Source organism: Sorex araneus, chromosome 3 (assembly GCF_027595985.1).
Source record: "Sorex araneus isolate mSorAra2 chromosome 3, mSorAra2.pri, whole genome shotgun sequence".
NCBI classification, from domain to species: Eukaryota; Metazoa; Chordata; class Mammalia; order Eulipotyphla; family Soricidae; genus Sorex; species Sorex araneus.
Window position 1 is genome coordinate 210004675 of NC_073304.1, and position 1153433 is coordinate 211158107.

The 1153433-nt window shown below is 37.2% G+C and overlaps 1 protein-coding gene and 3 pseudogenes across 1 annotated transcript; 3 read left to right on the forward strand and 1 right to left on the reverse strand.

Moving 5' to 3' along the window:
- Window positions 1-209164: 209164 nt before the first annotated feature.
- On the reverse strand, window positions 209165-211198 carry KIF2B (kinesin family member 2B). Its single transcript, XM_004608651.2, has one exon. The coding sequence runs from the start codon at window positions 211196-211198 to the stop codon at window positions 209165-209167; it is 2034 nt and encodes a 677-aa protein (XP_004608708.2).
- Window positions 211199-617921: 406723 nt separating this feature from the next.
- LOC101542231 (cytochrome c-like) lies at window positions 617922-618502 on the forward strand (annotated as a pseudogene).
- Window positions 618503-765624: 147122 nt separating this feature from the next.
- LOC129404115 (U1 spliceosomal RNA) lies at window positions 765625-765767 on the forward strand (annotated as a pseudogene).
- Window positions 765768-1089201: 323434 nt separating this feature from the next.
- On the forward strand, window positions 1089202-1095111 carry LOC101542495 (pre-mRNA-splicing factor SLU7-like; annotated as a pseudogene).
- Window positions 1095112-1153433: the final 58322 nt, after the last annotated feature.

A 1153433-nucleotide genomic window follows, 5' to 3' on the forward strand; every position in this document is an offset into this window, starting at 1 on the left:
AAACAGTAACAAGAAGTCTCACAATTGAGATGTTACTGATGCCCGCTAGAGCAAATCAATGAGCAAGGGATGACATGATACAGTGATACAGTTATATTTGATAAATGACAACTGAACTGGGGCTGGAGAGATAGCACAGTGGGTAAGGCGTTTGCCTTGCACTTGGCTGACCCGGGTTCGATTCCCAGCATCCCATATGGTCCCCCGAGCACCGCCAGGAGTAATTCCTTAGTGCATGAGCCAGGAGTAACACCTGTGCATTGCATGGTGTGTCCCGAAAAGAAAAAAAAATGACAACTGAACTATTTTTATACTGTTTACCATGTGACAGATGCTAAATAAAAACTTATATATTGACTCATTTAGATATCTCACAATCATATAATTTGAGGTAGTCAGAATTATAAACTTTAAGGAAGCAGACGCATATAAATTAACTATATCAAGTTCATAAAACTACTAAAAAAGTAAAACTAGGTCTCCAATTCAATTTAGTTCTGGTGTATATTCTTTAAAGATTATTGTACTTATCAACGTCAAATAACTTTCTTTTTAAAGTTAAATAATTGTCCTCATAAAATTTTCCATTCTTTTGACCTACCTAATACTTTATAAATCTCTAATATTGAGAAGTACTTAATGCCAAGTTTCTCAAACCTATGAACACTATTTTTCAGACTCTTATGAGAAATATAGAATGAATATTGAGAAATTATGAACATGATCTCTCATGTCACTTTTATTACATAATAATCGAGAATCCAGAAAATGTAGCCTTTTCAATGCTCTTCCAAAGCTCACCTTTTATTGTAATGTTTAATAACTTTAAAGAATATTTAATTAAATTAATATTTAATTTAATATTAATGATTTATAGCGATCTTACTAGTTTATTAAATTTTACTTTCAGATATTACTTTGTAACTTCTATTATCTAGAACATTTTTATTGTTTTTGTTGAAATTCAGGGAACAAAGTCCAGTGCTTCACAGGTACAAGGCATGTACTCTATTGATAACCTAGAGCCCTGAGCCTATATTAGTAGCACTGTCCTCTCTTGTTCATCATCGATTTGCTCCAGCAGGCACCAGTAACGTTTTCATTATGAGACTTGTTCTTGCTATTTTTAGCATATTGAATATACCAGGGGTAGCTTGCCAGGCTCTGCCGTGCAGGCGAGATACTCTCCGTAGCTTGCCGAGCTCTACGAGAGGGACAGAGGAATCGAACCTGGGCCAGTCTCATTCAGAGCAAATGCCCTACCAGCTGTGCTATTGCTCCAGTCTTATCCCTGACCCTAAACTTTTTAAATTTTAATTTTTTAAATTTTGGGATAATGACTTAATCTTTTTGGGTGTTTATGTCTTCAACATGGAGGACAATGAATTTATCCAGATTATCTCTAAAAGTTTCAGACACATTGGATTCTGCTACATTTGGGCCCGAGAGATAAGACAGCAGGTAAGGTGCTTGCATTGTATGTGGCCAACCTGGCACATACGGTCTCCTCAGCATTTGGGCCCGAGAGATAAGACAGCAGGTAAGGTGCTTGCATTGTATGTGGCCAACCTGGCACATATGGTCTCCTCAGCACCCCAAGATTGACTCCTGAGTGGAAAGCCAGGAGTTACCTTTGAGCATCAGCAGATGTGACCCCCCACACCCCCCCCAAAATAGGTTTTGCAATGCTCTCAAAACCTGACTCTTCTAACTCTTCCTCTTTCCAAAATTCCAATGGACCCTTCCAGGAGAGTTTCTTATTGTAGCTAAAACAATTCTTAATCATAAAAAATTGTGAATTTAAATTTTTAAATACTTATTTAAAAGTTGGTAAAAGTAATTTACCAACTTATTTTTGTTTGAAATGTGATTTTTCCCCCCAACTTTGTTTATTAAATTTTAACAATCTTGTTGGGGGGAAAATGTAGGTTTCTGCTAATGAATTGAGCAGATATCTAATATCTTATATACCTTTTGAATTGAGTAAATTAATAGTTGGATACTTGATAATTTGAAATATGAAATTGATAAAAATGGTGCTGTGTATCAATGTTTGTTCAACTATATATTTATACTGGGAATATAAATATTCTGAAAATATTTACATTTATATTCTCACCCTGGAAATACGTGGTTGTAGTTCTGTAGAATAAATAATTTCAGTGTACATCAGCTTGGCCAACCCGGGTTCAATTCCTCCATTCCTCTTGGAGAGCCCGGGAAGCTACTGAGAGTATCCCACTGGCACTGCAGAGCCTGGCAAGCTACCCGTGGTGTATTTGATATGCCAAAAACAGTAACAAGAAGTCTCCCAATGGAGACGTTACTAGTGCCCGCTAGAGCAAATTGATGAGCAACGGGACCACAGTACTACAGTACTACAGTGCTATTTTCGATAACAATCTGGCAGTGCTCAAGGATCAATCCTGATGTTACTTGCTGGGGGGAGTGATATGTGATGCCAGGATTCACCACATGCAAGTCAAGCACCCTCCTATCTGTTGTATAATCTTTCCTGTCCTTAACCCCAATTTTTCAAGTTCATACAAGTCAAATAAAAATAATCTAATTTCAAGTGAATTTAAAAAAAGAAATGATATAATCTTGTTGTCTGTAAAAAAATATATATTTGGTTTAATTCCTGGCACTCTATGTGGTCCCCCACTGCCAGGAGTGATTCCTGAGCCCAGAGCCAGAAATATGCTCTGAGCACAGTTGGGTGTATATAGAGTATAGGAATTAAGACAATTGCCTTGCTTGCAACGGAGCCACTTCTATTCCCAGCACCACACACAGAACTTTGAATACCACCAGGGGTCTTACCTGAGAACAGATTCAGTAATACCCCCGAGCATTGCTGTCATCCCTAAAGAGAATGTACATATATATGGGTTGTGTGAATATATATGTACATAAATGTATTACAGACCATAATACATTTTTCTTAATTACATTTATTTCTGCAGTTGCAACAAGCAAATGAGGATGACCATTGGAATATGCTAATACGTTTTAAAATTTAACTCTTTAGTAAAAAATGTTTATTATCTTGAGATTTTGGTAGACGTCATCTCCAGGAATTAGACTAGTTTATGAAATATTTTGATATCTATATATCTATATATCAATGTTTCAACTACTTATGTATGTATAGGTAATTTATTCAGGTATGTTTCTTTTTCTAAGATCATCCCTAAGAATCAGAACATAAAAGAGTTATATTACATATTTATTTGACCTATGTTAATGTATTATATTCATTTTTATATACTTAGAGTCAGTTAAAGACTGGTAATATATGTCCCTATGTTTTTTATCAAATAGCTATTGATTTTAGTTTTGAGCTGTATACTCTAAAGATTTTCATAGTTGGTTCTTTCTATTACTAATTGATCATTTTTCTATTTCTTATTTAGACTGTAAACACCTCCATTTATCACTATCAATACTTGATGAAAATGAATACACTCTCTTCATAAAATAGTATGTACACATCAGTGTGTGTGCATCAAGAGCACCGTCACTGGGGCTGGATATATAGTACAGTGGGTAGAGCACTTACATGCAGCTGACCTGGGTTTGGTCTTTGGTATCTCATGTGCTCCCTCAAGCCCTGCCAGGAAACCAGGTGTGGTCCCCAAACATAAAACAATAGAAAAAGTTAGCATATTCATTGTAATAATCTACTTAAATAAGAGTTGTGAAATTACTTAGAGAAATTATACCCGCTTAGACTCTACACAGTGTAGTTTATCTGTGAATTATGCCCATAAGCTTATTATAATCTTATTTAAATGAGAGATAATTTAACAAGAACTAGGTTAAGCTTTACTCCTTTCAGTGATTGTGGCTTTAGTCCTTTCAGTGATTATGACAAAAATTTATAGTTTCAGGACAAGAGACAAGGACCAGCCAAAACTTTTGTTTTTTACAAATATTTTTCATTTCACGTAAATTGCCAAGTAGCATTTAGATATTACTCAAATGAAATAAGCTTGAATTTCTTTGAAATATATGGTTGATGTTAAAGCTCAAATTATAAGGATCATTTTGTGATGAATTATGACATAAGGAGATCTTCTCAGCACAGCTAAGCTCTCCACAGGTAAATGACAAACTGTTTCAGGGTTGGGGTGTGAATTAAATGCCATAACCGATTTATTACTTTCACAGAACAGAAGTCATAGGGCAAGTATGTCATCAGATTATAACCCCTAATTAAATTGCATTAGGTTCAATAATTATATGAAGCTAAAAATTTCTTAATTTAGAACACTATCAAGCAATTTTCTCTTTGTTGTCAAAACACAAGCTTGGAAAGCAAAGCAGCATAAATGTCAAAGAGGCTTTGAACAAGGGATTTAACATTTTTTCTCCTTTAAAGTGATTTTTTTTGGTATGTACAGACCTTGTCATTTTTTTATTAACTCAAGGAAGAGAAAATTGTCTCATTAGTCCATAGTCCTGTCCTACATTGATTGATTTGAAGATTAAAATCCTGAGCATGTCAACTTCAATGCAACAAACAATGGGAAAAATCCAGCCTAATCAAGATAAAAATATGCATATTTAAAAAATTTAAAAATTTAAAAATATTTAATTTTTTCTCTCAATTATTTAACTGTCCAATAAAGGCAATCAACATATGGTTTTATTTTCAGTACACATAAGATGAAATTTTTATTATGCTGAAACATTTGGCCTTTCCGTTACAAAAGACAAATTTACTGAGTTTCTCTTAGACATCAAATATGTCTACAGTCTCTACATATTTTCTCTATTCTTCTTATTATTTATAGACATGTAAGATTAAGGGAAAGAGGCTGATATTAGAAAGTTCAGTTAAAGAACAATTTTTATATGTGCATATGACAAGCTGGATTCTGGGAATGTGGTCAATGGCAAAATACTAGTTTTGCATGCATGAGACTGCCTTGCACCCCAACTTAGATGTGATATCTGGCATGGCTCTTTCAATTTACATTGTGACAGGTGTGCAATGCAATGGGAACATCAATACTAAGTGTGTGACTCCTGGATCTCACAAAAAAATAAAGGAAAGGGAAAAAACCGCACGGGACAATTGCACAAGGTATTATTGTCAGTGTGAAAATGCTCTTGAAACATTTCTTACTCCTAAATAATTGTCGTTATCCTATAATATGTTTCTGTATCACTGTCAGTGTCATCAATGTAATCACGTTGATCATCAATTTGCTCGAACAGGCTCAAATAACGTCTCTATTCGTCCTAGCCCTGAGATTTTAGCAGCCTCATCGTGCAGGCAGGATGCTCTCGATACCTTGCCAAGTTCTCTGAAAGGGAGAACTAGGCTATAAGAGATTCGGGAGCATTGTTTTATAGTCTCTGGATCTTAGCTGTTGATGGGATTACACGGCACCAGGGGCGATTTGTGGGTGTGGCTGCCATGCTACTGTAAAATGGGGGTCTGGGTGGAAGAGGCCCAGACCCAATCTGAGCAGGCTTGGAGATCTCAGCCCCGGGTCCCGCACACCTGGGTTCCTTTGCCAGTTCCTTCATGCCATAAGGCTCATCGAACATGTGGAGAGGGGCCTTGAGCATGGCTGGGGCTGGGTTCCGGAGGTCTGTGGCTGCAGGGGCTCTGTTCGGCTGAGAGAGAAAAACTCAACCTGCCTCTCTCTGAGGGGTCCCAGTAAAGACAGGCAGGCGCGGGGGCAAGAAACTCTTATTAAATGAAATTCATAATCTGGCACTGTATTATAGTAAAAATAAATTTCCAATTTTAAAATGAGCTGGGAGTTTTGTGTACTGAGGAAGATGAGGATGCCATGCATCATACTCAGGGCCTCGTATATGCAAAGCATACACTCTACAACATTCCCAGCCTCAGAATCGGTTAAATATTAGAACTAAATGTCAACTAACAGAATGTCACATGACCAGAGAGATAATGAAAAAGATCTAGTACAGATTTTGAGTAACTCTAGATGTATCTCAAAACAAACAAACAAAACATGTTGCCATTAATGACCATGTAGTTCAATATCAAAATGTCCTCTAATTGTAGCTTATTAAAGAACTTATTGCTCAATTTTCTAATCCATTCTGCCACTCTGTCTTTAAATTGGTGCGTTTCGCCAATTCACATTGATAGAAATTATTACCATCGTGTTTTGTCCCATTTTTCTGCTGAAATCTGGTTTATTTGAAGGGCCTGTCTTTTCTTTCACCACCCTATTCAATATAGGAAGTCCTGGCCATAGCAGTTAGACAAGAGAAAGATATCAAAGGCATACAGATAGGAAAGGAAGAGGTCAAGTTATCACTATTTGCAGATGATATGATACTATTCTTAGAAAATCCTAAAGACTCTACAGAAAAGCTCCTAGAAACAATATGTCGATATAGTAAAGTGGCAGGCTACAAAATCAACACCCAAAAGTCCATGGCCTTCTTGCATACAAATAATGAAAGAGAAGAAAGAGACACTAAAAAAATCCTGTTCACAATAGTACCTCAGAAAATCAAGTACCACATGGGAGGGGGTTCTTGGTGGGGAAACAGGGGCACTGGTGAAGGGATGGGGGTTTGATCATTATATGACTGAGAGTTAAACCTTAAAGCTTTGTAACTTTTGTCACAGTGATTCAATAAAATAAAATTTAAAAAAAAAAGAAAAAATTTTTTAAAAAAGAAAAAAATAAAGTACCTTGGAATCCACTTAATCAAATAGGTGAAGGACCTATACAAGGAAAAATTATAAAACACTACTTCAAGAAATAAAAGAGGACACTAGGAAATGGAGACACATCTTCTGCTCATGGAATGGGAGAACTAACATTATCAAAATGGCAATACTGCCCAAAGCACTGTACAAATTTAATACAGTCCCTATTAGGATACCCATAACATTTTTCAAAGAAATAGACAAAACATTCCTGAAATTCATATGGAAAAAAAAACATAAAAAGCTAAAGCAATTCTTGGGAAAAAAGAGATGGGTGGCGTCACCTTCCCCAACTTCAAACTCTACTATAAAGCAGTAGTAATTAAAACAGAATGTTATTGTGATAAAAAAAAAAGACCTACAGACCAATGGATCAGAGTTGAATATCCTGTCACAGACCCCCAAATATATGGCCACTTAATCTTTGACAACGGAGCAAGAAATGTGAAGTGGAACAAGGAAAGCCTCTTCAACAAGTGGTGCTGGGAAAACTGGATAGCTACCTGCAAAAAAAAAAAAAAAAAAGAACACTGACCTCTGTCTAATGCCAGTAACAAAAGTCAAATAAAAGTGGATTAAAGACCTCAACATCAAACTTGAATCTATAATGTACATAGAAGAAAAATTAGGCAGAACTCTCCATGATATTGAAGCTAAAAGCATCTTTAAGGATGAAGCAGCACTGACCATGCAAGTGGAAGCAAACGTAAACAAATGGGACTACATCAAACTAAGAAGCTTCTGCACTTCAAAAGAAACAGTGATCAAAATACAGAAAGAGCCCACAGAATGGGAAAGAATATTTACCCAATACCCATCTGATAAGGGATTAATATCCAGGATATACAAGACACTAGTGGAATTGTATAAGAAAAAAACCTCCAACCCCATAAAAAAATGGGGAGACAAAATGAACAGGTTTCCTAAAAAAAGAAATACAAATGGCCAAAAGGCACATAAAAGAAATGTTCCATAAAGCTTATCATCAGGGAGATGCAAACCAAAGCAACAATGAGATATCATCTCACACCACAGAGACTGGCACACATTTAAAAGAACAAAAGCAAGCAATGCTGTCGTGGATGTGGGCAGGGGGGAAGGACGCTCCTTCAATGTTGGTGGGAATGCCAACTGGTCCAGCCTTTCTGGAAAACAATATGGATAGTCCTTCAAAAACTAGAAATTGAGCTTCCATAGGACCTCGCAATACCACTTCTGGGAATATAACTCGAGGATGCAAAAAAAGCACAGTAGAAATGATATCTGTACCTATATATTCATCACAGCACTATTCACAGCACACCACTGAGTGCCATAAACAGATGACTGGTTAAAGAAACTTTGGTACATCTACACAATGGAATACCATGCAGTTATCAGGAGAGATGAAGTAATGAAATTTGCTTATACATGGATAAACATGGAAAGTATCATTCTAAGTGAAATAAGTCAGAAAGAGAGGGACATACATAGGACTGCACTCATTTGTGGAGTATAGAATAACATCACATGAGGATGACACCCAAGGACAGTAGATACAAGGGCCAGGGTAAGACTGTAAGACTGCTTCACGAGCTGAGGGGAGAAGGTAGATGGAATAGAGAAGGAATCACTAAGAAAATGATGACTGGAGAAATCAGTCAGAACGGGAGATGCATGCTGAAAGTAGAAAATGGACCAAACATGATGATCTCTCAGTGTCTGTGTTGCAGGCCATAATAATTCAAAGTAGAGTGTAAGAGGAATATTGTATGTTATGGAGGTGGGGGTGGGTGGGAAAGGGAGGTATACAGGGGTTATTGATATTCCATTTGCTCTCAACAGAATGAACATCTCCGAATGCAGCAGCTATGTGTATAAGAATCAGAAATGCTGTCTCATTTGTCCATGTGTCAAAAATCAGATGTACTGGGCACGTAATGAGATTCAGAGTTGACCGCTGGACTAGAGCTGTTACCGACTGGATTCCATGGCATGTCAAAGGACCATGTGGCCGCCCACCAACATGGTCAGACTTTTTTGTCAAAATCCTGAATGAACGGTTTGAGGTCATTCCTGTTCCTGGAACGAGCAGATATCATTGGGCTACACTAGCACGTGACAGGGACAAATGGAGACCTTACTGGTGCCTGCTTGAGCAAATCAAAGATCAATGGGATATCAAGTGGTCAAGTGATCAAGTGATTGGGGGAGAGGGGATGTGCACTGGTGGAGGGATGGGTGTTTGATGATTGTGTGATTGTAACCCAAACATAAAAGCTTATAACTATCTCACAGTGTTTCAATAAAAATTTAAAAAATAAAAATAATGAGCTTTTGCTGACAATTAAGATATATAGATTCTCAGATTTTCATTCAGCTATATTAACCAGTAATCTCTACAAAAGTTAAATTTGCCATGACTGATTTGTTGACATTTTCACTTAGGAACTCATTAAGCTTATCATCACTTTAATAAAGTCAAGTTTTAAGTGATACAAGATTGGATTTCTAGTTTAGTGTCAATTGACTTCACACCAAAGATATTTGGACCTCGATGTGATCAATTAAGATCTTTCAGGTTTTTTTATAACTTTTCTTTCATTAATCCACAGTAATATCACATCTAAAGCATGCCTTTATAATAGGATTAGACATTGAATATATGCTATGTGCAGTACTTTTTCTAACCTAAGAAGTATATTTAAAAAAATAGACAATTATCTTTTCTAGAAATTGTTTGAAATATGATATCATAATAGTTTCCTTCTCAAATTTTTTCTTTTGTTTTTGATGTATGGTGGGGCAATTGATTATTGTGTTCAGGGCTTATTCTGACTCTGTCATTAGGGATCATTCCTACAGTGCTCAGGGGACTACTCTATGAGTGCAGGAGATCAAACAGGGTTAGCCATGGTGCAAGGAAAACCCTTAATCCTGCACTTTCACTCCAGTCCTAGTGCCGTTTCTAACTATTCTATTGTCAGAATCTTGCAGCCCTATTAGAAGTTAATTTTTGTTTAAGAAACTTTGGCTAAACTATCATGACACCATTATTTCATCCCTGTTATAAAATTTTATTTATAACTTTGCTCAAAAATTTAAAAGCAACTAAGTGAATTAAAGAGTTGTTACACAATACAAAATTTCACTGAGTTCTTTTTTTATATAGATGTGAGCAAAAGGAGTGTCAGAAAACCATATAAACATGCTGCCTCTTGCTTTTGTCTAAATTAAAACTCACCCCATAAATGAGTTAAAAATTTAGTAAGAACTGTGATTTACTGTGAGTGGAATGATTTGAGAGGAAAGTGAAAAAGGATCTTGACAAAATTATCACTTGACTATCAATTGGGGAGTGTAAAGTGTCTCTTCTGTTGACCTCTCTAAGAAGCAGGATGTCACATCACAGTGATTGTTGAGAAACACCAGCTCTTATTTTAAGCATCTTTAACAGAAGAAATTATGACTCAGCAGTAGTGTTGAATCAAAAGATTCAACACTGGTAATTCCTTTAAGCTTCTGAGTCTGCATGTGATACCAGTTTAATTAATTTATCCTGTTTAGGTGATATGTAATAGTTAATTTTCCTTTATACATCCCGAGTCTTTCAATCCATGTATTGAAAGTAGATTAACTCTGTAATAAGATTATGATTTTCTTATTTTTTGTGGCTCCAATATTGAATTGGTTTTTATGGTATTGTTTTTTTCATAAAATACACCAATGATCCATTTGTTGTTTTTATGCTTGACTTTTTTTCTCAAACTCTCATGATTTTTATCTCTTCACTTACTTGCCTTCATATTTTTCAAATGTTTCTGAAGTGTTGACCTTTCTCTTAGTCTGCTCAAATCTTTGTACTTTAGAATGTCATTTGGAAGAGCTGAAGGGATACATCAATGGGTAGCCTTGAAGTATTTTTTCCTTGCATGCAGCCAACCTAGTGTCTATCTCCTGCAGCACATATGGACCCCCAAGCTTGGCAGGAATAATCTGGGCACAGAATCAGGAGAAAGCCCAAAGCACGACTGGATGTGGCTCAAAACCCATAAAGTAAAAATAAAATAGAATGCCATTTTAAATTCTAAGATGGCACTTTTTGTTTTCCCACATTTATATTTTACTTTGCCCACTATTTTTGAACTCCCTTTTCTCTGGCCACTCCATGTTTTCTATTTCTTGTGTTTAATTAAGGTTTTGTTTTTTTTTTTTTAAGAGAAAAGGGAAAGATGCTGTGTAATTACTTTATTAATCTCCTGTGGCATCCAGTATTTTAAATACAGACTTTCACACTTTTAAAAATGACTCATATATTTCCCTCTATTATGCTAATGAATGTGATCCCGGGTGGTGCCATGGGTTCATAGTGGCTACAGAAGCTTCTGGAATCTACTTCAGCATTGTCTCTAATTCTAATAGCAAGGAACTGGGCAGATGGCAGTAGTGGGTGGTGTTGATAGAATAAATATGCTTGACTGTGGGGATTGACTGCAGGTACCCACATGACAACAGGAGTAAACTGCAAGTACTGGTAGGTGTTTGGACCAGTGGCAGGATCATGACTAATTATGGCTGCACAAATAGCTGCAGAAGATAGAGGCTGTGGCATACACTTGTGTAGTTGTAAGAGCTAACTGAAGGCATCTAGGGTGGTTAAGGTCTGTGGCAGTGAATAGGACTGGAGCCCCAATTCTTAAGTAACTACGCATGGCTACCAAGCACACATGAACACAGATGACTAGTTAAAGTTGTATGCATAGTAATATAAATTAGTGATAGACACTGGGGTTTGTAGCAAACAAGTATACTGCTGCAGGGGACAGATACAGGCTTCTTGAGTGGTCAATACCAGAGATTAGTAGTTCCCACAGACGTTCATAGTTTAGAGGTATGGAAACCTGTTACTGTTCACTGTTTAATTGTAGGGCTAACTGCCAATGTGAGAGAGTGGAGGTTAATGATAGACACCTGGGATAGCCTTATGCTCTTGTATAGATGCAAAGGCCAAAGTTTGCTAATGTTGTAGATTTCAAATTTCATGAAAACACTGGCTGAAGTAGCTTTGTTAGGGATGTTGGGGAGGAATCTAGGCAGCTAGAGTCTATAAACTTGAAAACCTATGGGCACTTCCGTGTTGAAATCTACAAGGGATCTACAGAGTTGTATTGATTTCCTTAGTTTCTGAACTGCTAGAGTCCTCTAAGAAAGGTGTACTAGGATGCACCATGTTGTAGCAGTACACAAGTACTGCAGAGATCCTTACCAACAACATAGATTGTTTGGAATAAAACTTTCTTCTGTTGCATAGCAACTTTACTGGTAGCTTCTGCCAATTTCAAGATATCTTCCTAAACTTTGGTGAAACTGAAGTCTTTTGTGCAGAACTTTAGGAAGTTCAGGAAGCTGGCTGCTCGCCCCGTTTTCCTTCTCGTGCTGAGGAAATTTCCATTTTGGCACTGAGCCGTGCTTGCTGGAGAGTGGGATGATGTAGACAAAAGAGGATGGCCTTCCATGCCTTACAGTGCAGCTAACCTGTAAGTGTTTTACTCTACTGTGTTGCTAAAACTTTTTAAGTGGAATCCTGACATCCCACAGAACTGTTTTTTTTCTTAATAGATGTTAATTGCTGTCTTTTTTAGGGGGACAAAAAGATAATGGCTAGGATCTCTGAGTCACCATCTTGGTGATATCAATCTTGCATTATGAATAGACAGAATCTAGAATATAGTGGAGAAAAACAATTTTAAAGGTGTAAAGAGTGAGGAAACTGAGGATTATATTGGAATCCTAGGTAGGCTTTTCTCAGGTCAGTAATCGAACCCGAGATGCCACTTCCCCCGCACCTGCGCCTCAGGTGTCTCCTAGGACCCTGAGCCAATCCACTTCCCTGAAAAACATCCCATTCACTCCTGAGCAACCCTCCAGAGCTGCTCCCGGTTTTCTCTCTTTCCCAGGTTTCTGCCCCCCACCTGGCACCCGACCCACATCATGGTAGTGGGAGTGGCCTCCACAGAAGTGGGTGTGGCCTATTTGGGGGCAGGTTATTTTCCCTTTTCCTGGCACTCAGAAATCACATCTTCATTTCCATCACCTACTTCTGCGGAGATTATTCTGGCCATTTAAAATACATTAGGACAATAGTCCACTAGCATATTCCAATTGCACCATAAAACTAGCATCAAGTCCAATATGAAATAAAACACATCCTCTGAAGCTTCACTAGAGATCTCACCTAAGCTGCTGAGGAGCCCCTGAGAGGAAGAGGGGAATTCTGATTGTGAACTGGAAGGTTCCACCACCACACTACTACAAAAACATGAAGAAACAACGAAAATCCCCACCACAAGGAGAAGATGATGAAAAGGGTCTGGGCACCTCAACAAGCATTACCCACAAATATGATCTCTCCCATAAAGAATTCAGAGATGAACTATTGAAGATGTTCAATGCACTCAAAGAAATGGCTCAACAGATATCCAGGAAATTAAAGGAGGGCATGAAAGAAACAATGGGACAGACAGCCAAGAAAATTTAGGAAGAAATGAGAGCAGAAATAAAAAAGTTACAAAATGAAGAGTCACAGATCAAGATTCTGTAGATGAAATTAAAAACTCAGAGGGTGCCCTCAATAGTAGAATGACTGCAGCCAAAGACAGAATCAGTGAGCTTGAAGATGAGCTACAGGAAGCTTAAAGGCAACAATAAGCAGTGGGAAAAGACATCAAAATAGCTCTTAGGTGAATCAGAGACCTAGGGGATGATTTCAAGAGGAGCAAAATTAGAATCATCGGAGTACCAGAAGGACATGGAGTCAACTCCAATGAAAAACCACAGTTAAAAGTATCATTGCTGAAAAGTTCCCAGAGCTGGAGAATGCAGGCATCCATATCCAAGGAGCCCAAAGAGTGCTAGCTAAAAGAGACCCTAGTATAAAGACTCTAGGACATATCATAGTCAGAATGTTGGATGCCACAGATAGAGACACAATACTGAAAACAGCAAGGTAAAAGAAGGAAATCACATATAAAAGAGCACCCCTTAGATTTACAGCAGACCCATCAGAGGAAACCCTCCAAGCCCGAAGACAATGGGGGTATAGTGGAAAAACTCAATGAAATGAATGCTTCACCAAGAATACTTTATCTGGTTAAACTCTCACTCAAATTTGAAAGAATGATACACTATTTCATGGATAAACGACAGCTCAGGAACTTCATAGACTCAAAACCAAATTTAAAAGAAGGACTAAAGAGGGTACTGTAAGACAAGGAAAAAACCTACAAACACAACAAACCCATACAGAAAGATGGCACAAAACCCATGAAAATAATCTCCCTCAATGTCAATGGCCTATATGCACTAATTAAGAGACACAGAGTGGCAAAATGGATTCGGAAACTAAACCCATCATTCTGCTGCCCACAAGAAACACATCTGAACAATCAGAGCAAACACAGACTCAAAGTGAAAGAATAGAAAACAATCCTGCAATCAAACAACCCCCTCAAAAAAGCTGGGTTGGCCATACTAGTATTGGACACATAGATTTCAGGTTGGAAAAGATTAGAAAGGACAGTGAAGGCCAAGTTTTACTAGTCAAAGGATATGTACAGCAGGAAGAAATCACACTCCTAAATGTGTGCGTACCTAAGGAGGGATCAGCTAAATACTTAAAACAATTACTAACAGATGTTAACAAGGATATTGCTAACAACACAATAGTAGTTAGAGACTTCAACACTGCCTTATCACCTCTAAATAGATCTACAAGATTAAAACTCAGCAAGGAAACAATGTCTTTGAAGGAAGAAATAGGAGAGTGCTAATAGATCTATACATGGCTTTGCATCCCAAAAAGAAAGAATACGCATTTGTTTTTCCCGGTGCACACGAAACATTTTCTAAAATAGACTATGTGCTGAGTCACAAAACATACCTCAATAGAATCAGGAAGACAGAAATTGTACCAACTACAGACCACAATGTACTGAAGATAGAAGTCAACCATGCACAGACTGTTTGTGGGAATTCTGACTGGCTCAGCCCTTTTGGAAAATAGTATGGATGCTTCTCAAAAAATTAGAAATCAAGCTCCCATTTGACCCAGCAATACCACTTCTGGGAATATATCATGGTGATACAGAAAAGTATAGTAGAAATGACATCTGCACTTATTATGTTCATTGTAGCACTGTTGCGTGAACGTTCATGCAATCGGAGGCGCTGAGATAGGAACGCGGAAGAAATGCATTGATTGGAGGACTAAGGCTCGCTCTGGCTCTTAGCAAAGGCAGAGGGCCTCGTGGACCTCCTTTTATTGATCATGGTACCTCTAAAGGGCGCAATATAGTGAGGTCACCAAAGGCATCAAAAAAATGTTACAGGGAGAACATTGAGACAATGGAAACATATTGTTTCCTTGTATGGGTAGGCCTATAGCCTCGGGAAAAGAATACAGAACTGAGAAGGGAAAGATACAAAACCGAAACTGAAACCTTCTACAGGCACCTGGATTTACATCCCAAAGACAAAGCTGGGCCTGCACCTGAAATCTACAATTTACAATATCAAAGGTCAGGCCTGGCTAACGCCATCTGCATGTCAAAGACCAGCCAGGCTTCTGTGAGAGAAGGAAAACTGCCCTTTTTAGTATGCTGAAATTATTTTTCTGAAGGCAGCTTGAAGGAGGAAAATGTTCAGCTTCATCCAGACCAGTCAGGACACATGAGAAGTCTCCCCCATTTTCATGGGTCCCTATTTTCCTGTCCGTAGCACGGTACAGTATACATGGGCTCGCCCTGATAGCTCAGTCCAGCCCCAACATAGCACTGTTTACAATAGACAGAATCTGGAAAAAACCCAAGTGCCTGGGAACAGATGAGTAGCTAAAGAAACTTTAGTACATCTACACAATGGAATACTATGCAGCTGTTATAAAAGATGAAGTCATGAAATTTGCATATAGGTGCAGCAGCATGGAAAGTATCATGTTAAGTGAAATGAGTCAGAAAGAGAGGGACAGACATAGAAAGATTGCACTCATTTGTGGAATGTAAAGTAACAGAATGGGAAACTAACACCCAAGAACAGCAGAGGTAAGTACCAGGAGGATTACTCTATAGCTTAGAAGCCAACCTTGCATGCTGGGGAAAAGGCAGCTCAGATAGAGAAAGGGCCACCAAGAAAGAGTGCTAGGAGAGCCCGCTAGGGTTAGGAGAGGAGGGCTGAAAGTAGATTATAGACCGAACATGATGGCCACTTACTACCTCTACTGCAAAACACAACACCCAAAAGGAGAGAGAGAGCAAAATAGAATGCCCTGCCACAGAGGCGGGGTGGAGGTGTGGGGGAGGGGAAAAGTGTGGGGATGGTGGGAGGGATGCAAGAACATGTGGTGGTACAAAATGGGCACTGGTGGAGGGATGGGTACTTGATCATTGTATGACTGAAACTCAAGCACGAAAGTTTGTAAGTCTGTAATGGTACCCCCACGCTGATTTACTAGTAAAAATATAAAAAAAAAAAGAATCCTAGGTATATCTGAAATGAAGCATTCTGACACCCCCTACCCCCAAGAAAAAACCCCACAACACTTAAATATGAGAATTAACTATCAAGTTGTTCATTGTTTGATGAATTAATAGATGAGGTCTTATTTTTGAAAGATCATTTTCAAAATTAAAACTAAATGAGGTTTTATTTTTCTACAGTATGTGCCTGTTCTGATTTGCCAAGTTTGGCAGAATGGCTTAGAAGCCAACCTTGCATGCTTTATAAATATTTTGTGCTTTTCTTCTGAAAACTATTAGAATTTCATTTTTCTTAGAATTCAGGAATTCTATCCAGATATGTAGACAGAGGGTTTTTGGGGAGAGGAACACCCACAACTATGCTCAAGGCTTTGACTCTGCACTCAGAGATTATTCCTGGCAATGCGGGGGGAACGTGCGGGATGCTGAGAATCTGATCCAGATCTGCTGCATGGAAGACAAACATCCTACCTGCTGTAGATAAAATTTTACCCCCCTTCCCAGACCTACCTGTTATTTGGTGTACTCTCAAAACTCTAAATTGATCAATAGAATGGAGAAATTATATTATATTTGTTTAAATTTTTTGCCCACATGATATTGCTTTTAAATCCTCTACAGTATATTGTGTTAGATTTTCTTAAAATGTACAAAGATATCTGACTTTTCCTTATCTGTTTTACTTTGCGGAATGGAGCTATAACACAGCGGGTAGGGCCTTTGTCTTGCATGCAGCCGACTCGGGTTCCATTCCTCTGTCCCTCTCGGAGAGCCTGGCAAGCTACCAAGAGTATCCTGTCCACAAGGCAGAGCCTGGCAAACTACCTATGGTGTATTTGATATGCCAAAAAGAATAACAACAATGTCTCTCCCTATAGACATGTTACTGGTGCCTGCTCGAGCAAATTGATGAACAATGGGACAGCAGTTCTACAGTGATGCAGTGCTATTTTACTTTGCATTTATGGTTTATTCTTTGAGTTATTTCTTTCACATGGCTATAAGTGTTTGTGTGTGTGTGTGTGTGTGTGTGTGTGTGTGTGTGTATTTCCAGAAGTCAATTTTATGTTCTACAAGGAGCCTGTTCCTTTCATTTTTTCTCTCTTTTGTTTTTCCTTCTTTTGTATTCTCTAACTGCTATTGTTTTTAAGGAGTTTTTTCTTTCCGAATATGTTTGCTTCTTTTCTCTATTAATAAGTATTGATTCACTTGAGTCTACTTATCAGAAAATTTTGACAGTAGTCTATAATGAATGGAGAATGAAGAATTTCCAATTACCTTTTATTGGTGCTATAGTAAAGGTAAAAAACCAGGGTGAGAATCCTTGCCCCTTGGTCTCCTTAGAGTCTCTGTGGTATATTAAATTATTATCTATTCTTCCTCCTTTCCTATACAAGAGTAATTTATCGCTAACAGCTCTTTGCCTTCTGACTTTATATTTGCCTCCAAAATATTTAACAGGAGGTGTATTTTTATTTATTTGTTTTTTTTGTTTTGTTTTGTTTTGTTTTGTTTGCTTTTTGGGTCACACCTGGCGATGCACCAGGGGTTATTCCTGGCTCTGCACTCAGGAATTACTCCTGGCGGTGCTCAGGGGACCATAGGGGATGCTGGAAATCGAACTTGGGTCGGCCGTGTGCAAGGCAAACACCCTACTCGCTGTGCTATCACTCCAGCAGGAGGTGTATTTTTAATAACCCAAATAATACTTATTAGTGATGTCATGGTCACCATATCATATTCCACTGGACTAGCTGATGTTGTAAATGATGGAGCTGTGAGATCCTAGAAGACAGAAACATTGCTAATTACATCTCCTGTCTCTGTATCAAGTTGTTGAGTTAATGTGACTCATGTAGATCCTGTCTACAGGTTAGAAGTTTTGAATTGTTCCTCCCATTGGACTTATCAGGAGCTCTGGTCATTTCCTAGAGCAGTACTATTCAATAGGTAGACCAACAGATTTGGTCACTAACTGATGTGCCAGCCACTGATTGATTAATGAAATTTTCAATATTTTAAATACGCACTCCTCCATCTTTATATATCTGTGGACTGGCATTTATCCTATACATCAGTCCTTAGAATTTTAGTTATAACCTAGACCAGCCGAGTCCTGGTGAATGGACTGGTGGTTGAAAACCATTTGGAAAAATTGTATTAAATGTAAATAGCCACACATGATTACCATATTCCTAATACAGTTCCAGAGCATGCTTTTCAATTCATTATCCCAGCAGCCGACCCGGGTTCGATTCCTCCGCCCCTCTCAGAGAGCCCAGCAAGCTGCCGATAGTATCTCGCCCACACGGCAGAGCCTGGCAAGCTACTCGTGGTGTATTCGATATGCCCAAAACAGTGACAATAAATCTCACAATGGAGACGTTACTGGTGCCCGCTCAAGCAACTCAATGAGCAATGGGATGACAGTGACAGTGACAGATCCCAGTTTCTTAGATGAGAAAAAAATGTCTGGAGATATCCCTGGGTTGACACAGGCACATGTCATAGTTGAAACTTTTTTGGCAATCTCTATTTCTTAAACCCAGATTCAAATGTGAAATAATTTCACATAAATATTGCTAGTAATAACCTTTTTATCTTTACCAACTTTATTCACTATTTGAAATAGTAACAGACATGGAGGACTTTCTGTGTTCTACAGCCTTGTCTCAAAAGCTTTGCTGTTCACCTCTATTTCTGCCTTGATTAAGATCCTGGCAAAGAACTAATCTGCTCTCTGTCCTTGGCAGCATCCAATTCTGTCAGTGTTGTTCAGAGAGGCATTATTACTTCTTCCTGGCAGGGAAGGCTTGGTAGTTGTCTGCTGAGATCAGGCCTTGCCAATACTTTGCCTCTCTTGGTAGCTACATAGATTTCTGAACATTCTGTAAATTTTTGAACATTCCATTTAGGAGCAGTGGAGGATTTGGCTCATGCAATTGAATAGACATGATTTTCTGGTGTCAGTTGGTCTAGGATCACAGGCTATCATCTGAAAAATGAGCAAAATGATTCTGCTTTGCCCCTTTCTACTTCCAATAGTACTACCTTAATTTCCTGATCCTCCAAGACAGTATAAGAAGTCGACAGATTCCAACCTCTAATATTTTCAGTACTATATTCTATAAGCTGCCTTGCACGCAGCTGACCCAGGTTCGATTCCTCCGCCCCTCTCGGAGAACCCAGCAAGCTATCAAGAGTATCTAGCCCGCACAGCAGAGCCTTGCAAGCTACCTGTGGCGTATTCGATATGCCAAAACCAGTAACAGCAAGTCTCTCAATGGAGACATTACTGGAGACCACTCGAGCAAACTGATGAGCAACGGGGTGACAGTGACAGTGATAGTGATATCCTATAATCTTTAACTATAATAAACACAATATCTGGGTCATCAAAATAATAATAAATTTAATGTAATGACTGAATTATCCCATAGGGGTGTATCACTTTCAGTACGCTTTTTTTTTTTTTCAGATTTTAGGTTGTACACACCTGGCTCTGTGCTCAAGTATCACTCCTAATAGTGTTAAAGGAATCATATGAGGTGCCAGGGATTGATCGGGGGCCAGATGTGTACAAGGCTAGTGCTTTACCTCCTGTATTATATTTCCATCCCTGAATACTTCATTTTTACATGTAGTAGTTTTAAATAGTAGCTGGAATTTATTTTTGTCATTGAAATAAAGTGAACACTTGTAGTAATCTAAGAAAATACTTATTTATTGTTTCAGAGAAATAAAGCTCATGAGAGGTTGGGGCTAATTGAATCAAAGTCTGGAAGCAAACAGGTCATTGTATTTATTCTTTATCTCTGCTTCTCTAGACTTGTCATCCTTAATTGTTGTTGTTCTGTGTCACTGTGCCGCAGTGACCTGGGTCCCCTACTTACTGTTTCTCTTATTCGGCTGTCCATTCTGTTTGTCTTATTCACTAATTGTAATTTTTTTGTTAAAAACAAATCCCTTTCTTTTGTTGATATTGTTGTGGTTACCAGGGACCATATACATGCTTGCTTTGATTGAGAATTGCAAGGACAGTTGATTTGGATGCTTCACACAGTTACTTCACTGAAAATCACGAACTGCATTCCTGCCAGGATTGCACTCTAGAGAATAGGGGACACTGATAATTAAATTTGTGGTCTTCTTGAAATGGGAAGATTAATATGCACTTCTTGAGGTCTTCTTCTGCTGGCAATTTAGGTTCTTCAGTCATTGAACTAGATAGTGTTTGGAACCACTTATAAATCCATATTTTCTATAACTATCTATTTCACATCACCTCATATCTAGTAGGGATATCATGTCACATTCATATATCTGAAACATGTCCCAATATATATTATCCAGTTGTCTCCATTTCACTAACACAACTGTTAATTGCTCAGGCCAGTCAACTAGAGAATATTTAATGCCATTTTTCCCTTCATGCAAACTTGTAACACACCAATATTTAGGATATTTCTAGGCTATTTTCTTAAACTGAATATAACCTATTTTTACCTATTTACCTTTAACATTCTAAGTTAGTAAGCCTTTCTCATCTTTCACTTGGACAATACCCTAGCCACCAAACCAATTTCTTTGCTTTCGTTGTGGCCCTTTAAACATTCCTGGCCCAAAAGTCTTGCTGATCTATTCAAACTAAAAATAAGATCATGCAACTTCCTCTCTCAGAACACTTTAATGACTTCATATTGAACATAAATAAACTCTTATTCTCTCACTCTTGTCTGTGAGGTTTGAATGACCTGATTCTAAACAACTTCTCTGACCTCCCATCTAACATATACCACTTATTCATTGGCTTATGTATCTCCAGCTGCGTGGTCCTTACTCATTTACTAACATGCCAACTCATACCAGTTTTCAGGAAGAAGTGACTTTTCCCATTTTTAGATTATCACCCAGACTTTTCTTCGAATTTGTTTCCTTCACCAAGGATTTTGTTCAAATATGATATCATATCCCTATGGGGTCTTACCTTATCTTAAATAGGCGCCAATTTCCAATCTCTTCCCTTACTCTAGACATTTTCAATGCACGGAGACTGTTTTCCTGAGTTTCCACTCAAACCTCCTCCTGTTCCCTCTGGTTAGGAACAGCCTTGGCTCTCTTACAGGATGTGCTGTTCAACCATAAGTGCTGTTATGTATTGTTTGTCATTATATGAATGGATTTGGGAAGCATGCTGTTTTAGCCTGCCCTATTTCTTTCTTAGTGCACTCATTAGTATAAGTGACTCAGCCAAATGAAATTATATCGGTTAGGCAAATGAGATTATATTATGTATTTATGCATTTACTTGTCTGTTGTCTGCCTTCTCTGGTGGCATTTGAGCTCTAAAATGATAGAGACCTGTCTGTTTTCTATATCTCTATAGTTAAAATGATAATTACTTTTTGTTTTAATATAGTTTTATTAGGTTTAATTTGTGCACAGTGAAATTTACCCTCTGGTGTATAGTTTTGACAAATACATAGTGATAACAAATACCACAATAAATTTATAAAAGAGATTGTAGTCATATACTCTCTACCTCAAACGAAATGAATCTTTTTGTTTCCATAGCTTTACCTTTTCCAGACATTTACCATTTTCTATGACACATATAATCAATGCCCAAATTGAGGTAAAAATAATAGAAACTTATTAGCTTACAATTCTGGGAATCTGAACTCCAAAATAGGTCATCAAATTTGTTTCCTTCCTGTCGATTCTAGAAGAAAATATGGTCCCTTGGTCTTTCTGTTTCTATCACCAATCTACATTTCTCAGCTCAGGCTCTGTCATCTTCTAGGCTTCTTCTTTCATCTCCGTAATTTTGCTGTTTTTCTTACATTGGACCAACCCAAACAGTAACAAGGAAATCTCCCCATTTCAAGATCTCATTTTATTCACAGTTGAAAATTTTCTTTGGCTATGCAAGATAAGTAGATTCAAAGGTCATAGACATCTCTCTCTCTCTCACTCTCTCTCTCTCTGTATGTGTCTGTCTGTGTGTCTGTCTGTGTGTCTGTATGTGTGTGTTTATGTGTGTGTATTGGGGCATACTATTTACCTTACCACGCTCTCAGCATTTAAGCTATAGAGCTATGTAAAAATGTATGATAGAGACTTATGTAAATGTTAGGCAAGAAGTAAACTTAGACCTCTGATGGAAGGAAGTCATACATGGGACCCAATAATATCTTGTCTCCTTGTACTTGAGTTCTTTGGATAGTGACAGAGAGAATCTAAGTAGAGTTTAGTTGAAAAAATAATAATAATGTTGAAAATTGAAGGGAGTTGATGCCTCTTAAGTTTTTCTTTTTGAAGTCTTCTTGTGTTTCTTATCTAATTTCTTTCAAATATTTCTTTTTATCTGTTAATATCCCTTTGCCTAATTACATGTGTTTCTCTCTAGACCTGTCTTCAGTTTCTTAACATTCTTATTCATTGTAGACTACTTTGGAACAAAGTACATATTTTAGTATATGTTGTAATATAGTATAAAGGACTGTTTTGTGTTCTTAAAATTCAAAGCAACACAGTGAAGGCATTATTTCTTTTAACGTTTAGCTCTGTTGTAGCTTTTTCACCTTAGGTATATAATCCTTGATAGGAAAGAAAAAAAACAGAGAACTTCCTTGTAAAAAGATTTCATCTATATATACAAGACCAATCTAGTTTCAACAATTTAATTTTTGCCAGTTTAATAAAATCAATTTCATGAGGCCAGGTTGTGTTTAATGTACTGTATGTAAATCCTCACATAAATACAGACTAGAATTAATATCAAATGCAAGATTTAAAAATATAAAACTTATTAACTAAATTTATTCTGCAGGCAATTAAAATATAAGGCTCTTTAAGGATTTGCCAATTGCTTCAATTATCCTGTTTCTTTGTAGTATGCCTGAAATGACTGTGACTTTTGTAGCACTATTACCAGGTTCCCATAAAAAGAAGTGACTTTGAATTATCCTTTCTTCAGCAAATTTCCTACCTAAGCAAGAAGTGCCACTTAGAAATCATTCACAAACCCTGTAGCTGTCAATTGCTTTTTTGCCAATGGAAATTTTTATTAACATACTCAATTTCCTGTGAATCTTTTTTTTCCCTATTAAAAAAGTTACCGTTCCCAACTCTGGGAGAGAGAGCAAAGTAGAATGCATACCTTGCACATGCAAGGCCCTGAATTCAATCTCAGGCACCACATAATCTCCAGTACTACCAAGGTATAACCCTGATGGCCTGTACAGGTCGGGGTATTGCCAGGAATAATCATATGACTCCTGAGCCGGGAAGTTCTTCCCCCAAAATAGTTACCATTCCCTTACCACCTATATCAATGGTTTAACTATATACTCTGGAGCCTGGGAGTAGATGCCGGATCCATACCTTATGAACTTTTAGAGCTCAGCAAGTCTTTTAAATCCAGTCTTCCTCAGAATACCAGAAAATAGATACATAACGAAGTGGCTATAGGAATTACATGACTCACATTCGCAAGGAATTTATATTATGTTTCATGCAGTCCTACCAGGCTATAATTTATTTCCAGTTGAATAGAAAACAAGAATCAATGGTGTTAAATGCTATTAATTACCAGTAAATTTTGAATTGACACTGAAGACATTCTGTCCTTTCATTTTTCCTGTGAAGTATTGCTGCCTCTTCAATGATAATATGTGTACTTAATGGTAAATCTTTCCTTTATGCTCAGACAAGACAGAAAGATGTGACTTCTCACACCTTTCTTAGTACCCCTTAGTGCTCACAGGGCAATAGATATGGCTTCTTAAGCTCCTACACTCTTGGCTAAGCTTCCGAACTACAGGTGGGGAGAGTATAGAGCAGCTGTTTTGACAGTCTGGTAAGAGAATCAATGACATATGCCAAGACTGGGGTACAAGCAGTCTTTTTGGTTGCTGGTATTCATACCCATCTGCTGTAAATGGCACTTTGCCTAATCATAATGAAGGAATGAACCGAAAAGGATTTTCTGAAACTTTGTTTTTCTCAAAATGTGACCATCTGCCAGAGGCCTGGAGGTAACTAATTTATAGACCCTATATACAAAGTCATCCTGAATTTTTATTTCACTGAAATGTGTGATTGAGTATTTCTGAAGTATACATCAATTAATTTTTAGATGTTTCAAAATATTCCTTTAAGGGGAAATACAAGGGCTTAATATAATTAAATTCTAATAGACTAAGTATGTGCATTTATTATCTTATTTTAGCTTGATATTTTACTTTTGGAGTCTTTTGTTTTGCTTTGGGACAGCAGCCTGCATTTGTCAAGGCATATTCCTTGTTCTGTGCTCAGGAATCACCCTTGGTGGTGTTTGGGGACCGTATGTGGTGCTGGGAATTCAACCAGTGTCAGTCACGTGCAAGCAAGTACCTTAATATATGTACTATAGTTCTGACTCTGACAATAATTTTAAGAGTTGGGTACAAATATCTTTCCTCAAGGATAAGGAAAGAGTTTCAAGAGTTCATTAATTTGGTTAGTTTCATCATACAGAGAGTAAGAGGGGCACTTGGCTTGGCATAAAAGCTGTTATGAGCCTTCTGAGTACATCGAGTAATTTAGCCACAGTGTCGCCAACTACATCCACATTGAACCATAATAAGTTTTCCAATGTCTTGTTTCTCATTTCTGTAGTTTTCCTCAAGCTCAGTCTCTGAGACGGCTTACTAATATTTATAACTAACATAGTGATTAGATTACTACATAAAAGCTGTTCTGACTAAAATAGCTTTGGTCAAAGTGAACGGGAGTGAAAGAACTAACTACTTATATACCATAAGACATCTTTGAAGTTTATGGAAGTTTTCCAATGTTAAACATTTAGATTGTGCTTTGATATCAGCATGTTGAGAAGTAATGAGAAATAATGTGTGTGTGCCTGTAAGGTAGATTTTTTTTCAAATGAGACAAAGACAAAAATCTATATTTTCTCATATAGCACTGTAGCACTGTCATCCCATTGTTCATTGATTTGCTTGAGAGGGCACCAGTAACATCTCCATTGTGAGACTTGTTACTGTTTTTGGCATATCAAATACGCCACGGGTAGCTTGACAGGCTCTGCCCTGCAGGCAAGATACTCTTGGTAGCTTGCTGGGCTCTCCAAGAGAGACGGAGGAATTGAATCTGGGTCGGCTGCATGCAAGGCAAATATCCTATGGGTTGTGCTGTTGCTCCAGTCCTATTATCTCATATACTAATTACTAATTAAAATATTTTATTAATATTAATTAAAGAACTGTGATTTATAAAGTTATTGATAGTTGAGTTTTAAGCATATAATATTTCAGCACCAATCCCACCACTAGTGTCTAATTGTATTCATAAGAAAGAACAATGGGTAAGAGCAAATGTGAAGAATACTTTGTGTGGCTAGAATAACTAAAAAAATTCTGTAAGGAAGACAGCCACTGCTGAAACTAGAGAACTGTCACTGTTCATTATTTCCAGTACCAGAAGATATTTAAATTCAAATGAACTGAAATTAAATACAATTTTAAACTCATTTCTCAGCAAGACTAGTCATATTTTATATGCTTAATACCCATGTATTGGATAGGATAGATGTAGAATATTTCACACTCTGCCAAAGTTATATTGGACAGTGCTACTGTAGACTGCCAGACTGTTTAAATATTATAAAGTGAGTACATCAGATTTTTGAGGGGGACTAATATCAAAGCAGTGTATCCTTCTCAGTACAAAAATAGAAACATTACTTAGAGATTAATCTGCCTTAAAATTTTCAAGGGTACTTTTGTTCTATTTTTACTGATACAAGTTAAAAATAAAAATACAGAAAGTGTGTTTTGTACTGTTTTCCTCTTTCTCGGTTAGCTGAATTAAACTAAAAGGATAAAAATATGAGTAATATATTGAAAGACTGATTTATTTCCTAAAGATGCATGTTTACTTGTCAGTTCCTTTAAACCTAGAAGTCAATAGAATCCAACTAAACCTTAGTTTGTTCTGCTATAACAAATTCAAATAGACTGGCCACCTGAGACACTTATTGTTAACACCTTTGAGGGCTGGGAAATCTAAAATCATTGGGCAGGTGCTTTTGTTTTAGCATTTGGTAAGGAATCATATCCCAGTTTAGACATGGCTCTTGTATCTTCATTTGACAAAGAGGGAAAATAAGCAAATGATGTGATGCCTTTTTTATATAAGGGCACTTACCCATGGTGAGGGCTTCACTTCCACCTCTTAAAAGTCCATTTTAAGATTTCATCCAATTAGAAATTAGGGTTTTAATCTTGAATTTTTGGAGGAATAAATATTCAATCTATGGCAAATGGATAACTGCACAGAAAATCTATAGGAATTTGTAGAATAGTTCTGAAATTATTTCTAATGAATTTTCATGGGATTATTATGATACTGTGCACTAAGTTTTTCTGGTTGCTGGTTTTGAGTTCTATATTTTGACTGGTACTTTTGCACTGCATGGGGGTTTTGATTTAGCAATTGGACTTGGAAAATTTAATGTTATTTGGTTCTAAACTGAGTTTCTATAATCAAGAAGAGGCTTACTTCCCTAAGTCCAGTGAATCCACTATAGGATGTGCCCATTTTATCCACCCTTCTAAATTACTTTATTTATAGCAAATAAATAGGATGCACAACTCAATCTGCATGTCTAGGAAGAAAAAAAGAACAAATGACTTACTTGGGGGAGAAAATTGAATGCCTAACGGAAGTACAGTGAGATTATGGATCTAACCAACAATGATTAAATGAGCCTTACTGGGTAAAAGAACATTATGTTAGTCATAAAACATAGCAATATCTCTGAATTCCTTTGATAGTAGTTCAAAGCTTCTCTTTTCCCTTCACCTGTCTGGACACAACACTTCTAAATTAGACAATTTAGACTTCAAGATTTAGCTCCAAGACTCCTTAAATTTTATGTGAAAAAAAAAAGGTCCAAAGAAATTTTATGTGACTAGGAATTGTGCATTAGCATTTTGATTGTGCAAATACAAATAGGAAAGGCATCTCATGTGCAGTCAGTTTAGGTTGGTATTTCTGAGGATGATTTCTCTCAAGGTCATTTTTACATCACTTTAACTAAACACTGTGCTTTACAACTTTGTTCATGATGAGCTGTAATGGTATTCAATATTCCTACGCAATCCCACCACCACCATCAACTTGCCTCCACCATAGTCTCCCATTTTCCCCCCTATCCCTCAAGCCTACCCTTGTAACTGACCCAAAATAATTTATTTTATATTGATTATTATTACTAAATGGCTAAAGAATGGTAAAATATTTCCATAGAAAAAAATGATGAAAATTGTTGTATCTCCCCACGGGGACATTAAGTCCTTGTCTGAGGGTTTTCTAAGCTATTGTTGTAAGTTAAGCTTTATGTGTTAATGTTTTTGTTAGTTGAGATTGGTTGCTTCTACATTACATTCCCATGCAATATGGCATGCTACTACTGGGATGTCATTATTGTAGAGTTTGGAGATACCATGCGGTTACAGATGTGGCTATTTGCTCAAGAAAATCCAGAATACTTAAGAGGGCAGTTTGGACAGAAGCATGTAGGTGACTTTTGTGTTTGAGTGCATCTTCCAGGGTGCACGCTACTTTTGGTAGGGCAGGAACCTGGTCTGATCCCTGCTGAGATTGCCTTGAATGTCTCAGCTGGAACCGTGTATCCAAAAAATTTTTGCAGCTAGCTTATCTCTTTTGAGATTTATGAGTCTCTGGAATAGAGCTTGTAGTTGAACTTACATTGCAGTAGAGGTGAGATGCAGAAGTGGCTGTCAGGGCTTCCACAAGTGGGTGGGTTTTGCCTGTCCTGAATCTGAGAAGGTCTGGAGTTTTCAGCCAAAAAAATCCACATGTACCTGAAATATTCTGCAGATTGGGATCTCTCTGGAGCTCAGTTCTGAGGCGGAAGAGTCTGGCCAGAGGCATTGCAGCAGCTTTTCTTTGAATTCTATTTCCGAGATTAGTTGAATATTAAAGTGTACATTTTTAGGAGTAATGAATCTAATAAAGAAGCTAGAATTCAAAATTACCTTGGTGCAGAAGTGAGAGCAATGAGGACTCCGGTGACAAGACCTCTTTATTACCATTAGGTATAGTCTCCACACCTAAATAGCAATCATTCAGAAGCTGCAGACAGACACACAGTGCTAGACTTCTGAAGTCTGCTTTTCATTACACCTATTAAGAATCTCCTTTGTGGGGCCCGAGCGATAGTACAGCAGGAGGGTGTTTGCCTTGCACGGGGCCAACCCGGATTTGATCCCCGGAATCCCATATGGCCGCCCCAGCACCGCTAGGAGTAATTCCTGAGTGCAGAGCCAGGAGTAACCCCTGTGCATCGCTGGGTGTGACCCAAAAAGCAAAAACAAAACAAAACAAAAACTCCTTTGTACTGATCATTTTCCTTAAGCATTTGTGTTTAATGGTCTTTAAAGATATGTGTACCATCACAGCCCCAAATGACTGTTGAATAATGGTTAAAAAAAAAAAAACAGCTAATAGAAAACTACAAAGCCTTGGTTATAATTTTTAAATTTTTTTTCCTAAAAATATTCTGGGAATGTGTAATAAAAGAACCCAGAAAAGATCAGACTTTCAGACTTCTGGGTAAGCTACCTTAGTATTTATTTGTGGCTATTATTTCTTCTTTTATAAGAAAATAGCATAGCTAAGCCCAACTAATGTGGCAAAAGGTAGACTAATAAAAAAATTAAATAATCAATTGAATTTGAAAACTTCTTTCTCAGGTAATATTTACTATAGTGGCTTTGAATTAAAACTCAAATGTATATTCAAATGTAGTCCGTACCTTATTCTATAAGGAAATACAGGAACAGACAGAGTAACTTAACGATTTGTATGTCTTTTAAACTCTTTTACTCTTTTAAATAAGATTGGTATTGCCTTGGCCTTGAGCCTACTCTAACTTCAGCAAGAATGATTAGAGACCAATGAAACAATATTTGTTTATGAAAGCAATGTTGGAGAGCTACATGAATAACTCACAGGCGAGGCAGCTCCAGAGTCACAATCAGTTGCAAGGGTGATTTACTATTTCTGCAAAGTGTTCTAACTGCATTAATCTTTGCTTAGAACTGTGTCACTGCAGAAAGTGACACAAGATATAAGTGGCTTCGGTGAGACACCAGAATAGAGTACTGTCAGACAACTTGCAGAAGCTACAATGAATCATCCTGCTACTTATTTTGAGCAGCCCCACAAATTCAGGGAAGGAATGTAAGAGACAATTCAGTGCCTCCGTAGAAGGCCTTGTACTCATTTAGACATTTTTTGCTTATTCTTGCAGAAAATAAAGATAATAGGAAAGAAGGAGTTGAATGCCTTGGTGATCTGGTGCATCTAAGAGCCACTGCATCTCCCACTCATAGGGCACCACTCTTACTAAGCTGGGCAATGTGGAATTATAAAAGATGATGTCACTATCGGCATGACAAACTGCACCCCAACATGCCATATCCTTGATATTTATCTTGTTTTGCCATCTTCTTGTATTTCACAAGTATTTCTGGTCTTTTTCTATTTCCATGGACATGTACGTATCCATGTGTGGAAAATGGGAAAAGCCTTACCAAGAGATGACAAAAATACAAAAGAAACAGTTCTGACATGGCTTGGATCTCTTATTCCTTACCCCATCTCTCTTGATGACAGTAAGGGTGTATTGTTGAAGGAGTTGGAATGGAATTCATAACTTAACAAATATGGGGTAGACTGTAGTGGGAGAAGGAGCAGCTTATAAACCAGAGCCAATGAGACAGGAGATGCATACCACTGTAAGATTCTTCAAATTTGCAACTAGTAATAGTTTGGGCATCTAGTAATAGGTTCCACTCTAATGGAGAGTCTCCCCTCTTCATCAATCCCATGCAATCCCTACATAGGAAAAACATGAGTACAAAATAAGCTTGCCAGTGGAAAAAATTGCTGGTTACTTACTGTGCAGTTTGGGTTTGCAAATCATTGCTATTTTCATTTGCTTTCTAAATTGCAATAATGCTGATTTATTAAGGCACATGATTTACAGAGTTGTTTGTAATAGGGTCAGGTATTTGGTGTCACATTCAACACCAAATCTACATTATCATCTCCACCGATGTTCCCAGATTCCCTTTGGTGACCCAACTTGCCTCCTTAATGAGCCCATTTTTAAGCTGGTTATTGTATTTTGGATCTTATACTTGCAGTGTTGTTGGCTTTGTGGTTTCAATATAGACATATAATACACCCCTACACCACCAATGTGCCTAGGGCTCAAGTCCCTATCCCTGTTACCTTCCATCCACCTATTCTTTCTCTCATTGATTTCTTTCCTTCTCTATCCTTCTCACTTCTTTAATCTATGGTCAAGAGTAATCTAGATACCCCCATTATGCCTTCTCTTACCCTGTTACTCTATATACGACAGATAAGTGAAATTACCCAGTATTTGTCCTTCTGAGTTGTTTCACTGACCATATATTCTCCATTTCTTATCTCAGAGCTTCGTGTGTAAGCAATCGAGCTATATTCTCTGCTTCACAAATTGCTGCAGGGTTGAATTTAAGCTATTTGCCAGGACTGCAGTCATCTTAAGACTTGAGTGAGAAAGGAGTCATTTCTCTGCTTATTAATATTATTGTTGGCAGTTGGCCAGGATCTACTATGCGTGCTCCTCTCTAGGATAGCTCCTGTTAAGGCAGTGGTTATATCAAACATATATCCTGAGAAGAACTAGCAATAGGGGAAAAAAAGAGAGTGAAAGCAGGATGCAAATCAATGCTTTTACAGCTTAGTTTCAGAAGTGACACTTTCATCCTCTTGCTATATTCTATTAAATAGAGGTAACTCACAATGTCCAGCCTGTATTCAAGGGGAGAAGATTACATCAGCTCCTGGATACTACTTATATGCCAAATGTATACAGATTGCACTGGGAGCCATGTCAGAAGTTGAGGGTATCATGAAGTGTTTCATGGTCACAGAGCTGTATCATTTCATTATAAGTTCCTGCAGGTATGAAGCTGATATATTTTTATTTCCACTACCTGTCTCCAAGTTTATCTCTCAGATGTTTTCAAACTTAGTGTGGGTGGCAGTATTTTTACCTTTTCTTCTTCCACTTCTTTTCTTCTTATGCACAATAATAAACATTCTTAGCTTTTCAAGATTCAATCTCAATTGTTTGCCATTAAGAAAGCGTTTTAATACTATAAAAGTCAATATTGATACATGCCAATCTATGTAGTTATTACCTAAATATGAAGGAAGATTTGTTTCTTTTTCTTTGAACCTCAGTTGAGAAACACTTAGACTGCAGAAAGGCATTATATTAGTAAATTAAAATCCTAACCCAACCTCTGAAGGCAGAAGTCAAGGCACACTCTTATTGTAGCTACTATTTGTTTTTGTTTTGGGGCCACACTCACTAGTGCTCTGGACTTACTCCTGTTTCTGCACTCAGGGAACACTTCTGATGATGCTCAGGGAACCATATGGGGTGCCAAGGATCGAACCTGGGTGGACCATTAGCAAAGCAAATGACCGACCAGCTATAATATTTTTCTCATTTTTATAGATTTTTGTTTGCTTTTGGTTTCAGGCCACACCGGATTGGGCTCAGCATTTAATCCAGGCTCTGAACTCAGGGATCATTCAGGCTCAGGGAACCATAGGGGATGCTAGCGACTGATCCCAAGTTTGGCCAAGTGCAAGCCAAACACCCTACCCACTGTACTATCACTCCAACCCGATAGCTATACTTTAAAAAAGATAATCCCTTATTCACAAGATTTGGGATATAATTTACATATAAAATGTGAACATTATATAAATTTAAGGTATAAATACAGCTTGATTCATTTTAGATACTGTAAAACAGTTACTACAATCAGGTAATTTAACACATTTGTAATCTTAGAGAGTGATCTTTTATACATGTATTTTGATAATTTTTAGGATCTACTCAGCATTTTATTAACATGATACAGGAGTAACTGTAGTTACCATGATGTCCACTTGATCCTTAGAACTTACTCATCTTATTACTGGAACTTTGTTCCTTTTGATGAACATCTTCTCATTTTTCATACCTCTCGGTCATCGACTATTTCAGTGAGAATTTAATTTTCTTTTTAAATGAGATCATAGTTTGTCTTTCCCTTATTTCACTTCTTCATCTCTTTCTATCTGCAATATAACGTTACTCTTTTAGGATGAAAGTCTTTTTTTGGCATGCCCTCTGACTTACCTCCATATAGTAGGGGTTTTATAGTCTAGAGAAATGTTTCAGCTCTTGTGGGGTGAGCAGTTGTGCTTTCAAACTAATCACACCCATTTGGGAAGTGAGTGGGGGGGCAGGTATAAATAGGTTGTACTTAATGAGTAAAATTGGGTAGGGATATTTGGGCCACTCATGGCTCTGCTCAGGGCACACTTCTAGTTCTGTGCTTCTAGCTCTGTGCTTATGAAACATTCCTGGTGGGTTTGAGGGCACCATACGGGCAGCTTGGTCCTGAATCTGATTTTGGCACATGCAAAACAGATGAATCCACTGTTTCATCTCTCTGACCCCTAAGATACTTTTTGCTTTTAAAATTATTTCTCTGCATTCCACCTACACAGAGAAAGAGAGTGTCTTATTAGGTGAAATATACTCAGATCTTAAGAATCATTTGAAACACTTCACTGTATTGTGGCAGTTTTGATTTCTCTTCTGCTCAAATTGGAGCTAACTTGAGTAATGAATAATCTCATTAGCTTGTTAATATGTGATCCTCTTATTCCCATGAATGTATGTTAGTCTTGATTTAGACATTCAATTCAGCATTTCAGTACTAATGGATGAAGTAAGTGTGTGAGATTGCTGATTTCTCATACCATATTAGCAGATAATTTAAAGTAAATCAGATAAATAAATAGTAAAATTAGAGAACAGGAAAGAATAGGAGAAAAATGATTCATAGTGGGGAAATATAAAATAAATTATAGGTAATATTAAACAAATTTGTAAGATAAAATGAAATACTCATCTGCTGATGAGACTATATTTTGTTAAATTATAGTGATAAATATAGACAAAATTTATGTTGTCAAAGAAACTATAATTGAACATTTTTCTGGAAAATTGATTAGATCAATATCCAGCAAAATGAAATAAAAAGTTCTATTTCTAAATATCACAAATAATTTTTTAGTGCATTTTTATCAACCCTTTGAAGAACTGTTTTTTTTTCTTTTTGGGTCACACCTGGCAATGCACAGGGGTTACTCCTGGTTTTGCACTCAGGAATTACTCCTGGCGGTGCTCAGGGGACCATATGGGATGCTGAGGATCGAACCCGGGTCGGCTGCGTGCAAGGCAAACGCCCTACCTGCTGTGCTATCGCTCCAGCCCCCCAAGAAGGAACTGTTGTTTTATTATAAAAAGAATTACAGGGCATAGAGCAGAAAAATCACCCCAAATTTTTGTTTATTTTTGTCTCGATCTTAATCATTCAGAGTTAGAATACATGTGGGAATAAAAACGAAAGAAGGAGGATTCCAAATTGGCATAATCTACAAAACTATATAGAGAAACATTTATAATTGTACACCTACCTACCTACCAGTGACTAAAATAGAATAAGAGGACTTTATGATTCTAGCTAAGAATAAGTGTTTATTCTAATAATTTTTATTGTAATCTAGTATAAAAATAATATGCAGCTGTACGAGTAAATTCATTATTTCCCAATGAATTTATAAATGAAAATGTATGCATTTAATTTAGTGTGGTTAGTTACCCTACATGAAGAAGAAAAGTTGTCATTAGTCAATGGTGCATTTAACAATAGTGGACATCTTAGAATATAATAAAAATGGCAGCACAAATGGGAGTCAAAGAGAAAGTTCAAAAGCAGTTTTGAAAAAAATTAAAAATCTTACAACTATAAGTGAAGTTAAACTTCAAATAAAAATGTTTCTTTAAAGGGATGCTTGAGGGATTGATTTAAACCTCACTAACTGGGTATAACAACTTCAATTAGGAATGAATGGCATAGACTATAAGGCTATCGAAGGCTAGGGCTGATGCCTACGGGAACCTGTGAGTTAAAGAACCAGAAGGAACATTCATATATGAAACTAAATCAACATTAGTAAGGGTAATTTTGTATGTAAAAGAAATATCTGCAATGTTAAATGAAGAAATACTAGAATGAATGTATTTATATAACATATATGAAAAATTATGAGATTACAGGGCTGGTGAAATTGTACAACAGGTAAGGCACATATTGAACTGACCCAAGTTCAATATCAAGCACTGCATATGTTTCCTTGAACACTGCCGGTGGTGATTCCTGAACTTAGAACCAAGAGTAACACCTCAGCACTGCCAGGTAATGACTTATCCTCACCTGCACCCATCGAAAAATATAATATTGGCAATGGAAGATATTATAACTATGATATTTTAGATTAGTGTCTTGATGTGAATACTTTTAAAAAATTATGCTATAGGAAATATATTTCAGCCATGACTTTTCTCTCCCTTGAGCACCAAATATTGTTCAAAGATTTTTTTTTTACCTTCAAAAGAAAAAGATTTAGGGCAGGGTAATTTTTTATTTCGTTAGTTTATGTGCAAAACTGTTTGGGTTTTTAGATACCCAGATATTAGACAAAAATTTTTTTGGGTCAGGGGGCCCTTCCAATCAGTGCTCTGGGGTTTCATGGAGCCACTGTTGGTGATACTCAGCTAACTGGTGGTTCTGTACTTGCAAACTTCCAGGGTTACACCCAGCTGTGCTCAGAGGCCTCCAAAGATAACCCAGTGATGCTCAGGAGGCATCAGTGTCAGAAATCAAACTTGAATGGGCACATGAAAGGCACAGACAAATTGTTGAGGGAGGTTTTAGATGAGAAGCGCATTTCAGTTGATAGCTTTGATTAAAGCAAATGTATTTCAGAATATGAGGGGATTTTGCACAATGACTAATATACACTGGAAACAATAATTCTCCAAGAGACTGCCTTTATACATTATTTGCAACATCTAATATTTAGAAGAAAATGTGGATGCTCAAACTGTGGAACATTGGTTCTCTGGTCCTTAGCATGCTGGCCCATTGTGCATATTTTGGTCTTACTAACACCCCTAACTCATGTCAACCAATTCTTCTTATTGTGTTCTCTGGATAACACTAAATAATATAAAAAAATAAGCAAACAAAAATTATTTATGAATGTGAGAAGCTTGGACATGAGAAACAAGAGTGAATGCTTTCTCTGAATATTTTCTAATTAAAGGTAATGAAGGTGTAAGAGCTGAAGGTAGTAGGATAAGTTATCACATACTTTTTCTGCTCAGTATAACTTGGGAGGTTTTATAAAACAATGCAGCAGTACTAAAAGTCTAAGTCTTACGGTTGTTGATACGAAACAACTTTTAAGACATGATATGTAAAGGAATGAAGTAATCAAATAATAAAACAAACCTGAACAAAAATAATAAATTAGGACATGTTATCCATATTAGGTTGATACCTATATTCTGAATGTCAAAAAAAGTGGCAGGAGAATTACACACAATAACTTAAGGCACTGGTAAGCATTGAAAAGAGAGAGGGAGGATGAGAAAAGGGAATGAGGTTTTGATTTTACTTAGTATTTCATTTATTTTGGAACAGGGAAATGTGAAAAGCAAATATCACAAATCAATACATTTCACTGACCAATCATTGTCACTGCATTGTTACACAGTTTGTGTATTTTGGCCACATTGCTTTGGCCATTTGTTTTTCCCCCTACTACATTTCTTTATATTCCATTTATGAGAGGGATTATTCCGTGTCTGTCCTCTTCTTCTAATTAATGTCACTCCATATGATAATTTTCAGATCTATCTAATGTAGAGAAAATTATGATTTCTTTCTTTCTTTTATTTTTTAATAGCAGGGAGGTATTCTATTGTGTGTATATACCACACTTTGTCTCTATACAGTCATGTGTTCTTGGATACATAGGTTGTTTCTAGATTTTGGCTATTATGAGTAGTGCTACAATGAACATAGGGACTCAAATATCTTCTTGGAACATAGTTTGGGTCTGCCTCAGTAGATCCAAGAGGTAGAATTGCTGAGCTGTATGGAAGTTTAATTATTAAGTAATACCAATATAGTCATTATAGTACAGCTTCACATAATGGTCACAACCTACATTTTGCCCCCCCTCCCACAAATCACATAATATCTACAATGATTATGCAATGAAGTGCAGCATTAAAATCTCTTAACCAAAGGAAGATGCATAAATGATCATGGCATTTAGAAGCTATAGGAGACTATTGACTTATCACATATGGATGATCAGTGGAGAATTTAGCAGAAACCTTTTGTACCAGAAAATTATAAGATTAAAGTCACGATCACTAAATCCCGTTAATCACCGATTTCTCGATTTCTCGATTCAGTAACCTCTCATTTCATCCTTTCCCTGAGATCTTAGAAGTCTATCTCGACTGGGCCCTCCCAACGATGAGGATACTATTCAGTTGTAAGGATAGGTAAAATGGAATGGAATACTATTCAGTTGTAAGGATAGGTAAAATCTTGCAGTTCATTGCAACTTGGATGGAACTTGTATCTATCATGAAAACTGGAGTGAGTCAAAAAGGATACGAATCAAAACTAGATGATCTTACTGATATGCAGCATATGGAGAAAGAAAGAAAGAAAGAAAGAAAGAAAGAAAGAAAGAAAGAAAGAAAGAAAGAAAGAAAGAAAGAAAGAAAGAAAGAAAGAAAGAAAAAAAGAAAGAAAGAAAGAAAGAAAGAAAGAAAGAAAGAAAGAAAGAAAGAAAGAAAGAAAGAAAGAAAGAAAGAAAGAAAGAAAGAAAGAAAGAAAGAAAGAAAGAAAGAAAAAAAGAAAGAAAGGGAATATATAGGCTATTAGATGTGATGAGGCCACATTGTGGTCCTGCGCTTCCTGGAGCTTGGTTTTATAGTCTCTGGATCTTGGCCGCTGATGGGATTACACGGCACTGGGGGCAGTTTGTGGGTGTGGCTGCAAAGCTAATGAAAAATGGAGGATCTGGATGGAGAAGGCCCAGTCCCCATCTAAGCAGGCTTAGAGATATCAGCCCCGGGTCCCACACACCTGGGTTCCTCTGCCAGTTCCTTCATGTGTGAGGCAATAACACAGTGGTTAAGATAAATATGTAGGCATTATATATTATTATTACTGCAACAGTAAATGAAAATTAACAATTAACAATTCTATTAAAGTTAAAGGACAAATTTTAAAAATATAACACAGTTATATTGACCTTTACAAAATAATTTTTTGTAAATTATGACATTGAAATGAGGGTACAGAGTTAAAAGTGTAGAATTTTTGTATGTAGTTGGTCTTAAATTGTTAATAGATTAAAATAGACTTTTGTAACTGGACTGGAGCAATAGCACAGTGGGTAGGGTATTTGCCTTGCATGTGGCTGACCCGAGTTCAATTCCTCCATCCCTGTTGGAGAGCCTGGCAAGCTACAGAGTATCCCGCCCACACAACAGAGCCTGGCAAGCTACCTGTGGTGTACTCAATATGCCAAAAACAGTAACAACAAGTCTCACAGTGGAGATGTTACTGGTGCCCACTTGAGCAAATCGATGAACAACAGGACTAGAGTGCTACAGTGCTTTGTACCTGTATGATGTTTTTTATGAGTTCTCTGGTTATTAATAAATTTTGTTTTTCTTTAATGTTTTCCATGTGTTTTATAGAGTTCTCACACATATGATCACTGGAAAAAATTTAAATCTTCCAAATCAAAGACATTTGTTGCTAAGCATGAGAAAAATTTTAAATGTCAAAATATATGTAAAAAATGCATGAATATGATGTTATCTATGCAATAAGATTTGTTTACTCTATAATTGGTTATAGAAATTATGGGTATATCAAAGAAATAAATTAAAGTACACCAAGAAAAGATTTTACAAACCAAATTTTTATTTTCCTGGCACTTACAATCTATGGAGAAAAATTGACCATAAAATTTAAATACTTTGACATTAAGGACTGTACATAGTAATGCTGGTGTCTTCTTTAGACTTAAGGCTTCTGAATGTGAGAGAGAATGGGACGCAATAACACTAGAAAACATCACTCAAACTCATAAGAATGTTGATATGACATTTTAAATCCCTTCATGGTCTGAAGTAAATTTAAGAAATTAAATCCATGGGAAATGATTAACTGTTGGAAGATAAACTTGACTTTGGGTAACAGTTGTATTTTTGCTAAAGAGGTCAGTGATTAAGATGAGGAATCTGTCTTTGAATACTGATTCCTTGAGAAGACTATTGTGGTGATGGTGATGATGATGATTGATGATGATGATGATGACAACTTCAGCAATACTAAAAACTATTACTATTACTACACATGTCCCAGTCACAGAATCTGGGCTTAAATCATTACTGCATGGATTTTGTCATGTAATATCTCCATCAAACCTGATTTAGATGTGGTTACACTTGTCCTTAATTTGTTGCAGATAAAAATAAACTTTAAGGAATCCAATGTAGCTATAGCACTGTAGCATTGTCATCCTGTTCTTCATCAATTTGCTCAAGCAGGTACCAATAATGTCTCCATTGTGAGACTTGTTGTTACCATTTTTGGTATATAAAATATGCCATGGGTAGCTCGCCAGGCTCTGCCATGAGGGCTGGATACCCTCTTGGTAGCTTGCTGGGCTCTCCAAGAGGGACGGAGGAATCGAACCTGGGTCGGCCACGTGCAAGGTAAAGGCTCTACCCGCTGTGCTATCGATCCAGTCCATGCTCTAGTCCAATGTAGCTATAGTGAATAAATGAGAAACAAATTACCAAAACAGAGTGCAAAGGTTAATAAAGGTGTAAAGGAAATGAATTGTATAGTGCATTAAGACTCTGTGAATTTGAGAAACAAATTACCAAAACAGAGTGCAAAGGTTAATAAAGGTGTGAAGGAAATGAATTGTATAGTGCATTAGGCTCTGTGGATTTGAATTCTCAGCTTATCCTTTAGTTGGGAAGCCCTGCAACTGGTGCTGCTTGAGGCTAATCCTGGCTCCTTGCTAATTGGTTGGTCCTAACAGTGTTGGGTGATCTTGTAGAGCTGGGGATTTCCTGGGGCTTCTGCTGGCAAAGGATGCACTCCAGCCCCTTAAATTATCTCTCCAGCTATTGCTTAGACTTTTTTTTTTTAATTTGAAAGAACTGTGATTTACCAAGTCCTACATAGTTGGGCTTAGGTATACATTTGGCTACGGTTTTAAGGACAGGCTTTAAGGAACAATAATAGGAAGAGAACAGTGGGACCTTCCTGTAGGTAATAACTGTGAGAGATGAGGAATAAATGGGTGGAGTGTGGGAAAATTATAGATATTTTCAAAATAGATATGACAAATTTTTGTTGTTGAGCCAGTTATTGAATTTAAGCGTAAGTTTTGGTTAAGAGCACAGAGGTAAATTGGCATTGCCTCACATAATTGTCAAAGGTACTTATCACTGTTGATAGTTTTGATTACAGAGCTCAATGTAGTTTGTGTCAGGTTTATTCTCTGCAAAATTACTTTTTCTTCATTGTAAAGTTACTCTTTCTTTCTCCTCCCTTCTCTACTTTGAAAGAAAGCTGTTAAATTCAGCTTTAAGAAGGAGTGGAGAACTCCTTAAGAAAAGAGTGCATATATCCATTATTTAGAATGTTCCAGCATAGGATATTTGTATATTGTCCCTAATTTACATGCATTATTAGCTCATCAATATTAAATTTGTTCTCTGGGTTATGATCTAATTCTATCTTTTTTTGTTCAGAATAATATCTCCTCTGAAAGATCCCCACCACAGTGACTTTTTTTTAAGTACACTCTTGCTTTCTGACATTCTAAGATGCCTCAAACTCATGCTGCTATTTCTTGCCCCAGTTTTAGAACCAGTCATATCTTAAGAAGTTGTGATTTTTTTAATTAGAAAATAGTGTTAGATGCCAAAATCTGGACACTATGCAATCTCATTGCTATGAGGTGATTATCTGTTGTTGACCTTGCACCAGATACAGCAACAAGATTTTTACATTTATATTAATAAGCAGACTAGAGCGATAGCACAGCAGGTAGGGCGTTTACCTTGCCAACCTGGGTTTTATTCCTCCATCCCTCTCAGACAGCCCAGCAAGCTACCGAGAGTATCTCGCCTGCACGGCAGAGCCTGGCAAGCTTCCCATGGTGTATTCTATGTGCCAAACACAGTAACAACAAGTGTCACAATGGAGACATTACTGATGCCTGCTTGAGTAAATCAATGAACAATGGGACAACAGTGCTACAGTGCTAGATATTAATAAGCACGCCCATAGATATATTTTAAATAATTCCATAGGTGACTTTTTTATTTAGAGCAAGTAATGATAGTTTACTTCCACTTCATATTTATCTCTTTCACAACTACTTGCCTGTGCATTTTGAGATTCAGCATCAAAATAACAGATTAGAGTATTACAGAGATTCTAAAAGCAGCTTTCACAATTGTGAAAGATCAAACCCCATACCAAAGATCAATTCTCGCAAGTGACCACCCACCATCCAATTCTCTATATCTATATCTGTCTCTACATAAATTAAATATGTATATTCATGCTCTTTATAAAAAAAACCCACAGGAACACCTGAAATTGAAAAGTCTGTACTTATAACTGATTATAGTAAGGGAAATTATATACTCTGGAGAAACTATGGAGTATCTTAGAAAGAAAGTAACAGTAAGACCTATTATAGGATTTGGAATTTGAAAGAACAGTTTGCGATAATATCTAAGGAAGGTTTGTCCTAAATTGGACGTTATTAATAAACAGTGGTGATTCTATGATAGTTTTTAAGAAAGTCCTTGCATTGGTACAAGACAGAAAAACTGTTGTTTCTTTGGTAAATAAGTAAATTTCACTCAGTGATGGGATGTTTGGCATTTTGCATTACACAGTGCCTTGTTTGAAGTTCCACAGAATTTTTCATGTCCAAAAACAAACTAATATGATTTAATTATTAGATCAGTTTGTAGCAAATATTTGGGACTTGAGAAACATGAGATCAATTTTAAGATATGATTGCTTGAGAGGGAGCTAGGGCACTTGCTTCTTGCATGCAGTCTACCTGGGTTCAAAACTTGATCCCTGGCACTTTTTGTGGTCTATGAGTCCTGCCAGTCTCAAAGCACAGAATCAAAAATTCCTAAGCACTTCCAGGTATCCCCCAACCACTCCCCCCACCCTAACACACAAAAGAACAAGAAAGATTTACATAAGCCTTCTAACCTATCAAGATTTATTCTCTTTAATTGAATCTTGACAATATAATGTGAAAAAGAGTCTGAAAACTCCTGAACATTATAATCAACTTTCTTGAGTCCTTGGAATTTTCTTGATAAAGGAAAAAAAACTAGTTCCATTATTACATTCAGGAATATTCCATGAGCAACAATTTAAAGCAAGAAGTATCATACAACTCTGGTCCAAAATACAGCAGTCCATGACCAGGATTATTTAGGTACCTAAAAATGTCTCCTAGGCAGGCACATATTATGCCCCACTAGCATGCCCCATTCTATCACAGAGTCAGTATAATGAAAATATTTGTTCCATTGTTTATTGTGATAGAAGGACAACCCAAAGCATTCAGAATGTTCATTCTTGTAATCCAAAAGTCTTATGATAACCTGTTGGGATCTAAACTATATTGCATTAAATTTTATTTTGTACTTGAACCTTATTTCTGTAATTATCTTATCTTCCCTGTCATAAATGCGGCTTCTTTTTTTCAAGTACAAAGTAAAATTCAATGCAATATATTTTAGATGCCAGTATTGAAAACTTAGTTATGTACATGAGAATAATCAGCATACTATATTGTATTAAATGATCTAAATTTCCTATTTACATAGGTTAAATCATATCTAAATTAATCACTAACTAATTTACTTGTTGATTTATCTTCTGGTAATTCCATTTCTTTAAGTGTTGTTGAAGAAAGCAACATCAAATAGATTTGTTGCCTGTCAAGTAGTTAGGCTGGGAGATGGTAGGGCCCCTAGGGACACTGGTAGTGGGATTGGTGTTGCAAGATTTTATGCCTAAAGCAATTCCATTATGGACAATTTTGTAAATCACATGTCTTAACTAAATATATTTATACTATGTTATATATGCCTATAAACATATGTATATATTTAAAGGTAGCAATCAAATAAAAAAAAGACAAAATACATACTGGGTACCTTCTGGCAGTTTCATTTCCACCTAAAGAGAAAGTTTCTGAGTATCTTTAATTATTTCGAAACCAGGAAGGAAATTAGATTTACTTGCGGAGAGAGTACCGGTTAGCACAAATGGCTGCTATTATTATTTCCTATGGCTACCCTGTCATTTTCCTCTCCCTGACATACTGTGTGAGCTGAGAAGAATCACTTTATGTCTCTGCTCTTTTGTTTTTCTTCTCTCTAAAATGAAGGAGCTGGATTCCTTTATCTCTCATCTTCCCCGATTCTAATTTTTTGTGTACGTTTTTCGAATGCAGCAATTTATCAAGTCTGAAAAGAAGTAAGTATTCTAGAAATCATATATGGAAATTTTAAGTGCAATTGAGGTTAAATCAAAATCTCATTTAGTGCCATTCTGAAATCTTTGGCTGGAAAATGAAAATGCCCATATTCGTAAGGAGCGTTTATAACTCCTAGTTAAGCCTCTAACACGTAGACATTCTCAGAATGCCTCTCAAGCAACACTGCAGTGGCCCAGGTAATTCCCATCACTGCAGAATTCAAGTGGCACATCATCCTCAGACATTGTAGGGAACCACAGGCGCAGTTAGCTGAGAGCTGGTTGGGAGGGGGTGTGGCTTCTTGAAATCTACTTGGTATTTTTTTTCTCTCCTTGAAGGAAATAGAAAAATGGAGTAGGAAGTAGGAAGAAATTATTATTATTTTTAATTCCTAGTGTTTTGTTCCTAAGCGATGCATGTGTCTATTTTATTGAAAAATCAGAATATACTTAAAAATCAAAAATACATTCTAATTAATCTAGCACTACCATATTTAAGTGTATATTCTTACACAATAAAAACAGACATTGATGCATATAAACATATACTTTTGATAAAATACATACTACAGGAGCTTTATAACTGCTTATAAATCTTTTCTCAAGATTTATTGCAACTCTTTTGCTACATCAATGAATATACAATTTATATCATATTTTCAATGTCTGCTTTGCATTCAATCACACAAGTATTTGTGGAGCTTTGGGTTCATATTCATTCCTGACTGTGAGATCTCAGACACATTTATTAACCTTTATATGTCTCAGTCATTTCATCTGCTAAAATAGGAATAACATCTCTCAAGAAAAATTGTGGTGAAGATTAAATGAGTTCTTGTCAAGTAGGTGTACTTTTCAAATTGGTGTTAAAGAAAAGGTTAGGAGAAAACAGTAATTCTATTGCTTATACTAAGATAAAATAAACAAATAAATCTAGTCATGTGTAAAAATGTTTAATTATACTTTAGTTGTTTATATTGCATTGTACAATTATTTAGAACTTTTATTATTCCAATGTTTTAAAGTAGTGAGTACTTACCTTGCTTATAGAAGATTATTTTAAATACTCCTTTGTTGAAAAGTAATTCACATACCATGGAAATCATCCATTCAATTCACTGCCCGTTAAGCATATTTAAGTATTCCAATTATGGAATCACCATAATTGCTGTTATAAAATTTTCATTATCCTAAAAATCCTCTGTGTTCTTACCCCATTGTCCCCATCACCCTTAAGTGATTAACAACTGAGAATCTACTTTCTGTCTCAATATATTCCTTGTTATGGATATCTCTGTATAACCAGAATCCTACAATATGTGAACCAGAAAATCTTTTGCATGTTGACCACAAACCAAAACAGAGATGGACAGAATATGTTTTCATAGCATTACCTTGAGATTACTAATACTGCTATATAGTCAGCATTCAGTAAATATTTCCCGGCATGTATTAAAGAGGAGAAACTTTGAAATGTGCCTGTCAAGGTGCAAAGGGGTGGGTTTAGCGGGGATTAGGGGTATGGAAACACTGGTGGAGAGAAATTAACACTCATCGTGGAACGAGTGTTAGAATTGTTTATGCCTAAGACTCAACTGTCAATTACTTTGTAAATCGTGACTCTTTAATCAAATAACACTTGTATCACTTGTAGCCCGTTGATCTTCGGTTTGCTTGAGCGGGTGCCAGTAACATCTCTATTTGTCCCTGCCGTGAGCTAGTGTAGCACAATGATACCTGCTCACTCCAGGAACAGGAAGAGCCTCAAATCGTTCATTCAGAGATTTGATGAAGAAATCTGACCATCTAGTTGGTGGGCGGCCACGAGGTCTTCTGACGTCCCGTGGAATCCAGTCGATAATAGCTCTTGTCCAGTGGTCCTCTCTGAATCGCATTACATGACAGGCCCATCTGATTTTTGACGCCTTGGCAAACGAGACAGCGTCCCTGATTTTTGACCGTTGACTGAGGTCAGAACTCCGGATTCCTTCTCTCACTTGAGTGAGACATGATATTCCCAGCATAGCTCTTTCGATTCCTCTTAGGGATACCCTAATAGCGTTCTCATCCTGTTTGGTAGGGCCCAGGTCTCTGAGGCATATGTTAGTGCAGGAAGAATGGTGGAATCGAAAAGATGTGCCTGGAGTCGGAGGTTCTTTGTTCTCTTAACCACCTCTTCAACGCTCTTGAATGCATTCCACACTAGTCTCTTCCTCCTGCGCAGTTCTGGCACCAAGTCATTCCTCATGTTGATTTCTCAACCCACGTACACATAGCTGCTGCATTCGAAGATGTTCATTCCATTGAGAGCAAATGGAGCTTCAGGGAGCAGTTCGTTTTTCATGAACATCGTCTTGTTGAGATTCAGCTGCAATCCGACCTTTCCACACTCGTGACTCGAAGTCGGTCAGCATTTGTGCCACTTGGCTAATGTTTGGTGTTATGAGAACGATGTCTCCAGCGAAGCGGAGGTGGTGTAATTGCCGACTGTCTATCTTCACTCCCATTCCTTCCCATTCCAGTCATCGCATGATGTTCTCAAGGGCGGCACTAAAGAGTTTCGATAAAATGATATCACCTTGCCGCACCCCTCTCTTTACATCAATGATCACTTCCTTGTAGCATGGTGAGATCCTGGTGGTGAATCCACAACACAGCTCAAGGAGGATTTTGGTATACTGAGTTTGAATGCCCTGTTTGGCCTGTTTGGCCAGGGCTTCGATGACTGCTTCAGTCTCAACAGAATCGAAGGCCTTCTTTTAATTGATGAACGTTAGACAGAGCGGCATCTTGAACTCTCGCGAAACTTTAATGAGTCTGGTCACTGTGTGGATATGGTCTATTGTGCTGAATCCCCTTTGGAACCCGGCTTGCTCGCATGGTTGTCCTTCATCTAGTGTTCTGCCTATTCTATTCAGGATGACACGAGTGAACAACTTGTAGACGACAGACAGCAGGCAGATTGGGCGATAGTTGCCGATATCGTGGATGTCTTCCTTCTTGTACAACAGAACGGTCCTACTGGTTTTCCACTGGGACAGAACCTTGCATTCAGACAGGTAGTGTGTGAAGAGTCGGGCCAGTGTGTTGATGAGTACTGGCGGCAGATTCTTCCGGTGTTCACTTCTGACCTTGTCCGGACCAGGTGCTGTTTGCTTCTTTACCAGAGAAATGGCGTGTCGGATTTCAGAAGGTAGAACATTGGGAATGACATATCTATCCTGTGGAATTTGGTATGTGGGCAGGTGGACATGGCTGTCAAAGAGGTCTGAGTAGAAGTCGTGAATAATAAAAGTAGTGAAAGAAAGCCAGAATCACATCAAATAACAAATCATTTAAAATTACGCTTCTTTAAAAACTTAATAGGAGAGTGACAAGAAAAAAGAGGGACTAGGGATGCGATTGATCTGGTAGAGCCTATATCTTACCTGAGTTTGTCACAGAAGGCCCTGGGCACTGCCTGGCTCCTGCTATGTGTGAACTCCCACCCCAACAATAAGAAACAAAAATAATGTAAACTATGTTTAAGAGGAATATCTAATTAGATCTTAAAGATTTAAAAAGTATGCCTCTCAGAGAGCCCAGCAAGCTACCAAGAGTATCCTGCCTGCAAGGAAAAGCTTGGCAAGCTCTCAGTGGCATGCTTGATATGCCAAATACAGTAACAATAACAGATCTCATCCCCTGACCCTGAAAAGATCCTCCAATCTTTGGGGAAAATGAGTAAAGAAAGGCTGCCAAAATCTCAGGGCTGGGATGAATGGAGATGTTATTGGTGCCTGCTCGAATAAATCGATGAACAATGGGATGACAGGATACAGTGATACAGTGATCCTAACTAACACCTTCCAGTCACACGGTGTCCCATTTTCATGAAGAAGTATTCTTTTCAGAAAAGCATTCTGTTTCTTAAAAGTTGGTCAACCTGATATATATAAAGCTTTGACAGGCAAAAGAATATGCAACATATGAATTTTTTATGAGAAACCTCGTGGACACATGTGAACCAGCAAGCAAATTACCCAGAAAGAAACAAGTATTATTCTTTCTATATATGAAAATGAAATATATAGAAATTATTCTTTTTATATATGGTATATATTATGGCTGGACACGTAATGCGATTTGGAGATGACCGCTAAACTAGAGCTGTTACCAATTGGATTCCAAGGGATGACAAAAGAATGCCTGGCTGCCCACCTACGAGATGGTCGGACTTCTTTGTTAAGACCCTGAATGAACAGTTTGATGCTCTTCGTGTTCCTGGAGCAAGCAGATGCCATTGGACTACACTAGCATGTGACAGGGATGAGTGGAGATGTTACTGGCGCCCGCTCAAGCAAATCAATGAGCAACGGGATTACAGGTGATACAGGTGATACATGGTAAAGGGCTGTCTTCCCCTAGTGACAGTGTAATTATTAGAATTAATGGCATTCCATATGATTGTTTCTTTCTATGGTTTGGTACCTAGTGTTATCAACAAATTTAAGACAATTAGAATCTTTAACTCTAGTATGCTGGTAATCACCTCTGAGATGATAAACTTTATTAATAATTCACTATATCAGACCTTCTCAATGATGATTGCAAATATATATATGCACATATATAGAGAGATATACATATACACCCACACATATATATATCCTATATATAATCAAATGTTTTTTTTCTAGAATGTATTGTCCTTGAGTGTAGCATTGCATTCTTTTTTCTTCTTAACTGGAAATGTTTTGAATTTTGGCAACTGTGGTTGTCATAGTATAGTTGATATTCAAAAATATTTTTGTTTTTTGGGGTATGTAGGTTGGGGCTACGTACCAAGGTGTTAGTATTTATACGGCAGGGTAGATGTATGTGACATTGAAATATACATGTGACATTGAAATATACATCTACTGGAATCTCCTCAGTGAAATCAGAGAACAGGCAAGTTAGGTCTTGTCTCTAATCCTCCCTAGTATTCCAAACTAAAAAGCTATTATTTTATATTAACACTTATTCAACTAACATCCATTAAGTACATAGGATGTGTGGCATTTTTATATGTAGTACATAAGTACTCAATGGTTCTTACACATTCCTTTAAAAGTACAAACATGTCACACTATCTAAAATAATGTTTTAATGATTATCCTTGATAATTTCATAAGCAATTTGGGTTTTCTACTCAAAGACCCATATCACATTTTTATTATTCACTGAGGTTCTTAAATTTTGTATAAGAATAGTGTCATTACATTAATATAATGTCACCATCTCTTCCTTGCATACTGATAGGTAATTGTTGGGCTGTCCTCCTTGGACACCTCCTACTCCACCATTATCACCCTGTTCTATACCCTGGACACCTGATCTCTGTGAGCTATATCAATGAGCTACTCTAACCTCTGACATTTGATTAGACTTGATCAACTGAAAAGCAAGAGAATGTAAAAAGACAAAAGAGCATGACACAACCTTGAAAACTCTATAGATTTGTCTACGCTGCTTATGTCCCTTTAATTAAGGAGATCCTATCAGCGATGCTGTACACACAGCCATTTCTGAATATGGATTTTTATAACCATTCATTCTCCTTGTCTGTTAGGGGCTAAGATTAGTGATACTCCCTCTTGGTTTCACTCACTCCTGGAACTTCATTACTCCTGTGAAAACATTTTATTAACCTTTCCTTAAATTACTCAATCTAAGCATGTCATCTATTTTATGGCAGCATTGTGACTGATAGGGCAATTCATATGGCTCTAGACTCCATTAACTTTCATAGCGCACCCAGAAGTAGATCAAAGGCTGTAGAACATACAGAATTGTCTGTAATTCCTAGGTTGTGACCTCTGCTATATTATTTAATCATTTAAAACTCACATTTCTCTGTTAAAGTGATATAATAATGGATTCAAACAGTTTTGTTATGGTTGCAAAATTGGGGGGGTGGTGATTTTAGATTTTAAAAATCATCTGTAGATTGATACTTGTTTATGCTGTGTGATAGGTTTTTATGAGTCCATCATTACTATTCTTTACTATTCTCCCTACTTTGTACATCTTGATTTTTTATATATATATTAAATAGGAGGCAAAGTACTCTTTTTATAAAGAATACAACTGAAGACACTCTAAGAGCTTAGATGAATTATAGAAAAGTTGTCAATACAAAGCTTTAGTTTAGTCTATATGGTCATATATATATGAAACTCAAGTTGATGTTTCTGATTGAATTTACCCATTAGCAAGCACAATAGTTGAGGATTTTGCTGAATATTATTTGGTGTCAATAAAATGAACAAACCATGGCAAGCTTTTCTCACTATCTGGCACAATGCTTCATTTAAGTAGCATGAATAACCTGATTCACACTATTGTCAGGGACTTACATAATTATTTCAGTTCCATAATATAAAATTCTCATGTTCCATGTCTTGCAGATTCTCTAGCATAAATTATTTGTCTTTGATTCTAGGAGTTGGACAGATGGACTCTAAGCCTGGTCATCTGAGTGTGTGTTCTTCGGAAAGGAGCCCCACCTGAACTCCCAGTTCTGTCATTTTTCTGCATGTAATTTCCTGTAAAATCTATGCACGCTGAAGGATGTGTGTTTGTGGGTTCTGCATGAGACTCTCACAGCCCGCATTCAGTACTCTTGAGCTGCTGTGTATGGACTGCATAGGGACAGCTGTTGACCTTGGGCAGGTGAAGCAAGAACGAGGACCATGCTGGTTGCTGATTAGTTGCTGTTTATTTAATCTCCCCGTCTCTCCCATCTCACACACTCTTCCTTCCTCAGCCCTCATTCCTCAAGTCCAACTCTCCGGATTCTGCCTCTCCCCAACTCCTCTCTCTACCCCTTGCCCCACAGCCCACTCTACACCCAGTCTGGTAGCAAAGTCAACATAAGGAAGCCCTTCCTGACTTTCCCATAGGCTCAAGGGTGGAAACACCAACTAGAGGTGTTCCAAAGCCCTTCCTGACTGCCCATCAGGTTCAAGGGAAGAAGCACCACCTGGGGGTATTCCTTTTCTCCTAACATCTTAATTGACACCTTAATATTAGTTATTGTATGGTCACAGTAAGAGATACATTTGAGGCTTGTAGGGCAGCTCTCCTGGGAAGATCTTCCCACAGATTCAGACTACAGTGCTCAGGCCAGGTTAATCTTTCCTAACCCTAGCAGGGTCTGCGTCTAGTTATTGCTTTTTGTATCATAACAGCATTTGTCCATGACCAAACTCTTAACTTATAGTTAGGCATTATGGCACTTTGGCCAGGCCCATTTCGATGCCAGGGTAGCACATAGGTCACTGCTTGCTCTGGGTCCATCCAGTCCCTCGTTGGGTGCTAGAGGTGCTAGGAAGTTAGGGCAACTGAGGCTTAAGTCAAGAGAACAAATGCCAAGGAGGTAAATATCATTGAGAGTCAATTAACTCTCATGTTACAAAAGCATAGCATTTACTGTCTTCCTCTGCCCATACAAAAGGGACATTGCTCTGAATTAACTATGTAAAATACTTAAGGAGAAGAGAAAAACAATATTTACAAGGGAACAGAGCACAAGAAAGAAGTTAAAATAAACAGAGAGGAATGGAGCACTGTGATGACCCAATAGACCTAATCTTCTTGTGGCAAGGCAGAAAGGACAAACCCATGCTATCCTACAATTTCCTCTGATCTTTTCCTGCTAGCCATTTTCACTAAGAAATTCCCATGTTATAGATAAGATATTCTAAGTATCACTTCAAAAATTTCAGCTAGTTAAAAAGGGTAAAAGAGCCCCCACACAAAGCACTTCATCTGCCTTAGGTTTCAATGCATGATAACATTACAAATAAAATTAATTACTTGGTTAATCAGTAATAGAAGACCAGGTGCTTTATACTACAAATTCTATTTAGCTTTGAAGTAACTAAATTTGTCATCATCAGTTGATCTAATTGATAATATGTGATAATAATGATGATAATAGTTGAGTAACAGCAATACTGAAAACCAGCATTTATTAAAGGTGGGTTCATGTTTTGGGTGCTTTAATAATTTTTTCTGTTATCAAAATGTTGGCAAATAAAAAAATGGGTATCCTGGAATAGTTTCAATGACATGATAAGGAAAACAACTGCTTACATTTTGTCAATTATATGTATGAGTCTCAAGATAGCCATTTTCACCACAAATTACAGTATGAAAAATTAAGCAGAGAAATTTCTCATGGGCTACAAATGATGGCTTTTTATTTATACTCTACTTGCTCATCCATGCAATGATATTTTAAATTGAAGTCCTTCATATTGTTATTAACATCATTATAATTATACCATTATTGATAATATTACTATAAAACCATTTTATTATGAGTGATTCCTTCAGATAAAATGATATTCTAGCATAGCAGAATAATAGCTCAATCTAATGACTTTAGAACATAATTTTTGTTACTATGCTTCATTAAAATGTCAAGAATATCCTGAATACAGTGACCTCATTTGTTCCATGAGATTTAAAAATTGACACCTCTCTGTTAAGTTTGTATAAAATGAAAAAGATCAGGGGGCTGGAGCAATAGCACAGCGGGTAGGGCATTTGCCTTGCACGCGGCCAACCCGGGTTTGAATCCCAGCATCCCATATGGTCCCCCAAGCACCGCCAGGAGTAATTCCTGAGTGCATGAACCAGGAGTGACCCCTGTGCATCGCTGGGTGTGACCCCCCCCAAAAAAAAACCAAAAAAAAAAAAAGAAAAAGATCAGATCATCTATGTATGGGAAGGATTCACTCTTTTCTCCACCCACTCCCACTCCCTTTTGACAAAATAATGCTGATACAAAGTGATGTACTAAAATAAGTGAAATTTATAAATAATAATTCAGACCAAGACCTATTTCACGATGTTATTTTGGTTTTGTTTGTATGACATAGGGAGTGCCCTTTGCTTCATCCAAGACATTTGACCATCAAGAACCACAGTCTGGTGACCTGGTATTCAATTCAGGAGACATAGCTGTATTATTTAATTTACAAGTTTGATTTTTGAGTGCCTATGCATAACATAGGCTCTATTCAATTAATTATATCTCATACAATTATTTTTATCTGACCCTTGATATGATTTACTGTTTCTGTGAGCCCTAGTTTGCTTCTAGTACAAAGTATTTAACAGTTGTTGGGATTTAAGAATTTTGGTTCTGGCAGTAGTGACATATATTTTCACCATTTTTATGTCTACACTAACGTTCTAAATCCCTTTTGTTTTCCTCTTTTGACTTTATTTAAAATAACTCAAATAAGGCTTGCATGCTCCATATCATGATATTACTTTTGATTTTATATAGCGACATCTGCGTTTATGTGATAAATATTCACATAACTTATGCTTTAGGCTGAGACATCTTAGAATACATAATCTTCAGATGAACCTTTATCTGTCACCTTTGCCATTGTTTGTTAAATAAGCCGTGCTTCATCATTTGTACGTTTCAGACTCTCTTAGAACAGGTAGATATCTTTACCAAAGCAGCTGATTTACCAAAACATTGAGGTTAGTGCTTCAGTTTACTTGCATTCATCTCCAGGAACTATTGTTCAAAGCAGCTCATGTTTATCTGGGCTCCTTCTCTCCTCTGTTCTGTCTCTTGTCTCCACTCTTCTCCCTCTTCTCTCACTTATATTCACGCATATATTATTTATTTCCACAAAGAGTCTGATTACTCCACCTACGTATTGTCAGGCTATTCAGCACTATGCCTATAAAATCCATTTTTCCTATCTCAATATCTTCAAAGTTCTGTTTGCCGATGTTTACATAAATACTATTTACATTTTTAAAAAATATTTTTAAATTTTTTTCCTTTAGAAACTACATTTTGGGGGCGGGGGGCAGAGAAATAGTACAGGGGCAAAGGCACTCACCTTAAATGCAGCCAACCTCAGTTAGATTCCAGATATAACATGGTTCCATAAGCACTCCTCAGTGCGACCCTGCAGGTCTCCAAGCACTGCCAGATGTGGCCACGGAGGACCCAAAGCACCTCCAGAGGGACCTGGGGAATCTCAAGCCCCGCAGAGTCCCAACATCACTGTGTCTTCAGTCCTTAGTTTTATGTTACAACCCAGATGTCTAAGAATCACCAGGAGGGGCTCCCTGGCCTCCTGCATACTATTTGAGGAAGTTGGAGAGAGCTCAAGTGGCAGAACGTTCACCTTGGCATTACTAGGGTGGCTGTGGTGGCCTTGAATACCTCACCCCAGGCCCAGATGACTAAACTGTCAAGATTACACTGGCCAGGGAGCCCCTCCTGGTGATTCTTAAGACATCTGGGTTGTAACATAAAAATAAGGACTGAACACAGAGTGCTGCTTGGACTCTGCAGTGCTCGAGATTCCCCAGGTCACTCTGGAGGTGCTTTGGGTCCTCCGTGGCCACATCTGGAAGTGCATGGAGACCTGCAGGGTTGCACTGAGGAGTGCTTATGCAACCATGTGGGAACTGGAATCTAACTGGGGTTGGCTGCATTTAAGGTGAGTGCCTTTGCCCCTGTACTATTTCTCTGCCCCTCCCCCAAAATAATGTAATTTCTAAAGGCAAAATTTTAAAAAGACTTAAAAAAACCTTTTTTAAAGATAAACCTTGTTTGAAACCACTTACATATCTTTCACCTAACTTAGATTATCATCTGCTGAACATAAACCCTTGTACTTATCACCCTGGCTCTGTAATGAGCAGTGTCCATGGTATAACCTCTCTGAGAACTATTTCTCTGCGTTCATGTATGGCTTTAGCAATGCATAGATTCTTACTAGCTTCATTTGGCTCTTTCTGATTATCATATAATTTAAGTCATTCTGTATTATTTGTGCTTTGATTTTTAAATATTGTTTGCGAGATGTAGTGGTGTTAAATCATTATCATGGTGCAGTCATTAACATTGCTATATAGTATCGCATTTTATAACACATCACATTTATTAAATATATTTTTGTTAGGCATTTCAGTGTTTAAATCTTAACATATTGCAGATGATGTTTATATTAACAAACATTCTCTTTCCAGTCCATTTTACAAGAATATCTTTCAGGCTTATCTAGAAAAGGAATTGTACTCAAAGGTATATTCATGCTTCAGTTTATCTACATTGTAAATACATGGATTTTACTAAACTCTTCTTCAAAGCTAATTAAAAGCAGACATTAAAATATTTTTGTTGGGCCAGGGATGGCGTAGAAGGTAGAGTGTTTCTTTGCATAAAGTCAACCTTTATTCAAATGCCCAGCACCCCATATGGAGTGTTCAGGGATCACTCACCCTAGCACCACTTTGGGATTACTTCTTGCTCTGTGCTCAGGGATCACTGCTGAGTGTGGTTCCTCCAAACAACAACAACAACAAAAACAATAATGATGATTTGCCAATCTGATCAATTATAAAAGGGTAATGAATGGGCATTTCAATTTGCATTTTGCTGAGTATTTAGTAGGAGGCATATCTAAGATCACTTATTCAGCAGGGAAATCTCTTCCTGGTAACTTTGGCAACAAATGTCCTGCTTTGTGGTTTGGATCTTTTCTTCCTTCTTTATAATTCTCACTCGTATTCTAAGTGCTCCATGAGTCCTGAAAACAGAATGCAGGTTTTCATCCTCACTGTATCCTTGGTAGTTTCTAACATAGGGTGTCACAATGGTAGGTCATTGTTTATTCTCTGATGAGTAGATTAATAAATGTCTGAAGAGACGAGCTGCATGGAGAATTATAGAGTGTTAACATAACAGAAGGGAAAGTAAGAAAGCTTGGTGTTGAATTCTGATTCTGATTCTGGGAATGTGCTCAACCTGAACCAATGACTTTCTGCTCAGCAAATTGACTAAAATTGATCAATGAATGTCCCTTCTGTTAAAAAAAATACACAGGAATCACGTGCTTTAGGAGTAGTATATTACTGGAGATTCAACTCATGGCTCTATCGCTTGAGCTATCTCCCTGGCCCCTTCTTGTTACTCTCAGTAATGGAGACTAATTTCAATATTTCTATCCCTGATTAGATAGTCTCAAGCATAGATGGGAACAAATAGCAGCATTTGTTTAGGAGTTGAATGGAGAAAATAATTTAATTAATTTCTTTTTTTTTCACAATTCAGAGCAGCATGAAAATAAAAAGAAGAGGTAAATGATCTTGAGGGAGGAAGCATTAGGGTAGACTTTTCTCTAAGCAGAAAATGATGAAAAACTCCCAAAGCTTTTCATAAAAGGAAACAGTCAATGTTCATATTTTAGAACCTAATTGGGGGAGAAATACTACAAATGTATGAGATGAACCTAAAAATACATAGTAGACACAGGATATGTTGAAGTAAATAAATAAGAACATGAGTATGAATACACAGAAAAATAATTAGGTAAAGCAATGGCAATGCCAGGAATAGATCTACATAATTCTAGCAGCATTTTAAGGAGAAATGTAAACTCAAGTCTCTAGTGCCTTGTTAAACCAATGTCAGTAAAACATAAGCTTCAGTAAATGAGCTACGTGTTCTGCTAGTGATGAAATCATTGAAAACACTCAGAAAGCAGTTAACATTTAGAAATCTGGATTTCAATGTAAACATGTATGCTTTAAAATATTCCACATAAGTATTTGCAAAATGATTTCAGAGTAGTTACATTTATAGCTCTGGTCTCATAATTTACATGTTCCTTTCCGTTAAAAAAAAGTCTCTTGATGTGCAAATGTAAATAGCAAATTAGAAGCAGAGGTTTACCCAAACAAACCATTTCAAGACATATGTAAAAATAGTTTGTGGAGGTTAATCACTTCCCTGTCTAAAATGCTCCAAGGATTCTTTCATAACTTGCAGAATGTCTGAGTACTTTAATGTTAGCATAAACTACCTCCAAGACATTTTATTCTTCAACCAATTCTTCAAAAAATTTGCCTATTATGCTTTTGTAGTAATAGACTTTATAGTTCTCACTGCATCACTGTAACCCAATCCAGCTTGCTTTATTTAGCTCTTACTTCGTTTTCAGGAATAAATGTTGTATTTTCATGAAATGTACCTAACACATCCAAATTTAGCTAACAATACACTTCAACTAACTCCACACACTGTGATCTTCCTACTTGATGCATTACACTTTAAGTAACTATTTTCTTAAGTTTCTATGTTCATCAAGGTAACCTACTGTCAAATAAAAATATAATCTGAAATTTCTCAACCTGACACACAATAGGCACATTATAAATGTTTAGCCAAGTATTGAGTCATTCCTAATTCATAAATGTTAAATGTTTCCTTCATCAATATGAAAAGACTAGCTTTAAAATTCAGCACTTTCATACTGACAATTTCAGGGAGACTTCAGTACTGGTATAGGAAAGGGACTCATAAGAAAGGCAAGATGAGTAAGACCCTATAGAGTTCATTGCCAAGGCAAAATCACTTAGTGTGCTCAAGAAAACCACCAATACAAATTTGTGCGGAGTTAGGCTCCTTAATACGGGAACTGAAAAACCTCCCCTAAACATCCATATTCGTAGTGTAGGCATGTGGTTTTTTGACAGACAGTAAATAGGGAGAGAATAAGAATTACCATGAATATATGTTCTGTATCTGCTGAAGATGACAGAATATTTGGTTGGAAGAACATTTTGTATTTTAGAATATTAAAGGAGCTGTGATAGGAAATTATGGGTTCTTTCATGAGTAAATAAGGATGCAAAGCAAGAGAAATCAAGCTGAGACTGCCAATAAAATATGAACCGAGGTCAGTCCACTTTGCCAGTTAAGAAAATTTAAACTTTGCCTATTATACTTCCAGGGGTCATTCAGCTTGATAGTTTTTATTTCATAAAATACACTAACAAAAATGTTCTAGTTGGAGCTCAACAATTCTATTAGATATAGCACTATAACATTGTCGTAGCACTGTCGTCCCATTGTTTATAGATTTGTTCAAGCGGGCACCAGTAACATCTCCATTGTGAGACATTGTGTCACTGTTTTGGGCATATCGAATATGCCACGGATAGCTTGCCAAGCTCTACCGTGTGGGTGGGATAATCTTAGTGTAGCTTGCTGGGCTTTCCAGAGGGACGGAGGAATCAAACCTGAGTCAGTCGTATGCAAGGCAAACACCCTATCCGCTGTGCTATTGCTCCAGTCCCTTAACTCTTTAAAAAAATAATTAAATTTATTTTTGTTGTTTGTTTTGTGGCTATACTACAAACCCCAATTACATTTCCTCTCTTTGGGGGGATGTGGGGAGTGGGACACATCTGGGCTCATGAATTATACCTGGTGCTATGTGCTAGGTCCACACCTGACAATGCTTGGGAGAGGGGGCATAGGCAGTGCCAAGATTTGAACCATTTTGCAGAAACAGCTACATGCAAACTAAGCCCTCTAAACTCTATATTCTTTCTGTGTCCCTAACCGGGATCAGCTGCGTGCATGACAAGCACCCTACCAGCTGTATTATCGTTCCAGCCCTGAGAATTTTTTTTAAAAAATAGTGCATTCTATATACTTTTGGATGATACTTTTTATGGTTGTACAGAATTGATGTAATTCAGCTCATATTTTATTCTCCATTCTATTCAAAGTTATTTTTTGGTGTTTACTTAAACTTCAATTTTTTTTTGTGCATTTCACAGTCACTTTTATAAAGTGGTAAAGGGAAACATATATTTTCTACTTTCAAACAGGTTTTATTTTTTTACCCTTCATTTGCAAAAACTGTCCAAACCCCAAGTTCACACTTTCGAGGTGTAATTTTTGGTTTAAACTATTTTAAAAAATTCAAAGATAAAATTAGTTGACCATTCTATACTTCTACCAAACAATTCTGGTATGTGAATGAAAAAGATGAGGAAGTTCTCATGCAAGAAAAATATGAATTAATTTAAATCTTGATTACATATACAGTGTTTCTGATATTCTAATATTAACAAAATTCATAAGTTTAAAGGTATATGCTCCTCTACACTTTTATCTTAAAAATTTCTCTCTAAAAGTAAAATCATACTGTTGTGGCTCATCAAATTTGCCAATGAAAAACTTAAAAAAAATTACTCTTAGGGGGGCTGGAGCAACAGCACAGCGGGTAGGGCATTTGCCTTGCACGCAGCCGACCCGGGTTCGATTCTCAGCATCCCATATTGTCCCCTGAGCACTTCCAGGGGTAATTCATGAGTGCATAGCCAGGAATAATAATAATCCCTGTGCATCGCCGGGTGTGACCCAAAAAGCAAAAAATAAAACCAAAAAACAAAAAACAATTACTCCTAGGGTAATTGGTCACAATAGTGCCTCTTTGCTTTAGGTATACAAAGATACTTAAGTTCTCCACTATCAAAATGTCAAAACCTTCCACCATAATATTTATGTCACTGTCCCTAATGTCCCCTGACTAGTGACCTCAGTTCAATAGGCATAGTCCATGGGTTTGTTTTCATTATCAACTACCTATTCTCTTGCTTTATTTCATTATACGTTATATATGAGTAAGGCCATCTGGAATTTAGTTTTTTCAGAGGGTGGGGTTTGGCCTACACCTGGCAATGCTCAGGAATTACTCCTGTCAGTGCTCGGAGACCAGATGGGATGCAAGGGACCAAACCCAGGTAGATGTGTTCAAGGAAAGTGCCCAGACTGCTGTACATTGCTCTGACTCTGGCATTTGTTCTTCTATCTCAGACTAATTTCGTTTCACATAACAGTCTCTAGTTCCATCTAAGTTGTGGTAGGCATTTATCTTTTCTCACAGCTGGATAGTGAATATGATTCTATCACAATTTAAAAAAAAATTAAGGAGTTTTATTTGTTAGCTTTTAGAGTGCTTGATAAAATATTAACCCTTTGGTGTTTGTTTAACACATTTTGTCCTAATCAATGGGAAACTTTATTTTAGGCCTCATTTCTTATACACAACAAAACTTTTTTTTAGGTTTATATAGTTCTTCTTTTTTCTGCTTCTGTTTTCTTTGCCAGTGAGGCTGTGTTATTAAAGATTCCTCTGAAGTCCAGGTCTTATAGAATACTGCCCCTGTTTTCCTCAATGCATTTTAGACACAGCTTTTTAAAAATTTTCTTTTAGTTTTGTAAAGTTATTCACAATGATTATTACATTCAATATTCCAGCACCAGTTCCACCACTATTACAGCTTCCACCACCATTATTTCTAATTTTCCCAACCACCACCAAAACCTGCCTCTGTAGTGGCCTTAAATAATTTATTTTGTATTGCTTGCTATGAGTAATTTGCTAAAAATTGACCAAAAAATTCTTAGAAGAAAGTGTGTGAAGATTGTTATATCTCACCATGGGATGATTAAACCCTTGTATAAGAAATTACTAACATGTTGTTACAGGATAATCATTGTGTGTTAATATTTTCTTAATCAAGATCGGTTGCTTTATACTTTACATCCCATCCAATGTGGTGTGCTACTTTTTTGATATATCAGTGGTCTAGAGTATGAGATATCATGTGACTGTGAATATGCTCTAGGAATTCTAAAGTTGCTAATGAGGTGATACAGCTGGAGTTAAATTTTTAACTGGATGGTGACTTTGGGGTCCAGAAGCATCTCTGCAGCTTGTTGATCTCTTTCAAGATTTATTTGTGAGTCTTTGGATCATGACTGGTTAATTAGCTTATTATGGTGCTAACTGCAGTACATAGACATGACTTCCAGGATCCTGAAAGAACAGAGGTATAGGGGAGGTTGCCCAATCCAACCTCATGAGATCCTGGAGATAACGTTCACAAAACCTGCATACCTGAGTTTTACAACAGATTCATTTCTGAATTAGTCTTGTTGCTAACTTGTGGATTCTGGACGTAAACATGACTGTGATTGGATTATGGAGGATTTTAGCTGCTGGGGCTCTCTTTGGGTGGGTGGTAGGCTTACTCGCTCCCCTCCTTGGTACCCTAGATGAGACTCAGTCTGACACAGGGTCTGGAGGCATTTCTGCCTGTATCACAATTTCTTTGTCCGTCCATCATCGAAGATTTGGGTTGTTTCTAGACCTTGGCTATTATGTAAAGCACTGCAATGAACATAGGTATGAATAAATTTTTTGAGTTAAGTGTTACTTTTTTAGTTTTAAAGATATATGACTAAAAATCATTGAATATATGAAAATTATAGATTTTATGTTTGATAATTCTGTACTATATTTAATAGAAGGTGATGCACTTAACGTTCCAATTGGTAGTGAATGAGGGTTCTATTTCTGTGCATTCTCACCAACGCTGGTTCTTAATCTTTTTGATATCATCTATTCTCATCACTGTGGAATAATTTCTGATTATTGTTTTGATTTTCATTTCTCGGGAACTAAGAGATTATGAACACTTTTGACCAAGTGGAAATCTTTGAGGAAAATGTTTGTATTAATCTTCTCTCCCAATTTTTTGTTTTTTGATGGAAATATTTGTCTTGTTGTTGAATTTTGGAATGCTTATTTACCTTTGATATTTGCACTTTGTCACAGATGTAATGTGCAAATATTTTCTCTTATCTAGCATTGCTTTTTTTATTTTAACTATAACTCCTTTAATGGTGCTGAAACATCTTGTTTTAATGTAGCGCTAATGGTTTACCTTTGCTTTTCTTTGCCAATGACATATCATTAAAGGTATCTTTGAGGTTAATATATCAAGCAGAATTCCGCGTATATTTTCCTGCAGTTTAAGGATTGGGGTCTAATAATGAGTTCTTTATTTTTTTAATTAGCTTTTTCTGCATGATGTGAGATAAAAGTCTAATTTCATATTTTTATATGTGATTATCCAGCTTTATCAACACCATATGTTGAGGTTTTCCTTCTCCCATTTAACACACAAAGATCCTTTACATTAATCACACTAATTATCTGTCTATATAATTGAGTCTTTATTTCTAGGATTTCAATTCTATCTAACTGGCCTATGTCTTCTTTTTTCTAGTAACATAGTTTTTAATTGCTATAGTTTTGTAGTATAGTTTAAAGCTAGGGCATGAAATGACTTCCAGCTTTGTTTACTTTGTTGTTTGTTTTGGGATCACACCTGACTTATTCCTGTCTCTGCACTCAGGAATTTCTCCAGGCAGGTTTGGGGGAATATATGGGATTCTGAGGATCTAACCTAGGTCAGTCACATGCAAAGCAAGTGCCCTACCCACTGTACTATCACACCAGCCCAGACTCCCATTTTATTCTCATAATTGCTTTGATTATTTTGGGAGCTTTGTGGTGCCTTACAAATTTTAGTATTATTTATACTGTGTTTTTAAAGAATTTCATTGGATGGCCAGAGAAATAATACAGAGAGTAAGGAGCTTGCCTTACACAAGACTGACCTAGTTTCAATTCAAGCCCTCCATTTCAGTCTCCCTAGTTCCATCAAGAATAATTGCAAAGTGTTGAGCTGAGAATAAGCCCTGGACACCTTTGGGTGTGATTTAATCCCCTTGTGCCCCCATGAACAAGAATAATTGACTGAAATTTTTATAAAATACATGTGTGTATGTGTGTATGCTTCATGTTGAATGGTCATTTTAATAATGCCAGTTCTTCCAATCCATAAATATATATTTCTCTATTTCCTTGTGTCCTTTTAAATTTTTTAAATATTGACAAAGCATTCAATGTATGTATTTCTTCACTTAAGTTGATTCTTAGGTACTTTATGTTTTGGGAAACAATTTTAAATATAATTTTTAATTTTTTTCTTTTCTAGTTGGTAGTCTGCATATAGAAATGCAACTGGTTTTTATATATTGATTTTTAGCTTGCCCTACAGTGTATTTGTTAATTTTTTCCTAACAGTTTTTGTTATCTTAGCTTTGGTCTTCTGTATATTATCATGTCATCTTCAAATTCTGACAGCTGCAGTGAAGCCCTTAAATTTTCTGATTTGGGCATTTTCCTGTTAAATTGTGTTGAGTGACTATAGACAAAATGATCACTGGTTTGTCTAGCAAGAAAAAATTAAAAGTATGAACTACATCAAATCATTTTAGACACATGGTGTAATAAAATTCTATAATTTAGAAAATCCCTAACTTGAGGAAGTATATATACTATTTTTGATGATAGGCTAGAAAATAGATAACTTATAGTCCCCTGCAAATAGAAAATTTATAATTTTCTATGTCAACTGTCATCATTTGTGCTGACTAGCTGCAATTATGATTAAGAAAAAAATTATGAATCTAGACTTGTGAATTAACTGAAATGTTTTTAAGGTACTTGGAATATATGAGAGAATTCAATGAATCACTAATACTATTCAAGATGGAAAATAAACCTATCTCTCTTTCCTCTCCCAAGAATAATGCCTCTGGATATATATTAATGCATCAAGTTGCATAAACATGACAAAGTTATTATAATTATTTTCTTACTTATCTTCTAACTCTTCCTTTATGAATATATTACACCACAGTAATTCTATTTAATAGTAGCCTAGCAACAACATGCTGAGAGGAAGCTGTTATATTTTACTCAAGATTGAAAGCTTTCCAATAGATAGATTGTGTAAGTCTCCCTTTCTCCATGAACTAGATGATCTCAAGGAAAAAAATATCTCACCTACAGTCTTGCTCTTTAAGCCCATACTTTCCCTTGGACACATACTTCACTTGCTTTTCTCTGTTTTTCTGCTCACTTCCACTCTGATGAAGCCTGTGTTGTCTCTTGAGCACACACTTCTCTATTTCTCTCCCCTCACGTGTCTCTAAATAAGTTTTAATAAAAACTCTTCCTGCTTTTCTGTAAAAAAAAAAGAACGAAAGAAAGTAACTCACAACCATCTCAAAAAGTTGAGCTAATTACAGAAAAGCTCCCGATTTCTTTGATATTTATTAATAATTTTTAAATAGGTGTGATAAGGTCCCTTTCAAAATTACTCAATGATGAGCAATTCTCATAGACTATGCTTTTGTTTATATATTTACATATAAATGTGAGATGAAAAACTAGTGTCTAGATATTGGTTGCTTTCACTCCTTTTGACTCAGATTCTTAAAGATATGACCTGTGGAAAAGTTATAATTCTTAAAATTTGGCATATTAATGGTTGAATTCTGTGACTGCATGAGAATATATATATAGTTAGTGTCTTCCTTTACAGAGACCATTTGTTAAAACAAATGGTGAATAATTCCTGGGTTTATTTTAAGTTGGAACAATTTATTTTTATTATAAAATACGTAGGGCTGGAGCAATAGGGTGTTTGCAGACCCGGGTTCAATTCCTCCACCCCTCTGGGAGAACCCGGCACGCTATCAAGAGTATCTTGCCCACACGGCAGAGCCTGGCAAGCTACCCGGGGCATATTCGATATGCCAAAAACAGTAACAACAAGTCTCACAATGGAGACGTAACTGGTGTCCGCTCGAGTAAATCGATGAGCAGCGGGATGACAGTGACAGTGACAGTGATAAAATACGTGCTAAGAATATAAATTGTTATTGATGTTATGAATCATTTTTTCTTTTGTGACTTTATTTTAGAATATATATGTCATTCTTCCTGATATATTTGTATTGCTTTCTTTTCTCATAAGATAAACATAACTTGATATTATCTTTTTTTTTCTTTTTTGAAATAAACAGAATTTATTTAGAGGTTTCTGAGGGAAGGAGGAAGGGATAAGTGGGAGAGAGAATAGTAAGAATAACACGCTCAAGAGAGAATGCGGGCTTCTCCAAGGGTGGAGAGCTCTACACACATCTTAGCACTGGATACGAAAGCATGAAAGTACACATCTCAAGGGGGGAGATGCGGGCGACACATGTGCTCGGGCACCACATGTATTCGGCCACGTGGGCACAAGCAGCGCATGGGCTCAGGCAGCAAATGCACTGATATCACCTTTTAAGTAGAGTGTCCTAGACAGGAAATAATATCCAAAGAAACTCAGTTATTAGTATCCATATCGGGTATGCAAATGAAAAAATATTTACACAGATTTTTTCTATGGAATTAAAGAGACTTTATGCTTGTTATCTACTGATAATACAGAATTGTACAAAGTTTCAGTATTATATATTTAAAAAGTCCTGATTTCTGAGGTTTGTATTTACTTTTGTGGCCACACCCACCATTGTTCAGGGATCAAACCCAAGTACCCAAGTCTGTCACATGCAAAGCACCTTGGTTGAGGTACATACTAAGCCTCTGGTTCCTTATTTCTGAGATTTAACTGGGACAATACTAGAATTAAGCCCTATTAGTACCACAGTGAATTCAATAAACATACAATTGTATAGCATGTCAATATAAGCATGCATCCATGTGCTTTAAATGTTTATTTATTGCAGAATTTTTTGTGTTGTTATTGTATATTGGCATATATGCCAAATCAATGAGCAACGGGATGACAGTGATTACAGTGATTGTATATTATCATGAGTATTAGTCTTGACAATCCTGAGCTTCAAGAGAATTAAATATTTTATGTGGGTTATTTGAAACAATATAAACAGTTAAATTTAGTTTATGTTAGGAAAGCAAAATAAATTCACATATAGGTTAAGACATGTCTTCATTGAAGGATTTTGATTATGAACATGTTTGTTCTCAAGGTAGACATTGTTTATAACAGTCAATAACAACATCTGGGATTTTGGTCACTTTCTTTTTTCTTTGTTATTGAAAGAACTGGAGAGACAGAGATGGATCTCAATTTTTCATCTATGAAGTTTTGAAATTACATAAACTACATCATTCCAAATTTGCAAATTAAGTTAATGACCCTTATCTGGTAGGGGGGGAGAAATACACACACACATTGTACATGAAGAAAATAAACACATATAAAGAATTAAAAGGCATATAAAATTATAAAGGAAAAGATAAAACTAAACATAAGATACTCATGGCATATTCATTATGCCAAAAACAGTAACAATTATGGGTCTCATTCCCCTGACCCTGAGTGCTACAGGGATGAATGAAAACGTTACTGGCACCTGCTCGAGCAAATCCATGAGCAATGGGATGACAGTGATACAGTGATAGGTACACATGACTTTGTACATGGGAAATCCAAAGGAATGTATTTTTTAAAACTCCCTAAAGCTTAGTGATATTATTATTATTCTTTTTTTTGCTTTTTGGGTCACACCCATCAATGCACAGGGGTCACTCCTGGCTCTGCACTCAGGATTTATTCCTGGCAGTGCTCAGGGGACCATATGGGATGCTGGGAATCGAACCCGGGTCGGCCGCGTTCAAGGCAAATGCCCTACCTGCTGTGCTATCACTCCAGCCCCACTTAGTGATATTATTAAGGTAGAGGACAAAAAAAAAAAATCCCACATCAGTTCACTGTATTTCTATAGGTAGAAATTTAAAAGAAAAAAAAAAACACCTAAACTAATTCCACAAAATTAAATACCACAGAACTCCAGTGATAGTCCAATGCTTAAAGCACTTGCCTTGTCCAAGGTCAATCTAGGTTCAGTCCCCAGAAGGTCCCCTGAGCACTGCCAGGCTAGGAGTGATCCCTGGCCTGAAGGAAGTTCTTAGTACTACTGGGTGTGGCTCCCTGCCCAAAATAAAACAAAACTTCAGCATTAGATCACACTGTCATTGTGACTGTCATCTCGTTGCTCATTGATTTGTTCTAGCAGGTACCAGTAACGTCTCTCAGCATGAGATTTATTGTTACTGTTTTTGGCATATCCAATATGCCACGGTAGCTTGCCAGGCTCTGCCGTGTGGGCACAATACTCTCAGTAGCTTGCCGGGCTCTCCATGAGGGGCGGAGGAATCGAACCCGGGTCGGCCGCATGAAAGGCGAATGCCCTACCACTTGTGCTAACTATTAAATAATTTGTATGATAAAAAATAAAACTAAAAAACCCTACATAGTGACACAGTGTTTAAATAGATTACACTAAAAATTGTAGAAGTCAGTTCTTAAAATTGGTCCGTAATTTAACACAGTTATAACCCAAATTCCAGATTATGGATTTCTTTGTATCTAGGTTATATCAAAATTTATATTGAAAGGCAAAGGATCTGGCAGCAGCCAAATAATTTTCAAAAAACTAAGAGAAATGTCACTACCGAATTTTGTCTTCTTATCCACTACAACAAAGAACTGTAGTATAGCCAATGATATGGGTATATATTAATGGAAAATAATAGATGGTTCAGACTATGGGTAGATTGACTGATATGATATAAACAACTGATTTGTGACAAAATTTCAAGTACAAATTAATAAGGGTTAGTTTGTAACCAATAGCACTGAAGCAATTGATCATTCATGTGTTTAAAAACATATGCCCCTGCTGTCTTCAATGGGGCCCCTCAGAGGGAGTGGGTGATTTTCACTCCCTGCCCTGAGCAGAGCGCCAGCAGCCGAAGACCTCCAGAACTCAGCCACAATCATGCTCAAGGCCCCTGTCCATACCTTTGGATGAGCCTCATGAATGAAGGTACTGGCAGAGGAACCCAGGTGTGCGGGACCCAGGGCTGAGATCTCCAAGCCTGCTCCGATCAGGACTGGACCTCTCCCGCCCAGGTCCCCCATTTTCCAGTAGCTAGGTGGTCACACCCAGAAACTGCCCCTGGTGCCATGTAATCCCATCAATGACCAACATCCAGAGACTATAAAACCAAGCTCCCAGACATTTTATAGCCTAATTCTCCCCTGTGGAGAACCTGGCAAGCTACCGAGAGTTTCCTGCCCGCATGGGAGAGCCTGGCAAGGTCCCTGTGGCATATTCATATGCCCAAACCAGTAACAATGATAAGCCTTGTTCCCTGAGTCTGAAAGAGCCTCCAGTGTGGCACTGTTGGGAAGGACAAGTAAAGAAAGGCTTCTAAAATCTCAGGGCTAGGACAAATGGAGACAATCTGAGACCACTTGAGAAAATCGATGATCAATGGGATGATGATGATGATGATGATGATGATGATGATGATGATGATGATGATGATGATGTTTAAAAATATTCAAACTAGGGCTGGAGCGATAGCACAGCGGGTAGGGCTTTTGCCTTGACGTGGCCGACCCGAGTTCGAATCCCAGCATCCCATATGGTCCCCTGAGCACCGCCAGGGGTAATTCCTGAGTGCAGAGCCAGGAGTAACCCTTGTGCATCGCCAGGTGTGACCCAAAAAGAAAAAAAAATATTCAAACTAAACTTCAAAACTAAAAATATATTAACCTATAACCTTAAAAAACAATTAAAATGGATTGCAAATGTTAAACATAGGCTTTAAAAACCTAGAAAATAATAGAATTTTAATTTTGTTAATGGTAGCAAGACAAGTTTTTAGATTGCCATTGGAAGTACCAAAAGTATCTGATGATATAACAACATTTTTAAAAAAATGTGATATATTGGGGCTGGAGAGATAGCACAGCGGGTAGGGCGTTTGCCTTGCACGCGGCCGACCCGGGTTCAAATCCCAGCATCCCATATGGTCCCCTGAGCACAGCCAGGGGTAATTCCTGAGTGCAGAGCCAGGAGTAACCCCTGTGCATCGCCAGGTGTGACCCAAAAAGCAAAAAAAAAAAAAAAAATGTGGTATATGAAGACAATTAGATGTTTTCTTCTTTTTTTTTTTTTTTTTTTTTTGCTTTTGGGTCACACCTGGAGATGCACAGGGGTTACTCCTGGCTCTGCACTCAGGAATTTCCCCTGGCGGTGCTCAGGGGACCATATGGGATGCTGGGATTCGAACCCGGGTCGGCCGCATGCAAGGCAAACGCCCTACCCGCTGTGCTATTGCTCCAGCCCGACAATTAGATGTTTTCAGTCATTATAAAAGGAAACATTTTCATTTGTGAGGACATAGAGGACCTTGATAACAGGGAAAGTAAAAAAGCTCAGAAGAGGACAAATATTGCATGGTTTAAGTTAAATGTGAGGTATAAGGAAAGAAATGTAAGCTACAAAAAATTCTAGATAAAATGAACAGATTGATTGCCTGAGACAGCGAGTGGATGTAGGTGTGCAAAATGGGTGAAAGGAAAAAGAGTAACTTACACCGAGTATTGGAAATGTGATGTATAGCATGGTGACTATCTTAAAAATTGTGTTTCATATTTTTAATGTACAGAGAAAATATCTCATTTTAAAACTTTCCATAACAAGAAAAGAATGTCACTACAGTGACATACTACCTAGCTAGACTTATAGTGATATTTTCTCAATATATATCAATTTCAAATCTATCTTACACATTATTATATACTCTGAAAAACAATGTTTCCTATAAGTTATAAATACTATGAATATGTATTTTCATAAAAACGTACATACTCATAAAATGTAAAACTCAACAGAAATGAAGCAAATTGAAAGATAATAAAGGCTTTAAGCAAAACTTTTAATATAGAAAAAATGAGAGAAACAAGCACACACACAAAGTCCAGTGTTGTTCACCTTTATGAAATTACAAACTAAAAGAAGTATTTAAAACCATTGCATTGCCTATTTGATTTCCAAAATTAAACATATGTGAATGTAAGTTCTACTTAGATGTGGAACAACAGCCTCTCTTTGGCATTGTAGTGAGAATACAACATTGTACAGTTACTCTGTAAAATAATTAGAAGGCTTATTATAAATTTAAACGTATGCCATAATAAAATCCATAAATTTAACTTCAAGGCATTTGTCTTAGAAGAATGCAAATTATCCTCATACAGAACTCTGCATATGAATACTTAGAATTGCTTTATTTACATGGCTCAAACTGGAAAGAACTTAGTGTTCTTCAGTAAATGAATGAATAAATATATTGTCATAACTCCATTAGAATATAATTCAGCTCTCAAAAAGGCAACTATTGATATGCGCAATGAGTTGGATTAATCTTGATGGTAGTACCTTAAGATGTCGAGTGAATGAAGTCAGTCTTAAAAGACTAACCGGGGGGTATACTTCCATCACATAACATTAGCAAGATGACAAACTAATGGAAGGTGAACATGTTTTGAGAGCCAGGCCTCAGGAAGAGACAGGATTACAAAAAGATAACTTTAAAGACATTTTTATTCTAATCATGATTACATATATCAATGCATATTTTAAAATTCATCAAACTGTACATGAAAAGTTATATAACATTTAAAAACCAAATTTAAGAAAAATCAATCACCAACATTCATGGTATTAATTTTATTTCTAAGACAGTGTCTTTGCTTGATTTCCACAAATATATGCAAAATTCCTACCACTAAAAATCATATCAAAACTAGCAAAATAACTTTGAAAGCATAAGAGGAATAACAAAGTACTTATAGATTGACAAAGATGAATTTAAAATGAAGTGACCAAATTAAATAGTAGAATTCTATAATTGTGGTATGTATAATATACAATCTTTAAAAATATTCTTCCCGTGGGTATATTATTACTAAACTTGGTTCCATGTACATACTTAACCTTTTCTTTCATGTAGATATTTTGATTAATAAGTTCTTATTCCAGAACTGTATTCATAAATTACTTTTGAAACATTTCTTTGAGTTTTACTGACTTCACATATGCAGAGTAACACTTGAATTTTAATGTACTCTCTAGAGTAACCAAAAGCACTTAATGAATACTCTGGTTTGTGTAATAAGATATTGCTATTCACACCTCGGGATTCCAGAGTACATACATATTGAATAGGAATGAATATTTATGCTTATTCCTATAATTATTCTAAAGCATAGAGAAAGCTATGAAGCTATCATCTGATTATTGACCTAACAAGATCCAGCTCTAAATGTATCTACTTTACAGATTTCAGGGCAATGACTTAATTTTCAAAGATGCAATTTACAAACTTTTCACATACCTGATACAACTAAGACCAAACACTACTTAAGAGGGTATACAAATTCTATATTTGAAGTTCTTCGAAATCATGCATAACTGTTAGCCTCAAGCTTTATCTCTTTTGTTCCTCCAGCTGAAAGTTTACTGGATTATCTCTTCTTGAGGTGGTCATTTTAAAGAAGTTTACTTGAATCTTTCAGAGAAAACGTGCCTCTTTGATATTTAAAAAAAAAGTCAAAATCACTATATTTTTACAAGGAGTATACTTAACAACAACAACAAAAAAGGTTAGAGTATTCCATCCAAACTGTTTTCTTTTTTGTTTCTTTTAACTGAACAAAGAACTACTGTACCAAATGATTCAGTCTTTTACAAATAAATAGACCACCACCATCCCTCCCCCATAAAAAGGCCTGTACTAAATCAAGTTCTGAGAAAGTTACTGGGATATAAAGTTACTGGTATGCAATAGTGTTAGTGTTGAACTGTGTATGTCCTTCCCAACACAATCCTAACCCATCCACACAACTCCACAGATTGTTACTAGATTTGGTGCTAGGGTTTTAAAGAGGTAAACATGTCAAAATGTGATGATAGCAGTCCATTATCCATATGATAGGTATCTTATAAAATCAGAAAAAAAACCCACAGAGATTTATAAAGAGAATATCCAGTAAAAATGCAGAGAAACGGCAGGCATACACAAGCCAAGCAGGAAGTCCTTAGAGAAACCAACCCTGAAGTCACTGAGAGCTTCAAAATCCAAAGGAGGAAGGGCACAAGGGGAGGGATAGAACAATTTTGTTGTTTAAGCTACTCAATCTGTGCTATTTCACGTTAAGCCTAGAAAACAAAAATAAAAGTTAAAAAAAATGCATACAAATCAAGTAAGGGACAGAAGAAAAGACAGGATGTCAGCAATAATTAACATATATTCCATCAAACGTACAATAAAATAGAAGTTACTGGATTTTTTTTAAGAACATGCAGGCAACATTGTATGTTGAAAATTATAAAGTCTGATTGGACAGTTGGCTAAATTAAAGAAATATTTCATGTAGTGAAAGTCCTGTCGGTTGTTTGTCCCTCTGAAATAATAGAGAGAATACCTATATAATCCTAAATGAATTCACTGAGTGGGAAAGTAAAGATTGCAATTGAGAACTATATCTAACCTCGTGTTTATAACTTTTGATAAACTTCTAGGGGAGAGCTTCTGTATTTGTCCACTAAGTTTATTTTTTAGGATTTATTTAGAGGAGGACTATTTTCATCCTCTATTTCGTTTTTGTTTTACTTTTGGACCACATTCAACTGTGCTCGGGGCTCATTTCAGGCTTTGTGCTCAAGGATAACTTGTGCTGGGTTTGGAGGACCGGATGGAGTGACAGATCCGCTGTACGCAAGGCAAGTACCCAACCTCTGTACTCCAGCTCATCCTCTTGTGTAAGTGTTGTCTGGACTTACCTAAAACTACGCGTTAGAAAGATAGTAAAAATGACTGGATGAAGGCAGTATAGTGATAAGACACTTGCCCGGTAGGCAGCCAATCCAAGTTTAATCCCTGGCAGTGCCTATATTTTCCTGAAAACCACCAGGAGTAAGCCCTAAGCGCAGAACTGAGTCATCCCTGAGCATTGATGAGAGTGGTCCCGAAAAAAAATCAAAAACAAGAAGATTGGATGAAGAGATTTCAAGTGTTTTTGGACTAAGTATTCTAAAACTCCGTGAACGTTTTTGCCTTTCCATTATATATTGCTTTGAACTATGAATACACGTTTGCAGTAACACAGTTTAAAAACAGAACATATAACAGAACATACTTATAACAGAGAGCCCTTAAAAGCACAGGTTAATTGTGTGTATACTTGTATTTTGATTTGGTTATTGACGTGCAAATGTCTACTGATCATTTACTAGATGCTAACTTTCTGCTAGCATGCTGAGATGGGAGATTAAAATTGTCATTTCTTCCTTGGTTATGTTATGAGAGGGGTGATTTGTTTTGTGGTGTCTCAGTCCTTATTTTCCTGAAAAAGAAGATTTCACTCAGGAAACCCAAGACAAGACAGTCACAGATTGTGGCAGGAAAAAGAAGGGCTGGAGAGAAAGTGGAGAGGCTCAAGTGCATGATTTGCAGACAGCACATGTCTCCAAGCACTGCTGGGTGCAGCCCTAGAGATCCCTGTGCACCAACTGGGTGGTTCAATTAATTCCCAGCACTATGGGGCTGAACAGCAATGCATCCTCAGCTTAAACATGGAACCATCAACGTGGTTGACTTCTTAGTAGGTACTCACTGTGAGTAGTACCCTGGGCCTCTTGAGCACAGCTTAAAAGATCCAAAAACAGGAGGGAAAAAAAAAAAAAAGGAAAGAGAATAAGGACTCTGGGAAGCATTAGTAGCAGGATGGACCAGGAAATGAATATTCACCCCCAGAATGCACTGTGTTTTACCTAACCCTTTCCTTTGTTCTCAATTTTTGGGAATTCCCAGGATTTTCCTGCTGCTGTATTGCTTCCTATAGGCGATTGTGTTGGCATCAGATGGTCTGGTTTCCAGCAAGTAGTTCCATCTGCCTCTCAGGAACATTATATCTGTAAGAATCTAGTGTTTGGGCATTCTTAGGCTTGAGATGTTACACCTCACGGTGCTCTTCCCCAACTGTATCAGCATTGTTAAGGACCCTGGAAAATGGCCTCTGATCACCAACACATACACACCTTCCTCATACACATTTATCTACTGCTTGAGTCCTTACTGTATCAGCTACTAGCATCTAGAGAGGGAGCCAGACTTCGAGAAGCCCCATAAATATGCAGTTACAAATTATGTTTACTATAGTGTAATGTATATGTTAATATATAATTACAAATTATGGTGTATGTTTAGAAAGAAACTCAGTGCAGAGGTTAAAACGTACTTAATGAAAGGGTAGTCCATTGAAGTGGAACATTTTAATTCTAAAGAAATGAGAATAAATTAGCTATGTGAAATGGGGGCAAAAATCATTGCTGGCACAAGGAATTGCAAATTCAAAGACTTTGAAATGGGAATGATTGTGTATTCTAGGAACTAGAAAGCAGCTGGAGTGGGGGGGATAAATAATGGCCCTAGATGAAGTCAGCAAGATAAACATGAAACATATTTTGGTTTCTAAAATATGGTAGGGAGTTAGATTTAATTTAATGTGTAGTGGGATGCCAATGATACGGTGTTTCTTGAATTAAATAAGAGTTGGCTCAATGATTGGCTTAGAATTCAAATTTCTTCTTTAATAAAACTGCTTTGATAGTGTGTTTTCCTTTATATTCTAAAATTAACTACAGGTGCATTATTAATTTAATTACCTGTGGCTGAAGTTCATTCAAGCTCCTATATATTTTATTCATTCAATTTCATTTAAGGACTTTAGAGCAATATTCAGTATTACAAGGGAAGAGAAAACACTTTCCTTTCCAAAGAAATACCTTTCGTAGTAGAAGAATAAGAGTAAAAATTGGGAGGGTGAGGTAATGAGTAACCTCTATCATACTAAACCTCCTAGTTTAAAATATGTGAACTTTACCGTAGGACAAGGTTTAATAAAAGTGAACTCTATTTTGGTTTCCTTACCATCCAGGTAAAGAAAACTTCTTTTAACAAGTAAAATTAATGCCCCCAAAAGAATGAATCCATTGTGCTGAGGCTCCCTTTTGAAGTTTCAACAGTGGCATAATTAAAGTAGGATTTCTGTAGGTGCATGTGGAGAAAGAGGAACAAATCAGCTGATATGAAAGGAAGTATCTTATAAAAAAAACAGAAAGTATTAAGATTAAGGTTATTTAAGAAGCACAAACCTTTCCTGCATATAGAGAGGTTGACTTCTTTGAGCTTTTGAAATTATCTTTCAAAGGCCAGGGGAAGACATTAATAAAAGAAAAATGTAGGATGAAGAATAAGAATACTTTCTTGATATGAATTTTTTTTAAAACAACCTTGGAAACTCCGGCACATAAAACAATGAAATTTCTTATCATTTAAGACATTAAAAATGGACTGATACAGAATCATAACCCCTAGTTATTTTATAGACTGAAAATTATATAAATTTTACAGATTGATCGTCCTAGAGACATATCTAATTATGGTTATAAAGTATCTATAATTATAAATGTAATAAATTCATTCACTTATCATCCCAAAATTTGAAAAAAGCTAGAATGATATAAATTTGCTCAGAATTTCTACCACCCACAAAACAATAACAGATGGCAATCTAGTATTCCTCCAGACCCTAGTCTAATGTTGATTTGCTTCTTGAGAGTGTGTTGCATCTTCAATTCAGTCTTCTGCCTTCATCTCCAGTCACCCAAACCCTCCTACTAATAAAAATCCTGTGGAACAGGGTTAGAAAATTCTACCAAGGTCCATTTAGCACATGCATAGCCATCTGATTAAAAGAACTGTGATTATGAGACTCCCAACCTGACAAAAATTTTAATATATTTACATCTTAATATATTTTACCATGATATAATTATATGTATAATACTATTTAATGCATTTAATATATTTTTATAGAGGAAATACGATTCTGTATATTCTTAAAATCTAGAGATAACCACTTTAAATGTCTCTATACAGTGAAAATTTTAGAATGCCGTTAATGAGTGCCTTAATATTATGTTTTCATTTTTAGTTTATTGCTTAAGTAAACACATCAGATACTGAATAGGGAAGGTTTCTAACTAAATTACTTTGTCAGATGTAGCTGGAAATTTTATCTTCATTGACACAGTTCAGTGCTATGTAAAGTATTACAGTTTTACACCGACAGAATGACAGAATAACAGATGGAAAATCTATTAGCGAGAACATCAGAGACCAAACTATTCATGCCAGTGGTGCCAATCCTTCAGTCAAATCAATGCAAAGGAAAATAGAAATTCAAATGTTTTTCTCACTCAGAATTCTAGGGGTCAGATATATAGGAGATTAATATTCAGAAGTGGAGAGGAGGGACTGGAATATATTCCAGCAACCTAATTGGAGTTGCAGTTCAGTTACTGCTATTACTGCATGAAATCATTCTGTATAAGGTGCCTACCCCCATAGGAAGTATGGTAGAATAAATGAAGTATGGTAGACATGATCAGACAGAACTTTATGACATTTCCTTATTTGCTAACTGGATCACTCTAAACATTGACCCAGTTAATGGTCAATCTTTTAAGTTAGGAAGCTACAAGTTTAGAATTTTGACTACAATGTAACTTCTGTTTAATAGATGATTTTATAATTTTTTATAAAATGTTGAGGATCTTTTGAAAGTCACTGAACCTATTCTTATAAGACCATGCAACATGAAATGATCTTAATATTGCTATTATTTTTAGTGAAATACAAATGACTATGCTAATATACCTACATATATATAAAATGGCCTGATGATTCTTTATCACTGCAAATGAGAAAATTTTCATTAAAGGCATTTAGACTTGCACTAACAAAGCTAAAGTCATTCTAAAAGGGATTGAGGATTCTTACCATATTAGTAAAACACTTAAGAGAACAGATGTTTTTCCTTGTATAAATAATATTTATTGTTCTTGTGATAGGAAATACTGGATATTTTTTGTTTGAATTAGCAAATAAAGGATTTTGAAAATATGTACAGTTTATGTGGCTAAAAATTTAAGAAAACTGAGATTGACTAGTCTATTCTGAATGTTTTCATTACTTGTATTTCAAGGAGGAACTAAACTGCAGATGACCTGTTACTACTGAGTTTAGGGCCTGTCAAAAGATGGATTTCAATTTTACCCAGGGACCTCTTTTATGGTAGATCTACTCTTGACATATTGTATAGGCTTCAGTGAAACAGAGTTTAAAAGTATTTATTTCAGTGCATAAAAAACTTTGCACACTCAAGATTTGGAATCTGATAGCAGAAATACAATAGGATCCTTCTCTGGCAGTGATTCTTGCACATCTAAGTACCATCTTATCTGGTCTGTTAACATTTTTCTTAGAGCCTCAGAGACTCCTACCAACATATTTATTAAACTTGTCTTATGCAGAATGTTAACATTTCTGTAAATATTCACCATCTGTTGTACCATCTAATTGCAAATGTGGGAAGAACATAATTCATGATTTTATCATAATAAATTTGGGTAAGTGATTTAAATGCACTCAGATATATTTTTCAAAAGCCACGTAGACTTCCCAGTCATTTCCATCCATTCTAGAAAATGTTGGAAGGCTGTCCTTTCCCAGTACTCCACCACAAAGTGGTTTTCCTGAAAAAAATTTCTCCTTTTCCAAGTGTGCTAGACTGCCTTCAAGTGTAATAGACAGTAAAGAGACTGAATCCAAACCATTAGGTTAAACCCAAGCTGCCTCCTCAGAAATATGAATAATTAAAATCCCTTACATACATATTTATCCCTCTCTGCTTGTCAGTTACTCATCAATGGATACTACTCTAAACATATCTGTCTACCACTCAAATACATTTTATGACCTCCAGCCACTTTACTTCAATCACTAAGATTTATACCGCACACTTAAAAATATATAAAATATTCCTTGTTATTGTTATCAGAGGGCCGGAGCTATAGCACAGCAGGCAAGGTGTTTGCCTTGCATGCAGCTAATCTGGGTTTGAGTCCTCTGTCCCTCTTGGAGAGCCCGGTAAGCTACGGAGAGTATCCCGCCCACACGGCCGAGCCTGGCAAGCTAGCCATGGCAGTATTCAATATACTAAAAACAGTAACAAGTCTCACAATGGAGACGTTAGTGGTGCCCGCTCGAGCAAATCAATGAACAACAAGATGACAGTCATGATGACAGAGATTGTTATCAGAAAATATACTGTAGATCAATTGTCAAAATCTCTCATAGTTCTACTATGAAATCACTATCACTATCACTATCATCCCGTTGTTTGTCGATTTACTCGAGCGGGCACCAGGAATGTCTCTATTCCTCCCAACCCTGAGATTTTAGAAGCCTCTTTTTATTCATCTTTCCCAATGATTGGAGGCTCTTTCAGGGTCAGTGGAATCAGACCTTTGTTACTGTTTTTGGCATATCAAATACACCATGGGTAGCTTGCCAGGCTCTATCTAGGATAAGACTACATATTTTTAGCATTAAGCTGTTTGTGATTGGAGGCAGGATGGTGCCAACACCGCCCGAACCCCTGGCGCTCTCCTGAACCCGGCTCACCATCTTGCCTTAGACAACGCTCAGCTCAGCACTCCAGGCATGGAACTCTACGCGTAATCCCTGCTGGAACTCTATGTGGGATTCCTGATGGACATCGCCAGCTGTTTTGTAAGATTTGGACAGAATGGCATCAGTGGGGCATGAAGAAACTGCGGCGACAGCTGCAGCATCACACCTGTCCGGGCTGGGTTGAATCACAGTGGCATTGGACATGTAAATCACATTTCTTGCATTTCTTCTATACTTAATATGCATCTAATTTTAATAAGTAGGATATATATGTATATATACATATATACATATATATATGTATTTTTAAGGGAAGGATTTCCATGAAGTGAACTATTTATAAAAAGTAGGCATATGGCCTAAGCTTTTAAATGAAAATTTAGCCATAGAGTAAAGCTACTAATCCTTTTGGAATCTACCACAGTACTCCAGAGTCAGGTTCTTCTGTTGTCTTAAATTTATAGAGCAGTCCGCTTTAGTGGACTTCAAGCTTGGTGATCTGATGTCACAGATGAATCTACAACACGACCATCTCATCTTGTGACATTCCACTCAGGCAGCATGCCTTGAGTTCCTTTTTTTCTGAATTCTACTCAAACTTTTTTTTTCAATATCACAGAAGTAATGACACTTAAGTGATCATTCTCTCTTTCTCCTTTTAAACCACAGAGAAAAATAGACTGGAAGTGAAATTGTGTCTTCCTGTCAGTATACTATTCTCAGAAATCCTCAGGTGCTAGTATAGGAGTAATTTACAGGATAGATAAGAGCAGATGTTTGTTGAGTTAATTACATTAGTGAAACAGGATGAATTCAAGTTGAATGAATTAAAATATCTGTGTTGAGAAGAGAAAACTTAAGTTATCCTTGTGAACACTTTATTTTACTTCTCTTTTATTGATAAAAGACAAAGCACAGTCAGTTCACTTAGTTAAAATGTATAAAGACTCACCTGTTGAAAGATAAAACAGTGTTGGCATAGATGTAGGAGAAAGGGCACCCTCATTCACTCCTGGTGGCAGTGGAAAATATTGTTATTTGGCTTTTTGGAAAATAATATGGATTTTTAAAAAAACACTAAAATTTAAGTTTCCATATGTCCCAGTAATTCCACTTCTTGGTACTAACCCAAAGACCCCAACTCTCTACTCATTTTAGCACTACTCACAGTAACCAAATCTAGAAACAACGTAAGTGTTCCAAAACATGATTCGATGAAAAGAAAACTATGGCACATATACACAATAAAATACTAACTTGTTGTGAACAAAGATGAAATGATGCAAATTGCTGCTATGTGGATGGATCTAGTGTTGCACTAAGTGTAGTTAGGAAGAAGGAGAGTGATGGGCACAGAATGATCTCTATCATACATTGGGATATCAAAAAAATAGAGATATAGCTAATAATGAAAGCCAACAGAAACTGAGAATTGGTCTTCAGTAAGAAACTTTCTTAAGGAGGCAAAGTAGGGGAGTAGGATGAGCACAGGGTGGGATTTGGGAAAGGGAGACACTGTGACAGTGGTGGAGGGAGGTGGTCATCAAGGGGAAGGTGTGATGCTGGGTTCTGAAAACTGTGCTATGCATGGAACCCTATCACTAACAGCATGGTAAATCAGTGCCTCAAATAAAATAAAATACAATAAAAACAAAATCATCTGTTGAAACAGTCTTGAAGAAATGTTAGAGGAAAGAAGTGCTTTTAAAAAGGTTGGTAGATTTCTCGACAGTTATCTACTTTCATTTGGGAGGACATTCCGATGGCTTTCTGTGGGTGTGATGCCCTGCTCTACCCAAAAATCACTGCACAAAGGTAACAGTCATTAAAGTTGTCTATAATTCTGTTGCACTTTGAACAGACCTTTGGTTTCCAAGAAATGGGGTTTACAGACTTAACTGAATTTTTTCTCAATTTTTCACATCTTTCCATTTGGAAGCATGACCTCTCTGTTGACTTACCTAGGTATTTTTAGACAAATTTAAATAACCTGAAGGATCTTTTTATGAAGCAGATTTTTTAAATCTATATATCTACTGGAGAGGAGAAATGAGTATAAAACCTTTATACAAATCTCTGGGCATTCAAATCTATGTGTAGTTTATTATAGTTGTAATGTATGAATATAAAATCTAGTTAACCTGGACAATTATTTTTCCAATTTTACATCATTACATTTCATTTAAATATGCATGCTATAATATTCATGCTTTCAAAGACAGTAATCATTGGAATGACCAATTAAACCTTGGGCCTTTAATTCTGAATTCCATAAACGTGCATCAACTGGTCAGTGTTCACTGAACCGAATGCTTCTTAGTGAACTCTCCTCACAGTAAAAAATAATCATTCTTTATAGTGTTCCTGCATTGATTCCAGTATCCAACACTTATTCAACCTGTGAGTTTGTTACGGAGTTACACAGTGATGGAGGTTTTATCCTCTTAGTTTTTGACCTAGAATATGATGATTATAATCAGAGTTCTCTCTCTTTTTAAAAGTAAATCGTTAATATTATTCAAGTGACTCAATAAGACATTAAAAACATAAACAAATAAACAAAATATTTGGGCATTTTCTCTGAATTTTTTAGGTAGCTAGAAAAGTTTTGGTTTTACTATTTGTGCTACAAAATATCTTTTGAATTATGGACATTTAATTTTCCTTTTGTACGAGTACCATAAACAAAGTAATAACTAGAATATTAAGTTTAGGACAAATGCTTTATTATTACATTTAAAGAAATGAACTTTATTCCAAAAATAGGAGAAGATCCATAGATTGCACCTCAGTTAAAGACTTTGTAACCTTCCTCTTCCCATTTGTTCCTCAATTCTTCAGTGATATCCATTTTCACTGAAAATATGCAGTGTTTTCTGATTATAGGTAAAACCATACCCCCAAACAGTACTTACTTCCTTAGACACAAACACAGAATGAAGATGTGAGTGGTGGTGGCGGTGACAGTGAAGAAACATACAAAAGGCAGAAGTTTGACACACGTTTGCAGTTTGTTCTCTGAATCTAACAAAAACCCCACTGAAATCTCAAACTAATGTAAAAATTTAAATTATCAAAGACTTCCATTATTATTTAAGCAAAGAATAATTCCTTTAAAAACAAAAGTTTTAGTGTCTTATATGATTATTTTTAGGTATTCTACAAACAGATTCAAAATGAACAAGAGGGAAAATATTAAATAGGAACTAGCAGTTATAGAGAAGTGCCAATGGAAAAAGACTTTAGGTCACTCTAAGGATATTTCCTACCATTTATCACTGAGGAAGTATTTAAAAACTATTTTATAAATAGTCATATGTTTATATTTGGGAGTTCATGTCCAAGTCAGTGCTTAAAGTCAAGTATTGTGGTGTTCAGGGACCACAGATGGTGACAGAAATTTAACTTGGGTCTTCCACACATGCTCCAGTTCTTTGAGACATCTCCTTTCACCAACATATTCTTATAATTTTGGAGTAAGTTATGCCTTTCTTCTCAACTGTGAGTTCATTATTGTTTCATTTTTGCATAAAGTTCTCATTTAAACCAAAACAAACAGAAACATTGTATTGAATGGTTATTGAACATTCTTAATATTAATATTAGAATGAAAATTTTATTGGACAACCAGATAATTATTATATAGTAAATGGACTTCTAGATATTTGGATAGGTAGAGAGATATATAATTTTCTCTAATAAGTTAACTTTATATCTATGTTGGCTATCTACTATCCTGAAAACCCTAGTCTTATGGTCTTCATCATCATCATCATCCCGTTGATTCTCGAATTTCTCGAGCGGTGTCAGTAACGTCTCCATTCATCCTAGCCCTGAGATTTTAGAAGCCTCTCTTTACTCGTCCTCCCCAACGATGCTGTATTGGAGGCTCTTTCAGGGTCACGGGAATGAGACCCAGCTTGTTACTGATGGTATGTCAAAGATAAATGTGACAGCACCAGCAATTATTCTTCAATTACAAAGAATAGAGTTGAAAAATAATGAGTGTGCCACACATACACAAGTATTGTTTTAGAAGCTTTTGGTAGCATAGTAGCATGAGTTATAGTAATGTATGAGTTATAGTCAAGCATTTTTTTGCAACCATGTATCGAAATCCTAGTCTTGGCCTAGCAAGATAGTTTAGCAGTTAAGGTAGTTTTATTCCATGTGGCTCTCCTGGGTTAGTTCTCCGATATCACAGGGTCTCTGGGCACTACTGAAAATAATCCCTGAACATAGAGCTAGAAAAACGCATTGAGGACAGCTAGGTGTGCCCTAACATCAAAAGTAAATATAAAAAGTGCTGGTCTGAGAATTTGACTTGATATTGTTTTATTTTTTTTTATTTTTTAAAAAATTTTTATTAAATCACCACGTGGAAAGTTACAAAGTTCTCAGGTTTATATGTCAGTTATACAATATTCAAACACCCATCCCTTCACCAGTGCCCATATTCCACCACCAGAAACCCCAGTATACCCCCCGCCCCCACCCCCTACCCCCTACTGTATAACTAATGAATTTCACTTCATTTTTTTCTTTACCTTGATTACATTCCATAATTCAACACAAAACTCACTATAGTTGACATAACTCTCTCTCTCTCTTTTTTTTTTTCTTTTTCCTTTTCCCTTTTTTTTTTTTCTTTTTCCCCCTCATCCCCCTTCCTGCGCCTCATAGTATGGTGTACTCCACGCCGCATCGGCCAGCGAGGGGCTTTTGCTTAGTTCACAGTCCAGAGGTGGCTGCTACATTAAAAACCTTCAATATTTCAACAAAAACTTACTGTTATTATTTGGAGTTCCCCCCCCCCCAGTCAGACCTGTTCAAAAGGAACCGTTTCACATTGCTGACAATTATAAATGTTAAGTCGGTTTTGGATTTCTGTATAAAGTCCAGGGAAAATTCTGCCAGAAATTACATAGCCCAGCTCACAGTCCCAGTGCATTGCTGTAAGAAGTCTCTGAATTCAGTCTTTAGGCGCAGAGGGTCCGATTCACGCTCAGCGGCTCCGGATTTATCTGGGCCGAGGGCATGCCGGTTACGCCCCCTTCCCATGAGTTCCTGGGAGCCCCCAAAGTAAAATCCGAATACCTGTGGGTTTGGAGTCACAGATGATGGCGCCTGCCACATGGGTGCCGCCAGCCCGCTGCTTTCCGTGCAGGAAGACAGGGTGGGGAGGAAAAAAAATCCACCCCCGGCAGCACAGAGTTGTAGCCCAGTTTGGTGTCCCAGTGCATCGCTCTCGGATACTGCGCTGGATGCCCGAATGTGTTACATCTTTGGAATCAAAGTCTTTAGGCGCAGAGGGTCCAACTTGATATTGTTTTAATGATGTCGGCACTCAAGGCTCGCTCCTGGCTCTGTGCTCAGGGATGACTCATAGCGGGCTCAGGGCACACATGGGGTCCTGGCCATTGAACTTGGGTCAGTCACATGAAAGGCAAGTACTCTATCCACTGTATTATCGCTCCAGTCCCACTGATGTCTTTTTATTCATAGAGAAGTTTGTAATATATGCAGTGAAATATATTAATCTTTTTTCTGTGCTTACTGTGCAGCATTTAGAAATGCTGCTTTATCCAATGCCAATATTCTTCTGTATTTTGTGCTAAAAGTTTTAAGCATATAATGATTACTTCTGACTTTCAAAATTATTGTTATAATATTAAATCTTCATATCTTCATTTCTATTGTAATAAGGGTATTTTAAAATAAAATTTATATTAATTGACCACTGGTTTGCAATACTATATACATTTAGACAATAAATTTATACTTCAATATGTGTATATACAACACTGCAGCTACCACTCAAGTCCTTTTCCAATTACCATCAAATTGATCTCCTCTATCTATTCCTCCTATTCCCTGTCTCTTTAAATAACCACTGAATTTTTCTCAGAGTCTAAGTTATTTGTATTCTGTTAATTTTATTGATTTTCTTAAATTCTACCAGAAAACTATTAATAGTTATCCTTCACTTTCTGGCATATTTCACTTAGCATAATGGCCTTAAGGGCCATCATACTATAAAAGGCCAGCTTCATTTTGTCAATATCTTAGCAGATTCCACTGAGTATATATTTTGTAAATTCTTTATCCATTTATGGAAATTTAAATTGTTTTCATGCTTGGCTATTGTAAATAATGCTATCATGAATATAGAGTACAAAGAAATTTTGAGTTATTTTTTCATTTTTGGATAAGTGCTTTGGAGTAGAAGTCTTGCACCATGTGTTTATTTTTGTTTTTAGTTTTTTAATTGATCTCCTTGTTTTCCATACAGGATATATCAATTTATATTTCCATTAACAGTATATGAGAATTTCTTATTCTGTCTATACCATGGCCACACTTGTTTCTAGTCTTTTATATATAGGTGATTCTCACAGGTATGAGGTGGTTTATTATTTGGGAAATTGTATCTGCTCAAAAAATAAGTGATATTGAACATTTGTTGTCCTTAAAGAAAAAGTCTGTTTAGATCCTCAGCCTATTTATTTAATTAGGTTGCTTTTTTATTGAATGTTATAGATGCTTATATGCTTTGAATATTTACATTTTGGTGGTCATATGATGTACAAATATCTTTTTTTCAGGGACCAAACCAGGATTGACTATGTTTACTGTCTTTTCCCTAGAGAGTAATAAAGCTGTATTTCAGAGGGGATTTAGAGTAGAAGTGTTCTGGTAAAAGAATTTAATCTTTCTTGTAGTCATTGCTCCCATTTGTACATATGCAACAGTTAGAATTCTTTGGACTTCTTTTTTTTTTTAATCTTTGAGTGATCTTATACAGAAATTCTACAGGGTGTGTAAGAATCCTATGATTGCCTTTCCTACCATCTCTTGCTAGTGTAAGCTTCTCTTTTCTATTAATATACCAGCCACCCACACAAAATTTTTCTTATAGCTGTCCCTGCATCCTTCCAATTAAGGCAGCCTTGAGTTTTCTTTCGTTCAGGTAGTTGTCTCCTCCTCAATATTAGATCAGTTCACACTCATTATCTCAGCTCTCTGAAGAGTTCAAGAGGGCACATTACTGTTTTAGTTTTTTAAATTATTTTAGTATTTTGATTTGTTTGGGGAAAATATTCTTTCCAAGTTTTATATCCCCATTAAAGAATTAAAGAGAGCTAATTTTAAATCACAAATGGTGTTCTCATGTTTATGTTTCCAAAGAAGAAATGTGGTTGATAAATCTTAAGTCACAAAAACAAGTATTAATTTTAGAAAAGTTGGATTCTCGTTGACTTCTCATTGCCAGCAGATGCTAATCAGACCCAAGAAATAAACTATTTTTTTCTCTTAATGGCTGGTGTAGTAATGTTTTATATGATTTACAGGCAGATTTTTTAAAACAAGGATATAAAGGGAAAACATTTGGACAAGATTAGGGATACAGTCCTAAACTAGAGAATTACCAGTATTAAGGGAGATGGGTTTTTCCTTTTCTCTGGACTCATACTTTAGGAGATCCTCCAATAATCTGGAACTTATCTGTCTTTCTTCCCCTTTCCCTAAAGAAATTATTTACTAAATTCAGCCATGATCCTCAATAACTGTAAAAGAAAATTTTATTGTTTTTCTTTTGTCAGGTATTCTAGGTCATATGCTATTTTCCTTCTAAGACCCCACTGTGTGATCACAAAATAAATAAGTGAGCAGGTTGGGCAGTGGCAGTGTGGTTTCTCTCACCCATTGTATGCGTTTGGTGGCCACGAGCCGCTTCCCCACACCGGCCTGTGCTGCCACTGCCAACGGATGAATGAAGGAGGGAAAAAGGCCACCAGGCGGGTTGGAGATATGTTGCTATTTATTCCATTATCACCATGCACCTGTTCCAGTCTCCCTAAGCACCCCATCGCAGTTTTACCCTGCCTCATTCCCATCTCCTCCTGTCCCCCATGCTAGTCTCTCCATGCTCTCTGTCTCACAACCTTGATCTCATGCCCAACCTCCAAACATTGGGGGTAGACCTATACCCAGGTGTAGTAGCACAATCAACACAGGAAAGTCCTTCCTTCAGAGGGAAGTCTTCTAAGATAAGACAAAAGTCTGCAGCAGTTAGGAGATCTGCCCAAGGGTAAAGTAACACTTAGCATTGTGTTTCTTCTTTCCTTAGTGCAACAACCATTTAAACATTCATCTTAATTCTGCTTCTTAATCATATTAGTCATTTTATATGGACACAGTAAGAGATACATTAAGCTTGTAGAGTGGCTCTTCTGGGGATATCTCACTATAGATCTTACACTACAAGTGCTCGGGCCAGATTAGTCTTTCCTAACCCTAGCAGGGTCCTAATCCAGTTGTTACTCTTTGGATCATGACAGAATTTTCCCATGATCATGCTCTTAACTTAGAGTTAAGTATTATGGCACTTGGCCTGGCCTGTTTTGATGCCAGGATAGCTCACAGCTTGCCTTAGGTCCATCTAGTCCCTCATTGGGACCCTGCTTTTGGGGTGCTAGGAACTAAGGACAACTGATGCTTATGTCGAGAAAACAGATGCCCAGGAGTGAATATTATTTGGAGTCCATTAACTCCTAAGTTACAAAAGCATAGCATTAGCTATCTTCCTGTGTCTATACAAAAAGGACATTGCTGTGAAGTAAACTATGCAAAAGAACATAAAAGAAGAATAAAAGCAATATTCACTTACAAATATAAAACCCAGAGTCCTTAGAAGGATATGACCTTACCAGTCAACAGAGTCTGATTTGGGGATAAAGGTGATTGATTGCTTGGAGAAGCAGAGCACAGAAAAGAGGTTAAAGATAAACACAGGAATGGGAATGACCCGGGAGCACTGTGATGGATGTAACCCAATAAACCTAAGCTCCCTCCAGCCAGGGAGAGACGGCAAACCAATTTCATCCTATACCCCATTAATAATTTTTAATAATAAAAAGCATGGGATTTTTATAGAAAGTTTTTACTAACTTGAGGAAGGTTCGTTTCACCCCTACTTTATTGATTTTTTTTTAACATAAATGGATATTGGGCCATGTCAAAAGATTTCTCTACATAAATTGTTATGATCATGTGATTTTTCTTTCCTTTTATTCATATGATGTATTATCTTAACTGATTTGTTTATATTGAACCATGCTGGCATCCCTAGGTGAATCCCACTTGATCATGGTATATGATGCTTTTGATGTGCTATTGATTTTGGTTTGCTAAGATATTGTTAAGGATTTTTGCATTGATATTTATCAAGGAAATTATTCTAAAAATTTCTTTTTTTGTAATATCTGTTAGTTTGAGATATTAGTGTAATATTAGCTTCATAGAAGGTGCTAGGAAGGATTCCTGTTTCTTCAATATTTTGGAAATGCTTAAGGATCAACAACAGTAAATTTTCTGTTTTAAATCATTGTCTTTTTTTACCAGTAAGTTTTGATAAAATTTAACTATAAACTCATCTGGGCCAAAATTTCTATTCTTGGGGAGATTCTTAATGCTTTCAATTTCCTTGCTTGAGATTGGCATATTTAGGCTGTCTACTTCCTCCTTGGTCAGTTATGGAAAATTATATGCTTCTAGGAATCAATCCATTTATTCTAGTTATTCTGATTAACAGTGGAGTTGTTAATAGTAAGTTCTCATGATAACTTGCATTTCTGGATTTCTTGTTATTTCTCCCCTTTTGTTTCTGATCCAATTTATGCAAGAGAGTCTCTTGCCCGCTCACCTGGCTATCTTCCCTGGGGCCCCTCTGAGGGGATGGGCTCCAGCTTCCCTCCCCACCCCAAACAGAGCTCCTGGCGGCTGAAGACCACCTGAACCTAGCTATAGCCATGCTCGAGGTCCCTCTCCAAACGTTTGGACAGGCCTCACGCATGAAAGTACCAGCAGAGGAACCCAGGTGTGTGTAATTCAATCAACGGTCAGCACCCAGAGACTTAAAAGCAAGCTCCCAGATATCTTGTAGCCTGCTTCTCCCTCTGAAAGAAACTGGCAAGCTTCTGAGAGTTTCCTGCCCACATGGGACAGCCTTGCAAGCTTCCCATGGTGTATTCATATGCTAAATCCAGTAACAAGCTGGATCTCAATCCCCTGACCCTGAAAGAGCCTCCAGTGTGACATCTTTGAGAGGGCCGAGCTGAGAGAGACTTCTAAGATCTCAGGGAAAGGACGAATGGAGAGGTTACTGAGCCTGCTCGAGAAATCAACGATTTACGGGGATTTCGTGATTTGTTCGTGACTTTAACTTATTTTGCTTATAAGTCTAGCCAATGTTTGGCCTATCTCGTTTGTTCCTTTGAAAAATCAGCTCCTGGTTTCATTGATTCTTTTTGTTTCACTTTCTTGGTTTCTACATTGTTGATTTTTGCTCTGCCTTTTATTATTTATTATATTCTAGTTTTGGATTCATTTGTTTTTGGTTCTCCAGACATTAAGGTGTGTTTTTAAGGTATTTATTTTATCTTTTTATTCTTTTTTATGTAAACCTGTAATTTTAATAGTTTTTTTCTAAGTACTGCTTTTGCTGTGTCCCATAGGTTTTGGTAATTTGCTTTTCATTATCGTAGTTTCTAGGAATTATTTTATTTCTTTGTCGCGCGCCGCTTCGTCCAGCGAAGAAACACGCAACTCGGAGATCCTTTTGGCTGCGATTTATTCAGGAACTTTCTCATGCGTTAGAGAAGAAATCAGGAACGGGGACGTGGAGTAAGGAGGAAAAGGGGACGCATGAGGGAGAACCGACCAGCCAGGTGACTTCCCCCCTTATATACTTCTCCCTGCCTGTTTGCCCTCAAGTGTCTGCAGCTGATAAACCAGCCATAACTTGTGAGCGTGACAAGACATCCTGATTCCCCATCAGGTGTTGTTCACGAAGCATGGTGCAACCAACAAGAAACAGGTGTTCACGAAGCAGGTTCCATGGAGGCTCTCCACAGTTCCCCCTTTTTGTTTTAGAACAGCAAGTCTGTGTAGCGACCTCGGCCCCCTTGGCCTTACCCGTCATTGGGAGCCCTCTCGCTTGTAGGTCCCTGTCTTAGGTTGGTCCAAGGGTCAGGTGGGTATAATGCACCCTTTCAAACTCCTCAACTACAGGAGGTCCCCTGCAGTTAAGGGTTCTCAGCTGCACAATACCTTTGCTACATCCAGCTAGACTTGATTGTTCTCAGCGAGATTATTGATTCAAAGTTGCAAGCCAAAGCTTGGGGGATTGCTGTGCCTCCAGGGCCGGGATATCTGCAAATATCACGCCCTTGTAAATAGTTGTACTTGCTGCATATTATATAGACACCAGGCAAAAACCCAAAGCAGCGAGAAGTAATAAGGATAGAAGTACTCCCACCTCCACCCACTCTTTGATAAAATAGAGGGGACTTCTACTCAGGTCTATATTAAGGTGGGAATGGAAGGGATTAGAGCAGGCCAAGTTGTAGCAATGGCCCAAAAAGCTGCTTCTTCAGCTCGTATCATCACAGGAACCAGGCTGAGCAGGAGCACCAGTTTCCACCTCTTGGTCTACTGGAGGTGCGGTCTTTCGTGTCAGGCGTTCAGGAATCCACACTGGTTCTGCCCTGTCCTGTGGAAAAACACAAACAGAACCCCTGGCCCAGGTTAACACGGGGTCTGGGCCGTGCCATTCACCAGAAAGGATATCTTTCCATTTAACATATCCTTGGCACACAGGAATCTTTGAAGAATGTCTGTCTGCAGAGGAGGTGCCCTTATCATCAATGATCAAAAAATTTAGAGTAAAAAGTGCAATAGAGATTCTTTCTCGAGGGGGCCGTCCCAGGCCAACTCCCCCTTTTTGTTTTATTAGGCATGCTTTAAGGGTGGAATGAGCACGCTCAACGATGCCCTGTCCTTGTGGGTTATATGGGAGGCCATGAGATAAAGAGACTCCCATCTGGGCACAAAATGCGGTGAATTTAGCAGAGGTGTATGCCGGACCATTATCTGTTTTCAGTTGGGCTGGAATTCCCCAGGCTGCCCATGCTTCAAGGCAATGAGAGATAACATTTGCGGACCGCTCCCCAGAAAGGGGAGTGGCATGAATGATACCGGAGCACGTGTCCACAGATACATGGAGATATTTGAGCCTGCCAAATTCCGAGAAATGTGTAACATCCATTTGCCAAATGCGCAAAGGCACAAGACCACGAGGGTTTATGCCCATGGAGGGGGCAGGAAGAAAAGGGACACAGTGTGGACAATGTAAAACAATTGCCCGAGCTTCGGCTCGAGGGATTTGAAATCTATGTTGAAGGGTCCGAGAAGAAACATGGAAACGGTCATGAAAATTTTTTGCTAATTGTAAAGGAGACTGAATAACAAAACAAGATGGTCTAGTGAGTGCATCAACATAAGCATTGCCTTCTGCTAAGGGACCCGGAAGGCCTGTATGAGAGCGGATATGTGTGACAAAAAATGGTTTTTCACGGGTCCAAAGAATTTGCTGTAAAGCAGATAACAAAGAGGCTATCGAGCTGGAGGCCTTTATTGGTCCTGCCACCTCAAGTGAGCAAAGAGCATTTACAACATATCGTGAATCAGAGATCAAATTGAAAGCAAAGGGGCAATGCTCAAACACTGTCAAGACAATGCGGAGTTCCACAACTTGAGGAGATGTAGTTGGAAATTGCATACGAATAGGATCTTGACCCTCTATCATATAAGCCCCCCAGCCTGTACTTGAACCATCAGTATAAATGTTTGGAACATCCCGAAGGGGTACATAAGAGGTGACTTTGGGGAAAATTACCGGATGGGTTTTAAAGAAGGTCATTAGTGGATGTTTGGGATAATGATTATCAATAACATTGGGAAAAGAAAATCGGAGAATCGCCCAATCATCATGTAAGTTACACAAAGAAACTATTTGAGTGGAATTATAGGGGGTAATAAGAGTATCTGGAAGTTTTCCAAAGTATTGCAAGCAGTCCTGAATACCAATCATAGCCAAACGGGCTACAGCTGCAGGGTATAATTCCACGGCTTTTGCCGGAGAGACCCTAGGATGAATCCACAGAAGGGGTCCCTCCTGCCATAGGACTGCAGTAGGTTGCCCATATGTTGGAAGCACACAAAGTAAAATAGGAAACTCAGGCTGCACGCGTGTATTGCCAGCAGCAGTAAGAGCTTGCTCAATTTTGCAAAGGGCTTCTCTAGCTTCGGGTGTGATAGTCCGTGAGGAAGAAAGAGAAGGATCACCTTGAAGCATATTGAATAAAGGTTTTAATTCATAGTTAGGTAATTTGAGGTATCCCCTTATCCAATTAATGTCTCCCAACAAACGTTGGAAATCATTAAGTGTGTGTAAGTGGTCAAGCCGAAGCGTAATTTTTTGGGGATGTACTGCTTTGGGGGTTACCTTAGCGCCTAGATATTGGACAACTGTTCCTTTCTGAATTTTTTTCAGGGGCAATAATTAAATTGGCACTTTGTAAGAGCGAGGTTAATTTGAGTAGGGCATTATTAAGAGCGTTTTCGGATTTTGCTGCCAGCAGGATATCATCCATATAATGCACACATTGTACTTTCGGGAAACACTTTCGCAAAGGAGCTATGATGGAACCTACGTATAGCTGGCAAAGAGTGGGACTATTTGTCATCCCTTGTGGGAGGACTACCCACTCATATCGCTTATCTGGTTGCTCATGGTTCTTAGAGGGTAATGTAAATGCAAAACGGGGAATATCCTGTGGATGTAACGGGATAGAGAAAAAGCAATCTTGTATGTCAATGGCAATTACATGCCAATCTTTTGGTAAAGTGGCTAATAAAGGCAGGCCACGTTGTACAGGCCCCATCACGCGCATTTGAGCATTAACAGCTCGAAGATCATGCAACAAACGCCATTTACCGGATTTCTTTCTAACTACGAAAATAGGAGTATTCCAAGGGGATACAGAAGGACGTAAGTGTCCAGCTGACAACTGTTGATTAACTAAGCCTTCAGCTGCATCTAATTTTTCAGAGGACAAAGGCCACTGTGGAACCCACACCGGGTCCTCTGTTAACCATGTTAGGGGGATGATTTCCACAGCGGCCCCTATAATAAATTTTGGTCAGCAGAAACAGCAGTAGGGCGCGAAGAAGTGCAAAGCCTAACTCCCATCTTAGCCAGAACATCTCGTCCCCAAAGGGAAAAGGGCAAATTAAGTATAAAGGGCTGGAAGCTATCCTGGTGTCCCTCGTCATCCTTCCAGGTGAGGTGACGTGCGCTTACTTCTGGGGTACTGAGGTACCCCAGGCCCTGCAACTGCTGAGCAGAAGCCTGTGTGGGCCAGGCAGAAGGCCAATCCTTAGTGGCTATTATGCTACGGTCTGCTCCAGTGTCAAGGAGTCCCATGATCCTTTTTCCTTCTACTATTAATTGCATCATGGGTCTGGTATGCATACCTAATGCAAGAAAAGCTCCCTCAATTTGTTCCTGATTTAAAGCCCTTTTACCATTGCATGTCTGTCCACCCACGGCGGGAAGGAGAATAACCTGGGCAACAGGGTCCCCTGGGCTGATAGCAGTAATCCCACGGGGAGACTCAATCAGGGCTCTCACACTTTCAGAATGGTTGGGATCAATTATACCAGGATATACACACAAGCCTTTCAAAACTGCTTCAGGGGAGCCTATTAGCAATCCTATAACTTCATTCGGTAAAGGGGCTAGTTTCCCTAACTCTAAAATCTGTACTCCCATTCTCGGAGTGAGGACCATGGGATTGACGGCTTGTAGGGTCACAGCGGGGGAGGCCTTAGAGGCTCCCCCGAGTCCCTGGGATGTTGCAGAGATGGCCATTCCTCGGAAACTTGCGCCGCCCCATATATTTGAGGGCCCTGGGGACGTGGGCCCCGTAAGCCGTTTTTTGAATCCCTTCTTATATTGCTTTGAGATATCCTATGGCCGTGGACATCTCTCACTGACCTACACTCACTTGCCCAATGTCTTCCCTTTTTACACTTAGGGCAAAGTCTGGGTCTAGATCCTACAACTTGGTTATTGACAGGACACTGTCTCCTCAGGTGCCCTGTCCTTCCACACGTATAGCAGGTTACAGCGAGTCCCGTAACTTTCTTGGTAATATCCATGACAGCCGCAGCTAAGCCTGTGGCGGTTAGGGGACCCCCTATTTCTCGGCATATTTTCATCCAATACTCCAGTCCCAGACTCTTATAGGGGGCGATAGCCTTGCGACACTCAGCAGTGCATTGTTCAAATACCAACTGCTTTATGAGAGGCATCGCAGTGTCCGAATCTCCAAAGATTTTTCCGGCAGCCTCGACTACACGGGCAACAAATTCGGAAAACGGTTCCAGGGGCCCTTGAACTATTTTAGTAAGGTTGCCTCGGACTTCCCCTCTGTTGGGTAGAGCTTTCCACGCTTTCAATCCTATTTGGTTCACCTGCGTATAAACTTCTGGGGGGTACCCGGTCTGCTGATTGGCGAATCTGCCAAGTCCTAATAACATGTCCCTATCCCAGACTGCTCGTGCCCCTCCTTGGGCTAGATTGGTTGCTGCTTGCTCATTTGCGAATTCCATTAAGAAGGTGCGCCAGTCCAAGTATTGTCCAGGCGTCAACACCGCTCTAGCCACATGTTGCCAATCATTTGGGGTCATACAGTATCTGAATAAGCCTTCTATTTGAGTTATAGTAAATGCGGCGTTGGCTCCATAAGTCTTTACTGATTCTGCCAAGGTCTTAATTATTTTAAAATCTAGGGGCTCATGATATCGCTGTTGATTATTATCTTCAAAAACTGGGTAAGTTAACTGTAGCTCTCGCCTAACTTCTGCCCAGAGCCCGGGTTTTGCAAAAGAAAGTCCGCCTCCCGTTTTGTTAAAGTAAGGGGGCGGATCATCCTTAGAGCCCTTTAGCGGTAAGTATCGGTCACAATCATGTATCGCAGCTTCCTCCTCAATAGGGGGGTCAGAATCCCCGTTAGCCCGTCCCTGCTGAAATTGACGTAGCGAGGGATAAAGAGACGGACGGGTCATGGATGGTTCTTGGGGCCTTCCTTTCTTTTTTGGGGCGCGTCCCTCCATCAACGGGGTTCCCCTAGAGGCCTCGCTTTCCACGTCCGAACCCTCCTCTGGCTCAGAGGCTACAATGCCATGACGGCTGCCTCTGTCCTTCTTTGTGTCTTCTAACACTACTTGTCCTGATCGTACGGCCTTATCGCACTTCTGATCCTTAAAGTAATCATAGAAAGCAAAAATGAAAAGACAAAGGGAAAGACAAACAAACATCCAACCAACAAACGAAACATACACATCCATGGATACCATTGTCCTGACTCACCACAGGAACTTGATCGTCATGACTTCTCGTGAACCTTAGTCCTGACTTACCACAGGAACCTCATCGTCGCGACTTCTCATCCTGACTTACCACAGGAACCGGATCGTCACGATTTCTCGTGAACCTTAGTCCTGAATAAATCGCAGCAAGTTCTGAATCCACCGGAGGTCGGGTTCCCCGTACGGGCCACCAGCTGTTGCGCGCCGCTTCGTCCAGCGAAGAAACATGCAACTCGGAGATCCTTTTGGCTGCGATTTATTCAGGAACTTTCTCATGCGTTAGAGAAGAAATCAGGAACGGGGACGTGGAGTAAGGAGGAAAAGGGGATGCATGAGGGAGAACCGACCAGCCAGGTGACTTCCCCCCTTATATACTTCTCCCTGCCTGTTTGCCCTCAAGTGTCTGCAGCTGATAAACCAGCCATAACTTGTGAGCGTGACAAGACATCCTGATTCCCCATCAGGTGTTATTCACGAAGCATGGTGCAACCAACAAGAAACAGGTGTTCACGAAGCAGGTTCCATGGAGGCTCTCCATATTTCTTGAATTCCTCTTTGATTTAGCTGATATGTAAGCTGCATGCTGTTCGGTTTCCAGATATTACAGTTTCTCCCCACCTTTTTATGTTTAATTTCTATCTCTAGGGCATTTTGATCTGAGAGGATGCTTGGTATGATTTTTATGTATGTGAATTTATGTGTGTTAAACTTCTATCCTAAAATGTGATTTATCCTGAAGAATGTTTGTGTTCTCTAGAGAAAAATGAGAAATAAATTGAGGAAAAACAGTAAACAGTCATGCTATGGATTGGAAGAATGAATCAACATTGTCAAAATTACCACCTTACCCAAACTACTATCTAAATTCAGACAACATTTTTCAAGGACTTAGAATAGTCAATTATAAAGTCTGTAAACCATAAAAGATCCCTTTTTGGCCAAATTATACTGAGACACAAGAAACTGAAATGCTTCTCACTATCTAACTTGAGTCTACACCATAAAGCCATAGTGATAAAAAGAACATGGTACTAGAATAAAGAAAGACCCTGCAACAAAGGAGTCAGAATTGAATACCCAAGAATCAGGGCTGGAGCTATAGTACAGCGGGTAGGGCGTTTGCCTTGCATGTGGCTGACGCAGGTTTGATTCCCAGCATCCCATATAGTCAGCCGAGCACCTCCAAGAGTAATTCTTGAATGCAAGTTCAGCAGTAACCCCTGAGCATTGCCAGATGTGACCCAAAAAACAAAATCAAAAACAAACAAACAGAAAAAGAATATCCAAGAATAAACCTTCACGTATACGGTTACCTAACTTTTTAAAAAGTGCTGAGAGTGTGAAATTAAATAAAAACGACTTTTTCAACAAATTGTGCTGGGTGAATTGGACAACCACATGCAAGAAATTGAAGAGGTATTCATATCTCACATCTTACACAAAAGTCAAAGACTTTGAAATCAGATCTGAATATATAAAGAATATTGAGGAAAATGTATTTAGAATACTCCAAGACTAGACTTCAAATGAATGATATGGTGCCATTGGCTAAGGCCACAGAACCAAAACTAAACAATTGGGATTACATCAAATTTAAAGGTTTCTATATGTAAAAAAAAAAAAAAAACAGGCTATGAAGGCAGGGGGAGGGTGGGAAAGAGGGGGTATACAGGGGATATTGGTGTGGGGAATGTGCACGGGTCAAGAGATGGGTGTTTGATTATTGTGTGATTGTAACCCAAACATGAAAGCTTGCAACTATCTCATAGTAATTCAATAAAATTAAAAAAAGAAAAGAAAAGAAAAGAAGAGAAGAGAAAAGAAAAGAAAAGAAACACAGGCTAAAACTAAAGGAAAACTGAGTTCCAGAAAATATTTATACTCAACACATCAGTTTAGGGATAATATCCATCTATTAAGTATTCACAAAATTCAATTTAAAAAACCTATAAAATGGAGAGACAAAATGAACAGACACTTCTCTGAGGAAGACCAACAGATGGCCCACAGGCACATGAAAAAGTGTTCACCATCACTTATTATTATGGATGTGAAAATCAAGATAAAATGAAATATAATTTTATATAAGTGCTCTCACTTATATAAAAGGCATATAAATCAAAAATAATGGGAATAATCTCTTTTGGTGGGGAAATACAATGAAAAGGAACCCTCATCTACTACTTTGGGTATGCTGTCTGGCACAGCCCCTATGGAAAATACTATAGAGGGTACTTAGTAAACTCAGAATTGAGTCCCCACATGATCCAGCAATTCCATTTTTGGGTATCTATCCTCAGGACAGAAGAAACACTCATTCAAAAGAATGTATGCACACCATTATTAATTGCAGCACTCATTACAATAGCTAAGATTTGGAAACAACCTAGATTTTCAACAACAGATAAATGGTTTGTGATCGTGCAGTGTGTGTGTGTGCGTGTGTGTGCGTGTGTATATACATACATACATATTATATGCAATGGAATACTATACAGATGTAAATAATGATAAAATCATGCAATTCACAGCAACATGGATGGAACTGGAAGACATCATGTTAAATGAAATTAGCCAGATGAAAAAGAAAGACAGACACAGGGTGATATCACTTACATGTAATATTTTAGATAACTGGATTAAAAAAAAGCAATGTTTTAAAGGGAGATGCCCTGACCAAAACTGGCCCCAAAGTATAGATACTGAAATATTTTATGTATAAAATTCAACTATGAATAACTTTGTAAATTGCTATGTTCTAGAAGACCCAATCATATAATGTTTATAAGACATATATTCTTAAAAGTTGCAAAATTTGAAAACAAAATATTTGAAAAATATATTCCCTTCAAGTGTGAATCTTGTGGAAGCTGAATGCAAAATAGGCTTTGCTACAAACCATATTGATGGAAATAAAGAGTAACATTTAATAGTGAATAAAGCCATTTTTAAATATCTCTACTCCTCTTATCAATAGGTATATAAGTACGTAACGTCTCTCAAAATCCTACATTTCATGTATTTAGAATACTATTTTTTGTTTTATATTTCCATTTAATTCATTGTTTCATGTTGGCTGATTTATCACTATTGAGTGATATAAATTTCTCAAAATGACTTTTGTCATACTGTCTTACTGGTGGACTTCTGTATCTGTACTGGTTCAATGGGGTCTCTGATTTCAATGCCACAGACATTCAAACCTTTTTTCTTTTTTTTCCTTTCGTCACTTATAGTGAAGCTTGTTTGGTAACCAGTTTCTCTCTCTCTGTTGCTTAACTATGAATAAGAGCAACTAAATTACACAAATATAATATTTTCCATAAGAATGTACTCACACAAAGTTGCAATATGAAAAAAGTTTGGGATTAAAACTTTTGTGATTGCAAATTTAAAGAGATGAGAATAAGCAAGTGAAGGAGAGGAGGGAAACTAAGGATTTGTCATCTATTTAGGATTAATCTTTCCATTTCTTTCCTTCCATCTCATGACTTAACCTTTTTTGGATATTTACCAAATGCTTATCTTTTGTTACTATTTATCATCTCTTTTCTAATTAGTATTGTCACTTGAAATATAAAATGAGGTTCCACAGTGACAATACAGTAGATAAGATATTTGCTCTGTATGTGGTAGACCTGAGTTTGATTTCCAATACTCCAGATGGCCTCTTGACTCCTTCCAAGAGTGATCCCTGAGTGCAGAGCCTGGAGTAAGCCCTGAGCACTGCTGAGTGTGGTACAAAAAATAAAACAACAGAGTTAAAACCTTACCTTTGTTTAATCACTTATTCAAAGGACAAGGAAAGTTGCAGTAGAAGACAGATTCAAAAGATGATAGGAACTTGGAAGGCAGAGGTTGTAAGAGGGAGCACCCAAGAATTTGTCTCAAGGCCCCACAGTGGAAATAAATAGTGTTCCTATCAAAAAACTGTAAGAGTAGTACAGCATTACTGCAAGTGGAGAGATAGAGCAAAGCTACTTTCTGGGAAAGTAAGGAAATACACTGAATAGATTAACAGGATCTTGTTAGCAGGTCATGTTATGGATGTTAGTCTTTGTTCTTTTAATAAAAGAAAACCATGGAAGCATTTTTGATTAACTTCATCCTAGACTTTCAAAAGTATGGTTTAAATAAGGAACTCTAAAGCAGGTCACCTAATTATCTCTGCATATTCTCTGTATAACTCTGTGAAACTTTTTAGTTCTGTTTCTTTTTAGCTTCCTGTTGCTGCAATAACTAGATATCATTTAGTGTCTTATAGGAATATATTTTATATTGTCAGAAGTAAAAAATGTATCCCATATGCTAAAATCAAAGTGTCAACTTTCTCAAGGGTTTGGAGAAACTCTGTCTTCTCCCCTCCCCCCCGCACCAATGTTGGAAGTTTCATTCCTTAGCCATGATGCATGCCTCCCTTAAAAATCAAACTTCTTTGATTTTTATCTCCTGCTTCTTCATCACATCCACTTTTCTGACTGGTCCTTCCCTTTCCTTTATTGGGAACTTCATTATTACAATGGGCAATTAGGATAATACAATCTAAAAATCTGTGAAGTCTTTTTCCCATATAAAACTACATATGTTTATAGAGTGTAGTGATGAGTACATAGAAATCTTTTTCTACTACTACTCTTTCTTCATTGACTTTCTTACACTTTATATATTTTTTGACTATTGGGTATTTTTCACCTCCTTTAAACTATAAACTACGAAGGCAATGGTTTTTGCAACTGTACTCTGTACTTACTAGCACAATATGCATGTGTGACTCTTAATATATGCTCAGTTATCACAGATTGAATTCATTTTATTTAAATGACTAGTTTCTTGAAGGCAAAATTAATTTAATCTTGAAGCAATGGATACTTTTGTTTGAATAATTTTATAAATCCCTACAGAATGTTATTCAAACACATCAGGATATCTGTAATTATTTTAGTTTTATGCTTACCTACAGTCTAAATTCAACTGATTATATGTAGCAGTATTGATTACCGATTTTGAGGTTTTGTAGTTCTGACTTTGTGCCATGAGCAATAGAACTAATTGCCTAATTATAACTATTAATGAAATATACTGTGTTATAAAGTGGAATTGACTGGAACTATTATTCTGGCTCTGCAGCTAAACCAAGTACTCCATGGTCTGTAAATTGTATAGTTCATTTGTAGGCAATGCAAAAATTGCTAGCTTCCTAGCATAAAATACGTTTTTCTAATGCCAAATACATGATTCAGAGTCACAATATTAAACTGAATATTTGTTGATTTGTTAATTGAAATGTGCCAACCTGAACATTTCTGGAATATATCCTCTATTTATTTTTTAATTAATACTTTTTTACTTAAAAAACAGTGATTTACATATCTTTTATTTCTGACCTTTGTTAAGTGCAGTCATGGAGGTGCTGAACCAGTCGATCATATTCCTTGTCAATGTTGTCAAGGACGTCATCTTCCCACATTGCTGCAATAGTGCCAAAGAGCTCCCAGTTGGTGGTCATTCTGGGAGTTCCCTTCTTAAACTTAAACTTTGCAGACCTTTCTTTCCACTCTGTGAGGTAGAATTTTTCACGAAGGAAATGGTGATTCAATCCTGTTTGGAATCTTGGGACAGCAGCGACATTGATCAGGAAAAACCTTTGATTGAATGTGATGTGGTCAATTTCATTGTGGAGCTGTCCACCGGGAAACTCCCATGTCCAGCGTTTAGATTCAGCCTTCTGGAAATGTGAGTTACCGTGGATGGATGGTTTTGGTCGACATGAGGAACTCTGAAAGTGTCTCATCCTGATCCTTCCATTCTAGGCCATGGGTCCCAATATGGAATTCTACAGGCGACCTTCTCGGTCCCATCTTAGCATTAAAATCACCAACAATGGTCTTGTAGAAGGTGTGGTCTTCTTCATAGAACCTCTCCAGTTCCATATAGAACTTCTCAATTTCTTCTTTATTGTATGTGGATGTTGGTTCATAGACGATGAAGACAGAAACTGCCAGAAGTGAGTCACACCTATTCAAGCGTGATCATCCAATTCAGTTTGTTAGGCATTCAAATGAATCATTGCTTATGGCCAAGTTCGTGTTGACAAGGACACCAAAACCACCGACACCTCTGTTGTTGCATGTTCCAAGGACATGCGACATCGACAAGGATGTTGTCCTTGACAACCTTGACAAGGAATATGATCGACTGGTTCAGCACCTCCATGAATGCATGAAGAATGCTGAGAGTGAGAAAGCCACAAACAGATGCCTGTCTTTGGAAACTCCCGAACTCATTCATCAACATGGTTTGGTGCGAGCCTCACGCAACCATAAGCTAATGTCCGAGCTTGCGCAGCTGTGCAGAGAAGCAATAAAGGAAGACCTCAAAGAGAGAAAAGCAGCAGTACTGGCCGATGTGGCAGAAGCCGGGAAAAGTATTCGCAATGCTTGCCTGTTCTTCACCAACTACAAGACCAAGATAAATGCCCTCTGACGTCCTGATGGATCTATCACATCTTCCAGAAAGGCAATGGAGAAGATTATTCACGACTTCTACTTGGATCTCTTTGACAGCCACGTCCACCTGCCCACATACCAAATTCCGCAGGATGGATATGTCATTCCCAACGTCCTCCCTTCCAAAATCTGACATGCCATTTCACTGGTAAAGACACATACAGCACCCGGTCCAGACAATGTCAGACCCAAACACCTGAAGAATCTGCCACCAGTACTCATCAATACACTGGCTCATCTCTTCACACACTACCTGTCTGAATGCAAGGTTCCGTCCCAGTGGAAAACCAGCAGAATCGTTCTGTTGTACAAGAAGGGAGACAATCAGCAACTATCGCCCAATCTGCCTGCTGTCTATCATCTACAAGTTGTTCACTCGTGTCATCCTGAATAGAATAGGCAGGATATTAGATGAAGGACAACCATGCGAGCAAGCCAGGTTCTGAAAAGGATTCAGCATGATCGACCATATCCACACAGTGACCAAGCTTATTGAGGTTTCACGAGAGTTCAAGATGCTACTCTGTCTAACGTTCATTGACTTATAGAAGGCCTTCTATTCTGTTGAGACTGAAGCAGTCATCAAAGCCCTAGCCAAATAGGGCATTCAAACTCAGTACATCAAGATCCTCTGCGAGCTTTATTATGGATTTACCACCAGGATTTCACTATTCTACAATGAAGTTACTCACTTAAAGAGAGGGGTATGGCAGGGTGATAACATTTCACCGGAACTCTTCAGTGCCACTCTTGAGAACATCATGCGATGATCGGAATGGGAAGGAATGGGAGTGAAGATAGATGGTCAGCAACTACACTACCTCCACTTCGCTGATGACATCATTCTCATAACACCAAACATTAGCGAAGCAGCACAAATGCTGGCCACCTTCGACCGTGAGTGTGGAAAAACCGGGCTGCAGCTGAACCTCAACAAGATCATGCTCATGAAAAATGAACTAGTCCCTGACACTCCTTTTTCTCTCAATGGAACAAACATCTCTGAATGTAGCAGCTATGTGTACTTGTGTCAAGAACTCAACATGAGGAACAACTTGGTGCCAGAACTGTGCAGGAGGAAGAGAGCAGCATGGAACACCTTCAAGAGTGTTGAAGAAGTGGTTAAGAGGATGAAGAATCTTCGACTCCGGGCACATCTTTTCGAATCCACCGTTGTTCCTGCACTAACATATGCCTCAGAGACCTGAGCCCTATGCAAAACAGGATGAGAACGCTATTAGGGTATCCCAAAGAGGAATCGAAAGAGCTATGCTAGGAATATTACATCTCACTCAAGTGAGAGAAGGAATCTGAAGTTCTGACCTCCATCGACCATCAAGAATCAGGGACGCTGTATCATTTGCCAAGACATCAACAATCAGATGGGCCAGACATGTAATGCAATTCAGAGATGACCGCTGGACTAGAGTTGTTACCGTCAAAAGATTGCGTGGCCGCTCACCAATGAGATGGTCAGACTTTTTCGTTAAAACCCTGAATGAATGGTTTGAGGCTCTCCCTGTTCCTGGAGCGAGTAGATATCACTGGGCTACACTAGCACGCAACAGGGACAAATGGAGACATTACTGGTGCCTGGTAAAGCAAATCAAAGATAAATGGGAAGACAAGTGATACAAGTGAACCTTTGTTAAAAGATTCTATTATGTACTTTCTCACCCAAGTGAGAAAAGTCATCATTTCCTTTTCTTCTCAGATCAATATATGATCAGTTCTCTTAGACATCTCTAAGACCATTTCACTTTTGATGTCTCCTGGGATTTTCTTCCTGGTTATATCTTATCAGAGTATTGCAATTATCTATGAACAGACTTCCTGAATCCTTGAGAGGTATTACTACATAACCCACTACATAATGTGGGTTGTTTTATTTTCCCCTTCTTTGTGAAATGTCACTTAGGCAAGAGAACATTTATTGCCTTTTTAGAAGGACACTTTTTAAAAAACCTGAAAAAAATATGTCAGGTCAAATAGAAGTGGATCCTTGCTTGCAGTGTCTTCAACCGATCATAAAGTTCTTGAAAACTGCCTCCTTTCTTTGTAGCTTACTGGCTCTACACAAAGTACAGTAAGGGAACCATCTGGAGTGCTAGGGATCCAACTTCAGTCAGACCTTCGAAAAGGCAAGTGACCTGCCTACTGCAATATCTCTCCAGCCCTCCCTGTATTTCTTTTGCTTCTTTACTTCACCATGTAAAAGGGGTCTCCATGCTCCAGGCTGCTTTCCACACACTGGGGCCGAGCCTCACACATGAGCAAAGTCCCAACGGAACCAGATATTGTGGAACTTTGTGATCCTGGACTCTGGGCTCAATGGGACCCAGGAGCAGAGATCCTAAGCCTGCTTCCTCTGTCTCTGGTGACCTGAGGGTAACACCCATAAGCCACCTCCTACTGGTGCTAGATAATATCCTCACTGGGCACCCTCTAGAATTCACAGCTGCTTCTCCTGGAAAGGAACATAAAATGAGGCCCCCATAACCATGCCACCATACTCCACGCCAGGCTGATTTCACTTGGGACAGCCCAGAGTGGGTTGGGTGAGAGCCCTTCCCACCTCAAGGGACCCAGCACCAGCAGCCGACCTCCACAACCCAACCGCAGCCATGCTCCAGGCCTCTTTCCACATGCTCAGGCCAAGCCACACACATGAGTGAATATATTCCTGGACACATCATCATAGAGGGAATTAAATATTTAAGCCTCTCGGAGAGCTCGGCAAGCTACTGAGAGTATTCCACCTGCACATCAGTCTGGCAAGCTCCCCGTGGCGTATTTGATATGTCAAATACAGTAACAATAACAGGTCTCATTCCCCTGACCCTGAAAAGAGCCTACAATTGTTAGGAAAAATGAGTAAGAAGATGCTGCTAAAATCTCAGGGCTGGGACTTATGGAGATGTTACTGATGCCCGTTCGATTAAATCGATGAACAATGGGATGACAGTGATACTTCACCATGGATGCTTTCCTCAGCATAAATTTAAAGACTTTCTGTATCTCTTAGTGGATGCATATTTTTCCTTGTCATTCTAACTCACTTTTGGTCCTTTTTCAAAAGTCTTCCCAGATTCATACCTTGTAAGCATCCCAAACAGGATTGATCATGAGTTCCTTTTTTGTCAACACTATGTCCTTTAACACAAATCACAAAGTAGTATATTTTGTTTATATTCTCCTTAAAGGTCATTAAAGCGAGGTCTTGTGGTTAGCTCAGTGTTTGGCAAAAAGGGCACGGAATTCAGCAAATATTGCTGAACAAATGGATTTTTAGTTAAGGTCTAGGTTAAGTGGTCTCATTTTGAAGAATGGGCACCAGTATGTAAAGCACAAATTTATTAATAAAATAACCTCTGAAGGATTAGGATGTTTCCTAATGATAATTAAAAGCACCGTAGCACTGTCCCGTGATCATCTATTTGCTCAAGCAAGCACCAGTAACGTGTCCATTGTGAGACTTGGTATTACGTATTTGTCATATCGAATATGCCACGGGTAGCTTGCCAGGCTCTGCTGTGTGGGCAGGATACTCTCGGTAGCTTGCTGGGCTTTCTGAGAGGGATAGATTAATCAAACCCCAGAAAACATAAAAAAATAAATTGATAGATTTTGTCTACATACTAACATAGATATTTTATTTTTTCACTATTTTTTAAATGGAGGATCTATATAAGTATATTGATTGACTCATTGATCATTGTTCATTAGGGGGAAATTAGTTTTGGAATAAAGGGTAGGATCACAGGAATTACTTGAGACTCTGAATTCAGTAATTAATCCTAGAGGGCTCTGTGGACCATACGGGATGCTGAGGATCAAACTTAGAATGGCTCTGTGCAAGGCATTGTATATAGCACTGTATATAATACCCACTTGTACTATAGATCCCACCCCTGGGGGTGGGGGAAATTTATTGAGGTGATGGTTTATATGATTATATATTTATGGAGTTCAATTTCACATTATATTCAAAATAAACAGTACCGTTATCTCTCCGCCTAGGTTCATTGAATCTCTCAGCTCTTTTTTCCTGATCATGCAATCTCTCTCAGTATCTTGAGATATTTCTTGAGTTTAAAGGTTTGTTCTCATTTGGTTTTTTGTATATTCTTCCCTTCCTTTTATGCCACATATGAATGAAAATATCTCATATATTCCTTTCTCTGTTTAGTTTAGCAGGACTCCATTCAGTTCAATCGTAAAATTCAAGATATAATCTTTTTCGATTGCCTGAGTATTATTCCACTGGACATAAACACTGTATCTTCCTTATAAACTCATCTATCACTGGACACCTCAGTTGTTTTATATCTTTGCTATTATAAGTAATGATGAAATGGCCATATGTATAAATAATGGTTTTTATGATCTTTTTGATAGATAAGTTAGATACCTCAGAGTGGGAGAATCTCACATGGCTGAGCCTGGCAAGCTACCTGTGGCATGTTCGATATGCCAAAAACAGTAACAATAATGGGTCTCATTCCCCTGACCCTGAACAGGGCAAGGACAAATGAGACATTACTGGTGCCCACTCGAACAAATCAATGAGTAACAGGACAACAGTGATTCAGTGATACAGTGATACCTCAGAGTGGCATTGATGAATCATATACAGACCTATTTTAACTATTTTGAGACTTCTGTTTTCCATACAGGCTGATCTATTTATTTTCTTACCAATAGTACCGTTCTTTTTGTGTGGATATTGTTTGGTTGGGAAGGGTGTCACATCTGGTCAGTGGCTGAAAATTAACTGATATATAGGTTGAACCCAGGGATTCAAACATTTTACTCAAATACATGGGCAAGACTCCCCCATCTCAGTATAAAGATTCCTTATTCTTAAAAGGCTTCCATTTGTTTTACACATTGAATAAGGTTAATATTTAGGAATATTTCATCAAGACAGAGATAAATTTCTCACCAAGGAAGGATTAAAATTTCTGTTGACTCTATTGTAGATAAATATGTAAAAGACCAATTTCTTTAAAACCAAAACATCCTAAAGTAAGCCTCTTGGGCCAGGGCATACACTCAAGTGGTAGGATAATTGCCTAGCATGTGTAAAGCTCCAGTTAGCTCAAGCAGTCGGTTAATTATCTCGCTTGTGTAAAAACCAGCACAGCATGACCCCTAGGCCTGAACCACCAGACTGAGAATTGGCTCATGGGAAACCAGCGTCACCCCACTCCACAGCACAGTTAGGGGCAACAGTAAGCTTCTTAATTCAAGAAGCTTAAGTTCACTATACTTACACACTCTATTGTAAACTATTGATTCCATGACAGTAATCTTCATCAGAGGGGTAAGTTCTCCTCTTGCCTACAGAGTCAAACACCGCACAAAATGCTTGAAGCATATTATATTTTCCATGGCGGGACCAATTATCTTCTTGTTTTAGTGAATGTAGAGTCATTAGAGCTTTTTGCCTTGTATAATGTATTATCTTGGAATCAAAATAAGTGTTGTACCCTAGTTAGAACAGAAAAGAGAGTATTTGATTTTGTTCATGGAAATGTTCACTTCCCATAGAAAAAAATATCTAGCTTGTTCAAAAACTAAAAAATATAATCAAGTTTGAAAATCCCTTCAGAGAAACATCTCAAACTTTGAAAAGACTTACAGAAACTTACTTTTTGTATGACTAGAATTTGTTTTTATATTAGTATTCAGACTTAATTACAAGTAGAAAAAATATACATTGCTTAAATCATACATTACAATGCAGTACAAGATACATGAGGATAAACAGGTTATTAAGTTTGAATCCAAAAATCTCAGTTGGTGATGTGATGTTGAGCTTATAGTTTAATATACTTATTCACAGTACCACTATAAACTGGTGAGTAATGGTAGAGTTGTTTTAAAATTAAGTGTACATGAAAATTGATTATTATTGTTTTTCTTTTGAGCCATACCTTAATAAGTTAAGGGTTTACTTATAGCAGGACTCATGCCCTATAACTGCACTATCTCTCCAGCCCTATCAAAATAATTTTCAAAGCTTACATATATATAAATAAGAAATTAAGATAATTATTATAAAGCATTCAAAACTATTATAGAGGGGCTGAAACGATAGCACCGGTAGTATGGCATTTGCTTTGCACATAACTGACCCAGGTTCAATTCCCAGCAACCCATATGGTCCCTCCAGCACCACCAGGAGTAATTCCTGAGTGCATAAGCCAGGAGTAACCCCTGTACATTGCCAGGTGTGACAAAAAAGCAAAACAAACAAGCAAACAAATAAACAAACAACCAAACAGACAAAACTATTATAGACCAGGGCTGATGTATAACATACATCATTATTTACTATAATATATTTTAAGAACTAAATGCATAAAGCTATAGTATTGTTAAATTCACTTAAAAGTTATTTTTATTTTGTAATGGGCAATTGTTGGGCAACAGCTAGCGGTGCTCAGAGTTATACATGGGGTTGGACATTCAAGCCAAGATTGACTGCATGCAAGGCAAACACGTTAGCTCATTGGCTCTCTGGCACCTGAAGTTATTTTTTAAATATTTTTAAAAATTTATCATGGCTAATCTCTTTATCATTGGGCTAGAGCTATAACACAGCAGGTAGGGCATTTGCCTTGCACATGGCCGAGTCAGGTTCAATTCCTCTGTCCTTCTCAGAGAGCCCAGCAAGCTACCGAGAGTCTCCTGCCCACACAGCAGAGCCTGGCAAGCTACCCATGGGGTATTCGATATGCCAAAATCAGTAATAACAAGTCTCACAATGGAGACGTTACTGGTGCCCACTCGAGCAAATCGATGAACAACAGGACGATAGTGCTACAGTGCTATCATGGCTAATAATACTATAACATTTCAGGAATGAAGTTTTAGCACTTCTGTGTGTGTTTATGTCTCATTACAGTATCAAACTGTCCCCTCTATGGGATGTCCCACTCCCTTTGGTAATTACTTCATTTTCACAGAGTCTAAGCTATATTTGTTGTAAATCAACAGTTCATATGTTTTGGTTATTTATACTACACGTAAGAATGAAACAATCTGGTAATTGGCTATTGCTTTTTAATAGCATTCTTGGATTCATTTCACTCATATTTTCTCGCCTACACATCACAAATATTGACTTATGATTTTCTTGTGTATGTATGTGTGTGTGTGTGTGTGTTTCTTTGTCTTGCTGGACATCAGGGTGAGACTGGCCTGTTTTATATTTCAGAAGAGTTTGAGAAGATTAGAAATTATTTCATTGTTGAAATAGAAGTAACATTTACTACTAAAGCTATCTGGTACTGAATATGTCCACTTTGCCTTTCTGGTTAGGAGGCACCAGGAAACCGAGTGTTAAGCCAGTTGCTGCTCGCCACCCTGGCTGGTTCCTTCCTGTCCACATCCCAAGAACAGTAACAGCCCAGTGACAAAGCACTTTTTTAAATTAAAGATTGCCATCATGGTCCACAGGTAAGGGGGCTCTGCTAAGTAGAATACTAAGGCCTGTTAGCCCCTCTGGCCTTTCCCTGCCCAACCCTATCCTGAGAAGTAGCATATTTGTTCCTCAAAATTGCCATCCTGCACCCCAGAATGCCTTTCAAAGGGAACATTCAGAAAAAAGGCCACTAGTCACTCTGGCTTGACATTGTCCAGCCCGGGGGTCATGAATGAAAGTGCACAAAGTCAGAGCGTTGTTTGTTCCTGTAGGTCGTCATCTTGCCCCCCAGTTTAGGAGGTCTAATAAAGTGGAGTATTAATCAGGAGGCTGCTAGGAATTCTGGTTTGATTACATCTAGCCCAGGTGTCAAGAATGGAAGCAATATGGCATTAGAGAACTGTTTGTTCTGCAAGATCACCATCTCCCTCACGCCCTCCCCCTTATACACAAAAGTTAGGAAGCTCGAAAGTGGAGTGTTGAGCAAAAAGCTGCTGCTAACCGCCATGGTTTGTCTACACCCAGCCCCAGTCTCCAGGAAGGAAGTAGTATTGTCCTCACATTTCTTCACCTCTTACAATCTCACCATAAGCAGAGACATCCTAACTCTTATCACACAGCAACGCACAAGAAAAATCTCCAGACTTTGCAACTGGAAAGCAGCATAGAATCCATCACACTTTATGACCAAAGAAGAAAGTCATGATGAAGGAATTAGTAATAATTAGCTACATAACTCTCTGGTAAGGATGTTAGGAAGGAAATGTTGAGGATATGGAAGGAGTTCAAAAAAGGAATGAAACAGACTGCCAGAAAAACACAGGAGGACGTGAGAATTGAATTGAGAAAGCTATAAACAGAAATCATAGAACTGAAAAACCTGGTTGGCGAAAAACTCACTGGAAGGCCTCACCAGCAGAGTAACAGCTGCTGAGAACAGATCAGTCAGCTCAAAGGTGAGGTGCATAGAACCTTCAGAGAGCAACAGAAGATGGGAAAAATAGCCTCAATTATGAACAGATGACAGTTAATTTTGGAATTTAAGAACAATAGAAGAATTACAGGGGCCCAGTGGACAGGGAAGGCAACCCTGATGGAGAAACACAATCAAAGATATCACTACTGGGAAGTTCCCAGAGCTGGAGAGTGAATGCACTCAGATATAAAAGGCTCAAAAAGTACCTGCAAGATGAAATTCAAATAAAAACACTTCAAGATACATCCTAATCAGAATGATATAGACTATTTAAAGCAGCAAGATCAAAGAAGGAAGTCATATACAAAGAACTTCCTGTAGATTTACAGTAGGTTTATAAAATGAAACTCTCAAGGCCCAAAGACAGTTTGGTATATATTGAAAATACTCAATGAAATGAATACCTCACTGGGTAATGAATATCCGGCAAGACCTTCAAATTTGAAGGAACAATACACAAGTTCATACATAAATAAAAATTGATGAATTTCATTGGCTCATCTTTACAAGAAATTAAAGTATGACTTTAAGATGAATCCCACAAACATACCAAAGTACTGAAGAAAAATGGCATGAAATTCTATGATAACCTTTCTCAATGTCAGAGGGCTAAACACATCAAATGAGAAACACATAGTGGCAGGATTGATTAGAAAATTAAACCAAACATTCTGATGCCTGCAAAACCACATTTGAATAGTTATCATATACACAGACTCAGAATCAGAGGTTGGAAGGCAATTTTTCAAGCAAACAACCCCCTTAAAAGGCCAGCGTGACCATACTTGTATCAAATGACATAAACTCCAGGATGAAAATGTTTATAACAGAGAAGGATATTTCTTAATGATCAAGGGATATCAGGAAGAACTCACATTCCTAAACATGTAAGAACCTAATGAGGGATCAGCAAAAACAACTAATAGACTTGAGGGAAGGCATTGATAGCCATATAAGAGTTTTTGGAGATTTTAACACTGCTCTGTCACCGCTTGATAGATCAAATAAACTAAACCTCAGTAAGAAAATACTTTATCTGAAGGAAGAAATGGAAAAGAGCTATATATATAATATATATATATACATGATATATATATATATATCATGTATATACTTAGGGTATATACATAAGATAGAAATAGAGAGCATGCTTTTCTGTCATCAAAAAATCTGATTATACATTCTTCTCCAATATACTTGGAAAATTCTCCAAGGCAGACCACATGCTGGGACATGAAACTTATCTCAATAAAGTAAAGAAGATAGAAATCATATCAGCTAGTTCTCAAATCATGATTAACTAAAAAAGGAAATCACAAACAGAAATGGCAAAATGGCAACTCAAACACCTGAACATTAAATAGCTCCATATTGAACCAGTGGGTCGAGAAAGGATCAAAGAAGAAATAAAAAGATTCATTGAAACAAACAAGAATGACAACACTACCTACCAAAACTTGTGGGATACAGTAAAAGCAGTATTAGGAGGAATGTTCATAGTTTTGCAAGCATTCATCAGGAAGGAAGAAAGGGCTCATGTAAATAACTTGATTGCACAATTTAAGAAACTACAAAATGGCCAACAAAAGGAATTAAAAGCAAGAGGAAGGATATAATTAAACTTAGGACAGAAATTCATGAAATTCATGAAATCCCACCCCCCAAAAGAACAATTCAAAATATCAATGAAACCAAGAGCTGATTCTTAAAAAAAAATAAACAAGACTGATCAACTAATATCAAGACTCACAAAGAAGGAGATAGACAAAACCCTAATAAACCAAATCAGAAATGAAAGAGGGAATTTCATAACAGACACCACATAAATTCCATTAAATGAGAGAACCTAGAAGAGATAGATAAATTCTTGGACTCCTATAACCTCCAAGATTGAACCAAATGTCTTGGAATACCTGAACAAATCTGTCATGATCAAGGAAAGTGAAATGGTAGTCAAAAATCTAACGTAAAATAAAATCCCAGGCACCAAATGATTCACTAGTAAGTTGTTTAAAACCTTTAAAGAGGATCTACTGACATTACTTTTCAGGTTCTTTCAGAAAACTGCAGAAACACAACACTCCCAAACAGTTTCTATGAAGCAAATCTCACCATGATACCAAAAGCAAACAGAGAAGCCACAAAAAAAAGATAAGTATCTTGATAAGCACAGCACAAATATCCTTAATAAAATACTCGCAAATAGAATCCAACAACTATCAAAACGATTAAATACCATGACAAATTAGGATTCATCATAGGGATGCAAGGATGGTTTAACATTCACAAGTCACTGTCACTGTCACTGTCATCCCGTTGCTCATCGATTTTTTTGAGCAGGCACCAGTAACGTCTCTCATTGTGAGATTTATTGTTACTGTTTTGACATATGCAATATGCCACGGGTAGCTTGCCAGGCTCTGCCGTGCAGGCGTAATACCCTCGGTAGCTTGCCAGTCTCTCAGAGAGGGGCGGAGGAATCAAACACGAGTCAGCCACGTCAAAAGTGAATACCCTACCACTGTGATATCGCTCCAGCCCAACATTCATAAGTCATTCAAAATAATACACCATATCAACAAAATAAAACACAAAAGCCAGATGATCATATTAGTAGACTAAGAGAAAACATTGGCCAAGATACATACAAATTTATGATAAAAACTCTCACCAAAATGGCAAATAAAGTAACTTTTCTCAGTATAGTCAAACCATTTACCATAAACCCACGTCAAGCATTATTCTCAATGGGGAAAATATAAAAGCCTTTCCTCTAAGATGAGGCATAAGACAAGATTGTCAACTCTCAGCACTACTATTCAGTATAGTACTGGAAGTACTTTGCATAGAAAGTAGGCATGAAAAAGATATCAAGGGCATCTAGATAGAAAAGGAAGAAGTTAAGCTCTGACTACTTGAAGATTGCATGATACTATATTTAGAAAATCCTAAAGATTCTACCAAAAAGCTTGTAGAAACAATAGAGTTGTATAGTAGAGTGGAAGGTCCCAAAATCAATGCCCAAAGGCCATGGCTTTCCTATATGCAAATAATGAATGAGAAGTAAGGAATATTTTTTTTTTAAATTCCCATTAACAATTGTGCCACAGAAAATCAAGTACCTTGGAATCACCTTAACTAAGGAGGTAAATGTCCTATACAAAGAAAAGTACAAAATACTACTTCAAGATAAAGAAGAGGAAATGAAGAAATGGAAACACATACCCTGCTCAAGGATTGGAAGAATAATTTAAGATTTCTTAATTGATATGAAACTACACTGATATACACATATCTTCATAATACTTTTTACTGTGCCTCATTGGATCTGGCTGTCCATACTTAAGTTTTCTCTGTTTTCATTTTTTGTGGTCAATTTCTCTCTTCAGTTGTGAAATCAGAAATATGCTTTACATAATTAAGTCTTTATATGTATATTGAGCTTGTGTTGCATCCTAGCATATGTCATTGAGAATATTCCTTTTACACTTGAGAAGAACTTATTTCTTTTGAGATGATTTTTTTATATCTATAGTCATAGATTTCCTACCCATTTTCCATAATTCCACACCATATTTGATGAAGTTCATATAGTAGGTAAAAAATCATAGAGAGTTATATATATATATATATATATATATATATATATATATCACTATCATTTCGTTGATCGTCGATTTGCTTGAGCAGGCCCAGTAATGTCTCCATTTGTCCTAGCCCTGAGATTTTAGCAGCCTTTACTCGTCCTTCCCAATGGTGCTTCATTAGAGGCTCTTTCATGGTCAGGAGAATGAGACCCATCATTGTTACTATATTTGACATATGAATATGCCACGGGGAGTTTGCCAGACTCTCCTGTGCAGGCAGAAAAACTCTCATTAGCTTGTCAGGTTCTCTGAAAGGGAGAACTAGGTTATAAAATGTCAGCAGAGGAACCCAGGTATGTGGGATCCAGGACTGAGATCTCCAAGCTTGCTCAGATCAGGATTGGGCCTCTTCCCAGATCCCCCATTTTCCAGTAGCTAGGCAGTCACACCCAGAAACTAACCCCTGGTGCTGTGTAATCCAACCAATAGCCAACATCCAGAGACTATAAAGCCAAGCCATCAGAAAAGAGTGGCACAGAGTCTCTTGCTCCCACTCCTCGCTGTCTTCACCAGGGCCCCTAGGAGAGGGGTAGGTTGAGTTTCCCTCCCCACCCCAAGCAGAGCCCCGGCAGCCAAAGACCTCTGGAACCCAGCCACAACCATGCTCAAGGCTCCTCTCCACATGTTTGGACAAGCTTACACACGAAGGAACCTATAGAGACTGAGAAAAGGTCTTCTCACATTCCTTAGAAACAAAGGTTTCTAGCCAGTATGTACTTTCAGATGCCCAATGAAGGCTGAGGAATGAATGAACGCCTTCCTACATTCCCTGCATACATAAGGCTTCTCTCCACTATGAATTTTCATATGCCTAGTGAGGCCTGAGGGCAGAGTGAAGACCTTTCCACATGTCATACATTGATGAGGTTTCTCTCCACTGTTTTGTAAGGTCCCCAGACTGAGAAAAGGCCTTCCCATATTCTGTACAAATAGAAATTTTCTCTCCAGTATGCATTTTCTTATGCTACAAAGAATTGAGGACAGACCGAACACCCTCCCACATTCCTGCTATACAAAAGGTTTCTCTTCAGTATGAAGTGTCCTATCCTGATGAAGTCTGGAGGTTCGAATGGAGGAGACTGATATGTTCACATTCTGCGGTAACAGGCATGCACTGGCTTCTAGGGCCTTCTGTCTCTTGAGTTTCAGGAAGGAGTTCTGGGATGGAATTCCTGGCCTGAGTGCTTCGACTCTGCTCTTTGAGGCCACTTTGTCCTTGTTTGTTTGTTTCCTTGTATGTTGGTTTAGCCACACCCAGAAGTGCTCAATGAGCACCTCTATCTCAGTGCTCAAGGATCACTCCTGTCAGATCTTGGGGACCCTATCACATGCCGTTTATTTAAGACTGACTTCAGTTTCTTTTGTTATTTTGAAGTGGTCATAGGGTCACGCCTAGTGATTCTCCAGGGTTACTTCTGGCTCTGCACTCGACATTGCAGCTGGCAATGACTAGAGAACCAGATGGGACAGTGGGGATTGTCAGTCCCACCCGCTGTCGTGGACCCTCTGTAAAGTAACTCCATGTGCCACTTTGTTTTCTATTGTATTTGATGTTATCCCACAGTGGATGCGTTCAGGGCTTGCTCTTGGCTCTGTGCTCTGGATTCTCCCCTGATGGGCTTTGGGGTCCCCAGAGCTACGTGGCCCTATACGTAGCCTGGCAGCTACAATTACTCTGAGCACCAGGATATATGTTACCCTAATTTTTTCCTTCCTGCTCTGGAGAGCGTCACCTACTCGGTCACAAAGTGTCATGCTGCTATGTGCACATTTTTGGGCAAGTGTCGGTCCCAGGGACACAGAGCAAAGGATTTCTAGGACCTCCAGAGATGTCGGGGGTCAGGACACTTTTCATGGGGTCCATTCCACCTGGCTCTGTGCTGAAGGATCACTTCTGGCAGTGCTCAGGGGCCCATAGGGTGCTGTGGACTAACCTGGTCAGCAGCTTACAAGGCTGGTGCCTTATCCACTGTATTACTGCACCAGCACTGCAACTAAATTTATTATATTGTTGTTTTGTTTCTTTATGATTTGAGGACTACACCTAGCAGTACTCAGATTAGTCCTGAGTACATATTTAGGAGTTTCTCCCTGCAGTGCTCCAGAACCATATGGATGCCAAGGATGAAATCCATATTTGTGTATCAGGCATGCGACTGCCCTGCTATACTACCACACTGGTCACAGGTTCATTTTCTTTACTATTTTACATTTTTGGCATTTCGGTTATATCTGACTATGCTCGGTGGTTGTTCCTGGCTCTGTACTTAGGAATTATTTCTGGAAATGATCAAGGGACCAAATGGATTATCTAGGATTGAACCCAAGTCAGCCATGTGCAAGGCAAACACCCTCCCTGCTGTATTATTGCTCTAGGCCCAAGAAGTTCGTTGCTTTGGGCCTTACCCGGTTAGACATTGCTCCATTTCACTTTGTGGGTTCACTTCTAATGATTCTTGGGAGTCTTCAGCATGACTCAATAGATCTCTGTACCTCTGATAAGTACCAATCTGGGCATACAGAAAATCAAGATTTTGTTAATTCCTTTTCTGTATTTTCCAGGCTTTTATAGGGACACATGGGTGTTGACCTGCATCCTTTTCCTTGTCACTAATCTGGACACTCATTTCTGTGGGGTCAGGCCATTTTGTGGTGACACCTTTTTTTAGTTGCTCAAACCTTTTGAATCACAGTGAAATTCATCCTGGAAAAAAAGCCTATATGTGTGAGAATCCTCAATCCTCAACCTTACTTTGCTTATGAAAACTCATTCTGAAGAGAAGACTTATATATGTCAGGAGTGTGGAATTTATTCAATCCTCAAGACTTAGTGTAATTGGAGAATTTACACTGGAGAGAAAGCATATATTATATATTTGTATTATTTACACACACATACCTCTCAGAGAGCCCGGCAAGCTACCAAGAGTATCCTGTCTGCACGGGCAGAGAGAGCCTGGCAAACTACACGTGGTGTATTTGATATGCCAAAAAAAGTAACCATAGGTCTCACTCCCCTGATCCTGAAAGAGCCTCCAATCATTGGGACAGACGAGTAAGGAGAGGCTGCTACAATTTCAGGGCTGGGAGGAATAGAAACATTACTGGTGCCCGCTCGAGTAAATAGATGAACAACAGGATGACAGTGATGCAGTAATACAGTGATAGTCAAAGATTGACTTAGTAGTCAATATGTATCGCCTGTATCACCCATTGCTCATTGATTTACTCGAGCGGGTGCCAGTAATGTCTCCATTTGTCCCTATTGAGTACTAGTGTAGCCCAGTGGCATCTGCAGACTCCAGGAAAACAAAGAACATCAAACTGTTTTAGCAGCCTCTCCTTACTCCTTCTTCCCAATGCTGCCATATTGGTGGCTCTTTCTGGGTCAGGGGAATGAGGCCCATTATTGTTACTGTTTTTGGCATATTGAATATGCTACAGGGAGCTTGCCAGGCTCTGCCGTACAGGAGGGATACTGTTGGTAGCTTGCTTGGGTCTCTGAGAGGGAGAGAGATTCCTGGAGATTCTGCGTCCTTCTCTTCTGGGAGCTTTGTTTTATAGTCTCTGGATTTTAGCCATTGATGAGATTATATGGCGCTGGGGGCAATTATGAATATGGCTGCCAAGCTACTGGAAAACTGGGGATCTTGGTGGAGGGTCCCCAGTCCCAATCTCAGAGGCCTGGAGATCTCAGTCACGGGTCCCACATACCTTGGTTCCTCTGATGGTTCCTTCATGGGTGAGGCTCATCCAAGCATGTGGAGAGTAGCCTTGGGCATGGCTATGGTTGGGTTCTGGAGGTTTTTGACTGCTGGGACACTGCTTGGGGTGAGAGGGAAACTCAACCCGGCCCCTCTGAGGGGCCCTGGTGAAGAGACTGGCACAGAGGCAGGAAATTCTGAGTCAATCTGTAAATTATTTTAAAATATCGTTTTCTGTTGAGTTCATCTCTTCAGTTATATAAGTGGTATTTTGAGATCCCACTGTACTGTTGGGTTATTTTATATGTATTGATTGTTGTCAGTTAATAAATATTTTATATATATTGTATACTCACCTGAAAGATTAGTTATTAATGAAAAGTAAGTTTTGATTGACCACTTAATTATTATTGGATATATATTGTTCTCTTATAGTTTATTGTTCTTTTGTTTCTTATTGTTATGTAAAATTACTCCTTTAACATTTCTTAAGGTGCAGGTCTGTTAGTTGCAAATTATTAAATTCTATTTGTTTTTGAAGGATTAATTTCTCCATCATATTTGGATAACAATTTTAAAAGATTTGGAACCAGTAGCTGGAATTTTTGATATTTTAGGATTGTTAATAGCTTATTACCCTGCCCCAGTCTACCTAACAGTTTTTGTTGAAAAATCTGCTTAGTTTACTTTTTGTCTAATTTATTTTTCCTCCTTCCAGTGAAAACTCATAGTAAAGATTTTCAGCATTTTTCCCTAACTCTAGTTTTTTTCTCTTCTAACATTTGACAGACCAGTGGAGTTTTATTTTATTTTACTTATTCTTTTATCTGTGAGAGTAAGTCTACTTTTTATGCCTTCCCTGGAAGTTTACGATTTATTTGCTATGTTTATTCAGTCTGATAGGTGCAGAACTCCCTTTCCCCCCTGCATTTGCTTTCATGTTTCATTAAGTTTTGTTCTTTGTTAGTATGTGTTTGGTGGGTCTCATTGATTTTCTTCATAGTAGTGATTTTTAAATTGTCTGTTAGACTCCCCATTACACTTTAAGATTTATTTCTAAGGAGTTTTCTTTCTCATTCAACTGCAGGATTTAAGCGTTTGTTTTTCTATGTGCTTTTTTTTTGTTTTTTGTTTTTGTTTTGGTCTGTAGAGATGTTGCAGTTTTAGATTTGGAGATTTTTTTTTAAGACATCAAATGTAGTGAATTAAGGGTGCCATCTGTCAGTGATTTCTTTTTATTTGTTGCTGTGGGAGAGGAACACCAGCTTGAGCATGAATTTCTAGTGTGAACTGTGAAAAAAAATTCAAGCTCTTTTCTCCTTGACTCAGTCATGAATATCTGTGGCCATATTTGTTAACACATTGACAAAGATACTGCAATTTGCATTAATCCATGGCCATGTGTGAGCCATCACAGGTACATGTTAATCAGAAGATTTCTCTGTGACCTCAGAGAAGGTAAGCATCTTAGTCTATCATATTATGGCAGGTTTTATAATGTTCACGAAAGATTTGATTGTGAAGATTTGTGTTGAGGTTGGAGAGGGGTGTACCCTGCCACATTGAGTCTGCTAGAATTGCTGGAACTTTTATGTATAATCAAAGATCTAAAGCTTGTGTGGCCACAAGGATACCTTTATCCTCTGGAGAGAAGCTCATTGAAGACTAATTGGTCCCATTTTTCTACCCCTTTTACTCCATATACCTCAATGTCACGGCTGTGTTGTCACGTTGAAGAGAAAGGGTGGAAATCCTCTGCCTGCCACAAAATACCTGCTAGGGTTGCAGACAATTTTTATAGACCAATTTTTAAATGCTCACTACAGTATTTTCCTGTTTAGTAGTGGAACTGATTGGGGTTCTTGAAGTCTAATGCTCTTTTACCTGCAATATATGACACCACTTGCCCACAAGAGTCTCTTGCCCGCACGCCTGGCTGTCTTCCCCCGGGACCCTGGGAGGGGATGGGCTCCAGCTTCCCTCCCCACCCCAAGCAGAGCTCCCAGCAGCCGAAGACCACCGGAACCTAGCTGCAGCCATGCTGGAGGCTCATCTCTACACGTTCGGACAGGCCTCCTGCATGAAGGTACCGGCAGAGGAACCCAGGTGTGTGTAATCCCATCAACGGTCAACATCCAGAGACTTAAAAGCAAGCTCTCAGAAGCTTGCGGTTGCGCGATATCTTTGGCCTACTTCTCCCTCTAGGAGAAACTGGCAATCTTCTGAGAGTTTCCTGCCCCCATGGGACAGACTTGCAAGCTTCCCATGGTGTATCCATATGCAAAATCCAGTAACAAGCTGGATCTCATTCCCCTGACCCTGAAGAGCCCCCAGTGCAACATTGTTAGGAGGGCCAAGTCGTAATAGACTTCTAAGATCTCAGGGAAAGGATGAAATGAGATGTTACTGAGCCCGCCCAAGAAATCGGTGATTAATGGGATATTGTGATTGATTGATTGATATGACACCACTATTACACAGTTCTTTTTTGTACTGATGAAAATTCTAGGACCCTGATGTCCCTCTCCTATTTGATTAATATCACTGCTTCAGAAATATAGGTGCTTCTGTTTACAATAGCCAAAATCTGGAAAAAACCTGAGTGCCCCAAAACAGATGACAGGTTAAAGAAAATTTGGTATATCTACACAATGGAGTACTATGCAGCTGTTAGAAAAGATGAAGTCAGGAAATTTGCATATAAGTGGATCAACATGGAAAGTATCATATTGAGTGAAATGAGTCAGAAAGAAAGAGAAGGACATAGAAAGATTGCACTCATATGTGGAATATAAAGTTGCAGAATGGGACTAACACGCAAGAATAGTAGAGATAAGAATCAGGAGGTCTGCCCACAGCTTGGAAACTGGCCTCACATGCTGGGGAAAAGACAGCAGAGATAGAGAAGGGAACACCTAGTAGAGAATGTTTGGAGGACCCACTCGGGTTGAAAGCTGTGTACCAAAAGTAGACTATAGACCAAACATAATGGCCACTCAATACCTATATTGCAAACTACAACATCCAACAGGAGAGAGAACAAAAGGGAATGTCCTGCCGCAGAGGCAGGGTGGGGTGGTGGGGGTGGTGGGAGGGATACTGGGAACATTGGTGCAGGAGAATGGGCACTGGTGGAGGAATGTAAACCAAACACAAACATGAAAGTTCATAAGTATGTAACTGTACCTCACAGTGATTCACTAATAAAAATTTTTTTAAAAAGTGCACTGGTGGAGGGATGGGTGTTTTATTATTGTATGATTATAACCCAAACATGAAAGCTTGTAACTATCTCACAGTGATTCAATAAAATTTATATATATATATATGTGTGTGTGTGTGTGTGTGTGTGTGTGTGTGTGTGTGTGTGTGTGTGTGTGTGTGCTTGGTTTGATCAATCATTCTTTGATGATACACTGATCTGAGTTTTATGAGATTATCCAGTGGCTTCTAGTTCTGTTCTATGTGGATCTTTCCCATAGTATTTTATTCCACTACATCCTATGAGCATTTCTTTAGTTGTCTTAAATACTTTTAAAATTAACTTTCTAATAGCAGATTCTCCTTACTAGTCTACATACAGATGAATAAATAGAGGTAACTGAATGTTGATCCTCTTAAGTATAGCAAAGCTCTTAGTAGTTACACCACTATAAATTAAAAAAGCTTCATTTGGGGATTATATAAAATGCCATACTGGTAATAGAAATATACTAGATTTATGATAACCCATAAGAGTTAAAGAGATATATATGTGGGACATATTTTGATCTGTAAAGAGCTAAAAATTAAATTCTTATACTATACAAGTATATAAACTATGCTAATTTCTGTATAAAATCTAATACCTATGTAGGCTGTAATTTTTATTTTAGTTTGATGTTCAACTGGCAGTTATTCTATTTTCAGCCAGTTTTATATTCAAAGTGTACCAAATAGCTATTAACAGTTGATTAATCCTGTCAATACAAAGCATTTCATAAGCTTTCTCTACAGTGCTATGGGTATGTGATTGAAATACAAGATATACATATGAAGAGTATAAACTCTTCCATGACTCCAGAAAAGGGTTCGTGTCTCTGGTTTTGAATTACAAGTACAGACATAGCTTGGATGTGTGCAGAATGTAAGTACAACACAGGATTTAAGTATATTGAATGTTTATAAATATAATGAAATCTATTTCAGCTGTGCACCTGGCTATCTTCCCCAGGGCCCCTTTGAGGGGATGGGCTCCAGCTTCCCACCCTGCCCCAAGCAGAGCTTCTATGGCTGAAGAACTCCAGATCCTAGCCACAGCCATGCTCAAGGCCCCTCTCCACACGTTCGGATGAGCCTCACGCATGAAGGTACCGGCAGAGGAACCCAAGTGTGTGGGACCCGGGGATGAGACCTCCAAGCTTGCTCAGATCGGGACTGGGCCTCTTCCACCCAGATTCCCCATTTTCCAGTAACTAGGCAGTCACACCCAGGGACTGCCCTCAGCGCTGTGTAATCCCACCAACGGCCAACATCCAGAGACTTAAAACCAAGCTCCTGGAAGACATCTTATAGCCTACCCCTCCCTCTGGGAGAACCTGGCAAAGTACTGAGAGTTTCCTGCCCACATGGGAGAGCCTCACAAACTCCCCATGGTGTATTCATATGCCAATACCAGTAACAATGATGGGTCTCATTCCCCTGACCCTGAAAGAACCTCCAATGTGACATCTTTGGGAAGGACAAGTAAAGAGAGGCTTCTAAAATCTCAGGGCTAGGACGAATGAAGATGTTACTGAGATCACTCGAGAAATTCGACGATCAACGGGATGATGATGATGATGATGATGATGATGATGATGATGATAATGAAATAAGGTAGGCTTTTTAAATTTTATTTCATGATAGATGTCTTAAATAATTTTCTATATGAACAGCTAATCTGTTGAGTGATTTTTATCATATGGATTTAGTTAAATCCATTACTTGTGCTATTCCTTCCCATGTACCACCAGAACTGAGAGCCCAAAGAATACAAACAGCTATATTGAGGCCCCAACTCAGACCTGTCACCATGAAGGAGAATCTTGGTTGATTTTTCACATGTGATTCAAACCTACCATGTTGGTCCCGTCTGCAGCAACTTAAGAAGCAACGGAGACAAGGGCAAGATAAGGGTAGTGGGTACTACTTCTATTGACTTTTGAGAGAGGAAACACAAGTAAGAAAAACAAAGCAAACACTATACCACCCTCTCGACGGGAACTAGAGAAGGTCTTCAATTACTGCAGTATTGAATAAAAATCACAGAAAAAAAAATACCTGAATCACCTTAGCTATGTAAAATGTACCAATATTTCAAGCACTAAAGCACTTAATGAATATGTAATCACAAAAAAATAACGATTTCAGAAGCCAAACATTAATTCATGTAAGAATGTGATCTAAGTGATAGTGAATTCAAAATAGCTGTCATGAATTCAGATAGCTACAAGAAGTTTAAAGAATTATCAATGGACTGTAAATTAAATGTAAATTAATGAAATAATGAATGTAAATTAAGTGGGTAACAATTAATTATACTACTTCATAAAGGTTGAAGTTCTACAAAAAGAACCAAGTTTTTGAGCAAATCCTTATGGAACGAAATCCAAATCGAATGAAAAATGGATTATAAAGTATTAGAAGTAGAAAAATACATGGCAGAGTTAATCTGTGAAGTTAGAATAGGAATCAAAAAATGATAACGATGAAATAAGAGAGAAACAAGATTTTTAAATAATGAAATTAAAAACTACATGGGTGATAAAATATCAGGATAATAGTTGGCCGGGAAGAAGAGTGCTTATTTAAAGAAACGATAGCTGATAAATTCCCAAACATGCAGAAAGGACTGAATATAGTTTGTAAAACTAATAAAATATCTGGGGCTGGAGCAATAACAGAGCAGGTAGGGCTTTGCCTTGCACACTGCCAACTGGGGTTCGATTTGCAGCACCCCACATGGTCCCCTGAGCACCACCAGGAGTAATTCCTGAGTGTAGAGCCAGGAGTAACACCTTTGCATTTCCTGGTGTGACCCAAAAAGCAAAAAAAAAAAAAACTAATAGAATATCTAATTATGTCAACCATAATAGTGTTCACTAGGACGTGTTATAATATTAGCAAAAAAAATAATTTCAGTATAAAAGGAAGATAAAAAAAACTGAGTTACCTACAAAAAAAACCCTAAGTAGACTATCAATAAGATTTTTCAGCATAAACTGTAAGAAAGGAGAGATTTTTTATTTCAATATTTTTACTATGTAATTATGAACCACTAGTGAGGAATATCATATCTAGCGGTTATCTTTCAAATAACAAAGACTTGCCTTCAAGAGACAAGACTAAGATCTGTCTTATATAAAATACTGGTTTTCTTCATAAACAAAAGGTTTAAGTATTCAAAAAATGTAAGTGGAATAATGAGAGGGAAAATAGAATAAAAAGTAATAACTAAAAATAAAGTAAGAACTATTTCAGAATTCAATAAAATAATTACAGTTGTTGGAAGAGAGAAACATGAGACATCTGTGACAACAGAAACATTAGGGTACCTCAATATAATACAATTCATATTTCATAAATTCATAGGTAACATCACTTTATGGTGAAAGGATGAGCTTTTTTCTCTGGATCAGAAATATGATGAGGATGTCTGCTTGTACCGCTATTTCCAATACAACACTGGAAACCCTACCCAGAACAATTAGGTAAATATAAAGAAGTCCCCACTAGGGAAGGAAAATGTAAGGTTGTAACTAGTTGTTTATGATATTACATCTATAGAAAATCTTAATATTCCATTAAAAAATAATCTGTGAGGGATGACCCTGAACTGTTAGACTACATGTCTAAGGCCTTGGGCTCAGTCCCAGCCATGTTCATGCCCTCATCAATAGCGGAAAAAAGTAACAAACACACACACACACACACACACAACAACAACAACAAAACAAAACAAAAACTATAGTAAAGTCATTACCTTAAAAACTCAAACAAGTACTAGAAAGCATTTTTAAAAATTTAATTACATCTAAATACAGACAGTGCAATAAATTGGCAAAGTTGTCCATTATCTTTAGACCATACACAAAAGTTAATTCTAACTAGATTAAAGCTTTGACCTGTAAGAGCTGAAAGGAAAACCTAGGTAGAAAGCTGCCTGATACCAATACCAGCCTTAGAGATGATTTTGCTGATTTCTATTCTGAAGGTGAGATAAGCAAAGATAACAATTACTAAACAAATAAATGCAAAGCAAAGTGTTACTTCAAAGTGAAAGTAGCTATAATAAAGTGAAAAAACAACCAGCTGATTTGGAGTAGATATTTGTCTTTTGGTTTTTGATTTGTTTTATTTTAGTTTTAGCTTTGAGTCTTGCAGTGCTCTGGAGATTGTGAAGTGCCAGTCTGCACACATGCACTTCAGCCCTTTAACCTGTCTCGACTGCCATAGTAGAACATGTAAAGAAGCCATACAATTCAGTAACAATAATAAAAAGCCCAAGTAAAGATGGGCAGAGAACCTAAGAAACATTTCATCAAAGCAGACATTACAGATGGCCAACAGAATCCTGAAAAGATATCCCCTATCATTTGAGTTAGAATAATGCCAAGTAAACTCAAAAGTATCACCTCCCACCTGTTAAATGACTATTGTAAGTGAGAGTTTAAATAATAATTAATAATAATAATAATAATAATAATAAATGGCTAAGAATAGGGAAAAAAGAACCCTCATATACATAGAGTAGGGTAGAAATGTAAACTGATGCAGACACTGTGGAAGATAATATGAATAATCTTCAAGATATTAAGAATAGAAATAACATACTATTAGGATTACATACTTAGGATTACATACTATCCTAAATCACATCCTCATACTAAAACCCAAAAATTACAACTAATCTTAACCCATGTTACGTACTTATCCTAAGAACACAATAACTTAAATAAAAATATTTTTAACTAAGAAGATTTATCCACTGCAATGTCCATTGTAATATTATTTATATCTGCCAAGGTATGGAAACAACTTTACTTCCCATCATTGAATGAGTAGATAGGAATATGATGCATAGAGATACACCACAGATGCATGCAGAAAAATGGAATGCTACACCAAACAAAAATTTGAAATCATTTGAAAAGTTATAGATAAAACTTAAGTATATCATGTTTAGGTTACAAATCAGAAACAATAAGGCAAATATTGTGTGATTTCACTATTTTGTGAAATACAAGTAAATGAATAAAACAGAATTAGCTTAAATACAGAAAAGAGAAAGGCAGTTACCAGAGGAAAGAGGTTTGGGGTGTATATGTATGTTTTAGCCTAGGATAAGATACTGTGTGGTATGATGATAAATAATATCTACAAACATAATCCCTTTTTTGCCCTGAATGTCATTAATGGAATGAGCCCAGTGACATAGTTTATAAAACCATTAATATGAACAATGAAACTTGTACATTAAGAAATCACTGCAAATGTTTTTTTTAAATGCATTGTGCTATCTTTGTGGTGTAAAGGAGTGGTATAGCTAGATATACAAACTTAAACAACTAAAGGAAAAATTGTGCTTATCAAGGTGGCACGAAGATGATGGGAGGATGGGTAAGTGGGAGAGAACCTGGAAACTCTGGTGGATGGAAGAGATGCTGGTGGGATTATTTGTGCTGGAACATAGTGTGTGTAAAATCAAAATAAGAATGACATTGAAAGTCATGGTACTTTAATAAAATAAAATAAAATTTTATGCTATCAATTCTCAAACACTCTTTTGTGTACTACAAAGAAAAAAAACTACCCACTCATTGAAACACTGGCACATATTTAATTGCTCTATAAAATTATTACATATAGGGGCTGAAATTAGCACTACATTTTTATCTAATACAGTCCATGAAGCAGCTTTTGTGCAGTCATTTGCTTAGGGTCGCTCCAAAAAGAAACCAAGGTATTACTTCTAGTTGACTACCACTAAAGCTTTCACAACGTAGCTGTTGTCTTTTGTCATTTCTGCAATGTGAAGATGATTTCTTCTTTTATTTTCCCTGTCACTTTCTCTGAATTAAAAGTATAAATAGATTAAGCTGATTATTGACTCTAATTTATGCTGTGAGAAAAGCTGGAAAAAGTAGCCTATGGATTAAGCTTTGTTTCATACAATTGAACCCCTGAAGCTCTTTTAAGCAAAAAGGGAACTATTAAATCCTAACTCACAAAATTTTTCAGAAGGCCAAAAATAACCACATGGGAGTGCTACATGCTCAGAATATAAATATCAATATATTATAACATTGTGAAATATTATTTTTTGTAAAAATAGTTATTATGGATTGCCATTTACCACTTTTCTCTTTTTGGCCTAGAAACCATATCCTATGTAGCTTGCTCTCCATCTATCTGTAGAGTTACAAACACAATGAAGTTTCAGACCAATGGAGAACCACATATTTGAAAGTAGTCACAAAATTCCCAGTGACATCTTAGTTGTAGGCTCAGTGTTTTATTTTAGGAGGGTTTACACATGGCAGTGCTCAGAAACCAAAGTGCGGTTGGTAGTGTATAAGGCAAATACCTTAACTCCTGTACTGTCTCTCCAGTCACTAGCCTGATAGTGCTTTTGCCTTATGCACCTTGTGTTAATCATCTCTCTTGATAGCATCATTATCTCCTATGATTGATTAATATTCTGTTTTGCTCATCATGGTCCCTTGGCCTACAAAATTCTCTAATGTTGTTTGTAAGAGGTAGTATCAAATGACTGATATGGAAATGAAATTTAAAGTAATTAATAAGTTTGAGAGTGGAAAATCAGTATTCATTGAAAACAAACCTTTGACGACAAAACTGAGATTACTGAGCAGAGGGTTGGGGGCAAGGCTTGATCTACAAAAGCCCTAGAGGTGGAGGTGTCACTTTGGGGTTGGTGGTGCAGAACCTTTTTTTTTTTCCTCCTTGGATCACACTCAGAGATGCACAGGAGTTACTCCTGGCTCTGTACTCAGGAATTACTGCTGGCAGTGCTCGGGGGGGACCATATGGGATGCTGGGAATTGAACCCAGGTTGGCTACGTGCAAAAATGCCATACCCACTGTGCTATTGCTCCAGCCATGGTGGTGCAGAACCTTTTATGCCAAAATATGAAGACTATTTTAAACCAGTAAGAAAAGGAGGAGGAAAATAAGGGATGGCTACTGCTCAGCAGTCTAGTCCTTCCCACTTCATAATAACTATGATCTTGAATAAAGTGACCAAATATTGAGTTGAATCAGACCAGCAATGATTCAAGGTCCTCTGCTAGATTTGGAGAAATGTGGAAATTGACTTGGTTAGAAGATCACAAACAGCCATTGAGTTAGACACATAAAAGATACTGATGAAATTGTGGAAAGATTATGATATCAAAAAACTTGTTTGGATTTGAGGTTATATCACCAAGGAATGTCTAAGTGACTTCTGTAAGTAGACACTCAAGTTGTTTGTCTATGAGTGCAGAGGATTTGCCAAACATGAGTTTCAAAGATCAACAAGGGTGTGGTTCAGATGGTGCACAATTTTAACCTCATTGTGATATTTATGAATTGAAGACCCCCTAAAAGCATTTCCTGAGGAACTGTCTCATGAGTTGTGGAAATTGAAGTGGAGACAGAGAGCTGAAGAAACTATGAGTGTAGGAACTCTGAATAAAAGAGTTTATCAAAGCTTTTGCAAGACTTCAAGCTCCTTAAAAAATTAAAAACAAAATTTTTCAGTGTCATCAATGGATATATATGCTCATGATGTGTTTCCTTTTGGCAAATATTTAATCAAAAATTACAAAACTCGTGAACTGCCACCAATGTGTTCCTTTTAAAAAGCATAACTTTTTAATTAAGTCCTTAAAATTGTAATTCAGAAGAACACATTACTATCGGTGACAGCAGCTCCATGCACATTATTGCCCCTCAAGTCCCTCCAATGAGATGAGATGAGAAGGTTGAAGTCAGCAAGAGGAATAACCCCATCCCAGTATAGAAATTTAGAAAGTATTTTAGTTTATATTCAAGAAAAGTTTATTGAATGGGTATATAAATAGACAATATTTTATGTAGCTATTCAATGAGTGGGGCTGGAGCAATAGCACAGCGTGTAGGTCGTTTGTTTTGCACGTGGCGGACCCAGATTGGATTCCTCCGCCCCTCTTGGAGAGCCCGGCAAGCTACTGAGAGTATCTCGCCCACCCAGCAGAGCCTGGCAAGCTATCCGTGGCATATTCAATATGCCAAAAACAGTAACAATAAGTCTCGCAATGGAGGTTACTGGTGCCTGCTCGAGCAAATTGATGAGCAACGGGATGACAGTGATACAGTGATTCAATGAGTGATTTTAACTATTGCATCAGGGTAAAAAAGAAAACATGCTTAAAAGTTTACAAAGTAAAGGTTATAATAATATATGATTAATTTTTGAAGACAGGAATTTTTAAAAGTAGTTTTATCACACTGCATGTGTTGTTTATAAAGTCTATACTACTGTTACCTAGTTCTTCACATTTCATCCACAAAATGACCCTGAACAGTTCCCACTCCCTATGAGACCTGTTCATGGAAAATGTCCTTTGGTTGTACCAATTTTAAAATTTCTTATGCTGCATTTTGCTGTATTTTTTTTTTGTTTTTTATTAGGGAATCACCGTGAGGTACAGTTACAAACTTATAAACTTCCGTGTTTGCATTTCAGTCATACATTGATCGTTTACCCATCCCTCCACCAGTGCCCATTTTCTTCCATTAATGTTCCCAGTATCCCTCCCACCATCCCTACCCCATCCCCCACCACCACACCCTGCCTCTGAAGCAGGGCATTCCCATTTGTTCTCTCTCATTTTGGGTGTTGAAGTTTACAATAGAGGTATTGAGTGGCCTTCATGTTCGGTCTATTGTCTACTTTCGGCATGCATCTTTCAACCCGAATGTGTCCTCCCAACATCCTGTACTTGGTATTCCCTTCTCTATCTCAGCTGCCTTTTCCTCCAGGATGTGAGGCCAATTACCAAGCTGTGGAGCAGACCTCCTGGTCCTTATTTCCTTGGTGAGTTTTAATCTTCTTGGTCTTTCCAGAGGTGATAGGGCAGTGTTGAAGTCTCCAACTACTATTGTGTTGCTCTAAATGTCCTTCTTAAGGTCTGTTAGCAGTTTTTGTAGGTATTAGCTGGTCCCTCATTGGGTGCGTACATGTTCAGGAGTGTGATTTATTCCTGCTCTACATATCCCTTGATTAATAAGAAATGGCCTTCACTGTCCCTTCTAATATTTTTCAACCTGAAATCTATGTTGTCCGATACAAGTAAGACCACCCCAGGTTTTTTGAAGGAGTTGTTTGCTTGCAGGATTGTTTTCATTCTTTGACTTTGTGTCTGTGTTTGTTCTGGCTGTTCAGATGTTTTTCTTGTAGGCAGAAGAATGTTGGGTTGAGTCTCTGAATCCATTTTGCCATTCTGTGTCTCTTAACTGGTGAATTTAGACCATTGACATTGAGAGAGATTATTGTTATGGGTTTTTGTGCCATCTTTTTGTAAGGATTTGTTATGCTTGTAGGGGTTTTACTTGTCTTTCAATAGACCCTTTAGTACTTCTTTTGGTTTGGTTTTGAGTCTATGAAGTACCTGAGTGTACTATGAAGTCGTTTATCCACAAAATAGTGTATCATTTCTTTGAGTTTGAATGAAAGTTTAGCCGGATAAAGTATTCTTGGTGAAGCGTTCATTTTATTGAGGTTTTTCACTATATTCCCCCATTGTCTTTGGGCTTGGAGTGTTTCCTCTGATAGGTCTGCTGTGAATCTAAGGGGTGCTCCTTTGTATGTGATTTCCTTCTTTGACCTTGCTGCTTGCAGCATTGTATCTCTATCCATGAAGCCCATCATTCTAACTATGATATGTCTTGGAGATTTTTTGTTAGGGTCTCTTTTAGCTGGCACCCTTCAGGCTCCTTGAATCTGGATGTCTTCATTTTCCAGCTCTGGGAACTTTTCGGCAGTGATTTTTCTTTGACTGTGACTTTTTTTATTGGGTTTGCTTCCCTGTCCTTCTGGTACTCCGATGATTCTAATGTTGTTCCTCTTGAAATCATCCCCTAGGACTCTGATTCACCCTAGAGCTATATTTTTTTCTGAATATACACTATTTTATTTGACAAGTATCAGAAACTCTAAGATAGTAAGTTCCCAACAGCAATACAGGCAGCAGTTCTTTTTTGCAAGGATGTAATATATATATTAAAAAAACTGAAATTGATTTAGCTGAATTTTTCAATAGTTAGACTAATTTGTATATTTTGGGTTTTTTAAATTAATTTATTTTATTGAATCACTATTTGGAAAGTTACAAAGCTTTCAGGCTTATGTCTCAGTTATACAATGCTCGAACACCCGTTCCTTCATCAGTGCACATATTCGACCACAAAAAAACCCAACATACCTTCCCCCCACACTCCCCACCCCTGCGTAGCTGATAAATTTCATTTCACTTTCTCTTTACCTTGATTACATTCCATATTTCAATACAAAACTCACTATTGTTGTTGGAGTTTCCCTCCCAAAAACAGGCCTGCTGACAAGGAAGCATTTGATAATTAGTTTTCCATTGCTAAGAATGAAGATACATGAAGTTGTGCGGCCGCAATAGTGGCTGCACAGTTTGGGAGTTCTGGATTTTAGTATTTTAGTAACTAAGTCGAGGGAAATTTATGTTAGAAATTGCATCATTTCCCTTCCTGGGGCAGCATGGGGCTATGGCTTAGTTCACAGTCTAGAGACATTGCTGCAAGCAGCTGCTGGTACCAAAAGTAGCCTAGCTGACCTCTGGATCGTGGTCCATCAACAGCAGAGCAGCCACTGAAATGTGTGGCCACCCGGGTCACATCTCGGCGGAGAGCACGCCGGCACGAGATCGCCTGTGCGTCCCGCTGTTACAAGTTCATACCTGTTTTTTTTTTTCTTCCCACACCACCAAGTTTGTACCTCCTTAATGGTCCTTATAAAATGCCAGACACCACGCCGTTTTTCCCTGAAAAGGGGGGAAAAAATGAGAAAAGAAGACCTTTCCCCTCTTCGGCCAGCATGGGTCCATGGTTTAGTTCATAGTCTAGAGACATTGGTGCAAGCAGCTGCTGGTACCAAAAGTAGTCTAGCTGGCCTCCAGATCGTGGTTGATCAGCAGCAGAGTGGCCACATAAATGTGTGGCCACTCGGGTCACCCCTAGAGTTATTTTGAGATCTCTTCCCATTGTTTGTTGTTGCCTGTTGGCTTCCCGCAGCTCATCTTCAAGCTCACTAATTCTGTCTTCCACTGTAGCCATCTATTGTTGAGGGCACCCAGTGAGGTTTTTATTTCATCTACCGAGTCCTTTAATCATGACATTTCTTTCTGTAGCTTTTTTACTTCTGCTCTCATTTCTTCCTGTATTTTGTTGGCTGTCCATTCCATTGTTTCTTTCAGGTCCTCCTTTAATTTAATGGATACCTGTTCCATCTTTACATTGAGTTCATTGAACATCTTCAGCATTTCATCTCTGAATTCTTTATCAGAGAGCTCAAGTTTGTGGGAAACGCCTACTGAGGCTTCTGGGCTCCTTTCATCGTCCTTTCCTTGTGGTGGGGATTTGCGCTGTTTCTTCATGCTGTTGTAGTAGAATGGAGGAGTGACCTTCAAGTTCACTATCCCTATTCCCTCTTACTGCAAAAAAGGATTCTGGATAGACTAGATCAATAGTGGTCACCTTTGTATTTTCCCCTTCTAGAACATGTCCTTCCTCTCAGATACTCCTCTGATCCTTACTTGAGGCCTCAAGTGACGCTTTCAGAAAATGTGCTCTTTTACATTGGGCTTGTACAGCTGCTTGTATTCATTGGTATTTTGGTAAAATTGGAATAGACTAGCAGCCTATTGGCCTCCTGGCTTTGGGATAGCTAGGATGTTACTCACGGACATAGGTAATGAAGACTGAGATGTAACAACAGCTTGCTGGGTTTGAGGAAAATAACTGTGGCCACATGAGTGGCTGACGGCTCCAAAAGAGGCCACACCCACTCCAGCAGGGGTCATGACCCCTGAAAAATAGGCCACATCCCCTGCAGCACTGTAGTTGGGTCCGAGAGGCTGGCTGGGATGCGGAAAGAGCAGGTCGGGGGACATCACACACCTGGGCCAGAAGAGAAAATGGTTGCAGTGCTGGGAAATGATGTGCCGCCAGCCAAGGCAGCAGTCTGAGGCGGGTGCTGTATCTTTTTGAAATCTAGATATGTTTAACTGCACAACTGTCCTTGTGTCCCTATAACCAGCCCAGCGGTATTCAGTATGGTAATTGTTAACCTATGTGTTTGTAGCCTAGGAGCATTAGGTTAAGTACCATACAGCCTCAGTAGGTAGTACACTAGCCCCTAAAGTTTGTGTAATTATACTCTGGTTTTTACACAATAATGAAATCACATAACTGCACTGCTTAAAATGTCTCTCCATCTGTAAATGACATGACTGTCTATGCTCCCAACACCAAGCTCATAAACATCTCTCACAATTACACATGTACCTTTCACTTCTTAGGCAACCAAGTCTTATGCAAAGCTACAAAACTGGTAGAAGCTAGATTTTATGCTGACTTAGTAGTTCCAAGATAACATTGGGGAATATATATATTAGCTTCCTTCTAAAACTAAAACAACATATAAGCCATTTACAACATCTATGGAGAAAAGAAGCCTACCACATCGGTCATAGATATAGTTAGCATTTTTGTGCTCTTATTTAGAGGTGGATCCTGCTTCTCTTGAGGACAGATGAGATACAGTGTTTCCTGAAGAAAAAAATGACATTTAAAATACTAGCTAGATCCAACATGATCTAAGAGAACCAAGCAACTCAGTAATTAAGATCAATATTTTCATGTCATGTTAAAACTAATGAAAAAAATTCTTACTGTTTTAAGGTAAACATTTGAAATAAAAGATCAGAATCAGTGCCATGTAAATTCTATTGGAGGCGGAGGCATCAGAAAGTCAGTAATACTGATCCAATTTTCAATCTTGGGTTTGAACTGAGAGCTTTGATCATCTCAATCTTTATTATATTTTTTAAATGACTACCAGCAGCACTCTGCTACATATCACCAGCTTGGCCTTTGCAGTGACAAAGAATGTGTTTTTCCTCCAGCATGTATGTGTAGGAATGTATCCCACAGATATATTGCTTGAGTCTTTGCACAATTGGGAACCCAGCCCTTTTACCAGAATGAAAATACGCTGTGTTTCTAGACTAATAGGGTATACAGAAGAAAGGGATTTTCTCCCAGGAGAACTGGGAGAAGTTAAAAGGCATTGTAGGCGGACAATGTGTAATATGACAACTAATGTGTCCGGGTTACTATTAATATTTATGTCCTGACTTTTTCACTTCTAACCTTGCCTCCTAATCTGCATTGCTACATAATGCCTAGGTTTGTCTTTAAAATACAGTTATGGTCATATATTTCTTCAATGAATTCTCATGATTCACAAAACTCTGCATGACCTTATGTCTATCTTGGTTAAATTTCACTCCATATGGGGCTCTACTATGCTCCAAGCCTCCTCCCTTTACACCAACCCCAGGACACAGCCGTCTCTCACATTTTAGGACATTCACACATGCTTCTCACCAGGAATATAGTCTTTCATAAATGTCAACTCCTCAGTTAAAATTTTTCCCTGACCTGCTCCTATAACTATGACTTTTCACTGGAGAGAGAGTACTGGGGGTTGCCTTGCATACTGTGACCCTGGTTTAATCCCCTGCACTGCAAGTAGTGGCTCCTCCCACAGAGCCAGGAACAATCCCTGAGCATCATTATGCTCCCCACCTAGTCTTTATTTTTACCTATTTTTCTATCTGCTTTTTTGTCTGAAATTCCAAACTAATTCCAATGGAGAATTTCACATCCTTAGCGTCCTGACACTCACTTCCCATCCCTCTGCATGGCAGAAAACTTTCAAAGTGCGCCTTATGACCTGAGCACTCCAGGCATGGCTACGTTTTATTCTTTCAGCCTAGAAAAGACCTCCTCGGACAGCAAATCTTCTTGCTGCCACTGGTTCACTTTGGAATTACCCTCTGTGGTTTAGATTAGGCATCACTTCCTCCCCAAAGATTTTTCTCTTCGTCTTAAGATTGTAGGAGGTGTCCTTGTTATGCGTTCTTCTTATAGTTCCCAACTATAATACTATGAAACCATGACTACCTGTATACTTGTCTTGTCCTGCCACTGTATCTCCACTGCCTCAGAGCCTGTGATGAGTAATGATGGGACATGCACACAACTCCCTTGTTCAGCTTGGGTTTTCTAAGACTGGCCTGCACTATATTTTTCTTCTCAGAAAAACCCTCCTTCTCCATCTTTAGCTGCTAAAGGGGGAATAAATTTTCCTATGCCTTACTAGCCCTTCTGCCTAACTCCACAAACTATTATTGGCAGGGATATGTTAGACCTATACAATTGTTCGTCAAGATGAGGATCTGAAAAGAATATTTTGGTGCCAGAATTATAGATAGATTAAAGAGGACAATAATTAATAAAAGGTTCCTGTAAAGGGGAGCTATAAAGTACATTAGGATTACCTCTGCATCTAATCATAAAAGGCAATAGATGCACATATTTCAAACTTTTCTGAAGAATATATTTGTATTCCTAGAAAATATATTAAGAGATTTCTCTTCATTTTGACCACTTTCCAACATGTCTGCTTTTAGATCTTTCAAAGTAACTGAGAACTTAAGATACCATTTCAGGAACATTTCCCTTATCTATATTTCTTAGTGCTATAATTATAACTCTCTTATAAAAGTGTATTTACTGAACTTCAGTATTCATTCTGGATTGTTTCATACATTTTTATTGAAATAATTTGATTAAAGGGCCTATTCAAAATGCCACTTGTATTAATGAAGCTATTAAATATTAATTTGTAAAATATTTTCTAGCATATTGATGTTAAAGTGAGCTTAGTCCTAATAAGTCTAATAAGTTAGGGAGTCTAAATGTAATTTTTGGGATATCAGAAAAAGCAATATTGAATGATTATGTCTCTTACAGTTGGCATGAGAATTGAATGTTTTGCTTTCTTAATTTAAATATGACAAGTTTTAAATAAATCAAAATTATTATAGGACCCTTGGCATGATTTCAGACATAAGACACTCAACTTCCTTCTTAATCAAAAGAACCTACAATAAAGTGCTTGAGTTTCCCCCCACCTTGTAAATTCTGCATTTTATCCTAGGGAGCAATATCTATTTTGCAGTATTGAAACCTTAAACTAGTAAAGTATGTCAGAACTGTACCAGTGTTGTAGAAATACCTTGAAATAAATATATATTCTCAGTAAAAAGCACAATAAAATTTCTATACTTCCCAAAATATTTCCATTTTGACTGTCTCATGCTGGCAAACAGTAAGAAAATCAAGCATCCTATCTTGTACCATTAATCTTACAAATAGACTGTGAGTGAATAGCATGCTATTAGCATTGCTTACTGACAGATACCAAAGTTGGCCAGCCTCATAAATTGCTTCAGTTATCTTTCTAGGGAATTTCTCTTTGTTTTCCCATACCATTTAAGAAACCATACTTTTTAAAAGCTGTAGAAAATCAGATAAAGGATAAACAGAATATTCTCCTCAACTATTATAACTTCTAAAATGTTGAGATAAGATAGGAGGTCATTGCAGTTTTTTCCCCTTCAGCTCTCTGTTTGAGCAATGGGAGTCAATGTTAAATACAGGGAAACCCAGTATGTCAGAAAACTTGAAAATGTTCCTATTATTTTTCATATGCACGGCCTACTTGTGAACCCGATGTTTTTCAACTTGGTCAACCACTTTATAACAGCATCACATCTATAAAAAAAACAGTGATTCAGAGACAGAATGGCAATAATATATCTCTATAATGTTTCCTCCTGGTGAGTTCTATGAGAAGCCAAAAGGAATATATTCCTGATAAAGTGACCCTGCCACTATGGAACTATGGCAGCAGAACTTCTGTGTATACATACACATCATTAAAATTTGCCACAACCCAGCTTTTGACAGAATGATATATTCAATTTCAATGTCATTGCTTTGAAAAAAAAGTGGCAACATGTGCCCCACTGAATGTGAAATTTGGATAATCTTGTCTCTTTTATGAGAATTGGGTATTTTATTTGTCAAATAATTGTAAGCAGAATGGTAAGGAGATTAAATAAGATAATTATGTGTGTCTAATAGTGTTTCTAATGCCAGCTGCCCATGGTGTATTCGATATGCCAAAAACAGTAACATTAGGTCTCAGTCCCCTGGCCCTGAAAAAGCCTCGAATTGCTGGGAAAGATGAGTAAGGAGAGGCTGCTAAAATCTCAGGGGTGAGTGTAATAGAGACGTTACTGGTGCCCGCTCGAGTAAATCAACGAACCACGGGATGACAGGGATGCAGTGATACAGTGATGTGTGTCTTAACCAGAGACTAAAGTAAGATAAAATATGAATCAACAGATTTCATAATTAAATCTTGAAAATATGAACTTCTCAGGTTCTATCCTATGTGTCTTACATACATATAACTCCTTAGCATAAACATAATCATTATACTGTTTTCACAGGCGAAGAAGCAGAAGACGGAAGGGACTAAACACCATACCAAAAGCCGCCTGATTAATTACAAACTCAGAGTTGAACTGGTGCAAACTTGACCATCTGTGCTCCTGCTTTTAAGCACTATATTAGCAAATTACCACCATACTTTATGATGATTTTTTAAAGGTTAGTGTTTTATGTGGAAAGAATGAAGTTTTACAACTCAAAGATTTAGGATGCAAAATGAAGTCATTGTCCCCTCTTTTTAACTGTCAGATTATGAGATACTATTGCTAGAAGAAATACTACCTATCCCTTCATTTCCTATTTCACTTCTCATGGTTAAGTGTCCTAGAAGAGAGCAGCTTTTAGCCACTTTGGATCAGATGCCTGCTTCTACAATGTGCCAGGCATTGAGAAGGAGAAGCTTCCCTTGAAAGAGTCAGCACCTTGATAGCATAAAGTCAGGCCCTTTATAGATAATTTCTAAAAGGAAACCCAGGGATCATTAGAAAGTGGACATGGACACATCAGGTAAATAGAAAAATGCTCAATAATTGTCAAAATATCAAAAATAATTTTCAATCAAATTCACCCACTCTTTCAAATAAAAGTTCACTAACCAACAAGACATGTCAGCTTACAAGTTGTTCACAAGCAGAAGTAGCCAGTGAGTAAAAGAGGGTCAGCGGAAGCATTAAATAAAACTCCTTCAGGATGTATAGTACTGGGCCGAGGACATGGTACAGAATATAAGGTGATCCCAGTTTGATCCTTTCCTCAATATATGGATTAACTCTGAAACACCCGAAGAGTGATCCAAATCCCTTGTCCAACTGCCCCCTAAAAAAAATAAACAAAACCACAAAATTCACAGTGCATTGTAATCAAAATATTAAATATTTTAGTTAAAGAAATGTTTTTAAATGCCAGTTTGTATGGAATATGTGCCACGTGTATTTATAATACATCTGGGCATAAAAGTATTCATAGTTTTGCTAATTTATTTTCAAACACAATTATGTGGTCAGAATGAAAATTTCTAAGAAGTCTGCATAAACTGCTATTATTAGAGAGCAATGTGCATTTAGTCAACTTAACCTGCAGTATCAAAATAAAAAGAGCTGGGGTGAAAAAAGGGGATAATCAGGAGATGTAGCACACATGATTTCTGATGTCACTTCAAGTCTTTAAGAAGATTGTGTTATTTCTAAGTCTAGTCCAAACTTAAAAACAGAAATATAAAGAGTAATAAAAATGTCATGTTGGAAAGATAAATAGCCGAAAGATGACTAGGTAAAAAAGAAATGAAGAAATGGACATGTAGTTAGATATATAGAACAATACAGTGGAAAAGAAAATAACGGCTTGGAAGAATAAATTTAAACATGACAACTTTATAAAATAAGCCACAGAAACATGAGAATCTATGATAGAGTTGCAAGGAATAACACTGTCTCTAGCAGTTCTGCTTGAATTCCCATTACATCGTTTAAGCACCATGGGTCTGAAAATATCAGGCATCTTGCTTTTGCAATGATTCTTTTTTGAGAACACCCTCTAAATGCATGAGAAAGAATATACTCACTTTCCAGGTAATTGTTTTGTTATAGGTTTTCTTTTGGGTGGTTTGCTTTCTATTTGGGTACTTCAATAGGAAGTAGAACACCTTTATTGAATGACTGTAATACTTTCTTTTTCATGCACAGAGACAATCTGTTCTAACCTTTGTGATCAATGACTCACCACTGATTATGCAGTAGTCCTGCCTTAATGGAAGTGTTTGAATAATGGTTGAAAACAAATGATTACTAAGGGCAGCTAGATAACAAGTTCAACAAACTTGTGAAGCCAGAGTGAGGCCACACGCCTTGTTCTAAAGTGGGAAAAGAGAACTCTGAATCAGTTTCCACTAACTGTCAGAAAGAATGATTGGTCTAATTTTTCAAGGCCAGACCAAAAATCCATATTATTATTATAAAATTATATTTCTGTTGGGGAATAATGAAAATTAGCTGTGTATATGTAAGATGACTGGAAGGGGCCAGGGTTATGGTCCCAGTGGTACTCCTCAGTCTGTGTGAAGTCTGACCAATGCCAAGTACGGTCACAATAACAGAATAAAAAATTACTGGTGGGTATGGCAAAAATATCCATGACCCAGACAGACAATTAAAGGACATGGGCAACAGTTAGAGTAAGTAATACATCAAACTTATCACTAGTTATCAAAGATCACAACTAGAGGCTGAAGCATACTGGTATTTATAGGGACAAAGAAAACTGGGGGGAGGGGGGCAAAACTTAGAATACAGCACAAATAAGAAGAGTTATTGGACGAAAGGGTGCACCTAATTGGTGCCTAATAATCTGGATGACCTAAACTTGTCCTAATTACCTCGTTGATCAGACTCTAGAACACAATCATCTCAATTTCATACCCCTGTTTTATTGACCCGTTTACTTTAAACCCAGTGAAGAGGTGATCCTGCAACCCACCTTTGTTAAAATTGTATAAAAAGGAAAAATAAGGTTTCTGCCTTTCTCTGGAATCCTCCTTCAGGAGACCCCTCCCATAATCTGAGTGCGTCCCTGCCCTTTTTTCCCCTTTCATTTAAATAAAATTTTTATCAAATTCAGCCATTTGGACCCTAGTTCCTTGCTTTCAATTTTGACAACTTGAAGACAAGAATATGAGCTCCCATGCCCACAATATCAGCATTTATAAAATATAACCTAGAAAAATAAAATACTACTTAAAATGGTTAAGCAAAAGAGAAAGACAGAGTGGTAAAACTGATTGTAGATGAATTCAGTTTTAAAAAGCAGGCATCTAAGACATAGCATCTCATATACCTATATAATGTTTATATGCATTTATATACGTATATATATATATATATAAAACTTTGTCAACATTGATAGAAACACAATCATTACAGGAATGTTAAACTATTATTCCATGACAAAAACAAAATTTAAAAGGCTATATAAAATTTGAAGGAGATGGTGGTCAGATCCCATTTGGAATTTTGGGACAGCAGCGACATCAGTTAGGCAAAACCTTCGATTGAATATGATGTGGTCAATTTCTCTGTGGAACTGTCCACCGTGAGACTCCCATGTCCAGCGTTTAAATTCGGCCTTCTAGAACTGTGAGTTACCATGGATGGTCTTGGTCAACATGATGAATTCAGATAGTCTCTCACCCTGATCATTCCATTCTAGGCCATGTGTCCCAATGTAGAGTTCTTCGGGTGACCTTCTTGGACCTATCTTGGCATTAAAATCACCAACAATGATCTTGTAGAAGGTGTGGTCTTCTTTATAGAACTTTTCCGGTTCCACGTAGAACCTCTCAATTTCTTCTTCATCGTAGTTGGATGTTGGTGCGTAGACAACGAAGATAGAAAATGCAGGCACTGAGCCACATCTATTCAAGTCTAATCATTCGATTTGGGTTGTTAGGCATTCGAATGAATCAATGCTCATGGCCAAGTTCGTGTTGACAAGGACATCGATACAACCGATGCCTCTATTGTCACATGTTGTGAGGAACAATTCTTCTCCAGTGTCGAAAATGGCATGATGTGATTGATGTCTTCTCATTTCGGTCAGACTTAATGATATCATATTTGATCTTCTGTGCTTGCACCATCAGGTCCTCGATGGATGCTTCTGATGCCAGTGTACGTGCGTTGAAAGTATAGACAATCATTTTAGTCTTTCTTCATTTTGGCAGTCTAGTTTGTCCCTGAGATTTTTTCAGAGGCTCATTGTTGTTACTGTTGTTGGCATATCGAATACACCACAGGTAGCTTGCTAGGCTCTGCCATGCGGGCGGGATACTCTCAGTAGCTTTCTGGGCTCTTCGAGAAAGATGGAGGCTTTTAGGGCGGCCTCCAGTCGCCCTTAGAGGTGTTACCATGGTTCACACCATATTTGAGCCCATCAAATATGGTGCGGGAATAATGGGTATTAATCGTCTTATGGTTTGGCCCAAGTGTCCAGAGAGTGGCCTAGAGCATGGCAGTGGCTGGGTAGTGGAGTAGTGGGGGTCGGCTGGTGAGGGTAGGGTGGGGTGTCTGGGTTTGACCCCCTCCCTCAGATGCCAGAGATTGGAGGAGTCAGACAGAGGATCTTGTTGAACCTGGTTTTGTGGGACTTCACTCATGCGTGAGGTTTAGCCCAAGTGTCTGGAGAGCAGCCTGGAGCATGGTGGTGGCTGGATGTTACACAACCTGTTTGAATGCAAGGTTCTGTCTCAGTGGAAAACCAGTAGGACCGTTCTGTTGTATAAGAATGAAGACATCCACGACATTGGCAACTATGGCCCAATATGCCTGCTGCCTGTCATCTAAAAGTTGTTCACTCGTGTCATCCTGAATAGAATAGGTAGAACACTAGACGAAGGACAACCATGCAAGCAAGCCGGGTTCCGAAGGGGATTCAGCATGATAGACAATATCCACACAGTGATCAAACTCATTGAAGTTTCGCAAGAGTTCAAGATGCTACTCTGTCTAATGTTCATTGACTTAAAGAAGACCATCGATTCTGTTGAGACTGAAGCGATCATCGAAGCTCTAGCCCAAAAGGGCATTCAAACTTAGTATATCAAAATCCTCCGTGAGCTGTATTATGGATTTACCACCAGGGTCTCACCATTCTACAAGGAAGTGATCATTGACTTAAAGAGAGGGGTGTGGCAGGGTGCTACCATTTCACCGAAACTCTTCAGTGCCACCCTCGAGAACATCATGCTATGACTGGAATGGGAAAGAATGGGAGTGAAGATAGATGGTCGGCAATTACAGCACTTCTGCTTCGCTGATGACATAGTTCTCATAACATCAAACATTAGGCAAGCAGCACAAATGCTGGCCAACTTCGACCGCGAGTGTGGAAAGGTCGGATTTCAGCTGAATCTCAACAAGACGATGCTCATGAAAAATGAACTAGTCCCTGACTCTCCATTTGCTCTCAATGGAACAAATATCTCTGAATGTAGCAGCTATGTGTACCTGGGTCGAGAAATCAACATGAGGAATGACTTGGTGCCAGAACTGCACAGGAGGAAGAGAGCAGCGTGGAATGCCTTCAAGAGCATCGAAGAATTGGTTAAGAGGACAAAGAACCTCCGGCTCCGAGCACATCTTTTTGATTACACCATTCTTTTTGCACTAACGTACCTCAGAGACCTGGGCCCTATGCAAACAGGATGAGAATGCTATGCGGGTATCCCAAAGAGGAATTGAAAGAGCTCTGCTAGGAATATCACATCTCACTCAAGTGAGAGAGAAGGAATCTGGAGTTCTGACCTCCATCGACAGTCAAGAATCAGGGACGCTGCCTCATTTGCCAAGGAATCGAAAATCAGATGGGCCGGTCATGAAATGCGATTTAGAGAGGACCGCTGAGCTACAGCTGTTTTTGTTTGGATTCCAGAGGATGTCAAAAGCCCGCCTGTGAGATGGTCAGACTTCTTTGTCAAGACCCGAATGAATGGTTTGAGGCTCTTCTGTTCCTGGAGCGAGCAGACACCATTGGGCTACACTAGTATGTGACAGGGACAAATGGAGACATTACTGGCGCCTGCTCGAGCAAATTGATGAACAATGGGATAACAAGTGATACAAGTGATACTAAAAAGATAAATTGTCTTGTGATCAAGTCTTGATTGAGAGTAGATTATGGAATTGGGAAAATAAAAATTAATGTTTTCATTTTGTTCTAAGAAAATATACCCACAAGGAAAAAAATATTTCCAACAGTCATGTTTTTTTTTTTAATCTGACAGTAAAGTAGCACATCCCTAAACCCTGACATGAAGTAATCATTATTTCATTGATGATATCATAGCATCGTTCACTGAAGTTATATACCAATAAGAAAAAACCAAGTTTTTGAATTTCAGTTTCCTATATTTAAAGTTTCTACTCCTAGCTGGAGGGAGAAGGATTTCAAGAACCCTTGCTGTAAGATATTCTGTGTAAGCATGCAAAGCAGATCTATTCGGGAACTACTACCCATATCTACATTGTAAAAAAATGAAACATGTAAAACTTAGCATTACTTAGAAATGTCAATCTTCAACTCTATTCAGAATAGATTTCTAATAACCACATTTGGTAGGCCATATGACAAACCCAGATTCAATCCTTAACACCACCTCTGCTTCCCTGAGCTCTTCCAGGATGATCTCTGAGTGAAGTGCAAGGAATAAGCCCTGAGCCTTGCTGGGTCTGCCCTGGCAAAAAATAAAACAAAAAACAAAATTGATATTCAAAACCAGGAAGAGAATATAGAGTACAGACTTTGCATGCATGAGGATCCAGGTTCAATCCTTTGCACCTTTTGTCTCCCCAGAGCACTGATGGTGTGGCCCTGGTGGCCCTAGGGTAGCAATCACAAAGGGGAGCAAGCACCTGTCCTGATTGCTGGTCAGATTCTTAGTAGGTCTGGCACTGAAAAGAACTGGAAAACCATTTCTGGTGCCTAAAAGTGATAGAATTGAGTTTCACTGGGATTTTTTTCAAAATCACATGATATATCTGTTACAATGTGATAACATATATCTGTGAAAGCTGATCATATATTTGTGGTAAAGTCTGAATACTCTATAGTTCCAAAATAGATCTGGAATTTTAAATTTTACTGGTAGTTCAGTAACTAAAAATTTAACTTCGTTAATTTTTTTTCTAATTCTGCATAAATTCAGATCTTTAACTATTGGTAAAAATGTGATTTATTGTTTTTTAGTAATTAGTAATGGTAAACTTATGTGAGCAATAGAAATTTACAATTGGTAAACCTTGTAAAAATGTACTTTAGTAAAAAACTTTCTATACTTAAAGTTCTAATAGTATAGTTTGCATATTATAACTATTATTTACCTAGTAATCATAGGTAAACTATTGAACTAAGTTGTTTTCCTACCTTTAAAATGGAGATGTTAGTGTGGTGTTGGAATTACATATATGGGAAACCATCATTAGCAATACTGTAAATCACATTACCTCAATTAAAAATGGAATCTTGAAAAATGTAGTTGATAATATCACTTGAAGTGTTATAAATAGTTATTCTCAACATAAAATGAATGAGTTTTTAAACTCTAAATCTGTAGAGAGCTGCTATGTATTTTGTGGATGCAATCCATGCAGAAAGGTTTTGAAAAATCACAAATGAACACTTTAATGGTCAACAATTTTTTAATTATAAAGGACTTGTTGGTAGGAAGGTTATCTAACACATTAACTAAAAAAAAGAACTATTTTTTTTTTAATGTCAGCCTTGGCATCCACTGGACAAAAGCTAATTGAATATTCATAATCAACTAATTGAATATTCTGGCACAGGTTTGCGCCAATGTCAGCTTCTTCTGACAGGGCGTGAAGTGACAATTCTATCATAAACAGAGCTAGTTTAATAATAAAAAGAATCTTAGTCACTTAGGTTTTTATTTACATTACGTCTCTGGACAAACCAAAGTTCTCACTTCTGGTCAGCTATGTCAGTTATGCAAAGAAAAATATTCTAATTGCAATTGCTATTGAGTACACTTATTTTGTTATTTGATATGTGATCCTGGAAGAAATCATCTGCAAGAGAAGTAATATCTAAAACAATATGAATAAATAAAACATGAAATCTATAAAATAAAATGATGTGTATCTGACCTGAATACTGCATCAACCTTGAGAAAAACAGTTGGAACACAAAGCAAATTGTTCACCAAAGGTCTTGTTAACACATGGAACAATAAAAAAAATATTCGTCTTGTCCTCATTTTCATGTATTTAATTTATACAATTTTTAAAATGTGAGATTTTTCATCATCATCATCTTCATCCCATTGATTGTTGAATTTCTCAAGCAGTCTCAGTAACGTCTCCATTCGTCCTAGCTCTGAGATTTTAGAAGCCTCTCTTTACTCATCTTTCCCAACAATGCTGCATTGGAGGCTCTTTCAGGGTCAGGGGAATGAGATCCAGCATTGTTACTGTTTTTGGCATATTAATACACCATGGGGAGTTGGTGAGGCTGTCCCACGTGGGCAGGAGACTCAGCAGTCAGCCAGATTCTCCCAGAGGGATAACTAGGCTATAAGAACTAGGCTATAAGCGCACTTCTCGGCTGCTCATTTCCGGGAGCTTGTTTTTTTTAAGTCTCTGGGTGTGGGCCGTTGGTGGGATTACACAGTGCTTGGTGAAATTTTTACTATCAAAATTTTCATTGAGACCTGCAAGAATCCAGCCCCAGCAGATGCGCCCGTGGAACGCTGCTAAAAGATGCCCCATGGAAACGTCAGGAGCATGCAGAGGGAATTAGACAGCAGCAACAGGGAAATAAGCGGCCCCTCCCACCAACAGGTACAGCAGCGTGCTGGACATGGCCTTCCAGGAGGTGGCCACTCATGTGGCCACAGTTATTTCCCCCTTTCCCAGCACATTGGACTCAAAGCTCAACCTTCTTTACCTAGTTCTAAGCAGACATCCTGATTATCCCAAACACATTAAGCCATAGACCAGTAGCCTAGTCCAAACAAAGTATACTGGAAAAGCAACCACCAATGACCTTGCTCATCTAGAATCCTTTCTCGAAGCAAGTGGGGAATACTGATAGTGATCTGGAAGGTCTCATCTCCATACGACCATCACAACATGAAGAAAAGCGCAAATCCCCACCATGAGGAGAGGATGAAGAAAAGAGTCCAGAAGCATCAACAGGGGTTACCCACAAACAAGATCTCTCAGAAAAAGAATTCAAGGATGAAATGTTGAAGATGTTCAATGAACTCAAAGAAATGGTGGAACACGCATCCAGCAAAGAAAAGGAGAACATGAAAGAAACAATGGAATGGATGGCCAAGAAAATACAGGAAGAAATGAGAACCAAAATAAAAAAAAAAAACTGAAAACAAAAATGTCACAAATAAAGGTGTCAGTAGATGAAATAAACTCAGTGGGTGTCCTCAACAGTGGAATGACTATAGCTGGAGATAGAATCAGTGAGCATGAAGATGAGCTGCAGAAAGCTTACAGGTAACCATAAACAATGTGAAAAGACCTCAAAATAGCTTTAAAATGAATCAGAGTCCTAGGGGATGAACTCAAGAGGAACAGCATACAAATCATTGGAGTACCAGAAGGACAGGGAGGCAATCCAATGAAAGAGGCACAGTTAAAGATATCATCGCTGAGAAGTTCCCAGAGTTGGAAAATGCAAGCATCCAGATCCAAGGAGGCTGAAGTGTGTCAGCAAAAGAGACCCTAATAAAAACACTCTAAGACATATAATAGAATTATGGATGTCACAGATAGAGACACAATACTACAAGCAGCAAAGTTGAAGAAGGAAATCACATACAAAGGAACACCCCTTAGATTTACAGCAGATCTATCAGAGGAAACCCTCCAAGCCCGAAGACAATGGTCGGGTATAGTGAAAAAATGCAACGAACTGAATGCCTCACCAAGAATACTTTATTCTTGCTAATAAGAATAGAATAAGAATAAGAATAATACTAGAATAATAAGAATAAGAATAATACTAGCTAAACTTTTACTCAAATTCAAAGGAAGCATACACTATTTCATGGACAAACAACAGTTCAGGAACTTCATAGACTCAAAACCAGACTAAAAAGGACTAAAGGGGTTACTGTAAGAAAGAAAAGCCCCTACATGCGCAACAAACCCCTACAGAAAGATGGCACAAAACCCCATTGCAATAATCTCTTTTAATATCAATGGCCTAAATGCACCAATTAAAAGACACAGAGTGGCAAAATGGATTCAGAAACTGAACCCAACATTTTGCTGCTTTCAAGAAACACATCTGAACAGTCAGAGCAAACACAGTCTCAAAGTCAAAGGATGTATAACAATCCTGCAAGCAAACAACTCCCTCAAAAGAGCCGGGGTGGCCATACTAGTATTTAGCAACATAGATTTTGGGTTGAAAAAGATTTGCAGTGATAGCGAAAGGTCATTTTTTATTAACCAAGGGATATGTACAAGCAGGAAGAAATCACACTCCTAAATGCATATGCACTTAATATGCACTTAATATGAAGGGTCAGTTAAACACTTAAAACAACTGCTAACAGTTTTTAAGGAGGACATTGCTAGCAAGATAATAGTAATATCTTGGAGACTTGGAGATTTCAACACCACCTAATCACCTCTAGATAGACCAACAAGATTAAATTCAGCAAGGAAATAGCTTTGAAGGAAGAAATAGAAGAGAGAGGGTTAATAGATCTATACTGAGCTTTACATCCCCAAAAGAAAGAATACACATTTTTCCAGTGCATATGGAAGATTCTCCAAAATAGACCACATGCTGGGTCACAAAACATACCTCAAGAGAATCAGGAAGATAGAAATTGTATCAACTATCTTTTCAGACCACAATGCATTGAAGATAGAAACTTATCGCACACTGATGTGGAAAACCAAATCAAAAACCTGGAAATTAAACAACTCAATATTAAACAATGAGTGGGTCAGGAAGGAAATCAAGGAAGAAATCAAAAGATACCTGGAAACAAATGAGAATGAAGACACGAGTTACTAGAACTTATGGGACGCAGCTAAAGCTGTATTAAGGGGAAAATTTATAGTGCTGCAAGAGTTTCTCAGGAAAAGAAAAAGTGCCCACATCAATAACTTGACTTCACAGCTTAAGATATTAGAAAAGGACCAACAAAATGACCCCAAACCAGGCAAAAAGAAAGAAATAACAAAACTTAGACAGAAATTAACATGAAAACCCAAACGACAATCCGAAAGATCAATAATACCAAGAGATGGTTCTTTGAAAAAATAAACAAGATTGATAAACCACTAGCAAGAATCACAAAGAAAGAGAGACAGCCCTGATAACCCAGATCAGAAATGAAAAGGGCTCATCACAAAAGAACCAAAGAAATTAAAACCATCATTATCAAAGATTACTTTGACAGTCTATATGCCATGAAACAAGAGAACCTAGAAGAAATGGATAAATTCCTGGATTCCTATACTCTCCCAAGTCTGAACCAAGAAGATATGGGATACCTGAATAGGCCTATCACTATCAAGGAAATGGAAAGTGTAATGAAAAGTCTTTCCAAAAACAAAATCCCAGTTTCAGATGGATTCACTAGCAAATTCTTCCAAACATTTAAAGAGGACATATTAGCAGTTCTTCTCAAGCTTTTCCAGGAAATCGAAGAAACAGAAACTCTCCCAAACAGTTTCTATGAGACATATATTCCCTAATACAAAAGCAAACAAAGATACCACTAAAAAAAGAAAAATGCTGATATCCCTGATGAACACGGATGCATAGATTCTCAATAAAATATTAGCAAATAGAATCCAACAACTCACCAAAAAGATCATACACCACGACCAAGTGGGATTCATCCTGGGGATGCAGGGATGGTTTAACATTCGGAAATCAATCAACATAATCCATCATATTAACAAAATAAGAGATAAGAACCATATAATCATATCAATAGATGCAGAGAAAGCATTTGACAAGATCCAGCACCCATTTATGATGAAAACTCTCACAAAAATGGGTATAGAAGGGACTTTGCTCAGAATAGTCAAAGCCATCTATTACAAGTCTACGGAAAGTATTGTCCTCAATGGGGAAAAACTAAGAGCCTTCCCAAATAATGAAATAGAGGAAAGAGACAGGAAAAAATCAATCCCATTCACAATCAGGCCTCAGAAAATGAAGTACCTTGGAATCAGCTTAACTAGGGAGGTAAAGGACCTGTACAAAGAAAACTACAAAATGTTACTTCACGAAATAAAAGAGGACACAGGAAATAGAAACACATCCCCTGCTCATGGTTTGGGAGAATTAACATCGTCAAAATGGCAATACTCCCCAAAGCATTATACAGATTCAATGCAATCCCTATAAGGATATTCTTCAAAGAAATGGATCAAACACTCCTGAAATTCATATGGAATGACAAACCCCCCAAAATTGCTAAAACAATCCTTGGGAAAAAGAAAATGGGAGGCATCACCTTCCCCAACCCAAAACTCTACTACAAAGTGATAATAATTAAAAGCATGGTACTGGAACAAAAGCAGTGTTGCAGATGAATGGAATTGGGTGGAATATCCTGACACACACCCTCAAGTATATGATAATCTAATCTTTGATAAAGGAGCAAGAAATGTAAAGAGAAGCAAGGAAAGCCTCTTTAACAAATGGTGCTGGCAAAACTGGACAGCTACATGCAAAAATATGGGATCAGTCCTCTACCTAACACCCATGCACAAAACTCAGATCAAAATGGATTAAGACCTCAACATCAGACCAGAATCCAAAAGGTACATTGAAGACAAGGTTGGCAAAACCCTCCATGACATTGAAGCTAAAGATATCTTCAAAGATGACACATTACTGACCAAACAAGTGGGAAATAGAGATAAACAAATGGGACTATCTTAAACTAAGAAGCTTCTGCATCTCAAAAGATACTGTGGCCAGAATACAAAACCAATCTACAAAACTGGAAAGGATATTCACCCAATACCCATCTGATAAGGGGCTGATATCAAGGATATACAAGGGACTGGTTGAACTCTACAAGAAGGAAGCATTCAACCCCATCAGACAATGGGGGGAGGAAATGAACAGAAACTTTATCAAAAAAGAAATTTGAACTGCCAAAAGGCACATGAAAAAATGCTGTTTATCACTAATCATCAGGAAGATGCAGATAAAAAAACAATGAGCTATTATCTCACACCACAGAGACTGGCCCACGTCCAAAAGAATAAAAGCCACTGGTGTTGGCTAGGATGTAGGGAGAAAGGGACCCTCCTTCACTGCTGGTGGGAATGCCAACTGGTTCGATCCTTTTGGAAAACAGTATGGACGCTTCTCAAAAAATTAGAAATTGAGCCCCCATTTGACCCAGCAATACTACTCCTGGGAATATATTCCAGAGATGCAAAAAAGTATAGTAGAAATGACATTTGCACTTGTATGTTCATTGCAGCACTGTTTACAATAGCCAGTATCTAGAAAAAAAACTAGAGTGCCCCAGAACAGATAACTGGTAAAAGAGATTTTGGTACATCTAAACAATGGAATACTATGCAGCTATTAGAAAGGATGACATCATAAAATTTCTATATAAGTGGATCAACATGGAGAGTATCATGTTAAGTGAAATGAATCAGAAAGAGAGGGACAAAGAGAAAGATTGAACTCATTCGTGGAATATAAAGAAACAGAATGGGAGACTTACATTCAAAAATAGTAGAGATGTGTACCGGAACATTGTTTCATGGCTTGGAAGCTGGCCTCACAAGCTGTGGGGTAAGGCAGCACAGATAGAGAAGATACCATCAAGTAAAGGGTGCTTGGAGGGCCCACTCCGGATGGGAGAAGCGAGCTGAAAGTAGACTATAAACCGAACATGATAGCCACTCAATACCTATATTGCAAACCACTATACCCAAAAGGGGAGAGAGAGCAAAAGGGAATGCCCTGCCACAGAGGTGAGGTGGGGTGGGGGAGATGAGGTGCGGGTGGTGGGAGGGATACTGGGATCATTGGTGGTAGAAAATGGGCACTAGTGGAGGATGGGTACTTGATCATTGTATGACTGAAACGTGAGCACGAAAGTTTGTAACTCTGTAACTGTACCTCACAGTGATTCATTTAAAGATTAAAAAAATTAAAATAAAATAAATAAATAAATTTTCATTGACCAGACTAAGTACGTTTTAGAGTTCATCATTAGGAGAGGTGATAGTATGTGGACTGTTAAGACTTGTACATTCAAGGAAAAATTTCTATCTTTTTATTTAGTGTGCTGTGTTTTATATTTTTTGTTAAATACCAGAATGTAAAATACTAAAATTACATCTATGTTCACAGAAAATTGCCAAAAACTTGTAGATATTATGACCAACAATTTTTATTTCAAATCATTTGTTTTTTCTATATATGGTTGAGATATTTATATGTTTCTTATTTGTTTCATAGTCACATACATAATTTAGGTAGTATGTAAACATATGTACATATATATGAGTTACATATATATATATCCTAAGTATATGTACTACATGTATTAGTATGGTTTGGAAGATTTTTTTAATGGATACTTAATATTTTATTACATAAATCTACATTTTAATTATTTCTCTTTAAAAGATATTCTTTGCTGGGTAGAGCATCCAGGAACTCATGCCTCCTGCATGGCTTGGGGAACTGAGCTGATTGATGGAGATATGCCCATAGAAATGCAATTGGCATACACCTCACATAACTCAGATAATCCTCAGAAGCCTCCCCACCCCCACTTTCAGGGGATATCTAGCACGGTGTGCCAACATCCAGCTGAAGAGGGAAGAGTTGATGGTGCTAGTGCTGTAGGCGTGACCAGATAGAAGGAGAGAGCCTCTATCCCTAGCTGAGGCTGAGAAACAATGAGTGGAACACCTGTAGTTTGATGGGATCAGGCATAATGAAGAAGTGGAGAAATTCACTAATGGATCATTACAAGCTCTCTCTAATGTCTCTGATGTAGAATTCAAAGTGACAATGATTAGATTGTTCACTGAATTGAAAAAAAACAATAAAAGTTCCCAAGGGAAAAGGAAAATATGAGAAGACTTCAATCAGAAATCACTGAACTGAAGAGCATGGTAGGACTTAAAAAAAAATAAATAACCACACAATAGAGGGAATATGCAGAGATTGACAGAGCCTGAGAAGGAACGAACATATTTCTAGCCATAAATTTTTCCAAAACTGAATCAGGAAGATGTGGAAATCTTGAATTGACCTATTATTATTAACTGGGACAGTAATAAAAAATCTTCCCCAAATAAAATCCTGGCACCAGATGGGTGATTTTCCTGAGGTCTACCAAATCTTCCAGGAGTACCTACTTTTCATCCTTTTCAAGTGCTTCCAGAAAGTGAAAGAAATAGGAATCCTCTCAGTATAAGTGAATTAACATTACCTTGAAAATGAAAGCTGAACAAGTCATTACCAAAAAGACAAACGTTCAAACCAAAATCCCCAATGCACTCAATAATTCCTAGCAAATGTAATGTAACAATACATTAAACACATCATACATCATGATCAATTTAGATTTATCCTAATATTTAAGGATAGTTGAATGTTATATGAGATTAATATACTGATGGATCTCTTGTCTGTTTCATAATCACATCTGTAACATAGGTAGTATATAAACATATGCATACTAAACCACATAATAAAAGAAGTGACAAAAACGTTATCATTTTTATAGATACACAAAAATAATTCAGCAATACCTAATGCCTATTTATGATAAAAACACTCAATAAAATAGGACTAAAGGAACTCACCTCAATATTTTAAATTTATATATGAGAAATCCACAGCTAATACATCCTTAACAGAGAAAAAAACTGAGAACTTTTCCTCTAAAATCAGGTTCAAGATAAGGATGTCCTGAGGCTAGAGCAATAGCACAGCAGGTAGGGTGTTTGCCTTGCACACAGCTGACTCGGGTTCGATTCCCAGCATTCCATATGGTCTCCCAAGCATCATTGCCAGGAGTTATTCCTGAGTGCAGAGCCAGGAGTAATCCCTGAGTATCGCTGGGTGTGACCCAAAAAGCAAAATATATATATATATGGATGTTCAGTTTTACTACTACTATTCGAAATAGTATTGGAAGATCTGGCAAAGCAATTTGGTGAAAAAACTAAAGAAATTCAAAATGGTAAAAAGTCACACTAACACTATTTGATGGTGACAGATTGGACATAGGAAATACTAAAATCTACAAAAAAATGAGTAAGAAGAATAACCTTATACAGTACAGTAACAGGTTACAAAATCGATGCACAGAAATCTGTCACATTCTAATATGTAAACAATAATGTAGGTGAGAAATAATTTTTAAACTATCCTGTTTATAATATCAAAAATGAATGCAAATATCTAGGAATCAATTTATTAATGAAGTAAAAGGTGTATTTAATGAAAGATACAAATCAACTTTAAAGATATAATAGAAAGCACAAGGAAATGAAGAGATATTCATTAAAATTTAAATATTTAAAAATGGTTAAAACATCCAAAATATATGCAGGTAAATTCAATTCCCATTAAAATTCCTGTCACAATATTTTAAGAACATAGAAGCTTCTTTAAAAATTTATATGAAACCATAATACTCCCAGAATACCCAAAGCAATCCTAAGATTAAATATGGGAAGCATTACGTAACCAGACTTTATTCTACAAAGCTACAGTAATTGAGCTTGCATAAAATTGGAACAAAGATTGTAATATAAATGGAATACAATTAAGATTCCAGTTAAAGTCTCAATTGTATGGATCATTAATTTATGATATAGATGCTAGATGGATGAAGTGAAGCAAGTTACAGGTTTTACAATAAATAATGCTGGGGAACTGGATAGCCACATGCAAAGCAATGACATTAGAAACCTGCCTCATGCTGCATACAAAGGTTTGTTCAAAATGGACTACATACCTCAACTTCAAGCCTGTTTCTCTAAAATAAAGTGAGACAAACATGGGCAGGATTCACCACTTTCTTGACCTGATGATATGACTCCACTAGCAGAGGAAATCAAAGCAGAAACAATTGGGACAACATTAAGTGAAATTTTTTTGCACTGTGAAAGAAATGAAGCCTAAGATAAAGTACACCCCACTTACTTATTTCGAGGAAATGTTTGCCTATTATATATCAAAGGGTTTATATTTAGGATAGGTAAAACACCTGAAAACTCAGAATCCAGCAAAACTCCAGCAAGAAATGGGGAGGGCCAGAAAAAAAACAGGGCTGACAGAATACCTGCTTTGTAGGAAGTCAATTTGGATTCAATCCCTGAAATCACATATGGCTTCCCAAGCACTGCCAGGAGTGGTCACTGAGCACAAGAGCAGAGTAAGACCAGAGCAGGACCAGGTGTGCCCCTCCGCCAAATAATGGGGAGAGGAAATAAAATAACGCTTCTTCACAGACATTAGGATGGGATATGATAAGATGTTCATATCTTATTTAGGGAAAGTGAATATCAAAATGACATTGAGATTTCACCTTGCACCAGTGACAATATTCTCTACATTAAAAAGTTTAGAACAGGGGCTAGAACAAAATTACAGTACGTAGCGCCTTTGCTTTGCTCATTGCCAACCTGGGTTCAATTTCTTACATCCAATATAGTCCCCAGAGCATGCCAGGAGTGATTCTTGAGCTCAGAGAAAGGAGTAAGACCTGAGAACTATCAAGTATGATCCAAAATCATACCAAAAAAAGTTTAGAATAAATGTTGTTGGAAATGTAGTAGAAAATGAAGTAACTCTCATTCACTCCTGGTATGACTGTTGTAGAGTTGAGTATCTTTCAAAAATGGTTGGAAGACATCTCAAAAAATTAAAAAACATTCATATGACTCGATGTGGGACCACTACTGTGCATTAACTTTATCAGAAAGCATATATATACACTTGTGTTCACCGCAGCATTGTTTACAGTAGGTAAGATCTGGAAACAATCTACATGTCCAAGAGCAGGTGAAGGGATAAAGAAATTCCTTTTACTGAGGAACAATTTCCTAGAAATGATATTTAGAAATGGATATCTTGGTATAAAAACTAAGAATACTTTAATTTCTGTTTTCTGTTGCACTGTCATCTCATTGTTCATCAATTTGCTCGAGCAGGCACCAGTAACATCTCCATTGTGAGACGTGTTGTTACTGTTTTGGGCATATCCAATACACCACAGGTAGCTTGCCGGGCTCTCCAAGAGGGACGGAGGAATCGAACCCGGGGCAGCGGTGCAAGGCAAATGCCTACCTGCTTTGCTATCACTCCAGTCCTGTTTTCATAGTAGCATTATTAACAATAGCCAAAATATAGAATAAAACAATGCCTATCAACAGATTGCCTGATAAGAAAGCTGTAGTATATATGTATACTCAATAAAATTATATATACATGTAAATATATACATACAGGTATATTTAATAGAATATAACTTAGAATTTAGAAAATATAAGTATTACCTTTTGGATGGAACTTGAGGTGCATAAGCCAAATGAAATGAGTGAAAGATAGTTATTAAATAGTTTCACCCATACACATATAAATTACTAAAGCAAACAAATAGGAAAAAAACAAAAATAACCCCTAGACTCAATGAAAATAGGATGATTATCAAAAGAAAAGGGAAGGGATGGGAGAATAATAATAGGATCTTTTTCTTTGCCATTTTTATTGAGTAATAATGATTTATAATCCTGTTAATAATAGCTTCATGCATAAAACAATTCAGCATAGCCAAAGTGTCTGCTTCTCTCTGCAATGTTCTAGGTACCCCTTCCATCCATTCTTTCCAGATTTCCCAGGAAAGCTCAGTTCTTCAGGCAAACTCTTTAATTATGATGATTTTGGCTAGTGCATTTCCTTATTCATGTTTCTTTATATCCCACAATCTATATTTTATTGTGGAAATGGTGACAACTATGCACATATAGATAAAGCTAAACTCCTAAAATTCTACAAAATTGTAAATCAATGACAAGCCAATAAATTAATTTTTAAAAACTGCATATTTTGAAATGATTTCTAATGTTTCTGGATAGAAGACCTATGCACTTTCTAAGCAAAATTATTTGATACTAAGAAAAGTCACTTAAAACGGATAAAGTCACATAAAAGAGAAACCAATTGTTTAAGACTTATAGGTGGTGGGAATATCAACATTTGGAAAAAAAATTTTCAGAAGTGTCTACTTCCCAAAAAACTAAAAATTAAACTTCCATATGACATATAATTCCACCTCTTGGCATCTACCTCAAGGGCCCAAAAACTATATTCAAAATGATATTTGTATTCCTATGTTCATTGCAGCAATGTTCACAAAAGCCAAAATCTGGAAACAACCCAAATGTCCAAGAATAGATATCTTTGGGGTTGGAGCGATAGCACAGGGGGTAGGGCATTTGCCTTGCACACAGCCAACCCAAGTTCGATTCCCAGCATCCCAGATGGTCCCCTGAGCACCGCCAGGAGTAATTCCTGAGTACAGAGCCAGGAGTAGTACCCCTGTGCATTGCCGGGTGTGACCCAAAAAGCAAAAAAAAAAAAAAAAAAACCAAAACCAAGAACAGATATCTTGTTGAAGAAAATGATTAGACAGCAAAATTTCATTGTATATGTATATGATTGGTAATATATATATGTATAAATGTATATGTAGAGCATTTGCCTTGCACACGGCCAACCCGGGTTCCATTCCTCCATCCCTCTCAAAGAGCCAGGCAAACTACCGAGAGTATCCTGTCCACACGGCAGAGCCTGGCAAGCTACCCGTGGCATCGTGGCATATTCAATATGGCAAAAACAGTAAGAAGAAGTCTCACAATGGAGACGTTACTGGTGTCTGCTCGAGCAAATCAATGAACAATGGGATGACGGGGTTACAGGGGTATATAGAAAACAATTGAAAATGAATTTCAAATATGTAAACAGCTATAGTCAGCTGAGTATTTAGACTGATTTCAGTTGAAATGCTGTCTGATTTCAAGGCTTGATCTTCTCTGACTAGACCACACTGCTTCCCAAATCAATTAGCTCAGTCACCTGCTAACTAATGAATGACTTCATTAGCTGATGTGCTAAGCTTGAGTTGTTGGCAGACAATAGCACAGGGAATCTCTTGATTATGGAGAATCTCCAGAAGCCTTGGTCTGTGGAAACCTGGTACCATTAATGTTCATATAGGTCTACGCACTTGTGTATAAATTTAGGGTTTCTGTGAAAGTCCTGGGGTGTTTCATTCTTATTGCTTCTATGACCTATTTTACAAACTGTGTAAAAAATAAATTGGTATCTTTTCTTTCTCTAGGAAGCACTTGCATTTTAAGAGTCACTACTTCTCCAGTTTCAAGTTACAAAGACATCAACATCTTGGTCTTATATTGAAAATCAAACTATATGAGGATGAATTCATTTAGGCAATTTTTCTAATTGTAAAGTTGAAGATAATAACTAGTATAAAGATGGAAACTTTAATATAAATAGGGTAGTATATTCTTGCTTTCAGTTTTAGTGTTTGGGTCATACCAAGCAATTCTCAGGGCTTACTCCGACTCCTCCATCCCTCTTGGAGAGCCTGGCAAGATACCAAGAGTATCCCACCTGCACAGCAGAGCTTAGCAAGCTATCCATGGCATATTGGATATGCCAAAAACAATAACAACAAGTCTGACAATGGAGACATTACTGGTACCCGCTCAAGAAAATCGATGAGCAACAGGATGACAGTGACAGTGATACAGTGATACTTATCTCCAACATATTCAATCTGCATTTTGAGTAATTAATAAATCTAATGCATTATCCTTATGAGTTTTTCTTAAAATATTTTAAAATGATCACTCAGAGAATTGGAATAAACCTGAATTTATTTTAAGACAATTGAAAGAACCTTTAGGAACAGATTTCATCAATTTGAATATTGTTGAGTATGAATTGAGTAATATTAACATTAATCAATAATAAAGAATACTGAACTTCTTTATTTAATTTTCCCCAAATGAATAATGAATATTCATGTTTACTCTTTTACATACTACTTACAAGTCAGTGTAAAGCAAGTACCAAATACTTAAGGATTGAAGTTAAGAATTATCATCTATAAGTAGAAGTTGAAGCCAGGATAACTCCCCTATCTTTTTCATCATCGTAACTCTTAACTATATTTAATCATATATCAAACTATTAGAATATTAGCTGTGTTTTATCAAATCTTATTCAGTTAATCTGTAGATATGCTACAGTTAATATAATAAAGAAGTATCCTTGACCATTTATGCATCATGTGTATATAAATATACGCTGATCTTAGATTTGTTCGAGCGGGCGCCAGTAACGTCTCCCATTTGTTCCTGTCACTTGCTAGTGTAGCCCAATGATATCTGCTCACTCCAGAAACAGGAAGAGCCTCAAATAGTTCATTCAGAGTTTTGACGAAGAAGTCTGACCATCTCGTTGGTGGGCGGCCACGTGGTCTTTTGACGTCTCGTGGAATCCAGTAAGTAACAGTTCTAGTACAGCGGTCATCTCTGAATGCCATTACATGTCCGGCCCATCTGATTTTTGATGTCTTAAAAAACGAGACAGTGTCCCTGATTCTTGATCGTCGACAGACAACTTCTACTTTACTGTGCTATAATAATATGTAAGATATTATTGAACAATGAAGTTTTGTTTTGTTTCCTAACTGGATCTCAAATGGCATTATGCTTTTGTAGGATTCTTCAGTCCTTTGTTCCTTTTCAGCTATTGGTTTTTGCTGACATATCCACTCTATTTTCGCACAGCAGAGCCTGGCAAGCTGCCCATGGCATATTCTATATGCCAAAAATAGTAACAAGTCTCACAATGAAGACGTTACTGGTGCCCGCTAGAGCAAATTAATGAGCAATGGGATGACAGTGATACAGTGATCTATTCTATTACCTAATTTTCCCATTTGCTTAAGTGAATGCCTCTGTGTTTCCAGAAACATTCTAAAGAACAAAATTTATGGATTTGAATTTTTATTACCTCATTTAAACTATTCAGTAGAAATTTCATTGAGTTCAGTCTTTTTTTAAAATTAATTTATTTTTAATTAGTGAATCACCGTGAGGGTACAGTTACAGATTTATATACTTTTGTGCTCATGCTTCCTTCATACAAAGTTCCGGAACCCATCCCTTCACCAGTGCCCATACTCCACCACCAGTAAACCCAGCATCCCTCCCACCCTTCCCAATCCCATCTCCCCCCACCCCACCCTGCCACTGTGGCAGGGCATTCCCTTCTGTTCTCTCTCTCTCTCTAATTAGCTGTTGTGGTTTGCAATAAAGGTGTTGAGTGGCCACTGTGCTCAGTCTCTAGCCCTCATTCAGCCCGCAACACCCTTTCCCCGAATGGACTTCGACTACATTATAGTTGGTGATCCCTTCTCTGATTTGCCCTTTCCCCAGAATGTGAGCCAGCCCATTGAGTTCAGTCTTACATGTAAAGTATCAATGTAAATGTAAGTGTGCCTTTTATCACATGCTAAATTATAATAAAAAAATTGCACTCTCTACACTGAAAATATTCTTTTTCAGTGAGATAAGGTCAAGAAAGTTTTTTGTTTTGGTTTGTTTTTTTAAAAACAGTGGAACTATTGGCATTCGGCAGCTTTGTTCTTTGTCGTAAGGCGTGTCCTGAGAGTTGTAGAATGTTAGTACCTTTCCTAGCTTATGTCACTAGATTCCAGGAGTAATTACACTGCTTCAATGTAGCAAACAAAATTGTCTCCATACATATCCAATTTTGCCATGGAAGGAGAAAGCAACACCACCCAAACCAACTGAGAAGCACTGAAAAATTCTGGAGTCAACATTTTATAGTTAGGTACCTGTCTAAGCCGCATGCCTTTAAAAGCCAAATAATAGCACATAAAATGCATTAATATAAAAGCTGTTCATAATTTTAGGACTTTAATATATGTTTCAAAAGTTAATCTTTCTATTACATTTCTGCCAATGCACTTGACCTATAGAATGTGGTGGAATTTGGGGCTAGAGTGATAGTACAGAGGATAGGGCATTTCACTTGTACACAGCTGATGTAGGTTTAATCCCCAGCATTCTATATGTTGGGCAGTGCCAGGAGTAATTCCTGAGTGCAGAGCCAGTAGGAACCCCTGAGCATCACAGGGTATGACTTCCTTATGCCCAACAAAAGAATATGGTGGAATTCATAGTGTGTCAGTTATAAGCCTTACATCTCAAGATGACTTGTTTCCTCTTTATCCAAATTTCACTTGAACCTTTGAGTTGGACATATGAACTTATATGAAATTACATATTATTGTATGTAAGAGACAAGGTGTAGAATATTGCAAAATATGTTGCAGTAAGGTTTGGTTAGACAGTCTGAGGCATTTAAGATATGCATGCAAAAGAAATACACGTTTTCTGGGAGGATCACATAACTGTCTCCAGAGTTTTTTGTTGCTATGGCCTGCCGGACAGCAGCCTGTTTAGCCTCCCCTCCTCTCCTTTTTTAATTTATTTCTTTTATTGAATCACCATGTGGAGAGTTACAAAGCTTTCAGGCTTATGTCTCAGTTATATAATGCTCGAACACCTGTCCATTCACCGATGCACATATTCGACCACCAAAAACCCCAACATACCTCTCACCCCCCCCAACTCCCCAATCCCCCACCCCTTCTGCATAGCTGATAAATTTCACTTCACTTTCTCTTTACTTTGATTACATTCCATATTTCAACACAAAACTCACTATTGTTGTTGGAGTTTCCCTCCCCAAAACAGCCCTGCTGACAAGGAAGCATTTGATAATTAGTTTTCCACTGCTGAGAAGAAGAGATATGAAGTCGCGTGACGGCTATTGAGGCTGTGCGGTTTGGGAGTTCTGGATTTTAGTATTTTAGTAACTAAGTCGAGGGAGATTTATGTTAGAAATTGCATCATTTCCCTTCCTGGGGCAGCATGGGGCTATGGCTTAGTTCACAGTCTAGAGATATTGCTGCAAGCAGCTGCTGGTACCAAAAGTAGTCTAGTTGGCCTCCGGATCATGGTCGATCAGCAGCAGAGTGGCCGCACAAATGTGTGGCCACCCGGGTCGCATCTCGGTGCTGTTACAAGTTCATACCTCTTTCCTTTTTTTTTTCTCCTTCCCACGCCACCAAGTTCTTACCTCCTTAATGGTCCTTATAAAATGATGGACGCCACGCCATTTTTCCCTGAAAAGGGAAAAAAAAACGAGAAAGGAAGACTTTTCCCCTCCTTGGCTGGCGTGGGACAGCCCCTTTTTATTAACTAGCTTGATGTTTTAACCAATGATATCCAGCCACATAGACAGAATATGCAAATTAACTTAGTCAACGGAAACAGTAACAAAGTTAGTTTCATAGACCGAACTTAAAGTAACAGTAACAGAAAAACAATGTTCACATCCAAGCCTAGCTAGGCCTGATATTATGGGATGTTGTATACCAATGTAGAAGAAACAAGTCATCCAAACAGAGGGCTCTTGAGACCAACCAGCCTGGAAATGAACTGTCAGTTGTCTGCAAGCTCCTGAGGATGTTCAGCTGAGATCATAAAAGACAAATCAGGGCTGGAGCAATAGCAGAGAGGGTGGGGCTTTTGCCTTGCACGTGGCCAACCGGGGTTCAATCCCCAGTATCCCATATGGTTCCCTGAGTACCGCCAGGAGTAATTCCTGAGTGCAGAGTCAAAAGTAGCCTGTGTGCATCACCAAGTGTGACCCAAAAAGCAAAATAAATAAATAGATGAATAAACAAACAAATAAAAAAAGACAAATCACAGAATTAAAACTATATAAATGCTAATCATTTAAACCACTAAACTTGAAGCTTCTTTATTCTATCTGCTATAAATAATGATGGAATTGATTGACTTGTCTACTTATTTTGATTTTTCAGGTAATCTCTCAAACTGTGAGCAGTCTTATTCCTTTAGTCTTTCTTACCTAATTTAGCAAGCACAGCATAGTGAGGGATCCCATAAGTGACTTTCTAAGGAACAGGATGGAATAATAATATACTTTATTTTTCTTGTTCTTTAATATGATCTTTCTTGAATTATAATAACATTTGATAAATGTCAATAAGAAAAAGTCTTATTTTTTTTTGTTTTTTTTTTTTTGGTCACTCCCGGCGATGCACAGGGATTAATCCTGGCTCTGCACTCAGGAATTACCCCTGGCGGTGCTCAGAGGACCATGTGGGATGCTGGGAATCGAACCTGGGTCGTCTGCGTGCAAGGCAAACGCCCTACCCGCTGTGCTATCCTTCCAGCCCCCAAGAAAAAGTCTTATATTAGCTAACAGTAATACTTACATAGACCTCTTATTTTAGATAAGCAGGGTGGACCATAGTTAAATTCTTAGTTGAGATTATGAGGACACAAAACTTTCTTTCAACAGTGGGCATAAAGGCATTCAAATTATATACCCACTTCCTTAAAGACAATAAATATATACCCTAGGTCTGCTATAAATTCTAAAATTCTGTTACTCCTGCCTTCAGTAGTTTATCCTATGTAATGATGAATATTTAATATAGTTTTGAAATTCAGAATATTTTAAAAGATTGGCATATTATGATATATCTGATCAGAGAAAACACCACAACTAAGTGAACATTGACCAAAATTTTTAAATATTCTGATGTTAATAAAACTTCCTAATAACCAACTTCCAGGTGGTATGGTGTAATTATTTGGTTTAGGTGGAACATGGAACTTATAAATATAAATATAAAAAAAACAAGAGTTTAAAATCAAAGTCATGGTGCATATGCTGCCCGATCCCATGTGCTGCTTGCACCCACGTGGCCAAGCACATGTGATTCCTGAGCACTTGTGTCGCCTGCATCTCCCCTCTTGAGATGTGTACTTTCATGCTTTCATGTCTAGTGCTAGGATGTGTGTAGGGGCTCTCTTCACCCTTGGAGAAGCCAGTGTTCTCTCTTGAGTGCATTACTATCTCTCTCTCACTCTCTCCCCCTCCACACCTTGAAAATCCTCCAAATAAGATCTATTTGTTAAAAAAAAAAAAAACATGGACTTAATGATATTTGTGTGTTATTTAAAATTGGGAAGAGAATATTGTAACATCATTAATCCCTCAAAGAAAAATTATACACCAGCTATCACTATCACTGTATCGCTATTATCCCATTGCTCATTGATTTGCTTGAGTGGGATCCAGTGATGTCTCATTTGTTCCTGTTAGTGTTCAGGGTCAGGGGAATGAGGCCCATTATTGTTACTGTTTTTGGCATATTGTATATGCCACAAGTAGCTTGCCAGGCTCTGCTGTGCAAGATTCTGCATCACTGTCTTCTGGGAATTTTGTTTTATAATCTCTGGATCTTGGCCATTGATGAGATCATAAGGCACCAGGCAGGGTGGAGGGACAGTTTGTGGGTGTGACTGCCAAGCTACTGGAAAACTGAGGATCTGGGTGGAGGAGGCCCAGTCCCTATCCGAGCCTGCTTGGAGTTCCCAGCCACAGGTCCCACATACCTGGGTTCCTCTGTCAGTTCCTTCGTGGGTGAGGCTCGTCTGAGTGTGTGGAGGGTGGCCTTGAGCATGGCTATGGCTGGATTCTGGAGGTTTTCAGCTGCTGGGGCTCTGCTTCAGGCTGGGAGGGAGACTAAACCTACCCCCCTCCAAGGGGACCCTGGTGAAGACAGCCTGGCACGGGGACAGGAGATTTGACTCCCATATGGTACCCCAATCCTTCCAGGAGTGATCCTGGAGCACAGTGACAGGAGTGCTCCAAATCATAACCACCAGCTATCATGAATCACAAATCACGAAATCCCATTAATCACTGATTTCTCGGGTGGGCTCAGTAACATCTCATTTCGTCCTTTCCCTGAGATTTTAGAAGTCTATCTCGACTCAGCCCTCCTAACGATGTTGCTCTGGGGGCTCTTCAGGGTCAGGGGAATGAGATCCAGCTTGTTACTGGATTTTGCATATGAATACACCATGGGGAGCTTGCAAGGCTGTCCCCTGTGGGCAGGAAACTCTCAGAAGATTGCCAGTTTCTCCCAGAGGGAGAAGTAGGCTAAAGATATCACCTACTATAAAGATATAACCACCAGCTATAGGTAGTCAAAGTGTACTTGGTCTCCTTTATTGGGCCTTCACAAGGAGCATGGTCTTCTTGATTGGCCTCTTTATCTCCATGATACTTCTATTTGTAGTATCTCTGAAGATTTCTCTTCTTAAGTAACATCCTATTTCAACTGTTTAATTTCTCTTGGGAGGAGATAGGTTCCTTTAGTTAGAATTAACAACCAGCAGAAAAACACATTTTATTCCCAGCACTAGTTTAGTCATACCACCCATAAATTGATTACTAAGACTTCAATTTTTCTAGACAAAGTCATTTGCAAAGATTTTAAAATTCTAGATTCATGTACCCACTGGGAATTATTTCTAGAAATTTGATTAACACTTCAAGTTCAACACATCTAAACTTGCCCAAATATTCCTCTCCCCTTTTAGTCCTGATTTCTATTTGTTTTTTACTATTGGACACCAGAAACCATGTAAGTAATGCATACTTGTACGCTAATAACCTCCTTATTCTCATTCTCTCTCTCTTCTCTCTCTCTCTCTCAGCTAAGCAGGTTTTATTCAGATGTTTTGGGTTGAAAGGGAGGGAGAGAGAAAGCAAAAACATGCTCAAAAAAGAATGTTGGATTCTTCTGAGTGGAGAAGAAGCCTCAGTACACATCGCATAATTAGATATGAAAGTACACATCCCAAGAGAGGAGATGCAGGCAACACATGTGGCTTGGGCACTACGTGTGCTCAGCAGGAACATGTGAGCACAAGCAGCGCTTGGGCTTAGGCAGCGTGTTGCCTCTTCATTCTCTTTATCTGGTTATTTCCCAAATCTTAGCAATCCTATTGTTTATTTATTTTCCTTATATTTTTATTGGGAAAGATCCAGTGGTTCTCAAGGCTTTCTCCAGTTCCATGCTCAGGGATTACTCCTGGTGGGGAACCATATGTGGTGATGAAGATCAAACAAGAGTCAACTCAATACAAGGGTACAAGCCAAATGCCTTATCCCTAGTACTCTCTCTCTCTCTCACTCTCTCTCTCTCAGCCCATTTATCTCCACCACATTGTTATTGATTCCTTAAAGGCTTTCAGCATCATTGCTTTAATAGCAAAATATCTATCCTTCTGACCAATTTCAGGGTGTTTACTGCATTAACTCCAGTAATCTCTCTAAAATGTACATTTAATCATGGAACTCACTTGTTTAAACATTTCCTTTTTAATAAAGCAAGGTATCAAATGCCTGCAGAGATCAACCAGGTGAAGAATTTAATGAAAAGAGCAGTCGTCCAACTTTAGTCACCTGGAAAGCCCTGGTCTTCCCTAAGGCGGGCAATTACTAAGCTCTAGCCAATTGTCATAGAACAGAAATGTGGGCCCAGTGGAGCCAGATGGTCTCATATTTCAAGAGAAGCCAAAAATTTGTGTGAATTCTCCCAATTTAAAATGATTACTTAGAATTATTTTTTTAATGCTTCTGGCCTAGAATTATAAAATTAAATCATCTTAACATGTTAATAAGAATCTCTATTATCTGGTCCATTTATTCCTGTTTCTTTATTTTCAGTTCAATCCTCACAATTTACATTGTAATGAACCAGTAACATTTGCTGGCACCAGCAAGTTTCTTCAATTCTGTGCTTTCTTGAATGCTCCCATTTCTTCTGTCTGTCTGCTAAACAACTGTATATTTTGTATGCTCAGGTGGGATCAGTTCTCCTGTCTCTTGAGTGCTTACCATTGTTTAGTATGTCTTTGTTATTTATCATGACACTTGCAAACCTGCAACTACAACTTCTGTAGTCTACATTCTAATTCTCCTTTGTTGAGATCTTTGGAGAGAGGAGTTGGGCCTCCTTCTTTTTGGATCCCCAGCTTTCACATGGTTCTTGACACACTGAATAACATCTAGAGATCCAACTGAAGCAAAAGGGGAAGATTCATTCTTATACTGAAACTGAAGATTTAAAAGACATTTCCTTGGGCTGGAGCGATAGCACAGTAGGTATGGCATTGCATTGCATGTAGCCAAGCCAGGTTTGATTCCCAGCATCCCATATGGTCCCCAAGTACTGCTGGGAGTAATTCCTGAGTGCAGAGCCAGGAATAATCCTGAGTATTGCTGGGTATAACCCAAAAAGCAAATAATAATAATAATAACAATAATGAAGAAGAAAGAAGGAGAAGAAGAAGAAGAAGAAGAAGAAGGAGAAGGAGAAGAAGAAGAAGAAGAAGAAGAAGAAGAAGAAGAAGAAGAAGAAGAAGAAGAAGAAGACGAAGAAGAAGAAGAAGAAGAAGAAGAAGAAGAAGAAGAAGAAGAAGAAGAAGAAGAAGAAGAAGAAGAAGAAGAAGAAGAAGAAGAAGAAGAAGAAGAAGAAGAAGAAGAAGAAGAAGAAGAAGAAGAAGAAGAAGAAGAAGAAGAAGAAGAAGAAGAAGAAAGAAAAAGAAAGAAGTGATTTCCACAGAAGCTAATCTGCTGAAAAATTCAAATGAGTTTTGAGTTTTGTCCTGAAACTCTGACAGTCACGACAAACCGCAAAGCTGCCATCCAGTTAAAAATTTCACTCTAGTTGTACCATCCTGTTAAAAAATTCCGGATGATCTACTGCATGCAGCCTCATATTATCTCAAACTCTACAACACTCATAAACTAATGGTGACACACCAGATTGGTTGGGATGCAATGTAGCGGCAACCAGTCTCGATTAACCAAACAAACACTGAAGGTTTAACCTATAACAACGTCTTAGTAATCTTTTTACAAAGACTTATGTATCCATGGTGAAATACAACAATTTTCACTAATTTTCTTCTAAAAATACATTTTTGATCATTCTGTTAGCAAATTATTGATAACAGCAATATAAATAAATCATTGAGGGTCTGCCAGGGAGGCAGGCTACAGGGGTGGTTGGGAATATTGGAGACTATGGTGGAGGGAAGGTGTAATGGAGGTGGGACTGCTGTTGAAAAGTTGAATGCCTGTAACAAATTATCATGATCAACTTCATAAACCACAGTGTTTATATAGAGTAGAGAAAAAATTTATGTACATAAGCCTTACCTATTTCCTGTAAACTCCGCAATATATTAACACAGAATTACTTCAAAAATTTTTATTAATGACAAGCTGAGACATGATTATTACCATACAAGATCAAGTATTTGATAAAATTTAATGTAATATATTTTAGAAAACATATATCCAAATAAGAATAGTCATTTTGTTATGTTGTATTAAATGATTTTAATTTTCTTATTTACATAGGTCAAAATGATGTAGTAATCACAAATTCGCTCTTACTGCTTTACTCTGTGGTCATCTATTTGTCATTTCTTAAAGTTTTGTTATGTGCCTAACGGAGCAGATTGGAATTGGGAGGGAAAATGGGATATTGGTGAAGAGAAGGTCATACGGGTAGTGTTGGAACAAAAAATGCTTGAAACAACTGTGTAATGAACAACTTTGAAAATCATGTTTTTCATAAAAAATAATTTTAAAAACTCATTTCCAAAAAATTTTCTGTGAAACAGTTTTTGGGATCAAAGAAAAACAAAAACATAAATAAGAAAAAAGAAAAGAAAATTCAAAATCTGTGCCAAATTCCACTGAATTTTTGTTTGTGTTGGCAGAAGGAGGACAGGGGGAGTTATACTTGGCAGTGCGGAAGGACCAGTTCCCGCTATGTGCTCAGGGGTCACTGTTGGCTGTGCTTCAGACCCACGCAGAGTCAGGAGTAGTACCTGGGCCTCCAGCATGCAAAGCATCTGCTCTTTGAGCTCTTACTCTGGCCTCAAATTTTATATCGATATTTTATTTTATCAAATCATTAAAAAGTAATTGTAACTACTTCTTTCTTTTGCTATCTGAATCTTTATAAAGCATAAATACAATTGGATCAAGTTATATACCGCATGCAAAATAAAAATGAGTCATGTAGGATGAAATGTAATTGCTTAAGAGGCTTCTAAAAATCTCAGGGCTAGAACAAATGGAGACATTACTGATGTGTTTAGGCTTTTTCATCAACCAATATTACTGAGTGTATAGACCATGTTGCTAGAATATAAGTACCTTGAGAGTAGAACAGAACAAAGAGGACTTTGTTCATGGATAGTTGTACAAACAGAAGAGTGCTACTGTAGCATGTAGGTTTTTAAGAAATGTTTGTTAATAAAGATTACATAAAGAAATATATTCTAATTATAGAAGCAAAATTTCATAAATTAATTGGGTAATGGGAATTTTTGGGTCATACCCAGCATTGCTGAAGGTTTACTCTGGCTCTATGCTCAGGGATTAACCCTTGCAAGGTTCGGGGACCAATATGCAGTGTTGGGGATTAAATAGGGGTTGGCCACTTGCAAGACAAGCTCCTTAAACTCTGAACTTCCTGTCTGTCCCCAAAACTAAGTATTTTAAGGGCGAGAGTGATAGGTAGGTAGTACAGCATATAGGATGTTTGGTTTGCACACAGCCAACCAAGGTTTGATACCACGCATCCTTGGCAAGAGTGATACCCGAGTAGTGAACAAGGAGTAAGCCCTGAGAACTGCAAGGTGTAACCCCCCTCAAAAATCCTAAATATTTTTGACATATATTCCTAATTCTGGACTGGAGTGATAGCAGCAGGTAGGGCATTTGCCTTGCATGCAGCTGACCCGGGTTCAATTCCTCCATCCCCCTCAGAGAGTCGGGCAAGCTATCAAGAGTATACCGCCGGCACTGCAGAGCCTGACAAGCTACCCGTGGCATATTCTATATGCCAAAAACCCGTAACAGCAAGTCTCACAATGGAGATGTTACTGGTGCCCACTCGAGCAAATCTATGAACAAGGGGACGACAGTGCAACAGTGTATCAGACTCCTAATTCTGGACTCCATCTCTTTCTCAAGTTTATATGTGTCATTTAAGGGTCAGGGGTTGAACTCAATAGCAGAGTACCTGCACTTGTATACATAAGACCTGGGTTTCATTCTTGACAGCATCAGTAAAATTATTTTATCCAAACAGCCAAGGATGTGTCAGTGGCAGAGTATATGCTTTCACGCACAAGGTCCTGATTTTGATTCCTAGTACGACCAGACAACAAAAACACATTAGCCCAGAAGCCTCCACCCCACTGAACCTGGTGGGCTCAATCTCTGGGCCCAGCTTACTGGAGCCTTCTCTGGATGGGGCAGGCTGAGTGTCTGCCATGTTGGAGAGCCTGTTAACACCCTCTTCTGTTTGCCTGTTAACAGCCCAGCTGATTTGCATCTCAGAGAGACACCACAACCTCAGAACCTGGTAGACTTGAAAAGCCATGGTGCTGAATCATCCTAATGACACAGCTGCTGGAGAGAGGCAGACAAGTGACATCTCCAAATTTTACAGTACTGACAGCCCAGAAGGATCACAGAAAATTAGATGAGGTAGTTGTGTAGAGGCCCACTAAGTTTAATTAGTGAAAACAACAGAGCAGAAGCCTAGCTAGCTCAGCAAATTCCTGGAAAATCACTTTATGAGATGTATATTGTAAAAAGCAATATGAATTGTTTTGTGCCTGCCAAGGGGGCAAACTAGGGTGGGTATGGGTGGGTGTCTTGGGAAACTTGGTGGAGGGAAGGTCACACTAGTGGTGCAATTGGTGGTGGATATTAAATACCTGAAATGACATAAGAGCTTTATTAAATACAGTGTTGAAATAAGGTTTCTAATGGGAAAAAAATTGAAGTGTGAATTAAAATAACAACAGCAACACATATACTCCTCTCTCTCGCCTCCTCCAATGTATAGTAACATAAAGCCCGATAAAAAACTGAGCTGTGCTGGGCTAGGGAGCACAGTTAGAGGTCATGCCTTCCATGCAGCCAATCTGGTTTCCATCCCCTGTATCTGACATGGTCCGCTGAGCCCAGTCAGAGTGCAGAACGAGGAGTATGCCCTGAGCACCACACAATGTGACCCCAAAACAAAAAAAAAGAAAAAGAAAAGAAATGAAGTTTGTTTATTCAATACAAAAACCAGATGCTGGAAATTTATAACTTTTCCATGAGCATAGATTTGTCTTGGGCAAAACTGAATTCAACTATGCATATTACTTTGTTTATTTCATAAAGCTCAATCTAGCATTGGTTCATTCTTTTCAGTGAAGAATCACTCATACCTGACAACTTTTTTATTGCACAGTATACTAATTCAGTCTTATCATTTAGATTAAATGATAAGCCCAATATTTAATATCTAGTTTGTATATAAAATCTATTATTTACCCTGAAGATTTTTAATTGCAAGCAAAATTATAAAGTAGATTCATAAATAGTTATTTTATATATGCTTAAAATTTCTCTAGACTAGATAGATCAGGTAGAAGCAAACCTCTAAAGTACCAAATTTACACTTTTAATAGTTTTTTTTTTTATTGAATCACTGTGAGATAGACCCTCACAAAACTGTTCATGGTTAGGTTTTAGTCATACAGTATTCTAATGCCCATCCCACACCAGTGTACATTTCTCAGCACCAGTGTCCCAGGTTCCCTCCCATCACCCCCCTTCAGCCTGTCACTATGGTACTCTCTCCTCTCTCTCTCTCTCTCTCTCCTCTCTCGCCTCTCTCCCCCTCTCTTCCCTCTCTCTCCTCTCCCCTCTCCCCTCTCTTTCATCCCCTCTTTCCCCCTCTCCCCTCTCCTCTCACCTTTTTCCTCTCCCTTCTTCCATCTCCCCTCCCCGCCCCCCTTTGGGCATTGTGGTTTGCAATTCAGAAATGCAGATACTAAAAAGTCATCATGTGTATTCCTTTATCTACTTTAACACTCAGTTTTTGTCAAGCATGATCATTTTCAACTATTATTGTCATACTAGTTCCTTCTCTGTCTTACCTACCCTCCACCCCCACACACACACTTCTGATAGATTCCAACCATTGACTAGATTCCAACCATTGACAAATCTTCCTATCCCCTATTTTCCCTGGCCTTGGATATTAGTCTTCTACTATTTTTCTATATACCACAATTTGTATTATACAAATTTATATTTTTTATTTTGATCAGTCATTTATTCCATGCCATTACCAACAGTTCACATTATATTATTAGACTTCTACATATTTGTCACATAATCAATAAAAAACCCATTGGTTTAGCTTGTATTTCTTCTTTCATTAATGAGCTGACATACCTTTTATTATTGCTTGTTAATACCTTAATGTTTAATATCTTATTATAATTTCAACATCTACCTTTGATGCTTTATGTACCTTTAATTTGACTATGTTCTTCATTTTTTAAAATAAAAGCTTTAGGTGTCCATCTAAGTTTTTCCTGCATATATTTTTGTCACTGCACTAATACAACTTATTATCAAATTGCTTTCTTTGCATTGCTGATTTAAGAGGTCATGTTTATCAAATACTAAATTCTCACATATTCATGAATTTGGTTCTTTATTTTTGTACTGCTTATCTGTATTTCTACTTAGAGTCAGAATCATTTGGGGGAAATTACTGTGACTTTCTAGATGGTCTTGATTAGCAAAGGTAAGCAAGAAGAATCATTTCTTAATCATTTTGTAACAAAACTGTTTTGAGTATCTCCACACTTTTTAAAACGATAGTCATACATTTGTAAATCCTAAGGTTTTCTAAATTTTTATGGATAATAAATATGTTGGTGTGGAGTGGGGGAAGTTTAAACTACACCCAGAGGTGTCACAGCCTCATGATTCTGCTCAGAGACTGCTCTTAGCAGTGCTCAGGTACGACCAAACTGGTATTGGCCACAAACAAGGCAAGTGCCATAATCCTGAATTATATCTGCTGGATAAAACAGTTTATAATATGTAACTAATGTGACCTTCAATGGAATATAATTACCTTTCCCATAATTTCTTTGTTCATTTCCAAGACTGCTTATCATTTTTCAATTTAGATGCTTTTGCAATCATGAAATTTTGTATTCATGATTTCTTTTCCAGTTGACTTTAGTCTAGGAAAACTATTTTTTATGTTATCTACAAATCCAACCACTTTACTTAAAATCTTTTTTAGCAGTGCATTTTCAATTTTCATTTTCTCAGTTCAATATATCATGCTGCGATTTCTCACATATTCATCTCCTTTCTGATTCTGATACATATACAAAGACAGTTTGCAGTTATTTCATTTTCTGTAATGTCTATTGATATTGTATAAGTATTGTATAAGTGGAAAATTAAGGTTTTAATAGTTACTGGAAGATAAAATTCTATATTTACAGTTAAGTGTAGAAATACTATACTTGTACTTCTCTTAAGCACTTTTTTCTCACAGTACTGCATAAAATACTAGTGTTCTTTATAGTCTAGTATTCTTGTGTAAAATTCCTTAGCTTTTAAAAGTATTCTAAAAATACTTGTGACTAAAAAACAAAAATACTTGTGACTATTAAAGTGTTCAGTAATCAATTCAAGATACATGAAGGCAATTAATCTGAATAATAGATGAAAAGAAAAATGTCTACCCTTGAGTAGTAGACAAAAAAAATTTTGATTAGTTAATATAGGGTAAATTATGAATTTTCTTTAATACTAAACGCAAAACATGGAATTGACTTTTATGAGGTTAAAGATTATTATATCCAATCTTACACATTAATACTATAACTTAAACACTATCATATTACTTAAACTATAAAAAATGAGCAAAAGTGTTACTGTCCAATGAGGTCGCGACTAATAAAAATCAATGACTTATAAAGTAACTTTGAAAAAAACTTTGTTTAGAACACTAAATTAAAAGACTAAGACAATGAAACACTTTGGTTAATTCTATAGATTTTAAACATTTAATAATCCTGTATTTAATATGAAATACATTTATGCTTTGTAGTTTTTTTATCAAGTCTAGGAAGATTGGTTGTTTAAACTATTTATCGTAATATCATGCTCTCAAGAACTCTCATGATTTTTTTAAAAAAAACCATTAAATACAGTAAGCATTCTTAGTGATCGGGAGGCACAATGCCTCAAGGGATAGCAAGGCACACTTTGAGGAAGCATAGCAAATTGGACTCCTTATCTTAAAATCAATAAAACATATAGAACACTTATCCTCATGAGATCTAGCCCATGAGGAAAATAAAGTTTTTGAACTTCTAAAACTGCAGGGCATTTTTGCATGTGTTCACCTGCATCCAGTAAGATACTCTACAATCCAAAGTTATTAATGTACCCTTTACAAAGGAATCATGAAGCACTCTTTTTCAAAATAACTTAGAAAGTAGGATAAGCTGGGAAAAGTCGGTTACCTAAAAAGACTTTATGTTTATGCTTGTAAATAGGAACTTAGGTTTGTGTGTATAGGGGCGGGATATGTGTATATGTGTATACTGATAAATGTGAGTACTTGTGTATAAAAAAGTGCATACACATATATTCATGTGCGTGTAAGTAGAAGATTAAGCATTATACAGAATTATTTCTTAAAAGAGAATGTCTGGGACCTAATGTTTCACAACTAATCTCTGCAGGGACATCAAGCCAACAAATATTTCAAGTACACTGCTTTTCTGGCTGAAAGCTCTGGGTATTTTTCAGAGTAACGGCAAGCACTCCCCACTTCAGCCACACCGTTCATCAGAAGCCCTCGCATCCACACCCACATCCCACAGCCGCTGCAGTGTAAACTCATAAGCCCGGTTCCACTGATCCTGGAGTTCCTGGAGCGTGAAACCTCCTAATCTCACAATACGGACATCCTGGTAGGACCACACCAAATTAAACGGAAAAGTAACATAGAAGACAGCTAAGCTTAATAAGCAAAAACAATAACACGGAAGGCTGAAGTAGCAACAAACAGCCTAGCAAACTCTCAGACAAGGACTCAATGACCCCATAGTGAGACACAACAACTTTCAAAAGCTTTCTTTTATTGAAACATTTTTTGATAATATCACTAGGCATTTAGACGTAACAAGCAATATAAATTAAATTATGTTGTGGCTGATAAAGGCAGAGGCTTAAAGGGTGGGTAGGAAACTGGGGATAATTGTGGAGTGATATGTATTGGAACATTGCATGCCCATGACTGTATTATGAACAACTTCGTAAACCATGTTGTTTAAATGAAGCAGCAAAAACAAAAAAAAAATAGGGAAAAATGTTCATTACTATGTCTGTTGAGTTAAAAGATAATTTTTTATTAAACATTTTTCTCTGTGAGACATATTTTGAACTTGCAAACTATATCTGTGACCAAAGAATTGTACTTAAATTAGAAAATAAACTCTCAAACTTCAATAGCCAAGAAAGTCAGATCAGAAAAAAAAACGAGAATTGAAATAAATTTCACCAAAGAAAATATACAGATAGGAAATAATGCCATGAAGATGTGTTAAACATTGTTAGCCATTGTGATTCTTGTGTAATATAGAGATTATTGTGTCTCTAGGGATTACATATTATCATATTAAGAAGTCATCGCTATGTGAATTGTTAAAAAATAAAAATGACACTATTCTTCTAATAAAAGCAATTGCTTATAAGCAAAAATAAATGCTTTCAGTGATGGAGGAAAACTGATTCATTCATCCATTTCTGTTGGAAATATAGTGACAGAGACATTCAGGAAAGCACAGTAAACATGCACTTTACAAAGTAAACATGCAACTACTGCATGATTCAGCAATTGATCTCTTGGACACTTTTACAAGCAAAAGGAAAACTTACATTTACATGAAAATGTGCATAAAAATACTTATAATACCTGTACTTGTAATGACTCCAAACTGGAAACAACTCAAATATTTTTCAACTGGTAAATGATTAAACTAACAATGGTCCTACCAAATCATACAATACACTGCAATAACAATGAAGTATTGATGCATGTAAGAATTACGCTGAATGCACTGTCAGAAAACTATATTGTGTTTAAATAAAATCAGTTCTAAAAAGCACATGCAATGTAATCCCATGTATATATATATATGTATACTTTGAAATGACATTTCCAAAATAATGAAATGAAGAGAATAATGGTTGATATGAATGTTGGAGCAGAAAATGGGTAAGGCTATAAAGTGGCATTCTGCAGACTTCTTATTGTTAATATATGCTATCATATCAGTATCAATACTCTGTCTGCAATGCTGAACTATTGTTTGGCAAGATGTTAAAATGTGGGAAACAGGCAAAGCTTATATGGGAATGCATTGCATTAATCTCTAAATGCACAGTTAAAATTATCAGCTAGTAACATGATCCCCTGTACCCTTTCTCAGAAATGCATTTTATATTTGATCTTTGGAAGCATTACATTTTGTAATCTTTGGTCTAGTCATGTGGAATATATATGCATATGTGTATGTGTGTCTCTGTTAGTGCTAATAAATTGAGAATTAAAATGCTTTTATGTCCCTTTGAAGCACACAGAAAGAAGTCCTTGAAGAAAACAAAATTGCTCTAAGATACAATAAGAAAACAACATAGAGAAGTCTATAAAATACAATAATATAGTAATGTTAGAATGAGAATACTATACTTGAAAATTTTCAAGGCTTAATAATCCCTGAATTCATTTGTTGTTGTAATGGCATGTTTATGTTTGAGAAGAGTGTAAAGGATACAGTCACTTAATAAGAATGAAGGGGTGAATAGATTGATCAATCAATAAGTAAAAAGATATGAATGCATATAGTTATCTAGATAGATAACTAATGATATAGATATTCCAGATTGACTGGGTAAAGGCATTTTATTATGAGACGATAGAGGAAATTAAAAGCTTGGATTTATGACTTAAAAGTAGCACTCTGGAGAAATCAGCCCCTTGCTAGAATCAACTTAATATTCTTAAATTCAAATTGTTTATCTTTAAAACTAAAATAATACCAGAGTTAATAATAACTCCTTTATGCTATTATCATGATGGCTAAATAAAATAATCAATGTGCCAGTTAGCACTGTATCTGGAATCTAATACGCACTCATTGAGCATTAGTAGATTTTTAGTAATTACCGATTAGTAGATTTTTAACAGTAATGACTATTACTAATGTCATTGCTATTAACTTAAATGACACAATTTTAATAGTTTAGGTATTTCTTTTTCTTCTCAGTATTCAGGACCAGCAATTAATTACTGCTGTACCCTGAGGTTCTAAGAGTTACCAAGGCAACCCTGATGGTGTTTGAGGGCCATCAGTGATACTTCCAGTGAAGACCACGTGGTACATGGGGTTCTAACTTAGGTCATGGTACATGCCAGGTAATGTGACCATGATTGCTGAGCTTTCTCCCCTGTCTTAATGGATTTTTTTTCATAGAATTATACTTTAGATTTTGGAAGTTCACTTTTATTTGTTCCAAATTTGTGCTAAAGATCAAACATTTTGTTGTTGAACTTTTTAAGTCCAGGGTCTGAAATCCAGAAGCATGCAGTCTAGTACTGAGCTATTCTGATGGCACTGAGAACAAGAATCAGAAAACAGGTCAGCACTGCAAATAGGGGCATTTAAATCCCAGTCCTCTAGTTCAGGGATGTCTCCTTAAACAGTTTCCAGTCATGATTTCTTTCCACCTGGGAAAATTTTAGGAGATCCTGGATAGGTATATAAAATAGCAAAACACGTAAAACTTTCACAGATTATAAATCATAAATTTATTTAATTTTTTTAACATATGCAACTCCATTTGAGTGTCATGACCCACAGAAATTGGGAGATCTGAACTAAGATACAGCTTGCTTATACAATAGTAGCAAGATGATAGAAAGGTACTGAATATCTATCAAATGCGAGATCCTTAATAATTTTATGTTCTTTATCCCTGTAAGTTTTTCTATAATGATGTCGATGATAATAAGAATCACATAACTGGTAAAGACAACTGGATGTGAGAGTTTCCCTAGCATTGTTAAGCTACTTTGTGAGGAAGAGTCTGAGTTTGAATGCAGATATTCATTCCAAAAGTCACACTCTTGACTCTAAATTTGGGTTGTCTAGAGAAAGATATATACTTCCTTCCAATTGCTCACGTCTGGGTGTATACGATACCTTGGGTGAAACATTGATTTCACCAGTTATTGGTCTAGAAGAGTTCCAATAGCATGAGAAATGTAAGATTATAAATCAATGTATCGTACGTTGGGGGAAGGAGAATTTGAAGTTTAATGCATTTTCTCTGAATGGTACTAATAAACTCTCTGATCTATCTATTGAAAACTTAAGTAGTTTGCATTACACCAAAAAATGATCAATTTGCACCTGCCTGTTCTTTTAGCATTCTATATATACTTTTATTTAACTGCATGTAATAACTACCTGTTCAGATATATGTGCCTATATGTGTGAATTCTATTAGAACAGGACCTGTGCCTTTGTCTTAATCCATAACTCAATTCCTCATGCTTAGAAATGTCTTCATTTGTTGAATAAGTAGATAAAATCATCCTTAATACTGTAATATGAATCTAATAAATAGAAACTCTTTTGGAAATTCAAATAGTTATTAAATAAAAAATAAGCAAACTATAGCCCAGTTAGACCTATGCCCATTGTTAGTAGTTTTATTAGCATACTGACTGTCTTGCTCATGTCTTTCATATTGACTACAGCTATTTCAGCAATAAGAAGACACAACTAGAGATAATAGGTTACAGGCTAAAAAATTTACTATGGGACAAAAGTTGAAAAATGTATCTACTCTGGATTAGATATATTTTTTTGTTTAGGGGCAGTAACAGGTGGTGGTTATTATTATTATGTACTGGAAGAGGAACAACTGGAATTAAGAGTGTTCTACTGTAGTCCCAACTAAAAATAGTTGAAAACAGATTTCCATCAGAGATGAATAAAATGTTTTACTTATATTCATCTAATAAATATTTATTCAACATCTACAGTGCTTTAGTTATTACTCCAAGCATCCAATAAATACTTACCAAGTGTCACACACCATCCCTGCTCTCTTATAACATATGCTCATTTAAGTGAAGGAAAATGACACTTAAGGGAAAATTTCCAAAATTAGATTGCAGATTAGAAATATGGGTTGAAGTACTGAAGAGTCTTACTATATTATATATCTTTGCATTCAGGGATCACTCCTACTAGCACCGGGGACTATATGTCATGCTGGGATCGAACCTGGGTTGGCTGCATGTAAGGCAAGTGCTCTGTGATGTGCTGCCGCTGCTGCTGCTGCTTATTATTATTATTACTATTATTATTATTATTATTTACTATTGCTTCAGCTCCCTATGTTATGTATTTCTATCATTTCCTAGCATGCAATGCATTAAAGGGTGTTGTAGTAAATGTGTGTATGCATCCTTTCATTTCATCATAAGAAATCTAAGGATAGTATATCTACCTGTTTGTCATTAAAACTCCATTTAGGGGCTGGATCAATAGTACAGTGGGTAGAGCATTTGAATGGCATGACATATGGTCTCCTGAGCACTGCCAGGAGTAATACATGAGCAGAGAGCAAGGAATAATCCCTGAGCATCTCTAGGTATGGTCCAAAAACCAAGATAAATAAATAAATAAAAATCCAAATGTGGACAATACATAGTAAAATATTTAGTGCAATTAAATAAACTTTTGGAAAACGAGAAAAATCAGTTGTGAAAGAAATCATGGAAAGATTATGATGTACATCATGATTTTTTAAGGCAGTAATGTAGTACAACTAAGTGAAAATACTAAATACTCTCTATACTAGTGTAGAGAATAAAAAAAGACTAAAATCACAAGTCAGAGCCCCTATTTTCTGATTCTAGATAAACACTCTGTCTTAACCATGCATTAACCCAATGAGCAGCAGTCGGAAAAAATGCTTACTTCTAAGTGGATTGGAAACCCTGCTGAATTCTCATTAGCATAAAATTATAGTCATTAAAGTTCCATTACTTATGACACATGGTGGTTAGGGTATATTGGTTACAACTTCCATAATCTTGCCATTGTCTTTACAACCCAGTCAGTACACTGGCCTTAACTACCCTGTGCCAAAATCTTGAGAGGTTTTCCATTGCCTTTGTTAATGAAGGAAAACACAAATCTTAGTAGGAATCACTCAGAAATGTTTAATCCAATACAATTCACAAATTGTATGCACTTCAACACAAAAGTCAACATTATCACAATACACAAATTGTTAAATGAAGACATTTTGTTTTGTCAGATCAGCTGAGTTTTCCTGAACATCAATAAGGTAATAGTTTAATAGTTCTAACCAGGCTTTTTTTTTTGCCAATCAGCATACATTCTGCTCTTGGAATTCACACCATTTTTCTTAATTAATCCTGACCTTTCATCTTGCATTTTATAAGCTTCTTAAGAAGTTAGAAATAAATAATTCAATCCACATATTTTCTGAGAATAGACAAGCTCTTTTACTCTATCCTCAGAGAATAAATTAGATAGCTATTTAGATTAAGCTCATGGAAAATTGGATAAACAATTTTTTTGCAAAAAAATTTTTGCATGAATCACATACACGGAGACTTTCTGCTGCAGAAAGAGACAAAGAAATTTTCTAGAGATTTTGGAGAAAGAGTGGTGAGATGTTGTTTTGTATGTGAAGAGAAAAATATCCTCCATTTCTTAGGATTTGTAAACTTTCTAGTTCATAGTCATGTTTGAAATTTAAATCACAACCAGCGTTCTTCCATGTTTCCTTATAGTGTTCTCTGTAGAGGGAAAAAATGCATATGTCACTAATCCTTGGCATTTCCTTGCTGTATTGCAAAATATCTGACTTCATCATTACAACTCTATGGATGCTTTACTTGACTCTCCAATTTTTTTTTTAGAAGACAGTTAAAGATATCAAACACTCTTAAAATTACCTTTGAATGTTCAGATTTCCTGTTGCCAATAATTGTTTCATGACACTTTACCTTTTCATCTTAATCTCTACTACCTTCGTGTCCATAGTTTCACTTCAAGGAACTAGATTTCAGACAAAACCAAGCCAACACATTACCTCCCCTAATGCCATTTATATACTAGAAATATCTTATACCATGTAATAATGTCTCTCCAGTCTCCTTGCTTCCACAAACTTTTTTATGGTCAAAATAGTCTTCAAGGTCTTGATCGAAAGCTTTCTGTAATCCCTTCAGTAAAAATGTGTTCCTGTCTGCCCGAACATGGATTCCTACATGGCATTTAACCCACACAAACCTATTAAGTGGCCACCCAACACACTTTGGTTAAGTTTATGTTTTACTTTAGACAATTTTAAGCATACTGATCTATGCAGTGTTGACCTAATAACTTACAGGAGTAGTATCATGTTTTCCCAGAGGTGAGAAAGTATCTGTTACATTAGATACATGTAATAAATTCCAGTTGAATAATTAGGAAAATCTCCATGTTGTATGAAAGCTTGTTAGAAAAGAAATAAGAATTGCATATTCCAAACAACTGTTTAATTACTCTATCACTGTCATCCCGTTTCTAATCAATTTGCTCGAGCAGGCACCAGTAACATCTCCACTGTGAGACTTGTTACTGTTTTTGGCATATCGAATATGCCATGGTTAGCAGGCCAGGCTCTGCCATGCGGGCAAGATATATTTTATGTAAGTTTTGATCAAGGAGAACTATTTATTATTTTTAAAATGATAATAATTTTGCTGAATTCTTTAAAGTCAGTAGAGTTATAAATCCCTTATACAATTTTTAGTGAAATGGACTAAATGTTATTAGCTAAAGGTGGTTAAAAATTAATTAAATCTTTTTGGTAACTAAAATTATTAAATTTCCTGTGTTAGGGTTTGAATAAAGATTACAATCTTGACATTTTTACTTAATTTCTAAGAACCAACAGCCAATCATCTTATCAAAAACATATTTCAAATACTAAGGCTAAGGGTGAATGAGAAATAAAATGGAAAACTTAAATAGTGGGTATATGAAAAATAATATATTTTATTACATAAATAATTCATATTTCAACAGTAAACTACTCACTATATTTCCATAGCAAATAAAAAATGGAAGGAAATATTTCATTTCAAATGGTCACATAATTTGGTTAAACTCATGTTTTTGATATTCTGTGACATTTGAGTTTTATAGTTCAACAATTAACCTAGATATTTTCTTTCTTTTTGCTATTAACATTTTCCTTGTGATTTGTTTGCTCAAATAATGTTTTTACTAACTATGTTGCTTGGGAATATAGTTATGTCTTTCTCTATAGTCATCATCATCATCATCATCATCATCATCATTATCCCGTTGATCCTCGAATTTCTTGAGTGGTCTCAGTAACGTCTCCATTCATCCTAGCCCTGAGATTTTAGAAGCCTCTCTTTATTTGTCCTTTCCAATGGTGCCATATTGGTGGCTCTTTCAGTGTCAGGGGAATGAGACCCATCATTGTTATTGATTTTGGCATATGAATATGCCATGGGGAGTTTTCGAGGCTCTCCCATGTGGGCAGGAAACTCTCGGTAGCTTGCCAGGTTCTCCCAGAGGTAGAACTAGGCTCTACGATGTTGTGCACTTCTGGGAGCTTGGTTTTATAGTCTCTGAATGTTGGTTGGCCTTTGGTGGGATTACACGGCGCCGTGGCAGTTTCTGGGTGTGACCGCCTAACTACTGGAGAATGGGGAATCTGGGTGAAAGAGGCCCAGTCCTGATCTGAGCAGGATTGGAGGTCTCATCCCCAGGTCCCAACACACCTGGGTTCCTCTGCCGGTTCCTTCATACATGAGGCTCGTCCGAACATGTGGGGAGGGACCTTGAGCATGGCTGTGGCTAAGCTGTGGAGGTCTTCGGCCGCCAGGAGCTCTACTCGGGATGGGGAGGGAAACTGAAGCCCACCCTCCCCGAGGGGCCCTGGGGAAGACAGCCAGACACGGGGACAAGAGATCCTCTATAGTAAGACATTAAAATTAGTCTTCATGTAAAAACTTTTTGCACACTTATTGTGATTTTAAAAAATTCTATCATTATTTCTTCAAATTTTCCAAATAGCATTTTTACTTTAGAAATGCTATTTGCTCAGAATTATTTGATAGAAAAATGACTTAAATGAATATAAAAATTTATACTTATCTTTATAGAGAAGGAGTTGGGGAACTTTTTGCCATGCCTCTGAGGAGTGAGTGACCTCTGGCAGCGCTCAAGAGATGGTATGCAGTGTCAGGTAAAAAACCGAAGTATTCAGCGTGCATGCAAGGTGAGTACTTAATCCCTGAACCTCTAGCCCTTAATGTTTAACTTAGAATAAAATTTTATTTTTAGATGCAAATGAATCAGAGTCTCTGATCTAAAAATTGTTTTAAAAATATGCCCTCTAGTTTAATTTTCAGTGCTGTGTTCACACCTTAATAGATGGTGCCATTCTTAGTAGTCTCTTCACAAAAGTTTCAAATGAACTCTAAAATGCACTTCTAGCACTGAATTGACACAGCTTCAGCCAAAGAGAATATTTGATGATTTCTAGATTAAAGAAAGTGACACATGTCAGAGCTATGAATGAAGGTGTTTGAATAGAAGAAAGCATTGACCTTATTCCTCTTGACCTTTCATTACAAACATGCATGATAGCCACAGTCACAAAGATTGCTTTTATTTGCTACTTTGTTAACTTAAGGGGCTTGACAGAATCTTTTATGGATAACAAATTATTACTTTATCCTTTGCATAATGCAGGCTAGTCTTGGCTGATGTGTATTTCAAATCTGCATTCTTTCCCAGTTCCCATGTTTGCTGCTTGCTATTTGAAAGGAGTTAAGACTAATAGTTAATTAAGCACCTAGATTCTATCTTTTGGATAACACAAGAGCAATGATTTTCAAAGAGAAAATACTCCCCCTACTTAGGATAAATTGGGCATTCACTGGAAAACTCTTCCACAATTAGGAAGCTCCACTACATTATTTTTGTGGTTAATCGTAGGCACCATGTTCTACTAACTTTTAGTAGGTGGAATCCTACTAAATTCTCTTCAATGCAAGAGTATAATGAAGAATTTTGTCCAAGTTCTATAAGAATTTTAAATGTCTTAATGTAGACCCATGAGTTTTAAAAATGTTTTAATAAATATCTCTTTCCAGAAACTAAGTCACTTTTACATGTAGATGCAGATATGTTTTAATTTTGGATGCATTTTGCATTTCTTAGATAGTCAATAAATTATGAGACTCAAGAGAGGTATATGCCTTATTTAATTTTTAGAAAAGTATGCACTGCACTGAGAAAAGTATAATAAAAATTATTTGCTACTATAGAAAATCATACTGAAAATAATGGATTTTTGAATTTGAGACTATAACTATGTATCTTGAAGGTAATATATCATATTTTATATGCACAAGCTCCACTTCTTTGATCAAAACTTCTAGTTATCTTTAATGTATTAAAGAAAGAAATAAACAGGGGCCAGAGCAATAGTACAGCAGATAGGGCATTTGCTTGGCACATACTCAACAAAGAATTTATCTCTGGCATCCAGTATGGTCCCCTGAACAATGCCAGGAGTAATTTCTGAGTACATAGCCAGGAATACTTCCTAAATATTGCCAGGTGTGGCCCAGCAGTCCCCACCCCAAGAAAAGAAAGAAAGAAAGGAAAGGAACAAATATTATGCCATAATTTTCACTTCTCTTTTATATTGTGGTTAGTGCTTTATATTGATTATATTTAAACTGACATGTTGCTATGCAGTATTATCTAATAATTTTGTTTCCAGGATAAAGGTGGTTCAAAATTGTGATAAGAGAAAATGCAGGGTATCATGAGGATGAATTGTCCCTGCTGAAAATGCTACAAAAAAGTATCCATAGAGGAAACAGTGCGAACACTGTTCTATTTTGGAGGGGGCTACTAAGACCTTCTTTAGGATATCACTAACATGTTGTTAAAGGTTGGATGATGTGAGGTTGCGTATATATTTGCAACTGACATGTATATATATATATATATATATATATATATATATATATATATATATATAGTGTCTTAAGATGTGTCCAGGCTTCGAACCTTGTGACAGCAATCAAAGGGATTTTTCTGATTTAGAGAAACCTATTTGGAATGCCAATGGGCGGAGACCTAGAATACTACCTTTGGTAAAAAAAATCACCCACCACATTTCTGAAGGCACTGGGGAAATGGAAGTTCAGAAGCCTAATTTATTAGTAGAAATCTGAAGCATAAATCTTGCTATAAAATTTTCATGCAAATGAGACTGATTCTACTCTTTTTTCTAATACTTCAATCTTGTTTTATTTGTAGTGAGTGGATTTCTTACTTTCACAGATTTTATATACATAGTCCTGGTATCTGATTCTGGTCAGTCCATTAAAACACCTATTAGCCTATCTCACATTACTAGTGAAAGGAGAATTTATAAAATAGAATTTTTAAGTATTATTTGGGCTGGAGCAATAGCACAGCAGGTAGGGCGTTTGCCTTGCACGCATTCGACCTGGGTTCGATTCTTCTCAGAGAGCCCGGAAAGCTACTGAGAGTATCTCTCCTGCATGGCAAAGCCTGGCAAGCTACCTGTGGTGTGTTCGATATGCCGAAAACAGTAACAAGTCTCACAATGGAGACGTTACCGGTGTTCACTCAAGCAAGTCGATGAGCAATGAAATAATAGTGATACAGTGAAGTATTATTTAAAATACTTTATTAAATATTCTGGCAAACACTTTTAAAGCAAAAACACAGTTGATTTTCCATGCCTAGAACTTAAATAACTTTTAATCTGTGTCCTTAATTAGAGAGAGAAATGTGTCCCAACTATCCAAATACTTCACCTAAAGAGAAAGTTTGAAAGTCAGTTCATGGGAATTCATCCCCCTAGCAAAATATCCCCAAGGATTGGATATGCCCTTAGGTAACAAAGTTTATGTAATGAAATGCGAAGAGTTTTCCAAAATGCACCCAGGGAAGAAGAATATAACAGGAATGAATATAATACACAACAAATATCTGCCTGCTGCAAAAAATGTACGAGGCAGGATAGACTAAGGGTCTTTACGTTATAGGGCACTTAGCTCCCTTGAGTAAGTTAAAAGGTTAGCCTAGTTGGATTAGCACAGGTAGGCAAAAAAATGTAAATGATTACCTTTGTTCTTCTGATGATTGTTGGCCTAAAACAATAAATATGTCCCCTCCCCAACCTGAAACCTTCACAGCCACACTCCAGAAAGCCTTGGGCACCATAATGGCATCATATGGCACCACTAGCCATAACTTGGCTCTCTAACTTCTAACCATTATGAAGACATCACTTTCACTGTCTTGCTCATCCATTTGCTTGAGCAGGCACCAGTAACGTCTCCATTGTGAGACTTGTTGTTACTGTTTTGGGCATATCAAATACACAAGGGGTAGCTTGCCAGGCTCTGCAGTGCAGATATGAAGACATAACTATACATATTTCTTATATTGGGGGCAAATGAGTGTCATTTGTGAAATTATTTCACAGACGGTGTGCTGCCTTAAATCTGTTAATTCAACCGAATAACTTGCTAACAATTTACAGGGTGCCGGCAAGTAACTACTCAAGAAGCAGCAGATTTGGTGTCTCCTGGGCACTGCTTCCAGCTTCTTATTTTCCACCTATAGCTTTGCATGGTAGGAAGTGGGTGAGGGGGATGGATTGCACCCCAGGTAGGAGAGGAAGCTGGCAGGGAGTTCTCTGTTGGGACAGATGCTCAAGCCTGGGTAGGGAGGAGTGAGGGGAGGGGGTGTCAGAGGGGGACAGGTGCTTAGGCCTGAGTTGTTGAAAAAGGTGCTCAGGCCTGTGTGTGGGATCAGGTGTCTGCTCTATTGTGTTGGAACAGATGTTTAGTTCCTGTGATGTGGGGACAGATTCTCAAACTTGTGGCATGGGAATAGGTACTCAGGCCTATGGTGTTGGGACGGGCCTAGGTTTTGATTGCCAGCACTATCTGGTCCTCCAGTGCTCTGACACCACCAGGAGTCACCTCCTGTGCACAAAACTGGGAGCAACTCCTCAGCACTGCCAGGTGTGACCCTCAAACAAAAAGGCGAATGCATAGAAAAAACTGCAAATAGTTGGGGGCCAGAGAGTATAGCAGGCAAGGAGCTTGTTCTGTATGCAGCCAACCAGGAGTCTGAACTCTGGCAGCCCAGATGGTCCCCTGAGCCCCATGGGGATTGACCCTTGAGTGCAGAACCAGGAATAAACTCTGAGGACAGGCAGAGATGACTCAAATAAAAAAAATTTAAAAAGCAAATGGTTGAAGATGGAAATGTGGCTCAAGTTGTAGCACGAAAAATCTTGGTTTGTAGTGAGGTATAAAGTATTAAACAGAAAATAAAATTACAGAGTAATGAGTGATTTGGTGCACTGGGGAACTCAGAGAAAACTTTTTTATCTGATATGTTGAAATCATTTTAGAACATTTTAGGTAAATTTCCCAGGGGGCGGCGGGGGAGACACGATGTGGGAAAGCAGTGGGAGATACTTTCAGGTCTTTTATCCTGTTCCATAAGGACCTATCCTGGATTCCTTGATCTCTCTTGACACTTCTCAATTTCACCACCTAAATAAACCTCAAAGACCTCAATAACAATTTTTTGAAGAGCCTATGAGGAAGTAAGAAACATTCAATTCAGCACAGTGATGTAATACAAGCACAAAAATATTCAAATATATGTATATATTAATATAATTTTAATCTAAAGGAAAGCTTTTAGAGAGCCAGTGGAAAATAAATAAAAAACATTTTGTTATTCCCTAAAATTATCATTGTTAGCTTTATATTTTCAAAGGTTTCTTTTTTTAAAGGTTATAGCTTGTACTTTTACTATCATAGAAACTTATTTAAAAGTATAGTATTTTGGTGGTACAAAGACTGCTTTCAGGGGAAAAGGCTGCAGGTAACAATGGGCTGCATCTAATTTCCCCTTTTCCATTAGGAGTCCCTAGAACTTCTGGTGAACAGGGCATCTCTTAATCTAGTTTGGATCACTGCTCAGAAACTCTTTGAAGTCACATTATGATTTTGGTTTCTAGTGTTTTAGAATGTTTTCTACTAGATCGTATGCTGGAAAGTTCTTAGCATGTCATGTTTAGACATTTTTAAAGGACCATATTTTGCAGTCATTATATTATAGATAAGTGAACGTAAGTTTGTATTCACACCTAACCCACAAGAAACATGTAAAATTGTTCCTTGATTATGCACGTTAAAGCAAATTATATGTAGCAAATATAAAACTCTCATAAAAACATACTTTTGTCCCCCTAAATTATCCAACTGGTTTGTTATTTTAAATTCAGTTAGAAAGAGAATTATTAATTTTTAAATAAAATGTAGACCTGTAATGTTAATGTTGCTTATAAAAAAGAGGAAATGTATTAAACATACTAAAAAGCATAATCTCCTAGTGAGAAATAGTATCCCTCATATTCATTTATAATTACCTCTAATTTTCCTCAGATTTGCTTCCTAATTTTTATTTTATTTTTTTATATTACCTCAAGTTGTAGTTTTCTTTTTTTCTTTTTTTCTTTTTTTTAAATTATTTATTTTTAATTAGTGAATCAACGTGAGGGTACAGTTACAGTTTTATACATTTTTGTGCTCGTGTTTTCCCCATACAAAGTTCAAGAACCCATCCCTTCATCAGTGCCCATTCCCTACCACCAGTAAACCCAGCATCTCTCCCGCCCTCCACAGTCCCATATCCCTCCATCCCACACTGCCACTATGGCAGGGTATTCCCTTTTGATCTCTCTCTCTTTGATTAGGTGTCGTGGTTTGCAATAAAGGTGTTCAGTGGCCATTGTGTTCAGTCTCTAGTCTATATTCAGCACGCATCACCCTTTCCCCGCATGACCTCCAACCACATTTTACTTGGTGTTCCCTTCTCTGAGTTGCCCAGAATGAGAGACCAACCTCCAAGCCATGGGGACACAACCTCCTGGTACTTATTTATACTAATCTTGGGTGTTAGTCATATAGTCTATTATTCTATGCTCCACAGATGAGTGCAGTCTTTCTATGTCTCTCTCTTTCTGACTCATTTCACTTAGCATGATACTTTCCATGCTGATCCACTTATATGCAAACGTCGTGACCTCATTTTTTCTAACAGCTGCGTAGTATTCCATTGTATAGATGTACCAGTGTTTCTTCAACCAGTCATCTGTTCTAGGGCACTCGGGTTTTTTCCAGATTTTGGCTATTGTAAACAGTGCTGCGCTGAACATATAAGTGCAGATGTCATTTCGACTATACTTTTTGGCTTTTCTGGGATATATTCCCAGCAGTGGTATTGCTGGGTCAAATGGGAGCTCAACCTCTAATTTTTTTGAGAATCGTCCATATTGTTTTCCAAAAGGGCTGAACTAGTCGGCATTCCCACAAGCAGTGTAGAAGGGTCCCTTTCTCCCCACATCCTCTCCAACAGAGGTTGCTTTTTTTCTTTTGGATGTGTGCTAGCCTCTGTGGTGTGAGGTGGTATCTCATGGTTGTTTTAATCTGCATATCTCTGATGATTAGTGATGTAGAGCACTTTATCATGTGCCTTTTGGCCATTTGTATATCTTCCTTGGTAAAGTTTCTGTTCAATTCTTCACCCCATTTTTTATGGGGTTGGATGTTTTCTTCTTGTAGAGTTCAACCAGTGATTTATATACCATTGATATCAACCCTTTATCTGATGGGTATTGTGTAAATATTCTTTCCCATTCTGTGGATAGTCTTTGTATTCTGGTCACTGTATCTTTTGCGGTGCAGAAGCTTTTTAGTTTGATGTAGTCCCATTTGTTGATCTCTGTTTTTACTAGATTGCTTAGTTTCGTGTCATCTTTGAAGATACCTTTATCTTCAATATCATGGAGGGTTTTGCCAACCTTGTCTTCAATGAACCTTATGGTTTGTGGCCTGATGTTGAGATCTTTAATCCATTTTGATCTGACTTTTGTGCATGGTGTCAGGTCAAGATCTAAGCCCATTTTTTTGCATGTGGTTGTCCAGTTGTGCCAGCACCATTTGTTAAAGAGGCTGTCCTTGCTCCACTTCACATCTCTTGCTCCCTTATCAAAGATTAGATGTTCATACTTTTGAGGTTGTGTGTGGGGATATTCCACCCTGTTCCATTGGTCTTCTGCTCTGCCTTTGTTCCAGTACCATGCTGTTTTAATTGTTACCGCTTTGTAGTAGAGTTTAAGGTTGGGGAGGGTGATGCCTCCCATCATCTTTTTCCCAAGAATTGTTTTAGCTATCCGTGGGAGTTTATTGTTCCATACAAATTTCAGGATTGCTTGATCCGTTTCTTTGAAGAATGACATAGATATCCTTATAGGGATCACATTGAATCTGTATAATGCTCTGGGGAGTATTGCCATTTTGACAATGTTTATTCTCCCTATCCATGAGCAGGGGATATGTTTCCATTTCCTCATGTCCTCTTTTATTTCATGGAGTAGGGTTTTATAGTTTTCTTTGTATAGGTCCTTTACTTCTTTAGTTAAGCGGATTCTGAGGTATTTGATTTCCTGGGGTACGATTGTGAACGGGATTGCTTTTTTCATGTCCCTTTCCTCTGTCTCATTGTTTGCATATAGGAAGGCCATGGATTTTTGGGTATTGATTTTATAGCCTGCAACTTTACTGTACAGGTCAATTGTTTCTAAGAGTTTCTTACTAGAGCTTTTAGGCTTCTCTAGTTATAGTATCATATCATCTGCGAATAGTGAGAGCTTGATTTCTTCCTTTCTGATCTGAATCCCCTTAATATCTTTTTCTTGCCTGATGGCTATTGCTAATACTTCCAGTACTATATTAAAGAGAAGTGGTGAGAGTGGGCATCCTTGTCTTGTCCCCGATCTTAGGGGAAAGGCCCTTAGTTTTTCTCCATTGATGATAATGCTTGCCATCAGTTCGTGATAGATGGCTTTGACTATCTTGAGGAAAGTTCCTCCAAAACTCATTTTGGTGAGAGTTTTTATCATGAATGGGTGTTGGATCTTGTCAAATGCTTTCTCTGCATTTATTGATATGATCATATGGTTTTTATCTTTACTTTTGTTGATGTGATGGATTATGTTGATTGATTTCTGAATGTTAAACCATCCTTGCATCCCCGGGATGAATCCCACTTGGTCATGGTGTATGATCTTTTTGATGAGTTGTTGGATTCTATTTGCTAGTATTTTGTTGAGGATCTTCGCATCGGTATTCATCAAGGATATTGGTCTATAGTTTTCTTTGTTAGTGGTGTCTTTGTTTGCTTTTGGTATTAGGGAGATATGCGCCTCCTAGAAACTGTTCGGAAAGGTTCCTGTCTTTTCAATTTCCTGGAAAAGCTTGAGGAGAACTGGCAACAAGTCTTCTTTAAATGTTTGGAAGAATTCGCCAGTGAATCCGTCTGGACCTGGGCTTTTGTTTTTGGGGAGACTGTTGATTACAGTTTCGATTTCCTTGATATTTATGGGCCTATTCAGGTTTTTCAAGTCTTCTTGGTTCAGTCTTGGGAGATTGTAGGAATCAAGGAATTCGTCCATTTCTTTTAGGTTCTCTTGTTTCGTGGCATACAGATTTTCAAAGTAGTCTCTGATGATCTTTTGAATCTCCTTGGTTTCTGTTGTGATGTCCCCCTTTTCATTTCTGATTCGGTTTATTAGGGTTTTCTCTCTTTCTTTCTTTGTGAGTCTTGCTAGCGGTTTATCAATCTTGTTTATTTTCTCGAAGAACCAGCTCTTTGTTTCATTAATCTTTCGGATTGTTTTTCGGGTTTCCATATCATTAATTTCTGCTCTAAGTTTTACTATTTCTTTCCTTCGATCTGGTTTGGGTTCCTTTTGCTGGTCCTCTTCTAAGATCTTGAGCTGCAAAGTCAAGCTATCTATATAGGCCCTTTCTTCCTTTCTGAGGAATGCTTACAGAGCTATAAATTTTCCCCTTAACACAGCTTTAGCTGCGTCCCATAGGTTCTGATAGCTTGTGCCTTCATTCTCATTTGTTTCAAGGTATCTCTTGATTTCTTCATTGATTTCCTTCGTGACCCACTCATTGTTCAATAGTGAGTTGTTTAATTTCCAAGTGTTTGATTTGGTTCTCCGCGTCTGTGCATGTTTAACTTCCATGTTCAGTGCATCATGGTCTGAGAAGATAGTTGACACAATTTCTATCTTCCCGATTCTATTAAGGTATAATTTGTGACCCAGAACATGGTCTATATTGGAAAAGGATCCATGTGCGCTGGAAAAGAATGTGTATTCTTTCTTTTTGGGGTGTATAGCCCTGTATAGGTCAATTAGCCCTGTCTCTTCCATTTCTTCCTTCAGAGCCATTGTTTCCTTGCTGAGTGTTGTTCTTGTCGATCTATCCAGAGGTGATAAAGCAGTGTTGAAGTCTCCTACTACTATCGTGGTGCTAGTTATGTCTTCCTTAAATTCTGTTAGGAGTTCTTTTAAGTATTTAGCTGATCGTTCATTAGGTGCGTATATGTTTAATAGTGTGATTTCTTCCTGTTGTACATATCCCTTGATGAATAGGAAATGACCTTCGCTGTCCCTTCTAATCTTTTTCAGCCTGAAGTCTATGTTGTCGGATACTAGTATGGCCACCCCCGCTTTTTTGAGGGAGCTGTTTGCTTGCAGGATTGTTTTCCATCCTTTGATTTTGAGTCTGTGTTTGTTTTGACTATTCAGATGTGTTTCTTGTAGGCAGCAGAAAGTTGGGTTTAGTTTCCGAATCCATTTTGCCACTCTGTGCCTCTTGATTGGTGCATTTAGACCGTTAACATTAAGAGAAATTATTGTCATGGGATTTTGTGCCATTTTTCTGTAGGGTTTGTTGTTCTTATAGGTTATTTTCCTTGTCTTATAGTAGCCCTTTGAGTCCTTCTTTTAAATTTGGTATTGAGTCTATGAAGTTCCTGAGCTGTTGTTTCTCCGTGAAATAGTGTATAGTTCCTTCAAGTTTAATTGAGAGTTTAGCCGGGTAAAGTATTCTTGGTGAGGCATTCATTTCATTGAGTTTTTTCACTATATCCCACCATTGTCTTCGGGCTTGGAAGGTTTCTTCTTGTAGGTCTGCTGTGAATCTAAGGGGTGCTCCTTTGTATATGATCTCCTTCTTTGATCTTGCTGCTTGCAGTATTGTGTCTCTATCCATAGCATCCATCATTCTGACTATGATATGCCTTGGGGATTTTTTATTTGGGTCCCCTTTAGCTGGTACCCTTCGGGCTTCTTGGATCTGGATGCCCATATTTTCTACCTCTGGGAATTTCTTAGCAATGATGTCTTTAATTGTGTTTTTTTCGTTAGGATTGGTCCCCTGTGGTTCTGGTACTCCAATGATTCTTATGTTGTTTCTCCTAAGGTCATCCCCTAGGACTCTAATTCACTCTAGAGCCATTTTGAGATCTTTTGCCATTATTTGTTGTTGCCTATATGCTTTCTGCAACTCATCTTCAAGATCACTGATTCTTTCTTTGGCAGTAGTCATTCTACTGTTAAGGGCTCCTACTGAGTTTTTTATTTCATCTACTGATTCTTTTAGTTGTGTGACTTCTGTTCGTAGCTTTGAAATTTCTGCTCTCATTTCTTCCTGGATTATCTTGGTGGATCGTTCCAATGCTGCATCTATATCCTCCCTTAATTTATTGGATGTTCGCTCCATAGTTTCTTTAAGTTCTTCAACCATCTTCACAATTTCCTCTCTGAATTCTTTATCAGAGAGGAGACTGTATTTCTGGGGAGCCATTGCTGGGGTTGCTAAGACCCTCCCTTCCCAATCTGTTGGTGGTGGGTATTTTCGCTGTTTCTTCATGTTGTTTTGGGTTTTACTGTTAAGCGCTCTCCTTAGCTAGAGAGGACTCTCAAGAGAAAGCGTGGGGCTAAGATCTTTTCACAAAGGACTTTATGTGCAGCTTGGTATGTTCACTGAGAGTTTTTGTAAAATTAGGATAGGCTAGGTCAGTTGACTGTTAACATATAGTGACTAAAATGACGAGGGTATTCCTCCGAGGAATAGATTCTGTCAATTATGGCCAAAGCACAATGCAATGAGTGGGAAAAAAATTTTTGGCCGCGTGAGTGGTCGCGCTCCAGAAGGAGGCCACGCCCCCTGACGTGTGGCCACACCCCTAACACCCTGGTGGGGAGGGAAAGTGAAGGGCGCCGCGGCAGGGTGTGAGATGCAGGAGAGGGGCCCGGGGTCTCCAGACCCCAAGCGCGGGCGTAGGGGAGATCGCTGCGTTCTTTGGCAGGGGGCTGGGTCTCCGACAGAACGTCCTAAGTTACCTGGTCAGGCGGGTAGGGAAAGTCAAGGCCGCCGCCGCAGGAGTGAGATGCGCGAGAGGGACCAGGGGTCTCCAGACCCCAAGCGTGGGCGTGGGGGAGATCGCTGAGTTCTTTGGCCTGCTTCCTAATTTTTAATAAGGAAACTGTTTTACATACAGTTCAAATCCCATGGACCCTTGATTTCATTTACTGTTCTATATTTCCAGAAGCATTCTGAGCTTGGGGTTATTTCTCTGACTTCTATATATTTTGTAATAAAACATATGATGCCTCTATAACAATAGGTTTGTTATAAATGGCTATTGCATGTCATAGGTCACTTAACACATATATTCTAGAATTTGTTTCTTTGAATTATTTACAGTTTGATTAAAATTTATTTATGTCAAATATCATATAGCAATTTCAGCCATTAAATGCTTGTTATTGATTATAACAATAGATACATATGAAAAGTTATGTACTCTATAATATATACTCTATATCAAAATGCTTAATATTTCAATGATGAGGGGCTGGAACAATAGCACAGCAGGTAGGGTGTTTGCCTTGCACGTGACCAACTTGTGTTTGATTACTAGCATGCCATATGGTCCCCTGAGTACCACCAGGGGTAATTCCTGAGTGCAGAGCCAGGAGTAACCCTTGTGCATCCCCAGGTATGACCCACAAAGCAGAAAAGAAAAAAGTTCAATGATGAAGTTCTTAAAAATGTAGCCATGTATATATATATATATATATATATATATATATATATATATATATTTGTGTGTGTGTATGTGTGTGTGTGTTTGTGTGTGTGAACATCTGTAGAATGTTTATCAATTGTAATTCTGGATGGTGGAATAAAATCATCTTAAAGTTTCTAAGATATAGCCAAATTTCTTTGAAAAGGGATTATATTAATTTATATCCCTGCCAACTGTTTGATAGTTTATATTCCTCAAACTCTGATACTGTACAGCTAATATTGTCAGTTTAATTTTTTATTTAATTAAAAGATGAGTCTCTTGCCCACATGCCTGGCTGTCTTCCCTGGGGCCCCTCGGAGGGAATGGGCTCTAGCTTTCCTCCCCACCCTGAGCAGAGCTCCCAGAACCTAGCTACAGCCATGCTCGAGGCCCCTCTGCACACAGTTCAGACGGGCCTCACACATGAAGGTACCGGCAGAGGAACCCAGGTGTGTATAATCCCATCAACGGCCAACATCCAGAGACTTAAAAGCGAGCTTCCAGAAGGAATATCTTATAGCCTACTTATCCCTCTAGGAGAAACTGGCAAGCTTCTGAGAGTTTCCTGCCCACATTGGACAGCCTTGTAAGTTTCCCATGGTGTATTCATATGCTAAAGCCAGTAACAAGCTGGATCTCATTCCCCTGACCCTGAAAGAGCCTCCAGTGCAACATCATTGGGAAGGCAGAGTCGAGAGAGACTTCTAAGATCTCAGGGAAAGAACCAATGGAGAAGTTACTGAGCCCGCTCGAGAAATTGATGATTAATGGGATTCGTGATTTTCGTGAATTAAAAGATGTCTTAGAGAAAAGAGCTAGAAGAAACTAGATGATGCTAAGGTAAGACTCCATTAATACTTTTAAAGAGTAAACTCTAAGATAATAAGGAATTTTTCTAAACTCTAAAGAGAAGTAAGATGACAAGAAAAACTTGCCTTGAAATCTGATTTTTGTTCAGTAATTCACAGATTTTCGTAGCAATTTGTAAGGATAAAAACAAATCCATTGCAATATGCAATCAACATTAAGAATTGTATTTCTGATTTTACCTATTTATTTCTTCCTCTTTTTAGCAGCCTAAACATAAGAAGCGAAATGGGCTGGAGTGATAGTACAGCGAGTAGGCTGCCTTGCATGCAGCCAACCTAGGTTCAATTCCTCCATCCCTCTCAAAGAGCTCGGCAAGCTATTGAGAGTATCATGCCCACATGGCAGAGCCTGACAAGCTATTTGTGGCATATTTGATATGCCAAAAACTGTAATAACAAGTTTCACAATGGAGATGTTACTGGTGCCCGCTCAAGCAAATGGATAAACAATGGATGACAGTGACAGTGACAGTGATTTTTAGCAACCAGATATTCTGGATCTTTTGTTTTTGATTTTGAATAACTTTTATTTTATTTTGTTTTTGAATAAATTTTATTTTATTATTTAAGTAAAATCCAAATTTTCACGATATCATTATATGTTAAAGCTTTATATAACACTATGAAACTAAAAGGTGTTCAAACAATAAGCCATTTTCCAAAATTAATTCTTCATCGATAATGCGAGAGTCTCTTGCCTCCGCACCTGGCTGTCTTCACTGGGGCTTCTCGGAGGGGGTAGATTTCAGTTTCCCTCCCTGCCCTGAGCAGAGCAGATGACCTCCGGAGCCCAGCCACAGCCACGCTCAAGGCCCCTCTCCACATGTTCAGGCGAGCCTCATGCATGAAGGTACTGGCAGAGGAACCCAGATTGTGGGACCAGGGGCTGAGACCTTCAAGCCTGCTCAGATTAGGACTGGGTGTCTTCCGCCCAGATTTCTCATTTTCCAGTAGCTAGGCTGTCACACCCAGGGACTGCCTCCAGTGCCATGTAATCCCACCAACAGCCAACATCCAGAGACTTAAAACCAGGATCTCGGAAGTGACATCTTATAGCCTACTTTTCCCTCTGGGAGAAAATGGCAAACTACCGAGATTTTTCCTGCCCACATGGGAGAGCCTCGAAAACTCCCCATGGTGTATTCATATGTCAAAACCAGTAACAATGTTGGGTCTTATTCCCCTGACCCTGAAGGAGCCTCCAATGCTGCATCCTTGGGAAGACAAATAAAGAGAGGCTTGTAAAATCTCAGGGCTAGGATGAATGGAGACATTACTGAGACTGCTCAAGAAATTTGACGATCAACGGTATGATGATGATGATGAGCAATATAGTAATAGTCAGAGATTTTACAGTACTCCTGCCCCTTAATTGGGAGGTCTGTCAAACACAAAATCAACAAGGAAACATTGATTATAAATAACACATTCGACCTGACAGAACATTCCACCAAAACACAGCAGAATATACTTTCCTTCAAGTGGAACATTGTTCAAACTGAAATCCGAACATGAGCGAATTTGTAACTATATATCTTGGTGAGTAAGTTTTTAAAAAAATAATTAAATTTTCATAATTTTGAATAGCCAGTGGAATTATTTTATCACTGTATCACTGCCATCCTGTTGTTCATCGATTTGTTCGAGTGGACACCAGTAACATCTCATTGTGAGACTTGGGCTGGAGCGATAGTGCAATGGGTAGGGCATTCGCTTTGCACACAGCTGACTTGGGTTCGATTCCTCTGCCCCTCTCGGAGAGCCCAACAAGCTACCAAGAGTATCTCGCGCGAATGGCAGAGCCTGGCAAGCTATCCATGGCATATTCGATATGCCAAAAACAGTAACAAGTCTCACAATAGAATTATTTTATATCTAGATAAATTTCTAGATACCACCATATAGATTTTCTGTTAACACTGTTCCTCTAAAACACTTAGATAATCAAATTTATCTCAATAATTTATGATTTAAAAGTAAAAGACATTAGTTAGGAGAATTTAAAAGAGAAGAAACAATAAATGATGTTAAGAACAGGCAAATTATCACTATTCAAGAGATACATAAAAAGATATTACTTTTGATTTTCTTAAATTTATTTTTATAACACTCAACAATAGATGTCACTGTTTTTCCAAATAAAAATAGCCATCAAATTATTTCATTTTCTTTTTCTTCATAAACAATTCTTGCACTGAACAGATAAGTTGCAGTGTTCTAGTAGAAAAATCTCAAATGGTGCAGCATCTTTTAAATATTAATATCTGCAGTATTTTCTCTAAAACCCAATTAATACATCCAACTCATTTCTTTCTGAATCATTTTAAATATAAGTAATCAAAAACTCATAGTTTTACATTCTTTTACTAGTATTTTAAAAAGTAAGTGTCATTACAAGGAGAGTTAGGATAGGGTTATTTGAATAATAAGGGCTCAGGTCATAAAAAGAAACCTCTCAGAAAATGATTAATAATATCTTAAATCTTTGTAATATTAAGAAAGCTGACTTGATTGACCGGGAATCTATATGAAATGGAAATCAGTGGCAGAGAAGCCAAGAAAAAAAAGAGGTTTTGAAAGTAACACTATTGTATACAGTCTGGGGGATGGTACAGTGATGATGGTGTTCCAAATCATATGGATAGACTCAATACTCAAACGTAGGCCAGAAGTTTTCAAGAAGCTAACATCAGATCACTAAATTGTTAGAAGTTACTAAACTTGCTTCTATAAGGAAGATGTCCTTAGACATACAGTGGGAGTTACTGGAGACTTCCTGATGATCATGCATTTTTGATACTTGAGGCATGTTACAGAAGCAGCATGTATAGGACAAAAAAAAACCTAAAAAATGGAATGTTTCCTTAAGTTCTCCACTGATTAACTGTAATTTATTCTGTTAAAGCCTAGGAAGTACGTGCCTGAGTCTTTAAAAAAATGCTCTGAATGTAACAAGCTGTATGTCCTAATTGTATTTGTAAGGTGGTTTAGGATTTTTGAAGCACCTGCACCATTATTCAGTGTGCACTCTTGGTCCTCAGTCTACTGCAAATTGACAACTGGACCAACAATTATGTTTAAGATGATCTCCCAAAGTTATTGACCTATGGAATTGTTAAAATCTCCAACCTACTCCTGAGTCTTCTCTTTGATTTAATCACCTCTTAAAGAGTAAACCAAAATAAAAAGAACATGGTAAACTACTTACTCTTCTTTGAATCCTCTTCACTGTTGCTTTCTGAACCATTTTTGTGTGTGTGTCTTTTTTTTCTTCTACTTTTGATTTAGTTTTAGCCCCTTCATTGATATTGTCCTATTCCCCTGCCCCTTAAGTTTTTGCTTTCTCAGATTTCTACCTCTGGATATTTTTTCCCCTAAAAAATTTTCTGACTAATTGTGTTATTAAGGTATAGTTGAGTCATCTTCTGAACATTCATCCTTCAACAAGTATTTCTTTTCCTTCACAAGCCAGGGCTGTTTTAAGTGATTGAAAACACAGGAGTCAAGGATAGCAAAGTGTCTTCCCCACTTCATTTCTTGTGAGGAAAAGGACATGTGTAGGACTATATTGAGTTATTGACTGATAGCTACAACATCTCCTTCACTGATTTCTTTCTTCAAACTCATTTTCTTTTACTCTCAGGAGAGGACTGTTACAACATAAATCCAAGGAAAAGAGAAATAGGTCAATATTCTGAATGTTAAAATGGCCTCTTGGATTTAAGAATACAAACAATGGTTTTGAAAGAAAAGGCTTTTGCATGTACAAGAGGGTGAGAATTTACTTTTCTTTCTTTTGAGGGTATGTGTCCTTCAATCTATACTCAGGGGGCCTGGAGTTCCTTCAATAATCTCAGTCCACACATGCAAGGAGAGCCCATAACTCTTCTACTATCTTTCCTTCCAAGTTTTTCGTTTTCTAATTTATGGACTTACGGGATGCATGCCAGAATGTTTATTATGTAAATAATTATTTTCCATCTGATAGGTTCAACTAAGATCCCAAGTGATACTAAGTAGGAAAGGACAAAAAGAGGGGTAGGTGTTTCTGTGTCATCTTCTCCTCGGCCATTTTTGGAATGGTCATAGTAAAATCCTACCATAATTTTAAGATCAAAGGAGATGACCTAAGTTCAGAATCCTAGTTAGATTTTTAGATGCTGATGATTTCTTTACACAAATAAAGCTAATGACTGAATCACAAAGTATTGAACCTAGGGCAGGTACTATTGAAGAGGGAAATGTTTTCCTGTAGGCGTAACAGAAATAAATAAGTGGATGCAAAGTAACAGGAGGAACCATGTCTACAAGACAAATAATTTGTGTTTGCAGATGTGCCACAGAGTTTCTTGCTAAAGTTCAGAAGATAAAGCCAAAACTAAGCAGGAGCTGATATAAAGATGTGGCCGCTTCCTCTGTTCAACTGTTTACCAGTGTTAGCAAATGCAAAAGACTGCATTCACTCTGACAACTTCCCATGTTACTTTCTGCCACTGGACAGAATTATTTCTCAAGACAGAGTAAAACAAATAGACAGTTAACAATTCTATGCTAGCCAGGTGAAATGAATGGGTAATAGAAATATTCCCACATAAGTGTTTACAAAATCTCAGAGATCATGTGAAATGCTGATAATATGAACTGAATAAGACATTTTTCTGTCCTTAAGTCATCTAAGTTTATTAAGAAAGTTAATGGTTGAGGGGCTGGAGTGATAGCACAGCGGGTAGGGCATTTGCCTTGCACGCAGCCGAGCTAGGTTCGAATCCCAGCATCCCATATGTTCCCTGAGCACCGCCAGGGGTGATTCCTGAGTGCATGAGCCAGGAGTGACCCCTGTACACCTCGCTGGGTATGACCCATAAAGAAAAAAGAAAAAGAAAGTTAACGGTTGAGCCAACCCATAGTCTGGTTGGTACTTTCCTTACAGCAAGGAGTACAGTTACTTACTGATTTATGTCAATCATTTTATTTTATTTTATTTTAGGTTTAAGAGATGCCTTATTCATCATCCCACAAAGAATGGATGGTTTTGTGAAGGTTCCCATTCGTCTTTGACTAAATCAGCCATCAAGTTCTATATTCTGATTGCACTTTTGTATCATTATAACATATTTCACATATATTTCTCATTGTACTTATTTTATTATTCAAATTATCTAATTGAAATTATAAAACCCTTAAGGACATGACAATTCTATATTATCATCACTGTCATCGGCGTCTTGTAATAATAGTATAAAGTAATTTTATTTTAACATAATTTTTTTACTTTAATCCCCTCAAATCACACTTTAGGAACAGCATTGTAGTTTTTGATTTACTCAAACATTGTAGTTTTAGATTTATAGAGGATCAAGTCACTTGTCTGAGTCACATTGCTACCTGCTGATGCCAAATCTCTAAACTGAATGTGAAAAAATCTAACTAAACCTGGCATTGTTTGTTCACTTAATTTGTGAGCAATTTCAATATGTAGAACAATCTCAGATAGCGTAATATTAATGATTTACATGTGTTAGTTGGGTCCCAATATAGTCTTCCTTTTGTTGTATTCACAGACTTTAGGATAAATATTAGCCTGAATATGGAATGTTAACTGATACCATGCTACTATTTGTAATTATTTCAGGATAAAACCATTTGTAATTGTTGGTGGGATAATTTCTCCTAAATTTCCCTTCTTGATGATTCTATTCATTTTCTCTGCTACCGTTCAAGAATATTGCTGTAGCTCTAACAGGCTTCATTCATGGATAGGATCACCCCTAACATATAGAAATAGAAAGCTAAAGCTACCTATACCTGTAAATATGTCTCATCTATTATTGATTTGGTCCAACAGCTTCTTTAAACCATTGGGACCACCTATACTTTATCACATTTTAATTTCTGAGAGTACTTTTAGTTAAGATTACAGAGAAAAAGTCTTGCATGGAAAAAATTTACTGTATCACTGTATCCTGTCATCCCGTTGGGGAAAAATTTACATGTAAGTAAAATGATGTTAAGATTTTCAATCAGCTGTCATTCTTTTTAGACAATAGAATTACACAAATGCTTATTAGTGAATGGCTTGCTTTGAATATATTACACATTTTAAAAAATAAATAATTTTGATATTCTCCTTAAGCAGCATAGTCTAGAAACTGTGCTTTTGCTATAAAAGAATTATGTTTTAAATCAGTAGTACAATTGTAAACAAAAAATTATTATTCGATCCACATATTTATCTAGCATCCTGATATCATTTTAGTATGTCTTATAAAATTGTTTATACTGAAATCATGAATAGAATAATAGTGTAAAACGTTGCTATTAATTATCTGAAAGATAATTTAGAATCATATAACCATGAGTTTAGTATTTTAAAAGCAATTTTATTTAAGTGAGTGTTCATGTAGCAACTCAAATAAGTTTGTCCACTACAAGAATGAAGAAAAATTACTTTAATTAGTAGATAAGCACAGATTTTAATTATCATGTCAACTTTTTAGGTGCAAATAGATGTTTCCAAAGTTCTTAAATTATTTATTTTTTCTGACTTAGCAACTCTGACATTCTCTGAGCAATTTTGTTAAAGCATTAATTTACTTCACAGTCCTTTGAAACTTCAGGGCATCTATGTGAACTGTCAGCAATTCTCTCTTAGTGAACTCCAATTAAATTATTTTCTGAGCTTTTTCATGTTTCCCAATCTTACTTTCTGAATTCATATAAAATTTTGTGTTGTGCGTTCTGAGATTATGTCAAGTGCCGTCTATATTCCCAGAAAAAAATAACATCAGTGGAAATACTAACATTAACATTCCGGAAGAATGACAACTCAATAAAACAATTATATAAAGACTAGTACTTAAAAAAGTTTAGGGTTTAACTTATAGATATGAATATAAAGCTAGTGTGAAATGTTTATAACTATACATATAAGAACTATATACCATGCATGTACATGCATGTTTATGTAATCCTTCCAAAAATTTAAAATCTATTGGTGAATTTTTTCTTCCCTTCCCAATTTTCAAACCTCACTAGATAAGCAAAATTTATAGAGATCAAATCTAAGGACAAATACTTATCACTTCTTGTGGCAAATGAAGCATTTAACATTGTTTCTGCATCCACTTTCAAAAACAATAGTAACCATTTTTTACTAATAATGAAATGCTTTTTATCCCTTATTAAGTTTCAACATAGAATAAGACTTTTAATTTGGATAATTTAGATGTATAGTTCTTCTTTTAAATTACATATAAAATGTGTAACACATTATGTTCTTATATCAAGACAGAGTATCATAGTGAAGCTATTTTATCAAGTGCACTTTAAAATTGAATAACAAAATTCCTTAGGAAAGCAGGAAATAACAAAAAGAGCTAACATGATGTAAAGGATCAAAATTACTGAGAGCAAGAGAGATAAAATATAATAGTGATTTCCTAATGCTGGACAGAGGGCGGTTAAGGAGTAATCTTTGAGGGATGCATAACTTCTTTAGGAATGATTAAATATTTTCAAATTTATTTAATCATGTACAAATAAATGCAACTGCAAATACAATAAAATCCAAAGCTATGGAGAAAAATAAAGAGAGCACAAAGAGCACTACACTGGGAAGGTCATTACGTCTACTGCTGCTTTTCCCCCTTGTGGGATTCGCTGATTCTTGGGTCTGAGCTGTGAGCCCAAACAAAGCAGCAGCCAAGTAAATTGCGTTGCAGTCTCACAGGGACACACTTCTCACAGAACTTCAAGATTGAGGTTCAAAACTACTAAAGCCGACAGGGCTTGATTTGGGAAAAAATGGAGAGGCACGGTTTGTGTGTAAATTCCCCTTTCTTCCGGTATTTGCTAATTCTAAAGCTGTGCCTGCATAGCTATATTAAAAATAAATTTAGGAGTGATATGAAGTGGTTTAGAAAATTTTAATTTAGCAGATGGTATCACTGATTGGTAGTTTTGAGAAGCCCATGTTGCATGCAGGAAAATAGGAGGTCCTTGGTAATACATGTTGGAGAAGAGTCTGAAACCTAAACCAGAAAGCATGAGACCTTTGGCACAAAATATCCATTTCAGGAGCCCAGAAAACTATGAAGATGTGGAAGTCCAGGCGCAAGCGTGGATGAACCGGAGAGGTAGCTGGGCCTTCTGGGGAAAAGGGATACAGTGTTAGAACAAAAGCCATAAAATGTTTCAAGTTCTCCTCCTTGGTAACCACCTAAAACTGGAGTTTGGGAAAACTACATATAAACCAACCTGGCAGAGGAATAAACATACATACATGCTCATGTTGCCTACAGCTGCATCCACATCTCCTTTCTTGAGTTCTGCTCTTTTTCACTTGGGATGTGTATTGTCTCTCCCCATTCTGAAGTCCTTGTTCGCTCTTGAGTATGTATATTAATCTACCTTTTTCTTTCCCTCCCTTTATATCCCCAGTAAACTTGTTTTACTTCACCATTCATTTCTTGAAATTCTTTTCTGTCAGGGAAAGGTGATGGACATAAAAAATCTGGGTAAGATTTAGGACTGACTTTTCTTGCGAACAACAATTCCTCGCTACAATCTGAGTTTCCAGTTCCTTGGGAAACAGGGTGACTTCATGTGCATCTCTTGCATCTCAGTGGCTGCCTTGTGAGGCTGAAGGAATACAAGCATCCAGGCTTCTCAGAGGCTTATCACACACTTTCATCAGACCTGAATTTCTAAGGTACTTTCCCATGTGACAATGGGGGGTAAGGAAGGAAGCAGTAGAATTTCTTTCTCAAGGCTAACGCCTCTCTCCTCCCTACTTCACCTAAACCACCTGGGGAACCTTACACTTTTGGTGGTGGGAGTCCTATATACTGCTGGCAGCTGAAAGATTCTAATTTTTATTGTTGCTCTGGGCCACACTCAAAGGCATTCAGGAGCTACTCATGGAGTGTACCTCGGAGGTCTCTTGGTACTTGGATTGAGGTGAGATGAAGGACTCTAAGTTCATCCACAATTTTTATATTATCGCACACTTAGTTTAGTTTTTAAAATTGAAAAGTACAAACCCCCCTGAAATCTGTTAAAAGTCACAGATCATCTAAATGTTACCAAAGAGGAGAGATCTGCTTTTCAGAGTCAAATGGAAATCCTAGAACTGAGAAGCTTGTTATGCGGATTCATACTGTAATAAGCCTCACTGATAGAGATGTTATGCAAATTGGCCTTGTAAGAGTTCTGACTGATCAAGTGGTAGGGGCTACTGACACAACTAAATTATCAATTGAAAGCAAAACTTTAATTTTTAATGGGACTCTAATCAACAGACATGAGATGTTTACCTAAAACTAGATTAACAGGTGTTCCTGGTAATACACCCATGAAAGCTTAACTAAGCAAATATGACATGTCTTTTGAAATCTCATCCTTGATCCTGAAAATTTCTCTAGGTTTTGGTGAATGCCACCTCAGGAAAAACTTAAATAACCCCCCTCTCTACATGAAAGGAATAACTTGGATTCATGCCGGACAGCACCCTAAATCTCCTAAGACCTAAAATACCTTTCCTGTTGATGTAAGGAATAGTATGAAACAAGGGGAACTGGCTAGATTAAGATTAGTAAAAAGAACAAAGTACATGGAATATGACAACCAATATAATATCTTGTCTGCCTCAAGTTTATAGAGAAGATAAAAATTACTTGCTCATAGCAAAAGCTATGAGAGGAAAGATAATTCTTTCCCAATGAAATTTCTTCTTGTGACACCTCCCATACTGTATTGAAGTGTTCCTGCTTGCTTTAATTTTTACAACCAAATTTTTTCTAAGTATAACTGTTTTTCTTTTTCATATCTTGCTTCCAGCCTTTGGTTGCCAGAGACAAGAGCCTACTAAAGTAAGAGCTCCTGCCAAATTTTTTCAATAATTATATTTTTGTAATTTGGATCCCCCAAACATATTGTAGTCATATGTGATTATCTGAAGTATTAAATAAAATCTCTCCCCATGAAAAAGAACTTAACACCTTTGAGTTCCAAACCTCTTTTTACAAAGATTGAAAGGAATAATTTTAAGGAGCCAGTTTCATCAAAGATCAGAGAAATAGAAAAAGATCCATCACTAGATTCAAAAGTATAAAAACTAGGTAAAAGAATATAAGAAAATAACTCTGTATAAAATGTGCTTTATAATATAGCAAAATCACTTGCAATTTATAATTAGAACTCAAGGAGGAAAGACAACAAAATTCAAAGTAAAAAAATTGCTACAATATATAATATAAAATTGTAAAGCAAAAGAAAAATACATACTATTCTTGGAAAATATATATACAAAGTAGAGAAATGATGTGGGACAGAGGGAAACTTCCTTATAAAAGTTATAATTTGACAGATTATCTGTCAATTTGTAATATAGCCTCAAAATATAAATTTGACAACTGTCAGAACCCAGAGGAGAAAAAAACTAAGTTCAGAATTTAGTACTTTTCTTGCTAGTGAATAAAAATCATTAAATATTGTAAAATATTTTAACACTACAAGTTTATCACTTGTATCACTTGTTATCCCATTGCTCATCAATTTGCTTGAGCAGGCACCAGTAATGTCTCCATTCGTCCCCGTCACATGCTAGTGCAGCTCAATGGCATCTGCTCGCTCCAGGAACACGAAGAGTATCAAACCGTTCATTTAGGGTCTTGACAAAGAAGTCTGACCATCTCGTAGGTGCGCAGCCAGGCGATTTTTTATGAGTTATAAAATTATTAATATATAAAAGTATAAAGTAAATGAATATATTTAATATTCCTAAAATCATAGGAATATAGAAATTTTAATAACTCACTGGTAAAATAATAGAATATCTGATTATTCAATATTATCAATATTATTCAATATCTGATTATTTCATTATTTGAGTAATGAAAATGGCTATACGATGCAAATGATCTATACTTTTATTTTTGTTTAGGGGCCTCAGTCACTAAACACATAAACATACATATCTCTGGCTGTGCTTCAGAGACTGTACATAGTTCTGGTGATTAAACCTAGGTCAGGTGTACATAAGGCGAACACTATAGGCACTGCACTATCATTCCAGCCCTTTTCAGACTTTTAAGAAAATTAATAAGTTAAAAAAACATAAAATACGGTGAAAATTTATAACCGAAGTAATTAAGGTCAGAACATTTAGGAGAAGCATAGAAATCAAACACAATAAGAAAAACTGGAATTGCAAACTAGAGAAAATATAGAATAGAAAAAATAAAATGATCAAGATTTTTTTTTAAAAAGACTAATGTAATTTTTAAACATAAGTATACTGTCTACTTTAATATCTTATCATAAATGAAGTACACCAAACACAAAATAAAAATTAGAAATCAATGATGTTAAAGATAATGTCTACACTAGTCTTATTATAATTAATAGTTTATTAAATATAGTGTATGAAAATACTCTATAAATCTAGATAGTATTATATCTAAGTAAACACATTGCATCTATAAAATCTTCCCATAGAGAAGTCTTGGGTAAATTGCCTTATGCAGGCAGCAAGATTGTAGAATGTGTGTACCAGTTTACTCCCTCCCAGCAAACAAATTAATGATAATATATAAAGATAGATATGGCCTTGTTTTGGAGCTTTGAAGTCCAGGCAGGAGGTTGTAAAATCCTAGTAGAGTTCAAGACTGAAGAGATCCTCTTTGAGAACAAAGACCTATGAACTACGGTGACAGGTGTGTCAAATACAGTACCCACTTACATTCTGAAAGAAGTGTCATATCAATGTAAACTTAGCTCCACTTGGCCCTAGTCCTAAAACTACACCATCTGTCACTGATTGTAAACATGCAGAGGAGATAGCTGCAGCTGGACCCTAGGGATAGGTTTGAGAGACATCAAAGAAGAATATTGTCATGAGGTAGAATGAATTGAGATTTGTTAGATAGGACTTATCTTAAATAAGAAATTGATAAACATACATTAATATGTACATTTCTGATCATCAAGACACTAAGAGTGTAACTGGAATTCTACACACTGGAAGATATAGGAAATTCTAAATATTAAAAATCTCCTAGACTACACATAGTATATCAAAGAGAATGGCTGAAAAGCCAGTGCATTTATATATATTAAGCTAGTACATTTATGCATATTTAATATTACTTATCATGAAAAAATAAAATGATGGTGATGCCTTTATATGCACACATAAGGCATAGTTAAAAATATGACAGTGTAAAGTGAAGAATCCTGGCTGGCGGGCACCACAACACCGGAGAATTCTGCAGACCCCAAACCAAGCTGATAACACCAGGGTGCCCCAGATGGAGCAGTTGTAGTCTCCCCACCTTCTCCAGATGGAATCCTGGCGACCATGAGCTTCTACAAACATGGCTCCAGTATGTGGAGACCAGGACTATTTCTCCGAACTTCATAACCGTGTAAGTTTCTTGATATACAAAGTGAGCAATGGAAAATAGATGATTTAATATCTACCCCTAGAAGGCAGGCTTATATGGTGGTGGGAATAGCCAAGCAAAATATAATGCCCAAAAATAAAAAGAAGAAAAATATATATATGACAGTCATCAGCATCAGCATCATCATCAATCATCATCATCATCTCGTTGATCATCAATTTTCTCAAGTGGTCTCAGTAATATCTCCATTTGTCCTAGCCCTGAGATTTTAGAAGCCTCTCTTTACTTGTCCTTCCCAACCGTGCCGCACTGGAGGCTCTTTCAAGGTCAGGGGAATGAGATCCATCATTGTTACTGGTTTTGGCATATGAATACACCACAGGGAGCTTACCAGGCTCTCCCATGCATCCAAGAAACTCTCAGTAGCTTGCCAGGTTCTCCGAGAGGGAGAACTAGGCTATATAAGCCGTCGCTTGCAGGAGCTGGGTTAAAACATCTCTGAATGTTGGCCACTGATGGGATCACACAACACTGGGGAAAGTTTCTGGGTGTGACGGCCTAGCTACTGGAAAATCTTAGTTATCAAAATCTTAGAAGTAGAAGGAGAAAGAAAGAAAAGAGAACCCGCAGAATAGAAAATATTATTTACCCAACACTCTTCTAAGAAGAAGTTAAGATCCAAGCTGTATAAGGCACTGGGAGAACTTAAAAGAAATAAAAACATCTAACCCATGAAAAAATGGGGAGAAGGGATGAACAGAAACTTTCTCATGGAGGGAATATAAAAGGCCAAACGGCACATTGAAAAATGCTCTACATCGCTTCTCTTCAGGGAGGCGCAAATCAATAGAAGAGATATATTCTCATGCCACAGAGACTGGCACACATAAACAAACAAATAACTAGTACTGGCACATAAAGGAGGAAAAAACACTCTCCTTCATTTGGTGGGAGTGTAAACTGGATCAGGCTTTCTGGAAAACAATACGGACAGTCCTCAAAACACTAGAAATTGAGTTTCCATATAACCCAGCAAGACTGCTCCTGGGAATACCCTAGAGGCTCCAAAAAACACAATGCAGAAAAGCCATCTGCACTCTTAGGCTCATTGCAGCACTATTCACAATATCCAGCATCTGGAAACAATCCAAAGTGTCTGAGAACAGGTGACTGAATAAAGGAACTATGGTACATCTACACAGTGAAGTGCTATGCAGCTGTTAGGAAACATGAACTCATGAAATTTGCTTATACATCGATGGACGCAGAGAGTATCATGGTGCGTGAAATCAGTCAAAGAAAAAGGGAAAAACATAGAATGAAAATAATACCAGAGGAAGCAGAAACAAGAGAAATAAGGGACAGGAGAAGTGGTCCATAGTAGGAAGTTTGCCACAAGTTGTATGGGAGTGCAGTAAGGACAGTTAGGACAGAGAAGGAACTACTAGACAATCATACTTTGAAATGATTGCTCTGGACAAGAACTGAGTGCTGAAAGGAGGTAAAGGGATAATCTTTCAGAAATAATATTGTAAACTACATTGCCTATAAGGAGAGGGGCAGAGAAGGGAGGTAGGGAGGAAAGGATATATGACAGTGTAGATAAAATTGGAGGATTGAGGAATTATAAAATGGTGATGGTTATGTAAAATTGATACAAATATTTTAAAAACCTTTTGTCATGTCCCGTTACCTGATGTGTGAGTGTATGATATATATAGGAATTTTATCTCTAACAGATACTACAAGTTGTCTGCATTATATGCAGCCAAACCTGATTTAAATCCCCAGCATCCCATTTGATCCTCCAAGCACTTCCATGAGTGATCCCCAGACACAGAATTCCATTTCTAGGCATACTTAATATATAATGCACCAAATGGCATATATAAGAATATACATGATATAGTTATGAATTTTTTCCAAAATAAAAACTGTTTTATGAATGATAAAGTTTCATAAATTTAATCTATGCCAGTAGAGCAGTATAAAACAAGTTAAAAAGACTGGCTCATAGTTTTGAAAGAAAAATAAATTTAAGAATATTTGATGACCTCATTTACATGAAAAAAAATTTTAAGAGGAAAACTTATCTATGATGTTTACAGTCAGGTATTTCTCACCTTTAATGGAGAATAAGGAGTTAACTGAGGCAAGAACAAGACTTCTGGTACTCTGGCTTTCTATACATTGACATATGTAGTGTTTCACTTTGTAAATACTCATAAAACTATATTAATATTAGTATACTGTTTTAATAAAATACTGAAAATTGTTGATGTTCTAAGTATGCAATTTGTGTGTGTGCATGTGACATAGCTCAGTGGGGCTACAATACTTGTTAAAAATTATAATTATACAATAGATTGTAACCCAAACATGAAAGCTTGTAACTATCTCATGGTGATTCAATAAAATTTAAAATTTTTTTAAAAAAATAAATACACTTAAAAATAAATAAATATACAATAGAATTTAAACTGGAATCCAAGCAAGGTTCTTAATATTTTATTTTGTGAAATTTAGAAATATAAACTTTATTTTTGAAAAAAAAAATTGAGCTAGTGCTAAAGGACAAATTCCAAAATCTTGTTTGATTTAATGATAATATATGACTTCACCTGCCTAGGCAAAGTAGCAGTGGTGAAATAACTTTAGTTGCCATAATATTGAATAAATATTATAGACCAGGTGTTCTTAATAATCTTGATAGATTACACTGATTTAACAAGTGTTAAATTGTTGAGACTTTCAGTCAGATAATTGTTACAGCAGGCTGTCTGGTACACTGTGAATGTTAACAGCATCTGCTAACATTACTTGATAGATTACAAAATCTTACACTGTTAGATTTTGCTAGGACTAGGACATACCTGCCCTATTCAGTGGTATGATTGTGCCACATTTCTACAGTAATAGTGGCCTTTCTTTGCTGAAGAAACAATAACGACAAAAGAGAAGACTTGGCCATGTCTTCCAATGGTAGTATTTGGATGCTAATTTTTGTCACTAACTATCCCAAAATACTATATCCTTACTCTGTAAGTCATTATAATTTATTACTTTCAAAACTTTGAAACTGCTACATTTGAAACCAAAAGACTCCACCCATTTTTAAATAATAGGATTATTATTGAAGGTATATGTGCATTACATTAGTTAATATATTTGTATAGTGCTTAAGACTTCTCTTTTCCCAAAAGATGTATATTGTGATTCCTGAATAAGGACTATTTTCTCTAATTTGATTGAAGGCATTGATATAACTCACATTCTTGTAAGGCTTTTGGGGATGTGTCTTTTCTATTGTTTTGCTTAGTTGTTCCTTACCTTCTTTGATGGGATACAAACTTTAATGTGACTCAAACAGGAACAAATATTGGTTAAAAAAAAACAATCTTAAAGATACCATAGTCTAAAATATTGCACTATGAATATGCAATGCACTTTCACTCTCAGTACTTTTCAACTTGAACTTAATTAAAAATAAAAATGTCTCTTAATTATAGATTCTAACTTTTTTAATTGACGACAACAACAACAAAAACCCTTCCTTCCCTAATTCCCAGTATCATGTCTTAGAAACCATTGAATCTATACAAACAAAGCAAAAGAATAGATTCACAAGTACATATCATTAGATTTACTCCATTGTGTCTCCATTGGTATTGCCCCATGCTAGTTCTTTTAACTCACAGTAGTTTGTCTTCCTAGCCACAAAATTCATGATTTTATCACAGCTATGTTCTTCTATAGCAGTGTTCCTCAAACTCTCAGCACTGTTGAGACTTTCAGTCAGATAATTATTTGTTACAGCAGGCTGTCTGGTACACTGTGAATGTTAACAGCATCTCTAGCCCCCTATGCACTATTCACCATTATCACTGCCTTTCAAAACCCAGGCTTAACAACTTGAATTTTTTTCAGACTTCCCTTAATATTCCTGATATGTAAAAATGTTTTCCATTGAGAAGAGACACCATCTTAGAGAATGAGAACAAAAAATACAGACAAAGAGGACCTTTGGACAAGTATATTTGAAGAGGTGGGCTTTTTGTTGTTTTTCCAGGAGGATTTTTCTCTAAGTAGGTAATTATGACATTTTTCCTTTATGATAGAAAGGTAGCAATACATCCGTTTTGGATCCAATCTCTTTTCACTGACTTCACTCTACTTTACCCTTCTTTTGAAGGCCAGCTTGTAATGACTTCAATTTATTTTGAATCTCGGTCAGAACACCTATTTTTTTATCCAAAATGGACAACAACTGGGCAATCCAAAATTCAACATCAGCATTTACCACATCAGCTTTCTCCTGGATATTTTTTGCTGGCCACTCGCCAGATGTCTTCCATAAAATTGTGGGAACCTGAATCAATGGAGTGGACAATTTTTCTATTTCTTTGTTCTTTTCCTCTCCTTTATTCTGGATACATGCCATTCTAATTAATTCATCTCTTGGAAGGGAGACATCTGACTTTCTGATGTGATTTTGCGTCATCTGTGGAACTTCATGTCCAACTGTATATGGACAACGTTGGTGGGACCTTACACCTAGAGTTAATTCTTTAACTCTGTTGGCATATCTCAAAGTGTTGAGGGTGTTTTCACAAGAGGCCATCCCTGGAGAGATAGTGGCGATCATGCATGTAGAAGAGTTTTGACCAATAAAGGAGTCCCGGAGCACCTGTGTGAGTTTGCTGGCTCTGAAAGGGGTGTGAGACTTGTTCTTACCCAAAGCCCGGATGCATTCTTTGAGTGTGAGAAGACTCTTATTGATCTCTGCCCCTTCTAGCTGCCTGCTTCTGTTGGCTTTGGCAGTATCTGCTCCTCTTTCATTCCCAGCTAAGTCAACAAGAGAAAACTTGCCATGGATTTTCCCTCTGGACTTCAGAATGATCTGGAACACAGCGTGGCTTCTAGAAGAATGAGCGTTGACTGACGTCTGCCCAGAAGTCCGGCAGCTATTGCCTAATTCCACTAGGCTCAGCACATCCTCCACACAATATACCTCCTGCTCCTGTAGCCCAACCACCTGCATTTTCCTATGGCTATCTTCAAGGACCTGCAGTTTCTTCTTGCAGTTCAACAAATCAAACACCTTGCTCCCATAAATCTCAAAAAAGGTCCCATAGACTCTGAAGTCTAGTGTTTTATAAGTTGAAGCTTGGAGCAAAAGAAAGACATCCTGTGCCACCAGGGCATAAATACCTTTTGAAAAATCTTGGTTCCTGCCTGAAAAAACTCCACCCATGGTGTGGGTTTTCCCACTGCCCGTCTGACCATAGGCAAAGCAGGTGGCCATTCCCTGGCGGAAGATGGACTCCACCAGCGGCTGGGCAGTGAACTGGTACACCAACTCATTGGAGGCAGTGTCGTCAAAGGCATGGTCGAAGAAAAAGGTCTGGTTCTCCAGGTAGCGAGTGAGATCCACCTTTCGCTTGGACTCATGCACCATAACCACGTTTTCCGAGAGGATGGTGATGATATCCAGGTCATTCATGCTGGTCTCTCTCTGGTTGAGGGGGCGCTTCCTTACACAGACGCAGATGCGATGGTCCTCCCGGGGCCCCAGGCGAGTCACCTTGTTTTGCTCCAGTTGCCTGCGATACTTTTCAATCATGTACATGATGTGGTGCTTAGGGTTTCTGATGTTGATGTCGAGGACACGCTGGGCTCGGATTTGTAGCTGCTGCATTCTGCGTCTTTCCCGCTGCAGTTTCAGTTTCTCTATTTCCCTTAGGCAGGGAGATTTCTTCTGTTTCATCAGGCAAGGGTTGCTGGGGACCCTCACAGACTCGACCAGGCTGTCCCCTGACTGCTTTTCTTTGACCTGGGGGGTCTTTGCAACCCACTTTGACACCATACGCTGGTCCCCACTGGCCGAAGGGGGCTCTAGAAACGGGGAAGGGAAGGACCTGGACGAATGGGAGTCCTGGGCAGAGATGAGAGTTGGATTCAGCAAGAATATGGTCTCTAGGTCAATCTTCTTACCTTTTGTGACTCCGTTTTCTGTCCATTCGACTATGACCCAGGGTCTTTCTGGTTTGATCTCCGTGACCATAGCCAGGTGGATCCGCCTGTCGCTGCGTTGGATTGCCACCTGGATACCCTTTTGGATGTTCCCCAAGTGCGGAGTCAGTGATGCTCCCAAGGTGTGGGGTTTGGGGAGGACGGGGACACATAACCGGCTGGCCATGGTGAACGGTGGAACATCTGAGTGCTCCCCTCTGGGGCTCTTTTGGTTTGGAGATACAGGACCAGAGCCCGCCACCAGCCTGAAGCCCCCAAAGCACTGATAGGTTGCACTGGCCTTTGTGAGCTGGGTGGACCAGGGCTCAGTCTGTGGCCGCTCACGTCACAAAGGAGGGGTGGGGACAAGCTGAGAGGGGTGGGGCTGGAGCGGTAGCACAGCGGGTAGGGCGTTTGCCTTGCAGACGGCTGAGCCTGGTTCAATTCCCAGCATCCCATATGGACCCTGAGCACCGCCAGGAGTGATTCCTGAGTGCAAAGCCAGGAGAAACCCCTAAAAATCGCCGGGTGTGATCCAAAAAGAAAAAGAAAGAAAAAAGAGAGTATGTAGGGTAAGAGAGTCGGAAGGCCGATTTGGGTGGTGAGGGAAAGGGGTTCATGTTACTGGTAAGCATCAGGAACGCAGGAAGCAGGAGCAGAGAAATTGTTTCTCCGCCAGAGAGAGTGCTGGGACTGTAGTCAAGGAAAGGCTATTAAACTCCACAAGCACTTGTGCCTAAGCTTTAGAAACATTCTTTCCCAAGTGCTCTCTTGACCTGCTACCTGAGAGCTAAGTGCTTTTAGATTGAGAGCCAGTAACATTCCTTTAAAGGTCAACCCTCCAGAAATCAGCAGGAATAAGTGAAGGTAGAAGCTGTTTGCAAATCACAGGCTTAGAAGGACAGGTTCCCAGAAAAAGGTCCTCCAACCTCTCCTCCTCCTTCTTCAAAACTTGTTTAACAGTTACTATTAAATGTTAGTCCTATTTCATGGGTTTTCTCATTACAAAATGAAAATGATTGAATGAAGTGGGTTCATGGGCTAATTTGCTAATATAAACCCAACTTCCTTTTGTGCAACATCAGGATTTGCAAACACAGATGTTTATCATATTCCAAGTGGCCCTGAAAACGATGCTGTGAGTTTTGTGGCACCAAATCCCTGTGCTTTTAGGTTTAGTAATTGCCTTTCCAAACTCCTTTACTATTAAGCTTCTGGTCTCATTTTTCATAATTTAAAGAGAAAAAGACATTTGCTGGACAGAAATAATTCAAGTGTTTTCTCCTCCTCGTCCTAAACTGTCTTTTAGAATTTTTTAAAAGGGCTTGGGAAAAAGACTGCACAGGGATGAAGGTATGTGTATTGCCTGCAGCAAACCCTGGTACAATTCCTGGCTCCATACAGTTCCCCAAGCAACACAGGTGTGCCCCAATGTCTTCCCCCAAATTGTTGAAGGGAGTATTGAATGGTGGGAGATGGTAAAGGAGGTATGGCAATTAGAGCCAAAACTCTATTTTAGGAGTCTGAAGTGATAGTACAGGGCTCAAGGCACCTGGCTTGCACACAGACATCTCTGGTTGGATCCGTGTACCACATTTGGTCTCCCAGCCATGCCCTGCCAGGAGTGATCCCTGGACACAGAGCCGGGAATAAGCTGTCAGCAGCCCTCAGCTGGCTGTGGCATAGCACCTCCTCTAAAGTAAATAAATTAAAATGTAAGAATATGTATTTTAACAAGACTATTTTTTTTCTATAGGATTGTTTGCTTGCGAAAAAAAATCATTTGTCAGATAAATTAACTTGAGGATGAAGATGACACCTTTAGTTTTCTTTCCACCATCTTTACCCCACATATTACATTGTATGTTGGGCTGCACTTGTGATGGTGATTACATTACCTGCATTCAAGGACTATAAATTTATAATTCGAAAGCCTTAACACTGAGAAAGTTGAAATGTCTCTAAATCTTATTTTAGTTTGAAAAGAATGTTGAGTGACTGATGTACTAAAACTGTACTATGGACAATAAATGATAAATTGTTGTGCTTTTAGCATGGAAAGGACAAGTAAAATCTTCAGAATAAATCACTGTCACTGTCATCCTGTTGCTCATAGATTTGCTCGAGTGGGTACCAGTAACGTCTGCACTATGAGACTTGTTACTGTTTTTGGCACATCAAATATGCCACGGGTAGCTTTCCAGGCTCTGCTATGCGGGTGGGATACTCTTGGTAGCTTGCCGGGCTCTCCGAGAGGGGCAGAGGAATTGAACTCGGGTCAGCCATGTGCAAGGCAAAAGCCCTACCTTCTAAGCTATTACTCCATCCCATAGAATAAATAATAGAAGATATTTAGGACTGATAAAATAGGAACAAATAGGATCTTCAACTGTTTGATTCAACACTAATTATTTGTATAGACATTGGTAAGCTTTATATACACGGTCTCTCTATAGCTTACAATTTTCTATGTTCACATATTAAATTATTTTGTGATGCTTTGTCCATAGTTATACATTATTAATGTTCATCAAAATACCACTGTATCACTGTCAGTATCACTGTCATCCCATTGTTCATAGATTTACTCGAGCAGGCTCCAGGAACGTCTCTATTCCTCCCAGCCCTGAGATTTTAGCAGCCTCTCCTTACTCGTCTTTCCCAATGATTGGAAGCTCTTTCAGGGTCAGGGGAATGAAACCTATTGTTAATATATCAATATTGTTAATATACTGTTTACATATATATATATATATATTACTCTCTGATTTATTGTCTACTGTCTGAACTTCATCAAATACAGTATGGGAATTATGGAAAATGGGTAGCAAATATATAATAATGTGTCACTTGGCCAGAAAGCAGCCTGAAGCCAGGCAGGGGTTGGGTAGTAGAGGTTGGCTACAGGGGCTGGGTCCCTTGGGGCGAGAAGAGTTCTCACCCAACCCCTCTGGGGCACCCTGAGTGAAAATAGCCTGGCGCGGAGTCCCTATTAAGATCATCTTAAGAAAAAAAATCCAGGCACAGCATCAGACTGGACACACTGATAAGTGTATAACAATCTGTGTACAAAGCAAAATTTTATGAACCCAGTTTCAAAGACCAACTGTCCGGGGTTTCTTTGCTTTCTGGCTTTTGGCCATTGTCAGGGCTACTCCTGATTCAGTGCTCACATCTGATTCCTGGCAGTGCTCAGGGCCCAGGTGAATCCAGGGATCCAGCTGAGTGGTGCTGCATGCAAGCCTATGCACAGCCCTTGGCGCTCTCTCCCCACCCTAAACCGTCTGAGTTTTTGCGGACAAACAACAAAGAGACAGGACTGTCATTCTGTGTTTATTGAACATTTCATTCAGGCAAACGGAAGTAACATTATGATTCTAACACTGCTCCACACGGGGCTAATACTGAAATAAAAACTGCCCTCAGGTTGCTCTGACAATCATCCTCCCTGCGAGCAACTTTGTAGAAGCATTTGCCCTTGACAAACTCCATCAGGGATTTTTTTAGACTTTTTCTACCCCAAAAGGGAATTCCAAGAGATGAGCAAGTTTTTTTTTTTTTTGGGGGGGGGGTTCAGTGCACATCCAGCAGTGCTCAGGGATTACTCCCAGCTCTTCCCTCAAGAGTCACTCTTGGCCGTGCTTGGGGAACCCTATGAGATGCTGGGGATCGAACCCGGGTCAGCCTCGAGCAAGGCAAGCGCCCTCCCGGCTGTCTTATCACTCCGGTCCCAGGATGAACAAACCCGGTTCATTTGTTCCCTTTTGGAAAAAAGAAACCAGGATAAAGTCATTCAGCCCCGGCTTCTCTGGAGAAGCCTCTGAAGCAGCAGAAGCTTCATCAAAATAAAATCACAGAATGTTATATTTGAGGGCACGTTATAAATTACTTTCTTGTTTGTTTTTGAACCACGCATATTGTTGAATAGGGTTACTCCTGGCTCTACACTAAAGAATCACTTCTGATGGGCTGGGGGAACCATATGGGATGCTAGGGATTGAACCCACGTTGGCCACGTGCAAGACAAGCACCCTACCACTGTACTATCTCTCTGGCTCACATTATTTATTCTTTTGTCCTGTTTCAATTACCCTTTAAACACGTATCCAATCAATTAGACTTTTTAAAAGTTAACATTGGAAACATCAATTTTAAAAGTGTTCCAGGACAATAAATATTCATTTAATGAGCATTCACTAAACACATTTAGTGTGATAATTTTGTTTCTTCTTGAAAAGCATGTATATGAAATATTTTTAAATAAATACATATTTAAAGCTAGAATGATTTTTATATGAAACATTTATACATATAGAAGGACAACAGGTTATTTAGTTCTCCATGACAAAGATTATCATAACCATAATTGTCAATTATGCCTATATTTGATAAAATATTGAAAAGGGCAACTACAGTCGGAATATACATAATAGTGATTGCAGAAAATACAGAAGATCCAGAAATAGAGACAAAGGGTAAAGTCAACTTTTTTTTTTTTGCTTTTTGGGTCACACCCGGCGATGCACAGGGGTCACTCCTGGCTCATGCACTCAGGAATCACCCCTGGCGGTGCTCAGGGGACCATATGGGATGCTGGGAATCGAACCCGGGTCGGCCGCGTGCAAGGCAAACACCCTACCCGCTGTGCTATCACTCCAGCCCCGGGTAAAGTCAACTTTGTAGCAAATAAATGTGCTGTAATAATCACTTTATATCTAATAGTTCTGCCCTGGAGAATTGTTTCTTCTATTTTTTTGTTTTCCCCATCACAGTGAATCTGCCCTTGTTGCTCAGACTCCAAAAATTAGCTCTTTTTTTACTTCCCATTCATATAATTTAAGCATAATGCTTGTCTGTTATTTTACTTTCTTGAAATGGATCTATCCACATAACACCTTATTTATACCATTTCTTTAGTCTGGGCCACCGTGATATATTTTGGCAACAACTTTCTGAATGCTTTCTTCCTCCATGTTTATCTACAATCCGGCCAACTCTGCAATATGTCACCTCATGTTTGTTTTAAATCCACGCGTCTAAGCTACTTTCTACCTTTCTATGAAGTCAATTGCCAATACATTCAGGCCCTGATGCCTTCACCCTTTCTTCAAGTCATTCACATTTAACACTGTCTAACTCTGTTTCAACCCTATGAAATACCACTACAAACTGTGCTACGGCCCCATGGTTAGCACTCATACATTAGAGTTAGGAAGACAGAGTAATAGACTATAATTATTGGTTGAGGTATATAAAAATGAAGTATGTAAATTGCTTAGTGTGGTGTGAATTGCTGAATGTGGTAACCAAGCAGTATAAGGGAGATGTATAAGTAGGAATTTTATGTGGGGGAGGGGATAAATTGTGATCAAGTAATATAAATTAAAAGGTGATAATTTATATTCCTTGACCACATTACCCTCCCCCCGCCCCATCCAGGGCCCAATATTTCCTTCATCCTTATTTTACTTGGCTACTTGATTTGGGTATTATAGGTATTTTATAATTTGTGTGCCACTTTTATTTCATGCCATTTTGTATAAGGCTTCCCTTAGCTTTAAGATTGCATAATTCTCCTATGTATTTCATTATTTAGCTTTATTGGAATGCTATTCTGGATTTTTCACCTGCATGTTTTTTGCAACCCAAAATAAATTTCCTTAACACTGACTGCATTATTTACAATTTTATCTCTAGTGTATCATATAGGTATCACTGAAAAACACTTCTGAATGAACAATAAGTAAACACATACTATAACTAATAATATAGCACTGCTTATTAAGGTTTTGTTTTGTGTCAAACCCTGGGCTACTTTCTCAAGTATCTTTTTCACTTTCTTTCCTTAGACTAATATGCATATATGTCTGTATACCAGTATCTCTCTCTCCACACACACAAACACACACATATACATGTACCCGCATATATTTTTTTCACCTACATATATTTACATACATATGTATGTTTGAAATATATACATTTTGCAGAAATTATGTACAAATTATCTTCATTTGCCTGATAGTGAGAAATTTGATGCTCAGAGAAAGTTATTCCTTGCTGCTAAGCAGTGCCTAGAATTTATACTTGCATGAAAGTCAGAAATCTTGTGTGTTTTGGCCAGACCAAACTGCCTCTGGCTTATATTTGGTAGCTTTAAGTGTTATAGGGAAAAAATTTCTGGCATAAAAAGAAAGGGGAAAAAGTGTAGTATTCTTGACAAGATTTCATGAAGGTGATATTTTACTGGAGTCTTTATTATTCTAAGCCATGAGTCACTATTTTTTATTCACGGAGTTATTATAAATGATAATTTATATCACTTATTCTATTTCTCAGGCTTTGTGGTTCTGAATGCAGTCTGACATTAAAATTCCTCACTGTTCAATCTTTATCATCATCAGATGTTAAGGTTTTTTTTTCTTTGCCTGTAGCTAATGTGCTTTCATATAACCTCTCAGCCTAGTGGAATTCTGGGCAGAACATGGCTGTGGAACTCATACCTTTGGTACTGGAAATATGTTCTTTAATGGGGAACTGTTTTACTCATTTCAGAGAAAAGTAACCTTTATTTCAAGCACAGCCATCTCTCATCTTAAGGTTTGAAGTGAGCCTCCTCATGGAGCTAAGGTTGCCAGACCTCTTCTGTTCTTGCTGAGATTTTGATCTTTTTCCCTTCTGAATTTGTAAACAAAACCTTCTTTCTAGAACTAAAAATTCTAAAAGTAAGTTTCTGGCCAAAGTAAATTTTTTCTTCCAAACTGTAGGGGGGAAATTGGCCAAATTTGAGAGTGTTTGAATTAGAAGAGGCAACTGTGTGCCCAAACCTTAAGAACATGCATGTTCCCTTCACTTATAAGTCTTTTTATATAAGTCACAGATTATGTGGCCGTGAATTGATGTAAGGAAACAACATAATGAACACTTCCCTTGCATTTTATGTAAGAGAATAGTTGCTCACTTTAAGTTGATTAGACTTCATTCATGGTTCAAAATTTATTGCAGTTTATGCATCAAAACATCATTTTTTTAAAAAAATTATTCTATGTCACCATTAATACTAGATCTTTTTTTTCATTAGAAATTCAGTCTCCTTCTAGAGATGGTTTCATAAACTATTTTACCCTATATTTAAGGAAAAAAGACTAGTTTTAGTTTTGACATTCATTCTTTCAGTTATTAAAGAAAATAAGCCACCTCTGATCAAACACTGTCAAAGTACTTCAAAACAAAACTTATAAACCAAAATAATCCTATCTTTTCATCATACTTGTATCATACTATTTAATTTGCAAAATTATGCTACAATTATTGGGACTTCCTTAACACTCGAAATTATGCCAAAACATTGACTCCCCACTTCTTAAGAAACTTTTAATTAGATTTATGCTATTTCATTATCATTATGTCAGCAGATTGTTTAGTTCTTGATATAGGAAGAGAAAAATAAGGCACAGGAAAGTTCAATTATATGATCAAAGTCACACATACTAATCATTATTTGAAAGGGAGTGAGGAGATAGTTTTGTTTAAAATATTATGCCTCTTTTGTAATATGTTTCTCTATTCTGCAGCTAGATATTATTCCCTAAGGAATCAATGCCAATCTTACCTACAACCAAATTATTTAGTAACATTGCTATCATCCCCTAGTAGATGTAAGAATTTCCCAAAACGAACTATTTGAAAAATTTCCAAATTATTTCTAACTGCTGTGTATTGAGCAATAAAAGAAATTGCTTTCTTGTATTTTTCCCCCTTGCGTTTGTGTACCTGCTCACAAAATCATCTCATACATAATGCAAGGTAATAAACTATAGCATGTAATGGCTGCAAAACCTTGCCCATGTGGAAATAGAACTAGAAATCCATTACTGCGGATGTATCCTTCAAATGCAATTCAAGTTTGACAAACATTAAACAATTTGGGCAGGCATTTGCAACCAATGTTTCCTCTGAGTGCTTTTTAGGTGTCTCATCATCATGCTATTATTCTAAAATGCCTACAAGAATTAATGATTTCCTCCAGGTAAATTGCAGTGGTTTGAAATGCCACACAGGAGTCACCATTGCCTATTTGGGGTAAGGAGGGGATATAATGTAGCCCCTATACACAATCTGTTCGTTTAAAAAAAAATACTGATTTCTCTTGAAGTTCCATTTTCTTTGTGACTCCTAAAACTATGTTGCTATTTGATTATAATTTGAAATAAAATTGGTATTTTCTCAAGATAAGTACATTCTCACTTAAGGAAAAAAATGAATTCAACTGATCAGTGTTTCTGTTTCCTTAGGTATGTGAAACAAAATAGTTTATAGCTACCAAAGATTAGAGAGTTCCTTTAGTTACTGTCACTGTCATCCCATTGCTCAAGCGGGCACCAGTAATGTCTCCAGTGTGAGACTTGTAACTGGTAGCTTGCCAGGCTCTGCGGTTCGGAGGAGATACTCTCAGTAGCTTTCCAGGCTCTCCGAGAGGGGCGGAGTAATCGAACCCACGTCAGCCTCATGCAAGGCGAACGCCCTACCCACTTCGCTATTGCTCCAGAATGGAACAAACGATGCAATGTGTTCCTTTAGTAAAGACCACAAAACTAACAAAAATGCCTTCTTCACCCAAATTAGATTTTTATCTTATTCAAAGACTATCTTTGGGAGAATCCTTTGAAATCTTTTCCCGCAATGTTGGAGAGTTTTTTTTAAAGAAACTAAAGGCTACAAAACTTGTGTATTTTAACATTAGAAATGAATATAGATATTCTTTTTGTCACTGTGTTGTGTTGTCAGAAGTGAAGTGTTTTTTTTTCTTTTTTGGGTCACACCTGGCGATGCACAGGGGTTACTCCTGGCTCTGCACTCAGGAATTACTCCTGGCGGTGCTCAGGGGACCATATGGGATGCTGGGAATCGAACCCAGGTCGGCTGCATGCAAGGCAAACGCCCTACCCACTGTGCTATTGCTTCAGCCCCTAGAAGTGAAGTTTTTGACCTGTGAAGAGTAATTCTGTAGAAAAAAGCAAGCAAAGGGCCACTATCTCTCATAGTGTGATATGAGAGAGACCATTTTCTCATATCACACTATCAACTTCTTGAACATATGATCTACTATACTATCCAGTGATAAGTGACCTTCCACACCATACCCCCCTTTTATATGATACTTAACAAAAGTGTATTTCATTTATGTTCCTCCTATTATCTTTGACCATCCCAATAATATTCTGAAAAATTATTTATAGAAAGAAAAATAATTCATTGCTCTGGAGTGTTCTCTCCCAAGTTAGAGTTTGCTAGCTGCTTCTTTGTTTAACATCCTCCGTTGGGCCCTTTATTTCTGTGGTTTGATAATTGGAGAGAGGCTTGGTTGTAGATATAGAGGCTTTGATACAGAAGCTAGATATAGCAGTTGGGTTGCATTCTTATATTTGATCATGACAGAAGGCATCTGATGTCTGTTTTTTTTCTAGGAGGTTGTAATAGGTCCTGTTGGAATATAGCTCTAAATATGTTAGGCCTGACTTTGGTTCGTCCTTGCTCCCCTTGCCCAAGGAGCTTAGGTTTATCAGTCACACCCATCAAAGTGCTCCCGAGTCACTCCCATTCCTTTGTTTATCTGTAACCAATTCTACCAGTTTATCTGCTCTTCCCTTAATCAAACTCTGTTAATTGGTAAGGTCAGAACTTCCTAGGACACTGAATATTATAACATTGCCTTTCTCTCCTCTTTATGCCTTTTGAATAATTTACTTTAAAGCTATGTCTTTTTTGTATAGACACAAGAAGACAATATTATGTTTTTATAACTTAAGACTTAATTGGCCTCTATTCCCTCCTGGGCATCTGCTTTCTCCACTTAAGCCTCAGTTGCCCTCAGTTCCTAGCACCCCAAAGTAGGGTCCCCGACGTGGGACGGGAAGGATCCAGGGCAAGCGGTGAGTTATGTGCTACCCTGGCATCGAGATGGGCCTGGCCAAAGTGCCTAATTCTTAACTATAAGTTAAGAGCTTGATCATAGACAAATGCTGTCATGATCCAATAGTAATTATGAGACTGGGACCCTGCCAGGGATAGGAAAGACTGATCTGGCCTGAGCACTGTAGTCTGAGATTGAGATGGCCCCAGGAGAGCAATTCTATAAGCTTTAATGCATCTCTTATTGTGTCCATACAAAATAATTAATATTATGAATTCTTATATGTTTGCTGGCTGAGGAGAAGAGAAACACATTCATGGGACTCTGCCCTTGGGTGGATCCTCCTGCTGATAGAGAATTAAGTCCTAGGAGAAGCATCCCCTGAGGGAAAAGAACCTTACCCTATTGTTGACCACACCTAGGTGTATGCCCCAACCCCCTCATGCTGTGGAGATTTAACTAGGCTGTAAGAGTGGGTTGGGGGCCAGATCGATGGGAGCCAAATCCACGGGCCAGATCCACGGGGCCAGATCCATGGGGGCCAGATCCACAGATCGAGAGAGAGACCGAGAGCCGGAAGAGAGGCAGAGAGAGAGAGAATGAAGTAGGATGGGGGAGAAAGAAGCAGGAGGAGAATCAGAGGAGAATGGAGATGGACATGAAATAAACCGATCGAGCAACCAGTTTGGCCTTCTTCCTTCCTTCGCCTGCCTCGCCGCCTGCGCGCCCATCCTTTTCTTTTTATTTTTATTTTTATACAAGGTCCTATTATTGTTTAGCAGATAATACAGATAATATCTACACAAAAGTATTTCTCCCTATCTCATACAAAGAATGTATCATTCACTTTATTTGAGTGGAAATGACATACACATCTGTGCCAAGGCATTAAACTTATTTGCACTCTGTTTGCATAGTCTTTTACAAAGTCTTTGCTTTCTGTAATTGAGAATTGTGTGTTTCAAACAGTGACCACTTCTTTCATCATGTTATCAATTATGAAGATAGAAGTGGACTTGAAACCAACTCAGTTTGGAACTCTCATTAGCAAAAGCTAAATAGTATACATATAAGAATGAATAGCAAATTGATGTGTTATCAGTTTGCTTTGTTCTTTTAACTTAATGACTTTGGCAATCATAATGACAATTATCTAGATTTTTTATTTTATTATCACTTGCAAAATGCTGGTGTTATAAATCTGTCATACTTTATTCATGTACTACTGCCAGAATAGTTTCTGAGGAAGTACTAAAATGGTTAATAAATGAAATTATTATTAATAAAGGAAAGTCAGCATAATATTTTTTACTTTTGTCATTTCATTTGCTACTTTTAAGAATAGTGAACTGGTTCTCTAGTTTCCTCCAAAGAAAACTAATGAGATTTTATTTTTCATTAAGCATCATGCACTCATGAATTTGGTCACTATATAAAAGCAAATATTATTTGACGCCACACTACTATTCAAAGATATTAATCCCTTTAATGTTTGAAGTGTCTACTCCTAAGATGTTATGTCATTTAAACCCAACATTTATTAGTATTTTAAACCACACAACTGTTACCCTTTAAATATTTTTTAGTGGAGCTACTTCTCCTTTCTTTAAAATCTAGAAATTACTCCATGCATTGAGGGAGGCAGGAAAATTTTACAATTGAGTAAGTCAAAGGCAGTGGCTTCTAGATATTAGTAAAATCCCAGAATTAGGTGAAACATTTAGGCAAATAGTTCAGACATATGCCATCTAAGATCTTGGGACTTCACAATTCAAAATGTCCTATTAGTAAGGAATCTGTGATATGATGATGACATTCAAGTTAAGTGATCTTAAATGATAAAGGATTAACTGCCTTGAGCATTAGTCCTAATTCAGTATTTATAACTATTCAATTTATTAGCTTTTTAATTAACACTGAAAGCTCTGAAAGTACCTAATTGTATTCCCTTCTAATTATATTAACAAATTATACATATGAAAATTAAAATTACATTTTTCTAATATTCTCTCTAAAATGTGAAAATAGAGTTGATGCTTTCTTAATAAATATTTCTGAACTCATATTTCTAAATAGAAGGGGGAAAAAGTTAATAGTGGTCATTTAAGTATGTTGCATCCAGTTGGGACTATAGAATTAAAACAAACTTTCCACAAGGGTATTAACGATATGCCACATCCATGTATTTAATTCACTGTAATAATAATCTCCTTGAATTATTTAACACTCTTTTTGATAAAGACCTTTATGCTTTTGTTTTGGATGTTATCAAATTAGACTGTGATGTTTATTTTCATTATGATCAACTGAAGAAATCTAATAGTATTAAAATGAAATAAAATTAAGCAAATAAATACAAATTTGAAAAAAGAGAAAGTGCTAGTTATGACTCCCTGAATATCCACCTGAGTTCAACTTTACATTAGTTTGGGATGCATGTATTATATAATCCTAAAACTGATCCATTATATTATTGAAACATCGAGGCATTATTTTATATAAACACTTTTATATATGGTACTTATTATACTTTAAGATATATGCTGTCTGTGCTAGCCAGATTATCCATTGATATTTCACATAATGATCCAAATACTAGATTAACTCCAAAATGTAAGAAGTGGCATAACTTCCTGTGTCAGAACAGTCTGTAGACTAAGAGGAATTGGTTTAACATTTATCTGGACATGAAATGTGAAGTGATAAAAACTATCATGGTTATGATGCTATCTCATTACATCCAGATTTATCATACCCATCATACCCATCCCCATGCCTCAATCTCCATATAATATAGAAAATCTACACTTTTCTCTAGTCGGAAAATTAGATGTCATGTAACTGAGAAGGAATTACTCATTTTATTTTATTTCATTTTACTTGGTTTGGGGTCACACTCAGAAGTGCTCAGGCCTTACTCCTGGTTCTGTGATCAAGGATCAGTCTTGGTGGTTCTCAGAGGACCAGAAGAACCAGGTTTGACAGCATGCATCCAATAGCCCTACTCATTTTATTATCTTTATAGCAACCAAATGATCTAAGTTTTAAAATTAAAAGTATAAATTTTAATTAAAGAAACAAGTTGGGAAGAATATTATTGACACAGCCAATCTAGCATTCTTTTTAATGAACTCTAGCTCTTTTAAGATAAGAAACAAGAAATCAGATATAACAGAAGTCTTAGAATCCTACATGTCCCTTAAAGTGGTCCCTATAACTTCCCTTTCTACGCTAAGGATATAAAATATTTTCAATTTTCTATGTCTACATCATAACATAAAAGACACCCACATTAACATTAGTAGTGCAATATAATAACTACTTTATCATGCCTAAAACTCCACTTGATTATATATGTTATCTGGGTTAAGTTTAATAGCTTCTTTTTTTTTTCCAAATGCTTGGAGTGATTCCAAAATTATTTGAGGAGGATTCAAATAAACAGGGCTGAAATATACAGGTTGGTGGGTCACTCATATGATTTATGCTGATGCACAGCTAGCAGTGTATACTAAGCCAACTCAGTGTTCTGAGATCATGTTTATCTAACATGTTAACATGGTAACTCAAAATCCCCAAGTTTATGAAGGTAGAAACTCCCATTTCTTAAGGATTAGGCCCTGGACATTTTGTTGTTTTTGTTTGGGAGCTACACAGGGCAGTTTCAGAGCCTTCTGGCTCTATACTCTAGCCTTCCCCTCTGTATTATCTCTCCCGCCAGCCCTAGGCCCAGAACTTCTACAATAACATCTTTGTTTCCCTCCATAAACAGATTCTGCATTGAAGGGGATTTGTCCAAAGGAATGGAAGAATGCATGTGTGTGTGTGTGTGTGTGTGTGTGTGTGTGTGTGTGTGTGTGTGTGTGTGTGTTGCTAGCATGTTATGATATGAAATGATGTGAAAATCAAAGGCTATTATGTGCTTTTCCCCAGCCTTAGAAGTGACAATACAGCACTATCTCCAGCAATCTCACTGTCAGGAAATGTACAACCTTGCTTTATGGGCCTGCTAGGCAGCTGGGCCTGAGAAGACAGCCTGAGTGTACCTCAAAGCAAATCAATGAACCACAATAGACTCACAGTCTTGATAAAAAGATAGTTCATGCATAACCTGACAGGGATTTATGCAGACAAATCCCTTATGTCATTTTAGAAAACTCATAGATCCTATATGTTCACAAAAAGACATATGACCCATTTTTTCTCTAGAAGTGGCATCCTTCTTTATTACTAGCAGTTGTGAGAATCTGTTATTTTGCAATTTGATTTTTGTATGATCATAGTTCTTTAAATAACCTAATATTTTGCTTTCTACTTCAGTATTTTGAGAAAAAAAATAACCATTGTTGGTAAAAACAGATATCAACAGAGCCATACATAAAAAAGTGGTACAAAATTGGCTATAAACTTGTATTTAATACTTGAAACCATAAATTACATGGAATAAAATAAATAATATGCTCTTTTAGAATATGCCTTAAGATATAGTTGGGGACTTGACTTCACATTTAAGAAAAAGGAAAGCAAAATAATCTATGGGACTACCTCAAACTACAAAGCTTCTGTACAAGGAAAGAAACATGAATCAAAACTAAAACACGCCTGATGAATGGAAAAATTTATTTGTACATCATACATCAGAAAATGGCTTAATAATAAAATTTAGAAAGAATTCATAAAACCCAACTATATGCAGACAACTTGTTAAAGTGGGCCAAAGATTTGAATTGCCACTTCTCCAACAGCATAAAAATGGCCAAAAAGTACATGAAATGATATTCATAATCTCTTGTACTTAGCGACGTGCAGGTAGAAACAAACAAATAATAAAAAAGGTATTATGGGGCTGGTGTGATAGCACAGCAGGTAGGGCGTTTGCCTTCCACTCAGCTGACCCGGGTTTGATTCCCAGCATCCCATATGGTATCCTAAGCATCACCAGGAGTGATTTCTGAGTGCAGAGCCAGGAGTAACTCCCGAGCATCACCAAATGTGAGCCAAAAAGCAAAAAAAAAAAAAAAGTATTATATTAGAGCTGTGAATAAAAGACTAGTATTCAGAAAGCAAGAAATGATGGAAAGGATCTGAAAGGGAGTAAACAGTTATTTACCATTGGTAGAAATGTAAACTGGTACACCTATTAAGGAAAGCAGTAAAGGAGTTATTTAAAATAAAAATAGGAAGTCTTCGACCTTCCTAATCCTTCATCTGGGTATTTACTCCAAAATAGAAAAGCACTAACTTGACAAGATATAAGGCTTCCTGTGTTTATTCCAACATTACTTCAATAGCAAAGAACTGGAAACAACAAAGTGCCCCGTTAACTGATGAGTAAGATCTATAAATATGTGCAATAGGATGTTGGGGTATTATTTAGGGGCCAGAGAGCAGAAGGTAAAGCACTTGCCTTGCAAGCAGTAGGCTCAGGTTTGATCCCCAACACTGCATATGATCCCATGGGCAAAGAAGGTGTGAACATTGAACAGAGCCAGGAGTATGTCTTAAGCACTCACTGCTGGGTGTGGCCCATAACAAAGGAAGACTCCACTGACTTTCATTGGCTTCTCATCTTATACTAGGGGATAGATAATACACAGAATATATGAAAGTTTATTATATGATGTTAAGAAAAGTGAAGCAAGGAAATGAACTTAGAGTACATAAATGAATATGAGAAGTTGAAAGTGGGGCAGTTGGGTGTATCTTACTAAGAAATACCATGAAACACTTACAGGAAGGATGGGATAGTAAGAGGAAAAAATCCAAAGCAGAGGTTGCTATGTGTACAATGACCGTAAAGTGAGAGCATATCTGTCTAGCTTGTTTGCTAGATTCTAAGACAACACTTTGGATGAGAGGAAGGAAGGACGGGGGGTAGGAAGGAAGGAAGGAAGGAAGGAAGGAAGGAAGGAAGGAAGGAAGGAAGGAAGGAAGGAAGGAAGGAAGGAAGGAAGGAAGGAAGGAAGGAAGGAAGGAAGGAAGGGGGGTAGGAAGGAAGGAAGGAAGGAAGGAAGGAAGGAAGGAAGGAAGGAAGGAAGGAAGGAAGGAAGGAAGGAAGGAAGGAAGGAAGGAAGAAAGGAAGGAAGGAAGGAAGGGAGGGAGGAAGGAAGGAAGGAAGGAAGGAAGGAAGGAAGGAAGGAAGGAAGGAAGGAAGGAAGGAAGGAAGGAAGGGAGGGAGGGAGGGAGGGAGGAAGGAAGGAAGGAAGGAAGGAAGGAAGGAAGGAAGGGAGGGAGGAAGGAAGGAAGGAAGGAAGGAAGGAAGGAAGGAAGGAAGGAAGGAAGGAAGGGGGGTAGGAAGGAAGGAAGGAAGGAAGAAAGGAAGGAAGGAAGAAAGGAAGGAAGGAAGGAAGGAAGGAAGGAAGGAAGGAAGGAAGGAAGGAAGGAAGAAAGGAAGGAAGGAAGGGAGGGAGGGAGGAAGGAAGGAAGGAAGGAAGGAAGGAAGGAAGGAAGGAAGGAAGGAAGGAAGGAAGGAAGGGAGGGAGGGAGGGAGGGAGGGAGGAAGGAAGGAAGGAAGGAAGGAAGGGAGGGAGGGAGGGAGGGAGGGAGGGAGGAAGGAAGGAAGGAAGGAAGGAAGGAAGGAAGGAAGGAAGGAAGGAAGGAAGGAAGGAAGGAAGGATGAACATATGAGCTTGAAAGGGGAGTGTGCAAAGATGGTTGAAAAAGAACATTTCTACAGGAACACCTATGGTTTCAACACAAAATACATACTCACAAAAAATTAATGGGGGTGGGGGCTAGAGAGATAGTACAGTTGGTAGGGGGCTAGCCTTGCATGCAGTAAACCCGAATTTGATCCCTAGCACAGTATACAATTCCCAATTCCCCTAAGCACCTCCAGGAGTGATCTCTAAGCACAGAACCAGGGAGTCCTGAGCACTGTCAGGTGGGGGGTCAAATATAAAAGTAATAATAGTAATAATGATAATTAAATGAAGCACAGCATCATGCAAAGGAGGTCACTGAGAGAATTCAATAGAGAAAGCAGACATCACTGAGATTCAACTTCCTAAAAGACAATTATGAAAATTCATACTGAAGGAACGTTTCCTTTGGATGAAGGTTTGGGGGAGGAGAAAAGTAAAGTCTGAAAGAGAAAAGGAATTGCAAATCTGGTGTATTAAAAGAACACCAATTTAGAACAGGAAGGAGCAAAGGAGTTACAGGACTAGCTATGATAGACAGACATGGGTCATGGCAGCACAAAGGGGGGATGTAATTCTGCTGAACAATTCGGTTTTTCAAAGAATTAATTTCTGTGTTGCATCTTAGAAGCTGCAGCCTCAGGATTTCCTATGTCCAAGGAAGGTGAGCCCCACCCATCACTGCTACTACCAAATGCAAAAAACTTCCCTGAACAGTGTCAGGCCATAAAAACAAACAAACAAAACAAAAGAAACAAAGGAAAAAAACCCTATTGTATTTCCATATGAAAATAATGACCTAGAAGATTAAAGAAAAAGACAACTCTATTTAAAATAGTTTAAAATAACTTAGCTCTGTTAGTATATTTTAGATAAATTCCCAGTTTAAGCTAGTTATAGGAAGTTCTTTCGCCTTTTCAATTTAAGGAGTATTTTAACGGAGACAGTGCTTAGTGAAAACATTCATCCTTATACAGCCTTGGTGTTACATGACTTGTACGTGCCATACTGGACAGATAGAAAGGAGTTAACCAAGTGTGTTATTACCTTCAATCCATTCATTCTCAATGCATGCTAATCCAATAACAAGTTAATTGATTTTGTCATGTCATAAATTGGCATCAATTGCCCTCTTTGCATTCTGCTCTTCAGAGTGAAATTTTCTTTAAATGGATTTCAAATGGTGTTTGTTGGATTTTTATTCATCTTAAGTGCCTGCTAAAATTTCAGCAGTGATCACCTGCCAGGTCATGATAATTTTTCATCATGAAAAAGAAAGACATTTTTATAGAAAATATATTTAAATGATTTTGCAGCATATAAAACTATTCACCACTGAATGCCTGCCTATTGTTGATGGGCTTGTATATCTATGATAAGCCACAGGAATATTCTATTTCTTGCTCCTGTACTATTCTATGACCCTCTCTCCCTATTTTATACTGATTTTGATGTGATAAAGCACATTTAACATATCTGCCCATTAAATAAGACAACAGAAATCTATCAGTATTTTTCCTACCCTTCACGCCTAAAGCATGGCCATAGGAAGTTCTGAAAAATACTTATTGAGTGAAAATATGGATTTATCAGCTATCACAGTTCAATAATGACTACATGCCATCTCAGATTCATCTGATTAAATCAGGTAGATTCTTTGTACAAACAAAATAACCCACTAGTTTCTTACTTCAAAATAAAAATGGAATAGCATCCGCCGCAACTACTGGTACTATATTATCATTGACAATGCCCGCTTATGACTTAGGGTTTTCAAGATAAAAAAGTCCTTTTTAAAATGGAAGGGAACTTTCTACTTTGTGCTTCCTCTGATTTCTCATCCTTTCCAATTTATTCACTGCTTTGTGATTAAAAAAAAAAAAAACAGTGAAAATAACTTCAGAGTAAAACACCAAAGGAGTCAAAAACAGAAAAATCTGAAAGAGAAGTGGAGAGTGGGGTCCAATTCTGTCTGCATTTTCAGAAGTGACGGTCATGAAGTTACAGCACAGTTTATTTATAGTTGAAGAAGAGTTAACAAAAGGCCTCCTGTGATGATGTTGGCTGAGAATTCTTGTTTAAACCAAGTGCTATAAATAAGAGACATTCCCCAAGAAAGATACAAGTGAATTTGTAAAATCTCTGATTATAAGTATATATATATATATATACATATATATATATATAATAAAATAAAAAAAGTTGTGAAATTCTGCTGCCTGATAGCAACTTATTTTGAGGAAAGTTTGCAGTGGAAAAGTAATTGAATCCCAACTTTCTCTGCTTGGGGGCACTGACAGGTCCAAAATATCACATTCATTTGCCTGTAGGCATTCTCATGTAATAAGACTGATGGCCCTCATTCTGTATCTTCACAAAGGATAGAAAGCTGACCATTACTCAGACAAATTTGATTTACTTTCCTTCTTTAGAGATTAAGGCCAGGTTCAATAACTAACCAGTCACTGTATCTTGCCCCATTTTCTCATGCCTAGAAGCTACAAATGACCTAGCTTATCATAACTGATCTTAGTGAGTGTTTCTCTCCGGTTTCTCTCAAATATTCAGACTTGGAAACCCATTGTTTTTGACAGTTTAACAGTTAAGGAATTATATTTTATATGTAACTTATATCTTAGACTTTGAAGGTAATTTACCTACTAGTTCTATTATTTTCTAGAACATTTGAAAGTTTATAACCTTCCCCCCACACACTTTATACAATACTACAAGTAATCAGATTCAGTTTATTTTAATAAATAGTGAAATAACTTTTAGTTGCTTAATTATTCCAAAAACATTAGGGCCACTCAATTCTGAAAAGGCATAAAATATTTCAGACAAAAGCATCATTTCAGAGTTTGTTTAACTAAGCTGCCTATGGATAAATTGGCTTATATATCTCAAATGATTACTTAAACTTATTTCATACATTTTAGTTCATTGTAAGTTTATGTTTTCATCTATGACCTTATTAAATTCACTTGTTATTTGTTTGGGGGCCACACTGGTAGTGTTCAGGGATCACTCCGGTGGATTCAGGGAACCTTATGGGGTGCCACAGGGGATGCAGCCGGGTCAACTATGAATGAGGCCAGGGACTTAATTGATGCATTTCTTCTTCAATCCCTTAAATTAATATTTTACAAACTATATTCCCACAATAAGCAAAGTTTCAACTAAAACCAAAAATGGAGAAGTTTTTAAATTACAGGTCCTCAAGGAAATACATGGCAGGATTCTAAGGTCTACACAGGGAAACGAAGGCAGAAGACAGGCTGATAACAGTTGATTCTTGGGTAGAGAGTTCCTTGGGGCTTCAGGACTATGGTCAAATCAGTTAAAGGCCCCAAACTGTGGGATTTGGAAAAACTCAATGGGAGATCTGGTAGCAGGAAAAATTTCAGGACAGTGGGAAATCTGAGAAATCTATTTCCAGAGCTCACACTTACCGCTGACTCTGGGCTGTTGCCTAAGGCTTCTGCTAGCATGAGGGAGAGTGGTGGTGCTTGAAGACCCCCTAAATTTGCATAACTGAATTAAAAATATGCAAGGCAATTTAGTAAACTCCTAATAACTGCAAATTATAATATTTAATTCCCAGAATACTCTATACATTAAAATACATTTTCCTGGAAATTTTAAATTGCAGGAATTTTTCATTCCATTTATGAAAAAGACTCACCATATAATACAAAAGGGGGAAAAGTGTCACAACTCATTGTTCAACCATTCAGCTGAATCAGTTGTTTTCTACTGACAATATCCAAGTTTATTTGTCAAGCTAGATAAATGTATTTCTATACACCTCCTTGTAATCAACTCCCAACTCAATTCTGAGAGATAGGTAGTTATGATATAAAGTCTTGTTTATCACTGGGCTGATATAAGGTACTAACATTAGGGAATACCAATATTTCTTACCTGGACTGATTTTGCTGTGCTGAGGTGGGATTTTCTGAGACTGTATCTTTTTTTCCTGTTCTTTCGTAAGGTCAGAGGTCTTTATCCTAAATCAGTGCCTCACAAGAAAATTTGTGATGAATGAAAAATAGTTCTCTTCTTTTGAGAATGTGTATAATAATATAAGCATGAGCATGTGGATGTACACATGATGCATTTATGTGCATTTCTGTGTGTGTGTGTGGTAGGTGACCAGTGGAAAGGAATATCTGTTTCCAAATTTCAGGGTAGAACAATCTCCCAGATAAATTGATGCGTGAGTTTTTTTATGATTATTATTACTTAAGTAAAAGGACAAAAGGGAATAAAGGACTTAGAGTATACAAGGCTTAAGCACAAATATTATGAGTCAGCAATCCCATTCTGGTGATTATAATGGTCCCTGAGCATCACCCGGAAACCCCCAAGCAACACCAGGTGTGTGTCTGGAAGCCTCCTGAGCACTACCATAGTGGCTCAGGTAACTCCAAGCACCACAGGGCCCAAGCAGCACCAACTCTTCTGGTCTTCTGGCTACTGCATTGAACTGCACACACAATTGACCGAGAAATTGCTGGAAGGAGTCCTTGGACCTCCTGAGCACCACCTTCCCAATTGCAAAGAAAGACAAAAATTATTCTTACATTCCCTATAAGTAACTCTTATGTTAAGTTTATAGGAAACTGCATATTCTCTAAAAGCTTCATACTGAAATCATCAATATGTAATGTTGAAATATTGTGGCAGACCTTAAATAACCAAATATTAATATGTCACATTTCTTCTAAAGAAAAATGTACAGTCATAGAGTCAAAGATTCTAAGAAGCAGTTCACTCAAGTTGTTCTTAGGACAGTGTAGAAATATTATGAAAACTGAAAATGATGACCCAAGTTTCCTTCTGCCCTCTTCTGCCTTTCACCAGTTATCTGACCTCCAGCATGTTTCTGTTCTTTTATCAATCTGTTTTCTCCTATATCAAATGTGGATTACAAATACTTTGCAAATGAAATAAAGGTTAGATTTGCTCAAAGCAGAATTCTACTTAACACAGACACCTCCATTCCATTCTTGCTTCATCCCTTGATATGCATTCATTTCCAGAATGCACTAAATGCTCAATAGAAAGTATTAGTCCCAAGAGTGGGACAGAGCATCAGCTATGTGGGCAGTATTTTACAACCTGTTTCACTTTATGGTTTTCTGAAAGTTATCACTTTGTGTGACTTCTTGGGATAAATTTTGTCCAGTTCATTCATAGTTGACACTTTCTGTATCGTAGCACATTGATAATTTATTTGGAATATTAGCAGAGTGCTAATAACCTGACTGTCTTTCCCGGGGCCCCTTTGGAAGGGATGAGCTCCAACTTTCCTTCCCGCCCTGAGCAGAGCTCCCGGCGGCCGAAGACCACTGGAACCTAGCCACAGCCATGCTCAAAGCCCCTCTCCACACGTTTGGACAAGCCTCATGCATGAAGGTAACTGGTTGGGAAGAAAAGTTCCCAAGTAGTAAAAACTATGCACGAAGTCCATGGTAAGTCTGTATTGGCTTCTTTGCAATTCAAACGCACCCAGTTTCTCATTTCCTGGTGACTTCTTGAATATTTTTCATTAGACACATGGCAATTAGCATTGCTCTAAAAGAAAAACCCACATACCTTTAAACATCCATTAAGTCAGAGAAATAAATAGTCCAAAGATGTGGCCATAGAAGTCTCTGCCCTTCCACATTCTCAGTTAAACTCACATCTTAACCAAGACATAACTCAGGATAGAACCCATGGAAAAGGTACCGGGAAGTTTGATGCTCTACAACATATGGTTTGTTCACCTCCCACACTGTCCAGTCACCAACTACTTAAATGTGTTTGCCAAAAAGGACTATTGTGGAAGGTTTCATATTTTCTTAATATTTACACTTAGACTATACACTCTTACCACAGGTATTTTCATAAAATTTTTACATTTTTATAACTTTTATATATAGTCTTTTGCCCTCAAACCTGACTATCTTTCCCGGGGCCCCTTCGGAAGGGATGAGCTCCAACTTCCCTTCCCGCCCTGAGCAGAGCTCCCGGCGGCCGAAGACCACTGGAACCTAGCCACAGCCATACTCAAAGCCCCTCTCCACACGTTTGGACAAGCCTCATGCATGAAGGTAGCAGCAGAAGAACTCAGGTGTGTGTAATCCCATCAACGGCTAACATCCAGAGACTCAAAATCAAGCTCACAGAAGCGAGTGGCCACTTTGTGGCCGTGTAATATCTTATAACCTATTTGTCCCTCTGGGAGAAACTAGCAAGCTACTGAGAGTTTCCTGCCCATATGGGACAGTCTCTCAAGCTTCCCATGGTGTATTCATATGCTAAAGCCAGTAACAAGTTGGATCTCATTCCCCTGACCCTGAAAGAGCTTCCAATGTGGCATCATTGGGAAGGCCAAGTGGAGAGAGGCTTCTAAAATCTCAGGGATAGGACGAATGGAGAGGTTACTGAGCCCGCTTGAGAATTCAATGATCAATGGGATTTCGTGATTCGTGATTTCATGATTAGTCTTTTGAACATTATAAGACTATTTCAATGGCTGCTTAAACATTTAGTGTTTGTCCCAAAAGGAGAGAGAACAAAAGGGAATGCCCTGCCTCAGAGGCAGGGTGGGGTGGTTGGGGATGGTGTTGGGGTGGTGAGAGGGATACTAGGATAATTCAAACACAAAAGTTCATAAATTTGTAACTGTACAGTGATTCTCTAATATAAAATTAAAAAAAATTGTGTTTGATAGAAGCTAACAGTTAAGTTGGCTAAGCAGGTGGAATTACCAGCATATTTTGAGAGGGGTAAGAATATGATAAAAAAAATCATTGATGTTGTTTGCTTTAACAGGAAGAGGGGAGTTGATATTCTCCCCAAATTCAGAATTTTATTTAACATAGATAATATAGAAACATCTATCTCATTCTGCCTTATGTCTTGAATCCCAAATTTCTTACTTTTCAGATCCCTAGAAATTCAATTTTTTAGGACTGATAAGCTAGGTTATCATTCTATTGGTGCTTTAATTTCATCATCAGATCAGGATGACAAGGATCAAATGACTGATTAATGACAAAGCCTCCACGAATCTTTCTACCTTCCTAACCCTCCTCCTCTGCCCTTATTATAGGCTATATTGCTATGTATGAGCAACATAAGATTCAATTTATTTTAATGTAGGGAATATTTGAAACCAGAACCAACTTACCTAAGTTCAGAAAACCCTTTTTAAAAAATATGTTTTGTTTTCTGGGCCATGCCTGGTGGTGCTCAGGTCTTAGTCCTGGCTCTGAACTTAGGGATCACTGCTAAAGTGCTCAGGAAATGATATCGGATGCCAGGAATTGAAACCAGATCAGCCCTGTACAAGGCAAATGCCCTTGTAATATCACTGTAATATCACTCTGTGCTAGGAATATATCTTGACTCTAAGATAAACAAGGGTGTTAATCGTCTATTGGGATTTTAAGTACCTAAATATGATTTACTATGGATAATTTGCATTATCAGCTTTGAATTAATAAGGTGAAAACAAGTTGGCCTCATTATATTCTCAAACTATATACTCTTTTAAATGTGCTCTAAGTGCTTGATAGTAAAATTCTAGAACTTAAGATAGTCTGCATTTTTTTAGTGTTGTGAGTATGGGGAAAGGGCTCATTTGACAGAAGAAATTTATGATAATTTATGTTTTTTTGACTTTCTGAAAAGGCAGCACTTTAAGCACCCTGCCAATGCAAATTTATGACATTCATTTGAAGTAGAGAGTTTGCCTTCCTCTGATTTTAGCTTTGATTTGAGTTGATGTTAATTAAATTCCTTCTTTAAGATATATGCTTTTGCCTTGGTGAATCATCGTAGACAAGTTTTGAATAGTCTTTGTGAAACCAACGAACAGTGGCATATCACAGAAATAAAAGCCTGGGCTCTGGAATCAGAAACACTAAATCTGAGCATTAAGTCCTGCTACTTCACTACTGGTTAATGATGTGAAGTGCTGACAGTGAGAGTGAAACATTATAGTTTATTTATTAACACACAACAAAATTACAGACCCTATTGATGTTGGAAAAGATCACTTCCATATGTTCAGATTCTTTATCTGGGAGGCATTTATGTATTCAAATATCATGCTCAGATTATTAGAAATAGCTTGTTAAGTTTATATCTCGGCAATAACAACAACAGAAAATGTTAGCTAGAATTAGTCTAGCATTTAAAAAAGTATCACATACACACAAAAAAAACTCAGTTTAATTTGAAAAATTATTTACTAGGAATGGCAGTAGCACATCAGTGGTGAATGTGACAAGGCTAAATACTTACATACAGAGGTATGAAGATACCCCTGAAATTTATGTAGTATTGTAAGCCTATAGCAAATCAATACATTTTTAATTAAAAGGGAAGGTTATCTTATACTTATATTGAATGTTAGATTCTCATGATACTGTGAATCAGACATTGCATTGTATTATAATAATTCATTTGATTAAATGAGTTAATAAAATAACACAAAAATAAGGTTTTCTTCTTAAAAGTGGGCTTTTTAAAATACATTTATTGATTCACCATGAGATGTAGTTACAAGCTTTCATGTCTGAGTCACAATAACACAATGATCAAACACCTATCCCTCCACCAGTGCACATTCCCCACCACCAATATCCCCAGTATACCCCCACCTTTTCCACCCTCCCACTGCCTCCATGCAGACAATATTCCCCATACTCTCTCTCTACTTTTGGGCTTTATGGTTTGCAATGCAGATACTGAGAGGTTATCATGTTTTGATCTTTATCTACTTTCGGCACATATCTCGCATCCTGACTGAGTCCTCAACTATCATTTTCTTAGTGATCCCTTCTCTATTCCAGCTGTCCTCTCCCCACCTGCTCATGAGGCAGGCTTCCAACTATGGAGCAATCTTCCTGACCATTCTATCTGTCGGTCTCATGTTCTGTTATTTTTATACTCCACAAATGAGTGCAGTCCTTCTATATCTGTCCCTGTCTTTCAGACTCACTTCACATAGCATGATACTCTCCATGTCTATCCAAAAAGTGGGCTTTTTCAAAAGTTAAGATCTCTATGGTTTATGTTTCAGGATTCCATAGATATTTTTAACAAAATTATCAATTTTAGCAAGGTAACAACAGAGGGCAAATGACAACACACTGGGAGAACTGATCCACACAATTGAGTTGGGGGGGCGTTAAAAGAGGGGGGTTTGTGTGGTCTAGAGACTGAACACAGTGGCCACTAAACACCTCTATTGCAAACCACAACACCAAATGAGAGAGAGAGAACAAAGGAAATGCCCTGCCACAGTGGCAGGGTGGGGTGGGGGGAGACGGAATTGGGGAGGGTAGGATGGATGTTGGGTGTACCGGTGGTGGAGAATGGGCAATGGTGAAGGGATGGGTTCTCAAACTTTGTATGGGGGTAACATGAGCACAAAAAATGTATAAATCTGTAACTGTACCCTCATGGTGATTCACTAATTAAAAATAAATAAATTAAAAATAAAAAGAGGGGGGCATGTAGATCCGCGTGACAGGGGTGTGTGTACACCAGTGATGGGTGAAGTGTTGGAATTACGTGCATAAGAAACCATCATTAACAGTACAGTAAATTACAGAACTTCAATCATAAAAGTAAATAAAATAAAATTAAAAATGAACTATTAATCAACAGTATAATTTATTTGTTTGTATATACATTATTAAAAGGAGACAGTATAACCAGATTTCCAAAGAAGTTCTACAGAAATTTGTATAAATAAGATTCACTGTTACAGATTAGTGCTTTGATTGCCTCTTCTAATTGTGTGGGACAAGATGTGGAACATTCAGAAAATGGTTAATTAACTTCTAACTATTATCAGTATCTGAGTTTCTGTGATTAAGACTACAGAACATGCCAATTCTTCTCTAAAGACTTTTGCACCTCATTTTAAAGAGATTAATATGCATGGAAGAGTTTATTTTCCACTTCCACCATCTTCTTTAGAAGTTGCAGTAAGAATGCAAAGTTTATCAAAAAACAATCAGTTCATTAACTTTTCACATCTTTGATCATTGTTATAAGGAACAATTTGGGGGAAGAATGTAGTGGCTGTCACACTGCTTTATTTTTTCTTTTTAGGTCACACCTAGCGATGCACAGGGGTTACTCCTGGCTTTTCACTCAGGAATTACTCCTGGCCGTGTCACACTGCTTTTTAAACTCTTTACTTTACACAGTTCCTATACTGATTCCTCAGGAAATAACTAAAAGAATAGATGCTAAATAAGTCCTTATTTTGTAGTAATTTGATAATTTTTGTGTCAATGTCTTTTCTAGATGGGGATAGATTCAGGATTTATACAATTTAGTACTGAAGTATATCGTTGATAAGAACCAATGCCATTTAAAAAGAACTAAAATAAAATTTTAATGACCTTATGCTATTTACACATATTATAAATATGTGAGCCACTTGAGCAACGGCCATGCTCAGGGCAACTCTCCACACGTTCAGACAAGCCTCACACATGGGAAAGCTGGCAGAGGAAACCAGGTGTGCAGGACCCGGGCCGAGATCTCCAACGCTGCTCAGATCCACCCAGATCACCCATTTTCCAGTAGCTAGGCATCACACCCAGAGACTGTCCCCGTAGTGTAATCCTATCAACAGCCAACATCCAGAGACTATAAAACCAAGCTCCAGGAAGCGCAGGACCACAATGTGGCCACATCACATCTAATAACCTATTTCTCCCTCTTGGAGAACATGACAAGCTACTGAGTGTCTATTGCCCACTTGAGAGAGCCTGGCAATCTCCCAGTAGCGTATTCATGTCCAAAATACAGTAAAAGACATTTACATACCTCTCGGAGAGCCCGGCAAGCTACCGAGACTATCCTGCCCGCACAGCAGAAACCTGGCAAGCTACCCGTGGCGTATCCGATATGCCAAAAACAATAATAATAGGTCTCATTCCCCTGACCATAAAAGAGCCTTCAATTGTTGGGAAAGATGAGTAAGGAGAAGCTGCAAAAATCTCAAAGCTGAATGTAATAGAGACATTACTGGTGCCTGCTCAAGTAAATTGACAAACAATGGGATGACAGTGATACAATGATACACATAATATATAAATAAGTTCTTAGAAACTGTAACTTCAAATTTAAATGAAACAAATTTTTACTATTAACCAAAAATAGAACAATTTTTCTATGGTCTATCATATGTGGACCAAAAAGGTACTTTCCTTGCAAAAAAAATGGTCAGCCCTGGTTTGATCTCCAACACTACATACAGTTCCTTAGCACTTTCAGTAGTGATTAATAAGCACAAAGCCAAGAGTAAGCCCTAAATACCACCAAGTATGGCTCTTAAACCAAAACCAAACAAAATAACCAAAAAGGCCTGGTGAGATAATACAGGACATAAGCCACTTGCCTTGCATTTGATTGTGACCCTAGTTCAAATCACTGCCACTATGTGGTCCCCTGAACAATCTCAGGGATCCTTCTGATCACAGAGCCAGGAATATTCCATGAGCAAAGCTAGGGATAGCCCCCAAACCCAATCTCTCCTTTCTCCCTCCATCGCCTGCCCTTCCAAAGAAAGGAATTAAATTCCTACGGCATATTTCTTGTTACATAAGCATCACTAAGCTACTAGAGACCCCAAATACGTATTGTACTAAATGACCATCTGTATCCACTCATTAATTTTCTAAATTGCATATTGCGATTGAGAATATGGGTGCTCTGAACCTAACTCAGCAGCTCAAGGCAAAAGATGGGTCTTGACTCTGGATAAGACAATTTAGATATGCCCACAAACATAAGTGAACATCATTAGGATGTGGGAAGAAACTAAAGTATCCAAAGACCCAAAAGACAGGAGGAAAAGTTGTAAAATTTACAAAGATATCAGCACAGGCCAGGATTGATGTCTTTTCTCCTAAGTATTATAATGAAATGTCCTTGAATGAAATGAAGCATTTGAGAACATTTTGTACTTTGTTTTCAGCCCACATACAATATTAGAAAGGCACAGTGAAATTTCTAAGAGGCCTTCTCATTTCTATTTGGTTTTGTTCATAATAAAAATTTCATAGAAATATAAAAGATAATCACTTGAAACCCAAGGACTCTAATATGGGTGATATCAATATGCACTGTAGTATTGTCATCCTGTTGTTCATCGATTTGCTCAAGTGGGTACCGTAACATCTCCATTGTGAGACTGTTTTCGGCATATCGAATATGCCATGTGTAGCTTGCTAGGCTCTGCCATGTGGGTGGGATTACTCTCGGTAGCTTGCTGGGCTCTCCGAGAGGGACAGAGGAATCAAACCTCAGGTTGGTCCTGTGCAAGGCAAACACTGTACCCTCTGTGCTATCGCTCCAGTACCTATCTATCTATCTATCTATCTATCTATCTATCTATCTATCTATCTATCTATCTATCAAAAATATTTTATTTTAGGCACAATAGTTTTAAATACTATAAATGGTAGGGGTTCCTGCACAAATCATTCCAGCACTATGTCCTTCACCAGTGCCCTCTTCCCTCCACTATTGTCTTAATATGGGTCCCTCCTATCCTAGAACTGTCCTCATACCCCCAATTTCATAATACTCCATCTGGAGATCAGTTCTCTGTTTTTTTCTGTTTGGAAGTGTGTTATTGCACTACTTTGTTTCTTTATATTACACACACAAAGATAACTCTGTGTCTGCCCCTCTCCTTCTTACTAACTTCACTCAGCAGAATACTCTCTAAATTCTCCCATGTAGCAGAAAATTTCATTATGTTGTGTTGATATATAATATGTATACTGCAAAATTCACCCACTAATGGTGCCATTCTATAGTTTTGGACTGGAGCAATAGCACAGCAGGTAGGACATTTGCCGTTCATGCAGCCGACCGGGGTTCGATTTCTCTGTCCCTATCGGAAAGCCCGGCAAGCTACTGAGAGTGTCCCACCTGCACAGCAGAGCCTGGCAAGATACCTGTGGCATATTTGATTTGCCAAAAACAGTAACAAGTCTCACAATGGAAACGTTACTGGTGCCTGCTCAAGCAAATCGAGGAATAACAGGACAACAGTGCTACAGTGCTATTCTATAGTTTTGTGTATATTTATAAGCTTTCCTGTACTCTCATTCTCCAAGACACACAAACCATGGAACTTTGAGTTTTCCTACTTGGACATTGCATATAACTGAAATCATACCTTTTGTATATGACTTTTTGAATTTGGATTCTTCCCATTATTATAATGTTCTCAAGGTCCAGGCACATTGAAACACTCCATTAACGTTTAAGTAACACATTTTATGTCTCTGAGCCTAGATTCATGCCCTATTTAGAGAAGCTCTTGATAAATGTTGACCTTTGTGTTAGGAAAAACAAAATAGGACACTGTAAGTGTGAATTAATAAAAAGGACATCATTGAACATTCTCCCTGATGCTTAGAGTAGAAAGGTTACTATTGCTGAATATACTATATTATGTGTATCATTTACAGAAGCTGATTTGTCTCTCAGTTTTGTCTCTTCATATTTTTTTACATCCTAAGACTTAACCTAGATTTCCCCTTAAAAGTGTTTCTTGGACAAATGTTGATCATCAATTCATAAAAGCTATATTGATATGCAGAAAATTTATAGTAAAAAGGCTGCCAAAGAGAAGCATTTTGACTCAGCTTATGTACACATTCTCTCAACTCTAAACACACACACACTATAACTTAAAGTTAAACAAGTTCAATGATTCATAAATTAAAATATTTATCTGAATAAAGAGATGTTACTTATAAAAGTTGTTAAAGTTTGATCTTTTTCTAAATTTGGGATGGACACTGAGACTTTATTTCTCCTTTGCTTCCTGTGAGATATGCTATCTTCCTCTATTTAGGGACACAGCTGATTAAAATTTGTTTGTCAACCAGAATATTAAGGAATTTTTGGATCAGATACCTCTGTCTTTAATATTTTTGCCTATCTTTACTTTTGCCTGCTGTCTGTTATTTAACATACTGCAATCTTAGATTTAGGTTCTTAAGAGGAAATCTCTCTTTATCTTCCAAATGCTATATTTGCAACAGATATTTGTCTCAGAGGTGAACAACTCAAATTTGTAATTTCAGAGTCTATTTCATCCAGTTACAACATTTTGGTGTCTGCTGGAGTACTGCATATCTGAAAAGTATTACAAAAGGTCTGAGATAAATAACTGTGGTGTCTTTCCTGTATTTAAACATTTTGACATTTCATTTTGATTCTAATATGCGCCAGTGACAATAAAGTTATCTCAAAGTAAATTCACTTGGTGTAGACTTTCAAAATCACTGTTTTGTGTGTACTTTTAATAACACATGAATTTTTCTTCCTGGGTTATCTTTAGTTTCATTAATTTTCATTAGCAAATGTTGGTCTTGTTTGACTTCTAGGACCTCTGCTATCAAGGAATAGTTCTCAGGCAAATCAAATAAGCAAGTTTTTACAACATTCACTGTCACTATCACTGTCATCCCATTGCTCATCTATTTGCTCAAGCTGGCACCAGTAACGTCTCCATTGTGAGACTTGTTGTTACTGTTTTTGTCATATCGAATACGCCATTGGGAGCTTGCCAGGCTCTGCCATGCAGGCGAGATACTCTCGGTAGCTTGCCAAGCTCTCTGAGAGGGGCAGAGGAATTGAACCCAGGTCGGCCCCGTGCAAGGCAAATGTTTTACCCACTGTGCTATTGCTCCATTATATGTGAACAAATGAATCTTTAATATTATCACATATTTGAAGTATTGTCAAATAAAGTACATATCCATGATTATTTTCAGGAAAAGAAATAATAACTATGTTTTTCAATCAAAATATTCATATAAAAATTCTATTTTTCAGTCTGATACAAAAATGATTAGCTCACGGACATTTTATAGCCTACTTCTCCCCTAGGAGAGCCTGGCAAGCTACCAAGAGTTTCCTGCCCACATGGGAGAGCCTCACATACTCCCCATGGTGTATTCAGATGCCAAAACCAGTAACAATGCTGGGTCTCATTCTTCTGACCCTGAAAGAGCTTCCAATGAGGCATCATTGGGAAGGACGAGTAAAGAGAAGCTTCTAAAATCTCAAGGCTAGGACGAATGGAGACGTTATTGAGACCACTCGAGAAATTCAATGATCAACGAGATGATGATCAATGGCATGATGATGATGATGATGACGATGATGATGATGATGATGACTTTGTATTGGTATGTTCCATGATTCATATAGAATATTTTGGCAATTGTTAGTGGAAACTCATATTGGTAAGGATGGTTCTGTCTGAAAATAGCAGCCCACCATTCCTTCTGGATCTATAAACAGCCAATTTGGGAAAAAGAATAAAATACCAATATAAACAGCTCTTCCCTCATGAGGTCATCAAGACCTGAAGTTCATTCTAGAGAACATGATGCTCTATTCCATAATTAGCAATAACCTGACTTACACGATTTGAATACAAAATAAAATGTATGAAAAGAATTTCAGACACAGAACAACAGGGTAAGAAAGAGAGAACCCTGTGATCAGCAACATTGGTCCCAGGAGTTCACCAAATACTATATATTCTTCATCTAGCTAAGTTAGGACAACATAATTTATAGTTTGAAGAGGTCAGAGCAGCTAGAATTTTAACAAAATCATCCAAAAAATAAATTCTAGAGTTCTCCAACCACAAGAGAGGAATAGAATGACAGAACTCTAAAGAGTTTCCTGTTAAGTGTGAGTAAGAAGGTAAACACATAGAAGGAATAAAACCCAGAGCTCACATAATACTGGGAATCGTTCCTACTTCTATCATTCAGAGTGGACTGAACAGATTCTTAGGACAGACATATTCCTCAGAAGAGTGTTATTTGGTGAAGGGTCAAAAGAGTTGTTATTTTCTCTGAAAAACAAGTCATACTAAGATCTAGCTGATCTGAAATAGTGGAATGTCATGGTGGTGATGGAAGCAGGGATAGAAGTAGATGTAGAAAAGGTCAATAACATTTTTAAAAGGCCAACATCCGGAGTCTGGAGAATAGTACAGTGGGGAGGGTGTTTGCCTTGCACTTGGCCGACCCGGGTTCGATTCCCAGCATCCCATATGGTTTCCTGAGCACTGCCAAGAGTAATTCCTGAGTGTAAATCCAGGAGTATCCCTGTGTATCTCCAGGCTAACATCCTCCACATATAAAATTAATTATGTTTGCATCCAGTTAAAAAAGCTATCTCCCTGGTGTAAGGCAGGGAGATAGCTGAAGTGATAAAGCATATTTCTAGTCTATGGAAAGCCATAGGTTCTATCCATAGCTCTCTCTTGTCCCTGTGACACTTTCTTGTGTGACTGTCTGCTTATAAGAACTATATGTCCAGGTAACCCAGTTCTTAGGCCAAACGCTTCTGGGAGTAGCCATCTTTAAAAACATCACTAGACAAATTGGAAATAGGATGCATAGTTTGAAGAAAATTTGATCACTATAATCCTGTCTAGAAATGACACAAATGATATAATTAACATACCAGGATACTAAATTACTTAAAATTGAGGGGGCTAGAGCAAGTTTACAAATGATAGGGTGTCTGCTTTGCACGTGGTTGACCCAGGTTCAATCTTGGCACCACAGGTGATGTTTCCTGAGCCCCTCCAGGAATTACCCCCGAACACAGAGCCAAAAGATCAAAATCAGAAACATTTGCATTTAAAGAAGTTTTGAAAGACTGAGTTTCATTATGGGATAGGAAAAGCAGATTATTCATTTAAAAATCTTCTCTGGGAAACTTCTGTTAGCTGTCACATTGCTAGCACTCTTTTTTTTTTTTTGGTCATAGGTTTCTATTATACTTAGTATACTATAAACATTAATTCTTGATCCAAACAGACAGCATTTAAAATTCTGACTAAATACTATCTATATATTGTTTACTCATGATATATACGCTGGTCTTGTGCCTTGCTTTGTCTAGCTCTTCATGAAGACTGCCTTTAGTATAATTCAAACATTATGTAATGAGTAGCTGAACATAAAGAGATTGGAAAACACTTTACCCACTTTGTGGGTGGAATTATGTATTAAAAAACTGGCTGTCTATTGTGAGTAACATTATTTAGCCAGGCACATATATAAATCTTGGGTTCTCAATAATATTTCTTTTACCTCAAGATTGAGGCTATGAGGTACTTAGAAACTCTGCTTATCTCACTAGAAGTTCTGACATTAGCACATGTATAACTGAGGTAATGTGGGTTACAACAGTTTCCATATTATTGTTTTATGCTTGCAATCTTACTGCACATATTAATTCTTTACAAAGCAACTAAAGCTGACTCTGAAATTTTATTATTTTAATAATCATACATTTTATCAAGAATACAGGATATTTTAACCTTCAAATGTGATGTTAAAACTAATCTTAATATATTCAAATCAATTTTATTAATGTTAAGTTATTTTAGGTGTCCATCTGTTTATATGTTATATTTTATGGAAAAATATAGCCATCACTAAGTGATAATAAAGATTGTGTTTGTGCTTTTAATTTATTCATTTTAAAACTTTTTTCCACCCATTCTAAATTTATCCATTTATATGACTTCACCGGGGCGCCTTGGAGGGGACGGATTGCATTTCCCTCCCCACCCCAAGCAGAGCTTCGACAGTTGAGGGCCTCCAGAACCCAGCCACGGCCATGCTCGGGGCCACTCTGTACACGTTCTGATGAGCTTCACGCATGGGGGAGCCGGCGGAGGAACCCAGGTGTGAGGGACCCGGGGCCGAGATCTTCAAGGCTACTGGGATCAGGACTGGGCCTCTTCCACCCAGATCCCTCATTTTCCAGTAGCTAGGCAATCACACCCAGAAACAGCCCCCAGCACCGTGTAATCCCATCAACGGCCCAGCATCCAGAGACTATAAAACCAAACTCCTAGAAGTTCACAGTTGCAATGCGGCCGAGTAACATCTGATAGCTTAGTTCTCCCTCTTGGAGAACCTGGCAAGCTACCGAGAATTTACTGCCCACATAGGGGAGAGCCTGGCAAGCTCCCAGCAGCGTATTCATATGCCAAATACAGTAACAATGATGGGTTTCATTCCTCTGACCCTGAAGAGCCTTTAATGCGGCACCATTGGGAAGGATAAGTAAAGAGACTCTGCTAAAATCTCAGGGATAGGATGAATGGAGGCATTATTGGGCCTGCTCGAGCAAATCGATGAACAACGGGATGACAGTGATATAGTGATACAGTGATATAGTTCTCTCTCTTGGAGATCCTGACAATCTACTGAGAATGTATTGCCCACTCGGGAGAGCCTGGCAAGCTCCCTGTGACATGTTCATATCCTAAATATAGTAACAGATATATAAATACCTCACAGATAGCCTGGCAAGCTATGGAGAGTATCCCGCCCTCACTGCAGAGCCTGACAAGCTACCCGTGGCATATTCAATATGCCAAAAACAGTAACAATAGGTCTCATTCCCCTGACCCTGAAAGAGCCTCCAGTCGTTGAGAAAGATGACTAAGGAGAGGCTGCTAAAATCTCAGGACTGAGTGTAATAGAGACATTACTGCTGGCTCGAGTAAATTGACTAAAAACCGGATGACAGTGATACAGTGATATGACTTAGCAAATTTAAATATTTGAGATCAGAGAATAGTATGGCAGGTAGAATATTTGCCTTGCATGCTGTCCCTCCTCCCCATCCCCCGCCCTAGCTTTAATCCCTGGCATCCCACATAGTTCCCCAGAACCTTCAGGAATTTATCCTGAGTGTAGAGCCAGGAGTAACCCAATAACACTGGAAGTGGCCCCATGCACACTTCTCAATTCAAACATTTTAAAACAGTTTAAAGAAGACATTTAAAAAAATAGAATTTTTCTTCCCTACCTTCCAAGATCCAGTTAAAGCAACTTTAACTGCTTTTTTCCTTTTTTTTTTTTGGCTAGTTATGGCTATAGTTTATAAACAATATATTCAGATTACTAAATTTTTTGCATTTAAAAGTTATACATGGTGTATCTTGCTATTTTTTGTAAGAGGAAGAAAATGACATTCTTCTTCTACCTAACCTAGTTTAATGCTAATCTGTGGCTTAATCAATATTTTCACCTAGAAGTTTCGATCCAGAGATAAAATCCACCACAGAATGATCTAAGACTGTAGTTCTTCCTGTGAGCTATTCATTTTCCTTAGAGTTTACAATTGTCCCCTTTTTATTTTTACTATTTTATGAACTTTTAAATAACTTTTATTTAAATTCCTTACCACAATTATACTTAGAAGTCATCTCAACCTAGCCAAATAGATCAATATTCTATTAATTCTCCTTCTTTCCCCTTGGAGTTACCATTTCCTGGATTCCTCTTTTTGCTCAAAACAGGACATTGAGCTCCTATGCAACCACTATCTCGGGTTCCACTTTCAGTATCATTATGGAAATTTTCTGCAAAATATTAGCCTTGGATATTTCTTTATATTATATATAAAATATCTTTCAATGAATAAAGGACCTAGATTTTTCAGTCAGGTATTCTTTAATATTTAAAACCAATCTTCATTCAAACATACTATTTTCTTTCTGTGATGTCCAGGACTTCAATCTTGTAAAGCTTATTAAAGTACACTTTAGTACAACATGTTCAATAAATGTTTTTCAAATGACTAGGTGATCTTTTTGTATCACATGCTGCATGGAAAAGATATTTGTGTTTTGTCTTTAAGCATACACATAAATTAATGACTAGCCACTGGAGAACAGGGTTGCATTCCTGACCCCACATGTCCCCCTTCGCCTACCCCCAGCATTACTAAAACAATGTAAAAAGAGCAAAGATCCTTAGCTCCTAAAATATCAATCCATATTGCCCCAAACCGCATGAGCCCTACCCCACCACACACAGAGAAATCAACCATGGATTCAAGACAACTTCTATGATTTAGGCTTTAAAAAAAATGTAGAATTTATTTGAAATGTAAATCTTAAAGTACTTCTCAAAATGTACAGTTAAAAGTGTTTCAACAGCTGTCTTCCCCACAGGACTCTCAGAACAGACCTATTCAGGAAATACCACAGTCTTGTGTACGCAGTTACCTCAGCTCACCATCACCAATGTGCCCCAGATTTGCGATAGCAAAGCAGGTAGGGCATTTGCCTTGCACGTGGCCAACCTGGGTTTGATTCCTCGGTCCCTCTCAAAGAGCCCAGCAAGCTACCGAGAGTATCCCGCCTGCATGGCAGAGCCTGGCAAGCTCCCTGTGGTGTATTCAATATACAAAAATAATAACAAGTCTCACAATGGAGATGTTACTGGTGCCCGCTCCAGCAAATCGATGAACAACAGGATGACAGTGACAGTGACAGTAACAGTCATATCCATCGACCTTCACTCCCTTTAATCTGGAGTTATGTCTTACTCCAGTAGCAATAATTTGTTATCAAATAAGACTATCTATTGACTTGTTCTGTGCTAATTTTCCATATTCAAGTTGAGGACCTGAGGTCCAAAGAAAAATTCTTGCCCCTCCCCTAAACAAAGCAGCTTCCCATGCTTTAGTACATAGATAAAAGATTATCCTGAGGCAGATAAAACCTCTATAGAAAAAAATTTTCTGAAAAAGCTATCTATATTTGCAGAGTAAACATAAGTCATTTTCTCCCAGTCATCTGAAGCTCAGTTTTCTCTTCTTAAGTCTCCAGGTTTCCATTCATTAGCTCAATAATAAAAATCTTTACTCTCTCTCATTTACTATAAACTTATAGCTACGAAAATTTTCCATATTTATGTAATTGAATTTTTTTGCCCTACTACTAAAAAATATTTGCTAGCTGAAAAGGGCCAAAGGCAACACAACACGAAAATTGATCTACACAATTGAATCTATGTGTGTGTGTGCAGAGGGAGGGGATTGGGATCTTTGGGAAGATAGGTAGGTACACTGGGGGAGGAGTTTGAATTATGTTACAAGAAACCATCATTAATAGTATTGTAAATCACAGAACCTCAATCAATAAAAGTAAATAACTTGCTTGCAGTGTAAAAACATTAGAGACAGCAGGAAATTGATACAGCAGGAGCTGAGGTGTTTAGTGCCAGGTCATTTGAATCTCTGCTCATGGGGCAGGTAGCCAATCAGAATAGATACTGGGTTGGTTGGCAGGTGGGGAGGTTCCAGCAGATAAAAGGAAACCCCTAGCCCCATGTCTCTATCCTTCTCTGAGCACACACTCTCTGGACCCTCTCCTCTCTTCTGAGACCTCTGTGCTTCTGGACAGCGCCCAGTACAGGCAGGCCACTCAGGGCCGGATAAGGGCAGAATACAGACTGGACTCAGACACTCAGGAAAATTCAGGCTCATGAAGGGCCTGGGTACCCAGAAGAGCTCAGATTTAGGCAGGGCTTGGACATCCAGGTAGTGACAAGTTGCTGAGTACAGGAGTCTCACGTGTACACATGTGGCTGTGACCAAAGACTAGAAAGGCCAGGCCAGGACGACAAGAACTTCTGAGTACAGTTGGGAGGTCAAGCAGCAGGTGATAGAGGATAGGGGTCACCCATGTGCATGGGGCCTCAGTTGGAGACCGAGGAAAGCATACATGGGATAGGAGAACAGCAATGGGACAGGATTTGGTCATCAATCACAGGAAATGGGTAGACTGTGTGAGACGAGTCAGGGAAGCATCAGGTACAGGACCAGTGGTATCTTTCATGGTTAAAGGGAAGCCTGGACATCTGGGGAGAGACCCAGGCCCATACACTTTATCTGTACAATAAACTCTAACCTTTAATCTACTGAGTTTTGGTTGCATATCTTTCATACAATTCTCAAGAACCCACTAATGCAGAAAAAAATTCACTTTCCTGCTAACAAAATGTATCCCTCTTTTACCATTCATTCACTTTAGACTTGAAAATGCAAAGCACAGATTGGGGTATAGTACTTCAAAATATATAGTCAATAAAATGTATTGCAAATATACAAAGAAATATTAGGAACTCTTACTGCTAGGTATTGAGGCAAGTCAATTAAAAAGACAAAATAAATAACAGTCACAAAAATGTGAAGATTTTGACAAAGAAGATACTCAGGTGACAAAAACAAAAACCACCATTGCTTAACATCTTGAGTAAATGGAGAGATGAAGATTAAAACCATAGTGAAATATCAGGCTCAAGCGATAGAATAGTGTTTAAGGATGCTTGTCTTGCATGCAGCCAACCAGGATTGATCCCCAGCGTCCCATTGTCCCCTGAGAACCACCAGGAGTAGCTCTGGGTGTGACCGAAAAAAAAATAGAAGAAAATTAGTTTCAAGTTGTCTCCAATGATATCAATACCAAACATACTGAACTGGATTCCATGAGTAGTTCTGTTCTACACTGAGATGGGTATTTAATTTTTCTCTTATACAGCAGAAGGAAGGGAACTTTATCTCCCTAGTTCATTCTGTTGCCCATTCCGTGGTATAGCTATGTGGACATCCTGTTTTCCGCTGTTTAAATAAATATTTAAGTCTAGGGAAGAAGATCAGGAAGAAAACCAACCATTTTCTACAGGAGTGAATGAGTAAAATCTCAGAAAGTACCAGTTATGGATATTGTTATCTCTAAAAACATTGCTCTGTTTCTGAGTATGTACAAGGTGCAATAAAATTATTCATTCACAGATTTTTAGTTAAAGCAGATAACTTATATAGCTCACTCAGATTCTTCTACCTAGTGTGTGGTAGAATTTGACTGATTGAATATAGGTGTAATTATCTGTGAAATCTGCCAATATACCAAAAGTACTTGCTAACCTATATTTCATCAAGTAGTGATCTTACATAATTATAATTATTACATGCAAAGAGAGAGACTTCCTGTGTACTTAAACTTGGTAAATTTTGATAAAATAGATACATTGACTATGATACTCTTGAAATAATATTCTAGGACCAGAGAGATACTGTAACCAGTAAGGTGCTTGCCTTGTAAGTAGTGGATTCAAGTTCAATCCCTGACACCGCATGTCATTCTGTGACCACCACCAAGTGTTATCCTTGAGCACAAAGTCAGGAGTAACCCTTAGCACAGCTCAATGTGGCCCCAAAATACAAAACACAATCACTCTTTTGTTAAGGACATATATGCAGCATAAGACACTAGCATTCTACAGAACATTATTTGGAATTTGTGGCATTAGAACTTGAAACTAAAATAATATTATCATAATTATTGTTATTAAACATATAATTATATTCCTAAAATAGTTTCAATAAGAACATCTCTATTTACTTATTCTAACATGAATGATGTAAATACTCATTTCAGTGTGGTTTTATAATAATATTACAACCATCTATAAACAGTCAGGAGAATTAGGCCAAAATTGACATATAGAATAAAATCTAAATTTCTTAATATTTGCTAATCATTATTCATTAACTCTCTTGATTTCTGTATCAAACAAATAATGAATGCTGTAGATCCTTCTAACTTATTGTTATATAATTGTCAGTTTCAGACACTTCTGAGGATTTACAGGGCCTTCCACTTTTAGTACTTTTTTTTTAAACAAAATTACTTCTCTAGACTCTTGGAAAGGTTCTCTGCAGTAGTTACTTAAGCTGGATTTTCTATTTCCCTCTCAGTAGTTTCCAAGTACTTAGGAATAGTCTTTAACTTATAAAATCCTTTCAAAAAATAGTAAGTTTTAAGAAAGACAGTGGCCTATTGAAACATCTCTGGAGAATACAAATCATATCTAATGTAAAATGTGGTATATTTATAAGCAATAATTTTATCTGACAAAATGATCACATTGGAAGTCCATAAATCATTTTAAATTCTTCTAATTTAAATACTTTGAATCAATTATAACTATTGTTGGTATTTTCTCCCCTCTGGCTTTTGTTTTTCAGTTCTGCGGCCACACCTGGTAGTACTCAGGTCTTCCTTTCACTTTGTGCTCTGGAGTCTCTCCTGGTAGTGCTCAGGGGTCCCTTATATGTTGCTGGAGATCAAACAGATCAAACAGGTTGGCTATGTGTGATGCAAGTGCTCTAATACATGAACTATCTCTCCAGCCCTTCCTACGGATTTTTACCCTCATTTTCTGAGTTCCCTTTCAGTATTATGCTCAACTACTTCAATTATTAATCTAAAATATTTTTCCATAATATTTTTATATTTAAAAAAGCTTCATGCTTCTTGTGACCAGAATGTGAATGACTCAAAATATTTTAATTATTTCCTTTCTGAAACATTATTTTGTTTTTTCTCTGTAACTACCATCATAATAAACACACAATAATAAACACATAAATCTTTCCCCAATATTTTGAACTCTGATAATTCTCTTAATTAGACTACTTGGTCAATGGAATGAACATTTTATAGCACTTCTGTTTATTACTAAGTTGCTCTGAAGAGGTCTGCCAATTTATAGTGCTACTATGTTTAAAGCTCAAATATTTAAGGACACTCTGACTTGTAAAGCAATCCTCAAAGATGAAAGTTTATGAATTTCTGTATTTATAGATTTTATTAGTATTTGTAATAGGAGATAATTAGTATATCAGTAACTAGACCTTGTAAACTTTTGATTCCCTCCAACTCTGTAAAATAAATAACTTCAATTTTTTATTGTTATGTGTTATAGATATGGTAGAAATACTTTGTGTGGGGGTTTACCTACCCATCACCCACTTATTTATGAGAGCTTTCATTCCAAGTCTCATGTGAGTCAATAAAGTTATGCTTATTATAACTATGCCTAGTATACTTTCTCCTCCTAAGCATTTAACATGGGTATAGTAGGAATTGCTCCCTAGCCCCATCAGAATGCCACTGTCAAGACCTTAAACTAGGAAATCCAGAAGACTAACCATTTATCATTTCTGTTGTGAGTAAAAATTTATAAATATGTAAAAAAGTGTGAGAATTATTTGGAAGTCCAAAAAACTGATTAGTGGAAGAGAGGAATTTTAAAATTAAGATATATATATACATATATATATTATATATACATAATATACATATATATATTTTAAAGAAATAGACTGTGAATGGAAAGAGAAAAGATTGCTTTATTTCCCTTTTGGCTTTCTAGTTTCTATATTCAATTCCTATTTTGATGAGTCTATTATGCCTGTCAAGGGTTTTATGACATAGATAAGAGTTTAATAAATTTCCTTCTGCTCAAACAAGCCAGAGGTAGTGTCTATGACTTGTGATTAAATGATTCATTGTTCAGACAAGTAGACAGGAAACTGCTATTGTTGAGCCACACAGTGCTCTACCCACATCTCCCTGCTTCCAGAAGGCCATGGCTAAGTGGTGTATCCTTTCTTCAGGAGCAATTTCTTGAAGCGCAATTTTAATAGTATTCCTTGCTCATCGTAGGATCTGGTTAAGGATGAAATTTCTCTGAAATATTACCAATATTTGGCTTATTCCTGTATTTTTTTTCTGTTTATATTATGCATCCCCCTCCCCCCACAGACGCACACTTTTATTAGTTCCTCCTTGAAGAGAATTTACCTTATAAATTACTTGGACTCAAATTCATGGGGCAGTATCTTTATCTGAGAATGCTCAACTTAAGACAATGGCACACATTTTTGTTGATACATGTACTTCTTTTGAGTTAGGAAAATGTTCATTGAATGACCCATTCTATGCACTGATTCAAATAATCACTGTTGTAGGAGCAGGAAAAACCAGCAAGTTATTTGACTAAATATTAAACTATTAAGAACAAAATTACATAGCATCCTCTATTTTTAAAATTAAAAAATTTACTTGGGAGGCCTTTTATTCAGTGCTCAGGGAACCTGTGGACCACTCCTGAAGATTCTCAGTCAACTGGCTGGAAGGTTCAATGCAAGGTCACAAGAATTTGGTGCTGCTCTAATCCTACAGTACTGGAGATTTCCAGGGCCACCCCAGCATGGTTGGGACTGCCAGAGTCACCACCCAGTGGTTCTTAGGGGTGGGTGTCATAAGGTTCCTAGGCTCCAACTAGGATCAAGTCAATACTTTTAACAGTATTATATGCTATCAGAATCCCTTATCACAAAGATTCATAAATTGGAGGGCAAATAATTGATAGTCCAAAGAACCTGAGTACTTTGAATTCTTAGATCACTTCTCTGGGCTGGAGTGATAGCACAGCTGGTAGGGCATTTGCCTTGCATTCAACTGACCTGAGTTTGATTCCTCCGCCCTTCTCAAAGAGCCCGGCAAGCTACCGAGAGTATCTCGCCCACACAGCAGAGCCTGGCAAGATCCCCATGGCATATTAAATATGCCAAAAACAGTAACAACAAGTTTCAAAATGGAGATATTACAGGTACCCTCTCGAGCAAATCGATGAGCAATGGGATGACAGAGTCAGTGACAAATCATTTCTCTAAGATAGTGTTTCTCAACCTGTAGCATATGGGCCTCCAAATGCCTCCACGCCAGAATACTTCAAGGGATTCATCAGTAAATATTGCACAAATGGGGGTCTCCACACATAATTAGGGGTGACAGAAGGAAAGAAGGTTGGTAGGCGGTCAAGTCAATAATATGATTAAGAAACTCTAAGTCTTGATGAAGATTAAGAAATCTTATTCTGGTCATCAGCCACCGCCCGATCCCACGGCTGCTTCTCCTGGAAGGGAGCATAACATGAGGCCCCATAACCATGCTACCGGACTTCATGCCAGACTGTTTCACACGGGGGTGCCCCAGAGTGGGGCGGATGAGAGTCCTCCTCACCCCAAAGGTCCCAGCTCCAGCAGCCAAAAAAACTCCACAACCCAAACGCTGCCATGCTCAAGGCCACTTCCGAACATGCTCGGTTCAATCCTCACATAGGAGTGAGCATATTACTCGACCATGCAGCTGCGACACATCATAAGGCACTCCCTATCCATTCTCCATAATTACCACACCACATTTGATGGGGTTCAGATAGTAGGCAACAAATCATAGAGGGGAAATATATATACACATAAATATGTATACATATTTTCAGATATATAAACCAAAGCCCACATTACTCAAACTTTAACAACATGTTAGTGATATCCTATAGAATGTTTTGATGGCTCCTGCCAAAATAGAACAATCTTCACACTGTTTCCCATGTGAACACATTTTTAAAACATGTTCAGCTGTTCTTCATAACAGACAATATGAAATAGTGTATTTTGGTTGTATTTTGGGACAGGGATTGAGGCCTGGGATGGAAACATCCGGAGTTTGGTGGTTGGAAGGTGTAATGGTGGTGGAGTGGGTGTTTGAATATTAAATGTAATCAAATATTGTGAACTAACTTATAAAAAAATTAAAAAAGGAAACCTTATTCTTTTTTGCTGAAGATGTTGATTCACAAATAAAGAGCTCATCAGGGAGAAATATGTTTGAAGGTCTCAAGGAATGTGAAGTGATACACAAAAAAGAGAGTATGTTACTTGCCCTCAAGCTTAAAAGATAACAAAGAGAGGAATGTTTTTGAGATTTGTGATATTTATTTATCAATGCTCTCTTACATCCTAAAGAATCTCAAATATTTCTTGAGCATCTTTTTCTTAAAAGACTGCCTGCTGTAGGAAGAGGTTGAAGACATATTCAAGTTTTAATACTACAATTAGACAATGACATTTGCATTTTCTAGGTTTCCTTTCTTTCTCTTCAGTAAACAAGCATAGTTGATTTCAATACAATACCATATTAATCTTGTGCTACTCCTTTCAGCTTCACAAATAATCATTAAGTTTAAACTATGCAGGTACTTAACCAAACCATTGTGCACTATTTCATCCCCACTCTGCTAAAAAAGAAAAAAAATAAATTTTAGAAATTTATTTTCTAAAGAAAAATAAATTTCTCTCTAAAGGGAGAAAATAAATTTTAGAAAAGTCCACATTTCCATAAGATTTCAACTTTCTAGCTGAGTCTTTATTTTCCAGGCTTTAAGACTTATGAATAAAGAGAGCATCATGAAAATACAACTCAAGTTAAAAGTGCCAACCCTTACTCTGAGTAAGAGAATGTGATACTTTAAGTCAAGACCCTATTTTCCCTTCAAGTCTCTCTGCTTTATTCTTTCAACCACAGTTGCAGCCTTCTCAATGCCTTTTCCTCTACTTAATCTCTATTCCACCTCCAAACCATCACTTTGAATTATATCATACCTGGAAATAAATGGCCTCCAGAGAAGATAAGAATCCTCAACATATTTTATGGGTGAACTTACAGGAGGAAAAAATAAAATTTTTTAAAGCTCACAATTTAATGAAAATGAGAAGAAATCATAGTGCAATGCAGTTCTAGGTATGAGCTACATGCAAATTAGGGAACAGCCAAGTTTCAGTGTGCTTTATACTCTGAATGTCTTGAGTGCACTTTGATTTAAAAGTGGCCATTAAAGATTGTACAAAATGTGCAAAATTAATGTGCACTGATTTTCCCCTTGCGTTAATCCTCTTTTTCATGTTACTACTCTCTGCCTTCTTACCTTCATTTACCTGCCTTGTCAACTGCCCTGAGTTCAGAAATAGCAAAGTCAATTTATTTGACCTCATCATGGACAAGTTTAACATGTTAACAGAAACATGACAGACTGTAAAGCAATAGATAGTCTGAAATCATAAAAACAGTGATTTAAAGTTTTATTCTGTGACCTTCTGCTTTTCCCCATACAAGTTAACTTGTTCAGATTATCAAGTTAATTTGTTGGCAGTTTTTGTGAGACAGAAAATAATGCATGTAAAGTGCCTTGCATGATACGTAAAATAAAAAGTGTGAATGCTCACTAATGCTGTAAGTTAATTTTAAAATATATCTCATAATGAAATCTTTGATTATTTCAGTTAAAATATTTGAGAATGGATATAATTTAGAAAATATGCATCGCAAGCATAGTGAGAGAAAGAGTTGAATTTTCTTTTGTATCTCCTCTCAGTTTCTCAGTCAAATTTTAAGTGCTTGATGTGTAAGTCACAAAATATTTTAAATCTTTAAAAGTAATAATGTACAAATATGTTGGTTTTTTAACACTCATAAATTAGAAAAATCCACAAGATTACTAATTGAAAATTCAAATCATTACAAAAAACATATAAACGCAGGTCAGAATGCTCGTACATGGATGAAGGCACTTGCTTTACTCTGGGTATCACTGGTTCAAAAATCTAGCACCACATATATTCCCCCAAGCACCACTAGAAGTTGACCCTGAGCAGCACTAGAAGTGAACCATTAGAAACAAACAACAGCGACAACAAAACATGTTGTTTTGAAGTGTGTGCCAGAAGCCCTGGGTTTGGTCCACAGCACGGCATGATCCCTTGAGCACTGGATCACGAGTAAAACCCTCATTTCTGCTGGATGTGAGCCCCAAAACAAAGGAAATACAATATGAAAAAGAAAACTATGATAGTAAATGGCTAACTCCCTTCTGAAAATGTTTTGCTAATAGGGACGGAGAGGTAGGAAACAAGGGGTCTCAGACTCTGCGTAGTAATCTCGGAGGGTAAAAGCAGCAAAAACACACAGTGAACCTTAGTCAACTGGGATGCCATGTCAGTACCAGGACTGAAGATGCAGTGTTGCTCAGATCCTGCAGTGCTAAGGACCACCAGGACGGTCACCCTTGGCTATGTTCAGGGACATTTAAGTTTACATCAAACAGTGTTACTAGGGGAGCAGCACATGATTTGGGGGATAAAACCAGAGGTCAGGCACACTGGTATCATCTATCCCCTACTAAGGATTTTCTCCTGTATTACAAAGCTACTGAATGTCAGGTATGATAGTTTTTCTTTTTTTCATGAACACAACTTCTCAGATTAATCAGTTAGAATGCTTACTTATGTTTTTATTTAATGAGATGCAGTTCAGCCTTGTGACTAAGATCATATCCTTAGAGATGATAGATCTGAGATGTACTCTCAACTGTGTGACACATATAGCTCTGTGAACGTGAAAGCAACTTAAATTCTCTGAGCCTGAATTTCTTCACCTTTAAAATTTGGATGATATTATTTGTCTCATGATTTTAAATGTGAAGAGTAAATTACATAATTTGATGGTGCATACATATAGTATATAGTTGCATTTTAACATTATACAAAAGTACAAATGTATGAGAAACACTTAGAATTTTAAAAAATATATTTAAGTACAAAGTATATAATTTATTATAACCATAATTATATTTAGAATATTTGCTATTTAATGGAGCTGAGCATATACTCAGTATTTAATAAACAGTAATTCATGCCTCGTACATCAGTAAGCTTTCTAAATATGAGTCTAAATTATGTTTCTCCAGCAAAATACCTCAGAGTCTGGGATTACCTTTACTGTCTTGGGAATGCTTAATAAATATTTTAAAAATTTCCTGTTACTGAAATGCTTAAGTTCCTCAATTTATTTACTTCGAAACTGTGTAGTTGTTTTGGGAAAAAATATCAGGGAGCACAAGGCAAGCACCTTACCTGTTGTAATATATCTCAGGGTTCAGTATAATATTTCAAAAGTAAGCCTATTTTATCAAGATTTCCCAAGCTTAAGAACACAGGATCTCTCTCTTTCCCTCTCTCTCTCTCTCTTCCTCCCTCTCTCTCTCTCTCTCTCTCTCTCTCTCTCTCTCTCTCTCTCTCTCTCTCTCTCTCTCTCTGTTAACTATAATTGAGTAAGAGGACTGCTTGGTGAAACACAGTACCTTTCAAACATGTATACTATTTTTAAAAAATGGCATTGGATATTCCTGAAATAAGGATAACATTAATAGAAAATAGAAACATATCGGACCCTGGTCACTTTACAATTAATACCATGTCAAAAAGATATTTCTTTAGGGCTGGTAGCACTGTAGTCCGGTTGTTCATTGATTTGCTCAAGCAGGCACCAGGAACATCTCCATTGTGAGACTTGTTACTGTTTTTGGCGTATTGAATATGCAATGGGTAGCTTGCCCAGCTCTCTAGAGGGATGAAGGAATTGAACCCGACTCATGTGCAAGGCTAACGCCCTACCTGCTGTGCTATTGCTCCAGCCCAGGGCTGATAAAACAGAAATAAACAAAGAAAACTAAGGAACTTTTGGTCTTCCTCAACATTAGAAATGTATTTGATAACCAGAACATTCTTCTGGACAGGAATTCTTTCAAATTTGCTAAATTTAGAGTCTCAGCTGAAAAAGACTGTTTTTTTTTTTCTCTTTGGGGGAATATATAGTTCCGTGACAACTCATTTTTTTTATCTTCCACCTGCATGCATTATTTATTGTCTTGTAGGTAGAATATAATTTGCTTTTGACTGTGCTTTCAGATTTTTCAGATTATGCTTTCTTCAGGATCTTTCGCCTTGATAGAGATGTTTTGTTTTTAATGGAAGGTAATGATTTATTAGTCATAATAGCTCTGGGAAAGTATTAAGAATAGAATGTATTTCAATAATTTTCAACTAGTTTTTAAACTTTTGCAGATGCCTGATAGTCTTCCTCAGTTTATTGTACTTTTTTTTGTTGGACATTGCCTTTTATTTTAAAGTCTACAGATGTTAATTGAAGTTTACTAGTAATGGTTGGCCACACAATATGTTTTTTTTGTGAATTTGAATACCTGGAGCCCCACCAGTGATTCTCAAAACCTGAGTCATAGGTTCAGTGCTGGGGGTCTCCAGGGACGCACCTGGTGATGCTCAGGTACCATACAGTATTGGGAATCAAACACGGCTGGGTAGGCAACTTTGGTAAGGCAACCCTTACTTGTTCTAGAATGGCTTCGCCGTGGTCCGTTCCCCTGGGCATCACAGAGAGGAGAGCACCCCTGTGTAAGTAGCTAAGGCTGTTCCGCAGGGTGACAGGGAGAGGGGGTTAAGGGGTTCCCATTCGCCCTTCCCTGACCTGCAGTGCCCACATGTCTCGTGCACCTCCAGTGGATCAAAACCTTCAGCCTTTGAGACGTGAAGACCGTGGGTCTGGGTGCACAGCCAGAGGGGCGGAGCCAAGTCAGTGCACGAGCTTGATTCGCCGAGGGTCAGAGGGGTGGGGCCAAGTCTGTGCAAGTCTGATTGGCCAAGTGCCAGAGGGGCGGAGTCAAGTCAGCACCCATGTCTGATTGACCAAGCGTCCTCACACTTTTTCATTCTCATACATATTGTTCTAGAACATTCAGGCCAGACCTCAAGGCCAGAGTCCATAGGGCCTGCCACATGGCTCCCCAGAACAAGGCTGAGACACATGCATGTGGCTGTAGAGTGTCCAGTCCAGCGCTATCGGTGGGGCCTCTGGCAGGTGTCCCCACCTGGGCACAGGACTGGTCACAGCCAAGCTGGACCGAGGTTAGGCCCGCCGTGAACTTCAAGGCTGCGGCAGCCCGGTGGTGCCAGCCTGGAGCAGTGTTGCTGCCAGGACCCAGCCAGGCCTCATTGACCATGGGAGGGAACCTCACCTCACCCAGGCCCGCTGCCCTTTTGGGGATTGCCCCGTGGGGTACAGAAGCATCCCTATAACCGCTGGGTATGGCAGTGCTGGAAGGTCTCAGTGTTTGTAGCGGGGCCCCATGGATACTGGGCTGAGCTGTGGCAGTCCCCACTTGGGGCCCCCTGGGGCCTGGCAAACTTTTTCTGTTTGTTTGTTTTAGTGAATAGGTAGTTCCTTTTATTATTGTTTTCAACTGGATCACTGTGAGGTAGTCTGTGTATATCTATAAATATAGATAGATAGATAGATAGATAGATAGATAGATAGATAGATAGATAGATAGATAGATAGATAGATAGATAGATAGATAGACGTGCGGTGTGGCCACACGGTGTCTTTTATTAGCCTAGTTCTCCCTCTTGGAGAACCTGGCAGGCTACCGAGAGTTTACTGCCTGCACGGCAGAGCCTGGCAAGCTCCCCGTGGCATATTCATATGGCAAATACAGTAACAATGATAGGTCTCATTCCCCTGACCCTGAAGAGTCTCCAATGTGGCACTGTTGGCAAGGACGAGTAAAGAGAGGCTGCTAAAATCTCAGGGCTAGGACGAGTGGAGATGTTACTGGGCCCACTTGAGCAAATCGATGATCACTGGGATGACTGTGCCAGTGACAGTGGATAAAAAAAATGCATCCTTCCTTTGTTTTACATACACACACACACACACACACACACACACACACACACACCTGGGAACTCTCTTAGAGTTATAAGTCTTCTGAAAATTGCAGATAAATACCCATCAAACCACATTTGTATTTTTCTATGATAAATATGTACAAAACATGTACAAAACAATAAGAATTTGTTACATTTCTATAATGCTTATGTATGGGTTTCCCTGTAATACAAAAAAAGAGAACTCATATAAAAACTTTCATAAGCAGAAATGGTCTAAATCAAAGATGTACTTACTACTAATTAATATGGAAAATACTTATAGCATTCTTAGACCCCCAAAAAATCCTACCAAATAACACCTAAGACCCAAGGTACCTCCACCAGAGAGTTAGAGCAGGGATGAGACGGGAAGTGGAAATACTGGGGAAGTAGAATCTGCAGTGTGCAGAGAATCTGCCCTTAACCAGAGCCAAGCTGCCAGCAGCGCACTGGGAATCAGAGTGGTGATGTGGTGGGGTGTTAGGCTGAGTCCTGGGGGAGCCGAGTGCAGGGTTGAGGAAAAGGGTCATTGAGCAAGTTCTCCTAATCCTCTGCCTCTATCAGCTCGGGTCCATCACTGACTGGACACTGTTCTCTGTCTCAGCTGTCTCTATGTGGAAGATGGGAGCTGTGCATCAGCTGATGAGGCAGAGGTGTACAACAGCACATTTGGCTCCTGCGTTTTTCTTTAGCTGGTTATTTGAAGTCCTGAAAACTTCCTACAAATCTGCCTTGAATCTACATCCTTTCAAAATTACCACCTTCTTTTTCTGCAATCATTGTGGCACAATCTTAGAAACAAACAAACAAAAAACCTCACTCAAGTGCTTCCCATCCACTGGCTGGTTGACTTGGCATTCAGGCCTCTCCTTTTGTTTCAATTAGGTCCAGTTTCACTACAAGAATCACATCCTTAGACTTTTCTTAGGCCTTTCCTGTGCTTCGGGGCACATCTTGTTCGTGAATGCACAGAATTCACCAAGATAACCAACCGGTGCTTACAGACGGTGTTTCAATTCTTCAGCAACTTGATGCTGGGTACACGTGGCCACCTGAAGGAGGCTCCATGGACCCACTTGGCCACTCCGTGCTGCTGCCTTTATAGAAGGCTCCTGGAAAACAGATGCTTAGAGCTATTTCTGCTTTTTAGGACTTTCGTTTCCCCTCCCCTTCTTATTCAATCCCATAACTTTAGTTTTAATTTATTTGGTGACAAGAAAAGGCTGGAGCGATAGAACAGCAGGTAGGCATATTAGATATGCCAAAAAAACAGTAACAACGAGTCTCACAATGGAGACATTACTGGTGCCCATTCGAACAAATCAATGAACAACAACAGAAATCAATGAACAACAGACAGTGCTATAGTGCAGTGTTATGCTTTAGAGTAGATACATAAATTATAATAGTATTATTCTTTTGTTAATTTGTGTTAATTTCATACTTATCTAGACCTATAAGTTTTAACCCCTCCCAACTCCCTCCCCCAAACACTCTGTTGCATCCATAAGGAACAATATTTTTCACTTTGTTTTTGGGTTTGGGGACCACATCTAGTGATGCTCAAGTGTGGGGAATAACTTCTGGTAGTGCAAAGAGTAGCATGCAATGCTGAGGATTGAGCCCAGGTCTCCTTCTTACAAAGCAATTATTCAGCACTCTCTGGACCATAAGGAACTAATAACACTGGTAGAAATGTAAAAGTTGTATAGTGGTTAATATAAGATATTAACCACTATTTTTTTTCTTTTTCTACGTTTTGTTTTCCTGTCTTGGGGAATACTTTCATTTTTGATCAAAGTCATCTCTGTGAGTTTTTCCACTGAAAACTGTTTATAATGCTATCAACACTGCTATATGTAGACTATTCTTCCCTGCACTTTTCCCCATAATACTCAGTTGTGTTCTTTTTGATTATTCTATTTGTTTATCTTTGTAAAACTCCCTGTAGTTAAACTCTATGATGGAGTATGAATTTTTACCAATGTGCAGCTAGAACATCAGAATTACTTGCACATAGTTTTTTCTACATACAAGCTTTTTCTAGAATCCACAGATTAGTATCAGTTCATTTTACGTATCATTTTCCTTGCCAGTCTTCACAGATTTAGATAGCTTGTTGATTGATGCTAAAGCATCCCCTACAAGTTTTCCACCATTAATATAAGGTGGCTATCTTTTCTACTTTTACTTTCTTCCTGGAGATCAGGTATGACTTGTTCACCTAGTCCCCTACCATCCATACAAGTACCCAGAAAGTAGCAATAGTGCAAAGCATTTAGTGGGTAATTGACAGGTTGAACTACTAATAGGAGACATAATATTGTTACAGCTGTACCTGAGTGCAGGTGTGATTCTGAAACCCATGCTTTTGTTAATATTAGGCCCTATAGGAGAAAAGCTTTCACTGGCTCAAGGATAATGGAGTGTTTGAAGAAACAAGAAAATAATGGCCAGAGCATAGCATAATTCTTTTCTTTTTTAGTATTATACTAGTGTGTCTGCTAAATAAAGAAACTGTTTATGCTTTTACTGGCCACCTATAAAATGTTCAACATTAACAGAAATATAATTTAACATTGGTGCTGGGTTTTCTTAAAGAGAAATATTAAATTCTTGATGGGGTCACAGATATAGCTTGATTTACTCTCTGACAGAGTCTGATTGCTATATTGGAGAGATGAACCCATCTAGAAAGTCCATTAAGTTTTACATCAGTGGAGTGTCTAAGATAACTTGCTAGTATCTCTTCCATTTGAAAATATTTGACCTAAAGGGGGTATAATTCTCCAGGATTTTGGTAAGATCAAACTCCTAAGATGAATATTGGTTGGGGTTCTCTATCTGAGTGATATAATAGAGTAACTCCATACTCTTAAATTATTTGCTACACCTACATTTTTTAAAACATCTGTCTTCTAATCTATTTGATTTCTGTTTCAGACTACAACTATGACATCCAATAAACTATTGCCTGGACTTCATTGGTACTAAATTAGCATAAGATTTCACTCTCTTACATAGACAGGTCTATGCATTTTGCCTGCAGGAAGCAGTCATAGAAGATAGGCCATCATCCATGTACCCCTTGAATATTTACAGGGGTAAAATCTCTAAGGGAGAATGTTGCAGGGAAAAATAAGGGGGCTCCTGGTAATGAGTTTTAAGAGATAATCAAAGTAAGAAGAGATTGCCCTACTCTGAAAGAGCTCAAAAGCATGAGAAACATATTTCTATGAGATGCGAGTCTTGAGCTTTTTGGAGATGAAGAGAAGAGTGGACCCTTCATTCAAAAGGACCCCTTAGAAATGACAACAAATCCTGTAATTTCTTGAGAGGAGAAATTACAGAAGAATCTACAGGCCTTGATAGGAATATGAAAAGACCATGAAGAGTCCATCAAAGCTGTTCCTGTGACCTTCTAAAGTATGAGAGAACTCCAGACCAAGACAATTTGGAGAAATTATGTATTACCTTCTTCCCAAAACCATTATCTTTTTTTTTCGCTCCAGAGAAGCCAGTGTTCTCTCTTGAATATATACCTCTCCCCTCTTCTCAAGGTAAATTCATTAAATACTAACACTCTGTTTCACTAAAAATAATGATTAGTGATTATACCAAATGACTCTTGATCCAATACATGTTTCTTAAAGTACTTGAAGAACCTCTCTGAGATGTTCCCTTTCCCTAGAGATAAAATAGTTAGGGACAAAAACTATTAATGACTTCAAAGTCTATCAAATTGTGCTTTCTATATCTAAATCTTGTAGGGGAGGGGAACTTCTAATATACTTTCATAATTTATAGGACATGAATGAATGAAACCATATAAATGCCCATTTTAAAATTTAATCTAAGAAAAATTACAGGTAGCTTTATTACTATTCTCCTTTTTAAAATTATAGTTCTGACACTCAGAGTTAAAGAAACAGTAACAGTGACTGCAGCACAAGACTCATACCCAAGTAGAATTCTAAGACTTTTTGTCTTTCCCCAATTAAAACATTCCACCAGAAAACATCCATGTACAAACTACAAATTTAATTTTCTACTTGTATTGCCCTAAAACCTCAGAAACTCATTGCTAAGCATTAACGATCAAGGACACTTATGCAGATTATAAATGATAGGTGAGGAAGGTTAGCAAAATAAACCAGAATACACCTTTTTTATGAATTTCCACTTATTTTCTGATTTAGCTATCCTTTGTATTATTTCATTTAGAAATTGAGCTTGGGATGAAGTTATTATAAGCTCGGTTTCTTCAAGGAGGCCAACCTCGTGTGCATGAGAAGGGTATCCATTGTGTATGACTGTGTTGGAGACAGTAGAAGAGTCGTTGGATGAGGTAATGAGAAGGTGGGAGAATATGGAAACAAGGTATAGAGAAAAATATTTGCAGTATCTCCTAAGTGTTAATCCCAAAAGCTTTTTAAATAGAGGGTGAGAAATGTGTTCTTGGAATGGTAATACAAGACAGGAAAAGAAAACAGAGGAACAAACACATTCCTTCATCCCATCACATCCCCCACTCCCACACCCCTGCATCTTACAGACTTATATTTCAGGAGCCTCCATCCTTATATTTTTAAATGTATATATCCAACTGAGTGCAACTTAAAATAATAAAACTAAACCATAACATTCTATTTAATCACCAAAGGCATACTTCACCTTTATAAATCATGTCATGTCTACTTGCATGCATTTTCATTAATTTCTCCAGGTTTTTCTAATCATAGTATAATTCATCCCCAGCAGTGCAAAAATGCCAATATTAACCACCTTAAGAAAAACTATGAAGTTCTGTGAAAAATTACTGACGACTCTTGATGGGTAAAATAGTCAATGGGATTGTTTATAAAGATTATTCAACTCATATTACCAACCAGTTTTGAAGAAAAATAACTTAATTTGTTGATAGACTTGTGGTACAAAATTCTAATTCACCTGACCTTTGTATGTACAATTTCAAATTCTTTTCTAAAGATAAAAAAATAGATAAAGTGGCTACAAACTGAACAACAGTTTAAAACAAATGAGAATTTGGAAACTAATTGGAGAAAATATAAGAAAAAAAGATTAGAAGCTATTTTCCTTCCTTGCTGGTCACTCAAGCTAATATTTGATCTTGGAATGGTCAAAAACCAATGAATTAATGTGCAATACTTGAGTCATCACATGAATAAAGACTAGGTCAGTCCTGTGCAAGTGGGGTCAGGTACCTATCGCTTTCCCAATGAAGCACCCACATCTAGATCTTGGAAAATTTCCCTGCAGCACAGCAGAAATGCTTTAAAAGTTGATTGCCTTCTGACTGCTTTTGTGATGTATTGTCACTCTCTGCTTCTTTATCACACACCTAACTTTGAATTTAAGCTTTCCTTTTTTTCTACTTTGTCTTTTCAAGGTTTTGCTCACAAACTTTCAATGTCTTCACCTCTTCAAACTCTATCATGGCATCAGTTTAACCATCTCCACTAATGTATTCACCTATTAGGCATCATGCACTTAGCTCCCTACTCTGGACAACATCTTACATATTGATTTAAGATAACCAGAGAGAAGGATGTATTTGTTTTGCAAGCTGTATCTCACTTTTAAAATTCTCTTTCTTTGGTTATTGTGACTACTGTGGGGACTAATTATTCATAACTGAACCCTTTAAGGGATTAAGAGGAAAGAGGTAAGATAAGGACATATCATGATAGTACTAAAAGATTAAGCAGAATAATCCCATATACATTTGGTCTATGCCATTTTTATGACCCTCGCTAACAAATCTCAGTAGACTTGGGCTAAATGATTTGCTTACAAATGTAACAACAGCACTCAGGGGATCTTATGAGGATCGAACCAAGATTGGCTGTGTGCAAGGCAAGCATTTTTCTTGCTATACTATTTTTGGGCTGTCAATAAATAATATTTGTACATATGGGCAAGTTATCAGACAGGCAGTAAACAAATTGGGAAAAATTTTCCCATGAGAGTTGTTGAAAATCCACAACAGCTTGGGGGAAAAGACCACAAAAGGAGGAAAAGTTGGGACTGTGTAAAGTACTATGTAGGTCTCTATTCCTGACTCGAGTTGAATCAATATTTGTCCTAACTAATTGGTCAGAGACGGCAAAGTTAGCAAGTAATGTTTAGCTTGTGACTTAAGATAAATGTTCATTAGGCAAATGAAGGTGTTAAAGGGATGCTGCTTAAGGGTTTCTGCATATTTGTTGGAATGAGAGCCCCTCAAAATGTCTCTTGTGTGCCATTTTTATTCACTTCTCATGGACTTGTTATTGAATCCTTTCCTTAGAAACTCACCCACATTGCTCCCCTTAATGATGAGTGCTTATCTTTTCCAGAATTCTGAAAAAATATCATTTTTCACATTATATGTGCCCCAAATTTTATTTTATTTATTTATTTATTTATTTATTTATTTATTTATTTATTTGCTTTTTGGGTCACACCTGGTGATGCACAAGGGTTACTCCTGGCTCTGCACTCAGGAGTTACCCCTGGCAGTGCTCAGGGGACCATATGGGATGCTGGGATTTGAACCCGGGTCGGCCGCGTGCAAGGCAAATGCCCTACCCGCTGTGCTATCTCTCCAGCCCCCAGCCCCAAATTTTAAATATATTGTAACACCTACTTAGAACCAAAGTCCAGATGTCTGGAAACAAACATTTATCTTTAGTTGTCAAATAGTTTCAAGGTGAAGGAGTAACCAAGACACGGAAAACTCAAACAAAAATGCTTGAACCCAAACATTGAACAGCTTCTAAATATTCTATGAAATTCCAATATCAACTGACTATTACTCAATAAGGTCAGTGACCTCACCCAAGGCTCTCTGACTCATTTCTCAGTATTGGGAACAGTGATGTCATATGACTATAGAATGAAGCCTAAATCTACAAAAGGAGACATCTGCAAATTTTGGAAAACTTTCTGTCAGAATTAGCACAAGAAAATGCAAGAAGGCTTTGGAACATTCCAGGAAGAGATGCTTACAGCACGGATTGCTTTAGGTGAAATAGGAAGCTAACATTATTCAAGGAAGAAGCAGAAGGTTGGTCTGTGCAGCCATGAAAGGATGGTATTCTTTTCCAAAAGTTTTTAAATTTCATCACACATGCTATTATTTTCCGTGACTGGGGAAATCTAGTCAGCTGGTTGAGGGCGATTTGTAGTTTCTATAGCTTTAACATTCGAATATGTGTCACCAAGTATTTTTTTTTTTTGCCTCAAACATTTTGGAGGATTCTGTAGTTTTATACTTTTGCCCTGGTATAAATTTTGTCATATGTTTACATTTTAATTTCTACTAGTATTGTCTTCTCCCTTTAGGTGAAAGGAAATTACACCCCAATCTCTTTAGGAAGGGTTACTTATCATTTTTATTCCCGTATTTCTCTTATCTCTGAAATGAAGTAGTGTGTACAGCTGCCACCAGAAGATTAATTTTGGGGACCTGATAATTCAGTAAATAATTTGATTTCTTTGTAAGATGTGAAAGGTTGTTATGGTCTCAGACCTCCAACATCAGCCAGTCATTTGCTTACTAAGTGGGGTAGATTTTGCAGGAACCCCAACAAGTCCACACCATTGGCTCTGATGGTGAGGCAAGGGGCCCCATCCTTTTTTCTCATGGCTGTGGGGCCATTTTACAGAGTGACAGATCTGTGATAAGGGCCCGAAGCCAGTGACCTTCCTCTTTGATGCCATCAATCATGTGCACTAGAGTTAGGTGGCAGTTCTATTCCACGGGCAGAGTGAGCAGACTCTGCTAATGGATTTTGGCACTGTGCTGTAGCCACCAGAGCCTCTGAATATGACAGCACATTTGAGCCCTGTGAGTTAAAGGGAAAAATCTACCCATGTGAATAACCTAGGTTTTTTTTTCCCCCTCCCCTCGACTGTAAAGAGTTTGCTAATTTCCTAAGCACAAAACAAGTTTAATTAAAGCCAGTGAAGCAGGGGAATGCCACAGTTGAATGCATTTCTATGTAGCTCACATAGTCAGAGCTAGGTAAAATATGAGTTGTGATGATATAAGCTTTGTTTGGTAAACAGTCTTTCTGACTCACTCCAGGCACTTTCCTCAATCCCTGGAGCACCTTAAAGTATTTACTGAGTAGTGCCCCAGTCCTTCCTCCTCCTCGTGGTAGCCACCAGTCTTTCTGATGTGTTAACAACCACACTTGCTGCCAAGAAACAGAAGGCAGAAGCAAAATTCAATAGGGGAAGTGCTTCTGTGCTTGCTGTTGGCACAGCTCTGGGCTACGCTTGTTTCAATAGTCCCCTCCCTCCTGCCAAGTGGAGAGGGGATTTCAGAGACTTGACTGGGGATTCTCATACCTGCTACCATGACTGGACAGTATTATTTCCCCACCTGCAAAAATATTGCTTCTTGTTTTTGTAGTGCTGGTACATCTATAAGAAAAAAATCTTTCTCTCTCTCTCTCTCTCTCTCTCTCTCTCTCTCTCTCTCTCTCTCTCGTCACAAACAGCTGTGTAAAAGGATCACTCATGACAGTGCTCTGAGGACCATGTGTGGTGCCAGAGATCTGGAGCTGCTGCATGCAAGGCAAATGCCTCACCAGCTGGCTCTGAGAAAAGCTTTTTTAATTTTAACTCTTGAAGATAATCGTGAATTTGTTTATTCACATGATTGCATGGAGTAGGCTGGCTTTAAAAAAGAGAAAACAGTAAGGAAAACTTCCATTTATCATTCACATTTTTAATAATCTGTTCTATGCATTCTACCATGAAACTTATCTTCTATTTATTAATAATATTGTGTTTCTAAATAAATTCAGGTTTTTATTCATAACTTGTTATAATTGGATTTGAAAATGTAGCATTTTGCACATATAGACAGTAATTATAAACCAACTCATCCATATATTGATGAATTCAACTTTCAGTAAATATTTTTGCATGTCAACTATGTGGTCAGAGTACTATTCTAGAGACTTGAGATTCAGCAGTTAATAAAGGGCCTCATGTAAGTTACAATCCAATTTGGGGAGATGGATGACAAAATAATGAGTGACATAAAGCATATTAATAGGGAAGTGTGACATAAATTCTGGATTAAACAATATAGTTTATGAGTCTGAGGGGGCAAGGCCTTTTGGAGATAATGGTACATTAATAAAGCCTAACTGAAATGTGGAATAAAGTCACAGAGATATCTGAAGTAAATGTTGTCCTGGCTGAGAGCAAACTCCAGTTCTGAGTCTTATATAGGCAGACTGCAACCAGATATAATCTCTGCAACTTTCATTAAAAATTTCAGACCTGTTTATGGTATCATAGACTGAATTATGATGCAATGAAAAAATCACATGTTGGGGGCTGGAGAGAGTAGGGGCTGAGGCACTTGTCTGGCAAGCCATTGAACCCAGCTGGATACCACCCCAGGTTACTAGTGTATAGTCCAACCAACACTACCGGGAGCATTTTCTGTGCATCATCAGTGGGAATTTCTGAGCACAGGTGTTTTGACTCACCCACAACTCACCCTATAATACTCATATATTGATGTCCTAACACTGTATGTAAAAAATGTGAGTCCAGGGGAATGGAAAGATAATAGAGATAATATAGCAGATAAGGAGCTGCTTTGTGAACAGCCCAGCTCTATTCCATCCCAGACATCCCACATTGACACCTGCACTCCATCAGGAATAATCCCTGAGCACAAAGCCTGTATGGCCTGAATAAGTCCTGAGCAAAGCAGGGAATACACTGTCCCCTCCCACCCAGACCCAAATGTGAAGCCATCCAGGAGCCAAACAGGGCAGTGGTGTTTGTTTTCTTTTGCTTTTGCTGTTGTGTTTGTTTGTTTATTTGTTTGTTTGTTTCTGTAGTGGAAACAATTAAGCTTCAGTCACTTAGCAACAATGGAGTTTATAATAAATTATTGGTGTCTATAATTACTATGTTGGTCTTTAGATCTACTGGTTAAAATTTAGTCTCCTTAAATAACATCTTCCTAATTACCCCACCCTTAGTCTCCGGATACAACTATCATTCTATTCTATGTTCTTATAAATTCAGCCTTTCAGATTCCCCACACAATTGGTATCTAACAACTTACTGTTTTTTAAAGCAAAGATTGTCTAGTAAACATGTATAGAAACAAATTCAGCATGATAAAGAGGTATACAGTTTAACAATCAACAACTTATTAAAAACCCTGTTTCAACTTCACTGTAACTGAATCGAGAACGTCATATATGTTCTGTGTTCCTTTGCTTTTCTATAAAAATGGAGAAATTAGTCTCTCAAATGACACAGTATGTGAAAATATTTTAGAAAAGAGATTGGACCTTAGTCTGTTTTATGATAATTTACTTTGGAGGCACATAGCTAGATTTAGGAATGGTTATACACAAGATGAGTAAGACACACTTGTCTTAGTAGCATGAGAAACAAAAGACCCATAGAGAGCAGTACTGACTGAAACAGACAGAAATTGTAATAGCTCACAATTTTTTTGGGTTACCATGACTGTGTTTTATGGCTGTGGAATTCAAAATCTTGAAATAGATAGACTCATCCAGCCCACACTTTGCCAATTAGATTCTCTCTCTCAAGAATGAAAATATTGAATGGAGATTAGGGATATAAAGTTGTTGGAGATGACTTATTACAGAGCATGACCCTGGAAAAAATGGTTCCTCACTTCCCATTGCTAAGTTTCTCAAAGCTGCCCTGACTCTGGAGCTTCAAGATGCTAATTCAACTTTCTTTGATTCTGTAATTCATCACCATTATCCATTGGATAAGCAAGTTTTTACTTAAGTAATCCAGGACCTATTTCTGATGTTTGTAATTAAATACTATGAAAACACTAAAAGTTTCACATAATAAAGTGAACTTTGCCACAGATCATTTTAAACATGATTTTAAAATTTATTTTTGAACTCCAACTTAATTTTAAATGTAAGCGAGAATCTAATTCACTTGATTCTGCTAAAAGACCCAATTTCTTTACTCTTCAGGCTCTCCCTACTATCATTTTATATGTGAGAATCTTTTGATAGTCTGTTAAATCTGTGAGCAGCAATTGAATTTTAATTTACCAAATCATCCTACAATTATGGTTTTACGAAAACTTTCTGTAATATGTAAATTTTTAAGGATTTTTTCTACTGGTTTTAAAACATTAAAACCTACAATTATTAACATCTTGAACACTAAGAACAAAAATATTTTTACACTGATTTTACAATTCTCTGATTATTTTACTGTCAAGTTTATAAAATACATTAGGCCACAATGTTACCAGGTCTTAGAAACCTGTAATCTCTGCTTTATAAATGATCTTTCTTCTCACTGACTTATTTACACACTATAGTTAGAGTTCCCTCCAAAATATTGAAACAGCACATGTGAAAATAAATGATTTTACTTTATACTCTTTAATGCTATTGATTATTCCATCTTATAAATTAGTGTCCTTTGATTTCAGTCTATTATTACTCATCTATCTTATCACAAAGATAGTTTCTCATAGTTTATTAACACTTTGGATGATGACTATCTCAGTCATAATGACTCCTTACCAACTATCACTTTTAACTTTTCATAAAAATAGAGTTGGTGGAAGTCCTTAGTGCTATACTATGTCAACTCCTCACTGATTGATCAGGGTGGAGAAATGGATGAAAACAAATGGGATCTCTTAGAAATTTAAATAGTGTGATTCTATCCTAACTTATAAACTGGGAACTTAAAATTTTATGAACTACTGAGTTGATTTATGCTGATTAAATCCAGGACTCAGAATTGTTTTGGCTACTACTTATTTTCTTTAAATCCAAGAAAGGTAAAAATAATGTTCATTCACATACAGATACACATACAGAGAAAAGATACTTGAACTGTATAATCCCTGTTAGAGTTAAGTCCTTGTCTTTTTAGATTGTTATTTACTTCATATAAAATTTTTTTCAATTAAAAGGAAAAAAAACCAATGAAGCAAATATGATAAGTTGCCCCACTCTCCTAAAAATGACTCAAAATATATCCAGAGAAAATTTCTGATCCCATTATTCTTACTGAAATATGCTATAATACCCATGAAAAAGAGGCAAGGTAATAGGAGAAAAAAATAGACACGAAGAGCACAGTAGTCTAAATCAGTTGTTATAACTGAAATAACTCAAAGAGAGTTGCTTATTCAACTGTTACCTGCCTCTCATAATTAAGGAAGCTGGGGAATTTGTGATCAAGATGCAGGCAGATCCATTATCGGGTGATGGCGAACGCCCTCACTCTTTATTATTATTATTATTATTATTATTTTATTTTTTATTTTATTGATTCACAATGAGATATAGTCACAAGCTTTCATGTTTGAGTTATAATCAAACAATGATCAAACACTCATCCCTCCACCAGTGCACATTCTCCACCACCAATATCCCCACCTTTCCCATGCTCCCACTGCCTTCATGGCAGACAATATTCCCTGTACTCTCTCTCTATGCTGTTGGGCATTATGGTTTGCAATGCAGATACTAAGAGGTTATCATGTTTGGTCCTTCATATACTTTCGGCACACATCTCCCATCCTCACTGAGTCCTCCAACCACCATTTTCTTAGTGATTCCTTCTTTATTCCAGCTGCCTTCTCCCTGCCCAGACTGCCAACTATGGAACAATATTCTGACCCTTCAATCTACTGTTCATGGGTGCTGGTCTCATGTTATGTTATTTTATACTCCACAAATGACTGCAGTCCTTCCATATCTGTCCCACTCTTTCTGACTCATTTCACTTAGCATGATACTCTCTGTATCTCTCTACTTATAAGCAAATTTCATTACTTCATCTCTCCTAACAGCCTCATAGTATTCTATTGTGTAGATGTGCCAAAGTTTCTTTAACCAGTCATCTGTTCTAGGGCATTTGGGTTGTTTCCACATTATGGCTATTGTGAACAGTGCTGCAATAAACGTATAGGTACATATGTCATTTTAACTGTGCTTTTTGCACCCTTCTGATATATTCCCAGTTTTATTGTGGTATCATATGGAAACTAAATTTCTAGTTTTTGAAGGACTGTCGTATTGTTTTCCAAAAAGGCTGGACCAGTCGACATTCCCATCAATAATGATTATTCCCAACAATAATCTCATTGTTGTTTTGATTTGCATCTCCCTGATGACTAGCAATGTGGAGCATCTTTTCATGTGCCTTTTGGACATTTGTATTTCTTTTTTGAGGAAGCTTCTGTTCGTTTCTTCTCCCCATTTTTTGATAGTGTTGGAAGTTATATTCTTATATAATTCTACTAGTGTCTTTTACATCCTGGATATTAATCCTTTATCAGATGTGTTTTGAGTAAATATTCTTTCTTATTCTGTGAGCTCCCTCTGTATTTTGATCACTGTTTCTTTTGAAGTGAGAAGCTTCTTAGTTTGATGTAGTCCTATTTGTTTGTGTTTGTTTCTACTTGCTTGGTCAGTGGTGTTTTATCCTTAAAGATGCTTTAGATTCAATGTTAAGGAGGGTTCTACCTATATTTTATTCTATATACCTTATGGATTAATGTCTGATATCGAGGTCTTTAATCAACTTTGATCTGACTTTTGTGCCTGGCATTAGATAGAGGTCAGAGTTCATTTTTTTTTCAGGTAGCTATCCAGTTTTTCCAGCACCACTTGTTGAAGAGGATTTCCTTGTTCCACTTCATATTTATTGTACCTTTTTCAAAGACTAAGTGGTCATATATTTGGGACTATGTGACAGAATATTTGATTCTCTTCCATTGGTCTACAGTTCTGTTTCTAGCTCAATACCATGCTGTTTTAATTGTGAGGGCCCCGCCCTGGCCAGCAGGTAGGGCCCTTTGTGGGGCTGAGAAGGGGACTCAGCCGAACAACAGATGCAGAGACAAAAGGAGGAGGAGAAAAAAGAGAGAGAGAGTTTATTCACTGGCAGCTACAGCATTTATACTTGCCTGCTGGGAGGCAGTGGTATGGTATATGTGCCTGGACCCCAGTACAGGTAGTAGTCAATCATAGATCGTGACATGTCCATTTACGGTAAACAATGGCGGAGCAGTAAGGTCAGCAAGGTCAGCAATGGCAGGAAGTTTAAGTAAGCCTCTGTTTGAGAAGAGCCAGGCTCTGTCTTACTTGAACATAAGAGCCAGGATTATAAAATGGCTCCCTACATTTAAGTACTATTGCTTTGTAATGCAGTTTGAAGTTGGGCAAGGTGATGCCACCCATTTTCTTTTTCCCAAGAATTGCTTTAACTATTTGTGGGGGTTTATTGTTCCATGTGAATTTCAAGAGTGTTTGTCTATTTCTTTGAAAAATGTAATGGGTATCCTTATAGGGACCACATTAAACTTGTATAGTGATTTGGGCAGTATTAATATCTTAATAATGTTAATTCTCCCTATCCATAAATAGGGTGTGTCTCCATTGCCTAGAGTCCTCTTTTATTTCTTGAAGTAGTGTTTTGTAATTTTCCTTGTATAGGTCCTTCAACTCGTTGGTCAAGCTTATTCTGAGGTACTTGATTTTTTGAGGTACTATTGTGAACGGGATATTTTTTTAATAATGTAGGAGTACTGCTATTATTCAGCCATTGATTAAGCTGATTGAATTGGGCATGAACTCCACATTACTTTTATTTTATTCTATTCTGGATATTAACCTTATTTTATTATTTTATTATTATTTTTCCTTTTTTGGTGGTTCACCAAGTTATACAGCTACAAAGCTTTCATGTTTAAGCTTCAGTCATATAATCATCAAGCACCCATCTCTTCATCAGTGAGCACCTTCCACCACTAAAAACAGTGTTACTCCCCACCCCACCCCATCTTAACCCTGGCAGACAATTTCCCCCATACTCTCTCTCTACTTTGGTTACATTTGATATTTCGACATCAGTCTCCACCACCCCACCACTCAAACCTGCCAAAAAGGCTACGCTAGATGATTTGTTTTGTATTGCTTGTTATGGATAGAACATAATGTTCAGGAAATTCTGTGCCATTCTCTTTCAGGAGCTTTAGCTTATAGTCTCTGGGTCTTGGCCATTGATGAGATTACATGGCACCAGAGGCAGTTTGTGGGTGTGCCTGCCAAGCTAATGGAAAACTGGGGACCTGGGCGGGAGGAGGCCCAGTCCTGATCCAAGCAGGCTTGGAGATCTCAGTCACAGGTTACCGCATATCTGGGTTTTCCTGCCAGTCCACTCTCTGGTGAGGTTCATCCCGTTTTGGGTGAGGCTCGTGCCCTCTTGGGTGAGGCTCGTTCAAGCATGTGGAGAGTGGCCTTGGACATGGTGGTGGCTGGGGTCTGGAAGTTTTCAGCTGCAAGGGTTCTGCTTAGGGCAGGGAGGGAAACTCAACCTGCTCCCCCTCTGAGGTGCCCTAGTGAAGACAGCCTGGCATAGATCAGGGCTCTCTTCTGGGAGCTTTAGTTTATAGTCTCTGGGTCTTGGCAGTTGATGAGACTATATGGCGCCAGGGACAGTTTACGGGTGTGACTGCCAAGCTACTGGAAAACTGGGGACCTTCAGGGAGGAGACCGAGTCCTGATCCAAGAAAGCCTGGGGCTCTCAGTCACGGGGTCTCACCTACCTCTGCCCTACAGGCCCTAACTGCATCTTTTTATCTCTTTCGAGATTTATGGGTCTCTGAAATAAGGAAATCAAATGAGCTTATATAGCTGAGCTGGGGGTGGTTTGTGGGTGATTCTCCCACATGCCTAACTTTTGGCAGTTTAATTCTTGGTAAACTTAGCCCTAAGTTGTTGGGGTTTGGCCAAAGGCACAGCAGGAATTTGGGGGTATTTGGAAGTCTGAAGGCATCATCAAGCTGCTGATGCACTCACCCCACGGGTAAAGGTTTACCTGCTGGCAGCACCATACCCCCAGGGATTGTCTTTTTTTTAAATGGCTCTTTCTTCTTTTTTGTTATTTGTATATAAAAAGCATGGATTTTTGGGTGTTGATTTTGTAGCCTAACACTTTACTGTACAGAGCTATTGTTTCTGAGAGCTTTTCTGTGGAATCTTTAGGTTTTCTAAGTATCATATCAATTGTCTGCAAATAGTGATAGTGTGACTTCTTCCTTTCCTATCTGTATGCCCTTGATATCTTTTTCTTGCCTAACTACTATGGCCAGTACTTCCAGAACTATATTGAATAGGAGTGGTGAAAGTGGGCAGCCTTGTCTTGTGCCTGATCTTAGAGGAACAGCTTTTACTTTTTCCCCATTGAGAATGATACTTTCCCTGGGCTTGTGATAGATGAACTTCCTCACTCTTAGGTAGCCAGCTTCTTCCTAAGGTGGACCTCACTTGAGAGCCAGCTCTAGTCTCTATTTTTATAAAAGACACTAATTTTATCAAAAGGCGATTTCCCAGTAAAAACACATATACTAAGAACACTAAACTGGGAATTAGGACATGCAAATTTGAGCATGAGAAATTAGGCAGTCAAGGAGGAACAAATAGGCAATCTAACAAATGGGAGTAAGATATTTTTAAGTACAGTTTGGGGTGCATTAGAATATAGAATCATCCGTATTATTAACTGTATTATGCTGATAAAGTTACATTCTTGTTTATATTATATGCCATGCTTCATAGTTTTTAAGTTAAATTTACATTAACAAATCTAGTGCATCATTCCTATTTATACTAAAAGATTTAAACCAGATTTTTAGTTGCAGGTCTGGGTGGTATGTTCAGATGCCAAAGTGTGAAGCTCTTATGGAACTTCAGTGCTGTAAACCAGCTACTTCAATACAAATATATGAATGGATGAAGAAATAGGAAAGAAAGAAATAGTGAAATTAAAAAAGAAAGGAAGAAGGAAGAAAGGAAGGAAGGAGGGAGGGAGGGAGGAAGGAAGGAAGGAAGGAAGGAAGGAAGGAAGGAAGGAAGGAAGGAAGGAAGGAAGGAAGGAAGGAAGGAAGGAAGGAAGGAAGGAAGGAACGGAGGGAGGGAGAAAGGGAGGGAGGGAGAAAGGGAGGGATGGAGGAAGGGAGGAAGGGAGGAAAGGAGGAAGGGAGGAAGGGAGGAAAGTAGGAAGTGAGGGTAGTTCAGTGGGAATAAGTGCTCTCATTTAATTTTGCTATGGTCAAGTATTCAAAATAACTATAAAGACATTTTTAAAAGATGTAAAATTTTATAAACCTAAACCTAGAAAGTCCTATGAACAAAATTTGCTTCAAGAAAAATGATATAAATTCTAAAACAATGGGGGGAGTAGGTGTGTTTTGCTGACATGAGCGGCAATTGAGAGAGAGAGAGAGACAGCTCCGAATAGGATAGTGAGTTTGTTAAAGGTTCAGCTCTGAGAACCCCAAATCAGAAGAGAAAAAGAGTTGGAGTCCCATTTGCTGAAAGGGTCTTTCTTTTATCTTCTAAAGGTGGACTACAATCTCCGCACATTCTTATTAGCGAAACAAGAAATACAGAGGTAATAGGTAAAAGAAAAACAATCAGTACATCATTCCCACATGGTATGGCCTTCAGTGCTCAAAGAAAATCAGACAGTATCAGTATCTCTTGCCCATTTTAGCACGGCCTTTAGGTACCATTCACCCATGCACTTCCATAAATCTGTCAGGCCAAGTGTGCTCCCATCAATCTGGTGGGAGCATCAATCTTAATTCTGTTAATTGGGGTCATAAAAGGAATGCTCTCCCTCCCTTCTTTTTTTTTTTTAACTTAGGGGGTCAATTTCAGTTTCCTAGTCCCCATTACACTTTCTTAGTTTTCATTGCAGTTTCATGATTCTCATTATATACAGCTTACTTGTCATTACAGGAGAAGAGACAACAGTCTTAAAGTTTGGGGAGATGAACACCAGGCAAGAAACTCACGATAATAACAAATAACTGTAACCCTCAGTTAATAATCTGCGAATGTTGAGAGTCTTAATAGAAATTGGAACCACCAGCATCAGGGACCTGGAAAACTGGCCTGTGCTTGAAGACTATGAAGCTGCCCATCTCTTATCCTATGCAGGCAGCCTGAGTCACCTTAACCACTTATTTCAAGACACAAACTTGCACTTTGCATATTCTTGTATACGTAAAAAGGCCTCATTGAATTTAGCAGCTGAATAAAGGACAGCATCTTATGTCCATCAATCCAATGTCTGTCACAAGCCCATTGCTTATCTCACCTCCACTTCTGCCACATATTCTGATGGTGGTTTGTCTTATGTTTTCCAGGATTTACTCATGGCCTTAACAGGGACCTCCCCAAAGGCACTTTGGTTTTTCTGAAACCCATTTAGGAGATGAACTTCTTTACCCTTAAAAAGACCTTTATGCATGTTAAGCAGGATTTTTAAACAATCTACAGCTGAAGGATACATACCTAGGATGTATATCAATTAAGAAAAGAAATTTTTTAAAAAGTGTAGTTAGTGCTTGTCTCAGAAGAGGCTGGGAAGAGGGTTGATATGATTGGAGAACAAGTGCTCTCATCCTGAAGAGCTTCTAAAAGCCCTGTAATGTTCAATCTATTATTCTAGATGATAGTGATATATGACTTGTTGGAGGGCTTGTCTCTTATGCTCGGGAATCCCAGGGATCACTCCCACTGATTCTAGGTCAACTGGCCTGAATATTTCTGTGCTCAAATCAGTGACTTGGTAGATACCCACTGTGTAGAGGAAACCAGGGCCATACCTGGGGATCTGGCCAGGGGCCTCACACAAGCAAAGTCTGTACTCTACCCCTTTGAAGTTTCTCTCCAGCCTCATCTTGTTATTTTGCAGGTCTACAGCTATTGTGGGCTACATTTTGCAATGACAATTTTAAAATAAGCAATATCTGTGTGTGCTATTATGAGAGAATTGTCACGGTTAACTTTCAAATTAAAATTAAAAGCAAAATACAGAAAATGTGTTTAGAATGATGGCTTTGGAAAATAGTTGACATTTATGAGCTTAATATGAATGTGTATCTTTCAATGCGTTATAAAATGATACCAAAACCACTAACCTAATTATTAATATCTAGTGAATTAATGGATTTTTACCGAATACATCTTTGAAAGTTGGATATAAGATTCAAGGTTATGTTATAACTCCTCTCTTTCTTGTTGTTGCTTTTGCCTTTTAGTGTTCGGGCTACATCCCGCTGAGCTCAGGGTTTACTCCTAGCTCTGTGCGCAAGCATCACTTCTGCCGGGAATCAAACCTGAGTCTGCCCCATGCAAGGTAAGTGTCTTACCCACTGTACTATCTTTCTGGACCCTACAAATTCTCCTTTTTATTGTTTATATGAGAAAAAAACTATAGTCAACAAGGATTGAAATAATCCTTAGAAATAAATTCCTATCAGTAGCACGAAAACTAAATTTGTCATGTTCTACACATTCATCCTATTCTTTGCTCCCATCCTTCTCGTCTCAGTTTCCTGTTCATATAGCAACTCGGTTATCTTGCCATCATCTATTATGTTCTCATGGTCAGTCAGCAGCAGTGCAGAGCAGTCTATTATATCCTACTCCTGGGAAGAGTCTATCATTATCAATGATCCTATCTCAGAACCAAAGAGATAGAACAGTGGGTAGGGTGCATGTCTTGCATGGAGCCAATCTGGTTTAGATATGGTTCCCTGAGCTCCACCAGGACCAATCACTGAGTATAGCACCAGAGGTAAATCCTAAGCACAGCCAGGTATGGACTAAACAAACAATAAAAAAAATAAAGTAAATAAAAGATCCTCTCTCCTGTCTACTTCAATGCAATAGTCTTGGCATTTGGACTGTATCTGAAACTGGATGCTACTTTTATCATTTAACTTTTTGTAGGACCTTTGTAAATTCGGAGAAATGCTGTCAATTTAGTAAGTTGTGTAAAATTCTTGCTTTCCAAATATATTCCCTCTCTGCCATCACATTGATAACGAAGAGGAGATCTGAGATCAGAATCACTCATTCTCAGTAAATACTCCAGCAATTTCTTCAAATACTTGTTAGATTTTTCTGTTTCTCCATCTAATAATCTTGTCCCATCTTAATCAGAAATCTTACAGACAAATCATTGTTTTAAGATAACTAAAATTCCAAATCAAAAGCATGCTGTGAAATAATGGGTTTTCTAAAATGGACTTAAGAAATAGAATTGAAATAGATTAAGAAAGTAAGAAATACTGTAAAGTGTTTTAGAATTGTCAAGAAGACTGTGAGCTCTTGATGACATGGGCCTGTTTCAAATCCTGGCACCTCCATTTAATAGCTACCTGACTTTGGAAAGACTGTATAAAACTGCAAGCATATGAGCAGTCTCTTTAGTGTTACCAAGAAATGAAGATTTAAAAATTTTCTTCTCTTTCACCTTTATTATTTATGACTAGTTTTCTCATGATTACAAATGAACTGCTTCACCTCTAAGCACTGCGTAGTATTCTAGGAAGAAAAATAAAATGCAAAATAGTTGAGAGAAAAAAGACTCAGGTGAAGGTGTCAGCATAATCACCCTCCACTTACCTCCTCCACACCCCCAGCTACCTTGCAAAACTTTCCAGAGCTCTCTTGAGTTACATTTTCTTATATCCTACTTGCAAAATCGAGTGACAAGGTATCATTTTTTTAATGGGTCACTTTGGTGCAGGGGGAAGGGGGGAACAGGTTGGTAGAGCTGGCTGTGCTCAGGAATTGCTCCTAGCTCTGCACTCAGAAATCATTCCTGCTGGTGCTTGGGAGACCACATGTGGTGCAGGGTGTTGAACAAGGGTTGGCTGCATGCAAGACAAGTGACTAAACCACTGTACTATCTCTCCAATAGCTAAAAGTAGTATCACTCTACCTGCAAGGAAAACAGAGAAGGCTATTTTCAAAGATTTTCTTATATTGATTTTTGTTACTAAATTGAAGTTTTGATTATAAGAATGAAAGGGATTTGCGTGTTCTACTGTCATAACACCCTTTGCTCTCAATGTCACACATCCCATAAACTGGCATGAAGATAATATTGAAGAAAGTTGCCGAAACTCAATAAGATCACTGCTGATAGTGAGTGAATTGTCTGTACTGAGTAAGCTTTTAGTAAATGCTAGTTATTAGTTTAATATTGTTTGCATTTTAAAATTAGTATGAATCTATCACTGAAGTATGACGAAGGGATTCTGAATTATCAAGGAGGACGGAGGACTCAGTACATTCTGTGTTTATATGGCTATACCTTTGTTCTATGAACCTAGTTTCTAAAAAGTAGAGTTTTCATAACCAATGCAATCAGAGTTTCGTTTTAAATTATAAATAGCAAATGTTTATATCTACAAACTATACATAAGAAAACATTAGGTTAGTATCTTTTAAAAAATGGAATTATAATGATTTATAATAGCCTTAATATATGTTTTGTACAAAAATTGCTTTTGCACCATACTTACCACCAGAGTGCTAGTAACCCTCTACCACAGTCCCTAGATTCCTTCTCTTGTGCCTCTTCTCCTCTACCACTTGACAGACTTGTTTTGTTGCTATAGTATCAAGGTTTGTCATCAGTCATTTATTACCTTAGGTTGTTTCTTTATATATAAATGAGTCAGATGATCTGTTAGTTATTCTTTTTTCAATACACTTCACTTAAGATGATATTCCAGTTCCTTATAAACTGTGGTAAAATTCAATATTCCATGACTTCTTAGGCTAAGTAGCATTCCATTTTGTATATATACTTTAATCCCTCTATCCATCATCTACTGGGCACTTGGGTTGTTACCAGATCCTATTAAAAATAGTGATGCAATGAACATAGGTTTTAATATATCTTTTCGAATCAGTATTTTATACTTTTGGAATGGATGCTAGGAGTAATATTACTGGATTATATAATAACTTTTAAAATTTATTTGAGAACCTGTCATACTTATTTCCATACAGAGTTCACCAATTAATATCCTTACCAATGGTAAATGAGTTACTTTTCACATCTCTGCCAGTATTAGTTGCTTCTGATTGTTCTATATGTTTTGATATAGAACATTCTTATAGGTGTGAGATAAAACTCATTGTCATTTTAATTTTCATTTTTCCCATATGCCAGATGGCCATCTGTGTGTCTTCTTTAGAGAAGTGTCTGTTCAGCTCTCCCCCCATTTTTTATTGATTGAAATTTTCATTGTTGTTGAGTTTTATGAATGCTTTCTTTTATTTGGATATAAGCCTTTGGTCAGATATATGGTTAAGTATTTTCTCCTGTTCAGTAAGGTGACTTTCAATTTTAGCCATATTTTATATTGCAATGCAGACTTGCTTTAGTTTGGTGTAGTGCCATCTATTTGCTTTTCATCTTCTTTGCCAATGAAGTACCATCATTAGAAACACCTCTGAAGTAAATGTCTAACATTGACATCTTAAAATCCATTTGAATTAACTTGTGTATGGTGTGAGATAGTGGTATATGTGGCAAACCATTTTTCCAGCACCATTTGTTGAGGCTTTTTTCTCCTTACTTAATGAACCCAGTTTCTTTGTTGTAAATTAATTGTCTATATATCTGAAGGTTTGCAATGGAGCTCTCAATTCCTTTGGTCTAATAATTTACTTTTATTATAGTACCACATTTTTATTATATAGTAGATTTTTATGCTAAATTCAGGGAAGACAATGAATTAAATCTTGATTTTTATCAGATTGCTTTGGCTATTTGAGGAGTTTTATGGTTCTACAATTTTTAGCGGTATTTGTTCTGTATTCTTGAAGAATGTCATGATAATTTTGATAAATATCATATTGAATTAATACAATGCTTTTGAAATTTTACCAAGGTTAATTGTTCCAATCCATTATTTTTTACCAATATTTTTGTTTGACTTTTCTGTGTCTTCTATTTTTTCTAATAACTTATTTTTTTCAAACAAAGGTCTTTCACCTTCTTTGTTAAGTTGATTAATGGGTGCTTACATTGTTTAAAAAATTTCAAATGGTATTTAAATATTTTTTCCTTTTCTTATACATCAATGCATATAAAAATTCATCTCATAATAGGGCCTCTTTATTAAAAGCAAGCTGATTGGCTGTGAACCACCAGTAGGACCTCTGGACCTCCACAAATAACACTTCTCACCTCTTCGTAGTCTTTTTGTCAGAAATGAATCATTAAATTTAGCCCTATTTAGGAGAATGGCAAGTGTATTTTAAATCCTAGAAAAATAAATGTGAAGAATTTACAGATATATGTTAAAATCACTGACATAATAATTGGTTTGAAGGAGATACTTAAGTCTATTTACTAGTCCCATTTCCCTATGAATCATCCATTAATTTTAGTCTTTAATGGATTTTCTCTGCCATAGTCTCTATTGTAGTGTTCTAAAAGGTTATTTTTTATTTCCTTTATTATTTCTGTATGTATTATTTGGAATTATTCCTTACAAGATATTTGTGCCAACTTTAGAATAATGGATTTCTTGACAAAACATGCTTTGAAACCATTTCTAAATACTTTTTCTTTTCTTCTATGGATGTTCAGAAAGATAATATTACTGAACTTAATTGCTCAAGAATTCTTTTTTATCCTTGAAAAAGGGCTAGAAGTCAATAATTAACCTTATTTTCAGGTTGGTTTATAAATAATTGCCTCACTGAAGGTACACACTTGCCTTTTGATATATTGCTAGTGATATTTCTTATGAGTTTTTTAATAATAATAATAATTTTATCTATATAAATATGAACTCATGATTATATTTTTCCTTTGAGTATAATCCAATATTACCATAAATATATTTTGTTAATTAAATGGTTTGGGGGCACTTGTACAATTTCATCTTGTCTTCTGTGTTTTTGATAAAGTCTATATCATTTTAATTTTAATTACTTATTTTGAGTCACCACTAGATTGTTCAGGTTCTTCTTGTATCTTTTCTGCCATAACTCTAGAATCGTTTGCTCCACCAAATCCTAAAATCCTGATTTTGGAAGCAGAATTTAAAATCCTAGATCGAGGTGTTGGGTATTCTCATTACTCTGAAAGTATCACTGTTTCTGGAATTTTTTTGGTGCATGCATTCATGTTTAATAACCCATGTGCATGCACATATCTTCATTTCATTATGTATCTGCTAATATTAATCTCCAGCTCTATTATGGCTATTATTTTGAACTTCTTTCTTTTATAGTGAGAAAGTTGGCTTTATTATCTATAATCTACCTACTTATTTAATTGCATCAGAATTTTAAATAATTTAATTATTGCTAACGCCGTGAGAACATAGCTCAAGTCTAATTACATAATTTTTATGTAATTACATAAACTTTTATATTGTTTGAAAATATCTAGTCAAACAGTACCTTACAAGGTTATTTAGCTTTCCCAGCTTACATGTTCTAAAAACAAATAAATGCCTTGCTCTTTAACTCTAAAAATTTTCCTCCTTTTGCTACAGGGGGCGGTCTGTTGCTGGGGATCTGACCTAGAGTCTTAATCATGTGAGGCATGCATCCCTCACTGAGCTACATTTCCCCTCTTTTAAAATTCCTCTTTGATCATCGTGAAGGATTTACATTTGCTGGACCCAGATATAGTACAGATTGGTGGAGCCTAAGCCTTTTCCCTCGAGCAAAAAGGTCACAGTTAGAACCGAAATGGTGCGCATTATGGTTTAATTCTATGTGGAAGAGTACATAGAGGTAGAGGTGAGAGGGGGAAGATGGGTTGTGATGTGTTGAGCAGCAGGGGTGGCTAGGACACAATGGAATAAGATGACTCTTTCAGAAGAGAGCCAGCTCACAGGATAGTAGAGGAAGGGAGTTTCCAGGATGAGAAGCACCTTGGAGTCCTATATACAGGAGTCCCCTTGTATTGAACATGTTTTTACGCAATTTGGCTCCTGCCACCTACTAAGCTAACCCTCCCAGTCCTTGTCAACACCTTTCCAAAAAACCCAATCAGCGAGTAGCGCCTTGCTCCAAGGCACTAGACTGGCCACAGTATAGAGGATTGCCCCAAGTCTGTACAGAAGTTTGAATGACTAAATGTCCGTACAGAGGAAAGAACTGTGTATACTAGAGCTTCAGGTTGATCTTGGCAGGAGTGCCTCATTTTGCCAATAAGTTTTTCTGCTTAAAATTAACCTCTTTGGGAAGCCCTCTATGACAAACATATCTGAAGATGACCAGGGATGGTAATTTTCTGAAATACCTATTTTATTTTTCTTTAATACTATTTAAACATGGTTAGTTGGGGAGGAGCCAAGTTGGTGGCACATGAACACCAGTGCTGGGACGAGTCGAGGGTTGGTGGCTCTCAGAACTTTGAGCTGCAGGGCGATGCATAATTTCATGAGCATGAAATTCTGCATAATTTCACAAGGATGCATGCAAGTGTCATTTTTTTTTTTTACAAAAAGCACTTTTCAAGTCCAACCTGGCACCTGGAACTGCTGTGACACCCCAAATTGTCACCATGAGCAGCCAGCTTAGGCAGCTGGGCGGCCCCAGAGACTTGCTGCTGGCCAGACGCCCATGCCAGGCTCCAAAGCTCCAGAACTAAAGCTTCTGCTGCTACTCCCACTGCCCAGCTGCTGCAGAGCTGCCGTGGAGCCCCCAGGTGATCTCAGAAAGAGTGCCTTTACTCCTCGCAGAATGTCTCCAGCCTGAGAACTAAGCCGAGGGCCCGTGCCCGCCCAGGAGGGCAAAGGTACTTCTCTCTCTCCCCGGGGATGAAGGGCGCGGTGACCGCCATATTAGGACGACCACTGATGGGGTTTTCAAGCTTGCAATGATCCAATATCTGAAAGAAATCTCCCTGAACTTAATTGTTAGTGTACAGACATCCAATTTTTCTTCACAATAGGTCTGACTCTAGTGGGGTACTCTTAACAATAATAGTGAGGTGTGTGTGTTGAAATATTGAATGTAACCAAAGTAAACAGAAAGTAAAGTGAAACTTATCAGTTACAAGGCGGGGGGTGGAGGGGCGGGATGGGAGGTGTACTGTGTGTTTTTTTTTCTTTTCTTCTTTGGTGGTGGTATATGGGCACTGGTGAAGGGATGGTTGTTTCAGCATTGTATAACTGAGACTTAAGCCTGAGGGCATTGTAATCTTCCACATGGTGATTTAATAAAATAAAATTTTTATTCAAAAAAAAAAAAGAAAGAGTGCCTTTAAGCCAAAACCAACTTAGCGCCTGCCACAGAGTTCCGGACCAGAGTGAGACCCGTGAAGATCCGTGAGTGTTAAAGGCTGAGGAGCTACCGCAGCTCTCAACACTATGGGCAGTGGGCCCCCACGGCAGCAGAGTTTGGGCATGCATGAATAGTGATTTTCAGATCAAACCTGGCACCGCTGTACAGCAAGGTTCCCGGAGTGTGCTGGGGTCACTCCTGGTTCCCACCATGAGAGGCAGGCTGGGATGTTCCTCGCGACTCCCAGCCATCACTGCTCTGATGGATCAGCCCTCACCACCACTGGTGCTGCCCACAGCATATTATGGAGGAAAATCTCCCTCAGCACCAACTAGCTTAAAGCTGGAGCTGAGGAGGAGTAAGGTGTGCATTCCCTGTCCAGGTTCTTTTGGACTGGTGCCTGCAGCCTGCCCAGAGCACCCAAATTACATACAATTGTTGCGCTGGCCCCTGTCCTGGTCCCTGCTAGGGCCACTGCTACTGATAGTACTAGGGTCAAGAGGGCACAGTGCCACTAGCAGGTCAACCTGGACCCTCTAGACGAGAGCTTCAGCAGCCTAGTGGTGCCCTCGGGCTTCCAAACACCCCAAAGTTGCCACTATCCCTCCAGCCAGACTACAAAAACACGGTTCCAAGAAATTAAACCGCCAAACTTAAATTATGCGGAGCCATACCTACAAACCACCTCTGGCTCTGCCCTACAAGCTCATTTATTGGCCTTTCTCCAGAGACTCATAAATAAATCTCAAAAAAAAGATCAAAAAGATACAGTATAGATTCTTAGACTCGTGCATGCCTGAATATTCCCAAGCACATCAGAGGGGTTCTGGTTAGCCCAGTGCTTGCCCTAACAGAGCCCTCAGCAGCTGCTTGCTTCCCAAATCCAAAATCACCGACGTGTCCCCAGCTGGACCCCACTATCTTGAGACACAGCTCATTAAGAAATTAACCTGCTGAAAATTTTGGTGTGCACATTATGTGACTGAAATCTCCAGGTTTCCTTGATTTCGGGATGAGCTACTTCCCCCCACTTTCCTATACTCAGAGAGGCACTGGTGTCACCCCCGCCAACCAACCCCAGCGCTTCCATGTAAGCTCTTCCACTGGCCTTGCTCCAGAGGCCCATAAATAAATCTCGAAAGAGATTGAAAAAAAAAAAAGAAGCTGCAATAAATCTCAGACCTGTGCATAATTGAACAATTAAGGGCACATAGGGGTGGGGGGGATGGGTTAGCCCAATGCCTGCCCAAACAGAGACCCCTAGCAGCTGCTTGCTACCACAATCCAAAATTGCTCTCATGCCCCAGCCAGACTCCACTATATTGAAACAAACCTCCCTGAGATATTAATCTGCTGAAAAGTTGAGTATGAGTGTTCCATGTAGGTTTCTTTGCTGATCTTAGCTTACACATTCCTTTGCTTATCTTTCTTTGTGCTCTGCTTCCCCAATTGGTCTATCACCTTTTCCCTCTAATCAGACTTTGTTAACTTGTAAGCAAAGTCAGATCCTTCTAAGGACACTTCACTTGTATTCATAAGTGAAATATTGCTTTTCTCCTCCTATGTCCTTTCACACAGCTTACAGTGTCCTCAGTTAAGAGCATAATCATGGATAAATTCTGTCACGATCCAAAAAGTAATGACTAGACTAGGACCCTGCTATGGTTAGGAAAGTCTAATCTGGCCTGAGCAATGTAGTCTGAGATTGATAGCAAGATGCCCCCAGGAGAGTCATCCTATAAGCTTAATGGATCTCTTACTGTGTCCATACAAAATGACTAGTTTTATGAATGTTGGAGAAACACACCTATATATGGGATTTCACTCTTGGGTGGGTCATCTTACTGAATGAGAATCCGTCCTAGAAGAAGCTTCCCCTGAGGGAAGAACTTTACCTCTGTTGATTATATGACCAAACCTACATGTAATTATTATCCCAACCCCTCATGATTTGGGATTTATCTAAGGCTGTAAAGGGACAAGAGGAAGCAAAGGAAGGAGAAGTGTGAAGGAGCAGGATCCAAGAGGAGGATGAGGGGGACACGGAAGGAGGATTCAGAGGAGGAAGAGAATGGAGATGGGAATGGAATAAGCTGCAACTGACACCAACCAGCCTGGCCCTCGTTCCTTCCTTTGTCCACCCATTACCATCTGCTTCCCGGGGTAGGGGAAGCAGCCTGAAACCACTGAACGCAGGTGGTGAGGGAGAGAGAGAGAGAGAGAGAGAGAGAGAGAGAGAGAGAGAGAGAGAGAGAGAAGAGAGAGAGAGCTGCCATGGGCCCTTCGTAATTTATTTTTGAATACACAGAAGTGAGTAGAATTATTTAAATTATCTAATCACAAATTTGGCCACAGAGGCAACAGACATTTTACATGAATATCTCAAATAAATAAAATAAAATTACTAAAAAAACAGTTTTGGGTAAAAAAAGTAACTCTATCAGAGGTAGTTTAAGTGTATTTCTATTTAGATTTTAGAGATTTTATTGCAGTATGTCTTAAAGTAGTCATATTCTAAGTAATTTCCATGAATATGAATATATATATTTCTTTTTATATTTCATATATACACACATATATATAGTAAAGCAACAGCAATTTCTATACTTTAACTTATTGGCTTCAAGAATGCAAATTATTTCCTTATCTATCTTTTCTATCATTTATTTTACTTTTCTAGCATTTCATCACTACCTTCAAGATATATGTGACTCCAGGTAATCATGTGTGATGAATTCATTATCCCCTCAAAGTGCCTGGGTCATGGTATGTTAAGCTGCATAAAGTCCTCACTATCTGAAAGTTTAACATGGAAAAGTGTATCTCTTTTCACACAGAGGTCCACTTCACATCACAGCGACTATCTAGGAACCTGTCTTTCCTATAGCATTCAATAATCCAGGCTTCTTTAGTCCAATAATTTGACAATCTCAGTTTTCCTAGGTGCCTGAAGCAAGAAAGAGATTTTAGAAAATCACTTATAATTTGGCATAGAAGTGGCACATACTTTGCATTTCTTCCAACAGCTGATAGAACTGATTGACCAAACACACTATCTTCCTCAAATAGATGAAGGAAAGTGATACTCTTTGTGCCCAAGAAAAGAGGAAAAATTAACTAGAGTTGAGAACTAGAATTTCATACAGCATTTTTCTCTTCCGCTCTTAGTTTCCTTTTATAGGTCTCATTTCTGTTACAGATTGGGGTGAGCAATGACATTTTTTTCTTCTTTATTCTGTTATCCAAAAGTGTGTTATATATACACTGGGAAACTAAGCTTTAAGAATTACAAAGATGAAGATCTGGTCTGTATTAATCATTAACATGTTTCTATAATCAAGTACTATGTCTGAAGTGTTAAAGTATCAATAGAATGTGCTTAAAGAGTGTTTTTCAATATTTCATACTATTTAATATAAAATACAGACTCAGCTATTTGTTAAATTATTAAGTACTGTGAACTTCTGCTGAAGCTTTCACTTAATGCTTCAAAATAGGCAAAAGAAACAGAAATTGTAAGGATTAAAAAGATCTGTGCTCCTATATTTTGTTTTTATGCTCTTTTTCTTCAAGTGAAGGGTGGCATGAGTTTCTAGTGGTACCTATATTAAGAGTTCAAGATCTACTTTTATCTTTCCCTAGAGATCTGAGAAGATATGTAGGAACCTGATTCTCCCTTCACAGGAAGGAATCAGCATGTTGAAGACAGCAGTTCTGAGACTAATGCTGTGAAGTCAATCTGTTTTCAAATTTAGCTCTTCCTATGTTTTGTACTTCTAGCTCCATTCCTTAGAGCTTCTCTAGTTATCTCAAGTACTCTGAATCTCTAACTATATTTTCTATATAAATTTTAATTTTAATTTATTATAACTTGGCAAAAATTAAATAAGCAGCATTGCAAAATTAAACAATCAAGAATCACACCATTCAAAGGAGAGAACGGCTAGATGCTGTCTTGGTGGTATTTCCATGGTTGATTACATATTCTGTCCTGGTACTTAAAAGGCAGGTCCCTGATTAAGTTTTATGGTGTTCATGAGCCACGATTTATAGATCCCTAGAGGCAATGGTTTACATGAAGATTTAAATAAGAACAGGACAGGTTAAAAATCACTTGTATCACTTGTCATCCTGTTGATCTTCGATTTGCTCGAGTGGGCGCCAGTAACGTCTCCATTTGTCCCTGTCATGTGCGAGTGTAGCCCAATGATATCTGCTTGCTCCAGGAACAGAAAGAGCCTCAAATCGTTTGTTCAGGGTTTTGACAAAGAAGTCTGACCATCTCGTAGGTGGGCAGTCACTCGGTCTTTCGATGTCCCGTGAAATCCAGTCAGTAACAGCTCTAGTCCAGCAATCATCTCTGAATCGAATTACATGTCCGGCCTATCTGATTTTCGACACCTTGGCAAATGAGACAGCGTCCCTGATTCTTGATCGTAGACAGAGATTGGAACTCCAGATTCCTTCTTTCACTTGAGTGGAAATGTGATACTCCAAGCATAGCTCTTTTGATTCCTCTTTGGGATACCCGAATAGCTTTCTCATCCTGTTTTCCTTGAGCCCAGGTCTCTGAGGCCTGTGTTAGCACGGGAAGAATGGTGGAAAAATACAAAGGTTAAAATTACAAAGGCAGATTCAGTTGCATCAAGGGCACCTGTCCCCATCCAGGCCCTGAAAATTCTGCACAATCAGCAACCTTTTTGGGTCACCCCCAGACTGAAGAAGCCCTTTTCAAACCCCACTCCAATCCAAAATTGCACAGATGCATTAGCTTCTACACAACAACACCACCCTTTCATCCTCACCAATTTGAAAGGTTCTTGAGTTTTACATACTTCCTCAAATAAGTCTATTTAAACTCTTCTATACAAACCCAAATATTAGACACTGAACTACATGACCAGTGAATTAACAACCTAAGGGCACAGACACTATTAGACTAATAGATTGTAAAAAAAAAGAGTACTGCTTGCTGAAAAATAACAAATTAGATCAGAACTCAGACATCTGGCTTGTGAAACTCAAATAGCAACACCCACAAATCTTTAGGAGCAATAATGAAGCAAAGGTTTACACCTGCTCTGGCACAAAGGGACTGGAAAATAACTGAGCTCAAAAAGACCCTCAAGCTTTGCCCGTGAGGATCTCAAATCAATGTTCCATACAATAGCCATGGAATTAAAGCAATAGCTGGAAGGAAAATTCAGCCAAATTAAGATGAACTGATCAAGGGTATCAAATAATCCATGCAAATGGAATTGAAGGAGTTAAAAAATATAATAGAATGTCACAGCAAAAGAATTCAACATGCAGAGGACTGTATCAGTGATATTGAAGACAAAATACTAGACATCACAAATAACGAAGAAAAAATAGAAAAAGAATTAAACAAATGGAAGAGAATGTAAAATTCTCAATAGGTAATAGGAAGAGAAATAATCTTTGAGTTATTGGAATACTAGAGGAATAGGGAAAAGCTAGAGGAAAAGGACAGTTGTTCCAAGAAATAATAACTAAAAACCTTCCTGATATCTTGATAGAAGCTTCTGCATAGATTCAAAAGGTCCAAAGAGTCTCAAACAAAATAGACTCAAACAGAAGAATGACAAGACACAAAGTAATCAAAATGGTAAAATCAGAAGGCAAATACTGATTACTAAAAGCAAAAAGAGAGAAGAAAACCTTCAAATATAAGGGAAACAAGAATTACAACAGACCATCCATATGACACATTTCAAGGCAGGACACAGTAAAATTACATATTCAAAGAACTGGCTAAAACACTTTCAGCCTAGTGTCCACTATCCTGCAAAATTATCATTTAGACTTGTGGGAGGGGTAAGAACCTTTTCAGATAAACAAGAGCTGGCAGCGTTTGCAACTAAAACAATCCTGCAAGAATTATTAAAAGCTGCTTATGTATAAAAAAAAGACTCTTGCAAAAACAACTGGAACACACAGACACACATACACACACATACACACCATGAAAATGACAACACAACCCTTTATGTCAATAATCTCTCTGAATGTCAATGGATTAAACTGCCCTATAAAAAGGCATAGAGTTGTTGGATGCATCAAGAAAGAAAATCCATCCATTTGCTGCCTTCATGAAACACACCAAAACTCGCAGGATAAACACAGACTTATAGTAGAACTGTAGCATTGTCGTCCCTTTATTCATTGATTTGCTCGAGCCGGCACCAGTAATGTCTCCACAGTGAGACTTGTTTTTATTGTTTTTGGCAAATTCAATGCACCACGGGTAGCTTGCCAGGCTCTGCCGTACAGGTGGGATACTCTCAGTAGCTTGCCCGGCTCTCTGAGAGGGATGGAGGAATTGATCCTGGGTCGGCTGCATGCAAAACAAACACCCTGCCCACTATGCTATTGCTCCAGTCCCAAACTTATAGTAAAAGGATGAAAAATAATCATACAAGTCAATGGAAGACCGAAAAAAAAAGAGCTGTGACAACCATATCCATACCAGACAAAATTTAATTCAATGTAAAGAAAATGAACAGAGAAAACGATGGACACTACTTATTAGTCAAGGGAACAATAGACCAAGAACTATTTAGCTATCAACAGTTAGGCACCAGATGAAGGCTCGGCAAAGTTCATAAAGCTTCTGCTCACAAACCTAAAGAAATATATTGATGGAAACACAATAGCATTGGGAAACTTCGACACACCCCTTTCAACACTAGACAGATCAACTAGACAGAATATCAGTAGATTCAAGAGCCATAAATGAGGATCTGAAAGAACTGGGATTGTTGGGCATATCCAGGGCTCTACATTCCCCGAAATAAGAATACACATTTTTCTCTAATGCACACAGAACATTCTCTAGGATTGATCAAATATTAGGGTACAACTCAAACATATCTAAACTTACAAATACAGAAATAGTACAAACTACCTTTTCAGACAACAATACCAGGAAACTGGAAATTAACCAGAGAAGGAAGATGGGGAAATTTTTCAACACTTCTAAGATGAACAAAGCACTGCTAAACAATAATTCCGTCAAAGAGAAAATAAAGGAAGAGATTTTAAAAAAAATCCTTTAAACAAATGAAAACGAAGACATAAGCTTCCAGAATCTATGGATATACCAAAAACTGTCCTAAGGGGGAAATTTATAGCAATGCAGGCCTACATTAAGAAAGAAGTAAAAGCACAAATCAACAAGCTAAACACACATCTCAAAATTATGGAGAAGGAAAAACAAACACAAAAAGTAGCAGAAGGGGAAAAATAGTAAAAGCTAGAGCAGAACTCAACAACATAGAAGAAACCAAGAAAGAAACTCAAAGAATCAATAAAACCAGGAGCTGACTCTCCAAAATAAATAAATAAGTAAACAAAACAGATAAACATTTTCCCAACTCACAAGAAAAAAAGAGAAATTGTCAAAATAAATTGAAGCAGAGATAAAAGAGCAGAAATTACAATGGATCCTTCAGAAATTCAAAATATAATGATAGGCTACTAGTGAACTGCTTTATTTATCTTAATTTTTATGACTTATTTACTTTTGGCTTTTTGATCACACTGGCAATGCTCAGGGTTACTCCTGACTCTGTACTTTGGAATTACTCCTGCAGGCACATGGGGGGACAATATGGCATGCTGGGGATCGGACCTGGGTCAACTTGTGCAAAGCGAGTGCCCTATTGCTTTACTATTACTCTGGCCCACTACTGACAATTTCATGCTCTTTAGCTGAAGAGTCAAAAAAATGGACAAGGTTATTAGAGACATGTAATCTTCCAAAGCTGAACGAGGAAGAAGTAGAAAGCCTGAAGAAACCAACTACAATTAAGAAAATAAAATAGGAATTAAGAATTTCCCCCAAAATAAAAGTTCCAGGTTCGGATGGTTCACTAGTGAATTCTATCAAACCTTCAAAGAAGATTTACTGCTGATACTCCTTAAGCTTTTCCAAAATGTTGAAGACACAGAAATCCTTCCTGACACCTTCTATGAAGCTACATTACACTAATACCCAAAGCATACAGAGACACTTCCAGAAAAGAAAATTTCAGACCAATCTCCCTGATGAATATTGATTAAAATAATCTTTAACAAAATCTTAGCTTCCTGAATCTAGTAACATGTCAAAACAGAAAAAAATCATACACCCTGATCAAGTGGGATTCATCACAGGGATACAAGGATGGTTCAACAAACACAAATCTATTCACATGATATACCACATTAAGAGGAGAAAAGATAAAGATCATGGGATAATGTCAATTGATGCAAAGAAAGCCTTTTTTAAGAGCCAACATCCATTCAAGATAAAAAATCTCAAAAAAAAATAGGATTGGAAGGAAATTTTCTCAAGAAAATAAAGTCCATCTATAAAAATCCCACAGCCAGTATCATCCTATGCTGGTGGAAAAAAAGAAACGGTGAAAAACTGAAAGAAGTGCCTTGGAGATCAGGTGCAAGCCACAGGTGTCCACTCTTTCTGCTTCTATTCGGTATAGTACTAGAAGTTCTAGCTACAGCAATCAAGCAAGAAAAGTAAATCAAAGGGATCCAAAAAGGAAAATAAGAACTCAAATTATCACTATCTACAGATTACATAAAGATGTACATAGAAGACCCTAAAGAGTCCAAAAAAAAAGAAACAATAAGTCAATACAGAAAAGTTGTTGGTTAAAATGTCAATTCACAAAAGTCAGTCACAATCTTATATACAAAGAATAAATCAGTGGAGAAAGTGATTAAGAAGTCTATCACATTGAAAAATAGCATATCCAAAATCAGGTAGCTAAGAATCAGTGTAAGAAATGACATGGTAGGTCTGTACCATAATAACTTTAAATTAAGAAAGAGATAGAATACCTTAAGAAATGAAAAAATATTCCATGCTCATAGATTGGAAAAACCATTTTAAAAATTATAATCCTACCTAAGCTATTATATAGATTCAGTGCAATCTCTATCCAAACTCAGATGCCATTCTTCCAGGATCTAGAAATATTAATAATAAAGTTTTATGGATTCACCAAACAACATGAATAGCCAAAGTAATATTTTTAAAAATTGGGATGTATTTCATTACTTAATTTGTAACTGTATTATAAAACTCTAGTGATCAAAACTGCATAGTACTGGAATAAATATAGGCCCTTTTATCAATGAGTCAGAATCAAATGACCTATACAAAATCCCATATATATGGACAGTTAATTTTTTTATAAGGAAGCTAAGGTATGGAAAGATAGCCACTTTAACAATAATGGTGCGCCTATGTCTAGTAAGAAGTTCGCTGGGTGTGAGAAAGTACCTTGTCACTCCATGTCTGTGAAAGTGAGAAAATTTGCTAATTCCAGAGCCCATACATCTTGGAAAGGGATTTACATGGGATTCTATGACCTTCTAGTATTAACTTGGTTATAAATAAAAATATTTTTATTTATTTATGTTCCTATTCTCAATTGAAATTTCATAATTTAGATATGTCAGTAACACTTTGATAGGAAATCAACCTGAATTGACTGGAAACTTTAGATTGCAACCTAGCTCCTGGTTTTCAGTGGAGTTACCCAGGGTAGTGGATTATGACAATATAGGTGTGAAAATTCATAACAGAGAATTAAGGTGAATACTAATAGATAATACAAAGATGCTTTAACAAAAAATCAGATGAAGCTGTGTATAGGCAAAAATTATGAAAATGCTGATAGTTTACCCAATTTGAATCCCAGAGATAAATATTTAAGAATCCCATTTATAAGTGCCTTCAGCTCAATATCATTTTTGAAAAAAAGTCAAATGAAAGAAAATATAGAGTAATCAGCCTTTGTGAGAAAGTATTCAAATTTGTGATTTTTCAGCTTACAGAAATAGCAATATTCATTTTTCTTGAACATTTGGAATTCTTTATAAATAAAAATCCACTTTTGTGCCTTTAAGCATCACAGTTTACTAGTGGTTCAAGATCTGATCATGTTGTTACAAGTAGGAAAATAAATTATCTATGAAAGAATACGTATTAAAACTGAGGAAGTAACTCAAAGTGTGTGTGTGTGTGTGTGTGTGTGTGTGTGTGTGTGTGTGTGTGTGTTGGGGAGCTGGGGACAGTCAACTTGCATGTTTGAGACCCAAATCAAATCCCTGTACTGCATTGGCCCTACAAGTACACTGAGGTGGGAGCCTAAGCTTGAACAATAAGGCTTTTTTGGGGAGTTGTACCCAAAGTCCTAAGCATCACTGAGGCTCTCTCCCACCAAAATTAGAATACTGTGTTGGCTTAGCTATGCATAGTTTAGGAGAAATATCATATGACCAGTTGCCTACAATGGCCAGACAGGTAAATAATAAAGCCCACTATTTGGCATACAAAGAACATTGTGACAGAGAATTGAATATTGTGTCATGATTAACACAAAATGTGAGTAACAGTAGCTTCAGTGTGACATGCTAATAAGGAGTATTGGAGACTACAGTATGTGAATACTATTGAAAGCAAGCAGTTGCTAGTTAGCTATAAAAAAAAAATCACAGGTCATGTTAAATGTTATCTCTGAATTTACTTAAATGGTATCTCTGTAAAATCTGAAGCTTTTAGGAGAAGATATGAGTATAGGTTTTGTATGAAATATTCATGCTTTAAAGATGTTTTAAAACCAGTTTTGCCTTCTAATTTTAAAGAATATGAAGACCAAACCACATCTGTTAATTTATCATATATAACCCATAGCATAAGAAATCTCTGTTGAGGATATTATAATGAGCATGTTTTATATAAGAACCTACTTTAATGGTGTTTTTAAAATTAAACCCATGTGAACTGCATCTTTTAAATGTCTGCTATTCAAGAATAATGATTAAAGTAAGGTCTTACAGTCACTTTGCATTTAATGTTTTCTAATTTTTGAAGTGCGTTCCTACACGTTACCTCACTTGCATCTTTGAGCATCTGTTGAAATACTCATAGCAGTTAAAAATCTATCCTTCTATGTACATGAGACATTTGAAGTTCAAAGGAAAATATCATCTGGCTAGAGAAGTACCAAGAGAAAATAAGAATAAAGTTTTGGGACATTAGTGTCATTCCTTCTCCAAGAGGAATGTATTACTCTGTCTCCAAGACTAAATATTCCATCCTAGTTTCATTTATTAACATTTATTAGTGACTATATTTCAGACACAGTGCAAGGGCAGAGCTAATTTCTGAACGCATTAATATGCTCCCATTTAATAGACAAACCAGAGACAGAGGTGTTAAAACCCCAAAGTCACACATAGAATATTATTGTGTCTGTCCTAGAAAACAGATCTGTATATACTAGTCTATCTATTAATTGGAGTGGACAGCAATTCACAGAAATTACTATTGTTATCCCACAAGAAATATATACAGGAGTGATGGAACTTACTACTTTCTTCATCTGTTACATATTGTTGAACTATGCAGTTGATTAGACCAGTAAGTTATGATTTGATTATGACCAGCTGTGGTGCTTTAACTGCCCATTTCATACACTATGCTCACATCAACAGAAGGTGAAAGATAGAAACTAGGATTTATATTTGACCCTTTTCAGAAAGCTTTCCTCTATTCTGCCCCAGAAATGGCCACCATGTTCATGACACCCCATTCCCAACATTAGACACCTCCCAAGCTAGTATAAATCAGTGAATCATCTGACCCTCATGATTGACTCCAAGGAGGTATTAGATATGGGATATGCCAAACACTATGTTCTTTTTTTTTTTAAGTTGAATCACCATGAGATCAGATACACAGTTATAAGTTGTTCATGATTGGGTTTTAGTCACAGTTAAAGACATCATTGCTGAAAAGTTCCCAGAGCTGGAGAATGCAAGCATTCATAACCAAGAAGTCTGAAGGGTACCAGCTAAAAGAGACCCTAATAGAGACTCTAAGACATATCCTAATCAAAATGAGAAATACCATAGATAGAGATATAATACTAAAAGCAAGCAGCAAGGTCAAAGAAAGAAATTACATAAAAAGGAGCATGCTGGAGATTTACAGCAGACCAATCAAATGAAACCCTTCAGGCCCAAGGAGCAGTAGGTCCTTTTGTTTAGAACTGAAAAGGAAAAAAATATGTAAAAAAGCACTATGCAAATGCAGTTATCAGTGTTGTGTTTGCTTACGCTAAAAGACTATGTGGGTTCATGTCTTGAGACCACCATTGATATCAGTGTTTAATGTATTGTGTGTAAAGAGGAGTAGAAAGTTAAATTTTTATATGTGTGTGTATTAGATAGATATAGATTGTTTTTTGTTTGTTTGTTTGGGGGGCACACAAACAAACAAGTTCTCTTGGTGCTCAGAGCTTACTACTGGCTCTGGCATTCAGAGATCATTTCTGACAGTACTTGGGGGACCTTATAGGGTGCCAGAAATCAACCCAGGGGTGGCTGTATGCAAGGCAAGGACCTTTCCCATTGTAGTCTCTGTCTGGCCCAGAAATAAATGTCATTTTGCTTACTACTTACCAGATAATTTCCCATGTTTACTCTGAAAAGCTCTATTTCATAGATTGGTAATGGATGACCAGAGAGGTTAAAAGAGATTAAACATTAGAGAGATTTGCTTTCTTGAGCTGCACCCATTGTAGCACTTCTAAATTATGACTATGATACAAATGGTATAACTTGGTCTTTGTTGAGAGACATGACTTCCATAAATACTATTTATTTTGGTATTTAAAGTAGTATCTTATATTATTAACTATAAATATCCAAAAATGCTTTTCAACAAAATGTTTGTGGGGTATTTTAGTATATGTTTTCAGTATATGTCAGGATAAAGTAATTAATTCTGTAAACTCTTTACAAGACAGAGATTAAAAGATACTGGGAGCTAGTTGCACAATGACATTTTGGATCTGAAGCTGCAAGACTGATAAAGAACTGGTGGAGTCTCTTCCACACATTAATCTCTTGCTTGTAGTACCCTGGCCTGACTAACAATCTGAGGCAGAAGTAAACTGATAATGCAATCACCGAGCAACTTATAAAAATAGCTCCTTAATGCTTCTCTAGGGTGATTTTGTCCCAGAAAAATTCACGCATAAATAAATTCTTTTGTCTTCACTTGAGATGTGCAGAAACGACATAGTTTAAGCTTAGAGGCTTTCTCTGCAAACCAAATGTTCCATCCAAAGGCAAGAGAAAAGAACTTTTAAGTTAAATGATCTCGGTGTGTTTGATATTGTAATGCCTTCGTAACATGACAGAGGGACTCATTAGCCATAATTCCCTGAGGAGGATACACATGCTCTGTATAGAGACTGTATCAATGCACAAATAATCACACTATATTTCCAATAAATAAAGGGGTTTAGTGCTAGCCCTTTGAGGACCTGATAGCACAGCGATGACACAGAGGGTAGGGCGTTTGACTTGTATGCGGCGGGCCCAGGTTTGATTCCTCCATCCATCTCGGAGAGCCCATAGATCCTGCCTGAACAGCAAAGCCTGGCAAGGTACCCATGGCATATTTGATATGCCAAAAGCGGTAACAACAAGTCTCACAATGGAGACATTACTGGTGCCCGCTAGAGCAAATCGATGAGCTAGTGCTACAGTGCTACAGTACATTATTTCAGTGTCTAGTCAACTAAAAAGCTGACCCATAGTTTTATTGCTCATCAGTTAATATGCTTTACAGTAGCCTCCAGATTTTTAGCCAGGAGAAACTTCACTTAATAGGTTAAATTTTAGTCTCTGATTCTTTATCATTTTCTGTCTCTTGCTTAAGCAGTCAAAGTGAAAATTACATAAGGTTTTCTAGTCGTTTTTTTCCCTCTCATATCAAATGATCTGAAATCAGGTTCATTTGTTACTCTCTCTGAAGTGTTAGTTGTAATTGATAGTTTAAGATCTTAAAATTGAGAACATGACGGAATGCCATTAGCTTCAAAGAATCTACTTTCTCAAATTATTTTGGCCTTAGTAGCAGTGCTTCAGAAACTGTCAAGATGAAAATGGAGTCAGTGTTTTTCTCTCCACTTTATAGGCAGTGCAAAACATATGTTGTCCTGTGATTTACCTAGTGACTTTGACTTTTAGAGGGAAACTGAGAGAACTTCCAAGAGAAGCAGTCATGACCAAAACAGTTGACTAAAATATAAAATTCAACACAAAGTGTATTTTTTTTCTTTTAGGTCACATCTGGTGATGCACAGGGGTTACTCCTGGCTCTGTGTTCAGGAATTACTCCTGGCAGTGTCCAGGGGACCATATGGGATGCTGGGAATTAAACCCAGGTCGGCCGTGTGCAAGGCAAACGCCTTACCCACTGTGCTGTCACTCCAGCCCCACAAAGTGTCTTTTTAAAGGAAGCAAATGGCATACAAGAGTAATGGAAAGCGAGTGTTTTCTAAAATAAAATAAGAGATATAAGAAGGAATTTATCCAACAAAATATTTTATAGGCACACAATGTTTGGCACTAAAACATGTTACTGAGTTAATTTTTTTCAACATCCATGTAGTATAATGTCTCATTCTTTAGATAATAAATATCAGGTCCAAAACAAATCATTTAGTGTAAGATCAGGATAAATATTTTGGATATACTAAGTTCTAGATCCCAAACTTGTTCATTTTACATCTTCCCTGTGTTATCAATACTTTCTTGTTTTCCTTATATACATATGTACATTATATACATACATAGTTGTTCAAAATATACTTTAAAAAATTATAGTAAAAGAGACAATAACTTAGGTAATTTAGTTACTGATCTGCAAGTCATCTTACAAGACTTCATTCCTCTGCCAAATGGTTACTGCTACTGCCATCTTTCAAGACTCCTATTGTATCAGTACTAAGCATTAACTTGCAACTTCCTCGTTATCTGCCCCAAGATATCTTTCCTGCATTTACCTTAACTTTTATTTGTTTGTTTTTCACAGAACTGCTAAGACCCAGCAGAGCCTGGTAGGTGCAGTTGACAGTGTTCGGGATTGTGGTCCTCGAGGCCACCAGGACCATACCAAGTGGTGCTGGTGTTGGGAGTAAAGTGGGCCATGGCATTTGGTACCTAGAATTGAACACAGTAAGTTTAGACATGCTGGTCATGTTCTCTATCACTTACGCAAGGCCCTAGTAGTTAAAATTGTACCTAATGTGAACAATACATTTCCAGTCTACTCCCTCAGCAGAGGTCATTTGGCAGAGATTGAAATGAGAGGATTCAAAAAATCAAAATGAAGATAACCAAATAAAATAAAGTGAGTCTGAGTTTTAGTAGGTTATTTTGTAAAAAACAATTACCTGGCGCTTATTCACCTCCTTAATTTTCTTCAGTTGCTAACATACCTATACCCTGAACAGATTCCTTTTTCCACATCTAGCAGTGCTCAGAGATTACTTTTGGCTCTGTGCACAGGGATCATTCCTGGAAGGGTTCAAGAGACCATATGGGGTGCTGTGGATTGAACCCTGGTCGTGCAAAATATGCACGCTTCTGATTGTAGTTATCTCTCAGGTCTCTGATTAAATTCTTTTACATTTAATTTTGACCTGAAAAAGAAGCAAAGTCCTTCCCTCTACCTTAATATTCTATATCTTGCCTCTCCCAGACATAGCAATTGACATGAAAAGTAAAGTTCTGATCTAGGGCAGATCTATCCATAATGCCCATAGTGTCCTCTGGCCAACAAAATTATTTAAATCCCTGGAAATGAAGCTGAACACCTCTGTGTCTGTAGTTTCAGCTCACCAATTTATTTAGTTAGAGTTATGACTCAGGGAGGCACTAATAACTGTAAACACATGCAAACACCACACACATATATCAATATATCACTGTATCACTGTAATCCCGTTGCTCATCAATTTGCTCAAACGGGCATCAGTAATGTCTCCATTGTGAGACTTGTTGTTACTGTTTCTGGCATATTGAATACGCTGTGTGTAGCTTGCCAGGCTCTACTGTGCAGGCGGGATACTTTCACTAGCTTGCCAGGCTCTCCATGAGGAACAGAGGAATCAAACCCGGGTTGGCCATGTGCAAGGCAAACGCCCTAACCTCTGTGCTATCGCTCCTGTCCATATCAATATATATGTGTGTGTATATATATATATGTATATATGTGTGTGTGTATACATAGAGAGAGAGAGAGGGAAAGAGAGAAAGAGAGAGAAACTGAGGGAGTATTCATATAATAAGAAGCAGATCAATGCGGCGATAACCTCCTAGAAAAATAACAATCTAGCAAAACAATCAGGTCAGGTCATTATTTAGTGTCTAAAGGACCAAAGAAAAGCCAAATATTTCATAAAGGTTTTGGTGGTAGAGTGTTAATGTAGACTTTACTTTCTCATACCAAGGATTGGTACAAAATGATTCTTCCATTAAATAGTGTTAAATTATAAAAGGGGAGTTATATGTCACTAGGTATTCTCTGTCTAGGTAACCTCTGAGAGAGTCTGTATAATCACATCTGGAAGATCATGTAATTTAAAAATTTATCTAATGCCACAATTCTGGTGAATGGTATAGCACAAGTTCTATAAATCCAAAAATTATATAGAAGTAACAATGACATTATATTTTATTAAGAGGGAGAATGTGGAATCAGTAAGAATATTCCATTGTGAAGTCTTCCTCATTCTAGAAGTATCTGAGTGAAATCCTACCTCTTTCCTTTAATCGAAGTACCAATAGCAGTCCAAGCTGTAAGTTGCATTGCCTTGTGGGCATTGGTCTTATATGTGTTTGGGGTACCTTTGCTGACCCTGCTAGGAGATGGCCATATGTAATATATAATTATATTAGAATAACTATGATATATAATAAAATTATTAATAATGATTTAAATGATTATTGTACGAGTAAAATGCAAACATAAAAGTTCATAGTTTGTAACTCTACATCACAGTGATTCTCTAATAAAAAAATTTAAAAAATAATGATTTTAAGAGAAGCAGATGGAATCATGCTAAATATATTACAATAATTACAGAAAAACTGTATGTAAGCATGGAAATAAAATGGGAATTCTCAGGACAGAAAGTAATACATTAGAAAGATGTTAGAACTGAAATAAAATTACTTGGTGGTCCACTAGCAATGGGAAGTGCACAAAGAATCTAAAAGGACTCTCAGGTTTCCGACTTTGATGGGCACAATATAAAGCACTGTAGGAGGGATAAAACAATACTCCCTGAATCTTTGTGCAAAGATTAGACAGTTCATAAAACTCCTGGTCCCTTCAAAGTGGTGTGGTCTCTGTGTCAGCTTCATTAGATCTGATAAAAAAGGCTACACCTGCGAGAGTCTCTAGCTGGGAAAATAGCCAAGATATATTTTACTCTGTATTCTTAAGTAAAACCCAAAGAGACATGAAGCCAAAAGCAATGATGAAAACATGACAAGGCATGATGGATATAGGTTTCTTTCTTTTTACTCTTTAATAGGTCATTTTCCTCTTCTTTCTTCCCCAGCCTTGTCAGTTTTCAAGGAAACATGCAGCAAACACTATTTGATTTGGAGCCATAACAATGAAACAAATTGCAAATATAAGGTATTGATCTCTGTGTGTAATAAAAAGCTCTCTTGTCAGGAAAACTCTGAGGACATTTTGCAAGGTAAACAAGTAATCCAAACTATGTCTCTCTATATTTTCAGTCATTCTATTAAGACTGCTAGGCAAAAATACTACCCTCTTGTGCAGTTTCATTCCAGCTACTAGAACATTTGAGCAATGTGAGTGCCCAGTAGCTTGTAGATGAATCATAAAGCTCATGAATAGGCCCATCTCTGTGAGTTCACTGCATAACAGACACATTATCTGGTTTCTGTAAGAACATTTCCAATTATGTGCATTTTGCATCATAGCATGAAGAGGCTATATAAGGTCAGGACTCTATAACTGAGAGCAGAAGTCTTTAATCAGTATGTAGTCTTCAGCTGGACTCACTCTCAAATATCCTAATTACTTCTTTTTAAAAAAAAAAGACCACCCACATATTCAAATTGTCTACTGGAACCAAACAGCACATGAAAGGGACTATGAGATTAAAAGGGCAAAAATGTGTTAAGTGAATGAAATAGCATTTTGTTGCCTTTTTTCCAGATTAAGTTTATATTTTATACTTTCACTTGGTAATTTATTGTGTATAGTCAAGACATTATAAGAAAAGATGCACTGATTAATAGGTTACTAATAAATCCATTATATATTTAGCACCCATCACTTACTATGCATCTTTCTTGGACTAGTTGTTTGTTTGAGAATAACTAAGGTGACTTTCCCTTATTTCTATGCAGTTTGAGAATGTTTTATGTAATTCACTATTCAAGAATTCCACTGTAGCTGAAAAATTTTAACGTCTTGGAGAATTGTACTAGAATAAATTCTAAGGGGATTTTGAAATAAGCAAACGTGTTGAGAGAGAGAGCTATTTTCAGGAAGTAAGACTTAGAAATAGGTACTGTAAACTAATTCCATTTATTTGAAAACCCAAATCATGTCTTATGCTTGAAATTGATTTAAAGATAGTTGCTGGACATGAGAGGAATTCCTAAGCTTTCATCTTTACACTCTGTTGGCTTTTCTAATAATATATGATAGCCATAGGGAAGACATTTATGGTATTGTAATGTAATTTGTGATTGTGCATTTTATATGCTAAGAATGATAATGGCAGTAAGATAGTTAACTATGTGCTATACATGTTACCTGTAACAATCAGTTGAAATTTCTCAACAACATTCTAAGGCAGGTGTTATTTTCATGCCCAAAAAGAATGTAATTTCATCTTTGTTACATACTCTTGTAAACATATCAGATAGCTTCTATTATTCTCACACTTAAAATAAAACTTTTTGTGCTTCTAGGGAGTGAAGAAACAGGAAATATAGCAGTAAGCAGTAGGTCAGGATTATTTTTTCTTAAAAAGGAAAAGAAAGAGGTGCATCCAATTCTCATATCTCATACTTATATTGGATGATAAGAGGATATATATGGTGTTAATCACAGTTTGAGTTGGAATAAAGTATTAGTATTTATCAAAAGAGACACATAATAAGACCTGGATTATTAACAAGAAAGCAGGATGCTATTCAGAAAGTGGAAACAAAAGCCCCGTGAACACCTGATAACATTTTGTACAATGGTGTGGCCATATTGGAGTCCCATGCACTTAATTACTTTGACTTTATATGAACATCCTGTTTATAGTTCAATAACATTTATAACATTTATCATGCAACTAAAATATCATTTGGCATCAAAATTTAGGACTATTTTAATGAAGGATACAATAATTATTTTAGTCTTTAATTCATTTAATGTATTTACCTCTTTAAAGAGTATACATGACTGTTTTCTTTGTTCTTTTTTTTAATGATCCCCCTAACACTTTATTATAGATTTAAAAAAATCTAAGCACCTGAACTTCTGTATAGAGTACTTTTGTTTAGTTAAACCTGTTATATATTTAGTTAAACATGTTATATATTCCATGTTATATATTTACACTAGTGTCTCAAGAAAGTGTTTCTTTCGCTGTGTGATTCTTCCTGTCTACTGACTTCAAAATATTCTCTTTGGTAAAAATTTAAAGTTATTTACAGATCTTTGAAGTTTGAAGTTTGTTCTGTCTCTCCTCCATATACTCATGCTACTTCAAGCTCAGATATGAAGCCATTTGGATTGCTCTGATATCCAATTCAGGGAAGGGAGAAATGACACATTAGAGGAAAATAAGACTAATAGTCTTGATGAACATTGACACAATAATTTTCTTAATTTTTTTTAGAAAGACAATCAATGGTAACATATTCAAAGAGTAACACACTCTTGAGGGTCTATACGGGACTTAATGTATAACAGTTACTCCTGGCAGTGCTCAAGAACCATGTGATTATGGTAACTAAACTCAGGATTAGGACATATAAAGCATACCCACAAGACATCATGAGCTATCTTCCTGACCTGAAAAACATTTATAACAAAGAATAAAATAAAATTTTAAAGCACATTAAATGAATTATATATTACTATCAAGTGGGATTATTTGTGGAATGCAGGATGGTTCAACATACATAAACAAATAAGTAAATATAATACACATGACAAATAAGGAAAAATATGATTACCAGAACTAATATACATATACACAAGAATGTAGAATGGCATTCTTATACATATATACATATATAGATTTTTATACATATATAGATTCTTATACATATGTACATATGTTGGGGACTGCTCAGGACCCTGAACGAAAGAGGACCCCGAAACCTTTACCCTGGACAAACCGGAAAATTCCATTACCAGCTTTGCTTGACCTGAGGCACAGGTGCCCTTGTGACAAAGGAAATAGCCAAACTCAAGAGGTAAAAGTAGCCCAGGGCAGTTAACTAAGAGACGCCATTAAGCCCCTAAAGTAGAATACCTTCCTCTACCTTGTGCCTTCCTCCTGCCAGATGCTCCTGCCAGATAAACCCTTGCCTTCCTCTCCCCACTATTTCTCAATCTACTCTTGAAGAATGTTGTAAGCCCACCTAATACACCCCAAACCTTTCCTTATTTGGTCTGAGAGGACACTTCCCTGATGATTGACAACTTATGTACCAACCCCCTGCTAAGAAAAGTATAAAACCAGCGTGGCAGTTAATAAAGTTGCCCTTGATCGGCATGTGTCGTCTTGGGCCCCCTGTTTACTAACCTCACTAGTCTTATTTCAGATCGGGACCCTCACAGAATCCACCTAATTAGGAGCGCTTTCCACTGTTGTCTCTCCGCGGGCAGGAGAGATCTCCGGGGGAACGCGCATACATATATAGATCTTATACATATGTAGATCTTTCTACAAGGAAGTGATCATTGATGTAAAGAGACCGGTTTGGCAGGGTGATACGATTTCACCGAAATTCTTCAGTGCCACCCTCTAGAATGTCATGCAACTACTGAAATGGGAAGGAATGAGAGTGAAGATAGATGGTTGGCAACTACACCACCTCCACTTTGCTGATGACACCATTCTAATAACACCAAACATAAACCAAGGAGCACAAATGCTGGCTGACTTTGACCATGAGTGTGGAAAGGTCAGACTGCAGCTGAATCTCATGAAGACAATGTTTATGAGAAACGAACTAGTTCCTGACATTCCATTTGCTCTCAATGGAATGATCATCTCCGAATGCAGCAGTTATGTGTACCTGGGTCGAGAACTCAAAATGAGGAACAACTTGGTGCCAGAACTGCACAGGAGGAAGAGAGCAGTGTGGAATCCCTTCAAGAGCATTGAAAGAAGTTGCGAAGAGAACGAAGAATCTCCGGCTCCAGGCACATCTTTTTGACTCTACCGTTCTTGCACACCTCAGAGACCTGGACCCTACAAAAACAGGATGAAAATGCTATTCTGGTCTCCCAAAAAGAATCGAAAGAACTATGCTTGGAATATCACGTTTCACTCAAGTGAGATATGGAATCCAGAGTTCCAACCTCCATTGACAATCAAGGATCAGGGATGCTGCCTTGTTTGCCAAGGTGTCGAAAATCAGATAGGCCAGACATGTAATGCAATTTGGAGAAGACTGCTGGACTAGAGTAGCTACCAATAAATTCCACGGGACATCAAAAGAAGGCCTAGACACCCACTTTCAAGATGGTTAGATTTCTTCATCAAGACCCTAAATGAACGGTTTGAGGCTCTTTGTGTTCCTGGAATGAGTAGATACCATTGGGCTACACTAGTGCGAGACAGGGGTAAATGGAGACATTACTGGCACCGACTGGAGCAAATCGATAAGCAACGGGATGACAAGTGATACAAGTGATATGTGTAAGAATATAAACTCCTTAAATCAAACATAAAGGACTTGTATCATAATATTGGACTTGACAATGATATTTTAGATGTGATACCAAAATTAGAAATAAAAAATCAGTCAAATTTAAAATTCTCTCATGCATCAAACAGTATAATCATCTCAGTACAAATGCAATAAATAAAATAGGAGAAAATATTTGAATCTAGTATGTTTTATAAGAAGTTAATATAGAGGACCCAAAAAAATTTCTACAACTCCATAACAAAAATCAAATAGCCCAATTAAAATGAAGTCAAATGATTTTAAGAGACATCTGTACACTGAAAACATTTTAAAAGTATATAATCTTCAACATCCTAATCATCAGGAAAATGTAACTCAGAATCACTATGCCAGTCCACAATCAAAAACAAGTTTTTCTGAAACTAGAGAAGTTGAAACCATTATGCATTGTAGACAAGATTGCTTTATAATACTATGTTTGGTGATACTTCTTGGAAGGCATGTAAAAATTCTTAAAAATTATAAATATTACCATATTATCCAGCAATGTAACTTCTAAAAGTTAGTATACACAATTAAATTTATTTATTTATTTGTTTTTGCTTTGGGGGTCACACCTGGCGATGAACAGGGGTTATTCTTGGCTCTGCATGCAGGAATTTTCCCTGGTAGTGCTCAGGGGACCATATGGGATGCTGGGAGTTGAACCTGGGTCGGCTGCGTGCAAGGCAAATGCTCTACCCACTATGCTATTGCTCCAGCCTCTTTACAATTAAATTTAAAATATTGTTATGACATTGATGTGAATGGATATAAAGCACCACTATGTTTATTTCATGGCCTTAGTACCTCATCAAAGATATGGAAAAAACCAAAATGCTCGATTATGGATAAATGGATCAAGAAGTGTGATAGATAAACATAATGGAATACTGTGTAGTTCTACTAAAAGAAAAAATCTTTACAATTTGTCACAATGTGGATGAGCTAGAAGATAAAGTGCTGAGTAGTCAGTCTGAAGGAAAGGGAGAGTAACAGAATGATCTTTCTCATGCATGGGACTTTATGAGTCACAGTAAGGTAGTACCGAAGTGTCAAGGATAACAGAATGGGTGAGTAATGAAGAAAACTGAGCCTTCTGTGACTTGCAAGGTGGGAGAGTGGTTGAAAGGGGTGGACTGGGGATGGATGTGAAGTTGGAATTATGTCACATGAAATCATCATTAACAGTACTGAAACTCAATGCTTCAATCAACAAAGATACCGAAATAAAAATTAAAAGTATACATTTTGAGTAGATGTTCATCCCCATCTCCAAGAAGGACAATTAAAAATTACCAAGAAGTATGTTGTTGGATAACATTGGATTGTCCTTGTTCCTCCTTCAGAGAGCTTAAGGTTTATTGAACCACTCCCACTGAGGCACTCCCAATTCCATCAGGCACTAATAATCTTATATTGCTTTTTTCTTTCCTTTATGTATGTCATTTGCATGGTTTGTTTAGCAATTTTTTTTGTATAAACACAGGAAGACAATTAATACTATGCTTTGTAACATGGAAGTTAATTGACTCTAAAATAATATTTACTCCTGGGCATCCATATTTACTTGACTTCAGCCTCAGTTGCCCTTAGTTCCTAGCACTCTAAGAGCAGAGACTTGACGAGGGACTGGATGGACCCAGGGCAAGCTGTAAGCTACCCTTGCATCGAAATGGGCCAGGACAACTACGATAATACCTAGCTATAAGTTAAGAGCACTGTCATGGAACAAACTTGGTCATTACTTAAAAAGAAGTAACTGAATAAGGACGTTAGGGTCTGGTGTCGATAATTTCCCCCTCTCCAAACCCGCACAAAGGGTTCAGTCAGTAATGTAATACACAGTGGAGTTTATTAAGACAGCTAGCTGGGGTCAAGCTTCTAGGCACACAGGCCCAAGCCAGAACCCAAACAAGGGAAAAGCCACAAATTTTATAGTCAGTGATTACGTCATAGCCTGCATTTATGAATTTTAACAAAAATGTAAGTGAAAATGCAAGTTTCATAATTCATAAGAAAACATACTTTCAAATAGTACAAACAAGCAGTTACATATAGATGATCGAGACATGTTTTCAGAACATTCTGGCAGCTACCTACCCTGCTTGTGTCTGGGTTTCTTCTATAGACAGTGAATAGCGGTTATGAAACTATTTGCCAAGGCCAAGTTTTTAGCACAGTTGTCCTGCCCTCATAGATGGCCATGGGGGAGAAGCAGGGTCTTAAGAAAAACAAAAAGGTGTAAGTAAAACAAAATGTGAAGCATGAACCAGGCATGATGGAGTTGCTCGTGCCCTGCTCCGTGTCCAACAGGACCCTGCTGGGGTTAGGAAAGACTAACCTGGCCTGAGGACTATGGTCTGGAATATATAGCGAGATGTCCCCAGGAAGAGGCCAACTTCAAGCTTAATATATCTCTTACTGTGTTCATATAAAATGACATTGTTAGCAATAGTATAAGAAGTAAATTTACTATGATTGTTTAAATGGATTACTAGCTGAGGAAAGGATAAAGCAATACACCCTGGATGGAATCCTGCCCTTGAGCAGATCTACTAGTAATCTGGAGTGCTGAATCCTCAGATGGCATTTTGTCCTTGAGTTAATAATCCTGAGGGAGAGACTTTACTCCTGTGTTGTTATGATAATGTTCAACCCCACCTCTGTGTATCCCCACCCTTCATGATTTCTATATAACTATGCTGTAAGGGGTAAGAGGGGACTAGAAAGTCAATGACTAGAGGATGATAACGGAGACTTTGGGACTTTGAGGTCTTTGAGGACTAGAAAGTTGATGATTAGGAAGAGGATAAGAACTGAGACTTTAGGACTTTGGGACTTTGAGGACAAGAATACGAGGACTAGGAGGACTAGATAACAACGATGACTAGAAGTAGAGGATTATGAGACTATGACAAGATGAGGAAGAAAATGTAACAGGGTAGAGGACGTTGAGGTCTACAAGGAGACTAGGATGATGGAACTACGATGACTGGGACTATGACCAAAACTCTGACTACAACTGCACTCTAAGGGGAGAGGTTGGAGTATGCTGGGGAGAAGAAAGAAAGAAAGAAAGAAAGAAAGAAAGAAAGAAAGAAAGAAAGAAAGAAAGAAAGAAAGAAAGAAAGAAAGAAAGAAAGAAAGAAAGAAAGAAAGAAAGAAAGAAAGAAAGAAAGAAAGAAAGAAAGAAAGAAAGAAAGAAAGAAAGAAAGAGAAAAGAAGAAAGAAAAAAGGAAAGAAAGAAAGAAAGAGAGAGAAAGAAAGAAAGAAAGAAAGAAAGAAAGAAAGAAAGAAAGAAAGAAAGAAAGAAAGAAAGAAAGAGAGAAAGAAAGAAAGAGAGAAAGAGAGAAAAAGAAAGAAAAAAGGAAAGAAAGAAAGAAAGAAAGAAAGAAAGAAAGAGAGAAAAAGAAAGAAAGAAAGAGAGAAAAAGAAAGAAAGAAAGAAAGAAAGAAAGAAAGAAAGAAAGAAAGAAAGAAAGAAAGAAAGAAAGAAAGAAAGAGAGAAAAAGAAAGAAAAAAGGAAAGAAAGAGAGAAAAGAAATGAAAAAAAAACGAACTACCAACCAGCCAACCGACCTGGGGTCTAGTTCCAGATTCCCCTTTACCCCAGTCCTTAGTCCTTCCTTATGGCCTGGGGAAACGGTTCAGTGGGGGAAACCCCCACTGAACATTGGGGTCCCCCATGTGCCCACATGACCGTGATTTATCTTGGAAACTCACACTTAGCTAGTTGACTGAGTATTGTTAGTAGTGGCCCCCAGAGGTCCCTCAACATTGCTTAGGATGTTTCTCCCACCACCTTTAAAGATAAAGAAACCAATCATAAAAAGATATATGCTAAGTGATTCTAAATATATGAAGTTTGCGGAGAAGAATCATAGTTCTCAGGGTTGAAAAGGAGGAAAGTAAATTATTTAGCAAGTATAATATTTCAGATTTTTTAATTAAAAACCTTATTAAGAACTATTTATGATCATGATGAATATCCCAGGACCCAAGCAGAGATCCTCTGCCTGCTTCCCCCAGTCTCCCTTTGGCCCAGGGGTCATGCCCATGAGCCATCTCCTGTCAGCCCCAGATAATCTCAAACTCAGGGCTGCTTTTCCCAAAAGGGAGCATAAAATGAGACCCCCATAACCACGCCACCAGACTCCGTGCCAGACTGTTTTCACTTGGGGCAGCCCAGAGGGGGGCAGGTGAGAGCCCTGCGTGCCCCAAGGAACCCAGACCTGGCAGCTGACCTTCACAACCCAACCGCTGCCACGCACAGGCCACTTCCTACATGCTCAGGCCAACCTTCATGTACAAGTGAACATATTCCTAAACACATCATAAGACACTCCCTACTCATTTCTCAGGTGTGCAAATTTTCTTTACCCTTAAGATTGTCACATATTTGCATTTGACTCTCAGTACTGTTGTTGATTTTGGAGTGCACTGACGGCTTGTGCTTTCACAAGCAGTCTTGCTTCAGTGCACATTTCACCGGTTCCGACATCCTGTAGTGTGAGTTTGTACACACACTTATAGACACACACATGCACAGAATTAGTCCTATTACATTTTCCAGCTAGTCAACACTGCAGTTTTCCTCTAGGTTAACAGTAAGATATATTGGCGAATATGTGCCCAGCCTTCTTTACTTCACAGTATGTTTCTTAACTGGGAGTTTTGAGCAGCTTGGGAGAAAAAGGCGTGCTTCAGCCTGGTCCTTCTTTGAGTGAAGGATTTGTGCTTTAGTCACACAGTGTTTCCTTGACCCCTAACCTTCTTTCCCTTTCTGCTCTCAAACACACATGCACATCTTACCCTGTAGACTATGGCGCTAATACTATAGGTCTTCTGGGGAGACCAATGCTGTGTGCCATTGTTCTCTCCAGAATTCAGTTATTTTTATTTATTATTTCCTACTTTGTGGCATTTGGCTTTGGTTTGGAGCAAACCCAGTGGTGTTTAGGGATTACACCTGGGTTTGATTCCTCCATCCTTCTTGGACAGCCCAACAAGCTGACAAGAGTATCTTGCCCTCTCAGCAGAGTCTGGCAAGCTACCTGTGGTGTATTTGATATGCCAAAAACAGTAACAACAAGTCTCACAATGGAGATGTTACTGGTGCCCAGTCGAGCAAATCAATGAACAATGGGACAGTGCTACAGTGCTACTCATTTTCCATAATTTACCATGCCATATTTGATTGGAGATAAGATGGTGCTAATGCTACTTGAACCCCTGGCACTCTCCCGAACCCGGCTCACCATCTTGCCTTAGACAATGCATGGCTCATCATGCCAGGCATGGAACTCTACGCATGATCCCTGCTGGAACTCTACACGTGATTCCTGATGGACATTGCCGGCTGTTTTGCAAAATTCAGACAAAATGGTGTTAGCGGGGTATGGAGAAACAATGGCAATGGCCACAGCATTGCCGCCTTCCCCTGCAGGCCCAGTCACAGTGCCAATGGACATAGAGCCTTGGTGGCAGAGCGTGCAGTGGCTATCCACTGTGGGGTGCCCTCACCCAACCACCAGGTGCCTTGGGACTTGGCGCAGGTGTTCAACCTGGCACAGACCCTCCGAGATAGGGTCCTGTTCTGCCAGCTGCTCAACAATCTCTGGGTGCACTCCATCAACCTCAAGGAGATCAACCTAAGGACGCAGATGTCCCAATTGCTGCCCAGAGATGCAGGCAAGTGCATGTTAATCAGTGTGCTGATCATTACAACTTGCCAGTCGACCAAAAGCTTACATTGGATAGACTTTACAGGGAATACCTGTAAAGGCTATTAGAGGCCGCCCCAAAAGCCTCAATTTCTCTTATAGAGCCTGGAAAGCTACTTAGAGTATCCCACCTGCACAACAGAGCTTGTCAAGCTACCTGTGGTGTACTCGATATGCCAAAAACAGTAACAACGATGGTTCTCATTCCCCTTATCCTGAAAGAGCCCCCAGTATGCTATTGGGCTATACTAGCACGCGATAGGGATGAATGGAAATGTTACTGGTGCCCACTTGAGCAAATCAATCAACAGCGGGATGAAAGTGATACAGTGATACAGTGATAAATGTAATTAAACTACTTAACCATATAATCAATAAATGGTTACTATGGTAAATTTTATGTTATTTTTCAGAACAATAAAAAAAACAAAGTCATCAAGATGCTTCCTTTAGGGAGGCCATATGCCATTTTAAATACATGTCTTATAAACTGATATATAAATATAATTTATGATATATGTGCTTAAAGTTGAATCCATATAGATCCCTTCTTCATTTTACAATTGGGCTAATTCCCAATAAACTCTTTTTTGTATTGAAAATATATGGTAAAAATGCATTTAATATTCCTAATCTAATTAAATTCACAGTTTAGCATATGCTACTTTAAATGTATTTTATATTTTATGCTGAATATCTTGTGAGATTTATTGGATATTATATTGAAAGTGAAAATCACTCTGTTCAACATTGACTACAAGTTGTGGTCACTTTTCACACTGCCCAATATCACGTGAGAATATTTGCACACTACTCAAGACTAGGAAAAGACTAAAATTCAAAAGATTGAAGTACAATTGTTACTGAATGGGCATATTTTCCCAACTCTAGTAAAATGAAAATGTTGTTAGTCAAATTATTGTAAATTGTGGAATGCCTAGGCTGTTAATATACAATTAACGGTGCCTTATACATTCATGTAAGAGTATAAACAATGCCAAGATGATGCTGAAATTTCCTACATGTTCCACTTTTCTCAATTCTTTCCTCAAATTTGTATTAAGCTTGATGTACTAAACACAAGGTACTCAAGAGCATTATCCTTTCCCTTCTAATCTATCAAAGTTAATTTCCTCAGCATCTTGACTTTAATTACTTCTCAATGCTTGATATAAAGTTTTCTGCTAAAGAAAAAATTCAAAAATTAGGTTGTTAAAATCTATTCCTCTTTTCAAAAATCCGTCTTTGGTTTTCATTTCTTGCCGAAGTGTAAAGTGACTCCAGAATTCCACAAGCTGTAATTTGACAGACTTCCCAGAAGGACTTTTCTTCTGCAGCAAGCATGTGCCTTTGAGAACCCGAGTGGAGTCTGCCTCTCTTAATCATAGCTGCATTCTGTGATACACTGCATACACAGCACTTGTAACACTCCTTTGCCAGCCATTCATCCCAATTTCAAAGCATATGTGATGGTTAGTAGCAACATTACACTTCCGATTGTAATTCAAGCAGGAACAGGCGAGATATTTACTTGATCATTCCAAATCAACAGAGACCACCAAATCGTGAGGAATCTGAGAAGTATCTCCTTGAATATAGAGGTTTTGAATTTTATTAAGACTGAGGCAAGGGGAAGCATGAAACCAATATTTGTTATCCTGTCCAAAGAAGTAGTTCTTGTAAGAGAATATGATATGTTCATATCACAATAAGAAACTGAAATAAAACAGTCAAACTAGTCAAAATGATATGTTAATAAATCCCAACTTGTCATTAGAGAAGAGAGAGGGTTCCTCAGGGGGAGACTTGTTATTTATTTGAACAAATAATACAGAACTTGGATTTAAAATATATTGCTTTCTTACAAATTGAGAGAAGGCCAAAACCTAGGCCAGAACAGTGAATTCAAGAGATGCTTCTTACTCTCTATCCTTCTGCCAGTGACTTTACCTTTATTAAAAGTTTTACTCAGATTATGCTGTCCTGTTTGTGTATACACACAGTGAGTGGGGTGGTTTGGGGAAAAAACAACTTTGTATAACTCTTTTCCCTTTGGCTCTTTCCAACTAGAAAAATAACTCTTACTACTTTAGGGCATACAACCTAGTATCCAGACATCTATTTAATCCAAATACCTATTAGGCAGTATTTAATTGGTCTACCAGGATGAATAACATTTCTTTCTCTCCTGAAATAGTGTCTGTCATTTTACATGTTTCTCTTGTCATCAAATTTCTTCTTATGCTTAACTCTAAATCTTTTTTTTTTTCTAGATCTGGTACATCTATTTCAAACTGTTTGAAAGGATTTTATTCTTACTGACTTTTGGTGGCAAAGCTCACCCAGTAATGCTCACGAGTTACTCCTGGCTCTGAACCCAGGTGTAATTAGGGTTCAGGATCCCATATGAGATGCCTTGGAATCAAACTAGGGAATCAAAAAACAAGGGTCTTAACCATTGTTCTATCTCTCCAGTCCATCATTTTAAAAGTTTTATTTATTTATTTTTGCCAATTCTTGATCCACTTTTTATCTTCAATATCTTCCTATTTGTCATAATTATTATTATCTTCTAATTAATTTTAAGCTAGAATTTGGTACTCTTTAGATAATCATTTAATGATTAAAATCACCTCATTTGGAATATTTTATCATATTAATTTTACTCTTAATTTTCACCTTTTATCTTAATTTGCACCTTTTAATAATTTTTGCTTTTTTATTTTTCTTGGTATTTTGCTCTCAAATTATTTTTACTTTATAACCTGGTTCATCACAATGTGTGTGATGAACCACCACAATGTGTTTAGATACCATTATGAAATTTCACTGACCTTGCCTGAAAGACTTTCTCTTGCTATTTACATTAATTTTTATTGGTACAGAGAAGAATGCTGAGGAAGAGGTTCTCTCCATCTAAAGCCTCTGATAGATCCATAATCACAATAATCCATCTAATTTCTAGTGGCAGTAATTATACAAAATAGAGAACTAGTTGTTAAGAGGATTGAATTTATAAATTCAGAGTGGGAAGAAAGTTCCCATAAAAACACAGACTGTATGTAGACTCTACATGTAGACTATCACTTGATTTTGTTCTTGTTTTTGTAAATGAAATTTTATAGAACCACAGTATACTAATTTTTCCAGATTTTGTTTGTGACTACTTTCACAAAACACTTGTGTTAAATAGTTGCCATGTTAAGTAATGTCACTGAAATATAAAGCATAAAATATCTGGTTTTATAAAGACGATTACACATCTCTGTTTCAAATAATAACAAATTTCTCTTACTGAGCATTTGACCTGCATTTTCACATATTTATGGAAAGAAGCCTTATAGAACAAAATGGTGAAGCCGAAATACGTAGTTTGCACACCTACATGCATATTGTGATATGAACATGCATATCTGCATTATCAATCAATTGTTATACTGTAAAAGATAGTTTTAAATATATAAGTAATATCTTATTCATAAATTAAAACTGTTGCTTTTTCAAACATTCTACAGTTTTATTTTAGGTTTCATGATCATACCTGGCTCTTTGCTCAAGGCACACACCTGGTACTTTGCATAGAGGCCACTCCTGGTGCTGTCTGGACTCAAACCAGGGTTGTTGCTTCAGTCATATGCTGCATGCACCTTAACCTTTATATTATCTCTCTGGCCCCGTTTTTTCAAATAATTTTTTATTTTGCAAAGATTGAATCATTAAACATAGCAGTTTTTAAGGCGTCTGCTTCTCACACACACAAAGACAACTAGAAGTTACACTGGACTCTCAGATTTTGTAATCTATTTTTAGTTACTGATGTAGAGAAATTATTTACAAATAATAGATATGAATTGTAATATAATCATGTTCAAGAGGTTGTGGGTACAGATGGAAGCAGAAATTGACTTGCCTTTGCAAAGAAGCATACAAGATTCTTATTTGTAAGTACACTATGTCTTCTGAACAAATAAAAAAGAAAGTGACCAACCTTTAAATTAAACACATAAATTCCAAATTGTAGGTAGGAGTATAATTATAACTAATCAGTGACCAAGTTACCAAATAACTTACTTATTATTATAATTACTTAGAAGTTTTATTTTTTTAATAGACACAATCTGGAATATTAGAGAGAAATTTAAAAAAAATAAATGAATAAGTTAAAAATGAATACATTTTATATTTGAACTTCATAATCATAGATTTACATTACACCAGATTAATCTAGATATTTTGTTTTGTTTTTATTTTGGGTTACACTCATCTGTGCTGTTTCTAGTTACATTCATCTGTGTAATTCTAATTGTAATACTAATTCTAATTGTGATATTAAATATTTTGCTTTTATATGATTCTTGTAGAGGGTCAAAAAGATCCATTTGTAAAAAATGCCTCAAACTCTTATTTGACCTACTTATCGATGAAGAAGAAAAATGAAATACATCATCTTAGTTTACAAATGAGTAAAGGTAACGAAAGCATATACATAAAGGTAAAGCAATAGGTCTAAAGTTACAAATAAGAAAAGAACAACAGGGTGAGGACTGTCTTCATGCTCCACTAATCCTCAGTTTAATTGTCTAAAGTGCTTCAGAAACAGGGAGAAAATAAAAGTATGTTGGTGTTAGCTTTTTTCTAACAAAGTCTTTGAGGGTACATGATTGTCCAGTTAGCAGTGCTGTTTTCTCTTGTAACACACACGTTAGTGTTAGCTTTTCATTGTTGTAAACTTAATCCAAATAAGTTTAATAACATAACTTTACAAAGAAGTCCTCTTAAATACTTTCAGATGTACTCCTTATAAAATTTAAATTTCAGAAAATTAGGTAATTTTAATAAAGTTTTCTTCCAATAACTAGAATCAAAGGATGGGGAATAAAAAGTGTCAAAGCATGATAGAGACTTAGATTACTCCTGACCCTAGATAATAGAAATGAGTGTGGTGGGAAGTAAGAAGGGAGGGATGGGATAGAACAGGGTCAGTGGTTAGGATCCTCAGATACATTGGTGGTGTGGAGGTGTAATGTATCTACATACCTAAATCATAGAGCCAACAATACTTAAACTATGAGATCCAAACTACAACTACAAAACTTAAAAATGTGCCATTTAGGAGGCAGACTGGATGTGGGATGACACCTGGGGAATGATACTGGTGAAGGGAAGTTGGCACTGTGGAGGGATTGATGTTGGAACTTTGTACGACTAAAACCTAAAAATGAATAACTGTAAAAATTATGGTACAAAAATAAAAACTAATCAAAATTAAAACAAAGACAATAATTCACCAAGAGTATCCCATCTGCAGGGCAGAGCCTGGCAAGCTACCTGTGGCATATTTGATATGCCAAAAACTGTAACAAGTGTCACAATGGAGACGTTACTGGTGTCAGCTCCAGCAAATCAATGAACAATGGGACAACAGTGCTACAGTGCTACTTTGAATAAAAAATTTCAGTGCCTATTCTAATATAATTTTATTTATCACATATATTTAAATGTCTATTGTTTTTTAGTTTTTATCTTTAATGAGTGACAAAAATAGCATAATAACATTTAATGATTGCTTTTACAATTGCAGAAGAAATAAAGGCAGTTGATAAATGTAGCTAGCTATATGAATTATTCTCTTTACATATTAGTCCTTGCTCTGAATCTATGTTCACTAAAATTAAAAAAAAAAACTAAGAATGGAAATGTTTGGGTCAGAAGAAACCCTAATAATATAGTCTTAATATGTCATAATTTTATTTTTTACATTTGGGGCCACTCAATTCAACTCTAGCCTATTTTTGTTCCCCAAACATTATTTTCTACTCATTTATTATTCAGCTCTCAATTTGACTGGTCTGAATAATCGCACCTCTTTTTCTTTCCTTTTCTTCTTTTTGACTTAGCTTTTTTTTAGGGGTCGGAGCGATAGCACAGTGGGAAAGGCATTTGCCTCGCACGTGACCGGTCTGGGTTCGATTCCTCGATTCCTCCATCCCTCTCAGAGAGCCTGGCAAGCTACTGAGGGTATCCTGCCCATATGGCTGAGCCTGGTAAGCTATTTGTGGCAGATTTTATATGCCAAAAACAGTAACAAGTCTCACAATGGAGAGGTTACTGGTGCCCTGTCAAGCAGGTCGATGAGCAACAGGATGACAGTGATACAGTGATACAGTGACTTAGCTTTGCTATATAATCTTCATCTATAGATTCAGTTTGTACTTATATTTGATATTTTTGGCCCACTTTTAATTTCCAGATTCTGGACATTAGTAAATAACATTGAAGGTGCCTCTTGGTTACCACATACTTTTTTCTTTATTCTCAGGTACAAAATGTGGTTTATGAGTCTTACCTTCTTTCTACTAAGGTGATGCTATACTAATTTGAGGCAAGATAATAAACTAATAACTCAGGTAGAAAAATATTATCTTTCTTGTTTTGTCTTTATATTTCTTTTTAATCTTCATTTTTTTATTAATGGATCCCTGTGAGGTGCAGTTACAGACTTACAAACTTTCATGACTCCTTTTCAGTCGTACAATGCTCAGCACCCACCCTCCACCAGTGCCCATTCTCCACCACCAATGATCCTAGTGTGTCCCCCCCACCCTGTCTTTATATTTCTATTTTTGCCAAATATATAAACTTTTAAATTCAAGTTTTTAAAAATCCATCATTGAAAAGCATTATTTGTATTTCTCAGAAGTGTTCTTTACTTTCAAAACTTTCAATTGTGTTAATATTATAAAACAATTTTATGAATTTAGTACCATTTTATGAAATGAATGACCCTGAGGCTGCTATCATTCAAGTTGTTTCAATTAGTGTGATTTAAAGAGCAATGTCTGATCTGTAAAAATGTGTATACATTTTTGGTTTTAGTATTTATTTACACCGATTTAGGATTATATAATAAATTTACCTCATTATTTAGAAAAATCATGTCCACATACACTATGCATAGTTCATCCTAATTATCAAAGTAAGCTATCAATCTTATTGTAGTCTTTTAAAAACTGAAAATTATGACAATACAATTCTGATTTATTGATTAACTTTTCTCATATTATTTGTAACCATTGTAGGAATTTTCTATGAAATATGAATGCTTTGCTTATGCATAATTTCTTGGAATTATATCATGCATTGAAATTTCTTATTATATTTTATCCTTTTGTTAGCCAAAATTTGCTGAAACATAGAGTTCAAATGAAGTCTCCTAGTTTAAACACTGCACTGAAGTACTCAATACCACCAAATATAATATATTTATGTGACCTCTATGCCAGAATTTGAATATAAAGCTGGTACATATTTCAATCATTAGCAGTTCTTTGTGAATGTAAAGTAACAATTGGATCATTGATCCTTGAGAGATTGATTATAAATCTCATTTTCTCACATTCCTAATTCTCACATCTATGGCATTGCACTGTTTTAAAAGTTTCCCTGAGGACTAACTCCCACTTCTAAATATTTGTTCTACGTAGAGACAATAAAAACAATAGAGATTCAACATGGAAGCGGAGGTTCATAAGCTGGATCTGATGTTCCAGAAAGCTGATTCTGATCGGGATTGCATTCAGTACAAGCTGGAATATGAAATCAAGATTAATCATCCTGATTCTTCAGGCAACAAAAATCTAGTTACACTCAAAGGAATTATCAGCGATAAAGTCTCGATACCAAACTTCGCATGCACGCTTATCAAAGAGATGCTATAGCAGGTAAGGCATTTGTCTTGAGTGGGGACAATGCTACTTTGATCCCTGACATGGCATTTGGTTCCTGAAACACAGCCAGGGGTCACTACCCAGCACAAAGTCAGGAGTAAGCTCGGAGCACATCTGTGGCCTCAGCCAGACCTGACCACCCCATTTAGTTTTTACACACACACACACACATACACACATACACACAAATCTTGTCATTTCAGGCAAATAAGTCAACATTATATTGCATTGTTCTTGTTTGGTTGGTTAGTCAAATGAGCATTCTTTGAAAATTAAATGCTATAAAAAAGTTGAAAAAAAAACAGCAGAGATGCAAACAGAAAAAATGAAAACAATTTTATTTGGTAGATTTAGGGAGGACCATAGCACCAAATAATTTTAATAATGGCATGTAATGATAATGTTTTATATTGCAAAGTAAGATGAATGATGTATGAGTAGAGGAACTAGATTAAATATATCTAGTGATGTTGGATATTTCATAGTAGACAGAAGAGTTTAGCTTCAAGATGTTATACTGATAATAATTATCAATCACTTGTAATATAGCAATGTTACTGTCACTGTCATCCCGTTGTTCATTTATTCGAGCGGGCACCAGTAACATCTCTATTCCTCCCAGCCCTGAGATTTTAGCAGCCTCTCCTTACACGTCTTTCCCAATGATTGGAGGCTCTTTCAGGGTCAGGGGAATGAGACCTATTGTTACTGTTGTTGGCCAATTTAATACACCATGGGTAGCTTGCCAGACCCTCTGAAATATATATACATATATATATGTATACATATTGCTATTGCTATCTATGATTTATTGCCTACTGTCTGAACCCCATCAAATATGGTGTGGTAATTATGGAAAATGGGTAGGAAGTATCTATTTAAAGATTTTTATATTTAATATAAATTTTGAAATATTATAAGAAAATAAAATGCCAGTATAAGTGGGTGTACAAGTGACCCAGATGATGAAGGAATTAGATATTTTTGCCTCTCATGGAGAAATAGATTTTTTGTGCAAACATTGAAAATTTAATATCTAAATCATTCTTAAATTCCCTTAAAGAAATATCTATGTTCTTCACAATGACAAGGAACATTAACATGTCAAAATAAATCCTTTCCTTTATTTTTTGATCAGAATTATCTTGCAAGTACATATAATGCCCAGAAGCTTAATATGACTTTGTTAAAGAAGTTAATGTAATACAGATGTTGAATAGCTCAAACTGCAAAGTAAGGTCCAAGACCAATTGAACCCCAAAAAGAGCCACGTAAATACAAGATGGAGGAGCAAGAGACTAATGGGTAACTGCCAAATTTATTTCAAGCTCTTTGTAATATGCTTATGTAGTATACATAGGGATTAGGTTCTGTTATCTCAAATCTTGAAAAATGAATGTTTGATATATGTTTATTGTTAAATTAAGGCTAGAGTAAGGTAAGTATAGGATATGGTTAAGAGTAGCATTAGAGTTAGGTTTAGGGATTAAGTTTGGCTATGTTCAAAGCTAAAAATTAATATTAGGTATACAGTTATTGCTAATTGTACGCTAATTGTTAGATTTGGACCTACGCTAGGTTGAAGACTCAGGCTAATCTAGGGTTAGGATGAAATATTATAATAAGATTAGGGTCGGGTTTGGTTATTTTTTTAAATAGGAAAATCCATTGTAACATACAAGGAGTTTCTACAATTTAGCTAATTGGTAGGTCTATACATAGGCTCAGGTAAGGTTAATATGAGGTTCGGATTAGGGTTAGGTTTTACAAAAGGATTAGGCTAGTTGGTAGGTTTAGAAAAGGCAACTTTGATGTACAGTTATGATTAGGATTAGCATTAAGGTTAGGATTCGGGTTTGCCATTGCAATAAGATTAGGGATTCAGTTTGGTTGTGCTAAAATTAAAAATCAGTGTTATGTATTAGGGGATTGTTAGGTTTGTATACAGGCTCAGCTAAGTTTTCTATAGGGTTAAGGTTACAGTTTGGTACTGTGATAGAAATAGGGTAGGGGTTTGGCTATTTTCAAAGTGAAAAGTCAATAATACATATTGGGTAATTGTTAAATTTGGGCTAATTGGTGAATTTATAGATAAATTTAATATATTAGGGTTAGTTTTAGCATTAGGGTTAAGATAATCTTTAAATTTACAATATTCCCAGAGGTGGTATTGTGGGGTCATATGGAAGCTCAATTTCTAGTTTTTGAAGGACTGCCCATATTGTTTTCCAGAAATGCTGGACCAGTCAGCATTCCCACCAACAGTGAAGAAGCATCCTTTTTCCCCCACATCCATGCCAGGACTGGTTTCTTTTGTTCTTTTGAATGTGTGCCAGTCTCTGTGGTGTGAGATAATATCTCATTGTTGTTTTGATTTGCATCTCCCTGATGACTAGCGATGTGGAGCATTTTTTCATGTGCCTTTTGGCCATTTGTATTTCTTTTTTAGGAAACTTCCGCTCATTTCTTCTCCCCATCTTTTGATGGGGTTGGAGGTTTATTTCTTATACAATTCTACAAGTGTCTTGTATATCCTGAATATTAATCCCTTATCAAATGGGTATTGGGTAAATATTCTTTCTCATCCTGTGGGTTCTTTCTGTATTTTGGTCACTGTTTTTTTTTGAAGTGCAGAAGCTACTTAGTTTGATGTAGAAATTGAGCTACCATATGACCCCGCAATACCACTTCTGGGAATATATCCCAAGGATGCAAAAGAGCACAGTAGAAATGAAATCTGTACCTATATATTCATTGCAGCACTGTTCACAATATCCAAAACCTGGAAACAACCCAAGTGCTGTAAAACAGATAACTGGTTAAAGAAGCTTTGGTGCATCTACACAATGGAATACTATGCAGCTGTTAGAAGAGATGAAGTCATGAAATTTGCTTATAAATGGATAGACACGGAGAGTATCATGCTAAGTGAAATGAGTCAGAAAGAGAGGGACAGACATAGAGGGACTGCACTCATTTGTGGAGTGTAGGGTAGCATCACATGAGGCTGACACCCAAGGATGGTAGACACAAGGGCCAGGGGGATAGCCCCATAGCTGGAAGACTGCTTCATGAGCAGAGGGCAGAAGGTAGATCTAATAGAGAAGGGATCACTAACTAAATGATGACCAGAGGAACCAGTTGGGATGGGAGATGCATGCCAAAAGTAGATAATGGACCAAACATAATGACCTCTCAGTGTCTGTGAAAGCTATAATGCCCAAAAGGAGAGAGAGAATATGGGGAATATTGTCTGCCTTAGAGGCAGGCGGAGGGTGGGAAAGGGGAGATATACCTGGGATACTGGTGGTGGTGTTTGATCATTGTGAGATTGTAACCCAAACATGAAAGGTTGTAACTATCTCATGGTGATTCAATAAAATTAAAAAAAAAATTTTAATTTACAATACAATGAGGATTTGTGTTTGGCTACATTCAAAGTAAAAAAATCAATGTTATGTGTCATATTATTTTTAACTTAGAATTTGGACTAATTGATAGTTTTAAATGTAGGATGTCGTAAGCTTAATGAAAGATTAGGGTTAGTGTCTGTGGTAGGATGGGGGTTAATTTTGACTAATTTCAAATGAAACATCAATGTTAAGTACAGGCTGATTGCTAAATGTAGGTTGATTATAGGACCATACATATGCTAGGATAAGGTTAATAAAAGATTACATTAACATATGTTGTAATAGTAGGTGTAGGTTTAATGATAGGTTTGGGCTTAGATTTTTCCATGTTCAAAGTTAAAAATTAATGTCATGTATTAGGCGATTGTTAAATTTAGGTTAATTGGTAGATTTAAGCCTCAACTATGGTAAGGTTAATGTGAATTTAGGGTTAGGGACAGAATTTAGTTTAGGATTTATGACATAATAGAGGTTAGACTTGAGTTTGTTCAAAGTGAAAACTCAATGTAAGGTGTAAAAAACTAAGGCTCGCCGAGGGGCGAGTGTACTCGCAGGCTCTCCGGGCGGCTCTGTCTCACCACCCGCGTTCCGTGCTCTGGAACCGCAGTGTGTGGACTGGATCGGGACGGCCGGTGGTCAAGGACAGGCGAAGGAAGAACGAGGACCAAGCTGGTTGCTGATTAGTTACCATTTATTCAATCTTCAAACTTCCTCATCTCCCACACTCCCAGCTCCAGCCTCTCTCTGGATCTACTGCTCAACTGCTGCCTTTCTCTGGCTTCTCTCTCTCCTCCTACTTGTCTCTCCCACCTTGCCCTCTAGGCTACAACCAGCCAGGTAGCAAAATCAACATAAGAAAGCCCTTCCTGAGGGCGGGCACTCCAAAGCCCTTCCTCACTCTTAAGGTTTTTTTCTTTTCCTTAGTCCAGGAACTTATTAACATCTCAATACTAGTTATTTTTGTATGGACATAGCAAGGGATACATTGAGGCTTGCAAGGCAGCTCTCCTGGCAACATCTTGCCACAGGCTCAGACCACAGCACTCAGGCCAGATTAATCATTCCTCACCCTAGCAGGGTCCAAATCTAGTATCACTGTTTGGATCATGACAGCATTTGTCCATGATCAAGCTCTTAACTTATAGTTAAGCATTAGGCACTTTGGCCAGGCCCATCTCGATGCCAGGGTAGCACACAACTCACCGCTTGCCCTGGGTCCTTCTTGTCCCACGTCGGGACCGTGCTTTGGGGGTGCTAGGAAGTAAGGGCAGCTGAGGCTTAGGTCAAGAGAACAGATGCCCTGGAGGAAAATATCATGTAGAGTCAAATGACTCCCAGGTTACAAAAGCATAACATTTGTTAAGTCTTCCTGTGTCCATACAAAAAGGACTTGCTCTGAATACACTATGCAAAGGACTCAAGGAGAAGAGAAAAACATTATTTACAAGTCAACAGAACACTAAGAAAGAAGCTACAAATAAACAAAGAGGAATAGGAGCACTGTAATGGGAGTAACCCAATAAACCTAAACTACTGAGGCTATGTTATCCTACAGTAAGGCATAGAATAATTGTTAAATTTAGGCTAATTGGTAGTTTTAGGCCTAATTAGGGTAAGGCTGGTCTAAAGTAAAGATTATAGTTAGGTTTATATTTAGGGTTATGCATTTTTTTATTTTGATACACATGGAGGAATTTATAGCATGTAATGTTAATACAAATATGTCAGAGGGAAATGAAAAAAAATTTGATCATCTTGCTTATATATGAAGAAACAAGTCAAAGAAATGCATAGTATATAATGACACATTCTTGGACTCTGAAAACAGAAATACTGTTCTTTAATTGGAAGGGCTGGAGCAATAGCACAGCGGGTAGGTCATTTGCCTTGCATGTGGCCGACCTGTGTTTGATCCCTTCATCCCAATCGGAGAGCCCAGCAAGCTACCGAGAGTATCTCGCCCACATGGCAGAGCCTGGCAAGCTATCCATGGTGTATTCGATATGCCAAAAACAGTAACAACAAGTCTCACAATGGAGACATTACTGGTGCCCGTTTGAGCAGATCGATGAGCAACGGGATGACAGTGCTACGATGATACAGTGAATTGGAAGTGGGCTTAGGAATAAAACTAGAAAATAATGAATATGGAACATAAAGGATTTTAAATCAGAGGTTGGGGGTTCTGTTCACTTTCTTATAATGGTAACTTAACATGGCATAGTAGAATAAACATTAGCATTATTGTAATTTATATTACCCAATTATAAATAACAAAATAAGAAGTAGATGTAATGCTGTTCATTCTTTTGAGTATGCCTGAACTCTGTACTCTGATCCTCAAATATGTACTGTTTCTAACAAAACTCCTCTTCTCTATCTGTTCATTTACCATTTGAGTTCTTCCCTGTGATGGCAAAAAAAAAAAAAATTTAGACCCCAACAACAACAACAACAACAACAACAACAAAAACCAATCAAACAAACAAACCTGGTCCCTATATTAGGGCCTAAGGGCTTTAACCATGACCAGGTTTTTCCTACCTCAGTCTGTAGATCTATAAAATTAGCAAATCTCCATCAAAGGACCTCTATAGCACACAATGCCTGTTAGAGGAGTTCTGTATTAAAAAATACCCAGGGCTGGAAGGTGGGGAGTGGGGAACAGTGGGGGCAACAGCTACAGACTTGTTAAACAACCTACAAACAGCATGGTATTCTCCAGAGATCTGGGACTTCTTCCTTGAAGGAGATTTCAGGGGCATGTCTCCATATATGCCAAATCACTCAAATGAAAGATTTAGTTAGATCTGTGAAATGCAGAATCTGACACTCACTACAACTTAGTTATTATATAAATGTTAATTTTATGTAATAAACAATAAAGTATCATCTTAATTGCATTTGAACTTTTTATCAGTTTTTATAGTTTCTATTATTTTAATGATAATATTGATTCTATCATAAATTTGAAAAATCACTGGTGAATTGACCTGGTACCCAGATTGAAGTTGTAAAGTACAGATAAGCAGATTATCTCAGATTATCTCAGTTTCTACTGAGAAAGAACATTGATTTATATCCTTTGCCAACTTGGAGTTACAATGTCACTTTCAGTGAACTGTATATACTTTTAACTTAGAGAAATACCACCATATCCTTCTCTTGCCCTTGATTAGATGGAGTTACATGTTACAAATAAGAGTCATATAATGCATGAGGGGCATTGGAGATCTCTCAGCATCATTAATCTCTGAGCTTTTTGCCTACAAAAAAAAAAAAAAGGCTGAAGAATATATAGCCAAGAGGGAAAAGGATTTGTGAGACAGTTGAAGTATACTTCCTTAATGTTAAATCCAGATTAAAGTCACAACCAAATCCTTGACAAAAAAGGGGTAACAATTGTTCCAAAACACCCCTGAACTTTCTCTCAGTATTTTACATTGGCTAAGAAATACCTCAGCACTGGTGAGGTTAATCTGCCATCATATACCAGCAGAGTTTAAGTCATAAGAAATATATTCACATTCATCTTTTTTGATCAACTAAATACCTGTGGATAAACCATGGAAAATGCTTGAAAATTAATTTTCATGTAGAGAAAATATTAATGTATCTCACAAAAAATTGTTAGTCTAGAGGCACGATAAACATGAAAGGATCTTGGAGAAACTCCCTTTGCATAAATATATGAAATTAGTGCAATAACCAGCTGAGAAGGATAATACTAAAGTTTTCTCTGAAATACAGTAACAAAGGAAATAATTAGCTCTTTTTTTGTTCTCTATGACATGGATGAGAGATTCTATTACCAAGTTGATCTCTTTCCCATTGCTCCATCTGCACTTGAAATCTACATTATTCAAGATAGATCAGGTCTTCTATGATCTTGCTGGTCTCTATGGACTTGGTAATTTCTTAAATGTTTATGTTAATTTGTTGCTTAACATTATTAGTCTTTTATGTACTGATATAAAAGAGTCTCTTGGCCTCCTGCCTGGCTCTCTTCCCTGGGGCCCCTCGGAGGGGGTGGGCTCCAGCTTCCTTTCCCTCCCCAAGCAGAGCTCCCGAGGCCGAGGACCTTCGGAGCCTAGCCACAGCCATGTTCAAGGCCCCTCTCCACATGTTTGGACGAGCCTCACACATGAAGGTACTGGCAGAGGAACCAAGGTGTGTGGGACCCGAGGCTGAGACCTCCAAGGCTGCTCGGATTGGGACTGGGCCTCTTCCGCCCAGATTTCCCATTTTCCAGTAGCTAGGCGGTCACACCCCAGGGACTGCCCCCAGCACCGTGTAATCCCACCAATGGTCAACAACCAGAGACTTAAAACCAAGCTCCCAGAAAATATCTTGTAGCCTAGTTCTCCCTCTGGGAGAACCTGGCAAGCTACCAAGATTCTTCTGCCCACATGGGAGAGCTTCACAAACTCCCCATGGTGTATTCATATGCCAAAACCAGTAACAATGCTGGGTCTCATTCCCCTGACCCTGAAAGAGCTTCCAGTGTGGCATCGTTGGGAAGGATAAGTTAAGAGAGGCTTCTAAAATCTCAGGGCTAGGACGAATGGAGATGTTACTGAGACTGCTCGAGAATTTCGATGATCAACGGGATAATGATGATGATGATGATGATGATGGTGATGATGATGATGATACGTACTTAATGGAGAACAGTAATAACACAACCTGGAAATAAGTAAAAAATTTCTTGTGCCAGTTTATCTTCTGTATGACTTTAATATTAAATATGAAATATATGTAAAATGACCTGTAATATTTTTTCCTGTGAGGATTAGGAGAAATATGTATTATTCTTCTATTTAATATATTTTCCTGTGAAAAATTTTAAATCAATGTATGCATGTATCTTCCCCTAAAATGTCCTTGAGATCTTATTTTCAGTCTTGTACTCTGCATTTTTTTAACCACAACAATCATATTAGAGAATAATAGAGAAATATTTTTTATGGCAAAATGCTCATGTTTAAGGATAAAATTGTGTGACTCCATTTTGGAGAATAAAATCTGTGATGGTAAGCACCATTCTTAAAAACAAACATCTAAACTAATTGACTATAATAATATGATATTTCAGTTTTCTGACTTATAAAATGTGAGTGTAACCCAAATGGACATTCAAAGTGAATCAATGATATCATTATTTTAATATGCTTCAAGTTACTAAAATTTTAATTTTCTTTGGAGGGGGGTTGTTGGGCACACATGCTCTGTTATCAGTAGTGGCTACTGGTAGTACTCAAGGAATCAAATCTGAGATAATAAGTGCAAGGGAAGTAAGTGCCTTAACCCATTTCTACTCTTTGGCTTATATATTTTTACTTTAAATAAAGATCTATTTGAGTTGCTAAGCCTTAGAACTTGATTTTTTGGATTAGTAGTACATAACACTAATAGAAAATCTGCCTCCTCTGTTCTTCCCAGATTTTCTTTCATAAAATTCTAAGTATGTATCATTTCAAGTATGTTTTCAGACATAAGATTTGTTTATGAAAAAACAAATTTATTTTGTTTTCCCTAATCATCAACAATTTATGAATTCCTTCCTATTGTATGATCAGAGGCCTATAATGGACTAAGAAGTTACTAGAATTAGAGGACCACCTAAATTTTTATTTTTTTAAATTAGATGCTTCTGTTTTATTATAGTTTAATAGTCATTCAATCATTCATTAAGCATTTTTCATTTCTTTGTTTTTTACTTTCTTACATCTTATTTTCTATTAGATCTGTTTGTTTTTTTTCACTTTTTCTCTTTCCATCTACACAAATTTATTAATAATTTTTAAAAGCAAAGGAGCATATCGTTTCTTGGCATTCAATCTAAAATTAGAGGATTTTGACCTTGGATACTGCCAAGTCTTTCCCATGTGCCTTGGCCCCAGGTTCGTTGCTAAGATACATGCTATTAATCTTCTAATAAAAAAATATAGAGGTCAGTGTGTGAAGAAGGTATACTTATTATAAAACCTTGGTGAAAGATTTTGTTTGAAATTTGGAACACTTTATGTGATTAAAAAATATCTTAACTTTCTAAACTTTCCCTTTTCTTTTGAATATAAAAGCTATTTCAAATCACAAATTCAAAGAGAAAAATATCCATTTTATCATTTGCAGGGTAGCAATTTATAAACTATTATATTAATTTCATAGTTATCTTGACATATTGCATATATATTTCCAAAAATTTACAAAATTTTAAATAAGTTGCCACAATCAATGTGCTTTACTCACACACAAATGCATAAAAAATATAAATGTTAGTCTAATATAAGTAATGGAGTTTGTAATTAGATTTTATCTAGTTTACTAAAACTTAAAGGTAATCACGCTAAATTATATAATTCTGTTGGTGTAAAAGAGAAGTCCTACTTGTTTATCAAGAAATTCAAGACATTTTAATGAAAGTAAATCTTCATATTTGTATGCACCTAATACTGTATGTCATAATTGACAATAGCACTGTAGCACTGTAGCACTGTCGTCCTGTTGTTCATCAATTTGCTCAAGCAGGCACCAGTAACGTCTCTATTGCGAAACTTGTTGTTACTGTTTTTGGCATATCGAATATGCCACGGGTACCTTGCCAGGCTCTGCCGTGCAGGTGGGATACTTTCGGTAGCTTTCGGACTCTCCAAGAGAAATGGAGGAATTAAACCTGGGTCGGCCGGCCGTGTACAAGGCAAACGCCCTTCCCGCTGTGCTATCACTCCAGTCCCAAAATTGACAGTATATCTGGGGCCGGAGCGATAGTACAGCCCAGCCGGTAGGACATTTGTTTTGCACGCGGCTGACCCGGGTTCAATCCCTGGCATCCCATATGCTCCCCCAAGCACTGCCGGGAATAATTCCTGAATGCAGAGCCAGGAGTAACCCCTTGAGCATCGATGGTTGTGATGCAAAAAGCAAAACGAAAAAAACAAAAAACAAAAATTGACAATATATACAATAATTATTGTACCAAAAGCACTAACATCTCTAAATTCTACCTCTCAATGCAGAGGTACTGCTCAAATATTTACTGAGCTGACTTCCATTCTATATCTCATGCCTGCTCCTGACTTAGAACAATAGCCTACTTTCTCAATATCTCTTCTCACTGTGCTTACAGCTGATAATAAAAAGTCCCCAGTTTCACATGCTCCACCCTACTAATTACATGGAAGATAATGCACTTTTGAGTCCATGAGATCTGAACTTTAACCCTGGAACTACCATTTATGAATTCTCTATCTTGGCAAATCATTATCTTTATTATTCACTCATCTGGATATGAACTTACCTATCTTACAGGTACTCCCTCTCTTATAGAACATTAGAATAAATAATATAAAATGCATGGCACAGTATCTAACTCATAGTAAGCAATCATGTTTAATCTCAATGTTAAATCTCACATTTATCTTTATGAACTCAAATCTGAATGTGTCTCTCCATTATTCAAAACAGACAAATTCTTGATTGCCCATATAATGTGACCTAAATTCTTCTGTTGTTTTTTGTTTGTTCCTTTGTTTGTTTGTCTTGGCCTACACCGGATAGTTCTCAGGGCTTACTCCAGGCCCTGAAGTCAGGGATCGTGCCTGTGGGGGGCTTGGTGCTGCTGCATCATGGTATGACACATGAATAGTTCTCCATGTGCTAGTTCCAGCTTGAGGCTCAGAGTAGCTGCTTCCTACCTTCTCTGCATGTTGATGATACAATTATTGTAACTCATGATTCTATTAAATTTTGATGGGGCTGACTCAGTCTTAAATCTCAGTAGGCCTCATTAAGCCTCACGCAGACTTTCTTCTCTACCACCCAGTAAAGGAAATTCATTTTTTAAATAAATCACAAGTGTCATCAAGAGGGAGACAGTATTCCCCAAAATCCAAATTTAGGAGAATGTATTCTTTCTTATCCCTTCCTATTTAATGGACTTCTACAGTCTTACGTTTTATGTTTCTGAGATTTGTATATACCATTTCCTCCAGTTGCGCCATATACCCACATCAGCAAATTTCTCAGTCGTTTTGTTTACTGTAATGTTTTTATTGATGTAACATTAGTTTATAAAACTCTTAGGAATATAGTTCACACTTAATATATGTTTGCACACCATATCCACCATCAAACTATCAATATTCCTCCTCCAGCACATTCTACTAGATCCCTTTCCACCCTTTGAGACACTTTTGTTTTTGAAATATATTCAATTTTACTATAGACATATGTTGGATTTTATTATAGCAAAATATTAACCAAATGTATTTAAAGATGAGATCAAATACTAATAGAAATTTCACTCCTTATCTCAATATTAACCCATCTTTTGAAGACCATATGACTGTAACTTTTTAGATAACAAAAATTTACTTTTAGTCCAGAATTAAACATGATGCTCAGCTTTAATGTAGGTATTGAATGAAGGGGCTGAAGCGATAGCACAATGGTTGGGCATTCGCCTTTCTTGCAGCCGACCTGAGTTTGATTCCTCCGTCCCTCTCAGAGAGCCTGGCAAGCTACCAAGAGTATTGAGCCCGCTCGGCAGAGCCTGGCAAGCTACCCATACCCATTTGGTATTGGATATGCCAAAGAAAAAAAACAGTAACAATAAGTCTCTCAATGAGAGACGTTACTGGTGCCCGCTAGAACAAATTGATGTGCAACTGGATTGAATGAAGATAATTTATAGTATCAATAAATTAATAATCTTTGTTTATATTTATCATGATTTTAAAAAATATTTTATAGAGTATCACTATCATCTAGTTGTTCATCGATTTTTCTTGAGTGGGCACCAGTGACATCTCCATTGTGAGACTTATTATTACTGTTTTTGGCATATCAAATATGCCATGGGTAGTTTGCCAGGCTCTGCAGTGCGGGCAAGAACTCTCGTTGGCTTGCCGGGCTCTCCTAGAGGGGAGGAGGAATCGAAACCTGTCGGCCACATGCAAGGCATTTGCTCTACCTCCTGTGCTATTGCTCCAGCCTGAAAATATTTTATAAGGAATAAATATATGGTAATTGTGCTAACTGGTTTATAACCATATGTATTTCTAGGTTCTTCAATGAATTATAATATTTATACAGGTGGATAATTAAAAAGAAAGCAACTAGTATGACAGACAACATTAAGCAATTCTTAGAAACCATGAAAATGGATAGTATGCTATTTATTTTCATTGAGTAACACTTTTGTTGCTGTTCTTTTAGGGCCACACCTGCAGTGCTCAGAAATTATTCCTAGCTCTGTGCTCAGGGTACATTTCTGGCAGTTTTCTGGGACCATATTTGGTGCATGGGACCGAGACTGGTTGGCTGTGTGTAAAGTAAGAACTCTATCCATTGTAAAATTTTCAGGCCTCTGAATAAATATTCTTTTTTCCTGAATATTTTCCTGAAAAAATACTTTTTTATAAAACGAAAGAAAGAAAAATTCTTGCATAGCAAGATTAGATCTTTAAAATGAAAACCTGAAATGAAGATACTATAATTTATTAAATAAAAGATGATCTAAATTATTATTTGTGCAGGTTTACAGGATAAAATTCTAAAATGAAAATATCATTACTAAAAGTCCATCAATTATTTTCTCTAAACCAAGAATTGCTCTAAGTTATTTATAACTGTTAACTACCTCAATTCTCTTCCATCCTTATGGATACTATTACTATTTTAATGTACAATAAATTTAGGGAACACAAAAATTTAATATTAAGATTAGAGAGCTAGTGATTAATATAGTGAGGATTTGAACCCAGGTAATCTGGCTAGTGAATCTAAAACTGCTCTATACATACCTTATTCAAATGTTTCATGTTTGAATGAATGATTGAGAAGACAAAATAAGAGTAACATATTTCTTATAATCTCTTATCAATAACAATCAGAATTTTAAGTGATTGTGTATATATGTTCAATTTCATGTTACACATAAAACTTTGATATGAAGCTATACAATTAGTTTTTGTGTCCTAAAGACTTACATGATTGTATGGAAAGAAAAAAAACAAGTATGATAGAAGAGCCTTTATTTTTAATCTAAATTTGATGGTTGATAGATTAGTGTAAATTGCTGCTAAAATATTTATGTACTGACAAATTAGATATATTTTTGGTACGGTAGTTAATAGTATAGCAACTTGAAACTTCACTAATTGGATACTTTTGCTTTTTTATTGGCAGTCAGATAAATTTCTCTATTATTATGACTGTACAATACTATGTAACATTACATTACAACTAAAAAGTAATTATCTTTATTGGACAATATCAAATATATCAAGTTAAAGGTCGATGGTATGCTAACTTTGTTAATGAAATTTAAAATGTCCTTTATAATTTCACGGTGTATACAGCAAGATAAGCTTAGCACCCTGTCATATAAATAAATAAATGGAAATTTATTATTAAGTGTTAGAAATGCAATATAAAGATCTTACTTTTTTCTGTTAAAATATATGTTACATTTCTACCAAATTGTTATGAAATATACTGTGGCTTAAAATTAAAGAAAGTATACCCAAACATAATTCACTTTATTATCAATTATTACAATATATAAGGCAAAACTATGATGAAACATGAAAACAACATGATACAAAATATCATGCTGGATTAGCCTTTTAAAAGACCAAGAGCCCACTAGTTTTATAAAGTAAAATGTCTTGGGGACCGAGTGATAGCACATCGGGTAGAGCGTTTGCCTTGCACGCAGCCGACCTGGGTTCCATCCCTGGCATCCCATATGTTCTCCCAAGCTCCACGAGGAGTAATTCCTGAATGCATGAGCCAGGAGTAACCCCTGTGTATTGCCAGGTGTGACCCGACCCATAAAGCAAAAAAAAAAAAAAAATGGGGGGGGGAATGTCTTTTATTCAGGTAAAATATAAGTATGGTTCCTACAGTTTTAAACTAGTAGGATAAGTTAAGTAAACAAGATACCAAAAAAAAAAAGTCTTATGCATATCAAGGTATAGTAGAATATAATTTTTTCTAATAAGCAATTTTATTTATTTAGCTTGGTAGGATTGTTTTAGAGTCATACGTTGCACTGCTCAGAGTTACTTATAGTTTTGAGCTCAAGGTTCATCCTTGGCTGGCTTAACACCCTATGTGGTGTCAGGAATTGAACTCAGGCCATGATGTGCAATTTTATAATATGTACCTTAGAACTTCTTGATTAAAAATATATCTTATAAGTTATACGCTTTATGAATATCTAATAAAAGTATAAAACCCATTAATATTTGAAATATAACTTGTGATACTTACATGTAAGAATTTGAATACACTGGAATGAAAAAAATATTTATTGAATGTAGTTCTGTCTCATATTTGTACTATGACTATGAGCAAATAAAAATTATGCAATCTATAAAAACACAGTCTTTATAAGTATAATAAAATGAACTTCATTAAAATAAGGTATCCTGCCCTGGAATTAAGCCTGTGTATTCATAATTTTGTAACTTGTACATGCTTCCTGGGCTGGATCAATAGCACAGAGGGTAGGGCATTTATCTTGAAGTCAGCAGAACTGGGTTCAATTCCTCCGCCCCTCAGAGAGCTCGGTAAACTACCAAGAGTATCTAGCCCGCAGAGTAGAACCTGGTAAGCTACCCGTGGCATATTAGATATGCCATAAGCAGTAACAAGTATCACAATGGAGATGTTACTGTTGCCCGGTCGAGCAAATCGATGAGCAATGGGATGACAGTGACAGTGATATGCTTCCTAAAGGAAGACTATATATCCAATTTTATTTCTTTTTCATTTTGTCATAGAAATATTAGGGACAATGGGATATAAGAACAAAGATACATTTTTCCACAAATAAATAGAAAATAAGTGATTGTATAGTTAAGTTAAACTTTCATATTCTTCACTATTAACATGAGAATAGCATGCCAGAGACGCTATTACATGCCGTAGAAACTAGAATTGACCACACAACAAAAAATACATAACATTGCTAAACCAAGTACAGAAAAGTAATCTTTCAAGAAACAAAAGAAAGGAATGTCTGTTGCTATGAACAATTCACTTCATGTAATCGATTACATTCTAAATGGTTTTACAAATTTATTGCTTGCCAATTTTGCCCAGAGAAACAACTTTAAAGTATGTTGATGGTGCTTGAGTTAGGAAAATTTATGATTCTGAAAGATGGGGTACACAAGACAACACAAACTCATATATTCTTATAACCTAGATACTATCTGAGGACTTGTTACATGTGATGGGAAGGAGGTTGGGAAAAAATAAGAAAACTCAAAAAGCATCTTTGGAGCTAGAGAGACAGTATAGTATTTAAGGTGCTTTTCTTACATATGGCTGATCTCAGTTCAATCTCTGGCAGTGTCAGGAGTAGCTTATGACCTATATTAGAAATAAAAAAACTACCTCTCCTTTCCCCATATCCCTCCAAAAAAAAAAAAAAAAGAATAGAACCATTGGCTGAAAAGGTGACGAGGAAATAAAATCTTCAATAGTGCTTATGGGAATCTAAGTTGGTCTAATTTGTATGGAATAAAATACAGAATTCTCTCAAAATACTGAAAAAATAGACATCAACCATATGGTTCAGTAATCTCATTTATAGGTATCTATCAAGAGAACACAAAAACACTAATCAAAAAGATGAATTAACAATTATGTTCACTTCACTGTAGCTTTACTTGGCAAATGATGCCCTGGCAAACTCGTCAAATATCAGATGGGCTAAATACGTAATGTGATTTAGAGACGACCACTGGACTAGAGCTGTTACCAACTGGATTCCACGGGACATCAAAAGACCAAGTGGCCGCCCACCAATGAGATGGTCAGACTTCTTCATCAAAACCCTGAATGAACGGTTTGAGGCTCTTCCTGTTCTTGGATCGAGCAGATATCATTGGGCTACACCAGCATATGACAGGGATGAATGGAGATGTTACTGGCCCCCGCTTGAGCAAACCGAAGATCAGCGAGATGACAAGTAATACAAGTGATGCAGGAGCTTTATTTATAATAGCCAGAATATATAACAACCCATTATAATAACAATAGATGAATGGATTAGAAAAATGCAATTATATATATGTACATATATAATAGGATATGACTCAGCTGTAAGAAAAAATAAAATGTTTCCATTTGCTACAACATAAATAAAAGAGGAGTGCTCAGGTTAAGTGAATGAAATCGTTAAAAAGAGAAATAATGAATTCATCCACATGAAAACTCAAAGTAAGAGAGCAGGTAAAACCAAATAAAAGAAAATCCTTGGAATCTGACCACAGATCTGAGATTCCAGATAGATTTGGGATTGAATGCTTATAACATCCAGTGAAATGGATGGAGGGATAGATTTACTTTGATAATAGCTATGGTGTAGAAACAACCTTCAGGAGTGATGTGAAACTTAATTCCTGAGATATAATCTTTCAGACACTATAATGTCAGTATAAAACTTAAAATATAATACATTTTTAAATAAATATTTGGAATTCAGGAAATTTACTGGATAGCCACACAAAAATTCTGGATACAGCACTTATTTTCATTTAAGAATTTTCCAGGGCAGTAGAGCAAGTACAAAGAGACTTTTTCCTTAATGGACAACCTACAGCTGAAGAGGGATTCAGATTCTCATTCAATTTTACTGCTACAGAGAAATTAACACTAAAGCCATTGTGCCTATTACAACAGTTCCTCTATTAGTCACTTTTTTTTTACAGATAATTACAACTCTAATCAGTTACACAAGACTTGTTTTCAGCTCAGGCTACCATACCTTTAACTGAACCATTGTTAGGAAGATCATGAGATAATCACTAAAGCTAAGTATGATCCCTGTGTGAGATTTCCCCAAGTGCTCATACCCAGCGCGATGCCTGGTTCAGAGAATGTTTAAAATGAAGGGTAATAGAAGGATCCAAATGAGATTAGCTGTGACAATTAGAAAAGGAGGGTGATGTTCCAGTTTGTCATAGTACTGAAGCAAATATAAGAGAAAAATACTATTCCTTGACATTAAACTTTTACCTGTAATTCTTGAAGTTGCTGTTTACTTTGTATTTCAATCTATATCTTTCAATTAAGTAAGCCTTCTAAACTAACAAAATTAGACAATATTGATTTTGCTTTGTACATTATTAATTTTAACAGGACATTATTGAAGTATTTGATTCAATTTGTGTCAAACTGATCATAATCTGAAAATAAGCTAATAGACTAGGAATAGGAATCTATAACTTTTCAGAAATGATAGACAGTATAAACAAATAGAGTAAAATATTCCATTCAAGACATATATTGTATAGTAAGAATGGGGAAAATAACTATGAAATTAAGAAATTCACACAAGTAATGATTCAGAAAGCCTAAAACTATGTTCAATATTAAAGAATACATATTATCACCAAATGAAAGTCTGATGGTAAGTATAATCAATACATTAATTACTATAAAAAAGATGCATTAAAAGAGAATCAAGGATTTCTTCCCACACTCAAGTGACAAAAAAGTTATGGGACAAGAAAGAAAACTCAGGTGATTCAATGCAATAATGAAACAAATGAACACACATATATAAACACACAAAAATATGTAGTTATTTACATATGATGTACAAATAATATAGTCATGTATATAATTATTCCAAATTCGAAGTTAACAAATAAAACAAAAAGCAATTAAACAAAGCAAGTAATGAACACAATATGTGCCTTTTGCAAGACAAAAAAGTGCACAATAAGCAAATTAATGATTTATATGTTTCTGTGTCATTATTACAGAAGGTGGTATGTGTTGTATTGAAAGTGAAGATAAATTTTGTTGGATGTTGTCCTCTTCTTTCTGCTCTAATATATTTTTTCTTAGACATATATAATTTCATTTTGCCTTAGAGGAGTGAGGAAAAATTCAATAAGTAGCAAGCACTATGAAATAAAAGAGACTATGCATACTTAGACATATGTGACAACATTTCTTACTTTAGAGTAAAAATAAAAGTGTTAGAGTAGAAGCAAGCAAACAAACAAAATTACATGAAGAATAAAAAGTTGTCACCAGGTTTTCTATTTATTACTTAAAAAACTATACCACATAGAAACAATTTCAAAAGCATACTGAGATGAAGGGTTTAATTTTAATTTGTATTACAGGAGACAATGAGGGCTTGAGAGATAGTACAGAGGATAAGGTGCTTGCCTTGCATATGACAGATCTCCTGAACCCCAAATACACACTTGATATAGGCAAGACAATATGCCTAAGTGTGGAGAATAAGCCTTCAGCGGAACTAGGTGTGGCCCTTCAAACAAAAACAAAAAGAACAACAGAACAATGTTAAAAATAGGATTTTTTAAAAGTTTTACATTTTTCTTAAGAAATGGTAGATAATAATGAGAGAAAAGAAAGTGACATGAAAAAAGCAATCCCATTCACAAATGCCTCAGAAAATCAAGTACCTCAGAATCAGTTTAACTAAGGAGGTGAAAGGCCTATACAAAGAAAACTACAAAACAGTACTTCACAAGATAAAAGAAGACATGAGGAAATGGAAACATATTCCCTGCTCATGGATTGGCAAAATTAACATTGTCAAAATGGCAACACTTACCAAAACATTGTACAGATTCAATGTTATTCCTATAAGGATACCCATGACATTCTTCAAAAAAATGGAGCAAACACTCCTGAAATTCATATGGAACAACAAACCCCACGAATAGCTAAAGCAATTCTTGGGAAAAAAAAAAGATTCCCCAACCTCAAACTCTACTATAACGTGGTAATAGTTAAAACAGCATAGCACTGGAACAAATACAGAGCTAACGAACAATGGAACAGGGTTGAATATACTGACACACAACCTCAAATTTATGATTATCTAATTGTTGATAAGGGAGCAAGAAATGTGAAGTGGAGTAAGGAAAGACTCTTTAACAAATAGTGCTGGCATAACTGGACAGCTACATGCAAAAAAAAATGGGCTCAGAACTCTACCTAACACCATATACAGAATTTAGATCAAGATGGATTAAAGACCTCAACATAAGACCAGAAACCATAAGATACATTGAAGACAAGGTCGGCAAAACCCTCCATGACATTGAAGCTAAAGGTGTCCTCAAAGATGATAAGCCATTGGCCAAGCAAGTGGAAACAGAGATTTAAAAAAATGGGACTATATTAAACTAAGAAGCTTCTGCACCTCAAAAGAAACAGTGACCAGAATACAAAGACAGTTTACAGAATGGGAAAGGATATTCACCCAATACTCATCTGATAACGGGTTGATTTAAAGGATATACAAGGCACTGGTTGAACTCTACAAGAAGAAAACATCAACCCTATCAGAAAATGGGGCCTAAAATGAACAGAAACTTCCTCAAAGAAGAGATACGAATGACCAAAAGGTACATGAAAAAATGTTCTTCATCAATAATCATTAGAGAGATGCAGATCAAAACAACTATGAGATACCACCTCACACCGCAGAGACTGCCCACATCCAAAATAACAAAAGCAACCGGTGTTGGCAAGGATGTGGGGAGAAAAGAACTCTCCTTCACTTCTGGTGGGAATGCTGACTGGTTCAACCCTTTTGGAAAACAGTATAAATGCTTCTCAAAAAATGAGAATTTGAGCCCCTATTTGACCCACCAATACCACTTCTGGGAATATATCCTGGAGAGGCAAAAAAGTATAGTAGAAATGACATCTACACTCGTATGATCATTGCAACACTGTTTACAATAGCCAGAATCTGGAAAAAAACCCAAGTGTCTGAGAAGAGATGACTGTTTAAAGAAACCTGGTACATCTACACAATGGAATACTATGCAGCTGTTAAAAATATCTATCACTGTATCACTGTATCACTGTCATCCCATTGCTCATCAATTTGCTCAAGCTGGCACCAGTAATGTCACCATTGTGAGACTTGTTAGTTTTTGGCATATTGAATATGCCATGGGTAGCTTGCCAGGCTCTGCCATGCGGGCGAGATACTCTTAGTAGCTTGCCAGGCTGTCCGAGAGGGATGGAGAAATCGAACCTGGACCAGCTGCATGGAAGGCAAATGCCCTATCTGCTGTGCTATCGCTCAAGTCCCACAGTGATAATAAAGATGAAGTCATAAAATTTGCATACAAGTGGATCAACATGGAAAGTATCATGTTAAGTGAAATGAGGCAGAAAGAGAGGGACAGACATAGAAAGACTGCACTCATCTGTGGAATATAAAGTAACAGAATGGAGACTGACACCCAAGAGTAGTAGAAATAAGGGCCAGGAGGTGTGCTCCATGGCTTGGAAGCTGGCCTCACATGCTGAGGGAAAAGGCAGCTCAGATATAGAAGGGAACACCAAGTAAAGGGTGCTTGTAGAACCCGCGCAGGATGGGATATGAATGCTGAAAGTAGACTATAGACCAAACACGATTGCCATTCGATACCTCTGTTGCAAACCACAACACCCAAAAGGAGAGAGAAAACAGAAGGGAATGCCCTGCCACAGAGCGGGGGAATGGGGCGGTGCGGGGGATGGGAGGGATACTGGGATCAGTGAGGTGGAGAATAGGCACTGGTGGAGGGATGGGTACTCGATCATTGCGTGACTGGAACACAAGCATGAAAATTTATAACTCTGTATCTGTACGCACGGTGATTGACTAATAAAAAAATAAAGAAATGGCAGATTATTCATAACTATGTGTAATACTTTAAAAAAATGACAAAACCCCCTCAATCCAGAGGGACTATAATATTGACAGTTACAAGTTCCATGTTTTCTCTCAGAATCAGGCCATCAGAGAAACCTAAGGAGATAACCCTCAAATAGCCAACAAAACTTCAGGTAATCATAGTAGGTCTAGTTAAAGAAAATAAATCTAAAAATTGTCATAATATTTTATATTTAAATATGGGTTAATTAATTGGCCTAGAGAAAAATCTGAATTGCATCAAATCAATCGGGCTCTCTAAACTCATAAAAATTAGAATAATCCTTCTTGTGGGCCAGAGAACTAGTACAGTGGGTAGAACTTTTACCTTTCACTCAGCAAATCCAGGTCAATCCCCAGTTCCCTGTGTTACTAAAGCCTACCAAGAGTGATCCCTGAGCACAGAGCTAAGAGTAACTCCTAAGTACTTCCAGATATGGCCTAAAAAAAAAAAAACAGAAATCAAAACCAAAATCTTTCTTCTTTTAGAGAGACATTGTTTGGAGTACAAATAGTAGGAAATAGAACAGACCGGATATATGATATACTGAAAAGGAGGATAGAACCAGGGGATCAAGGAAATGGGGAATGACAACGTAATTATTTTGACTTGATCAAAGAAACAACAGAGACTGAGAACTCTGGATTCAGGGATCCTCCGCCTGTGTCCCCCTGTCCTTGATTTACTCCTTCTTTGTTTTGGCAGTCTAGTTTGTTTCCTGAGATTTTATCAGCCTCTTCTTGCTCATCCTTCTTAACGCTGCCATATTGAGGGCTCTTTCAGTGTCAGGGGAATGAGGCCCACTGCTGTTATTGTTTTTGGCATATCAAATACGCCATGGGTAGTTTGCCAGGCTCTGCCGTGTAGGAGGGATACTCTTGGTAGCTTGCTGGGCTCTCCAAGAGGGATGGAGGCTTTTAGGGCAGCCTCTAATCACCCTTACAGGTGTTACCATGCTTCACACCATATTTGAACCTAATCAAATATGGTACAGTAATTATGGAAAATGGGTATTAAGTGTCTTATGATGTGTCTTATGATATGCTGTGCTGTCTGCAAAGTGGCCCGGAGTGTGGCAGTGGCTGGGTACTGGAGGTAAGGGAGGTCAGCTGCTGAGGTATTTATCTGGCACCAATAGGGTGGGGTCATCTGTGTATGATTCCTGGGGCTCCAGAGATTGGGGGAAGCAGGCAGAGGATCTCTGTTTCTGGGTCCCTTTGAGCCTGGACTCCAAGGTCACAAAGTTCTGCTCTACCTCTTTCTCTGGGGCTTCACTCATGCTTGATGCTCAGCCTGAGTGTCCAGAAAGCGGGCTGGAGCATGGCAGTGGCTGAGTAGTGGAGATAGGGGTAGGCTTATAAGATACAAATATATAGGGGCAAATGTATTGTGTAATATTGAAATTAATTTAATATTCATTTAAATTAAACATAAGCAAATATAAATATAACTCCAGGACAAATCAGAGACTATAACTCAAAAATAAAGCACAAAAAATGACAATGGCATTAAAATAAAACAGTAGAAAATTAAATATAAAAAACACAACACAAGGTAGTAACAGAAGAATAGAAAAACAAAAGAGTTGCAATATAAATTGAAAACAATAGCAAAGTGGGATTTTTAAGTTGGATGAATACTAATGTAAGCAACTGAGTTACAAATTTTCTTTAACAAATCTGATAGTTTTAGTCTTTTAAAATATTTTCATTTCATTAAGGTGAACATTAATTCTTTTCTTTGGAGAAATGTAAGAATTGCTTTGCACTTCTAATAAAAAGTAGCTCTAATCATAAATTAATTAATTGATATTAAGTTTATTAATAATCTTTCTCCCAATTTCTTCCCTTATACAAAATCTTTCTTTATGGTTGCTCTTAGATATTGATTATTTGTTAGCATCAATGAAATATTTTGTGTGTATTCAAAAAATAAAGTACAAAGGGTCATGGCGGCTCTCTCTCACTGCCTTCATTTGGTGGTCTCTGGCTGCTTCCCCCACCCCGGGATGGCCATGGGCAGATGAAGGCGGGAATGAGGGATAGGTTGGTTGGTGTCAGTTGCAATTTGTTCCATTCCAATCTCCTTTCTCTTCCTCCTCTGGATCCCTGTTCTCCAATCCCACTCATCCTCCTCTTAGGTCCTGCTCCTTCATACTTCTACTTCCTTCTGCCTCCCCCAGCTCACTCTTGCAGCCTTAGTTAAATCCCTAAACATCAGGAGCTGGGGTAATAATTACATGTAGGTGTGGTCATACAAACAACAGAGATAAAGTCCTTCCCTCAGGGGAAGCTTCTTCTAGGACAGATTCTCATTCAGGTAAGACAACCCACCCAAGAGTGAAATTCCATCTATGGGTGTGTTTTTCCAACATTCATAATACTAGTCATTTTGTATGGACACAGTAAGAGATACATTAAGTTTATAGGATGGCTTTCCTGGGGGCATCACGCTATAGATCCCAGACCGCAGTGCTAAGGACAGATTAGTCTTTCCTAACTCTAGCAGGGTCCTAGTCTAGTCGTTACTTTTTGGATCATGACAGAATTTGTCCATGACCATGCTCTTAACTTGTAGTTAAATATTGTGGCCCTTTGCCCTGGCCCATTTCGATGCCAGGGTAGCTCATAGCTTGCACTGGGTCCATTCAGTCCCTCGATGAGATCCTGCTTTTGGGGTGCTAGGAACTAAGGGCAACTGAGGCTTAAGTCCAGAAAGCAGATACCCAGGAGTAAATATCATTCAGAGTCAATTATCTCCAAAGTTGCAAAAGCATAATATTAACTGTCTTCCTGTGTCTATACAAAAAGGACATTGCTTTAAAGTAAACTATGCAAGACATAAGGAGAGGAGAAAGGCAGTATTTCACTTATGAATACAAGTCAAGTGTTCTTAGAAATATCTGACCTTACAAGTTAAGAGTCTGATTAGAGGATAAAGGTGGTAGACCAGTTGGGAAAGAGAGCACAGAGAAGAGGTTACAGATAAGGAAAGGGATGGGAGTAACTCGGGGACACTGTGATGGGTGTAACCCGATAAACCTAAGCTCTCTGTGGCAAGGGAGAAAGGACAAAACAATGTTATCCTACAGTTATCTATGATTTCAGTACTAAATAATAAGGCCTCTCAGTACTTTTTTTGACATAAATCCAATTCACTTATCCTGTAACTTGATACAGTATGAGAAATAGAATAGAAATAACTTGACACAGCATGAGGCTGATGTGGATTTGATCCTTGTACCACATATGGTCTCTAGATTACTGTCAGGAATGATCCATGAGAGTAGACACAAAAGTAAGCTCTGAGAAATGCTCATGAATGTGCTCCTCAAACAACAAAAAGAAAATCTAAAGGAGTAGAAATGAGCTATCCAGTTCTTTTGATGGCCAAAGAAGAGCAAGGTAGCTGCGGTGATAGCCTCTCAGAATTAATGGGTTCAGAGATTATATAAATTCTAACTGTGAAAAAAAATACCAGGTATACCCAAATTGGATTTTGATGTTATCTGAATACCACTGTGGGTGTGGAATGGCCAGGGAAACTCAGCAGAAAGAATATAAAGAAAAGATTATAATTCCTCAGTCTAAAAAGGACAAATTTATCATCAGACGTAATATGCATTTACCCGTATATGAGAAAAAGAGTGACAAAAAATTAAGAAATGTCAGTTTAGGGATAAACCGAGTTTCTGTTTATTCTTTCTGGAAATTGTGGAAAACAGGGAATATTTATAAATGAGAATCTGAAGATGAAGAAACTCCTAAAACACCCACATTTTCAGATGAACAATGTGATCTCTAGAGAAGCAGATGAGTGTATCACTTGATACAGGCCCAGGATAGAGTAAGTAGGAAGTAGCATTTATAGAAAAACTGGGATGTGCTAGACATGCATTGACCAACATTGTAGTGCTCCAGTTCAGGTTCTCCAGAGAAATTATGAAACACTTAAGGGGTTAGTTTATACAATTATGGACACTCTGGTGTCTTGTGATCTGTCATTTGGAAGTTGAAGACTGAGCAGTGCTGGCAGTATAATTCAGTTCCAACCCACAGGACTGAAATCCAGGGAAGCATTTCTAAATCCCAGTTCCAGAACAGAAAATGCAGTGAAGCAGAGCAGGGGTGAATTTTTTTCTCAATTCATACTCCCAGTGAATTAGATAGTGTTGACCAAAAAGAAAACCCTAGCTACTTTATTTAGCCACTAACTGAAATGCTAAACTCATCAAAAAAAACATCCTGAGTAGAATTAAAAGTGCACTCTTAGTAGACTGATCAAGTTGACTAATATTAGCCATCACATGTAGCTACCACCTTTGAAGACACAATGATCACTTGCAGTTGATCAAGAGAGATGAAGATACCAGATTTCAGACTTCATTTGACTTTAAAAACTAAAGGAGTACAGTATAATAAAAAATGTATAAACAATCTTATTGCTTTAACGAATCACATTTCACATTAAGTATTGAAAGTTTGTTGTCTGAATTGAGATGATATGAGAAATACATAATTTTTTACAATTTGACATCTTATAAGAAATTCTATATTTACAGTTGTTGGGATCTTAGGATAGTTTAAATATAGTGATATTTTAATGACAAATTAAAAATACTATAACTTTTTTTTTAAATCAATGACCAGATGTTATTGATCTTTACAACCCTTCCTCACACACATGAAATGCTATTGAACTTATAGCATTCAATGTACAATGCTATTCTGAGTGAACAAAATAATCTGTGAATGAACATTCCACCACATTTTTGTGTTCCAAGAAATAATACAGTTCAAAAATAAGAAAATTATTAATATCTAATTACCAAGAATGTTTTGGATTATTAGTCACTCTGATTTACAATATTTATAACACTGTCAATGATTGAATTTCATACATTTCAACACCACACTTCTGCAAAAGTGTGTGTTTTCCTCCACCAGCATCTCATGGTTCTTTCTTTACAGAATCTGCCATGCCTTAGTATCACCCACCCCATTCCTCATTTCACTGCCACAGTAAGCTCAGATCTGAAGAACAGCTTCTAGATTCTGTTGCTTTGGGTATTATGTTATTTCTCTAATAGACTTCTTTATATCCAACATATGAGAGATCGTTGTGTATTTGTCAATTTACTGACTAACTTTACTCATTATGATACCTCTCAGGTCCAACCATATAGAAGCAAACTGTATAATTTAATCTTTTCTTATACCAGAAGTATTCCACTGTGTATAAAGAAACACCACAGTTTCTTTATCCAGTCATATGTTCTTAACACTTGGGCTATTTCCAGATTTTTGGCTATCATGAATAGTGCTGCAATGAACACAGGAGTACAAATTTCTTTTTGAATTAGAGGATTTTTTTTTGGCTTTTTTGGTCACACTCAGCGATTATCAGGGGTTACTCCTGGCTCTGTACTCAGAAATTACTTCTGGCGGTGCTCAGAGGACCATATGGGATACCACAATTGAATCCTCGTCTGCCGCATGCAAGGCAAATGCCCTGTCCATTTCACTATTGCTTCAGCCCTTCAGTATAGAGTTTTGGGGTCTCTGGAACAGTTGCCAAGAAGTAGAATAGCTGAATTATTTATAGAATCTTAGTTATGAGTTTTTTTGAGAAATATTCACATTGTTTTCCAAAGGTTTTGAGTCAGTCAACACTTCCACCAACAGTAGATGATTTTACTTATCCCCCACCACTGGTTGATTTTGTTCTTTTTTGATGTGTGCATGTCTCACTGGTGTGTGGTGATGTCCTGTTGTTTTGATTTGCATTTTTCTGATAAGTGATGCAGATAATTTTCTCACACCATGCACAAAAGCCAGTTCAAAATGGATTCAGACATTATTAGAAGACATGAACACATAAAACACATTGAGGAAAATATACGTGGAACCCTGATGACATAAAATCTAGAGTCATTCTTGATGATTCAATGCCATTGTCGAAGTAAATGGAAGCAAATATAAATAGAACTATGCCAAATTAAGAAGCTTCTGTCCCACAAAAGAAACAATGACCAGAAAAAATATATATACCATAAACTTGTAGAAAATATTTGTTTGCCCCACACACTGGGAGTAATATTTGTTCACCACTCTTCTGACAAAGTCCTAATATCAAGTGTACACAAAGCACATGTATTAACAAGAAAATAACAATCAATTCCATAAAAGATGAGATAAGCCATGAACAGAAACTTCCTCATAAAGACACACAGATGGAGACTGAGTGTACAATAAAATACTTTGTATGGTTTACCATAATGAAGACCAATAGATATACTAAATTTTTGAAAAAGAAAAAAAATAGAATGATTCCCTATAGAAAAGAAGCAGTATCTTAAAAAAAAGTAGACCAAAGTTTTATCATTCCTTTCAGTTTCAGTTAACTAAAAAGTGTTATATTTAGATGTTTTCTATAACTTACACTGATTTTGTATCTAGTTGGTGATAAGAATCCAACTTCTTTCAGAGATCTCCACGCTGTTTCCAGCTATTGATGAATAGAACTGAGGGAAAGCTATTATAAAGAAAGTTAAAAATTAACATCTTGTGTTTTTTGGAAGAGGAGTTGTCTTTGAAATTTAAAGAATACCAATGCAAGGTAACATTCTTTAATATTAAGCCACTTTTTTATGGCTTAAAATCTGAAAGCAATGCTACATTCAAATATTCTCAACTTTAACATCACCTATATTTTTTTAATATTCTGTTTGGAGACCCATGGATCTACTTAGTTTGCTTTAACTATCTATAGAGGTTTTAAAATTTAAAGTGAAAGTAAATATTCGCACCTTTGCATTCAACCAGAAACATCTAATTTAATTATTTAAATTTATTTAAATTAAATATATAATTAACATTTTTAAAAAATTGTTACATAAAATATGGTGACATGAATAATTTTGCAATTTTAGCCAAAGGATAGCATATATCATTTATAAAAGTATATTATGGCATACAACTTGTGTATATATAACATATTAAGATTTAATGTAAATACTACTAATGCTTTATTATTATATATTTTATTACATTGTATTTATTATTTTTATTGTCCATTATAATCATTAACCGTTTATTTATTTTATGTGAAATGAAACAACGACTGTGCTAGGGCTTACTTCTTAATGTCCTCTCAGGGATCACTTCTGGAGAATCTCTGGAGACAACATATGTTGCAGGGATCAAATCCAAGTCAGTTACATGCAAAGCAAGCATCTAACCTGGCCCCAGTTCACATAAGTATTTTCACATGTAAGGCCCACAAAGCTTTTCAAACGGAGGACTAATTTTCTTCATTTTCACATTTTTGATTTGAGCCATAGGCAGCTCTGCTCAGGGGTTACTCCTGTCCCTGTGCTCAGTGCCAGGTAACTTCTGAAAGTGCTAGGGGGAGCCATATCAGGTATCAGGACTCTAACCAGAGCCAGCCACAAGCGACACAGTCACCTAAACTCTTGTACCATTTCTCTGGCGTGAGGACTTAACGTCTTAAGACTCAGTCCAACATACTGATAAACACTGCTTAGGAAGACACTTTTGAGGAGCAGACATAACAAAAGCTTTAGAGCTGATGCGTTGTGAGTTATATGGTCTTGGGAATGGTCATTTGCAGCCTTAAATTTTTTGTTTGTAGATGAGTAATAATTATAACTTCTTGTAAAGTAGGGTTGAAAATTAAATAGAATGTACAAATATGTAACATATTATACAACAAGTTAAACATAGCTGTAGGCTCAAGATTCTGGTGTGCTTATAGAGATATTCAATATGAAACATTATTTCCTTATGGTTTAATTATATTTCAAAATGAACATAATTCCCTTATACTATCGTATCTCCTTTGCACATATTCTATTATTTTCTTACATTTAGAACAGTGTTTTAAATTAAAGCAAATAATTTTAATAAACATAAACAACCTAGAAAGGTTGAATGTAATTAGAAAAGCTACCCTGTAGTTACCAAGCTGTTGCAGTGACCCCGTGTATCAAAGGGGTGAGGAGATAGTAGATGCTTTCCCAAAGAAGACATATGGGTGGCCAACAGGCATGTGAAAAAGTACTTGTCACTCTTGATTAGGGAAATGCAAATCAAAGCAACACTGAAATATCATCTCATGATAGTCAGAATGGCATATATCCAAAAGTCTGGAATCAGCAAGTGCTGCCCAGGAATAGTGGTGAGAAAGAAACCTCATGCATTGTGGTTGATGGGAATGTCATCTGATTCAGCCACGATAGAAAGGACAGGGAAATATCTTCAAAAATAGCAATAGAACTCCCACAGGATCCAGCAATACTATTTCTTTGCGTCTATCCCCGAAGCAGAAAAACATCAATTCAAAGGGGTACGTGCACACTTATCACAGTGTGTAGTACAATAGCCATGATATTGAAATCACCAAACTATGGTTGAATGATCAGACAGTTGTGAACACTATGCAACTCTAAGAAAGAACAAAATCACGTTATTTGACATGGCGTAGATAAAACTAAAGGATACCATGCTAAGTGAAGTCAGAAAGAAAGGAATAGAATTTAGAGTAATCTTCTCCTATGTGGAACTTCAGGGGTACAAATCCAGGGAACAACAAAGGACCAAAGGCAACATCATGGGAGAACTGATCCACAAAATTGAATTGTTGCTGGTGAGGCAGAAAAGGAGGAGCCTTAGGATCCTTGGGAGAGGAAAGAGGTTATATTGATGATGTGTGTGGTGTTATAATTATGTGCATGAGAAACCATCATTAACATTATAGTGAATCATAGAATCTCAATCAATAAAAAATAAATTTAAATGACAGGATAAAAAATATGTAATGTTAGCATGTTAAAAAAGATAATGTTGCTTTTGTAAAATAAATAATGAAGGCTTTTATACAGCATAAATAAACACATAGAAATGAATTTTGAAAAATTATAAAGCTGACATTTGTCTAAGGCTCCAAAATTACTGCTGGAATTAGTTAATTTGCCTATACTCCCATAATTGGGTCCTCACATGATCAACCATTATTTCGTTCTAGACTATCGACAGTTGAAGGTCACTAATGTTGAATATTAGACACTAACATTGAGTGGTAACCCTACCGTATGCACTTATTTTTATAAATGGGCTTTGGCATGAAATTCTTCTTTGCAGAGCTGTGTGTGTCTGGCTCCTCAGGCCATTTTAAGAAGTTAAGCTTTATCTGGCTTTTGCCAATCTCGTTCCTGAATTAGAGAGACTGTACAATTAGATACAAAATTGGGCAGAACTCTGATCATATTAAGCCTAGATTATTATTGATCCTTTGAACCGGTGTCACAGGCAACTATAACTCATAAGTTACTCTAGAGGCTTTCTTACTCTCTTCATATAAAGATTAGCAAAATCATCAAACATCATGAATTACAGAAAGATATACTCAAGAAGAAATTCGATAGATGAATTTACTAGTTCTTAAGGAGAACAGAAGTTTTCTCTTATACATTGTCTTAGGAATCCATTGTCTTGGGAAATAACACATTGTTTTTAGGGAATCACTTGATTAATAAATATCAAAATATGTTAGTTGGTTTTTAGAATCATAAAGTAGAGAGCATAAAAATAAACCTCAGTGGGAAATCATAAATGAGTGCCAAATTATGCTTAGATCCTTTGTGGTTAAATACAAGAAAGAAATGTGCAATTTAAACATTTTACTTCGAATTTTTCAAGAAAACATTTTTTTAAAAAATGTTATTTCAGGAAAGGTAATAAAAGTAGACCCAAAATAATTCATCTATACTCAGAAAGTATCTGCCCTATTAGAGCAAAAGTGAATATAAAAATCAGCTTTAAAAATACATATTTAATACACAACCACTTATAAAAGGGAAGCAAAAAAGAGTACACTGGATTGGTGAACAATAATAATAGCAATCCATTACATCAGAGATTCCATAATAACTTATTTCACCATAAGTTTAAGTGAAATGTATTTAAACTTTATAGAACACACAATATACAAGTAATTAAGAGAAGTAATTAATTTGATTCTCATAAAACACTATAATAAATAGCATATTAGGAGACTTGAAGTTTGAAATCCACTGGAAGACAAGTGCTGGAAGACACACTATTCAGTTTAGTACTAGAGGATCTTGTAGACAGAATTAACAAAAAAAAGTGAAATTAAAAAAAAATAACGGCCAGCTAAAAAATCTTAATAAATAAATAGGTTGTTGTCCACATAGGAAATCCCAAATGTAAATGACCAAATCATTAGAAATAAGAAGAAGAAAAGAAAATTGCTAGGTATAAGACAAGGTATTATATGAATATATGCACATACAATTAAAAAAACTTTCAATGCAACAAAATTAAACACAGCAAAATAAAATGAGAATATTTTATTCATGAAAACAGTAAAATTAACATAAAAACTAGAGATAAATTTTTAACGAAATTCTAAGGAAAAAAATAATTACAATTTTCAAAGTAGCACTGTAGCACTGTTGTCCCGTTGTTTATCAATTTGCTCGAGCCGGCACCAGTAACCATTGTGAGACTTGTTGTTATTGTTTTTAGCATATCGAATATACCATCGGTAGCTTGCCAGGCTCTGCTGGGCTGGCAGGATAATCTCAATAGCTTGCCAGCTCTCCGAGAAGGAAGGAGGAATCGAACCCTGAAGGAGGAATCGGACCCGGGTCAGCCCCGTGCAAGGCAAAAGCCCTACGCACTGTGCTTCCACATCATTATTTAGGGAATATTATCTGTATTAGACATGATTATTAAATATTAAAGAAAATAGCCATAAAATAAATATGCAGAAGAAGAAAAAACAAAAAAATATATTAAAATAAAAACTGGAATTATACCAATAGGATAGATCCCTTTTAACTTAACAAACACAAATAAAAGTTTAATCTAACTGTCAGTTTTATAGGAAAACGTTATTTGAGAAAACTGATGAACAGAGAAGTATAAAATCTAATAATAATATAATAATTAAGGAAAGATATGAAAATTAGTAAATGAGTCATTTCCTTAGAAACTCAACAATTCTAGGTGGCTTCACCAGAAAATAAATCAGTTTTATGTCATTAATATATTTCAATTCCTGAAAATGATGAAACTCTTTAAATACTAGCATAAACTAAATTTAAGAAAATTCTATTATATTGTCTTCACAATGACAATAAAAATGGAAAATTCCATCAGGTCTGTGTTTTTTAACTCTGAAACCTATTCCTTCAGATCCTATGAGGTCTTTTAAATTTGTGTCCCTAGATTCCTGATTCCATAAACTCAGAATCATCAGAATCAGTGAGAGAGAAAAACTGGGCATTTGTGATGCTAAAACAGTTAGAATGTTAATATTTTTTTATTCTGAAATATTTAAGACCACTGCTTTAAACCATTTAAGAAATAATGTAACAATTCATATTCCATATAGCTAAAAAATTTAAATAGAGTATAAATATCCTATGGAAGTATACTTAAAAGCATGAATAATGACTATCTTTGAATAGTTCTTTCAGCATGATCAAATAACTAAAAACTCACCATTCATTGTCTACAAAATAGAATTATAATATAATATAATTCTATATATAATTATATACAATTATAATTTAACATAATTCTATATAAATTAATATAATTCTCAATTGTTCTTATTGAGAAATAATAAATTTGGGTTTAGGAAATATGCATTGCAACAAAATCTATCTAATAATATTGTTAGTAATTTAAAGTGCGTGCAAAAGACTCAAAGATAAATTATCTCATATTTCAACAAATCAACTCTAGATAGGGGAGAAAGCACACTGGCATAGTGAACTTTAAAAATACTCCTAATACAAAGTTTTCCTTCATGTAGAAACTTTTATTTATTTGGGGGTACAAACATATTAATACATTTTTCAAACTTCAGTTGGGGGGTAGCCCACAAGTGGCGTTTGGGTACAGTGAGCCACTTCTGGAGATTCTTGGCCAAAACAGGTCATTCACGTGATGCTAGTGTCTGCTATGCAGCCCTGCTGTGCCTGTGACCACTGAGACCACAACTGGTATTGCTGAGGCCTCCTGGGCTCTATCCAGTGATACTTGACACTATCACTGTCAAGTAGGGAGCCAAGCATCAAAACTGGGTCAGACACATGCCTCTGTACTATCTCCTTCCCCCTTTCCTACTTTTAAATTGAGGTAACATTGATTTATAAGACTGAACATATTTTAAAAGTGCAATTCCAACCATTTTACAATGTATGTTACCATACTATCAGCACCATCCAAGGAGCAATCTCCCTCCATCAATGTCCATTGGATTTCTTTTTTTTTTTAAATTTTTTATTTATTTTTTTTATTTTAAATTTTTATTAAATCACCATGTGGAAAGTTACAAAGTTCTCAGGTTTATATGTCAGTTATACAATATTCAAACACCCATCCCTTCACCAGTGCCCATATTCCACCACCAGAAACCCCAGTATACCCCCCGCCCCCACCCCCTACCCCCTACTGTATAACTAATGAATTTCACTTCATTTGCTCTTTACCTTGATTACATTCCATAATTCAACACAAAACTCACTATAGTTGACATAACTCTCTCTCTCTCTTTCTCTCTCTCTCTTTTTTTTTCTTTTTCCTTTTCCCTTTTTTTTTTTTTCTTTTTCCCCCTCATCCCCCTTCCTGCGCCTCATAGTATGGTGTACGCCACGCCGCGTCGGCCAGCGTGGGGCTTTTGCTTAGTTCACAGTCCAGAGGTGGCTGCTACATTAAAAACCTTCAATATTTTCGACAAAAACTTACTGTTATTATTTGGAGTTTCCCCCCCAAGTCAGACCTGTTCAAATGGAACCGATTCACATTGCTGACAATTATAAATGTTAAGTCACGCGGACGCGTGGTTTGGATTTCTGTATAAAGTCCAGGAAAAATTCTGCCAGAAATTACATAGCCCAGCTCACAGTCCCAGTGCATTGCTGTAAGAAGTCTCTCAATTCAGTCTTTAGGCGCAGAGGGTTCGATTCGCGCTCAGCGGCTTCGGGTTTATCTGGGCCGAGGGCGTGCCGGTTACGCCCCCTTCCCATGAGTTCCTGGGAGCCCCCAAAGTAAAATCCGAATACCTGTGGGTCTGGAGTCACAGAAGATGGCGCCTGCCACATGGGTGCCGCCAGCCCGCCGCTTTCCGTGCAGGAAGACAGGGTGGGGAGGAAAAAAAAATCCACCCCCGGCAGCACCGAGTTGTAGCCCAGTTTGGTGTCCCAGTGCATCGCTCTTGGATGCTGCGCTGGATGCCCGAATGTGTTACATCTTTGGAATCAAAGTTTTTAGGCGCAGAGGGTCCCTGGATTTCTTCCACTCCTTCAATTCTCCCCTTCTTTCCCCTTGGTAACCCAAATTCTGCAATCAGAGTCCAAGTGTTTCTTGTTTCTTTTTTCTTCCATTCCCTTGTTTTGCTAAAGTATATCCAACAAATGGTTGCAATCAACCCATATGCCCCTTTTTCCTTTGGATTTATCTGTTTAACGTGATCTCTTCTCCCATATTATAGCAAAAATTCAAGATTTATCATTTCTTATTGCTAAGTAGTATTTCATCTGCATATGTTCTAAATTTTCCTTATCCACTCGTTTGTGGACACCTGATTTGTTTAAATATCCTACTTATTGTCTAGAGTACTAAAATCAATGTTTGTGTGTTTCTAGTTTTTTTGGGGTAATAAACACTATTTATTGTTATCCTGGACTGGAGCGATAGCATAGCGGGTAGGGTGTTTGCCTTGCATGTGGCTGACCTGGATTCGATTTCTCTGTCCCTCTTGAAGAGCCCAGCAAGCTACCAAGAGTATCCCACCCGCATGACAGAGCCTGGCAAGCTACCCATGCCGTACTCAATATGCCAAAAACAGTAACAAGTCTCCCAATGGAGACATTACTGGTGCCTGCTCAAGCAAATCAATGAACAATAGGATGGCAGTGCTACAGTGCATTATTATCCTTGCTGATTTTATTTACTTATTTACTTACTTATTTTGCTTTTTTTGGTAACCAGCGATGCTCAGGGGTTACTCCTGGCTCTGCCTGAGAATTACCTGGCGGTGCTGGAGGGACCATATGGGATGCTGGGGATCAAACCCGCGTCTGCTGCGTGCATACACCCTACCTTCTGTACTATCGTTTCAGCTCCTTTTGCTGATTTTATTTCCAGATTCTTCCATTATGCTTTTGAGTTTCTCTATTGTAGTATTCAGTCCAATTGCTATATTCTCTAGATTAATAATTTTTTGCTTGAATGTTGCATATATTTTCTCTGTTACTTTCCTCTGTTTTTTGAAGTTCCCTTCCATTAATTTTATTATTTCAGCAAGCATCAATGAAGCTATAGCCTTTAAAATGCTTTTTTGTTGTGGTCATATTCTGCTTCTAGTTTGTTTACCTAGTTTGTTGGAGTATTTCTCCAATAAGAAATTAGGAGTATTTCTAATTAAGAGTATTTCTCAAGCTTTTGTCTTGATTCATTAGTGCAGGTGAGCTTCTGTTTTCTCGTTACATCTCTTGCTTTACAAAGGCCTGGGCATGGACCAATGGTCCACAGTTAAAGGGGTCTTTGTTGTGACAGAGTGATTCAATCAAAAGTGCCTGCGACTACTAAGGTGGCAGGTCACATGGACCTGGTTGCTGATTGGAGAACCTATTCCAGGTTGCGTAAAGTCATTTGGGAGAAGGACAGAGTCAGAGCGCTCTCTCATGGAGTAAAGATACACAAAAAGAGAAGCAACAAGCACCCAAAGATAAAAAAACTGGAAAGGTGATCCAGAGGACAGAGTTTCCAAGGATGGGAGTTATGACAATATGATAAGAGATGCCCTTCTGTCATTTGCAGAGAGAAGCAGACTTTCTGGTGGTGGGTGTGTAGTTGGGATATGTGAAACTGACATTAACGGTATTGTAAGTCATAGTACCTCAATACAAATAATACAAAGATAAAAGTAAAAGGAAAGTAGGCTCTCAATTCCAATTGGCCAATTGGTGTGCACTGAGAGGATGGGAGAGGGTCAAATATGACTAGCAAGGGAACAGAGCAGGTCCTGGAGGAATCTTTTCCTTACTTTAGTCAGGCAAGGATTTTTCCTTTTGATTTGATACTAAGAGATTTCACTACAATATGGCATCCTCTAAATCTGCAATTAGCATGGCTTCAAGCGTTAACATAAATGGCACAACCCATGGCATGAACCTGGTCAAGTTCAATAGATAGTGTTTATTTGAACAATATATAGTGTTTATTTTGCCTCCCATTTCAGTGTTCTAAGTATATCCTAACAAGATAACCATGTCAGGTATTTGGCATATGTTCAGTCCTCCATTCCTTCAGGTTAATTGCACACCTTAAAAATTTCTTCTGGGGCTGGAGCTATAGCACAGGGGGTAGGGTGTTTGCCTTGCATGCGGCCGACCCAGGTTTGATTCCCAGCATCCCATACATCCCCTAAGCACCTCCAGGAGTGATTCCTGAGTGCATGAGCCAGGAGTAGCCCCTGTGCATCGCCAGGTGTGACCCCAAAAGAAAAAAAATTTCTTTGTTACTTCTTGGTGGGTTTCTTTCTTATTGAGGATGTTTTTTTTCTCATATTCACCTGGATACTATCTTTCTTTTCTTTTTTTGGATGCTATCTTTATTTATTGATATAAAAGCTTTGTCTTTTTTCTAATTTCAGGTTGGTTTCTATACATATTAAACTAAAAATTGGGTGTTCATTTGTGATCAGGGTGGAGATAAACATAGTTTTCTCTAACCTTAATGATCCAACATCATTACAAGTCTTACTTTTTTTCGTATTTCTATTTTACAGAACTAGAATCAATGATTACCCACACAAATAAAAAATAAGAAATCTGTATATATTATTGATCAGATTGAGGTTTTCATAATAAAATGGAACCTTTTACATTATCAAATGCTATGAAGTAAGTTGTAAAACAATGCCAAATGTTTTCCTAATTGATAATTATTTTAAATTTTGTTTAAACAAGTCTCCTCCAGTGTAGATTTTATGAGCAGATATGCTCACTGACCTTGTTATTCAGTCAGTGATTGTAGATTTTACATTTTCGTGCTCATGTTTCCTTCATACAAAGTTCGAGAACCCATCCCTTCAACAGTGACCATTCTCCACCACCAATAAACCCAGCATCCCTCCCCCTCCAAATCCCATCTCCCCCTACCTGCCCCCCCCCACCCCACCACTGTGACAGGGTCTTCCCTTTTGTTCTCTCTCTCTAATTAGGTGTTGTGATTTGCAATAAAGGTGTTGAGTGGCCATTGTATTCAGTCTCTAGTCTACATTCAGCACGGTTCACCCTTCTCCCATGTGGCCTCCAACCACATTTTACTTGGTGTTCCCTTCTCTAGCTGAGCTGCCTTTTTTCCCAGAATGTGAATCCAGCTTCCAAGCCATGTATTCAACCTCCTGGTACTTATTTATACTATTCTTGGGTCTTAGTCTCCTACTCTGTTATTCTATATTCCACAGATGGGTGCAATATTTCTGTCTGTCTCTCTCTTTCTGAATCATTTCACTTAGCATGATACTTTCCATACCGATCCACTTATATGCAAAGATCATGACCTCATTTTTTCTAACAGCTGCATAGTATACCATTGTATAGATGTACCAAAGTTTCTTCAACAAGTCATCTGTTCTAGGGCACTCGGGTTTTTTCCAGATTCTGGCTATTGTAAATAACGCTGCGATGAACATATAAGTGCAGATGTCATTTCGACTATACTTTTTTGCTTCTCTGGGATATATTCCCAGCAGTGGCATTGCTGGGTCAAATGGGAGCTCAATTTCTAATTTTTTGAGAATCGTCCATATTGTTTTCCAAAAGGGCTGAACCAGTTGACATTCCCACCAGCAGTGTAGAAGGGTCCCTTTCTCCCCACATCGTCTCCAACAGTGGTTGCTTTTGTTCTTTTGGATGTGTGCTAGTCTCTGTGGTGTGAGGTGGTATCTCATGGTTGTTTTGATCTGCATCTCCCTGATGATTAGTGATGTGGAGCACTTTTTCATGTGCCTTTTGGCCATTCAGTGATTGTAGATTTTATAACAATAATTGTTAGTGTGACTGGAGAGATAGCATACAGGTAAGGCATTTGCCTTGAATGATGCTGACTTGGGTTTGGTCATCATGGTCCCTAAGCACTGCCAGGAATAATCCCTGAGCATAAAGTCAAAAATTAGTTCTAACCATCACTGGGTATAGCCTAAAACCCACAAAATTTAAAGTAATTTAAGTAATCATTGTTTCTGAAAGTATCTGCAATGTGTTTTCAATTATTTAGCACAAGATAACTAAAAATTGTATTTGTTTTCTTATTACCTCATTATTTGTGAATTGAGTAGGACACTTTAGTAAAATATTTATATGATTTGCTAGTAGAGTGGGATATTGTAACCTCCAATACATTATAGAAATGAAGCATTTACCTGCTGCCTGATTAGAATGATTATAATTACAATAGATCAATGTTTCTATGTCTTTTTCAGACTCTGTCCCCCTTCCAAACTTGTTTCCTTCTTGTGCTACACTCTACTGGATGTCCCCCTAGTTGCATTTCATGCTCTCCCATTTATGCAATTTTCACCTGTGGCCCTATATGTATATCTCTGAGACCAAGGGGGGACCACAGGACCTTCAGTTGATAAATGCTGTTCTAGATAATCATTTTTCATTTCAGTTATAGAAGCTTATAATATGAAGTGGGTGGATTTGAGGAGCTTGCTCTAAATTTTCAAAGATATTTAAATTTTTATAGAGAGTAGGGAAAATGGCACTATCATTTTGTCTAGACACATTGCTTATTGAGAGCACAATTCTTTAGAAAAATGATTATGTTTTCAATTATAAACAAAAAATAAGGACAGCAAGAATAATGAAGAAAAATTATTATAATGGCAATGGTGAATAGTTACTACCTTGGAAAATAGGCAAATTCCTCTATTTTAGGGAAAGGCAGCATGCACAAGAGAGATGATACTGACAGTGCTAAGTAAATTGGTCCGTAGGGCATGGTTTAATATTATCTTTGTTAGCAGCGATAAAATTACATAATGTATATTGGTACAGGATTTGTAGAAAATCATTCCTGAGTACACTGAAGATTTCCCTTGATTACACTAGGCAGAGTGTCCTTCTATAAATATTTCAATTTTTTCTCTTTCAACTATCCAACATGATTTTTATATAAATAATATGTGGTCACCATGAGAGGCATATGTAAACATAACCAGTGAATACTGATTAACTGATAAGTATTTTTATCTCACAATACAGATGGTTCAGAATATAAAATTACTTGACTCATAAATTTTCGACTTTACAATGGAACAAAACCCACATACGATCAGTAGTAATCTTACTTTGAAATTTTATCTTTTCAAGACTTGATATTTGGCATATGCTTTCTGGTTACACTGGACAACAGGAGCTAGCCAAAGCTCTCACCCAGTTATGTGCTCATGATGATAAAAATCACGAAAAAGAGCTAGAGAGATGATGCAGAGATCACTCTGAAGGATTATGAGCATTGATAATTGTGTCCCTAGAAGAGTTTAAACACCTCCAGTGTGACCATGGTGGTCCACAGTACTACAGGGCCCCAGCAACACTGCATCCTTAGGTCCTCATATTCACCATGCTGGTCTGATTCATCAATAATCATAAGTTAGAACACTGGGTCTCCTGAGTACTACTTTAACAACCAACCCCCAATATGAAAACAAAAACCTATATATTCTACAGCATTCTGAGTAATTGTCATTTTGTGTTTTTAGTATCCCCAAATGTGTGTTCTTCCATTTTAGTATAGTGTTCAGTAAATTACATATTTGGGACTCATTATAAAACAGGCATTACATAAAATAATTTTGCCCAACTGTAGACTGATGTACCTAGGCTAAACAATGATATCTATCATACTAATTGCATTATTTTAAACCTCAGATTTTCAACTTATGATAGGTTTATAGGGATATAATCAGGTTATAAATTGTGAAAATATCTAAACTACATATATGCCATCAGACTTGCAGCTATCAGATCATTTAGGTTAATTAATTATTAATTAGTTGATTAGTTAATTATTACATTAGAAATAATAAAGAAGGTTAGTATTAGCATAAGGAAGGACATTTAAATAACTTATCGGGTTGTTATGCTAAAGCGAAAAAGAGTTGTTTCTTAAATTTTATACACTCAGGGATGTTATCACATTGTTGTCATGATTTGGATTTCCCAAACATCAAAGTGATGATGAGCAGTTTTTCATGTGTCTGTTAGTCATCCATTGGTCTTCCTCAGAGAAGCTTTCGTTCTTCTCCCCATTTTTATTTTTATTTTTTTTAACAATACACTGAAGTTTTTTTTAAATTTATTTATTTTATTGAATCACCATGTGGAAAGTTACAAAGTTCTCAGGCTTATGTCTCAGTTATACAATGCTCGAACACCCATCCCTTCACCAGTGCCCATATTCCACCACCAAAAACCCCAGTATACCTCCCACCCGCCCACCCCCGACCCACACATGCATAGCTGATAAATGTCATTTCATTTTCTCTTTACCTTGATTAATTTCAACACAAAACTCACTATTGTTGTTGGAGTTTCCTCCCCAAAAAAACAGCCCTACTGACAAGGAAGTATTTGATAATTAGTTTTCCATTGCTGAGAATGAAGAGATATGAAGTCACATGGCCGCGATAGCTGCCGCCGAGGTTTAGGATTTCTGTATTTTAATATTTTAGTAATTAAGTCCAGGGAGATTTATGTTAGAAATTGCATCATTTCCCTTCCTGGGGCAGCATGGGGCAATGGCTTAGTTTACAGTCTAGAGACATGGCTGCAAGAAGTTGCTGGGACCAAAAGAAGTCTAGCTGGTGTGCAGATCATGGTCCATTAGTAGCAGAGCAGCCGCACAAACGTGTGGCCACCCGGGTGGAATTTCGGCGGAGCACACGCCGGTATTGCCCCCTGCCCAAAACTGCCCACTCTTCCCTATGTTTCAAGTTCATAACTCTTTTTTTTTCTCCTTCCCGAGCCACCAAGTTTGTACCTGCTTAATAGTCCTCATAATATGGTGGACACCATGCCGTTTTTCCCCGAAAAGGGGAAAAAAAATTGAGAAAGAAGGATCTTTCCCCTCCTCGGCTGGCTTGAGGTTATGGCTTAGTTCACAGTCTAGAGACATGGCTGCAAGCAGTTGCTGTCTCCCCATTTTTAAATGTGGTTTTTGTCTCTTTGATATTGATCTTTGTAAGTATTTAATATATCCTAGACATAAACCCTTTTTCTGACTTATCAATTGCATTTTCTCCCATTTATATAGCTGTCTTTAGTTTTAGCCCATGTTTCTTTTGCCATGCAAAACTTTTAAATTTGTTGTAGTCCCATGTGCTTATTTTTAATTCTTCACCTTTATCAGTGACATTGAATTACTGAATGCACCTTTGAGTCCTGATATTGGAACATTCTGCCTATGTTTTCCTCAATATATTTGATAGATTCTGGTCTGATTTCAAAGTCTTTAACCTACATTGAATTTTATGTAAGGTGTGAGATATCAACCCCTTATCAGATGGGTATTGGGTGAATATCCTTTCCCATTCTTTGTATTTTGGTCACTGTGTCTTTTGAGGTGCCGAAGCTCCTTAGTTTAAGATAGTCCCTTTTGTTTATCTCTGTTTTCACTTGCTTGGCCAGTGGTGTGTCATCTTTGAAAATACCTTTAGTTTCAATGTTATGGAGGGCTTTGCCAACATTGTCTTCCATGTACATTATGGATTTTGGTCTGATGTTGAGATCTGTCGGGAGAAAGGAACTCTCCTTCACTGCTAGTGGGAATGCCAACTGGTTCAGCCTCTTTGGAAAACAATACGGACAATTCTCGAAAAATTAGAAATTGAACTCCCATTTGACCCAGCAATACCACTCCTGAGACTATAACCCAGAGAGGCAAAAAGGTATAATAGAAATGACATCTGAATTTGTATGTTCATTGTAGCACTGTTTACAATAGCCAAAATCTGGAAAAAAATGGAGTGCCCAAAAACAGATGACTGGTTAAAGAAACTTTGATACATCTACACAATGGAATACTATGCAGTTGTTAGAAATGATGAAGTAATGAAATTTGCGTATAAGTGGAACAACATGGAAAGTATCCTGTTAAGTGAAATGAGTCAGAAAGAGAGAGACAGACATAAAAAGATCGCACGCATCTCTGTAATATAAAGTAACAGAATGGGAGACTGACACCCAAGAGTAGTAGAGATAAGGACCAGGAGGTCTGCCCCACAGTTTGGAAACTGGCCTCACATGCTGGGGGAAAAGGCAGCTGAGATAGAGAAGAGAACACCTAGTAGAGGATGTTGTGTGGACCCATTCAGGTTGAAAGATGCGTGCTGAAAGTAGACTATAGACTGAACATGAAGGCCACTCAATACCTCTACTGCAAACTACAACATCTAAAAGAAGAAAGAACAAAAGGTAATTCCCTGCCACAGAGGCAGGGTAGGGTGGTGGGGGATGGGGTTAGGGTGGTAGGAGGGATACTGGGAACATTGGTGGAGGAGAATGGGCACTGGTGGAGGAATGGGTAAACGATCACTGTATGAATGAAATGTAAACACGAAAGTTCATAAGTTTATAACTGTACTTCATAGTGATTCACCAATAAATTTTTTTTTAATTTAAAAAAATTGATGCTCTCTGCCCAGATGAGATCCAGAGCAGCCACACATGAAACGGTTCCTCTGCTCCTTAAAGACTAGGATCCTAGAGGGCTACTGGCCACTTTTGGCACCCAGCAGCTTCTTATAGAAATGCATCTAGACTGTGAACTGGGCTACAACCCCATGCCACCCTGGGAGGGCAAAGGTTTTTCTCTCTTGACCTTTCCTTTCGGAGGGGGTGGCAGTAGCAGCAAATAAGTGAAGATCATTAGCCACACAGGTAGGGGTGGGTGGGAGGGGGGTATACTGGGGTTCTTGGTGGTGGAGCATGTGCATTGGTGAAGGAATGGGGATCTGATCATTGAGTGACTGAGACTTGAAACTGAAAACTTTGTAACTTTTTTCACGGTGATTCAATAAAAAAATTTTTTTAATTAAAAAAATTAACTGACCAAAAGAAGTAGATAAAAGAAAGCAAGAAAGCAGAAAAAAATTAGCTGATATTATATATGTTATCCTTTGATATTCTATTAGAGTCCACTGGTAATATAGCCTAGTCTTGTTTCAACTCTTTTTAATAACTATTGCTTTCTAGTATAATTTTGAGTTAGATGATGAGATACTTCCACGTTTCTTATTTTTCAGTATGCTTTTGACTATTTGGGGTCATAAGGAAACAGAAACACATCTCATAAACGGAGAGGATTAATATCATCAAGATGCCAATACTCCCCAAAGCATTGATAAATTCAATGCTGTCCACTTATTAGGATATCTGCTATGTTTTTCAAATAAATAGGCACTCTTTAAATTCATATTGATCAATAAGCGCACCCCTCCACATCCCCCCACCCTTGCTCTCTGAATAGTTAAAGAATTCCTTGGGAAAAAGAAGATGGCAGGCATCACTTTGCCCAACTTCAAACTATATTATATAAAGCAGTGGTAGTTAAAACAGCATGGTACTGCAATAGAAACAGACCTCAGACTAATGGAACAGATTTCAATATCCCAAGAAAGACCCTAAATTATTTGATCATTTAACCTTGATAAAGGAACAAAATATATAAAACGGTCTAATTACCTTCTCTAGATTGACTGCTATTTGGTCTGATATAACCATGGCGTTCCAGATTGCTTCTGTTTTCCCTTGCCTTGTATGATTGTTTTCTATGCTTTCTTTCTGACATTGTTTATATCCTATGACTTTAGATGTGCTTCCTGTAACCCTCAAATGAATGTACTTTTTTTTATTGATCCATCCTCTCTATGACTTTTGGTGAGGGAGTTTAGTCCCCTGACATTCAGAGAAATTATTGATATAAAGGGCTGCATTGCCGCTTTACTATATGGGATTGCCACCTCTACAGTTGGCTATTTGGTTTATATAAATATTCTTTCAGTATTTCATTCAGGGTTGATTTAGGGATAGCAAAAATCACCACTATTCTTTGTCTGAGAATGTTTTTTTTCCCTCCATCCCATCTAAATGAGAGCCTTGTAAGGTACTAGAAACTAGGTTGAGTTTTAGTTAGTGAGTAATTTGAATGTCATTCCAGCACAGTGGGTAGGACATTTGCCTTGCATGCAGCTGACCAGGGTTCGATTCCTCTGTTCCTCTTGGAGAGCCTGGCAAGCTACTGAGGGTATCGAGCCTGTGCAGCAGAGCCTGGCAAGCTACCTGTGGCATATTCGATATGTCAAAAAGAGTAACAACAAGTCTCACAATGGAGACATTACTAGTGCCTGCTCGAGCAAATCGATGAACAACCGGATGATAGGGCTACAGTGCTACCATTTCATATGTGAGATTTGTGCTTATGTTATTTCCCTTATATATAAGGTTTTCCTTCTTTCTTCATACAGTAAGAAGTATTCCTCTCTCTTTGGACTTTGCCATTTTGATTACTATGTGACTGAGTCTATTTTGCTTGGAATGCTTTGGACCTTTTGAATATGTACAGTACTGTCTCCCTCCTGAGAACAGGGACATTCTCAGCGATTATTCCTTCAACTACTTGCTCTCTCTCTTTCCCTTCTCTCCTGGTATTTCTATAATCAGAGATTATTTTTTTACTATTATCCATGAAGTAGCTTACACTCTCTTCCATTCGTTTTCTTTTTTGATAGATATGCTGTAAATCTTATGAGCTTTCCTTTCTATATAATTTCCTTTCTTTCCTTGCTGTTTTTAATATTCTGTGTTTTATCATTCGGTGTACAATTTGTTTTGAAGTTTTTCTATTTGAGTCTTCACTGGATCCCTTCAAGCCTCTTGGACCTGGGAGTGTATATTCCTGAAATCTGGGAAATTCTTATCTATGACCTCTTCAACTATTGATTCTTCATTAAATTGTTCTTATTTCTCAGGAGCCCTGATAATTCTTATACCATTCCTCTTGAATTTATGTCATAGTTCTCTGGTGTGCTGTTCATTTCCTTTCCAACTTCTTTTTCCATCTTATGTTGTTTTCTAGAGGTAAAGTCTCTGAGTTAAGACTGGGAATTGCTCATTAACTTCCCTGCCCATCTCTGCCCAGTGACAGGAAGTGTAACAATGTGCAGTGGGAAATTTGTTGAGTAGAGTTGTTGTGCAGCCACATATGTGGGATGCATGATCAAAAGATATAGAACTAGGCACATTGATATGTGGAGGCCAGGCATGAAGGCTGCTGGAACCTAGACAGAAGAGAGAAAAAATCTGCCTCCAGTTCAGAGAAACTCCTGGAGATGTTAGCCGGAACATTAATCTCACATGGAATAGTAGAAGAGCAAAAACAAGGTTCCTACTTCATTAACTCTAAATGAACACTTGAGAATGTATGGAATGTATGCACTAATTTATTTATTCACTGATTTTTGTTTTCTGGGACATGCCCAGCAGTGCTACGAGCTTTCTACTGGCTCTGTGCTTAGGCTCTATGATCACTGGCTCTGTGATCACTTCTGATGGTTCTTGGGGAACTGTATGCTATGCCAGGGATTAAATCAGGGTCAACCACATACAAAGCAAGAATCTTAAAACCTTACAATCTCTCTGGTGCATAAACATAGGGTTTTTTTTTTTAATAATATGCTTTATTTGGATTTTCAGCTTTAGAGTAAGGGAATTCTCTTTTTCAACAACTATTTTTCTGACACTGATTTTTTTTTAAGATGAGTATTTCAATTATTCAGTTTTATTGTACTATCCATGACTAGTGTAAATTGATTTTTATCCTTAAGGCAATCTAACTAGCTGTGAATTTTAGTTCTTCATAATAAAATTATTAAAACAGAAGAAAATTGGGCTTTATGGTTGAGTGTTTTGTTAAAGGGATCAGAGGAGTTAAATGCAATATCCTATAAAATATACTCTTTTGTTCAGTTCAGCGCTCATGGATTTTTCTGGTATAAGATTTCATGAAGATATATATTTTGTAGATTGTACATTTCCTTTTAAAAACATCTTGGTAAATTTTAAAGCATGTCTCTTAGCTACACAGAGAGTAGAATCAATGTTGAATCTATAAATTATAGCATCTGATAATAGTCTGACATGTGGGTACTCTATCATTCCTTTATCTAATTTTCCCTTTGAGAAAAATAAATTATCCAGAGTATTGAAATATTTGATCATGGTTAAATTTGTTTTGTTGGCTCAATAATGTATATCACTAAGGCTGTAACTATGGATAAATGTTTTTGTATGAAAAACAAAAACAACATACTAAAAATATATGAGTCGAATGCCCAACTTAAAAAATATTGTCTCATTGAAGTCTCAAAATTATCTTTTACCTCTGAGAACTATCAAACTATTATTTTATCTCAAAATATATTTTGAGAAAGAACAGAAAGATATTCCACAACTTTATTATCTTTCACTGATATTAGGATTAATAATTACATAAATATGTGCTCTTAGAATTTTCCTACAGGTAAAAATGTTAAATGAGAATGTCTTACTCACCCAGACATCATAGTAATTTATTATTTTGAAAGTTGATCAGAACTGCAAACTATTTCTAATATGATTTGATAGGTCATATACTTTTTTCATAACTATACATTTAAGGGGGATATCTAATCACTGTAAGAATTTAATACTTAAACAACACTTGAGTTCTAAAATGTTTCCAAATTATGTTTTATCTAAAAAATGTAAGAAACAATTTGTGTCATAAGAAATTTAGACCATACCAATTGAAGAGATGAATTGTAAGAGATTACCAAGAAACATAGTTACCTGAACCACTACAAAGTTGAAAATTATTATTTTGTTTTACATCCAATGTATTTTAGTATGGAGTGATATTTGCCTATAAATTATTTATATGTTGAATTTCAAATGGCAGGATAAGTGGAAGTGATATTTCTTATGTATATTGGAGAGATTAGGATTATACTAAATAATAACTGAGAAAAAAAGTATATTTCTCTGGAAGTTTGTTAATAATAACTCAATCAAAGGCCACTGATTGACAGAAAGAATTTCTGAATTAATTAAGAGTATTTATTACACCAATGTTAAGTCTAAAGTTCAAATTGAGTGATATATGTTTATTAATCTTTAAACTTGATACTGAGGACTTCTACAAAATTGCATATTTAAACTTAAATACCAATTTTAAAATAACTTGGACATGAGTGAAAGCCTTATGTTATACAGCAAAATGATGATGTTATTCTTATTTGACTATTCCATGTATCTGAAACAATATTTAGCTTCTTGTTTTTAGAAAACATTTCAAAAAACTCATGGAATGTGCATTACCATATGTAGTTATTCTATTTTATTTTCCTGTTGGGATAAAAGAAGAATTTATGATTTTAAATGATTTTTGTTTCTGGTATATTCATAACTGGTCAAGTTTGAGGATTCTTATTTTCTGCACCCCTTAAATGAGTACAAACTCAAAAAAATTTTGAGATTTTATTCAGACTGAACTGGGATTCAAATTTAGAGACTCTAAATCTTTCTCCTGTTAGTATTATTTGTGAATTTCCTACATATCTGTTAGAGTAGAGAGAAAACAGTGTTGTCCCAGACTGAGTGTCTGTAGTCTTATACTATATTGCCATTTGCAGATTCTGATTTAGTTAGTAAACTCCCTACCCTTATATGGCATCAAATAAGACCATATATGATATTTGCCTTATTTTCTCAACAAATTTTACTTAATGTTCAATTTAAGGGTACTGTCTTGTAATTTTATTGAATTTTAGTCTTTATCCTACTTTCATAGTTCAATGTTAGCGTCTTTCTTTTCCCCTTTCATGTTCCTTTCTTTTTCCCTTTTCCTTTCCTCTTCACTCTTCCTCGAACTTTAGTTTTAAAAGAGAAATATCTTGATAAATCTTGTTTCAGCATTAGTAAAGGGGCTTTGAGACTTAGACTTAATGACTTGGCATGGCTTAGGACAACTTTTATCTAAGAGACTTAGATTTTAATACACAAAATGATCTAACTAAACCACTTTCTATGTTGTCCCGCAGATTCCTAAAAACAACTTTATCTGCGATTCTCAATTAATTTTACAAATATGTTGTGATAATTTGCAAATAATGCAGATGTATTTTGAGTTTACATATTTAAACCTATCAGAGTTATTTTTTGCAGTACAAAAATCATTTAAACAAGAATTTAGGTGGTTTTGCTTCAAGCCAACATGCCAAAATTTCAAAATAATCGTTTGTATAATCATTTTTTCTCATTAGCTTTTAATTGACTATTTTTTATTATGTTAATTTACTTATTTTGAGCCCCTGCTAATTGTATTTCACCACTGAATCAAATTTTTATATCTAAACCTTTTAACATCTTTTATTGCTCCCATTTCTTAGCAAAATATATAATAATAATAATCTAGATTCAGTGAATGAAGAGAAATATGACTTCAAGATCTGGGAGAATTTTCAAACCAATATTTCCAAATCTTTTTTAAAAAGTTACAACTGAGAAGTATGGACCACTCCATTTTCAATGACTCCTTTAAGACAAAATTTTATGATGTCAATATAAAGATTATCTCATTATATCTATGTATAGACTTATTACTAGATAAAATCCCAGGAAAGTAAATAATTTGCATATGAATTAAAGTTCAAAAGGAGGAAATACTCCAAAAACAATAGTTTGGTGTTTTTGTTTGTTTGTTTGTTTTTGCTTTTTGGGTCACACCTGGCGATGCACAGGGGTTACTCCTGGCTCTGCACTCAGGAATTACACCAGGCAGTGCTCAGGGGACCATATGGGATGCTGGGAATCGAACCCTGGTCGGCTGCGTGCAAGGCAAACGCCCTACCCGCTGTGCTATTGCTCCAGCCCCAAAAACAATAGTTTGGACCTTTTGGGCCTCATGTAGATCTCTATAAGGGTCAGAAGATAAATACTTTGTTGGAGAAATGTTTCTTCAAGAATTACTGAAAATAAAGGAGTTTTGCATGAAACTTTGCCTATTTTAATAGGTCAGAGAAATCTTTACACATGTAGATTACTCCTCTCCTTATAAGAAAAAATCTTGTTTCGGCCTTTATTCTCCAGGAGTGAAAATAATGTTTAATGCCCAGAGGGACTCTTGCTTCATTTTTACCTATCTCAGCAATTCTTTTATCTGCACCCATACCTCACTAGACTTTGTGCACACCCTGATTCTGCTCAGTACCTGAATTTAGCTTTTCCCTTCCCTTATACTTTGCCCTAACTTTTTCCATATTCAGTATCATGCTGATTCATTCACGAAGATCCTTTAGAAGTAGATGTTCTAAATACTTAGCAATCATCTTTCATGGAAAGTCTTTTATAATTCATTAATATTTTCCCTTTACAATTTTCTGTTATTAAAATCCACACAATTGTTCTGAAAGGTTATCAGAAATTTGCTTTAATAGCTGTCTTCCAACTGTGTGACTAGTAAAAAGTTAAGAAAATCAGTTTAATATAAATGGCACAAAAAAAGTCTGCTCTATAAAAATAACAGAGTAATTATGAACACATACTCATTATTGAAAGTTACTTACTTCAGGATATTAGTCTCTTGTATTTGATCTAATGATGATAGTTAAATATAGTATTATCATTACTACTTGCACAAAAGCTCTCTAATAGCACTTAATATGTTTTTGAAGTAAACCCTAATTAAAATTTTTTACAGTGTGTGAGACAGCCTACTTTAACCAAAGAAGAGACTTGTAAATGTCTAGTATGATTTAAAAAAATGAGTACTCTTTGAAAGTCTGTTGATAACCTCAATTCTATAATAGCCAGTGATATCAGTGGTTTCTTTATGCAGTTTCCTTAGAGAGATGTAATGTAAAACATGTATATCTACATATATATAATATTTACTAAAATGCATTACAATGCATATTTGAAACCTTCAAACAGGATTAAAATACATCAAGTTTATTTTAAGATTAATCTAGCAAGGAGTATTGTCATCATGAAAGATGAGTGGAACTAAGACCTATTTTAAAGTTTTATGAAAACATTATTAAAAAATCCATCATTAGTTGCAACCTCCCTCAAGTCTCTAAGCTCAGTTAAAACACATTAAGCTTACTTTAAAATCAATAAAGTATTTTAAAAGGTTTTTTTTTTTCTGGCACAAAGCAATTGTAGGATATATTTATTTTAATCTCCCTTAAACACCAATAACTAATCCATCATTTGGGCTTATGTACTCTCCAAAAATATTTTGTTGAATAAGCCAGCATTTAAAAGCATGGTTTAATTTTTTCATATACTGAATCAGAAAATCTCGCCCTATACAATTTGGTTTGCTGTGTATTTTTCTTTTACTATATACATACATACATACATATATATTCATGTCTTTCCTATTGTAAAAATTCACATGTAATTGAATTCAATCAGTTACATGAAAACCATATTATTCAATAAATCTATTCCACTCATATAACATATCTAAGTTGATTAAAAACAAACAGGTAAACAAACAGAAAGCCTGAAAGTGGTTGCCAGAGGTTGGGCAGGTAGAATCACTCTTAAAGATTAATGACTATAGAATTTCCGTTTTACAAGATGACAGGGTTCTGAAGATAACTTGCAAACAATATAAAATACTTAAAATACAGAATTATACAATTAAAATGATTGATATGGCAAATTGAAAGTTCAATGTTTTTTCTTCAATAGGAAGAGGTAATAAATAAAGGAATAAAGGGAGGAAGAGAGAACAAAAAGAAAAGAAAAACATTGGGAGAGAGGGAAGAAAGGAAATAAAGGAAAGGGGAAGGAAGAACAAAGAATAAAAAAAAAAGTGAAGGTAGCCAAGCAAGCTACAAATTGCCACTCACCTCAAAATAAAAGAAATGCTCAAGGCATATCTTATATTTTGTGATTATTTATTTCATTTTCTTATTTTAATCTATTGACTCTAACCCACTTGCCCCGCCCCCCCTTTTTTTTAATCACAGTTATTCACTGCCTCCTTTTATCCCTGGTAATTTTCTCAAATTTTCTTTACCTCTTGTTGTTTTTATAACTTTCCCAGTAAAAATTCAGAGAAAATATGGTCATCTAATTCATTCATTCATTTTATTTTTGGTTTTTGTGTTTGGGCAACACTCAGTGACGCTCAGGGGTTACTCTGGTTCTACACTCAGGAATTATACTTGGTGTTTCTCAAGGACCATTTGGGATGCCAGGTTCAAACCCAGGTTGGCGGTGTGCAAGGCAAATGCCTTACCTGTTCCTGCCAATCATTCATTCTTTTCCACTCATGCACAACATATTTAGCTGTCTACCTTATGAAGTAATCACCATTGACTCAAGCAACAAACTTTTACAGTATGATTTGGGTAATTACTACAGGGTTATCCACTGCAGACTCATAAGCAGTGGGGGCTTTTATTTTTTTGTATATACTATGTTATTTATAAATTCTATTGTTGACAAGTGGTGTTCACAACATTTTTATCTTCTTATTTGTTGACTTTCCTTCTCAATCAACTTAGTTTTTAATTTTTTTCCTAATGAAATTCAGTAATTCAATGTTACTCTGGGCTGGAGTGATAGCACAGCAGGTTGGGCGTTTGCCTTGCATGTGGCCAACCCGGGTTCGATTTCTCTGTGTCCCTCTTGGAGAGCCTGGCAAGCTACTGAGAGTATCCCGCCCACACGACTGAGCCTGACAAGCTACCCATGGCATATTCGATATTCCGAAAACAGTAACAAGAAGTCTGGTGCTTGCTGGAGCAAATCTATGAGCAACTGGATGACAGTGATACAGTGATACAATGTTCCTCTGAAGTAAATACATTTTCCCTCAAATATCCACTTTTATAATAGTGTTAAAAATTTATGGTTTTTCATGTACATTATTTTCTCACCTCCCCACCAAAATCTTCATATAAATTATGGTAAAAAATGTCCTGTCACTGTTAACTTTCAGCATTTATATTGCCTAACCCATAACGTAGAGAATTCTTGGCAAATATCTTTTAAATAGATGTCCACTTAATGCAAGAAGCCATTGAGTTCTGATGCAATTGATAAGGAGAAGATTATATACAGGAAAAAAATTGCATTCTCTTTAGCCTCAAACAATTGTTAGGAAGATCTTATAGGATAAACTGGGTAACAAAAATTTGACAAACTATAACTGTAAAGGAAGATCCAAGGTAACTCTTGTTTCTTTTCCCAGGCCTCATGCTAACTCTGAGGGCCTCATCATGGACATATAATTTGCTTTCTTTCAAAAGTGCTTTTTATATCCTCATGGAGATTGTGAAATTATCTTGATCTTTACCCTGTTGAATTGTCTTTCTTTCCTGTGGTAACAAAAGAAACATAAACATATAGAGTTAAGAAATAGAGTTTTGGGGCCAGAGATGGTACAGAGGTTAGGGTGTTTTCCTTGCACTAAGCTGACTGTGGTTTGTTCCCTGGCGCCCAATATAATGCCTAGAGCATCCTCTGAGTGAACTCTGAGTGCAGGCAGAGTCAGAAGTAAGCCCTAAGCATCACCAGGTATGGGAATGGAATAAAGAGAGAAAGAGAGAGAGAAAGAGAGAGAGAGTAAGAGAGAAAGAAAGAGAGGGAAAGAGAGAGAGTAAGAGAGAAAGAGGGATAAAGAGAGGGAGTGAGAAAGTGAGAGAAAGAGAGAAATTATGAGAGAAAGAAATTGAAAAAGAGAAAAGAAGGAATACAAAGTTTCTTTTTAGATATAGAGTTTGTTATTTCTCACTGTAAGTGATATGCACAGTAAGTATGTCTGCATGTAGTTTGAAGAGTCACTATTAATAATGCAGAGAAGAGAGATTGTATTATTTTCAAGTCAGTTACCAGTCAAAGTTAGTGTATCTTCAAACCCACTAAAACATTTAAGCAAACACAGTCTTTCTTAAAAAAAAAAAATTGAGTCACCTTGAGATACACAGTTTCAAAGCTGTTCATGATCTGGTTTCAGTCATTCCAAGACACATCCTTTTGCCAGCATACATTTCCCACCAGCAATGCCCCCAGGTTCCCTACCCCAGCCCCCCACCACTCTGTATAGCCTTTCGATAGAACAGGCACTTTAATTCTTTCTCTCTCTTTTTAGCATTATGGTATGAAATACAGAAACTGAGAGGTTATCATGTTTGTTCCTTTTACCTACTTTCAGCAAGGAGTTCTTATCAGAGTGATCATTTGCAACTATCTTTGTCAAAGTGTCCCCTTCTCTATCCCAAATGCCGTCTCCTCCAGCTCTTGAAGCAGGCTTCCAACTGTGGACCAATCCTCCTGGCCCTTATTTCTACTGTCCTTAGGCATTAATCTCATACTATGTTTTTTTTATATATCCCACAAATGAGTCCAATCATTCTATATATGTTCCTCTCTTTCTGACTCATTTAACTGAGTATTATATTCTCCATGTCCATCCATTTATGAGCAAATTCCACGACTTCATTTTTCCTAACTGTTAGCCCAAGTGATAGGAGAGTGGGGAAGGTGCTCGCCTTGTATTTTTCCTAACCGCTGCACAGTGTTTCATTTTGTAGATGTACCATAGTTTCTCTAACCATTCATCTGTTCTCTGGCACTTGGGTTGTTTCCAGATTCTGACTATTGTTAATAGTGCTGCAATGAACATAGAAGTGTGGATGACATTGCTTCTGTGTGTTTTTGGATCTCCTGGGTATATTTACAGAAGTTGGTATTAATCTTATATTTGTTGGGTAAAATAGGAGCTCAATTTCTAGCTTTTTCAGAAAAGCCCATATTGTTTTCCCAAAAGACTGGACCAGTAGGCATTCTTACCAACAGTGAAGGAGAGTCTCTTTCTCTCTGTATCTATGCCAGCACTGGTTGCTCTTGTTCTTTTAGATGTGTGCCAGTCTCTGTGGCGTGAGATGATATCTCATTGTTGTTTTGATTTGCATCTCCCTTACTAGGGATGTACAGCATTTTTTCATGTGTCTCCCGGACATTTGTATTTTTTCTTCAATGAGTTTCTGTTCATTTCTTCTCCCTGTTTTTTTTTTTCTGGGTTAGATGTTTTTTCTTGTAAAGTTCTACCAGTGCTTATATATACTGCCTATTAATCCCTTATCAAATTAGTATTGATAAATATTTTTTCCAGTCTGTGTGTTGTCTTTGTATCTTGGTCACCGTTTCTTTTGAGGTGCAGAAAATTTTTAGTTTAATTTAAGTTCCATTTGTTTATCTTTACTTCTACTTGTTTGGTCAGTGGTCTTCATCTTTGAAGATGCCTTTAGCTTTAATGTCATGGATGGTTCTGCCCACATTTTTCTTCATGTACCCTTATGGATTCAGGTCTGATATTGAATTCTTTAATCCATCTTGATCTGACTTTTGTGCCTGTCATCAATAAGAGGTCTGAATTCATTTTTTTTTCTTTTGCATTTAGCTGCCTAGTTTTCCTAGCACGATTTGTTGAGAGGAATTCCTAGCTCTACTTCATATTTCTTGCTCCTTTACCGAAGATTTGGTGATCATATATTTGCGAATCGGTGTCAGAATATTCAACACTGTTCCACTGATCTGTGGGTCTGTCTTTATTCCAATACTATGCTGCCTTTTGCACTGAATCTCTGTCTCACATAAATGTTCTCTTTAATTCGTACAATTATTTCAATGTTCAGTTAATGTAGGTAAAAATACTAAGTGTTTAACCTCCCTCTACTATAATTAGACATGTTAAGTTAAGCAGTCGCTTATCTTCTATTTTCCCATTTATGTACTGTAAATGTTGACCAAAACAGACTTTCACTTCTGTCCTCTCAAACAAAAGTAAAGACAAATTCTCTGATATTGACAGCCCAATATAGTTTCAATTGTAACTATGGATTATCCATTAAATTCATAAAACCATAAATTTTCATTGCCAATGATCAAAAAACTGTTATGTGCAGTTTGGAAGTATCTAATAGAAAATTACCCCCCTTCTCCACCTAATGGCTTTGGTATAAATTTACCAAAGAAATATTATTCTACTTTGAACTACAGACTCAAATACCTCTATCCAGAAGTGGGTCACATTTTCAAAAATACTGCATGTTTTGTGAGTTGATTTCTTTTTATCTATCAGATGAAGGTCGTAACTGTCTCTCTGAGCTTCATCTTCTGTTAGATATTAATACCAACTTTCACCTAGCAAAGATAAGACTTACCTTGGCTTATTTTTTCTAAGTGTTTAATACACATCCCCTTTCAATAGAGCATTTCTACATAGTCCCCTAGACAAATATTGAAAAATCTAAGAAGTATAATACAATATGTGTGCTGCTTACTAACAGCTCCTCACAGTTGAGTAAATGCATTGCACCTGGATGAGCTAAATGTATTTTTTTAAACTTCTATGATGACCTGTCATTCTAAATATTCTATTTCAGTTGTTTCTATCCATAGTCTTCCCCTATTCAGTCTCTCTAAATGAGGTTCACATTTCTTTGTGGTCCCAGAGCAATTTCCTATGGTTTCTCACAAGCTATAAACATTATTAAGATTTTTCCATATACATTATAGAACTCTCTGCAGCATAACAGTGAATCATCATAATTTTGTTATGCCAAATCCACAGGTGATAGAAACAATAAAATAGAAAACCAAGAGAAGATTCACACTACATTTCAGCAAATGATTTCTGACCAGTTTGACAGCTCTATAAAAATTTAAGAAATGTGTTCACTCTCTTTTTCTCACTCCTTTTCCTTTTGTCCCCTATCTCATATATTGAGTGAATGTAGTAATTACACCATTCAGAATCTCTATTCTGTTCTCATACTTGTCTATGTCAACTATATCAAAATTATTCGAGATGAAGAGGGATTTACATTATACAAGGTTCCTAATATAAACATTGTTTGCATTTTTTTCTAGTTTTCTTCTAGGCTTTATCTATAAAAATAGCAATTTTTAGCAATCTGAAGTACTTTTGCTTCTTTTCTTATTTTATTATATTCATGATTATTTATAATAACTTTTATGATTTTGATAGAATTCTAATGAAACTATATGAAAATATTTGACTTATAGAATGGCTTTTAAAATGGACAGAAAATTTATGTTCCCAAATTTCTAAATTTTACTTTCATTTGCTGAACTGTGACAATACCAAGTTTATATATTGTTTTTAGCACTGTAGCACTATAGCACTGTCTTCCCGTTGTTCATCAATTTGCTCGAGCAGGCAGCAGTAATGTCTCCATTGTGAGACCTGTTACTGTTTTTGGCATTAGGAATTGGATATTGTATATTCAGTAAAAATAAATTAAACTTACATTTATTTCATTAAATAGCTTTTCAACATAGAGTTTACTAAAGTAGTTTTCAAATTTACTATATTTTCTTGTTAATTCATAGTCTTTTTTTTCTTTTAGCTTGCATACAAATTTATTTCTCAAAATTATATTGCAAAATATTCTAAAAATTATCATCATCATCCCGTTGATCGTTTAATTTCTCGAGTGGTCTCAGTAACATCTTCATTTGTCCAAGCCCTGAAGATTTTAGAAGCCTCTCTCTACTCATCCTTCCAAGGATGCAGTACTGGAGGCTATTTCAGGGTCAGGAGAATGAGACCCAGCTTGTTACTGGTTTTGGCATATTAATACACCATGGGGACCTTGCGAGGCTCTCCCATGTGGGCAGGAAACCCCCAGTAGTTTGCCTGGTTCTCCCAGAGGGAGAAGTAGGCTATAAGATGTCGCTCCTGAGAGCTCGCTTTTAAGTCTCTGGATGCTGGCCATTGACAGGGTTAAACGGTGACGGGGGCAGTCCCTTGGTGTGACTGCCAAGCTACTAGGAAGTGGGAAATCTGGGTGGAGGAGGCCCAGTCCCCATTGTAGCAGGCTTGGAGGTCTCAGCCCCGGGTCCCACACACCTGGGTTCCTTTGCTGGTTCCTTCATGCATGAGGCTCGTCCGAACGTGTGGAGAGAGGCCTTGAGCATGGTTGTGGCTAGTCTCTGGAGGTCTTCGGCCGCCGGGAGCTCTGCTCAAGGTGGGAAGGGAAGCTGGAGACTATCACCTCCAAGGAGACCCTGGGGAAGACAGTCAGGCTCGCGGGCAACATTATTTGAAACAAAGTGTGATGTAATTCAAATCTAAGGGTGTTCAGAAATAATGAGCAGTTAAATGACATGAAATTAAGAGTAGTAAGCTAAACTAAGGGATCATTAGCTATTAGTAAAAACAAAGTAAAAAGAGAACTAAGAATCAAAAAGTTTGGGAGAGAAGATGAACACAATCTATGAAGAAAACACATATGAATGGTCAGAAGACATGCCCAAAAGTTTTACTTTTCACTTACTACCAGGAAAATACAAATTAAAACAATAAGATATCACACCAGGGAGAATGTCATGTGCAAAAGAGACTAGAAACAAACAGTGCTAGGTGGGAATGTGGTGGAAAAGGATGTTATTCACCTCAGTGAAAATCTCACCTGGTTCAGCCTTTATGGAAAAGAGTATGAGTATTCATAAAAGCATAAATTCCCAAAAGACACAGTGATTACACTTCTTGACATTTATTCCCCATCATAAAAAACCCAACAATTTGAACAAATATATATACACACTTTTGTTCAGTGCAGTACTTTGTGCAATTACCAGACTTTGAAAACCCAAAAGTTCAATGACAGGTGAATAAATAAAGAAGATGTGGTAGATACACACAGTGAAATACTATAAAGCTATAATATTTCAACACCAATCCCACCACCACTGTCAACTTCCCTCCACTAGTGTTCCCATATTTCCTCCCTACCCTAACCCCTACCCTATACCTGACTGTCAACTTGACAGGAATTTTACTTTTTATACTTCTTCACTTACCTACATTCTTTTCTCAATTGTCTATATTATTTTATTTTTCTTAAAGATTACCAGAGCTAGTTATGTACTGGACAAAATTGTTATAATTTTCATCTTGCTACAGCTAAATAGAATGCAATTAATAACACACCTCAGTATTATCGTTTCATAATTAGCGTTAAATTCTTGTAAGCCAAGGAATACAAATCAAACTTGCAAAATGCATGAAAAGATATAAGAACTTCTACTTTTATATAAAATACTCATAAAACCCGGCTGGTAGAATGTCTTATTGGTTTTGAAATTTTATTTTCTCTATGGTAATAATTAATATTCATAAATGTTCATGAGGTTTTACTTAGAATGAATTCTCTAATAGTTTATTGGAGGGCCCTAGCATATAAGTTAGATTAAAGCAAATAATACTATTTAAATAATTCCTTTAATCACTGTATTATCTCTCATTTGGTAAAAATGTCAATTTTATTAATTCTTAATTCTATCTTTAGTATTTTGAACTTCATAATTTATGTTTTTTGTGTGAAAATAATTTTTCACCATTATATATGTCTCTCTTCATTACTGTGTTTGCTTAGGCATTGTAATTTTCTGTTATTAGCATTTTAATATTTATTTTTCTTTTTTAAAAAATTTTATTGGGGTCAAAACTGCTGGTGTTTATATTACTCCTGGTTCTGAGCTCTGGGAGAACTCTTGGCAGTGTTTATGGGACATTGTGGGGAAATTGAATCCATGTTAATCATGTGCTAAATAAACACCTTAACACCAATACTATTGCTCCAGTCTCCATAACTGTCTGAATCTAATTTTTTATATCTACTTTACTTAAATATACTTTGTTGTGGAAAATAACATTTACCTAGATTGTGATTATTATATGCCTTTAAGTCATATTTTTTATTTTATTTTTTCTTTATTACTCACAAGCTTATAAGTTAACTCAGTTTATTATTTCTTGATTATTATGTTTTTCATTATGATGATTTGCTTCTTTACATGCTTTTAAATTCATCCTAATATATTTTTTAGGTGTTTTCACCTGGTAGGAAATTATGAATAGAGAACATTTTGATAATTGCATTTGTCAAAGAAGTGGAAATTTTTAGCAGTTCTCAAAGAAGTTTAATGCTAAATTTTAGTTTGGGAAATTAAGAAACTGAATAAAGGGTTTGTTTTTTAATTCTCACAAAAATAATTTTATTTTACTTAAATTTAGCAACAAATGTTGAGCTTCTTGTCAACAACTTTTTGTGTGTATGTGTGTGTATGTGTGTGTATGTGTGAAGATAGAGAGAGAGGCAGACAGACAGACAGACAGACAGAGACACAATTAGAGAGACAGCAAAAAAAAATTTAATTCTCGGTATATTGAATTGGCAACTCTCCAAATTTAAGCCTTTACATGGGGTTTTTGGTTTTGTTGGTTTTCTTAATTTTATGTGAACGACTGCTTACCTTTCTTCCAAGTTCCTAGGATTTTATTTTCTAAAACTATCTTGTACTTCTCAACCTCATCTGTCTTAAGGCATAAATTTTCCCCAAATTTCCAGATATAAATTAAAAGTATAAATTTGAGTCGTATATTCTTTTTTTATGACATGTAACACATTGAATTGCATTAAATTACAAGATTCCAATTTTTGTTTTCCAGAGTTTATATGAAAAGGGCATTTTTTTTTTCATAGTAGAAATCTGGTAGTCCCTCTCAGCTTCATACAGGTACGTCATCAAAAAACAATTGTTCACTGTTTGTTCTAGTTTTTGTTTCTGTTTTTCTTAGTTTGTAGTCTTTATTCTTCACAATGAGTGCTAAACCTCTATGCACTGAGTTCGTATTCTAAACGAGAATGAACAATTGAAGTTTGAAATTATCGGGATATGTCAGCTGATTCTGTTCCCTTCACAAGTCTTTTCTAAGAAACACAAGTCAGCCATTACTACTTATTTCTTCATGATTTGTAGTAAATTCCATGTCTTTTTCAAGTTAGGCACTCTTGCATGATTAAAGGTAAGCAAAAGTTATCAGGTTATGTTAAATTCTGCCATATAATACGTGACTTTCCTTTTGAATTTCCCTTCCTTTCTTCCTGTCACCACCTCCTCCTTCCTCTTTCAGTCTTCTAAAATACTAAATACTAAATATAGTTTTGATTACTATATTCTTATGATGTAGCAGTGGCCAAATGTAATATAAAAGGATTCCTGATAAATATACTTCACCCATGTCGTTAAAATCAATTTGTGTTTCATGTGGCAATATGCCAAAGCTAGTGCTAATGCCAGTACATTTTAACTATCTAATTTCGTTGAAAATGTTCAGTTTCACCATTTGAGGGAAAACATATAACTTAACTATTTACATAAAGAATTAAGTTCCTGAAATGCCTTTCTTAATTTTATTGTTTTAAACTGGTATACCAATACAATACAAACTATACAATCTGCAGAATGCATCTTTCTGCTCCCACTTATGCACACACCACCAATTTCAAGGGCAAGCATACAGTTTGATGTGGCCCTATCTAATACTCATTCCTACCCCTTCACCTTGCCCTGTGTTAAGTCTTTAATAGAACATCACATTATCAGTTTGGTATAATTAAAAGTCCTCAGGGTAAATATTTCATACTAATTCCCCCAAATGCCACATAGACACTTATCACCTGAAAGCAGGTTTGGTTTTACAGGATTAAATGTGGAAGATAAATGATAGCATTATCCAATTTAAAATAAGTTTAATCTTATACATATTTATTTTTCTCTAACATAATGAAAATATGGACAGATCTTTTATTGCCCCTGAATGCTTCTTTACTATGATAGAAAATGATAGAAGAATGAAAAGGACAAAATAACATTTTTGTCAAACAAGATGAAGCCTTAATAATTTTCAAACCAAATGTTAAGAGCTGATCTCAGTGGGAAGCTACAAAAAATAGATATGGTAAACATTTCAAAAGTTTCACAAGAATAGTTCTCATATTTAAATAAATGTTGTGTGTACACCTCATTTATGTTTCTAAGAGGCATACAGAGTGGAATCATATTGACAACTTACTACCATCAAATAAAGATTACAAGTATCTCCATGTCTTGCCGAGGTAATTATAAGAATTGAGAGAATTGAGAAAGAAATACTAATTATTTGTATTTGATGGCCAGTGCAGTCTTATAAATTGTGTCCCGTACATACAAAGGTAGGATCAACTACTTAAGGAGTCAAATAAAAGGTAATTAACACTGTGGCATCTCTTATAATTTTAATTTGGGGCCTTGCATGAGGCTGACCTTCTTCAGTCTCCAGCAGCACATTTGATTCCCCGAGCACCACCAGGACTAATGTCAGAACAATGCTCAGTGTGATCCTCAAATCAAACCAAGCCAGAAAACACACAAAATCAATAAATGTGATGCTGGGGTGAGAGAGATACTACAGGGGTTGAGTCTTTTGCCTTGCATATGGCTACTCTGGCTTAGATTACTGCCACCACACATGGTCCCCTGCACATAGACCCAAGAGAAATCCATGAGTACTGCCTGATTTGCTCTCCTCCCCCTGCCCCCAATTAAATGCTCACTTTGTTAAGTTTGTGGGCATATATATGAAAAGTAACCTCTAGTTAATTGCTTTGAAATGGAAAGCATTCTATTTTTAATTTTAAATCCCTTCGATTTTTCATAAAAATCTGTAACAAATATCATTAAGTATCACCTTCCTCATTCAGTTTAGGAAGCCTGAGAGAATGTTAATAATATGCTACATGTGTCATACATCTGGAATAAAATTATTCTGGTGTGGCAAGATTATATCCCCAGGTATTAAACACTTGCCTAAAAGCCATTTCTGGTATTTTTATTTAGTTCAGAAAAGAGTATTGACACAGAAATGATCATGATGATTAAAATGAATTCCTTGATCAATGTATCTCCTCTGATAATCACTTTCTAAAGTCTAAGCACTTTTTCATAATTTAAAAATCCATGTGATGATCTGGTTTTCTTGACTCGTTCTAGTTCCCGTTTCTTTTCACAATGATACTTTTCCTTCCACATTATTCTTTCTATGTCTTTAAAATTTCCTTAGAACTTTTGCACTGTTTGAAATTTGAAATTTGTTACTCACATTTCAGCATGGCTTATATTTTACTTAAGACTGGGCTAAAATGACATCTTTGAAATACTTTACTGCCACTCAACTCTATATTAATACTCAGGAATTCACCATCATACCACTTTTCATTTCATTATAATTATAATGATTGTCTATTTGGTTGTTAGTTTTATTACCTTTTCACCACTGACCTTCCCACTAAAAATTAATCTCCTTGGGAAAGAGATTTTCTTCTTTCATTCCTTAATAGCATGAATATGGCAAACAATTGACAGTAACTGTTTGTTGTAGCAATGTATCAATACAACCTGATACTAGAAAACAGAGGATGAACACCAATGGAACATATCAGAGCTTATAGATCATAAAATATTAGATTAAAAAAAAACCTTTGGAGAGTATTATTTTGAGTCTCTACGCATGAATCTGAAAGTTTAGATAGTTATGCCCAAGTAGTAGTTTAGATAGTTATGTCCAGTAGCTTGCAGAGCCCGGCAAGCTACTGAAAGTATCCCACCCGCATGACAGAGACTGGCAAACCACCCATGGCATATTTGATATGCCAAAAACAGTAGCAACAAGTTTCACAATGGAGACGTTACTGGTGCCCGCTTGAGCAAATCAATGAATAATGGGATGACAGTGCTACAGTGCTACATCTTCTCTAAGAGCTACATAGTATTCCACTGTGTAGATGTACCAAAGTTCCTTTAACTAGTCATCTTTTCTTGGGCACTCCGGTTTTTTCCAGATTTTGGCTATTGTAAACAGTGAAGCAATAAACATACAAGTGCAGATGTCATTTCTACTATACTTTTTTGCATCTCCAGGATATAATCCCAGAAGTAATATTGTTGGGTGAAATGGGAGCTCAATTTCTAAGTTTTTGAGAAAAATTAGAAATTGCTTTCCAAAAAGGCTGAACCAGTCGGCATTCCCACCAGCAGTGAAGAAAAGTTCCTTTCTCCTCACATCCACGCCAACACCGGTTGATTTTCTTTTTGACATGTGCCAGCCAGTCTCTGTGGTGTGAGATGATATCTCATTGTTGTTTTGATCTGCACCTCCCAGATGATTAGTGATGAAGAGCATTTTTTCATGTGCTTTTGGCCATTTGGATATCTTCCTTGAGAAAGTTTCTGTTCATTTCATTGCCCCATTTTCTGATGGGGTTGGATGTTTTCTTCTTGTAGAGTTCAACAAGTCCCTTGTATACCCTTGATATCAACCCCTTATCAGAGGAGTATTGGGTGAATATCCTTTCCCATTCTGTAGACTGTCTTTGTATTCTGGTCACTGTTTCTTTTGAGGTGCAGACACTTCTTAGTTTAAGAAAATACCATTTCTTTATCTCTGTTTCCACTTGCTTGGCCAGTGGCGTGTCATCTTTGAAGACACGCCACTGGCCTTTAGCTTCAATTTCATGGAGAGTTTTGCTGGCCTTGTCTTGAATGTACCTTATGGATTCTGGTCTGATGTTGAGGCCTTTAATGCATTTTGATCTAAATTTTGTATATGGTGTTTGGTAGAGATCTGAGCTCATTTGTTGGCATGCATCTATCCAGTTTTGCCAGCACTATTTGTTAAAGAGGCTTTCCTTGCTCCCGTTCACATTTCTTTCTCTTTTATCAAATATTAGATAATCATATAATTGAGGGTGTGTGACAGGATATTCAACCCTGTTCCACTGGTCTGTGGCTCTGCCTTTGCTCCAATACCATGCTGTTTTAATTATTACTGCTTTGTAGTAGAGTTTGAATTGGGGGAGGTGATGCCTCCCGTCTTCTTTTTTCCCAAGAATTGCTTTAGCTATTCTTGAGGGATTATTGTTCCATACAAATTTCAGAAGTGTTTGTTCCATTTCTTTGAAGAATATCATGAGTATCCTTATAGGCGTTACATTGAATCTGTACGATGTTTTGGGGAGTATTGCCATTTTGACAGTGTTAATTCTGCCAATCCGTGAGCATGAGATATGTTTACATTTCCTCGTGTCCTCTTTTATTTCATAAAGTAGCATTTTGTAGTTTTCTTTGTACAAGTCCTTTACCTCCTTCCATAAGCTGATTTCGAGGTCCTTGATTTTCTGAGGCATACTTGTGAATGGAATTGTTTTTTTATGTCTCTTTCTTCTATCTCATTATTTGCATATAGGAAAGCCATGGACTTTTTAGTATTGATTTAATAGCTTGTAACTCTACTATACAAGTCTATTGTTTCTAGGAGTTTCTCGGTAGAGGCTTTAGGGTTCTCTAAATATAGTATCATATCATCTGCAAATAGTTAGAGTTTTATTTCTTCCTTTCCTACCTGGATAATATCTTTTTCTTGCCTAACCACTATTGCAAGTACTTCCATTACTATATTGAACAGAAGTGGTGAGAGTGGGCATCCTTGTCTTGTTCCTGATCTTAGAGGGAAGGCTCTTAGTTTTTCCCTACTGAGGATAATACTTGCCATAGACTTGTGGTAGATGACTTTGACTATATTTAGGAAAGTTCCTTCAATACCCATTTTGGCAAGAGTTTTAATCATAAATGGGTGCTGGGTATTGTCAAATAATTTCTCTGCATCTATTGATATGATTGTATGGATTTTAACTTTTCTTTTGTTGATGTGATGGATTATGTTGATTTCTGAATGTTAAACCATCCTTGCATCCCCAGGATGAATCCCACTGGTCATGGTGTATAATTTTTGATGAGTTTTTGGATTCTATTTGCTAATATTTTATTGAGGACATTCGAATCCATGTTCATCGGCATATTGGCTTGTCATTTTTTTTTGTCGTGTCTCTGTTTACTTTTGGTATTAGGGAGATATTTGCCTCATAGAAACTGTTTTTGAGAGTTTCTGTTTCTTCAATTTCCTGGAAAAGCTTGAGAAGAACAGTTAATATGTCCTCTTAAACGTCTGGAAAAATTCACTAGTGGATCCATCTGGATTGAGCTTGTTTTGGAGAAGATATTTTTATTACAGTTTCAATTACCTTGATATTAATCAGTCTATTTATAGGTCTTGATTTAACTTTGGGAAATTATAGGAATCCAGGAATTTATCTATTTCTTCTAGTTTCTCTTGTTTTATGGCATACAGACTTTAAAAGTAGTCTCTGATGATGTTTTGAATTTCTTTGGTTTCTGTGTGATGTCCCCCTTTTCATTTCTGATTCATTTTATTAGGGTTCTCTCTCTCTTTCTTTGTGAGTCTTGCTAGTGCTTTATGAATCTTGTTTATTTTCTCGAAGAACCAGCTCTTGGTTAAATTGATCTTTTGGATTGTTTTTTGGGTTTCCATGTCGTTGATTTCTACTCTAAGTTGTATTATGTCTTTCTTTCTGCCTGGTTTGGGCTCCTTTTGTTGGTCTTTTTCTAAGATCTTGAGCTGTGAAGTGAAGTTATTTATGTGGGCCCTTTCTTCCTTCCTGAGAAATGTTTGCAGCGCTATAAATTTTCCCCTTAACACAGCTTTAGCTATGTCACACAGGGTCTGGTAGCTCATGTCTTTATTCTCATTTGTTTCTAGGTATATTTTTATTTCTTCCTTGATATCCTCCCTGACCCAGTTGTTGTTCAACACTGAGTTGTTTAATTTCCAGGTGTTTGATTTGGTTCTCTGTGTCTGTGAGTGATTAACTTTCATCTCTCGTGGTCTTAAAAGACAATTGATATAAAGTCTATCTTCCTAATTCTAGTTTGGTATGTTTTTTGACCCAGTACATGATCTATTCTGGAAAATGTTCTGTGTGCACTGGAAAATAATATGTATTCATTTTTTGGGGGATATAAAGTCCTGTAGAGATCTATTAGCCCTCTCTCTTCTATTTCTTCCCTCAAAGCCAGTGTTTCCTTTTTGAGTTTTAATATGTTCATCTATCCAGAGATGATAAGACAGTGTTGAAATCTCCAACTACTATTGTGTTGCTAGCAATTTCCTCCTTAAAATCCTTTATCAGTTGTTTTAAGTATTTAGCTGGTCTCTCATTGGGTGCATATGCATACAATTAGGAGTGTGATTTGTTCCTGCTGTACATATCCCTTGATTAATACTTGATTAATAGAAAATGGCCTTCACTGTCCCTTCTAATCTTTTTTCAACCTGAAATCTATGTTGTCAGATACTAGTATGGTCCTACAAGCTTTTTTGAGCGTTATTTGTTTGCAGGATTGTTTTCCATCCTTTGACTTTGAGTTTGTGTTTGCTCTGACTGTTCAGATGTGTTTCTTGTAGGCAGCAGAATATTGGGTTCAGGTTCTGGATATATTTTGCCACTCTGTGTCTCTTAATTGGTGCTTTGAGACCAATTGAGACTGAGAGAGAGTATTGTCATGGGGTTTTGTGTCATCTTTCTGTAAGAGTTTTTTGTGCTTTTTAGGTTGTTGTCTTGTCTTAAAGTAGCCTCTTTTGTCCTTTTTTTAAGTTTGGTTTTGAGTCTACAAAGTTCCTGAGCTGCTGTTTATCCATAAAATAGTGTATCATTCCTTCAAGTTTGAGTGAGACTTTAGCCGGATAAAACATTCTTAGTGAATATTTGGTGAATACTTCATTGAGTTTTTTACTATACCCCACCATTTTCTTTGGGCTTGGAGGGTTTCCCTGATAGGTCTGCTGTAAATCTAAGGGGTGCTCCTTTGTATGTGATTTCCTTCTTTGACCTTGTTGCTCGCAACATTGTGTTTCTATGTGTGATATTAATCATTCTAACTATGATATATCTTGGAGACTTTTTATTAGGGTGTCTTTTAGCTGGCACCCTTCGGGTTCCTTGAATCTGGATGCCTGCATTCTCCAGCTCTAGGAACTTTTCAGCAATTATTTCTTTATAACTGTGGCTTTTTCATTGGGCTTGTCTCCCTGTCCTTTTGGACCTCCTATGATTCTAATGATGTTCCTCTTGAAATCATCCCCTAGGTCTCTGATTTACCCTAGAGCTATTTTGAGGTCTTTTTAAATTGTTTGTTGTTGTTGCCTGTAAGCTTCCTGCAGCTCATCTTCAAGCTCACTGATTCTGTCTTTGGCTGCAACTATTCTACTGTTGAGGGTACCCACCGAGTTTTTCATTTCATCTACTCAATCTTTTATTAATGACACTTCTGTGTGTAGCTTTCTAATTTCTGCTCTCATTTCTTCCTCTATTTTTTTTGGCTGTCCATTCCACTGTTTCTTTCATGTCCTCTTTTAATTTACTGGATTTCTGCTCCACTGTTTCTTTGAGTTCATTGAACATCCTCAGAACATCTCTGAATTCTTTATCTGAGAGATCATATTTGTGGGTAATCCCTTTTGAGGCTTCTGGACTCTTTCCTTCATCCTCCCCTCGTAGTTGGGATTTGTGCTGTTTTTTCACATGTGGTTGTATGGAGGTGTGACTTTCCAGTCACTGTCACTATTTCCTCTTGTTTCGAGAAAGGATTCTGGACGAGCTCGGTCAATGGTGGTCGTCATTTTTCCCTTCTAGAATACGTCCTTTCTCTCAGGTGTTCCTCCGTGACTTATGTGAGGCCCCTAGTAAAGCTTTTGGAGGATGTAATCTTTTATATTGGACTTGTACAGCTTCTTGTGTTCACCAGTATTTTGGTGAAATTGGAATAGACTAGTGGACTACTGGCCTTTTGTGTTTGAAATAGCTAAGATGTTCCTCACGAAATTGGGTAATGAAGATTGAAATGTGACTCCTGATGGCTGGGAATGGGGAAAGTAATTGTGGCCACCCTCAGCAAAGGCCACACCCACTACCTTGGAGGTCACACCCCCCTGTTTCGGAAGGCACGACCCTGCCTTGCTGTAGGTGGGGTGCTGACTGGGGGCGGGGAATCACTCACCTGGAGCAGGGAGCAGGGAGCAAGGCAGCGGCACTGGAGAAAGATGCGGATCAGTGGATGGGATGGTGGTCCCAGAGGCGGGGGTGGGATCCGGGTTTAGGGTGTGTTCACGGGAATCAAGAATAATTTTTAAAAATTTCCTCAAGTGAATTCTGTTAAACTTCTGAATTTTTCTCTATAATGAAATAATTATCTTTCAAAGGTGCTTTTTTTTTTACATAAAAAGACATAACACATTATGAATTGGGCTTACCTCTACAGAAAATGACTTCTACACGGAAATTATTTGATTACTAGACAGTGCAGGATGTTACAGAGCAGGTTTTGAATAATATACTAACCCTAATACATTCTTTACTAACCATCCTGATTTGAAAAACTTTTAAATTTATAAAAACATTTAAGGAATGAAGGAGGGAGGCACTATTATTTATATATTGCAATATATTCATATATTCTATTCTAAGTGAAGATAGCTTAAAAGATTTTGTTTTTTTGTTTTCCAATCTGGGACTTTGTGTTTTGACCCAGTTTTCCAAGAATATAAAATTGGAAGAGTGGTCTGAGAGAAGTCTCAGGGATCCCTTAAAATGTAGGGACATGAGTCCTGGCATGTGGTCAACCACGATATATTTCCCTGCACCACATTTTCATGGTGTCAGCCTGGAGACCCCAGGACAATGCTTGAGTGCCTTGGATAATTCTGAAACTACATGGCACAAGTTTCTGACCTGGTTGTCTGAGAATTCTTGGACAAACTCAGTCCTTCTGAATTCCACATGGGAAGAATCCCTCAACAAAATATGTGAAAGAAATTGGACTTCTAAGCGTATTACCTCTTCTGTCAAATCCTACTGCTCAAAGGAAAGTATGTGACTATCACAGGTAAAGATTTTATTACCCTCATTCTCTTTCTCAATATGAGAAACAATATATATGCTCTGGAATGTAAGGCACCATCCCTGCTTATCTTTGTAGCCTATCTGCATTAGAAAGAAAGTAGAAAGAGAAACAAAACCCTTACAAAATGATGCTCAGAAAAAATATCTTGGTCAATATCTTTTGTTCTATTAAATTTTTCAGGATGGAGTTAAACCATTACTGTCTTTTCGTTGTTCCCATTGTAGCAAATCTAACCTCTAGCCCTGTATCTGAAACCCTGTCTGTCGTCTCTCCTTTAAAAATGGTTCTGCTACCATCTTTATTGTGGATTGTGAGTTTTTACTGGTCCTTTCTCCTTTTTTCACAGCATTCCTCACAACAGAGTAATCTTTTTTTTAAAAAAAAAGAGCACAAAGATAAATGTTACTTTTCACTTTGAAAGCCTCTATTAGCAGTACATTGCATAATGTTAAAATCTATGTTTCCTCTCATATGTACATAGGTTATCTCTAGTTTATCTCATGATTGCCATCAATATTCTGTCCTGGTGATTTTCTTACAAATAATGAAGTTACACTCTGGCCATACTGAACTATTCACAATTCCTGTAATGCATTATATTCATGATGCATTTGTTTTGTTTTGCTTTGCCTCTTTGGGGGTCAAACATGGTGGTGCTCAGGACTTACTCCTGGGTCTACACTCAGGGATAGCTCCTGGGAGGGTTTATGGGACAATAAAGGGTGGCTGGTATGGAACCTAGTTCAGTCACGTTCAAGGCAAATGCCCTACCAGCTGTACTATTGCTCTGGCCCACGATATTCATGGTTTAACTGCCTACTTTTATACTCATTTTATTCTCCCTGGAATGTTATTCTCTCTCTTTTGTTTGAAAATAACTTACACTATTATATTAAGCCCAATGATGTTTTTAAAGCTATCTCTAACAAACCTAAGAAAGTTGATAAGCTTGGAGTCTAAACTACTTCTATACCAGGTATTTTTATCACTTAGCCTTTGGCTCACACAGAGTAGACCTATTTGGCTTATACATAGTAGAACAATAGACATAGTGTACATGCTTTAAAAATAAAATGTGGACAGAAACATTCATTCCCTATATGATGTGAATTTAAAAATATATCCAGAATGAACAGAACTATTAAAAAAGAACTAAGATCCAAACTTGATTAAGGCTACATGGAAAGGTTAAGAAACTGAGCTGGAATCATGATTGAAGTGCCCTTGATATATTAACCTGAGTCTTTTATGATACAGAGTTTTAAAATGGGACTGTAGTTGAATGCTTTTAGAACACACTTAGAATATTCTGTAGGTAACACAGCAAGACAGCACCAGAAACTTATCCCTGTAGAATCTAATAAGTCAAGGGCATAGTGTTTAATGGTTGTGATGATTCCAGCCATCGTTAGCAAATTTACAAAATCTGTTACAAGTAAGAAGTGTTACTGAGACTAAAGATGGAAATCTCATTGCAAGATAATATCCATTCTGAATGCATTTAAAAAAGATGATTATGCTAAGTAGCAACCAAATAATAAATTGCAAAAATGTATTTAGTCAAATCAGAAACTTTTACCATATCAAAGCACAAATCTTGTAATGCTAGTAACAAAAGTGTAATTTATAAAATAATTTCATGAGCTTACCAAGGACAGAGGATGTGGGGTGAATGGGAGGGAATCCTAAGACAATGGGAAGGGAACCAGACACTCTACTGTGGTTCTGAAATGATGTATACATATTATTATATCACTGTCATCCTGTTCATATTACTATATCACTGTCATCCTGTTGCTCATCGATTTGCTCAAGTGGACACCAGTAATGTCTACGTTGTGACATAAAATTATGTTATTAATAAGTGTGTGGCTTCAAATACAAAGTAAAATACAATAAAAAATTAGTTCAAGTGTGGGGTGGTGGGGGATGTAGTGGGGGTGATGGTAGGGATACTTGGAACATTGGTAGAGGAGAATGGACACCAGTTGAGGGATGTAAACCAAATCCAAACATGAAAGTTCATAAGTTTGTAATTGTACCTCATGGTGATTCATTAATAAAAATTAAAAAAAATAGTTCAAACTCCCAAGTGACCTGTTGATATAAAGTAGTTAAACCTGCCTTTTAAAAAAATACAGGGAAAGTGGCTCTAATTTTAAATTAAGATAAATTTATAATTCATAGAACTAATTGATTCTAGGTGGATCAAAATGTTTAGAAATCTTCCCTCTTATATATCATTCAAATATGAAAGTTTTGCTGAAACACACATTTGGTGAAATGTTATTTAGTTTAGTTTTGGTTTTGGTTTTGGGCCACAGCAATGATGCACAAGGATTACACCTGGGTCTTTTTTTTTTAACCCATCCCTTCACAGTGAACATGTTCCACCACCAAAAACTCCAGCATACTCCCCTTCCGCTCCCCCTCTGCCTGTGTGGCAGATGATTTTCAATTTACTCTTTCCTTACTTTGATTATATTCAATTTTCAACAGGAAACTCACTATCATTATTTGGAGTTTTTCCCCCAACAGTCAGACCTGTCGGAATGGCATCATTAGATTGTATGTTTTCTATTGTTGGTAACAAAGAGCATATGATGTTGCACAGTCGTGAAAGCGGTCACCCTAATTTGGAATTCTGGTATTAAGTCCAGATGTATTTCTGCCAGCAGCTGCTGCATTCCGAGATTGGTTTCTGTGGCGCTGGGATCATGGCTGTTCAGGAGTGGAGGAGCTGTTCATGGGCGACCGCTCGGCGTCTCATTTGGGCAGGAGGCAGGGCCGGTTCTGCCTTCCCCATCGCAAGATTCCCCATGCATCCCATCCCATCACTGCAAACTCCTACCTCTCTGTCCAATTGGTTCTGAATGGTGGCGGTTGCCATGCTGTCTCAGGGGGTAAAAGGCCGAGAGACAGAAACCCTTCCCCTCCCAGGGCTGCACGGGGCCATAGCTTAGTTCAGAGTCCAGGAATATATCTACCAGCAGCAACTGCATTCTGAGATTGGCTTATGTGCCTCTGGGATAATGGATGCTCAGGGGTGGTGGAGCCATTCCTGAGCATATATTTTGTATATCAAGAAAGGTCGGTTTGGAGATGTCCCAGTCCCGCATACCGGAGCTGTGTTAGTAGAACCTCAGTGTCGCCGAGGCTCCATCTGGAGAAAGCGTGCTGGCTGTACCTTCTCTGTCTGGCACCCTGGTGTTGTTAGCCCAGTCTACACCTGATTCTTAAGGTTCTCTAGAAATTACTTTAGAGAACACTCCTAAAGAGAATTGTAAAGTTGATAGTTAAGTATTAGTTTCATATAGTAGTATCTTCCAGGGACTAGGTTAAAAGGAAGTTTTGTGAAGAACACATCTTAGAAGTAGTCTCCAGTGGGAATCAAAACCATATCTTAATACTCTTTTAGGTAATTCTCCTAATAAGTTAATCTGAGGGGCTGGAGCCATAGCATGGCATGTAGGGCGTTTGCCTTGCACGCGGCTGACCCGGGTTCGATTCCCAGCATCCCATATGGCCCCCTGACACTGCCAGGGGTAATTCCTGAGGATTGCAGAGTCAGGGGTAACCCCTGAGCATCTCCGGGTATGACCCAAAAAGAAAAGCCAAAAAAAAAAAAGTTAATCATAGATACACACATAACACTGTAGATTTTGTTAAATAATGATCCAGATACTTGGTGTCCAGACAGTAAAATACTGAGGACACTTTATGAATAAGCATAATAAAATGTTTTCAGGGAGATAATGGTCTACTATTAAGAGAAAATGATCAGTTCCAGTTTTTCAGTTTGAAAATTCTAATAGCTCTAAATTCTAATTCTAAAATTCTAATAATTTATTATTATTGTTTTGTGACTTACATAAGGTTGCAAGAATTATGTTTTGAATGCATTGGAACAGGCAAAGACAAAATTTGACTCTTTGATTGTACTTTCTTCTTTCTTCTGCCTTGCCTCAGCTGATAGATGCACCATTCTCTGAAGAAGAAATCTGGGAAGCACAGGCTTCCTATAAGGTCCTATAAGGATTTTGCTCTGGTGACTCAGATGAGTCATACTACATTGCATTAGCCAAAAAAAAAAAATTTGAACAAACCTAAATTCAGCCATGGGAAACAAGAAAATATAAATCTTTTTTCTACTCAAGGATGGAGGTGGAGGTGAGCGTATTAGAAGTCAAAAATCAGATGGGCCAGACATGTAATATGATTCAGAGATGACCACTGGTCTAGAGTTGTTACGGACTGGATTTCACAGGACGTCAAAAGACCGCGTGGCTGCCCTCCGACAAGATGGTAAGTCTTCTTCGTCAAAACCCTGAATGAATGGTTTGAGGCTCTTCCTATTCCTGGATTGAGGAGATATTGGGCTACACTAGCACGCGATGGGGACAAATGGAGACGTTACTGGCGCCCGCTTGAACAAATCGAAGATCAACGGGATGACAAGTGATACAAGTGGCAAGTGATACTTTATAATCATTTGTGAAGGTCACACTGATGGGGTCTGGAGGGGTCACATAATGCTAGGGATGGAACCCAGGACATTACACATGTAAGGCATGTGCTCTAACAATTGAGTCACATCCCCTGCCTAATGAAAGAGAATTAACTGGAAGAATTTTAACTGTAAAGTCCAATTATGTTTTTAAATTTTTGGATTTGTCTTTGGGGCACTACTCAGTAGAGCTTAGCTTCAGTGCTTTTTTCTAGCTTGGTATTGAGATCATTCCTGGCAGTGTGATCAGTTGTGATGCCTGGGATCTAATCCTAGGTCATCTGCATGCAACACAAGTAACTTAACCACTATACTATCTCTCTAGCACTAGAATTCATACTCTAACAACATGCCTATTTTCACTCCACACTCCCAGAAGGTCCCACTTCTCAGATGAACCTCATCCAGAAATTAACATTTTGAAAAAACTCAGGTTTTGTGATTGAAATCTCCAGCTTTCACAAGGTAGGTGATGAGCTACCTCCGTCTGTCTCCCTGTACTTTCAGAAACCTAACAGTCATGCACATGCTCCAAGCCACCAGTAAATTAGGAACTTGGCTCCAGGTGTATTGCCCGATTAAAAATTTTGGATACCCTGGAGTGCATGGTCACAATTTCAGCCCTATGACATCTCAAACTCTGTAACACTGACAAGGCAGGAGTAGCACACCAGATAGGATAGGATGTAATGTAGAAGGTAACCAATCTCATAACAAAATGTAAACAGAGAAGGCTTAACCTGTAACTACATTTTTGTAATCTCTTATATAAGGGCTTAAGGGCTCTATGGTGAGATATTACAAACCTCACTAACTTTCTTCTAAGAAAAAAATTTTTGATCATCCTTTTAGCAAATTTTATAATTAATTAATGTTATAAGTATTTTATATATAGTATATAAAAATGTTAATAATTTTGTTTGAAAGTCTTAATTATATACTAGATCATATATCACAGCAACCATAATAATGATTATGAGTAATTACATACTACTTATTTTGTACAATTATTATTTAAGGCATAACAGAGGAATAATTTGCATTTTTCAGTGGCTTTATTAAATATGAATTATTGTTGCCCCATTTTCCAGATGAAGAAACAAAAATAAATTCTGGTAAAAATGATTGAGTCTGGAATTAGTGTGACTCTATCTTTGAAGCCTGCAAGCTTAACTTAAGAGCTGAACTGTCTAAAACCGTTGGTAACTTCTCATTAGGTAAATGTTTATGTAAGAGAGAAAGTGTAGAAGAAAAAGAAAAATAAGCCCATATGCACAGTGTTAATTAAGATATCAATTAAGTGATACTTGAAAACATTGCTAAATAAACGGAAAGGTGTAATTATTGTATCAACTATATATATATCACACTACCTTCAAACACACTAAATTATCTAATGTATATTCAATAACCAGCTTGTGCCAAATATTAGTAATATATAGGAAAAAATAGGCTATAACCATATACTTTTATACTTAACATTCTGTAAGAATTACACAAAATATAAACCACTAAAAAGGAATTCATTAAATTAAGTAATTAAAGATTATTATGAGAAATAAAGTATAGGGCCCCAAATTCCGTAACTATATTGGATACTGATAAATTGCACATATATCCATTTAAATAAAATTAATTCATAATAAAACTTTACTCTTTGCATTTATATTATGGCATCATCTGGATTTATTTTGACTTTAATTTTTTTAATGTGTTTAATTAGGAAAAGAAGAACACACCAATAGGATATTAGACAAAGGGGATGAAAAGCTAGTTTACCAAAGAATAAATTTAAATAACCAATTAACAAAAATAAATATTACTTCCTCAGAGAAAATTGCATTCACCCATGATTAGGTTAAATCAGTAACCTATATACTTTAATATTGTTTAGCACTTACTATTTGTAATTGTAAAACCACTGTGTCACTTTTTATTATCTATTTTTACTATCACAGATTATAATTTATTGGAGAGTAGAAATTTCAGTATTCCCATTAAATCTTGAATTCTTACACAGGAATAGGGACATAGTAACCAATATGCAAATATGTGTTGAAAAAAATCAATTAAATAGTAAGAATCTAAATTAAGTAAGAAATTAACATAATATATTACTTTTCACCGGTTCAGAGGAGTTACAAATTATAACACTTTTGATATCTCATTACTTTCCTAGAAGTAACTTGATAAAATAACTTCTAAGATCAATTTGTAAAACAATTTAAGGATTTGAAATCCAGTGTCTTTTAATTCTGTAATCTCTTCCCTATGAAATGTGACCATGAAAAAAATAACAAAGTTTATGCATAAAATGTATTCAGATCACAGATAAACACAAAATATAAGAATTCACTTCTTTTAGATAGCATATGACATTTGGTATTTCATTACTGTTATGGACTGAACTGTATCTCCTTCCATTTATATAATGGTGCTTTGATCACCAGAATACCTCAGAGTTTGGAAAAGTTATTTATAAGACATAAAATGGTTGATAAAAGTAGACTCCTGATAAAACAAGACTTGAAATTTTATAAGAAAAATAAGTGACATCAGAAATGGGCTCACAAAGTAAAAATAATTTGAGGATCCAATGAGAAGATAATGGTCTACAAGTCATGTAAAAAGACAGGTCTCAGAGAAAACAAATATGCCAATATCTTGATTTGATGATCATGAGAACAAAGGAAAAATGACTTTTTGAAGTTACCAATAATAAAAGTGATGATGCATGGTTTTTATGAAAAAATATACCATTGCTTTATACCGCATACTCTTTTTGAAATTGTGATATGCTATTTTGGGGGGTTGTGGTGGTTGAGTCATGGTGATGACCTATGACCCTAGGGATGCTCAGGGTTTATCACTGGTTCTGTGTTTAAGGGTCATTTCTCACAGTGCTCAGTGAACCATATGTGGTGCTGGTGCATTGAAGTAAGGCTGACTATATGCAAGGCAACTGTATAATTCCTATATTATCTCTCCAACCCTAATTACATGTTTTAAAGTACTTGATATATCTATGAATTTTAAAATTTTAACATAATAATATATGCTCAAATTCTAGTATAAAAATAAGATAAATACCATGAAGGCTTTATAAATATTTCCAGAGTAATATGCACATATCACTGTGGTAGGAAAGTTTAGAACTATGAAAACTCAGGGGTGGAGTAGCATAAGTCAGAAAGACTGTATAGAGAAGAATCCAAGTAGGGTCTTGAAGATGATAAAATACAAAACTCTGACAAATGCAAGATCAGTAAGAAGATAGAGAAATTTTTTGAGATAGGAAAGACAAAATGAATCTACAAGTGTAATGATAAAGAATGAGAAACAGGAAAAATACTGAGATTTCAAATTATCTGGCAATTTCAAATTGGATGGAAGAGAAACACTGAGATAAAGCACTGGGAAGAAAAGTTAGGACATAGTTCAGATGTTTATCAATATAGACAAGACCATCAAAGAAATAATCTTCTCATGAAAAAAATTGATCTTCAGAAATATACTTTGATAAAGAATTACAAGTTTTATAAACTCTACTACAAAGCGGTAATATTAAAACAGCATGGTACTGGAACAAAGGCAGAGCTGCGGACCAATGGAACAGGGTGGAATAACACAACCTCAAATGTATGATCATCTAATCTTTGATAAAGGAGAAAGAGATGTGAAGTGGAGCAAGGAAAGCCTCTTTAACAAATGGTGCTGGCACAATTGGACAACCACATGCAAAAAAATGGGATTAGAACTCGACCTGACACCATGCGCAAAAGTCAGATCAAAATGGATTAAAGACCTCAACATCAGACCACAAACCATAAGGTACATTGAAGACAAGGTCGGCAAAACCGTCCACGATATTGAAGATAAAGGTATCTTCAAAGATGACACGGAACTAAGCAATCTAGTGAAAACAGAGATCAACAAATGGGACTACATTAAACTAAAAAGCTTCTGCACCACAAAAGATACAGTGACCAGAAAACAAAGACTATCTACAGAATGGGAAAGGATATTTACACAATACCCATCAGATAAGGGGTTGATATCAATGGTATATAAAGCACTGGTTGAACTCTACAAGAAGAAAACATCCAACCCCATAAAAAAATGGGGTGAAGAATTGAACAGAAACTTTACCAAGGAAGAGATACGAATGGCCAAAAGGCACATGAAAAAGTGCTCTACATCACTAATCATCAGAGAGATGCAGATCAAAACAACCATGAGATACCACCTCACACCACAGAGGCTAGCACACATCCAAAAGAAGAAAAGCAACCTCTGTTGGAGAGGATGTGGGGAGAAAGGGACCCTTCTACACTGCTGGTGGGAATGCCGACTAGTTCAGCCCTTTTGGAAAACAATATGGACGATTCTCAAAAAACTAGAGGTTGAGCTCCCATTTGACCCAGCAATTCCACTGCTGGGAATATATCCCAGAAAAGCCAAAAAGTATAGTCGAAATGACATCTGCACTTATATGTTCATCGCAGCACTGTTTACAATAGCCAGAATCTGGAAAAAACCCGAGTGCCCTAGAACAAGATGACTGGTTGAAGAAACTTTGGTATATCTATACAATGGAATACTATGCAGCTGTTAGAAAGAATGAGGTCATGACATTTGCATATAAGTGGATCAGCATGGAAAGTATCATGCTAAGTGAAATGAGTCAGAAAGAGAGAGACAGACATAGAAAGATTGCACTCATCTGTGGAATATAGAATAATAGACTATAAGACTAAGACCCAAGAATAGTAGAAATAAGTACCAGGAGGTTGTCTCCATGGCTTGGAGGCTGGTCTCTCATTCTGGGAATCTCAGAGAAGGGAACACCAAGTAAAATGTGGTCGGAGGTCATGTGGGAGAAGGGTGATGCGGGCCGCGGGCCGAATATAGACTTGAGACTGAACACAATGGCCACTCAACACCTTTATTGCAAACCACAACACCTAATCAGAGAGAGGGAACAAAAGGGAATACCCTGCCATAGTGGCAGTGTGGGGTGGGGGGAGAAGGGACTGGAGAGGATGGGAAGGATGTTGGGTTTACTGGTGGTGGAGAATGGGCACTGGTGAAGGGATGGGTTATCGAACTTTGTATGGGGGAAACATGAGCACAAAAATGTATAAATCTGTAACTGTACCCTCACGTTGATTCACTAGTTAAAAATAAACTATTAAAAAATTTTTAAAAAATAAATAAAAAAAAGAATTACAAGTTTTAAAGAGCACAGAGATGATAGTCATAAGATAAGTAGGCAATTAATCCAACACTTCATCTAAACTTTATTGCAGACCTGCAGGAGTGGTGTAGCCGACTAACAGAAAATCTGTAAGGAGGGAGACTGTGATGAAAGCAAGCAGAGACATTAGGAGCCAATGATGGAGCAAGGAGAAGCAATTGACTGAGAGATCATTCAGTATTTGACCTCCTCCCTCTGGCTTGATTCAATTAACAAGTTACTTTCCAGTTCTGTCCACAGAAGAGCAAATTGAATGATTTCATCTTCTCTTACAGCTGAGTAATATGTAAATGTGTATATAAACAACAAATTATTTATTCACTCGTCTGTCACTGGACATTTGTATTGTTTCCATATGCTGGTGATTGTACTAACTTGCAATTAACATGTGTGCACATCTCTTTTTGAAATAATGTGTTTTGAATTTTTGGCATAGGTGCCAATAAGTGGAATTGCTGGGTCATATAATATATCTGTGGGTTTTTGTTTTGTTTTGTTATTTGAGGAATGTCCATGCTTTTTTCCATAGTTACAGAACGAAACAACTTTCTGACCAACAGTGAAGGGGGTGGAGGAGTTATTTTCACTACATTCCAGTTTTTGACAATTTTGACTAAAGAATGAATGAGGTTGCAATTTATTTGTTTTATTAAAAGAAATTACATTGTTTTAGGCATCAAGAAAATTAGTAAGACACAAATAATAAAAGAAGAAAATCTCTAGGTGGGTTATAAGTTAAGATTTTTCTTGAAACATTTACCAATATTGGACACAGTCTGGTGTGCTTTTGCTCAATGATTTTCTGCTTAATAGAAAGGGAAACCTATAGAATTTTAAGTTGTTTCTAGAGGCTGATACCAATCACTTTAAATGAGACTCTAATGCACGTTTTTTTTCTTTTCCCTAGACTTTTGACTCATAGAGGACACTAAGTTTTTAAAAATAGGTGGTTTCCCTGATTATTTCAGTGCTTACTAAAAGAAAACTATTTTTTTTAAAAAAGCATATTTCTGATATAGATCTTCAAGCCACTTGGAGCAGAAAATTTCCCAAAAAAGTAGTAGTACATCAAGGAAGTAGAAGTAAAGACAACAAAGACAAGAACACATTGAAATAAAAAGCTTCAGAACAGTAAAAGATGCTCAAGCTATAATAAAAAGAGAGTAGCACCCTAATGAGAAAATATGTCCATGCAATATATCAGATAAAGGGCTAATATTCAGATCTATAAAGCACTCACAAAACTCAAAGCCCCTGGAGAGTCACACGCTCCCTAAAAATAAAAAAAATAAAGAATAAGTAATCATGAAAGTTGGAAATCTAAGATCAAAATATCAGTAAATACGTTTCTCTGAGATCTCTCATTAGCTATCAGGAAACATAAGGAAGCAGAAAAATTATGGTCAAAAATGTTTTAAGCACAATTCTATAATAATTATTTTAAAGAGAAATGCCGAAAAAAACATCAAATACTAAGACTTTCACAGAAATGCTAAGGTTGTCAAACTAGATCAAGCAAAAACCATTAAAAAAGATACTTCTGATAGATTGACAGATTGATGTATGGAAAAATAGGTGTATAGATGAATAAAGGTATGGAGAGAATGGGAAAGGATGGATGAACTTGTATCACTTGTCTGCTTGAGCAGACACCAGTAACGTCTCCATTCGTCCCTGTCGCATGCTAGTGTAGCTCAATGGTATCTGCTCACTCCAGGAACACAAAGAGCCTCAAACTATATGTTCAGGGTTTTGATGAAGAAGTCTGACCATCTCGTAGGTGGGCGGTCACATGGTCTTTTGACATCTCGTGGAATCCTGTCTGTAACAGCTCTAGTCCAGTGGTTGTCTCTAAATCACATTACGTGTCGGGCCCATCTGATTTTTTATGCCTTGGCAAACGAGACAGCGTCCCTGACTCTTGACCGTTGACAAAGGTCAGAACTCCGGATTCCTTCTCTCACATGAGTGAGATGTGATACTCCTAACATAGCTCTTTCGATTCCTCTTTGGGATACCCAAATAGTGTTCTCATCCTGTTTTTGTAGAGCCCAGGTCTCTGAAGCATATATTAATGCTGAAAGAGCAGTGGAGTCTAAAAGATGTACCCGGAGCCGGAGGTTCCTTGTCCACTTAACCACTTCTTCAATGCTGTTAAAGGCATTCCAGGGTGCTGCTCTCTTTTTCCTGCGCAGTTCTGGTGCCAAGTCGTTCCTCATGTTAAGTTCTCAACCCTGGTACACATAGCTGCTGCATTCGGAGATGTTCGTTCCGTTGAGAGCAAATGGAATGTCAGGGACTAGTTCATTTTTAATGAACATTGTCTTGGTGAGATTCAGCTGCAGTATGGATAAAGGTATGGAGAGAATGGGAAAGGATAACCTTTCCACACTCATGGTCGAAGTCGGCCAGCACTTGTGCTGCTTGGCTAATGTTTGGTGTTATGAGAACGATGTCATCAGTGAAGCTAGGAGTAAGCTCTGAACAGAGCTGGATGTGGCCCAAAACATACATACACAACCAACTGAACCTATAATCTCAACAACCATATCCATTCCTCAATTCCCTTGTTTTCTGTTAATGACAGAAATTAATGACACCATCCCTCACAACAAACTGAAGGTGAATCCAACGTTCATCAATTTAAAGGTCTTTGATTCTGTTGAAACCGAAGAAGTCATCAAAGCCCTAGCCAAACAGGGCATTCAAACTCAGTACATCAAGATCCTCTGCGAGCTGTATTACAAATTCACCACCAGGATCTCACCATTGTGGATGAACAAAATTTAAAAAACTCTTTGGTCTTTGCATCTAAAATACAATGTCAAGATAAGTAAATCAATTGCTAACATATAAAATGGAAACATATATGCTACCACAAAAATACTAACACACTGTTCCCCAGAAATGATAGAATAAATAGATAAAACATATCAAGCAAAAAAAAAAAAAGAATACCAAATAACACAACAAAGTTCACTGGGATTTTAGTGTTGCAATATTGTGTTGCAATATAGTTTTGCAACACAATATTGAGAGAGAGAGAAGCAGAGACAGTAAAAGAAGATCTTTTCATATAATTGCCTAATTGTATTTTCCCACCTTGTGCCAGGTTATCGGGCCACTCTAAATTTTCTCCATGTGTATATATTTATTTACTCTAAAGAAAAATTTCACAGGCACTTTCATTAATATATGTTCTGCTTTTTAAACTCTCTCTAACAGTGTTCTTTAGTAGAACAAAATCTATCATCTGAATATTAGCAGCTTTTACTTTAAAAATTCCCTTATTCAGTTATCCAAAGAACTTGATATTCAGATACATTGTAGCTCATTTATACAATTTTTATTTATATACACCATTATTCACTGGAGAGATAATACAGTGGGTAGGATGCCTGCCTGCATGTAATTGACCTGGTTTGATTCCCGGCACCACATTTGATCTGCTGAGAACCCATAGACAAGATCCCTGAGCAGAAAGCCAGAGGTAAGACCTGAGCACACCCAGGAATGGTCCAAAAACAAAAATAAATGAAAAAAGGTAAATTACTTCTCATTTATACTTATTCCTAATTTTGATGATAGTGGAGTTCCATACTCACACATTATAATACTTCTTATCAAAACATTATTGATGGGCCGTTCTTTCACACTTTGGGAAAAGAAACTCAGTACTTTCTGAAGCAATCACATGGATTATCTAACCATGATTTGAAAATGTACAAAACAATATTTGTGGTGGATCACTGTCACTATCACTGTCATCCCGTTGTTCATCGATTTGTTCGAGCGGGTACCAGGAACGTCTCTCACTGTGAGACATTGTTACTGTTTTTGGCATATCCAATATGCCATAGGTATCTTGCCAAGCATATTGAGGTATTAATATTTGGGTAAACAATAATAATTCTCCAATTTCAAACTAAATTTCTGGTAAGATAGTGAAGAGATAAATGGCAGAATAATTATAGGAATTGATTTCAAGCCCATGGAGTTATTTATTCTAACTACAGTGTCTTCTAATTAATAATTCTACATATTTGAGAATCCTACTCAACAATATCAAAAGTATCCTGCTCTTGCATGAATGTATGCTATGAAGTCCCTGCAGAGTCTAGTTCTTGGCGTGCTTTAGGTCTTCAAATTAATTTTAAAAATATATTCTAGCATCTTCATTGATTATATTCTATGAGTTATATGTGAATTATATGTAACTTCCTGGAATTTTATTTATGACAATCAAATACCACTGATCATCCACTGAGCTATTATGACATAAAAATTTGTTACTCATAAATTAAATTTGAGGTATAATTAAATATCACAAAGATCATAATTCCACATTTTACTAAGAAATTCACTTATACAAATCCCAGATAATTTTGCAAGACTCGTTAATAGTTGAGATTTCAACATTTAGTAAGGAAATTGTATTATCACTTTGTTGCTACAATTGTTTTAAATTAATATTTTAATTTTGAGTATGTTAATTTAAAATCATAAGTTTTAAAAAATTATTTTCAAATTAAAATGTGCCTAGTTTGGTTAACCCTTTCCTTGGTGGAATATTTCAGCCAATACAAAATGAATATTTTGCAATTGTCTACACACTGATTTCTACATTATACATAGCCATTGGAACTTTTATTTGCATTAGACATTATACTTCACTTTCATATGCTGCCAGTGAACTTGTTTTGTTTAATGCATTGCAATAGTCAATCAAATAAATGACACTAACTATAAATATGAATTCAACTTAAAATTAAGAAGTTTAATCAAATCATCTCTACTGAAAATCAGAAAAGAAATATACCTTCTTAGATTAGAGTATTTATTTTGGAAAACATAGTTTTACTCCCTCTTTTGCAATAGCTGCATATTAGGTGCATGGGATGCAAGGTCTATTACTTTATCTGGGTGGAACAGTCCATACGCAAACTGAGGTAATCTCAGTTTTTGTCTCATCACCTTGACTAGAGATTTTTAAATCTTGTTCTCCTTCACATAAACTGCTGAATATTTAGTCTAAGTGCTCTGCTGAAATATTATGAAGAATTTTTAATAAAACAGAGACTTTATGGGCATGAAAATACAAGAGACAAGGTGCTCTCCTTGCATGCAACAGACCCTGATTTGAATCCCCAGTGCCACATTTGGTCCATTGAGCACCGTCTAAAGGGATAACCTATGAGCCCAGAGTCAGGATTAATCCCCAAACACAGCCAGATGTGACCCTCAAAGCAAGTTATAAAAAAGAGACCGGGACCCTATGGAAACAGGATGAGAAAGCTATTAGGGTTTCCCAAAGAGGAATCAAATGAGCTATGCTTGGAGTATCATGTTTCACTCAAGTGAGAGAAGGAATCCGGAGTTCTGACCTCCTTCGCTGATCAAAAATCAGGGACGCTGTCTTGTTTGCCAAGGCATCAAAAATCAGTTGGGCCAGACACGCAATGCGATTTAAAAATGACCACTGAACTAGAGCTGTTACAGACTAGATTCCACGGGACGTCAAAAGACCGCATGGCCGCCCACCTATGACATGGACAGACTTCTTCATCAAAACCCTGAAAAAAAGGTTTGAGGCTCTTTGTGTTCCTGGAGCAAGCAGATATCATTGGGCTACACTAGCACGTGACAGGGACGAATGGAGACATTTCTGATGCCTGCTCGAGCAAATCGGAGATCAATGGGATGACAAGTGATACAAGTGACAAATGCAAAGAATTAGTTGACTGTATTCCACTAATAATATATTCAATGCCTTTTCTTTGAATTATAAGTTCCTAGATCAGTATATTCTGTAAAAATTAAAACAGTATAGAGAGCTTTCACCAAAACCTATATAATTTTTCCATATTAACATTTTCTAAAACTTTGTTAAAAGATTAATTTTTCATAGATCATCGGAGAAAAATTTGCGTAAAAGTCATTTTAAATAATTCAGTAAAGAATAAAATAAAATAAGATTAAATACTCCATTTTTATTACTTAACAGAACTTTCTTAAGTAATGCACTTATTTTAAGAGTTCTGTGACTATATTCTACAATTATCATTACTGGTGTAGTAGATAGAGATTTGTGTAAGTGTATTAATATTTTAATGCAGATCTCTTGATTCATTTAACTAGTACAACTGGCACTTTCAGTAAAACTATTTTACTCTTACATAATTCTTATCTTCCTCAATTAAAGTGTTCTTCCTCACCTAAGGTGCCCTTGAATTGATGCAAAGGAAAATAGTTTTCATTCACAATTAAGCATCACACTGCATGTAACTCAGTCAGTCCTACTGAGTTCTTATTCTTTGTCAGCTCGATCTTATACACTGAGAAAACAGTGTGAAATTAAAGACAGAGCCCATTGAGGGGGAAATCGGACTTTAGCACTTTCATACTTTTCCTGGGGAAAAATAGCAGCAACCTACTCGGACAAATGGACAACAAGTAAAGAAGTTAGACAAACAAGCTGCTCAGGGAAGTGGTGCAAAACTTTCATTTTACTTGAGAATTAGCCCTACCTGAAAGGTGTGTGAGCCTAGAGGCAGAGAGGCATTATGCTTGGTTCATAGCATGTTCAGATTCAAGCTTTTCCGCTAGTGTTAGAAACAATATTGGCGCTTTGCCTGAGGAAATGAAAGAATTGGAAGACTTTCACACTACATTCTAACTTATTAGAAAGGAATGAGTTTCCAGATAGAATGAAGATGTGTATATATCAGGATAATGTGTGTAAGAATGTATGAATAAAACCCCAGAAAGTAAGCCAGTGCAGAGTAGTAATTCAGTTCTGTAAAACAAGAGTTTTGTTTCAAAAGTATGCAGTAATGGTAAAGCACAATAACAATTGTTTAAATTTCTAACATGATAAATATCAATAGACACACCACATACAGAAATCTTTCTAAGATACTCAGTATTTGAAGGATATCGAATGGTCCCAAACTAGCAAATTTGGGAGTTCCATCCCTAAATGTGATTCTTTTTTTTTTTTTTAAATTTTATTTATTTTTAATTAGAGAATCACCGTGAGGGTACAGTTACAGATTTATACACTTTTGTGCTTATACTTCCCTCATGCAAAGTTCGGTCCCTTCACCAGTGCCCATTCTCCACCACCCGTAAACCCAGCGTCCCTCCCACCCTCCCCAATCCCATCTCCCCCCCACCCCACCCTGCCCCTGTGGCAAGGCATTCCCTTCTGTTCTCTCTCTCTAATTAGCTGTTGTGGTTTGCAATAAAGGTGTTGAGTGGCCGCTGTGCTCAGTCTCTAGCCCTCATTCAGCCCGCAACTCCCTTCCCCCACATGGCCTTCGACTACAATGTAGTTGGTGATCGCTTCTCTGAGTTGACCTTTCCCCGGAACGTGAGGCCAGCCTCGAAGCCATGGAGTCGACCTCCTGGTACTTATTTCTACAGTTCTTGGGTGTTAGTCTCCCACTCTGTTATTCTATATACCATAGATGAGTGCAATCTTTCTATGTCTGTCTCTCTCTTTCTGACTCATTTCACTCAGCATGAAACTTTTCATGCCCATCCACTTAACTACAAAATTCTTGACCTCCTTTTTTCTAACAGCTGCATAGTATTCCATTGCATAGATGTACCAAAGTTTCCTCAACCAGTCATCCGTTCTGGGGCATTCGGGTTTTTTCCAGATTCTGGCTATTGTAAACAGTGTTGCGATGAACATACATGTGCAGATGTTGTTTCGATTGTACTTTTTTTGCCTCTCTGGGATATATTCCCAGCAGTGGTATTGCTGGGTCAAATGGGAATTCAATATCTAATTTTTTGAGAATCGTCCAAATTGTTTTCCAGAAGGGCTGAACCAGTCGGCATTCCCACCAGCAGTGAAGAAGGGTCCCTTTCTCCCCGCATCCTCTCCAACAGCGGTTGCTTTTGTTCTTTTGGATGTGTGCTAGTCTCTGTGGTGTGAGGTGGTATCTCATGGTTGTTTTGATCTGCATCTCTCTGATGATTAGTGATGCAGAGCACTTTTTCATGTGCCTTTTGGCCATTCGTATTTCTTCCTTGGTAAAGTTTCTGTTCATTTCTTCGCCCCATTTTTTGATGGGGTTGGATGTTTTCTTCTTGTAGAGTTCAACCAGTGCTTTATATACCATTGATATCAACCCCTTATCTGATGGGTATTGTGTAAATATCCTTTCCCATTCTGTGGATAGTCTTTGGATTCTGGTCAATGTATCTCTTGCAGTGCAGAAGCTTTTTAGTTTAATGTAGTCCCATTTGTTGATCTCTGTTTTTACTAGATTGCTTAGTTCCGTGCCACCTTTGAAGATACCTTTATCTTCAATATCGTGGAGGGTTTCGCCGACATTGTCTTCAATGTACCTTATGGTTTGTGGTCTAATGTTGAGGTCTTTAATCCATTTTGATCTGACTTTTGTGCATGGTGTCAGGTCAAGGTCTAAACCCATTTTTTTGCATGTGGTTGTCCAGTTGTGCCAGCACCATTTGTTAAAGAGGCTTTCCTTGCTCCACTTCACATCTCTTGCTCCCTTATCAAAGATTAGATGGTCATACACCTAAATGTGATTCTTGAGATGAAATTAGTATCAAGCCAGGATCAGTTTTCTTTGTCTTGTTTTGGAACTGAATTTTTTGTACTTAGATCTAGGTATTATCAGGATTTGTGACATCTGGCACAAATGCTTGGAAAAGTGAAAGGAACAAGGAATATAGCAAATGGAAATAAGAGACCCAAGAATTTATGTGACATAAAATTCCATAGAGAAATGCCTGAAAACCAATCAGAATCAGGCTAACTATAAACGATACATGACTCAGAGTGGCCTCGATAAAAACTGAAGCATACAAAACTAGAATAGGATTACTATTTTATTTGGGTCCTATGCTCAGGGATCATGTCTGATAGTGTGGGGTTAACTTTATGTGGTGCAAGGGATCATACCTAGCTTGGCACCTTACTTTTATACTATCTCTTTGGCCATATCTTATTCCAACCTATTAGCGACTATTTTGTGGAATAACATGTTAATAGAACACACATATTTTTTCACTTATCATATGTAGACATTATTCTAGTATTTAAAGAAGTTACCCAAATTAATATGGCATGAGTTTATTTGAAGAGTTTATTTCCCCTGTGTTTATAGATACTAAAAAACATTTCTTTTTAAAAAAATTTTTAATTAGAGGATCACTGTGATGTTCAGTTACAAACTTATGAACTTTTGTGTTTGCATTTCACTCATACAGTGATCGTTTACCCATCCCTCCACCAGTGCTCATTCACTTCCACCAATGATCCCAGTATCCCTCTCACCACACCCAACCCATCCCCATAAGACATTTCTATCTGCTGTAGATATTGGAGTGATAGCACAGCGGGTAGGGCATTTGCCTTGCACTCTGCCGAACTGGGTGTGATTTCTCTGCCCCTCTTGGAGAACCCGGCAAGCTACCAAGAGTATCTCACCCGCACAGCAGAGCCTGGCAAGCTACTCGTGGTGTATTTGATATGCCAAAAACAGTAGCAACAAGTCTCATAATGGAGACATTACTGGTGCCCGCTCAAGCAAATCAATTATCAACGGTATGACAATGACAGTGACAGTGACTACAGAGCTACTTATGTGGTAGAGAAGAATGGAAACTCAAATATCTGACTTTAAAATCCTTCTATCATTTACTTTCTTTTTTTCCTTCTACCCTTTCATCCCACCGTCCTTTCTTCCCCTTTTCTTACCTACTCACCAACTCTCACTCTCTTTCCTGCTTCAGCCTTCTATATGTAAATGCTGAAGCAAGCATAAGGAGAGTAAAAAATAACACCTCTGGAAAAATTAGACCAGTCAATAAAATATGATGTCAAAGAAAGTACTACATCTCTGTATTTATGAAATATTTATATGACTTTTAGTAAATGTATTAAAATGTTGACTCTGATCATAAACTAACAAGATCTTTTTTGTGTGTGCCTAAGACTTAATTACTCAGTAAAAACTAAGCAAAAGGTGACAACAGTAAGTAAAAAAAAAATAAAACCTGTCTGATCAGCATACATTATCTTCCTTTAGGAGAGAGTAAGGAATTGCTGATAGTTTTCTTGGCTTGCTTGTAAAGCTACCTCTGGGGATGCTTCCCTTTCCCTTGAATATTTGTTATGCAATTATAATCTGCTAAAATAAAAATTATACAGAGAAATCTTCAGAGGGAAGGAGCTCACAGAAGGTAAAAATAGAATGAGGGTTAGAATTATAAAGAGAGTTAGTACAGTCCCCCTCTGGCCTAGAGGTGAGAGGTGATTTAGAGACTTGCTATTTATATGTACCTCGACCAATTTTATCAGCATCAGCAAGCTTAGACTTCAAAATGCATCCCCTCTTCAGCGCCCCTTCACCTTTCTCCCAAATCGCAGGGCCCAGAGATGTCAACTTCCCTCTTTATACCACCTGAAAGATATGCTTTAGAAGATGACAAGCATTATTAGTCTGCTTAGGCTGCCAGGAAAAAAAAATTCCACAGATTGGTGACTTCAGCAATGGTAATTCGTTTTCTCAGCGTTCTGGGAGTGAAAGGCCAAGATCAAGGTGTCCCCCTTTTTTTCCCTAAGGCCCCTGTCTTTAACTTACACACAGCTACTTTCTTGCTATTCCCTTTTAGAGTCTGTTTGGTGTTTCTCTTTTCATCCTGCTCTCTCTGTCTTACAAGGACTTGATCAAAATTGGATTAAGTCCTACCCCAAAGACCTCATTAAAACCTAATGAACCTTTGAAGTCTATAAAAAAAACTTCCACCTTCATAAAAACTAGAAGTTAGTATTTAAAATATAATATGTAAAGGGCCTGGAGCGATAGTACATCATCTGCCTTGTATGTGGTCAACTCAGGTTCAATTCCTGGTATCCCATATGGTCATCATCATTATCATCATCATCCCATTGATCATCGAATTTCTTGAGCGGTTTCAGTAACGTCTCCATTCGTCCTAGCCCTGAGATTTTAGAGGCCTCTCTCTACTCGTCCTTCCCAATGATGCCGTTTTGGAGGCTCTTTCAGGGTCATGGGAATGAGCCCCAGCTTGTTACTGGTTTTTGCATATTAATACACCATGGGGAATTTGCAAGGCTCTCCCATGTGGGCAGGAAACTCCCAGTAGTTTTCCAGTTTCTCCCAGAGGGAGAAGTAGGCTACAAGATATCGAAAGGCAGCAAACTGCTTCTGGGAGCTTGATTTTAAGTCTCTGGATGCTGGCCGTTGATGGGATTACGCGGTGCTATGCTGAGGTCAGTCCCTGATTGTGATTGCCTAGCTACTGGGAAATGGGAAATCTGGCAGGGGAGGCCCAGTCCGAGCAGGCTTGGAGGTCTCATCCCCGGGTCCCACACACCTGGGTTCCTCTGCTGATACCTTCATGCATGAGGCTCGTCCGAACATGTGGAGAGGGGTCTTGAGCATGGCTGTGGCTAGGCTCTGGAGGTCTTCAGCCGCTGGGAGTTCTGCTCAGGGTGGGGAGGGAAGCTGGAGCCCATTCCCTCCGAGGGGCCCCAGTGAAGACAGCCAGGCATGCAGGCACCCATATGGTCACCTGTAGGATAACACTGGGTTTGTTCTTTCAGCCTTGCTGCAGGGAACTTAGTTTACCTTAAAATAATGTCCTTTCTGTATGGACACGGGAAGACAGTTAATATTATGATTTGTAACTTGGGAGCTGATTGACTCCAATAATATTTACTCCTGGGCATCTGCTTTCTCGACTCAGTTGCCCTTAGTTGCTAGCACCCCAAAAGCAGGGTCCCAATGAGGGATGGAAGGGACCCAGAGCAAGCTGTGAGCTACCCTGGCATTGAAATGGGCCAGGCCAAAGTGCCAAATATTCAACTATAAATTGAGAGCATGGTCAAAGACAAATGCTGTCATGATCCAAAAGTAACGACTAGACTAGGACCCTTCTGACACACCCTTGTTTGGATCCCACCTTGAGCGGATCTCCTAGTAATCTGGAGTAATCTCCTTAAATGAGATTTTGTTAATCTCCTAGAGGAGTGGTTTTACCCCTCTTTGTTGATTTGTTAATATTTAACCCACCTTTGTGTCAGCACCCTATGTGATTGCTATATAAACTAAGACTGTAGGAGAAAGAAGAGAAGTCACAGAAGGGAGAAGAAGACACAGAAGCAAAGGAGAAGACACAGGAGCAAGAAAGAAGACACAGAAGCAAGGGAGAAGACACAGAAGCAAGGAGAATACACAGAAGCAGCGAGAAGACACACAGAAGCAGAGACAGAGAGAGGTCAGAGGAGAACAGAGGAGAGACTAGAGAGACACAGAGACAGAGATAGAAAGACAGACAGAAGAGAGCACAGTGGCACACACAGAAGCAGAGCACAAGGAGGAGCCATCCCAACCCAGTCCATACACAGTGGCTTGAGAGCACCAAACACATAAAGCGGTGAGAGGGAGAGGGAGAGAGAGAGAGAGAGCGCCACCCTGAGAGCCCACGAAAAACACACGTCACATCACCCCCTTCTGTGCACGCATGTTTGTAATATTTTACAGTCACCCAGTCTGCAAGGAGTGATACTTGAGCAGGATCCTTGAGAAGAGGCAGGAGTAAGCCCTTAGCACCACCAGGCATGGACCCAAAACAAAACCCAAGAAAATCAAAGACTTTAAAAAATATTAAATATGGAGGAATTATAGGAAGAAATCACTGAGTCACATACTCACATATTCATATCTGGTTTATGATACTGGGATCAATTTTACATATTTAAAAACTCTTAAAAATTTACCTGTACTATTTATAAAATAGTACTATTTTATATTATTTATTTTTATTATTTATAAAATAGGCAGTCACACCCAGAAACTGTCCCGAGTGCCATGTAATCCCATCAATGGCCAAGATCCAGAAACTATATAAAACAAAGCTCCCGGAAGAGAGCAACACAGAATCTCCTACCTCCGCATCAGGCTTTCCTCTTAGGGGCCCTTTGGAGGGAGGGCAAGTTGAGTTTCCCTCCCTGCCCCAAGAAGAGCCCCTGTAGCCGAAAACCTCCAGAACTTAGCCACAGCCATGCTCAAGGCCATTCTCCACATATCGGACAAGCCTCACAAATGAGAGAACCAGTAGAGGAACCCAGGCATGCAGGACCTGGGGCTGAGATCTCCAAGCCTGCTTGGATTGGGACTGGGCCTCCTCCACTCTGATCTGCCATTTTCCAGTAGCTATGTGGTCACGCCCTGAAACTGCCTCAGGCCATGTAATCCCATCAACGGCCAGATCCAAAGACTATATAAAACAAGCTCCTGAAAGCACGGCCACAAAGCTGCCATGGGACCTCTTATAGTCTAGCTCATGGATGTGCTAAAGCAGCACACATGTGGTTTTTTTTTTTTAATTCTTTTATTATTTCACCATGTGGAAAGTTACAAAATGTTCAGGTTAAAGTCTCAGTTATACAATGCTCAAACACCCATCCCTTCACCAGTGCACATATTCCACCACCAAGAATCACTGTTTGGTTTTAACATACTTGCTTGTATTCTCTGATATACATTCTCTGTCCCTCTTGGAGAGTCCAGCAAGCTACTGAGAGTATCCTGCTCACACAAAAGAGTCTGGCAAGCTCTTCGTGGCATAATCTATTTGCCAAATACAGTGACAATAAATGGTCTCATTCCTTTGACACTGAAAGAGCCTTCAATTGTTGGGAAAGGCGAGTAAGAAGAGGTTGCTGAAATCTCATAGTTGGGACAAATGGAGACGTTACTGGTGCCTGCCTGAGCAAATCAATGAACAATGGGATGACAGTGATACAGTGATACAATGATTTAAAAAATTTTTAACCTGACATTTTAAAAAACAAATTCGATGAGCTTCAAAACTAGAAAAATGCATAGAGCATCGTATTTGCTGGCTGATTTTGGACCAGATCAATTTTCCTCAATTTTAACAAATGGTAGGCAAAATAATAAGGATTTGAATTTGGGGAGGGCACATCCAAATATACTCAGAACAACTTCTGGCTCTCTCCTTAGTTACCATTGCTGCTGATACTTGGAGGACCATATATGGTGCCAGGGATCAAACATAGGTCAGCTAGGTGCAGGGCAAGCACCTTATTTGCTATATTATCTCTCTAAATTTTGTTTTGTTTTGTTTTGTTTTGGAGGAACCATACCCAGGACTGCTCTGGGCTATCTCTTGAATCTGTACTTAGAGATCTCTCATGGTAGGGAGAGGAAACCATAGAGGATGTAAGCAATCAAACATACATTGACTGCATGCAAGGTAATTGCACTACTCACCGTACTATCTCTCCAGCCACCCCGTTCTTCTTCTTCTTTTTTTTTTTTAAGTAGTCCATGTTGAATTAGTCTTCTCACTGATATCTCCAGGGAGGGAACTGTGCAAAGGGAATTCTTGGTAGCTTATTTCCTGGTATAATGTTTAGTTTTGAAATTCCACTATTTCTACCTCAAGGGAAATGGCTTAGTAAGAAGCATGCTGTAGTAAACACTCACGCACTGCCTGCACTGTAGCGTTCAAGGTACCAGGTGATGGAGTTTTCCTTGGAAAGAGATTGCACTGTAACCTTGTATGCCCTATAATTATATATTACTTCCACGCTTTTCAACCTTTAGACCAACTTGAGCTGTTGTAGAAAGTGCAATGCTGCTGTTAGCTTCAACTTAGTATTGGGCACATCATATAAATAAATCACAAACGGGAACCTAGTGTTTGTACTGATTTTCTGCTGCCTACTATCTGAAAGAATAATAGAAACATATGTTCCCAAACCTATTGCTCAATATATTCACACAGTGAAGTTAAAATATTTGGTTAGGAAATCAATAGTGTTATACTAAGCACCAAGTATGGTAAACTAGAAGAATTGTAAGAAGCTGTGAACATGCTTAAAATCAATGTGCATTCAAACTAGGGAGTAACAAAATAGATAAAATTACAACTTTAAATAGTAACCTAGGGAGGGTTAACCAGCATCTAAGTCTTTTCCAGTGCAGAAAGAATCAATAAAAAATTCAGGCAGATGATAAAAGCATTCAATATTTGAGGTAGCATTATGATTCATCAGTAGTATATTTGAGTACAATGACTACAATGCAGCATCTATAACTATATTAAAAATCCTCCAAGGGAAGAACACAACATGTTGCAATGCACAAAAAAATAAATGAGAGCAATAGATTTAAAACTCTATTTGGCAAGAATGAGAAGAATTTGAATAAAAGATGGAAAGATACACTTTGTATATTAGAGAGACTTCTCTAAAAATATTGGGGAAAGAGGCACATAAGATTTCCCTTCACAATTTATATTTTAAAATAAACAAAGCAACAATTGTACCATATATCCACTAAGCTGTTTGAGTCTAAAACTAGATTGTGAACCTGGCAGAATGTATAAAATATTTGTTGCAGAAGTATGTTGTTTAGTATAAAAGTGTGCCAGGAATAGCAACCATATAAAAGAAGTTAGCATTCCTCCAAAACTCATTGCAAACAATGGTTTAAGATTAATCCATGTCCTACTGAAATATGGGCTGAGATAAGTTAGATTAAGTCTATCCACACTAAATGAAGTCATCAAAGTTCCAACAATGATTTGATTGCTAGCCACTGTTCTGTGATGTTGGTAAATTCATTGCCTTAGATCTTAATATCTTCTGTTATGTAAGGTTTTTGTTTATTTTTTAATATTTTGGTGGTGCTATACCTCAAACATGTGAGGCATTCCTCTACCATTGAGCCACATCTCTCTCTCTTGTGATAGTTTTCTTAAGATTTAGAAGAGTGTGTGAAGGGGGTGGGTATTAGTGTCAGAAGGCATTTGTCTTGTGTGTGTCTAATCCTGATTAGATGATTAGATAGATCCTCCACACAGCATACAGTTCTCAAGCACTACCAAGAGTGATCTCTGGGCACAGAGTCAGGGATAAGCCCTGAGCACATCCTAGGTGGTTTCAAATACACACACACACACACACACACACACACGCATGCACGCACATGCACACACAGAATATTAAGGGGTATTCCATGCGACTAACTGGATCATTATACTGAGAGCCATTTCATTTGCTAGCATTACCAAAAATGTTCATCCCTGCAAAAAATCACAAGGGCGGCGCTCCCTGGAGGGGGAGACTCGATGTTGTGTGTTGTCGTTGTGTTGTCCGAGGGCACTCGGGGCAGCTCTCTCGCGCACGCACCACTTGTGTCCAGTGTTCCCGAGCCACTGTGTAAGGACCGGATCGGGACGGCTCATCCTTGTGCTCTGCTTCTGTGTGTGCCGCTGTGCTCTCTTCTGTCTGTCTCTCTGCTTCTGCCTCTGTAGTCTCTCCTCTGGTCTCTTCCGACCTCTCTCTGTCTCTGCTTCTGTGTCTTCTCTGTTCTTCTCCCGTGTCCTCTCGTGTGTCTCCTTCTCTGTCTCTTCTGTCTTCTTCTTCTGTCTCCCCTTCTGTCTTCTTCTTCTGTCTCCCTCAGTGCCCCCCAGTCTTAGTTTACATAGCAAATTACATAGGGTGGTGACACAAAGGTGGGTTTAATATTAACAAATCAACAAAGGGTAAGACCATTTCTCCAGGAGATTAACAAAATCTCATCTAAGGAAATCTCATCTAAGGAGAACAGCTCAAAGGTGGGAGCCAAACAAGGGTGTATCAGGGTGTGTCCCTTTCTTCCTTCCTCAGCTAGTAATCTGCTTAAATAGTGATAGTGAATTTACTTCTAATATTTCTAGCAATGTCATTCTGTATGAGCACAGTAAGAGATATATCAGACTTAAAGTTTGGTTCTTCCTGAGGACATTCACTATATTTTCCAGACCACAGTCCTCAGGCCAGGTTAGTCTTCCTAACCCCAGCAGCGTCCTAGTAGTCTCCTCGTTACTTTTGGATCATCAGAGCATTTGTCTATGACCATGCTCTCAACTTATAGTTGAGTATTATGGCACTTTGGCCTGGCCCATTTAGATGCCAGGGTAGCTCACAGCTTGCCCTGGGTCCCTTCCATCCCTCATTGGAACCCTGCTTTTGGGGTGCTAGCAACTAAGGGCAGCAGAGTTGAGAAAGCAGATGCCCGGGAGTAAGTATTATTGCAGTTAATCAGCTCCCAAGTTACAAATCATAATATTAACTGTCTTCCTGTGTCCATACAGAAAGGCCTTTGCTCTAAGGTAAACTAAGTTCCCTGCAGCAAGCCTAAAAGGACAAACCCCATGTTATCCTACACATCCCTAACTGGAGATGGGTGCAAGATTCTACTTTTCTTTCTTTTACATTTCCTAGGGAGAAGGGTTCGGCCGTGCCAGTGGTATAGAGCGGATACTTCTGTTTTGTTACCCAGGAGTCACTTCTCTCTGTGCTCCAGAAATAACACTCAGAGTGGGAAAGCAAACCCAGGCCAAATGCAAGGCAAAGACCACACCCCCTATATTATCTCTCACCAACCCTAGCAAGCGTTTGCTTTGATATTTCCCCCAAGAAGACCTGTCCAACCATAATATATGTAACATTTCTTCAACTGTTTATTTTTGCAGTCTTTCATACACCACCCCCACTTCAAGATACTTTTGTGTGACAATTAGTATACAGATTCATAAAATTGGCATATAAAGTTATACATTTACATATAATAATTCAGAAATGAATCCAATATTCAGTTGAACAATTCTATATGGGGACACAATTCATAGTTGAAGAAGATAGTATCTAGAAGAATATAATAATCCCAACATTTTTATTATAAGTTTCTCTGTTTATCAATTTATTCACAATATTTATAAATTTCTATTTAGCTATTAGAGATGGATGTTTTTTTATTTTTTTTATTTTTTTTTATTTTTTTATTATTATTTTTTTAATTTATTTATTTTTAATTAGAGAATCACCGTGAGGGTACAGTTACAGATTTATACACTTTTGTGCTTATACTTCCCTCATACAAAGTTTGGAACCCATCCCTTCACCAGTGCCCATTCTCCACCACCCGTAAACCCAGTGTCCCTCCCACCCTCCCCAATCCCATCTCCCCCCCACCCCACCCTGCCACTGTGGCAAGGCATTCCCTTCTGTTTTCTCTCTCTAATTAGCTGTTGTGGTTTGCAATAAAGGTGTTGAGTGGCCGCTGTGCTCAGTCTCTAGCCCTCATTCAGCCCGCAACTCCCTTCCCCCACATGGCCTTCGACTACAATGTAGTTGGTGATCCCTTCTCTGAGTTGACCTTTCCCCGGAACGTGAGGCCAGCCTCGAAGCCATGGAGTCAACCTCCTGGTACTTATTTCTACAGTTCTTGAGTGTTAGTCTCCCACTCTGTTATTCGATATACCATAGATGAGTGCAATCTTTCTATGTCTGTCTCTCTCTTTCTGACTCATTTCACTCAGCATGAAACTTTTCATGCCCATCCACTTGACTACAAAATTCTTGACCTCCTTTTTTATAACAGCTGCATAGTATTCCATTGTATAGATGTACCAAAGTTTCCTCAACCAGTCATCCGTTCTGGGGCATTCGGGTTTTTTCCAGATTCTGGCTATTGTAAACAGTGCTGCGATGAACATACATGTGCAGATGTTGTTTCGATTGTACTTTTTTGCCTCTCTGGGATATATTCCCAGCAGTGGTATTGCTGGGTCAAATGGGAATTCAATATCTAATTTTTTGAGAGTCGTCCAAATTGTTTTCCAGAAGGGCTGAACCAGTCGGCATTCCCACCAGCAGTGAAGAAGGGTCCCTTTCTCCCCACATCCTCTCCAACAGCGGTTGCTTTTGTTCTTTTGGATGTGTGCTAGTCTCTGTGGTGTGAGGTGGTATCTCAAAGTTGTTTTGATCTGCATCTCTCTGATGATTAGTGATGCAGAGCACTTTTTCATGTGCCTTTTGGCCATTCGTATTTCTTCCTTGGTAAAGTTTCTGTTCATTTCTTCGCCCCATTTTTTGATGGGGTTGAATGTTTTCTTCTTGTAGAGTTCAACCAGTGCTTTATATACCATTGATATCAACCCCTTATCTGATGGGTATTGTGTAAATATCCTTTCCCATTCTGTGGATAGTCTTTGGATTCTGGTCACTGTATCTCTTGCGGTGCAGAAGCTTTTTAGTTTAATGTAGTCCCATTTGTTTATCTCTGTTTTTACTAGATTGCTTAGTTCCGTGTCACCTTTGAAGATACCTTTATCTTCAATATCGTGGAGGGTTTCGCCGACCTTGTCTTCAATGTACCTTATGGTTTGTGGTCTAATGTTGAGGTCTTTAATCCATTTTGATCTGACTTTTGTGCATGGTGTCAGGTCAAGGTCTAAACCCATTTTTTTGCATGTGGTTGTCCAGTTGTGCCAGCACCATTTGTTAAAGAGGCTTTCCTTGCTCCACTTCACATCTCTTGCTCCCTTATCAAAGATTAGATGGTCATACATTTGGGGTTGTGTGTAGGGATATTCCACCCTGTTCCATTGGTCTACGGCTCTGCCTTTGTTCCAGTACCATGCTGTTTTAATTGTTACTGCTTTGTAGTAAAGTTTGAGGTTGGGGATGGTGATGCCTCCCATCATCTTTTTCCCAAGAATTGTTTTAGCTATCCTTGGACGTTTGTTATTCCATATGAATTTTAGGATTGCTTGATCCATTTCTTTGAAGAATGTCATGGGTATACTTATAGGGATCGCATTGAATCTGTATAATGCTTTAGGGAGTATTGCCATTTTGACAACATTGATTCTCCCTATCCACGAGCAGGGTATATGTTTCCATTTCCTCATGTCCTCTTTGATTTCATGGAGTAGCGTTATGTAGTTTTCTTTGTAAAGGTCTTTTACTTCCTTGGTTAAGCTGATTCCGAGGTACCTGATTTTCTGGGGCACGATTGTGAATGGGATTGCTTTTTTCATGTCCCTTTCTTCTGCCTCATTGTTTGCATATATGAAGGCCATGGATTTTTGGGTATTGATTTTGTAGCCTGCAACTTTACTGTATAAGTCTATTGTTTCTAAGAGTTTCTTAGTAGAGGTTTTAGGCTTCTCTAGATATAGTATCATGTCGTCTGCAAATAGTGAGAGTTTGATTTCTTCCCTTCCTATCTGGATGCCCTTAATCTCTTTTTCTTGTCTAATAGCTATCGCAAGTACTTCCAGTACTATATTGAAGAGGAGTGGTGAGAGTGGGCATCCTTGTCTTGTGCCTGATCTCAGAGGAAAGGCCCTTAGTTTTTCCCCGTTGAGGATAATGCTTGCCGTAGGCTTGTGATAGATGGCTTCGACTATCTTGAGGAAAGTTCCTCCAAACCCCATTTTGGCAAGGGTTTTCATCATGAAAGGATGTTGGATCTTGTCAAATGCTTTCTCTGCATCTATTGATATGATCATATGGTTTTTATCTTTACTTTTGTTGATATGCTGGATTATGTTGATTGATTTCCGAATGTTAAACCATCCTTGCATCCCTGGGATGAATCCCACTTGGTCGTGATGTATGATCTTTTTGATGAGTTGTTGGATCCTATTTGCTAGTATTTTGTTGAGGATCTTCGCATCGGTGTTCATCAGGGAAATTGGTCTGTAATTTTCTTTCTTAGTGGTGTCTTTGTTTGCTTTTGGTATTAGGGAGATATGTGCTTCATAGAAACTGTTTGGGAGAGTTCCTGTTTTTTCAATTTCCTGGAAAAGTTTGAGGAAAACAGGGAATAGGTCTTCTTTAAATGTTTGGAAGAATTCGCCAGTGAAACCATCTGGGCCTGGGCTTTTGTTTTTGGGGAGGTTTTTGATTACCGTTTCAATTTCCTTAACATTGATGGGTCTATTCAGGTATTCCAGGTCTTCTTTCTTCAGTGTTGGGAGATTATAGGAATCAAGGAATCCATCCATTTCTTTTAGGTTCTCCTTTTTTGTGGCGTAAAGTCTTTCAAAGTAGTCTCTAATGATCTTTTGAATCTCACTGGTTTCTGTTATGATGTCCCCCTTTTCATTTCTGATTCGATTTATTAGAGTTTTCTCTCTTTCTTTCTTTGTGAGACTTGCTAGCGGTTTATCAATCTTATTTATTTTCTCAAAGAACCAACTCTTTGTTTCATTGATCTTTCAGATTGTTTTTTTGGTTTCGATGTCATTAATTTCTGCTCTAATTTTTATTATTTCTTTCCTTCGGTCTGGTTTGGGGTACTTTCTCTGGTCCTTTTCTAGGGTCTTGAGTCGTGAAGTCAAGCTATCTATGTGGATCCTTTCTTCCTTCCTGAGGAATGCTTGGAGAGCTATAAATTTTCCCCTTAACACGGCTTTAGCTGCGTCCCATAGGTTTTGGTAGCTCGTGTCTTCATTCTCATTTGTTTCTAAGTATCTTTTGATTTCTTCCTTGATTTCCTTCTTGACCCACTCATTGTTCAACATGGAATTGTTTAATTTCCAGGTGTTTGATTTGATTTTCCGTATTTGTGGGTGGTTAGCTTCTATCTTCAGCGCATCGTGGTCTGAAAAGATGGTTGATACAATTTCTATTTTTCCGATTCTATTGAGGTATGTTCTGGGGCCCAGTACATGGTCTATTTTTGAAAATGTTCCATGTGCACTGGAAAAGAATGTGTATTCTTTCTTTTTGGGGTGTAAGGCCCTGTATAGGTCTATTAGGCCTCTCTCTTCAATTTCTTCATTCAGAGTCAGTGTTTCCTTGTTGAGTTTTGTTCTTGTGGATCTATCTAGAGGTGATAAGGCCATATTGAAGTCTCCGACTACAATTGTGCTGTTAGTGATGTCCTCTTTGAAGTCTGTTAGGAGTCGTTTTAAATATTTAGCCGGTCGTTTGTTAGGAGCATATACGTTTAAGAGTGTGATTTCTTCCTGTTGTACATATCCCTTGATAAATAGAAAATGACCTTCGCTGTCCCTTTTGATCTTTTTCATCCTGAAATCTATGTTCTCGGATACCAGGATGGCCACTCCAGCTTTTTTCAGGGGGTTGTTTGCTTGGAGGATTGTTTTCCATCCTTTGACTTTGAGTCTATGTTTACTCTGTTTGTTCAGGTGTGTTTCTTGCAGGCAACAGAATGTTGGGTTTAATTTCCGGATCCATTTAGCCACTCTGTGTCTTTTGATAGGTGCATTTAGGCCATTGACATTGAGAGAGATTATTGTGATGTGGTTTTGTGTCATCTTTCTGTGGGATTTGTTGTTCTTATGGGGCTCCTCCTTGTCTTACAGTAGCCCCTTTAGACCTTCTTTCAAGATTGGTTTTGAGTCTATGAAGTTCCTGAGCTGTTGTTTATCCGAGAAATAGTGTATGTTTCCTTCGAGTTTGAGTGAGAGTTTAGCTGGATAAAGTATTCTTGGTGAGGCATTCATTTCGTTGAGTTTTTTCACTATGTCCCACCATTGTCTTCGGGCTCGGAGGGTTTCTTCTGACAGATCGGCCGTAAATCTGAGGGGTGCTCCTTTGTATGTGATTTCCCTCTTTGACCTTGCTACTTGTAGAATTGTGTCTCTATCTACAGCATCCGCCATTCTGACTATGATATGCCTTGGAGTCTTTTTATTTGGGTCTCTTTTTGCTGGCACTCTTCAGACTTCTTGTATCTGGACACCTGCCTTCTCCAGCTCTGGGAATTTCTTAGTGATGATGTCTTTGACTATGTTTTTTTCATTGGGGTTACTTCCCTGTGGTTCTGGTACTCCAATGATTCTTATGTTGTTCCTCTTGAAGTCATCCCCCAGGGCTCTGATTCGCTCTATAGCCATTTTGAGGTCTTTGGCCATTATTTGTTGCTGTCTGTAAGCTTTCTGCAGCTCATCCTCAAGCTCGCTGATTCTGTCTTCGGCTGTCGTCATTCTGCTGTTGAGGGCATCTAGTGAGATTTTTATTTCATCTACCGATTGCTTTATTTGTGAGACTTCCGTTCGAAGGTTTTAAATTTCTGCTCTCATTTCTGCTCTCATTTCTTCCTGTATTTTCTTGGTAGACCGTTCCAGCACTTGATTCATCTCCTCCCTTAATTTATTGGATGTCTGTTCCATAGTTGCTTGGAGTAGGTCGACTCTCCTCCAGATTTCCTCTCTGAATTGTTTATCTGAGAGGTCGTAGATGTTGGGAGACTCTTTTGAGGTTTCTAGTATCTTTTCTTCTCCCTCTCTTGGTGGAGGGGATTTTCGCTGTTTCTTCATATTGTCACGGAAGTGCAGAGTTGGAACCTTGTAGTTATTTATTCCTCTTCCTTTTTGTGGGAAGAAGGGGCTCCGATTGTGCTAAACTTCCCTTATTCACTGATAGGTTTTATACTGTCAGCCTAAGCTAATGGCTATTTTGCGTAAATGTTTGAGCTCGCAAAAGTGAGTTTTCAAAGGAATACACAGTACGGATTGAGCTGAGGTAGCAAAGAATAACTGCGGCCGCGTTAGCGTTGGCCACTCTGAGAGGAGGCCACGCCCACTTTAGACCACGCCCACTAAGACACAGATAGAATGAATTCTATCAATTGTGGCCAAAGGAGAAGGCATGGAATGGTAAAAAAAAAAAAATAAATAACTGCGGCCGCGTTAGCGTTGGCCGCTCCGGAAAGAGGCCACGCCCACTTTTTAGGCCACGCCCCCTGAGATGAGGACACGCCCCTAAGCAGCAGAGTGGGGATTGGTCAGGATCGGACGGCGGCGGCGGAAAGGTGCCAGGCAGGGGCTTCAGGAGAAGCCCCGAGCCGCGGTGGGCAGGGGGCGGTGAGGGGGGCTTCTCCGCGCTGAGGCAGGCTCTCCAAGGGATTGCCTGTTTACCTGCAGGATGGAGATTGGTCAGGATCCGACGGCGGCGGCGGAAAGGTCTGGATGTTTTTTTAATCTTACCTTTTTTTTTTGCTTTTTGGGTCACACCCGTTGATGCACAGGGGCTACTCCTGGCTCATGCACTCAGGAATTACTCAGAGGACCATACGGTATGCTGGGAATTGAACCCAGGTTGGCCACGTGCAAGGCAAACGCCCTACCTGCTGTGCTATCGTTCCAGCCCCTTAATCTTACTTTTAACTAGGCTTCTGTTAAAAATTATGTTCTTAAAAGAGAAACATGGTTCCTTGCTTCTAATACAAAGCATAGACCATAGTATGTGCTTAACAAATACTGGTTAAATGAATATATACATGAAAGATATGTTAGAAAATAGACTGTTTATGTGTATGTATTCAGAAGATCAATCCTAATTTGAAATTGATGCAATAATTTGTTTTAATTAATTATCAGTATGTTTTCCTCAGGTTATATATTTTTTTCATTGCAAACCAGAATCAAATAAAAGAGCCTAACAGTTTAGTTCTACGTGAATTCCTTATAAATTAATGTCCTTATTTCATATAAGGATAAAATAATAATTTCCAAATTGTGATGTTGCTTATATTACTAACCTAGGTCTATTGGGCAGTACATGAACAGAATTGAGATTCTTTTAGCAGATTCTTTTAATAGAAAACTCTGATGGATATGTATATTATATGGTTGATAGAAATAATTTTCTTAAAATGAAAGGTAAAACTTTAATGGAATATAAGATTAAACACCAGTGGAAAAACTAACCCACCAACTATTTTTTTATGGTCTAGAAGAATAGTGTTTCTATTTTTAAATTGTTGAAATCAAAACGAAGTTATATAACACATAGCACTGTCTGTAACACTGTCGTCCCATTGTTCATCGAATTGCTCAAGCGGGCACCAGTAACACCTCCATTGTGAGACTTGTTGTTACTGTTTTTGGCATATCGAATATGCCACATGTAGCTTGTCAGGCTCTGCTGTGTGGGCTGGATATTCTCAGTAACTTGCCAGGCTCTCTGAGAGGGACAGAGAAATTGAACCTCAGTCGTCCACATGCAAGGCAAACACTCTACCTTCTATGCTATTGCTTCAATCCATCTTATCTCCTACTTTAAAAAATCATCTTACTCATTGTGATTTAAAATATTTTTGCTGTGAGGATTTCATGTGAACAGTGTTCCAGCCCCAAACCCTCCATCAGAGTGTCTACTTCCCCTCTTGGTCTCAAAGTTTCAAGGCTTGCTGAACACTCTCTCACAATCTCCACACCATAATGAGCTCAGTTCTGTAGAACAGTTAAAGGGTTTGAGTGCATTTGACCATTGGTTTTCCTTTACTATGCTTTTTCTATCTCACATATGAAAGAGATCATTCCATATCTGTCCCTGTCTTGGCTGAATTATGTCAGTATGATCATCTCCAGCTCCAACCACTTAAGGACAAATTTAATGATTTTAGTCCTTTCCACATTGGGAACCATGGCTTAAAATGGAAAAAAAAAACGGGTGAGAGACTGTCTGAGTTCATCATGTCAATCAAGACCATCCATGGTAACTCACAGTTCCAGAAGGCCGTATCCAAATGTTTGCCATGGGAGTCTCCTGGTGGACAGTTCCACAATTAAATTGACCACATCATATTCAATTGAAGGTTTTTCCTGACCCATGTTGCTGCTGTCCCAAAATTCCAAATGGGATTGGACCACTGTCTACTTCCTGAAAAATTCTACTTCACAGAGTGGGGAGAAAGGTCTGCAAAGTTAAAGTTTAAGAAGAGAACTCCCAGAATGACCGCCAACTGGGAGCTCTTTAGCACTATTGTGGCAACATGGAAAGATGCTGTCGTTGACAACATCGACGAGGAATACGATCGACTGGCTCAGCACCTCTGACTGTGTGAAGAATGTCAAGAGTGGGAAAGCCACAAACAGACGCCTGTCTTTGGAAACTCTCGAGCTCATATGACAACATGGTTTGGCATGAGCCTAGGCAACCACAAGCTAACATCCGAGCTCGAAAAGCTGTGCAGAGAAGTGATAAAGGAAGACCTCAAAGAGAGAAGAGCAGCAGTGTTGGCCTATGTGGCATAAGCCTGCAAGTATTCATAATACCTGCCTGTCCTTCGCCAACTACAAGACCAAGATGACTCCCTCTACCGTCCTGATGGATCTATCGCATCTTCCAGAAGGGCAATGGAGAGGATTATTCATGACTTCTATTCAGATCTCTTTGACAGCCCCGTCTACCTGCCCACATACCAAATTCCCCAGGATGGATATGTCATTCCCAACATCCTCCCTTCCGAAATCTAACACACCATTTCGTTGGTAGAGATGCATACAGCATGTGGTCCAGACAAGGTCAGACCCGAACAACTGAAGTATCTGCCACCAGTACTCGTCAATACACTGGCTCGTCTCTTCACATGCTGCCTGTCCGTATGCAAGGTTCCATCCCAATGAAAAACCAGCAGGACTGTTCTCTTGTACAAGAAGGGAGACATCCATGACATCAGCAACTATCGCCCAATCTGCCTGTTGTCCATCATCTACAAATTGTTCACTCAAGTTATCCTGAATATAATAGGCAGAACACTAGATGAAGGACAACCATGCGAGCAAGCTGGGTTCTGAAAAGGATTCAGCACAATCGACCATATCCACACAGTGACCAAGCTCAATGAGGTTTCGCTAGAGTTCAAGATGATGTTCTGTCTGCTGAGACTGAAGCAGTCATGGAAGCCCTAGCCAATCAGGGTATTCAAACTCAGTACATCAACATCCTCCTCCAGGGGCTGGAACGATAGAACAGCGGGTAGGGCAATTGTCTTGCATGCTGCTGACCCGGGTTCAATCCCCGGCATCCCATATGGTCCCCCAAGCACCGCCAGGAGTAATTCCTGAGTGCAAAGCCAGGAGTAACCCCTGAGCATCGCTGGGTGTGACCCAAAAAGAAAAAAAAAATTCCTGCGCCAGCTGTATTACGAATTCACCACTAAAATCTCACCATTCTACAAGGAAGTGACCATTGACGTAAAGAGATGGGTTCTGCAAGGCAATACCATTTCACCAAAACTCTTCAGTACCACCCTCGAGAACATTATGGGACTACAGGAATGGAAAGGAATGGGAGTGAAGATAGACAGTCAGCAACTACACCACTTCCGCTTCACTGATGACATCCTTTTAATAACACCAAACATTAGCCAAGCGGTACAAATGCTGAGTTAGACCTCAAGTGTGGAAAGGTTGGACTACAGCTGAATCTCACCAAACCAATGTTCATGAAAAACGAACTAGTCCCTGATGTCCCATTTGCTTTCAATGGAACAAACATCTCTGAATGCAGCAGCTATGTGTACCTGGGTCGAGAACTCAACATAAGGAACAACTTGGGGCCAGAACTGCGCAGGAGGAAGAGAGTAGCATGGAATGCCTTTGAGAGTGTCAAAGAAGTGGTTAAGAGGACAAAAACCCCCAGCTCTGGGCAAATGTTTTCGACTCCACCATATTTCCTGCACTAACATGCCTCAGAGATCTGGGCCCTATGAAAACAAGACAAGAATGCTATTCAGGTATCCCAAAGAGGAATCATGAGTACACATTCATGTGAGTACACGCTTTTCTGAGTACATGCTCCCGTGAGTGCACACTCTCTTGAGTGCACATTCCTGTGAGTTCACACTCCAGTGAGCACACAGTCCCATGAGCGAAAACTCACATAATAGCACACTCACGTGAGCAAACACTCCCATGAGGGCACAATCCCGTGAGCCACAGTCCCAAGAGCACAAACTCCCGTGAGTATGCACTCTCATGAGAAAATGCTCCTGTGAGAAAACACGCTTGTGATTAGACGCTCCCATAACTACACGCTCCTGTGAGTACACACTCCTGCGAGGGTACACTCCCGTGAGTGCACACGCCATGAGTGCTCATGCTGTGAGTGCACAGTCATATGAGTGCAGACTCCCATGAGTCTAAACTCCTGTGAGCAAACAAAGCCGTGAATGCGCACTCCCGTGAGTATGCACTCCCGTGAGTGTGCACTCCCTTCAGTGCTCACTCGCATGAGTATGCAATCCCATGAGGAAGCTCTCCCGTGAGTGTGCACTCCCGTGAGTATACACTCCCGTGAGAAAGCAGTCCCATGAGTGTGCACTCCCATGAGTACGCACTCCCTTGAGTGCGTGAGTGTACAGTCCAATGAGTGCACGTTCCCGTGACTGTAACTCCTGTGAGCAAACACTGCCGTGAATGCACACTCCCGTGAGTACGCACTCCCATGAGTCTACACTCCCGTGAGTCTACACTCCCGTGAGTAGGCACTCTCGTGAGTGTGCGCTAGCGAGAGTGCACGGTCCAATGAGTGCACATTCCCGCGAGTGTGCACTCCCGTGAGTGTGCACTCCAGAGAGTAAGCACTCTCGTGAGTGTGCACTCCCCTGAGTGTGCACTCGCATAAGTGTCCACTCCCCTGAGTGCGCACTCCCATGAGTGCACACTGCCATGAGTGCTCAATTCCCTGAGGGAGCACTCCTGTGACAGAGAACAATCCCGTGAGTGTACACTCCCGTAACTGCGCACTCCCGTGATTGCACAGTCCAGTGAGTGCACACTCCTGTGAGTGTGCAATCCCGAGAGTGTGAACTCCGCTGAGTACTCATACCCATGCGTGTGCAATCCCGGGAGTGTGCACTCCACTGAGTACGCACTCACATGAGTGTGCACTCCCCTGAGTATGCACTCCACTGAGTACACACTCATGTGAGTACGCACTCCCGTGAGTACGCACTCCCGTGAGTGTGCACTCCCTGAGTGTGCACTCCCGTGAGTGTGCACTCCCCTGAGTGAGCACTCCCCTGAGTACGCACTCCCGTGAGTGTGCTCTCCGGTGAGTGTGCACTCCGGTGAGTGAGCACTCCGGTGAGTGAGCACTCCGGTGAGTGTGCACTCCCGTGAGTGAGCACTCCCCTGAGTACGCACTCCCGTGAGTGTGCACTCCCTGAGTGTGCACTCCCCTGAGTGTGCACTCCGGTGAGTGTGCACTCCCGTGAGTGAGCACTCCGGTGAGTGTGCACTCCCGTGAGTGTGCTCTCCGGTGAGTGTGCACTCCGGTGAGTGAGCACTCCGGTGAGTGTGCACTCCCGTGAGTGAGCACTCCCCTGAGTACGCACTCCACTGAGTACACACTCATGTGAGTACGCACTCCCGTGAGTACGCACTCCCGTGAGTGTGCACTCCGGTGAGTGAGCACTCCGGTGAGTGTGCACTCCCGTGAGTGAGCACTCCCCTGAGTACGCACTCCCGTGAGTGTGCACTCCGGTGAGTACGCACTCTCGTGAGTGTGCACTCTGGTGAGTGTGCACTCCCGTGAGTGAGCACTCCGGTGAGTGTTCACTCCCATGAGTGTGGACTCCCGTGAGTGTGCACTCCCCTGAGTATGCACTCCCGTGAGTGTGCACTCCCCTGAGTACGCACTCCCCTGAGTATGCACTCTCGTGAGTGTACACTCCAGTGAGTGTGCACTCCCGTGAGTGTGTACTCCCCTGAATACGCACTCTGGTGTGTGTGCACTCTGGTGAGTGTGCACTCCTGTGAGTGTGCACTCCCCTGAGTATGCACTCCCGTGAGTACGCACTCCTGTGAGAACTCACTCCTGTGAAGGTGCACTCCCGCGAGTGTGTACTCCCCTCAGTACGCATACCATGACTGTGCACTTCCGTGAGAAAGCACTCCCGTGAGAGGCACTACCCTGAGTTCGCACTCACATGAGTGTGCACTGCCCTGAGAGCGCACTCCCGTGTGTGTGCACTTTCGTAAGTGTGCACTCCCGTGAGTCATCACTCTTGTGAGTGTGCACTCCCCTGTGTACGCCCTACCCTGAGTGTGTATTCCTATGAGTGTGCACACCCATGAGTACACAGTCCAATGAGTTCACACTGCCGTGAGTTTAAACTCCTGTGAGCAAACATTGCCATGTATGTGCACTCCCGTGAGTGCAGAGACCAATGAATGCACATTCGCATGAATGTACACTCCTGTGAGCAAGCACTCCCATGAGTGGGCACTCCCGTGAGTACTGACTGCTGTGAGTGTATACTCTTGTGAGTACGCACTCCAATGTGTCTACATTCCATGATTGCGCATTCATGAGCAAACACTCCATGAGTGCGGACTCCTGTGAGTGGACAGTCCTATGAGTCCACACTTCTGTGAGTGGACAGTCCTATGAGTCCACACTTCTATGAAAAACAGTGACTGTGCACTCCCCTGATTGCAAGTACTTCCATGATTGCACACTCCCGAGAGCAAACAGTCCCTTGAGTATGCACTCCCTTGAGTGCACACTTCCATCAGCAAACACTTCCGTGAGTGCACAATCCCGTGATCAAGCACTTCCATGAGCAACCACTCCCATGTGTGCTCCCTCTTGTGAGTGCACACTCCCGTGAGCAAGCACTCCCTTCAGTGCACACTCCCTTGAGCAAACACTCCCAGGAGCAAGCACTCCCATGAGTATGCACTTCCGTGAGTTCACACTCCCGTGAATAAGTTCTCCCGTGAGTGCGCACACCCGTGAGTGCACACTCCTGGAGCAAACACTCCCATGAGCAAGCACTCCCATGACAAACACTCCCCTGAGTGCACACTCCCCTGAGCAAGCACTCCCGTGAGCTAGTATTCCAGTAAGTGCACACTCTCGTGAGCAAACATTCCCATGAGCGAGCACTCCCGTGAGCAAACACTCCTATGAGCAATCACTTGCATGAGTGCACACTCCCGGGAGCAAACACTTCGAGGAGCAAGCACTCCCATGAGTATGCACTTCTGTGAGTTCACACTCCCGTGAGCAAACACTCCTGTGAGAAACACTCACGTGAGCAAGCACTCCCGTGAGGGCACACTCCTACCCGTAAGTGCATACTCTTGTGAGGGCACACTGCTACCCATGAGTACACAATCCCATGAGCGTACACTGCCGTGAGTTAACACTCCTATGGTACACACCGGGAGTGTATACACAGGGGTGTATACATAGTACCTTTTGTACTATCTCATCCGCCCCAAATTATGTTGTATTTAAGACAATTGCCCAATTTATTGGGTAACAAAAATGTACATACTCCATGAGTACACACTCCTGTGAGTCAGAAGTAAGAGGGAGTGGGGTTCCAGAGACCGAAGCAGAAGGGTTCCAGAGACAGAGGTCAGAAGAAGAGAGATCGGAGAGACCAGAGAAGAAATGACAGAGACAGAGAAAGTTCGAAAGAAACCAGTGGAGAGACTACAGAGACAGAGATAGAGAGACAGACAGAAGATAGCACAGAGGCACACACAGAAGCAGAGCACAAGGAGGAGCCATCCCGATCCAGTTCATACACAGCGGCTCGAGAGAGAATGCCTCCCTGAGAACCCTCAAACACAACACACACATCACCCCCTTCTGCACGCGCGCATGTTTATATTTTTTACAACGTCCACGTGGTTGACCATCTCTCAAGCTCCCAGGTGCCCCAGATGCCTGTTTCTGGGGAGTTCTCTGCTTCTTAAACCTTCACCTTCACAAAATCTCAAAGAGAACAGATTTATAAATTTAAAACCTATTTTGGACTAACTGGTAATTCTCTCTCACTCACGCTCTTCATTCCTTTTCTCCTGATTTTTAAAAAAATGAAGTAATATTTGTTTATATAATTATATATGTTTCCAAAATACACAGTTATAAACCAATTCTACGTATTACACTATGTTGTTCACCAGGATTCTCATTTGTATTTATCGCCATATAGTTACCTGTCTTCACTGCGGCCCCTCAGAGTGGGGCGGGTTGTTTCCTTCCCCACCCCAAGCAGAGCTCCAGCAGTTGAAGCCCTCCCACCCCGGAACCCAGCCACAGCCATGCTCAAGGCCCCTTTCCACAAGTTCGGATGAGCCTCATGCATGAAGGAACCGGCGTTGGAACCCAGGTGTGCAGGACCCGGGGCTGAGATCTCTGAGCTTGCTCGGATGGGGACTGAGCCTCTTCCATCCAGACTCCCTAGTTTCCAGTAGCTATGCAGTATACAAACTGCCCCCAGCACCTTGTAATCCCATCAACAGTCAAAGTCCAGAGACTATAAAACAATGCTCGCGGAATCACGTGACCATATTTGTGGCCCTGCGACCTCTTATAGCCTAGAGAACCTGGCAAGGTACCAAGAGCATCCTGCCCACATGACAGAGCCTGGCAAGCTTTCCGTGGCATATTCAATATGCCAAGTACAGTAACAATGATGGGTCTCATTCCCCTTACCCTGAAAAAGCCTCCAATGCAGCACCACAGTCTTTTGATGTCCTGTAGAATCCAGTTGGTAAAGGCACTAGTTCAATGGTCGTCTCTGAATTGCATTACATGTCCAGCCCATCTGATTTTTTTATACCTTGGCAAATGAGACAGTGTCCCTGATTCTCGATTGTAGACGAAGGTCGGAACTCCGGATTCCTTCTCTCACTTGAATGAACTTGATATAACACATAAAAATTATAAAAATTAAATTTAAGATTTCAAAACTAAATCTCCATTGAGATATCCACACTGATTTGAGCCCTTGCTAATTTTGTGTTCCATGGAATATTTCTAGAATAGATTGATCCCTCTGTCTCTAAGAGAAACACAAATTTATTCTATTGGAAGTGAGACTCTAGAGGAAATCATAATCATTTCCAATTAATGAATATAGGTCCTTAATGATAAAGTAGCAATGATGGGTCTCATTCCCCTGACCCTGAAGAGCCTCTAATGTGGCACCATTGGGAAGGACAAGTAAAGAGAGGCTGCTAAATTCTCAGGACTAGGATGAATGGAGACATTACTGGGCACACTCGAGCAAATCTATGATCAATGGGATGACAGTGATACAGTGAATGATAAAGTAGGGCTAGAGTGATAGTTCAGCAGGTAGAGCACTTTCTTCAACAATGGTTGGCTCAGGTTTGATCAGCACATGTATGACCCCAAGCTCTGTGAGGACTAAGCCCTGAGCACATCTGGGTGTGGATCCTCCCTTGAGCCTTCCATTACCCCCTAAGTAAACCCCCAAAATAACAATGATAAAGTTTTTTTAAAAAAGTGTTAGTGACTTTAGTTCGTTCCTGAGTCAAAGATACACAATTTCAAGACCATATTGTCATTCTAAAAATCTTTTATTTTAATTCGTCTCACATACCAGTGATTTGTAATAAGAATATACAGCTATTGCAGAACTGAATTTTCTCTTCCCTAATTTATGTACATGTTATATTTAGCAGGCAGCTAGTCTATTACGGACATGTAAGCAAATTGTGCAGCTAAAAATTTAGAGAACTATCAGTATTTATTTGAATTACTAAAAATCATTTTAGTGCTGAGTTCATAAAGCAACTCTTTATGTCATTCATATCTTTAAATTTTTATCTGATGAACAACAACACTTGAAATAATCACTATATTTTACAAAAATTAAAGTTAATGGGGCCAGAGAAAGAGTATAAGCAGTAAGACTCTTGTCTTGCATGCAGATGGCCCCAGTTTGACGGCCGATTGCTAGTATGTATCCCCCTAGCAGGGGGTCACTCCTAAGCAAAGAATCAAGAATAGTCTCTGAGCATCATTGTGTGGAGCCCAACTTCCACATATACATGAATAAAATTTTTAAAGTGAGACATGTGAGACAAATAAGATCTTCCATTGAATAATTCAAAATTATTAAAATCCATTATTCTTGACCTAAATCAACTGTGTTATACAGAAATAAAACAAGGGGATAGATAATGCTGAATGATGGCAAACCCTGGTCTTCTATTATAAAATTGAGATTACCTTAGCCAGATAGGTATTACAGATATTAAAATACTTACCTTTTAGGAAGCACACATGATATCCACAGCCCTTCCAGGAATGACTTCTGAACCCAAAGCCAGGAGTAATTCCTGCACCACCAGATATGGCCAAACTCAAAACAAAAACAATAAAACATTGCCCTGAAATTACCAACCAAGAGGTAGAGGGGGCTATAAAAAAGGTGGAATAAAAGTTGCATATTGGTGGAGGTCAATAAGATACCGAGCATTTTTGTAATGGTGAAGTGCAATGACCTAAACACAATAGTAAATAGAAAGCGATCTATCATTCCTTTGTTGAGAAATGTAACTATTTATATAATGAATATATATGTATATTTATTTTCCAAATGTGATTAACTATTTTCTTTTTATTCTACCATTTTTTAAGAAAAATACATATACAAGTTTTTAAAAGCTTAACCTTTCTTTTCATAGAGCAGCATCCTTGAACATTTTAGGAGTTCTCTTGAGTTAAAGGAGTGTTGGATATTAACCCTAAGGCCTCATTGGTGAATGCCCCTTTTCCTCCTCCCAGAGAAACTTACCATACTTTTGCTAGCATCCCTAATTTAAAGTCTATCCTTAACCTTTCCTTGGTAATTTACCTCTCATTGACATAGTTTCCCAAGTCAGTCTTGACTAGTTACAAGCCAAAACTTTCTGATAATTCTGTGCTTTGTATTTAAAGTGCTGTCTATTGCTACTTGCTTTTCTATTTCCCTTATAGACTTTTTATTTTTTACTATAGAGCAATGTTCTTTGGTTACACAGAAAGACTGTTAATGCTATGCTCCTATTTGGGAGTTGATTGACTCTGAAGTGTATCTACTCCTGGGCATAATTACTTGGTCATAATTACTTAACTCAGGCTTCAGTTATAGTTCCTAACACCCCCAAAGGGAAGTCCTGTCGTGGGACTGGGATAGACCCGGGCGAATGGTAAAGCTACCCTGGCATCGAAATTGGGCAGTCTAGGAAGCATAAGTGCATCATCTTGATGCAAGATGTCATGACTTAAGAGACAGGACACCCATGGAAAAGGACAAGCTGAATTGGCTTCAGAACTTAGTCTAGGATTTACTGTAAAAGACTTGCATGCTCTCAAAATCCAGAGAACTAAGTTTTGGGATCTTTGTTTCATACTGTGTTTATCCAAACAACTGCAAGTATTTATAATTTATAATATGAGTGGGAAAGATAAGAGCAATGTAGATGTTCCTGGGAGACATTTACATTGTGTCTCCCAGCTTTAATCTTCCCGAAGAGAAATTTCTAAATTTTATCTACGTAAAAGATCTATGTAAATTTCCAGATGTCTTACCTATGTAAATGATCAATCACACTTATGTCCTTACACCCCCCTCAGATGTTCTATAAGTCTGCTAGCAGCGCTGCATTAAATGGGCCATTTTCACCAACAAGCTGTGGTCCCCAATATCCCTGTCTATCTGTCTCTCTGTCTGGGGAGGATTGGGGAGGGCTGGAGGGGGCTCTGGGCCACTGAATGCAGATGAGGCACAGCAGCAACCCCAGAACTTTATTTAGTGAACACACAAATGGTGACTATTAGAGTCTGTCTTTCTGCTTCCTCTAACTCCACACCTTTATCCCTACTTACTTAGCCAGAGCAAAGTATAAAATGAATAGTTTTGGAGTAATCTATGAGATTTGTCTCATATTTAATTATAGACTGGCAATAACTTAAATTATAATTACTGAGGACAGTTTCTACTTTGTTATTGTTATGAAAACTCACAAGTCACAGTACAAATAAGCTGCAACTTAAAGCAAAAGCAAAATAAATCAATTTATATCAAAATACTCTTTTCACACAGTGACAATCTATAGATTGTTATCCACTTTTAACGTGATTTGTGGTATCTCAGAAGAATAATAAAGCAGAATTAGAATATGGCAATGATTAATTTGGTACTTGCAACTTTGTAATCAGATATAAATTTCATGGAATTAATTATAAAATTAATCAAAGATACAATTTTATTCATCTTAAAACATGAGGAAGCATTCTTTACAAATGAAATTTTATGTAAGATCTGAAGTGAAAGTTAGACAAAAGTGGGGCTATTCTGTTATTCAAGCACAGGAGGGTCTCTAGAGCCTTTACTGCAGCTGTCAATCTAAGGCAAAGTTTTAATACCACAATGTTCTGCATCACAGAGTAAGGAAGGACAAAGTCGAAGTACACCACTGTAATCTAACTTGCCATGTGCAAAATAGTATGCACAACATTAAAAGAAGTTAGTCATTCTCTGACTTTTTTTAAATTACCAGATCTCAAAATTTTACACTCTTTTACTCTTGGTGACTCCCAATGTTGTAATATAAAGCATTTGCTTTTGGGTTCCTTTAGCTTACAGCAGAAGTGACCTAATATTTTCTTTAAAAGGTCAGCTAATATTTTAAGCTTTGCAGTTCAGAAGAATCTGTTGTAAATGCTGGATTCTGTCACTGCAGCTCAAAAGCATCTACAGATGGTGCTGAAAAGCTTGTGACTGTGCACCAATACAATTTTATCTACCAAAAAAAACACTTTGAGGGGCTGAAGTGATAACACAGCGGGTGGGCATTTGCCTTGCACGCGGCCAACCCAGGTTCGATTCTCAGCATCCCATATGGTCCCCTGAGCACTGCCAGGAGTAATTCCTGAGTGCAGAGTCAGGAATAACCCCTGTGCATCACCAGGTGTGAGCCAAAAAGAAAAAAAATACAAACAACAACAACAAAAAACACTTTGATGCATGACATCAGTTAAAAATGGAGAGCACATTGTTCTCAGAATGTGTCTCTCCCCTGAAACACCAAAAACTCAATAAAAAATTCCATAGCTGAGCTTTTCAGGATTCTGGATAAAAATATTTAAAGGTTATTGATTGGTTCCTGACCTCACTCTGCGCGGACAAAAGGACAGGACAAGTGCGAAATAGGAGAAGTTTATTGGGGTGTTCTCTCTGGAGGAACATACTGGTTCCTGGAGAGGCTGGGGTACCCAGCCTGGATGAATGTCAGGACCTATAGAAAGAAAACTTCAAAATGCTACTTCAAGAAATAAAGGAGGAAATATCAGGAAATGGAGATACAACCCCTGCTTGTGAATTCGGAGGATTAACATAGTCAAAATGGCAATACTCCCCAAACCATTATACAAATTCAGTGCAGTCCCTATAAGGATAGACATGAAATTTTTCAAAGAAATAGATTTTAAAAATTCCTAAATTCATATGGAACAATAAACTTCCATGAACAGCTTCAGTGATCCTTGGGGAAAAAAAAAGATGACATACATCACCATCTGAAAGTTCAAACTGTATTACAAAATGGTAGTAATTAAAACAACATGGTATTCTAATAAAGATAGAGCCTCAGATCAATGAAATTGATTTGAATATACTGACACAGACCCTTAACTACATTATTATTTAATCTTTGATAAAGGGGAAAGAAATATTAAATGGAGCAAGAAAAGCCTCTTTAACAAGTGGTGCTGGAAAAACTGAGCAGCTACATGCACAAAAAAATAAATAAATAAACCCTCAGACTTCTTTTTCATCCCAAGCACAAAATTCAGATAAAAATGAATTAAAGATATCAATATTAGATCTGAATCCATAAGGTATATAGAAGAAAACTGTAGACATAACCCCCCTGACACTGAAACTAAAGGCATATTAAAAGATGAAATACCACCGACCAAGCAAATTTGAAGCAAATATAAACAAATGGCACTACATTAAAGTAAGACGTTTCTGCACCGCAAAAGAAATGGTGACCAAGATTCAAAGAAAGCACTCTGAATGGAAAAATATATTTACTCAGTACCCATCTCATAAGAGCTTAATATCAAAGAAATATGAGTCGCTGGTAGAACTTTACAAGAATAAAACATCCACCCCATCAAAAAATAGGGAGAAGAAATGAACAAAACCTTTTGCACAGAAGAAAAAATGGTCAAGAGGAACATAAAAATTGCTCTGCATCACTAATCATCAGAGAGATACAAATCACAACAATGAAATATAATTTCAACCACAGAGACCGCCACACATACAAAAGAACAAGAATAAACAGAGCTTGTGCAGATGCTGGGAGAAAGCAGTTACTATTGGTGGGAATACAGACTGGTCCAGCCTTTTTGGAAAAGAATATGGAAATTCTTTAAAAAACAACAACCTAGAAATCAAGATTTCATAGGTTCCAGCAATACCAATTCTGGGGCTAAAACTACGGACTCAAACACACAATGAAGAGAAGTCATCTGCACTTCTACGTTCATTACAGCCCTGTTTACAATATTCAGAATCTGGAAACAAATGAATGTCTGAGAACTGTGTTCTCAGGCATCAAGTGTCAAGGACAGATTACTTGATAAAGAAACTGGCATATCTATATCATGGAATGCTATAAAGTTACCAGGAAAAAGTCATGAAATTTGCTTACAAATGGATAGGTATGAAGAGTATCATGCTGAGCGAAATGAACCAGAGAGAGAAGGGCAGACATAATTTGACAACACTAATTTTGGGATATAAATAAAAACATTGTATGAGACTAATTCTCAAGGACAGTACAAATGAGGGTCAGCAGAACTAACCCATGGTTGGAATCTTGCCACAAGTGCGGTGGGGTCAGTTAGGACAAAGAAGATATCACTATGACAATGATAGTTGTAAATGATCACTCTTGACAACAAGAATTGAGCGTTGAAAGGAGATAAAGGGATAGATACATGATAATCTTTCATTACCTATATTTCAGACACGATGCCCAAAAGAAAAGAGAGAGGGAGAAAGAGAGAGAGAGAGAGAGAGAGAGAGAGAGAGAGAGAGAGAGAGAGAGAGGAAATGTGTCTGCCATATAGGCAGGTTAGGGGGACTGGGACTGGCAGGGCGAAACTTTGGTGGTGGGCAATGATCACTGGTGAAAGAATGGGTGCTGGAAAGTTGTTTCATTAAAATCCAATAATGAATCACTTTGTAACTGTGTATCTCATAGTGATTTATTGAAAAGAAAAACCAGATAAAACAGCAAATAGAAGAAATCCTTTCTTCTGTTTCTCTAAAATAATTTAGAGAATTATTAATGAAACATGATCCAACTACATACTATATATATGTAAAACTCACTTTACATAACTCATTTCAACAAAAAAATCAAAGTCAAAGAACCCCCCCACAAAAAAGAAAAATTAATCCACAAAAATTGATAGTAAATTTGAATTGACTTGTACACATGCACAGTTGTAAACTTCAGTATAAATCTGAAAGATATTTTGATACCTCAAAATATTATAAATAATGGTTTTGACCTTTATATGCCTATTTTACATTAGATGGTAAATTTATTAAAGATGTTATAGTTAAATTAATGTGATGGTGTCTTTATGTTCTTTGCTCTATAAAGAAACATAATATGCTAATATTGGCATGGGTTACAAAGTGAATTTTATAAATTTTACTGAAGTTTCTGTCCTACTGTATTTAAATTTCCCCATAATCTTTGACCAAAAATGGTCAAATATTATCTGAATGCTTGTAAGCATCACTTGTATCACTTGTTATCCCGTTGATCCTTGATTTGCTCAAGCGGGCACCAGTAACGTCTCCATTTGTCCCTGTCATGAGCTAGTGTAGCCCAATGTTATCTGCTCACTCCAGGAATGGGAAGAGCCTCAAACCTCAAACCTCAAAATGTAAGCATACAATTTCTTTTATTTTCTGTGAAGCAAATGTTAAATTCAGGAAAATTCAAGTTTACTAGGAGCCCAGTAAATAATTTTTCTGTCCTTATCCCTGTTAGGAACAAACTATATTAGGAAGAAACTGCAATAATTATAACTGCAATAAATATAATGATATTTAAAAAGTAGATTTAAATAAAATAAAATGTGAATGGTTTTTATAGATTTGTTTATTTCACTTACATAAAGCATAAATTGGTAAAAATTTGGAGCTAACAAAATTTAAGTATTGGAATATAGTTCCTCTTCTTATCTATAAACAGCATTTTAAGTAAGTATGGAAATATATCGCTTGTATCACTTGTCATCCTGTTGATCTTCGATTTGCTTGAGCAGGTGTCAGTAATGTCTCTATTCGTCCCTGTCGCATGCTAGTGTAGCCAATGATATCTGCTCGCTCCAGAAACAGGAAGAGCCTCAAACCGTTCTTTCAGGGTTTTGACGAAGAAGTCTGACCATCTCCTTGGTGAGCAGCCACTTGGTCTTTTGACGTCACGTGGAATCCAGTCGGTAACAGCTCTAGTCCAGCGGTCATCTCTGAATCTCATTACATGTCTGGCCCATCTGATTTTTGACACCTTGGCAAATGAGACAGCGTCCCTGATTCTTGATCGTCGACGGAGGTTGGAACTCCGGATTTCTTCTCTCACTTAAGTGAAACGTGATATTCCAAGCATAGCTCTTTTGATTCCTCATAGCTCTTTTGACCATCTTTTGATGGTCCTTTGGGATACCCAAATAGCATTCTCATCCTGTTTTTGTAGGGCCCAGGTCTCTGAGGTGTATATTAGTGCAGGAAGAACAGTGGAGTCGAAAAGATGTGCCCAGAGCTGGAGATTCTTTGTCTTCTTAATCACTTCTTCGACACTCTTAATGGCGTTCCACACTGCTCTCTTCCTCCTGCACAGTTGTGGCGTCAAGTAGTTCCTCAGGTTGAGTTCTCGCATAGTGTAGCTATATTCTACACATAGCTGCTGCATTTGGGGATGTCTGTTTCATTGAGAGCAAATGGAACGTCAGGGACTAGTTCGTTTTCATGAACATTGTTTTGCTGAGATTCAGCTGCAGTCCGACCTTTCCACACTCACTGTCAACATCAGCCACCACTTGGCTAATGTTTGGTGTTATGAGATGTCATCTGCAAAGCAGAGGTGGTGTAGTTGCTGACTGTCTATCTTCACTCCCATTCCTTCCCATTTCAGTCATTGCATGATGTTCTCGAGGGTGGCACTGAAGATTTTTGGTGAAATGGTATCACCCTGCTGAACCCCTCTCTTTATGCTAGTGATCACTTTCATGTAGAATGGTGAGATCCTGGTGGTGAATCCGTAATACAGCTCGAGGAGGATTTTGATGTACCGAGTTTGAATGCCCTGTTTGGCTAGGGCTTTGATGACCACTTCAGTCTCAACAGAATCAAAGGCCTTCTTTAAATTGATGAACATTAGACTCACCTTCAGTTTGTTGTGAGGAATGGTGTCATTAACAGACAAGGAGACTAACAGAAAAAAAGGGAACTGAGGAATGGATATGGTTGTTGAGATTATAGGTTCAGTGGTTTGTGTATGTATGTTTTGGGCCACATCCAGCTGTGTTCAGAGCTTACTCCTGGCTTCTGCACTCAAGGATCACTCCTGGCGGTTTGTGGAGGACCTAAAGTGGTACCAAGGATCAAACCCAGGTCAGATGCCTGCAAGTCAAGTGCTTTACCCAATGTACTATCTCTCTGTTCCAGGCTTAGTGGTTTGTGATGTTTTAAAATCGAGATGCCTGTGGGGCATGTGGGAGCAATACTTAATAACCAGCTCATTAACAGAGTCAGAGTGTTGGAGTGAGGCTTAGGATGGGAAGAGATTTCACTAATTATCTTTGTTACTGGGAACACCTGTAAAGGCAATTAGAGGCTGCCCCCAAAGCCTCCGTCCCTCTTGGAGAGCCCAGCAAGCTACCAAGAGTATCCCGCCCGCACAGCAGAGCCTGCAACCTACCCGTGGCATACTCCATATGCCAAAAACAGTGACAACGATGGTCCTCATTCCCCTGACCCCTCATTTCACTGAAAGAGCCCCCAATATGTCATCGGACTACACTAGCATGTGGCAGGGACGAATGGAGATGTTACTGGCACCCAGTTGAGCAAATCGATGAACAATGGGATGACAGTGATATAGTGATACAGTAATATCTATTTAACTATATTGGAAGTATCTAGGCTGCTAAGTCTCTAGATTTTAGTATATTCAGGTAGCTATTCACATTTGTGAGATGCTCAAAACTATTTCATTTGTTTTCTAACTATATCTAATATTTAAATAAAAGTTTCCAAAAATTTGGTTTATATATGTGTCATATACATGGCATTATAACTAGACGTTTGTGTATATATATTACTATCACAGTCTAGTTTCCATTCAACACCATAAAATTAATTGTACTGTAGAAGAAATAATAAAAATCCCCTCAAGCACATCCCACACTATCTAAAGACCTAAACAAAGTGAGGGTTAGACTTTTGGGAAAGTGGCATAAAAAAGAACAAATTGTCTTATCTTAATTTAATAGAAACTCACAAGCTTCAAAACAACCATATTACCTTAATCTTTAGGCCAAAGAATATTGTCCTTTTGAAATACTGATCTCCAGTTGGTTTAAAAATTATACATAATTATTTGAGTTAAAAAATTTGGGTTTACACTCAGATAAGTAACCCCTGTTGCTTAAAATGTAATCATTGTGGAATATGTATATGGATATTGATTGCAACCTAGTTAGAGATGAAAAACAAACCCTGTTTATTGAGTCCAAATCTTCATTTTATGAAATCCCCAGATTATTCATGTTCATTCGTTGTGACAAGCATAACTCTAGGTATGTTTTGTGTGTACATATTTGTATGCTAATTAGGTATTTATTTAATTGAGTATAAACTTTTCAGAAGTAAAACGACTCACTCGGAATCTTCAAAGTAAGAATATTGTAGAAAGATTCTGTGCACAGCTAGTGTGGCCCCAAAACAAACACAAAATACAAAGTATCTTATTGGGATAAGGTACAATATGCACATAATCATTAAAAAAGAAAACGAAATCGCTACTCTCTGCTATTTTCACTCTGAAGAGCCAGTGTTCTATCTTAAACACTTGTCTCTCTCCTCTTCTCTCCCCTTATACGTTTTACACTTTTCTAAGAAAGTTTCTTTTAATAAAAAGCTATTTTACTTTACAATAAGATAAAAAAATTCACTGAAACTAAAGCTCAAATAATTGTCAATGCTTTCCACTTTCCTCTGCATTAAAGACTTAACTGCTTTATTCTTATTCTGAAATATTTTTCCTGAACATATGTATTCAGTGACATATATTTTGTATTGCACTTTTTAAAATCAAACCCTGGATTTACAGGGTTAAAGATCTAGTTAGTTTAATCTACTTGTGTAAAACAGGATAAGCTACTTCAAGACAACAAAAATGTACATTTTGTTAAGTATATCTAGCCCAATTGAAATCATAGTTCCTTATTTATCAATACTTTCTTCAAAACATGCTATTTTTGTTTCTGTTCTCTGATTATAACAAGAATAAAATTTATCTAGAGAGAAGCGTTTTCTTCCCAAAAGTCAAAAGAAGAATCCCTTTGCCAATAATCATAATTGGTTCCAGGATCAACAATAATCTCATAGTCAAAACTGAATGGGTCTTTTTCTTCCTCATCCTCACTGCTTTCTCAGTATTCCCCTATCTGGTAAATTGTCACTGTCACTGTCATCCCGTTGCTCATCGATTTGCTCGAGTGGGCACCAGTAACGTCTCTCATTGTGAGACTTATTGTTACTGTTTTTGGCATATCCAATATGCCATGGGTAGCTTTCCAGGCTCTGCTGTGCGGGCAAGATACTCTCAGTAGCTTGCCAGGCTCTCTGAGAGGGGCGGAGGAATCAAACACGGGTCTGCTGCGTGAAAGGCAAATGCCCTACCTGCTGTGCTGTCACTCCAGCCCATGGTAAATTGTACCACCATTCATATTTCATCAATAAAGAAAAATGAAACTTAAAAAAAGAGGCATGTTATATTAGAATGTGAAAAAGATTTCTATTTTAAAGAAATTACTTGAAGATGTACTCTCTTAAGACCAGAATCTCTGAAACTTATGCAAAACATCATCCTTCAAGTAAAGTCCTTAATATTGACTTTTTGTGCAGTGTAATTTACAATTTTTTGCTTTAGGGCTACATCTGGCAGTGCTCAGGACTTATTCCTGGCTCTGTGTTCAGGGATCACTCCTGAACGTGTTCCAGGACCATCTGGAGTGCCAGAAAATGAGGTAGGGTAAGATACAGGCAAAGGAAGGGCTTTTTCAAAGGACTACCTCTTTTGATGGCCCCTACTTCATATATTTTAATGCCAGATTAACATTTGTAAATTGCAACACTCTTGCAAGATACTTGATGATATTGATAAAATTAAACATATATATAATTTATAGTATATATAAAATATATATATATATTTAATGGTAATACACAACATAGTTCTTATACCTAAAGCAACCACTGCCTTCTTTTTGTAACATCAAGACGTTCTCGCTCTTTAGAAATCCTTATTATGTCAATTTAGGAGTTATTTATACAAATAACAAAATATCAGGGACTACACAAACTAAAGGATTATATAATTTTCTTTCATGATTACTTTACAAATACCTATGCAAATGTCCTAACGCATGTAGTGCCTCATTCGGAAAGCAGTTGTGCTCCAAAGACTAAAATTACATAAATTTTCATAATAAGCATTTATCACCTAGAAATGATTTATTACTGTGACCGAGATTCCTGATTTCCCAATAATCTCATTAACGTAAATTTTTGACTATCTAATTTCTTCCAGGTACTCTTCTGGACACCAGAGATAAAGCAATAAATTACCAGACAGAAAAGTCTTACCTCTTAGTGCTTCTATTCTACTGGAGTGAAAAATAGTAAACCAATGAATAAAATTAATAATATTTCATGTAATGCAAAAAGGAAAGTCTCTTAACACCTTATTTCTTTTTGTATGAAAATAAACACTTCCAATTCTTCACCATAGAGCTTTGTTTAAATGCAACATTCATTTATAAACTAACATATCAATATAATCATTTACTAATTTAGATTTGTTTTAATACTATGTGCTTTAGCACTTATTTATATATATGTACATGTGAATGTATTCCTATTTTAAAAATCAGTATTCTTTTCATGCCATGTTTCTCACCTAGGAATATGAACAATGCACATGATTTCTCATATTAGAGTTACTCTGAAAAATCTAACATACTTAATTGAAAGCATTCTAGCACAATTGAAGGAACAAAATATACTGTTTTGCATAAAATGTCAGAAATCCTCTTACATTTTTTCTTAGTACTTTTGTTCTATCTTGATTTATCTCTTAGTGCTAGATCTATATCATTGTAATATTTATACCATTATTTTAAAAATTAACCAAGTATTTCTGTATCTCTGTCTTTCATCTCATTGTGTATCTAAATTTTTTGATGGTTCTTTTTGTGTTTGTTTATTCTAGAGTGCCACTGAAAAATTGTGAAAGACCAGAGTTAATATTTTGAGTTTATTTTTATCTGAGAAGATACTACTTGTAATAGCCTTTTAATATAATGATTATTTTTTATAATTTGAGCTAAGGACTATTTCTTATTAGGATTTTCTGGAGGTTGCACTATGCTGTCATCTGACTTCCAGAAAAACCACCTGATATTCTTTGCAGGTAGGTTATATTTTTTCTCTAAGGTTTGTAAGTATTATATTTATTTTGTATCATTATACTTAACTATGATTGCTTTTATGGCAGATAGAACAGTTAGACATTAATAAAAGGAATGGAAACAAGGAGCATCAAACTTTCACTACACTCAGGAGGGTCTGGAAGGAGGATGGGAAACCACAGATCAATCAGGGACTGAAGCAAGCTTTGTCTGTGGTATAAGATTTCCTCCTTATCTGGTCCCCAAGATAAATGGTCTAAGTGGGTGGATAGCACAAATGTGCTAAGTTTAACTCTGATTAAGAGGAGAATTCCAGTTCATTATGTTGGAAGTTATAATAGATTAGCATTTCAGTAATGGTGTGGTTTTGCCTCCACTGGTGGGCCAGCCAAAGGAATCATGAGTGCTATGTAGTTGCAGAAAAGACATGTATTGCTAATGAGCATACATGACAAAGAACCTAACATTGTGAAGAAGACGTGCTGAATGCAAAGTTTGAATTTAGACTAAAATAGTAGTCAACAAGATGAAACATGTTATTCATGTTATAAATCCATTTTTGCTTAAACATTACATTTCAAACACTAAATTGTTCAAGATAAATGTTAGATATTTGAGAGTAGGAGTAAAACAAAAATAATTACAATATTCTCACTTCTGATGGAGTCTTTTAAGTTGAGTGGGCAGTCCTCTGAACTCTTTACATTTTTTTCCTTGAATTGTTTTTTCCTTCAATATCCGCTAGAGAAAATCAATGAACAATGGGAAGCCAGTGCTACTCAGTGCTACAATTATATTCGTAAAGTGTACTCTGATACTTATTATCTCTCACTGGACATGAAATGCATTGTGCATGCTGTTTTTGTTTTGATTTATTTTTTTTTACTTTCCCCCGTTTTTGAAGGGAATCCTCATATAGATAGATTCAATTTTATGGCTTACTCACAGTTCTGTTTTTTCAATTTTGTGAAATTTTAAATCAACATTATAAATATCAACGGTTGATATTTTGTATCACTGCATCACTGTCATCCAGTTGTTCATCAATTTCCCTGAGTGGGAGCTAGTAACATATCCATTTGTCCCAGCCCTGAGATTTTAGCAGTCTCTCCTTACTCATCTTTCCCAACTGTTGTCTCTTTCAGGGTCAGGGGAATGAGACCTGTTATTGTTAGCATTTTTGGCATATCGAATACGCCAGGAGGAACTTGCCAGTCTCTGCTGTGCGGGCAGGATACTCTCAGTAGCTCTATATATATATATATATATATATATATATATATATATATATATTTATTTATTTATTTCTCTCTATGATGATTTGGCCACATGGTCCAGGAATATGTTCACTCATGTGTGAGGCATGGCCCGAGTGTGTGGAAAGTGGACTGGAGTGTGGCAGCGATTGGATAGTGGAGGTCGGCTGCCGGAGCTGGGTCCCTTGGGGCAAGGAGGGCCCACCCTCTTCTGGGGCGCCCCAAGTGAAAACAGCCTGGCGTGGAGTCCAATGGCATGGTTATAGGGGCCTCATTTTATGCTCCCTTCCAGGAGAAGCAGCCGTGAATTCTGGAGGGTGGCCGATGAGGAGATTATCTGGCACCTGCAGGAGGTGGTTTATGGGTGTGACCCCTGGTCACCAGAGACTGGGGTAAGTGGACAGAGGATCTCTGCTCCCAGGTCCCATTGAGCCCAGAGTCCAAGATCACAAAGTTCCTCATTACCTGGGTTCTGTGAGACTTTGCTCATGCGTTAGGCTCAGCCCGAGCATGTAGAAATGGCCTGGAGCGTGGCAGTGGTTGGGTAGTGGAGGTTGACTGCTGGGGCTGGGTCCCTTGGGGTGGAGAGGGCTCTCACCCGCCCTACTCTGGGACACCCCAAGTGAAAACAGCCTGGTGCAGAGTGATTGTATAACTGGATGACTAGCTGAGGAAAGAATAAAGCAATACACCTGGATAGAATCCTGTCTTTGAGCAGATCTCCTCGTAATCTGGAACGCTGAACCCTCAGATGAGATTTTGTCTTTGAGTTAAACAGGTAAAGTTAAATGGGTAAGGCATTTGCCTTGCATGCGGCTGACCCGGGTTCAATTTCCAGCATCCCTTAAGATCCCCTGAGCACCGCCCGGAGTAATTTCTGAGTGCAGAGCCAGGAGTAACCTCTGAACATCGATGTGTGTGACCCAAAATGAAAAAAAAAAGCATAAATATGAGAAGCAAACTGAAATAACAAGCTACAGGAAAGTGAGATTTAGTGGGGATACTAGTGAGTTTAATCTTAATTTGCCCAGCCTTTCTTGGACCTTGCATTTCTTACTAAATAGTAAGTCAGTGTTATGGACTTTTTTGAGGGGTAGGTTGTTTGGGGGATGGTGGGATATATGCGACTATGTGCAGGTTTTACTCCTGGCTCTGTGCTCAGGGATCACTCCTGGTGGAGCTTTCAGAACCACATATGGTGCTAAGGTTTGTGGGTTTCAAAGAAAAGCGTGGGCTCTGGAAACTCACAAACGATGGGTTAAGGACCGGGGAATGGAGAAACAGGACCCCATGCTCTTGGTAGTTGGTTTATTTTTCTCTCCTCCCCAGCGTAGTCCGATCTTTCCCCCTACAGCACAACTGTAGTTGTACTTTGGTTATAGTCCCAGTCATCATAGTTTCATCATCCTAGCCTCCTCTTAGACCTCAAAGTCCTCGACTTCCTTATATCCTCCCTCCCTTTCTCCTTACGGCATAGTTACATAGAAATCATGAAAGGTGGGGTACACATAGGTGGGGTTGAACATCGTCATAACAAACAGAAGTAAAGCCATTCCTTCAGGGGAAGTTCTAGAAGATTAACTCAAGGACAAAATCTCAAAAATTATGAATATGCTGCATGTTATTAAGTAAATACTTATAATAAGTAATGAATGCCTTTTCACCTGATCATCATTTTGATTAATAGTGCCATAATACTATATTAGAATATCTCTAGTACTCATAAAAACATTTAGAATAGTAAAACTCTCTTTACCTTGCCTGCTCTTTAGTTGCCATTTTGTGAACACTATTTTAAATACAGAGTCCCTTGCCTGCATGCCTATCTGTCTTCCCCAAGGCCCCTCAGAGGGGATGGGATCCAGCTTCCCTCCCTGCCCCAAACAGAGCTCTCAGCAGCCGAAGACCACTGGAATCTAGCCACAGCCATGCTCAAGTTCGGACAAGCCTCACGCATGAAGGTACCGGCAGAGGAACCCAGGTGTGTGTAACCCCATCAACGGCCAACATCTGGAGACTTAAAAGCTAGCTCCCAGAAACATGCGGCTGCTTTGTGGCTGCACGATATCTTGTAGCCTACTTCTCCCTCTGGGAGAAACTGGCAAGCTTCTGAGAGTTTCCTGCCCACATGGGACAGCCTTGCAAGCTTCCCATGGTGTATTCATATGCTAAAGCTAGTAACAAGTTGGATCTCATTCCCCTGACCCTGAAAGAGCCTACAAGGTGGCATCATTGTTGGGAAGGCCAAGTGGAGAGAGGCTTCTAAAATCTCAGGGAGGAGACAAATGGAGAGGTTACTGAGCCCTCTCAGAAAATCGACAATCAACAGGATTTCATGATTCGTGATTCGTGATTTTAAATACAATAATTCAATAGAGAAAACATATAATTAACATCTCACATACAGATTATCTGCAACCCTAAATCATAGTTTGCTGTCATCCTATCTGTGCATCTTCATAACATAAACAGAAGAGGAAAAAAGAAGAGATAGACTTACATTTTCTTTTTATCTCAGGGGTCAGTGGTCAGACCTGCGGCACTGAGGGTTTATTCCTGGCTGTGCTCAGGAATTATGGTTGGATTGATCAGTTGTCACTTGTCGTCTCATTGATCTTTGATTTGCTCGAGCGGGCGCCAATGACATCTCCATTCATCCCTGTCTTGTGCTAATATAGCCCAATGGTATCTGCTCGCTCCAAGAACACAAAGAGCCTCAAACTGTTCATTCAGGGTTTTGATGAAGAGTTTTGGCCATCTTGTTAGTGGGTAAGCCATGTGGTCTTTGGACGTCCCGTGGAATCCAGTCACTAATAGCACTAGTCCAGCGGTCATCTCTGAATCGCATTATGTGCGATTGGCCGGCCAATCTGATTTTCGACACCTTGGCAAACGAGACAGCATCCCTGATTCTTGATCACCTCAATGAAGATCGGAACTCCGGATTCCTTCTCTCACTTGAGTGAAACTTGATACTCCAAGCATAGCTTTCGATTTCTCTTTGGGATACCTGAATAACATTCTCATCCTGTCTTCCTAGGGCTCAGGTCCCTGGGGTGTATGTTAGTGCAGGAAGAACAGTGGAGTCAAAAAGATGTGCCTGGAGCGGAGGTTCTTCATCCTCTTAACCACTTCTTTGAAGGCATTCCATGCTGCTCTCTTCCTCCTGCGCAGTTCTGGTGCCAAGTCACTCTGGCACGAGATAGACTATTATACCAATATGTGCCATGTCTCTTGTGAATTATCACTGGTGATCCCTCAAAACTTTATAGCATATTGTCTAAACGGTCTGGTTGCTTAGGAGAAAAGCATCTCACTTTTTCATGGAAGAGACTCCCCACCATGGTCTATGACTACTAAACTCTGCAAGTTCCAGATTTATACTTCTACTTTTTCTAAGAATTTACTTTGTTTTTAAATAAAATGTTAAAGTTAAGAAATAAGTTATACACTACTTTCGATATGTAAAATGGATCAAGGACTCAGTGTTCACTTTTCTCACCAAAGATTAAAGTTTCTCTAAGATTTCTATCAATATCATATTATTTCTACCCCAATATGTCCTTAATTCTGGGTATCACTTGTATCACTTGTGATCCCATTACTTATCAATTTGCTTGAGCGGGTGCCAGTAACGTTTCCATTAATCCCTTCACGTGCTAGTGTAGCTCAATGGTGTCTGCTCGTTCCAGGAACTTGAAGAGCCTCAAACCGTTCATTCAGGGTCTTTTGATGTGCCCTGGAATCCAGTCATCAATTACAGCTGTAGTCAGCAATCATCTCTAAATCGCATTACCTATCCAGCCCATCTGATTTTTGACAGTTTGGCACATGAGACAATATCCCTGATTCTTGATTGTCAGTGGAGGTCAGAACTCCAGATTCCTTCTCTCACTTGAGTGAAGCATGATACTCCAAGAATAGCTCTTTCGATTTCTCTTTGGGATACCAAAATAGCGTTCTCATCCTATTTTCGTAGGGCCCAGGTCTCTGAGGCGTATGTTAGTGCAGGAAGAACGGTGGAGTTGAAAAGACACTCGAAATCAGCTAGGATTCATTTCACCTGGCTGATATTTGGTGTTAGTAGAAGGATGTTGTCAGTGAAGCGGAGGTGGTGTAGTTGCCAACAGTCTACCTTCACTCCTGTTCCTTCCCATTTCAGTCATTGCATGATGTTCTCGAGGATAGAACTGAAGAGTTTTGGGAAAATGGTATAACACTGCCGTACCCCTCTCTTTACATTAATGATCACTTCCTTGTAGAATGGTGAGATCCTGGTGGTGAATCCTTAATACAGCTCTCGGAGGATCTTGATGTACTGATTTTGAATGCCCTGTTTGGCTAGGGCTTTGATGACCACTTCAGTCTCAACAGAATCAAAGGCCTTCTTTAAATCGATGAATGCTAGAGAGAGCAGTATCTTGAACTCTCGTGAAACCTCAATGAGCTTGGTCACCGTGTGGATATGGTCAATCATGCTGAATCCTTTTCAGAACCCGGCTTGCTTGCATGGTTGTTCTTCATCTAGTGTTCTGCCAATCTTATTCAGGATGACTCGATTGAACAACTTGTAGACAATGGACAACAGGCAGATCGGGCGATAGTTGCTAATGTTGTGGCTGTCTCACTTCTTGTACAACAGAACGATCCTGCTTGTTTTCCATTGGGATTAACCGTGCATTCGGACAGCTAGCATATGAAGAGCTGAGCCAGTGTATTGACGGGTATTGGCAGCAGATTTTTCAGATGTTCCGGTTTGACCTGGTCTGGACGGGGTGCTGTACACTTCTTTACCGCTGAAGTGGCGTGTTGGATTTCAGAAGGGAGAATGATGGAAATGACATATCCATCCTGCAGAATTTGGTATGTGGGCAGGTGGACATGGCTATTAGAGACTGAGTAAAAGTCATGGATAACCTTTTCCTTCACATCTTCTGGAAGATGTGATAGATCCATCAGGATGTTGGAGGGCTTGGTCTTGTAGTTGGCGGAGAACAAGCGACTGTTGCAAATAATTCTCGGCTTCTGCTGCATTGGCCAACACTGCTGCTCTTCACTCTTTGAGGTCTTCCTTTTATTGCTTCTCTGCACAGCTTTGCAAGCTCGGACATTAGCTTGTGATTGCCTAAGGCTCACACCAGACCACATTGGTGAATGAGCTCAAGAGTTTCTGAAGACAGGCTACTTTTTGTGGCTTTCTCTCTGCATTCCTCGCACAATCATGGAACTGCTGAACCAGTTGATTGTGTTCCTCATCGATGTTGTCAATGATGGATCTTCCCATGTTGCTGCATTAGTGCCAAAGAGCTCCGAGTTGGTGGTCACTCTGAGAGTTCTATTCTTGAACTTTGCAGCCTTTTCTTCCCGTTCCGTGAAGAAGAATTTCACGTGAAGGATATGGTGTTCTGGTCCCATTTGGAACTCTGGGACAACAGCATCATCAGTCAGGCAAAACCGTCAATTGAATATGATGTAGTCAACTTTGTTGTGGAACTGCCCACCAGGACACTCCCATGTCCAATGTTTAGATTCGGCCTCCTGGAACTCTGAGTTACCATGGATGGTCTTGGTCAACATGATGAACTCAGACAGTCTCTCCCCCTGTTCCTTTCATTCTAGGCCATGGGTCCTTATGTGAAGTTCTTCAGGTGACCTTCTAAGGTCCTATCTTGGCTTTAAAATCACCGACAATGACCTTGTAGAAGGTGTGGTCTTCTTTATAGAACTTCTCCAGCTCCATGTAGTACTTCTTAATTTCTTCTTCTTCGTAGTTGGATTTTGGTACATAGATGATGAAGATAGAAACTGCCAGAAATGAACCACATCTATTCAAACATAAGCATATGATTCAGTTTGTTAGGCATTCAAATGAATCAATGCTCACGGCCAAGTTTGTGTTGACAAAGACACTGACACCACTGATTCCTCTACTGTCACATGTTCTGAGGACATAAATAATGAAATAACTGTTTTTCATTCTTTCTTCTTTAAGTTTCATTTCCATCTGTAGGTGCTTCTAATTTATTGTCACCCATAAATACAAGTCCCACTGGTTAAATTGAAAAATAAGCATACATAAAACAAAAATATTTTTGTGTCTATGAATACATAAGAATGTGTAAGTGGTTAAGCATGCCAATGATATTATAAATATAGAGCAGTAGAAATTAAAATGAATAGATAATAATTATTTTCTATTTTTAAATGAATTTGTCTACTATTTGGATAATGTTCTATTTTACATCTCCAGTTAATCTGTTGTAGATGATGTTAATATAAAAATGCATGTTAAAAATAGTTGCTAATAAAGTATGAATATTTTTTCCAAATTCTTTTTTCTCCTTTTTTCCCAGAAAATTCAAGTGTTACTTCCTATTTCCATCATAGGCAATATGAGCTTTTCATTCATTCATAACTTATTTTGTGCAATTGTACATCTACTCTTTATTTCAAATATTTATGGCATTAATAACTTCTATCTTCTGTTTTTGCTCTCCTGTTATTTTTAGTTTTTGTTATCTTCCTGTATTCTTGTTATTAAAATGCAGTCACCCACTATCAGACTCATTCTACCATAGTGAATACATAAAATTCAATCATCTTGGCATTTTTATTTATTCAAATTACATACCCAAGTGTAATTGATTCCTAGTTCCCTTCATTTACTCTGAGCTGGAAATTTCTTTAAAACACAGATTTTACGATATATCTACACCTCATTGTTACATTCTTAATACAGCAAGAGCCTGAGATAGAATTAAATAATATGGGTAGAAGAGTTGAATATTCCCCATGCGTATCTCTTACATGCAGCATTTTTAAGTTAAGATACTTCCTAAAAGCATTATCTTTGTTTTTATTTCAATGTTATTACTAAGAAAAGAAGAATTACATGTGTTTGCCATTTTTTTACATTCAGTAATATTCTAAAATAGAAACTACTATTATTTGTTAGCATTTCTTATAGATGCCCTTGTTAATAAGCAAAAACAATACGTTTTTAGCTTACATTTGATAATATAAAGTTTAATGTTTCAGAGGTAATGTAATGAGTGAGATGGTTTTAGAAATAAATACCACAATTGAACCTCGATACCACTGTGTGATATTGTTATGTCGTTTGCTACCTGTGTTATAATAATTAATTTTGTTTGTTTTGAGGGAAGTATAATAGCAAAATATCACCTAGTTTCAGGATTTCCTTTAATTTATTATGCTTTAGATTCAAAGTATAAATAATATTCCTGTTTTCTATTATATTTCTTATTGATATATTTTGTTGGAAGCACTTCTAGCTTGTGATTTCTGTTCTGAGCTTCTTCAAATCCCTACTTTTAATGCCTTGCATGTGTGTGGCCTTAGCTTCAATACTTGTACTGTATATAAATAAATAAATGGATGAATGAATAAATCCCTGAACTTAGTTATCTATCCACGATTCTCCCTTGAATTTGAATCACACATTGTGTTAGCTCACTGACCGAGTACCCGTTATAAACACATCAGAGAGTTACATAGATTTAATTTATACAAGTGAGGTGAACTAGAGCACATCTTTTCTGGCTATAAAGGAGGTAAAAGAGTAAAAACAAAAGACCTGTTATTTTAATATTATCCATGTGGTGGATTGAAAATCACATACTTTAATATAACTTATTTAATTCTGTTTGTGAATTGAAAATTTTAAATAGTCCAATTTAACTAGGTATTGGATAAAATTTACCAGTGAAAAATCTTAAATTAAAACTCTTTAATTAAACTAACTTTATACTATTTTTGTACTAATAAGTATATTGTTTAAAGAAGCACATTAGCAACACACTTTGGGGACTCGAATAACTAGTAGGAAACATGTGTTTCCACACAACTTTGGACAAGCACCTTATATTGCAATTACCTCTGCATGATATTATATGTTTTTTTTAGTGAGGGAATTGTCTTGTTCATCTTGCTATTTTATACCTTGTCATTGTCCCAAGAAAATCCTATGTATTCAACAAATCAACACGAATAAGAGCTAGAAAAATCTGATGCTAGAAACAAAGCCACATAAGGAAATTCCTTCCCTGAGTGCATGGGATCTAATTTCCTCTCCCTGAATTAATCAAGGAAAGATATTTAGGTGGGGAAGTTAAAAATAATAATACAAATATAAAACAAAACAAAACACAATGACATTGAAAATGTTTTGTTAGCACTTATATCTGAATGTCAAAGACTCCTAGCTAGATGTCCCCACCTTTTGTGGGGGGTAGTAGAGGGGGACAGAGAGACCTTACAAGAGGTGCTCAGGAGATGGGGTGGAGGTACAGGGTGCCTTCAACTGGCCTTGTTCTGGATGGCCAGTGGACAATGCAAGAGCTGAAAAACATAGGGTCCCGGGTCTGAAGTGCCAGAGAACACCAGAGGGCCCTGCAGTGCCCAAGAGCTTATCAATGAGGTAGCATGCAAACTTAGCCCTGATACTCTCTTTCCAGTCCCTGTTCCCAGGTGTTTGAAGCAGGGCATACCTGTTACTTTTTTAAACATTTCATCCATAAACACTATAGTATTTTATTTTTACTTTTATTTCCTTCTCTTTGTATATTAGCTTTTTAGCTTTGAAAAACCAAAATTTTGATCACTGATGCATCATTATGTATCTCAACTTTGAGCTCCCTCTCTTATAAAGAAACTCTATTTTTGTTAAAATGCAGCAGTGGGGCTGGACGATAGCACAGTGGGTAGGGCATTTGCCTAGCACACAGCCGACCCGGGTTCAATTTTGAGCATTGCATATGGTCCCCCGAGCACCGCCAAGAGTAATTCCTGAGTGCAGAGCCGGAATAATCCCTGAGCATCGCCGGGTGTGACTCAAAAAGTAAAACACAAATAAATAAATGAATAAATAAATAAATATATAGATAAATAGATAAATAAAATGCAGCAGTGTTTTATTTTAATTTTAAGTTTAATTTAAAACATTCCTAATTGAATATTCAATAATTTTGAATCATGGAAACAAGTGCACACATTGACATTTTAGATATTTTTAAACTTCTTTTAAAAGAGTGAAAATTCAATTCTTAGATTAAATGAAAATATGTGGTCAATTACTTAGGAATATCCCTCAGAAATTAGTATAAGGTACAGGGGATGGCAATTTTATATAAGTAATACAACAACAAGCTTTATTGAGGGTGTTTAAATTAATATTTTAGTATCTTACCTGTATTAAATATAGTACAATAAACTTTAGAGATTCTCTTTTCCAAAAGTAAGTTAACTTTTATCTGAAATCTGAAAAATAGCACACTGTATTTCTAACAAGTATTTGGAATTCCAATAAATATTGTTGCAAATAAGTACTTCTCAAAATTAATTCAGGTACGGGTTCATATCAGGCTACCACATTTAAAAAAGTATCTTGGATCCATCAATTCTTAATTTTTCAAGCTTTGTAGAACAAGTCACAGAATCATTGTCAACTTCAGTTGTTGGCAGGGTAACTAGGTAAAAACAATCTTGAGAGACTTTTCTTAGAACTTCTATACTCATTATATTCAATAAATCACACTAATAAGATATGATTACAAACAGATTAAAATATTAATAATTGATTGTTATTTTGTTTAGAATATGCATATATCCATCTCAGAAAAATGATGCCAAGGTGAAAAAATACATTAACTTATTAGCAGTTAATTGTCAGATATATTTGGAATAAACTTTGAATCAGAAAATGAGTTTCATTTTTCCCTTAATTGAAAAAATAATTGAGACAACATTGGTTCACAGTGTTAGTAAATGTTCAGGGGTACAATATTACTACATAACATCAGGTGCTAGAGTGCCAATATTTTTCCATGATAGTACATCAGACACCTCTACCATTCTAGTTCACTCACCCCCTACTCTGGTAATTTTAGTTACTTAGTATTTAAGAGTTCATTTTCATTGCATATTGTCCATAGATGAGTTTTCTCAACAGAATTGTAATTTAAAACTTACTTTGAATTAGGTAATTGATCAGACTTTTTAAGGAAGCCATCTTGAAAATAGAAATATTAGAACTAGAAATAAGTATTACAGGTAATAAGTTATTTTTTTCTTTGTGCAGAATGTCAGGGAATTAAATTTTATACGTAAACTTTTTTCTAAAGAAATTGATCTTTAAAGATATAGTAAATTCCTGGTGAGTCTTAGAAAATATGACATTTTCAAGTATATATTTCAAGTGAGCTATTCGTGTTAAAAATGATTCTGGGATCAAAGTTGAGAACTAAAATAAATAAAATAAATTCAGTACAAAATAAGAAGAAAATTCATTCATATATAGAGTTCATTTAGCCCTTTATAGATATAAAATATTTAACTATTTCATATTAGTGTTGTATTTATTTACTCATTTACTCAATTGTTTTATCAGAAACAGCTCTTACTGTTGGTGGGGGAACTCAGAGGCTATTACCACAAGATGATTAGAGTTCATTGCTTTGTTTGGGGCTTTAAGGGCTAAATCTTGCCATAGTCTGTGGGCATATACATGGCAAGAAGATTTAACTCAAAGTATTCCAATACTACGTCTATGCTCTATCACTTGAGCACCTCCTCTGTCCCAAAGTGTCATTAAAGATGACTTTCCAGTCTTTGGGAATGATTCCAGGTTTTTGTGTGCTGCATGGAATACACCTTCTTTATCTTGTCCTAAACAAAGAGTTTCTTTATCTAAAGTCATCCTTCACTGCTACTCACAAGTCTTCCTTCAATGCTATATTCCAAATAAAACCTTTCTTAAGAGCCTCTCATTGGGTATTATTTTAAGTTTTTCTGAGCTATCAGAAAAGGTTTCATGTGTTCTTCCATCTCCTGTAATTATTTATATACACTAACATTTACGTACCTCTTTTTTTTTTAATCTTAGTCTCTAGATTCCTTAAATTCAAGTAGTTTACCATTAGTTTGATAACTTGCCACTATTGAAAATACAATTCTGCTGGACCCTCTGCGCCTAAAGACTTTGATTCCAGAGATGTAACACATTTGGGCATCAAGTGCAGCATCCGATAGCGATGCACTGGGACACTGAACTGGGCTACAACTCCGTACTGCCAGGGGTGGATTTTTTTCCTCCCCACCCTGTCTTCCTGCACGGAAAGCAGCGGTCTGGCGGTACCCATGTGGCAGGCGCCATCTTCTGTGACTCCAAACCCACAGGTATTCGGTTTTTACTTTTGGGGCTCCCAGGAACTCATGGGAAGAGGGCGTAACCAGCACGCCCTAGGCCCAGATAAATCCGGAGCCGCTGAGCATGAATCGGACACTCTGCGCCTAAAGACTTTGAATTCAGAGACTTCTTACAGCAATGCACTGGGACTGTGAGCTGGGCTATGTAATTTCTGGCAGAATTTTCCCTGGACTTTATACAGAAATCCAAAACCTTAACATTTATAATTGTCAGCAATGTGAAACGGTTCCATTTGAACAGGTCTGACTTGGGGGGAGAACTCCAAATAATAACAGTAAGTTTTTGTTGAAATATTGAAGGTTTTTAATGTAGCAGCCACCTCCCTGGACTGTGAACTAAGCAAAAGCCCCACGCTGGCCGACACGGCGTGGCGTACACCATACTATGAGGCACAGGAAGGGGGATGAGGGGGAAAAAGAAAAAAAAAAGGAAAAGGAAAAAGGAAAAAAGAGAGAGAGAGAGAGAGAGTTATGTACTTGTAGCAGTGGGGCTAAATATCTCTTCATTTCCAGCAATGAAAAACTAATTATCAAATGTAGTAGGTCTGTCTCTCTTGGGTGGAAACTCCAACAACTATAGTGAGTTTTGTGTTGAATTATGGAATGTAATCAAGGTAAAGAAAAAATGAAGTGAAATTCATTAGTTATACAGTAGGGGGTAGGGGGTGGGGGCGGGGGGTATACTGGGGTTTCTGGTGGTGGAATATGGGCACTGGTGAAGGGATGGGTGTTTGAATATTGTATAACCGACATATAAACCTGAGAACTTTGTAACTTTCCACATGGTGATTTAATAAAAAGTTTAAAAAAATAAAATAAAATAAAAAGAAAATACAATTCTGCTATTAAATGAGTTTATTTTAATATAATTACATTCCAGTCAATCCTGGTACAAAAAAAGGGAGGTTATTTTATATTTGAGCAATGTATGCATGCCAGTTGAATCTGTAATAAACTTTTACTCTCAAATGACTCATTTTGCTACTTATGCATGGTTCATAAATTTATGATGCATATTAAAGTAACAATGGCAGTTCAAAAGCCATAACATTTTCTAATGAATGTTCATTACAACACTACTAACAATAGCCAGAATCTGGAAACAACTAAAGTACTGAGAACAGATGAGTGAATAAAGGAACTATGGTACATTTACACAATAGAACACTACACAGAAAAATGAAGTTATGAAATTTGCTCATACATGGATATACATGGAGAGTGTCGTGATGAGTGAAAAGAGTCAGAGGAATAAGAACAAACATGGAATGATTGTACCCATTTGTGGAATATTAAAAAAACAAGCCACATAGTATGTGAAAAAATACCAAAGACATTAAAAACAAGAGCTGGGAGGACTGGTCCATGGTAGGAAGTTTGCCACAAAGGGTGCAGTTATACTTTTGTCTACATTAAAATAAGTGGTTATTTAGTGACAGAATAGGAGCATAGCCATTCATATCATCACTATATCACTGTCATCCTCTTGTTCATCAATTTGCTCAAGTGAGCACCAGTAACGTCTCCATTGTGAGACTTGTTGTTACTGGTTTTGGCATATTGAATACTCCAGGGTAGCTTGCTAGGCTCAGCAGTGTGCGGGTGGGATACTCTCAGTAGCTTTCTGGGAAAAAAGTTTTTTAGTTCCAAACTAATGAAAAAATGTATTATTGAAAACATATTTAGCAAAGTTCTGTCTCTATGTCATAGGTGTCTTTTGGGTAACATTATCTGAAATAAAAGAGGGTTCAAAAATATTCTCTGAAAGGTTTCTTTAAAATTTCTCTAGCCTATATAAAATCAATACCCCAAATTCCATGGCTTTCCTATACGCAAATAATGGAGAGAAGAAAGTGACATGAAATAAAGCAATCCCATTCACAATCATACCTCAGAAAATCAAGTAACTCAGAATCAGCTTAACTAAGGAGATAAAGGACCCATACAAAGAAATCTATAAAATGCTACTTCATGAAATAAAAGAGGACATGAGAAAGTGGAAACATATCCCCTGCTCATGGATTGGGAGAATTTACATTGTCAAAATGGCAATACTCCACAAAACATTAGACAGAATGAATGCAATCCCTATGAAGATACCCATGAAATTCTTCAAAGATTTGGATCAGACTCTCCTGAAATTTGTATGGAAGAACAAACTCCCATGAATAGCTAAAGCAATTCTTGGGATAAAGAACATGGGAGGTGTCACCTTCCCCAACCTCAAACTCTATGACAAAGCGGTAATAATTAAAACAGCATGGTATTGGAACAAAGGCAGAGCCACAGACCAAAGGAACAGGGTTGCATATCCTTACACACACCCTCAAATATATGATCATCTAATCTTTGATAAGGAGCAAGAAATGTGAAGTGGAGCAAGAAAACCTCTTTAACAAAAGGTGCTGGCAAAATCGAACGGCAACATGCAAAAAAATGGGCTCAGACCTCTACATAACACCATGAACAAAAGTCAGATGCAAATGGATTAAAAACCTCAACATCAGACCAGAATTCATGAAGTACATTGAAGAAAAGGTCGGCAAAAGCCCCCATAACATTGGAATTAAAGGTATCTTCAAAGATGACACGCCACTGACCAAGCAAATGGAAACAGAGATAAACAATTGGGACTATCTTAAAATAAGAAGCTTCTGTACCTCAAAAGAAATAGTGACCAGAATACAAAGACAACTTACAGAATGGGAAAGGATATTCACTCAATACCAATCTGATTTGGGTTGATATCAAGGATATACAAGGCACTGATTGAACTCTACAAGGAGGAAACTTCCAACCCCATAAGAAAATGGGGTGATGAAGTGAACAGCTTTATTTCTTTTATGATAACTATAACTACGAAAAGACAATGAAATGACTGAATATAACGAAGCAATAGAACTGGCATTCCAACAGCAGTGAAGGAGAGTCTCTTTCTCTGCACATTCACGTGGACACCGGTTGCTTTTGTCATTTTGGATGTGTACCAGTCTCTGTAGTGCGGGATGATATCTCATTGTTGTTTTTATTTCCATCTCCCTCATAGTTAGTGATGAAAGAGCATTTTTTCATATGCCTTTTGGTCATTCTAATTTCTTCTTTGAAAAAGTTTCTGTTCATTTCATCACCCCATTTCCTTATGGGATTGGATGTTTTCTTCTTGTAGAGTTCAACCAGTGCCTTGTATATCCTTGATATCAACTCCTTATCAGATCGCATAAAAATAGAAGAAACGTTTCAGATAAACTTTTATTCTCTCCCTCATATACTGAAACCAAAAATTTAAGTGGCTATGTATGAACTGCTTTAAGTTCATCATTGTGAGCAATTGTAGGATAACATAGCCTCAGGTAGTTTAGGTTTATTGGGTTGTTCCCATCACAGTGCTCCTTTTTCTCTGTGCTTATTTATAACTTCTTTCTTTGTGCTCCTTGACTTGTAAATATTGTTTTTCTTTTCTCTTCCCCTTAAATTCTTTGTATAGTATATTCAGAGCAATGCCCTTTTTGTATGGGCACAGGAAGATATTAGTAAATGCTATGCTTTTGTTATGTGGGAATAATTTGACTCTAAATGACAATTTCCTCCTGGGCATCTATTCTCTCCACCTAAGCCTCAGCTGCCCTTACTTCCTAGCACCTGCAAAAGCAGGGTCCAGACGAGGGACTGGGACCCAGGGCAATCGGTGAGCTATGTGCTACCCTGGCATCGAGATGGGCCTGGTCAAAGTACCTAATGCTTAATTACAAGTTAAGAGATTGGTCATGGAAAGATGCTTTCATGACCCAAAAAAGTAATAAATATATTTGGACCCTGCTAGGGTTAAGAATGATTAATCTGACCTGAGCTCTGTAGTCTGAGTCTGTGGCAAGATGTTCCCAGGATTGCTTCCCTATAAGACTCAATGTATCTCTTACTGTGTCCATACAAAAATAACCGAAGGAGAAAAAACCCTTAAGTGGTATTTTGCCTGCAGGCCATTAGGAAGGGCTTCCTTATGTTGCTTTTGCTTCCAGAACAGGTGGAGTTTGGGCCTGGAGATCAAGGTGGAGAGATATAAATAGAGGTGGAGAGAGAAGTGGGGCTGGGTGGGGGGCAGAATCTAAGAGAAGCAGCCAGGGGGGTCAGAATCCAAGAGAAATAGTGAGAGTCTGAATCCAGAGAGGCTAAGGGCAGAATCCGGAGAGCGGGGATGGAGGAATGAGGAGCTAGGAAAAAAGAGTGCATGAGATGAGAGAAAGAGAGAGATGAGAGATTGAATAAACTGTAACTAATCAGCAACCACCCTGGTCCTTGTTCTTTCTTCCTGCCCATCCCTATAGCCTTCCCCACCCTGTCCATACACAGCAGCTGAGAGCACCTAACATGGGCGGTGAGATAGAGCCGCCTGCATGGGGTTGTTCATTACAAGCAATAACTTTTAAATGTTGGTGATTTAAAAATTAGACAACTGACATGAAAATAGTACTATCTTTATTGAATTGGATGCAGAATTTTAAAAAGTAATAGCTTCATTATTTTTGCACTAAGCATCCCCAAGTTAAGTGAATCTTGCACCCAGCAACTAAATCAATGTTTATTACAACTGAAGAGTAAGACACATCACCTGTGTTCCTGCTATTTCAGAAGAGCTATTTTCATCTTTATTGTTTTTTTATAAAACTCAATTCTAATAATATTTCAACAAAAATATGCGTTAGTGGAATTACCTTCCTATTTATAAGATTCTGACAATGATCAATGCTTGATTCTTTTAATCTTTCCCTAAATGCTTCAGTACTTTGAAGACTAAGACACAGAAATATTCTATCCCTTTGACACATGATTGCAGCCTATTACAGCAAATTTCAAATCAATGGAAACATAGCTTCAGTGTCACTGCAACTGAAATAGAGGTTATAATTTACTTATAATAGAAAACTCACATTCCATATCCTGTATAATTTTTTATATTATTGCCATGCTTTATATTATTATAATTTTTATGTGATACTTTGTTGCAAGATAAATTAGATGTAAATTTTCTCTCACTTCCCAAAATAAGAATCATGATTTTACTTCAATATCATAATTCCTATTACATGGTTTTTGTCTGCCTTTCTTGTATAATTAAAATTGAGAATCACAATTCCTTTAGGTCAAGGACAGAACAAAAATTAACTTCATTTTGATTTTCATAAATTTAGCAAGTCTTGGTTTATTTGAAGTAGCTTGAGGAGGTGTCTCTGAAGTATATTTTATCTATGTTCTAGATAAAGGAATACTAAACATCAATATCTAAGACAGAATATCCCCGAGAAGAGGAATAAAAAATCAAACCATATAGAAAGGAAAGAACTTATAGATATGTACATAGCAAAACTCCAAGGAGTTCAGTGAGCTTGGGTGAATGACCAAAAGGAATATGTGCAGTCATTATAAGGTATTTACATTTGATTATAAATGTGATTAAAAACATTTGTATGTTCCATGCCAGTGAATACAGTGGTTGAGGCAACATGCCAGAATTTCACTGATCCAGAGTCAAATCCCTGACATAACATACATAGTCACGTGAGCATGAGCAGGGATCCATCCTAAGGACGGAGGCAGGAATAGCACCTGAGAATGCCAGGTCTGACAGAAAAAGCAAAATAAAAAAAAAGAGTAAAAACATAATCTGTACATATTGAGAAAACATACAGAGTTGATTAAATGTTGAGGATTAATCTGGTTGCATTGTGGAGAACATAGAACAGTGACAAGAAAAAAAATCAGAGCACTATCAGCTTCATATCCCTGTAAAATGTGATTTTTTTAATCAACTGCAGCTCAAAGTATTGTATATAAATAGCCAAATCTGAGAACTGAAAAAAAATTCCAACAGTTTAAGTATGCATTCTGGGAGGAGAGCAGAATTTTATCTGTTAAAGTCGGTCATTGTGATACTGCTTTTTTCACATAAGTAGGGTGATATCAGGATGTTTGGGGAAGAAATCAACAGTTCTCTTTTGGGAACTTCAAATTCAGACTGATAATAGGCAAATCTAAGAATCATCTGTAGATACATGCTGTATAAAGACCCCAAAGGAATAATTTGGATAAATGAGAGATCAAAGGTTAGAATCTAGTGGACAAACAGCATTAAGAAGTCAAGAATGATCTTGAGAAAAGTCAACAATGAAGTCAGACGGATAGCATACAATTTTGTCTTTCCAGAAGGCGAGTGATGAAAATTTCAAGAGCAAAAATATGGGTGAAAACAATATTATGAGGTGGTAATTGAACTTTGCATTGTAGAGAATGCTAATTATAAATTGGTGGGATAAGTTTAAGTAGTTGAACATGGAGATGGCTTGACCACCACTGGCGCAAGAATGAAAGAGTTTAAAGAGAATAGAGACAATATTTTTAAGTTGTTAACAAAAAGAAAACAGTATTTGATTGCCTGATAAAGAATAAGACGAAGAGCAAAGGGAAGACATGTGCAGGCAAATGCTTTTAAGAAGGAAAGAGGAGATGACACTCAATACACAGATGGATGTATTGGGTTTAGGAAGCAGCAGAGACACTTGGGATGTTGTAAGATAGAAGTCAGAGTACGAGTGCAAATCTGACTCAGAATTGAGATGCAAGAACAAGAAGTTTCAGTCTTTAAGATTGCTTTGATATTAAAATATCTAAGACATCAGTTGATACTCATAAAAAATAAATAGGGGGTTAGACCTTAAGGGGAAGGTAGAAAGCATGACGCAGTAGTCTTATTGTGTCAGAAAATGATCACTAAGATAATATGGTAGAAGTCCGTGGCAGTTCTGAGAGTTAATTTGAGACTTTTGCTTGTAAATTTAAAATATAATCTAGCAGCATGCTATATATTCGACTCTATTCATATTTATATTTGTGGAGAGAGGTATAGTTTGGGTATAGATAATTATATTCAATCAAAGGGAGGAGAGAGGGGCAAGAAAGTTAAGAGGAATAAATTATAATGTTGGAGCACAGAGTTAAACATAAAAGGGAACTGAAATAATATATTTGTGGACTGAAAGTGAAGTTTAAGAATTGTATGAATGGAATTAAAGAAAATGAAATTACAATATAGAAAAAGTTAGATGGAGAGCAAAGTGTTTTAAATTGACATAATTGATATATTTGAAGTGGTTTGATCCATGATGAAAAGACTCATAACAGATGGAAAATATGGTTGAAGTTGAGGGGGTTAAGGAACTGAGTCTAAACCATTAAATACTGAAGCAACATATAATGACAGCAGTAATATATACAGAAAGCAATGCATGGACTAAGATCTCTAATATTTCACACAGAGGTGAGGATAGATTTGCATTAGTAAGGGACTGTTAAATGTAATGGTGAGAAAAACCTAAGGGTATGCACTTTCAAAAGCTATCTTTTATATCAATGTAAATGCTAAGTCTTAGTGAAAAGTGTGTGTTATACATCTTCCCCTTTCCCCTGTGGAAATATTTCCCAAACTTCTCATCTTTATTCTGTGACCTGCGTGCTTCATTTGTATATACTGAATTCTATGACCTTCGGTTTTGAGGTAGATTCAGCTGAAGGAAGATTGAGAGGGAAGGGGAGAGTGAGGTCAGAGATTTATTTCTCCTATTTCCCTGCAGGGTTTCACACAAACTATTGTCCCTCATCAAAAAAAGTGCAGTAGCACTGTCTGTCATCCCACTGTTCATCAATTTGCTTTGAGTGGGCACCAGTAATGTCTCCTTCGTGAGACTTGTTGTTACTGTTTTGGGCATATCGAATACTCCACTGGTAGCTTGCCAGGTTCTGCCGGGGGGGGAGGGGCGAGATGCTCTCTCTGTGAGGGACTGAGGAATTGAATCCAAGTAGGCTGCGTGAAAGGCAAATGCCTTACCGTCTGTGCTATACAATTTAATAGTTCAGGACCTATAGGAATAGCACTGTGGCTTAGAACGCCTGCCTTGGAATCATCTGGTCATGTGTTTAAATTTCTGGTGTCCCACATATGCTAAGCATGAGTCTGGAAGCTCTGCGATCTGTGCTTGGAGGATCTGCTGTCTTTAGCTGTCACAAGCAACTTCTGGGTACACCACAGTTAGATGTGTGAAAGGGAGAGAGAGAGAGAAAGAGAGAGAGAGCAGGTATATGACATTTAGGAAGTTCTACAGTTGTTAATACATATATGCTTGACAAGAGAAAACTTGTAGCTAGATCACTCATAAAGTTACAAAATTGGCACATTGGCTTTTTACAATTTGTAAAATACAGATTGAATGGTGTAATTATTTTTAAAAGTTGTATTGCAATCCTAACTCTCATTATTTTAGTGTTTTGCCTCATTTGATGAGGTCACTACAGATGTAATTAGATCAGAAGTGGTTATGCTAGGGTAGGTACCTAAACCAATAGGAAATATATCCTTAAGAAAAGTAGGTCACAGAACATCATGTGGCAATGATGACAAAGGAAAGAATGATAACCCGAATAACATAAAAATTTTCTAGAAATGAAAAAAGAAAAAACATGGAGGATTCTCCTTGTAGGTGGGAGAGGGAGTATGACCTTGCTGAGAGATTGATTTCAGACATCTAGAAGGGAGCTGTAAAAAGAATAAACTATCACTGTTTTTAAATCACCCAGTTTGTGATACTTTGTGATGGTAGCTCTAGGAAAGAAATGCACATATAAGAGATGGTAAAAATACTTTTTACCAACAGCAGAAATGGACTGGGAATAATTTTTTTTTAAACTCTGCTTGACAATGTGGAATCTGTCAAAGAGATCTAATTCCAAAGCATTTAAGGCCACCTACTCCAGGCTGACAATAGAAAATACGAAATATTTTTTTATGTGGCAAAAAAAAGGAGAGAGAGAACATTAAGGAATTCCCTGTCAAGGGGGGGTGGGCATTGATGGAGGAGAATGGGCACTGGTGGAGGGATGGGTACTCGAGTATTGTATGACTGTAACACAGGCATGAAACTCTGTAACTGCACCCTCACGGTACCCATCCCTCCACCAGTACCCATTCTCCTCCATCGATGGCCCCAGGGTCTCTCCCTCCCCCCCCCGTGCTGTCCGCCCCCCCCATGACAGGGAATTCCTTAATGTTCTCTCTCTCCTTTTGGGTGTTATGGTTTGAATGGAGATACTGGGTAGCTATCATGTTCAATCTATAGTCTGCTTTCAACCCGCCTCTCCTATCCTGAGTGGATCCTCCACTCTACTTTGGTTGGTGTTCCCTTCTCTGTCTGAGCTGCCCTCTCCCCCAGCATGTGAGGTCAGCTTCTAAGCCGTGGAGCAGGCCTCCTGGTATTAATTGCTACTATTCTATTTTATATTCCACAAATGAGTGCTATTTTTCTGTGTCTGTCTCTTTCTTTCTGACTCATTTCACTTAGCATGATACTTTCCATGTTGATCCACTTATATGCAAAGTTCATAACTTCATCCTTTCTGACAGCTGCATAGTATTCCATTGTGTAGATGTACCAAAGTTTCTTTAACCAGTCATCCGTTCTCGGGCATTCGGGTTTTTTCCAGATTCTGGCTATTGTAAACAGTGCTGCAATGAACATACAGGTGCAGATGTCATTTTAACTATACTTTTTTGCCTCTCATGAAATATTTTTTAACATAGGAAAGAGAGCATCACACTTATGTAGATAATTAGAAAGTATTGAATTAGTCTTCATTATTTAGCTTTTATTTTTATTTTCAACTATTCCCCCTGTCAATTAACCTACTCAAGTATGCTTTTAGAAATTTGCTTTTTATTTTAAATTTTTTGTTAGTTCAAATTATTTAGCTAAATTATAAATATTTTATTACTATCTTCTCAAATGCAACGCTTAAATGTTCTATTTTTTCAGTGGATAAAAATTAATGAAACAGGTGATGACCAAAAAGTGCAAATAATGTATTAGTTACAGAATTTAGATACTATCTTAATTACTATATAACTTTATGTAGAGCAGTTGCTTTACTGTCCTTCAAAAATAAAATGAAAACCAAAGAGAAAGCGAAAACAAAACTTTTTTTTATTGCAAGCTAAATTAATTAAATAAACAAATATACTGCAATACATGGAAATTGCTTAAGACTAAAAACATTAAAGAAAAACAATTTGGAGGTAAATATTACAGTATCTTTGCAATTAGTTAAAAGCATGTCTTTAAATATGCAGGGATCATTCCTATACCACATATGCTGATACTTGAGTGATCCTTTTTAATGTTCTTCATGGAAGAACGTCTCTGAGATAAGTGCACTTTGGGGAAGATGTGATAGCGCCAAAAATGCTGAATTATTAAAGGCTTATTATATTTTCCATAGGAAACACTCTGTGGAGTATTTCTGGCAAGATAATTTGGGAAGGTAATCAAGCCATGTAGACTGGCAGATCAGCCAAGAAGGAAATCAGATGTAAAATGAGAACCATAGGAATCTGAATTATTTAAGTATGGTTGCTTTATTTACAAATGGACTGAGAAAAATATCTCATTAAATAAAAAGTAATTTTCCAAGGAAAGATTAAATATCCACAACACAGAATAAAATAAAGATAACAAATGCCAAACATTCAGCTACAACAAACTGTGAAATTAGTTTTCCTCTGCCTAACGGAGAACAAAAAACTACTTTCTGTGTTTATTACTTATCAAGCAAATTCCTCAGGGAATAATTTATTCTTACAAAAGCTTTGAATGACCACTTTGTATTAGGTTTACTTCTCCACAAAGACAGAGTTCTAACTTCCATACTTTATTTTTTTTTATTTTGTTATATTGAATCACCGTGAAAAAAAAATACAAAGCTTTCAGGTATAAGTCTCAGTCATATAATGATTGAAACCCCATCCCTTCACCTGTTCACATATTCCACCACCAAGGACCCCAATATATCCTCCTCCCACCCAGCCCCTACCTAAGTAGCTAATGATCTTCATTTTATTCTCTATACTTTGAATACATTCAATATTTCAATAGAGAACTCACTATTATTGTTTGGAATTTTCCCCCAACAATCAGGCCTGCTGAAAAGGCATCATTTAATAATTTCTTTTCATTGCTGAAAATGAAGATTCTATGAGCTCTTAGGTTTTGCATTTCTGATCTTTTAGTTCAATTCACAGTCTAGATGCATTTTCTGTAAGAATGCACTGCTCTGGGTGCCAGAATGGGTTAGGAGACCTCTTGGATCATAGTCTTTAGGAGCAGAATGTCTGTTTCTCGAGCAGCAGCTCCAGATCTTATCTGGGCCGAGGGCGTGCTGGTACTGCCCCCTTCCCATGATCGCCTATGAGCCACAACATTGCAAAGTTCCTACCTCTGGGTGGAAGTCTTAGGGGGTGGTTCTCGCCATGTGGATGATGCCACCACCACAATTTTCTGCGCAGGAGAACAGGGTGGAGAGAGAAAAATCCCTCCCCAAGTGGCATATAGTCGTAGTACAGCTCACATTCTAGATGCATGTTTGTAAGAAGCCGCTCTGGGTGCCAAAATGGGTTAGGAGACCTCTTGGATCATAGTCTTTAGGAGCAGAGGGTCTCTAACTTCCATACTTTAACTCAATAACATGCAGCCTTTTAGAAATCATGCCACACATTAGGCTTTATTAGTACTTTATTAGTACTAGCATCGTGCAACACAAACACAAACTCCAAGACTGGAACTGCTTTTCAAGTTATTTCCTACCAGAATATAGTCAGTACCAAGAGCTTCCAAGTTTCAAAACTTTTCTAGAAAATTTAGCCCAGTGGTGACTTGCCCAGTAGGGTCTTCATATTGAAGATCAGAAGAAAGTGAAATTTTTTTTTATCTCAGAAGGACATTGAGAGTATTAAATAGAATATTTTGACTATGAATTGCAGTATTGCACAAGTAACCAAACAGCTTCAGTCTTTCTACTTACTACCAATGAACATACTAGTACTTCTTAGGATAGCCAAATCTGGTCTTATATGAGAAACACAGTTTCTCTCAGGACCAGTAGGTAAAGTTATTTCTATTAGTTGAAATGCTCTAGATATTATAGACAAAAAACCAACATATTCTTAACATATGAATCATAGTTAATAAAATTATATGAATTCATTAACAATTTAGTCTTCTTAAATTTCCCCTAACATGTTTCTGTGAACTTGAGTTATCCTTTTAACAAATCTGTATGTATTGACAAATACACAGTATTATTTCTGTATGTGAGCTACATCATAGATAACTTTCACATGAAAACCTGAATATAATTTAAACCAGTGCCATTGATTTAAACCTGACAGCATTGTCTATAATCACATATAGTTCTACATACCTCTGAATGTCTTCTAGGTAATTTTGCATGCTTAGCTGCATATTATGTATTACTCCTTATGTTTATCAAACATAATTAAAATAAATTTTGAAGGGTAGTGACAGTATCAAATTATATTTATGAAAGACTATTTCATTGGTACAACATACATGTCAAGAAGTGGATGACAAGTGCCTAAACCTCATTTATGTTTTCCATTGTGGACTAGACAGTTAGAAAATAAGTGTGTCATAATTGATCTGGGTAATTAGTGTGAATAGGTAATTTCCAGGAAAACTTAAATAGATAGTTAAAAAAAAACACATGACAAAGATTCACTATTTCTCTTAACTAATGAAATAAAGATTAAAACAGTAATGACATTTTTCAAAAATTATGAGAGTGTGCATGTGGGAAACAAAAATGGTCATTACCGTGGTGGGAATCCAATTTGGTGCATCAATCTATAAGTGCCAAATAATATTATAAAAAGAAATGATAGAACATTTTACAAATAAATTTCATTGTTAAGACGCTACGATAAATGAACATTGTAAAAATTAATCAAGCTATCCAAATTAACATATTAATAGTATTATGATATTTAGCATAAAATAATATAAAGATTAATCAAATTGAGACTAGTAAAAATATTATGGTATATGATAAAATTGTGTCTGTATCATGGACCATCCCATTTCAGTAGAATATGTTTTATTTCTATGTGTTTGTTCTCATAGCATTTGAACAATTGTCCAAAAGGACAAAAATCAGATGGAATACAAAAGCAAGGATAATTTGAGAAATTTTTAATAAAAATGCTTTTAAAAGAAGCACATATTATATAGGTAATAAGGTACAGTGCATTCATGGAAGTCATTTATTGTGCAGTTCTTATTACCCATCTAAAGTTAAAAGTCAGTAGGCAGCCATTACCTAAATCTAGAAGTTATAAGACTTATAGAGGTATCAGGCTGGGAGAATACTTTGAAATACAATATTCTTGAGTCAAGTCATAGGGGAGGCAACCACATAAATAAATCTCCAGCCTTCACTCTTCTTCCTGACTTCCTTTTGGAGTTTCTGATTGACTGGGTCTAATTTAAGCCCAGAAAATAAGAATACTAAGTGCAGACTGAGGGCTTATAGGGTTATAGAGGAACACAAAGAACATAATTGTGGACAAATACACTCTCATTCATGCACATGAGGTAAATGTATTCTTACTCTGTACCAGAAATGTAATGTAAAAGTATCTTTACCATGCCCAAAACAGAGGGTACCTATAAGCCAGTGTTTTTTCTTATTGTACATATATACATTATATATAGATATTTGTTATATATATATATTTATTTATAGGGAGAGAGGAGAGAGAAAGACCTGTCTGCAATTGACAAATTGTATTTGTCAAAGGATCAACACTCTGAACAAGATCTGTTATAAATTTTACTGTTCTCTTCTTCTCAGAGTATTTATCATACTTTTATTATTAGATTAACATATTTATAAAATTATATATAGACATATGGGGTGTGACCGCCTAGCTACTGGGAGATGGGAAATCTGAGCAGAGGAGGCCCAGTCCCCATCCGAGTAGGCTTGGAGGTCTCAGCCCTGGGTCCCACACACCTGGGTTCCTCTGCCGGTTCCTTCATGCGTGAGACTTGTCTGGAGAGGGGCCTTGAGTATGGCTGTGACTAGTCTCCAGAGGTCTTCAGCCGCTGGAAGCTCTGTTCGGGGCGGGGAGGGAAGCTGGAGCCCATCCCCTCCAAGGAGGCCCTGGGGAAGAAAGCCAGGTGAGTGGGCAAGAGACCCCCAGGGCCGTGTAATCCTGTCAACAGTGAACATCCAGAGACTTAAAAGCAAACTCCCGGGAGAGAGTGACACAGAGAGTCTCTTGCCCTCGAAATAAGACAGGCAGTAGTCCAAAATAGGGGACCTAATGCGGGGACAGGGTTTTCTTAATTCTGTTTAAGTTTGTTTGAGGATTCAGTAGCCCATACAATCACCAGGCCTTTGTAATGAAAAGAAACAAAATGAAAAGAAACAAAACAAAACAAAAGATTAATGTTAAAAAGCATATTGCAGAGGAGAAATAAAACCTCCCCAAACAATGCAAAAGCAGAAGGAATGAGAATTAAAGACTCAAAAGCTTTTTCCACTTAACCCAAAGTTGTGACTTAGAATACATACTACCCAAGAACCCTCTTTCCCCAAAATGGACTGAGATGACTCACGACTATGATTTAGAGAAAGGTCATGATTTCAGAACAAAACACGGTTATAAATCAGGTCAAAGATAGAAGAATTACATCTGTGCTAGCAATGCTTAATTGGAATTTCATCTAAATAAAGGCTGTTGTGAATTTTTGTCTTGTTTTCCAACAAAATACTTTTGTCTATGAATGAACAAGACAAAGAAGGACAGTGAGGAATTTACATCTCAACTCGAAAATATACTTGGATCTATGACCTTGAGAATAAAGCAAGCTCACCCAGTTAATGTAAACCTTTTGTAGAGGATAGGGAAGAAAGCTCTGATATTTTTCAGAAACCTAAGTAAATTGTTAGCCCAGTTTGTAAATTATAACCTTGAGGACAATAAACTGTACCAGAAATTTAATGTAAATGTACCTTTATCATGTCAAGAACAGAGGTACCAATAAGCCCTTGCTTTTTCTTCCTGTGATTCATTTGTGGGCATATCACCTCTAAGCAAAAACAGATAGAAGAATTGTAATTCCCCTGCACTTTGATCAGCCCCTCTTCTGAGTTATTGCCTGCTACTATTGCTACTTAATGTGTTATTCTTGTCTAGCCAAACTCAGGTCCATGGGGTGTGGGGAAGATGGGTGCCTATGGCTTTGTGAGTTTTGTCCTTTTTCTCCATCTATGCAACACCTGTTCTTCCACTGTTGTCTCTGAGTTGTGGAGTCATACCATCTAAAGGATTAGACCGGCATGAAGGAAGACCCAACTTTCTTGATTGGCATCACTCATTCCAGATGTCTAATTGGCATCTCTAATAATCTTGGGGCTCACCCACTCTCAAAGGGTGAGGGATAGTCTATGACTCTTGGAGTTCTCCCAAAGCTCTCAGGGCACTGGGACAGCAGTAGTCTTACCTAAAACTAAAGGGGCTGTTGTTCTTCCACACTCTCTTCTCTCTCTGAGCTAAATTTATTTGCCTCTGTTAGCAGCAGCTATGGCTTTTCCCTACTCTTAAGTAGCAGCTCTGCTCTCTCTGTTAATATATTATATTTTCCCTCCCTTCTCTGTCTCTCTCTGTCTCGCTCTGCCTCTCTCTCTGTGTTTCATTGCTCATAGTTGCAGCCCTTTCTTTTCACTTTCACTCTGTCTCTCTGATTCTGTCTCTGTCTCCGTCTCTCTACCTCTCTGTCTCTCTTTGTCTCTGTCTCTCTCTCTCACCCCCTCCTCCAGGAAGCAGCAATCTCCTCCTTCATCACTGGTTTCTTTGGAATCCACTTTGCAACTCTCTAACAGTGTCTTGCTCATTCTCACACAGTCTCTGCCTTCAGTCTTGTAGAGTGCTCTTTTATAGGACAACAGGACAAAGATAACTTTGTGCCAGAGCCTTTCTATAAACCAGGGTAGGCATGTTCATGTATCCAGATTTTGTTATTTTGCTTGGGTCTCATTCACCAAGTTCTATTTCCAAGGTCTCACTATTTTTTTGGATCACCAATACGACATTTCATATACTCAAGGACATGCCCACCCCAAGCTGCCAGAAGGAGAAATCACGTACGTATCTTCTTTTTAAAAAAAAAAAAAATTATTGAATCACCATGTGTAGGGTTACATAGTTCTCAGGATTATGCCAGTTATACAATACTCAAACACCCTTCCCTTCACAAGTGCCCCTATTCCATCACCAACCGCCCCAGTATACCTCCCACCCCCTCCCGCCCCCCCAGTCCCTGCCCTTGTAAGTGATAAGTTTCACTTTGTTTATGCTTTATCTTGGTTACATTCTATGTTTCAACACATAACTCACTATTGTTGCTGGGGTTTCCCCCAAAAAAGAAAAAGACAGTCCTACTGTCAAGGAAGCATTTGGTAGTTCTCCATTGCTGAGAATGTAGAGATATTAAGTCCCGTTGTTTGTTACATAACTTTTCTATTTTTTACCCCCTCGTCCCACGCCACCGAGTTCATGCCTGTTTAGTAATCACCACGCTGCCTGACAAAGGGAAAAAAAAACGAAAAAGATGGTTATTTCCCGTCATCAGCCGGCGTGGGGCTCTGGCTTAGTTGATAGTCTGGTAGAATGTCTGCAAGCAGTTTCTGGAACCAAAAGTAGTGCGCTGGTATCGGCCCCGGCTCGAGATTCCACCAGCGACCCGCTGTTCCATGATGTACATATCTTCTTTAGACTGAAAGCTTCACTCTATGGGTAAAAGCTGAACACTGTTACTAAAGCTTGACACTTAATTATGGATCATATAGTTTTAGTTTAGTTTTCAACTGCAGTTAAACTTTTGATTAATACCTGGATTTTTACTACGTATATGACTCCATGGGTAAGAGTCTCTTGCCTGCACACCTGGCTGTCTTCCCCAGGGCCCCTCAGAGGGGATGGGCTCTAGCTTCCCGCCCCACCCCAAGCAGAGCTCCCGGCGGCCGAAGACCACCGGAACCTAGGTACAGCCATGCTCGAGGCCCCTCTTCAGACGTTCGGACAGGCCTCACGCATGAAGGTACCGGCAGAGGAACCCAGGTGTGTGTAATCCCATCAACGGCCAACATCTAGAGACTTAAAAGCGAGCTCCCAGAAGCATGCGGCTGCTTTGCGGCTGCACGATATCTTGTAGCCTACTTCTCCCTCTGGGAGAAAAGCTTCTGAGAGTTTCCTGCCCACATGGGACAGCCTTGCAAGCTTCCCATGGTGTATTCATATGCTAAAGTCAGTAACAAGCTGGATCCCATTTTCCTGACCCTGAAAGAGCCTCCAGTGCGACATCATCAGGAGGACTGAGTCAAGAGAGACTTCTAAGATCTCAGGGAAAGGACGAATGGAGAGGTTACTGAGCGTGCTTGAGAAATCGATGATTAATGGGATTTTGTGATCGTCATGTGACTCTACTGTGTATACAATGTCTAGAGTCTAGAGACAAGACTAATGGGCAATATAATTATAATCTCTAGTCTTGATTTCAGGGATGGAATAGTTTAATTTTGGTTTCATGGCCACACAAGGCTCAGGGGTTCTGACTCTGTGCTCAGGGCTCAGAGACCATATGCACTGCTGGGGATTGCACTTGAGTTGGATGTGTTCATGGTGAGCAACTTACCTACATCATCATAAAGGGAAATATATATACATGCCTCACAGAGATCCCAGCAAGATACTGAGAGTATCCCGCCTGCAAGGAAGAGCTTGGCAAGCACCCCGTGGCGTATTCGATATGCCAAATACAGTACCAATAACAGGTCTCATTCCCATGAAAAGAGCCTCCAATCTTTGGGAAAAACAAGTAAGGAGAGTCTGCTAAAATCTCAGGGCGGGGATGAATGAAGATGTTTCTGCCACCTGCTCAAGTAAATCGATAAACAATGGGATGACAGTGATACAATGTTAATTTTACTAAAATGTATTCTCTACATAATATAATTATATATAATAATATAATTAGTGGGACTCATATACTTACTTAAAGACAAAAAGAAGGGATTAGAGTGATAGTACAGAGAGTTTGTCTTGCACATGGCTGACCCAGGTTCTATCCCTAGCATCCCATATGGTACCCAAGCACCACCAGGAGTAATTCCTGAGTGCAGAATCTGGAGTAACCCTGGAACATCACTAGTGTCACCCAAAAAGCCAAAATGAAAAAAACAAAAGACAAAAGAACAAAAACAGATTTCCCCACTCCCTAAAAAAAGGAATTCTGTATCCAGAGTTCTTTTCTTTGGAGCCCAACTACAACACCAATCCTTTCTTGGGTCGTTTTTGTTTCTCTTACAAACTCACAGATAAGCCATTGTTTCTCACTGAACTACAAATGAGAAACAATAAGTTTTGAATAGTCTGTCATCAGTAATACAAAAGGAAGAGAACTGGCTTACAGGAAGTGGCAAACTTTTCCTAAAGTATGGTATTTAAACTGTTAGTCAAAGAGGACAGAACGGCATATTGGTGAAGGCATAAATGTTGAGCACACATATCCCATCCCGAACAATTCATTCTCTATTCCAGTTGCCTTCGATATCTATCTATCTATCTATCTATCTATCTATCTATCTATCTATCTATCTATCTATCTATCTATCTATCTATCTATCTATCTATAATGCCCAGAAGCAGAGTGAGAGTATGGGGGAAATTGTGTTCCATAGAGGTAGGAGGAGGGGTAGGATGTGGGGGATACTGGAGACATTGGTGGCGGAAAATGTGCACTAGTGGAGGGGTGGGTGTTTGATCATTGTATGACTGAAATTCAAACATGAAATCTTTGCAACTGTATCTCACAGTGATTCAATAAAAAAAATGTGGAGCAAATCCACCTGAAATTAAATCCTATCTACAATATTTACTAGTTCTATGATATTGGGCTATTTGCATAGCTTCTCTGTTTCACAGCACCTTTCTCCATAAGATAACAATACTATTAGTAACTACTCATGGTGTGTTGCAAGAGTTAACAGAATTAATATGTGAATATAGGAAGTACTCAGAATAACATCCTGATACACATAAAGCTGGTGTTAATAATAATCTATGTATTTGGAGAAACAGTTTTTTCAGGCATGAGGGAAATAACAAATTTGAAGGCCCTAAGCAGAGACACAACTTTGTTTTTTTAAAGACCTGAAATAACAGCAATATCACATATATGGGTGGTAAGTAGTGTTGATTCATAAAGGGCCTTGTGAGAAATAATAAAGAAAACTGTTCCAGTGGCAAAGACCACACATTTAAAATCCTCAGCACCACTTGGGTTTTGGGGGCTTTTCTGATTGATGTGTGACTTGGTTATGTGGCCCTGATAGTCCTTGGGTCCAAGCATGCAATATTCTTTGGGTTTATCAGTACTGCAGGCACCAGGCATAAAAATACTCATTTTGCTTAGAGGACCATGAGTTGCTAGGGATCAACTTGAGCATTCAAGAATGCAAGGGAAGTGTTCTGGTTCTTTGAGCTATCTCCAAGTTCCACTCATGTGTAATTCTTTATCAAAGAAACAAAAGAATCAGAATGAATGAAACATGATTTTAATCAAACTTTAAGACTTCTTGGGAGTGAACTAGCTGGGAATTAAGGAAACTTGTCATGTTACTATTGAGGTAACACAAGGTAGGCATGATAGGTTGTACTATGATTGCTTCTTAATAATACAATTAAAATTGATTGTCTTACTGTAATTTCTCTTGGTTTTAGATTTTTACATTTTTTTACTCACCAAATTTCTAAACAGTCTTAAATTTATAAACCATCTATTATCCAGCACACAAATTATACTAATATACATTACTTATAGCACCTAACTACAAAGACAAGTTTAATTCTTTCTCTCCCCAACAACAGCTCAGCTTGAATTTTAATGTCACTTTACATTAGGAGGTCATTATTGGATAATTTTTTAAAAAATTTATCTAGCCCCTATATGAAGAACAGTGCTTACAGTTTTCTTTTTATATCTGATCACAGAAACTACATTTTGCTGAGTATCTTATTTATTTTTTGCTGAGTATCTTATTTTTCTTACATATCAGTAATAGAAAGTAGCCAATGATAAATACATTTTTCTAGCTAAAAATCAAAAATATTTACCTATATAACCTTCTGTTCTATTTCTGATTTGTTACATTTATTAGGTTATGGAGAAGTTTCCAAAGACTTTAAAGAAGGTAGACTAACAAAATATGAGAATCTGAGAAACATTCATATAGTATGTGTGTGCCTTAGACAAGGTCAATCAACATTTGAAAGAATACTGTATTTTTATGATTGGATCAAATTATGAAAAACATGGTGTAGTGGCTCAGCACAATGAAACTTACTTTATGTGCATATAGTAAAATCTAAAAAATAAATGCATAGCATTTATGAGAATGTTTTTCTTGTCTTCCAGCTTCCAGAGTCTTCCTAAATTCTTTGAGTTTTGGCTGCATATATCTGCCTTTTGCTTCTAGCTTCACATTTACTTTTCCTGATATTGACTATCCTGATTTCTACTTCCAAGAACTTTTGGAATAACACTGAAATAATAATAACTTCTACTTCCAAGGACTTTTGGAATAATAATAAATAATAATAATAATAAGTAAAAATAAGAAATAAAATAATAATAGAAATAACTTCTACTTCTAGGGACTTTTGTAATAACACTGAATCCCAGCTAATCTAGGATAGTCTACTTCTGAGAAGATCCTTGCTTTAATCACAGCTGTGAAGTATTTTTTATTGCCTATAGCAATATGTCACTGATTTCAGATAATTGATATGGAAATCTTGAGAACGGGGGGGAAGAAACATTATTTCTGCCATTCTGAAGGTATTCTCATACCATAACTAACCAAAGTAATACTGAAGAAATAACCTATTATTAATACTATAGCATTTTTCACACTATAGGGTATCCAAAAATCTTAACTAAAGAAATAAGTTAAATTGGGACCTGTGCAATAGTATCACAAGGAGGATATTTGTCTTTCATGCTGCCAATTCAGGTCCAATCCCCAGTACTATGTATGGCCCCCAAAATCAACCAGTAGATATCCGTAAGTGCAGAGTCATGAATAAACCCTGAACACCACTGGGTGTGCTCCTCAAAAATTAGTTAAGGCACCCTAGTTTAATCGATTTTCATTGACTTCGACTGCTGTAGCTCTTTGTTTAATAATTTATGTACCTATTGTTTTGTTTGAACTGGAGCAATAGCGCAGCGGGTAGAGTGTTTGCCTTGCACAACCCAGGTTTGATTCCTCCATCCCTCTCAGAGAGCCCAGCAAGCTACTGAGAGTATCCTGCCCGCACGGCAGAGCCTGCCAAGCAACCCGTGACATATTCAATATGCCAAAAACAGTAACAACAAGTCTCACAATGGAGATGTTACTGGTGCCCGCTCGAGCAAATCAACAAACAACCGAACCATAGTGCTACAGTTCTATTGTTTTGTTTTATATCTAATTTTGGAGCTTCACTTTATAACTCATTTGTTTAATCTGAACACCTATTCTGACCACTTAAAACACTTATGCCAAGTGATTCCTAAGAACATATAAATACCCACTGAATTTGTGTCTCACCTTTAAAATTCATCACTTTAAAGCCCCAATCTCTAATAAAATGGTATTAGAAGGTAAGATTTTGGGTGGATTATTAAGTCATTTTCAGTGAGAATAGAATCACATGCAAAACAAGAGTAGAATTACTTAACTTCCTAACCTTGAAGGACCCAGACTGTGAAACAAGTTTTTATCATTTAAAATATTGAATATTCCGTTATAACAGCTTGACTGATATCAACAAAATTAGTTCCATTCATTCTTCACAGTTTTACTCAGAGGTATTCATATTTTTTCCTTGATACTTACTAAGTAGATACTATCTACTTCTAAATATTTTTTTAAAATAAATACTAACCTGTTTCTCAGCACATTCTATATTTACAGCCTTCTGTAAATATATGCTTTGAACACCTCTAACTTTCATCTTTTGAAGGACCTTCACTCAAGAAATTCAATGTTTGCACTAATACCTAAAATATTTCCACATTGAATGGCAGTATATGTACCTTATTAATGCTAGAGGATATAATTCAATTTTCCAGTTCCACGTGAATAGCATCTGTGTGCCAACTGGTATATGTAGCAGACATAGATCTAGGTTTAATTTTTTTTTATTTTTGGGTCACACCTGGCGATGCTCAGGGGTTACTCCTGGCTTTGCACTCAGGAATTACTTCCTGGCGGTGCTCGGGGGACCATATGGGATGCTGGCAATCGAACCCAGGTCGACCGCGTGCAAGGCGAACGCCCTACCCGCTGTGCTATCACTCCAGTCCTTCTAGGTTTAATTTTTGAAATTACTGCAAAAGCCTTGCTAATTTTAGTATTCTCTAGAGTTATTGTTACATGAGCAGGTTTTCTATTTCCCCCCGCCAAAATACTTGACTATACCTAGAAATTATTGGCTTTAATCTAGTGAGTGCAGCAATTGTTATGGAGTTCACTTCACATCTAATTTTTTCTATAATTTGTCAAGTCTGTCTTCACATTTTTGTGCAGCTTTTGTTCTTAACTGACTTTGTCTCTAGCAGAAACAAGTCACTTGTATCACTTGTCTTCCCATTGCTCACTGATTTGTTCGAACGGGCTCCAGTGACGTCTCCATTTGTTCCTTTCCTGTGCTGGTGTAGCCCAATGGTATTTGTTCATTCCTGGAACAGGAAGAGCATCAAACTATTCATTCAGGGTCTTGATGAAGAAGTCAAGACAAAGAATACAAAGAAGCAAGTCATTCTTAGAAAAATTTTAAAAAGAGATATATGTAATTCATCATTAATATTTATTCTACTCCTACTGTTACCAACAATTTTATTGTCTATAATGGATATAGGCTTTGAAATAAGTGCTTCATGGATCTTGTTTAGTCAAAATTTATTTAATCATAACTTCTAATATATGTGTATCATCAACTTTTGAAGGTTTGTTATTACTGTTTTTTACCATGGGTGCTTTAAATATTTTCAATTTGAAGCTCAGACATGATTTCATTCTGGCTTGCCTCTGCAACTTTTGTTATCAAAACATTTCTCTAGAGTCAGCATTTCTGAATTACTTTTCACTGTGTTCAGTGATCAAGAGCCTTTTAAGTGGAACAGTTGGCATAATCATTCTAGCAAAAAGAGGCACATTGCTGGGTAATAAGTGACCCTAAAACATTTATAACTAAAAGAGATCCGCATACAGGAAAAAACAATCTAAGGCAGTTCTTCATACAATTAAATGGGATATCTTCTATATTGTTGTGCTCTATTTTTCTCCAGTCCTACTCACTTTGTAGCTGAAAATGAGGTCACGAGGAAATGCATCATTGTCTTTAACTGCCTTAAATTAACACCAGTTGCCTAAGGTACCTCCCTATCTCCTCTTTTTATTTAAATTCTGTTGACAGTTCATTGAAGGTCATCCTTCTAAGTATATTTTAATTACTAAGATAAACTTTTATCAGGCAGCTTCAGGGAGATTATAAAGATCTGTTAAACACTGCCACTTACCAATCACTGAGGCTTCTAGTAAACGTTTCAGCTCTCTACAAAGCACCACTGATTTGCTAGGTATTTGGGAAGATGGGAGCAGTAGAGACTACAGTTCCCAGAGCTGCTGTAACAAAGCACCACAGAATGCTTGGTTAAAATAAAATTATATTCTCCTAGAGATCTGTGAGCTACAAGTCCATTATAAAGGATTGTGCTCTTTCTGAAGGCTGTAGGGAGAATCCTGTGTCTTTCCGGATTTTGGTAATTACTGGTGATCTTTCATATCTCTTGGCATATAAGCCATCTCTCTTTTTTTATTTTCACATGCCATCTTTGCTTTGTGTATTTTTGTGTTCAAATCAACTCTTAACAAAGACATCAGTCACTAGATTAAGATATACCCTAATCCTATAAAACTTCACTTTAATATTATCTCATTGCAAAAATCCCATATCCAAATAACACATTCATAGTTCTCAACATTTAGGACTTAAATTTATCTTTAAGGGATAGAAAAATAAGCATAATTCAATTCAGTAAGAGACAAAAATGCACTAAAAATATTTCTTGAGGAGCCAGAGACCTTAGGGGTCAGAACCATGTGCTTTACAGATACAAACATTAGAGCTTAATCCCTAGCATCCTATGTTCCCTCTGTCACCATCAAGCAAAGCACACTGGCTCCTGAGTACCACTAGTGTGGACCTGGTATTTCCTGAGTACCACTAGTGTGGTCCTGGTGTGGCACAACTGAACCTGAGCAGAATCTCGTTATGGGCCCTAACATTGCGCAGTTAGACACGTCACTTGACACTGTCAGGAGTGGCTTCCTATCCCCCCTGAGTACTGCTAGGGAAGCTCTTCAAAGTATTTCTTGAGTGCTAGTTACTTATTTGACACTCTGCACATTTACTGAACACTGTCAATGATTCTTCTATTTGCTACCTATCAAGTACTATTTCCATGTGAATGCCTTTCACATGCCAGGGATTTATGGAGTCAATAGCCAAATGACAGAACTGTATCTCTGTCCCTTTTGCAATTATTGTGGATAGGTGGTAAATAAGCAGTACTACTTCTAAGGATCTCAAAGTGTCACAAAACATAAATACTTCCTTTCTGACCTCTAGTTTTCTTTCTACCAGGGACATAAATGTAAAATCTTAAGGACAAAATCAAGTAAAAGACCTAACCTATATTCACAATGCAGTCTCACTGATTATAAGAGAATGCCTAACACTGTTTCAGAGTGGGGGAAATAAGAGGTCTGAGGGCACTCGGAACCTCAGTTTTCATCTTCCTGAAAGAAAGAATTAAATTAGAAGAACCAAAGGAAACATAAAGCGTCAATATATTTAGCATGGTCTATGAAGGTTCAAGGCCAAAGTAGGCAACCCGAAGAGAAAACAGTACCCTGAGAAGATTTAGAACCTATTGTTTATTCCCCGGTACTTCCTTGGATAGACTGGAGCAATAGCACAATGGGTAGGGAGTTGGCCTTGCATGTGGCCGACCTGGGTTCAATTTGTCCATCTCTCTTGGAAAGCCCGGCAAGCTACCAAGAGTATCCCTCCTGCACGGCAGAGCCTGGCAAGCTACCTGTGGCGTTTTCGATATGCCAAAAACAGTAACAACAAGTCTCACTATGGAGACGTTACTGGTGCTCGCTCGAGCAAACCGGTGAACAACAGGACAACAGTGCTACAGTGCTACTTCCTTGAATTCACAGTCTCTGAAAAGAGGCTTCTACTTAGGTAACTTCCTTCTATCTTGCAATCTGAGCACTCTTACTCCCTAAAGGGAGCAGGGCATGTACTTGGAGGTAATGAGGTTATGCATTAGCACAGAGACCCCAAACTTCCCCTATCAGTCTAATACCTTCTATGAACGTGCACATAGACGTCAGTTACAGCCTTTCCCAGGGTCTTGTAGATGTGTAGATTCAGTCAAAGGGCTGTGATCAGATTTTCAAAGACCAGGTTGTTTCAACTGCACCAGAATCTTAGTGATTAGGATGCCAGATGGTGTTTTACTGTAATTGTCCTTCTGTAATTTTCTTCTCTCTCTCTCTCTTCTCTATTTCCTCTCACTTCTTTGTTTCTCTCCATCCTCATTCATGGCTTCATCTACTACTTACACAAAATCAACCTTTTCAAAGGCATATTATCAGAGGCTCTTTACATCTTAAAATGTCAGTTGTTGAAAAGAATAGAATGTGATAATTATATTGAGAGTTTATGATTTGTAAGATGCTATGCTTTCTTAATGTTTTGTCAGTTGATTAGATCCCACAGATATTATGACAGTATTATCATTTCACCTTTACTGATTAGGAAATTAATTTAACTACTATGAAATAATTATCTAAGGTTACATAGTTACAATGTAGCATTAAGCTAAAAACTCTATTCAGATGGTTCTTATCAATTTTTTCATTTTGCCTTTATCATGACCCATACAATATAGTTCATAGGAAGCGTAACTATACTTTCTAAATGGAAATAAATTAATCACATGAAAACTTGCACTAGCAAACATTAAACTATATTATACTTACTGCTGTACTTAAAGGCACGCTATCTCAGAATATGTCACTCTTAATTGGAGGTAGAATTATTTTGTACACAGCTGTATTTTCACATGTAATGTATAAATTGTTATCCTTACATAATGCTTAATGCTCTGTTGGATCCTCCATTTAGGGCTATATGCAAATATTTTAAATAAATGCACTCATAAATTTTCCAAACACAAATCCAATTTATTAGTATTAGCATGTGCTTTCACCCTGCAAGATGCTGAAAGAGACAATTTATGTTGGATACGTAATAAAATGAGGGCAGTACAATTAAATCTCTTTTTCAACTTTTTATGTTGAAGTTTCTCTTTCACTGTTGCCTCCTCTTTATATTATAGATTCATACAGTTAAGAAACTCTAGTACTGTGGCCAAGGGGTTTCAGGCAGGAGTAGACAGAAAGCTATGGTGAGCAGGCCCTGTTTATCAGTAAATTCTATAGCAGATTTGAAAGTCTATGACTCATAGGAATAAAGTATGTGACTATTGCTGTATAACATGTCTCACTAAAATTTGTTGTTCTCATTATGGTTATTTGTAGAATCAGCAGAGATACAGAAAGTTATACTATCCCTTTATCTCCCCGTCAGATAAATCAGAAATATAAAATTTACTCTTTCCCAAACAGCAATAGAGTATATATATTATTGCATATATATATCGCATATATAATATCTGTTATTTGTTTTACAAATAAAATACTTAATTTTTTAGTTTACAAAATGGGCCTTTGATACATATCTTTTTGAAATTTATTTTATTTTCCCATTAGATACTTTTTCATGGTCATGGAATGATGCACTCATTCTTTTGGTGTGTTTGTTTTTGGTTTGTTTTGGGGCCATGCCTGGTATTGCTCAAAGGTTATGCCTGGTTCTGTGCTCAGAGATCACTCTAGTGCTCAGGGGACCATATGTGGTGCTAGGGATTTAACCCAGAAAGCCCAGTGCAAGGCAAGCACCCTACCGGAAGTACTATTTATCTGGCCCCCTCACCCCACTTTATTCTTTTTACTGGCCTGGTAGTCAGTGTCCCATTGGAAAGTGTATCAGATTTTATTACATTAGAATTATTGATTAAACATTAAATTTATTCATTTTTGTCACTTAGGCTTTAATTAAGAGAACCTTACCTACATGAAAATTTTTCTAGATTACTTTAAAAAATACTTGATCAGAGAACATTTTTTTTTTTTTTTGCTTTTTGGGTCACACCAGCAGGAGTCATTCCTGGCTCATGCACTCAGGAATTATCCCTGGTGGTGCTCAGGGGACCATATGGGATGCTGGGATTCGAACCCTGGTCGGCCACGTGCAAGGCAAACGCCCTACCCGCTGTGCTATCACTCCAGCCCCAAGAACATATTATTTTAATTTTTAAATAGATTATAGTACTGTTTCTCCCTCACAATGAAGAATATAGTAATAAATACCCTGACCTGTTCCCCAAATCATTTATACATTCCTGTACATACACAGTTTTTGCAAAATAACTTTTATCTTTATGTTTGTGAGAGAAAACAGATCTTGGCATAGGCATATAAACAAGTATGTGACTTGTGCCGAATTTATCATCAACTAGAGAGAAAACCCCATACTCAATTCTCCATTTTGACATCTAGCCCAGTCATTGACATTTGACCTTCCTGGGCCAGGTAGGTGGCTCAGTGTGCTTTGCCTGTAGAAGCCCTGTATTCGGTCCCCAGCACAGCATGGACCCCTGAACCTTCCTGGAACAACCTTAGTCGCAGTCTATTGGTGATTTTTTCCTTTTTATCTTTTTTATATTTTGGGTTAACGTCATTTAATCTAGGTGGCAGGTAAAAGAAAATCCATGTTCTCTTTCTAAACTGATGTCCTTTCCTGAAGGTTTGCTGTACTCTAAGGAATCACGTTATTAACAAGGACATTGTGTAACACTGCTCTGCAGTATTTCCTCTGAATGTTATCAATATCATCCCACTTAATTGGATGGGGTCCTGCCAAGTGGTGCTTCATCCACACATCATTATTTGTATCCAAGACACACATCAACAATTATATAGCAGATATTTTGGTGCATACCTGAATAATTTCATTCCATTGAACTTCTAAGGACATGATTGTGCTGAGACAACATAGTAAGGCTTGAACTCAATCTAAATATAGAAATTTTCAAGGTTGAGGTTCATTATTAAGAAATACATACACAGTTGTCTAAAATTATATGAATTCATGAGAGGGAACAAGTCATTTCATACATTATCCTTAGAACTGATATTCTTTTTAATTTAATTGAATTACTGTGAGCTAAAGCTGCAAAACTTTTATGTTTGAGTTTCAGTCATACAATGACCAAACATCCATCCTTCCGCCAGTGCAAATTTTCCACCACCAATATCCCCAGTATCCCCCATCCCAACTTTTCCCCTGCCTCTATGGCAGACATTTTCCCCCATACTCTCTCTCTACTTTGAGGTATTATGTTTTGCAATATAGATACTGAGAGTCTATCATGTTTGATCCTTTACCTAATTTAAGCACACATCTCCCATCCTGAACTATCCTTCCAGACATCAATGACTTACTGATCCCTTCTCTATTTCAGCTGCCTTCTCCCCCAACTCATGAGGCAGGCTTCCAACTATGGAGCAATATTCCTCATCTTTGTGTGTCCTTGGGTGTCAGTCTCATATTCTAATATTTTATATTCCACAAATGAGTGCAGTCATTCTATGTCTGTCCCTCTTTTACTGGCCCATTTCACTTAGCATGATACTCTCTATGACCATCCACTTATAAGTAAATTTCATAACTTCATCTTCCCTAGCAGCTGCATAGTACTCCATTATATAGATGTACCAAAGCTTCTTTAACCAGTCATCTGTTCTCGGGCACTAGGGTTGTTTCCAGATTCTGGCTATTGTGAACAGTGTTGCAATGAAAATAGAGATGCAGATGTCATTTCTACTGTCCTCTTTTACACCCTTGGGATATATTCTCAGAAGTGGTATCATTGGGTTATATGGAAGCTAAATTTCTATTTTTTTAAATTGATTTATTCTTTTATTGAATCACCATGTGGAAAGTTACAAAGCTTTCAGATTTAAGTCTCAGTTATACAATGCTTGAACACCCATCCCTTCACCAGTGCACATATTCCACCATCAAGAATCACAGTATACCTCACCCCCCCCCCCAAATTTCAAATTTTTTAAGGAATGCCCATATTGTTTTCTAAAAGGGCTGGACCAGTTAGCATTCTCACCAACAATAAAAGAGAGTCCCTTTCTTCCCATATCCACGCCAGCATATGTGTGACAGAACTGATTTTCTTCATATGATTTTCTTCATATAAAGTCTGAAACACTATCTTTCAGATCTACTATTCCTTGATCCAAATGATTCACTATTCTCATTATTAGAGTATATACTTATAACTTCCTATGTAAAATTTGGTTTCTAAAATGTTTTTAAAAGTGCTAAACAAATTTTTGATTGTGGTGAAAAAGTTTGACATTGCCCATGCATATAAAAAAAGAAATGAGGAAAAATATTTCAGCAATGATCAAATTTTTTGCTAAAATATATATTTCTATAAGGGTTTTGGCAGTTCTCCAGGCTATGCCCCTGTGAGAAAAGAATAGGGAAGGTAAAAGACGTCAGATCTCGGGATAAAAGCAGCTTTCTCTCTAGAACCTCATGAGGTCTGGTGTACAATTCTGTAAGCAAAAGGCATGATAAACCATCAGGATTAATTATGTAACCACTGGGATCCACATAGAAAGACCATTTCATACTGCCAAAGTGAGACCTGACAAATGTGTATCTCAGGAAAAATGCTTGTTGACCTTGTTTGCACTCTTACTGATTCTGACTGTCTGGTTTATTAGGAGTCAGGGAAGTACCATTTATGCAACAGTGACTTTCAGGAAAATGATTCACAATGAAAATGAAAAGTCTGTATTCAAGCCAAGAGAAACATTTGTTCAGCTGGAAATTCAGCCAAGTGGACTAGATGCATACTCAACTCAAAATTCCGTCCCTTAAAGTGCATGCGTCTGTGTGTGTGCGTGTATGTACAATATTAATGTATACCTGGTTTTGCACAACTATAGAATTTTTATAAACATTTTTAACTTAGAAAGCTTTCCTAACTCCTCTAAAGTATTCGAATACTTTTCTTTGTTTATTAAGTATTGCTACGTGTATTTTTATGCTTTCAACCTCATTTTTTTTAACCCATGAACAAAATAAAGCTAGAAATTGTGTAGGCATACATTCTTTTTAAAGTTGTCAAATGACAGAAAGAACAGAAAGAAAGATATTGTGCTTGAGGGTTAGATGGGATGGCTCTGGATGGGAGAAGTGTGCTGAAAGTGGGTAAAAGACAAAACATGATGGCATCTCAGTGTCTGTATTGCAAACCATAATGCCCGAGAGAGAGAGAGAGAGAGAGAGAGAGAGAGAGAGAGAGAGTATAAAGGAGGCAGACCGGGAGTTTGTGGTAGGGCGGATATGAGGGGGATCGGTTGTTGGTGGGAAAGGTATTCTGATGGAGGGATAGGTGTGGGAACACTCTATGATTGAAACCTGATGATCATGAAAGCTTTGAAACTACATCTCATGGTGATTAAATTTTAAAAAATTAAAAAGAAGAATGATAGTGTGTGGAATACAAAAGGGTAGAAATTTTCTTAGTAATTATTCCTTGTTTTTTCCTCTCCTTAAATAAAGTGCTGTCAATTTATATCAAGCCCTGTGTTGCAGGCTTGGTATTAAATGTGGATTAACATGTTAGTATTCTCTTGTTATTTTTAAAATCATAATCCAAGAAACTCCAAGCAACGTATTTGCTTTTCTTATCAAATAAGAGATAAGAATCTGCGCTTTCTACTCTTAAGATCTAACCATACACCCTGAAAAAAGAAAAAGAAAAAGAAAAATCTCAAAATCCCGAATATTGTAAAATTTCTATAGCTTCTGATGACTCTCTAGGTCATTTACTGCCTCTTCATCCCAATTTGGAGATGAGGAGGTCTTCTTAAGTAGTGCTCAGGGTGCCTGAGTGCCACTCCCAAGTGATTTTCTGAGAACAAAACAGGCAGTTCGATGCAAGGGACTGAGGATGTACTACCTGAACTTATGGAGAGTCACTAGAACTAAACCCTGTGATGCTCCAGGGGCTATACAATGTTGGAGATTGAACTATGGTCACACCCCAACCCCTGTTTAATTATTCAGTCCCTGTTTTTTCTGGGGGGCTGAGTAAACAAACATTACATAACATTATCTGCCACCATTTCACAGTTGATTTTAGCTGTTTGAAAATATCTTTTAAAATTTTCATTAAGACCTCATGATTTACAAAGTTATTCGTAGTTGAATTTTAGACCTACTATGTTTTAGTACCAATCATTGTTTTAGCAACCAACTAGTGTTGACTTCCCTTTGCGAGTATCTTCAGATTTCCTCACACCCCACACACCGTTCTGCCTCCTTGATGGGGACATTTTAAAATGTTGTTGGTGTGCTTAAATTTGTTAAATTGTTAACTTTCCTACTTTCAGTTCTGTTGACTATGGAGTCTGGATATATAGCTGTACATTTCTCTATGCCACAAATCACCCAATGCACTTGACACCTATGCCTCAGTACTTCACATCCCCTTCTTGGTACCCCATCTTGGCTGCTTGATTTCTTTGCAACGATTGGAGAGGCTTACTTCTTTTGAAAATATTCTTTCTCCAGTTTTGGAAAACTGGTCTCTTCCAAATCTCATCAAATTTTTGTCTGTTTTGGGGCCATACTACCAGTGCTTAGGGCATATTTCTGGTTCTGTGCTCAGGGACCACTCCTGGTGGTACTTGGGGGGCCATAGACAGTGCTGTTGAAACCAGGGTCTGTCACATGGAAGGCAAGTATCTTACTCAATAACTTTTTTGCCCTCTCCTCAAATTTTTACAAAAATCCCTAGTTCTCTTGCTTTTCCATTCCCAGACTATATAATTTAAGAATCTGTGTCACTTAAGTAGCAGTCAAGAATATTGTTGCATTTGGTAGTCACCATGATTCATCAAAATTATTTTAACTTCAACCTATTGCTCCTGCACTATCTGTGACCTGTTCCTGGATCTGCCGAAATCCCCCCAACCACCCCCCCTCAAAAAAAACCTATGCCTTCTTCAACCCAGAATCACATGGGCATTATCACACCCATACTACAATTCCACCCCATTCATCCCCCAAAACTCTAAGTGTTCTTGGATCTTATATTCCTCAGACACATCTATAATAGCATATTATACAAATGGAAATAGATACTCACCCACATGTGCAGTGAAATAGCATCCAAGGGCACAGACCTTGTTAAACTAGCAAATCCTAAAGAGAATCGAATCTGAAGCTCAAATTGTGGCATCCACAAATCCTTAAGAAAAATTATGAAACAAAGGATTTTGCATACTATGCCAGACAGGGATGGATATTCTGGCAAATCATTGATCTCAAATAAAGCCTCAACCCTCATTGGTGAGGAACTTGAATCAGTTATCCACGCAATGGTCATGGAAAGAAGGCAGTTACTAGAAGAAAAATTTAACCAACTCAAAAAAAAAATACCAATCAGAAAACAAAATACAACTGATTGAGGTTATCATAGTCCATACAAATGAAAATGAAGAGTTAAAGCATACAATAGCAAGTCACAGAAGCAGAATTCAGCATGTAGTGGATCTGATCAGTGATAGTAAAGACAAAATAGTAGCCATCAACAGTAATAAAGTGGAAAAAAGATAAGTAAGCAAAATAAAGAGAAATTAAAATTCATCAGTGCACATAGAACATTCTCCAGGGTAGATAACATATTATGCAGAACTCAAATATACATACATTTACAAACAGAAATTGTACAACTACCATCTCAGATCATAATGGCATGGAGTTAGAAATTAATCACAGAGAGAAGAGGGAAACTTCCAAAACTTAGAAACTGAAAAATCAAAGCAGAAATCAAGGAAGAAATGAAAATACTCCTTGAAACTAATGAGAATGAAGACACAAGTCACGAGAATCTATGGGATACAGCAAACGCCATTCTAAGGGGTATAATTCATAGCAATGAAGATCCACATTAAGAAATAAGAAAGAGGGGCTGGAGCGATAGCACAGCAGGTAGGGCTTTTGCCTTGCATGCGGCTGACCCGGGTTCCATTCCCAGCATCCTATATGGTCCCCTGAGCACTGCCAGGGGTGATTCCTGAGTGCAGAGCCAGGACTGACCCCTGTGCATCGCCGGGTGTGACCCAAAAAGAAAAAAAAAAAGAAATAAGAAAGAACCCAGATCAACAACCTACACACATCTCAGAAATGTGGAGAAGGAACAAGTGAATCAAAATGTAGCAGAAGGAAGAAAATAATAAAAACTAGAGCAGAAATCAACAGCATAGAAATAAAGAAAGCAATTCAAAGAATCAATAAAACCAGGTCTTAGTTTTTTGAAAAAAAAAAAAAAAGATAAGCTACATAAGTTCACAAGTGAAAAAAGAGAAAATATTCAAATAAATTAGATCACAAACAGAAGGGGAGAAATTATGATGTATTTTTCAGAAAGTTAAGATATAATAAGAGGTTACTATGAACTCTATGCTCAAAAGCTAGAGAAACTAGAAGAAACAAATAAATTCTTAGTTATGTAATCTCCAAAAGCTGAATGAAGAAGTAGAAAGTCTAAACAGGCCAATCACAAATAAGGAAATTGAAATAGGTCTAAGAATCTCCCCAAGACAAAAGCCCATGTCCAAATGTATTCTGTAGGGAGTTCTACAAAATATTCAAGAGATTTACTGCTTTTATTCCTTATGCTCTTCCAAAATATCAAAGACACAGAAATCCTTCCTAACACCTTCTCCAAAGCTAACATTGCACTAATAACCAAAGCAGAGAGAGAGACGTGCAGAAAAGAAAATTTCATACCAGTCTCCATGATAAGTATTTCTTGAAGTTCCTGCTGGCACAGTTCCTGAGCCACCTGGACTGGATAACCTGTGAGAAGGCTCCAGAGGTTCCAAGAAACAAAAGTTTCAGATGCCAAGTTCAAAGAATGGCCAAGGACTAAGGCCAGAGAACATAATGCTACCCAAAGAACAGTATAGGATAGTAAGAGATTTATGGTTTATCTTTAACCAGACTTGGGGACATAGGTTGCCTTTGCTGTGTGAAATCTTTAAGAAGTAAAAGCTTTATTTCTCTAGCTTAGAGACCCTAAGTACATATTGCCCCTTAAAATGCTCCCAAAATTGCACATGGCCCATATAACCATTACATTATTCAATGACCTAAAAACATCAATAATAAAGTTTGTGTGGAATCAATAATGACGATGAAGAGCCAAAGCCATAATAGAAAATAAGAAATTGGGAGCTATTTCATTACCTAATTTGTAACTGTATTATAAAACTATAGTGATCAAAACTGCATGGTACTGGAAAAAAGATAGTATCTCTTGTGTATGAAGATAATATCCAATCAAAAAATCGCTTGTATATATATAGTCAATTAATTTTCCTTAAAGGAACTGAGAATATGAAATGGAGTAAACATAGTCCATTCAAAAATGGTGCTGATAAAAACTGGATGAAATACTGAAAAAAATGTGTAAGAAATTAAAGCTGGAATCATACCTTCCACCTTCCACAAGTCAATTCAAAGATGTTCAAAGACATTGAGATTAGACCATACACTATAAAGTACACTGAGGAAATATAGGCAAAACTTTCAATATTTTAACATCAAAGTCATCTTAAGTGATCTGATACAACTATCAGAAGCAACAAAAATGAATGAATAGGATAATAAAAATTTAAAAGCTTCTGGTGGCATAAGAAACTGTCTAAAATTTAAAATTTCCAACTGAATGGGAAAATATATTTGCATTCAACACCTCAGATTACAGGTTGATATTCAGGATATATAAAGTCCTCACAAAGATCAATTTAAAAAATTAAATAAACTTTTGAAAATGGGGAGAGGAAATGAGCGAACACTTCTCAGTGGAAGACAAGCAAATTGCCAGTAGACACATGAAAATCTGCTCAACATCACTTATGATTTGAGAAATCCAAATGAAGAAGACAATGAGATGGCATCTCACACCTGTGAAAGTAGAAAATATCAAAAACAGTAGGAAAATTCTGTATTGGCAGGGGCTTATTGAACAAGAAACTTTCATCCAATGCTGGTAGGAATATCATCTGGTTCCACCCATGTGGTAAACTTAGAATTGAACAGTAAATCTAGAATTGAACTGCCATATAACCCAGTAATTCCACTTCAGGGCATCTACACAGACTTACATTCATTCAAAAAGACAGTCACTATTATACATTACTGCACTTAGTACAATAAAAAAGATATGGAATAAACCTAGATGTTCAAGGACAGATGAATGGAAGATGTGGTACATATACACAATTGATACTATGCAGCTGCAATGAATGATGAAATCATTAAACTTGCTGCAACCTGATTGTAACTGGAAGATATGTTAAGAGAATTAAGCTGGAAGAAGAAAGACATCGGATGATCTCATTTTATCTGTGATATATATAATAACTTGATAGGAAAATGTATTGTTGTTAAGGGTCAATGCCTAGATCACTCTTGACACCAGAGAGCAGGAGAAGGAAGGAAAGAGATCAAAGAGAAGAAAGAAGAAGAGAAAGAGAAGTAATGGGTCAATTGGGTGGGACTTCAGTTATACTGATGATATGGGAGAACAGTATAGCTATGTATCAAAACACAGACTCAATAGCACTGAAAACATGAAATCTAAGTAACTGGAATTGTGCACTATGCAAGTCAAGATGACAGGCATAGGAGTGGGGTAGTGTGGAGGGGTGAGGAGGAAAATGGAATATTAGGTACACTGTAGAGGTAACTTGACATGGTGGTGGAATTAGTGTTGAAATATTATATGCCTATAACTCATCTATACTTAACTTTGTAAATTATGGGTCATTAACCCAAGAAAATTATTTAAAAATATCAGAAGGAAAGTTAATTTTTTATTTAAAAAACTTATAAGTAATGAACAACTCTATTTTGTCATTCCAAACTGATATTCACCTTTAAGAATAAAATCTGATTATTGTTTGCAATGTTTTCTAAAAAAAACTCAGATAAATTAATGAGTCCGTAAGGCTTTGCTACCAACTTAGTCTTCACTATCATCTCCTCCAACTTCATCTATGCCAATAATGAAAAAGTCTCAAAATTGAATTTAATTTTTATTTTCTGAATTTTGTGTACTCCCAAGTTGGCTTGTGATATGATGAGAGTGATGACATCAAGGTTCTTCTAGTCTGTTCATACTAATCTCTTCTCACCTCCCAGTGTTATTATAATGAATCACTGTATCATTGTCATCCCATTGTTCATTGATTTGCTCGAGCGGGTGCCAGTAACGTCTCCATTCGTCCCAGCCCTGAGATTTTAGCAGCCTCTCCTTACTACTCCTTCCCAACAGTGCCTTATTGGAGGCTCTTTCAGGGTCAGAGAAATGAGACCCATTATTGTTACTGTTTTTGGCATATCGAGTATGCCACAGGGAGCTTACCAGGCTCTGAAGTATTATAATGAATACCCGGGATAATAATTTTAATGCATAAGCACCTTATTAAGAACTTTCCATTGTTGTACCATTAACAAAATTCAGATTAATTAAAGGTTTTGCTCTAGTAACTTAATATGCAGACAGCTGTATTCATAGTAATAGTTGGAAATAGTAACCAGGAATAGTTATTGTTCTTGGCAAAGAGTTCAATATCAGATGCTCTTCAGCTTCAATTCAACAATTATTTAGGACATATAATCTAAACGAAACAAAATTTCTGGCTTATAATTTCTTCACTCATATCCTCCCTTGCACACAATATCCTTCAAGTCCTGGTATTCTGCATTTTTTAGAATAGGGTGACTCCCAAGTAGTGCTCAGAGAGTCAGTGGATTTCTCCCAGTGATGCCTGACCAGCTTGGCTGCCAGATCTATGCAAGGACCCAGAATGTGGTGCTGCTCAGGTCCTTATCATCTGGGGGACACCTGGGTCTGCCCAACAGTGCTCTGGTCCACTTGTACCATAACTGGTGATGATCTAGGGATCACACCAGGTCCAAAACAAACCATAAATTACACGTGCCTTAATCTCTGTATAATATCCTCAACAACTCCGATGTTTCTTATTAAATGTCGCTTATAAGCTGACTGACATATACTTTTATTATATTTCATTCTCACAATTTAAAGCTATTTTATTTCTCAGTACAGGGTCCAGTTAAGACTTCTGGCTAATTCATGGTTCATCAAAATGGTGTTATATTCTCTGTCTCTCTCTCCCTCCTGTTTTGGGCATCCCCTGGCAGAGTTCAGGGCCCACTGTGGTTCTGCACTCAAGGATAACTCCTGATGGGCTCTGAGGAACCATATTGGGTGGCAGGGATTGAACCCAGGTCAGCTGTGTGTTAGGCAAGCACTTAAGTAAGCTTATCCACTGTACTATAACTCTTGCTCCTAGACACACTTTTGTTTTATTTTAGTTTTGTTTTGATACATACACTAACATTTGTCAATATTTCTTGATGTTACAGTAACTTCATAACTTCTGGACTGGAGCAATAGCACAGCAGGTAGGACGTTTGCTTTGCATGCGGTCGGCCGGGGTTCGATTCCTCTGTCACTCTTGGAGAGCCCGGCAAGCTACCGAGAATATCCTGCCAGCACGACAGAGCCTGGCAAGGTAGCTGTGGCATATTCGATATGCCAAAAACAGTTAGCAATTCTCACAATGGAGACATTACTGATGCCTGGTCAAGCAAATCAATGAACAGGACAACAGTGCTACAGAATAACTTCTATTTTATTCAATACTGGATTATCAATTATTTATTTAATTTTCTCAATTTAATAAATTAAAAAAGGTGAATCTACTCTTAAGGTACACGTTTTATACATGCCATAAATATATATATGTAAAATGAAAACATTTTTCTCCCACTATTACCTCACCTAATTTCATTAAAGTCACACACACAATATTCTTTGTCTATTTTACACTCAAGTAACATAGTTTAGAAATTTTCAGAATCGTCATAGATTTTTTACCTTCTATTATTCCCTAAATTTTGAATATTATCAAATGCATTGACTCTGTAATATCCTTTTCATTCCAAAACCATCTTTAAGACAAGTTCCTCATCATCTCTATTCTTGATTTGTGAAATCATGTTATAAATCTTTCTTACAACTTTGCTGTCATTTGTAACTTCACTAGAGTTACTACTATATAATGTAAAGAAAATTTATATTTAGTTGAAACTTAGGTATTAGGAGTCAGAGGTTAGTTTTTTAAATCACAATTGTCTCTAGAACAAATTCAAATGTATTCAAGATTTATCAGATTTATCCAATAGCCTAATTTGCCTAATTTACAGTGACTATTTGTAATTACAATCTTATCTCTTCTTACATTTTTCATAGTGATATTTTATTAATATTCCATGCTTCTCTTTATATACATTCCCTGTGCTAAGAATGCTCTTCACAAGTTTCCTGCTATTTAAGACCTAACTCAAATACAGTATAATTTTATTCAGTCTTCCATGATTAGCACTAAGTACATTTATTTTTCCCCCTACTTTTTATCATGTAGCACTTCAAGTTTATTTTTATTATAGTACTTTCAAACAATAAAACACAGTAATATATGCTTTCTTAACTGGATGAAAAAAAGTTAATTGTTGCATTCTCCTAGAAAAGTATACATCTTTCTAGGATATTTTCTTTCCTAAAAAAGAAAGTATCATTATTCAAACTGAAAAATAATAGTCTACCTGTTCCTTTTATAACATTTATACATTTGACAACATTATATTTATTAGCTTATATATTGTTTTGAACTTCTAATCTTTAATTTTGTTGGGGAAAATATCTGTTTTTTTCCAGTTTTAAACTCCTCAAAATATATAACACAGTACTTTGCATGTGAATAGTTACATAACTCTGTGATATTTTCCACGTTTATTTTTAAAGTCATATATGTAAAATATTAAAATTTTTAATAAATATTCAGAAGATGGAGAGTGGTTGTTCTAAGCAGTTTTATTATATAGCTGTGCATGTAAATATTTCATTTTCATAGTGTATAAATGTGTTTGATTACAGTTAAATACCAAAATACTTATTTTAGCTAATCCTATTTTTTTTTGATCCGCATGACTATCCTAAAGCTTAGTACCAAGGAATCTCATGAAATTCACTTTCTAGACATTTTGGTTTCAGTAATTTGAGAACATATGCCATAGATAGTATTCAAAAAAGAATTATGATTTTTTTTGCTTTTTGGGTCACACCTGGCGATGCACAGGGGTTAGTCCTGGCTCTGCACTCAGGAATCACTCCTGTAGTGCTCAGGGCACCATATGGAATGCTCGGATTCGAACCCAGGTTGGCTGCGTGCAAGGCAAACACCCTACCCTCTGTGCTATCACTCCAGCCCCAAGAATTATGATTCTTGATGTAAATAATAAAATTTTCTGTTTTAGTGTTTTGTGTATCCTATATACATAGTAAGAAAATAATTGTTAAATGACCAGTTATTTTTGCACTGAACTGATTTTCTGGATAAGTGCATCGTTCATTATAGATATACAATATTAAACTATCAAGTAAAATTTGCAATACAGAAAATAGCGTTAGTCCCCTAGTATTGTGCCCTGCCTCCATCTGTTTCTCATAAATCTTTATTTTCAAAGTTTAAATTCATTGCTTACTGATTTTTTTCAGTCATTTAAGTGATTTTCAAGTTCCCAAGTTTAGCAGATCCCTAAAGAGCAATTGCTATATGTCAAACACATTTCTTGTTGATGGTTGCAATTTTAAAATCTATTCTCCAAGACTGATTCCTAAAACCTGAAAGCATAGCTTTCACGTGTCTTACATGCTATTTGCTGCTCAAATTTACTTCAATTAAAATTCTCTAAACGATTCTTCTAATACCTCTATGGCAGGCAACTCTCTTTTCTCCCTCTTTCTCCCTTCCTCCCTCTGTCTCTCTCTCTCATTTTAGACATTATGGCTTGCAATAATGGTACTAAAAGGTTATCATGTATATCCCTTTACCTAATTTCAATACTCAATTTTTGTCCAGAGTGATCATTTCTAACTATTTTTGTCATACTGGACCCTCCTCTATCTTAACTACCCTCTGTCCCCCACACACTTGTGGTAATTTGCAACCATTTAATATACTATTTAAATAAAACACTAGGAAATAATATCACCAGATTTATGGAATTATTATATAATCCTCTTTTTTGTTTCTTTGTGCTGTTCAATCTTGTTATTTCAGATTCTATTTTATCATTATTTTTCTTTTGGTGAAAATGTTAGTCGTGAACCAAATGTATTGAGTTGGGTGACATGCACTGAAATGAAGAAGTATCCATTCTTCTATGAAATATGAGAACAGCATAAACAGGTTCTCTCTCTCCAAATGGTACAGCATCAATTACCTAATTTTTGTATCATTCACATCCAAACATGCTTTATGTAAAAGGAGTAGCTTTTAGCTGGCAAACTCAGTGAATTTTGAACACGAATGATTACCATATAAATAAAATTTGAAACACATGGGTAAACACATGAATCATAAACTTGTAATCACTTGTCATCCTGTTATTCATTGATTTGCTCTAGCAGGTGACAGTAACGTCTCCGTTCATCCCTGCCGTGTGCTAGTGTAGCCCAGTGGTGTCTGCTAGCTCCAGAAACACAAAGAGCACCATTCACGGTCTTAACAAAGAAGTCTGACCATCTCATAGGTGGACAACCAGTTGTTCTTTTAATGTCCCATGGAATCCAGTCGGTAACAGACCTAGTCCAGCAGTCGTCTCTAAATCACATTACATGTCCGGCCCATCTGATTTTTACACTTGGCAAATGAGACAGCGTCCCTAGTCTTTGATAGTCAACAGAGGTCGAACTCCAGATTCCTTCTCTCACTTGAGTGAAGCGTGATACTCCAAGTATAGCTCTTTCGATTCCTCTTTGGGTGACCCTAATAGTGTTCTCATCCTGTATTTATAGGGCCCATGTCTCTGAGATGTATGTTAGTGCAGGAAGAACGGTGGAGTCAAAAAGATGTGCCTGGAGCTGAAGGTATTTCGTCCTCTTGACCACTTCTTCGATGTTCTTGAAGGCATTTCACGCCGCTCTCTTCCTCCTGCGCAGCTCAGGTGCCAGGTCGTTTGTCATTTCTCGACCTAGGTACACATAACTGCTGCATTCAGAGATGTTTGTTCTGTTGAGCGCAAAAGGAACGTCAGGGACTAGTCCATTTCTCATAAACATTGTCTTTGTGAGATTCAGCTGCAGACCAACCTTTCCACACTCGTCATTGAAGTAGGCCAGGTCAAATTTGTGCCAAACATCAGGTCAAATTGACTGATGTTTGCTGTTATTAGAACCATGTCATCAGCGAAGTGGAGGTGGTGTAGTTGCCGATTACCCATCTTCATTCACATTTCTTCCCGTTCCAGCCACCGCATGATGTTCTGGAGGGTGGCACTGGAGAGTTTTGGTGAAATGGTTTCACCCTGCCGAAACTCTCTCCTTATGTTAATGATCACTTCTTTGTAGAATGATGAGATCCTGGTGGTGAATCCATAATACAGCTCGTGGAAGATCCTGATGTACTGAATTTGAATGCCTTGTTTGGTTAGGGTTTTGATGACTGCTTCAATGTCAACAGAATCAAAGGCCATCTTTAAATCGATGAACATTAGAAAGAGCGGCATCTTGAACTCTCGCAAAACCTTAATGAGCTTGGTTACCATGTGGATATGGTCTATCATGATGAATCCTCTTCAGAACCCGCATTTGCTACCTTGGACTCTGGGCTCAATGAGACCTGCTAGCAGAGATCCTCTGTCTGCTTACCCCAATCTCCGGGGACCCTGGGGTCACATCCATAAGCCACTCCCTGCCAGCACCAGATAATCTTCTCATCGGTTGACCTCCACTACCTGACCACCCCCACACTCCAGGCAGCTCTTTGGACCACACAGCTGCAACACATCATAAAACACTTTCTACTCATTTTCCACGATTGCCACACCATATTTAATAGATTCAAATATGGTAATGAGTCATATGGTTCAAGGCCTTATCATGACATGGGGGGGAGGCAGCGGTGCCAACTTGCGAAGAGAGAACCAACAGGTGCTACAGTTCATTACAACCTGCCTGCCAAACAAATGCTTGCATTCGGTAGACTGGGAGCACCTGCAAGGGTGATTAGAAGCTGCCCTAAAAGCCTACATCACTCTCGGAAAGCCTGGCAAGCTACCGAGTATATTCTGCCCACCTGGCAGAATCTGGCAAGCTACCCATGGTGTATTTGATATGCCAAAACAATGATGGGCCTCATTCCTCTAACCCTGAAAGAGCCCCCAATATGGCAGCATTAAGAAGAACAAGCAAGGAGAGGCTAATAAAATCTCAGGACCAAACTAGGCTGCCAAAATGAGGAATGACTAAAATGATTGTCTGTACTTTCAATGCACTGGCTTCAGAAGCACCCATCAAGGACCTGATGGTGCAACACAGAAGATCAAGTATGACATCATTGGTCTGACTGAGACGAGAAGGCATCAATCACATCACACCACTTTCGACACTGGAGAAGGACTGTTCCTTGGAACATGCAACAAGAGAGGCCTCAGTGGTGATGGTGTCCTTGTCAATACAAACTTGACCATGAGCATTAATTCATTCAAATACCTAACAACCAGAATTGGACACTTACCCTTGAATAGATGTGACTCATTGCCCACAGTTTCTATCTTCTCATCTACGCACCAACATCCAACTATGGAAAAGAAGAAATTAAGAAGTTCTACTTGGAGCTGGAGAAGTTCTATAAAGAAGACAATATCTTCTACAAGATCATTGTCAGTGATTTTAGGACCGAGAAGATCGCCCGAAGAGCTCCACATTGGGTCCCATGGCCTAGAATAGAACGAACAGGGTGGAGACTGCCTGAGTTCATTGTGTCGACCAAGACCATCCATGGTAACTCACAGTTCCAGAAGGCCGAATCTAAATGCTGGACATGGGAGTCTCCTGGTGGACAGTTCCACAATGGCATTGACCACAACATATTCAATCTAAGGTTTTGCCTTACTGATGTCGCTGTCGTTCCAAAATTCCAAATGGGATCAGATCACCAGCTTCTTCATGTGAAATTCTACTTTTCAGAGTGGGGAGAAAGGTCTGCAAAGTTTAAGAAAACTCCCAGAATGACCACCAACTGGGAACTCTTTGGCACTATTGCATCAGTATGGGAAGATCCTGTTGACAACATCGACAAGGAATACGATCGACTGGTTCAGCACCTCCATGACTGTGTGAAGAACGCCAAGAGTGAGAAAGCCACAAACAGATGCCTGTCTTCGGAAATCTCAAGCTCATTCACCAACGTGGTATGGCACAAGCCTCAGGCAATCACAAGCTAATGTCTGAGCCCGCAGAGCTGTGCAGAGAAGTGATAAAAGAAGATAAAGCAAAGAGAGAAGAGCATTTGCCTTGCACGCGGCCAACCCAGGTTTGATTCCCAGCATCCCATATGGTCCCCAAGCACCACAGGAGTGATTCCTGAGAGCAGAGCCAGGAGTAACCCATGAGAACTACTGGGTGTGACCCAAAAAGCAAAAAATAATAATAATTTTAAAAAAGAGAGAGAAGAGCAGCAGTGATGTCCAATGGGGCAGAAGCCGGGAAAAGTATTTGCAATGTCTGCCTGTCCTTCGCCAACTATAAGACCAAGATAACTGCCCTCTGACGTCCTGGATGGATTTATTACATCTTCCAAAAGGGCAATGTATAAGGTTATCCATGACTTCTGCTTGTATCTCTTCGATAGCCACATCTACCTGCCCAATACTAAATTCTGCAGGATGGATATGTCATTCCCAATGTTCTCCCTTCTGAAATCTGATACGCCCTTTCATCAGTAAAAAAGAATACAGCACCCAGTCCAGACATGGTCAGACCCAAACACCCGTAGAATCTGCCACCAGTGCTTGTCAATACACTGGCTCGGCTCGTCATACATTACCTGTCTGAATGCAAGGTTCAGTCCCAATGGAAAACCAGCACTACCATTCTGTTATACAAGAAGGGAGACATCCATGTCATCAGCAACCATCGCCCGGTCTGCCTGTTGTCCATTGTTTACAAATTGTTCATTTCAGTCATCCTGAGTAGAATAGGCAGAACACCAGAATCATAAACATATTTGAAAATTAATCCAAATTATGAGCATATAAACTAATTTAAGTCCACATTTATACCAGTAATAGCTTATGAAAAAATTCTCTATGAGTAAAAGCTTCTAAACTCTTAGAATTATATAAGTATAGTTCTACTAATATGCTTAGATTCTTACCACACTTCCACTGTCAACATTATATATTTCCTTAGTGATTTCAAATATATGCACCATAAAATAAATTACTTCTAATATAAACATATATTCTTCTAAATTGATGTAAACATATGCACACTATACATGACAAAAGGTTTAATATGCTATTTAACTAAAACACACAAAAATCAACAAAAACAAAAAGAAATGAATACACATTTCTCCAAAGGAGACATACAGAAGCCTACAAGTACATTTTAAAATTTTTATTATTTTATTATTATTTTCCAGCCCTTTTATTTTTGATTCACCATGAGATACAGCTACAAATTTTTCATGTTTGAGCTTCGATTATACAATCATCAAACACCCATCCCTTCACCAGTGCACACTTTCCCACCACAAAAATCCCCCAAATTACCCCTGCCCCAGCCTTCTACCCATTTCAACCCTTTCTCTACTTGTGTGCCACATATTCTCTCCCTACTTGAGTTACATTTGATATTTTGACACCAGTCTCACCACCAGTCAAACTTGCTGAAAAGGCAATGCTAGGCCATTTATTTTGTATTGCTTGTTATGGATAGAATATAATGTCCAAGAAATTCTGTGTTATTCTCTTCTGGGAGCTTTAGTTTATAGTCTCTGGGTCTTGGCCATTGATGAGATTACGTGGTGCCAGGGACAATTTGTGTGTGTGACTGCCAAGCTTCTGGAAACTGGGGGTGGTCTGGGGGGAGGAGGCCCAATCCTGATCCAAGTAGGCTTGGAGATCTCAGTCACAGGTTCCCACATATCTGAGTTTTCCTGCCAGTCCACTCTCTGGTGAGGTTCATCCCATTTTGGGTCAGGCTCATGCCCTTTTGGGTGAGGCTCATCCGAGTATGTGGAGAGTGGCCTTGGACATGGCAGTGGTTCCGTTCTGGAGGTTTTCAGCTGCCGGAGTTCTGCTTGGGGCAGGGAAGGAAACTCAACCCGCCACCCTCTGAGGTGCCCTGGTGAAGACAGCCTGGCGCAGGGTCAGAACATTGTGTGGCACTCTCTTCCGGGAGCTTTAGTTTATAGTCTCTGGTTCTTGGCCGTAGACATGATTACATGGCGCCAGGGGCAGTTTGTGGGTGTGACTGCCAAGCTACTGGAAAACTGGGGACCTGGGGGAGGAGGCTGAGTCCTGATCCAAGTGAGGCTGGGGCTCTCAGTCATGGGTTCTCACCTGCCTCTCTGCTATAAGCCCTAACTGCATCTTTTGATCTATTTGAGATTTATAGGTCTCTGAAATAAGTCAATAAATAGCTGAGCCGGAGGTAGTTCATGGGTGTGTCTCCCATATACCTAACTTTTGGTTGCTTAATTCTTGGTAAACATGGCCCCAAGTTGTTGGGATCTGGTCAAAGGCACAGCAGCAATTTGGGGGTATCTGGAAGTCTGAAGGCATCATCAAGCTGCAGATGCACTTGCCCAACAGGTACAGGTTTACCTGCTGGTGCCACCATACCCCCTACAAGTACATTTTTAAAAGGGCTCATAATTAGTTGTCTGTTCTTGGGCACTTGGATTGTTGCCAAATTTTGACTATTGTGTATAATGCTGCAATAAATATAGAAGTGCAGATGTCTTTTCTGCATTGCGGTTTTTGGGCCTCAAGGGAATATTCCCAGGAGTAGCATTGCTGGGTCCTATGGAAGTTCAATTTCTAATTTTTTGAGGAATTTCAATATTATTTTCCAAAAAGGCTGCACTAGTCAGTATTTCCACCAACAGTAAATGAGAGTCCCTTTCTCTCTGCATCCATGCCAGCACTGGTTGTTCTTGTTCCTTTTGATGTGTGTCAGTCTCTGTGGTGTGAGATGAAATCTCATTTTAATTTGCATCTCCCTGATGATTAGCAATGCAGAGCATTGCTTTTGGTTATTTATTTTTCTTCCTTGAGGAAGTTTTTGTTCAGTTATTCTCCCCATTTTTTGATGGAGTTGGATAGTTTTTTGTAAATTACTACCAATACCTTATATATCTTTGATATTAACTCCATATGATATGGGTACTGAGTAAATAATATTTCCAATTTCCTGGGCTGTCTTTGTTTCTTGGCCACTATTCCATTCAGGTATAAAAACTTCTAGTTTCATGTAATCCCATTTGTTTTTCTTTGCTTCAACCTGTTTGGTCAGTGGTGTTTCACCTTGAAGATGCCTTTAGCTTCAATGTCATGGAAGGTTCTGCCTACGTTTTCCTCCATGTAACTTATGGATTCAGGAATATTATGCAGCAAGCAGAAACAATTAAGTCATGAAATTTGTTTAAAAATGGATGGAATGGAGAGTATCACACTGAATGAAGTGTGTGTGTCAGAAGAAGGACAGACATAGAACGACTGAACTCATTTGTGGGATATTACAAAAAAAGAATTAAAAAAAAATTTGAGTCACACCTGGTGATGCACAGGGGTTATTCCTGGCTCTGAACTCAGAAATTTCTCCTGGTGGTGCTCAGGGTACTATAAAGGATGCTGGGAATCGAACCCGGCGGGTTGGCTGTGTGCAAGGCAAATGCCCGACCTGTTGTGCTATCTCTCCAGCCCTCCAAAAGAATGTTTTTTATGTATGGCAAAGGACAGAAAAATAAGGGGCCAGAAGAACTGGTCCACGGTTCAAAGCTTGCAACACATGAAGTGGAGAAGGGCATTTAGGATAAAAAAAAAAAAGAATCACTATGAGAAGAAGAGTTGGAAATGATCAGGCTGGACAGGAACTGAGTGCTGAAAGAGGTAAAGGGATTTACATGATAACCTTTCTGTACCTGTATTGCAAACCATAATGCCTAAAAGGAAAGAGAGTGAGCAAGTTAGTGAGAAAGAGAGGTGAAAAGTGTCTGCTAGAGAGGCAGGTGTGGGAGTAAGGGGCAGGTGGTGGTGGGAGAGAAACTGAGGACATGGTGATGGGAATGTACACTGAATGGTAGGGGGTTGGAACATTATATAACTGAAACCCAAAATCTTAAACAACTTTTTAACTGTGTATCTCATGGTTATTCAATAAAAAAATAAATAAATGAGAGTCAGAACCATAGTAAAGTGGGGAAGGCATTTGTCTTGCATGCAGCCGACCCTGGTCTTATCCCCGGCATCCCATATGATTCCCTGAGCATCACCAGAAGGAATTGCAGGGCCAGAAGTAAACCCTAAGCATTGCCAAGTGTGACCCCAAAATAAAATAAATAAATAACATTAAAAAGAATGGTAAGAACAAAAATAAAGTGTTGATAAGCAATAATTATTTTGAAAACACAAATCAAAATAATGAGCTATCACTTCATACTACACCTCAAACCATTCTATTTCAAAAACATCCAGAACATAGACAGATGTGGAAAATAGGAAGATATTCACTACTGGGGAAATGTAATCTATTTTTACTATGGAAAATATGGAAACATCTCAAACAAAATTTATAATTTAAAAATATGAATTGCTCTGGTCTATTCCTCCCTTTATGTGTACCCCAAGAACACAAAAATTCTAATCCTAAAAGATACATGTGCATTTATGACCATTGTAGATAAACATATGCACTTGTGTCTATCTACAATAGCCAAGATGTTTTCATATTGGGCACCCAAAAACCCAACAACAGTAAGTGGATAAACAAAAGTGATATGTATACTTTTTTTGTAAGAAAAACAGGGTTTTTAAAGTTTAAATTACATTAATCTATATCCTTTCACTGAGGTTTGCTCTTTTCTCTTAAAATTTTTATTTTTCTGAGAAAAACTCAGAGTCAAATGATAATGATTTAATTGAATTGAGATATGAAATACATCAGCTTGTAAATGACTAGAGTACTTAGGGCACTGAGGGATTTATATCGAATCATAAGCTGTGTTATCAATATCTAAGTACAAATTTTAATATTTGGTAATTTTGCAAGGTACATTATTTTTAGTCTTAATTTCATGGCTACTAATGAATATACTTGAGATGTTGCTGGACAGCTTCTCAGCATAATAATTTAGTTACTACAGACATAAAATAAATAATATGTTAGGTTCGTGTTTCCTAAAAGTAACTTGAGGATTAAGATGTTATAATTACCTCATTATACTGTAAGAATATACTTTTTCTCAATATTTTTAATGGACTGAATTTTCTTTTAAATCACACAGGACTTCTGAATGAACCCCTTATCCAGTCAATTTCTTTTTTAATTTAATTTTGTATTTAATTAAAGAATCATGGAGCGGGGAGCAGGTGGTTGAAGGGCAGCATGACACTAATAGTTGGAAATAATAATTTTGGACAGAAACTGAGTATTGAAAGTAGGTAAAGAATAATCTTTCAGTATCTGTATTACAAATCACAATTCCCAAAAGGAAAGAGAGAAGAGAGAGAGAAAGAGAGAGAGAGAGGGTAAGAGAGAGAAAGAGAGAGAAAGTGGGTGGGGGAGAGGGAAAAAAATACCTGCCATACAAGTGGTGGAGTGGGAGAGAAACTGAGCACATTGATGCTGGGAAATGAACAGTGGTAAAGGAACCGGTGTTGGAACATTATGTAACTAAAACCCCTCCTTCTAGAAATTAATTATTTAATTAATTGAATTTTTTTTTAATATGCCTGTCAAGGAGACAGGCTGGGGAGTAGGATATAACCTGAGGACATTGGTGGAAGGAAGTCAACACACATTATAACATTATAAGATTGATGTTGGAACATTGTATGTCTGAAACTCAATGATGAATAAATTTATTTTTAAAAAAGAACTGTTATTTACAAAGTTATTGATAATTGTATTATACATATAATGGATTAGTACCAATCCCACGACCAATGTCAACTTCCCTCCACCAGCATTCCTAAGTTTCCCCCTGCCCCTTAACCTGTCACCTTGAAGAGCAAATTTTAAAGTTGTGATTTTAGTTTGGATCTCATGTTCTTCTCACTGTTGTTGAGTCTGTGGTTTGGATATAGAGCTATACTACTTCCCCGAATTTCCAATACATATGAGGCCCCTGACACCTCTCTCCATTACTTCCCTTTCTCATCTTCTATTTACCCCCATCAATATTTTTCCTTCTCTGTTTTTCTCCTCCCTCTACTCTGGGGTCAAGGGTGATCCAGTCAATTTCTTTTGCTCTCACTCTTTCCACTCGTTCAGAATTGGTTTTACTCTATCCACTGATCTCTAGTCAACTTGACGTCTTCAGTTAGAATGTAAGACTTTTCTGCCTTTACTTCTTTTCTAGGCTATCATAGAACAATTTCTTGATTAACTACCCATGTGTTTTCTCTCTAGTACCATTTACCCCATCTTGGTAGTGCCCTATAGTCAACCAGCATAACCTCTTTTCTTCCTATTCTGGAAAGCACTTTTAGAGAATATCTTGTATTCTCTATACTTATATACATTACACATAACTGGTAGCAACTTTGCATAATCCCTACAAAAATGATCACTTACGTTTAAACTTATTATTTCAACCTGTTATTTTTTATTCACATAGTGGCTATTCCTGACTCTACAAACTAATGTCAGTTCTCCAACCAAATCTCCAGTCTAATTAGTCTGCACTCTTAGAACACAATACGATCTTGTGTTATTGACAAAAACATAATGATCAATAATGGAATTTTTAAAACTTACTGAACTTTTTAGCACAATGACTTTAGCATAAAAACTTATTTTATGAAATTTAAACACACATATAATTAGGGAAAATATGAGATAAATCTAGAATATGATCAAACCAAATATATTAGAAATATATGAAACAATTCTATCAAAGGAAGTGGAGGCATAAGGACCTGACAAAAATTACTTCAAAAATGGTGGAATTTGAAAGAATAAAGGCAAAAGAAATTATAAATAAATATTACATTTTACATAATAAAGATTTTTCCCAAGGAGTTAATGTTAAAAATTTGACATTGTCATTTACCTATATTGTAAGCGAATAATTAAATTAATTGATAATGGATGGTAGGAGCTTTATTTCTCAGAATTGGAGTGAGAAGTTACAGATTAGAGATAAGAAGGCTCAAACAATCTATGTTAGTGGATTAGAGTTGGAGACACTAAAATGAATAATACATATACAAAGCAGCTGTACAAAACCACAATCAGTCAGACACACATAAAAGCATTGACACTTCTGGGGCTGGAGTGATAATACAGTGGGTAGGGCGTTTGCCTTGCACCTGGCCGACCTGGGTTCAATTCCCAGCATCCCATATGGTCCCCCAGCACCGCCAGGAGTAATTCCTGAGTGTAGAGCCAGGAGTAACTTGTGAGCATTGATGGGTTGACCCCCCCCCCAAAAAAAAAGCATTGACACTTCATGTTTCCACCTGTAGTTTTTTCACTTTTCATATCTTTATAAACCCTCTATAATTTGATTCGTAAGGGTCAATTATAAAAAATGATATGGTTCAGTGGTTAACTATTAGTTACCAAGTCCTACGCTAAATATACTTGACTTCATCATTTAGTATTACTGAGCATTCCTTTGCGTGCGTATGTGCAAACGCATGTGTGTGTGTGTCTGTGTGTGTGCATGCACATTTGTGCACATATAAAGGCATATGCTCGCACACCACAGAGAGACAAATGAAGAGACACAGACACAGAGTCAGAAGCACAGAGAGAGGCTGAGAAAGGATGAACAATCTGGATTATTTCTTCTTAAAATTATCTATCTTTATCTTAATTATCTATCTTTACAGTAAATAAGATTTTTCCAAGATTTTGTTCAACTAATTATTTTATATTTGAAATATATAATCCTTTTCTCTAGCTTCTGAAATCACTATTTTCTCATCATCCCTAGAATAGGTAGGCAAAGTTTCTCTTGATGGAAGGGAAGGTTCTGATAGTCCCAACTTGTAAAAAGACTTTGCCTTTACTAGTTGATTTTTAAATAAATTAATGAAATTTTAATAATATAATGATCCATGCAACTTCTTTGGTAGGGTTCAGATTTTAAAATGAGCAGAGTGAAAGGTGACATATCATTATGGAACTTAAGTTGTTTCCAATTTGGTCCATCTGCAAAAAGACTGCTGAGCAACTATCAATATATCCATAAATAAGCAACTATCCAACTATTTCAAAATGATCCTGTTGAAATCCCAGAAACCCAGAATCAAGGCTGAAGCACTTCCTACTACTGACTGTGGCCCAAGCACACACACACACACACACACACACACACACACACAGTTCAATGACATTTTCACAGAAATATGAAAAACAATTCACAGATATTCAAAAGACCTCGAAATTGTAAAATATTAAGAAAAAAACTTTAATAACAAATTTTGCATTTATTTATTCTAAAAAGTTATAGTTATAGTAATCAAAAGAACATGTCACTGGAAAAAAAAATAAATAAACCCAAAGAAAAATGCAACATAATCAAGAACCTAGAAATAAATCCATATGTATTCTGGAATCTAATATTTGACAAGGGAGCTAACAATACCCAAAGCAAAAAAGATAATTTCTTCAATATTGTTGAGAAAACAATATTCACATGGACATAATGAAACCAAACTATCATACACCACTCATAAAATGTAACTCAAAATACAATGGAGACCTAAATGAGCTATCTGAAATGGCAAAACCCCACAAAGGAAAAATAAAGGATCATTTTGTCATCTTTGTTTTGAATATGCTGCCTAAAATCATAAGAAATAAAAGCAACGATCAGTTGTACTGTAAGAAAATGAAATATATTCACACCTGCATAAGTATTCAGTAAACAAAGATAATTATGGAATGCTATAAGATGTATATTGATGATTCATGGTAAAATTATGTATTTATACAATAATGTAAACTCTTTCATTTATAATACATTACATAAAATCATCTGTTTATGACTTTTTGGCAATTATCCCTACTGTTAAATTTAATTAGTATTCCACCTAAGGAGTATAAGAAACTTATACTTATTAACAAAGTATGTTATAATTATTAACAAAAATTTTATAAGTTGTACATATGCTTCATTTTCTATTTATTTTGTTTTCTTACCCTTTAAAACTTAATGCTTACATTAAATATCTTCCTTCAGAAATACAGTTCATATATTCAGTTGCTTACAAAATCAATTTATTTAGCACTTTATTTAGTACTACCAGGTTTTTTTTTTAAAAGAGGCCATATAACACATTTACAACAGAATATTCATGGTGTAATGAAGCATTTATTATTATTATCATTAATTTATAAACTCTGCTCAAACTTTGATACTACTCTGTTAATTATAGTTAAAAAATTCTATCATTTCCTAATCCAGTGGCAATAGATATTAAATATATTATTTAACTTTTAGTAGAATATAATTCTATTGTGATTTTTTTAATTTTTGTTATTCAACTATGGCGATGTTTGTTTATAAAAGTTTATCTGTTAGAGAAGGAATGGTAACTATCAGATAGCCTGATAGTTATCTGATGAGAGTAAGGGGCTTGAAGCTCCATGATATTGCAGCCTTCAAATACTGGAAAAGTACAGAAATAGTTTCTTCCCTAAATCTTGGCTAAGTGATGCACCCTGTTGGCAGGAACTCTGATTTGCGTCCTGTGAAACTACTGAGGAACTTCTGACTGGCAGAATGATAACACCACCACCATGCTGATTCACCAATTGGCCCAGCTCTACTGATTTACAGCTAAATCTCCAAGGTGATACAAGGCAAGCTGTTAAAATTTATGGGCACGCCAGTCTCTGGGGCACATTTGGGAGGGGACAGGCTGAGTTCCTGCCGTGCTGAAAACCCAGCAGTCACACTCAAACCTCATAGCTGCTTAGAATGCCAATGGCCTAACTTCATTGCCTCACAATTTTTCTCGATGGAGATATTAAAACACAAAAATTCCAGCTACATAGGTTTGAATGCTGAGAACTCTGAGGTCTCATTGAAGTGGGAGCAGGGAACATCTCCCACTTCTCCCATTGCCTTGCCACCACCCCGCCAAGTTGAGTCATCCTCCACCATGCTGACTTCTCCATGGGCCCAGTTGTACAGCTCCTGAAGTTTCCTGACTGCACAGACACATATGCATTGTTATAACACCTCCAGTTTCCACAACATGGACATCCCAGCAGGAACACACCAAATTAGATGGGAAAGTAACGTAGACGCTAACTGAACCCAATAAACAGAACCAATAACACGGAAGACTGAACAAGCACTTAAAAGCTCAGCTAATCCGCATGCAAGAACTTAAGGATCCAGTGGTGAGATATAACAATTTTCACAAATTTTCTTTTATGAAAGTATTATTGACAATTCCAATAGCCATTTAGTTGTAACAAGCAATCTGAAATAAGTTACTGTGTGTCGGCTAAGAGGGCAGTCTTAGGGGGTGGCTGGGAAAATGGGGACAGTGGTGGAGAAAAGGTTACTCATATGGTGGGATTGGAATGAAACATTAAATTCCTGTAACAACTGTATTATGAACAACTTTGTAAATCATGGTGTTTAAATAAAATAGAATACTAAACGGTGTTAGTAACAAATACTAAATACCAGAAAGAATATTACAGTGGATACAGTGCTTGACTTGCATGCCACTGACCTGGCTTGATCACCTGTACCATGGGTGCTTCTTCCAAACCTTGCCAGGAGTGATCCCAGAGCACAGAAAAGGAGTAAACCCTGAAGACCGCAGAAAGTAATCTGAGAAAATAAGACAAACTAAGAACACTACAATATTTTGATGTGAACACACTATCAGTATATTAAAAGTGCAAGCCTAGAGCCCCAGACAGAAATGGTAGGCAGCAGGCGCTCCCTCACAGTTGTAGTTTATGAAGGAGCAGAGCTTCCTGGGGTCCTCTAGTTCCCAAGGAAGAAGACATTTTCTGTGTAGGGATAGTGTGATACAGGGGGTAGTGTAAACTGTTTTAGTTGTTCATTTATATATTACTCTTGGTGGTGCAAATAGGCTTATCACAGTAAAATGTCCCGAGTCCTTGCAGTTTAGGTTTGTCTTGATGGGTGGGGCTTGGAGAGGGCTGGGAGTTCCAGGTAAATCAAAGAGCCATGCAAATACCTAAAACATAAACTTGTTTTGTGTTAAGATAAACTGGATGAAAATGACCCACAAAGGTAAGGGAAGCACAGGACACAGAGATACAAGGTGCTCAGAGTCATGAGTAGGAACTTAGGGTAAAGAGGGAATTCACCTGTAGATTTCTCAGATAGGGAAGAAGAACAACATTCTTTGAATTTAAAAGGTATACAATCCAGAGGGTGAACACCATGATCTGTGGACAAGTTCTATCTGTGCCCATTAGAAGGACATAGGAAGGAGCTAGAGTAGCGGGTAGGGCATATGCCTTGCACACAGCCGACCCAGGTTCGATTTCCAGCATCCCATATGGTTCCCCGAGCACCGCCAGGAGTAATTCCTGAGCACAGAGCCAGGAGTAACCCCTGAGCCATTCCAGGTGTGACCCAAAAGCAAAAAAAAAAAGAAAAAAAATAGGGTGGGGGCATGGGAAGCCTCCCAAATGTGCTCAGGGGATTCAGTTCAATGCACAAGTCCAATAATGTGGTATTGTGGTGACAGGGATTACTTGGGTTACTCCAACAGTTCTCAGGGACATCTAATATGTAATATTACCTGTAATGCCAGGGCACCATGCAGTGCCTGAGATCAAATGGGTTGGTCACAAGCAAGGTAAGTGCATCTTCCTGGTCCATAACTACTCTCTTAATTTTCCTAATATTTAAAGAGGCTGCAAAATGGGGCAAATGAAAATAGTACCCAGGGCTGGTGAGATAATATGGGAGGTAAGTTACTTTGCTTTCCCTGTGGCCAACCCCTGATTGCTCCCAGAATGGCACAGTTCCCAAGCAAAACCAGGAGCACCTAAGCATAGAGGTGTTAACTGCGCCTGAGCACAACGAAGAGCATCCCAAATCCCCCCAACCACTCATTCCAAATAAATTAAATATAAATAGTACATTCTTTCAAATATTGTGCTGAGGAGCATTGCAAGCGAATATATGCAAAATTCTTAGAACAATCTCGAACCATAGTAGGTGTAATTTAAGTACATGTCATTATTTATTGCTCTTTAGGGTAGTCAGAGCCCATAGTCTGTTGTGGCCTTAACAAAGCAGAATGAATAGTAGCAATTAGGCCACCTCAGAGACCTGGGCATGTTCTCTTCCTGTGTAAGCTTTTAACAGAACTCAGTGGAGGAAAACTACTCAGGAGTAGGTTTCCTGGCAACACTGGAAAAGAAAGTCTAGAACAGTTTTAATTTTATTCTGAAAAAAAGAAATGTGATGTTTATCCAAAAAAAATCTATGTTTTAGAGTTGCCATTTAATCCAACTTCAAATATGTATTGCCACACCACACCCTTCACCAAAGTATGTTTTTACTTTAAGTGAACTTTCTGATTTGATAAATATCTTCATAGTTTTTTTAAATAGGTAATTATATGTCTACCACATAATTCAGTATATTTTTACACACAAAAAATATGAAAGTATATGCTTCAACAAAGATGCAATATGAATATAATAGATTAAATTGGAAATTCCCCCCCCCTGGTTTTTTTTTGTTTTTGGAGCCACACCCATCATCCTCAGAGGTTCAGGGATTATTCCTGGCTCTGTGCTCAGGAATTATTCCTGATGATGCTTGGGGGACCATAGGCAATGCCAGGGATTGAAACTGGGTCAGTTGCATGCAAAGCAAATGCCCTAACCATTGTATTACAGCTCTGTAGCAGATTTACTTGGAACAGTCCCCAAACTGGAAACAAACCAGTTGTAAAAACTGAATGAGAGTAAAGCAAAAAACAACAAAATATCCTGAACTATGTTCAGTGTAATGCAAGGCAATAAAGAAATACATGATATACACGATTTACATGAGAGCATGGTATACATGAAAACATGAATGATTCTCAAAATTATTATACTTAGTAAAAGAAGCCAGAAACAATACTTAATGTGTGATTTTACTTATAGAAACTTTTAGAAGATGCAGACAATGTATAATGATAGAAAGCATATGTGAGAATGGAAATAAAGTGGGAGAGGGCAGTGTGGGTGGGTGACACAAATTACAAGGGAATATGTGTAACCTTTTCAAAAGAATGGATAGCTTCTTGACCTAAGCTTGATTTATAAGTATTTGGAATATGCGAAGGAGAATTTGAGGAGTGAATGTTCCTGAGAAGTACATTTATCTTAAACCACCTGGTTCCAGGAACTAGATGCAACTCTAGCTAACTTAAAATTAATTTCCACATTGTTATTGCTACAAGGGAAACAAAATTATCTCAATCCTGGGACCATTATGGGACCTTTTAACCAATTATGCTTAACATACAGGGAAAGAGAGCATGCCTCTTGTTTCAAAATTTCTGAATTCAAAATTCAGAAACGCTGAATTTGCATATTCAGCATTTCTAAATAAACTGTGAATTGAAGGACCCTTTCTCAACAGTCAAAGCTATTTAGCACATGCCCACAGAAAAAAAAAATGTACTCATTAGGGAAAAGCTACAAGCTTTTCCTTGAAAATCAGGCCAAGACGATGTTGACCACGTTATTCTATTCAATATAATATTGGAAGTACTTGCCATAGCAATTAGGCAAGAAATATATATTGCAAATATCCAGGTAGGAAATGGAAACACATCCCCATCTTATGCATTGGGAGGATTAACATCATTAAAATGGCACTCTGACGCAAAACATTATGCAAATTCAATAGTGACTACTATAGGGACAACAATAACATTTTTCAAAGAAATAGATCAACTATTATTGAAACTCATATGGTTCAATAAACCCCTCCAAATAGTCAAAGCAATCCCCAAAGAAGAGAAGATGGGAAGCATCACTTTCCCAAACTTTAAACTGCACTATAGAGCAATAGTAATTAAAACAGCATGGTACTGGAATTAGAACAGACTCTCAGATCAATGGAATAGCATAGAAAATTAAGAGACAGATCCTCAGTCATATGGTGAGTTAATCTTTGACAAAGGAGGAAAAATAACATGAAGTGAAGCAAGAAAAGCCTCTCTATAAGTGGCCTGGGGGGAAGCTTATTTAGTCACACGCAGAATACAAAGTCAACCACTCCAGAGATGTCTTTGGATGTCTGTCCTATCCAGGTAAACCCGGAACAGGGTAGATGAGTCCCACCACCTGCCCCATTAAAGTGCCTAGTAGCTGAAAACTTCCAGAACTCAATCACCACCATGGTCACAGCAGATCTCCACAGGCTGAGTTGAGGCTCATCCATGAGTGAATCTGCTGGAAATCCCAGGTATAAAGGATTTGTGACTGAAATCTCCAGACTCACATGGAGTCAGGAATGGGGAACTTCCCACCATCTCCCTGTTCTTCTGAGAGCCTGGCAGGCATGCCCATAAACTGCCTCTGGTGCCATATAAGCTCATTAATAGCTATAATCCAAGGTTTGACTCACAAACCTTGGAAGAAAGCAACACATTACAGGGATGCTTTTGGACCTCAAAGTCATCATCCAGTTAAAAATTTAATTCTAGCTGTGTCACTCTATTTAAAATCTTAGAATTCCTGAAGGGACATGTCATACTCTACATTACTGATGTACCAAGGTTAGCACTCCAAATTCGATGGGGTGTAAATTAGAAGGTAGTCAATCTTAATGTTCTCAGTTTTGTTAATTGAGTTAACTGCCACCCTTTTTGTCTCACTCATTGCTGTGCTACTATGATTAACCGATTTCCCCAGGATACTCAAAATCTCCCCGCCCCACCCCAGTGTCTGTATTAAACTTCTCCTTTGTGCTACACTTCCTCTTCATTGTTTCCCAGTCTACCTAGTCTATCACTGTTCCCCATCCTCCCATCTCTCAACATCCCTAGTGGTTGCTTTCCTGGTCTGTGGGTCTGTGGAATTGGGAATAAAGGTTGTTGATTATTGTCTGGTTATCTGTCCATAACCTGTTCCTCCTCTAGGGTAACAGAAACATCTATTGGCCCAGAACACACCGGGGACCCCTGCAATTGCAGAATAGTGACTCTGAGTTTAGACAGTTTAGAGTCTAGACATTTGAGGATTGGGGGTAAAAGGGGAATTGAATTTATTGAGCATCCATGTGACATAGCAGTCACATGGGAATATACCCCAAGGGCCCCAAAGTACAATGTAGAAAAGACATATGCACTCCTATTTCATTGCAGCACTATTGATAATATCCCAAATATGGAAACAGCCCGGGTGTCCAAGAACCAATGGCTGTATGTATGTAGTTTGGAACATATTTACAGCAGAACACTACTCACAAGAAAAGATAAAGTAATGTGATTTGCTGCTACCTGGATGGACCTGGAGAGTATAATATTGAGTGAAGTTCATCAGAGAGAGAGAGGAATGGACTTGGGTATATAAGATACATTGTTGCAGAATATCAAACTCCCAAAGGCTAAATCAAGGAAGAGCAGGATAACTGTTCTTCAGTGGGAATCCTGAGGATGGAGTGGTTGGGGTTCAGAGAGGATAAGTTAGGGAAGGGAGCATTAGGATGACAGTGGAAGGGGAGAGAGCCTGAAGCAGAGAGAGGCTGGAGGATGAAAGAGACTAGAGACATTTGTGGAGGGTAGTGGGCACTGGTGAAGATATTGCTGTTGAAACACTGTACACCTGGAACTCAGTCATAAATATCTTTGTAACTTTGGAATTCATCGTAATTCAATGAAAATGTCCAATGAAAAGAGGCTGCTAGTCTGAGTGCAATGCTGATATGAGTGCCATTAAAAATAGGCAAAATATCTAAACATAGACATTTCTTAAAAGATATATACTATTCAAAAGTTATTTAAAATGTTCTCAATGCAATTAATCACTAGGGAAATTAAAACTTTCTTAAAAATTAAAAGTAGAAATACATGATCAAGGAATTGCATTTCTTCATATTTATCCAAAGGATATTAATGTAGATTCACATAGAGATATCTACACCATATATGCACCTTTGCATAATAAAAATATCACAAAGGAAAAAAAACAGTGTTCATTGACATATGAATAAGAAAATAAAATATGATGAGTATAGATGGTATGGAACAGAATATTGAGATGCTGGTCAAAGTATGCAAACTTTTTGTTATAAGCTCCAGGCTGGAAATAAAGGTAGTAATAGTCTTGATGTTAGTGATTTGGGTTGTTGTGTGACATGTTAAGACTGTGTATGTTCCTGAAACTCCACTCACTGGGACTAGGAATCTGGTCTTTGGCTCAGGTTTCTTGCTTTAGAGCCAGGGGCAAGGGTTTTGGATAAAAGCAGGTTGCTGAGGAATGATATAGTTATTTAGGACTTGAGACAACTGGAGTAACACCATGAATAATAGAATAATATATAAATCACCATAAGATTAATACTCACATTAAAAAAAACTAAGTGGCACAAGTTGAAGATTGAGAAACTACACCACCATGAGTATAACAAAGTGTACACAGTTACTGATAGAATGGCTACTTATTGTTGCTCTTTTTATGTAGAATTCTTATTAAATTAGTATTTATTTCTGTGATTTCAACAGACTTAATAACTTTTTAGCTATAAAAGAGAAATATGAATAAATTTAAGAGATATACTGCACAGGATTGTGAAAATAGCTAATGACATCTGCATTATTATATACTTGAATGATGTCTTAAATATCACTGTCATTGTATTACTGTCATCCTGTTGCTCATTGATTTGCTCGAGTGGGCACCAGTAACGTCTCCATTGTGAGACTTGTTACTGTTTTTGGCATATCGAATATGCCAAGGTTAGACAAAAGACAAAAGACAAAGACTTTTGTCTTCAATATAGATCTTAAAAATTCTTTACTGCAACAGTAAACATTGGCAACTATGTGAGGTGAAGAAATGCTAATATATGATAAAGCTATCAACCTATATATAGATATATTTTACCAAATAATCACATTTTATGCCTTGCATGTCTTAAAATTACACATTATTACATGTCAATTATGTCAATAAAAATGAGGTGGTTTTCATTCATCCACCAATGAATGTTATGAATTGTGATTCATAACATTAAGAAGAGTTTTCATAAAAATGGCAATATTATCTCAATGGTAAAGTTTGACCTTGCATGTATAAAGTCATAGGTTTGAACTCTAGAGTGTCATCCTAAACCAAATGGCAATATGTCAGTTCAGTAGATTCAATTATGTTCTCTTTTATAAAAATAGAACAATGAACATTATGTAAAAGTAAATCTCTTAATGTACATTATGCATAGAGACATCCATGGAACTTGTAATAATTGCATATAAAAATATATAAACATTTTTATAGATTGGTATAAAATCATTACAAAATATTTTGTATAATAACAAACTAGAGTAAAATTATAGTCTGGGAAAGATGCCACAAAGTGGTTCAAAATCAATTAAAGTTCAGTAAATCTCTTTAATCCTTATTCTTCTGCGCCAAAAGGAGTCCTCAATCTGCTTTGTCAAATAAACCATTTTCATGTGATTGTTCCCTTTATTGTGTTTCTGGGAACTAATTTTCCTGCATCCGCATTTTATTAAAAATAATTGATTGGGCAAAGCAGGAAAGGGAACATTTTAAGGATATTTCATATCAGGAAAAAAAAACACTATGATATTTTAAGAAATGTTATTTTCTCCAACAAAAATGGTGGAAAATCAAGTTACAACATATGAGGAACGTATTCAGTTCCTTGTGACTAATGCCTAAAAATAATATACAACTTAATTAGTGACTTTTGGGGGGTGTCACTAATATATGGATTGTGTTCATATTTAGAGGTTTTAAAAACTGGCAGCACATTGGAATCATTCCCACAGATTTTGGTTTGTTACATCTCGATGGAAGAATAAGGCTTAGTCCATGTGATATTAACATGAGTTAAGAAAAATTAACAAAGTTTTAATAATATAATGGTAGAAATAAAATGAAATATACTATATTAAGATCACATTGTAAAGTATCTGCTGTGTATCTTACATCTATCTTATATGTCCAGTTTCTAGTACATTTTGAGCTAATTTATGTCATAATGTATGCTTCATACTTTTAAAAAGTACACAGATAATATAAATTCAGTAATTAGGGTGCCATTTTATTATTAAAATAACCTAATATACACAAAAACAACCATTTCCAAGTAATCTTCTTGAAGGTCAATTACTATTAAAAATAATTCTAGGTAGCACCTAGAATTAAATGCTAAAATTTCAGTATTTGTACTAGTATTAACAAGCAAAACTCTTCTTTTGTCATCATTATCATCATTATTATCATCTCATCTCAACTTGAGGTGTTGATTACTAGAATATTTAAAAAACAACACATGGAAAATTAAATTTGAAAGGAATAATTCTGAACGTAAACTTTATACATATTGCAAAATTTAAATAGTCAAGATGATATAGAGTTCGTTGAAAATAAATTTGTGAATCTATTTTCTTCTTCCTATTTCCTATTCGTATAATTAATTTCTACCATTTTCTTCTCAAAATCAGTCTATAGGAGGTTTCTGCTCATTTTTAATTGATGTTTATTTAATAGAATTATTTTTCAGGGTGCAAAATAGCAAGGCTCCAATCAAAGATCAGCCTGTGCCCTTGGCCTAAGATAAACTGCTTTGTAAGACAGTGGAAGGATGTGTTTGATCTATTTGATCTTGGTCATACTTATTAAGGTATTCTATTTTAATCTAAGTTTGAGTCATTTTAATTTAATGATTGATTATGCATGTAGAACTTTAGAGAACTTTAGTGTGGAAACTGACCCTTTAGAAAATGTTTCTAATCTTAGCTTAAAGTATTAAAAAAAACTTTTACTAATAACTTTAATAAATTCTACTAATAGGGAGGATGGCAAGTTGTACACAATTTGACAAAACAAAACAAATGGAAATACTGTTTCTAAAAATATACTTTTATAAGTCATTTATCAGGCATTCAGGTTTGGAAATGTAATTTTCATGATGAATAATGGAGAAATATGGTGGATCATATATTCAATGAACTGGCTGTAATTGCTTTTTACCATTAATAACTATTGGATAACATTGGGTTGTCATTGCTTCTCCCGCAGGGAGCTTAAGGTTTATTGAGCCACTCCCACAACAGTGCAACTGAGACACACCCAATTCTATCAAGAACAATTATCCTATGTTGCTTATCATTTGCATGGTTTATTTAGTAATGTCCTTTATGTCATTTGCATGGTTTATTTAGTAATGTCCTTCTTTTGTATAGAACCAGGAAGACAGTTCATGCTATGCTTTGTAACATGGGATTTAATTGATTCCAAAATAATACTTACTCCTAGGCATCCATATTTATTTGACTTAAGCCTCAGTTACCCTTAGTTCTTCGCACTCCAAGAGCAGGAACCCAGCGAGGGACTGGATTGACTCAGGGCAAGATGTGAGCTACCTTGGCTTCGAAATGGGCTAGGCCAAGTGCCATAATATATACCTATAAGTTTAGAAGACATCATGGACAAACTCTGTCATGACCCAAAAAGAAGTAACTGAATAAGGACCCTGCTGGGGTTAGAAAATACTAACCTAGCCCGAGGACTATGGTCTGGAATATATAGCAAGATGTCCCCAGGAAGAACCAACCTTTAAGCTTACTATATCTCTGTGTTCATACAAAATGACATTGCTAGAAATATAAGAAGTAAACTTACTATAACTGTTTTAATGGATTGGTAGATGAGGATAGGAGAAAACAATACACCCTGGATGGAATCCCACCCTTGAGCAGATCTCCTAGCAATCTGGAGTAGCACTGTAGCACTGTACTTCTGTCATCCTGTTGTTCATTGATTTGCTTGAGCAGGCATCAGTATTGTCTCCATTGTGAGACTTGTTGTTACTGTTTTTGGCATATTGAATACGCCACAATAGCTTGCCAGGATCTGCCATGCAGCGGGATACTCGATGTTGGAGACAAGAAAGTCGGGACTAGTTGCTGAGGACTAGATGCTGAGGACTGAGTGCTGAGGACAAGATGTTGAAAATGTTGGGGACTAGACGCTGAGGACTAGAGGTTGAGAATGAGAAGGTTGATGACAAGAGGTTGAAAACGAGGAGGAGAACTGCAACTTTGGAGACTTTCAGATTAGAAGGAGAACAGATGATGACAATGCCTGGAAGTATAGGACTGTATAAAAACACAAAAAAGAAAGGGGAGCGGGCACCACCACACCACGCCGGGCACTGGGCATAGGGCACAGAGCAGCGGCGATCTGTCTCTCCCGCTGCCCATGTTTGGTAGTCTCCAGCCACTTCCCCCACCCTGAGGAGGTTGATGGCGATGATGAGGCAAGCAAAGAAAGGAACGGGTTCCGGGCTGGTTGGTCTCAGTTGCAGTTTATTCCATTCCCATCTCCATTCTCCTCTGATTCTCCTGCTGCTTCTTCCTCCCCCATGCTACTTCATTCTCCTTCTTCTCTGGATCTGGATGTCGATCTAGCTTCTCCAGATTTGGCACTGGGACTCGCCCCCAGCCCACTCTTTCAGCCTAGTTAAATCCCCAAGAATGAGGGGTTGGGGCTTACACATAGGTGTGGTCACTATCAATAGGGGTAAAGTTCTTTCCCTCAGGGGATGCTTCTTCTAGGACAGAATCTCTTTCAGCAGGACACCCACCCAAGAGCGGAATCCCATGGGTGTGTCTCTCCTCTCCTTGTCCAACTAACATATAAGCATTCATAATATTAATCATTTTGTATGGACATAGCAAGAGATGCATTAAGCTTATAGAATTGCTCTCCTGGAGTCATCTCAATCTCAGACTACAGTGCTCAGGCCAGATTAGTCTTTCCTATCCCTAGCAGGGTCCTTTTGGATCATGACATGACATGCCCATGACCAAGCTGTTAACATATAGTTAAGTATTAGTCACTTTGGCAAGGCCCATCTCGATGCCAGGGTAGCACATAACTCACCACTTGCCCTGGGTCTGTCCTGTCCCTCGTTGGGACCCTGCTCTTGGGGGTGCTAGGAAGTAAGGGCAGCTGAGGCTTAAGTCGAGAAAGCAGATGCCCGGGAGTGAATAATATTTGAAGCCAATTAAATCCCATGTTACCAAAGCATATTAACAACTGTCTTTCTTTGTCCATACAAAAAGGACATTGTTTTAAATTAAACTATTCAAAAGACATGAGGAGAGGACCAAAGGCAATATTAACTTACAATACAAATTCAATCTCCTAGAAAGATCTGACCTTACAAATTAACAAACAGAGTCTGATCAGGGGAAAAGCTGATAAACCAGTTAGGGAAGAGAGCATAGAAGTGATTACATAGAATCACATAGACAAAGGAGTGGGAGTGACTCGGGAGCACCTTGATGGGCATGACCAATATACCTAAGCTCCTAGTGGCAAGGGGAGCAGGACATACCAATGTAGTCTAGAGCTGTTTAGAGATTATTACCAGATAAACCCAAACTCTGTGGCAAGGGAGAAAGTACAAACCAATGATATCCTACAGAGCACTATGAGACCACCTCGAGATGAGGAACAGCATATAATGAAGGAGAGGACTTTGAGATCCACTAGGATGATGGACCTCCGATGACTGGTACTATGACCAAAACTATGACTACAACAGCACCATAAGGGAAAGATTGTACTACTTGGGGCAGGGGAGAAAAATAAACCCACTACTGACCAGCCTGGGTCTCGGTTCCGTTTCTCCATTTCCTCGATCCTTGACCCGTTGTCTGGCCTGGGGAGGCAGCTCTTGGCCACTGAATGCTGGAGTCCCCTGTGCGGGCCCACCACACAGCTTTTTTCTTTTTGGAAACTTACAAATAAGACTCAGAGGGACCATGCAATCTTTTAAAAATGATTTTTTTGGGGGATGGTGGATGACTTTTCAAATAGATGAACAGATCAAGTTTAGAATGTAAATTTATATGCAAATATTTTTTAAGTACAGTATGCTTTTCAACTTTTAATTTTTTTTTTTTTTTCTTTTTGAGGCATACCAGGAAATACTCAGAGGTTACTCCTGGCTTTGCATTCAGGAAACACTCCTGGTGGTGCTCAGGGGTCCATATGGGATGCTGGGAATCAAACCCAGATGGGCCACATGCAAGGCAAATGCCCTACCCGATGTGCTATCACTCCAGCCCGCAACTTTCAATTTCTTAATTTTAATAAGTTGGCCTATAGTCTGACCATGTTCTAATAATTTTTTAAAGCACTTTTGTTGTTGTTGAAGGGGCTTTAATATGTAGTGTTTGTAAGGGGAAAATAAAGAAAAATGTGCTTAATCATTTAATCCACTGATGTATAGAAAATTCAGAAATCAATAGTAAAAAAGGATATTAACTTTCATGATTGACTATTTTCTTGTGAAAATATTTAGTCTTAAGTGAATCTGTTTTTATTTAAAATATTTAATACTGCTATTTAATGCTTTTATCAGTAAAGTATTCCAAAAAATAAATATTGAATTCAACTCTTATGCATTTTTTAAGTAAAATTTATAAGAAAAGAAAGAAACTCTCAGAATTAAGTCTTTTTTTTATTAGAACATGTCTCAGTACATATTTACCTTTCAAAATGGACTACTGTAAATCAAAGTGATGAAAAGAAACAAGGTTCTATAAAAAGCATTAAGGGGATCAATTCTCAGTCAGAACATCTTGGATGTTGGGTTCACTTTGTCAATAAAAACATAACCACATCTCAGAGGATTTTCTTTTGTTATAGTGATTCACAAATCTATTTGAAAGGCTTACACAGAGACAGAAAACAAGATTGTTCTGCTTTTATATTACCAATCTCTGAGATCTGTAAACAATTTTTACTCTAATTACTATAGAACAATAGGTAGTGTTGAGGTTAAGTTTAATTTCTACAAGTGTGTTTTCCTTTGATAATTTGACCCTAAAATGTCCAGCACAGTACATGGATGTTTGAAAAGATATGAACTTTACAGCTATAGGATATCTAATCTTTAAATCTGTATTTCATTTTATTTCTTCATCCGCTTTATTGCTGCCACAAAATTCAGTTCTATGGCAATTACTTACTTCATGGCACATGAAAAGAGGAAAATGATCACATGAGCAAATGTCAGTATGATTACACTCCAATCTGAATTAGGGGAAATAAAATTTGTTTAAATATATGTTAAATAGACTAATAAAAGTTACAGTGACAGAAAGAAAAAACAGGAAAAAGCTTTTTTTGAGTTCTACAAATATCTAAATGGAATGTTACTAAAGTAAGGAAACACAGTAACCAAATATACTGACACTAATAGTAATTGAATAAAAGCCATTAGAATAGTAGACAGGTGGTCAAGAGACACAAGTATAAAGTCAGTAGCTTATAAAGTATGACTTGAATAATTACAAGAACTTAGAACCTAATTTCCCAGATTTAAAATCATGGTGCAATCACTAACTCATATCATGTTTGTGGGACTATAAATAAAAGTATGTTTTTAAATAATTTTATTATTGTTAATCTTCAAATACTACCTTTACCTTTTGATATTTATAGGTCAGGATATAGTCTCTTTACAAACTCTATGGGATGAAAATTTTAACACTGGTAGAAATATTATAATTTTTAATATTTTAATAATGCTATCTCCAAGAAAATGATCTTTACACTCAAATTCTGGCATTTTCTCTCTTTCTTCACCCCTCCTTCTCTCCCTGTATGGTCTCTTTAATTTTTTATTCCTATATATTTCTTTTTATCAAAAATCATTTTTGATAAGACATTGGCACATGACATTTTGGAGAAAACTGGTGGAAGGATTTTAGAGGAATATAAAATAGTAGGATATGACATGCTGAACACAGTAAAGTATTTGAGTGCACAATCTCAATCTTCAATCATTCTATATGCTAGATCTTATTATTAGTTCAATTTTCTTGATAAGAAAATTAAAGTTTGAAGGGGTTATATACTTCACTCAAATTATACAGTTAACATATGGTAGATGGATCAGAAATGAAAGGTGAAATTAAAACAGCTATCTCAGAAATATAAATGATTATAATGATGTAGGCAAGTAGACAGGGGAGGGCCCCCATGGCAATGGAATTCTTAGGTTGTAATAAAACCTCTTAGCCTTAAATCCATCAGGGTTCACCTTGTGAGCACAGGAACTAAGTAAGGCCTGATAAACCTTTCACTTGGTGGTCAGCAACAAACCCTGAGAAGGCTGGATGTCACTCTGAGAGAAGCTCACAGAAGGTCGGGAAAGGAATTTCATAGAACACCCATGATCACTTCCAACTCTACCCCCTTGGCAATCTTAGCAAAAGACTCTTACCTAGCTAGAAACACCTTATGGGGCAGCTTGGGAAAACCCTATAAAAGTCACCTTGAGCAAAGGAAGGGTGCGCATATGCATATGCTGCCTGAACCCATGTGCTGCTTGTGCCCAAAAGGCCAACCACATGTAAAGGGCATCCGTTGCTCCTCTTGAGATGTGTACTTAACACTTTCACATCTAATGTTGGGCTGTGTGTAGGAGGTCTTTCCGCTTTTGGAGAAGCTGAGTTCTCTCTTTGACAGGCAGGTAGATAGGGCAAGGCCCTTGGCTATGAAAATTTATATTTAACAGTCTCTGGGAAGGAGACTCTTAAGACTTGCAGATTCAAGAAAACAAAAGGCCCAGAGGAAACCATCAGCAGACCCTGAGGATAATGGACTCCTCCCCAGGAAGTTCCCCAAAGAAGGCCATCACCACTCCCAACCTCCCTGGTAACCTCCTTAGCAAGGAACTTTTACCTGGAAAGAAGCCCCACGTGGGGGCAGGTTGAAGAAACTCTATAAAAGACACCTTGAACAAAGGAAGGGCGCGCATATGCTGCCTGAGCCCATGTGCTGCTTGTGCCCTTGTGACTGAGCACATGTGTTGCTCGAATCTCCCCTCTTGAGATGTGTACTTTCATGCTTTCATACTTTTGTGTCTAAAACTCGCTTATGCGTAGGGGCTTCCTCCACCCTTGGAGAAGCCAGCGTTCTCTCTTGAGCATGTTATTCTTACTATTCTCTCTCCCACTTATCCCTTCCTCCCTCCCTCAGAAACCTCTGAATAAAGTCTATTTACTTCACTGCTGTCTACTCCTGAAATTCTTTTCCGAGAGCAAGAAAAGAACACAGTAACTCTGGGTCCCAGATGGTAGAGGTGACTGGGGAGAAAGTGACCGTCTTTCTCCTTCCCACTTCAAGTAAGTAACCCGTGGGACCCACCAACACTATCTCTTCCTCCCTCCTCCCTCCTTTCACTTTCTCTCCCTCCTTTTCCTTCCTAAGAGCCTCCTAAGTAAAATCTGTTTTGTTTCGCTACCTGTCTATTCCTAAAATTTCTTTCCTCAAGAAAAACAAAGAATCTGTAAGCCCTAGGTAAGGGCTAAGACTCACTTTCCAGACTTTATTAGTCCTGACCTTTCCAGCCTGTCATGAGTGGTAGAGGGAGGTTGGGAGAAAATGATTGTCACTCTCGGCTCTGCCTCACATAAAGCACTCATGGGGGTCCACTGACATCAATAAGTGGTTACAAACAACTCTCATTAATGTGGAGAATTGAGAAGAAATGTGTGAATTCTTAGAATCATACAATCTCAAAAGAATGAATCAGGAGGAAGTTGGATACTTTAAGAGATCAATCGCTATTAAAGAATTTGAAACAGTAATTAAAAATCTCCCCAAGAATTAAAGTCCAGGTCCAGGTGGATTCATTACTAACTTCTATCAAATTATCAAATAATAATTATTGCCTCTATCCCTCAAGCTCTTCAAAAATATTAAAGCAACAAGAATCCATTGCAACATCTTCTACAAAGCCAACATTAGCCAAATAAAAGCAGATGGAGATATTACTAAACAAGAACATAACAGAATAACATCCCTGTTTAGCATTTATGCAGAAATCCTCAAGAAGTTCTGTAACCCGAGGTCAAGAATATACCAAAAAAGATCAAACAACATGATCAAATGGAATTTATTCCAGAAATAAAAAAAAATGGTTCAATATACACAAATCAATGAATGCATGCAACATACCTAAAAAGGTAAGATAAAAGTGATACTACCATAACAACAGATGCAGAGAAGCTTTTGACAATACTTAACAACCATTCATGAGCAAAATCCTCAACAAACTAGAAATAGAAGGAACAGAACTCACGACAGTAATGAACATTTACAGTAAATCCACAGCCAACATCATACTCAATGAAAAAAAAAATAACTGGAAGCCTTTCCTCTCAGATATTGTCTCAGCAGAAGAAAAGAGTGTCCATGTCTCCATTATACAAATTAGAAAAGAAGTAAAATTATTACTATTTGCAAATGGCACAGTTGTATACAAAAAGAATATTACAGACTCCTTTCAAAAATTTTTAGAAACAATAAAATGGCCAAATAGCAGGCTATGAAAATCAGTGTGTAAAACTCTCTTGCGCTAAGTATCAAAATCATAAACCAGAAGAGAAAGAAATAAGAAAAGAGATCATCCCTTTCAACACTCTGGCACTATGCATATCACAGGTGGTAAATACTTGAATGTAGTTTAAATTACACAAATTGCACTGCCTGTATCATTGTGTTTAAAATGCAACAAAAGCAACAAACCTAGAAAGCATAACAGAAGAGGTGAAAGATTTGCATATTAATCACTATTGTCACTATTGAAAGAAACAGGAAGAAATAAGAAATTAACAACAACAAAAAAATTTCATGTTCATGGACCAGAAGAATGAACACTGCAAAAATGACCATCCTAACCAAAGCATTACACAGATTTCATGCATTCACATTAAAATAATGATAGTATTATTCAAAAGATCAAAAATACACCCCTCTAAAATTTGTATGGAATCATAGAATTCCTCAAATAGTTGAGGCTACTCAAAAAATATAGAGTGGAGCTCCCTGAGAACCTTGAGCCACCCTCCAACACTGCTCTGGTTTTCTCCCTCTCCCACCCCCCACCTGGCACCCTACCCACATCACATCGCGGTAGTGGGCGTGGCCTCCACAAGTGGGCGTGGCCTATTTGGTGGTGGGCTGGCACTCAGCAGTTATTTTCCCCTTTACTAGCACTGGGAAATCACATCTTCATTTCCATCACCTAATTCTATGAAGATTATCCTGGCCATCTCAAACACATTAGGACAGTAATCCAGTAGCGTATCCCAATTGCACCATAATACTGGTGTCACTAGAAACTCTACAAGTCCAATAAAAAAAAAAGCACATCCTCCGAATACCATGTGCTGGTTCACAAAACATACCTCAATAGAATCAGGAAGATGGAAATTGTACCAACTACCTTTGCAGACCACGATGCACTGAAGATAGAAGTCAACCACGCACAGACCATTGGTGGGAATGCCAAATGGCTCAGCCCTTTTGCCCTGCTTGCTTTTTGGTCATATAATGATCAAGTACCCATCATTCCACCAGTGCCCATTTTCCAACACCAATAGTCCCTGCATGCCTCCCATCATCCACATCCTGTTATCCCCTCACACACCCCACCCCACCTCTGTGGCAGGGCACTTCTGAAAAAATTAGAAATTGAGCTCCCATTTGACCCAGCAATACCACTTCTGGGAATATATCATGGAAATGCAGAAAAGTAAATAGTAGAAATGACATCTGCACTTACATGTTCATTGCATCACTGTTTACAATAGACAGAATCTGGAAAAAACCCGAGTACCTGAGAACAGATGACCAGTTAAAGAAACTTTGGTACATCTACAGAACAGAGTACTATGCAGCTATTGGATAAGATGAAGACATGAAATTTGCATATAGATGGAGCAACATGCAAAGTATCATGTTAAGTGAAATGAATCAGAAAGAGAGGGGCAGACTTAGAAAGATTGACTCATCTGTGGAATGTAAAGTAACAGAATGGGAGATTAACATCCAAGAGCAGCAGAGATAAGTACCAAGAGGGTTACTCCACAGCTTAGAAGCCAGCTTCACATGCTGGGGGAAAAGGCAGCTCAGATAGAGAAGGGACCACCAACTAAAGAATGCTAGGAAGGTCCACTTGGGATAGGAGAGGTGGGCTGAAAGTAGACTATAGACCGTAACACAATGGCCACTTAATACCTCTACTGCAAACCACAACACCCAAAAGAAGAGAGAGAACAAAAGGGAATGCCCTGCCACAGAGGTGGGGTGGGGTGGGGTGGGATGTGTGTGCGGGTAACAGGGTGGGGTGGTGGGAGGCATGCAGGGACCACTGGTGGTGGAAAATGGCGCACCGGTGGAGTGATGGGTTCTCAATTACTGTATGACTGAAATGCAAGCACGGAAGTTTGTATAAGTCTGTTACGGTACCCCCATAGTGATTCACTAATAAAAAATTTAAAAAAATATTTTTAAAAATAGAGTGGAGAAACTGCATTTCCTGACTTTAATTTTTTTCTATAATGCTATAGACTCTGACTTATGAAACAGCATTGAGAATGCAGATATAATCCTTCAAATCTTGAGGCTGAGGGATAACTTGGCATGTAGGCACTTGCCTTGCATACTGCCCTCCTGAGTTTGATTCCAGGAATCCCAAATCATCCCCTGAGCAATGCCAGAAGTGATTCCTGTGTCCAGAGCCAGAAGTAAGTCCTGAACGAACAACTCTGGATTTGGACCAAAAAACATAAAAGCAAACAAAGAAACAAAGTTTTTGGAAAGATGATTTTATGACAAAGAGTTGGGTGCATAAAGTGAAGCAAGAAAATCTTCTTCAACAAATAGTGTTGAGATAACTGTATAACCACATTTAAAAAAAAAACAACCAAAACTTGAATCCATTTCTCACCCTATACTAAAAAATTAATTCAGCGTGGTTTAAACACGCCCAAATTAAACAATTCATCAAATATATTGAGGAAAAAAACAGGCAGAAGTCGCCAGACTATGGACTACACATTGGTGTGTAAATGAGTTTATTCCATTAGCAAAGATAACAAAAATAAAAATAATCAAATGAGATTGCATCAAATAAAAGTGTTTTAACATGGCAAAAGAAACTCAGGCTAAAATAAAAAGACACACTACTGTAAAGGAAAAATATTCAGAGCAACAAAAAATAAAATAAGGGACTAAAATCCATTACAAATTAAGCACTAACAAAACACAACAGCAAAAATAAATAAATAATTTCATCAAAAATAGGGATACGTATTTTGACTATTCAGGAAGTATTGTTATTTCATACAATTTTTAGTAGAATTTGTTCCAATTCCTCAAAGAACATCACTGGAATTTTAATGGGAATGTGCTGAATTTGTGTACTCCTTGCAGGAAGTTCATTTTAACAATTTTAATGCTTCCAATCCATAAACAGAGAATATTTGTTTCCATTTTAGGAATTCATCTTTTTCTGGAGTAGTAACGTGCTTTTCACTGTATGTGTCTTTCATCTCTTTTGTTGATTCCTAGGTTTTTGATGTCGTACACTATTTTGAAAGGGGCTTTCTTTTTTATTTTATTTATATATATATTTATTTATTTATTTTGATTTTGGGTCACACTGCAATGCTCAGGGGCTACTCCTCATTCTGTACTCAGGAATTTCTCTCGGTGATGCTAGGGGAACCATATGAGATGTTGGAAATCAAACCCGGGTTGGCTGCATGCAAGACAAACACTCTCCTCTCTGTACTATCACTTCAGCTCATTTAAATTTTTTTTTATAGTTCAATATTTGCATGCAGAAATTTCAGGATTTTGTTAATTGAATAGCCTGATGACTTGCTGTAGTGGTATATTGTTTCAAAGAGGATTTTTTTGTTTTATTTATTTATTTACTTATTTATTTGGGCTGGAGCGATAACACAGCGGTAGGGCTTTCGCCTTTCACCAGGCTGACCCGTGTTCAATTCTTCTGCCCCTCTCGGAAAGCCTGGCAAGCTACCTGTGTGTATTGGATATGCCAAAAACAATAACAATAAGTCTCAGAATGAGAGACATTACTGGTGCCCGCTCGAACAAATCAATGAGCAATGAGATGACAGTGACAGTGGCAGTGATTATGTATAATATGTCATCTTCAAATAGTGATAAGTTAACTTCTTTTCCAATTTGTATCTCTTGGACTTATTTTTTGTGTGTGACTGATATGACAAGGATTTTCCAAAACTATGCTGAAAAAGAATGGTGAAAAACTGTGAATCCTTCTCTTGCACCTGTCTTGCACCTGATTATCAGTTCTTCATCATTGAATATGATATTGTCTGTGGGTTTGTTGTACATGACTGTTACTATTTTGAGTTATAAATCCTTCTGTATATATATATATATTTAAGGGTTTTATTATGAATGATGCGTAAAGACTTTTCTGCACCAATTTATATAATCACATGAATTTTATTTTTCCTTTCATTCATATGGCGAATTACAATTAATTTGCGTATATTGAACCATTCATGCATCACTGGTATGGAACCCACTTGATCATGTATATGATCCTTTTGATATATTGTTAAATTCTAGTCACTAAGATTTTCTGAGGATCTTTGCATAAATATGCATCAAGATTATCAGTCTATAAAGTTTATGTTTTAATAATATCTGTATGATCTTGATATTAGGATAATACCGACTTTATAAAATCTAATATGGATAACAGCTGTTTATTTAATATTTTGGAAGAGCTTAAAATGTATGGACACTAAGGCTTTGAAGTTTTAGTATAATTCACTGGTGAACCCCTTCAGACATGACTTTTATATTTAGGGAGACTTTAAATTACCGTTTCAATTTCTCACACATGTGGTTTCTTCAGGCCTTTACATCCTGATGATTTAATTCTATGAGTCTGTACGATTCTAAGAATCCATCTGCTTATTTTAGATTCTCAAACTTTTCAGCACAGAGTTGTTTATACATACCTGTTACAAAACTTTGTGTTTTTTTTTAAGTACTGTTGTAATTTCTCCCTTTTCATCTCTGGTAACACTTTTGAATTTAATTTTATTTGATTTTAATTTAATTTGAAATTTAATTTTATCTATGAGGAGGATGGGTGGATGGGGGTGGGGGTGTTATAAAATACTTTGCATCTTTAAGACAAATTTATACAATTTGCCACTATGTGGATGGAACTAAAGTGCATCATGCTGAGTAAAGTTAGTCAGAAGAAAAAACGACAGGGCTAGAGAGAGTTTAGAGTATAAGATGCTTACCTTACACTCAGACCACCAGGTTTGATCCCTTGGTATCCTATATGCAGCCCTGAGCAACTCAGGGAAGATACTTGAGTGCAGAGCCAGGAGTAACCCCGGAGCATTGCCAGATGTTGTCCAAAAACTTGCAAAAGAAAAATAAAAGAAAAAAAGAGAGAAAAAACAGAGACAGATCATCTATCTCATGAGAGACATAAAGATACATAATAAGAAATCAACAAGTGGTCAAAGGCAGCAAATCTGGAGAGTTGGTTCGTAGGACTGTTTACTTGGGAGGGGAAGGGATGATTGGGAAGAGTATTTGGGATAATGGTACAAGCAGGCAGTCTGGTGGTAAGTGTGGTACTGGAATGATAAAAATCCCAGTACCTCAATAAAAAGAAGGAGGAAATAGGAGAGAAGATAGATGCTTTCTGCACTTTTGAGTCACCAGGAGGCACATAAAAATTATGATCACTTATTTTTAATGAACTATAAATAAAAATGACAATATGAAATCACCTCACGCTAAGGAAAATGTGGGAGGGGAGGTGCAGAATGATAGTACAGTGGGTAGGGCATTTGCCTTGCACATGGCCGACTCAGGTTCAATCCCTGGCATCACATACAGTTCCCTGAGCACCACCAGGAGTAATTCCTGAGTGTAGAGGTAGGAGTAACCCCTGAGCCTCCCCTTGTGTGACCCAAAAAACAACAAAGAAAAGTATCTGGTTTGGGGGTGTGTGAAAAACAGCGTTGGCAGAGAAATGGTTAAAAAAACCCTTCATTCACTGTTGGTAGTAATGTTGCTTGGTTCAGCCTCCATGGACAAAACTATGGAGGATTGTTAAAAGTCTTAAACTAGAATTTCCATATAACACAGTGAACCCACTTTTTATCCAGTCCACAAACACAAAAGCATAAATTCAGAAAAGATTAATGCTCACCTTTGATTATTGTTATCTCTTAACAATAGCCAGGGTAAAGAAGCAACCCAACTATCTCATGATTTAAAGAAGATGTGGCATACATATGTATGTATAGTATAATATTAGTTGTAGGACCATAGTATATTCAGTGATAAAAAAGATTAAAACCCTGAAGTTTGCAGAAATGTAGATGAAGCTGGAACGTATCTTGTTAAGTAAAATAAGTCAGAGACATAAATAAAAATAGCAGATTATCTTACTTATCTAGGTTACATACAGAAATAAAATTAAAAAATAGAAAATATCAAATGATAATAGCCGTTGACCCTGAATTGCCAAACATGGATTACCAAGGCAGAATGGAGGGATGAGAAGAGGTTGAATGAATAGGTGGAGAGAAAGTAACTTACAGAACTTGTGGAGGGTATTTTGGTGGTAGAATGTGTTAATTGTATATCATCATCATCATCATCATCATCATCATCATCATCATCCCTTTGATCGTCAATTTTCTCGAGCGGTCTCAGTAACGTCTCCATTCTTCCTAGCCCTGAGATTTTAGATGCCTCTCTTTACTCGTCCTTCCCAATGGTGCTGCATTGGAGGCTCTTTCAGGGTCAGGGGAATGAGATACATCATTGTTATTGGTTTTGGCATATGAATACGCCACAGGGGGCTTTCTAGGCTCTCCCATGCAGGCAGGAAACTCTTGGTAGTTTGCCAGGTTCTCAGAGAGGGAGAACCAGGCTACAAGATGTTGAGTGCTCAAAAATAAGACAAAAAAAAAAGCAAAGCATTAGGGGCCAGAGATATGCATAGCAATAGGGAAAGGCGCTTGACTTGCTTGTGGCAACCCAGGTATACTTCCCAGCACCCCACAGGCTTCCCAAAGCCCTCAAAGGAGTGACAGCACAGGGCAAGAAGTAGCCTCCAAACATCCCTGGGCATGACCAAACCCCAACCAAAAGAAGAATAGCTAAGGAAAGTAATTACACTGGGACAGAAATGTGGTGGCGTAGGGGGAACACTAAGACGATGGTGGAGCCAAGAAGACATGCTGGTGGAGAGTGCTGTGGTGTTGGAATGATGTATACAGGAAGCTGAATCATTAATGGTTGTATGGGGGGCAGGATTACAGCAGATTAGGGATTTGCCTTGTATGTGGTCAACCTAAATTCAATTCCCAGCACTCTCCTGAGCCCAATAGAAGTGATTCCTGAGTGCCAAGCTAGGATATGCTCTGATCACCATCAGGATTAATAATAATAATAATAATAATAATAATAATAATAATAATAATCCAAAGAGACAGTACAGTGGGGTGGAGTGCTTACCTTACCCATGCCCATGGTCGATCCAGGTTCAATTTCTGACATTCTATAGGGCCCCCAAACCCCAAAATATATACATATAAATAAAAAGCAAGTCAACAGTCTTGGGATGGGTGCTGCCGCAAACTTCCAGAAGAAATAAACGCTGTCTAGAGCTTGATGTGGACTTCTGGAGTTATGAGTAACTTTCTGCTGAGGTTGGAGCAATAGCACACATAGCACAACGGGGAGGGCATTTGTCTTGCACACAGCCAACCTGGGTTTGATTCCCAGCATCCCATATGGTCCTTCAGGAGTAATTCCTGAACACAGAGCCAGGCGTGACTCAGAAAGCATTCCCCCTCCGAAAGAGAGAGAGAGAGAGAGAGAGAGAAGAGAGAGAGAGAGAGAGAGAGAGAGAATCAATCTCTGGTAACATGGAAACAGCACTCCAAGGAAACATGGAAATAGCACTCCTAGGAAAACTAATGAGTGTTAGAAAAATAGCAAAGACACAGTCTAAAATGAGTGTTCAACAGTCAAATGTCACTGATGTTTAATTGTATATCAAGAATATAAATTTTGGGGGGCTGGAGCGATAGCACAGCACGTAGGGTGTTTGCCTTGCACGCAGCCAACCTGTTTTCGATTCCCAGCATCCCATATGGTCCCCTGAGTACTGCCAGGGGTGAATCCTGAGTGCAGAGCCAGGAGTAACCACTGTGCATCGCCGGGTGTGACCCAAAATGAAATATATATATATATATATATATATATATATATATATATAAATTTTAACACTATTGCAAACACGTTACTTAAACTACAATATCAATAAAGAGGTATGATAAGTGCATTAATAAATCTCAATAATTTTCTTCCATAAAAAATATTTTGTAGCCATATCATATATATGTTTTTTAAATTTTATTTTATTATTTTTTATTTTCTTTTAATTGAATCACCGTGAGAACAATTACAAAGCTTTCAGGTTTAAGTCTCAGTCATACAATGATCAAACACCCATTTCTTCACCAGTGCATATGTTCCACCACCAAGAGCCCCAATAAACTCCCCATCCCACCCCCACCCTGCCTGTGTGGCAGATGATTTTTCACTTTACTCTCTCTTTACTTTGATTACATTCAATTTTTCGACAGAAGCCCCACTATTATTATTTAGAATTTTCCCCCAACAATCAGACCTGCCAAAAAGGCATCATTAGATATTTTGTTTACACTGCTGCTGATGAAGAGCATATGACAGTGGCTACGCGATTTTGGATTTCTGGTATTTTAGTAATTAAATAATTAAGTCCAGGGGGATTTCTGCCAGAAGCCACTGGGTTCTGAGATTGGTTTCTGTGCCTCTGGGATCATGGCCATTCAGGAGGGGAGGAGCCATTCATGAGCAGCTGCTCTGGGTCACATCTAGGCCAAGAGCTGGGCCCGTTCTGCCTCCCCATCCTAAGAGTCTGGGCACACCCCATCACTGAAGCTCATACCACTCTGTCCAATAAGCCCTGAAAGATGGCAGTCACCATGCTACCCCTGAGGGGAGAGGGCGGAAGAGACAACGCCCTTCCCCCCACACCCCTGGGGTGGCACTTGTATGTTGATCCTATGTAAGACACCTAGAAAGTAATTCTTTCTTGGTAGTTCTGAACTGGAGTGATAGAACAGCGGGTAGGGTGTTTGCCTCGCACAAGGCTGACCCAGGTCCAATTCATCTGTTCCTCTTGGAGAGCATGGCAAGCTACCGAGAGTATCCTGCCTGCACAAAAGAGCCTGGCAATCTACCCATGGAATGTTTGATATGCCAAAAACAGTAACAACAAGTCTCACAATGGAGATGTTACTGATACCCATCCAAGCAAATCGATGAACGGGACGACAATGTTATAGAAGGTATAGCAATAATATTTTCTTTAATAATTTTATTTTGAAAATATATTTTGTGCCTGCTTATATTTTTTACTGAATTTTAAGATTAGATTCTTATAAAAATTCATTTAAATATTTTTGAAGTGAGGTAAGAGCTAATATACTAACAATGAACTTTGGAGAAACTTCTTATAGTTTCCTACAGCATTTATAAGGTACAATGTTTTAACTATTATAAGTTGGTTTACAAGAATAATTTAGGCAGTAAGTCTTCAAGGCAATGATAAAACACATTATTTAATAAATTATGAGGATTTCTTATTTTCATTATGTAATAGTACAAAACCAGAAGAAAAAATTACTGATTTGTTTTGTTTTTGAATTTTTGTTTTTGTTCCATATCTGGCTTGTGCTCCGAAGACTATATGGGGTGCTAGGGATGGAAGCATAGTCAACAGCACCCATAGCAAGTGTCTTAACTCTCGAACTGTCTCTGCAAACAAAATTCTTTTGGAATCACTGATATTTGTTTAATAATGAGGTCTCAGAATTAAAACTAATAATAGAAATAGTTTTATGATTTCAGATAAACTAAAACTTTTACATAGTTGTCAATTTGTGGATTTTTCAGGTTCAAATAAGGCAGCTAAAATATTCTCAAATGAGAAGGTCCTACATAGACTCAACCTAAGAAATGAGGACTGTGAAACAGAGATCATGGAGAAGAGAGAAAGCCTATACGAGGATAGTATGGAAGTTATTTTACTTTAAAAAGAAAAACTAAAAAGGACTAAGGTGAAAAATTAGATGTTCCAGTTTCTGAAATTTTAAAGATAGAGGTTTTATTTAGATTCCCCAAAACTTGTGCAATGAAATGCATCCTGGTGATTGTTATATTCATGACATTAGAATTTACTCCTTTTGAAAATACTGATTTATCTGTTAACACAACAATTCTTGTAGTTTATTGTAAAAAATATAAAGATGTGCCCATGGAAGGGGGTGATGTGTGTTGTTCGTGGGCTCTCAGGGCCGCTCTCTCTTTCTCTCTCTCTCTCTCTCTCTCTCTCTCTCTCTCCTTCTCTCTCTCTCTCTCTCCTCCCACTCGTGTTCGGTATATGAACCGAATCAGGATGGATCCTCCTTGTGCTCTGCTTCTGTGTGTTCCACTGTGCTCTCTTCTGTCTGTCTTTCTATCTCTGACTCTGTCTCTGTAGTCTCTCCTCTGGTCACTTCCGACCTCTCTCTGTCTGTGTCATCTCGCCTCTGGTCTCTTCTGATCTCTCTTCTTCCGATCTCTCTCTCCCTCTCTCCGGAGCCTTTCTGTTTCAGTCTCTGGATTCTCACTTGCTCTCTTTCTGACCCTGACTCATACTCTGACTCTCACTCAACTTGTGCTCTGTCTTTCCCCTCCTTCTGGCTCCAATGACTTCCTGGTTCTCTTTCGCTCTGTGCTCTGCTTCTGTGTCTTCTTCTCTCCCCCCTTCTGTGTCTTCCCCCCTTGCTTCTCTTACAGTCTTAGTTTATATAGCAATCACATAGGGTGGTGACACAAAGGTGGGTTGAACATTAACAAATCAAATCAATCTCATTTAAGGAGATTACTCCAGATTACTAGGAGATCCACTCAAGGGTGGGATCCAAACAAGGGTGTGTCACTTTCTTCCTTTCTCAGCTAGTAAGCTACTTAAATGGTTGTAGTAAATCTACTTCAAATATTTCTAGTAGTGCCATTCCGTATGAGCACACTCAATACTTTTGGATCATTACAGCATTTGTCTCTGACCATGCTCTCAACTTATAGTTGAGTATTGTGGCGCTTTGGCCTGGTCCATTTTGATACTAGGGTAGCTCACAGCTTGTCCTGGGTCCATTCTGTCCCTCGTTGGGACCCTGCTTTTGGGGTGCTAGGAACTAAGGGTAACTGAGTCGAGCAAGCAAATGCCCAAGAGTGAATATTATTGCAGTCAATCAGCTCCCAAATTACAAAGCATAATATTAACTGTCGTCCTGTGTCCATATAGAAAGGACATTGCTTTAAGTTAAACTAAGTTACCTGTGGCAAGGCTGAAAGGACAAACCCAATGTTGCCTACAGTTTATGATATGATAATTTTGTGATAGATAAGGTTTATTTCACAGAGTTAAAGGGCTCTCTAAATAAAAAAAAACAATATAGTTGTAAAATTCAAATAATTGCAACACCCTACTACTTTGGAACATAGATCCATTCAAAGTAACCTAATTTCCCTAGGGCACTAATTCTATATCTAATTTACTGCTGACTCCATCATGTGTTCCTCCTAACAACAACGATTAGAAAGAGGAGGGGGTAGAGAGATTAATTATTTAAGAGACTAAGAGCAGGAGGAAGAACATTTAGCCACTTGGTATATTTGGGCAGTATCATTAGTAAATGTTTTTTTCTCTTTCCTGTTTCTGTAGAGTTTGCAAGATAATTCCTGCCTTGAAATCCAAATCCTTTTATGAAAGTTTTACACCTTAGTATCTGCTGAGAATTTCAAAATAGCTTTCCTACACTAATAGTAAGATAAATCCCATAGATATTTTGGTAGTAGTATTGTATTGATTCTACGTTAATCATTCAATTTCCTGGACAACTTTTCTAAAGTGAATGAGTTTGTTATTTCTTCCAGAGAGATGACATAGAGATATGTACTTATATAGATATAAATATATAAAACTGATAAATTTAGCTTTTTATAAATTAAAAATCCCTTTGATAATTTTTGATGGTCTTAGGGCTAGATTGCAATTTAATGTGTGCACTGCATCAACAAATACTACCAGCTCTCAATTTTTTCTCTAGTTCTGTAAATGATATTGGTGAAAGAATCTTTCGCTATTGTTAACACTAACATACTGTTTCTTCACAATGTATATCTACACAGAGAATAGTAATAGGACTTTGTCATGATTTAAAATTTTATGGAAGTAATGCAGTACAAGAAAACAAAAAGCAAAAAAATACAAGAAAGCATTTTCCTTCAAGAGATACTTAATAAAAAGGAAATATGTGTCTTAGTTTTTTAAACCCCTATTATTTATTTTTATAGATTTTAAGTAAATTCTTTGAGAAAGTTATAATTCTTTACTGAATAATTTTATTCGGTATAATAATTGTTATAGTATCTGTCATGAAACATTCCTTAAATGGATTAAGTGTATACTGGATTACACACAAATAAATAGGTAAATAAACTGAAAACAGAGAAACACAGTAAAAACAGAAAATAAAGTGTCAATAAACCAGTCTAAGATCTATAAGAGGTAAAATTGTCTAATATGTATGTTATGAAGGAATCCAAGAAAGAAAGGAATTGAGCAGATAACATATTTGAAATATAATAAAGCTACATTATGGATATATCCACAATATTTCTATTGGCAAAAGTAAATCATACACACTCACACAAGGGATCAAATTTATATTGCATTACGTTATCTCCACTTGCATTTATATCTCAATTATAATGATTAAAGCAAGGAAATTATTTCATGACATAAGGTAGAAAAGAGAAAAAGAGGCACAAGCAATATTCTTAGTAATAAAAATTTTATATTTTAGTATAAGATTTCAATACTATAGTTTTTTTTTTTTTTGTTTCTTGGGTCACACCCGGCGATGCACAGGGGTCACTCCTGGCTCTGCATTCAGGAATTACCCCTGGCGGTGCTCAGGGGACCATATGGGATGCTGGGAATCAAACCTGGGTCGTACACTTGCAGGGCAAACGCCCTATCCTCAGTGCTATCACTCCAGTCCCTCAATAGTATAGATTTCTTAAAGCTGAATCAAACACCAAAGATCAATGGATAAACTTTAATGAAAAAATATACATGAGCAAGAAATATAAACAAATAATTCATAATACATCACCAACATAATTTAAAAAAACTTATTATTTTTTCTTTTTTTAAATTTTATTTTATTGAATCACTGTGAGATACATTACAGGCTTTCATGTTTGAGTTACAATCATACAATGTTCAAACACCCATACCTCCACCAGTGCACATTCCCCACCACCAATCTCCCCAGTATAACCCCCTTCCCATCCCCCCCACCGTCTTTCTGGCCCTTGTGTCTACTGCCCTTGGGTGTCAGTCTCATGTTATTTAATACTCCACAAATGAGTGCAGTCCTTCTATTTCTGATTCATTTAACTTAGCATGATACTCTCCATATCTACCCACTTATAAGCAAATTTCGTGATGTCATCTCTCCTAACAGCTGCATAGTGTTCCATTGTGTAGATATACCAAAGTTTCTTTAACCAGTCATCTGTTCTCGGGCACTGGTGTTGTTTCCAGTTCTGGCTATTGTGAACAGTGCTGCAATGAACATAACTCAAATGTCATTTCTACTGTGCTTTTTTGCATCCTCAGGATATATTTCCAGAAGTGGTATTGCAGGATCATATGGAAGTTTAATTTCTAATTTTTGAATATCCAAATTGTTTTCTAGAAAGGGTAGACGAATGGGCATTCCCACCAACAGTGTAAAAGCGTCTCTTTCCCCCCACATCCATGCCAGCACTTGTTGCTTTTGTTCATTTGAATGTGTGCCAGTCTCTGTGGTGTGAGATATCTCATTATTGAAAAACTTAATTCTTAATGTGAATCCATGTATGAATCTAAGTATATATACATTTAAATGTGCATACATATATATCATAGACACTGATACAATGCATTAGTAGTAATTATTGAAATATGCTTTGTATACTTTGTTTTATGGTTTCATACTGATATTTTCCACTCATATGCCCAGAGAGATCAATTAAAAAGACAAAAACTTGCAACATGTCTAGGATTAAAATAGAAGTGGACTACATTTCTCAACAAAGGATTTAGGCACATGGTTTTTAGGTTAAAATGTTGCCAAAATTAATTTACAGCAATGAAATAGGCTAAGAAAAATAGGGGTTTTTTTTGAGTCCAGGAAAATGAATATAATGAAGACTCATAAGGGACTTAGCCCAGAAACTAGAATTTCTAATAATGTATTCTTTATTGAATTTGGGCCATATTCATCTCATTGAGTGTTATTTCAAAGGTATTTTATCTTAATTATTAACTTGCTCTGCTGTCTTCTTCTACAGATTTACAATTTTCATTTTTTATTCTGATAGCGAATTTATTTATTTTTTGGGTCCATATAATAGCTTCTCTTTTTATATGGATTCTGTCCTGTAACTTTTTAGTTTTAGTACAACCTTCTCCATTTCTGACCTATTCAGCATTGTAAGCCACTAAATTATTGTCCCAGAAAGAAATTGTCTCAGCAAAAAGATCAAATTGAATGTAGTTGCAAGACAGAATGTGAGATAAGTTGTAGATTACAATCAAGATCTCTGTCTATCCTAGGAATTGGTAGACATAAAAATAATCACACAGATAATTTCAAGAATAATTAAAGATGGGTAACTTCCCTGTTTTTTCTATTCATTCTACTGGAATAGGAATGTTTAATGTCAGTTTCCAGTGTCACTGCTTTTTTGCATCTTGGAAGATGCTGCTGCTGATAATTTCCATGTAATTTTATATTCTTCATTCACTCTTTGACTCTGGGGAGGTCTTTCAACTTATTTTGACCAAAATAACATGGCAGCATTGCTATGTGTAAGATCTGAGAGTAAGTCTCAAACACTTTGGGTTTTCAGCATAATTTCTAAAGCTATTAGGATTGATGACATCTGTGCTTGACCTTTTCATGAGATCCTGATAGACTCTATTTCTAAGAGGGCATTAGAAATTTTGTATATATATATATTTATATATATATGTATATATATTTATATAAAAGATAAGGGTGGTATACATGATAACTTTCTGGTATCCAAAAACAGAACTGTCAATAATTTTTTTTTAATTTTATTGAATCACCATGTGGAAGGTTACATAGTTCTCAGGATTATGTCAGTTATACAATACTTAAACACCCTTCCCTTCACCAGTGCCCATCTTCCATCACCAACCCCCCCAGTATACCTGCCGCCCCCTCCCACCTCCCCAGTCCCCACCCTTGTAAGTGATAAGTTTCACTTCGTTTATGCTTTATCTCGATTACATTCCATGTTTCAACACACAACTCACTACCGTTGCTGGGGTTTCCCCCCAAAAAGAAAAAGACAGTCCTATTGCCAAGGAGGCATTTGATAGTTCTCCATTGCTAAGAATACAGAGAGATTAAGTCCCACTGTTTGTTACATAACTTTTCATTTTCCCCCTTGCTCCGCGCCACTGAGTTCACGCATGTTTAGTAATCGCCACGCTGTCTGACAAAGGGAAAAAAACCGAAAAGGATGGTTATTTCCCATCATCAGCAGACGTGGGGCTCTGGCTTAGTTGATAGTCTAGTAGAGTGTCTGCAAGCAGTTTCTGGAACCAAAGGTCTTGCGCTGGTATCGGCTCCGGCTTGAGATTCCACCAGCGTCCCGCTGTTCCATGTAGATAATTTTTCCCCTTATATCCCATTCCCACGCCACCAGGTCTGTTTGCTTAATGGACATCACACTATGGTTGACGCCACACCACGTTTCTTCCCAAGAAAGAAGGATATTTCTTCTCAGCCGGCGAGGGGATATAGCTTAGTTCAGTCTAGAGAGATGGCTACCAGTTTGATTGCCTTCAGTATTTCATCAAAAGACTTACTATTCTTGTTAGGATCTCCCACAATAGTCCAACCCATTAAAAAGGAACCATTACATATTGCTGATGCTAAGATGACATTAGGTTTTGGGTTTCTGTATAAAGTCCAGGGAAAGTACAACCAGAAATAACACCACTACAAACTTTTACCCTTTTATGGTGCTCATAAGATGGAGAAACCTAGAGAGAGCCTCGGCGTCTCCATTTTGTGCTCAGAAAGCCGTGGACCCTGCGCTGTGCTCGGGAGGAAGGAGTTGAGAGAGAGAGGTTAAAAGAATTGGGGGATGCCCGGTTCCCACTGTCTCAGCCCGCCGTGGGGTCTCCGATCCCGTGCCGGAATTAGTTCAGTGGGCTGCTTGGAGTCCAAGGGCGCTCTTTTGGGCTCTTCCATCATGCTCGCTCCGCAGCAGGGCCAAAAGGCCAGAACTGTCAATAATTTATAGTTAATTTTAGAAAACTAAAAAACTATATAGAGTGGAAAAAATGATAACAACCAAAGACCTATGTAAAATTTGTAAAAATAATGAACATTAAAAAAAAGAATTCAATAAATTATAAACTGAATAAATATATAAATTATAAAGTGAAGAACTAAAAGCTAAGGAGGAACGGGTATAAATAATTATAAGACCTGCCGTGTATTTTAGCAAATAATATAGATAAATGAGATGATACAGATACCAAAATGGAAAAAATAAAACCAGACATATTGATAAAAATATTAAATGAAATGTACAACCCTCAGGTACATATTGATAGAACTAATATTTCTCTAACAAGTTCTGTAATAACATAGAAGAAAGAGAAACTGAAATTGATATTTCATCTTCAACAATAATTGTAAGAACATAAAAATAAAATTTAAACTAATCTTGAATATAGTAAAGAAGTGAAGGGATAAAAAGAACAAGAGAAAAGAAGGAAGGAAGGAAGGAAGGAAGGAAGGAAGGAAGGAAGGAAGGAAGGAAGGAAGGAAGGAAGGAAGGAAGGAAGGAAGGAAGGAAGGAAAGAAGGAAAGAAGGAAGGAAGGAAGGAAGGGAAGGAAGGAGGGAAGGAAGGAGGGAAGGAAGGAAGGAGGGAGGGAAGGAAGGAGGGAAGGAAGGAGGGAGGGAAGGAAGGAGGGAGAGAAGGAAGGAGGGAAGGAAGGAGGGAGGGAAGGAAGGAGGGAGGGAAGGAAGGAGGGAGGGAAGGAGGGAGGGAGGGAGGGAGGGAGGGAAGGAAGGAAGGAAGGAAGGAAGGAAGGAAGGAAGGAAGGAAGGAAGGAAGGAAGGAAGGAAGGAAGGAAGGAAGGAAGGAAGGAAGGAAGGAAAGAGGGAGGGAGGGAGGGAGGGAAGGAAGGAAGGAAGGAAGGAAGGAAGGAAGGAAGGAAGGAAGGAAGGAAGGAAGGAAGGAAGGAAGGAAGGAAGGAAGGAAGGAAGGAAGGAAGGAAGGAGGGAAGGATGGACGGAAGAAGGGAAGGATGGAAGGAAGGGGAAAGGAGGGAGGTAGGGGAAAGGAGGGAGGGAGGGAGGGAACCATGTCTTGAAACATGTGTCAGATTCAAGGACATCAATATTACACTTTTCCAAAACAAAGATAACATTTAAGTTGGCTTAGCAGATATAGAGGCAAAGAGGCAAAAGGGGGAGGCCTTCTTTAGATAGGGATGTAAGTTCTCAAGCTATAGATGTCTGATTTGTACCTGTTGACGCACAGAGACTTTACACCAACCAAGGCATTTTCCTAGCTTCTACTTTAATGCAAACTGTTCAGAAAAAACATCATTATTTAAAAAGCAACAAAATTAACTGCACAACCACCATAAGATAAAATAAACACATATATATTTGTTTCAAAAAATATAAAAAAAAATTAAATTGAACTCAACCAATATGTAGAATTTATATTACATCATGAATTTATACTACTTCATGGAATAAATGCCTTAACAAAGGAGTACAAAGAAAATTTAACATTAGAAAGAAATCAATTATGTGGAAGAGGACCCTGGGAAGACAAAGTAGTTGGAGCCTCAGAAGACTGTCTCCCCACAGGACAACAATTATACTGGAATGATTTGTCTGATATAGTCATTTTGAAACCTCAGTCTATTGAGGACTTACAACCTCCATAGTAAGGCTTGAGTGAACTGTGGTTACTCTCTATTAGGACTGGAGCAATAGCACAGCAAATAGGGCGTTTGACTTGCATGTGGCCAACCAGGAGTTGATTCCTCCGTCCCTCTCGGAGAGCCCAGCAAGCTTCTGAGAGTATCCTGCCCGCATGGCATAGCCTTGCAAGGTACCCATTGCGTATTCTATATGCCAAAAGCAGTAACAAGTCTCACAATGGAGATGTTACTGGTGCCTGCTCAAGCAAGTCGATGAATAATAGAAAGTACTACTTTCTATCAATTATAGCTCACTGTATCACTGTATCACTGTCATTCCATCGTTCATCGATTTGCTGGAGCGGGCACCAGTAACGTCTCCATTGTGAGACTTCTTGTTACTGTTTTTGGCATATTGAATATGTCACGGGTAGCTTGCCAGGCTGTACTGTGGGGGTGAGATACTCTCGGGGGCGGAGGATTCAAACCTGGGTCATCTGCATGCAAGGCAAAAGCCCTACCTGCTGTGCTATAGCTCCAGCCCAAATATAATTGCCAATCCTATTCAGGATGACTCAAGTGAACAACTTCCAGAAGACGGGCAACAGGCAGATTGGATGATAGTTGCCGATATTGTGGATGTCTCCCTTCTGGTTTTCAATTGGGATGGAACCTTGCATACGGACAGGTAGCGTGTGAAGAGCTGAGCCAGTGTTTTTGATATGTCAAAAACAATGACAAAAATGGGCCTCATTCTCCTGATCAAATTTATCAGTCACAAATCAAAAGAACAAGATTTTGTTTTTTGGAAGATGAGGTCCAGTTTGTCCATTCTGGAACTTGCATCTGTGTGCCATATGCTCTAGGAACACTGGCACAGCTGCATGCCATTTGGTGGTGGTGGAAGTTGGAAAGGGTTGCTATGCTAAGCTGATCATAATTGATAATTAATCATTGATGTAAAGAGAGGGGTTCGGCAGGGCGACACCTAAAACTCTTCTGTGCCACCTTCGAGAACGTCATGCAATGACTGGAATGGGAAGGAATGGGAGTGAAGATAGACAGTCAGCAACTACACCACCTCCTCTTTGCTGATGACATCATTCTAATAACACCAAACATTAGCCAAGCCCCACGAAGGCTGGCTGACTTTGACTGTGATTGTGGAAAGGTCGGACTGCAGCTGAATCTCACGAAGAAAATGTTCATGAGAAACGGACTAGTTCCTGACATTCCATTTGCTCTCAACAGAACAAACATCTCCGAATGCAGTAATTATCTGTATCTGGGTCAAGAACTCAACATGACAAACGACTTGGTGTGAGAACTGCTCGGGAAGAAGAGAGCAGCGTGCAATGCCTCCTTCAATGCTCAATGATCAGCGCTGCTGCCTCATTTGCCAAAGTGTCGAAAATCAGATAGGCCAGACACTTAATGCGATTTGGAGACAACTGCTGGACTAGAACCATTACTGACTGGATTCCACTGGACGTCAAAAGAACACCTGGCCGCCCGCATATGAGATGGTTGGACTTCTTTGTCAAGACCCTGAATGAATGAATGCTTTGATGCTCTTCAGTTCCTGGAGCGAGCAGACACAGTTGGGCTACACTATCACTTGACAGGGATGAATGGAGACGTTACTGGTGCCCACTCAAGCAAATCGATAAGCAATGGGATGATAAGTGATACAAGTGCTACATTTGATCAGCGATTGAGCCATAGATACAGTTGTTTCAGTAATACAGACAAGTAAGGAGCTCCTTCAGATGGCTGAAGGAATTTCAGGGGTTACTTAAGAGAAATTCCCTTTCTCTTTTTCATAATTTTGTTTTTGGTTTTGGGTCACATACAGTAATACTCAGGGCTTACTCTTGGCTCTGCATTCAGGAATTACTCCCGGCAGTGCTCAGGGGACCATATGCCTAGAATTGAACCAGTATTGGCAATGTGCAAGGCAAGTTTCCCCCCTACCTGCTGTACTATTGTCCCAGCCCACTATGATTTTTGGGTCATACCTGGTGATAATCAGAGTTTACTTCTGGTTCTGTATTCAGAAATTATTCTTGGCAGTGCTTGGGGGAACCTATGGGATACCAGGGATTGAATATGGGTAGGTTATGTACAAGCCAAGTGCCTTACTGGCTGCACCATTGCTCGATTCCCCCTTCCAATACTTTTATGTGCCTATAGAAAATGTAGCATAGAAAAAAATACCTTCTGAAATTTGAGTTGCTGTGGATGGCAAAGAAAAGGAAAAATTGATGTTAAAAAAGCACAAAAGAAAAGGATAAGCACTATAAAAATAATTAAGAAGGAGAAGGACGACATGGTGAACATTGGGAACATCTGTAATTTTATCCAGTGACTGAAACAAAATAAAGATAGAATTTTCCCCCTTCTTCTCAACCTCGATCCTCAAACTATATCAAGTAGATATGTTCTTAAGATTGGAATTCCTTTTTTATCAGCCTTGCACAAGCCCTGTTCAGTGTTACATAAAAAATAAAATACTTCTCCTGCCCATCATGTACACCTAGATTATATCCTTTCTTCTTATTGTAAGGTGAAATCATTATCCATTTGATGAGCCAAGTTTTGATACTGCCCTTGGATACTTCTCTTGAGCTGGAGCCTAAGTTTCTAATAAAACTTATTGGGAAATGTTAAAGCCTATGTCAATTTCTACTGTGTGATGACCCAAGAATTTAAGCGACTGATTACTTGATCTGAACTTGTTTCCCGAGAAGTGAACAGATATGCATCTAAGAAGGTGAAATAGATGTCTCCCGTACACTAAGTGCTTTTACTTTGAACACTGTTGGGCAGAAAACACATCATTGGGAAGAACTTGAAATTGTCGATGTCTGTGGAGTTTCTCCATTTTCTTCCAGATTTGTTTTTATTTGCTGGAAATTACAGAAATGCTTAGTCATGACTGAAGTGAAAAAAAATAAAAAGGTGATATACAAATTCCATCCTATGAGGATATATATATATATATTTTTTTTTCAAGAGTTTATTCATTTAGATCTGTAGTCGTCCTCATCTTTTGCTCACTCAGAAAAATAAAATAACAAAATAATGTTTTGCTTTTTTTTTCTTCTACACGATCCTCTTTAGAAGTAAAATAGTTTATTTTTAACATAGAGAGATCTAGGGAAGCGTGATACCATATGAGTTGTAAAAAATTGTGATGGAAAAGTTAGTCCCTATTTGTTAACTATCAAGCTGTGTTCAATCCGTCGGCACATCTATCTCAGAAAAATCAAACTTGTGCTTCTGTCTATACACAAATCAGACCGGCAGTGCCCTTGTTAGCTTTGAAGTGTGAGCACTATTATATTTTCAGTCTAAACCCAGTAAGAGTGGTAGAGATTCTGCTTCCCAGATGTCTTTTGACGAACATCTAAAGAACCATACTATTTATATGATATTAATGCTGGCTAGTGGACTCCTTAGGATAATGGAGACGTTTTAATAAAATAAATCACTTTTGAAAAGTCTCTGACATGTATAATACAATATAAACATTGCTTTATTTTTCATCTACCAAAATCTAAGCTTTATTTTATCACCATTCACTTTAAATTCATTCAAGTGCCTTTTTGTAATTTAAAAGATTCTGAAATATGGGGAAGAAATGACCATAATGACAAACTCTTTGTGTGGTATAAAAATGAGTTACTTGGGTTTGCTCCTTCCCATATTTCTACATAGTACAAACTTTTACTAAGCATACATTACCTTTAAATAGAAATATGTTTATTAATATTTTATATTCATATAGTAGCCTCATTTAATCCAAATTATAAAAGATTATCAGAACAGTAATAAGAATCAGCACCTAAATGATTTCTGTGTTTGGACAATTCAAATATTTTATTATTCTAATTTCTATCAATTTTATCTTTTACACATCTCTCTAATTATTCTTCTAATCCCTCTGCTCTCCATTTTGACCCTGATACTTTGCCTTTATTATTCAAATTGCAAGCAATAGACAAGCAACCTAAACTACATATGGGATAATGTCAAAGGTTAGTGCAGAAGTGAAAAATTAAAAAACTCAGTTTCATAATAAAGTATATCTTATTTGATCCACAGCATAATAATTAATATATTTTAGCAAATGCAATCAAGAATCTGAAACAGAAACACAGAAGGATGTCTTAGTGTATAGCAGTTAAAAAGAGTACAGTGATGAAAACAAAACTAGTATTTATTGAAAGAGAAAAATATTGAATTTTAACACTGCAAAATTCTGTAAATAAAACAGTACATATATTTTAACATCTTTATTATTTTTTAATTTAATCACTGTGAGATACAAAGTTACAAAGTTGTTTATGATTGGTGTTTGGTCACACAAAGTTCCAACACTGTCCCTTCACCCATGTACATTTCCACCAACAGTGTCCCCAGTTTCCTCCTCACCCTCCTGCCTGCCTCTTTATTGATAGTTTCATCTCAGGTATATAATATTCCAACACCAATTCCACCACCAGTATCCACTTTTCTCCAACAACGTTCCCATGCTACCTCCCATCCTTTCTACCCCTATCCTACTGCCTGCCCCTTTAACAGGCACATTTCAACGTTCAGTGGTTGTAGTTTAGATCTTATCTTTCAGTGTTGTTGAGTCTATGCCTTGGATATATAGTTATACCACTTTCCCATATCACCAGTATACCCAAGAGCCCAGACATGTTTCCCTATTACTTCCTTTTCTCATCTTCTTCATTCCTGACTCTATTTCTTTCTTTCTCTGCCCTTAGTCTCCCTATCCTCTATTGTCTTATAGAATTTACAGAATTAGTTGTTAGAAATTTAGACTGATCTAGCTTTATGAAAAGGAAACCATTTCAAAAGTATAGTATTTTGTTTTGCATATTTTATCACTTTTTATATTACTCCCGGGATTAAAAAGATTTACTTAGCATGCTTATATGCAAAAACAATACTGATAGCAACAATCCCAAGCAGGGAAATTTTGTTATACATCTTTTTAAGTTCCCTAAAATTGACTCAATAAAGACTTGTATTGTTTTAGATGTCCCAGGTTATGAAAAGAAAAAGACAGGTAGAACCTGACTCCTGTCCTTAAGACGTTTACAATTTAGCAGTCATTCAGATTAATAATCATGATATTGAAAATGACAAGGGAAACACAGCTATGTCTTATGGTAAAAATTAAGGTGGGTCTCTGACTTTGGGATAGAGGATACTTTTTTTATGGGGAAATTATGCTGAAAATTGTATCTGAATATATAAGCTGGTTGAAGAAAAATACTCTACACATAATATTCCATACATAGGAAGGCATAAACTTTGGAACAGGCTATGGAAAAATAAATTGTTGTTTCAGCAAAGTAAAGCAAGTGGGACTGGAGAGGGAAATCTAAATCTAGGAAAAGAATCCAGAAGTCAAATGTTCTAGCAAGCTTAGCACATTTTTGGGAAATTAAATACATATAGATTTAATGAATGCTGCAGAAGCATATATGCATACCTAAGTATAATTACTGTAACAGTTACAGACAGTGCATATCCTTCCTAATGAGAAAAAACACAGATTATATTATTTTATTGTTTTGTATTTTTGTTTTTGATTTACACTACATGCAGCAGTATTCAGGGCTTACTTCTGGCTTTGTGCTCAGGTATTTTTCCTCGTGGGTTTGAGGACAATATGTGGAGCCCAGGAAACAAATCCAAGTCAGACGCTTGCAACACAATGACTTTATCTGCTATACTCTCACTTTGATCCAGGAATTGCGTTTAAGCAAAAGAGCAAGGAGGACAATACATTTCTCAATCTAAAGGGATCTATATTCTAGTTTAGAGGACGAGATGCAAGTGAAAATTACTAAGAGAGAAGAACAAGACCAGAGACAGTGGTAGTGGTTGTGGTGTGAACTCTTTCTATACCTTAGAAATAGAGAATGGACCAGTATGACAATAATAGCTGGAAATGATCACACTGAACAGGAACTGAGTGCTAAATAAAGGTAAAGGGATAACCTTTCACTATTTATATTGCAAACCACAATGCCCAAAAGGGGGGGGGTAGGGAGATATATATCTTTCTCTATTTATATATATATTTATATCTTAGTTTATATATATAAACTAAGAGTTAATATATATTAAGTCTTGTAGGGAGCCATCTTACAGAGCTTGGCTCTTATCGGCTAGTCCAGCGGAGGCTGCTTGGGATTCCTGTGATCTTATCATTTCACCACTTGTCTCACTAGCCAACGGCCATGCCTGATCAACATTTTACTATTGTTCCTGTGGGGGTCCAAGCATGCATACCACCCCCTCCCACCAAGAGGTATAAGTATTGTAACTGCTGTGAATAAACTCTCTCTCTCCTCCTCCTCCTTCTGGCTCTGCGTCTGTTCATTTGGTTACGTCCCCTCCTTAGCCCCACGAAGGGTCCTCCCTGGGGGACAGGATGGGACCCCACATCTGGCGCCCAACGTGGGGCACTAGGGGACCACCGAACACCCGGTCAAGTTCACGTCGGCCGACGAATTCACGGAAAAGTGAGTGTCTCTGAGGGTCGCCTCTCTCTTGGCGCACACCCTGGTATGGGACCGGGCTTGAATACAGTCTCGTGTTGAGGACGAGATGGTCACTGGCGGGAAGGCTTGAATTCCCTTGTCTTGTGTGTATGTGTGAGTGATTGTGCAGTCTTGGACGTCCTCGTCCTTGTACTGAGTCTGTGGCTCCACGACTTGGCATCCTTAAGATCCCTTTAAGGTTACGGAGTCCGATTGGGCTGTCTGCGATTCCACTAGGAACATATGGTCTAGGGTGGTGCTGGTTTAGACACTGGCCGCAAGTCACCTCTCAGGCTGATCCACTATGGCTAAGTTCCTCACCGGCCAGACATGCATCTGAGTGGTTTGTTATGAGTGTCCCCATCCCCCCCACCCCTTCTTGTGTCTTTTGTGTTTTCATTTCTGTCGAGTTGGCAGAAACTACCTCCCAGTGTAGACAGTCACTGGTGGAAGGTCGAATCCCTTTGTCCTGTGTTTTCATTTCTGTCAAGTTGGCAGAAACTACCTCCCAGTGTAGACAGTCACTGGTGGAAGGTCGAACCCCTTTGTCCTGTGTTTTCATTTCTGTCGAGTTGGCAGAAACAGCCTACCAGTGACCCTTTCTTTTCTCTTCTTGCTTTATGGCCTGCTTATCCTCTGTTTCCAAGGCTCCCTCAATCTGTGGGGATGAGGCCACCCCCATGCATGGAACTGACTCCTCAAATTCTACTACTATAGACTCTGACCATCCTGCTTTCCTACCTGAGCCCTCCCAAGCGGAGGCGCCTCCAAGACTTTAAAAAGAAAAATGGCAGTTGGCGACTGCTACAGGATCTACGAGCAGTAAATAAAACAATAGTCATTTTGGGGGCGCTTCAACCTGGACTGCCGTCCCCAGCAGCCATTCCTTCAGAAATGTATAAGACAGTACTTGATTTAAAAGACTGCTTTTTCTCAATTCCCTTGCATCCTGATGATCACTCCCGCTTTGCCTTTAGTTTGCTAGCTTCTAATTAGAAAGAGCCCAATGTACATTGGAGCAACCCCATTGTCAGGGGGATAAGACCAAAGGTAATGTGGACGTCCGTAGGGCAGGTTCAGGAATTTCAGTGTGAATGTGGTGAGTGGGTGCGCACCCTTGTGAAAGAAGGACCGGTCCGAGCGAGTGCAGGAGTGTGCTTTGTGCGTGTGCCTTTAGTGTGTGTGTAATTGTCTCATTATCTTTCTCTTAGTTCTGCTTATTATTATCAGCAGAGAAGGCAGGAAAATGCAAGATCATGTGGTTAAGTGTTTAATAATATCAGGAAATAAAAGTATATCACTAAGGTAGCCTATCCCCAAATCTGATAAGAAGTCACTAGTTCCCTGCCTCAGAACTAGTCTTGACCAAGAAAGAAAAATGCTAGCATCTGACCACCTTAGGTTTCAACAATTTTGAAAAGGTTTTGCCGGCTTATATCAACAAAAGTGCTTTCTTGACCCATTTTTAACAAGCAGGAAACGAGCTGGTCAGGCAGAGAAACGGGGAGCAATGTTCCCAATCGGCCGACAGGGCTTAACTTTGCCCTGGGGACTTGTTCCTTCCTTTCTCAGTCTATCAGTTTTTTCCTTGCCGTTTCTGAAGGGCCACATCGATAGATCAACTGCAGATGTGTGCACATATACATGTGGTGTTTTTAGTGAACTTATTGTCTGTCTGTTTGTTTGTCTGTCTGTCTCTCTATGTGGAACACTTGAGTGCTGGAGCCAGAGTGAAAATCAGTGGTAAAAATTAGGCCTGGGGAAAACAGGATCGTCTCAAGAGATCAGAGTGATATGCAGTTCAGCAATTTAAAGGATCTATGTGATTTTGGAACCTGTTAGACCAGGTTTAAACAAAGATTTCTAATTAGAATGTGGCGCCTACAACGAAATTGAAATTTTTAGTCTAAATTTCTTATTGGAAGAACATTAATAGTTATTAACAGTTGAAATTCTTTTGAATTCCAGTAGCTGTACTATCTAGAAAAAGCTACAGAGCTAGAGCCAGAAAACTAAAAGTGAAATAAGAATTCAGAGAGTGCAAGGCTTTATCTTATAAGCCTCAGCCAATTTTAATGAGGAATTTAGCTGTTTTTCAAGCAACAGAGGTACAGAAACCCTCAAAATAAACAAAGTTTACTTGTGTTTCCATAAACATTTGACAGTCCAAATGCTTTTCTTTCTATGCTATTATCAAAGTTTGGTTAAAAATATATATATATATATATATATATATATATATATAAATACCCAAAGTGCTTTTTCTGTGTTTGAAAGCATATTTATATTGTGGAATTGATAAAGTTAGAAAGCTTGTGATTTGAACTAACTAAGGTACGAGAACTATTGAACTTAAGCCAAAGAAGATTTACTCATGTTTCATAAAAATTGATGGTTTAAAGGTCTTATGCTGTTGTGTAAATGTACATATGCATCTATATTGGATTATTAGAATGTGAGCTGAAATAGTTGTGGTTAAAAACAGGTTAGAAGAGTAATGGTTTAGTTAAAATATGTTTTTCTAGAGTTATAAAATTGGTTGCAAAATTTATTTTACAAGTGTTTTATTTGATCTGAGACTCGGTAACTAAAATTTCTATTGCTACTTAGCAAAGAATTATAATAGATTAATCTCAGGTGTCAGCCTGATAGTCTAAAGCCATAGTATTGGGCCTTGGTTAAAGTTTGAGATGTGGGAACTTTTACTGACTATTGTTAAGTCAGTCTATCCAGTACATGAAAATGCATGTTATTATTCTGATAACGTTATTCATTGCAAAGCTTTGTCACCAGGTATCATACCTAGCTCGGACCATCAGAGAACTTTGTACACAAGTGTGAGATCCTTAATGTTTTATGGTAATCTATGAGTGTTTTAATCTTTATATTTGTGTTTTCCTAGAAATCAGAATTCTAAGATGTCTCCTGGTTAATTTCTAATGTGAAGTGAACTTTTGCCAAGTGAATATATGTTGTAAGAACTTTCTAAACCTTTTTGAATATCTATAGAACTGACAATGCTTTTGAAATGGTATGGCAGAGTAGTTTTGTCGTGTTAAATGAGATGATTGATAATTAGTGTCCAAATTTGGGAAATCATGTTGTACTGAGTTTAGTAAAATAAGAGTTTAAATTTGTGGGACGACTATAAGGAATATAGATGTATGTCTTAAGTCAGAAAGATAATGGATGCAGATATCATCAGTTGGAAAAAGGAAAGTAATCCTGTTAAAGTGAAGTTGATTTTGAAATGGGTTGAAGGAAAGTTATAGGACAGAATGAATATAAAGGAAAGTGTAGAAGGTTTGAGGTTGTGTTTGAAGGAAAGAAACTGATCACTGTTTTAAGAAGCTCTTTAAATCACATGCAGAATTGTTCTAGTATGTTTTTTGGTGGGATCTATGGAAAAGATATTGGATGGATTGTCTGGACTCCTGTTAGAGTGCTCTTAGATAATTGAATTCTTCAAAAGTTTCAGGAAATCAAGGGTTTTTTCAAATGGGATTAAATGAATTAGACATGTTTAACTGTACACTGGACTCCCAGTACAGTGCTCTTATTAATGGGAAGTCAACGTTTTCAACATGGGATTGAATGGGTTAAATATGATGTTAAATTGTACACTTTCTCTACAGATTTTAGATTCTTTGGCTAGGAACTACAACAAATGGGTGTGTTGCATCTCACTGTGAGTAAAAGTGAAATGTTTTTCTCTTCTTTGTACCTTCGGTATGTTTTTGATGCTTCGTGGCACTATGTTGGTTTGCATAAATCCAGACAAAAGTCTTTCCTCTCTGTAATAGGGTCTACCCCTCATGCAGACAGGAAAATCAATTATGGGACCCCAAAGCCCTCTTTCAGGGAAAGAGTCAAGGGATTGGTCTAAATGACAGGAGCAGGTATTTAACAGGTACTGTTTCAAGTACCCTACAAACCTCAGGGAGACCCTAGAGGCCAGTTGGCTTAAGGAAAGAATGGAAATCATCACTGCTATGGAAATGAGGAATCTGGGAATCTGTGTGACTGGCACAATCTGGGCCTACTCAGCATCAAGAAAAACCCTGGAAACCAGGATCTCTCTCAGCCCTGAAAAAGGGAGGGGATGGACTCCTTTCTGCCAGGATGCATCTACGGAAAAGGCCACCTCCAGTTCAACCTGAAAGCTCGAGACCATCCAGTTCATCGTGGGACATTTATGGCCAGGCCTGGGTAACTCTGACGTGCCACATAAGATTAATGCCATTATTGGTGTGCCTCCTGTCTTTAGCCCAACCCCCAGGACTTCTCAGTAAATAATGGGGTACCCCAAAATGGAGAGTTCTCCAGTCTTGCTGTGTTTATGCAAAGGAACAAGTCAGATTTGTTAAGCCATCAGGCAAATTTTAAAATGAAGGTGGAGAGAAAACCATGTTTCTGTAACTTGCCTTTTACAGAATCAGATTCAAATTCTACAGAGTGATCTAGTAAATGTATTCTAATCTTGATCTAAAAGGTATCCCTTCTGGGTAATTCAGGTAAAATGTGTTTTGCTGACTGTAAAGTAAGCAGCCTAGTCTTTGGGACTCAATGTTGAACTTACTATCACTAGTCTGAAAGCCATCTTTCATGGGAAGGAACTCAGTACTGTGCTTTCTGTTTCATTAATGAACCTAGTGGAAATTCTGGGCTTCCTTTCCTAACACTTGTTCAGCATCAAGGAACTCACCAAGGAGAGGATTGGCAGCTTGACATGCAAATGATCAAACACTCATTCAAGGTATAAATATCTATTGGTTCCAATTGATAGCTTCAGTGGATGGGTAGCTTTTCCAACCTGAGAAGTGGCTTGGTGCTTCTAGGCCACTAGAAAAATCTGGACATAGGAAGTCATTTTCTATCTACCATGGGTGAAGCAGTTATTCTTTTCCATTGTTTTTTATGACAGAAATGGGTATGGCATTATGTTGCTTTGGTTTCTGTTGCTTTAACTCTTATGTTTCCTAAGATAGCAAACTATTTTGTCCTTACTAGGTCAGAAAGGACCTTCCACATCTCCAGAGTCTAATCATCTCAAAGTGCCATCCCTCAGTCTAATTGATCTGATCTTTTCTTTCAGATAACTTCAGGAACCCAACCAGTTCATTGCCTGGGGCCCACTAAAACTAAGGTAGCTTGAGGTTTCACCCCTTGTGCAGGCAGGGTCTGCGCCCCTCTGTCAGCATGAAGCAGCTTCAGAAGATGGATCACCGACCATTTTCCCCTTATAGATTTAAGGTGGTGAAATCTCTAGGGGGGAATATGATGTAGGCAGGTAGATAGGGAAAGGCCCTTGGCAATGAAACAGATTAACAAAGTCTCTGGGAAGGAGAATCCTGAGACTGACCCACCCTGTGGATACAGAAAACAGACCTGATAAGACTTTCTAAAGAAGACCATCACCACTCCCAACCTCCCTGGTAACCTCCTTAGCAACGGACTTTTACCCGAGAAGAAGCCCCCACGTGGGGGCAGGTTGAAGAGACCCTATAAAAGACACCTTGAACAAAGGAAGCGCGCGCATATGCTGCCTGAGCCCATGTGCTGTTTGTGCCATGTGGCCGAGCACATGTGTCGCCCGCATCTCCCCCCTTGAGATGTGTACTTTCATGTTTTCCTGTTTGTGTCACAAGGGATACCGGACAATGCCTCCCCTGACCACATTTAATTTAAAACAAAACAGGGGGAGATGTAGGGAGCCATCTTACAGAGCTTGGCTCTTATCGGCTAGTCCAGCGGAGGCTGCTTGGGATTCCTGTGATCTTATCATTTCACCACTTGTCTCACTAGCCAACGGCCATGCCTGATCAACATTTTACTATTGTTCCTGTGGGGGTCCAAGCATGCATACCACCCCCTCCCACCAAGAGGTATAAGTATTGTAACTGCTGTGAATAAACTCTCTCTCTCCTCCTCCTCCTTCTGGCTCTGCGTCTGTTCATTTGGTTACGTCCCCTCCTTAGCCCCACGAAGGGTCCTCCCTGCGGGACAGGATGGGACCCCACAAAGTCTCCCTATATATAGGAAGAGAGAGAGAGAGAGAGAGAGAGAGAGAGAGAGAGAGAGAGAGAGAGAGAGAGAGAGAGAGAGAGAGAGAGAGAGAGAGAGAGAGAGAGAGAGAGAGAGAGAGAGAGAGAGAGAGAGAGAGAGAGAGAGAAAAGAAAAGTGCCCTGCCATAAAGGCAGGATCGGGGGGTGATAGGAGGGAAACTGAGTGCTAGGAAACATACATTGGTGGAGGGATGCGTGTTGAAACACTGTTTGAAACCTAATCATGAGCAGCTATGTAAGGGTCAATAATAAAATGCTTTAGAAAATTAAATAAACCTTTGAGGTGTTTACTGATGAAATGACTCCTAGAGACTTCTTCAGAACTATAGAACAGTGAAGAGTCATTTCTGTAAGTTTCTACAATCTTACAGAAATAAGACTGTTAGGCCATTAGCTTATTTTTAAAATATCTTAACAATTTAGCAATAGGAAGTAAATGCAAATCACACAGGAATTTCTTCAATGACATATCACCCTATTTTTTACATTTCATCCTTACTGGGACCATAACTTCACATAAAGTAGGGTTTTTCAAGACACTTACCTTGTATAGACTGGCAGGCTCAAGCCCCAGCACCAAATATGGTAGGTGAAAATGCAACAAGAGTAGAATTAGTATGAAAATAATATTGGTGAGATCGCTAAAAAAACTTTGAATTATTATGTAAAATAGGAATTTGTGATAGGTTACAGCTTATTTCAGCTATAATTCTTCTTTCAAACTTTCAAAGGAAAAGTCCTCTCCATACCTTGACTTGTGTTGGTCAACAGAATATTAGTACACATCATTCACTGTATTACTGTCATCCCGTTGTTCATTGATTTACTCAAGCGGGCACCAGTAAGGTCTCTATTCCTCCCAGCCCTGAGATTTTAGCAGCCTCTCCTTACTTGTTTTTCCCAATGATTGGAGGCTCTTTCAGAATCAAGAATCAGGGGAATGAGACCTATCGTTACTGTTTTTTTTTTTTTTTTTGCTTTTTGGGTCACACCCGACGATGCACAGGGGTTACTCCTAGTTCTACACTCAGGAATTACTCCTGGCGGTGCTCAGGGGACCATATGGGATGCTGGGATTCGAACCCGGGGTCGGCCGTGTGCAAGGCAAACGCCCTACCAGCTGTGCTATCGCTCCAGCCCCTATCGTTACTGTTTTTGGCATATCAAATACGCCACAGTTAGCTTGTCAGCTTGCCAGGCTCTGCCCGTGTGGGCGGGATGCTCTTGGTAGCTTGCCAGGATTTCTGAGTGGTGTGTGTGTGTATATATATATATATATATATGCATATACATATATACATATATATACACACATATATACATATATATATAAAACTCTATGATTTGTTGCCTACTGTCTGAACTTCTTCAAATATGGTGTGGCAATTATGGAGAATGGGTAGGAAGTATCTTATAATGTGTCTGGAAAGCAGCCTGGATCATAGCGGCAGTTGGCTAGTGGAGGTCGGCTGCCAGGGCTGGGTCCCTTGGGCGGGGAGGGTTCTCACCCGTCCCCCTCTGGGGCACCCCGAGTGAAAACAGCCTGGCATAGAGCCCTAATATTAGTTCACATCATTAGAAAAGAAAATTAATAATTTGTGTTACTAGGGTATGACAAAGCCATCTCACTGATGAATAATTTGGGGGAGATTCAGCAAGCAGGACAAAAAGACACAACTATTTAAAATTAATAGTATTATAATTAAAGGTAATAAATATATATATGTTGGTCAGAACAGCACAGAATCTTTGGGCCCTAACACCGAACCATCATAGTCTTCCTACTTCGTGAGAATTCCTGACATGAGCCTCAGATTTGTTTAGCACCATATGGAATGATTTTTATATAAGTAAAAAATAAAAAATTATATTTAAGTGAACAGAGAAAGTAAACAGGCATTTCTTAAAAGAATACATGCAGATGATCAACATGTGAATAAACATATTTCATCACTTTTCATTGAGAAAATACAAGTGAAACCACTATATCATTTAATATCTATTAAAAGAACTATTAACAAAAGGAGAGAAGAAACAATAAGTGTTGGTGAGGATGTGAAAAAGAAAGAACCTTTGGGACACTATTAGATGGTAAAATAAATCAGTGAAGCAACAACAGAAAACAAAAGAAATGGTTTTCAAAAAGTCAAAAATGCAACTACCATATTCACAGAATTGAACTTCTGGTTACATATTTAAAGATTATGAGAAACTGTTGAAATTGAAGATGGCAATTTGGAAAGAAGGGGTAAGTAATGAATTTCAAGTGAATTTCATGAAATTAAATCCAGTTCTTACCCACAAAGGATACAATAAGGGTGATTTTACAGTCCTTCAACAACGCCCTAGCATAAGATCCTAAGATGGGGCAGTTTGAATGGTTTTGGACAAGTTAGGCACTCATTCTCTGTCACCCATGTATATCTACTCTAGATGCACAGTTGTTTGCCTTTACACTAAGGGGCATACTTCGTTCCTGAAAGTCCCCTACGTTTCAACTTTGGACAGTTAATTCCTTTATGATGCACTTTTCTCTCTCTGGAGAAACTCGTATTCACTTTGTAAAACAAACTCTCTTCTCTCTCCCCCTCACGTCTCCTAAATAAATGTCTTTAACTATCTATTTCTTTCCCCCTGAAATGCTTTCCTGTAAGAATAATCAAGAAATCTGGGAAATCTGCATATGCAGCAGTTAAGTCTTTAATGGTCATACTGTCTAGGAGCATCTGTTGGCTTCTGTGAGTCTACCAGTGGCTTCACATGTGAGGTCACGGTGAGCCACACATAGGAGTAGCACATCCTCCAGAGTTTACTTCCCCTCTGTATGGCACATCCACTAGCACTAGTGATGAGAGGTAAATCAATGTTCTCCTTTGTATCTGAGGTCTGAAAATTCATTTGGGGACACCTCTCCACCCCTGCTAATATGACAGACTGAAACTTCTATGTTGTTGTCTAATTTTGTTGAAATGATTCATTGAAAAAATATGACAAAATACATAATAACTGAATCAATGGATTTCCTATGATGGTGTATCATAAAAGAGTTCGCAAAACAAGGAATGCTCACAAGACTTGCCATTGGTTAGTGTTTGGAAACTTAAACTCTAGAAAAATTCTAATATCCCCACATCTCAGAAGATTGACGGTTCATTAGGTCTAAAGTGTACAAGAAATGTTTCTTAGACTGAATTTGGATTTTCCATTTCTAAGTGTGGAATTGGGCCATATACTTGACAAAAGGTTTCAAATGACTTTCTCCCATAAATAATCTTGGGAATTAAAGTTCAAGTGAAACTCCCTGGTAGACAACATTTCTATGAAAACATTAATTCTGCTGGGAAATTAAATATGTCTTTGTGTGACTCCACAGAGAAAAGGTTCAAGGAAACATGGTTATTCTGGACTTAACTTCTGGTATTTACAGGGCTTACCCTATCTTTTGTTACAATTTATAATTCTGATTCTTGTGAGTCTCTCTAGAAATAACTGAACATGACAGTGGTCTTGGTCTCCTAATACACATTATATAAATCAAACGAAAAGACTGTGAGGCCACAACACACACTTTGTCCTTGGTAACTTCTTAGCTTGGAATTTGATTCTAACTCTTAAGATTAAGGGCTGCTTTCCTATCTGAAGCTTTCAATATTTTTAACTTTATAAATGTATTCTCTAAACCCCAAACTTAATTTATAGTGTCTAGGGATTGAACATGCCAGATATCTCAGTAAATCTTCAGTTAATGTCTTTAAATGACTTCAATTTCTGATAGTGAACCATCACATTTTGGTGGTTTACTATATACAATTGCATGTAAATGTGTCCCTTTTTAAGCATTTTTCTATATTTTTAATTAGTGATACAATATACTACTTTTCAAATATAGTACGAGTATAGTGAGCTTATGGGAACCCTGTGATACATATATTTATAGACAAAACATAAAAATGTGAGTATAGAAACTGACATGCATAATTCATTGATGCTAAAATATTCTGCAAGTTCATACTCTAAAGTATGATAATGTAAATTTTTAATGAAATTTTTGGTGACTCAAAACTCATCGTATGCTCTTGAGTAACACTAAGGAAGATCACTTTCCTCAAAGGTGGATCAGGGAAGTTAAAACACAAGGGAGTTATCAAGGAGATAAATTCATTATGGGTCTTATGGATAAACAGGAAACTGGACTAAATTTCCAACTATCTTGTAGTTTCAATTTTAACTTTTCTAAAAAAACATTTTTTTGTAAAAGACAAAAGATATTTCTCAACAAGGGCTATTGAGTGTGTTAGATTAATATCAAGACAAATACTAGTATCAATTATTATAATACATTCTAAGGTATCTGTAAAAAACTAAGGCACGCAGAGGGGCGTGTGCACTCTCGGGCTCTCCGGGGGGCTCTGTCTCACCGCCCGCATTTGGTGCTCTGGAACCGCTGTGTATGGCTGTCGGTCAAGGGCAGGCGACGGAAGGACGAGGACCAAGCTGGTTGCTGATTAGTTACCATTTATTCAATCTTCCATCTTTCCCATCTCCCGCACTCCCAGCTCCATCCTCTCTCTGGGTCTACTCCAGCCTCCTCTAGTCTCTCCTCCTTTTTCTCTCCCACCTTGCCCTCTAGGCTACACCCAGCCAGGTAGCAAAATCAACATAAGAAAGCCCTTCCTGAGGGCAGGGCATTCCAAAGCCCTTCCTGACTCTGAAGGTTTTATTTCCTTTCCTTAGTCCAAACACTTATTAACATCTTAATACTAGTTATTTTTGTATGGACATAGCAAGAGATATATTGAGGCTTTCAAGGCAGCTCTCCTGACAACATCTTGCCACAGACTCAGATCACAGCACTCAGGCCAGATTAATCATTCCTCACCCTAGCAGGGTCCAAATCTAGTTATCACTGTTTGGATCATGACAACATTTGTCCATGATCAAGCTCTTAACTTATAGTTAAGCATTAGGCACTTTGGTCAGGCCCATCTCGATGCCAGGGTAGCACACAACTCACCGCTTGCCCTTGTCTCGTCCCTTGTCTAGACCCTGCTTTTGGGGGTGCTAGGAAGTAAGGGCAGCTGAGGCTTAGGTCAAGAAAACAGATGCCCAGGAGGAAAATATCATGTAGAGTCAAATGACTCCCAGGTTACAAAAGCATAGCATTTGCTAAGTCTTCCTGTGTCCATACAAAAAGGACATTGCTCTGAATAAACTATGCAAAGGACTTAAGGAGAAGAGAAAAACAGTATTTGCAAGTCAACAGAACACTAAGAAAGAAGTTACAAATAAACACAGAGGAGTGAGAGCACTGTAATGGGAGTAACCCAATAAACCTAAACTACCTGAGGCAATGTTATCCTACAGGTATCCAGTACTATTCAATTTTGTCTACAAACTATCAAGGCAAATAAGATAGAACTCAATATATACTTCTTCTAGCATATATACATGCTGAGATGCAGAGAAGTAGCATAGAACAAGTTTCACATGTATGAGAATCTGGATATTATGAATTTTTTTAATTTTCTGAGTGATCTCTGACACGGGCAATTTCTTGTATGTATATAGTTTAACTTACATACTTTAATAAAATTTTGTTTCACATTAATATTTATGCATCAATCTATATGATATTTTGAGAAAAGAACCTGAGAGGTCAGAGGTGATCACCAGATTTATCCTTTATAAGTCACTCCAGGCAAACCTATAGCTGACACAGTATGTCAGTATGGTCAGTGAGGAACAAGGAGTTAAAACACAAACCAGAAGTAAAAGTTAAGTACAGTCTTTCATTCACATGCATGTATATGAATGTGGATATGCATGTGAGTTGATGTGTATACACACACTTATTTTCCCTCAGTTTTTATTTAGGAAGGATACTTTTATAAATTAAAGGAATTTTTATCCTGAAGATTTCCTTTTATGTGAATTGATGTGGTGAATGTTGATTAAAAACAGTTTGTGAGCTCTTCAACTATATTATTTCAAAGAAGTTTTTTAAAATATTATTTTTAAATTTTATTTTTTATTAGCAAATCACCGTGAGCTACAGATACAAACTTACAAACTTTCACATTTGCATTTCAGTCATACAGTGATTGTTTACCCATCCCTCCACCAGTGTCCATTCTCCTCCACCAGTGTTCCCAGTATCCCTCCCACCAGCCCCACTCCATCCCCCACCACTCCATCTCACCTCTGAGTGGGTTTTTTTGTTCTCTCTCCTCAAGAAGTTTTAATGCAGTGACTAGTAATGCCAAGTGAAGAAAGTGACTGCATTTGTTATACATGGCATCCCAAGACTATGTAAAGTGGAGCGCAATCTGAGGGAAGGAGAGCCTTATAAACAGTGACTACCTACAGCCTTAAGAGCCTAAGTTCTAGAATTTAGAACATTTTAGCAAATTAACAGATTTATTTTTTTGATTTGAAGTAATACATTTCCTTTATTTAAAAAGGTGTGAAAATAGCTGGAGCAATAATACAGAGAAGACGCTTGCCTTGCAGGCAGCCAGCCTTGGTTCAATCTCCAGCATTCTAAAAGGTTCCCTGAGCCCACCAGGAGTGATTCTTGAGCCAGGAATAACCAGCTGTGGCAAAAAAAAAAAAAAAAAAAAGGTGTGAGATTGCATATCTAAGGCAAACATGCAAATATAACATGCAGAACAAGCTCACATCCAGTGTAGCACTCTTTCTTGAGTTGCATCTTTTGCAGCTGAATCTTGTAAACGTTCTTTATTGATAGCTCATCCACACATGTGTGACTAACTTCAACTTTAAGGCCTTCTTAACACTATGACTCCTATTTTCGATAGTCTTTTTCCTTTATAGCAAGAAGTTATTGAATATTTTGCCATTCTTCGTACAGCCTGACACAGAATTTGGAATTATTTGGGGGTTAAGTACCACTGTCTTATGAATTTATGTACATCTGTGTCAAAATTATCCCTTTATTCTTCATGCTCATCTAAACAGAGGCTTACCTTATATATTTGAATTACTTTGCTTCTCCATTCCATGAGTATGCTTCATTTTGGACATATTAGAACTTATCTCTGTCCTACATTAACTTGGTAAGTTCTTTTCAAATATTTTTAGGAACAAAGAGATTTTAAAAAGAATGAATGAAACTATATCATAGAAATCTTCCAGAGAATTGTGTGTGACTTTTAATGAGACATAGTCCTAGCTGACTTAATATTGGGCATTAATTTCTTTCACTCAGAATACTGTCTCCATAAAAGCGTGAAATCAGGTTTCCAGGAATGACTCGATCCTTACATTGTGTCATCAGAGAGACTACTAACCATGGTTCAGATGTCTGTGATTCCTTCTTCATAGGTTCATTTGTTGAGGTAGGGACTTTGGGAGGTGATTAGGTGCAGAGTCTGATGACTGGAATTATGGTCCTTATAAAAGAGGTACCAGATACATACTTTGTCTCTTATACCATCTATAGTTATAAATATATCAGTAGCACTACCTTGGACTTCCCATCCTCCGAAATTTTAAGAAATACATTTTATCTATAGGACAGCTTATAGCATATTTGTTATAGTAGCTCAGACCAATTAAAGCATAGATACTATTGATGCTTACGGAGAATAATCTAAACCAGTACCTATGTGCATACTTTCAAACAACAGAAAGAAATTCTAGCTTCCAAATTTAGAAATTCTAGATTCCAAATTATACTTTTAGAAAGTTAGAAATTCTAGCTTCCAAATTATGCTTTTTAAACATGCCCTGAAATTCTTCACAGCTATCATTATGCAAAAATATCAATATCGGTTTAATTTAGAAAGTTGTTTAACATTTTTAAAATGATCACACATGTTTTACTCATGGTTTAAAGATACAGGGCTATAAAATCCTATTATCCATAGCAGATGTGGTGGTGAAGGGATAGCCATTAGTTTCCTAACAATGATAAAACTAAATTACATATACCATTTCCTAGAAGGCATAATTATGCTTCGTGGGTGGGGGCAAAATATACATCATCTATAATAAATTACAAATGTCAAATAGACACAAAATAAAAATCACTTTAAATATCATACCTTATTAACTGCTCATTGAAGAATGCATTGAAGAGTTTAGCATGTATAATCGAAAAACAAGAAAGCTGCCTTTTCAATTTCCATTAGAGAGGCAGAGAAAGACATTTGCAGTCTAGTCTTTATTTATTGCTCTTTGCTTTATATTTTGCTATTGTTGAAATCAAGCCTTGTCTTTGTAGTGTTGACTATTTCCAGCAACATGACTTGAGGGTATGTTGTTTAGAAGTGTATAAAAGGGATGTAAATTAGAGAGAGTGGAATAAATTTTAGCTTAATTTTTGTTGCTTACATGCTAACTAAACTAGCAACTGCAATGAACCTGAAACTCCATTCTTGCTCAGTCTAAGGTAACATTAGCTACTCATGTTCCCCAAATTTCCTGACAACTTGACTTGGCAGTCTTAGCATAGCTAACCTGAACCCAAAATCTACTAGTAAAAGTAATTTCAACGCATTTTTATGGAATATGTTTAGATGTTTTGAGTTTTAAAGGACACATCTACCAATCAAAAAAGCATAAATAATTCCAAAAGTGCATAAATGCATCCTATTTCCACCCAGCTGTGAATAGTTTTGGTACTATTCTGGAACAAATTATCTTAGAAAACATCAATATACTGCACATGAAAAAATTAAAATTTTAAATATTTATGTTAAAGCATAATAAAGTCAGTTGGGAGATTTCTGGTAAGAGGTATAAAACTGGTATGTCAGATTTGATGACAGATTACATATCATCCCAATTATATATACATTATTTTGGCATTTCATTCTCGCATGCAGCCCTGAGCATTTTTTTCTTTAATAATAGTTTTGAGGCAGTGCTATTTGCACTAACAAGGCATATTAAAATGAAAGCACAACCTACTACAAAGCAAACAAATGTTCAAATGGCCAGAGGATCCTGCCTGAAGCCAACTTGACAGTTCAATTATCCAAACGGTTACAAATGACTGTATTGAAGACAAATGTTTGTGTATTTCTCTCTGTGAGCACTGCTCATAAGATCAAAAAATGTCAAAGATAAGGGACCTTCTCTATCAATAACTAAATGTTTGTGAGAGGTGATAAAAGGCGATGTGAGGTAAATTAAATAATTAAGAGAATTTGGGACTTGGGGAATGTTTTAAAGGATGAGGTTAGTAAGCAACATTAATGGGATTTCAACAGTTAAAATAAAAGTTTACTTGACACCTCCATGACAGTATTCAGGAGTAATGATTACCTTCAAACATATAAGTAATAATTCCATTCAGCTCTACTTGTCATAATATCAAAGTTATGATTAATAGGTAGTAAAATCATGTGAAAAATATTAAACTTATGATCCTAAGTGGATATAGTGTTTTCTCTATGTATGAGTTTTTTGTAGACTTTCTTCATGATTGATTAGTCATTTATGTACTTATAAATACATTCAAAATCTAATTCACGTTTGTTTTAGTTATTTAAATGTAGTACTATATAAAAAAACTATCATTTTAAAAAATGAATTTATTTTAAAACTTAGTTCTATGCTTAGTTCCTCTCAAGCTGGGGAAGTTTTACTTTCTTCCCTTTCTACAATCCAGGAAACCTATTAAAATATTTTAAGAAAAATTCACATTTAATTTACTAATATCTCTACTTCACTTACAATACTTAAATAAAACCACTTACATACTTATAGCTATAATAAAGGCAATAACATTAGTCTATCATTGATTTTGAATGTACTTCTAAATAAAAAAATTTTAGTTCCTGCACTTTACCTTTTTACATCAGGCCCAATATAGTCTCCTTTCCCTGACTATAATTAGATGAGACTGGAAAAACTGCTAACAAACAATTTTATAAGTATTCCTCAGTTTCAATAAAACAATTGTGAGATTAGATATGGGCTGGAGCAATAGCACATTGGTAGGGAGTTTGCCTTGCATGTAGCCGACCAGGTTCGATTCCTCCGCCCCTCTTGAATAGCCTAGCAAGCTACTGACAAGCTACCGAGAGTATCTCGCCCACACGGCAGAGCCTGGCAAGCTAACCGTGGTGTATTCAATATGCCAAAAACACTAACAAGTCTTACAATGGAGACATAACTGGTGCCCCCTTGAGAAAATTGATGAGCAAGGGGATGACAGTGACAGTGAGATTAGATAAGTACACACAAAATAGCAGGTTAGAATGGATAAGTATCACACAATCAGTCTATAGTAAGTCTTTGTCATTAAAATAGGGTGAACTTGGTCTGGAATGACAATACAGAACGTAGGGTGCTTGTCTTGCACGTGACTGACCTGGGTTCAATCTCTGGCATGCCATCTGCACTTCCCCACTCCCAGAGCCCACTCCCAGAGCCCTGCCAGGAGTGATTCTTGAACACAAAGCCAGGAGTAAGCCCCATGCACCAAGTCAAACACACAAACAAACAACAAAAAATATAAGACCACCTCTCTAGTCATGGGTGATGGAGATTCCAGAACGAAATTCCTAAATGGAGAAGTTCTTCTTTCTCTGCATTTGTTGATGTCACCACCCTTTTATCTCAGTCATGTCCAAATTTAAGCTCCATTTACAATTTTCTTAAGATTCAGGCACAAATTTAGGCAAAAACTTTTCTTTTTGTTTACTCTTTTAATCTGATTATCTTTCAATAAGTGTTTTATAAAGATAAAGCTGCATTGTTTTGGTTCATGAATCTTTTCCTGAAGAAGAAACAAAGTTTTTTTCCAGGTAGCTCATTACCAACAAAGTGGGGAAAAAGCACGAAGTTGTTAAAGTCCTTGACGAAATTGGTTGCCTTGTCAACCCCTTTACTCCATCAAATCCTGCTCCCCATTTGCTCTGTAAATAATCCCTCCCCCATCACGCCCTCCATCCCCCACATGTATTAAAGGGATCAGAGGGTTTTCTCTGCCACCATATTAGGGATGATCAGAAAATAAAACCTTTGATTCCCTGAAAAAATATTAAGGTAAAGATTTTTTTGAATGCAAGCAGTGCAACGCAATTCATATGAACATAGTTCATATGTTAAACAATCCAATAAAGAATACAAATTCATTTAAGAATAGAATCTAGCAGAGGTTTTTGGTTGTCTTATAACTTGCAACTTCTTCTTTAAGAAAATTTGTTGTGAAATTCTCTTCTATCTTTAATAGTGGTACCACATCATGAAAGTGTACTAGATTTCGGTTCTGATTCTGTCACATGAATGACTTTGCAATACAACTTCTGCTAAGTCATACATAATCCCCCTGATTATAATTTTACTCATGAAAACAGTAAATACATTCTAGGTTACAGTGTCATAAATTTCAAATGAAATTCAGTATTAAAAATAAAGCTCACTAAGCATTTGTTTAAGGAGCAAACAATAATGTCCTACACCAAAAAGATGTTTCCATTATTTTCTTCCTCCAATTTTTTTCCACATGAAAGACTATGTATTAATACCTGGCCAGCAGTATTTACCTATCATGACAAGTTTTTTAGTGCCCTCTAGAATTTTCCCTTTCAGCACCTAATCTTTACAGCAAGCATATTTCACTTTTCAATTCCTTTCTATGCCCATATAGAATGATATTTTAAAGCCATAATTAAAGGTAAAATATTCATTGCTTCATTTATTGCCTGAATTCTTCTTGAGCACTTTTTGTGATATGCATAGGTGAAGATTATTCCTCTTAGTCATCTATTTCTGTTCAATATACTCTAATTTAGACTCTAAAATTTTATAAAAACGCAATATGATGTGTTCTTATTAATGTAATTTAGAATGGCATTCAAATGATTCCAAAGTAATGTGATTTTTTTTCAGAGAAGTGTATTGGAATTTCCTTACAGAAATTTGAACTTTTACTTATTTATTTATAAAGTACTGCCTTAAATACCCTAGGCTTTACTTAACCTTTCATTTGCCAAAGTTAATTTTTCTCCAATCAATTGTCTATTTTTCTGCTAAAAAAATAATAAAATGTGGGGCTGGAATGATAGCACAGCGGGTAGGGCATTTGCCTTGCATGTGGCCGACCTGTGTTTGATTCCCAGCATCCCATATGGTCTCCCGAGCACCGCCAGAAGTTATTCCTGAGTGCATGAGCCAGGAGTAACCCCTGTGCATTGCTGGGTGTGACCCAAAAAGAAAAATAATAATAATAATAAAATGTTCTGGAATAGCCCTTTTTATTCAACTAATCAAAGAGGTAAATTTAATTTTAAAAATGCCTAACATATATATATATATATATACACACACATGTATGTATGTATACATATATATAATCTAATGCCAACTACCAGGACGCAAACTTCCCACATCATGCCTTCGCCCAGATGTTTGTGGTTATACATTCACCTATAGGCCCTGCAAAGTTTATATTAAACCTGCAAAGCTTATATTAAATGCTCAAGTTCAAATAAATTTTGATAGCTCTATAACATTGTGATTATGGATTCAGGAAAACTAAAGTCTTATTCTGCATTTTATAATTTTTTCTTTCTACTTTTTATTCTATTAAAACACTACAAATTAAAAAATATTCATAGCCTTTACTATATTTATTTTTATTTAGGAGGGGTGTTTGAGCCACACCCATGGTATTTGGGACCACACCTGCAGATGCTTACCTAAGTTATTCCTGTCTCTGTACTCAACAATCACCTGGCTGGCTAAGGAGATGATATGGGGTATATAAGGTAACAGGTATCAAACCCAGCTCAACTACATTCAAAGCAAGCATCCTAACTGCTGCATTAGTTCTCTGGACCATCACTCTATTTCTTCGCTTCTCCTCTTTATACCCTGGAGCCAAGATTGGTTCAGGCATCCCTATTTAAACCACTGTATTTCCTTATCCAGTTATTCTAAATAGTACATTAAAATTATATCATCCTGTGTATAATCTTTTTCTTCTGGCTTACTTTATTTAACATGATATCTTCTTGTTCCATCCATATTGCTACAAATTGCAGGATTTTATCATTCCTTATAGCTGCATAGTATTCCATTGCTCATATATACCATATTTTTATGATTCACTGATCTGTTGTTGTATATTTCGGGTGATGCCTGTTATAGTAGTCTTGCAATGAATAAGGGTTTGCAAGCATTCTTTTGAATGAATGGTTTCTGTTTTGGGTGTAGCTCTGCAACAGTGGAATTGCTCAGTCATCAGGTAGAACCCTCCATACTGTTTTCATAGGGGTTGATGAGATATTCCCACCAGCAGTGAATGAGAGTTCCTTTTTCACCTTTACCCTGCCAACACAAATCTTTAACTTGATGTAGTTCCACCTACTTACTTTCTATTCTGTGGCAATGCCTTAGATCCCAATAACTGTAAGCACTTCTTCTGGTGGGAGGTCAGAACTTAGAATGGAGCTGTGGGAAAGTAAGAATACATTTCATCTTCTTCAGAATATTTTGGAGGGCACACTTGGGTGGTGCTCAGAGGTCATTCTTAGCTCTGTACTCAGGGATTATTCGAAGGCAGGTGAGGGGGACAAGCCAGGGTCCAAATTTGTGTAGAAGGTGTGCAAGGTAAGTCCTTTAACCTTGTACTAAAAGTCAGGCCCTTCTTAAAGAATCTTAAAGCAACAGTGAAAGCAGGAAACACAACTTAATCAAGATCTTCAAGATGAATGTTTTTAGGCAGCGTTGTCTTTAACAATCAGTAACTTGTATTGATGTGGATATGGAAACAAATCCTAGGCATTAGTCTAAAGTCAGTGTATGTTCTTGAAAGATCTTTGTGAACAAGCTCCTTAGTAGTATTAATTTTCTCTTACCCAGACTCCTTATATTATCCACTTAAATCATGAAATAAAGTGGATGAGCTTCCCAGGGACAGAAGCTTAGCTATACAGTCAGTTAATCTCTCATAAGATCACAAAAAAAATAAATAAGTAAATAAATAAAGGCAAGGAAAGCATATTAACAAATGATCATGGGAAAACTGGTCAGCCACATGGAAACAAATGAACACAGACTACTTCCTAATGCCAGGCACAAAAGTAAAATTAAAATGGAATAAGACCGCCTCCTCCAGATGGAATCCCCGTGACACTGAGATTCTACTAACATGGCTCAGGTATGTGGGGACCAGGACTATTTCTCCAAACTGCATGGGGGCACTGAAACTGGGAAGTTCCATGCCAGCTTTTAGCCTGTCCCTGGCCCCAGAAGGCAAGCCCTCGACCTGCCCTCTGCGCCATCTTGCCACACTCAGCAGTGAAGAATCCTGGCCAGTGGACCCCACACACCGGAGAATGCTCTGGACCCCAGAACGAGCCGATAACACTGGGGTGCCGAAGATGGAAAAAGTGCAGTCTCCCCGCCTACTCCAGATGGAATCCCGATGACACTGAGTATTTGGGGACCAGGACTGTTTCTCCAAACCTTTCTTGATATACAAAAAATATTCAGGAATGACTCCTTCATCCCAAATGGCCATGATCCCAGAGGCACACAAACCAATCTCAGAACGCAGCGGCTGCTGGCAGAAATGCCCCTGGACTAGCCCAAACCAGGCAGAAAGAAAGAGATAATAAAACTTAGAGCACAATTAACGACATGGAAACCCAAAAGATAATTCGAAAGATCAATGAAACCAAGAGCTGGTTCTTTGAGAAAATAAATAAGATTGATAAAACACTAGCCAGACTCATAAAGAAAGAGAGGGAGAGAACACTTATAAGTTGAATCAGAAATGAAAAGGGGGACATCGCAACAGAAACCAATGAAATTCAAAAGATCATCAGTATGATGAAAATCTATTTGAAAATCTGTATGCCACGAAACAAGAGAACCTAGAAGAAATGGATAAATTCCTGGATTCCTATAATCTCCCAAGGCTGAACCAAGAAGACCTGGAGTTCCTGAATAGTCCTATTAACATCAAGGAAATTGAAACGGTAATCAAAAGTCTTCCCAAAAACAAAAGCCCAGGCCCAGACGGATTCACTAGCGAATTCTTCCAAACATTTAAAGAGGACCTATTGCTAGTTCTTCTCAAGCTTTTCCAGGAAATTGAAGAAACAGAAACCCCCCAAAACAGTTTCTATGAGGCTCACATCTCCCTAATACCAAAAGCAAACAAGGACACCACAAAAAAAGAAAACTATAGGCCAATATCTCTGATGAACACAGATGCGAAGATTCTCAACAAAATATTAGCAAACAGAATTCAACAACTCATCAAAAAGATCATACACCACGACCAAGTGGGATTCATCTTGGAGATGCAAGGATGGTTTAACATTCGGAAATCAATCAACATAATCCATCATATAAACAAAAGAAAAGATAAAAATCATATAATCATATCAATAGATGCAGAGAAAGCATTTGACAAGATGCAGCACCCGTTTATGATGAAAACTATTGCCAAAATGGGTATAGAAAGGACCTTCCTCAATATAGTCAAAGCCATCTACCACAAGCCTACGGCAAGCATCATCCTCAATGGGGAAAAAATAAGACCCTTACCTCTGAGAACAGGGACAAGACAAGGATGCCCACTCTCTCCTCTTCTGTTCAATATAGTACTGGAAGTACTTGCAATAGCGATTAGGCAAGAAAAAGATATTAAGGGCATTCAGGTAGGAAAGGAAGAAATCAAGCTCTCACTATTCGCTGATGATATATTATACTTAGAAAACCCTAAAACCTCTACCAAGAAACTCGTAGAAACAATAGACTCGTATAGTAAAGTTGCAGGCTATAAAATCAATACCCAAAAGTCCATGGCTTTCTTATATGCAAATAGTGAGAGAGAAGAAAGCAATATGATAAAAGCTATCCCGTTCACAATTGTGCCTCAAAACATCAAATACCTCGGAATCAGCTTAACTAAGGAGGTAAAGGACTTGTATAATGAAAACTACAAAACGCTACTTCAGGAAATAAAAGAAGACACGAGGAAATGGAAAAATATCCCCTGCTCATGGATTGGAAGAATTAATATTGTCAAAATGGCAATTCTCCCCAAAGCATTGTACAAATTCAATGTGATCCCTATAGGGATACCCTTGTCATTCTTCAAAGAAATGGAGCAAGTGCTCCTGAAATTCATATGGAAAAATAAGCCCCCATGAATAGCTAAAGCAATTCTTGGGGAAAAGAAAATGGGAGGAATCAACCTCCCCAAATTCCAACTCTACTACAAAGCGGTAGTCATTAAAACAGCTTGGTACTGGAACAAAGGCAGTGCGGCAGACCAATGGAACAGGGTTGAATATTCTGACACATCCCCTCAAATATATGACCATCTAATCTTTGATAAGGGAGCAAAAAAGGCGAAGTGGAGCAAGGAAAGCATGTTTAACAAATTGTGCTGGCAAAACTGGACGGCTACATGCAAAAAAATGGGCTTAGACCTCCACCTATCACCATGTACAAAAGTCAGATCAAAATGGATTAAGGACCTCAACATCAGACCAGAATCCCTAAGGTACATTGAAGACAAGGTCGGCAAAACCCTCCACGACATTGAAGCCAAAGTTATTTTCAAAGCTGACACGCCACTGGCCAAGCAAGTGAAAACAGACATAAATAAATGGGACTATCTCAAACTAAGAAGCTTCTGCACCTCAAGAGAAACAGTGACCAAAGTACAAAGACAATCTACAGAATGGGAAAGGATATTTACGCAGCACTCATCCGATAAAGGGTTGATAACAAGGATATACAATGCACTGGTTGAACTCCACAAGAAGAAAACTGCCAACCCGATCAAAAAATGGGGTTATGAAATGAACAGAAACTTTCCTAAAGAAGAAATCCGAATGGCTCAGAGGCACATGAGAAAATGTTCCATATCACTAATCATCAGGGAAATGCAGATCAAAACAACCATGAGATATCATCTCACACCACAGAGACTGGCCCACATCCCAAAAAACAAAAACAACCGGTGTTGGCATGGATGCCGGGAGAAAGGGACTCTTCTTCACTGCTGGTGGGAATGCCGACTGGTTCAGCCCTTTTGGAAAACAATATGGACGATTCTCAAAAAATTAGAAATTGAGCTTCCATTTGACCCAGCAATACCACTCCTGGGAATATATTCCGCAGAGGCAAAAAGGTATAGTAAAGATGGCATATGTATTTCTATGTTCATTGCAGCACTGTTTACAATAGCCAGAATCTGGAAAAAAACAGAGTGCCCCAAAACAGATGACTGGTTAAAGAAACTCTGGTACATCTACACAATGCAATACTATGTAGCCATCAGAAAACATGAAGTCATGAAATTTGCATATAAATGGATCAACATGGAAAGTATCATGTTGAGTGAAATGAGTCAGAAAGAGACAGACATAGAAAGATCGCACTCATATGTGGAATATAATGTAACTGAGAATTACAAGTTGGCAATGATGCAACTTCTGGCAGATATATCTCTGGACTTAGTTACTAAAGTACCGAAACCCAAAACCGAGAGGCCTTTAAGGGAGAGACTCTCCAAACAATAATAGTGAGTTTTGTTGAAATATTGAATGCAATCAAAGTGAAAGTAAAGTGAAATTTATTAGTTACACAGGCGGGGGGCTAAGGGTGGGGAGGCTAGGGGCGTGGGTGGGTTAGGGGTGTAGGGGTGCGGGGTGGAGCTATACTGGGATTCTTGGTGGTGGAATATGTGCACTGGTGAAGGGATGGGTATTCAAGCATTGTATAACTGAGATGTAAACCTGAAAACTCTGTAACTTTCCACATGGTGACTCAATAAAAAATAATAAATAAATAAATAAATGAATAAATAAATAAATAAATAAGAAATGCTCCTGGACTGTGAACTAAGCTCCGGCCCAGTGCAGCCCCAGGAGGGGATGGGTTTTTGTCTCTCGGCCTTTTCCCCTTTGTGGGAGCATGGTCACCACCACCTTTCAGAGCCAATTGGACAGAGAGGTAGGAGACTGCAGTGATGAGGTGCGCTGGAAATCTCGTGATGGCAAAAGGGGGCAGAAAGGGGGCAGAAAGGAGGCCCTGCTCCCCACCCAAACAGGACCCTGAGTGGCCACCCATGAACAGCTCCTCTGCTCCTGAACAGCCATGATCCCAGAGGCACACAAACCAATCTCGGAACGCAGCAGGTGCTGGCAGAAATACCTCTGGACTTAATTACTAAAATACCAGATACCACATACCAAATACCACAGCCGCTGTCACGGCCATGCGACATCATATGCTTTTCATTATCAGTAATAAAAAACAAATGATCTATTGATGCCTTTTTGGCAGATCTGGTTGTTGGGGGAAAATTACAAATAATAATAGTGGGTTTTCTGTGGAAAATTGAATGTAATCAAAGTAAAGAGAGAGTAAAGTGAAAATCATCTGCCACACAGGCAGGGTGGGGGTGTGAGAGAGGTGGGTATACTGGGGTTGGGTGTTTGATCATTGTATGACTGAGACTTAAACCTGAAAGCTTTGTAACTGTTCTCACAGTGATTCAATAAAAAAATAAAATCAATCACAATCAATCAATCACAATATCCCGTTAATCACCAATTTCTCGGGTGGGCTCAGTAACATCTCAATTCGTCCTTTCCCTGAGATCTTAGAAGTCTACTTCGACTTGGCCCTCCTAACGATGTTGCATTGGGGGCTCTTCAGGGTCAGGGGAATGAGATCCAGCTTGTTACTGGATTCTGCATATGAATACACCATGGGGAGTTTGCAAGGCTGTCCCATGGGGGCAGGAAACTCTCAGAAGATTGCCAGTTCTTCCAGAGGGAGAAGTAGGCTAAAGATATAAAAAAAAAAGCTTCTGAGAGCTTGCTTTTAAGTCTCTCTCTGGATGTTGGCCATTGATGGGATTACACACACCTGGGTTCCTCTGCCAGTACCTGCATGCATGAGGCCTGTCCGAACATGTAGAGAGGAGCCTCCAGCATGGCTGCAGCTAGGTTCCGGTGGTCTTCGGCCGCCGGGAGCTCTGCTTGGGGTGGGGAGGGAAGCTGGAGCCCATCCCCTCCGAGGGGCCCCGGGGAAGATAGCCAGGCATGCGGGCAAGAGACTCTTTTTATAATAATATTTTTATAATAATATTTTTACAATAATAAAATATTGTTATTTTTATTTAAAAATAAAATAATAATAATAAAATAAAATAAGATGGAATGAGACACAAATAACAGACCTGAATTCTTAAGTCATATAGAGGAAAATAAATGCATTACTCTCCATGCCATTAAAGCTAGGGCATCTTTAGGGATGAAATGCTACTGACCAAGCAAGTTGAAGCATAGATAAACAAATGAACTATATTAAACAAGGAAGCTTTTTTCACTCGGAATAAATGATCAAAATACAAAGACAGCCCACAGATTTGAAGAAATGATCTTCCCCTACTCATGACAAGTGGTTAATATCCAAGATATATAAAGCACTGGTATAATTCAACAAGAAAAAAGCATCCAACCCTATAAAAATTATGGAGAAGCAATGGAGGGGAATTTGTTTAAACAAGAAAAACAAATGGTATTGGTGAGGATGTGAGGAAAAGGCAAGGCAAATTCACTACTCTTGGGAATGTTGACTGGTCCAGCCTTTCTGGAAGACAGTATGGAAATTCCTCAACAAATTAGCAACTGAGCTTCCATATGACCGAGCAATACCCAAGTGCCTCTAAGTTACAAATCAGAAAAGACACCTGCACTCCTATACTCATTGCAGCACTATCTACAATAACCAAAATATGAAAAAAAACCCAAATGCCCATCAGCAGATGACTGGATATAGAAACTATGGTACATATACTCAATGTTTATTGTGTATACATTGGATATAGATGACTGGATATAGAAATTATGATATATATCACTTATATCACTTGTCATCTCATTGCTCATCAATTTGCTCAAGTGGGTGCGATTAACGTCTCTATTTGTCCCTGTTGTGTGCTAGTGTCTGCTGAATCTAGGAATACAGAGCCTCAAACCATTCATTCAGGGTCTTGATGAATAAGTATGACCATCTCATGGGTGGGCGGCCATTCGTTCTTTTGACATCCCATAGAATCCAGTCTCTAACAGCTCTAGTCTCCAAATCGCTTCATGTGTCCGACTGATTTTTGGCACCTTGACAAACAAGACAGCGTCCCTGATTTAGGATCATTGACGGAGGTTGGAACTCCGGATTTCTTCTCTCACTTGAGTGAAATGTGATGCTCCAAGCATAGCTCTTTTGATTCCTCTTTGGGAGAACTGAATGGCATTCTTACCTTGTTTTCATAGGGCCCAGGTCTATGAGGGGTATGTTAGTGCAGGAATAACAGTGGAGTCAAAAAGATGTCCTGAAGTCAGAAGTTCTTCTTGAAGGCGTTCCACATGGCTCTCTTCCTCCTTAGCAGCTCAGGTGCCAAGTCGTTTGTCATGTTGAGTTCTCAACCTAGGTACACATAACTACTGCATTCGGAGATGTTCATTCAATTGAGAGCAAATGGAACGTCAGGAACTAGTTCGTTTCTCATAAATATAGTCTTCATGAAATATAGCTGAAGTCCGACCTTTCCAAACTCACAGTTGAACTTGGCATTTGTGCTGCTAAGCTAATATTTGGTGTTATTAGAATGATGTCACCAGCAAAGCGGAGGTGGTGTAGTTGCCAACCATCTATCTTCATGCCCATTCCTTCCCATTCCAGTCATCACATGATGTTCTCAAGGGTGGCACTGAAGAGTTTCGGTGAAATGGTATTGTGCTGCCAAATTCCTCTCTTTATGGCGATGATCACTTCCTTGTTGAATGGTGAGATCCTGGTGGTGAATCCATAATACAACTCATGAAGGAGCCTGATGTACTGAATTTGAACACTCTGACTAGGACTTCAATGACTGTTTCAGTCTGAACAGAATTAAAGGCCTCCTTTAAAATCAATGAATGATAGAAAGAGTGGCATCTTGAGCTGTCGCAAAACCTCAATGAACTTAGTCACCATGTGGATATGGTTGATCATGCTGGCTGAATCCTTTTCAGAACCTGGCTTGCTCTCATGGTTGTCCTTCATCTAGTGTTCTGCCAATCCTATTCAGGATGACTCGAGTGAACAACTTGTAGATGACGGACAACAAGCAGATTGCGCGATAGTTGCCAATGTCATGGATGTCTCCCTTCTTGTACAACAGAACAGTTCTGCTCATTCTCCATTGGGACAGTACCTTGCATTCAGATAGGTAGCATTTGAAGAACCAAGCCAGTGTATTGACGAGTACTGGTGGCAGATTCTTCAGTTGCTTGGGTCTGACCTTGTCTGTCCACTTCTTTACTGATGAAATGGCATGTCCTATTTTAGAAGGGAGAATGCTGGGAATGACATATGAATCCTGTAGAATTTGGTATGTGGGCAGGTGGATGTGGCTATGGAGAAAGCCCCTTTTCAGTGGTTCACCGCCTTATCATGGTGAGGGGGTAGCATTGGTGCCAACTGGCAAAGAATAAACCAATAGGTGCTGCCCAGAGATGCAGGCGGGTGCAGGACTGGACTCCTTGCATCAACTGTGTCGATCTCGCTAGTACTTTCTATATGTGAGCAGCACTTCCATGCCAGGGTGTGTGGCGTGTTTGTCAGCGTGCAGATCGTTACAACATTCTGCCAGAGCCTGGCAAGCTACCCGTGGCATATTCAATATACCAAAAACAGTAACAAAAATGGGCCTCATTCCTCTTACCCTGGAAGAGCCCCCAATACGGCAGCATTGAAAAGGATGAGCAAGGAGAGGCTGCTAATATCTCAGGGCTGAACTAGGTTCCCAAAACAAAGAAGAACTAAAATGACTGGCTGCACTTTTACACACATATGCTGGCATCAGAAGCATCTATCAAGGACCTGATGTTGCAAGTGCAGTAGATCAAGTATGATATCATTGGATTGACCAAGACAAGAAGGCATCGATCACATCATGCCGTCTCAACACTGGAGAAGAACTTTTCCTCATAACATGCGACAGTGGAGGTGTTGGTGGTGTTGGTGTCCTCATCAACATGAACTTGGCCATGAGCATTGAATGCCAAACAACCCAAATTGGACGCTTATGTTTGAACAGATGTGGCTCATTGCCAGCAGTTTTAATCTTTGTCGTCTATGCACCAACGTCCAACTATGACGAAGAAGAAATAGAGAAGTTCTACACAGGTCTGGAGAAGTTCTATAAAGAAGACCATACCTTCTACAAGGTCATTGTTGGTGATTTTAATGTCAAGATATGATAGAGAAGGTTGCCCGAAGAACTTCACATTGGAACCCACGGCCTAGAATGGAATGAACAAGGTGAGAGACTGAGTTCATCATGTCGACCAAGACCATCCATGGCAACTCACAATTTCTGAAGGCTGAATCTAAACATTGGACATGGAAGTCTCCCAGTGGACAGTTCCACAATGAAATTGACCACATCATACTCAATTGATGGTTTTTCCTGACTGATGTCATTGTTGTCCCAAAATTCCAAATAGGATCAGACCACCGTCTCCTTTGTGAGAAATTCTACTTCACAGAGCTAGGAGAAAAAGCTGCAAAGTTTAAGAAGAGAACTCCCAGAATGACCACCAACTGGGAGGTCTTTGGCACTATTGTGGCAATATGGGAAGATGCCGTCATTGACAACATTGACGAGGAATACAATCGACTGGTTCAGCACCTCCATGATTGTGCAAGGAACGCCGAGAGAGAGAAGCCCACAAAAAGATGCCTGTCTTCAGAAACTCTCGAGCTCATTTGCCTACGTGGTTTGGCACGAGCTTCAGGCAATCACAAGCTAATGCCTGAGCTCACAAAGCTGTGTAGAGAAGCGATAAAGGAAGACCTCAAAGAGAGAAAAGAAGCAGTGTTTACCGATGCAACAGAAGCCAGGAAAAATATTCTCAATGCCCGCCTATCCTTCACCAACTATTAGATCAAGATGACTGCCTCCAACGTCCTGATGGATATATCACACCTTCCAGAAAGGTAATGGAAAAGGTTATCCACGACTTCTACTCAGATGGTACATATATCTAATAGAATTCTATTCAGTCTTCAGAAAATATAGTCATGAAATTTACTGCAACCAGAATGAATATGGAGAGTATCATGTTGAGTGAAATCACTTAGTGGAAGATGAACAAACTCAGAATGATGTCTATCATATGTAGAATGTAAAGAGACCTCATAAGGGAATATCAAATGCCCAATAGTACTACAAATGAAGAACAGAAAAAGCTGGTCTTCAGGAGCAAGCTTGCTACTGGGGGAGCATTGGGAATGTCAGTTGGAGAAGGAAACACTAGGACAAGGGGAGAGTAGAGAGGTTCCAGCTACAGAGGCAGGCTGGGGGATTGGGAGGGATACTGGGAACATAGGTGAAGGGTGATGTGCACTAGAGAAGAGATTGGTGCTGAAATAATGTGCCTAAAACTCAATCATGAATATCTTTCACTTTGTAATTCACAGTGATTCAATAAAATAATGGATGAGCTTACATTTTATTTGTCATCAGGTACACAGAGACAATAGAGAATATTATAATGCAATAATTGCTATCAATTTTAGGGTTGAACACAGGGAATTACTTTCTTTGCCCAGAATATACTTTGTGAAGTAGTATATGGTAAGATGGTGTCATGGAAAAGGGATTAATGTTGTAACATAAAGCATACATTTATTTTTATGATCAATCAAGCAATTTATTATTTTTTTACCCTTACATTTTATTTTACTATTATACATTTGCAGAGAGTCTCTTGCCCGAATTCCTGGCTGTCCTCCCCGGAGCCCCTCAGAGGGGATGGGCTCCAGCTTCCCTCCCCACCCCGAACAGAGCTCCCAGCGGCCAAAGACCACCGGAACCTAGCTACAGCCATGCTCGAGTCCCCTCTCCACACGTTTGGATGGGCCTCATGCATGAAGGTACGGGCAGAGGAACCCAGGTGTGTGTAATCCCATCAACGGCCAACATCCAGAGACTTAAAAGCAAGCTCCCAGAAGAAGGTATCTTGTAGCCTACTTCTCCCTCTGGGAGAAACTGGCAAGCTTCTAAGAGTATCCTGCCCACCTGGGACAGCCTTGCAAGCTTCCCATGGTGTATTCATATACTAAATCCAGTAACAAGCTGGATCTCATTCCCCTGACCCTGAAAGAGCCTCCAGTGCGACATCATTGGGAGGACCAAGTCAAGAGAGACTTCTAAGATCTCAGGGAAAGGATGAATGGAGAGGTTACTGAGCCCGCTCGTGAAATCGATGATTAGCGGGATTTTGTGATCGTGATTATTACATTATGATATTACATCGTTGAAAATAAATGTGTGTGCTTTTTTTGATTTTTATCTTTTGTTAATCTCACAGTGATTCAATAAAAATATTTTTAAAGCACACATTTAGATCATGCTAAAGATTTTGGACTTTTCCTCCCTGAAGAAAATTCATTGAGAATTTTATTTCTCCCTTACTCTAGAGAGAATTGGCAGAATTTAATTGCTGAATGCAATCATTTATTGCTAACTTTATGTCTCTGAGTTCTCTGGTGGTCTCCACAGTTTTGGCCAGACACATTATACATCTATTTCATCTGAGACACTTTAAGCTGCTTCTGCTGATATTGGCCAAACTTTCTCACTTGTTTGGCCTTGGTTAGCTATGGGCTCGTCAAGAATGATTTATGTTTTCTTTCTGTGCCTTTCTCATACCTTCTTTGTGCCACCCTATTATACATGTCCTAATGGTGGTGACAAGAGCACAAAAATGCAAACAGCATGGACTTAACTCTTTGAAACTGTGAGACTGCGTGCATCATGTCGTAGCACTGTCATAGCACTGCCATCTCGTTGTTCATTGATTTTCTCAAGCGGGCACCAGTAAGTCTCCATTGTGAGACTTGCTGCTACTCTTTTTGGCATATAGAATATGCCACGGGTACCTTGCCAGGGTCTGCTGTGTGGGCTTGATACTCTTGGTTGCTTGCCAGGCTCTCCAGAGGGACGGAGGAATCAAACCCAGGTTGGCCACGTGCAAGGCAAATGCCCTGCCCACTGTGCTATCACAAGGGATGGGGGTTTGATCATTATATGACTGAGACTTGAAAGCTTGTAACTTTTGTCATGATTATTCAATAAAATAAAATTTTTTAAATAATAAAATAAAAAGAATAAAAAGCAAAAACCACTGTTGTTGAGCTGAATATGAAGGAAAAGCAACCCTCACCCACTGATGGAGAGAATGCCATGTGCTTCAGCCTCTTTTGGAAAACAGTGCAGCAATTAAAAAAAGAAAAAGAAAACCTAAAAACTGAGCCCCCACACAAGACAGAAATTCCACTTCTCAGCACCTACATCACGGCCAATAAAACAGTTTTTCAGGAAAATTATTTGCACTACATTCATCACAATAAACAAAATATCCAAAATCTGAAAACATGTGTTCAAAAGCAGATGACAAGATAAAGAAATTATGCATAACAGAATACTACTTGTTATAAGACAAAATTATTCAGTCTTTTGAAATGTGGACAGAGCTAGAGTATATCATGCTGAGTGAAGCAAGGCATATAGAGTGGGAAAAAAACACCTCTCTCATATGTGGATAGAAAAAAACTTACTTAGAGAAAAACTAAATTTCAACTGCTATAATCTTGAGAACTGGTCTACAGAACTTTCCAAGCATGGGAGGTGAGGAGACAGGGAGGGACAGGAGATCATTGTGTAGGGAAGTGGTAACTTTTTATCCACTGGTGGAGGGTGTGGTTTTGGAATATTGTTTGCATGTAACCCAGTTCAAAATAATGTAAAGAAGAGTGTAACCCTTTTTAAAACACGAGAAAGACCAATATGTAAGTCATTAATCAAATTAATACATGTGTCAAATTAACTTTGAAAATACTCATTAAAGTAAGCTTTCTTTCTGACGTGTTGGGTTCACGGAACTGCCTTGGCAGTCCACCCAACCCCACCGAATTCAATTCTATGCAAACAACCAGGGTTGCTGTATGCGCACCGGAGAGGGGAGAAGGACAGCCCCTAGGGTAAGGATGAGTATGCGGAGCCATATGAAAGAGTAGACAGACAAAGACAAGACACTTGCTCCCGGAGACTCTGCAGGGAGAAGCCTCATTTTGTTGCAATCAGGCTTAGGTTTATATACCTTAAGAGAAAAGGGGGAACAATAGATGAACACCTTTGGTGGGGGCGGATTTCCTGCCCACAAGCAGTGAAACATCGTGTTCTGGTTCTTCATTCTCCCTGGTTGGCTGGCAATTCGCTTGCTCGATGGTGCCTGACGTTTTGTTTTAGACATTGTGACAGGACATTGCAACCGGCTATCTGGGGAGAGAGGGAAGGGTCGCTGCCAGGAAGCAAAGGGGGCTCTACCGGGCAGGGGAGATGATGCCTACCGGTTGTCCATTTGGGCCAAGTCTCAGGGACTTACCCTCAATCCCAGCAAATTCCCCAATCGTCCCCTGCAGCACCCCACAGTAAGTCATGGGACCATGTCAGGAGCCAAAGAGTAGTAACATACAACAAATACGTATGAGTATAGAGAGATGTGAACAATTGGGACATTGTAAGAATCAATCCTCTTATTTATTTAAATCTTTATTCTTTACAGGCTACCTTTCTGAGCTCAATATTATAGCCTTCCTTTCATTTGGATAACATAAGGAATATAATATCCTGAATCACTCAACAGCTGTTGGAGATAGGTTATATATTCAGAACTTCTTATTCAAACTTCTTATTCAAAGTTCTGTTTTATTTGTTGTTCTGCAGGGGATACATTTTAGCTATGGAAATTATATGATCATATTTTATTTCTGCCAAAACAACCAGGGCTGCTGTATGCAAATTAATATAAGGTAGAAAATAAAATTTTGTTTCAATGATTATTACTATTATTTTGTTGTGGGGCTACAGCCGGCAATGCGTAGGGCTTATTCTTAGCACTGCCTTCAGGAGTCACCTCTGGTGGGTTTGGGGGCCATATATGATGACAGGTATTGAACCCGGGTGGGCTGCATGCAAGGAAAACATCCTACCCATTGAACCATTGATTTGGTGCTAAAAACAAAATTTTAATAAGAATTTTACAAAGCCTTCAATTAAGATGAGAGATATGTCATTCATACCAACTTCTCAGAAGGTATAATAAAAGAAATAAAAACACTGGACATGCAGTATAAAGCTAGAAAAATAAGAAATTAAGAAGACGTGGTAAGTTTAGGGCATACTGAATTAGGCACTGTAAATAGATTCTTATCCTGACAAATGTCTAAAAGAAAAGACCCTGAACCACCTTTACTGGAGAATAAGAAAAAAAGTTTTCCAGGTTTTCGGTTTGTCTTTGCTTTCCTCCTTTATATATTTCCCTTGCCTTTAAAGTTTCTGCAGTAACACCTTTCTGAGAATGTTCCTTCTGGAGTCCTTTCGGTGTCCTTATTTCTTAAAGATAACTACTTAATAGCCACTAGTTATCAAAATGCTTGTTATCACTGTGTTATCCACCTGTATGCCCTATTACTTTATGAGTTTTTTAAAGACAGAACGTGAGACTCTGATCTCTGTAGCCCAGCTGTACTGCATAGCACATTATTCTGGGTGATAAGAAACTATTCGTTTTAAAGGTGACAAGAAAGAATATTGGAAAGAAGAGAGTAAATGAGTAATTTTCTCTAATAAGTAACGAAACCAGAAATTCACTGCCTTGACATGACAGATATTCACCCACGCTGTAGTTCTAAGTGGGTTGTGTATGTCTTCTGGATAGCTTTCCTCCTAGTACCTCGCTGCAACTGATAACTCAAAAGCAAGAATACTTTCATGTTGTGCTTCCATGATCTCTATCTTTAATGAAATTCAGTCAGCAAAACGCGAAAGAAAATATGGGGAAACATATGAATTACTCCTGATCTGATAGTGAGATATATAACTTGTATTCAAAAATTCATTGTAAGAAAGAGATATACGCCTGATCTTAGAGAGAGATCATTTGACAAAAGCAAAAACAAACAGATTTATAAAGTAAAAAATAAAAGTTAAGAGTTAAAAGTTTCTAATATAAGAAAACATAAAAAGAAGGGAATAATAGAAAGAGTAAAACAAAGTGATTACATTTGACTAGAGAACAGAAAATAAGAATACTAATAAGTCTCTAATATTCAAAGAGCAAAATCAGGTTCATACTGTGTGATTGATGACTTAATAAGCACTTGGACAAGTATTTTAAGAAATCAACATTATACTGATCCAGAATCAGAATTGTATTTTGTAAAATAAACATACACAGTTATAAGAAAGTCTCATTATTTGAGCTGTAGTTACATGTATAGTATGATATAAGTTGAGTATATATTGGCTTCATTTATTACTTTATTTCTTCTCTTAACATACTATTTTATGTTTAATAATTCTTCCTGATTTTCCTTCTTATTCAGAGAGAGGCTTAAAAGTGAAAATTCAGAATAAGGATTTTTTTTTGATAGCACAATATGAGGTTCCTTATTATTCAGACACATAATGTTGGAGTATGCAGAAAAGATTAATGTACATCTGCTTAAAACTCATAACAGAATCTTCTTATTGTAGTCACTTAATGCAGTATGGTACTAGAATTTATAGTATGAATTTTATGATATGAACCTCGGTCTCAGGAGCTATTTTTACTATGCAAAATATTCCACTAGTTATCCAGTCATATTTATATGTTTTAACAGATTTGTTTTGCACATTTATTTTTAAACATAAAATTGGGATTCCTTGCTTGATTTTATAGCAAAATTAGCATATTCATAACATTCAAGGTATAATGTTCTTATTATTGAAACTCTGCCTCTAGAATTGCACTTTGGTAAATATGTCTTAATATGTATTCATGATATTGTAACAGGCAATGACATTGCAAAAATCTGAAACCACCCAGGATGTGAATGAGTGGTTAAAGAGAAAATATTAAGTCCAAAACTCTAGTCAAGTACTGTAAGGTCATTCAGGTAATAAGTCACATAGTGAGTGTATTAAAAATATTTTTTTATTTTCAATTAATTCTACTACAGATTACTTATAGGATAAATTAGAATATATGCATACAAAAATATTGAACAGTAAGTTGCAATTATTAATACCTACTCCACTGCCAAATTCCATCAAATTTTAAATATAAAATGCTTATATGAAAGGTAATTAGGATATTAAACTTCTGTTTATAATACTTCTCATATTGGTAAAATAGGTCAAGATATTAGGGTCATAGTAGAAAAAAGATTCTTGCAATACTATAATAATGCTTATGTCGTGATTTGGTCAGAAGTTGTACATGGGCTGGGCAGGAGAGATAGTACAGTGGGTAGGACATTGCCTTGCAGGCAGCCAACAAACTCAATACCCAGCACCACATATGGTCCCTTAAGTCCTGTCAGCAGTGATGCCTGAGCAATGGACAGGAGTAAATGCTGAGCACAGCTGGATGTGCCCCCAAACAAAAAATTGTATGTACAATGGTTGATCACATTTATAAATGAAATTGAGCTATAATTATTTCCTATGTCTTATACACAAAATTTGTATTACATACAATATGGTTTATATCAACATATAATGGTTATAAAATTTATATTGATGGAGCAATTACAAAGCACATAAATCATTTTCCGATAGGTTCATATAAAGTGTCTGTACGAAAAAGCTTGTATAGTTTAATTTACATATTATATTTTGGAAACATTTGTCTGAGATAAACATTAACAGGTTTTTGAGATTTTGGTAAAAATGACTTGCAAAATATGTCTTATGTTTGTAGATATGGAAAGAGAACTGATCCTGAGTTTCAGTGTGTGATTTATTTAAGATTATGGCATTATTCTAGTTTTCTTTTTCTTGAATCAGTTAGAAAAATTTAAGTAGCTTCACAGCCCTGCCTATTTTATCTTTTTTTTTTCTTTTTGAGTCACACCCGGCGATGCACAGGGGTGACTCCTGGCTCTGCACTCAGGAATTACTCCTGGTGGTGCTCGGGGGACCATATGGGATGCTGGGAATCGAGCCTGGGTTGGCCGCGGTCAAGTCAACCGCCTTACCCGCTGTGCTATCACTCCAGCCCTGCTACCTATTTTAAAAAGTGGATTAGTATATTGTAAATTTTTATAAAACTTCCAAACGCGTACAAATGTAATGGAATAAATAGTAGACAATTGGTAACTTTCTTTATAGAATATAATTATATATATGTTTCTAATATAAAACAATTCTTCATTATTTGATTTTGTGTTGGCAAGGATATTGTAATTACAACCTTTAAAAATCTTGTAATTTGGAGCTGGAGAGATAGTACAGTGAATAGGGGTTTTGCCTTGCACACTGATGACCTTGATTTGATTCTTAGCATCTGACAAAGTCCACCAAGTTCCACCAGAGCACAGAGACAAGAGTAAGGCCCAAACAATGCTAAGTGAGTCCCCCCAAATGAAACAACAACAAAATTTTGAATTGGCTCTTGCTCTTGAATTTAGCTTATATCTAAAATCTGTGCTTGACTTGTATATTATCTCCTGAATTATCTCACTTGTCATTTTATCCTAAGTAGATTTCATCCTTAGTGACTTTTAGACTGAATTAATGTTGTATACCATATTGGTCCTTAGTATTAGCATTGTATAAATTTAATGTCAACACTATAAATCATTATGCATTGTTATTACATTTATAAATACCCTAGAGCTGATTTCATATCTCATTTGAGACTGCATATCTGTCACTGTCACTCACATCCCATTGCTCATCAATTTGCTCGAGCGGGCACCAGTAACGTCTCCATTTTGAGACTTGTTGTTATTGTTTTTGACATATTGAATACACCACGGGTAGCTTGCCACAGGCTTTGCTGTGCGAGCGAGATACTCTGGGTAGCTTGCCGGGCTCACCAAGAGGGGCGTAGGAATCGAACCCAGGTCAGCCGCATGCAAGACAAACGTGCTATTGCTGTACTATCACTCCAGCCCTGAGATTGCATATAACCTTAATTAATATTCATTTATAATGATTAGCAATAAACATATTTATCAGTTAATATTTTGCTTTTAAAATTGATATATTTACTCTTTATAAAATGGTACACTACATCCAGAGGTGCTCAGAGCTTACTCCATACCATTCACTTAGAGATCACCCCTGTTGAGCTTGGGGGAAGCATGTGGGGTGCCAGAGATCAACTTCCGGTTGGGCACATCCAAGTCAAGTACCAGCCTGCTCTACCATGGCTCTGGACTACACTAGCATACTTCTTTAAAAACAATTTAAAATTTATTTTGGAGGTAACCCCAAGCTATTGAATTCTGTTGTTCCTTATATAAAATTTTTTTTTTGACTTCAGAAATGTGTGAACCACCTTTAAAATTCTAGGGATAATTTATGTTGAAATATTTTACTGTTCTCTTGAATAGAAGAGTACCATTTAGTTGTTTCAGTATGCAATAAACAATTTTAATGAGTTTCAGAAATACAACCACAAATATATCTATTTTCTTTGTTTTTACTTTTACATATTCTACTATTGGTGTTTTGTGACTTTAAAAAAAACGTAATTGAGATTCTGTGATTTACAATGATATTAATAATGATTTCACACACACAATTCTAACACTGTATCCATCAACAGTGTGCACTCTCCCCCTGCAATGGACACCAAGATCCCTCCCTCCCAAGCACCCCACTGTTCTTGATTACTTATAAGATAATTAAAACATTTATAGCACTGGGTTAAAGAAGGAGCACACAGCAATGGCCCTTGCTTTGCAGATGGCTGACTGGTTTGATTCCCAGAAGTCTACAAGGTCCCCAGGCACTGCAATCCCTGAATTCAGAGACAGAAGTAAACCTGGTGCACTTCCAGGTGTGGCCCCATGTGGAGCCACACCTGGAAATATATATATGTATATATGCATATATATATGCTCTGAATTTATCTATATATATATATACTCTGAATTTATCTATAGTATTACGTTATACATATATATACTCTGAATTTATCTATAGTATTACATTATATATAAAAAGACTATATAAAAACTGTATTTCCATCCTGATATGTATACCTGGACTCCCTTTGGTAGGTTATGTATGTGATTGATTGTAAGCCACCAATATCACTAGTTATTCCTTTTTAATGCAAGATCATAGGTTAAGCTGCTTAGAGTTTAGTTTGTCATCTGCTATACATCTTCAACATGACAAAAATTTCTTTCTAATGAGTTATTTCTCATTAGAACCATAATCTTTTTTTTTTTTAGAACCATAATCTTTCCTGCCCTTCACTGTTCCTGTTGCATCACACTAGGGAAATTTAGTGAAGTTCAGATGAAATGTATCATAATTTATTATTAAATGCACATCTATAAGTTTTCAAGTGATTACTCTAAATTTGGCCCGGCATATCCATACACCTGTATAATCTGAGAGTCTTTAAGTTGTTCCTGCTGACATTGGCCAAGCTTTCTCATGACTTTATTATTTACTGGACATGGGCTGGACAAAGATGGACTTATGTTCTTGTGTTCTCTTCATGTGCCTTTTTGAGAGCTTTTTTTAAAGAATACATACATACATACATACATACATACAAGCAGAGAGACAGAGAGAAACAGAGACAGAAAGAAAGAGAGAGACAGAGAAAGAGACAGAGAGAAAGAGAGAGAGGAGAGAGAGGTAGAGAGAGAGGAGGGAGAGAGAGAGGTAGAGAGAGAGAGAGAGAGAGAGAGAGAGAGAGAGAGCGAGAGAGAGAGAAAGAGAGAATGACCAGGGATCACTTCTGGCTCTGTTCTCAGGTGTAATCTTGGTTCTCAGGTGTAATCTTAGTGGTGCTCAAGAGACCATATATAGTGCTAGGATCAAAGTGGTGTGGGATGCATTCAAGGCAAATGCTTTACCTTATATATTATTTCTGGTTTCTGATACTTAATGTTTTAAAGATAAATTGCATAAAATAATTTTTAGTTTTGGTTTATTTCCTGGATATCCTCAACTCTTTTACCAGGAATTATTTAATAGTACTTTCTCCGAAGTATCCCAGTATGTTATTTTCTCTCTTATTAATATCACCTAGAAGAGTATGCTTAATGGGTCAAGTCTCTCATTTTGTGTTTCACTATGCATAATTTAAGGAATTTTAGACATCTTGCTCATATATGTATTAGTACTTTAGGAAGTGTTCCTGCTTATTTTGCATTAGAAAAAATATGAAAGATAATTCCTCTTACATTTTACATTTATTTATGCAGTAAACAGGTCTCATAAAAAAAGCTTATTGCTGAGAAGGTCAGGGCTAGGTGAAATCTACTATTAAGCAGTGATTTTCTGCACTGCTTTTAGCAAACTTTGCATTTTAGATAAAAGTATAATTCACATTTTTATTGGAAGAAAGCATCAATTATTTTAAATGTTATTTGAACTAATTATGTCTGATCTACTTCAAGTACTTCAGAGCTAATTCTCCTATATGTCCTTGCCTCACTGCACCCATATACACAATTTGGGACTGTTTCCACAGTCCTTTATATCACAGTAAAATATCATTCATAAAATTGCAATTTTTCATGTTTCTATCTATTTAGGAATGTCATGGATAGTTACTCATCTAGTTTTAAACTGGAAACTCTCTGAAGAGTTCAGCGATACCAACATAATTGAAATTAATTTCCTTCCTATATCTCTGAACAGGGTTATTCTCTATCTGCATACCAGTCCCAGTAACAGTCATATAAAGTGACTTTATTTCCTTTACCTCCTTATTTAACCAACAATTAAATCTTAAGGTATCATCCCTCAGATACATGTTCACTTTAACAGTCTTCATTGTAGTTATTAAATCCATCATTGGCTTTTATCTTATTACATATTTTCCTAAACATAATTTTACCCTTAATACCTTTTACATTTTATAATGAAGTGGTTATTTTTTTTCTGAGAATGGCTAATATTTTCATCTCAATTTGTTTTATATTTTATTATTTCTCCCTATCATTTTTTCAATTAAAATGGTATTTTAGTCTTGAACATGCAGTTGTTCAGTTATCAACAATCAGTATATCACACCACCTAAAGATAACAACAAATTTTTCTTTCTGTACATTCATATAAATTCTTGTTTGGTGTATATCCTTGAAGTAATTTTTCACAACTAGTAATTCCATAAATGAATGTGAGTACTATCAGTGTATAGCCTATGTGACATGTTTGCATATGCAAAGTCTAGCAAAATATTAGTGGTCAGATAATATTTTCGTGAAGTGGATAGATGAATAAAATGTCAGTTCATGATTACATTTCTAAATACAGTTTTTTCAGTTCTTGCTGGGAAATGCTGATTTCTTGGTATTATTCTAAACTTCTTCCATAATATAGCAAGCTAAACCCTTATGCTTCCTTTTAAAAATTTTAAAAAATTAAAAAAAAATTAACTTTTTAAAATTTAACACTATGAATTACAAAGCTGTTCACAAACAGTTGTTTCAGGTACACAATGTTCCAATATCAGTCACATCAGTGGTGTAATCTTTCCTTCACCAAGAACTCGAGTCTCTACCCTTCCAATTCAATCATGCCACCTCTGCAGGCATGCAACAAATTACCTCTGCAGGCGTGCAACAAATTTACTTCATATTGCTTGTTCCAACAAAATGATAAATAGAAGATAAATAAATAAAGGTCAATTTGTGATTACTTATTATTACATTTCACAATACTGTTACAAAAGCCATTATCTGAGGAATTAAATGTGTGGATTGGTACTGGTTGAGTCCTCTGTGTCATTCTTTTTGTTCACTGAGCTTGAAGAGCTTCTACACATCTTCCCCTTCAAATTTGCTGTGCTCCTACTGGACTTTTAGTACTGTGAAATTTGGAGTAAGTGTCACACAGCCCCATATGTGGCCACATGTTGTAGAGCTGTAGATCTGGTGTTTATATGGTTGAGGAGGTCAAGTGGGGGAACTTCTGGGCCTCATTGGAAGAGAAGAAAGGGAAATCTGTCAGCCCCAACTTCTGTGAAGTGTAAAGTTTTCAGCTAGACATAGATCTACCTGGAAGAGTTTGATGTCTTATTGATGTTTGGGAGTTTGAACAATTCCGAGAGCTTCTTGAGGTTCTAAACCTTTAAACTTTCTTTTCTGTTATTGTTTTGGGGCCACATCTAGTGGTTTTCATAAATCACTTCTGGCAATAGACAGGGGACTATATGGCATGCTGGGGAATGAAACTTCTTCTGCCCTGTACTAGGCAAGTGCCCAACTTTCTGTACTGTCTCTTTGGCCTTATATTTCATTGAAGAAATTGTCAAGAAATGTCATAACACTTTATTACTGTTTATTCCAATTACATTTTTTTTCCAAATCACAGTCAGTTCTATGTTCTATATATTCCCATTCGATTTCTGTTACTATATTAAATATCTCAGCTAAGAAGATCTTGGAAAAGAAGTTTATATGCAAGTGTCTTTCACAAAATACAACATCCACTCAGCCTTCAGAGTGTCTCTCATGAAGGAAACCTCTTGCAAAATATTTGGAGTTGGAAGACATTTTTAACTACAATATTCAACAGCCAATATTCAATAGCAGAGTCTCTTGCCCCTGCTCCTGGCTGTCTTCACTGGTGCCCCACAGATGGGTGGGTTCAGTTTCCCTTCTCATCCTGAGCAGAGCCCTGGTAGCTGAAGACTTCCAGAACCCAGCCACAGCCATGCTCAAGGCCTCACTCCACATGTTCGGATGAGCCTCACGCATAAAGGAACCAGCAGAAGAACCCAGGTGTGCAGGACCCGGGGCTGAGATCTACAAACCTGCTTGAGACTGGGCCTCTTCCGGCCAGATCCCCCATTTTTCAGTAGCTAGGGAGTCACACCCAGAAACTGCCCCTGGCACCGTGTAATCCTATCAATGGCCAACATCCAGAAACTATAAAACCAAGCTCCTGGAAGTGACATCTTATAGCCTAGTTCTCCCTCCTGGAGAACCTGGCAAGCTACTGAGAGTTTTCCTGCCCACACGGGAGGGCCTGGGAAGCTCCCCGTCGCATATTCATATGCCAAATACAGTAATAATGATTTTGTCTCATTCCCCTGACCCTGAAAGAGCCTCTAATGTGGCACCGTTGGGAAGGATGAGTAAAGAGAGGCTGCTAAAAGCTCAGGGTTAGGACAAATGGAGATGTTACTGGGTCCGCTCGAGCAAATTGAGGATCAATGGGATGATAGTGATAGTGAGTCAACAGCCATAAGGTTTGATATGCAAAATGCAGAAATACATATTATTATCTTCTTTGCTAGGTATACTAGTAGCTCAATTTTTGAAATATGACATTATTTTTCATTGCAAAATCTTTCCATATCATACTATTTTTCATTTCCTTCTATAATAGTGTCACATTGAACTGTCACAAAGGCAAGGAAATGAATTCTATAGACTTCCAGGTTCTTCAGAGACTGAGCAAATAATCAAATAAGTATGAGACATATTGATAAAGAAAAATTAATCTGTAGATGTAGAAGAGACACAGAAATTTTGAGTAATTTTCTCACATAACTTCAGACATTAGGTTTAAAACCTAACTAAAGGTTGAAGGATGAAGAGAAAGGTTAGTTAGGGAATTTACTGAGGAATGGTGGCACATGAATTGAGATGTGGATGGAAAGTAAACATTGTAGAGGTAATTCTTTAAAAATATATATCAAATGCTCTAATTACATCATCACCAGTTTCTATTTCCTCATGTTGAATAATATTCTTCAAGGTACATATAATTATAATGATCAGTTTTAAAAAGAGACATCATTTCTTTTTCCAACTAAATTACAATATCCTTGGATAGGGGACCATACCAATATCTAGAACAGAGCTTGGGAATATTTGTCACAAAGAATGCTACATGATTATCTTTCCCCGATAGTGATGTTAAAAATATTTGCTACATTATGTGGAAATAATAGCAGTTAAAGTCATAGTATAGAACAGGGGCATACCGGCTGGGCGAGTGCATTAGCATCCGATGGTGACTTTAGGGTTAACTGATACCCCCAAATTGTTGTTGTACCTCTGACCGACCCCCAAACACTTGGGGACAAGTTTCCCAAGAAACTGAACAGCCACAAGTTAGGTTCAGAGACCCATAAGTAAATATTGAAAGAGATCAAAAGCCACAGTTAATCTCAGAGCTGCGTAAGGCTGAACAGACAAGGGTAAATTGGAGAGAGGCGGATCAGCCTTTGAGCCGAGCTCCCAGCAGCTATTTACGTCCACAATCAAAATCCCGCCAAGGGCCCAGCTGGACTTCACCATCTTGGGATGGACCTAACAAAGATATAATCTGCTGAAAATTCTGGCATATGGGTTTTGTGACTAAAATCTATAGGCTTTCTTGGGTTTAGGACAGTCTACCTCTACCGACCTCCCTGTACTTCCAGAAGCCTTGGCAGTCACGCCCACACCCCAAAGCTGCCACCCAGTTAAAAAAGCTACTCCAGATGTACCAATAAAAACACTGAATGCCCTGAACAAACATGGTGTTTTCTGATACCTGTCTGGCAAACCACAATGCACAAATGGAAAGAGAAAAAGAAGAAAAGTGTCTGACATAAAGGCAGGCTGGGTGTGGGAAAGTGTTGGAGGATGGTGGGAGGGAAATGGGAGACATTGGTGGCAGGAAACGTACACTGGTGGAGGGATGGGTGTTGAATCATTATATTACTGAAATCCAACAATGAACAGCTTTGTAATGGTTATTTCATGGATATTCAATAATTTTTTAAAAAAATCTTAGTATAGAGAGGCTTCAAGCCTGTAACATAAATACTTTATCCTGATTTTCTCATTGATTTATTTATTTTACAATCTCTATGTTTGGATCCACTGCAGCTACTAATTAGTAAGGAGATATCTCTGGCTTTGTTTATGAAGTACAAAAACACATATTAAACAAGCTGTTCTAATTTTCTTGTGAAAATGTGAAATTGAGGCTAGTGTTCTCTTGCCCATGTCATCAATAATTAGAGATCTTTTCACTTAGAAATATATTTAAATGGAGAAACGAAAGAAAGGAAAATCAAGAGGATAAAATTTAGTCTTTTGTAAATTAACATTTCTAGATTAGTAAACCATTTTTTTAAAATTTTACATATGACCAGTTAAAAAAGCCTTACATTTTTTTAATGTGCTGAATCATCCATACATTATTTTCCTGGCATGCTTCCAATCTAATTCAAATTTTATGAATTTTAGGTTGTGTAATCTGTGGGGCAGTGTCAGTCAGGAACTGACTGACATGTTCATCTCAGAGTTCTGCTAGAAAGAAATTTGCTAATGATCCCACTGATTCAAATTTTATTTCAAAAGTAACTTCTTAAGAAACTCTTGGGGGTTGGAGCTATACTATAACAAGTAGGGTGCTTGTCTTACATGCACCAAGCTGAATTTGATTCCCGGAATCCCATTTAATCCCCAAAGCACTATCCCCAAAGCACTACTAGGAGTGATTCCTGAGTACAGAGTCAGGAGTAACCCCTAAGCATTGCCAGGTGTTGAAAAATAAATAAATAAATACATACATACATAAATAAATGACAATATTTACTGTGAAGTAGCCAAGTGCATCACTAGAAAAAAATTCTAAAATGGAGAATTTTATCTAAAACTAATGCAATGCTATATGCCAAGTACATAACACTTAAATATGAAAATAAGAGAATTTCACACAATTGTATTAGTTTGGTCCTCTTTCTGTCTCAAGAATAAAAATTAATTTGTGTATTCAAGAAAAAAGAATTTTAGAATAATAAGCAAGACTTTATATATATATATATATAAAGTCTTGCTTATTATATATTAAAAATATATTATATATATATATTTTTTTTTTGCATCACACCCGGTGATGCACAGGGGTTACTTCTGGCTCATGCACTCTGGAATTACCCCTGGCGGTGCTCAGGGGACCATATGGGATGCTGGGAATCGAACCCGGGTTGGCCGAGTGCAAGGCAAACACCCTACCTGCTGTGCTATTGCTCCAGCCCCAAGACGTTATACTGAAAGCAGAATTAATTATTAATAACTTATTCAAATATCACTATAAAACAAGCATTCAAGGAGAAATACTATAAGAACAAAATTATTTTGAGAAGCAAGATAGCATGCAACACAGACATGAGAGACTTACTTAGTTGACACTGCTCCTGTTTATCTATCCAAAAGGATTGTGGATATTTTGGTGTGAAATTCAGAAACATATGCTCTTTCCTAAAAGGAAATGATGTTGGTTCACTATTTATTTGCATATATGATATTCAATCGATAATATCACACAGTAACATCCATGAAAGTGGGGGTCTAATTTGATAATGATGGCCCTTAGATGTTTGTATATATAGCAAAGTATAAGGCACACACACACACACACACACACACACATAAACACACACACACACACACACCCCGTCCCTCCATCCCAGGAAAAGAAACAGGAATTTAAAGGTGTTCTATTTTAATTTAAAGTTTTTGATGTATGAATGGTCTTGGAGTTTTTGCAAAATTACAATACAGTAATGGTGTCTAAATTTCATGAAAGAAAGAAGGTGCAGTTAGTGGACATAGAAGTATAAGGCACAGATTTGTAGGACACTGTATAAAAGGTAAGAACATCAGTTACATCTTAAAAAGTAGTAGACTTATATGTTTTTAATGGAAGAGGGTCATTTGATGCCATTTGTATGTATAAATGTGACTTGGGCTTTTCTGCTCAGTAGATAATAGGCTGTTGTGAGTAAAACCAGACAGTTAGACATTGCCTTCACTTAGTGAGAGATTCAAGTGTCTTGAACAGAGATACAGACTGTGAGAAGCCAGAGAAACTATGCTTGTTTATAAATTCAAAAAGAGTGTGCCTGAGTCAAAGGACTAAGGACCGTTTAAAAACATTCTTGTCATTTGGAATGAGTAGCTGAGTGATTATGTAAATCCAACAATGGGAAGTATGAGTTTTATGAATAAAGAGTTGAGATACACCTGTACAAGCATATATCTCAAGTATTATGTGGTGCGTGTCAACAGAGAGTATCAAATAGACAGTTATAACTGAGCACAGGCAAGAAAAATGCTTTACAATTATCTTAAATATTTATAAAAATATATAATATGATTGTCTTTATGTAAAATCCAAAGCACTTAAATAACTTTAGATCATGCATCAAATAATTGGCAATATCACGTCTCAAATCCTGATCTAATTCAAAGAAAATTTGATCAGTAAATTCAAATAAAACTCCTAAATTGAGGTTTATTTGTTTATGTTGCTCCACACTGTTCTGCTCAAACTATAATAAAGTACCAAATTTATATTCAGATGCAGCAATTTGAGACAGAGTTTCATCACTAAAAGTTCTATCAGAGAAAGAACAGTGTTTTCTCTTTTATCTCTTCTGGAGTAGTTGAGTCTTCCATGAAGTTGAACGGGTAGTGTAAATAGGAAAACTGGAGACAATTTTTCCTTTTGTTCATGCGCCCTGATACTCAGGGCTTACACCCAGCTCTGAGCTTAGGGATCAAACATGGCAGTGCTTGGAAAATCTCACGTGGTGCCATGGATTAAATCCAGGTCAGCCACATGCAAGGCAAGCACCCAACCCACACACAGTACTATCATTCCAGCACCACAGAGGCAATGATTTTATATCTGAACCACACACACACACACACACACACACACACACAAACCTTTATATATTAGCAAAAGCAAGGGAACTAAAATTGTTGGAGTCAGAGTAATAATGAGTAGGGAGTTTACGTTAAACATGACTTACAAAGTTTCTCAGCCTTGTCAGGGTGAAATCTGAGCACAAAACAAGGAATAAACCCTAAGAATCACCTGTTGTGGCTGCCAAACAAAACAAACCAAAAAAAATGCTGATATATATTAGAAAGTGTTAATCACAGAAGACTCAGAAAGCAGGGTTAGGGAATGGCAATGAAGAGATGGATCCTGAAAAGTTGATGTTATATTGATGTCATGGAACAGATATTAGATTCAGGAAATGTAAATCTTTGTAATTTTGTAAATATGACTTGTGAATTGGCCAGATAAATGTAATACAGAATAAATTTCTTTCATTAAAACCATAAGAAACATGGTTGACCAGGATACCAAATTTAACAAACTTACGTGTAAGAAAGTATCAACCAAAACTGACAGAACACAAAAGTTTCCCATACAAATTGCTGTCTAAATAAAAATTAGAACTCAATGAGATAACACATCAGCATAGTCTGTTTCGTATTCACTGCTATAAATTAGTTCTTCTAATCCTACATACTATTATTTTTACATCATACCTTTACCTCTTAAAAAAGTGCTACATTAACTTAAAAATGGATTTGATACGGATTTTTTAATAATACTGCAAAAACACAGTTTATTTGTTGTCACTATTAATTTTTCACTTTTCTCCATAAAACTGAAATGAAATAAATGATATCAAACAACAAATTACAAAAATAATAGCAACGAAGTAATGAGGATTCTCTAAAACTCCAAAATATGTGTTACAGAGACCACTGAAGGTAACAAGACATGCATAATATCACTAAATGTTAAATTGGAAATCATGGGTGTTTCTGTTTGACCTACATCTAGAGCTACCTAAGATATTCTACAAGTAGCACGGTAAAACTGCACTGTCATCACATTGTTCATCAATTTTGCTCAATCGGGCACCAGTAACATCTCCATTGGGGAGACTTGTTACTGTTTTTGGCATATCGAATATGGCACGGGTAGCTTGACAGGCTCTGCCGTGCCGGTGGGATACTCTTGGTAGCTTGTCGGGCTCTCTGAGAGGGAAGGAGGAACTGATCTTCTAAGTACTCGTTAGAAATTACAGAATACGTGTAAGATACTAAAACAAGGACAAAAGGGATATCTGGGCTCATTGACTTCTTACAACTAGCTTACTGAAGTTTCCTTGCCAAAGTCTTATTCTGAGGACGATCCCAAATTGACAAAACTGAGGTAATAGGAGACAAATCCTCCAAATACCAGGGGAGTGACTTATTACAAGTCACATCTCCTCCCCCCACCCCAGGGGTGGAGGATGGGGCCTAGGGTCAATCTAGGACTTCAAACATGAACAATAGTAAGTGTTCTAAGTGAAATTCTTGATTTACAAAATTATCTTAAACGCTTCATAGAGACTGCTCAAGAGGTGAGCCAAGAACTGTGGCGCCACAACTAATTGAAAAGAAAACAAAACAGTCAAGCTGTGCACTAGGGAAGAAATGGTGGACACCCGTACTGACCTCACTGGCGGCATCTACCACATGACGATCTGCAACATTTCCTCATAGTTATGAAGATGGAATAAAAAACTTGTAAAACTATTTTCATATGTGTTTAGGCATACATGCTGCATGGATATTAAAATATTCTAATCAAATTTACATGCTATTTGGTAAATTAAAAACATACGTTTTTAACTTACTACTAGATAGTCCACTCTTTTTCCATGTTGTTTGCCGTATCATTTGACATTAGGTTGCTACCAACTATTTCCTGTTACAAATTATGGAATGCAGGGCAGGGAGATATTACCCCGTGGATAAGGCTGTGCGGTACACAGCTGACCCCGGTTGGTTCCTCAACACTGCTTAAGGTTTTGAGTCCAGGAGTAATCCTTGAGCAAAGATCTGTAATTGAGCCCTAAATGCAACCAGTTGTAGTCTATTTTTTTAAATTATGTGATAGAACAGGGGTAGAGCATTTGTCTTGCACACGGCCAACCCGGGTTCAATTCCCAGCATCCCATATGATCCCCTGAGCGCTGCCAGGAGTAATTCCTGAGTACAGAGCCAGGAGTAATCCCTGTTCATCGCTGGATGTGACCCAAAATAGCAAGCAAACAAACAATAAATAAATACTATACAATTCTGTGATAAACCTATTTCTGCATAATTCTAGTCTGACAATTATTTTCTAAAGATAAATTGATAATGATAAACTTCTGGGCTAAAATTTTCAAGACTTTTTTTATGATGTGCCTTATTAAGCTATACTAGTTTGAAATTTCATATTACTGTATTACATCCTTTCCAGGTTCTGTAGGCCAATGACCTTATCGCAATTACAAAGAACATTAAGTAATCTTTCATATCTCAATATATCTCAACATTTCAATATCTCAAAATGCATAACTTTGGAATCAATGTCTTATTAAAATTGTATAATAGTATTTGTGGTTAGAAATGCAATAGATGAGCGATAGCACAGCGGTTGGGTGTTCGCCTTTCACTCGGCTGACCTGAGTTCGATTCCTCCGCCCCTCTTGGAGATCCCGGCAAGCCACCGAGAGTATCTAGCCCACGTGGCAGAGCCTGGCAAGCTACCCGTACGTATTGTATATGCCAAAAACAGTAACAATAAGTCTCTCAATGAGAGACATTACTGGTTCCCGCTTGAACAAATCGATGAGCAAAGGGATGACAGTGGTTAGAAGAATGATATCAGGGGAATCAAAATCAAAAGCCACAAATTCATGTAAATCCATTCTGATATAGGAGACACACTTATTTTTATAATAAAAGAAAGATGTGAGAAACTATGACTTTACAAATAACTTCAGAAGAAAAGATCAATTTATCTTTCTTATGCATCTGATTTATTTTTTCTATGGCTCATTCTTTTGATGCACCATTCTTTGATTATTTTTACAAAGGACAAAACATATGTACATATATATAGTTCATTTATAGTAAACATAATATTCAAAGATTTCATAAGGAATATCCGTGAATATGAATTCATTGTGTCTTAGAAAACCATTTTAAAATTTGTTCCCCATAGTGCTCTGAGCTTAGTCCTAGCTGTGTGCTTAGAGATCTTTTCTGGTGAGGCTAAATATTATTTTTTTTCATTCTTTTTTATAATGTAATGTAAATTATCACCTTTTATATGTAGGGGACACTTTCTTTTCCTTCTGCATTCCTAGCACCTAGCCCATTTCTTGCCATGGAATATATTTTCTTAAATTACTACAAATGTATTTAGATTACCCCAAAATGTAAAAACAATTTTGACATATTTTGGAAACAATTGCACTATCACCACCATTATTACAATTATTATGTACTAAATTAACTGAGATTTACTTGTTTCATGTCTTTCACTTGAAAGTGACAGAAGCCCACAATTAACTACCTTTATCAAAAGTGAAGATTTACTGCTAGCACAATGGGGAATCTCCCTAATCCAGGCTTTCAGAGATGCAGATATGGATGTCTTAGAAATAGTTGGAACCAACCCTCTATTACTTTCAGGATATTTTTCTTAGATTATTTCTTCTATTTGATGGCCAATTATCTTCTTTATACTGTTCATTTGGAGTTTCCTCATGTTTTGAGTGCATAGCTTTTATCTAAAGTCAGGAAATGATGGGGCCTAGATAGTAACTAATCTTCTATTTTTTCTAGACCCAGTTATCAAAGTTTAGAAATATTCTAATTTTCTTTAGAATCTTTTTGATTCAGGTGAACTAAATCTCATATCATTTTTTTCTTTTCAGATCAAAGTCATATTATAAGATGCTATCACTATAATCATTAATATAAATGAGTTTTAAGAATTAATCAGTTTGATGAGTGATCAGTTCAGACAAAACTAATTGCTAAAAGTCACTTTCTAAGTCATCAATGTCCCAAATGATCAATTTATCAAAGTTACCCACTATGCTAATTGTCAAATATATTTCCAACAGGCTTGATGAGTGTTTAAAAGTTTTACCAAGAAATCATTTTTGTCAGTGCTAATTCAAATATTATGTACAGTGAAACTACAGGTATTATTAAAAAGCATAAATTTTACCTGAAATAAATTTCAAATCAGAGAAACCTATCTTTGTCACAGGGAAAACATCTCACTATACAGTATCTACTCTAGTCTTCCTATTCAGGTAAACCCCCAACATCTGTTCATGAAATCCCTTTGTAATATCTATTCTCAGGGCAATTTTCTCCTCTTTTTAAAACCACATTATATTTAGAGTTTATATATATTTATAATAATTGCATATTTGTAACTTTATTTGTTCCCTACTAATTCATCTGATACTAATTTGCTTGAATGTCATTAAAAGAACATACAGGGATGATAGAGGAAATCCCTTCACTCCTCAACATTTTAAAAACAAAAAATACCATCAAAAGTTTCTTAAAGAATTCTGACATAGTTGAAAGAATTCTATCATACATGAACTCTAATATTCCTGGTTCTAACCAAAAACAATGAAAAGTACTGACCCTAAACTGTTAAAGAGAAGTATTCAGGACCATAGAGTAAAAGTATACAAGGGTGTGTAAGAAAGGCATGGATTTCCTATATTACAGAAACAGAAGTAAAGTTATAAGTGGCAAGAGTAATCAAATCACATAAAATAATGGCAAATAATAAGTCTGTTACTAATTTCTACGTATATAAATTAAATTTGTTATCTGAATTTTACAAATTAATCCATCCTAAACATTTTCAATATTAAAAATACAGAATTAACAAATTTTGTTTTATTGACCCAAGAATCTCATATAAACTAATAGAACATTGTTGCATAGTCTATAGTTCATCTTTGAAATATAAATAACAGATTTTTAATACTGTCACTTTGAATGTCAATATTAATGAATTAAAATTATATATTCTTGCCTATGTTTTAAAATATTTATAATAGGGGGGTTCTCAAGCAATGGTTAGGAGGAACAGGATACCATCCCTGAAATTCTTGGCTAATGCTGCTGGCTGTTCAATTTGTAGACCCAACAACATGGTGTTGTATATTCCTACTAAGGCAGGGATTACTCAGGCCAATCTAGCAGTATTTGGGAATGCTCCCAGCACAGTATCCAGCAATGCTCAGAAGATTGCATGGTACCTGGGATCCAATCAGGATCTACTGGATGCAATACATATGTTTTAAGTCTTACTATTTCTCTGACCTGAATTAAAATATTGGTATGAATGTTCTTCAACTTTCTTATAATTTGTTAAGTCATTATTATTAATTTTACAAATTTTTCTCAGTCACTCATTTAATAAAATATCACAGTAATATTTTTGTAGACTTAATATCACTGTGTCGCTGTCATCCCGTTGATCATTGATTTACTCGAGCGGGCACCAGAAACATCTCCATTAGTCCTAGCCCTGAGATTTTAGCAGCCTTTCTTTACTCGTTCTCCCCAGTGGTGCCACATTGGAGGCTCTTTCAGGGTTAGGGGAATGAGACTCATCATTGTTACTGTATTTGGCGTATCAAATATGCCATGGAGAGCTTGCCAGGCTCTGCCATGTGGGCAAATGCTCTTGGTACCTTGCTATGTTCTCTGAGAGGAAGAACTAGGCTATAAGAGGTCCAAAATCATTGTTTTATAGTCTATAGATATTGAAAAATAAATTTTACTAATTTGATTCAATGATTCTATTTTTTCAGCAAACTGCTTAACTTAATAGTTGAACAAAGAACATTTTTAATTCTTATGGTTGGTTCCAACTTGAAGATTTCAGATCATGTTGATTATTCTTGAAATCTCTACTTCTACCTCAATAGTTGTTCATTTATTTTTATGGAAGAAGCCCACTGAATTTCCAGTGAACTAAAAAATGTCGTACACCCAAGTTAGGATTATTAAAGGAGTTTAAATAAGTCCACTGTATATCACGTTATTGAAACACTTCTCTCCCTAGCCCCCATCCCCACCTGAGTCAGTTAAAAATTTCAGCACAATGCCCATTAATATTCAGCATTAACTCTGTTAAAACTAAAAAATCACAGACATAACTATGATCCCTTTTGAGCTCCATTCATATAAAGGTTTGCTTTTATAATTGGAGCACAAGAAAGTCCAGAGAAATGTAGAGACTAAAATTCAATCTTTAATAGGTCCATACACAGGCTCACTTCCCTGGGAACCAAAACAGAAAAAGTAGGCCGTGCAACAGTGCCTGACCCATAGGAGAAAAAACTTACCAGATACCATTATTACAGCATTGTTTTGAAATGGCTGATACTTTGCTTCCTTCGAGAGGTAAGAAACCAGGGTCAAACCATCTTTTGCAACTTCGATGATAAAAGCACTGCTAGGTGCAATATTAGGAGCAACCCTACATATTACTAGACCCTAAAGCAAATCCCTGATGAGATATTGACCCACCCAAGCTAGTAGGTGAATTAGCCTGGGGGCAATAAACACAATAAAGAGGTCTGTTCTGGACAAAGAAACAGAATTGGACTCTCCCATATGTCCACTATAATCAAACTGTCCTCTTTCAGTCAGAAGTACTTCTATAAATCTCCTAAACCATTATCAACTAGCAAGCACTCCTCATTTTCTACTTACAGGATGCTCTACATCCTGTAAGGTACAAGTCACCAACACAAGTTGTCAGTCACCTGCAAGATGTACCACATGGATTTTGCCATGAGTACCCATGAATGAAGGTTACTGTAGCACCACTAGCAGCCCTGCTATCCCAGAAGATCTCTTGCAGTCCATACAATGAGCCAAAAATCATAATCCCGTTCTCTGGTTTCATGATACCTTGGGTGCTTTTCAGCATTGCTGCTGAGTGAGCAATCACAATCACAATAAGTAGATTAAATACCCCGTGATATATATCCACTCCAGGAAGTCTCATGCAAAGACTAGACACAGCCACACCCACTGAACATAACTTAGTCCAGAGCTATGTAGGTCTGATATTCCTGTCCACAATGCTCCTCTGACACGGCAGGAAATTTGGTGTAGCCCACAAAGGGATCTTGAGTTACTGAGTCAGGGAACTAGGAATAACAGTTACTCATCCTGAAATCCATTTGATTACACCTAAATAATGGCAAGTTCTAAGCACTTTAACTGATTATTTTTGCCCAAAATATGAAAGTAAATACAAAGAATAAGGTAAAACAGGGAAACAAAACATTCACCAAATTAAAAAAAAACAAATTCTGAATAAAAGATTCTAAATAAACTGACATAAATAAACTACCTGGGGAATAATTCAAATTAGTGCCTTTGATGAAGCACCAATCCCAAGATACCACCAACAGATAAAAAGGAAGAGTTAATATCATTTTATTTAGAAGTCACATAATTTTTATTTGTTATGGTAAATAAAAATTACCATACAGGGACTATGGTAGTCTGAATAAAGTTTAGGATTAAATCAGTGAGTTGGAAGACAAAGCAGTAGAACACACTTGAAAAGAACAGTAAATTGCAAAAGTAACTGCAACGTATTAAGATATTATTACAAGAACAATTATAGAACATAAAGAAAGAATACTATGATTAGAGATATAGTACAGATTTAAGCCTTATAATGTTACCAGACCTGGCACCACGTACAGTCCTCTGATCACTGTCAGAAATCACTCCTAAGCAGAGTCAGCTATTGTTCCTGAATGCCTCCAGGTGTGGTTCCAATTTCCCCTCTCCAAAAAATGCTGAAAAATACTCTTTAAAATTTAGAGGTCCCACAGAACATAAAGATTCAGAAAAGTATTTGAGAAAGTAATTATTGAAAACTCACTAATTTAAGGGCATAAAAGTGACACAGAGGTACAAGCAGATAAATTCTAAATAAGAAGATTCCAAAAATATCCACACTGATACCATACATTATAATAATTTTATAATAAATAAAGAACCCTAAAGAAGTTGTAAAAGAGCAAGGGTGCCCTATAAATCAAATATAAGATTTTTTTCAAAAGAAACCTTACAGATATGAAGATAGTGTATTATATATAAATTCATAAATGGAAAAATAATCAACCCAGAACTCGATTCCTCATAGAATGCCATTCATTTATAAGTGAGCGATCAAGAGCTTTCCAGATCTCTAAAAATGTTTATTATCATTAAAATGACATAACGAGAAGTTCTAAAGATCCCACACCCTGCCATCCAAACTTACCACCCACTTAAATCATCTGAAGTTTCTGGAATACACAGCCACATTTGTGGCCATGAGATGTCCAAATTCAACAATACTAACATCCTAGTAGAAGCACGCTTAAATGGAAAGAAATATAACATAGAAGACAACTATGCTCAATTAACAAAAACATCAACACAGAAAGGTCAATTACTTAGAAATCAAAGACTTAAACAATCCTTAGAGATGAATTTAATAAACCAACAGTGATTAAATCATCAATTTTCTTTTACTGAATTTTAATTTTATTCCATTAGCTGCTAGTTGTAAAAAAAACAAAAAAATATTCATAGTATAAACAACACAATGATTGTCACTAGAGTTGAAATCTGGTTTGGAGAAGATAGAAACAAGCAAAGGAGCCATCTGGATATGATATGATATGTATAATTGCAGAGGTGACAAAATATAGAACTTAAACCAACACAGTTTTGTAAACTAATGCTGATTTTTTTTAAAGACATGACACTGTTTTTGGTACTTGTGGCATTAAAATGGATGAGTAACAAAAAATTTTAAAAAGTTGTATAGACAGAAATAACTACTTTGCCATAGACAAAAATTCATTTTCAGTTTCAAGAGCAGACCTCAGAAAGTGGAAATGGTTTTTATGTGTTTGTACAGAAGTATGATGTTGCTTATGCTTTTAAATTATACATGCAATATCTGGCATTCTAAAAAACAAGGAAAAACATTAAATAGGGCCACTATGACTGATTCAGTTTTATACATTAACTTTTATTTTAAATTACATTAGCATTTAGAGACATATAGAAACCAGATTGTAGCAACATAGAAGAGATAGAAATTTTATGTTAATAAGTTTTCAATGAAGTGGAAATAAAGATGAAAACAGAAAGAAATATGTAAACAACATGCAACATCTTAACTGATATTAATAGCACCTAACAGGCATAAACAAGAGGGCCCACAATGCCAACTAGTTAGGTATGTGTATATGCATGTGTGCACTTGTTTAAATGCATGTTTGTGTCTTCTCAATTTTTGACAGATGACCACTGAGTGCTTTACTTAGAAAATAAGAGCTAGAAAATTTGAGAACCAGAAATAGGGATATCTTTGGGAAATATTTTCTAAAGAAAAGAAAGTATAAGTACAAATGCCTCAAATGGTAGTTTGTCTGCTATGATACATGAAGAAAAAAATAGGTCAATATAGATAAAGTGAATGGGAAAGGCTAAGAGTAATATGAGCTGAAGTTAGGGATGAGATTGAGGCACAATTTTTGTAGTGTTTACAGTCAGTATACAAAAGGCATTAATTGTAAGGGAATTTTTTAATTAAATATCTCAAATATAGTTGACAAGCTTATGTTTTTCATACTTTACATTTAAAAGATTCATTTCAGGAACAGCCATGTAATGACTTGGCTTTTCTCACTTTTCACTGACTCTACTGGATCAGCTTTCACCATCTTTTTATGTACAATAATCACTATTAACGTAGGGCTCCCTGATTCTCTTCATCCTTCAATTTATCCAGAGCAGTCTTTCTCAATTCCTTCAAAAATACAAATCAAAATACAGAAATATTTAAAAACACTTATTACAATAAAAGTTTGTTTAAAAACTGATTGCAGCACAATACAGGGCAATAAACAATCTTATTTCAAATTTCTAGACTTATTTCCAGATAGAAACCTCTAATCCAGCCTATCTAGAACTCTAGCAGTCTACCCACATTTCTTGAATGAAATAATAGTTTTTACAATATCAACCCCCTGCTTCTTTGTGATCAGTAGTGTTTTGTACTTATATCACTTAGTATTTAAGGCACTAGGCCCTATGCCTTACAATTAGTTGGGTTCTCTCCAAAAATGACTTTATAGTGCATAATAAATTTATTAGGCCATTCTTGAATTTTCTGTATAGATGTGAAAACATCACTGAATTCTATCAGAAATACTAAGGTTTTAAATTAAGAGGAATGATGACTTACAAGGAGGAACTGACAGCAAATTCCTGAATGTAAAACACAGTTAAGATTGTGAGTACCAGAGGCAGAATGTTTAATACTCAAAATAAGACTCAAACTCCTGTCTGTATGATAAAGAGAATAATGCCAAATTCTTTGTGTTATTGCAGAGATGATCACAGTGCTCGTCACATAGCATGTGTCAATAAATTGAAACTATTGTGAATAGTATAAGTCATGTTCCATCTGGAGAATAAATTTACTCTTTTAAGACTGAGTCAGGGAAAATATATGAGGTCAAGTGAATGATAATGGGGGTTCATAGAAAAATAAATAAAGCTTTGCTGCGAGGGCACCTGTGGAATAGGCATAGACTCAGTCTTGGTAATGGATTCAGTCGTGAGTTTGTGGATTCTCAGGAAAGGCAAGGGTTATTAAGCAACCAAAAGACAAAAAAACATGGCACAGTGACACAGCAGCTACATACCTACGTACCATAGCTATTTGTGAAATAATTTAGCTAATCCTCATGGCTTGGAACCATTAAGTCCAGGAAGATAACTTTCGCTATATCAGGTGAGGTTAACTCATAAAATGACATTTTTTATTATTTTATAATTCAAATTTAACCTCAAGTTGGTGCAGTCAACGTAATTACTTGCTATTATATATATATATATATATATATATATATATATATATATTCCTGGAGCCTATTGCAAGGAGTGACATATAATAGGACTCAATAAGTTTTTGCTGAATGAATTAATGCTGAATCTTCACTTCCTCTTGGCAATCAATATTTTAATTACATTGGTGGCAGTTCTGGTTAATTCATGAAGCACTAATGGGAGGCAAGCACATTCCACAGGAAGAAAATATAGAACAAAATGTAACAAATAACATTACAGATACCATTAGGTAAATATATTAGTCTTTCTTTTCTCTTGCCTGCATACTACAGACTGAATCCCACATGGAATAAAACAGCAAATTTTAAGTCTTCTATTATTTTATTTCTATACATTTTACAACTGCTTTTGCAGTCTTAGAGACAAAATACTGGCACTAATGTTGACTTCTTTTCTAACCTTACCCATTACTTCAATTAACCTCTAATTGTGGAGTTTCTACTATATACTAGGCACTCAGTTTGGTGTTACAGAAACAAAGATTTGAGAGGAAGTTCATGTTCTAAGTTTGTTTAAGTTTTACTATGAGCAGAAATAATAAATATATCCATATTATATCCTGGTTTTGGAAAATACACAGGGAACTCTGAAAATATAGAACGTATTCCTGGGCTAGATTTTGAGGTAGAAATATATACACTCCAGTACATCCCTGTGTCTTTTTTCAGGCTCAATAATATCTTTAACTTTCATGAAAGTGGAACAAAAATATAAATACTTACCTGTTTTGGATAGGATAGTCTAATTCTATATCTCTGATCCAGTTTAATTATAATAGTCTCCTTTTCCCTATTTAGAGTGTCTTGATATTAGTAAGAAGTTATTTGGTCACCCTCCTAATGACTGGTCAAGAGTATTTCCTTCAGTTTGTCTAAAAGTAGCTGTTTTCCTCTTATAAGTCTCTGTGCTCCTTTCTCCTCTCTCCCCTTCCATAATCTCGAAGAACTAACCTCAATAGTTCCTCTCTGCCCTCTTCTTAGAGAATTTTCTTTAGAAAACTTATGATTGCAAATTTGTCTCTGCCTCTCAGAGATGCCAATCTTCTTAATAGCCTCTTGGAACCAGCCCATATTCTTAGCTGCTTTCCAAAAGTCTTCACACAAACAGTTGTGGAAGGGGACTTATCATGAAAATATAACACAAATCTCATTTCACCTTTATGGCTTTGAAGTGACTATAGGAGCTGAGGACAAGAGATCAAGTATAACAAAGGAAATGCCCATTTTTATTTTCTTCTCAAGAAATGCCAAGAATTTTGAGAACTGTAATCTAGGAATGTTGCACAAAAAAACATATACATTTGAGAAATATATTTGATTGTCTGAATGACTAAAAATAATGTATGCAGAAGTCACAGCATTGCAAAATACTAGTTTATCTAAAGTGGGGTTTAGTGGTTATTGAATTAAGGCCCTGAAAAGTAGTAGTTTTATTTGCAACATAATATTTTATGAAATAGCATCTATATTCTTGCTTCCATTTCATACTCATGTATTTGACAGTTCATTTCTGCAGAGATATTTTAATCCTCTAAAGAAGAGCATAGCTATTAACCTTAAAAACACTATTTGGGGGCTGAAACATAGTTCAGTGGACTAACTACATGCTTTGCACGTAGAAGGTTTAGTCTCGATCTCCAGAACCACCTGGTCCTCAGAGTATAGCCAAGACATCCACCCCTAACTACTAGTCTGAAGTAGTTTCTGAACAACATTGGGTGTTGCCCAAAAAACTGCCCAAAACATATTACACCACTTTGAGTGTATTAAAAAACACTTTAGCACAGTTGTTCTTTCACTTATTAACATGAACTATGCAAGGTGTCCTATTTAAATGAGCTTCTGGAACTCTTAGAGTGGTTCCAGGCAGGTACAATCAGCAAACTACATAACTCTGCATGTCTTACATCTAGAGGGGAGTAAATTTGCTTTGCTGGATCATTAGAAGAGAGGTATTGCTTTCTGTGAAATTACAGCCTCTCTAAAGATGATCCAAGGGGTTACTGACCTCAGATCTGAAACTTGTCCCTACTTCACCATGATACTTCACATGTCAAAACACATTTTTATCATTGTTTCTGAATAAGCACACCACAAGCCTCCAACATGTCTTGTTTGATTAAGATAAAAATTTACAATCAACTAATATCTTAGTTTCAAGAAATCTCCCAAACATTCTTTCCCTACTCTATCCACTGTGTCACATTTCTTTAGAACTGAGACTTTCAAATTGGGAAATGCTGCATTCTTGACTGATCATATCAGATAAAAGATGGCAAGAGGCCTCTCATGTTTCCTATGCAGCCTGACCTTAGACAAGAAAGTACAAACAGCAGTTGCAGGAAAGATAGCAGGCAAAGATCATTCTGTTTCTTTGTTGGCACATCATGGACTTCTCAAACAAATTTCAAAAATTGCCTGAAGGAAGCAGTGCTTGTGAATGTTAAGTGGTTGGCTATGGGTTAAGTATACTTTTAAACATCTCTAATTGAAAAAAAACAACTGAAAATGTTTAGTAATTTTTTTTAGATTATGGGATGTTCTGGGTCCCATTCTACTGTGTTTAGATATTGGGATGGGAGATGCATGCCGGAAATAGATAATGGACCAAACATGATGACTTCTCAGTGTCTGTGTTGCAAGCCATAATGCCCAAAAGTAGAGAGAGTATGGGGAATATTGTCTGCCATGGATGCAGGGGGAGGGTGGGAAAGGGGGGATATACCTGGGATATTGGTGGTGGGGAATGTGCACTGGTGAAGGGATGGATGTTTGATCATTGTGAGATTGTAACACAAACGTAAAAGCTTATAACTATCTCATGGTGATTCAATAAAATTTTTAAAAAAAGATATATCATTCAGTCATGACTCTGCTTAGAGATAATTCTTGGCTGATCTCAAGAAACTGTATTATTGCTGGAATACAGCCCAGGTAGACTATGCGCAAGACAACTGCCCTTGAATACAAACTACTATACTATCACTTTGGCCCATCAAAAGCTTTTAGAAATAAGTACTAACAGATATTTGATAACAAATGTAAAAATGTCTCTCACATAACTTCTTGTTTAATGAAAGAAAATAACTGAAATATTCTGTATCAAATTGATAGCGACATACCAATATTTTCAAAGGAGGATACTATAATATGCTGCCTATCTATGCCTACTAATGATTTTCACAAATAGAATAAGCGGTGAATTATCAAGACCCTCTTTGAAAGAGTGATTGAGGTGTCATATACAAAATTATTGATACTGTAGTAGTAATATATACTGCCAAATAAGATACATTTATGAATTATAAAGCAATCCTAACAATATTAAATGGAGGACAGTTTTCCTGAGAGCAGCCTACTATCTGGCAGTTAGATCTACCTCCTAATGCTGTGATTTTATGTGATCATAGTTTATGGAGAAGGAATGCTGAATAAAATATTGAAGCTCGCAGTCTAAATCACAAATATTACCAGACTAAGCTATTCTTTTTTTCTAAACTGGCATTTTCAATTTTTTTAATGATTTCATTTTTTATGATTATCCTATGGATATTCATAATCTACTTCTTTTTTGGTTCTTGCAGAAGAACTAAACCTTAAATTTCCTAGAAATTCTGAGGCATTTCTTAAATGTACTGGATGATTTCTCAATTTATATGGTAGATGGTCTCATCAAGATTTCCCATCATCATCTCTGTCCACAGTGCCTATTATAAAAAAGATCACCAGTATATATGTCCAGAGAAAGATCAAATATTTAGCTTTCAGGATAATGCTGGGTTCTGTGCAGATGTGGATGACTTATACTACATTTGCCATGAACTCTACCTTTTGAATTAAAAAGCATTTGCTTGCACCTTTAAATATACATATGTATAATTATATGTCATTTACTATTTTTGTAGCTTCTGGGCCTGTAATTGTTAGGTCAAACTAAAAAGAATCTCAAATAACTGGGACTAGATAGATGCAATTAAAATCTTATTCCCCCATTAGTAATTTTCAATTTAATAATGATAGCAATAGCAACTTACTGAGGGAATGCATATTGAAAGCCTGGTATTATTCTAAGAACATATCAATAATCATGCTCAATTTAATTTTTTTTCTTTTTTCGGGTCACACCTGGCGATGCTCAGGGGTTACTCCTAGCTTTGCATTCAGGAATAACCCCTGGCACTGCTCAGAGGACCTTATAGGATGCTGGTAATCAAACCTAGGTTGGTCTCATGCAAGGCAAACTCCCTACCCACTGTGCTATTGCTCCAGCCCCTGTGCTATTATATTCACTAAAAAAAAAGAAATGGGTATGGCTGCATTGTAAACTCCACATAATTAGACGACATGAAAGAGGTTTTTTGAGATGACTACATACCATATGATTTCTTTTCTGTGAAATGTAGACTTGTTTTTAATTACTAAAAGTAGATTAGTAGTTACTAGGATCTCAGGCCTGAAACTGAAGGCACAGGTAGGCATTGATTACTAATTGGCCCTTTTCTGGAGATGTTTTTTAAATTAAAAAAATTGTAGTTATACAATAGTTATGGCAGAACTCATTGGCTAAACTGCACCATACATTTTTAAACGGTAAAGTTTATGGTATGCAAAAATTTTTCTTAGTTGAGTTTTAATAGCACAATCAAGATTTATACTAACCTTAACTACAGACCCAAATATATAAATCAACTAACCTCTTGTATATAAAGATTGTCACTTGTCTTTGGCTACTATGAACTGCAAAGGACATAGTTACTGTAGATGGTCTTATATCTTTTTTTTTTTAATTTTTATTAAATCACCATGTGGAAAGTTACAAAGTTCTCAGGTTTATATGTCAGTTATACAATATTCAAACACCCATCCCTTCACCAGTGCCCAAATTCCACCACCAGAAACCCCAGTTTACCCCCCGCCCCCACCCCCTACCCCCTACTGTATAACTAATGAATTTCACTTCATTTTTTCTTTACCTTGATTACATTCCATAATTCAACCCAAAACTCACTATAGTTGACATAACTCTCTCTCTCTCTTTTTTTTTTCTCTTTTTCCTTTTCCATTTTTTTTTTTTAATTTTTCCTCCTCATCCCCCTTCCTGCGCCTCATAGTATGGTGTACTCCACGCCACGTTGGGCAGCGTGGGGCTTTTGCTTAGCTCATAGTCCAGAGGTGGCTGTTACATTAAGAACCTTCAATATTTCAACAAAAACTTACTGTTATTATTTGGAGTTTCCCCCCCAAGTCTGACCTGTTCAAATGGAACCCTTTCACATTGATGACAATTATAAATGTTAAGTCGCGCGGACGCGGCCGCGTCCGCGCGGTTTTGGATTTCTGTATAAAGTCCTGGGAAAATTCTGCCAGAAATTACATATTTCCTCCGTTAGCCGGCGTGGGGCAAAGGCTTAATTCACAGTCTCCATACATGGGTGCAGGCACTTGCTGGAACCCCAATTCCTAAAGCTGTCTCTGGTTCCCGCTTGTTCCACATCCACCGGCTCTGCAGGGGCATGGGCGCCGGGGCCGAAAACCCGGCCGGCCGGAGCCGAGCACGGGCCCGACTAGCGATGGTCTTATATCTTAATTTCACCTAAGTGACGACTACAAAATGACAACCCCTATGGCCTCGTTTTCCTCTTTCGTAAAGACAGTATCTTCTCTCTCTAGTAATAAAGTGTAGGATAACCTGGCCACTGGGAGCTTGTGTTTGTTGATTGCCCCCAACCTGTCAATTGCCTTTGTCTCCTGATCAGACTCTGACTTGTAAATATTGTCTTTCTCTTCTCCTTAATCTCCTTTGCACGGTTAGCTATTTCAGAGCAATTGTTTTTTGTATGGATACAGGAAGACAGTTAAAAGACAAGCCTGTGGCTTGGGAGTTGATTGACTCCAGATAATATTACCTCCTGGACATCTGCTCTCTCGACTTAAGCCTCGCTTGCCCTTACTTCCTAGATCACCAAAGCAGGGTCCCAACGAAGGACTGGATGGACCTAGAGCAAGTGGTGATCTATGAGCTACTCTGGCATCGAAATGGGCCTGGCCAAAGTGCAATAATGCTTAACTATAAGTTAAGAGTTTGGTCATGGACAAATTCCGTCATGATACAAAAGTAATAACTAGATTTGGTCCTGTTGAAGTTAGAAATGATTGATCCAGCCTGAGCACTGTAGTCTGAGAGTCTGTGGTAAGATATCCCCAGGAGAGTCACCCTACAAGCCTATAAGTGTCTATTACTGTGTCCATACAGAATGGTAAATATTAGGAAGGTGAATTAAAGATGCTAATTAAGTTGTAAGTCTAAGGAGAGGAGAAACACACCTTAAGGGCTGTTTTGCCCTTGTGGGCTGCAGGTGGTCAGGAAGTCTGGAAAAACACTTTTGATTGCACTTCCCGTAGGAAGGCATGGTTGTTGGGAAGGTATGGTGAAAGGATAAAAAAGAACGACTGCGGGGAGAAAGGGTTGGAGTTTTGATTGATTGAAGGAGAGACAGTAATGGAGACAGCAGAGAGAAAGCAGTAAAAGATAGATACGGATACAGAAGGAAGAAAGAATTGAGTGGATAGAGAGAGATAGACACACACACACAGAGGGTTGGAAAGAGATGGGAGAGAGGAGAGATTGAATAAATGGCAACTAATCAGCAACCGGCTTGGCTCTCGTTCTTCCTTGTCTGTCCAAGGCAACAGCCGCGCAGGGTGGAGAAGCAGTTCAAGAGCCCCAGAGCGGGGGTTTACACAGCCCAGGAGGGTGGGGAAATTTACACAGCTGGCATCCCTGGGTAAGACTGAATGACCAACTAAAGGAAAAAGAAATTAACACAATGAAGGTGTAACTTAAGCCTCTGTTTTGAGGTTTCCCAGCAATAGGAGGGTTCATGAGGAGATACTTTGCTGCTCCAATCAAACCTAGGGCCATGTGTGTGCCAGACATGCGCTCCATTTGTAAGATCTCTCAGACAACTACTGAGTCTGAGTCTCTGCTTTTCTTTGACTCTTCTCTAGAAACTCCACTCCTCTCTGTCCCTTGTTCTCTGGCTAAATCATTCTCAGGTAGTCATTCTCCTTAGAAATCACTGTATCTCTGGGGCTGGAGCAATGGCACAGCGGGTAGGGCATTTGCCTTGCACGCGGTCCACCCAGGTTCGATTCCCAGCATCCCATATATTCCCCTGAGCACCGCCAAGGGTAATTCCTGAGTGCAGAGCCAGGAATAACCCCTGTGCATCGCCAGGTGTGACCCAAAAAGCAAAAAAAAAAATCACTGTATCGCTGTATCACTGTCGTGATGTTGTACATCAATTTGCTTGAGCAGGTGCCAGTAACGTCTCCATTCGTCCCAACCCTGAGATTTTAGCAGTCTCTCTAAGGATCAGCCTAAGGAGAGGCTCCTTAGAAATAAACAACAAAATAATCGGACTCCCAGTGTCATGTGAGACGAAGGCGAGATTCTAAAATGGGTGATATTGAGAAGGGCAAGAAGATTTTTGTCCAGAAGTACGCTCAGTGCCATACCATGGAGAAGGGAGGCAAGCACAAGATGGGGCCCAATCTCCATGGTCTGTTTGGGTGAAAGAGGGGTCAAGCCACTGGATTCTCTTACACCGATGCCAACAAGAACAAAGGCATCACCTGGAATGAGGATACGCTGATGAAGTATTTGGAGAATCCCAAGAAGTACATCCCTGGAACAAAAATGATGTTCGCTGGCATTAAGAAGAAGACCGAACAGGCAGAGTTGATAGCTTATCTCAAAAAAGCTACTAATGAGTAATAGTTGGCATTGCCTTATTTATTACAAAACAAATGTCTCATGACTTTTTTATGTGTACTATATTTAAGTTCATCTCATTCACCAGAATTCAGATCATGAGTGACCAATAGCATATTTTTGTTGGGCAGCCCTGATTTAAATAAGATTGGCTTGTGTTTTGAATGAGTATGATCAGCTTTTTTAATTTTTATGATAATTCCAGGTCAGCAAGTGCAATCACGGTCCCTTTCCAAAGATATGATGTTAATTCGTCACATTCACCTTTCCAAGGGATGGGGATTGCCATCTCATATCTGTGGGAGAATATTTTTCTATTCAGATTTATAGAACTGGCTATATTAATAATATCTAAAGATTGAGGGTATCACTGTCTCCTTAGGTTGTGTTTCTTAGTTTCTTAGCCTGATAAGATTCGTTGGCAGTGACCTTATATCTTTTACTTAATTATGCCGATTTAATTAAAAATTCCCTGTATCTAAAAATGTTGCCTTTCACTTACTGAAACGTATTTTAATGTGATGTACGTATAACATTAAATAAAGAATACTTACCACTTCAAAAAAAAAAGAAATAAACAACAAAATAAGAAGTATTTCTATGCGCTCTCTTCAGTTCTCAACCTAAGCACCTTTCATCTTGTTTTATGGCAGAATATGTCGTATAGGACTTTTCTTGATACTTCATCTCTACAAATTCCACTGAGGCAAAATATCACGCCACATGAGGTTGGATTGCATTCTGACTGCCTTTCGACTTTAAAGATTCACCTTCTAATTACTTACCCCCATCAGACTATTTAAATCCACAAATGTGGAGGCAGATAAAATATTCTTATGAGACAGATTTGGGATTTAGTAATTAAATTCAAAGTCTGCCATGACTTGAATTTAAACTTTCTTATGTAGGTTCCAGAAGGAGACGGGGAGGATGTGGTTGACATCGTGCTGTGGTTGCAATGGCCGATGATGTCAGACCCACAGTATGAAGGAGGAGAGCATTCTCAGCAACCAACAGGGAATTCTCTGTGCAGAAGGGATTTCATATATGTCGGATAAAAACACAAAAAAGAAGGCAAAGCCAGAACTGCAAAGAGCCTTTGATCTTTGATAGGATCTTTACCAGGGAAATGTGCCAGATCTGGTGGTATACGACCTCAATTTCAGAGAGCAGGAGATTTGCCAGCCTTTGCAAGACAATAACAAGGACAAAACTCTGAGCAACCCCAAGGAAACCACCCTGGGCGTGTTCCTCATTTCTGAGCTCTGCTAGCGCTCTCAAGCACACCTTGAACATGGGAAACAAAATTGATGAGCAGCAGTTGGAGTTGGCACAGCATAGCAGCAAGTCCTCAAAGAACAGTGTATAATTGTGCTGACCCTTCTCGAACCTCGTTCTGCCTCCTGAAAACAACTTTTTTGAGCTCCTGTTCATTAATACATTTTTCTTTCTGGTACTTGTTTTCAGGTTTTTACTTATAGGTATCCTGCTGCTGAATGTTAGAATTTCCCAAATAAACTGCATATTGTTAATGAAAAAGACAAATATAAATGTCAAATTAAATTATATCATTTTTCTATCCCACTTCTCAAAAAACTTAGTACATGCATCTCAAACTAGAAAATCTTATAATTTATTAGGAAAGAAGCTGTAAGTATCTAACATATTGATCCTTCTGCATATATGTATACATATGTACATATATATATATACAGAGAGAGAGAGAAATATGTTTTTAGTTTTTATCCCTCAAAGAAGCGTGTCTTCAATTCCAATTTGATTCCTATAGGAAGAATACATTTCCATTTCTCTCCAGCTAATTGTTCTAATTTTCCTTTTCAAATAGATTTTGGATATTAGTAGTCCTTGCAATGCAGGTGTGTAATGACAAATGTCCATCCTATATTGCTTGCTTTGTTATGTAATGCTCACATTGTTACACAGATCTTCTTAGTTTTCTCCCCAATAAATCCATTTATTTTAAAGTAATTTGTTGCTGTTGTTGGGCTGCAGAAGGCAGTGCTCAGAAAACACTCCTGGCTCTGCATTCAGGGATTACGACTGGCTCCAGGGACCATATGGGATGCTAAGATCAAACCCAGGTCAGCCTCATGGAAGGCAAGCATCCTACCTACTGTACTCTCTCTGGTCACTAAAGTGTTTTTTTCAAATTTATTTCTAGTTTTACTGAGAAATAAAAAAAAATATGCAATTCTGTAAGATATCAACAGGATATTTTGATTTTTATATATTATGAAACCTACCACAATAGTTTAGACTACTATACATCTCATGTAGATAAAATAGAAAGGAAATAAATAGGAAAATGACTTAAAGCATACAGGACACATATTTAATATTTGTTGGTCAATCTGGCTAACACCTCTAACTTTCAAGAAATGAAGAAACACTGGTATGATAAGTGATAACTGGTTGTGCCTTCAATCAAAAATATATAAACTTTAGAAAACTATGTTCTGAAAAAACATTAAACTACGTTAGTATATTTTGCCTGTTCTTTAATATTTAATATATAAAGAAACTTTAGGAAGATGGAATGCAATATAAATTAAATTCATGCTGCTATAATAATTGTTTTCTATTCCTTAAGTCAATTTTTGTTTGTTTTACAACTTCATTTGATAAAAGCATGCTTATTGTTCTTTATGTGTTATATGGAAAAGGCGATTGCATAACTATCATTATATTTTTATAAGCACTATAGAAGCAAAGCTTAAAAAAGTTAACTAACTCTAAAAATGTACATCAAGTCATTAAAGATGAGAACAATGACTAAATCCTAATAATTCAATGGAGTCTAGTAATGATATACCTACAAGTATAAAACATAAATACCAAACCCATTATTATATCTCATTTATATTATTTATTATATTAATGGTGCTGGCAAGAGGTTATAAGATGAAGAAATAGTCTAAAAACAAATTGAAGCAAACTAAAGCTTTATTTTATTCTACTATTGACAACAAATGCCTATGAAAAAATTTTTAAAAATGAATGAAAGAACTTCATGTTTTACATAAATTTCTCACATTCACTTTAAGTAAAGTCAACATTAGAAAACAATCCAATACTCATAATCTTGATCACTTAGAGTTACTCTAGTAAATTATTAGTAAAAGGGAATATAAAACCCTCATGAAAATGAATATATTCGATCTTGCATTGTAGCACTGTCATCCCTTTGTTCATCTATTTGCTCGAGCTGGCACCAGTAACATCTCCATTGTGAGACTTGTTGTTACTGTTTTTGGCATATCGAATACACCATGGGTAGCTTGCCAGGCTCTGCTGTGCAGGCAGGATACTTTCAATAGCTTTCAGGGCTCTCTGAGCGGGACGGAGGAATCTAACCTGGGTCAGCTGCGTACAAGGCAAACACCCTACCCGCTGTGCTATGGCTTTAGTCCTGTTTGATCTTAAAGTTTTTAATATGACTTTAGACTATTCATGTGGAACTAACTTAATTAAGAGGCTCTTATAAGATTCTTTTCTCTCTAGTTGCAGAAAGGGAATAAAATTTAAGCTATAAGGATTCAACCTGCTCTTGTTTGCTCGAAAATGAATTACAAATTGTAGGTGGAACTTAGTTGTTCCAAAGACCTGAACAGAGGAGCAGAATCACCCATAGTACCTTTACAGAAGTCTCCTTGGTTTCCTTGTATCAAATGTTATGAACACTTGCACAAGGACCAGGATCCAACTGAGCTTTTCTGGACTTAGATATCTAATCAAGTAGCTTGGAGATAATAAATTGGAAGCTTCTGCAAAGAAATCGAGAGGTTAACTCAAAATCAAACTATAGCAACAATGACAGCAACAAGTAATTCTGAACAGAAAAACTGTGTTTCCTTTATCTTATCCTTCTTCCAAAGTCCCTCAAGAGAGATCATGCAAAGGTAAAATACTAAATCAGAAGTCCTTTTTTTTAGTTAGATTTGAAGATGTATCATAAATCCAGTCTACAAGAGTCCACCTTAGTGTGGACTACAACCTGCCCTTCTCAAAATATACTTCCCTGCTCCTTTCCTGTGAAAAGGACTCTCTGTGACCATACGAGCAGAGGGTTCTACAGACATGGGTTCTCTCCAACTCCCGGCTGCTGATTTCTTGCTAATAAAGTTCATTATCAAACCATTTCTTTATTGACACGGCCCTCTAGAGGCAGCATAAACACAATTTTGAGACCATATTAAAAGTCAAAAAGGTTTTGTCCATTTGAATAGTAATGAAAAAGCAATAAGGAAACATTAGTACTTTGATAATGTGACAAGTATTTGTATGTTTAGCACTGGGTGAACTTCACACTGAAAATTTCAGAATGATGGATTTTTAAACTACAATCTCTCCTAGAAAACATAGATATGCTAGCTTATAGGAAAAAAACCCAGAAAGATAATATCCTTTTTCTGTGCTTTAATTCCTTCAATATGGCAGTCATTACTGAATATATATCATGGTATTACACTTATGCATAAAAGATAAAGTCAGGTTATTTTTGATTGGCGAGTACTTTTGAATTCAATATCTCAATATACAGCTTTTATGCTCTTCCTGAGAATGAAGAAAAAAACTTGATCTTCAATGTGATGGATCTATACATGTAGCTAGTAACGAACAACTGATAAAAAATGTCCTTTTCTATCCATAAAATAACAAGGAAGAGAATATAAATGTTTTTAACTATTCTTCAATATGATAAGCCCTACCTCTCTAACTGATATGATATACTGAGTCTTTGTCACTCTTTAAAAGATCCTTGGTACAGTCAAATCTCAAAAACAAATTTAATAATAATAACAACTGTCCACTCACGTTTTTACCTCTATTTTATTTATGCTATTAGAAAAATTGCAAGAGCCCAGTCAAAGGAAAAATTCAACCATAATCTCTATATTATGAAAACCCAGATACCTGTCAGGCTGGAAAGCAGACAAGATTTTTGAAACTGTTATTCTTTATTAATAAGATTTTAACAACTCATAGCATTGACTGGAATGCAAATAATTTCAGAAGGTATTTATATCATTTCCTGATCCTCAGTGTCATCTTTACTACTTTAAAATTGCATTCATCCATAATCCATTACCTACTGTGCTATAGCATAGCAGGTAGGGTGTTTGCCTTGCGGGCAGCCGACCCGGGTTCAATTTCTCCATCACTCTCGGAGATCCTGACAAGCTACCCTCATATTCAATGTGCCAAAACCAGTAACAATAAGTCTCACAATGGAGATGTTACTGGTGCCTGCTTGAGCATATCCATTGTGAGACTTGTTGTTACTGTTTTTGGCATATTGACTACTCCATGGGTAGCTTGCCAGGCTTTGCCAGGCTTTGCCATGCATGTGGGATACTCTCGGTGGCTTGCTGGGCTCACCAAGGGGTACAAATTTGAACCTAGGTCAGCTGCGTGCAAGGCAAATGCCCTACCTGCTGTGCTATCGCTTAAAGCAGATTTACTATTTTTCTAATGAATAAATAATGTCTATTTTATTTACTATTTTTCTAATGAATAAATAATGTCCCATTTTCATAATAACATCGTGGGAGTGACTTTTCTCTGGTATCACTATATTTTTATGATGTGATTTATTGGGAAATTTTTATAGCTGTTCCTCTCTTTCTGCACTCATTTTTTGGATAAGATACTAATATCTAAGGCCAGGAAAACAGGGGATAGGAGGACAGGTATATGATTGGAAGCTTGTAACAAGTATGTGTGGGCAAAGGGCAGTTAGGACAGAGAAGGGACCAGTATTGCAATAACAGAATAGAAATGATCGCTCTGGATAGGAACTAAGTGTTGAAAGTAGGTAAAGGGATATACATGATAATTTTCCAGTATCTGTACTGTAAATCATAATGCCCCAAAGGAAAGAGAGTTGGAGTGGGGCGGGGAGAAGCAAGGGAGGGAGAGAGAGAAAGAGAAGGAGAAAGAGAAAGAAGAAAAGTACCTGCCACAGAGGCAGGCGTGGGGGAGGGGGAATTGGGGACATTGATAGTGGAAAATGTACACTGGTGAAGGGATGGGTGTTGGAACACTATATGACTGGAACACAATCATGAACAACCTTGTAACTATAGATCAATAAAAAAACTGTGATTCAATAAAAACATGTAAAAAAAGAGAGAATTCTAGTGTGTATTATGGGAATGTGTAAGCATCTGAAGTGGAAAATCATCCAACATTTTAAGTGTAATACACAAAATGTTACCAAGTCAGTTTGGTTTCTAGGACTGACATTTCTATTATTTCTTAAATTATGTGAGTACTACTGGGAAAGTACACTTTGTGAAAGTATGATGACAGTATAGACTTGTCTATGGTTCATTGCTTTAGTGGCAAGTATATCAGTGGTATGCCAGAAGGCTTACTGCACCCTATAATCTATCAAGATTATATTTTAATTTGCCTTGCTATTGAATTCACAAAAGAAAATTAAAACTGTGAATACCAATTGGCTTTTATTTACATATATATAATATTTTCTGGTTTCTTGGGATATTATTATTTTATACAATTCAGATACCCTTGAATGGATGATAGCTTACATAAAACTCCAAATGAGAGAAGGTTGCCACCCAGGGCCACCAGCTGGTTGTTTCCAGAGCCACAGTAATAGCAAGTGTGGACTGGAGAGAGCTGTTTATATATGGTAAGGTGAATGGGATTAGCTGGGATTCCTGTACTCCTTGTAGAATAGCTAAACTAACAATATTCATAGGTTCTAGGGCATAGGGACAGCTCTTAGTCTTCTGGTAGCTAGCCCCAGAGTAATTAGGATGCAGTCTACTGACTATGGGTTGTGAAAACTTCAATAAGAGAGGGTGAGAATTTAAAAACTTGTTTTAAAAGTTAAATGATAATAAATATTACTATTACAGAAGTCAGTGTCACTGTCACTGTCATCCCATTGCTCATTGATTTGTTTGAGTGGGCACCAGTAACGTCTCTCATTGAGAGACTTATTGTTACTGTTTTTGGCATATCCAATACACACGGGGGTAGCTTGCCAGGCTCTGCCGTGTGGGATCCATACTCTCGGTAGCTTGCCGGGCTCTCTGAGAGGGGCGGAGGAATCAAACACATGTTGGCCGCATGAAAGGCGAAAGCCCAATTGCTGTGCTATCGCTCCAGCCCTATTACAGAAGTATAATTATATTTTAACTATTGACAACAAAAAATTGAAATAAAAACTATTCTTAGAACTTTGTATTATAGATTTTAAAAGTGACACTAGGCAAAAATAAGTAAATTGTACATAGTCATAAGATGTGTAATTGAACGCTTGAATTCAGTGTTGATTTGTCTAATGTTGAACAATAGATATTCTCACAGTTCCAGTCCAAAATGGTAACTTAGAAGGTTTCCCAAACCGTCGTCTCTTCCCAGGATCACATTAAATATATGACAGTATATGGAATAATGTCTAGTAAAATGATTGTTTCCTACACACTGGGTGATTGAGAAAATCCCCATATTGAAATGAGTGGGAAAGATTTAAAAAAAAAAAAAAACTCTTCCTGTATACCCAAACCCAGACTAGAGATGTATAGTTGAAAGGAAATTCACAACTTCTTTACTTTTCTATACTCAAGAATACACAGAGAATACCCATCCATCTCCTACAGAGACAGGTCTGAGCTAATTAAGACTTTAAGTAGGAGTCACTATGAAAAATAAAGTGAATTTGGTAATTAATATTATCATCTATTAATGTTTGAGTTAATATACAACCAAGACCTCAGAATAAGCTTAACGATAAGGTTTATCTTGTCCATTGAGATTACTCTGCCAAGAGTAGAAGAGTCATCCAATATGTATTCTAATATTCAGATTTACATAGGACTATTCTTTGCCTTTGAGCTTCCAAATCCTCTTGTCTAACCTAAAATACAGTCATCATGATGAAATTCCATTTAATAATTTGACTATCTCCAATACTCTAATTCTTACCAAAATCTAAATTTCCATCCAGTTAACCCCTTAAGTAATAATAGGTAAATCCCAATAATGCACGGGGTTGTAAAGTAATAAGTGTAAGATACTAACTTTCTTTTGTGATGGACCAAATCCATGTATAAGAAGATATCTAAAATATTACAATAAATTTTAGATTATTAATGAATCCTTAGTTACAGAAAAGAATACTCAAAAATAAAACTGAAATATCATAATACATTTATGTGAAATTAGCAAAATCCTATATTTTAAAACATTAAATTTTAAAACAGTGATATTGCCATATTTGTACATTAGAATTACTGTTATGTGTAATGCAAAACGTGTGCTAGAGCAAAGAGAAAACAGAAGGTAGATTTAGAATAAAGTTTCTAACTCGTTTTCTGACCACAGTCTATTTCTGTTCATGTTACTTCCTGTGCAGTGCCCGTTGCCAGCCCGAACCTCTCAGTTTCTTACCAGTTGACCCTTAATGTCATGTTCCAGCCTCCTTTTATGTGACAACCTTGAACTATCTTGGTTTAGAAACACTGGTTTAGAACACAAAAAGAGAATCTAGGCATGGAGAAATAAAAACAACAGAAGTAGTGGAAACAGAAAGAAAAATGATTCAAAGACAAGGTTAAGACTGACTACAATGAAAAACACACACACACACACACAATAGATCTTAAAACCCAAGAGCAATTTGTTTGTGGGGCATCCATATTTTGGGTGAATCTCAACAATGTAGTTTAAAAAAGGCAGATCTATCTCCTATGACACATTATGATATTGTGATTTCTTGTTTTGAAATTTGGAGCTTGGAGTATTATAGCAATCAAAATACTAAAATGAAGTATTGTAGTATATTCTTGAACTGAATCTCTGCAGGAGATTCTGGCCTACAGTGTATCCTGAAGTTAATATTTCAAAATATATGTTTTATTTACATCTAAATCTAAATCGCATTTTAGTGTGGTAGCATAAAGTGGAATATGTTTTTACTGTTCCTGGAATAATGCTCTATTTTACTTTCACTCTGGAGTTTTAGACAGAAAAATAGAGTGCTGGCAAAAAATTAAATGATTGGTGTGATATCTTCTTTTAGGGTTATTATTTTTTAATCCAAATTTCATTCTATGTGTGAAGATTTTTTGAAGAGCAACAAAAAAAGAGAGAGATTCAATATCCTTCTTTTCCTTTAGGAATTAATTTACTGAGAAAATTGTATATTTTTATGATGATAATTCTTGAATTATCATCATAGTAAGATCTAATGAAGGAATCACTTTTTCCTCTTCCAGAAAATTATTTTTGCTTCTGGAGCACAGGACTTTTCTTATTCAGACAAACATCAGATTAAAGTTTGCATTTCAGCCACTTATTGTCTTAGTACAATGAACTGGTTACTGCATTGTGTAGAGCTGTTTAAATATTTAATTATTTAAATATTTAGACTGAAAGTTTTGGACTTTGGAGAACCTGTATAGTCTGAAAAATGCATATCCCAAGTTTTGAAACATATTACATACATAAATGGTATTGAAACAAGAGGCTCCACTAGTCTTCTAAGAATATTTTGAAAAAGTTGTGATATGCTGGCACTTACTGATCTGTGGAGGCTTTTTTTTTTAAACATAACTCAGTTTATTGGTTTAGTTTATGCAATAATTTTACTCACTACCTCTACCAATATTCAGCACCGTTCCCTCTAGTCTCTTCTTTCTGAATGCCTTGTAAATAAATATTGGGGTCTGATAATTTATTCTATATAGCCCTTAGCTGCTTATTAAAAATATTTAAAAGTATTCTATACATATTCTGATTTCCTCAGTAATTTCAATCTCAGTGACTTCAAATTAATTCTACTTATATCCTTGTCTTTTTTAGTCTGATTATCAAAAAAAAATTGCATGTGAATAGTAATCCTTCATTTATATACTTAGAAATTTAAAAATTCCTTACTTAAAATTAAAAGTTATATTTCTTTGTAGTATGACTATTTTACATATATACCAAAACATAAGCATTTCCATGTATATATACATATACAAATATATATTAAATACATATGCATCTCATTTTGATTTGAAGGCCTATTTTTAAAAAATGGAGCCACAGTCAGAGATGATTATGGATTACTCTAGGCTCTACATTCATGTATCACTCCTGGTGGGGCTCAGGTGACTAACTGGCGTTAGTCATGAACCTGGGTTAGTAGCCATGTACAAGGCAAGCAGGTGATAATACTCTGACCCTGAAGGCTTATATTGCCTAAGACTATTATTTGGGGGCAGGGGGATCCCAAACTGTACTCTGGAGGGTCTAGCGCCCCGCCAATAATTTCAGCCAACATGGTCAGCTTCTCAGGCAATGACTAAAGGAGAGATGCTGTGGACCCCTAGGGCCATAGCCGCAGTGTGTGGGGAGTTCGGGAGCTGCACTTTCTGTGAACATTGTGTTGCAGGGAACTGAAAACTTAGGTACTGTCTCCTGGCCTCCTTACAGAGATTTTTCATATTCCTCCCTCCGCAACTCATGTTTCATTTACTATTACAATTCTTTCTGTTGATTACATTCTAGTGCTTAAGGCCTTAAAGGACTGTAAAACCCTTATACATGCAGGTGCAGGCGCGCGCGTGCGCGCACACACACACACATACAATCACCTCTGACAATGAATTTTTTTTCAAAACATATGAGTAGTAAGATTCAGGATAACTAAAGCAAAACATAGATGAATCAAAATAATTGTAAAGTATTTGATTGTATATATCCTTCCTTCCTTCCTTCCCTCCTTCCTTCTCTCCCTCTTCTTCCTTCCTTCCTTCCTTCCTTCCTTCCTTCCTTCCTTCCTTCCTTCCTTCCTTCCTTCCTTCCTTCCTTCCTTCCTTCCTTCCTTCCTTCTTTCCTTCCTTCCTTCCTCCCTTCCTGCCTTCCTTGCTTCCTCCTTCCCTCCCTTCTTTCCTCCCTCCCTCCCTTCCTCCTTTCTTTCTTTCTTTCTTTCTTTCTTTCTTTCTTTCTTTCTTTCTTTCTTTCTTTCTTTCTTTCTTTCTTTCTTTCTTTCTTTCTTTCTTTCTTTCTCTCTTTCTTTCTTTCTTTCTTTCTTTCTTTCTTTCTTTCTTTCTTTCTTTCTTTCTTTCTTTCTTTCTTTCTTTCTCTCTCTCTTTCTTTTTTTCTTTCTTTCTCTCTTTCTCTCTTTCTTTCTCTCTCTTTTTCTTTCTTTCTTTCTTTCTTTCTTTCTTTCTTTCTTTCTTTCTTTCTTTCTTTCTTTCTTTCTTTCTCTCTATTTCTTTCTTTCTCTCTCTCTTTCTCTCTCTTTCTTTCTTTCTCTCTTTCTTTCCTCTCTTTCTCTCTCTTTCTGTTTCTTTCTTTCTTTCTTTCTTTCTTTCTTTCTTTCTTTCTTTCTTTCTTTCTTTCTTTCTTTCTTCTTTCTTTCTTTCTTCTTTCTTTCTTTCTTTCTTTCTTTCTCTCTTTCTTTCCTCTCTTTCTCTCTCTTTCTCTCTTTCTCTCTCTCTTTCTCTATTTCTCTCTCTTTCCCTCTCTTTCTTTCTCTCTCTCTCTTTCTTTCTTTCTTTCTTTCTTTCTTTCTTTCTTTCTTTCTTTCTTTCTTTCTTTCTTTCTTTCTTTCTTTCTTTCTTTCTTTCTTTCTTTCTTCCTTCCTTCCTTCCTTCCTTCTTTCCTTCCTTTCTTTCTTTCTTTCTTTCTTTCTTTCTTTCTTTCTTTCTTTCTTTCTTTCTTTCTTTCTTTCTTTCTTTCTTTCTTTCTTTCTCTCTTTCTTTCTTTCTTTCTCTCTTTCTTTCTTTCCTTCTTTTCATTTTTTGCTTTTGCTCATAGTTGATAGCAATGCACATTTACAAAAGTAACATTTTCTTTAATCAGGTCCAATACCTTAGAAAAGAGCCCACGAGAGCACAGTTGATGATTGAATTCCCACAGCTTTCAAAATACTATTTTCCCTTGCTGAGCTGTCAGCCATCAAAGGCAGAAACTGTAGATAGCTAATACATGGCGATAGCCTAAGTGGTACAGCATATTCCTTGGTCTTGAGGAAATTGAAAAAGAAATCCCAAACTGCCCATAACTTGCAGTGGTTTCATGTTCAGAAATCAAGGGGAATTTTCAGATGGAAAATTTATGGCTGATGGAAGCTAACTAGAGTGACAGAAGCTCATATGGAAAAACTATAAACAAATCTCAAGTGAAGGTCTTAACCAAGCCTATAGATTTTATATCTTAGAATAAGGGGTCCAGGGCATATTTCAAAGTTAACAAACTGATACATAAAACCATTCTTGCGGCAGCACAGGTAGCCTTCCCCAGATCTCCTTAAATTGTTCTATTCCTAAGGGAAAATACAAGTCAATAGTTAGTGTGTGAATGTCATACCTTGCTATTTCTTTGACCACTTTTTAACCTTAAATTAAATTTTCTGGTGTTTTACACTGATTTTCCTTTAAAAAATATTATACATGTGTTAGGGGGAGGGGATGTGGAACCATACATTGCAATGTTTAGGGCTATGCCTGGCTCTGTGCTCTGGTGACCATGCGGTGCTGGAACAAATCAGGGTCAGTCATATACAAGGCAAGGACCATTACCTCTGTACTCTCCTCTCCAGTCCCATGTCCTGTATTTTTTAGGTACACAGTAAATTAAGACAAAATATAACATGTTTTAATGTATTCTCCGATTTTCCTGCATAAACAATCTAAACCACTATCAATATGCCTCACATCAGAGACATACACTTATGGCTATCAATAAAACTGCACTGAAATATTATTATGTTGATATATGTTTACTACTTACTGTTGCTTTTGCACATTATATGGACATGTACTCACCATTATATCATTCAGAAAAGTTTCACTACTGTAACATCCTTTGTGTTCTGCTGGTTCATTCCTCTCTGTTCCCTAACAATCAACCACTGACAACCACTGTTATATTTACTACCTCCGTACTTTTGGGTTTTTTCCAGGTTATTTTATAGTTGAAGGATAAAATACAGAGTTCTTTCAGAATGATTTTATTTAGTGATGTCCATGTCCATTTCTTCCATATATTTCAACAACTTGATAATGTTTTTTTGGTGGGAAGGTCTTGGAAGCCACTCAGGGCTTACTCCTGTCTCTTTGTTCAGGGATCACTCTTGGTAGAGCTCAAGGGACCATATATGGTAGCAGGAATAAAACTGGAATTGACCGTGTGCAAGAAAAAGGGATTTTTTTTTTCTTTTGTCTTTGAACCAGACCTGGAAGTGCTCAGGGCTTTTTTTCTGAGTCCACTCAGGGATGACTTCTGAAAGTATTTGAAAAATACTTTCTGGGAATCAAACCTGAATCAGCCAAATGCAAGGCCTTTTCTGCTTTGCTAACTCTCCAAACCCAAGACATACTGTTTTGTGAGTAATAAATATTTAAACTATTAAATAATAGTTTAAACTTTCTGTAACACATTTAATTTTTCTTACCTAACAAAGGACACATGTTTATTATCAAGTTTTGGTAATTATGAAATTTTTATAACCATCTATATATATAGATACATGTGTAAGCTATTTTCCTGAGGTAGAGTGATTTACAATAGTATTAGTATTATTATTTTATTCTGTCAATGCTTTAATACCACCCCCAGCACCAGATTTTCTCTGCCACTGCATAGTCCTCCTGGCAATATTTCAGTATTTGTTTCTACTAGAAATAATCTGTTTTTCTCTTTTCATTTCTTTGTGTTCCATTTTGACTGAGTCAGCTTTCTCCAAGTCCCTGTTGTCATTGTCACTGTCATCCCATTGCTCATCGATTGGTTCGAGCAGGCACCAGTAACGTCTCTCATTGAGAGACTTATTGTTACTGTTTTTGGCATATACAATACGCACGGGTAGCTTGCCAGGCTCTGCTGTGCGGGCTCGATACTCTCAGTAGCTTGCCAGGCTCTCCGAGAGGGGCATTGGATCAAACTCGGGCCGGCTGCGTGAAAGGTGAACGCCCTACTGCTGTGCTATTGCTGTGCTACCGCTGTGCTATCACTCCATATATTAATAAAATTATTTGGTTATCTGTTTTCTTCATTATGAGTCACTGAGCACGACACCCTCCAATTCCAAATATGTTCCAGTAAAATAAAATATTTTAGTTTTCATCATGCCTGAGTAGTAGTCCATTGTGTGTGCTTGTGTATATATATATATATACATATATGTATATGTATGTATATGTACATGAATATGTATTGACACACAGACATATATGCATATCTATCTACCAATATATATTTATCTGTATGTCACAATTTCTTTATACATTCACCTGTTTTGGGACACTTTCATTATTTCTAGGTCTTGGCTATTGTAAATAATGATGCAATGGATAAAGGTTCTCATTAATTCAAACATTTGAATTAATGTTTTAGTTTTTTTAAAATGGATGCCTAGATGTAGAATTTCTACATCTTATGGAAGCCATATTCTGGATTTCTGGAGAAATGTCCAAACCATTTTCTATTTAGATTGAACCACTCAACAATTTGACCAACAGTCCCCTTTTTTTAATTAAAAAAATTTTTAATCACCATGACATATGCAGTTAAAAAATTGTTCATGATTGTGTTTCAAATAATGCTCCAATAGCAGTCCCTTCGCCAGTATACATTCCTCACCACCAAGTTCTCCAGTTGGAGACACTTTTCTTATTTCTCTCTCTCCTTCTCTTTCTCTCTTTCTCTCTCTTCTTCTCTCTTTTTCTCTCTCTCTGGCATAGTGTTTCTCTTGATGTATTTGAGATACAGGTCTTATATCAAGGTATTTAATCCAGTTTCAAATAACATTTGGTATGAGATATGAGTATAGTTTAATAATTCTTTTGCATGAAACTAACCAGTGTTACAAGTTCTATTCTTCCTCAAATTCATGCACTTAATCCTGTTGTATAATTAATCATCCAACATTGAAGGGAATACCTATAGATTCAATCCTATACCATTGTCTGAGGGTCTATCTTAATTTCAGTTCTGTACATATCTATTACTACTGCTTTGTACTATAAAGTCAGAAGATGTAATGCTACCATTTTTTTATTCTCATAATTGTTTTAATTGTTTTGGTTATGCTGGTTGTTTTATGATTCCATATGATTTTTTTAAAAAATACATTCTATGTCCTTGAAAATTGCCATGGGATTACATTGAATCTATCCACTGCTTTGGGTGATATGGCTATTTCGATGGCATTTATTTTTATAATCCATGATAGAAATATGTTTCCATTTTCTTGTGTCTTCCTTATTTTAGTAGGGATTTGTATCTTTCACTAAATGAGTGTTTCACCTTCATGTAGAGATTTTTGTTCCCAGTTAACCACCTATAAAAGTTTTTTAATTGACAATCTGACTTTACGCAGTATGATACCCTCTAATTTCAACTACATAGTAGCAAATGGATGATTTCACCTTTTCTTATAGTTGAGTAATATGTAATTATAAGTACAAAACTTCTTGAATGAAGTCAATCAGAAGTAGGGAATAGTAGAAAATTATTTCTTTCACTTATAGTATATAAAGAAACATAGTAAGGGAACTCAAATGACCAAAAGTAATATAACATGAGCACTGGCCTATAGAACTGAGTTTACCAAGGGGAAGTTGTTGAGAAGATGCGATAATGGAGAAAAGTTGACATTCTAGTGGTATGTATGTTATTAGAACATTGTATGCATTAAATTCTATAATTAAAGGTATTATAATCACAGTGTTCCAGCAAAAATTGGAAAAATAAAAAATCAATAACTTGATTATATGATTTTAGTGTTGTGATCATGCTGTTATCATTATGAGTAGAATACATAAGACAAATATAGGTTCACGATATTGAACCACAGAGGATTGTTCAACACAGCCTATGTGTATCCATTAAAATGAGTAATGAAATAATTGTTGGATGGAAATTTAAGATAGTATTACTGGATTATATGACATTTCCATGTTTATGGTTTTTTTGTTTGGTTTTGTTTGGGTTTGGGGGGGACACCCAGCAGTGCTTAGAGCTTACTCTTGGATCTGTGCTCAGGAGTCACTCCTGCCGGACTTGGGGACCATACTGCAGTGCAAGGGATCAAATTAGGATTGGGTGCATGCAAGGCAAGTGTCCTGCCCACTACATTATCACTCTGCATCCATGTTTAGGTTTTGATAATAATCTTCTTAGTGTTTTCCACAGAGGGGAAAAATACGTTTACATCCACTCCAGAAAACAATGAGTTTCTTTTTTTCCCTCCTTCCCACCAATGCTATCTGCATTTTTTGTAAAAGCCATTGTTGCATTGATGATATGTTAATGTGGTTTTAATTTGTGTTTTAATTTGTAATTTAATTGTTTAATAATAAGTGATTAGTTGCATTTTCACATGTCACTGGGCCATCTATATGTCTTCCTTACAAAATAATCCATTAAATTCTTCTACTCCAGCTCCCCCATTTTTTACCAGGGTTATTTTCTTTGTGGTTTAGCTTATCATTCTTTTAAAAGATATATTTTAAATACTAACCCCTTGTCAGCAGAATTTTGATACATTTTTTCACTAGCACTAACACTATTTTCTTTATTGAGGCTTTAGAGTAAGCTTTGACAGTGGATGTTGCATAAGCTTCTGATATGTTCTTCAATTCTGCATTGACTGGGTTATTTGTCTCTATATACAAATTTTATAATGAAATTGTAATACCTTCAAAATAACTTACTGGATTTTATTTGGTATTCTTTTGGCTACATAAATTTGGAGAGAAAAATCATCAAGCATTTGAGTTTCTGTAGTCAAATATATAGAATAGTTCACATTATTTAGTTTTGGGATATTTTGCAAAAAAGAATATATTTTTTTCTCAAATATTTTTTGTTTAATTTTGGCATCACGTAGTAGTACTCAGTGCTTCAGTGCTGACACTTGACTCTATGTGCAGGGAGCACTTCTAGCAGGACTCAGGTAATCTTGCTGCGTGAAGGCAAGAGACCTATCCATTGTATATCTTCTGATTTTCATATAGACTTATACATAGTTTGTTATATTTGTACATAAGTAATACTTTTGCTTCTGTTGTTGTCTTGGGCCATGCTGTCAGTGCTCAGGGTTTACTCCTGACTCTGCTCTGAGATCAATTCTGGATGTTTTCAGTGGAACACATGAGGTGCCAGAAAATAAACCCAGGTCAGCTGTGTACAGGGTAAGCCCCTTAACCACTGTACTATCTTTCTGGCCCTGTAAGACAGTTTTTTAAATAATTGGGGTGGGGGGGAATCAATCTTTAAGTAGAAAACAAGACAAAGTGAAGCAAATATAAAATTCGGAATAGCAGATAATGTATAGGGAACACTACTAAATAATGATATTTTTATTATTGTTTCAACAAGAATGATATTTGGAGCCAGAGCTATAGAACAGAGCTAGGCGTTGCAGAACTAGGAGTAAGCCCTCAGTACAGCCAGGCCTGGTCTAAAAGTAATTTAAAAAGAAAACAAAATAATACATTTATAATTTTATTTTAAGGAAAGAACAGTGTGACAAAATTTTTATGAAGTTTACTGAGGTTTAGAAGAGAATAAAATGCATATGGGTGGGAGGGAGTGTGTCAATGATAGTGCTAAATATTTATCTCTTTGATGAAAATAGCAATATAAGCATAAACTTTGAAATTTGAAAGTGGTTACTTCTGAGAAATAAGGATGTTGGAAAAGGACATCCTTTTTGATGATGAAACAGATATTGTAATTTGAGTATTAAATGATACGTAAAACTTGCGTACTCCTAATAAAATATATTTTTAAATATTAACAAAAGTTTTGGTTTCCCAGGTAGATAAATGAATCACATTACCAGCTCATCTTTATTTATTTATTTTTTGCTTTTTGGGTCACACCTGGCAATGCACAGGGATCACTCCTGGCTCTGCACTCAAGAACTACCCTTGGTGGTGCTCAGGGAACCATATGGGATGCTGGGAATAGAACCTGGGTCAGCCGCGTGCAAGGCAAATGCCCTACCCACTGTGCTATCACTCCAGCCCCTCATCTTTATTTTTTAAAGAATGAAATAAAGCTTACATTTCCAGCAGCCACTGAGTAACATTAATAAGACCTAAATTCTTACTCTCCACACCCAACACACCTATAACCAGATACCTATTTTTACCAAGTTTTAGATGCTTAAAATGTTATTAGTATAAAGAAAATAATTTTGTATGATTAAGAATGACAGGTTTAAATAAAAATACATTTATAATGTTGACTTCATATATAGTTGCACTATAACTGAACAGTAACTACCCAGAAGTCAACCTGAGTAGGTTGTTAATATAGAATGTTCAACATTTTCAGAACATTTGCTCCAATAGTCACAATACAAAAAGAATATGGAGCATCATTGTAATTTGTCACTTCACCATGCTAGCTAAGTTTTCATTGCAATGATCTCATATCTCCTAAATATCAAAATCACATGAGAGTAAAGAGTAAAAGATAGGCATTAATAGGTCATTCCTGAAGGCATAAGAGGATTCAACAGAGTTTTAGTTTTATCTAAAACATCTTTTAGGAAGAATTGTTACCCCCAGAGAAGCTACTGAAGGAACAAAAATCTAACTCAAGAGATTTTTCTTTTTTTAGGTGCAGTGTCAAAGAGTACTTTGAGGGAATTAAATCCCTTTAAAGTCAAATAAAAATATGATATATGGAGAGGCAGTGAGAAAATGGATTTTTCTGTGCTCATGCTACTGTAGAGTCCTGACAAGATTTGATCATGAAAAGGATGATGTGATAAAATTTGAATAAACAAAAGGTAAAGTATAATGTGAAGGTTGACTATTACATATTTGAGGACTGGGAATAATTTTTGATATAGCTATTGAGTATAGAAAGAAAAAATAGAGAAAAAAAACAAGATTGCACAGAAACGTCAGATAAATGTCTCATTAATGTTGGCGATCACTCACCTAGACTTATTCTATCCCTAATATCCTTTGACAATGTTAAGAGCAAGGAAAGTAACTTATCAATATATATACACTTTTTAAATATAATCAATTGAATTGGATTTCAGTGATGAATTTTGTGAAGCATATCCAAATTATGTATAATGACACACTACTAAAATGTGGTTAATGGTATACTGCATTGCTATATCAGTAGAAAAAAAATAAATTAAATAAATAACAAAAAATATTTAAATAGTCGCGCATTTAATACTGATGCAAAGAAGCTAGATGTTTCCTCAGGTTTTTCCTCCAAATGAGAGAAATGCTATTCAGCATCCTTACTACTAAGTCATTGTATATATGGCTTGAGTTAAAATGTTTCACTAAGCAAATTTTTGCTCTATATACTTCAAAATATTTTTAGATAAAATTTATCTTTACAACTGGTTTGGAAACTCTGTTTCCAAGTATATTATTGACAATAGTCTATTTCAGGTTAAAGGAGGTTACTAGTATTGTAATTGATAGTTTCAGGTTACTAGTATTATAATTGATATTTTTAAAGTCCTCAAATCATTGTTTCCCAGTGCTTTGGGGGAAGTTAATGAGTACTGCCTGATATTTTTCTTCAGGTGCTGTATATTTCCTATCAGAGTTTCTGCTACAGTATTTTGATTATTTGTGTTTTGAAGTCTCTTCCTTCAAATTGCTTTTGGGGGCGGGAATCTGGAAGGAGATAAAAGTATGGTTTGTCATCTCCAGAGTGATTCAGGGATAAGTGCTCTGGCAGTGAGTACCTTGCTTCTATACCACTTAATTTGCCTTATGAAATAATTCAAATGTCTAGAGTTTTCATCTGTGAAGGTAACCCAGGGTAGGCAGAGAACTATTCACTACAACTTTGAAATGTTAGCTGTTATTTGTTGCTTTCCTCTGACATAAACATCAAACTTTTACTACGAAGTTTTTAACATGGAGAAATATCAATGTCATCTTAACAGCTTTTAAGATATAATTCCAAGGACTTATCTTTGAAGAGGTCAATGGCTTCTGGGATGTCTAAAGTATGCTTTGATTTTTTTTTTAATGAATGGAAATGATTCTCCTGTGTAATTATAACAGAGATTTACTATTTTCTAAGCTCAATAAGTGACCAAAGTAAGTCAGATGTAGAAAAACCTTAGGAGACAGTGCTTTGCACCTACTCTTACCCAAAATTCTTTAAAAACATTATTTTTAAATTATGCTAAATCAAGATTCTTGGTGGTATAAAAAAAAGGAGAAGGTATAATCAAGACAAGGTGGATTATTAATGCTTAATATTGGGAACAGATTGTGAGGGAGAATGAAGAGTCTAAATTTCTTCATAATCTCAAATTTGCCCCCAAGTATAGAAATTACCTGCAATTATCCTGTTGGAGGCTCTCAATAACAGGGCTTAGGAACAATTAGTATATTTGAATTCACCTCTAAAATTTTGCAGGTCCCCTTAACATTGCACTTGGTGTGAGTGAAATTCAGTCAAGGGCCCGAGGACCAGCGCTAATTTGCATGCTTGCTCCCATGATGCTCTCAGAGGTCAAAGTTTTGTAATACTCCCTCTATAGGAATGACTAAACTGAAATACAGATGAGTTTTTGATTTGGGGAATGTAGAACACTCTTTTTTCTTTCTTTCTTTTTTTTTGGAGCAGCAATATCCTTTTCAGAGGCTGACATGCTTGCTGTTTTTGTTTTTATTTATTTGTTTGTTTGTTTATTTGTTTATTTATTTATTTATTTATTTTCTTAGTCGGATAGTTTTTATGATTCCTGAAAGCTGTCAATAGTTCAAAGAAAGCATACTGGTCTTTAAAATCCATTCTCTCCCAAAGTATCTCCACTGAAATTACTCGGTCCCCTGAGTCTCTATTATTCATTTGATCTTGCTGATTTCTTCCTTCCAACCTGTGTGACTTTCCTGCCTCCTTGTGTGTGGGTCTGCCTCAGCTTTGAAGATTTCTGATTGCTAGGTCACACATGCAGCATCTGGAGGTTGGGGTACTGTGTAAAGTTAAAGCAGGAGCTGGGCTTTTGGAAAATCCCTGGTGAACAGTCAAGAACGCCATCCATTTCTAATTCTTGCCTCTGGAAACCCAGAGGAAATAAATATGAGTAACAGAGCCTGAGAATAACGCTCTGAATCCTTAATGGTGGTTCCCTGTTGTGGGGGAAATCACCCTTTCTTTTCCCTTCTGAAACAAATAGTATCTTAATTTATCTCTCAGGTAGAATTCAAGATAAATTACAGTTTTGTATTTTGTTGTTGTTGTTGTTTTTTTTTTTTTTTTGCAGCTGACTGTAAAATAAAGAGAAGTTTTCAGGACTGTGTTTTCCGTTGAAAAGGTTTTAGCTAAAGAGAAAAGGCCTGCTGATAGTGTACTTAATTTACATGCATTGTAAAAACTGCTTCCTTCTGCTGCTAATTGGTGTGTGGTCCATTAATGTTGTGAGTCCAGAAGCAGCCTCGCTGCTGGTCAGTCACTTAGAGAAGCACAGCCTGGGGAAATGCAAATCCCCACCCTGCTCTGCAGAGTAATGAAACTGTAGGGCGAGTAATGAACTGAGGACTTGTACATACAGAGTTGTTAAAGTGAATTTTAATTTGGTTTCAGATTCATAATATCTATTATTTTAATTGCTTAGATCCTTTTCTATGAAACTTTGGATGAATCTTTTCATTTAAACTGTTGGGTTAACACACAGTGCTGACTTTATAAGTAAAAACTGAAAAATCTAGAGTTTTGTCTTGAAATCCTGAAGGATGTGTCATGTTTTTGAGGACTGGGCTTCTCTGACCTTTCACCTAGGTTTACTGAAAATTTAATTTTTTTGAAGCATGTAGTCATTGTGAAATTCAATTTTTAAACTTGATGCAAGACTGGTAATGTGGGGAAAGCTTTCAAGTTTGAAAGCCAAGTGATGGGTATTCTATGAGCCACTAACAATTTGGGCTATTTTGTAGTAGCAAACAGATATTTATAATCCACCCTGTCTTTATTGCAAATTTGAACCAGTTTGTTTCATAATATACCATATTTAAGAGTATCTAGGACATGAGTTCTTCACCCCGACTCTGTACAATTCTTTGAACACTACCGGGAGCAACCACTAAGTGTAGGACCTGGGAACCACCTTGTATAATTTAATCGAAACAGTACCCCCAACCCTGCTAAAAAGATTATCTAGCACAGATAAAAATTGTGATAATAGCAAAATAAGTATAGGTTTTACCATTATTTCTGCAGCTACTGAAAGAGAAAGCCTTTTTGTTTCTTTGCCAGCTGCTGTAAGCTGCTTCATTTTATCTGTCCCCAGAATACATTTTAAACATTCCTGGAAAGGGGCTCTTTCTAACACTGAGGAAATTTATAATTTTTGAAAACCATAAATTATGCCCCAGACCTTGGGTTTATGGGAGACTAAGAGATAATGGGCTGAATACCAGGGCATATATAGTAAAATATATAATCTAAATAGTCCTAAATAAATAGATAGCCCCAATGAGTGGGAATACAAGATAGTAACCTTATCTTAGCAACATAAATGGACCCTAAATTAGCAAGACATCCTAGGAAACAAAGGAAATCTCATACATTTTTGATAAGTAACAACATAAACAAAAACCCACAAAATGAGGCATACTTAATTTAGCCTTATACTAATATCCTCCTTCCCAACCTTTCCCTATCCCCAGCCACTAAGTTTATTTTTCTTCTACTTACTATCATCATCATCATCATCATCATCATCATCATCATCATCCCATTGATCGTTGATTTTCTCAAGTGGTCTCAGTAATGTCTCCATTCTTCCGAGCCCTGAGATTTTAGAAGCCTCTCTTTACTCATCCTTCCCAAAACGGTGCTGCACTGGAGGCTCTTTCAGGGTCAGGGGAATGAGACCCATCATTGTTACTGGTTTTGGCATATGATTATGCCACAGGGAGCTTGCCAGGCTCGTCTGTGTAAGCAGAATACTCTTGGTAGCTTGCTGGGCTCTCCAAGAGGGTCGAAGAATGTATATCAGAGAATACAAACAAGTATGTTAAAACCAAACACATGTATGCTGCTTTAGGCATATCAGTAGGCTAGACAATAAGAGGTCGAGAAGCTGCATGCTTCCAAGAGCTTTGTTTTATCAAGTCTCTGTATCTTGGCTGTTGATGAGATTACATGGCCCTGGGAGCAGTTTCTGGGTGTGACTGTCAAGCTACTGATAAATGGGGGTCTGGGTGGAGGAGGCCCAGTCCCGATCCGAGCAGGCTTGGAGATCTCAGCCCTGGGTCCCACATGCCCGGGTTCCTCTGCCAGTTCTGTCATTTGTGAGGCTCATCTGAATATGTAGAGAGTGGCCTTGAGCATGCCTGTGGCTGGGTTCTGGAGGTTTTTGGCTGCCAGGGCTCTGCTTGGGGCGGGGAGGGAAACTCAACCCACCCCTCTCTGAAGGGCCCCTGTGAAGAAAGCCTGGCATGGAAGTAGGAGATTCTGTGTCTATTATTAAATAATAATAATCAAATATTATTTGATTCAATTAAATTAATGATAAATATGCATTAAAATGCAACAAAAAATTTACTTGTTTATGAGAATGTTGAAATGAACACACAGTCAAGTATATATGAGAGCTGTGCCGAGTGTGATTAAACCTAACAAAGCAATAGAATGTTTGGATGACAACTTATGAAGGACTATAAATATAAAAAAATGTAAATAAGAAAACATGATACGTTTTAGATCCCATGCTGGTGGGGTTTCAGTGGTCTCCTTGGGACTTTGACACTAACTCTCTTAGTCCTTGACTGAGAATCAGCACCTTTCACAGGGAGCTGGTGCCCAGGAATGATTTAGGTCCCAAACCATGACACTCTTTCCCTCACCTTCCCGACCTCCTCTTCATGGTTCATAAGCTCCCATGTCAATGAAAAATTCTATGGATTCCCACCAATAAGTTATCTTGCAAATGCATATGATTGGCCTGAGTCACAATAAAGCTTTTCCAACAACGTGAAAGTTAGCATGATGAGATGCAAACCACATATTTTAATTTAGAACTTTGAAATACCCTATACCTAGGGACCAAAGAATAGTATCGTGGGTAAGGCACCTGCCTTGCATGTGAATGCCCCAGGTTCAGTCCCAAACACAGCATATGGTTCCTTTGCCCTACCAGTAGTTATCCCTGAGTACAGAGCCAAGAACAAGCCCTGAAAACTGTAGGGGTATGAACCCCCCTCCATTTCCTTTTTAAAAATGTGCTCCTTGGAGCACTGCAACCAAGCATGAAGTATCCTGTTGAACTGAGTCATTAATTTATGTAAAATGTCACTGAGCTGTGGACTTAAACTTCATGCATTCTTCGAATTTTAAAAAATGTGTTTTGTGAAAGCAATCTATTTTCGCTTAATTACGCTGACTTCACAACCTTCCAAAATGCTAATTTGATGATATTCATAAAATTAATATAGCAGTGCAAATAAATATTAACCAGTAGAATTTGAAGATGATACATGTACCCTAGTGGATGAGGAAAAGGCAGAGGATTTAAAAATTACAGGATATACCTTGATTATAAAATAAATATTGTATTTTTATTGGTGAAAATTTGGAAACTCAAAATTAAAAAAGAAATAAAATAATCATTCATAGAAAGTAGATCACAATGTCATTAAGAGCAAAACTACAGTTAATATTTTGCTAATCTTTTTGAGTATATACACATACTTATGTCACATATAATTTAATAATGTGGTGTCTACTGCATACTTACAATTTTTATTTAATGAGATATATTAGATATATTTCAGATACATTTACTTTTTTAATGTCTGTAGGAAATTTCATACTATAAAATATAATTTATAAATAATATCTTATTCTGACATTTAGATTACTTCTCCTTTTGCTTTGATTTAATTGTAGTTGCTTTGCAATAAACTTTTTCTGTAAACACTGAGTGCATCTACCTAGAAGTAGAATTGCTACGCTAAAATATATGTACATTTTTAAACTTTTGATAGGTTTATCTAAATTACTCTTCCAGGAACTTACAGTTATTTACTTTGCTGCCTACAGTGAATCAGAGGCCTTTTCCTCACTTGGTTGCCAACCCTGAATACTAAAAAAAGCTAAACTTTACCAAAGCAATAGCAAAACACAACATTTAGATTACAGCATTTTGGTTTTTAATGGGATCGATATTTTTCCATAGATTTTACCTTTTGTAAATTTTCCATATATTTTTGCTTATTTTATAATAGGTTTTACATAACTATAATTAAGTGGCATAAGCCAGTTATTTATTGGTTCTTTTAGTATTAACCTGGAAAAGGAACATTTTAAGTATAGTTGCAATGTGATTTGTTCTAAAAATAACATCTGGTTAAAACCCCATATAAAAGGACCTATGATATGGCTTGAGTGTGTGAGCACATCACTTGCACATGCAAAACCCTGTGAGACTTGTTGTTACTGTTTTTGGCATATTGAATATGTCACGGGTAGTTTGCCAGGCTCTGCCATGCAGGCGGGATACTCTCTGTAGCTTGCCAGGCTCTCTGAGAGGGACGGAGGAATCGAACTCGGGTCTGCCGCATGCAAGGCAAACACCTTACCCGCTGTGCTATACCTCCCTCAACATTAGTGCATGTGACAGGAAACAAACAAACAAATGATATGTGAGGTCAAATGCTTCAAAATTTCCAGCATCACAAATTGGTAGTTTCTTGAATAAGTAAAGTAATTTTCTTTTTAAGTGAAATCTAAGATGTCTCACGTCAATAAACCTGGGAACTTTTAAAGTAGAAAATAAAGTTTTCTTCTACCAGCTCTGTTGAAAATTGAAAGTTAAGATATAATTGAAACATTTCTGTTTATTCTCTTTTTCTTTAACTTTCTCTTGAATATTAACTTAGATATTAACAACAACCACTGAGCCAAGAACAAAATCATAATGGACTAAATGCACTAAATAAATGCATTAAAATGTGCTCTTTGGACATAATTCATACAAGTGGAATGAAGACAAAAATAGTGGTTACCACTTTAGTAGTCACTAAATATTTTTTAGTGGTTACTTGTTTGGATATTAGCCCTAAGTGCTTTATGCTTCATTAGTGATTTGGCCCCTCTCCTCCCAGAGAAGCTTACCATGCTCTTGCTAACATCCCTAATTTAGTTAAAGTCTACCTTTAACCTTTTCTTCGTATTTTACCTCTCATTGTCTCAGTTCCCCAAGTCAGTCTTGATTACTTATAAGCCAAAACTTTCTGGTAATTCTGAACTTTGTATTTGTACTGCTTTGTATTTGAAGTGCTGTGTATTTGTCCCTGCTTTTCTATTTCTCCTATAGCTTTTTTGTATTTTACTATAGAGCAATGTTCTTTGGTTAAACATAGAAAGACCGATAATGTTATGCCCCTAATATTTGGGAGTTGATTGAATCTAAAATATATATCTACTTCTGGGCATGATTGTTTAATCATAATTACTTGGCTTCAGTTGCTGTAATTCCTAACACCCCAAAAGGGAGGCCCTGCCGTGGGACTCGGATGGACATGGGGAAAGAGGTACAGCTACTCCAGCATCTTAATGGGACATTTTGAAAGCATAAATGCATGGTCTTGATGCAAGCTGTTATGATTTAAGAGACAGGACCCCCATGGGGAAGGACAATCTGAACTGGCCTGAGGACTTAGTCTGGGATTTATGGTAAAAGCCTTGCTTGCTCTCAAAGTCCAGGGAACTAAGTTTTGGTATCTTTGTCTCTTACTGTCTTTATCCAAACAACTTTAAGTATTGATAAGTTATACTACTAGAGGGGAAGATAAGATCAATGTAGATGTCCCTGGGAGACATTTATACTGTGTCTCCTTGCTTTAATCTCCCCAAAAGAGAATTTTCTAAGTTTTATCTATGTAAGAGATCTATGCAAACTTCCTTACCTATGTAAATGATCAATCACACATATGTCCTTACCTCAACCCCCTCAGATGTTCTGTAAGTATGCTAGCAGCTCTGCATTAAATGGGCCATTTTCAATAATCAGGTTATCGTCCCCCATCTCACTGTCTCTCTGTCTCTCTGCTAGGGAGGCCTGGGGAGGTGCGGAGTCTGCTCTGGGTCTCCAAATGCGCGCGCGCGCACACACACACACACACACACACACACACACACACACACACTCACACACATACATGTCGCAGCAGGACCCCCACCCCCGATTTTACTTTGTGAACTCACAGTTACTAAATATGAAGGCCCCTATATATTTTTGTGGGGCACCTTCATTGCTGTATAAACACTTTGATTAAGGAACATGTTGTAAAATTCATAGGTAAGAAAATTTGTTGATTCAGAATTCACACTTTTATTTTGTTGTTCACCAAAAAGCTACATATACAAAAGATAATGTCACTTTCATTACTGTCCTACATTTGCTTCCCATTTTCTCCTTTCTTGTTCACTCTCTCTCTGTAGTCTTCCTCCCGTCATCTTTTCATTTCCATTCTATCCTTTCAGCCTTTATTTTTTGTCTTTTATAGTTAATTGCTATCCTCTCACTAATTTCAAGTATGCTATTAAAAAAAAAGGTAGCAGTCATATTGTTGCCCATATTGAGTTGTCTCTTTAGAATCTGTATTGAAATAATACAGATATTTTTGTTCCTGTAGTCCCTAATACAATTGTATTAATACTTCTCATATCCTCATGCTATCCCATTCATCTTGTTATTAGTGACCACAAACTTATAATGACTCAAGATTATTTTCTTTATATTAACCACAAAAGAAATTTTACTCGCAGTATGCAGGAAAATGTTATAACATAATTCATCCTGCAATAACATAAAATTTATCATTTTAAATTGTATAATATAAAAATTTACATTTATGTTCTTTAGCTTTTCAATCTATAATTACTGCATCCCTAAACTGAATTATTTTGATATTGGTATTTTCTCATAGATGATATTCATGAAGGCAAATGAGGAAAGTGGTTCGATTTATGCATGGATTGTCTATGTCTGTAATCATCATAAAATAAAACCATTTATGGGAGGAAAAAGTCACCAGTTACCAACATCAACACTAAAGATGGTAAGAATTAGAAGTGCCCCTTTAGTTAAAGAGCAATGGTTTAGAAATACCTTGAATGAATTAGACACAGTCTCCTGAAGAAGTTGCATGTACTAACTGCACAGAAAACAGTGAGTTTGGAGTAATAGCTCTCATTTCAGCACTTAGGGACACATTGTCAAAAGACATCAATCACAAATTTTAACAACTGAATTTAGGTGGGGGGATATGGGAGGAAACGGGAACATTTATGGAGGAAAGTGGAAACTGGTAGTGGGATTGTATGTCAATGCTCAACTATGAGTAACTTTGTAAATCACTGTGCTTTAATGAACTTTTTTTTTTAAAAAAGACACCAGTCCCCTCTCCCATCATTCTTGGGTACTGTAAACCCAGGCAGTACAGTGTCAGCACACAACCTGTGCTAATAGGTAGACAAGTTTACACTTACTTTGATACGTAGACTAAACCAAACGGTCAACCACAGACCATGTCATTGGTAACTCAAAACTCATCCCAGGTCTCTGTGAGTGAGAATTGAAGCAAACAAGACCATAAAAATCTGTTCTCATACAACCTTACGAAAGATACAATGCAAATCTGTTAAAGCAGTCTCATCAACTGTCTGACTTTGTAAGAGAAATATAAAATTAACTCTTTTTCCTGGTTATAAATTTTATATATGCTCATTATTAGAAATTTGACCAAATTTAAACAATTTACCGAAAAAGAAGTCAATGGTAACAGTAAAATTCTGTGTTAATAGGCATACTGTAATTTGAAAAATAAGTACATAAAACACTGGATGATAATAAAAAATATACAATAAATAAGTCGACCTACAGTATAAACATTAATAGATATTCCCTCTGTAGGCAAAGTGATTTCTTTCCCTTCACCTTAAGAGGGCTGTGCTGTGTTACTCCTTAAAATAATATATAGAATAAAAGGTAACTTTATGATGGTGACATATATCCAATATGGTCTCAGTTAGGTTATCCATATCATATCTTATGATATAATGTTTACTATATGGAACCCCCGAAAAATGTGACAATTTAGTTTCACTGTATTAAAAACTCAGACTAATGAGAAAACAGAAAAATCCAAATTTGGATACATTCTAAAATGTCAACAAGTAGTCTTCAAAATTTTCAAGGACTTAAATAAAGACTGAGAAAAACTCACAGATTGAAGAAGGCTCAGAAACCATGGTGACCAACTGCAATGTGACATCTGTTTGAGATTCTGAAACAGAAAGTAATCATAATAATGGAAAAAAAACTGGCAAAACTTGAGGGGTTTTTAGATCAGTTAGCAGCATTACAACATCATTCATAGCTTCACTTGGAAAATGGCTTCCATGGCACCATGGATATCTACAACGTCAGCCATAGAGGATGCAGGGTGAAGGGCATAACAAAAACATTCTGTGTCTCAGCATATTTTCTGTAAAAAGTTGAAAACCATTTAAAACTAAAAATATTTTCGTTTTTGGTATATTTCTTGAGAGTTACTTTTGCTGAGAGAATACACTTTTGAATAAAATAAATGTATGTAATTTCTATGTGAATTAGTATTTTTAAAATTCATTCTTATCATGCACTTTATCCAGACCAGCTTTTGCAAACCATTATTAGACCATTATTAGTATAAGCCATTTTATTTATAAAAAACAAATTAAACTATTTAAAGATCCTTATATAGATTTTGTTATATGTCAAGCTTCACAAGCAATTCTTAATTAAAATATGCTTTGCGAATTTCTATTTTATTGAGATACTTCAACATGAGAGAGAATGGAAAGAACAGAAGAAATAAATTTATAAAAACAGAAGTTTATGACGTATATAATAAACTTTTAAAAGATAAAGCTTCACTGTCAAAGAGAAGTAGGTGCTGTCTAGAAAATACTGAAATATTTAAGATGATAAATGAATGGACATCTAACTCTTAAGAGATAGAGATGATTTAATTGTATTCCATTTGTAGTGGTGAAGTTTTCCAGCTACAGAAGATATTTGAAGATTAAGGAGAAGCCAATAGGTTTAAATTATCAAAATGAAAAGACATATAGTTCTTATATATAATAAAATATATAGTGCTTAGATTTCAAATATATTGAAAACAGAAAAGCTAGCACCTAATTCTAGTTCTGTCACTAAGATTAATTCAGGTTATGTCTGGCATAATTTTCGCCTCAGTTTCCTTAGTTAAGAGAGGACGAGTTTGAAATAGATTCTTTTTTAAAATTCCTTTCCTTTCTAAGCCAGTAATCGCCACTGATATATTCATACTTCTATACTTGCAAAAACAATTATGATTGTCTCTCCCTGTCAAATAAAATTTTAGTATTTGAAGTTTCTAAAAATATTTTTATTGTCTGCCTTCTTCCACTATAGAGTTTGAGCCACTATATGCATAGCATAGATCTAGTTAAAATAAGACTGATTATTTGACCCATCTTCTAGGAATGTACTGTAGGGAGGAGGAAGGGTACTTAGTCCTATAGTACTCAGTAATTTTAATCATTAAATGGATACAAGAAAGATTAAAAAGAGGAAAAGAGCGCATTTAATTTAATGTGTTGGAGGTATTAATATCCTTGTGTTCTGAATCTGTAGAGAGTGGCCTGCTTGCAGACTTTCAGGCAAAGAAAATTTTGTAGATTTTGGCTCAAATATTGAGTAGAATTTCCTTCTCCAATGGGAGAATCCTGGTTGTAAGATTTATATGCTTGTGTCAGTAAGACAAAGCTCCTCTGAAGGAGACCTTCCTTTCATGCTTTGGCTGTTTCTCAAACATTTTCAGTTTGAAATGATTGATATGCTACTTTGTCACATTTGCAGGCAGGCTGGTCTTGTGTGCCAACATTCACCTGATACATGCTACACTTTTGTGTCTTCTCTGTTGCATTGACTCCCACTTTTTAACTCTGTAGTCACTAGGCTTTATTGGGTTTACTTTATGAGCACCTAGGGGAAATAATTATTTTTAGAGACCATGAAACAAGCAGGATTTAGTTATAACACTAATACTTAAGAATATCTCTAATTGGCCTGTGCATATTGCCAGAAACGAAATATTTTGTGGCCTTTTCAACTGAAAAATAAATAAAAACCAATTGACTTCTGGAATATTATCATCACTTCAGTGGGATATACCATAACCACCATAAGCAAGTATCTTCTTTCTCTGGATATTTGATTCTGATTCTGATCCCCCTTTCTTTGTTTGGTTCAGATCTTTCTGTTGTAAACTCAATCTTTTCTTGTGTTTTCTTTAATTTTATTTGTCTCACATACATGAAATGACATAAATCTTGACCACAAATAATTTTTTTACACCCTCTCCCCGACCACAAATAATTTTTATTTTCTGAAAGGAACAACTTAACTAGAGACTTATTACATGTGTTTTTTGTACATATGAACAAAGGATGGTTATTTAAGAGATCATGACATCCTAGGTCACAATGCCCCAGGCTTGAATTGTGACACTAACATTTACGAGCAGTGGGCAAAGTAAAGAAATTTACTCACTCTAGTAGCAGTCACCATTACTTCTATAAAACCATGGAAGTAATTCCTCTGCAGGCCTATTGTGTTCCTTATATAAAATTATACTAGATAAAAAGTTTAAATTTTCAACTTTCTTTCTTACATTTTCCTTCCTAGTTATCAATTTTTATCCTGATAAAGTTTTGGTTTAATTAAGCAAGTTACATCACAACAGTGAAAGAATTTTGGTAAATGTTATATTGTAAGTTGAAGATGAACCAAACAATTGTTCTATAGAAAATTAGTATCCACTTCTGAAAAATTCCACTGGGAATGTTTGCCATATTAAATCAGTTTTGTTCTTCTGCTTTTATTTGTGTTCTAATGACGCATTTCCCATTTTACCATAACATATTTTGGTTGTTGTTGCTTTAGTTAATACTTAAATTAATTTCATTCCTTCTGTTCTATTAAAAAACTAAGTTGATTACCAATGGGAATTTTCTTTGTTTATTTGGGGACCACAGTTTATTTATTTGGGGGGCCACAGTTTTCAGGGTTTGCTCCTGGCTCTGAACTCAGAAATTTCTCTTGTAAGGGCATGGAGAACCAAGAAGGGAAGTATGAAACCAAGGTCTGTCACATGCAAGGCAAGTGGTCCACTGCTAAACTATCTCTCCAGTCCCACCAAAAGATCATTGTTAAATGAGATCTTTGGAATGCAAAGTGCTCTCTAATTATTAGCTAGGGTTTGAATTCCTTGCTGACCTTACAAGGAATGTAGCATGTATAAAGTGTAATTTTAATATTGTTTTGATAGTTTCTAATGAATGATAATTAAATATTATTCACCTAGTGTCCTGATGTTAACTATATTCCTTTTGCCAGTGACTACTAAATGCCCCTAAATATCCAAACTCATTATCTGGATAAAAATCAGATACTTTAGTTAAAAATAGTATCTACCCTTGTAAACTTTAGGGAATTAATTTTGAAGTTATTTTTAGCGCTATCTGAAATCTGACTTTATATTTAGCATCTCCAAGTAGTTGAAGAATGTGATGAATTTTAAATATGTTCTTTAATGTATGCATTGGCACTAGAAAAAAATACTCAACTCTAGTAATCCCACTTTTACAAATCATTGCTAAAGTGATAAAGGTTTTGTTAAGAGGACTAGAGAGATACAGTAGGAGGTATGGTGCTTGCCTTGCTTATAGCAGATCTCAGTTCCATCCTTCATATCACATATGACCACCCATGGCCCATGGACCACCAGGAGTCACACCTAAGCACCGAGGTAGGAATACCCCCTGAGTATTTTTACCATATAGCTCCAATCCCCTTTATATCTCCCCAAAATGGTCCTAATAAAACACTTTCTCATAGACATATTTATTAATGTCTATAGTGGAAACAAGCAACTAAAAACAAACTATCAATGAATGAGACAGTGGCTAAATAAACCTTATACTAAAAATGGTGAGTATTATAAGGTCATTAAAATAAAAAAAAACTAAGTTTTAACATTTGTAAATGAATCAATGTGAGTATAAGACTTCCATTATTGTTAAATTAATGTAAAATAGAAAATATTTTAATAGTAGTCTATAAAATAAATTTAAGATAAATTTGTTTATTTATGCAGATAGTTATATGTATTTCCATTTTATACATAAGTACAGATAATTGCAAGCTATGCAACTTTTAACTATATTTGGCACATGGTCAAGTGAGTTGGAGACAAAGTATAAAAATATTTAAGAATATACTCCAAATATTTTTCAGTTTTGGATTTGAAGTCACAAAACTGGTAATGTTCAAGACTTAACTCCTGGCTCTAAACTCAGGGATCATTCCTAGTGCTCATGAGATTGAACCAGGGATGGCAGCATGCAAGGTAAGTGCTTTAACCCATTGTACTATCTCTCTGATCTCCTCTCCAATTTTTACAATGTGTTGCTTATAAAATGGGGGTGAGAGCAATGGGTAGGGGAGTGTAAAAGAGGGGACTGCATACTAACAGACAAAGGTAGGGCATAAATGTGGTCCTATAGGCAGAGAAGTCCTCTCCTGCCTAAAGAGACAGCAGGTCCCAGATGTCTTCTCTTCGGTGGAACAGCAATCTTAGAAAGAAAGGCCCCAAATCTACATTCTGTGGATTCTTTAACCCACAAATAAGCTGTAGTCATGGCCTCTTCACCTCCTATTTTGAATCTAGAAACTCTCTATTCATTATAGACAGAAATAAAGTCCATGTCCCATTTCCTATTGGGGCAAGGCTTTTTCCTTTCAGTAAACTCTCTCTGTATTCAGAGACCTCTAGAGCATTTGTAAATTCCTTTGTGTTTCACATCAAGTGTCCATTCCTGTCCCAGTAATATTGCAGTAAGATCAAAAATAAGGTATAATAGCACACTATCTTAATAGTGCACATAAGTCTAAATCAGTATGCATATATGTCTAAAGTATTAGAAAAGAAGGAGAGTTATAATAATATCTATTGAGGTAATTAATTTAAAATTCAAGACAATGGCACTCTCATGGGGGAATAGGGTAGACTTGAATAGAGGTAAAATTATGCAATTCCAGACCTAAAATACCTAAAATATCCTAGATATCCTAATGTACCAAAAATATTTTAAAAGTACAGACCATGTCACCCCAAAGTATGTCACACATGCACAATGATTATTCTAAACTAACGTTAATTAAGAAGAAACTAGTATACGATGGACACTTTGGCACTCCTATGTCACTCTGAATACAACAAATAAATCTCCCATATGAAAGGTATACTCCTGCACCAGGAGGAAGAGAGACCATTTTAATCAATCTGCAGAGAGGGAATTTGAAGTCCAGAAGACTTATGAAAACAAACTTGCTGCCTGCCAAATTTTTACCAATATTTTCTTTGTGGAAAGGGTATAACAGATGACTACTTTTATTAACTCTATAGTTCTCATATCTTTATGGTCCCATCTTTACAAGGTTAATATTTTTTCTGCAGTTAATTTGTTTGTCAATTTGTTACACTTGCAAAGAATTCAAAGTGAAGATGTGAAAATTTTTTTGGCCTCTAGGTTGTCAAAGATATTAACAATTATAGCATTGTTAATGTTTATACCTTATATTTTATACTCTATATTTAATTAAAATATTTTAAAATTAACATTGGGGAGGATAAATGGCTATACACTTAACTAAAATTCTTTTTCACTGTATAAATTCAATTCAGAAGTTCTCTCTAATAATCTTTATTGTACTTTCCTCTTAATTCTAGATTATTGTATAACTTTCCATTTTAGTCATTAAATCTGACTGTGACGATACATTTTAATTGTTAAAATTATAAATATATATAATTTTTATATTTTCACTGTAATTGATATTTTAATATTTCCAATTTTTCTAATTTCTCACAAAGTCCCAGGCAGTCCCTGTAAGATAGAATAAATATAATTTTACCACTTTTATTTCTATGACATATCAAATCAAATATATAGATATAATAGATTCCATGAAAAACATTTGTCTTGGGGCCACACTTGGTGGTGTTCAGAGCTTGTTCCTGGTTCTCTGCTCCAGAATAAGTCCTGATAATTTGAGGAGACGATATGGGTGGTGCGGACATAACTCAAGCATGTATAAGCCCTATGCCTGCTGTACTATTTCTCTAGCCCCATAGAAAATACATAAAATTATGGAAAACTTTAAATTCAAGCATATTATTTGTTAACACGTACCTTTGTGAACAAGTAATTATAAACAAACTGCCAAGTTCAAAGCTGCTATTTTTACATTTATGGGAAAAAGGAGTTTTGAGAAAATAATTTAATGCATGACTTCAAAAGTCATGGCCAAGATGAGATAGATTATATAACTTTTCAGATATTTGATGCACAATTTTGCACAAATATTCTAATTCCTGGTGATTGAAACCAAATTTGTATTGATATATATTGCTGGTGGGATTTTAATTGGTTCAACCATTTTGAAAAATTGTCAGAATCTCCTAAAAGCTATCTATGGTATTTTTGTTTTGTTTTGGTTTGATTTGCAAGTCACACCAGGTAGCATTCAGGGATTACTCCAGGCTCTGTACTGGCGGAATCACTCCTGATGCGCTACAGGATCCATGTAGAGGGCTGGGACTAAACACATTCAAGACAAACACTCTACCCGTTGTACTATCACTCCAGCCCCATATCTATATTGTTTGAGAACATGTTTACTACAAGGCGATTTTACAACAGAATATATATGTTACCTAGCAGTGACAGAGAAAAATCACAAAAGAGTAGGGTTATTAATCAAGATCTAACTGAAAATAACCCATCTATGCTTCCATAGTGGAATAAAAAATAAATGTCACAGTTATGCAATTAAATACAGTAGATACATTGGATAAATGAAGTACTTCTAAGTTAAATAATATAGGTAAATACCATATTGAAACTAATGAGTGAATGTGGCCAATCACAGAAGTTCATGCAGAATACTTTATTAAACAAATCAAAAAGCAGGCAGACTTTATAGCAACGAAAACATACTGTAAGCAACTCAGAATGTACAGTGATATAAACCAGAATCTCTGCTGACACTAAAGAGGACATAGCCAGTAGAGTATAGTGGGGAGAGTCTCTGCATATCTTCCTCCTTCCTCTCAGGCAAAGTGATAGGAATTGTCTTGGAAGACAGCTGCCTTACAAAAAGTGTGCTTTCAGCACTATCTCCACCATTAACTTGTTTCTTTTTCTTGTTATATTACCTGCTTTTAAACTAGATCTATCTCAGCCACTCTTAGGCAGCAGACTATTAAGAACCAAAATGAAATCCTTTAAAATATTTTTTAAATATTTTGAGTTACATTAGATGAAAATATTGAGATCTGTGATTGTTTTCTATCATAGATATTCTTCATGTCTACACAGCATCTGTGAATATGATAAGCTTGCCTTTAGTGTTTTCTCATGTCACTAATAAGCAAGTTCACTGGAATACAAATAAAACTGACTTACTGAGGATAACTGTTCAGTCTAGTTACTAGGAATGTCATTTTAAATATGCACTTATTAAATTATTTACTCAATATACATTTTGAAAACCCACTGTGCATCGGAGATTTTGTCATGAATAGATCGAAGATTTTAAAATAGAATAAATCTCCTCATATCCCTAAGGAATTTGCAAATGAATGGGATGGGATATAAACAAATAACAAACTCTTATAATGCTATAGGTAAAGAGTAGCTATGAAGATATAAAAAATGACATCCATATAGATCAGGAAGCACTCAGATTTTTCTCTTTCCAGTAACAGCCTGATTCAGAGTATGTACTAGCAGCATATTTTATAGATGTACATCTATTGACCTTAATAATAAACATAGCATTTTATTACAATGTTTTATTCATACTATCAACCTTAAGCCAATCCCTTTATTTTTGTCAATGGCATGCAAATACTCCCACAAGCTCTAGTAAGGAAAGTTCTATTCCTTTGCCAAAATCTACTGTAAGAATATGATCTACTAAACCAGATTTTATTTTTCAACACCATCTGTGTATTCATGATATGTACCTTCAATTGCTGCCTTCCTCCACCCACCCCAAACTCACAGTATTTAGCTGTGAAAATATTACCATCTGTGCTCCAAGATCTTACATATTCAACCCAAACTTCAAAACGATAAAGAATCCATTCTAGGAAGTTATTTACCCCACTTATTTCTCCATAGACTGCCTTTTTCACAGTTTTTATCAGTGAAGTGTTTTAAACTACAAGCAACATACATCAACATTGGCTCATTTAGGAATACATTTAATTTAAAAGACAGTAGGTACATTACCAAGTGTAGAGCAAAAACTTAAGAACTATGAGATTTGCAAAAGAGCAGAGTAAGAGAAGACTGATATAAGCCAGAACCACAGATACAATCATGCCATTGAACCAGCGCCATGAGAACAGAGCTATCACCCAAACAAAACAAAGTTTAGAATGCTTGTCTCAACTTCTGTTAAACACTTAACTCTATTCCTCTATAATAAATGATAAGCAAAATAAGGGAAGTACACTGGTTGCATTTTTACATAACGGGTGAGTTATTTAGGCTAGAAGATAAATCTTATCCAGTTGCTGAAGCATTTCCCTTCATGTTCATAACTCTCAGGGTCTCCAGATGGACCTTCAAGACCCTATTATCTGCTACATTGAGAGGCTGAGTTTTGACCCTCTAAGTCGTTGAATCTCTCTTACACCGGACACAATTAAATGTTGGGTTTTGTTTGAAAATGCTCTCTACCTCTCATTCAAGTGTGTTAATGAGAGTCAGCTGTTATCTGTATATTAAAAGAGAGTATGTGGGTTACAAAGAACTACTTATACATGAGCAGGATATTAATTTTAAGATAAAATGGATAGAATGTATTGAAAATAACTTCTGGTGTGAGGAACTACTAAATTTAAATCCCAATTATTCTGCTCCATAGTTAGCCTGTGATCAGTAAGTTACTCAATTTGCTCATTTGTCTTCAAGTTGTACAATTTTTCATTTATAACTTGGAAATAATTATACATACATCATAAAGTTGTTGTGTGTACTGGGAGCTGGAGTGATAGCACAGCGGGTAGGGCGTTTGCCTTGCACACGGCCGACCCGGGTTCGAATCCCAGCATCCCATATGGTCCCCTGAGCACCGCCAGGGGTAATTCCTGAGTGCAGAGCCAGGAGTAACCCCTGTGTATCGCTGGGTGTGACCCAAAAAGCAAAAAAAAAAAAGTTGTTGTGTATACTTTTATGATCTCATAAACTGTAATCAATATATAGCTAAAACAAAAAAAATGAAGTTATATGAGAACACATATAATGAATACATACAAATTGAGCATCTATCCCAAGAACAAAAAGACATAATTTCCAAAGGAAATGTTTATCACAGAATTACTTACAATATCAAAGTACCCAATAACAGATGAGTAAATAATTCAACATGTTTAAAATAATGTTTAAAATTATTCAATATTTTTAAAATAATATTTATTAAAAGTATTAAAATAAAGAAATTATGGAATAAATATGCAATATATTTGTGTGTATATGAATGCATATACATTTGCATATACATGTATATACACACACAAAATGGAATACTACTCAGCTATGTTAAAAGATGAAACCTTGCAGTTTGCTGCAATTTGAACAAAATTGGAGGGTGTCATGCTAAATGACATGTCAGAAAGGAAGAAAAATATCATATGATCTTACTTATAAGTGTAATAGGAAGAAACAAATGAAGGGATTAGATAATTCAAAATACAAAAATTCTTGAGATATATTCAACAATTGAGCTGGCTAAGAGGGTAAGAGGAAAAAATGGACCTTGGGATATTAAGAGGGCTTGTGACATTATAGTAGAGGATTGGATGTAGCATCAACTCAAGTAAAATACAGTGAAATCATGTAAATCATGCCATAACAATATATATAGTAAACTAGGACACCTCAACAAAAATAGAGACTTTAAATTAAAAAATCCAAATTAATCCGTGGAGAAAATGCCATTTTTTTCTGAACATTTTGTGTATCATTGAACTGAAAGTGCTTTCCCCTGGGGCTGGAGTGATAGCACAGCAGGTAGGGCGTTTGCCTTGCACGCGGCCGACCCGGGTTCGATTCCCACCATCCCATATGGTCCCCTGAGCACCGCCAGGGGTGATTCCTGAGTGCAGAGCCAGGAGTGACCCCTGTGCATTGCCGGGTGTGACCCCCAAAAAAGACAAAAAAGTGCTCTCCCTGAAGTTATTTTATTAAAACTTCATCCTCTTCAAAATGAGTAATTTCAGCTTAGTTTGAATAAATCTCACTTTATTGCTATTAAATTAGGGAGAAGATACTGAAAATATAGTGATCACAAACTTCTGAATGCAATGAGGGAACTAAATTACTTAAAAGCCAATTGTTATTCGAAAGAGAACATTCTGAAAGGGGAGAGAAAAGAGATGGATATTTCACACAGAATGTCTGCTGTCCTGTACACTTCCTGTATGCAAGTGCGTGTGAACTTTTATTTTTTGTATAGCTATGTTCGGCAGAGTCTGGCAAGCTACCGGTGTGTGTTGGATATGCCAAAAACAGTAGCAATAAGTCTCTCAATGAGAGACGTTACTGGTGCCCGCTCGAACAAATCGATGAGCAACGGGATGACAGTGACAATGAATGCTATGTTACACATTCTTGTGAATGGACACTCTGAGACACACTGAATAAATATGCGTAATAAATATGATTTAAGCTATCTCAGAGTCCCTAATAAAAATGACTCTCATTTATATGAGTATCCAAATAAGATCAAATTGCTACATGTTTCAGAGATGTCTCATTCTCAGAAAGGGAAACTTCAGTTAAGTAAATTTTATTATTCTACTTTCTCTTTCTCTTATCCAGTCTTAGACAGGAAAGAGAAAAACTTTGATTTTGAGGTACATGTGAAGAAAAAAAAATCAATCTTTTGAACTTTCCTCAAAACTGATTAAGGATATGTAAAGAAAAACTACATATGAGTAGAAAAATAAACATCCATATGTTATTATTGAAGATAATGGTTGGTGGAAAATAGTTGTCTGAGGCCTTTGTTCAAAGCAAGGTCTCTAAAGCAAGCTGGAAATCTGCCATGCCAGAGAGCATAGAACTCTAAAGACTGCCACCACCTGTGAACTAAATTTTAGGTCGTAAAATTTAACTAAATTAATCTTGTTAAAACTAAGAATGAAAAAAAACTAAAAATGAAGTTTCATCAATATTAGAAATTAAACACTCCTACATTTCATGATTTGTCTAGAAATTATTTTAGATTGAGCATAGACCAAACTGTGCCATCCAGTCATGAAACAATAAAGTTGTTAAAAATTCAGCTGGCATTGCAAGAGTTACCACTTGAAAGGCATACTGGAAACAACATCAAACATCTACATCTATTAAGGCTGACAATTTAGGCCACTATCATTAAGTATTCACCACACAACCAGCCAAATTACCTTTTTAGATATCTAAGTGCAAATACTCCTTCACTGGAGGATTTAATGAGTCAGTTCTGATATTGGTAGAGTAATGATCCTTGAGAGGTGCGTTTTAAGCAACAGCTTAAGTTTTAAAGCTGAGAGTTACATTTCTATTCTGGATATTCATTGATGATTCTGCCAGGTTGAAAATGTAGGTAGTGTGCCTTGCCAGCATCTTGTTTGCTTACAGAGCATTGAGATTACTTATATATTTCAATTATGTAATGCCATGTATTTTAAGACACATTTATGAGATGGAGGGCCAATGAATGAGGAGATGGAGGAGCAAAGAATTCTCCTAGAAGAAAGCATTTACACTGTTTTCAAGATAGTTAATATTTTTTTAAATCAAATTTCTATTTAGGACAACTTATCTTTGTTTACATAAAGCGAAGGACCCCAGAAGCTATGTTACATTGATATTTAGTGTAGCACACTTACTTGCTTATGTAATTACACAGAACACTTACAATAACATTAATTCCACTTTTTCTTTTCTTTCCTTCTGTATCTCTTGTGAAGCCATTACTATATAGAAGAACTAAGGTAAACCATGGTCTAACAATGTATATAGATAATTTGAAGAAGCAGATAGTAAGTTAGTAGGAGTAAATTTGATTGGTATATAACTGTTTCAGATGATTCAGTAGTAGACTGTAAAAAATCTAATTTAAGGTTATGAGATCAAGAAGTTCTAGTAAGAGCATGTGCAATTTTCATGGAATTTTATTGATAGTACTTTGAATATTTTTACCATTCATTGGTATCAATATTAATTTATAATTTATTTTTGGACATTTAGATATTTATGATATGAAAACATCATATACTAAATGATAGTATTTTGCATATGTAATTATTTCACACATTTTATTCTGTGATATTTTAACTTATTTGGTATACTGGCAAAAAATCTAGGATGCACATTTAAAAAAAAAGCTGCATTACTTGGCTCACTATAACATACTTGTCTACAAACTTTTTTTTCATAGTTTTAAAAATAAATATTGGGGTCAAAGAGATAGTACAGTGAGGTAGGTTCTTGCCTACAGGTATCAACCTGGGTTCAATAGCTGGCACCACATATGGTCCTCTGAACAATGCCAGGAGTGATCCCTGAACAAGAGTCAGGAGTAAACCTTGCACACAGTTGGGTATGACCCAAAAGAAGAAATAACACTTTTTCTGGCCGTGCAACCTTTCTTGATATACAAAAAATACACTCAGGAATGGCCCCGCTACCCCTGAGCATCCATTATCCCAGAGGCACAGAAGCTAATCTCTGAACTCCTGGACTGTGAACTAAGCTACGGCCCCGTGCAGCCCCAGGAGGGGAAGGGTTTCTGTCCCTCGGCCTTTTCCCCTTTGCAGCAGCATGGCTACTGCCACCATTCAGAACCAACTGGACAGAGAGGTAGGAGCTTGCAGGGATGGGTCGCATGGGGAATCTGGAGATTTGGGGAGGTGCAGAACCTGCCCTGCCTCCTGCTCAAATGAGACCCCGAGCGGCCGCCCATGAACAGCTCCTTCGCTCCAGAACAGCCATGATCCCAGAGGCACACAAACCAATCTCGGAATGCAGCAGCTGCTGGCAGAAATACCTCTGGACTTAATACCAGAATCCCAAAACTGGGTGGCTGCTTTTGTGAATGTGCAACATCATATGTTCTTTGTTATCGACAATAGAAAACATACGATCTAATGATGCCATTCCTGCAGGTCTGACTGTTGTGGGGAAAAACTCCAAATAATGATAGTGAGTTTTCTGTTGAAAATTGAATGTAATCAAAGTAAGGAGAGAGTAAAGTGAAAATCATCTGCCACACAGGCAGAGGGAAAGCAGGAGGGGGGTATGCTGGGGTTCTTGGTGGTGGAACATGTGCACTGGTGAAGGGATGGGTGTTTGATCATAGTATGACTGAGACTTGATCCTAAAATCCCTGTAACTGTTCTCACGATGACTCAATTAAAAAAATGAATACACTGTATAAAAATAATAATAATTTTTGAGAAGATCTTTATTAATGATGTCTAGAGTTTGAATATTAACAGCTCATACTTTTCTTTGACTGTAGCTAAATTTGAAGCTATGTCATAGATTGGTTTTATTAGTTGCAAATAAAATATTACAACTATTTGAAAACATTTATTTAGAGTATAATCTATAGTTTCATCAATACTTCTTTATTTTAAATTTTTTATTGAGACATCATACTTCACAATAATATTGAAGTAATTGATTTGAAGTTGCTGCACTGCTACACCGATCCCTCCACCTCTCTGCCAATCCCTCCAACGTTGTCCCATAGTCCCTCCCCCTGGCGCTTCCATAGTCTCCTCAGTTCTCAGTGCTACTGATCATATTTAAAAGTTTGTTGACTTTTGGGACTGTGTAATTCCTTTAAAAACTTCTTTTTGTTCTACACATGAGAGAATTTCTCTTTTTTCTCTGTTTTTATTTTTTATTTACTTTTTATTTTTATCTTTTTTCTTTTATTTGTCTTTTAATTCTGTTTTTAGGGGTTTTTTTTTTTGGTTTTGGGTCACACAGGGTTATTCCTGGCTCATGTACTCAGGAATCATTCCTGGTGGTGCTCGGGGGACCACATGGGATGTTGGGAATTGAACCTGGGTCGGCCCCGTGCAAGGCAAACGCCCTATCCTCTGTACTATTTCTCAAGCCCTTATTTCTCTTTTACTTCTGACTCAGTGCACTTACCATGACACCATCCAATTCCATTCAAGCTACAGAAAACTCTAATAGTTCGTCTTTTCTCATAAGTCATATTCAATTATATTCATATACCACAATTTCCTTATCCACTCATCTGCTGTTGGGAAATAGGGCTACTTCTAGGTCTCAATGATTGCAAACAATGCTGTAACAAACATAGGAGTGCATCCATCCTTTCAACTAGTTGTTTTGTGTTATTAGGATAGATATCCAGGAACAAAAATTCTGGGCCATAAGAAAGTCTATTCATAATTGGGTATGTCTCTTCATAATTTTCACCCTGTGCTTCTTAAGGTATACTCCTCACTCTATGCTCAGGATTCACTCCAGACAGTTCTCATAAAAGCATATGCATTGCAAGAGACCAAACCTGGGTCAGTTGTGTGTTTGGCAAGCACTTTCACGCCGAATAACTCTGGCTTCTATTCATGATGTTTTAAGAAGGGTCCTAGATATTTTGCAAAGAGACTGAACACTTACAGCTATGCTAAAAGTTTCTTTTTCACCACATCCCTGCCAACACTTATCTTTTCTTTTAGATAGCGATAGATAGATGATAGATAGATGATAGATAGATGATAGATAGATAGATAATAGATGGATGGATAGATAGACTATTTTCAATGGTAAGATAATATCTATTATCTTGGTTAGGATTTTCCTTATAATAAGTGATGATGAACTTTTTTTTCATCTGACTATTGGCCTTTCTGTCTTCTTGAAGGAAGTGTCTTCTCATCTCCCCTTCCCAATTTTTGATGAATTGCTTTTGTTATTGTTACCGAGGTTGAGCTTTAGTACTTGCTTTATATGGCTTGGATATAAACCTTTTGTCTGATATATGCCATACAAATATTTCTTCTAATCAGGGTGTCTTTTTTACTTTATGATTCTTTTTACTGGACTTTTGTAGCAATAAAAATTCTTTAACCTATCACAACACATGTTTAATCTATCTGAAAACTTGTTATGAAAATATTTTCAAAATAACAAATGAGGATCTATTAAAAACATTCACTAACATTGTTTGGTTACAGACATTTAAGATATAACTGATTGGCAATTTTCAATAATGCAATGAGTGAAATTTAGCTTCACAAATCCTTAGTTGAAGAGGGATTACAGATTCACATTTCAGTCTCAAGCGTTCATATGTATGCTTTCTAAATATTTCTCCATAAATGATTATTTACGATAATATGTAACTATCCATTTATTTATCTATCCACTTGTGTTATGGAAATCATTTGTAAATATAAGATAGCATTATTTTATTGCATATTATTTGGGTATAGCATTGGGCGTAGAAATAAAATAAATTGAATACAAGTTGATACTCTAGAGGAGTTCTGTTGAACTATCTGGCAGTTGAATATATTCCAAGTTGAAATATTATTTCCCATGCAAGGATGTCATATTCCTGCTTTGTTTAAATAATTTCAAACCACATTTTTCATAACAGCAGCATAAGTGACAGTTACTGACTCTCTTAAATCAAAAGATAAATTCTTCACACTGGGAAGAAAAAGAGTGATGATGTGGCAGGTAGAGGAGTAACAGTAGTCCAGAGAAAGAATTATATTGTCTTTTTATTCCCCAAATTTGGATGAAAGTTCAATAGGAATTAAACTCTTTTCCTCTAAGCACACCGTGGGGAGTTATGAAAGACAAGGCTAAACTATGCTGAAGTTGGCAGCTTATTTATTGTTTTATAGATTTTATTCAGAGAAGAATAAAACCAGTCACACACTTTCCACTGTTTCTCATCTGTTTTGTCTTATTTTCAAGAGTGCAGATCCCACTGCATGCATCATATTGAAGTGTAAGTTTTATGGCCCTCCAGACTTAGTGGCATTTTGAAAAATGCATTGTTATACTTTTAAGTTTCAAACAAGAAGAAAATACTGTGGGATAGTTTTAGTGGAATACCATGTTCAAACTGTCTTTTACCATAGGTTACTCACACTTAACGAGGGTGTTTTTCTCTTTCAGGACACATTTGTCATTAGCTGAACACAGTCTTGTATGTCACTCTGAAGGATGATTTTAGAATCTAGTGTGTTCAATTCAGTAATGTTGTGAAATATGATTCCATGCATAGGTCAGGCAAATTTCAGCAAAGAATGGTCGACCCCATGGATTACTATATTAAGGAAAGAAATCCAGATGCAGGTGAAGCACATGGTGACCAATGATGTATGCTTCCTGTTATGCTGAGTTACTTTGAAAGTAGATGCTGATTGATTTGTTTGTTTGTTTGTTTGTTTTAACTAAGGCTTATTTTTTCATAGGCACTATTTATTAGAGACTACAGGAAAATGTACTCTGAGTACGGGGTATTTGGAGACAGTTGATTATGAAGATAAAGGGCATGATATTAATTGCAATGTTAATTAGTATTAATTGACATTTCTATTAATATTAGACATAATGAAATTTGAGACCCATGTCTTTTGGTCATGGTTATATTTATTTCAATATCTGAGTTCCTTTATTTTTTAAAAGTGTGCCACTGGATTTACCCCATTTGAGGCTTGTAAAAATTAATTTACACAGGATTCTGATGTGTAATAGATCAACGCTAGCACCAACAGCTAGAAAAACTGAATGGAAAGGTATTTCTTTGAAGATGTTAGAAAACTAACAAAAGAGTCCTAGAAGTGAAGAACAGAGGTGTCAAAGAGAAATAAGTTTGTTTATGGGAGACCTGAATGCTACACTGGGCTCTTTCCTTGGGGCATTCACTGTATTAATTACAGTGAATGGAACAGTGTGAAGTCTGGCAGAAAATCCAGGAGAACTCTTGGTAAATGCACATGATTGAGGAGGTAAAACCTGGAAAAAACTTTCATGAAATAAAAATTTATACAAGTGACATGCAGACAAATCAAGCAAGCAGCATCTCCTGGGCCTGAGCATATGTTTGTCATTGGGAAGATGTCATGTTCTTACCACTAATTTGAAGATTCCAAAGCACTGCAGGTGACAAAAGCATAAACAGAAGTTATAATACCCTTGAGCTTCTTCTGAGAAAAAAAAATGAAGTTCAAAATCTGCCAAGAAGGAGATAAATACTCTTTAAAGACTACATCAAGGAGATGAGGGCAAACAAGAGTTGAACCAAGGCCCAGAAGGTCTGTGATGTACCTCAGAGAAGATTATGCAGTTGTGAATGATGCACAGGTGACATTCATGTAATGTAGCAGTAGCGAACCCAGAGTTGCAAGCCATAGTTCTGTTAAATTTGCTCGGGAGAAAAAAAACGAAATCAAATCTATGGTTAACACAGATATCAAGGCCCAACAGGTGAGGAGAAATGGCACATCTTGGTGTGAGTATCAGCAGTGGTCTGGTTAGAGGTAATGGAATCATGAACATTAGTATATAGAAATCGTACTTAAAGTGCTATTAAGAGAGTGTCCAAGAATTCATAAATCAGCCAAGTACCGAACCTTAGTGTAAGATTATAACTTCTATGGTTGCTGAGGTTGATTGTGAAACTGAGGAGATTCTCCAGAATTTTGACAGAAGTTTGTTAGTACTAGATTTAAGGAATTTCATATGGGTCTCTTATAAATGTCACGTGGGGCTCATAAATTTCATGTGGGTCTCTTATAAAGTCTTGAATTTAACCTCTTTTGGTTGCTTGCTTCTGAATTAGATTTTGATGCTGGAATAACTGATTAGCTTTTGTTTGAGGTCAACAGAGCAAACAAAGGGGTTAGTTTAATAGTTAAATAGAAAATAGAAAACCTAAAATACAGTAGAGTATCTCAATGGCCTTAGAGGAATTAGTAATTTACCAGAGCATAATTTAGAACCATAAAACCAATTTATGATGCAGTGAACTAAATTTAATTAAGAATTCCAATTTGAGAGCACAGAGAGATAGTATGGGGTTTAAAGCACCAGCCTGCACAAGGCTGACCCCAGTTTAGTCCCCAGCACTGCATATGGGTCCCTGGCACTGCCAGGAGTGATCCCGAATAGAGAGCCAGGTGAAAACCCTAAACAGTATAAGATTGGTACAAACATTGGTACAAAAATAAACTTGAAAAAAACTGGCAGCAGCTTAACACAAGGTGAGGAGAAACAACACACACATACATGCACATGCACAGACACATATGCACACACATATAAAATAAACAACATAAAACTAGAGACTATGCATATTTATATATATATATATGCATTATATATATACCTATATAAACACCGAGTTAATATCTTGGAAAGATACTCCTCAAGAGAGGGAATAAAACATTTTCAACCTTTGAAAAGTTAAATAGTTTCAAAGAGGTTGGTGAAATATTTTCGGTGGAAGTGTAAGTTCTGACAAAGACTTTAAATATTTCTTGAGGACCAAACATATAGTGCAGGGGTAAATATTTGCCTTACAAATGACAAGTCTGGTTTAATCTGGGGCACCATTTAGATTACCTGAGCTTAGAGCCAGAAGTGATCATTGAGAATAGTTTGGAGGAACCAAAAAAAAACAAAAAACAAAAACAAAACAAAAATTTGATTAGGCCTGGAGAGATAGTTTAAAGAGACAGGAACACATTCTTTAGATGCAGAAAACCTAGGTTTTATCCCTGAACACATTCTCAACCAAGCGCTAAAAGGAGTGACCTCGGGGCTGGAGCAATAGCACAGCGGGGAGGGCGTTTGCCTTGCACGTGGTCGACCCGGGTTCGATCCCCAGCATCCCATATGGTCCCCTGAGCACCGCCAGGGGTAATTCCTGAGTGCAGAGCCAGGAGTATCCCCTGTGCATCTCCAGGTGTGACCCAAAAAGCAAAAAATAAAAAAAATAAATAAAAGGAGTGCCCTCTGAGCACAAAGCAAGGAATTTCCCCTGGCCACTGGTGGGTAAGGCCCAAAATATGTAAAAGTCAAAAATCCTTTAAGCAGTAGCTACTTACATTAAAAGCATATATTTTTTGTAACAGCAATTTGTTTAAAGCAAAAGTTCGGAAGCCCAAAAGCTTTATCATTTAGATGTTTGATAAATAACTAGAAGTTATTTATTTAGATGTCCAATAAATAACTAGGAATAAAGTCACATCTGAACACAAAATGAGTTACATTTAAAGTAATAGTGACAAAAATTTAGTTACACATATATCATATTAATTGAGTTATGGTAATAGAAATAAGAATGTTAGGTACTATGAGAAGAGGCTATGACTGGAAGAGAGTATCAAATTGCTTTGAGGTACTTCTCATGATTGATTTCTTAAAATTGGTAAGAATGTTTATTTTTTAAATCATGAGCTCCTCAATTATGTAATGTGATTTTTAGTATGTTGAACTCAAGTAACATTTCTATATAACTAGATATAATTTATTATTTTTAAATCTATTCAAATTAAAATACAGTAACACAGATATCAAACTATACTAACTACTTAATAAAGGGACATTAGAGTAATCATAATAATCATTATTTTTATATTTCTTTAACTTAGTATAAAACAAAAAATGGGTTGCTAGATAAATCAATTTTCATTACCATAGTCTAGATGAAGCTACTTCTTTATTATTTTTACTGATAAAAGAAAGGTTTGGACTTTATGTTTGGTTGCAACTTAGAATTTTCCTATTTGCAAAACTGCTTTGCATTGAATTATTTGGAGGAAATTGTTTATGGTCTATACTATTAATTTAGGTTTTTATATTAACTATTAATTTAGATGTATTACATTACTAGGGAAATGTACCTGGATAAAGAATAGCATTCAAAGCTTGCTGTGATTAATCAACTTCGCAAACCGGCTTGAGGTTTTCAAATAAAAAGATTTCCTAAAAATCAACTGAAAATATTGATACAATATTTTATGCAAAGAAGTATCAAAGTTACATGACTTCAATTTTTAACAATAACATACTCAATAAAATCACAATTACCTTGAAAACTATGGAAAGATGTTTTAAAAATATAGGCTTATGTGAAAAAAGTTAATTAAGTAATCTTTATGCTATGTCTATTTAGAAAAAATGAAATCTCTATAAATGTTTGGAATTGTAATAGATGAGAAGAGGAAAGATGTTTTAATTTATTGGAAGATCATTTTCTATTTGCTTATGTATTTTAATAATTAATCCACAATATAGCAGCTGTTTCATGATCACAAACCAAATTTCCAGCTAATTTGTTTCTAACCTAATGAAACTATAATGTCTATAATAAGACCAAATGGCTTATTTTGTATGTTTGTTCACAAAATTATTCAAATAAAATTAAGGGGAAAGCCATTCCTTGAAAACTGCAACAGATATTGAAACCTCTATGTTCTGATATAGAATTGTCACATTCTCCTTATAAAATTATCCTTTTAATATACACTTTCAAATATAGAAATTGTGCCTACTTTAAAGTTACTTTGAAAAACACATAAATATTATTAAACAAAGAAAAGTTCACATTTTATAATTTATTAACAATAATAATGGCTAATAGTTCACTATAATTTTCTACTATTGATTTCTGATATTCTTGTTAATAAGCTGTTATACATAATATATATTTTAAATTTAAATTATATTACTATTTAATAATTTTTATAATTTCCCCTTTACATTTAATGAATAACTATACTAAATATATTAATGTATACTGAAACTTTTTTGCTCTTAAACATGAACAAATAAACTTGAGAAGTTATTTCTAAATTTTTGTTTTTGTGTACTAAATGCCACTTGGCAAGCAATCTTTTTTTCGTTTTATAATTCTATATCTTACCAAAATAGATCTTACCAAAATAGATAACATAAATAAAATCTTTGGGAAGAAGCATATAAACATTTTGAAAAATGTATATTCTGCTTTGCTTTATTTTGGGGCCACATTCTGGCTGTGTTCGAGGGATCATGTGGAATGCTGGGGACTGAATCCAAATTGGCCACATGCAAAGCAAATGTCCATTCACTGGCCATAGTCCCTGCTTGAACAATTTATTTTCAATTAATTTCTTTCTGCAATTATTCAGTAAATTTATCATAAAAATATGACAGAATGTTGATATTTATCTTTATATATTACCAAATATTTTGAGATATTGGGTATATGTTACTTGCTCTAATCTTCTCTATACACACTGAGTATAGATGCTTGTTCAAAATAATAATTTAAGAAAATAGATTTTCTTAAACCATCTAATATTGTTATAGCACTTTGTCTTGACATCATAAATGATATTTTTCAAGTTACCTTTAAGATCTTTATTTTGACAAAATTAAGTGTCTTGTGAGCTAGATAAGCATAAAAGACAAATGAGTGGTGCTGTCAACAGCTTGTCAATTAAATATATCTATGTCAACCCTCTAAAAGGCTGTGATAGTCAGGTCTTTAAAAAAACAAAAAGTAGAGATGCGGGTTGAAAGTAGACTATAGACTGAACATGATGGCCAGCCAATACCTCTATTGGAAACCACAACACCCAAAGGGAGAGAGAGAGAGCAAAAGGGAATGCCCTGCCACAGAGGTGGGGTGGGGTGGAGGGGACAGGGTGGGGGTGGTGGGAGGGATACTGGGACCATTGGTGGTGGAAAATGGGCACTAGTGGAGGGATGGGTACTCAATCATTGTATGACTGAAACCCAAGCATGAAACTTTGTAAGCCTATAACTGTACCTCACTGTGATTCATTTAAAAAAAATTAAAAAAAGGTAATGAAATGGTTCAGTATTTGCAGATAAAATGAATTTAATTAATATTCTCACTGTCATCCCATTGCTCATCGATTTGTTCGAGCGGGCTCCAGTAACGTCTCTTATTGTGAGACTTATTGTTACTGTCTTTGGCATATCCAATACGTCACTGGTAGCTTGCCAGGCTTTGCCGCGCGGGCTCAATACTCTCGGTAGCTTGCCGGGCTCTCAGAGAGGGGCAGAGGAATCGAACACGGGTCGGCCACGTGAAAGGCGAACGCCCTACCGCTGTGCTATCTCTCCTCAATTAATATTACTCCTCTTAAACTATATTAATTTTGATTAGTAAATAAGATTAGCTTATTAAATTTGCACTTAAGGAAATTCTATATGATATATATATATATGTATAGTAAAGGTTAAAGGAAAAAGAGCTATCACGGAATTTTAAATAAGTCACTTTCTTGGTCAAATATCTATCATAGCAGAAACACAAAGAGCAATGTGGATGTGTGGATTACACATTAGATTTAGTAGGGAGTGAGGGAATGAGGGGAGAAAAAAAAGGCAGAGGCTCATTTTCATGGAATTCCTGCTCATTTCTTAGCAGACTGCTCTTAAACAAGATATTGGAGAAGAAAACAAAAAAAGAGACCTTTAAATAAGCAGGAATATATAAATGTTTGGAGTCAATGCATGAGAAATCATTACTGAAGATATTCTGGTTGTTCACAGTAACATTTAATACCTCTGTTTAAAAAAAATGTGATAAATTTGGTACAGGGGAAAGAAAACAGTCTTTCCTTATAAATTTGAAATATTTATTTCTATCCAAAAGTCTTCGGTAGGGTTTGACTACTGGACAGACGGTATTATATTTCAGTGTTAGTGCTCCTTGCTGGCTCTGCAGACAAATTAGGAAAAATGCCACACATATTGCTGTTTCTATTCTTAATAATGGCTTGGCACATCTGCTTATACAGTGTGGTTGTACAAAAAAAGACTTCAGCATTTTGTATTATCTCCCAGTTGGGCTCTAGGAAGAAGATCAGCTAAATAATGATCAATTACCTGAAAACTCACCTCTGTTTTTAAACCACTATGGAATTCTCCATTCAGGAGATAAAAATGTGATCTTATTTAATATTTATTTATAAACACAAGTCCGAAGTTAAAAATTGAACAAATCGCCTCTCTGTTTCCTTATATACAAAATTTGATTTGGGTTTTAAAAGTATTTTCTGTGATGCATAATGCTACAATTTTGTTATTCATTATATTTGGTTAGTAATATATGTCTAAAATATACATATTAGATTGAAACATCTATATTTCAATGTGTTGTGTGGACTGAAACAGCCACACTTTTAGACCTGACCAAATGGTATGTGTTGGCATTTGTGCACTTATATAGCCTTGCTTAAAATAATAAGAAATCATAATATCCTCTAGGAAGATCTTTGAAAATTCAAGAAAACCTACTGGTAGACTAATGGCTTCTTTTAAGTTCTTGACTTGTCCAATAAAAAAAAATCATTCATTCTAAGAGCAAAATTTTGTCATAGTACAAAGATTTAGATAGCTTCCAATACAGTGTATTGACATCAAGAAACAACAATCAATAATCCATACAATGAACTGAAACTGGTGTCTTCAGTAGAAGACATTAGACAAATCTTTTTGGTTTTTTTTTTTTGCTTTTTGGGTCACACCCGGCGATGCACAGGGGTTACTCCTGGCTCTGCACTCAGGAATTACTACTGGCGCTGCTCAGGGGACCATATGGGATGCTGGGGATCGAACCCGAGTCGGCCGCGTGCAAGGCAAACGCCCTACCCGCTGTGCTATCACTCTAGCCCCATTAGACAAATCTTAAATGAAAAAAAAGTTTATAAAACAAGCAAGTATAAACTGCTTTAAACTTGTTTAAAATTTTATTTTAGGCATACTGATGTGTAACAAGGCTAATAGTAGGATTCAAGCATAAAATGTCCCAGTAAAACACCCTTCACTAGTGTGCCCCCTCACCTCTGCCTATTGGCACCATAATAAACTTCCTACTAAAAACCAGTTCTCAGTTTCTGTTGCCTTTGGCCATTTGCTGTTTTCTTACTATGCTGATGTATATCTCACAATTGAGAGAGCTCATTCTGCATATGTCCCTCTCCTTCTGATTAACTTTATTCAGTACGATACACTCCAAATACATCTATGGGGAGCAAATTGCATTATTTTCCTTACTGCCAAGCAGTATTCTATTGTGTATTCATTCCATAGTTTTGTTACCCAATCATCTGTTTTTGGACACTTGGATTGTTTATAGAGATTGGATATTGTGCAGAGTGCTACAGTGAACATAGGAGCACAGATTTCATAATAGAGGTTTTGGTCTCTTCTGGGTAGATTCCAAGAAGTAGAATTGCTGGGACATATTTAAGTGAAATTCATTGTTTGTTTTTCACATGTGTCCACATTGTTTTGCCACTATCATTGAGTCATTAAATATACCTCTAGATTTATTGTCATGAAAGTGACAATGAATCCAATGAATCTAGTCATCGTCTTCAGTAACATTTATAGATTCAGGTTTGATATTGAAGTTTTTAACCTATTTTTTATTTTTATTTTTAATTGCATCACATGGGATATATAGTTACAAACTTGTTCATGATTGAGTTTTGGCTATACAATGTTCCAACACCTATTCCTTCACCAGTTCAACTCAGGAGTAATCTATGCACATGGGGCCAGGAATAAGCCCTGAGCATCATCAGGTGTTGACTTTCAAAAAGAAAAATTTCCATTATTATTTTTTCAAACATTATTTAAAATCTGGTTCTAGGTAAAAGATGTTTGCTTTTAAAAACTGCTAATTTCCATTAAATTTAAGAGATTATTGTGCACATACAGGACCTCACGGGATAGAGGAGGAGCCAGTCCTTCACCTCCCCCGCCCCAACAGGACCCTGAGTGACTCTCATGAACGGCCCTCAGCTACTTATTAAGCTATTTAATGGCCATGATCCCAGAGACACACAAATGAATCTCAGGAACTGTGCGGCTCTTGGCAGATATCTGTCCAGACTCTAACTATTAAACTTTTAGAATTCAAAGACTGCGTGGCCACTATCCCAGCCATGCAACATCATATGCTATTCATAAGCAGCAATAGAAAACAATTTGTCAAATGTTGCCTTTTCAGCAGGTCTGAGTATTGGAGGAGAATTCCAAATAACAATGGTGGGACTGGTGTCGAAATATTGAATGTGATCAAAGTAGAGATAGAGAGTAATGTAGAAATCATCTTCCACACAGGCAGGGGTAGAGGTGGGATGGGGGGTGGTATACTGGAGTTTTTGGTGGTAGAAAATGTGCACTGGTGAAGTTATGTGTGTTTGATCATTGTACGACTGAGACTCAAACACAAAAGCTTTGTTAACTGTTCTCACAGTGACTCAATAAATATTTTTTTTTAAAAAAGAGAGATTATTATGTCTGTTTGTCTCACACAAAATTTTATGTTTTTGCCATCATGGAGTATAATATTTTAGATCTGTAATTTGGGAAATCAAATATGGATAATAAGACTTAGCTTTATATTTAAAACACCTTTAGCATCGTGTGTGTGTGCTTCATCTTCATTAATCTATTATCTCACAGTTCAGCAACAAATTTACAGCTTTGCAATACAATTGTGACACTACTTAGAATTTTCATAGACCCCATAAGATAAGGGTTCATTCCCACAAAATCTTCCTCGCCATTTCAGGTGCAAGATGAAAATCTAGAGTTCTTATACTTCTTATGAGCAGTTATTAATTGGGGATTCCCATGACTACCATCCTGGATTTAGATAAATTGTTTTACTCATTAACTGACCTGAGAGATTTACCATTATGGTGCTTATTATAAAAGATAGTATAACAGATGAAGTAGCTAGGTGCAGAGTTACATAACACAAAATCTAGGGGACTGGAGAGATAGTATAGAGGGTAGTGGGTTTGCCTTGCATGCCATGGACCTGGGTTCAATCACTGGCATCCCATATGGTCCCCCAAACACTGCTAGAAGTAATTCCTGAGCGCAGACCCAGGAGTAACACCTGAGCATTACTGGGTATGACCCAAAAAAGCAAAGCAAAAAAGAAAAAAATAATAATACAAACTCTATAAGAGTTCTAGCTACAGGAATTTTCCTTTCTGTGAATTTATGGTATACCATTCTTCCAATAGGGGATATATCCACTAACTATGGAACTCTAGACTTTTTTGGAAGTTTCACTATATATACCATATTAATTACACAATGAGGGATTGTTGATTGAGCTCAATCTCCAGCCCTTCTTTTCTTCATGGAGGTTTAGTGTGGGGCTTAAATGTTCCAAATTCTCTAAACACCAAATAGTATTTGGGGAAGGGAGAGCATATTGAAGGAAACCAAATAGCCATGTCACCAACCACTTGTTTGGACATATGTTAAACATCAGATAAGATACATTGCAGAATCTGAGTTTTGCAAATTATGTACTTGGAACTGGGAACAAAGACCCTATATTTATTTTTTATTGTATTGCACTAATCCTGCCTTGATTAATATAACATAGAATATTTAAATATCTGGAAGAGTGTCCTCTGGCCTTATGCTTCCAAAAGAGCATTCCCTTTCAGATCATTTACTTTATAAGAAGGATACATTACAAAGACACTAACCATGAGTAATCAAGTAGAGACTTTTAGCCCTGATTTTATCAACTAACTAAATAATGCTGGACAAATTCCATAACTAATGGAGATTTGGGGTGCAATGTGGAATATGTGGAGAGCTGCCTAAACTTTATTACATGTCAAAATGCACATATTCTATTATGTTATTCTAAATTGTATGAGGTAATTTCAGAGTGGAATAGAGTGCAATAAACTAGCATACGTAAAATTTTTTAAAAACCATAATTCTCATCACTGAAGTAATTTGATTTTTTCTTATATAGTCAGAATAAAATACTAAAAATGACAGAGATTTAATATTAAAATCAATGACTTTTTTGTGTTTATTTTTGTTTATCAATTTATTTTTACAAGATTGTCTTTTATTTTAGGGGTATTATGTTACCTACTACACCTACTGTCAAAGTGCTAATAATTTTTATCTATTGTTCTTTTTAATTCAATAGATATTTGAGACCATGCCATTATTCACGTAACGGGTAATTCTCGCACTGACTTTGATATTTGAATAATAACAGTGAGTTAGTAATACCAGAAATGGTATTGATGGAGCCTGCTTGTTAGGTACAAACAGAAGTTGAACTAATTTCATGGTATGAGTATGTAGGTAGAGAAAATGTAATATAAATAACATTGTTACAGTTCAGAAGAATTGTCAGCACAAATATAAAATAGATCAACCTGAAAAAGTATTCAGAATCCCGCCAAGTAAATGTAAAATAGACAAGGCAATAATTGGAAGTCTACTGATTAGGTGTGGGGGGAATGGGGAAGCCTTTCTTTCTTTATAGCATACTGGGTAAAGGGTTGTTGGATGTGTGTGTGTGTGTGTGTGTGTGTGTGTGTGTGTGTGTCCAGTGCTGGCAAAAGATGAAAATTTTTATTATCTTATATGGGAAGAAATCAGTTCTCTGATTTTTTTAACAAACAAAAAAGAACAATACTTAGAGATGTGTTAAGTAAATGCAAAAAGAAACCCCATGAAATAAAAACCAGTGAGAAACTCTGTAAGTAGTTACATGAGGGATATGAAAAATGGAAATGTATAGAGAAGAAAGCTCTCTCCTAACAAGCCTGGCACTACTTTAAATGGTACACAACTATATCAAAAGTATCTCAGGGCTGGAGCAATAGTACATCGGGTAGGGCTTGTGCCTTGCACGCGGCCGACCCAGGTTCAATTCCCAGTATTCCATATGGTCCTCTGAGCACCACCAGGGGTGTTTCCTGAGTGCAGAACCAGGAGTAACCCCTGTGCATTGCCAGGTGTGACCTATAAAAAGCAAAAAAAAAAAAGTATCTTACAATAAAGTTATCAGAAAGATAAGTGGAGAAATTGTACATAGAAAACAAAACAAAGTATTAATAAAATATGCAGAAAATATTTTTAAAAATTTAAAGATTCAAACTATAGATGATAAATAAAATGCATAATAAAATAAGTAGGAAATATACTTGATGCAGTCTCTCCACAAATTTTGCCTAAAGAACAAAACATATATAAAAAACAAAGGAGAAAATATATGAAACATTTGTGGTACCATTCTAAAAGAAATAACAATTGCAAACCTTTCAATAGCAATTGTTAAATGTCAGAGACTATTCTAAATGTTTGGGGAAAAAATAATAATCCACTCAACTCTGAAACTATTTTATGAGAAGATATTATTATTATGATTCACATTTGGCTGCCATCAAATCCCACTGCAGATGGAATAAGTCATTTGCCTGTAGCCACACAGCTTGCAATGTGTTTCTAGATTCTTTGATATAGATTGTCAAGATACTGCTTTGGAAATTATCACATAACTTAAGAACACTTTATATAATATAAATGAAATGTATGTGTTTAAAGGCTGAAAATGTCACTAAGTAACCACAAACAATGAGAGAAGATAGTATATCTCAAAATTCTTATTAAACAGTTTACCTTACATAGATATAATTTTTCAAAAATAAAATAGACACATATTCCATAATCACAGTACTGAATTATATTGGACTTGATAGTATAATGGTGAAAATGGAACAATTCTTCTTTAATATGAGAACATTTTTCCCCATCTAGAATGATATAAATAGAATGCTGTTAATCTGTCTAGATTAGTACAAGTTAGTGAAACTGGGCATTATGAGAGCTGAAAACTATATTTCATTTAAAAAAATACTATGTGGGACTGGAGCGATAGCACAGTGGGTAGGGAGTTTGCCTTGCATGCGGCCGACCTAGGTTCGAGTCCTAGCATCCCATATGGTCCCCTGAGCACTGCTAGGGGTGATTCTTGAGTGCAGAGCCAGGAGTAACCCCTGTTCATCGCTAGATGTGACCCAAAAAGCAAAGAAAAAAAACTATTTGTTAAAGTTGTCTTTTTAAGAAAACATTTGTATTTCACAGACCAGTAGACTTTTATTTATTTATTTTTATTTATTTATTTTTTTAGTTTTATTGAATCACCATGTGGAGGGTTACATAGTTCTCAGGATTATGTCAGTTATACAATACTCAAACACCTTTCCCTTCACCAGTGCCCATATTCCATCACCAACCACCCCAATATACCTACCGCCCCCTCCCCCCCCCAGTCCCCGCCCTTGTAAGTGATAAGTTTCACTTCGTTTACGCTTTATCTTGATTACATTCCATGTTTCAACACATAACTCACTATTGTTGCTGGGGTTTCCCCCCAAAAAGAAAAAGACAGTCCTATTGCCAAGGAAGCATTTGATAGTTCTCCATTGCTGAGAATGTAGAGATATTAAGTCCCCACGTTTCTTCCCGAGAAAGAAGGATATTTCTTCTCAGCCGGCGTGGGGATATGGCTTAGTTCAGTCTAGAGAGATGGCTACCACTTTGATTGCCTTCAATATTTCAGCGAAAGACTTACTATCCTTGTTAGGATCTCCCCCCAAAGTCCGACCCATTAAAAAGGAACCATTACATATTGCTGATGCTTAGATGACATTAGGTCGCGTGGCTGCTGCCGCGGCCGCACGGTTTTGGGTTTCTGTATAAAGTCCAGGGAAAGTGCAACCAGAAATAACATCACTACAAACTTTTACCCTTTTATGGTGCTCATAAGATGGAGGAACCTAGAGAGAGCTGGCTCGGCGTCTCCATTTTGCCCTCAGAAAGCCCCGGAACCTGTGCTGTGCTCAGGAGGAAGGGGTTGAGAGAGAGAGATTAAAAAAATTGGGGAATGCCCAGCTTCCATTGTCGCAGCCCGGCGTAGGGTCTCCGTTCCCATGCTGGAATTAGTTCAGTGGGCTGCTTGGAGTCCAAGGGCGCTATTTTGGGCTCTTCTATCATGCTCGATTGGCAGCAGCGCCAAAAGGGACGCACACGTGGGGCAAGTGGATTTAAGTCCAGTAGACTTTTAAAAACATCTCTGTGGAAATTCAAACAAAACTCCATTGAACAGGCCCTTCAACCCTTCTCCCTTCCTTTCTTACTCCTTTCTATTCTTCATTCTTCCCTTCCTTCCTTCTTTCCAAATATTTTGGTCATCTACTAAGTTTGTTCCATGTAGATCACTTCCTTGTAGAATGGTGAGATCCTGGTGGTGAATCCACAATATAGCTCTCAGAGGATTTTGATATACTGAGTTTGAACACCCTAATTGACCAGGGCTTCGATGACTGCCTCAGTCTCAACAGAATCGAAGGTCTTCTTTAAGTCGATGAACGTTAGAAAGAGCAGCATCTTGAACTCTCTGGAAACTTCAATAAGTTTGGTCACTATGTGGATATGGTCTATCATGCTGAATCCCCTTCGGAACCCGGCTAGCTCTCATGGTTGTGCTTCGTCTAGTGTTCTGCCTATTCTATTCAGGATGACACGAGGGAACAACTTGTAGACGACAGACAGCAGGCAGATTGGGCGATAGTAACTGATGTCGTGGATGTCTCCCTTCTTGTACGACAGAATGATCCTACTGGTTTTCCACTGAGATGGAACCTTGCATTCAGACAGGTAGAGTGTGAAGAGCCGAGCCAGTGTATTGATGAGTACTGGCGGCAGATTCTTCAGGTGTTCGGGTCTGACCTGGTCCAGACTAGGTGCTATTTGCATCTTTAACAACGAAATGGCATGTCGGATTTCAGAAGGGAGAACTTTGGAAATGACATATCCATCCTGCGGAATTTGGTATGTGGACAGGTGGACGTGGCTGTCAAAGACATCCGAGTAGAAGTCGTGAATAATCCTCTCCATTGCCTTTTTGGAAGATGTGATAGATCCATTGGGACATCGGGGGGCAGTCATCTTGGTCTTGTAGTTGGTGAAGGACAAGCGAGCATTGCGAATACTTTTCTCGGCTTCTGCTGCACTGGCCAACACTGCTGCTCTTCTCTCCTTGAGGTCTTCCTTTATCGCATCTTTGCACAGCTTTGTGAGCTCGACGTTAGCTTGTGGTTGCCTGAGGCTCACGCCAAACCACGTTGACGAATGAGCTCGAGAGTTTCCGAAGACAGGCGTCTGTTTGTGGCTTTCTCACTCTCGGCATTTTTCGCACAGACATGGAGGTGCTGAACCAGTCGATCGTATTCCTTGTCGATGTTGTCAACGACAGCATCTTCCCACATTGCTGCAGTAGTGCCAAAGAGCTCCCAGTTGGTGGTCATTCTGGGAGTTGCCTTCTTAGACTTAAATTTTGCAGAATTTTCTCCCCGCTCTGTGAAGTAGAATTTTGCATGAAGGAGATGGTGGTCCGATCCCATTTGGAATTTTGGGACAACAGCGACATTGGTCAGGCAAAACCTTCGATTGAATATGATGTGGTCAATTTCATTGTGGAACTGTCCACCGGGAGACTTCCATGTCCAGCGTTTAGATTTGGCCTTCTGGAACTGTGAGTTACCATGGATGGTCTTGGTCGACATGATGAATTCAGACAGTCTCTCACCCTAATCGTTCCATTTTAGGCCATGGGTCCCAATGTGGAGTTCTCCGGGTGACCTCCTCGGACCTATCTTGGCATTAAAATCACCAACAATGATCTTGTAGAAGGTGTGATCTTCTTTATAGAAATTCTCCAGTTCCATATAGAACCTCTCAATTTCTTCATCGTAGTTGGAAGTTGGTGCATAGATGACGAAGATAGAACTGCAGGCAGTGAGCCACATCTATTCAAGCGTAATCGTCCAATTCGGGTTGTTAGGCATTCGAACGAATCGATGCTCATGGCAACGTTTGTGTTGATAAGGACACCAACGCCACCAATGCCTCTGTTGTTGCATGTTCTGAGTAACAATTCTTCTCCAGTGTTGCAAATGGTGTGATGTGATTGATGTCTCCTCATTTCGGTCAGACCAATGATGTCGTATTGATCTTCTGCGCTTGCACCATCAGGTCCTCGATGGATACTTCTGATGCATGCTAGTGTCCGTGCATTGAAAGTACAATCATTTTAGTCTTTCTAAATTTTGGCAGTCTAGTTCGTCCCTGAGATTTTATCAGTCTCTCCTTTCTCATCTTTCTTAACGCTGCCATATTGGGGCCTCTTTCGGTGGTAGGTAAATGAGGCCAATTGTTGTTACTGTTGTTGGCATATCGAATATGCCATGAGTAGCTTTCTAGGCTCTACAAGGAAGTGATCATTGATGTAAAGAGAGGGGTGTGGCAGGGTGATACCATTTCACCAAAACTCTTCAGTGCCACCCTCGAGAACATCATGCGATGACTGGAATGGAAAGGAATGGGAGTGAAGATAGACGGTCGGTAATTACCCCACCTCCGCTTCGCTGATGACATCATTCTCATAACACCAAACATTAGCCAAGCAGCACAAATGCTGACTGACTTCGACCACAAGTGTGGAAACGTTGGATTGCAGCTGAATCTCAACAAGACGATGTTCATGAAAAATGAACTGGTCCCTGAAGCTCCAATTGTTCTCAATGGAACGAACATCTCCGAATGCAGCAGCTATGTGTACCTGGGTCGAGAAATCAACATGAGGAATGACTTGGTGCCAGAACTGTGCAGGAGGAAGAGAGCAGCATGGAATGCATTCAAGAGCATCAAAGAAGTGGTTAAGGGAATGAAGAACCTCCAACTCCAGGCACATCTTTTTGATTCCACTGTTCTTCCTGCACTCACACATACCTCAGAGACCTGGGCCCTACGCAAACAGGATGAGAATGCTATTAGGGTATCCCAAAGAAGAATCGAAAGAGCTATGCTGGGAATATGTCTCACTCAAGTGAGAGAAGGAATCCGGAGTTCTTACCTCCGTCGACGGTCAAGAATCAGGGATGATGTCTTGTTTGCCAAGGCATAAAAAATCAGATGGGCTGGTCATGTAATGCAATTCAGAGATAACCGCTGGACTAGAGCTGTTACCGACTGGATTCCACGGGACGTCAGAAGACCTCATGGCCGCCCACCAACTAGATGGTCAGATTTCTTCGTCAAATCCCTGAGTGAACGATTTGAGGCTCTTTCTGTTCCTAGAGCAAGCAGATGTCATTGTGCTGCACTAGCACGTGACAGGGTCAAATGGAGACGTTACTGGCACCCGCTCGAGCAAATTGAATATCAACGGGACTGCAATTGATACAAGTGATACAAAGTTTGTTCTGCATATTCTGATTAACATACTAGAACCATATTAATACAAAGCCTTTCTCTATTCAATGTGATTTGTAATGAAAATGTGCTAATGCCTACCATACAGTTGAAAAACTACCTAGAGCTATATCAAATCTGAATTTTTTACTTGATGCTGAATAAAATAGAATTATCAGTTGTAAAGTCATCTTTCTGAGTCTCGAAAGTTTACTGAAATAGAGTGGCTTTTAGAATATTGAATGACGATCGTTTCTTCTATGTATACCATTAGACTGTGCCTCCCAAAATCTATGCCTATCTATGACTGCCAGAAGAACCCAAGTGTGCAGGACCTTGGACTGACATCTGGAAGCCTGCTTGAATCAGGACTGTGCCACCTCCACCCAGATCCCTCATTTTCCAGTAGCTAGGCAATGACAGCCACAAATTGTCCCCAGCACCATGTAATCCCATCAATGGACAATATCCAGAGACTATAAAACAAAGCTCCTCTTATTGTCTAGCCCTCCCTCTTAGTGAACCCGGAAAGTTATCAAGAGTATCCTGCCCACACGACAGAGACTGGCAAGCTCCCCGTGACGTATTTATCAAAAACAGTAAATAGTAACAAAAACAATACAATGATGGGTATTGTAAACAGTCACAATGATGGGTCTTATTCCCCTGATCCTGAAAGAGCCTCCAATGTGGCACCATTGGGGAGGACACGTAAAGAGAGGCTGCTAAAAATCTGATGGCTTGGATAAATGGAGACGTTACTGGCACCCGCTTGAGCAAATCGATGAACAACTGTATGACAGTGATATAGTGATACAGTGACTTTAAATGTTACCTTATTTCAGTAATGGGCTGCTCGCAGAGGCAATTAGTGAACGTTTAGTCCTATAAAAGGAGGATTGGCCTTAGCCAGAGAGATCACTCAGTATCCTGGAGTGTATGCCTGGTACGCATAGGACCCTGAATTTAATCTTCAGTACTACATGGCCCCTAGCAGCACTGGATGTAATAAGTAATACCAGATGGCCCTAAGGTTCTGACAACTAATCCTAGGGCACCCCCAAAATGTAGACTAAGGTGAGTCCAAATTTCATATAGCAGGTTTCTTAGCAAAAATAGGGCTATTTTTACACAATGACTAGGACAAAATGAGAAGCAGACAGAGTAAAAGACTACAGTGATCCAGTACAAAGCAAGGGAAGCAGGGGGCTACTGGACATGGGAAGAATCATGGGAGAATTCTGTCCTAGATAACTGGATAAAGAAACTATGGTACATGGACTCAAAGGAATACTATGCAGCTGTTAAGAAGAATTATATCATGAAATTTGCTTATGAATGGATTGACAGGAGTGAATCATGTTGAGTGAAATAAGTTAGAAATAGAGGGACAGGTATATAATGACTGCATTCATTTGGGGGATATAAAATATACATGCACAAATGAGATGAATATCTAAGGTGAAGGGTAAACGGGGGCCAGGGGGACAGGTCAATGGTTGAAATCCTGCCACAAGAGTGTGTAAGACTTCATCTTTCCTAAAAGCCACATGGTATTTCATTGTGTAGATGTATCAAAGTTTCTTTAACCATTGTATGACTGAAACTCAAACATGAAAGTTTTGTAACTGTAGCTCAAGGTGATTCAATATTTTTTAAAAGAGTGTTTTGGAGTTAAATGGCACACACAGTAAAGGGACATACCTGATAACCCTTTCTTATCTATATTTCAAGCCATAAGGCCCAAAAGTAAAGAGACAGACAGACAGACAGACAGAGAAAGACAGAGAGAGAGACAGAGAGAGAAGAAAACAAAAGTCCCTGCCACAGAGGCAGGCAGTGGAACAGATGGGGACGAAGGCAAACTGGGAAGGGACACTGGTGAAGAGACAGTGTTGGAACATTATATGACTGAAATACAACTGTGAACAACTTTGTAAACGTGTATGTCACTCATCTCATACCAGAGACTAGCACACATCCAAATGAACACAAGCAACCAGTGTTGGCATGGATGAGGGGAGAAGGAGACTCTCCTTCATTGTTGGTGGGAATGCCAACTGGTTCAGTCTTTTTGGAAAACAATATGGACGTTGATCAAAGAACTAGAAATTGAGCTCCCATTTGACCCAGAAATACCACTTTGGGGAACATAACCTGGGGGCCCCAAAACACACAGAAGAAACAGCATCTCCACTCCTGTGTTCATTGCAGCACTATTCACCATAGTCAGAATCTGGAAAGAACCTGAGTGCCCAAGAACAGATGAATGGATTAAAACAAAAATCTATGGCACATCTATACCACTAAATACTATGCAGCTGTCAGGGAAAATGAAGTGATGATATTTACCTATAATTGGATGGACAAGGCTAGTATTGTGCTGAGTGAAATGTGTCAAAAGGAAAGGGACACATAGAGAATGACTGCATCCATTTGTGCTACATGAAAAATATATATAGTAAAAGAATAATATCCATGGCCAGGGGAAACAGGGGTTTGGAGAACTGGTCAATAATTAGGACTAACTACAAGTGTATGTGAAGCTGAGGGTAGGTAAGATAGAGAAAAGACCAGTATGACAATAATAGCTGGGAATGATCACACTGGACAAGATCTGAGGATTAAAAGTAGGCAAGGGGTATTCTTGATAAGCTTTCAGTATTAATATTGCAAACCACAATGCCCAAAAATTAGAGAGAGCGAAGAAGAAGTAAAGCACTTGCTTTACTTCATTTTCTGGTGTTGGGAAATGTACACTGGTGGAGGGGTAGGTGTTGGAATATTATATGACCGAAATCCAATCATGAACAGCTTTGTCATGGTCTATTCCACAATGATTTAATAAAAAATGTATATATCACTGTGATTCAATTAAAAAATAAATGGAAAACTAAAGAGAGAGAATTCTGTCCTAGTCTCTTCAAATGTTCAGATAAGCTATCACCGTATTTGTGGTTTTCTAGTCTCTAGAATTGTGAAAAAAAAATGCATTTCTGTACTTTCAAAACCCCTGCCTGAGAAAATAAAAGCAGAAACTATAAGAGAGACATATACAAATTAGCAAACACATACACATAGACAAATTTTAAGTTATTAAAGAAAAAGTAGGGTTCAATTAGCTCAAACTGTTCATTCAAACAAGTTATTTCTTTTTGTATCCCCAGAACTTAGCATAAGGTTTTTAGCATTTTATGGATAATATTTTTTGATCAGCCACAAAAACATGTTGAATACATGTTTTTCCTAAAAATTAGAAGTATTTTATATCTTTTGAAAATTCAATATACATAAACATAATATTTTGTGTGCATACAAACTATTTTAGTTATTATATGTATTAGGATGCAACATCTTTTTAAACTTTTCATCTGGCTGTTTACAGAGTATAATTTTGGCACAATGCAGAAAATATTTAAATTATTATTCCTTTGCCATTTTTACACCTGATCATTGGCCATGAGGAATGCAATGATATGGCTACCTCAGTAATTCACAGAAAAGATTGCTTTCAACATGTTCATTCTGCAATTCAAAAACTCCATAGGAAAGCTATATTCCAACAGTGAGATTCTACAGAACTGATAATTCTGTTTAACAGTAGACAGATAAATGTAAATAAATGCTAATCTAAATGTAATTGTGTTGTGTCAGAAAACATGGCAGTGAAGCAGATTATTTTATCTCAAAATACTTTAGCAATCTTTATATACATGGTTTCTGTTTATATGTATAGACAGGACTTAATTAAGTTTGCAAATATACAGCTACTAAGCCTTTAAGTACTAAATAGTGAACAATAGAAAAACAACAGATATTTGATGATGATGATGATGATGATGATGATGATTTGCTTTTAGGAACACAACCAGAGATGCTCAGGGGTTACTCCTGGCTTTGCACTCAGGAATTACTCCTGACAGTGCTCAGGGGACCATATGGGATGCTGGGGATCAAACCTGGCTCAGCTATTGCAAGGTAAATATCCTACTCACTGTAGGATCGCTCTGGCCTGCTAAATAATTTTATTGGAACCTTTAGTACTGATTTATAAATGGCAATATACTTATATAATTAGCAAAGGGTTGTGTGTTGTTATATTTTTAAAAATGAAAAGGAAAGGTTTCTTTTCTTAATAAAGATATTAGAAAGATAGTTCGCAATTCATTTTTAAATTGTCTTTCTTTCAAAACCCTGGGTCTCAAAGTAAAGGAAATGATATTGATGTATCTGCTTATGAATCACGAATCACACGAATCACGAAATCCCCGTTAGTTGTTGATTTCTCCAGTGGGCTCAGTAACCTCTCCATATGTCCTTTCCCTGAGATCTTAGAAGTCTCTCTCTATTCACCTCACCCAACAATGTCGCACTGGAGGCTCTTTCAGGGTCAGGGGAATGAGATCCAGCTTGTTACTGGATTTAGTATATGAATACACCATGGGAAGCTTGCAAGGCTGTCCCATGTGGGCAGGAAACTCTCAGAAGCTTGCCAGTTTCTCCCAGAGAGAGAAGTAGGCTACAAGATATCTTCTGGGAGCTCGCTTTTAAGTCTCTGGATGTTAGCCATTGATGGAATTACACACACCTGGGTTCCTCTGCCGGTACCTTCATGCGTGAGGCCTGTCCGAATGTGTGGAGAGGGGCCTCAAGCATGGATGCAGCTAGGTTCCGGTGGTCTTTGGCCACTGGGAACTCTGCTTGGGGTGGGAGGGAATCTGGAGCCCATCCCCTCCAAGGGGCCCCGGGCAAGACAGCCAGGCTTGCGGACAAGAGACTCCCTGCTTATGAATAACAAATGTAATTAAAAATGCTCATACTGGTTTTTATCATTGATGAAAAATTTATCATTACTAATTTCTCTATATCTCATTTAAAATTTTAATAAATTATTTAACTTTTCCAAATCAATTATATGCAAACTATTTGAAGAAATATGGTAACAATAAACCATACTCTGTAGTATTTCGTCAAAATTCTTTGATTCCACATAATCAGTGCCCCTTTTCATCATATTTTCTCCAAACTCAGCTATTTGTACTTCTTAAATACTTTGAGTTCTACCAAAAAATGTTTCTTTCACATGTTTTTTATTTTCATTTTTTAAATATTTATTTATTTATTTATTTAATTTTTTTATTGAATCACTATGTGGAAAGTTACAAAGCTATCAGGCTTAAGTTTCAGTTACACAATGCTGGAACACCCATCCCTTCACCAGTGCATATTCCACCATCTTTCACATTTTTCAAAGTCCTAATTCCATGTATTTTTTAAACTTTTATTACTCCCAATTTACTCTGTGATGTGCACTATAACAAAATATTTCATTGCTTATCCTTTTCCATTACTAGGTTGAAAATTTCATAAAACTAGAGGCTATGTATTGCCCACCTTTGTATTATAAGCACACCTGTTTATATCTGACATTAAGAAGTATCTCACCACATTTCTCTCTATAAACTAAAAGATATATTAATCAAAATGTTCAGAAAATATTTATGTACTAAGCTAAATCCAATAATTTAACATATATACGTATATATACATATATATACACACACATGTACACGCATACACAGGAATGATCCCTAGTGCAAAGCCAGGAAAATGCTCTGGGTCACTAGGTGTGACCCAAGCACCAAAAATAAACAACAGAAAAAAAACATAAAATAACAATGTAGTGATCAGTATTCCAAGCATCAGAATAAGCTATAAAATGTAGGAATAAAAGCATTATGCTACAGAATCAAAATAGACCCATAGGTCAATGGAATAGAAATGAGAACCTTACAATTAAATCCTTACACATATGGATAGATAACTTATAACAATGGATTTAAAAGCATAACATGTAGAAAATAAAACATCCTTAATAAATGGTGCCACTCACTGGGTAGCTATATGAAATAGCTGAAATGAATCATTAGCTCACACAATGCACAAAAAATCCATTCATAGTCATTTATATATTTGGATATTAGACCAGAAATCACAAAATGATATAGAATAAAACAGGCGATTTACTGTATGCTAGTAGTTTCTGTGATGCACTTACAATTTGGTCTGATTCCATCAGCAAAGCAAAAATAAGCAAATAGGATTAAATTAAAGTAAACATTTATACCCAGTTGATTATCTTTTGATTTGGGGACCACATTCTGTGGCGCTCAGAGCTTATTCCTTGGCTTTGAGCTCAGGATCCACTCCTGGCAATGCTTGGGGCGATGACCTGGGGTCAATCCTGGATCAGTTGCAATCAATTGATTGCAACTGCCTACTGTACTATCTTTACTGACCCCAGATAGTTATCATTCAAACAAAAAAATCATACTGAATAAGAGAAACTATTCTTTTTTTTTTTAATTTAAATTTTATTGAATCACCATGTGGAGGGTTACATAGTTCTCAGGATTATGTCAGTTATACAATACTCAAACACCCTTCCCTTCACCCATGCCCATATTCTATCACCAACCACCCCATTAAACCTCCCGCCCCCTCCCGCCCCCCCAGTCCCCGCCCTTGTAAGTGATAAGTTTCACTTCGTTTACGCTTTATCTTGGTTACAGTCCATGTTTCAACACATAACTCACTATTGTTGCTAGGGTTTCCCCCAAAAAAGAAAAGACAGTCCCACTGTCAAGGAAGCATTTGATGGCTCTCCATTGCTGAGAATGAAGAGATATTAAGTCCCGCTGTTTGTTACATAACTTTTCTATTTTTTTTCCCCCCTCGTCCTGCGCCACCGAGATCACGCCTGTTTAGTAATCACCACGCTGCCTGACAAAGGAAAAACAAACCAATAAAGATGGTTATTTCCCGTCATCAGCCTGCGTGGGGCTCTGGCTTAGTTGATAGTCTGGTAGAATGTCTGCAAGCAGTTTCTGGAACCAAAGGTAATATGCTGGTATCGGCCCCGGCTCGAGATTCCACCAGTGTCCCGCTGTTCCAAGTACATAATAATTTATTCCCTTGTATCCCATTCCCATGCCACCAGGTCCATGTCAGCTTAATGGACATCATACTATGGTTAACGCCACGCCGCGTTTCTTCCCGAGAAAGAAGGATATTTCTTCTCAGCCGGCGTGGGGATATGGCTTAGTTCAGTCTATAGAGATGGCTACCACTTTGGTAGCCTTCAATATTTCAGCAAAAGGCTTACTATTCTTGTTAGGATTTCCCACCAAAGTCCGACCCGTTAAGAAGGAACCATTTCATATTGGTGATGATTAAATGACAATAGGTTGTGCGGCCATGGCAGCAGCCTCGCGGCTTTGAATTTCTGTATAAAGTCCAGGGCAAGTACAGCCAGAAATTACACGTCGCTACAAACTTTAACCCTATTATGGTCCCCCCAAAGTCCAACCCATTACAAAGGAGCCATTTCATATTGCTGATGATTAGATGACATTAGGCTGCCGAGGCCGCGCAGTTTTGGGTTTCTATATAAAGTCCAGGGAAAATTCTTTTGGTAATTGCATCACTCACTGGCAGCGCCTGGGCCAGAAGCTCCAAGCACACAGTTTGGAGGCATTTTGGGGGCGCTGCTCGTGTCCAAAGTGGTTCAGTTGCCTCCGGGGTTGATCTCGCGCAGGGCCGGAAAAAAGGAGAAACTATTCTTATACCATAAATATGACAGAAGTTTGACAATTTACAAGTACAATAATAAGCTCTAGTTGCAAAATACCTCTCTCTGAACAGATGACCTCCAGTTGTTGTGGTATTTCTACTCTCTCACATCAAGTTGCAAAGCCTCACGCACATCTCCTTTCTCCTGATGAGGGAATCTAGGCTATTGGGAGCCTGGCAAGTTAGCAGTGACATACTTGATATGCCAAAAACAGTAACAACAACGTGCTCTTCCTAATCCTAGAGGGAGCAGATGCCATCAGGCTAAACTAGCACGTGACAGGGACAAATGAAGATATTACTGGTGCCCACTTGAGCAAATCAATGAACAATGGGATGACAGTGATACAGTGACAGTTGTAATAGTCAACACATAGAAACAAACTATGTGCTGAATGACAGATTACTAATAAATAAGATATCACACACACACACACACACAGAAATCCTGCTGAGTCATAAAAGTTGAATTCTTGCCTTATGTGACAAAATGCATAGAACTGGAGTAGTCGGGCTAAGCAAGCTAGAAAGAAAAAGACAAATACCCAATGATTTCACTTTACACATGGAATATAGAGGAGCAAATCAAAGAAACAGAACAATTAACTTACAAACAAACTCTTGTATTTTTATCACAGGTTGGAGAGCATCGGAATAAGGTGGGGACAACAGTTATGGTGCAAGGATACAAGCACTTTCGTAGTGAGTGTGGAAATGATAATATACATTTAGAGAAGGAATAAAACTGCACCCCCAAACATATAGTAATATAAACCAAGCAAAACCAAGATAAACCAAAATAAAATAATAATTTTTTTCTGGCAAATATATTCTGTTTTGATTTTGTTAATCTGTATTCCTAGTTTCCGATGTTCCATTTGCTCTCAACAGAACAAACATCTCCAAATGCAGTAGTTATGTGTACCTGGGTCGAGAATGCAACATGATGAACAACTTGGCGTCAGAACTGTGCAGGAGGAAGAAAGTGGGTGTGGAATGCCTTCAAGAGTGTTGAAGAAGTTGTTAAGAAGATGAAGGTGATGAAGGTGTCTAGTTATCTACTTTAATGCACTGTAACACTGTCATGCTGTTGTTCATTGATTTGCTCAAGTGTGCCCCAGTAACGTCTCCATTGTGAGACTTATTGTTACTGTTTTTGGCATGTGGGCTGTATATTCTCGGTAGCTTGCCAGGCTTTCCAAGAGGGAAAGAGAATGTATATAAGAGAATACAAGCAAGTATGTTTAAACCAAACACATGTATACTGCCTTAGGTACATGAGTGGGCTAAACTGTAACAGGTTTCGTGGACGCTGGGAGCTTTGTTTTATAGTCTCTGGATCTTGGCCAGTTATGGGATTACATGGCATCGATGGGGGGGTGGGGGGATTTGTGGGTGTTGCTGCCAAGCTACTGGAAATTGTGGAATCTGGGTGGAGGAGGCCCAGTACGTATACGAGCAGACTTGGAGATCTCAGCCCTGGGTCCCTCATACCTGGGTTCCTCTGTCATTCCTTCATGCATGAGGCTCATCCAAGTGTGTGGAGAGTGGCCTTGAGCATGGCTGTGTCTGGGATCTGGAGAATTTTGGCTGCTGAGGTTCTGCTTGGGGCAGGGAGGGAAACTCACCCCCCCCCAGGGGCCCTGGTGAAGATAGCCCTGCCCAGGGGTAGGAGATTCTGCTTCCAGATTTACTCAAGCAGGACCAGTAACACACTCCATTTGTTCCTGTCACGTTCAGGGTCAGGGGAATGAGGCCCATTACTGTTACTGGTTTTGGCATATTGAGTACGCCAAAGTAGCTTGCCAGGCTCTGCCATGAGAGATAATTAACAAAATATTTTTAAAAGTAGATAATTAACAAAAATTAATTATAAAGAAATTAATATTTTTACAAGAGTAATTATTTTTCTATTAAAGTAGATGGACTGAAGTGATGGCACAGCGGGTAGGACGTTTGTCTTGCATGTGGCCGACCCAGTTTCTATACCTTCGTCCCTCTCAGAGGCAAGCTACTGAGAGTCTCCCGCTCACATGGCAGAGCCTAGCAAGCTACCTGTGGTGTATTCGAGATGCCAAAAAAAGTAACAAGTCTCACAATGCAGACGTTACTGGTGCTCACTCAAGCAAATCAATGAACAATTGGATGACAGTGCTACAGTGCATTAAAGTAGATAACTAGCCAAGTTAGCAGTTTTTAATGTTTATCAATAAGTTCTTTTTTCCTCCCTTTTTTTAGATATCATAATTTACAATGCTATTAATAATATAGTTTCAGATAAAAAGTGTTCCAATAGCACATCTACCATAAGAGTGCCAGTGTCCCTCACTGTCTCAAGCTTCCCTCTAGACCCCTTATCCCACCTTTTTGCCAAATTTAATTTTGAAGGTTAATTCTTAGATATTGTTACCATCATTTATAACATATTCCATATTAAATGTAAAGTGAATTTACTAAATAGTTTCATTTAAATATTATGTATAGTTATGTTTATATATACAGTTTCTGGAATTCTAGGTAACTTTTCTCACCTTAATGTGGATTTTTAAAAACTAAGTAACTCATTTTTGGCTTTGAACACATACAGAATATGTTAAGTCTAAATCCATAGAGCTGAAATTAGAAAAAAAATTCTTGGTTGAGATTTATGTGTTTCTAATGACTTGTTCATTCCAACAAATAATGACCCAATTCTCTTTGACATAAATGCTTTAGAGTGTTTCTACTATCACATGAATAAATAGTGTTCATTCTTCATGTAGCATAGAATTACACTATGGTTTAAATGAACTTATTGCAAATAATTTGTAACTGCTGCAAGTTCCTGTCGGAACACTGTCAAAGTATATTTGGCAAATCTTCCCAGATAATTGGTAAACAGAAAAAGCTAATTACACCTGGGATAATCAGAATGTGAATACATGAAAATATAATCAGAGGGTAAACTGTTCTAAAACACTTTGTAAATCTTAAGTCATTTTCACAAATAACATATAACACTTGACAAGAGTCAATATGAAAGTTTCAGACTACAACATGTAACTTCTAAAAAAAAAACCTGCTAATAAAACAAGGAATGGCAGTTGAAATGCTAATTTCTTAAGCTACGAGAAATAACTCTCAGTCGAAAGTATAAAGAAACCATTATTAACAGTATGATAAAGCACAGGACCTCAATCAATAAAGGAAACCATTTAAAAATTTGATTTTAGGAGGATAGTGGTAAATTTGATGCACCAGCTGCACACAGTCCTGAAGCTATTGAATTCATCACCATATATGACTTTTTCAGTAGCCAAAGGGTGATAGAAGTCAAGAGTAACATTTAGTTTAGTTCACCCCTTCAAGAAAACCCTGAAGTCAGATGCATCCGAAGGTTGGGAGAGGCCATAATATGACCCTGTCCAAAACTTGATTTTAGATGTCTGGTATCCATAAGGACAACAAAATTTTATATTGTTTTAATTTACTCTGTCTCTAGCAATCTTTTACTACAAGCAAAAGAAAATAATAAACCCTGCCTGCAATTTTGCCTTTTTTGAGAGTACCTCCTCATATTTGAGACGTATGCAGTAGCTTTTACAAGCTAGCTTGTTTCATTCCATGGTTTGAAGCATTAAAGGCTTTTCTATGTCGATTTTATAACTTGGGAGTTTATTTCTCATTGGTAAATAACATTTTGTTGTTTGGATGTTTAACATGTTCACCTACTTGAAGGAAGCTCTTTTTGGTTGCTTTTATATTTTTAACATGAATAAAGCTGCTATAAATATTCATGTGCAGTTTTCGTGCAGCCATAGATTTTCAAATAAACTATGAATACACTAGGAGCATAATTGCTCTCTCTATGATAAAACAATGCTTAGGTTTACAAGATAGTTAGAAGTAGTATTTTGCATTCCCATTTGTAATGAATGTAGTTCCTGTTTTGTATTTTTCTTGGCAATTCTTAACATTAAGTATAGAACTCAGTTCTTTTAATTAGTGTATAGTATCATCTCATTATGTTCTAACTTATAATTTACTAATTACGATGTTGATCATCCTTTTAATGTAATTATTTTATACCTGATGTTTAATACTTATTGCATAAGAGTTTTCCTTTTTAACTTACATTTCTTTCCTTGTTCAGCTTTTCTTTTTACTTTTTTAAGTTATGAATATTTTGGAAATAAGTTATTTATAAAATATGTTTCCACATTTTTTCTCCCATTGTACATATATTCCTATCTATTAACAGTATACTTTGCAGAGATGTTTTAAATTTTAATACACTGAATATTATTTTTCATTTATGAGCATGTCAGATTGCTTACCCTGATATTTTGTTGGTACCAAATTCTACTATTTCATTTTATTCCTCTGCATACTGTGAGTGATCACGTCAAAGACACCAACTGCCTAAACTAACCTGTGTCTCTATTTTCATTTAAGAGTATTTCTTCAGTTTGAAATATAATATTCCTCTGCTTGTGAAATAAATTATTCTAGATATTTTATAGGTGCTATTATTCAACAAGTCAGGTAGAATTTGGCCCAACTTCTTTCCTACTTTTGGTATGAGTAAAATAAAGGTATACATCTTAAAATAGCAAATACATGCACTGTTGTCCCATTGTTCATCGATTTTATCGAGCGGGCACCAGTACCATCTCCATTGTGAGGCTTGTTGTTACTGTTTTTGACATATCAAATATGCCGCAGGTAGCTTGCCAGGCTCTGCCGTGGGGGTGGCATACTCTTGGTAGCTTGCCGGGCTCTTCGAGAAGGACGGAGGAATCAAGCTGGGGTCGGTCTCGTGAAAGGCAAACACCTTAGATGCTGTGCTATTGCTCCGGGAAAAAAAAAACACTTTTGTATTACTGTTTTTGTTTTCTTTGTTCTAGAATTATAATAGTAAAGCTTGGCAGAGGATAGACTACTCTCTTAATTGTAAAAGAAAGTCCTCATTCTCTGGACCCAACATTGAATATTACTAGGCAAGTAAAAAAAAGAGCTGGCTGCCCTTTTCTACATCAGGTTGACCTGTCATTACTCCATGAATAATTATTCATAGTGTCAAGGGGTCTTACACATTGTATTGATTACAGTGGAAATTTTCTGGGTATGTTTACTAAATTATTTACAAAATAAAATACTCCAGTCAAATCTTGGGTAAAACTTTAAAACAACTGAGAATTTTTTAAAACACACATCTTCATATGATCTTCAATTTCTCAAAGTGTGAACTCTTCTCTAGAGATTAATCAACATGTTAACAAATTTATAAAAAATCTACAATAGATAGCAAAAAAGTGAAAATTCAACAAGATAAAATATTATTTCTTGTCCTTCATAAGACTAGAGTCTAAAGGTGGAAATGGAGCTGCTTAGCTGAGGTAGAATTTATTTATGGAAAAGAATCAATAAAATATTTTAAAAGTATCACTGAATTAATGTAGAAAACTGTTATTAGATTTCACTAGATATTGTGAAAAACATGACACTGTTCAAAAAATTATTAACAAAAGGTTTTTTTTTATAAAAGCTATGAAGTCTATATATCCTCCTTTAATTTCGGTATATTATTTCATTTGTATAGAAAGGATCATTTTGAAAATAGAAAATATATACTGGACTCTTTGTTAGTAATTATATCTATTGAGAAAATTTGGGATCAAACATTGAAACAAACACATTATATATCCATTTCACTTGGTACAACTCTACTGCATATATAAACCAAGCCATCATTTTATCTACTTTATACTTATTTGATGATGAATTTCAATTATTTCTCAACAAAATAGTAACAAACTGGACCACAAAGCTGAAGAATAGGAAATGTTAGGTACACTGTTAAAATAAAAAAAAATCTTAAAATCAACTGTTTAGATTTTTCAAAGATTACCCATTTCTCTAAAAGCTTTGCATAGAGACCTTGAAGTCATCTGTGACTGAAACAATATGTATTCCAAATGTGTTTTGACACAGAAGCAAATTAAATTCTGTAGGGGTCAAATTTCACAGCATAGTATGAGAGGTGAGACAAGGCTAACAGAAGAAGCCCTGTAATCCTACTCTGGAAAATTTATTGATTGTTTTTAATTTTAATTTTTAATTCTGGACTTCAAAGACATTGCAAACAAGAAGATTGCTTACATTTCTATGGCATAATAAAAATCATTTGAACATTCAACTCTAAAACATTCATGTTTTTACCAAGAAGCCTCGTCACACAACCTTTTCTGGTTGTCATGCACATGTCTAGATTCCAGAATATCCTAATAAAAAATAAGTGTCTCTGAAAAGCTTCCCTTCTAGTCCAAAGAATAACTAATAAACTGGCAAAAATAAATTTGAGAAGCCAGAGAGATAATATAGCAGTTAAAGCGTTTGTCGTGCATGCAGTTGACCTGTGTTCAAATCCCCAGGATCCCATCTGGTCCCTTGAGCATGAGGAGAGATTCCTAAGTGCAAAGCAGGAATAATCCCTGAGCATTGCGGAGTGTGGCCCAAAAGAACAAAAACAAGAAAAATTAAAATTTGAGAATATAAAGAATATATTAAAAGGGAAGGTGGAATATTTCCCTGAAACAGCACAACATTTATATTTTCATTGAATCAGGTTTATTAAGATATATTTTGCACCAGTAAAACACTTATAGGAGTAATGTTATATGAGACTAACAAATATAACCAGTTATACTATTTTCAATAAAATTATGATATAAAATAATTTCATCACTCCAAACTTATAGTTTATATACTCATAATTAATCTCTTATTCCTACTTACACCGCAGACAAATTGTCTTGTCTATAATTTGCATTTTACAGCACTGTAGCATTATCATCCCATTGTTCACTGATTTGCTCGAGCGGGCACCAGAAACATTGTGAGACTTGTTGTTACTGTTTTTGGCATATTAAATACATATTTTATAGAATAGTATATAAATGGAAGCACTTAAGATATAGCTTTTTGAGTCTAGATTTTTTTGTTTTAATTTCTCTCCTTTTGTATTTTTTTTCTTTTTCTTTTTGGGTCATACCTGGTGATGCACAGGGGTTACTTTTGGCTTTCCACTCAGGAATTACTCCTGGCAATGCTCAGGGGACCATATGGGATGCTGGCAATCGAATCCAGGTCGGCCGCATGCAAGGCAAACGCCCTACCTGCTGTGCTATCGCTCCAGCCCCACTTTCCTTTTGTATTTATTTCTTACTTCTGAGACACAACTGGCAGTGTTCAGTACTTACTCCTGGCTTTTTGCTCAGAGATGATTCCTGAAGGTGCCCAGTAGAGTCAGGGTTCAAACCCAAGTTGACAGTATGCATATAGCAGTATAGATGTGGTTTTATATATATATATATTGTATATGGTGTCATATATATGATATTTACAATATATCATATATGGCAGCATAAAATATATATATAAAATATGAACTATTTCTCTGTATACTGTCAATAGAAGAAACAAACTAGGGATAATCTATCCTAGGGTATAAATTCTGATGACTTAATGAAGTAACAGTAATATAGCATCAATTAGCCATGCTTCCTATAACAGTTTCTCCTAGGGAAGGTTTTAATGATATGTTTCTATGCCACTCTGGTCAGCAATATATAGAAATAAATTAAATACATAAAAACTTCTCTGTGAAAATTACCCATTCAATGTCATCATATCTATTATACATATCCTTTAACTTATATTTTTGTCCCTATTCTATTACTGTGGATTGTAGCAATAGCACAGCGGGTAGGGCATTTGCCTTGCATCTGGCCGACCCGGGTTCAATTCTTCTGTCCCTCTCGGACAGCCCAGCAAGCTACCGAGAGTATCCCACCTGCTTGAGTGTAGCAAGCTACCTGTGGTGTATTCCATAAGCCAAAAATCGTAATAAGTCTCACAATGAAGATATTACTGGTGCCTGCTCGAGCAAATTGATGAGCAATGGGATGACAGTGCTACAGCGCAGTGCTATACTATTACTGTGTCTATGTTCTTGAATCTCACTTCAGCAACTATAGCTATTGAGCCCATGCTCTTGCCATGCTGACCTAAATGCATAGTATATATCATATCATTCGGAACTATGTTAGTCCTAATGTAATTTAATTATAATTACCCCTTAACCATCTCTATAGAGGTTGGATTTAGATATAGACTTCAAAGTCTTTTGGGAAGTAGCTTGCAATTAAAAAGCAAACCTGTTCACATTTGAGGAGCCAGGAAGATTGGGCCATAAATGGCTGATCCCAGAGCTTACTTACGACTTTCTGCTCAGGGATTACTTCTATTGGTACTCAAGAGATTGTATGTGGTGTCAGGGTTCAAACAGGCTGGCTGTATGAAAAGTGAGGGCCTTGACTCCTGGTGCCATTGTTTACATATTTTAAATGATTTCCCCACAAATTTTAATATTCTAATCTGAATTAAACATACAGGTTATAACTATTAAAATATTTTATTTGAGGTATACCTTGATGAGGTAGTATAAGAAAAGGGAATCTAAAGGAATAGCCTCATAGGGCAATGTTGTAGACACTGAGCCCATTCAATCAACATCTATGAGAAGCTGGTTTTACCAGTTGAGCACAAATGCAACAAGAAACACTGTGTTAAAAAAAAAAAAACTTTCTATGTCAGTCCCTCTCTTTCTGACTCATTTCACTTAACATGATACTTTCCATGTTTATCCATCTATATGCAAATTTCATCACTTCATCTTTTCTAACCGCCGCATAGTATTCTATTGTGTAAATGTGCCAAAGTTTCTTTAGTAAGTCATCTGTTCTCGACCAGAAGGGAAAGCCCTGCCACAGAGGCAAGGCGGGGGGAGGAGGGACAGGGTGGGAATGGTGGGAGGGATGCTGGGACCATTGGTGGTGGAAAAATGGGCACTAGCGTAGGGATGGATACTTGATCATTGTATGACTGGAATGCAAGAATGGAAATTTATAAGTCTATAATTGTACCTCATGGTGATTCACTAATTAAAAAAAAAAACAGTGGTAGCTGGAGCTATGGAAAATACAGTAGATGCCAATATCAGTGGGGCCAGATTTTAAGCAAAGAAAAGACTGAAGAAAGAAATTAGTAGAAGAGAAAATGTCTCTAACCTCCCTCTCCTCTTTTCCTTACGTGTTGCTGGTGACACTGACCAAAGACAAGTGGAATCCAGCTTGTTAAGACATTCTGATGAAATTTTCCAGAGTGTTGAATATCCCTTTGCACAAGGTAAATCAGAGTAGGAAAGAGGATGGAGTTGAGAGGCAAAATTTATGAATGAAAAAGAGGACCATAGTGATTTTGCAACTCGCTGCAATTTATAATTATCAGTTACATTAATATTTCATTTTGTCAAAAATGAAAAAATACTATTAATATAGTATATATTAAATTTTGGGCTGGAGGCATAGCACAGTAGGTAAGGCATTTTTGCCTTGCACGTGGCTGATCCGGGTAGATTCCTCCGCTCTCCAGGAGAGCCCAACAAGCTACTGAGAGTATCTTGCCCACACGGCAGAGCCTGGCAGGTTACCTGTGGTGTATTCGCTATGCCAAAAACAGTAACAAGTTTCACAATGGAGAGCAAATCGATGAACAATGGAATGAGACTGCTACAGTGCTATATTAAATTTTAAAAAGAAAGCATCCTGGAATATTTTGTCTGATAAAAACTTTTTCTGCTAACTTTACGCCATAAGAATTAAATTCTTAATAGTAAGTACTATTATGTTTTATTCTTCTTCAAAGAGCCATGGGAGTAGTACATATATCTTAATCTTTTTTTTCAGATAAAAAAAGCAAATCACAGAGCAGCAGTCATAGTGACCAGTTATAGTAATTTACATTTACTTAAGCCCATGCAATAATTTGTCTAAACTGGTAAAATTTAAACTCAGTAAAATTTAAACTTGTTAGGGTAGATATAGCACAGGGTTTAAGCACTTGCCTCACATGAACCTGGTCTCATTCAAATGCCTGTCACCATATATCCTTCCTTAAGCACCATCAGGAGTAATCCCTGAGCACTTTCAGGTGTGGCCCCAAAACAAAAACAAAATTGAAAAATAATTCAGTGATATGTCTTCAGATAGTTGCTGTGTACCATAAGAGAAATAAATCGAAATGATTTTTAGGTACTAATTAAGCAGAAATTATTTTAATTATGTCACTGTCACTGTCATCCCATTGCTCATCGATTTGTTTGAGCAGGCACCAGTAATGTCTCTCATTGAGAGACTTATTGCAACTGTTTTTGGCATATCCAATATGCATGGGGAGCTTTCCAGACTCTGCTGCTTGGGCGGGCTCTCTGAGAAGGGCGGAGGAATCGAACTCAGGTTGACTGCGTGAAAGGTGAATGCCCGACTGCTGTGCTATCGCTCCAGCTATCACTATATTTCTTTTCTTCTCTTTTTTTTTTAGCTTTTTGGGTCACACCTTGGCTCTGCACTCAGGAATTACAACTGGCAGTGCTCTGGGCCCTGTATTGGATGCTGGAAATCAAAATTGGGTTGGCTGCTTGCAAGGCAAACCCACAAACACCCTACCCACTGTGCTATCGCTCCAGCCCCAATCACTATCACTGTATCACTGTCATCCCATTGATCATCGATTTGCTCGAGCAGGCCCAGTAACGTTTCCATTCATCCTAGCCCTGAGATTTTAGCAGCCTCTCTTTACTTGTCCTTCCAAATGGTGCTGCATTAGAGGCTCTTCAGGGTCAGGGCAATGTGACCCATCATTGTTACTGTATTTGGCATATGAATACGCCACATGGAGCTTGTCAGGCTCTCACCCATGTGGGCAGTAAACTCTCGGTAGCTTGCCAGGTTCTCCAAGAGGTAGAACTAGGCTATTAGATGAGCGGTCACATACTTCCGAAGCTTGGTTTTATAGTCACCAGATGTTGGCCGGAACCCAGCCACAGCCATGCTCAAGGCTACTCTCCTCACGTGCGGATGAGCTTCACACATGAAGGAACCGGAAGAGGAACCCAGGTGTGAGGAACACGGAGTTGAGATCTCCAAGGCTGCTCGGATCAGTACTGGGCCTCTTCCACCCAGATTCCCCATTTTCCAGTAGCTAGGCAGTCACACCCAGAAACTGCCCCAGGGGCCATGTAATCCCATCAATAGCCTTATCATTATACTTATAATAATATATATTCAACAGTAAAACATATAATGATTTTTTCTGTAATCTTTCCTTTCATACAAATCCTTTTCAACTTTAAGACTAAGTTATATTTTTCAATCACGGACATAATAAACAAAAAAGTTCATGGTTTTGGAAAGAATATAAATTTAAGCTGTGTCAGTTCAGCAAAAAAATATATATATATACATAAAACATCTGCAAAGAAATATTAGACAGTGTGTAGTTGTAGATTCTATTAACATGAAAATTAGGCGTTGATACCTACTTGGAACACTTGGGCTATAATAAAATACAATTTAAATTCAAGGTATCAAATTACTTTTAAAGTAAATGCCTGAACTGCACTACTTCATTTATTCCATGGGTCAATATTTATAAGAAAGTACTGATTGGTAATACATGTTAAATTCTTTGTCCAGAAAATCCAGACAGAAGCCCATAGCCTGAAATTTTTGTTAAATGTTATAACTAAGCATGCAATATATTTTCTTTAAGCGATAGTCAAAGTTATTAGGTTATAGATAGAACATCAAGCCATAATTGATCTAACAAATAAATCTTAATTACCTCCAACAAAAAATTCAAGGTTGGAATATTCAAGAGAAAACAACTAAAAATCCATGATATCATGTGATTGCATAATTTAAAGACTTACTGTATTGGGCAAATTATATGTGAGGTTAAGACCAAAATTGTCTTCATCAGCAGAAAAAGAAAGGAAAGTGACTTTAGTGACAGATTCTCAATATTTTGAAGAACAGCAAAGTAGGAAACCAAAGCATCCCTTAGGTGTTACTAGGAAATTCATTGCAGACTGTCAGTCAACTTAATTGACATAAAGAGAAAATAAAATCTATTCTAATATAATGCTGGGAGTCAATGTTAATAAAACATGGCAGAGGAGTCCACAGAGTTCCTGCAAATTTCCTAATGCAAGCCCATGGAACTGTGTGGGTTTTTTTTCCATTTTTAATGCATAAGTCAAGATATGAAAGGAGCTTTCCTGTAGGATTTTTAGAAGGAATTAGAAGAACTGATTCCATTACAAGAAAATAGGATTGTCTGGCTTGATATGGAAAGATGACCAATATGGTTATATTGCTAACTGAACAAAAAGGACATTTCTGATTTTCACACAGAATATGATTCAATTAAAATAGGAACAGCAGTAACAACTAACTCCAGGGTTTTCTTAGTAGAATTTTACAGATATGCAATGGCTTTAAATGTTACCAAGGTTCACTTATTGTGAAAGGAATATTTCTGAAAGTGTTCCTGTTCAACTATTATGTGGACAGTAGAAAGACGAATTTTCAAACATCGTTCCCTGAGAATATCAGCCTTCTCTTTATAAAAACAATATATGCTCCTACAATAAAGGAGAGTATTGCTTTGTTGGTTTCTTTTCAAAGAATAACATTTCACACTAGTTAAAATGAGGAAAAAATTTAAAAAAATCCAAATTTGTAAAGCACAGCGCTATATTGGATGCATGTCTGGTGCACTGTCGTCCCGCTGTTCATTGATTTGTTCAAGCGGGCACCAATAATGTCTCTATTGTGAGACTTGTTGTTACAGTTTTTGGTATATTGAATCCACCATGGGTACTTTACCGGGCTCTGATGTGTGGGCAGGATACTCTCAGCAGCTTGCCGGGCTCTCTGAGAGGGATGGAGGAATGGAAACTGGGTCGGCTGCATACAAGGCAAACACCCAACTGCATTAATTCTATTTCTGACTTTTTATTCCATAAACTAGTGGGCTTGTTTTTATATAATCACAGGATTCCTATTAACTTCTTAACTTTACACCTTGTGAAGGCATCAGAAAGAAATTTTATTCATTAATTTCAGGTGCATCAAGCTGCTGACTTGTCACTTAGCACAATGCTCCATTTAAGGTGGGCAGGGGGGACAAAGAGAGACTGAGGAAAAAGACAGAGAAAGAGAGAAAATGAGAGAGAGACAGAGACAGAGAGACAGAGACAGAGATCGTTACTACACTTCTGTTAAATCTTTGCTGGCTTGCTAGTCTTTCCGATCCTTGTTACCATGGTTCCCTGATACTTATATCCATAAAGTGTTCCATATTTTCAAATCTATCTTTTTCTGCATCTCATTTATGAGGTACAAAGGTAACTGTATATGTAAGTTTTCAATTGGTATTATTGCAGAACTATAAATTTTATGTAGAAGTATAATTTCATGATGAGGAGTATGAGCTCTTGATATAGAACTGTTATGTTTGAAACACTGCCACAAAGTGCTATATAACTCTTTTTGTGGTATTGTTTTCTCATCTGTAAATGACCTTAACAATAACATGTAGATAATAAACAATAGTAATAGTAATTTAATAAATTAGTTTATTTTAATCTTTTCTGCATGCTAACGAGAGATCAAAACTGATCTACAATATTTTTATCACCAGTTTATTTTTCAGTTGGCTGGAGTTAATCTTGAAGGACTAGAATTTTTTCATTCCAGAAAATTTTGTAAAAGTTTGATTTTCTAATATTTTTTGTATAAAATGATAGCTTTCTAATGGGACAAACCTAGAAGAAAATTTGACTACTTAACTATTTTACATTAACTGGTCAATTTTTGTTGTGTTTTATTTTAGGGCCACAACTGACAATGCTCAGGGCTTACTTCCCTTGGTTCTCAGGAATCACTCTTGGTGGGGACTAGGGGGTCATCTAATACTTATATCCATATTCTGATACATATATATATAAAGTGTTCCATATTTTCAAATATATTTTTTTCCAGATCTCAGTAATGAGGTACAAAGTTAACAAACACAACCTATACCTAAGTTTTCACCAGGTAACTAAGGGTCAAACCTGGGATAGCTGTGTGCAAAGAAAATGCCTATCCAAAGTATAGTCACTGTGCCTCCTTACCTGTTATTTCTAAAACATAACTGACCAATTGAAAGTATAAAAAAACAAAATAACAATCAAAATTTTACCTAACAAAAAAACCCAGGTTAAGATGTTTCACTACTCTTGTATCACTCATCATCTCATTTGCTCGAGTGGGTGCCAGTAATGTCTCCATCCATCCCTGCTGCATGCTAGTGTAGCCCAATGGTATATGCTCGCTCCAGGAACAGGAAGAGCCTCAAACCATTCATTTAGGGTTTTGATGAAGAAGTCTGACCATCTCATAGGTGGGAGGCCACTACGGTCAATTGACGTTCCATGGAATCCATGGTAACAGGTCTAGTCCATTGGTCATCTCTGAATTGCATTACATGTCCAGCTGATCTGATTGTTGACACCTTGGCAAACAAGACCGTGTCCCTGATTCTTGATCGTTGATGAAGGTTGATGAAGGTCCGGATTCCTTCTCTCATTGGAGTGAAACGTCATACTCCAACCAAAGCTCTTTCGATTCCTCTTTGGGATACCCAAATAGCGTTCTCATCCTGTTTGCGTAGGGCCCAGGTCTCTGAGGCGTAAGTTAGTGCAAGAAGAACGGTAGAGTCAAAAAGATGTACCTGGAGCTGAAGGTTCTTTGTCCTCTTAAGCATGTCTTTGATGCTTTTGAAGGTCTTACACACTGCTCTCTTCCTCCTGCACAGTTCTGGCACCAGGTCATTCCTCATGTTGAGTTCTTGACCCAGGTGTACAGAACTACTGCATTTGAAGATGCTTGTTTTCTTGAGAGCAAATGGAACATCAGGGACTAGTTCGTTTTTCATGAACATTGTTTTGGTGAGATTCTGCTACAGTCCAACCTTTCCACACTCGCAGTCGAAGTCGGCCAGCATTTGTGCTTATTGGCTAATGTTTGGTGTTATGAGAACGATGTCATCAGTGAAGCAGAGGTGGTGTAATTGCTGACCATCTATCTTCACTCCCATTCCTTCCCATTCCAGTCATCAAATGACGTTCTCGAAGGTGGCACTGAAGAGTTTTTGTGAAATGGTATCACCCTGCCAAATCCCTCTCTTTACGTCAATGATCACTTCCTTGGAGAATGGTGAGATCCTGGTGGTGAATGCGTAATGCAGCCTGCGGAGGATCTTGATGTACTGAGTTTGAACACCCTGTTTGTCTAGGGCTTCAGTGACCACTACCCATCCATCACCACACTCCAGGCTGCTTTCCAACACTCAGGCTGAACCTCATGCATGAGTGAAGTCGCACAGAACCAAGTAAAGCAGAATTTTGTGACCTTGGAGTCCAGGCACAATGAGAACCTGAAACATTATCCTCTATCCGTCTCCTCCAATCTCCAGCGTTCCAGAGATCAAACCTAGATGCCCCACCCTACCGGAGCCAAATAAATACCTCACCGGCTGACCTCCACTACCTCCACTCCCAGCCACCACCACACTCTATGTCTCTTTCTGAACACACCATAAGACACTTAATACCCATTTCCGATAATTTCCACACCATATTTGATGGGATTCAAAGATGGTATGAACCATGGGAACACCTATGAGGGTGATTGGAGGCCACCCTAAAGATCTCTATCCCTCTCAAGAGCCAGAAAAGCTACCGAGAGTACTCGCCTGTATGGCAGAGTCTGGCAAGCTACCCGTGGCATATTCAACATGCCAAAAATAGTAACAACAATGGGCCTTATTCGCCTGACACTGAAAGAGCCCCCAATATGGTAGTATTAAGAAGGATGAGCAAGGGGAGGCTGATAAAATCTCAGGGACAAACTAGACTGCCAAAATGAAGAAAGACTAAAATGACTGTCTCTACTTTCAACACACATACACTGGCATTAGAAGCATCCATCAAGAACCTGATGGTGCAAGCACAGATCAAGTACAACATTATTGGTCTGACCAAAATGAGAAGGTATCGATCACATCACACCATTTTCGATACTGGAGAAGAACTGTTTCTCGGAAGATGCAACAACAGAGGTGATGATGGCATCAGTGTTCCTGTCAACACGAACTTGGCCATGAGCATTGATTCATTCAAATGTCTAACACCCTGAACCGGATGATTATGCTTAAATAGATGTTGCTCACTGCCGGCAGTTTCTATCTTAATTGTCTACACACCGACATCCAACTACGATGAAGAAGAAATTGAGAAGTTCTACATGGAGCTGGAGAACTTCTATAAAGAAGACCACACCTTCTACAGGATTATTGTTGGTGATTTTAATGCCAAGATAGGTCCGAGAAGGTCGCCTGAAGGACTCTACATTGGGACACATGGCCGAGAATGAAACGAAGAGGGTGAGAGACTGTCTGAGTTCACCATATTGACCAAGACCATCCATGGTAACTCACAGTTCCAGAAGGCCGAATCTAAACGTTAGACATAGGAGTCTCCCGGTGGACAGTTCTACAATGAAATTGACCACATCATATTCAATGGAAGGTTTTGCATGACCGATGTCACTATTGTCTTAAATTTCCAAACTGGATCGGACCACCGTCTCCTTCATGCAAAATTTTACTTCACAGAGCAAGGAGAAAGGTCTGCAAAGTTTGTTTAAGAAGAGAACTCCAAGAATGACCACCAACTGGGAGCTATTTGGCACTATTGCAGCAACATGGGAAGATGCCATCATTGACAACATCAACAAAAAATACAAATGACTTGTTCGGCACCTCCATGACTGCGTGAAGAATGCTGAGAGTGGGAAAGCCACAAATAGATGCTTGTCTTCGGAAACTCTCTAGCTCATTTGCCAACTTGGTTTGGCACGAGCTGCAGGCAACCACAACCTAATGTTCGAGCTCACAAAACTGTGCAGAGAAGCAATAAAGGAAGACCTCAAGGAGAGAAGAGCAGCAATGCTGTCCGATATGGCAGAAGCCAGGAAAAGTATTCGCAAGGCTCACCTGTCCTTCACCAACTACAAGACCAAGATGACTGCCCTCCGACATCCTGATGGATCTACCACATCTTCCAGAAGGGCAACAGAGAGGATTATTCACAACTTCTACTTGAATCTCTTCGACAGCCACATCCATCTGCCCACATACCAAATTCCTCAGGATGGATATGTCATTCCCAACGTCCTCCCCTCTGAAATCCGACATGCCATTTCATCGGTAAAGACACGAACAACATCCGGTCCAGTCAAGGTCAGACCTGAACACCTGAAGAATCTGCTGCCAGTACTTGTGGATACACTGACTTGGCTCTTCACATGTTATCTGTCTGAATGCAATATTCCCTCCAATGGAAAACCAGCAGGACCATTCTGTTGTACAAGAAGGGAGACATCCACAACATCAGTTACTATTGCCCAATCTATTGTCTGTCGTCTACAAGTTGTTCACTGGAGTCATCCTGAATATAATAGGCAGAACACTAGATGAAGGACAACCATGAGAGCAGATCGGGTTCCATAAAGGATTCAGCACAATCAACCATATCTACACAGTGACCAAGCTCATTGAAATTTTGCAAGAGTTTCACTACTCAGTTCTGCAAAATCTTCAAAGTTGAGTACTATAGGCCTTGTGTTCTTCAGAAAAATGGATGGAACAGGAATACTCCCAAGGTTTCTAAAAGGACAATATTATCTAATGCCAAAAGCAAACATGTCACCTGACAAAGAAAGTTATAGTCTAATATACCTGATAAAAAACATGAAGATTCTCAATTAAAATGTAGGAAACAAAATTCCACAGCATATTGAACGAATAATATATGATGATCAAATAGAATTTTTCCCCTGGGTTCATATATACTTTAACATATGACTGATTAATATAACACATAAACAAAAGGGAATTCTATGTATCAAGAGATGCAGAGAAAATATTTAAAATAATGAAAAATAAAATCGTTATAAAAACTATCACAAAAATGGGGATTGATGGCACAAACCTCATTATAATAGGGGTCAATGTGGCAAATCCAGGGCTTGTATCATACTCAATGGTGAAAATCTAAATCTTTTCTTCCAGGTCACATACAAGATAAGGATTTCCACACTCAACACTATTATTCAAAATAGTATTGGAAGTGATAGACATAGATTTTAGGAAGTAAAATATAATAAAAAAGAATATGACAGCAAAACAGCTAAATCTGCTCCTATGTGCATGTCTGGTAATTAGATGTAGAAAATCCTAAGAATCTACTGAAAACCTTTTAAGTAGATAGAGTAATGCACTACCTTTACTTTTAACATATAAATAATTAACTGCAATTCATTACAAGGAAAAATGGAAGATTATAAAAAGATATTCCACTTTTAATCACATTGAAAAGCAGTGCTTTTTTTCTCAATAAATGGAGTGAAAGATTGATGCATAAAGTCTACTAATAAAAGTTAAAAGGAACATTTGAAGACACAGGAAATGGGATTATATTCCATGTTTATGGATTGAAAGATTAGTGTTGTAATAAAGGACTGTATTATCCAAACTGTTGAACAGAATTAGTACAATTCCTGTCAAAATTCTAAGTCTTGATTTCAAGGAAATAGAAAGACAATAACAGAAATTTGTTTGAAATTCCAAAAGAACACATAGAGCCAAAGCAATCCTAAGACAAGAGAAAATTAAAAAATCATACTCCTCAACTACAAACTGTACAACAAAGCTACAGTTATAAAAACAGTATGGGTTTAAACTCAAAATAGACCCATAGAGCAATGGAATACAATTGGACACCCAAAATCAAATCCTCACACATACAGATAATTAATTTATGACAAAGCCAATTGTGTAACATCAAAAATTTTTTTTAAAAATCTGTCCAATGAATTATACTAGGAAAACTAGATTGTCACATACAAAATAAATAAATAAAAACCAAAACACACCAAAAAATTAAAAATCTGAATTAATGCTTAATAATATATAAAAAGTTAATAATATGCAAAAATAAATAAAAAACAAAACACAAAAAAATTTAAAAACCTGAACTATTGCCTAATAATATGTAAAAAGTTACATCACAATGGTTTAAAGACTTGGATGTTAGGCTAGAAATCCTAAAATACCTTGAAGATTATATAGGCAAGTACTCTGTCATTTATATAGGAAAACTCTATGACATATTTAGGGATTTAACTCCAATGTCAAGACCAATAAAAGTATAATTGAACAAATGTGGCTGCATAAATCTAAAATAATCTGTACTATGAAATGAATAGCATTAAGATAAAAAGATATTATACGACATGGACAGACCATTAAACTCTACAAGGAAAAAAACCTTATTAAATATTGGGGGGAAGAAATGAACAGAAATTTCCTCAATGAAGAAATGAAGAAATATAAATGAAAAAATGAAAAAATTATCTATATTAATTATCAGGGAAAAGCATATCAAAACAACAATGAGATATCACCTCATACCAGAAAGATTGGCACTCATCAAAAAGAATAACCTGTGTTTATGAGAATGTGGGGCAAAATGGGCCCCTCATTAACTGCTGGAGGGAATACTAACTGTCACTCAGCTTGTTTTGAAGATAATATAGACAGTCCTTAAAAACTGGGAAATGAGTTTCTGTGTGACCCGGCAATTCTACCCCCCCAAAGATCAAAAATCACAATACAGAAAGACATCTTGTTTCCTTTGTTTACTGTAGCACTATTCACAATAGCCAAAATCTGGAAAAAATTCAAATACCCAATCACAGACGACTTGAGAAAGAAACTATGGTACATATACATAATGGAATATTACTCAGCCATAAGAAAAAATGAAGTCTTGCATATTACTGCTACTTGAATGGATCTGGAGAGTAACATAATGAGTAGAATCAGTCAGAGAAAGAGGAGCAGACTCAGAATGATCTCTCTCATACATGGGAAATGAAGAAACTTTCTAGAGAAATATCACCTGCCCAAAGGCAACAGAAACAAGAGCAGGAGAACTGGTCTTCAGTAAAAAGCTGAAGGTGAAGGTGGGAGAGGGGTGTACGTTAGGAAAGGGAACACTAGGGTAATTATGGAGAGAAGTTGTGTCTGCTCACAGAGGCAGGTTGGATGACAGGAGGGAAACTAGAGACATTGGTTTAGGGTAGTGAACTCTGTGAAGCAATTGCTGTTAGTACATTGTATACCTGAAACTCAATCACACATAACTTTGTAGCTTTGTTATTCATGGGATACAATAAAAATAAATAGATGAATGAATGAATGTGGTTTATTGCTGCTTTACATAACATTTACATTTTAAATAGGGTCTTCTTTTCTGCACTTTAACTTTAAATTAAACTTGGCTTAGTGGCTTTTCAATTATATTACTAGTAAACTATCACTTGTTATTTGAAAGTTGCTTGATTCTTGTTTATGCCTACTCTTCTTTTGTATATTGTTCACCAAATTGTCTTTAGTCTTCAATAAATGAATCAGCTTCCCAGTTTTATCTACAATTTTAAAAAATGATTTTTCAGTCATAAATAATGAGAAGTAACACGTTTATTTTTTTAAAAAAGGATTAGAATAATTTATGCAGACATGAATCTACAAATTAATTATTATTGTATGAAGAAATGAAGGTGGACAATTTTGTGAACACTGAGAATTTAGGAAAATACATATATGTGGCAATATATCCATGCTAATCATGGAAATGCTGAGACAAAATTAAAAGATAGTGCTTTTTATGATGAATATTATTTACTTAATCTCAGTTGAAATTATGCTGAGTATCTTTCTCGTTTGTTTTAAACTCTCAGGGCATATTGTTCCTAATTCTTCTGACATAGAGCATGGCTTACTTTGCTTTAAGTTTTGGCTGTGAAACACCAATAGGAGATCTCCCCTGTTTTCTTTTATTCTCACAGTGTCCAAAATTCTTTATGACACATTGGAGCTCAAATCAGACTTCTTCAATTAATATTTAAATGTAATTCCTTCACGAATATTCTAGGAAACTTCTTGATTTACCTAGAAAATAGTATTTAGCATATAAAAATGTCTAGATTATCAATGATTTGTATTTGTTACATAACATTCTTGAATTATTAATTCTGGCTCAACATTTGCATAATGTTCACAAATATATCAGAAATTTGAGATGTAAAGTCATATGCCAAAATCAGCATACTGATATTACACGTTTTTAAAATAAATTAACTTATGTAGGAGCAGTTAATCCTCGGTGTCAAGCATTGCTGCTTTTCCCCCTTAAGTAATTTAAAATATAATTTCCCCTTGGATTTTAAAAGCACCAAGATATGCTATGTTGAATAAAATCAGCTTTGCTTGGGAAAAGAATGACACACTTCATATAGCCTGAGAATAAATTGCCATAGACTGATGCAGTTTCTTGTAATATATATCACATTTCAACCTTTGCATTATCAAGAAAATATTATAACTTTGAAGTTAATTCAGAAAGCATGATCTACTAGAGTTAGAACTGCTGCAGTGGCATTTATAAAGCAGTAAAATACCTTGAAGTTGAAATACTTAGTGATGAAAATTAAGAGATATGATTATTAGCGTTTTTATATTTCAACTAGTAAATTGTTTATCTGCTATGTTAATGTAATGATTATATCTAAAGGCTACTGGACAATGTTAGGTATGATTGATTAATACCACAAGAATATTTCAGATCTATTTGCCTGAATATAATTTTATATAAGGGGAAAATTATCATTATACAAGCGTACATTTCTTGCCTTTTACGTTTTATAAATACTAACAGAAATAAAAGGGGGATACAATAGATGTCATAGAAATACAAATCATAAAATATTTGTACACCATGCAAGAGAGAATGGGCTAGTAGTCAATATATTTAAAGCACTCACAAAGTTCAACAATAACAAAAATCAAATAATTCCAAAAAATGAGGAACCAAAGAGATGTCTGTAAGACATATGGATAACAAGTATGCATTTAAAAAATTACTATCTTCATTAAGAAAGTAATGGTAGATCTCACATAAGCTAGTGATCTCACTTCTAGAGTTCAAACCCTCAAACTCAAAAACATTAATTAGAAATACACGTTCATACCTATGGTCATTGCAGTGCTTCATGAAATGCCACTAAGCCAAGTTTAATAGTCAATGATGGATGAATAGAGAATCTGCGCTATGCACAATGAAATCAGCTATAAGATATGGTGAAATGATGAATTTTACTATAACAGAAATGAAACCAGAGGGCATAGAAACTAAAATCAGAGTGAGTAGGACAAATGTCAAAGAATCTTACTGCCATGTTGTACATACAGAGATAAAACAGAGTATTTAAAGATCACGACCCTTAGCCTTGGATAACCAAACTCAGATTATCAAGTAATAAAGGAAAGAAGAGTAAGACAAAATACAGTATTCTGGGGAATATAGTGATTTGGTGGTGGTGAAATATGATAAGTATGATAAAAAGAAAATTAAAATCAGAAAAAGAAAATGTAACAATTATCTGCACTCCTACAAAAAAAAAAGCAGAAGGTATGCTCTCATATTCTATGAGGGTAGCGATAAGCCTAAATTGCAAAGTAAATAAATGTATAAGAAAAAGCATAAAAAGCATACCAAATACTAGTGTCTTTCATAAAAACAGATGCGATATCCACTAAAATATTTTCTAAAGCTACCTCATAATTTCTTCAAGGAATTACATGTCATGATCAAGGAAAATTCATTAAAAGTATGTAAAATATTTCTACATTGTAAAATCAATTATTATAATATACCATATCAATAAGATAAAGATTATCAGTAAAAAAATTTTTAAAACATTAAAATTATACATAATATTAAGAAAGTGGATACATATTCACTAAATTTATGAAAAAGATAAGTGAATCTTTCCTCACATTTCTTCTTAACATTTTACTAGAAAATTTAGTTAATTCAATAAGGATAAAGAAGTTATACCAATAGAACAAATATATATATAATACATTTTAAAGTCCATATTAACAAATGATGCTGCTAAATCTGTTCTCTTAACTTTCTGTAAATAATTAAAACTTCCTAATTTATCTCGTAGAATCCCATATTAATCTTTATTTTATGAGTGACTTACTACTTCCAAAAGAATAATCCTCACCTTTTCTAATTAATTTAAGCTCTAACTACTTTCGTCTTATTCTATATATTCAGAGTAGCACATTTAGTTCTCTGTGGTAGTCATAATAATCATCTCTCATTTTAGACAATGTTTATATTTTCCCCAACTCAGAATAAGATGTTTAAGGATGAAATAATTATATTATTTAGGTAGAGCGTTTGCCTTGCACAAGGCCAACTCAGGTTTATTCCTCCATCCCTCTCGGAGAGCCTGGCAAGCTACCAAGACTATCTCGCCCTCACGGCAACCTACCCATGGCGCAAGTCTCACAATGGCAATGTTATTGGTGCCCGCTCGAGCAAATTGAAGAGCAATGGGATGACAGTAACAGTGATTTATACCTATCATAACCCTTACACTAATCACAAACATAGGCAGTGGTCTCATATCTTTCAGCCAAAGAGATCTCACTTTGATCTTGCATTGTATTCTTCTTCCTCTGGATCTAGGTTATTTTGTTGTAGTCATTAATGTTATTGCAGTATCCCTGACCTAACAACAGGAAACAACTTACTATCAACTAGGTAGCATACAGAAGTGTGGAAAACTTAACAACTGCTCTACCACATTACACTACCGAAAGTTAGGAACTAAAGCATAATTGCCTTCTTTTTTTTTCCTTTTCTTAGATAGACAGTTATTAAATGCATTCTATAAGGAGCCTTCAAAGGCCTTGAAAGATCAATATCAGTTCTTCATATAGCATGCAACACAATATTACTTATTTTATTGGATTTCACTCCTACTCTGATTCACTGTCCCATTACTCTTTACTCAAATGGACATATTGTATTCAGCCCTTTGTCTCTGGCTCAGTGTTCTGGGAAACCAAGCTAAATACAGCATGATTAAACCTTATTAATCATTCTCTTTTTAACAATAAAAATTTAACCCAATGATTATTCAATTTAATTGTTATATTACTTTTCATTATACTTTTTGAAACCTTATTCTTGATTTCTGATTATGCTTAATTGCCAATAACTGTCAGTAATTTAGCTTTGTATTTCCTTAGCTCCTTTACAAACCTTTTAAAATTTGAAAACATTGATATATATATATATGGAACCCTATGGTGAATACTTTGTGATAAGCTAAGAATTCTCTTCAGTGTGAGTAATCACTTTCTATTTAAATACATTTTAGTTCTAAGCAATCTTTTTAGTACACACCTGGGATGCCAAAATTACACTATACATAAACTAGTGATTGTATAACATTAGTTTTGTATTCTATTTTAAATCTTTTATTGTAGTTCCACAACATTTTCTATTTATGATCTTCTGCACCAGGTTCATTCTTTTCTAGATATAGACTGTAAATTGTAAACTATTTTAAATCTTGACTTTTACTCCTCTGTCCCTGATAGTTCTCATACACAGATATAAAACATTGATTTCTAATGTTTGGTAATTTTACATTATGTAGGCAGTAACCAATGTTCATTAATGCTCCATAAATTCTCCCTCAGTCTTGACTATTTATAAATTATACTTTCTATTTGTAATGTAAATGATAATAGCAAATATTTACAAATTTATAGAGTACTTTTCAAGTACAGGCCATATTCCATCAATATTTTCCACAATAATACTACCATCTTATGCTACATTAAGGATAAAACAATGGGTTCCAGGGATATTAAATAGTTTGCCTAATATCATACTATCAGTATTATAGAACAAATATGTGAATATTTAGTACCATTCTAGAGCTTTTATATTTTTATCATTGTTTTTTATTGTTTATCATTGCTATATTTTAATCATTGCTTTCTACTGTGACCTGGTCTTTACAATAGTATGTAAGGAAGGTAATAGTACATACAAAACAAATTGAAACAAATATACTGGAGTGGAATGTTTATACAGGGTAGAGTGAAAAGACACTGGAAAAGGTCTGTAAAAACAGAGGTTTTTGATAGATGGAGCTTGGAAATATTAACTTCATGAAGACATTTTATAGTGGCCCTTATTGATAAAATATATGTCCATTATTCCAACATAACCATGTTAAAATCATAAGTTTAGATGATTTTTAGTGCCTAATGCCTGTCTTCATTATTTTTTTCTTATCCCCAAGCATTTTAAATTCAGTAAAAGACTAATTGAAAATAAGAATTAAAGTGGGCTTATAATCTAAATCCCCAGCAGTGCAAGTCAGTGCACTTTTAACATAAATCACACTAAGGCATGACATTCTTTCAGTGTTGTGTATTTCCAGCTTTAAAAGAAATGTCTTTAAACACTTTTGGCACTCAGCGGCTTCTTATAGAAATGCATCTAGACTTTGAACTGAGCTACAACCCCATGCGGCCCCAGCAGGGGAAAGGATTTTCTCTCTCGACCTTTCCTTTTGAAGGGGGTGGCACCCACGTGGCAACCACCATCTTCTAGAACCCACTACCCAGAGGTATGAGCTTGCAGTGACATGGCACACAGGAGATCTTGGTATGGGGGTTTACCGGCAAACTCTTCGCCCAGATGAGATCTGGAGCAGCAACACACGAACTATGAACTGAGCTAAAATATCGAAAATCCAAAAGAGCTCATATATTCTTCATTTGCAGCAATGAAAAACAAATTATCAAATGATACCTTTTCAGCAGTTTTGACTTTTGGGGGAAAATTCTAAATAATAATAGTTTTCTGTTGATATATTGAATGTATTCAAAGTATAGAGAGAATAAAGTGAAGGTCATTACCCACACAGGTGGGAGGTTGGAGGGGGGGTATACTGGGGTTCTTGGTGGTGGAATATGTGCACTGATGAAGGGACGGGAACTGATCATTGAGTGACTGAGACTTGAACCTGAAAGCTTTGTAACTTTTTCCATGGTGAGTCAATAAAAGTAAATAAATAAATGAATAAACAAACAAACAAATAAATAAATAAATAAATAAATAAATAAATAGAAGTGTTACTTTGAGAAGGAATAAAAAAGCACAGGGCAACAGATGAATTCCCCAGTAATCAGGTCTAGTTCTGGTCACATAAATTGTGAATCCTAACAACAGAAGTTACACCTAGAAGAAAAGCAGCTGCTTCTGTTGGTGTTACAGAAATGTATGATAGAAAATGGGTAAATCTAGATTCAAGGGTGTACTTGATAAACAGTTTGCTTAATATGACACAATAAGGCCTAATTAAAACTGTTAAAGAAACATCAGTGGACAGATTGGCAATCTTGCAATAACAAAATGACTTGGATCAATGAAATGTATTTTTCAAGTAATGAGTATTATTATTGTTATGAGCCATGAGTAAAGTATAGCATCTGTTTTCTACCTTAAACCTTTTTTTTTTAATTTATTTTATTGAATCACCATGTGGAAAGTTACAAAGTTCTCAGGCTTATGTCTCAGTTATACAATGTTCAAACACCCATCCCTTCACCAGTGCCCATATTCTACCACCAAAAAAACCCAAAAACAAACCAGTACACCTCCCACCCCCCACCTCCCAACCCCACCTGCATAACTGATAAAATTCACTTCATTTTCTCTTTACCTTAATTACATTCCATATTTCAACCCAAAACTCACTATTGTTGTTGGGGTTTCACAACAGAATTCACTATTCTTCTTGGAGTTTATCCCCCAAAATACAGCCCTATTGACAAAGAAACATTTGATAATTTGTTCTCCACTAATGAGAATGAAGAGGTATAAGATCACACAGCCATGAGGTTTAGGATTTCTGTGTTTTAGTAATTAAGTACATGGAGATTTAGTGGGAAATTTCATCATTTCCATTCCTGGGGCAGCATAAAGCAAAAGCTTAGTTCACATTCTGGGGACATGGCTGCGAGCACTTGCTGGGTTCAGAAGTAATCTAGCTGGCTCCGGATCTTGGTCGTTCAGCAGCAAAGTGGCCGTGCAAATGCATGGCTACCCGGTTAGAATCTCGGTGGAGCGCGAGCCAGAGCTGGTACCAGCCCCAGCCCGAGACTCACCTTAAAACTTTTATCTATATATTCTCAGTTTATCTTTTAGAGCAATAATTATAGAGGTCACAATATGTGGGTATTCTAACACTGATCACTGATATTGACTGACCATGTGACCTTTGAGCCACTTCTTTAATTTTTCAAGGCCCTAGTTTCTTCCTTCTGAAAGGATGAGATACAAAAATAATATACAGAGAGAATGTGAAGTCACTTGCATTGCAAATGGACTTCCCAAGTTTGATAACTGGTACCACATGTCATTTGGAGTTCCTGCAGGAGTGACCCCAAGCACAGAGCTCAGAGCATCCTGGCCACTGCTGGGAGTAGTACAAAAACAAAAAATCTTGTAGAGGATTAAATTAGTAGAGGTATAATGTCTTTGGATACCCTACCAGATCCTCTAGGGTACCTTTTATCACCTTTTCAGGATGCCCTCATCTCTCAACCAGTGCTAGTGCTTTGAAAATAGGTTTAACCAATAAGAATTGTCCTTGTGCTACTGAAGCCACTTCTGTAAAAGGTGCATGGAAATTTGGCCACATGTCTCACCTCAAAGTGTGTATGGTCAGTTGATGTCTTGACCAGCAGAAAGGCAGACACAAAACCCCTAGGTAAGACAGGTTCTAAGGTTCAAGGATCAATTTACATTCCAGATTTATATGTGGTCCTTTCTACTTTCCATATCTGTTTTACATGTTTATCTATTAATACTAAAAACAATCTCTTAAGGAAAACATCAGGGAATTCCTCATCAAGACACTGCTTCTAAGGAGCTCAGCATAGGAAAGCATATAAAAAGATCCCGGCAGAACCCATGCCAGGAAAAATAAGAGAAAGATTAAATAGCAAAGACTATGGGAATAACTTAATTCCAACGTCAAGTTCTCTGTTACCCAATTTAAAAATATTTTATTTATTCACATACTATTCTTAAATCCAAACATTCTTCAGTATGTAGGTTGTTGGGACAGAGACGTAGTCTTCAATTTGCTCAGAAATGTATATAAACTTTGTATAAGAAAAATATTAAAGTTTCTCTTTAGAATGAGGGAGATATAATTAAGTTTTAGGAGATTAATTTAATGATATTTGTCACGGGTCTCTTACAGCACTCAGTAAGAACTGTGGCAGCACACACTTTGAGCACATCGGATCTTAATTGCTTATCTGGAAAACTGTAGTGGTTATTTTGGCTTAATATTACAGGTCTTATTTGTACAAACATCTCAGCATGGGTTTAAAGTAGCTGAAATAATGTTAAATGCTACTAAATTTTATTTTGAAGTGGAAAATCTATCAAAGTATGTATTTTAATATGTATGTAGTCAAGTAGAAAAGCAATAAATTGGGAAACAGCGTGATGTAGTGGAAAGATAAACAGATAGTTAGGAAATATAAAATTAAGTATTCATTAAGCATTCATTGTATTTTTTGTTTTGAATATTTTTTACCTAACATGCTAAGATTATAGCAAGATATTTGATCCTCACATAAAATTAAAAATAATAATATCAAGTGTGGACAAGGCTGCAGAACAATCAGATATTTGAATTATATTATGTATTTGTTACTTTGGGATTGCAGAATGGTTCAGTCAACTTTTTCAGTCACCTTGTCAACCACAAACAGTTCTTTATGAATTAGTTCAGCATATTCTTACCAAACAACACTGTAATAGTAGTCATAGTTATTTAGTCAAGAAAAATTGACATTTTTACATGAATAATGATAGCATATTTATTCATAATATAGTATGGGGACTTTAGGTTGACTTTGTGACCACTCACTACTTTCGGACTAGCCTGGCAAGCTACCCGTGGCGTATTTGGTATGCCAAAAACAGTAACAACAAGTCTCACAATGGAGACATTACAGGTGCCCGCTCGAGCAAATCGATGAACAAAGGGATGACAGTGAGACAGTGTGATAATATGGGGAACAAAATTAACTTTATTAGAAAAATAGATAAAAATTCGTGAAATATCTATATGATATGACATCATTTAGTATTAAATGAGCCAACTGATACATACAGCACCATAAGGAAATTAAAATATTTGCAGAGAAAAAAAATGCCTGACAAGAGTCTACATATGCTTTTTAAGTTGAATTAAATTTTTCAGAAAGCAAAGGAGATAAAAAATGATAGAATATCTATCAGTGGTGTTTGGAAACACTATGGAATGAAGATACAAGAATGCTGCAAATGTTAGAAAATCATATGCGCTGATTTTAGTGGTAGTTATATGGCCATATATGCTTTTCAAGGGAAAATAAAATATTATCTCAGCAGACGTATCTTCCAAGTAAGTAATTATTTTTATCTCCCAGTGTTTTATGGCAATCAAATAAGTTTTTTGGCTATAAGTCTGTCTTTATGTAATAAAGAAAAAATTCAAAATTTGAGATCACTAATTGTTGATTTTAGTTTTAGATAAATGAATAAAAGTTCAACTATTAATTACTCTGGCTTCCTGTTACTTTCATGTATTTATTTTCTTCAGATTAGATTGACAATTTTAAGTATTACTAAATGAACAGCTCCTAAACACTAATATAATTATTATGTTACAGTTCATTGCCAAGAAGCTACAGACAAAAGCTTTCAATGGTGTTTAGGGGAAAAAAAAGCACCTTTGTCCTCTTCCTAGTTCATCTTTTTCATCTTATCTCACACAAATATTAATGTATTTAATGTGTCTAATTAAAATTTCTCTCAATTGATTATAATCACAGGAAAAATTAAAAAGTATAATTTGATAGACAAAATAATTTTAGCTGATTTGAAACTTAATGAATTTAATGGAATTACTTTAAAATGGCTATAATATTTAAACTTCAACTAATACTAATAAAATATATGCCATTATGATTTGGAGGTTCTTAGTATTCAGAGTCTAAAAGTATAACACTATTGTATGTCACCTGAAAAAACATTGCAGTATAGTTATGAGAATTTAGTTTACTATAAATATCTTAAATAAAAATCCCTATAAATCATAAAACAAAACACCATAAGATTTTTTGGTATTGTTTAGTAGATAGGCATATTTTTTTTAACTTGGATTTTTAAATGGTTGATGATTGTTTGCTTTTTCTATAATTGTTCATAAAATCACACTTGCTTATTTCTGATCTACTGAACTATAACCTAAACTGGAAAGCACAAAATATATAGATATATATGTATATATATGAGATCTTTAACCCTAAGATGATAAGCCTTCAATCTAACCATATGTATCCAGTATAATGTTTCTGTTATGTTATTTGAAGTGTATCACATAAGAAGGATTGTTTTTCAAAAAAACAGAGAGTATTTTCTGACATGGTAAACAATCCATCTAATGTCAAACACTATTTATGATGTTTAGTTGCTAAAAATGTATAATTAAATATTAGGATATTACTGCCAAAGTGCCTCTTCTTAATTTAATAAACACAAATTATACCAATGTAACATTACACTTATTTACCATGTAAAATTTAATCACAGCTAGCAATTTTTGAATATTTACCAATGACAAGTACATTGAATACATTCATTCCTCTAATTCTCATAACATTTCTGCAAGGAAGTTATTAGAATTATTCATATACACCATGGCATTACAAGGTTATGTCATTGCGCTAAGGCTACACAAGTGCTGTATTGCAGGGATATCAAATTTTATCTTCAAGTACTATTTTAGAACCTACCTCTTTAACTAGGATAGTGCTTTGCTTTCTATTTACTATGGAAAGTGAGACATGATTTACACCTATGAGAAGTTAGAAATACATACCCCAAACTGCTCTAGAATTATATTTCTAAAAATTGAAGTCTCAGAGAACTATTCACCAAAGAATCTTTTATAATACATTATTCTGGAGGAAAAGCAACCAGATTTCTTATGCATCAGACATTTTTAAAAAATTAGTCACAAAAATTTGCTGTACTATTAGTGGCAGGGTTTCATGAATAAAGTATTTCAGCATTACACCGTCCCTCAGTATTGCTTCCTGTCATCTTTGGCAATAGTCTTAAGATATTGATCAAAGAAAACAGGCATAAAATTTAAAATGTGTACGAATATCCAGACGTTTTATCAGGGATACTGATGCCATTTAAAAATAATTATTTTAATTCACAAATACCTAACATCATGAAAAATTATCTTTTACAGGTCAGGCGGGCGAGAAATTCTTCAGTGATAGAGCACTTATTTGCTTTACATGTGTGAAGTCTTGGTTTTGAGCCCTTATGAGACTAAATAAACAAGTACATGCATAAATAAGCAATGTAGTCAAAATATGTTGACTATTGGCAGTAGCTAGATTAACAATTATGTTGTCAGTCTCTTGGAGAATGTTTTTTCTTGTTTATAACATATATGCCTATGAGGTATAGATAAATATTTAAGTCTCATTATAAATATATTGTCAGAACAGAGGAATGAGAGAAACCCATATAGATATTATTTTTTATATAAGCAGTCTAACCAACCGACGACAGTGTGATCTGCAGTAGAGGGTAATCAGATATAATAGGCAGAGATGACCAAATGAAAAATCTCAAGAGAAAACCCATTATAGTTTAATAACCTATCTCTGGAGCAAGTGATATCACTTATTATAAAAAGGTGCTACTTAGGCATAACAAGAGAGATAAGTAAACTAAGGTGCAAGTACAATGAAGAGTGATGATTGATACCTAGTAAAGAAAGAAAACACAGAGGATGATGTTGAAGGTAGTAAAGTAGAATAGAAAGATGGATGCTTGTCCACGGCCATACCACACTGAACGCACCTGGTCTCGTCTGATCTCGGAAGCTAAGTAGGGTTGGGCCTGGTTAGTACTTGGATGGGAGAAAGATGGACGTTTTTACTTTTGAGCTATTCTTACACTTGAATTGCATTAGAATCATTTGGAAGGCTCACTAAAACATAAATTTGGTATCCCTATCACTAATTCTAGAATGGAGTTGAAAATCTGAAATACATTTCTGTTCTCAGATGAAAATCTTCACCTGTACTAAGTACCTAGGTTGTAATGACTCTAGTCCAGAAACTCACTTATCTGCTCCTCTATGTAAACCAGCAACAACACCTTTCTTTCAGTTTCTCAGAGTAAAGCAGCTGCATTCTTAAATGAACACTAAATTGCTTTTTCTAGACATTAACACCCCATACACACTGATGGGTCAACCAGGTCAAAGCTTCAGAAGCAGAAATGAAGAAGTAACATATGTGTACATGATAAAATGCAAATATGATAAATATGTGTAAGATGGCATCCTGAATTTACTTTTCTGTTCTCGGATGAAAATGGTAATATCAAAAAAAATAAATCAACTATTTATTTTGAACACAGATTCTTCAAATATTAACCTGAGAATATTGACGGGCATATCCATTTTATTTCAGTTAAGAGAAGAAAGTAACACTTTGCAAAAGTAAAAAGATAGTTCTATTCTCTTACCACCTTAATACTGGTGACAAGTTACCTAAATTTGATATGTTTTGGAAGCTGCTTTAATTATGAAGATATGGTTCTCCAAGATACTTCTTAGAGGGGTTTTTTTTTTTTGCTAATTTGTTTTTTCACAGTATGAAGATCATCTGATTGAAAATACCTAAAATAACCTTGCAGGAAATATGTCATAATCAAGTAGATACCACTTTTCACTGGATGGAAGAAAGTGAAGCCTAGTAACTTAAGACCATTAACGTGGGATTATCTCCTAATATGTAAGATATAGGGGAGCAAATCATAGAAAATAAATCAAACAAAAATAAATCCTTGATTTAGACTACAAAGCTATGGATACAAGAAGAGCTAGAGGGAAGGGGAGTAAGAGTGGGGACAGGGCTCAGTGGACTGTCGTGGAGAGAGATTGGGAATTTGTTGGTGGTTGTTCTATGGTAACATATACATTGAAGAGTTGCAAAATTAAATCCCTTAAAATTTACACAGTCAGTTAAAGTAATTGCATTTAAATAAAATGTATAATTAAACAAAACAAAATAAAATTCTGATCATGAAAATTCAGACCATATAGTCAGAACAGTTTGTTGAAAGATGAGAGATTTATTTTTATAATTTAATGGCAGTGGGGAGAAACCTCAGCCCAAACTACACTTGTTCACCGGAGGACTCAATTACTCAATCTGTGCATGTCTCAAATGATTTGTTATGGTGGTTCTAAAAAATGATCTGTTTGAGAGAGAAAACAAAGTATCTTCTCTAAATAAAGAAAATCAAAGAAAAAGATATTTCAACTCTGTCTTTATTTCAATCAAACATAAAAAGTATCCAACCCAATATGCACGGGTAGCTTGCAAGGCTCTGCCATGCTGGCCCGATGCTCTCAGTACCTTGCTGGGCTCTCTGAGAGGGGCGGAGGAATCGAACTCGTGTCGGCTGAGAGAAAGGTGAACGCCCAACCGCTGTGCTATTGCTCCAGTTTGGATATGCCAAAAATAAAATAAGTCTCTCAAAGAGAGACATAACTGGTGCCCACTCAAACAAATTGATGAGCAACGGGATGACAGTGATAGTGACATAAAAAGTATATTGAATTTTGAAAATTAAAAAAATTCTTCACTGAGCAGTGAAGAATCCAGGCCAGTGGGCACCACACACTGGGGAATGCTCCGGACCCCAGACTGGGCCAACAACACCGGGGTGCCCCAGATGGAGAAGGTGCAGTCTCCCCGCTTTGTCCAGATGGAATCCCGGCAACACTGAGCTTCTACTAACATGGCTCTGGTATGTGGGGACCAGGACTATTTCTCCAAACTGCGCAGCCACTTATGTGGCCACACGACCTCTCCTGATATACAAAAAAACATTCACCCCTGAACTACCATGATCCCAGAGGCTCATAAACCAATCTCGGAAAGCAGCGGCTGCTAGCACAGACGCTCCTGGGCTGTGAACTAAGCTATGGCCCTGTGAAGCCCCAGGAGGGGAAGGGCTTTTGTCCCTCGGCCTTTTCCCTTTGCAGCAACATGGTGACTGCCACCTTTCAGAGCCAACTAGACAGAAAGGTAGGAGCTTGCAGTGATGGGGCACTCGGGAAATCTCGAGATGGGGGGTGGGAGAGCTGAACCGGCCCTGCCCCTTGCCCAAATGGGAACCCAAGCAGCTACCCACGAACAGCCCCTCCACTCCTGAATAGCCATGACCCCAGAGGCACACAAACCAACCTCAGAATGCAGCGGCTGCTGGCAGAAATACCTCTGGACTGAATTACTAAAATACCAGAATTCTAAAATGCTCTTCATTACCAGCAATAGAAAACAAATGGTTTAATGATGACTTTTTGGCAGGTCTGATTATTGGGGGAATATTCCAAATAATAATAGTGGGTTTTCTGTTGAAAATGGAATGTAAACAAAGTAAAGAGAGAAAAAATTGAAAATCATCTGCCACACAAGCAGAGTGGAAAGTGGGAGGGGGGGTATACTGGGGTTCTTGGCGGTGAAACATGTGAACTGGTGAAGGGATGGGTGTTTGATTATTGTATGACTGAGACTTAAACCTGAAAGGTTTGTAATTGTTCTCATGGTGATTCAATAAAAAAAAAAGAAAAACACCACAAAACACCGACCCCCAAAATTAAATTAAATTAAATTAAAAAAAAGTTAAGGGTATTTTTTTAATGTAAAGAAAAAAATTGCATTGCCTAATTCTATACTACATACATGTAGTGCCTATGAAATGCATTGGTGAGTCTGAAGTGGAGTCCTCCCCCTTCAGCATGATAAGGCCATGCTGCATGATAAGGCCATGTGAAGAGTACCAACAGACAGCAGGAAATGCCATCAGCATGACCTGCAATCTCTGGACACGGAGGAACACTACTGACTCCAAATAAGAAACATTCTGCTATTGATATTCTTGTCACAGACAAGAGGTCAAATGTCTTTGTGTAGTAGTCACAAAAGAATAGTCTGTGTTTTGTTTTCTACTCAAGCACGGTAGAATACTTGTGGGTTTTCAAAACAAGACATACATTTGTTTTATGTACGGTCTCCATTGCAACACTGATAACACTGTGCTCTAATTGTTTGTTTTCACCACCTGACAGAAAACTCCTTGAGGAAAGGGGTCAGATTTTGCATATCTTTATCACTCAACACCTGATCCAGAGACAATGTGAAATGTATATTTGCATTAATAAAGAGAAATTACATTTTGGCTTATAACTCTACACTCTATAATAAATCTGAGTAATTATGTGCCCCTATAATTAGATCACAGGATGAAAATGTAAGATTAATAAAGGAATCACAGATTCTTATAATTATGCTTTTCTTTCAGTTTTTATCTCTCCCCACATTGCCAGATCTATAAAATTCAAAGCTGGTGCTTCATTTATTACTATAGATCTGGTGCCTATAATGCTGAACTATTATTATGTTTTTATTGGGAAGTTAGCAAAATTGAAAAGTGTAGCTCCCTTATTATTTCTTTCAAATAAGAAAGGTCATGCAAATAATCTTTTGTCTTAGGTGAAAAATATGAAAGGATAATACAGTCATGCAGCCCTTTTTACATTTAATCTTGAGAAGGAAATATTCACTTCTTAAAATATATAAATACATAATATTTAATTATTATACTAAATATTAATATTAAATATTAATATATAAATATATAATGTCTGAGCACATAGCCAAGAATAAACTCTGAGCTCTTCCAGAAGTAGCACCAAAACAAAAGCAATAAAACAATATCTATAGATGAGAAAAATAAAGAGATAAACTCTTGTGTTCTTTAAGCTCAGAGAATTTAAATTCAGACATCCATCACATCTAAGTACATGGTCTTTTTCATGGCATCTCTCAGAACAAATTACACATTAGTACATGAGAATCACTTGATAGAAGTGCAAAACCAGACAGGACCAGAGAGAACTGGAGAGGTGAGACCTGAATAAGACCTAGGGATTGGTTAATAATTATACAAAGGAGTTAATAGTAAGGAATATCAATCATAGAAGAAGAGATGGATGGGATTAGTGTATGAATAAATACATATAATTTGAAACATCACAAAGTTTTCATATAATTACATAAATATAAGAAGGGAGGGGCCAGAAAAATTGTTCAGGAGAGCAGGTAAGAACCTAACTATTTTCAATTGCTGGCATCCTATATGATTGTCTGAGCTCTGTTAAGAGTGATCCCTGAGTGCAGAGCCAGAGGTAAGTACAGATTACCACAGATGCAATACTGTAGCACTGTTGTCCCATTGTTCATCGATTTGCTCAAGTGGGCACCAGTAACGTCTCCACTGTGAGACTTGTTGTTACTGTTTTTGGCATATTGAATACACCATGGTAGCTTGCCAGGTTCTGCTGTGCAGGCGGGATACTCTCGGTAGCTTGCCAGGCTCTCTGAGAGGGGCGGAGGAATCGAATCCGAGTTGGTCGCATGCAAGGCAAATGCCCTACCTGCTGTGCTAGCACCACACATGTAGTGTATGTATATATGTGTGTATGTGTGTACATATATATAGTACAATTGCACGGTAGACTGTAGTACTGTCATCCCGTTGTTCATCAATTTGCTCGAGCAGGCACCAGTAATGTCTCCATTGTAAGACTTGTTACTGTTTTTGGCATATCAAATGCACCACGGGTACCTTGCCAGGCTCTTCCATGTGGGCGGGATACTTTCTGTAGCTTGCTGGGCTCTCCCAGAGGGATGGAGGAATTGAACCCGGGTCGGCCACGTGCAAGGCAAACGTCCTATCCGTTGTGCTATCACTCCAGTCCACATCCCATAGCACAACAGCATACTAAAATTGTTACCTCGTATTTCCCTGTAAATTAAAAAATCATATTTCAGGCAACTAAGGTGGTAATATCTCTATAATGTAAATTCATGAGAACCGGATGCTTGTTTTTTCTTAATAACGTATTATCATTGCCAAGAATGTTGTTTGGATTATACAATGAAACAGAAATTTGTTTTCTAAGAAGAGAGACAAGTAAGTAGCTATAGAGTAATAGGCTTGATAACAAAATATTTAAATAACTAGAAAAGTAGCTACTTTATAGGAATATGTTTGGTTAGGTAAAATAATTACATATTAAATATATCTTACTATTATAAAGTGCGTTAAATTTTGTCATCATTTACCTTTGACATAATTCCGATGAGTTGTTAATTCTTATATTTTAGGCAAAAAAAGTTTTTAACAAAATTCAAATATCCTGAGATAATTAGACTTCAAGCTCCATCAAAATATGTCTCTGGTTAAAATGTCTTTAATTTGTGTTTTTCATTCATTTTTTCATACTCAAATAATTAATTGCAAATCAATTTATAATTAATTGATTAATCATTAAAATATTAATTGAGGTACGGGTAACTATTCTCTACAAATATAAAATTTAAGACTAGGTTCTCGAAATTAGTCATGACTTAACATTCAATAGCATGCCCATATTATCAATTACTTAAGTCAAAGTGTATTTTCTATTATATTTCTCTTAATACAATATCACTGAGGGCTATTAATAAATTTTGATTAAAAATTAAACATTATGAGTATAGCTTTGTGTGGAGAGTAATCTACCCTTATTTCCTTCTTTTCTCCCCAAGTTAATATTATCCTATATTCTCTTGATCTCCAAAGCCTCTCCCTGACCTTTGCTCAAAACGTAAGGAGTTTTACCTGAGAACACTGTTTCTGACTTTTCATCAGCTCCATTTATATCTAGTTTATACATTTGTATTGGGGCTTACTCTGGTGGTAGATTGCATGAGAAAAAAAAAAAACACTACCTTGATTTTCTTTACTGGATACGTCAGGAAAGGTAATAGAATTGCTTACTCCTAAAAACAAGCTGCTTCTAATTGAATCAACAACTCACCTTTTCTAGAATGAACAATGAGTAGTGAGTATATGTAAGTGATTCACTTGAGACCAACTATCTATGGAGTCAGATACAGATGGTAGTTGTTTTAGAAATTCTTTGGTTCAAATATAAAATACTGGATGACACGGCAAAAGCTAAAGAATCTTTAATTAGGAATAAGTTCTGTTCCATGAATAAAGATACCCAATAATAAAAAAATGATGTCTTGAGGAAAATAAAACACTTAAAAGAATCACAACTGGAGAGATAGCACAGTGGGTTGGGTACTTTCCTTGCATGTAGCCAACCTGGTTTCAATCCCTCACACCTCATATGATTCCCCCATGCCCTTCTGGAAGTAATTTCTGAGTGCAGAATCAGGAGTAACCACCCAGTATCACCAGATGTGGGTCTCATATTTTTTTTCAAGAAATCTTTGATTTTTAGGTCAAATTACCATGTGGCATTGGAGACATATAAATGCATTTGATACTTAACAGAGTGAAGTTAGTTATATAAGCTATATGATTTGCAGAATTGTGGCCACCATCTGTAAGACTTAGGAGAGGGAAGTTTGCTAAGGGAATTATTACAAACAGACGAGCAGAGTAGATTATTTAGAGAATAAATCATTTTTTTTGCAATATTTATCGTTTAACTTGCAAGTAGGGAACATTCTCAAGCTAAATCCTGTGAGGAAAATGCTATGCCTTAAAAATAATTGTTTGATCAGTTCAATCATTTCAATTTTATTGTATACTCTTTCTGGAATAGGTGAAAATTGAGACAAATTTTACCTTGACAAGGAGCATTACTTACAGTCTTTCATAGTCTAGGTGTAGGCAGGAAGTCATAGTCCATTTATTTATGAGATTTAGTAGACATCCAATAATATAGAACTTTGGCACCCACAAATTACAGAATGGTGCGTACAGAATTCAGATCTACATTCATGAACAAGCGGCATATATGCATCTCTTGGAGGAAAAGACATGAGAATGAGGCTTTTCTATCGCATCTCATTTTCTAACCAATGTCTTTTCAGATAAATTAAGATAAATAGGATGATAAAGAAAAGAAAGGTGAATTTAATGAGAGACTGATTAAAACACCTCATTAGATATCGTTGATATGAATTAGTTTATCCAGAATTAGTTTATCCACGAGATGATGTAACTATCAATCCATGGCTCATCGATTTGCTCGAGCAGGCACCAGTAACTTCTCCATTGAGAGACTTGTTGTTACTGTTTTTGGCACATTGAATACTCCACGGGTAGCTTGCCAGGTTCTGCCTTGTGGGCAAGATACTCTCAGTAGCTTGCCAGGCTCTCCAAGAGGGGCAGAGGAATCGAACCCGGGTCAGCCGCGTGCAAGGCAAATGCCCTACCCACTGTGCTATTGCTCCAGCCCTTTCCCATTACACCTAAATGAAAAAAAAAATAGTTCAGTTAAACATCTGTGTCTAGAATAATGCAGAAGCAGAGTAAAAACTGCTACTGGGAATATGTAGGGAAGAGAGAGAGATTTGGGAGAATAGACAGAGCTATCACAAAGCAAGAAGTTAAAAAGGTGAAATCCTACTGTTTAACTCTGAGACCCTAGAGTGTTTTATGAAGGCACAGTCTATTATATCCATGAAAAGTTATATAGTTTATCACTTTTACAATCTGCATCTTGCTTTAACTCTCCAGACACTCTGGAGGATCACTAAATGAAATAACTATATTTAAAATCTAATTTTAGACGTTTCTGTGATGTCTATTTTAAATATTGTGATTGAAATAGAGCAATGTTAAGATAAGTTTTCTGGATATCACAGTGATGAGGTCTTCAGTGCCTCGAAGCTGAGTTGTATGGCAAGAAATTAAATACTTACTGGTTGTAATTAATACATCTCTCTAATATCCATAGCCAAATTTATCAGAAAGTAAAAAGAAAAATCACAAAGACTAGAAAACTGCATGCTGACTTAGAGAAAATATGCAGATAATTTTAAATAAAATAGCACTTTTGCTTAAGATAAAGGGCCATTTATAATATATATAGGGGAATAAATAGGTGAAGTAGCTAATCAAAAAACCAAATTCAGTTCTCTGAAAGAAAATAGGAAGGGGATTAATACATAGTCCTTTTTAAATGCCAAGGAAAAAAAATCTCACGAAGTAAAAATAATTTTATTTTCTAATGAGCACTGGTATTGCCTGTATTTACATGTTTTATTGTACAAACTTGTGAAAAAATTAATGCATTACATTAATTATTTTGGACACAAATAATTCCCTACAGGGGGAAAGTCTGAAGAAGCAAACATTTTTTCCTTATTTATCAGATTTTATTACTAGAATTAAGTTATTATAGAGTTTTAATGTAATTATTTTATTTTTTCTTCCACTACATATGAGCATAAGTAATTCCTTCACATACAAGTGTAAAGCTAAAATTAAAATAATAGTTTTAACTAAATTTCTCTTTAGTATTTTCATAGCATTAAGACAGATTTTCAGTTGACTAGAAGTGATATAAGGACAGTCAGTGGAATATCTTGGGAGGGTGGTGAAGGTGCAGACATCAAATTTTATTTTATTTTTTTTAAATTTTTTTCATTTTATTGAATCACATGAGATAGTTAAAAGCTTTCATGTTTGGGTTACAATCTCACAATGATCAAACACCAATCCCTCCACCAGTGCACATTCCCCACCACCAATATCCCGTGTATACCTCCCTTTACCACCCTCCCCCTGCCTCTAAGACAGACAATATTCCCCATACTCTCTCTCTACTTTTGGGCATTATAGCTCGTAACAGAAACTGAGAGGTCATTATGTTTGTCCATTATCTACTTTCGGCATGCATCTCCCTTCCCAACTGGTTCCTCCAGCCATCATTTTCTTAGTGATCCCTTCTCTATTCCATCTGCCTTCTCCCCTCCTTTCATGAAGCAGTCCTCTAGCAATTGGGCAATCCCCCTGGCCCTTGTATCTACCGTCCTTGGGTGTCAGCCTCATGTGATGCTACCCTGCAAATGAGTGCAGTTCCTCTATGCCTGTCACTCTCTTTCTGACTCATTTCACTTACCATGATACTCTACATGTTTATTCATTTATAAGCAAATTTTATGACTTCATCTCTCCTAACAGCTGCATAGTATTCCATTGCGTAGATGTACCAAAGTTTCTTTAACCAGTCATCTGTTTTAGGGCACTCGGGTTGTTTCCAGATTTTGGCTATTGTGAACAGTGCTGCAATGAATATATAAGTACAAATGTCATTTCTACTGTGCTTTTTTGCAATCTCAGGCTATATTCCCAGAAGTGGTATTGTGGAATCATATGGAAGCTCAATTTCTTGTTTTTGAAGGACTGTCCATATTGTTTTCCAGAAAGGCTGGACCAGTCGGCTTTCCCACCAACAGTGAAGGAGTGTTCCTTTTTCCCCACATCCATGCCAGCACTGGTTGCTTTTGTTCTTTTGAATGTGTGCCAGTCTCTGTGGTGTGAGATGATATCTCATTGTTGTTTTGATTTGTATATCCCTGTTGACTAAAAATGTGGAGCATTTTTTCATGTGCCTTTTAGCCATTTATATTTCTTTTTTGAGGAAACTTCTGTTCATTTCTTCTCATTTTTTGATGGGTTTGGAGGGTTTTTTCTCATACAATTCTACAAGTATCTTGTATATCCTGAATATTAATCCCTTATCAGATTGAGTAAATATTCTTTCCCATTCTGTGGGCTCTTTCTGTATTTTGGTCACTGTTTCTTTTGAAGTGCAGAAGCTTCTTAGTTGGATGTAGTCCCATTTGCTTATGTTTGGTTCCACTTACATGGTCAGTGCTTTTTCATCCTTAGAGATGCTTTTAGCTTCAATGTCATGAAGAGTTCTGCCTATATTTTCTTCTATGAACCTTATAGATTCATGTCTGATATTGAGGGCTTTAATCCACTTTGATCAGACTTTTGTGCCAGGCAATAGACAGAGGACAGAGTTCATTTTTTTGCAAGTAGCAATCCAGTTTTCTCAGCACCACTTGTTGAAGAGGCTTTCCTTGTTCCACTTTGCATTTCTTGCCCCTTTATCAAAGATTAGGTGGACATATATTTGGGGGTCTGTGACAGGATATTCGACTCTGTTCCATTGGTCTGCAGGTCTGTTTTTTCCCAATACCATGCTGTTTTAATTACTACTGCTTTGTAGTAGAGTTTGAAGTTGGGGAAGGTGACACCACCCATCTTATTTTTTCCAAAGATTGCTTTAGCTATTTGTGGGGGGTCATTGTTCCATATAAATTTCAGGAGTGTTTTGTATATTGTCTATTTCTTTGAAAAATGTCATGGGTATCTGTAAAAAACTAAAGCTCACTGAGGGGCGAGTGCACTCGAGGGCTCTCCAGGCAGCTCTGTCTCACCGCCCGCGTTCGGTGCTCTGGAACCGCTGTGTATGGCTGGATCGGGACAGCCATTGGCCAAGGACAGGCGAAGGAAGAACAAGGACCAAGCTGGCTGCTGATTAGTAACCATTTATTCAATCTTCCATCTTTCTCATCTCCCACATTCCCAGCTCCATCCTCTCTCTGGATCAATTGCCCCTGCTTTCTCTAGTCTCTCCTCCTCCTTGTCTCTCCCACCTTGCATTCTAGGCTACACCCAGCCAGGTAGCAAAAGCAACATAAGAAAGCCCTTCCTGAGGGCAGGGCATTCCAAAGCCCTTCCTGACTCAAGGTTTTTTTTTTTCTTTTCCTTAGTCCAAACACTTATTAACATCTTAATACTAGTTATTTTTGTATGGACATAGCAAGAAATACATTGAGGCTTGCAAGGCAGCTCTCCTGGCAACATCTTGCCACAGACTCAGACCACAGCGCTCAGGCCAGATTAATCATTCCTCACCCTAGCTGGGTCCAAATCTAGTTATCACTATTTGGATTATGACAACATTTGTCTATGATCAAGCTCTTAACTCATAGTTAAGCATTAGGCACTTTGGCCAGGCCCATCTCGATACCAGGGTAGCACACAACTCACCACTTGCCCTGGGTCCGTCTTGTCCCTCGTGGGGACCCTGCTTTTGGGGGTGCTAGGAAGTAAGGGCAACTGAGGCTTAGGTCAAGAGAACAGATGTCCTGGAGGAAAATATCATGTAGAGTCAAATGACTCCCAGGTTACAAAAGCATAACATTTGTTAAGTCTTCCTGTGTCCATACAAAAAGGACTTGCTCTGAATAAACTATGCAAAGGACTCAAGGAGAAGAGAAAAACATTATTTACAAGTCAACAGAACACTAAGAAAGAAGCTACAAATAAAGAGGAATAGGAGCACTGTAATGGGAGTAACCCAATAAACCTAAACTACCTGAAGCTATGTTATCCTACAGGTATCCTGATAGGGACTGCATTAAATTTGTATAGTGCTTTGGGCAGTATTGCCATTTTGATAATGTTAATTCTCCCTATCCATGAGAAGGGGATGTGTCTTCATTTCCTAGAGTCTCTTTCTTCTCTTTCATTATTTATATATAAGTGAGCCATGGACTTCTGGGTGTTGATTTTGTAGCCTGCCACTTTACTATATAGGCTTATTGTTTCCAGGAGCTTTTCTGTAAAGTCTCTAGGTTTTTCCAACTATAGCATCATATCATCTGCAAATAGTGATAACTTTATCTCTTCTTTTCCTATCTGTATGCCCTTGATATCTTTTTCTTGTCTAACTGCTATGGCCAGGACTTCCAGTACTATATTGGATAGGAGTGGCAAAAGCGGGCAACCTTGCCTTGTGGCTGATCTTAGAAGGAAGGCCTTCAGTTTTTCCCCATTGAGAATGATACTTGCAATGGGCTTTTGGTAGATGGCTTTGACTATATTGAGGAAAGTTCCTTTGATGCCCATTCTGCTAAGAGTTTTTATCATAAACGGGTGCTGAATCTTATCAAATGTTTTCTCTGCATCTATTGATATGATCATATGGTTTTTATTATTTCTTTTATTAATATGATGAATTATGTTGATTGACTTCAGAATGTTAAACCGTCCTTGCATCCCTGGGATGAATCCTACTTGGTCATGGTGTATGATCTTTTTGATGAGTCCTTGGATTCTATTTGCGAATATTTTGTTGAGGATCTTTGCTGTCTGTGTCATCAGGGATATCAATCTGTAATTCTCTTTCTTTGTGGTATCTTTGTCTGTTTTTGGTATCAGGGTGATATTTGCTTCATAGAAACTGTTTGGAAGTGTTTTTGATACTTCAATTTCCTGGAAAAGCTTGAAGAGGATTGGGTGTAAGTCCTCTTTAAAGGTTTGGAAGAATTCACTAGTAAATCCATCTGGGCCAGGACTTTTGTGCTTGGGGAGACTTTTTATTACCATTTCAATTTTGTTGATGGTTATAGGTCTGTTCAGATATTCCAGGTCTTCTTGGTTCAGCCTTGGGAGGCTATAGGAGTCTAGGAATTTATCCATTTCCTCGAGGTTTTCATGTTTTGTGGCATAAAGATTCTCAAAGTAATCTCTAAGGAGCCTTTGAATTTCTGTAATTTCTGTTGTATTGTCCCCCTTTTCATTTATAATTCAGTTTATTAGGGTTTTCTCTATTCCTTTATTTGTGAGTCTTGCTAGAGGTTTATCGATCTTGTTTATTTTTTCAAAGAACCAGCTCTTGGTTTCATTGTTCTTTCGGATTGTTTTTTGGTTTCCATCTCATTAATTTCTGTTCTGAGTTTTATTATTTCCTTCCTCCTGTTCAGATTGGGCTCCTTTTGTTGGTCATTCTCCAAGATCTTAAGCTGTGAGGTTAGGTTGTTTATGTGGGCTCGCTCCTCCTTCCTGAGGAATGCCTGTAGAGCTATGAACTTTCCTCTTAACACAGCTTTTGCTGTGTCCCATAGGTTTTGGTAACTCGTGATCTTATTGTCGTTCATTTCCAGGAATCTTTTCATTTCCTCTTTGATTTCCTTTCTAAGCCACTCATTGTCCAATAGTGAGCTGTTTATTTCCAGGTGTTTGATTTCATTTTCTGTTTGTGTTTGTGATTTATTTCTAATTTCAGTGCATCGCGGTCTGAGAAAATTGTTGATACAATATTTATCTTCTTAATTTTATGGAGGTATGTTTTGTGGCTCAGCATGTGGTCTATCTTGGAGAATGTTCCATGCACACTTGAGAAGAATGTATATTCAGCTTTTTGAGGATGAAGTGTCCTGTACATATCTACTAAATCCCTTTCTTCCATTTCTTCCCTCAGGTGCTATATGTCCTTGCTAAGTTTGAGTCTAGTTGATCTATCAAGAGGTGATAAAGTGGTATTTTATCTTCCACTAGTATTATGTTGCTATTGATGTCTTTCTTCAAGTCTATGAGTAGTTGTTTTAAGTACTTTTCTGGTCCTTCATTAGGTGCATATGTATTTAGTATTGTTAGTTCTTCCTGTTGTACAGATCCCTTTATCAATAAGAAATGACCTTCACTGTCTCTTGTGACCTTCTTCAGTCTGAAATCAATGTGGTCTGATACTAAGATGGCTACACCAACTTTTTTGGGGGGAGTTGTTCGCCTGTAGGATTGTTTTCCAGCCTTTGACTTTGAGCCTATGTTTGCTCTGCATGTTGAGATGTGTTTCTTGCAGGCAGCAGAATGTTGCGTTCAATTTTCTAATCCATCCTGCCAATCTGTGTCTAATAATTGGTGCGTTTAACCCATTGACGTTGAGAGAGATGATTGTTATGGGGTTTTGTCCCATTTTTCTGCTGAAGTTTGGTGTATTTGAGGGTCCTGTCTTGTCTTAAATTAGCCCATTCAGTTGTTCTTGTAACCATGGTTTTGAGTCTATGAAGTTTCTGAGCTGTTATTTATCTGTGAAACTGTGTGTTTTTCCTTCTGTTATGAATGAGAGGCAGACATCAAACTTTAAATGTTAACAAGACTATCAATTGTTATCCAAGCCACTTTAAATCTATTAAACATTTAATATCAAATTGTAAACAAAGTGAATAAATATGTGTAATCAGATTGCACACATGTTTTTTTAAAATTTATTTTATTGAATCACCACGTGGAAAGTTACAAAGTTCTCAGGCTTATGTCTCAGTTATACAATGCTCAAACACTTGTCCCTTCACTAGTGCTCATATTCCACCACCAATTAAAAAAAAACTGTATACATCCCACCCCTCACCCCCCGACCCCCCTGCATAACTGATAAATTTCACTTCCTTTTCTCTTTACCTTGATTACATTCCATATTTCAACACAAAACTCACTATTGTTGTTGGAGTTTCAACACAGTCTCACTATTTTTGTTGGGATTTATCCCCCAAGAATACAGCCCTATTGACAAGGAAATATTTGATAATTAGTTTTCCACTGGTGAGAATGAAGAGATAAAAAGTCACGCAGCCACGGTAGCAATTTCTGTATTTTAGTAATTAAGTCCAGGGAGATTTAAGTTGGTAATTGAATCATTTCCCTTCCTGGAGCAGCATGGAGCAAAAGCTTAGTTCACAGTCTGGATACAAGGTTGCAAGCACTCGCTGGAACCCCAAGTCATATAGCTGGCTCTGGCCCCTGCTCGTTCCGCAGCCACGCGGCTGTGCTGCACACATGTTTTAATATGTCATGAGGTAAAGGGACAATTAGGATGAGAAAGCAGAGACTGGTCTGAGATTAGAAAAATGCTGCTTTTATTTTGAATAATAACATGAACCTCATTTCCTCATTACTGAATTAGAAGGAGTGATATTTAAGGAAATGTAAATTTTTATATTATTACATTTTTGCTTATAAAACATTTATATTGTTGACTCTATTTAAGACATGCAATTGGATCTCAATAATCACCTTGTGTCATGTTTTAGAAACAGCCTACATTAAAAGATTGTGAAATTTTAATCTCCAAAATAATTTGCTGACTACTTACACACAACATACAATATTATATAAATACCAAATACACATAACTATGCCCACATATAAATATAAAAGTCTATCATTCTAAAGCACACTAATGAATGTGACAAGCTTAAAATGATATGGTTTTCAAAATGAAGATCATATAAATTTTAACAGAATGTATAAAATCAGGCTATTTTTCAAACTAAAACACAATAAACCATTAAGTTTTCATAATGCTATAACATTGTGTGCATGTACACATCATATATGTAATTCATCTGTGTGCATATACATATATATGCCATAAAGATCTCATATAGTCATGTCCCAGATACCTCATCAAATTTCAAGTATTTTCCATTGTAATATCTGACATCAGGTTAAATTTCCATAGACTTAGGGAATCTGATCATGACGTTTCCCCTACATATAAATCCACCTAATACTCACTTATGGTAGTTAATTATTACAAATAAAAAGCATGCCAAGTACATTCCAAATATATTCAGAAAGAAAGTTTCTGGGTGTTTCACTTCCTATACATTTTATTCTATCAGTGGTGATAAATGCTGACTCTTCAAATATGCCTGAGGATTGTTAGAAGATGATACAATATTATTTAAGGCAACTTCCCTATGACATAAATCAATGCATTTAAAAATATTTCCATCTTTCTCTATGTTATTGTATGAAATGTTAACATTACTTCAAGAAAATTTCACCAAATCATGGCTTAAGAAAAAAGGATGAGGTACTTTCCAAATCAAAATTTTGCATTATTGTTAATAACTTAAAGAAATCTGACTATGTGTGATCACAATAATTTCATTAAGGTATTTCTGTATAACTTTAAATATGTTTTTAATGTGCGCAGATATATTTAATGGCACTCATATTTTGCTTTAAGTTTGTTTTTTCCTTACATATAACATCATTTCACAGCAACAAACTATACACAAAAAGCCAAAGAAATATTTGTGTACAGCAGTTTAAAGTAATTTGTCAAGTTATAGGCTCATCTATAAATAATGACTTGATATTTTATCCTTAGAATTTTATAAAAATAAATTTCTTTTTAATAATGTTTAAGCACTTATTAATTGTAAAAATTCCAGGCACAGGCTTATGCTCTACCATATATACATTAAAACGTTTTAGTTTCAGCTACATGGAATAAATGGCAACAATGTTATAACTTGATTTGGAATATTTGAAGGAGTATTGAGAAAAACAATTTACTTTGCTTATGAATTTTAGGTGTTTTTGAAGCATGCAAGTGGATTTTTCCTCACCTTTTCTTTCCCTGGCTATGCTGAAATACCTGTGCAATTTTAAGCTACTTAATTTCAAGACAAAGCTCTTGGCAAGATTATGATTATATCCAAGGTGAAAACAATATTTATAAGAGTCATAAAAGAGCCTGTGAAATATTTAATAGCAATACGAGGCAGTTTATTACATTTTTGGTAGATAATTTCCATTTTTAGAATAAGATATGACTCGCATGTTGCAAACAATATTTGAGTTTTAATTTAGTTATTTAGCTCCATTAATTTGAGGTCTTTTTTCTCACTCCCAAAGAGGGTTTGTGATGTGATTGTGTAGGTGAGGCTGAAAATTGTCAGTTAACAGCCACATAGAAAGAGACCTCCAATTTTTTACTGAGGGACTGCAAAGTGTATCACTTATCAGTGCACTCAAGTGAAAAGCAAAATTCCCCACAATGGGTTATAAGTAACTCAAATGACCTCGCTTGAATATTACGAGAAACTCTTCATCATACTTTGAAGGATACCAGAGTGTCATGTATTCTGAATGTGGGCACTGAAAACAGTAAAAGCGCTAATATTACTCCTTTTATTTGACAGTACTTTAAAAACTAGAAAATAGCTTTACCACTTCTTCACTGAGACACATGTACATGCTCAAAAGCATTAGTATTAACTTAATACCACGAGTCTTCAAGACAGTAAGCATCAAGTCTCCAATTTTAACCAAGATGATTTCACCCACCTCTGTTACTGACATTTTGTTCTTTCATTGCCAAGTTTGCATGTTAAAAATTCTCATGATTAGAACTTTTTTAGTGAAAATGAAAGAAAAACCTTTATCTTATAGTTTTTAAACAAACCATTATTGCCAGAATACACACAATTTGAAATTTTCCCTTGAAATGAACAAATGTTATCACTTTTTCCTCACGTTTGAAGGAATTGGGTATAAAAGATGACATGATAATAAATTAAGTACAATTTGTAACTATCTATGTTTCTCATTGTGCTGGTAAGAAAATTGACATTGCATTTCATTGCTTTTTCCTTGGCCCATCATCTTTATATTTCCATTTCAGAAATGGAAAAAGCAATCTGTATATTACCAAATACAATCATTGTCTAAGCTGGCTTTTGAAACATTTTAAATTCATTGGGTTAGATTAATTAAATAATAAGTAAGGGCACTGTCTGGCTCTATAGATACTAAGTGGTCTATTTTGCTCAATTTTAATTTCAAGTTTAACTCAATGTGTTTTTGTGCAGAAGATATAGTAAAGCAGAAAGTATCCCGGCATCCCCTATAGTTCCCTGAACAACACCAGGAGTGACTCCTGAGTGCAGAGCCAGAAGTAAGTACTAAGCAACTACAAGTGTGACCCAACAGACCCCCCCACCACCATAATTACATACATACACACATACATTCATAAATAAATAAATAAATAAATAAACAAATAAATAAATAAATGGGTTGTACTTCTTTTGATAGTGCTGTAAATCTCCTAAACTTGGTTGAAAACTGTGCACAAATTTTAACGTTAGGAAAAGCAGTATAAACAACCTAATGTGGCAGTTTGAAAGCAGAGTGGTCAAAATGAGAGAGTTAAAATTCTGTTGTTAATCTTGATCAGCAATAGCAGGCAATTATTTCAACATTCTCAATGCTACTGTAACCAATGCAGGAAGCTGCTAATGTTCATGGTGTATTTATTCTCATTTTTGAAATGAGAAAGAGGATGGAGATTGAGGCAAGACAAAGACTATTTACTAAAGGATAGGGAAGCAAATGGAAACTCAGCCACACCAGGTGAGATATGGGGTTGTTGGATAAGAATTCTTAGAGAAAGTGCTAGGCTTTTCCAAGGGAGGGACCAATTCATCACATACAAAAAATAATTACTGACTGCTGTGTTGATGTGTCCTTTGGTAAGCAGTTGTGTCATGCAAGCTGTTCAGAAAACTGCTGTTGGTGTGTGTGTGGGAAGGGCGGGGTTAAACCTGTTTATCCATTACTGTCTCCCACTACATTTGGAAAATATTTTACTGGCTTTTGTAAACTTGAGATTACTTCTTCAAATTATAAGATATAACTACTAGATAAGGGATCTTTGGAAAAACTCTTACACTAAATGTAAGTCAAAAGTGAGAACAGGGGCTAGAGCGATAGTACAGCGGAAGAGCGTTTGCCTTGCAAGCGGCTGACCCGGGTTCGATTCCCAGCATCCCATAGGGTCCCCTGAGCACTGCAAGGGGTAATTCCTGAGTGCATGAGCCAGGAGTAACCCCTATGCATCGCCGGGTGTGACCCAAAAACCAAAAAAAAGAAAAAAAGTGAGAACATTATATTGGTTAATTGCATGGGTGGATTTCCAGCTTAAAAAATATATATCCCATGTGAGACTCCCAAGTTTCTTGACTATTCTTTGTCTTAGCTACTTAGTCTGTGAAAGATGAAAAGTGAGTACCTGAATGTATTACATGTAATATGAATGAATACTATATAAACATGCATGCATATATATTTTAAAATAGTATTTTATAATGTTTTATAATATGGTATAATAATGAAATAGTGTAATATAATATGACATACCATGGTGATGGTAGTGTTAACATTATTTTGTATGCATTAGACACTTCTGTATTGTCGAGAACTACTTTAAGTAATTTAGATCTGGATCTTATCTACATATGACATAACCTTGAAAATGTTAGTATCATTATTACTGCCAACTATACTTAAAAGTGACGGCTTAATGTTTGCCAAGAATTTAACAAAGTTCCTAACACATGCTAATCATTGTTTGTTTAAAAAATATACAATAAGTGGGGGCTGGAGCGATAGCACAGCGGGTAGGGCATTTGCCTTGCACTCGGCCAACCCGGTTCAATTCCCAACATCCCATATGGTTCTCCAAGCACTGCCAGGAGTAATTCCTGAGTGCAGAGTCAGGAGTAACCCCTGAGCAATGCTGGGTGTGACCCAATATATATATATATATATATATATATATATATATATATATACAATAAGTTCTTTCAATACATTTCAAAACATAAATATAATGCCAAAGTGCCTGGAAAAGTCATTGGGAGAATAAATTTCTTATATAATGTTAATATTTCATGTGAGCATAAGGAAGTAATAACTAGAACTATAAAATTCTGTTCAGTAACCAATACATTACTGATAATTCCATGGTAAACTGACCTAGAAGCTATAAACATATGACAATTCTAGAGTCAACAAAGAGTTAAATTAAATAAATATTTAAGTTAAATTAAATAATAAGACTTATTATTTACAAAATAACAGGAATTCGAGGATTAAATTCTGACAAAAAATATCTGACAAAATTCAATGATTGCAGCTCTTATTGCCTCAAAATTCAAACAGTTATTCAACTTTTACTGGTGGCACTGTCCTCCTTATCATAGGTATAACTTGCACCTTGAGTATGGCAACTCTGGGGATAGGCAGGAAATACACTGCAAACCACGGTATGATTTCTTGGAAGGGAAATCATATCATAAATTTTATTGATTTGGAAGTTAGCATAGCTACAAAATAATTGATTTTCTATACGAAAGGACTTCTGCCACGAAGTAGCTCATCTCCTAAAAATGATGGTTTAAAGGCTGATTAAATGGCGGTGCTAGTAAATCTTTAACAAAAACATCTAGTTGGTAATTTCATAAGAATAAAGCACAAAAATTTGATTATTGTACCTTGTTAATTATGATAATAATGATGATGCTAGAGAAAAAGAGCACCTACAAGAAAAAGCCAGACGACATTTTCCCCCTGCTAAATGCTGCTTTCTTATAATGCATAACATTAACATTATCCCTCAAGTCCTACATATACAAACAGGCAAGATAATAGATAAGATTTTGTCTCTGTCTGTCTATCTGTCTGTCTGTCTGTCTCTCTCTCATACACACACACACACACACACACACACACACACACACACACACACACACACACCCCATTCAAGCAAACATGCAAGTACACAAGTGTAGGATAACATTGGGTTTGTCCTTTTAGCCTTGCCGCAGGGAACTTGGTTTACCTTAGAACAATGTCCTTTCTGTATGGACACAGGAAGACCATTAATATTATGCTTTGTAACTTGGGAGCTGATTGACTCCAATAATATTTACTCCTGGGCATCTGCTTTCTAGACTCAGTTGCCCTTAGTTCCTAGCATCCCAAAAGCAGGGTCCCGACAAGGGACGGAATGGACCCAGGGCGAGCTGTGAACTACCCTGGCATTGAAATGAGCCAGCTCAAAGCACCACAATACTCAACTATGAGTTGAGAGGATGGTCATAGACAAATGCTGTCATGATCCAAAAGTAACGACGAGACTAGGACCCTGCTGGGGTTAGGAAGACCAAACTGGCCTGAGAACTGTGGTCTGGAATATATAATGAATGTCCTCAGGAAGAACCAAACTGTAACTCTGATATATCTCTTACTGTGCTCATACAGAATGGCATTGCTAGAAATATTAGAAGTAAATTTACTATAACTATTTAAGTGGATTACTAGCTGAGGAAGGAGGAAAGGGACACACCCTGACACACCCTTGTTTGGATCCCACCCTTGAGCAGATCTACTAGTAATCTGGGGTAATCACCTTAGATGAGACTTTGTCTCATCTCCTCAAGAAATGGTTTTACCCTTCTTTGTCAATTTGTTAATGTTCAACCCATCTTTGTTTTACCATCCTATGTGATTGCTATATAAACTAAGACTGTAACAGAAGTAGGGGGAAGACACAGAAGCGAAGGAGACAGCAGAGACAAAAGAGGAGACAGCAGAGACAGAAGAGGAGACAGCAGAGACAGAAGAGGCAGCAGGACACAGACAAAAGAAGACACAGCAAGGAGAAGACACAGAGGCAAGACAGAAGTGGCAGAGGTAAGACAGAAGCAAGGAGAAGAGACAGAAGGGGAGAGAGAAGATACAATAGCAAGAGAGAAGACACAGAAACAGAAACAGAGAGCGGTCGGAAGAGACCAGAGGAGAGACTACAGAGACAGAGATAGACAGACAGAAGAGAGCACAGTGGCACACACAGAAGCAGAGCACAAAGAGGAGCCATCCCGATCTGGTCTATACACAGTGGCTTGAGAGCACTGAACATGAGCGGGGCACGTGAGAGAGAACTGCCCTAAAAGCCCTCAAACAACAGAACTCGACAGACACATCACCGCACCTGCCTGCGACCGCACGCGTGCGAGCCTTTGTAATTTTTTACACACAAGCACACACAAAAAGACAGTCAAAAGAATGATGAGTACATATTATGATCTAGGAATCTTGATTAGATGTTTCCTTCTATATTTTTAATGTGACATTCATTCCAATCATCCTATGGGCTATGTCTATGGTTGTCAGCCACCAATCAATCTACAGACCCGCAGACACCAGTACTAACCAACGAGTGTGAAATATTGAAATCCACTGAACTATATGTTACCACTTTCATTTTTTTCCCTTGAATAGAGACATGACAACCAAAAAAGGCTGTTCCCTTAGGTAGAGTAGCTGTTATGTATCTAACTCAAGATCTAAAGCAGTAATTCTCAGTCCAGGGATATAAGGCTGCTAGTTGGTACCCTGGCTACATAAAGGGAGCCACAGGTGGAAACCATGCATACAGATAGTCACAGCACAAGACTAGGGTATGAGCAGTAGGCTAGAAGATGCCTCATGGGTGCCAGAGGAAGAAAATAAGGTCAGAAAACATCCATGTTTAAAAAAAGGACAAGAAACATTGGTGTAAAGGACGATGATCTGGTTCTAGACAATCATCTTCCTACAATAGTCTACACCATTAAATGACTTTATTATATTACATACTTTATGTTACACAGATATCATGTTGGAAGATTAAGAAATCTAGAAAAGTCAAGTAATTTATCCATTAGAAGCAGAAATCCAAAGCCCTGACTGCCTAAATAAACTATCGTTCCCATTTCTTGAGAACCACTACCTTTCATAGTGACTGCAGAAAACTTTATAATTATTCTCTGGAACCATTCAATATACATCTTAGGTGATATGTTCTTTAAGCCTTAAATTAATTTACTATGGAAGTACCCCATGAGTGAAAGTTCAAGGCAATGTCTGACCTAAAGAAAAACTTTTAGGCAGTGGGGGAGTCAGCATATTCTTTGTTTTATTAAATTTATTTTATGTGCATAGTTAGGTAAGTTTAGCTAATTTTAACACTGAAGTGTTAAAATTGATGGTATTTATAAAAAAAAAAATTGACTACCCCAATCCCCCACAACCACCACCAAATTTCCCAGTATCCTCCATCATTGTCTTCACATATCTTCTATTTTGGTCTCACCACTCTCCCTCACCTCTGTTAACTGGCTTTGTATTCTAATGCCAAAGCCCTTTCATTGTTCAAAGTAAGTTATTTTGCATCACTGTACTAAAATCAGAATGCAAAACAGTTCTATGTCTCAGAAGATGATGATATATTCCAGATTCAATAATAACGGAAACCTACTCAATAATAACTGACATTTTTCTTGTGTTGGGAAGCTGGTAAGCATTTTAAAGGACTATAAAGTGGGTCTGAAAGATAAACAGTAGGTAGGACACTGGCCTTCCACATGGCCGACCCAGCTATGATCATCAGCACCACATATGATCTCCCAACCCCCAGCCCTAGGAATGATCCATGAGCACAGAGTCAGGAATAAGACCTGAGCAGGACTGGGTGTACTCCACCACCACCCCCGACACACAAAGCTTTTAAATGTGGTTTCTACTGTGAGACATTTGCTTAAAATATAAATGTACTTAAAAACTGCCCTTGTGTTAGGAGATATAGTCCTGGAATCAAAGCCCAAGTAAAACTGAGTCTAGAGCTTCCACTAAACATGGGGCTTATTTATGACCAAGGTGCGAGAAATTTTAAAACAAGGAGGACATTATTTTAGCATCTTATGTTATGGTATGTGCTCAATTTGTGATGTGCCTGATACCTGGAAATAGTTTTCTCTCCAATGATGTAGTTATGGACTATACTAGTACTTCTAACATATAATTTTCTACATCGGTTTGATTGAATTTCATCATCATTAAATAAGATTATTCCTATACAACCTCAAGAAGTCATTTACAGTACAATTTACCAATGACTCTTCTGTTACAATCTGAACAAAAAATGTTTCAACTACAAAATCAGAGGTGAAATAGACCAAATAACACTTCTTTTCAGTAACATTTGTTATCAAAATTTAAAGCAGACTTTGTAATTTTATTCTGTAATTCTAGAAAGCAAGATATGACACTTTTCATTTGCTTTTAAATTAAATGCCGCTGATGAATATGTATAGGAAATTAGTTTTTTTAACTTTATGCTGCACTTGTAGGATCCAATTTTAATAATTTAGCCGGAAATTCTTGCTCACAAGAAGAATTTAGCCAGACATACTTATTCACAAAAAGAGTTTAAATAGATATGGAAAATTCTAGAGAACACAGTAAGGAAGAATTCACCTTTTAAGGCCAGACCAATAGTGTAATGGGTAGGATACTTGTCTTGCTTGCAGACAACCCAAGTTTGATACAGGCACCCCATACATATAGTCCCCCAAGTCCCATCAGGAGATCCCTGAGCAAAGACCCAGGAGTGATTCCTGAGCACTGCTGGGTGTAGGCTTGCACACCAACCCCCTGCCAAAAATAGGAGTCAACTTAGAATTAGATGACTTGATAAGGTTATTAATATAAGAAAAATAAATAAAATATCTTACTAAAGTACAAACCTCGTGAGTTGATCAATGTACATTATATGCTTCTTCTGAATTAGGCACTATAAAATTTCAGTGTCTGGTCCACTGCCTGGAGATTTTGTTTTGGGTTCTTTTAATTTTACTTTTTGATACTAGCAAAGACCTAAACACTCACTTTTTTTTACCAGCTATATATTTGATGGAAAATAAATTTTGGCACTTGATTCTGCTTTGCCTGACTTCCAACCATAGTTCTTTCTAGTTTTCAAAATTACTTGGCACTAAACAAGACACCTATGCCAAAAAGTGAGTGACTCAATGTTTGAAACCAGGCACACCGGTGAAGTCTAGACTGAACCTTGAAATCACTTTGATTCTGACAGTGAGTCACCTAAATCTGGTAGGAAATTACTAATTTCAAAATACATGAAAATTGAAGAAAGAATAAATAAGAGGCTTAAAGTATTTTTAGTAGTATACTTTTCATTGTAGATGTGTTTTAGAAGTTGACCTATGCATTGTGTAGATGTACCAAAGTTTTTTTAGCCAGTAATCTGTTCTCGGGCATTCGATTTTTCTCCAGATTCTGGCTATTGTAAACTGTGTTGCGATAAACATACAGGTGCAGATGTCATTTTGACTATATTTTTTTGCTTCTCCAGGGTATATTCCCAGGAGTGGTATTGCTGGGTCAAATGGAAGCTCAATTTCTAATATTTTGAGAATCGACCATGCAGCGGTTAGAAAGCATGAAGTCATGAAATTTGCATGTAAGTGGATCAACATGGAAAGTATCATGTTGAGTGAAATGAGTCAGAAAGAAAGAGACAGATACAGAAAGATTGCACTCATATGTGGAATATAAAGTAGCAGAGAGGTACTATCTAGCAAAGATGCAACCTCTGGCAGAAAGCCGTCTGGACTTAGTCACTAAAATACTAAAATACAGAAATCTAGAACCTCACAGCCACTTCTGTGGCCACATGACCTCATATCTCCTGAATCGCAGCAGTGGAAAACAAATTATCAAATGCTTCCTTTCCAGCAGGTCCGACTCTGGGGGGGAAACTCCAAACAATTATAGTGAGGTTTTGTTGTTGTTGTTGTTGTATGTAATCAAGGTAAAAAGAAAGTAAAGTGTAGCTTACCAACTACACAGATGGGGTGGGGGACGGGGGGGCAGGGCGGGGTGGGGTGGGAGGTTTACTGTAGTTCTTGGTGGTGGAATACAAGCACTGGTGGAGGGATGGGTGTTCGAGCATTATGTAACTGAGACTTAAGCCTTAAAGCTTTGTAACTTTCAACATGGTGATTCAATAAAAAAATAAATTTAAAAAAAAAGAAGTTGACCTATGCAGACAAGTTAATATATTTAAATTAAATAACAAGGTAAAAATCTTGAAAATATATTTTCTATTAAAATATGTATCTCATAATATAAAAAGATAGATTTTGAACTAATGACATTCTAAGATGAAAAATTGAAAAATCACTACTCTTTTAACTAATCAATCATTTTATTCATCTATCCACCATCCATTCATCCATTCAATTAAATAAACTTTTATTGAGTGCATAGATCAATAACTCAAGAGTTCTGAGAATAGTGAAATGAATCAAAGCTATATTCTTCATATAACACATACACCAGTAGCAGAGAGTAACATGTAAGTAATAATTCACAATAGAGATGAGTAATTAAGTCTGTATTTTTTGTTTTATGCAATATTTAGCAGGGAAATACAAACATTTTCATACTGTATCAGATAGTATGTAAATCTCTGCTGTAATATTCAACTTTTAACTATAATCCCCGTAACGCATACCATATTAGACATGCCAACACTTGCAAAATATTTAGATTCTCTAACAAGTCATGGCAAGAGAGTAAAGAATTACTAGTTCTTACTGTGACAGAATATGGCTCTGTACTATTCCTTATATTAAAAAAAGGCCCCTGAAATAAACTAAGAGAGCAGGTTGCCCCCTGTGAGAGCTGTAGTCAGGTAGCCACTGCCCTCCATGGGCAGTGCTCAGGGAGAAGGGAGGGGGCCCTGTATCTAGGAGGAAGGGGGTTTTGCACCCCCTACATTAGGAGAGTCCTAAGCCAGTACTCAGCTGCAGGAGAGGAAAAGGGATGCTGCATAAGATATCTGTGATGTGGGGGTCCAGTGAAGAATGTTAGAATCATCTCCTATGACTGGTCTCCTCTTTTGACTGATGGGCTCTTGGATCCAGAGACTCCCAGGATGGATACAACTGGTTAAAGAGATGATATAATCTAGATTCCCAAGGCCGAGGCCCCGTGGGACCTCAATAGGAGTGCCTGATATCCTCTAAACAAGCTTTACAATTGTCTTTCCAATTTTATCCCAACACAATTCAGGTTTTCAATTATCCTTTCACTGTGGTCTATACTGATCTGCTGGTTCTGTTTCCCAACTCTTTTGTAAGGGATATCAGCAAAAGGGAATGAGACATTTAGAACTTTGGTCTAGATTTCAGTTAGGCTGTGATCTCAGTAGTCACAGAAAATCATTTCATTTTTCCTGTTTGACATAGTGTAAAACAAAGAATACAGGCTGAAATAATCTTTCTCAGTGCATTCAAACACAGATCCATGGGTCAGTGCCAGTCCACAGATCTAGAAATGTTTAAAAACACTGGTCTACCACCTTGGCTATATCTGTGGGTTCATGAGATTGTATGCAGGGCAGATGCTGGTCTAAAGCTATACAAAGGTTGAGGAGCAATAGCACATGGCTAAAAGATCTTGCCTTGCATGTGGCAGACTCCAGGGATTTGACAGACAGTTTTCCAGCTCCCCACCCCCAGTTCATTGCCTAGTACTGCCTATGTTCCCCCAAGCACCATCAGGAAGGAGTGATTCCTGAACACTAAGCCAGGAGTAAACCCTGAGCACTACCATTTGTGTGCCCCAAACACAACAACAGCAAAACATTGAAGAATGCCATCATCAATGAAAAAAACAAGAGCAAAAGCAAAGTTTCTTACAAACTGAATTCAGTTGCTTTGACTTCAGGAAGAATGTTCTGCAGCTGATCACAATTTCAGATGGCTCCAGGCGCGGAACAGGTGTTCTGCATAATCCAAGGTCTAGATACACAGAGAAGGCCACAAGAGGTTCCTTTGGTTGCCAACAATAATTACACCTATCAGACTCAAATTTCAACTAGCTGCACCCAGACCTCAGGCCAAGTTGTCAGTCCTGACCCTGTGTAAGGGTCATTCAGAAAGCTGCAAGAATAGTCTGATACCTCAGAACTCATAGAGGCTGAAGGGAAGAGTACCTCATTCTCCTTGGTCTGATTCCCAGGATGCTTACTAGCTGTTTAATGTTTGTAATTGTCAATTTTCATCTACTCCAGTGCAAAACGAAGGACCTCACCTTCCTGGTAACATTTTGTCCTCTAGAGGAAAGACTCTCCTTTTTCATACCTGGTCATGTTCTGCATCATCCCTTCCTCTCTTCAAGTTTATGGCATTTTGATTGCATAATTGATCACCGATTATGATGTTCCAGATGTTCCTGCAGCCACCATCTAGTCCTTACGGTTGATGACATTTCAAATATTTGAGCATTTAGGTTATGCAGGAAGAGGAAAATCTGGTATCTCATCAAATTTGCTGGACTTTTAAAAATAAATAGGTGTGAGTTGGAGAAAAAGCTCATTGGGCTGAGAGCATGCAAAGCATACTTTACATATAGGAAGCCAGGTGTAATTGCATGATTCCCAGAGGATTGCAGGAGTGACCATGGAGCACAGAGACTAGAGTTACGCCGAGGAATATAAAACAGAACAAATTATAAGGCAAAGAAAAGAAAAATACTACATAGAACTGCTCAAAAATTATTAGCTACATGCTTAAAATTATACATAAGATGTGTAAGCTGAATAATATAAAACCTAATTTTGAAAAGTCAAGGGCCTAAACAAATAAAGAAACATAGAAAGGTAAGATATGTGAACAATTTGCCAAAAGATGACAAGTAATATTATGAAAATATGCTTAACTTCTTCAGCTACTGAAGAAATGCCACTTAAAACCACACTGAGATAGTACCATAAACTGTTTGGAATGGCTAAAAAGCAATTTTTTTTTAATTCTGAAAATGCCAAATTGAAGTGAAAATTCTGAAGCACTTTCTTATTGTTGCTGTTTTAGTAATAACAACTCTGCTACAATATGAGAGAATTTTTTTCTTGGGCCAGAGAGATGTTAAGTCACTTGTCTTGCACACGCCAGACAAGTAATTTGTACACTGGCATCACACATGGACGCCCCAAGCACAGCTAGGACTGATCCTTGAGCACAGAATCAGGACTAAGCCCTGAACAGAGCTAGATGTGCCTCTGTTAATATATACATATGATTTTTACATGAATTTAAAATTATTGTGAGATAAAATGTCATTTTTCCATTGTATAAAATGTCCATGTTAACAGTTTCATTAATATACTTAATTTTCTAATGTGCATTAATATATTTTTTACCAAGAACACTCTTGACTGTTCTTTTGCTTCTACTACTGAAGCCTATAAATATTTCATATTTCAATCAGAATAATGTTGAATTAGAAGCCTGGTCATATCACATTTTACTTAAACTTTTAATTGTTTTCCATTGCACTTTGGATAAAATCCGTGAACCTAGACTGGAATGTAGCTTCACGATAGAGCACATGAATCGCAAGCATGAGGGACTCAGTTTAATCCCTGACACCTCACCAAAATACATTCTTTGCATGAGTATCAGTCAGGGTATTCCAAAGGGTTCTAAGAACTGAACTATAAAATATGTAACAGATAAGATCTTTTAATTATTCCTCAATTAATGTCTAAAATATTTTTCTAAGTGGAAAGGCAATTCTACACACATCTATTCAGAAGTCTGAACTCTTTAACATTTAGTTCTTCTTGCACATGTGATATTCAAGTATAACATGATTATCATGATTATCTTACTCGTGATAGAATTACACAATATAATACTGTTTCCTGGTCATAGTGGAATTAAGCTATAAACAAACAGCAGAAATATCCTATTAAATCTCCATATGTTTAGAAATCAATTATCCACTTGAGGATTGGCTTGATTTTTCCTGGAGATCTCATATTCTTCGCTGGCCAAATCATCACTTTGCCGTATCTGACTAGATTGGAAGATTGCAAAACAAGGAGACAGATTGTAAAACAATAAGTAATAGCACAAGTTTAAGTTATTTACCTAAGATTTGGTTAATATCTTATCTTATAAATAAATCAATACCTTGTCTTCTCTGAAATTGAACATATTTTATGTGATTATATGCAGTTATCTTTGCTTCATCCTTGAAATAACAATATGTGCGCTCTGGAATGGAGAGATGCATCTGACCCAGGTTCAATTCCCAATAATTCATAAATTTGTTGAGTCTGTCAGGAGTGATCCCTGAGCACAGAGTCAGGAGTAAGTTCTGAGTTAAGCCAGGAATGGCTCAAAAACAAACAGAAAAGAAAGAACTTGTGTGTTCTACAGTCAGTCATTTTTTTGTGATGATTTTAAAATGGGCATATTTATATGGCTCATCTTTCTCCTTTTCATCATAGACTTTTGCTTATTTTCTTAAATAAACTAAAAACAACCCCCTCAAAGACCTTGTAATTTGCATGTATGTGCATGTATCTATCTGATTTGTGTCTCTTTGCTAACATGTATTATTCTAGAAATATTATTAAAAAGCTCCTCAGCCTTTCTCTGTTTTAACCACAAAATAAAGAAGACTCAAGTAAAAAAAAATAGAAGAAAAAATTTATATTGAGAAATTTAGGTGTAAATAATACCTAATAAATATAAATTTCAGATAGCTGCAGAACTTGGATCTTGTGTATATCCATAAAAATATGCTAGATAATTGGTAAATTTTAAATTTCAGTACTCACTAAAGCAGATGAAAATGTTATAATTTGATTAAAACAAAGTTTTGGTATATATGTCCAACAATTGGCCACAGAAATTGAAACAGTCATTTCAGACACATAAATAATTTTCCTAAAAATTGTCCATGTGCTGGGCCATATACCAAAGTTCAACAAATTCCCAAGGTCTGACACAATATAATGCAGTTTGTTGGTCATAGTGAAATTAAGCTATAAACAAACAGCAGAAATATCCTACTAAATCCCCATATGTTTAGAAATCAATTATCCACTTGAGGATTGGCTTGCTTTTTCCTGGAGATCTCATATTCTTAGCTGGCCAAATCATCTCTTTGCCATATCTGACTGGATTGGAAGATTGTAAAACAAGGAGACAGATTGTAAAACAATAATAGCATAAATTTAAGTTTTTTACCTAAGATTTGGTTAACATAAGTAACCGTGTGGGCATGAACATATTTTAACCTAGAAACAATGAGTTAACATCCTGAGAATATAAAAAAAAGTGGATAATGCTTTGGAGCGATAGCACAGCAGGTAGGGTGTTTGCCTTGCACGCAGCCAACCTGGGTTCGATTCCTCCATCCCTCTCAGAGAGTCTGGCAAGCTACCAAGAGTATCCCGCCTGCACGGCAGAGCCTGACAAGCTACCCCTGGTGTATTTGATATGCCAAACACAGTAACAAGTCTCACAATGGAGACATTACTGGTGCCCACTTGAGCAAATCGATGAACAATGGCTCTATAAAAACAGTGCAATGCTTTTTACTTTTTTCCTGACATGTTAATCATTAAAGTACATAGTGAACTTTTACTGCTAGTTTTCCTCTTGTCTTCTCATCAGTGTCTGGGGTTAGGTATGAGGTCACACTTGGGTTTAACAATGGGAACACATGGCCATTTACCTGTAACATCAGAACACTCTCTTTTCTTTGGATGTCACTCACTTATTCCTTAGAATGATCCAACAACTGCCATGGGCAAAATTTTCTGTGAAGAGACTCTTAGTGTATTTGCTGTTGTCTGGCTCCTGGCCTCATTTGTTTCTCCTTACCTAGAGTCCTTTTACTTTATATATTTTATTCTGGTTGATTTTCCCACACATACCTAGCAGTGCTCCGGGTTTATGCATGAGTTTGCTTGTGCTCAGGAGTCACTACTTGGCGAGTCTCGGGGAATCATATGCGGTTCCAGGGATCAATCCTGAGCCATCCAGGGTGCAAGGAAAGCGCACAATCTTTTTTGGCGGGTACCTCCGAGACCCGCCTTTGGCCTTCTGAAGGGTCTTACAGGATCTCATTGAACAGAAACATGACTGCTGCTTGACCCCATGTTCTACATCTGGGCATTTGAGCCATGCCTTTGTCTGGTCCTGATGCAGCGCCTGGAAAACGCTCCCCTGAGGGAGTCCCTCTGCCCTGTTGCCATGCTGGGATGCTTTGAGGGTTGCAACCTCATCCCAAAGGCCTTGAGTGCTTCCAAGAGGCCACCTGCAGCCTGCTTGTAGAGTGCTCTGCCTCTTCCGTCTCTCCGGGCATTGACTTCCAGGGTGCCCAGTGCCAGCCCACAAGCGGGGGGCGAAGCCATCCCTGTCCCAGGTGTTCTTCCTTGAGGCACACAGCAGAGACTCGAGCCCTGCCCATTGTCCTGGCTTCCAAGACAGCGGCAAAGCCTGGGTGTCTGGGTGTTGGCTCTCCGATTCAGCTGGGTGCTGCCAGTTGTGCGCGCCTTTGTGCCAAAGCGCTCGCTGGTCAGTGACTCATGGCTCTTGTGTGGCAAACGCCAGCAGGCAGTGTCCAGAGCCCGGGTTCAAGAATCTGTTCTGATATGGTCCCTCACACGCCCAGTCATGCTGCACCCTGACGGGAAGTCTTCAGGGGGGCTTCTGCCCTTGCTCCCCAACCTTGCATCCACTTAGGACTCTCAGCGCTCGCTGCTGAGAGTGTCGAAGTTTAGGAGGAGCAAAGCAAGCCCGGAGGAACGTTGCTGGCCCTGGTCCAGAGTCGGGCGGAAAAAGGAGCAGATACAGAAAGTAACGCATGCTTTTGCTTTTGCCTTTTCACTCCCTCGAGAGGTGGGGTTCATGCTCCCTGGCCCTCGGTTGTACTTGAAGAAGCAGATTGCGAGTTTTAGTGGCCAAGGTAGAGAACTACCATTGGGTAAATAGTACTCAGACAACTCCACCCAGGACAGTCACAAAACTACAATTGCAAATAAATAAACTTAAGCTGCCAATTTGCAGTTTTTTTCAAGCAAGACGGGGAGGGGGGACAAATTGAATCTCGATAAACTCAGAAGTGAAGTTTAGCTGCATCTTCATGCCTACTACTGCCTGCCCAAATCTCTTTATCATAGAGACATACTTAATTGTCACAGAAATCATGTATTTATTCTGTGTATCGAACTGTAGTTTCTTCCTTCAAAAAAAAGTCCTTCATTTCTCTGATTTATTAAGCAGTTCTGCTTCAACTTGCAATGCTTTGCCTGTGATGTCATCTTGTCAGACATTTTTTGTTCTCCATTCCTTCATAATCTCATTAAACCAAACCTACATTGCAATTTTTTTAATCTTAAAATGCCACTTTTAGAGTGGATTAAAGATCTCAACATCAGACCAGAATCCATCAGGTACATGGAAAACAAGGTTGGCAAAACCCTCCATGACATTGAAGCTAAAGGTAGTTTCAAAGATAACACACCATTGGCCAAGCAACTGAAAACAGAGATAAACAAATGTGACTACCTTAAACTAAGAAGCTTCTGCACCTCAAAAGAAATAGTGACCAAAATACAAAGACAGTCTACAGAATGGGAAGGGATATTCACCCAATACATACCTGATAAGGGGTTGATATTAAGGATATACAAGGCACTGGTTGAACTCTACAAGAAGAAAACTCCCAACCCCATCAAAAAATGGGGGACAGAAATGAACAGAAATTTTCTCAAAGAAGAAATTCGAATGGCTAAAAGACACATGAGAAAATGCTCTACGTCACTAATCACCAGAGAGATGCAGATTAAAACAACAATGAGATATTTCACACCACAGAGACTGGCCCACATCCATAAGAACAAAAACAACTGCTGTTGGCCTGGATGTGGGGAGGGAGAAAGGGACTCTCCTTCACTGCTGGTGGGACTGCAGACCCGTTCAGCCCTTTTGGAAAACAAAATGGACGATTCTCAAAAAATCAGAAATTGAGCTCCCATTTGACCCAGCAATACCACTTCTGGGAATATATCCTGGAGAGGCAAAAAGGTATAGTAGACATGACATCTGCATTTCTATGTTCATTGCAGCACTGTTTACAATAGCCAAAATCTGGAAAGAACCAGAGTGCCCAAAAACAGATGACTGGTTAAAGAAACTCTGATACATCTACACAATGGAATACTATGCAGCTATTAGAAAAGATGAAGTCATGAAATTTGTATATAAGTGGTTCTACATGGAAAGTATCATGTTAAGTGAAATGAGTCAGAAAGAGAGGGACAGACATAGAAAGATTGCACTCATCTGTGGAATATAAAATAACATAGTGGGAGACTAACACCCAAGAGTTGTAGAGATAAGGATTAGGAGGTCTGCTCCACAGCTTGGAAACTGGCCTCACGTGCTAGGGGGAAAGGCAGTTCAGATAGAGAAGGGAATACCAAGTAGAGGATGTCCGGAGGACCCATTCGGGTTGGAAGATGCGAGTTGAAAGTAGACTATAGACCGAACATGATGGCGACTCAATACCTCTATTACAAACTACAACACCCAAAAGGAGAGAGAACAAAGGGGAATGCCCTGCCACAGAGGCAGGGTGGGGTTTTGGGGGATAGGGTGAGAGTGGTGAGAGGGACACTGGGATCATTGGTGGAGGTGAATGGACGCTGGTGGAGGGATGGGTAAACATCACTGTATGAGTAAAATGCAAACACAAAAGTTCATAAGTTTGTAACTGTACATCACAGTGATTCTCTAATAATTTTTTTTAAATGCTACGTTTAGATCATCGACCTTTGTAGGTAATACAAGTTATTTGTATGGGTATATATTTCAAGATGAACAATGTAATTTATATAACCCATGAACAAACTAAGTTAGATCACCTGTGTAATAGTCATATAGTTAAAATTTGTTTTTTGGCATCCTTTGATTTGATTTGCATCGTTCCTCACTTGCTCTTATTGGATACCTTAGAATGGAATGTGTTGGATTATAACTTGGATGATGATTATGAAATTAAAAGTCAGAAAACACTGACAAATTCGTGATTTCTATGCAGTGTTCACATAAAAGAAAGTTTCTGTCCCTAAGCAAGTACATGGAAATTTTGGTTGCAAATAAGAAACTATAATCATTCAAATCATTTCCTAATTTATGTCACCAGGGAAGTTATGCCATATTATTAAAGATAGAAAAGCTATAATGAACTGAATACATGTGCAGAAGTAAAATACTGTAGAAGACTCATAATGTGAATCTGTCCTCTTGCCAGTTTCATAATTTAGTTAGTTTAACATAATTGGGAGAAAGATATATATTTTTTCAGTTAAAACTTGCCAAGTAGAGAAATTTGCTTACAGCAATGTCAAATGGGTACCACTGAGTAGAAATGACAGCAGTAGAAATGATGTCAAAACAAGAAGCAGAAGACATGTGACCAGAAAGTGTTAGCCTGAATCTGGAGAACCAAATAAATAAATAAATAAATAATAGATGGAAGGAAATGTCTCTTGCAATTTACATAGAGTTTTCAGATCTACTTCTTAAATGAGAAAATGTCATGTGGTTTTAGATCAAGGATATGGTACCTACATGTTTTAGTCATCTCTGCTTCTCTGATCACAAATTTCATCAGATTCAACCATCGATTTGAATTTTTTAAAAAAGAATATTACTAATTACATGAAATTAAGATTAAATGTAATTAGTTAAAGGCCACAGTAAACTTTGAGTTTCTGCTAATTGCTAATATGTAGGCAATGATAAAAGTTCATAATTTTATGTTTTCAAATCTGGAAGATTAGCTGAATTAATTTTTATCATATACAAGGTGACTCAATCCTTATAAGAATAGTATGCAAGTATGCTTCTTTTACAAAGACCTGAGCATTGTTGGGCATGACTCCAAAACAAAAGCAATCTGTTAATTTGTCAAACATTTTTGTTAAAATCTGTAAAATGTATTTGCAGTGATAATATGAATGCAAATTTTAGTATAGCATAGTATTATTGTAAGAAATGCTCTTTTAATTCAGTATATATTTGGAATAAGTTATAACATACAGTTAATTCATTAATAAGTTTCAATTGAGCAGGGGTTTTCTTCCAGTTAAAATAGGAGCATAATTTGTTCTCATTATCAATTGTGTATTGATGCCTCCATAATTATGCACAGAGCAAAAATAACTGTACTATGTATTTTTTTCACCGTAGCACTGTCGTTCCATTGTTCATGTATTGCTCGAGTGGGCACCAGTAACGACTCCATCGTGAGACTTGTTGTTACTGTTTTTGGCATATCGAATACACTGCTGGTAGCTTGCCAGGCTCTGCCATGTGAGCATGATACTCTTGGTAGCTTGCTGGGCTCTCTGAGAGGGATGGAGGAATCAAACCCGGGTCAGTCACCTGCAAGGCAAAGGTCCCACCTGCTTTGAAGCAACCTTCAGTTTTCCTCACATATTACATTTTTAAATGTTTGAACTTACCCTTTCAGTAACTTCTTTGTTAATTAAGTAATTTTAGATGATTTTATAAATTACTATCTAATTTTTGTAGCATTTAACTCAAAATTAGAAGAAATTTTTATTTCATGAATTAAAAATATGGATTAGCTATTAAAAAATTTAGTCAAGGCTGATTATTGAAAACACACTTTCCTAAAAAAACAGCAATACAAATATGAGGGAAACACTGGATGAATTAAAGAGCTAAGATATTGGAATTTGGGTTATAGTGTAACGTAGGGTGCTTACCTTGCATGTGGCAGGACTGAATTTGATCCCCAGTATCCTGTATGGTGCTAAGAGCACTGCCAGAAGTAATTCCTGAGTTCGGAGCCAGGATTAACCTTTGAGCACCACTAAGTGTGGCACAAATACTAAAACAAAAACAAAATTTTTTAAAAAATAAGCAGTTAAGATATCAAATGCCAAATGGCTCATTGTAAAGTGGTACTTGTCTAATATGTTAAATTTGACACTAGAAAAAATAAATATCAAAGAATATAAAAGTTTAAGCTATGTTATTCTAAACTTTTGCTTTGGAATATCTTATAGCCAGACTATTTAGATTCTTTAAGAGATGTCAATTCTGTAATAAATTATTTTTATTTATATTTATTTTATTTATATTTATTTCAATTATTGTGTAATTAAAATTAGTTAGGTCATGATATACTATTCCTTACATGTGAAAGATGTAAATATTAAATTTAGGGTCAGTTTATTTGATGGGTTATTTATGTAGAATACTTGACGATAAAGGTACTGAACAGATAGTGAACAGTTAATGTAAAAGTGTGTAAACTAAGATCTTCAAAACAATATTATGATCATGATTTACAGAATTTTCTGAGTTTACATGCTATGTTAGCATTTAATAATTGAATAATAGTATTTAGTTATAGATAACAGTTAATTGAATACTATTTAAAATACAGCTTTTAAGTCAACCAGATTAATTTTCTAAATTATTTTTTTTAGTTGCAAGACAATGTGAAGAGAAAATATAGTAATTTTAGGAAAAATACTCCAGTCATTCAATTTTAGAGACCACGGGTAGCTTGCCAGGTTCTGCCTTGCGGGCTCGATACTCTCAGTAGCTTGCCGGGCTCTCCAAGAGGGGCACGGGAATCGGACTCCGGTCGGCCGCGTGAAAGGCAAATGCCTAACCGCTGTGCTATCGCTCTGGTGGTTCATGTGTTACATCAAAATGGTTGTTGCTTATAAAAGAATAAAATTAAAAAAAGGAAAAAAAATTATTGTTGCTTAAATGTCATAAACATATAACTTAATTCAACTTGACCTAATTAATAACTGCATTTTTTGGTTCCCAAATCCTCATTTTTTTGTAATATCAATACGTAAGTTTATTAAAAAATATCTTATGATGATAAAAATCTTCAGTAAATGTTAATTAAGGAGTGGTCAGGAGATTTTACATATTTTAGTCATTTTATAAAAATATGATCCATCTAATTTTTACTTACTAGGATACTAATCTAGGATGATTACTCAAAAAGAAGTACTATTTTGTATTTGCTCTATGTACACATTTTGTAACATTTAACTAAAAAGACATGTTCTTTTGGAGTCTGTCTTAATTTCATGCTAAATATGAAAAAATAAAATAATTCTATTTCTTAAAATAATAAAATAATATTTGCAACCAAAATAAGAAAATTCTATTTAATTGCTCTTTGAGTTATTGTTAAATAAAGAGATCACATCATGGAGATCACAACTTAATATTTGAGGCAACACAAAACAAGTACTGTATGAAAAAATTCTGTCAAAAATTACATTATATAATGTAAAATGCTGGGTTGTATCTTTATAAGCTAGTCATTTTCCAAGAAGTCTTTTGTGTAAAGAATTGCTGTGGAAGTCTGTTTACAATGTATTTTCAGAAACCTGACCACTAGGGAGTCTAATTTAAATATGAGTATTATTAAATCATGTGTTTTTCTAAGAATGAGTTTCTTGATGACTTCTCTGTAAAGACTGGGACTGGACTGGTCACTGCACTAGAGGTAGGATTGAAGAATATTATTCTGCGATTGACTCTACCTAATTTTTATGAATGATGCATGGTAAATTCCAGCACATATGCCTCATGATAACTGTAATAGTGAAAAGTAAATGTTGTTTTCCTATTTTCCATATATTTTCATCTTTTTAGTAACTTTGCAAAGAATATCTTGTAATGGGAGATGGCACAAGATGGACAGTAGTTAGGAAACTAGTAGCTACATCTTTACAGAAGATGGAGATGCTGAAGCAGGCTTGTGCCCAATGTTTCTATTGCCTAGAATATTTACTGAAAGTGGAAACTGATTACATGAGGAGAGTCATGGGTTTTGTTTCATGTTCTCATGAGTCATTAAAATTTAATATATTGCATAAATTCTTAAAGACTAAGAGATACGCTTAAGAATTATGGAAGATAGATTAGTTTGGGATATCTACACTGTTTTTGAGGGGGTTGGCAGACACCCAGCGATGTTCTTCAGGAATTACTCCTGGCTCTGCACTGAGAAGTTACTCCCTGGGTGTTTGTGGGACTGTTGGAAATGCCTGTCATTGAACCTAAGTAGGCCATGTTCAAGGCATATATCCTATCCCAGGTACTATCAGTTCAGCTTCAAGGGTTATATACATTTTTAAGTATAGTGGACTTCTTACAATGTCTGGTTATGATATTTGTGGGGCTATCTTTGCTTATGGATCATATCCATGACTGAGTAAATAGTTTTCTTCTCTTCTAAAAGAAAGAATAAACTCTTCTCAAGGGCTGGAGTTATAGCACAGCAGGTAGGACATTCGCCTTGCACATGGCTGACCCGGGTTCGATTTCCAGCATCCCATATGGTCCTCCAAGCACTTCCAGGAGTAATTACTGAGTGTAAAGCCAGGAGCAAACTTGTTGTGTGTGACCCAAGAAGAAAAAAAAAAATAATAAACTCCCGTTGAGTCAATAGTGTGCTACTCAAGAATATGTGTTCTGGGGGCTGGAGCGATAGCACAGTGAGTAGGGCCTTTGCCTTGCACGCTGCCGACCTGGGTTTGATTCCCAGCATCCCCTGACCACCTCCAGGAGTAATTCCTGAGTGCAAAGCCAGGAGAAAACCCTGTGCATCGCCGGGTGTGGCCCAAAAAGCAAAAAAAAAAAAAAAATGTGTTCTGATTTAGTTGGTTTTCTTGCTTTGTCAAAATCCATGAACAGTGAAAACTATTTGATTTCTAAAAGTCCATAATCAATGGCAAAGTTTGATATCTAAAAAAATTTTAGGTACTGCTTACTATTCACTGAAACAATCTACAAACACTATTGAATTAATAATGTCTACATTTTAATACATAGTTTAAGGAACTGATTATCACTGACACCAAGAATTGGTTTGAGATTTATAGCTAGTATTAAATCAGGGATTTTAATCCATGTCTTGAAATTACAGAACATTTGATTTTGTGCTCTACACTTGACTTAAATATGTTATGGATTTACCCTGACAAGTGGTTCCTTTTTAATCTGTATTGAAGTTGTTATTATTTGTTTCTGGGCCACATCTGACAGTGGTCAGGGTTTTCTCCAGCTCTTTGCTCAAGGATCACTTCTGGTGGGACTTGGGGAACCTGATGAGGTAAAGGAAGTCGAAATCAGGTCAGGCACATGCAGTACTTTACAATCTCTCCAGCCCCAACCTGTGACTGTATTTATTAAACTCAATCTATTTCTGTGTTCAGTGAGTCTCAGCTTTACAGAACTGAGGTGTTGTCTATGAAGATAATTGTATCGTGACGTGTATTGATATTATCATGATGTCGAGAGACTAAGATGCATATTATGTGTTAACATTGTAGTTAACCCAAGGATGGGACAGAGGGAACCATTGAGGCAGAGCAACAACTGATTGATGGAAATGTGAGCAATAGGGAAGGTGATTTATATTATCAACCAAAAGCCCCACTTGTTTATAAAGATGCTAATAATCACGATAGTTTAACAAGTAAAATCCTGGTTGAGAGGTATCATATACATTAGATTTGCTTAAAACATTTTCATGAAATACAGCATCCATTTGTATATTATGTTGAGACAATTAGAGATTTCCGGGTTTCTTTCATACGGTCCTGAAAACTTCTCTTGTTCTTAGCTAGAGCTACTGAAACTTGCTCAGAAAAAGTGGCCCATCCCTACCTGGCAAGAGCTATAAGGAACTCTTTCTGATTACTGATGTTACTTGTGGGCTAGTCAATTTCTCACGTCTCTATTTTAGGTGGTTTATAGCCCTAGCTCTTTGTATTGCTAATTTATTGCTTATATTGTTGAAATGTGAACTTTTCCTGATAAAAGTATATTGTGATTTACATAATTAGCGAAGTCAAAGTGAATTATCTTCACTGATGGGAAATTAATACTTTGAAATCCAAACTTCCTATTACAATAAGCCATTTCCATCAGTGATTTAAGAAAAAAATAGCACCTTTACATAGACAAGTGGTCCTACTTATAATAATCAAATCAACTGGTTATGATTAAAATCTCATCAGATAAACAGGATTTAAATAAGCAGGGATATTATAGAAACATGACTGGGAAGTGTCAATATTGTTAAGATACAACAAAATCTAGAATAGCCAATATAGTAATTGAAGAAAAATGGCAAAATAGAATAGTTACTATCTGACCTAAATGCACATTAATCAAGGCAATGTTGCATTGATGGTAAGACAGAAAAATGGGCCAAAAAAGTAAACTTGAGAACACAGAGATAAATCAACCCAAATAGAGCCAATAAGTCATTGGGGCCGAAGAGATAGTAGATTTTATGATTGGAAAAAATGTATTTAAGAAATAATAGTTTTCAACAAGCGATTCTGAAACATAAACATATTGGTATCCACATGAAAAACAAAACTAGACACAAACCTTTTTTTATTCACAATAACATACTCAAAATAGTTCATAGAACATACAAGTAAAGTACCAAATTATAGAAGACTTAGATTATAATATAGGAGAGTTGCATGTCATAGGTTTAGCAGTGACCTCTTAGATAAAACAACAAAACATCTGTAAAAGAAAAAATGGGTTGGGCTGGAGAGATAGCACAGCAGGTAGGGCGTTTGCCTTGCACGCAGCCGACCCGGGTTCGATTCCCAGCATCCCATATGGTCCCCTGAGCACCGCCAGGGGTAATTCCTGAGTGCAGAGCCAGGAGTGGCCCCTGTGCATTGCCAGGTGTGACCCCCCCCAAAAAAAAGCCAAAAAAAATAGAAAAGATGGGTTAATTTTCATGTAGTTAAAACTTTTGTTTTTTGAAAAGCAATGTCAGGAGGTGATAATACAGGAAGTAGGGCTTTTGTCTTGCAGGCAACTGACCCGGGTTTGACGCTAGTCCTCATATGGTCCACTGAGCCTGCCAGGAGGGATCCCTGTGGACATAGCCAGATGTAAGTCCTGAAAACCTCCAGGTGTGCCCCCCCCAAACCAAAAATAAATAAATAAATAAACCACAATGTCAAAAGAACACAATACTGCCTTGCCTTCCTGACTATGAGCCCAGCCTCAAGATTTAGGTCACTCAAGACTGAAAGAATCTATATATCTTTTGTACTCAGAGTTACTCAGAATTATCTTGATTTGTCTGACATTTGTGGTGAAGGGAAAGAAGTATATGCATGAAGTTGAAAGCATTAAGGAGTAGGCCTTTCAGTTGAAAAGTTGAAAAGTCAAAGACAAAATGACTTTTATTCAAGAGAATGTTATATATTAGATAAGAGCTTGGTTACTTAGGGACAATGGTATACAAATGCAAATTATTTTATTCCCCAGTTGTGTCCTACTATTGTTTTCTCTCATACTCTCTTCTGAGGCAGGTCACATTATTGGGTTGAGAAATGAAGGAATAGAAGTAAGAAACCATTTTTTCTCTAAAGAGTATAAAAACACTCTGAATCTACAAAAGCTTTAAGTTCCACTTACATATATCCCTGCATTCATTCCCAGTGCTCGTATAATACTGTATTCTTTAAAAAGTCACCTTTAGAGAATTGATAATTTGAGTTTTCCCAGTTACACGAGTGTTGGTGTGAAAGCAAACAAAGACATTTCAAACAAGTAGAGAATTGTGCTGATAGTCAGATGCCTGGGGATTTATTGTATTATTCTGGCCATCTTTAATATTGAAAATGTGGCCAAGGTCCTTTTTTTTTAATCCTGAAAGCATTTTAAAACCCATGCAGGCTGAAAGATATACACAATGGGTTTAGTTACAATTACCCTGTCATGTAAAGCCTTATTGCCTGTTACATTGCAATGGGAATTTCTTCCACAAGACTAAAAAGCTTCTATTGGTAAATTTGGTTACATAGTTATCATTAAGTGCATATCCCTTTAGAATCAAATTTACATAATAATAGAACACAGTGGCCTTTTCTAATTTAGTCTGAAGTGGACCATGAGAGGGCAGTATATTCAAAGCTAGTTTTATAGAAGTGGAGCACCTGTGGAGAGAGGCTTAAGGAACTGATTCTAATTCAGTTTTCTTATTGCTCTGCAAATGGAGACATAAAATTTTCATGTGTACATTTTTTAATTTATTCATCAACACAGTCAATAAATATTTATTAAGCATATACTAAGTTTCAGGGGTTGTGAAAACTAAGGGAGAGCCATCAGTGAACAAAATAGTGCCGGTCCCTGTATTTGTGGATCTCACAAACATAACACAGAACAATAATATTTATAGTTATGAATTGTGACAATGTGCCCCTGGGATGTAAGATTAGATTTTATCCCAACTTCTAGGTTACTAGCCGGAATCTATATAAATCAATGAACAAATTTATGTTAACAAATGTCTCAAATCTGTCTCATCTCTCGGGAACTGTCTTAGGGTGTTAGTACAGCGTAAGGTCCCTGATTTAGAGTGTTTCATTCCTCTAGGAAACATTCAAGTCTAACATGAAAACAAGTATTGAAAAATCCAAATAATAATAGGCACTATAAAATACTAACCTAGGTTAAGGAGATAGAAAATTATGTGGCAAGAAATATAAAAGTAAATATATATATGTCACTGTCACTGCTGTCACTGTCATCCCATTGCTCATCAATTTGCTCGAGGGGGCACCAGTAATGTCTCCATTGTGAGACTTGTTGTAACTGTTTTTGGCACATCTAATACGCCACATGCAGCTTCCCAGGTTCTGCCGTGTGAGCGAGATACTCTGGTAGCTTGCCGGGCTCTCCGAGAGGGGCGCAGGAATCAAACCTGCTGGGCTATTGCTCCAGCCATATCCTTACATAGAGAGATAAAACAGACTTCCTTGAGGATCTTTCATTTGCATAAAATTTGAATAAAATGAGCAAGCCATTAAATTATATGCAGAACTTAATGTGTGGATGAAACAGAAAACATGAAGATCTTGAAGCTGGGTGGAACTCAGGTTTTAGGAGAAATTTCTTGAAAGTCAGTAAAGCTACAATCAAATGAGCAAAAAGTACTAGACGACTGTAGAGCATGTAGACCTTAAAAACCAAGGTAAGATATTTCATTTTTACCCCAATAGATTGGGGTAAAATATTGGATATGCCAAAAACAGTAACAATAAGTCTCTCAATGAGAGACGTTATTGGTGCCCGCTTGAACAAATCGATGAGCAACAGGATGACAGTGACAGTGACAGTGACCTCAATAGAAAGTTTTTGTAGAATTCTGATTCTTACGGAACTTCTATTAATGTAAATCTGCTACTCTGGCTGTTCTAGCTATATATCTAACTGTAACTCTGTTACTCTAGTCATACACAAAAGAAGTAGGAAAAATAAAAATTCTCAAGCAACTGGGCAAGGAAGTTGGTGGTATAAGAATGGGAAAGGGACCAGTTCAGAAATGAGACCAGATTTGTGATGTAATTTTATTGTAAAGTTAGCAGAATATTTATAGAGAGAGATTTAAAAAAATATTCTTGTATTTTAGCTTGAATAACCCGATGGAATAAAAATGCCATTTAGGGGCTGGAGCGATAGCACAGCGGGTAGGGCGCTTGCCTTGCATGCGGCCGACTCGGGTTCAATCCCCAGCATCCCATATGGTCCCCCAAGCACTGCCAGGAGTAATTCCTGAGTGCAAAGCCAGGAGTAACCCATGAGCATCTCTGGGTGTGACCCAAAAAGCAAAAAAAAAAAAAAAACAAAGCATAAATTTTTTAAAAAAATGCCATTTAATGACTGAAAGATATAAAGATCTTGTAAAAGGGGATGCTACATTGGTGCTGCATTGGGGACCATGAATTTTAATGTTCTAAAAAAAAATGCTGACCAAATGGAAAAAGCAAAGACTTTAGGCTCAACACTCTAGCTTGAATTTTTGGCACTTTATGATCCTGTATACTGACATATGACCCTTACGTTAAAAAATAGTAATAATTGGAGGAGCACACAATTCTGTTTGTCATCTTTTTCACCTCATTTTTTCTCATTTAAAAAATAAGAGTTATAATTGCTTTATGAATTATTTTACCCTAAGAATTTATTTCCATAGAAACTTTTTCCATTTGATACTTTAGTTGGTGTTAGACTAGAGCCTCTTTGATTTTTTTCTTAATACTTTTCTAACCAATAATTCAAGTAGCATTCTGAGAAAACTTTTCATATCTAATCAAATTCACATTATTTTAAAAGTTTGATTATGTTACTATGGTATCTTTATTTAGAGAATAAAAATCTATACTCTTGCAATTGCCTATAGTAGCACATGTTTCATAGTTTCTCTTGGGCTTATTCTGCTTCTGCCCTGTCCTGATTATTGATCTATCATTTCTCAACTTGGGCTGGACCTGATGAAATCATATTTCTCTTTTATCAGCTTGGCCTGAAGTCAAGTTTTGCACGTATGAGATGAAATAGGGAATGGAAAGCTGAAGGGTGAGAAAGACAGAATCCTTTCTTCGCATTCACATTTCTTAACAGTATTACACTAGCAATACTTTTCCTGGAAGTTCTATTTAGTTTCAATTTCCAGGTTTCTCAATATCCCCAGAGTTAACTTTATTATGGCTCTCATAGATTCCAGTGCTAGTTATATAGTGCCCTGTTCCCACAATTCTATCAGTAGAAATTGCTTCTGATAGTAATGATGGCTGTATAGAAAAAATGTTACTTTTTTCTAAATTGATGTTTTTTTCTACCTCTTAGCTAATACATTTCAAAATTGATTATAATTATTAAAGTAATTGCAATGGTTTCAGTTTTTCTTACTATAATATGACTAGTAGGAGACATAAACCCCAAGTGTGTTTTTCTTACAAATCTAGCTTATTCCTTCATTGAGGATTATGTATCCCCAAGTCTACATAGGCTGGTTTGTCGCAATATTCAGGCTTCCACTACAAAATAACAGTAAAGGGACTATCCTGATGATTTAATATAAAGGATCTCTCAGCGCTTTTTATCAATCTTGACACATATTGTATTATCTTTATTACAATTTTGAATTAAGAGAATTATTATTTCAAGTAATTTTTAATGCTACCTAAATGAAAAATAGGCTGAATTAGAGCAGCTAGTCTTAAAACCTGCTACATTACCACTTCCTAATATTGTGCCTAACATCTAGTAGGTAATGAATACCTACTAAATAAATGAACAAGTGTATAAATTCTAGATAATATATTATGACCAAATATATTGCTTCATAGAATATTAGTTGATGGTTTCTTTTTGAATGTTTTCAAACTAGGTCTTAAAATTAATTTCTTACAAACTATATAATGAAGAAAATTAAACCTACCAAAGAATAATATAAATTGTATGTTTACTAATTGCTAGCAAAGATATGGAGAAAAGAAACCACTTATACTACTGGTGGAAATGAGGTGTGAAGATTTCTCAAGAGGTTAAAAGTAGAACTATCATACTTACCTAGCAGGGGAGATACTATGATCACCTAGGTGGTTTTCCCAGGGTGAGGCTTATCCATTGTACTCCGATGTATTGACCCCTGTGATTTCCCCAAATGTAGGAAACTCGACTGCATAATTTGTGCTAGTGTTCACTGCATCCCCTGAGGAAAATGAAACAGAATTATTTTATGATACAGTAATTCTAACCCTAGGAATATAGGTGATAGATAAATAGATAGATATAACACAAAACTACAGCACCAAGAGATAAATAATAAATAAATACCACCCATATTTATTTTAACATAATTTTACTATAACTTATATGCTAGATAAAGAAACATCCCAAGTATACAAGGGCAGATATTGGATAAGAAGAAAAGCTGTATAGATACAATGGAATTCTACTCAGCATAAGGAAAGGCAGCATGTTACCATTTGTGACAATATGAATGGAATTGAAGATGTTTATTCTAGAGCAAATAAGTCAGAAGGGAAAAAATACTGAAAAAGACAAAGACAAATACCAGATGTTTTCACTCAAAGGCAGAATATACAATCAAGGCAATAGCACACACACAAAAAAATGAACAAAAACATGCTCCTGGATTGACACCATTGAACTGAGGTTACCAAAGCGGAAATTGAGAGGGCATTGAAAATGTAGAAGACTGCAAGAGACAAAGGCAAAGAGATATAAGTAGTTCATGTGTTGGGTAATGTATAGAATATGCATTTGGATAGGGTGAAATATTTCATTAAATTAAAATTTTGTAATCAATATTATTTCAATAAATAATTTCATATAAATACACGGTACAAGAACTTCTGGTAAATAATATTGAAAATAGCACTGTAGCACTGCACCGATTTACTCAAGCAGGTACCAATAATGTCTCATTTTGAGACTTTTTGTTACTGTTTTTGGCATATCGAATACACCAAGGCATGTTTGCCAGGCTCTGCCATGCGGGTGGGATATTCTCGGTAGCTTACCAGACTCTCCAAGAGGGATGGAGGAATTGAACCCGGGTTGGCCAAGTGCAAGGCAAACGCCCTGCCTCTGTGCTATTGCTACATTTTAAATGTTATTATGGATGAAGGAATATTTGTTCTTTTTTTCAGTAATTTTTTTAATTTAAATTTATTTATTTTTAATTAGTGAATCACCGTGAGGGTACAGTTACAGATGTATACAATTTTGTGCTTATGCTTCCTTCATACAAAGTTCGGGACCCCATCCCTTCACCAGTGACCATTCTCCACCACCAGTAAACCCAGCATCCCTCCCACCCTCCCCAATCCCATCTCCCCCCACCCCACCCTGCCACTGTGGCAGGGCATTCCCTTCTGTTCTCTCTCTCTAATTAGCTGTTGTGTTTCGCAATAAAGGTGTTGAGTGGCCACTATGCTCAGTCTCTAACCCTCATTCAGCCCGCAATTCCCTTCCCCCACATGGCCTTCGATTGCATTAAAGTTGGTGATCCCTTCTCTGAGTTGCCCTTTCCCCAGAATGTGAAGCCAGCCTCCAAGCCATGGAGTCAACCTCCTGGTACTTATTTCTACAATTCTTGGGTGTTAGTCTCCCACTCTGTTATTCTATATACCATAGATGTGTGCAATCTTTCTATGTCTGTCTCTTTCTTTCTGACGCATTTCACTCAGCATGAAACTTTTCATGCCGGTCCACTTAAATACAAAATTCATGACCTCCTTTTTTCTAACAGCTGCATAGTATTCCATTGTATAGATGTACCAAAGTTTCCTCAACCAGTCATCCGTTCTGGGGCATTCGGGTTTTTTCCAGATTCTGGCTATTGTAAACAGTGCTGCGATGAACATACATGTGCAGATGTTGTTTTGATTATACTTTTTTGATTATACTCTGGGATATATTCCCAGCAGTGGTATTGCTGGGTCAAATGGGAGCTCAATTTCTAATTTTTTGAGAATCGTCCATATTGTTTTCCAGAAGGGCCGAACCAGTCGGCATTCCCACCAGCAGTGTAGAAGGGTCCCTTTCTCCCCACATCCTCTCCAACAGCGGTAGCTTTTGTTCTTTTGGATGTGTGCTAGTCTCTGTGGTGTGAGGTGGTTTCTCGTGGTTGTTTTGATCTGCATCTCTCTGATGATTAGTGATGTAGAGCACTTTTTCATGTGCCTTTTGGCCATTCATATTTCTTCCTTGGTAAAGTTTCTGTTCATTTCTTCGCCCCATTTTTTGATGGGGTTGGATATTTTCTTCTTGTAGAGTTCAACCAGTGCTTTATATACCATTGATGTTAACCCCTTATCTGATGGGTATTGTGTAAATATCCTTACCCATTTTGTGGATAGTCTTTGTATTCTGGTCACCGTATCTTTTGCGGTGCAGAAGCTTTTTAGTTTAATGTAGTCCTATTTGTTGAGCTCTGTTTTTACTAGATATGCAAACAATGAGGCAGAAGAAAGGGTCATGAAAAAAGCAATCCCATTCACAATTGTGCCCCAGAAAATCAAGTACCTCGGAATCAGCTTAACCAAGGAAGTAAAAGACCTCTACAAAGAAAACTACAAAACGCTACTCCATGAAAATCAAAGAAGACATGAGGAAATGGAAACATATACCCTGCTCGTGGATAGGGAGAACCAATGTTGTCAAAATGGCAATACTCCCCAAAGCATTATATAGATTTAACGCGATCCCTATAAGGATACCCATGACATTCTTCAAAGAAATGGATCAAGCAATCTTAAAATTCATATGTAACAACAAATGTCCAAGGATAGCTAAAACAATTCTTGGGAAAAAGATGATGGGAGGCATCACCCTCCCCAACCTTAAACTTTACTACAAAGCAGTAACAATTAAAACAGCATGGTACTGGAACAAAGGCAGAGCCGTAGACCAATGGAACAGGGTGGAATATCCCTACACACAATCCCAAATGTATGATCATCTAATCTTCGATAAGGGAGCAAGAGATGTGAAGTGGAGCAAGGAAAGTCTCTTTAACAAATGGTGCTGGCACAACTGGACAACCACATGCAAAAAATTGGGCTTAGACCTTGACCTGACACCATGCACAAAAGTCAGATCAAAATGGATTAAAGACCTCAACATTAGACCACAAACCATAAGGTACATTGAAGACAAGGTCGGCAAAACCCTCCACGATATTGAAGATAAAGGTATCTTCAAAGGTGACAAGGAATATTTGTTCTTTATGAGATGGAGAGACGTTGTTCTACAGTGTAACAGAATTTCAACTTTTCATGTCTAATGACATTCATAAAAATTGAGAATGCATAATTATTAAAATTCATAAAATGCTTATTTTCATTCATATAAATAACAAAAAGAATGTGCATAGGAATTGAACCCGGGTCAGTCGCATGCAAGGCAAACACCCTACCTGCTGTGCTATCGATCCAGCCAAAAAAATAACCGAACTAATTTGCTTTAATTAAGAGTTTTACTTTCTTTTGTTCAGTTATTTTTAGTCTATCATTCTCTGCAGAGAATAATGTCCCCATTTTACATATGAAAGTGATAGGGCCCAGAGAAAATAAGTAATTTTTCCAATTCTTTAGCACCACATCCCAAGTGCTGTTTTTTCAAAATAAAATAAATATCAAGATAAACATTTGATAGTTGTAGTCCAATGTAATGTTAAAATGAAGCTATTCTTTGCCATCTTGGTTCATCTTTTTAACCAAAACTAATATTAATCAGATTAAAAATAATAACTTATCCAAAATTTTTCTCCACCTCTCAACAAAAGGGACTCATGTTTCTTTCATGACAGGAAGCTCTGAAATGAGTTGTAAAATAATTTTAATACAACTTCCTTATCATGTTATAAATTTCAGGAAATAAATTTTAAAAGTGAAAGAAGAAATATTAAAAGAGTAAGAGAAGACAATGCTATCCTCTAGTAAGTTCAATATGTGTAAATATTCATCATGATTAAAGATAAATTAGAAGATGATGATGATGAGATAGCACCATGTAACACTAACTCAGTAAGGCTGAGGTTTAGAAAACTGGATACCAGTCTAACTCCAGAAGGGCATTAATTCAACCCCAGTGTGTGGAAGAGTGAAATTATATTGCTGTAAATCTAGAAATAGTCTTAATTGACATATTCAAACAACACAGGGCTCATTTGTAGTCCGTGAATATCAAGAAATAAGGCAGATGGCAAAATAATGGTTGGGGTGATCAAAGCTGGCTCAAAACCAGGGAGAGAGGGATGCTGTCTTAGGAGGTACACAGGCTGTTCCAGGTGTAACCAAATCAACTACAGTGCAGAGGGAGTCCCAGTGGTCCTCTCGGGTGCATAGCGTGCTGGGAGTTGAACCCAGGTCAGCTACAAACAAGGCACATGCTCTACCAACTGAGCTATACAACTTCCTTATCAGTTCTATAGCAGTTGTATACAGTGCTATAACTGTCCCCAGAGTTAAATTTTTATAATGATGAAAATGTCAGGTTTAAAGGATAAAGGCAAGTCAGTTGGGATCAATTAACACTCATAAAGGCACAGAGATGAGCATTTATGTGGTATTTTTTCAGATGCAAGAAGTGATGTTCTATACTAATATGTGGAGGATGACTATTGGAAAATAACTGAAACCAAGGAGAAAATACTGAAGTTAAATAAGTAATCATCTTTCCCACTAATTCTACTGAAAATGAAAAATTTTAATCCATGTGCTTAATTCTAAAGGTAGACCATTTGCCACAGGGTTAAGTGATATAAAATAAAATGGAATATTAATTTAGATCTTAGAAATATATACTATCAGATATTAATTGGCCATTTCACATTCTGTCCATAAGATTGAAAGCTAAAACTAGAAGGATCAGGGTAATAACTTTGAACTATTCAATCATATAATATTCTTCTAGGAAACATTTTACTCTGGTGAAACTTGAAGTATATCTGAATAGGTCTTACCAAGTTATTTTTTATAATATAATACTTATCAAGCTTTATTCATGCATAACAAAATAATGCATGCTTTATAAAGTCTATCTTAATCAAGTATCTATAGTAACCCATGGAGGAATAATTTAATTTAGGACTTTTGGTAACTGTCAATGTGTTGATGGTAATAGAGTTGAGACTGAGAAATTAAAATTTCAGGCACTATTGTACTCATAAAAAACAGGTATACATAAATGTAAAGTTAGACAGTAAAGTTACATTTTCCCTTCATTAACTGGTGGCAAACTATAGTAAGCATGGCTAAATAATATATTATCTGTCTCTGGCCCATGTGGATACTACTTGTGTGCTTTTATCCTCTTGTGTGTTTTTCACACCATTCAAATTTATGCATCATTCAGGCTAGATGAATAATTTCCTTATATCATAATTCTTAGTTCAGAGTCTGCTTCATCAATTTCTCAATGCTAATTTTGAGTAATGATTTTACTAATTTTATTTCTATAAAGTCGTATAGGAGAAACCTGCATTTTATTTCAAGAACAGATGCTATTTAGTTTCCTATGTTGCAGCACTATTTTCTAATCTTAGTTCTCTGTGTCAAACTATCAACCATATAACCCTGAAGCAGTTTATATGAAAGCATGTTTTATCTTAAACTACTGAAAGTGTAAAGTTAAGATCCATATACAGCTGTAAACACATGCCAGACGTTTAATTAAATTCATTAATAAGAATCAGTAGAATACTGAAATTGGTTTAAAGAAAATTTCAAGACACACACACACATGCACACACTACACAGGATTGCATATCTGAAATGAATGTACTAGTTAGGGCAAATCTAGCCATTATCTACACAAATGTACATTATGTACATGTGCATCACTTGTTTCCTTTGTGGAGACTATCCAATTACATTCAGTAAGACAAAGCTTGCATTACTATAAAAAATGTAGCATATAATGCTGTTTTCTACATTTTCCGGAGTTATGGAATGATCCAAAAGCTGACAGCTACAGACACACCATTTGTAGATGTGCTGGAAAAAAGACATCTAACCATATTTCTTGCTTATTTTATTTTGGGGGCTAGAGAGATAGCACAGTGGTAGGGTGTTTGCCTTTCACGCTGCCGACCCGTGTTCGATTCCTCTGCCCCTCTCAGAGAGCCCAGCAAGCTACGGAGAGTATCCCGCCCACACGGCAGAGCCTGGGCAAACTACCATGGCATATTGGATATGCCAAAAAAAGTAACAATAAGTCTTACAATAAGAGACGTTACTGGTGCCCGCTCAAACAAATGATGAGCAATGAGATGACAGTGACAGTGATTTAATTTGAAATCTTTTAGGACTCCCCTAAAGAACACGTAATTACAGAAAGTGACTTTTAGTTATATTTTTTCTGTAAAAAGTTACTTTATTATTTTTAATTCTTCTCTTTGTACAAATATTTTTTTCTAATCTAAACCTGACAGTTTATAACACTATTGGCCATTGATAAACTTCTAATTAAGACCATGCTTTTTGTAGTTCTGCCTTCCATGAGCAATATTCCACAGATTTGTCTATCAGTAATGATGCTTAGTTTCAATTTTTTTTATTATCTGTGGCCTTTATATAAATGAAAATCTTTATCCAGTATAGTTTCAAGGTTTGATCAGATTATGGAAATTCCTAGTTAATATTGGTTTATATAAGTATCTTGTATATACTTATATAAAATTTGGTTTATATAAGTATTTTTCATGCATAAATATTAACATTTGTTTTCCTTTTAAGTAAAAGAATTACAAATAAACAATGAATAACCATCTCCAAAACTTCCACTAGGGTAAAGGAACCAGAGGGCCAGAAATAATAAATAACGAATCATGTTAGTTTTTGGCTTATTCTCATAATACAAGGCAATTTCTCTAGCTTGCCAGATGGAAATAATTCAACACTGTGTTAATGAGATAAACACGAGAGGAAGAACATATTAAAAAGAGAAAAAAAATTAGAACTGTTTTACATTTCTTTGAAATAGGGTGATGAGTGTTCTTTCTTCCCATGACATCTGATTATATACAAGAGGGACAGTTCCTAGTGAAGAGATTTAAAATATTAACACATAACAGAAAGTTATGTGTAAAGTCAATATCCTGTTGATTGGAGTTCCTAAATAAAGTTTTCTCTCCTTGGGGGCACCTGTTTTGCCTAAATCATGCATTTCATAATTTACTTAGTTAATGGTTTGAATGTATTCACCTAGGTAGATATGAAAATCATACACATTTATATCAACACCCTTGTACAGAAGTATTATCTAATATGCTGAAGAAATCAAAAGGAAAGCAGCCCAAACATTTACAGTACCCACATTAAATGACAGTTGAAAGGCAACACCACCTTTTTACAGTATTAGAGCATGCATTAAAATGTTAATACATCACCCGACCTCTGACCTACATGAACTTGAGAGAAGAGTGATGGAAGAAATATTATGTATTATGTATGGCAAAGAATATCATGAATAATCATACTGTGGAGAAAAAAGTGGGATATATCCCTCGAACCCTAAAATTGAAACAAGTTCAAGAACACATTTAAAGTTTCTAATTGCTTTGAGTGAATAATACTTATACTGATCACATTTAGAAATAAGAAAATATTTTTTCTTTCTGAGAGCTCTTAGAGGGAGAGAGAAAGATTCTGTATACAGTATTACTATCACTATCACTATCATCCCGTTGATCCTCAATTTGCTCAATCGGGCCTAGTAACATCTCCATTCGTCCTAGCCCTGAGATTTTAGCAGCCTCTCTTTACTCGTCCTACCCAATGGTGCTGCGTTAGAGACTCTTTCAGGGTCAGGAGAATGAGATCCATCATTATTACTGTATTTGTCATATAAATATGCCATGGGGAGCTTGCCAGGCTCTCCAGGGCAGGCAGGAAAACTCTACAGTATGCAGATAAGAATAGTTGGGTATTGAGGTGAAGGTGCCACATCTTGAATTTCTTGAGAGCTCCTTCTCAGAAGCACTCAGGACCATAAGGTAGCTGGGGATCAAACCTGAAGCTCCACAGGCACAACATGCATGCCAGCTCTTTGAACTATCTCCCAAGCTTCAGGATTTTGTCTATAATAGGTCAGGAAATAGGTAACTTCAGTTACCTCTGTTATCTATTCTTTTTTTTTCACAAGCATTATAAAAGTGAGTCAGTTTGATAATGATTAGGTTTGTGCATCTTCTTGCAAAATGAGGGGTTAAAAAGAACCCTCCCCCATTAAGACAAGTTAATCTGACTTTCAAATTTAAAACGATTATGTTGAAGAAATAGAAGAGAAAAAAATAACTTAAACACTGTTGTCCTGTTGTTCATTGATTTCCTCGAGTAGGTACCAGTCTCCATTATGAGACTTGTTGTTACTGTTTTTGGCATATTGAATACGCCACAGGAAGCTTGCCAGGCTCTGCCATGCTGGAGGGATACTCTCGGTAGCTTACTGGGCTCTCCAAGAGGGATGGAGGAATCAAATCCGGGTTGGCCAAGTGCAAGGCAAACACCCTATCTCTGTGCTATCGTTATATTTGAAATGTTATTATAGATGAAAAAATATTTGTTCTTCATGAGATGGAGAGAGGGGATCATAGATACTACATTGTTCTATAGTGTAAGAAAATTTCAACTTTTCATGTCTAATGACAGTCATAAAAATTGAGAATACATAATTATTAAAATTCATAAAATGCTTATTTTTATTCATATAAATAACCAAAAGAATGTGCATAGAATACATTAATTAAAAATCAATTAAAAATTCTCCTATATGATACTTATCCTTAACAGAGATTTTCATGTTTGGACACCAGTAGATGGAGAATTAATTTTATTTTACAATAAATTGCATTATAATTGAATAAAGTATTACTCCAGAGATTCAGAAAAGTATTTATCTACCAATTATAATGAAGTAAATTATTTGCCATCATGATTTTAAATCTTCTCTTAAAATTGAACTTTTTCTAAATTTTTCAATGTTACCCATATCCCCAACACTTTAGTGTCTCCTGGGGGCAGTATTCTACACTTTTTTTCTTTTTAAAAATGCAATTAAGGAATTATGTTTTACAAAGTTATTCATAGATGAGTCTTAGGAATATAATATCCCAACACCAATTCTTCCACCAGTGTCAACTTCCCTCCACCTGAGTTCCCATGCCCCCACCTCCTTCTCCATGACCCCATCCCCCAACTGCCCCACCTCCTGACAGGCTCATTTCAAAGTTTGATGGTTGTACTTTACATATCTTGACTACATTGTTGTGTCTGTGTTTTGAATATGTAGGAATATACCATTCTACCACATTACCAGCATACCCAAAGACCATAACCTCCTTCCCCCTTTCTCTTTTTTGTTTTCCCTCCTCAATTTCTTGACTTCTCTGTCTGTTTTTTTATTCTCTGGAGTTAAGGGTGACCTAAAGCATCTCTCCTTCACTACATTTTCTTGTTCAGTTATTCTTTAGACCACAGATAAGTGATATCATCCTACATTTCTCCTTCTTCTGACTAACATCATTCAACATGGTATCTTCCAGTTCCAACCAGGTTTCAGCAAGTCGTACTATCAAAAAACTTCATGTTAGAATCCTACTCCCCTTGAGTTTTATTACCAAGAATCTTTGAATAGAGAGACAGAAGAGTTTCTCTAGAATGTCCTATTTGTGAATTCCCGTTTTGACTGTTTTGACGGTCCCAACAACCTAACTACATTTCAGGAAATTCAGACACGCTCTCAAATTTTTCCTGAAAGAATATGAGCTGGCAGCAGTATTTAGTAAAACAAAAGATTCTGATAATAACCCTGATTGTCTTAAACTTGCCAAATGTTATAAAGTTCTGGCTTCTCTGTTAGAAATCAGGGTTCTGTGATCAACTAGACAGGGTATTTAATACCTAAGAATTTGGGTATTTAATACCTATAGAGTGGAGCGGATAGGGGTGTTAAGATGTGGGAGTGATTTGTATTTTGTCTAAAAATATTCTGTATTAAGAGTACACAAACTATCTTTTAACAAAGCTTTCTTATAAAATAAACCTATGCATAACAGCCTAGCAGACACATTTTAGTTTTTCCCCTTTTACTAATTTCCAGGTTTTTATGAATGTATTCAGTTTTAAGGTACCATCATAATAAATACAATGCTTTAACTGTTTTTTAAAGTTTAAATCCTAGTCATATAATTTACAAATCAGTCCTCCATGAAATGGAATTTAAATTACTTTGTATATTTTACTATATATAAAATAAAGTTGACCAGTGATGCCTTTCTGACTATAAATGTGCTTAAGTAAATCTAAGGTGTCAATGATAAATTTGACAAAATATTTTCTTAAAAATGTGCACTAGGTACTAGTAATATATAGTCTTATCAGCTTCAAGACAAATATGTCTATATCCACTCCTTCTTATTAACCTCTTCTATGAAAGTGCTTCCTGCTGATTAATCATTCTATATCAAATTAATGATAAGTTTGTAACCTATTAGAATATTGCAAGATGAATTTGGCACATAGTAGAAGCTCAATTACTTTTTAATGAAATTAGTGTCTCACTGATAGGCACATGATTTGCTTAACTGTAATACAGTTTATTTTTTAAAATTGAAAAGCAGATAAAAACTTTTCTAATATTGGCATTAATATAAATATAAAATCTCAGGAACAAATCAGTCTACTTTCTGATTATACCATGGTTCTAAGTACAATAGTGACTAACTGCAAGCTTTAGTATTGTTCAGGAAGACCTCTAGTGCAAAAGCTAGGACATTTCAGATCCCAGAAATAACAGTTAGAAAAGAATAAGAGGTAGATAATTCTGTCTGTTTATAATGAGCACACATGCCACAACAGAGGGAACTAAAATTAAAATGAGAGAGAGATTCTGATTCTCTTGTATTAACAACATAGTTTGAATAAGTCTTGTACACATGAGGCTGAGAACTCGATCTCTGACATATCCCACATTATGCGTGTTATCTTAGAAACTCTGCTCTCTATTCCAAGTGCATCAACATTGTTGCACCACATCCAAAAGTGTTCAAGCACCACAAGCTAAATTTGCCAACCCTCGCAAACTAAGTGAGCCAGTATGTAAGCAAGTGCATATGTGACCCCTATGTCATTATAATAACAACATCAACAAAAACAGTAACAACAAAAGGGACCAGAAAGGGAGGAAAAATCCATCTATGCTTTCTAGGAAATATCTCCTGCAAAATAAAAACAACAAATAAAGGTAATTTGATAGTGATTGGGGGAAGGAGAGGAAATAAGATAAGTTTATCAAATCAGATTGTAGTTGTATAAAAAAGCTTTTGACTTAGTGGTACACAGCATGTTTGCTTCCACCAGTTTTGGTTACAGATTACTAGGTGGTCTGTTATGTTTCATCTGCTTCTATTTATTCATTGCCAGGGACTGTCTCTACCACGTTACAGGTACAGTGATGTATTTAGCAACGCCAAACTTATATGTGAAAACTATTGAGACAAACCAAACATAAAATTAATTTATTTTTAATGTTTTCTGTAAAAATGCTGAGTTGCCTTCTACTGCTTGTACTATAGTATGTACATCTAATTGTTAGTGCATATAATAGGTAGATATTAGGTTACATATATATGTGTTTTAATACTTGCTACTATTCATTTGCTATTTGCAAGCAAATTATTACTTGGTAGCATTTATTATTTATAATATTTATAAGTAAATATTACTTGGTAGTAGTTACTATATAATATTTATAAGTAACTATTACTTGGTAATATTTAATATTTCATTTTATATTATTTTATCCCAAGAGATGGTCTTGTTCTTTATTGTTCCCAAATTCCTTATTGACCAAAAAGTTGGAGGAATGATTTTTCATCAACTGTGTACCTTCAAAGCTAATAGGCAATATTTTCAGTTATGGGGGTAATTATAACCAGCTCTAACTGGCCTATCTAAACTGAAGGTTGCTGATGTTGCAATACAAAAAAAATTTCAGCTGTGGACAATTAACAAAGTCAGTAGACCAAGGAAAAGTATAGCAGTCTTTTTCACAATTCTATTGCCAAAACTACTGTGACAGCTATATAATTACATGGGCCATAAATTACGCTCAGTAATCACCTTGTTTATAATTTCATTTTCTATAAATTAGTAATGTAATGAAATGAGATTTTATAACCACCAGATGTATTGTAAGCTGCTCACCAGAGACACTGGCAATGGCTAAGAAGCAACTACTTTCTAAGATGTGAAATTTTGGTGGACTGCTTTTTGCTTGGTCATGCCACTGGCCAGAGAACAAGTGGACTAAAGATGGTGCTGCCAGTGATATCCAGCAGCTCCAGGATGGAATACATATAAGTTACTGGCATCCAAAAGAAACATCTCACCCAATTTGAAAGGTTAATTTCCCTTGTAGTTTCATGGGACTGAACTCTACATTTCATAAACAAATGTGGATCCATTCATCAAAATTGCATGTTACCTAATGAGCCCATGTAGAGATTCCTCAAGAGTCAGTCTTAAAAGTAATGATAATGGGAAAAATGTCCCATAAAAAAGGAATTTACATCACTGTGGGAAAGTGGGTGGCCTGCTCTTACAATATGGGAATATGGTAATTGAGTAAGAAATAGAACCACATTGCCCAAGGTTATTTTTCTCCATATGGATTACTTTTTTAACCTATTCTGTCTTGCTCTATTCTGAAAAAGAAGGGAGGGAAATAATAACATTCTGGTCACCTTTGTTCTTGGGTATTCACAATTAACCCAACTTCTGAGACACAACTCCCCACCATTTCATAGTAAAACAATGACAAATTGTAGTTTTTTAAGGATCAATAGCATATGACTGGGAATGATACATTTTTTAAGAAAAAGGGGAACAAATGAAAAGTTGATAATTTCTGTCTTATATTTTATAGCTCAGACAAGCTATTTGGAAGAGATTTATTAGAACCTGAGCCATTACTGCAACAAGAATTGTGCTGCAAGGAAAAATACAAATTATCTGCCACTGCTTCTAACAGAGCTGGGAGGGGAAGAAAGCATGAATCTAGAATCTTTAATTACCTGCAGAAATGTGAGTTAGTTATGCAGTACCTATTTTAATTACCATCTGATTAAAATTAATCCTAGCTAGGAAAGTAGAAAGGAGAATGTGGAAAATGCTGTCTGAAGGCTAATACTCCAAATGTCACCAAAAGCAGATAAAAGAGATAGCATTTGGTTGAAGGATGTGTACTCTATGTGACTTTCTGACATGTGAAATATGTTTTTAGGCATTTGTTGTCTTCGCCATATATTTTCATATTTCTGAATTTCTGGAAAGTTGACTACTTCATGTTTCCACCAATGTTATCTAGATGTGATAACATTTTTCTCAGTAGAAACTTACATTCCAGGAACTTTGACCCCAATTCTCAATAGCTATTTTCTTCAGTGACAAACCCTGAATACATGTGAACAGCTAATAATTTGTTTTATAATCTTTCTGTAGTGGCTTTTTGGAGATGAAGAATACTGGGAAGATCCTCTATTTTCTAGAAATTGATTATTGGCAACTTTTATTTTGAAAATCATGACCAGTGCTCCCCAATCTGAGGATTGGTTTTATATAAATGAATGTTTATTTTTTTTTGGCAGGGGGATTGTGTGAGAGCAATGAAAGGAGAGAGAGAGAGAGAGAGAGAGAGAGAGAGAGAGAGAGAGAGAAAGAGAGAGAGAGAGAGATATTTCATTGCACAACCTGCTTTGATGAGAGTCATTAGGCAAACCAGGGGTATTGCAACCAGATCTAGTTTGTGCTCAAAAGTGAAAGTTGACAAAATATTCTTTACATAGAAAAGTAATTCACAACTGGCTTGACATTGATATGATTTGAACTCTGATTTGAGGAACATTTGAAACAAATTTTTACTCAAACATCTGATTCTAGTCATTAGCTACTCTTTTGTGGGGCATGGGTGGTTTATTTTTGCAGTCTTGGGATCATTTTAGAGTCACACATATTTAAGCAAGTGCTCGCTTACTGTGCAACATTCCTGACTCAGTAGCTGCTCTTTTAGTTATAGTATTTACAATAATACTTTCAAGAATAAATATGACTTAAGACATTCAGTCATGAACGACTTTGTAACTGTGTATCTCATGTTGATTTTATTAAAATAAATAAAAACTGGTTGTAGCAAATGTTTTAAAAAAATCTAAACAGAAAATCTAAAGAAAAAAGAATAAGTTAAAAATTACAATTGGCGGAATAAAAAGAGTTGTAAACTTTAACTTTGGGTGCCACTGTTACATTTTTTTATCAGACTTTGGTGGAAAAAATCTTAATACAAACTTTATCAATAACATTATAGCCAAAATCATGAATAACTTACTAACTAAATGTAGGTAGTTGAATAGGCTGAGGAAGAAATGAAAATTCACAGAATCTACCCCACCATACACTAAACAGAAATAAATAAAATGAGATAAAATTTTCACAAATTTGTAACACTATTCAATCTTGTTAGAAAGTCAAAAATATGTATTAATTAATCTAGCAAATAACTGCCTACTAGAAATATTACAGGGCTGGAGCAAGAGTACACCAGGGAGGGTGTTTACCTTGCATGTGGTCAATCCAGCTTCGAGCCTTGGCACCTCATATGGTCCTCTGAGCATGCCAGGAGTGAGCCCTGAGTGCAGAGCCAGGAGTAATCTCTAAGCACTACCGGATGTGGTCTAGTCCCCCTTCCCCCCAAGAGACATACTGATATAAACTGAAAGAAGAGTCAGGGTGATAGATCAAGTGATAAAGCACTTGATATATCTACAGTAATATCTACTGTGGCCTTTAATTTTACCCTGTAGCTCTAAAGAGCCCCCTTGTCACCACAAGTTTTATCACTGTTACCCCCTAATACGTCTAGATTTGTCCCTGGGAGGCACAACCGTTATTCAAATGGCCTTGATTGTCCCTTTGTACCTGAGCACTAGACTCCTGGGCCCAAGATTCAGGCTGAGCATCCGTGGGGGTAGTTCTGGGCTCCATAGCACTGTTTAATGTGACCCCTACTTAAAAAAATATGAAGATAGGCAATGAAAATTTACAGAAATATCTGTATTCATCTTTCTCACATCTCCACTTCCATCAGCTTCTCTCGCCTCCAAATCACCACCAAGCATCAGAATTATCGGAAGTGGGGAGAAGAGAATTAAGTATAATTTTATGGGGCCAAAGAGATAATATAGGGCACCTGCTAGCTTTGCATGACATGAAACTGACCCATATACTATCCCCTGCACCAAATATATTCCACCAAACACTGCCAGGAATAATACAAAACACAATGTGAGGAGTAAACCCTGAATTCTTCCAGGTGGGGCCTAAAAGCAAAAAGAACAATTTTACTAATTTGAAATGTCCTTATAAGGTCATCTGAGAGAAAGGAGTGACATGGTTTTCAGTTGATTGAAAGGAACTGAAGTAAGGAAAAATTGAATGTATATCTTTGTTAAAGTGACTTGTTAAAAAATTACCATATTTAAATGTTTCTCTTACTTTCCTTCTGGCACCAGGAAAAATAGATATGGTTTTCTACTAGCTTTCGATATTCCCCCAAATTAAAAATCAATTAAATTAGCATTGAATTTTAGAAACAAAATACATAAAATTAAATGAAATATAAATTAGTCAAATTTAAATTAAATGTTGTTAAAAGATAAAATACAGTGAATCTAATGAAGGTCATCTATCTACTCACAGTTTAAGGAATGAAATAGCATATGGACGGCATTTATGTTCTTTCACTTCCTGTTGCAATGACTTGCAAGGAGACAGGAATGGATACTATATGAACTCAAATATTAGAATGACGTTAAACCAGGGAAATTATAAAAATAAATGAATAAATACAGTTCAATTCCTAAGACCAACAATATTTTATTTAGTTCCAACATACTACCTTGTTGGAGCTATATAAAATATTTTGTGGAGCCAAAAATATCTACTGACTAAAAACTCTTTACTCTTGAGTTAAGAGTCTCACCACTATGAGTTAATAGGTCATTAAAACATGGAATACAGAAATAGAAACTATGACCTTTGATCTTCATTTGAAGCTTGAAGAATAAAACCCAAACACAATTTTTCTTATGTTTGAAGCAAACAAATATAATGCTCAGAAAACATTTAGAGAAATGCATGGTAGGGAGGAAGCAGTCTATTTAATTATAAGTGGTCTAGAACGTATATAAGGACAACAAAAGTATTCAAACAATAATAAAATGGAAGGCATAGGTATTAATAAACAGGAAAGAAATTTTGAAATTTTTTTAAAAAAATATTTGTTTCAAAAGGTAGATGAAAGCTTTTAAACAATAATTTTGTACTTTTCCATGAAAAAAAGGAAAATATTTGTAACTGTATTTTACAACGTAATGTTGAGATAAAAATAAGTGATATTAGAATTCTAGTAAAGGAACTGTTTCTCAATAAACAATATTAAAAAAAAACTAATACTAGAAACAACAGAAATAATTTTGTTTTACAGCAATATCGGTGACATAGAGGACAGGCATTTAAATATTATGATACAATAAAGGTAGAAGTCTAAAGTTTCTAATAGTCTAAGTTAATATCCATAGGTGGGGTAATCTTTGTTGCTATTGAATTAATGAGTCTGACATCTTTATGGTTCCATAGACAACCTGTTAGTGTTGCCTCACAAATATGATGCTATTTCTAATTTCTCCAATAGGATTTCTCTGAAAAATTCCAACTGGAAAAATATGAGATACTTCAGATATTGTTGAAACCTTAGTGTCCAAGCGATTTCCACTGAGAGTAAACACAACATGACCTATCACTGGCCTGTAGAGATGAAAGTTCCAGTGTTACAAATGGCTTCTTCTATTACAGCCCCAATGGACAGAGGAGCCGAATACATCTTAATAATGAAGGAAGTTAAGCTCCTCCAGCCGACCTTAGCTACCCTGGGAGTGGGTAGTGGATCCACAATTGTTCCAGGGCAAATGTCTGGAATATACAAGTGATCATAGTTCTTTGACGGTAGTGAGCAGGCATTCCTTATACTTGTTTTTGTCATTATTCATGATTTCAAGATTATGGCTTTTCCGGACCCTGTTCTCAAGTAAAGGAGGCAAAATAAAATCAGGAAATCACAATATGAAGTTCATTTGATTCAAGGCCCCATAATCAGTCTGCTTTATCGCTCTTTTGGGGGTTTTCCTAAGTTAGTTTGGTGTATAAAGTTAATTAATTTTCCCTGTTCAAACACACATGTACTCTTTTCTGGAAAGCAAAAGTTTGTTGGAAAGTGTTATTGGTGTTGCTTAGTAGAGGAATCTCAAACTAAAGAGCCCGCATAAAAATATTTTTAAAGTAAGTAGATTACTTGAAAGACAGCAATGGAAAGTTTTCTATGATAAGTAAAGTGAAACATAGCAGCAGGATAAAAGAGCATTGAAAATATGGATAAATCTCAATAGCATTATCTTTTGAAAGATACATGAAAAGGATGTCCAGTGCAGATTAATCCAACTCCAACATGTATCTGAAACATGTTGCTCATTTTTTTTTAAGTTTTAAAAAACTACTGATTGAAAAGACTGGTTTTCAATTAGGCAAGAATCTTTTTGAGAACTGTTTAGTTATCAAGTTTTTTTCTTTAATTTTTCTTCTCTCCATAATAATCAAGGTATCTGACAAAAAAAATCAGTGAATTCTACAGAAAATAATGCACAGTCAATATTAATTCTTTCAGACAACTTTCACAATCATATTCATCAAACTTCTCTTTCATCTATCTTTTAAAAACTCCTCAGCGAATTTCCAGAAAAAAAACCACTGTTTGTACTATTATCTAAATAACACTCGCTAATTTGTCAGTGACCTCAAATAATAGCTGTTTTGTTAGCTTCATTGTGTCTGATCATGGACATATTCCAGTCAAAAAATGTTTCATATTATTTTGATGTATTTATAAATTGTGAAAATAAATCAATAAATACCTTATCAGGAAATAGAATATCAGAAAGTAAAATATCGCCTCAATGAATCTGAAGAAAAGATTGACAATCAGAAGACACAGGAATAATTTTTGCAATATCCTATGGTTTGATTGTATTTGTATTGTGGTATTTATCAAAACTTGTACTCTAGATCTAAGATATTTTAGAGAATTAAAATGTGATTTCAGCTTGAAAATAATTAAATTATAAGTTAAAAATAACATTTTTTATTGAATACTTTTATAAAAACCAATTTATGACAAGTTAATAGAGTGGGCATAATAAAAAAATTAAAGGGTTTGTGTTAATATTTAATATTTAGTATAAATAAATTTAGAAATATAGTGGATTAAACTATGGGGAGGAAGTTACATAATAAATGGTTCATGATTAAATGGTTCGAGCAGGCACCAGTAAAGTCTCTCATTGAGAGACTTGTTGTTACTGTTTTTGGCATGTCCATTTGTAGATGTGCTGGAAAAAAGACAGCTAATTATATTTCTTGCTTATTTTATTTTGGGGCTGGAGCGATAGCATGGCGGTAGGGCGTTAGCCTTTCATGCAGCCGACCCGTGTTCGATTCCTCCGTCCCTCTCGGAGAGCCTGGCAAGCTACCGAGAGTATCCTGCCCACATAGCAGAGCCTGGCAAGCTACCCGTGGCGTATTGGATATGCCAAAAACAGTAACAATAAGTCTCACATTGAGGGACGTTACTGGTGCCCACTGGAACAAATCAATGAACAATGGAATGACAGTGACAGTGATGATTAAATGGTCTTGAGATTCCACATTATAAGGTGACACTACAAAAATAATAAATATATGATGTAATGTTGTATTATGTATTTATTACTAGATATTTATGATGTACTATAAATAATAAGCAAGGTTTATATTATAGTGAATACTTTTTATTTGAGGTACCATGATTTTAAAAATAATGTTAATGATAGATTTGTTTGGTTTTTTTACTTACAAAATTTTAAGCCATACCCTCCACCAGTGTCAGCTTCCCTCAACCATTGTTCCAGGCTTCCGTCCTATCACCCCCCACATTTGGAAAACCAGCTCTCAGCTTCAATTGTGCGTGGCTGCTTTTAGTTCCCTTAATTAGTGGAGTTTAGTACAAAAGGAGAATATCTTATATATGAGAAGATAATTTAAAGTGAAATAACAACAGGTTGAATATAAAATTAAGCCTATGTTAAATTTACAAAACCTGCATCTTATAACATGGAATAGTCAAAATAGCAGAAGGTCCTAGTAAGTCATGACTTAATACCCTGAGAGTTCTGAGGGGAAAAATGCTAGTATAAAATAGTCTATATAGATAACTTATCCATCAGGGTAAAGGTTTTCATGAATATATGGCATTTAAATTGGGCATGAGTTTATCACTGATTATAAAGGGAGTTAAAGCATCCAGGAAATAAAATTTGTAATAGCAGAGAGAAATGAGGATAATTCCAAAGATGATGATAGAATTTTATTTTACAGTCTTATATATACATATATAATGCATAATATAACACTGTGTAACATAAAGTTATCTCTATACATGTATAATAATTAGAACAATGTGCTTAGAAATAAAAGATACAGAATTCAGAAAGAAAATATACAGGTAAAATCTTAGGAACAATTACATTACCTGATATATTTTATCACTCACAAAATAGTATTGGAATTCTATTAGGCAGGAAAGAATTACTGAATTACTTATGGTACACAGAGAGCAAAGAAGATTACAACTAAACCAATTATTAACTCCATGAGGAAAAAAAATAGTTTTTTAATATATGTAATAAAATGCTAGCATTAATACAACTTGACACAGCAATAAAAATATGTAGTCAGACATAATTTACACTATATAGATATCGATAGATTTAACATAAGAATGTATTTGAAGGATAAAACAAAACTGTTTAATTGGACAGTGCTTCTTATACTATAATAGAAATCAAAGATGGTAATGAAAGTTGCTCTAAGAATAAGGGGCTGGAGCAGCAGTACAGCTGATGAGGCACTTGCCTTTCACTTGGCTGACCAGGGCTTAATCCTGGCGCTCCATAGCATCTCCAAAGCATGGTTAGGATTTAAGCCTGAGTGTAGAATCAAGAGTAATCCCAGAGTACTGCAGGGCTTTGAGGTGTGGCCCTAAAACAGCCAAACAACAACAAAAGAATGGTTATGTAAATGCATTAGTCAGAAGTAGAAGATTTAAGTATAAGAAGTAGTAGAATAATCAGAAGACTTATTTCAAAATCCAATGTAGGACATGCAAAAGAAGACAGGGAAATATTATTTATTATTTATTTGTTATAAATAATAACAAATGCTATTTATTATTTATTTGTAAATCTATTCCTTAAATGAAAGGATTATTTAAAAGTTCCCATGTCACACTGTTCTCTGAGAGCATAGTTGCAAATGATTGAAAACAAAACCCAATTTAAAATCTGTGCTACTAATTCATATGGGATTTTGGTTAAATTATTTAATCTAATAGGGACTCACTTTTTACTACTTAAATACATTTATTAAGAAAATGAATGAATTTTCATGAAATCTAATAAAAGTAAAGAAGCACTTATACCAAGGAAATGTATATGAGAACTGTTCAAGACATTATATTCAGTCATTGGAAACTTTTTTTGAGTCCCCAGATAATCCACTTACAAGACTATTTCTTTGGAAAAAACTTTTATAAATTTTGCATAAAAATTGTTACCATAAATCCAAGTAGAAACAGTTAAAATTTACATTGTTAAAATGTTCCATTAAAATTTCAAATTAGGGACTGGAGTGATGTACAACAGACAGATCACCAGGAATGATGCCTGAGAGTAGAGCCAGATTTAAGCCCTGAGCACAGCTAGGTGTGGCCCCAAAACAGTATATACTGTTTAGTTAAAAGTATGTATAGTTAAAAGTATGCATGACATACCATACATATACATACATAAAATATACATTTCCACAAAATTTATTTGCTAGTTTTAATTTTTAACTTTATATTTTAAAGTATAAAGATGACATGCAAAATATATTTATTGTTTACTTTTAGTAAGATATGGGGATTATGTCCCCCTTTTAAATCTATGCACTTACAAAACTTTCTAAATATTATTAGATTTTTAATGAAGATAAGCTTATGAGGATAGTTAATAGCATATAAAAATTAGATCCTTCCTTAAATATAAAAAATGTCAATGTTGCTACATTGACAAAATATTGATTTAATAAATCATAAGCAACTATTAAATAAATGCATATTAAATTTAAACTGAATCTTAAATTGCTTTCTTTTATGAATATTACCTTATGTTGTGCCCAGAAGAACCACAAATGAACATTTTAAACTGGAAGAAGCATAACTGAGATATTCAGCTTCTACACCAAAGAGGAGACTTTAAGTAGTAATTTAGCAATAATAATAAAGGCAGATTTATGGATCTCTCAGAAAGTTCATTGCTGTGGGCCATTAACCCCAGTACAACAACCAGTTCCCAAAGAAATGCATGCCCACTGCTTCTGAGATCATTTCTGTAGATAGATATTGTCAAAGAAAAATCATATCAAAATGTCCATTTTTGAAAAAGCATGCATGAAATTTATTACCCTTTGATGGCTAATAATATTTTCAACTTAACTGTACAGGGGAGTTTTCAGACATTTTAGCCAATTAATTGTGTTTCTGTTAGATATTTTTGGATGAGACAATCATTTTAATAAGTAAATTTTATTTTGATTTCATAAGTAAATTTTATTTATTTATCTATTTATTATTTATTTTACTTATTTAATAAGTAAATTTTATTTTGATTTCATTTTGTGAGATATTCAGAACTTAATTTGCCATATGCATTGTGTATATTACTACAATTATGAATTGCATGCGATAAAGAATACCCCATTTTATAGATGATCAAGAAAAGATTAAAAGTGTTGAATGGAGGCCTGGAGATAGTAGAGCAATTAGTGTGAGACCCAGGTTTAATTCCTGGCAACACATATTCCCCTGAACACCTCAGGCACAGCCTTTGGAGACCCCCAAGCATGGTTAGGTTTGTTCATGGTGGTTCCCAGCATCCTGAAAGTATCCCAGGTATGTAAGAAACAACAGAATTTAAACAACATTGTGCCCATGGGCCCTTGCGTTGAATCAATGGCAGTTAGCCAAGTTTTCAGTAAGACCCAAGCCTCCTGAGCCCTGTTAGGAAGGGAAATTAAAAAAAAATAATAATTCTGAATGTACTTTTTTGTAGACACACAGTAAGTTAAGAGGCAAAGTGTCTAAATCCAGGAGTTCTGACTATACAACCACTTCTTATCTTTTATAATACTCTATTGCAATTTTCAGAAGTTGTTCTCCCTACCTTTTTTTGTTTGGGAGGCACACGAGTGGTTCTCAGCGATTACTCCTGGCTCTGAATTCAGAGATAACTCTTGGGCATGCTAGGAGAACCATATTGAATTCTGGGGATTAAACCGAGGCTGGAAAATAGGCAAGACAATCATCCTACCCACTCTACTCTTGTTTCAGAGCAGAAGTTCTCTTCTTAGACTAGTATACAACAGACAGTATTCTTTGAAGTACAAAAACAAATGTCTTTTCATCATTAAACATAAAATACTAATTAAATAATTTAGATGTATTGAATCATAAAATGCATGGCTGTATTCATTATCAAGTAATGTGACAAAAACATGCACAGAAATAATTTGACAGAATAATAATGTTACATAAAATTTATATACATAAATAACTGATATAAAGAACTTTCCAGAATCAGTGTCGAAAAACATAAAATAAAATAATTAAATATAGCAATCTTACAATAAAGAAGTAAATGGCACTGATAAGGTACTGAAGACTTTTGACTATAGCAATAAAATACAAATATGCAATTATCTCAAGGAAAAGAAGTCATAAATTAATTTTACTTATGTTCTTGAATATTTTTATTTATTTATTTTTTATTAGTGAATCACTCTGAGGTAAAGTTACAGACTTACAAGCTTTCGTGCTTGTGTTTCACTTATACAATGCTCAAGTATACATCTCCACCAGTGCCCATTCTCCACCACCGATGATATTAGTTTTCCTCCCACCCCCCCACCCCGCACCCCCCTACCCGAGCCCGCCTCTGTGGCAGGGCATTCCCTTTTGTTATCTCTCTCCTTTGGGGTGTTGTGGTTTGCAGTAGATGTATTGAGTGGCCATTGTGTTTGATCTATAGTCTACTTTCCTGAATACTTTTGAAAAGCATAAATTATTTTTGTAATCATCACTGTCACTGTCATCCCGTTGCTCATCGATTTGCTCAAACGGGCATCAGTAACATCTAATTTTGTTAGATGTTACTGTTTTTGGCATATCAAATATTCCACAGGTAGCTTGCCAGGCTCTGTCGTGCGGGCAAGATACTCTCGGTAGCTTGCCGGGCTCTCCGAGAGGGGAGGAGGAATTGAATCCAAGTCAGCTGCGTGCAAGGCAAATGCACTACTGCTGTGCTATCGCTCCAGCCCTTTTGTAATCACAGAGAAAATAATTATACAATGTCTTAATGTTATATAAGTATAAATTTCATGTTATTTAAATACTTTTAAAGCAAAAATTTAGAAAGTATACACTTTGTTAAAGTATCAGCATATGGAGCAATTCTTTTAGAAAATGTAATGATCAATTCAATATTTGTTTGTCAAGTAAAGTGTAGGGAATTTTCACTTAGAACACCGGTAAATAGTATGGTTTAAAACTTTTAGACATTCTTGGGGCTGGAGAGATAGTATAGCAGGCAGGTGCTTGCCCTGCATAAAGCTGACCAGGGTTCTGTCCCTGGCATCCTATATGGTACTCTGAGCAACACCAGGAGTAATTATTGATTTAAAGCCAGGAGTAACCCATAATTATCATTGAGTGTTACCCTAAAAACAACTTAAAGAAAAACTTTTAGACATTCAGTATTAAGTCTCGGTCATACAATGATCAAACACCCATCCCTTCACCAGTGCACATATTCCACCACCAAGAATGCCAGTATACCCCTGCTTCCACTCCCTACCCTGCCTGTTTGGCAGGTGATTTTTACTTTACTCTTTCTTTACTTTGATTACATTCAATTTTTGACAGAAAACCCACTATTATTATTTGGAGTTTTCCCCCCAACAATCAGACCTGTCAAAAAGGCATCATTACCCGTGGCTATTTATAAAAAGAATTAACACAGACAAAAGTATTTCATGAGGAAAGCAAGCCTCAGTTTGTGTACATTGAATGAGAGGTATCTGTGTGACATACAAATGTTTTTTACAGAAAGATGGAGTTTAGAATCTGCCAAAATCAATCTGAAATTTGCTTTCTCTTTATTTATTTATTTATTTTTGCTCTTTGGGTCACACCCGGTGATGCACAGGGATTATTCCTGCCTCTGCACTCAGGAATTACCCCTGGCGGTGCTCAAGGGACCATATGGGATGCTGGGAATCAAACCCGGGTCAGCCACGTGCAAGGCAAATGCCCTACCCGCTGTGCTATCACTCCAGCCCCTTATTTATTTTTATTGAATCACCATGTGGAAAGTTACAAAGCTTTCAGGCTTAAGTCTCAGTTACATAATGCTCTAACACTCATCCCTTCACTAGTGCACATATTTCACCACCAAAAACCACAGTAAACCTGTAAAATTTGCTTTCTTTATATATAATCAAGATGAAATTATGAAATAGATATATTTTCCACTTAAATACCCCATGACCTTATAAAATCTATGGGCAAATAAATAAGGGATTTTATTACAATAGTGAGATTGTAATAACCAAATTATAAAAGACACAAATTATGTTTACAACATGTAATTTAGACTTGATGAAGTGAATATTTTAGGGAAAGTTAAGTGGGAATTAAATTATAAGAAAATGAAGTGAAGGATATTCTTAGGAGAGGTCTTGTTTTATGTTAATATACAATTGGGGTAAAGCAACAGAATTTAATTGAAACTTTCAAGAAAGTGGCAAGACATTAAGGATTTTATAGTAAATTTACTTTTCTTCGTTAAGCTTAGGAACTTGATCGCTGTACTTGAAGCTATAATAGATAGGTACAAACTTAAACCCATGATCATATAAGCATTTCAAAAAGATACGATGAGAAGAAATATAATGGATTCATAGGATTAAAGGAGATAGGGAGAGAAGAACTTAGGCAAGCTTCTTTACATTTCATTAAAATTATGAATAAGTTCTTGATGTGTAAAGTATGAATCTATCCTTCTCAATTAGGAATCCTAACAGATCTGAGGGAGAAAGAAAATAGAAAGAACAGACTGTCAGACATCGGACATTCAAAGCATTTTATCAAAGACTTAGAGATTACTGGCTAGATGAGATTCCTTAGCAGTTTATTGTAGTAAGCATGAAGAAATGAGAGTGCCATTTCAAATTATTATGTTTAGGTTTTAGGAATATTTGAGAAGCCACTTCAAGAATATATTAAGTAGTAGGTACACAGTATCAGTTTCCTACCAATTTAATGGGTCGGAACAATAGCACATCCGGTAGGGCGTTTGCCTTGCGAGCGGCTGACCCGGGTTCAATTCCTCCACCCCTCTCAGAGAGCCCGGCAAACTTCTGAGAGTATCCCGCCAGCACAGCAGAGCCTGGCAAGCTACCTGTGGCATATTCAATATGCCAAAAACAGTAACAAGTCTCACAATAGAGACGATACTGGTGCCCACTCAAAAAAAATCATTGAGCAATGGGATGACAGTGACCAATTTAACCTGTAACACCCCCAATGGTTGCAACTAACTTTATAGTTATAGGTACTCTCTAGACAAGGGAGGAAGTTGATATTTAAACAGTAATGACAGACATTTAAATGAAATAGGTTTTTTAAACACATTTTATTTCTATGACAATAAAATATTGTATATAGAGTACCTTATTCTAACAGAGCACTTCATAAATGAGATGTTATGCTGGGAAGCTTATCATATAAGCTTACCATTCAAGGTTAGTGGTGGCAGACCTGTTCTGAAATATCAGCAAAGAGGTTTCCAGCTCCTGAGGTTGAATTACAAAGATACATGATGGCTACTTAATAGGTCTACCACAACATCCAAAAAGAGAGAGAGAGAGAGCAAAAAAGAATGCCCTGCCACAGAGGCGGGGTGGGGTGAGGGAAGGACAGGGTGGGGGTGGTGGGAGGGATGCTGGGACCATTGGGGGTGGAAAATGGGCACTGGTGGAAGGAAGGGCACTTGACCATTGCATGACTGAAACACAGCATAAAAGTTTGTAAGTCTGTAACTGTACCTCATGGTGATTCATTAATAAATTTAAAAAAAGATACCTGTATAAGTATTTTTAAATAAAATGCATAATACTAGATAAAAAGGTAAGCCAATAGACAGATAAAAAATGCCTATACATTTAGATTAAAACAATAATATTAATTGAACCACACCTGTGGTACTAAAAATTTTCTCTTGCCTCCGTTTTCATGGATCACTAATGGAAGAGCTGGGGACCATGTGAGCAGCCGGGACTCTAAACTGGGTGAGCTACATGTAAGGCAGGACACCTCCCCTGCTGTAGTATTGCTCTGGTCCCCACTCTGTGATATTTTATATAGACTAATGGAAAATAATGTTGAGTAATGAAGTGTGAAGTGTGTTCTTATTTGTTTACTGAATCATTTATTTAAAGTAAATTCATTGTGTTTCGGATTCATATATTTTATTCTTGGTCTAGATGTTCAAGTTTTCAAATATTAGTGGCTTGCTAAAAATCCTCTTTTCCAAGTAAAGGAACTTTAAATAAGTCTATCTATTTATCCCCATTTACATTACTCTTTATCTTGTTTTTATAATAATTTTCCTTGCAACAAAAACTGCATGTTTTTGTTGTAACATTTTTGGAATTAAAATATATTTTGTGTTTATTGAATGAAGAATTTATATAAATAAGAATTTATTGATAGACACAAATAAGTGTACTTTTTAATTTTTCTTTTGCATATTAACTTTCCTAGGGATAGTTATGAAAAAAGACTTGTCCCTTCTGTCGGTGCTTTGCAAATCCATCCTATTGTTGGCATGATTATGCATAAGGCAGTCCCTGTGAAATTAACCAGACAGATCTAAATTGTTCCTTACAAAAATGAATTTTACTATATGGTAAACCAGGAGGATTTAAAAATTTTTTTTAATTGTTTAAATTAAGGAATTGTAATTTATAAAGTTGTTAATGAGTTTTTGGCACATAATATTTCAACACCAATCCTACCACCAATCTAAACTTCCCTTCACCACTGTTCCCACATCTGTCCTCACCTCCACATCACCCACCCCACCTCCCCATCTCTCACCCCTGCCTTGTCACCTTAACAGACACATTTAGAAGTTCCAGTAGCTGCAGCTTAGATCTCACGTTTTCAGTGATGTTGAGACTTTATTTTTGATATATAGTCATATCATTCTCCCACATCACAAGTATAAATGAAGCTTCCCCTTGTCTGCCCATTTCCCCTTTCTCTTCTGCTTCCTTTACCATTGATTTCTTTCCTTCTCATTCCTTCTCCTCTCTAAATCCTGGGATCAAGGGTGATGATCTAGGGTTCCCACATTTACTATAATATACTTCATTATCCATTTATTCTATATACCACAGATCAATGAGATCAAGAAGATTTGTTTTTAACTTCTCTTAACTTTGTAACAAAGTCTTGGACAACAGTCTTGCTGTTAATTTAAAATCTCCAGTTGGTATTCTAGTTGAGCAGCTTTAGTATTATACTACTGAACAAGGAGTAAGATAAGTGAGGTTGGCATGTATTAAAAATATTATAAGCAATTGTTATTGGAGGGCTAGAGATAAAAAAGAACTTTCATTTACTCCTAGTGAGAATTCTATCTAGTTCAGCCTCTATGGAAATCATAATGGAACTTTCTCAAAAGCTAAATATATAGCATTGGAGAAATAGTACAGCAGATTAATCTCCTGCCTTGCATCTGTCTGACTGGGTTTGATCCTGGCATCTCATATGGTCTCCCAAGCCCCGCCTGAAGCAAACCCTAAACTCAGAGCCAGGAGAAATCCTGGAGCATCACCAGGTATGGCCCTAAAACAATAACAAATAAACAAATAAAAGGTAAATGTATAACTATTAAAAGAAATAGAAGAGAGTATTAGGAAATGGAAAACGTCTCCATGTTCATGGGTTGGTAGCATTTGCAATGTTAAAATTCTACACCTCTCTCCCCTGGAAAAATAAAAGATATCCTACCCAAAACATTATACAGATTTAATGCAACCTCCATAAAAATTGCAGGGCCTTTATTCAGGGATTTAGAACAAACTACTGATAATTGTATGGAATCATAAAATTACCTAAGTAGGCAAAGCTATTGTTTGAAGATCTTTTAAAATCATTTTTTAAAAATATATACCCACACATATATAGTATCCATTTATCAATTTAACAATAGAATCTAAATACTATGAATCTACAGAGTTCATCTTATACCTACACTTTTTAGTTCACATATCACAATAATTTCCACTTTAGGAAATATGTCTGCATCCCACCGTACCCGTTTCTAGCCTTTTACAAATGCTTTTGTAAACTTTTAGATACTTATGCTTCAAAATGCTTATTTCACTTTCCTCAAAAATTTTCATTTCTCTGTGAAATGCCTGTTTATCATTCAATTCAGTTCAAATGTTTTATTTTATGTGAATTATTTCTAACATTATCTTTTCTTATCCAGTTTTTTTTTTCCTTTGGTGGTCCACAGCACTTGATACAACCTTTCATCTAAACGCTCTCCATAATATATTATTATACTTCAATTAAATAGTGGTCTTCCCTACTTTAATGTAAACTCTTGGAGAGAGGCTGTTATTTGTCTCTTTATTCCAGTGTCAAATACAGAAGCTTGCATTTAAATATTTGCTTTAACAGACAGGATGATGAGATATTTATAAGCTTTGTTAAAATGAATTTTCTCAAACAGCAGTTGCTACAATTCACATAATGTATTCTTTAACTTAGAAGAGACTTTTGTTGAAATCAATTTTCTATGTTATCTTATTTTACCTCTACCTAAGTTGCTACAAGCTTCCCCTGATTTTGGAATTTTGAAGGCTATTGCTACACATGATATATGCAGAACATTCAGGTATTTTAAATAGTTTTTTTAAGTAATCTTTTCCATCAGATTGAAGAAATTTCTCAGATCCCATAACTTAAAACCTATTAATTTGTTTTTTAAATATGCTATTATATGTAATTTTTAAATACATATTCCCAATTCATTTATTTTTTAAAGTCGCATTGGTCATCTTTTTACTTATTTTGTAGTAATTCCTTATATTATCTTTATAGATATTTTATATGTATTAAAAACTTGTATCTAGCTAATATCACGTTAACTGAAATAATAGAGGAACACACACACAAACACGTGTTCTTCTGTTTTTCTCAGTTCTTTTATCACTTATTTAAAACAAGTGTGCCCATGCATACACAGAGAGGTACACAGCTAGAAAAACATATAAACATAATAACACTACATGATTAAAATGATAAGAAGAGAACCTGTGGACCGGGATTGTTTGACATGGGTAGAAAGAGAAAAATGAAATAAAGGGATGCATGAAATAACTTTTTAAAGGAATTTTGGTTTTTATTTTTAGTGCAACAGTAAGCAGTTCAAATGAGACACATTGTCATATTTAGATTTATGATTTTCATATGATTCCTTTGTTTTTGCTAAGCAATTATTTTTAGTGGATAACTATGGAAACAGAAGCAAATATGAAAGAACATCAGCCCTTAAGGCAAGAGACGAAGTTTGTGTTGGGCTGGTGTAGTCGGATGTACTAATCAGATAGATCTGTTTTGCAAGAAAGTCTGATATGACTTCCTAATACTTCACAGAAGGTGGATAAGCTATTCTCCAAATTAAGAGACAAATATCCTGTATTGCTTTTTAACTTGTGATGAACTGCTGTGTTGTGGGCCCTGTCTGCTCGGCACTCAGTTTTCAGTAGTCGATCAGTAATCTTGTTTCACACGAAGGGCTTTCATTTTGCCCTAAAAAATAACCAGAACTAGGTGAAGTCTTTTAAAAAGCATAAACAGGAGTATTTTTCTTCACAGTATACCTGAAGTCAGTATTAATTCAAAAACATATGACAAATCCATTTTAACATTTGGAAATTGGAAATTTTGGAAATTTTGGAATATCTTTCTCTGTATTAGATATGTGTGATCTGATTGTTTAGTAACACTGACAGCAATAAAGAATGCAGTCCATGTTTGCAATATCAAACTATCAAAGGATTATAAATACAATTGACTATCCAAACTATGACAGTAAACACTATTTTCAGTATACCTTCAATTCTCTTTGGCCAAAAACCTTAGAAAAATTCGAGCACATATTTTTACTTCCCTGCATCCCTGAGCCCCCATGCTGCCATACTTTTATGCTCTTTTGGTAAAATCCTGTTCTTCTTCTTAAAAATTCTGTTCTATTATTTATTCTGTTTATCATATTACTATATAAATTAATTATAAAAATAAGTCTTAACAAGTGACACAGAGTCATCAATTGCCTTGACAACTCCTCATTCAATAAGAGTGCTCTTCATAAGGTGTTGAAGATAGATTTTAGAAGCTACAGGGAGACTGTTCTAGAATTATTTTAATCTAATAAGTTTTAAATGTATTGAATTCCAAGAAATTTAAATTTTTATTTTAATGTTGACTATTTAATCTGTTATAAAACACACACTTAATAGATGACTCATAAATTAAGGTATATAAACTCCAAAAATAAATTTCTGTATTTGGTTTTTACTGATCTATACTAACTGCTGACAAGGCATAGGATATTGATTCAGCAGTCCTATTTCTAAATTAATTAGGAGCAACCGTCAAATGAGAGTAATGTTTGTCTCCCCTTCAGTGTCACCTATGGAAACAAATCTCTTAGATTATTTGCCAATTATACGTGTAGTGAATCTATTTTATTCTGCCAATTTCAGGGTTTAGAAGAAAGTCTGATCGCCTTTCAGTAAATTTTAACCAATACTGAATAGTCCAAATTCCCCTGAGGGTCTGTTTATGCGCTACACATTTTCTTGCATGTGTGTTCCTTAAAGTTTGCTGTGAAGGGAGCTGGCATCGTGCAAAGGAGCCGGTAGTCCGCGAGGCTCCAGCCAGTGGCTCCTATGAGTGTAGGGTGGTGTGGAAGCATGCAGGCACGCTGATCTGTGGCAATCTTTGCAGAAGAGTCTGCAGAACAATTATTCAACAAACGAAGAAGGCAAAACTACACAAACAAACAAAATAAACCTAATCCAGTGAGAAACTGAGGTCCAAGCGTGGAGGTAAAGGGGTGCTGAAACAATACAAGCAGTAGAAGTCTCTCTCCGGACGGGTCCTAAAAGAAAGCAGAAAAGGGCACAACAAGAAGTCACTTCAGCAGTTCTCAAGGTGCACCTTCCTCATTTTCCCCAGTCTACCCAACCTACATGCTCACACACACACACACACACACACACACACACACACACACACACACATACTCACACACACACATGCGCGCACATTAACACACACATTTGCACACACACTACCTGAAAGCTGTTGCACATCTTCAATGACAGGAAGCTGGACTTTCTGTGGTTCAGTACAACTGCCCAAACTCCACATCATGTGCCCCACCACATCCTTAAAGCCCTGGAGGTAGTATCCCCTGTGGGAAAAGCAAATCAAACATTTGGTAATAATAAATCGTAATTTATTTTAAAAGTTATTTTTTTCCCTAGGTATCAATTATGTTCCCTCAGACATGCCAGGAGTGATCCCGGAGCACAGAAGTATGAGTAAGTCCTGAGTCCAACAAGTTATGGCCCCACACACCACAAATATAACAAATGGAGAATTTTTTTGTGATTCCTCTACCCCTACCCTCACTCCACTAACACAAACAAAATAGTCATGATTCACAGCTTAAGCAGTTTAAGAGCTAGTAGGTAGATGACAAATTAAAGGAATGTTTGCCACAACTATGCTTTCTAGGTTCTTCACTTCTATGATAGCTTTTGATCTTCATTGTTGATTTATTTTACTGCTGAAGGAACCTTGCTACTCCGTTTTCAATAACTTGCACACATTAAATGACAAACACTGCTTAAACTACACACTATTTGACAGCAAAAGTGCTAAAGACAACTTTTCAAAATAATTCTTTATACGCAGAAATGGGGCTAGTGGCAATGCTACAGTGCTACACAGACATATTTTCAAATGTTACTAACGTAATAGGTTTCATTGAATATCCAGAAATGTGTAAGGAATAATGATCTTTTTCTGCATACTTTGAAATGAAAAGTAAAATATTTCCAAAATGTGAAAAAGGAGATGTCAAATAAAACACATTCAATGCTTTTGATAATTTTTAAAATATGGTCACAATCTATTTTAGATAAAATATTTTTTTTTTTTGCTTTTTGGGTCACACCTGGCAATGCACAGGGGTTACTCCTGGCTCTGCACTCAGGAATTACCCCTGGCGGTGCTCAGGGGACCATATGGGATGCTGGGATTTGAACCCGGGTCGGCCGCGTGCAAGGCAAACACCCTACCTGCTGTGCTATCTCTCCAGCCCCTAGATAAAATAATTTTTAAATATAAAAATTAAATATGTTCTACAGGTAACTAGGATTTAGTATTTGTTGACATTAAAACTGTGTTTGCATAGATACCTTATATTAGAAAGAATGTTAGAGTTTGGATTAAGCGTGTAGTTTCTGATGATGACTTAATGCAGTTTTGAGTAATTTGCTCTTTTGTATATTTGTAATTTTTGTTTATGAGGAGAGAAAAGAGTGGCATATGGGTTGATGAGAATACCACTGATAAGAAATGAAATGAACAAAGACAGCAAGAAAGAGAGAAAGAAAGAGAAAGAAGGAGACAGAGGCAGAGACAAAAAGACAGGACAGAGAGAGAGAACAAACTCTTTTTCTTTTTATTCTAATATTAGCTCTTTTGGTTTATTTTAGAATTCATCCAGACCACTTTTAAGAACTTGAATTTGGTCCCTCCTAGTAGTTCAGCCTAACTGTTCCCAGGAGAATAAACTGAATTGCAGTTAACTTGAATTTCTCTCTCAAGTTGGGATTACAGTGTGCTTGTAAGATATCTCAGAGGCCCAATTGGAATTCCATTTCTATGGAGATTAGATTGGAACCTGCAACCAGGAATAATAAAGCAAAATACTAATGCTTTTCTTCTTTCAAGGACTGTTATAGGGCATTTCCCTCTACTTGCTGCGAAGTGTTATTTCAGGAACTTTCAAGTTTATTGTGTTATGCAGAACACTCGAGAACAAACTGTTTATTTGATTCACTGTCTTCATTAGTGCCCCAGTAATTAAAAACTGTGTTATTTTTCCCCTTGAGTTTATTTTTCCTTTTTTCCCCTCCTTTTGACTTGTAATTTTTTTCTATATCCATGAATTGTTTGGGGCATTACTAGTGATTTATGCAAATCTGGGCAAAAAGCCAACTGAGACTATAAGAAGTAGGGCAGAACAATTGTTAACAATGTTTTTTTAATGATTGGCTTTCTTAGAGAAATTCTTTTTTCTATTCACGCTGCCATCCCCCTTGGGGTTTGATGCTAAATCAAACTTCCAATAAGTGGGTAAGAATTAAGATGGCATTGTTCTGTAATTATAATTATATGTAGTTGTTTTCTGTAGATGGGATGATTTTGAATAATGATTTTGGTCACTGTGATATGTGAAGTTTTATAGAAAAAGTCAATACTAATTTGCTGAACAATTTGTTCAAATTTCAGCCTTGGATTTTGAGAATTAATTTTGAATTCTTCCTTGTTCTACATCTCATATTTTAATAAAAATATTAGTTTATTAATATTTGGTATTTGTTAATTAAGTTTTTTCCTATTATGTAGAGATATTTTCTCTATTTCACAGGTAATGAATACAAGCATTATATACATAATATGGCTTAACAAGCCTATATATGTGTATATATATGTACATATATATATGTAGAGAGAGAGAAGAAAAATGTCATCAACTTAATTATCACCAAATTAAGGTGGCAAAGCCTAGGAATTTGTCCCCAAAAATAATTTTAAAAAAGGAAAAGAATAGAAATAATTATAAATGTCAAAAAGCAAATAAAACAGGATCAGAATCCAATAGTTGAATCAGATGAGCTGGTTTAAAATTGAAAAATAAATTGTATTGCAGTTTTGGTCTAACTAAGTTTGTATGCTTTCTTTCTTAACACCAATACTCAAGAGACAAGTGATTCTCTGATAAAAATTTTTTTAAAAAGTTGATGCAAGAAAAATACGTTTATTCAGATGCTAGCAGCCTGAGATGAAGGCAGACATGCCCTGCAAAAACGTTTTGGTTTCAGTTTAGTGGTTGACAAAGGGTTCCTTGGGAAAGCAAGTTAGCAAAAAAAAATATGGGAAATGGTTTGGAAATGATTAGGATGAACTCTAATAAGCTCCTGGAATCTTTTCAAAGCACTGGGTTTTGGTTTTTTTATGATATCAAAAGGAGTTCTTGGGCATGCTGGGGAGTGTTCTCTGTGGACTGGTTTGCTCTTAACCTACTCCATCTGTCTCTGGACCTGACTCAACTTTAAACACAAAAAACACAAGAGTGTCTTTTAAGATTGTGATTTTGGGGACTGAAGATAGTACAGCCTTGGACCTGGTCACCCAGATTCAATCCCCAGTACCTATATGGTGACATCTGAAGACAGAGCCTACAGTAAGAGTCCGAGTAAGCCCTAAACACCAGGGATGAGGCTCAAGACCTTCCCCGACCACCACCTAAGAAGAAGACTAGGCATTGGGACAAGAGCCATGGGACAAGTATACATTGTGCAGTTTCTCACACGTGAATGTCTTATACTTTCCCTCTTTCTTGACTCTTGCCCTAACTCTTCATCTTTTAGTGAGAGAGTCATTGTAGGAGGAACTTTCTGGTGTTTAATGTCTGATTACTTACACGATGAAAATGACTAAAGTCAAGCCATATTAGAAAGTAGTCGAAGAGCCATAGAGATAGTATCATAAGTAAGGTACTTTTTCTTGCAAACAGCTGACAAGGATTTGATCCCTGGCATTGCATATGGTTCTCTCAGCATCAACAGGAGTGATACTGGTGCACAGAGTCAAAAGGAAGTCCTGAGCACAGACAGGTGTGGTCCTAAGACCAAATAATAATAATAATAATAATAATAATAATAATAATAATAATAATAATAATAAATAGGAGTGGCTATATATTGGCAAAATATACTGAAAATATTTAGAAGCAAAGAAAGGCAGATACTCAGCAGGTTAAATTAGGTCACAATTATTAGGTCACAATTTATAAAGTAAGCACTACAACAAGCTTCCTTCCTGATAATCATGAGCTTCTCTATTATTCTAATGTTTATTTTGTTTTATTTCATTCATATGTTTGTTTGTTTTTCCTGTTTGCAATGCAGAAGAGAAAGCATATGTTCACTGTATCACCGTCATCCCATTGTTCATTGATTTACTTGAGCAGGTGCCGGTAACTTCTCCATTCGTCCCAGTCCTGAGATTTTAGCAGCTTCTTCTTACTCATTTTTCCCAATGATTGGAGGTTCTTTACAGGATCAAGGGAATGAGACCTGTTATTGTTACTGTATTTGGCATATCAAATACACCACGAGGAGCTTTCCAGGCATATGTTATCTTTCAAAATATGACTTACTTCAATAAGCATAATATAATAATCACTGATCTTATATGTTGGCTTAATTTTTCTAAAGGTGTAAAGGAGTAAGACATTACTTTTTCAAATGCTCATTCGGTTAATACTACATCATTTGTTGAAAATAGTTTAGTATTATCAAATTTTATTGCACCTTTGTTGAAAATTAATTGCCCATGTACATATAAAACTTCTCAATGCCCAGTTCTGTTTCATTGGAAATCCTTACTTTCACTAATGATGTGTCAACTATTGTAATTTCGTAGAAAATATTGAACAACCCATAGTAAAGTCTCTTCCACTGTTCTTCTATTTCAAAATTGATGTGGCTATTCTAATCATTTGAGTTTTCATATAAATCTTATAAATATTTTACCAATTTATTAAAAAATGCATGCAATCTTTGTATTTTGTATGGATTTTCTATAGAAAAATAATTAAGCATGGTAGTAAAGATTAGAAAAACTAAATCATAGTAAGACTAATGTCAAATACTAATATGAAAATGAACAAGTTACTGATTGAACATGGATAATTCTTAGAAACTTCTTTAGAATAGATTAGAGACTTCTTACCAAATGATCTCACTCATGTGTGGGTGCATAAGTAAACATAGTTCATAAATAGTATCAATTGATAACAAATGCTGGGTACTAAAGAAAACAACTAAATACACTATAATAGGTATTCTAGTTAGGTGGGGAGAGGATGACTGATGTGAACAAGGGCATGAGTGAGGTTTCTTAAGCAATTTGATGGTGTCCAGGTGACATAACTATGTAACCAAAGCCATAAATGTCAACAAAAGTGTAAGCACATAGTATAAGGTATAGTTACATTTTTAAATAAAGTCTTCTTAAATAAAAATCATATGCTTTTTCCTTAAGATATGGTGTGTGCCTTTTATTAAAATATTAATACTTGTTTAATTATTCAAATGTATTTTGAATGACATATTTTATTTTGTAAAAAAAATGGGTGTGTGTCTGAAAACTAATAAAGAAGCATTTTATTCAGTTTTAAAAGCAATGATGCAAGTGTGTAATCTAGTTTCAGAGGTAAATATCAAACAGTTTTTCTGCTTAAGAAATTATTAGGAACATTAATCTCTGAAGTTATTCTAAATACTTTGCTCTTTCCATTTCCACTTTTAATGTCTTTTCCAATTATTTTTTCTTCTCTGACTCATTTCTTCTTAGTTGCAATATGAAAATCACACTAATACACCAAAGAAAGAACTCTGATCTTGCCGGAATATTTCTTCAAAATATTAGTAACACAAAATAATTGTGATATCACTCTCCTGCTGTGTTCATACACTTTAAGAGAAAGTGTGTACACTTCCTAAGGATCATCCACTATTAAAGAAATGATTTCACATGTTATAATGCTGAAATGTCAAATTGTTAACAAAGATAATGAAGAAATCTGCTGTTTAGGAAATATTCTTGATGATTTTTGAATTATACTTCATAAAATTTTGTATATTGTACTTAACTTTCAAGCCAACTTTGACAAGTGGCCTCATCTTGTATTGTTCAAATTCTAAATTACAAAATTTAACCAAAATTCTCTTTATAGGAGTTTTAAAAAGAGTCAGAGAGACAGTACAGGAGATAAGGCATTTGTCTCACATGGCGCTGATTCTGGCACTGTTTATAGTCCCTGGACCATATACAGGAGTGATGCCCGAGGGAAAAACGTAGAGTAAGCCAGATCTCTGCCAGGTGTGGCACCAAAATAGAAGAGTAGTCTAGGAATCTCTTTATTTCTTTTCTTTTGTAAACTCTTAAGATAAATTTAAGAGAGTGTCTGATCACAGATTATCATATTGGAGAGAGAAATGAAATGTTATACAAGTTCTTGCTTATTTCTTCTACATTGTCATGAGGCATTCATTCAGTCTTAGCCTGGATATCTCTAACATAGTTCCAAATTCCAAAGAGGCACAATATATTTCAGATAACACTAACCCATATATTCTCCTAAAAGTAGTCGTATAGTCATCATGCAACATAGGAAGGATACTTTCCAAGGCCAGAGATACTACCATGGGTAGGGCTTGCTTTGCATACACTAACCTGAGTTCAATCCCCGGAGTGATCTCTGAATTCTGTTGGGTATGATCCCCTCGCCCCCCAGAAAAAAAACGAAGAAAGGAACTTAAAGAATTATTCTTTTTTTCCTAAATCCCTAGAGGCATATATGAATCATTTAAAGGCAATCTCTATTAATTTAATTTGTTTATAATTTTGATTTTTTATTATTGATCAGGCTCTACTTTATAATATTGCTTTAGTTTATACACATAGACCCTAGATACATTAAACAATTTTTTGGTTTATCTGACTTCTTTTCAGTGCTAAAAGATTAGTTAATTGGAATTAATTTATCTTCTTGACATTTTATGATGAAGCAGTAAAGTATATTTTCTTCTTTAAACTCATAAATAGCTGGGAATTAATGAGAATGTTCAATTCTAGATGGGAAGTTAAAAGGGTTGTGTCTAAGTACCATCTTGCTTATCTTATTTTAAATAAGTGTTTCTCAATTTTTTTCTGACCATTTCTCCATTTAACCTTGTTTCTGTCAGGGTAACCGTAAATTCCACCCAAACTTGATGCTTATAGAACCCCTGTCCTACCAGAAGTCTTGTGCTGTGGTTCCCCATTTTACCTGATATTCACCTGTGGTCCTTTTGTAATATCCAAGGTTAAGAAATGCTGGTTTCAATGGAAAACAAATTATCTAATGCTTCCTTTTCAGCAGGTCTGACTTTAGGGGAGAGACTTTCCAAACAATAATAGTGAGTTTTGTTGAAATATTGTATGCAATCAAAGTGAAAGTAAAGTGAAATTTATTAGTTACACAGGCGGGGGGGCTTAGGGTGGGGGGGCTCGGGGCGTGGGGGGGTTAGGGGTGTGAGAGGTCGGGGTGGAGCTATACTGGGATTCTTGGTGGTGGAATATGAGCACTGGTGAAGGGATGGGTATTCGAGCATTGTATAACTGAGATTTAAACCTGAAAACTTTGTAACTTTCCACATGGTGACTCAATAAAAAATTTTTAAAAAAAAGAATAAATTAAAAAAAAGTACTTTAAAAAAAAGAAAAAAAAAGAAATGCTGGTTTATATATTGTCTTTAGCAACTTCTTAACTACCCCAACCTTTTGTTTGTTGATCTACTAAAGATGAAAATTGGGTTTGTATTTTTTTTAAGATAGCATATATGAAAACCGCGGGAGTTGGGAGGACTTGACATATAGCTGCATACCTCAATAACTATTACCTGACTCCAAATCACAAAATAACATTAAATCATTGTTTTGGTTATAATGACCTTTCGATACCCTCTGAAAGTTATACCAGATGGCAGCTGCTACCTTTTGAACATAAATAGGACTGATCACAAATTGGACTGGTCATAAATAGAGGGTATGTTATTCATGTCCAGACTCTGCCACCTGCTATCACTTGGAATGAAATGTAGTTTTTAGAAATGTGATTTTTTTTCTCCAAGGTGTAATTTACACTGACATCAACATTCTCTCCAAGTTATGGGTTTGAAGAGAATATCTTCTCCCCAGAACTATCATGTTGGAAAGTGCTGACTAACTGAACACTAAAATATTCAGTTACCATTAAATTCTAATGAATGTAAAATCCACATTAACATCTAATTAAGTCATTATGATTAGTGCTGTGCAATGCATACTTTATCATCTTGGATACCTTAACATACTTTTATCTTTGAGGCAACTAAGCTAATTAAAAACTGCTGTTTGCTGAACAGATCTTAAGAACTTTATGATGCAGAGTGACCAATGTAATTAACCTCCTTATAAAGTTTTTCAAAACTTGAATTTTCTACCAATACTAGATTACTCTAGAGAAAGACCAGTTTTGAAAATAAAAGCTTTAGTGTGAATTTTGGGAGGAAATTTGCTTAGATCGATATGATATAAATAATTTATCTCAGGGGAACAATCTTGAGACATTCTAAATCACTAGCTAAGCTGTTGTTTTAATGGGGGTGAATATCTGTGTTCATAATAAAAATCTCACCTTTTTTTTTTAAGTTGGTTGTAGGGAGCATACCCAGAAATAGCAGGAACCAGAGCATTCTTGTGGATGCCATAAGGTGGTGCTGGGGCTTGAAGCTCAGGGGTTTGCACATACAGTATCTGTGTTTTATTATTTGGACCACATCCAGATTCCTCACTTATGCATCTGGATTCCTGGTGATATTTTTATATACATATTTTAATCTAAATACTATACATGCACAGATATATTCATGCCCAATTCTTGGCATATTTTGAGCAGATACATTTGTACTTTAATAAGATATGAAATTTAAACCTTTGGTTCCACCCAAACTTGATGCTTATAGAACATTACATTTGATTTTTGTGTGGTTATAAAAAAAATCAGATAGACTAATCCTTTGTGTGCTTGTAGAATGGAATACTACAAGCACTACACTTTTTTATAAAAAAATCAGGTAGACTAAACCTTTGTGTGATTGTAGAATGAAGAGTATAATGCAAACATGTTGTACAGACCATCGTTAAATTAAAAAGATTGATATGTAGTAGCTATTAGCTGCTGTAGTCTTAATAAAATTAAGATAACTGTGAACTTCTTTGAAAAGAATTTATAAACTTTATATAAAGGATAATTTATAAAGAACTTTATAAAGATAACTCTTTTAAGCAAACAGCAGAACAGTGGAGAAAATTTCATTGGATAAGCTGAAAATGCCATGTCTGTTTTGCTGCCAGAGATTGAGTATCTTGAAAGATTTGTTTTAATCCCTTTATAGTATTAGTTGGGCATCACAAATTGGGCATTTCATTTTAACACAAAAGAGCAAGAGATTAGTTTGATTCTGAATGATATAAAGAGAGTAGCAAATTAAGCAATTTGTTCAAGGCAAAATCATATCCATAAGGATGAAGCAAATTTGTGTCAGTTAAAAAATGCAACTTGATACCAGAGAGGTAATATAGCAGTTAAGTTCTTACCTCAGATGAGGTCCATCCATGTTCAAAAACTGGAACCATATTTGTTCTACTGAGTACTGTCAAAAGTGTTCCTAGAGCACAGACGAGTAATAAGTCTGAGTACTTGCAAGTGTGGCTTGGGGAAATATACTACAAAGACCAGTTCCAATAACAGCACTGTGTGAACTCACTGACCCAGTTATGGGCCCATGTGAAGGATAACATTGGGTTTGTCTTTTCAGCCTTTCCACAGGGAACTTAGTTTACCTTAAAGCAATGCCCTTTCTATATGGACACAGGAAGACAGTTAATATTATGCTTTGTAACTCGGGAGCTGATTGACTTCAATAATATTTACTCCTGGGCATCTGCTTTCTAAACTCAATTGCCCTTAGTTCCTCGCACCCCAAATGCAGGGTCCCGACGAGGGACTGAATGGACCCAGGGCAAGATGTGAACTACCCTGGCATTGAAATGGGCCAGGTCAAAGTGCCACAATACTCAATTGTAAGTTGAGAGGATGGACATAGACAAATGCTGTCATGATCCAAAAGTAACGACGAGACTAGGATCCTGCTGGGGTTAGGAAGACTAACCTGACCTGAGGACTATGGTCTAGAAAATATAGTGAGATGTTTTCAGGAAGAACCAAAGTTTAAGTTTATACTTCTTACTGTGTTCATACAGAATGACATTGCTAGAAATATTTGAAGTAGACTTACTACAACTATTTAAGTGGATTACTAGCTGAGAAAAGAAGAAAGCGACATACCCATATTTGGATCCCACCCTTAAGCAGATCTCCTACTAATCTGGAGTAATCTCCTTAGATGACATTTTGTTCTCCTGGAGGAGTGGTCTTACCCCTTTTTTTTGATTTGTTAATGTTCAACCCACCTTTGTGTCACCACCCCATGTGGTTACTATATAAACTAAGACTATAGGATAAGTGGGGGAAAAGACACAGAAGCAGAGCACAGAAGAGAGAGAAGACACAGAAGCAGGGGAGAAGACACAGAAAGGAGAAGACACAGAAGAATAGAGAAGACATAGAAGCGAAGGAGAAGACACAGAAGCAGAGCCCAAAGAGAAAGAGAATCAGGGAGTCTCAGAAGAGACCAGAGGAGAGATGACAGAGACAGAGAGAGATCAGAAGAGAGCAGAGGAGAGACTACAGAGACAGGTACAGAGATAGAGAGACAGACAGAGAAGAGCACGGCGGCACACACAGAAGCAGAGCAGAGGAGGAGCCATCCCGATCCAGTCTATGCATAGCGGCTTGAGAGCACTGAACACGAGTGGCAAGAGAGAGAGAGAGAGAGCGCCACCCCAAGAGCCCATGAACAACACACACACATCACCCCCTCCCACGCGTGTGCCTTTATATTTTTTACAGGCCCACATGCACAGCGTTGCTGACTAGAGACCCCGCTGTCCCCTAAGAACCGCTTGGGAGACTAAAATAAACTAAGGCATCTTGAGGGCAGGTTCATTTTCTTTAAAATTTACATGGGCTACAGGAGCAAACATAGTGTATGTAGCAAATATTTGTTTACTAAGCAGTCAGTGCTGAGTATATCAAGTATTTGAAAAAGCAAATCACCTTAGGAGCCTCAGAAAATACCAAATAAGTAATGATAAAAAAAAATTGTACATAGTGATGTAATCAGATGAAACCATATATACATAAATGATCTAAAAGATCATAAGGCTGAAAGTTTACAAGGCTCATTTTTAGAACTCTGACTACAGACCAAAAAAACAAAAGACTATTTTTAGATAACAACAAATCATGGGTATCAACTCAAACTGAAGTCCTACATTCATTTTAATCAGGGCTAAGCAATCAGTAGAACGTGTCAATGATTTTCCCTAAAAGTGATTTACATTAAGGTGTTTGACAGGTCCAAAGAATTTTAATATTATAGAGATTAATATCTAGCCACATCAGAAATAAAATTTTTCTGGTGGGAGAGATAGAAGAGCAGGCAGGACACTTGTCGTGAATGCTGCTGTCCTGAGTTCCATTCCCGGCACCGTATGTTGTCTCCTGAGTACCTCAAAGAGTGATCCCTGAGCACAGAGCTGGTATTAAGCTCTGAGCACTGGTGGATGTGACACCCCTACTCCACCTCCGCCCATAGAGAAAAACATTTCTAAATTAATGTGCACTAGATATTGAGGTATATTAATTAAACTTGTATTACCAAAATATTATATTTAGGAGCTTGAGAAATAATATAGTGAGTAAAACACTGGATTAATTCTTGAGTATAGCCACTGAGCACTGCTATATGTAACTCTCCCACCGACCCCCCAAAAAGAAAAAAAAGAAAAAGAAAGGAAATTGGAATTTAAAGTAATAGTTCAGCCAAACAGGCCTAAGAAAATAAGTATGCTCCTGTAATATCTTCAACCAAGTAAATCAAACAATGAAAAGGAACTGAACGTGATTTTGATAACTATGTTTTTATTTTGTAAAGATTAGAATGTTATGCATATGTAATGGGAAAAACTTGTTGGTGTAGTATTAACATATAGTTCAATGAGTGATAAAATGCAATATCTGTCACTGTGAATCATAACCACCATTAGGACACAGATTATTTTTTTTTACCCTTGGCTAGTTATTGGTATCTTAATAAATTTCTCCCTGCCCCAAATGTAACCAAAATTCTGAGTACTGGAGTTCAAATTTTAATTTGAACAATTGTTGTTTGTTGAAAAATTTTATGTAAATGGATTTATGCAGTATATATTCTTTGTATATAGCTTATTTGTCTCCAGATACTTTGGGAAACCAATGGTTATGCATGTTTTAGCTTAACAGTTTGTACTGGTACAGTTTAGTAGTTCCTGTTTGATTTGACACCATTGCTTATCCATATATTAGATTGAGGGACAGTCTTTTTCTATTGTTAGCTATTTTTCAGTGTTGCTATATGATTAATTCTGTTAAACCCAGCCAATATCTCCCCCAGAGAAATCACAGAAAGACCGTTGTGATGCAAGAAGCAAAGGTTCTTTATTGGCTAGCTCGGCTAGCTCGAACTAGGGCCCTTATCTGGCTCACAGACACAGTGGCAGCCTTCTCAAAATGAGCGGCCCCAAGTCCGAAAAGTGAGGGGCTTTTATGCCATGGCATTATATGACAGGGACTTTCTGTGGACCACCCGTTTGGCCACAGTCTGAGGGACTTTCCACTACTTGTACTTAGCTGATAGGGTATGAGTTGGAGTTACATAAGGGTTGCATAAGAGTTACATAAGGGTTATATAGAGGGGACTTTCCTACCTGCATCTGGTTGGTAACACTTTGTTGATCTCACAATAGCTACCTCACTTCAGGGAAATCTTGACTCAATTCCAGGAATTCTGGAACCAAAACCTAGGCTTAGCTTCTTCTGGCTTCTTCATGAGCCTGTCATGGCTCTGCCTTTCCTTCTATATCTCTCAATTCTACCAAAAATGCCCTTTTTTGGTCTTTTTATAAGCATATATTTTAACTTGGGTAAACAATTAGGAACCCAGGCAGAGAAACCCAGGTGTGCGGGACCAAGACTGAGATCTCTAAGCCTGCTCAGATTGGGACTGGCCCTTTTCCACCCAGATGCCCCATTTTCCAGTTGCTAGGCAGCCACATCCATAAACTGCCACTGGCACCATGTAATCCCACCAACGGCCAATATCCAGAGACTAAGACCAAGCTCCTGGAAGTGACATATTCTCCCTTGTTCTCCCTCTTGGAGAACCTGACAAACTACCAAGAGTCTATTGCTTGCATGGGAGAGTCTTGCAAGCTCCCTTTGGCATATTTATATCCCAAATACGAAAAGATATATACATACCTCTCAAAGAGCCCGGCAAGCTACCAAGTGTATCCTGGCAAGCTACCCATGGTGTATTTGATATGCCCAAAAGAGTAATGATAGGTCCCATTCCCCTGACCCTGAAAGAGCCTTTAATCGTTGGAAAAGATGAGTAAGGAGAAGCTACTAAAAATCTCAGGGCTGAGTGTAATAGAGACATTACTGGGCCAGTTCAAGTAAATCGAGGAACAACGGAATGACACTGATACAGTGACAGTGAAACAATTAGAACTAGAGTTTATGTGCCATGATTTTTCAAATTGTTTTAAAGTCCTACATTACCAAACAAATTACCCCATTCTCCTCATTATACTTAACATCATCAGTAATTTTAAATTTAAAACTTTCTTGATTGTATATTAAATATTTTTAATCCTGATATCTATGATAACTGATGATGTTGAACAATATTTTAGGTTGTTTAATGGCCATTTGTTTATAATTTTTATAAAATGTCAGTTCAAGTTCTTTTGTCCTGTTTTATTATTGTAGTTATCTAGTTTAGCTGAAAGATTCATTATTACTGGATTTAAAAAAATGCATGCTATATGGGTCTGAAAGACAGTGCAGTGGTTAAGGTACATAACTAGAATGTTCCCATCCTGGATTCAGTTCATGGCCTGCATGGTCCTCTTGCAACATGCAACCCTAGAGTCCCCCAGCAATCAAGTTGGCCTGAGTATCCACATCTTTGCAGGCACGAGTAGTATTAATTACTTGGATCCTTGGGCTCTTAATATATATAAAATCTGCTCTCGGGGATTACTTCTGGTGGGGCTCAGGGTATTATAGAGGTTGCTGGGGATTGAATCCAGCTCTGTTTCATTCAAGTCAAACATCTTACCTGTTGTCCTATGGTCCCCAATTTCACACCTTTACATAACATGTTACTGTTATCATAATCATGCCAAAGTACCAACATTTCTCCAACAAAAATACTATTTATGCACATGGATTGCTCCTGGCTCTGCACTCAGGAATTACTCCTGGCGGTGCTTGGAGATCAAACCTAGGTCAACTGCATGCAAGACAAATGCCCTGCCCGCTGTGCAGGCTCCAGCTCCTGGGACTGTCTTTTTGTTCTGTGTCCAGGGATCTCTCCCGTCGCGTTTTGAGGACCACATGTGGTGCTGGGATCAAATCAAGGCCAACTGTATCCAAAGCAAGTGCCTTAGTCTCTGAACTATCTCCCTGGCCCCTGTTTTATAGGTGTTTGTGGGACATATCCAATAGTTTGTTTTACAGATTTTTAATTTTATTACTAACTTTCTAAATAGTGCCTTTTCTGTCTTCTTGTACTCACATAATTGTCATTACAAAGTTTTCCTTTTTGTTCTGCGATCAGTCCTTGTAAGACTGCCTTATCTGTCTAATATTAGTAGATATTTCAGTTTTATTTTTCATGAAGGGAGGCTCCTAGGAAGTGGTTAGGGCTCACTAAATCCCAGTGATGCTTGCCAAAGAGGCATGCCAGTTAAATGTTAGTGTCTAATGATGCAGTGCTGTTTGGACCCAGTGGTATTGGTGACCCTGGGACCATGTCCCAGCAGTAGTCAGGGGACTCCTTGGTACAAGGAATCGAATTGGAATATTTGCTCATGTAAAGCATGCCCCCTGGTCCCTGAGCTATCTCTCATCTATCCCTCGAACCCTTTTCAGCTTTCTTAAGAATACTCCTTCATAAATATTTTTCCCAGAGTTGCAGTCTATACATTTTAGTATTTGAGGTGATCTTTTGTTAATAGAATGCTTCATAGTTTTGATACAAATTTAACTGTAGCAGTTGATATGGTTATATTTAGATCCACAATGATTCTATCCATTTTTCATTTTTGTTTCATTTAAATTTTTATCTTTCTTTGATGACACATATTTTATTTTGAATAATTCAAAACATTTAAGCTCTTTGAAACTCCTTAGGCTCATTGAGGGAGCACTCTGCTTAGGAGGTCCAGGAGCCCCGTTGATGGTCCTCATCCATTTTTAGTGCAAGGACCTGAGGATGTGATGTTATATGAGCCTGCAACCCCCCAGGTTACACAGGGGGCACTCTGGCATTACTGGGGATCTTCAGGACACACCTGATGATGATGGGGACCAGGTGTTACCAAAATCTGAAACCAGGTTGGTGCATGCTAGGCATGTGTCTAAAGCACTCTACTATCTCTTGTCCTCAATTATAAGAATCCTATCCTATTTCTCTAGATGTAGACTATGATTGTGTATTTCAATTTTTTTCCAATTTTAGGCTTATTAGTTTGTTTTTAATTTTCCAGGAGTAATTTTCTTTCTTTTAATTACTTCAATGTTTGCTGAATATTATATCTGTAAGTTGACAATTTAACATTTGATTTTTGTATTATTTCCCTTCATATACAGACTTTCAACTCATTTTTCTATTTTCTGTGCTTCTGGGGAGAAGTTGTTCATACTTTTCTCTAAAAAACTGAAGTGTGTTTATTTTCTTTATTTTTAACTCTGTCTTTAAGTAATTTTTATTAATCTATCATCAACTCCACCTATTCTTTATGTCTTCCTCAATTAACTTTGATTCTATCTGTATTTTTTCTGTTATTCTGTTTTTATTTTTATTTTTTTAATTTTTTAAATTTTTTTATTTTTTGCTTTTTTGGGTCACACCCAGCGATGCTCAGGGGTTACTCCTGGCTTTGCACTCAGGAACTACTCCTGGCGGTGCTTGGGGGACCATATGGGATGCCGGGGATCGAACCCGGGTCGGCCGCGTGCAAGGCAAACGCCCTACCCGCTGTGCTATCGCTCCGGCCCCAAGTTATTCTGTTTTTAGACTGGAGCAATAGTACATCAGATAGGGCGATTGCCTTGCATGCAGCTGACCCAGATTCGATTCCTCCGGCCCTCTGGGAGAGCCCGGGAAGCTACCAAGAGTATCCCTCTTGCACAACAGAGCCTGGCAAGCTACCCGTGGCATATTCGATATTCCAAACACAGTAACAAGTCACAATGGAGACGTTACTGGTGCCCGTTTCAGCAAATCAATGAACAATGGGTTCATGAGGACAGTGCAACGCTTTTTACTTAGAAAACTTCCTGACATGTTAATCATGAATTTACACAGTGAACTTTTACTGCTATATTTCCTCTTGGCTTATCATCATTGTTTGGGTTAGGGTATAAGGTCACACTGGGGTTAAACAATGCGAACCTATGGCCATTTACCTGCAACATCAGAAAATTCTCTTTTCTTTGGATGTCACTCACTTATTCCTTATAATAATCCAAATACTGCTATGTGCAAAATTTTCTCTGAAGAGGCAGTTAGTGTATTTGCTGTTGTCTGCCTCCTGGCCCCATTTGTTTCTCCTTACCTAGAGTCTTTTTACTTTGTATGTATTCTATATGCCAAAAACAGTAATAACAAGTCTCACAATGGAGACATTACTGGTGCCCGCTCGAGCAAATCGATGATCAATGGGACAACAGTGCTACAGTGTTATTCTACTTTTAAGCTCTTAAATCACCACATAGCTACCTATTTCCATTGAGTGATTTTTATTCCACATCCAAATTCACTTATTTTATTTCACCTTAAAATATTTACGATATTGCAGTGGAGTTTTTGTCTCCTTATACTCACAGTTCTTTATGAACATTTTTTTTTTTTTTTTTTTTTGCTTTTTGGGTCACACCTGACGAATCACAGGGGTTACTCCTGGCTCTGCACTCAGGAATTACCCCTGGCCATGCTCAGGGGACCATATGGGATGCTGGGATTTGAACCCGGGTCGGCCGCGTGCAAGGCAAACGCCCTACCCGCTGTGCTATCTCTCCAACCCCACTTTATGAACATTTTGTATTATAAGTATTCACTCTTGTCTATTTATGCAATTATAAATATTTTTATGAAAATTGGACAGTATAAATAATGTTTCATGGTGTTTCTAGTTCTAGTTATTTATGTATATTCTTATTTTCTTAATAATAGATGGCGGGCCGAAGCTATAGTACAGCAGGTAGGACATTCGCCTCATATGCCTCTGACCTGGGTTCAATCCTCACCATCCCATATGGTCCCCCTAAGTACTATTAGGCACAATTTCTAAGTGCAGAACCAGGAATAACCCCTGAGCATTTTCAGGTATGACCCAAAATGCTAATGCTAATAATAATAAATGATAAATGCTAATGCTAATAATAGTAATAATAATAAATGGCTTCCATTTCTGGCTTCAAACTGAAAACTGTCTTTCCCTATATTTATAGCTGCTAATGATTTTATTTTGTTCTTATACCTTCCAGATTGTGCTAATTTTTAAAACTTGATTCCTTTTTGATATTCTCTATGTCAAGGATTTGAGTGAAGATATGTTCATCCTCTTTGCATTTTTTTTTTTTTGCTTCTGGGAGTTCCTCATAAACTGTGCAGATTTTCTGCTTCCTGTGGGCTTCCCACACCTTCATGTCAGTATTTCTGCTGACTGAACTGATGATGGTTGGGGAATATGCTCAGATAAGAAAATCTTAACCTCATGGTTCTGGGTTCATGTAGCTCTGTCACTAGTCAATTTATTGCTTGTCTCTACCTATTTTTTTGTCATGCCTCTGAGATCTCCTGTACATGTATTTTTTAAACCTGTCATACAGGAATCCAGACAATATATGCTTACATTTGGGTCTCACTCCTGGGATAATTGTTCTGTCAGGTTTTCTTCTTTACATTTTCATCTGTTTCCTGCCTCTGAACTTCTCATCGGTAGTTACACAGATTGATTTTTTTCTTCCCATAAAGTTTCTCTGCTTTTGCTATGAAAGTTGACTGATACCACTGAACTGGTGACAACTTTCCAACCCTTGTGTTGTTGAGTTTCTTGAGATTAAATTATTCTCTAGAATCTCTCAGCAATTGGATATATGAATATATTTATGTATTGCCTAGGGGCCACCCCCAGTGGTACTTAGAGTCTTGGAGCCACTCCAGGAAGTGGTCAATCTACCTGGTAGTATTTGCATTATGGTTCAGTGTTTGGTTAGGCAGTTGCAGCATGCTGACGGGCCACTGTGACTAACCCAGTCAAGCTTGGAAGCATCAATAGCTATATCTTGCAGTGTTCAGGATGCTGTATTATGTGGAAGAGAGACCTCAGGACCTCACACATACTAGGCATCTATCACAAAACTTGGACATCTCGCCAGAACTATGTTACTATTTTAATAATAATCATAATACTTGAACTACCTTCCCAGAATTGTTTTCCTATTTTAATATGATTTTATCAAAATGTTTACCTACTTTTACATCTTTTTTTTTTATTTTCAGGGTTTTTGTATGAAGTACAGTCCCTCCTCTCCATTATTGGGGAACATTTATTTCTTATAATTTTTTTATCATTTTTTTCTATTACTGAATAGAATTACAAAAGCATTAGCTTTGAATTCTGTCAGATTTCTTTTTCTGTTTTTGTTCAATAAAACATTGATAGAGATGGAAATTGAAATTATGCATCTATAATTAAAGAAATGCAAGGATTAGTTAGAAACTAGCATAGACAGAAGAGGGTAGAAAAAATTTCCATCAGAGTCATTTAAAGGAAGCATTCCTTTACAATACATTGATTTTTAACTTAATTATAGAACTTTACTATAGTTCTATATGAATATAAATTCACTGTTATAAGAAGTCAGTTTGTTATAATTCTTATAGTACCCCCTAGAAATCTTATATATAAATATGAAACAAAACTCTGTCCACATTAAGTAAAATCCAATAAGAAAATCCTTGAAAAATGCCTCCAATATTCCCAACCATAATATACCTTATGATTAAATGATTTTATAACCAGACTCTACAATATAAATAACTTGCTTTGTTATATTTATATTGCAGTGGTCAAATATATTTCTCATTGTTGCCGATACCTAATAGACCGACCCATCCTTAACATTGTTTTTATTACTTAACTTATATTAAAACTTATGAGTAACATCTTCTCTTTTAGTATTACGACTTTGATAATTTATGGGAATGAAAGTAGAAAGGCTTCAATTGGTTGGTCTAACTACGTTTTTGCAGTCCTTCGACTCCCTTATGCCCTTCATCTTTCATTGCCCAATCCAGTTTCTGTTGTTCATTATTGAACTAATTCTGCAAGCAATTTAATACCTGTCTCTTGGCAATCTTTCTACTAAGGTCCAGTCCTCCTGACAATAGTCTTTGGGTGTTATTCTCCTACTATGTTTATTTATATGACCCAGCAATTCTGTTATTGGAAATAAACCCTAGTGGTCCCAAAACATTTAGGGAGGCATTAGAGTATATTAGATATGTTAGGGTACAATATATATGTATATGTATATATATTTTTAAAAGTAATATTTAAAAATACAGGAATTTTGTCTAATCCATCTTTATTCCTCTTACACACAAACCAGTGGTTCTAAAATTAAATTCAGTGAAATAAAATTGCATAGGGATTATTTAGTTTCATTGAAGATTCAGGAATCCAGTGCAACTAAATTTGGGTAGACAATCCTAAAACTTGAGATTCTATTATAGATGGTTTTATATTTCAACTGGAAAAAAAAAACAGAACTGGGCCAGTGCTTTTGAAGAATCACTGCATGTATAAATATACTAGGTATTATAATAAAATACATATTAGTATTTTCATACTAATTATAAGCTTAACTATTTTGGGTTACCTAAGTTTTTGCCTAGGATTCTGTATTTCAAACAAGATCTTAGGGATGGTCTAGTATGCAGGTGTATGGACTACATTGTGAGTAGCATGAGGTTAAGACAATGCTTCATTAATAAGTATATTTTGTTCAGTATTGTTGGTAAATTGAAAGAATATCCACACAAACAATGCCTAAATTAGCCTTATAGTATGTATCATCTCATGCTAAATTTTTTGGAACAACATGTTTTGCACAGAAGGATACCAATTTTATCTTTGTATATTCTCTAGAGCTCATAGTATAGTGTCAGGGAAATAGAAAAATTTCCCCTGAATCCAGATCAAAGAATAAATAAAATAACCAACCAACCAACTAAAATGATAGAGTAGATGATTATGAATCATTTGAATCTTACTTTTACATGATATATAACAAACAGCTATTTTATTTATCAGATAAGTAGGGCATTCAACCAGAAAGTAACTGAGGAACAATGATGATGGGTTTTGGGCACTTTGGTGATGGTGAAGGGGCAGCAACTTTGTACATTAAAATGATAAATATTTGGGGACTTTTAGGGTATATTTCCAGGAATAGAATTTCTGGGTCACATAAATAAATGTCGCAGAAGAATAATACGCAAAGACAATAGAAACAAAAAACAGGAGGACTTAGTAGAAAGCTTGCCACAATAAAGGGAGGGTTGTTAGGTCAGAGAAGGGATCTCCATGACAATGACAATGAGAATTGATCACTCTGGACAAAGAACTAGGTGCTAAAAGGAGGTAAAGTCATGTGCATGATATTCGTTCAGAAATAGTATTGCAACCCCTAGTGCCTAAAGGGAAAAAGAGAAAAGTATTCTGCCATAGAGGCAGTTTAGGGGTAGGGAGGGAAAATGGGTACATTGGTGGAGGGAAGTGGTAATTTGTGAAGGGATAAGTGCTTGAATATTACATGACTCAAACTCAATCATGAAAAACTTTGTAATTTTATATCTCATGGTGATCCAATAAAGAAAAAATAAAACATATAATAAAACCAAGAACGTTAAAATTATTTTAATCATATTCCCTTACCTTAATCACTAAAAATGGTGTTTATAATTTTTAAAGGTAACAAGGAAAAAATAACAACAAGCAGATTATTTTAAAATAGTGGCTAATCATATATTCAATAACTCATGTTTTTTAACTGCACTCTTGACTACACTCTCCTATCTTATCACTTTGTGATAGCACAGATTTGTTGAATTGTTTTGTTGAAAGAATTGCCTAATGTTTCACATATATATAAAATATATAATATAATATATGTGTTTATGGGAAAGTATTATTTCAGAGATTATACTACTTGCTTAAGATTAATGGAATTGAGGTATAAAACTGTTAATAATACAAAAGTCCTCAATTTGATGTCTGGAGTTTAGTAAAAGTAGGATAGAAGTCTTAACTGCTATGTTAAGTTCCCAAATAATCCTATTTTATAGTTGAGCACTAGTGAAGAATCAGTAAGCACTCTACTCTGTCAATATTAAAATGATGATTTATGAGTGATAGTATTTATAAATGGGAAAGGTACAGGGAGAACTGATTACCAGAAGTAGAGCCAAAAAATTCCAAACACAGTTCTGTGTTTTGTTGTGTTTAACTATTTATTGACTTTTTGTTGAGAAAACCTTCTAGTTACTTTATAATTTTGGCAGATTTCCTATTTTTGATTTGAATTTCACTGTGATGTTCATTAGAGCCTATGGAAGCGTCTCACATTGAGATAGGTAAGGAACACTGGGAGTTTATGAATTTGGGAGATATATAGGGAATTTTCAGCTCTTCAATTTCGAGGTGTGATTGATCACTTACATACATTTGGCAGAGGAAATTTTCTTGGAGAGATTAACTCAAGGACCCTCTTTGTCTCCCAGGGACATCTACATTGCTTTCTTTCTCTCTGGTTGGATATGTTATCAAGACTTGCAGTTGTTTGGATAAACCAGTGAGATGAGGATCCCAAAACTTAGTTCTCTGGGTTCTGAGAACAAGCAACTTTTACCATAAATTCCAGACGAAGTCCTCAGGCCACTTCAGCTTGTTCTTCTCCATGGGGGTCCTGTCTCTTAAGTCATAACAGCTTGCATCAAGACCATGCGTTTATGTGTAGGATAACATTGGTTTGTCGTTTCTCACTGGCCACAAGGAGCTTAGGTTTATTGGGTTACACCCATCACAGTGCTCCCAGGCACTCCCATTCCTCTGTGTTTATTTGTAACCTCTTCTCTGTTCTTTGCTTCCCCAACCTGCCAAACATCTTTATCCCCAATTAGACTCTTGACTTGTAAGGTCAGATCCTTCTAGGACATTGAATTTATATTTGTAAGTGAAGTATTGCCTTTTTCTTCTCCTTATGTCTTTTGCATGATTATTTTAGACTAATGTCCTTTTGGTTTAGACAGAGGAAGACAGTTAATGTTATGCTTTTGTAACTTAGGAGTTAATTGACTCTGAATAATATTCACTCCTGGGCATCTGCTTTCTTGACTTAAGCCTCAGTTTCCCTTAGTTCCTAGCACCTCTAAAGCAGACTCTGACAGGGAATGGATAAATCTAGGGTAAGCTGTGAGTTATTGACATCAAAAAGGGCCAGGCCAAGAGCAATAATACTTAATTAATAGTTAAGAGCACGGTCATGGACAAATTTTCTGTCATGATCCAAAGAGTAATGACTGGATAAGGACCCTGCTTAGGGCTAGGAAAGACTAATCTGGCCTGAGCACTGTAGTCTGAGATCAATTGAGAGATATACCCAGGAGAGCTACCCTATGTATCTCTTAACACACTCAATGTATCTCTTACTATGCTCATACAAAATGGCTAATATTGTAGCACTATTACACTGTAGTCCTGTTGTTCATAGATTTGCTCTAGCGGGCACCAGTAACATTTGCCTCTATTGTGAGACTTGTTGTTACTGTTTTTGGCATATCAAATACTTTGTGGGTAGCTTGCCAGGCTCTGCTGTGCGGGCGGGATACTCTTGGTAGCTGGCTAGGCTCTCGGAGAGAGACAGAGGAATCAAGCTTGGGTCAGCCATGTGCAAGGCAAATGCCTTACCCATTGTGCTATCACTCTAGCTGGCTAATATTAAGAATTAGAATTAAGATGAATGCTTAAATAGTTACTGGACTAAGGAAAGGAGAAACACACCCCTAGGTGGTATTTTGCCCTTGAATAGATCTCCTGGCTGTAGGAAATCAGTAAAGCTTTTGTGTGTTGATTGTGCTACAGGACCTAGGTGTGTTTACTACCAAGAAAGCTTGCAGGTTGGGTGCTAGACCAAGGCGGTGAGATGGAGCACAGAGAGACTAGCATGGGATCAGGAGGAGAAGGGAATACAGGGCAGTGTGAGACTGGAATGGGGTGCTTAGTGAGACTGGAACAGGCATGTCGGGAGAATGAAATAAACAGCAACTGATCAACAACCAGCCTAGTGCCTTGTTCTCTCCTTCATGAGTCTGTTGGTAGTGGCTGCAGACCAAGGTGGAGAAGTGACACATGGCCGCTGAACACATGTGGCAAGTGAGACAGAATGCCACCACTTCCAATCACTTGTTTATTTTGTGATGATACATTTATGCCTTCTAGACTGTCCCATTTTGATGTCAGCGTAGCTGAGCCACTTGCCCCGGATCTATCTAAGTCCCACGGCGGCTCTCCCTTTTGGGGCATTACAAACTATAGCAACTGAAGCCTGAGTCAAGTACTCATGACCAAGAAATTATGCCCAGGAGTAGATATATTTCAGAGTCAATCAACTCCCAAATATTAGGAGCATAGCATTAATGATCTTTCTGTATTTAACCAAAGAACATTGCTCTATAGTAAAATATTACAAAGCTTACAGGAAAAATAGAAAAGCAGGTACAAATACACAGCACTTCAAATACAAAGCAATAATAATACAAAGTTCAGAATTACCTGAAAGTTTTGGCTTATAAGTAATCGAGACTTATAAATAATCGAGACTTGGGGAACTGAGACAATGAAAGGTATTATACAAAGGAAAGGGTAAGTTAAAACTTTAACTAAATTAAAGATGTTAGCAAGAGCACGATAAGCTATTTTGGGAGGAAGAAAAGTGGAAATTCACTGATGAAGCCTAAAGCATTTAGGGTTAATGTCCAACACAGAGGAAAAGTTAAAGGTAGACTTTAACTAAATTAGGGATGCTAGCAAGAGCATGGTAAGCTTCTCTTGGAGGAGGAAAAGGGGCATTTCATGAATGAAGCCTAAAACACTTAGGGTTAATATCCAACAATAACCTTATAGATGATTTGTCCAGTTAGGACTAAGGGGAATTTGGTGATCATTTTCTCTACTTATAATTTTTCTTTAAATGCTCAACCCACTTCTATCTAGCTAATTTGCATTTTAAAGTGTCCTTTATTTTATTATTTCTTTAAAATGTTTTGGAGATAGCTACACCCAATAATTCTCAGGGATTATTAATATCTCTGCTCTGGGGTCACTCTTGATTGCCTCAGGATATCATATTCAGTGCTGGAGATCAAAATAGCACTGGCTCATGCAAGGCAAGCACCTTAGCGTCTATGACTCTATTTCCATCCTGAAAAGTGCTCTCTTTTGGAGTTACTACTAAAACCTTTTTCTAAGACACAAGACCAATTTTATATCTCACATTTTATTTTGTTTTCTTCTCTGTTAATATTATCTTGCACTTATTTTATTCTTGATTTTTGTGACTCTAAACATTCCTGCTATTCAAATTACTTGGCAATTCTTCCTTGAAATGCTAATATTTCATAGATTTCTAGCACACTTTCTTGTCCTTTCTCATTTCACATAAAGTCCCGGAAGAATAATATCCATCAGTATGTTTTTAATTCCTCTCCATGTCAAGATATTGATAGCTAAAATATTTACTTTATTTTTATTTATTTATTTATTTTTGCTTTTTGGGTCACACCCAGCGATGCTCAGGGGTTACTCCTGGCTCAGCACTCAGGAATTACTCCTGGCGGTGCGTGGGGGACCATATGGGATGCTGGGGATCGAACCCGGGTCGGCCACATGCAAGGCAAACACCTTACCCGCTGTGCTATCGCTCCGGCCCCTAAAATATTTACTTTAAAGTGTGCATCTTTCTTAAATTATTGATATTTTATTAACTTGCATATTAGCCCTAAAGTATACTATAAAATCTAACTCAATGTAATTCTTTGATATACAGTTTTATGCTATCCATTCAAAGTATTTGAACTTAAGACCTCTTTTTATTAAATAAAGCCCCCATTTTCTGACTTCTGCAAACCAATTCTAGGTGTCTCACTTATCTATCACTTACTTCAAATCAGTCAAGTACTATTGTTTTATTTTTATAAAAAGTTATTTGAGAGGTACGGGTTAGCAATGATGCAACTTCTGGCAGAAATTTCTCTGGACTTATTATCCTTTGGGAGAAATTAGTATTTCTATACCCCTCACCAAACCACCTTGATTTCACTATTTGACTTTACTTCAGATTTCCATCTCATTTAGTATTTTCTCTCTATGTTTGTTTTACTACATTTAATAAACTACTCCATACTAAGTTATGGCTGACAAATAATGGTCTGTGATATTAAAGATCTTAGTCTTAAAATACAGAAATCCAAAACCTCATGGTTGCTATTGTGGCCACACGACCTCATATCTCTTCATTCTCAGCAATGGAAAACAAATTATCAAATTCTTTCTTTCCAGCAGGTCTGAGGTCTGACTTGGCGGGGTGACGGGACTCCAAACAATAATAGTGAGTTTTTTGTTGAAATATTGAATGTAATCAAAGTAAAGAGAAAGTAAAGTGAAATTTATCAGCTACACAGGCGGAGTCGGGGGCTGGAAGGCAGGCGGGTGGAGGGGAGGTTTACTGTGGTTCTTGGTGGTGGAATATGTGCACTGGTGAAAGGATGGGTGTTCGAAAGGATTGTGTAACTGAGACTTAAGCCTAAAAGCTTTGTAACTTTTCCACATGGTGATTCAATAAAAAAAATTTAAAAAGTTACTTGAGGACTTCACAGTATTTATTGGATATTATAAATATCTAGGATATTGAGTACTGGTTATCGTACATAACCTCTTTATATATCTTTCTGAAACAATTTTATTACTTCTGCTATTACCCTAATACAATTCTTCATTATTTCTCAACTACTCTAATAGTTTACTTAGGGTGTTATCTTTATGAACCAAATCAACAACTGATTATAATCAGTGCCAGTAACATGTATTTCTGAAACTGGGGTCTTTTCTGGTAAAGAGCTCAAATTAACAATTTGACTTACATTTCCATTGTCTTGTTACAAAGTCCATCGTATAGTAAACTCACTGGGAAAAATTTATTTGTGTAAAATAAAACTAGATTGGCTCAGGTACTATTTTCTGGGGCTGGAGTGATAGCACAGCGGCTGGGCGTTCACCTTTCATGTGGCTGACCTGTGTTCGATTCCTCCGCCCCTCTCGAGTGCCAGCAAGCTACCGAGAGTATCGAGCCTACACGGCAGAGCCTGGCAAGCTACCTGTGTGTATTGGATATGCCAAAAACAGTAACAATCAGTCTCTCAATTAGAGATGTTACTTGTACCCGCTTGAACAAATTGATGAGCAATGGGATGACAGTGACAGTGACAGTGACTATTTTCTGAATGCCTAATAAGACACTGTAATTCTGGAAAGTAACAGGAGAGATTTTGGTTCTATATGTATGGGCATTTAGCATCCCTACCCTACCTATATCATTGGGAAATAAACATTGCACAGGAACCCCACATGTTCATATTATCCTTTGGGAGAAATTAGTATTTCTATACCCCTCACCAAACCACCTTGATTTCACTATTTGACTTTACTTCAGATTTCCATCTCATTTAGTATTTTCTCTCTGTTTGTTTTACTACATTTAATAAACTACTCCATACTAAGTTATGGCTGACAAATAATGGTCTGTGATTGGCAATTTGAAGCTCTGCAGAAATGATATCAGAGAGTTAGCTTTAGTCTGGTGATACCTCCTTGTGTGGATATTTTTGCCTCCCACACTTCGTAGTAAATAATTATAATTGAGAAAGGTATGAATGTTGCTAAATGTATTGAAGTTTTCCACTTAGTCTATCTGATTTGAAAATGAATTGGGAGATTTGGTCCCCATTTTGCTAATACCTTAACTACACTTAAGAGTTTTTGATGGCAAGTTATTGTAAAGATAATCATATTCATAAACATTACAATCTCACCAGTAATAGTATAAGGTCAAGGGAAGCTGCACTGAATGTTTCATATTTAGGAGATATAGTTAATTCTCAAACATTCTAAGAGTGTTTTGGGGTCTGTAGAAGTATAAATAAAGAATTTTTCAGATCTGTTGTTTTGTCTTAACCCTTGTACCTGTAGTTTTGTAGTGGAGTTCTCAGGAGGATTTAGCTATAATTAATACTACTTTTAAGTCATGATCCACTTTCAGCTAAAATTTTGTGTTTCATAAGCTTACCTAAGAAATAGAAGCCTTAGTTAGACCTTTCCAAATCTCTCCTAAACCCTACACATTTTCAGCAATAAGATTTAAGTATGTCTCACTCCAAAAAGCCCAAGTTCTGTTTATTCTCATGTAATAATTTAATCACCCCTCTATGCAATTAATTCAATTTTAATCTGTTTTAAGGTATTATATGTGTTCTCTCATAATTTTTGTTTTTGTTTCTTTTTTTTCCACCTGTGATTATGGCAAATGACCCTTATATTCTAACAGAGCTCTATTTCACAAAAACATGCATTTCTGATTCCTCATCTAAACAAGGGTTTTGGGAAAAGTACATTTCTATAGAAGAAGAGTTCAAAGGTTAGGAAAAATAGTAGAAGGTAAAATAAGCTGAACAGTGGATCACATAAAAAGTAAAATGCTCAAATAACTTTACAGTTTTTCTTGTGGTAAATAAGATTGAAAAAATATTCCAGTTCACTACTATCTAAAAGTGGTAATAGATAACAATATATGAATTGATTGAAGATTTAAATGCAAACCCTTATTTTTGGTGATGTTTCAAGAATAGCTGTTCAAACTATAACACAATCTTTGATAGTTTGATCAATACTAGTTTAAGCAAAGATAAAACTAGCTGTACGAAATGTCGATTTGTACACAAAGGGGTCAATTCAGAGGCTTCTAAACAATTTTTCCTACAACTAGAGTGTTTCACTCTGCCACTTCAAGAGAGATCAATGTGCAGATATATGCCATCTGTTCTGCTGAAGCTGCAACCAGAAGAATATATCCCTACTATGGGATTTAAAGCAAGATGAAATACAACAATTACAAACATAGGCAAGTATTAGTCACTTGGAAAAACTATTGATTGCAACCCTCTTGTGTGGACAGGTGCCTGATCAAGTCAATCTGGACATGCAAATGAACTAAAAAACTTAGAACTTAAGTTTGAGAAGTGCATAATCATGTGCTAGATACATTAGAAAATTCTAACCTGCAGGGATATTTTCGAGACAGACATTTAATTAAAAAAATAATAATTCAATTGTTAACAGTTTAATAAATGACAAGTTGAAAATATGAAATTATGTTAAGGTTTATAAACAATAAGTGTCAGCCCATTTTTACTTCCATATATAAATGGGAAGTTATGTATATTAAAGAAAATTATGGATTTATTTGGAGTAATTTGGCTAAAATTACTATATTTTAAATATGCATGAGACTTTAAATAACCACTGGGGGCACAGTCATTATTAATCACTGGTCAATTTCAGGAATTCTCAAGAAGCCTATAGTCTGGTCTCAGAACTAATTACAGTATAAGAAGTAGAGACATGATTTCCCAGAACTTTATTATGCTATTCATAACAATGAATACTGGGTACTCTTGATCATGAACCTCAGATCAGACTTTCTAACCTCACAGTTTATTATGAGAGTTACATAATTTTAGAAACTATTGCATGAAAAGTAGGACACTTGCTTTGCACGTGGCCAACCAGGCTTAATCTTCAGCACCACATACAGTTTTCTGAGTACTTCCAGGAGTGATCCCCAAGCTCAGAGCCAGGTATAAACCCTGAGAACTGCCAGGTGTGGTCAAAATATATACATGCATATACACACACATGTAAATACATATGTATATATGCTTACATATATACATATCTAGACATTTTGTATATATTTGTGTGCATATATACACATATATATATGTATGTATATATATGTATGTATACACATATATACATATACATATATATATATATAGCTTAAGCCTTCTGCTCATTCCTATCAATTCCTGCTTCCATATTCCAACCCTTAAATTTTATGGGCCTGACAAATGTATAGATTCAGGTCATTGGGCAGTGAAGGGAACAGAAATAATATAAATTCTCTAGAATTTTATTTTTCCCTAGAACATAAAATTGATAACCAACTACTTGAGCAAAATGATGTATTATTCCAATTCACACATACAAGCTTAACATAATTTCAAAGATACAGCTAAAATTATTTATCATGTGCCTTTAAAATACAAAAATGGAGATGTTGTACCTATCTAAGAAATTCTTTGGGAAGAAATTTTATTTTGTAAAAGCAATGCTTTTTTCTAATAAACATTTTTTAATACAGAGGTGGGTCTGCATCAATATTCATGAAACAAATCATTGTTTTTTGTCACATCAACCAGTGTTCATAAATTGCTCTTGCTTGGGGTACATTTCTTGCAGTGCTCATGGACCATATGGGATGCTGGGGATTCACTCAAGGTTGGCTTCTTGCAAGGCAAATACCTAGATCCTTAATTATCTCTCTAACCATTCATATTTTAATCTAAATTAACTCTTTCACTGTGTATGCTTCCTCTTAGCTTTGTCAGCTTTTTATTGTAAATTTAATTTTTATTACAGGTTTTACTTTTATTATTTCATTATTAGTTTTCCTAACTCAAACTAGAATTTTACATTTAGTATAATTTAATCGAGTATTTTGCGGGCTTAAGAATACTCAAAAATGCTTTTGTTAAGTTCGTAATAAAAGATGTCTCCTAGGTTAATATTTCAGCCAGGTAAAGAAAGTCTCCTAATTTTCTAGATTCTGAAACAGTGTTTATGTGATAAACCCTGAAAGGGAAAAAGCTTAGTGAAAGTTAAGAACTTCATTGAGAACAGTGTAACACTGTTGTCCCATTGCTCATCAATTTGCTTGAGCGGGCACCACTAACGTCTCCACTGTGAGACTTGTTGTTACTGCTTTTGGAATATCGAAAACGCCAGGGGTAGCTTGCCAGGCTCTTCTGTGCAGGCGGGATGCTCTCAGTAGCTTGCTGGGCTCAGTGTATGATCTAAAATATCCTCAGACTTGAGCTGGAGAGACAATAAAGGGGTTAAGGAACATGCTTTGCATACAGCTATCCTGAGTTGGATCTCCAGCATCATATATGGTCCCCTGAGCACTGTTGAGAGTGATATCTGAGTACAGATCCAGCCGCATATTCTGAAAAACAGCACATATGGTGCTCAAACAAAACAAAACAAAAAATCCTCCAAGAATAAAGTGTAAATTAACCTGTGCTCAGAGGTTGCCTACGGGACCATGTGGTATTTGGTATCAAACTTTGTTCTCCTGCTTGCAAAGTACAGACCACTGAGCAATCTCTCCAACTCTTGCACTTTTATATAGTGAGGGAAGCCTGAACTTGCTTCCTAAACATGTACATTTATTGATGTATATCTTGTAGAATCTAATGGTCTAAAAATCCTCCAGCTTGCACTGGAAAGACAGTACAAGGGTTAAAGCACTTGATACGCAGATGGCCAATTTCAGTTTGATCCATGCGTGACGTATGGTCCCATGAGCAATGTCAAAGGTCAGTCCTGAACACAGAATGAAAATTAGCCCCTGAGTATTGCCATGTATCGCCAACCTCCCCCCTCCAAAAATTAATTGAAATAATTTTCCTCAGATGTACCAATGACTGATGTTTTTTAAGGCAATCCTACCATTCATTTTTTTCTGAGGCAGCTCTGAGAACTCTCTTAGCTCCCAGGCATAATTCATCTCTAACACCAAATTTTATTTTATTGCTTAATGATCACAAATTTGGTGCCTTTCTAGAACACATGTTACTTGTCTAAGTAATGTGGATGAGAGGATTAGGTTAGCTGTGTCCTCTTCTCCGGGTAATTACAGACTGACTCCGAAGTGTGCGAGAGGCTGCAATCTCACCCAAGGCTCTTGGTGCTCTCCCCTCCATATACAGGTGCTTTGCTCATTGAGCTCCTTGGGATTGCAGGATTGTGGTACCTGCTGTGTTGTTGACTGGGGATTATCATTAAATTGTGGAAATTATTTAAGAATATTATCATTTACCTCCTCAAAGTCAATAAGAAGATCCTTAATCATTTGGCGATGAATGTAGAATGTGATAGGGCAACACAATTAGGGAATGATCTCACATCACACTTTTATATAAACTAAAATAATCAAAGGAGCTAATAGTTTACCATATTAAGAAGATTGCACATCGGGGGCATAACTCAGGGGGCCTGGCTTAGAGTTCTGCCTATCATTGCCCTGCTGTATTTGCCTCTCCAATCAAAGGTTAGGCCTGCAAGTTATTTTTGCCCTTCCCCATTTAATACACCCATAATTAGCTCTACTCACTAAATTCACAATGAAGTTTTGGAACTAGTGAGAACTTGTGGTTTTGTTTCTTATATTTTAGTTAATAGTCATTATCCCATTTGTGAGATGCTATCTTGTTTTGATTGTAATTCCTTAATAAAAAGTAGAGATTGGGACTGGAAAGATAGTACAGAAGGTAGGATATTTGCCTTAAATGAAGCTAATCTAGCTTTAATCTTCAGCATTGCTCATAATCCTGAGCCCTGACAGGAAAGATCCCTGAGCACAGAGCCAAGAGTAAGCCCTGAACACTGCTGAGTGTGGGTAAACCCCTCTTTCAATTTAAATATCTCTAGTTTTTTTCACTCTATGCGCAAGGAAAATTTTTGAATAATCTTCAGTGAAGCAATATATAACTCATTACATGCAGGCACAGTTATAAAAGTTTAGGTTTATTTTTATATTAAATAACACAAATATTGTTATTAAACTTTTAAAATGTTGACATTCCTCTCAAGATTTTTTTTAAGGTTTGGGCAATACAATTACTGTTTAGATATTATTGATATTAACAGGCAGTTGGTAATTACTGATACATAAAATAATTTGATAAGTTAAAAAATTTCTTTATTTTCACTTTTCTGATATAGAAAATAACAGTGTATAAAACAAACCTTAAAGTCCTCAGTACTTTATAAGACAGAAAAGAGGTTCTGAAACCAATTTGTTAATAAAGCACAGATTTTGTTTACATATTATTCTTATATTTTTTGCTTTTGGAAGTTCTTCCTTTATATCTTTGAACATTTTTTTCAGAGACTATATTTAATGTCTAGTAGATAAGCCACCCAATCTTTCTTAGTGTTTATTTTTTTCCCAATTCTTTTTTTTTTTTTTTTTTTTTTTTGCTTTTTGGGTCTCACCCGGCGATGCACAGGGGTTACTCCTGGCTTTGCACTCAGGAGTTACTCCTGGCGGTGCTCAGGGGACCATATGGGATGCTGGGAATCGAACCCAGGTCGGCCGCGTGCAAGGCAAACGCCCTACCCGCTGTGCTATCGCTCCAGCCCCCTTCTTTTTTTTTTAATCACCATGAGATAGTTACAAAATTTTCATGTCTGAGTTTCACTCATACAATTATTGAACACCCATCCCTCCACCAGTGCGCATTCTCCATCATCAATGTCCCCAGTATTACCCTCCCCCTACTTCCCACCCTCCCTATGCCTATATGGCATAAATTTCCCCCATACTCTCTACTTTTGGACATTATGGTTTGCAATATAGGTAGTGAGAGGCCATCTCATTTGGTTCTTTACCTACTTTCAGCACACATCTCCAATTCCAAAAGATTCCTCCAGCCATCATTGACTTAGTGATCTCCTCTCCATTCCAGCTGCTTTTACTCCAGGTCATGAGGCAGGTTTCCAATTATGAAGCAATCTAATATAATGGCCCTTGTGTCTACTGTCTTTGGGTGTCAGTCTCATATTATGTTATTTTTTTATTCCACAAATGAGTACAGTCATTCTATATTTGTCCCTCTCTTTCTGACTCATTTCACTTAGCATGATATTCTCCATGACCATACACTTATAAGCAAATTTCATGATTTCATCTTTCCTACTAGTTGCATAGTATTCCATTGTGTAGATGTACCAATGTTTCTTTAACCAGTAATCTGTTCTTGCGCACTTGGGCTGTTTCCAGATTCTGGCTACTGTGAAGAGTGCTGCAATGAACATACAGGTGCAGATGTCATTTCTACTGTGTTTTTTTGCACCGTCGGGATATATTCCCAGAAGTGCTATTGCAGGGTCATATAGAGTCAATTTCTAGTTTTTGAAAGAATGTCCATATTGTTTTCCAGAAAGACTGGACCGGTCAGCATTCTCACCAACAGTGAAAGAGCATTCCTTTCTCCCCACATCCATGACAACACTGGTTGCTTTTGTTCTTTTGAATGTGTGCCAGTGTTTGTGGTGCAAGATGATATCTCAGTTCTCAGTGTTGTTTTCATTTGCATCTTCCTGATGATTAGAGATGTAGAGCATTTTTATGTGCCTTTTAGACATTTGTATTTGTTTTTTGAGGAAGCTTCTGTTCCATTTTTCTCCCCATTTTTTGATGAGGTTGGAGGTTTTTCTCTTGTACAATTCTACTAGGGCTGGAGCAATAGCACATCAGGTAGGGCTTTGCCTTGCACACAGCCAACCCAGGTTCGATTCCTCCATCCTTCTCAGAGAGCCTGGCAAGCTACTGAGAGTATCTCACCTGCACAGCAGAGCCTGGCAAGTTACCTGTGGCATATTTGATATGCAAAAAACAGTCACAACAAATCTCATAATGGAGACATTACTGGTGCCCGCTTGAGCAAATCGATGAGCAACGGGATGACAGTGATACAGTGATACAATTCTACTAGTGTCTTGTATATCCTGGATATTAATCCCTTATCACATGGGTATTGATTCAATTTTCTTTCCCATTCTGTGGGATTTCTCTGTATTTTGGTCACTGTTTCTTTTGAGGTGCAGAAGCTTCTTAGCTTGATGTACTCCCAATTGTTTATGTTTGTTTCTTCTTGCTTAGTCAGTGGTGTTTCATCCTTAAAGATGCTTTTAGCTTCAATGTCATGGAGGGTTCTGCCAACATTTTCCTCCATGTGCCTTATGGATTCATGTCTGATATTGAAGTATTTAATCCACTTTGATCTGACTTTTATTCCTGGCGTTAAAAAGAGGTCAGAGTTTATTTTTTTGCATGTAGCTGTCCAGTTTTCCCAGCAGAACTTGTTGAAGAGGCTTTCCTTGTTCCACCTCACATTTCTTGCTCCTCTATCAAAGATTAAGTGATCAGATATTTGACAGTCTGTGACAGAATATTAACTCTGTTCCATTGGTCTGCAGGTCTGTTTCTAGCTGAATACCATGCTGTTTTTATTACTATTGCTTTGTAGTACAGTTTGAAGTTGGGGAAGATGATACCACTCATCTTTTTCCCAAGGAATGCTTTATATATTTGTGAGGGCTTATTGTTCCACATGAATTTCAGGAGTGTTTTGTCTATTTTTTGAAAAATATTTTTCTATAAATTATTACTCTTTGAATAGTATATTTTAGGCTATTTGTTTGTATACATTGTGAATTTTTTTAACAATAAGAAATTTGAATCAAGTAATGTGGTAATTCTAGAAGTCTATTATTTCTATTCCATACTGTTTCCTGCTGTGATAATTAACCTAATCTATAAACCTAATCCTTTTAAAATATTTTCTCACCCTATTTATTTTCATGGCCTGAAGCGATAGCACAGCGTGTAGCGTGTTTGCCTTGCATGAGGACAACCAGGGTTCGATTCCTCCACCCCTCTCAGAGAGCCTGGCAAGCTATCGAGTGTATTCCACCCGCATGGCAAAGCCTGGCAAGCTCCCCGTGGCATATTCAATATGCCAAAAACAGTAACAACAAATCTCACATGGACATGTTACTGGTGCCCACTCCAGCAAATCTATGAGCAACGGGATGACAGTGACAGTGATGTATTTTTCTATTGAAAGAGGAAGTCTCAGTTTCCCCTTCCCAGAAAGAAAGAGACCTCAGTTTCTCCTTCCCAGAAAGACGGACACCTCAGTTTCCCCTTGCCAACAGTTCTGTTTCTCCTCATCGACCTACCACACCCCATACCCAAGGTTCTAACTTTAACATTCCTGGAGTATTCCAGGGTCCTATTCTTCTGTCTCAGAACTAGGAGTCACAAGACCAAGATAATGAACAATACCTGAGGCAGGTGACCAAAAAGACAAACCAATCCCATCACCCTGTAGATTCCCTGCATTCTCTGTCACACAAAGACCTGGATTTCCTATAGATATCTCACAAAAATAGCCATAGCTACCAATCCTATACTAAGTTCCTCCCACTTGGATACTCCTTTTTTTTCCCTCTTCTACTTTCCAATGGAAGACTGGGGTGATAGCACAGCGGGTAGGGCATTTGTCTTGCACGTGGCCGACCTGGATTCGATTTCTTCATCCCTCAGGAGAGCTCGGCAAGCTACCCAGAGTATCCAGCCTGCACAGGAGAGCCTGGCAAGCTATCCATGGTGTATCTAATATGCCCAAAACAGTAACAACATGTCTCGCAATGACTGGTGCCAGCTCGAGCAAATTGGTGAACAACGGGATGATAGTGCAACAGTGCTACAGTGCTACTTTCCAATAAACTTTTCTACGTTCCAACTCTGAGTCTGAGCATCTTTATTATTCATCATTTTATTCTTGAAGCTGGGTATTGAGAAGGAACACAGAGACCCATTTCTGCCACTTCTGCCTTGCCTACATAAGCATCATCACTGAATGTCCTAGCCTTTGAGTTTTGTCTCCCAAAACTGGACAAAGTGGAAACTAAGTGTTGTAGACACAACCTATAAATTCTTCATCTGGCAGTAGGTTACAATAGTGGATAAAGTTGCAACAATGGCATTATATGTGTTCGCCCCTCTGAGAGTAAAAGCAGCAATCAGTGATCAGAGCACAGATTCCTCGGATTTGAAAGTCAGGGTCCTTTTTGCCTATTATGACTTTTGGTGGCACAAGTTGCTTAATATATGCTGAGGGTGGGGAATAGCTGTCTGTGAATGTGATCAGAGCTGAAAATGACCAAAATAAGCTGAAATTCATTCTCTAAGCCTCTGCCTAGAAATCCCCATTCTTCAATAGATTCTAAAATAATAGTCTCAGTCAGATGCTGTCAGTTTTACTGTAATTTAGGTGATATAACATAATATAGTGTCTCCTACTTTCCCCTCTTTCCAGATCCTCAGTAACTTTCAGTAAGTGTTGCTTTTCTGGCTTAGAAAGCATTTTTCTACGTTTAGAAATTTTCTATTTTTAATTAGAGTTTTCCCCACTCTACTGGTAATATGTAACTACTGTTGATAATAGGTAGTGGTTTTGATTGCTAGCAAGATTTTATTAATAGATTCTAAATTCATGAGCTAACTATTCCCTTTGGAACAGTTGAAATTTATAGAAAACACCTAATAATTTAAAAATCTACATTACTACTGTTTTTGTATTCTGTGCCATTAGTGGCAGTCTTATAAATTACTTTTCATGTAACAACTCATTTGAATTAGGCATTTTTCTTTACTTAATAAAATATTAAGAATAGAAGTGAGGAATATTTATTGCTTCTGTCTTAGTAATATCATTAAGTATAGATTATATGCATGAGACTTCAAGTTATTTACTAGAGATTTGAGGTTAATAAACTTAATAAATCAAATTGATATTTTCCTGAATTAAATTAACACTTTAAAATAATTTAAATAATTAAAATAATTTTAAGATTTAAATTAAAATAATCTCAATCTTAGATCAAGATTTTTTCTATTTAAATTGTAGCTAGTATACTCTTAAAAAATGCTATATAATATTATGGGTTCAAGTCTCATAGATAAACTTTATCACTTAATATTTAAATTATTTTTCCGTTTTGTGGAAATATAAGCAAAGATGAACAAGCTACTACTCTTTTATATAAATTCATATCTATTCTTCACAAGATAATCCCACTTTTGGAATGAATTGTTTCAAAAACTACAAGTGTGCATAAGTGTTCTCTCACATATTCTTTTAATTAATGGTAACACATTGTTTGACCTATTGGTATCCCTATATATAAATAATCTCAGTAACCACAATTAGCAGATATGTTTTTATTAAAGAAGAGAGTTTAGAAGAACGTATAGTATGAATGTTCCTGGGAGTTTTTGCATTAATATTCATAGTTATTATGGGCTTAGTAGTAGACTATAACTGAAATAATTGATCTCAAATTTGGCTTACCATTGAAATCACCTGAAAAGCTTAACTGATATATTGATACAAAAATTACATAACCATAGATTCTAGTATAATTGATCTAGAACTCAGGTCTGGCATCAATGTTTTTAAAAGGTTCCAGATAATTCTTACATCTAAGTTTATCTGGTATCCCTGATTAAAGCCAATGTATCCTGCCTACCAAAAAAGATTACCAACAACATATCATGCTCAACTTTTTCATTGATTCCTTATAATTTCTTTTATTTTTCCCCAAATTTTATTAAGTGCCATGCAGGTAGGGCGTTTGCCTTGCACGTGGCCAACCTGGGTTTGATTCTTCCACCCCTCTCAGAAAGCCCGGCAAGCTACCAAGAGTAACTCGCCAGCATGGCAGAGCGTGGCAAGCTACCTGTGATGTATTCAATGTGCCAAAAACAGTAACAACAAGTCCCACAATGGAGACATTACTGGTGCCCACTTGAACAAGTCAATAACCAACAGGATGACAGTGATATAGTGATGAATTGCAAAATTACTCATATTTGGGTTTTTGGCGTACAGTGTTCCATCATTGATCCCACCACTGGTGCCAACTTCCCTCCACCAGTGTTCCCAAGTTCCCTCTCCCAACCGCCTCTACCAACCCCCACCCCCGCCCCCAGTCTGTCATCTTAAAAGGCACCTTTTAAATTTGGTAACAAAAATTTGAGTCTCCTGATTTCTGTGTTGTTGACTCTGTGGTTTGGATATATAGCGCTATCATTTCTTAAGACCACTGATGTACCTGAGTTCCCTGACCCCTGTCTCCATTAGTTCTCATTTATCTCTTCTTCCCTTGCCCTTTATATGTTCCTTTCCTCTCCCCCCCGCCATTTAAACCATTGTATTTCTTCATTCAGTTATTCTAAATAGCACATAGAAGTGATAACTGCTTGTGTTTGTCCTACTTCTTCTGGCTTACTTCATTTAACATTGTGTCTTCCAATTCCACCCATGTCACAACAAATTGCATGACTTCATCATTCCTTACAACTGCATAGTATTCCAGTATATGTTAGTGTTCCAATATGTTGAAAAAACACATATATGTTTATTCTTTTTATTTTGAATTATAATGCTGCTAAATTGTATTGCTACTAAATTAAACTAAGAACATTTTTGTCTTTTTCTTTATGTATATTTTACTTCTAGCAATAACTAAGATTTACCAAAGAAGTGCACGCAGTTGTAAAAGTAAAGATAAAAACCATATGATCATATCAATAGATGCAGAGAAAGCATTTGACAAGATCCAACATCCATTCAGGGTGAAAACTCTCACCAAAATGGGTTTTGGAGGAACTTTCCTCAAGATAGTCGAAGCCATCTACCATAAGCCTACGGCAAGCATTATCCACAATGGAGAAAAACTAAGGGCCTTTCCTCTAAGATCAGGCACAAGGCAAGGATGCCCACTCTCACCACTTCTCTTCAATATAGTGCTGGAAGTACTTGCAATAGCTGTTAGACAAGAAAAAGAGATTAAGGGCATCCAGATAGGGAAGGAAGAAATCAAACTCTCACTATTTGCAGATGATATGATACTATATCTAGAGAAGCCTAAAGCCTCTACTAAGAAACTCTTAGAAACAATAGACTTATACAGTAAAGTTGCAGGCTACAAAATCAATACCCAAAAATCCATGGCCTTCCTATATACAAACAATGAGGCAGAAGAAAGGGGCATGAATAAAGCAATCCCATTCACAATTTTGCCCCAGAAAATCAAGTACCTCGGAATCAGCCTAACCAAGGAAGTAAAAGACCTCTACAAAGAAAACTATAAAACGCTACTCCATGAAATAAAAGAAAACATGAGGAAATGGAAACATATACCTTGCTCATGGATAGGGAGAATCAATATTGTCAAAATGCAATACTCCCCAAAGCATTATACAGATTCAACGTGATCCTTATAAGGATACCCATGACATTCTTCAAAGAAATGGATCAAGCAATCCTAAAATTCATATGGAACAACAAACGCCCACAGATAGCTAAAACAATTCTTGGGAAAAGGATGATGAGAGGCATCACCCTCCCCAACCTCAAACTTTACTACAAAGCGGTAACAATTAAAACAGTATGGTACTGGAACAAAGGCAGACCCGCAGACCAATGGAACAGGGTGTGGAATATCCCTACACACAACCCCAAATGTATGATCATCTAATCTTTGATAAGGGAGCAAGAGATGTGAAGTGGAGCAAGGAAAGCCTCTTTAACAAATGCTGCTGGCACAACTGGACAACCACATGCAAAAAAATGGGCGTAGACCTTGACCTGACACCATGCACAAAAGTCAGATCAAAATGGATTAAAGACCTCAACATTAGACCACAAACCATAAGGTACATTGAAGACAAGGTCGGCAAAACCCTCCACGATATTGAAGATAAAGGTATCTTCAAAGGTGACACGGAACTAAGCAATCTAGTAAAAACAGAGATCAACAAATGGGACTACATTAAACTAAAAAGCTTCTGCACCGCAAGAGATACAGTGACCAGAATACAAAGACTATCTACAGAATGGGAAAGGATATTTACACAATACCCATCAGATAAGGGGTTGATATCAAGGGTATGTAAAGCACTGGTTGAACTCTAAAAGAAGAAAACATCCAACCCCATAAGAAAATGGGGCGAAGAAATGAACAGAAACTTTCCCAAGGAAGAGATATGAATGGCCAAAAGGCACATGAAAAAGTGCTCTACATCACTAATCATCAGAGAGATGCAGATCAAAACAACCATGAGATACCACCTCACACCACAGAGACTTGCATTCATCCAAAAGAACAAAAGCAACCACTGTTGGAGAGGATGTGGGGAGAAAGGAACCCTTCTACACTGCTGGTGGGAATGCCGACTGGTTCAGCCCTTTTGGAAAACAATATGGACGATACTCAAAAAACTAGAGGTTGAGCTCCCATTTGACCCAGCAATACCACTGCTGGGAATATATTCCAGAGGAGCAAAAAAGTATAGTCGAAATGACACCTGCACTTATATGTTCATCGCAGCACTGTTTACAATAGCCAGAATCTGGAAAAAACCTGAGTGCCCTAGAACAGATGACTGGTTGAAGAAACTTCGGCACATCTATACAATGGAATACTATGCAGCTGTTAGAAAAAATGAGGTCATGAAGTTTGCATATAAGTGGATCAGCATGGAAAGTATCATGCTAAGTGAAATGAGTCAAAAAGAGAGAGACAGACATAGAAAGATTGCGCTCATCTGTGGAATATAGAATAATAGAATAGTAGTCTAACACCCAAGAATAGTAGAAATAAGTACCAGGAGGCTGTCTCCATGGCTTGGAGGCTGGTCTCCCATCTGGGCAACTCAGAGAAGGGAACACCAAGTAAAATGTGGCCGGAGGTCATAGGGGGAAGGGTGATGTGTGCCGAATGTAGACTAGAGACTGAACACAATGGCCACTCAACACCTTTATTGCAAACCACAACACCTAATCAGAGAGAGAGAACAAAAGGGAATACCCTGCCATAGTGGCAGTGTGGGGTGGGGGGAGACGGGACTGGGGAGGGTGGGAGGGATGCTGGGTTTACTGGTGGTGAAGAATGGGCACTGGTGAAGGGATGAGTTCTCGAACTTTGTATGGGGGAAACATGAGCACAAAAATGTATAAATCTGTAACTGTACCCTCACAGTGATTCACTAATAAAAAATAAATTAAAAAAAAAAAAGAAGTGCACGCAGTTGTTTTAGAACTAGAGAATTAAACTAGGCTTAAGAAAGGACTGGGGATAGAATATTTGTTCTCTAAATAAGACTAAAAGTACCCAAATCTATCTGGCTCACTACTTTCATTTTTAGAAAATAAACTCATTCAGCAGCTCCAGAAATCTGCCTCCTTAATCAATCTGCTTTCTTAATCCAAACAGGATGTGCTCCTATCGATTGTTCCAAAGGCTATTACGCCAACACCACCTAAGATTGTTTGAGCCAGGATGGTTGGTGGGGGATTAGGGGAGGCGGGTGTATAGTTGAGCATATTTCCCCACATTGAGAAACACTGGCTAGACCAATAGGTGTCAGTTTCTGAGGCCCCATTTAATAGAAAAGAAATTTATCATTCTTCCTTTTTCTTTGCTTTTTTACCCTTTTGTTTGAATCTCCCACCCCCCATGCCAGGTTGTCTTCACCAGGGGCCCTCGGAGAGGGGTGGGTTGAGTTTCCCTCCCTGCCCCAAGCAGAGCCCCTGCAGCCAAAAACCTCCTGAACCTAGCCGCAACCATGCTGAGGGCCACTCTCCATATGCTCAGATGAGCCTCATGAATGAAGGAACCAATAGAGGAACTTAGGTATGTGAAACCTGTGGCTGAGATCTCCAAGCCTTCTTGAATTAGGACTGGGCCTCCTCCACCCAGATCCCCCGTTTTCCAGTAGCTTGGCAGTCACACCCACAAACTGTGCCCTGCGCCATGTAATCTCATCAATGGTCAAGATCCAGAGACTATAAAACAAAGCTCCCGGAAGAGAGTGATGCATAAGGTAATATGGAAGAGCTGGCAAGCTACACTGGCATATTTGATATGCCAAAAACAGTAACAATAATGGGTCTCATTCCCCTGACTCTGAATGTGACAGGGACGAATGGAGACGTTACTAGTACCTGCTTAAGCAAATCAATGAGCCACAGGATGACAGTGATACAGTGATATTGTTTGTTTGATGTTTGGAAGGAGGGATACACCTAGTAGTACTCAAGGTTTACTTCAGCTTTTGATACTTAGGGTCACTCTTGATGTTTCTCAGGGGTTATTTGTATTTATTGCTTCTTTCACTTACCCTGAATTCTTAAATGGTAAAGAGATAGATACTATTTCATTATTATAAAATTTAGTAGAACTCATTTTTTGTTTGCAATGTAATAGAACATATTGGGGAGAACATTCTTTAATTCCACATGTTCATTCCGTGATATGCGATGGAATACGGCATGTGTGAGACACTATGTTTAAACCCACACATCTATGTAACCCTCAAGCACCACACAGTGATTGTCTTGGCCCCTGAACACCACCACAACAAAATAAAACATTTAAGAAAAAGAAATACAGGAAAAATGACATTTAAGCTTGTTGCTAAGAGCCTCCAGACAAGTATTGACTACAGATAACTAAGCACTGTAAACCATATATAACTTGTAGAGTATCTGCTATGAAGAAAATATCTACTTAAAAATCCTATATCATTATAAGATTTTATAATTTGGAAAATCTTAAAAGTAGAATTTTTTAACCCTCTCTCGAGGATCAGTGCTGCATCCAGTACCTACTAATACTTTTAACTTCTCAACCATTTTTTTGTGATAAAAAAGTGCTATTATAGGTGGTAAGTTCACAGGTCAAACTCATCCCATCAATCAACCTTACTTAATTCATGAAAGGTCTCCCATTCTGACCTTGTGCAGATGGTGACTTGTTTTTTAATGAAGGTTTCCTTGTACTAAACTATCTTTTAAAACAATTGATGTATTTATTAATCTGGAAAAGGAAAAATTACTTTGAATATAAATGAGTTATTTAATTTATAAGAAATTAAATCCTGTAAATTGAATAGCTTTATCAGCATAATATTAAGTATAAGATTATTATCTTGTAGCTTCATTCCAAAAGAGGAAACAGAAATAAATATACAAAAATTTTTGAACAATCTGTTGAAGGCTATATTTGAGGTCACTTAAAGTTTTATTAGTAATGCAGAAAAGGTATTCTGATTATGAAGAATGGATAACGTCAGTAATTGTTTTCTATGTTGTATGGTTGGCTAATTAGAGACCTCCCTGAAATTATTTGCCCCTTGGGAAAAACAGCTGACACTTAGTAGAGTAAAGAAAAACTTTAAAGACATTGTTCTTGAGTAACTGTGATGAGCAAAGCCCCCTTGCTTACTTGTGATTGTCAAGTAGCATAAACAATAAATGAATATTTTTAAACTCATAAGATTTTTTCATCTCTTTCTTATGTTTTTGAGGCTACATCTAGCAGTTCTAAGGGCTTTGCCCTGTGTGTGTGATCAGGGATCACTCCTGTCAGGTTTTGGAGGACCATAGGAACAAACCCAGATTGGATTGATGAGGTACAAGGCATAAGTACCTTACCTGCTGTACTATCTCCTGATCCCCAAACTAATTAATACAATTTGATGCTATTGCTGCAGTATTTCCTAGCCCGATGCTCCTAAAATGCTCCTAATGTGAGTCAGCTAGAAACTGTAAAAATAAGGATTATGTTTTAGCAAGTTGGAGTAGAAAGACTGTGTCCCCGAGAGACACACCCTTATGATGGTAATCATGTAAGCCTATGAACCTCAACCAGACTATACACTGACAGCATGAAGCTTTAACCTAGAATTTACTCTATTATTGAGATAACATTAGTTTACAAGTGAATATGTGGTTATATTTTGTAGGGGTACAAAATGAACACACCTAATAGCCAAAATCTAGAAAAAAACGGAGTGCCCCCAAACAGATCACTGGTTAAAGAAACTTTGGTACATCTACACAGTGGAATACTATGCAACTGTTAGAAAAGTGAAGTCATAAAATTTTCTTATAAGTGGATCAACATGGAAAGAATCATGTTAAGTGAAATGAGTCAGAAAGAAAGAGATAGACATAGAAATATCTCACTCATCTGTGGAATGCAAAGTAACAGAATGGGAGACTAACACCTCAGAGTAGTAGAGATAAGGACCAAGAGGTCTGCCCCACAGCTTGGAAACTTGCCTCACATGCTGGCGGAAAAGGCAGCTGAGATAGAGAAGGGAACACCAACTAGAGGACATTGGAAGGACCCATTTGAGTTGAAATATGCGTGCCGAAAGTAGATTATAGACTGAACATGATGGCCACTCGATACCTCTATTGCAAACTACAACACCAAAAAAGCAGAGAGAACAGAAGGGAATGCCCCTGCTGCAGAGGCAAGGTGGGGTGGTGGGGGGTGGGGTGGGGGGGTGGGAGGGATACTGGGAACATTGTTGGAGGAGAATGGGAACTAGTGGAGGGATGGGTAAACGATCATTGTAAGACTGAAATGCAAGTATGAAAGTTCATAAGTTTGTAACTGTACCTCACAGTATTCACTTTTAAAATTATTTTTAAATTGAAAAAGAATGACCACACCAGTCCACCAATAAAGTGCTTATCACCCTCTGTCATAGGCCATCAGACCTTTTTTCCTACTCCCGCCCTTGCCCCAAATATTATAAAGCTGCTTTTTCAAGTTCGGAGCTTATTTCCCAGAGATAACCAATCTATGAATTTACTTTGCATTTCTATATTATTTAAAATGGACAATAAAATCATTAGTGTAGCTTATAACTACCTTTTAATAAGTGAAGTAGGGAAAATAAAAAGAATTAAATAGAAAACAGAATTAAATAGAAAATTATCAGGTTCTCACAGAAAATAAGAGCAATTATTGTTTGTAAAATTCACAAACTATATATTCCATGTTATCTTGGGAAATGGGATGCCATCAAAAATATTTTAAATTGGGACTGGCAAAATACTGCAGTGGATCTGGTGCTTACCTTGGATACAGCTAACCTGAATTTGATCCCTGGCATTCCATATTGTCCCCTGAACACTGCCAGCAGGGATACCAAGAATAAATCGTTAAAACTCTGCCAAGTATTCCCCCTTCGTAAAGTATATTAAATCTGATTATTGTATTTATTAAAATCAGAAATGTTTAGAAATGTTAATCACTGTTCTGTGTTTTGGTGAATGCAGGTCAGCCCCACTTTTCCAACTTCTCTGGCACTTTGGTATGCCAGTTTGGTATTTGGTAATCAGTGTGTTGTGCTCAGAATTATTCTGTGAGACCTTTTCCCTAGTCAAACCATCAATATTTCCAAATGAGAAATGCTACACTTTCACACATTCCACCTATATGATGATACCTACCATGACTTTATTTGTTTCACATTGTGGTTTTGGTTTTGGGGATATGCTTAATGATGCTGTGGTCTACTCCTGGCTAGGCATTTGGGAGTGATTTTTGCAGTCTTCAAATTGAAATAAGATCTAGGGCTCCCATATGCAATGCATGTATTTCAGCTCTTTGAACTGTGTATCTGGCCACCTTATTGTGGTTTTATTTACTTACTTAATCTTTTATTTATTTTTATTTTGGGCCACACCCAGCAGTGCTCAGGGCTTACTCCTGAGTCTACTCAGGCAGAAGTCCTGGTGGGTTTAGGAGACAATATGGGATGACTGGGATTGAATTTTATTTGATCACGTGCAAGGCAAATACCCTATCCATTGTACTATTGCTCCAGCCCCCATGCTCAACTTACTGTGATCTTAAAAGAAACATTTTAGGGACTAGAAATTTTACAAGTTTTGTCAATCGAGAAACACCTTTATCTTCTATTTGGGGGATCTGATGGTTACTCTGGTCAGTAATCTAACTTGAAATATCTGTATGAAAACTTTAAGTGAAATATATAGTAATTTATCTTCTCTCAGATCCCACAGGTTTCCCATTGCTTTGGAATGAAAAGTAGAGAACTGAGTATGTATCATGATGGCCTGAGTTCCCGGAAATCTGCTTAAGACTCTGGCCTTATTTCAAGTTATTTTTTTTCCCCAAGTCTGCTCAACTGGGTTCCATTCATATAAAATGTCTTGTGTTCTTAAACATTCTAGGAATGTTCTATTTCCAGGATTTTTGCAGCTGACTCTTCATATGCCTGCATAACTATTGTAAAAGATATTTTCAATGCCCTTCATTGTGCATGTATAAATTTCTGTGCAGAAGTTTGGTGCTACGATTGCTGGGTTGGTATATCAGCACTGTGCAAAGTATGGTAGAGTCAGTGCCTTAGAGAGCAATGCTTAATCCCAAATCATGGGAGTAAATCTATCTGTTTAAACTTCCTGGTTATAGTTCTTGAAAGAATTGTCAGTATTTTCAGGAAACCCCAGTAGGATTAAGGCATTTTGAATGATACATGCTTCTTCCTTCTCTGCTTTAATTCTTGCTACAGCAACATAAATCCTTCTCTCAAGTTCTGTTCTTTGAAGAACGAAATCTAATATGCTTCTTCCCTGACCCCACTTTAATAGTTTAAAGAGCAATTTTTTTTATAGATATTGTGCCTTGCATCTTGTTTTCTTTGACTTTTATTTTTAATGTAGGAGTACTGCTATTTATTCGCCATTGATTAAGCTGATTGGATTGGGCATGAACTCTACATTACTTTTTTATTTTTAAAATGTTTTTAATTGAATATTCTTGAGATAGACTATTACAAAGTTGCTCATAGTTGGGTTTCAGTCATACAATGATCCAGCACCTATCCCTCAACCAGTGTACATTTCCCACTATCAATGCCCCCCTGTTTCCCCACCACCATTCCCCAAACCCCTCACCCCACCTCCAGCCTCCCTTTATAAGAGACACTCTCCTTCTTGCTCTCTCTCCTTTTCCTTTTGTGCATTATGGTTTGCAGTACAGGTGCTAAGATGTCATAGTGTTTGTTCAGGGCATTCGGCTTTTTTATTGGAACCCTTAAGTCTGGAGTAACTTTCAATTGGGTCGTTGTTTGGGGTGTGGATGTGACTGCTGAGACTCCTGGAAGTAAAGGGAGATGAGGGGAGGCAGCCCATCCCAACTCCGAGAAAGCCTGGAGATTTCATTCACAAATCCCGCATATCCAAATTTTCAGCAGATTGTATCTTGGTGAGGTCTACCTGAAATGATGGAGTAAGGCCAGAGTTAAGGCAGTGATTTTGATTGTGGAAGCAAGCAGCTGCTGGGGGCTCTGCTTGGGTTGGCCCCTGGCCAATCTGCCCCCTTCTGATTTACCCCAATCTGTTAAATCATGTATGGGTGCGGGATTAATGCGGCTTTTGCTCTCTTTTGAGATTTATTTATGGGTCTCTGAAATAAGGCCAATAAATGAGCTTGTATAGGTGAGCCAGATGTGGTTTGTGGGCGTGGTTCCCACACACCTAATTTTTGGCTGTTTAATTTCTCGGTAAACTTGATCCCAAGTTGCTTGGCCCGGCCAGAGGCACAGTGGTAATTTGGGGGTATCAGGAATCCTGAAGGCACCATCAGACTGCTGATGCACTTACTCACTCTGCAGGTACAGGTTGCCCTGCTGACAGCACCATACCCCCATTGTTTTGTTTGACTTTGATAATCTTAATTATGTTATATTGTGTTTATTTGGGGGAAATGTTGTTTTTAAATTGAGAAATATCAAGTTTCTTGCATATACATAGTAAATTATAAAAAATTTAAAAATATTTTCCAAAAAATCTTTCTTGTTTCCACCTAATAAATATTTTCTCTTTTTTCTCCTATGAAAATCAATAGAAATGTGTTTTCACTCTCCCACTTATAATTTTTCATATCTCTTCCACATTTTTTTTTCTTTTTGGGTCACACCCAGCGATGCTCAGGGGTTACTCCTGGCTCTGCACTCAGGAATTACTCCTGGCGGTGCTTGGGGGACCATATGGGATGCCGGGGATCGAACCCGGATCGGCTGCGTGCAAGGCAAACGCCCTACCCACTGTGCTATCGCTCCGGCCCCTCCACATTTTAATCATGTTTCTTTCCTGCTTTTAAAATGAATTATTTTGACATATTTGCAGTTCACTAATTCTATTTTTCTCCTTATTTTTAATATATCCAGGTATATTTCTAATTTTAGCTAGTTTTGTTTTGTATTTCTGGAAGAAATTTTGGTTTATTTTCAAGTGTCTAGGTAACATTTACACTTATATGTGGTTTGATGTACATTTTCTTGAATACATTAAAAAGCTTATTTGTATTTTCTTCTATAGAATTTTATACTCTACTGTTTGCCATTGTATTTGACAATTCTCAGATATGTTGACTAATAATTTTGTGATAGTAAGCTCAATGCATGAAACTTTATTTTTGCAAGATATTTTGGCCCAAATTTGGTATGTATTCCTATATTAAGTACCACAATTGTTTTTGTTATAAAAAACAAGGCTAGAGGCCTCTAGCGTTGAGGATCATGTAGGTTTTATTGTTTGTTTGTTTTTTCTTTTTAGTGAACTCTGGCTATTAACTCAAAAAAGACAGGTGAGAATATTTAGGGGGGATTTTTTTTTTTGCTTTTGGGTCACACCCGACAATGCACAGGGGTTACTCCTGGCTCTGCACTCAGGAATCACTCCTGGTGGTGCTCAGGGGACCATGTAGGATACTGGGAATCGAACCAGGTTGGCCATGTGCAAGGCAAATGCCCTACCCGCTGTGCTATCACTCCAGCCCCAGGGGGAAATATTTTGTATTGGTTTAAATATTGATCTAAATAAAGATCCATTGTGGCAAAATAGATTGTGTATATTGAACATCTCTGTTGTTATGTATGTATATATAATGTATGTGTATTAATGTATCACAGATGTTGTATAGCTCAATATCTGACCAAGAATATGATTGCTATGGGGCCAGAAAGATATTTATAAGGATTGAGTTGCTTGCTTTGCATGCATAAGGTCTGGTTTTGGCAAGAGTGTCTCTTATCCCAAATATATAAAAATTGAACCCACAACATGTTCAGAGTTATTTAATTTTCTCATGATACTGGCACTTTAGTATCATGAAATTCTTGCCAAAGAAGTATGATCTTTGGGCTGGAGCAATAGTACAGTGGGTAGGGCATTTGCCTTGCACGTCGCTGACCCGTGTTCAATTCCCTGCACCCCATATGGTAACCCAAGCACCGCCAGAAGTAATTCCTTGACCAGGAGTAATACCTTCATACAGAGCCAGGAGTAACCCCTGAGTATCACAAGGTGTGACACCCCCCCACAAAAAAAATAAGAAGTGTGACTTTTATGAGGTTTCTAGATTTCACTTAGGAGTGCCAGAGAGATAGTACACTGGTTAAGGCACTGTCTTGTATACAGCCAACCCCAGTTCAGTCCTCAGGACCACATATGGTACCCTGAGCACCATCAGAGCCACTCAAGTACAAAGCCAGGAATAGTCTCTGAGCCATGGGAGAGCCTAGCAAGCTCCCGGTACCATATTCGATATGCCAAAAATAGTAACAATGATGGGTCTCATTCCCCTCACCCTGAAGAGTATCTAATGCAGCACCATTGGGAAGGAAGGGTAAAGAGATGTTGCTAAAATCTCAAGGCTAGGATGAATGGACACATTACTGGGCCTGCTCGAGAAAATTGATGACCAATGGGATAACAGTGATACAATGATATTTTAATGTATCCATCCAGTGTCAAAGCCATGATAGGTAAATTTCCCAATATAGGATATTTGTGTTTTCATTATTCATATATGTAAGGAATGGCAAATTTTTTGTCTGTTTTTGGGTCACAACCAGCTCTACTCAGGGTTTAGTCATGACCCTATACTCCAGATTCACTCCTGATAGGGGTTGGGGTCCCAATATGGTGCTTGGGATTGAATTGGGATCGAATGCTATACTCTCCCTCTCTCCCTCTCTCTCTCTCTCTCTGTCTCTCTCTCTGTCTCTCTGTATCTCTCTGTCTCTCTCTGTATCTCTCTCTGTCTCTCTGTCTCTCTGTCTCTCTGTCTCTGTCTGTCTCTCTCTCTCTCTCTCTCTCTCTCTCTCTCTCTCTCTCTGGCCAGGGAGAAACACTTTTGTATATACATTTTGCAATGTGTCTAGTTTGGCAATGCAATTAGTTTTGGGGTCTTTTTGGTTGTTCTTTTCATTTGGTTTGGTTTAGGGGCTACACATACTCAGGAGTTACTCCTGGCTCTGCACTCAGGAATTATTTCTGTCAGTGCTCAGGGAACCATATAGGATACCAGGAGTAGATTCTGGTTTGGTCACATGCAGGGCAATCGTCCTACTCATCCTACATGTAGTACTATTTCTCCAGCTCCTGTAGTGGCATTTTGGATCTGAATTACTAGCTTATGGGTAGTTCGGGGATTGCCTCCTCTTACCGTGTACTAGACTTCAATGACAAGCAATCTCTGGATTCATTTTACTGTTTCCGGCTCACAATTTCAGTGAGTTACTTGAAAGTTTTATAAATGATTTTACATATGATTTTACCATTTTACTCCACGCCAGGCTGTTTTCACTTTGGGCACCCCAGAGGGGGGCGGGTGAGAACCCTCCCCTTACCAAGGGACCCAACCCTGGCAGCCAACCTTCACTACCCAACTGCTGCCATGCTCCAGGCCGCTTTCCGAACTCTCAGGCTGAGCTTCACGCATGAATGAAGTCCCACAAAACCCAGGTAATGCGGAACTTTGTGACCTTGGACTTGATTTGTGACCTTGGACTGTGGATTCAATGGGACCCAGAAACAGGGATCCTCTGCCTGCTGTCCCCCAATTTCCAGTGACCCAGGGATCACACCCATAAGCCACACCCTCCCACACCCAGCCTCTTCATCGGCCACCCTCCAGAGGGGCTGTGGGAGTACAAGCAGAGCAAGTCCTTTAACTTATAATCACTACTTATGATCACTAATGTTCATCCTAATCTGGTTCCATTCTGTTTCTCACAGCAAACAAGCGGCTATACTCTGACCACCCTTTAAAATTATCTGGGGGCTGGAGTAATAGCACAGCAGGTAGGGGCATTTGCCTTGCATGCAGCCAACCTGGGTTCGATTCCCAGCATCTCAACTGGTCTCCCAAGCACCGCCAGAAGTAATTCCTGAGTACATGAGCCAGGAATAACCTCTGTGCATCACTGGGTGTGACCCCAAAAGAAAAATAAATAAAATAAAAGTAAAATTGGCATATTGGCAGTTTGGTCTACCTTGATTTAGGGAAGATACTCACAAACCATGTGGGATACTGGGCTGGGGTCCCACATGCACAGATAGTGGTGTAGAAGGGGAAACTGCTTTTCTTATTCGGTAGATCCACTTGAATTAGGAATGTTTACCCTGTGGGAAGTGGCATAGCTCGAAGTTAAAATGAAACCTTCCAAGGACTATTTTATCAAAAACGAGATACCTCTGGCCTGACTCAAGTTAATAATTGCGCATTAATCTGCTTTCAGTGTGAAAGAAGTTTGACCATTCTTCAATACATTATTATAAATATGCCCAGAGTATCAGGGTATAATAAAAAGCCCCCACATATCAAAAACTACTTGCAAAATTGCAAAAACAAATGGTACAAATGCTAGAAGTCAGCTGTCTCCAATGCAACCTCTTAAACTTTTTCAAACTCTAATCCCTTTTCATCTGAGAAATTTGTATGCAGTCCTGTATATGTTTATAAAATAGGAATGTAAATTAGATATTCACTAATAACAAATTACAAATAAATTTACTTTAAAATGACCCCCAACTTTAATTTTATGATCCTATGTGGGACCATGGTTTTAAGAAACTGAGAAACTGATTTACTTTTTATCATTTGTTGACTCATCATTTTCTTTTAATAAGTTATAAAGAAACTTATTTTAAAACAATACCAGCTTCAGTTGCAAGACCCCGTGTGGGATTCACAGTTTAAGAAGCTGGGATCTTTTGAATGTGTGCCAGTATCTGTGGTGTGAGATGATATCTCATTGTTGTTTTGATTTGCATCTCCCTGATGACTAGTGATGTGGAGAATTTTTGCATGTGCCTTTTGGCCATTTGGATTTCTTTTTTGAGAAAACTTCTGTTCATTTCTTCTCCTCATTTTTTGATGGGGTTGGAGGTTTTTTTCTTATACAATTCCACTAGTGTCTTGTATATCCTGGATATTAATCCCTTATCAGATGGGTATTGGGTCAATTTTCCTTCCCATTCTGTGGGCTCTTTCTGTATTTTGGTCACTGTTTCTTTTGAAGTGCAGAAGCTTCTTAGTTTGATGTAGTCCCATTTGTTTATGTTTGCTTCCACGTGCATGGTCAGTGCTGTTTTATCCTTAAAGATGCTTTTAGCTTCAATGCATGGAGAGTTCTGCCTACATTTTCCTCTATGTACCTTATAGACTCATGTCTGAGATTGAGGTCTTTAATTCACTTTGATCTGACTTCTGTGCTTGGCATTAGGCAGAGGTCAGAGTTCATTTTTTTGCAGGAAGCTATCCAGTTTTCCGAGCAGCACTTGTTGAAGAGACTTTCCTTGTTCCACTTCACATTTCTTGGTCCAGCCATTCTGGAAAATAATATGTACAGCCCTTCAAAAACTAAAAATTGAGCTTCCACATGATCCTGCAATACCACTTCTGGGAATATATCCTGAGGATGCAAAAAAGCACAATAGAAATGGCATCTATACCTATATGTTCATTGCAGCACTGTTCACCATAGCCCGAATCTGGAAACAACCCAAGTGCCCTAGAACAGATGACTGGTTAAAGAAACTTTCGCACATCTATACAATGAAATATTATGCAGCTGTTAGGAGAGATGAAGTCATGAAATTTGCTTATAAATGTATAGACATGGAGAGTATCATGCTAAGTGAAATGAGTCTGAAAGAGAGAGACAGAGATAGAAGGCTGACACTCAAGGAGAGTAGATTCAATGGCCAGGAGGATTGCCCCATAGCTGAAAGCCTGCTTCATGAGTGGAGGGGAGAAGGCAGATGGAATGGAGAAGAGATTACTAAGAAAATGATGGCTGGGGGAATCAGTCTGGATGGGAGATGTGTGTGGAAAGTAGATAATGTACCAAACATGATGGGGTCTGTGTTGCAAGCCATGATGCCCAAAAGTAGAGAGAGAGTATGGGGAATATTGTCCGCCACGGAGGTAGGGGGAGGGTGGGAAAGGGGGTATATACAGGGGATAGTGGTGGTGAGGAATTTGCATTGGTGGAGGGATGGGTCTTTGATCATTGTGTGTTTGTAACAGACATGAAAGCTTATAACTATCTCATGGTGATTCAACAAAAATTAAAAAATAAATTAAAAAAGAAGCTAGGATTTGTTCTAGTGAAGGGATGGGTGCTGGAAAATTGTATGAGTGAACTCAATTATGAACAAACTTGAAGTTGTGTATCCCGTGGTGGTTTAGTTAAATCTTTTAAAAATAAATAAATACAAATTTAAGAAAATAAGCTAGGATCTATAAGATTAGAGGTTTTCTTTTGATAAGAGTCACCAGACTAAGCCAGAATGATAGTATTGCCTTGCATGTGGCTGACTGGAATTTGATCCCAGGCATCCAATATGTTCCCCAGGGCACCATCAGGAGTAATTTCTGAATGCAGAGCCAGGAATAACCCCTGAGTATTTTCCAGCGTGACCGTAAAGCAAAATAAAATGAAATAAAAGAAAAGAAAAATTAAAAGTCTTAAAAAAAATGTCACCAGACTGTGCTTGAGGCCTTGAGTCCTTCAATGCATAAAAAGCTCTGCCTAGTTTAATCCAACCACACTCCAGCTCAGGGCTGTAGTCCCAAGGAACTGAATGCTACCAGGGTTACATGCTGGATCAGGTGACATGAAGTATCAGGGAACAAACGCAAGGCAGTGCACATGGTAGGTATGTGTCCTACCTCTTGAGCTATCTTCCAGGACCAATGTTAGTACTTTCTTGCCTGATGATTATAGTTATACAGTTATTCTTAGTATTTTCATTTGCAATGTTAAGACAACCAAAATATCTCTTTATACAAGAACGATTTTGACAATTTGGGGTGGGTAACATAAAATGTTTCATACTCTCTTATCAATGTGAGATATAGGAGAAAAATATGGGGACAATTTTGATTATGATATTTATATAATTATATGTGTTGCTATCTAACAAATAATAGGCTAAATTTCCAGGTATTTAAAATCATTTTAAGTCAAGATATATCTGCTCTTTGATGTATGTAGTTCTTAAATATTGTTGGAATCAAACAATTTCATAAGACGCTTTTGTATTTATTCTTTCCATTACACAGAAAGAACCTTAGCAACTACTTTTTCTCAGTGTTTCTTGTATAATGACTCCTGATTTATACCTGTGCACTTCTTCCTAAGAAATAATCCATTAAATAAAAATCTTCAGTCTTTTCTTTGTAAAATAAAAGACTTTCAGTTAAAAATTTTCTATAAAATTTTCTTAACTATTTATCACAGGCTTAATAAAATCTTTTAATTAATATGCATTAAAGGAACTGGAATGTGTACCTCATTTATCTAAACACACAAAAGCAAAGCTGGCATTTTTCTAGGCTTATAAGTCAAAGATTAGGCAGTTTCTCTGTTCAATTTGGCAGGTTGAACATCTGGCTTAGGACATTTCAATATATCTACTAAAGTAAATTAGTCAGAGATACTAGGATTACTACTTCATCTAGTTATCACAACTGTATTGTGCTTCCATTTTAAAAGATACACTGTTATAACCACAGAAATACATATTTGGACAGATATAGGGGATTCTAGCCTCCCAGGGGTTATAGACCTAATTGAACTGAAATATTTCCAATTTTCATTGTCACTAGTTCACATATGAAAAGAAGTATATTCCCAAGAATAACTGGAATCTAAGAACTGTCTTATTTTCCTGCCGGAAGTGTATAACACTAACTTTCTCACAGTGTCGTTTAAAGTAAACAACAAAAATAATTTGAATGAAAGTGTTATAGAATTCTGCTTTAATATTGGTTTTAGTAACCAAACTCAATAACATACTATGATGTTTCTTGCTTTTCAGAACTATATTATCACAGAGTCAGTGTTAGTGGCAATGAATAATCCAAGTTTCTGCTTAGATTCTTGATTTAGCTCCAATTCTAATTTCAGAAATGTCTTTATTTTATAGATTAGAAACTGAACCCTCCATTTACTCAACATGTGTTAACTTCTGCCACTAGGGCTAAAGCAGTAGGAATAAAACATCAATCTGCCCACATGGAGATTTGATTCTATGATGCAATGCATGCACCTGCTATAAAAAGTTAAATAAAATTTTATGAAGTATAATTTTTGATAGCTATCAATGTCTTAAAATAACAGAAAAGAAAATAATAATATTATCTAGATCCTAAAGTGTAGGATATTGGATATTGAGAGGGGGTGGCAAATTAAATTTCATCTATGTGTAAAATCTTATGTTGAGCATAAGAAATCCTGGCAAACAACATTCCAGATACTTGTATCAATTATTTCTCTTTTGCAATATATGAGATATATGTCACAAGTTTTATTTTTTCTTCTCCTACTTTGATTTGTCATATTAATATGATATTCAACACCTTGAATATTTACCTTAATTCCTAATTTGAACTAGTAATTCTACCAACAGTGTATTAATTTACTATTTTAATTTTGTAGTTGGCCATTTTTCATCTTAATAATTGGTCTTTTCTTTTGTCTATAATACTCTGTGGCTTTTCAGGAGATGGAGAACTATTACATAAGGCAGGGCATTTGCCTTGCACACTTCCATCCTGGTTTGCTACTCAAAACCACATTTGATCCCCATAGCACAATTACAATGATCCCTGTGCAAAGAGCCAAAATTGGAAGTAAGCCCCAGCACAACCAATTTGGCCCCAAACTCCCATCACCAAATGTGATTTTAAATAGACTAAAGGCCAAATTTTAATGTAGATTATTTATCAGGCATATTTTATAGGTGGTACAGTTTGCACACAGGTTATAAGAATTATTTCCCATATTTTATTCCTGAATAGTAATGTATATGTATATGTGTATATATGCATATAATATCACATATGTGTATTCTACACACAGATGACTACTGCACATTTGGCACTATATTATATGCTCTAATATCAGTGATTATGAAATGTGGTAGATAACAAGACTTACTGTTTCACACATGGATATCAAATGAATCCCTTTCCTTTATTGAAAATGTAACTCACAGACTATTATAGCAAAGAATCATCATTATACCCAGTTTAAATAACACCTCAAAATAAAGTTTACATTTATGTCTAGAAGAGAAAAATAACTAAAGAAATATTCATGTTGCATTGTCGTTAGCTAATGATCATTTTATATTTAAAATCCTGCACTACTTACATCATTTAAAAGGGATCCTCATTCACCACTGGTGGAAATTTTGAGTGACCCAGACTTTTTGGAAGGCCTTGTAGATATTTCTCAAAGAACTAACAAATTGAGCTTTCATAGGACCCAGCAATCATGCAATTTGCTGACACATGGATAAATCTGGAGAGTATCATGCTGAGTGAAGTAGAAAGAGACTGATAGGCACAGAATAGTCTCTCTCATCTGTGGTTATAAAGAAACATAGTAGGGGGATAACAAATTCCCAAAGGCAACTAAAAATGAGAACTGGTGCTCAGTAGGAAGCGTACCACAGAAGGGGAAGAAGGGGTCACAGGAGAATGGTGAAGGAAGTGGACTTTCTTGTGTTCTTGTGAAAGGTGTGGTGTTGGAATATCTTATGCATAAACCTCTGCACTAATCAGTTTGTAGGTAGGAATATGTATTTAGAGAGAGGAAAAGATATTGATACTAGAAACTTGCATCCATCTCTAAGGTAGGGTATATCACTGTATCACTGGCATCCCGTTGTTTTTGAATTGACTCGAGCGGGCACCAGTAATGTCTTTATTACACTCAGCCCTGAGATTTTAGCAGCCTCTCCTTACTTGTCTTTCAGGGTCAGGGGAATGAGTTACATCAGGCTCTATTTGTATATAACTATACAAACTAATATAGTTTGTATTACATATGATAATATAAGTGTGTGAGGGAAAGTAGCTTGGCTGCCACACCCACAAACTGCCCCCGGGGCAGTGTAATACCACCAACGGCCAAACTCCAGAGACTATAAGACCAAGCTCCCCCCGAAAGAGAGCTATGCAGTCTCTTGCCCCCTGCGCCTGGCCTGGCTGTCTTCACCATAATTTGTTTCCTTCCCTTCAAATCCTTTCTGGCACCGGAAGAAGGATGAAATTGAACTTAATGGGATAATTACTAGATAAAATTTCTTACATAGTTTCATAATGTGCCAGTTTTGAAATTTCTAAGTTCACCATGAATTTCTAGTGTTGTGAAAGGGATAAAACAAGCTTAAAAGTAGAAGACATAGTATAGGGTTGGAGTAATAGTACAGTGGGTTGGGTATTTCCCTTGCATGCAGCCAACCAGGGTTCAATCTCTGCCATACTGTATGATTCCAAAAGCACTGCCAGAAGTAATTTCTGCATATAGATCCAGGAATGGGCTGGAGTGATAGCACAGAGGGTAAGGCATTTGCCTTGCATGCAGCCAACCCAGGTTTGATTCCTCCTCCCCTCTCAGAGAGTCCGGCAAGTTACCGAGAGTATCCCGCCCACACAGCAGAACCTGGCAAACTACCTGTGGCGTATTCGTATGCCAAATACAGTAACAAGAAGTCTCACAATGGAGATGTTACTGGTGCCCGCTCGAGCAAATCGATGAACAACGGGACAACAGTGCTACAACAGTGCTATAGATCCAGGAATAGCTCCTAAGCATTAATGAGTGTGCCCTACCCTCAAAGAAAGAAGACAGTATTAAGTTTGCATTTACCATTTGTACAAGTTTGTGAAACTCCATGACCTTCAGTTTGTTGTCTCTCTTTTTTATTTTCAGCTAGTTATCTTGTCTGGAAATGGTATCTAGTCTACTATCAATTAGGACCCTTTATTTGCTGAAAGCTAGGATACTCCATACCTTTAAGTTTAAATGAATAATACCAATAAATATTTTGGGAATATACAGAATAATAAATAATAAGTATTTTGAGAATATACAGTGTGATTAATGCCCTAGAAAGTAAAATAAAATGATATATAAATCAAAAAGTACTGTGGAGTAGTGGGGAATACTCTCATAAAATATTTATGCTTATTTGTTAAATGACATTTAACCACTTATAAGTTTCTCCTTTCTCCTGTAACATAATACCACATATTGTGTAGCTTAAAAGAACACAAGTGTATTCTATTCCAAATATAGATGTTTTCAAACCCCCATTCTTAATTGGGTGGGCAGCCTCTAAGGGGGTATCTGTTTGCTTACTTTTTTTTTTAATGTTTGCGTTGCTTTGCTCATGGACGAGTTGTGTGTGGCTAGATAAATTCAGTTGTGAAGTTGTGAGAAAATAGTGGTTCCGACACGCTGCTCCTGGCAACCCAGGGAAATTCATGGAGAACTCAGGATGGATAAAGTTGAATATGAGCACTTCTACAGCAGGCTTGCTCACATCCCACCAGTCCCAGGAGGCATCCATTAAGCTTTTCCTGAAGCCACTTGTTCTGCATAGCATGAAATAGTTCCCTACCACCATAGTTCTAAGTGAGCTCAGGCTGGAACAAGAGATTGCTCTTTTCTAAAAAGCAAAGTCAGTCCTCATTTCATAATTTGCCTTGCTCATGACTAAACTGGTTCAATCACTGGTACCATATATGGTCTCCTAAGTTTTCCCAGGAGTACATAGGTGGAAATAAGCCCAAGTATGGCCAGATATCATCCAAAACCAAATCAAAACAACAAATAACAATAACAACACATACACATAATGAATATATACATTTTTAAGAAATAAGAAAAATCACATTTTATCTCTATATAGAAAGGTTACAGATCTGTTTGGAAATTCTAATACCAGTAGGCAAATGGTTAAAGAAACCACAGAGGAAATGAAAATTATTGAAAACATGAAATAATGTTTAGCTTCACTGCTAATCAAATTAATGCAAATTAAAATGATAATATTCAATTTAAACTATTATGCTAGTGAAGATCAACCAAACTATTTTATGGAAATTGATTGCATCTGGATAAATATGGAGCTTTCATAATTTCTGATCAGAATATTTTCTCCTAGACTTTTTTGAAAACTGCATACAGTATTCATATTATTTCACACAATGTAACATTCTCAAATTTATTTTAAGGAAATATTTCAAAAAGTGCAAAAACATTTATGTACAATGATGCTGGTTGCAACATTACATATTGATAAACACCAGAAATAATGTTACAATACAAATATAGAATAATTACTGGATAAATCATATCAAATAAATATGAGTTGATCATCCAGAAACTTAAATGAAAACAACCAGTTTGTAAGTGAAAAAATTTTTATGGGGAATGTGAAAACAAATATGTAAACAAAACAAATATACCTATAGACATTGAAGGGAGATATGTGAATATTTTTCTGGAATGTGGTATCTGTCCTATAACTTCATTGGTAGTCACATAAGTACATGTATTTATTTTATAAATACATCAATAACATGAGTAATTACTGAGATTCAGGTTGTCAAATTGTACATAATAATTTATATCAGAATAAAAAACAATGTAAAAATGTATCTAGAAAAGAATTCCCTTTTACCTTTCCATTCCTTTTAACAATTGCCTTTATGAATATTTGATAGTGTAAACATAGTAAGACTTTAAAGTATTTTGTAAAACACCTACATTTGAATTTATATAGGTAGTTTACAATCCCTGCAACCGGGTTACCAGGAAAGAGGAAACAGGGCCACCAGGCTGATTGGTGATCGGTTGCCATTCATTCCATTCTCCCCATGCACCTGTTCCAGTCTTACTCAGCACCCCATTCCAGTCTCACACTGACCCTCATTCCGGTCTCCTCCTTTCCCCCATGCTAGTTCTCCATGCTCAGTCTTGCTGCCTTCGTCTCACTCCGGACCTCCAAGCATTGTAGGTAGCAACTCCATCCAGGTGAGGCAGTACAACCAATTTATGAAAGCCCTTCTAAGATAAGACAAAGATCTTCTGCAGCCAGGAGATGTACTCAAGGGTGAAATACTACCTAGTGGTGTGTTTCTCCTTTCTTTTGTCTGGCAATCATCTTAGATTTACTTCTAAATAATCATTTCTAGTCATTTTGTATGGACACAGTAAGAGATATACTAAGCTTGTAGGCTGCCTCTCCTGGGATATCTTGTTATAGATCCCAGACTACAGTGTTCACGTCAGATTAGTCTTTCCTAACCCTAGCAGGGTCCTAATCCAGTTGTTACTCTTTGAATCTGTACAGAATTTGTCCATGACCATGCACTTAACTTAGATTTAAATATCATGGTACTTGACCTGGCTAGTTTTGATGCCAGAGTAGCTCACAGTTTGCCCTGGGTCCATCCAGTCCCTCATCAGGACCCTGCTTTGGCGATTCTAGGAACTAAGGGCAACTGAGGTTTTAGTTGAGAAAACAAATACCCAGGAGTGATATTACTCAGAGTCAGTTAACTCCCAAGTTACAAAAGCATAGCATTAACCATCTCCCTGTGTCTATACAAAAAGAACATTGCTCTGAAGTTAAATATGGAAACATACGTAAGGGAAGGAGAAAAGCAGTATTTCACTTACAAATACAAATCCAGATATTTCTGAGGAATTTGACTTTACCAGTCACAGGTACTGCTTAGAGGAAATAGGTGATTAACCAGTTGGGAAGAGAGCACAGAGAAGTTAAAGATAAACACAGAGGAATGGTAGTGCCTAGGGAGCACTGTGAGTGGTGTAATCCAATAAACCTAAGCTCCCTGCAGCCAGGGAGAAAAGACAAACCAATGTTATCCTACAACTTTTCATATATGAATAATTAATTAGAAATCTGTGATTTAAATATTATATAAGAACTATAATATTCTGAAACATGAATATTATGAATAGCCTCTCATCTAATATGTATTGATGAGTTCTAGCTAATTTTTCCTTCTTTTTAATGAATCACTGTGAGGTAGTTAGAGACTTAAAAACTTTCTTGCTTACATTTCAGTCGTACAATGATCGAGTACCCATACATCCACTAGTGCCCATTCACCACCACCAATATTCCCAGTATCTCTCTCACACACCCATCCTCCACTCCCCCTCCCCTCACCTCTGTGGAAGGCGACTTTCCTTTTACTCTTTCTCTCTCCTTTTGAGTGTTGTGGTTTGCATTACAGGTATTAAGTGGCCATCACTTAATGTTCGGTCTATAATCTATTTTCAGCACACATGTACCATCCCATGTGGGCTCTCCAAGCACCATTTACTTAGTGATCCCTTCTCTGTCTGAGCTGCTTTTTCCCCCAGCATGCAAGGCCGGCTTCCAAGCTGTGGAGCAATCCTCCTGGTCTTATCTCTACTGTCCTTAGGTGTTAGTCTCTCATTCTGTTATTTTATATTCAACAAATGAATGCAGTCCTTTTATGTCTGTCCCTCTCTTTCCGACTCATTTCACTTAGCATGATACTTTCCATGTTGGTCGACTTATATGAAAAGTTCATGACTTCATCTTTTCTAACAGCTGCATAGCATTCCGTTGTGTAGATGTACCAAAGTTTCTTTAACTGTCTATTCTCAGGCACTCTGGTTGTTTCCAGATTTTGGTTATTTTAAATAGTGCTGCAATGAACATACAAGTGCAGATGTCATTTCTACTATACTTTTTTGCACCTCCGGGATATATGCCCAGAAGTGGTGTTGCTGGGTTAAATGGGAGCTCAATTTCTAATTTTTTGAGAAACGTCCATATTATTTTCCAAAAGGGCTGAACCAGTCAGCATTCCCACCAGCAGTGAAGGAAAGTTTCCTTCTCCCTAAATCCATATCAACAACGGTTGCTTTTGTTTTTTTGGATGTGTGCCAGTTGCTATGGTGTGAGATGATATCTCATTGTTGTTTTGATCTGCATCTCCCTGATGATTAGTGATGAAGAGAATTTTTTCATGTGCTTTTTGGCCATGTGGATTTCTTCTTTGAAAAATTTCTGTTCATTTCATTGCCCCATTTTCTGATGGGGTTGGTTGTTTTCTTCTTATAGAGTTCAACCAGTGACTTGATATTAATCCCTTATCAGATGGGTATTGGATGAATATCCTTTCCCATTCTATAGACTGTCTTTGTATTCTGGTCACTGTTTCTTTTGAGGTATAGAAGTTCTTAGTTTAAGATAGTCCCATTTGTTTATCTCTGGTTCCACTTGCTTGGTCAGTGGCATTTCATCTTTGACAATACCTTTAGCTTCAATGTCGTGGAGGGTTTTGCCGACCTTTTCTTCAATGTACCTTATGGATTCTGGTCTGATATTGAGGTCTTTAAATCCATTTGGATATGACTTTTGTGCATGGTGTTAGGTAGGGATCTGAGCCCATTTTTTATGCATGTAGCTGTCCAGTTTTTCTAGAACTATTTGTTAAAGAGGTTTTCCTTGCTCTACTTCATATTTATTGCTCCCTTATCAAAGATTAGATGATCGTATATTTGAGGGTATGTATAGGGATATTCAATCCTGTTGTATTGGTCTGTGGTGCTGGCTTTGTTTCAATGATATGCTATTTTAATAATTACCACTTTGTCATAGATTTTGAGGTTGGGGAAGGTGATGCTGCCGATCTTCTTTTTTCCAAGAATTGTTTTAGTTATTCATGGGTGTTTGTTGTTCCATATGAATTTGAGGAGTGTTTGATCCATTTCTTTGAAAAATTTTATGGGTATACTTATAGAGATAGCATTGAATATGTATAATGTTTTGAGGACTTCTGCCATTTTGACAATGTTAATTCTCCCATACCATGCAGGGGTATGTTTCCATTTCCTCGTGTCCTCTTTAATTTCTTGTAATGTTTTGTAGTTTTCTTTGTATAGGTCCTTTACCTCCTTAGTTAAGTTGATTCCAATGTATTTCATTTTCTGAGGCATGACTGTGAATGAAATTGCTGTTTTCATGTCCCATTCTTCTCTCTCATTATTTGCATATAGGAAAGCCATTGACTTTTGTGTATTGATTGTATAGCCTGCGACTTTACTATACAAGTCCATTCTTTCTAGGATCTTCTTTGTAGAGGCTTTAGGGTTCTCTAAACATAGTATCATATTATCTGCAAATAGTGAGATACAGATTTCCTCCTTTCCTATCTGGATGCCCTTTATATATTTTTCTTGCCTAACCACTATTGCAAGTACTTCCAATACTATATTGGATTGAAGTGGTGAGAGCGGGCATCCTTGTCTTGTCCCTGAATCTTAGAGGGAAGGCTCTTAGTTTTTCCCTATTGAGGAAAATGCTTGCCAAAGTCTTGTGGTAGATGGTTTGACTATATTGGGGAAAGTCCTGTCAATATCCATTTTAGTGAGAGTTTTCATCATAAAAGTGTTCTGTATCTTGTAAAATGCTTTCTCTGCATCTATTGATATGATCAAATGGTTTTGATCTTTTGTTGATAGGATGGATTATGTTAATTGACTTCCAAATTCAAACCATCTTTGCATCTGCAGGATGAATCCCACTTGGTAGTGGTGTATGATTTTTCTGATGAGTCGTTGAATTATACTTGCTACTATTTTGTTGAGGATCTTTTCTTCCATGTTCATCAGGGATATTGACCTGTAATTTTCTTTTTTTGTAGTGTCTCTGTTGGCTTTTAGTATTAGGGTGATATGTGCCTCCAAAAAACTGTTTGGGAGAGTTTCTGTTTCTTCAATTTCCTGGAAAAGCTTGAGAAAAACTAGCAACAGGTCCTTTTTAAATGTTTTGAAGAGTTTGCTAGTGTATCCATCTGGACCTGGGCTTTTATTTTGGGGGAAACTTTTGATTACAATTTCAATTTCCTTGATGATGATAGGTCAATTCAGGTATTCCAAATCTTGGTTCAGCCTTGGGAGGTTATAGGAATCGAGGAATTTATCCATTTGTTCTAGGTTCTATTGTTTCATGGCATACAGACTTTGAAAGTAGTCTCCGATGATCTTTTGATTTCTTTGATTTCTGTTTCTCTGTCCCTCTTTTCATTTCTGATTCAGTTTATTATGGTTCTTTCTCTCTCTTTCTTTGTTAGTCTTGCTAGTGATTTATCAATCTTGTGTATTTTCTCAAAGATCCAGCTCTTGGTTTCATTTATATTTTGGATTGTTTTTTGGGTTTCCATGTCATCAATTTCTGCTCTAAGTTTTACTATTCTGTTTCTTCTGCCTTGTTTGGGCTCCTTTTGTTGGTCCTTTTCTAAGATCTTGAGCTGTGAAGTCAAGTTATTTATGTGGGCCCATTTTCCTTCCTGAGAAATGCTTGCACAGCTATAAACTTTCTCTTTAACATGCCTTTAGCTTCATCCCATAGGTTCTGGTAACTCATGTCTTCATTCTCGTTTATTTCCAGGTATCTTTTTATTTCATCCTTAATTTCCTTCCTGACCCACTCATTGTTCAACATTGAGTTGTTTAATTTCCAGGTATTTGATTTGATTCTCCATGTCTGTGTCTGATTAACTTCTATCTTCATTGCATTGTGGTCTGAAAAGACAGTTGATACAATTTCTATCTTCCTGATTTGTTGCATGGACCTTCATTCAGTTGGAGGCGCTTTGACAAGGAACGTGAAAGAAATTTATGTTATGGTGGGTCCAGGTTCTCTCAGACTTTGTGACATAGGTAGACAGCCCCCAAATCTCCTTTTATTGATCATGGTACCTCTAAAGGGTGCAATACAATTATGTCATCAAAAAAAGTTACAGAAAGAACACTGGGGCAGCAAAACATTCCTTGTTTCCTTGCATTTGCAGGCCAGTAATTTTGGCCTCCAGAAAGGGCTACAAGCACTTGGATTTACATCCCAAAGACAAAGCTTGGCCTCCATCTGAAATCTACATCCAAAGACAACTGGGCTGGCAACTGAAATCTTCATCCCAAACACTAGGCTGGGCCAGAGACCAAAATCTACAATGTCAAAGAATCAGGTCTGGCTAGCACCTGAGATCTTCATGTCAAAGACCACCCAGGCTTCTGTGAGAAAAGGAAAACTGCCCCTATCAATGTACTGAAATTCTGAAGGCAGCTTGAAGGAGAAAAATGTTCAGCTTCATCCACACTAGTCTGGACACATGAGAAATTTTGCCCATTTTCATCCCATTGTATGGTGCAGTCTACGTGGGCTCCCCCTGATAGCTCAGTCCAGCCCCAACACTGCTTCTATTGATGTATGTTTTGTGACCTAGCATTTGGTCTATCTTGTAAAATGATTCTTGTGCACTGGGAAGGAATGTGCATCCATGTTTTTGGTGATAGAAGGCCCTGTGTACCTTTATTAGTTCTCTCTCTTCCATTTCTTCCTTCAAATCCAGTACTTCCTTGCTGATTTTTAATCTTACTGATCTATTCAGAGCTGATAAGGCAGTGTTGAAGTCTCCAACCACTATTGTTTTGCTACCAATGACCTCCCTGAAATCTATTAGCAGCTGTTTTAAGTATTTAGCTAGCCCCTCATTGTGTGTATATATATTTAAAAGTGTGATTTCTTCCTGCTGTACATATCCCTTGATTATTAAAAAATAGCCTTCATTGTCCCTTCTAATCTTTTTCAGTCTGAAATCTATGTTGTTGGATACTAGTATGGCCACTCCAGTTCTTTTGAGAGATTTGTTTGCATGAAGGATTGTTTTCCATCCTTTGACTTTGAGTCTGACTTGAAGTCTTTCACTTCACAGACTCAAGTGAAATGCACTATGATAACTATTAAACTATTTTTAATCTATTCATGCGACATCTGCACTGACTGTTCAGATGCATTTCTTGTAGACAGCAGAATGTTGGGTTCAGTTTTTCAATCCATTTTGCCACTCTGTGTTGCTTAAATGGTGCACTGAGGCCATTGACAATGAGAGATATCACTGTCATGAGTTTTTGTAACATTTTTCTGTAAAGGTTGGTTGTGCTGTAGGAGTTTTTCTTGTCTTATAGTAGATCCTTTAGTTCCTCTTTTAAGTTGGTTTTTGCATCTATGAAGTTTCTGATCTTTTGTTTATCCATGAAATATCTCTAAATTCTTTATCAGAGAGATCATATTTGTAGGTCATCTTGTTGCGGCTTCTGGACTCTTTTCTTCATCCACTCCTCATGGGAGGGACTTGCGCTGTTTCTTCATGTTATTGTGGTAGTATGGAGATGGGACCCCCCAGTTCACTATTGGTGTATCCCTCTCACTATGAGAAAGGATTCTGGATGAGCTCCATTGATGGTGGTCATGTTTTTCCCTTTTTAGAATACTACCTTCGTTTTTGGTATTCCTCTGTGACTTATGTGAGGCCTTTACTGAAGTTTCAGATGGTGTGCTCTTTTATATTAGTCTTGTTCAGTTTCTTGTGCTCACTGTTATTTTGGTGAGGTTGGAATAGACTACTGGACTATTAGCCTAAGGTGATTGGGCTAACCAGGGTGTTCTCCTCAGAACTAAGTAATGAGGATTGAGATGTGAGTCCAGAGTGCTGTGAAGGGGGAAGATAACTGCCAAGCCCCCCAGCAACATTGTTCCTGGAAGAGAGTTGGCTGTGCTGGTGCCCAGGCTGAATTAAAATCCCACTTCTGGTGATTCCTAATGCTTGCTGGGGGAACTGCTCTGGCCCGGATGCTGGGGAGCACTCTGGCAGAGGGGAGGGGTGTTCTTGCTGTTCCCTGGGTCTGATTTCTTGATAATTAAATAGTCACAGATAAAGGTCTTTTGTGGGTTTAATCCCTTAATGATTTCTGTGCACTTAGAACATTGCCTGACATATAATGACATTCAATAAATGTATTAATTGAAAAATTGATTATTATGCATTAAATCATAAAGTTACAGAGGTGAAATGCACTATGATACCTATTAAACTATTTTTAATCTAGCCATGTGGCAAACCTCTGAAACACTGAAAGGAATTTAGTCCTTTCAATGAAGGAGTATAAATTGAGCTTAGGAAACTCATTGTAGGTAAATGTATCTTTTAGGTACTAGAAAATTATCACAGAAGATGTTGTGATAGTGCCTTTTGACTGAAGATTAGATATTTGGCAGAAGAAAGAGGCAGAGAAGCTGAGACTATCTAAACAGTAAGTATCATACTTTTTATCCTTCTAGAGCATGTAAAAATACACTCATTTTCAAATTTCATTAAACAGTTCTTTATAAATACCGTGAATCATTTAGTACTTGTAGGAATTTAACATGCATGAATGTTCTTTGTTACAAACTACAGAGTTAGTAATAATTTGTTATCAGTTATTTCTTCTGCTGAAGTAACTTGCCCTGACATTTAATGGCTGAAAACAATGAACCAAAAAGTACAACCCTCAGGAGAAAGGAGACTAGAAGACATTTGTCATGGCCAATTAATGGGCTGTCTACATTAGCATTAGTTTTCTTAAAGTTTAGAAGAGCAATGTGGGCGTAGAGAAAAAGGAATCAAGCACAAAAAAAAAGAGATTACACTTCTAAGGTTCATCAGCTGACTACTGATAGATTATTTAATATTTATCACATATACTAAATTGATTTTTTTCAAATGGTGAAACACAAATTATAAAATGCCCAGATTAGTCAGGTTAGATCACTAGTATAACCTCTTAAATTGAGAGATTACAAAAATACAATATTCCATAGAATGTTAGAGTTATGGATAACCTAATTGTTCTTAATATTCCTGTGAAAGTTAGTGTAATTTTTGATATGATTGTTGTTGATAGTATTTTTTCTTGATTTCTTCTTCAAAATTAGTACATATAAAAAGAAGTGCACTTCATGGGATGCTTCAAATTTTACATACATTCCAAGGCTATCAGGTTTATTAACAAGAAAACAAGATTTTCATTTTTGAGATTGCCAATTACTGTTTTACTATCAGTGATACTTGGATTTGCTAATGAGATTTTAACATCTTTTACTATATTATCCTTTATTCACACGGCTGATCCTGTGTATTTGATATGCTAAAATAAGTAATAATGTTGGGTCTCATTCCCATTGTTCCTAAAAGAGCCTCCAATACGGTACCATTGAGAAGGATGAGTAAGGAGAGGCTGCTAAATCTAAGATGAATGGAGATGTTATTGGCATCCGCTCCAGCAAATCAATGAACAAAAGGATGACAGTGATATAGTGATACAGTGATCCTTTATTCTAAAAAGCTCAAAAATCTGAAAATTTTATGTATTGTGGCATCCAAATTTTGGTGGTCAAATTCTGTGAGGATCAAATGGACTTTTATAATTAAAAGGCATTAAGTTTAAATAACAACAAACATTTATCACTGTAAGGCTTTATCCTTCACAGAGAACAGTATACAATTTTAGAGACCAAGTGCGTAAAATTGTAGAAGCTTGCTATCTTTAGCTAAGTGAACAATTCCGTTTTCAAGAAACAAACTTTAATAATCAGATTTAAATTTAACATCTATTAAAATTTTGATGCATATTAATTTCACATTCCTGTTCCCCATACTAGCTCTAGATTTTCCCTGTATTTTATATGACTGACTGTTTTCTTTCAATATTTGAACTCTTTCCAGACTTTTCTTGAAATATATCTTGAATTTTAGCTATTCTTTTTCTTTCTTTTGGTCCTTGTGATTTAGTAAGACCAGAAAAGGTGACAAACTCTTTAAATATAGCCAGAGGCTCTTATATTTCCTCCTAGCTTGAATTTGAGCTTAAGTTTATCTAAGAAAGGTAATAATTCCGCTTGACAGAAAAATCAGAAGAAAACTGTGAGTTAAATAATCCTATATTCTCGTCTACTTTTAACACCATACTGGAAGTTCAATTAACATAGCTGTATCTTTCTTGTTTTTGTTTTTCTCTGATTTTTAGATTGATTTTAATATATAAAATGACAAGGATCATTTTATTCATTATTTTTGCAATTTATTTAGAGCTTTATAAAGAATCATATTTATATTCGTTAATAGTCTCCCTTTCATTGGTTAATTCCTTTTGAACAATACAACGTATAAAAATATGAAATTGCTTGAAAATTATAACAGTGGATTAAATGTAATATGAACTAAAGCTGCTTTTAAGGACTGGGAGGTAGTACAGAGAGTACAGCTCGTAGGGCTCTCGCCTTGCATAATGGCAAACCTGGTTCAATTCTCAGCACCTTATATTGTCCCCAAACCCCACGGGGAGTGATCCCTGAGCACCAAGTCAGTATTAAGCCCTGAGTGCCACCGGGAGATCCCCAGCTTCAAAAAATACCTCCTTTCTTAACACCATTCTTTCCTCCAAGGTGTTTATATTGCCTATTCATTTAGGAGGTTCTCTTTGTATATTTTATAAGTAACTTAGAGATAATTACACAAATGCAAATGGTTTCCATATATTTTATTTGTACATTCATTCAGAGTATTCACAGTATTCAGCAACACAGTATTCAGCAGGAGGAACAGAGCAGCGTGGAAGACCTTTAAGAGCATTGAAAAAATTGTTAAGAGGACGAAAATCCTCCGGCTCAGGGAACATATTTTCTTTTTTTTTTCTTCTTTGACTTTTTTTTAAAGTTCTTTTTTTTTTAATTTATTTATTAGTGAGTCACAGTGAGGGTACAGTTACAGATTTATACATTTTCGTGCTCATGTTTCCCTCATACAAAGTTCGAGAACCCATCCCTTCACCAGTGCCCATTCTCTACCACAAATAAACCTAGCATCCCTCCCACCCACCCAATCCCATCTCCCCCCACCCTCCCCTGCCACTGTGGCAGGGTATTCCCTTTTGTTCTCTCTCTCTAATTAGGTGTTGTGGTTTGCAATAAAGGTGTTAAGTGGCCATTGTGTTCAGTCTCTAGTCTACATTCAGCAGGCTTCACCCTTCCCCCGAGTGGCCTCAACCACATTTTGCTTGGTGTTCCCTTCTCTATCTGAGCTGCCTTTTTCCCAGAATGTGAGGCCAGCTTCCAAGCCATGGAGTCAACCTCCTGGTACTTATTTCTACTATTCTTGGGTGTTAGTCTCCTACTCTGTTACTCTATATTCCACATATGAGGGGGCACATATTTTCAACCCCACCATTCTTCCTGCACTAACATATGACTCAGAGATCCAGGCCCTATGAAAACAGGATGAGAATGCTATTCCGGTCTCCCAAAGAGGAATTGAAAGAGCTATGCTTGGAGTATCATGTTTCACTCAAGTGAGAGAAGGAATCCTGAGTTCTGACCTCCATCAACAATTGAGAATCAGGGACACTGTCTCTTTTGCCAAGGCGTCAAAAATCAGATGGGTCTAGTTAGAATCGCAGCTCTGGGAAGGAGCCCTGACACAGACAGCGTACCTGTATGGGATGAGCAGAAGGTGCCCGGAATGTTGCAGTTTTGGGTGCCCACAATGTGCCTCAATTCCCGTCTCCGAAAGATCAAAGATAAAAACCAGCTTCCCTGGGGACTAGTTAGAATCACAGCTCCAGGAAGGAGCCCTGACACCAGCCAGATACCTGCAGACCAGTGGAGCAGAGTTGAATATCTTGTCACAGACCCCCAAATATATGGCCACTTAATCTTTGACAAAGGAGCAAGAAATGTGAAGTGGAACAAGGAAAGCCTCTTCAATAAGTGGTGCTGGGAAAACTGGATTGTTACCTGCAAAAAAAATGAACTCTGACCTCTGCCTAATGCCAGGCACAAAAATCAGATCAAAGTGAATTAAAGCCCTCAATATCAGACATGAATCTATAAGGTACATAGAGGAAAATGTAGGCAGAACTCTCCATGACATTGAAGCTAAAAGCATTTTTAAGGATGAAACAGCACTGACCATGCAAGTGGAAGCAAACATAAACAAATGGGACTACATCAAACTAAGAAGCTTCTGCACTTCAAATGAAACAGTGACCAAAATGCAGAAAGAGCCCACAGAATGGGAAAGAATATTGACCCAATACCCATCTGATAAGGGATTAATATCCAGGATATAAAAGACACTAGTACAATTGTATAAGAAAAAAACCTCCAACCTCATCAAAAATGAGGAGAAGAAATGAACAGAAGTTTCCTCAAAAAAGAAATACAAATGGCCAAAAGGCACATGCAAAAATGCTCCCCATCGCTAGTCATCAGGGAGATGCAAATCAAAACAACAATGAGATATCATCTCACACTACAGAGACTGGCACACATTCAAAAGAACAATAAAAATAGACACTCTCTGTTGCTGGGAATGTTGACTGGTCCAGCCTTTCAGGAAAATAATATGGACAGTCCTTCAAAAACTAGAAATTTAGCTTCCATATGATCCCACAATACCACTTCTGAGAATATACCCCAAGGATACAAAAAAGCACAAAAGAAATGACATCTGTACCTATATGTCCATTGCAGCACTATTCACAATAGCCAAAATCTGGAAACAACCCAAGTGCCCTAGGACAGATGACTGGTTAAAGAAACTTTGGTACATCTACACAATGGAATACTATGCAGCTGTTAGGAGAGAAGACATCATGAAATTTGCTTATAAATGGATAGACATGGAGAGTATCATGCTAAGTGAAATGAGTCAGAAGGAGAGGGACAGGCATAGAAAGACTGCACTCATTTGTGGAGTATAGAATAACATCACAAGAGGCTGACACCCAAGGACAGTAGATTTAACGGCCAGGAGGATTGCCCCAAAGCTGGAAGCCTGACTCATGAGTGGAGGGGAGAAGGCAGATGGAATAGAGAAAGGATCACTAAGAAAATGAAAGCTAGAGAAATCAGTCGGTATGTGAGATGTGTGCTTAATGTAGATAATGGACCAAACATGATGATCTCTCAGTATCTGTGTTGCAAGCCATAATTCCCAAAAGTAGAGAAAGAGTATGTGGAATATTGTCTGCAATGGAAGCAGTGGAAGGGTGGAAAAAGGGAGGTATGCCAGGGATATTGATGGTGGGGAATGTGCACTGGTGGAGGACGGGTGTTTGATCATTGTGTGATTGTAACCCAAACATGAAAGCTTGTAACTATATCATGGTGATGCAATAAAATTAAAAGAAAAATCAGATGGACTGGACACGTAATGGGATTTAGAGATATTCGCTGGACTAGAGCTGTTACCGACTGGATTCCTCAAGACGTCAAAAGAATGCTTCGCTGCCCACTTATGAGATGGTCAGACTTCTTCTTCAAGACCCTGAATTAACAGTTTGAGGTTATTCATGTTCCTGGAGTGAGCAGATGCCATTGGGCTACATTAGCATGTGATCAGGACAAAGGAAGGTGTTACTAGCTAATACTCAAGCAAATCAATGAACAACAGGATGACAAGTGACAAGTGATACAAGTGATTAAAATATTAAAATTTAAATATCCCTTATTAAAATAACTGTTACCTATTTGAAGGCATTGGTGTGTTAAGCAGTGAAAGACTAAGAGATGAATAGAGAACTGAGGAAAGTTCCACTAACCCTTCAGAACTCACACAGAGGATTGAGTGATGATTTTCTATTACTGTCAGGAGACCTAAAGAGGATTCTAAAAGACACAGATACTAAGGGCTTGTTGACAACTGAGAGCAAGAAAAAAGAAGCAAGAGAATTTACACAGACATTCAGCTGCATGCCATTGCTTTTACACTGAGTGCCAGGAATCAGTCCTCTATGACTGGAGATTGAGCAGGAAAAATGACATGAGGGACTGGTAACTGGGTAGACTCATGTTTGAGATCAGATGAGGGAAACTTATGTACACTGTCTTGATGACCAAGTCTAAGCTCTGTTATGGAGACAATTCTGGCCTTCTTCTCAATTAATTTGGAATGTGGTAATAGGCATCAATAAATCCAGTTCAATAATACACTTGGCAAAAACAATTTACTTTGTTCATTATTTAACCGAAAAAGAGGCTTATTCTTTGGGGTATGTATGAATTATTTACTGTCTCCAAAATGCTGTTGTTCTATGTAACAGTTAACATTATGTCAAACTTTATGAGACATTTTAAAACATAAGAAAATGTTTTTAATTAATAAGAGAGAAAAAGAGAGAAAATAGTGATTTGGATAAGATTCATATATAGTACTGTTAATCAACTTATCAAAGGCTAGAGACATTATAATAGTTATATGAATAACCCACTAATCTGCCATATGATTCAGTTTTATTCTCCCATTTTCCTAAGTAAAATAAAGTTATATATGTATCAAAAAATTGACATGAATATTCATAGGAACCCTATTAAAGTAAACTTAAACTAGAAACATTAAACTTTCCATTCATAAATTGATATAAAATTGTCATATATCCATGCAATGAAATATTAGCTATGAAAAGAAAGAACTTGATCAGTACAGTCACATGTACCAGACGAAAGGAAGAAAATATAAAGGCAGTAATTCCATCATATCAACTTTTAGAGTTTTCAAAACTAATGCACCATATCAGAAAATACTTCAATAATTGCCTGGAGACTGTGAATGTAAAAACAAATATTTGTAGAGAACCCAGAATGACTTTTGGTATAATGGAAGTACTCCGTATTTAATTATCATGGTGGTCCCACGATTATATTTATCCAGATGAACAGAATTGTATAAACAAAGTGCATTTATTCTGTTAATTATATCTTGTATAATTAAATATATCTTGTAATTAATATTAAGAAATAATGAAGACACATACTAGAATAAAATATTATCAAAACAAACATCTAGTAAAAGACATTTCTCCAAAATATGTGAAAAACTTCTAAATAAACAATAAAATTTCAAACAAAATAATTTTGAGAGTCTAAAGTCTCAGCTATCTCTATTTCACATTTGAGGGTGAAGGTGTTTCCCAAGTGGTGTTCAGGAGTTCCTGGGACTCCGCAGATGATTCCCGGGCAACTGGCCAGCCGCTTAGTGCAAGGGTCTAATGATGCTCTGTTGCTCAGACCGACCTTGGCGTTGCAGGAGGGTTCCAGGACCAAGAGCATTTGTGTTCAGCATGGTAGCATTACTACGGAAGAAGGCTGAAAAGAAATACCTGAGTCTTTCTTCTTCTGTCCTCACCACGATGCCCTAATTTGATAACAATCAGTAACATTGGAAAAAAAAACAAACTAGTCAGCCAACTTTTCTGATGAGACTTCTGCCCTGCCAGTCTTAGAGCTCTGACAGTTTAGCAGAACTTAACCATTCAGGAGAAATTACAATTTGGACAAGGAGACATTATAGCTTCAACTCTTCTCAGCACAAGTAAAAGTGCTTAAAAAAACCTCATTTCTTAGCTTCCCTATGAGGGAGGGAAAGATATGACCCATGAATCTGTAACTTCACCTCTCTTTGACAAAAACTACCCTCTAAATCACGTTTCAACTCAAAAAATGTGTGGCACGGTTTAACAATGCAGAGGAGAATACGCAGTGTCTTGGATTTGCAAACACCATATATTCTACACCCTATAAGCATAGAGACCAGATCAATCATTCCAGATCACAGGTGGAATTGGAGAGCAGAAGATATAATCTGTATATTTTAGACCCCACTTCTTTATGACTATTCAAATAATTAGTATCTGTTTTATCAGTCCTAAGGCTCTGAAGATTCAAACACAGTCCAATTGCTGCATATAGAATAGAGATAATTCCAAATGATAATTGCCAGATACATTTATCCCCCCCCAGAAAGTGGGTAAAAATCACAACCTCATTTTCTAAATGGAGAAGAAAAAAATAAGGATCAGTCTAATGTCTGCCAACTTATTCTCTGGAGCCATCCAAAGAATTGGTATATTATTGGGCCAGTTCTGAAACACTGAATTGCCTTGTATAGTGTAGCCACCTGGGAAAGAGCAGAGATGATAGTTCATACTGATAGATATAATAGCTCCCTACCAGACCACCCTGCTCAGCACAAAGCAAGTGAACAAAACCACTAATGGATGTTCTATCTCATACAAGTGGAATCACGCAGTATTTGTCTTTCTGTGAGTGGCTCATTCCACTTAGCATTATGTTCTCAAAATTTACCCACGCTGTCATATACTGCAGGATTTCCTCGTTGAAAAGGGGGAGGAAAACAATTTTTTTGAAAATATTATTGCAAGGCAGTTGTGAGATTGAACAGAATCTGAGAGTTATATAGCTAAGGAGTGAAAAAAGATTTTCAAAAGCTAAGAAGAGGAAATGAAGAGTTTCCAATCACTGCATGAAGTTTGAAAACAATCATGTATAGGGTTTAATTTATAGAATATTTTCAAATTTATGTAATTACCTCTCAAGTACTCCAATGATTACATAATGCTACCGAATGAAGTTTGGTACCTGAAAAATGTCCTTTAATTTGACTTAGGATATTTAAAATTAATAATCACTTTTATACTTCTGAACATCCACTTTGGAATGGTGAATTACTTTGTCCATAAAGAAGAAAATCAATATTTCTAATTGTGTAGTTTCACACCTGGTGTGTTGTGGGCATTTTATCAGTTATTTCATAATTAATTTTCTCGACTACATTAGAACAGCTATTATGCCAGAATACTATGTCAGAATTCCACACAAATATTAGAAAGAACTTCACAATTGCTATCTCTATGTATCTTTGAAACAATAAGATCTTCAACCTTCTACTTATCCAGCCCTAATATCTCTTCCACTTATAACCCAAAGATTACCTTTTTTCTAAAGAAAGATATTGTATTCCACATTTAGTTCATTAACAATTACTTTACTCTAGAGAGTTCCTTTTCCAATTCTATTATAAAACCTTTAGAAGGAAACACTGGGCTATTTTCATTCCTTTTTTTTGAGAATTTTCATGTCAAACATAGGATTGTACAAAAATCATTTCTCCATACATTTTATTGAGAAATCAAGAAAACTGTTTAAAGAAAAATGCCTGGTAAACAAAGAATTTTAAGAGAATCAAAGCATTAATGTAAAGTATTACTTTGAATACTTGGTATGAATGGATTCATTTGATCCTCATAACAAACGTTTAAGTTCAGTTCTATAATTATTCCCCATTTTAGAGATGAGGGCTTAGAGGGAGGAAGAGTCCAAGGAACTTCTCCCCAATAGGAGAGGTGGAGGTGGAATTTGAATCCACACAGATTGAGTCTGAAGTCTGCATGTCATGCATACTACTTTTTCTGCACTTAGGATCATGGAACCCTGGCAGAATGCCCTTTAAAAGTTGTGGTGAAGATTATATTATGAACCATACCATATAATTTGGAAAACTTAATAACAATTCTATTCTTATAACTCATTCACTGCATCTGATTCATCCTCAACAAGGTCTAAAAGTTAAGACATATGTACTACATTGTGCTACATAATTATTAAGTTTCTCCTGTTTTAAACATTCATATATGTATATAACTAAAATAATTATTATAGAAACATAATACTTTGAAATACATTCACTGTCACTGTTACTGTCATCCTGTTGCTCATCAATTTGCATGAGTGGGCACCAGTAAGTTCTCCATTATGAGACTTGTTACTGTTTTTGGCAAAGGGAATATGTCACGGGTAGCTTACCAGGCTCTGTGGTGCGGGTGAGATACTATTGGTAGCTTGCTGGGATCTCCGAGAGGGGCAGAGGAATCGATCCCAGGGCCGGCTGCGTGCAAGACGTGCACTCTACCTGCTGCGCTATTGCTCCAGCCCTCTAAATACATTGTATACAATAAAAATAAACACTTATTATTTACTCATATCTATTAGAATTGAGTACCGTGCTGTTTTACCTCTTCTTAGTTTCAACATTCAAATGATATTTTTTGAAGATAATTATTACACAACTTTTATAGAAGGAAACTGAGACCTCAGAAAATGATAAGTAACTTTCCCAAGGTCAGAGTACATTCTAATGGCTGAGTTGAAATTAAAAACCATATGTATCAATCTGTGTTCATTCTAACAAGCCTTTTAATTTCTCTTGGGGAATCATAAATAACATCGTTTCAGTATCTACACAAACATTGGTGCAGAGAAGTGCTGCTGTATAAACAAATAAGCTTTTATTATAATTTTTCTTCCTTGAACTGCATGCATATTTTTGTTTAAATGGACTAAATTCTATGAATTTTGCCTAACTACATTTTGTCCAGGGAAGCAAACTAAATCAGTTATGTAAGCTAAATATATTGAATGCAATTTGAAAGTCAAAATTGTCCTTTTCCTTCACCTCTTCCTCCTACTCCTTTTTAAAGATTGTTTCCAGGTTAAGCCAAGACAAAGATACTTCTAAACTAGGTTTGCTGTTTTCTCCCACATATATATTGGATAATAAAAAATGATCCTATAAAATGTATATACTATGTGAGAATAAGCATATTTCTTAATACATATAATGAATAAAACATTCTGAAAGAATTAACACAAAGCTAAGAAAATCAATTATGAGTGGAATATATCATTCTTATCAGGTTGAAGCAATAGCACAGTTGTAGGGCAATTGCCTTGCACACAGTCAACCCAAGTTCGATTCCTCTGCCCCTCTCGGAGAGCTTAGCAAGCTACTGAGAATATCTCATCTGAGTGGTAGAGCCTGGCAAGCTACCTGTGGTGTATTCGATATGCCAAAAACAGTAACAAATCTCACAATGGAGACGTTACTGGTACCCGCTCGAGCAAATTGATGAGCAACGGGATGACAGTGATACAGTGATACAGTGATATTTGAGTTTGTTGATTGAGCAGGCGATTTTCAATAAAATTTAGAATCAAGAATTAAATCTAGACCATTCTGGGTAAAATAACTGACCTCATGTTGGGTCCTGAATTCTCAGCTATGTCCTTCCCTAGTTTGGAAGCTTTCTCTTAGACACTAGTGTCTTAATCATTAGTGATAATCTCTGGCACTGCTTTCACATAATCTCATTTGCTATAGGGCAAAAGACAACCAATAAAATTTGGTGATTGCTGGAGCCTCATAGTTGGGTTTGGGAATTATCTGGGAGTTCTTGTTTGGAAACACGCAAATTAATCTAGCATTATGAACTCTTCAATAGTGATTTATGTGTTAGAGTTCTCTTGTGTTATCTTATGAAAGCTTCTTAAAACCATTGGCATAATGCTAGAAAGATAATACAGGAGGTAAGGTATTTGCCTTCCTCGGACTAATTACCATTTGGTTTCTTACCTACATATGCTTCTTCAAGCAACACCAGGGGTCACTCCTCAGCACAGAATTAGAAATAGCCTCTGAGTAGCATCACCATGTATGCTCCACACTCCATCCCCCATCTCCCACACAAAACAACAAGAACAACCTGAAAGTGCAGAAATAAAGGCTTTTGTTTTGTTCTGTTTAATCCTATCATGGGCTGGAGCGATAGTACAGCAGGTAGGGCATTTCCTTGCATGAAGCCAACCCAGGTTCAATTCCTCTGCCCCTCTCAGAGAACCCTGCAAGCTACCGAGAGTATCTCTTGCCCGCACAGCAGAGCCTGGCAAGCTGCTCATGGTGTATTCGATATACCAAAAGCAGTAACAACCAGTCTCACAATGAAGACGTTACTGGTGTCTGCTCATGCAAATCGATGAGCAACAGGATGACAGTGCTACAGTGAATCCTATCATGCCCTCCCTCCAGCTATATAGACTAAGTTCCCTTATTCCCAGCTATAATGGCCGAGTACAGTTCTTTATAGATTGCACTTCATTAAACTAAAAAAAAGGCGGACAAACCTTGCTTTTATAGTCAAAAATAACAAAGTTCAACCTCCTACCCCTTATACTTAAGTGAGAGAGAGAATTGGATTATTTGCTATGATAAGAGCATTTGGGTGTGGAACTATTTAGCAATCAGAAGACTGGGAAATGGAGAACCATGAGGTCAATATTAAGGCCATTTTCCCCCACTTTATATGGTAATGACCTGGAAGAAAGAACATGCTACAAAGTGGCATGAATTGCTGAGAGGGCCAAACAGAGGTGAGAAGTGCCTAGGAAAAGAGAGCAAATAACACTATACGGGGAAGTAATGCTATATGGAATGAGCTATACATGAAGTCTCTGTGTTAGCAGCTTAATGTAAAGGTCTGTGAGGTAATGAAGCCAGAGACCAAAGCACTGAAACTTAATAAACAGCTTGAAAGCTACAACACCAGTGGGTGGAGACAAGGATATAGCTGAGCTAGAATAGCTGCAGTAAACATACATTAGCACTGAGGATTCAGGATTGAAATTAAATTAGAAGACATTTGAGGCGTTATCTGGAGGGGGCACTAGATATAATACTGTAAGTGATATGGATAATCAAAGCATAGATGCGGGGTTTCAGGATTAGACGGAGAAAGGAGGAAAGCCAGGGGTTTCTATGGAGAAATGAGAATGTACTAGTCACAGTAACTCCAGGGTTTGGCCTTTCCTGAATCTATTGAAAAGAAGACAAATTGCCTGCCACATAAGATGAGGGATTGAGATCTTGCTCATGTGCTTTTTCCCTAATCACTGAATCTTGAGGAGCAACAATTCAATGAAGTAACTTTGTTATACTCTGAACTGAACCCAGTGGTTGACCAACATTAATGCAGATATGAACCTTTTGAGAATATTTAAAAACTGTTCATTCTGACTCAGTAGGTCAGCAGGAGGATGGAAAGCTTCTGCCTATCTAACGTCTCCCGTAAGAGGTCCATGTGTTAGGGTAAGAACAACATTTGTATAGTAAAATATTTATCTCATGAAATCGCTTCAAATGTCCAAATCTCATGCTCTTTTCATCTTTATCACTCTCAAGAAACTTTGAATATAATCTTCAGATGATTTCCTACCTTGAATAAAAATATGCTTGTTTGATTTTCTTCCCTTTTGAATCTAAGCTTTCTTTTAAGAATTTGAGAATTATATAATACAAATTTGTGTGATGAGCCCATAGTTGGAGGGTGGCTAACTTTTCCTCAAATTTACTAAATAATATAAAGATTTCAACTTTTTCTTAATTTAAAGCAATCATATTGTAAGGTCACTTCTTGTGCATATCATACTTTAATATTTGGATAATTTATTTATTATGTACTTATCTTTTTCTATTAGCTTAATATTCGTGTAAATGAGTATCAAATAATAATATTTAAAATATGAAAATTTAGGATTTATTGCTCATACTAGTTTTAATATAATTAAGAGAAATCAAAATAAAATTAATAAATTATGTGTTTATGGAACCAAATTTTATTCTTTATAACAATTTCTAAGTAAACCTGTACTGCATGGTATGTGCAAAATATTAAATATTATTAGCTGTGAAAGATAGGGAAATCCAAACTACAATAAACTACCATTTCACAGCCATGAAAATAAGCCAAACAGGGAACAGAGATATTAGAGTGGGAAAGGCTCTTGCCTTGCACACAGTTGACCTGAGCACCAGCAAGAATGAACTCTGAGTGAAGAGCCAGGAACAAACTCTGAGCATAGTTGAGTGCGGTTCCAAACCCTCTCAAATACTGCACTCCGACACTGTTGTTGAGCTTGGCCATGTGACTTGCTTTAAATAATTAAGCATTAAAAACATGACATGGTGCTGAAGGAGAGGACATCTCGCCTTGCACAGAAGTAGACAGAAGTACTGAGAACTACCACATGTGATCCAAAAACACCCCTCCAAACAGAGAAAAAACAGTACCGTGTGACACAAGAGACAAGACAAAAATGCACACTGAAGCAGGGCATGCATTTTCTTTTATTACTTTTAGATCTCAGCTGCCACTCAAGATGACAGTTACAGAACTGAAGCCACTGTCAGGAGATTCATGTCTTCTCTACAGTCATCTTCTATGCTGATTAGTGACTTCTATGTAGATTTCATATGCGTCACTCAAAACTCTATCTTGTCTCTATCTTGTTCTACGACTAGGTCAAGTGACCTCAAGTTTATTCAGCTCAGATTCCTCATCTTTACTGTATATTGTAAAGGTTGTGATTCTTTTTTTTTTTGCTTTTTGGGTCACACCCGGCGATGCACAGGGGTCACTCCTGGCTCTGCACTCAGGAATCACCCCTGGCAGTGCTCAGGGGACCATATGGGATGCTGGGATTAGAACCCGGGTCGGCCGCGTGCAAGGCAAACGCCCTACCCGCTGTGCTATCGCTCCAGCCCCAGGGTTGTGATTCTTAGTAAATGTGCCTGTGTTAATCATGGCATCTAGCATAAATAATTACTAAAGTTGACTCTGTAATTCAACACTATACCATGACCACCATCAGAAAAAGAGCTTCTCTTTGATCACGTATCTAAAAAAATAAAGATAATTTTTTATGAAAAGTTTGGTAAAATCTGAATTATTTTCTGTTGGTTGGTATGAAAAAGGCAATAGCATGGAAAAATAGTAGAACTAACTCTAGTCAACTAAGGGATCTTTGGTTCAATGTTGACACAGCTATATAAGGCGTGCCATTTCTAGAACTCTAAACTGCAGTGTTGAAGATCATGTCAGGAGTTAATGTATCCTTGAAGGGATAAGAAGAAAAAACTTAAACATTTAATAGTGACCTAAACAATGCATAAATATATGTACATTATGGATTAACTACAAAACTTGCTTTATGATTCTTGAGGGTATAGTAAAACTTTGGGCAGAAATGTGCTTTCCAACTCAGTTTTCCCATCTTTTTTTTAGCACATTTTTGCCTTCATATATTTTTGATGGGTTGGACCCCGTGATTCTCTGGGGACACATTTATCTATGGGTAGGCCCATACCTGACTGTGTGCTTAGGGGCCACACTTGATTCAGTACTCAAAGGTCATGCCTGGAGTAGCTCTGGGAACCATATTTACTGCTGGAATTAGAACTTTTGTCACAGTTAAGCAGTATACAAGGTAAATGTCTAGCTTCATCGTATCTGTCTGTTCCAATGAGGAGAACATTTTGAGGGGTTCGGGGGGTGACGAGTATACCTGGTAGTACTCAGTGGCCATTTCTGTCTCTGTAAATAGGAATGAATAATGATGCTACTGGGAGACCATATGTGGTGCAAGGATTTGAACTAGAATCAGAAAGGGTTACAGTGCAAGCACTTTAACCACTGTACTTTCTATCTGGTTCCCTGGAATGGGCATATTCAAACACTAAATGTATTATTTCAACAAGACCCTCAGTGTCTTCTTGAGACTGTTTTGTAAACTGTTTCACATTTCATAAATTTGATTTACTTTTCTAAGAGGCTATTTTCTACTTGTATTTCTACTTGTATTTCTACTTGTACAAGCAAGTATTTGGTAAGTACTCATCAGATGACAGATATCATGCTATCACTCCTGAAATATAAAGCAGATCATGAGTCTTTGTTTTGCTGATCTGTTTAAGTGAGGATTGTATCACTTGTATCACTTGTCATCCTGTTGCTCACCAACTTGCTTGAGGGGGCGCCAATAATGTCTCCATTCATCCCTGCCGCATGCTACTGTAGCCCATTGGTGTCTGCTTGCTCCAGGCGAGCCTCAAAACATTCGTTCAGGGTCATGAAGAAGAAGTCTGATCATCTCGTAGGTGGGCATCCAGGCATTCTTTAGACATCCATGGAATCCAGTCGGTAACATCTCTAGTCCAGCAGTTGTCTGCAAATCACATTACATGTATGGCCCATCTGATTTTCGACGTCTTGGCAAAAGAGACAGCGTCCCTGATTCTCGATCGTCGACAGAGGTTGAAACTCCTGATTCCTTCTCTCACTTGAGTGAAACATTGTTGGGGACGGGCCTGGGCACCCTCTGCCTCTGTCCCTGTAAACAGGGACTGGGTGAGGAGGGGGCCTAGACACACCCTGCCTTAGTTCCTGTAAACAGGAATGAGTATGGAGAAACGTGGCATGAGGGCGAGTCATCCCCTGACAGCCAACCTTGACAGGCGGCCGAAGGGCCACCATGCTCTGGCGGCCAGCCTGGAAAGGAGGTCGAAGGGCCACCATGCTCTGGCGACCTGCCTCGAGAGAAAAGTTGAAGGGCCACCATGCTCTGGCAGCTGGACTCGAGAGGAGGCTGAAAGGAGGATTGGCTCGCGTCTGCCATGGCCATGCTCAAGGCCACATCTGCTTTCCCATGTTTCTCAAGTCTGAGAAAAGGAACCGAAAAACAAGTAAGATTGGCAAAAATAAAGTTGCCTGCACCGCTTGAATAATGTTTATGCCACTTAGGTAACCTGCTGATCGTTGCTAAAATAAGACTATATAAACCCGCTTGGATTTCAATAAACTTGCTGTATGCCGCATATTGCATGCAGTCCTCCCTAGCCCACTCAACTCTCATTCCCTCTCTCCGGCCGAGGTTCAAGTTGGCCGTGCAGGCCGCGGCAAAACATGATATTCCAAAGATAGCTCTTTCAATATCTCTTTGGGAGACCTGAATAGCATTTTCATCCTGTTTTAGTAGGGCCCAGGTCTCTGAGGCATATAGTGCAGGAAGAACAGTGGAGTCAAAAAGATGTGCCCGGAGCTGGAGATTATTTGTCCTCTTAACAACTTCTTCAATGCTCTTGAAGGTTTTCCATGCTGCTTTCTTCCTCCTGCGCAGCTCAGGTGCCAGGTCATTCGTCATGTTGAGTTCTCAACCCAGGTACACAAAACTGCTGCATTTGGAAATGTTTGTTTCATTGAGAGCAAAGGAACATCAGGAACTAGTTTGTTTGTCATGAACGTCAATGCCAAGCGTATTCATGAGGTTCAGCTGCAGTCTGACTTTTCCACACTCGCGGTCGAAGTCTGCCAGTCTGTTCCCCTGCTGAAACCCTCTCTTTACATAGATGATCACTTCCTTGTAGAATGATGAGATCCTGGTGGTAAATCTGTAATACAGCTCACAGAGTATCCTGATGTACTGAGTTTAAACACCCCACTTGTTCAGGGCTTTGATGACTGCTTCAGTCTCAACAGAATCAAAGGCCATCTTTAAATCAATGAACATTAGACAGAGTGGCATCTTAAACTCTCATGAAACCTCAATAAGCTTGGTCACTGTGTGGATATGGTCGATCGTGCCGAATCCTTTTCAGAACCCAGCTTGCTTGCATGGTTGTCCTTCGTCTAGTGTTTTGCCAATCCCCCCTCAATGGTTTATGCCTCATCATGCAGAGGTTGTGGAAACAGTACCAACTGGGAAAAAACAAACCAAGAGGTGCCCCCAAGAGACGAAGGCAGGTGCAGGTCTGGACTCCTTGCATCGACTGTGTCAATCTGGCCAGTGCTATCTGTATGTGAGCAGCATGTCCATGCACAAGGTGAGTGGCGTGTTTGTCAGTGTGCAGATCATTACAACATGGCACCCGAATGGTAGAGCCTGGCAAGCTACCTGTGGCATATTCAATATGCTAAAAACAGTAACAAAAATGGGCCTCATTCCCCTGACTCTGGAAGAGGCCCCAAAATGGCATCATTGAGAAGGTTGAGCAAGGAGAGGCTGATAAAATCTTAGGGCCAAACTAGGCTGCCAAAACAAAGGACTAAAATGACTGTATGCACTTTTAATGCACATATGCTGGCATCAGAAGCATCCATGGAGGACCTGATGGTGCATGCGCAGATGACCTGATGGTATGTATATGTGCAGGATGTCATTGGATTGACCAAGATGAGAAGGCGTTGATCACATCATGCTGTTTTCAACACTGAAGAAGAACTGTTTCTCAGAACATGTGATAGTAGAGGCATTGGTGGTGTCGGTGTCTGCATCACCATGAACTTGGACATGAGCATTGATTCATACAAATGCCTACCAATCCACATCAGATGCTTAGGTTTGAATAGATGTGGCTCATTGCCGGCAGTTTCTATCTTCGTTGTCTATGCACCAACATCCAACTACAAAGAAGAAGAAATTGAGAAGTTCTACATGGAGCTGGAGAAGTTCTGTAAAGAAGACCACACCTTCTACAAGATCATTGTAGGTTATTTTAATGCCAAGATACGACCAAGAAGGTTGGCCAAAGAACTCCACATCAGGACCCATGGCCTAGAATGAAACGAACAAGGTGAGAGACTGTCTGAGCTCATCATGTCAACCAAGACTATTCATGATAACTCGCAGTTCCAGAAAGCCGGATCTAAACATTGGACAGGGGAGTCTCCTGGTGGACAGTTCCACATGAAATTGACCAAATCATATTAAATTGACAGTTTTGCCTGGCTAATGTTGGTGTTGTCCCAAAATTCCAAATGGGATCAGACCACCATTTTCTTCATGCGAAATTTACTTCATGGAGTAGGGAAAAAGGTCTCCAAAGTTTAAGAAAAGAACTCCCAGAACGACCACCAACTGGGAGCTCTTTGCCACTATTATGGCTATATGGGATGATGCCATCACTCACACCATCAACGGGGAATACGATCAACTGGTTCAGCACCTTCATGACTGTGAGAGGAATGCTGAGAGAGAGAAAGCCACAAAAAGATGCCTGTCTTCGGAAACTCTTGAGCTCATTCACCAACGTGGTTTGGCGCAAGCCTCAGGCAATCACAAGCTAACATTCAAGCTCACAAAGAGAAGCAATAAAGGAAGACCTCAAAGAGAGAAGAGCAGCAGTTTTGCCCCATGCAGCAGAAGCTGGGAAAAGTATTTGCAACGCCCGTCTGTCATTCACCAACTATAAGACCAGGATAACTGCCCTCTGACGTCCTGATGGATCTATCACATCTTCCAGAAGGGCAATGGGAAAGGTTATCCACGACTTCTACTCAGATCTCTTCAATAGCCATGTCCGCCTGCCCACATACCAAATTCCGCAAGTTGGATATGTAGTTCCCAGCGTTCTCTCTTCCAATACCCAACAAGCAATTTTGTTGGTAAAGAAGCATACAGCACCCAGTCTACACGAGGTCAAACCCAAACACCTGAAGAATCTGCTGCCAGTACTCATCAATACACTGGCTTGACTCTCCTCATGCTATCTGTCTGAATACAAGGCTCCATCCCAATGGAAAACCAGCAGGACCGTTCTGTTGTACAAGAAAGGAGACATCCACGACATCCGCAACTATCGCCTGATCTGTCTGTTGTCTACAAGTTATTCACTTGAGTCATGCTGAAGAGAGGATTACCACTATAAAATAAATAATTATAGTGACATGTCATAATGATAAGGTTGAAATATGAACACAATGGAATAGAAAGGTAGAAGAGGCATATCTCCTCAGAAGGTTAGTTTAAAGAGATTCGTCAGGGAAAAGCAAAACAGAGACTTGCAATTTGAAGTCTAGTTAAGTAACCTATGAAAAGAAGACATCTTAGAGAGGAATGATATAAACCTAGAAATGGCATGGTGTGCATGGGGAAGTATTATGGGAGTCTTACTGAAATAGAAAACTCAAGATGGTAGTTACAAAAGTGAAGATAATGTAAAACAGAGAAAAATTTGGGAGTATATAATAAATTTTATTGTCAACTTAAGAGCAGTCTTTCAGTTATTTTGACATGGGAATAACCAGTTTGGAATGGGGAGTAAAAACATCAGGGAAAGGAATTATGAATTTATTGCTTCCCTATATAGAGATTCAAGCTAATGATTTCCACTTATTCATTTATTTTCTCTTTCTGCAGAGAATTGTCATTGCTTTACGAACTGTCCCATCTTACTTAGATTCTAAATAATTATCATCATGAAACATTGTTTTTCAATTCTGTAATTTCTTTGGAGGAGTTAGAAAAATCAGCATTCCTTCCCCACCAAAAAATTCTTTCATCTCTTTTGTTTTCCAACTCTCACTGCCCACATGTGTTTGTAATACTTCTTTCAAACAAGACATCTTTTCTTAAAATAATTTTTATTTTGTTCAGTTATAAAAAGGAATATTACACATAGATCAATAGCTCCAACTAAAATATTTGGCTTTCTAAGTTAGAAGCATTTTATTATTTCAGTGATAAACTCAAAATTTCTATTTGTTAACAAATGACTTGCATTTGGTGAATACCGCCTGTTTATGATTATTTATAATATATTACCTATATATGTATGTCTCAGTTAGAGGGAGAAATTGAGTTTGTAGATGGAGCAAAGAGTTTAATGACAGTTGTCTTTTTGTTTACATGTTTCTACATTTAGTGGGAATTACCAACTAATTAGTTGACTCATTGATTAACATCTAAGTCATTGGCTTCCTAACCATTTTAACTGTTTCCTATATCACACCTCCAGGCATACACCAGGCCAACTTCCCAATGTGGCCATGGAGACTGAGAAGGAAAAAGTCAGCAGGCCAGAGCTTTCTACCTATACACTTGGATGTCAGCATCAGTGAAGAATAGATTTCTGTTTTTTATTTCTATTTTTATTTATTTCTGTTTTATTTAATTATATAAGATATTGCAGCCGCATGACATCTTAGAGCATAGTTCTCCCTCTTGGAGAACCTGGCAAGCTACTGAGAGTTTTCCTGCCCACACGGGAGAGCCTGGCAAGCTCCCCATGGCGTATTCATATGACAAATACAGTGATAATTATGGGTCTCATTCTCCTGACCCTGAAAAAGCCTCTAATGCAGCATCATTGAGAAGGATGAGTAAAGAGAGGCTACTAAAATCTCAGGGCTAAGACAAATGGGGACGTTACTGGGCCCACTCAAGCAAATCGAGGATAAACAGAATGATAGTGATAGTGATATATTTTATATATATTACTTCTCTCTCTGCTCAGAGAAAAGATCATTCTTGATGGAGCTCAGGGATTAGGGGAAGACACATAGAAAACCAGGGATCAAATCCTCTGAACCATTTCTCTAGCTTCAATACATGATTTTAACCTCTAGTTTTAATTGCACTTATTTTCACGCATGGATAAATACTTATGCCATCACAGATTTATAGTACAAAACTTACCAAGTCCTCCTTCCATAAGGCTCTGCTTTCAACTTTGTTGTCCTGTTTCCAAGTGTCTAGTTCCTGATAGAAATTTATTTCTGATTTTCTGCTTTCTTTTTTTAACTTTACTTAATTTAGTTAGGCAGGGGAAGTGAAGTTATTCCTGCAGTTGCTGTTCACATTATAATCATATATCCTATTTCTTTTTCCATTTTCTAATCTCTTATATTCAAAAATTTATTTAGGCTGGTTGTTGAGGTTGGGAGGCCATTCCCAGCAGTGCTTAGAGATCACTCTTGACTCAGCTCAGTGATCACTCCTAGAGATTCTTGAGGGACAATATGCAGTGACAAGTTAGAACTGTAGTTGCCTGTGTGCAAGTCAAATGCCTTACCTCCTCTACTATCTCTCTCTCTCTCCAGCCCTCATATTTTTCTATTGGAATATGTAATTTTCTTTTCTTTCTGGATTATACTGATCAACTTGGTGATTTATTATAATCCTATCGCTTCACCTTAGTCTAGTGTCTTGGAGAGGATAACACTATTTTCTTTTTTTATTATTATTTTAATGAATCACTGTGAGATAGTTACAAAGCTGAAGTTCACTTAAAATAACCATATCTGAATACTCAGAGGTCCATTGAAATTGTTTGAGGTAATTGTGATAGGATTCAATTATTATCCATATAATTTTCCTTTTGGATTCCTCCATTCCTCTCAGAGAGCCCGGCAAGCTACCAAGAGCATCCCGCCCGCACGGCAGAATACTCTGTAAATAATAACTTTTAATTTTCCTCTTTTATCTATTTAAAATTTAAGAACTGTATTTTTATGATTTCTTCAATTTTTTTTAATATGCTAGCATCCATTTATCTTATTTTCCCATAATATAAATACACTGTACATTTAATCTTTGAAAGCATGTATCTGTAAATGCAGACAAGCTAGTCCTCTCCCTCCTTCTATCATTATTGGTTACATGACTGCATGGAGATTCTAAGTGATGCAATTTATGGCAATCTGATTTTATTCATCACTATTTAATAGATGACAATAGGGGATTTTATATTGTCAGCTTTACTTCTGCATTCTAATCATGCCAGACATTTGATCTTCAAAAACCAAAATAAAACCCATCACTGGAACTTTGTCTTCCTTTATTACATAAGACTGTAGACATTTGGGGATAATAAATTTATTGACAGCTTCCAAAAATGTTTCCAAGTGTGATAACACACTCTGAAATCACAAGGCAATATGGAAACCTTAGGTTATTACTTATTCCAATAAAGAAGACACTTAAGCACAGGTATATGTAGATTAGATATACTCTTTTTTTTTGCTTTTTGGGTCACACCTGGTGATGCACAGGGGTTACTCCTGTCTCATGGTCTCAGGAATTAGTCCTGGCAGTGTTCAGGGGACAATATGGGATTCTGGGAATCGAACCCGGGTCGGCCGTGTGCAAGGCAAATGCCCTACCCGCTGTGTTATCACTCCAGCCCCTGATATACTCTTTATTGTCTATCTTATAAGGTCTATCCCATACTTGTACGGGATCCCATTCTTCTTCAGGGGAAAAATAAATCAATTAGCTAAAGCATGACCTGCATTTTGAATACAAAGTTCGTCTTTGCTAATTCTAAGAAAAACATTTTAACATTCTTTCCCTTGGAGACAAAAAGCTGAAGCAACCCCTTTGGCAATAATACTTACATTCTACTTGGCCAGAGTAAGCTACCAGCAGAAATGGAATTCTAAGTTGCTCTCTAGTGTTCCAAACAGATTAGTTCTCACAGTTACCTAGACAGATGTGAACTCAGTCCACTTGTTTTCTTAATGCTTTCCTGTTGCTAATGATGTTCTGAAGATATCAAGGAATGGAAATAAATGGCATCCCAGTGGCTGCCTGGAGCTGCCTTAAGTGCTGGACCTGCTGCGTATCAATTGTTTGTTTGGTGGTTTTCAAGGTAGAGTGGTACATTGATTTGTTTGAACACTGCAGTGCATTAGTGCTTCTTGTCTCCCCCTCCAGCCTTCAGCCCCATCTGATTCCAAAACAGATAACTTAATTACACAGAGAGCATGTGCTATTCCATGAATCAAAAATATGAATGAACTGTATTGATTTTTTTTAACTAAATGATGTCTCGTACCTATTATTGAACTGATACTGCAGAATCCCTCGCTATTACAGAAGGCTATGAGAAGAAAAGATTTGGCAAAAAACAAAAAGATATATTTTCTTTTCCTACTTTTTCTCCTCTATTTTTAATTTAATAATATCTTTTCAGCTAATCTAATACATAATTTCTCACAACATATAACTTACATGTGATGAAGTACTCCAAAACAAGACATAAGTATTTAATAAGAGAAATCTAAAGAATTTAGAAAACAAAGGTGATGAAGAATGCACGTTATCGTTAACTGTCAATATACTAAACATTTTATGTAAATAAGCTCTGCCTTCTGACCAATACTAAAATAGATTCACTCTCATATCTTCCCTTTAAAGTGAATATGTCTGCAAGAAGATAACTCCATGCTTTCTTACTCAATAACTGTCTCGTCTTTTTTCTGTGTGTCCTTTACAACTTCTTTTCCAGCTCATCTATAGTACAAGCTTTTCTGTCTTTCACTTTCCTACATTTACTGTTTTATTTCCTAAAACAACACATTTTCAAAAGCAAGGTGGGAAATAAAAAATTATGTGATTAATATCATTTTATAAGCCCCAAACCTAAAAGTGTAACAAATGAATTTTAAAAATTAAACTTATTTTAAAATAAAATATATTTTTTCTTTTCTAAATATACGAATACATCATAAAAACAATGTATTTTTGTATAAATATAGAAAAAATGTTTCTAAGTTGAGTCCTCTTTATTTTAATAAGGAGTAGAATCACATCACCACTAGATACATAGTTCATGACCTTGTTCATTTGAATTTAAAACAAACAAAAAATCGGGAGTTTCCCAAATGATGTTCAGTGGCTTCTCTTGGTGATTTTTGGCCAATTGGGTTGGCAATTCAAAGCAAAATCTCCAGATGGAATGCTGTCCTGGCTCTGTGATACTGGGATTACCTAGGCCATCCTGGTGAGCAACCTGGGGTTTACCCTCTGCAAGACTTGCGTGTTAATCCTTGTGCTTTATCTTTGGTCCTAAAATAAACAAATTGATGGATCCCCTCTCCAGTGTTAGATGTAGTCTCTCAGTGATAATATATGTCCCATATATGTGCATATATGTGTGTCCACCATATATTGTATATATATTATACAATATATGTATGTATACAATATATATAATATAAACACAATATAGATAGTATATACATATATAGTATATGTAGAATATATACCATATATGTGTGTGTGTGTTCTCATATGGCCATTGCAAAATTGTTTGCATATACTGTTATCTGTGGAGATGGCAGAGATTCATGCATGCTATCATGTTCCAAGCCAGAGTCAGCTGTTTCTGGTCTGTAGCTCTTGAGGTGACACAGTGATATTTACAGCTTAGAATCCCATCAGAAATACAAGACTCTCATTTGAAAAATTACTACATTGAGTTTTGGTACTTAAAATATCCTAATGTATGATTTGTTTCTTACTTTGTATTAAAATTATCTTACTCCCATGTTGGAGTAATATTTTTGCAGATAAAGTGCTTGCCTTCCACACGGCAGGTTCATTCCCCAGGATCCTGTATGGTCCCTTGAGTTTCTTCAGGATCCTAGAGTGTAGAACCAGGAATAAACCTGGACTGGTTCAGGGAGTGTCCAAAATAAGTATTAATTTAAAAGTAAAATTATCTTATTTTTTCTCTGTCATGTGGTTGGGTAGGAAAATCCTCACTGAAATAAAGGGAGTGCCATTATTAATTTCTAAAAATTTCAGAATACCACTTCCTCATTCCTTACGTTGGTTGCTGACTTCAAACCTAGTCTTTCATTAAGGAGACTGCGGTGGCCCATCTCTGTTTCTACTATGTAGAATAGAAAGAACAATGTGTTTGAGAAACCACTTTAAACTGCAGTCCAAATGTCCATAGTCCACAGTGAAGCAGTAAAAAGAATTAAGGAATATATTCATTTTGTCTTGCTTTCAATTTCTTGTAATAACTTAGAGTTTTCCACGTACAAGTCTTTTGACTCTTTTCTTAAGTTAGTTATCTAAGTTAATTCATTAAACAGGACATTTTTTCTTGGGTTCTTTTACTTCTAATTCATAATTTGCATACAGATGTTTCTATATTTTATAGATTGGCACGATTTTATTTGTCTATGTTTTCTAATAGTTTTAATTAATTTACTCATCTATTGTGGGGTATTGAGGATTGAACTCAGCACCTTAAACATTCAAGGCAAATATTCTACTATTGAGCTACACTCCCAGTCCAATTTCTGATAGTTGTAGTTGAGATTTAAGGACATTCCTAGCCCCATTTCCATTGAATTACTGTTCTTTACAGTATAGTTATTGATCATTCCCTACATAGGTTGATTCAACACCATATCTGTCACCAGAATTCCAGAATTCAACACCGTATCTGTCACCAGAACTCCCTTCAACAATGTACCAAGGACCACTCCACTACCCCAGCCATACTAGGCCTGCAATTGAGCGTGGGGACCTGAGGATGTGTTGTCACTTGGGTTCACAGTGCTAGTACCACTAGGACCACACCGTTCAGTGCCCAAAAACTCCATGGGTATATCAGGTGATGCTCAGGCGGTCATATGTCAGGGATTAATCTCTGGGCTATCTCTTTGTCCCTGAATAAAGTAACTCTTAGAACACATGAGCTCTACACTTTGTCATGTAATAAACTGCAAAAAAGTAGGTGTCTTTGATATAATTGATTCAATCAACTTAGGGCCTTCATTTGAGAAATTTGTTCTAGTGAAAGGGAAGGAATGAAAAGAAAGGGCTTGGGAGTTTTAAATGAGTTTGAATACTTGAAATATTTCATCTTACACTTGAGCTTCATTGTCTTTCGTTGTCACTCTGATTATGGTTTAGTGCAAAGGTTTCTTTTTTTGTTTGTTTTTTTTTTGTTTTGTTTTAAGTGACTTGAATTAGGCAACACCTATGATTTGAACAATGGAGTACTGAATTCACTTCATCTCTGCCCTGATTGCATTATATTTTGGTTAATTTGTATATCTTTCACTCTTAGTTTTGGGATTTCTAGTGGACATAATTGTACCAATTCTGTGGTTCTTTTATAAGGCTCTAAGGAGATACAGTGGTCCTAGAGAAACTCCCACACAGGTAAGTCATGAACATGAATAATGTGTGCTTTACCCATCCATCCCTTATACACAGACAGATACAATTTAACTGTTTGCAATGAAATCTTGAATCCAGTTGCTTCATTCACTTTTTATAAGTACTAGCTGTACACCTTTCTGGGTTGAGCAGCGAATGTATGTGGTAAAAATAACCTCATCCATAAGCATCTAAATAGACCAAATTCTGTGTGGAAACACAAATGACAGGGTGCCTGTCAAAGCTGTCCTCCTTCCTGTTTTTGCAGGAGCACCCACTGGATCATATTCCTAATTTTTACTCCCTAAGTATTAGAAGCATTTTATACTGATTAGATATTCTGATATAGATAGTCATTTCTGCATGTCTTAAATTAAGATGTACTTTGCCTAGGCTCTGTTTAGGCCTTCTCCCTGAGAAACCTTAATAATATAATATCAAATCTGAAAAAATGTTAAATATGAGTTACATAATGTGTATTAATATTTCACTTTGTGCCCATTGTATCATTGTATCACTGTCATCTTTTGTTCGTTGATTTACTCGAGTGGGCAGCAGTAATGTCTCTATTCCTCCCAGTCCTGAGATTTTAGCAGCCTCTCCTTACTTGTCTTTCCTAATGATTGGAGGCTCTTTCAGGGACAGGGGAATGAGACCTATTGATAGTGTTTTTTGGCATATTAAATATGCCACCATTTATCAAACAGTGATACCATTTCACTGAAACTCTTCAGTGCCACTCTTGAGAACATCATGCGATGATTGGAATGGGAAGGAATGGGAGTGAAGATAGATGTTTGGCAATTACACCACTTCCGCTTCGCTGATGACATCGTTCTCATAAGGCCAAACTTTAGCCAAGCGGCACAAATGCTGCCTGACTTCGACCATGAGTGTGGAAAGGTCAGATTGCAGCTGAATCTCAACAAGACAATGCTCATAAAAAATGAACTAGTCCCTGACTTCCATTTGCTCTCAATGGAACGAACAATTCCGAATGCAGCAGCTATGTGTACCTGGGTTGAGAACTCAACATGAGGAACCACTTAGAACCAGAATTACGCAGGAGGAAGGAGCAGCGTGGAATGCCTTCAAGAGAATCGAAGAAGTGGTTAAGAGGACGAAGAACCTCCGACTCCAGGCACATCTTTTCGATTCCACCATTCTTCCTGCACTAACATATGCCTCAGAGACCTGGGCCCTACGCAAACAGGATGAGAACGCTATTTGGGTATTCCAAATAGGAATCGAAAGAGCTATGCTAGGAGTATCACATCTCACTCAAGTGAGAGAAGGAATCCGGAGTTCCGACCTCCGTTGACGGTCAAGAATCAGGGATGTTGTCTTGTTTGCCAAGGCATCAAAAATCAGATGGGCCGGTCATGTAATGCAATTCCGAGATGACCGCTGAACTAGAGCTGTTCCCGACTGGATTCCACGGGATGTCAGAAGACCGTGTGGCCGCCCACCAACTAGATGGTCAGATTTCTTCGTCAAATCCCTGAATGAATGATTTGAGGCTCTTCCTGTTCCTGGAGCAAGCAGATATCATTGGGCTGCACTGGCACGTGACAGGGACAGATGGAGACGTTACTGGCACCCGCTCAAGCAAATCGAAGATCAACGGGACAACAAGTGAAGTGATCGAATATGCCAAGCTCTGCCATGAGGGTGGGATACTCTTGGTAGCTTGCTGGACTCTCCAAGATATATTTATATCTATATCTCTCTATATATACATATACATATATATATACATACATATATATTGCTTATTGTCCTCTATGATTTGTTGCCTACTGTCTGAACTCCATCAAATATGGTGTGGTAATTATGGAAAATGGATATGTTCCGTTATCACAATTATGGAAGTGTCTTATAATGTGTCCAGAAAACTGCCTGGAGCATGGCGGTGGTTGGGTAGTGGAGTTTGGCTGCCAGGGCTGGATCCGTTGTGGCAGGGAGGGTTCTCACCTGCCCTCCTCTGGGGAGCCCCGAGTGAAAACAGCCTACTGTTCCCTGAAAATGAGAGATTTTTCTTAGATTTACTTTATTTCTTAAATAGTGTAATATATGATAATAGAAAAATCACTTGCATCACTTATCATCCTGTTGATCTTCAATTTGCTTGAGCAGGTGACAGTAACATCTCCATCTGTCCCTGTCATGTGCTAGGGTAGCCCAATGATATCTGCTCGCTCCAAGAACAGAAAGAGCCTCAAACTGTTCATTCAGGGTTTTAACCAAGAAGTCTGACCATCTCGTAGGTGGGGAACCAGGTGTTCTTTTGATGTCCTGTGGAATCCAGTCAGTAATGGCTCTAGTCCAGCGGTCGTCTCTAAATCACACAATTATGTGTCCAGCCCATCTGATTTCCGACTCCTAGGCAAACGAGACAGCATCCATGATTCTTGACCGTCGATGGAGGTCAGAACTCGGGATTCCTTCTCTCACTTGAGTGAAACATGATTCTCCAAGCATAGCTCTTTCGATTCCTCTTTGGGATACCTGAATAACATTCCTATCCTGTTTTCATATGGCCCAGGTCTCTGAGGCATATGTTAGTGCAGGAAGAATGGTGGAGTCAAAAAGTTGTGCCCCTAGCTGGAGGTACTTTGTCCTCTTAACCACTTCTTCAATGCTCTTGAAGGTGTTTCATGCTGTTCTCTTCCTCCTACGCAATTCTGGTTTCAAGTGGTTCCTCACGTTGAGTTCTCAACCCAGGTACACATAGCTGCTGCATTCGGAGATGTTCGTTCCATTGAGAGCAAATGGAAGTCAGGGACTAGTTCGGGTTTCATGAACATTGTTTTGCTCAGATTCAGCTGCAGTTCGACCTTTCCACAGTTGTGGTCAAAGTTTTCTTCCCATTCCTGTCGTTGCATGACGTTCTTGAGGGTGGCACTGAAGAGTTTCGGTGAAATGGTATTGCCCTGCTGAACCCCTCTCTTTATGTCGAGGTAAAGTATAACAGGATAAAAATAAATGGATAAGGAAACTTTGTAATATCACATGGGCTTACTCAATTTCAGTGATTTACATTCTTGAAAAATGTGTTTTCCTAAAATTAAATTTCCACTATGTAGCTTGATAAATATAACTAGATTGAGTTAAAATGTAAAGAGAAAAAATATGGTAATATATTTATAGAATATTCTGAGATAGTTTTCTGAGCAGATTTTTAAAAATTTTAGTGTCTATTCTGGTTCATAACATATTATTCATGTATTGAATACATTCTGTTATTCTACTTTATTTGCTTTATTTATCATCATACATGTTAAATTTTGTGCTGTTCTCTGACAGTTTCTTTAATGCACCACTCATATAGACTAATGAAAACATATGTGATACTTTTGCCTTACAACTTTGAAAATGGTTATTGCCAGAGAAGAGAGAAAAAAAGGTTGACAAGGGTATAGAGAAAAAGTCTACCCTTGTACTTTAGACTGATGGTGCCAATGTAAATTGGCACAGCCTCTATGTAAAAGTGTGAAAATTTCTCATAAAAACAAACCTATCAGGTTATACAGCAATAAAGTTCTAGGATTCCATGCAAAAAATATGAAATTATCAATTTACAAGCTTATATGCAACCTTTTGCTCATTACAGCACTATGCACAATTGCCAAATGATATAAAAGGTTCAAGTTATTTCAAGTTGTCAACAAACAACTGGATACAGAAGATGTGGTATGTATATACATATTTTCTCTACATAGAATTATCTTTAAGGAAAGATGAAATATTCCATGAATAATTTTATGTGACTATTCTGTTATGTGACTATGCTGTTAAATAAATTCTAAAGAGAAAGACAAATACTGGACATTTCACTCATACATGAAAAGTAAAGAAACAAAACAGAGGAAAAAAAACAAAAGAAAAAGGAACAAAAGAAAATGGAAACAAATCTTTTGACCCTTTAACAAAATACTAGTTGCCAGATAAGAGGAGGAAAAGTGTAAGAAAAACAAGTAGAGTGGATCAATTGGTTAGTGGTGATTTGTAACTGAACCTTCAGTTGTAGATATGTTGTTTTATGTACATTTGTTGATATTGCTGGATATTGAAAACTGGTAATTATATCCATATTAGTCAAACATATAGTATCATTAAAATCATTCATTAATTAAAACAAAAGAATGACCCCAATAAAAATAGTTAAATTAATAAAGTAAAACATTTATTAATCAAAGTAATTATAATTAAGCACTAAATATAATTTCCAATAAGTAATATGTTTAAAAACAATATTTTGAAATTAAATTAGTTTAAGATAGTTTGAAAATATTTTTAGAGTGAAAATAAATCCAAGTTTAATTTTATTGTCACTGTAAATCATGGGATTTTTTTGTAGTGGCTATAATGCAATAAAAGAACTTACTATAATTGGTAAAATGTATGAAGGTGCATATATTCTATATGGCAATAGATAGAATGTTCACAAAGGAGCAATATTATCAATTAGCAGATTATATATAGTAGGAAAGTAAAAATTTATATCTAACCTGATAATTATAAATGGCTTATATTACAGAAGCCTGAGGTGACATTCTCACAAATGTTCCATCAGGCTAGAATCCCTGCTGAGTAGTCTAGCCCCAGCCCTCCTGCACACGCAGGGTGAAAGTTAGAAAAGGTATTTTCTAAATTCTTGCACTCTTCCCCAATTTCATTATTTACTATAACCTTGGACAAATGATAGAGAAGAATGTCCTCTTTGAACACTCAGGAACAATTTTCATGTCACATACCATAATTTCTACAATGAATTTGGAAATGATGATTAAAAATAATTGTAATGTCTGTGTCCATCCACTGATGTGAGAACTTGAGCAGTCAATGTGGGGTGTGGGAGTGATAGTATAGTGGGGAGAGGTTTGCCTTGCATGTGGCCGACACAGGTCCGATCTCTGTCATCCCATATAGTTCCGCAAGCACCATTGGAGTAATTCCTGAATGCAGAGCCAGGAGTAACTCCTGACCACTGCAGATGTGACCCAAAAGGAAAAAAAAAAGTCAATGTGTAGAGATTGCCTTTTGAACAGCATTTAAAGATGAATACAGTTGACAAGAAAGGATAAATTGTGGGAGAGAACAAGAATTATTACAAAGGAAGAAAAAAGGTAGGAAAGTGAGATTATAAAGTAGACTCAGAATGCAGAATGAGAAATGATAGTTTTCTGAGAGAATGAGAGAAAATAAAGTGCTTCTACAGTATTTCTAGAGACTCTTTCTTAAAGTTTTTTTAATTTCTACCTTTGATTACTTTTTTATATGTTTGCATCCTCTTAGTATTCTTTTCCTGCTTCTGCTTGATTATTAAAACTTTGTAATTTTTGTTTCAAACCAAAACACTTTTGAGGGGACAGAAGGATAGCACAGGGGGATGCTTGCATGTTGTCAATCAAATTTGTTCCCTGGCACTGCATAAGGTTTCACGAGCACTCTCAGAACTGATCCTTGAGCACTGCAAGGTGTGGTCCAAAGGCCAATTATTAAACAACCCCCCCCTCCCAATCCAGAAATTTGATAAAGCAGCAGGGGTATGCTGCAGCAATTGTATGAAAAGAAGTATGGCTAAGGAAAAATAAAACTTACAAGGTGACATTTCGGAGGGAGGAAATGAGACAACCATGGAGTCAATTTGGGTAGAAGAGATCAATTCCAGAAATATTGCAAAGGAATTCTCAACAAGAAAAAACCTTAAGGATCATTTACTTAACCTTTTAAGGAAATGTCAAAATTGTAAGGCTAATGACGCAAATTCTATTAAGTATAGGTTATGAACAAACAGAATTCTAAGGGATTAGAAAATTATTAAATATCATGTTCCAGAACATTTACTAAATTATTTGGTTTTAGATTAATATAAATATAGTGAATTTTATTAAGGTTTTAATGATAATCCTTGAGACCATCCAACCCCTCCTCCCACATCATTGGATGTAATCTTAGACTCCCCTTGGTTGCTTCCAGAGTCAGCTGGTTTTATTGGTTAAGAATCACCAGGAAGTTGTCCAGGTCTCCTGAGCACTGGCAAAAAACGGAAAAGAAAATGCAAGTTAAACTGTCACTGTCACTGTCATCCCATTGCTCATTGATTTGCTCGAGTGGGTACCAGTAACGTCTCCATTGAGAGACTTGTTACTGTTTTGGGCATATTGAATATGCCACAGGCTTGTCAGGCTCTGCCGTGCAAGTTTAACTACGACAATAAATCCTGATTGATATTATCTTTTATTCCAGAAAGAAAAGGTGTTGGCCAGAGAGGATTTTAGTTTCTTGCATTTTGGTATAGCTGATTTGACTCAACCCCCAGCACTGCTTATGTTTTTCTGGACAGTACCAGAAGGGTTCCTGAGTTCAGAGTGAGAACTAAGCTTTGAATGCCGTTGGATGTTACAAAAATATATATATAAAAAGTGTAGCTATACAATTTATTAATTAAATTCTAGATCAGTACTATGGTAAGTTTCATTAAACTATTATAAATTGGGGAAAGTATCGAGGTGCAATCAGTGAAGCATCTAAAGAGAGAGCAATCAGTGTCTGGGTCTGATCTCCAGTACCACATGGTGCCCTAGTGCCACCAGATATTGGACCACTGGACACCAAGCTAGAAGTAACCCGCAGAGAAAGGAAAGAGTCATCAGACATGCATACGACTAGCTTTCAGTCTGGTGTATATTGCATGGGTGTTGGTGTGAGCAGCTGCTGCTCTTTTCAGGAGGCAGGCTCAGTGTTCACTCTCAATGCACATGCTCGTGTCTATAGAGTTGATATCTATTTAGGTACCATTAGGTACTATTTAGGTACCAGTGGCAGTTAAACCTGAAAAATTATCCAAAATTCTGAATAAATGGCACTAAGAGAAAAATGGGGTGCATCTTACATCTTGATCTAAAGTGGAAGGCATGTATCACATCAAGTGCACATTCCATGATTAGGATCCCCCGTTACCACTGAGAAAATCATATTGAGCAGCAGGAAGAAGGGGCAAAGAAAAAAATGGAAAGGGGGAAGATACCAGGAGAATAAGGTCATAATGAGAGAAGACTGTGCTGAGAAAATCTACTCAAATCAAGAGATTTGGATGGTAAACTTATATTGAAGCTTTTGGTTTGTTAGTAGCAAAATAATAATGGAAATCTGTATGATAAAATAGGTAATATTCTTCCTTAGGCATCTGCAGTCACTGTATTCATCAGTCTATAGTTATCAAATGCGTGGTATAAAGCTTTGTGGTGAGTTTAATCCAGAGAGATAATGCAGCAGGTAGGGCACGTGCCTTGCACTCATCTGTCTGGGATTTATTCCCTCGAACCACATATGGTCCCCAGACCATCAACAGTATTGATCCCTAAGAACAGAGCCAAGAATAAGCCCTGAGCATAGAGCCAGGAAAATTTCTGAGCAAAGCCAGGTGTGACCCAAAAAACAAAACAATAATAGAACTTTATTCTGAGAACTGTGGGAAATTAATCAAGAACCTACGGGAATTCTCTCTAAAAATCAAAATTAACAAAGCTTTCTTTGTACCCTGAGTAACAGGAAACATATAGAAGAAATTTGAAGTTTGAGATCTTTACCTAAATTTTAACAATTTACTTATCTCTAAAGAATAGAAAAGTTTCTGTTCTGCGAGTGTTAATGGAAAATCCAGTGGATTTAAATGAGGGCCCGTAATTTCATATGTCTGCACAAGCTAAATGAAAGAAGCAAATCAAACAATGGGTAGAAATTAAAAAGCCCATCAAAATACCTAAGAAAAACATTTGGGGGAGGAGGGCAACTACACAAGTCCTCTGTATAATTTTCGGAGGATTCACAAGAGGCTTGTGAATAGAGTTGTCTGAAGGAGGCCACCCACTGGAGAATTGGCAGGGGTTCTGCCATTTCCCTTTCTAGGCACAGCCTTAAGTTAGATGCTCTGGAAGAAACATCTTCACCTTGGATGGAGTCCACACTGCTGCTGTTCCTCTTGCTGCTGACATCTCCCACTGCCCACAGGACTTGCTTTGCTGCAACCACAAATCTGAGCTGCTGGTGGGGGGCAGATTGCTTTCAACAGGAGGAACCAGATGAGGTTTCTTTGCTGCTGTGGCAGAATTCAGGCATCAGTTCCATTGATAGAAACTCCACCCCGAATCCTTTAAGGCTGGTGAGTGATTAATGTGCCATCTTAAGCCAAAAAAAAAAAAAAAAATCCTAAGCACTGTGCTCTAGAGAAGATTCAGTCAGCGGGAGATCCGAATAATGAGAGCCCTGAAGAACCATTCTGAAAATCAGAGGAAAAATGAAAGAAATACTTTGAATATCTTCCTTTAAAAATGAAAAAAAACCAGATAGTCAGACAGTGATATGACCTCTTCATAGATTGTGAACATTTGAGATGATAAGTCAATAGGAGAGGAAATGGTATGAAGAGGAAATAACAATCAATAGTTACAACTCTGCATGTTTACCTATACAAAGTACAGAACAAATCAGGATAGCGAGCTAGCTGAATTTTTTTATATATATTCCCAGAGTGAGGAGGTGTGGGATAGAGTAAAGGAAGAATAACAAAAGCTTCAAAGAAAGACAGAAATGAAATCTTTAAAATTTTTCTTATTTCTCCTTTTTACTCTAGTATCTCCTTTCTAATCTTGAACAAGTAAATACTACTGGAGAAGATTTAAGGGAGGAATATGTACCAGATACACAGATAAATAGTAGGTGGCTCCATGGCTGAATATGTAAAACTAATGAGCTCTGGAGGCAGATTCCAGGTCTTTGAAACTCTGGATATTGAAGTAGCCTCTGAATCTCTGTGCCATTCCTTGATTCATTTTGTCCTGTAGAAATAAAGGAGGAAGAATCTCACTTCTGTAGTATCTAGGACCTCTCCACTCTATTGGTTTAGATTGTGCAATATTTTATGTGCCATTTCTTTAGGATTTCTAAGGAAAATATGTGAGAATTTTAAAAATTTATCATGTTGCAAAATGATCTTCCATTTCTTTTCCTTTTCCTTTACTTCAAACTCAGGATGATACTCTAGGAAACTAGTTAGTATCTATAAGTATGTCTCTCCTTTCTCTCTTCCTTGTTTCTTTACCTTTGTCGAGGGGCTTCACTCAAAATGTCTTTATAACACTAAACTGAAAACAGACTTTCAGATGAAAAGATTAGGATATTTTCATAACTGGTTAATGTTGTATCTTATACTTCAAGATAATTAAACCAATGTCCGCAACATTATAAGCGTTATTTATTTATATACAACTTTTATATTTAACTATATATACAGCTTGATGTATTCTATATTCAACCACATTATGTTTTCCAGAGTTTCAAAGAAGTCCAAAGATGATGGAAACAGTTTATATCTCAGGCTAGTGTACTGAACAAATCTGAAAGAAGAAGAGAATTGACTTCATTCAATGGTAGTAACTATACCTGTCTTTCCTCTGCATTTTTTTCTATAAATATATATAATATATAATCTATTATGTATATTAGTAAATATATATAAGTAAATCCATAGATGACAGGAACTAGCAGACCAGGCTTCTGCTCTGTGACAGTAGCCCACACATTGATCATAGACTCCTGTATCAGTGGGCGAGATTGGGTTTACATGTTCAGATTTTACCTCCAATACATAAAATTAGTATTCCAATCAGCCTTGGAGTACTAGGTCTAGAACCAATGCTAAGAATGAAGCAGAGTTAAGTGCACACTGAGATTGAGTGATTCAGAAACTAGTTTTAGTACATAGAAAGTAAGTAAGCAGAGAGAAGCAATGGTGTGAGCTAGTTATGCAAATAGAACAAGATAAAGGACAGAATAAACAGAAGGGGAGAGGAAAATGAAGCAGTGAAGGAACTAAAGACAGCTTCATTAGGATGAGGCTTTGTTGTATTTCTTGCAAAATGTTCTGTAATATTCCTCATTTATTTTTCTTGAGTACCAGAAATTGAACCCATATAGAGTTTGTTCTCTCACACTAAGCTACACCCCTTCTATATCCCTCATAATATTAATGTCAAATAAAACTAGAGTTGTACTTAATCTTGTATTATTTTTATCCCTTGGAACAAAAAAAACAGAACAAAAAATATTGGTCACAACAAATGTTGACTGATGTGTGACCTAGAAAGTGTCATCTTTATCTCTTGGAGCTATAAATTGTTTAGCTATAAGATGATCATCATGTTTCAGGTTCACAGAAGAGAAACTATATGTAAAAATTCTACCATGATGTTTGACTCTACTGATTTGAAGAGGTTTTAAATCTGCATCTGAATGTAACTTCAAAATATTAAAGCTTTAGAACATCAGAAATACCTCACTACACAAGAAGAATTTGGGACATTAGGGGTGTCTCATATGACAAAGTCTGTTGTGAGTCAACAGCAGAGGGAGGGAGGATATGAAAGGGTACTGAGCTTGGCATGATATATTTTGGATGGACTTCAGGAAATAGAAGGATAAACTGAAGAGGCAGCTGCTTTTTGTTCTCTTTATACATATTCAGCCTTTATACATTGAGGAAATTGGACACAGACAAAATATATTGGGTATGCAAAGTTTCTCTATATTTTCCACAGATGGCACCCTAGTGAAAAATTCAACAGTTTTTTACTCTTAAAAATTTACATTTAAAAAGGATTGGAATTTTTCCTAATGTAAATTCCATTGTAATACTCTATATAATTTTAAATATTATCCCTGTAGCTCTATATAAGCACACTGGTTAATTCCCTTCACCCTAATCCTTTGTTCAATTTCAGAATCCACACATTTGAAATACTTCCTTCAAGTATTGTTTATTCCTTAAGCTGGCTACATGTAATCCCATTACCAAAAGCAAAATTTTCTGAGACATATTGTAGCACACAAAATGAAGCAGTAAGTTTGCAATATTTAGCAGATATTTAATCAGTAACATTCCTTCTTAGTTTCTCTTGATTATTGACAAGGTTTATTACAGGCATTTTGGTACTTTATGGAACTAGCGAAGGGGAGAAGCAAAAGCAGTCTTTTTTTTCCTTTACAGAGAAAATTGGATACAGTATAAAAACATACTGATACCTCAGTACAATTTATTTGTTATTACATTTTACTCCCTATAATCTTATGAACAATCTCTACATAGCCATTTGATTTTAAGGTCACTATCTGCACTGAAAGAAATACATGTAGGGAAAAACTTCACTTAAGATTAAGAAAAATATAGGTGAAAAGTTAGTAGAGATACTAAAAGTTTTATTCTGGTTATAAAAAATGGTATATATTTACTTCATATACATTAGAAAGAAAAGTCTATGTATAAAGAGCTTAAAATGTAAAAAGCATTAATGTTTAAAAAGGGAAAATCAAGGCAGCATAAAATATATTTTAGATTAGCTTAATGATGGAAATACAACAGATTATACAAATAAAAGCCAGGGAGACATTTATAAGCACCATCACTGTCACTGTCATCCCGTTGTTCATCGATTTGCTGAAGCGGGCACCAGTGACATCTCCATTTTGAGACTTGTTGTTACTATTTTTGGCATATCGAATACTCCATGGGTAGCTTGCCATGATCTGCTGTGCAGGCAAGATACTCTTGTAGCTTGCCGGGCTCTCCGAAAGTGGTGGAGGAATCAAACCCGGGTTGGTCTCATGCAAGGCAAATGCCCTACCTTCTGTGCTATCGATCCAGCCCATTTATAAACAGTGAGAGGTAAATCTATGAACCCTACATTTTGTAGTCCTAATACTCTTCATAGTCTATTAATATTGCTTTTTAACAAACACTGAGTGCTGTTAGGTTAACATTGAGTGCTGTTAGATTGTGATTACCATGATCTTGTGGATATCTTTTCTTTCTTTTTCTTTTTCTGAGTCACATCTGGCAATGCACAGGGACATTACACTCCTCTCTCTTCCTCTCTCTGCACTCAAGAATTACTTCTGGCGGTGCTCAGAGAACTATATGTGATGTTGGGAATCGAACCCAGGTTGACCGCATGCAAGGCAAATGCCCTACCAGTGCCCTATAGCTCCAGCCCCTCTTGAGGATACTTTAGATTATCAAAGGTTCTGAGTGACTCTGTCATCAGTAGTTGATTCACTGGGGCTTCTTCATTCCAACAACAATAGCAAAATAACCACAACAATAGACTAATTAGGAAGAAAAATGTGCACTCTTATGGACTTTCTCTTAAATTCTCGCCATTGAGAGATAATACCAAAAGCCTGTTTCAATCAGTGCTTGACTCTGATGAAATAAATAGGGTGACCAAAAACAGCATTCCTAGAAAAGGTTCAAAGTAAGAAACACACATATTGATACTTGCCTTTTTTAACTCTGGAATATCTCACCAACTGATACAGAATGTGGTGTAAGAGAGAGCGCTCTACCCCACTTAAAAAATATGAAAGAAATACGCACTTCAGTTTCTTCTTTGGGGGATTTCTTTAGTAAATCTAATGCCCAAAGTAGGTTTCTAGTATGTTTGGGGTGTTCTCCCAGAAGATGAAAAGAGAAAAAATTGAGGCCACTGGAAAAACACCACATGGTATGCTGACATACAGTAGATAAAATCCTTATACTCTGAGAAGAAGCCTTTGCATTTTCAAAATTATAGCCTCTCAAAGAACCACTGGAAGTCCAAGCCTAGAAAATGTGCAGAGATAAAGTATAAAGGAAAGAGAACAGACTGGACAGCAGTAACTAGCTAAATTTATGGCATTATTTCATAATGAAAACATCAACAGACGGGTTGATGTTTTGTTGTATAAGAAGGGAGACATCCATGACATCGGCAACTATCGTCCAATCTGCCTGTTGTCTGTCGTCTACAAGTTGTTCACTGGAGTCATCCTGAATAGAATAGGCAGAACACTAGATGAAGGACAACCATGCGAGCAAGCCGGGTTCCGAAGGGGATTCAGCATGATAGACCATATCCACACAGTGACCAAACTCATTGAATTTTCGAGAGAGTTCCAGATGCCGCTCTGTCTAACGTTCATCGACTTAAAGAAGGCTTTCGATTCTGTTGAGACTGAGGTGGTCATCGAAGCCCTGGCCAAACAGGGTGTTCAAATTCAGTATATCAAAATCCTCCATGAGCTGTATTGTGGATTCACCGCCAGGATCTCACCATTCTACAAGGAAGTGATCATTGATATAAAGAGAGGGGTGCGGCAGGGTGATACCATTTCACTGAAAATCTTCAGTGCCACCCTCGAGAACATCATGCGATGACTGGAATGGAAAGGAATGGGAGTGAAGATAGATGGTCGACAATTACACCACCTCCACTTCACTGATGACATCGTTCTCATAATGCCAAACATTAGCCAAGCGGCAGAAATGCTGGCCGACTTCAACCATGAGTGTGGAAAGGTCGGATTGCAGCTGAATCTCAAGAAAATGCTCATGAAAAACGAACTGGTTCCTGAAGCTCCATTTGCTCTCAATGGAACGAACATCTCCGAATGCAGCAGCTATGTGTACCTGGGTCAAGAACTCAACATGAGGAACCACTTGGCACCAGAATTGCGCAGGAGAAAGAGAGCAGTGTGGAATGCCTTCAAGAGCATCAAAGAAGCGGTTAAGAGAATGAAGAGCCTCCGACTCCGGGCACATCTTTTCGATTCCATCGTTCTTCCTGCACTAACATATGCCTCAGAGACCTGGGCCCTACGCAAACAGAATGAGAATGCTATTAGGGTATCCCAAATAGGAATTGAAAGAGCTATGCTAGGAGTATCACATCTCACTCAAGTGAGAGAAGGAATCTGGAGTTCCGATCTCCATTGACGGTCAAGAATGAGGGACGCTCTCTCGTTTGCCAAGGCATCAAAAAGCAGATGGACCTGTAATGTGATTCAGAGATGACCGCTAGACTAGAGCTGTTACCAACTGGATTCCAAGGGACGTCAGAAGACCTTGTGGCCGCCCACCAACTAGATGGTCAGATTTCTTCATCAAATCCCTGAATGAATGATTTGAGTCTCTTCCTGTTCCTAGAGCAAGCAGATATCATTGGGCTTCACTAGCACATGACAGGAACAAATGGAGACGTTACTGGCACCCGCTCGAGCAAATCGAAGATCAACGGGATGACAAGTGTGATACAAGTGAAAACATCAATGCTATCATCCAGAGAAACTACTGAAAATCCTTAAATGAACATTGTCCTCTGCTTGAGTGCATGATTAGCTTTGATCTGAATCTTTCAGGAAGTTAGAAACCAAATTTTCAGTGTAATAACAGAGTAAGAAACTGAAGATGAAATTGTAAGCAGTTTCTAAATAAACAGATATATCCGAGCATGAAATCATGGGCTCCAAAGTTTGATCTTAAAAAGTTTGCTAATGCAATTGATATAAATGCTGGAGAAATAGTCTACCACCTGACTGGTGTTGTGCACATAATAAAATGTTATGTTATATGATTTATTTATGCATTCATAAAGAATTCATCATCATCATCATCATCATCATCATCATCATCATCATCATCATCATCACGTTGATCGTTGAATTTCTCGAGCAGTCTCAGTTACATCTCCATTCCTCACAGCCCTGAGATTTTAGAAACCTCTCTTTATTTGTCCTTCCCAACTATGCCAATTGGAGGATCTTTCAGGGTCAGGGGAATGAGACCCAGCATTGTTACTGGTTTTGGCATATGAATACACCGTGGGGAGTTTGCTAGGCTCTCCCATGTGGGCAGGAACCTCCCAGTAGCTTGTCAGTTTCTCCCAGAGGGAGACCTAGGTTTTAAGATGTCTTATGACTGCAGAGTGGCCTGGCGCTTCCTGGAGTTTAGTTTTAAGTCTCTGGATGTTGGCTCTTGGTGGGATTACACAGTGCTAGGGGCGATCCCTGGGTGTGACCACCTAGCTACTGGAAAATGGGAAATCTGGGCGGAAGAGGCCCAGTCCTGATCTAAGCAGGCTTGGAGGTCTCAGTCCCGGGTCCCACACACCTGGGTTCCTCTGCTGGTACCTTCATGCGTGAGGCTCGTCCCAACGTGTGGAGAGGGGCCTTGAGCATGGCTGTGGCTAGGCTCTGGAGGTCTTCAGCTGCAGGAGCTCTGCTCGGGGCGGGGAGGGAAACTGAATCCCACCCCCTCAAAGGGGCCCCAGGGAAGACAGCCAGGTGTGCAGGCAAGAGACTCTTTGAATAAGAATTCGTAGTTTTACAAATTTATAGAACAAAACCCAAATAAGAAAGAATCTTCTTATTTTCTCTCCATATTAGACACAACTTCATACCAGTCACATACTGAGTATATATACATGGCACATAAATATACATACATCACTGTCACCTCATTGCTTATTGATTTGCTCGAGCAGGCACCAGTAACATCTCCATTGTGGAACTTGTTGTTACTGTTTTTGGCATATTGAATATCCCACGGGTAGCTTGCCAGAATCTGCCATGTGGGCGAGATACTTTCGGTAGCTTACCAGGTTCTTCGAGAGGGGCTGAGGAATCGAACCCAGGTCAGCAGCATGCAAAACAAACACCCTACCTGCTGTGCTATCGCTCCAGCCCATACATACATCATGGTACATTAAATCTCCATCCATAGCAATTTCAAAACTAGTGCTAACAGGTAAAAAGGGCTTCAGTTTAATTTTTTTCAGAAATTAAGCTTTATGATTTGTGATAATTGTTGGTATTGTTTGGTTATTTAAAATTATTAATTTAAATTCAATTGACTCACTTTCTTTTTTTGAAGGTGCATATCTGGGTAAGGGCTACTCCTAGTTCTGCATCAGGAATCATCCCCAGTAGTGCTCAGAGAACAATATGGGTTGTCTGAGATCAGACCCAGGTCAGACACATGAAAAGCAAGTCCCTTACCTGCTGTCATCAAAAGCCTTTCATTCATTTTTTGTTACTTAAGAGAGAGTATTGTACAGTTACATTTTTTTAACTAGCTTTCAATAAATAGACATTTCCATGAACATTTTTATATAACCTAAAACTTTCACTTTGAGTACCATTGTAGCACGTAGCATTGTAGCCCTCTAGCATTGTCATCCCATTTTCATCCATTTGCTCGAGCGGGCACCAGTAATGTCTCCATTGTGAGACTTGTTATTACTGTTTTTGGCATATTGAATACTCCACGGCTCTGCTGTGTGGGTGGGATACTCTTGATAGCTTGCTGGTCTCTCCGAGAGGGACAGAAATATAAAACCCAGGTCAGCCACATGCAAGACAAACACCCTACCCGCTGTGCTATCGCTCCAGCCCCTAAGTACCATTATCTCTGAAAATTCTGCGCACTTTTATAGAATCATACATGTATGACCACATGCATATGTGTGTGTTCTTCAATAGTTGATCTCAAAAATGTGCTTTTCAAGGAGGTGTACTTGGGGGGAGGTCAGAAACCTGGGGAATATCAGTGGAGAGAAGTTGATACTGGTGGCAAGATTGGTGCTGGAGAATTGCTGTCCGAAACAAAATTATGGGCACAATTGTCACTGTCACTGTCATCCCATTTCTCATCAATTTGCTCGAGCGGGCACCAGTAATGTCTTCATCGTGAGACTTGTTACTGTTTTTGGCATATTGAATACGCCACGGGTAGCTTGCCAGGCTCTGCCATGCGGGCGGGATACTCTCGGAAGCTTGCCAGGCTCTCCGAGAGTGGTGGGAGGATCGAACCTGGGTTGGCTGCGTGCAAGGTGAATGCCCTACCTGCTGTGCTATCACTCCAGCCCATGGGCACAATTACAGTGCCTAAATTTAAAATAAAAAGCTTTATGGGGATGGTTTCTAGAGATAGTACAGTGGGAAGGGTGCTGCCTTGCACAGATCTGACATGGATTCAACCCTTGGCACACGAAATAGTCCCCTCAGGCCTTCTTCCAGAAGTGATCTTTGAGTGCAGAGCCAGGATTAAGTCATGAGCACCACCAATTGTGGTTCAAAAAAAAATCTGTATATCCTCAGCATATAAAGTTTAGCAGATAGTAAACCAGAGTAAGGAGTATAAAAATAGAGATAGATAGATAGATAGATAGATAGATAGATAGATAGATAGATAGATAGATAGATAGATAGATAGATAGAGGGAGGGAAAGAGAGGGAGGAGAGGGAGAAAGACAAAAGGTTAACAAGAAATGAGAGGAAAATGGGCAATGGGAAATGGGAGATGACTGACTGGAGAGGGAGTGGGATAAGAGGATAGGAGAGCAGGGGAGAAGAGGCTGTGGGGAGAGCAGGGGATGTGTTGGAGGGTAGGTGAGTTGAGGAAGGTTGGGGAGGGGAGAGCTGGGGAAATAAACAGAGAACTAAAAGGAAGAACAGAGGCCACAAATATATGGTGGAGCTGTAACCCATCCAGTCCTGCCAAATTGTCTAGACTGTAGACAACTCAGAGATGACTGTGACTCTAGCTGTAATGGAAAGAGTTGCAGACTGCAAAAAACAAAAACAAAAACAAAAACAAAATAAAAACAACCACTCACAAAACAACTCAATATGACTTTGAACTCAGGCAGAGAAGCAAACCCATAAAGTTCTGAAGCATTGAGGGCAGTAACAAAACCTCTGAACACAACCCAGCCGTAATCCTGTCCTCGGCCTCTTTGTGATGTGTGGGTCAGCTTCTTCCAGTTTCTACTCCAACGCTTCTTAAAATTTTTAACTCAGGACACCTTTTTGGCCTGAGCAATGAATAACATATAGATGCTGCCAGAATTCTCTCAGATTTGTTACAAGGGAGTGTTTTAATGGATTTTTGGTAAGGGGCTTCATTTTAAAAATAACTGCTTAATGAATTAAGCAGTCCATGGTGACTTCATTTAAGTATGCTGCTATTAAAAATCTTAAATACTTTCGTCTCTTCTCATTGAGCCTCTTTCTATCTCCGATATTTCTACTGCCTTACACATTAGATGACTTTTGACAGGCCTAGATTTACTCTGTCCCTTGAGTTCTAGACTTCATATGAATCAGTATTTTAGATTATACATCATTTCTTATCCCTCTTCCACGCGCATTCTAAATCTTCACCTTATTTTCTATAATAGGAATTTAATAAAGTGGATGATCTTTTCCCACACACACAAGTTTGCAAAACTCCAACACTTTCAGTCATAACTGTCAAATTCATATTTTCATACTCTCAAGTAATTATTCTATTACTTCTTAAGTCTCATAAGTTCTATCCTTAAACACCTGCTATATTACCTCTTTATAAGTGATACTTCTGTTTAGTTTTGTTCCATTCTATTTTAGTGTTCTTTTATATTTCCCCCTTCTTCAGAGTCCATTTATCAAAATGTCACAGCTATTGTCAACTCACAGCGTGTGGATCTTATCAAGCTGGTTACAAGCTTAATAAAACACCAATGGATTCTAATTTTTAATTCCGTGAATATAAAACTCCTTAGAAAAGCATTTAATTCCCATTACAGACAAAAATCTTCATAAGCCTATAAACTCCATGAGGGTGAATCATCTTTCAGTTTTATTCAGTACTGTATTTCTAGTACTTGGCAATGTAGCACTATCTGTAACACTGTCGTCCTGTTCATCGATTTGCTCGAGCGGGCACCAGTAACATCTCCATTGTGAGACTTGTTGTTACTGTTTTTGGCATATTAAATACACCACAGGTAGCTTGCCAGGCTCTGCCGTGCGGGCGAGATACTCTCGTTAGCTTGCTGGGCTCTCAGAGAGGGGTGGAGGAAGCCAGAAATCAGTATACAGTATAAAGTATACTTGGCAATGAAGAGTGCATAACTCAGTGCCTATATCAGTAACTATTTGCCCATTACGTTTGTATTTGCTTCTTTTATTCTATTTCCTAACTTTTATTATTTCTCACATGTTCTATTCTCATACATCATATTTTATTCTTTAGAACCTACATTGCTTGACACCCAAAGGTTAAGGATTAACCATACCTACAAACATTTATAAAATTATCTGCTCCTTAAGTGTTCTGTATTGATAACTATTATTCCACTTAAATGCTTAACTGCAAATATTTGTTTATATTATCCGAAGCAGTCTTGTGTATCTAACTACCCAAAATGCTGAGCAATAGTCTGATACAAAGTAAATTTAAAACAAAAGAAAAAGTAATTAGAGAATATAAGAATAAATTCACATGGTTTTAAGGTTTTATAAAGAATAAGAAACTTAAGAAAAATTACACCAAAATATAAATGATAGTAATGGTTATTTAAAGAGAAACAAAATACAATTCAAATAACTTTATTTTAAATATGTGACATGTCCAAAATATTTACTTCATACTAATTTTTACTTAATATTCTATGACTTAGCATTTTATGAAAGAAGATAATATACGGTAACAATTAGGGGAATTACTAAGAAAATAAACATTTATAAATAGGGTTTGATGAAAATTATTTTGTAAATGAGTTGTATAATGTTTGAAATAATATTTCTCAGAAGAGGAAGAAAGGAAGAAGGGTAGGAAAGAAGAAAGGAAGAAAGAAAGGGAGGAAGGAAAGAAAGAAAGAATGAAGGAAAGAAAAAAGGAAAGAAGGAAGGGAAGAAAGGAGGGAAAGAGGACAGAATGGATGAAAGAAGAGAGGAGAGGAGAAAGGAAAGAAGAAAGAATAATGCTTACTTCTTACCTTCTCCTACCATTCCTTTGTATAAAATTCAATAAAAGATGTACTAGAGATAGCATAAATTTCTTCTAAAAATGTGTAATATTGCAGTTTATATTTCTCCGGCCAAAAGTATATTCCCTTCTATATTGAAAACTATTATTTAGCATCATATGTATATTGTTTTATATGACATTTAAAAGAATTAGCTTTGCAGATTAAATCCAACAAAGAATATGCATACAAAATGGAAAATGGTACTCACAAATCATAAATTTAAAATTGTGAAGGGAAGGATTAAAAAATTTTTTCATATATATGTATATATATGTACATATATATATGTACATCTCTACGTCTATCTCTATCTCTATGTCCATCTATATATACACAAACCTGTTCTGGGTACAGAATTAATTGCACACTCATATAGTCCACACAATCATTGATAAGATAAAAGAAATTAGAATCACTCCTCTGTATTTGATAGAAAAGAGTAGACAAAACTGACAACACCCATTCTTATACCTTCTCTTTTGTAACAGCATTTTAACTTTGAACATGGCAATACTTAATGCATAAACCATACACATAGTCCTTAACCCAAACCTAGGCCAATTCCTGATCTAAATTCAGCCTATTACAATCCTGAACTTTACTGATTCTACAAAATAACAATTTTCCTAAATTTAGATATCTCCCTATATTTAACTTTGAATCTTAAGAATGAATAACAACAGGGGCTGGAGCGATAGCACAGCGGGTAGGGCGTTTGCCCTGCATGCGGCTGACCCAGGTTCGAATCTCAGCATCCCATATGGTCCCCTGAGCACCGCCAGGAGTAATTCCTGAGTGTAGAACCAGGAGTAACCCCTGTGCATTGCCGGGTATGACCCAAAAAGCAAAAAAAAAAAAAAAAAGAAGAAGAACAACAACAACAAAGAAAGCAAACACCAAGTCTTCCAAACCAACCTAAACCTATAACCCTATCTCTAAGTCTAATCATAATATGAATCCAATCCTTATACTAACTCTGAATCAAATTTAAGCATAAACTTACCAATTACATCAAATTTATCAATTGCCCAATAATACACATGACTTCTTAATTTTGAACACAGTAATTCTTACATTAAAATCCTACATGGCTCCTAGCCCTAATTCTAGCCTAATCTTCATCCAAACCCATACAAGATCTGACCTCTACTAAATTACCATTTCTCAAATTTAAAGCTCTCCATGTACTTAAATTTCATTTTCAAGTATGAATACAGAAAAAGCTAACAAAAAACCCTAACCTTAACCCTAGCCCCAAGGTTAACCCTAATGCTAATCCTGTCATCATTCTAATGCTAACCAAAGCATAAAATAGCCCGAAGTTAATAATTAGTCAGTACTACACTTCATCAATTTCCATTGATTTGTTCGAGCGGGCACCAGTAACGTCTCTCATTGTGAGACTTATTGTTACTGTTTTCGGCATATCCAATATGCCACGGGTAGCTTGCCAGGCTCTGCCTGCAGGCTTGATATTCTCGGTAGCTTGCCGGGCTCTCTGAAGGGGGTGAAGGAACCAAACCTGGGTCAGACATGTGCAAGGCAAACGCCCTACCACTGTGCTATCGCTCCAGTCCGGTCTGTAATACTAACCTATCACTAATCCTAATCCTTTATAGCCCATACTATGCCTGATCTTTACTCATGACAAATATTAACAATTTCCCTAAATTTAAAGATTACCATATACTTAACTTTCATGTGGAAAATCTAAGACAGGGTTTGGCTGACACCCAAACCCTCCCCAAACCTAACCCTAACTATTAATCTAAGACTAACCCGAATGATAATCCTGCCATCATACTAATCCTGACCTAAGCAGAGACATAAAACTACCAATTAGCCCAAATTTAACAGTCACCCAATACTTGATTTGTCATTTTAACTTTGAAGACAGGAATACTTAATACATTAAGCCTACATGGTCCTTAGCCCTAACCACTAATCATAATCCTTATCCTAACCTTAACCCATGCTACTAAACCTGACCTTTACTTATGCCCGCAACTACAATTTTTTGTAAATTTAATGATTCCATACAATTAATTTTCATTTTAAGTTGAACACAAAAACTAACACCAAAACCCTCCATAAACTAACCTTTATATATATAGGCAATATATATATATTGCTTTTTGGGTCACACCCAGCAATGTACAGGGGTTACTCCTGGCTCTGCACTCAGGAATTACCCCTGGCGGTGCTCAGGGGACCATATGGGATGCTGGGATTCGAACCCGGGTCGGCCGGCCGCGTGCAAGGCAAACGCCCTACCCGCTGTGCTATCACTCCAGCCCCCATAAACTAACCTTAATGGTAGTCTGAAGACAAATCCTAATGAGGATTCCATCATCATACTAACATGAGTCTAAATTTAGGAATCAAACTACCAATTAGCCCAAATTTGACAATTACCCAACACTTCACTTTGTAACATTAAACACAACAGTACTTAATTCATAAAACCTATATATTCCAAACCTTAACCACAGCCTAATTCTAATCCTCACCTTCACATATATATAAGGATAACCTTTACTGATGCAAACAATTACCAATTTCCTTAAATCTAAAGTTCTTCATATACGTAACTTTCATTTTAAAACTTGAACCCAGAAAAAGCTAACACATAACCCCTCCACAAACCTAACCTTAGCCCTCACCCTAAGGCTATCCCTAATGCTAATCCTATCAACATACTAACCCTGGGATAACCTCTGGAATATACTACAAATTAGCTCAAATTTTAGAATCAGCTAATAATTCACTTGTCTTTTAAAGTATATCTTTTTAGCTTCAATATTTAACTTTAACCGTCATTCATTTGAAGGCTGACATTTACTTTTGACTTGAACTACCAAATTTCTTAAATTTAAAGATATTCCTGGGAACCGTGGATAGGACATTTGCCTTGTACGTGGCTGACCCGAGTCTGAGATCCAGCATTTTGTATTATCCCCTGAGCACCAGAAGGAGTTATTCCTGAATGCAGAGTGAGGAATAACCCTTGATTTTTTTTTTTTTTTGCTTTTTGGGTCACACCTGGCGATGCACAGGGTTTACTCCTGGCTCTGCACTCAGGAATTACTCCTGGCAGTGCTCAGGGGACCATATGGGATGCTGGGATTTGAACCCGGGTCGGCCGCGTGCAAGGCAAACGCCCTACCCGCTGTGCTATCACTCCAGCCCCGAGGACTAACCCTTGAGCACCATTGGATATGACCCCAAAAGTCAATACATACATACATATATATGTATATATAATCCCTATATTCAACTTTTATTTTAAAGTATAATCACAGAAAAAGCTAACAGACCCTCGAAATCTTACCCTAACCCTAGCCCTAAAGCTATTCCTAATGCTAAATTTATCATCATACTTACACTGACCTTAATATAGGCATAAATTTACCAATTAGCTAACAGTTAACAATCGCCCAATACTTGACTTCCCTTATACCTAATTGTGTTGTGGTATTGAGAATTTACCATTTTAGAAAAAGATATTTCTTTTCTTATCTACCTTACTAGGTTAACCAACTATAAAAAAATATTAAAATTGCCTCCCAAATAAAAAATCTCAAACAGACATTTGATATCACATATATATATTCATATATATATATTCTTAGTATGCTTTTTGTTGATATTTTTAGTGGAACAGCATTTAATATATTTCTCTACTCTCTCTTGCTTGATTGACAGTAAATCATTATACTTTTCATGGGTTGTTTTTGCATCATTTTTACTGATCATGGAAACTTTCTCAAGCGTTGGCAGTATTAATGAAAACAGCAAACTCCAAAGGAGAAATCTTTACCATCCATGGCTATATAACTATTCAGTTTTGGGATAATACTTGTTAGATGAGCAGTGTTTGATTCCTCTGCCCCTCTTGGAGAGCCCAGCAAGCTATCGAGAGTATCGAGCCTGAGAGGCAGAGCCTGGCAAGCTACATGTGGCATATTGGATATGCCAAAAACAGTAACAAATAAGTCTCGCAATGAGAGACGTTACTGGTGCCCGCTCGAACAAATTGATGAGCAATGGGATGACAGTGACAGTGACAGTAACAGACATCCCTCCTAAATTGAATATCATCACATCTAAAATCAGTTCATTTACCTAATGGAAATAAATAGGATAAATGAAGAGCAAAGTGAATCTTAGGCATTGGGGAAAAAGAGTAGTCCCAATTTGCTTAATGATTACCATTCCTCCCCTTTTCTTCTATGTCAAACTAAAAACCCTTGCTACCTTTTCTAAATGGTGCCTGGATACTTTTTTATCTGTGTGTTCTTCCTTCTTTGGAATACCCCCTGCAGATGGTATGATAAGCTGCCAGCAAATTTAAATTAATTTTGCTAAATTGGGAAGAAGCAAATGTCCCTTTCTGAGACAACAGAATTTCTCCTCCAGATCCCCAGAAATAACTCAGGAGAGTGATTAGCGCTGTAATAGATTCCCGTAGTGTGTGCCACTCAGATTTTCACAGATGTTTGCTGCTATTAGATTTTTCTGCTCCATGCCAAGCCTTCTTATGTCACTGATATTTTAAAAAATATAAAACTATGACTACATATTTGGCTTGCATTTTCAAAAAACTAATCTCTCCCTAAAGGACAACCTTGGGAAAAATATCCCTATGAATAAAATAAACCGTTTGTTAAGAGTCTCATGGCAAATAAAAAAGAAAGGATGACACTGTATTAAACTTTTAAATGAAATAACTTGTAATTGAAAAAAGAAATATTAATATAAGTGAGAAAGAGGCTTAATTAGCTAAAATGAAAATATTAGTTTCATTATCAAAAGTCTTCTAATGACCGTCATCTGTTGGTTTCATTATCAAAAGTCTTCTAATGGCCATCATCCTTAGCTGTTTAAAGTTAATTTGTTCATAGCACAGGTAAATAGTAGAGAGCTAAGGAAGTCAGAAGCAAAGGAAAACATGGATTTGAAATGTACCCAGATATTTTCTAAAACAATAATAATTATTCTATGGGATTACTCATAAATGTTATAGGTGGATCCAATTAGGAAATTCAGATAATTTCAGGAAAATTCTTGTCATTCATTTAACCCTTTAAATTTAAGGATAGTCGGTCTTTGCATAATCAATGAAAATAAAATAGGGTTTAATTTTCTTCAGCTTAATGTTATTATAAACATGTTTAGGGAATAAATACTACTAAGAGCAATCAATTACTGCTTCTTTCTGTTGCAATTTGTGATCAAAAACCAATTAAAGTTTACTTTTACTGTATGCTAATAATAATAATTTTCATTTTCTAACACTATAATGTACAAAAAATTTTCAAATAGATTATCTCATTTCCTTAACAGTTTTGGAAAGTTGATGGTAATTTGCATCGTTTTGTAGGATGAAAAATAAGACTAAATGAGAAGTCTAAGCTGGAATTACTAGGCATAATACCTAAGCAATTTCAATAATGATGCGCACATGGCTCACAAGAATTCACTCTCAGGGCCCCGAGAGATGATACAGTGGATAGGGTATTTGCCTTGTACACGGCTGACCTAGGTTTTATCTCCAGCATCCTATATGGTTCCCCAAGCACCGTCAGGAGTAATTCCTGAGTGCAGAACCAGGAGTAACCCCTGAGTATCGCTGGGTGTGTCCCAAAAAGAAAAAAATAGGGAGAGAATTCACTCACAGAGAAAAAGATTGCTTTAATATACTCAAAAAAGTAACTTTTAAAAATGCATTTCGTTTTGCATATTTGTAGATTGTCTACATTGTACTGTATGCCAATTAAAGCTCAAACTGGGGGAAATGTTCATTTTTCAAGTAGTATAATGGTATTTATGTGAAAATAGATGCTGCTAAACTCTGTTAGCCAAGTAGAATAAATGGTACTTAAGCTGGCTTCCAACTGAAAATAATACCAAACAAAAATTATATAAAAATAGCATATATCTACGTTGAACAAAAGAAGAATAATCCTTCAAAGAAGAAACCTGAATGTTATGAGCTTGTCATTCAGACAAAATATATCTTGATATTTTGCTCTGAACATTTTCCTATAGAGTAACAAAAAGTGAACCTGGGGTGCAACAGTGATTTTGATGTCTAGCAAGACAAGAAAGGAGTACCAAGATATGAAATAAAATTGATAGAATTTGTTACAGATGTCCAATATTCCAAAAGAATTAGAATGTACTCAGAAAGAGGACCCTGCAAAATCTTTGTGAGCTTTTCTTCTAGTGAGATTACATAAGATTCAGAAGAGAGCAATGATAGCTAAATATCAGGAACTTAGTAGTAATGGAATATACTAGAGTTCTAGCCCAGGCAGGGTGCCCAGAGATCTCACTGAACCCATCAGGTTATCAGTTAAAACAACCAAATTTAGTCACTGAGTAAGGGATGGAATGGGATGGTGGAACGGGAATGTACTAGATCTAGTACAACATAAAAAGATATGCCCAAATAGAGAATTGATCCAATTTTGATAAGTCAAAATAAGGTAAATAATGACAAAATATTATGGTAAGCATACTATACTATACACATTACTTGTAATTAATAGAGTACTATCTACTCTATAATTTATATATTCAATATACAGCAAATAATCACATTTAAAGAAATAAGTAAGCGTGATTCATAGTGGAGAGAATAATTATTTCAAAATCCAGATATTGAAATCTGCACACATATTCTAAAATATGTACAGAGTTATAATATATGGTCATATTTATTCCCTTGTCCTGCATGTGTTCCTCCAAATACTTCCAGGATTGATCCCTGAGCAAAAGGAAAGAGTCGGGGTAAACCCTGAGCACTGCAGGTGTGGCCTTAATACCTACATGCATTTATATACTATAATAAAACAATTATGGGAATAGCTGTTGTATATTGAAACAACTCAACTTGAAAATTGAGTTGACTTGAAGTTATAGAATCAAATAGTAAAATTATCTAACAGAATTTAATAACAACAGCCTACAAATTATCAGATAACCTTACTATTTTTCAACGTAAGAAAATAAGTTAATCTTAACATTTTTAATGAAATTAATCTAAATGCAAAGAAAACTATTAAAATATTTTTTATTTTGAAACCTTATAAACTTACAGATATGCAAAGTCAAAGATTTGGAATCCTAGAAGGAAAAACAGTGGGCATATATTTACCAAAGTGATAATGTAAAATTTACTATTGAAAAAATAGAATTATTATTTAATACATTTTTGTAAACTTCAAGAAGATAATATATAGAAAAACAATACTGGATATATCATATTTAAACTATTGTAAGAAAAAATTCTTATCAAAATAAATCTTTTTAAATTTTTATTTTTATAAATTTGTTCACAATAATTTATCAAAGTACTTCTTATATTGCAGAAAGACTAAGAAAAAAACCACAGTGGTTTGCACATATGAAATATTATACATCACTGAAAAAAGCCATGCATAACAACCTAAATGACTCTTAAGAAAACTGCCAAATAAAAATTTAAATTTGTCACTGCTGGTGGGAATGCCGATTGGTTCAGTCCTTTTGGAAAACAATATGGATGATTCTCAAAAAATTAAAAATTGAACTTCCATTTGACCCAGCAATACCCCTCCTGGGAATATATACTGGGGAGGAAAAAAGGTATAGTAGAAATGACATCTGCATTTCTATGTTCATTGCAGCACTGTTTCCAGTAGCAACAATCTGGAAAAAAACCAAGTGCCTGAGAACAGATAACTGGTTAAAGAAACTTTGGTACATCTACACAATGGAATACTATGCAGCTGTCAGAAAACATGAAGTCATGAAATTTACGTATAAGTGGATCAACATGGAAAGTATCATGTCGAGTGAAATGAGTAGGAAAGAAAGAGACAGACATAGAAAGATTGCACTCATATGTGGAATAAAAAGTAGCAGAGAGGTATGAGCTTGCAATGATGCAATTTGTGGCAGAAATTTCTCTGGACTTAGTTACTAAAATACTGAAATACAGAAATCCAAAACCACGCGGCCGCTATTGCGGCCACTCAACCTCATACCTCTTCATTCTCAGCAATGGAAAACAAATTATCAAATGCCTCCTTTTCAGCAGGTTCAACTTTGGGGGGAGAAACTCCAAACAATAATAGTGAGTTTTTTGTTGAAATATTGAATGTAATCAAAGTAAAGTGAAAATAAAGTGAAATTTATCAGCTACACAGGTGGGGTGGGGGGCTGGGGAGGTAGGGTGCGTTTACTGTGGTTCTTGGTGGTGGAATATGTGCACTGGTGAAGGGATGGGTGCTTGAGCATTGTATAACTAAGACTTAAACCTGAAAGCTTTGTAACTTTCCACATGGTGATTCAATAAAAACAAAATTAATTTGAAACATTATATGCTAAACATAACTTCCTTGCTTGAAGTGAAATAAAACACAGAAATAAGCAAGTCACTGTTTGCCAAGAATTAAAGGGGAGAAGTTGACATAAAAGGGCAATCTGAGCGATCGTGGGGTCATTGCAAAGTTCTACATGCCGATTGCATTGATGTAGTATAATATTATACTATTCTATCCTAGTTTGGCAAGAAGATAAGGCCAGGTAACAGATTTTCTCTATTATTTATTAAAACTGTCTGAAGTGACTCCCGGGTTTAATACTTGACTTTTTATGTTATGATTTTAGATTCTGTTTGCTTTTTCAATACTCTGTAAAGTAACACCTTGTGATCAGACTCAGTTGCACAAATACCTCACAACTGTGTTGAAGATGAGTGGAAAATTTTTATTTTACTGAAAGCAGAAAATGTTATTAAGATATTTTTAACACTGTGATATTTGCACAGTGCATGACATGAAAATGGTAATTTTACTGAAGTAATAATCATATTTCCTTATAAGAGAAATCAATATCTCTCTACATATTTTCCACAAAAAATATCTAACTCAAACATGCTGACACTATGGTGGGAACTATACAAATGAAATGATTTTGGCTAATGTTCATATTGACCATCCTTCACAAATCTATATAAAGGGGTCTTAGACATAACCATGCTTAATGGGATTGGATCTTTATAGCAAACTTCCCATCTTATTTTAACTAAACCATTTCACAATTAGTTAATGCTTCCGGAATATAAATTTTAAGCAAGAATGTCACATTTCTATTTTGTAGGATCATTTGAATTTAAAGGAAAAGGCTATAGTCAAATTGAAATTCCATATTATAAGCAACAAAAAGACAATAGATTTTTTAAATGTATTGTTGTCATCTATACTGTGGTTCTTGGTGGTGGAATTATTTGAAATAACTGATGTATTAACTTTAATTAATGAGACCCACAAGCACCTGGTTAATTACAAATAAGAACGCTAGATGTCATGAATGTCATATGATAAAAACCTCGATGCATTTTCAGTAATAACCTGTAATAAAAAGTTAAGAAATTAGGTGTTGGGGCTGGAGAGATAGCACAATGGCAAGGCAGTTGCCTTACTTGAGCCTAACCAGGGTTTGATCCCTAGTACACCATATGGTCTCCTGAGCACCACCAGGAGCCAGGGGTCAGCCTTGAGCACTGAGCCAGGAGTAAGCCCTAAGCACAAGAGGGTATGACACCCGCCCCTCCCCCCAATAAGAAACAAAAAGAGAGCATGTATTTTTGATTTTTTTTTTGCTTTTTTGGGTCACACCTGGCAATGCACAGGGGTCACTCCTGGCTCTGTACTCAGGAATCACCCCTGGTGGTACTCAGGGGACCATATGGGATGCTGGGAATCGAACCCAGGTCGGCCGATTGCAAGGCAAATGCCCTACCCGTTGTGCTATTGCTCCAGCCCCAGTACTTTTGATTTTTGTTACTGATTTTGAAGTAAGACTGTGATCCCAAGAAACTTGTCTGACCACAGCAAATAGTTCAATGTTCTAATCAACACAGCAATGCTGCTGAGAAGCAGTGCTCCTAGTGGACTCCAAATCAACATGTGAGGGTTGTTTTTGGAGACATAAGATGCTAGGAATCAAACTCACTTTCCTGGATATGCAAGACAGATGGTCCTAAATACTAAGCAATCTCTCCAGTCCCATCAGATTCTGTTTTATCTGATAGAATTCATGGGGTTAAACTTCCTGATTCAAAGAGTATTTAACCTGAGTATTTCTTGGTGTCAGCTAGACTTTCAATCATGGCCAGTTTGGGTTTCTAGTAGGAGACAATGTGTCTATGTTGAAAAACCTCATCCTCCTATCCCCCAGTGGATATCAGTGGAGAGCAGCTCTAAACCTTGCATGTAATTTATGTATCCCTAGCGTGGCATCAGTTTGAACTCAGACAAATATAAACAGAATCCCTCCATTAATTAGTTTTCTACAAGAATTTAAAACAAGGTTTAGAAGTTATAAAATGTGTCAATATGTTTGGTAAATTATTTAAATAAACTACTTGGACTGGTAGCTTGCCGGGTATCGAGCCCGAATGGCAGAGCCTGGCAAGCTACCCGTGGCATATTGGATATGCCAAAAACAGTAACAATAAGTCTCACAATGAGAGACGTTACTGGTGCCTGTTCGAACAAATCGATGAGCAACGGGATGACAGTGACAGTAACAGTGACTTGGACTGGAGCGATAGCACAGTAGGTAAGACGTTTGCCTTGCATGCAGCCAACCTGGGTTCTATTCCTTTGTCCCTCTAGGAGAGCCTGGCAAGCTACCTAGAGTATCCCCTCCCACCCCACACACACAGCATAGCCTGGCAAGCTACCCGTGGCATATTTGATATTCCAAAAACAGTAGCAACAAGTCTCACAATGGAGACATTACTGGTGCCCGCTTGAGCAAATCAATGAGTGGGATGACAGTGATACAGTGATTTGCTCAAGCGGGCACCAGTAACGTCTCCATTGTGAGACTTGTTACTGGTTTTGGCATATCAAATACACCACTGGGAGCTTGCCAGGCTCTGTTGTGTGGGTGAGATACCCTCGGTAGCTTGCTGGGCTCTCTGAGAGGGACAAAGGAATCCAACCCAGGTCGGCCGTGTGCAAGGCAAATGCCCTACCCGATGTGCTATCACTCCAGCCCAATCGCCCAATGAAACATTAAAATTTTAAAAATTAAAAAATACAATTAGAACTAGGTATATCAAAGAAAACCTAATCTTCAGGAGCTGGAGAGAGAGCACAGCAGGTAGGGTACTTGCCTTGCACGCAGCCAACCCAGGTCCTATCTCCAGCACCCCATATGGTTCCAGAAACTGCCAGGAATGATCCCTGAACACAGAGCCAGAAGTAAGCTCTGACTGAGTACCACCGGGTGTATCCCCAATGCTCCCCCTCCCCCAGACCCCTAATCTTCAAGTTCTTTATCCATTAGCCTGCCTTAACATATGAGTGACTATCTCCCTAGGAGGCAATAATCCCTATTGTGCAAATACCTCCCTAGTGATTACAGAAGCTTTGGTCTACTAAAACTACTAAAGATGAATCAGATCACTGTTATTAGAAAATCTGCATCATTAAGTATTTACCTAGGATTTAGTCTTGTATTGCCATATAAGACCACATAGCTACAGTGCTACTTAAGTATATTTTATAGTCACTTATACATAAAAAAGAAAAATGAATGGCATTTTAATGGGATAGTATTTTAGCCAGGTATAGGGAAATAACATACATCAGGCTAGGGATGTAAGTACAATTAACTAAGACTAGAAACATGTTTCCTTTACCAATTTAGCACAGGCAAGATAAGAAGTTGCTTCTGCAAACTTCATTGAGATTGCCACTCAGTGGTCACACACCAGGGTCTAAAGGAAAAGACACATCAGTATATTTTTTGACAGTATGGTCAGCACTTTTTCAAAATGTGTCATTTCCAATATTTTATGTGTATTTTTAAGTTGAGATATTACAATTTACGACAGGAGTGAAGCCATTGTTGTGTCGTGGTAGAGCTACCAGACAGTCTTCCACCAGTGTCTCAAGACCCCTCTCCCACTGTTTCACATTCTCTTCCCTGCTGCTCCTGAAGCCTCCTCTTTTCCTAGTTCTGCTGCCTCAGGACTCATTTCCATTGTAGATTGCTAATCTCTGTCCTTGTTTGCTTATACTTCTTTTTAATTTTCTAACTCACTTTTTTTTAATTTTCTAACTCACTTCACTCAATATGACACCTTCAAGTTCCATCTGCAGTTCCAACTGCAACTTCATCTATTTTCATTTCCGAATAGTATTTCATTAACTTGCTAACTAACTTTACTTCATATGACATATTCAAACTCCATCTAAACTGCAAAACTTCATCTGTTTTCATAACTGAAAAGTATTTCATTATGTAGAAAGATCATGATTCTTTATTCATTCATCTATTATTAGGCACCTGAATTGTTCTCCAGATCTTGGTGTTGTGCTGAACATGACTGACATCCTGCATTTTTTCCTTTATTTTTATTTATTTATTTATTTTGGTTTGAGGCCCACACCCAGCTTTGCTCATGGCTTACTCTTGGCTCTGCATTCAGGGATCACTCCTACCAGGCTCTCAATCACATGGGGTGCTGGAGATGGAACTAGCTCCACTGTATACAATATAAGCACCGTCCCCAATGCATTAATTCTCCAGTCCCTTTTGCATTTTAAAGAAACAGCATCTCTTAGCTTTAACATTCTTCTTCTCAGTTGTTTTCCAAAAATGATTATAGAAACCAAATCACTCTGTATTTTAATCAAATACCTCTAGCTATATTTCTAAAATAGAGTCAAGAATGCCTAAATGAATATTAAATTATTCTGTCCAGTGAGATCATAAAGCATCTAGTATATATAGAGTAAGTGCTTAGAAATTTTAGTCTTTTATATCTTCTATTTCTCTATTGAAAACAAAATATTTTGGTACATATTCTGACATTTTGAAGTGTTTTGAGGATTTTAGATTTGCCCAACATTTTATTACCAAAAATCTCAACACCAGGGAAATTGTGAAATGATAAACAAATCTCATATTCTACTTTTCTTCTTTCTCTGTGCATAATATAGTAGCAAAATCTAGAGAGACTGAACACAGCTAATCTGGTTGATTTTGTCTCTACTTATGCTCCCACTGACATTTATACCTGATTAGCTATATTTTTTTTTTGAAAGTGAATCTAATATTTTCTAGTACTGCTGTAACAAATTAGGACATACTCAGAGACTATGACTATATCAATTTTTTGTCTTTTAGTTCTAAAGGTCAAATGTCTTTTCACCACATCCTAGTCAACACTGGTTGTCTCCAGTGTTTTTAATAGATGCCATTCTCATTGGTGTGAGAGACTTACTGATTAGCTATATTTTATACTTTCTATAAATTTTATTTTGAATATATCTGTACTTAGATAAAATAGAGAAATTTCAAGGATATTAACCCTAAGTGTTTTTGTCTTCATCAACAAATTGCCCCCTTTCCTCCTCCCAGACAAGCTTACTAGGCTCTTGCTAGCATCCCTAATTTAGTTAAAGCCTATCTTTAACCTTTCCTTTGTATTTTACCTCTCATTGTCTCAGTTCCCCAAGTCAGTCTTGATTACTTACAAAACTTTCTGGTAATTCTGAACTTTGTACTTGTACTGCTTTGTATTTGAAGTGCTGTGTATTTGTATCTGCTTTTCTATTTCCCCCGTAACCTTTTTATATTTTACCATAGAGCAATGTCCTTTGGTTAAACACAAAAAGACCATTAATGCTATGCTCCTAAATTTGGGAGTTGATTGACTCTGAAATATATCTGCTCCTGGGCTTAGTTACTTGGTCATAATTACTTGACTCAGGCTTCATTTGCGATGGTTCCTAAATCCCCAAAAGGGAGGTCCTGCTGTGGGACTGGGATGAACCTGGGGCAAGTGGCTAAGCTACCCTGGCATTGAGATGGGATTCTAGACATACCCCAACATTCCAGAAATCATAAATACATGGTCTTGATGAAACTGTTATAACTTAAGAGACATGGGGAAGGACAAGCTGAACTGACCTGAGAACTTAGTCTGGAATTTATGGTAAAAGCCTTCCTTGCTCTCAGAGCCCAGAGAACCAAGAGTTAAAAACCTCACTTGCTCTCAACCCAGAGAACTAATTGTTGGGATCTTTGTCTCTTACTGCATTTATCCAAACAAGCACAAGTATTGATAATGTAAGGTATGCAACTAGAGGGAAAGATAAAAGCAAAGTAGATGTCCCTGGGAGACAGAGTGTCTCTTTGAGTTTATCTCTGGAAGAGGATTTATCTATGTAAATGATGGATCACATCTATGTCTTTACTTCAAACCCTCCCTCAGATGGTCTATAAGTTTGCTAGCCTAAGCTTTGCATCAAGCTGTGAACCCCCATTTCATTGTCTCTCTGTTTCTCTGCTGGGGAGGCCTGAGGAACTGGGGAAGTGGTTCAGGGCTCCCAGATTTACATGCATTGCAGCAAAAGCCGCCCCACCCCCAAACACACATTATTTTGTGAACTTATCACTGTCACTGTCATCCCGTTGCTCATCGATTTGTTCAAGTGGGCACCAGTAACGTCTCTCATTGAGAGACTTATTGTTACTGTTTTTTTGGCATATCCAATATGCAAGAGTAGCTTGCCAGGCTCTGCTGCGCGGGCTCAATACTCTCAGTAGCTTGCCAGGCTCTCTGAGAGGGGCGGAGGAATCGAACTCGAGTCGGCCTCAAGAAAGGCGAAAGCCCAACTGCTGTGCTATTGCTCCAGCCCTGTGAATTCATAATATATAATATATGATATGCACATATTATATCATATATATGCACTGTAGCACTGTTGCACTGACGTCCAGTTGTTCGTCAATTTGCTCGAGCGGGCACCAGTAATGTCTCCATTGTGAGACTTGTTGTAACTGTTCTTGGCATATTGAATACGCCACGGGTACCTTGCAAGACTCTGTTGTACAGGCAGGATAATCTTGGAAGCTTGCCAGGCTCTCCAACAGGGAAAGAGGGATCAAATCCGGGTCGGCCGAATGCAAGGCAAATGCCCTACCCACTGTGCTATCCCTCTAGCCCTAGAATCATTGAGCAGTTAAACCATTTCATCCCAACAAAAATTCCCACATATGATGTTCACAGAACATTTTGACATTTAATGAACATATGCTTCTTCCAAATAATATGATAATTTAAAATAAAAATACCAATAAGAGGGGCTGGAGTAATAGCATAGCGGGTAGGGCATTTGCCTTGCATGCGGCCAAGCTGGGTTCGATTCCCAGCATTCCATATGGTCCCTTGATCATGGCCAGGAGTAATTCCTGAGTGCAGAGCCAGGAATAACCCCAGTGCATCTCCAGGTGTGACTCAAAAAGCAAAAAAAAAGAAAAAAACAATGAAAGATATTGCAGTGTCATTGCACTTGGAAACATGTGCAAAATTCCAAAGCAAACTACTGTGTGCTCTAGTTGAGAAAAATAATGAGAAGCATGTCTTCTGAGCAAACTTAGTTTTCTCAGGAGTGAAAGTTTGTGATACACAAGATGAGATTGAACAGTCTTAAATATCCCACTTAATTTTGTGAGCTATCTCCCTCTTCTTTTAATGTGCTTACCACAGTTGAAAGATGGATAAGCAGACAGGCTGATGAAAATTGTCTAATTTGTTGATAATATTTCAGGGCCAATAGTGAAGTTTCTGGAGAAAGGCACAAAATTTAGCTCAATTTAATTAGAGTATAAATCACTGATATTTGAGAGAAACAACTATCCCTTAAAATATGGACAACAGCAATGTTGTCCCTCAAGCGGAAGCAAACTTGAGCTTACAAAAACAGTTTGTAATTATGTGACGAGATCAAGCTATTACTATTCCTGCAGCCAGTTGTAGAGAAAGAAAATAATACTAAAACAACAGTAAGAAGTATTTAAGAAGATAATACATGTAGGTGAATGAACTCATGGTTTTGAAAGTTAAAAATCAAACCATATTATCTATGAATTATTAGCTGAATGAATAAATGGTTATATTGCAAATAATTTATTCTGCTAGTGAATAAAATTAATGGAATTTGGAAATATTTGATTATATACTAATAGATAGGCTGGATGAACAGTAACAGAAGATTGATAAAACTGTTGAGTAAAAAAATAGTATGATAATTATGAAATAAATTTTCTTTAAAAGAAGCAAAGGATCAAAGAATACATAAACAAAAGAATTGAATCCTGTACTTTTATCAAAATCAACTACCTTAGGTTAGCTAACATTAATATTTAAAATATATGGGTCCTGAATGCAGCACAGCAGGTAGAGTGGTTGCTTTTCATGTAGCTGACCCAGGTTCAATTCCAATATCCCATATGATCTCTCAAGCAATCTCCAGGAGTAATTCCTTGGGACAAAGTCAGGAGTAACCTATGAGCATTGACAGATGTGGTGTGGCCAAAAAAACAAAAAATAAAAATATAATCTTAACACTAATAAAAATGAATATTTTTAAGTTCCTAGCTTTGGGTCTGTTTGAAAGTTTTTCACAAAGATTATTTTCACTGGAATAGAACAAAATACGTTTTAAGAAAATAAACTACCTAATTCCTTAATTTTATGTTTTTTTTAAAAGATGTACTTATTAAAACACTTTTTATAAAAGGTTTTAATATATAACAGCAGTTTCATAAAATGTTATAACTTAAAAGTAGTTTATTACTCAATCTAAAATTCAGTTCAAATCCCTCTGTACAAATAAAAATAATCGTTCTTTAATATTAACATTATTATTCTGAAGTATTTCCTGTGATTCTATAGTGTCTTTATTATCCTTAAGGGTGATATATTGGGGCTGGAGCAATAGCACAGTGGGTAGAGCATTTGCTTTTCACGAAGCCCACCCGGGTTTGATTCAAAGCATCCCAAATGGTCCCCCAAGCACCGCATGGAGTGATTTCCTGAGTTCATGAGCCAGGAGTCACCTCTGTGTATCGCCAAGTGTGACCCCTCCCCAAAAAATTAAGACAAAAGAGTGATATATTAACATTTAAGAAAGACTTCATGCTGATCTAAAGAAAAGTTTGAACTCTGAAAGAGTAAAAATTTCTCAGATAAGCCATTATAAGAAAAAACATATTTCTCCACAAACTTAAAAATTCCTCCTTCTAAAGTTAATATTCTTTTCATAAATAATTTTTTTAATTTTAGAGGATAAATATGTGTAAGAAAGAGTATATATTATTCAGTTCATTATTTTCATTACTGTTCATCTACTGATGATTAGCTATTCCCCATTATAAATCTTACATCTTGGTGATATGGAATGTTGTCATAATCATTGGTACCAGATCATGCGATATTTTTTTAATGAATAACTGTAAGATACAGTTACAGACTTACAAACTTTCATGCTTATGTTTCAGTCATACAATGATCGAGTACCCATCCCTTCATCCACCAGTGGCCACTTTTCGTCACCAGTGATCTCAGTACCCCATGTACCACCACCACATACCACCACCCCCCAACCTCTGTGGCAGGCATATTCCCTTTTGCTCGCTCTCTCTCCTTTTGGGTGTTGTGATTTGCAATACAGGTATTAAATGGCATCATGTTTGGTCTACAGTCTACTTTCAGCACACATCTCCCATCCCAAGTGGGCTCTCCGACCAACCTTTACTTGTTGGTCCCTTTTCTATCTGAGATGCCTTTTCCAATATCATGTGAGGCTGGTTTCCAAGCCATGGAGCAATCCTCTTGGTCCTTATCTCTACTATCCTTGGGAGTAAATCTCTCATTCTGTTACTTTGTATTCCACCAATGAGTGAAATCTTTCTATGTCTCTCCCTCTTATCCCGACTCATTTCACTTAACATGATAGTCTCCATGTTGATCCACCTATATGCAAATTTCATGACTTCATTTTTTCCTAATAGCTGCATAGTATTCCATTGTGTAGATATACCAAAGTTTCTTTAACCAGTCATCTGTTCTCAGGCACTTGGATTTTTTCCAGATTATTGCTATTGGAAACAGTGCTGCAATGAACATACAAATGCAGATGTCATTTCTACTGTACGTTTTTGCATCTCTGGGATATATTCCCAGAAGTAGTATTGCTGGGTTAAATGGGAGCTCAATTTCTAATTTTTTGAGAAACGTACATACTGTTTTCCAAAAGGGCTGAACCAGTCGGCATTCCCACCATCAGTGAAGGAGAGTCCCTTTCTCCCCACATCCATGCTAACACTGGCTGTTTTTGTTTTTTTGGATGTGGGCCAGTCTCTGTGGTGTGAGATGCTATCTCATTGTTGTTTTCATCTGCATCTCCCTGATGATTAGTAATAAAGAGCATTTTTTATGTTATTTTTGACCATGCAGATTTCTTCTTTGAAAAAGTTTCTGTTCATTTCATCACCCCATTTTCTGATAGGGTTGGTTGTTTTCTTCTTATAGCGTTCAACCAGTGCCTTGTATATCCTTGATATTAGCCCCTTATCAGATGAATATTGGGTGAATATCCTTTCCCATTATGTAGACTGTCTTTGTATTCTGGTCACTGCTTCTTTTGAGGTACAGAAGTTTCACAGTTTGAGATAGTCCCATTTGTTTATCTCCGATTCCACTTGCTTGGTCAGTGGGGCATTTTATCTTTGATGATACCTTTAGCTTCAATGTTGTGTAGTGTTTTTCCGACCTTTTTTTCAATGTACCTGATGGATTCTGGTCTGATGTTGAGGTCTTTAATTCATTTTGATCTAACATTTGTGCATGGTGTTAGGTAGAGGTTTAAGCCCATTTTTTCTTTTCTTTTTACTTTTTTTTTGCAGGTAGCTGTCCAGTTTTGCCAACACTGTTGTTAAAGAGGCTTTCCTTACTCCACTTCATATTTATTGCTCCCTCATCAAAAATTAGATGATCATATATTTGAGGGTATGTGTAAGGGTATTCAACCCTGTTCCATTGGTCTGCGGCTCTGTCTTTGTTCCAATACCATGCTGTTTTAATTATTACCGCTTTGTACTAGAGTTTGAGGTTGGGAAAAGTGTTGCCTCCCATCTTCTTTTTCCCAAAAATTGCTTTAGCTATTCATGGGGATTTGCTGTTCCATAGGAATTTCAGGAGTGTTTGATCCATGTCTTTGAGGAATGCCATGGGTAATCTTTATAGGGATTGCATTGAATCTGTATAATGCTTTGGGGATTATTGCCATTTTGACAATGTTAATTCTCCCGATCCATGAGCAGGGGATATGTTTCCATTTCCTCTTTTATTTCTTGAAGTAGCTTTTATGTAGTTTACTTTGTAGAGCTCCTTTGCCTCCTTAGTTAAGCTGATTCCGAGGTACTTGTTTTTCTGAGACATGGTTGTGAATGGGATTTTGTTTTTGTTTTTGTTTTATGGGTCACACCCTGCGATGCACAGGGATTACTCCTGGCTCTCATACGCTCAGGAATTACTCCTGACGGTGCTTGGGGGACCATATGGGATGCTGGGAATCGAACCCGGGTCGGCCGCGTACAAGGCAAACGCCCTACCCGCTGTTCTATTGCTTCAGCCCCTTTTTTTTTTAATGTTACTTTCTTCCTCTCATTATTCATGTATAGGAACGCCATGGACTTTTGGGTATTGATTTTATAGCCTGTAACTTTACTGTACAAGTCTGTTGTTTCTAGGAGTTTCTTGGTAGAGATTTTAGGGTTCTCTAAGTATAGTTTCATATCATCGCAAATAGTGAGTGCTTGATTTCTTCCTTTTGTGTCTGGATGCCCTTAACACTTTTTTTCTTGCCTAACCGCTATTGCAAGTTGTTCCATACTATGTTGAACAGAAGTGGTGAGAGTGGGCATCCTTATCTTGTCCCTGATCTTAGAGGAAAGGCTCTTAGTTTTTCTCCATTGAGAATAATGCTTGCCACAGGTTTGTTGTAGATGGCTTTGACTGTATTGAGGAAAGTTCCTTCAATACCCATTTTGGTGAGAGTTTTCATCATAAATGGGTGCTGGATTTGTCATATGCTTTCTCTGCATCTATTGATATGATCATATGGTTTTTATCTTTTCCTTTGTTGATAGGGTGGATTATGTTGATTGATTTCCAAACGTTAAAACATCTTTGCATCTCCAGGATTAATGCCACTTGTTCGAGGTGTATGAACTTTTTGATGAGTTGTTGGATTCTATTTGCTAATATTTTGTTGAGGATCTTCACATCTGTGTTCATTGGGGATATTGGCCTGAAGTTTTGTTTTTGTTGTTGTTGTTGTTGTTGTTGTTGTTTTGTGTTGTCTCTGTTTGCTTTTTGTTGGAGAGATATATGCCTCCTAGAAACTGTTTGGTAGAGTTTCTCTTTCTTCAATTTCCTGGAAAAGTTTGAGAAGAACTGGCAATAGTTCCTCCTTAAATGTTTAGAAGAATTCGCTAGTGAATCCATCTGGGCTGGGGCTTTTGCTTTGAGGAGGACTTTTGATTACAGTTTCAATTTCCTTGATAATAATCGGTCTATTCAGGTATTCCAAATCTTCTTGGTTCAGCCGTGGAAGATTATAGAAATCCAGGAATTTATCCATTTCCTCTCAGTTCTCTTGGTTTGTGGCATACAGACTTTCAAAGTAGTCTCTGTTGATCTTTTGGAATTTCTTTGGCTTCTGTTGTGATGCCCACCTTTTCATTTCTGATTCAGTTTGTTAGGGTTCTCTCTCTCTCCCTATCTCTCTCTCTTTGTTATTCTTGCTAGTGGTTTATTAGTCTTGTTTATTTTCTCAAAGAATCAGCTCTTGGTTTCATCGATCTTTTGGATTGAATTGTTTCCATGCCATTAATTTCTGCCCGAAGTTTTATAATTTTTTTTCCTTCTGCCTAGTTTAGGATCCTTCTGTGTCCTATTTCTAAGATCTTGAGCTGTGAAGTCAAGTTATTTATGTGGGCCCTTTCTTCCTTCCATAGAAATGCTTGCAGAGCTATAAATTTTCCTCAACACGGCTTTAGCTTCATCCCACAGGTAGCTCCTGTCTTCATTCTCATTTGTTTCCAGGTATTTTTTGATTACTTCCTTGATTTCCTCCCTGAACCTCTCATTGTTCAACATTGAGTTGTTAAATTTTCAGGTGTTTGACTTGGTTCTCTGTGTCTGTGCATGATTAACTTCTATCTTTAATGTATCTTGGTCTGAAAAAGATAGTTGATACAATTCCCATCTTCCTGATTCTATTGTGACCCAGTTCCCCCTGCGGCAGAAGCAGCACTCCCTGCCAGTCCTGGGAGTTCAGGTCTGATGGCAGGCTGGGGTGTGGGTGTGGGGTCGTCACACCAGCCGGGGGTCACACACCTGAAGAGCAAGCCAATGGCACTGGAAGGATGGTACTGGGGGCTGGATATCGGTCCCAGGACGCTGGGAGGAGTTAGGTCCGGGTGGCAAGGTGGGACACAGGCACAGGGTTTGGGTGCCAGCCAGGAGCTCACACACCTCTCATGCTATAGAATTTGAAAGTGTTACTTAATCCAACTGAAATGATATCTACTCTTGGCTAATTGAACCCTAATGGGCATAGTGAACAGAACTAATTTATTCTTTCCACAGTCAACCAAAATGCTATGTTTAATGCTGTTTTGAGCCTATTTTCTTATTTCCTATTTAATTAGTTTAAGTATTATTTGGGACTGGAGCGATAACACAGTGGGTAGGGCATTTGCTTTTCATGCAGCCTATTCAGGTTTGATTTCTTTGTCCCTCTTGGAGAGCCTGGCGAGAGTATTCCGCCCACATGGCATAGCCTAGCAAGCTACCCGTGACATATTCGATATGCCAAAAACAGTAACAACAAGTCTCACAATAGAGACCTTACTGGTGCCTGCTAGAGCAAATCAATGAACAGTGGGACGCAGTGCTACAGATAGTGCTTGGTACCATGTAACAGAGTAATATTAACTATTCTAAAGGATAAGAAAATTTGAATGTGATAAGATTTGAACTAAACTGTAACCAACTGACTTAAAGGGAATCCTCCAACCCCAACTAAATATTTATACAATTATAACCTGGTCAACATATGGACAATAACTCAAAAGATACAGTATGCTTCCTCATACTCAGTCCACAAAATATCTGAGAAAATAAATGTGTTTTACTTAAGCATCTAAGTTTTGAGTAATTTTTTACACACCAATATATGATGAATGCATTATATTTGCCTTCATTTTTAGCTTAGTTGAGCCTACTATCTTAATGTGGAAAATCAGTGACACAAATTTAATAAAATTAAGCTAACTGTACTTCATCTCTTTAATTTAAAAAAAGTTCAGTATAATGTTATATAAATCATGAATAATCATTGTATCATATTTATGCAAGTGGAATCTCTCTGCTCTCAATCTACCTAATAATGCATTTAACAGTTTTTGCTAAAGTTCTTAATCCATGAAATAACATTTAGAAATACAAACTATTAGTTGAAGACAATAAAGGCACGCTGTTAATTTTGCTTTTCTTTACATTAATACTTGTTAGTAAACAAATAGTTTCTATCCCTCCTCAATAGAAATTTAAATATTACTTGGAATAGAATTAACACAAGAACCTAGATTTAAAGTGATAAACAGTTTAAAAAGAAATAAATTTGGGAATTGAAGTCATCTTTCCAAACTGGTGTCAGAAATTTGAGTGGAATGAAATGAAACAGGGTCACAGGAGAAAATCATTTTAGGAATTGGGTCCCTTCTTGAGAGAATAAAAAATGTTGTATTATATATCATGTTGCTATACTATAATTATTACTGTACCTTTATCACATATGAACACTTTATTCCATAAATAGCTCATAAAACTGATATTTCTGCTTTAATATAAGAATAAAGATAGTTTCAAAGATAATAAAACACCGGCTTTTTAAAATAATGCTAAATGATTACTTTATCTTTCTTGTTTTGTTTTCATATATATTAAATACAAGTTGCACAATGCAGACATTACTGGCACCCACTCAAACAAATTGATGAAGAACGGGAAGACAGTGTTACAGTGCAGTGCAGATATTAAATACTACCAATACTATTACTGTAGTTCTCTAGTAGTTTTAGTTATAATGGTATTCTGTTGCATTGTGAAAACTAACATATTATAAATGACTTGTACTCACATACAAATTCACCTTCCCTCTTAGACCTGAGATTCCAGGTTCATATATCTGTAACTGCATTATTTTCACTAGGTTTTTAAAGTAGTGTAGCTTTGCAGACACTAGTAGAATTGTTTTCCTGTAAAAGCAGTTAAATTCACTAATAAAGTGGATGAGTCACTATTTATGGACATATGTCACCTGCTTATTTTGCAGAAAAACCTTGCAATAAAAAAACACTGATTTTATTAATAGATAATGTTTTGTCACTAAGAAACATGACCTTGATGAAAATATTTTTAAAATTTGTATCCTGGTTATTTTGAGAAACAGGAAATAGATGCAGTTTACCATATTAGGAATTCTACTTCCTTATAAGTGAAACAATTGCTCTCTGTGCTGAAAAATATCAGTGTAAAAAATGAGATCAAAGTGCTCTTGCTTTCCAAAAACATAAATGAAAAAACAGCTGTAAAATCTAAGTACTGTATGAGAAACCAATTTGAAATTTGAGCAGAGAGGACATACATTATTCAAATTGCTATGACTAGACAAGTATAAAATTTATTTGATGTAAACATAATTTCTGAAAGGTAGCTAAAAATTTTCCTCTTCAAATGAAAAATGAATCTCTATTCCCAAAGCATTGACATAGAGCACTCACAATATTACATTATCTATGCTTTCCAAGTTGTATGCCAATTGATAGAATGAAAATAAATAAGTGTCTTTTGCCTGGTAAAACTTTATTTAATGATTTTGTAGTAAAATATTTGTAATAGTGGAAATTCTGATATAATGCAACAAATTAAAAGTATGTAGGTAATCTAACAAATACATCTTTGTTTTCAGTTATAGGAATCTAAATAAAATATATATGTGATTAATATATAATTTCATGCTATTTTCCAGTGATTATGCAGATGTCAAACAAATGAGAGTCACTATACCAAAAAGTATAAAATCAAATTAAAAAATAATAAATTAGGGGGCTGGAGCGTTAGCACAGCGGGTAGGGCATTTGCCTTGCACGCAGCCGACCCGGGTTCTAATCCCAGCATCCCATGTGGTCCCCTGAGCACTGCCAGGGGTAGTTCCTGAGCGAAGAGCCAGGAATAACCCTGTGCATTGCCGGGTGTGACCCAAAAAACAAAAATAATAATAATAATAAATTAGGTGTATGGCGAGTGTACTTCTAAGGATAAAAAGCAGCAAGGATTGATAAGAAATAAAAGCAGAAATATATAAATACTATGGCCAAACCTCTTCTGAAAAAAATAAACTCCCCTAGTTTAATTACAAATAGACCAAACTTTGCTTTTTGTCATAAATTAACTGTTCACATCTGTGATCATTTAATTCTAGATTTTCAATTCTGGATTCTTGTCAGTTTGTCTGTTCTAATTCTAAACGCACACTATATTAATTACTATAGCTTTGTATTATACTTTCAAACTGGGGGCTATGATGATGTCTCCATTATTCTCCTTATGGTGCAAGATTGCTTTGCTATTCATTGTCTTTTGTAATTCCATGTGAATGTCTATAATGTTTGTCATATTTTGCTTGATTAATATCATGGGGATTTTTATAGCTCTTGCACTGAATCTTGCTCTAGGTAGGATGACCATTTTAACAATGTAACTTCTTCCAATAAATGAGTATGGGATATTGTCCCAACTCTCTCTTTCTTAAAACATGACTTAGAGTTATTGATATAAAACTCTGTCACTGCCTATGTTGATTCTTTAGTACTTACTTCTATTTGATGCAATTATAAGTGCAATTCTTTCATGATAAATATTGCTGAGTTTGGTTGCTTTTTTATATAAATCCCTTCACACATACGTAGCAAAGTGGCAGAAAAAATCATATAAATATGATATAATATATATAATGATTTTATATACACATATAATTTTTATTGTCTGACACTTTGCTACATTGGTTTATTATTTCTAACAGTTTTTAGTAAAATCTTTAGAATTATCTGTGCATATTTCATACGCCCTTGGCATCAGCTGAGAATACTCATATTTTCTTTCCAAACTGGATACCTTTAATTTCTCTTCTTCTTACCCAGTTGTTGTATCTAAGTCTTTGCATAACATGTTGAATAATACATTGAGAGTGGACATACTCATCATGTAATGAATCTTGAAGGAAATGATTTCCTTTTTTCATTATTGTTATTTCGACAAGGATACTCAAACAGTGCTCAGGAGACTCTTCTGCAATTGTCTTCCAACTGGGATATAGGTTCAATGCCAGGGTCACAAGAAGTGTTGTGCTTGGGCCCTGCAGTGCTAGTTTTTACCCAGATAACTCTAGTGGTGCTAAGAGGGGGTCTCCAGGACCACAACTGGGATAGCTCAGAGTTCTCCAATGTTTGTGGGCCCTTAGGACTGCACCACTTGTTGCTTCAGTGATCAAACCAGGTTCTGCAGCTACCAGAAATGCACCTAAACCCCTGTTTCAGATCTCTGTAATAAATCTCTAGCCCCAAAAGTTTTTAATTTTTTTAAACTTAAGTATGATTTTATAATGGGTCACATATGGTCTTTACTATGTTGAAGTATATTCCTTCCTTTGAGCTTTTATTTAAAAGGAGAGATTTCCTTTTATAAATAGTGCATCAAAAATGGATAGTTAAATCACATATAGAAAAAATAAACAATATTTTTGTCTCATACATGAACAAAATATCTCAAAATGGAGAAATGACTTAGACACGGAATCAAAACCCAAAATATGCATTGAAGAAAACAAAGAAAATACTTAAGTAAGTATTCTGGTAAGATAATTAGTGCAGCACCGAAAATACATTTAATAAATCTACCAATTTGTAGAGATGTTTAACCAAGGACAGTTTTTCCATATAATATTCACAAAGCAGAATCTGAAACTACGCTGTGCTCTTTAAAAATATTGCAAGCAATAATATATGAAAGACTACATTATCTCAGTTGGAGACTCTAAGACTCTAACTTAAAGAATATGCCACACTGGAATGAAGTTCCATTACTCTCTCAGTCACATAATTATCAGCCATCTACAAACCTATCATCAGAACATTTGCCTTTTCCAGAATTTTGAGCAAAACAATATTCAAAAGCAAACAAAGGAAAAAGAATGTTAATAATGCCACGCTCTGGGAAGTTTCAAATACATCCAATTTTCATTTCTTTCTTTGTGAAACTGACAACTGTGATGTTTGATCAGGGTAGGAACTTAATAAATGTCAGCTTAACTAATTAAGTTTTTATCAAATGCATTTGAGATATTCTTTATCTTTTCAAATAAAAGAATAGTTACACATACATGCTTGAAGGTAATGATTTATTATTGAAAACAACATAGTGACAAGGAAAGTGAAACTGTAATGTAATTTGCTGACCTGTAACCTTCTCATGAAATGAGCTGAAAAATCAAATTTATTTTATTTTTTTTTTGTTCCTTTGGTTTGGGGGCCAAACCCAACAATGCTCAGTGATTATTACTGGCTCAGATCTCACAAATTACTCCTGGGGGTACTCAGGGTACCATATGGGGAACTGGAGATCAAACCTGGGTTGGCTGCATGCAAGACAAATGCTCTAACCTACTATAATATAGCCCCAGTCTCTAAACTCAAATTTTAATATTTTTGCTTTCTAAGCGTGCCTTCGTGATAATTTAACTTAAGTGGCAGCTTAAATTAAATATTAATGTTCTCAAGTCAGGAAAACAGAATCATGAATCCCATTTTGCATTTCGTCTTAGTATGCCTTGGGAGTTAGCCTACGCACACAAGATAACAAAAATTAATCTGTAGAATGATGTATAAACTGGAAACAGACAATCGGGAAACCACCTTTTGATTTGAAAATTTAAGACTTTCATGAATCTGAATGTATATTCATGTATATTTAACTTAGATTCTGTCTAATAATCACATCATATCATTTTTTCTTTCACATATGTGTTTAAAGTGAGATAACTCATTCACATTTAAAGAAGTTGACAGCAGATACAGTTATTTTTATTTCTAAGTTCCTCATGTATTGGGTGTCTTCGTTTAGACTTCTTTACTTTTTTCTTTTTCGTATTTATTCCTCAGTTGATTAGTTGTTTTTTATACTTTTTCTCTTCTGAGCTCAAGGTATGATAGATACACCTGTTCTCTAGGAAAATTTAAGATATAGATGCCATGGGTAGATACCTGGCTATAAATATAAAGAGATAAGAGAATATAAATCAAAAGAATATAGAATCAAAATATTGAAGTGGGGTAGAATAAACCATGAGTTCTAGTCTTGGAACTTACATAGAAAAAAAAAACAGAAGAAAAAGGAAATAAATTAGTTGTAATTTGTAGTAGTGAGGACAGAATTATAGGCAAAATTTTAAAAAATCTTAAAGTTTGAAATTAAAGTTTGAAAGCCTCATGGAAGACAGGAGACTTAAAAGTTTCGAATGAAAGTTATGCACTTAGCATTAGAGGAAGATTAACGTGCATTCAAAATTTAAATGTCCATTCAAACTCTCAGTGCTTCAAATTGAATTGGGTTGAAAGAAGAAGCTATTTTAAACCCGAAGCTATGAAGTACAGTTACACAGAAACAATGGCCTTGAGGGACTAAACCTAGAGTCAGATGGTAAGTATGGAGAAGACAAAGTAATATTAATAGGCCAATATATGTGCAGCTGAGGTGACTGTTTATAAAAAAAGAGATCATTGGCTTTTACAAGTTTATGTATGATTTCTACATGATGTAAATTTCCTAGCCTCAAAGCCAAAATGACCAGAAACAAAAATGTTCTTTTTTTTTCCCTAAATAGAACTGCTCAGTAGAGCCACTAACATATTTAAATTTTTGTATACAAGCATGTGTAAATGTCAACATTGGGATCCTATAAGACATGATATAAGAATACTTATTGAAATTTCAGATCTTATGCCATAGAGAAGCAGCAAGAGTCCATTACAAGATGTACTCCCAAAGGAAAAGGGATTTTTCAGGAGCTATTGTTGTTCATGGTATAAATGTTGGCGCACTCAGAGTTTTAGCTAATAATTAAATAGGAATCTTCACATTCTATCTCAACTTTGTGGTTATGCAAGAAAAAGAAACCTAAAAAATGCTCCCTAGATTACTTGACAGTATCCTATGACAGTTTGCCACCCTTTAAAATGTCAACTATCCTCTATTCCCAAAGTAGATGGAATGTCTATTATGTAATATGTAGGTGCTCCCTCAGTCTGGAATAGCACTGCTCTAGTTTTTACATGAAATGGGAAGCTGTGACATGCTATTTTAGTTTTGTCAGAACAGCTCAAGTGGCATTAGGCTGACACCTATTGGAACAGTCACTAAGTTATTCATGCTTCACTAGTCAAAGAGGCAATTTTCTAGGTACCAATTCTGTTCCATTTAGCAAGACCTGCTTCCTTTCTACATGGCCCGCTTCACTAAGCATTCTGATGAGCAACTGATTTGTATTGGTTGGCTCGCTATCAATAGCTAACCTATGTGGAATGATCAAAGTTATCAGGTAATTCTTTGAAACACATATTTATGCAGGGAATGGCAGATTAATTGACTTCCTTCAATCTATTTGCTGAAATTTTTAGTTATGTCTTGAATGTTCACCCTTTTAAAGTTATGAACATTTCAGTGATTTGAGAAAAAAAATGCTGTTTGGGTGAGCAACCAACATCACTCAAGAAAAATATTCTATTCTTGCAATATATGAATGTGTATACCAGAATTAAGCTGCTTTTAGCCCCCAGTAGATTATTACTTAACTGTTATTTTGTTCATGAGTCCAGTAATCTTTAAATGGGAAAATTTCACCTAAAATTTATGTTTCATAAATACTTCTCCTCCCTCTCCAGTCAGAAGATCTTGTGATAGATTCTGCACTCTTGGAATGCAAAAATTGATTACTGTTCAGTATAGGCTGCCTCCCCATGTTAGGACCTTCTACATTTTCCTGTTACCCCATCTATCTTCTCTTTCAATTTCCCATTCAATTTGAAGCTGATATTTTTCAGCTAGATGTTTGACCTCGTAACATCTGACACAAAATTAGGCAGGAAGAACTTAGCTAGACAATGATACGTCTTTTAAGAAGAGGAAATATAGCCCTTTTGCTGAAGAAGAAGCAACATCACTCTATGTGTCTGGGGCATGGGTGAAAATCACTGTGTATGATAAGTTTCTTTTAAAAATTTCACTGTTGAGGGAGAGAAAGGAACAAATTCTTGTAAATAATGTTAATGACTTCACCACCCAGAAGAACAGACTCCTGTTGATTTGAATCCACCTATAGTTCAGTTGCCCCACGGCAGAGCCTGGCAAGCTCCCCGTGGCATAATCGATATGTCAAAAACAGTAACAATAACAGATCTCATTCCCCTGACCCTGAAAGAGCCTCCAATCATTGGGAAAGACGAGTACAGAGAGGCTGCTAAAATCTCAGGGCTGGGACAAGTGGAGATGTTACTGGGACCCACTCGAGTAAATCGATAAACAATGGGATGACAGTGATACAGTGATAGTTCAGTTACACAAAGAAAGAGTTAAAAGACCTAGACTAGGCATATAAGATTCTCTCTCCAAGATATTTACATATGGATTGTCTGTGAGGCCAGAGAGATAGTACAATAGGTCTGGAATTTGCTTTGCAAGCAGTTAACCTGATTTTGATCCCAGATACCACATGTGGGTCATCCGTGGAGCCCCACCAGGAGTAATCCCTAAGCACACAGTCAGGAGTAACCCCTAAGCACAGCTGGATGTGGCCCCCAAACTAAAAGTAAAAAGTCATTTATTAATTGATTGATTAAAAAGCTGTCTGCATGTACAAAACCTATGAGCTCAGTTTCTGTAAGGCAGTCATATTTCATAGCATGGGTCAGCTAGCAGGAGAGGTCTCCTGAGAGCTACAACAATAGCACAAGAGAGCTATAGTAGAGGGAGAAAAAAAATTAAAAAACAAAAGCAGAAACTTGAGTTTCTTCCTCTCACTTCCCTTCAGCTTCTAAAATATTTTCTTTTTTTTAATTTTTTTTTTTTTGCTTTTTGGATCACACCCGGAAGATGCACAGGTGTTATTCCTGGCTCTGCACTCAGGAATTACCCCTGGCTGTGCTCAGGGGACCATATGGGATGCTGGGAATCAAACCCGGGTCGGCCGCGTGCAAGGCAAACGCCCTACCAGGTGTGCTATTGCTCCAGTCCCCAGCTTCCAAAATATTTTCATAGCATAAAAGTTCTCCTTTACTTTACCTAGAAGACTTCATTATTTGAAATCAATACTTGCTAAATTAATACCACTGAAAATGAGGAAAATTTTCTAACACTTATACCCTGACAGATGGGAAAACAATCTTGATATTCTGTACCACTCCTGCCTATTAAATATGTTGGGGTAAGGAGAATAATACAGCGTCCTCTACTTAAGTTAATTCTGTTTGCCTAAAGTCTCCTTGGTTTTCAAAAATCAAGCTGCATTCTGCCATATATAAATTTTTTTCAGTATTTAAGTATGCAGAATTGTAAATCACTATAGTTTTATTGTTGCTGTATTATTCTGTTTTATTATTTGTTTCTCCAGGTTTGAATGTTATCTCTTCTAAATTTAAATGTTGCAAGTTGAAGCCATAAATTAATATTTATTTTATTAGAATTCCAGTAATAGATACAATGACATTGAATGTTTCCAAGGTGTTTATTTAAAACCTTCTGAGGAAGTAGTTTGAGTCAGTCGTTTTCCATAATAATAAAAAAGCTCTTCTCATTAATGAATTATTTTGCATATGAAATAGGCTCAGTCTTGGTATGGGAACCATAAAGATTATTGAGATAGGAATAATGCTGTAAGCTGAAGTGATATTCAACTCCAGTGACTATTTATTTAAACCAACCTTCAAATGCTTTAGTATAATGTATCAAGAGGGACTATATTCCTTTAACTGCATAGTCTTTTTTTGTCTTTAGCCTTAGATAAATCTTACCTTTTAGGAACTCCTTGTATAGATGTAAAGCATGCAGAGTAAAGTAATTGACTTAAGGACAAATTAGCATGTGTTTATAAAACAAAATTTAGATACATTATTTACAAAATGTTCTTTTTCTACAGTGCCTTAAAGGAAATCAGTTTCATATTAGGGCATTTGAGGCCTGCACTCACTATACCTAGATTTATATTGTGAATACTCACCTTGACAGCATGCCTATAGGTAATATTAAAATGAGAGAAGTACCTTAAGTACACATTTAAGTATTTGACTTGATTTTATACATATGTGTATGTATACATTTCAAACAACCTACAGATTCACCACAATATACCTAATTAATATCCATGAACTCAAACAGTCACAATTTCTTTCTTAAGAAAAAATTGGTGATATGACTTAATACTCTCAGGAAATTCACATATAGAAGTATATTGCTGTATATTAGATTTTCTGAACTTCTATCTTGTACAAGTGAATCTTTGTCCCATTTGACTATAGTTTTCCTATTTCAACCCTTACATTTTAGTCCCTTAACCACTATTTTATTGTTTCTGGATGACTCTTTTGAACACCACATGTTGGTGAGATTGGGCAGTATGCTGGTTCATTCATGCTCGCCTTATTTGATTTAGCATGAGGTCCTTGAGAACAAACATTTTGCTACAAATATCATGGCTTCCTCCCTTTTTAAGGCTATACATGATTTCACTGTATGTGAAATATACAAAGCTACAATGGAATATTATGTGTGTGTGTGTCTTCCACAAATTTTTAGTTCAATCACATTTACCCTTTTTTGCACATTTATTTGGTATTTGATTTGTCACCCCTTTATAGAAAAGAAATCTTCACCATTCCTTGGGAGTCTGTCTTCTTCAAGACAATAAATGAAAAGTACCTAACACTTACATCTGATGTTGCTACTATTCCATTTTGCTGTGTTGGATCCCCACTCCTTTCAACCTTCATACCACTTTGGGAAACACTGGATTAGAGAATCATTCTTAGGCCATGTAAGAATATCAAGAGGTCTGGCCAGGAGAGATATTACAACAGATAGCCAACTCTAGTTTCATCCTGGATACCCCATCTGGTCCCCAAGCCCTGCCAGGAATGATCCCAAGTATAGAGCAAGGAGTAGAGATTGAACACACCTGGGTGTGACACAACAAATGGCAAATAATCCTTGCTACAGTTTTAAAATCATCTGCTCCTGCCATTACGTTGGAAAGGGGGTACATCAAACAATTTCTTCTTCTTCTTCTTCATCATCATCATCATCATCATCATCATCATCGTCGTCGTCATCATCATCATCCCACTGATCATTGATTTTTTTCGAGCAGTCTCAGTAACGTCTCCATTTTTCCTAGCCCAGAAATTTTAGAAACCTCTCTTTACTCATTCTTCCCAACGGTGCCACATTGGAGGCTCTTTCAGGGTCAAGGGAATGAGACCCATCATTGTTACTGGTTTTGGCATATGAATACACCATGGGGACCTTGCCAGGCTCTCCCTTCTGGTCAGAAAACTCTCGGTAGCTTGCCAGGTTCTCCAAAAGGGAGAACTAGACTATAAGATGTTTCAGCCATGCGCTTCTGGAAGCTTGGTTTTATAGTCTCTGGATGTTGGCCATTGATGATATTACACAGCGCCTTGAACATGGCTGTGGCTGAGTTCCTGAGGTCTTTGACTGCTAGGGCTATGCTTGGGGGCGGGGGGAGGGAAACTCAACTCACCCCCTCTAAGGTGCCTCAGTGAAGACAGCCAGGCATGGGGGCAAGAGACTGCATCACTCTCTTTCAGGAGCTTGGTTTTATAGTCTCTAGATGTTGGCCATTGAGGGGATTCATTTTACCTTGAGCATGGCTGTGGCTGGGTTTTGGAGGTCTTCAGCTGAGTCTCCTGCCCCTGCACCTGGCTTCACAGGGGTTGAGTTTTCCTCCCCACCCTGAGAAGAGCCCTGGCAGCCGAAGACCTCCAGAACCCTACCCCTAACCAAAAAAAAAAAATCCCTAATCATAGCCTAACTTTAACCCCTAACCTTAACCCAACCCTACCCTTACCCGTACCGCTAACCTTAACTCTAACCACTACAAATACACTAGGCCTAACCCTACACTCATCCTATTCTAACACTAATCATTAACCTCTAAAACTAAATTTAACCATAACCATAAGCCTAACACTACCCTAAACCTATCACAATCCATAATCCTAATCCTAATGCTAACCGTAACCCTAACCCTAAGGCTAACCCCTACCCTAACCCTAACACTAACCTAACCCCCACACTGACCCCTACCTTGAACCTGACACTAACCTTAACCCAAACCCTATCCCTAACCCAACCTAACTCTAACCTACGCTCACCCTCAACCTAACCCTCACCCTAACCTCCATGCTCATAGTCTCCTTCACCCTAACACTATAACCCTAACCCTAACATAAACCTAACCCAATGCTAGCCCTACCTAACACTGACCCTGACCCTATTCCTAACCCAAACTCTGACTTCTACCATGATCTTGACTCTTAACTTGATCCTGAACGTAACCCTGACCCTCTTATTCTAACCCTAAACCCAAATCCTAACCCTAACACTAACCCTAATCCTGACCCTAACCCTATCACCTAAACCTTAACTATAGCCCTAACCCTTAACTAAACCTTAACAGTAACCTTAACATAACCCTAAACATATGCTAACCAAAACCCTAACCCTAGCCCTAGCCATACCCATAGACCTAACACTTACCCTAGCCTACTCTAGACCCTCCCATAAACCTAGCCCTAAACCCTAAATGTAGCCCTATCCCTAACTGGAGCGATAACTAGTAAGTAGAATTGTCCCTTTAAAATCTCATCCTCTGAAAAAGTCGCTAGTCAAAACAGATAATGAGCTGGTTGGGGGTGTGAAATAGTAAGATTTTAAATCTTACTAGGTAACATTACCCATTACCAGGTAACCTCCTCTTTGACACAAGTGGATGGACGTAGTTTCTCTTTGACCCCCTCACCTGCCTGGGCAAATGGCAGGAAAGCCTCAATTCTCAACCTCAGAGCACATGACTGGAGACATAACAAAAGCTAAAGGAACAAAGAGCACCCAGGCTATAGGCTTTTAGAAGCAAAGATTGGAACCCCAGCAACAGACTACAAGGCATCAGGAATGAGCAAGGAGGATAGCAGTGGACTTTTATTGACAGAATCAGCAAAAGCAGTGTGTTGGTTGAGGGATAGCACCAGCACGAGACTCGAAAGGACCAAGAACATCATACACAGGAACTAGAGAGAGTTCTGTGAAGCTTAGGCATAGAATATTGGGCTGCCAAAACTCCCTTTTCAAAGCTGCTAAATATATAATCTATAATCTGAGAATCGTTTGGGATTTTATATGCAAATCATTTATGCAATATACAAGTCCATGTTCTCAAAATAAATTCATTGTCATGATGGCTTATTGCAGTGCCCAGCATCTAAAGTTTTCATCATGGAATTGCTTAAAGGACCAGAGAAATCTTTGGTCATTGTTGGATATTAACTCTAAGTATTTTAGGCTGCATTAGTGAATTGCCTCTTTTCCTCCCACCAAAGAAACTTACAGTGCTCTTCAGAGGACCCCTAATCCCCCAAGTTTACCTTTCCTTTGTGTTTTACCTCTCATTGTCACAATTCCCCACATCAGTCTTGGTTACTTATTAGTCAAACCTTCTGCTAACTCTGGACTTCATATTTGCAGTGAATCAATTTCTTTTTTATTTCTCCCAGCCTTTTCATATTTTACTATGAAGTAATGTCTTTGCGTAAACACAGAAAGACCATTGATGCTATGCTCTAATATTTGGGAGTTGACTGACTCTGAAATATATCTACTCTTGGGATCTATCATAATTACTTGACTTAGGCATTGGTTGCCGTAGTTCCTAACATCCCCAAAAGAAGGTTCCCTCCTTGGGTCTTGAATGGATCTGGGGTATCTGGCAAAGCTACCCTGGCATCAAAATGGGATAATCTAGAAAGCATAAAATCATGGTTTTCATGGAAGCCATTATGACTTAAGATACAAGACCCCCACGGGGAAGGACAAGCTGAACTGGTCTGACGACTTAGTCTAGGATTTACAGTAAAAGCCTTTCTTGCCCTCAGAACCCAGAGAACTAAGTTTTGGAATCTCGGGTAGGGCGTTTGCCTTGCACGCAGCTGACTCAGGTTTGATTTCTCCTCCCCTCTCGGAGACCCTGGCAAACTACCGAGCGTATCTCGCCTGCACGCAGAGTCTGGCAAGCTACTCGTGGCGTATTCAATATACCAAAACCAGTAACAACAAGTTTCACAATGGAGACATTACTGGTGCCCTCTCAAGCAAATCGTTGAGCAACCAGATGACAGTGATACAGTGATCTCTTTCTGTTTTTATCCAAATAACTATAAGTATTAATAAGAAGTAAATTAATTGTTTAATATGTACAACTAAAGGGAAAGAGAAAAGTAGTATAGATGTCCCTGGTAGACAGTGTCCTTGAGTTAATCCCCCCAAGAGAATTGCCTCCATCAAAATGCTTTACCTCTGAAAATGATCAATCACACTTATGTGCAGTTCTATATCTTGAACCCCCTCAAATGTGCTATAAGTACACTAACAGCTCTTTATGAAATGGACCATTTTGACCATCAATCTGCGGTCCCCATCTCTCTGTTCATCTGAGGAGTGCTGGGAAGGTGGCTCTTGGCCACCGATTGTACATGTCACATACTCACTTTTGAACTCACAGGTTAGTGATAAGGTGTAAAAAACTTCTGGCAGGGGGCGACCGGGGCGAGCCCCGGCAGCTCTCCCCATCGGCCACCCCCGGGTTCAGGGGTGATCCCAGGCTGTTCACCCAGCTGGAGCGGTCTGGGCCATGGGGCAGATGAGAGAGGAAATGAAGGCTAAGCCAGTTGATTGATCAGATGCCATTTATTCCATTCTCTCCACGCGCTTGTTCCAGTCTCTCTGAGCTCTCCATTTCTCCTCTCTCCTCTCTCTCCCCCAGCACTCTTCCTTCCTAGCTCCTCACTCCTCCATCCCTGCTCTCCTGATTCTCCTCCTCTTCACAAGTCTCTCCCTCTACTTGTCTCTCTCCACCTTGCCCTCTAGGCTACACACAGTCTGGTAGCAAAATCAACATAAGAAAGCCCTTCCTGAGGACCCACAGGCAAAATACCTCCTAAGGTATTTTTCTTCTTTCCTCAGTCCAAAAACTACATCAACATCTTAATACTAGGTTTGTTTGGTTTTTTTTGTGTGTGGACACAGTAAGAGATACATTGAGGCAGCTCTCCTGGGAACATCTTGCAGACTCAGACTACAGCACTCAGGCCAGATGAATCATTCCTAACCCTAGCAGGGTCTGAATATAGTTATTACTTTCTGGATGATGAAAGCATTTGTCCATGACCAAGCTCTTACCTTATAGTTAAGCATTAGGCACTTTGGCCAGGCCCATCTCAATGCAAGGGTAGCCCACAACTCACCACTTGCCCTGGGTCCATCCTGTCCCTCGTCGGAACCCTGCTTTTGGGGGTGCAAGGAAGTAAGGGCAGCTGAGGCTTAAGTCAAGAGAGAACAGATGCCCAGGAGGAAAATATCATGTAGAGTCAAATGACTCCCAGGTTACAAAGCATAGCATTTGCTACAGTCTTTCTGTGCCCATACAAAAGGACATGGCTCTGAATAAACTATGAAAAGAACTGAAGGAGAAGAGAAAAACAATATTTACAAGTCAACAGAATGCAAAGAAAGAAGTTACAAATAAACACAGAGGAATGGGAGCACTGTGATGGGAGTAATCCAATAAACCTAAACTACCTGAGACTATGTTATCCTACATAAGGTAGATGGGAGAGCAGAAGGTGATTTCTAGAATGCCACATTAGACTTTAAAATCCATGAGTATCTTCAATGGATAAGATAAATGTTTTTTAAGTTTATATTTGCACATCGTCAATGTTGAATGCTTAATACTAATATTTTTGAGGGGAGGTTTGAGTTACATATCGAGGTTTTATGGTCTACTCTGGACTCTGCTCAGGAGTAACTCCTGGAGGTGTTTCAAGGACCATATGTGGGGCCAGTGAACAAAGTAGATTTAGTTACATACAAGGCAAGGGCCTAGGCATTGTAAACTCACTCTGGCTCCATAAATATCCAAACATATCTTTAAATTTACCAACAAAACAAAGATTGAAGAAATTCCTAAATAGCACTAGATGGGGGATTTGGTCCCACTCACGGGTCAACCTGTACCTGTGGGGTGAGTGCATCAGCAGCCTGATGGTTTCTTCAAGCTTCCTGATACCCCCAAATTGCTACTGTGCCTTTGACCACACCCCAACAACTTGGGACCAAGTTTACCAAGAAATTAAACAGCCAGAAGTTAGGTATGTGGGAGCCATGACCACAAACCACCTCTGGCTCAGCTCTACAAGCTCATTTATTGGCCATATTTTAGAGACTCATAGATAAATCTTGAAAGAGATCAAAAGCCACAGTTAATCTCGGACCTGCACATGGCTGAACACACTGGAATAAATCGGAGGGGTCAGGTTGACCTTTGCCTGCCCAAGCAGAGCCCCCATCAGCCGCTTGCTTCCACAATGCAAAATTGTCTCCATACCTCTGTCCTGACTCCACCATCTCAAGACGGACCTCACCAAGATATAATCTGAAAATGAGGATGTGCAGGTTTTGTGACTGAAATCTCCAGGCTATCATAGAGTTGGGATGGGCTACCTTCCCCCACTTCCCAATAGACATGGAAGCACTGGCAGTTACCCACACGAACCAACTCCAGCACCACCCTGCAAACTTTATTACTGGCCTTGCTTCAGAGTCCCATAAATAAATCTTGATGAGATCAAAAGACAGAGACACAACAGCGAGTTCCAGAAGACACCACAGAGCCAGAGATCTCTCTGAGCCCCATACCAAGCCAATTTCGCCGGGGCACCCCAGATGGAGCAGGTGCAGTCTCCCTGCCTACTCTAGATGGAATCCCAGCGACCAGGGGCTTCCACAAACAAGGCCCAAGTATGCAGGTTCCAGGACTAAATCTTCAAGACACATGGCAGCAGAGGCACCAGCAGTCCCTCCCCAGCAAGCCACCCACTCGTCACCCTGGCTGTCACCTCCACAGTGTGCTTCTGGGCACTACCTTAGCGCACCAACAGCCCTAGTCCAGAGACGCCCAAATGAATCCCAAAATGGATTAGTGCCCTATATACATGTCTCTGGAACCCAACCATTTACAATCTAGCAGTCCAGAAGCATGTGGCCACGACACCCAAGATATGTACAATGAGCAATGAACAATAAATGACCTAGCATGTGCCCTGGAAGACAGGTTAAATGGAGGTGGGAAAATTTGGGCAAAACATAATGCCCCAAAGTAGAGAGAGAGTATTGGGAAAATTGCCTGCCATGGAGTCAGGACGAGGACTGGTAAATGGGGTGGGGAGACACCCTGGGGACACTGTTGGTGGAAAGTGTGCACTGGTGGAGGGATCATTATTCGATCATTATGTGGCTGGTTCTCAGACATGAAAGCTTTGCAACTGTACCTCATGATGATTCAATTAGAAAGGAAAAGTAATGTGGAGTTCATGCCCAACTCAATCAGCTTAATCAATGGCTGAATAAATAACAATACTCCTACATAAATAAATAGCACTAGACTTATTTTAGAAATATTAAACTGTGTATCTTAAACTGTGATGTTGGAAAATATATGGAACAAGTTAGGCTTACCAAGGATGAAAGCCTGGGTACACGTGGTGTGGGGGGAGGGGACCACGAGACAATGCTGGAGAGAAGCAGGTACTTTGATGGAGGGGGTAAGGTTGTAACATTGTACGCATAATATTCGAATATTAACACTATTATAAAAAGCAATGTTTTAAATTAAAAAATATTTAGGGAAAAAAACCTAGTGTAAAACAACAGCAAGGCAAGTAAAGAAATTTACACAGTGCTATAAAACTGTGTATGGCACTTTCCCTTTCCCCAAAAATAAAGTCCCCAAATTAGGTATTAGGCAGCCCAAGGCTGTTTAATTGCATCATATCAACAAGAATTCAGTATCCTTTTTTCTCCCTTTCAGTCACTTTTGGCATGTATTTATCCTTCTACACAAAGGTGGCTTTACCTTGTAAAGGTGGCTTTATAAGGTAGACTCTTCACTGATTTTTTAAAATTATTTTTTATTTGTAACCCAGTGATTTACAATGCTATCAAGGTAAGCTTTTATACATAATGCATTCCAACACTACAGTACTTATCCACATTTGCTTTCCTCCACCACGCTCTCTGGGTCTCCTTCCTTCCACTCCTACCTCATGCCCCTTGTAAATTCAGTTGTGTAGATCAGGTTAGAGGTTCTGCTGTCTTTGACCATCTCTCATTACCTCAATATATTACTCTATATCCCACATATGAAAAAGATTATATTGTATTTGTCCATCTGATTCTGACTGCCTTCACTCGGTGTAATAATCTTTTGGGACAATTCACTTCAAAGGATATTTTCTGCAAGTTCCATCCAATAATTGCTGCTTGCTTCTCATATCAGAATATATTTCCATAGGATGTAGGGGAATATATATTGGATGAGCACATTGTACTTTTTAATAAAGGGAAATGGAATGTAATTTTCTGAACCAATTAGCCATCTATACATCAAATAGTCATATAAATAAATGTACTTAAAAGTAGATAGTGGTTATGACAGAAAAAAATTAATTGAGCTTGATTCAGAAATTACCTCCATCGCGGATGGCTAAGGAAAGTTTCATCAAGAAAGGGTGACAGCTAAGATTTTAGAGGCTTAAAAGGTATCTACATTGATATATATGGTGAGGAGCGAGCTGGAGGCTAGAAATAGAAATAGAAAGGAGGAAGTCTGTATGAGAGAGACACTGGGGATCCAGTAGGTATAGTCAAGGACTATGCTGTTAAAGGAGGAGCTGCATGTAATGTTAGAAAAAAATTTAATGCCATTTTATTGAAGATTTAGGAAGGTCATTTGGGGAATAAAGAGTTCACTTTTATTCAGCATGAGGCATTTTTCCATGGGAGGATTTGAAGGAGGAAAATACCTTGAATAAAGCTTTACTCTAACAATGCCTTGCTGCAGGGCAAAATGTGTATGACTTCAGGGGCACATCATGGCTTTCATGGCCCCCAGGCACTTTTTCTTTATGGTTCCTTCTGTATCTATATATATGCACATTGCAATATTACAATGACATTGTATAAAGGCAGGTATCTTAGCATTTCATATAAAAATGTTTTCCTATAATGTTAGCTAAGTTTATTTTTCAGAACCTTTTAATTTGATGTATCACTGTCATTCAATGATTTGCTCAAGCAGGTGCCAGTAACATCTCCATTTGTCCTAGCCCTGAGATTTTAGCAGCCTCTCTTTACTCATCCTTCCCAATGCTGTTGCATTGGAGGCGCTTTTAGGGTCAGGGGAATGAGACCCATCATTGTTACTGGTTTTGGCATATCAAATACACCATGGGGAGCTTGCCAGGCTCTGCCCTGGGGGCAGGATACTCTCGGTAGCTTGCCAGGTTCTCCAAGAGGGAGAACTATACAATAGGAGGTCATGCTGCATTGAATGTGATGGTGAGCTTCTGGGAGCTTTGTTTTATAGTCTCTGGATCTTGGCAATTGATTGGATTACACAGTGCAAGGGGGGGCAGTTTGTGGGTGTGACTGCCTAGCTACTGGAAAATGGGGGATCTGGGTGGAGGAGGTCCAGTCCCAATCCAAGCAGGCCTGGAGATTTCAGCCCCGGGTCACACACACCTGGGTTCCTCTGTTGGTTGCTTCGTGTATGAGGCTCATCCCTCAGCTCTGAATTTTATAAAGGTCTTTAAGCACTGACTTTGAACTGTATCACTGTATCACTGTCATCCTGTTGTTCATCAATTTACTCGAGTGGGCACCAGTAACGTCTCTATTACACTTAGCCCTGAGATTTTAGCAGCCTCTTCTTGCTCGTCTTTCCCAACAATGGAGGCTCTTTCAGGACCAGGGGATTGAGACCTATCGTTACTATTTTTGGCATATTGAATACGCCATGGGTAGCTTACTAGGCTCTGCTGTTAGGGCAGGATACTCTTGGTAGCTTGCTGGGATCTCGAAGAGGTATGTATATATCTGTTGCTGTATTTGGGATATGACTATGCCATGGGGAGCTTGCCAGACTCTCCAGAGCGGGCAATAGATTCTCGGTAGCTTGTCAGGTTCTCCAAGAGGGAGAAATAGGCTATTAGATATCTTCTGGGAGCTTGCTTTTATAGTCTCTGGATGTTGGCCATTGGTGGGATTACATGGCGTCAGGGGAAGTTTCTGGGTAAGACTGCCTCGCTACTGGAAAATGGAAGATCTGAGTCCATCTGAGTCTAGTCCCGATCTGAGCAGCCTTGGAGATCTCGGCCCCAGGTCCCGCACTACCTGGATTCCTCTGCAGGTTCCTTCATGCATGAGGATCGTTCATCTATGGGGCAGTGGGAGGTGAATGGTATGCTGAGTCGCCCCCGCAAGCATCAGCCTGTGTCACAGGGTATGCATTTCCCCCTAGGATTGGGCTCGCTCTCATCCTGGCCACCTAATGGGCATCACCCTCTGGATCCTCTGCCGATAACCAGCGGTCATCGTTTTCTGTCTGTTTCACTTGGGAACAAATCCTTGGAATTCCTCATGTTCTGTCAAAAATGAAGTTCCCTGACCAGTTCTTCGTAGATCTAATTATGAACTGTAGGTCTACGGCCAGACTCAAGACCATTCTCCACACGTTCAGACTTTGTACATGAGTCATTAAATAAGTCCACTTCACAGAAGGGCTAAGCAAACTACAGGATGGCTAATTCATACCCTTAACACCACCAAGCAACTAATCTTTGTTGTTGCACATCTGATTGATTACTTTTAGGTTCCCACAGTTGATCCTACCAAAAACATTAAGTAGCTGGTTCACTGTCTAGTATTTGGTGCCTAAGGAACATAAGAGGTGCTCAATAATAATTAAGTCTAGTGAACAGATGACAATTAATGAAAAAGTTTATCACTTGTGTTACTGTATGTGCCTGAAATAATCTGAATCAGTTTATCTGTTGAGGGGTGTGTATGCTGGGAAGAATTCCCAGTGATATTTTAGTCAGCCACTAATGAGACCTGTTTAGGGATCCAACGGAGGGTCTTGACACATGAACCCCTTACCCTCTTATTTTATTTTAAATTTTAATAGAATAACAGTACAAATATTTGCTTTCTTCAAGAAAAGTGCTTAAATTGTTTTTATGTAGGTGACTCTAGAAATTTAAAACGTTTCAGCATTTTAAATTGTTTTCTTTACATCAAGAAGGCAACAGAAAAAGTTAAACAATGTATTTCAGCTTTAAAATATTAAATAATTTGATGTAATCTAATTTACTTTTGCTTCTGTTGTTTTTGACAATGGAACCATGTTGGAAACACTTTTGATGTACAGCTTCTAAAGCGTTTCTGTTTTGTTTTGTTTTTCATTTTCCTTAGAGCAATTTGTGATTCTGGTCAAATGTACATGGACATACTCTTTGTTTTGTTTTGCACATGGTTATCCAATTTTTCCTGCATCATTCCTTGCTCCACATTATGTATCCATCTACAATGCCATGGATTAATTGTCCACAGAGCTGGGAGTTTATCTGTGGGTCTCAGTTCCAATCCATTGGTCACAAAGTGTATCCTTATTCCAGTACCATGCTGTTTTGATTAGTCTTACTACTTAACAAGATAAGATATTTGCACATAATACATCAGATGAAGAACTAATATCCATTATAGATAAAGTTCTTACAAAGCTCAGCAACAAAGACTCCAATAAACCTCATAAATAATGGGAAGGGAAATGAAGAGACACTTCCAAAATGACGACATATAAAATGGCTAATAAGTTCATAAAAAGTGTTCATTGTCATTAATTTTCAGGGAAATAAAAATAATAATGAGATAGCACCTAACACTAGTGATAGTGGCATATATCAAAAAAAGAGAAGAGTAGCCAGAGCAATAGTACAGTGGGGAGGGCATTTGCATTGCACATGGCTGACCTGATTTTGATCCCTAACATTAAATATGTTCTTCCAGAGCACTTCCAGGAGTAATTCCTGAGTGCAGAGCTAGGAGTAACCCATGAGCATCACTAGGTGTGACCCAGAAAGTCAAAATAATAATAATAATAATAATAATAATAATAATAATAATAATAATAATAATAAAATTTTAAAAAGAAAAGAGAGAAAAAGAAAAATAACTAGTATTAGTGGGAACAAGATGAAAATTAGATTTTCATTGATTGTTGTTGTAAATCTTGTCTTGTTTAGTCTCTTTGAAAAACCACATGGAACTTTCTTAGAAAAGTGAAAATAGAGCTCTGATGTGATCCAGTGATTCCCCTACTCAACAGCAACTCCCAAAATATAAAATTAGAAAAGATATATTCACTCCTATGTTCATTGCAGCAGTTGGCACAACAGCCATCATATACAAACAACTCAAACATTCAGTGATAGATGAGTGGGTAAAGCTGTGGTATATGTACACAATGGAATATTATACAGCCACAAGGAAGGAGGAAACCATGCAGCCCTCAGTACCTTAGATGGAAATGTAGGGTATTCTGTTGAGGGAAGTAAGTCAGAAGGAAAAGGGAAAATGCAGGAGGTTCTTATTTATCTGTTATATATAAAGTAACATGACAAGGAACTAGAAGGTATCAATTATGGCAATAACCATGGTCCTAATTTACAGAAATGAGGATATCAAGGAAGGGATTGGGGAAGCCTATAGACATTGTTTAGAGTCCTTGGGCACTTTGCTGGTATAGAGGTGCAGTAACTGTACACATTCTGTCACTGGCACTGTTATACCGTTGCTCATCGATTTGCTCGAGCGGGCACCAGTAACAGACTTGTTGTTACTGTTTTTGGCATATAGAATATGCCACGGGTACCTTGCCAGGCTCTGCCATGTGGGCGAGATACTCTAGGTAGCTTTCCGGGCTCTCAGAGAGGGGTGGAGGAATTGAACCCGGGTCACCCTCATGCAAGGCAAATGCCTTACTGCAACTGTACACATTAAGTATAGAAAACCCAATACTATTATAAACATGTGAACCAAACTCTGATAAATATATTAAAACAATGAGGTTGTTAAGGTGGTGGGATAGGGGATCAGTGGGAGCCTTGGGATATTGGTAGAAATATGCTGATATTGTTAAGGGTTGGAGTTGGAATACTGCACATCTGAAACTCCATGCATTGTAAATCATAATACTAAATAACAGTTAAAATTTTTCTTCTATTTAATGTTATTTTTTCAGATTTTAAAAATAATTAAAACCATTTCAGAGCACTACATGTTATGTGTCCTCTGATAAACAGATAAGTTGGTTTTATTAAAAGGGATGTCATGATTCAGGGATTTATGAAGCTGGATGACAAAGATAGGCTCTCTATTATTGACAAATTGATTAACTGAATAGATGGGGTAAAGGGAAGAGTCAAAGATTATTATGTTCAAGAAAAATTAACGGTGTCCTTAAAAATAAAAGACAATTATTTGGAAATTAAGATGAGTGAAAAAGAATTTCTAAAGTTTCTGTGACTAATCCTATGGGATATTGTATAATGTATGAAGTTTCCTACTACATTTATCATCCCTGTCTTGTCCACAAACTTCCAGTATTTAATACTAGAACTGTGCCCTCTTCCCCCTGTGGTCAGCTTTACTAATCTATCATGATATTTGACATAGTTGAGCAGTATTTCTGCCTCGAGAGATCCTTTATCTTTGATTCCTATAACACCCACTTCCATGTTTTTTAGCCATGTTTCTGCTACTGTCTCATCTGCAGGATCTCTTTTATTTCTCCAGGTTATAGTGTTGGACCTATTTTCTTGACTTTATATTTGTAGATGGTATGTAGCACCTTAATAAATACAATGGTTCAATTCTATATAATGGCTTTAAATTATGTATATAGACAAAAATTTATATCTCCAGCCTGTATTACCACCTAAAGTTTATCCCTGAGTGTCTAACTGCTTATCTGATGTGGGCATTGAACATATAATAGGTAGCAAAAGTTTAACTTCTACAAAATTGAACTTAGGAATTTTCATAAAATTATTTGTGTCAAAAACTTTTTCTCTACTTTATTTAAATGTTTGGTTTACAAAGTTGTTTGTGATCCATTTGCTAGATATTGAATATTCCAATACCAATCCCACCACCAGTGTGACCTTCTGTCCACCATTGTCTCCAATCTCCAACACCCCCTAAAGCTGCCCTATTAACAGACCCAAATTATTTATTTTATACAGTAACAACAAGTCTTACAATGGAGACGTTACTGGTGCCCTCTAGAGCAAATCGATGAGCAACGGGATGACAGTGACACAGTGATATTGCTTATTAAGACTAAATGGTTAATGAAATTATCAATGCTTCAGTATAATAAAATTTGTAAAATTGTTATATTTCCCCTTTGGGGATATAATTTCTTCTCTGAGGGTTTACTAAGTTGTTGATAGTTGAAGCGTCTATGTAATTGTTTTTGTTTATTGAACTTCGTTGGCTTCTATGTTACTTTCCCATCTAATTAGGTATGCTTCTACTGGAATGTTACTGTTGTAGAGTTTAGAGATGTCACACAACCTCTTATGTGGCCACATAATCTAGAACATCAATCTGGGTAGTGAGCATACATGGTGACTGATGTGAATGTGAGTGGGGCTGATAGAGCATCCTCAATTGCAGGGGTCTAAGTAAGGCTGCCAACCCCACTCCAAGAAGACCCTCAGAGTTCTCAGCCCAAAGTATGGTATACTTGAATTTGGGGGCAGTTTTGTGTCTCTGCAGACCTGAGACATGAGATGGTAGAGTCTGGCTCTTGGCATGGAGGCAGATGTTGATATGGCTGCTGGGATGAAGTTTTTATGGGGAAGAATCAACAGGAAATAAAATTGCTTGTTTGAAACTCTATTAAGAATTGAGACAACTGCAAATACCTGATTCTCAAGAGTACAAAAAATTTTTTTAATAACTATATGAGTAGAATGTTTTCTACTATATTAAATGGATGCCGATTCCAATATTAAATGTGTATTGTCTTTGGAGCTGTTTTATGTGGAAACTAAGATTTAGAAACCCATATTTATTATAATAGCAATGCAGAAAAACATTAATAGGCATATAAACAAAATGTTATTAAAGATGACAAGTCACTGTCCTGATTTTGTTTAAGATGATAACAGAATATTTTAATTACATGTTATTTTTATGAAGAGTTTTTTCAATGCTTTTATGTTTGGTTACAGCAGGATTCGAGAACAGGGTTCCATTTGTTTCCATTTGTATGTCATAATAGCTAATTTTCATAATAACTAAAGTTTGCAAACAAAGCTGGATAAATTTAATTAAATTTTGGTCCTATGAATTTGAATCTTCACATTTATCACTTGTATCACTTGTCTTATCATACCATTGCTCATTGATTTGCTTGAGTGGGTGCCAGTAATGTCTCCATTTGTCCCTGTCGCATGCTACTATAGCCCAATGTCACCTGCTCGCTCCAGGAACACGAGGAACCTCAAACCGTTCGTTCAGGGTCTTGACAAAGAAATCTCACCTTCTCGTAGGTGGGTGGCCAGGCATTCTTTTGACGTTCGTGGGATCCAGTCAGTAACAGCTCTAGTCCAGCGGTGATCTCCAAATCGAATTACATGTCCCGCCCATCTGATTTTTGATGCCTTGACAAATGAGGCAGCGTCCCTGAGTCTTGATTGTCGACAGAGGTCGGAACTCCAGATTCCTTCTCTCACTTGAGTGAAACGTGATACTCCAATCATAGCTCTTTCAATTCCTTTTTGGGAGACCCAAATAGCGTTCTAATCCTGTTTTCATAAGCCTCATTTCTCTGAGGTCTCAGAGATCTTCACATTTATAAATACATTAATATGAAGACACAAATCCTCTAAAGCGATATTCTAACATACCTTCAATATTTATTAGCAGGTTTTTTTATTACCGAGATAGAATAATGACATTCAAGTTTGAAAAGAAAAATTTTTAAATAGCTGAGCAAACTTTTAAGGCACTGAATAGAAGCAATTAAAGTCATTTTCCTGACCAGTAGACATGACTCAGTGTAGAACACCTGCCCTGTATGTTTGAGGTTACACATTCTATTCCTGGGACCATATCACATGCTGTGATCTCCAGTACCACCAATGTGATCTCTTGCCACACCAAGTGTGAGCTTTCTGATACAACAGAACTAAAAGTGTGATCAGAGAACATAGCAGCCATGTACGCAAGCCTGAGCACCACAACATCAATGAAAGGAAGATGAAAAGAAATAAAAGCAGAAACACAATCCCTGAGAAATAAGAAACAGAGAAAGTGAGGCCTAGGAAATCACCTGGGATTGCCACAGTTCTCCAGAGACTTTGTGATCTGCACTCCTAGGAAGGGGAGTGTAGGTAGACCCTGATTAAGGGAATGAACTGAGCACCGGAAGTGTTGCACATGGAGAAGAGAGTGCGACAGAGGGAGAAATCCACAAGTCTGCACAGCACCTCCCTTCATTGTTCAGCTGAACATTGGTCAAGACGTGTAGGTAGCAACAATATGAAATGCTTAGCTGTAAACATTACCTTTGCTCAGACAATATTGGAAAAATTAAATCTATAGTAAGCACTGTTCTGTTTTCACCAAACAAATCTTAAAACCAGACTCAAAGTATATTATCCCAAGGACATAGAAAGTGTTGGAGAATATTTTGGGTACAAAAAATGTCTATTATATAAAAAAATTAAATTCACAATATTTGCCTAGAATAAAAGACACAGATAAAAAATGATATGAAAATATTACCTATGATTGAGGAGAAAAATAAATTCATCAAGAACAAACCAAAAGCTTCATGTGTCATAAATCTGTAGACAGTAACATTAGACAGCTAGGGCAACTATGTTCAATATATCAACATTAAATGTGTTTAAAATGGAATATGTTAAAAATATTAATCATGGTTTGTAGAAAATACTAAAATTCAGTTTTAAAGACAGAAACTACAATGAGTGACATTTATAAATACACAAATAGGATAATGATTCCAGTTTCACAAGAGAGCTTGGGAGTTGCCTATCCCATCCTAAGAATAAGAAAGAAATGGGCAAAGTGAAAAATTACTATATTTCACTTTGAATTGAAAGTGGATGAATAAGAAAAGCAGAACCAGTATTTTGTTAATATTTATTTATAATAATGTAAAATAAACATTTATTATTTGTGTTTATATCTTTATAATTGGTATTTTTATTCTTTTAATAAAAAAGTGAAAAAATCACTATTCGTCACTTTGAATTTAATTTGAATGAATAAGACAATGAGTTTACAGAGGTGTACCCCGACAGGCACAGACAGCTAAATATTAAGTTAGCTTCTGCAGAAGTCCTTGAAACATAAACTTGTAAGGAGGCTTGAAAGGTGACGTGCTGGAGGCTGAACATGGACTAGGAAGAGGATGGAAAACTGCTGGAGCAGCATTCATGGACAATCTCAAACTTCCATTGGATTTATATCCAGGAACGCCAATTGAATCTTAATTATGAGGACCTAAAACGTGTTTCCAAATTTCTCAAGCATGAAGGAGGTATAATCATTTTGATCTCATCAAGAGGAAAGGAACTTTGCCAAGATCCTTAACCTAGCTGAGAAGAGTAGAATTCCTCCTTATGTCCCCTCCAGCTTTCCTTTCTCAAGTACATGCAATGAATAATGACAACAACAAAAAAAACCCAAGCTTATATTATACAAAGTTCAAGGCGTTAGGTAAACATTGAAATGCTGGAGCTACTAAAGTGAATATGGGAATTGAAAGAAAAATCTTTGTATTACTACACAAATAATCACCAAAATCACAGACCAAGTGTGTTGAAATGTACAGAATTATCAAGGAGCAACATCTTTCATGAATATATCCATTTTCATCAATCAATAAAATAGGACATTACTTCATTTGATCATTAAATTGTGAATTTTACACCAGATTGTTGAAAATTTAGCCTAAAAATAGAAGTTTTCATTTTATATCACATACAATTTTAATACTTTAATTTTAATAACTTGTAAAGATAATTTCTCATAGTGAACAAGAAAAAATGATGTAATTTACTACTATGGCATCAGTACTATTTGAATTTTTTTAGCAATAATACCGTAATATTTAGTACAGATAAACGATTCAAAATCAATTTGCTTGAGTGGGCACCAGTAAGGTCTCCATTGAGAGACTTCTTGTTACTGTTTTTGGCATATCAAATATACCACGGGTAGCTTGCCAGGATCTGTCTTGGGGGCAAGATACTCTCTTTAGCTTCCCGGGCTCTCCTAGAGGAGCGGAGGAATCGAACCTGGGCTGGCTGCGTGCAAATCGATGAGCAAAGGGATAACAGTGATACAGTGAAAGGATTCAACAAAAAGAAACTGCTTAGGTAAGAATCTTAATAACTAGGACTATAGGAAGTTTCATCCACTTGTTAATCAAATATACCAAAAATTAAATAAATATCACACTTAATCGTGAAAACTGAACATTTGCCTTCCTCAATTACTGATAGCAAGGAAAGTATATTCTTTCTCATTGCTTTTATTCAACATCATAGTTGAAAAGTGAGTTAATAAAATAAGCCAAGAAAATTGTATAGTACAAAATAAATAAATAAATGTGTCCATTATCGAGGTGGCTTGATTGCAGAAATCTAACAAATTTATAATTGTGAAAAAAAATCTTCTGAAATTAATATGCAAGTATAAGAAAATCTAACAATGTAAATTTAATATAAAAGTCAATTACTTTTAGAAATGTATACTGAAATTTGAGGTTAATAAAAGCTGTCATTTATAATTGTGACAAAACTTGAATACTTAGATATAAATCTAATGAAACAATGTAAACAAAATTGACAAGCCTTTAACTAGACTAGCAGAACAAAAGGGAATATCAGGATGGAGTGAACTTCTAACCAAACAGAACCTTGGGAACCAACTCTGGGGTAGGAAAAATCCAAACTGTAATTGACAAATTGCTTGTGGCTTAGTGTTGACAAGTCTGAGACATGAAAAGTCCAGGGGAATGTAGTGATGGGGGCATTCTACACTTGCTCTAGTTTATAACTGTACGAGCCTGTCAGGTTCTAATAAAAAATATCAAAGAAAAAAATCTCATAATGTTTTTGGCAAGGGGAGGGAGAAGTCATCGTGAAACATGCCAGAACATACTATTATTTTGATCAAGGTTCCCCACTGGAGGGTCTAGTTAACCAAAGCCTAAACCTGCAGTATTCCCAGATATCGACTGACCACGAACAAGGGGAATTCCTAACTCCAATCAATCTTCTACATGGGAAAAGGAAAATAATCTAACTAAAACCAAATCCTGCATTTCTAAACTATCCTAAGAACAGCAATTAGAGGGTCCGGTGAGGGTGGAGATTTGTCACTTAAAATGCACATGCAGATGTCATAAATCTGTAACATAAATCCACTGAAAGATTGAAACCTAATTATTCATAGTTCTAGAATCCACAAACTCTCCCAAATTTATTTGGTTTACAGAAGTCTTTTTTGGGGGGGGAATTAAAAAGAAGACTTAGCATTTCTCTGGAAATCTAAATTCTTTAAGTAAAAAGAAAGTGCTGTTACTTCTTTAAACAACTACCCCAGCCCACCCTTCCCCATTGTTTCTGCAACTCAGGGTTTGGAATCTCACACTTTAAGAAAGACAACTCTATCTCACAGTGGTGATTTAATAAAAAAGTTTTTTTTTTAAAAAAAGAAAGAAAGGCAAGTCTAGAGAATACTTCCTTTCTTTCTGCACTTTCTCCCCACATTGTTAAGTACCAATTGAACTAGAGTACCCAAAGAGTAGGGGGCAATAACAAAAAGAACAATATAGAGAATATAATAGAAATGCCCATGGATCAGAAAGGAAAGAAATACTTTAAACAATAATAAATGAGAATTTATTCAAACTAATGCTATATTGAAAAGGTACAGAAAGCTTAGAGAACACCATGAAGGAACATTTTATATATGTATGTACATAGACTGGAGGGTAGTAGAGAGGATAAGGTAACTCGCTGCATATGCATGATACCTGGCATCATATGACCCCACAGGTATTGCTAAGTATAGCCTTAGAGATCCACAAGCACCACTAGCCTTAGCAGTAGCAAAACCTGAGTTTTGCCCTTAGCAGTAGCAAAACCTGAGTTGCACCAAATCTTTTTTTTCTCTCTCTCTTTAAAAATTTTTAATATATTTTAATTGAGTCAGTGAGATGCACAATTATAAGGTTGTTCATGATTGGGTTTCAGTCATATAATGTTCCAACAGTTGTCCCTTCACTAGTGTACATTTCCCACCACCAAGTTCCCAGTTTTCCTCCCATCTTCCAGAGAAGGGAAATATCTTACTTGTAGAGGAACAAAGATAAATTATATTTTCTCAAAAACTACATGGACAAAAACAGAGAGGAGTAAATATTTAATGCTGAAAGATTTCGTGGATGTATCTTTCACATTGAAGGAGAAACAGACTTTCCTAGATTAAAGAGAAGGAATCTGCTGTCCACGGACTTCCATTGTTAGAAACGCTTTTAAAAGACAGGAGAATAAAGGAGGTGAGCATATTCTGCAAAAAATAGAACAACATTAGTCACTGAGGAAACTAGTATCCAAATTAAATCAGTAAAAATACTTCTCTAAGGCTATGAGAATGACTAACATTTTAAAAAGAAATATCCACAGATTCTGCAAGTTTGTGAACAAACTAGAACTTTCTTACACTAACGGCACTTAGGTAAATAAGTATGAATACTTTGCAAAATATTTTAGAAGTTGTTTTTTAAAAAATAAGAAAAAAATATTTGCTATAGGTTCCAGACATTTCAGTCCTAGCAATTGTAAGCAAAAGAAATTAGAGCACACTTTAAACAGATGTGTAATACAAGTACCCACAGCAGTTTCTTCGGTAGTATATGAACAAAAATATCTAAATAACCCTCAATATATTAATAGATTAAAAATTATAGTAAACGCATAGCATGTGATTCTTGTTACTGGGTAGAAGCAATTTCAGTCTTGATACTTGGAACAATCTATATAAATCTCAAAAAGACTGGTAAATGCAAGAAATCATAAGGCAGACTGAAGAACAATTCCTCTGTGCTGTAGTATTCATACATTTTTAAAAATCAGATGAGGCAACCATAGTGATTGTAAACAGATCTTCTGAGTGGAGAGGAGTGGAGAGGATCAGGAGAGAAGACATCAAGGGGCAGAAAAACACGTTTGGGGACATTATCTTTGAGGAGGGCATTAAAACTGATGATAAAGACTATCATTCAAGACTGCCATCAGAATCATTTGGAAAGATTATTAAAATACAGATTGTGTAAACATACCCATGAGTTTCTAATTTAATTATATATGAGCTAAGGTCTGACATTTGCATTTCTGACAGCCTCTGTGGGAATCTTGATGCTTCTCACCAAAGTGTATATCTCAAAAAGCAGTAGTATAAGGAAAAAATCAAGTTCATGGTAATACTTAATGAGATGCTACACTTCCCATTCTTGCATTATAGCACTCTGACATTAAAAGGGAAAGTGAAATTTGCTCTGATTCTTAGTAATATTGAAATTGTTAAAATATAAAATACTATAAACACATTTTTTTCAACTCTAGGATAAGAAAACTTGAAGGAAATAATTTTCTTCAATTACCTAGAAATTGAGATGTTTTCATCTCCCATAGTTAGATTTCCATAAACACATCTTAGCCAAGGGACTGCCTAAACATGGTTCTTTCCTTTGATTCTAATATTTAACTCATGTTCTTGCCAGTGTCTCTGTTGTAAAGAAAACTGAGCTTCACATCTAATTACATTCCCAATCCTTTGATTTCAATTCTACTAGGATCCTTTCATTCATGAATCTCATAATTTCTTTTCTCTCTTGCTCAGAATTTCTCAGTTGACTATCTTAGTGTTTTCTGATCACTTTCCTACTTCCAGTATGCCTTGATTTCTATCAACTATATCTTACAGATCTTACTGGGTATTTCTGAAGCATGGCGTTATGTTATGTCATGCCTTTATTCAAAACATTTGCTTCTTTCTTGTTATTGGATATTTCACATGGAGTGTTGAGCAATAATGAAATTTCTGTATATGATTATAAATAATAAATAATAAATTTAGCTCATTCACTTAACATATATTCATTAACTCCTTATTTTGTGTATGGTGCTGTGCTGGGAAGTCTGTTGATAGGTGCTGAAAAGACAAAAATTTCTTTTTTCACTGAAGAAAAAAAAAACCTTTTCTCTTTCCAGGTATTCAAAATAATCATCTCCAAGTCTCCAACCTGGACACTTAGTAATCTGATAATAATCTAATAATGTAGACCATTCCGAGTTGGGGTCAATATAGGTCCTGGAATTTCACAAAATACATTTGAAAACTAATGACAATCCTGGTGCAGAATGGTAGTACTCAATTCAGTGCTTTTGTGGGAGCCTCCGTAGCCACACTGGGCTGTCCTCGGAAGCCACGTGGTGCAGGCAATTGGATTCAGGGCCCTGCACTGATGCTCTATCATTTTACCATTTCTTTAGCCCTCGTGAAAAAAAAAAAATTAACAATCCCTTAGCCAGCTAGAAGAATATTTCTGGCCATTAAAAATGATTTTTTTTCAATAACAACTTTTTCTGTCTGAAAATGTGTATCTATCAGAGCAAATGCCAAATTACAAAACGACTCTTCATCATGTGATTGAAGTATTATTATTCATCATGTGAATTTCCTGGTCTCTCCTTGACGTTTAGGCAATCTACCATCATTTTTCCACACAATCCCAGGAATTCATGTCTATGTAGACTATCCATAAAAGTTTTTATAATAATACCAATTGATCTGATATTAGTTTCATTCTTTAACTAGTCTGAGAAGAACCCAAAGAAGCAAGATATTTACTCTCCTCAGCACCAACCTTGTTCAGATGGAATCAATAGAGAACAGACACCCACAAGGGAATCAAAGGTAGAAGAGTGGCATCAGTCATTATCTGATTTAAATTCTCTATAGTTGTTACACCTCTACTATTTCATAAGTCACATCATATTATTTATTTATTTATTTATTTATTTATTTATTTATTTATTTATTTTCTTTTTGGGCACACCCAGCGATGCACAGGGGTTACTCCTGGTGGTGCTCAGGGGACTGTATAGGATGCTGGGAATCAACCCTGGTTGACCTCTTGCAAGGCAAATGCCCTATCATCTGTGCTACTACTCCAGCCTCACATCATATTATTTTTCTTCCATTCCAAAGGTCTAATTTGCTTTGGAGTTTTACTACTGTCTGGATAAAGTTCCCTCTATTTCACCCATATGAGAGCCCACTCATCTTCTAAGATCCCATTCTGAAGTCTTCCTTTATCCTCTAAGGCAGAATTGATTGCTCCATCTTCCACACGCCTACTGCATATCGAATTTCAGTTTGCATAGTACCTCACTGATCAGTCACTCCCACTAAATGTCTCCTAGGGGAGGACAGACACTGTGGCAGTCACTGCCAGCACAGCATCTTGTGCAGAACATAAATTTAAAAAATATTGTGGAGTAAAAATTCTTCAGTAAATTAATCTTACTTTTTTTCCACCTTGCAGACAAAATGCAGTTAGTGATTATAATTTTTTCAAACATTCTTGCACTTTACTATAGATTCAAGTAAGGTGAAATAAATGTTAGAAATAAAATGTCTCCAAAAGATAATGTCCCTTTGATTAATGATTAATCAAAATTAATCAATTTCACAAGGGGTAACTCTTTTTTATGTTCAGGGATAATTACATAGATAGTATTTCTTTAATGAATTTGAATTAAATTTAATACTTTTGCAACTGAGCCAGGTTTTAAACTCTATAAGACTTCAGTCACCAAGGCTCAAAATTTCAACATCTTAACCAATTATTTACAATATTTACTATCACTTTTCAAGAAACTTCAACGTTTTGTCAATCAGACGTCAGTAGTAAAAATCAGTGCACAGACCTACAAATTGTGGAAAGGAATGAAATTAGAAAATGCCTGAATCTTTTACAAAATGACAAGTTGTTAGCTAAATCTTCAGCTTAATCTATGTGTGATTAAAGGACATAGTGTGATTTGAAAATCTATTAATTTATTGAACCTGATAATTTTAGGAGCTGCCAAAGACCATGACTATTGTTCACTGTAAAAAATCTCAAGGGCGGCGGATGCAGGAGGGGGAGACGATATGATGTGTCCTGTCGTTCTGTTGTCCGAGGGAACTCAGGACAGCTCTCTTCTCCTCTCTCTTCTGTCTTCTTCTTCTGTCTCCCCTGTCTTCTTCTGTCTCTCCCAGTGCCCCCCAGTCTTAGTGTATATAGCAAATTACATAGGGTGGTGACACAAAGGTGGGTTTAACATTAACAAATCAGCAAAGACGGGGCCAGAGAGACAGCACAGCGGGTAGGGTGTTTGCCTTGCACTCCCAGCTCTGGCCTCTCTCTGGATCAACTGCTGCCCTTCTCCCTTCTCTCTCTCCTCCTACTTCTCTCTCCCACCTTGCCCTCTAGGCTACACACAGCCAGGTAGCAAAATCAACATAAGAAAGCCCTTCCTGAGGGCAGGGTATTCCAAAGCCCTTCCAGACTCTTAAGGTTTTTTTTTCTTTTCCTTAGTCCAAACACTTATTAACATCTTTTTTTTTTTTTTTTAGACTCACCTTCTTCTAAACCTTGTTCTTTCTCTGCTATCCCAAACTCTTATTAACATCTTAATACGAGTTATTTTTGTATGGACATAGCAAGATATACATTGAGGCTTGCAAGGCAGCTCTCCTGGCAACATCTTGCCACAGACTCAGACCACAGCACTCAGGCCAGATTAATCACTCCTAACCCTAGCAGGGTCCAAATCTAGTTATCACTGTTTGGATCATAACAACATTTGTCCATGATCAAGCTCTTAACTTATAGTTAAGCATTACACACTTTGGCCAGGCCCATCTCGATGCCAGGGTAACGCACAACTCACCACTTGCCCTGGGTCCTTCTTGCCCCTCATCGAGACCTTGCTTTTAGGGTGCTAGGAAGTAAGGGCAGCTGAGGCTTAGGTCAAGAGAACAGATGCCCAGGAGGAAAACATCATGTAGAATCAAATGACTCCCAGGTTACAAAAGCATAGCATTTGCTAAGTCTTCCTGTGTCCATACAAAAAGAACATTGCTCTGAATAAACTATGCAAAGGACTCAAGGAGAGGAGAAAAACATTATTTACAAGTCAACAGAACACTAAGAAAGAAGCTACAAATAAACAAAGAGGAATGGGAGCACCATGATGGGAGTAACCCAATAAACCTAAACTATCTGAGGCTATGTTATCCTACAAAAGGGAAATTGTTCTTCATGGCTGAAATGAAAAGTCATGGACAGAGAAAAAATGTCCAGGGAATTCCTGTGTTTTTTTTTCTCTCTCTCTCTTAACATAATTAAGTTTTCTGTCAGTTCACAGGCAGAAATTACAGTCAATCAATGAGAATATCAAATTTTGTAGTTGTGAATGTTTATTTTTCGTGATGTGACAAAAAGAGAGGGGGAGTTATGCTGCAAAACCTGAGTAATACTGGGGCCTCAGTGGAAACTAAAAGCATAGGAGAATTCTCTCCTTGACCTTTCAGACAGAGTATGCTATGACATTTTATTGTTGGGAGTTTGAAACTGAAGACTAATTTAATTTCCTTTCCCTTCTTGTCCTATTTTTCTACTACCTATATTTCCCTTCATATTCATCCACAATAAAAGATTATCTATAATCCTTATCTCTGGGTATGTATCTGGGAAACCATAGATAAGATCAAATTAGAGTCATTGGCGATAAGGATAATAGTTTATAATATAGTTTTCTATTTCTGATGTCATGATATTTCATGCATTTGTTTATTAAAATAGAAGGCTACTGTGACTAATTACAGGAACAAATTGAGAAAAATGTTCATCAAGACCTGAGCATTTTCTATAAAATTTAAAATGCATATAAAAATGTTATAAACATGTGAGTAAAAATTTCTATTGCTAGTTTGTGAAATGTTTATATGGAGAGTGTAACTGTAATTATGTATAGTTAATAGGGAATGCTAGGGGCTAGTGGGAGCAGAAGAGTCTATATAACCATGTCTTCTTTCATTAGGACTTGAGGATGCTGAGAAAGATCACAATTCATATTCTTTGCAGGCTATGTAAAATAACGTAAAATAAAAACGTCCCTGTCAATGTCTTCCCATTACTCATCAATTTGCTCAAGCGGGCACCAGTAACGTCTCCATTGTGAGACTTGCTGTTACTGTTTTTGGCATATTGAATAGGACACGGGTAGCTTGCCAGGCTCTGCCGCGCAGGCAAGATACTCTCAGTAGCTTGCCGGGCACTCAGAGAGAGACGGAGGAATCGAATTCAGGTCAGCCACATGCAAGGCAAAACGCCCTACCCACTGTACTATCATTCAAGCCCCCCAAAAATGAAAATGATTAGAAGAAAAATAACTTCTGAAATAAATCAATACAAAAATCCATTGATGTAGCACTGTAGCACTGTTGTTCTATTGTTTATTGATTTGCTCGAGTGGGCACCAGTAATGTCTCCATTGTGAGACTTGTTTTTACTGTTTTTGGCATATTGAATATGCCATGGGTAGCTCGCCAGACTCTGCTATACGGGCGAGATTCAATAGGTCTTTAAAAGATTAATGTATTTTTTGTGTTATGTATTTGACTTTGATAGGCAGCTTCTGAAATGCCAACTTTCAGCCATAAAGTTATAATACAGAAAAGAAGTGAAGAAATGATTTGTCTTAATTTTTACAAATCCATCATCATTTACTTTCCAGCATGAACCTAAAATGAGCCAGCAGTTAATGGAAACATGTCAGTGTTAAAAATGTCAAAACCTGACATTTAGATATCCAGTAATGATCAGTTTGTTTGGGGGAAACGCATAGAATATAGAATTAGAAATGTGGTCAAATTGCTATTAGCCCTATAGTGTCTGAAGCAGTGATGGAGGAAGTTTAAAGAATATCTGGGCTCACAAAATGATAATTATTTTTTGTAAAATTAAAGTTACAATGAACTGCAGGAATTTTTTTTATTCTACTAGCATTATTTATTTACATTTTTTGTTTTAAACTGAAATGATAACGTAGATGAGAAGACTTAAGCTCTCAGTAGTCACCTTTATTTATTGATTCCAAGATCCTCATAAGTGTAACTGATAGAAATAACCTCTGCCATACCTGGGCCCCTCCCTTAATGCCAATTTTAGTGAGTGTTCTTGGTAACTTTGACAACTGGAGCAAGTATGTTTTTGAGTACTTACTGCTAATACCTAATTCCCAATCCATCTTGAAGTATTTTGCAAGAACTAAGTTCAAGCCTTAAACTTTCATATAATTTATTATCTATAGGATTTTGATGACGGATTTAGTCCTAAAGTCAAATTTTCAAATATATTTTCCCTCAAATTAAGTCACAGCTATTTTGGAGAAGCCAGTACTATGTAGGACAATGAATTTCTTTCTCTGTATATTGTTTACTTGACATTAGTCAAGTTACACACAGTTATTTTCTCTCAGCACAAAAGAAGCCAGATATTTTCGAGTTGAAAAAGTTATAAATCAATTTCTGAAAGAACAGGTTTTTATTTGAGCAAATAATTCAAAAGAGAAATGTTAAGATTGAATACCAGCTCTACCTGGTAATAAATATTTTTTTTAAATTGTTATGGTGGTGGAAAGAATGATTGACTAGCAAATAGGCAAATCACAAATCTGTACTTTTCAGTACCATAGAAGACTGACGCTTTTGGAAGTTTAAATTTTTTTTTGTTTTGCTTGTTTTCGGGAAAAAAATTAGACTGTCTCTTGCAACTTTATAGAGGAAAATGCTTCTTAATTTGCTTTGGTTTCCTACATACCAGTGTACAAATGTATCTCAAAAACTCAATCAGCTTTTTTTAATAGTTTTACTTTTATGTTAATAAGAAAGGGTCACAGACTATTAACAGATCCAGTACAAATTTTTTAAATGCTTGATAAAAATCTAAGCCACCAATAACCTAGTGCCTCGCAGTTACAAATCAAAACTACTCTTGCTTTTTGAATGGAGCTAAGATTTTTATTGCTACTAAGTTATTAATCTTTCCACTTATGCTACATTAGCTTTCCATGATTTGTGTCATTACACTCATTCTCCCTGCTTATTCTATCTAGGCTACATGATTTAAATTTGGTGAAATATAAAAATCAAAAGTATTGCAATATTAAAATCATCTTGCACATTTTCAAAGTGTGGATAATTGTTCTTGTTAATGTGAGCCTATGTTTTTCCCCAAAAAACATTTTATTGTATTTTTAGTGTACATAATAAAATATTTCTTGAACTGCTTCAGTACTTGGTAGTGCTATGAGTAAAGATATATTAATATTCAAAGGATTCATAGGGACCTGTATAGAATCTCAAATATTAGAATAAGTAAATGAAGATTTGTTGGACTCTTAGTGGAGTAGTTAAAAAAAAAAAGAATCAGACATAGGGCTGGAGAAAATTAGCTATGCTTCTTGCTTCCAGAGGGAAAATTTAGAAAAAAAAGTGTTGCCATTTCATTAGAGGGGCTTGATGACGATTATCTTCCAGATAGATGGAACTTAAACTAAGAACAATGACTACAGTTTGGTCCTATGGGTTTCCCCTGTTCAGCTCAAATTTATGGCCTAGAAGGCAAATGATGTATTAGAGAGAAGACAGTACATCTACAAATGAAAGTGCATTGTCAAGAGCTGAGAAAGTTTTCATTTCCAAGTTCTTTTTTGAAATACGTGAGTAAGCATGTTGGAAATTTTCAGCTCTTACATCAACTGATAAAAGTGAAAATTAAAGAATTTATCAATGATTAGTTAGAAATATTCCCATAAAACTCTTGTGGTTTAAAATGTTCATTAAGGCTTGCTTTTCAAAGCCTTTCTTTTTTGTTTTTTCCTTTAAAAAATTAAATTTTATTGTGGTTTAGTTAACATAGTTACAATAGTGTTACTGTTCATGGTTCTTACGCACAAAATTACTGCCCCTTCCCTACCACCAAAGTGCCCCGGACCCTCAGACACTGCCCTTGTCTGATGTCACAGTCACCTCCAGCCTACCTCTTTGTTTCTTCCCTCCTGCCTCCCCACATCTTTTTCTTTTAACTCAGAAACGATTACTTCCTTGCTTAATCAGGTCGTTGAAGAAGACAAAATTACTTAAAACTAAATCTCGTTTGTATTAAAACATTCTGTTTTATGAAGCTGATGTCTTCTTCTACTTAAAAGAGAGGGAAAAAAAAAGACCCAAAAATACCCTTAGCAAGAACATTTGGTGGTGGTGAAATCTACACCAGGCATAGCTTCCACCCCTTTTGCCAAATAGATTGCCAGGATATTTTTGAGGATAGTGGGCTGAAGGAAACCGGGGATATTTTGAAAGTTTGACTCAAGGATATAAAACAACCACTTTCCGTAGAATTATTTTCCCTTTATTTCCAAGCAGACATAGCGATTCCACATTGGCCCACCTTACAAGCATAGCATAAATCTTTTTTTTTTCTTGCAGAGAAAGAATTCTATTCATTCTTCTTTTTCTCCTTTTACAACAGTTGTATCAATATTTAATTCCTTTTAATAAGTTTTTATTGAAGTAACATTGGTTTATAACATACAGGTTTCAGGTGTGATCAATATTTAATCCTTGATATTTTAGTTGCAAGTTGTTGATTTGAAAATACATTTATAAGGTGTGGTGTACAGAGAAACTCAGGACAGGTATTTTGTATTGAGAATCTCCCTGGTCATCCAAGATGGCATAGAACAGCTTTATATTCCAGTGTCACAAACTGTCCAGGTCAAGACAGTTTGGGTCATTTGTGCCTTAACTTACTAACAAGATATTATATTTATGTATTATAAAATGTGTAAACTACCAAATAGTGTTACCTTTAAATGGCCCTATGTTGGCTATAACCAGTGCTTTGTTTCTCTTTAAACATTCCAGTTTTTTTTTTTTTACAAAAAACTCAAAAGTGATTCCTGCCCTATTTTTTAAAAAGCATTAATGAAATATTGTTATTTTTTTTTTAAATTTTATTTATTTTTAATTAGAGAATCACCGTGAGGGTACAGTTACAGATTTATACACTTTTGTGTCAAAGCCTTTCTTATTTGAAAACATATTTCGCTTGCTTGCCTCTGTTTCTTTACTTGCCTATTTCCACACTGGGATCCTATTCTCTCTCTTGAATATGTACACACACACACACACCACACACACACAAACACACACATTATATACATATGTATGTATATATATGGGATTATGAAAGTTACAAAGTTCAAAGTAAGAACACTAGAACATGATATCATTCATATTCAAATAGCTAAACTGTCACTGTCATCTCATTGTTCATCAATTGCTCAAGCAGTCACCAGTAATGTCTTCATTCATCCCTGCTGTATGCTAAATATCTAAACATAAAGTTTTATTATTTGAGGCTGCATGTCCCTTAATTTGCCTAGAAATGTAATAATAGTTGTTTTTACTGGACACTTTACAATCAAAGCAATCAAAGTGTTCAGGCCTGTGTGGATTTTATGAAATGAGCAGAAAATAAAATCTAGTGTGTGAAAATGATACATCATGTATTTTTTTCAGTATTCATGATATGGGCACTCATATTTTTGTTGTTCTGATGCTAATGATCACTTATGTTTCAATAGAAATAAGTTTTTGAGTCCAGAAATGGCATGAGCATATTATCTTGCAAAATTATGATACTACAGGTCTATTAATACAAAAGAGAGTAGAGAGAAAGGATTGCCCTGAGAACCATAAATATAAATATCCATTGTATTTATAAATTTGGTTGGTCTTCTTTATGTGTTTTATCAATATAACATATTTTTACAAGATAATACTTTAAAATAATACTTATTTTATATATCAAATTAGTCTCAGAGTTCAACCAGTGGATTGTATAACTTTGGTACCAAGCCCTTATTAGATGGGTATTGGGTTTCTTTCCCATTCTGTAAATTGTAATTGTGAGTTTAGGAATAATCTGTTTCATTATCATGAAAGCTGTGGGAGTAATGGAATAGGCAGGAGTGCAGTGGTCCAGCTCATTTCAGATATGTTATTTTTGGTATTTTTTGTTACTGTGAAAAATATGGGGTTTTATCCTTGGGTATTTGATTCTGACCTTGGACATTTGATTGATGAGAGAACCTACCTTTATTCAAGTACCAGGCTGTCTTGATCACTATAGCTCTATAGTAATACAGATCCAAATTTGGTAATGAAATACCTCCCAATTTATAATTTTTAGTGTTTCTTATGCTATTTGTTGTCTCTTCTGATGGCATGCAAGTTTTATTATTGATGTTACTAGGTTCTTAAAGAATGTTGTCTAAATTTATTTTTATCTTTATTTATATTTTATTTTTAGTGAATCATGGTGAGATACATTTACAGACTTACAGGATTTCATGATTGTGTTTCAGTCAAACAATGTTCAAGTCCCCAGTTCTCCACCCCCATCCCTCCCCACTTCCTGCCTTTGTGGCAGGCAAAATCCCTCTTACTCTCTCTGTCCTTTTGGGTGATATGGTTCACAATACAGATAACAAACAACCATCATGTCTGGTCCAAAGTCTACTTTGAACATGCATCTACTATGCCGAGCAATCCCTCCAACCATCATTTATTTAGTGCTCCTCTCTCCATCTCAGCTACCTTTTCCCCCAGTGCATGAGATTGGATATCAAGCTGTGGGGCAGTCCTCCTGACCCATATTTCATCTATCCTTAGTTTTTAGTCTCCTATTATCTTACTTTATATTCCAAACATGAGTGCAGTCCTTTTATGTCTGTCCCTATCTTTCTGACTCATTTCAATTAGCAAGATACTCTCCATGTTGATCCACTTATATGCAAATTGCATGACTTAGTTTTTTCTAATAGCTGTATAATATTCCATTGTGTAGATGTACCAAAGTTTCTTTAAGCAGTCATCTGTTTTCATGCACTTGGGCTTTTTTCCAGATTCTAGCTATTGTAAATAGTGCTGCAGTAAACATACAAGTGCATATGTCATTTCTACTCTACTGTTTTGCATCTCCGAGATATATTCCCAGAAGTTGTACTGCTGGGTCAAATCAGTGCTTGATTTCTAGATTTTTGAGAAACCTCCATATTGTTTTCCAAAAAGGCTGGACCAGTCGGCATTCCCACCAGCAGTAAAGGAGAGTCCCTTTCTTCCCCCCACCAAGCCAACATCAGTTGTTTTTTTTCTTTTAGATGTGTGCCTGTCTCTATGATATGAGATGAAATCTTATAGTTGTTTTGATCTGCATCTCCCTGATGATAAGTGTTGAACAGCATTTCCTCTTGTATATTTTGGCCATTTGAATTTCTTCTTTGGGAACGTTTCCATTCATTTCATCACTCCATTTTCTGATGGGATTGGATGTTTTCTTCTTGCAGAGTTCAACCAGTGTCTTGAATATCCTTCATATCAACCCCTTATTAGATGGGTTTTGGGTGAATATCCTTTTCCATTCTGTAGACTGTAATTGTATTCTGGTCACTGTTTTGAGGTACAGAAGCTTCTTAGCTTTTGATAGTTCCATTTGTTTATCTCTGTTTCCATTTGCTTGGTCAGTGGCATGTCATCTTTGAAGATACCTTTAGCTTCTATGTCATGGAGGGTTTTGCCAACCTTTTCTTCAATCACCTGATGGATTCTGGTCTGATGTTGAGGTATTTAATCCATTTTCATCTGACTTTTATGCATGGTGTGTAGAGGTCTGAACCCATTTTTTTGCATGTAGCTGTCCAGTTTTGCCAGCACCATTTGTTAAATAGTCTTTCCTTGTTCCTCTTTACATTTCTGCTCCCTTATCAAAGATTATATGCTTATATATTTGAGGGTATGTGTAAGGATGTTCAACTCTATTCCACTGACCCATGGGTCTGTTTTTGTTCCAATACCATGTCATTTTAATTATTACCCATTTATAGTACAGTTTGAAGTTGGGGAAGGTGATGCCCCTCATCTTTTTTTTCTGGAGAATTGCTTTAGCTATTCATGGGGGCTTGTTGTTCCATATGAATTTCAGGAGTGTTTGATCATTTTCTTCGAAGAATGGCATGGGTACCCTTAAAGGGATTGCACTGAATCTGTATAATACTTTGGGGAGTACTGCCATTTTGACAATGTTAATTCTCCCAACCCACAAGCAGGGGAAGTGTTTCCATTTCCTCATGTCCTCTTTTATTTCATGAAGTAGCATTTTGTTGTTTTCTGTGTACAGGTCCTTTCCTTCCTTTGTTAAGCTGATTCAGAGGTACTTGATTTTCTGAGGAATGATTGTGAACAGGATTGCTTTATTCATGTCACTTTCTTCTCTCTTATTATTTGCATATAGGAAAACCATAGATTTTTGGGTATTGATTGTAGAGCCTGTGACTTTACTATACAAGTTTACTGTTTCTAGGAGTTTCTTTGTAGAGGCTTTACAGTTCTCTAAGTATGGTATCATATCATCTGCAAATATGAGTGTTTGAATTCTTTCCTATTTGGGTGCCCTGTTTATCTTTTTCTTGCCTAACTGCTATGGCAAGTTTTTCCAATATTATATTGAATACTAGTAGTGAGAGTGGGCATCCTTGTCTTGTCCCTGATCTTAGAGGGAAGGCTCTTAGTTTTTCCCTATTGAGGATAATGCTCGCTTTATTTGTGGTAAATGACTTTGACTATATTGGGAAAGGTTCCTTCAATTTCCATTTTGGTGAGAGTTTTTATCATAAATGGGTGCTGGATCTTGTCAAATGTTTTCTCTGCATCTATTGATAAGATCATTGGTTTTGGGGCTGGAGCGATAGCACAGCGGGTAAAGTGTTTGCCTTGCACGCGGCCGACCCGGGTTCGATTCCCAGCATCCCATATGGTCCCCTGAGCACGGCCAGGAGTAATTCCTGAGTGCAGAGCCAGGAGTGACCCCTGAGCATCGCGCTGGGTGTGACCCAAAAAGCAAAAAAAAAAAAAAAAAAAAAAAGATCATTGGTTTTTATATTTTTTTGTTGATTGATGCATTATGTTGATTGACTTGCAAATGTTAAACCATCTTTGCATCCCCAGGATGAATCCCACTTGGCTGTGGTGTATGATCTTTTTGTTGAATTGCTGGAATCTATTTGCTGATATTTTGTTGAGGATCTTTGCATCCATGTTCATCAGGGATATTGGCCTGTAGTTTTCTTTTTTTCTGGCGTCTCTGTTTGCTTTTGGTATTAGGATGATATGTGTTTCATAAAAACTGTTAGGGAGACTTTCTATTTCTTTAATTTTCTGGAAAAGCTTGAAAAGAACTGGTAGTATATCCTCTTTAAGTGTATGAAGGAATCCGTTAGTGAATCCATCTGGACCTGGGCTTTTGATTTGGGGAAGATTTTTAATTACTGTTTCAATTTCCTTGACGGTGATATGTCTATTCAGGTATTCCAGACCATCTTGGTTCAGTCTTTGGAGGTTATAGGAATACAGGAATTTATTCGTTTCTTCTAGCTTCTTTTGTTTCATGGCATACAGACTTTCAAAGTAATCTCTGATGATCTTTTGAATTTCTTTGGTTTCTGTTGTGATGACCCTCCCCTTTCCATTTCTGATTGAGCTTATTAGGGTTCTCTCTCTTTCTTTGTGAGTCTTGATAGTATTTTATCAATATTTTTATTTTCTCAAAGAACCAGGTCTTGGTGTCATTGATCTTCTGGTAGTTTGTTTGCGTTTCCATCTCATTAATTTCTGCTCTAAGTTTTATTATTTCCTTCCTCTTGCCTGGTATGGGATCCCTTTGTTGAATCTTTTCTAAGATCTTGAGCTGAGCTGTGAAGTCAGGCAATTTATGTGGCCCCTTTCTTCCTTCCTGAGAAATGCTTGCAAGACTATAAATTTTCCCCTTACCACGGCTTTAGCTGTGTCCCACAGGTTCTGGTAGCTCGTTTCTTCATTCTCATTTGTTTCCAGGTACCTTTTGATTTCTTCCTTGATTTCCTTCCTGACCCATTTGTTGTTCAACATTGAGTTGTTTAATTTTCAGGTATGTGATTTGGTTTCATGCATCTGTACATGATTAACTTCTATCTTAAGTGTATCATGGTCTTAAAAAGAGTTGAGATAATTTCTATCCTTTTAATTCTATTAAGGTATGTTTTGTGGCCCAGTGCATGGTTTATTTTGGAGAATGTTCCATGTATACTGGAAAAGAATGTGTATTCGGTTTTTTGGGGGTGAAAAGCTCTGTATACATCTATTAGCCCTCTCTCTTCCATTTCTTCCTCCAAAGCCAGTACTTTGTTGCTGAGTTTTAGTCTGCTTGATCTATCAAGAGGTGGTAAGCCAGTGTTGAATTATCCGACTATTATTTTATTACTACCAATGTCCTCCTTGAAGCCTATTAGCAGTTGTTTTAAGCATTTTGCTGGCCCCTAGTTGTGTGCATATATATTTAGGAGTGTTATTTCTTTCTGATATACATATCCCTTGATTATTTTTAAAAAATGGGCTTTGCGGTCCCTTCTAATCTTTTTCAGCCTGAAATCTATGTTGTCAGATACCAGTATGGCCACCCAGGTTTTTTGAGTGAGTTGTTTGCTTGAAGGATTGTTTTCCCTCCTTTGACTTTGAGTCTGTGTTTTCTCTGACTGTTTAGATGTATGTCTTGTAGGCAGCAGAATGTTGGGTTCAGTGTTCTAACCCATTTTGCTACTCTGTGTCTCTTAGTTCGTGCATTTAGACCATTGACATTGAGAGAGATTATTGTCAGGGTTTTTGTCCCATTTTAATATAGAGGATTGTTGTGCTTATAGGGGTTTTTTCTTATCATACAGTAGGCCCTGTAGCCCTTCTTTTAAGGTTGGTTTCAAGTCTATGAAGTTCCTGAGCTGTTGTTTATCCATGAAATAGTGTATCGTTCCTTCAAATTTGAGTGAGAGTTTAGCCAAATAAAGTATTCTTGGTGAGGCGTTCATTTTGTTGAGATTTTTTCACTATATCCCCTCATTGTCTTCTAGCACAGACTGTTTCCTCTGATAGGTCTGCTGTAAATCTAAGGGGTGCTCCTTAGATTTCCTTCTTTGACCTTGTGGCTTACAGTACTGTGTCGCTATTTGTGGGATATGTTATTCTGATTATGATATGCCTTGGAATCTTTTTATTAGGGGCTTTTATACCTGGTACCCTTTGGGCTCCTTTGATCTGGATGCCTGCATTCTTCAGCACTGGGAAATTCTCAGCAATGATATTTTTAACTTTTGCTGTTTCTTTAGGGTTGCCTCCCTGTCCTGCTGGTACTCTGATAATTCTCTCTCTCTTTTTTTTTTTTACTGTTTTCTCTGAGATTCTTTTTTTTAAATTTTATTTTATTGAATCACCATGTAGAAAGTTGCAAAGTTCTCAGGCTTATGTCTCAGTTATACAATACTCAAACACCTATCCCTTCACCTGTGCCCATATTCCACCACCAAAGACCCCAGTATACCTCCCAACCCCCGCCCGCACCCCCAATCCTCGCCTGCTTAGTTGATAAATTTCATTTCATTTTCACTTTACCTTGATTACATTCCATATTTCAACACAAAATTCACTATTGTTGGAGTTTTCCCCCAGGAAAGACAGACCTACTGCCAATAAAGCATTTGATAATTTGTTTTCCATTGTTGAGACTGGAGAGATATGAAGTCCCGCTGTTTCAAGTATATAGAATTTTTTCTCCCTCCTTCCCGTGCCACCAAGACCATGCCTGCTTAATGAATAGTCCTCATATTATGGCTGACACCACGCTGCCCGACGAGAAAAAAGGATATTTCCTGTCCTCGGCTGGCGTAGGGCTATGGCTTAATTCAGTCTAGAGACATGGCTGCAAGTAGTTTCTGGAACCAAAAGTAGTCTAGTTAGGCTCCAAATTCTGGTTGATCAGCAGCATCGTGGCCGCACAAAGGTGTGGCCACCCGGGTCGAATCTCGGCGGAGCATGCGCTGGTAATCAGCCCAAGACTGCCCAAGCGTCCCGCTGTTCCAAGTACATAATTTTTCCCCCCTCCCATTCCCATGCCTCTAAGTTTATGCCTGCTTAATAGACCTCATAATATGGTGGACACCACACCTCGTTTCTCCCAGAAAAGGGAAAAGAACCGAGAAAGAAGGATATTTCCTCTCCTCGGCCGGCGTGGGGCTTTGGCTTAGTTCACAGTCTAGAGAAATGGCTGCTACTTTGATTACCTTCAATATTTCAACAAAAAACTCAGTGTTATTGTTTGAAGTTTCCACCCACAGTCAGACCTGCTAAAAAGGAACCATTTCACATTGCTGACAATTAAGAAATATTAGGTCACGCGGCCGCTCTTGCGGCCGCACAGTTTTGGATTTTTATATGAAGTCCAGGGAAAATTCTGCCAGGATTTGCATCACTGCAAGCTTTTACTTCTCTTTTGTGGTGCTCATATGATGGAGAAGCCTGGAGAGAAAAACCCTGCCACACTGGTGGCACATGGGCCAGGGGTTCCGATCACACAGTCTGGAGGCATTTTTGGAAAGCTGCTCGTGTCCAGAGTAGTTCAGTTGCCTCCGGGGTCAAGCTTGTGAAGCAGCAGAACGGAATATACCCACGTGGTGCTGTGCTTAAATATCGGCAAAGGGTGGGTCCTGCAATCCCGTCCCCTGGGATCTCCTGGGCTTCCCGCGGGTACCTGCATTCTGTGATCTAAAAACTGGCAGTCGCCTTGCTGCATTCAATAAGGAAGAGTTGAGAGAGAAAAAACCTTGCCCCGCTGTCTGCCCATGGGCTAGTGGCTCCGATCACACAGTCTGGAGGCATTTTTGGGGAGTTGCTCATGTCCAAAGTAGTTCAGTTGCCTCTGGGGTCGAGCTCGTGAAGCAGCAGAAAGGGCTACTCTGATAATTCTTATGTTGTTCCTCTTGATTTCATCTTCATCTCTCATCTGCCTGAGTGCTATTTTGAGGTCTTTGTACTTTATATCTAGTTTCCTGTATGCTTTCTCCAGCTCATCTTCAAGCTCACTGATTCTTTCAACAGTAGAATTTGTCATTCTACTGTTGAGGGCATGCACTGTGATTTTCATTTTGTCTACTGAATCTTTTATTGGTGACACTTCCGTTTGTAGCTTTCTTATTTTTGTTTTCATTTCCTCCTGTACCTTGTTGGCTGTACGTTCCACTGTTTCTTTCATTTCTTTCTTTAATTTATTAGATGTCTGTTCCACCATTGCTTTGAGCTCATTGAACAGCCTCAACATTTGATCTCTAAATTCTTTGTCAGCAAGAATATATTTGTGGGAATTTCTTGATGAGGCCTCAGGGGTCTTTACTTCATCCACTTCTAATGGGGGTGGGGAGGATCTGCACTGTGTTTTCATGTTGCTGTGGTAATATGGAAGTGGGTCCCTCCAGTTCACTATTACTGACCACCTCTCATTGCAAGGGAGGATTCTAGATGGGCTTGGTAGATGGTGGTCTCTTCTTTTGCCTTTTAGAATACTACCTCTTTGGTGCTCCTCTATGCTTTTTGTGGGGCAACTAGTGTAGCTTCAGGGGATGTGTTCTTTTTAATGGGATTGTTCGATTCTTTGTGTTCACTGTTATTTTGGTGTTTGTGGGGAGTATTTTGATTGGAATAGCCTACTGGACTATTGGTCTAATGTGATTGGGATAACTAGGATGTTGTCTTCAGAATCAGGTAATGGAGGCTGAGCTGTGAGTATAAAATGCTGGGAAAGGGAAAATTAACTGTGATGAGCAGCTGCCACAGCAGCTTTACCTGTGTGTGTGTTGAAGGGGGACTAGAGGGGGAGGGAGGGCAGGTCACTTCAGTGTCTGAGCAGGATTTGAAGCTCACTTCTGACACTCCTGGGGCTTGGCAGGTTTCCCCTGGCCAGGCACTCCATAGGGTCCATGGCTAGGAAGAAGGACTTGGAACATTGTCTAAATTTAGATGTGAATTGTAATAAATCTATATACTATCTTATGTCGCAGAGAGTCTCTTGCCCGAGCGCCTGGATGTCTTCTCCAGGGCCTCCTCGGAGGGGATGGGCTCCAGCTTCCTTTCCCACCCCGAGCAGAGCTCCCGGCGGCCGAGGACCTCAGAAGCCTAGCCACAGCCTTGCTCAAGGTCCCTCTCCACACATTCGGATGAGCCTCACGCATGAAGGAACCAGCAGAGGAACCCAGGTGTGTGAGACCCGGGACTGAGACCTCTAAGGCTGCTCGGATCAGGACTAGGCCTCCTCCACCCAGATTTTCCATTTCCCAGTAGCTAGGCGGTCACACCCAGGGACTGCCCCAGCGCCGTGTAATCCTGTCAATGGCCAGCATCCAGAGACTTAAAACCCAGCTCTCGGATATCTTATAGCCTATTTCTCCCTCTGGGAGAACCTGGCAAACTACTGGGAGGTTCCTGCCCACATGAGAGAGCCTGGCAAGGTCCCCATGATGTATTAATATGTCAAAACCAGTAACAAGCTGGGTCTCATTCCTCTGACCCCGAAAGGGCCTCCAGTACAGCATTGTTGGAAGGACAAGTAGAGAGAGGCTTCTAAAATCTCAGGGCTAGGACGGATGGAGATGTTACTGAGATCGCTTGAGAAATTTGACTATGAAGGGGATGATGATGATTACTATCTTATGTCAGGGACTGAACCCAGTTTGGCATACCCTACCAGCTGTACCTTCTCTCCAGCCCCAAAGAACAAAGCATTCTTTATTTTTTTTTAAATAAGAGAGTTTGTTGTATTATCTTCCTTTTAGCAGGTTCTTTTTATTTCATGTATCATTATTTTATTTACTTATAAATGACCCTGGATAAAATACTATGTACCCAAGTGGTACCTATGACTATAGAATGTAGGCAACCTCAGGGTGTGTTTTCAATAGTCACAGGAAAATGCTGAACATTAGACCATCTCAGTTTTACATAAAAGGGAAATATTATCACTAACTTGCACTCATAGAAAATAGAAGCGAGGACAGGATTCACATTTTTAACTTGCTCTTCCAAGAGTGCCATCATCAGGTCCATTAAGTTGTAGATTGTTATAGTGATAGCCAAGGGCAACAGAATAAATACAACTTTGGAAACTTTTGCAATGAATAAATTATAGTTTTCTAAAGCATCATTAACACATACTCTTTTATTGCACCATTTTTCTGTCTGTTTCATGACATTAACCCATTGACATTTGAGTGGGCTGGTTACAGATATCAAGCAGGGAGGAGTCAGAGGTGAGCATGGCTGGCTTGATAATAAAATCGAGAGTTTTTAGAGGAGTACAACTGGGTTTAAAGTGAAAGCAGACAATCATCTAGATGCTACCTAAATGTTTTAAATACCAGAATATCTGGATATCAGTGTGTGCAGGAATCATCACGGTGAATAAGATTAATAGGAAGGGAAACAATGTGAAGAAAATCTCTCTTACCTTCCTTTCTCTAAACGTTCTCCCAGGGATGTGGAGTCACAGGAAAACCTCATCTTGCTTTTTGTGCACAACAGAGCCCCATGCTTGATGTAAATCACTGAAATTGCTTTTATTCGCCCAATTTTTGTGTCTAATACATTTCATTCGTAATGATTTAAGAAGAAGTATAACATCTGCCTGAGAAGAAAATACTTAGATACTAGTTTACCAAGTTAAAGGCATTTACTAGGAACTGAGGAATACCCCGATGGCTTTCTGAAAAGAGGGGCTACTGACTTTCATTATCTGAAGCCCCTATAGTGTCTCCACCAGGGGACAACACTGAGATTACACTCACCTCTGATGCTTTTTGTCTTTAAGTCAGAACCTAAAGCACCTATATCCTGGCAGAGAAGCTTCTACTTCTAAATAAAGTCTGTTACTTATGGGGACTATACCCCAATTAAAACTTCTTCCCCCTGATGGTACTGTAGCATCCTCCTGAGACTGCAGTCTCAGAAAGAGAATACAGAGTTATGTGTAAGGAGAAGCTAAAATTTATGGATGATGCACATAGACCATGCACATAGACATTCTCCCTTTACTCTCCCTGTTATTCCTGTTGAATCATGGCCTGGCCATAGTCTTAATCCATAGTCCCCATATCGCTATCCTCTTATGAAAGATTTGATGTGCAGAGCCAACCAATCAGAGCCAGATAACAACTAGGGAGTCAAATAACCTCAAGCAGTCATAAATGCCCTGAAAATCGAAGTATTCTAAAGCAAATGGTAACTGCAGATCCCTTTAGATCAGACACCATAGCTCCTACAGAGCCTTAATTTGTGGTGCTTTCCAGTTGCAATCTCTCTGCTTCTTGCTGCCTTGCTCTTTTTTATTTCTCTTTGTTAAAAAAATATTGTTTTAGGCACCATACTTTATACTTATTCGCAATTGAGCTTTAGGCATACAGTTTCCCACCAACAAACCCATCACTTTTCTTCAACAATAGCTGCTTCATTCTTAGTCCTTTGCCAGCATTAGATATCCAGTTTAACAAATATGTGCAGAGATATGGATGTAATAGGTAACGCATCATAGTATACAGGATAAACACCTGTAAATCACTCTCTGCAAGTTGTAGGCCTACATGCAATTTAAATGAAGATGTGTAATGCAACTTATCAATGCATGATTTCCAAGTAAGGAAGCAGAACTGTATTAAAACATGAAATGAATCAAAGTATTAACCAAAAGAAACTGAGGGAGTGCCTATCAAGCAGTGTTTAGGGGCTCTTAGAGCTACTCCCAGTGACAATTAACTGGGGGTGGTTTGATGGTTGACTGTATCATAGTGCTTAGGACACCACTACTACCGCCAACAGTCCTTCAGTGCATGCAGCGATTGGAAGACCTCAGGGTGTCAGGGATCTAACTTAGTCCTTGCACATGCAAACCATACAAATCTGACCATTGAGCTACCTCTTTGGTCCTGCAGCAAAAATTTAAATTTTACAAAAGTAGGTGGCTTTTTTTGGAGGGGGGGTCACACCCGGTAATGCTCAGGGGGTACTTCTGGCTGGATGCTGGGAATTGAATTCGGGTCGGCCTTATGCAAGGCAAACGCCCTACCTGCTGTATCAGCCCAAATGTAGGTGGCTTAACTGAAGAAGAGTTCAAAGCAATAGTTTTGATAATTCATACCTAATTAATAAAAACAATGTCTGATTAGAATAGCAATAAGAAGTATTGGGGGCCAGAAAGAGCACAGCAGTTAAGACAATTTGCATGTGACTGACTCTGGTTTGATCCTTTGTACCACCAAGCACCACAAGGAGTGATCTCTGAACAGAGTCAGGAGTAAGCCCTGAGTATTACTGGGTGTGGCCCAAAACATTACAAACAAATAAAAAGAAGTATGAAAATAATTAAGTGTGGTAACAGTGGAGCTAAAGAACACATTAAGTGAATTAAAAATACAATGGAGGATCTCAATAGAAATTGAAGCTAGTTGAATTAATCTTTGTGCTATAATACATAGCATTGGAAAACAACAAAAGGGATCATTGAAAAAATGAAAAATAAGAAGACAATGTAACAACCAAATTGGACAATATACATAAAAATAACAACATTTGTATCATATGGGCACTAGAAAGATAAGAAATTGGAGATGAAAAACTTATTGAAGAAATAATAGCTGAGAATGTCCTTAACTAACTGAAAAGCTAAGCATTCAAGTTTACAAACAAAAATCACATGAATGGAAAACTGGAGAGATAACTCAAAGGTCAGCGGCTTGTACACTTTATTGGGAGTCCTGCGTTTGATATCTAGTACTGCATGATCCCTGGGCACAGCCAGGAGCAGCTTGGGTGCTGCACTAAGGCAGGTGTAGAACAAGAATAACAACAGCTTAAATAGATTCACCCCAAAATATGCTATCGTGAAAGTGGTAAATAGAATTTTTGCTGTGTACAGGAAACTCAGCTGACAAGACAAGTGTAGATTCAAAGTGAAAATTTTAAAGATAATTCTATGGATAAATGGCAATAAAAAGTTGTAGGTGTTTAAAAAATAAGATAAATTTTCATTTAAAATTATAATAATATATAGGATAAATATCATATAATGATTAATAATTGACTTAATAAGTATGACATAAATTAATATACATGCATCAAACAGTGGGTTAGAACAATAATAAGTTATTCATAAAACTAAATAATGATAGTAATGTAATAATGGGAGGGGATTTCAATACTCCACTTATATTCACAGACAAATCAACTAGACCAGATAAATAAGAGAACAATAGCTTTAAATGAAGGACTAGAGCAGATGGGCTTAATAGATGTTTATAGAACATTTCACTCAAAAGAGCTGAATTTACATTTTTTCAAGTGCACTGAGACATTTTCAAAGATAGACCATATGCTGGGACACCAAACAATTGTCAACAAATTTAAGAAAATTGAAATCATATTAAGTATTCTTTTTCAATGACAATACTATAAAAGTAGAAATGAATCTTGAAAGAGAAAGCTGAAAAAATTTAAACGCTTAGAGACTAGCAACTTGCTTTTTTTGGGGGGGAGTTAGTTTTCGGGCCACACCCAGCAGTGCTCCGTGATTACTCCTGGATCTATATTCAGGAATTACTCCTGGCAGTGCTTTTTAGACCATGTGGGGTGCCTGGGAATGAAACCATGTCAGCTGTGTTCAAGGCAAATGCATTATCCATTATATTATCTCTGTCTCTACTAACTTGCTTATTAATAAACATAGGATCAAAGATATAAATAAAAGCATTGCTGGACTCACTAATTAAAAAATAAATAAATTTTAAAAAAGCATTGTTGGAGACATATTGTAATAAAAATTGAGTTATCTGACACTATGGATCTCAATGAAAGTCATACTTAAAGTGAAGTTAATAAAGCACTCCCCCTGGGAGTAACTAGCAAGCTACTGAGAGTTTCCTGCCAACATGGGACAATCTCCCAAGTTTCCCATGGTGTATTCATATGCTAAAGCCAGTAACAAGCTGGATCTTATCCTCCTGACCCTTAAAGAGCTTCCAATGCGGCATCATTGGGAAGGCTGAGTGGAGAGAGGCTTCTAAAATCTCAGGGATAGGACGAATGGAGAGGTTACTGAACTCGCTCGAGAAATTGACGATCAATGGAATTTCGTGATTCATGCGACTTGTGATACATATGTTTATCTTTGTACTCAAGATACATATATGTATATGCACAAGTACGTATAAACAATACAAAAGGTCAATGAATTAGATATTTTTAAATGCAAAAGTGAATGGAATAAAGTAATTTTAAAATGCAAAAGACCAATGAAATAAAGATTTTTTTTAAAGTTAAACAAAATGGCCAAACTTTAACTATGTTTATAAAGAAAAGAGAGAAATCTAATCGATAAAAAGAAAATAAAGATAATAATTAGAAGATTATCATTTAAATACATAGGATAATTAGAATACTATTACTTCTGTAAATTTAATAATCTGTAAGAAACACATGGTAGAGCTTTTGCCTTGCACATGGCCAACCCAGGTTCAATTCCTCCGTCTCCTCTCTGAAAACCTGGCAAGCTACTGAGAGTATCCCGTCCCCACGGCAGAGCCTGGCAAGCTACCTGTGGGGCATTCGATATGCCAAAAACAGTAACAATAAGCATCACAATGGAGTTGTTACTGGTGCTCGCTCAAACAAATTGATGAACAATTGGACGACAGTGCTAGAGCCCTGCTAAGAAATACATGACTTCTCACCTACAAAGACTAAGCCATGAATTAATAGAAATAGAATGACTAAAGAGTTCAATTACAAATGTAGAATTTGTATAGATACATATACACATATATATTTACATATTTGTAAATGGCAGTAGTGAAAAGTTCTGTGTCATTAGTATTATTATTTTTGGAAGCTCCACCTCAATAATAAAGATGAATAAATAATTGGGATTACATTCAATTTTAAAAGTTTTAGTATAGTGAATGCTTATAGTAGAAAATGAAATGACAACTAATAAATAACTGTACAATCATGCCATACTTATTTGATACAGGTTCAATATTTAAGAATTTCTGAAACTCAACAACAGCAGTAAATCAACATTGGAAGACCTGAGGATTGACTTAAGAGTAGAGTACGTGCCTTTCAGGTGCAATGCTCTGGGTTTGATATTCAGCACTGCAAATAAAAAATAATATAAGAAGTTTCAAATAGATGCTTCTCCAAGTAGGATATACAGATGGCCAAGATGAAAAGATGCTCATTAATATTGGCTGTTAGGATCTGTATGAAGAAGACACTCAAGGATATTGACAATGTGAGGCTGACACCGAAGGACAGTAGATACAAGGGTCAGAAGGATTGTCCCATAGCTGGAAGCCTGCTTCACGAGCGGAGGAGAGAAGGCAGATGGAATGGAGAAGGGATAACTAAAAAAATGACTGGTGGAGGAACCAGTTGGAATGGGAGATGCATGCTGAAAGTAGATAATGGAACAAACATGATGACCTCTCAGTGTCTGTGTTGCAAGCAATAATGCCCAAAAGTAGAGAGAAAGTATGGGGAATATTGTCTGCCATAGAGGCAGGGGGAGAGTGGGAAAGGGGGGGGCATACCCGAGATATTGCAAGATATTAGTGGTGGGGAATGTGCACTGGTGGAGGGATGGGTGTTTGATAATTGTGTGATTGTAACTCTAACATGAAAGTTTGTAACTATCTCACGGTGATTCAGAAAAATTTAAAAGAAGAGATATTGAGATATTGACAATGGACTGATTGCCAAGGGAAAGAAGACAGGAGGTGGAGAGTTGAAGAAAGTAGTTTAAGTGAGGATATTAGATATTTTTAAAATTTATTTTAAAATTTTATATTTTGGGGTTTGGGACCATACTCAGTGGTGCTAAGGGATCACTTCTGGCAATGCTCTGGAGGACATATGTGATCTTGGGGATCAAACATGGGCCAGCCCATACAACAGACGCTTGTGCCCTATGTACCTTCTATGTCTCAAACTCATTTTCTTTAATTTTTAAGAAAATTGTTATACTTATACAATAAAACTAAATTTAATTGAAGTTATTCTTCAAACAATAGAATATAGAAAAAATGTGCATACAGTTAATTATATCAGAATATAAGGTTAGAGGCAGCAAGTCAACTAGAGTTTTCAAAATGTGGTTTCTGAGTTGTCAAATGAAATAGAGAAAGTAAAGTACACCATAGAAACTTGCTTTATTTGACTTGAGTAAAGTATTCAAATGTGTGATCATCTTATTTTACTTTTTTTATTTTATCTTTTATTTATCATTCTGGTGTCATAATTTGCAATACTTTTGGACTCATTGTTTTATAGTATCAAAGGTACTTCAAAGTTATTGATTTAGCACGTCTAAGCTAAGTCACTAAGATTGCCTACATTCCAGAAATGATACATTCACATATGTGCTTACTTGAAGTTTTTGCTGAATGATGGAAATATTGGTACTATTACAAGCCTTCAAATGCTCTCTATATGCTAAACTCTAATAATTTGATCATTTTTACATTGACTTGCTGGAAATTTCAAGAGTCGCCTTTGACCCCTAATTAATGAAATTAAAGTGATTATTTTCTTAATTTCCTGTCAACTTCATCTATTCTGCATTTGAATTCAAGTGACTGTCATGGTAACAGTAGAATGACATATAGCATCAATCACTCAATTTCACTGTCACTGTCATCCCGTTGCTCATCAATTTGAGCGGGCACCAGTAACATCTCTCATTGAGAGACTTTTTGTTACTGTTTTTGGCGTATCCGATACACGTGGGTAGCTTGCCAGGCTCTGCTGCTCGGGCTCGATACTCTCTGTAGCTTGCCGGGCTCTCCAAGAGGGGCGGAGGAATCGAACTCGGGTTGGCTGCGTGAAAGGTGAACGCCCAACTGCTGTGCTATCGCTCCAGCCCATCACTCAGTCTTGCTTTTTCTTACCTTCTTAAAAACATTTCACTTTAATTTCTGTTTATTTCCTCTCATTTTCTAACTCTTATCTGTATCTATCATTAATCTGTTTTCTGTTTTTTATTTTCATTCTTGAGTTTTTTAAATTTACCAGGGGCCAATGCTTTCTTTTGATTTATCACTGTGTAGTCTTGCAAGAATCTTAACAAAGTATAATTCTGCCTTCCCGTTGAATAGTATCATGGTTTCCACACTACAGTCTTATAAATATGCCAATAAAACTTTCCAATCTCCTGATTCAAACTGCTGTGCAAAGCACAGGAAAATTAGGGTTTACTGTTGTTCCTTTTTGAAGATTGTTGTATTTCACCCAGGAGCCATTAAGTCCTTCTATAAGAGATTAGTAACGTATTGTTAAAGGTTGAGCCTTGTGTGCTTGTATATATATGTACACACATATATATGTATATATATATTGGTATAAATTTCCCCCTAAGATTAGTTGCCTTCTACTTTAAACCCAATTGAATGTGGTGTGCTAATCTTGGTATATTAGTGGTGTAAAGTTAAAGAAGGAATCTGGAGTTCCTACCTCCATTGACGATCATGAATCAGGGATGCTGTCTCGTTTGCCAAGGCATCAAAAATTAGATGGGCTGGACACAATGCAGTTTGGAGACGACTGTTGGACTAGAGCTGTTACCAACTAGATTCCACAGGATGTCAAAAGAACGCCTGGCCGCCCACCTACAAGATTGGCAGACTTCTTCACCAAAACCCTGCATGAATGGTTTGATGCTCTTCATGTTCCTGGAGAAAACAGATGCCACTAAGGTACACTAGCACATGACAGGGACAAATGGAAATGTTACTGGCGCTCGCTTGAGCAAATTGAAGAGCAACGGGATGGCAAGTGATACTAGTGAAAGTATGAGATGTCCAGGAGTAGATTCACTTGCGGGTGAGACTCATCCAAGTGTGTACTGAGTGGGAATGAGCATGGTAACAGTTGAGTTCTGGAAGTTTTCAGTTGCCAGAGCTGACTCTGTTGGGTGGGGACGGGCCTCATTTGTCCCCCTCCAGGTCTTCTGGAATGAAACAAACTGGCGCAGGGTCTACAGGCATGTCTATGGCGTATCATTCTGTGCTCTCTTCCAAGAGATTTATTGTTGAGTCTCTGTGTCATGGCTGTTGATGAGATTATATGGCACTGGAGGCGGCTTGTGATGGTGAATGCCAAGTTTCCAAAAAAGGGTGAAGATGAGGGGAGATCATCTATTCCTGGTTCTGTTGAGCATTGGGGCTTACAGTTTTGATATTTGATGATACCAAAAGCTGTCCATCTGATGCTATTTTCAGGGAAAGGGTTTGGAACTGACCAAAAACTATTCTATGGTGGGTGTTTTGCGTTATGTTTTGCAGTTTATTTGATTAGGAAGAGCATGTAACTTGGAGTCAGAGAACCTGATTTCAAAGACTGCCTACTGAGGCACTTATTTGGAGCAATTCTCTCTCTCTCTCTCTCTCTCTCTCTCTCCCTCTCTCTCTCTCTCTCTCTCTGAAATTAGGGCTGAAGAGTTATCACAGTAGGTAAGGCACTTGTCTTGCAGAACATCAGGTCTGAATTTAATACCCGTCATCCAGAATGGTCCCTCAACCCCACCAGGAGACCAGGAGTGATGACTAAGGCAGAGTCAGGAGTAAACCCTGACCATCACCAAGTGTGGTCCAAGAACTAAATAAATTACAAACTATTGAACTGGCTGGTTTTTTAATACATATGTAATTGATTTTGAAATACTCATTTCATGGGACATGAGGGGAGAACAATGGGCTCTCTGGAGGTAAGTGTTGTGTTAGAACATTATATACATGAAATTCTCACTATCTGTAGTGTAAATCTTGACTCCTCAGTAGAAAGAATAGAAATAGATAAAAATAAATTTATTTCTGAAGGTTACAGTAACATTTCTATTCCTCTCAGCCCTGAGATTTTAGCAGCCTCTCCTTATTCATCTTTCCCAATGATTGGAGGCTCTTTCAGGGTCAGTGACATGAGACCTATTGTTACTGCTTTTGGCATATCAGATACGGCACAGGTAGCTTGCCAGGCTATGCCGGTGTAGGCGGGATACTCTCGATAGCTTGCCGGGCTCTCCAAGAAGTATGTATATATCTGTATTTGGGATATGAATACTCCACGGAGAGCTTGCCAGGCTCTCCTGTGCGGGCAGTAAACTCTAGGTAGCTTGTCAGGTTCTCCAAGAGGGAGAACTAGGCTATTAGAACTAGGTTATTAGGCTATTAGATGCGGCCTCATGCTTCCAGGAACTTGGTTTTATAGTCTCTAGATGTTGGCTGTTGGTGGGATTACACGGTGCTGGGGGCAGTTTCTGGGTGTGACTGCCTAGCTAATAGAAAATGGAGAGTCTGGGTGGAAGAGGCCCAGTCCTGATCCAAGCAGCCTTGGAGATCTCGGGCCCAGGTCCTGCACACCTGGGTTCCTCTGCCAGTTCCTTCATGTGTGAGGCTCGTCCAAATGTGTGGAGAGTAGCCTTGAGCATGGCTGTGGCAGGGTTCTGGAGGTCTTCAATTGCTGAGTCTCTGCTCAGGATAGGGTGGGAAACGCAACCCGCCCTCTCTGAGGGGCCCCTGTGGAGACAGCCAGGCACAGGGGCAAGAAACTCTATAATTACATTATAGACTCTATAATGATATTAATTATGAATATTTATCTTTGTCCTTGGGGCCAGAGATAGTCAAATAGATAAGGTTCTTGCTTTGCATGCATCTGACCTGGGTTTGATTCGGAATACCACATATGCCCCTAGAACCTTATCAGGAATGACTCATGCACATATCAGAAGTACCCCTAAGTAATGCTGGGTGTGTTCCATTTTTTTAAAGCCTTGATGAGGAATAACTAATAGTAATATATATTTATTACCTTCATTACCTGGCCTTTGTCTTATTACTTTTAATGTTAACTACTTTGTAAACAGCACCATAAAAATCTTAGAGAAGAATTCATCAAAAAATTCTCTAAATCTCATTCATTTAATATTACATAAAATCCCACATGTTTTAAGCATGGTTAGTGGAATAGGAACTTGTGACTTTTATCTTTGGTTTCACATAGAATAAATTAACTAAAACTGACAAAGTAAAATAGCATTTGCAGAAACATCAATTTTCTATGATCTCTAGTGTGAAACGCTTCATTAAAAAGTATTAAATTATACTTAGGAGCAAAATTAGTGGAGCTATTCAAAATTAAGTAATGAAAAAACATATGATTGCCAATTGTTTCTTGGTTAAAAATGACTAGCTGGTGTAAAATAACAGTATGCAGTTTTCCTTAGCTCCACTATATCTTTTTAGTGAAATGCATGACTACACATTATTAAATTGTTCTTTTATTTTATTGTCTTAAACCACTACAATAGGTAATCAGTTTTCACTGTGGAGTGCAAAGCTACTAATCAATAATTAGTTACCTGCATAGAAAGCTAGCAATCTACAAAATTGCTTCTATGAACTTGAACATTAAACCCAGAGGGAAATATTATATTGTTGAAAGATGCTCATAAAGGCAGTAAAGGTGAGATGTGTTTTTATTTTATTGTTCTTAGTTGCTTAATGTATATCTACCACTGTTTCTAAGTTCATTAAACTGAATTATTTTAGCATGCAAAAATTGTATGTATTTAGATATACAAAATCCCTTTAAACTATTTGCAAATAACTACCTTTGGTGATGACACTACTCATTCATGTGCTATGATAACTCAGAATAAAATAATTTAATGAAGTTTATCAAATTTCATCCTTTTTAGACTAAAGGGACAAAATTTTTAGAATTTAAAAAAACTTCTATTTCCCTTGGACATTTGTTAACTACCTTACTATGTTTCTTTATGTTCCACATATGAGAGAGATCATTTTGTGTTTGTCCTCCTTCTGTCCTAACTTTATTCAGTATACTTTTTAGGCCTATGAAGCAACAAATTCCTTCATTTTGTTTTTTTATAGTCCAGTTACATCCCATTGTGTATATGTGCCATAGTTTCTTTATCTGCTCATTTGTTCTTGGACACCTGGGTTGTTCACAGATTTTGGCTATTGTGAATGGTGCTGCAACAAAAATAGGAGTGTAGATGGCTTTTCTAAACAGAGTTTTTGGTCCTTTGGGGTTGATGCCAAGGAATGGAATTTCTGGTCACATGAAAGCTCAATTATTAGTTTTTTGAGAAGTTTTCCATATCGTCTTCCAAGATGTTTGGACCAGTCAACATTCCCACCAGCATGAATAAGGGTGTGGCTTTTCCCTACAGTGGATGTACGGAACTTGTGGTTTATATTCTTTGCAATTGACATCAATCTCATTGTTGCGAGATAATATCTTCTTTTGGTTTGCATTCCCTTAATGATCAGTGATGCAAAGCACTTTTTCATATATTTTTAGACCATCTGTATGTATACTTTGAGGAAGTTTCTTCTGTTTATACCTTCCCTCCAATATTTTTATGGGGGTGCTTTTTTCGTTTTTCTTGTAAATTTCTGTCATGCTTGATATGTCTTGGATATTAACCTTTTGTTAGATGTGTTATGGGTGAATATTTGTTTGGGGTCATACGTACCACTGGTACTTTGGGCTGAATTCAGGTGATCATATGTGGTGCTAGAGATCAAATCTGTCAGTCACATTAAAGTCAAGTTCCCGGGGCTGGAGTGATAGCACAGCGGATAGGGCATTTACCTTGCGCGCGGCCGACCTGGGTTCGATTCCCAGCATCCCATATGCTTCCCTGAGCACTTCCAGGGGTAATTCCTGAGTGCAGAGCCAGGATGACCCCTGTGCATAACCGGGTGTGACCTAAAAAGCAAAAAAAAAAAAAAAAAAAGTCAAGTTCCCTACCTGCTGTAATACCCCTATGGCTCCTCTTATATTTAAAAACACATAAATGGCATATTTCTGCCTTGAAGGTTTGCCTACATCTAAACCTCAGTTGTGCAATTCCTTTCTTTCATTTTATGGTGCATTTTCTATCTTAAAGATTCACCTGCATCTCAGCATAAAATGTGCTTCTGTTCATCTTTTTCTCCCTTTGGAGAATCTGTCTTCTAGCTTGAACATGCATTTATCTAGCTCTCCTCTACCCCCTTCCTATATTTCTCTGAGTATGCCTACATGGATTTTACTCCCTCTGGAGAAAACCCATCTGGTCTCCTGAGCATGTGTCTCTCTTGCTCTTTCTCTCCCCTCACACTACTCTAAATTTCTCTCTATAAAAACAATTTTCCTTGCAAAAGTAATTAAATTATATAATGTGATAAAAATATTGTTTCCCTGTTTCATTCTATTTTATTACTAGAACCAACTCTATGTTCATTTATACATTTTCATTGGTTATCTCTGTTATCTCTATAGCTAGATATATGATCACCTGCACACTACCAGGAATGATTCCTCAGTTCAGAGCATGGATTCATCCCTGAGCAGGGCTAGTTGCGGGCCTAAAGTACAACAAAAAGTAAATACCAGAGAAAGGATTTGTCAACAAGGTCAAATGTTGCTAGAATCGTCTTCTGATAGAGGGAACATATAGTATCGAGGTACTTAAATAGGAATGTACCTAGTAATTAGGTAAAGTAAAGCATTATGTTTTTATAGTAAAATTCTTTGAGCAGCTATATAGGAAATGTTTTATTTTCTGAAGCCTACATCATTATCTGTCTTTCTCAAGAGTTCAAAATTTGCCCGCTAGACAGTGATATACAGTCATCTACTAGATCGGTTTTCTCAGGCTTTTTATAACCATGACTTGCTTCTGACATTTTTTCCCCCTTCCTGTGACATCCCTGTTTACCAGTTGGTACTCTCAGGCTTTGCCCCTCCTCCCCATTTAGAAGAATTTTAGCTGTCACTGTCACTGTCATAGATTTGCTCGAGCGGGCACCAGTAACATCTCCATTTTGAGACTTGTTGTTACTGTTTTTTTTTTTTTACCACTTAGTAAATTTAGGGGGACAATGTTTGAGGCACACCCAGAGTACTCCAGGAATACTCTGAGCTCTGTCCTTGGGATACCCCCAGCCATGCTCTGAAGATAAAATGGTGCCAGGGATCAAACATCATATGGTGCCAGGGATCTGTTGTATACAAGGTTAGCACTTTAACCACTGTACTATCTCTCTGGTCCACTAGTGAATTTTATTTTTATTTTTTTTAATTTTTTTTTTTTATTTTATCACCATGTGGAAAGTTACAGAGTTCTCAGGTTTATGTCTCAGTTATACCGTATTCAAACACCATCCCTTCACCAGTGCCCATATTCCACCACCAAAATCCCCGGTATACCCCCGCCCCCCACCCCAACTGTATAACTGATGAATTTCACTTAATTTTCTCTTCACCTTGATTACGTTCTATATTTCAACACAAAACTCACTATTGTTGTGGGAGTTATACCCCCAAACAAGATAACCCTATTAAGGAAGCATTTGATAATTAGTTTTCCATTAAAAGATTGTATGTTTTCAGGTTTTAGAAAAGGTCGCGCGGCTGCGTTAGTGGCCGCGTGGCTCGGATGTGTCCCAGTCTCGAATCCTGGAGCCGTGTTAGTTGCTGCTCAGTGTCGCCAGGGCTCCATCTGGAGAAGGTGTGCTGGCTGCACCTCCTCCTTCCGGCTCCCCGGTGTTGTTGGCCCCAATCGGGTCCAGAGCATTTTCCGGGCCGCGTTGCTCACCAGAATGCCTGCTGCTTCTCTGTGGATTGTGGCAAGATGGCGCCGAGGGTGGGTCGAGGGCGCACTAGTGATTTTTAAATATTATTTATTTATTTTGATTTTTAAAAATTTTTATTAGTGAATCACCATGAGGTACAGTTACAAACTTATGAACTTTCATGTTTGTATTTCATTTACATCCCTCCACCAGTGCCCATTCTCCTCCACCAATGTTCCCAGTATCCCTCCTGGCAGGGTGGGGTCGTGGGTGTTGTGGTGGGGGTGTTGTTACAGTTTTTGGCATATTGAATACACCATGGGCAGCTTGCCAGACTCTGCCGTGCGGGCGAGATACTCTCAATAGCTTGCCGGGCTCTCCAAAAGGGGTGGAGGAATCAAGCCCATGTTGCTGCATGCAAGGCAAAGGCCCTACCGCTGTGCTATCACACTGTTAAGAAAAGATGGTGATAGCTAGAGAGATAATACAGTAGGCAGGATGCTTGCTTTGCATGTAGCCATGCTGGGATCCATTTCCAGCATCCCATAAAGTCCTTAGAGCCCTGCCCAGGGTGATCCCCTGAGCACAGAGCAAGGATTAGGCCCTGATCACTGCTAGGTGTGCACTCCCCAAGTAAGATATGGTGAAGTTGAATGAGTAAATAACTATTTTTTTTGTATAGTAAATGACTATACAAAAAAAAGTTATTTTCTCAAAAATTAGCATCTTTAATGGGTATTAAGTTATACCAAAAGTTTACTCTGCCTATGTTGTTCTGAGCATGAGGCATATATCAACTTCATTGATTTGTGTAAAATGAAACATTTTTGTATTCCTCAAATAAATACCAGTTGATCGTGGTTTATTTCCCACTCCCCTGATCCCCCACCAAGCAACAATAGAACTGATCCCTGAGCACAGAGCCAGAAGTAAGCCCTGACACAAATGGGTGTATCCGCAGCCCTCCAAAATAAACAGACTTCTTAATAATCTATATTCTTTATATCCTTCCTTTATTCAGAGATTAAACATAATTTCCTGTGATATTAATGACTCTTAAATTTAAATAAGATTTTTGGCATACCATAGGGGAAATAGAATTCAAGGGAAATTTTGAGAGAATCCACCACAAAAGAAATAATAGATGACAGGACTAAGAGTTCAGAGAGTTTAAAGATGCATTGTATATATGGCAGGTGTTATCATTAAGAGAACAAAGAGTACATAGGAAACTCACTGATTCTGGAATAGTAAAAGTTAATGCAGGGCTGAAGGAAATTAGCAAAGTTTTCAAAAGAGTTAAGATCCAAGATGGGTCAAGTATGGTCAAGAACCGAAGGTTGTAGAAGACAAGGTTTCCTCTTGTCTCTTCTTCATTTAATCTAAGCTCTCGATTACAAAACAAAAATAGGAATTCAAGGTTTAATAAGAAAACACCCTGAGTTTGCTTTTGAATCTACCAATTACTGTCATAATTGATTTTTTGTTTTTCCCTGTAATGTGAAGGCATAGCTTCAGTTCCCTCTAAATCTACCTTCCTAGACTGCTGAATAGAATAAAGCCAGATGGCAGTTGGATTTTGCTCAACAGTGTGCCTGGCCATGATTGTCAAATGAGTCCCATACTACCTTTGAATTCTGCTTTCTTTCTGTCCCATTTTAGTCAACACTTGGATATCTAATACAGTATTGATAACTAATAATGATACTGCATATTGCATATCAGAACTTATTAATTTTATAGCCAGTCTTTCCCACCCTTTTGAGAGAAATAGCCAAAGGTATCCATTCTTTAAAACTCAAGTGCTCAATTCAATCTGAGTATTTTGGTTATTATTTTTGAGAGACAAAATTATATAAAGTGGGGCCTCAGGTATTTCTCTTGAAAATAATTTACAAATAAAAATTAGTTTATACATAGGGATTTGCTTAATATAAGAATAAGATGTTGGAATTAATTTATGGAATTTTATTATAGTTGACATAAAAATTCCAGGCAAAATGATACAAATTAGGAAAGCTATGAGTGTCTCCTTCTGGAATAATCCATGACTCTAATCCTAGAAAGGAATATTTTATACTTAAATAGACTCTTGACAGATCTGCAGAGGAATTACTGAAACAAAACTATTCAAGTCAGAAACTAGTAAAATTGTGTGGTGGTAGAAAATGACATTGCTTTTAGTCTTGATTGTGTTATGTTTCCCATGATGTCACTCTGGAGTGACAATGGGTTTCCAGAATGACACTTGAAAAAAACCTTTTTATTTTTAATTTCAATTCCCTTCTTATATCAGGTTTGATCTAACAAAGAGCATATGTTGATGGTCCAAACACCAATTATACCTGGAAGGTAATTTTTTCTGTCATAGCACTCCTAAAATTTTAAGTATCAACATTGTAAAATTGGCATGGATCATGTAAAAAAGCAGATTTCAACTCTCTGGCCTCTGATTCAGAAGTTTCTTTACTGTTCTTTAATTTTTATTTGTTGAGTTTGTGAATGTGAATATAATATAATTAAATACATAATATAGGATTAAAACAGCACTAATGTTTGCATAGTTGAATTAGGATTTTTGAAGCTAGTGTAAAGGTTATTTGGTGTTTTTACTTTAATATTAGTCATTAATATTAATCAAGTATTATCTCTTGAGTTAGACATGCTGCCACACACTTTGCATCCTATACTTTATCCTTGTTAAACATCAATGGCTCACATTTTTTGCATGATTAAAGTGGGCTTTGAGAAGTGAAATAACTTGCCAGGTTCATAAAAGCTAGCAAGAGTGGCACTTAGCTCTAAAATTCTGGTTTCTCTCGTGCTAGTGTAGAATGTGAGTTCATCAAACTGTTAATAATCTCATTTTCTACACATGCTGCTATTCATGAAATTTGGAGAAATTTCATGATCTCTTCCGTAACTTTATTTTCTCAGGTTAATTATCTTTGTTTTTATTATATACCTTTATTATATGTTATGAGGTTTTTGTGATGACTAAATGCTATGTAATGAAAGATTAAAAATAAAAGCTGAATAAAACTACTATGTACCTATTTCCAAGCTAGGCAGTTCCTTAGTTTCTATAATTGACTCTAGGATAGAACTGCTCTGAGATGTAAAAAACTAATGGTTACATGAAAAACTGCCTTGGGCTTTCACTGCTGTTATATAAAAGAATTATTTACAGACATTATAAAGATAGCATGGGAGGTTTGTCTAGAACAGAATGAATAAACACATTCACTCTCAAGTGTTCACTTTAGGAGAAATAGTTTTGAATAAGGAGGTGGACAAACATCATGTGTCAATATATCATTGATCTAAAGACTAACAATTGACATCAAGTCTATTAAGAGGGAAGACACAGGCCAATCCAATCAGTGAATGATGAAGGCACAAATGCTAGGGCACCTGCTGAAGCAGAAAAAAAAATAAACGGTAGGTTTATATTGCGAATATAATGGTTGTCACATCATACCATGATCTGGCATGTCTTCTGCTCATGCAAATGGTTAAAATAACATTTTATTCCAAACCTCAGCACAAAATAGCCACAGAAATGTCTGTTTCCTAAGCAAGCTTTCTGACCTAAGCGTGAGATGCAGTTGCAGGATCTCAAAGAATCATTCACTTAGTACATAGAAAGCCTTTCTTCATATTTTATAGATACTTATGCAGAGGATATAATATGCATATTTGAAATTTTTATTTTAAAGAATGACTATTATATTTTGTGGTCTGAGAGCTAGTTCCACACGCCTTGTATAGGGGAAATCTGAGTTTTACCAGTGGCACCTTATGTTCCTCTGTGTACTGCTGTGTACTGAGTGGTCCCTGAGCACCACATACTATAACCCCAAAAGAAATAATACCAACAAAATAAAATTGGATTTCAACTTTAAGATTAAATATATCAAGATATTCTCAAGATAAAACATGGCATTTAGTTCAGAGATCAGCAACACATGACCTAGACACAATCTTTCTTGTTGGTTTTTAAATATGCTGATATGTAGATATTCTCATTTATTTATGTCATCTATTGCTGTATTTTGGTCACAGTGCAATTGAATTGTTACAACACAGATCACATATCTACAAAATCTAAAATATCTAGTATTTGGCTCTTTATGAGAAAAGTTTACAGAACCTCTGACTTGATTTGGTAGCACAGTCTTTGGTTAAGTTTAGTTCTTCATTCTTTGACTGGGAAGGGGGAAGAGATAAATTTAGGACATACTAGAACAGAAAAACTGTCATGATCAATAGAGGAATGTGGCAAACTATTTAGGACAATGAGAAAAGAATGTACATGCTTGTGTGACCACTTTTCTTAAGAACCATAAAATATTTAGAGGTCATATGCAGAATGACCATTCATAACCATAGAGTATTTAGAGGTCATAACTATTTCTGAAAGTATCTGCACTTCAAGGGGGTTACAGGGATGAATATTGAAAAGAGGATGTCTCTGAAAAGGATGATGGAAATATGATATTCTGTTGAACTTTAAGACACAAATAAAAATTCAGTTCATACAATTCATTCAACTCTGCAGAAATAAGGCTGACATATAATATTGTTTTAAACACCAAAAACATTGCTCTAAATGAAGACAAAATTGATCCAGACCCCAGGATCTCAACTCTAAAATGATAATTCTGATTAAGAAAGCATATTTTATCTAATAAAAGTCAAAATATATCTTAACTAATAAAATACTTTATTATGACAGTGAGATAAACTTTGTATCTGAAACAGAAGTAATGAGCAGAGGAAACCAATGCAGTTCTCCAAGTTCAGCCAAGTTTTCAGTATGCATTTCCTTACATTGTGCTATGACAGTTTTCTCTGCTTAGAGTATTTGACATTGGCCCCATTCCATCACCATTTTCCTTCATTTGCTAAAAATCAAGCTGGATACATGCTACCTCTTTTTGAAAAACTTCCAAAAGTGTTATATGTCAAGAAATCCAAATTTATCTAAAAACTGTGATTCCAGTGAGAAATATGGGAGAAATTCTAATATAAAATCTAAACTAGATAACAACTGGTTCTATAAAGACTTATGAACAGCAAATATTATTTATTTAAATTGGTGAAGAAGGTGTTCCAGGGATCAAGCCCATATGCAGGACAAGTTCTATACTGCAGTTATGTTTTCAGCCTACAAGTGTGTTTTGGAGTCTTTTCTTTGTTTATTTTTTAAGTGGATAACAAAAAATAATGGAAACCAGAATATTTTATGACAAATAAAAATTATTTTTAAACAAATTGTAGTACCCAGAATTAAAATTTTATAGGAACTTGGCCTGTTTAGCTATTGTCAGTGCCTGTAACTATTAAACTCTGTAACAGAGTTTTAGACTTATATTTTTCTTAGACTTATATTATCTATAAATATGATTTATAGTAAATATAACAAATGAATTCATCTTAATCTTTAAAACAACTTTTATGGTTATTATAAAATTTTGTACCTACGCAATTTTATCATCATCATCATCATCATCATCATCATCCCATTGATCATCGATTTTCTCGAGCAGTCTCAGTAACGTCTCATTCATCCTAGCCCTGAGATTTTAGAAGCCTCTCTTTACTCGTCCTTCCCAATGGTGCCACATTAGAAGCTCTTTCAGGGTCAGGGGAATGAGACCCACCATTGTTACTGGTTTTGGTATATGAATATGCCATGGGGAGTTTGCCAGGCTCTCCCAGGTGGGCAGGAAACTCTCAGTAGCTTACCAGGTTCTTGGAGAGAGAGAACTAGGCAATAAGATGTCTCTGCTTCTGGGAGCTTGCTTTTATAGTTTCTGGATGTTGGCAGTTGATGAGATTACATGGTTTCTGGATGTGACCGCCTAGCTACTGGAAAATGGGGGATCTGGGCAGAAGAGGCCCAGTCCCAATTTGAGCAGGCTTGGAGATCTCATCCCCGGGTCCCACACACCTGCGTTCCTCTGCTGGCTCCATCATGTGTGAGGTTCGTCCATGCATATATTTATTTATATTTTTGTGAATACTGAAATTCAATTTATACTCTAAAATATTTCTATTATTACTTCCATATGTTAGGGCGCAGATCGAGATCTCCCTATAATGACAAAGAGACTCCAGAGACTGCAAACAGCAAGCAGGGTTTATTGTAAGACTGGCTAGTCAGGGTCCAGCAGCCTACGCGGACATGCAGGTCCACCAGGTTGGGCAAAAGACCCCGAGCTTCTTCAAAGTAGATCTTTTATAGGCCTTCTTCACCGGCCGTTATAGCAGAGCCCACGCATTTCATAGGCAATAGATTTGTAATATTACAAACTTTCTTAACCAATCCATTTAAAAGGACATCACTCCTTAGCCTATGGTTTTAGAGATCAGTATTCGTGCCAATATTCATGAATGTCCCGGTTCTGGGGGCAGTCCTGGGTCTTGTGATATGGGTCTTGTTATCTGGTCTGACCACCACCCTTCTTGCGACCCAGGGTGCCTGTATCCAAATTCCTTGCTCAGGGACAGATAGACAAGTTATTCTACAATGCAGGCTCCTGTTAAAAGAGTCTTAAGAAAGCTAAACAGATTCCTGTGGTCTGTCCTGGGCCAGTTCCTCACACCGTACTGTTTTTGCAACCTAACATGTGCAGTAAAATCACAGATATTTCAATTGTCATATACACCTAGAAGCTAACATATTACATAGAACATAATATACTATATTGTTTGTGGAGAGGGGCCTTGAGCATGGCTGTGGCTGGGTTCCAGAGGTCTTAGACTGTGGGGGCTCTGCTTGGGGTGGGGAGGAAAACTCAACCCTCCCCCTCCAAGGGGCCCCGGTGAAGACAGCCAGGCATGGGAGCAAACAATTTAGTTTCATTTATTTCATAAGAAACATGCATTGGAACATACACTTTTTTTCAGAAAGTATATTTTAAAATCCATGGTCTGGGCCTGTACTGAAGTACAGCAGGTCAGGTGTTTGCTTCACACAAGGTTACCCTGGACTTGATCCTTAGCACCCTAATGGTATCCCAACACCCAATTGGAATAATCCCCAAGCAAAGAGCCAGTAGTAAGCTCTGAAAACTGCCAGGCATGCCCCCAAGACAATATAAAATAAAATTAAAATCCACAGTCCACTATTTAGCCATTCACCCATTGGCTATGGTATGAATATCCATTCATTGACTCTGGATAATATATGGATAGATCTGGAGAATATCATGCTGAGTGAAATGAATCAGAGAGAGGGAGAGACACAATGATGTCACTCATTTTGGGGATATATAAAAAATAAACTTGTATGAGAATAATGCCCAAAGACAATGGGAACAGATGGCAGGAGAACTGGTAGGAAGCTTGCCAGTAAAACAGGGGTTAGGGTAAGGAAGGGGACTACTAAGACAAGGGGGAAGTGGTAAATTTGAATGACAACTGGGTGCTGAAAGGATGTAAAGTGATATGCATAATGCACTTTTAGTAGCAGTATTGTAATCCACAGTGCCATAAAGGAAAGTGAAAAAGGAAAAAGTGCCTGCCACAGAGGCAGGAGGGGCAGGGGTGAGGGGAGAAGTAAACTGGGAACATTGGTGGAGGGAAGAGTACACTAGTGAAGAGGTGGGTGTTGGAATATTGTATGCCTAAAACTCAATTATGATTAACTTTGTATCTTGGTAATTCATGATGATTCAAGAAAATGCAATAAAATCCTGTGACTGTGAAATTATATAAACTGTACAAGCCAAGTTTTGTTGTCAAATATGTTACCTGGCATATGACAAGTGCTTAATAAATATGTAATGTTTCAGTTGCAAAATAACACACAGATCAATACAAGGGGAAAACATAAAATGCAGATTTACTTTAAGGTCTATGAGAAATATATAAAAATAATTCCTCTATAATAAAAGAGTAGCGATTTTAGGAAGGAATAGTTGAAAGGTATTTTAAATATTTTCTATTCTACTGTTAATGACATATGAGAGATGATATAAAAACTAGAATTTTGAAACAAGAACCCTGGAACTGACAGAATTTTTTGGAATATAAAAAAAGCTGGTACAGGAGTATAGGGGTTTACTGTGCATAGGCAATCAAGTGCCAGTAAGAATATCTTGGCGAACAAAATTCTCCAAGCTGTTTGGAACTTCGGTGACAGATTGACATTCCAATATTCCAGACCATAGCCAAGAAACTTGCCAACAGCAAAGCAAGTGACAAGTTTTCAGAAAAGTAGCCTCATTTCTGAGATAGGATTCTCCTGTTAGCAAGTGAGACAGATCCCAGCGTCTAGAGTTTATAATGATAAGAGATTAGAACTGAATTTAGTTTTACACCAAAAAATTAAGGCATATGCATTGTTAACGACACTTAACAATGTACCATTAGACCTGAACAAGGTCTAATAATGCAGCAGTAAGATTAAAGCAAGGAGCAAATATAATTTGACATAGATTTATTGTTAATTTTTGATGTTCCTTAAATACGGCTGTTCTTATATGCTTTATACAGCACCACTTAGTGAAGAGACTTTCCTTTTTCCTCTTCATATTACTTGCTCCTTTATCAAGGCTAAGTGATCATATATTTGAGGGTCTGTGTTAGGACTGGAGCGGTAGCATAGCGGGTAGGGCGTTTGCCTTGCACACGGCTGACCTGGGTTTGATTTCTCTGTTCCTCTCGGAGACCCCAGCAAGCTACTGAGAGTATCCTTCCTGCACAGCAGAGCCTGGCAAGCTCCCCGTGGCATATTCAATATGCCCAAAACAGTAGCAACAAGTCTCACAATGGAGACGTTACTGGTGCCTGCTCGAGCAAATCAATGAACAATGGGATGACAGTGACAGTGCGGGATGACAGTGACAGTGTTAGGACATTCAATTCTATTCCATTGATCTGCAGGTCTGTCTTTATTCCAATATCATGCTGTTTTAATTACTACCACTTTGTAGTAAGTTTGAAGTTGGGGAAAGTAATGTATGCCATCTTCTTCTGAAGGATTGCCTTAGCTACTCAGGGGCAGGGGTGAGAACAGGGGGCTATTGTTCCATATTGAAATTCAGAAGTTTTTATTCTACTTTTTTTTTTTTTTTGCTTTTTGGGTCACACCCAGAGATGCTCAGGGATTACTCCTGGCTTTGCACTCAGGAATTACTCCTGGCGGTGCTTGGGGGACCATATGGGATGCCGGGGATCGAACGCGTGCAAGGCAAACGCCCTAACCGCTGTGCTATCGCTCCGGCCCCATTTTATTCTACTTTCTTGAAAAATGTCATGTGTATCCTTATAGAGACTGCATTGATTCTGAACAATGATTTGGAAATTATTGCCATTTTGGTGATATTAATTTTCATAATCCATGAGCAGGTGATGTTTTTCCATTTCCTTATGTCCTCTTACCTCTTACCTCTTGAAGTAGAGTTTTGCAGTTTTCTTGGTATAGGTCTTTCACCCCTTTAATTAATTAAATTAATTAATTAAGCTGATTTCAAGGAATTTGATTTTCTGATGTACAATTGTGACAGGATTTATTTTTACCATTTTTCTCTTTACTATTTATGTATAGGAAAGACATTGGCCTTTGCTTATTAATTTTGTAGACTGACACTTTACTATAAAAATCTATTGTTTCTAAGAGTTTTATTGGTTATTCTCTAGGATTTTCTAAATATAGTCATATGCACATAATGAGAGCTTGACTTTTTTCTTTTTTTAATCCGGATATTCTTGATATCTTTTTCTTGCCTATGTGCTATGGCAAGTATTTCCAGTACTATATTGAATAGAAGTGGCAAGACTAGGCAACTTTGTCTTGTGCCTGATGTTAGAGCAAAGACTTGATTTTCTTCATTGTGTATAAATTTTGCTGTGGACTTATGGGAAGTAGATTTTACTATATTGAGCAAAGTTCCTTTAGTTCACATTTTGTTGAATTTTTAATCATAAACGGGTGCTGGATCTTGTCAAATGATTTCTTTACTTCTACTAATATGATCACATGATTTTTATTTTTTCTTTTATTGCTATCATGCACTATATTGATTGACTTTTGCATGTTAAACCATCCTTGCATCCGTGGGATGAATCTTTCTTGTCTCGATGTGTGATCTTTTAGACGAATATTTTTTTATTCAATTTGCTAGTATTCTGTTGAGGATCTTTGCGTCTGTGTACAACTGTAGATATTGAAATATAGTTTTTCTCTCTCTATTTCTCTCTCTCTCCCCCTTTCTATATTTCTGTATGCTTTTGGTATTAGGGTGATATTTGCATCATAGAATTTGTTTCATAGTGTTTCAGTTAATCTATTTTGACCCTCTATGTCTCTTAATTGATGTGTTTAGACCATTAACATAGAAATTATTGTTATGAAGTTTTGTGCCATATTTCTGTAGAGATTTGGTGTGTTTCTGGGGTTTGTCTTGTCTTAAGGTAGCACCTTCAGTTCTTCTTTTAAAGGTGTTTTTAAGTCTATGAAGTTCCTGAGTTATTGTTTATCTGTGATGTTGTATATTCCTTCAAATCTGAATAAGAGTTTGTCTGGGTAAAGTATTCATGGTGAGGCATTGATTTCATTGATTTTTTTGTTTTTATTTATTTTTTTTAATTTACTATATCCCAGCATTATCTTTGGCCCAGAGTCTCATTTGATAGATCTGCTGTAAATTTTAGAGTCATTCCATTGTGTGTAATCTTTATCTTGCTGCTTTCAATCTTGTATCACTATCTGCAGTTTTCATCATTCTGATTGTCTATGTTTTTGCATCTTTTTATTTAGGTCTCTTTTAGCTGGTACCGCTTGAGGGGTAGCAACTCAAAGAGAAATTAAAAAAAAAGCATATATTCTCTAACTCTTGGAACTTTTCAGCAATTATGTATATTTTTGTTACTTCTTCATTGAGGTTGCTTGCATGACCTTCTGAGACTCTGATGTTATGTTCTTAAATGTATCCATTCATCCCAAGGTTCTCTTTTCTGCCCTCCATTTTTTTAATGACCTTTTCCATCTTCTGTGTTTACCTGGAGATTTTCTGTTTCTCCTCTTAGAGATCACTGATTTCGTCTTTAGATACTGGTACTCTACTGTTGAGGCCTTCTTTTCTTCTTTTTTATTTTTTTTTATTTTTATGAGTCACCGTGAGATAGTTACAAGCTTTCATGTTTGGGTTACAATCACTGAGACCTTCTGTTCACCCACTGAATTTTTCAGTTCTGACATTTTTGCTTGTAGTTTTCTTATTTCCACTCTCATATCTTCTTATGTCTTATTGGCTGCTCATATGTCTTCTTATGTCTTGTTGGTTGCCTTTGTTTCTTGGAGCTCATTAAAGATCCACAACACTTCCTCTCTGAAGTCTTTTCAGAGGGATCACATAGGTGTATATTTCTTGTTGAGACTTCAGGACTTGTATCACTGTCCACTTCTTGCTGTGAGTTCTGCATAGTACCCCATAGTGCTTATGGTAGGCTGGTATGATTCTTATCAATACACTATCAGAGTTCCCCCAACTACAACGCAGGTCTCTGGGGGAACTTGGTATATAGTGGTCTCCTTTTTCCCTATCAAAGGTATTCCCTTCCAAAATGATGTTTCTGTGTAATTGGGTGGTGCTCTTGCACTAATTCAAGGCTTCACTAATTCACTAATTATTTGTCTTGAACTTACTGCTGTTGTGTGATTAGGGTTCTTTTGTTTCTTATTCCTAACCTACATTTGTGGGGCTTTGAGGGAATGTTGTTTGGACTAGGGGCTAATCACCATCGTTCTAAAGTGGTTTAAGTAGCCAGACTGCCCAAGTAAAAGTTCAGTACAAGAGGCCAAGGTGTAGACCTTAAGCAATATGGAGGGGGAGATTAACTGGCAGCTGCGTGCTCCAGAAACTGTGCTCAAATCTGGCCCGTCTGATCTATGGTAGGAGCCAAACATCAGTTCCTTTAGTTAGGGTCTGGTAGGTTCACTCCTGGTGTCTGGGGTCTTCCAAGACCCACTGTGTTGCTAATAAATGGCTTGGGTCCTGATGAGTTGCACTGGTTTATTTCTGGTTCTGCCAAGCCATTCATGAGTAAAGGGGAGTTTGGATGGGTGCCTGCGTTTGGCTGCCTTCTCAGCAAACTACCGCCATCATTTTTCAAACTACCAATGTGATAGTCACTGAGTTGGGAAAAATATATAGATAGATGTAGAATAGCAAGAGAGTCTCTTGCTATGACGCCTGGCTATATTCCCCGGGGCCCCTTGGAGTGGATGGGCTCCAGCTTCCCTCCCCACCCCGAGCAGAGCTCCCGGCGGCCAAAGACCACCAGAACCTAGCCACAGCCATGCTCAAGGCCCCTCTCCACACGTTTGGACAAGCCTCACGCATGAAGGTACCGGCAGAGGAACCCGGGTGTGTGTAATCCCATTAACGGCCAACATCCAGAGACTTAAAAGCGAGCTCCCAGAAGCGATATCTTATAACCTACTTCTCCCTCTGGGAGAAACTAGCAAACTACTGAGAGTTTCCTGCCCACATGGGACAGCCTCACAAGCTTCCCATGGTGTATCCATATGCCAAAGCCAGTAACAGCTGGATCTCATTCCCCTGACCCTGAAAGAGCCTCCAATGTGGCATCGTTGGGAAGGCCAGGTAGAGGGAGGCTTCTAAAATCGCAGGGATAGGATAAATGAAGAGGTTACTGAGACTGCTCGAGAAATTTGACAATCAACGGATTTCGTGATTTGTGATTCGTGATTGTCCTTTCAGCCTTGCCACAGGGAACTTAGTTTACCTTAAAGCAATGTCCTTTCTGTATGGACATAGGAAGACAGCTAATATTATGCTTTGTAACTTGGGAGTTGATTGACCACAATAATATTTACTCCTGGGCATCTGCTTTCTCCACTCAGTTGCCCTTAGTTCCTAGCACCACAAAAGAGGGTCCCGACAGAGGGACTGAATGGATCCAGGGCAAGCTGTGAGCTACCCTGGTATTGAAATGGGCCAAGCCAAAGTACCACAATACTCAACTGTAAGTTGAGAACATGGTCCTAGACAAATACTATCATGATCCAAAAGTAAAGACGAGACTAGGTCCCTGATGTGGTTAGGAAGACTAAGCTGGCTTGAGGACTCTGGTCTGTAATATATAGTGAATGTCCTCAGGAAGGGCTGGAGTGATAGTGCAGCAGGTAGGGCATTCTCCTTGCATGCGGCTGACCCGAGTTTGATTCTCCACCCCTCTCAGAGAGCCCGACAAGCTACCGAGAGTATCGCACCCGCACAGCAGAGCTGGCAAGCTACCAGTAGCATATTTGACATGCCAAAAAAAGTAACAAATCTAACAATGGAGACATTACTGGTGCCCGCTCAAGCAAATAGATGAGCAATGGCATGACAGTGACATTGACAGCACTCAGGAAGAACCAAACTTTAAGTTTGATATATCTCTTACTGTGCTCATACAGAATGACATTGCTAGAAATATTAGAAGTAAATTTACTATAACTATTTAAGTGATTACTAGCTGAGGAAAGAAGAAAGTGACACACCCTGGAGGGTCCCGCCCTTAAGTGGATCTCTTAGTAATCTGGAGTAATCTCCTTAATGAGATTTTGTTCATCTCCTGGAGGAGTGGTTTTAGCCCTCTTTGTTGATTTGTTAATGTTCAACCCACCTTTGTGTCATCACCCTACGCAATTGCTATATAAACTAAGACTGTAAGAGAGTAGAGGGAGAAGACATAGAAGCAGAGCACAAGGCGAAAGAGAATCAGGGAGTCATTGGAGCCAGAAGTAGGGGAAAGAAAGAGCACAAAGTGAGAGAGAGTCAGAGTCACAAGTAGTGGTCAGAGTCAGAAGTAAAGGTGAGAATCAGAGTAAGGGTCGGAATCAGAAGTAAGAGTCATAGTTACTAAAATACTAAAATACAGAAACCCAAAACCGAGAGGACGCTAAGTGTGGTCACTCGACCTCATACTTCTTCATTCTCAGCAATGGAAAACAAATTATCTAATGCTTCCTTTTCAGCAGGTCCGACTTTTGGGGAGAGACTCTCCAAACAATAATAGTGAGTTTTGTTGAAATATTGAATGCAATCAAAGTAAAAGTAAAGTGAAATTTATTAGTTACACAGGCGGGGGGGCTAAGGGTGGGGGGGCTAGGGGCGTGGGGGGGCTAGGGGTGTGGGGGTGCGGGGTGGAGCTATACTGGGATTCTTGGTGGTGGAATATGTGCACTGGTGAAGGGATGGGTGTTCGAGCATTGTATAATTGAGACTTAAACCTGAAAACTTTGTAACTTTCCACATGGTGACTCAATAGAAAAAAATTAAAAAAAAGAAAAAAAAGAAAGTACAAAAAAAAAAGAAGTAAGAGTCAGAGACAGAAGTGAGAGTGAGTGTGGCTACAGAGAGAGCAGAAGGGCTCTAGAGACTGAAGCAGAAGGGCTCCGGAGGGAGAGATCCGGAAGAGAGATCCGGAAGACCAGAGGAGAGATGACAGAGACAGAGAGAGGTCGGAAGAAATCAAAGGAGAGACTACAGAGACAGAATGAGAGACGAGAATACAAACAGAAAAGAGCACAGCTGCACACACAGAAGCAGAGCACAAGGAGGAGCCATCCCGATCCAGTCCATACACAGTGGCTCGAGAGCACCAAAAGTGAGTGGGAAGAGAGAGAGAGAGAGAGAGAGAGAGAGAGAGAGAGAGAGAGAGAGAGAGAGCGCCACCCTGAGAGCCCTCGAACAACACACGCACATCACCCTTTCCGCATGCACGTTTGTATTTTTTATGTATAAAGATAGGTAAAGGTATATATAAAGACAGATATAGATAGATATAGATATATAGATATAGAATCATCTCTCCCAAGATAGTATAAGACTGTGCCATCAAACTACAGGTTTAGGAAAATGTACACACATGATTTGTAGCACATTATTTATTCATGTTACATTGCAATAATTTTTAAATTCATAAATACATAAACAAATAAATTAAATTTAGGGCCACTTCACCATGAAGTTATGTGCACAACAGATTCTACAACAGTTCAAGATATTAGTAAGTTTAAGGAGGACCAATCAGAGGTATATTTTTGAAATACTATTTTTCTGAAATATTTGAATTATTAAATAAGTATTTTTAAACTGAAAATGAAGCTAATAACTCTGAGTTGAAGTCTTAGCAAGAATCATAGAAATGTTTAATGCATTATTAAAGGGTTGCTTACCTTATATCCTTGAATTTTTCATTCTCTAATTATAAAAATCTTATAGTATATTATTCTATAATTATTAAAAACATTAATTATTGTATAATTAAAATTCCCTGCAATTTTTTACATTATTGCTTATTTATGGTTTGCTCTTGTGTGCAGAGCAAACACACAAGACTCACAATGGTTGATGATAATATTTAGATGTTTAGGAATTTAGCAAACCAGTAGTTACATATGCATTATAAATAAAATTATAAAAATATATTAATTATATTGAAACTTAAATTGGTTTCAATTTTATTCTGTTTGAAGGTAAAAAATAGTGAATTATGATGCAGCTCCATCAGTTATGAATGAATTACAACAAACAATCTAGTTATGGGTACAAATGTTATTTATTTTAGTGACCTAATTTTGGCCCCCAAATTCATGGTTCATGAATATAATCTGAGTAAAGAAAAACAGAATAGGAAAAGTGATTAAATAATCAATTACAAAGACAAAACATTCTATTTTTAAGCTTTAATAAAAATATAAATATTGCTGAGTAACAGCTAAAGAATATAGTTTGAAATATTGGGTATTAGTAGTTAAGATATAAGAGTAGAGGTCAAAGAAATAGTATAGTAGGTAAGGCGCTAGACTTGCTACATGTATGTGACTGACCTGCACTTGGTTCCCAGAATCACCAAAAGTGATCCCTGAGCACAGATCCAGGAGTAAGCAATAAGTGTCACACCTATGAGTATGACAAAAAAAACAAAAATCAAAACAAAAAACAAAAGCAAAACCAACCCAAAAAACTGAGAATAACCTAAACTAAGCAGCATATTTCAAAGACATTAAACATATTTGTGTTAGAAGCGCAGAAGATACAAATCTGAATATGGCATTTATTCAAGTCCTCAGAACACTTCTATTGAATTAAGAAGGAAATCACGTACATTCTGCAATATAGCTAATAAGATAAGAATAACATTACAAAAAATGTTTTTTTAATCCCTGAAAGTCTCACTTTAGTCTTCCTAAACTAATAACAAAATATTTGTGAATAAAAATTATTTTATAATCTGAAAACAATGCTGATTCTTCTGGAATCAGAAGATAAAGTAGAACAATCCTTATTCACTTAGTTGGCAAAAAGCTACAATGGCACTTTGTAATTTGGGAAACTTTACATAGATGATTTTCGTCTGAAAATAAAAGGGACATTCTGCTGCAAAAATTGTATATTATAAGATGATTATCTATTTTTCTTGCTGGGAATTATTTAGTCAAGTTGCTTCTAAAATTGACTATGTGCTAGATGTACAAAAAGTAAAGAAAGATTGAATATGTACATATACGTATATATATATATATATATATATATATAAAGCAATACATTGTTAATCTCTTTTCCCTATTTTTTGATGAGGCTTTTCTTTCTTAAGGTTTACAGGTGATTTACATATCTTGAAAATTAACCCTTTGTCAGATGGCTGGTGGGGAAATATTTTCCCCCAGTCTGTGGCTTTTCTTTTGGTTCTCTTTATCATTTATTTTTTGGTGCAGAAATTCTTAATTCAATGTAGTTCAATTTATCTTTGATTCTGTTTGTTTGCTCAGTAGCATGGAATCATTGAAGATACCTCTAGTTTCAAAGTAACAAAAGATTTTGCTTATGTTTTTCTTAATATAATTTATATGTTTAGGTTTGATATTGATGTCTTTAATCCATTTTGCACTGACTTTTGTGTATAATGTGAAATAGTTGTTTTATTTCATTTTCTTACATGTTTGAACAGTTTTCCCAGAACCATTTTTGAAGGGACTGTCCTTCGCCATTTTATTCTCCTAACTGCTTTGTGGAAGATTAGCTGTATGTAGACTCGAGGATATCTTCCTTTGGGATCTCAAGTCTATTTCATGGTCTATCTTTAATTCTGTAACACACTGTTTTATTATTACAGCTTTAGGGTATAATTTTTGGTGAGGAAGGAGAGGATTCTCATATCCTTGTGTTTTTTAAAAAAAATTAGTATTTATTAGACTATTTTTTATTTTTCGAAATAGTTATTAGACTATTTGAGGGAATTTTATTATAAATTTCATCAGTCATTGTACTGTATGTTTTTAAAATGTCGAGGACATTTTTATGGGGTATGTATTTAATTTGTCTAGTGCTTTGGGTAGGAGTGTCATTTTGATAACATTTATCTTTTAGGTACATGAGGCATCTTCAGTGGTCTAATACCAGTGGAGAAGCAAATGGAAACAAAATTTACAAATGGGACTACATCAAATTGAGAAGCTTCTGCACTGCAAAGGAAGAAATGACCAGACAGTCCACATACTGGGAGCAAATATTAAACCAACGCCAATCTGACAAAGATTTCATTTCAAAGAAATATAAGACACTGGTAAACCTTAATGAGAAAAACAACCCCATCAAAATTAGGGAAACGATATGAACAAAAGCTTCCTTGAAGAGAAAGACGACCAAAAAAAAAAAAGAGAGAAATATGACCAAGAAGATATATATATGTATATATATGCACATATATATGTATATATATCTTCAAAATATACTTTATATCACTAATCATCAGGGAAGTGCAAATTAAAACAACATTGAGATTTCACCTTATACCAGAGAAACTAGCACATATCACAAAGAATGAAAACAACCAGTGTTGGCATAGATGTGGTGGAAAGGGAACACTCACCAACTGCTGCTGCAAATGCTGATGGCTTAAATCTTTCTGGAAAAAGTAATATGGGGACTGGAGCGATAGCACAGAGGGTAGGGCGTTTGCCTTGCATGCAGCCTACCCGGGTTTGATTCCCGCATCCCAGGTCCTTCCCCAAGCACCGCCAGGAGTGATTCCTGAGTGCAGAGCCAGAAGTCAGCCCTGAGCATCGCTGGGTGTGATCCAAAAAAGCCAAAAAAAATAAAAAAGTAATATGGATACTTCTCAAAAAAGTAATAATTTAACTTCCATATGACCCAGCAATCCCACGTCTGGATATCTACTAGAACTACCAAGATCCAAAAAAAAACTACTCAGAGGAGACATTCATTGCTCTATTATTCATAATACTACCCAGCCACCGCCATGCTCCAGACTGCTTTCCAGACACAGCATAAGACATTTAATATCCATTTTCCATAATTTTTCACACCATATTTGATGGGCTTCAAATTTGGTGTGAACCAATGGGAACACCTGTAAGGGTGATTGGAGGCCGCCCTAAAAGCCTCCATCCCTCTCAGAAGGTCTGGCAAGCTACCGAGTACCCCACCCGCACAGCAGAGCCTGATAAGCTACCCGTGTCATGTTCGATATGCCAAAAACAGTAATAATAACAGTAATAACATAATACCCCATATCTGAAAAATTCCGATTAAAGAATAAAGAAACTACGGGTTATGTATGCAATTGAATACTGCTCAGCTATAAGAAAAGACGAAATCATGCAATTTTTCACTATGAAACCGGAGGGTATCATGCTGAGTGAATTCAGCCAGAATGGGAGACAGGTACAGAACTATCTCTCTCATATGTGGGATATAAACATCTATACAATCAAAGCAGCAAATGACTCAAAGCAACAGAATCTAAGAACGGGTCTACATAGTGGAGCTCACCAGGGCAGTGATACTGGAGAATGGAATGATGATGGTGGGGGGCAGGAGTGCGAGACTCTGAGACAAGGGAGGAGGGAAATGGGCACTATGGTGGTTACTCTGAAATGGCAATGCTGGATGTATGTCAGTATTGTAAAACTGCAAATAATGGTGACTTAAAATTTAAAAGTAACACATTGTTATAAATATTTTAAGTCACTGTCACTGTCCTCCCGTTGTTCATCGATTTGTTCGAGTGGGCACCAGTAACGTCTTTCAATGTGAGACTTATTGTTACTGTTTTTGGCATATCCAATACACCACGGGTAGCTTGCCAGGCTCTCTGAGAGAGGCTGAGGAATCGAACACGGGTCGGCTGCGTGAAAGGGAATGCCCTACCGCTGTGCTATCGCTCCAGCCCCAAATATTTTAAGTATCTGGATTTAAAACTATTTTAGGGTTAGAGGTTAACTTATGAATAACATGCACAAAGTTACCACAGGAGATAAATATAAATAATGAATTGCTGGTAATCCACAAAAGAATATATACTAATTTGTGATTATAAACAGAATTTCCAAATATGAGATTAATTTAATCATCAGTTGACAGTCTGTATTTTAAAGAATTTTACTATGCTAGATATGGCATAGATATGGCAGTTGAATTGTTTTCCTTGAATTGAGAGTCATATCTAGCATAGTAAAAACACTTATGTATATGATGAATGAATTAATGAACACAAAAGTGAATGATATAATTCCTATCACTGCATGGTTCTCCTACTATCACCTCATATTATCGTTGAGCATAGAACAGAAGTAGTAAGTCCACTTCTGTTGCTGGGTATGACCTAAAAAGAAAAAAAACTTAATTTTAAGGATGTGATATAAAGTAGAACAATGTTCCATAATTGTCAGAAACCTTAATTCTGGGAATGACATTTTACATTTTAAATGATATAATTGATTAGTTAGTATATAAAGAATTCTATATTGGATTCATATTAATTTAAAATAGTTTAAATGTGTCATAAATGAACAGTGACCGTGCATTTAGTCTGGGGATTATCTGATCGAATTCCAGTTTTCATCTGCGAAATTTATCAGAAGAGTAAAGACTTGGAAGTAAGTCAGAAATAAGTCTTTCACTATGATTTGCTTAATTTTGTTCCAGAGAATTATTAATTCTCTAAATTAGAAATTAATAATTATTAATTAGTGATCACTAATTAATAATTAGTTAATGAGGGCAAAGTGTCATAGTATTGGGGCTGGAGTGGTAGCAAAGTGGGTAGGGTGTTTGTCTTGCATGCAGCCGACCTGGGTTTGATTCCCAGCATCCTATATGGTCCCCTGAGCACCACAAGGAGTAATTCCTGAGTGCAGAGACAGGAGTCAGACTTAAGCATCACCGGGTGTGACCCAAAAAGAAAAAAAAAAAAAAGAAAAAAAAGTGTCACAGTATCTAAGTGTCACAATATCTTTGGTCCTACACTCACAGTGTTACTTTGTGGCATTCTTTGATAGGCTCACTGGCAATTGATCACTTATTGTTGGTTTAGGACATTGTGGGTCAAATAAAGCAATATTATAGTCTAATGTTAGCAGGCAGAGTCTCTTGCCCCCACTCCTGGCTGTCTTCACTGGGGCTCCTCCGAGGGGAGCGGGTTGAGTTTCCCTCCCCACCATGAGCAGATCCCCAGCAGCCAAAGACCTCCGGAACCCAGCCACAACCATGCTCAAGGCCACTCTCCACATACTCGGATGAGCCTCACACATGAAGGAACCAGCAGAGGAACCAGCATGACCCAGAGATGAGATCTCCAAGCCTGTTTGGATCAGGACTGGGCTTCCTCTACCCAGATCTCCATTTTCCAGTAGCTAGGCAGTCACACCCACAAACTGCCCCTGGTGCCATGTAATCTCATCAAGGGCCAAGATCCAGAGACTGTAAAACAAAGCTCCCGGAAGCAAGCAGCTGCATTTGCTGCCTTGTGACCTCTTATTGTCTAGTTCTCCCTGTTGGAGAACCGGGCAAGCTACCAAGAGCGTCCTGCCGATATAGCAGAGCCTGGCAAGCTCCCTGTGGCATATTCAATATGCCAAAAACAGTAACAATGATGGGTCTCATTCCCCTCACTCTGAAAGAGCCCCTAATTGCGGCACCATTGAGAAGAACAAATAAAGAGAGGCTGCTAAAATATCAGGGCTAGGATGAATGGAGACGTTATACCACCCACTCGAGCAAATTGATGAACAACGGGATGACAGTGATACAGTGACAGTGAATTTTATTTCATTAAGAAACTTGAAGAGGTATTAGACATCCTTTATTTTTTACTTCTTTAAAAAGCAACATAAAAAATCTAAGTCAAACATATAAGAAAGCATATTGATCAATTTTAAGTACATAATATTTAAAAAATGATCTCTGAACCAAATTATAGTGAAATTATCTATTTTTCTTTATTGAGGTATCATGATTTATAATAGTATTAAAATTGTATAGCTCCGTCCCCAGCTTCAGTGCTGATGTCTTTCCACTAATCTATGTTCTTCCTTTCTTCACTTTTTCACTGTCATTATAATTTGCTACTCCTTTGCTTTCCTTTTTTTTTCTTAAATTTCTTTTCTCTTTTCTGCACAACCATTATAAATGCATTCCATTACAATCTCCAGGTTTTCTTTCTTTACCACAGTAACCGCTGTATCTGAGTAGGAATGTCAGCTCTTGGCCAGATTTTGCCATTAGCCTCTCCCAAAAGAGAAAATACATGCTTTGTGAGTGAGTGATTGTGGTATGCAACACCAAATTGACTTTTACGCAAGGTTTCTTTCTTTTAAAACCTTCTAGAAGAATGAACTTATCCATAAACTTTTCACAGAATCAAGATCACATTCATTATCTGAAAATTATTCCTGTTAGAGCTTTGTTGAATCTCAGCTGTGAAAAGTCTGCTGATTGTCATTTATCAGCTTCCCTAGTCAGCTGGCTCAACTGTTTAAACTTTTTGTGTGGTTTTAAAATGTCCCTTAAAATGCTCTCTCTCTCTCTCTCTCTCTCTCTCTGTCTTTCTCTCTCTCCATTTTATTTATCATTTAGAACACTCTTCCTCTATTTGCTTAGCTGGCTACATTTTTTTTTCCCTAATGAATCACTGCGAGGTACATTTAGAGACTTACAAACTGTCGTGCTTACATTTCAGTAATACAATGGATGAGTACCCATCTCTCCACCAGTGCCCATTCCCCACCACCAATATTCCCAGTATCCCTCCCACAACCCCTAGCCCTCACCTGTCTCTTCCCTTTTACTCTCTCCCTCCTTTTGCGTGTTATGGTCTGCAATTAAGTGGTATTAAGTGGCTATCATGTCCGGCCTATAGTCTACTTTCAGTATGCATCTCCCTTCCTGAGCAAGCCCACTAAGCATTCTTTCTTTGGTGGTCCCTTTTCTATTTCAGCTGCCTTTTCCCCCAGTATGTGAGGTGCGCTTCCAAGCCAAGGAGCAATCTTCCTGGTCTTTATCTCTACTATCCTTGGGTGTTAGTCTCCCATTATGTTACTTTATATTCCACAAATGAGTGCAGTCCTTCTATGTCTATCCCTCTCTTTCTGACTCATTTAACTTATTAGCTGGCTACTTGAGAGAGATAAAGTGAGAAAACTTTACCTGCCCTTATCCTCCCTGGAGCTTTATATGCCTGACAATGATGGAGGACTTATCCAAACCTGAGTACCAGTGATCTCAAGCTTCATTTCCACTTGATGCCCACAGTTCTGCCCACCATCTTGGGAAGGGTGATCATGCCCCATAGGTGTGTGTCCTCAAGGCTTCTCCACTGGTTGCTTATTCTTGGCCTCCTGCAGGCACATCCGGAGGGACGCTATTTCCTCCCCAGACTGAGGCACCAGGGACATCTCTCCAGCAAGGCACCGTGCAGCCAGGTTAGCTAACCTGCACTATTAAGCTACTGGGGCTGTGATCGTGTAAAGGGCATGCTGCCTTGTCATCCTCACTTCCTCCATCTCGTTGTCTAATTAGAAAGGCTCAGAGATCATTTTATTTAGGTACGTGGTGAACTCCCACTTGTGTATTGCCAGCCAAATGGCTCCTGAGAATGCAGTCTTTCAGATAATTCCAGTTCACAACAATTGAGAGGACTCCAATAAATACCAAATGGAAAAAAAACTAGATCTCTCCACTATAGCTAACCTAATTCCTTACTCACAGTAAGAAGTATTTGTTACTCACAGTAATAAAGTACATTCATGTTCTTACATTTGGAGATAGTTCTTATGCTATAAAGAAGTAACTAGAAGGCAGGGATGTAATAATTACATTTTTCTTTTAAAAGGAAAACACGCTTTCATTAAAGTCTTACCATGTTCTTCTTTCCTTTCTGTTCAGCTATGCTCCTCTGTGCTTAGGGCTTATTCCTGGCTCTGTACTAATGCATCACTCCCGAAGGTGCTAGGCAGATAATATATACTGCTGGGGATCTACCCAGCTAGGCCTTGTTCAAAGCAAGTGTCTCACCTGGTGCATCCTCTTGGCCTGTGATGTATTTCCTTTTATCATCATATGCTTTTGAGGTTCTGTGGATGAAAATCAGAGACTTGTATGCACAGATTTCATTGTGTTTACTCTAGTGCTGAACAACATCGAAGACTCCAATCACTGTATCACTGTCGTCCCGTTGCTCATCAATTTTCTTGAGCGGGCACCAGCAACGTCTCCATTGTGAGACTTGTTGTTACTGTTTTGGCATATCGAATATGCAATGGGTAGCTTGCCAGGCCCTGCCTTATTTATTTTTCCTATTGTCTGCTTAGCTTAGATTTAATTTGCACTTTTATTCACTTTTCTTTTTCAATGTGGAGACTTTTCTCTCATAAATAGGCATTGAAAGCTATACATTTCTCAATACTCCTTTTGCAGATTCCTTCAAATTCTAGTGTACTATTTTCACATTCATTCATCAATATATTTCCTAACTTTCTTGTATTTCCATGGGCCTGTGTATTATTTGCAATTTTGCAAGTAGAAAGGTTAATTTTCTTTATTTTATTTTATTAGCACAGCGGTTGGGCTTTTGCCTTTCACTCGGCCAACCCCAGTTTGATTCCTCCGCCCCTCTCGAAGAGCCTGGCAAGCTACTGAGAGTATGGAGCTCGCACGGCAGAGCCTGGCAAGCTACCCATGTGTATTGGATATGCTAAAAACAGTAACAATAAGTCTCTCAATGAGAGATGTTACTGGTGCCTGCTCGAACAAATTGATGAGCAATGGGATGACAGTGACAGTGACTATTAACTTTTTTATTAGTGAATCACCGTGAGGCATAATTACAGACTTACAAGCTTTTGTGCTTGTGTTTCAGTCATACAATGATCGAGTACACATCACTCAACCAGTGCCCACTAACCACCACCAATGGTCCCAGCATTCCTCCCACCAACCCCACCCCATCCTCCTGCCACCCCACCCCACCCCACTTCTGTGGCAGGGCATTCCCTTTTGCTCTCTCTCTCCTTTTCGGTGCTGTGATTTGCAATACAGGCATTAAGTGGACATAGTGTTCGGTCTATAGTCTACTTTCAGCACACATCTCCCATTTCAAGTGGACCCTCCTTGCACCCTTTACTTGGTCGTCCCTTCTCTATCTGAGCTGACTTATCCCCCAGTATTTGAGGCCCGCTTCAAAGCTGTGGAATAATCCTTTTGGTACTTATCTCTACTGTTCTTGGGTGTTAGTCTCCCATTCTGCTGCTTTATATTCCACAAATGAGTGCAATCTTTCTATGTCTCTTCCACTCTTTCTGAGTGATTTCACTTAACATGATACTTTCCCTGTCGATACACCTATATGCAAATTTTATGACTCATTCATCTATTCAAACAGCTGCATAGGATTTCATTGTGTTGATATACCAAAATTTCTTTAACTAGCCATCTGTTCTTGGACACCAGGGTTTTTTCCAGATTCTGGCTATTGTAAGCAGTGCTGCAATGAACATATAAGAGCAGATGTCATTTCTACTATACTTTTTTGCATCTCTGGGATATAATCCCAGAAATGGTATGGCTAGGTCAAATGGGAGCTCAATTTCTAATTTTTTTGAGAAGCATCCATACTGTTTTCCAAAAGGGCTGAGCCAGTCGGCATCCCCACCAGAAATTTAGGAGGGTTCCTTTCTCCCCACTTCCACGCAAACACTGGTTGCTTTTGTTCTTTTGAATGTGGGCCACGCTCTGTGATGTAAGATGATATCTCATTGTTGTTTTAATCTGCATCTCCCTGATGATTAGTGACGACAAGCATTTTTTGATGTGCCTTTTGCCCATTTGGATTTCTTCTTTGAGAAAGTTTCTGTTTATTTCATCACCCCATTTTCTAATTGGGTTGGATGTTTTATTTTTGTAGAGTTCAATCAGTGCCTTGTAAATCCTTGATATCAACCCCTTATCAGATGGGTATTGGGTGAATGTCCTTTTCCATTCTGTAGATTGTCTTTGTATTCTGGTCACTGTATCTTTTGAGGTGCAGAAGCTTCTCAGTGTAAGATAGTCAGTCCCATTTGTTTATCTCTGTTTCACCTTGCTTGGCCAGTGGAATGTCATCTCTGAAGATACCTTTATTTTTTATTATTTTTTTTTACACACACTTTATTTTTTATTTTTTTTTTTTTGCTTTTTGGGTCACACCCAGCGATGCTCATGGGTTACTCCTGGCTCTGCACTCAGGAATTACTCCTGGCAGTGCTCAGGGGACCATATGGGATGCCGGGGATCGAACCCGGGTCGGCCGCGTGCAAGGCAAACGCCCGACCCGCTGTGCTATCGCTCCGGCCCCTGAAGATACCTTTAGCTTCAATGTCGTGGAGGATTTTGCTGACCATGTCTTCAACGCACCTGATGGATTCTGGTCTGATGTTGAGGTCTTTAATCCATTTTGATCTGACTTTTGTGCATGGTGTTAGGTATAAGTCTGAGCCCCCTTTTTTTTTTTTGCATTTAGCTGTCCAGTTTTGCCAGAACCATTTGTTAAAGAGACTTTCCTTGCTCCATTTCACATTTCTTGCTCCCTTATCAAAGATTAGATCATCATATATTTGAGGGTGTGTGTCAGGATATTCTTCCCTGTTCCATTGATCTGCAACTCTGTTTTGTTCCAATACCATGCTGTTTTAATTATTACCGCTTTGTAGTAGAGTTTGAGGTTGGGGAAAGTCATGCCTCCCATCTTCTTTTTCCCAAGAATTGCTTTAGCTATTCCTGGGGGTTTGTTTCCCATATGAATTTCAGGAGTGTTTGATCCATTTCTTTGAAGAATGTCATGGGTATCCTTACAGGTATTGCATTGAATCTGTATAATGCTTCGGGTATAGTATTACCATTTTGACAATGTTAATTCTCCCAATCCATGAGCAAGGGATATCTTTCCATTTCCTCATGTCCTCTTTTATTTTATGAAGTAGCGTTTTGTAGTTTTCTTTGTACAGGTTCTTTACCTTCTTAGTTAAGTTGATGCCGATTTACTGGATTTTCTGAGGCATGATTTTGAATGGGATTGATTTTTTCATGTCACTTTCTTCTCTTTTATCATTATTTGCATATAGGACAACCATGGACTTTTGGATATTTCTTTTATAGCCTGCGACTTTACTATACAAGTCTATTGTTTCTAGGAGTTTCTTGGTAGAGGCTTTAGGGCTTTCTAAATATAGAATCATGTCATCTGCGAATAATGAGAGTTTGATTTCTTCCTTTTGTATCTGGATGTCCTTAATATTTTTTTCTTGCCTAATTGCTATTGCAAGTTCTTTCAGTATTATGTTGAACAGAAGTGGTAAGAGTGGGTATCCTTGTCTTGTTCCTGATCTTAGGGGGAAGGCTCTTAGTTTTCTCCACTGAAGGTAATGCTTGCCATAGGTTTGTGGTAGATGGCTTTGAATATATTGAGGAAAGTTCCTTCAAAACCCATTTTGGTGAGCGTTTTTATCACAAACAGGTGCTGAATCTTTTCACATGCTTTCTCTGCATCTATTGATATGGTCATTTTTTTTTTTTATCTTTTCTTCTGTTGAGAAGATAGCACATCGGTTGGGCGTTCGCCTTTCACTTGGCCAACCCGAGTTCGATTCCTCCGCCCCTCTCGGAGAGCCCGGCAAGCTACAGAGCGTATCGAGCCCAAGTGGCAGAGCCTGGCAAGCTACCCGTGCATATTGGATATGCCAAAAACAGTAACAATAAGTCTCTCAATGAGAGACTTTACTGGTGCCCGCTCGAACAAATCAATGAGCAAAGGGATGACAATGACACAATGACAGAGAAGATGGATTATACTAATTGGTTTCCAAGTGTTAAAACATCCTTGATCCCCGGGATGAATCATATTTGGTCATGGTGTATGATCTTTTTGATGAGTTATTGGATTCTATTTGCTAATATTTTGTTGAGGATCTTTGCATTCATGTTCATCAGACTGTAGTTTTCGTTTTTTGTGGTGTCTTTGTTTGCTTTTGTTATTAGGGAGATCTGAGCCTTATAGAAACTGTATGACAGAGTTTCTGTGTCTTCAATTTTCTGGAAAAGCTTGAGAAGAACTGGCAATAGGTCTTCTTTAAATGTTTGTAAGAATTTGCTAGTGAATCTACTTGGACCTGGCTTTTATTTTATGAAGACTTTTGATTACAGTTTAAATTTCTTTGATACTATTAGGTCTACTCAGGTATTCCAGAACTTCTCTGTTCAAATTTGGGAGGTTCAGTCTTGGGGGAGTGTAGGAATCCAGGAATCTATCCATTTCTTCTAGGTTCTCTTGTTTCATGGCATACAGACTTTCAAAGTAGTCTCTGATGATCTTTTCAGTTTCTTTGGTTTCTTTTGTGATGTTCCCCTTTTCATTTCTGATTCGGTTTATTAGGGTTCTCTTTCTCTCACTCTCTCTCTCTTTCTCTCTCTCCCTCTCTCTCTCTCTCTCTCTCTCTCTCTCTTTGAGTCTTACTATTAGTTTATCAATCTTGTTTATTTTCTCGAAGAACCAGCTCTTGGTTTCATTGACCTTTCAGATTGTTTTTTGGATTTCCATGTAGTTAATTTCTGCTTTAAGTTTTTTTTATTTCTTTCCTTCTGTCTGGTTTGGGATACTTTTGTTGGTCTTTTCCTAAGATCTTGAGCTGTGAAGTCAAGTTATTTATGTAGGCCCAAACAGTTATTTTTCAAGTAGAAAAATCTCCCTTTTTTTCTGAAATGGTGGGAGATGGGCCAAACTCACCAGTCTTCAGGAATTGGCTCCTATTTTTTTGTTCAGCATTCAATCATGATGATAATCATATTAAATATCAAAGATTGAGCTGGAGTCAGTCACATGCAAAGAAAGCACCTAAACTTCTGTACTATTCCTCAAGTCCATGCAAGTAGAGAGTTTGGAGATAATCTTTATCATTAATTTTTTCATTATTGTTTGAAGAGACATAATCATCACACAACTATAAAAATGATTCAAACTTTTTCACTATTTTTTTTAAAAAAACTGTTCCATTAATTTTAAAAGAAAAATATTTTTATTAGAATTTGTGATTATGCCCTCAACAGTAGAATGGTTACAGCCAAAGACAGAATCAATGAGCTTGAAGATGAGCTGCAGAAAGCTTACAGGCAACAACAAACACTGGCAAAAGACCTCAAAATAGCTCGAGGGTGAATCAGAAACAAGGGGATGACCTCAAGAGGAACAACATAAGAATCATTGGAGTAACAGAAGGACAGGAAAGTTACTCCAATGAAAGAAACACAGTTAAAGGCATCATTGTTCAGAAATTCCCAGAGCTGGAGAATGCAGGCATCCAGATCCAAGGAGCTCTAAGGGTGCCAGCTAAAAGAGACCCTAATAGAAAGACTCCGAGACATATCAAGTCAGAATGATGGATGCCACCGATAGAGACACAATACTGTAAGCAGCAAGGTCAAAGAAGGAAATCACATACAAAAGAGCACCCCTTAGATTTACAGCAGACCTATCAGAAGAAACCCTCCAAGCCTGAAAACAATGGTGGGATATAGTGAAAAAAACTCAATGAAATCAACACTTCACCAAGAATACTTTATCCGGCTAACTCTCTAAAGTCTCACTCAAGCTCGAAGGAGCTATACACTATTTCATGGATAAACAACAGCTCAGGAACTTCATAGACTCAAAACCAAACTTAAAAGGAGGACTATAGAATTTGTGTTTAAGAGATTAATGGTTTCTAGTGTTTAATTCTTACATAACCCTTTCCTCCATGCTATTACTGAGTTATACTCAAATTGTGGATTTGTCTTTTAATTTTTGAAATTCATCATATTATTCTTCATTATTTAAAAATTGTGTCATGGGGTATACATACATTTGGGTTTTTTATGTCCTGTACAGATTTTTAAATCTTTGTAAGATGCTTCTTCCTGAGTCCTATGCTACTAATAATATAGTTCCCATCTCATATATATACATATATGTGTGTGTGTGTGTATAGATATAAATGCATTCATTTTCTAGTATAGAGTACAGTCTACACTTGATTTTATCCAAAAGACCAAGAAACGATTAGGTACAGTTTAGAAATGTCATCTTTATTATCTATTTCCTTTTCCATTTTTTGTAATTTCTATTACATGCAAGTTTAAAATTATTGTCTCTGACTGGAGTGATAGCACAGCAGGTAAGGTGTTTGTCTTTCACATGGCTGACCCGGGTTGGATTCCTTTGTTTCTCTCAGAGAGACTGGCAAGCTACCAAGAATATCCTACCCGCCCGGCAGAGCCTGGCAAGCTACCTGTGGTGAATTCAACATGCCAAAAACAGTAACAAGTCTCACAATGGAGACGTTACTGGTGCCTGCTCTAGCAAATAGGTGAACAACGGGACGACAATGCAGTGCAGTGCAGAATTTTTAAAATATAAGTTGTTTTTAATGATATGAAGTGTTACTCATTATCCTTTTGATTTGCATTTTCATAATGATGAAGTTATTTTTTCATCACCTGTAGAGCATTAGTCTGACTTTTTTGGACGAGTATCTTTTCATATCTTCTCCTCTTTTATTGTGATACTTGTTTGTTTTGTTGTTGTTGAGTTCTGTGAGTTATTTCTATTGGATATTAACTCTTTGTCAGGTATGTGTTATGCAATTTTTTTCTCATTCACGTTGATGCCTTCTCTTTAAATGATAGCTCGTTTTAAAATGTAGGACCTTTCTAATTTGATATAATTCCATTAGTTTAGTTTTCATTTTATCCTCCTTGCTGATGGAGTCAATTGTTTTGAAGCCAGCATCTTAGAGTGTTTTATGTTTTCTCCCATATATTTTATGGCTTGGGGTCTAGCATCTAAGTCTTTAATTCATTAAGTTAATTGTTGTGTACAGGGTAAAATGTGATCAAATTCCATAATTTTGCATGTTTGTTGAAAAGACTTTCTTTTTTTCCCATCTATGCTCTTGATTCCTTTGTATATTAATAGTCTATATACATAAGGTCTTATTTCTCGTTTCTCAGTTATTAGTCTTCTGTGTATCTATTTTTATTCCAATGCCACACTATTTTAATTACTATTAATTTGTAGTAAAAAGCAGGAAACTGATGCCACCCATAATTACCCCCCCCCTCTCTCTCTCTTTCTCTCTGTCTCCTCCTGGAAAGTTCCAGAAGGCTTGTTCTGTTTCTGTGACTAAGGCTGCAACACCTCCTTAAACATCCCATAGCATGCTTCCCAGCCATTAGCTATTACTGCTGAGTTCTGGTTCCTACCTACATTTAGAAGTTTGTACACAGTTGCTTTTGAAACTGGTGTACAAAATTGGTGATCTTGAAACTTTGGTTATGGACAAGGCCCACTGAAACCCAACTCCACCCTGGACATCTCCAAGATAAACTTGACCTTGACACAGCGCTTGATACTCAATGTTTGTGGCTACAAATCTTAGTTTACACAGTCCCACAGGCACTGTTGAGCATTAGTGATTATGAATGTCCAATCTGCCCACATCTCCTAGATTTTGACACCTCTGTCACCTCCCAATCATGCTTCCACATGGTCCTTTTAAGATATGTCTAACATAGTGTCAGCTATAAAGATGAAAAAGAATTTACCCACACTGATTGCTGAAGAAAAACCCTGCTGGGTCTCCAAGAACAGCAGAGCTATTTAAAAGCCCTGGTGTGAAGTTCAGCATAACAATTCTAATGATGCTCACTGAATTGAGGAGATCAATGGAAAAGAACTTCAAAAAGGACCGATGAAGTATGAAGGAAAGTATTAGAAAAATCCTAGCGGGAATCATTGAACTAAAGAGTCTATGGGGCTGGAGTGATAGCACAGCGGGTAGGGCATTTGCCTTGCATGCGGCCAACCCCGGTTTGAATCCCAGCATCCCTTATGGTCCCCTGAGCACTGCCAGGACTAGTTCCTGAGTGCAGAGCCAGGAGTAATCCCTGTGCATCGCTAGGTGTGACCCACAAAGCAAAAAAAAAAAGAGTCTAGTCGCTGGGCTGGAGAGACAACTCACTAGGTCAGAACACCTACTTTGCATAAAGGAGGCCCAGGTGAGATCCCAGACACTGCATGGTCCCTGAACATGGTCCCACGAACTCCCTCCACAAACAAAACAAAATAAAAAATAGCGTCATTGAATTAAAAATACAATAGGAGCCTCAATGTTTGAATGACTCAGCTATAAAGTGGACAGAGATCAAATCAGTGAGCTTAAGGACAAAATAGAGAAAACCTATCATACAAGACCAGAAAAGAAACTGAGGAGATAGCACAAAGATTAGGGTAAAGGCATTCATAGGACCCTGACTTGATTATTGGCAACACCTGGTCCCTCAAAGAGCTCCAGCTAAGTCCTTTGTGACCTCCTAGCACAAATGCACAAATGGCATGACCTTGGTAGTTCCCAACACTACAGAGCCTGAGCAGTACCACATTCTCAAGGACTAGCATTGAGCCTTCCTGCTATCCCTGAACACTGCTGGGAAACCCATCCTAAAATTATAAAAAATAAAAATGAATTTTAACTGTGTTTATTTGAGGGCCCCAACCAGTGATGGTCAGGTCTTACTCCTGACTCTGTGCGCAGGATCACTTCTGGATGGGTTTGGGGGAACACATGGGGTGCTGAGGCTCTAATCCTGGCCAGTTATATTCTAGGCAAACTCCTTATCCACTGTATGATCCCTCCAGTCTTTTAATATGAATATTTAATGAAGACAACATATATGTTCAATAATATTTCAATGGGGCTCATTTGCCAGACACCGAAAGAGCCCCTAATATGGCAGTGTTAAGAAGGCTGAGCAAGGAGAGGCTGATAAAATTTCAGGGATGAACTAGACAGGCAAAACAAAGAAGGACTAAAATGACCCTCTGTACTTTCAAGGAACGCACACTGGCATCAGAAGCATCCATCGAGGACCTGATGATGCAAGAGCAGAATATCAAATACAACATCATTGGTCTGATTGAAACGAGAAGGCATCGATCACATCACACCATTTTCGACACTGGAGAAGAACTGTTCCTTGGAACATGTGACAACAGAGGCATCAGTGGCATCGATGACCTTGTCAACATGAACTTGACCATGAACATTGATTCATTCTAATGCCTAACAACCCGAATCAGACGATTACGCTTGAATAGATGTGGCTCACTGCCTGCAGTTTCTATCTTCATCGTCTACGCATCCAACTTCGGTGAAGAAGAAATTGAGAATTTCTACATGGAACTGGAGAAGTTCTATAAAGAAGACTACACCTTCTACAAGATCATTGTCGGTGGTTTTAATAATGCCGATAGGACAGAAAAGGTCACCCAAAGAACTCCACATTGGGACCCATGGCCTAGAATGGATGATCAGGGTGAGTTACTGTCTGAGTTCATCATGTTGACCAAGACCATCCATGGTAACTCACAGTTCCTAAAGGCCAGATCTAAACGTTGGACATAGGAGTCTTCCAGTGGACAGTTCCACAATGAAATTGACCACATCATATTCAATCAAAGGTTTTGCGAGACCCATGTTGCTGTTGTCCCAAAATTCCAAACGGGATCAGACCACCATCTCCTTTGTGCAGAATTCTACTTCACGGAGCAGGGAGAAAGGTCTGCAAAGTTTAAGTTTAATAAGAGAACTCCCAGAATGACTACCAACGGGGAGCTTTTATGGCATTATTGCAGCAAGGTGGGGAAGAATACAATTGACAGGTTCAGCATCTCCATGACTGCATGAAGAATGCCGAGAGTGGGAAAGCTATAAACAGACACCTTTCTTCAGAAACTCTTGAGCTTATTTGCCAACATGGTTTGGCACGACCCTCAGGCAATCAGAAGCTAACGTCCGAGCGTCCAAAGCTGTGCAGAGAAACGATAAAGAAAGACCTCAAAGAGGGAAAAACAGCAGTTTTGGCCAATGCAGCAGAAGCCAGGAAAAGTATTTGCAAGGCTCTTCTGTCCTTTTCCAACTACAAGACCAAGATGACTGCCCTTCGGCATCCTGATGGATCCATCACATCTTCCAGAAGGGCAATGGAGAGGATTATTCATGACTTCTCCTAGGATCTCTTCGACAGCCATGTCCATCTGCCCACATACCAAATTCCACAGGATGGATGTGTCATTCCCAACATCCTCCTTTCCAAAATCTGACATGCCATTTTGTCGGTAAAGAAGCATACAGCACCTGGTCCAGAAAAGGTCAGACCCAAACACCTGAAGAATCTGCCACCAGTACTCATCAATACACTGGCTTGGCTCTTCACATGCTACCTGTCCATATGCAACGTTCTGTCGCAATGGAAAACCAGCAGGACTATTCTGTTGTACAAGAAGGGAGACATCCATGACATCGGCGACTATCACCTGATCTGCCTGTTGTCCTTCGTCTACAAGTTGTTCACTTGCATCATCCTGAATAGAATAGGCAGAACACTAGATAAAGGACAACGATGTGAGCAAGCCAAGTTTCAAAAAGGATTCAGCACGATCAACCATATCCACACAGTCACCAACCTTATTGAAGTTTTGAGAGAGTTCAAGATGATGCTCTGTCTAATGTTCATCGATTTAAAGAAGGTCTTTGATTCTGTTGACACGGAAACATTCATCGAAGCCCTAGCCAAAGAGGGTGTTCAAACTCAGTACATCAGGATCCGCTGTGAGTTGTATTAGGAGGTCACCACCAGGATCTCACCATTCTACAAGGAAGTGATCATCAACATACACTTAAAGAGATGGGTTTGGCAGGGTGATACCATTTCACTGAAACTCTTCAGTGCCACCCTCAAGAATGTCATGTGACAACTGGAATGGGAAGGAATGGGAGTGATGATAGACTGTCAGCAACTACACCATCTCTCCCTCGCTGATGACATTGTTCTAATAACACTAAACATACTAAACATTAGCTAAACGGCACAAATGCTGGCCAACTTTGACCATGAGTGTGGAAAGGTCGAACCGCAGCTGAATCTCACCAAAACAATGTTCATGAAAAATGAACCTGTCCCTGATGTTCTATTTGCTCTCAATGGAATAAACATCTCTGAATGCAGCAGCTATGTGTACCTGGGTTGAGAACTCAACATGAAGAACGACTTGGCACCTGAACTGCACAGGAGGAAAAGAGCAGAGTGGACTGCCTTCAAGAGCATTAAAGAAGTGGTTAAGAGGACGAAAAACCTCCAGGTCCAGGCACATCTTTTCGACTCCACCATTCTTCCTGCACTAACATATGCCTCAGAGGCCTGGGCCCTATGAAAACAGGTTGAGAATGCTATTCAGGTATCCCAAAGAAGAATTGAAAGAGCTATGCTTGGAGTATCACATTTTATTCAAGTGAGAGAAGGAATCCTGAGTTCTGACCACTGTCGATGATTAAGAATCAGGGACGCTGTCTCGTTTGCCAAGGTGTCAAAAATCAGATGGGCCAGACACATAATGCGATTCAGAGATGACAACTGGACTAGAGCTGTTACCGACTGGAATCCATGGGACGTCAAAAGAACGCCTGGCTGCTCACCTACGAGATGGTCAGACTTCTTCATCAAAACCCTGCATGAATGGTTTGAGGCTATTCATGTTCCTGGAGCAAGCAGATACCATTGGGCTACAGTAGCACGCGACAGGATGAATGAGACGTTATTGGGCCCCCTCGAGCAAATCGAAGATCTATGGGATGACAAGTGATACAAGAATATTTCTTCAGTTCTAAAGTTTGGAAATATATATACAAACCAGTACCACAATATGGAAACAGATGTATTATTACCCCACCCACCAATTCCCCTACAATGATTTAAAAATTATATACTGTGCACTTAGGTGTGCCCCCTCCCCACAACACCAACAATTATATCCTTCTCCCACCCTCAGCCTCTGGCAACAGCTTACCTGTCTGTATTCCTGTAATTGTGTTTCTATAAAATATAAAATTCACTGCCACTGTCATCCCTTTGCTCATTGATTTATTTGAGTGGGCACCAGTAACATCTCTCATTGTGAGACATATTGTTACTGTTTTTGGCATATCCAATAAAACACAGGTAGCTTGCCAGGCTGTCTGAGAAGGGCGTCAGGGCGTTTGCCTTTCACACAGCAAATCCTGGTTCGATTCCTCTGCCCCTCTCAGAGAGCCCGGCAAGCTACTGAGAGTATCTCGCCCACACAGCCGAGCCTGGCAAGCTACCCATGGTGTATTCGATATGCCCAAAACAGTAACAATAAGTTTCACAATGGAGACGTTAATGGTATCTGCTCGAGTATATCGATGAGCTAGGGGATGACAGTGACAGTGATATGTTCTCAAAATATAAAATTGTCCTTATAAAATATATAATTTTGTTTATATAAAAATATACAGGCACTACACAGCTTTTGACTTTAGTTCTTGCTTAGCCAAATGGAACTGAGCTTTATCTATAGTCTTGCATATTTTAATAATTTGTTCTTTAATTAATTATTGGTATTTAAATGAGCAAACTGCATACTGTTTTTCATTCAACAACTTATACTGAATGGAAATGTGCATATATATATGTATATACACATGCACATATATATATTATTCAGTTATTTAAAGTAAGTATTGTTAGACGATAGATATATTTAGTGCCTATTGAATTCCCAGCTGCCCAAATCATTAATGTCAAACTCAGGGTTTTGGTAAAGAAAACAGTAGGCTTTCAGGATGAGGTGGCAAAGCCTGGATAGACACAGGAAAAACTTCAAATTTTAATCTGGTCAGTCTCCAAAGTCAATGGAAGCAATTTTGATTTTTGTACACGGAGAAACTAAAAAATAATTGGTCAAAAATGCACCAGGCACATTCATAAATGACAATTTCAAACAGATGTTTTCAAAAGTAACAAAGTAAGATGAGATACCAATACCAATGCTTTTATGATCATATGTGATGTCATATTTAAGCCTAATACCAGATTTTGAAAATCAGAATAGGCAGGTGTTATTAATACTGTGCAATTCTAAACAGACTAAAATATGTCACCTAAAACATCTGAGTATTTTAAGATGTTTTACCAGCCACTGGCTTTCAAAACTATTTGCTTAGTATTTGGAAAAGTAATCATAGTTTTTAGGTAGTGAAAAGGTCATGGCAACCAAAATTCCTTTTATTACTGCCTTATCACGTATCCTGACCACATCATTTTCCTGACTAGTTGTTCTGTTTTGTGCTAAATCACAAAATCTAGGGCACTGCTGTCTCAGGTGTGCACCTGCAGTTCATTTATCTGAGCCTGCTGCACTTGAATGCATAATAATGTCTCTTTCTGCTTCCTGTCACCTCTCCAGTAAAGTGCCTAAAGAGATGCTATATTTTTCGGAATGAAGCATCTTTTATACATAACATTTTAAGGTAACTGGGGAGAAATCTAAAGAGACTAGGAATTGGAATAAGTGGCCAAGATGCAAAACTCAGCTTAATTCCATCTTGGTTAATAAACAAGTTTCTACAAAATTTTTGAAACAAATATTATGAAAATCAATGGCTATGTAATTTTTAAATAAATCAGAGACTTCATGTAATAGATTCTAGCTCAAACAATGCCATTAAAAATTTAAAGCTAAATTATGATACTATTTATTTAAGGGTCGCACAACAAATCATCTTTTGTGGTAGTTATGGTTTTATATTTCTAGCACATCTTTTGTCACATTAGGATTTATAAAATGAATTTATTAAAGAATAAATGAATAAAGATGCAATGCCTTTTCTTAATTTTAATGTCTACTTAGGGGCAATAAACCCTCTTTTTATTGACATCAGGAGCAAGAAAAAGTAAAACAACCATTGACATTTGTGGAAAAGTATTTATGGAATGATTCTTGAGCAAGAAATTTGAGCCTCACTTAAGGAGGAACAGGATAAGTTAAGATATACTAAGAAATATGGTAAAAGAATAAACCTCATAATATTTAAAATGAAATAACCAAGCCCAACTGAAAGAAATGAAGAATTTGGTAATTATTTGATTGCATTCATAGAAACTTTCAATCTATTGTTTTACCTATATTTAAAGTTTTCTTTCAGTTTATTTTATAACTTATTTGAAATGAATTTTGTTTTGAGGACTTTTAGAATTTAATAATATGGTCAACTTGATGATGTAGAGAGAGCTCTTTTGAGGTCAAAAGAGCGTTCCACACATAGTAAACTTTCTATTTACATGTAGAAAAGTATTTTGTACTTTGTTTCCACACACCCCCCATGTAAAGGCAATCCCTCATGGTGGGAGACTGGAGGTAGGCTGAAATAGGGGACACTCTCGTGAAAGATGTGCTGGGGTGTTGGTGTGCATAGAATCTTATCACTAACTGCATCATAAATCATGGCACCTAAAATGAGAGAAAAGACAGAGAACAACTCAGTACATTTAGAAACTTGGGCAAAACCAAGTTTAAGCTCAGCAATGCATGATTAATAGTGATATACCCTTATTGAATGTTTCTCAATTTTAATAGCCACCCCCTAATAAAAAACTGTCACTGTCACTATCACTGTTATCCCGTTGCTCATTGTTTTGCTTGAGCGGGCACCAGTAACATCTCCATCATGAGACTTGTTGTTACTGTTTTTGGCATATTGAATATGACACGGGTAGCTTGCCAGGCTCTGCCATGTGGGCGAGATACTCCCAGTAGCTTGCCGGACATTCTGAGAGGGGCAGAGGAATCGAACCCCGGTTTGCCGCATGCAAGGCAAATGCCCTACTGCTGTGCTATCTGATGAGTTAAAATAAATAAAAGTGTCTAAGCAAAGTGAGATAAAATATATTAATTGATCAATATCGAACCCTGTATATTGGTTTCCCAGGGGAGGAAGTCAGCCTTTTCCAAAGCAGAGCATTCTAGGGCCGGAAATCGACCTAGTGTAAACTAGAGACTTTGAAAGGCTTCTGGCGATATTTCTGGTACAAAACAGATTAGATCTGGAAATGATAACACACAGCCACTGGTGCTTATTCCCAACCTTGATCTTGTCAGAGAAGGGATTGATTCTGAGGACCAGGGACTGCAGTTCTATCTCTTGGTTCTCATAACCACAAGGCTGTACTTAAGCTGCTGCATATTTTGACTAAACAGAGTTTATGCTTTCCTACTGGAGAATCTTGATAGATTGCTGTTTACTATCTTATAATGTAGCAGAGCGGTAGCACAGCGGGTAGGGCATTTGCATTACACGCAGCCGACCCAGGTTCAATTCCTCCGTCCCCCTCAGAGAGCCCGACAAGCTACCGAGAGTATCCCGCCCTCACGGCAGAGCCTGGCAAATAACCCATGGCGTATTCTATATGCCCAAAACAGTAATAAGTCACAAAATGGAGGTGTTACTGGTGCCCTCTCGAGCAAATTGATGAACAATGAGATACACAGTGATATATTCATACTATATGTGTATTATATCAGTTGTGTGATATAGCAGATACTAATGAATACTAACATAAAGGACTCTAAATAAAATCCTAGAGAATATATTTCAATTTTAAATATTGTGATATGCATGGATCCTTTTAGAAAATATGAGTAGTGAACAAATATTTATAGTTAAAGAAGAAACTAAACTTTGGATACAGAGGAGGGCTAGCTTTGTGGAGCTGGTCCATATAAGGGGAAACATAGATGCTAAGTAGAATAGCAGTATAGAAACTGCACTGACTATAAAATAAAGTGGGGGGCCTGAGTGACAGTACAGTGAGTTGGGTGTTTGCCTTGCACAAGGCTGACCCGGGTTCTATCCATGATATGCCATATCCAAGCACCAGCAAGAGTAATTCCTGAGTGCAGAGCCAGGAGTAACTCCTGAACAAAGCTGAATATTACCTTCCAAAAAAGCAAATAATAATAACAATAACAATACTAATAAAGTAGGATAGAGCAGGAGGTTGATGCAGCTGTGGAAATTAGCCTGGAGCAAGAAAGCTATTATCCCATGTGCCATGCTGAGGACTACTTTTCATTTTGAGTCAGAAGGTCAATCTTTAGAGGATTTTAAGCGTAGGAACGACATCATTATAATTTTACCAAACTGCAGCTTTACAATATAATTCAATAGTTATAGTGCAGATGATGGTGGTCTAGGCCACAAGGGGGAGTATCGAATAATTCTAATAGTATTATTAAGGTCTAAGAGGATTTACTGCCAGATTAACAGGGTTGTGCTAATAAGTTTCTGGATACTAAATGAGTTTTGGATGAAGCTGTGTTGTGATTTTGTGGATGTGGCTGAAACAGCCTTCTACATCGAGACCCAGGTTTATTACATACCTAGAAAACAAGGTGTTTTCTATAAGATCAGTTATCAGTGACTGTAATGTTTAGTTTAATGCTTTGTTCAGAATTTCTCTAGAATTAACTAGTTAATTTTTAATGACAAAATTTCCCAGTATATTTCTGGTTAAGCATTTTTAAAAAATGGTATTGGGGTCTGAATGTATCCTAGGGGGTGATTCAATTAGCCTTGCTTAGGTTGTATGGTCCAATTTAGAGCGGCCACTGGATCCGGAAGGATGGAGTAGATTCTATGATGGGCAGGGCTGACTCACTTGCCAGGAATGTTTTAGGCTTGAGGGCTCCTAAGTCATCAGACAACACCCCAAAGGAGAGAGAGGTGCAGGGTAATGGTCAGCAGAAATCTGTGCAGTGTGGATCCCTTGATCTTGCTTTCACACATTTCTGAGTGAGAGTCAAACCCAGGTACTTATTTAGTTACTGTTGTATGTATGACCATGCACAAATTATTTGCAAGGGCTTTAGGCTTTTCATTTACAAGAGTGTCAAGATAATTTTCTATTAGATTAGAAAGATATAAAATGTTTGGTAGTGTGGCTGGTATAGTAAGCATCAATAAGCATTCTTAATATTACTTTTAGCCGTTTGCTAGTTAGTGTTTTTCTTCTGTTTGTTTTTTCTCCTATCTTCCCATGTGCCTACACAAGTTCAGCAAAGCTTTTTAAAGTTATGTCTAAATTGTGGGCTGGGGATATGGCTGATCGGTGAGTATGCAAACAGCAGCATTTTATGTGTGAGGGTATGGGTTTGATCTCTGACACTGCAAAGATGAAAATATCCTTAACCTTGTTATTTATGTATAAATATATCATTTATTCAGTAAATTAAAGCATTTACATAGTTATAATTATAAAAACTACTTCCACAATATATTCTTTTTTTTTTCTTTTTGGGTCACAACCCAGCGATGCTCAGGGGTTACTCCTGGCTTTACACTCAGGAATTACTCCTGGCGGTGCTTGGGGGACCATATGGGATGCCAGGGATCGAACCCGGGACGGCCGCGTGCAAGGCAAACGCCCTGCCCGCTGTGCTATCGCTCCGGCCCCTTCCACAATATATTCTTATGTCTACTTCAGGATTATTTATTTGATAAGTTCTATTATATTTTTATTCATTATGAAATAAATCTTTGGTACAGGATGGTCATAGGTATGTATACTTTTGAGTTTCCTGTGAGGCTACTGAGAGTTTTCTACCCGCATAGGAGAGCCTGGCAAGCTCCCGTGGCATATTCATATGCCAAAACCAGTAACAATGCTGGGTCTCATTCCCCTTATCCTGAAAGATCCTCCAATGTGGCACCACTGGGAAGAATGAGTAAAGAGAGGCTGCTAAAATCTCAGGACTAGAACGAATGGAGACGTTACTGAGACCGCTCGAGAAAATCGACGATCAACGGGATGATGATGATGATGATGAACAAGTTAGAAGATGAACAAAAATAATAATGACACAGATTATACACAAAAAAAGGAGGATTAAATGTCCAAGAAATTACACAGAGTTCATCAGGCCTGGAGAATCATCAGTCAGCATCAATAGATCTTTATTATGTTGTGAGGACAGGCAATAAACATCTTATGGTAGGCTTATTTAGACAAGCTTACTTTTAGGTTTTTTTCTAGTTACCATTAGGCACTCATTAGACTATAAACATGTTTGCAAACATATTTATATATAATATATACATTACACCTGCTATCTACCTGACAAATTAAAAAAACACACTTAAAATATATTTCATGAACATATGTGGCATATGGAAGTCACTGGTGTCAACTATTATTATTTTAATCTCTAAATATTTAAATAATTTTATACTATTATATAGTATCCCTTACTAAAGAAATTAAGATCTTAAAACTTTGAGTAACTTTGTCAAGAAGCTCAAAAAAAGAAACCAAGCTATTTAGAATCTGAAAACTATGTTGTTCATTTATGTCACTTTGTGCCACATCAACTGTGGGTTTCCCTATTCTTTTCACAGAATAACTGATTTTTATTTTATTTTACTTTTGTTTGGGGACCAGCAGTGCTCAGGGGTTACTCCTGACTCTGTACTCAGGAATTACTCCTAGTGGTGCTTGGGGACCATATGGGATGCCAAAGATTAAACTCTGGGTGAGTTTCATGGAAGATAAACACTCTACCAGCTGTATTATATTGCTCCAGCCCAGAAAAACTAATTTTTAAATTCAGTAATTCACCCTTCCTATCTTTGCTACACTATTACTATGTGGTTTAAATACCTTTTATTCTTCAAGATAGTTTATATTTTATAATTTCAAAGAAAGTAATTTAAATCTTTATAGCTTTTTATTCTAGATTAACATCACTAAATTCTTATGAGAGACTGGTCATGCACCGGTTCTCAAATTTTACCCCTTTACTTTGACAGATAAAAATAAATCAGTATTATTAGTGCTTAGGAATGTGTAAGAGGAAGAGCTAAAAGAGAGAAAAATCATCTAACAATTGAATTAGACATTGTAAAAATACCCGTGAAGATGAAAATGTAGAATATGCTTACCTAACAAAATCTGTTTAGATAAAAATGTGTTTCTGGTAATGCTATTAAGAGAATATCATTAATTGTGCCAGTATTCCAGATGAAAAGATAAAATAAGAACTAATTGAACAACTCTCCTAGTGGGCAAACTGCATTTTGACAGGTGATTGATTTCCTTTTATAAAATACAAGTTTTTCAAAGTTTTTTTTTTACTTTGAAATTTTAACAACTAATGGTAGAATGAATATAGGGGGTTATTTCACTGATACAGCTCTCACATGAATATCATAATGTTACTTTATATTGGTAGTGTTACTGGGTACCTTACAACTAGTGGTGGGTGCTACTGTCATATAATGGGTAGAGGCCAGGTATAATGCTCTACATTCGCTCACAAAATAGGTATTTTTTAAACAAGAAATTATCCAGGCAAGATATTTCAGTAGTACTGAGGTTGAGAAATCCTGCTATGTGTTTATGGAAAGCTGGAGTTCCGTATCTCTCTTAGATCGCTGACACTATATCACTGTCATGCCACTGATCATTGATTTTCTCAAGTGGGTGCCAGTAACGTCTCCATTCATCCTAGCCCTGAGATTTTAGCAGCCTCTTTTTACTCATTCTTCCCAGCGGTGCCACTTTGGAGGCTCTTTCAGGGTAAGGGGAATGAGACCCATCCTTGTTACTGTATTTGGCATATCGAATACACCACAGGGAGCTTGCCAGGTTCTGCTGTGCAGGCAGGATACTCTTGGTACCTTGCCAGTTTCTCTGAGAGGGAGGAGGAAGAACTAGGCTATAAGAGGTTGAGCAGCTGCATTCGTGGAGCATTGTTTTATAGTCTCTGGATCTTGGACATTGGTGAGATTACATGGCGTCCCAGAGGAGGGGGTCTGTTTGTGGCAGAGTCTCTTGCCCCCGCGCCTGGCTGCTTTCACCAGGGCCCCTTGGAGCACGGAGGGTTGAGTTTCCCTCCCTGCCCCAAGCAAAGCTCTGGAAGCCAAAGACCTTAGGAACCAAGCTACAACCATGCTCAAGGCCCCTCTCCACACATTCGGAGGAGCCTCAAGCATGAAGGAACTGTCAGAGGAACTCAGGTGTGCATGACCTGAGGCTGAGATCTACAAACCTGCTTGGATTGGGACTGGGTCTCTTCCACCCAGATCCCCCATTTTTCAGTAACTTGGCAGTCACACCTTAAGACTATGTTTTATAAAGTAAATCAAGTCATTTATCGTTTCCCATGGGCGGGGGGGATACACGCAACTTGGTTTAAATGTTCGTAATGAGTATATCTTGGTTTTATGTCTGGGCAACCCCCAGCCATGTGCTGGGCTCACTGGGCATTCTCTGCTCAGGGATCACTCCTGGCGGTGCTGGGGACCAGAATGGGGTCACCCTTGAGCAATGAAGATGTTAAATTCTCTGTCATCCTTGAACTCCCATGTCAGTTGTATCCCAATGCAGAAAGAATTAAGAGGAAAATTTTATGGATAACAGGTGTTAAAATGCTGTTTAAAAAATAATAATAAACAGGGAAACATTGCTCAGTTACAATTAGAGCATCAATAAATACTCATAGCTCATAATGTCCTCTTGGCATTAAAGCATGATATGATAAATGGACTCATAGTTAATTATTTCACTACAGCTTCAACATTTAAAATACAGTTTTAGAAGTAATTAATCCAAAGTGAATTCATGTTTGGGCAGGATTGTGATAAATAAAATGTCAACATATTTGGCATAGAAAACTAACTGCTCCCAGCATAGTAAGATCACCCAAAACACAAATGTCCTACATTCTTTATCTTTCTTATTTCTGTTATCAACACCAACATATAAAGAAAAATTAACACTCTTGAAACAAAGAGAAATACCTTACTTTACCTGAACCACCAACTGAAATTGACTTTCAAAATAATATCTTTGTAATTTGTTATTAAAGAGTCTAATTCCTGAAACAAATGTGTCTATGTTATATATATGTATTAAATATGTTAAATTTAAAAATAAATTTAATAAATTTAATAAGTATTTAAATAAATTAAATATGTTCCACAGATATATATGTATATATGTATATATGTAGTATATATATATCTGTGGAACGTATTTAATTTATTCACTACCATTGTTCACTGTATTATTGTGATTGATCTGTTCTCCCTCAGACACATTCTTTTACCAGTTACTATAAATTTAAACAGAACTCCAAGCATGTTATCTCTATATTTTTACTGTGATTTTTAGTCCCTTGCCACTAAGATGAAGTGGGTAATGGACCACAAAGAAATGTCCTATTTTTCTACCAATAAGTATATATATATATATATATATATATATATATATATATATATAGTCTCCAGTTTCCTTTCCCATTTTCTCTTTTAACTATACCCGAGATTTGCCATTGTTAAGGCATATAGGACATTCAGGGGAAACAAGCCTGTAGATACTGGGGGAAGAAATATGGGGAGTGGTGGTGGGGGGGGGCGTGCATATTTTAATCTTCCTGTGAGAGAAATCCCACCCTCCCTTGACATCGGTGGAAGAGGGCTACTGGTAGGTATCTCTCTGCGGGGAATGTATAGTAATTTTGTTACCTGAATTATTGATGCATTTACTCTCCTCTAAACAAATTCACGTCCAATAAAAAAAGGTTTTTTTAACACATCAGACTACTGATATAATCATCAAATGGATAAATATGAAGAAGATCCAAGACCATGACAACACAAATCAGTTTAATCTGTGCTTGGTAGGGCTGGAGCAATAGCACAGCGAGTAGGGCGTTTGCCTTGCACGCGGCAGACCTGGGTTCGATGCCCAGCATCCCAAATGGTCCCTCAAGCATTGGCAGGGGTAATTCCTGAGTGCAGAGCCAGGAGTGACCTCTGAGCATATCCGGGTGTGACCCAAAAGCCAAAAAAAAAAAACTCTGCTTGGCAAATTGGTACCTGACTCACCAAATGTATGCAATAGGAAAGAAAGCATCTCCAAACTAAGAGTCACCATTTTAATTCATGAATCAGTTTTATTTTGACTTTATTTTTTCTTAACATATGTTGCATAATAATTTTGATGAATTGGCTGGCTCACTACCTTTAATGAATCAGCTACTCGAAGTAGAGAGGATTAGGATTGTAAATGGTTTTTAACTCGAGGTAGGTATTATTACTGTACCTGTTTTGGGAAGCATTACATTAAGAGAATGTTGGTAGAAGGGCATCTGCATTTTAGTCATTTAACATATTTCTGTTACTAACTAGAGGCAGAATAAAATAAGCTATCAATATTGAATAAACGTTTTAGCAACATGCATTATAAATTTTAAGTGACTGGCATAAAACATGCATAAAACATGGTGCTTATTAGTAGTCTTGGACAGTTTCCGTTTAAAGGAGCCATTAATATTGTGATGACCTGAGTTATACACTAACAGGATTTAGAGAGAGCCATCCATTAAGCCATTCTAAATTTAAATAAGATAGAGTAAATTCCGTAATTATAGTTGCCTCTGCACATACACACATTAACTGAGGAGATGTTTTAAGTGAAAAAAATTGATGAAATAAATGGGACCCTTAAAGTGATACAAGAAAATCTTTAGTCCCCTGCTGTATCACTATCTTTTTATTTCACTCCCAATGGAAATATTCTTTTATTATTATTTTTTTCCTTTTTCAAGTCCTATTGTAAAGTACTTTTTTCCCCCCCGCATTTCAGTCACAGAGGAGACTCTCTGGGAATTAGAACCAACTTGGCATAAGTTTAATATTCCAGCTCTCCCAAATCCTACCACTGCAAATGATCTCAGTGAACTATAACTCCATTACATCTCTATTGCTTCAACTATAAAATGAGATAATATAGTAACTGCATCATGAAATTTCTACAAATATTAAGTGAAATATACCTAGACTGACCTTATATTAGTAACTGTTCAACACATGAAGTTTCTCTCTGTCTCTCTCTGTCTCTCTCTTTTCTTACATAAAACTTCCAATAAAATACTTTTCTAAGATAATGAATTTTTCTATGACATTATATATTTAGATTTATTTTCAAATTATTATTTTTGCATTTGTTTGCAAATTAACTACATACAAACAATATAGTATATTATGTACTATTTAATATGTTAGCTTCTAGGTGTATATGACTACTGAAATATCTGTGATTATACTGCACACATTAGGTTGCAAAAAAAGTATGGAAGTAATAGAAACATTTTAGGGCATAAAGTGAATTTTTTGTATTCACAAAAATATATTAATTTCATCTCCCCTTTTTGCCTTCTTAAAAATGTGCTTTTTCAAAAAACTGAAAATAGTAAAAATGGCTAAGATTATAATGTTCTGGAGCTCTCTGGTGTAATAGTGTAATCAGAAGAATAGGGGTAATGGGGTGGAGAAATACCTAGTACAGTGATTTTAGGTACTTGCCTAGAATATGGCTGTTGCTAGTTCATTCCCATCAGAAATGATCTTTGACTTCTTTGATTTCACAGAACCAAGAGTAAACCTTGAGCATAGCTGGTGTGCCTGCCAAAGGACAAAAAACAGGGAAAGGTTATATAACACAAGTATAAGTATGCATTTTGTAGTTATTTAAAAGCTCATCATTTCAGGCAACAGAATTTTAACCTAGATCTAAATTATTGAAGACTGCAGTCTAGAAGGAGTCTCTGGAAGGAACTTCATAAATACCTAAATAAAATGTGTTGGGATAAGATCCTGAAGTGAAGGCAGAAGAACAAAGACAAAATATTGGCTGTACTGAGCCAGGATAAACAGTGATGCAGGAAGTAATTTTGTTTACCACATGCCAAGGGGGCAAAGCCCTCACCCCTCCCCTAAAAAAGCCTGAAAAGCAAAATGTAAAGACCTATATAGCAGGAAAATTGGTGAGGCAGAATTAAATTGCCAAAATGAGGAGGGTGAGTGGTAAGGAATGTTTGAAATATATTTGTGTTTGAAAAACACGCCATTTCATCATTCTCATCACTCCAGTTCTTTTACAGGCTTTTGGCATATTTTAGAGTAATCTTTTGTACAGACTTTCAAATGTCAATATAACATATGAATAATACTAATCATAACATAATACTGACACAATATGCATTAAATCTGCTATTTATTGCATGATTATGATGCATGCTTTCTGATTAAACACTGAAATGTATAATGTCATTTATATACCTGCAACATCCTTTTGATGTAGGCATTATCCAGCATTTTAGAGTTGATCCATCTGAGGCTTAGTAAGGTTAAATGATTCATTTAAGATCATCCAACTAGTAAGAGGTACATTGCAGCAGAAAGGTATTGAAAGAATAGTCCGTGATTTAAATTCAGATTGTCTGATTACAAAGTACAAACTCTTTGGCACAGCATGGCAAAGCATGATGGTATACTTAAATTGCATGGATAGGAATATCCACTCAACACTTAAAAATTCTAATGACATAGGGGCTGGAGCAATAGCACAGTGGGCAAGGCGTTTGCCTTGCATGCAGCTGACCCGGGTTCAATTCCCAGTATCCCATATGGTCCCCTGAGCACTGCCAGGGGTAATTCCTGAGAGCAGAGCCAGAAGTAACTCCTGTGAATCGCCGGGTGTGACCCCCGCCCCCAAAAAATTCAAATGACATAAAAATCTGCATGTTAAGGATGTACTTTAATCTTATTTTTAGTTAGACTAATTTCAAATGTTATAAAAATACTATATAAAACAATTTATTATGATTTTCTTTAACAACCATATATACTTATAACAGTTTTTCTGCATCCCATCTCCCATTTTCTTATATTTTAAAGAAATCCTAGATACTATAGCATTTCAGTCTTAAATATTTTATTATGCACATAAAATCACCATTGAATTTTACTGTAGACCCACAGTGAAACTATGAAACACAATATAGTTAATATCAGTTCTTGATAGGATTTAATAGTACTCTTTTTAAATCTCCCTGACTACTCAAAAATGTCCTTCTATAGTCATTTTATTTGAATAAGGATGCAACTATGTTCCTTTTATTATGTTTGTTGCTATGTCTCTTAACTTTCACTCTCTTCTGCTACAACATTAATTTGCTAGAAAAAAATATTATCTTATACACTGTTCTACACTGTAGAATTGGTTGATTTCTTCTATAATGGAGTAATCACTCATGTTTTCTCTGTTGTCTACATATCATATACATGGGAAATTAAACTAAAGACTTTATATAGGTGTATTTTGTTCTTTTGATTAGATAGGTGGTCTCTATACTTGCACTAATCACATGTCTTATCTTTGTTATTATTTTTGGCATATTGAATATGCCATAGTAGCTCGCCAGGCTCTGTGGTGTGGGCGGGATACTCTCGGTAGCCTGCCAGGCTCCAAGAGGGATGGAGGAATCGAATCCAGGTCAGCCGCGTGGAAGGCAAACACCCTACCCGCTGTGCTATATCTGTTTTTCTTTAATTCAAGTTTATAATGCTAATCCCTTTATTGTAATTTCCCAAATAACCTTTACATTTATTGATTTTTTAATTAAAAATTTATTTTATTTAAGTTCCGGCCACACCCAGTGTAGCTTGTTGGCGTATTCTTGGCTCTGGAAGATTCAAGGAAGAACTGTATGAGGTACCAGGGATTGAACACGGGGTGATCACATGCAAAGCAAATGCCCAGCCCTCCGTATGATCACTTGGCCCTTTTACATTTAATAATATTTGCCAACTAAATCAGTCAGAATTATGATTTTTAAAATGGAGCCACTCTTCCAAATGTTTATTAGAAAGATTTATTATAGGAATTTTACACATCTGAAGAGGGTAAGCAGAAAAGTACAACTCTGTAAGGAACATATAGGACCAGAAATACAGTTAGTAACCAATTTGCCTGAAATTCTGTAGCAGATAGATCAGAAAATCAAACATACACCGACAATAAAGTTTGATAAAATAGACGGCATTTCTGGGAAAATTTGCTTTCCTGCAGTATACACACCTATTATCTGCAGTTGAACTCATTTTGTTGATCCTGGACCACTTTGATCATCAGTCTAGTATTTAGGAAAATTAGATATGTAGCAGAGAAAATTAAGTAATCTATTAACATGTATAAATCACAATGGCCCTCTAAAATTTATAATTCTTGATGTAGTTCTACAATTATGATTTACAATCTCCATTCTAATTATGTATTTTCATATGCATTCATTACCAAGAATTAATTTTGTAGATTTTCTCATTATATTCCCACCTGATAATCCAGAAATATTTGTCAGAGAATGAGAATAAACATTAAGTCATAAATTTTCAGGACAACAAGATAGTGGCCAGCATAATTTTTATAGTCTAGGGATATTTTTTGTTGTTGTTGCCATTTTATTTTTTGTAGCCATTTAAATTCACCTGTAAATAAACCGATCCAGTAACAATAACCCCCTTCCTAATTTCACTTAGCATACTCATCTGAACACTCATACATTTTTCCCTAAGGAAAGATTTTTTTCCATTTAAATGGCTGAGTACTATTCCACTGAGTGTCTAAAAGTTTTTATGGACATTCCGTTTAGGGGCATTTATATTGATTCCATGTTTCAACCATTATGAATAATACTACTATGAACACAGGGGTTCAAAAAATTTTTAGTTTAGGATCTTATGTCTCTCATTATATAGCTTAGAGAATTATTCCTAAAGCACATATATTATTCTTTTCCTTTTATTTATTTTATTTTTCCCTCTTTAAGGGACACCTGTGCTCTGGGGCTGACTTGTTCCTTAGGGATTACTCCTGCCAGTGCATGGGTACCAGAGATTAAACATGATTTCCCACATGCAAACCATCTACTCAGCTTATTGAATTCTCTCGCCCACTATCTTTTTTCTTTTTAAAGGAATCTCCATACCATTTTCTATAGAGGCAGCACCATTTTGCAGTTCCACCAATAGTGTGCCAGATTTTCTTTTCTTTGCAACTTGACGAATGTTTGATGTTTCCAACTTTTAAATATAGGCTGTTCTTACAGGTACAAGTTAATATCTCAGTTTAGGCTTGATTGTCATTTCCCTACTAATAAGTAATACTTTGCATGTGTCTCTAGGTCATTCACATGTATTCTTTGGAGAAATGTATATTTAGCCTATCATTTATGTTTTTAATTGGATTGCTTGCTTTGTTGTTGTTGTGATGAGTTCTTTATACATTTTGGATATTATGTCATTCTGAAATGTATGATGAAATGTATGATATGAAGGTATCTTTTCCAAAATGAAAGATTGCCTTTGTGTTTTAATGATAATTTCTTTTGTTGTGTGAGTGTTAACTGTTTTCTAATTTGATGTAGCATTATCTCTTTATATTTGCTTTTATTTTCTTTGTTTGCTAGGAGAACTAATCTCCAGATACATCCCTGATCTTGAGGTTCTGGGGTGTATAATGAGTATTTTACATTTATTAATTTGGCAAAGGTTAATGAGTGAGGCATTGTTCCAAATGTTATTGCTGTTTTTTTGAGTATCAGTTTAATCAAAAAGGGGAGAATTTTATGTAAATCTGGTAGAAGTTCCCCTAAGGTTCTTGGAAACTTAGTTTCCTTATCAAATGAGAAAAATCAAAGCAAAAATGAGGACAAATAATTTAGAAACCTAAAAAGATCAAAATAAACAGTGCTGCAATAAACATACAAGTGCAGATGTCATTTCTACTATACTCTTTTGCATCTTCAGGATATATTCCCAGAAGTGGCATTGCTGAGTCAAATGGGAGCTCAATTTCTAATTTTTTCAGAAGCATCTATAAGGTTTTCCAAAAGAGTTGAACCAGTGGAGGGATGGGTACTCGATCATTGTATGACTGAAACATAGCACTAAAGTTTGTAAGTTTGTAATTGTACCTCATGATGATTAATTTTTTAAAATTAATTAATTAATAAAAATATCAAAGTAATTGTTGGAAAATTTTAGTTGGAACATTCTTGATCAGCAGTATCAAAGGTAGCCATAGTGAACTGTACAGAGTAAGCCGAAGAAATGGGAAAAATAATCACTCAATATATTAATACTGGAAAATGCATTCTTTTTTTAAAATTTATTTTATTGAATCACCATGTGGAAAGCAACAAAGTTGTCAGGCTTATGTCTCAGTTATACTCAAACACCCATCCCTTCACCAGTGCCCATATTTCACGACCAAAAACCCCAGTATACCTCCCACCCCCCACCCCCTCCTGCGTAACTGATAAATTTCACTTCATTTTCTCTTTACCTTGATTACATTTCATATTTCAACACAAAACTCACTATTGTTGTTGGAGTTTCCCCCAAAAAACGATAGCCCTACTGCCAAGGAAGCATTTGATAATTAGTTTTCTATTGCTGAGAATGAAGAGATATGAAGTCCAGCTGTTCCAAGTACATAACTCTTGTTTTTCCTCCTTCCCGAGCCACCAAGTTCGTGCCTGCTTAATAGTCCTTGTAATATGGCTGACGCCACACCACCCAACAAGAGAAAAAAAAAAAAAACGAGAAAGAAGGATAATTCCCGTCCTCGGCCAGCATGGGGCTATGGCTTAGTTCACAGTCTAGAGACATGGCTGCAAGCAGTTTCTGGAACCAAAAGTAGTCTAGTTGGCCTCTGGATTCTGGAAGATCAGCAGCCCACACTTTTGTGCGGCCACCTGGGTGGAATCTCGGCATAGCGTGCACAAGTATTGGCCCCGGCCTGAGACTGCCCAAGCATCTCTCTGTTCCAAGTACATAATTTTTTTTTCCCCTTCCTGAGCCACCAAGTTTGTGCCTGCTTAATAGACCTCATAATATGGCGGATGCCATGCCACGTTTCTCCCCAAAAAGGGAAAAGAACCGAGAAAGAAGGATATTACCTCTTCTCAGCCGGTGTGGGGCTATGGCTTAGTTCAGCCTAGAGAAATGGCTGCTACTTTGATTACCTTCAATATTCCAACAAAACACTCACTATTATTGTTTGGAGTTTCCCCCCAAAGTCAGACCTGCTAAGAAGGAACCGTTTCACATTGCTAACAATTAAGAGATATTAGGTTTTGGATTTCTGTATAAAGTCCAGGGAAAATTCTTCCAGAAATTGCATCACTGCAAGCTTTTACTTCCCTTTTGTGGTGCTCATAAGATGGAAAAGCCTGGAGAGAGAAACCCTTCCCTGCTGGCGCCCCATGGGGCAGTTGCTCAGTTCACAGTCTGGAGGCATTTCTGGGAGCTGCTTGTGTCGAAAGTTGTTCAGTTGGCTTCGGGGATCATGCTCATGCAGCAGCGGCAGCGGAAAGGCTGCACAGGTGTAGCCGCTGTGCTTAAATATTGGCATAGGGCGGGGCCTGTACCCCCGCCCCTGAGATCTCCCGTGTGTCCCTCCGCAGCCGGGCTGGTACCTCCATTTTGTGCTCAAAAAACGGCTATCGCCATGCTGTGCCCAGGAAGAGAGGGTTGAGAGAGAGAAACCCTTCCCCGCTGGCACCGCATTGGGCAGTGGCTCAGTTCACAGTCCAGAGGCATTTCTGGGAGCTGCTTGTATCCAAAGTAGTTCAGTTGGCCTCCGGGATCGTGCTCATGCAGCAGCGGCAGCGGAAAGCTGGAAAATGCATTCTTGATTAGCTAACACAGTAAAGGCATAATAGTTTTATGATTCAGCAGATATCCAAGGCTGCTAAAGAAATGCATGATTTTATGATCCCAGTCACCCTAAATATTTGCTGATTGAGGACAATATTTTAAGTAGTTTTGTTACCCATGACAATATATATTTCTATACAAGCATTATAAATTTACTTTCCATTGTTTTCTATTTTATTCCCAATTTCTTAAGATAAATGATGCAACTTAACAATGCACGTGTGATCTGACAACTATACAATTAAATAAGATGTAATGGTGCCAGTGGCCTTACTTATAGATTAGTTACATTTTTAATTAAGTTTTTTTCTATTTTTATTGAGATTACTTTATTCTAGCTATTTGTGACATGACCTCTTATTCAAGTTTAAAAAATAAAATAAATAATTATTCTGCATGAGAGTTTACATCTTATATATGAAACATGGAACTATATGAGTCATTTGATTTATTTTGTTATTATTTTTTTCCTTTGTCATTGGGAATATTATAGCTTGAGGATTTTATTGTCCTAAAGATGTTTCATTTGACGAGCCAGAAACATGGCTGGGGTAGAGGGTAGAGATTACAGATTACAACTTGGAACAGAGGCAAACTTCTGACGTGGAAGAAATTGTGAGCTTATGTTCTTATTAGTACCCAGGTAGCTAACCACTATGTAACAATGCATGCAACCTCAATAGTCCCTTTCTCCTCTTAATCCTGACCTATTTGCCCTCATTATATAATTAACTTTATATTATTTTATTTTAGTTTTGGGGCCCACCAGGTGATCCTCAGGGATGAGACCTGGCTTTGAGTTCAGGAATTATGCCTGGTGGGGCCCAAGGAATCATATTGGGGGTAGGAGATTGAACCCAGGTTGGCCACATGCAAGGTAAACATCCTATCTGCTGAACTATCCCTCTTGTCCTCATTTTAAATAATGTATGAGATCACTTTTGTAACTGAAATATGAATATAAAGTACTTATAGATAAAAACTTGGGCATTAGTCCTCCTTTAATTTAATAATTCTCTTCCTATAATATTTACTTCATCAAACTTGTATAGGTTAAAATTTTACTCTTATACAAAGTTTTAAGATACTATTGTTTTAAAGCTAAATAATGAGTAGTGCTGATTCATTATATTAGATTTTATTTAGCTAATCTCTTTTACATTAAAATAAATAACCACTATTTTTACACATCTAAAATCTAAACATTGTGTCTTGAGTGTATAGTATTGTATAGTATTGTATAAATATTGCCTTGCATCTATGTGACCCTAAGTTCTATCCCTGTGTCCACCAAATAAATTAAATTAAACCTAGACAGACTATTTGACAAAATTGTGTGCCATTCTATATACAGTTTTTTAAAATTATTGGATAATTTATGAGTTAAAATATGTCAGATATGCAAACATCAATCCATTTTAATAATATATTCAATGTCTTACTTATCTTGAGAGCAAGTATATTTTATGTAAGTTTAAGACATCAGTTATTGGTTAACCTGACTGACAATGGCTATCATAAACATTATTACTTTTAATCAGAATTTTACAATTATTATGAACAAAAAATTTGTCCGGATGAGAACAAGCTTTTCTGTATTCTACCTTCTATAATAAAGATAAATATGGTAAACTTCAAAAAGGAGATAAGATTTGGAAAAATTCAAGGATCTGAAAGTCAAGGAATTAATTATGACGATTAGCAATAATTATAGAAAGTTACTAATGTAAGAAGTTGATGTGAAGTGAATTGTTTCAAAGCAAAGTCATCTTTTATAATGTGCTTCACTGATTCCTTTGCTCCTTTCTTAAATATTAAGTAGATATTGATTACCATGGAGACAAATATCAAACCCTAATAAATGAGTGGTTAAATATTGACTAATGTAAAGTGGAGGCCAATATTTGCTGCAGGGGACAGTAGTGATTGATGTTTACTGGAAAAAGGTTTAGTGTATACTCATGCTATTTTCTTCAGAATAACTACAGAGTATTTTCTTTGTAACCTTGACATATTATAATGTAAAGCCTTTTTATGGAGCAGCTAAATAATTTGGGAGTCCAGGTACCAGCTAAGATTTTTTTCTAGACAAAACAAACATACATAGACACATGTGAATATTTCTGCATGAAATATTTGTGAAGTATGAGAATATAATAACTTTAAAGTAAGCATTTTAGGACATCTTATTTTAATAATTGATAATGGTCTAAATAAATATCATGTGATTTTTCTGGGTCTAGATGGTTTTCAAAAATTAAGAATTTTTAAAACTTTTAGTTAAACTCTAAGAATTTTTAATTTTTTAAAAAACTATATCAGTTTGGAGACATTGCCTTTATTAAACATCACTCCATAATCAAGTTAATGATTAATTTTGAAGTGCAAAGAATGGGTATTCTTGCTAAGCAAAAGAAAGAAAAACAAAGTAAAGTCTAATTTTGTTTCTGGTCAGGTATGCTGCAAAATCAATTTTTGCTAACTTAAGAGGAAAATACATTGTTTAAAGTATTATTTAACTAACTTTAAAGTTAAACACTTTGAACTATTAAGGAGTCATATATATTTTAAAAAGTGATGGCGGATAAATTTTCCAACTAAATGAATTCTTTATTGACATTTATATGAATGCACTATGTAACATTGTATTAGCTTGGATGCCAACATAATGATTGACTCGTGATAATCACAATAAATTTTGTTAGCATGCATTACCCCAGTTCTATATATTTTCTTGTGATGAGAACTTTTATACTCCTCTCTTACCACTTTTCAAATAGATCATACAATATCATTCATTACATTCACCACGCTGTGATTTTTATGCCAGTCTTACTAATTTTACAGTTGCAAGTTTGTGCCTTTGACTATCTTTGCCTATTGGGTCACTTTCCAACACCTGCCTCTGAAAATAATCAGTTCTAAATATAAGGGTTTTTTGGGGGGAGGTCTCTTATTTCCAAGATGCATATATAAGTGAGATGTTACATAGTTTGTCTTTCTCAATCACTTGTGTCCCGTTGCTCATCGATATGCTCAAGCAGGCAACAGTAACGTTTCCATTCATCCTTGTCATGTGCTAGTGTAGCCCAATGGCATCTGCTCGCTCCAGAAACACTAAGAGAATCAAACCGTTCATTAGGGGTCTTGACAAAGAAGTCTGACCATCTCATAGGTGGGCGTCCAGGTGTTCTTTTGACGGTCTGTGGAATCCAGTCGGTAATGGCTCTAGTCAGGCGGTTGTCTCACTTGCATTACATGTCCAGCCCATCTGATTTTTGATGCTTTGGCAAAAGAGGCAGCATCCCTAATCCTTGATAGTAGATGGAGGTCAGAACTCTGGATTCCTTCTCTCACTTGAGTGAAAAGTGATACTCCAAGCATAGCTCTTTCAGTTTCTCTTTGGGATACCCAAATAGAGTTCTCATCCTGCTTTCGTAGGGTCCAGGCTTATGTTAGTGCAGGAAGAATGGTGGAGTCAAAAGGATGTGCCAGGAGCCAGAGGATCTTTATCCTCTTAACTACTTCTTTGATACTCTCGAAGATATTCCACACCGCTCTCTTCCTCCTGCACAGTTCTGGCAACAAGTTGTTCGATCATGTTGAGTTGTCGACCCAGGTACACATAACTGCTGCATTCGAGATGTTTATTCCATTGAGAGCAAATGAAATGTCAGAAACTAGTTTGTTTCTTGGGGAGCTGGGCGGGAGATATACTGTGATTCTTGATGGTGCAATATGTGCACTGGTGAAGGGATGGGTGTTTGAGCATTGTATAACTGAGACTTAAACCTGAAAGCTTTGTAACTTTCCACATGGTGATTCAATAAAAAAAAAAAGAAAGAAATTAATTTGTTTCTCATGAACATTGTCTTCAAGAGATTCAGCTGCAGTCCGACCTTTCTACACTCACAGTTGAAGTGTGTCAGCATTCGTTCCACTTGACTAATGTTTGGTGTTATTAGAACGATGTCATCAGCAAAGCAGAGGTGGTATAGTGGCCGACCATCTAGTTTCACTCCCATTCCTTCCCATTCCAGTTGTTGCATGAGTTCTCAAGGGTGGCAATGAAGAGTTTTGGTGAAATGGTATCACCCTGCTGAACACCTTTCTCTACGTCAATGATCACTTCCTAGTAGAATGGTGAGACCCTGGTGGTGATTCCATAGTACAGCTCATGGATGATCCTGATGTACTGAGTTTGAACGCCCTATTTGGCTAGGATTTTGATGACTGTTTCAGCCTCAACAGAATCAAAGGCCTTCTATAAATCAATGAACGTTAGACAGAGCGGCACCTTAAAGTCTCACAAAACCTCAATGAGCTTGGTAAAAATGTAGATATGGTCGATTGTGCTGAATCCTTTTCGGAACCCAGCTTGTTCACATGGTTGTCCTTCATCTAGTGTTCTGCCAATCCTATGCAGGATCACTCGAGTGAAAAACTCGTAGACAATGGACAACAGGCAGATCAGGCGATAGTTGCCAATGTCCTGGATGTCTCCCTTACTGTACAACAAGATGGTCATGCTGGCTTTCCATTACGATGGAATCTTGCATTCAGACAGGCAACATGTGAAGAGCTTAACCAGTGTATTGACAAGTGCTGGCAGCAGATTCTTCAGGTGTTTGGGTCTGACCTTGTCTGGATCGGGTGCTGCACGCTTCTTTACTGACAAAATGTCGGTTTGGATTTCGGAAGGGAGAATGCTGGGAACGACATATCCATGCTGCAGAATTTGGTATGTGGGCAGGTGGACATGGCTATCAAAGAGATCCGAATAGAAGTCGTGGATAACCATTTTTATTGCCCTTCTGGAAGATGTAATAGATTTATCAGGACATCAAAGGGCAGTCATATTGGTCTTGTGGTTGACGAAAGACAGGCGGATATTCGGATGTTCGAATACTTTTCCCAGCTTCTGCTTCATCAGCCAACACTGCTGCTCTTCTCTCTTTGAGATCTTCCTTTATTGCTTCTCTGCACAGCTTTTTGAGCTCGGATGTTAGCTTGTGATTGGCTGAGGCTCATGCTAAGCCACATTGGCAAATGAACTTGACAGTTTCCGAAGACAGGCATCTTTTTGTGGTTTTCTCTCTCTGGGCATTCCTTGCACGGTCATGGAGGTGCTGAATCAGTCGATCATATTCCTTGTTGATGTTGTCAACGATATCTTCCCATATTGCTGCAGTAGTGCTCAAAGAGTTCCCAGTTGGTGGTTGCTCTGGGACTTCTTTTCTTAAAGTTTGCAGCCATTCCTCCCCACTCCGTGAAGTAGAATTTCACACGAAGGAGACAGTGGTCTGATCCTGTTTGCAAGTTTGGGACAACAGCAACATCAGTCAGGCAAAACCACCGATTGAATATGACAAGGTCAATTTTATTATAGAACTCTATTTTTAATTTATTTTTGTTAAAGGGCCACACCCCGTTGTGCTCAGGGCTTACTCCTGTGCTCAGGGACCACTCTTGACCTTGTCCATATAAACAGTTGGGATTAAACCTGGGCGAGCCACATGCAAGACAAGGACTAGCTCTCTGGTCCCTCTATTTTAATTTTATTTATTAATTTTATTCTGGGGCCACATCTGGCAGCTGTGATTAGAGCTTAATCCTTGCCCTGAACTCAGGGAACACTTCTGGTTGCTGGAGAATCATAGGGAGTGAGGAGTTCAAACCTTGGTCTGCTACATGCAAGGGAAGTACCCTACCCACTGTATTATTTCTCTGGTTTGCCATCTATTTTAAATTTTTGACATTTAACTCCTAAAATACATCTTCACTAATATGAAAATATAATTAAATAAGGGTTAAGTCTCACATTTACTTATATCTCACAGTTGAAAATAATTTAACCCAGAATTCCTATTTAAGTTATTTTTCCCTTTAGATAGTTTTAAATATAATTCTACCTTTAAAGAATTAAATTCATTGGTGGTGGAGGGATGTATACTCAATCATTGTATGACTGAACCGTAATCACAAAAGTTTGTAAGTCTGTAACTATCTCACAGTGATTCATTTAAAAAAAATTTAAAAATAAAGAATTAAATTTAAATAACCTAGTTTGTACATACATATAAATTAACTAGCTATTATGATTTCAGGGAACTTTTAAAATTTGTCTTCTATAAATTAATAGTGTTTAGTGAGATCAAAATTCTATAAATATAAATCAATTTTCATGAGTGCTTGTTAGTCCAAAACACTATTTATAATTTTCCCATTAATAACAATAAGTAAATTGGAAGCAAGTTACAAATAAAATATTTGGAAAATATTGAGTTATCATTCCTGTTTCTTAAAGATTAGGTTTAATTGACTTTAACAGACTATTTCACTGAGTCCTTACTCTCTTGAACACCATGTTATCAGATGATGTTCAGATATTGGATACCAGAACTCAAAAAAGTTCTAGTTCAGAGTATACATGAGAAAAGGGAAATAAAAATGAGGATAGGGACTGGATAAATAGTATAGTGAGTAGACCATGTGCCTTGTATGCAGCCGAAAAGGATATTATTTTGGGCATAATATATGTCCCTGAATACCACCAAAAATGAATTCTTTGTGAAGACCCAGGAGTAATCTTGAGCATTGCCAGATGTGCTCAAAAACTCAACAATAAATAAATACTTTTTAAATGAGGCAGCCAAAGAAATAATTATAATCAGACATAGTTAAATATTTAGCTAGTATAAATGTTTCTAATAATAACAGTAGTATTCAGCAAGCAGTACTATTATAAACTATAATTACCAATTTTGGATAGCTTACTTAAATAGACATTGTGTTTAATATTTTATGCATTAAGACTTTCATCACTATATCTGAGCAAAACAAAAATATTAATTGAATTATTTTCATTATAATTATGGCATACAAAATCATAATGATAAAAAAGAATTTTGTCTTGAGAAAGGGAAAAATCCATAGAAATTTCTTAATTTGTTACTGTTGATCTTTTGCTTATGACCTTCCTTCTCTATTTATTTTTATTTTTCTCTAAGAAGATTTATTTTTCTCTAAGAGGCTGAGGGAAGGATTGCCGGGTTCCTGAGCTTTGCTACATAATAAACTGACAAAGTATCCATAATAAACCTTAGAAATATGAAAAATTCCTCAAGAAGGTCCCTTGTGGGTTATTGTTCTGAACACTTGTGGTTAGGAGAACGTCAGAGTAAGTACAAAACCAAGGAAATAACTTGAGTCACATCTCTGTCTCCTGATACAATACGTATCATATGTACTATGGGAATGTGAAATAAGAGATATTGGTATTTAAAAACATAGACAAAGGTAGTCAAAGTTACTTGTGACCATCTGCATTTATTATAATTTCTAATTCACACAGAAAGCATTCAAACCAAACTATCTTTTTTTAGAAATTATTCCTTTTTTCACATAAAGCATTAGTATGTCTATTGGGAAAGTGACACTCTAGACCAGGGCAGGAATGTTCTACCTTGGGCTACAGAGACAGTACCACAGAGAGGGCACTTGCCTTGCATGTGGCCTGCCCAGTTTCTTTCCAGGTCCACAGATAGTCCCTTTTGCACCTTCCAAAGTGATCCCTGAACACAAAATCAGGAATAATTCCTGAGCATAACCCCAAATAGACAAAAATACAGTAAAAAGAATGTCCTACCTCAACCTCTGCCTCCTTATAACTCATAGTATTATTTATTATTTGAAGTTCAATACTCATAGTGAAGAGAAATTCCCAGGTGACAGTAATGCTTTATGCTATAAGCTGGTTTAGTCAATCAAGTACCATTTTACTCAATACTTTTAAATTTTTTTTTTTTTGCTTTTTTGGGTCACACCCAGCAATGCACAGGGGTTACTCCTGGCTCTGCACTCAGGAATTACCCCTGGCGGTGCTTGGGGGACCATATGGGATGCTGGGAATCGAACCCGGGTCGGCCGCGTGCAAGGCAAACGCCCTACCCGCTGTACTATTGCTCCAGCCCCGATACTTTTAAATTTTTTAGTCTATGACAGAGAACCTGGGTTCCTGAAGTGGAACAAGGAAGGTCTTTCAACAAAAATATTGAAGAAAAAAATGAATAGTAACATGGAAAAAATAGAATTGATCCATTTTCACACTATATACAAAAGTAAAATCCAAAGTGGATTGAAAACCTGAGATTTGACCAGAATCTATAAAGTACATTGAAAAAGAAAAGACAGAATTCTCTAGAATCCAGACTTCAGTGATGTCTTTAATGATTTGATTCCATTGACAAAGATAACAAAACAAAAATAAATGAATGGTAGTATGTCAAAATAAAAAAGTTTTTTTCAGGCAAAATAAACTTGGGCTAAAATAGAACACACCCTACCGAATTGGAGAAAAGATTTAAACATCAGATAAATGGCTGTTATCCAGGACATATACAGCATTCACAAGTTCAACAACAACAAAAATAGTAGCTCTGTCAAATAAATGGGGTTATGAGAGAGCAGACAGTTTCCAGAAAATTGTATACAGATGTTTAGTAGGAATATGAAAAAGACACTTATTACCAGGGTAGTGCAAATAAAAATGACAGCAAGATGCTATATGACACCAATGAGAATAGTGTATATGAAAAATAGTGGAAACAACTAAAATTGTCAGGGATGTGGTAAAAGGAATCCTCATTCATCTTCTTCATCCTCTATGGAAAACAATATGGAGATTCTCAATAAAGTAAGAACAGAGCCTACTATGACCCAGTGATTCCACTTCTTGACTTGATACTTTCAATTTACAGAACTTTTCTATAAGATGTTATACTTCAAAAGAAGTTTATTTAAAACTGACTGGTGTTAGAAGAGAACTTTATTTAATGGACCATTCTGATTAGATTGGGATAACAGCCAGATTCTCTCAAAAATTTACTGAATACTGTTTTTGCAAGACGGGGAGAGTACTGCACTTTTCTACAACAGAATCTTTAAGAGGTGAGGGGTGTGGGGAGCAAAGGCAGATGAAGGTAGTGACACTGAGATAATGATGGAGGGAGGTGGAAAGGTGGGTGTTCTAATGGAGGACAGGATGTTGGAAAGTTGCACTTTATTATTACTCTAACACTAGCATTGTGAATCATGGTGTCTCATTTTTTTTAGATAGAGGAGGAAAATCCAGTAATTAAATCAGTGATAAATAGAATTTTATTTTGAGAGAGGGATAAAATTCCATAGAAATTTCATTTCCCATTGCTGATCTTTTGCATACTATATAAGCATATATGTGTGTATATATGTATATATACAAATATATATATATATAAAACATCACTTGTATTACTTGTAGTCCTCTTGATCTTCGATTTGCTCAAACGGGCACCAGTAACATCTCCATTTGTCCCTGTCATGAGCTAGTGTAGCCCAATGATACCTGCTCACTCCAGGAACAGAAAGAGCCTCAAATAGTTCACTCAGAGATTTGACGAAGAAATCTGACCATCTAGTTGGTTGGCGGCCACGAGGTCTTCTGAAGTCCCGTGGAATCCAGTCTGTAACAGCTCTAGTCCAAGGGTAGTCTCTGAATCGCATTACATGACTGGCCCATCTGATATTTGATGCCTTGGCAAACGAGACAGCATCCCTGATTTTTGACCATCAACGGAGGTCAGAACTCCAGATTCCTTCTCTCACTTGAGTGAGACATGATATCCCAGAATAGCTCTTTCGATTCCTCTTTGGGATACCCTAATAGCATTCTCATCCTGCTTGCGTAGAGCCCAGATCTCTGAGGCATATGTTAGTGCAGGAAGAACGGTGGAATCGAAAAGATGTACCTGGAGTCGGAGATTCTTCCTTCTCTTAACCACCTCTTCGATGCTCTTGAAGGCATTCCATGCTGCTCTCTTCCTCCTGCACATAGCTGCTGCATTCGGAGATGTTCATTCCATTGAAAGCAAATGGAGCTTCAGGGACCAGTTCGTTTTTCATGAACATCGTCTTGTTGAGATTCAGCTGCAATCCAACATTTCCACAATCACGGTCGAAGTCAGCCAGTATTTGTGCTGCTTGGCTAATGTTTGGCGTTATGAGAATGATGTCATCAGTGAAGCGGAGGTGGTGTAATTGCTGACTGTCTATCTTCACTCCCATTCCTTTCCATTCCAGTTGTCGCATGATGTTCTCAAGGGTGGCACTGAAGAGTTTCGGTGAAATGGTATCACCTTGCCACACCCCTCTCTTTACAACAATGATCACTTCCTTGTAGAATGGTGAGATCCTGGTGGTGAATCCGCAATACAGCTCACAGAGGATTTTGATATACTGAGTTTGAACGCCCTGTTTGACCAAGGCTTCGATGACCATCTCAGTCTCAACTGAATCGAAGGCCTTCTTTAAGTCGATGAATGTTAGACAGAGCGGCATCTTGAACTCTCGCGAAACTTCCATGAGTCTGGTCACTGTGTGGATATGGTCTATTGTGCTGAATCCTCTTCGGAACCTGGCTTGATCGCATGGTTGTCCTTCGTCTAGTGTTCTGCCTATTCTATTCAGGATGACACGAGTGAACAACTTGTAGACGACAGACGACAGGCAGATTGGGCGATAGTTGCCGATGTCATGGATGTCTCCCTTCTTGTACAACAGAACAGTCCTACTGGTTTTCCACTGGGACGGAACCTTGCATTCAGACAGGTAGCGTATGAAGAGTTGGGTCACTGGTGGCAGATTCTTCAGGTGTTTGGGTCTGACCTTGTCCGGACCAGGTGCTGTTCGTGTCTTTACCAGTGAAATGGTGTGTCGGATTTCAGAAGGGAGAATGTTGGCAACGACATATCCATCCTGCGGAATTTGGTATGTGGGCAGGTGGACATGGCTGTCAAAGCGATCCTAGTAGAAGTCGTGCATAATCCTCTCCATTGCCCTTCTGGAAGATGTGATGGATCCATCAGGATGCCGGAGGGCAGTCATCTTGTTCTTGTAGTTGGCGAAGGACAGGCGAGCATTGCGAATGCTTTTCCCGGCTTCTGCTGCACTGGCCAACACTGCTGCTCTTCTCTCTTTGAGGTCTTCCTTTATCGCATCTCTGCACAGCTTTGTGAGCTCGGACGTTAGCTTGTGGTTGCCTGAGGCTTGCACCAAACCAAGTTGACAAATGAGCTCGAGAGTTTCCGAAGACAGGCGTCTGTTAGTGGCTTTCTCACTCTTGGTATTCTTCGCACAGAAAAATTTCATTTTCCATTGCTGATCTTTTGCATACTATATAAGCATATATGTGTATATATATATATATATATATATATATATATATAAATATATATGTATAGAAAAGTCTTGGTCTCCAAAACATACTTAAGAAAGGTTTTAAATAAATGAAGGTTTTGGCTTTCCGACCAGATGAGACCCAGGGCAGCTGCACACGAAAGGCTTCTCTGCTCCTAAAAGACCATGATCCCGGAGGCCTACTAACTTATTTTGGCACCCGGCTTCTTCTTACAGAAATGCCTTTAAACTGCGAACTGAGCTGTGAACCCATGCCGCCCCAGGAGGGGAAAGGAGTTTCTCTCTCAGCTTTTCCTTTTCTCGGTGGTGGCAGCAGTGGTGGTGGCCGCGTGGCGACCGCCATCTTATAGAGCTCACTAACTGGAGGTACGAGCTTGCAGTGACAAAACTTCTGGCAGAAATTTCTCTTGACTTAATTACTAGAATTCCAGAAATCCAAATCCTCATGTACCTTTCATTCTCAGCAATGGAAAACAAATTAACATATGATGCCATTTCAGCAGGTTTGATTGTTGGGGGGAAATTCCAAATAATAATAGTGAGTTTTCTATTGATATATTGAATGTAATCAAAGTAGAGAGAGAGTAAAGGAGAAGATCATTAGTCACACAGATGAGAGTTGGGGGGGTGGGATAGGAGGATACTGGGGTTCTTGGTGGTGGAACATGTGCACTGGTGAAGGGATGAGGGTTTGATCATTGTACGACTGAGACTTAAACCTGAAAGCTTTGTAACTTTTTTCATGATGATTCAATAAAAAATAAACAATAATAAATAAATAAATAAAGGTTTGGAGGTAATGAAGTTTTTCAAGAATAGATCGTAACTCTGAATACATATGGCAATAAGAAGAGAGTGATGAGAACCTGGGTATAAGAAGCCTCTTCTAATTGTTAATGAACTAAAAATTAAACTTTAGAATTTGATCATTGTTGTGAGATATTAAAAATAAAATTACTTCTCTAATTAAAAATAAATTTAAAAATTAAAAAAAATAAAAATAAAAAAAATAAAATAAAATGAAATTACTTTAAGCATTGTTTAAAACTTATCCGTTATTTCTCTACTAAAATGATATACAATCTTTGTTATTCAGGAAGTAAAAAGAAAATTCTCCGTTCTCTGATTTCTATCATGATAACTTGGCTTATGAACTCCAAATCAATCTTATGATTGGATAAGCCTGGATCAAAGATTTTCCTTTAAATGAGAAGTTAGGTCATAAAGAAAATTTAGAGTCAGCAGTTCTACAAAACTGCTATGATGAGGATATTTTCTATGAAATTTTATATTTAAAAAAAGAAATTTTAGGGGCTGGAGTGATAGCACAGCGGGTAGGGCGTTTGCCTTGAACGCGGCCGACCCAGGTTCGAATCCCAGCATCCCATATGGTCCCCTAAGCACCGCCAGGGGTAATTCCTGAGCGCATGAGCCAGGAGTGACCCCTGTGCATTGCCGGGTGTAACCCAAAAAGCAAAAAAAAAAAAAAGAAATTTTATATTTTCAATCCTAATAATCCTGGATGACAGTTAAAAAATGAATCTTAGATAAACTGTTGAATCTTCCTTTTTAAGTAGTATTTTCATACTCAGGAGACTTGTGGCTATCAAGGTAAAATATTCTCCTTATGCGGTTTCTAGTAAATATAGACATAAAATAAGAGGTCAGTTGTTCATAAAATACAGTCTCATATCTGTATGAACTTCTTTATAGCCACGAATTGTAAACAGTTTCTTATGGCTCAAAATTGAGAAACAAAAAGAAAAAGCTATAAACATTTACTTGTACAAATGAAAACATTGCATGGCAGAAACGTCAATTGCAAAGCAAATAAAATAACAAACTGAAGAAAATATTATTGCTTAGATTATAAAGTTAATGTTTTTGATGTTCTAAACATTTTAAAAACTGAAATGGAGAAATATCAACTATATAAGTGAAATGTCCTAGGATTTAGAACATTACCTTCATGAGAAGTGCCAATGAAACTTAAATATATTACAGATGCTAAACCTCACTTATAATAAGAAAGACATAAATTAATACTTCACTGATACCATTTATTACTTACGAATTTGGCAAAAGTAAAAAAATTGACAATTGACTCTGCTGGTAAAGCTGTGAGAAAACAAACAGGTATTGCCAATGGAAATTCCTAATATTACTATTTTGAAGGCTAATTGGAAGTATATACAAAAATTATATCAGCAGAATTATGAAAAACCTGTTCAATAAGTCAGTAACTACACTAATAACATATTGTAAACTACCTAAATGTTCACCCCAAAAGGGAACCACTGGGCAAGAGCAATAGTACAAAGGGAGTGGCATTTACCTTGCATTTGACTTACCTTGTTAGAGCCCTAGCTCTATATATAATCCCCTGAGCACAACCTGGAGTGATCCTTGAGTGCAGAACCAGGAGTACTCACTGAGCATTTCTGGGTGAAGCCCCCAAACAAAGCAAAACAGGGGGCCACTGAATAAATTATAAACTGTTGATACTGTGAAACTATGAGAAACAAAATTTGCGGCTAAAAATTGGACTGAGCAGGATTGGGAGATGCATGCCAAAAGTAGATAATGGACCAAACATGATGACCTCCTAGTGTCTGTGTTGCAAGCCATAATGCCCCAAAGTAGAGAGAGAGTATGGGGAACATTGTCTGCTATGGAGGCAGGGGGAGGGTGGGAAAGGGGGGGGTATGCCAGGGATATTGGTGGTGGGGAATGTGCACTGGTGGAGGGATGGGTGTTTGATCATTGTGTGATTGTAACCCAAACATGAAAGCTTGTAACTAATCTCACAGTGATTCAATAAAATTAAAAAAATTGGACTGAGATGTAAAATGACCTCCATTAAGGGGAAGGGAAACTATTAGACAAACTTAACTGTATTTCACACCTGTCATTTTGTATTGGTGTGTAAATAAATATTGTAGAAATTATGGATAGATGTTTACTTCTAAGAATGCTAAATAATAAAGTAAAACAATGCCCAAACTAATTTTATCTAGAGGAAAAGAGGTAAAAGCACAATCAGGAAAGCGGAAAAACTCATATCTTGTAAATATATGACCTAGATTCATCTCTGGAACCACAACAACCAAAATCAAAGGATAAAACTAAACATATATAATATATATTGAGAGTAATTTTACAATGTGTATATAGATATATTTACATTGCTATCTAGAGCTACTCTGATCTTTTTTGTATGTAGCAGAGGAATCCCAGGACCTCTTTGAACCCTAAAGTATTGAATTTAGTTAATGATGCTGTATCAAAATGTTTCATACGTTGGAACAAATGTACTGCACCAGTGAACTATATTAATAATACAGAAAACTAGATTTGAAAGAAGGATCATATTATGCTGTATGTTTTTATTCATATTTTTGATAAACCTGAACTACTATATTAAATAAAAGTTACTAATTAAAGATGAAGAAAAACAGATATAGTATCAATCACTATAAGTGCTTTGTTGAAGCTGAAGATACCAAGAAGTAATCACACCCAATTATAATTACCTTTTAGAATTGTGTTTCAAACATGAGGAGTGTTTATATGTATATTAAAGAGAATTAAAGTGATGGGAATAAGAGAATTTATAAAATAACTTAAACACAATAAGTTGACTATATAATACTATTGCTATGTAAACATGAGTCCTAAACTTTAAAAACATACATGTCAAGTGATGCAATGTTTGTTTCCTGGGTATATGAGAATAAATTTGAAATGATTTATGTGTTAATGATTATGGATTGGTAGATGGGAGTTTAACATATTAGTTTCGGGTTTATTTTTTTTTAATTGTCTGTAATATTTTTTAATGTAGCCTCATTTCAATGGTAATCGTGGCTACTCAGAGGCTCTGTGCCTCTTGTAGATCCTTTTGAGTTTGATCCTACTGTTGAATTATAAGGACAGAGAGGTGCCCCCCTTCTCTCTCTCTTTAGGAATAGGGTAGTCCCTTAAGGAGTAATCAAGAATCTCAAGCATCTCTTTCCGCAATTCCTGGTTTAATGATTCAGTTCTAGGGATCATACATGCCATGCTACTCAAGTTTTTCAGTGATGGGGATTAACAGAGCACATGAACAGGGCTCATGGGTTCTCCAGGGTTATACTCATAGTGTTTGGGGATCTTGTGGTACCAGGAATATAGCTGTGGTCAGCCACATGCAAGGTAACCCACCTTAACCCCTGTGTCAGTTCTCTAGCCTAAAGAGATGTATCTCTTACTTAGAGCATAAGGCCAGGTACTCCTAAATTCAAGTTTTCACAGTGATAATATAAGTCTTTGGGTTTCTTTTCATTTGTATAGAATCATTTGCAAAATTGAAATAAAAGATCATGAACTTTAGTCTTATTCACTATTTGTGGCTCCATATTACAGGACTGTTAAGCATACAGTCTTTTGTAAGTTAAAGAAAATTTTAGTCTAAGGATCAAAGAGATGCCAATGTGAGAGACCATGGTCTCCTGTTAGAATGATGTACCTATTCTTTCATCGATAAAAAAGAAAAGAAAAGTATCAAATAATACAGACATGAGATCTTAGTGCAAGTCATTTATGGGTAACCATCTTTTGCTAGAGTAAGGAGCTTCTTTAAAGCTGACCCTAAAAAAAAAAAAAAGAAAAAAAAGCTGACCCTACATGGTAAACTACTGAGTTTATAATAAGAAGTAAATTAGCCGGTTGCTTACAAAAATATACCCTATCAAATTATCTGGTAGAGTCAAGCCTCAAATGTGTCTTCTCCTAGAAAATTTATAGGTGAGAAAGTTTGATGTCAATTACTGATGACTGATTATTAAATTGGATATCTGAAAAACATCATCCTTTCTCTCCTCTTCCTAGTTTGGGAACCCCTAGGGCTTTCGGATATTTTTGGCACTTAATCCAACATTTAAATATTGTACAATCTACATTTAAAAATAAAGAAACATCATGAAAATGCATTCCATATGAGAATAGCATTTGTCAATTCATTATTTTAAATGTGTTCTGGATTTAAGGATAGCTGATAACAATATGGGTCTGCTTTATTTCATGCTAAAATATTTTAGAAACTATTTGACAAGCTCCTTCTCTCTTTCCACTCTTATACCTCCATCACCCCAAGATGTCATCCTTGAATACTGATACATATGTAAGATCAGGAACAAATAAATCTACCAAAGAATGTTAATTTGACTAAATGAACATAGGTTCAGCTTTTTAAGTCTGGCTGTTAACTTTGTAATTTTATTTAATTTATATCCTTTTTTTTTGCTTTTTGGGTCACACCCAGCGATGCTCAGGGGTCACTCCTGGCTCTGCACTCAGGAATTACTCCTGGCGGTGCTTGGGGGACCATATGGGATGCCGGGGATCGAACCTGGGTCGGCCGCGTGCAAGGCAAACGCCCTACCCGCTGTGCTATCGCTCTGGCCCTAATTCATATCCTTTTTAGAGACCTAAATTATGGTATATTTATTCATAATTTTATTTAAAAATCATTAAGTAAAAAGACCTATTTGTAATGGAACAATAGCACAGTGGAAAGGGAAATTGCCTTGCATGCCACCAACCCAGGTTCAATTCCTCCATCCCTTTCAAAGAGCACGGCAAGCTACCGAGAGTATCCCACCCACAAGACTGAGCCTGGAGAGCTACCAGTGGTGTATTCGATATGCCAAAAACAGTAACAACAAGTCTCACAAAGGAGACATTCCTGGTGCCCGCTCGAGGAAATCAATGAACAACGGGATGACAGTGTTACAGTATTTTTTCTAGGAATTATTTTTCTAACAGCAAAATAGTATTGAATATAGGGAGAAGTGGAGAAGAGATTTCCATTGATATAATATCAAAAGCAAATTGAGTTGCTAACTATATTAATGGAAAAATAGAAACTCGATTTTAATATGTGCATGGATGATATTATATTAGTAGATATGACATTTAGAATTGAGGAAGTAATAGCCTACCATGGGATAAATTCTTCACATTAAATATGAATATGTGCACATGCCATTGATTCTGACCAACAGTAAACATATCTCCCGTATGCAGAGTTAAATTTCTGATTATCCAATTGGTAACTGTTCACACTTTAGAACATTTATAAATTAGTTAAAACTAATACAGATCTGGACATGTGAGACACAGGACAAGGGTCAGGGCATGAACTGTACATGAGAGACCTCCAGTTTGATTCCCAGCACCGTACGGGCCTTCTGAGCCTCTCCAGGTGTAGCTCTGGAAGCCCCACCCGCCATCCAGTTTCGGCTCTAGTAGTTGTCAAGCGTTGCTGGGGTAGCCCAGTGGTCACCCACACCTCAGATCCTGAGTAGTGCATATCTCCTGGGCACTGGCATGGAGTTGTGTATCATGGTGTGCAGAAGTAGCCCATTCATCCCCTCAACTCCATTTGAAATGCTGGCCTGAAAAAAACAATAAAGTTATCCATTTTTTACTTTATCATGGAGTACAGCTGGTTCAGGTTTTGTCATTGTTGCTTTCCAAACTGTTTAATTTCTCAGTAAACGCCACATAGATTCCTCCAGAGATCTGAATTGAGGTTCAAGGTATTTTAAACTCTTCTGTGCACTGGGCCCCAGAGATAGTACAGCAGGCAAGGTGTTTATTCTGTAGGGCAGTGTGCTGGACCTGCCACCCCATATGGTCCCTCGAGCAACACCACAAGTGATCCTGGAGCACAGAGGCAGGAGTAATCCCTGACCACTCCAGGATGTGACCCTCCCAAAGAAGATAAATAAATATCTTATGTACATCTGCAATATGGGGATTAAAAGCTCAAGCAAAGGGATATTATAGGAGTGTGGGTCACTATTTTGCAGTTAATTCAGTTTTATGACATCAAACTCATTTTTCTCATCTGCACAATGAGGATTTTTAAATGAACGATGATTAGGGTTATAAAGTTATAAAGATCAAATGACTTAATATTTATAAAGTGCTCAGAACAGGGTCTGAACATACCACACTGCCAAAAATTCATGAATAAAGCAGAATGGAAATAACTTGGTTCAAATGGACATAAATCTAGCAGTTTTTTGCATCCAAGAAAATGCCAAATTTTTTACCAATAATGGGAGAATAATGACTCGATTTCCACCTTTCACTCTTCTTCTTCCTCTCCCATTTTATTTCACTTGGCTAAATTGATAATTTTAGAATAAAAGTGTTTAGTTATGGTCATTCATTGTTTTATTTTTTTTAAATTTATTGAGCCATATAAATACTGCTCTTGTAAAGCTAATAAATCCTAGAACTTTTAGCATTTAGTGTCATTCAATAGTGTCTCACTTCATTGTCACCATTCAAAGGCCATAAATAGTTTCAAAATCAACATTTTTTTCAGTTAGGTAAGTCACAAAAATTGCACAAATTGCATAATACAGAGAGGAGAGCAATGTGGGATATAATATAGAACTTATGAGTTCTTGAATTTTAAGCAGCTTTCTTAGAATACAATACAATAACAGATTGTAGTTGAAATACCTTAATTCTCTTCTTTGGGGAAGGTTTTTATTGAGTCTTATAATTTTTTTCTTATAAAGGAAAATGCAGGATCTAATATTACTCATTTCTGGCCAACATCCCAGCAAAAGTTGCTGAGACAAGAAGACCTGTCATGGCTTTCATTTTTGTGGAGGTGGAATAATTTTCAATTTGGAGGTATCTGCAAATATGGGGGAAGGGCAAATTACTTCTCGATCCAATTTGGAACACTTGAAACTTCCTGACTCTATTCTCTGAGCTTTAGTCTAGATGCTCTGTTTGACATAGATCAAATAATCAGTTAAAGCCTGTTTTTTTTTTTGCTGTATTTGTTTCAGGAAGTATTATTTCCAGAGGCCTTCAAAGTATTATGTTATGACCTAAATTTTTATGCTAGCTCCTGGTGTTTCATAAATATTTACTCAGATATTGTTTACCGCAGAGGTATCTTGAGGGTTATGGCGGTGTCTTCCTCAGATATAAATTAATGAATATGTGGGTGGGTCTCTGTGCTGCATGATGACACAACACAATTCTTTCATCAGAAAGACAAGTTATTGATATGCAGATTTTGAAGACTGATGAGAAGGGGACGTCAATTGGGATGAAGAAATTAAGGAAAAAAAGAACAAATTCATAATCTTTCAACATGTGTTTCTGAAGAGTTCATGTTTTAAGAACAAAATCTGTATGCAAAACAGTAAACCAGAATTCTCGGGTTTTATTTTATTTATTTTATGAAGCAGTCGTGTTCTATTAGGACAAGCATGGAAAAGACTGGTAAGTATGAGTGTGCTACTTCAACAAGGAGACTTTGACTCCTCTCCTGCTACAGTTATCAAGGTTCCCTAGAGAATTCGACTGTTAAAGTTAATAGAAATAAAAGTCACTGTCACTGTCATCCCATTGCATATGGATTTGTTCGAGCGGGCACCAGTAACGTCTCTCATTGTGAGACTTATTGTTACTGTTTTTGGCATATCCAATACGCACGGGTAGCTTGCCAGGCTCTGCCGTGTGGGCTCGATACTCTCGGTAGCTTGCTGGGCTCTCTGAGAGGGGCGGAGGAATCGAACTTGGGTTGGCCGCGTGAAAGGCGGAAGCCCATAAACCATTCTTAACTGTATCTAACCCCAAAGAAGTCATTATCCTGTCTCTATTTTACTAGTTACAGTGAGAAGAACAAGGATAAGATCAAGTTTAATCAGGGAACGATGGATGACTCTTACATATTTGTGATCTATGGTGTGCAGAAGAGGTGAAAAAATGACAAAGCTCTTTTTCGACAGGATTTAGCTATTGCACCAGGGCTTGGTGCTGAAAGATAAAACACCATAGATCTGCCCATCCTGGAACAACCAAGACTAAATATCCAGCGTAGAAATATTTCTGAGCTGCAATTTCAAGGAATTGACACGTTAGGGAAAAAATTCTATTACAGCAAACATAAAGGAAGAGGGAACTATTTACAGGCAATCCTGGTGTCCCTGGAAATATAGTGCTTTTTATCTTATGGAGGGCAGCATCAGTACTGAAGGACTCTGTCAAAAGTTGTCTGTAATATGAAAATTGTCGATCCCATGCAGATCCAATAGTATATCTTGGCTCCATGTTAGGAGCACTGAAACAGAGTCCCAGGTAATACAAAAGAGATGCTAGCTTGATATGCCAAAAACAGTAGCAACAAATTTCACAATGGAGACATTACTGGTGCCTGCTCAAGCACATCAATGAACAACAGGATGACAGTGACAGTGATCTTCTTTTCACAGGCCAAAATTACTGGCCTGCAGACACATGAAACAATGTACATTTTTTAGAGGGACTGCACTCATTTGTGGAGTATAAAATAACATCACTCAAGGACAGTAGATACAAGGACCAGGGGGATTGCCCCATAGCTGGAAGACAGCTTCATGAGCAGAAGGAAGAAGGCAGATGGAATAGAGAAGGGATCACTAAGAAAATGATGGCTGGGGGAGCCAGTTGGGATGGGAGATGCATGCTGAAAGTAGAAAAGGGACCAAACATGATGACCTCTCAGTTTCTGTGTTGCAAGCCATAATTCCCAAAAGTAGAGAAAGAGTATGGGGAATATTGTCTGCCATAGAGGCAGGGGGAGGGTGGGAAAGGGGGAGGGTATACCTGGGATATTTGTGGTGGGGAATGTGCACTGGTGGAGGGATGGGTGTTTTATCATTGTGTGATTGCAATCCAAACATGAAAGCTTGAAACTATCTCACGGTGATTCAATAAAATTAAAAAAAATAAAATAAAGTGATGCTAGCTATATTGACTCCTACATAATCATAGTTCTAGAGACACAGTACTAACAGTTTAGTTTACATAGAATAGTCTTAAGAGTAACTCTGTTTATTGAAAAATACTTACCTCAAATGACGCTTTTAGTTACATGAATCAGATACTCATGAACTATCTCAAGGACAACAAAAGATCCAATGATACAGTTTATTTAATGTCCCTAGCCTGATTCTTTGAGGCAGCATCAGTAGTCACATTAAGATGCAGCCATGCTGCCTCTTTATGTTTTGGCTTCTATACGGATTACGTTATGATCCTCACCTATGTCTGTTTTTAATCCCAACACTATACAGTTGTTCTCTTTCACTCATTTTCTCATCCTTATGACTATTTCTCTGATAAATACTCTTTGCTATAAAATAAGGATGTGTTTTGTTTGTTTGCTTGGTTTTATTTCTTTAATCTTATACAGAACAAAACCATATGATATTTATCTTCCTTCAGCTGCCTCATTTCCCATAGTAAAGTCCCTTCAGTTTGCATCATTACAAATGACAAGGTGTCAGCTTTTTACAACTAAGTAGTAGTCCATTCTCTATATATTTTCCACATATTTTTAAAACATTCATCTATTGATAGCCAGTTAGATTGCTTCCATATATTAGCTCTTATAAGTAATGCTTCACTGAATATAGAGGTATATAACTTTGAAATAAACATTTCATTTTATTCTTGTAGGTACCCAGAAATGAAATAGCCATATTATGAAACATTTTGATTCTTTTTTAAAGAGTATTTTATGCTGTTCTCATAGTTACTTCATCAGTTTATATTCCCTCATGTAGGTAGCATTGTCCTCTCTCCAAAGTTCTCTGCCACCCATTTGTTTACCTTTTTGGACATTAGCTATACGAAATAGATACAAGCTCCTGTCTCACTGTTGTTTGTGATTTTCAATTCCCTAATGATAAGTGCTGGTGAACATATTTTCAAGTGTCTTTTGGCCATCTATATGTCCTCTTTTAAAAAGCACAAGGTTTTCTTTCTTTAAAAAATACCATCTCAGCCTCTCCTACCTGCCAGTGCTATCTTCTGATCCTTTGTTGAATAAATTTTATTTGGCAGTATTCAGTCAATTTCTGAGTAAATGAATCCATTTTTACATGTAGTCATGTTATGTCCTTTGAAGAAAGTGATGTCACATATTTTTTTCGCACACCTCACTATCTTAAATCTATTTCGTTTCTAGCTGTTTATTCTTACTACATCTGTTTTCTGCGCTTATCTGTAGAATTTTTCATGTAACCTAGTATAAATAACGAATGATGTCTGATTTATTCATCTAGGTGCCTGAAAGTTGAAGAAAAGAAAATTTGAGATGATAAAGGAAAGTAGTATTTAGAAAGTGTAGGAATATAGCTAATGAACTTATCCTCATGCCTCCATCTCACTTAGCAAAAATCAGAAATACCTTTTTTTCTAATATTGGGGATAAATAGCATCAGAATGTGTTAGAGGGTGATACTAGCCTCTCTGATATGATTCTGGCAAGGTTAAAGGCAGCCATAATCAGCGATATGTGGCATCACACAAAAGCTGAAACTGAGCTTCATTAGGGAGGATGAAGCTAGGAAGGTCACATATGCCAAGGAAAAGTCCTTGGTCAAAGTAGAAGTCCAGGTCAAAGTAGAAGTCACAAACATAGCTGAATTAACTATGCCCCCAAACTAAAACAAAACAAAAGAATCAGATATTAAAGAGAAGGTGTGGGACCTTCTATTGTCAATGACTAAATCACCTGTTCTATGATGCATTCTGAGGTTTGAACAATTCTGAGAGACCAAATAGAGTTCACAGTAACAGTCATTTCCGAGAGAAATTCATAACAATATGTCTTTTGTTTGGGGCTCATATTCGGCTGTGCTAAGAGTTTACTGGAGGCTCCATGCTAAGGGATCACTCCTGGTGGGCTTGGTAGACCACATGTGGTGTCAGGGATCAAACCAGATTGACTGCATTCAAGGTAAACATCTTCTCCACTGTACTATCTCTCTAACCTCTTACCACAAAATTTGTGCAAACAAAAAAAAACGTTTTCATGAGTTAATTACCTTTTAAGTTCCTAAATAATGCTATGTATAATAATACTATTTTTTTCAGAAGACTGTTCTTGTTAAATCAGATTTAACTGTTAATATTCCTTTAAATTTACCTGACTGCAGACATTAGTGGAACTATGCATTTTAATGAGCACACATTCCTTGCTGCCACAATCATTAGGTTTTATTTGATTTTATCAAGTAACATTGGCTGACAAAACTGTTTATCTTTCATAGGCATAATATTATCACACCCCAAAACCAGTTCATTTTAATCCCTTCACGACATGAAGTATTTCTTGTTTTAAGTGTAACCTCTATAAAGAAATCTACTTACAAACATTGAATTTTCTTTCTTTTATGTAATGTAGGAAAAAAAACACCCACACTGACATTTACTCTCAGACATTAACTAAAATAACTCTGATATTCTTTTTTCTTTCTTTCTTTTTTTTTTTTTTTTGCTTTTTGGATCACACCCAGAGATGCAAAAGGGGTTAGTCCTGGATCTGCACTCAGGAATCACCCTTGGCGGTGCTCAGAGGACCATATGGGATGCTGGGAATTGAACCCGGGTTGGCCGTGTGCAAGGCAAACACCCTACCCACTGTGCTATTGCTCCAACCCCATAACTCTGATATTCTTATAGGAATATCCTCTGCCTTTCTGGAATGTAAAAAGTCTGACACTGAGCTTAAGTCATGTTTTCATTCATAAATATATCTATGTGGATGGCCCTAGTCCTCTTATTTCAGATGAAAAGTTTTTTTTTTCATTGTTGTTTTTTGAGAGGGTCATATCTCATGGTGCTCGGGGCAACTCCTGGCAGTGCTTGGGACAGAGTGTATGTGGGACTAAGGATCAAAACTGAGTGGTCTGCATGCAAGGCAAGCATCTTATATCTTGGACTATTTCTCCAAACCCCAGGTGAACAGTTCTTTTCTTTTTGCTTCAGCTACCTCAGCTAGTGGTTTCAATGGAATGTCTTCAATTTCCGATCATAACAACTATGGGCAACCAAGCTTGAGGGTTTAGCACCATTACCTAATTGATGGTGAATCTAGAAATATTAGCCGAGCCCTCTGGTGACAGAGAGCTAGTTTCTAAAAATTGGACTTGAATGTTAATCTGGAGACAGTTGTGAGACAGGAACCATATCTCATCGATTTCTGGGTGATGATGGAAAAAAATCTACTTGAAAACTCCAACCGTTGCATGCAGAATTCTTTGTAAAAGCAAAACATATGGTGTAGTTCAGATGTTAATGCCACTGTGTTAACCTAGCACCAAGTGAACACCGCTCGGATGCACATGGCCAGATCTGGAATTTCCCCGATGCCAGCAACAGTGCACAGAGAGTTGGCACAGGAGCCACAGACATCTCCCCAGTATCACCGTATCTGCTGTCAGCTTTGGAGATGGTGCCAAACCTAACTAGTCCCACAGCTGCCTCTGCCGTCTGTGCCTTTCAAAGTGTTCACAGAATTTGGTTCAGAAACAGGTTTGTTAACAGGTGGAGTTTAGTGAGACCCAAAAGTGTGTTAAAGTAAATGAAAAGACTAGACAGACTTGGTACGTCTGATATTAGTAAATGAATTATATAAAACAAAGAAGAGTGGGCTAGTTCATTTTCTCGTCTCTGGGAAAATCCATGTTTGAAGGGAAGATAAAGTATGGAAGACTATATAGTGTTTGGTCTATATCCTGAATTTTTGGCTTTGGGCAAACTTTTTAAAAATGATTTTTAATATTCTCTAACGCAATTACACCTTCTTCCAAGGTTTAAGTTCACATAGATGTGGGTGATATGTAAAAATGTGAATAAGAAAGAAAACAAGTTACAATAAGTTTGCATGACATGATTACACACAGAGTTGCAGATAGATTCTCTATCTTAAATGCATTAGAAAAAAATCTTTAAGAATCTAATCTCCATGTGGGTGATATGAAATTAAGTTTAAGCATGATGCTTATATTCATATATCATAAGTATTTTGAATATTAGTGAGATTATAAGTGGATTTTCACTCTATTTCTTCCCAACGGTGCCGCATTAGAGGCTTTTCAGGACCAAAGGAATGGGACCCATAATTTTTACTGTTTTGGTATATATACTCCATGGGGAGCTTGGCAGGCTCTCCTATGCAGGCAGGAAACTCTCGGTAGCTTGCCAGGTTCTCGGAGAGGGAGAACTAGGCTATAAGATGTCGCTTCAGGGGGCTTGGTTTTATAGTCTCTGGATGTTGGCCATTGATGGGATTACACAGTGCTGGGGGCAGTTTCTGGGTGTGACTGCCTAGCTACTTGAAAATGGGAGATCTGGATAAAGTATTAAAGACTATTAAAATCATCAAGTGTCTGGTTCACTCCTCTCCTGTTTATGCATTGAGAAGTCCTTTAAAAAGCTGTTCCAGAAAAACCTCAAGGTTTTGCCAAATGGAAAGAGATTTAGAATAAAACCGACCCTACTCTGGCCCTGGTTTCACAACTGAAATTTCACAAGCCACTGTGCGCAGGCATACTAGCATTCTTAAGTAAAGCAGTTGACTTTGCATGCACTGTAAGCTTTAAGCAAAATAGGTTTATAATTGAGTTAAATGAGATAGTGACTGTTAAATTTCATTCATTTATTCATAATTGTTTGAGACTCAAAGGATGACACGATAACTGAGTTAAATTCTAGTGGAGAAGATTACTTTAAAATACAAATAAATATCATGGAGGCATAGAGAATGCTTAAGTACCAGAAAGAGTTGCCTTTGCTATGCAAACTATAAAATACTACTATTTCATACCCTAAAGAATCTCTAATTGAGCAGAACATGACTTGTATATCTCCCCAAGTAAGGTTTACTTATGATTTGCCAAACTACTATGTTTTATGTTCAACTAACTATAAGGAGGGATTTTATTTTTACATTCTGTAATTTTTTAAATATTATTTATGAACAGTTTAATACAGGACTTCAACATCTTTTGCACTTCGTATTCTATTCTGTTCATTGTTCTTGTTACTAATAACTTGATCCACAGTCATCTTTCAACTACTGGCATGAGTTAATATCATACAAACAATAGCTCTCAGTAAATCATGTGTTCCCGCCGTACAAGCTTCAGATGATTGGGATGTAGCTTAACAGCCAGGGTTTTGCTAGCAATTAGGATGGTTTTACTGCACTAAGCATGTGATGAAATTTCTCCGTCAACTTCTTTCTGCTAGGCAAGTTCTGTTACCAATCAAATTACCATGGCTGATGCTGTTACTGGACTTTCTGTCTAGCGCTTGATAAGATTCAGAGGTGCTTATGATTGTCCAAGAATACTTACCGATTCAAACAGCAGGAAAAATCAGCATCTGCAAATTTAGCCTCACAAGATGGAGCCTAGTATACCTCTGTGGGCAAACTCTGAACCTCTGCTCATAAAAGCTACAAACTTACTGGCTTCTAATTGTCTGGCTGGATCATAATCTTCTGTAATTTGACACATTTTAAATATGGGGAGAAGTTTCCTATTTATTAAGTATATCTGATAAAATAAAGAAGGAGCAAAGCAAAGCAGTACATATGTGCACAATGAAAATAATTTTTCAATAATAGTTTTCATGGGTAAACAGTTTTTTATCTTTTAATTCTGTGAACCTTACAGCTTGAAATGAATATCTAGATTTAACCATCTAGAGCTCAACTGATACTGCTATATGACTTTTCAGTAACTTCTACCTATATAGCTTTTTTTTTTTTATGTGTGACTGAATAAGCTTTGTTTTTCCAGTAAATACGTGGCATTGGGGAGAATTTGAAATACCCATTTTCTGATTTTTAAAAAATTTGGGGGCTGGAGTGATAGTACAGTGGGTAGGGCATTTGCCTTGCACGCAGCTGACCCGGGTTCAATTCCCAGCATCCCATATCGTCCCTCGAGCACCGCCAGGAGTGATTTCTGAGTGCAGAGCCAGGAGTCAGCCCTGAGCACCTGAGCATTGCTGGGTGTGAACCAAAACGCCAAAAAAAAAATCAGGTTATTATTATTTATAAAGTGTTCCATTGTTTGATAAACAAATTATCATAGAAAATGCTTTGTATCTTTTAACATACAAAATAATTGGTAAAATATTTTAAAATGGTTTTTACACCTTTCACATTTAAATCTTGTCCTAATTGCAGGATTGGGATGAGATTTACATAGTCCCATTCCTGCTCCATTTCCCCTTCTTCTTTATTTTATTTAATTGATTTAAAGGCCATAGTAAGTGATGCTTAGGAGTTAATCCCTACTCTGTACTCAGGAGTCATTTCAGAAGATGTTCAGGATACAGTATAGTGCCAGGAGTTAAATCTGGGCCTCTTGAAAATCATGTAAAATGCCTAGTGAGCCATTTCTTTAGCTTTATTCTTAAGTTTAGTAAATTACATCATCATCTACATAATTCTTCAAGCTGAAATTTTAGAAGTTTTTCATTAATTTTTATTTTTCCTTCCTCTTCCCTCTCTATCCAGTCATGGACAATCTATATTAACACAATTTTGTTGACATATTCCAAAAGTAATTGCTTCATCCATCTCTTTCCTGGAGTCTTTCCTCCAGGTTCCTTTCTTGTACAAGGATGAATTTAAGGGCGAAATGCAAACTCTGCTTACTGCAAAGTGAGAGAGCATGTTTAAGGAATAAACTGGTGCAACTTAGAGAACAGCAGTGCCTTTAGGGGCCTGGGTGAACTAATTTGGGAGGTTTAGTAAACAAGGCGTGAGAATATTCATGAATACATGAGATTTATTCTGGGGATAGTCAAGACACTCTAAGAATCTGTGTACTATCCATTTTGTTGCATCTTATGTAGTTTCAGAATTATCACACAGGTGGTCTAGAGGAAGCTAAAAAAATTGTCAATTTATTTTAATAAGTATTCAATAAGTTAGTTTTTATGCACTTTAATTATAATGCACCCACACAGTTAAGGAAATGTGCCTTATCTTAAAAGAAGGGAACTTGGGTTAGCAGTCTACTCTTCTAGATAAAAAAAATTACCAAAGTGAATACATAAGGTTTATGTGATAAAATCTTAAGTTTTCTTTCCTGATTTAGTTTTCCTCGCTGGCATTAAAGCCTGAGGAAAGGGGGAGGGAGTTGTCTTCAAGTACCATCTTATTGATTGGTCTAAAAATAATAATAAAATAACAATAATAATAATAATAGATGAAAACTGCGATACTATAATAAGCACTGTAACCGGAGCTCAGGAGCATAAAGCAGTCTCCCTCTCTCCCTGCCCTACCTCTCTACAACCAGCAGAGCAGTCCAGCTCACTGTAATCTCTCACAGGAAACGACAGAGATGAAACTTGAGTTTTCTTTCTGCTTGTTCTCTCCTTGAAATTTTTTTGTCAAGGATCTGGAGTGATAGCACAGCGGGTAGGGAGTTTGCCTTGCCGGTGGCCGACCTGGATTCGATTCCCAGCATCCCATATGGTGCTGTGAGAACCACCAAGAGTAATTCCTGAGTGCAGAGCCAGGAGTAACCCCTGTGCATCACTGAGTGTCACCCAAAATGCAAAAAAAAAACCAAAAAAAAAACCAAAAAAAAAACCTTTTGTCAAAAAACAGTCTTTTAAAACTTCGTTCTAACAAAGATTAGAGGTCAACCAGAAGCAACAGCCTTACCCAGGAATTTGTAGAAATGCAGAGTGGTATTCCTCATCTCAAACCTATTAAACCATATAAACATTTTCAGGGGATTTGTGTTCACAGTAAGTTTAAGAATCACTGATCTAGAGGATTAAGTTAGAAGTCATCAGTTTTTCATTTTTACCTTGAGTTTGAAAAAAGTTAAACTCTTTCATATGGCTCATGAATAGGCATATTCATGAAATTTGTCGAACCTGCTGACTATATTTTGCTCCAAGATGCCTGCATCTACTGTACTCTAGCCACAGGAATGATCTTTCTGTTCTTTTTTTTAAGTTTAGATGTTTATTTTATTTTATTTATTAATTTTTATTAGTAAATCACTGTGGAGTACAGTTACAAACTTATGAACCTTCATGTTTGTATTTGATTTACATCCCTCCACCAGTGCCCATTCTCCTCCACCAATGTTCCCAGTATCCCTCCCACCACCCCCGCCCCAACCCCCACCACCCCACCGTGCCTCTGCGCAGAGCATTCCCTTTTGTTCTCTCTCCCGTTGGATATTGCAGTTTGCTATAGAGGTATTGAGTGGCCATCATGTTCCGTCTATAGTCCACTTTTGGTACGCAGCTTTCAACCCAAGTGGGTCCTCCCAATATTCTCTACTAGGTGTTCCCTTCTCTGTCTCTGTTACCTTTTCCCTCAGCATGTGAGGCCAGTTTCCTATCTGTGGGGGCAGATCTCCTGGTTCTAATCTCTACTACCCATGGATGCTAGTGTCTCATTCTGCTACTTTATATTCCATATGTGAGTGTGATCTTTCTATGTCTGTCTCTTTCTTTCCACTCATTTTACTCAACATGACACTCTCCATGTTGATACACTTATAGGAAAATTTCATGACTTCATCTTTTCTAACAGCTGCATAGTATTCCATTGTGTAGATGTACCAAGGTTTCTTTAACCAGTCATCTGTTTTTGGGCACTCCAGTTTTTTCCAGAGTTTGGCTATTGTAAATAGTGCTGCAATTAACATAGAAATGCAGATGTCATTTCTACTATACCTTTTTGACTCTCCAGGGAATATTCCCAGGAGTGGTATTGCTGGGTCAAATGGGAGCTCAATTTTTAATTTTGTGAGAAATGTCCATATTGTTTTCCAAAGGGGCTGAACCAGTCAGCATTCCCACCAGCAGTGAAGGAGAGTCCCTTTCTCCCCACATCCACGCCAACACTGGCTGTTTTTGTTTTTTTGGATGTGGGCTAGTCTCTGTGGTGTGAGATGATATCTCATTGTTGTTTTGATCTGCATCTCCCTGATGATTAGTGATGTAGAGCATTTTCTTATGTGCCTCTCAGCCATTCGAATTTCTTCTTTGGGGAAGTTTCTGTTCATTTCATCACCCCATTTTTTTTTTATCAGGTTGGCAGTTTTCTTCTTATGGAGTTCAACCAGTGCCTTGTATATCCTTGATATCAACCCCTTATCAGGTGGGTATTGGATAAATACCCTTTCCCATTCTATAGGCTGTCTTTGTACTTTGGTCACTGCTTCTTTTGAGGTTCAGAAGTTTCTTAGTTTAAAACAGTCCCATTTATTTATCTCTGTTTTCACTTGCTTGGCCAGTGTCGTGTCATCTTTGAAGATACCTTTGGCTTCAATGTTGTGGAGGGCTTTGCCGACCTTGTATTCTATGTACCTTATGGATTGTGGTCTGATGTTGAGGTTTTTAATCCATTTTGGTATGACTATTGTACATGGTGATAGGTGGATATCTGAGTCCATTTTTTTGCAAGTGGCTGTCCAGTTTTGCCAGCACCATTTGTTATAGAGGCTTTCCTTGCTTCACTTCACATTTCTTGCTCCCTTATGAAAGTTTAGATGTTCAAACAATTGTGGTGGTGTGTAGGGATATTCTACCCTGTTCCATTGCTCTTTGGCTCTGCCTTTGCTCCAGTACCATGCTGTTTTAATTGTTACTGCTTCATAGTAGAGTTTAAGGTTGGGGAGGGTGATGCCTCCCATCGTCTTTTTCCAAGAATTGCTTTAGCTATTAGTGGGTGTTTGTTGTTCCATATGAATTTCAGGATTGCTTGATCAACTTCTTTGAAGAATTTCATGGGTATCCTTATAGGGATTACATTGAATCTGTATAGTGCTTTAAGTAGTATTGCCATTTTGACAATGTTAAGTCTTCCTATCCATGAGCAGGGAATATGTTTCCATTTCCTTGTGTCTTCTTTTATTTCATGGAGTAAGCTTTTGTAGTTTTCTTTGTAGAGATCCCTTACTTCCTTGGTTAAGCTGCTTCCAAGGTACTTGATTTTCTGGGGCACAATTGTGAATGGCATTTTTTTTAAATGTCTCTTTCCTCTGCCTCACTGTTTGCGTATAAGAAGGCCATGGATTTTTTGGCATTAATTTTATAGCCTGCAATTTTACTGTACATGTCTATTGTTTCTAGGAGTTTCCTAGTGGAGGTTTTAGGATTATCCAGGTATAGAATCATGTCATCTGCGAATAATGAGAGCTTGATTTCTTCCTTTCCTATCTGGATGCTTTGAATGTCTTTTTCTTGCCTAATTGCTATTGCAAGTACTTGCAGTACTATGTTGAACAAGAGTGGTGAGAGTGTGCATCCTTGTCTTGTCCCTGATCTTAGAGGAAAGGCCCTTAGTTTTTCCTCCATTGAGGATAATGCTTGCCTCATGTTTGTGGTAGATGGCTTCGACTATCTTAAGGGAAGTTCCTTTTAAATTTATTTTGGTGAGAGTTTTCATCATAAATGGATGTTGGATCTTGTCAAATGGTTTCTCTGCATCTATTCAAATGATCATATGGTTTTTATTTTTACTTTTGTTGATGTGATGGATTATGTTGATTGATTTCCTAGTGTTAAGCCATCCTTGCATCCAGAGATGAAACCAGCTTGGTCGTGATGTATGATCTTTTTGATGAGTTGTTGGATTCTATTTGCTAGTATTTTGTTGAGGATCTTCGCATCCATGTTCATCAGGGATATTGGCTTATAGTTTTCTTTTTTGTGGTGTCTTTGTTTGCTTTTGGTATTAGGCAGATACGTGCTTCATAGAAACTCTTTGGGAGGGTTCCTGTTTTTCGATTTCCTGGATAAGCTTGAGGAGAACTGGCAACAGGTCCTCTTGAAATGTTTGGAAGAATTCGCTAGTGAAACCATCTGGGCCTGGGCTTTTGTTTATGGGAAGACTTTTGATTACAGTTTCAATTTCCTTTATATTAATGAGTCTGTTCAGGTATTCCAAGTCTTCTTGGTTCAGTCTTTGGAGATTGTAGTAACCCAGGAATTTATCCATTTCTTTTAGGTTCTCTTGTTTCGTGGCATACAGACTTTTAAAGTAGTCTCTGGTGATCTTTTAAATTTTATTGATTTCTGTTGTGATGTCCCCCTTTTGATTTTTGATTCAGTTTATTAGGGTTCTTTCTCTCTCTTTCTTTGTGAGTCTTGCTAGTGGTTTATCAATCTTATTTATTTTCTCGAAGAACCAGCTCTTTGTTTCATTGATCTTTCGGATTGTTTTTTGGGTTTCCATTTTGTTTATTTCTGCTCTAAGTTTTATATTTCTTCCCTTCTATCTGGTTTGGGTTCCATTTGCTGGTCCTTTTCTAAGATCTTGAGCTGTGAAGGAAGAAAGTAGGCCCTTTCTTCCTTCTTGAGGAATGCTTGCAGGGCTATAAATTTTCCCCTTAACACAGCTTTAGCTGTGTCCCGTAGGTTCTGGTAGCTTGTGTCTTCACTTTCATTTGTTTCTCGGTATCTTTTGATTTCTTCCTTGATTTCCTTCATGACCCACTCATTGTTCAACAATGAGTTGTTTGATTTCCAGGTGTTTGATTTTGTTCTCCATGTCTGTGCATGATTAACTTCTATCTTCAGCGCATCATGGTCTGAAAAGATAGTTGATGCAATTTCTATCTTCCCGATTCTATTAAGGTATGTTTTGTGACCCAGAACGTGGTTTATTTTGGAAAATGTTCCTTGTGTGCTGGAAAAGAATGTGTATTATTTCTTTGGGGGGTGTAAAACCCTGTACAGGCCTATTAGCCCTGTCTCCTCCATTTCTTCCTTAAGAGTCATTGTCTCCTTGCTGAGTTTTGTTTTTGTTGATCTATCCAGAAGTGATAAGACAATGTTGCAGTCTGCAACTACTATTGTAGTGCTAGTGATGTCCCCCTTAAATTTTGTTAGGAGTTCTTTTAAGTATTTAGCTGGTCGCTCATTAGGTGCATATACGTTTAAGAGTGTGATTTCTTCCTGTTGTACATATCCCTTGATGAATAGAAAATAACCTTCGCTGTCCCTTCTGATCTTTTTCAGCCTGAAATCTATGTTGTCAGATACTAGTATGGCAGCCCTAGCTTTTTTGAGGGAATTGTTTGCTTGCAGAATTGCTTTCCATTCTTTGACTTTGAGTCTGTGTTTGTTCTGACTATTCAGATGTTTCTTGTAGGCAGCAGAAGGTTGGGTTTAGTTTCCGAATCCATTTTGCCACTTTGTGCCTCTTGATTTGTGCATTTAGACCGTTGACATTAAGAGAAATTATTGTCATGAGATTTTGTGTCATCTTTCTGTAGGGTTTGTTGTTCTTTTAGTGTTTTTCCTTGTCTTATAGTAGCCCTTTTAGTCCTTCTTTGAGGTTTGGTCTTGAGTCTATGAAGTTCCTGAACTGTTGCTTCTCCGTAAAATAGTGTATGGTTCCTTCAAGTTTAACTGAGAGTTTAGTCAGGTAAAGTAGTCTTGGTGAGGCATTCATTTTATTGAGCTTTTTCACTATATCCCACCATTGTCTTTGGGCTTGGAAGGTTTCCTCTTATAGGTCTGCTGTGAATCTAAGGGGTGATCCTTTGTGATTTCCTTCTTTGATCTTGCTGCTTGCACTATTGTATCTCTATCCATGGAATCCATCATTCTGACTATGATATGCTTGGGGATTTTTTATTTGGGTCCCTTTTAGCTGGCACCCTTCGGGCTCCTTGGATCTGGATGCCTGCATTCTCTAGCTCTGGGAATTTCTTAGCAATGATGTCTTCAACTGTGGTTTATTTCATTGGGATTGGTTCCCTGTGCTTCTGGTACTCCAGTGATTCTTATGTTGTTTCTCTTGAAGTCATACCCTAGGACTCTAATTCACTCAAGAGCCATTTTGAGGTCTTTTGCCATTATTGGTTGTTGCCTATATGCTTTCTGCAGCTCTTCTTCAAGCTCTCTGATTCTGTCTTTGGCTATAGCCATTCTACTATCGAGGGCTCCTAATGAGTTTTTTATTTCATCGACCAATTCCTTTAATTATGTCACTTCTGTTTGTAGCTTTGAAATTTCTGCTGTCATTTCTTCCTGTAATATCTTGGTAGACCGTTCCAATACTGTGTCCATATCCTCCCTTAATTTATTGGCTGTTCGTTCCATAGTTGCTTTGAGTTCATCAACCATCTTCATGATTTCCTCTCTGAATTCTTTATCTGAGAGGAGGTTGTATTTGTGGGTAGTCCCTGTTGAGGTTTCTGAGATTCTCTCTTTCTTCTCTTCTGGTGGTGAGGATTTTCACTGTTTCTTCATGTTGTTATGGGCCTTACTCTCAGGTGTTCTTCCTTAGCTTGTGTGGGGTCTCTACTGAAGATGTGAGGCTATGATCTCTTTACAAAGGACTTTTGTGCAGCTTGTTGTGTTCACTGACAGTTTTTGTCAAATTAGGATAGGATAGACTAGTTGACTATTAGCACCTAGTGACTAAGATGGCCAGGGTATTCTTTAAAGGACTAGGTTATACCGATTGTGACCTAAGCGCGATGCAGGGAAGGGGAGAAATAACTGTGGCTGTTTCAGAAGGAGGCCACGCCCCTTTTTGAGACCATGCCCCCTGAAGTAAGGACACGCTCCAAACAACCTGGGCAAGAGGAGGGGGTCAGGGCGGCTAGGAGAGGTGACTGAGAGCAGCAATGGGAGGGAAGGGGGGCTGCAGAGTCCCAGACCTCGGGTGGGGGGGTGACCGAAGAGTTCTTTCTGGTTGGGCAGGGTTGCAAATGGGGAGTCCCAGTTACCTGGGCAAGAGCAGGGGTCAGGGAGGCATGGAGCAGTGAATGAGAGCAGCAAGGCGGGGAGTTGGGGCTTCAGAGCCCCAGACCTCAGGCAGGGGGCAACCAAGGAGCTCTTTCTCGCTGGGCAGGGTTGCAAATCGATCTTTCTGTTCTTAAAACTCATTTTGGTATCCTTGGACTGGCTAGTCCATCAACTTTTAATGCTATTTTATTTTTATCTTGTTCTGACCAGCACCTTCCTGCCTGCCATTTGATCATAGATTATATCTTACATAGTCAAGATGAGTCTCCTTAAGTATAAAAAATGAATTAGTTGCTGGATTATTCTAATACTGGGATTTATGTTAATTCTTAGTTTAGCATTTGACTGCCACCTGGCAGTTATCTAATTAATTTTTTATTGTTCATTTTTTCCTTCTAGAAATTTCTTTCAGTATTGATCTGTTCACTATCCCCAGCATATAAAATAATACCTATCATCCATTAAAAAATTTTAATGGTATATGTCAAATTAAAAAAAAAAGTGAGGCCAAAGGAAGAGAAGAAAGAAAGAAAAGGAGGGGAAATAATGAGACAGGGGGAAAGTAAAAGAAAGGTGAAAAAAATAGTATCCAGAAAGATAGCATAAATAGACTTCCAAGAAACAAGTATCAATAGGAAAGATAGGAACGGTAGTGTATCTTTTAATTCTTAATTTAACACTAGAGTATCTTTTAATTACTCTTTGTTTATCCCCTAATTTTATACTAAACTATCTGATGACAGATAGCCACATGCTTGTTATTTCCCTCTTCCTGCATAGGACATTTTTATTATTTAATTTGTTTTGCCCCTTTCCCTGGCTGTATTCACTAAGGCCCTTCAGAGTAGGGTGGGTTGAGTTTCTCTCTCCCCCACCCCAAACAGAACCCTGGCAGCTGAAGACCTCCGAACCCAGCCACAGCCATGCTCAAAACCCCTCCCCATGCATTCAGACAAGCCTCATGCATGAAGGAAGCAGTAGAGGAACCCAGGTGTGCGGAACCCGGGGCTGAGATCTCAAAGCCTGCTGGGATTGCGACTGGGCATCCTCCACCCAGACCCCCCATTTTCCAGTAGCTTGGCAGCCACACCCACAAACTGACCCCAGGGCCGTGTAATCCCATCAATGTCCAAGATCCAGAGACTATAAAACCAAGCTCCCAGAGGTAGCTTAGTTCTCCCTCTCTTAGAGAATGGAAAGGTACCTAGAGCATCCTGCCTGCACGGCAGAGCCTGGCAAGCTCCCGGTGGTGTATTCAAGATGCCAAACAGAGCAACAATGATGGTTCTCATTCTCCTTACCCTGAAATAGCCTCCAATGCGGCACTGCTGGGGAGATCAAGTAAAGAGAAGCTGCTAAAATCTCAGGGCTAAGATGAATGGAGACGTTACTGGTGCCTGCTAGAGAAAATTGATGATCAACAGGATAACAGTGAATTTGTTTTACCTCTGTGACTTTTTTTTTTTGCTTTTTGGGTCACACCCGGTAATTCACAGGGGTTACTCCTGGCACATACACTCAGGAATTACCCCTGGCAGTGCTCAGGGGACCATATGGGATGCTGGGAATCGAACCTGGGTTGGCCGTGTGCAAGGCAAATGCCTTACGCGCTGTGCTATCACCCCAGCCCTATCTCTGTGACTTTATAGAACATTTTAATTTTACTTCTATAGAGACTAGCACAATATGTAGGATATAGCAAAATCTCAGCAAATATAAAATGAATTTTAAAAATAAATTTTAAAAAAGGAGAAAAATACTTGATGAAGAACCTTTCTACAGATGGCCTGAAGGACCAGAATTGAGGTTTGGAAAAAGAGAGGGCTATGCTTTTTGATGATATAAGATGTATATTTTAAAGTAGTTGTATTACAAATCACAACATCCAAAGGGAGAGAATGAGTAAAAGGGAATGTACTTGCCACAGAGGTGGGGGGAAGGGAAATGGGATGGGATTGGTGGGAGGGATACTGGAAGCACTGGTGGTGGAGAAAGGGCACTGGTGGAGGGATGGACACTTGGTCATTGTAGGACTGAAACATAAGCATGGAAGTTTGTAAGTCTGTAACTGTACTTCACAGTGATTCATTAAAAAATAAAATAAAATAGTTGTTGCTGCAGTGCCACATTTGTGAAGGTATATTCCTAATTTTTTTAATAGAAAACCTACAGGACATGATTTACACTCCATTTCAACACACCCTACATTTATCTAACTATAATATGTTCTGCATGCCAGACATCTGAGTCTTAACTCCCAGGCTGTCAATACACCTACTCCTTGAACACCACCTTTTGCAAGTAGAAGGAGAATGAGGATAGGTTTTCTGTTGGCAAGAGGCTAAATGGGGTCTCAATATAAAAAAAAATTAAAAAATAATGATGGAGCGAGAGCTTGCCTGTAGAATTCCTTGGTTTAAATATGTTTGTTGAGCAAAGGGGAAGAAAAGAAATCAATAGTTGATCTACGTGGCAAGTTAGTAAGACAGTCCTCCAGCACTCTAGATCCTTACCTTTGGTGAATAAAACATTGTGAAAACACCATGCAAGTCACCTAGAATAATGGCATTAGATCACTGGGGATGCTATTACAAGCCACTTCCAGAAACTAATGAATAATCAATTGAACATGTCCTTAATTGTGAATGTGGGGCCTGGTCAGGGAAGAAATTAAGTCATTTACTAATAAAATTAGATTAAAGATAAATTACTAAAGGTCCCTTCTACCAAATTTTTGTCATAGTATGAAGACTGTGGATTTAGAAAGGACTGAAAATTTTTTAAAGTATACACTAACTCTAGTCATAATACATATGTAAATTTAAACCTACTCTGGCCATTTGTTTTGTTATTTATGTCTATTATACTAAAAGGTGACTACCATATTTTTTTGACATGTGTGTGTGGAGAACGGGGTGTGAGAGAATGAGAAAATGTGTCAGGAATACCAGAGACAACAAGAAAGTCTTGTTACAATTAAGAAAGATTATTGACAAATTAGGTTAATAGAGGTGAAAGCAACTTATTTATAAAGTAGATAATCACTGATTGCAAGAGATCACTTAACCTAAATGGGCAAAAAGACTTCAAAGTTATGTAGGAAATGAATATATTTTAAAATGGCTAGCTAGAGTGTATGGATGTGGCTTTTTGGTTAGAGTGAGTGCCTTGCATGTCTGCCATCACAAAAGAAAGGAACATAAAGCAAAGAACACATTAACTCTTTACCCCTGCCTTTTACAACTCCTAGGAACTCACTAGCTGACAAAAACCATTAACTATAACGTTCATTACCATTTCTCAATTTTTTAATTAGCTGCACAAATGTGTGTCCTTTAGAGCTACTATGCATTATTTATTTTCATTTCTAAGTACATTGCACGTTTTATATTTCTCCCTCAAATGTTTTGTTTTGAGGGCCATACCCAGGGATGCTTAGGGCTTAACCCTACATCTGCACTCAGGAATCATTCCTGGCATGTTCAGGGAACCATATGTAATGCCGCAGATTGAACCCAGCTCAGCCATGTGCAAAATAGTGCCCTAACCACTGTACTATTGCTCCAGCTCTAATAATTTGCTCGACTTAAAGTTTTAGAAAATGATTTGAGGAATAATTGTAGAGTTTTGTGATTGTTTCTTCAAAGTTTATTTTAAAAATCACTAAAACATTGATAGTACAAGTTGAGTATTTGTCTCTATAAAATCAGGCTAATATTCAAATATTACCTATGGAGAGGGTAGTTTAGGAGGTGGGACCTTAAGTAGCTAATTTAGATTTGGTGAGGTAATGAAGATGAAGCTCTCCCATGAATGGAATTAGTGCCCTTGTAAGAGTTATGAGAGAGGGATTGGAGCAATAGCACAGCAGGTAGGACATTTGCCTTGCACATGGCCTACCCAGGTTCAATCCCTGTCATCCATATGGTTCCCCCAAGAACTGCCAGAAGTAATTCCTGAGTGCAGAGCCAGGAGTAGTCCCTGAGCATCACCGGGTGTGACCAAAAAAGCAAAAAAAAAGTTATAAGAGAGCTTCCTCCGCAGTTCTGTTCTCTGTAGTGTGATGATGCCATTCTCTTCAACACTACCCAAAGGATTTATTTTCGACTGGATTGTTGTCTATTTGATTTTTCTGACTACAGTCTACCTATCATCTTGTCCTCTAAAGCCTTCCTTGTTTCCCCAGACATTTATCTAGCCCAGGAATATATTGAATGCCACTCATAATATAGGTCAGCTAAGATATGGTCATATGCTTAGAATACTAAGAGGTATATTTCAATATAACCTCCTGTGATTTGGAGAGTTAGGAAAGCAAAGGTCAGGAAAGTGATATTTTATAAGTCCCTGTTGCAGGGTTCCCAGGGAAACTGCTAAGAAGTAGTCTATTCTTTTTTTAACATCAGTATGCTATTACTCTGAAAGAGACCTGTATTTTGCCAGTAAACAGAAACTCTTCCTGAACAAGACCATTCTTTGAAGTGATCATTTTAAGAAACCAGGAGCCCAAAATCAGCACCCAAATGCAGTTTCTAGCCTCATCACCTGAGCCCCTGAGGGTAGACACAGTCTCAAACAAGAATGTGGTGTAGGCTGGCCATAAATGAAGATCTGGAGTAGTCTTTCCAGGTGACTGAATTAACTTCACACAGTCATTTTATCAGTGAGACATAATACATATTCCCAAAACACCTTAGTTGGATTCTTTTACAATCACAAAAAAAGTTTTAAATTTCATTTCAAGGAGCAGATTAGAGCATGATTCTCCTTAAAGTTCTCTCTCTCTTTCTTTCTCTCTCTCTCTCTCTCACACACACACACACACTCACACACACACACACACACTTTTTGTTTGGGTAGTTAGGTATATATAATGGAATACTATGCAGATATAAGAAAAATAAGATTTTGATGTTTCATTTATCTGCTTTATATTGGAAGCAAAATAAAGGAATATACAGTATCAAATGATGAAAATCCCTTCACCTTTGATTAGAAAACTCAAGTAAATCGTGAGGAAAAGGGGACTCAGGGGCATACAAAACAGAAATGGAAGTTACATAAGGAAAGTGATTGGAGAGTCTTGGTTACATTGCTGACGGTGAAGATGCAGTAAAAATTGTAATTGTTAACACTATTGTAACTGTATCATCTAAACTAAAATAAAAATAATAATAATGTACCACTAGCAAAGCACTGTAACGCAAGGTGCAACCCACAAAGAATTATTGATGTTATGTAAATGCAGTGTTACCACATCACATATATCACAACCATTTCATGTATTTCCTTTCTATTTCTGGTTTTATTTATTTACTTATTTACATATTTCTACGGTCACACTCAGCTGTACTGAGGACTTACGCCTTGCTCTTTGCTCAAGAATCACTCTTTGTGGCTCTGGGTATCTTATGTGGTGCAGGGCATCAGACCTGGTCCATTACATGCAAAGCAAGCACTTGATCCACTGCACTATTGCTCCAGTTCCTCTTTTGTAATTCTTTGAGACAGAAATTATGTCTGTTTATATCCTCAAGCTGGTCTTTAAGATAATGTCTAGTAAATAGTCGATACCCAGTAAAACATTTTGGGATATGTAGTGGAGGATGGACAGATAAATAAGTAGATGGATATAATGGCAGCTAAACACTTGCAGCATAATATATGTCTTTGGGAATTAGGATGTATTCTGCATCCTCTATATATAGAGTCTGTAATTTCAGTGCTTTGTTCTTCAGAGCTGAAATAATGATTTTAGCAGATAAAATTGGTATAAGAAATGTATGTAATATTATATGTATGATATTTGACATATTATCAAATGCACAGATAATAACTAGAATTAATGTTATTAACAACCAATAATTAAATCTTCATGCAAAATTGTATCAGTAGAATATCCAACGAAGAGCACCTATCTGTTAGCTTCTGCCTAAGTGCGTCCTTCCGAGAGCATCCCTCTGAGCATATTCCTGAAGGAACCAGTTTGGCCGCTCAGCCCTCATCAACCTCTCCAGTTTCTTTTTTTTCTTTATTTATTTTTAATTAGTGAATCACCGTAAGGGTACAGTTACAGATTTACTCATCTTTGTGCTCTTGTTTCCCTCATACAAAGTTCGAGAACCCATCCCTTCACCAGTGACCATTCTCCACCACCAGTAAACCCAGCATCCCTCCTACCCTCCCCAATCCCATCTCCCCACACCCCACCCCGCCACTGTGGCAGGGTATTCCCTTTTGTTCTCTCTCTCTAATTAGGTGTTGTGGTTCGCAATAAATGTGTTGAGTGGCCACTGTGTTCAGTCTCTAGCCCACATTCAGCCCGCATCACCCTTCCCCTGCATGGCCTCCAACCGCATTGTACTTGGTGATCCCATCTCTGAGTTGCCCTCTCCCCAGAATGTGAGGCCAGCCTCCAAGCCATGGGGTCAGCCTCCTGGTACTTATTTCTACTATTCTTGACAACCTCTTCAATTTCTCATCCATAAAACCGGACCCAGCCAGCACCCCTCCACAAGGCTCCATAGCCAATAGTACTACAGTAGTCAAAACACCAGTTACTCCTGGGACATAAGGGAGACTAGGACCTGAAAACAATCAGGTATTGATGAAGAAGAAATTACAAGGCTTAGTAAGAGAAGTGAATTCTTTTTCGGTCAGTGGTAGCAGGACCAGGCGGTCAGATCACCATGGCAGCTGCTGCTGTGGATGCAACTAATGCTGCTCCACTGTCAGGATCCAAAGAAATGAGTTTGGATGAACTGAAGAAAATGACTAGAGAGGATAGAGAAAGAAGAAGGAGCTGGAAGAACAATGAAAACTGGGTAATGCTCCTGTTGAAGTTGATGAAGAAGGAAAAGACATCAACTCTCATATTCCTCAGTATATATGTTCAGTGCCATGGTATATTGATCCATCAAAAAGGCCTGCTTTAAAGCACCAGAGAGTGCAACCAGAGAAACAGAAGCAGTATAGCTCATCCAGAGAATGGTACAAGAGGAGTGTAAAAGAGAATTCCATAACCACCAGGTACCGAAAGGGAGCATGGGAGCATGTAAAAACTGTGGGACCATGGCACGCCAAAAAAAAAAAAACCACTGCTTTGAGAGACCAAGGCAACTTGGAAAAAAATTTACAGGGACTAATCTAGCTCCAGATGAACATATTCAGCCTCAGTTGATGTTTGATTATGATGGAAAGCAGGATCAGCGGAATGGCTACAATCCAGAGGAGCACATGAAAGTTGTAGAAGAATATGCCAAAGTGGATCTAGCGAAGTGAACACTGAAAGTCAAAAACTCCAAGAAGAAGAATTAGCTTCGGGAAAATTAGTGGAACAGGATAATTCTCCAAAACACCAGTGGGGAGAAGAGGAACCAAATTCTCAGGAGGAAAAGAATCATAACAATGAAGATGAGAATGAAAATAAATATGCAGATGACATTGACATGCCTGGACAGAACTTTGATTCCAAGAGACGGATCACTGTCCAGAATGTCAGGATTTGAGAAGATTTGCAAAATATTTGCGGAACTTAGATCCAAATTCTGCCTACTGTGATCCCATAACCAGAGCAATGAGAGAGAATCCCTATTCCAATGCAGGAAAGAATCCAGATGAAGTGAGCTATACAGGCAATAACTTTGTTATACACACGGGTGATACTATTTCAATGGCTCAGACACAGTTGTTTGCTTGGGAAGCCTCTGACAAAGAATCAGAAGTGCATCTACAAGCTGATGCTATGAAACTCAAACTGTTTTATAAGTCCTTCAAAGCAAAGAAAGACTTCAAAGAGCAGCAGAAAGCAAGCATTTTAGAAAAGTATGGTGGCCAAGGACACCTGGATGCCCCTCCAACAGAACTGCTCTTAGCTCAACCTGAAGACTATGTAGAAAACTCAAGACAAGGGACCATCGTCAAAGAGCAGGAATGGGCTGTTGCCTGCCCCAAGTACAAAGAGGATGTGAAGATCCACCACCACACTCATATTTGAGAATCTTACTGGAAAGATGGCAGATGGGAATACAAGTGTTGTCACTCCTTTTTCAAGTTTTCGTACTGTACTAGAGAGGCTGGGAAGGAGGTTGCTAATTCAAAGGAATATATTCTAAATGATACAACTGAAAAATCAGTGAAAAAGCCTCCTTATGGAGATATATCAAGAAAAACTAAAAGAAGATAAAAAGAAGAAAAAGAAGAAGCATCAAAAAAGTAGTTCAACAGTTTGCATAGGATAACATTATGCTTGTCATTTTAGCCTTACCTTAAAGCAATGTCCTTTCTGTATGGACACAGGAAGACAGTTAATATTATGGTTTATAACTTGGGAGCTGATTGACTCCAATAATATTTACTCCTAGGCATCTGCTTTTCCAACTCAGTTACCCTTAGTTCCTAACACCCCAGTAGCAGGGTCCCTGTGAGAGGTGGAATGGACCCAGCGAAAGTTGTGCGCTATCCTGGCATCGAAATAGACCAGGCCAAAGAGCCACAATACTTAACTATAAGTAAAGAGCATGGTCATAGACAAATGCTGTCATGATCCAAAAGTAATGATGAGACTAGAAACCTGCTGGGGTGAGGAAGACTAACCTGACCTGAGGACCGTGGTCTGGAATATATAATGAGATGTCCTCAGGAAGAACCAAAATTTAAGTTTGATATATCTTCCTGTGCCCATACAGAATGACATTACTAGAAATATTAGAAGCAGATTTACGACTGGACTTGAGCCATAGCGGGTAGGGCATTTGCCTTACATGCGGCTGACCCAGATTCAATTCCTACATCCCTCTCAGAGAGCCCGGCAAGTTACTGAGAGTATACTGCCCGCACAGCAGAGCCTGGCAAGCTACCCATGGCATACTCAAAATGCCAAAAACAGTAACAACAAGTCTCACAATGGAGACATTACTGGTGCCTGCTCAAGCAAATCAATGAGCAACGGGCTGACAGTGGCTGTAGGATAACATTGGGTTTGTTCTTTCAGCCTTGCCACAGGGAACTTGGTTTACCTTAAAGCAACGTCCTTTTTGTATGGACACAGGAAGACAGTTAAAATTATGCTTTGTAACTGGGAACTGATTGACTCCAATAATATTTACTCCCAGGCATCTGCTTTCTCCACTCAGTTCCTAGCACCTCAAAAGCAGGTTCATGGCGAGGGTCACTGTATCTCTTGCAGTGCAGAAGCTTTTTAGTTTAATGTAGTCCCATTTGTTTATCTCTGTTTTTACTAGATTGCTTAGTTCCGTGTCACGTTTGAAGATACCTTTATCTTCAATATCGTGGAGGGTTTCGCCGACCTTGTCTTCAATGTACCTTATGGTTTGTGGTCTAATGTTGAGGTCTTTAATCCATTTTGATCTGACTTTTGTGCATGGTGTCAGGTCAAGGTCTAAACCCATTTTTTTGCATGTGGTTGTCCAGTTGTGCCAGCACCATTTGTTAAAGAGGCTTTCCTTGCTCCACTTCACATCTCTTGCTCCCTTATCAAAGATTAGATGATCATACATTTGGGGTTGTGTGTAGGGATATTCCACCCTGTTCCATTGGTCTACGGCTCTGCCTTTGTTCCAGTACCATGCTGTTTTAATTGTTACTGCTTTGTAGTAAAGATTGAGGTTGGGGAGGGTGATGCCTCCCATCATCTTTTTCCCAAGAATTGTTTTAGCTATCCTTGGACGTTTGTTATTCCATATGAATTTTAGGATTGCTTGATCCATTTCTTTGAAGAATGTCATGGGTATACTTATAGGGATCGCATTGAATCTGTATAATGCTTTAGGGAGTATTGCCATTTTGACAACATTGATTCTCCCTATCCATGAGCAGGGTATATGTTTCCATTTCCTCATGTCCTCTTTGATTTCATGGAGTAGCGTTTTGTAGTTTTCTTTGTAAAGGTCTTTTACTTCCTTGGTTAAGCTGATTCCGAGGTACTTGATTTTCTGGGGCACGATTGTGAATGGAATTGCTTTTTTCATGTCCCTTTCCTCTGCCTCATTGTTTGCATATATGAAGGCCATGGATTTTTGGGTATTGATTTTGTAGCCTGCAACTTTACTGTATAAGTCTATTGTTTCTAAGAGTTTCTTAGTAGAGGTTTTAGGCTTCTCTAGATATAGTATCATGTCGTCTGCAAATAGTGAGAGTTTGATTTCTTCCCTTCCTATCTGGATGCCCTTAATCTCTTTTTCTTGTCTAATAGCTATCGCAAGTACTTCCAGTACTATATTGAAGAGGAGTGGTGAGAGTGGGCATCCTTGTCTTGTGCCCGATCTCAGAGGAAAGGCCCTTAGTTTTTCCCCATTGAGGAATATGCTTGCCGTAGGCTTGTGCTCTGCATCACTAATCATCAGAGAGATGCAGATCAAAACAACCATGAGATACCACCTCACACCACAGAGACTGGCACACATCCAAAAGAACAAAAGCAACCGCTGTTGGAGAGGATGTGGGGAGAAAGGGACCCTTCTACACTGCTGGTGGGAATGCCGGCTAGTTCAGCCCTTTTGGAAAACAGTATGGACGATTCTCAGAAAACTAGAGGTTGAGCTCCCATTTGACCCAGCAATACCACTGCTGGGAATATATCCCAGAGAGGCAAAAAAGTACAATCGAAACAACATCTGCACATGTATGTTCATCGCAACACTGTTTACAATAGCCAGAATCTGGAAAAAACCCGAATGCCCTAAAACGGATGACTGGTTGAGGAAACTTTGGTACATCTATACAATGGAATACTATGCAGCTGTTAGAAAAAAGGAAGTCAAGAATTTTGTAGTTAAGTGGATGGGCATGAAAAGTTTCATGCTGAGTGAAATGAGTCAGAAAGAGAGAGACAGACATAGAAAGACTGCACTCATCTATGGTATATAGAATATCAGAGTGGGAGACTAATACCCAAGAACCGTAGAAATAAGTACCAGGAGGTTGACCCCATGGCTTCGCGGCTGGCCTCACGTTCCGGGGAAAGGGCAACTCAGAGAAGCGATCACCAACTACATTGTAGTTGAAGGCCATGTGGGGGAAGGGAGTTGCGGGCTGAATGAGGGCTAGAGACTGAGCACAGCGGCCACTCAACACCTTTATTGCAAACCACAACAGCTAATTAGAGAGAGAGAACAGAAGGGAATGCCCTGCCACAGTGGCAGGGTGGGGTGGGGGGGAGATGGGAGTGGGGAGGGTGGGAGGGACGCTGGGTTTACGGGTGGTGGAGAATGGGCACTGGTGAAGGGATGGGTTCCCGAACTTTGTATGAGGGAAGTATAAGCACAAAAGTGTATAAATCTGTAACTGTACCCTCAAGGTGATTCTCTAATTAAAAATAAATAAATTATAAAAATAAATAAATAAATAAATAAATAAAATGAAACTAGGACCCTGCTGGGGTTAGGAAGACTAACCTGACCTGAGGACTGTGGTCTGGAATATATAGTGAGATGTCCTCAGAAAGAACCAAACTTTAAGTTTGATATATCTCTTACGCTGCTCATACAGAATGACATTGCCTGAAATATTTGAAGTAGATTTACTACAACTATTTAAATGGATTACTAGCTGAGGAAGGAAGAAAGTGACATACCCTTGTTTGGATCCCACCCTTGAGCAGATCTCCTAGTAATCTGGAGTAATCTCCTTAGATGAGATTTTGTTAATCTCCTGGAGGAGTGGTTTTACCCCTCTTTGTTGATTTGTAAATGTCCAACCCACCTTTGTGTCACCACCCTATGTGATTGCTATATAAACTAAGACTGTAAGAGAAGTAAGGGAGAGGACACAGAAGCAGAGCACAAGGCGAAAGAAAATCAGGGAGTCATCAGAGCCAGAAGCAGGGGAAAGAAAGAGCACAATGCGAGTGAGAGTCAGTGTCAGAAGTAAGGGTCAGAAGTCAGGGTCAGAGTCAGAAGTGAGAGCAAGTGAGAATCAGAGTAAGGGTCAGAGTCAGAAGTAAGAGTCAGAGACATAAATGAGAGCAAGTGCGACTCCAGAGAGAGAAGAAGAAGGGCTCCAGAGACTGAAGCAGAAGGGCTCCAGAAAGAGAGATCCAGAAGAGAGATTGATAGAGAGATCCGGAAGACCATAGGAGAGATGACAGAGACAGAGAGAGGTCAGAAGTGATCATAGGAGAGACTACAGAGACAGAGTGAGAGATTGGAAGACCGGTGAGAGTACAGCTGCACACACAGAAGCAGAGAACAAAGGAGGAACCATCCCGATTCGTTCCATACACAGCAGCTTAAGAGCACCGAACACGAGTGGCAAGAGAGAGAGAGCCACCTTGAGATCCCACAAACACACATCACATCACCCCTTCCATGCGTGCGCATGTTTGCAATTTTTACAGTGATGAAGAAAAGAAACATGAAAAACTGAAGAAGGTGCTGAATGCCGAGGAGGCCCGCCTTCTTCATGTCACGATCATGCAGATCGATGAGATATGCAGATATTGTACGAAGCAGCCGTACAATAGTATCTATGTGACCAGGGAGCCCACAGAGGAAGAAATGGAGGCCTACAGAATGAAAGGCTAGTGGCCAGATGACCCTATGGCCTCCTTCTTAGGACAGTAGAGACTAGTCACAGACATCACCCAAGATACACAGTGAACTCACTCTTCTCGGCTTCTTGCCGAAGAAGAGAAATGGAAAAAATCATGTCTGCTCTTTATGCTGCCTGACTTAAATAATAAAACTTCCAGAGGTTGTAAATTCATTCATCTCCACAGTGATGATGGATTGGAGTGATAGCGCAGCAGGTAGGGCATTTGCCTTGCATGCGGCCAACCTGGATTCAATTTCTCCATCCCTCTCGGAGAGCCCGGCAAGCTACTGAGAGTATCCTGCCCTCACGGCAGAGCCTGGCAAGTGACCTGTGGCGTATTCGATATGCCCAAAACAGTAACAACAAGTCTCACAATGGAGACGTTACTGGTGCCTGCTCAAGCAAATCGATGACGAACGATTTGCTAAATCTTTGTTAAATATCCAACAGACAAGATATAAGTAAAATTACTTTTATTCTCTTTGCTCACTTTCAACTACTTTTAGTGTGTTCATTTAAAAACTGTTCTGAGTAAGCTCCTTACATGTAAAATGAACGTGAAAACAAGCTGTTATAAGGCTCTATAATGTGGTATTCGTCAAAATGTTTAATATTGGTAATACTTATGTTAAGGGATCTCATCAAATTCTTCCATAAAAAAATAACATTATTGCTGTGGTAGTAATACCACTTTAAACCCATTGCATTAAAAAGCATATTTTAAAGTGTGAAAAATGTATTCAAAAACTTCAAAATGGAGAACTCAGATTGGTGTTTCCAAGTTTTCTTCTGTCCCAACTCTTTGATGATGTGGGACTGTTCTCACTTTTGGACAAAATGTAGTGAGAGATTTTGAAGGAATGATTTTTCAAAAGAAGCAGCTGTGACTTAAGTCACTGTACTAGCAGTACCCATCAGGAGTGATGCTTTCGATCTTGCTGCCACTAACTAAAATGTGCTAAGGGAAGCCTCCTGAAAATCATTTTATAACTTACAGCATCTATTATAATGGTTCTTCTGGTAGCTATTGAAGGCACTAAAAGGTTTTCAACATCAGCATGACAAACAAAATTTGCGTTTAAATTGATATCCTAGAGACTACTATGATATATTGTTTACCAGGGGCAGTTAGAAGTTGAAGAAGATTATGACAATAACGTCTTAAGTGGCCTACTAAGCTTCTTTGTAAAAATTTTCCATCTTTCATCCATGAAAATTAACTTAGGCTATATGTATGTATGTGTCACATCTGGCATATCCTCAATTCTCATTGTTGGAAAATTTGTAAGTGAGTAAAATGCAGCTTTTAGACAAGATGGCTTCTGAGTAAACATAAAAAATACTTTTATGTTAACTAGGAGAAATGTCAGACTGACAGATTTAATCCTGGTTCCAACATACTACGAAGGAACCATTTGGGGCCCACGATTTAACCTTGTGCTACCTCGTCTCCATATTTGTTATATGGATTCTGATGCCAGGCTGCCAAAGCCTGAATCCCAGTTTCTATGTTTTATTCCTGTGTGCCTATGCAAAACCAACTTCTTTGAACCACTGTTTAATCACCTATAGGAATGGTTAACAAAGACCGAGATAACAAATTGCCGCAGAGTTGCTACCAAGAATAGAAATTAATTTTCATGGCATTATAGAGACTTGAAAACCCATAGCAAGGTGTGCTCAGGTTGGTATTGGCTCAAGCTGCTTCCTTGCCTTGCAGAAGACTTTCTCTCTGGGCAAGTCATGGCCTACTCTCTGTGTGCAAATGCCCATTGACAAAGATAGTTGGAAATGATCACTCTGGATAAGAATTGTGTGCTGAAAGTAGGTAAAGGAACAACCATGATACTCTCAAATCTATACTTTAAACCATAATGCCCAAAAGGGTCGAGAAAAAAAGAAGAAAAGTGTCTGCTACAAAGACAGGCTGGGGGAATGGGGGTGGTGGGAAGGAAACTGGGGACATTGTGGTGGGAAATGTACAGTGGTGGAGAGATAGGTTTTGGAACATTGTATGATGAATCCCCATCATGAACAGCCTTGTAACTGTGTATCTCACAGTGATTCAAAAAAAAAAAAGAAAGAAAAAGAAAATGAAGGGAGTAGGGCTGAAGAGAAAATACAGTGGGTAAGATGCTTGCCTTGAGTGCAGCTGACCCAGGTGTAGGATGACATTGCTCTGTCCCCCCCCCTTGCCACAAGGATCTTAGGCTTATCCCAGTCACACCCATCAAGGTGTTCTCGAGTCACTTCCATTCCTTTGTTTAACTGTAATCATTTCTCTATGCTCTCTTCCCCAAACAGTTAATCAGCTTTTCCGCCTAATCTGACTCTGTTAATTTGTAAGGTCAGACCTTTCTAGGACACTGAACTTATATTAAAAGTTTATATTGCCTTTCTCCTCCCCTTATGTCTTTTGAATAATTTGTTTTAAAGCAATGTCATTTTTGTATGGACACAAGAAGACAATAATATGCTTTTGTAACTTGGGATTTAATTGGCTTTCAATATTATTCATTCCCGGGCATCTGCTTTCTCCACTTCAGCCTCCGTTGCCCTCAGTTCCTAACACCCCCAAAGCAGGGTTCCCACGAGGGACAGGATGGATCTAGGGCAAGAGGTGAGTTATGTGCTATCCTGGCATCGAGATGGGCCTGGCCAAAGTGCCTAATGCTTAACTATAAGTTAAGAGCTTGATCATGGACAAATGCTGTCATGATCCAAAAGTAACGACGAGACAAGGACCTTGCTAGGGATAGGAAGACTAATCTGACCTGAGCACTGTAGTCTGAGATCGAGATGGCCCCAGGAGAGCAATTCTATAACCTTAATGCATTTCTTGTGTCCATACAAAATGATTGATATTGTGAATGCTTATATGTTTGCTGGACAAGGAGAGGAGAAACACACTCATGGGACTCCGCCCTTGGGTGGATCCTCCTGCTGAAAGAGAATCTGTCCTAGAAGCAGCATCACCTGAGGGGAAGAACTCTACCCCTATTGATTGTGACCACACCTATGTGTAAGCTCCAACCCCCCCCAGACAAGGGGGATTTAACTAGGCTGTAAGAGTGGGTTAGGGGGCGAGATCCAGAGAGAGATTTAGAGCCCAGAGAGAAGCAGAGAGAGAGAATGAATGAAATAAATGACAACTGATCGAGCAACCAGTTTGGCGTTCTTCCTTCCTTGGCCTGCCCTTGACCAACAGCCACACAGAGCAGCTCCGGAGCACCGAACGCGGGTGGTGAGACAGAGCCGCCCAGAGAGCCCTCGAACACACACCTTTCGGTGTGCATAGTTTTTTACACCCGGGCAACCCACATGGTCTCCAGAGCAGTGCCAGGAGTAATTTCTGGGTGCAAAGCCAAAAGTAACCCCTGGGCATTGCTATCTGTAACCCCAAACAAAAACCTAAACAATAAAAATTGGGAGAGGGAGATGTAAGGCAGTGCCAAGGGACTATTCCTGTGTATGTGGTGATTTGTGACCCCTGAGTGTGCCATGGATCAAACTGGACTTGATGAGATGCAAAAAAAGCTCCAAATTTCCTCTTTTTATATAAGATCATTTGGCAGATTAGATTAATGCCCACACTAAAGGCCTTATTTTACTTTAATTTTTTTAAGTCCCCTGTTTCCAGAGACCCACATTCTAAGATAATGCAGTTTAGAGCTAGAACATGTGAATTTAGAATGGGTTACTCACAACATTTGTAAAATGGGCAAAGAAATACTGTTTCATATTATTTTTAAAGCTTATTTTTTATTAATATACTATTTATTTTGTGTCTGGAGAAATTAATTTTCAAAATGTCATCATTTAGTTAAACTAAAGATAAGTGACAGAGGTGACAAAGCCAATATTTGGACCTTACATGATTAAATTCCAGTTTTAATAGCTTTTTAAGATATCTTTCTGTTTAATGAACAGGTGAAGAGAGAAATGCCACTATTTAGAAAATCAGTTCAAATTGAAATTTCTGTACTTTTCTCCATCTAAATATATCTACTTCTTCCTAACTAACCATTGTGAGTAGTTTCTTAGTCCCTTTGCCATAGTCTGTCTTATAAGGTTAAGTATTTCCTTCTCCCAGGAGATGATAAGCTGCTAAAAAGAAGGGTCTTTTTTCATTATTTAAATTCTAAAGGATGGTCAACAAAATGTTTGTTTTGTTAATGAGTGTTTGAAGTACAATTAAAAGCATAATATGCATTAAGATCACTTCATCATTCTATTGCATTGAAAGTCTATCATATGTCGGGTAATTAGCATTTATGTGATGCCCCCACACCTGTTTAATATTTCTAATGAGCCTAATTTCAGTTGTAATTGGAATAGAGTCTTTATGTGAAACAAAGAAGCAAAGAAGAAATTCAGAGTATTTTCTTTTCAGATCCAGTGATTATTTAGCATAAACTTCTCTAAATATACAGGTGTATCTATTTTCAAATCAGTTTTAGTTTAACGTCTAAGACCAGAAACAAATCTTGCAACCATTTCCCTTGTTATATCCTTGAGTCTACTTAACACAAAATTGAGAAGCAGAATACTGATGCAATTTTAATATGTCCTAGGAAAAACATTATCTATGAGTTTTCTGCCTAATAAAATGTGTTTCAATATAAATCATTATAATTAATACTTGAAATTTCAATTAGGGGGTGTCCATTCCTCAGTGATAGGGATTCCAATGAAGAGTTACAACAAGTAGAAAGTTACCTTCCATGATGTATTGTATAGATACATAATCTTGACAGTTCTGAGGAACTAACCATCTATGTTCAGTGCAAAGACTTGGTGTCTGAAGTATTGAAAATAAGCATTTTATTCAGCTCCAGTCTACATGTGCTACTTCTTTGTTAAATAATGTCTACTCTCTGTTGTACAGTTTATTTGTGAACGACATAAAAAATGATTGTTGAACTTGAATCATTCATTCTAATACAGATACTAGACTCTACAAACAGGGTGATAAATTAATCCTTGATGTTAATAGGAACATCCCCAAAAGAATAACTTAAAGGGCGTTGTTGCTAACTACTACCTTTATTTTTTTTAATTAAACAGGTTTAAGTTGTCACTGTGACTACCTCTCTGTATTATTCATTTTGTTCAAATTTCAAAAATAGTGAAAAGGGCTTCTTCATCTCAAGCCCCTTTCTTGGGATGGGGAAACTCCCAAGAAGTTCCAGAAATCAAAAACCTTATCAGCTCTCTGTGGTGTGTTAGGCAAGAATTTTCTGCTCCAACCAAGATTAGAGTAAATGAATGGGTCAGCAAAGAGAATAAAATCTCCTGCTTTATGGAACAAGATCTGTGTTATCATGCTAAATTGATTTCATAGTCATGATATATATTCAATAAGAAGAGTATGTTTAATGTTTTAGTAGTGGCAAGTGGCATTAAGTGATTCCCTTGTAATGGTAAATTCCTTTCTTGCTTGAATTTTTCCTTTTAGAATTAACAAAATAGGTGTATTCTAAACACTATCTTTGCTCTATATTTGTCATAATATTTCATCTGCACAACCTCTTAAATATACTTAATTTGATTCTGTTACTTTTGTCTTTAGAATTATGCTTTATTGCTCAAAAATTGATAAAATTAGCCTAAATATATTTTTTTAATTTATTTTAAGAAATAATTATTATGACTCCAAAAATTATTTAAATGTCACATCAATAACTTAATTATTGGATTGTATTAACAAATCCTGAGAGTACAACCCCTGAGTGGGTAATCAAAATTAGGCTATGTTCCTGCTCAGCCTCATTCCTGAAGCCTCCGCTTTCTCCCTCTTTCCATTATACCTAATATGGACTGTTTTTAAAAATTGATGCTCTGTGATGTACAATACTGTTAATGAGAGTTTCCTATGTACAAAATTCCAACACCACACCCATCATCAGTGTACCCATCTCCTTTCCCAAGCATCCCCATAACCCTCCTATTCTAAACTCCCCAACTCCAAACACATCGTGGGTCAGTTTTTCACTGTGGTGCTTTTAGCCCTTTGCTGCTGCCTTGCTCTGAATCTTTAAGCCCACATATGAGAAAGATCACTCTATATCTATCCATGTTCTTTAGACTGACTTCACTCAGTGTGGTATCTTCTAGAAATAGCCAGATCTCAGCATATTGCATGATTTTGTTCTTTCTTAAACCTTCATCGTACTTTGTTTTGAATATATACCATAACTTCTTTATTAATTTATCTATAGCTGGGCATTTGGATTATTTCTATAATCCAAATTATACATTGGCTATTGTACTGAGTGTGGTATTGAACTAAGTGTGTATATCACTGTATCACTGTCATCCTGTTGTTCATCGATTTCCTTGAGCGGGTGCAGTAATGTCTCCATTCATTCCTGTCTCTTGCTAGTGTAGCCCTATGACGTATAGGGGGCTCTTTCAGGGTCAGGGAAATGAAGACCATCGTTGTTACTGCTTTTGGCATATCAAGTATGCCTCAGGCAGCTTGCCAGGCTCTACTGAGGTCTGTATATATCCCTTTGAATTAAGGTTTTTGTGTTTCAGAATATAGATGGCAAGAAATAGTATCACTAGGACTATTGGAGTTCTGTTATGTTTCTGTTTTTATTTGGTGCTTTTTTTTTGAGCACCTCCATATTGCTTTCCATAGAGGTGATACAGATGATATTTCCACCAACCGTGGATGATAATTCCTATCTCATCACAACCCCAACACTGGCTGTTTCCAGACACCAATCTGATTAGTGTGAGTAGATCTCTCAATGCCTTGATTTGACCTTCCTTAGGCATGAATAGCGAAGCTTAGATTTTTATATATCTATTGGCATCCACATGTTTTCTTTAGGAAACTGTCTATCCATGACCTTGACCCATTTTGGGATGGATTCAGTGAAGATTTTTGTTGGAGAGTTTTGTACATTCTTTAAAAACCTTGGATATCAGTACTTTATGTTATGTATTGTGTATATTTTTCCATTCAGTATGATGCATTCTTATTATAGCTTTTATAAGATTTCAATTTGATGTAGCCCCGTTTGTTTATTTTTGTTTGTATTTTCTTTGTGTTTATGGTCATCTGAGTGAAGACATCACTGCATGTATAGACCTTTTTTTGTGGATAAAATAGAACCTCTAGAGATCTCTGCTAAAATGTATACACAGTACCACCACAGAAAAGATGTTGTTTATTCATTACTACTCATATGAATAATTTTAATATCTTTGTAACGGAATATAATATTATATAACTGTTATATATGTTAAGTAACTTTGATATAAAAAGATAATAGGGAAAATATAGTGCATGATATGTGTAAGAAGGGTAAAGCCCTGTGAGAGAGAGAGGTACATTTGTGTGGCCTCATGGGATAGAGTAGGCTCAAAGTAGATGGTGGGTTGGAAATAAATGTTGTGTACTTTGTAAATGTGTCTGGGGTTGTTTTGAGACCTCACAAGATAGCATATTAGGCATTTTTATAGCAGAGAACTTAAGGATAGTACTATAATAAGCCCTAGGTTAATAAGATTCTAACACTGTTGTTTGAATATATGATATCATCATGTTTAAAATGTAATATTCATTCCATTTATGCAATTTCTTTTCCCTGGATGTTTGTGCTTTCCAAAATGATATAATAAAAAATAAACAGCTCAAATGTCTTTTTCCTCCACAATTTTTATCAGTTTAGGGAAATAGGATGACAATATTTTAACAGTTCTAACATTTATATTGGATTAAGTAGGGACTAGAGGTTATGTTTATGTACTTTATATACATCATCTTGTTACATCGTATACTTTTCCTTCAAGGTAAATATAATTATAGATGAGAAAATGGAAGTTTAGAGATGTTAAGTAACTTGCTTATATTTATATGGCTCATAGGGTAAAATTAGAAACTCAAATCCCCGACTAATTTTAACAGTCTTGTCCTTTATACTAAATTGCATTTAGAGAATCATAAAATATAAGGGTCTCTGAAATTATTAACCTTAAATTTCTTCCTGTAAGTGATTTTCATAAATAATGCAACCTGTCAAATTACTCAAATCATATCCTTTCACTCAAAAAATAAAACTGAAATAAAGTAGTCCTTTTTTTTTCTTTTTTGGGTCACACCCGGCAATGCACAGGGGTTACTCCTGGCTCACGCACTCAGGAATTACTCCTGGCGGTGCTCAGGGGACCATATGGGATGCTGGGAATCGAACCCGGGTCGGCTGCGTGCAAGGCAAATGCCCCACCTGCTGTGCTATTGCTCCAGCCCCTAAAGTAGTCCTTTTTATCACCAACTTTTTAAAAAGGTTTTAGAATATGGCGCTGACAAAGCATGACTGAGTTCATGTGTTGTCTATGGTGAATTAGCAAGAACATGAGGAAAAGAGCTGGAATCTTTCTTGCACTACAAAACACATCAGCTCCTCAGCTCCCCAATGGGAATACACATTTGGAAGAAGAACTGCAATCTATATTAGGGAGAATTGAGGCCGGACCTTCTTGGCACTCATCAAACCTGAATTAGCATTTAGCTGTTGTGCTTAGATACAAAGAGCCATCAGAAGATCTTATTTTGTTCTGGAAATTCAAGCAGCTTTCTATTCAAGTTGTGTTACATCTTGAATACTACCAGGCTCTCTGAATACTACCAAGATCTCTGAATACTTGCGACTCTAAATTTGGTCTGAGGGCATGGAAAAGGGATGTGTTTCTCAAAGTTCGATGAATAAGAAATTGTGGTGTTGGACTGTATTCAAATCATTAAAAAAGACTTGGTGGGCAGAAGGTTAAGAGGAAGGGAAATGAGATATACCCCACCATGACAACACAGAGGGAACTTGAAGTGATTATACTAAATGAAATAAGTCAGAAAACAGAAATCATGAATGAGTTCACTTACATGAAGAAAATAAATTGGCAAAGCACAATGAAAATAACTCTTAAATTCTGAGAAAAACTTGGTGGTTACCAAATGAAAACTGATGGGGAGACAGGGAAAACAGAGTCTAGGAGGACTGGTCAAAGGTTGGAATCAACCACAAGTGTGTGTGGGGTGGAGGGTAGGTAAGATAGAGAAGGGACCAGGATGACAATAATAGCTGAAAATGATCACGGTGGACAAGTGCTGAGTTAAAAGTAGGTAAAGGGATATACTGGATAACCTTTCAGTATCTGTACTGCAAACCACAATGCCCAAAAGGAAAGGGGAGAGAGAGAGAGAGAGAGAGAGAGAGAGAGAGAGAGAGAGAGAGAGAGAGAGAGAGAGAGAGAGAGAGATGCTTCACAGGCCGGCTGTGGGGGAAGGGTGATGAAAGGGAACACTGATACTGGGAAATGTACACTGGTGGAGGGATGAGTGTTGGAACACTGTATGACTGAAACCAAATTATGAATAGCATTATTAAGATGCAGCTCACAGTAATGAGTCAGAAAGAGAGGGACAGACATAGAGGGACTGCACTCATTTGTGGAGTATAAAATAACATCACATGAGGCTGATGCCCAAGGACCATAGATACAAGGGTCAGAGGGATTGCCCCATAGCTGGAAGACTGCTTCATGAGCAGAGGGGAGAAGGCAGATGGAATAGAGAAGGGATCACTAAGAAAATGATGGCTGGGGGAACCAGTTGGGATGGGAGATGTATGCCGAACGTAGATAATGGACCAAACATGATGACCTCTCAGTGTCTGTGTTGCAAGCTATAAAGCCCAAAAGTAGAGAGAGAGTATGGGGAATATTTTCTGCCATAGAGGCAGGGGGAGTGTGAAAAGGGGAGGTATACCGGGGATATTGGTGGTGGGGAATGTACACTGGAGGAGGGATGGGTGTTTGATCATTGTGAGATTGTAACCCAAACACGAAAGCTTGTTAACTATCTCACGGTGATTCAATATTTTTTTTAAAAATTAAAAAAAATTAAGAATAAAATCTTAAAATTAATAAATATTAGAAAAAAGAAAGTGATGGTGAGTGGAAGGAATGGATGAGGGGCTATCTTTGTTAGGGGTAAGTAGCACTAGGACTTTGTTGGTGGTACAGTAAGGTATATAGACACATTTATGTGTGACTCCCAAAACACATGGTATTTTAGACAAATAGTAATTATTTTTTAATTTCAGTTTTATATGTGTATGACCATCTAGACATTATGCTAAATTGTAATTTCTAATTCCGTAGTTCTGGAATTTTCCAGAATGAATGTCATGTACATTTCCAGATGAATTGAAAGAATCTGGCTCATAGATCTCATTTTAGTTAACCAAATTCCAAGATTCTTGTGAGAATTTTTTTTTGGTTGCTCATTTTGTTTTGTTTCAGGGTTACACCTAATAGTACTCATGGATTTTAGATCAGCTTCCGACAAAGAAAAATTTTCACTTTTGTGTTATTCTCTGGTTTTATTCTGAGTAATTTTCTGTGGTCTGGTGATATTGAAATGTTATGAATTTCTTTAGACCAAGTAACCAATTTGGCAGCAATTAAGAAAAAAAATCTTATTGAAATTAGCTTGAAGAAATGTTGCTTATCCCTGAATCATCTTGTTTGTTCCTTATGACCCAATTTAAAATTGTAACTTGTATTTACCTCTATCTTTATCATGTTGGGTTATTTATTTTGTTTTATTTTGGTCTACATTTTGGGCCACACCAAGAAGTAGGTGCTCAGGGCTTACTCCTGGCTCTGCACTCAAATATCAGTCCAGGAAGTGTCAGGGGACCAATCAGGATGGCAGGAATCAAACCTGGGTTAGTTTCGTGCAAAGTAAACACCCTACCCACTGTGCTATAACTCCAACTCTATACTGTTTTTACATATGCTTGGAGTATATTGCATTACATCTAAACTTATTTTTGTTATTGAGGTAATGCACTTTATAATGTTGTTAAGAATGAGACCTAGGGATATTCTTTTTTGTTTCTTTTGTTTTGACACTTTGGTGGTTGTTGTGGTGTGTTGTAGTCTTAATTTTTTATGAATTACATTTCTGATATATTCTCTTGATATCTAGTTTATATTTCCACTAGTTTCTAATTATGTCCATCCCTTTCTTCGGAGAGGAACATTCAAAAATTCAATGGTTTATTTTTCTTATTCTAGAAGGATATCTTGCCCCGTTACTCAGGGGAAACAAGAGTCAACCAAAAACATTCACATCAAAGTGTTTCAGAAATTTTATGTGAAGCCGTTAAAAGCTGTGGCAACTCTAATAAATAGGATTGGAGTAAAAGCAAGTTCCAGTACTTTAATACAAACTATACTAGAAATAAAAGTTGAATCATATCTTTAATATCTGCCTATCTCTTCTCAGAGACAATAATCAACTTGAAAGAAGGGTCTGTTTGATCCAGATCTTACATCCAGAACAAAGTCTGCAATGAAGAAGACTAAAGGTACGCAGTTTTCCTTTTTTTTAAAAAAAAATGATTAACACAGAGCGGGAAACCTAAGCTTAATTCTTTACCTAGTGATGTCATCTACAAAAGAGATGGTATTGTTCTGAACAAATGCAATGGAGTGTTCTTATATTGTGTAATATAATACTTTGAAACTTTAAATCACTATATATGCAAGCTATTCTATTATAGACATTTATATATTATCATACTTTCATGTCTTTTAAAACATAGAAGTTCTGGAGATGTAAAAATCTGGGTTTAGATGCTCATGGAAGATTTCTCCTTTTTGTTGAAAGATCATATATGTAACTCTATATTTTAAATGCAATCATGGGCATTGTATAGATTTACTCTATTAAAATCCTTTTTTGTGTGTGAGAAAATTATTGCACTGAATTTTATCAGAAGTCTGAATACGTTTGCAGCTCTTGTGGACAGTGTCTCTTACTCTATGGTACCTTTGTCAAAAGAACACTCATATGCTTCTACCTAGTTGTCAACTTATTAGATATATTTGTGACTAAACGTGAAATAATTAGCTCTTTATTCCTGAATATGCATTTTTGAATGAAATGGCATTAAGGAAGGAAAAGATGTATGTATGGATCTAACGTAATGAGGTAGTGTGCAGTTTGTTTAATCTGAAGCAAAAATGGAGGAAATATAAAAGCAACAAGGGGAAATATTTTAGCAATAAAATTATTTTATCAGTGAATACCTACATGGTATGGCTCAATTTTTTTAAGGGATCACTTTTTTATTGTCAAAGGTAGAATGGGGCTATTTACTTAAAATTGGTGAGAAAGGGGATATTTATTTAGAAAGGTTAGGAAATCAATATTTCTTTGAGGTTTGCCATCAGTCATTCAATTACTAATACAGATCAGTGGGGCATTAATCTGCTTTTGCAATTTGGAGAAGAGACCAAACACAGAATGATTGCTTTTAAAGGAAAACAAAGTCAAAGGGATATGACATTTATTATTTTAGTAAGTAGATCTTGAGAGTGAATAAACCGAACGTCCTTTCTTCTAAAGAAGTGTAATGAAATGCTCAGTTAGACACAAACCTTCCCCTTTGAAGAAGCTCCAGCTCTTAAAAGGAACAAAAGTAGAAAATGCTATGTCATGACAATTTAACCACTCTTCATAGACAAGCCAAATTTCTGGGTTTTGTTGGTACATGTTAGTAGTAGTTAGATTCTATATAGAAGCTTGACAGCCTTACCCAATTGCATTGCTGTAAGCTACAGGGTATGTTATAAAAACTTAGTCCTGCGTTCTAGCGTGAAAGAGTTGTTTTCTCATGACTTCAATTTAATATTCACTATCAAACTATTTTGCTTCATAAAAAGGACTGACAGCTTCAAATATAGAACTGCAAAATTCAAGACAACCTGCATCTAGTGAATAGTTTACAGGACATTCAGTGATCCATTTCAAATTACCTATGCTTATCACGTCAGAAATTTTCTCCACCCAAACATGTCATTGGCTTAAGTTTAAGTACTGACTGAGGAACTGGACATTAGATAGTCTTTCCAGAAAATGATGACCCTCAAAGACTAAGTTATTCTTTTAGGAGAGGCTATTGCAAACTCAGTATATTCTCCAGATAATCTGAATTATTATAGGGAGATATCCTAAAACAAGACACACCTCCATAAATACAGCATTTAGTTCTTAAAAGGAGGTCCAGAAAGAGTCTGGTGAGTGTGCCTTCATATAATATTTTTTAATGATAAGCAAAATTAACTTTTTAAATAAAACTTGTTTATTTCAATTATGTTTAGACTTAGTAGAGTTGCAAAGTGTTCTTAGTCTAACTCCCTCTAATTATTATATAAAATCATGCAACTTTTGGGACTGGAGTGATAGCACAGTGGGTAGAATGTTTGCCTTGCACGCAGCCAATCCGGGTTCAATTAACTCCCAGAATCCCATATGGTCCCCTAAGCACTGCCAGGAGTAATTCCTGAGTGCATGAGCCAGGAGTAACCCCTGTGTATTGCTGGGTGTGACCCAAAAAGAAAAAAAAATCATGCAACTTTTTATTCTGGCACAATAATAATATATATAAATATTTTTATTTCAACTAGGTCCTTTGAAAATACTGGATTCATTTGTTCTATCTCTTCATTCAGTCAGTGACACTTTCTAAGTCTGATTTTTGTGACCTTGATTATTTGAATACTGGTCAATTGTTTAGTAAAGTGGCGCCAACTTAAGTTTTTTTTATCCTTTGACTAATTATAGTAAGGTTATCATTTTGTAAAATATAGATATTATGCAGGGGTAATTCCCTTTTCATTGTATTATATCAGGGAATCTGGTATGGACAGGACTTAGTATTGATGATATCAAAGCATCACTTGGTTAAAGAGGAGTCTGCCAAAGTAACAATCCTTTTTTGTCCTGTTACACTATAAGTTATATGTGAGTTATCAAGACTATTCTATACTTTAATAGACACCTCTTAAATGAAATCTATACCTGGGCCAGGCTGAAACTATAGCAGATAGGGCATTTTCCTTACACAAGGCCAACTCAGGTTTATCCCTAGCCCCATGTAAGGTTCCTGGTGCTCTGTCAGGAGTGATACCTGAGGGCAGAGCCAAGAGTAAGTACTGAGCACCATCAGGTGTGGCACAAAACGCCCAGCCAATGTCTCTTTTAATGAGTCAGAGTTGCCACAATAAATCTATATTTGTGGCCGCTGTCACGTAAGCAAAAGTAGGGCAGAGTGGCAGTCTACAAGAGGCTCTCTGAAATACAAATTCACATTTCCTTCCTTTGACCCAATCCTCAAGTGAGTCATGGAGAAGTAGAGAAGACTACAAGCAAAACTTAATAGTGGAATGCAGAGAGGCTAACATAAGGGTTAAGGTGTTTGCCTTGCATGAAGCTAGCCCCAGTTCAATCCCTGGTACCACACAATTCCCTGAGTATCACCAGGTATGTTCCAGGAGGTCCTCTGAGTACTGCCATTTGTGACCTGGAGACTCCTGAGCACTGTTAAAATGGTCAAGTCTTCATATAACATCAGCAAACGCTCACATTTCCCCATAGTTCCACATAGCTGAGAATCACTGAGGGGAGGGGCTGTCCCTCCTGAGCATTCTAGAGTGAGTCACCCTCCCACCAAAAGTACAGGATTTTTAGTACTGATGAGATATTTGAGACAGAGTAGCTATGATTTGTCACCGATTTTTTAGCATAACAGAAAAACAAGGCATTTTCCATATTTAAAAATAATCTCTGGATAAACCAAGGACTCCATCACTTTAGTACAGGCAGCAAAAATATACATGAGTCTGAAGCAATAATACAGACAGTGGAGCACTTGCCTTGCATGTGGTCAACTGAGGTTTGATCCTGGCATCTTATACGGTCCCCTGAGTCCACCCAGGTGTGATCCCTGAGTGCAGAGGTAGGAATAAGCCATAAGCACCACAGGTTGTGTCCTAAAAACAAAAAAACAAAAAGGAGAATCTACATACATATCATTCCTCATGGGAGTTCAAAAAAGAGTGCAGTGAGTAGATGTGATGAATATCTCTTTTAGACTGGATTCATTATGCAACAAAGTGGGAGAAACAGAAGGAAAGCTGAGGAACCCACATGAATCTTTATTGAGGAAATTAAGAAATCAAGGCATTTGCTTCATAGAAACTATTTGGAAGTGTTTAGGATACTTCAATTTCCTGGAAAAGCTTAAAGAGGATTGGGAGTAAGTCCTCCTTAAGGGTTTGGAAGAATTCACTAGTAAATCCATCTGGGCCAGGACTTTTGTGCTTGGGGAGACTTTTTATTACCATTTCAATTTCTTTGGTGGTGATAGGTCTGTTCAGGTATCCCAGGTCTTCTTGGTTCAGCCTTGGGAGGCTATAGGAGTCTAGGAATTGATCCATTTCCTCGAGGTTTTCATGTTTTTTGGCATAAAGATTCTCAAAGTAATCTCTGAGGAGCCTTTGAATTTCTGTAGTTTCTGTTGTAATGTCCCTCTTTTCATTTCTAATTTGGTTTATTAGAGTTTTCTCTCTCCCTTTTTTTGTGAGTCTTGCTAGAGGTTTATCGATCTTGTTTGTTTTCTCAAAGAACCAGCTCTTGTTTTCATTGATCTTTCGGATTTTTTTTTGGTTTCCATATCATTAATTTCTGCCCTGAGTTTTATATTATTTCCTTCCTCCTGTTTGAATTGGGCTCCTTTTGTTGGTCATTCTCTAAGCTCTTAAGTTGTGAGGTTAGGTTACTTATGTGGGCTCGCTCCTCCTTCCTGAGGAATGCTTGTAGAGCTATGAAATTTCCCCTTAACATAGCTTTTGCTGTGTCCCATAGGTTTTGGTAACTCGTGTCCTTATTTTGTTCATTTCCAGGAATCTTTGATTTCCTCTTTGATTTCCTTTCTAAGCCACTCATTGTCCAATAGTGAGCTGTTTAATTTCCAGGTGTTTGATTTCATTTTCTGTTTGTGTGTGTGTGATTTATTTCTAATTTCAGCACATAGTGGTCTGAGAAGATTGTTGATACAATCTCTATCTTCTTAATTTTATGGAGGTATGTTTTGTGGCTCAGCATGTGGTTTATCTTGGAGAATGTTCCATGAACGCTTGAGAAGAATGCATATTCAGCTTTTTGAGGATGAAGTGTCCTGTATATATCTACAAAATTCCTTTCTTCCATTTCTTTCCTTAGATGTTCTATGTCCTTGCTAAGCTTGAGTCTGGTTGATCTATAAAGAGGTGATAAAGCAATGTTGAATTCCCCCACTAGTAATATAACCCTGATACCAAAAACAGACAAAGATGCCACAAAGAAAGAGAATTACAGACCGATATCCCTGATGAACACAGAAGCAAAGATCCTCAACAAAATATTAGCAAATAAAATCCAACGACTCATCAAAAGGATCATACATCATGACCAAGTAGGATTCATCCCAGGGATGCAAGGATGGTTTGTTTAACATTCACAAGTCAATCAACATAATTAATCATATTAATAAAAGAAATAATAAAAACCATATGATCATATCAATAGATGCAGAGAAAGCATTTGACAAGATTCAGCACCCGTTTATGATGAAAACTCTCAGCAGAATGGGTATCGAAGGAACTTTCCTCATATAGTCAAAGCCATCTACCAAAATCCCACGGCAAGTATCATTCTCAATGGGGAAAAACTGAAAGCCTTCCCTCTAAGATTGGGCACAAGGCAAGGTTGCCCGCTTTTGCCACTCCTATTCAATATAGTACTGGAAGTCCTGGCCATAGCAGTTAGACAGTAGTAATTAAAACAGCATGGTATTGGGATAAAAACAGACCTGAAGACCAATGGAACAGAGTTGAATATCCTGTCACAGACACCCAAATATATGACTACTTAATCTTTGACAAAGGAGCAAGAAATGTAAAGTGGAACAAGGAAAGCCTCTTCAACTAGTGATGCTGGGAAAACTGGATAACTACCTGAAAAAAAAATGAACCCTGACCTCTGTCTAATGCCAGGCACAAAAGTCATCAAAGTGGATTAAAGACCTCAATATCAGATATGAATCTATAAGGTTCATAGAAGAAAAAGTAGGCAGAACTCTCCATGACATTGAAACCAAAGGCATCTTTTTTTTAAAAAAATTAATTTATTTTTTAATTAGTGAATCACCGTGAGGGTACAGTTACAGATTTACACATTTTTGTGCTCATGTTTCCCTCATACAATGTTTGAAGAAGCTAAAAGCATCTTTAAGGACGAAACAGCACTGACCATGCAAGTGGAAGCAAACATAAACAAATGGGACTACATCAAACTAAGAAGTTTCTGCACTTCAAAAAAAACAGTGGTCAAATAAAGAAAGAGCCCACAGAATGGGAAAGAATATTTACCCAATACCCATCTGATAAGGGATTAATATCCAGGATATACAAGATACTTGTAGAATTGTATAAGAAAAAACCTCCAACCCCATCAAAAAATGGGGAGAAGAAATGAACAGAAGTTTCCTCAAAAAAGAAACACAAATGGCCCAAAGGCACATGAAAAAATGCTCCACATCACTAGCCATCAGGGAGGTGCAAACCAAAACAACAATGAGATATCATCTCACACCACAGAGTCTGGCACACATTCAAAAGAACAAAAGCAACCAGTGCTGGCATGGATGTGGGGAAAAAGAGACACTCCATCACTGTTGGTGGGAATGCCAACTGGTTCAACCTTTCTGGAAAACAATATGGACAGTCCTTCAAAAACTAGAAATTGAGCTTCCATATGACCCCGCAATACCACTTCTGGGAATATATCCCAAGGATGCAAAAGAGCACAGTAGAAATGACATCTGTACCTATATATTCATTATAGCACTGTTCACAATAGCCAAAATATGGAAACAACCCGAGTGCCCTAAAACAGATGGCTGGTTAAAGAAACCTTGGTACATATACACAATGGAATACTATGCAGCTGTTAGGAGATGAAGTCATACAATTTGCTTATAAATGGATAAACATGGAGAGTATCATGCTAAGTGAAATGAGTCAGAAACAGGGACAGACATTGAGGGACTGCACTCATTTGTGGAGTATAATATAACATCACATGAGGCTGACACCCAAGGACAGTAGGTATAAGGGCCAGAGGGATTACCCCATAGCTAGAAGACTGCTTCATGAGCAGAGGGGAGAAGGCAGATGGAATAGAGAAGGGGTCACTAAGAAAATGATGGCTGGGGGAGGAACCAGTTGGGATGGGAGTTGTATGCCGAACGTAGATAATGGACCAAACATGATGACCTCTCAGTGTCTGTGTTGCAAGCTATTATGCCCCAAAGTAGAGAGAGAGTATGGGGAATATTGTCTGCCTTAGAGGCAGGGGGAGGGTGGGAAAGGGGGGTATACCCGGGATATTGGTGGTGGGGAATGTGCACTGGTGGAGGGATGGGTGTTTGATCATTGTGAGATTGTAACCCAAACATAAAAACTTGTAACTATCTCATGGTGATTCAATAAAATTTAAAAAGTTTAAAAAAAAAGAAATCAAGGCATGAGAGAGAGAGGTATTTGGGAAGGAGTAGAAACTTGAGATTTCTCCTGGTAACTGAAACTTTCTATGTGCTTCCACTAATACTAGAAAAAAAAAGCCATAGGGCACAGAAATAGCTGAAGTTCTGCATTAATAAGTAAAGGTGATGATCTCTACATAAATCTGCTATCAAATGAATGTGAGAAAAATAATTTTAAATATATATGTAGCATTGTTAATGTGATAAAAAAATAAATTTTACACTATCACACCTAATGTTTTTTCATTAGTAAATAGTAACCTTTAGTCATGCATTCATGGACTCAAGAGAATTCAGATGTTTTTATCCCTGTCTTCAGAAAGCTTTATTTGCTGAATGTATTCTAAAGCACAAATACTGTTTTACAACAACAGCTGAAGTCTGACAGGATGAGAGTAGGAAATAAATCAGGTAGAAACACACTGAGATGGGTTTTAACTTTTCATCCAGTAAGTTTTCCAAACTCCGAAGTGAAAATGTAAAATTTTTCCTCTAGTAACTCTATATCTTCATGAAGACTTTAGAATAATATCTCCATATCTAAAAAGAGTAGAATCTTGATATTGTATAAGATTTAAATATTTTTATATCTTTAAATAGCAAGTTTTTTTATTTATTTACATTTGCTAGAAGCAGCAGAGAAGCACAGTATTTTCTTATTTATACATATATAGTAGTTTGCCGGGCTCTCCGAGAGGGACTGAGTTATCAAACCCGGGTTGGCCTCGTGCAAGGCAAACACCCTACTTGCTGTGCTATCGCACCAGTCTGCTCAAGCAAATCGATGAGCAATGGGATGACAGCGATACAGTGATACAGTGGTGCATACATAGTATATGGCTATTACTGGTCAATTAAATTCTTTATTGTCTAAAACAAACGATCAGACTCAGGTAACAGCAGATTGTGTTCAAGTACTTTACTCTATCAAGTGTGAATACAGATGCTGAAAAGATATTTGATAGCAAATGTAAACTAAATAGCCGGAGACCTGGGGCCAGGTCATGTAGTTCAAGTGGTAGAACACATGTGTAGGACATACAAGACTTGAACCTTTTTACCAAAGCTTGTAGGATTTGGGTCATATAAAAATAATTATAATGATGTCAAAAGAAAAAATATATATATATATATTACTTAGGCATTGATCCTATAAATAGTAATTCATGCTCATTATCAAATCATAAATTTTATCAGAACTAAAGAACACCTCTGACAGAGGGGGCAGGTGCATGAAGTGGATCAAAGAAAACACCTTCAACAAATACTATTGGCAAAAGTGACTGGCCACACACAAGAATATAAAATAAAGTGAGATCCCTACTCATGACATAACAAACATTAATTAAAATGAAATAAATATCTCAATACCTTGTTTCTGCGCTGGAGCGGTAGCACAGCATTTGCCTTGCACAGGGACAACACGGGTTCGATTCCTCTGCCCCTCTCAGAGAGCCTGGCAAGCTACCGAGAGTATCTCGCCTGCAAGGCAGAGCCTGGCAAGCTACCCATGGCATATTTGATATGCCAAAAACAGTAACAAGTCTCACAATGGAGACGTTACTGGTGCCTGCTCAAGCAAATCGATGAGCAATGAGATGACAGTGATACTATATGACAGTGATACACTGATACCCTCTTTCTACAATATACATTGAAAAAAAGCATAGACAGGAATCTCCAGGGTATTGACCTCAGAGAAATCTTTAATCATTTGACTCTACTGACAAAAAAAATCAGAAATTGACAAATGGAACCATAACAAGCTAGAGTTTTTGTTTGTCTGCAATAAAAGAGGACTAAGATTAAAAAGTTTTGCCCATTGACTGAGATAAAAAATAAGGCAATTAATTGTGTTATGTATACATAATTTATAACATATCAAAGGGTTAATGACTAAGATACATAAAGCATTTGCAAACTTAACAACAACAAAAATAAAGAACCCCATCAATAAGTAGGAGAGATGAACAGACATTTCCTCAAAGAGACATAAAGATGACAAACAAAAGTAAGAAAATGTGTTCATCACTGGTCATCAGGGAAATTCCAAAAAAATGACACCAAAATAGCACCCCACACCAGGAAGAATGGTTTATATCAATAAGTCTAAAAAAATTTTATTGCTGGTGGGTATGCATGAAAATGGAACTCTCATTTACTAGTAATGAAACTGTTGTTTGGTTTAGCCTCTTTGGAAAGTGATTTGGAATCATTACCAAAAATTTAGAACGGAACTTCCATATGTCTCTCCAATTATTCTCCTGGGCATCTTCCCACCAAAACAAAATAAAAATACTAAGAGGAATATGGAAACAACCCACATGCTCCAAAACAGGTAAGAAGAAAGGGTCCAGAGAGGTAGTACAGTAGGTAGGATGCTTGCCATGCAGAAGGCCAGCCTGGGTTCAATTCCCAGCACCCCATATGATTCCCAGAGCCTTGCCAGGAGTGATCCTTGAGCACAGAGCCAGGAGTAAGTTCTGATCCTCATCTTCATTGCCCAACTACACACATCCCCAATAAGAATGAAGAAGAAGGGGGCCGGTGCTCGGCTCCGGCCGAGTTTTGGCCCAGGTGCCCATGCCTCTGCAGAGCCGGTGGATGTGGAACGAGCGGGAACCAGAGACAGCTTTAGGATTTGGGGTTCCAGCAAGTGCTTGCAACCATGTATGGAGACTGTGAACTAAGCTTTTGCCCCACGCCGGCTAACGGAGGAAATATCCTTCCTTCTTGGTCTCTCTCCCCTCCGGGAGAAGGCGTGGTGTCTGACATTTTGTGGGTCCTTTGAGCAGGTATGAACTTTTGGCGTGGAAAAAAGAAAAAAATGTGCTTTGAACTTGAAACAGCCGCGGGATACTGGGGCAGTCCCAGCCGGGGCCGTTGCTTGGCTCCGGCCGAGTTTCGGCCCGGGTGCCCATGCCTCTGCACAGCCGGTGGATGTGGAACGAGCGGGAACCAGAGACAGCTTCAGGATTTGGGGTTCCAGCAAGTGCTTACAACCATGTATGGAGACTGTGAACTAAGCTTTTGCTACATGCTGTTCCAGGAAGGGAAATGATTCATTTTCCAACTTAAATCTCCACAGACTTAATTACTATAATACAGAAATTGCAGTAGCAGCCACGCGACATATTATCTCTTCATTCTCATCAGTGGAAAACTTATTATCAAATATTTCCTTGTTAATAGAGCTGTATTCTTTGGGGGATAAATTCCAACAAAAATAGTGAGTTTGTTTTGAAACTCTAACAATAGTGAGTTGTGTGTTGAAATCTGGAATGTAATCAAGGTAAAGAGAAAAGGAAGTGAAATTATCACTCACGCACGGGGGGGTTGGGGGGTGAGGGGTGGGATGTATACTGTTTTTTTTGTTGTTGTTTTTGTTTTTATTGGTGGTGGAATATGGGCACTGGTGAAGGGATGGGTGTTTGAGCATTGTATAACTGAGATATAAGCCTGAGAACTTTGTAACTTTCCACTTGGTGATTCAATAAAATAAATTAAAAAAAAAAAGAACTTACTGAACCTAGTGCTGGGGGTCCTTGTTAAAGCCCACTACATCGGGCGGATACTTGGACCCCAGCTAGCTGGAGCAATAAACCTCCCTATGTGATTTGCAAAAAAAAAAAAAAGAATGAAGAAGAAAAATTAATTGTGATATATATACATATATGCGTATATATATATATATACATAATTTATAACACTTCAGGACACAAGAACCATAACATAAGAAACTTGTTAGTCTGGTAGATTCATGGAAATTCCTGAGGTCCCTAACAAGCCATATATAAACTACTTAAATACTTTGATGATAGAAAAATATAATATAGAAACAATTTGAGAAGAAAGTCAACGTGAACAGAACATATAGCACACTAATTATAGACTAGATAATGAAACAAACTATCAAGGAAACACTCCTACACAAAAACAAATATAGCACAGCAACGGGAGAACTGAATAAGGTAAGAGCTGAAAAGATAAGTAAGCTTAATATTTAGATAGGGACATTTTGCTAGAAACTGGTCAGTATCTATTCAGAAGATACTGGGGCCAAGAGATAGTTCAGTGGGTAAGGCACTTGCCTTGCATGCTGCCGGCCCAGATTTGATCCCCAGCACCCCATATGGTCCCCCAGGCCCAGCCACAAGTGATCTCTAAGTTCAGAGCCAGAAGTTAAGCCCCGAGCACTGACTAGTGTTGCCCAAATAAACAATTATTTTTGAAATGCCCATATTAGGGTGATATGATGCAAAAACCTTTACCCTAATACTGTATATGATTTGTGTGTTTTATATTGATTTTAATAGTTCTATAGCATAGGTTTTTTATTTATATAGTATATTTAATCTTTTTTACTATGAAATGGTGGGCTTTGTTGATATTTTTAGGGATTATAAAATGTTAAATTATAGAAAAATTATTTTCAGTATAACCTCAAAGATTCATTATCTTCCTTTGGAATTGATACCTGCATTTTTCATATCTACATAAAGAATAGAATAGATTATGAAAAATACAGATATCAATTATAAAGGAAGATAATGACTTTTTGAGGTTATACTTACATACATAATACAATAATATAATTATTACACAATAAAGTGTAATAATTGGCAGAGTCTCTTGCCTCCAAGCCTCACTGTCTTCGCCAGTTTTCCTCCCCACCCCAAGCAGAGCCCCTGCAGTTGAAGACCTCCGGAACCCAGCCAAAGCCATGCTCAAGACCACTCTCTACATGTTGGAATGAGGCTTATGCATGAAGGAACTGGCAGAGGAACCCAGGTGTGCAGGACCTGGGACTGAGATCTCCAAGGCTGCTTGGATGGGGACTGGGCCTCTTCCTCCCAGATTCCCCATTTTCCAGTAGCTAGGCAGTCATACCTGGAAACTGCCCCCGGCGCCATGTAATTCCATCAATGGCCAACATCCAGAGACTACAAAACCAAGCTCCCTAAAGAGAGCGATCCAAGGCCGAGAGACATCTCATAGCTTAGTTCTCCCTCTTGGAGAACCTGCAAGCTACCAAGAGTTTACTGCCCACAAGAGAGAGCCTGGCGAGCTCCCAGTGGTGTATTCATATGCCAAATACAGTAACACTGATGAGTTTCATTCCCCTGACCCTGAAGAACCTCTAATGTGGCACCATTGGGAAGGATGAGTAAAGAGAGGCTGCTAAACTCTCAGGACTAGGATGAATGGAGACATTACTGGGCCCGCTTGAGCAAATTGTTGATCAACGGGATGACAGTGACAGTGACAGAAACTGATCAAATGGATAGACACTACAAAATAAGTGCAGGCAGATTTTATATAGAAATTTCACAATTTATAAATAAAAACCAGGAACAAGAAAGCACATACTTCTTTAAATGCAATTCATTTAGCCCCACGCAAAAATTGTATGCTTTACCCAACTATATGATCTAAACAAATTCCTGTGATTTAGAATATGCATTTTTTTAAAAAAAATTATTAGTGAATCACTGTGAGGTACAGTTACAAATTTATGAACTTTCCTGTTTGCATTTCAGTCATACAGTGATCGTTTACATCCCTCCACCAGTGTCATTCTCCTCCACCAATGTTCCCAGTATCCCTCCCACCACCCCCACTCCATCCCCCACCACCCCACCCCGCCTCTGCGGTAGGGCATTGCCTTTTATTCTCTCTCCTGTTGTAGTTTGCAATAGAGATATTGAGGTCTATAGTCTACTTTTGGCACACAGCTTTCAACCCCAGTGAGTCCTCCCAACATCTTCTACTAGGTGTTCCCTTCTCTATCTCAGCTACCTTTTCCCCGAGCATGTGAGGCCAGTTTCCAAGCTGTGGGGCAGACCTCCCAGATACAATACTGTGTAACTGGTTCTTATGTCTACTACTCTTGGGTGTTAGTCTCCCATTCAGCTACTTTATATTCCACAGATGACTGCGATCTTTCTATGTCTGTCTTTCTCTTTCTGACTCATTTCACTCAACATGATACTTTCCATGTTGATCCACTTACATGCAAATTTTGTGACTTCATCTTTTCTAACAGCTGCATAGTATTTCATTGTGTAGATGTACCAAAGTTTCTTTAACTAGTCATCTGTTTTTCAGCACTCTGGATTTTTCCAGATTTTGGCTATTGTAAACAGTGCTACAATAAACATACAAATGCAGATGTCATTTCTACTATACCTTTTTGCCTCTCCAGGACATATTCCTAGAAGTGGTATTCCTGGGTCAAATGGGAGCTCAATTTCTAATTTTTTGAGAATAGTCCATAAGAATATACTTTTTTAAACTAACCCCCCACCATCAATAGGCTGCATGATTTCAGTTTTGAACAAAATTAAATATTCTAGTGTCTCTTAGTTGGTAAAAATGAATATCAGCCCAAGGAAATTGTTGAGCCTTTTATGTGGCTGTTTTCAGAATGGAGAACTCTTAATGGTCCCACTGTAGGATTTGCTCCAACCAATATGTTATGGTCTTTGAAAAGACTAGGTATATCTCTCCCATGTCCACTTCAGCCTATATGGGTGTGCTGTGATGTTTTCTTACAGTAATGTTTATGTGGATTTGGAGAAATGCCTTTAATCTAGAGTCTGCTTGTTTTCTGTGTAACTGTTCACAACCTCTCATTTAATTCCTAATTTCTCTAGTTAAGCCTATACCAGATTTATTAGAATATCATTCGAATTGGAGAGATTATGCAGCAAGTAAGTGCTTGCTCTGCATACAGCTGACAACAGTTTGTTCCTTACCAGCCCTTATGGTCTACTGAGCCCACTAGAAATGATCCCTGAGCACAGAGCCAGCTCTCTTGGAACTATGAGTGGTTTCTTTTTTCCTTTATTCCTGTGCTAATGAAAGATACCTGGGTGTCTCTCCAAGTTCAGTCCTAGCAGCAGTGGGAATCTCATGTGGGTAGATGGAATGATGGATCTTTGGCAAGTTTTGGGTCTTGGATTATCCCCATCCCGCTAAGACTTCAGAGCTGGAAGCAGCTTGACTCACCTGGAAAAACTCAGTTAGCAGAATCTCTCTGAGATCAGTCAAATTGTACTTGTTTTAATTTGAAACACTTTATTTTTTCACTTTCAAAAGAGTATTCAATAAATTACATGGGCTATTCAACTTTTTATTATAAATTGGTTAAATTTAAATAACTTTGCCCAACTGGAAATGTTCTGCAATTTTAAATGGGTGATGTTTGGCAGTTTTGCTGCACTAAGTGAATTTTGAGCTTATGGATGGTTTATTGAGGTACAGGTCTGTTGTAAATAGGAATATATGCTGTATTGTTTTGATTGCAGCATAAGAACACAGCATATAAAAGTAACCCTAAGTACAAAGTGGCCCACCAAAATGGAGGTTATTTCTCTCAGATTCTTATTTGGTAGCTATAGAAGTTTTAGTAATAACACCATTTATTTTTCATAGTTTCCTAAGTTCCCTTAGTCCATTTTACTAGCTCTGGCCAGTGGGTGTGAGTGGTATAAAGTATATCACTTATACATCAAGGAACAGTTAAATAGAGTATTCCATCTACAGATTCCATCTGTTTCCCTGCCTCTGCAATCATAACACCCCTTCTCCTTGGTGGAATAGACATCATCCTAGGTCCCTTGGGTACCACATGGAGCACATGCTCTGTGACTGCGAGTTGGACACTTGGCATTCATGGGAAATTTTATGTGTGGAGTCATGGGTGCGCAGAAGTTAATTTGTTGACACCACACGTTGAGCTATCGTGGTTAAGATGGTAGCAGTCGTCAATGACCATCTTTTGAAACATGTACATTACTCTGCATATATTTCATATGCAGTATGTGTATGTAAATAGCCCCAGCCTCTTTCCATAGAGCTAAAAAATATCTTCCTTCCTGCCTCTTTTATTTAACAAATCTTGGCTTATTTTTCTTTCTGACATTCTAAAATAAAAGTCTGGATCAGCTGTAGTATTATTTGTAATGCAGATTAGAGGAGAAATTTAACTATTATAGTTATAAACCTCAAGCAAATTTGTCCCAAAGGAACCTGACACAGAAACAATTTTTCAAATTATTGTTGCTGACACTAGACAATAGAATGTAAATAATGATTGATGATGAATTCCAAGTAATAGGCATATGGATTTGTATTATTTAGGTATCAAATATTACTTAAATATGAATAGTTCTGATGACATTTGCCAGCACTTTTATGTCTTGTGATGCAGTGTGTTATTATTTCAATAATAAATAATTGAATATCAAATTTTATTGCAAATATCACTTTGGATAATATATAATAAATTAATGTTTTTTTGTCACCAGAGAAGAATAAATAGACTTAATAGAACCTGAGAATTGCTTTACAGAAAGAACTGAGCTTACATAGGAGGGCAGTGAGTTTAAGTGGAGGGGTGATTGGAGGGGACCCTGAGACTTTGGTGGAAGAAAGAGGACAATTTAATGAAAGGTGTGGTGATAAATGTTGCGTGCATGAAACTGTATCCTAAACAACATTGCAAACTATAATGCTTCAAGTTAAAAAAGTACGATCTACAGTCACAGTCAACATTGTGACATACACCAAACTTTGATTTAAAACTTTATGATTCTTTGAATAATAAGTATATATAGAAAACCTAATCCAAACTACCTTTGGAGGGGAATAAGAGAGAACTTGGGGGGCCGGAGCGATAGCACAGCGGGTAGGGCGTTTGCCTTGCACGCGGCCGACCTGGGTTCGATCCCCGGCATCCCGTGTGGTCCCCCAAGCACCGCCAGGAGTAATTCCTGAGTGCAAAGCCAGGAATAACCCCTGAGCATCGCTGGGTGTGACCCAAAAAGCAAAAAAAAAAAAAAAAAAAAGAGAGAGAACTTGGATGGCAACACTTTTGCTGTGATGAATGAATAGGAAATAATCAAGAGGAAAGACAATATAAAAAGCAACAGAGATAACATAATATGTTGTTCTAACTCAATATTTTTATTAAAACACACAAGCAGTGGACAGTCACATGGAGCTACTGAAATATTCTATGAAAAAATTAAGTATCCATATTTTTATTTTTAGCAAATCACTCTGGTGATAGTATAGATTAAATTTTGAAAGCATCTTTCCTTAAAAAATAGTTTTGGGAGAGAAAAATTACATCATCAACACTAATATTCCATGGATTTATTTATGCCACGTGTGGTTTGTTTCATGATTTATTGAAACTATGTCTTATTCTCAGAATAGATTCACTGCATAGATATTATATTAACCAACACAAACCATCCAATTACATTAAATTCTAATAACCTATATTGTCTTCTTTATATTGGAAGTATTTGTTGAGGTTAGAATGTCAATATAAGAAAAGTGAAACATCAAACATCCTGCGAGTCTGATCATTGTCAAAACCAAGCTGAATAATTCAATATTTTTACCAGAGTGTTTTCCAAGTCCTATTTTTAGGTCTGAATTATTAATAGCCTCCTGCTTTTCTAGCTAGACACACCATGTGGATACAAATATCTGCATTTAATAATTTTCAAATGAATAACTCTTTAAGAAAATAATGCATATCTGATATAATCTTTGAAACATAATTAAGCAGGTAATTAGTAAGTGACTGCTCTGAGGCAATGTTTATATAAAATGACTAAAAGACAGAGATACATTGAGGGGCACTCTTCTAAAAAAAAGTTCAAAGCAATATTTGGTCTATAAAGATAATATCAAGTCTTAAGGAACGTAGATAGATAGATAGATAGATAGATAGATAGATAGATAGATAGATAGATAGATAGATAGATGATAGATAGGTGATAGATGGATGGGCAAACAGATAGAGACAGAGAATGAAATGAAAATTATGATGTAAACATATGAGCTCAATGGGATGAATAATTCAGTATAATTAAGGGGTTCATCCTACTGCATTTCAATTGTAGCAAACACTGATTATATGTCTTCAAAACACAATCCCCTTCTCTCCTTTCGATGAATGAAATATCTGATAGCTGCTCAGGTAATTTTAGTTTATTTAATAATAGCTGTTATTTATGCTTTTGATCCATTACTAAGCTAAATTAAAATAAACTTCTCAGGCTGGAGAGATAGTACTGTGGCCAGGCACTTGCCTTGCATGCAGCCAACTGAAGTTTGATCTTTGACACTCCATATGGTCCTGTGAGCCCTACTAGGAGTGATTTCTAAGCACAGAGACATGAGTAAACCCAAAGGACCACCAGTATTGCCCCCAAAGTAACAAAACAAATAAGTAAAAAGAAAATAAATAAAATACTCACATGCAATAATTCATAAATTCATCACTTGTATCACTTGTCATCCCATTGATTTTCAATTTGCTCGAGCGGGTGCCAGTAATGTCTCCAGGGCATATGTTCATGCCCTTTATATTCCAAATGAAATTAGTGGGAGCCTCTGAGACACAATTTCAGGACTATCACAAAGAGAGAGACTACACCATCTTTTAAGCTTCTATTCTATTTCACATAACAAGAAATGAACTTCAATTAAGATTATACCACTAAAATTTAATTAACACAATGAGTGAATGAGTGGATTTCCCTTTCTTTGGGGCATGATGATATATAAGATATCTTTCTAATATTTACAGATTTATCATATATGTGACAAAAACATAAATGGAATACAACTGAATAATTTGTATACATTAACACATGAATATCTTGTATGATTAATGTATTTCCTCCCTGAAAAATAGATAGTTCTAGGAAGATAAATTGTGTTCAGACATTTCTTTGGAGAGTACCGAATAAGAATCAGAGAGAATGAAAGCATTGAAGTAAAGGAGCTAGAAGATAAATACTGCTGTCTTCAGTCTGTTAGGGAGGCATCATGACTGAGAAATTAACAAGAAAAAGCTCAGAGACTTTTGTTTTGAAATAAATACAATTAATCACATTTTTTTCTACAACAAAGAGAAGACAAAAATTGTGAACGCAAGGAAAATTATAATCATTTAAATTTGTTTTCAAAGCAATAATAATATACACCTTGCAAAGTAGATACATATGTAGAGAATGATGGCAGGGGGAAGGAAGATTAAATTGCATAAAATCTAAGAGGATTTGTTTTTAAGACGAGTGAATTTCTTCAGATGGAGGACATGATAAATTGTAGAAGAAAATGTTCAGTTTATAGTCTTCACCTACTAATTTATAACATACAGACTCCAATTGATAATTGGGAGCTGAAAATAAAATTTAAAATATATGGAGTTAAAAGTGATACCCCCCCCCCAAAATAAAAGCCGACCTCACATGCTGGGGGAAAAGACAGCTCAGATAGAGAAGGGAACACCAAGTAAAGGGTGTTTGGAGGATCTGCTCGGGATGAGAGATGCATGCCAAAAGTAAACATGATGGCCAATCAATACCTCTATTGCAAACCACAACACCCAAAAGGATAGAACAGAGGTGGGCTGTGGAAGGATGGGGTGGGAGTGGTGGGACGGTTACTGGGATCACTGGTGGTGGAGAATGGGTACTGGTGGAGGGATGGGTACTCGATCAGTGTATGACTGAAATGCAAGCACGAAAGTTTGTAAGTCTGTAACTATACCTCATGGTGATTCACTAATAAACATTTTTTATAAAAAAGTGACACAAAAAATTTGGTATTTGAAATGACCAAGATGTGCATTTGTCAGTTCTTCGTGAAAGGGAAAGAAACCTAGCAAAACTCATTAGCTTAAGGTCAGCAATCACTTTGTTGTTTGAGGATATAGAGTTTAGAGCTACAAATCCAAGATCATGGAGTAGGAAACAAGTGCCCGGTGTTATCCCTTTGAAGTATTTGACAAGCTAAAATTGTGTATACCTGGGACCAAATGAAGCTGACAGAACTGGTTGAAGAACTAAAGAGATGAACAGAAAGTTCAGGAGTCATTAGTGCTTGGGAAGCAAAGTTAGAGGTCCATAATAAACATGGTGGCAGAAATTCAATAATAGGTCCAGGTTTTCAGTGGAAATTCTAGTATTATACACAAGAAATTGGGACAAGTGTGGGGTTCATTGATAGATTATATGCCTTATATGCATAAACATGTAGTGGAATCTCTGCTACCGATAAATAAATAAATAAACAAATAAACAAATAAATAAATAAGAAAGAAAGAAAAGTAAACATTTTGGCCAGGGATGGTTCAATGGTATCTAAACTTCAACCTTTAAGACAAAACAGGAAAGGCTAAGAGAGTTTGGCCTCCATGCTACCTACCAAGTATTGTAGAGGCAGGTCTGCTGTTTGCTTTTGGGGATTTCTGGGATTACGATAAAATGTGCTAAGTCTTGCCACCACAGCTCTATGTGTGTGTGTGTGTGTGTGTGTGTGTGTGTGTGTGAGAGAGAGAGAGAGCACCACACCTAAAATGTAGCATCCACCTGTACTATGCCCAGCAGTGTATTCCAGATTCCAGCTCCAAGGAGCGCTATTGTCAGAATGTGTGTAAACAGCACCATTAAAGAAGTGTGACCTCTACTAAGCAAGTGTAGAAGCATGGCAACTAAAACTGTGTGACGTCATCATTAATGTGGCCAAGATTTCAAGCTCCACAATCAGATGTGTGAGTCCTGTGAGCACTAACCTCAGAATGGTAGAACTGGAAGTCATCACACAGCAATGAAGAGAAGGACACATATCAAACAAAGAATAAGTGAGAGCAATCTGACACACACTCATTAGTAGTTGCTTTTCAAAATTTGAAAGACAATAGAAAAATACACCTTTCCCATGGGTACAGCAAATAGGTAGCTTGCCTTGCAAGCAGTCAACTCAAGTTCGATCCAGATATCTGATATGGTTCCCCAAGAATTGTATGAGTAATTTCTGTATACAGAGCCAGGAGTAACCCCTGAGCATTTCCAAGTGTGACCCAAAAGATAAAATAAAATAAAATGAACCCCTATCCCTGAAGAAAAATATATCATACTGACATTAAAATTATTCATTCTTGATCGCCGGTCCCCTCTAACAGGTACTTCGGATTACTGCGCGCTCCCCTTCTGTCCAGCCCTGCCTCCCCAACGTCCACTGCCTGGGGCTTCCCGGCAGCGGGCATTGCCATCACCTGAGCCCTCTGTACCTGCTTGATCATTGCCAATCCCCTCTAACAGGTACTTGTGGATCCCCGTAGCGGACATTAACTCCGGGACTGACTGGGGGTGTGGCCTCCGCTGAAGGGGGCATGGCCTCATCAAAAGTGGGCGTGGCCTTCTGTGGAGCTGCAGTTATATCCTCCACTCTCAGCACTTTGGACTCCCATCCTAACCTTCATTATCTAATTTTGTGGAAAACATTCTGGCCACCTCAAACACAATACGGCAACAATCTTCTGGCCGACTACAGTTCCACCAAAAAACAAGTGCATTCAAGAATTTTCATAGTGCCCAATTGGAAACAACATCTCTTCCAATGCTACACTAGATGCCTATCATAAGTCACAGAATAATGTCCACAAGGAAAGAAGTACTCTAAACTAGGAAAAGGTTGACCACTGTTGATCTTATTCAGAATTTTTTCTTGCAATCAGAGGGAACAGTTCCAGTGAACCCTAAGACTTTACCTCATAGATCCACAGCAACATGAAGAAACAGCGCAAATCTCCACTACGAGTAGAGGATGAAGAAAAGAGTCCCAAATCCTCAACAGGAGGTACCCACAAGTATGATCTCTCTGACAAAGAATTCTGAGATGAAATGCTGAGGATGTTCAAGCTACTCAACGAATCAGTGGAACAGTCATACAGAAAATTGAAGGAAGAAGCGAAAGAAATGGGAGAACAGATAACTGAGAAATTACAGGAAGAAATGAGAGCAGAAATAAGAAAACTACAAAAAGAAATGTCATGAATGAAAGATTCGATAGATGAACTTAAAAATACAATAGGTGCCCTCAACAGCAGAATGTTAAAGGCCGAAGATGGAATCAGTGAACTTGAAGAAGAACAGAAGAAATTGTACAGGCAACAACAAACAATAAGAAAAGACCTCAAAATGGCTCTAAGGTGAATCAGAGACCTAGGAGATGACTTCAAGAGGAACAACATTAGAATCATCGGAGTACCAGAAGGACAGGGAGCCAAGCCCAATGAAAAAACCACAATTAAAAAAATCATCGCTGAAAAGTTCCCAGAGTTACAGAATGCAAGCATCCAGATCCAAGAAGCCAGAAGGGTGCTGGCTAAAAGAAATCCTAATAGAAATACTCCAAGGCATATCATAGTCAGAATGATGGATGTCACAGATAGAGATGCAATACTGCAAACAGCAAGTCAAAGAAAGAAATCACCTACAAAGGAGCACCCCTTAAATTTACAGCAGACCTATCAGAGGAAACCCTCCAAGCCCGAAGACAATGGTGGGATATAGTGAAAACAATCAATGAAATGGAAGCCTCACCAAGAATACTTTACCCAGCCAAACTGTCCCTCAAACTCGATGGAAAAATACAGCATTTCATAGATAAATAACAATTCAGGAACTTCAAAGATTCAAAACCGAGCCTGAAAGAAGGACTAAAAGGGCTCCTCTAAGACGAGGAAAAAAAACCCATAAGCACAACAAACCCTTATAGAAAGATGGTACAAAACTCATGACAATAATCTCTCTCAATTTCAATGGTCTAAATGCACCTATCAAGAGGCACAGAGTGGCAAAATGGATCCAGAAACTGAAACCAACATTCTGCTGCCTACAAGAAACACATCTGAACAATCAGAACAAATACAGACTCAAAGTTAAAAGATGGAAAACAATAATGGAAAGTTAAAGGATGGAAAAGCAAGCAAACAACTCCCTCAAAAAAGCTGGGGTGGCCATACTAGTATCCGACAATATAGATTTCAGGTTGAAAAGATCAGAAAGAACAGAGAAGGCCATTTTCTATTTATCAAGGATCATGTACAACAGGAAGAAATTACACATTTAAATGTATATGCACCTAATGAGGGGCCAGCTAAATATTAAAACAACTGCTGGCAGACTTTAAGGAGGACATCGCCAGCAATACAATAGCAGTTGGAGACTCCAACACTGCCTTGTCACCTCTGGATAGATCAACAAGAACAAAACTCAGCAAAGAAACAGTGGCTCTGAAGGAAAAAATAGAAGAGAGAGGCCTAAAGATCTATACAGGGCCTTACACCCCAAAAAGAAAGAGTACACATTCTATTCCAGTGCAAACAGAACATTTTCTAAAATAGACTACATGCTGGGTCACAAAACATACCTCAATAGAATCAAGAAGATAGAAATTGTATCAACTATTTTTTCAGACCATGATGCACTGAATATAGAAGCTAACCACATACAGGTGAAAAGAACCAAATCAAACAACTGAAAATTAAACAACTCAATGTTGAACAATGAGTGGGTCAGGAAAGAAGTCAAGGATGAAATCAAAAGATACCTGGAAACAATGAGAATGAAGATACGAGCTACCAAAACCTATGGGACGCAGCTAAAGCTATATTAAAAGGAAAATTTTTAGCTTTCTAAGCATTCGTGAGGAAGGAAGAAAGGGCCTACATAGATAACCTGACTTCACAGCTCAAGACCTTAGAAAAAGATCAACAAAGGGAACCCCATCCCAGCTGAAGGAAAGAAACAATAAAACTTAGAGCAGAAATCAACAACATGGAAACTCAAAAAACAATCCAAAAGGTCAATGAAACAAAGAGCTGTTTTTTTGAGAAAATAAACAAGATTGATAAACCACTAGCAAGACTAACAAAGAAAGAAAAAGAAAGAACCTTAATAAACCGAATCAGAAATGAAAAATGGGTTATCACAACAGAAACTACTGAAATTCAAAACATCATCAGAGACTACTTTGAGAGTCTGTATGCCATGAAACAAGAGACCCTAGAAGAAATGGATAATTTCCTGAATTCCTATCACCTCCCAAGACTGAACCAAGAAGACTTGAAATACCTGAATAGATCCATTAATATAAAGGAAATTGAAACTGTAATCAAAAGTCTCCCCAAAAACAAAAGCCCAGGCCCAGATGGATTCACCAGCAAATTCTTCCAAACATTTAAGGAGGACCTGTTACCAGCTCTTCTCAAGCTTTTCCAGGAAATTGAAGAAACAGGAACTCTCCCAAACAGTGTCTAGAGGCACATATCTCCCTAATACCAAAAGCAAACAAAGACACCACTAAGAAGAAAACTACAGGCTAATATCCCTAATGAACATGGATGCAAAGATCCTCAACAAAATATTAGCAAATAGAATCCAACAACTCATCAAAAATATCATACACCACGACCAAGTGGGATTCATCCTGGGAATGCAAGGATGGTTTAACATTCAGAAATCAATCAACATAATCCACCATATCAACAAAAGCAAAGATAAAAACCATATGATCATTTCAATAGATGCAGAGAAAGCATTTGACAAGATCCAGCACCCATTTATGATGAATACTTTCATCAAAATGGGTTTAGAAGGAACTTTCCTGAAGGTAGTCAAAGCCATCTACCACAAACCTATGGCAAGCATCATCCTCAATGGAGAAAAACTTAGGGCCTTCCCTCTAAGATCAGGGATGAGACAAAAATGTCCACTCTCACCACTTCTGTTTAACATAGTACAGGAGGTTCTTGCAATAGCAATTAGGCAAGAAAAAGACATTAAGGGCATACAGATAGGGAAGGAAGAAATCAAGCTCTCACCACTCGGAGATGATATGATACTATACCTAGAGAAACCCAAAACCTCTAACAAGAAACTCTTAGAAACAATAGACTTGTACAGTAAAGTGACAGGTTATAAAAGCAATACCCCCAAATCCATGGCCTTCCTATATGCAAATAACGAAACAGAGGAAAGTGAAATAAAAAAAAAAACAATATCCTTCACAATCATGCCCCAGAAAATCAAGTACCTTGGAAGCAGCTTAACCAAGAAAGTAAAGGATCTCTACAAAGAAAACTACAAAATGCTAATCAGTGGAATTAAAGAGGACACGAGGAAATGGAAACATATTCCTTGCTCATGGATAGGAAGAATGAACATTGTCAAAATGCCAATACTCCCCAAAGCACTGTACAGATTCAATGCGATCCATATAAGGATACCCATGAAAAACTTCAAAGAAATGAAGCAAACACTTCTGAAATCCATATGGAACAATAAACGCACACGAATAGCTAAAGCAATTCTTGGGAAAATGACGATGAGAGGCATCACCCTCCCCCAAATCAAACTCTACTATAAAGTGGTAATAATCAAAACAGCATGGTACTGGTCCAAAGGCAGATCCTCAGACCAATGGAACAGGGTGGAATATCCCTACACACAACACTAATTGTATGAACATCTAATCATTGATAAGGGTGCAAGAAATGTGAAGTGGAGAAAGAAACCCTCTTCAACAAATGGTGCTGGCATAAACCACTTGTAAAAAAATGGGTTTCGATCTAGACCTATGACCATGCACAAAATTCAGATCAAAATGGATTAAAGACCTCAACATCAGACCAGAATCCATAAGGTACATTGAAGACAAGGTTGGAAAAACTCTCCACAACATTGAAGCTATTGGTATATTCAAAGATGACATGCAACTGACCAACCAAGTGGAAACAGAGATAAATAAATGGGACTATATTTAACTAAGAAACTTCTGCACTGCAAAAGATACAGTGACCAAAGTACAAAGACAATCTACAGAATGGGAAAGAATATTCACCAAATATGCATCAGATAAGGCGCTGATATCAAGGATATACAAGTCATGGGTTGGAATCTATAAGAAAAAAACTCCCAACCCCATAAAAAAATGGGGGATGGAAATGAACAGAAATTTTTTCAAGGAAGAAATATGAATGGCAAAAAGGCACATGAAAAAATGTTCTTCGTCACTAATCATCAGAGAGATGCAGATCAAAACAACTATGAGATACCACTTCACACCACAGAGAATGGCCCACATCCAAAAGAACAAAAGCAACCGCTGTTGGAGAGGATGTGGGGAGAAAGGGACCCTCCTACACTGCTGGTGGGAATGCTGACTGGTTCAGCCCTTTTGGAAAACAGTATGGTCGCTTCTCAAAAAATTAGAAATTGAGCTTCCATTTGACCCAACAATATCACTTCTGGGATTATATCCCAGAGAAGCAAAAAAGTATAGTCGAAATGACATCTGCACTTGAATGTTCATTGCAGCACTGTTTACAATAGCCAGAATCTGATCTGGAAAAAACCCGACTGCCCGAGAACGGATGACTGGTTAAAGAAACTTTGGCATATCTACACAATAGTATACTATGTTGCTGTTAGAAAAGATGAAGTCATGAAATTTGCATATAAGTGGATCAACATGGAAAGTATCATGCTAAGTGAAATGAGTCAAAAAGAGAGAGACAGACATAGAAAGATTGCACTCATTTGCAGAATATAAAATAAAATAACAGAATAGGAGACTAACACTCAAGAATAGTAGAGATAAGCACCAGGAGGTTGGCACCAAGGCTTGGAAGCTGGGCCCACATGCTAGAGGAAGGGGCATCTTGCATAGAGAAGGGAACACCAGGAAAAGTGTGGTTTGAGGACTCGCACAGGATGGGAGATGCACTCTGAAAATAGAATATACACCAAACACGATGGTCACGTAGTGCCTCTGTTGCAAACCACAACACCCAAAAGGAGAGAGAGAGAACAAAAGGGAATGCCCTGCCACAGAGGTGGGGTGGAGTGGGGCGGGGGGATGGGGTGGGAAGGTGGGAGGGCTACTGGGAACATTGGTGGAGGGGACAGTTCACTAGTGGAGGGATATAAACAAAATGCAAACATGAAAGTTCATAATTTTGTAACTGTAACTCATGCTGATTTGCTAATACAAAAAATTAAAAATAAATTATTCGTTCAGAATGGTTGACCTTTCATAAAAATCCCAAGGGATCTCTCTTGCTTTAAGTGAAATAAAGTAAGATAACAAATCAATAAATTTATCTATTCATTAAGGTTACCAGACAAGAATATTTTTTTAATTTTTATTTTTTTGCTTTTTGGGTCACACCCGGCGATGCTCAGGGATTACTCCTGGCTTATGCACTCAAGAATATTTTTTAAAACTAAGAGACATTTGAGTAAAGAGAGAAAAACATGAATGATTAACCAGTAAACATGCATAAAGAATGAAATTGGGAGAAAGTGGAGTGCATGCAATAACATTTTAAAAATGAGTTCGTCATAACAGAAAGTGACTATAGAGAGGAGAAAAGGTAGTAGAGAAAACATAGAAAATATCTGTGCACATGATGAAATAGATGAAAAAGACATAAAGGCAAGGTGGAAAGATCTCTTTGTCCCCGTAACTTCACATGAAGAGGAGAGAGGAAATGGATACTTGCAATGTCTGGAGAAATTTTTCAAATGCAATCACACACAATCCATAGATTATATATATGTATATATATATGAAACTTTTTATGAGCTAAAATCACAGGAAAACATAAACAGCAGATATTTGTTCTCAAACAGATAAAGTATAATAGGTAAAACAATATATAAATGAAAGTAGCTATTCCATTTATGGGAAGTATTGATTATCTAGGACATAATGGGAGCTTCTGATATGCTGTCAGTGGTCAATTTCTCGATCTGGAGAGTTATTATGTGGGGATAATTAACATCTAAAATTACTTAGAAACCTCATAGCTTCTCACATCAGACTTCAATTTAAAGTATATTTACAAGTCCTTTTGATCTTCACATTATGAAGAAGAAAATAATTAAAAATTAGAGACCTACTACCACCAATGTAGGATTGGGATATAGTTCAATGGAAACACAGACCCGTTTTGTGAGGCTTTGCTTTAATTTCTGAGACCAAAATAAGCAAGAAATAAGTTAAAATCTATAAAATACATTTGAATGAAGAGAACAAATGAGAAAATGTACTCTACCTGATACTGAATTTTATTATAAAATTGTTGTATAATGAAATACTATTTTAGAAATATAAATAACAGAAAATGGAGGGTAAAGAATAAAGGCATTTCTATATTAAGTCTTTGATACATGGGCTGAAGCGATGGCTGAAAGAGCTGGAGCAATAGCACAGAGGGTAGGGCGTTTTCTTGCATGCAGCCCACAAGTGTTTGATTCCTTCATCCCTCTCGGAGAGCCCAGCAAGCTAATGAGAGTATCCCACCCACACGACAGAGCCTGGCATGCTACCCGTGGCATGTTCAATATGCCAAAAACAGTAAGAACAAGTCTCACAATGGAGACGTTACTGGTGCCCACTTGAGCAAATCAATGAACAATGGGATGACAGTGATGAGAATGATACATGAAAGAAATGCATTGCACAAGAGTCAGTATGTCAGTTTTTAAAAGGTCTTTTGTTTGCTTTTTTTTTTTCAGTGACTAATCAAACTTTCATATGCAAGGCAACCACTTTATCACTGAGCTATATACCTGGCTCTTATCTTTCCCAAATAAATGTTCTGGCCCGGATAATACTGTATCTGTATAGAAAACATTTAATTGACAATATCTCATGCTACGTAAAAATTAACTTTTGATTAATGTAAGACAAATTTTTAAATACACAGATTTAGACATGTGGAAGCTACTATCACTGTATCACTGTATCAGTGTTGTCTCGTTGCTCATCAATTTGCTTAAGCAAGTGCCAGTAACATCTCCATTCGTCCCTGTCGCATTCAGGGTCAAGTAAATGAGCCCCATTATTGTTACTATATTTGGCATACTGAAAACACCCCAAGTAGCTTGACAGGCTCTGCCGTGCAAGATTCTGCTCATTACTCTCTTCCGGAAGTTTTGTTTTATAGGCTCTGGATCTTGGCCATTGATGAGATTACATGGCACGCCAGGGGAAGTTTGTGGGTGTGACTGGCAAGCTACTGGAAAACTGGGGATTTGGGTGAGGAGGCTCAGTCCTGATCCAAGCAGGCTTGGAGATCTCAGCCACGCGTCCCGCATACCTGGGTCCTCTGCCGGTTCCTTCATGGGTGAGGCTAATCTGAGCATGTGGAGAATGGTCTTGAGCATGGCTGTGGCTGGGTTCTGGAGGTTTTTGACTGCTGGGGCTCTGCTTGAGGCAGGGAGGCAAACTCAACCAGACAAACTCTGAGGTGGCCCCTGTGAAGACAGGCTGATATGGGGGGCAGGAGATTCTGATACTATAGAAGAATATTTTAATTATTTGTAATACAGAAGAAATATTAAGTGGGGTGCAGAAAGCACAAACACTACATGAAAATTACATATTGGTTATTTGAAAATAACAGAGCATTTAAATCAACTTTTCAAAAAATATACCTTTAAAATACAAAATTGGTCATGCAGACTTAGGGGAGATGTGTGTATCGTGTATCCACTAAAGAATGCTTCCAGAATATAAAACCATCCCCTGTTTTATAGAAAAATACAGCATCACAGTAAAATAGATATTTGACTCTTTTTCACAAAAGATGGTATATAAGTGGTAAGCATAAATATTCAAACTTGGTAGAAAGAGAATATTGAAAATTATAGACACAATGTGTTACCCTTAATAATTATTTAAAATAAAATGATAGTAGTTGATGAAGGCAAACACACATTGCAATCCCTTACAATTCTCAGAGAGATATAAATAAATATGATTGCTTTAGAAAATTATATTATCTATTAGCACGGAAGCACTATAGCACTGTCATCCCATTGTTCATCGATTTGCTCGAGCTAGCACCAGTAACGTCTACATTGTGAGACTTGTTGTTACTGTTTTTGGCATATTAAATATGCCATGAGTAGCTTTCCAGGCTCTGTCGTGCAGGCGAGATACTCTTGGTAGCTTGCAGGGCTCTCCAAGAGGGACTGAAGAATCAAACCCAGGTTTGCCGCAAGCAAGGCAAACACCCTACCTGCTCTGCTATCGCTCCAGCCAATTATCTTACTAATATGGAATAAACATATTCATATACCAAATGGTTCCTTTACTCCATATCTATCTGATATAAAACATACATCTATACACAAACAAAAATAGAGAATATTCATGGGAATTCATTCATAATATTCCCAAACTGGAGATCACCTGTATAGTTTTCACAGTACAGTCATACTATATTTTTATAATTAGATGTAATATATTGTCTATAAAGAAGACCACATCTTCTACAAGGTCACTGTTGGTGATTTTATTGCCAAGATAGAACCTAGAAGTTCAGCCAAAGAACTCTACATTGGGACCTATGGCCTAGAATGGAACGAACAAGGTGAGAGACTGTCTGAGTTCATCATGTGGACCAAGAACATCCATGGTAACTCGCAGTTCCAGAAGGCCGAATCTAAACATTGGACATGGGAATCTCCCGGTGGACAGTTCCACAATGAAATTGACCACATCATATTCAATCAACGGTTTTGCCTGACAGATGTCACTGTTGTCTCAAAATTCCAAACCGGATCAGATCACCATCTCCTTCCTACGAAATTCTACTTCACAGAGTATGGATAAAGGGCTGCAAAGTTTAAGAAGAGAACTCCCAGAATGACCACAAGCTGGGAGCTCTTTGGCACTATTGCAGCAGTATAGGAAGATGTTATCATTGACAACCAATGAGGAATATGATCGACCGGCTCAGAACCTCCATGATTGTGTGAGGAATGCAGAGAGAGAAGCCACAAAAAGTTGCCTGTCTTCTGAAATTCTCGAGCTCATTCCCTAACATGGTCTGACATGAGCCACAGGCTATCACAAGCTAATATGTTCTGAGCTCACAAAGCTGTGCAGAGGAGCGATAAAGGAAGACCTCAAAGAGAGAAGAGCATCGGTGTTGTCTGATGCAGTAGAAGCTGGAAAAAGTATTTACAACACCTGCCTGTCCTTCGCCAACTATAAGACCAAGATGACTGCCCTCTAACATCCTGATGGATCTATTACATCTTCCAGAAGAGCAATGGAAAAGGTTATCCACAACTTCTACTCGGATCTCTTTGATAGCCATGTCCACCTGCCCACATACCAAATTCTGCAGGATTGATACGTTATTCCCAGCGTTCTCCCTTCCGAAATCTGACACACCATTTCATTGGTAAAGAAGGGTACAGCACCCGATCCAGACAGGGTCAGACCCAAATACCTGAAGAGTCTGACACCAGTACTTGTCAATACACTAGCTTGGCTCTTCACACACTACCTGTCTGAATGCAAGATTTCGTCCCAATGGAAAACCAGCAGAACTGTTCTGTTGTACAAGAAGGGAGACATCCACGACATCGGCAACTATCGCCCAATCTGCCTGCTGCCTGTCATCTACAAGTTGTTCACGCAAGTCATCCTGAATAGAATAGGCAGAATACTAGACAAAGAACAACCACGCAAGCAAGCCGATTATGAAAAGGATTCAGCACAATTGACCATATCCACATAGTGACCAAGCTCACTGAGGTTTTGTGAGAGTTCAAGATGCTGCTCTGTCTAACGTTCATTGATTTAAAGAAGGCCTTTGATTTTGTTGAGAATGAAGCTAGAAAGGCCTAGCCAAACAGGGCATTCAAACTTAGTACCTCAAGATCCTTCCCGAGCTGTATTACGGATTCACCAGCAGGATCTCACCATTCTACAAAGAAGTGTTCATTGATGGAAAAAGAGGATTTTGGCAGGGCTACACCATTTCACTGAAACTCTTCAGTGCCACCCTTGAGAACATCATGCGATGACTGGAATGGGAAGGAATGGGAGTGAAGATAGATGGTCGGCAACTACACCACCTCTGCTTTGCTCATGACATCGTTCAAATAACACAAAATATCAGCCAAGTGGTGCGAATGCTGGCTGACTTCGACCAGGAGTGTGGAAAGGTCGTACTGAAGCAGAATCACACGAAGACAATGTTCATGAAAAACGAACTAGTTACTGATGTTCCATTTGCCCTCAAGGGAACAAACATCTCTGAATGCAACACTTATGTGTACCTAGATCAAGAACTCAACATGACAAATGACCTGGCATCTGAACTGCACAGAAGGAAGAGAGTGGTGTGGAACACCTTCAAGAGCGTCAAAGAAGTGGTTAAGAGGATGAAAAACCTCCGGCTCTGGGCACATCTTTTCGACTTCACCGTTCTTCCTTGCACTAACATATGCCTCAGAGACCTGGGCCCTATGAAAACAGGATGAGAATGCTATTTGGGTATCCCAAAGAGGAATCGAAAGATTTATGCTTGAAGTATCAGATCTAACTCAAGTGAGAGAAGGGATCCAGAATTCTGACATCTGTTGATGATCAAGAATTAGGGACTCTGTCTTGTTTGCCAAGGCATTGAAAATCAGATGGGATAGACATATAATGCGATTCAGAGATGACTGCTGGTCTAGAACTGTTACCACCTGGATTCTACAGGATGTCAAAAGACCCTATGGCCACCTACCAATGAGATGGTCAGACTTTTTCACCAAGACCCTGAATAAACAGTTTGAGGCTCTTTGTGTTTCTGGAGCGAGCAGACGCCATTGTGCTACACTAGCACGTGACAAGGACGAATGGAGACATTACTGGCACCAGCTCAAGCAAATCGTTGAATAACAGGATGACAATGATACAAGTAATAGAATATAGCAGTGTATGAGCAAAGTACATGGAATTTCATGAGTCTATTTGAAAGTCAGATTAAAAGGACTTGGGTAATTTCATCTTTATGAAGTTTTATACACAGGCAAAAATAAACTGATCAGAGATTCATATGTATGTAGTAAAACCATACCAATGAAAGAAAATTATTAATAATTTGATCAGGACTAAGATTACCTTTTGAATAAAGGAAGGATTCCAGGACAAGAAAGAGAAGGAGGCTTCTGTGCCTGATGATAGAGTGAAATAAAACATAGAACTAAACATGTTTATCTGTGTGTTATATATCTGCATATATAATTTCTGTATATATGTTCAAACAGATGAAATATTAAAACAATGTAAGACAATATATATTGCTTTTGCTTTATGAATTATTAAATTTAGTTATTTTTTACTAACACCGTTGTTTTCAAGAAGTTACCATTTAATAAAATTTTTTGTAATTTTTGTTAAGTAACTAAATATAAATAACAATTTCTGCCATGTGTTTTCTGTTTTGAAAATTTTAGAGTCAAATTAAGCAAGCTGTGTCACTTTATCTCCACCTGTTATATCTAATGCACTCTGGAGATTAATCTAAGTTTATGAAATTTTCAAAACATTCTTAAGTATGCTGGAACCATAGAGATAACAGCTGCATAAAACAGTCATGATTATTACAATGCTTTACAAAGGTGTTACTGAAACTTACTTTGGGAGTTAAAAGAGATAAGATTTTAGCTCCCACACACAATTGAAATGGCAAAGCCATTAGTATTCAATCACAAAGCAATGGTCTCAGTTATTTTTCAGGAGAAATTAGAGGAGGATTTTTCATCAAAATATTTCTGGTTGTGCCATCAAAAACAGTATTAAAAGTTCTAAATGTCTTAGAAAGCATTGTTTGTTTTCTTATATACGCTGATTCATATTTTACCTTAAGTATTTCTCCCAAAGACATATATGGAAATTTATAATGAGGTATACATACATGGCCCATAGAGATAGTACAATGAACAAGGCGTTTTGCATGTGGACAACTAGGATTCAATCCCCAGCACTCCATATGGTCCCCTGAGCCCACAAGGCTTGATCCCTAAGCACTGCGAGGTGTGCTACCCAATCCCTCCCCCAAAAAACAAGCCAATAATGTATATGCACAATATAAAACTAATGTGAAAGAATAAAAAACTTGAAATCACTGTAATTATAAATATTCCACTGCCACATTACAAGTAATATTTGTGAATTTGAATTTGGAATATTTTATACTGAAAGTCTCCATGTGATGGCTAACATATAGCCCCAAACCCTTATAATTAGATAAAGAAATTTGATGTAGGTCTTATTCTATATATTAGAATGCCAGGACTAATATGGATGAAGTATTTAGGAACTAATCCAGATGGGTAACTATAGTGCTGACTGAATTTGTGTAATTGAGCAAATTATCTTCTCTAAGCCTAATCTTTTCTGGTCAAATGAAGTTTTATGGCAGAATAACTAGTTAAGTCTTTCTTATCCCTAATAATCTCTTCTTGGATTAGTTAACAGGTTAGTCAACGGTCAGTAAAGTCTTTATGAGTTCCAGGGAGACACTATTTTAGACTTCACAAATTCTACAGATTCTTTGAAAGTTGTTCACTCCAACATGGTAGTGTGATTTAGGCTGTAGGTAACAGCATAAATGGCATGACTGTGCTCCAGTAATATTCTATTTATATGCATAGTCTACAAACTAGATTTAAACTCCGGATATTTTTTGGCCAATTCTGGCATACATTGACTTAATTATTATTAGTATTTTGTCAAGTATTGAGTCAATGTTGAAAAGGGAGAGCCACTTGTGATTATGGCAAGTCTACACAAAAACTCAGATAAATATGCCAAAATACTGACCTGAAATCCCGATGTAAAAAGCTTCCAGAATAAGGGGCAAAAGGATAGCATCCATACAGATTGGAAATAGAGACATCGTTGCAAAGAAAGAAACCACAATGTGGGTGGCAAATAACTGTAATCAGAAAAATATTTTGAAGGTGTGAAATAAATTCCATGGGTAGAAAGAACAGAGTTATTGAAATACCTGCCAGCCAAATTCGAAAGTCTTACATTTTCAAAACTAGAATGGAAAGCACAATATTATATCATATAAACTAGGAGCAAAATCATTGGCAGGAGCCATCTAGTCTATCACAACATTGCGGATATAAGCATTGGTGGATACCATATTAGGTATAATAATCAATAGTATTAGACCCTCAGATAAAATACATCCCCTAAAAAGTCTACCCACCCCTAGAAAATGGCAAGGCCTTTGTCAATTTATCTAGTAGTCACTTGCCTGGCATTTAGATACATAAAACCCTAAAAGTTGGATGGGACACTTGCCTTGCATGCAGCCAACTCAGATTCAATCGCTGGCACCCCATGCAATTGCCTTGCATGAAGCCAGCCCAAATTCAATCCCTGACACTCCATATTGTCATTGGACTCCTACCAGGATTAATCCTCAAGTGGAGAGACAGGAGTAGGCCCTGAGCATGGCCAACTGTGCCTCCCCAAAAAACAACAACAACAACAACAACAAAACCTTGACTTCCGAAATAAAAATTTTAGAACAATAATCCTCCATGATGATTATAGAAATTAGATCAATGGAAGAAAATAACAGGTTAGAGAAAATATGAAATTATAAAAAAGAAAACAGAGAAATAATATAGTACCTTAACCTAAAATTCAATGTAATGGCTCAAAAGAAAAAAGGCTGAAGATAAAAGAAAGCTCAAGGAAGTGGTAGAGAAAACCAACAGAAAAGATTTTTTGGGCCAGAATAGAGTGTACAGTAATTAAGGTGCACCCTTCACATGTGGCAAATCCTATTTACTTTTGGCATTCCCAGCATTGCCAAGTGCAGACTTGGAGACCCCTGAAGTACTGCTGAGGTGGTTTGGGTATTTCCTAGTACTGTAAGGCCTGAAATTTACTATATCCCTAGGACTTTGCATTGAACCACATGCCCAGTTGACTGAGAATCTCTGAGAGGGGTCCCTGGGTCTCCTGAGTACTGCTTGGGAGCCTCCCTACCATAAAAAGCATCAGCAAAAAGAAAAAGTACTAAAAATAAGGTTACAAGAGAGATTTTTGGGACTACATCAAGAGGAACAATATTCACAGTTTCAGGAGAATAGAGTAAAGGTAAAATTCTTATTTGAAGAAATATTCACTGAAAACCTCCTCAAACCAAGGAAAGACATATATACTCAGAAACATAGGTTTTAAAGAATTTCAAATATGATAAATCTAAACATACATATTCCAAGATATATTATAATTGAAATGAAAAAGAAATTACAAATAGAAAACAGAAAGAGAAAAACAAACAAAAACAGTCATGTTTTCCCCCCACCCCAAGTAAGACTTTTAGTCTTAAGAAACCAATATAATTGAGAAGGAAATCACATATTATATTCAATCTATTGAGTGGGAAAAAAAACCTGGAAACAAGAATATTCTACCATCTTGGTTACCACTCAGAAGTAATCCCTGAGTGCAGAGCCAGGAGTAAGACCTGAGCACCGGCAGGTATAGCTGAGAACAAGAAAGGAAGTGTATCACTTCACACCTGTGAGAATAACATTTATCAAAAAAGGCTTGAAACAATTACTAGTGAGGGTGTAGAGGAAAAGACGTCTTCATACACCACTGGTGCGAATGTAAAATATGGAAAATAACGTGGGGATTTATAAATATATTTACTAGATTTACAATTGACCCTGCAATCCCCTCTTAGATTTCTGTGCTAAGAACACAATACACTCAATTAAAAGTCATTCATGATTTAATGTAGTCCCATTTGTTTATCTCTGTTTCCACTTGGTTGGCCAGTTGCATGTCATCTTTGAAGATACCTTTATCTTCAATATCATGGAGGGTTTTGCCGACCTTGTCTTCAATGTACCTTATGGTTTGTGGTCTGATGTTGAGGTCTTTAATCCATTTTGATCTGACACTTTTGTACATAGTGTCAGGTCGAGGTCTAAGCCCATTCTTTTGCATGTGGTTGTCCAGATGTGCCGACACCATTTGTTTAAGAGGCTTTCCTTGCTCCACTTCACATCTCTTGCTCCCTTATCAAAGATTAGATGATCATACATTTGGTATATTACATGTGTGTAGGGATATTCCACTCTGTTCCATTGGTTTGCGGCTCTGCCTTTGGACTACATTAAACTAAAAAGCTTCTGCACCGCAAAAGATACAGTGACCAGAATACAAAGACAATCTGCCGAACGGGAAAGGATATTCACCCAATACCCATCAGATAAGGGGTTGATATCAAGGGTATATAAGGCACTGGTTGAACTCTACAAGAAGAAAACATCCAACCCCATCAAAAAATGGGGTGAAGAAATGAACAGAAACTTTCCCAAGGAAGAGATACGAATGGCCAAGAGGCACATGAAAAAGTGCTCTACATCACTAATTATCAGGGAATATACCACTGCTAGGAATATATCCCAGAGAAGCAAAAAGTATAGTCAAAATTACATTTGCACTTATATGTTCATCGCAGCACTGTTTACAATAGCCAGAATCTGGAAAAACCCCAAGTGCCCTAGAACAGATGACTGGTTGAAGAAACTTTGGTACATCTACACAATGGAATACTATGCAGCTGTTAGAAAAGAAGAAGTCATGAACTTTGCATATAAGTGGATCAACATGGAAAGTATCATGCTAAGTGAAATGAGTCAAAAAGAGAGAGACAGACATAGAAAGATTGCACTCATCTGTGAAATATAAAGTAACAGAGTAGGAGATGAACACCCAAGAATAGTAGAGATAAGTACCAGGAGGTTGACTCCATGGCTTGGAAGCTGGCCTCACATTCTGGGGAAAAGGCAGCTCAGATAGAGAAGGGAATACCAAGTAAAATGTGGTTGGAGGCCACGTGGGGGAAGGGTGATGCATGCTGAAAGTAGACTAGAGACTGAACACAATGGCCACTCAACACCCCTATTGCAAACCACAACACCCAATTGGACAGAGAGAACAAAAGGGAATACCCTGCCACAGAGGCAGGGTGGGGTGGGAGGAGATGGGATTGGGCAGTGGGAGGGATGCTGGGTTTATTGGTGATGGAGAATGGGCACTGGTGAAGGGATGGGTTCTCGAACATTGTATGAGGGAAATGTGAGCACGAAAATGTATAAATCTGTAATTGTACCCTCACAGTGATTCACTAATTAAAAAATAAATTAATTAAAAAATAAATAAAATATTCATTACTTAAAAATATTCATGAACAATTATATTTATTATAATATTTTTTACTATTTAGCAGGCTTGAAATAATCTGAGTTTATAACACAGATTATAAGTAAAGAAAGCATTGTATAGAAGCACAGAGAAATACCATGCATCCATTAAATCAAAGATGAAACATTGTCTTCTCAAATGGAGCAATAGGACTAGCAGGGTTCATGCTAAATGAGTTAAGTCAGAACAAATACAAATACTGGACGATTTTGATCAAATATGATAGGGAAAAAATAGAGCAAGGATAGAGATAGTGTCCACTGAAAAGAAACCGTTGGATTATGCAGAACCGAGATTAGCAAATGACAGATGGGTGTGATGAAAGAGAACTATGATATCTGTGAACTATGATAGAGGCATTGGTATTTTGCTGGTGGTGTGTTTTGGGTCACATTGGACCCCTCAAATATCAACATTAATAGTTTTGGAAAGCAATAAAAGAATACATTTTTTAATGAATTTATTCCAAAATATTTTTCCAATATGCTTGCTAATAGGATTTTTAGAGGCTGGGGTTGGCCGCACTGGGGACATGGGTGGTGGGAAGTGTACACTGATGAAGGGATTGGTGTTAGAACACTGTATGACTGAAACAATCATGAAAGTTTTGTAACTGTGTATTCCACATTGATTTAATTAAAAAAAATTTAAAGAGGGTTATGATCCACACAAACGTAAAATAAAATCTTATTTTAGCCTGCTGCATTGAGATTCTGATAGTGCACGGAGAAACTGCTGGTATAGAATAATTGGTGATATGGTCTCTAATTTATACTGTGTCATCAATTGCACATAATGTCTGATATTAAGCATCCAAAGTTAGGGGGAAATTGAATAATTTCATGTAAATTACCTGTAAATTAAAATTGATGCATGCACCCCATGAATAAATCTGATTCCCAAAGGAAGTTTTCTTCAAGAGCAAGTTATATTATGATTATTATAATCAGTAAAAATTATTTATGAAAAAGGAAGGGTCACTCAAAATCGAGGAAAATTCTTGCATTTTTTAATTTTGTCTTTTCTGTGTGTGTGTGTGTGTGTGTGTGTGTGTGTGTGTGTTCCTACATTTTTTAATGCTGTAACTAAAATACCAAGACTTTCTGGTTAGGATATTTTAGGAATTTTCCATATTAGAAACTGAGCAGAAAATATAACCCATATTTTACAGTTCATAATTTGTCATTTCTCAGAAGTACCATAGATAAAACATAGACACAAGCTGTGTAGGCCTAACTTGATACTAATCAGTAGTATAACATCTTTTGTTAATACCTTTTCTTATTGGATTAAAATTTTAGCAATGTGTAGTTTGGCTAATCAAATAAACTACTGAATCTATAATTCTCAGAAATGATTAGTAATTTTGTTTAATAAATTAGAACTTAAGAATTCAAAGGAAGATTATTAAATTATAATTTCAATAATTCATATGAACGTAAAATATATTTTATATAATAAATAAGCTATAAAATCTTATTAAAATTCATACTCATTGGTCCAAAAGCTTTATACTTTAAAACCTGAATTCTAACCAACCCAACTATTATAGATTATAGGTAGAAGGATGATTTTATTATAGGTGCCAAATATTTGCCACATTTTCACAGTTGCATCAGCTGACTTTTCAAATAACAATTTATAAAATGTGAAATGATGATTTTAGAAGAATTCCTAACCTCAGCTAATGTTACTATACTTGTAAGATTCAGGTTCTTTTGACTTTCTGATCTTCTATAAGCAGGCCCATTAGTCTATGTGCTTCCTTACAATTTTCACTTATTGTGTCATACATAATTTATAATGTTGTTAAGTATTTATTGACTGATATCCCTCCTTGCTATCGATGATTTATAGTTCCAAAACTCAGGAGTTCAGCATCCTTAGCATAGTAGTAAATAAAGTTAATGCACAAGAAAATTTTACAAGAAATATACATCACTTATGCACAATCAGTGTTTAGGGGATACTTCTTTTATAAAGTTTTTTCTGATAAAATTCTCTTTGAACACAATTTCACACAAAGTCTGGTTCCCAGAAGTTATCTTTTTGGTATAAGAGTCATTTTACGTGTTAATCACACACCTTTTTTCTGTTTTCTTTTTATTAGCTAGATTTGTACTTCCCTGTGATTACTTAATCCAGACAATGTAATCATTCACTGCTCAGTTGTGGCCCATAGGGCCTACAATTAACTTCACCAAATGGATTGGTTGAGTCTATTTACAAGGGAACTTGAAAACAAATGCAAAAAGAAGTGTACATCTTTTGATGTCCTTTCAAAGTGGCGTGTTAAAAACAGCAGTCACTGGGGCTGGAGCAATAGCACAGTGAGTAGGGTGTTTGCCTTGCATGCGGCCAACCCAGGTTGAATTCTCAGCATCCCATATGGTCCCCTGAGCACTGCCAGGAGTGATTTCCTGAGTGTACAGCCATGAGTAACTCCTGTGCATTGCCAGTTGTGACCCAAAAAAGAAAAAAAATCAAAGAAACAGCAGTCACCATAAGTTAACTTGACAATTGTATGATATAGATATACAATAAGAAGTTTGACAAATTATGTTAAGCCAAAGTATTCTTCTTCTTCAAATTGATATATAAAACTATTGCATGGAGACCAAGGTATATCATATCTTTGGCCAATTTTGAAGTGTAAAGACACTGATTAAGCAAAAATAATAAGTTTTAATAATTGCAATAGTAATGATACCAATTGTAGCAGAAATTGTAATGGTTCTTACCATTTATATATCAATTTTATCCCATTCTTCTTTTGTTTGTTTTTGTTTGGAGGCAATATATGGCATACTCAGAACCTTTCCTGGTTCTACACTCAGGAATTCACATGGCAGTGCCTGGGGGACCATATGGGATACCGGGAATCAAACCTGGATTGGCTGTTGCATGTAGGCAAATGCTCTACCTGCTCTAGCCTCATAATTTTATCACATTCTTAAAACCACATGAAATGACACAGCATTATGATTTTTTCCTTGTAACCAGAGAAATAGAGACTAAAAGGGTAGAAAGAATTAACCCAAAATAACGTAGTATGATGCAGATATGGTGCACTCAGGACTTTCAGTTTGCCAATTCTCTAGGATTTTTATAGCTTTATTGATCTATAATTGGCAAATAAATATGAATCTCTTTAAAGTATATGACATTAGGCTAAAGAAATAACTCAGGGGGCTGGAGAGCATGCGCAGTATACAGAGGTCACAAGTTAGATTCTTGGCAAACATATGATCCTCTGAGCAACACCAAGGTCAGCCTTCTGCCCCTCCCACAGCTGGGTTCAAGCAACATTACCAGGAATAGCTCCCTGATCCCCTGAATACTGTTTGATGTCTCAGAGACCAAATAATTTTAATGATTAAAATAAATGAATTCAAATGTAGTATATGACATAATAACTTGAAATATATACAAATTATTATTACAATTTAATCAAATTAGTCACACAGTTGTCATTTTTTGGCATGTGCATACATGTAGCACTGTAGCACTGTCATTCCATTGTTTATCAATTTGCTCAAGTGGCACCAGTAACATCTCCATTGTGAGACTTGTTACTGTGCTTTTTTTGGCATATCGAATATACCACAGGTAGCTTGCCAGGCTCTGCTGTGCAGGCTACTCTCAGTAGGTTGCAGGGTTCTCTGAGTGGGACAGAGGAATCGAACCCAGGCGGGCCACGTGCAATGCAAACACCCTACTCACTGTGCTATTGCTCCAGTTCATGTGCAATACTTAATATCGACTCTTAGCAAATTTCAACTCTATAATACATAACTATAGAATGGTTATGTATGTACAGCAATCATATTATCACAAACTATAAAAACTGGTAAACATTTAATCCCCCAAACGTATACAAATTATAATCAGAAATTTGTAATTTTTAACCAATATACATGCACCATCAACCCCTAATTCCCTAGTCTCTATAGTTTCTATGGGCTTGTTGATTTATTTTTGAGTTTTCATTTACAAGTAAAATTATAGAGTACTTGAGAATGTTATGTAAAGTGCAATATGTCAGACAGAAAAAGGAAAATTTTATGTTTTTAATTGCTAATTTTCAAGCTAAATATGGCCAAAATGGGAGATTACAAATTTTTGAAATTTATGAGTAAGAAATAGTGTGACCATATGTCTAATTTTTATATGTCAGTACTGGTTTGAAGCTATAATTTCTATAATGCTATAATTTCTAATTGCACCCACTTTTGTTCTTAAAAATGTCTCACTTTGTGCAGCATATTATATTGTCATTTGGCTAAATGCATTCTGTGAAAACACTGTATGTAACATAGGGGTGTTGCAAATAAAAATCAGTCTGAAAAGATGATGATTTTCTTTTGTGATCTCATAAGTAGTTATTGGTAACATGCTCTAAGAATTGTCTACTGCACCCTTCAAAAGTACTACTGACATTCATCTCACTGATACAATAGATACTTGATAACATACTTCCTCATACATAGCCCTTTAGGAAATATTGAATGCATTGTGAAGAATACAAAGAAGTAGACATACTCTTCATTACTCTTCAACTACTGAGGATTTTACTGGAAAAGCAAAATATCTGTCAAAAGCAACATGTGAATCAATGTATTAATATTCAAATATACAAATATAAACAAGTGAATCACCTAATATATCAGTAACTGGATTATTGAAGGTGAAAAAATATCAAATCTAGAGAATAATATCATCAGTCATGAACTAAGCATAGCACTGATCGTCATTAAATGTAAAAAAACATTCAAGTCTAATAAATCCTTGAGTACATTGACTAGAACTAATCTCTGTAATCTTTGCATTGTCAATAACCTAATCCATTTCTTAAGACCTCTGAAATATAATCAACAAAATATCAAGGAAGAAGGTACTAAGACTTGTTCACTTAAAATTGCTATATAGTGGAAGAGGCCAGGCAGTCTGGTGAGCAACGCAGCCGGAGAAATGCTCCGGACCAGAACCCGGGCCAACAACACCAGGGATCCAGATGGAGGAGGTACAGCTGGGATGCCTTCTCCAAATGGAGCCCTGGCGACACTGAGCAGCAACTAACACGGCTCCGGGTTGCGGGACTGGAACACATCCAAGCCGCGCGGCCGCGCGACCTTTTCTAAAAACTGAAAACATACAATCTTTTAATAGAAAACCAATTATCAAATGCTTCCTTAGTTAGGCTGTCTTTCTTGGGGGGAAACTCCAACAACAATAGTGAGTTTTGTTTTGCAATATGGAACGTAATCAAGGTAAAGAGAAAATGAAGTGAAATTCATCAGTTATAAGTGGGGGGTGGGGGGCGGGGGGTATACTGGGGATTCTGGTGGTGGAATATGGGCACTGGTGAAGGGATGGTGTTTGAATATTGTATAACTGAGACATAAACCTGAAAACTGTATCTTTTCACATGGTGATATAATAAAAATTTATAAAAAAATAGCTATATAGAAATATCTACAGCTATTTTTAATTAAATTTAGATAATATATATGGGCCTTTATACTAGTCAGTAAATTTTTTTTTTTGCTTTTTGGGTCACACCCAGCGATGCTCAGGGGTTACGCCTGGCTTTGCACTCAGGAATTACTCCTGGCGGTGCTTGGGGGACCATATGGGATGCCGGGGATCAAACCTGGGTTGGCCGAGTGCAAGGCAAACGCCCTACCCACTGTGCTATCGCTCCGGCCCCCCTAGTCAGTAAGTTTTAAGACCAATAAAGTCATTTCTATTTTTGCATCTATTAGGATATGTAGCTTATGTATTGGTGAATGTATGTATTCATTTATATATATATATATTTATATATATATGTATATATGTATATGTGTATAGGTGTGTGTATACATGCATATATGTGTATGTATAAAGTGGCTCATTTTCTGGGATACTGCACAGTACTACATACCAGTTAAACATAATACCCCAAGTATTAATATTCAAATGTACAAATATTAAGCGGGAGATTATATAAATTGATTTACCCATAGTATTTACAGGAAAATTTCTATAGAATCATACTTTAACCATTCTCATAAATATATAATAGACTGTCCAATCTAAAACATAATTAAATAATTTGTTTGAAGGCATTTTGACAAAGGTTAAAATCAAGGAAGGACAGTCTAGTCTAACCTTTGTTTGATTTCTACAACTAACCCCTTCCCGTCTATTTACATTAGACAAGTGAGAGGACTCTTTAAGATGCATTGTCCATAGTTTTAAATGTAGACATTATTGTGAAATTTATTGAGCTCTTGTTAAGACTAATTAACAAAAGAAATTTATTGTAATGAATTATGGCTTGTGAGAGTAAGTAAATGTTCCAGATTAGAAAAGTTGAATTTTTGGTACTTTGGTATTGTGTACATCTGTTGGGGCTAGACTGAGCTACTAGGATGAGCCCATGTAACTTGCTCCGCACAAAGGCAGGAACATAGGGACCCATGAAAATGGGCGCGATTTCTCCTGTGTCCTGACCACTTTGGATGAGACTGAACATCTTTTTCTTTTGGCTGCCTTAGTAAATAATTTCCTAAATTTCAGTCTACTGAAATTGCAGTCTTCCTTCTCTCACAGATCCCTAGTGCTATTTAGCCTGTTTGTTGTCAGTATGCAGAAAGCTTTTAGCTTTGCATGTTCTTCCTGTAACTCCTTTCTTGATGACCTCACTGTATAAGGAGATTTCGGGCTCTCTACCTTTGTCACAGGTCTGAGAGAACCTGGGCCCTCCATGACATAAATTTCTTTTGCATTCCTTGTCTCAGGGCCTCCGAATGAACAAACGTTCACGCAACGTATACCAAAAGCATGAAAATTAATACTGTAGCAACTGTTAAGTAAATAACAATAAAATATTGAAATAAATAAAAATAATATAAAAATAAGTAAATGGTTGCATACTTTTTATTTATTGGTTTTGTTGTTGTTTAGGTAACATGATTATATTGGTGTTAACTTACATGATTTTGATAAACAAAGCTACCTTCCTCATTACTGCTAAAGTGCCTAAGACCTATCATCACTATTTCTGTGTTACCCCTTGTCAATTTCCTCCCTCTGCATATCCCCAACTGCTTGGCATTCTCAGTTTTATGCTTAAATGCCAAGAGTTGTCATTAGACAATTTTCGTTTCTTAATTTTCTTTCTCAAACAGAATAACAAAATCATCTGGCATTTGTTCTTTACCCTCTAATACACTTCACTTAATATTATGTCCTACAGCTCCATCCAACTTGGACCAAGGTGCAAGATTTAATCCTTTGTTATAATTGGATAGTATTCTATTGTGTGTATATACCACCCTACTGGAAATTGGGTTGCTTCCATATTCTGGTAATTGTACCTAGCTCTACAATGAGCATAAATATTCAAACATCTTCTTAAATTATTGTGCTTGCATTCTTGGGATAGAAAAATTGGAATTTCTTGGTCAAATCAGAGTAAGATCAATCAATGCTTTCTGAAGAAGAAAAGCAACTGTGTGTCCTATAGTGAAAGAAAATGAAAATGCAGATGAGTTTCCAGCAATTTTCTCTATAGTACCTCCAATGTTGCAATAATAAGCAGCAAACACAATACAAAAGGCATGTTTAACATTTATTTTGAAGTATGTCAAAAAATAATAAACCTTTATAAAAGAAAAAATGATGGCAAAGAAAAATCAGGCTGATAAGGTTGGGGTACAGTGATTAGAGACAACCTTCGTTTGAGGCAAAGAATGAAAAACTCTATAATAAACTCTATCACATCATAACTTCAAATAACTACAAAGAAAGAATTCCACTAATATGTGAAATTTAAATCCTGACAAGCCTCTTTTGTGAGTATCTCTTTCTGAATTATAGGGCATAAGAGAGTATCCAATTTATGTATTCATTTTCACAGAGGCCAAAAGCCAGGGGCCTTTTGATACAGTGTGGAAACCAGAAGACAGCTGGAGTCAGCTGGAATAGCAAAGGCAATTTTCATGTCTCCAATCTATAGAGCTAATTGTGGAGTGAAAGCTTCCCAGAAGTGAAACAAAGGACGGGCAAAGGCTTCAGTAAATGTGAAGCTGTCCTTTAGACATTCTGGACTTGGCATGCTGAGTTCTAATATGGAATTTATAAGTTCCTAGTGCTAATGTAAGTGGGCAAGTTAATTCTAATTATAGAATTCTTGGATAGACTGTTTTTAAACTGCGCATATTTTTTATTCCCTACCCAGAGGGTAATGGATTTGAAAGAGGTTTTATTGAAACTAAGGAAATCATGAGGTAGTCCTTAAAGTGGTCCAGGTGTGATGATGAAATTGTTTGACAGACATAATTAGAAAATTTGAAATATATTTGTACAGTTCAGTCCTGGGTTAAGATTATGCATCTCTTATCTCATCCATAATCAGTACAACTTGTCTTTGTATTAATGGTTCCAGAATAATTGAACACCTCATTTGTATACTTTATAGATGTTTTTGTTAGAGACCTGTTCAAGAACCTTTAATGATAGCAATATTTCCTCCAAAAGATTTGAGGGCACTGTGATATGCAATATTGAATTCTTCTACCAAGTTAGCACCAGAGTCAAATATATTTGCTTGAATTTGCATGTCATTTTACAAACAATTACAAGGTAATTTTGGGTTTTAGAGCGACCCGGGTTCGATTCCTCTGCCCCTCTTGGAGAACCCGGTAATCTACCGAAAGTATCTCACCCACACAGCAAAGTCTGGCAAGCTACCCATGGCGTATTCGATATGCCAAAAACAGTAATAAGTTTCACAATGGAGATTTTACCAGTGCCCGCTCGAGCAAACTGGTGAGCAACAGGATGACAGTAATACAGTGATACAAAGCTATGGAATGCATATGCACTCTAGTGCTATATTTTTAAATTTCCACCCTGTATACTTATTCATATACCCTTAAGGATACTTACATAATAACTTATCACCACAAGGCATCAGGTTATTGGAGAGATTGTTTAAATTTTATTTTCTCAGCAATTTCAACCTATATCTTATTTACCACATTCACTCAACTCAGCTTTTTCTCCATTATAGACTTGGAACACAGTTGAAAGGTTTTATGTCCACCTACCCTATATACAGGCAATAACATGCCTTCTGCTTCTTGTTTTCTCCAATATTTATCATTCTCTTGTTCTAATTATTATCAATACACTTATGATAATATTTATGTGTGTCTGTGATTTAGAGAACACAGTTAATGTCGTCTGTTTTCCAGTGTTTCCCTAGAGCAGATAAAATAAAGCTATATCTGCTCCCAGCAGAGAAGACAATAGGGGAAAAAAGGTTGACCGAAAAGCAAAATAACAGAAATTGTAGTTCAGACCGCAGTCAGCAATAGATATCTTAGCTTACAAATAATGAACATGTAAGACAGTGTGGTGGGAGCAGGGGAGAGAAACTTTAGAACTCCTACTTTTGTTTGGCAATTACTCCATTAATAGACACAGTGAAGGATATGGATGGTGTTTATAGGTATGCAACAGTCTGTGAAATTCCAAGTATATGGAAATGAGAACTGTGACTTGTGGCTATGCCCATTACTGGCAGCTCCTTGCTGTGAGAGTGGTGTAGTCACCAGCCTCTCAAATGAACAATATTCCCTGAGAAATCTCATCAACCCTTGGTTACCTGACACTGCAGCTTGTCCGATTACAGACTTGCCAAGAAGGACTTGCCACTGCTGACTTGGGTGCACATTTTGGAGGGAGGAGTCCAGATGAATTATTCTCAAAATTATTTATAATAGGGTTGTTCTCAAAAATAAACAAACAGGCAAACAAATCGAAAATACACAAATCTATTTGATATAAGGGATAATCCTGTCTTGCTTCTAACCAGTCTGGTGACAGCAAAGTGTATACCCTTTTGATATGAGATTTTTTTTTTTGCCACTGTCATTCTCAAGCAAATGATTTAAAAGTTTAAGGGTTGGGGCCAGAGACATATTGCA

What these genes read in the sequence shown, in the direction of transcription:
- KIF2B (XM_004608651.2), bottom strand. Translation starts at nt 211,198, where the DNA reads ATGGCCAGCCGGTTATGTGTCCCCGTCCTCCCCAAACCCCACACCTTG.